The 1,153,433-nt window shown below is 42.8% G+C and overlaps 4 protein-coding genes and 2 pseudogenes across 8 annotated transcripts; 3 read left to right on the top strand and 3 right to left on the bottom strand.

Moving 5' to 3' along the window:
* Positions 1-275,701: 275,701 nt before the first annotated feature.
* On the bottom strand, positions 275,702-895,169 carry LOC126092210 (mesocentin-like). Of its 4 annotated transcripts, none has more exons than XM_049907701.1 (18): positions 895,029-895,169; positions 373,905-374,037; positions 363,686-363,833; positions 359,280-359,355; positions 356,776-356,820; positions 356,027-356,200; positions 355,272-355,424; positions 349,572-349,757; positions 347,161-347,333; positions 344,962-345,113; positions 329,182-329,388; positions 316,672-324,813; positions 310,347-310,457; positions 309,704-309,817; positions 297,475-297,585; positions 295,385-295,585; positions 290,808-291,000; positions 275,702-277,032 (listed from the first exon to the last, which is right to left on the bottom strand). In XM_049907701.1, the coding sequence occupies exons 2-18, from the start codon at positions 374,034-374,036 to the stop codon at positions 277,025-277,027; spliced, it is 10,326 nt and encodes a 3,441-aa protein (XP_049763658.1). In that variant the 5' UTR covers position 374,037; positions 895,029-895,169; the 3' UTR covers positions 275,702-277,024. The 4 variants fall into 4 exon arrangements, with proteins under 4 accessions (XP_049763658.1, XP_049763661.1, XP_049763659.1 ...); XM_049907704.1 differs by having other exon boundaries at positions 297,475-297,582; XM_049907702.1 differs by lacking the exon at positions 895,029-895,169 and adding an exon at positions 541,782-541,994.
* Positions 385,579-385,696, bottom strand: LOC126093747 (5S ribosomal RNA; annotated as a pseudogene).
* Positions 868,062-868,179, top strand: LOC126093044 (5S ribosomal RNA; annotated as a pseudogene).
* A 335-nt stretch (positions 895,170-895,504) lies between the features above and the next one.
* Positions 895,505-1,007,158, bottom strand: LOC126092211 (UDP-glucose 4-epimerase). Of its 2 annotated transcripts, none has more exons than XM_049907707.1 (8): positions 1,006,998-1,007,158; positions 979,796-979,911; positions 970,558-970,671; positions 951,674-951,853; positions 943,881-944,061; positions 934,889-935,022; positions 929,648-929,798; positions 895,505-898,831 (listed from the first exon to the last, which is right to left on the bottom strand). In XM_049907707.1, exons 1-8 carry the CDS (start codon positions 1,007,029-1,007,031, stop codon positions 898,770-898,772), a joined length of 972 nt encoding a protein of 323 aa, XP_049763664.1. In that variant the 5' UTR covers positions 1,007,032-1,007,158; the 3' UTR covers positions 895,505-898,769. The 2 variants fall into 2 exon arrangements, with proteins under 2 accessions (XP_049763664.1, XP_049763663.1); XM_049907706.1 differs by having other exon boundaries at positions 1,006,846-1,007,123.
* A 101-nt stretch (positions 1,007,159-1,007,259) lies between these two features.
* LOC126092212 (elongin-C) lies at positions 1,007,260-1,009,368 on the top strand. The gene is made up of 4 exons (XM_049907708.1): positions 1,007,260-1,007,407; positions 1,007,536-1,007,579; positions 1,007,660-1,007,850; positions 1,008,095-1,009,368. The coding sequence occupies exons 2-4, from the start codon at positions 1,007,550-1,007,552 to the stop codon at positions 1,008,234-1,008,236; spliced, it is 363 nt and encodes a 120-aa protein (XP_049763665.1). The 5' UTR covers positions 1,007,260-1,007,407; positions 1,007,536-1,007,549; the 3' UTR covers positions 1,008,237-1,009,368.
* A 118,998-nt stretch (positions 1,009,369-1,128,366) lies between these two features.
* Positions 1,128,367-1,150,568, top strand: LOC126092353 (zinc finger protein rotund-like). Its single transcript, XM_049907892.1, has 3 exons — positions 1,128,367-1,128,633; positions 1,129,234-1,129,425; positions 1,148,395-1,150,568. The coding sequence occupies exons 2-3, from the start codon at positions 1,129,420-1,129,422 to the stop codon at positions 1,149,673-1,149,675; spliced, it is 1,287 nt and encodes a 428-aa protein (XP_049763849.1). The 5' UTR covers positions 1,128,367-1,128,633; positions 1,129,234-1,129,419; the 3' UTR covers positions 1,149,676-1,150,568.
* The last annotated feature ends 2,865 nt before the right edge of the window (positions 1,150,569-1,153,433 follow it).

Genomic DNA, 1,153,433 nt, shown 5'->3' with positions numbered 1-1,153,433 from the left:
GGAAAATTAAAGAGACCTTTGGAGAAAGGAGAACCACTTGCAGGAATATCAAGAGCTTTGATGGAAACCCAGTTCTAAGCAAAGAAGGGAATGCAGAAAGGTGGAAGGAGTATATAGAGGGTCTATACAAGGGCGTTGTACTTGAGGACAATATTATGGAAATGGAAGAGAATGTAGATGAAGATGAAATGGGAGATATGATACTGCGTGAAGAGTTTGACAGAGCACTGAAAGAGCTGAGTCGAAACAAGGCCCCTCGAGTAGACAACATTCTATTAGAGCTACTGACAGCCTTGGGAGCGCCAGCCCTGACAAAATTCTACCATCTGGTGAGCAAGATGTATGAGACAGGCGAAATACCCTCAGACTTTAAGAAGAATATAATAATTCCAATCCCAAAGAAAGCAGGTGTTGACAGATGTGAAAATTACCGAACTATCAGTTTAATAAGTCACAGCTGCAAAATACTAATAGGAATTCTTTACAGACGAATGGAAAAATTGATTGAAGCCGACCTCGGGGAAGATCAGTTTGGATTCCATAGAAATGTTGGAACACGTGAGGCAATACTGACCCTACGACTTGTTTTAGAAGAAAGATTAAGGAAAGGCAAACATACGTTTCTAGAATTTGTAGACTTGGTGAAATGTTGATTGGAATACTCTCTTTCAAATTCTGAAGGTGGCAGGGGTAAAATACAGGGAGCGAAAGGCTATTTACAATTTATACAGAAACCAGATGGCAGTTATAAGAGTCGAGGGGTATGAAAGGGAAGCAGTCATTGGGAAGGGAGTGAGACAGGGTTGTAGCCTATCCCTGATGTTATTCAATCTGTATATTGAGCAAGCAATAAAGGAAACAAAAGAAAAGTTCGGAGTAGGTAATAAAATCCATGGAGAAGAAATAAAAACTTTAAGGTTCGCCGATGACATTGTAATTCTGTCAGAGACAGCAAAGGACTTGGAAGAGCAGCTGAAAGGAATGGACAGTGTCTTGAAAGGAGGATATACGATGAACATCAACAAAAGCAAAACGAGGATAATGGAATGTAGTCGAATTAAGTCGGGTGATGCTGAGGGAATTAGATTAGGAAATGAGACACTTAATGTAGTAAAGGAGTTTTGCTATTTGGGGAGTAAAATAACTGATGATGGTCGAAGTAGAGAGGATATAAAATGTAGACTGGCAATGGCAAGGAAAGCGTTTCTGAAGAAGAGAAATCTGTTAACATCGAGTATAGATTTAAATGTCAGGAAGTCGTTTCTGAAAGTATTTGTATGGAGTGTAGCCATGTATGGAAGTGAAACGTGGACGATAAATAGTTTAGACAAGAAGAGAATAGAAGCTTTCGAAATGTGGTGCTACAGAAGAATGCTGAAGATTAGACGGGTAGATCACATAACTAATGAGGAGGTATTGAATAGAATTGGGGAGAAGAGGAGCGTGTGCCACAACTTGACTAGAAGAAGAGATCGGTTGGTAGGACATGTTCTGAGACATCTAAGGATCACCAATTTACTATTGGAGGGCATCGTGGAGGGTAAAAATCGAAGAAGGAGACCAAGAGACGAGTACACTAAGCAGATTCAGAAGGATGTAGGCTGCAGTAGCTACTTGGACATGAAGAAACTTGTACAGGATAGAGTAGCATGGAGAGCTGCATCAAACCAGTCTCAGGACTGAAGACCACAACAACAACAAACATCCAACTAGTCAGACGAAACTGGCTATGGATGCAATAGCATTGTGACAGAAGAGAAAGAGAAGAGTAAAGTGACATTGCCACCTCGGTCGGAATGTTACAATCTGTTATATAAAAGACGACCAAGCTAACATCGAAAGAAATGGACAGATATGCGAGAGAGCTAAAAGTTAATTTAAGGGTTTTCAGCTACGCACTTACTGTCTGGTTTGGGTCAATGTAACCGAAAAAAACAATGCTCAAGGTGCAGAATGACGCAGGTAGGTTCACTGCGAGACGCCCGATGGAGGCGCTGCTCGAAGATTGCGTCACGTGCCGGCTATTGTGCCGACGTGAGCTAGGTGCGAACAGCCGTCATCTTCAACGAATCGCTCACGTGACATTTCCTGTGGCGGCATAGCGCCGCCGTTCGTGTGGGAACTGTGCGGTTTTACTTACTCAAAAATGTTCAAATGTGTGTGAAATCTTATGGGACTTAACTGCTAAGGTCATCAGTCCCTAAGCTTACACACTACTTAACCTAAATCATCATAAGGACAAACACACACACCCATGCCCGAGGGAGGACTCGAACCTCCGCCGGGACCAGCCGCACAGTCCATGACTGCAGCGCATCAGACTGCTCGGCTAATCCCGCGCGGCTGGTTTTACTTATTACTGAGATAGTATTTGTGATGTCACCACCAGACACCACACTTGCTAGGTGGTAGCCTTTAAATCGGCCGCGGTCCGTTAGTATACGTCAGACCCGCGTGTCGCCACTATCAGTGATTGCAGACCGTGCGCCGCCACACGGCAGGTCTAGTCTAGAGAGACTCTCTAGCACTCGCCCCAGTTGTACAGCCGACGATGGTTCACTGCCTACATACGCTCTCATTTGCCGAGACGATAGTTTACCATAGCCTTCAGCTACATCATTTGCTACGACCTAGCAAGGCGCCATATTCAGTTACTATAATTACTTTGTGACTCATGTACCGTCAAGAGCGACGTTCATCATTAATGGATTAAAGTTAAGTATCAAACTAGCTACGTCCGCTTTCTGAATTCTCATTCCTTGTCATGTTCCAGACCTCACGTCAGTATAGTCCTTCCCTCCTCACGCCAGCCTGCGTGAGCTAAAAAGCGTTCATTTCGGCCTCCTCTAGTAACACAGTGTTGGCTCTTCTGCCAACACAACAGTATTGATATAACGTTATTGGACAATCCGTTCACCTGTTTTGTTGACGGCATTTTAATTCAAATTGTGGCTGTTGAAATCACAGAATTTCATCTTCAGACCTACTATAAACAAAGCGAACAACATTGCATATACATTCACAATACGCCAACATACCAACTGTTACCAGTAATATGTGTAGCTGAAAGTTACTAAAGTAATTAGTATTCATTGTAATTTTAAGAGAATGATAAAGAAGGAAAAAAAATTGTGAGACAGGAAATTAACGGCAACACGGGCGTGTGAATTTGTGGATCCGACGTAACCGGAAATTTAGCCGTTTCCCTCATTATGTAGACTACTAAGAAAGTGATCAAACTAAAACTGCGTTTGCCTGTCAAGGATAATACAGTCAAAACACAAACTGCTCGTCAATTAAGCCCAAATCGTTGCCTGACACGAACAGATACAACAACAAATTGATAAAAATGTAATCATCAGATAGTAAAGAATACTGACAATACAAAGCGTAGTCGCAACGGCTTTGAAACAATAGATGACAACTGGCGGGCGACAATGAGCTGTCTAGTTACTTTGGGGCAGTTTTTCGAGCGCCATCGTGCGTCTCTCATCACGAAGTTATCACTTCTATTTCAAAATGTATTTAAGTTGTAAATGGTTGTTGCTAATACTTCTGCTTAATGTGATTTCATTTACTGATTATTGGTTCAAATGACTCTGAGCACTATGGGACTTAACATCTTAGGTCATCAGTCCCCTAGAACTTAGAACTACTTAAACCTAACTAACCTAAGGACATCACACACATCCAAGCCCGAGGCAGGATTCGAACCTGCGACCGTAGCAGTCCCGCGGTTCCGGACTGAATCGCCTAGAACCGCATGGCCACCGCGGCCGGCTACTGATTATTGATTGGTGTGTAGTATAGTAATAAAGTAACAGAAATACCCCCACCGACACCCCCTTTATTTCTTTTTGAAATTTGTGGTAAGACCTTATGGGACCAAACTGCTCATGTCATCGGTCCCTAGGCTTACACACTACTTAACCTAACTTAAACTAATTTACGGTAAGGACAACACACACACCCATGCCCGAGGGAGGACTCTAACCTCCGACGGGGGGGGGGGGGGGGGGGGGGCGCGCGAACCGTGACAAGGCGCCTGACACCGGACGGCTACCCACGCGGCTCCCTTATTGTCATTAAGTGCATACTAGAGTACTGAAGAGAACGATACCGCCATCTGTTAGTATAATAGCATTTGAACTTTCTTTACCATTCTTTATTTATTCATTTCAAATAGATAACAATAATAATGAATTCATTGCTAACGTGGCTAACAGTTTGGTGTGCTAAATCTCTCCGCGGTGTACTCGCGGGAAGTTCGACAGCCAATTTAATTATTTAGTCTTTGAAATTAGGAATCCCACAGATTGAGCCCTCCATTCAATACAGCATGCCATACATAAAACATACGATTAAATCAAAATGGTTCAAATGGCTCTGACCACTATGGGACTTAACTGCTGAGGTCATCAGTCCCCTAGGACTTAGGACTACTTAAACCTAACTAACCTAAGCACATCACACACATCCATGCCCGAGGCAGGATTCGAACCTGCGATCGAAGTGGTCGCGCGGTTCCAGACTGAAGCGCCTAGAACCGCTCGGCCACTCCGGCCGGAACTTGTTTATGATTTAAGCATTTATGTCGCATGTATCATTGTTGTCGTCGCAAGTTTCATAGGCACTAATATAGTAACTTGTAACGTCTGCAATTGATATTGTACAAGGTGTAGTTAGCAACAGTATAAATGAGAGGTATGGCTTATTGTGGCGTCCCGGTCGACTTTCCTTCGATTATGAAATTATGCAATGCAGTTTACAGTTGAGCTTGCTCCCTGCAGTCAACGTAATTTTGAAGTAGGCAGCTCTCGTTTATCAGCTCGAGTCCACGCAAACGTCATAGACAGGTGCGCTCCGCTTGATTTCCGGCCAGGGACCATAGTCGCTTTCGCGGTACTGCGTGCGCAGATTCGCCGAATCTGTTGACGCAAGTGAGCTTTGCACCCACCTGCTGACGTCTGTTCCGGTACGAGGTGACGCTGTCTTTCTTGCAGTCCAAAATTTCGCCCGCAGAAGGGCATACTACGGCATGTGGCATATCGCCACTGTTGCTTAAGCGTACGTCGAAGAAGCACAGAAGTTGGGAAAAATGCCAAAACGGAAACAAAAGAGCAACAGGAACTGACGTCAACACTGTAGTTGCAGGCGCCGACGCCCCTCTGACAGCCGAGGATAAAAGTAAAAGGGGGGGGGGGGGGGGGATGTCTGATATCTGACGTGACCCCTATGACATTTTACCAAAAGCATTTATATATTTTTTTAAAATCAATTTCCTCCAAATTTATCAACTAACAATCGATGGATAAAATAACAGGATATCCAAGAGTCTCGAAAACAGCGAAGACTAGAAAATTACGAGGTATGTATAACACAACATACTTTACAGTTGCATTCTGAAGGCTATCTCGTACTTAAGCGTTTGGCAAAGGGTGCATAGAACCACTTCAAATAATTTCTCGGCTGTTCCACTCTCGGATAGTTCGTGGGAATAACGAACGCCTAAATCTTTCCATACGAGCTTTGATTTCTCTTGTTTTACACATGTTTTTTGTGTGATCTAATGTTGTAATTTATAATATTAGAAACCAAGATAGCTTGATGTGAAATATTTCATATCAGTTTTGAAAGAAACTAGCTCTCATCTTCAGTAAAGATGATGCGTCGACGACAACTTACAAGGGTACCTCCCCATCGCACCCCCCTCAGATTTAGTTATAAGTTGGCACAGTGGCTAGGCCTTGAAAAAATGAACACAGATCAATCGAGAAAACAGGAAGAAGTTGTGTGGAACTATGAAAAAAAAAAGCAAAATATACAAACTGAATAGTCCATGCGCAAGATAGGCACTGAGTTATGATCTGTCCGTTCGTTCTTTGACGTCTCTGTTCACTGTAATAAGTTTAGTGTCTGTGTTTTGCGACCGCACCGCAAAACCGTGCGATTAGTTGACGAAAGGACGTGCCTCAAACGTTTGATCGCAAGGTCATAGGTCAACCGATTCCTCCACTGGAAAACACATCTGACTTATTCTATACGACACTGGTGACGGTATGTGCGTCACATGACAGGAATATGTTGTCGACCCACCTAACTTGTACACTTGGCGAATGGGTAAAAAGATTCTTCTACCTTGCCCGATTTAGGTTTTCTTCTGATGTGATAATCATAAATTAAATTAAATAAATTAAACTCTTCACTCGAGGGAAGACTTGCACCAAGGACCTCTCGCTCCGCAGCCGCTCACGCTGACCACGGGACCACGGCGCTCCTGAGCTCACACTGTCCTTGACGTTGCTTATCTTGCGCATGGACTACTCAGTTTGTATATTTTGATTATTTTTTTCATAGTTCCACATAACTTCTTCCTGTTTTCTCGATTGATCTGTGTTCAGTTTTTCAAGGCCTATCCACTGTGCCAACTTATAACTAAATCTGAGGGGGGTGCGATGGGGAGGTTCCCTTGTTAGGAAGACTTCCTGAGTGTCGTCGATGCGTCATCTTTACTGATGTACCTATTTTTACAACTGTACTCCATATTAGTGCTATGGATATTTTATTTGGCAAGGTTTATATATTTGACAAAGTAATGTGGAACTATATTTTGTAACTGGAGCATGTTCTCAGTATGTCGAAGAGACTGGTGTGTAGTCATATTTCTGGGAGATCTGAGAATCTGAAGATGGCAGCTCGTTGCTGTCAAAACTAACCATGAAATAAACTATTGCCCATCAAGTGATCCTGGCTTCTAATATTATAAATTTCTCTTATTTCATTACGATTGTCCTGTGTCCCTGTGTGGGTGGGAATTAACAATATATTTTGCCATTCGGAGGAGAACGTGAGTGATCGAAATTTCGTGACAGGATCTTGCTGCAACTAAAATGCCCTTCTTTTAACGATTGCCACCCCAACTCGCTTATCATATCCATGACACTTTCTCCTTTCTTTCGTTGTAATGCAAAACGAGCTGCACTTCTCGAACTTCTCCTACTTCCTCTGTCAACCCCATCCGGTGAAGGCTCCCACTACGCATACCAACACTCCAGAAGAGCTCGGACAAGTATAGGAAAAGCAGTCTGTTTTGTAGATTTGTTGCATCTTCTTTCTGTCACTATAACGCGCCAGTCGCTGTGGCCGAGCGGTTGTAGGCGCATCAGTCCGGAACCGCGCTCCTGCTATGGTCCCAGGTTCGAATCCTGCCTTGGGCATGGATGTGTGTGATGTCTTTAAGTTAGTTAGGTTTAAGTAGTTCTAAGTCTAGGGGACTGATGACCTCAGATGTTATGTTCCATAGTGCTTGGAGCCATTTGAACCACTAAAACGCAGTCTTTAGTTCGCTTTCCCCACAAAATTTTCCAATTTAAGTTGTTTCCTAGGCAAGGAAAAACGTCCATTCGACGCGGTTCTTGAGACCACCAACATAATCGGTTAACGACAGGACAATTTTTTAACACATGGGTACAGGGCAATGGGAGAAAATTGACAGAAGTTGACCATCCCCCTTCGACACATGCGACTGTCTGACATGGAAGCTCCTCTCTTTCGCTGCGACTGTCAGCACTTGTTTCTTTGACTCCTATTGATGCTGCCTCCTCGCTCACTTAGCCTACATTGGCTTCTTCTGCCATTCTCTCCCACTCCCACTGGCTTGTCTTCTATGTCTCACTTATACTGTTTCCTGTATTTAAAGTATATCCCACTATCTCCAGCATACCATGGCAGCTCAAAAATTAGGGGGTTGGGGGGGGGGTGGGAATTCCAACTTACTTTTTCCCCTCTGCTCATATGTTTAAAATTTCGGTCCAAAATGAACCCTCCTCTATACCTAAGTGTTAAAGTTCGCCTGTGTAGGGGAGTGCAGCCCCCCCCCCCCACCCACACACCCCTCCAAACCAATGTATGGTATCCACACATTCCCCTTTTTCATTTCCATTGCTCCTCTCGCTTTTGGTTTCACTGCTACTATCTCCATCCAGCCATCTCTCTTTCTCTTTTACTGCTATTGTCTCTCGTTTACCATCACTATCTTCTCTCTCTTTGATTCCCACTACTATTGTCTTCATCCATCTCTTTCTCTTTCACTGCAACTTTCTCCCTCCCATCATCCATGACTCCTCTTTCTTTGTCTCCACTGCTACTGTCTGCTCTCCCTTCTACGGTCGCTGTCCCTCTGCTGCTCTTTTTCAGTACAAAAAGCGAGAAAATGCCCGCATGTGAAAATTTTCGGTAAGGAAGGCGGAATCAAATGGCTCTGAGCACTATGGGACTTAACTTCTGAGGTCATCAGTCCCCTAAAACTTAGCACTACTTTAACCTAACTAACCTAAGGACATCACACACATCCATGCCCGAGGCAGGATTCGAACCTGCGACCGTAACGGTCGCGCGGTTCCAGACTGTAGCGCCTAGAACCGCTCGGCCATCCTGGCCGGCAAGCCGGAATCAGGACTGAGGCAACTGGTTCCCCACTTACCTGTCAAAGTCTTTTAAACAGAACCATATTTGGTTGTAACACCGGTTCCCTTCGCTCCGCTGCTACAGCAGGGTGTGCTCCTTACGTAAGATGTCTCAAAACTTTTGGGCCATATTGAAATAGCTGATAGTGATTCCACAACCGATTATATTAAGATAGGGAACCTACAGTCTGAAATCCATATTTATTGTGTTGTGGACATATTCAGCGTACATCGCATAACAACAACGTATCTACAAAGTAGCACATAGTAGCTGTTCAAAGTGACTACAGCTAGTCTCACAGAGTATGCTTGGCAATGGCGCATGAAGTTCTGCCGAACTCTCTCGAAGATCCCTGTTGTGCCAGGAGACAGGCAGCTTGGGCTTTACCAAACATCCCTTTCTACGGTGTTTTCGTACACAAACAACTTGATGTAACCCCAGAGGAATAAGGCCAGAGGTGTGAGATCCGGAGATCCCGCTGGCCATGGGAGAGGGCATCCCCTTCCACTCCAACGATGAAGGTATGTGTTCTTCAGGTGCTCCTGGATATTAACATCGAAGTGGGCTGGTACTGCAACCACATCCTTTCGCAGAGAACAAGGGGTACACTCTCCAAGAACTGTGGCAGCACATCTCGCAGGAACACCAAGTAAACCAGTCAAACGAGGAGGCAGCAACTAAGGTCCTATAATGTGATCTTGGACAATGCCCGACAATACGTTGAGAGAGAATCGTTGCTGGTGGTCTCCGAAGTGGGTGACGTGGGTATTGTCCTCCCTCTAGGCATGGCTGTTGAAGACACCATGAGAGGTGAATGAGAATCACAGATGAATGAGGCCTCATCCGTAAACAATACAAACTGTCCGAAGTTCGGCGCTACAGCACTGCAGTTAAAGATCCACTGACAGAAGTGAACGGGGCTCGAGGTACGTTGATCGCAGTGCCTGCGCACGTTCTTTTGGTAGGGGCGTAATACCTGTTCCACCAATACTCTCCACACTGTATCCTCCGCAAGGTGCGTTTCACAGTTATGTTGATGGGTGCTTATTGGTGATTGGTGGGCCAAACCATCTAACACAGAGTCTGGTGTTAGGACATGTCTTTGTAGGGAACCTTCACCGGATCTCTGTGTCGTGAACCACTCCATCTATCGTAAGTTGGTGTCCACGGAGATAATACCATTCCATTTAGGATGATGCCTGCTGGTAAAGCGTTCTCTGTACATTTGTGCTGCTTAATGGGCACTACATTCTGTCGCACTGTACGATAAATACCGGGTGATCAAAAAGTCAGTATAAATTTGAAAACTTAATAAACCACGGAATAATGTAGATAGAGAGGTAAAGATAGACACACATGCTTGGAATGACATGGGGTTTTGTTAGAACCACCCCATATTGCTAGACGCGTGAAAGATCTCTTGCGCGTGTCGTTTGGTGATTATCGTGTGCTCAGCCGCCACTTTCGTCGTGCTTGGCCTCCCAGGTCCCCAGACCTCAGTCTGTGCGATTATTGGCTTTGGGCTTACCCAAAGTCGCAAGTGTATCGTGATCGACCGACATCTGTAGGGATGCTGAAAGACAACATCCGACGCCAATGCCTCACCATAACTCCGGACATGCTTTACAGTGCTGTTCACAACATTATTCCTCGACTACAGCTATTGTTGAGGAATGATGATGGACATATTGAGCATTTCCTGTAAAGAACATGCTCTTTGCTTTGTCTTACTTTGTTATGCTAATTATTGCTATTCTGATCAGATGAAGCGATATCTGTCTGGCATTTTTTGAACTTTTGTATTTTTTTGGTTCTAATAAAACCTCATGTCATTCCAAGCATGTGTGTCAATTTGTACCTCTCTATCTACATTATTCCGCGATTTATTCAGTTTTCAAATTTATACTGACATTTTGATCACCCAGTAGATGTCTGCCAATTCTCGTAACGAGTACGGTTCTATCTTTGACAACACGTCTTGCACTGTACACAGTAACACACCCCACCATGGACACATCACAAGCTGTCTGATGCAATGGACAACTGGCATGAGGGATAGTGATGTGTGTGTGTGGGGGGGGGGGGGCACAGGTTAATTCACCGGACCGGTGCGAAGCATGCGGTCGTCACGTGACACATATGCTATGTGTGTGTGTGCGTGTGTGTGTGTGTGTGTAAATTCCTAAGGGACTAAACTGCAGAGGTCGTCGGTCCCTAGACTTACACACTACTTAAACGAATTTATGCTAAGAACAACACACACACACCCATGCCCGAGGGAGGACTCGAACCTCCGGCCGGACCGGCTGCGCAATCCGTGAGATGGCGCCTCAAACCACGCGGCCACTCCGCGCGGCCGTGTACAGTACGTGTTTGGTGGCCCGGGATGTACGCCATTTATCACTGGCTACCTGTTCCAGTATACAACAGCCATACGTGATCTTTGCGAGAGTGCGGCAGAACTGCATGAGCCGTTGCAGTAAATGCACTGACAATGGTGGTGGTCGGCTTGAACAATTTCAACGAGCTACATTGCTGTTAGGCGTTGTACGCTGTGTATGTCCATAATAGAATAAATATACATTACCGATGACTGTTTCCCTATCTCAATACAATTGGTTTTGGACCCACTATCACCTGACTGAATTTGACCCAAAATGTTTGAGACACTCTGTATAAAACGAATTCTATATGTCACTAAAGTTTTGTTATATACCATATTGAGAACTATTTACAACAACTACAACTATTTACAACAATACATACAATCTAAAATTAGTAATGGATTCACATCTCTGGCCAGGTTGGAAATCCAGTCAGAAGCTTCTGCAAACAAATTGTGAAGGTCTTCCACTGTCCTCTCTGAATGCCCTGAGACAACATTCAAATATTATTTGTTGTACAATTTTCTGCTCTTCGCCGCAGTCATATTCTGAAAGGACTACCATCCCATGGTGCTGCAATGCTCCACATCTTGCCTGTTCACTTCTGATCCGGTGCAGTATGCAGCAGTGTCGTCGGGGTAGACGAAAACCTGCTGGTCGCTCACTGGGAGTTTCGATTAGTTGGTGATGCTTTATGCAGGACTGCTCCTGACACTTATTGTCCCAGGCTTCTTGCATGTTGAAGTTAGTGTCGTGAAGGCTGATTGCTGAGACCCACGACGGTTTTCTGGACCTCAGTCGCAAGGTTTCTGATGATGACATTCCTGAAAGAATTGGTAATTCCGGGTTGATTGTTATTATTGTCCATACGTTCAGCTCTGACTGTGATCTTATGAATGGTGGCGCAATATTACTAAGTACGGGTAGCCAGGGTGCGTTTGTGGGACGAATACACCCTCTGATGCGGCGCATTGCTTCATTGAACTGTGTGTCAATTATTTTAGTGTGAGCGAAGTTTAGCCAGGCGGAAAAGCAGTATTCTGCGACTGAGTACGATAGAGCTAGAGCTGATGATCTGAGGTCTTCTGCCGTGCCGCCCCAGGCGGCTCTTGTTAACTCCCGGAGTGTACTGTTCAGAGTTTTCCAACTGAACATGGAAGGCATGAGGAGAGCGAAGAGTAAATGTCTATCCAGAACACTGAAAGGCTTCGACATATTTATATACTCTGACACATATAAACAACAAATAAGTAAGCATAATCTAAGATTAAGACAATATCGTTTCCTTTACATTTCTTCTGGATGCTTTGCTCATCGACGACACCTCACCGAAAGCGTCCGGCTAATGATTTGTGTGGTCTCGCGGTTCTAGGCGCGCAGTCCGGAACCGCGCGACTGCTACGGTCGCAGGTTCGAATCCTGCCTCGGGCATGGATGTGTGTGATGTCCTTAGGTTAGTTAGGTTTAAGTAGTTCTAAGTTCTAGGGGACTGATGACCACTGCTGTTAAGTCCCATAGTGCTCAGAGCCATTTGAACCAATGATTTGTGCCCTAAAAGGGTAAAATGTTATTAGAAATACTGTAATGAATTTACAGTCTCTCCAGTTTCACATAATTTTTGGCAGTCTTTTTAAGTTCATTGCAATCATGGTGAGACCCGTGCTAGCAGATTTTTTTGTCACTGCAATACTATTTTGGGCATACTTGGATACCTGCTACCGGTAGAAGTACTATAGCAAAATACTAGCGATGGATGAAAATTTCATGCAACTATCGGCTCATCTACCACACATTATTACGGTCGAGGGCATATTTGAAATGCAAGCAAATTCTGCACCGAGATAAACCATAGTTAAAAATGTGCTTTAAAACGGTTAATTGCATTTAGCATTCTTTTGAATGTAGAGCTAAGTACTACAGAACCTGCCACTTTTAAAATTTTTCCATAAAAAGCGTGTAAATTATTTTCGAGTCAAGTTGAGAAATTCACTTTCTGCGAAGATGGTATTTCATAATATTTCAAGTCGTTCATATTGATCCAATCGTTGTAATGGCGTATTTTGTTGGTCCAGTGGTCTGAGACACATGCATGTGGCTGTTACATCAAGAGATGACAAAATGCTGCACAGTGCATCGCCATGTAAATTATTAAAAACTGCTAAGGAACGTAGTCAAATAATTCTCAAATATGCGAAGGCCTCAAGTCTCGTATGGTAGACTACGAGGGGCGTTCAACAAATAAAGCAACACATTTTTCCTGTGCCAGTTTCGGTTGAAAAATATGCGAAATCTGTTGTGGATCACAATGGAATATTCCCACTTCAGTCCCTACAGTGCCGTGGAATTCCTATAGATAGCGGCGCCATAAGCAACGTCTGTAACGGAGGTGCGCTCCAAGCAGAGAACTGTCATTCCGTGTTTTTTTTTTTTTTTTTGGCGAAAAACCGCAGCATATTTTCATATACGCTTGCCAAATGGTTATGGTGACCTGGTTACACAGTAAATCGCTGGGCGAGGTGACTGTCATCATCGCAGCCACGCGGGATTACTCGAGCGGTTTAAGGCGCTGCAGTCATGGACTGTGGATACTTTAGGTTAAGTAGTGTGTAAGCTTAGAGACTGGTGACCTTAGCAGTTTAGTCCCGTAACATTTCACACACATTTTTTTGTCATCATCGCAACAAGGTCGCGGAAACCTATCCGATCTCCCGCGTGCCGACCGGCCGCACAGGAAACTGAAGAAATTACTTCAACGTATTCGTAGCCACAGAGATGCAATCGAACTTCTCCTTATCAGTGACAATGCAAGCATTCACACAAGTCTGCGCCCCCAAGATCTCACAAAACTTCATTTGACTGTTCTTCCCCATCCATCCCGATACCGGGATCGTGGACCTTCGAACTTCCACCTCTTTGACCCAATGAAGGATGCATTCTGCGGGAAGCACTAGGTGGATGACGGTGAGGTTACTGATGCAGCAAGAAGTTGGCTCTGACCTCGACCAGTATAGTGGTGTCATGTGGGCATACCAGGTCCTCCCAGTAAGGTGGCGTAAGGCCGGCGCACTGAACGGATATTATGTTGAAAAATAGAGTTTTGTAGCAAAAAGAATGGGGAATAATATGGTGTATTGGAATCCTGAGTAAAACCATCCAGCTTTCAGAAAAAAGTGTGTAGCATTACTTATTGAACGATATTCGTACTGAGCGCATACCATATCCGGCTGATTCTGCAGTTGGTCTTGATCGATGGTTACACTTTGATTTTCATTTACGGTTTCATTTGCCAGTATGACAAAATCTTCAATTTTATTGTCTCCTTCTATTTGCTTTTCTTCTGCATTCTAGCACACTCCGAAGATCATACCAGTCAAGACTACAAAATTTTTCGTTACAGACTCGATTAACGACGATCTGTAACCGGTATGCTTGTCAGAACTGCAACATTTTTCGTCACAAACGTGATTAAGGCCATCTGTTACCGGAATACCTGTAAGAAAATGCAAAATTTTCCTTTACGAGAATAATTTCGAAATTTTATGCAAATTTAAATAACTCAGACGTCGAGAAGTTATTTCCGTGCAATAAATTCAACGTGCGGAAGCTTTTCCTAGAACGCAGAATAGGCATTCTTTCCGTACCAGTTGGAATAGACGCCCCCCGTTTCCACCAAATGCAAACTGTATCCTAATTTAACCGCCCTTTGAGCAATTAAAGCGAAAGGTATTAAGAGACGGTGTAAAGTGACCACACCATAAAGCATAGTTTAAACTGAGTACAGGACTCCAGCCAATGTAAGTTCACTTTACACTACTTTACATAAAAATACACAACTTTTTAGGCTAAACTTACAGTATACCAAAAAATACGGTGTTTGATTGGAAAGTACGAAGTATTTCGTATCACAAGATAATTTTTGTAAGGTGCTTACGCCGCCAAGTAGCACCATCAAATAATCTCCAGCTCAAGGCAGCATGTATAGGCAGAGACAACGCGTCATAAATTTTTATCGGTGAAAAAAGGCGAATAAAATCAGTTTGGTGGCTTCAGAACACTATACGATGACGGCAGAATCCTTGCCATCTGTTCACTGCGTCAGTTATAACTATATTTACACCTCACACCGGATTTTACGTGCATGTTTTACGTATATAAATACGTAAAAAAGTACGCAAAAATAAGTACGTAAAAAAAGACATGTTCCACATCCACGAGGATCTCCTCAGCACGGATCTATGGAACGAAAAACTAATCTAATCTAATCTAAGATAACTTTCAATCTCTGGATGTCTGTAACAGACGATGACACCAAAAAAAAGTTTCACGGCTCCCCGAGAACATCATCTTAAGAACACATGGTAAAATATAGATAAACTGCCATGAACAGAAGTTATAGAAGCCCATCCCCACAACAAGTGTTTTTGGTACCCAAAAATCATGTTTTTTCGGATGTATCTTGATAACGGATACATATGTTCGAAAACTGGAAATAGCGTTTCTAGATAAACGTCGAAAGAATGTGCTATCAAAATTTTAGCCATTTGCTAAGGTTAGTTATTTAGATAATTGCTGACCACTGTTCAAAAACGGCTAAAACCCGGTTTTTGCGGCTTTCTGCATAAGTACGGTAATCTTGAACCTCTGGATCTAAGTTACGGATACTGATATCGAAAAAAAATTTGAAGCTCCCTGAGAACATCGTGTTAAGAACATGTGTTACAACTTTCGACGATTTGCCACGAAGAGAAATAACAGAAGTCGCCACAATTGGTGCTTTTGGTACCCAAAAATCGTGACATTTTGGCGTTTTGGCAGGAACCGCCCATGAAAAACTAGTGGATTTATAATCTCCTAAGGCCCATCCTATACCGCATCTAATGCAAAATAACCAACCGATTTGCTCAATTTACCTGGACTGGAGGAAGTGTGTAATGTTTACATTTTGAACCTGTGCTATAGGACAGTTATAATATGTCCGTTCTTCCAATAATTATACAAATGGTCGCTAGTTCAAGGACTATCCAGAACACTTGATCCCTTATCTCTGATCAATAAAACCCGACATACGACAGCCTGAAAATTCCCGTTTTCGCCCGCGGCTTCTTGGAACATATTGGTACCATGTAACGTCGTGCAAGGACCGATTTCATTTAAGAAACTCATCACAGTTATGTAACTGTACAAATAATTAAATGCAATTTATAATTTCTAGGTTATTGGAGCAAAGCCTTGGCATACAATAAACAAAACTAAAGGCCTGCTTACCAGATCGAATTAGGCTCTACTGCAAAGAAGCTTTGCCGAAATAAGGCATTACTCGACACGTTGGAATTGCAGTCGCAGTAACTGTTTTTAATAATAGTATGCGAAATGACTACATTCAATATAGTATTCACATTGTGTTCCACAGTGAGTAATATATATTTTACGTTCTAGTAAGAATTTCATATTTTGCGTAGAAGGTCTTGGGCGTTTGGCAACAGCCTTCCCGTGAGATCACCGAAGTTAAGCGCTGTCGGGCGTGGTCGGCACTTGGATGGGTGACCATCCGGGCCGCCATGCGCTGTTGCCATTTTTCGCGGTGCACTCAGCCTCGTGGTGCCAATTGAGGAACTACTCGACCGAATAGTAGCGGCTTCGGTCAAGAATACCATCATCGCGACCGGGAGAGCGGTGTGCTGACCACACGTCCCTCCTATCCGCATCCTCCACCAAGGATGACACGGCGGTCGGATGATCCCGGTAGGCCACTCGTGGCCTGAAGACTCAGTGCTTCTTGGTCCCTTAGACGCTCTTCAACTGTACGTTATTACTGTATTAGATAAACTTCCTATGCCTGCTGCCAAGTTACTGCAAATCTATATTCCTGGACAATTGACATATTTTTGGACCAAAGTGAGTGACCAAGACTTTATGAAGATTGTTCATATTTCCAGTACTGATTCCGTGTACAGAGTTGTTATTTCATAGATTTATTTATTTATGTTTCTCAGGGCATCTTTCATTAAAGTACAAATACACTTAAAATTGAAATTCGCACACCAAGTTCTTTGAACAAACTTCAGCAAGATACCTTGAATTCACGCCATAAATAATCCATATTACATCTTTCTGTTCTCGCAAAATTGATTCGAAGAGTACCTCAGAATATGCTACTGTAAACATTATAGGATGTAAGATGACGAAGTATGACTCCTTTGTACGACGACAGATTTATTTAGGTGTTTCTGTAGTTCTATGCTCACTACAGCTGAAATTATAAGGAGCAGTCATACGAGGGCTATTCGGAAAGTCAGGTCCGATAGATCGCAAAATGGAAACCACATTGAAAATCTGATGAAGGTATGCATAGATGTATTGGACAGTGTCTCTAGTATGTCCGTCGACGGCGTTACGTCGTACTTTCCATTTCCGAGCGCACAGTGAGCATGTAAAGACGCCTAGAAAATAGTGGCTTCCGCCAGGTGTGTGTGCCTGTGAGACATTTCGCCTTATTCATGCAGCTCACACAAAGTAACTGCATTTCTTTCTACATAAGAATTCTCGGCCGAAAATGCAGTAGTATTGAGAACGCTCCTGCAGTGTTTTCGATGGGAAGCGTTTAATGACCCATCATCCAGCATCATCATTGGCTCCCTCTGATTTTCGTCTATGCTCACGTGAACTGCTGGATATGAAGATAACGTCTTGGCACTGACAACAAACTGCAGGTCACTGTAGAGAATTGGCAGAAAGTACAGGCGGCTGCCTTCTATGACGAGGGGTGGTGGTGGTTAGTGTTTAACGTCCCGTCGACAACGAGGTCATTAGAGACGGAGCGCAAACTCGGGTTAGGGAAGGATTGGGAAGGAAATCGGCCGTGCCCTTTCAAAGGAACCATCCCGGCATTTGCCTGAAACGATTTAGGGAAATCACGGAAAACCTAAATCAGGATGGCCGGAGACGGGATTGAACCGTCGTCCTCCCGAATGCGAGTCCAGTGTGCTAACCACTGCGCCACCTCGCTCGGTGTATGACGAGGGTATTGGAAAGTTGGCACAGCTCTACGACAAATATTTCAGTCGGGGCAGTTACCATGTAGAGAAGTAGGTAGAAGGTGAAGCTACTGTTGCAAATAAAACATCTTTTATTTTGATTTGGGTTTCCCTTTCGCTACCAATCGGAGGCTGCGTTCCAAATAGCCCTCGTGTCAAAACCGAATACCGGCAATAAAACACAGACCGCGCAACAGGTGGTCTAACTGTTGTTACGTTTCTGTACTGAGACAGCTGTGGTAGGGGAACGGCATAGTGCCACATGACAGGTGCTCGCAGTTGCTGGAGTGTGATCTTGGTTGTTGGCTGATTGGCCTAGTGCGGTCATCCAGCTGTAATGGCATAGCCTGGCTAGCGCCTACGCTTCGACTGCCCTTCAGACAACTGTGTAACAAACATGGCCTACATTCCTCAGCCGCACGCTACACACTACAAGTACCTCTGGCATGGAACCACAATCGAACCGCTTCACTGATTTGGGTGGGAAACAGTCCAACGTCCTCCGTGCAGCTTAGGATCTTTCATTGAGTGATTTTCACATCCTTGGCGACCCGAAGAAAGGCAAGTGTGGACGTCGGTTTCAAGAGAAGGAGGTAATGCAATAGCGTTATTTAAACATCGATAAGCTATCGATTAATCGATAGTATCTGCACTATCGTGACAATCGGTAGCCTGGTTTAACTATCGAGAGTCCTATCGTTTATAAATGTAATTCTTTTTGAACTGACGCCTGAAAAATTGTCGGTTCCTATTACCTTCATGGCGTCTGAAGTGCAGTGGGAAAGCAGATTGTGCGGAGGTATTTAATCAACAAAAATATGGTTGCGCCTTAGCAAGTCTAAGCTGTTTATATACTGTGTCGTTAATAGATTCGTCGCTATGGGGGAGGGGTCGTGATGGTTCAAATGGCTCTGAGCATTATGGGACTTAACATCTGAGGTCATCAGTCCCCTAGAACTTAGAACTACTTAAACCTAACTAACCTAAGGACGTCACACACATCCAACCCGAGGCAGGATTCAAACCTGCGACCGTAGTAGTCGCGCGATTGCGGACTGAAGCGCCTAGAACCGCTTGGCCACCGCTGCCAGCGGAGGGGAATTTTCTTGTTTTTCTTCCTACGATAACTCACGGTCGTGCGTATCTCATACCAATTAGAGGCTTATGGTAAAAACTACAGACGTAAATAACATGGATTCATGAATGTGCATTATACTGATTTTCATCTTCAGATATGTGAGGTTGCTTTCTTGTAGCAAGGAATACAAATGTAAATAAGGCTGTTGTAATACAGCGCAGTTAGTAGACGAAAAAATGACATTTTAAAGATTTATTAAGTGTTATTGATTGTACTGTGTAATGCATTTTAAAATAAATACAATTATTGGCGTTATTAATTACACACACCTGCTACTATCCTCTTCTGTTTCTGACTCCTCATTGTACTTACCAGTGTTTTCAGTTGTACATGTTAAAGAGTTACAGAAGCACAAATATCATTTATGCGTTGGTTTCCCATGTTGTGGTAGATTAGCGGAGCATGTTCCTTCAAGGACACACCAGCTCCTGCAAAACTGAGTATTGTAAAAGCACAACCCGTCGAGTGTCAAGTATTTTTATTTATATGATGGCTGGACATAATAATTAAAATATACAGCTGTATTTACGTGTTATCTGTTTTCATAGCATTGCAGAGCGCATTCATAAGTAATTCGGGCGAAATGTGAATGTTTCAGTGGATATGAGGCAAAACTAATCTCTTCTTGCCAGGAGTTGACTGTGAACGTCCAGGAATGTTTTTGCGAAACTCCAAATCATGTAGATATTTCTTAAGCTCTTGCCCGTTAATGCTAAAGCCCCTACATTATCCGTTTCCCCCTTTTTACAAGGTGGCTTTACTACTGAGTCCTTAAGCAAAAAAATTACAAATCTGGTTAAGTACACGGCTAACATGTGCAACGCAGTATAATAATATTCTGCTAGGCACTCATCATATCGATGATAGTCCTTAGTCTTCAGTGATTTCATTATTGACTCAATCTCCCGCTTGTCTGTATCAAAGGGGAGTATTTCAGACATTAATCTCGGAAAGGCATTTGCCAAGAGAGTTACACGATTCCCTGTAGAAATTAAATTTTTATTTAATTCACCACCGATGCTCAGAGAAGGATTGTTAAATACTGCACATATATCTGATGTATCAGTAACCGAAATATTTTTGCTATGAACTGACCTTATACCGTCGACATTGTTCTGACCAGACACTTCCTTCACAACTGACCATGTGGTTTTAATTTTATCCTGTGAATTAGCAATTCTATTTCGGTACCACATTCTCTTTGCAGTCATAATAACATTTTTAAGCACCTTACAATATTGTTCGTAATGGGCTATTGTAGCTTGATTGTGACTACTTCTAACATTTTGATATAATTCCCACTTTGTTATACATGATATCCTTATCCCACCAGTCAGCTACCCAGGCTGCCTTTTACTGCTCGTACCCCGTTTAGAACGTTCTGATGGAAAGCAACTCTCAAAAAGCATGAGAAATGTGCTACGGAAAGCATTATATTTGTCATCTATGTTATCGGTACAATAAACATCCTGCCACTCTTGTTGCGTGACGAGGTTTAAAAAGCTCTCTATTGCCGTTGGATTAGCTTTCCTACATAGTTTGTAATTATATGTGACATTTTTTGAGTACAAAAGCCTTTTAGTGTTAAAATTTGTGCATCATGGCCTCAAAGGCCATTCACCCTTTTACCAGCAGAATGACTATCTAGTAATGAATAATGAATAAAAATATTGTCTATGGCTGTGCTACTGTTCCCCTGCAGCCTTGTTGGGGAAAACACAGTCTGCATCATATCATACAAATTGAGAAGATCTACCAACATCTTTTTATTGCACAATCATGTACAAAATTGATATTGAAATCACTACATATAACTAATTTCTGGTACTTCCTATAAAGTGAATCAAGAACCCTCTCTAGCTTGAGCAGAAATGCCCTGTAGCCAGAGTTAGGGGACTTATGAACAACAACAATTAGAAGTTTAGTTTAACTAAATTCAACCGCGCTTGCACACATTCAAATACCTGTTCAGTGAGTGCCGTGATAACACTATGGACTCAAATGGAATACTGCTTTTTTTTTTTTACGTACATGGCCACTCCCCCACCCCACAAGGAACTCCTTGAGAAACAGCCAGCTAATCTGTATCCTGGTAAAGGAAGCCTCTGAATTGTCAAATTATTTAAATGGTTAGCCGATATAACAATAATTCCAGAGTCAACATCTATAACCAGTTCACTAACCTTATCTCTAATACCTCTTATATTTTGATGAAATATGCTAATTCCTCCTTTACTTGGAAACCTGACGTCCTCTGAAGGTGATTCCTTAGTTAGAAGGACTTCCTTTAAGCAGGTATACCTATCAGCTGACTTCAGTAAAAAAAAAGGTGCAGCTCTAATACCAACTACTACAGTAATTTTTCCATGAGTGATCCCACCACCACCCACTACACTATCACCTATAAGCTTTGCCAGCCTCCCCTTCCCATACCCATTCAGGTGCAGTCCATGCCTAGTGAAACTCAATCTACTGACAGACTCAGCTGGCTCCACTGCAATGTGACTCATGCCCTCTGCCATCAGCGCCTTCTCCAGCCCCATGCTAACACGCCTTACAGCCGCATTATGATGAGGCCGACCATGGCGCTGAAACAGTTGCACGAAATGCACATTAGTGCCACCAGTTTTACCAGGTCACCATCTACATCATATTCCCCGTCTCTATCAAGACTATTCCCTGCTCCACCCACTATCATTACCTGACCCTCCTTCGTAAAATTCCTACATAACTCCCCTATGCTGTCAGTTACCTGAGCCAACCCTGCACTAGGTTTCACAATGCTGGTGACGTGGTACTCACTCCCCAACACTACCTGCAACTACTGGCCCACACCTCTACCATGTGAACCAACTAGCAGCAGAACCTCCTTCTTTCTGTTAGACTTAGACCTCCTAACTGATGAGGACTGCTGCATGTTTCCTACACCTACAGTTGCAAGAGGCTCCTCTCCACTCAAATCTACTGCATATAGGCAAAGTACAACTGTCTGAATACCTCCTAGCTGCCTTCTTGCCAGCTGTCAGTTCCCATTTCCCAGCACCCTTCACCCTCCTCAACCTATCTAGTTCCTCCTTTGCGTATTGTAACTGGACCTGAAGGGCACAGATCTTACGCTCCTGCCCCTCTGTCAGCTTATTTCTACTACAGATTCTGCATTCCCAAGAGAGGATCTCGCTAGGATGCCCATTGGCTTCCCCACAGCATTAGCCCCCCCCCCCCCCCCCAATGAAAATACTTTGAACAAATCCCACACCGTAATCCACTACTCACAGATCTACTACAGAGCGTGCTTCTCACTCATGGTAAAATTTTACAGTTACTGAAAAATCTAAATGGTTCAAATGGCTCTGAGCACTATGGGACTTAACATCTGAGGTCATCAGTCCCCTAGAACTTAGAACTACTTAAACCTAACTAACCTAAGGACATCACACACATCCATGCCCGAGGCAGGATTCGAACCTGCGACCGTAGCGGTCACGCGGTTCCAGACTGAAGCGCCTAGAACCGCTCGGGCACACCGACTAGGTGAAAAATCTAACCGTCTACGTTACCTAAATTCAGTTACACCAGTAGAACTATTCATGGAACTTACAATAGCGGTCTCGAAATTCTATTTCTACTAAGAAAGCTACAATTTTTATTAACACTACTAAACCACAACTAATACCAACACTAACAAAATTTCACAAAATCTATTAGCTAAAACCAAAAATTCAAGCTGCCAATGGAACACTCAGCGAAGTTAAAACAATGAAAATTTTACTGAAATATTTCACTAGAAACAACAAGAAACATCGGCTGGACACTACCACACGAAATTTATTAAACGACTTCAACGCACAGAAAGCTCTAAAAAAAAAAAAAAAAAAAAAAAAAAGCAACGAACGTTTCCAAAAGTTTATTAAATCGTTATTTCGCCACAAACAGCACGAAAAAACGTTGAAAACTATTAACCTTAATAACTGTATAACAATGCACAAACAACTTTGTCAGTACTTAGTTTTATAACAGCTACAGCTGCAACCGCGCTAAATCTAAATACACTTACTGAGGCGCGAGACTTGGATGAAATCTTTACTGATCTCAAAATTATAGGAAGAGGTGAAAAATAAATTAGAAAAAGCAGTTCAAAATGTGATTTTTTTAGTTTTACAACGGACATGTGGGAAAGCAACGAGAATGAAGGCATACTGCCATTGACTTGCCAAGTTATTATAGACGAAAAATTAGTTTACACATATTAAAAGTGACAAGAACTGCAGGTCATCACAACGCAGAATCTGTGCACATGTAACTAACATTTTTAAAAATGTTTCTTTCTTTAACTCGTCAATGCCATGCCGAGTTTCGTTTCATTCTTGTGATCGGTACATGTCGGTGTAAGTGAAGTCGACGTAACTTGTAAGGTATTTCTTGGCAGTTTCACTCCTCCCCTCCCCCCCCCCCCCACTCACCCTCATCACTCATGTCGATAGAAATATGAATACGTCGCGTCATTTTTGTTCTGTTTACGGACGCTGCCAACAATAAGAAATCACTGAAAATTGCGTTACATCTGGCTTAATATATTTTGTTATTCATTACTACAAATAAGCAACACATTTGAACATAGATGTCTCTATAATGCGCTCTGTCAAAACATTGTTACTTCCGCGCCCATAGTTTTCAATTGAGAGCTCGTCGGTAGCAGACTAACAAGTGAGAAACGAACGCGAACCCTAACACCGTGTGAACCAGAACTAATACAGCATAGCTAAATCAGCTGGCAATGGCGATACAATTACTGTGTTGCTGTCTTCCGAGTATATAAACAACTTGCTTTTTTGGCGATTTAGGCGGAAGTGCTTCCATTGTGTTAGCGAATCGGAACAGAGTTAAGACTTTCGCTGCTTATAAAACAGCGTCAGTATTAACGCATATACACTCCTGGAAATTGAAATAAGAACACCGTGAATTCATTGTCCCAGGAAGGGGAAAATTTATTGACACATTCCTGGGGTCAGATACATCACATGATCACACTGACAGAACCACAGGCACATAGACACAGGCAACAGAGCATGCACAATGTCGGCACTAGTACAGTGTATATCCACCTTTCGCAGCAATGCAGGCTGCTATTCTCCCATGGAGACGATCGTAGAGATGCAGGATGTAGTCCTGTGGAACGGCTTGCCATGCCATTTCCACCTGGCGCCTCAGTTGGACCAGCGTTCGTGCTGGACGTGCAGACCGCGTGAGACGACGCTTCATCCAGTCCCAAACATGCTCAATGGGGGACAGATCCGGAGATCTTGCTGGCCAGGGTAGTTGACTTACACCTTCTAGAGCACGTTGGGTGGCACGGGATACATGCGGACGTGCATTGTCCTGTTGGAACAGCAAGTTCCCTTGCCGGTCTAGGAATGGTAGAACGATGGGTTCGATGACGGTTTGGATGTACCGTGCACTATTCAGTGTCCCCTCGACGATCACCAGTGGTGTACGGCCAGTGTAGGAGATCGCTCCCCACACCATGATGCCGGGTGTTGGCCCTGTGTGCCTCGGTCGTATGCAGTCCTGATTGTGGCGCTCACCTGCACGGCGCCAAACACGCATACGACCATCATTGGCACCAAGGCAGAGGCGACTCTCATCGCTGAAGACGACACGTCTCCATTCGTCCCTCCATTCACGCCTGTCGCGACACCACTGGAGGCGGGCTGCACGATGTTGGGGCGTGAGCGGAAGACGGGCTAACGGTGTGCGGGACCGTAGCCCAGCTTCATGGAGACGGTTGCGAATGGTCCTCGCCGATACCCCAGGAGCAACAGTGTCCCTAATTTGCTGGGAAGTGGCGGTGCGGTCCCTTACGGCACTGCGTAGGATCCTACGGTCTTGGCGTGCATCCGTGCGTCGCTGCGGTCCGGTCCCAGGTCGACGGGCACGTGCACCTTCCGCCGACCACTGGCGACAACATCGATGTACTGTGGAGACCTCACGCCCCACGTGTTGAGCAATTCGGCGGTACGTCCACCCGGCCTCCCGCATGCCCACTATACGCCCTCGCTCAAAGTCCGTTAACTGCACATACGGTTCACGTCCACGCTGTCGCGGCATGCTACCAGTGTTAAAGACTGCGATGGAGCTCCGTATGCCACGGAAAACTGGCTGACACTGACGGCGGCAGTGCACAAATGCTGCGCAGCTAGCGCCATTCGACGGCCAACACCGCGGTTCCTGGTGTGTCCGCTGTGCCGTGCGTGTGATCATTGCTTGTACAGCCCTCTCGCAGTGTCAGGAGCAAGTATGGTGGGTCTGACACACCGGTGTCAATGTGTTCTTTTTTCCATTTCCAGGAGTGTATTTGCGAAAAAAGACTAACTACAGTAAGTTGTAAATATAGGCCTTACTAACCGAATCGGAACTTTCCAGTGGTGGTGGAAAACTCTCAGCTGTTGTGTAATGGAAGCTGTTTTATCGCCACTACAGTGAAGTCGACGAAACGCTATCTATCAGGTTCTGCCAAGTGCAAATTTTGAGCGGCGCCGGTATATTATAGGAATACATCGGTATGATGGGTGAAGCTGACAGCACTGCTGTCTCTCCCCGCACCTTTCCTTTCCTTCATTAACACCGTGTTATGCTCTTTATACCGCTCCCTGCGCTTCCCCCGACGAAAGGCGAAACACCCAGCGAAACTTTTACAGGCTACACACTTCATGTCAACTGCAGTAAGATCACAAGTGGTGCCGATCTCAGCGATGTAGCAGCTGTAGCACTGCAGTAGAGTGATCGTCCTTTTGTTTTGTACTGAATGTCAAATGAGAAAAAACGCAATGAGTGAAGAAGCCACCCTTGATTTCTTCAACTCAGTTTCAGTCTTGTTATTCCCACGTGCAGTTTATACCGTATCTGCTGCAGTTCATCAGCAAGCTTGCACATCTAAGGTAGCTGCATTGCGTGACAGACCAGTAAACACTTCCCCTCTCGCATCGCTATTTCTTATGGTGACCTTCTTCTTCCTCTTCCTGCTTTCCACGTTCTTCTAAGACGCTGAAGCTCAACGTAATATCAACAAGTAATATATTGGCCCAATTTTTATGAGAACTATTTCTCTTTGTGTACGAAAGTCATTTTTCAGATAACAAGACGATGAAAAAAAGATTTTTTTGATAATATTATGCAATATTTCGGACGCAGGTCACTTTAAAATTACATTTCTTCAGGTCATCAATCAAATCTTCCTAGAATACAAAACCCATGATAAGATAGTAGTAGTGGTTACTGACAACGCTGCAGTCACGAAAAAGCTGTCTAAATCTTAAGGATTCGACATTCACCCTGTTTTGCCCAATGCATGAACTTAACAATACAAGATTGTTTCAAAGGAGAAACATTTTTCAAAATTTTATTGAAAACAAAGGCAGTTGTGACTTTCTTTCGTAACTCACACTAGCCAGTTACAAATTGCGCAATGTTCAAAAAAGAGCAAATAAAAAAGAACTGAGACTAATACAAGAGGTGGCGACTCGATGGAACAGCTCCTGCCACACGCAGAGAAGAATTTTGGAAGTACGAAGTGAGTTTGAGATTGCGATCAATGAATGTTCAAAAGCACTGCCTACTCTCACAGCAAAAAATGACTTAGCTGTACAAGAGATAACAGATCTTCTTGAACCTTCTGAAGTAGCAACAACAACAATCTCAGGGGAGAGTCATACATCACTGCTTCCTTAATTATACCTCTTATACGAGGTATTTCCGCAAAGTTCTCATATTTTTAAAGAACCTTAACAGTTAGTGAAGGACGAAGTGGTCTGGATTCCTTGATAAGTAAGTGAAAGAGTGAAACCATTTAACACACTGGCCTTAACATGCTTGTGACGTTATTAGTTCCTAGGTTTAAAAAACTTGCTTCATGACATTTCAAGAGGCAGAGAACGCTGCACAAGGACTTCAGAAAGAGTATGCTGCTGTCATCTTCAGAAAGAGTATGCTGCTGTCATCGCATCAACTACAAGGATAATACCTTAATCGGGAGCATCCATGATCAGTGCTAATACGTCTAACAGTTGAAATCGGATGATCTACTTTTTTTGCCCAATTAGCAACAGCGTAACGTTGATGTCGTTTCACCAGTCAGTGATTCTATAATTGACCTACATCAATATTTTGAAAAACTTGCAATAGACAAGCATGCTTGTGAATTAGAACAGTGTCCAAAATCTAATAATATGTTGCTTGTGATGGCCATTAAATTTTTATGGTGTCCAGCGACTTCATTTCCTGCAGAGAGGGTTTCCTCCATGGCAGGATAAATAATTACTTAAAAACGCAATAGACTAAGGAAGAAGAATTAAACACATTACGTGTATCTTTTAATGTTGTATTTTATACAATATACTAATGGACAAGAATTTAAATACCTTATTTTTTATAAAACAAGAATTGCATGTCTTGTATTGTTGTATTTTCAGCAATAAAAATTCTTAGAAAACTTATTTTTCATTTGAAATACCTACAACAAACAATGGTTCATCGATACATCGATAGTTTTTAAACGTACTATCGATAATATCGGATGTCTCAACTGTCGTTGTTTAAGTAACACTAGAATGCGAGAGTGGCTGCGGTTGTGGATCCGTCTCTAGCGGACCGAGAGGGTGGCGCAGTGGACTCGCATTCGGGAGGACGACGGTTCAAACCCGCGTCCGACCATCCTGATTAAGGTTTTCCGCGATTCCTCTAAATCGCTTCAGGCAAATTCCGGGATGGTTCCTTTGAAAGGGTACGGCTGATTTCCTTCCCCGTCCTTCCCCAAATCCGAGCTCGTGCTCCGTTTCTAATGACCTCGTTGTCGACTGGACGTTACACACTAATCTCCTTCCTTCCTTCCGTCTGCAGGCGACTGCGTGCTACAGAACAGGAATTGATCGTCTCGTCGCCCGGTAGGGTGAATGTCTTAACGTATGTAGTCATTACTTTGAATTGCACCATTCCATGGTCCCGTTGAGGCGGGTGTTCGGTTTTCATTTGACTGTCCCTCTTATTATGAATTATTATCCAAAGAATGTTCCCATATTTTATGCACCTGTTGTACAAGCCACTTTCACAAGTTCTTAACAGTTCATAGAGAGTATTTTCAAAGACGAATTACTGTTGCTAGGGGACAAGTTACAAGCAAAAATCTCGAAAAGCGCTTCACCGATTTACTTCAAATATTTGCATGACAGTCTAAATTTTCTTATTTTTTAACGGTAATGTACAAGTTCCTCTTAAAAACGACGGCCAGAAAGAAAATGCTATGCTGTGAAAAAGTGTGATTTCACTTTTTTTAAATACAGTAGTAGGGCTTGTAAACCATAGACAAATTTGTAAATTATAGATTTCAACAATCAGTCGTCCTTTTTTTTATTTTATTATGCAGATCTAGATTTCGGTTTGAAGGTAGCCATTCTCAATGCACTATTATTTCCGCTCAATACATGTAAATCCCTGTTCAATGAACTGTGGGTGAAGCCCGATCAACAGGGATTTACATGTATTGAGCGGAAATAATTGTGCATTGAGAATGGCTATCTTCTAGCCGAAATCTAGATCTGCACAATAAAATCTAAAAAGGACGACTGATTGCTGCAATCTATAATTTACAAATCAATGTAACAGTCGCTGAATGCAACCGCTTTCAGAATGGTTGGTAACCTGATGACACAGACAAATTGCTTATCCCTTATACTCGTATATGCTTTCTCCTTGTATAAAATTTTAATCAAAGTTTATTTAAGTCTTGTAGGCTTATGATTAGAATCTGAATCGTCCGAAACTTTGTAATCGTACTTATTTGCAGATGGAATCTATGAGAAATACTGTCACTAAAGCCACTACCCTCACAGACCCACCATATGAAGTGGTCTCTCTCGTACCGCGTAATACCAATGATCCAAACCGACTTACCCAATCATTTTGTGCGACTTCAAATCCCAATAAAGCTGTCGTTTGGAATAACAATAAACAAGGTCAGAGAGTGAGAGAGGGCAGAAGAGGAACTGGAGAGGGGAGAGCGAGGGGGGGGGGGGATGGACATAGAGAGGAGTAAGAAGGAGGTGGACAGAGAGGGGGGGAGGGGGCGACGGATAGAGAGAGGTGTGAGGAGGAGACGGACAGAAAGAGGAGCGGAAGGAGTTTAGGATGTATATCCAATTCCCATACATATTTAGCAACTCCTAATCAATGCCTGGTTCGCTAGTTTATTTATAAAACCCAAATGGTTCAAATGGCTCTGAGCACTATGGGACTTAACTTCTAAGGTCATCAGTCCCCTAGAACTTAGAACTACTTAAACCTAACTAAACTAAGGACATCACACACATGCATGCCCGAGGCAGGATTCGAACCTGCGACCGTAGCGGTCGCGCGGTTCCAGACTGTAGCGCCTAGAACCGCTCGGCTACTCTGGCCGGCTATAAAACCCACTATTGTGATATCGGTCCTGTTGCCATTATCAAGTGAAATACTGCAAAAGTATGCTTCAGCACATTTCAAAACCCTAGAAAACATCTCACATCCACATGTTGGGTATTTAACTGCAATAATGTGTCTACATTGATCGGCAACAAGACTACAGGAGAGGAGTACCAAATGAGAAACACTAATGGAGCAGACAGATGAAAATATGTCAGACATGTTGTACAGGATTCTGAATGTGGGGAGAACATGCAGGTTAAAGAATTCCGTAAGACTGGAAAACTGCAAGATGCCAGTCAAAAAACTAGTAATTACACGAAACGAAATCAAACAGCCGTTAGTCGCATTCGTGAAAGTAAACTTCATGCACTTGAAAACTGAACTCGGTATTTGTCGAAACATGTTGAAGAAGACTGAAGTCTGAGCGCACGTAGTCTCATTTTGTAGGACCGCCAAGGGGCTCAGCCTTATAGGGATAATTGGCGCTACTTGTAGAAACGAACAAGTCATCAGTGATATCAGGCAACGACAAAACAAAATTTAAGAGCATCACACTCATACACCTTACAGCTATCGAAGAACAATTTCGTACTACGCAGAAGTCTGCACGTCAACCAGTTCCAGCGTCAATGTCAGTAACTCACACATAAGCGGCAAGTTGGTTGGGGTACAGCGCTCTCTTGGGGTGCCATCATGGTTGGCAGATGAGATTGATGGCTCTCGATCTTCCACCATAATCGAGTCCGTCAGCATGAGGTGGCAAATATGAGGTAGCGAAGGAGGTGGAAACGTGGGTTCTACTATGCCAAGACTGCTTGGTACAAAATAAGAAAGTATTTATTACTTAAATTTGCTGTAGTCCATGATCAGTTGGTTGACAATTATAGAAGACGCGACTAGACTAAGCGTCTGTAGAATGACATAATTTACAAGTCACAGATCTTGCAGTGACGAATTAATCTCTCGTAATCTTGAATGTCGAATCCGGTGAATTTGAAGACTAATTTGGGACGGAGCTACAAAGACTTGCCGGCCGCGGTGGTCTCGCGGTTCTAGGCGCGCAGTCCGGAACCGCGCGACTGCTACGGTCGCAGGTTCGAATCCTGCCTCGGGCATGGATGTGTGTGATGTCCTTAGGTTAGTTAGGTTTAAGTAGTTCTAAGTTCTAGGGGACTGATGACCACAGCTGTTAAGTCCCATAGTGCTCAGAGCCATTTGAACCATACAAAGACTTGATGGCAGCTGTTGTGGATTGGCAAGACAGCCAACCCACTATAAGGAAGCCGAAAGCCACCCGTTTAAACTCACGCAGGCTGGCGTGAGGTCTGGAACAGGTCAAGGGAATTATACTAGCAAAAAACGTACGTAGCTGCTGGAATACTTAACTTTAATCCATAACTGGTGAACATCGCTCTTGACGGTACATGTTTTAAGCATCAATAGTAACTGGTAATGGCGCCTTGCTAGGTCGTAGCAAATGACGTAGCTGAAGGGTATTCTAACTATCGTCTCGGCAAATGAGAGCGTATTTTGTCAGTGAACCATCGCTAGCAAAGTCGGCTGTACAACTGGGCGAGTGCTAGTGAGTCTCGCTAGACTAGACCTGCCGTGTGGCGGCGCTCGGTCTGCAATCACTGATAGTGGCGGCACGCGGGTCCGACGTATACTAACGGACCGCGGCCGATTTAAAGGCTACCACCTTGCAAGTGTGGTGTCTGGCGGTGACACCACAGCAGCAACGACTGAGCTGCAGTCGATTACCAACATCGGCGCTGGTTGACCACTGAGCGCGGCTACGAACTGTAGACTGGCACAACTGTACTACTCTCCTGCTGCACATGAAGTGGCCTAGCGGCGCCTCGCGGCGAGCGTAAGTACTGCGACTGGCAGTATACTCTTTGGCTAGCACAGCCGTTCTTCTGTTCCGTTTATCGAGAGAACCGCATACAGCGGATCGATCTCTCAGGCGGCGGTGTGGCCGTATGACTGACGACATCACAGAGATGAGGTTCCATACTCCGAGGAGCGTAGGGCACAATGCGGGAGACCCGCACCGCCTACTAGGCAAGGTCCTGGCGGAGGTGGTTTGCCATTGCCTTCCTCCGACCGTAATGGGGATGAATGATGATGATGAAGACGACACAACAACACCCAGTCATCTCGAGGCAGGGAAAATCCCTGACCCCGCCGGGAATCGAAGCCAGGACCCCGCGCGCGGGAAGCGAGAACGCTACCGCAAGACCACGGCCTGCGTATCATGGTCGTCAGGCCCTACAAAAATAATAAACTACAATGCCGATAACTAATTTTTTTTTTTTTTTTTTTTTTTTTTTTTTTTTTTTTTTTTTTTTGCTACTCTGATGCAGACCGCCAGCTCTTCCTCTCTCGTGCGAACCTGTTCACCTACGAGTAGCACACGCATTCAGCGTAATTGCTTGGTGGATTTACCGCACTGGTCTTCCCCTACACAAGGGCCGGCCAGGCGTACCATAGTTCACGCAGGCAGCGTGTGCGGACCACGTGCGAACCACGGAAAGTACTCTGCGCAGCGCTACGTTTCGTTTAGTATTGCGGTGTGGTATTTTCCGGCCGGCACAATTGTTTCCAGTTCGACAGAATTGTAGTGTCAGCGCTGTTTACCCTTCGTTGTTTGCTCGTCGTATAAAGGACTTTCACAGGATTGGTGGATGTTAGCACGAAAAGAGGCAGTCCACCAATCTATCGTAACAAGCTTTTAAAAATGAATGGGCATGACAGAACAGAGGGATGAAAATTCTCAATGTCTATTATGCAGTCGTATAAGCGACGGGTACTGCGAATTTGCTATGAAACGATATTACAAAAACGGCTCTGAGCACTACGGGACTTAACATCTGAGGTCACTAGTCCCCTAGAACTTAGAACTACTTAAACCTAACTAACCTAAGGACATCACACACATCCATGCCCGAGGCAGGATTCGAACCTGCGACCGTAGTGATCACGCGGTTCCAGACTGTAGCGCCTAGAACCGCTCGGCCACTACGACCAGCAAACGATATTATAATCCAGGAAGAATTTAAAGATTTAGTTGGCAGCGAAAGAGCAAAAAATTACGATCGATACACGAGATTCATTGCTCAGTAAATCAAGAAGCACATAGTTCTAAATTTTCAGCCACTAGCACGTGAAGAAATTGGTGGTATGAATAGTAAAATCTATGAAGTTGCATGAATTATTTCACTGTCATTGGCTACAATTTTCGATAGAACTGAATGGAGCCTTCATGTATTGATGAAAAATACGTTGGTTATCTCTAGGCGCACACCCCAAATGATTTTTCGATTTAAAACTCGCTATTGTTCACTTTACGAAGGGAAACGAAGGGCAACGAAAATGAGAACATCCGGAACAGATTACATTCCTCGCATTTCAAGTGGACTTGAGTGAATACTACCAGCAGTAAGACACTGCAGGGTGAAACTCGTTGGCCAACATGTAGCCTAGCATTTGTAAAACTAAGTTTGAGTAAGTAAGTTTCCAATAGATCTGCGAATTTCGATCATCTTCCGCCATTTTACATTGTCTAACGCTTTTGATAGGTCAATAAATCTTATGAATGTGTCTTTTCTTAACACTTTGCTTCCATTATCATTTCTCAGTTCTCAGTTTCCTGCCATAGTAGCCCCACATAGTTGCGAAAGTAATGCCGGTGCAAGATTATGTCCACGAACTGACCTCTCGATTATGTCTCATAAACGTTCCATGGGATTTGTCGGGCGGTGTTGGCGACCAGATCATTCGCTCAAAATGCCCAGAATGTTCTTCAAACCAAACGCAAACAACTGTGGCACAGTGACATGGCTTATTGTTATCCATGAAAATTCCATTGTTGGTTGGGGACAGCCGCGCGGGATTAGCCGAGCGGTCTTAGGCGCTGCAGTCATGGACTGTGCGGCTGGTCCCGGCGGAGTTCCAGTCCTTCCTCGGGCATGGGTGTGTCTGTTCGTCCTTAGGATAATTTACGTTAAGTAGTGTGTAAGTTTAGGGACTGATGACCTTAGTAGTTAAGTCTCACAAGGTTTCAGTGGTTAGACACTGGACTCGCATTCGGGAGGACGACGGTTCAATCCCGCGTCCGGCCATCCTGATTTAGGTTTTCCGTGATTTCCCTAAATCACTCCAGGCAAATTCCGGGATGGTCCCTCTGAAAGGGCACGGCCGACTTCCTTCCCCATCCTTCCCTAATTCGATGAGACCGATGACCACGCTGGCTGGTCTCCTTCTCCAAACAACCAACCAACCAACCAACCAATCTCACAAGGTTTCACACACATTCGAACATTCTTTTTTTTTTTTTGCTTGGGGACATGAAGTCAATGAAAATGGTCTTCTAGTAGCCGAACACAACCATTTCCAGTCAATGAGCGGTACAGTTGGACCATAGGACATAAAGACAGCCCACACCATTATGGAGCCACCACTAGCTCTCACAGTGCCTTGGATCCATAGCTTCGAGGGTGTGTGCCACACTCGAACCATACCATCACCTTTTACCAACTGAAATCGGGACAGATCTGACGATGCCACACTTTTCACGTCGTGCTGTCAGGCACCTGGGGTAGCCGCGCAGTCTGAGGCGTCTTGTCGCGGTCCGTGCGGCTCCCCCCGTCGGAGGTTCGAGTCCTCCCTCAGGCATGGGTGTGTAAGTGTTGTCCTTAGCGAAAGTTAGTTTCAGTTGGATTAAGTAGTGTGTAGGCTTAGGTACCGATGACCTCAGCAGCTTGGTCCAAAAAGGCCTTACCACAAATTTCCAATTTCGTGATGTCAGCGAAGGCAATGGCGTCGGTCGTCTCCTGCCATAGTCCATTAATGGCAAATTTCGCCGCACTGTCCTAACGGATACATTCGTTGTAGTCCTACATTGAGTTCTGCGGTTATTTTACGCAGTGTTGCTTGTCTCTTAGCACTGACAATTCTACGCAAACGCTGCTGCTCTCGGTCGTTAAGTGAAGCCCGTGAGACGTAATGCCTGAAATTTGGTATCCTCGGCAAACTCTTGACACTGTGAACCCCGGAATATTTCATTCCCCGACAGTTTCTAAAATGGGTCTAGCTCCAACTACCATTCTGCATTCAGTGTCTGTTAATTCCTGTCGTGCGGTCATAATCACGTCGGAATCCGTTTCCCATGAATGATCTGAGTACAAATTACAGCTCCACCACTGCACTGCCCTTTTATACATTTTGTACGCGATATTACTGCCATCTGTATAGAAGCATATCGCTAACCCGTCACTTTTGAAACATCGGTGTATTAAGAAACTGTATCGAAGGCTCTGTGGAAATTACAATGCTAAAGCGTGCTGTAAATTGTCATTTTCTCACGTAGTTTGTATGATCCAAATTCGTCACGCTGGCCCAACGCCGCACAACGCCCATATTAGTCGAGCAGAATCTGTCAGTCGCCAGTGAGGCAGCATGTTCCAAAAAATGGCTCTGAGCACTATGGGACTTAACAACTGAGGTCATAAGTCCCCTAGACTTTGAACTACTTAAACCTAACCAACGTAAGGACATCACACACAGCCATGCCCGAGGCAGGATTCGAACCTGCGAGCGTAGCAGCAGCGCGGTTCCGGACTGAAGCGCCTAGAACCGCTCGGCCACAGTGGCCGGCAGTGCGTTCCACTGACAAGATGTCAGTCACTGGGTGCTGCTCAAATCGTGGTGTGCACTTTCCTGCTCACGAATCTGTTTATGCTTCAATACACAAGCAACCCTTCACTCTTGACAGCTTGCGGCAAACGATACTGTAGAGGAGTGTCAAAGAATATGGTTTCCAGCCAGTGCTGTCAAATATTGAAGCGCACATCCCCCCCCCCCCCCCCCCCAGTGCATCATGTCCGGTCGACCCTCGTAGTTCCTCATACAGTAGTGTAACACAGAAATGAATAGTAACTGAAGAATAAAGTAAACCAAATCTGTCCTACCCTATGTAGTCGTATGGAGTAGTTGTGTAGACTCGAAATTTGAATTTTAAGCCTCAATAATCTACTTCTACTATTATGACAACAGAAACAACGTACTCAGTACAATATTAACATACAGCGTGCCTTAAAACAGTCACTGCCGAACTTATGGACATAATGAAGGGATGAAACATAGTAACTTTTAAATAAAATATTCTTCATCGTCGTTGGACCATATTCATTTGAAGAACATAGTCATATCAATTGTTACATTCCTAAGCAATGCTCTGGTGGTAAGGTGATCGTCTGCTTAACACCTTTCATAAAAAAATGTGCGCCATGTGCATGATAATTTGATGAGGGATCGGTCCGAAACCTTATACTGAGAGAGATCTGTAAGACCTCTCTCATATTCTTTGCTTTATTCAAATTGTTCATTGGCTTTTCTCACTCACTAATTGTTTGAAAATATCACCAGCCTCCCAAAGAAAAGTATCATTGTTTCCTTAAGGTTTTACAATTTTAATAAATGATAATCTGAGTCAGCACTTCTCATTTCCTCCCTAATCCAACGAATATTTAACTCCAACCTGGTATCAAACGGCAAAGAGGTAAATTAACAAAAAGAACTTGCGAAGATGCTGACAAAAAGAACATGGGAAGATGATGGCGTGTATCTCACTAAATTCGCTTTGACTGAAAGCCTCGCCTGCTGTGGTTAAACGTCAGTTAAGATTGGTTTCTACAAATAATTTCAGTGTGAACAGAGCAGAAACAATTGCACCCACTCTCATAATAAGCTCCTTTTAATAAAATCTAGTTAGACAAATTGATACTCCTATCAACAGCTCAACGGACAAGAAAGATCTAATTGAAATAATAGTTTTTGTTTGCAATGGCCGAACATAATGTCTGGTTATGTATAGGGTGTATATAACTAAAGTTCCAGTTTCAAAACGCTGTAGAAAGAGAACCTCACTTAAGAATGACGTCAGATCTGAACAGCATTTAGTGACGCATGAGGAAACGTCATGGAACAAAAAAAAATTGACCACTGGACTCGCATTCGGGAGGACGACGGTTCAATCCCGCGTCCGGCCATCCTGATTTAGGTTTTCCGTGATTTCCCTAAATCACTCCAGGCAAATGCCGGGATGGTTCCTCTGAAAGGGCACGGCCGACTTCCTTCCCCATCCTTCCCTACTTCGATGAGACCGATGACCACGCTGTCTGGTCTCCTTCCCCAAACAACCAACCAACCAAAAAAATTGACGAAAATTTACCGGTAGATGGCACTGTAAGCGCCTTAACGTAGATGGGGTCAGCTATAAATTACAGATGAATTACTATACGACGGCTATGGTTTGAGTTGCACATTACACCATCCGACTATTCAGTGTGGATGACTAATCAGTTTTTAATTGTCTTGAAACAAAAACTGCATAAAAAGGAAAATGACATGTCTTTTTAATTGCCTGGGGATAATTATGCAAAAAACTCAAAATGACGTCGGTTTCTAATTGTCATCAGACTGACGCAAGATATGTTCAACATGCTGTCCACCTTTTTCGACCCAAGTTGAAATGTTCCACCACAGATCGGAGTGTCTCGGTGGTCACGTTCGGAATGCGTTGCGCAATGCGTGCGTTCGATTCAGCTACGTCGTAATTGGAGCACTGAATATATCTTTCAGATATTTATTTTCGGCCATAATGGCTACGTTTGTGAACCGTGACTGTGTGGGATAGTTATTTATTTGTAATTTCTGCTACCAGTCACTTTTTTATTTTTGCTTTATGTTTAATCTGACATAACACAACACGTTTCGAACGTGTTCTGTTCATCTTCAGTTTTGTTTTTCGCACAGTTGATGCAAAACTAGCTGCATCCTATATAGGCTGTGATATCATACATAATCAGCCACAAGAAAAAACTAGCAGAAGACATCACTGACATCGATTTCTGGCCATCCACTGCTCCCCTCCCCGCCCCCAAATGCATACCAGCCACTACAATAACAAACAAAGGACAAAAAGTTGTAGGTTAATTTTTTTAAGTAACATTTCTCTGTATGTATTTATATATAAACGCCTGAAGATGAACAGAAAATGTTCGAAACGCGTTGTATTATCTTACATTAAACATAGAACAAAAAATAAAAAACTGACTGGTAGCAGAAATCACAAATAAATAATCTTTCAGATAACCCCACAGCCAGAAGTAACATGGATTAAGATCTGGTGATCTGCACGTCCAGGCTGTAGAGAAATGACGGCTGATAATTCTATAATTTCCAAAACAGTTCTGCAGCAGCCGCTGCATTGGCCGTGCAATGTGGGAAGGAAATCCATCGATAAAAATGAGCACATCCACACTATTAGAGGTTCGTCCGCACAAGAATCTCGCAGCGTTTACCAGCCCCGGTACAGATAACAGGACCACAGAACTCATCTTTTCGAAAAAAGATACGGCCGTACGATAAACGAAGCTGTCAACCCGCATCACGCAGTCACCTTTGCAGAATGAAGTGGAACCGGTTGATGAATGTGCGGATTTTTCGTTGCCCACAATCTGCATTTCTGCATATTGACAAGTCCTTGGAGATGTAAATGGGCTTCGTCTGTACACAGCATGTTCCATGCTCATTCATTGTCCACTTCCAAGTGAGCAATAAATTTCAAAGCAAACGCCTGTCTTGCCGGCAGGCTAACAGGAATCAACTGCTGAGCGTGGGTCATTTTGTATGGATAGGAATGTAGGCTGTTTCGTAAGATTTTATGCACCGCGCTCGCAACGTTCGGTCAATTTCCCTTACTCCACCGCTCAATCCCTCCTGCAATCCTGCAGCCACTTCTTCGGCAGACGTCGGATCAACCGCTTTCCTCCCTCTGCCACATTACACTTCAAAAGGACCTGTCTTTTCGAATTTTTTAGTCATTTTCTCCAGGCTAGCAAACATGGGACCAATGCCTTTCTTCATAATACTGAGTGCCCGGTACTTCTGCAGGGTCTCGGTGCACCGGCACCGTTCTTGTACAATAGTTTTACCAGCAGCGCCCCATCCTTCATGGGGACAGTCATGTTAGGCATCTCGTACGCAAAGTGAGGAAGAGCCGTGTGTCGCGCGTCTGTTGGTGTGCATATTCTGACGCTTACAGAGCGATCTGTTGGTCAAATACTCGTTAATTTTTTTCCAAGGAGTTTTCAGCTGCTTCAGTAACACACGCTGAAGTCATACTGAGCAGTGGTCCTCTTGCTAAAGCATTTTGAAACTGAAACTTGGATTATGAAAAAACAAAAGAAGAAAGACCACTGAGGATGTCAAAACTGGTGAAACATGTTTGGGTATTAAATCAAAACAATAACTGCGTACTTTCAAAACTCCAGATCATTAATTCATTATTTTCTGCAAGCACAGGAACTGAGCTCAAGATTCCAGTGCGATAATTGAGCCTTGGCGCGGCTGCGCCAGTGTTCTCGCACTTACAATGGCATCGCTGCCATCGATTATAGGGTTACCATCTTTGCCTTCCGCGATTCAGGCCGCGTGGTTAACGGAGAGGGAAAAGAGACAGCGGACTGGAGATTCGCAGGGTCGGAGGTGGCTTGTTGACCTTTACCTTGAGGCCTGTGGTACGACGCCTGTACGCTATGGGCAGGGTCAGCAAGAGATACCGGCAGTGACTTGATGGGACCTCGGGTTTGGTATCGCGGTGGTGCACTGTTGTGTTTTGGGGTTTTTCTGCTGCGAGGGCGTGTATAGGTTCTTGTTACTGGTCATTGAAATTGAGATGTGTCTATGGCGTGACGGGGGAAATGTGTGACGCTCGCCGCTGTTGCATGTGAAAACGCTTCGTCTGCCTTGTGTCTGTGCAGCAAATTATGTGAAGTAAATATCTGATACCACGGCGACGTCTTGCTCTCACGCGTTGTTGAATATATTTCGGAATTACTGAATGGTAAAGATATCCAACGTGTAAAGCAAATGAAGCCATTTGCGCCATACTAAGGTACTGTTTTATTCTGCTTAAATCTGTGTCAGTTATATGTGCATTTATATGTCCTTCTTTAGTTGCAGAAGTTATAGAAGAGTGTAAACAGAGACCTATATGGAAAGGGATGTAAAGTTGAAATCCTTCCCTGAAGTGAATACACTCGAACTCTGTATTACTAAAGGTGCCGTTCGATACCAGCACCTACCTTCGGTAATAAGTGTTATTCGGAAGTTGTCATGGTTCTGTAAGTAATTATTATACATACAATTGTTTATTCTGATTATACTAAATTGGAGATGTAAGGTCGGTTGTGTGCCGCTGTAAATTAAAAAATGGTTCAAATGGCTCTGAACACTATGGCACTTAACATCTGTGGTCAGCAGTCCCCTAGAGCTTAGAACTACTTAAACCTAATTAACCTAAGGACATCACACACATCCATGCCCGAGGCAGGATTCGAACCTGCGACCGTAGCGGTCACGCGGTTCCAGACTGAAGCGCCTAGAACCGCACGGCCACACCGGCCGGCCGCTGTAAATTGCTATTGTCTCCTCTGTGCGGCAGCCTAGCATTGTCAGTGGCTTCAGTCATTATTCCTGTCATATTTCGAGTTTTGTATTCACGGGTTTCCTTAAGCTGACACTGTTGAGTTGTAAGACGTATAAACAGGCAAGTCAAACTGAGTATTCTATGAACTCAAGACGATATTCTACTACGTGGTACCTTAGTTTGTTATAGAAGTATTTTACGTGTTATTAACATTCTGCTGTCTGCTTTGTCTAAAGAGGAGCTAGTTCTGTGAAGTGGTCGTTTATATCTTATTAGTGTGTTACGCGTTGTGCCTTTTCGTGTTAATTTTTTTTTAAGAAGCTACAAATGACTCTGTGTATGTTGCAGCTAGCTGAAACTGACGTTTTCATCGGGGTCACGTCCTGACGGGGTTGATAGTGGCCCTTTCTACTACGGCACATCCGGTTATTCTCCTTCAGTACATTTGGCTCGCTTATATCGTTACTACGTTTTTCGAGTGGAATTAGAGCTTACTGTAATCACCTTATATGTTGAAGTTAAGTATCTCCCTTGTCAGGGCACGAACCTTCGTGAATATAGTCGTATTCTCATCTGTAAAGATTGATTGTGTTATTCATTTGTTCTCGTCACATGTATTATTATTTATCTTGTTATATTAAATATCAGTAAAATGTAAGTGTTAGCGAGGTCCGAATTGGGACGTTGTATTCTCCTCTTGTGGAAACAAATTTAAGTGATTTTATTCCGTTTTTAAGTAGCCTTTAGGTGCGTACATTTTGCCTCCATTTTTGGTGTTTTTATGGCTTCCACGAAAATGGTTCAAATGGCTCTGAGCACTATGGGACTTAACAGCTATGGTCATTAGTCCCCGAGAACTTAGAACTACTTAAACCTAACTAACCTAAGGACAGCACACAACACCCAGCCATCACGAGGCAGAGAAAATCCCTGACCCCGCCGGGAATCGAACCCGGGAACCCGGGCGTGGGAAGCGAGAACGCTACCACACGACCACGAGATGCGGGCTGGCTTCCACGTTAGTTAAAATTACAATAAAGGTAAATTTGGCAACGGAGGGTTTCGTGTATTTATTAGTTGCTAAGTGGATCCTAAGTTAAGTGCAGGAACACTACCAATAATCACAAGATTTTTTTCTTCACAATAGCCTATCCCAGAGAAGTAAATTAAGACTTGGAGGCAGCTTCAGTGCCGAAACTAGACTGCAGTAGTAAGAACGTGACCAAAATTTGAATCGCCTCAATTGATACTGACCGGACCACTACCCAGCACAGTGTTAACAATTCACACTACACGACGCCTTGTCTGGCGACCAGGAACCGCAGAGTGGAGCGACAGTGGGCAGACAGACAGACCGACAGCCGAACCGGTGACGCAGCCAGAGGGAGTGACCCCTTCATGGCGGCCCGCACAGTGCTACTGCGTCATCAGCCCGGCCTCCCTTCGCATACCAGCGGCCTATAAATATCGCCCGACCCAATGCTGAACGCTCTGCCCCGCTGCTACACCGACGGCCTCAGCGCCGATCCGCCGTTTAACGCGAGCACACGCACCCTTCACAATCGAGCATGATATAATGTGTCCACCGAAGAAGCAGCATTTTCTTTTCTTTCGTGACGTCGTTCAATCCACGCATCCAAGTAACCAAGTGGATGTAGGACTGTTAACTTCCGAGAAACATTATAACCGATGAGGTCACCTCTACAATTTTTGCTCCCTGCAGCTCCCTCAAATACTCCAAGTCATCCCTGATGTCTTAAAAGATGAACTACCATCCCGTCCCTTCTCCTTGTCAGTGTTTCCCAAATATTCCTTTCCTCTCCGATTCTGTGCAGAACTTCTTCATTCCTTACCTTGTCAGTCCACCATATTCACAATATTCGTCTCTAGCACCACATCTTAAATGCTTCGATTCTCTTCTGTTTCGGTTTTCCCACAGCCCATGTTTCACTACCATACAATGCTGTGCTCCAAATGTACATTCTCAGAAATTTCTTCCTCAGATTAGGGCCTGCGGTTGATATCACTTTATTTCTCTTGGCCAGGAATGCCCTTTTTGCCAGTACTATTTTGATGTCCTCCTTGCTCCGTCCGTCATGGGTTATTTCGCTGCCTAGGTAGTAGAATTCCTTAACTCCACCTACTTCGTGACCGTCAGCCCTGGTAAGTTTCTCACTGTTCTCATTTCTGCTACTTCTCATTACTTTCGTCTCTCTTCGATTTACTCTCAATCCATATTCCATACTCATCAGACTATTCATTCCATTCAGCAAATCATGTAATTCCTCTACACTTTCACTCAGGATATCCTTTCAACTTTAATTTTAATTCCACTCCTGAACTTTTCTTTCATTTCAATCACTACTTCTTCTATGTACAGATTGAAAAGTAGGCGTAAAGACTATATCCCTGTCTTAAAACCTTTTTAATCCGAGCACTTCGTTCTTGGCCGTCCACTCTTATAATTCCCTCTTGGCTCTAGTACGTATTGTACATTACCCGCGTCTCCCTACAGCGTACCCCTGTTTTTCTCAGAATTTCGAAAACTTGCACCATTTTACACTGTCGAACGCTTTTTCCAGATCGACGAATCCTATGAACGTGTCTTTTCTTTAGTCTTGCTTCCATTAACAAGCACAACATCATAATTACCTCTCTGGCGCCTTCACCTTTCTTAAAAACAAACTGATCGTCATCTAACACATCCTCAATTTTCCTTCCCTTTCGTCTGTATATTATTCGTGTCAACAACTTCGAAGAAAGAGCTGTTAAGCGGATTGCCCGATAATTCTCGCTCTTGTCAGCTCTTGCACTCTTCGGAATTGTGTGGATGACATTGACATGAAAGTCAGACGGTTTGACAGATTCATAAATTCTACACACCAACATAAATAGTCGTTTTGTTGCCACTTCCCGCAATATTTTAGAAATGTTGACAATTTTGTCTACCCCTTGTGCCTTATTTGATTTTAAGTCCTCCGAAGCTCTTTTAAATTCTGATTTTAATACTGGATCCCCTATCTCTTCTAACTCTTTCTTCTTCTATCAAATTAGACAAATCTTCCCCCTCATAGAGGCCTTCAATATACTTTTTCCACCTATCTGCTCTCTCCAGTGTATTTAGCAGTGGAATTTCCGTCGCACTCTTAATGTTACCACACTTGCTTTTAATTTCAACGAAGGTTATTTTGATTTTCCTGCATCCTGAGTCAGTCCTTACGACTACCATTTCTTTTTCGATTTCTTCACATTTTTCATGCAGCCATTTCGTCTTAGCTTCCCTGCACTCCCTATTTATTTCATTCCTCAGCGACTTCTATTGCTGTATTCCTGAATCTCCGTGAACATTGTTGAACTTCTTTCTTTTATCGATCAACTGAAGTATTTCTTCTGTTACCCATGGTTTCTTCGCAGTTACCTTCTTTGTACCTATGTCTTTATTTCCAATTTCTGTGATGGCCCTTTTTAGAGATGTCCATTCCTCTTCAAATGTACTGCCTACTGAGGTATTCCTTATTGCTGTATCTATAGGCTTACAGAACTTCAAGCGTATATTGTTATTCTTTACTGCTTCCGTATCACACTTCTTTGCGTGCTGATTCTTCCTGATTAATCTCTTAAACTTCAGCCTCCACTCTGGCAATCCCGTCCCAGAGATTCGAATGGGAGACTATTCCGGAATTTTTTGCCATTGGGGAGAACACCCAACACTTTTTTCAATTATAGGTCACATGTCCTGTGGATATAAAGTATGTGTCTTTAATGCAGTGGTTTCAATTGCCTTCTGCATTCTCATGATCTGGGTCTCTATATGCTCCTGGATACACCTTACAACCCAGTATCTGATTTTTGAATGTCTGTCTGACGATGATGTATTCTAACTGAAATCTTCCTGTATCACCCGACCTTTTCCAAATGTACCTCCTCCTCTTGTGATTCTTGAACAGAGTATTCGCTATTACTAGCTCATATTTATTACAGAGCTCAATTAGACTTTCTCTTCTCTCATTTCTTGTCCCAAGCCCATATTCTCCTGTAACCTTTTCTTCTACTCCTTCCAGTCCCCCATGAGTATTAGATTTATATTCCTTTATGTAATGTATTACCCTTTCAGAATCCTCGTATACTTTCTCAGCTTGCGACATCGGCATGCATACCTGAACTATCGATGTCGGTGTTGGTTTGCTGTCTATTCTGATAAGAACAACCCTATCACTGAACTGTTCACGGTAAGATACTCTGTGCTCTGCCTTCCTTTCATAACGAATCCCACTCCCATTACACCATTTTCTGTCGCTGTTACCCTACACTCATCTGACCAGAAATCCTTGTCATCTCTCCATTTCACTTCACTGATCCTTACTATATCTAGGCTGATCCTTTGCATTTGCCTTTTCAATAGTGCCCGAAAACCTCAAACCACACACACACACACACACACACACACACACACACACTTGCCTTTTCAAATTTTCTAACTTCCCTATCACGTTCATGCTTCTGAGATTCCACTCTTAGAATATTATCCTTTCGTTGGTTATTCACTCTTTTTTCTCGTACAAATTTATCCTTTCATCGTTATTCAATCATTTTCTCTTGGCCACATCTAATCTGACAGTCCCGTCCCTGAGATCCGAATGGGATACTATTCCGGAAATTTCTGCCAATGGTGAGAACATCCAACACTTATTTCAATTACAGGCCACATGGCCTGTGGATATACGTTATGTGTCTTTAATGCAGTGGTTTCCATTGCCTTCTGCATCCTCATGCCGTTGATCATTGCCGATTCTTCCTCCGTTAGGGGCAGTTTCCCTCCTCAAGACAAGTTACCTGAACCTCTGTCCGCCCCTCCGCCTTCATTGACAAGGCCGTTGGCAGAATGAGGATGACTTCTTATGCCGGAAGTCTTCGGACGCCAGTGCTGACTATTAATCGTAATTTAAGCAGCAGCGGCTTTCGAACCCGGAACCGAGGACGTTTAGATTACTTATCAAAGAGGCTACCCTAGACCACGGGTGGACACATGGTATATATTTAAAATCTATATTACTGTATAAAGACAAGTTCTTGTTTTAAAATTGTTAGCACACGCACACAGGGAGTGAGACAGGGTTGTAGCCTAACCCCGATGTTATTCAATCTGTATATTGAGCAAGCAATAAAGGAAACAAAAGAACGGAGTAGGTATTAAAATCCATGGAGAAGAAATAAAAACTTTGAGGTTCGCCGATGATATTGTAATTCTGTCAGAGACAGCAAAGGACTTGGAAGAGCAGTTGAACGGAATGGACAATGTCTTGAAAGGAGGATATAAGATGAACATCAAAAAAAGCAAAACGAGGATAATGGAATGTAGTCGAATTAAGTCGGGTGATGCTGAGGGAATTAGATTAGAAAATGAGACACTTAAAGTAGTAAAGGAGTTTTGCTACTTGGGGAGCAAAATAACTGATGATGGTCGAAGTAGAGAGGATATAAAATGTAGAATGGCAATGGCAAAGAAAGCGTTTCTGAAGAAGAAAAATTTGTTAACATCGAGTATAGATTTAAATGTCAGGAACTCGTTTCTGAAAGTATTTGTATGGAGTGTAGCCATGTATGGAGGTGAAACTTGGACGATAAATAGTTTAGACAAGAAGAGAATAGAAGCTTTCGAAATGTGGTGCTACAGAAGAATGCTGAAGATTAGATGGCTAGATCGCATAACTAATGAGGAGGTATTGAATCGAATCGGGGAGAAGAGGAGCTTGTGGCACAACTTGACTAGAGGAAGTGATCGGTTGGTAGGACATGTTCTGAGGCATCAAGGGATTTGTTATTGCAGGGCAGCGTGGAGGGTAAAATTCGTAGAGGGAGACCAAGAGATGAATACACTAAGCAGATTCAGAAGGATGTAGGTTGCAGTAGGTACTGGGAGATGAAGAAGCTTGCACAGGATAGAGTAGCATGGAGAGCTGCATCAAACCAGTCTCAGGACTGAAGACCACAACAACAACAACAACCTAAAATCTCGCCAAGTGCTTGACCGATGTACTTCAAATATTTACACGATGCTATAATTAACGTCAGACGGACATGAGCTATGTACTTTTAATACACACCGACGGAAAAAAATATCGCAACACCAAGAAGGAGTTGTGTGACATAAACGAAAGTTAGTAGGAGTGTTTCTACACCTGGAAGATTGTGTATTCAAATTCGAGGTCATTTTTGTATTGTGTCAGATATGGGGAAGGAAATCGGCCGCGTCCTTACGAAACAACCATTGCGGCATTTGCCTGGAGCGCTTGAAGGAAATATCGAAAATCTAATTGTGGATAGCCGGACGCGGATTTGAACCGTCGTCCTCCCGAATGCCAGTCCAGTGTGTTAATCATTGCGCCATCTCGTTCGGTTACACAGTGTAACGGTCATGAGCTTTAGTTACCTCTTAGATTGCGCGTGGTGAGTTGATGTTAGTCAAGAATGCCGTCAAGGCACCAAAGACGCCGTTATCAATACCTCATTGAGTTTGAACGAGGTCGTGTGATAAGACTACGAGAAGTTGGGTGTTCTTTCTACGATAAAGCAGAAAGACTTGGCAGGAATGTAGCGACAGCACATGACTGCTAACAGCGGCGGTCACGAGAAGGTGGGGTCGCAAGAAGACCGGGCTCCGGAGGGCCACGTCGCATTACCGAGAGGGAAGACCATCGTTTTATACACAACTATCTGATGTTTCGATCTCTTCGTGGCAGTCAGTTTTCACAGAAAACAGGAATGTTGTAATTACAGTTAGAGTACTACTGCGGCATCTGAGTCGTCTGATACTTTGTAGTCCTACTCGTCTGCACAGTAAAAACTAAGCGAAATACTTTCAATGTAGCTACTGTCTTCATAGATCCGACAACAGGAGAGGTCTCTCATACTCCGCATACCAATGATCCCACCCGATTTACATATTAATCTTAAGCGACTTCATTTCCCAGTCAAGGGATTGTTGGCAATAACAATTAAGAAGGCTCAAGATCAGTGAGAGGGGAAGAGCAGAGAGGAAATGGTTACAGAAAGGGGGGAAGGAGGAAATGGACAGAGAAATACGGTAGGAGAAGATGGAGAGAGAGATGAAGGGAGAAGCAGATGGTCAGAGAGAGATTAATGCAGAAAACCTTGCACGCTACTCGTGTTTCCACCGTCCCTCAACCACTTTCCGTAGATGTTCAATCCAGCAGCACGACAGCAGTCCACCAGGTTAGTTCCACGATGCCGCGCAATAACAATCTGTCCTTTGTCAAAGTCGCTGCCGTATCTACGCTAGAATGATTCCCCATTTGCGTTTGGATAAGATGCGATGGGTGTAACACAAACTAAGGAGTGGTTCAACTGATTCAACTGATCAACGGAGAGTGACCAGCGTTCTTGCAGGCCCCAAACTGCTCGGAGTGCAGTTGTTGTTGAGAGGGTACAAAATTTGGTGATGGCAGATCGTCGTTTGACCGTGCGGGAGATTGCCCAAGAGAATGGAGTGAGTAAAGATTCTACACATGCAATTTTGTGTGATGATTTGAACAAGCACCGAGTGGCAGCGAAATTTGTGCCCAAGTTGTTGTCACCGGAACAAAAAAAAAAACCGTTTTGACATTTCACAGGACCTTCTGGACACCACCACCAATGATCCTGGGTTTCTGAACACCGTGATAACTGGAGATGAGTCACGGGTGTACGGGTACGACCCAGAAACAAAAAGACAGTCGCAGCAATGGAAGCATCCCGAGTCTCCAAGGCAGGTGCGAAGCAAAATCAAGGTGATGCTGACTATCTTCTGTGATGTCCTTAGAACTGTACATCACGAATACGCACCATGACGAAGCAGTACTATCAAGATGTTCTCCGGCGACTCCATGACGTAGTTCGGTGCGAAAGACCAAACATGTGGAAGGCGAAAAACTGGCAACTGCATCACGACAACGCCCACGCACATTCATCTCACTTGATCCAAAATTTCTTGGCCCGACAAGAAATTACAGCCGTTCGCCAACCTCCATACTCTCCAGACATGGCTCCTTGCGACTTCTGATTGTTACCAAAATCGAAGACGCCACTGAAAGGATCCCGTTTTGAGAGTAGAGAATAGATAATGCGGAACACGACGACGGAGCTGAACAACATCCATAGCTGTTTCCAGCAGTGGAAGGATCGGTGGGCTAAGTGTGGGCAAGCATAAGGGGCCTACTTTGAAGGGGATTCGAAATATTTTTCCTGGGCGAAGGTCGGATACTTTTTAGACAGGTTCCGTAAGTCATACATTTCTGTAGTCAGCGCTAAGCGACGCTAGAGGTGATGCAAAGTACGAAGCCATTTGTCAGTGGATAACTGGACGCGAGTAATTTGGGGTGATCAGTCTCGCTGTACACAGTAGCAACCCGACGGAAGCGTTTGGATTTGGCGAATGTCTGGAAAATGTCACCTGCCATTATGTTTAGCGCAATAGAGAAGTACGTAGGAGGCCGTGTTATAGTAATTTGCGTGGTTATGGTGTGATCCCCTAATTGCTCTTAAGAAAACGCTAAATACGGAAGGATATTTTACAGTTCTGTGTACTGCGTACAATAGAGGAACAGTCAGGAGACGATTATTGTGTCAGCATGACTTTGCACCCTGTCAAAAAGCGGCATATGTGAGGCAATGGTTGTTGTTGTTGTTGTTGTTGTTGTGGTCTTCAGTCCAGAGACTGGTTTGATGCAGCTCTCCATGCTACTCTATCCTGTGCAAGATCCTTCATCTCCCAGTACCTACTGCAACCTACATCCTTCAGAATCTGTTTGGTGTATTCATCTCTTGGTCTCCCTCTACGTATTTACCCTCCACACTGCCCTCCAGTACTAAATTGGTGATCCCTTGATGCCTCAGAACATGTCCTACCAATCGATCCCTTCTTGGTCAAGTTGTGCCACAAACTTTTCTTCTCCCCAGTCCTATTCAATACCTCCTCATTAGTTATGTGATCTACCTATCTAATCTTCAGCATTCTTCTGTAGCACCACATATCGAAAGCTTCTATTCTCTTCTTGTCTAAACTATTTATCGTCCATGTTTCACTTCCATACATGGCTACACTCCACACAAATACTTTCAGAAACGACTTCCTGACACTTAAATCTATACTCGATGTTAACAAATTTTTCTTCTTCGGAAACGCTTTCCTTGCCATTGCCAGTCTACATTTTATATCCTCTCTACTTCGACCATCATCAGTTATTTTGCTCCCCAAATAGCAAAACTCCTTTACTACTTTAAGTGTCTCATTTCCTAATCTAATTCCCTCATCATCGCCCGATTTAATTCGACTACATTCCATTATCCTCGTTTTGCTTTTGTTAATGTTCATCTTATATCCTCCTTTCAAGACACTATCCATCCCGTTCAACTGCTCTTCCAAGTCCTTTGCTGTCTCTGACAGAATTACAATGTCATCGGCGAACCTCAAAGCTTTTATTTCTTCTCCATGGATTTTAATACCTACTCCGAATTTTTCTTTTGTTTCCTTTACTGCTTGCTCAATATACAGATTGAATAACATCGGAGAGAGGCTACAACCCTGTCTCACTCCCTTCCCAATGGTATGTGAACAATAACTGTCGGTAAATAGACTGGTCTGCGCAAGTCCCGACCTGAATCGAATGGAACCCCCCTTGCGATGAGTTAGAACGTAGATTCTGCTCCAGATCCCAGCGCCCAACATCCCTACCTCCTGAGAAATAATGCGCTGCCATTTCTCCATAGACATTCAGACACCTCACTGGAAGTGTCCCCAGGAGAGTTCAAACCATCGTAAACGCCAAGGATAGACACATCCCACATTAATGTCCACTAACAGTAAAACTTTATATCAGATTCTTTACACCCCATCTCCTCCACCTCTCCTTTATCTGTGCCCATATCCTCCTTCCCCCTAGCTGTCGGTCCATCTCCTCTTCATCCTCCTCCTCCTCCTTCTTTCTCCCTCTCTTCACATTACCACCCTCACCGCTATAGGAGGCTGGTGTTCTTACTCCACAGTATATGTTTTCAGATTGTAACTAAAATCTGTTCCACATTTGGTTAAAATCGTGCCATGTGTTTAGAATAAGCTTTTTACCCGTGACTTTGCTCGTGCACGGACATCTGAAATATATTTTACATATGTGTGACATATACTGAAGGGCCAAAGAAACTGTTACTTGCCTAATATCGTGTAGGACCTCCACGAGCACGCAGAAGTGCCGCAACACGACATAGCATGGAGTCGATTAATGTCTGAAGTAGTGCTGGAGGAAACTGACACCTAGAATCCTGCAGGGCTGTCCATAAATCAGCAGAGTACGACAGGGTGGACATCTCTTCTGAACAGAACGTTGCAGGGCATCTCAGATATCATCAATAAAGTTCATGCCTGGGGAATTTGGTGGCGAGCGCAAGAGTTTAAACTCAAAAGAGTGTTCCCGGAGCCACTCTGTAGCAATTCTGACGTGTGGGGTGTCGCATTGTCCTTGCTGGAACTGCCCAAGTCCGTCGGATTGCACAATGGACATGAATGGATGAGATGATCAGAAGGAATACTTATGTACGTGTCACCTGTCAGAGTCGGATCTAGACGTATCAGGGGTCGCACATCACTCCAACTGCACACGACCCGCACCATTACAGAGCCTCCACCAGCTTAACAGTCCCCTGCTGACATGCAACGTCCATGGATTCATGAGGCTGTCTCCATACTCGTAAACGTCCATCTGCTCGATACAATTTGAAACGAGACTCAGCCGACCAGCCAACGTGTTTTCAGTCATCAACAGTCCAATGTTGGTATTAACGGGCCCGGGCGAGGTGTAAAGCTTTGTGTCGTGCAGTCATCAAGGGTACACGAGTTGACCTTTGGCTCCGAAAGCCCATATAGATGATGTTTCGTTGAATAGTTCGTACGCTGACACTTGTTGACTGCCCAGCATTGAAATCTGCAGCAATTTGCGGAAGGCTTGCACTTCCGTCACGTTGAACGATTCTCTTCAGTCGTCGTTGCAGGATCTTTTTCCGGCCGCAGCGATGTTGGAGATTTCATGTTTTACCGGATCCCTGATATTCACGGTACACTCGTGAAATGGTTGTACGGGAAAATTACCACTTCATCGCTATGTAGGAGACGCTGTGTCCCATCGCTCGTGTGCCGACTATAAAACCACGTTCAAACTTAAATCTTGATAACCTGCCATTGTAATAGCAGTAACCGATTTAATAACTGCGCCAGAAACTTGTTGTCTTGTTCAGGCGTTGCCGACCGCAGCGCCGTATTCTGACTGTTTACATATCTCTCTATTTTAATACGTATGCCTGTAACAGTTTCTTTGGCACTTCAGTGTATTTCATACGTATATGTACACGTATTTCACTCGTATCTCTATGGAATTTCGACCTACAATTTCATTTTCACGCAGCACAATGTTTGTCGTCTTACGTCTTGAACTATGTGTTAGCCGGCCGGAGTGGCCGTGCGGTTGTAGGCGCTACAGTCTGGAGCCGAGCGACCGCTACGGTCGCAGGTTCGAATCCTGCCTCGGGCATGGATGTGTGTGATGTCCTTAGGTTAGTTAGGTTTAAGTAGTTCTAAGTTCTAGCCGACTGATGACTTCAGAAGTTAAGTCCCATAGTGCTCAGAGCCATTTGAATCATTTTTTGAACTATGTGTTGTACAATGATATAATTTTGCAGGTACATTCTATGATATATTTTTATACCTCTACGAAATGGGCTGCGAATAGAGTTAGTTGAAAAGACGTAATAAATTAAAACGTCGTGAATGAAGCGGAAGTTTTTCACGTATCTCAGAGTTTGACTGTGTCCTGCACTATGTATTGTACATTGATAATTTTGCAGGAGCTATCAGTGGTATAGATGAATATCGTCCGAAAAATGTGACATGAATACAGTTAGTAGCAAAGAACTAAGAACTCAAAACGTCATGCCTGATGTGGCCATTTCACTGCATGAGCTTTGAAAATATAGTAAGCGATAAAGTTTTTTACTGCCATCATTTTGCCGCGCGGGATTAGTCGAGCGGTCTAGGGCGCTGCAGTCATGGACTGTGCGGCTGGTCCCGACGGAGGTTCGAGGCCTCCCTCGGGCATGGGTGTGTGTGTTTGTCCTTAGGATATTTTAGGTTAAGTAGTGTGTAAGCTTAGGGACTGATGACCTGAGCAGTTAAGTCCCATAAGATTTCACACACACACACACACACACACACACACACACATAGTAGTTCCATGGCGTGCTCCCTCCAGCTGAATTTTTGTCATCATTTTGTAGTTGTTGTCAACGAGAAAAAGTTTCGTAAATGTTTGAAATTACATGTAAAGTTTGTTGAAAGTTACTCAGTCTCTCATTCTCAAATACTGGATGAATAAAGTCGGTGAATTGGCGCGTCGTGAGCTACTCTACTCTTTCAGACCCACTAACACCCCCCCCCTCCCCCGCCCCCCTTTCATAGGTAAGTGGTTCTTACCCTCACAGGGATTCTCTCCAGACATGATACGTTTACCAAGTATGCTTGAAATCGGTCCAATAGTTTAGAAGAGATCTGGAACGTACATACATACAGAATGTTCCGAAATCCCCGTTACAAAATTCTAGGACTTGTAGAGATGAATAAGTAGATAATATTCTGAATTGGAACTAGTGTCCGGAAACGTACCGTATCAGTGCTACAACCAACTGAAAACATGTTGGTAACGCAACCACTGATGCAGGTAACTGATTAGACGTGACTCAGTACGTCATTTGTTTTACAGTGCCGCTCATTAATAGCCAAAGAAGTTGCAGGTGTAGTCGTTGACGGATCCTCTTCAACGTGATGCAGTACGGCCTCTTCCATTTCGCGTGTGCTGCGTCGCCTTGGAGCACCACAGTCACGCCTGCTAACGGTGAAGGTACCATTTCTCGAAGCTGTTACGTAACTGTGGCAAAAAGGGTGTGATATGGAGCCGGAAGCTGCGGGGAACGGTCGTGATAAACGCGACGAGCAGTTTTTCCATTACCGTGTGCTCCGCCATTCAGAGGGATCATGTCGGCGTATTCTGCAAACGTGTACTCAACCATGTTGCTCTAACACTCACAGACACATGACTGGGGCTCGAACTAGGTCAAAGAGGTAGGACTGACGTTAAATAGCATCAGCCCATACGACGTAGCCACCGCCCACCATGACTTCCCTGATGCATACCTACCTAGTAAATATGTTTTCAAACGATTATAGCACGGAAATGGTACGTTTCCAGACGTGGCTTCTTTTTTTTCCTTTATTGTAATTTTTATACCTGTACATAGGTAGGCTGGCAGCAGCGTGCTACGCCGCTCTTCAGCCGTAGAGTAGACAAGGAGAAAAAAAAGAAAGAATATACATAATAGACATATTGACGGGCAAAAAACAGTAGACACAGAAATGCAAAACACGGAGCCGTTCACACTCGACGAAAATTACACTGAAACACGTTGGTACGGCGCACAAACACTGACGATTCGACGGCACAGGTGAACGTTGGAGTGTGACGGTGAACACTAACCACAAACACGAAGGCGCACACACACGAGAAAACGGATGGCGATGATCTCCGGGGCGCGAATGTCCACGTAACGTGTACGAGTCCGAGGAGGGATAGAGGGGAGAGCAAAGATGCCAATGGCAGAAGGATGGGAGGAGGAATGGGGTATGGGGGTGGGGGAAGCCCGGGGGAGGAGCGGGGAGAAAGGGAGGAGGGAGAGAAGGGGGAGAGAAGGGAGTGAGGGTGCACAAAGGAAAAAACAGAAGAAGAGGGAGGGATGATCAAAGTTGATAGGAGGAGTAGATGGAGGGGAGGGGGGCCATCATCAGTGAGGGGGAGCTGGCGGAAGCCACCTTGGGAGAGGGTAAGGAGAGTGGAGAAATGGAGAGCAGGTGGGACGTGGAAGTACAGGTGTGGCAGTGGACGGGGACGGGAGAGGATGGGAGAGACCACCGGGTGAGGAGGATCGAGTTTACGGGAGTTGTAGAGGATCCGTATCTGGACATGGTTTCCTGTTCGAAATATTAAGTACTCACTCCCCTCTACAATAAAAGTGTATACTATAAGTGTATAACGGAAATTTCCGAGCGCACACACACACACACACACACATCCATGTAAAAGTACATCCATGTTTATAATGTGTATGGATACAATAATAATGAAAATCAAACTTTATTGTTAATTAAATATTCTCGAGTTTCAAGCCACGTAAAGTGGTTAGCTGCCCACGAGCTTTCAGCAGATATCTCCTCTACCATTGTCAAGTGGTTGAATCTCGTCTAAACGCCACTGCCGTGGTCCATTGATCTTGACCAGGCCAAATATCTCACGAAATAAGCGCCAAACGAAAAAACTACAAAGAACGAAACTCATCTAGCTTGAAGGGGGAAACCAAATGGCGCTATGGTTGGCCAGCTAGATCGCGCTGCCATAGGTCAAACGGATATCAACTGCGTATTTTAAATAGGAACCCCCATTTTTATTACATATTCGCGGAGTACGTAAAGAAATATGAATGTTTTAGTTGGGCCACTTTTTTCGCTTTGTGATAGATGGCGCAGTAATAGTCAGAAACATATGGCTCACAATTTTAGACGAACAGTTGGTAACAGGTAGGTTTTTTTAAATTAAAATACAGAACGTAGGTACGTTTGAACATTTTATTTCGGTTGTTCCAATGTGATACATGTACCTTTGTGAAAAGCGTGATTACCTGTAAATACCACATTAATGCAATAGATGCTCAAAATAATGTCAGTCGACCTCAATGCATTTGGCAATACGTGTAACGACATTCCTCTCAACAGCGAGTAGTTCGCCATCCGTAATGTTCGCACATGCATTGACAATGAGCTGACGCATGTTGTCAGGCGTTGTCGGTGGATCACGATAGTAAAGACCCTTCAACTTTCCCCACAGAAAGAAATCCGGGGACGTCAGATCCTGTGAACGTGCGGGCCATGGTATAGTGCTTCGACGACCAATCCACCTGTCATGAAATACGCTATTCAATACCGCTTCAACCGCACGCGAGCTATGTGCCGGACATCCGTCATGTTGGAAGTACATCGCCATTCTGTCATGCAGTGAAACATCTTGTAGTAACATCGGTAGAACATTACGTAGGAAGTCAGCATACATTGCACCATTTTGATTGCCATCGATAAAATGGGGGCCAATTATGTTTCCTCCCATAATGCCGCAGCATACATTAACCCGCCAAGGTCGCTGATGTTCCACTTGTCGCAGCCATCGAGGATTTTCCGTTGCTCAATACTGCATATTATGCCGGTTTACGTTACCACTGTTGCTGAATGACGCTTCGTCGCTAAATAGAACAATTGCAAAAAATCTGTCATCGTCCCGTAATTTCTCTTGTGCCCAGTGGCAGAACTTACACGACGTTCAAAGTCGGCGCCATGCAATTCCTGGTGCACAGAAATATGATACGGGTGCAATCGATGTTGATGTAGCATTCTCAGCACCGACGTTTTTTAGATTCCCGATTCTCGCGCAGTTTGTCTGCTACTGATGTGCGGATTAGCCGCGACAGCAGCTAAAACATCTACTTGGGCATCATTATTTGTTGCAGGTCGTGGTTGACGTTTCACATGTGGCTGAACACTTCCTGTTTCCTTAAATAACGTAACTATCCGGCGACCGGTCCGGACACTTGGATGATGTCGTCCAGGATACCGAGCAGCATACATAGCACACGCCCGCTGGGCATTTTGATCACAATAGCCATACATCAACACGATATCGACCTTTTCCGCAATTGGTATACGGTCCATTTTAACATGGGTAATGTATCACGAAGCAAATAACGTCCGCACTGGCGGAATGTTACGTGATACCACGTACTTATACGTTTGTGAATATTACACCGACATCTATCACAAAGCGAAAAAGTTCATATTTCATATTTCATATTTCTTTACGTACTACACGAATATGTTATAAGAAACGGGGGTTCCTATTTGAAAAAACGCAGTTGATATCCGTTTGACTTATGGCAGCGCCATCTAGAGGGCCAACCATAGCGCCATCTGGTTTCCCCCTTCAAGCTAGACGAGTTTCGTTCTTTGTAGTTTTTTCGTTTGATGCTTATTTCGTGAAATATTTGGCCCGGTCACTACCAATGTACCACCCTGTATAGTTGTGCCCCGCAGTGACGTCGCTGGTGCCCAGTCCCACATCACATTTGGCAATGTTTTGGCGGCACGACCGCTTCGCCTCCTCAATCACCGGATCCCAGACCGTACTCACAAGGGAAACTCTCCATCGCAACCCCCCGCCCTCAGATTTAGCGGTAACAGGACCCAGTGGACAGCCTGTCAATAGATGAACACAGGTCAAGCCTGAAACAGGAAGGAGGTGTATTGAACTATGAAAAAAAAAGCAAAATAGAAACGGTGAATGCTCCAAGAACAAGGAGTGCAACATAGAGGAGACTGGAAGAGCCACGGCTTCTCCGTTGGGGTCAAGTAGGCAGGATGCTGAACTGCAAAGCGGGCGAGCTGTGTTCGAAGCTCTCCTGTGCCATTTTCCTTTTTTCCACTGTTCGCTGTATTCCTACTTGTGTCTGTGGCATGGTGTAACGTCCGCTTGAAACAGCGAGATGTAAGGAAGTGACGCATAATGAAAGTTAATTCTGCACAGCTACTCCATTAGCAGCTGAAACGAAGTGGCTTTCGAATGGGAACCGCAAACCTTCGATGACAAGGCAAGTCAGTCAAATCCTCCATCGAAAAATACATCTGACGTGTCATTCACGGCATTACTGACTGTAAGTGTGTCATATGATACGAACCTCTTATTGACGCACCTAATTTGTACGCCTGGTGAATGAGGGAGATATGTTCCCGATTTAGGTATTCGTATGTGCGTCAATGTGATCACTCCCAAGGAAATGATGTTTGCCGCCGGCCGGAGTGGCCGTGCGGTTCTAGGCGCTACAGTCTGCAGCCGAGCGACCGCTCCAGTCGCAGGTTCGAATCCTGCCTCGGGCATGGATTTGTGAGATGTCCTTAGGTTGGTTAGGTTTAATTAGTTCTAAGTTCTAGGCGACTGATGACCTCAGAAGTTAAGTCGCATAGTGCTCAGAGCCATTTGCTGTTTGCCACATAAACTGCAACAAATGAACGCAACAATTTCACAATCACACAGTTTCTGTATGCTCTGTCAAAACATATGTTCTTATCGTTCTTGAAATTGCGTTCCGTTTTGGAAGTTTTGATTCCTGAATTCCTTTGTTGTAACATAGTTCACACTCGTTTATGTGTTGTTTTCATTGCTGTGAGTTGTGTGTGTGGTATCTTGGTATCTCGCCTGCTCTCGCTATTTATCACATTTACTTGAGACGGTAATATATTCTTGCCACATAACTGTTAAATATAAATTGAAGGGGGGGGGGGGGGGGAAATTCTGAACACGGCTCGTCCACTTTGCAGTCGAACACCATAACCAATTCACTACCATGCCGTGGCTCTTCAACATCGCTCGATGTTGCACTTGTTGAACTTGGACTGTTCACTGTTCATAATTTACTTTTTTTTTCACAGTTCAGTATACCTTCATCCTCTTTTCATGCTTAATTTGTGTTCAGTTTTTGACAGGCTATCCAATGGGTCGTCTTACTACTAACTACTTCCTACTTACTACTCACTACTTTACCACTAAATGTGAAGGTGGTGCTATGGGAAGTTTACCTTTTCAGCTGCAATTCATTGTATTTATTGAGGCTTTTGTCCAAGTATCACCGAATGCAATTTGGTGTCCGTTTCCCAGATCATGATCCGCTACAGCTGATCTTTCGGGACAGCGTAGGCGGAAACACCTTTCTTATTCTAAGAGGGTAAGTCAATTATTATCCGCAATTTAGTTATATTTTTGTTTATTTTGGTAGTACTGTCGTTTTACGTTGATGACGCATGCTTTGTTTATTTGTTATTATATCTTTGAAATTTTCAAGCTGCTAGGTTAGTTTCGTTATCGTTGCCGTGCTGTTAATCATGACTGCTCCGTTGTGTATGTGCACCAAAGAAGAGCAACGTTCAGTGGTCCGTTTTTTTGGTCGAAAGGCGTATCAGGGGTCGAAATTCATCGAAGACTTTCGGTACAGTACGGAACTGTGTTTTGCCGCAAGGGAGTGTCTACGAATGGATTGAAAAATTCCTAAACGATCGCACAAGTATTATGCACGATGAAGGAGCCGGACGACCGCTTACCGCCACAAATTAAGAAACCATTGAGCGTTCACGTGAAATGATTCAAAAATGGCTCTGATCACTATGGGACTTAACATCTGAGGTCATCAGTCCCCTAGACTTAGAACTACTTAAACCTAACTAACCGAAGGACATCACACACAGCCATGCCCGAAGCAGGATTCGAACCTACGACCGTAGCAGCCGCGTGGTTCCGGACTGAAGCGCCTAGAACCGCTCGACCACAGCAGCCGGCTTCTGTAATAGGAATTGAGAAACACCCTGTACAGAGAACAAGAGCTGTCGTAAAGCACTTTCCTTGGGCACTACCTACTGACAATACCCCTGTCTACGATGAACACTTGCCGTTCAGGACAAAGTGCTGGGTTGTATAACATAAGAAGCCTCTGAGCCACTCACTTACTTCAAAAGCTACTCCGTATGCTCGAGCCGTCGTTCACAGTTTGCAGTGTGGCCATGTGTCATACGAGGGAAATATATGAATATGTAATCTGACTGTTGCCCTTTATCCGTGGTTCGCAGGATATCTGCGACAAAAGGCCAAGCTGAGTGACGCTTCTAGATAAACGTTAATATGTGGGTGTAAACTTTTCTCTGTCAAGGAATTTTTTTATGTTCAAAATAAGAAAATGCTCAAAAACCATGCAGGAAACACACATCAAGGATGTTGGTCTGTACTTCTACGGATCTGTTCTTGTTTACCGGAGGCACTTTAACCTTTTTCTGCACTCATGCTCATAAATTAAGGATAACTGCAGAATGTGGTGCCACACAACGTGGCACTACACAAAACTGGCCCTAATGGCATAGGCACATAGGGTACACACACGACACAGATCTGTACGTCCACGATATTGGTGATCAGTTGAGAAAACTGTCCCGACACAAGTGCTACAAAATGCCACTGTTTCCTGCGCATGTACCCCGACATCAATATGGGATATGATCACCATGCACACGTACACAGGCCGCACAACGGGTTGGCATACTCCGGATCAGATGGTCGAGCAGTTGCTGGGGTATAGCCTCCCATTCTTGCACCAGTGCCTGTCGGCGCTCCTGAAGTGTCTTGTTCGTACGTCGACCGAGAGCATCTCAGACATGCTCGATGGGGTTTAGGTCTGGAGAACAGGCAGGCCAGTCCATTCGCTTGATATATTCTGTTTCAAGGTACTCCTCCAAGATGGCAGCTCGGTGGGGCTGTGCGTTATCATCCATCAGGCGGAACGTGGGACCCACTGCACCCCTGAAAAGGCGGACGTACTGGTGCAAAAAGACGTCCTGATACACCTGACCTGTTACAGTTCCTCTGCCGTGGCCATCTGCAGGCACTGATGGTAAGATGTCGGTCTAATTTAGTGTTGTACACTGTGGACGTCCCGTACTGTAGCGCCTGCACACGTTTCCTGTCTGCTGCAATTGTTGCCATAATCTTGAAATCGCACTTTGTGCCACACGGAGGGCCCTTGCTACGACCTGCTATGTTTGACCAACTCCAGTCACCCTGGTATTCTACCACTCATAACGTCATCAATATGTGTTCTTCAAGCCATTTTCAACACACAGTCACCATTAGCACGTCTGAAAACGTCTGCACACTTACTCGCTGCACCGTACTCTGATATGCACCAACACACCTCTGCGTATGTGGACTGCTGCCAGCGTCACCGTGCGACGACTGCAGGTCAGATGCACTGCATGGTCGTCATACCCCGAGGTGATTTAAACCCGCATGCCACCCACCAGAGAGTTGTTTCACCACGTACGAGGGTCACTCCAAAAGAAATGCATACTATTTTTTTAAATTCATCTTTTATCCTACATCTTTGAAAGTTTTACAGTGTGTAGATACATCTTTTAGGAACAATATTTTCATTTCTCCACATAATTTCCATCCCTCTCAACTGCCTTACGCCATTTTGGAACCAGGGCCTGTATACCCGCACGGTAAAATTCTGGACCAACCTGTTGGAGCCACTGTTTGGCAGTGTGCACAAGGGAGTCATCATCTTCAAACCTTGTTCCACGAAGAGAGTCTATCAGTTTCTCAAAGAGATGATAGTCACAAGAAATTCATCTCCACCATTCTCGTACTGTTCCAAAAGTTCGCTGCATACCGTGTTTCTTCTTTCTTTGTGAGCCACTGTCAACATCCTGGGAACCCACCTGGCACAAACCTTTTTAACGCCAACACTTTCAATATTCTGCAAACACTTCCTTCCCCTATCCCAACGTAGCGTGACAATTCGTTCACTGTGATGCGTCTGTCAGCAGTCACCAATTCATTAACTCTCTGCACATTGGACTGTGTGCAGTACGAGGCCTGCCGCTGCGAGGACAATCCTCAATATTGCTGTGCCTGCTTTCATCACGTAACCTGCTAGCCCACCGACTAACTGTACTGCGATCGACAGCAGCATCTCCATACGCCTTTTTCAACCTCTTGTGGATGTTTCCGACTGGTTTTCACAGAACAGGAGTTCTATGACAGCACGTTGCTTCTGACGAACGTCAAGTGTAGCAGCCATCTTGAAGACATGCTGTGACGGCGCCACTCATGGGAACAGGTTAAACTAAGTTTGAAAACAAGTGGGAAGGATGTATCTGCACACTGTAAAACTTTCACACATGCAGAACGAAAACTGTGTTTTTAAAAAGTAGTGTTCATTTCTTTTGGAGTGACCCTCGTATCAGCATTATCCTTAATGTATGAGCATGAATGTAGTTACTTAGCACGCTACGGTAGGTGAGAGATTCGCGATAAATGCAAACCCTGTAGGAAGAGGCGGAGCAATGAAAACGTCTTGGGGAATATTTCCCTGCCCGAGGCGTTGTAAACTCAGCTCTAGCTCTTAATCTCGGGCGGCAGTATCACACGGATGCATCACATCTACGGAAGACGAACTACAGGAGACCTCAAAAGCGGAAATTAAGCGAAAATGCAAAACAGAAGATGAAGAGAAAATCAGTTCCGCAGTAGGAAGTGGCTTGCGGTCCATCACGCGTCTCGCTGCCGGACGGAACACAGGCCACCGTGCCAGCCAGCTACATGTGTCGTTGCCTTCCCAACCAGGGCCGAGGGGCTGCCTCCTCTGCTTCAGTAACCGCAGCGGCGTCCACAGGCGTGGCTACATAATTACAATAAACCCTGTACGAATGCATACTCTCGCGGCGGTATCCATTAATTACTCTCGGGTGTCAAGCCGAGTAAAGTGGTTAGCCCACGAGTTTTCGGCTCAGATCTCTGCCATTGTCAAGTGGTTGACTGTCGTGTGAATGCCGCTGCCGTTGTTAAATAGCCGTGCCGCCGCCAGTGACGTCATAGTGCCCACCTCCCACACCCCATATGGCAATGTTTTGGTGGCGGGACCGTCGCGACCGCCTCAACGCCCCAATCACAGGATTCCAGGCCGTTCTCAGCTGCAATCCACCATCTTTACTGAGGGTATTGTCCCTTATGTTGATCTCTATTGCTTCATTTATTACGCTATCCCAGAAGCCATTGGTTCGTCTGGTGATAGAAGTATTGTGGAATGCAATTTGGTATCCCTTTCCCAGTGGATACTGATTTTTCAACATAGCCGGCCTGTCGTTCAACAAACCGCCTCCGCCGAGAAAGAAGTGAACGGATTCCACTAAAAAAAAATTGTTTCGGTCATGTGTGCAACCACTCGAACATTGACTGCTGCATCTCTGCATGGTGACGAAATTTCTTTCCTGCAGCCGCCTCTCTGAGTGGTCCAAACATGTGGTAATCATTCGGTGAAAGTGCGGTGAGTATGGCGGATGTGGCAGAGTACCAAAGTGAAGGTCATAGGTCGTTGCAAGTGTTACACCTACACTTTGGTACTCTGTCACATCCGCCATCGGCCATTGGAAGTGTTGCACAGGGGTGAAGCTGATTCCCGCACATGGTGCCTCTGCATAGGTACTTGGAATCGATTTCCAATACTAAACTGAGCATCAGCATTCCAGAAACAAACATACATTCAATATAACATGAGCAAGGTGGTATCCAACAATCGGGAAAGTACCAGAGCCAAGCACTGCAATCATCTTTGTAAACATTGAAGGTTTATCAACGTGTAAAGAAGAGTTATTACACAACCTTTGTTATACACACAAATGCGATATATTATGCATCCAAGAAACACATAGACATTCATCAACGACGCCCTTAGATTCCAGGAATGAAAATGGTGGCTGAAAGACCTCATGGCCAATATGGCAGTGCCATCTTTGCCAAACTCGATCTCCAGATTCGCACGACTTCCATCACAGAGCAAAATAATATTGAAATCATTCCTGTAGATGTTAGTAACCTTGTAATTTTCTCTGTCTACAAGCCTCCTAATGAAGCATTCTTAATTGATCCTCATGCCAATTTCAACAGCCTGAAGCCATCTGTAATCATTGGTGACTTCAACAGCCACAGCACTGTTTGAGGCTACTCTCAGGATGATCCAAATGGAGATTCCGTACTAGAATATCTATCTTTGATCCACGATAATAGACTTCCTCCGTCTTTCAATAGTGGTAGATGGTAACGCGGGCACACCCCTGATTTTGTTTTTGTAAGTGAGAAATTGGCTGAACAAAGTGTCAAATCTGTTGGTACACCGATTCCTCACACACAACACCGTCCAATTATGTGTCAGTTGGTACCAGGAATCCGCCCACACACCGTGCCCTTCAAGTGAAGGTACAATATCAAGAAGGCAAACTGGCAAACATTCTCCACAATACTCGATGAAAGGATTACAACAATTGATCCCTCTCCCGAGGCATGTGAAGCGTTTCTGGAAGTAGTCCCGTACCTGGAGACTGCAGGGCCAGTTGCATTCAAGGCCTTACCTCCGAAACATCCACTTTCTTGAAAGAATATCAAGACCTATTCAAAAACGACATTTTCAGTGATGAAACTACCTCTAGCGGGCAGCGTGTTATTTCTTCCATTTCTGGATCTAAACGCAACCGATGCAATAAATTAATGGAAGAATTGGACATGGGAAGGAACAATGCCTGGAGGTTACTGAGACACCTCAGCAATGATACAACAAAGTCCTCACTGCATAGTAACATTCCTGCAAATCAAATTGCAAGTCAGCTCGTGGAGAATGGCAAACCAAATAAAGCTAAATTTGGACCCAAACAAAAAGCCGAAAAACTGATGTGTCAGGAAACAGCATACTCTCTTACCATCTTACAATGGAAGATGTAAATAGAGCACTGAATAAATGCAAAACTAGTAAGGCGGCAGGCATGGATGACATCTGCATTGAACAGCTTAAAAGATTTGGTCCTGCCAGTAAGCAATGGCGCTTGAACTTATTGCATCAACTACTACAAAATCCCTAAATTGTGGAGAAAAGCAAGAGTTATTGCAATACTCAAGCCTGGCAAGGACGCAAGCGATCCCAAGAACTGTCGACCAATCTCCTTACTGTGTCATTTATATAAAATCTTGGAAAGAATGATTTTGGACAGACTATCTGATGTGGGAGAACCATTTCTCATATCAGAAAAAGCCGGATCTCGGCCAGGGAGAAGCTGTAATTCACAAGTACTTCACCTAACACAATATGTAGAAGATGGCTATGAAAACAACAAAGTCACTGATGTAGCTTTTATTGACATCAGCCTAGGATACTGTTAACCACAGTATATTGCTAAATAAAGTGCTTAACATAACTGGGGATTACAAACTCACCCAAATGATTGAGCGCTTTCTTCAGAACACAAGATTTTTTGGTGAATTTCAAGGTCAGCGGAGCAGATGGAGGAATGTAAAGAACAGCCTTCCACAAGGGAGTGTGCTAGCTCCTGTACTTTTTAACATCTACAGAAATGATCAGCCCTGCCCGCAAGGGACAAAGAGATTTGTGGTAATGATGTCGCTCTAGCAGTTCAAGGAACATCTTTTGAACATGTTGAAGAGAAGCTCTCCCATGCTCTAGAAATTATAAGTGGCTATTACAAAGACAACCAGCTGAAGCCAAATCTAGCAAAAACACAGATTTGTGCGTTCCGTCTTTGAAATAGACATGCAGCAAAGAAATTGAAGGTGTTCTGGGAAGGTAAGCAATTAGAACAGTGCTTCACCCCCAAATATCTTGGAGTAACTCTTAATCGAGCACTTACTTACAGAATACATTGCTTGAACACCAGACGGAAGGTATCTGCAAGGAACAACATTCTTCGGAAATTATCGGGTACAATCTGCGCGACGCATCCTCGCATCTTAAGAACTTGTGCTGTAGCTCTTTGTTATGCAGCTGCAGAATATGCTTGCCCTGTCTGGTGCAGATCTAGTCATTCTAAACAAGTGGATATCGCCTTGAATGAAACCTGCAGACTCATTACGGGATGTTTGAGATCTACACCACTTGATAAAGTTTATTGTCCAGCGGGCATCCCAGCTCCAGATATCCGTCGTGAATGTGCATCCAGACTGGACAAGTCTAAGGCACTGAATCTGAAGACCCACACATCCAGCAGTACCAAGGCTCAAGTAAAGGAAAAGCTTTCTCCATTCAACTGAAAGCCTCACTGAACTACCTTCGACCTTCAGAGTCAACTCATGGCGTTCCAGATCCAGCCACCTTGCAGGCTGGATTATCCCGACCGAAAGCCTCCCATCAAGTCACGAAGAAAGCTGGTCAATATGGAAGACCCTCAACAGGCTGCGTCCTGAAGTTGGAAGAACGAAGACCTACTTGAAAAAGAGGGGAATTTGCATGCGACTCCACAGCATGTGAATGTGGTGAAGAGCAGGCAATGAGTCATCTTCTTGTCTGCAGCCTATGCCCAACGTCATGCACGCCACAGAATGTCATCGATGCCACGAAGGAAGCATGCGAAGTTGCTGCGTACTGGTCACGCCGCATTTAATTGTAACTGTAATGCTTTTAGTACCACGTTTTGGAACATTTTGTATAACTTGTAAGCTATAGTGTGTGTTCCTGGCACGATTAAATAAAAAGTGTTGCGCGGACAGTATGAGGCCGAATATTATCGAGTTCCAAAATGACGTTTGTAGTCAGAAGTTCCTGTCCCTTTGATCTTGGTCGTGTAGTGTTCCAAGACAACGCTTCGTTCAGCTTGAAAAAGAGCCAGCAAACCTTCTCTGCAGACTGATGCGTCAGGAACTCCTTGGGTTTTGATGATGAGGAATGGCGCCATTTCTTGCTTGCTCCCTTTGTTTCGGTGCGGTGGTAGTCTTCTGCTTCAAAGTGCTTCAAAAGTTCTTAACTGACGACAACGTATCGCTCTTTCAGTTCTGGAGCGATCTGCCGTAGCATCTATCTTGCAGACATTCTGAGGAACTTACGCACTTCATGAATGATGTGATGTGCTGAGCCACGAATAATGTTGTCCGCCGCTCGTGGTCTCGCGGTAGCGTTCTCGCTTCCCGCGCACGGGGTCCCGGGTTCGATTCCCGGCGGGGTCAGGGATTTTCACCTGCCTCGAGATGACTGGGTGTTTGTGTTGTCCTCATCATTTCATCATCATCCAGGAAAGTGGCGAAATTGGACTGAGCAACGATTGGGTAATTGTACGGGCGCTGATAACCGCGCAGTTGAGCGCCCCACAAACCAAACATCATCATCATCATCATCACACGAATAATGTTCAGATTTGCGGTTATTTCATCCAGCTTCACTATGGCCTCAACTGCTGCAGTAGACTCCGGTGCCACGACGAGATGTGCTTGACCTGGCAGCTGAGCGTCTGTCACAGAAGTCACGCAATTTCCGTTCTATTCCACTCATACACTTGCTGCAGTAATAGACGTGGATCAGCATACTGGACCCTCATTCACCGATGGATTTTTATAGGTTTCGTACCTTCATTGCGCAGATAACATATGACAGAACGCTGTTGTTCGAAAAGCGCACGTCGCAAGCCCGGCAGCCACATCTAACTGGTATTGTGGCCGCGTTTGGCTTGTCTGTAGTTTACTGTCACCTGTAGGCCATTCCTTACATCACTGGTAATAGTACTGCCAAATTACAGAGCAAGGGCGCGAAAAGTCGACTTTTAATTATACTTTCAGCGTTTTCATTTGACTCTTCCTCGTAGTTTTGATAACGAACCCATGTCTGGAAATGTTCCGTTTGAGTGCAAAATCGGATCACATTCAAATCTTCAACTTCACGGTGCGCACACCGCGCAGACAATGAGCGCTGACCTGTGTTCTCTACAGCAGCCAACTACATGGGCCATGTTTCGAGCACCCGCCGTCAGGTTCTCTTCTACGACACGAAGGACGTCCTCATCAAAATCGAAAGTGCGGGCGCGTCCGTGGAGCTCCACATTCAACCCTCTTAGTCGCGAGCGTATCAGTTTCTTGCAGCAGGTGTTGTAATCGGACTAAAATGGTATACGATATTATAATTACAACGGTAATTGACGATGAAGCCCTCTTCTCAGTTCCTGTGCACACCGTGAAGCGTATGATTTGAAAGTAATCCGATAATCAAACTTATTTTGTGTTTAAACGGTACATTTCCCGTTTGCGTTCCCTAGAAAAACTTTATCTACGGGGTGTTCAGAAACTCTCTCGGCAGTGTCGAATGATTTTTAGCCGCGCGTGCCATATGCCGGAGTGAATAACCGAAATGAAACTGAGTGAAATACAAGTTATTTAATTTATTGAATATTCATTTTTACTTAGCCGGCCGCGGTGGTCTAGCGGTTCAGGCGCTCAGTCCGGAACCGCGAGACTGCTACGGTCGCAGGTTCGAATCCTGCCTCTGGCATGGATGTGTGTGATGTCCTTAGGTTAGTTAGGTTTTTAGTAGTTCTAAGTTCTAGGGAACTGATGACCACAGAAGTTAAGTCCCATAGTGCTCAGAGCCATTGGAACCATTTTGAACCATTCATTTTTACTTACAAATTTTCACATTAAATGTTGAAAGTGTCCCCCCTGTTGTTCAATTACAGTTTTCAATTCATCGATGGATTTTGGACGGTTTTATAGACAGTTGGTTTCGCTGCACCCCAGAAGAAAAAGTCAGGTGATGTTAGATCAGGCGATCGTGGAGGCCAAAGTCCCTGTGAAATTATGCGATCACCAAAAACATCAGCAAGCAGTGACATTGAAACGCGAGCTGTATGGGCTGTTGCACCATCTTGTTGAAAATAACTGTTCAGTATTTCACTTAACACAAGTTCTATGAATGGGTACAGAATATCACTGCAGTATCGTTGCGCGTTTACTGTTTCGTTAAAAAGTATGGAACCCACAATCCGACGTCTGGAAATTTCAATCCAAGTTCCTATTTTCACAGAATGAAGCGGTTCCTCATGAATACACAATGTATTTGCAGTACTCCATATACGAGAATTTTGCGAATTCATGTACCCGGATAAATGAAACCACGTCTCATCAGTGAAAAACTTTTCATTAAGAATACCCCTTCCATTTTGTTGAACGAAATTTTTGAACTATTGACAATAATGCAGTCTCTTGCCATGATCAGTATTTTTCAGTTCTTGCACGACTGTCTCTTTGTATGGGAAAAGTTTCAATTTTTTCCTTACAGCTATGTGGGCCGTTCCGACACTAACATCGATTTACTGGGCGAGTTTTCTTACTGACTTGTTCGGACTCATGGATATTTTATCGGAAATATCAAGTAGTTTATCCTCTCGGTGCATCTGTCACTGAACCCGTACTTCGAAATTTGTTAATCAAATCTCGCACAGTATCGCGATTTGGGAGTGTTGTCTCCGGGAAAACTGATTTAAATATTTGACTGACTGAAACTGTATATTTACCTCCAGCTTTGCACACTTGTTCGACTAAAAACACAGGTTCTTCAAGGTTCGCAGGAGAGCTTCTGTAAAGTTTGGAAGGTAGGAGACGAGATACTGGCAGAAGTAAAGCTGTGAGTACCGGGTGTGAGTCGTGCTTCGGTAGCTCAGATGGTAGAGCACTTGCCAGCGAAAGGCAAAGGTCCCGAGTTCGAGTCTCGGTCGGGCAAACAGTTTTAATCTACCAGGAAGTTTCATATCAGCGCACACTCCGCTGCAGAGTGAAAATCTCATTCTGGAAACATCCCTCAGGCTGTGGCTAACCCATGTCTCCGCAGTATCCTTTCTTTCAGGAGTGCTAGTTCTGCAAGGTTCGCAGGAGAGCTTCTGTAAAGTTTGGAAGGTAGGAGACGAGATACTGGCAGAAGTAAAGCTGTGAGTACCGGGCGTGAGTCGTGCTTCGGTAGCTCAGATGGTAGAGCACTTGCCAGCGAAAGGCAAAGGTCCCGAGTTCGAGTCTCGGTCGGGCAAACAGTTTTAATCTACCAGGAAGTTTCATATCAGCGCACACTCCGCTGCAGAGTGAAAATCTCATTCTGGAAACATCCCTCAGGCTGTGGCTAACCCATGTCTCCGCAGTATCCTTTCTTTCAGGAGTGCTAGTTCTGCAAGGTTCGCAGGAGAGCTTCTGTAAAGTTTGGAAGGTAGGAGACGAGATACTGGCAGAAGTAAAGCTGTGAGTACCGGGCGTGAGTCGTGCTTCGGTAGCTCAGATGGTAGAGCACTTGCCCGCGAAAGGCAAAGGTCTCGAGTTCGAGTCTTGGTCGGGCACACAGTTTTAATCTACCAGGAAGTTTCACAGGTTCTTCAATGGTTAGCATTTTAACAGTGACAAAAACGAACAAAGGAACTAAACTTAAACGTTCACGTCAACACGTAACGACACACACCAACGATACTACTGACGCTGGCTGAGATAAATGAAACAGTGGAATGTTACGGCAGGCGCAGCTAACAGTCATACGGCACTGCGGAGGGACTTTTTGAACACTCTGTACTAAGACCCGTCTACGGCCCCTAGAAGCCTGTAATAGCAGCTGTGAAACACCCTGTATACATAAGCTATCTGACGCATAGGGTGACCAGCAGTCTGTGGCTGTTTGCTGGTGACGATGTAGTGTACACAAGGCTGTTGTCTCTGACTGTAGTTTGCATGAAGATGCTCTGAGACGAAGCAGCCATTTGAATGAACTTTAATAACATTCAGATGCCTTGACTACATTTTATTATTTTCAAAATCGCCTTACGCTTTTCGACATCCTGTCATTTTCAAAAGTTGTAAAATAGAATACAAAACTGGTATCGAAAGATACGAAAAAACGCCACACTGCCACTAATCAGAGACATAGTATAAAGGGTAGAATATGGTTTTTTAACTTACCAAAGTCAATCACATAAAATTGTTCAACAGATACATAGCATGTCGTCAACATTCTCAGTCGCGAGACAAGTGCAAACTACTATCAAGGAACAAATTGGAAACCAAGTGGACTAAACCGCTTGGTGGAGCTGAATTATTGGCACACGCTACATTTATTTGTTCACAACTACAGTTTCATTGTTGTATCATATGAAACAATTTCATGAGTAAACAAATCATGAAAATCACTTTACAATGTTTTACGGAAAGTTACTTTTTTTAACAAAACAATGCGTAACAGATCTTTTGAATGGTCGAAAATAATACAGTGGAAGAGGCTACTGAGTGACGCTAGGGTTGTAAGTAGACTGTTTAGGTTTTCTTATCGGTAACGCCACGTAGCGCTCTGTATGAAAATCACTGGCTGTGCTGTGTGTATTCTGTTGCTAGTTTGCATTGTTGTTGGCCATTGTAGTGTTGGGCAGCTGGATGTTAACAGCGCGTAGCGTTGCGCAGTTGGAGGTGAGCCGCCAGCAGTAGTGGATGTGGGGAGAGAAATGGCGGAGTTTTGAATTTTGTAAGACTGGATGTCATGAACTGCTATGTATATTATGATTTTTCAACACTATTAAGGTAAATACATTGTTTGTTCTCTATTAAAATCTTTCATTTGCTAACTATGCCTATCAGTAGTTAGTGCCTTCCGTAGTTTGAATCTTTTATTTAGCTGACAGTAGTGGCGCTCGCTGTATTGCAGTAGTTCGAGTAACGAAGATTTTTGTGAGGTAAGTGATTTGTGAAAGGTATAGGTTAACGTTAGTCAGGGTCACTCTTTTGTAGGGATTATTGAAAGTCAGATTGCGTTGCGCTAAAAATATTGTGTGTCAGTTTAAGGATAGTCATGTATAATTGTTCAAAGGGGACGTTTCAGGGTACATGAGGCAAACTGTCTGTCAACAAACAATTTTTGTCAACTTGAAGTGTAAAGAGCACCAGTAAAAGTTCTTATATACCATTTTATAATAATTTACAAGGTATAGAAATATCATTTGATTTCCATGATTTGTTTATTGATGAAATTGTCTCATAGGACCAAACGATGAAACTGTGGTTTTGAACAAGCATATGTAGCGTGTAACAAGTACCCATCGCGGCCTAGCGGTTTAGTCCATTTGGTTTTCCATAGCAGTTTGCACTTCTCTCTTGTTTGACAATCCTGACGGCATACAATATCTCTATTGAAGAATTGTATATGATCGACGCAACACCGATAAGATAGAAATCCACACTCTGCTCATTATACTATGTCTCTAATCATTAGTGGAGTGTAACGTTTTCTTATCTTTTGATGCCAATTTTGTGTTTTATTTTACAGCCTTTGAAAATGGTGGAATGTTGAAAGCGTCAGACGATTTCGGAAATAATAAAAAGTGAGGTCAAGACATTTGAAAGTTATTAAAGTGTTGTCTTCGAGTTGCAGTATGACGATTAAGGATGACATGGATATAATTTCTATTTCTATTTGTCTGAATGTAGAAATATCTTAGTTAATGCAGAATAGTATAAAAAACAAACTAGTAATTGCCAGTACAGTATAAGTGTGGTGTTGCCTAGCGTTGCATAGCGACATGCAGTGTCGGCTGTAGGGAAGCGTAGTCGTCGACTCGGGTTTGTTGGAAGTCTGGGAAAGTTTAGCTCATCTCAATGGAGACCGTTTACACAACACTTGTACGACCCATTCTTCAGTATTGCCCGATTATTTGAGATCACCACCAAGTCTGCTTGACGGAAGACAGCGAAGGAACTCAGAGGCGTATTGCTAGATTTGTAACTGGTAGGTTCGATCCAAACGTGTGTGCTACTAGACGGAGGAAGACGTTCTTTTCCCGAAAGATTACTGAGGAAGTTCAGAGAGTTGGCATTTGCGATAGACTGCACTCTCATCGTTGACCCCGAATACAAGAGAAAACACGGATCGTACAGAAGCTTATAGACAGTCACTTTCCCTCCTAATTGCGAGTGTTCAAAAACGATCAAATGTGTGTGGATATCTAAAGGACCAAACTGGACTAACTTACGCTAAGGACAACACACACACCGACGCCCGGGGGAGGACTCGAACCTCAGGCGGGAGAGGCCGCACAATTCGTGACATGGCACCTCTAACCACGCGGCCACTCCGCATGGCAGTGCGAGACTAATAGGAAAGGAAATGACACGCAGTGCTACCAGGTACTCTCCATGAAGTCCTGTATGTAAGATGTAGATGTAATAACCCGTACACCATCGACAAAATTTCGGAGATCCTACAGGAGTATTTTCTCAACTATTTTGGTGTGAGGGACCCGTTGTGTAAGCCGGCCGCTGTGGTAGAGCGGTTCTAGGCGCTTCGGTCTGGAACCGCGCTGCTGCTACGGTCGCAGGTTCGAATCCTGCCTCGGGCATGGATGTGTGTGATGTCCTTAGGTTAGTCAGGTTTAAGTAGTTCTGCGTCTAGAGGACTGATGACCTCAGATGTTAAGTCCCATAATGCTTAGAGCCATTTGAACCCGTTGTCTATGTTGTCTCACTACAGAGTAACATTTTAATTATTTTTGTTTCCGCGAAAATATCGTCAAAACAGTGAAGAATTGCAATTCATGTTAAGATTTTCAAAGCATTTGTTTGACTTGAGTTCACAACTCGTGCAATGCGTCGCCTGCTGGTGACACGATTGTCAGAAATCGCGTGTAGCACATTCTCTTGCAGATTGTGTGTTCTGGGACATCTTAGACGGCAAATATCTTTCGTCTAATACAGAAGGGTCAGGTTTTTCATAGGCGGCTATACACAGACGCAGACCCTCGTGGATGGCTGCACGAGATAGAATTCTACTTCTGGGGTTCGGGGAGGTGCGTCTTCCCCGGATCGAATCCCCCTAGCGGTTTAACGAAGAAGGTTGGTGTGCCGGTCAGGCTGGATGTGGTTTTTACGATAGGAGCACAATGAGACGCGTGTAGCAAGTGTGAAGTGACATGACACTACAGCGCGAAGCGCACGTTCCACACGTATAGTGCGGTCCTGCGCATACTGAGGCGCGCATGACGAGTGCGCGCCCTTCAGATGGAGTGACGCGCACATCCCGGATGCTGGTTACTCAGCTACGACTTGTGAAACTGCCAATGCGTGATTCGCGAATAAAGGAATTATTTATAATGCCGACAGACACCGTTCGTGATCCTGCAGTTCTACATATAAATGATGAAACGAAATTACACAGGAAAAAATTAAACTAAATTAAATAATTTCTCACTCGACTGTAATTAGGCGGTGAAATAATTTCAGTGACAAGTGAAAATTTGTGCCGGACGGGGACCCGAACCCGGATTTCCCGCTTCTCGCGAACAGTCGCCTTGAGAGCCTCAACTGTCAGAATAGAACTCCCGTCTAACCCAAATTTCCATATTGTTGCACGCTACTGACGTAGTGCCCCCTGTCCATTGTACTCACTGACGCCGACTTTCGCTGCATTCCCGCAAGTCTTCAGCAGAGAGAGTGCATTCGCACTGAAGGGATCTTATGGCGGCCAGGCCGTATATACATATTTTATATATGTGTGGAGTCTGTACTTCCGGACATTGAAACTATTTCAGTGCCTAATTTCTGCTGGGTCAGAAATTATTTCTGGGAAAGCGGTCTGCATAGCTCCACCGAGGGGAAGTGTGTTGCCTTCTAACTCCATTAAAACCGTCAAGAGACCCTCTGATTCCCGCTCAGAGGAACCTGAATAGGAATGGGACCGTAACGTCCTATTCCTTGGCCTTGAGGTGGCCCTGGTGCTCAGTAGCCACCTTGGATGGGGTGAAGCTTACACAGGAAAAGCCGTCCATGTATGATGTTAAAAGGCTAGCCCTTAACTGAGTGCAATCCTCACTGGTCCGCACTGGCCCAACGTGAATTATTAAAAGCGCTGAATGAGACATGGTCGGTCATGATCCCCTTTGCGGAACGTAACTCGGGTATGAGTGCCGCACCGTGTCATTGATGTCAAACTCCCGGGCCAACGTCTTTCTACATCTCTGGGCTGCGTTGAACGGTGAGGGTTGTCGTGTGTCAAAGAAGGACGTTATACTCCCGTCATGGTAGGACGTTAAACGCACGCCCCCCACCCCCCAACCAAGGCGAAAGCAAAGGGTGCATGACGCAGGGGGAGCTGCGCAAAGGGACACAACAACTGTCCCTCCTGGGTCGAGCGGCGGAAGTAGGGCAGGTGCGGCGCGTTGTTGACCTTGGCTGCGACGTGCTGCGCCTACGTGGCGGCGCTGCTCCCCAGAATGCAGGGGCATGCCTCCATCTGTCTCTGCTGCTGGTGGCCTGGTTTGCCGTCGAGGGATGTTCTCTCAACTCGGCAAGTATGCCTCACTGCGCCTCTGGTCTTTCGAGGCATGTTCCACCAAGTCCGAGAGGTGGCAACATAGCCCGGGTTAGGTTAGATGGGTCCAGACCCCCAAACGACTGGGTGACCGACCCACCACCTGAGTAGGAGTGGGTCCCCGGCGACAAGGTGGAAGCTCGAGCTAGTAGGGGGCGAAGGACGAGAGGTGCATCCGCTTCTCCAGAGTACGGAGTACACTTGCCGATGCTGGAAGAGTGAAATCGGCTGTGACCAGTTACTGAAGGGGAACAGTGCACTGGAAACGGCGCATTGAACCCAGCAGCTCTGAGGGGTCCTTGGTCTTGGGGCAAGGCCGGTGGGCGAGCTGCAGCCCCCCAAGCCAAAGGATCTGGTCCAGGGTAAGAGACGTGTCTCCCAACTCTTTCGCTTGTCAACTATACATGATGGCTACAGATGAGACAAGCGATTCTGGTGCGCCCATATGGGCCTCTACGCTAGCCAGTCCCCCACCGCAAGATGGCCTGGGTCAGGCAACCGAGGACAATATCATGAATAGGCATACAAGGATCACGCAGATCGTTGATCAAAGTACAAAGAACGGGAAAATCAGTCAGGCCGCAGTCCAGGCCATTAAAAATTAACTGGTTGCATGGGCAATTGCCAATGAGAAGCTGGAAGGCCGCACTGAAGAGCTATAAAAAGAAAATTATAGGTTACGGAAGCACCCCATGGAAACAGGGGCTGGCGTGGCTGCACAAGTGGCACGGAAGGCCCAGTCAACGAAAGATACAATATCTAAGATTTCAAAACGGCCGGACACAGCGATCTTTCTGAGACTCATGCCCAGCCAATACATTAAGAAGTTACAGGAAATTTTCGCGACGACAATTAACCCGGCTAGAGAAAAGATCAAAATTAATAGAGTCAAAGCAACTAAGAACTTAGTAATAGTTTATGTTGCCACTGAAGAGGACAAGAATAAATTATTAGCTAATCAAAAGTTGTGTAAGGCTGTCAAATGCGAACACCCCCCCCCCCTCCCTCCACCGAAAGCGTAACCCATTGGTTGTATTATGTCCCAACGTCCCTAAAGGATGAGGACCTGTTTGAGACCTTGTGAGACCTTGTAGATCAGAATCTAGATGAGATAGACTTAAACTCTTTTATGAAGGATTTCAAGCTAAGGTTTAGGGCAGGACCTAGGGACCGAGATGTTGTTCATCACGTTGCTGAGGTCTCGGGTGCCTTGTGGAAGAAATTAAGCCTATGAGGAAGGTATATATTGGCTTCCGTGCCATAAACTTAAAAGACTGCCTCGTGGTACCTCGTTGCCATAACTGTTGAGACATTGACTATGGTCATAAGCACTGCATCAAGAACTCAGCATGCTCTAAGTGCGGAGCTGAGGATCATGTAAGAAAAGATTGCAAAAAATCGAGTGTCTGTATTCCATGTATGCACAGAGGCAAAAAGACCTGCCGTACCACTGGAAGAAACTGCCCAACATACAAAATATTAGAACAGCGATTGATATCCCGAATCGATTTGGCTGAAGCCGTCATCGTGACCAGGATAGTTAAGAAAAGGAAGTCCCTGGGTAAAAGGAGGAGACATGCTGAGAGGGCATGCAAGTCCAAAGACTTCCTGAAGTCTTTGTCAGAAATGAGAGCCTGAAGAGTAACAATGGTGGACGTCTGCATTCAGAGTGATCCAGTGGCTCAGGCTCCTCCAGGTGTCTCCTCCTGCCACAACCGGGGGCACAACCAGATAGAGGAAGTGGAAAGTGGAAAGACATGTGGGGTGACCAGTGGCAGCTGGCCGGCCAGTAATGATTCAGGGCAGCGAAATTTTGGATAAGTGCTCGCGTGCTGGCACAATTAACAGCACTATATCTGCGCACGCGGAACAGTGACACCAACTAATTCAGGATAGTGCAGTAGCCAGCGTGATGCCCATACAGGAAGTGCTGCAAATAAAAGCTTTGGGTGCAGGCCCAAGAAGGGTATACCCCAATCTTGAGCATGCCATGCAGCTGTTGCGGCTGTCCTGATAGCTGCACTAAGACACGTCGTTCGTGTAGCACATAAATATGGCAGAGACGTCACCTTCTCTACAATGGAGGCTGTGGACAGAATACAGTTGAAATCGATGAAACTCCCCACTGATTTCGGAGCCCTGCGTGACCTCGTTAAAAAGGTTTTCGAAAGGAGAGACGAAAGGTTTGACCTGGATGAAATCTATATATAGTCTGTACTAGCAAATGGGCGCATTGCTCTAGACTGGAAAAAGACTTGGCCAGAATGCAGTGTGCTCACCTATTTTCCATAATGTATCGTGAAATAAACATCGGACAAATAAACATGCACAATAGTTGTTTCGTGATGCAGGAGCTGCGAAGGGTGGTGGAGGAGTGGAGGCTAGATGTAATCTGCCTGCAGAAGCCATATTCCCAAGCTGGGCAAATCTCGTTTATGGCTGCCACTTGGCAGGTACGAGATAAGCACCGGGGAAGAGCCAAAAGCCTCTCTAGTTGTAGTTAACAAGGTTCTACGGGTCACAACCCTATCACAACTGTCAGATAGTCACTGCAACGTCGTGGAACTACAGTCACCTGTGGGGCTCGTTTACATCATCAATACGTACTTTCAATATGGAGGTAACTTTGAAGATTACTTGGATCACCCTACACGAGTCACCACGGCGTTGCGAGGACGCAAGATACGAATGCTAAATCCCCCCTATCGGTTAGTAGCACTCGAGATCTAATAATGGCCTCACAACTAGTTGTTGCAAGTAGACCGGGGAATCCCCCACGTATAGAGGTGGAGGCGGAATTGGAACCAATATGATGTTACCCTGCTAACGCCCGGTGTCACTGGCAACATTCGGAACTGGAGAGGCTTAGATCAAGTCATAACAAGCGACCACAATCTGATTGTGTTCACCCTAAGTGATGAGGAGTGCCGCTGGGACATGGGTCGGAAGGTTCAATTTAACTTCAACAAAACCGATTGGGAACGCCTGGCTCGGGAGTGTGAGTCCCTCCGTTGCCAGACGTTGACGAAGATTTGGACAGATATGCCGAAGAGCCGGTAGGGTAAATAGTTAGAGCGGTGAGGGCTGATGTACTGTATCAACCAGGAAGAGAGCCGTTGCGGCCTCCCCATCTCCATGGACTACCGACCTTGGAAGTATGCGTCAGTCTGTAAGAAGGGCCAGAAGGTACTACCAGCGAAGTGTCGTCTGGCAGGAAAAACAATTCTGGCTACAAAGATATGGCGAAGTCAAGGAAGTATTCCAGAAGGAACTAAAGGAAGTATGCATAAAGAGTTGGGAAAGATATGTGCCGCATCAGCTAGCTACTGACTCTTGTGGAGTCCCCTACAATAGGTCAGGGGACAAATAAGATCTCCCACGGTGCTATCGACCATCAGGGATGGCGGCAGAGTCTTGACAGGAGACTTCTGTGGTCCTCCTTCAGAGTCTGCTTCCAGATGATGGAGAGAACGAGGACACAGAAATGCAGCGTCATATCTTCTACAGGGACGGTCTTGTTCAGTACACCAACATGGTGTACCCCTGCTCTGAGGAAGAAGTGGCGGCACATGTTAATTCTATAAAGAGGGGGAAGGCTCCAGGGCCAGGTGGCATAGTAGCAGAGGTGGGGCAGTTTCTCGCCCCTCAGATAATTGCACCTCTTACTAGGCTTTACACAGAGTGCCTGAGGCTTGGCAAATTTCCAAAAACCTGAAAGGAGGCTAATGTTATTATAAAGAAAGGGAAAGGCAAAGATCCAATGGAAGCCAAGTCCTACAGGCCATTATGTCTTCTGGATATCTTGGGGAAAATACTGGAGAGACTATTGGCTGACGGCATAAGGACGCTCGTTTCAAAAACTCCTCCACCTGCGCAGTTCGACGGGGTCGCTCATTGTCATCCATAAAAATGAAGATCGAATGTCCCCCTGGAACAGATGCACATGTGGAATGAGTACAGTGTCGAAACAACGTTGACTGGTGAGTGTACCGTGTTTAAAGATTTGAAGGTCATTACGTCGATGTAACTGCCCATGTCGTAACACCTGAACCACCAGAATGATCATGTTCGTCAATGCTTGACGTAATGTGATATGGCGAGAGGTTGGAACAGGTAATCCACCCAGGAACATTGTCAGAGATTATCGTTTTGGTGGTCAGGTGTTCGGGTGTTATGGCGTGAGGAGACACGAAGTTGCCTGAGCGTACTGACCTACAAACCGCCCGTTCCCCCGGCTCGGCCTAAATCCCATCGAGCACGTGTGGTATGTGTTGGGGCTATGTATTGTAGCACGTTCATGATCATCCAAAATTTGTCATCTGCGCTGTTGGAGGAACGGAGAGGCCTACCAGAATGGAATTTAAAATCTCGGTTTGCAGAGCAATTCCGGATATATAAAACACACACACACACACACACACACACACGGCCATGTACACACTATAAACACTAGCGCCACCAACCAAACAGAAATGACAGACGCCAGAAGTTGTCGGTAGCGGCAGTTACCAAACAACGGGTAATGCAGCATTAACGTTGCGCAAATATGATGTATAATGTGATGCAAAAAGAGACAGCCAGAGTTGTAATTGAAATGGATGTTTATTTAGTGAGCCCATTCTCAAATCAACCAGTGTTTGCCACGTAAAATGTCTGTTCAACAAAATAACAAATAAAGTGGGTACGTATGTGTATGATCCCAACTAATGTTCGTGTCGTTAATCAACATTAGTTTGGACCATACACATATTATGTATCCACGTTATTTGCTATTTTGTTGGACGGATATTTTACTCGGCAAACAATGGTTGGTTTGAGAACTGGTCACCAACTAAATAAATACCCATTTTAGTTGCAACTCTGGCTGCTTCCTTTCGCATCACAATCCAAAATAAGTTGCTGTCCCAGTATACCCGGTACGCTGGAGTTGAGAAAGAATGTGGAACATTACTGCGTAGGCTTCCGCGGCCAGAGTCAGTCGCCATAAAAGTTTTCTGGGTATGGTACCGCGTGTTGCCCTAGACGAATATGGCGCTCGTGTTCGCGAATGCGCATTGCTATTGGCCTGCCAGTCCCGCTGATGTATGCCTCTCCACATTCGCATTCCACCTTGCACACGCCTGCAGTGAGTAATGCATCCACCTTGTCCCTAGTGGAGCCTAGCACGTCCTGGATCCTGCGACCACTATAGAAGACAGGCTGCACCCCAACCCGGCGAAGGTGTTTGCCTATTTGGTCAGTAACATTTTTCAAATAAGGTAAGCGAACTGCTGGCTGCAGTTTGTCCATTTCTTGCTTATCGGTATTCGTCTCATTCGCCGGTGACCACCAATCGTGGCACATAACACAAGAGCCAACAGACAACAGAGGTTACGCTCTCCCTCCACCGCAATAACCTGTTAAAATATAAAGTTCCCTCTCCTTCTTCCTTAAGTGACCAATGAAATGAACTATCTTTTTAAAATTATGAAGTAATGGCATGCGCAGTGAACAGTAATAACAAAATGTAAGGGACACTGCGTAGCTAGAACGCACCAGTAGATCCAGAAGAAGGCTGCTGCAACCGTGGCCGAAACGTTGGTTTTTCTCCAGCAGTAGTTTTATACAATATGACGCCGTACCATACCCAAAAGCTTTTATGTTGATGTGAAATATATTTTACGATGTCCATCTAAGGGTCCTTTTAGGATGACCTTGCTTTGCGTAAGGCGCTTGTCTACCGTATTCTTTGCAGATGTGGCACGTCGTGTGATGGGTAGACTGCCAGGACCGTGCAGGACCGGTGTGCTGAGTATAAGCGTCACACATGCCTACAGCTGAAGCGCAAATCGGCTATTACACAACATTTTCTTGACACCGGTCATCAGATGGAATATAACAACGAAGATTCTGGCATGCACTTACATCTAATTCGATAGTGTTATTAAGGAAGCAGTTGAAATTAATATAGCAAGTTGTAAGTAGGCTGTTTAGATTTTTATACTGGTAACGCCACGTAGCGCTCTGTAATAAAATCACTGGCTGTGCTGTGTGCAGTCTGTGGCTAGTTTGCATTGTTGTCTGCCATTGTAGTGTTGGGCATCTGGATGTTAACAGCGCGTAGCGTTGCGCAGTTGGAGGTGAGCCGCCAGCGGTGGTGGATGTGTGGAAGGAAATGGCGGAGTTTTGAAATTTGTAAGACTGGATGTCAGAACTGCTATATATATATACACTCCTGGAAATGGAAAAAAGAATACATTGACACCGGTGTGTCAGACCCACCATACTTGCTCCGGACACTGCGAGAGGGCTGTACAAGCAATGATCACACGCACGGCACAGCGGACACACCAGGAACCACGGTGTTGGCCGTCGAATGGCGCTAGCTGCGCAGCATTTGTGCACCGCCGCCGTCAGTGTCAGCCAGTTTGCCGTGGCATACGGAGCTCCATCGCAGTCTTTAACACTGGTAGCATGCCGCGACAGCGTGGACGTGAACCGTATGTGCAGTTGACGGACTTTGAGCGAGGGCGTATAGTGGGCATGCGGGAGGCCGGGTGGACGTACCGCCGAATTGCTCAACACGTGGGGTGTGAGGTCTCCACAGTACATCGATGTTGTCGCCAGTGGTCGGCGGAAGGTGCACGTGCCCGTCGACCTGGGACCGGACCGCAGCGACGCACGGATGCACGCCAAGACCATAGGATCCTACGCAGTGCCGTAGGGGACCGCAACGCCACTTCCCAGCAAATTAGGGACACTGTTGCTCCTGGGGTATCGGCGAGGACCATTCGCAACCGTCTCCGTGAAGCTGGGCTACGGTCCCGCACACCGTTAGGCCGTCTTCCGCTCACGCCCCAACATCGTGCAGCCCGCCTCCAGTGGTGTCGCGACAGGCGTGAATGGAGGGACGAATGGAGATGTGTCGTCTTCAGCGATGAGAGTCGCTTCTGCCTTGGTGCCAATGATGGTCGTATGCGTGTTTGGCGCCGTGCAGGTGAGCGCTACAATCAGGAAGGCATACGACCGAGGCACACAGGGTCAACACCCGGCATCATGGTGTGGGGAGCGATCTCCTACACTGGCCGTACACCACTGGTGATCGTCGAGGGGACACTGAATAGTGCACGGTACATCCAAACCGTCATCGAACCCATCGTTCTACCATTCCTAGACCGGCAAGGGAACTTGCTGTTCCAACAGGACAATGCACGTCCGCATGTATCCCGTGCCACCCAACGTGCTCTAGAAGGTGTAAGTCAACTACCCTGGCCAGCAAGATCTCCGGATCTGTCCCCCATTGAGCATGTTTGGGACTGGATGAATCGTCGTCTCACGCGGTCTGCACGTCCAGCACGAACGCTGGTCCAACTGAGGCGCCAGGTGGAAATGGCATGGCAAGCCGTTCCACAGGACTACATCCAGCATCTCTACGATCGTCTCCATGGGAGAATAGCAGCCTGCATTGCTGCGAAAGGTGGATATACACTGTACTAGTGCCGACATTGTGCATGCTCTGTTGCCTGTGTCTATGTGCCTGTGGTTCTGTCAGTGTGATCATGTGATGTATCTGACCCCAGGAATGTGTCAATAAAGTTTCCCCTTCCTGGGACAATGAATTCACGGTGTTCTTATTTCAATTTCCAGGAGTGTATATTCTGCGTGGAATTTTGTTCTCACCCGTACCAAAAAACGGAGGGACAGAGTTAATTCTACCTCACCTTTTGGTTACGAATTTTCAGTATCAATAACTCTGATGTCGGCTATCTTTGGTAGTTTAATGGCGCTAGTGTTTACAGCGCGCGCGCGCGCGTGTGTGTGTCTGTGTGTGTGTGTGTGTGTGTGTGTGTGTGAGATCTTTCCGGAATTGCTCTGCAAACCTAGGTTTCAAATTCTCTTGCTTCAGTTTTGCCTTGAAAACGACGGGGTGGTCACCTGTCGAAATATCCGTGGTAGTTGATGTCACCCGGCTGTTCAAATAAATTGATAACAGGTGTTCGGCCTGCCCTGAGCGTCATAAAACGGAATAGTGAGAGGCGAGCTCTATCGAATGTGGCGTGGTTCTGTGTCATGTCATGAATCATTCCGGCCTGTCGCTGCCACTTTAAGACGGCCCAGTGACGAGGACAGCAGAAATGGGGACCGCAGCCGGCTGCTAGCGTCCAACGAGACTCGTCTAATTTTGGACGTCCCTGGCCTCCACTGCCGTTGTCGGATCAGCATCTCTTGCTGCTCACTGCTCCGGCACTGATGTCGGAATGTGTCCTGACATCAGCAGACCACTGAAACCGAACCGGAGAAAAATATCCTCGATCGAAATAGAACATCGGTTGGAGAAACGTACGTAGCGTTCACCTCATTTCGGTCGTCAAATCCAAATCGAACATAGTCATCAGCGACAAATTCGAACCCATACGTGAAGTGCATTTCGGCAACCTTTCCATCACTAACCTTGCCCGTACTGTCGTATATCACTGTTAACGAACAACTAGCTCAGCCGGAAAAAAATCAGAACCGAGCACTACTGAATGCAATCGTGTGCTTGAAGAGCAAAGTGCACTTTAGCGTTATCAACAAGTACCATGAGTTAATGGAACAAGTGTTTCCAAGCAAAACGCAGTGTATACCGTCGACATCTGCAGTGCAATGCAGATATTTTTTTCTGCTGCAATATTTATTTACTTACTCATAGTGATACAAATTACACGAGAGCACATTTCGACGTTTTGCCATTGTACTTATGGAGATGGTGTAATAGGTATAATATTGTTTCTTGCGTCTATGCCAGTCTATGTCTGCGTATGGCACATTATGCTTACGTCTTAGCTAGTAGACTTGGTCCATATTGCTACTTGGAGAGTAAATGTCGGCTGGCTTTTAGTTATGTTATCATCGCGTTATTTATAATACGTATTTTCGTTTGCGTGTTCCAGGTACAATTTATTTTTGACAGTTCCGGCTCCAGCTATACCATATCTTTCCAATGGAATTTCTATTTCGCTGAAACTCAATGATTAAGGAAATTTTCAGAGATATTATTTTGTGGTTTTTACGTGATAAATCACCCTTCTTCTTTTAAAATGTCAAAAAAATTTAAAGGTATTTTTATGTCGGTACTGTAAAAAAGGGGTAAATTATCACGATGAACACAAAACAAAAGAACTTTTATCATGGTTAACACTCGTTTCACAACACTTCCTGCAAACGTGATGTTTTGACGTCGTTCGCAATATCGACGATCGCATATCTGCTATCAACTTAATGACAAGGAAGAATATGAATGTTATTGCTCCTCGATTCACTAGCAGCACTTAAAACTGTCCTCCTATGTTCTCGGCTAACTACGATCAACTCAACACGTCCAATCTCAGAGGCAAATAATGCTGACGAACGCTACAGCGTGTATTTAAAGCAAATCTGATTTCCACCTTCTCAGTAGCGCTATTAGCGCCACTGTTATGTTACTGGTGTGACATTTGAATAGACATCTTTCTGGTGTAGAAACACGCCTACCAACTTCCCTTTATGTGGCACAACACCTTCTCGTTGTTGCAGTTTTTCTTTCGCCATTGTAGATGTTTTTGCATATTTCGGGATAAACTCATAAATGATCATTCGTGAAAACTTGCAGAATTTTATTTGTATGTATAGTAAACATTGGTGTATGAAACTCTTCCGCGTACAACGTAACAAATGCATGATTCTGCAAAGAAGCGTAAAATTAGAGCATAATTATCAGCGCCTAATGAAGAAAGAAGGACTTGCCATCAGCCGGTATTTCCTGATCTAGGAGAAAAAAACCAAGCAGACATTACCATCACTGATGATGCTTTGTTTCAATAAAGCAAAACGCGTCTGGTGAGAAAACACGCGCTTTTTGGAGTTGTAACGACGGAACATAAATACCCCAGCAATTGTAAAGCAACTACGGACAATATGGCCGCACAAATGAAGTTAATGACATAGCTACGAAAGCAATAATAATGATTTCCATAGTCCCTGTAGACACATGTTGTCCTTTTAATCCTTCTTTCCAACCAGATCGTCCTCATTTCCCAGTATTCTTAGCTGGAGCAGTCTCCTTAAACTTTGTCCCCAGAGCTCGCTATATCAGAAAACATCTGTTTTGTACACCTATACAGGGTGTTACAAAAAGGTACATTCCTCACACACAAAGAAAGAAAATATGTTATGTGGACACGTGTCCGAAAACACTTACTTTCCATGTTAGAGCTCATTTTATTACTTCTCTTCAAATCACATTAATCATGGAACGGAAACACACAGCAACAGAGCGTACCAGCGTGACTTCAAACACTTTGTTACAGGAAATTTTCAAAATGTCCTCCGTTAGCGAGGATACATGCATCCACCCTCCGTCGCATGGAATCCCTGATGCGCTGATGCAGCCCTGGAAAATGGCGTATTGTATCACAGCCATCCACAATACGAGCACGAAGAGTCTCTACATTTGGTACCGGGGTTGCGTAGACAAGAGCTTTCAAATGCCCCCAAAAATGAAAGTCAAGAGGGATGAGGTCAGGAGAGCGTGGAGGCCATGAAATTGGTCCGCCTCTACCAATCCATCGGTCACCGAATCTGTTGTTCAGAAGCGTACGAACACTTCGACTGAAATGTGCTTGAGCTCCATCGTGCATGAACCACATGTTGTGTCGTACTTGGAAAGGCACATGTTCTAGCAGCACAGGTAGAGTATCCCGTATGAAACCATGATAACGTGCTCCATTGAGCGTAGGTGGAAGTACATGGGGCCCAATCAAGATATCACCAACGATGCCTGCCAGAACGTTCACAGAAAATCTGTGTTGATGACGTGATTGCACAATTGCGTGTGGATTCTCGTCAGCCCACACATGTTGATTGTGAAAATTTACAATTTGATCACGTTGGAATGAAGCCTCATCCCTAAAGAGAACATTTGCACTGAAATGAGGATTGACACATTGTTGGATGAACCATTCGCAGAAGTGTACCCGTGGAGGCCAATCAGCTGGTTTTAGTGCCTGCACACGCTGTACATGGTACAGAAACATCTGGTTCTCCCGTAGCACTCTCCATACAGTGATGTGGTCAACGTTACCTTGTACAGGAGCAACTTCTCTGACGCTGACATTAGGGTTGTCGTCAACTGCACGAAGAATTGCCTCGTCCATTGCAGGTGTCCTCTTAGTTCTAGGTCTTCCCCAGTCGCGAGTCTTAGGCTGGAATGTTCCGTGCTCCCTAAGACGCCGATCAATTGCTTCGAACGTCTTCCTGTCGGGACACCTTCGTTCTGGAAATCTGTCTCGATACAAACGTACCGCGCCACGGCTATTGCCCCATGCTAATCCATACATCAAATGGGCATCTGCCAACTCCGCATTTGTAAACATTGCACTGACTGCAAAACCACGTTCGTGATGAACACTAACCTGTTGATGCTACGTACTGATGTGCTTGGTGCTAGTACTGTAGAGCAATGAGTCGCATGTCAACACCAGCACCGAAGTCAACATTACCTTCCTTCAATTGGGCTAACTGCCGGTGAATCGAGGAAGTACAGTACATACTGACGAAACTAAAATGAGCTCTAACATGGAAATTAAGCGTTTCCGGACACATGTCCACATAACATCTTTTCTTTATTTGTGTGTGAGGAATGTTTCCTGAAAGTTTGGCCGTACCTTTTTGTAACACCCTGTATATTTTTTATATCTACCGCTGCCATTGTTGTTGTTGTTATCATAATTTTTTTACAATCGTATTGACCAACTAGGATCAAGTTAACAGCATCGGCTCCTCTTCTTCCTTTGTTGTTGTTTCCTATTTTTCCAGTATTCCCTCATTTTCTCCCCATGAAGTCTCTTCCTTTCTTCTGTCCATTTTGTTCCCGATTTTTTATTTCTTCTGCTTTGAAAGCCTTCAAAGTTTAGTATTTTATTTTTAAAACGGTTTCTTTCCGCTATTTCTGATTCTTTGATGTTGTTTCTTTCTAGATCTTTCCTTACTTCTGTAAACCATGCTATTGTCGATTTCTTCTTCCAGAAATGTCATTATCATTATTATTAGTGGCATCAGTAATAGAAGTACTACCAACATTAACTTTATTAGTTCATAGTGTCATTATAGATACTCAAATAATTTTAATACTATTTGTCACAGTAAAATTGTCACTTCGTAGGTTACTAAGAAGCAAAAACGATGCTGAAGACCATGATCCTATGTAAGAGAGAGAGCCTGATGGTGCTAACCATATCAGGTTAAATGCGTAATTAACAAATAATGAAAATAAATAACAGCAAAGAGCTTGCAGCAGAAGAGATGTGTTTCGCAGTAACGAAGAGAACAAGTGTTCATAGCTCTCAAGGTATGCATTGTAGAGCCCATATTTAATGGACTTTTTTAAAATCTATTCTACAGTCTTTCAAAACATGGAATACTTCAGTTAATACCCTGTACAGCATTCTCTGGGTAAATATATGTTATGCGAGGAAGAAAACCAAGAAGCAAATGGTTGGATAAAATCCAGAGTGACGCAGCTAAGACGCATGACAATACCACATGGACAACCAAAGCATTACACAGAACTAAAAGGGTGAGGTTTGTGGAGCAGGTTTAAGAGTAGAAAGGCTCTTGCCATATAGACGAAAGAAAAAGGCGATATACGTTTTGTGTACAACTACTTAACAGATATTGTCTAGGTACTTAAAACGTGTTACTCATCGGTACTAAACGAAATTGGGGAATGATCTGATCCAAGCCTAAAGAGACAGATTGTTGATGCAGAGACAGGCCCAGTATAACACAGGAAATCATACGTAGATCGTTTGCTGAGACGTCGCCAATGTCCGTTCTCAGAACTAATCGTGATATGCAAAACAAACCAGCCGCTTGCTAGTGTGGCCTAGCAGCTCTGCGCTAGAGTCAGAGGCTTGTTTATCTCTCGTGGTTTATTTCGGTAGCACTTAAGAGCGACAGGGAAAGCGCACGTTTCAATATCAGCCAAGCCACAACCCTCCAGCACTTCAGATCTGCGATAATGTGGCTGCTACAAGTGGAGATGAAGTGAGATAATGGAGCATTTGAAAGTTTGTTACGTTTGATGCAAATGGCAAAGTTCCAGCTATCGAAATCAGCACTGTTAATGGAGAGAGGAAGATTGGAAGTTTAGCATCCCATCGACGACAAAGTCATCGGGGACTTGAGTGAGTATGTGTACTAAAGGAGAGAGTACAATTATTGATTGAGGCTAAATGCTCCTTCTAATTACTCTTTACATATAACTGAACTTATTGGTATGATTATTCATTTTGTTGTATCAAAATATATGTGGGGTGCCATCTGTTCACCACAGTGCGTACTACGCTTCGTGTCATCAGTGGTCTGACCTATGTAGAAGGTATCCTACATCTCATGGAAATAAATATGAGACTGCACGCCATCTGTTTTTCGAACTTTGTACAACGCTTTCCTGCTACCTAACTAAACAAAGTGACCATAAGGAATCCGTGAGTGTATGGAAATAGCTGATGAGTGTAAGTATTTTTCTGTGTCATTTATATTATTCCCTCAAAGCTCTTATTCTACCCGCCAGGGTAGCCGAGAGTGCTAATGCGCTGCTTCCTTGACTCGGGTAGCCGCGCCGGCCCCGGATCGAATCCGCCCGGCTGATTTGTTAATCAACGAGGGCCGGTATGCCGGCCAGCCTGGGTGTGGTTTTTAGACGGTTTTCCACATCCTGTTAGGTGAATACCGGGCTGGTCCCCACGTTCCGCCCCAGTTACACGACTCGCACACATCTGACAACGTTCACACTATTCCATGGCTTACACTAGACAGAGACAGCTGGTGTACACTAATTCCGTCCCTGGGGGTTCAGGGTGGCGACAGGAAGGCCATCCAGTCACTCTCTGCAACTAACACTGCCAAATCATACGTAACACGGCCGACCCCGCTTTGAAGTGGGACAAAGGCCCTAGGAAAGAAAGAAAGGCAGTTCTTGTTCTCTGAGAGTTACAGGCTATCGCCACAGGTAACCTCGCAGTTGGTAACTGTATGTCGGACTTGAGTAGATCGTAGTAGATGATGATACTTCCAGGGAGGATAGATATTCAAGTGAAACAAATATTTTCGCACTTCTACGGAAATAAACGCCGGCCGTCAAAGGGTTTCACAGAGTTTACAAATAACTGGATTGTTATTACCCTTAATGTGATTCACAAGCCGCCACACATGGAGTTGCCAATGACGTATACGCAGTACTGGGAGCTATTAGCCTGGAACGGTGCGCAGCAATCAGCCTGCACGACTATCAAACGAAATAAGAGTTAAATATATCAAAAGTTTCGCAGATTTACGAGGATGAGTCAAATGAAAACCTTAAATATTTTTTTAAATATTACTTATTGTGCAGAAGTGATACAAAGCTGTATCACTTTTCAACATAATCTCACCCACGCTCAATGCAAGTCTTCCAGCGCTTACAAAGTGCATGAGTTCCTTTAGAAAAAAATTCTTTTGGTAGTCCGCGCAACCACTCATGCACCGCGTGGCGTACCTCTTCATCAGAACGGAACTTCTTTCCTCCCATTGCGTCTTTGAGTGGTCCAAACATATGTAAATCACTTGCGGCAAGGTGTGGTGAGTATGGTGGATGAGGAAGACACTCAAAATGCAGGTCTGTGATTGTTGCAACTGTTGTACGGTCAGTGTGGGGCCTTGCATTGTCATGTTGCAAAAGGACACCTGCTAACAGCAATCCACGTCGCTTTGATTCGATTGCAGGGAGGAGATGATTTTTCAGGAGATCTGTGTATTATGCACTGGTGACAGTGGTCTCTCTAGGCATGTAATACTCCAAAATGGCGCCTTTTTCGTCTCAAAAGAGTGTCAGCATAACCTTCCCTGTTGACGGTTCTGTTCGAAACTTCTTTGGTTTTGGTGATGAGTAATGGCGTCATTCCTTGCTCGCTCTCTTCGTTTCCGGTTGGTGGAAATGAACCCAGGTTACGTCCCCAGTAATGATTCTTGCAAGGAAGCCATCACCTTCTCGTTCAAAGCGCCGAAGAAGTTCTTCACAAGCATCAACACGTCGTACTCTCATTTCAGGAGTCAGCTGCCATGGCACCCATCTTGCTCAATACACAATGTGGTGTGCTGACCCATGACTAATCTGTAAACATGCTGCAATGTCTTTCAGTGTCACTCGGCGGTTTTCCTTTACTATGGCTTCAACTGCTGCAATGTTCTGTGGAGTCACAACTCGTTGTGCCTGACCTGGACGAGGAGCATCTTCCACTGAAGTCACACCATTTGCGAACTTCCTACTCCATTCGTAGACTTGCTGCTGTGACAAACATGCATCACCGTACTGAACCTTCATTCCTCGATGAATTTAAATAGGTTTCACACCTTCACTATTCAAAAACCGAATAACAGAACGCTGTTCTTCCCTGGTGCAAGTCGGAAGTGGGGCGGCCATCTTTTTACTGATACTGCGACGGTATGTGTGCATCTGCTCTATGCTGCCACCTACAGGCCATTCTGCACGCTGTTTGTAGCACGCTTACCAACTTACAGGATGACGACGGGAAATTTCGATTTATTACAAATTTAAGGTTTTTTATTTGACTCACCCTCGTAGCTATAGAACCACAATACAACAAAAAATGAAAAATGTTAATTAATAAAAATGTTTCAAAATGGGGTTTGACGTCACACAACTGGGCTGGCGCGCGATGCGCCACTGCCAGTTGGTTACCTTAAGGGACTGGACACTATTTAGAAAATAAGTGACGAAAGTTTAACTCCTACCCATAAGAAACACACTGGAGAGACATTGTTCTAAGTCCGAGATAGCGCGTACACAAGCTGAGGGAAATCCAGCAGCTCGCGTTTCATGGGCGCTCAGAGTTAACTGAATCTGTTTGGGGAATTCGGTAGTGGGAAAAAAACGTGATAGTTAAAAACAACTGTTAAAAGTAAGTGGTATAAAAAAATAACTACCAGCGATAACTGGTACTCCAAAATAAATCTTCGGTACGAATCTCTCTCTCTCTCTCTCTCTCTCTCTCTGTCTCTCTCTCTCTCTCTCTAAAGTTTATTTTGGAGTGCCAGTTACCGCGGGTACAGTTTTTTTAGCATTCTTTGGATCTTCCACTAAAAATTCCGTGTCTCCGACAGCCATCGTTATCTGGTCTGGAAGGAGAGTAGCATCATCTAAGAAAAAAAAACCTTATGCGCATCTCATATGCACTCAGCTACCCGAGCAGCAGCCTCTGATGTGTAGTGCACACTTGGCTCCTTCGTGGGGTTACTACACTTCTCAAAGCTATAGCAGACGTCGCAGAGACTTTGAAGTCTCTGATGCACACCTTCCATTTGACTCAGAAACAGAGGGCCACGGTTTCGAACGTGTCCTATAGAGCAGGCACCACATATATACAATTAAGGGGAAGATAGCAAATGATTCCTTTTGTGCGGATGCACACCCAGCTCGAACCACGCCAAATTTAATCTCGCGACGACCAGGTTACACGCTGTATCCAGCCACGAACAATTGTGTTTGTTGATGGTGTTGTCGGGCATTTTGATCTCCATAGCTTTCTTATTGACGCTACCCCAGATACCTTCAGCGCTCGTGTTGACAGTCGTTGAATACAATGGTCGATAAGGTTATGGCCGAAATGTCGTGGAGCTATCATCACTTGCGGGATTGACAAAATTTTATTGACTGTCAAAGCTGTCTGTTGACTGAGCACTTTTCATTCCGGTTACCTATTTTTGCTTATCGATTGGGCAGTGTTCTTTAATATATTTTCCGAACGTTCGCTGGTCGATTTCGATATCCCTCTGCTACATGAGAAGTATTTGGGCTTCACTGGGGATATATGGAGTGGATATCTGAGCCAATAAACGCCTAGGGCGTGGTGGTGCTACGTGTGCACCCTGTATTTGAAGAGAGGAAAGGACGCAGTTGCAAGGTGCCAGTTTAAAGAGCGAGTTGTATGGAGCCAGTTGTACTAACAAGGGGAGGCCGGCAATTGTGAAATTCAGATCCGATTCATACTGCGCATAATAAAAGCTCATGGCCAGAGGTGTAATGTGGCAAAGCACCAAGATGCACTTCTCAGCCGTTGTCGAGAAAATCGACAGTTAAAAGAAACCGTTGCGGTGAAATACTCTCTATGATTAAAAGTTTTCTACAGCGGCGTGGCGCAGCGGTAAGCGCTCGGGTTCGTAATCACTATTAATGAATTGCTTATGCATGTTGGTGAAGGCGGATCGCTCTGCAGTTGTACCGCTTCCATTTTTGCGTTTGTTTAACAGGGTGGACCGAAGCTCTCACGTCCGCACTGATTTTCGACGATGTTATAAGTTGCGCTAGGGACCGCATCTACCTTCTTTCGAAGTTAGCAGGCAACTACGCTGTTATGCGGCGGCTCGTTTCGGCCCATTCAACATCTGTCCTTCAAGTGTAACGAGCGAGTAACGTAGTTTATATTTCATAGCTGCCACAGCCAATTTGTGTTCGTGGGGTTTCTATTCTAATTCGAACGCTTGACTTACGCTATACGTATTCGTTTCGGAATATCGTTTCTACGTCTTCCGTTAACTATACGTGGTTAACATTATGAAGACAATTAATAACATTTGTGAAATACAACTTTGTTTGCGGAAAACATAATGATGTTCGAAGTCGCCAGTTTTTCCACGACAAACGGCTTTCAACAACTTATTATATGCATAATTGTTGCAACTGATTACCGGGAATTATATATATATATATATATATATATATATATGTGTGTGTGTGTGTGTGTGTGTGTGTGTGTGTGTGTGTGTGTGTATACACACACACATTTCAACTACAAAAAACAAATACTAAAAAAAAAATAAAAAAAATCGTGCATGGCGCGAGATTCGATCCGGCGACCTTCGGATTACGAACCCGAGCGTTTACCGCTGCGCCACGACGCTGTAGAAAATTATAAATCGTAGAGAGTATTCCACCGCAACGGTTTCTTTTAACTGTCGATTTTCTCGACAATGGCTGAGAAGTGCATCTTGGTCCTTTGCCACATTACAACTCTGGCCATGAGCTTTTATTATGCGCAGTATGAATTGAATCTGAATTTAACAATTGGCGGTCTCCCCTTGTAAGGCAGCCAGACTGTTGTCAGGTGTGAGCGTGAACTGCTTGTTACTGTGAGTTGGTGCGAGTGCCCAGTGCTGAGTCAGAAGAGGCCGGTTGGAAGTTGTTTGTATCAGACAAGCAGTGCTCTGACAATTCTGTTTGCACTCGATTGAAAAGGAGTGAATAATGCTGCTATTGGTATTCAGAGTGGCTGCAGTATTAGTTTGGAGAGAGCAAGTTATGTTTTCTGAACTGATTTTAACAAAAACCTGTTGCTATACGCATTCCGCTCAGCGATCCAAGGTAAGGTGTTACTGCTTGCCTTTTTCTTACGGCTACGTATGTATCTAGTGACAGTGTGACTGATTATGTTTCCTGATGAACCACGTAACAGAGTGACGATTAGGCTGAGAACAGTATTCAACAGTGGTTACGTTCGCGGCGAATATTTAAACCACGATCAGGACTTAGGTAAATCATTGTTTTCATTCACTAAACAGATGGGAAATTCTTATGTATTTTCTTAATATTTCCGAGTCAGGAATCGAACCAAATGTAACTGTATTGAGTGTAGAAAATGCTGCGTGTGTTTGTAACAATTATACTATTACACCAGGAGTTTATTTGAATTTTCCAGTTTCTTTATCTTGGTCAGACTAATGCTCCCATCTCTTGCTTTTTCTAAAGCAATAATCAATAAATATTTTGTGCTTAATTTTAGCACGGATTATTAACTTTTACTGCCTCAGTACGATGTCTATGAAGAGTCACAGTTTTATATTGGAATTAATTTTATAAACTTAAGGTAAGCCACGCTACCGAATGACGAAGCTGCACCTGCAGAGTTCTTGTTCTTTGGAAGTTGTGCGGCGTTATGAGTCCATGTACGAATAATTGTATCCCCCATTTAATGTTTATTCTCAGATTTAAGGAAATGAACCGGCCGTAAGTAGCTTACAGAGGTTGTTTATTGATCGAGCCACACCTGAACACCTCTAAAATACTGATAGATTGTACTGTTGCACAATAAATATATTGGTGTCTGTCGAACCGTGCTTGGATTTAGTTAGATGCTCATAATCGATATAAATATCTCCTTTTAACATACGCCGTACAACTGCAATATTCAAATGACCGACACTGAAAGAAAAACGGCGTATATACAAATAAAATCTAATCAAACGTTCGTAAACACATTCGCGTCGGAAATTACAAATATCTTCAGACGTCATGTATTGAGTCCTTACACAGCTAAATGATCAAATTAGGGTACGATCGAAACGGAAGCGTACGAGCAATCATTCTTTCCATGCTTAATACATGAATAGGACTTGATATCATCGTAGTATAGGTACTCTCTGCCAAACATTTGCAGTTCTAGATTTAGATATGAATGTTGTAGTATGTTTTGAAATGCCTCTGGGAACGTGCTATGCAAGCACCAACTATGTGTTTACAAAAATTCGGTTTTAACATAATTACCTATTTCTATAGAAATGAGGTAGCGGTTCAATTATTAATTGTCATAGCAGCATTAAACACACTTCATAGCAAGCCAGCTCAGCGTTTCAGCATTCAATGCTAGCAGCATCTCTATGTCAGGGTTCAAATCATCTCATCAGTCCCCATCAAGAGCAACCGCTATTTGTGATGGAACCGGTAAAGGGGACAGCAGTGAACGCTTTAAAAGTGAGACGAACCTTTCCCCCTTTTTTTTTTGGGTGCTATTTGTGTTTTTGTAGTTCTGGTAAGATGAAACGAACACTGACAACTCAATGACTAGACCAATGTACCACGAAATATATTGCTGTTTTACGTGAACAATGGTATTAAGCGTGTGATCAAGCTCCCAATCTAACACGAACACTTTCGGTGCTTAAATTCCATGTCTCAGCATCTTCCTTTTATCGAAATTCACGCATCTCAGTAAATGCCTTTAGTATAGGGTCGCTAAAGCTGCAACGTGAAGATGCCAGACAGTCTTTATGGGACGCAAGTGTTTTGTTTGCAGAATCTGAGACCTGCGGCAAGTACCGCGACAGTTGATAGGCTGCGCTCAGGGTTTTTAGCAACGCGAGGCGACATGGGGATCAGCAGAAGTGCCACTGACCTCCGCAGCCCAGAAGTGCGTCCTCGCCCGTCGTCCCGCCAGCGTGTTTCGCGACGTATGCACACTCCACTCGCAAATCTCGACACGCCTCCGCGCGGCCAACTGGGAATCCCGGCCGGGCGACCGCGCCAGCTGCCTTAGTTCCGATAACCTCCACCAGAGTGCACACGTTCCTGGCAGATGAGGCCTCGAAAACAGAACAGCGACGCTATCTCGGTTTCGCTACGTGTAAGGAGGGTCTCCTTTTCTTTTTTTACAAATTACTACTAGATGACGATGTTGAAACGTGACAACACAGTTATTTTAAAATTTGCCGTTTGTTATTCTTGAAAGCATTATGCAGGCCAAACGAGAAGACATTTTCCCACGTGTTATAAACTATATACGTACGGTACGCTGCTAACAAAACATCTTCGGATTTTTCAGTTACAAACAGCAAAATATACCGTTACAACCAACGACAAAATTCTAAATATTTTATATGTATATACCATGCAGCTCGTTAGAATGAAACTAGCCGGCCAGAGTGGCCGTGCGGTTCTAGGCGCTACAGTCTGGAGCCGAGCTGCCGCTACGGTCGCAGGTTCGAATCCTGCCTCGGGCATGGATGTGTGTGATGTCCTTAGGTTAGTTAGGTTTAATTAGTTCTAAGTTCTAGGCGACTGATGACCTCAGAAGTTAAGTCGCATAGTGCTCAGAGCCATTTGAACCATTTTTGAATGAAACTACAATGCAATACAGGCGTTGATATAAGTCAACGGGGACAGTTGACAAAGTGTGCCCTGACCGGGACCCGAACCTGGGATCTCCTGATTACATAGCAGACGCTCTATCCATCTTTTTTGTATTCTTCTCATTTTTGTTGGATTATGATCGTTGCATTTGTTCGGTGCGGATGTCCCATGATACCCGATCAAGTTCAGTGTTGAGCCGTTAACTCAGTTTATTTATTTATTTATTTTTCATTACAGAGGGCAGCTAACCCTCTGACCGAACTCGCTGAACTACCATGCCGGCTCCATATGAGCCACCGAGGACACAGAGGATAGTGCGACTGCAAGGACTTATCTCTGGCACGCCTCCCGTGAGACCCACATTCCCAACTTATTGTCCTGCACTATATTCATAGTGCCCCTGCCCATTATACTTATTACTCGCGGGTTTTTACCGATTCCCATAAGAGTTCGGGCACTGTTTGTGCATCCGCACAGAAGAAGGTGGTCAAATGGCCGGTGAGGTTGGTTCAAATGGCTCTGAGCACTATGGGACTCAACATCTGAGGTCATCAGTCCCCTAGAACTTAGAAATACTTAAACCTAACTAACCTAAGGACATCACACGCAGCCATGCCCGAGGCAGGATTCGAACCGGTTCCAGACTGTAGCGCCTAGAACCACTCGGCCACTTCGGCCGGCGGCCTGTGAGCCTTATATATATATATATATATATATATATATATATATATATATATATATATATATATATGAAGATGGTATCTGTTCTTTCGGACATGTCCGAAAGAGCAGATACCATCTGTGATCACGCAGCTCGTTAGAACGAAATTATAATGAAATGGCCGGCCGCTGGTGGCCAACCGGTTCTAGGCGCTACAGTTTGGAACCGCGCGATCGCTACAGTCGCAGGTTCGAATCCTGCCTCGGGCATGGATGTGTGTGATGTCCTTAGGTTAGTTAGGTTTAAGTAGTTCTAAGTTCTAGGGGACTGATGACCTCAGATGTTGAGTCCCATAGTGCTCAGAGCCATTTGAACCATTTTATAATGAAATGAATACCCCTAGCTGCATACAGGCTTTGATATAAGTCAGCGGGGACAGTTGAAAATGTCCCCGTTGACTTATATCAACGCCTGTATGCAGCTAGGGGTATTCATTTCATTATAATTTTATTCTAAACATTTTGCTCAGAGCCAAGAAGGGACATTGACTGGACACCCTAGAGGAGCTAGAAAGTTACGCAGAAAACTGAAAGAAACCGCATAAATTACTAAATGGACAAAATTAATTCATCAGACACGTATTTCAAGTTATGAGACGACTGCCTGCTGTAGAAAGTTGCCCAACAAGCTGCCCACAGCTGTTACTCCAGTGCGCCCGTGCTGTAGGTGATGCCTGCGAACTTAGACTCGCTACGGTGTGAACAGGTCTGTGGAACAAACCAACTGTCGAAGAGGAAGCGCCGTCAAGAGGAACTTCGCCAACTCAGCACCAATATTCTACAATTTTTACAACTTTTATTTTTTAATAATAAAAAAAATGCCGGCCGGGGTGGCCGAGCGGTTCTAGGCGCTACAGTCTGGAACTGCGCGACTGCTACGGTCGCAGGTTCGAATCCTGCCTCGGACATGGATGTGTGTGATGTCCTTAGGTTAGTTAGGTTTAAGTAGTTCTAAGTTCTAGGGGACTGATGACCTTAGAAGTTAAGTCCCATAGTTATGAAAAAAAGGATCATCTATGTAACAAAAAGGTAATGATAATTTAGATACAATTTTTATGTTCCTCATTTTAGCGAAACATTATTTTAGCGAGGTGACTTTCCACAGCTGTCAGATACTGAGAGAGCTGCGTTTTTGACCATCAGCTGTACAAGTAAATCTTTACTGCTACTGGTTTGGTCTCTCTGTCCATCGTCACAGGAACAAAAAGCACAATAAGTTTACATGACCACCTATCATCTACAATGTCCCTAAACATCATAAAATTAGTGTTGCAACCAAATTGGAAGGAACTGGACCGTCCAGTCGCATTGACTGCAGGAAGAAAGTCAGTCAAGTTCTGGAACGTAACAAGAAGTCATACCGACCCCAGTGCAGTGGCCAGCCGCGCTAGGTTTCTCGGTTGAGAATCCATGGCGCCAACAGCCCGAGCGAGGTTGTTCCAAGAAATCCGGGAAAGTTGGTGATCAGGGTTCAAAATGGTTCAAATGGCTCTGAGCACTATGGGACTTAACATCTGAGGCCCCTAGAAGTTTAAACCTAACTAACCTCAGACATTACACACATCCATGCCCGAGGCTGGATTCGAACCTGCGACCGTAGCGGTCGCGCGGTTCGAGACTGTAGCGCCTAGAACCGCTCGGCTACAGCGGCCGGCGGTGACCAGGGGAGTATGGTAAACTCATCCTGGTGCTTTTCGAACCATGCAGGTACATTGCGAACTGAGTGAAACGTTGCATTGTGCTGTAAGAAGATGCCATTGAACCGAGGGAAAAGAAGCTGCATCTAAGGGTGGACATGGTCCCCAGCATAGATTATGTTGATCCATTGTGTCTTCCAGGATGACGAGATCACCCACGGAATCCCACGAGAACATATCGCAGACCACAATTGTCTCTCCGCCGGCCTGGGTCCTTCCAATGATTATTGCAACAGCAGTCAGTATGGGTGCATAACCAGGCTGTTGTTGTGGAGGCCGGTATGGAGCAACGTTCGCTGAACGGTCGTTGAGGAGACAGTGTTGGTAACCTCTAGGTCAGCTGTGTTCCGGCGTAACGACAAGCGCCGGCACGAAGATCAAGAACGATACAGCAGAGAGGGCTGTGAGACGACGTCAGCCAATAGCACGCTGACTGGACGCCACCACAACAGGAGCGGCCTCTGCACGAAGAGAATAAAACCGACGCGCCGCCTAGCCACTGGTGGACAGTGGAAGACGTGCACTGGAAGAGCCGTGACTTCTGATCTATATCAATTGCTTACATGGACACTGAATACAGCGAAGGAAATTGATTATTTGCGTATCGCCAATTGCTTGCGACCCATCATGTACATACTAATGTTTTGTCAGTTCAATTACTAAATGAACTCCATTAATATGTTTAATATCAAAAACAGTCTTGATCATTAATTATTTATTCCTGTGACCAGTTTCGACCACAACTGTGGTCATCTTCAGACCTAGAAAGTTTGATCAAAGAGCTCCATACATTAAAGAAAAATATATAAAGTTACAAAGGTATAAAACAATGAATTATCCATGAGCAAGAACCTCGTTCTGGTGGTAAATCACTACTGGAAAACCAGTGCACATCTTACTTTATATACTGGAGGCTCCGCCCACTTCTTACAGAATAATGTCATCTCTAAGCAATGGGTTATAGGTCGAATAACAACGTAAAATTTATTAGTTAAAAGAACATTGATAAGAAAGAAAAATAAACACACATAAAACTTAGATTGTTCAACAGCTATTTTCAGTTAAGAAGCGTTAAAAATATTTAAACATGTAGGATAAATGAACATCGTTTTCACAGTACATGGGTTGCCCTCTCTAGGCCTGTTAGTGAACCATTTGGAACAACCGTTTGCCATGGTGATGCTAGACGCCGTTCCAAAGATGTGGCAGCAGGCTTCTTTCCACTGAAGTTGTAGAGTCGATAGGTAAACTAGTGGTTGCCGTGGTGAGGATGGACGCCATTCCAAAGATGTGGAAGCAGACTTCTTTCCAACGAAGTAGTTGTGAAAATCGAAGTGCAAACACTGTCACGTCAAACGACGTACTATTGAGCAGCAACATGTTTTGATCGAAACGATAGACGCTCTATCAGGGCACCTTCCAGTGAGGAGACTGTAAAAGTCATTAACTGACGTATTGTAGTGCATGCTGCACGGATACGATTTCATGGTGTAATAAGACACTTCCATTTATATAGATTACTCGATACAGAATAATTAATTCTTAAGATCACTACTAAGAAAGAAAGTAATCAAGAGGGCACAGTACTGCTGCCACATCTTTGGAATAGCGTCCATCCTCACCATCGCAACCACTAGTTTACCTATCGACTTTACAACTTCAGTTGAAAGAAGTCTTCTGCCACATCTTTGGAACGGCGTCCAACCTCACCATGGCAACCAGTAGTTGTTATTCGACCTATAACCATTTGATTAGCGATGACATTATTCTGTCAGAAGTGGGCAGAGCCTCCAGTATATATAGTAATACGTGCACTGGTTTCTCCACCAGGCGATCATCATAGGCCACACCACTCGCTCCTTCCGTCTCCATGATTTCTACCTCACTCCTACCCTCAAATACCTTGGCCTCACTCTCGACCGCCACCTCTCCTGGACTCCCCCTCTCCTTACCATCCAACACAGAGCTCACAATAGACTCTGCCCTCTTAAACTCCTATCCGGCAGGAGGACATGGGGTCTGCATCCTTGCACCATTCTTCACACCTACAAATCCTTCATCCGCCCCATCTTCTGTTATGCCAGCGTGGCGTGGATTTCCGCCCCTCCCAGGTTCTAAAAATCTCTCCAAATCCTCAAACACCATGCGCTCTGCCTCACCTTCCACATCCGCCTTCCGTCCCCCACTCGCATCCTCTACGACCTCATCCCCTTCCCCCACCTTCTCCTTTTCCTTGAACACATCCACACACTATATATTGTCCGCCGCATTGATCGCCCTCACCCCCTGGTGTCTCCCTTCCTCTCCACCCCCAGCCCATTGCCGCACCTTTACCCTTGTGTCCCACACTCTCTCCATCTCCACACCTTCTGCCTCCTTTCCCAAAGCAACTTCCACCACCTACCCCTCCCAGATGAGCTTCGCCCTGACATCTACCTTTCCTACCAACTCTAACCCCATCTTCCTCCTGCCTCCTCCTCAGGGGTCCCTCTCCTTCCCCTTCCTTCTCCTGAGTGACTTCCCCCTCCTACCCCCCCTCCCTCTCTTGTGCTCCCCTTCAGTGTCTCTGCACTCCCTCCTGTCTTGTCTTCCGTCTTCATCTCCTGCCCCACCAGTCTCCTGCCTCTTGTTGTACCCACTGACGCCACTCATCTTTCCATCCTGCCCCCTCCCCTGCTGCACCTTGCTCTCCCCTCCTTTTCCATCCTCTCTGGCCCCACCCTCAGCAGGTCCCACCTGGCAGTTTTATTCTTCATTGTGAGCTCCAAGTGGATTTCTAGGGTGTTGTTCTGGAGTGTTTCTAATCCTGTGGCCAAATTTTAACTTCTGCGTGTACCTTCAGTGTCTTCTTTGTGTTTTAAGAATCGCCAACTGTGTTTTTTAACTGTATGGCGACGTTTTTAATTGTCCCCCCATGAACGAATCCATTTCAGTGTATTTTTACCTCCATTATGTCCCCTTACTCCATTTTATGTCCCCCTTTTTTATCGCCTTATATGTAACATTTTACTCTCGTATTAGTTTTCATGTCACTCTGCTGAAGAGCGGCGGATTGTGCCACTCACAGCCCTCCCCTGCCCATATGGGGTGGGGGAATGAAATCACAATAAAAAAAAAAGTTTCTCCATGGGGCTGCCTTTGCCAAGACTAGCCCTCCATTCCACATCCACGACTTTCCAATCTTACCTGCGCAAGTCAGACTACGTTTTTATGCCGGACTGAAGAGTACTGTCACCATTGCAGGGTGGGATGGGACTCTAAGACCCACCGCCACACTTCCAAAGTGTATTGCAGTGACACAATTTCACTGTCCTACGGTATGTATTTACTGGCTCACCAGCACAGTTAGACTGCGGAAGGTTGGTGATGCCGTATGGTACCGTATCACAAAATTTTTAAAAAAAATTTTACTCCAGTAGTGATTTACCACCAGAGCAAGGTTCTTGCACATTGGTAATTCATTGTTTTATAACTATGTAGCTTTATATATTGTTCTTTATTGTATGTAGCCCTCTGATCAAACTTTGTATTTGACTTGTAGGTCTGAACATGACAACAGTTGTGGTCGAAACCGGTCACCGGAATAAATAATTTATGATCAAGACTGTTTTTTATAGTAAATATTAGTAATAACATTGATCACTGTTTGCTCCCATAATGTATTCAAAAGTAATCCATTAATATTATTTGCTTCTTGTTGTCTAGCTGTCCAAGAAAGCAACTTCCTGGGCACACTATAAGAGATGAGTGGGCAGTATCCCACAAGCTACTCAACAGTTGGACATCTACTCGCCTGTAAACATCTCTGCAGCGCATTCACCCCTGTCATCTGTGGCATCTGCTGCACCATGGTTGCCTAGGCGCCGGTTTTGGATAGCGCCAAATAGCCATGCAGGGTATGCTTTAACCACGCCGGCACAAGAACATTTTACAATCTTGGCCATTTCAGAAAAGCTTCACCTGTGGCTATAAAACCATTGATTATGCCCTTTTGGATGTCAGATAAATCGCTCCATTTTCGCATTCCGACAACGTCAGCACCGTTTTCCGTGACCTTCCCACCCACTCTTTTTATACACCCTCCTCTGCTAGTGATGCTTCCTGCCCTTTGTGCGTGGTTATTGCTCACTGACCTCGAACATTGGTGGTTGTCACATTAATGTGCCTAGGCTGTGTATCACGAGAAACGCTAACAGACTCATTTAACTATCTGGAGAATGTCGCTAATATTGTACACTCTCGGTGATAGAAAAAAAACTGTTTTGCGGTCCTGGATTAGAAAATTTCTAGACATGGTTTTCAGGGAGAAATACCTGCAGCAATCATATAGATACGCCGATTAGCGAAAACATTATGATCACGAGTTCCACAGCATGTGGCCTACATTCGGAACACAATACAACAGCGATTCTGCGTGGCATGGATAAGACAAGTTCTTGATAGGTTTCCAGAGTTATGTGGCACCCGGAACCCGGGACTGGTACGCAACATCATGTGTTCTTTTGGGTTCAGATTAGGCGAATTTGGCCAGCAAAACATAAACTTCAGTTCACTACCAAGTTCCTCAAGCCACTGTAACATGATTTTGACCTTGCGACACTAACCATTATCCTGCTAGAAAATGCCATTGCCATCTGGATGGTGTCAGTTACTCCCTCAGAAACCTCAGTGACTGTCCCCAATAGCATAATACTGCCCACACTTGATTGCATCCGTAGCGTGGTGCACGTTGAAAACAGCCGTTTGCCTGGATAATCGCGATATCAAAAGCAGTCATCGACCTGGTGGACAAGAAACGTGATGCGTCCGACCACGGGATACGTTTGCATTGATCCATGGGCCAATCTTGTTTAACACGTGCCCACTGCAGTCATAATTGACGATTCGTTGGATCAGCACGGAAATATGTAAAGTCCGGATGCTGCGGAGCACCGCTTTAGACAACGTCCGCACAAGGATGTGCTCCGAAAAACTTGTGCTTGCACCAGCCTTGTAACCTACTCTTGTGTCAGATATGCCATAGATCGCTGTGTCTATTCTGCCTTACAGAACGCGCAAGCCTCCGACCTGCACGTTCTACCGACCGAGGTGGCGCAGTGGTTAGCACACTGGATTCGGGGCTGGTTAGCACCCTTCTGGAGAACGACGGTTCAAACCCGCGTCCAGCCATCCTGATTTCGATTTTCCGTGATTTCCCTAAATCGCTTCAAGCCAATGCCGGTATGGTTCATTGAAAGGGCACGGCCGACTTCCTTTCCCATCCCTCCTTAATCCAACGGGACTGATGATCTCCCTGTTTGGTCCCTTACTCCAAATCAACTAACCAACCTGCACGTTCTGTGATGTTGGGTTAGCGTCAAACCTCTTACCGCCTACAAGTGGTTAGTCCATCATTCAACAACTTTCCATAGATGCTCAGTGCTGTGTCGTTGAAAGAATTAGGCCTCAAGGCAAGTTTGATACCTCGCTATAGAGGCACAAATAAGCACTGCTGCTGCTAGACGCAAAGGCAAATGGGAGACGTCCACACAGACAAGCCCACCACTGCAACATGCTCACTTATATCAGAGCGGAGTGTCGCTCAACCCACTCTTAAGTCATGGGCGAACATGTCAGCATCATACCACTACAAACCCAGCAGTACAAGAGTTATATTAGAAAGAAACATGTAGCAAAGGTTATGGTCAATTTTACTTTGAGAGAGGAGGCTATTATCTTTTACTGTATCATGTAATATGTAAGTGTCAGTGACAGTAACAAATTCAATGACATTCCGGTGGACATGTATTGTGAGCCGTGCTGCGGCATGCGTTGGTGCTGTTTTAGGTTTCCATCCTCTGTTGAAGGCCAGACTTTAGTTGACATAGTTGCAGTTGTTTGTATTCTTCTAGTGTTGACTGGTGCCACTTGGTTTCTCAAGCGTTGCCTGTCCACTAGTTGCAGCAGCGGCGTTATCTATATGTAGTAACTGTGGCCCTATCTTTGGGGTGATGTCGTTGTTCTTCCGGGTCGTGCGAGAGAGCAGTTTGGTTGTGTGCTCCGGAGGAGCCAAGAAGACAGAGCACGCCAGGACCACTGGCGACACGCATGCACTGCCGGTTGGAAGGGCTGTGGTCGCAAGGGTACACGACCTAGTCGTCAACCGGATCCAACAAGCTTTGAGTGGGTTTTAATCCTAGCAGTCAAGCCTCGACCGTTGAGAGATCTCGCGATTCTCCATTGACTTGGGTTTGTGTCGCTGCTTGCAGTGTCGCTCAGACGAAGAGCAGCCAGTGGAGTGCTTGGGGAAGGCGGATCTACACTACTGGCCATTAAAATTGCTACAGCAAGAAGAAATGCAGATGATAAACGGTTATTCATTGGACAAATATATTATACTAGAACTGACATTTGATTACATTTTCACGCAATTTGGGTGCATAGATCCTGAGAAATCAGTACCCACAAGCACCACCTCTCGCCATAATAACGGCCTTGATACGCCTGGGCATTGAGTCAGAGCTTGGATGGCGTGTACAGGTACAGTTGCCCAGGCAGCTTCACCACGATACCACAGTTCACCAAGAGAAGTGACTGGCGTATTGTGATGAGCCAGTTGCTCGGTCACCATTGACCAGACGTTTTCAATTGGTGAGACATCTGGAGAATCTGCTGGCCAGAGCCGCAGTCGAACATTTTCTGTATCCGTAAAGGCCTGTACAGTACCTGCAACATGCGGTCGTGTATTATCCTGCTGAAATGTAGGGTTTTGCAGGGATCGAATGAAGGGTAGAGCCAGGGTCGTAACACATCTGAAATGTAACGTCCACTGTTCAAAGTGCCGTCAATGTGAACAAAAGGTGACCGAGATGTGTAACCAATGGCACCCCATACCATCAAGCCGGGTGATACGCCAGCATGGCGATGACGAATACACGCTTCCAATGTGCGTTCACCGCGATGTCGCCAAACACGGATGCGACCATCATGATGCTGTAAACAGAACCTGGATTCATCCGAAGAAATGACGTTTTGCCATTCGTGCACCCAGGTTCTCCGTTGAGTACACCATCGCAGGCGCTCCTGTCTGTGATGCAGCGTCAAGGGTAACCGCAGCCATGGTCTCCGAGCTGATAGTCCATGCTGCTGCAAACGTCGTCGAATTGTTTGTGCAGATGGTTGTTGTCTTGCAAACGTCCCCATCTGTTGACTCAGGGATCGAGACGTGGCTGCACGATCTGTTACAGCCATGCGGATAAGATGCCTGCCATCTCGACTGCTAGTGATACGAGGCCTTTGGGATCCAGTACGGCGTTCCGTACTACCCTCCTGAACCCACCGATTCCATATTCTGCTGACAGTCATCGGATCTCGACCAACGCGAGCAGCAGTGTCGCGATACGATAAAGCGCAATCGCGATAGGCTACAATCCGACCTTTCTCAAAGTCGGAAACGTGATGGTATGCATTTCTCCTCCTTACACGAGGCATCACAACAACGTTTCACCAGGCAACGCCGGTCAACTGCTGTTTGTGTATGATAAATCGGTTGGAAACGTTCCTCATGTCAGCACGTTGTAGGTGTCGCCACCGGCGTTAACCTTGCGTGAATGCTCTGAAAGCTAATTATTTGCATATCACAGCATCTTCTTCCTGTCGATTAAATTTCGCGTCTGTAGCACTTTATCCTCATGGTGTAGCAATTTTAATGGCCAGTAGTGTATTTCCGGCCCGTATCTTTGGTACAATGATACTCTGCTATCCTTATACACGATCCAGTCACATGATCGTCGCCTATGCTCAACGACAAGGCGCAATGACTTCACACAGACGGCAGTTGGCAGCACTACAGGTGGAGGGTATATAAAACGTGTCGGAGGGACGCGGAAAACGGTGCAGTCGTTGTCGGAATGCGGAACGGAGTGATTTATCTGACGTCCAAAAGATCGTTATCTTGGCTTTCGAGCCAAGGATGGAAGCCGTCCGCCGTGACAGAGCAGTTCTAGGCGCTTCAGTCCGGAAGCAGGTTCGAATCCTATCTCGGGTATGGTTGTGTGTTATGTCCTTTGGTTACTTAGGTTTAAGTAGTTCTAAGTTCTAGGAGACTGATGACCTCAGATGTTAAGTCCCTTAGTGCTCAGAGCCATTTGAACCAAGGGTGGAAGGTTTTCCGAACGGATAAGTTAGTAAACTGTTCACATGCCACCATGCTTGAAGTTTATCGTGCGTGGCAAAACGACGTTATGCAAAACCGGCTCCGAGGCATTTCTACATATACATCTACATCCATACTCCGCAAGCCACCTGACGGTGTGTGGCGGAGGGTACCTTGAGTACCTCTATCGGTTCTCCCTTCCATTCCAGTCTCGTATTGTTCGTGCAAAGAAAGATTTTCAGTATGCCTCTGTGTGGGCTCTAATCTCTCTGATTTTATCCTCATGGACTCTTCGCGAGATATATGTAGGATGGAGCAATATACTGCTTGACTCCTCGGTGAAGGTATGTTTCTAAACTTCAACAAAAGCCCATACCGAGCTACTGAGCGTCTCTCCTGCAGAGTCTTCCACTGGAGTTTATCTATCATTTCCGAAACGCTTTTGCGTTCTGGTGGACTACGGGCCATAGACGACAGAGGTGAACGACAGTTGCGGTGATAGGTACGGGCAAATAGACGTGCAGCTGTTGAGCATCTGACCAAGGGGCTACCAGCAGGGTCTCCTCAACGACCGTTCAGCGAACGTTTCTGCGTATGGGTGTTCTCAGCAGGTATCAGTTACGTGCATCCATGCAGACTCCTCTTCATCGGCAATGAGGGTGAGAATTTGGGCGCCAATACCGCAAGTAGACGTCCGCTGACTGGCGATAAGCAGCCTTTTCAGATGACTCACGTTTTATTGTCCATCGGGCAGATGGTCGCTGGCGTTTGCGGAATGAAATATCCGAATGCTGTGGCCTTCTCCACCAGACATCACGGCGCCTAGAGTATCAGCAACCAAACTGACAGCCTGCAGCCGCGGGCTGCCCGCTTCGCAGGCACACCGAAGCGCTACACAACCGACAGGCAATACTGATGAACGGCCACAACAACAACAACAACAGCAACAACAACAACAACACAGGAAAGACACCAGCGGCCACCAGGGGCCACTACCAGCCCACATAAACATAAAGAAGAGGTCGCTGCAGATCCCAGAACTATTTTCACACGTCAAACCACGTGAAGGAAAATAGTTCCGAGGTACTCATCCGCCGAAGCGCTATAAAGGACGGCGCTCGGCCGCACATCGGCAGTTCATTGACCGCCAGCAGACGTGGATAGCTGCCGCCCCGGCAGCCCAGCTTGGATCTTCTCGCTGATCTCTGGATTAGGCTTGGTATGTCAGAGAAGTCTCTAGTGGAGACTAGTAGGAAATTATTTCAGTTGTTTTCTATATTATTCTTGTATGTAGTTGTGATTCGAAGACGGTTCACTGTTTTGTGTTGGTGTTATACTTGGAGAATTTGTTTTGGTTAATTGAACAGTCCAATAAATTGTTTTCCGACTTTGATCGTTAGTTTCTTCTGCTTACGCAGACATATCACCGAAAGCAGACATAAAAGACGGAAGATGGAGTGTTACAGTCTAGGGAATGTTTACCTGGGATTCCCTGAGTGATCTCAACATTCTGGAAGGCACAATGGGTCAACGCAATTACGCATCTGTCACTGAGAACCACGGCCACCGCTAATGCAGCGTGTCACACAGTTCGCAGTGTACGTGCGTGGTTGGAACAGCATCAGTCTGAGCTTACTGTACTCTCCTGGCCACCACATTCACCGGCTTTAAACCGAATCGACAATCTTTGGCATCACCTTGATCGGTCTGCACGCACCACGGATCCTCAACAGAGAAAGCTAGCGCAGCTGGACACGGCGCTGGAGTCGGCATGTCTTCACAACCCTATTAGTACCATCCAGAACCTCACTGATTCTCTCCCTGTACGCATCGTAGCGGTCCGCACTGCAAAAGATTGTCATTCAGGCTTCTGATAGGCAGTCACATCGATATGATTGGACAGCGTATTTTCCCTGTCGCGTCTTGTAGTCGCAACGCCACCAGACAGCATTCTATCTTGTGGTGGGCAATATTCATAATGTTGCCGCTAATCAGCATATCATTAGGTAACAAGTCCGCTCCCGGTAGCTGAGTGGTCAGCGCGACAGAATGTCAATCCTAAGGGCCCGGGTTCGATTCTCGGCTGGGTCGGAGATTTTCTCCGCTCAGGGACTGGGTGTTGTGTTGTCCTAATCATCATCATTTCATCCCCACCGACTCGCAAGTCGCCGAAGTGGCGTCAAATCGAAAGACTTGCACCCGGCGAACGGTCTACCCGATGGGAGGACCTAGCCACACGACATTTCTTTTTTATTAGGTAACAACTGCTCACAAATCCACACACATGCCGTCTGTCTATAAGTGCCACCCAACACAAGGACAGTAAAAGTAAGACATCGCGCAATAGGAAATACATAGTCACACTTACAATAATTTTCAGGGCGTTGATGCGGATGTAGAACCACAATAGTATATAAATGTGGATGTAGATCATCTGTAGGGTCGACTGTAGCTTCCAGCTACATAGTGGAGCAACTGCAACTGTGTGTGCTGCAATCAGCGACAATGGAACTGAGCATGGAGACTTTATCTGCTGATAACACAAAGTTTGCAACGATAGGCGACAGCGTTTGCGTTGCGTAGACTGACGCTGCGATATCTGATACTCCAATATCGCGGCTTGCCCGATACTGGGTGCTAAACGCTCACATATCGACGATCTGCCGGAGGAGACCCACTACCTGAAACATCGTCAGCAATGGAAAACTTTCACGCAACACCATCTCGTAGTTCAGTACAGTGCTTGAGGACACTTGCAGTAAACTGCTCCACGCAGTTACTGTCACAGTCACAAGGCACATACAGAATATCAACTGTGAAGCAAGTGAAGAAATGCAGAAAAATGTGCTGTTGTCAAACGAAGTCACGAATGAGCACAAGATATTGTTCGACACTACACCAGTTCCAGTGCAGTCTTCAAAACTACTGGGACTTACTCGTCAACAGGTTTACGTAAATTTGAATGTGGATCAACAACTTTAAAGGGGATGTGGTGCACTCTCTCAGCAATGCGTGAAATGCCGACGAGTACTCCCACATTATACAGGCCGTTTTAGGGAGAATAGTAAACATCTTAGGAGGCGGAAGACCAATACAAATAAAGCATTCCATGTAACATACAGAGATACAGCTATTGGAATGTACCATAAACAAATAGTCACAAGAAGTGTTAAGCAAAGGCAAGTGCTGAAGTTAAAAGTTGAAACTTCCTGCAGTTAAAACTGTGTGCTACATTGGATCCGAACCTGGGACCTTTGCCTTTCATGGGTAAGTTTTCTATCGACTGAGCTATCCACCCACTTCTCGCGACACGGTCTCATAGCTGAAATTGTGCCAGTACCTCGTCTCCTGCTTCCAAAACTTTCTTTCTCGCAAGAGTAGCAAAGTGACAGCATACGAGAGCCAGCATATGCGAGTGATATAGCGCTAGAGAGTGCAGATAGTGCTAGAGTGAAAATTCATCCTGTAAACAATACCTTATGCTGTGGCTGAGCCATGTCTCAACAGTATGCTTTCTTCCAGGAGTATTAGTTCCCAAAGGTACACTGAAAAACATTTGTGAAGTTCAGAAGGTCAGAGGTGATACAAAAAATGTTCAAATGTGGGTAAATTCCTAAGGGACCGAACTGCTGAGGTCATCGGTCCTTATACTTACACACTACTTAAAGGGAAATTGTATGTGAAATTCGTTGAAATTTGACATTCCCTGTTTTCTACTCAATAATGTACTTTCGACTTTCCCGACCATTTTGGTACATAATACGTTAAAATCAGACCATTGTGAGACCTTCAAATAATATTTTGAATGTTGACGTGTGACTCAAATTTCGCGGCTACACATATACTGTTACAGTTGAGCAGCCATATTTTTGAAACTACATAGTCTAGAAGACTGTGAATTGCTTTGTTTTGTGCCTTCTGCTACGTCTCAGAAGTTGACATTACGAATAAACAAATCAGTGCTTACTGATACCAGTTTTCGTTGAAAGTAGTGTGATTATCGGCTATTTTTGTAGTAATCTAACTTCTATTGCTTTTTATACGTAAATAAAATGACTAAGTGGAAAAGTAACTTCAAGAAACGCAAATTTGCGGGTAACAGATATGTTAGACCTGTATTTTCTTCTGAAGTACTTGAAAACATGAGTGCTAGCAGTGAAGGAAACCACGATAATGTTTCTGAAGGGACCACGCCCCCCTAGTGCATAGAAAAGGAAAGTAATTTTAGAAACGGGTGACAGTGGTAAAAGTAATGATATTATGGCAATCAAACCTATTTACAGACATTTGGTAAATCCTGAGCTACTAAATAAGTGTTTACATAGGGAGACCCAGAATGTGAATGAGTCCTTCAATAATGTTGTGTGCTGCCGTGTGCCTAAAAATGTATTTGTTGGATTTATGACTCTAAAGTTAGCAGTGTGTGATACTGTAATAACTTTTAATGGTGGGAACTATGAAAGACTTAAGGTTCTGGAGAATTAGCGGTAAGAATTGGACAGAACACAGCTAAAGGACTGTGGAAACTGAATGAGGTTCGCGTACATGAAGCAGAGTTAGCTGCTCAGCAAATGTCAAAGAAGCAAGAAAGAAAAGGAGAAGGCAAGCACTGGGCTTTGTGACACCGAAGAAGACACAGACTATGGGGCAGGGCAATTCTAGTGCATAAAAGATGCCGAAATGTAAGTTTGTATAAGAATTTGTAATGAAAAAAGATTTAAACCTTAATATCTCTGAACTACATTTTTTGCAATAGATGACCAATTTTCTAAAAACGTACTGATGGGAGAGACATGAAATTTTCACAGCATGCCAAGTGTGAGATTCAACACATATGGAACTAGAATAATTAAAATATCCTGCGTTGTTTTGTTTTTATGTTCATTTATTTACAAAATTCTGTTAAAAAATTGAGGGTTTGAGAAAAAAGATAACATGCCCCACAATACAGTTTTAGTTATAATTCTAGTTCAGTGTATCGGGAAGGTGCATTCAATAATTATGGAAAATTGTAAGTTGGTGTCTTAAAAAGTTCCCAAGATAATGGGTCACAAAATTCGATAATTTAACATTGGCGGCATAGAACATACAATGTCCCCTTAGGCTAACTTACACTAAGAACAACACGCACACCCATGCCCGAGGAAGGACTCGAACCTCTGGCGGAAGAGGCCGTGCAATCCGTGACATGACGCCTTAAACCTCGCAGTCACTCCGCGTGGTGAAGGTGGAGAGATGAGGTCCTGCTGAAGCAGAAGTGCGAAGACGGGTCTTGAGTCGTTCTTGGGTAGTTCAGCCAGTAGACAATTTGTCCGCGAAAGGCAAAAGCTGAAAAGTATCTGTTGATTCATTTCGATTACATATTTTTGAATATCGTTTTGCAGGAGAATTCTTTGGTACATTTTCCGAGACCTCTGAAACGTGGGTAGTATTTAGGTTTCAGTGGCGACCTTTGGAGGAGAACCTCAGTGAATGAACGCATAGAGCGTGGTGGTGCCACATGAGCGAGATGTATTTGAATGAAGGAAAGGAGGTTGTTGGGCCGTACGAAAATGTATTCGCTGGCTCAATGGCGGGTTCTTTGGTTTGTTCCCTTTATTGCAATAGAGATATGAAGATTTACTTAATCTCGTACAGTCCATTGCCACAGAAATGATAGAGTATTTGCAGCAGTCTCTTAATATTAAAGTATCACTTGATACAAACAAATTTAAAGAGTCTTCACTTGTCGAACTTTAAGTTCTTCCTAATACATTTCGTACACCGGTGGCCTATCTGAGACGATGCTGTCGTCTTGATCGTTGACTGCGAACTGGGGCGAGCATTCCTCTGCTTAGCCATAAGACCACCATTTGGCACCCCACTCTTCGAAGGACAGAAATAGTTATAATTTGGCAGTTGCGAAGAGTCAATTTTTTTTCCTTTATTGGATTTCAATTCCCCCCCCTCCCAAAGTGGGGGGGGGGGGGGCTGGCAGCAGCGTAATATGCTGCTCTACCGCCTACAGAAAAGTTGAAAAACATAATGAGAATAGAAACAAACAAGAAAAACAGGCGATAAGACGGTGACATTGTAAAAACCTGTAAAATGGCGGTAAGTTGTGGAAATTAAGATATAAAAGAACTGCGGTGATGATGAGGATGAAGACACGCAAGAAGGAGACAGGTACAATTAAAAGACACGGCGACAGTCTGGTTTCTGTTGGCACGGGATAAAAAACACAACTAGCGAAAGTATGGCGGCAGTTCGCAACACTGGCAGGGGACACACAACACTGAACAGTCTGGAACCGCGCGACCGCTACGGTCGCAGGTTCGAATCCTGCCTCGGGCATGGATGTGTGTGATGTCCTTAGGTTAGTGAGGTTTAAGTAGTTCTAAGTTCTAGCGGACTGATGACCTAAGAAGTTAAAGCCCATAGTGCTCAGAGCCATTTGAACTCACTTATAACAGCACTATACAGGTGACACGGCAGCAGATGGGTGGGGGGGGGGGGTAGGAGCTGGACCTATGAGGGGGAAAAGGGGAGGAGAGGAAAAGAAAATTGGGGGAGCCAATGGAGGGAGGAGGCATAGAAAAGGGGGTTCAAATGGTTCAAATGGCTCTGAACACTATGCGACTTAACTTCTGAGGTCATCAGTCGCCTAGAACTTAGAACTAATTAAACCTAACTAACCTAAGGACATCACACACATCCATGCCCGAGGCAGGATTCGAACCTGCGACGGTAGCGGTCGCTCGGCTCCAGACTGTAGCGCCTAGAACCGCATGGCCACTCCGGCCGGCAGAAAATGGGGGGGGGGGGCTGGGCGGACGCGAGAAGGAGTGGGAAAGGCATTGGAGGGGAGAGCAGAAAGGACTCAGGGGAGGGCAGGGAGGCAGAGAGAGGGTAGGTGGGGAAAAAACAGGATGGTAGGGGGGGAAGAGGGAGCCCAGGGAAGGGATAGAGGAAGTGAGGGGGAGGTCGTCGAGACAAAACCGATAGTACGTTAAAAGCGTTTGTCTATGATAAAACTGAACGGGCTCGTGCGGCACCTGTAAGTGGTAGTAAGCTGATAAACCTAATAAATTTCTGACTCCAATATAATTACAGGAAGTAACTAAAAACTCCACATTAACCTGAGTTATCTTTGACAGTTAAATGTAATAGAACCTTGAATGGCTTGCAGTGCCATAGATAGCATAGAAGTGAGCACGGCACCAACGTGAACTGTTCTGATGGGTCTGCACTATGAGCCACGTGTGCGAGGTAGCGTTAACGCGACTCTCGGACGAAACTGACGCAACCTAAGATTAGAAATGTGGGGGTTTGCTTCACAGTGCTTGAAATTTATGTGCTATTATTTAGTCTTAGGGGTTTCTTTTTAAAACAATTAAAACATTTAAAACCTTCAAAATACAAATTAATACTACCCTAAAAAAATTTAGCTAATAACATGAATTTTTTGAAAGTTACATTGCACTACTTTTTAGAACCAGCAAGCGTATAGCATATCCATAGTAGTGTAGGACACATAAAGGTTTTTTTTAAATGTCCGATTAAGACAGTAGAGAATAAAATTAAAATTTAAAAACAGAGTCTTACGAAAGCAAGAACAACAAAAGAGAATATCAGTGTCCTGTAGGGGTGCATCGGTTACGTGTATAGATGGTCTAACAACCCTACCACAACAAAGGTCAAAAATTAATTATGATTGTAGTGTTGCTCACGCTGCTAACTATTGCATTTTCTGGCAACAACAAAGTTATATTATGTGGCAGGTGACATTAGAGCACAGTTAATAAAGTCATTTCTTGAAATAATGGATAAACTAGGCACTCTCATCTCTTCGTGTTTCCCACGCTGGTCTCATCGTGAACTCATGGCTCAATCGTCGAAAATCTAGGTAGTGATGATTCCAAGCTCGAATGGAAAGAGGCCTAGATGTTATTCTGCGATATTCAAAAGTTTTATAGATGTGTTTCATAAACCATTCTTGAAGATTAAACTTTTGCAAGTTAGGACAATGGTGATGTAAAAAAGTAATCAGCACTCCGAATTTAAGTTACACTTCTTCTTTATTACTTTTGTTGTAATATCACGTAACTCGTTCCAAAACATCACTTCACAATATAAAACATACTTGAAAATATCTTCCTCACTGTTAAAGTTCACATTTCATAAACTGACTACAATTTGCGTCTTTTTAGCTTGACTCTCTAATAACCGTTTACGCGCCCAAAAATCAGAGTTACAAGTACGTCAAAGATCATAGCGACAAAAGAAAGAAGACACATAAGAAAAATATCATCGCAATATATACATATCGATGTATCGAAGTACCTCTACATTAATGAAATCAAATCTGAAAGTTGTCACAGAAATACGTTAACTATTTTACAGAAACACAGTAGAATATTGCTGGTATCGAGAGGTTGAGGTGAGGTGCCGTAATGGTTACGTAATTGAAGTACCATTCCAATGGGCTAACTATTATCTGCTTAGACAGTCAAAATTGGATAGCAGACGTTTGTGGTGCAGCTCGGTATGCGCATTAAGAGTAATATCGGGGAACCTTCTCTAAATTGTTGAGCGTAATACCCTTATTTTGATACTGCAGCAACTGCTGCGCCACGACCTTTTTTAAGAACCACTGAGTCTTCAGATCTCATTGGTGTGATAGATGGTAGTACACATCTCTTTTAAAAACCATTGTAATTCTGTGATGTTTTAATTTCTTGTACAGATCACCTGAAGATGCATCTCTAGCGATGCGAAACCGGTAGTGACTTTTTAACAAAAGTAGTTTAGATGCCAATGCGGAAGATTTTGTTAAAAAATGTGGAATTTTGAATGCGGTTGCCCGACCTGTTAAATACACTCCTGGAAATTGAAATAAGAACACCGTGAATTCATTGTCCCAGGAAGGGGAAACTTTATTGACACATTCCTGGGGTCAGATACATCACATGATCACACTGACAGAACCACAGGCACATAGACACAGGCAACAGAGCATGCACAATGTCGGCACTAGTACAGTGTATATCCACCTTTCGCAGCAATGCAGGCTGCTATTCTCCCATGGAGACGATCGTAGAGATGCTGGATGTAGTCCTGTGGAACGGCTTGCCATGCCATTTCCACCTGGCGCCTCAGTTGGACCAGCGTTCGTGCTGGACGTTCAGACCGCGTGAGACGACGCTTCATCCAGTCCCAAACATGCTCAATGGGGGACAGATCCGGAGATCTTGCTGGCCAGGGTAGTTGACTTACACCTTCTAGAGCACGTTGGGTGGCACGGGATACATGCGGACGTGCATTGTCCTGTTGGAACAGCAAGTTCCCTTGCCGGTCTAGGAATGGTAGAACGATGGGTTCGATGACGGTTTCGATGTACCGTGCACTATTCAGTGTCCCCTCGACGATCACCAGTGGTGTACGGCCAGTGTAGGAGATCGCTCCCCACACCATGATGCCGGGTGTTGGCCCTGTGTGCCTCGGTCGTATGCAGTCCTGATTGTGGCGCTCACCTGCACGGCGCCAAACACGCATACGACCATCATTGGCACCAAGGCAGAAGCGACTCTCATCGCTGAAGGCGACACGTCTCCATTCGTCCCTCCATTCACGTCTGTCGCGACACCACTGGAGGCGGGCTGCACGATGTTGGGGCGTGAGCGGAAGACGGCCTAACAGTGTGCGGGACCGTAGCCCAGCTTCATGGAGACGGTTGCGAATGGTCCTCGCCGATACCCCAGGAGCAACAGTGTCCCTAATTTGCTGGGAAGTGGCGGTGCGGTCCCCTACGGCACTGCGTAGGATCCTACTGTCTTGGCGTGCATCCGTGCGTCGCTGCGGTCCGGTCCCAGGTCGACGGGCACGTGCACCTTCCGCCGACCACTGGCGACAAAATCGATGTACTGCGGAGACCTCACGCCCCACGTGTTGAGCAATTCGGCGGTACGTCCACCCGGCCTCCCGCATGCCCACTATACGCCCTCGCTCAAAGTCCGTCAACTGCACATACGGTTCACGTCCACGCTGTCGCGGCATGCTACCAGTGTTAAAGACTGCGATGGAGCTCCGTATGCCACGGCAAACTGGCTGACACTGACGGCGGCGGTGCACAAATGCTGCGCAGCTAGCGCCATTCGACGGCCAACACCGCGGTTCCTGGTGTGTCCGCTGTGCCGTGCGTGTGATCATTGCTTGTACAGCCCTCTCGCAGTGCCCGGAGCAAGTATGATGGGTCTGACACACCGGTGCCAATGTGTTCTTTTTTCCATTTCCAGGAGTGTAATTTGTAAAGAGTGAGTTACATGGAGCCAGTTGTAGTGATGCAGTCAGTCTGTTGTCCGATGTGCGCAGACCTAAGTGGGCTTGCCGTGTAGTGCAGTGCTCATTGTTATGAGTTACCCGGCGCTGAGCAGTTTTGCGAGTGAACTGCGTGTTCTGTGAGATGATGCGAACAGGCAGTGCTGAGCCGGAAGAGGCCGGTTGGAAGTTGTTTTGTATCAGACAAGCTGTGCTCTGATAATTATGTTGCCACTCGATTGAAAAGGATGCTGCTATTGGTATTCAGAGTGGCTGCAACATTTGTGGGGAAAGACCAAGCTATGTTTTTTGAATTGATTTGGAGGCGCACCTGTTGATCTCTGTGTATTCCACTCAGCGATCAGACGGAAGGTGTTACTGCTTTCCTTTTCGTCCGGCCTGGCGTGTATTTTCTGGCAGTATGACTGATTATGTTTCTGAACGAACCACACATCAGTATGCCAGTTACGCCGAGCTCAATATTTAGCACAGGTTATGTCGCGGCCAATATTTAACTCACGATCGGGACTTGGTAAATAATTATCATGCACCAATGCACCAATCAGATGGGAAAAAATTTCTGTATTTACTTAATATTTCCGTTTCAGGAATCGAGCCAAATGTAACTACACTCCTGCAAATGGAAAAAAGATCACATTGACACCGGTGTGTCAGACCCACCATACTTGCTGCGGACACTGCGAGAGGGCTGTACAAGCAATGATCACACGCACGGCACAGCGGACACACCAGGAACCGCGGTGTTGGCCGTCGAATGGCGCTAGCTGCGCAGCATTTGTGCACCACCGCCGTCAGTGTCAGCCAGTTTGCCGTGGCATACGGAGCTCCATCGCAGTCTTTAACACTGGTAGCATGCCGCGACTCCGTGGACGTGAACCGTATGTGCAGTTGACGGACTTTGAGCGAGGGCGTATAGTGGGCATGCGGGAGGCCGGGTGGACGTACCGCCGAATTGCTCAACACATGGGGCGTGAGGTCTCCACAGTACATCGATGTTGTCGCCAGTGGTCGGCGGAAGGTGCACGTGCCCGTCGACCTGGGACCGGACCGCAGCGACGCACGGATGCACGCCAAGACAGTAGGAACCTACGCAGTGCCGTAGGGGACCGCACCGCCACTTCCCAGCAAATTAGGGACACTGTTGCTCCTGGGGTATCGGCGAGGACCATTCGCAACCGTCTCCATGAAGCTGGGCTACGGTCCCGCACACCGTTAGGCTGTCTTCCGCTCACGCCCCAACATCGTGCAGCCCGCCTCCAGTGGTGTCGCGACAGGCGTGAATGGAGGGACGAATGGAGACGTGTCGTCTTCAGCGATGAGAGTCGCTTCTGCCTTGGTGCCAATGATGGTCGTATGCGTGTTTGGCGCCGTGCAGGTGAGCGCCACAATCAGGACTGCATACGACCGAGGCACACAGGGCCAACACCCGGCATCATGGTGTGGAGAGCGATCTCCTACACTGGCCGTACACCACTGGTGATCGTCGAGGGGACACTGAATAGTGCACGGTACATCCAAACCGTCATCGAACCCATCGTTCTACCATTCCTAGACCGGCAAGGGAACTTGCTGTTCCAACAGGACAATGCACGTCCGCATGTATCCCGTGCCAACCAACGTGCTCTAGAAGGTGTAAGTCAACTACCCTGGCCAGCAAGATCTCCGGATCTGTCCCCCATTGAGCATGTTTGGGACTGGATGAAGCGTCGTCTCACGCGGTCTGCACGTCCAGCACGAACGCTGGTCCAACTGAGGCGCCAGGTGGAAATGGCATGGCAAGCCGTTCCACAGGACTACATCCAGCATCTCTACGATCGTCTCCATGGGAGAATAGCAGCCTGCATTGCTGCGAAAGGTGGATATACACTGTACTAGTGCCGACATTGTGCATGCTCTGTTGCCTGTGTCTATGTGCCTGTGGTTCTGTCAGTGTGATCATGTGATGTATCTGACCCCAGGAATGTGTCAATAAAGTTTCCCCTTCCTGGGACAATGAATTCACGGTGTTCTTATTTCAATTTCCAGGAGTGTATATTGAGCTTAGCAGATACTATGTGTTGTATTAATTTATGTGACAGCTTGTTGGAGTAATTATTCTCACAAATCATATTTTTGTGAATTTCCCAATGTCTTTACCTTGGTCAGATTGAATGCTCCCATGTCACACTTTTTCTAATGTAATAATCAATAAATATGTTGTTATTAATGTTAGTGTGTTTTATTAACTTTTGTTGCCTCAGTACGATGTCTTTGAGAAGTCAGAGTTATGTGTTGCGGTCAATTTTTTTAAAAAAATAAGGCAGGTCACGCAGCCGAACGACGAAGTAGGTCTCCCGAGCTCTTATCTTGTTCTTTTCACATGTATCAGTCCATGTATGAGTAACTGTACCTATGATTTAATTTTTATTCGCATATACAGGATAGTCCATTGTTTGTGACCGGGCCACATATCTCACGAAATAAGCATCAAACGAAAATACTACAAAGAACGAAACTCGTCTAGCTTGAAGGGGGAAACCAAATGGCGCTGTAGTTGGCCCGCTAGATGGCGCTGCCATAGGTCAAACGGATATCAACTGCGTTTTTTTTTTAAATAGGAACCCCCCATTTTAATACATATTCGCGTAGTATGTAAAGAAATATGAATGTTTTAATGGGACCACTTTTTTCTCTTTGTGATAGATGGCGCTGTAATAGACACAAACGTAAAAGTACGTGGTATCACGTAACATTCCGCCAGTGCGGACGGTATTTGCTTCGTGATACAATACCAGATTTAAAATGGACCGTTTACCAATTGCGGAAAAGGTCGATATCGTATTGATGTATGGCCATTGTGATCCAAATACCCAACGGGCGTGTGCTATGTATGCTGCTCGGTATCCTGGACGACATCATCCAAGTGTCCGGACCGCTACGGTCGCAGGTTCGAATCCTGCCTCGGGCATGGATGTGTGTGATGTCCTTAGGTTAGTTAGGTTTAACTAGTTCTAAGTTCTAGGGGACTAATGACATCAGCAGTTGAGTCCTATAGTGCTCAGAGCCATTTGAACCATTTTTTTGTCCGGACCGTTCGCTAGATAGTTACGTTATTCAAGGAAACAGGAAGTGTTTAGCCACATGTGAAACGTCAACCACGACCTGCAACAAATGATGATGCCAAAGTAGGTGTTTTAGGTGCCGTCACGGCTAATCAGCACATCACTAGCAGACAAACTGCGCGAGAACTGGGAATCTCAAAAACGTCGGTGTTGAGAATGCTACATCAACTTCGATTGCGCCCGTACCTTATGCATGGCGACAACTTTGAACGTCGTGTACAATTCTGTCACTGGGCACAAGAGAAATTGCGGGACGATGACAGATTTTTTGCTCGCGTTCTATTTAGCGACGAAGCGTCATTCACCAACAGCAGTAACATAAACCGGCATAATATGCACTATTGGGGAACGGAAAATCCACGATGGCTGCGACAAGTGGAACATCAGCGACATTGGCGGGTTAATGTATGGTGCGGCATAATGGGAGGAGGGATAATTGGCCCCCATTTTATCGATGGCAATCTAAATGGTGCAATGTATGCTGATTTCCTACGTAATGTTCTAATGATGTTACAAGAAGATGTTTCACTGCATGACAGAATGACGATGTACTTCCAACACGATGGATGTCCGGCACATAGCTCGCGTGCGGTTGAAGCGGTACTGAATAGCATATTTCATGAAAGGTGGATTGGTCGTCGAAGCACCATACCATGGCCCGCACGTTCACAGGATCTGACATCCCCGGATTTCTTTCTGTGGGGAAAGTTGAAGGATATTTGCTATCGTGATCCACCGACAATGCCTGACAACATGCTTCAGCGCGTTGTCAGTGCATGTGCGAACATTACGGAAGGCGAACTACTCGCTGTTGAGAGGAATGTCTTTACACGTATTGCCAAATACATTGAGGTTGAGGGACATCATTTTGATCATTTATTGCATTAATGTGGTATTTACAGGTAATCACGCTGTAACAACTTGCGTTCTCAGAAGTGGTAAGTTCACAAAGGTACAAGTATCACATTGGAACAACCGAAATAAAATGTTCAAACGTACGTACTTTCTGTTCTTTAATTTAAAAAACCTACCTGTTACCAACTGATCGTCTAAAATTGTGAGCCATATTTTTGTGACTATTACAGCGCCATCTATCACAAAGCGAAAAAAGTGGTCCAACTAAAACACTCATATTTCTTTACGTATTTGACGTATATGTAATAAAAAATGGGGGTACCTATTTAAGAAAACGCAGTTGATATCCTTTTGACCTTTGGAAGCGGGACCGATGACCGTAGCAGTCTGGTCCCTTTAATCCCACAAACCAACCAACCAGCCAACCTATGGGAGCGCCATCTAGCGGGCCAACTATAGCGCCATCTGATTTCCCCCTTCAAGCTAGACAAGCTTCGTTCTTTGTAGTTTCTTCGTTTTACCCTTATTTCGTGAGATATTTGGCCCGGTCACGATCAGTGGACCACCCTGTATAAAGATACTAACTGCCTGTTACTAGCCTTCAGGGGTTATTTATTAATCGAGACATACCATCTCTAAATACTGATAGATTGTACCGTCGTTCAGTGCACGTATTGGTGTCTGTCGAACCGAGCTTGGAGTTAGTCACATACTTATCATCACTGTAGATATCTCATTTTAATAGGTGCCACACAAGCTCCCAGGTTCGAGTCCTGCGATCTGGCACTGAGTTTTAACCTGTCAGGAAGTATCAAATCAGTGCACTGTCCGCTGCAGGGAGATTATTCACTCTCATAGTTCGAAGCTGATTCCATTTCCACTTCAGTGCACTTCTGTATTCTGTTGACAACATAGCGGGCGGGTCGTCTTGGCATTCTTTTGTGAGGGCAGCACTATTCATAATCCGAACGATAGATAGTTTTTTTTTATTCTTTGTAGACTTTGCTTTTCAATCAGCCCCAAAGGCAAAAACGTAAAAATAGCTAAGGTCCGGGGAGCGTGGTTACCAAGAATCGTGACCATTTCTGCCGATTCATCTTCCGGGAAACGTTAGATTTACGTAATGTGTCACCTGATGATTAGAATTTGCAGGGATCCCATCAACCTGGAAGAACATACCCGTCCCTGTTGTTAGATGTCATCGTGCCGACGAAAAATAGACTGCATGTAGGAGTGAACATGGACCCTAGGACAGATGCATAAGATCCACTGTGCGTTACAGAATGACGAGATCAGCCGGGTAATGTCATGAAAACATTCCGCAGACGATAAACTTCCCTCCTGCGGCCTGGACCATTTCGACAATTGTAGCAGGGTGTTTGCTTTCTATCCGATGGATCATAAAACGTGATTCATGTGAAAGGGCCACCTGTCACCATTCGGTGGACATTCATTTGCGGTATTGGCGTGCAATTCCAACCTTCGTCGCCGATGATCACTTGTCAGCATTAATGCATGACACAAGCGATTGCTTGATTCGAAGTCCAATACGCAGCAATGATTGCTGAACGGTCGTTCAGGAGACACTGTTCATAGCCCCTTGGTTCATCTGGGCGGTCAGTTGTTCAACAGTTGCACGTCTACTCGGCCCTATACATCTCCACAGCTATCGCTCAACACTGTGGTGGTGGTGGTGGTGGTGTGTTGGGGCTTATGGGCGCTCAACATCGAGGTCATCGGCGCCCTGACACACATTAAAAGGAACGAATGTGGACAGACCTAAGAAAACTAAAGCACACACTCAAAGAAAGCAGGAAAAGAAGGAAAATACTACATAAGAAAGTAAAACCTAAGGAAAGGGGAAACATAGCAACATGAATGTCACAGGAAATTGTTATTGGCTGGCCACTTACATAAAATATGGGCGAGCTTGTCACACAGTGAGCAAATTAAAATCCTCTCCCTAAACTCTTTGTAAAAACATTTGACAGGGCACAGAACTTTAAAACTTTAGCCACATTCGTCCGAGTGTTGCCTAAAAGAGATGGCAGGTCCGCTGGCAAGTCAGCCGCGACCCGCTGGTCAGAAAATAAAACGCAATCCAATAAAACGCGGCGCACAGTGACCTGGACGCCGCAAGCACCACACATTGGAGGGTCCTCTCGCCGGAGAAGGAAGCCAATGCGTCATAGGGCTGTGGCCTATTCGAAGCCGAGTGAGGAGAACCTCGTCCCGTCGATGGGGCTGAAAGGAAGTACACCACACACGCGTTGTGGGCTTGACTATACGCAGCTTAGTGTCAGTCACTTCCAGCCACTCATCCTCCCACCGACGCATGACCCGTGAGCTCAACAGCGAGGTGAGTGCGTGCAAGGGGATAGCACACTGAGATACTCGTGGGGCGAGACACGCCTCTTTGGTTGCGAGATCTGCCCTTTTATTCCCAGCAATGCCGACGTGCCCCGGAACCCAGCAGAAAGCTACAACCTTCCCCAGTCGCTGTAGTCGGAGGAGGGCATCCTGGATGGTCTGGACAATTTTGTCTGCCGGATACAAACGTTGCAATGAGTGAAGGGCACTGAGTCAATCGGAACAGACAAGAAATTTAGGAGAGGAAGAATGTCTCATGTGCTCCAGTGCCCGCAAGATCGCAAACAATTCTGCATCAAAGACGGTAAAAGTCTGAGGCAGTCGGACCTTGAGGACACGATATGGAAAAACAACTGAGCAACCAACAGAATCCCCTTGTTTCGACCCATCCGTAAAAACAGCTACATAGTCGTGATGCTCAGATAAAATGGCAGAAAATGCTGCATTAAAAACGGTGGCAGGAGTGCAATCTCTCTTGTACTGCAATAAATCTAAAATCACTCCGGCCCTCTTCAGCAACCAGGGTGGCAGGCGGTTAAAACCCTGGATTTGGGGTTGTATAGACTCCACACCGAGGGACTCTACTACACGTTGCACACGGATCCCAAACGGCAACGTAGCCCGGGGACGGCGGGAAAAAAGGTGGTCCAGAGGTGAATGGGCAATAAGACGGTGAGCGGCGAGCTGGGAGCTGCAAGAAACGTACAAGCCTGGCGCACCAGCAGGAGCTGCCGCCGGATGGTAAGTGGCGGTTCGCCAGACTCAGCACAGAGGCTGGGTACGGGACTGGTCCGATAAGCACCCGTGGCCAGTCGGATCCCAGCATGGTGAACAGCATCAAGGATCCGCAAATAAGATGGCCTCGCTGACCCATATACTGTGCAGCCATAGTCCAGCCGTGAACGCACAAAAGCTCCATAAAACTGAAGGAGACGCGCCCTGTCCGCGCCCCAAGACCTGTGGCTGAGGCACTTGAGAATGTTCAGTGCCTTCAGCGTTCTGGCTTTCAAGTCACGTAGGTGTGGCAGCCATGACAACCTGGAGTCAAAAATTAGGCCCAGAAACCGCACTGTGTCTCTAAAATGTAGGACAGTATCCCCCATATGCAAGGCAGGCAAAGTAAAAAGATGACGAGAACGATTAAAATGAACACAAACACACTTATCGGCAGAAAACCGAAAACCCGTCTTTGCAGCCCACTCCTCTAACCGCCGCACTGTCTTCTATGGCCTATGATGCACCACAGATGCTCGGCGTCGAATTTTGGATAGCGCCATTTTGCGATCCACAGCATAGTTTAACCGCAGTGGCAGGTGAACACTTTGTAAACTGCCAAACTCAGCCATTTGGGAAATGCTTCCACCCTTACCTTCCACTGCTTTTGCTGCCACCTGCTGTCTGAGTGGTTACTGTACGCTAACGTTGAACATGGGCGGTGGCTGTCCGTGGAAGTTATGGTCGCCCTATTATTAAAGTAATATAACCATGTTTTGCAATAAATTTGTTATTGTCTTTGTGCTGATCTACAGCCCGAAGACTGATATCATACAGCTCTCTAAGGTAGTCAACCACGTGCAAGCCTCTTCATTTCCGAAAAACTACTGCAACCTACATCCATTTGAACCTTATCACTGCGTTCAAGCCTTGGTATCCAAAATTTTTACTCATTATAACCCCCCCCCCCCCCCCTCCAGTTACAAAATTGACGATTCCTTATGTGTGGTGTAAGAAAGGATATGTTATACACTCCTGGAAATGGAAAAAAGAACACATTGACACCGGTGTGTCAGACCCACCATACTTGCTCCGGACACTGCGAGAGGGCTGTACAAGCAATGATCACACGCACGGCACAGCGGACACACCAGGAACCGCGGTGTTGGCCGTCGAATGGCGCTAGCTGCGCAGCATTTGTGCACCGCCGCCGTCAGTGTCAGTGAGTTTGCCGTGGCATACGGAGCTCCATCGCAGTCTTTAACACTGGTAGCATGCCGCGACAGCGTGGACGTGAACCGTAAGTGCAGTTGACGGACTTTGAGCGAGGGCGTATAGTGGGCATGCGGGAGGCCGGGTGGACGTACCGCCGAATTGCTCAACACGTGGGGCGTGAGGTCTCCACAGTACATCGATGTTGTCGCCAGTGGTCGGCGGGAGGTGCACGTGCCCGTCGACCTGGGACCGGACCGCAGCGACGCACGGATGCACGCCAAGACCGTAGGATCCTACGCAGTGCCGTAGGGGACCGCACCGCCACTTCCCAGCAAATTAGGGACACTGTTGCTCCTGGGGTATCGGCGAGGACCATTCGCAACCGTCTCCATGAAACTGGGCTACGGTCCCGCACACCGTTAGGCCGTCTTCCGCTCACGCCCCAACATCGTGCAGCCTCCAGTGGTGTCGCGACAGACGTGAATGGAGGGACGAATGGAGACGTGTCGCCTTCAGCGATGAGAGTCGCTTCTGCCTTGGTGCCAATGATGGTCGTATGCGTGTTTGGCGCCGTGCAGGTGAGCGCCACAATCAGGACTGCATACGACCGAGGCACACAGGGCCAACACCCGGCATCATGGTGTGGGGAGCGATCTCCTACACTGGCCGTACACCACTGGTGATCGTCGAGGGGACACTGAATAGTGCACGGTACATCCAAACCGTCATCGAACCCATCGTTCTACCATTCCTAGACCGGCAAGGGAACTTGCTGTTCCAACAGGACAATGCACGTCCGCATGTATCCCGTGCCACCCAACGTGCTCTAGAAGGTGTAAGTCAACTACCCTGGCCAGCAAGATCTCCGGATCTGTCCCCCATTGAGCATGTTTGGGACTGGATGAAGCGTCGTCTCACGCGGTCTGCACGTCCAGCACGAACGCTGGTCCAACTGAGGCGCCAGGTGGAAATGGCATGGCAAGCCGTTCCACAGGACTACATCCAGCATCTCTACGATCGTCTCCATGGGAGAATAGCAGCCTGCATTGCTGCGAAAGGTGGATATACACTGTACTAGTGCCGACATTGTGCATGCTCTGTTGCCTGTGTCTATGTGCCTGTGGTTCTGTCAGTGTGATCATGTGATGTATCTGACCCCAGGAATGTGTCAATAAAGTTTCCCCTTCCTGGGACAATGAATTCACGGTGTTCTTATTTCAGTTTCCAGGAGTGTATAAACCGAATCGTTCTTTTAGTTGTGCCATTTTGTCTCCTGAGGTCGATTCAGTGCCACCTCATTAGTTATATTATCTTCATCATTTTTCTGTAGTACCACATTTCAAAAGGTTCTGGTCTCTTCTTACCAAAACTGCTTATCGTCGTAAGTGGCTACACTCCAGACAAATAACTCCTTAACAGTTAGATTTATATTGACATTAACAAATTTCTATTATTCAGAAGCGCATTTCTCGCTATTGCCAGTCTGCATTTTATATCCTGTCTACTTCCAACATCATCAGTTACCTACTCTGCTACCCGAACACCAAAACTCGATCACTACTATTAGCGTTTCATTTCTTAATCTAATTCAATCAACATCACCTAAATTATTCCACTATATTCTATTACCCTTATTTTACTTTTGTTGGTATTCATCGTATAACCTCTGTTCGAAACGCTATCCAATCCGCTCAACGAATCTTGGAAGTTCTTTCCCGTCTCTGACAGAATTACAGTGTGATTGGCATAGCGCAGATTTTTTTGTTTTCACTCCCTGAACTTTAATTCCATTACCAAATTTCTCTTTGGTTTCCTTCGTTGCTTGCTCAAGTACGGCTTGAATTACATATGGTATCATTATTTCGAGTTTACTTCTGTTCTCACTATTTTAAGATCTACACTAGTGAATATTAGTAACATCAAAATAAAGTGAAATTATAGAGCCAAGAGACGAGCTTTTTTTGCGTCTATGGCAGCTGAAAACGAGTGGATGGATCGCAAAAGTAACAAGAATAAAAATGGACTGAAGCAGCTATTGGTAAACTGAAAAGAGTATGTGCGGCAAAGATTCTGAAACTAGTTCGTATCCAGGAGACATTACCCGTTCGACTTACGTCACTTTTAATAGGAAAGTTAATCAAAAACTGGGGGATTATCAACAACAAATGAAGCGTTATATGACAGAAGTTACTATGTGATGCAGGATAGCAAAGAAATCGATCTGACAGCAAACTAGAGTAGAACAAGTAGTTACGACCGCAATGAAAATGGAGATGCGCAGGGCATAAAGCCGATGACATCAATAACCAAACCAAAATTCATAGTGAATGTTCTTGACAAAAGTGGTACGTTGTCTGATCAAAACCATCCTTATGTAATGATGTCACTAGAGGAGCGCCCGACAATATAAAAGGAAGCAGAGTGTTTTTTTTTACACTCCTGGAAATTGAAATAAGAACACCGTGAATTCATTGTCCCAGGAAGGGGAAACTTTATTGACACATTCCTGGGGTCAGATACATCACATGATCACACTGACAGAACCACAGGCACATAGACACAGGCAACAGAGCATGCACAATGTCGGCACTAGTACAGTGTATATCCACCTTTCGCAGCAATGCAGGCTGCTATTCTCCCATGGAGACGATCGTAGAGATGCTGGATGTAGTCCTGTGGAACGGCTTGCCATGCCATTTCCACCTGGCGCCTCAGTTGGACCAGCGTTCGTGCTGGACGTGCAGACCGCGTGAGACGACGCTTCATCCAGTCCCAAACATGCTCAATGGGGGACAGATCCGGAGATCTTGCTGGCTAGGGTAGTTGAGTTACACCTTCTAGAGCACGTTGGGTGGCACGGGATACATGCGGACGTGCATTGTCCTGTTGGAACAGCAAGTTCCCTTGCCGGTCTAGGAATGGTAGAACGATGGGTTCGATGACGGTTTGGATGTACCGTGCACTATTCAGTGTCCCCTCGACGATCACCAGTGGTGTACGGCCAGTGTAGGAGATCGCTCCCCACACCATGATGCCGGGTGTTGGCCCTGTGTGCCTCGGTCGTATGCAGTCCTGATTGTGGCGTTCACCTGCACGGCGCCAAACACGCATACGACCATCATTGGCACCAAGGCAGAAGCGACTCTCATCGCTGAAGGCGACACGTCTCCATTCGTCCCTCCTTTCACGCCTGTCGCGACACCACTGGAGGCGGGCTGCACGATGTTGGGGCGTGAGCGGAAGACGGCCTAACGGTGTGCGGGACCGCAGCCCAGCTTCATGGAGACGGTTGCGAATGGTCCTCGCCGATACCCCAGGAGCAACAGTGTCCCTAATTTGCTGGGAAGTGGCGGTGCGGTCCCCTACGGCACTGCGTAGGATCCTACGGTCTTGGCGTGCATCCGTGCGTCGCTGCGGTCCGGTCCCAGGTCGACGGGCACGTGCACCTTCCGCCGACCACTGGCGACAACATCGATGTACTGTGAGACCTCACGCCCCACGTGTTGAGCAATTCGGCGGTACGTCCACCCGGCCTCCCGCATGCCCACTATACGCCCTCGCTCAAAGTCCGTCAACTGCACATACGGTTCACGTCCACGCTGTCGCGGCATGCTACCAGTGTTAAAGACTGCGATGGAGCTCCGTATGCCACGGCAAACTGGCTGACACTGACGGCGGCGGTGCACAAATGCTGCGCAGCTAGCGCCATTCGACGGCCAACACCGCGGTTCCTGGTGTGTCCGCTGTGCCGTGCGTGTGATCATTGCTTGTACAGCCCTCTCGCAGTGTCCGGATCAAGTATGGTGGGTCTGACACACCGGTGTCAATGTGTTCTTTTTTCCATTTCCAGGAGTGTATTTCAGTAGACAAGCACTAACAGGAGAATCAGTTCGTCAGGACAGCTCTGTGACTTCGAACGTGGGCTGCTCACTGGCTGTCATCTGAGTAACAAATCCGTCAGGGCCATTTTAACCCTTATAAAGCTGGCCAACTCAGTTGTTGGTGAGGGAATTGTGAAATGGAAACGTGAAGGAACAACAACAGCTAAATCGAGACCAGGCAAACCTCATCTACTGAAGGAGCGGGATAGTCGAGCATTGTGGACGATGGTTGTGAGAGTTCACATGAAATTAGCAGAAGGAATCACTCGAGATTTCCAAATTGCTGCCAGAAGGCCGACAAGGACAACGGCAGTGCGTAGGGAGTTAAAGAGAATGGGCTACAGTAGTCAAGCAGCTCATGATTTGGAGTGATATCCTGTGGCAATCCGATGGAAGGGTTTGGGTCTGACGAGTGCCATCATATATAATGCCATTAATGAAGTACAGAGAAGGTCGTGTTACGGTAAGGAGGTGTTTTTCGTGATCAGGACGTGGTACCATTATTGTGCTTCACCCTATATAACTAAACAGTCGAAAAAATTATAATTGCAGTTGGTACAAATTCGCGTTCCTGCTTATCTACACTCATGCTCATAAATTAAGGATAATTGCAGAATGCGATGCCACACAACGTGGCACTACACAAAACTGGCGCTAATAGCATAGGCACATAGGGAAAACACACGACACAGAACTGTAAGTCCACGGTATTGGTACTAAGTTGAGAAAACCGTCCCGAAGCACATTGCTACAAAACGCCACTGTTTCCTGTGCATGTACGCCGACATCAATATGGGATATCGCCATGCACATGTACACAGGCCGCACAATGGGTTGGCGTACTCTGGATCAGGTGGTCGAGCAGCTGCTGGGGTATAGCCTCCCATTCTTACGCCAGTACCTGTCGGAGCTTCTGAAGTGTCGTAGGGGTTTCAAGACGTGCAGCGATATGTCGACCAAGAGCATCCCAGACGTGCTCGATGGGGTTTAGGTCTGGAGAACAGGCAGACCACTCCATTCGCCTGATATCTTCTGTTTCGAGGTACTCCTCCAAGATGGCAGCTCGGTGAGGCTGTGAGTTATCATCCATCAGGAGGAAGGCGGACATACTGGTGCAAAATGACGTCCTGATATACCTGACCTGTTACAGTTCCACTATCAGACATGCAGTGGTGTACGTGCACCAATCATAATCCCACCCCACACCATCAAACCACGACCTCCATACAGGTCTCTTTCAAGGACATTAAGGGGTTGGTATCTGGTTCCTGGTTCATGCCAGATGAAAAGCCGGCGAGAATCACTGTTCAGACTATACTTGGACTCGTCCGTGAGCATAACATGGGACCGCTATTCCAATGACCATGTACTGTGATCTTGGCATGCGGCTTTACGGGCTCTCCTGTGACCAGGGGTCAGTGGAATGCCCCTTGCAGGTCTCCGGGCATGTCTGTTCAGTTGTCTGTAGGCTGCGTGTCTGGAGACAACTGTTCCAGTAGCTGCGGTAAGGTCTCAAGCAAGGCTACATCTACATCTACATTTATAATCGGCAGCCACCCAACGGTGTGTGGCGGAGGGCACTTTACGTGCACTGTCATTACCTCCCTTTTCTGTTCCAGTCGCGTATGGTTCGCGGGAAGAACGACTGCCGGAAAGCCTCCGTGCGCGCTCGAATCTCTCTAATTTTACATTCGTGATCTGCTCGGGAGGTATAAGTAGGGGGAAGCAATATATTCGATACCTCATCGAGAAACGCACCCTCTCGAAACCTGGACAGCAAGCTACACCGCGATGCAGAGAGCCTGTCTTGCAGAGTCTGGCACTTGAGTTTGCTGAACATCTCCGTAACGTTCTCACGCTTACCAGATAACCCTGTGACGAAACGCGCCGCTCTTCTTTGGATCTTCTCTATCTCCTCCGTCAACCCGATCTGGTACGGATCCCACACTGATGAGCAATACTCAAGTATAGGTCGAACGAGTATTTTGTAAGCTACCTCCTTTGTTGATGGACTACATTTTCTAAGGGCTCTCCCAATGAATCTCAACCTGGCACCCGCCTTACCAACAATTAATTTTATATGATCGTTCCACTTCAAATCGTTCCGCACGCATACTCCCAGATATTTTACAGAAGTAACTGCTACCAGTGTTTGTTCCGCTATCATATAATCATACAATAAAGGATCCTTCTTTCTATGTATTCTCAATACATTACATTTGTCTAAGTTAAGGGTCAGTTGCCACTCCCTGCATTTCGCTGCAATTTTCTAATGCTGCAACTTCTCTGTATACTACAGCATCATCCGCGAAAAGCCGCATGGAATTTCCGACACTATCTACTAGGTCATTTATATATAGTGTGAAAAGAAATGGCCCGATAACACTCTCCTGTGGCACGCCAGAGGTTACTTTAACGTCTGTAGACGTCTCTCCATTGAGAACAACATGTTGTGTTCTGTTTGCTAAAAACTCTTCAATCCAGCCACACAGCTGGTCTGATATTCCGTAGGCTCTTACTTTGTTTATCAGGCGACAGTGCGGAACTGTATCGAACGCCTTCCGGAAGTCAAGGAAAATAGCATCTACCTGGGAGCCTGTATCTAATATTTTCTGGGTCTCATGAACAAATAAAGCGAGTTGGGTCTCACACGATCGCTGTTTCCGGAATCCATGTTGATTCCTACATAGTAGATTCTCAGTTTCCAGAAACGACATGATACGCGAGCAAAAAACATGTTCTAAAATTCTACAACAGATCGACGTCAGAGATATAGGTCTATAGTTTTGCGCATCTGCTCGACGACCCTTCTTGAAGACTGGGACTACCTGTGCTCTTTTCCAATCATTTGGAACCTTCCGTTCCTCTAGAGACTTGCGGTACACGGCTGTTAGAAGGGGGACAATTTCTTTCGCGTACTATGTGTAGAATCGAATTGGTATCCCGTCAGGTGCAGTGGACTTTCCTCTGTTGAGTGATTTCAGTTGCTTTTTCTATTCCTTGGACATTTCGATGTCAGCCATTTTTTCGTTTGTGCGAGGATTTAGAGAAGGAACTGCAGTGCGATCTTCCTCTGTGAAAAAGCTTTGGAAGAAGGTGTTTAGTATTTCAGCTTTACGCGTGTCATCCTATGTTTCAATAACATCATCATCCCGGAGTGTCTGGATATGCTGTTTCGAGCCATTTACTGGTTTAACGTAAGACCAGAACTCCCTAGGATTTTCTGTCGAGTCGGTACATAGAATTGTACTTTCGAATTCACTGAACGCTCCACGCATAGCCCGCCTTACGCTAACTTTGACATCGTTTAGCTTCTGTTTGTCTGAGAGGTTTTGGCTGCGTTTAAACTTGGAGTGAAGCTCTCTTTCCTTTCGCAGTAGTTTCCTAACTTTGTTGTTGAACCACGGTGGGTTTTTCCCGTCCCTCAGTTTTACTCGGCACGTACCTGTCTAAAACGCATTTTACGATTGCCTTGAAGTTTTTACATAAACACTCAACATTGTCAGTGTCGGAACAGAAATTTTTGTTTTGATCTGTTAGGTAGTCTGAAATCTGCCTCCTATTACTCTTGCTAAACAGATAAATCTTCCTCCCTTTTCTTATATTCCTATTTACTTCGATATTCAGGGAACACTGATTCCCTGTTCTGCGCTTACAGAGTCGAAAAGTTCGGGTCTATTTGTTATCAGTAGGTCCAAGATGTTATCTCCACGAGTCGGTTGTCTGTTTAATTGCTCGAGGTAATTTTCGGATAGTGCACTCAGTATAATGTCACTCGATGCTCTGTCTCTACCACCCGTCCTAAACATCTGAGTGTCCCAGTCTATATCTGGTAAATTGAAATCTCCACCTAAGACTATAACATGCTGAGAAAATTTATGTGAAATGTATTCCAAATTTTCTCTCAGTTGTTCTGCCACTAATGCTGCTGAGTCGGGAGGTTGGTAAAAGGAGCCAATTATTAACCTAGCTCGGCTGTTGAGTGTAACCTCCACTCATAATAATCCACAGGAACTATCTATCCACTTCTACTTCACTACAGGATAAACTACTACTAACAGCGGCAAACACGTCACCACCGGTTGCATGCAATCTATCCTTTCTAAACACCGTCTGTGCCTTTGTAAAAATTTCGGCAGAATTTATCTACCTGCAGTACTCAGTGGCCTTTTGCCGGCACTGATGGTGTTGTATACTGTGGGCGTTCCATACTGTAGCGCGTGGACACGTTGCCATAATCTTGAGATCACACTTGGTGGCTTACGGAGAGCCCATGCTACGACCTGCTGTGTTTGACCAGCCTTTAGTCGCCCTAGTATTCTACCCCTCATAACGTCATCAATATGTGTTCTTTTAGCCATTTTCAACACACAGTCACCATTAGCACGTCTGCACACTTACTCGCTGCGCCATACTCTGACATGCACCAACACACCTCTGTGTATGTGGACTGCTGCCAGCGCCACCTTGTGGCGACCGCAGGTCAAATGCACCGCATGGTCATCCCCGAGGTGGTTTAAACCCGCAAACCGCCCACCAGAGCGTTGTTTCACCATGTATCAGCATTATCCTTAATTTATGAGCATGAGTGTAGTATTGCCAAAATAGGGTGAAAAACGGACATTTTCTACTTATTTAGTGTGTGAGGGACATACCATTGGAGACCTTATCATTATAATTAACAGGTGTATAAACTATAAATTATGACTTCCTTTAAATAAAATATGGAGTGTTAAGATTTACGATGGTTTAGTAACAATGAAACATCCCCCCCCCCCCCCACTTTAGTGGTTCAGGGTTAAGAAAAAGTCTAATTCGAAAAGTTACGAACACAATTTACAGCATTGTGTGCCGCATACAGTTGGAGGAATAGTTCGGAGGCGATAATAATGCACCATGTCATAATGCAGCGTCTGCGAGCCGTGGTTTCTAAACAATAATATTCCTCAAGTGGACTAACCTGCCCAGAGTCCCTAGCTGAACTCACCGGAACACCTTTGGAATGAGTTAGAACATCGGCTTTGGTCCAGATCCCAGCGTCCATCACTAACTTCTCTGGTTTCGTCTTTTGAAGAAGAATGCGCTGCCATTCCCTCACAGATACTCAGACACCTCATTGAAAGTTTCCCCAGTATAGCTCAAGATGTCATAATGGCGAACAATGAACACATCCTATACCAGTGAAGCGTGACAATATCATGGAGGAGACGCTGCTCTTAATGTTGTTTATTAAATAAAAATTTTTGAAGTACAAAAAATTACTGCCTTGACCCCAATTTTGCTAATACAGTTAAAGTGTGACAACTAGTTTCTGTTGCTTTCTATAACCATCTTCGGAACTGTAAACAAATAGAGAAAAAATTGCCTAAGAAACGGTCAAACAGGATATGAAAGGACTGTGTAAAAACTGGCCAAAAAACGTAATAGGGAGCCAGTTCCAATAGTAAAAGTGAAATCTGACAAATCCATATAATAGTGTAGCACAAAATATGGCAATGCTCATAAGATAACATAGCGATCAAAATGTAAAAAAGCAGTGAATATGCATTGCAAAGCATCATTACCTGAACTACGCCTAATGATACTTTCCACTGCATATGCCTACAACAGCGAATGATTCCTTCCAGTACTCATAGAAAACAGCATTAGCTGTTCTACAGCTGACAATGCTTTCCAATGCATATTAACCGCTTTTTTTTTTTTTGAACGGTATGTTATGTTATAATCATTGCCATATTGTGTACTACACTGTTAAATGGATTTGTCAGATCTTCACTTTTACTATTAGAATCGGATCCCCATTACAGTTTTGGTCAGCTTTTATGCAGTGTTTTATATCCTATTTGATAGTACAAGATTTTCTTAGGTCACTTTTCCTCCATTTGTTTACAGATCTGAAGATGGTTGTAGAAAGCAACCGAAACTAGTTATCATAACTTAATGTTAAAAGGAAAATTGCGATACAGGCATTAAAAGTACTTTTAATTCAAAAAAAATTTTGTTTAATAAACATTCTATATTAATATCTGTTATTAGGTGTCCGGATACTTTTGATCGGATAGTATATATACTTACAAAGACTTGAAACATTATTTAGAAGGCATTAAATAGCACCTTTTCACTTTATCCCTTGTATCTCGTTTTCTTTGTAGGTGTCAAGTAACATCGATTTTTTAAATAGAATTTACTTTTTCTCTTTTAGTACAGTGCTCCCACTCCAGTTTTAAATTTTCCACCATTTTAAACTTGGAACAAGAAATTATTTGAATTTTCCCAATATTTTGAAGGACATAATTTTCATAAAATTGTTTCTCTTATTTACGCAGAGTGTAGACCTTTTCTTTGCCCAGGTATTTGTAACGTAAATACCTCTTTGCTTTCAGATATTCCGTCTTTCTGTGGGAGAGCTCTAGTAGAAAAACATCAGACCCTCGTACAATATTAGCGAAAACAAAGCAAGCAACAAAATAAATATTAAGGAGACGCAAAACAGCAAAATCCATTAGTAGAATAGTAGTGAGTTCAGCGAGAATAGGTTTACTTCAGATGTCAGCAGACGTCACAGTCCCCTGTTTCTGCGCATGCGCAGCCCACGGCATGCCCTTGATTCTAGTAGTACTCGGCACTCGGCACAGTTAATTGATCATTGCACTGACGTCGCTGTCTCACGTGCGAGGCGTGCGTCACAGCCTGTGAAACTGCAAGCCTTACGAGTGCCAACAGCCATCTCCGTCGGGGAGCGCGTAACTTTTCCAGATGAGTTTCACAATTCCTAACTGCACGTTTAAATGCATGCAAGCTCTCGATATCACACGACAAAGATAAGACCACACTGGCTGCTGGTTTACATGCAAGCTCACGATGTGCACCTATAACGAGCAGTCGATTTTGATCAGAGAATGGTTCGTGTAAAACAGGATCTAGCCTCACAAGAATCTCTCGTGAAATGAGAGGGTGTGTTACTATTGACAGTGATACATCCGGTGAACGGAGGTGTTAATGTCCTCTTTCCCCTTGGTGTGTGTTATTACAGTGTAACAGGCTAAGTGCTGGCTTTTTACTTCAAATCTGTCTTCTTGCTCTACCATAACTTCCTACAACAACACAAACACTGTACTTCACATGTTACGCTGAAGAATATTACAGCGTATCGCTCATGAAAATGAGTCACAACATTATGAAACGAAACAATAACCATGGAGAAAGATTAACAAGCGAAACTGGGTTTGGCCACAGTTTAATAAATACAGTCACGACACTCTGGTGCGAAAGTTGTTACCGTTTGTCAGCTGGTACGACGCTAGTATGGTTCAAATGGCTCTGAGCACTATGGGACTTAACATCTATGGTCATCAGTCCCCTAGAACTTAGAACTACTTAAACCTAACTAACCTAAGGACAGCACACGACGCTAGTACTCCAAGCGGTGAGAAAGCAGTCAGTCACACGCGTCATAACGATAATGTTTGTTTTTAATTACTTTCTACTTAATTAACGGAATAATTGTTATATTTTTGCATTCCATGCTTCTTAAGTGAGCAAGAGACATGAACTACCGTGAAATACACGTAAAAAGAGTGCGGCGGCGCGGTTCCTTTCGTCCGTTACCTGCATCTATCTGTGAACTCGTTGCGGCAGGTTGCAGGTAGAAAATCCAAGCAGAAACCCACCGCACTGCAGGTTTTGTTCGCTGCCACTGTCAGTCAAATCAGTGAATGTGGGTCATAGGAAACCTATATGGAATGTAATACCTACATTATTTCACGTATAAATTAGCCATCACAACTGTAGCTTAAGGGAAGACCGCAAAGAACTGATAATAAATCGTCAAAAACAATGAAACTGTTTCCCAACGCAGGAGAAATCAGTTCCACGATTGTTACTAAATCTGAGCCATTAACAGCAATAATCTTCAACACATTCTCGTTTGAAGGAAAATAATTACGTTTTCAAAAACACTCGTGAGTTAGCGAGTAGAGTGAACTGTACAAAAGGGCGATTCGTTGGACTCCCTAAAAGTCAAAGAAAGTGCCTATTATATATATATATATATATATATATATATATATATATATATATATATTTTTTTTTGTGTGTGTGTGCTTCTCATGAATGTGTCTATGTTCTCTTGCTTTCAGCTGCATACAACGTAACTATTCCACGAATAGGGAAAAGGTCTTAATTTTGAATGAAAGGTGGAAACGCTGGCAAAACTTCGGTATATTCTGATCCTTGATAATGTACGCGTTCACTGACAAGCACGTGGTAATCTTAACACAGTCATGCACAAAGCCTTTCATTCACTTCAGCAAGATTACGGTAACGTATTTCCCGAAATCTGAACAGCTACTAAGCACGGATTGTTCTTAAATGAAAATGCTCGCCGTACTATCAAGTTTATCGGTATCTAATGCGCTCAAGTTTTTAGTCAGCGATCTACACAATATGCCACGCGGGATTGCTGTTTTCTCTCATACACAAAATGACTTAAAAATCCGTAGCTTCTAAAAACACACCGGAATAAATATGCCTTTACCTTAAAACACTTTTGCCGAGCGGAGTAGCAGCACGGTTTGAGGCGTTATGTCACGGACTGCGCGGCCCCTCCCGCCGGAGGTTCGAGTCCTCCCTCGGGCATGGGTGTGTGTGTGTGTGTTTGTGTGTGTGTGTCTGTGTGTGTGTGTGTTTGTGTGTAGTTCTTAGTATATGTTACTATAAGCTAGTTTAAGTAGCGTGTAAGTCTAGGGACTGATGACCTCAACAGTTTGGTCCCTTAGGGTTTCAGAGGCATTTGAACATTTGAACAGTAGAACAATGATCTACATATTTACTTTAGACTACATTCACGCATCATTCGCCCTAAGAAAAGCATATACAAAACTGTAAAAACATAAATAAACAAAATAGACTTCAAGAAATAAACAGAACAATTCACAAATTCGTTCTCTTGACCTGTTTCTTGAATGTCTCTGTGCACTACTGTCCTCTAGCAGATGAAAATTAGAACTATGGACTCGACTGAACCCGCTTCAGACCATCTGTCATTGTGCACGCATGAGTTACTCTCCCGATACACAGGCTCTAGACGGGAACGATATAAGGTGCCACGCCTCAAGAGCCAAACCACACTGATTCATGACGAAATACTTTCGAATATGTGTTACATTTGGAGCTTGTTCCGTTGAAAGCAAGAGAATATAGACACATTTCATGCATGAGAAGCGCGCGCGCGCACACACACACACACACAAACAAACACACACACACACACACACACAAATTATTTTCCTTCAAACGAGAATGTGTTGAAGATTATTGCTGTTAATGGCTCAGATTTAGTAACAATCGTGGAACTGATTTCTCCTGCATTGGGAAACAGTTCCATTGTTTTTGACGATTTATTATCACTTCTCTGCGGTCTTCCCTTAAGCTACAGTTGTGGTGGCTAATTTATAGGTGAAATAATGTTGGTATTACATTCCACGTAGATTTCCTATGACCCACTTTCACTGTTTTAGCTGACAGTGTAGCGAACAAAACTCTGTTTTTTTCGATAGATATATGACGTCTTTCTATAAAAGGTCAGTTTTTCTGGCGCTTACTAGGAATTTTTTGTTATTAAAAGAAAAATACATCATTTAGTAAATGTCTCAACGTTACAAGAGAATCATAAATATATTCTGCAATGCCCTGTTTCGTATCTCCCAAGGACCTTAGGGAACTAAATAATCACACATGTGTTATAATTTGTTGGTTATTGTCGATTTTTATGGCACTATTGTAAATCCTATGTTACAAATCAGGATAAACATTAATATTCGCACTCATCAGATGTGGTATTCAGAAGTGTCGCTTGCTGACCGCTTGGAGCGCTGCTATTGCTGGGAGTAACAAAAGCGAGACGGAGTGTCGCGACTTTTATGGTACACTGTGGTTTCACACGAAATGTATAATACACGTCCCGGCGGAGGTTCGAGTCCTCCCTCGGGCATGGGTGTGTGTGTTTGTCCATAGGATGATTTAGGTTAAGTAGTGTGTAAGCTGAGAGACTGATGACCTTAGCAGTTAAGTCCCATAAGATTTCACACACATTTGAACATTTTTATAATACACTCTAAGAGCCACGCTTCAACTAGAGACAAAAATAAAACTGCCTTCCGTGATAGTGTTATTGAGATTATGTTAGGATCATCAGACACAAGGAAGAACAACAGTTACCAATGCCGTGGTGTACGATGAGGTTCAAATGGCTCTGAGCACTATGGGACTTAACTTCTGAGGTCATCAGTCCCCTAGAACTTAGAACTACTTAAACCTAACTAAGGACACCACACACATCCATGCCCGCGGTAGGATTCGAACCTGCGACCGTAGCGGTCGCGCGGCTCCAGACTGTAGCGCCTAGAACCGCTCGGCCACTTCAGCCGGCGTACGATGAGGTGTCGAAGTTGAGTGATTGTAGGGAGATACAAGAGGATTACACAAATTTTCTAGTTGGTGTCATGAATGGCAGTTAGCCCTAAGTGTGGATAAATGTATATCAGTGCGGATGAGAAGGAGTAACAAACCTGTGATGTTCGGATACGGTACTACTAGTGTCCAGTTTGACACAGTCATATCGTTGAAGTATCTGGGCGTAACGTTTCAAAGCGATATGAGGTGGAACGAGCGTGTGAAAACTGTGGTAGGGAAAGCAAATGGTCTATTTTGGGTTCTTGGGAGAATTTTAGGATAGAGTGGCTCGCCTGTAGAGGAGACCGCATGTAGGACGGTGGTACGACCTGTTCTTTGGGATTGCTCGAGTATTTGGGATCCGTACCAAGTCGGATTGGAGGAACACATCGAATAATTCAGAGGCGGGCTGCCAAATTTGTTACCGGTTGGTTAAAACAACACATATGTGGTACGGAGATGCTTCGGGAACTCAGATGGGAATCCCTGGGGGGGATGGCGACGTCCTCTTCAAGAAACACTATTTAGAACATGTAGAGAACCGGCGTTCGAAGCTGTTTGCCCAACGATTCTACTGCCGCGAACATACATCCCGTAAGGACCACGAAGGTAATATACGAGAAATTAGGGCTCATACGGAGACCTTTAGACTGTCGTTTTTTCCCTCTATTTGCAAGTGGGAGAGGAAACGACATGTAGTGGCACAGGGTACCCTCCGCCACGCACCTTACGCTGGCTTGCCGAGTATCTACACTACTGGCCATTAAAAATGCTGCACCACGAAGATGACGTACTACAGACGCGAAATTTAACCGACAGGAAGAAGATGCTCTGATATGCAAATGATTAGCTTTTCAGAGCATTCACGCAAGGTTGGCGGCGGTGGCGACACCTACAATGTGCTGATACGAGGAAAGTTTCCAACCGATTTATCATACACAAACACCAGTTGACCGGCGTTGCCTGGTGAAACGTTGTTCTGATGCCTCGTGTAAGGAGGAGAAATGCGTACCATCACGTTTCCGACGTTGATAAGGGTCGGATTGTGGCCTATCGCGATTGCGGTTTATCGTATCGCGACATTGCTGCTCGCGTTGGTCGAGATCCAATGACTGTTAGCAGAATATTGAATCGGTGGGTTCAGGAGGGTAATAAGGAACGCCGTGCTGGATCCCAACGGCCTCGTATCACTAGCAGTTGAAATGACAGGCATCTTATGCGCATGGCTGCAACGGATCGTGCAGCCACGCCTCGATCCCTGAGTTAACAGATGGGCACGTTCGCAAGACAAAAATCATCTGCACGAACAGTTCGATGACGTTTGCAGCAGCATGGACTATCAACTCGGAGACCATGGCTGCGGTTACCCTTGACGCTGCATCACAGACGGGAGCGCCTGCAATGGTGTACTCAACGACGAACCTGGGTGCACGAATGGCAAAACGTCATTTTTTCGAATGAATCCAAGTTCTGTTTACAGCATCATGATGGTCGCATCCGTGTTTGGCGACATCGAGGTGAACGCACACTGGAAGCGTGTATTCGTCATCGCCATACTAGCGTATCACCCAGCATGATGGTATAGGGTGCCATTGGTTACACGTCTCGGGCACCTCTTGTTCGCATTGACGGCACTTTGAACAGTGGACGTTACATTTCAGATGTGTTACGATCTGTGGTTCTACCCTTCATTCTATCCCTGCGATACCCTACATTTCAGCAGGATAATGCACGAACGCATGTTGCAGGTCCTGTACGGGCCTTTCTGGATACAGAAATGTTCGACTGCTGCCCTGGCTAGTACATGCGCCAGATCTCTCAGCAATTGAAAACGTCTGGTCAATGGTGGCCGAGCAACTGGCTCGTCGCAACACGCCAGTCACTTATCTTGATGAAATGTGGTATCGTGTTGAAGCTGCATGGGCAGCTGTACGTGTACTCGCCATCCAAGCTCTGTTTGACTCAATGCCCAGGCGTGTCAAGGCGGTTATGACGGTCAGAGGTGGTTCTTCTGGGTACTGATTTCTCAGCATCTATGTACCAAAATTGCGTGAAAATGTAATCACATGTCAGTTCTAGGATAATATGTTTGTCCAATGAATACCCGTTTATCATCTGCATTTCTTCTTGGTGTAGCAATTTTAATGGTCAGTAGATGTAGATGCAGAATCAACAGTGTGGTAGACTCCGCAGTAAAGAAGCTGGATTACATTGAAGGAAGATCCAAAATCTAGCTAATTCCAGTTGAGAAGGAAACATTTCCTTTGTCTCTTTGTACTCAACATCCAGCTAACGGTGCAGTCACTAGATGCGGGCCACTGGTTCATTTTGGTCAACAAAGGAAAAGAAATAGCAAAAGTTTCTTCGAGAACCATCTTCTGACGGAACGTACAGGCGAACGTGTAGGACATTTATGGTTTTTCTGACTACGACTTTTTTTTAGATATTAATGTATTCGGTAAGCTGCAGCAAGTGACTCGGCCGACAGATACCGCTCGCCGAGATACGCTGCAGCGCATGCAGCCTTCCTGTGTGCTGGGCTGAAGTCATGTGTAGCAACACCTGGCAGGAAGGAAGCTGGGACTACTGCCGCTAAGCGCCGCCGAGCGCCCTATATATCAGCAAGGAAGGGAGTTTCGCACGTCAAACTGGTTTCGTTACCAACATGTTGTTGTTGTTGTGGTCTTCAGTCCTGAGACTGGTTTGATGCAGCTCTCCATGCTACTCTATCCTGTGCAAGCTTCTTCATCTCCCAGTACCTACTGCAACCTACATCCTTCTGAATCTGCTTAGTGTATTGATCTCTTGGTCTCCCTCTACGATTTTTACCCTCCACGCTGCCCTCCAATGCTAAATTTGTGATCCCTCGATGCCTCAGAACATGTCCTACCAACCGATCCCTTCTTCTAGTCAACTTGTGCCACAAACTTCTCTTCTCCCCAATCCTATTCAACACCTCCTCATTAGTTACGCGATCTACCCACCTTATCTTCAGCATTCTTCTGTAGCACCACATTTCGAAAGCTTCTATTCTCTTCTTGTCCAAACTAGTTATCGTCCATGTCTCACTTCCATACATGGCTACACTCCATACAAATACTTTCAGAAACGACTTCCTGACACCTAAATCTATATTCGATGTTAACAAATTTCTCTTCTTGAGAAACGCTTTCCTTGCCATTGCCAGTCTACATTTTATATCCTCTCTACTTCGACCATCATCGGTTATTTTACTTCCTAAATAGCAAAACTCCTTTACTACTTTAAGTGTCTCATTTCCTAATCTAATTCCCTCAGCATCACCCGACTTAATTCGACTACTACGTTAAAAAGACGGAACTGCAGCTGAGTTGACAACTGAAAGTTTTATACCAATTACATTAACAAGAGTGGGAGCAAGTCTTTCGTGGTACACAAAATACGTCAGAACTTTGTTGCGGAAGCAACGAAAAAAGCATGCCAGATTTAAATAAACGCAAAATCTCAAAGACTGGCGACGTTTCACAGAAGCTCCACACTTAACGCGAATTTTAAACTCTCTCTCGAAATCTGGCAGAAAATCCACAGCATTCTTACAGTACGAAAAGTGTACCAGCAGCAAGAGACAATCAATACCTTTACTGCTTGATACCAAAGGCAACGTTACCAACGACTGCGCCACTAAAGAGGAGTTAAACACTGTTTTCCCAAATTCTTTTCATCAAAATAAAATTCAGTTCTTGGTTTCACAAATGATTTTTAATTTCACTTTAGCATTTTCAACAGAATACGGTCATCTCCAGAACTTTGGTACAGGCTTAAATCGTAGGTAAGCTGACGTCCAAATACCAATAACATGATAAAAAGATAACCTAAAAAGTGTAAGCAAAACGTATTAAAAGGTTATTAAAAACAAATATACAGTGTTAAAGGACTTTTGAACCATACCACCTCGGCTGCTTTTTACATAAGTATTCAAGTTATTATACCTTGCACGACTGGCCAATTTCGGCCTTACAAACCATTCTCAAGTACAGTAGGTGTCGATGTGGTGCACATATATACTGTTAATAAACAGCGATAGATATTAACAGGATAATTGTACACTCCTGGAAATTGAAATAAGAACACCGTGAATTCATTGTCCCAGGAAGGGGAAACTATATTGACACATTCCTGGGGTCAGATACATCACATGATCACACTGACAGAACCACAGGCACATAGACACAGGCAACAGAGCATGCACAATGTCGGCACTAGTACAGTGTATATCCACCTTTCGCAGCAATGCAGGCTGCTATTCTCCCATGGAGACGATCGTAGAGATGCTGTGGAACGGCTTGCCATGCCATTTCCACCTGGCGCCTCAGTTGGACCAGCGATCCTGCTGGACGTGCAGACCGCGTGAGACGACGCTTCATCCAGTCCCAAACATGCTCAATGGGGGACAGATCCGGAGATCTTGCTGGCCAGGGTAGTTGACTTACACCTTCTAGAGCACGTTGGGTGGCACGGGATACATGCGGACGTGCATTGTCCTGTTGGAACAGCAAGTTTCCTTGCCGGTCTAGGAATGGTAGAACGATGGGTTCGATGACGGTTTGGATGTACCGTGCACTATTCAGTGTCCCCTCGACGATCACCAGTGGTGTACGGCCAGTGTAGGAGATCGCTCCCCACACCATGATGCCGGGTGTTGGCCCTGTGTGCCTCGGTCGTATGCAGTCCTGATTGTGGCGCTCACCTGCACGGCGCCAAACACGCATACGACCATCATTGGCACCAAGGCAGAAGCGACTCTCATCGCTGAAGACGACACGTCTCCATTCGTCCCTCCATTCACGCCTGTCGCGACACCACTGGAGGCGGGCTGCACGATGTTGGGGCGTGAGCGGAAGACGGCCTAACGGTGTGCGGGACCGTAGCCCAGCTTCATGGAGACGGTTGCGAATGGTCCTCGCCGATACCCCAGGAGCAACAGTGTCCCTAATTTGCTGGGAAATGGCGGTGCGGTCCCCTACGGCACTGCGTAGGATCCTACGGTCTTGGCGTGCATCCGTGCGTCGCTGCGGTCCGGTCCCAGGTCGACGGGCACGTGCACCTTCCGCCGACCACTGGCGACAACATCGATGTACTGTGGAGACCTCACGCCCCACGTGTTGAGCAATTCGGCGGTACGTCCACCCGTCCTCCCGCATGCCCACTATACGCCCTCGCTCAAAGTCCGTCAACTGCACATACGGTTCACGTCCACGCTGTCGCGGCATGCTACCAGTGTTAAAGACTGCGATGGAGCTCCGTATGCCACGGCAAACTGGCTGACACTGACGGCGGCGGTGCACAAATGCTGCGCAGCTAGCGCCATTCGACGGCCAACACCGCGGTTCCTGGTGTGTCCGCTGTGCCGTGCGTGTGATCATTGCTTGTACAGCCCTCTCGCAGTGTCCGGAGCAAGTATGGTGGGTCTGACACACCGGTGTCAATGTGTTCTTTTTTCCATTTCCAGGAGTGTATAATACGGGTTGACGCCTACTGCGCTTTCGAATGGCTTGTAAGGCCGAAATTAGCCAATCGTGCAAGGTATAATAAACTGAATACTTCTGAAAAAAAAACAGTTGCAATACTTTAACTTGTCCTTTAACAAATATACGGCTGTGGCACACTACATGAAGGAACGTACTGAGCATCAAAAAATTGTAACATGTTTGTCAAACACGATTGTAAAGTAATTCAGCATCAGAAAGAAACCACATACCTTAGTTAAGGATACAATAAACCACATTATATCGCAAAAAATATGTAAATAGGAATCAACAGAACGTCACATTGCAAATATAACGTAATATAAATATGACGAATAGCAGCCAGCAGACTGATAACATATGCAGTTTATACATATCCTTTCAAAACCAGCGCTAGCATCAACAGACTTATAAAATAATATAAAATGTGTAACATAAGCAAATCAAAAGACAATTACACTGGATCAAATGGTAAATGGCCAATGGCCAATCAAGTATAACAACAAAATTACACGTGGAGGAAGCTAATTAAAAAAATCTGTTTTATTAACAGCTGGTGGTGGCGTCAGGGGGCGATGCAGTAGCGGCAGTTCTTTTCTACATCCGAAGGTCGATGTTGGCAGCCAGAAGCGAGATCGCGGAAACGCAGAGTGAGTGAGTGGCACTCGGTTTATGATGCCGGAGTGTGGAGACAGCCGTCACGGAAATGTGGAAAGGATCCAGCGCATTTTAAGCGTGTGAGGTAACAGGCGAGTTGCGGCGCCCTGGAAATATTATAAGTTCAGAGTTGGCGGCCACCGATCTGACCGCGCGGCAGGGCCGAGCTCGTTAGCTTCCGCGTGGTGCTTCACTACGGCTTGAGCACGTGGTCTATCGAGCACGTGGCCGGGAATTCCTTGGTGACGCTGTGCGCCGGGAGGGCCAAAGATGGCGGACTTTGTGAAACCTTAATGGCAGACATTTCACAGTTCGTATAGAAATTAATAGTAGCCAGACGAATCATGATACCTCAAAAAGAAACATGTACATTACTATTGTTTGCACGACGATTCTGGTGGTGTAATCAGATTTTCAATGTCTTTGTTAGTTTAAAATTTAGTATCTGACGGTAAATTATACAAGTAACACCCAACAACGAATTTCCAAAATCTAAACGCTTCATCCGATTTCGTCGATAGACGTGTCTTTAGAAAGCTATTAGTGTAAACCTGAACTGGTATAAATTACAGGCATGTAATTTGATATTACATGAGTTATTGGAGGTCAAAGTGGCTGATAACTATCGATCGTGTCAGGCCATAAGTATTCCACAGTTACACGAAAAAACGGTAGCAGCATGCTTATAAATATATTTATTCATCTATGTCTCTCTTTATATCCGATATATACTAATATATACTAGTCAGTTAAATATTTACCGTGTTATAGAAAGCACAGAGCCATTAGGCTACTGGCCTACCTTTCTATTCCTTTGATATATGTTTATTTTATTTGTTTATGTATCTAATAATGTGTGTTAGAGCGTGTTTATGATCCAGCCATAGGTATATTTTTTTCATATCAAGTTATTTAAATGTAAATCCAGTATTTGGTAACTGTATGTTTGTGAGTGGAAGTTTGCTTGCAGACATGGAGGGAGCGCTCTACCTAATCACAGCGTTCGTTACTAAGAGAAACGTATGAAGGTTGGGAGGAGCATCGTTTCCGAAGAGGACAAGAGGTAGTTCAGAACAGTGCGGCCCGAAGGACAGTCGCACAGGACACGGGGGGTGCTGGACGGCGCGACGGACGCACAGTAGCGGGAAAGACTTGGAGTGGAGCAGTCTGCGCATGGTCGCGAGAGATAAAAATATTTCGTAGTGCCGACTTGTGTACTTGTAAGATTTTCGTGACTTCTGCAGTAAAGACGAAGTTATGTTGTTGTTCATAACTACACTACTGGCCATTAAAATTGCTGCACCAAGAAGAAACGCAGATGATAAACGGGTATTCATTGGACAAATATATTATACTAGAACTGATATGTGGTTACATTTTCACGCAATTTGGGTACGTAGATCCTAAGAAATCAGTAGCCAGAACAACCACCATTGGCTGTAATAACGGCCTTGATACGCCTGGGCATTGAGTCAAACAGAGCTTGGATGGCGTGTACAGGAACAGCTGCCCATACGGCTTCAACACGATACCACTGTTCTTCAAGAGTAGTGACTGGCGTATTGTGACGAGCCACTTGCTCGGCCACCATTGTCCAGACGTTTTCAATTGGTGAGAGATCTGGAGAATGTGCTGACCAGGGCAGCAGTCGAACATTTTCTGTATCCAGAAAGGCCTGTACAGGAACTGCAACATGCGGTCGTGCATTATCCCGCTGAAATGTAGGGTTTCGCAGGGATCGAATGAAGGGTAGAGCCACGGATCGTAACACATCTGAAATGTAACGTCCACTGTTCAAAGTGCCGTCAATGCGAACAAGAGGTGCCCGAGACGTGTAACCAATGGCACCCCATACCATCACGCCAGGTGATACGCCAGTATGGCGATGACGAATACACGCTTCCAATGTGCGTTCACCGCGATGTCGCCAGACACGGATGCGACCATCATGATGCTGTAAAGAGAACCTGGATTCATCCGAAAAAATGACGTTTTCCCATTCGTGCACCCAGGTTCGTCGTTGAGTACACCATCGCAGGCGCTGCTGTCTGTGATGCAGCGTCAAGGGTAACCGCAGCCGTGGTCTCCGAGCTGATAGTCCATGCTGCTGCAAACGTCGTCGAACTGTTCGTGCAGATGGTTGTTGTCTTGCAAACGTCCCCATCTGTTGACTCAGGGATCGAGACGTGGGTGCACGATCCGTTACAGCCATGCGGATAAGATGCCTGTCATCTCGACTGCTACTGATACGAGGCCGTTGGGATCCAGCACGGCGCTCCGTATTACCCTCCTGAACTCACCGATTCCATATTCTGCTGACAGTCATTGGATCTCAACCAACTCGAGTAGCAATGTCGCGAGACGATAAACCGCAATTGCGATAGGCAACAATTCGACCTTTATCAAAGTCGGAAACGTGATGGTACGCATTTCTCCTCCTTACACGAGGCATCACAACAACGTTTCACCTGGCAGCGCCGGTCAACTGCTATTTGTGTAGGATAAATCGGTTGGAAACTTTCCTCGGGTCAGCACATTGTAGGTGTCACCAACGGCGCCAACCTTGTCTGAATGCTCTGAAAAGCTAATCATTTGCATATCACAGCATCTTCTTCCTTTCGGTTAAATTTCGCGTCTAGCACGTCATCTTCGTGGTGTAGCAATTTTAATGGCCAGTAGTGTAATTACGTGAAACAGGAATCTATTGTTTCCCTGTTATTCAATTTATGTTTTATTTAATTGCTGGACCATCGACACCAATAAGTGTTTTGTAGAAATATACCGCATTCTCAAAAGTACTTCTACTATCGTACGCATCATTTAAAGTCGTTAAAATAGTACCTGCAGATTTTATTTAATTACCATCTTTCATTTATAAATTTACATGTTACATTCGTAATTCGCAATTGCCGAGTGATAGAAACCTTTGACCATTCTATTCATGTGTGTATTCTTATCGTATACTGTAGACTCAGCACTATTTGGCCTGTAATGCCGTAACTCTCTGCCCCTAGACAACGAAACCAGCCAAAACATTTAACATTGCAACGTTGAGTCAGAGGGTGCGAAGTTGGGGGCCACCTCATCGTCTCACATTTTCTGTTGTGAAAGCCCGCAAGCGTCGACTTCATATGCAGTATCTCTGTCTGTAGCTCATATAAATGCAAAGTCTAGCACATAAATACTAGAAAGCTATGATTTAAGCCCGTATAGAACTTCAGAAGATGAAAATTAATCTGATTAAACCGCTGAAGTGAAATTAAAAATTTTGCGTACCTAATAGCAGACTTTCATTTTAGTGAAAAGAATACACACTGCAGCTCCTGAACAACAGCTATGACCAAAATAGTTTCTGAAAGTCCTTCACCAAAGAAGATACAGTAAATTAGCCAATAATTCGAATCGAGAGCAGTGACCAACATAAGTAATTTGGAAGAAGATACCTGGGTGGATAGATATCAGAAACGGACCGAGTATGAGGGTTGCATGCCTTAGTAATCAAGGCGCCACTGTTACATCAGTGCCATACTGGCCTCTCTCCTCCAACCCCCCCTTCCTCTCCCCCCCCCCCCCCCCGACCCCTTACAGGCTGCGTGTATGATGAGACAGAGAACGATGGCGCTGCAGTCGCAACTTATTCCTCGACTCATTCCCTTACTAAAGCGTGCAGGAGTGAGTCATCAGTAGAGAGCTTCGAGTAACATCTACATTTCTCTTGTTACGATGTTGAAATTTAGGTCTTTTGCGAGAGTTCAGTAAACTTTACAAAGATTCATCTCACCAACATGCTAATAAAGTCGTAAATCTGACAGAGCGTTTCATTAAGAAAATCAAGAGAGGACACGAAAAACCTCGTTCTCAGTTTAAAAATAAACGTTTAATTCCTTCCCTTATGTTGTTGCAAACTCACATCGATTAAATAATTACATTATTTCATTAAAAATATGTATTTACTTGGATACTGTGGTAAGAAATGAAGTAGCGTTGTTTGTGATTCAGTGGCACTCATGTGCTGCAAACATTTTAGACCATTCAGATGTTCATGACTCAGTTTACAAGAAAGTAGACAACGCACTCATATCTCTTGGAACTGAAGTGGATTGTGAAGTTGGCCTCTACACATCTACATCTACATGGTTACTCTGCAATTCACACTTAAGTGCCTGGCATAGGGTTCATCGAACCATTTTCATACTACTCCTCTACCGTTCCACTCTCGAATGGCGCGTGGGAAAAAGGAACACCTAAATCTTTCCGTTCGAGCTCTGATTTCTCTTATTTTATTATGATGATCATTTCTCCCTACGTAGGTGGGTGTCAACAAAATATTTTCGCATTCGGAAGAGAAAGTTGGTGATTGAAACTTCGTAAATAAATCTCGCCGCAAAGAAAACCGCCCTTGTTTCATTCACTGCCACCCCAACTCGCGTATCATTGCAGTGACACTCTCACCCCTATTGTGCGATAACACGAAACAAGCTGCCCTTCTTTGTACGTTTTCGATGTCCTCCGTCAATCCTACGCTATAAGGATCGCATACCGCTCAGCAATATTGTAGCAGAGAACGGCCAAGTGTAATGTAGGCTGTCTCTTAGAGTGGTTGTCGCATCTTCTGTTTCGCCTTCCCCACAATATTATCTGTGTGGTTTTTCCAACCTAAGTTGCTTGTAATTGTAATTCCTAGGTATTTAGTCGAATTGACAGCCCTTAGATTTGTGCGATTTATCGTATACCCAAAATTTACCGGTATGGAGGCTATACTACCCCACACCATCACGGTGAGTAAAATCCATTGCAAACACTCTTAAAAAATTGCTGGTTCCAGGAGTTACTGCTGTTATTGCCGATAAAAGAGTTCCTTCCCAAATTTATATGTGGCTGGATGGTGCACGTAAAGTAACATACACTACAGTGGCTGTATCCAGTATTATTGTAACGTGGCATATGGAAAACAGAGTACGGAAAACCGCCCCATTTCCCAATGACGCTTGTTCACCATTTCGAGACCTTGCAAATTTCTTAGGATTTGAAGAAGTCAACGCCTTTAGAAACAGATTAAAGTTCTGATACAGTGGCATCTCTGAAATACTTTACTAGGCTTTCTTGTGCTTGTCCTTGGCTTATGACTTAAGTAAAACATACTCTGAAGTCGGAGTTTTTTAAAATCGGAATCAGAACTAACTCGTGCAGAATAGACAATAAACTCGTGTGAAGCACTTGTGGCGTATTGTAAGAGAGTTTTTCTTTCAGACAGACTCACAAAATCACTCAAATAAGACGTCGAAGTCCGATGGAACACACTGTTAGATATGCTAGTCTGTTAGCTATCATCTCTCTGACCGAAATTAAATTGTTGCTCCCACAAAAAGAACTGAATAGATTTCAGAATATAGTTGAGCAGCCCCTAAACAACCTTATCCTGTTCCTCAAGCCATTAAAAGACAATTATCGACCCTCTGGTTGGTACTTCTGTGATTGTTTAAATTTCTGAATGATCACTTGAGTCTCAATGAGTTAGATAGCGATGCCAAGGCAATACTAAAAAGGTGACGGGGACGTAATTAGTGATAGGATTAAACTGCACTTGTACCACAAAATCGTAACGTTATTTATCCACCCCTCTCTCATATCGTGAACTTTTGATTCTGAGCAATGAGTACAGAGAAGCTGTTTTCGAAGAGGTTGGTGCATTTCAGGTGAGTAAACAACTATATACCCCTATTATTCTGTGATCTTAAGACATGATGAGTGAATGTTGCCACCGATTCCGATTCCGTTATTTCTAGTTGCTCATGGTTCACACGAAAGTACAAAAGGCCCATCGAAACTGTTGTGTCCATTGAAATTCCAGAGGTATGCGAGAAGTCTGAACCATGTGCACAAACACCACGTAGTATTGTTGTATCTCTCAATTGCTGTTACAGAAAAGGATACAGAGGCGGAAACTGATATTCTTAAATGGCAGAAGGAACATGAAAAGACAGTGCCTTCTTTGGCATCATCACAGTGCCTTCTTTGGCATCATCTCTCAGCTATTGTAGCTGAGAGATGGTCCCTAGTCTTTTGAACGACATTTTATTAGTTCACAGCAACAATGATCTTTTAAATACTTTTTACTTACATTATTTGATATTGGTACTACCCAGTAATTAAATTATGACATTATGTCATTTAAATTTTTTATTACCCTTTCAAACGTTCTCCTAGAAAAGCCTAGGTGCTGGACCATTGTCTTTCAGGAAGTTCAAAAAGTTCCGATAAAAAATGAAAAAGAGGTGTCATATTACTCGTAAGCATTGTTAAATGACGTGTTTGTTTTTAACAAATGCAGCTAGGAACAGGCACTTAAAGTAATTCCCATGACTGTGCAAGGCAGACTTCTATGTACAACATTAATGGAACGAGAGTACTAATACATGCTAACATGTCAAGGAAGTCAGTTTGTATATTCCTTTTGTCATTGCGATTTGTGTTTGTAGGCTAATACCGAGCCATATAGTGTATCACACAGTTTTGTAATTTTATTTTATTACTGTATTTAACCCTGTTAACAGGATAAACCCCATACCTGTGTCCTTTTTTCTTGTACTGTCATCACAGACTTGGTAACTTATGTTAAGAGTGTGTTTGCTGTCATAATTAGCTTTTCTCTGAATAGAGAGCATATGTTATAAATTTAGAGCTGTATTCAAAAAAGTTTTGTTGAAACATTCACACACACACAAACTCTCTCACACACACAAAGAGATGCACATGCACACACACAGATGAAAAGAGTGTATATGTATATATCCAGGATCTCCTTCCAAGCCCCTAGATCGATTTCAACCATATTTTGTTTAGAAACTGCAAGCCTCATGAGTATCAGCACTGTGGAATATATAGCCTCCAAGCTCTAATAGGAGTGGAGATATGAGAAAAAAAAGGTGTTTTTTTTCAACTCTGCAATACAGGCTACCCTGCATGACACACATGTTGCATTGTTATAGTATCAGTCTGCTTTATCGACCTGTTTTGCATGGTGGCTAGTATGTCAGGGGTAAATAAGTGATTTTCAAGCCCCTGATGTGTCACCTACTGTCTATGATAGGGATGTTGTGGGACTAGTATCGACTTGCTTTATTGAATGGTATTGCAGGGGCTAATGAGTGCTAATGAGTGTAGTTTGATACAGGTTGCGATGGATAGATGAGGGGATGGACAGAAAGAGGTGGACGAGAAATTGGACAGACAGAGGGGAGGGGGGAGAGATGTATGAGGCAGGTGGTAGGTGCAGAGTGGTAGTGGGCAGGTGGAAAAGAAGGTGGGGGAGGCAAAGACGGAAAGAAGGATTAGGAGGAGAGACAGAAAGAAGGAGTAGGAGGAGGACATGGTCAGAGGGAAGAGGAAGGAAGATATGGTGATAAGAGGGGACTGTGGAAATGGACAAAGGGAAGGGAAGGAGGCGATGAAAGACAGAAAAACGTGGCGACGTTCTTAACTCGTCATAGTTTAAACAATTTTCTTGAAGTGTTTATAAATTATATCCAAAAATCTTTCTTGTAAATCAGTCTGTTCGTTAGTAATAAGAGTATCAAAACCTCTACAGTGTTCCTGAGATTTGCTTTCATGTACAGTCAGAAAAACGCGGTGATGGACTTTGATTTATAATATGCACAGATTATCATCGTACCCAACAGTTTGTTTTTATAGGGGCAATGCCGCGAGTCCTCGATTATGCTAGTCAACCACAACATTATTGAACCTGGCTTCTGGGATTGGTATCGGAATCCTGCGGCGACGTTATAGTAATCGAGTAGAGTGGTGACTAAGGGAAACACATCAGGATGTGCCTCGTACTATCAACTGCTTCGGCAAGTCCTCGTGAAATATCACGATAAGACGAGCGAAGCACCCTCACTCCCAGGTACAATAATATTGCGGTCGGCTAATACTCTCTCACTCGTGTACGTGCTCTCGTTTCTACGCCGGCAGTCACTTGTAGGCGACAAGATTCAGGCGACGTGTTTAGGGTTATAAACGGGCAGCGCGGAGGCTGGCGCGTCGCGTCTCCGAGCATACAGAGACGGCGAGTTCGGGGATTACGTCATAGGACCCTCTGGCGAAAAAAGAATTGGAAATTTGTGGTAAGGTCTAATGGGACCAAACTGCTCAGGTCATCGGTCCCTAAGCTTACACACTACTTAATCTAACTTACGCTAAGAACAACACACACACCCAAGCTCGAGGGGGGACTCGTTCCTCCGATGGGGGGAAGCCGCTCAAACCGTTACAATGCGCCCTAGACCGCTCGGCTACCCCGCGCCGCCCCTCTGGCGAGCTGAAAGCGAATTTACAGAGCTCACGTCTGATCTTTATCGGCGAAGCGAGGCAACTTAAATCATTTAATAAAGGACGGCATTCCCATCCAGACTGTAAACTAGTTAGGTTCCTCTCGGAGTATGCTGATGAAGTAGCTCCAGTTTCAATAATCATGAGCCGTGGCGAGCTAGCGCCAGTCTTATTTTGTTCATGAATCGTTGAGATCGATTGTAGTTGAGGTAAGCTATCTTTGCTTTTCGCTTGTCTTATCTTGCGGCTTCGCGGGCGAAGCGAATTGGTTGTTGGCCTTCAGCGGGTAACCCTCGAGGTCTCGTGTCATTCGCGGGGGAGACGAGTGTCAACGGGTGCCGAACGAGTGTGAGGACCGTTACACGTTGTGTTGTGAAATTGGTTGGGCGTTTTCCCGACATGGGTAGCTTGGAGATACATGTTCTGTGACTTCGCTGGGAACAAAATTTGAAGGGAAGCAGTGAAGCTGTGGCTGCCGCTCCCTCGTATTAGGGACCTGATATGGAGTAAGTCGTCGTAATTGTTCGTTCACCGACGCACTCAGAGATTTTAAACTTTATTATTATTGTGGGAGACTTTCTTGGCCTAGTTAAATGACTGCTGTCATTTGAAAATTTTCTCGGAAGTTTTTTGTGTCTCTTGCAATAAAAATATTTTATGTTGCTGTTCTTAAAGCCTGCACTTTATTAATACAGTTGTCCATGTGTAAGTGAGTCAGAGCTTCTGTCCAGTGTTTCTATGTTTCAGAGTTGTTGGAATGTCTTTGTTATTCGGGCAAAAACTTTTAATTGTGCCAGCGCCTTGGCGGAAGTGAAATGTCATCCGACGACTAGGCCTGGCAGTGCTTATTAAGAACGTGGCCACTACCGGACTTGGTCACATATCAACTTTCCAAAGTTTAGTATTTATATTTCTTCCGTCATGTTATGTAATGGCGTCTTAGTTTGGCACTAGTGCTCAAGGGTTATGAAGTCACCCTTTACCTGTAATTGTTTCATTATATCTGTTTTGAGGGAAGTCCTACATGGGAGTTTGACGTCCTCAAGTTTGTCTGTAACCCCCTTTCTTAATCTGGAATTGATTGTTAGAGTACTGAGTACGTTGGGTTTCTAATTGTATTTGCAAAGTTTTATCTAGTGGCTCGTATCGCCGGCCGCTGTGACCGAGCAGTTCTAGGCGCTTCAGTCTGGAACCGCGCGACCGCTACGGCCGCAGGTTCGAATTCTGCCTCGGGCATGGATGTGTGTGGTGTCCTTAAGTTAGTTAGGTTTAAGTAGTTCTAAGTTCTAGCGGACTGATGACCTCAGATGTTAAATCCCATAGTGCTTAGAGCCATTTGCACCATTTTTGAATCCTATAAAACCACTCACTTAGCCAAAGATCCATACCTTACGACTGGAAAGTTGCAAAGGTTTCAGCAATGCACAAGAAAAGAAATATAAGTAATCAACCGAATTGTAGTCCATATCCTGGACATAGATTTGTAGCACGATTTTGGAACATAATATTCTATCAATGCAACTACAAAAAATGAGTGTTTTTTCAGCAGACACGTTTCGCTTTATTGAAGTGTGATACTTAACGTCAATAAAGCGAAAGGCGTCTGGTAAAAAAAAAGCACGTATTTTTTGTAGTTTCAACAACAGAACGAAAATATTCTCAAGAATTCCTTTAAATTTCGGTTACACGATAAAACACACGAATGGAAAGATAGTGCTATATAATAAGTAAAATACCTAGCGATTACAACTAGAAACAACTTTAGCTCAAACCACTGCACAGAAAATGTTGCGGGAAAGGATAACTAAAGACTGGTTTTTTTGTGTGTAACACGTAAGGGCTCCCACAAATGTACTAAAGAGACTGTTTGCACTATGTTTGTCTGCCCTCTTCTAGAGTATTGCTACGCGGTATGGAATCCTTACCGGATAGAACTGAAGGCGAACATTGACAAAATCGAAAGAAGGCGGCTCGTTTTATATTATCACGAAGTATGGGAAGGAGATGTCACGGATATCATAAGCGAGTTGGGGTGGCAACCACTAAAACAAAGATGTTGCGGCGAAATATTTTCACTAAATTTCAATCACCTACTTCCACTTTCAAATTCCAAATTATTTTGATCACTCCCACCTGCGTAGGAATAAATTACTCTCGTAATAAAATACAGTAAATCTGAGCTAAGTGTTCATTTTTTTCAATTTTCTATTCGAGCTTCGATCGGTCGACAAATAGTCTGAAAGTGAGTCTATGAACTCTCTACAAACACTTAAGTGTGACCTGTAGAGTACTCAGATATAAAGCCTTCTGCTGTTAGAACATTTGCAATGTGTCTTTCGCTTGATACTCTTTGTGGTTTATTACGGGATTGCAATTGAAAAAAAAGTGAAATACGTTTCTCGTGAAGGTAGCCGATTCTTGCTGATTATATGCGATCGACCACAATTGTACCTACAAAGATATCTGTTCATAACCAAATACGTTTGATGTTTCATAACACCAGGTGTATGTGAACTGGTGGTCAGTCAGTACCTAGAATACACGAAACCACAGCTCCACAGTCACTGTCGTAGTGTTTACCGTCATAGGTGATCACAGTAAAATTTCCATTTGAATTTGTGAATAATTGTGCCGGTATTGTGATCTTTTTCCAGGCCAGAATACTCTCTTTGACCTACACATCACTGCTGCCCATACTATCCTCACTCGTCACCCCCCGAGAGAGAGACAAATAGAAGGAAATTGCAGTTCGTTAAGTTGGTTTTTGATCATGTTGATGGGAATGCGTTTTGAAGTTGTCGAGGTTGGAAGGATCAAATACAGGAAGTGAACTTCTACAGAAACCAAACTGCAGTTATAACAGTCGAAGGGCGTGAAAGGGAAGCAGTAGTCGAGAAGGGAGTAACACAGTTATGTAGACTACTCGCAGTGTTATTCAGTCTGTAAACTAATGACGCAGTAAAGAAAACCAGGATGAAATTTGAAAAGGGAATAAAAGTTCAAGGAGAAGAATAAAAATTCAGGATTGCCAACGACGCTGTAATTCCGTGAGAGACCGCAAACGACTTGCAAGAGCGCTTGAACGATAAAAAGAGGTTGTAAGGTGACCATGAACAAAAGTACAACAAGGATAATGGAATATAATCGAAAAAATAATCTGATTATGCTGATGGTATTACATTAGAACATGAGGCGCTAAAAGTTGCAGATGAGTTTTGTTATTTCGGCAGCGAATAAACTGATGACGGGAGCATTAGGGACTATATTAAAAGGAAACTGCCACTTGCGATGCTAATAGCAGAAAAGCATTTCTGAGAAACAAATATTTCAACATCTAACATAAACTTAGTGTTAGGAACTCTTTCTGCAAGTGCTTGTCTGTAGAGTGTGTTTTATGCACGTCAAACGGGGACGATAAATAGCACAAGGAATAACAGAAAAGAAGACACTGAAATGTAGTGCTACAGGAGAATGCTGGAACTTAGGTGGATAGATAAGATAAGTGATGAAGAGTTAGTGAGCCGAATAGGCGAAAAAAGAAACTTGTTCTACAATTACACTAAAAGAAGGGCACCCTGATGCATCAAGAAACAGGCAGTCTTATGATGGAGGGAAAGTTTGGCAGAGCAAAAATTGTAGAGGGACACCAAGGCTTGACTATAGCAAACAGATTCAAATGTATGTGGGCTGCAGTATTTAACGCTGAGTGTCTGCACAGGATAGACTTCGGACCGATGAGAGAAGACATATTTGCAATTTATTTATTTAGTGGATGGTTACATCACAAAGAAATACAACTGCAGTTATATCCAAATATAAACAAATATCCAGGTCACGAATATAGTCCCTCCGTCCTTACCAGAAACTCTGTGGGATCGCCAGGGAAAGGGACATTCTCAACCGCCTGGTGAACAGTCTGTTCCACAGCCCCACAATCACAAATTGGTGAAGCTGTTTTCTTCCCCTCGAGCAAAGAGTTGGCATACCTCCCACAGCTGGTTCTTGTTCGTTTAAGAAGCGACCAGATTTTGCGTGGCAATTCAAAGTCAGGGCGCTCGGTCGACATGGATGGCATCTTAAGTTGCTCCGTCGTAGTATTAATCTGCCATGTGTGGCTCCAGCAGTCATCAGTATTAAATCAGTTTACAACTAACATTGTTGCGTGACCCCTAGATATTTTGGATTTCTCTTATGTCTAAGTAATCTTCCTTCAAGGTGGACAGTGAGCTCTTTGTTGGCCATCTTGTTGTTTAGGAGAAATGTTAAAGTTTCTGTCTTAGCAGCACTTAAGCGAAATCTCCATTTGCGCAAAAACTCGTATTCACCAATAGTTGAGAGATCACTGGTCAGCACGGACTCCGTAACTTCAAGATCCCTATGCCTCGTTACGAGCGTCTAGTAGTCATCACACCCAAACTTTCTTGATGTGGTTTCAGGCATATCTGATATTTACAAACTGTAGAGCAGCCAGGAGATATCCTTGTGGCAGCCTTTTGTTTAGCTTCATCTGTGAACTCTACTTTTGCCTATTAGTACTTTGAAACATCGGTTACTGAGCATATAATTCATAAGATTGCCAATTTTTAGGCTCGTTATGATGTGTAGAAGTTTCAGTGTGGCACCTTGCCTCGAAACGTATCGTATGCAACTGTCAGATGCGATTGATAATTTCTCTAGATTCTGGAAGCCAACGTCTATAAAGGTTGTTAGGACAGGACGTAATCTGTGCAGCTGTGGTCAGGTCTGAACCCTGCCTGTTCAACCGGCATACTTTCGAAGATCGTGTGACATGTTCCATTGCACACCATTCTTTCGAAGAGCTCATATACATACTAAGTAAAGCTAAGGGTCGGCGACTTTCTAGTTTGGTTTGCCTGGTTTCAGTAAGGTTACGACTTTTGCTCGTTTCATTTCAGGTGGTACGCTGCCCGTTTGCAGAGTGTTTGTGAAGAATTCACCTAGCTTCTTTTTCAAATACTTGTCACAGTGCAAAAGGAGTTCTGTGTAAATGCCATCAAAGCCTGGGGATTTCCCTGGTTTCATTTCTTTAATGACAGTCGTTATTTGTTCAATGCTTAATGGTAGGGAGTATTGTATTCAGTTTCAGCTTTGCGATCTGTTTTGAGTTCCTTTCATTTCTTCTTGGCCGCAACAGTGGAGTGCACACAATGTAGACTGCAACGGGATTGGGGTGCGGAAGTCCAGGGATTCTACGATTTCAGTTCCGCTTTATACATCTAGTCGTGTCAATCTTACCCAGCAGTTCACCTGCTGTTTCATAAACATTACTTTCACAGAATTCTTTGAATGGGTTTTCACACTCTTCTGTCCAGACAGGTATATATACCTAAGGAAACTTCTTCTAATACACTTCTTAGCTGTGCTAATAACAGCTTAAATGAACCATTTGTAGCTTCAACCTGCTGGTCGGATCTGTTGTTGTTGTGGTCTTCAGTCCAGAGACTGGTTTGATGCAGCTCTCCATGCTACTCTATCCTGTGCAAGCTTCTTCATCTCCCAGTACCTGCTGCAACCTACATCCTTCTGAATCTGTTTAGTGTATTCATCTCTTGGTCTCCATCTACGATTTTTACCCTCCACGCTGGCCTCCAATACTGAATTGGTGATCCCTTGATGGCTCAGAATATGCCCTACGTTTCACTTCTATACTTGGCTACACTCCACACAAATACTTTCAGAAACGACTTCCTGACATTTAAATCTATACTCTATTTTAACAAATTTCTCTTCTTAAAAAACGCTTTCCTTGCTATTACCAATCTAAATTTTATATCCTCTCTACTTCGACCATCATCAGTTATATTCCTCCCCAAATAGCAAAACTCATCTACAACTTTAAGTGTCTCATTTCCTAATCTAATACCCTCAGCATCACCCGATTTAATTTGACTACATTCCATTATCCTCGTTTTGCTTTTGTTGATGTTCATCTTATATCCTCCTTTCAAGACAATGTCCATTCCGTTCAACAGCTCTTCCAGGTCCTTTGCTGTCTCTGACAGAATTAAAATGTCATCTCCGAACCTCGAAGTTTTTATTCCTACTCCGAATTTTTCTTTTCTTTCCTTTACTGCTTGCTCAATATACAGACTGAAAAACATCGGCGATAGGCTACAACCCTGTATCACTCCCTTCCCAACGACTGCTTCCCTTTCATACCCCTCGACTCGTATAGCTGCCATCTGGTTTCTTTACAAATTGTATATAGCCTTTCGCTCCCTGTATTTTACCCCTGCCACCTTTAGAATTTGAAAGAGAGTATTCTAGTCAACATTGTCAAAAGCTTTCTCTAAGTCTATAAATGCTAGAAACGTAGGTTTGCCTTTCCTTAATCTATTTTAATCTATCTTAATCTTTCCTTAATCTATCAATTTTCTAAGATAAGTCGTAGGCTCAGTATTGCCTCACGTATTCCAACTCTTCTACGGAATCCAAACTGATTTTCCCCGAGGTCGGCTTCTATCAGTTTTTGTATTCGTCTGTAAAGAATTCGTTTTAGTATTTTGCAGTCGTGACTTATTAAACTGATAGTTCGGTAATTTTCACATCTGTTAACACCTTCTTTCTTTGGAATTGGAATCATTATATTCTTCTTGAAGTCCGAGGATATTTCGCCTGTCTCGTACCTCTGGCTCACCAGATGGTAGAGTTTTGTCAGGGCTATCTCTCCCAAGGCTGTCAGTAGTTCTAAGGGAATGTTGTCTACTCCCGGGGCCTTGTTTCGACTTAGGTCTTTCAGTGATCTGTCAAACTCTTCACGCAGTATCATATCTTCCATTTCCATAATATTGTCCTCAAGTACATCGCCCTTGTATAAACCCTCTATATACTCCTTCCACCTTTCTGCCTTCCCTTCTTTGCTTAGAACTGGGTTTCCATCAGAGCTCTTGATATACGTACAAGTGGTTCTCTTTTCTCCAAAGGTCTCTTTAATTTTCCTGTAGGCAGTATCTATCTTACCCCTAGTGAGATAAGCCTCTACATCCTTACATTTGTCATCTAGCCATCCCTGTCGATCTTATTTTTGAGACGTTTGTATTCCTTTTTTCCTGCTTCATTTACTGCGTTTTTGTATTTTCTCCTTGCATCAATTAAATTCAATATTTCTTCTGTTACCCAAGGAAATCTACTAGCTCTCGTCTTTTTACCGACTTGATCCTCTGCTGCCTTCACTATTTCTCTCTCAATGCAACCCATTCTTCTTCTACTGTATTTCTTTGCTCCAATCTTGTGAATAGCTCCCTAATGCTCTCCCTGAAACTCTCTACAAACTCTGGTTGTCAGTTTATCCAGGTCCCATCTTCTTAAATTCCCACATTTTTGCAGTTTCTTCAGTTTTAAAACCTGTTTACTAAATCTCTGTCTTACCATTATCTAAGGTATTTGAAACCTTCCAGTATCTCCAGGCCTCTTCCATGTATACAACCTTCTTTCATGATTCTTGAACCAAGTGTTAGCTATGATTAAGTTATGCTCTGTACAAAATTCTACCAGGCGGCTTCCTCTTTCATTCCTTACTCCCATTCCATACTCACCTACTAAATTTCCTTCTCTTCCTTTTCTTACTATCGAGTTCCAGTCACGCATCACTATTAAATTTTCGTCTCCCTTTACTATCTGAATAATTTCTTTTATCCCATCATAAATTTCATCAACTTCTCCGTCATCTGCAGAGCTAGTTAGCATATAAACTTGTACTGCTGTAGTAGGCGTGGGGTTCGTGTCTATCTCGGCCACAACAATGCGTTCACTATGCTGTTTGTATTAGCTTACCCGCACTCCTATTTTCCTATTCATTATTAAACCTACTCCTGCATTACCCCTATTTGATTTTGTATTTATAACCCTGTATTCACCTGACCAGAAGTCTCGTTCCTCCTGCCACCTAACTTCATTAAGTCCCACTATATCTAACTTTAACCTATGTATTTCCCTTTTTAAATTTTCTAACCTACCTGCCCGATTAAGGGATCTGACATTCCACGCTCTGATCCGTACAACGTCAGTTTTCTTTCTCCTGGTAATGACGTCCTCCTGAGTAGTCCCCGCGCGGAGATCCGAATGGGAGACTATTTTACCTCCGGAATACTTTACCCTACAGGACGCCATCATCATTTAACCATACAGTAAAGCTGCATGCTCTCGGGAAAAATTACGGTTGTAGTTTCCCGTTGCTTTCAGCCGTTGACAGTACCAGCACAGCAAGGCCGTTTTGGTTAGAGTTACGAGGCCAGATCAAGCCTCCCCACCAACGGCAAGGTCCATGGTTCATGAGGGGACGAAAAGATATCCTAACCAGCCTTTTGAAAATATTGGCAACCAGAAAATCCTTGAGATCCCCTGGTAAATATTACCTCACAAATCAAAACATGAATACTCGCAATTGTTCTGACGTGATATTAATCCGCCATATTGTTTATTGCAATGTAATCTTTTATAGTGATCTTCGTCCACGATTACCTGTGCAAGAAGTTTTATGAAGTCGGGTGAAATCTAAACCATGAAAAAGAAAAGCATAATGGAGAAATGGAGGCAAGAAATATTATACGGTGGAAATACTGCGATGCATTGTATACTATATTGTGAATGATATCGTTTAAAGTAATGGTGCAGCCCATGGAGGATAGAGTCTACGATGTTAAACGCCATAGTAAATAATGTTAGCGGCATATGGGACTTATTTATTGTTTTGCAATCGGTCTTAGTTCATATTCACTTTGGCGGCACATTAAAACTGTGGGCTGAACTGCTAGTCGAACATGGAATTTTGCTTTCTGCCGTAGTGCTGTGTCGAGTGAGCGACCCTGGCACGAATCACGACCCGCAACCGTAGCAACGTTTCAGCCATTAGTTCCCTTCCAGGTTCCAAACATCACTAGTTCTTCGTGTATTTCTTCGTGCAGGACAATGTCGCCCTCGACCTGAACTTCCGCACTCCCTTACCGCAAACCGACGGCGTTCGCGCTGTGTGGTCGAACTGCAGTTCCGCCTAGACGGTAGCCGCGCTGGCATATCACGTACGGGAGACACGCATTGCGCATTTGTAGCGCGAAGCTGCTTGCTTTGCACACGGTACACACATCCGGCAAAGGCACGATGGCTTTTACAGTCACATCCTACCCATCCCTTAGCTGAAGCACGATCACTTTTAAAATAAAGAGCGGAATAACCATTAGTTTCACCTGCCCGGACGGCCCTCTAGGTAGCCGGCTGCATTGCTAAGCTTTTTATATACGATAGCGTTGGACGCTGAAGAAGTGAATTAAAATTTGTGCTGCGGCCGGGACTCGAACCCAGGTATTCTTACTTACTAGGCAGATATACTGACCATTACACCGCCACAGCATTATGATCAACAGAACTGCACGAACTACCCAAGTCAAATACCCTCCCCACCACAAACTCCAATTCACATCTCCCCTTATATCGGATAGCCCTGGTAATAGCGGCAATATAAGGGGAGACGTGAATTTGTGTTGGGAAGTGTATTTGCCTTGGGTAGTTCGTGCAGCGATGATTCCAGTAATGTTATGGTGGTGTAATGCTCAGCATATCCTACTACGAAAGAAGATCCGGCCGCAGTAAGAATTTTAATTCACTTCTTTAGCTTCCAACGTTATCGTAGATAAATTAGAGACTTAAATGTCCCAGGGAAAATTTAATTACTCCTCTTTGGCACTGAAAGACAACAAAAGAAACTAATACGTATAGACCTTGGTACCAGCGCACAGTTAACAAAATTCAAATCCACTTAACTGCAATATACGGTTAATTTAAATGGTAGTTAAACGAAACGGAGGCAGACGGAAAAAAGTAAGAAAACTGTTTTGTATCTAAAGTAATCGCCGTAACTGTTGATACGTTTATCCCACTGAGAGACAAGACGGTGAATGACTTCATGTACAAATGTTTGCGCTTGCCTACGGAAGCAAGACTGTACCTAGGCGTGCACCTCTTCGTCCTAAGCAAATCGACAGCCACGAATGTCTTTCTTCAGGGCTACAAAAATACAGAAACGCGTGGCGAGAGATCGGGACTGTATGGACGATGTGTGTTGGCTTCTCAGTGAACCTCTTGCAGTGTTGTCGAGACAGTCTCGGCAATACGTGGGCGAGCATTATCATGTAACAGAACGATGCCGTTTCGACTACGCCGAGAAGTCTCTTTGGGAAGTCTTTACACATCCTCCATACACTCCCGATCTCTTGCCGTAATATTTCCATATTTGTGGAGCCTTGAAGGAAGACATTCGTAGCCGTCGATTTGATTCAGACGAAGAGGTGTACTCCTGGGTGCAGTGATGGTTACACAGACAACCACAAAAATTCTTGCCGGTAGCTGAGGCCGAGCGGTTCTAGGCACTTCAGTCCGGAACCGTACTGCTGTTACGTTCGCAGGTCAAATGGGTCAAATGGCTCTGAGCACCATGGGACTTAACATCTATGGTCATCAGTCCCCTAGAACTTAGAACTACTTAAACCTAACTAACCTAAGGACATCACACAACATCCAGTCATCACGAGGCAGAGAAAATCCCTGACCCCGCCGGGAATCGAACCCGGGAACCCGGGCGCGGGAAGCGAGAACGCTACCGCACGACCACGAGCTGCGGACTACGGTCGCAGGTTCGAATCTTCCCTCGGACATGGATGTGTGTGATGTCCTTAGGTTAGTTAGGTTTAAGTAGTTCTACGAGGATAACTCCAAAAGAAATGCACACTATTTTTGTAAAAATACAGTTTTCATTCTGCATGTGTGAAAGTTTTATAGTGTGTAGATACATCCTTCCCGCTTGTTTTCAAACTTAGTTCAATCTGTTCCCAGGAGTGGCGCCATCACAGCATGTCTCCAAGATGGCTGCTACACTTGACGTTCGTCAGAAGCAACATGCTGTCATAGAACTCCTGTGCTGTGAAAACGAGACAGTGGGAAACATCCACAAGAGGTTGAAAAAGTGTATGGGGATGCTGCTGTCGAGCGCAGTACAGTTAGTCGGTGGGCAAACAGGTTACGTGATGAAAGCGGGCTCGGCAATATTGAGGACTGTCTTCGCAGCGGCAGGCCTCGTACTGCACACACTCCACACAATGTGCAGAGAGTTAACGAATTGGTGACTGCTGACAGACGCTTCACAGTCAACGAATTGTCACGCTACGCTGGGATAGGGGAGGGAAGTGTTTGCAGAATACTGAAAGTGTTGGCTTTAAAAAGGTTTGTGCCAGGTGGGTTCCAGGATGTTGACAGTGGCTCACAAAGAAACAAGAAAAACGGTATGCAGAGAACTTTTGGAACAGTACGAGAATGGTGGAGAATTTCTTGGAAGAACTGTGACAGGTGATGAAACATGGCTCCATCATTTTTCACCAGAGACGAAGAGGCAATCAATGGAGTCGAATCATGCAAATTCACCCAAGAAAAAAAATTCAAAATCACACCTTCTGCTCGAAAAGTTACGGCTACCCAGATCTATTAGGAACAGTACGAATGTAGGTTGTGGGCAGTTGGGAATGTGGGTCTCACGGGAAGCGTGCAAGGGATAAGTCCCTGCAGTCGCACTACCCTCCGTGCCCTCGGTGGCTCAGATGGATACAGCGTCTGCCATGTAAGCAGGAGATCCGGGGTTTGAGTCCCGGTCGGGGCACACGTTTTCAGCTGTTGCCATTGATGTATATCAACAATACCTGTCGGCAGCTAAGGGTTTTGATTTCATTATCATTGGACCTCGTTCTGTATGAAATTAACTCTGTTCCAACGAAATAATTAAATATAAGTGTCGTCCATTCAGTGTGTTTGGAAGCACTTGGGAGTGTAGCTTCAGACAGGTGTAAAGACTCGTTTACAATAAGGCTAAACAAACATTCGCAGACAATTCGCCAGTGTTCACTATCATTCGCTTGTGTATGTCAACAACAAGCCATTACAGTGCAGAAATCGTATGAGAATGAGTACAGAGTACCAATCCTACGAAAGCTGCGATTCTGTGGTACTGTGCTACAACTGATAAAAACTGTATCCTAACAAAATTACTTTATTGTCTGTATGTCTGTCTGACTGTAAAGAAACGTTTTTTTCTCAGGAAGGGACAGACGTATCAAGTTCAAATTTATATCGCATACCAGGGTCAATTGTACCTTGGCGGTGTAAAACATTTAACCTTCTAAGTGAATGTAATCGTCAGCGACCTTGCCGCGGAGGTTAACATCGATGTTAAGCGCTGTCGGGCGTGGCTAGATGGGTGACCGCCCGGGTCTGCCGAGTGCTGTTAGCAAGAGGGGTGCACTTAGCCCTCGTGAGGCCAGTTGAGGAGCCTCTTAACTGAGAAGTAGTGGCTCCGGTCACGAAAACTGACAACAGCCGGAAGAGCAATGTACTGACCACATGCCCCTCAATATCCCCTTCCAGTGACGCCTATGGGCTGAGGATGACAGAGCAGTTGGTCGATAGCTTTGGGCCTTCCGAGGCCTGTTCAGATGGAGGGAGAGGCAGAGAGAGTGAGTCAATGCAATCAGAAGGCACCGCCATGTATGTCATATTTCGATACAAACTGCTTTATCAAAACCTATAGGAATCTTCCCTTTGACTCCGAATCATGAAATTTGTCAAGAAACAAGGTTTCATAGTACCAGTAAAGAAAAAAATCCGAAAGTTGTTCATCTGTAATTACATCACAAGGTTCAAATGGCTCTAGCACTTTGGGACTTAACTTCTGAGGTCATCAGTCCCCTGAACTTAGAACTACTTAAACCTAACTAACCTAAGGACATCAAACACATCCAAGCCCAAGGCAGGATTCGAACCTGCGACCGTAGCAGCAGCGCGGTTCCGGACTGCAGTGCCTAGAACAGCTCGGCCACAGCGGCCGGCAATTACATCACATGAAAAAAATACATTTTTTGTCAGTCTGTCCCATTAAGAACCCTTTTTCTCAGGACCGGGTTAAGTTCAAATTTACTTCACATACTAAGATCTACGGTCCCTTGGCGGTATACAAATTTTCAGCTTCTAAGTCAATGCCACATATGTTGACACTCGCAAACTCTATATTCCGACATAATTGTCGTAAGGCGTGTGACCAAAATATAACTTAAATATATTTTTTGACGCTAGAATAGTGAAGCCATAGTCAGTATATACATTTTTTCCTTAAAAAAGGGGTTACATTACCCGCTTAAATGAACTACGTCGTCATTTTGAAATGTAAAACATCAGTTGGAGAATATATAATGGGAATTATGACCATGCCTCTTACACAAATTACGAGAAATAGTGAGACCAGGCAACCTAGGCAATGGGGACACAACCAACTCAGTACAAGTTATGCCCATGCTTGTCCAAACGTTCATTCCACGTCCTACTTTTACCCTGGTGTAGTTTTTATCTCTTCTACATTAGGACATGGAATGAAGTTCGGGCAAGCATGGACATAGCTTGTAGTGACTTGGTTGTGACCCCATTGCCTCAGTTGCCTGGTCTTGTTATTTCTCGTAATTTTTGTAAGATGTATGCCCATAATTCCCATCATATATTCTCCAACTGATGTTTTACATTTGAAAACGACGACTCGGTTCCGTGAAACCGGTAACGTAAACCCTTTTTTAAGGTTAAAATTTATATACTGTGACTATGGTTTCACTATTGTAGTATCAAACACTCGCAAACTCATTAATCGAAACCTATACGGTACTTCGCGTTGAACTACAAGCATGAAATTCGGCAAAAAGTAAGGTTTGGCACTGCAAGTAAAGAAAAAAATCGGGAAGTTGTAAATCTAAATATATCACACGAAAAATATTTGTTTTGTCATTCTCGAAAGTCCTGGAATTCTTGGGACCGATGTCTTGGCAGTATCGATGTCGATAACAAGAAAATCGATGAGATTCTCGTTCCTGCGATGGATGAACTGTTTATATACGTTTTTAAGTTTTTACAGAACTCTCGGTGCGCGAGTCCTACTCATACTTATGCAGTTTTGTATTTTATTTTATTTTTTCGTTAATAATGTCCACTAAGTTTTCACTCGATGCAATGCTAGTTATAACTGCGATGCAAAACTGTAGTATTCAAGTCGGATTATTGTGGATGAGAGGTGCATTGTTTTTGATGACGCAGTCATAATGACAAAGGAAAACAGTAATATAGGTTGGCTGGTTGATTTGGGGGAGGGGACCAAACAGAAAGGTCATCGGCCCCATCGGATTAGGGAAAGGAACCGTCCTGGCATTTGCCTGAGGCGACTTAGGGAAATCACGGAAAACCTAAATCAGAATGGCCGGACGCGGGTTTGAATCTCATCTTTCCGAATGCAAGTCCAGTGACTAATGCTGGTATCTGAATTTTTACGCAAGCATGAAGTATGCGACATAATATGTAGCATTTACACACCTATTTTTAGCAGCTGGAGATAATTACATCAAATATTGGTTTCGCAGTTCAATACCTGCTTTATCTCAGGTGTTTCCTGATGTCCGCTGTGACGTATATGAAGCACTCAAGGGCTTTATTAAAATATGTATCAGAAAGATAATATCAATGAAGTATGATTAATGAAATGTGAAATGGACATATAGCGCGTTTCGTAGGCTATGTGGTTAAAGCCTATGTGTACTTTGCTGAAAGGCAGATAGCGTGATTGAGTTAGCTGTTACCTATGGCTGTACTCACATATCAGTAGTTTTGTTATGATGAATGATAGTGTGTAAGTAAGCTACTGTACGTGCAATACCATCAGTTGCCTCAGGTGTCTGCCTGTTTGGGTAAGCATAGCTCATAACGTTCGGCCCGCTCTCCCCCCTCGCAAAAATGGAAATGAGCGTACGTCATTGTGGTCCGGGAGTCCCCCATTCGGGGAAGTTCGGCCGCCGAGGGCAAGTACTTACTGCGTTCGACGCCATATTGGGTGACTTGCGCGTCGGAGATGGGGATGAAATGATGATGACGACAACACAACACCCAGTCCCTGAGCGGAGAAAATCTCCTGCCCCAGCTGGGAATCGAACCCGGGCCCCTTGGCGGAACATTCCACCGCGCTGACCACTCAGCTAACGGGGGCGGACTGCCCCCCTTCGCAAACTGTCCAGTGCACGATGGGTCGCCATAGGCAGCGTCACTAGTGAGTAGTGCATACAGAGGGGCATGGCAGGGATGCGCATCTATGCATCGTGCTACATTACGTAACAAATAGTTTGGAAGCATGGATTAAGCTTATGGAAGATTGTACGAGGTGCATTCAAGTTCTAAGGCCTCCGATTTTTTTTCTAATTAACTACTCACCCGAAATCGATGAAACTGGCGTTACTTCTCGACGTAATCGCCCTGCAGACGTACACATTTTTCACAACGCTGACGCCATGATTCCATGGCAGCGGCGAAGGCTTCTTTAGGAGTCTGTTTAGACCAGTGGAAAATCGCTGAGGCAATAGCAGCGCGGCTGGTGAATGTGCGGCCACGGAGAGTGTCTTTCATTGTTGGAAAAAGCGAAAAGTCATTAGGAGCCAGGTCAGGTGAGTAGGGAGCATGAGGAATCACTTCAAAGTTGTTATCACGAAGAAACCGTTGCGTAACGTTAGCTCGATGTGCGGGTGCGTTGTCTTGGTGAAACAGCACACGCGCAGCCCTTCCCGGACGTTTTTGTTGCAGTGCAGGAAGGAATTTGTTCTTCAAAACGTTTTCGTAGGATGCACCTGTGTTACCGTAGTGCCCTTTGGAACGCAATGGGTAAGGATTACGCCCTCGCTGTCCCAGAACATGGACACCATCATTTTTTCAGCACTGGCGGTTACCCGAAATTTTTTTGGTGGCGGTGAATCTGTATGCTTCCATTGAGCTGACTGGCGCTTTGTTTCTGGATTGAAAAATGGCATCCACGTCTCATCCATTGTCACAACCGACGAAAAGAAAGTCCCATTCGTGCTGTCGTTGCGCGTCAACATTGCTCGGCAACATGCCACACGGGCAGCCATGTGGTCGTCCGTCAGCATTCGTGGCACCCACCTGGATGACACTTTTCGCATTTTCAGGTCGTCATGCAGGATTGTGTGCACAGAACCCACAGAAATGCCAACTCTGGAGGCGATCTGTTCAACAGTCATTCGGCGATCCCCCAAAACAATTCTCTCCACTTTTTCGATCATGTCGTCAGACCAGCTTGGGCGAGCCCGAGGTTGTTTCGGTTTGTTGTCACACGATGTTCTGCCTTCATTAAACTGTCGCACCCACGAACGCACTTTAGACACGTCCATAACTCCATCACCACATGTCTCCTTCAACTGTCGATGAATTTCAATTGGTTTCACACCACGCAAATTCAGAAAACGAATGATTGCACGCTGTTCAAGTAAGGAAAACGTCGCCATTTTAAGTATTTAAAACAGTTCTCATTCTCGCCGCTGGCGGTAAAATTGCATCTGCCATACGGTGCTGCCATCTCTGGGACGTATTGACAATGAACGCGGCCTCATTTTAAAACAATGAGCATGTTTCTATCTCTTTCCAGTCCGGAGAAAAAAAATCAGAGGCCTTAGAACTTGAATGCACCTCGTATAAGTATTGCATTCATTACTTTTAAGCTATGCTTACCTGGGGTGCAATGACGGAGCCTCCCCGAAGATTGCGACAGCAAGATACAAACGAGAACCGCAATCGGGCGCACCCCGGGCAACGTTGATCTATCAGCGACTAATCCTTCAACAACCGGAACGGACTTCTGAGAAAATGAAGACCAATAAGACCCTACCCAAACGGTCTTTTCTAAGGCCACTTGTGATGCTGTCGATAAACATTGAAGGAATATCGAGAGACAAAGAAGTTTTATTATCTGACTTGCGTAAAGAATATCAATATGACTTCCTCCTGATTCAAGAAACTCATCAGGGCTGTACAAGACCCACACCCAAAATAGATGGAATGAAGATGATCTTGGAGAGACCACATGAAAGGTAGGTACGGTAGTGTCATTTTCGCCAGGCCAGGAATTAGAGTCACTTCTGCATCACTGACTGACAGGCATGACATTGAGATATTAACCGTTCGAACTCAGCAGTATAACGTTACCACTGTGTACAAACCCCCAGAAACAGATTTTGTCTTCACTGAGCCTGGAAATTTCAGTTACCAAGACTAATTTTGTATTGGGCGTTTTCTACTGTCAGAGCACTACATGTGGCTATAAAGAAACTAACAGCAGCGGAGTGGAACTAGAGACCTGGGCTGAGGTACACGATCTACTGCTCATACCTGACCCGAAACTGCCAAGCTCCTTTAATAGCGGCAGATGGAAGAAAGGGTACAATCCCGATAACATCTTTGTTAGCAAGAAACTCGCTGGCCAATGTGGAAAACTGATTGGAGAGCCAATTCCTCATACGCAGCATCGGCCCATAATTTGCACGGTCAACGCAGTTGTTAAGCCTGAACAAGTTCCTTTCAAAAGAAGGTTAGGCCAATTGGAAGAAATTTAGAGAGCTCATTGATGTAGAAATAACAAAAATTCCCCCATAACCTGAGATGTACGACTCTTGTCAAACTCGTTCAGAAGGTGTCTAGGAAAACAATACCGCGAGGATGCAGAACACAGTATATTGCGGGACTATCTGAGGACGCAAAGCCACTGCTGGAAAGATACCAGAAGCTCTTCGATAACGACCCATTTGATGATGAGACACTTCTAGCAGGCGATGAACTCATGTCAGTCATAGCTGAGAACCGCAAAGCCAAATGGTGTGACCTCGTGGAGAACCTGTACATGAAAGTGAACAGTAGGCGGGCTTGGAAACTGTTAAAGAACCTTAACGGTGACGCCACAAAGTCAAATGATAAATTTACTAACGTCACGGCAGACCAAGCCGCCACTACACTCCTTATGAATGGCAAAACCCACGGCATAAAATACCAGGAACCATTAGCACGTGATCCGGCAGAGGAAAATCGTCACCTCAAGGCACAATTTACAATGTCAAAACTTACCGTAGATATTTCCAGCTTGAAGATTAACAGAGCTCCTGGTATCGATGAACTTAGAGTCGAGCAAATTAAAAACTTTGGCAGTAATACCCTACAGTGGCTGCTAGATTTGATAACCGCATGTGTAGAAAGACTCCATATTCCAAAGATGTGGAGGAAAGCCCGAGTGGTTGCACTTCTGAAACCAGGAAAGGACTCTCATGATCCAAAAAACTTCCGACCTATGTCTCTTTTATGTCACTGTCTTAAGATCTTGGAACGCCTGACGCTAAGTCGCATAGAAAGCGTCTTGGAACAACAGATCATCCCACAGCAGGCATGTTTCCGACCAGGCAAATCGTGCTGCGGTCAAGTCCTGAACCTGACCCAACATATCGAGGATGGGTTTGAGAGGAAAGAGATCACGGGAGTGGCATTCATAGACCTTTCAGCTGCATATGATACTGTAAACCATCGGAGGCTCCTTAGGAAAGTCTATAATGTGACAAGAGATTACCATTTAACATCACTGATAGGCACTTTCCTGCATAATAGGAGATTTTTCGTCTGTCTCCAGCGCAAGAAGAGCAGGTGGAGAAATCAGAGGAATGGTCTACCTCAGGGAAGGTCCTCGACCCAGCTCTGTATAATATATATACAAATGACCAACCAGTGCCAAACATCACGCGCCAATTTATGTATGCCGATGACACTGCAGTTGCAGCCCAAGGTAACGATTTTATGGATGTAGAGGAGAAATTAACCAGTACCTTGGAAGCTCTCTCCCAGTATTATGAGGCAAATCATCCAAGGCCGAACCATTCCAAGACGCAGGTCTGTGCACTCCATTTAAAGAACAGGGATGCAAATCGCGAATTAAATATAATATGGAGAGGTGAACGTCTCGAGCATTGTAAAACGCCCAAATATCTTGGCGTCACGTTGGATCGCACACTGACTTATAAACATCATTGTAATGCCACAAGGGAAAAAGTCTCAACTAGAAACAACATCATCAGGAAACTAACCAGTGGATCTTGGGGTGCAAACTCAAAAGTCCTGAGAACTTCAGCCCTTGCGCTCAGTGTGTCAGCCGCGGAATACGCCGCTCCAGTATGGTCTGCATCAACACACGCGAGGAAAGTTGATGTCGCGGTGAATGAAATGGCACGGATTGTTACCGGATGCTTGAGGCCAACACCAGTGCACAAGATGTACTTAATCATGGGGATCGCACCGCCCAAGGTACGACTTGACATCGCTGCCGATGCCGAAAAAACCAAGCAAGAAAAGGACATGCGTCACCCTTTATATGGACACCAGCCTGCTGACCGACTGCTTTGTTCGAGGAAGAGTTTCCTGTCACGTACTCGAGCCCTGGTAGGGTCGGCTGCAGAGAATCGTTTGGAAAGGTGGGAAATCGAGCTGAGAAACCCCCGTAAAGATGTAAAAGAAGAACTGGCGCCTGGTGGAGACCTACCATACCCAATCTGGAGAACCCTCAACCGTATGAGGGTAGGAGTGCCAAAGTGCAAGACAAACCTGCAGCAATGGGGTTTCCTAAAAGAGAGAACACGCTCTGTCTGTGTGGTTCTGTCCAGGACCCTCAACACCTGCTTATCTGTCCATATTTAGACCAGCCCTGCACAATGAATAACTTATGGGAGGCAAACGACAAGGCCATATTGGCTGCTGATTTTTGGAAGTCTGAAGTCTAGTTCCGGACACGGAAAGTAAGTATTACTTCTAACCATATCGCATAGCACATACCAACCAAAAAAAGCATTTTCACAAATATGATAAAAGAGCAGAAGCCAAAAAATAGACAGATTTTTCAAAGAGTAATTTTTTTCCTTAATTCGCATAATATTCTTCAAATCAATAACTGTCTTGTACTACACACTTTCTAAAGTAGTGTATGTTCTTCTTAAAAAGCAACCAAAAGCCAAGACCGAACAAAATATTTTTTATTCTAGACAACCGGTTTATCGTCTTCAGGTCTTAAACAATCTTTTGTAGTAAAACATTTCACGCTGAACCTCATGCACAAGATGTCAGGGGGATGGTTTTTAACACTTAAAACAGATCGCCCTTCAATACTCACATAGTGAGAAAGTTCAACCTATGTTGTTCCACAGGGTTCAAGCTATCTCCATAACAATTTCAGCAGAATCGGTTCAGCGGGTTAGTCGAGAAAACTTAACAGAGTTACTTTCGCATTTATAATATTAGTAGGAATAAAATTTTAAGTCTCTTTTTTTCCGTGATTCGATTTTGATTAAATAAAGCCTATACGGTGCCCCACGCTAAATCCAAAATACCCGTGAGAAACCCATAAAGAGATTGGCGTGTTCAAACAGACAGATACGAAAGTTTTAGATAAAACTCTACATTACGATAACTATTATTCCATGACCCGATCCTGATGAACGAAAGTCTATACGGTGCCTCACGCTATGCTCGCGTTACCTGCGAAAACCGCATGAAATTTCGTCTAGTACTTTTGGAGAAGCGTGTTCAGGCATACAGACAAACAAACACCACAATTTTACAGTTTTCTTATTAGTACAGATTACGTCAAATAGCAGATGCATCTATTACGTCATTCAGCCACTTTGGACGTAAGAATAAATACATATTCTTATTTGTTTACTTGCTAGGAAAATACATTTAAGAGAAGCACAAAAGCTTGTCTCTTCACTACGCTCCCGTCTGATGGAAGCACGTTATGATTTATGGTATCCCTCACGTTCCCACTTACATCTCCAGCCATATTCGGCAATTTCCTACCAAGCGTATGCTTCTTTTTTTCGTTTTTTTATCCGACAAGCGCATGTGATATATATATTCATCTGTTAGCACTGTTACATTTTCTTCTAACCACACATCTCTGACGAAACTTACGTTTACTAGGAAAGTAGTTCGCGCACAATAAAGCATGTGGATGTTGCCTGCCCTGCAATAGCAAAGCGGAGGTCACGTCAACTTCCTTTGATGGCTCGCCGGAAGCCGACAAGCAGCGGAGCTAGAGCGAGCCCCAGCGAATGCCAACCGGACATGACCGAATGCTGTTTGCTCGTGCTCGCCCACGTTTATTGCAAAGAGAATTATCGTTCAGTGATGCTATGGTTTATCCTGGCTTCCGTGTAAACCACGCTTAACAAGCGAGGATTGGAGTGCCAGTTGCAACGGTCTTCCGCACCATGACGACCCTTTAAATCTGCGGAGTGCATTTAAGTTCGAATCAGCACCATCGTGTTGCAGGCAATACGACACTGGTTTTGAAATCTGATAATGTAATGTCCTTTGACTGCGGCCTCACCATGGATACAGTTCCCCAGTAGCGACGATATCCTTAGGTTATAGTACACATTTTGCAAATTAATAAATACTTAACTATTGAAAGTCGTACTCCCTTTAACACGCCATTAACGCACGCAGTTAACGACTCTACGAGAAAATTAAGGACTTTCCCTAATTTGCTTCTTTAATTGCTTCTCCCGTTTAATTTATAAAGGATGTTTCAGAAAGAATGGTAAATATTTTATGAGGTGGTATAGTTGACTAATTACATATGCTTTACAGTGTCAAGTTAGGGGCGACCTAGATTAATGCTAATACAGAAGTATAACTTCAAACAGCCTACATCACTGTTGCGCAGCATTTATTGTGATGAATACTTTACGCAGTATATTTCACTGAATCTTGATCAAATGCGTCTTATATCTTCTCAAATACTGTATAATGTCTGCCCCGATATCTGAATGGTTGCCTGCACGGTAGCTCAGCGTGTTAGGTCAGAGAAGCGCTTGCTCTCTGTAATAAAAAAACTGAGGAGAGGAGACAACGATCAACTTTAAAGGATGTCCGCCCAGACCAAACGCTACGAACGATTTTGAACAAAATGAAGAAAAAAAATGGTCAGTGTGACGGACTGCCGCCCAAAGGGGCCTTCGTTCGATTCCCGGCTGGGTCGGGGATTTTCTCCGCTCAGGGACTGGGTGTTGTGTTGTCTTCATCATCATTTCATCCCCATCTAGCGCGCAGGACGCCCAATATCGCGTCGAATGTAATAAGACCTGCACCAAGGCGGTCGGACCTGCCCCGTAAGGGTCCTCCCGGCCAATGATGCCAAACGCTCATTTCATTTCCATATACTGTAATGGATCGATATTATATGAACATGAGAACAATTGTATCAGCAATTCAATCGTAAAAAACTATTCCACAAAACAATGTACGTATTGTACTGATTATACAAGCACATTTTCGTACATTAACAGAGTGAAGACTGAGATTCTCAACTAAATATCATAGACGTTACAAACAGTCACGAGGTAGCACTGTGGTATAGCTACAAACAAAAATAATTCGTGTCATATAAGGTATAAAGACGAATCAACGATCCAAGAATGTTACACTGCAGACATAAGTAGTGGGACAATGTTCATATTGCCCCAATCTGCATTGTTCCCAAATTTATTCAAGATGGCAGCTCCAAGATGGCGGCCATAAATGTGGGAATGTCGCAATGTCATCATGGTGGGAAGTTGAAATTCTGGCAGGAAAATGGGTCAACTGGGTTACCTCCATTAGCCTAACACACTCCCCTCCTCCCTCCCCTCCTCTCTCCCCTCCTCCCTCCCCTCCCCAAGAACATTGCAGGAAAATTTTGGTGGGACATAAGTTCAAATTTTGATGGGGAAATAGGTCAGTTGGGCTACAGTCACTAACCTAAGTCATCCAACCACCACCTCTTCCTTGGAACTGGTGGGAAACAGTCTCCATAAAGTTGCTGGAGAGGAAAAAGTGTACTTTATTTATTTCAGTGGGAAACTGGAACAATTTATTTAGGGGGTGGATTTCACATAGTTTATTTACTATGCTGATACAAAACACTGGCCCTGACGTGCTTGGGGTCACAATACATAGCCTACAGACATGCAGACTAATCGTAAATTATCGAAATAACGCAGTACACTGATCTACAGACATGCAAGCAGCTCGTAAATGCTCTGCAAACACGCTCACTAATTGTAAACTGTCGAAATAATGCATTGCACAGCCTACAGACATGTTCACAAAATAACGAGGTACACTGATGTACAGACACGTTCACCATGCCTAAAATTGTCAAAAAATGCATGTATAACACTCTGCAAACACGCTCACAACATTTAAACAGCCGAAATAATGCAGTGCACAAACACTCATTGCATGTAAAGACACTTTTGAGCTATTGTTAAGAGATTCGACCGCGACATGTCACCAATCTGTTCCCTACAGAGGTCGAAGGCGTGCACGCCTGGCCAGTGTGCGCACACCTGGAGAATGTAGTGAGCTGTTTACCTGAGCACTGTGGCTGGTGTGCTGGCGCATTACCTTTGTACCTGAAGGTCCAGTGCTGTCCTAATTGCCAAGCGAGATGTTTCCCTAGCGACCCACTCTCGCAGCCTCAACTGAAAGGTTGTCATTGTTAAACTAACATCTCATATTTATGTATATGACAGCCAATTCTCCCTCTGGATACGCCATAGAAATCTTTTGCGCCACTTTCAGAAACTGTTTACAGAAGTATCCCAGAATAGCACAGGATCCATTCTTCCTACCGATTCTAATGAGACAGCCTGTCCGTCACATATCCATTACATACCAACTGACCACATATATTTTATCACAGTACTTACAATTAAATACTACGATTGCAGTGTCAATCAGATGATATTCGACAATGAGCGAAGTATCAGAAATACCTCCTGCTGACGGCTGTGGCTCTCGAAATAGAAATATCTGTATCATTCTTATGACTGGACATAATTTTCCAAGTAAGCAAATATTTCATTCCCTTTGCGGCTATTGCAGTTTTCCACATCAAATCTATATCTTCCTTATGACAGGACATAGTCATTTTCTTTGCTCATGCTGGAACACATATTTTATAAGCTTGCTTCTCAAGACGAATTTATCACGCATCCTCTACTACTAAGTGTAAAACTTCACCAATGACTCAGTACTGGTGATAAGAAACAGTAATGAGCGAAAATCAGTGAGTGAACATGTCGCATAAGTTTTTCTTGTGAGTGGTACCACTGTGTCTTAGAAAGTGGTCTTCCCCCCTGGCAGACCCATCTTCGAACACAGAACACATTTTCAGATGTGACGTGTGGTTGGTCCCCCTTTGAGCCCTATCCCAGATGTGACATGTGGTGGATCCGCCTCTGAACATCGCTCTGAATATAATACGTGGCACATCCATACTCGAACACTATCTCAGATGTGGTATATTGTGGCTCTGCATACAAGCATCACTCTGTATAGTATGCATGGCGGATCGAACTTCAAATCCTATCCCGGACATGGCATTTTGTGAATCCGCATCCCGACATCGCTCTGGATAAAATGCATGTCCGATCCACACTCGAACGGTAACTTGGGTCTACTGTGGGGTCCGGGGAGCCATCTGCGACACTTGAACAAGCACAGACATACAGAAAACTAGCGCAAATGCACTGCAGCTATAGAATATGTGGGTGGAGGTGACTGGATGCATTCGAGTACAGAGCTATACTGTGCCGCCCGACCTGAAAAATAGTGCATTTGCGCTAGGTGTTGGCAGCTATACGACATTTATAAGCAATTTTAGAACATTGAACGAGAAGTGATGTCATGATTTCATCAGTAGAAGTGACTCAAAATCGATAAAATTACGAAAAATTACGGAAAATACGTAAAAACCGAGGCAAAATACAACGAAATGCGGGGAAATTGAGAAAGTGTTTGCGTGTCTTCTGGTTGGCGCAGAACAAGTATGTGACAGCAAGAGGAATACGAGATGCACCGGGAACCAGGGAAACAGTCTCTATTCTGCATTGAGGCGACATTCTACTCTATGTCTGTCGAGATAATGAAACGATCTAACACTATAGCCTGTTTAAAGTGCAGGACCATCTGCCTCTAAACTTACTTGCATCTGCATTTAAGAATGACAGAGAGTGGATGGAGTGATCGGTTTTGGTGGAGTTGTAATGAGGCACTATTTAATGGCAGACGTATTCTGGAGAGAGATGTTGCTGCAGGTCATTTGACCATTTTTTTCTGTTGTTCTGTCAGGATGTATCAGTTGTGTGACATACCCTGCGTTTGACTCGCACCCAACCGTATGTTCTGTGTGTGACTTAGAGCACTGTCTACTTGCGATCGTTAACAGCAAACCTTTTGGTGATCAGAGGACATCTATCTCAAGTGTGATAAAACGTGACAATCCTGTTTCGACACATTCCTCTAAACAAATGAAGATTTATGCTACGTACTCCACTCCCCTGTTGCATCTTGGATATAAAATCGCGTCTTCAGTTTCATAACGATGGTGGTTCTAAGTTAGCGACAGGTGTTGGTGAGGTACTGCGATCCCCGTGATACATCTGCTTGACATATGTCCTGTTTTCAGAGCTAATGGCGGCATGACGTGTAATTTCACATGTCAAACATCTCTGCTATGCGTTTGCCAATTTCCTTGTAAGAGGTATTCTCCATTACTAATGATAATTTCCTTAGGACAGATGTGATCATAGTATAATTTGTGAACTGTGATCGGATGTGAACAGTGGACGCTACACACCTCTGGAAAGCTATATCGTGCATGTATCGTACAAAATCGATGTTTTAAGGAAACAGATTTTCATTTTACAGTTTGTCACCATACTTTATCGTAGAGAAACCTGCAAGAAGGATGTATGTGCACTGGAAATATATTTCTTACATTGGAATATGAACCGTGTTGCATTCCACACAACTAAGAGGTCAGAAACTGCAACGATCTAAGACTATAGCCTGTTTCAAGTGCAGAAGTGCATGTGTTTTATGTTCTCTCTTACCAATACCCGAGACACTAGGACAATACTTCAGAACTGATAGGGTAGTTGATTTACATAAAATGCTGCGAACTCTGTCTGTCTGAAGCTCCATCATGCATAAAAACCGCATAAAAACCACCCGTTTCTTGTTCTTCTTAAGCGCCTGCTATTACGTCACAACACTTGTTTTAAGTAGGCTGTTTATGTTTTCTTATTGGCAACGTTACGTAGCGCTCTGTATGAAAATCACTGGCTGTGCTGTGTGCAGTCTGTGGCTGGTTTGCATTGTTGTCTGCCATTGTAGTGTTTAGTAGCGGCAGCTGGATGTGAACAGCGCGTAGCGTTGCGCAGTTGGAGGTGAGCCGCCAGCAATGGTGGATGTGTGGAAGGAAATGGCGGAGTTTTGAAATTACATATATTATGACTATTAAGGTAAATACATTGTTTGTTCTCTATTAAAATCTTTCATTTGCTAACTATCCCTATCAGTAGTTAGTGACTTCCGTAGTTTGAATCTTTTATTTAGCTGGCAGTAGTGGCGCTCGCTGCATTGCAGTAGTTCGAATAACGAAGATTTTTGTGAGGTAAGTGATTTGTGAAAGGTACAGGTTAATGTTAGTCAGGGCCATTTTTTGGTAGGGATTTTTGAAAGTCAGATTGCGTTGCGCTAAAAAAATATTGTGTGTCAGTTTAAGCACAGTCCTGAATAATTGTTGAAAGGGGACGTTTCATATGTCGACCCTTAGCCTAGGATACCTCACTGGAATCTGCTGATTTTTTTGTTGTAGTTTGTGTAATTAGTGCACCTATTGTTTATTGCTAGAGCGTAATTATAGAGAGAATTTCCTTTGTAGTTGCAGTCTTTCATTGTTGTACAGTAAAACGGGTGTGGCACGCAGGTAGATTTGCACCAAGTATTTCGCAGCTGCAATTAACTAGATATTATTTTCAGTGCTATGTTAATGTGTTCTCTTATTTTTGCTCTTCAAATTGTGCTTTTCTGTGTTGTCGTGTGAAATATTGTGACAATAATGGCGTGTGAAAAACGTAATACTAGGCTCCAAAGTAAACTGAGAAATGACAGTGAAGACGAAAGCAGTGTGTTAGCACCACCATGTAATGAATTAACTAATACTCAAAGTAGTAATTTGGTAACTGTGCATAGGGAAATGGAGCGGGCGTCAAATAATGGAGTAGACAGTGAAACAGGTAGTGAACAGGGAAGCATTATCGATCGATCGGTGGGCAACAGCTCGCCTCAGGAATCTGGAATGATAGAACACAATATTGCAAATACTGTAGACTCAGGTTTTGGGTTCTCACCGTTTTCTCAAATGAGTCAAGACACATTTCCGCTTGTCAAAATGTGAATGTTGCCGGTGCAAATTCACTGCCGAAAAGCACTGAGGAACATGTTTCAGACACCAGTGCATTGTTATTACAATTAATGCAACAAATGGGACAAAAGCTTCAAAAGTTAGACACAATGGAACAACGCCAGAGACAAACACAGCAACAGTTAGACACAATGAAACAAAATCTTCAAAAGTTAAGACACAGTGGAACAAAATCTTCAAAAGTTAGACACAATGGAACAAAATCTTCAAAAGTTAGACACCACGCTTGAACAAACACGTGAAGATTTAACTACTGAATTACATAACATCGAATCGAAATGTCAAAAAGTCTGTAATGACGTAAAAACACAAATTTGTGAGCATTTTCAACCTATTTTTTCGCGGCATGAAAATGCATTACAGAATCACGAAGCAGCCATAAAAGAACTGCAAACCATTGTTCATGAAAATCATGAGACCTTGTGGGCTAAAATTGACTCAGTTGCATCTACCGATTCGGTTACGCAACTTGCAAAAACTCAGGAAAACTAGAAGGACACAGTAGATTCGATTTCAACACAAATGGACACTCTGAAACTTGGTTCAGAAAAACACACTGAGGAAATGTGTTCACTATCGGAGAAAGCAGCTGAACTTTCGGATCAGGTCACTAACTTATCTACAAAGGTAGATGATGATCTGAATGACACAAGACCCATAGCCTTCACTGACACAGAAGAGTATGAACAAATTAGAAAATTCAAACAAAATCAAAATCAAATAAATACACAGTACAAAAGAGAAATCCGGGAAGTACAAGATCAGCTGACACAGGTAATACAAGAATTACGTATTTCAGAGGACACTCGCGCCCCAATACGGGAAGAGGGACAAAGAAATACGGAACAGCCACAAAATAATAACACAGGGCATTTCGGAAGTTATGAAAGAAATTGGCAATGTGCACCGAATTTTGAGATGGAACCGACGACACGACGTAACAATGACCGACATGCGACTCGCCGACATGATGATTTTGACTATAAGCTGTTCATTATTACACGTAAATTCAAAACGTTTAAGAATACTGGCAACGACATTCATCCACAAGCGTGGCTCCATCAATTCTCTCATTGTTTTCCTCCCAACTGGTCATTAGAGCACAGATTAGAATTTATGTGGGGCTATTTAGAGAATGAACCAGCTGTAAGAATGCGATCGGTCATTCACGATTGTCACAGTGAAGGAGAATTTTATCATGCCTTCCTCTCAGCATATTGGTCTCAAGCTACACAAGACCGACTAAAACATAGCATCATGATGATGAAACATTTCGAACAATCTGAATTTTCCAGTCTTGTGAAATATTTTGAAGACATGTTGCACAAGAATCAGTACCTGTCAAACCCATACAGCCCCTCAGAGCTCATCCACATTTGCTTAATCAAATTGCCTGAACATTTACGACATATTATTTTGGCAGGACGTTGCAAAGACGACATTGAAGCTTTTCAGGGACTCTTACAAGAATTTGAAATCGACACTGACAATCGTGGAACGCGAAAACAGGAGTACAACAACTACAGGTCACATCCGTCACAATTCCGTGACGACAGAAACAATAACTGGACACGACAATTCTATTCTTACAACGTAAATCGTGACCAAAAGAGACACCACCCATATGACAACCACTGGCAGAGTAATAGTTACAGAGAGAGATCGCATTTCCGTAGTAATGAATATGACAGAGACACTCATAGAAACAGACAATTTGGCAACCAGAACAATTATTATCACGGGAGACAGAATAACTTCAGACGCAACGGTCCACCACACAATTACGATTCCGGGAGAAATTCTCCACCACATAACCGACAAACAAGAAACTATGTAAACTACCGACAAAACGACAGATCTGAATTGCATCAGAACTGGCGAGCTTCAAACAGAGCAGGGCCTTCTCGTCAAGGCGAATTTGTAGAAGTTAGGTCTCCTAATCCCAGTAACGACGCACGACAACAAAGAAACAGACAATGACTCGCACCGCAGGCAGCGACGTGCGCCCACTGGCTCAGAGAAAAATAACATAGACGCTAACCTTGAGAAAAATTTTGGCATTCCTTACCGACGTATACAACATGATAATTGCTGTAAAGTTGAAACTCTGCGTACTAGGAAGAGCAAAGGGCTACACCACGTTTCACATGTGAAACCATTTATTGAAAGATAATCTGCTTTTTAACTTTGTCTTTGCCATATAACTTTTCACTTTACGTTGCTAGTTTGCTTTGTCAGACTTAGAATCTGTTACCATGCAACAATGTTTGAAGTTAAATATCCAGTCAAGAAAGAAGAGAACTTATTTAAACAGAAATTACGAATGCATTGTTATTATGAACAGACGACACAGTGTTATTGTGTGTGTACATTCTTGCTTGTTAGTCGCACGATTACGTAACGATTATAAGGCTCACATACTTAGAACATTTGCCAGTACTGCTAATGAGATTCTAATGCAACATTTTGGTTTACTTGAAAATACATTCTGGATTTAAGGTACTTTCTGTGAGATACCAGATGAGACAGTGGTTAGTTTATGTGACAGCTACACGATTTCGTCACGACGCTACTAATGAGTGACAATTTACAATGTTGCTTTTGCGGTCTTTCTGTTTCATATCTGCACAGTTTTTCTGTATTATTCTGGAAAGTAAAACATTTTTTCGTAGTAACTTCTGTGGTATAGCTACAATGAGACAGCCTTTTCCGTAGCACAACAATACGTTACAGCACAGTAATTTCTTCATCACAACAATAAGCGTAATAACTAATATATCTATACGCAAAGCATTTCACTTTTGTTTATCATAAGGTAAGTACATTGACTTCTGCAGAACTTAGCTTTCGGAGGACAATAACTACGACACTTCCACAGAGATTATCTTACAGCAAGACGCACATTTAGCGCTACAGTACACGTATTTGAGTGATTAATTTTGTACTTAAATCATTTATTTTTAAAGATATTTGAAGTACAATGATACAAAGGTTTTCCGTAATACATTTCATTCCATTGTTGTAATCTGTAACACCTGAGGGTATAATTACATTAATCCTCAGGGGGGTACACGCTTACTTTGTGTACCATGTGTTTGGCAAGCACAAGGAGCCCTAGCTAATATGGTATTTGCTTATACAACTTTAAACATCGGTATTATATTTCTCCAACACAGTATTACACAGCCACCTGATTATTTATCAGAGAAACAAACATTTTTTTTTACTACATCAGTGACACATGTTTACGCAATTACACAGTTGGGTAACTTCACACTTACGAAATTGTATTTTGTCTGTACTTTATGAACTGTTCATATTTTTTCAGACCCATTGTGATATTATGAGAGCTTTGAATGATACATTTGGTATGGGATCACGATTTTTAAAGTACGTTTGAGGCAGATGACACTTTTGACATGAGCAGAGAATTTTTTTTAATTATTGGAGGAAGCTACGACGATTGTGAGATTTGACTGAGGTGTTATGATGTCATTTTTTTCGACGACGATGTGTATTATGCTGCTGAGGTATGTTTATGGTCAATAAGCTGATGCTATATGAGGAATTTGATTATGCTACGTATCTGTTATGATGAAATATTGAAGAAGTGTCAACGAATATTTATATGTGTATTAAGGTAAGGAGTAATGAATAGTGGTTAGGGACTCTGACTTGTGAAAAAGGATGTTGGAAACCAAGAATCGTACTTTAAGAGTTGTGAAATGTATGTGAATGCTTGAATGTATTACAATGCCGACGAAAATTTTTTGGACACTGTTATATCAATAGCATTTTGTTTCTACAGATTTGTAACGCAAATTCTTGACCTGTGAAATATTTTTATATGAGACTGTCACTGTAGCGGAAACTGCTGTCGTAAATATTTCCGTACGAAAGTTAAGTGACCACATGCACGTAATTCGTCGTGGGCACCCAGCTGCGCGACAGACGCCTGGAAAAAAGCCATTAGTGCCTTTCAGAGGCGCAGGTGGAGAAAAAAAAAAGAGGCCATTATCCTCGTCATTGACATTCCTTTAGAGAAAGCATTGCAGATACGACACGCTCATTACTTGGAAAGATACTTACATCTGCACACCTGATTATGACAAACGTCTTTCTACGAGAGTTGAGAGAAAACTTATGAAATGTCACATGACTATTGAATGATATTTTTATGCTTTGCCTTTCATAGTTGCTTATTTCATTTGATATCTGTTTTCCAGCTCTATTGCAGCATTGGTTTCATAAAAAAAAATTAAATGCATTTGCTAATGTGAACACTTTCTGTCAACAGATCTATTAATAATTATTTTATCATCCACATTCTTCGAAAAAGGAGCTCTTGGAATGGAAAGAACGTTAAGAAGGGACTAATAACAGTAACTGCACATATAATTTCCTTTTCAAGTACTTGGTAATTTTTTGTAGAATTAGTTTTGTGGTGCACCACTTTAATTACATAGACATTAAGATGTGAATATACATTCCCCTTGTCTGCATTGTTGTCTTTACTGTAATGTTTTTTTCTGCTTGAGCTATGTCATGCTTAGGTATAAGTTATAGCATTTACTGCTGCTGTTTGCCAGGGATAGTGTTACTGAATTTGACTTTGTGTTACTCTGCTAAGCCAGTTTATTACTGATTTATTTTTCTTGTTTGCTGCTCATTGCTTTATATTAGTTGTAATATTGTTGCTTACTTTGCCAATTTGAATTTTCTTGTCATTGCTGTTTGTGTTAATTGTTTTGTGCTGCTGCATTGCCTCATCCCTTGGTATATATATCTGAGCTCAGTAGGTTTAAGTTCTCGTCTTCAGAAACGCTTTCCTTGCCATTGCCAGTCTACATTTTATATCCTCTCTACTTCGACCATCATCAGTTATTTTGCTCCCCAAATAGCAGAACACCTTTACTACTTTAAGTGTCTCATTTCCTAATCTAATTCCCTCAGCATTACCTGACTTAATTCGACTACATTCCATTATCCTCGTTTTGCCCTTGTTGATGTTCATCTTATATCCTCCTTTCAAGACGCTGTCCATTCCGTTCAACTGCTCTTCCAAGTCCTTTGCTGTCTCTGACAGCATTACAATGTCATCAGCGAACCTCAAAGTTTTTATTTTTTCTCCATGGATTTTAATACCTACTCCGAATTTTTCTTTTGTTTTCTTTACTGCTCGCTCAATATACAGATTGAATAACATTGGGGAGAGGCTACAACCCTGTCTCGCTGCCTTCCCAACCGCTGCTTCCCTTTCATGCCCCTCGATTCTTATAACTGCCATCTGGTTTCCGAACAAATTGTAAATAGCCTTTCGCTCCCTGTATTTCACCCCTGCCACCTTTAGAATTTGAAAGAGAGTATCCCAGTCAACATTGTCAATAGCTTTCTCTAAGTCTACAAATGCTAGAAATGTAGGTTTGCCTTACCTTAATCTATTTTCTATGATAAGTCTTAGAGTCAGTATTGTCTCACGGGTTCCAACATTTCTATGGAATCCAAACTAATCTTCCCTGAGGTCGGCTTCTACCAGTTTTTCCATTCGTCTGTGTGTGTTAGTGTTTTGCAGCCGAGGCTTATTAAACTGACAGTTCGGCAATTTTCACATCTGTCAACACTGCTTTCTTTGGGATTGGAATTATTATATTCTTCTTGAAGTCTGAGGTTATTTCGCCTGTCTCATACACCTTGCTCATCAGATGGTAGAGATTTGTCAGGGCTGGCACTCCCAAGGCTATCAGTAGTTCCAATGGAATGTTGTCTACCCCCTGGGCCTTGTTTCGACTCAGGTCTTTCAGTGCTCTGTCAAACTCTTCACGCAGTATCATATCTCCCATTTCATCTTCATCTACATCCTCTTCCATTTCCATAATATTGTCCTCCAGTACATCGCCCTTGTATAGACCCTCTATATACTACTTCCACCTTTCTGCTTTCGCTTTTTTGCTTAGAACTGGGATCCATCTGAGCTCTTGATATTCATACAAGTGATTCTCTTCTCTCCAAAAGTCTCTTTAATTTCCCTGTAGGCAGTATCTATGTTACCCCTAGTGAGATAAGCCTCTACATCCTTACATTTGTCCTCTAGCCATCCCTGCTTAGCTATTTTGCCCTTCCTGTCGATCTCATTTTTGAGACGTTTGTTTTCCTTTTTGCCTGCTTCATTTACTGCGTTTTCTATATTTTCTCCTTTCATCAATTAAATTCAATATTTCTTCTGTTACCCCAGGATTTTACCTACTTGATCCTCTGCTGCCTTACTGCTTCATCCCTCAGAGCTACCCATTCTTCTTCTATTGTATTTCTTTCCCCCATTCCTGTCAATTGTTCCCTTATGCGCTCCCTGAAACTCTGTACAACATCTGGTTTAGTCAGTTTATCCAGGTCCCATCTCCTTAAATTCCCACCTTTTTGCGGTTTCTTCAGTGTTAATCTACAGTTCATAACCAACTGATTGTGGTCAGAGTCCACAACTGCCCCTGGAAATGTCTTACAATTTAAAACCTGGTTCCTAAATCTCTGTCTTACCATTATATAATCTATCTCATACAGTCACTATATAAATTGCTTCGGGATCAGTGCAAACGGCCAATCTTTCGTAACTCACGGCCGAATTCACCAACGTCAATTTAACTTAAGGGCAAATTAAAATATTACTATCGGTGCAAGTATTTTTGCTTTTAATCGAGCAGGACGATTACAGTTTTAGAAGCACTTGGTGATAGTTGACATTTTTGTATTCGGCTATTAGTTGTTAGACGCATGTTACTCTAAAACAGGGCTGAGAATGGCGGGCCGCACTAATGCTTTCTTAGGGCTGCATGCGACCCGCGAACGTCGCTCTGATGACCACTGCCCTATATAGCTCTAAATTTAAAATTAATATTAAATATTAATACCCGTAAGATAAGAGACAGCAAAGGACTTGGAAGAGCAGTTGAACGGAATGGACAGTGTCTTGAAAGGAGGATATAAGATGAACATCAACAAGAGCAAAACGAGGATAATGGAATGTAGTCGAATTAAGTGGGGTGGTGCTGACGGAATTAGATTAGGAAATGAGACACTTAAAGTAGTAAATGAGTTTTGCTATTTGGGGAGCAAAATAACTGATGATGGTCGAAGTAGAGAGGATATAAAATGTAGACTGGCAATGGCAAGGAAAGCGTTTCTGAAGAAGAGAGATTTGGTAACATCGAGTACAGATTTAAGTGTCAAGAAGTCGTTTCTGAAAGTATTTGTATGGAGTGTAGCCATGTATGGAAGTGAAACATGGACGATAAATAGTTTGGACAAGAAGAGAATAGAAGCTTTCGAAATGTGGTGCTACAGAAGAATGCTGAAGATTAGATGGGTAGATCACATAACTAATGATGAAGTATTGAATAGAATTGGGGGGAAGAGGAGTTTGTGGCACTAGTTGACAAAAAGAATGGACCAGTTAGTAGGACATGTTCTGAGGCATCAAGGGATCACAAATTTAGCATTGGAGGGTAGCGTGGAGGGTAAAAATCGCAGAGGGAGACCAAGAGATGAATACACTAAGCAGATTCAGAAGGATGTAGGTTGCAGTAAGTACTGGGAGATGAAGAAGCTTGCACAGGATAGGGTAGCATGGAGAGCTGCATCAAACCAGTCTCAGGACTGAAGACCACAACAACAACAAGATGACCTCGTCAGCTGTCTCGAGATGACGTCTCGCTAACAAATCTGAATTCTGCAGATTTTCTAACAGGCTTTCCATGTTACAAATAAGAGGAAGTGTTCACAAGGAATGATAAGAAGGTGTAAACAAGAAGGGCAGGAGAGGGGAGAGATAGATAGACAGAGAGAGAGAGTGGGGAGGGGAAGGGAGAGATAGTGCGTCGCAGCTGCACGCAGCGGGCATGGCGCAACGGTTGCTATTAGCATACGAGGAATCCACTGGCCGGGGAGCCACCGGTCGGGGATCCACCGGCTGGGGATCTCACGCTACGTTTGCCTTGTCGCAGTTCTACGCCTTTCCTGAACGACCACAGCACGACACGGGACCAAGCACAGTTCACTCTGAATTATCTGCCCTGTCCACTGCATCTGGCACTGCCAACAATTAAACTGCAAATGTTCTGTTCTTTTCACATCAGTCACGAGAAAACTACGTAAGAAGTATGAACAATATGGTAGATACTCCGTATTTTATTGAATGATAACATGTAATAATGTGTAATATTCTATAAGTGGGCACTTGTCCATTTCTAGAATAGTAAAACCTACAGTGAAAAACGGTTTAGTCAATAACAACTAGTGCAATGACAGTTGTTGAAGAGACAAACATAGACACAAGGGAAGCAACTGCATAGGAACTCGGGGTAACAGGAGAAATAATTCAACTGATCGACGATGGAAGTACAAAAATGATCAGGGACAGACAGGAATACAGAAATACATGTCACTTAGGAATGAAATAAGTAGGAGCTACAGGGAAGTTAAGGTGAAATGGCTGCGTGAAAAATGTGAAGAAATCAAAAAATAAATGATCGTCTGGAGGACTGGCTCAGCATATATTAGGTCTACAACTTTGCTTCCGCCGTTTTGCAGTAGACGACAACAGCGGCAAGTGAGGTTCGGGTAGTTGGTCATACGTGTAATACAGTAAGCTTATGCATCTGTAAACATAATGCCATACAAATATTAGTCGATTTGTGATTGCATCATAAGGTTATTCTCGATTAAGTACGTCAACTTACGTACCCTTTATCGCCATTTGCGGGAAGTTTTAATTTTCTGCTTTAACATGAAGAAATCTGCGGCCGTGGCTCTTAAAATGATGGGTAATACCAATGGTGTGAAGATGTTTGGTTTGTGGGGCGCTCAACTGCGTGGTTATCAGCGCCCGTACCATTACCCAATCTTTGCTCAGTCCAATTTCGCCACTTTCCTGGATGATGATGAAGACAACACAAACACCCAGTCATCTCGAGGCAGGTGAAAATCCCTGACCCCGCCGGGAATCGAACCCGGGACCCCGTGCTCGGGAAGCGAGAACGCTACCGCGAGACCACGAGCGGCGGACAATACCAATGGTGAGGGAACTGTTAGTGGAAGAACGTGCAGAGAATGTTTTCAGCGCCTTAAGAATGGTGATTTATATGTTGAAGACCGGCATGGCGCTGGAAGACAGAACGTTTTCGTAGCTACTGAAACAGACGAAGACAGTCACAGGACATCATTATCGAAAGCAATTGATGCGTTCGAGCCCAGCAGTGAAACACAAACGGCCACAATACAGCGATAGACACGAAAAGGTAATTTTGCAGCAGGTCAGTGCTCGACCCCATGTCGCAAAACCCGACAAAATATACAAGGAAACGTTGAAATGAGAAATCCTATCCCTCCCGCCGTATTCTCCATACGTTTCTCTCTCTGACTACCACCTTATTCGATCAGTCGCATACGGTCTGGCTGACCAGCACTTCCGATCATATGAACATGTGCCAAATTGAATCGATTCATGGATCCCCACAAAAGACGTCCAGTTCTTCCGCCACGGGATTCGATTGCTACCCGAAAGTTGGGAGAATGTAGTATCCAGCTATGGGCAATACTATGAATCATAATTTTTTTGTAAGTTTTCACAATAAAGCCCCGAACGTCGAGAAAAAACGGCGGAAGAAAAGTTGTATACCTAGCAGAAAAGACAAAACAGCCTCCTGTGAAAATAAAAGCAAGGGTGATAGCATTAACAGCGCAATGGGAGTTCCACTGTTAAACTCAGAGGAGAGAGCGGATAGGTGGTAAGAGAACACTGAAGGCCTCTATGAGGTGATAGAAGGAGAAATTGGAGTCGATGTGGAAGACATAGGGAATCCAGTATTGGATTTGAAAAAGATGTGAAAGACCTGAGGACAAGTAAGCCAGAAGTGATAGGTAAAATTCCATCGGAATTTTTAAAAATATGGGTGGAAGTGGCAACCAAGTAACTGTGGCAGAAGCTTTCGGAAAAACTCCGAAGATGGTAAGAACTGATAAGTGCGAGAACTGTCGGACTACTAGGTTAACAGATAATTCATTCAAGTTGCTGACAGGAATAATATACAGCAGAATGAAAAAGAAAATAGAGGATCTGTTAGATGACGGTCAGTTTAGCTTTAGGCACCTTGCGCCAGAGAGGCAGTTTTCACGTTTCGCTTGATAACGGAAACAAGACTACAGAAAAATCAAGACACGAGTATGCGGTCTGTCGATCTATAAAAACATGGTGCAAGATGTTCTAAATTCTGAGTAAGCAGTAGGAAAAGACGGATAATATACAATATGTACAAGAACTAAGAGGGAACAATAAGATTCGAAAACCAATAACGAAGTGCTCAGATTAAAAAGGGTATAAGACAGTGATGCAGTCTTTCGCCCCTGCTGTTCAATCTACATATCAATCAGTCAACTGGCGACATTGCTGTCCGCAGTGAAACTGAAGAAGAATTACAAGAACTGTCTAATGAGCACAGAATATGAAGTGAGATTAAATCGTAGAAAGACGAAAGTAATGAGAAGTAACAGAAATGAGAAAAGCGAGAAACTCAACATCAGGATTGAGAAGTAGATGAAGTTAAGGAATTCCGCTACCATGGAAACAAAATAACCCACGATACATGAAATAAGGAGGACATAAAAAGCAAATTAGCACAGGCAAAGAGGGCATTCTTGGCCAAGAAAACTCTGCTGGTAACAAACTTAGGCCTTAATTTGAGGATAAATTTCTGAGAATATATGTTTGCAGCATAGCATTGAATGGCAGCGAAACATGGACAGTTGGAAAACCGAAACAGTGGAGATTCGAAGAATCTGAGATGTGGTACTACATAAAAATGTTGAAAATCTGGTGGACTGATAGGGAATGAGAAAGTTCTCTGCAAAATCGGCAAAGAAAGAAACGTATAGAAAACACTGGCAAGAAGAAGGGATGGGATGACAGAACATGTGTTAAGACATCAGGGAATAACTTCCACGGTACTAGAGGGCGCTGTAGATTGTAAAAGCTGAATTGGAAGACTATTAGTGGAGTAATCCACCAAATAATTGAGCACGTAGGGTGCAAGCTCCACTTTAAGATGACGAGGTTGGCACAGGAGTCCTTCGTGACAGGACGAATCAAACCAGACTGATGTATAAAAAAATCATTATGATGCATCTTTGGTTGTAAAACACATGCAGAATCTGGGACTTCAACTAAAAGTGAAAACGTCCCAATTAATTTTAGTATCCCATCAGAAATCAATGTTCCGATTTCTGAAAGCAATTGTCTCCAATTTTTCTTAATGTATTACTGTTCCTTATGTAAAGACAGTAGAGCTTGGGTGTAACTTTGGATAAGCTTCTCAGCTGGGAAGAAAATAATTTTGTCAATGCAATAAGACTTTCACTTGCATCTGTAACCTTAAAAAATCTTTACTCAGGATGTGGAATGTAAACTTTGTGAAAGTCTCATCGGAATATTTGGTTTGTGTGTTTTTGGATGGTTCCTGAGAGTTGGTGTTTCTGCCTTCCTTTTGTGCATCATAAATTTTTTGAATGCGTCATCATACTATGTGGCAAAACTCATAAACGAAATCATAAAACAATATTACGAAATGAAGAATACAACAGTGAGAAATACAAATTAAAATTTTACACATTACACGAATATCTTCGCTTATTTTGTTTGACAAAGAAAAGATTTAAACTTCTGTACCATCTGTTGACACAATGAAACTAATTGAAGAGAACCTACTGACACACAGAAAACTAACCACAAATAATATTACAGAAATAACCAAAACCATTAAGGTAGTCACATCCATATATTACTTCTAATTTGAAAAGGAATATTGCATAGGTGTTACAAGGATGGCTTTCCAAAGCGATCCAGAGTATGAGCAACACTATCAAATACGTTTATCAACCATATAGAAAAGGCAGTCCTTGAAACAATAATTGCAACAAATGGTACAAAATAGTTTACTGGTAAAGATTTATTGATAATAAAATCTCTACGATAGATGAGTCAACAGAGAAAATAAACTTCATGCAGACATAAACAGCATAGGGGAGAGCGTTGGACTTCAGGTCACTTTTCAGACTTTCACCTTTATCCAGCTCTGTAATAGAAGTTTAATATATTTTGTCGTTTTTAAATGATGGCTTCACATTTTATGTGCTGCAGTCCTTTTCTGAAATTACAAAAATTGCTCCAGAAAATTAAGGTTTTTCCAAATGTAAACACATGTTCCAAGGTACAACATGGTTATTTATCTAGGAACAAACATTCTGTATAAATATAAAAGCTTTGCAATCGAAAAAACCGTATCGATACTATACCTACCCAAGTACAGAAAGAAGATCAGCATTGTTGACAGCTGACCGTTGAAATCTAGATCTGCAATAAAATACAGATGACTTAATGACTGACACTGACTTTCCTTCTGTCCTTAATTACGTCTTGGTCATAGGACACAATTATTGCCATGTAATGAAACCTAATGTATTTATTCGTCTATCTATTAAATTACTCTGCTACACACTAATAATCAAGTGAAACCAAATTAAGCAGAAATATTATCAAAAACCATTTACAAGTTAAATACATTTTGAAATAGAAACTATTGGCAATTAATACAAATTTTTCAATTTCAAGAAAGGTACAATTCCTAAGACATTAATGAAACTCCATTCTATTTTAAGGTAGGAGATGGTGCATGACCAATGAAGTCTGTTATACAACTAGTTTTAAAAATATATGAAATGGTACTTGCTATAAAATTCTGTGACTGAAGAATTAACAGTATATTACAAATGGCTATATTGCATTATACAGCACTTAAATGTGTGGAACTCAAAATATTTTCAAAAACACAACCTCATGCCTCCCACAGCAAAAACTGTAGAAAATGCTGGAAGCTGCATGTGTGAGTTTCTTCATGTGATTCTAAAATCAGTCGCTAGACTGAAGTACTGGACAAAAACTGTCATGTGTTCCTACATTCTGTATTTTAATTTAAAAAACCTATCTGTTACCAACTGTTCGTCTAAAATTGTGAGCCTTATGTTTGTGACTATTACAGCGCCTACTATCAAAAAGCGAAAAAAGTGGTCCAACTAAAACATTCATATTTATTTACGTACTACACGAATACGTAAGAAAAAATGGGGGTTCCTACTAAAAAAAACGCAGTTGATATCCGTTGGACCTATGGCAGCGCCATCTAGCGGGCCAACCATAGCGCCATCTTGTTTCCCCCTTCAAGCGAGTAGAGTTTCGTTCTTTGTAGTATTTTCTTTTTATGCTTATTTCGTGAGATATTTGGCCCGGTCACTATCAATGGACCACCATGTATTTCAAGTGAATGACATCATGATATCGATTGCACCCGTACCATATTTCTATTCACCATGAATTACATGGCGACGACTTTGAATGTCGTGTACAGTTCTGCCACTGGGCACAAGAGAAATACGGGAGGATGACAGATTTTTTGGAAGCGTTCTATTTAGCGACGAAGCGTCATTCACCAACAGCGGTAACGTAAACCGGTATAATATACACTATTGGGAAACGGAAAATCCACGATGGCTGCGACAAGTGGAACATCAGCGACCTTGGCGGGTTAATGCATGGTGCAGCATTATGGGAGGAAGGATAATTGGCCCCCATTTTATCAATGGCAATCTAAATGGTGCAATGTATGCTGATTTTCTACCATTGTTACTACAAGATGTTTCACTGCTTGGCAGAATGGCGATGTAGGCTACTTCCAACATGATGGGTGTCCGGCACATAGCTCGCGTGCGCATATTTCATGGCAGGTGAATTGGTCGTCGAAGCACCATGGCCCGCACGTTCACCGGATCTGACGTCCCCGGATTTCTTTCTGTGGGAAAAGTTGAAGGATATTTGCTATCGTGATCCACCGACAATGCCTGACAACATGCATCAGCACATTGATAATGCATGTGCGAACATTACGGAAGGCGAACTACTCACTGTTGAGAGGAATGTCGTTACACGTAATGCCAAATGCATTGAGGTTGACGGACATCATTTTGAGCATTTATTGGATTAATGTGGTATTTACAGGAAATCACGCTGTAACAGCATGCGTTCTCAGAAATGGTAAGTTCACAAAGGTACGTGTATCACATTGGAACAACCGAAATAAAATGTTCAAACGTACCTACGTTCTGTATTTTAATTTAAAAAACCTACCTATTACCAACTGTTCGGCTAAAATTGTGAGCCATATGTTTGTGACTATTACAGCGCCATCTATCACAAAGCGAAAAAAGTGCTCCAACTAAAACATTCATATTTCTTTACGTACTACACGAAAATGTAATAAAAATGGGGATTCCTGTTTTAAAAAACATAGTTGATATCCGTTTGACCTATGGCAGCGCCATCTAGCTGGCCAACCATAGCGCTATCTGGTTTCCCCCTTCAAGCTAGACAAGTTTCGTTCTTTGTAGTTTTTTTCGTTTGATGCTTATTCCGTGAGATATTTGGCCCGGTCACGATCAATGTACCACCCTGTATTTTCAATGTCTTTCGAAAAAGGCTTTGAATATTGTTTTTTTCCGAAAGTACAGTGTATCTGCAAGCAGTAGATTCTATGTCTTCGGTTTTTTTCTATTAATTACAAATTCGCCGTTTGTTTTTTCCGCCAAATAGTGACAATATTTACGGATAACTTATCACAGGCAAAGTTCCCTGCGCCGGATTTCAATATATTCCACTTTTCATACATTTGCCGTGGTGTCAGCCTCCTGCCGTTTATCCACTTACCAATTGCGATTTACCTGAAAAGTCCACACTATATAACATGCACGTGTTTGCCTGTATCATCATGACCTACGCAGGTATATCGCATGTCTTAATGGCTTATAATATTGTAACCCCTTATGATCGGCGATGTTTTATTGAAGCTCAAACCTTAGCGTGGACTTCAATGCGAAATGCTTTTATTAGCTTCCCGAACTAAACTCTGTCTCGAAACCCGTCAGATGATCCAAAGAACTTCTTTCATACGTAAAGTACACCAGTGGCAAGACACTATATATACCTTCACTGCGTGATACCAATGTTAATATTATCGATGACAGTGTCACCAAAGCGGAATCACTAAATACCGTTTTCCGAAATTCCTCCACCAGAGCAGACGAAGTAAATCTTCCAGAATTTGAATCAAGAAGAGCTACCAACATGAGTAACTTAGTAGATATCCTTGGTGTAGAGTAGCAGCTTAAATCTCTTAATAAAGGCAAGTCTTCCGATTCAAGTTCTATAGCAATTTGGTTCCTTTTAGAGTATGTTGATACGATAGCTTCATACTTAGCAATCATATACAACCGCTCGCTCGACATAAGATCCGAACCTAAAGCCTGGAATGTAGCAAAGTCACACCAGTACTCAAGAAAGGAAACGGAAGCAATCCGATGAATCAGAGACACCTATCACTGACACTGATTTGCAGCAGAATTTTGGCGCTTATACTGAGTTCAAAGGCTATGAATTACTCGTACCTCGAACAAAACAGTCTATTGAGACATAGTGAGCAGGTATTCAGAAAAGATCATTCTTGTGACACACAACTAGCTCTTTATTCGCACAAAGTAACGAGTGCTATCAATAGGGATCTCAAACTGATTCCATATTTTTAGATTTCCGGAAGGCTTATGACATCGTTCCTCACAAAACACTTTTAATTTACTGCGTGCCAGTGTAGTATCGTTTCAGTTGTACGACGGGATTCGTGATTTCATGTTATAAAGGTCATTTTTCGTATTGATCGACGGAAAGTCGTCGAGTAACGCAGAAGTGATAGCCGGCGTTCCCGAAGCCCTCTTCTGTTGCTAATCTGTATAAACGACTTATGACACAATAAGAACAGGTATCTTAGATTGTTTGCAGATGATTCTGTCGTTTACCGCGTACTAAAGTCATCAGGAGATCAAATCCATTAGCAAAATGATGTAAACAAGATATCGATAACGTGCGAAAAGTGGCAGTTGACTCTAAATAAGGACAACTGTGAGGTCATCCACATGAGTACTGAAAGAAATATGTCAGTTACCCGATAAACCACATAAATTTCGACCTCGCGTTTACTAAGTCATTCACACAGGAAGGTCGAAGAGACACAACATCGTCTGACCGCCAAAAAAAAATCCCGTATGGAGGGCATCGAATAGGCATGCGCGGCATTGAAAAGCAGCTGAAAGAGTTGAAAACAAAGAAGCCGCAAGATCCAGATGGAATCCCAATTCGGTTTTACATAGAATACTCCTCGATATTGTCAGCCAAGCTCAGCTTGCACTTATTGTGAATCTCTCGCCAAGCGGAAAGTCCCAAGCCACTGGAAAAAGTTCACGTGACTCCCATATACATGAAGGGAAAAGTACGGACCCGCAAAATTGCAGACCAGTATCCTCAACATCGATCTGCCGCATAATTCTTGAGCACATTCTATTTTCGAATATAATAAACTTCCTTCAACGATGAAAACTTATTTGCATAAATCAATCCGGATTTAGAAGTCATCGCGAATGCGAAACCCAACTTGCCCTTTTCTCACACTATATCCAGCAACCACGGAGGAAGGGCAACAGCCAAAGCCGGACGAAGTGGCCGAGCGGTTCTAGGCGCTACATTATTCCGTACGAATCTTGATTTTTCTTATCTTCGCGTCCCTTATACGAGATGCATGTTGATGACACTAGGATCGTTCTACAATCTGTCGCAGTTGCCGATTTTCTAAACGTTATCAACAGCGTTTGGCGCAAATAACGTCATCTTGCCTCCAGGAATTCCCATTTAAGTTCACAGAATATTTCCGTTAGGCTTGTGTGTTGATCAAACAAACCGACAATAAATCTAGCAGCACGCCTTTGAATTGCTTCGATGTCTTCCTTTAATCCGATGTGGTGGGGATCCCAATCATTCGAGCAGTACTCAAGAATGTGTCACAAAAGTGTGCTGTCTCCTTACAGATGAGCTACACTTTCCCACAATTCTCTCTGTAAACCAAAGTCGACCATTCGCCTTCCCTACCATCCTCCTTACACGTTCGTTCCATTTATATTGCTCTGCAACGTCACACACGTTTAACAGGCATAACTCTGCAAGCAACACACCACCAGTATTGTATTCTAAAATTGCAGGATAGTTTTTCTGTTCATTTGCATTGACTTAAATTTTTCTGCATTTACAGCAATTCATCATAACAAATAAAAATTTTGTTCAAGTCACCCTGTATCCTACTATAGTGACTAAAATACGTCACTTTCCAGTACACTACGGCATCATCAGCAAACGGTCTCTCTGTTCGTCACATTGTTGATGTATATACAGAACAAGAGGGATCCTATTACACTATCCCGGGGCACTCCTGACGATACTTTTGTCTTCGATGAACACAGCCGTCCAAGAATAGTGCACTGAGTTATATTACTTAAAAAGTGTTCGAGGCACTCACATACCTGATAACCTTTTCCGTATGCTCTGTCTAAAGCGTTACACTGTATTAAACGCTTTCCAGAAATGCAGAAGAATGAAATTTGCCTGTTGGTTCAAATGGCTCTGAGCACTATGGGACTTAACTTCTGAGGTCATCAGTCCCCTAGAACTTAGAACTACTTAAACCTAACTAACCTAAGGACATCACACACATCCATGCCCGAGGCACGATGCGAACCTGCGAACGTAGCGGTCGCGCGGTTCCAGACTGCAGCGCCTAGAACCGCCCGGCCACTCCAGCCGGTGACGCTGGAGTAACTTTTCGAGTCCACGACTGTGGAAATCACATGGTTCAGAGGCGAACAGCTCGTCGAGCCATGTTCGGAGGGCATTTCCTTGCGGAAAGGAAGTTCCTTGAAGGTTGTTGGATAGAGAGCAGAAAGGGTCAAAACCTGAGGGCGCAAGATCAGGTTAATAAGGTGAGTGCAGAATCACTTGCCAACCTAACTTCCGTATAGTGGCTTGTGTCAGTCTAGCACAATGTGGGCAGGCGTTATCGCGGGAGTCGCATCACTTCACGCAGTCTTCCCGGTCATTGTTCTCGGAGTGCGTCTGGAATACATCTCAGTTGATGACAATTTATGTCAACAGTGGTGGTTAAGCCTCGGGGAAGCAATTCGTCAATTCGTAGTACAACATACCATCGCCGTTCCATCAGATGCATAGTATTATCTTTTGGGGGTGTGTGCAGATCTTTGTTTGGGCTCAACCATTCCTTTATTTTCCTTATGTTAGCATAAAGACACCATTTCACGTCAATAGTAACGATATAGCATAGGAGTGGTCGGTGTCGTTCACGACCCAATTGATGGCGAGCGCCGGCCGGTTTGGCCGTTCGGTTCTAGGCGCTTCAGTCTGGAACCGCGTGACCGCTACGGTCGCAGGTTCGAATCCTGCCTGGGGCATGGATGTGTGTCATGTCCTTAGGTTAGTTAGGTTTAAGTATTTCTAAGTTCTAGGGGACTGATGACCTTAGATGTTAAGTCCCATAGTGCTCAGAGCCATTTGAACCATTTTGATGACGAGCAAGCACGGATGCACATGTGGTCACCCGCTGATTTTTGTGATTTTGGCTCAGAGCATCTGGTACCAATGCACCCGATTTTTTTAATCTTCCCCACTGCATGCAAATGTTGCACGATAATGCAATAATCACTGTTCATCACATTTGCCATTTGTTGAGTACAATGACGTGGATCACTGTGGATTAATGCATTTCAACGATCTTCAACAAACCCCGAAGTTCTTCATGAATGTGGAGAGATACTAATGTCAAAACGATTCTCCTTAAAACGACAGAACCGTTTCCATGCCGTACTCTATCCAGTGACTTTATCCCCGTATACAGCGCAAATGTTTCTGGCTGCTTCTGCTGCTGTCACCCCTCTATTCACCCAAAAAGAAGAATATGTCTGAAATGTTTCGGTTTCTTCTCTTGGCACTCCATTTTCCGTGTCCACAGCTCCACTCACTATATCCAAATGACAAAATGACAATATGTAATCTCAAATGGTAACAGTGAATGACAAACAAAAAATGATAATCGATAAATAAACCCATAGTAAACGGATCACCAACATGAAAAACAAAAACGCTACGAATTTACGCACCAACCTAATAAAATTATTTTTAGAGCCCGTCTTGGTCTAGTGGATAGACTATTCCCTTGGCAGTCCTGGATTCAACCCCAGATAGGGGTAGGCATTTTAGCTTGTTCCACTCACTCCACGACGGCTCCAGGTCGACTCACTCTGCTATCAAATGAGTACCGAAGATTGCTGTCAAGTTATCAGTATTTCAATTAGCTCTGAGATACTGAATACAGGTCTGCAGACGGCACCTATATGAATATATAAATGGAGTGGAATGACGTATCGGTCTGTCATTTACACCTACGTTCATAAATGTCAGTCTGTTACTTTTTATTAATGGAGCACATCTCTCAGTCTTTCCTTCCACTATTTCGTCTGGTTTGTTGGCTACGGGCATGCACTCGTGGGTCGTGTGAGATTTGTTGTTGTCAGCAGATATGTACAGCGTGTGAATGGACACCTTTTCGCTAGTCGCGAAACAACCCATGTGGACTAACCCTCAGGAACGAAGCTGAAAAGTATCCAGTGTTAAACGGAACTTGTAACTTTTTTTTAATGCATGACACATAAACAGTGTCTCTTGTTACAACTACCGGTTTCGGTTTACACCGTCATCACGAGATCTGTATACATAAAATCAAGCAAAAATGCATATAAAGGCCAATCAGTTATACGTAGGCGGTATACTAGTAATAATAATAATAATAATAATTTCGTGTTACATAACGCCTTCGTGCAAGTCTTTTACTTGGACACTGCAGCGGCGACTTGCGCGTTTTTAACGAACTCCACTAGACTTGCCGGGAAAGGGGCTCCTACAGTTTAATGTCGAATCCGAATCACGTGGCGTTGCTGGCGAATCTTCACTTCGTTGAGAGGTGAAGGTTACGTGAAAGGCGGACCGAAGAAATCCGTGTTCCGACCAGGATTCGACCCCATGACCTTTCGGTTTCTTGTTACGCACTTTAACACTATACCATTTCTTTTTTCTCACGGTATATTGTTCAACGAGCTTTTTTCTTATTTCTTTTCTTCTTTTCGCTATTTTAATTCTGGAAGTTAAATTTCTTCATGTTGCAAATGGGAAAAAAATTAAGTGGGAAATACAGGACGTTCGGTATTCTGAATTACTTCTGGTCCTGTGAACACCATTAGACTCCAAGAGCATCGTCGGCACTCATTGAATTCAACTTTTATTCTTCGCCAGTGTAAATACAGAAAGGTGATTAAGAACTTCTAGAACTGCTCAACATATTTTCTGCGGCACTTTTGTCGCGTGGGTGTGAAATCTTATGGGACTTAACAGCTAAGGTCATCAGTCCCTAAGCTTACACACTGCTTAACCTAAATTGTCCTAAGGACAAACACAAACACCCATGCCCGAGGGCGGACTCGAACCTCCGCCGGAACCAGCCGCACAGTCCATGACTGCAGCGCCCTAGACCGCTCGGCTAGTCCCGCGCGGCGCTTTTGTCGCATGATACAGTGTTGCTGCTTGCGAGGTGTCTCTTGTTTTTGGGGAATTTATTTTACAAATTTTACGTTTGCTGGAACTCGGGTGGCAGCCAAAGTCAACTCGCTACAGTAATCAGTGTTGCAGAATATGCTGAGCGGGATCCCGATTTCGATGGAAGCTGAGGCAGCAACCGGACTATACGGTGCACTGGTGAGTCACGAGAGTGAAGAGGGGGACGCCAGCCTTGAGAACGGATCTTATTCGATACTTAAGATACGAGGGAACCACTAGTGTTCTGGCGCGAAGCACTGATGTTACTTTATTTAAACATTAATTATTTAAGTCATCTTTTGGCATAAATGGAACCAGGAGGAGCCTACAGGTCACCAGGGCTTCACCACAGTAACGCCATTATGCAGTAAACTAGTAAGTTCAATTAAAAATTAATATTATTAACTTACCAAAGATGTACGAAACGCAAAGAGGTAAGTAAGAGATTTCGGCTGTCCACCAAACTCGCCAGTTGGCGATAGGACGTACTCGGAGCCTGTTCATATGTGAAAGTCGGTGATGGAATGTATGCAAACACTGTTCATATATAATACTCGCCTATACCATGTCCTCAGAACTTATTAACCTTGTAAAAGGAGTCGTTTCATGCTACTAAACTGCTACAAAATTACGGCGTGGCCAAATAAACGCATCATAATGGCATACCAGGATTTATTTTATGGAAACTAGCTACCCACACCAGTAATTAGAATCACAGATCGCCCGCTTGCGTCTTCCGAAGAATCCAGTGCGCTACCAGATCTGCTTTTGGGATATCATCAGTGAGAGCTTCACAGAGTATAGGTAAGAGGAAACACTAGACGCCGATTCACTAAAGTAATCCAAGAACGGGTCATCTTAACCAGCGCAGTCCCCGTTGTGAAGGCCTGACCAGTATACTGCACATTACCCTTACCGCTTTCTACAGAGTCGCGATTTAACTGAGAAAATTGTATGGAAGTTCAAATATGCGAGGGGAGTTTCCATGTTGCAGACAAGATTTGTAGTCCAATATTTCCGGAGTAGTTGTGGTAATGCAATAGCTAGTGAAATGAGCCAAGTACCAAATGTATAACGGATGTTTTGTACATGAAAACAAGTGCCAGCCCCGTTGGAAAAATACGTTCACGTCTACATCTACATCTACATATACACTCCGCTAGCCACCAAGCGATGTGTGGCGGAGGGCACAATTCGCGCCAAAGTTGTATTTCTCCCCCTCTGTTCCACTCGCGGATCGCACGAGGGGAAAACGCCTCTCTGAACGCCTCAGTACGAGCTCCAATTTCCCTTATCTTTGAATGGTGATCATTGCGCGATATGAAAGTTTGTGGTCATAGTATATGTCCTACATCCTCGGCGAGGATCGGATTTCGGAATTTAGTGAGCAGCCCCTTCCGTTTAGAGCGTCGTCTATCTGCAAGTGTATCCCACTTCACACTTTCTATGACATTTGTAACGCTCTCGCAATGGCTAAATGTACCAGTCACGAATCTTGCTGCTCCTCTTTGGACCTTCTCAATCTCTTGAATGAGACCCAACTGGTAAGGGTCCCACACAGACGAACAACACTCTAAGACTGGACGAACTAACGTATTGTAAGCAATTTCCTTTGTTGAAGGACTGCATCGCTTCAGGATTCTACCAATAAACCGCAATCTAGCGTTCGTCTTGCCCGTTACTTGTGTAATCTGATCATTCCATTTGAGATCATTTCGAATCGTCACACCCAAATACTTGACGGATGTTACCGCTTCCAAAGACTGGACATTTATATTGTACTCATACATTAATGGGGATTTTCGCTTCTGTTTATAATGAATGCAGTTTGCTATCGTGCGATGATAGTTAAAAACGCGGAGATCACGTCTCTGTGCGCGAATTGCGTAGCGGCATGCTTCAGTTCGCCAAGGGACTGGGACACGGCGTGGTAAAGAGGAAGTGCGAGGAATGGAACGTTCTGCAGCAGTAAGGATATTGTTTGTGAGATATTCCATCTGGCCATCACAAATGGGGAAATCTTGTTCTTCGAAGATCGCCAGGGAGGAGTAAAGCCACCAGTCAGCCTTAGTAAGCTGACACTTGCGTGTGCACGCAGCTGGGGCAGGAGTCAGCAAACGGATAACACATTGGAAATGGTCGCTAGAGTAGGTGTCAGAAAGAACGGACCACTCAAGATGATGGGCAAACTGGGTAGTGCAGAAGGATAAGTACAAATTGGAATAGGTGTGTGAAGAGTCGGAAAGGAATGTGGGTGCTCCAGTGTTAAGGCTGAAGAGGTTGAGTCGATTAAGAAGATCAGCCAGAAGGGTACCTCTCGAGGGACATAAATGGTATGGAGGGAAAACTCAGGTGGGAACTAAGACCGCAAACGTTCCATTGGAGGAGAGTCATGATGAGGAAGAGATAAAGGGGTGTTACCTTGGCAGCTGCCGAGTGACAGCCTGCAAAGACTCGCTACTACAGCGTACAGAAGCAGGAGCATCCTGCTCCATGAGATCCACATAAGCATTGGCCCACTTGTGCTGTCGGTCTGTGGAGTCCAATGTAGAAAAACTGTTGGTGGTGCACACCAGTGACACAGAGGCCAGCCGGACTAAGGTATCACGTGGCATCACCATCAAAGAGGATCTTCGAGTCAGCGAAGGAGACGACTGTTTGCCTTTGGTGTACTTCTTCAAGCTTTTCCGGTTATCAGAGGAATACTTGGGTGTTGTTTGGCTGGAAGGACATAGGCTGTCCTCAGAGAAGTACTCTTTCTGTCCTTTCTGGCCTACCAGTTGGGTAGCTGGTGGCTTCACCCCTTGAGGCGAGAGTTTGATGGCTTGTTGCACAGCTGGACGTGGGGGATGGCGATGCTACCTTGACACTGGGCGATTTCACAACCTCAGAGCTGAACTTGAGGTCGCACGTCTGCGTGGCCATGTCCTTCAAGGAACGAGGGGTAACAAGAACAGAACTATAGGTGCCAGATGGGAGAACGTAGAATTTGCGACTAGCCAATTACTTGCGAACGACTGGGTATGGCACTTTTTCCTTTATCCAGATCTCCTCGACAGCCTGCTCATGAAGAAACATGGGATAATCCCGAGAGTAGATGGCATGGCCACCATTGCAGTTGATACAGCGGGGAGAAGGAGAAAGACAATCGCCCTCATACACATCCCTACCACAGGATACATATTTGGCTGGATGTCGACAAGATGTTCTAGTGTGGTTGAAATGATGACACTGCGCATCAGGTTCAGAACGTACAGCCGGACTGTGATAGTTTCATAGCCTGCTTTGATCTTGGACGGAATCACCACTCTATCAGGGGTGAGAAGAAGAGTGTGGGTGCACACTAAGGAGGAATCGACCTTTTTCATCACCCGATGGACGACAACGACACGCTGATCGAAGAGGTAAGATTGGACTTTGGCCTCGGTCAGACCGTCGAACAGCCTAGTGTAAAAAACACCACGGGAAGAATTCAGAGTTGTTTGGGCCTCGACATAAACAGGATAGCCGTGGAGAAGTGAGGTGGCAAGTAGTTGTTGTGCTCGAGAATCAGAAGTAGTCTACAAAAGCAAAGTTCCATTCCTTAAACGAGAGCAGGATTTCACAGGGCCAGCAACTGCATCAACACCTTTCTGAATAATAAACGGATTTACCATTGCAAAGGACTGACCATCTTCAGTACGTGAGACCACGAGGAACTGTGTTGCAGCTGGAAGGGTCTTTGAATCGCTAGCCTCATACCGTTTACGTTTCGTAGATGTTGATTGTGAAGATAATTGGCTTATTGCGAGAAAATGGCCCATGATTGCCAGCATCTCCAATGGCGTGCTCCTTGCAACTGGGGGTCCCCTTCACAGGGGGGTGCACCTGCCTTAGGTGATTGTTCACACCTCAGGTCACACCTCCCAAACACCTGACAGAGGGACCAGGGGGTAGGTGCGAACCCTGCCTGTTGACCTGGTGCTGGGAATTACGCGTTACTCAGTCACCTGTTACGGGTCAGACGTATGGGCCGGCTTTCAGTAGTGCACAAAGAGGAAGAAGAAAAAGAGAAATCTCAAACAACGTAGTGGAGGAACGAGAGGAGAAGGGAAACAAAGAGAGGAAAAGGGAACAAAAACAGTGGTGAGACTGTTCTTACATCAACGACAGACAATGCGGAACATTCCCAATAACACCCCAGACATGCTCCCCAAGGGAGAGGAAAAAGAGTAGTAACAGGATAGACATGCAGCACAGAAGGGAAAAGATGCTGTAAAGCCTGGAGCGCCGTGGTAGCCAAGCACAAACCAGCTAAAGAGTGGTGAGCCCCCTGGGGGAATCATGAACGGTGCTGCTCTCATTAGGGAACTGCAGATGCACTTAGACAAGGAAAACAACATGTTTCTTCCGAGAGTGCACAAATGCACTGAAGCTGACGGTGAGATTTTTATTAATTTTTAGCTTTGGGCAGCAAAGACCATAGAGCCAAAAGTAGTTAAAAGTACCGTATTAACATAATTTCGATTGCCACAGCACAACAACAACAAAAAAGAGTTGGACGCACAAACATAACTTCTTAATGTAAAATAAAAACACTGAAAGACGAACACCAGACAGCCAAAAAAAAGCAAAGCACTCCGTCTTCAGGCCACAAGTGGCCCATCGGGACCATCCGACCGCCGTGTCATCCTGAGGTTAGGATGCGGATAGGAGGGGCGTGTGGTCAGCACACCGCTCTCCCGATCGTTATGATGGTTTTCTTTGACTGGAGCCGCTACTATTCGGTCGAGTAGCTCCTCAATTGGCATCACGAGGCTGAGTGCACCCCGAAAAATGGCAACAGCGCATGGCGGCTGGACGGTCACCCATCCAAGCGCCGGCCACGCCCGACAGTGCTTAACTTCGGTGATCTCACGGGAACCGGTGTACCCACTGCGGCAAGGCCGTTGCACCAGACAGCCAGTAGTAGTTAAAACGGTGCCAAGTTAACATCAGTGCAATTTTCACAATAGGACAATGATAAATAGTGTGAAGTACAAACATAAGTTTGTTATACAGATTAAAAAAACACGAAATTGCGACTCAGGATTCGAACAGGGCTGGTTCCAAAGGAGAATTAAACACACGGCAACTTATATTTGAAAGCTGGACAACGGCGTCGTTCACAAAGTTTATTTCTTAATGCGAAGTAAAAACACAAGCAGACGGTCCAGCTTTCGAACCGGGCTGTTTCAATGGGAGCACATCTTACAAGTCAAAGCTGGATACCGGCGTCTCTTAAATAGTTCGCGAGCAAATAATACCTATAGGGCGTCTTGTCGCGATCGGGCGGCTGCCTCCGTCGGAGATTCGAGTTCTCCCTCGGGCATGGGTGTGTGTGTGTGTGTGTGTGTGTGTGTGTGTGTGTGTGTGTGTGTGTGTGTGTGTGATCTCAGCAGTTTGGTCCCATAAGATACTGTAAGAGGTATGTGCTGCCTGCGATATGTAAGCTATAAGAGAATCTGAGACCAAAGAGCAGTGTTGACTGCACTACGAACTGTGTAGCAGTAGCAGTATGTTGTTGCTAGCGAGCAGTCGCCTGTCTGCGCTTGTCAGTCCAGTCTGGTGTATCATGTTGACTGGGCCGGTCGCGGTGCAGCGATGCCGGAGTCTGAGTATTATTGTATAAGGTAAAAAGCAGCCTCGCGCATATCTAGTAATGTTATGTGAAGTCCCATGTAAATCTTTTAAAAATGTCCTAATAATAATCTTCGTGATATAAAGTAATTTCTAACAAACATTCATTTCAATTTAAAGAATTTACTAATTTCTTCAATCCATGATCATTCCTATTGTTGCAAAAGAAAAATCAGTTGCTTCCTTTCATAAATGACAAATCTATCGGCCAGCATTGCACAGAGCTGTCCCGGAAAAATTTTATATAAGAGCAGATATATTCGCCGTTTTTATTGAGGTAAGAATTTTTCCTTTTTTTGTTCAGAATGATTTTACAGGGTCATGACGCAGCGCTGCTGTCGTCCAAATTCTACCAGGTTACTGAATTTATTTTTTATTACGAGGTTTAGGAATTTTTCTGTTTCGAGCTTACATTAAATGGGAAACAAATTTTGTGTGGAGGTTAATGTGAATGAATTTCTGTAGGGAGGTTATAAATGGGAACCAATTTTGTTCTGAGGTTACAAAAAAAATGGCTCTGAGCACTATGGGACTCAACATCTTAGGTCATAAGTCCCCTAGAACTTAGGACTACTTAAACCTAACTAACCTAAGGACATCACACACACCCATGCCCGAGGCAGGATTCGAACCTGCGACCGTAGCAGTCCCGCGGTTCCGGACTGCAGCGCCAGAACCGCTAGACCACAGCGGCCGGCGTTCTGAGGTTACACTAAAATTAGAATCGCTATCCATAATAATTATTTTATTACTATTTTTTTGTGGGGAGGTTACAACCTTACCACAAATTTCTAATTTGTAAAGACCGCCTGTGTGGCCGAGTACAATAAGACGTGTTTCAGATCCGCCACCGCCGTTGTTTCCAGATCACAGTGGTCAGAAGCGATGAGACAGAGAGATCACATGACGTCTATTAAGCTTCACCGAGATGAATCAGGGCCTAGAAGAGACGTTCGATTGTATGGCCGCCAGGGGACCGTGCCATTCACACTTCCAGTCGTTATAAGCAGCTTTCTTGACCGTCGAGTTGAAATCCGTATAAGGGACTGGTGTTTGGCGGAACTGCCCTTTCGTCAAGCTCTGCTTAACAGTTTCATTAAGCAGAATTTGATACTCTTTCACCAAAAAAAAGCGGACGTCAGTGCCCGATGTTCCCGCGTCCATTGTAGCCTCCAAGACATTTTTGTCCCTTGGGATTAGTAAGAGCCGGAAAGTCTGCGTGCCATAATAAATTGCCTCCCTGATAGTTGGTAACTCCGTCGTGTTGATAGGCGATTCAGGCGGCAGTGCAATTACTTGGTATGTGTCGCTAGAGGGACTGAAGAAGGCATATCCCACACCCACCTCACTTTCGAAGCCACCGTATAGATGCAAGCCTACTGCGGTCAATGTCTGGTAAGTATGTGCTTCAGGTCGTGATTAATGTTCGTCCGCCTTCTGAAATCGGATGGCAAGTACGACACTGGGGCTGGGGGGTCAAGAAAGTACCTAACATAGAGCGAAAGCAGGGGAGTTTCGATTCTTGTAGGACTAGCGGTAAAAGAAATCGCCATTTCTGACAAATGCCTGTTAGTAGCAGAGTTCGGTTCACATGACGGTGGTATATTCGAACATTTATTGTGAACTGTAGAACAGTTGTGATGTGTACGATAATCGATAGAGGCGAATGTGTTAGAAAAACGTATTTCTTTACTTGGTACGTGGTACAAGTGTTGTAATGTTTACTAACGGTTCTTTCTTTTCCTACAGCCTGTATCCCGCATTGTGCGCAGGGTCAGCAGGGTTAAGTACGGATTTGGCATGGTTAATTTTAAGGGGTCGCTGGATGCCCTTACTGCCGCCACCCCCTACCCCCCGGGACGGAATTAGTGTACCCGAGCTGTCTGTGTCTAGTGTAAATTGTGAAATAGTGTGAATGTGTGTCAAATGTCTGTGAGTCGTGTAACGGAGGCGGGACGTGGTGACTAGTCCGGTATTCATCTAGTAGGATGTGGAAAACCGCCTAAAAGCCACATCCAGGCTGGCCGGCACACCGGCCGTCGTCGTTAATCCGCCGGGCGGATTCGATCTGGGGCCGGCACGCCTACCCGAGTCCAGGAAGCAGCGCATTAGTGCTCTCGGCTATCCTGGCAGGTTAATGTTTACTAACTGATGCACTGACATTGTAATTCTGTCAGAGACAGCAAAGGACCTGGAAGAGCAGTTGAACGGAATGGACAGTGTCTTGAAAGAAGGATATAAGATGAACATCAACAAAAGCAAAACGAGGATAATGGAATGTAGTCGAATTAAGTCGGGTGATGCTGAGGGAATTAGATTAGGAAATGAGACACTTAAAGTAGTAAAGGAGTTTTGCTATTTGGGGAACAAAATAACTGATGATGGTCGAAGTAGAGAGGATATAAAATGTAGACTGGCAATGGCAAGGAAAGCGTTTCAGAAGAAGAGAAATTTGTTAACATCGAGTATAGATTTAAGTGTCAGGAAGTCATTTCTGAAAGTATTTGTATGGAGTGTAGCCATGTATGGAAGTGAAACATGGACGGTAAATAGTTTGGACAAGAAGAGAATAGAAGCTTTCGAAATGTGGTGCTACAGAAGAATGCTGAAGATTAGATGGGTAGATCACGTAACTAATGAGGAAGTATTGAATAGGATTGGGGAGAAGAGAAGTTTGTGGCACAACTTGACTAGAAGAAGGGATCGGTTGGTAGGACATGTTCTGAGGCATCAAGGGATCACCAATTTAATATTGGAGGGCAGCGTGGAGGATAAAAATCGTAGGGGGAGACCAAGAGATGAATACACTAAGCAGATTCAGAAGGATGTAGGTTGCAGTAGGTACTGGGAGATGAAGAAGTTTGCACAGGATAGAGTAGCATGGAGAGCTGCATCAAACCAGTCTCAGGACTGAAGACCACAACAACAACAACAACAACTGATGCACGTGTATAAATGTGTAAACCCAGCGATATGCTGAATAATACAGAAAAGAAATAACAGTGTACATTAAATGTGTTCTATCTCGGAAATCATTCGGAATACGGCACATGTCCGTATGAAGTTTTTATGCTTCACATCGTCGTTCCTGTCATATCCCTGAATGTTGACCATTCCACCTGAGGGACTTCGTATAAGCTCTTCAGTAAAAAGTTGTTTGGAGAGGCGATAATCCTTATGACCACAACCGGCTTCCCTTACATGTGCTCCCTATGAGAAAAGCAAAACAATCAGGGAGCAGAGGGCAAGGGTGCCCATACGACAGTATGCAAGGGGAGGGGCTACACCTGGAGGTATGGAGTATTTTGGAAGACGAATGGCAACTTGTAAGTAAGGATAAAAAAGTTTCAGTTCCGACTGGTGTTAAAAACCTGCTTAATACCGACTTTTATATCATTTTCTTGATAGAGGATCCCCTGAGTACACTATACTTTTTACTTTCTCTGAGACCCAGCGGGGTGGTGGATGGGGCGGCTGCCCCCTCCCCCCCGCCTTCGTTGCCACGGGTGTGGGCTCCCTTGGACCAGGAAGAGGGTGTTGCGTTGGTCGACACGAAGCAGGTGAGGACCAGGGACAGCGAGCGGCGCGCCACACTCACCGTGGGCTGCGTCGCCTGCTGCTGCTGCTGCTGCTTCTGTTGCTCCATGACGGCACGCGAGTGGCGAGAGTACTGGCGAGAGCACTGGTGAGCGGAGCAGAGGCGTGTCCCTCTTGCAGAGGTTAGCGGCCGCCAGTAAACACCGCCAGTGGCCGGCAGCGCACACGTGCACGCCCGCGTGCGCGCCAGATAGCGATGGGGAAGAACCGTCGCTGCCGCCGCCGCCGCCAAGGCCGGATGTGTGTGCGCTGGTCTGTCGCGCTGGCCTCGCTATGCTGACTCACGGACGTCTCCCGCTACACAGTCGACATAGCCGGAGCTTTTGACAACTTGTGGTGGCCGTCCCTCTTCGCCAGGTTAAGGGAAATGAGGCTATCAACTTCGCTCTACAATAGCCTCCTCGATTACTGCAGTGGCGGAGTGGAGGGCTGGTACACGGAAGGTTGTCAACAGAATAACAAAGGGATGTCCACAGGGCTCGATCTGCGGACCAATATTCTGGGCTATCGCAATCGAGGCCTTGCTGAACACCCTGGACAGTGGCGACAGGGTAAGAGGTGTGGCGGCTTACGCAGATGACCTGCTCATAGTGGTGTCAGCCAACTCGAGAGCAGCATTAGAAACAAAAGGCACGCAACTGCTTCAGAAAATTAACAGTTGGTGCGCAGAAAATACACTCCTGGAAATGGAAAAAAGAACACATTGACACCGGTGTGTCAGACCCACCATACTTGCTCCGGACACTGCGAGAGGGCTGTACAAGCAATGATCACACGCACGGCGCAGCGGACACACCAGGAACCGCGGTGTTGGCCGTCGAATGGCGCTAACTGCGCAGCATTTGTGCACCGCCGCCGTCAGTGTCAGCCAGTTTGCCGTGGCATACGGAGCTCCATCGCAGTCTTTAACACTGGTAGCATGCCGCGACAGCGTGGACGTGAACCGTATGTGCAGTTGACGGACTTTGAGCGAGGGCGTATAGTGGGCATGCGGGAGGCCGGGTGGACATACCGCCGAATTGCTCAACACGTGGGGCGTGAGGTCTCCACAGTACATCGATGTTGTCGCCAGTGGTCGGCGGAAGGTGCACGTGCCCGTCGACCTGGGACCGGACTGCAGCGACGCACGGATGCACGCCAAGACCGTAGGATCCTACGCAGTGCCGTAGGGGACCGCACCGCCACTTCCCAGCAAATTAGGGACACTGTTGCTCCTGGGGTATCGGCGAGGACCATTCGCAACCGTCTCCATGAAGCTGGGCTACGGTCCCGCACACCGTTAGGCCGTCTTCCGCTCACGCCCCAACATCGTGCAGCCCGCCTCCAGTGGTGTCACGACAGGCGTGAATGGAGGGACGAATGGAGACGTGTCGTCTTCAGCGATGAGAGTCGCTTCTGCCTTGGTGCCAATGATGGTCGTATGCGTGTTTGGCGCCGTGCAGGTGAGCGCCACAATCACGACTGCATACGACCGAGGCACACAGGGCCAACACCCGGCATCATGGTGTGGGGAGCGATCTCCTACACTGGCCGTACACCACTGGTGATCGTCGAGGGGACACTGAATAGTGCACGGTACATCCAAACCGTCATCGAACCCATCGTTCTACCATTCCTAGACCGGCAAGGGAACTTTGTGTTCCAACAGGACAATGCACGTCCGCATGTATCCCGTGCCACCCAACGTGCTCTAGAAGGTGTAAGTCAATTACCCTGACCAGCAAGATCTCCGGATCTGTCCCCCATTGAGCATGTTTGGGACTGGATGAAGCGTCGTCTCACGCGGCCTGCACGTCCAGCACGAACGCTGGTCCAACTGAGGCGCCAGGTGGAAATGGCATGGCAAGCCGTTCCACAGGACTACATCCAGCATCTCTACGATCGTCTCCATGGGAGAATAGCAGCCTGCATTGCTGCGAAAGGTGGATATACACTGTACTAGTGCCGACATTGTGCATGCTCTGTTGCCTGTGTCTATGTGCCTGTGGTTCTGTCAGTGTGATCATGTGATGTATCTGACACCAGGAATGTGTCAATAAAGTTTCCCCTTCCTGGGACAATGAATTCACGGTGTTCTTATTTCAATTTCCAGGAGTGTAAATTAAAAATAGCTCCCAACAAAATTGTATATTTACTGCTCAGGGGGACACTACAGAGGAATCCAATTCTAAAATTAGACAATACAAGCATACAGGGGAAGAAAGCCACACGTTATGCTGGACTGCAAAAAATGTTCAAATGTGTGTGAAATATTATAGGACTTAACTGCTAAGTTCATCAGTCCCTAAGCTTACACACTACCTAACCTACATTATCCTAAGGACAAACACACACACCCATGCCCGAGGGAGGACTCGAACCTCCGCCGGGACCTGCCGCACAGTCCACGATTGCAGCGCCTCAGACCGCTCGACTAATACAGCGCAGCTCGGACAGCATCAAGACGAAAAACAGACTTTCAACCACCATATAAAATTGACAATTGGCAAAGCCTCAAAAATTATGCACAAGGTAGCAAGACTAAACGCAACTCAGTACAAATTACCTCGAGCGGTTCTAGGCGCTACAGTCTGGAACCGCGCGACCGCTACGATCGCAGGTTCGAATCCTGCCTTGGGCATGGATGTGTGTGATGTCCTTAAGTTAGTTAGTTCGGTTTAAGTAGTTCTAAGTTCTAGGAGACTGATGACCTCAGCAGTTAAGTCTCATAGTGCTAAGAGCGATTTTTTTTTCAAATGGTTCAAATGGCGCTAAGGTCGCAGGTTCGAATCCTGCCTCGGGCATGGATGTGTGTGATGTCCTTAGGTTAATTAGGTTTAAGTAGTTCTAAGTTCTAGGGGACTGATGACCTGAGAAGTCCCATAGTGCTCAGAGCCATTTGAAACATTTTTTTTTTTTTGTTCAAATGGCTCTGAGCACTATGGGACTTAACTTCTCAGGTCATCAGTCGCCTAGAACTTAGAACTACTTAAACCGAACTAACCTAATAACGTCACAAACATCCATGCCAGAGGCAGGATTCGAACCTGCGACCGTAGCGGCCGCGCTGTCCCAGACTGTAGTGCCTAGAACCGCAAGTGCTTGGGCTCACAGACTGAACACACAGACTAACAAGACAACTGCAAGACGAGGTCAACGTACTGTACTCCTGAGAATGAGCGGAACGTTCAACACCACGTCAGTAGAGGCACTTTGCGATGTGATGGGGATCTGCCCTAAAGACATAACAATACGTTACAGAGCTGCACTTTACTGGCTTAAGAGGGACAGGCTCGATGGAGTCACCGAAATTGTGGGAACCAACATTATAAACAAAACACAAATGAAATAATGGCGGATTCAAACATGGCAGAGAGCGTGGGATGCATCCGATAAGGGTCGCCAAGTACACTCTTTCTTTCCTGATGTACACGAAAGGCTACAACTGAAACATGACTACATCTACATCTACATCCATACTCCGCAAGCCACCTGACGGTGTGTGGCGGAGGGTACCTTGAGTACCTCTATCGGTTCTCCCTTCTATTCCAGTCTCGTATTGTTCGTGGAAAGAAGGATTGTCGGTATGCCTCTGTGTGGGCTCTAATCTCTCTCATTTTATCCTCATGGTCTCTTCGCGAGATATACGTAGGAGGGAGCAATATACTGCTTGACTCTTCGGTGAAGGTATGTTCTCGTAACTTTGACAAAAGCCCGTACCGAACTACTGAGCGTCTCTCCTGCAGAGTCTTCCACTGGAGTTTATCTATCATCTCCGTAACGCTTTCGCGATTACTAAATGATCCTGTAACGAAGCGCGCTGCTCTCCGTTGGATCTTCTCTATATCTTCTATCAACCCTATCTGGTACGGATCCCATACTGCTGAGCCGGGGGATGGTCCATTTCCCGACAGGCCACGGGCCATATCCAGTACATTTAAACCGTATGGGAGTAACTAACGACGAAGTACGCGTATGAGGAGAAACTGGGACACCAGAACATGTCACACTGCTGTGCAACAAGCTAGCGCAAGTGAGACCTTTACAGAATGACAATGACATCGCCAGAATAATACGTAATCCCGATGACTGGAACACAATAAATAGTGTAGCCGATATTGTATCGGACACTCTGCACGAAGAATACAAGCGCCAAAACCCATACGGAAGGAGGCGTAGACAAGCACAAACAACACAACAAACCACATGGGAGGACACGAACACGACCACAGATTCCGAAACCGAGGAAGGAACACTAAGTGAACATGACTCAGAAGGGATCAACATGTAAGGGACCAAAACCAACAATATATGACACTTTATGCCACAACACAGTCACAAACAAACGCCGGCCGAAGTGGCCGTGCGGTTAAAGGCGCTGCAGTCTGGAACCGCAAGGCCGCTACGTCGCAGGTTCGAATCCTGCCTCGGGCATGGATGTTTGTGATGTCCTTAGGTTAGTTCGGTTTAACTAGTTCTAAGTCCTAGGGGACTAATGACCTCAGCAGTTGAGTCCCATAGTGCTCAGAGCCATTAGTCACAAACAACAAAACAATCATAAAACAAATAAACACCGGCACGACATACTAAGACTGTAGTAATAAGTTAATGTCGCTTGGGAGGAGAATGCTCGAAGAACTTTTATTCCGAGGCTCCTCCTCCCCAATGGCAATCTGCATAGTGTTTAAAGTATACTGTACATAAGCAGTAATGTATTGCTCGTCTTATTGTGTGCAGACAGGAATATATTTTCTTCCCTGTTCAAAGCTATAATCAATGAATTTCATATATCAGAAATGTATTAAGTTATTTAAGGAATAATGCATTCAAGTAGCAATGAACTACATTCTATTTCAACTAACAAGTTACAAACATAAGTGTATTTCTCACTACGGACGCAGGTTCGAATCCTGCCTCGGGCATGGATGTGTGTGATGTCCTTAGGTTAGTTAGGTGTAAGTAGTTCTAAGTTCTACGGGACTGATGACCTCAGATGTTAAGTCCCATAGTGCTCAGAGCCATTTTTTTGTATTTCTCATGTGAAGCTAAAATTCATGTATTCCATGTACGAAGTGCTCAATTAGCATTTAATCTGTATAATCTGTGTAAACATATATTAGTGCAAACCATTTCAGATGAGAATAGCTCGAGGTTGTACCGAGACCATCTCATCTGAAATATATAGCAATAGGCCATTACTAACCAACATGCTACTTACACTGTATTACTCATCCAAATACTGCATATTACTTCCCCCTAAATATTACAAATTATTCTTAACCACGTTCATTGTGTTACATTTTCTTTTTTTATTATTTTTCTTTGACATTTGCATTGTATAAATTATATTCTCATCAACTATGTAGTAACAAATTATATGGAACCATTTTAACAATTGTTAAGCATTCAATTCGCTGTAACCTCAGAGAAATCTTTATATATTATGTTCTATGTATTATTTTTAAAAAAGCATTAACAACTGTATACCAATAAGACTGTAACAATGAGGAGTCTTTGCTATTAGATTCAGAAGCATACGACCCACCTTACATTTCTAGGTGGTGGGTTACTCTGTACTGTTAATGTTAATGAACTTAACGAAATACTACACTCACTCAGTTTTTACAATCAAGCAGTGTTTCCGAAGTCTATGGGTAGCATGGATGCGACAAAGAGAATTTACAACCGACGAAAGGCTGTCATTCTAACAGTCCATACGTGGATTATCAGCAGTCTGAATATGGTAGGGAAGCTACACAATCTGGAAAGGGAAATGCAAAGGTCTCGTCTATATTTAGTGTGGGTCTGTGAAATGAATGGAACGAATACAAGGATTTCTGGTCAGACGACTATAGAATAATATCGACAGCAGCAGAAAATGGCATAATGTAAGATTCGTTATGAATAGGAAGGTAGGGCATATTGTCAGTCACTGTCATAGTTCAGTAATAGGATTATTCTTATCAGAATGACTGCAAACAAACTCCAATAATAAGAGTGTAGGTGTACACACGGTCCGGTCACATAATAGGTCCACCGCACACGTTTGACGACAACATGTAATAACCACTCACAGACGGCAGATGGCAGTGCTGGCGCTGGATGGTATACTGAGCGTGTCGGAGGGACGCGAAAACATCGCAGTCACTGTCGTAATGCGAAAATGGAGTGATTTATCTGACTTCATTGGCTTTCGGGCCAAGAGTGGAAGAATTTTCAAAACGGATAACTCCGTAAACAGTTCGCGTGCTCCCGTTGTTAAAGTACAGGGTGTATCAAAAATAATCATCCGATTTGGCACGTCTGTATTTCCCCCAATAAACAGTACAATGAATTTTGTTTTTTGATGAATGGAAAACTCAAAAAAAATTATCGTACCTTCTAGTAGGTGTTCAGAATGCCTCCTTTGAGATGCACGGCGTACGTCAGTGTAGTATTCAAATTGTTCCCACACTGCAGCGAGCATGTCTTGAGTTACAGCTTCCACAGCTGCTGTTATGCGATGTCTCAGTTCATTAACTGTTGTGCCGGCCGATGTGGCCGAGAGGTTCTAGGCGCTTCAGTCTGGAACTACGCGACTGCTAAGGTCGCAGGTTAGAATCCTGCCTTGGGCATGGATGTGTGTGATATCCTTAAGTTAGCTAGGTTTAAGTAGTTCTAAGTTCTAGGGGACTGATGACCTCAGATGTTAAGTCCCATAGTGCTCACAGCCATTTGAACTATACATACAGGGTGTTCCATTGATAGTGACCGGCCCAAATATCTCACGAAATAACCACCAAACGAAAAAACTACAAAGAACAAAACTCGTCTAGCTTGAAGGGGAAAACCAGATGGCGCCACGGTTGGCCCGCTAGATGGCGCTGCCATAGGTCAAACTGATATCAATTGCGTTTTTTAAAATACGAACCCACATTTTTTATTACATATTCGTGTAGTACGTAAAGAAATATGAATGTTGTAATTGGACCACTTTTATCGCTTTGTGATAGATAGCGCTGTAATAGTCACAAATGTATAAGTACGTGGTATCACGTAACATTCCGCCAGTGCGGACGGTATTTGCTTCGTGATACATTACCGTGTTAAAATGGACCTTTTATCAATTGCGGAAAAGGTCGATATCGTCTTGATGTATGGCTATTGTGATCAAAATGCGCAAAGGGCATGTGCTATGTATGCCGCTCGTTATCCTGGATGACATCATCCAAGTGTCCGGACCGATCGCCGGATAGTTACGTTATTTAAGGAAACAGGATATTTGCAGCCACATGTCAAACGTCAGCCACGACCTGCAACAAATGATAATGCCCAAGTAGATGTTTTAGCTGCTGTCGCGGCTAATCCGAACATCAGTAGCAGACAAATTGCGCGAGAATCGGGAATCTCAAAAACGTAGGTGTTGAGACTGCTACATCAACATCGATTGCACCCGTACCTTATTTCTATGCACCAGGAGTTGCATGGCGACGACTTTGAACGTCGTGTACAGTTCTGCCACTGGACACAAGAGAAATTACGGGACGATGGCAGATTTTTTGCACGCGTTCTATTTAGCGACGAAGTATCAAAAATGGTTCAAATGGCTCTGAGCACTATGGGACTCAACTGCTGAGGTCATTAGTCCCCTAGAACTTAGAACTAGTTAAACCTAACTAACCTAAGGACATCACAAATATCCATGCCCGAGGCAGGATTCGAACCTGCGACCGTAGCGGTCTTGCGGTTCCAGACTGTAGCGCCTTTAACCGCACAGCCATTTCGGCCGGCGACGAAGTATCATTAACCAACAGCGATAACGTAAACCAGCATAATACGCACTATTGGGCAATGGAAAATCCACGATGGCTGCGACAAGTGGAACATCAGCGACTTTGGCGGGTTAATGTATGGTGCGGCATTATGGGAGGAAGGATAATTGGCCCCCATTTTATCGATGGCAATCTAAATAGTGCAATGTATGCTGATTTCCTACGTCATGTTCTACCGATGTTACTACAAGATGTTTCACTGCATGACAGAATGGCGATGTACTTCCAACATGATGGATGTCCGGCAGGTAGCTCGCGTGCGTTTGAAGCGGTATTGAATAGGGTATTTCATGACAGGTGGATTGGTCGTCGAAGCACCGTACCAAGGCTTGCACGTTCACCGGATCTGACGTCCCCGGATTTATTTCTGTGGGGAAAGTTGAAGGATATTTGCCATCGTGATCCACCGACTACGCCTGACAACATGCTTCAGCGCATTGTCAATGCATGTGCGAACATTACGGAAGGCGAACTACTCGCTGTTGAGAGGAAAGTCGTTACACATATTGCCAAATGCATTGAGGTTGACAGACATCATTTTGAGCATTTATTGCATTAATGTGGCATTTACAGGTAATCACGCTGTAACAGCATGCGATCTCATAAATGATAAGTTCACAAAGGTATCAGATTGGAACAACCGAAATAAAATGTTCAAACGTACCTACGTTCTGTATTTTAATTTAAAAAACCTCCCAGTTACCGACTGTTCGTCTAAAATTGTGAGCCATATTTTCGTGACTATTACAGCGCCATCTATCACAAAGCGAATAAAGTGGTCCAACTAAAACATTCATACTTCTTTACGTACTACACGAATATGTAATAAAAAATGGGGGTTCCTATTTTAAAAAACGCAGTTGATATCAGTTTGACCTATGGCAGCGGCATCTAGCGGGCTAACTGTAGCGCCATCTGGTTTCCCCCTTCAAGCTAAACAAGTTTCGTTCTTTGTAGTTTTTTCGGTTGATGCTGATTTCGTGAGATATTTGGCCCGGCCACGATCAATGGACCACCCTGTATATTCACTGTTGTTGCTAACGGAGGCACGTAAACAGAGTCTTTTGTTAACTCCCACAAGAAATAATCACGTACAGTCGGGTCCCGTGACTTCGGAGGTTAGTAATGTACGGCTGCATCATTTGGTCCAGTGCGATCGAATCCATCGTTAAGTTGTCCTTTGATTTAAAAATTCCTGCACTTTCATATGTCAGTATGGCGTGGCGGTAACCTTGTAAAACATGGTAGTTTGCTCTTTCCAACAGTATGTTGTTCACGCACATATCTCATATAACAAAATAGCTTTTTTTTTACGTCGGATGATTCTTTTTAATACACTGTATACCGTGCATGCAAATGGCGCTATACAACACCGGCGCCTAGGCAGTTGTGGTGCGCCATGGGCGTTAGATGACAGGGGTGAAGGACGGTTGCCGAGTTGTGTACGAGCCAATAGACGCTGAGCGACTGACCTCCCACATGAACCCAGCGGTTACCAACAGTATTTTCTCAATGACCGTTCAGTGAACGTGACCGCGTATGCACCTCCGTAGCAGGCGTCTGGGTAATGAACCCATGCTGATCGCTGGTCGCCAGCGACGAAGGCTGGAATCTGGACGCCAATATCACAACTGGACGTCCACTGAGTGACGATAGGAGGACTTTCCTGACAAGAAACGTTTTACGCTCCATCACACGGCTGACCCTTGGTATGTACGGGCCGGCAACAGACGTTGGAAGAGTCCAGAGCGGAGGAGGGAGTGTTATATTCTGGGGAATGTTTTCGTTCCATTCCCTCTGTGATCTCATCACTCTGGAAGGAGCAATGGATCAACGCTAGTATGCCTCTATTTGTGGGGACCATTGAGTCATGCGCGGCACGTGTTCGTGCCGTTTATTACTTGACATCTTGTCTTTGCGGTACTGCCGTCCCGTTTCTTATTCGGTTTACTGGCGTCACTAAGTTGCTGGCTTGCCTGCCCATGAGTGGCACCAGCAGCGCTTATCGATAAGAGCACTGTCGTACTATTGTGGAGCGACCGCTAGTATTTCCGGGTCGTCGTGTGTCGAGCGAGTTGAGTCGGGACGGAGCAGCAGTGAGGTCCGGACAGCCATGACTCGCCCAACCGTTGCCAACACAATTGACTTGAGTGGGGACGACCTTGGTTGGTCGTTCGGTCGGTCGTCTCATCGGACGACGTTTATTTGGTCGCCAACCGCTTCTGGGCTATCTGTGTGTGTGTGTATGTGTGTGTGTGTGTGTGTGTATGTGTGTGTGTGTGTGTGTGTGTGTCGAGTTGTGATTCGTCCTTGTTGTTCCACAGTGATCCTTTTAGTATGGTCGAGTTGTTTGTGGAAGTGTTTTCACGCAACGGTGTGTAGCTTGTGTGGTTTTGCCTGAGCAGCTATTATAATGCTGTCTGCGTGCTGGATTGAGTCAGTCGGTTGGGACGGAGCAGCGAGGAAGTCTCCACGGCGCGAAGTCAGGCCAGGACCGCTGGCGGCGTGCACGCACGGTCGGATTGTGAGGCGCTAGCTGCGAGAGCTACAAAGTTCGTTGCCCACTGAACCTGGACACTGAAGTTGAGTGATCCGTTAACCTGTTATGAAACCTGAATTGCTGTGGCATTACTTCGTTCATTGCCGGTTGTTGCTTGCTGAGCCGTTCTGGCTAGCAGCAACGTATGGTGTGTTGGGGACTACGAAATTATGCAGCCTTTCGTCTATGGTCTTTAACTCTTAAACCGGTTGTTACTTATCAGTGAAGTGCACCAGCGGTATTTTCTGCCTTATGGCCGTTAACGCCCCAGTTACCTGCCCTGGTTGTTTGCGTGCTGCAAATACATAGAAAGATAGATCCCTTATCATTTAGCTACAAAATAGCAGGTCAGCAACTGGAAGCAGTTAATTCCATAAATTATCTGGGAGTACGCATTAGGAGTGATTTAAAATGGAATGATCATATAAAGTTGATCGACGGTAAAGCAGATGCCAGACTGAGATTCATTGGAATCATCCTAAGGAAATGCAATCCGAAAACAAAGGAAGTAGGTTACAGTACACTCGTTCGCCCACTGCTTGAATACTGCTCAGCGGTGTGGGATCCGTAACAGATAGGGTTGATAGAAGAGATAGAGAAGATCCAACGGAGAGCAGCGCGCTTCGTTACAGGATCATTTAGTAATCGCGAAAGCGTCACGGAGATGATAGATAAACTCCAGTGGAAGACTCTACAGGAGAGACGCTCAGTAGCTCGGTACGGGCTTTTGTTAAAGTTTCGAGAACATACCTTCACTGAAGAGTCCAGCAGTATATTGCTCCCTCCTACGTATATCTCGCGAAGAGACCATGAGGATAAAATCAGAGAGATTAGAGCCCACACAGAAGCACACCGACAATCCTTCTTTCCACGAACAATACGAGACTGGAATAGAAGGGAGATCCGATAGAGGTACTCAGGGTACCCTCCGCCACACACCGTCAGGTGGCTTGCGGAGTATGGATGTAGACGTAGTAGATGTAGTTTTCCGGCAGTGTGTTGTCCTCGCCGTGTTGAAGCCGTCCGGCATGGTGGGTAGTTCAACACCATTTTAGTTGTTTGTTCATTTTTTTAAAGAGTGGTTGTTGTCCCTTGGCTGTTTTTAGATGTCAGTTTTGAAGACGTAGTGCACCTAGTATCTTCGTCCTCGGCTGATATTTTCCCGTTGTCGTACCATTGGTTGGGTAGAAGGGAATTGATTAGGTTGTTGGTCGGTCCTTCAGCCGTCCCTGGGTCGGGTTGTCAACCGATTATTTAACCTTATAGTCTCACCTCACCTTACATTAGAGCTACCTCCTCAGGCTGACCCGCGGAATACTTCTGGGCACCACTGTTCTGTTGATTTTAGATTGTGATTTTCATTTTAGTCTGATGTGCTGTGCGAGGACTTCAGCCATCTATTACTTTAGTTTGTTTTAATTTTAAATAAGCCCTTCAGCTTAATTAAATTAAAAATTTGAAGACTGAATTGTTTAATAACTAAAATTTTGAAAGTTTGTTCTATCTGAAATTCTTATTATCTAGGCCCTAAGCCCTGAGTTGTTCAATGTCTTGTGTCTGGCTTTCAGCCAAGTATTTACTTGAAATGATTTGTTTAAAATAAGGCCTTCAGCTGCGTGTATTCTTTAAAGCAATTTTTTAAAGCTTGTGTTCAGGTCTTCAGCCGTTCTTGTTTCTGATGTGGTTTTGGGTCTTCAACCCAGGAGGTATCGCAAGTTTTCTTAACTAGGCCTTCAGCCATATTGTTTTAATTTGATCCTTTTAAGGCAATGTGTAATTAAGTGGTTATTAGGAAAATAAAAGTTTGTGTGTTTTTTGCAAATAACAGTAACTGATTACGGCCCCCTCCACAACTATAACCTGATCCGCTCTATCTTGTGAAACTAGATTTCAACCATATCCGCCCCTACATGCAGTTTACTTTTTCCTCGGCACAATGGCATCTACCAGCAGGACAATGCAACATGTCACACAACTCACGGTATCCGTACGTGGTTTGGAGAGCACCAGGATGAAAGTACTGCGTTCCTCTGGTCACCAGACTCCCCAGATTTAAACCCAATAGAGAATCAGGCTGTTCATGCCACGAATTCTCAACCGAGCAGTCGAGTGCAACTGGTCACAGCACTGGACTAGACAGTCAAAGCTATCCTGACATCTAATGGTGTACATTAATATTGGATGTGTCGATCCTTTTGCCTTTATGATCGCTTGAATGCTGCTGCAGTGCTGCAGGCACTTTCTGTCAGATGTCTGAATGTCTGCGAAGGAATGGCAGCCCGCTCTTCCCCAAGAGCCGAAACCAGAGTGATGTTGCACAGTGTGGCCTAGCGAAGTCGACGCTCTAACTCGTCCCAAAGATGTTCCACTGGGTTTAGGTCGTGTCGCTGGGCATGTCTGACATTTTGGGAATGTTACTGTTGACAAATCATTGCCTCAAAGTTGCTGCTGTATGGGAAGGTACATTGCCAGGCTGATACAGTCATCGGCTCCAAACTGTTCCCCTCCTGTATGCAGTGCAGAATGCAATAAAATATGTTCATATCATTTCACATTTATCATCTTCTTAAGCACAATAACAGCAGTACCACACCTTAAGCACGAATAATACCCCCATGTTCTAACACCAACTCCTCCTTACTTCACTATTGGCACTAAACATGATCGGTGGTAACTTTTCCAGGTATGTGCAAAACCCAAACCCTTTCATCGGATTGCCACCAGGAATAGCGTGATTCATCACTCCAAATCACTCGTTTCCAGTCATCCACTGTTCACTGCCATCGCTCCTTAAACCACCCCAAGTGTCACTTGAAAATGTATGGCTTGTGTGAAACTGCTCAGTGTTTGACGGTCTCTGTCCGTCAGTATGATGAGGTTTACCTGGTCTTGGTTTAGCTATGTTTATTCCTTATTTCAACTTAACAATCACATCACAAGCAGTCTACAGGGGCAGCTTTAGAAAGGTTGAGATGTCTCTGATCAATTTGTTACTTAGGTGACGTCCAATGACGGAGGAGAAAGACCGAGATCTGCAATAAATTTCAGCTGGTAATAGGGAATACACCAGTCCAATATCACTAGAGGAAGAGGTACACTTGAAAACGGAAGATTCAGCTGCGTTACATCACGGTGAGACGAAGAATCTGAAATCTGATAGTTCGTTGTAAGGCTTACACAGGAACAGATATAGAAACGGATCACAATTTACTAATGCTGAAGATTACACTGAAAGTTAAGAGAATCATCCAGAAGAATTAATGTTGAAAGCAATGAGATATTGAGCTATGAGGAATGATGTACTTTCGTAGCTTTCTAAGGCTGTAAATCCTGCGGTAATCAGTAACACAGTAGTCAGTTCCGTTGAAGGGGAATGGATATATCTCGAAAGTAAAATGCAGAAATTGGCCTGGCAAACATAGCACAAGGAAATTATCTGGGAAGAAACACTGGGTGACAGACGACATTCTTCAACTGATCGACGAAAGAAGGAAGTACCAAAATACTCTGGGAGACAGCAATATGGAATGAAATAAACAGGACGTTCTGGGAAACCAAGGCTGCAGGAAAAATGCCAAGAAATTGAAAAAAAATTATCGAAGGAGTGATTTAGCATACAGAAAAGTCAACACAACCTTCGATGAAGTTTAAAAGCAAAGGATTCAACATTAGGAGTGCAAGAGCTGAGAGACGATAGTTCAGGGCTCCGTATTTCCTGACGCAACCCCAAGCATTAGGAAAGAGGACACGTCTTAATTTTCTCCTTATTTACCACTCATAATAAAAGGATCCTAATCGTACCATATTACCCGATTAGTTGGTCAATCCTGAGCGTTGTTGTCATGTTATCAGAGAAATGGGCGGGGGCGGCGGGGAGGAAGGACTCTATTTAAGTTAGTACTCTGGGCAAAGTATCTCTCCTTGTGATTGCTCTCTCCATGTACAAGGATCGTACAGAATACATATTTGTTAAGGTAAAACATATAACCCCTACACTTTCTAACTGGTCTGATGAAAGGAAGACAACAAATATAAGGCAATGCATACGCTAAGATTCGGTATGACCATGCAGTGGCGAAGCTGTTCACTTTCATTCAGGTGACATTTTCTTTGACAGAGTGATATCATACCAGTACTCTCTGAAAGAAAGGGAAATACCTAGCTTGATACCAGACTGGGGATATGCAAAACATAGACACTCTTATACTTCTTTAGTCCCTTATATACGCACAAAGGAGGAGTGGATTTCGTTGATTTAGTATAGGAATTCAGCGCGAAGAGCCTCTTCATACGTTTGGGACACTTATTTACTTTAGAATGGATCACTGGACATGCACTCACACAGGGGAGACAGAAATCAGCAAGAGGAAAAGACGCATTGTCCCAAACTACAATAAACTCTAGGGAGCCACGGATCATTCACTTGGTACAATGACTATCAGTGCTTGATAGACTCGCGAGCTTGAGTATTCTCCAGGTCAGGAGGTTACAATCATGACCATGTGACAAGAAAAATCGTAAGACTTGCTTAACACTGAATTAACAATCCGGCCACCTAGTTGCATCTTAGGATTGTCTCTGCATAACAGTCAGACGGTGAGACCACTCAGTTCAGAGGCACACAATGGCGTAAGTAGGGTGTGGCAATTTTGGGCAGTGACGTAGCGGACTTAAATGGTGCCCGGGGTACGACACTTTATTAGCACACAGGGTACGACACTACAGTTTATTGGCGCCCCCCCCCCTTCCAGAAACAAGTATAGTACTATACTGAATAAAATTTGCTTTAATAGTAATATGTTTTCCACAAAATTTTGGTTGTCTAATGGCACCCTGGGCATTACAGACCCCCTTTGCTTCTCCCTCGCTACCCACTCAAAAAATGGTTCAAATGGCTCTGAGCGCTATGGGACTTAACATCTGTGGTCATCAGTCCCCTAGAACTTAGAACTACTTAAACCTAACCTAACTTAAACCTAACTAACCTAAGGACATCACACACATCCATGCCCCAGGCAGGATTCGAACCTGCGACAGTAGCGGTCGCGGGGACACCAGACTGAAGCGCCTAGAACCGCTCGGCCACGTCGGCCGGATTTAAATCGTCGTTCTCCCGAATCCAGTGTGAGAAAAGCTGAATGGAAAGAGTAAGAGCGAGCGACAAGAGAAAAAAGAAGAAGGGAATGATTGCGAGCCTTATGAGGGCATTCAAGTGGAAAGGAACCGGAGGTGCTTGAAATGGAATCTTCAGCTGATTCGGACTGGATTCTGTCAAGCAACAGTTCTGCAAGACCTACCTTTCCCTAGCTCAAAGGCGCTTATTTCATGTTTTCGGTTGCTAGAAACAATTAAATTTCCATTTTCTGGTCATGGCAAAAGGTGTCAGGAGGTTTCTCTTGGCTGTCAGTCAAATGCCAGAACTGAAAATCCCGTCCCAAATACACTGCCTCGCAAAAAAGTGGAGCACCGAGAAGACATGTTCGGATGTCAGTGTAACTTCTACACTTACTCATCACTGGTGGGTATGAAACTGGTCAGAGTTACAGTTCCCTATGAAAGAACAGCCATCAGTGTGCATTAGTGTACTTCATGTTTAATGTTGTCACCAGGCTCGGGAAGCTAGATGACAGGAGTGAAGAGCACAGTACTTGTATGCTGAGTGATGACCGTGAAGGACTCGGAGATGCCATGTACGTGTGTGAGACGACATTATCAGCAGCTGCCAGAGTTTTGAAAGGTGCCTCGTTGTGGGTCTTAATTTGGCGAGGTAGTCGAATCGTGTAATATCCAGATTTGTGGGGCATTCGGATGTGACAGTGGTCCATTGTTGAACTGCAATGGAATGCGACGGTAGGCTTACTCATCATCAAGGTTCATATGCACCTCATCTGACCACCACAAGGAAGGATCGCAGTATTGTGCACCAACCACATCGTAACACCTTCACAGCTGCTCCTGCCGACTGAGGACAAGTGACCAATTCCCTGCAACATTTTGTTTTGTCCTGCACCACTGGTCAGACGCTAGCAGCAGCCAGAATAGACTGCAGTTAAAAACAAAGCGCAAATTGATGTTTTTGGAGTGGTCCCGTAACTGGGAAGCATGGATTGCTCATCAATGTGTTCAGCAATGAATCACAGTCCTGCACTGTCTCAGATGACCATCATCGGTGTGTATGGTGGCAACAGGGTGAGAGATTTGGAGAGTAACAACGGTATTACTTCTGACGTCATGGCATGAACCATTGGGTATGACTTATGGTAACAGTTGGTACGAATGAGGAAATTCTGGCTGCAAAACAATACGTCACGACAATCATGTGTCCTCTAATGTTACCTCTCGTGCGATAGTATCCTGGTGCCAGTTTTCAACAGGATAATGCTCGTCAACACATGGCATGTGTCTCTATGAACTGTCTCTGAGATGATGAGGTACTCCTATGGCCAGCAAGATTCCGAGCTCTGTCCATGATAGAACATGAGTGGGACCATCTCGGATGTCAAATCCATCCCAGTGCCAGTATCCACGATGTTGTAATGGATGGGTGTGGATGGCCACTATGGCAGGTGATAGTCAGTGTCAGGAGGCTGTAGTTCACCACCCTTGGTTAGGTAGCAGTGGAGCTATGGGTAGAAGCCTTTTTGTATCAACATGGAAACATTTTATTAGTGGATATATTACTACAATCGTAACATCAGTCAGCAGTGGCAATGCTCTCCAGGACATCTTCTTGAGATGGCCAATGTTGAGGCACTGAGGGAAGCATGCTGACTATGGTCTCCCAGTTGGCTGTGTGACTTGCCCAGAGAAACAGTGATGCCTGCAACTCAGTGAGTACAATGGCACCAGGTGCATTTGGCAGCCTGGGCCACATGTACGCTGATTAGACACAACTTTACAGCCCAGGTCAGCACACACCATTAGGTGTGAAAGACAGCTCTCAGCAAAAGTGCCCACTCTTGCTGGCAGGCCTGGACAGCAACAGCATGCCCGCACAGGTGAAGGTAGCCCAAACAGTGACCGTTTATGGTAGGAGGCTAGCAGCGAATGGAAGTATGCCCAGAGGTGGCCCACTAGCTGGAAGACACTAAGTCCACACCATCAGACTCAGAGCCAGCGACAGGTCCACAGTTAGTGGAGGTCAAGCCTCATGGCAGAAGCTTGTATGTTCATGTCAACTTGTAGACTGGCATGGACCTCTCTTGGAAAGTTGTGGCTGACGGATTGCAAGCATTTATCTAAAAATGAGGGGTATTTATATGGGCTTGGTGCATAACTGTTTTGCCAAGGCAACAATTCCCAGCACATAGCCCCAACAGAACCTATGGCGTGCACATGAAGTAAGCAGGCCACAGTACCATATCGGCTCCATCTTTATGCTGAGTCGTCGCCATTACAATGCTGAACCTTGCCTGGTCTGGTGATGACCTATTGTCCAGCGTTCTTGTTGCATCACCAGGCCACCCCTGTCATAACAGCATCTGGTCAGCTCTGGTCTGACCACTTCCATGGCCTCTTGTTTTAGATGTGGCAGCATCATTATTTTATTCATTAATGCCAAAAAATAGTGGTGTCGCTACTATAGCACAGACCAGTTACAACAGTTGAGGGCCAGCTTGTCTCAGAAGATGATTCAATGGCTGTGTGATACCCTTCCTAACTGAATCAGTGCATGCATCTGAGCCTGATGGTTTGCGACATCATACTACCAAGTTGTTACTGTCATTTCACATAACCTCTGATCCCTCTGTAATTTCATTTAGTTTCCTCTTCTCCTTCGGAATGCTTCACTTTTTTTGTCAGGCAGTGTATATTCTGCAATTTTCTAGCAGTTCAGTGCAGTAATTATTGTCCTGACATTGACACTGAGCTACTTCAATTCACAGTGCAGTGTGACTTCGAGGAGGTTGCACCACATCAACGCAGTTCCCTGTGAGCAATTGTCTGTGGGCCTAAGTCTGCACTCTGTGCAGAAGTGTCCTCTGTCTCAAACAGGCACTCAGGGCAAACTTAGTACTTTGTACCTTTCGCCCTCCCTCCCCAGACTGCCGACATCTTCCCATTCTATGTTTATCCTTGTATATTCGTTTATTGAAATCTCCACGACTTTACAATGATCAAAGGTACACATTTAATTTATTTTTTGCCCAAATATTCTCTAAACGTGCCGTGTCCAGATAAAGTCACTCATTGATGATTTGATCCCATAGAGCTGTCAAGTACACAAAAGTTCCCTTATTCCCAGCCAGAACCCAGCCCCATATACTGTTCCTGTGTTGTTGCCTGGCTCATGGACCCCCCCCCCCCTTAACAATAAAATTACCCATCTCCAGCTGCAAAGCCTCGTTCTACAGTGACCTTCGCCATTCCACAGATCTCCCCAACCTAGTCCTGCAAAATGGTGTAAATCAGGCTCAAATCTCCTTGCTGTACTTCCTATCCGTCCATAAAATTCTCCTGCTCTGCAATCCCAAATTCCTGTATACCATCTCTCACACAAACTCTTGCCCTCCAGGAACTAAAGGAGCACGCATAATGCCACCTCCAAAAGCTCTCCAACCTGTTCACCTCCTACTCTCGCCTTGGACTACCATTATTCATCACCTCTACAACAGCCTCCAAACCTCTCTCACGTCCCCTTACAGCCAACAAAGTTTGACTCACAAACCTAATACATCTACCACATTCTCAGAAACTCCCTCCCACCACCATACAGAATTCAGAACCAAAACAGACTTGAATCAAAGTCACGAATCTTTCCTCCAAAAGCCTTAGTCCCACAGAAGTATCTGTCCTTTCCAAAGGCCTTACCTTTTGCCCCACTCCCAGATACAATCATGCTGGACTTGTTAAAAACCTTCTCTCCTCCTCCCAGTCTCTAGAATGGAAAAACATTTTTGCCACCATCCCTAACATTTATTGCCAATGTTGAATCCTACCTGCTCAGTTCACTCCCCTATTCAAGCTTGATCCACCACCGCTGTCCTCCTATCACCCCCATCAACGTTTCACAATTTATTAACCACAAATCTTGCCTCATCGCCATTCCCCTAATTCCTCAACATGAGAGCTAACCTTAAATATGCAAAAAGAACCGCAACCCACCACATAAAAACTGATCCCAAGCTCATAATCCTATGTGCCGATAAAGGCTCCACCATTGTGGTTTTGAAGCACAGAAATTACCTGGTGCAAGGACTCCACCATCTGACAGGTTCATTTACCTACAAACCCCATTGCAGAAATACAACAGGATCTCCAGCCTCTCTTCAAATTCTTAGGTCTATCCCAGAACCTCTTCCCTGAATCTATCTCTCTCCTAACCCCTACTGCCCCCTGAACTCCTATCTTCTACATGCTGCCCAAAGTCCATAAACCCAACTAACCAAATCTCACTGTGGCCATTTATGGTGCCCCAACTGAGAGAATCTTTTCTCTCATGGACCAACACCTTCAGCCTATTACCCCTAACCTACCCTCCTATATCAAAGACACCAACCATTTCCTCCACTGACTCGCTACAGTTCCTGTTCGTTTTACCACACAGCACCCTGTTCATCACTACTGATGCCACCTTGCTCTACACTTATATCCTTAATGTCCATGGCCTTGAACTGCTATTAGACACTACCTTTCCCAGTGCCCAACTGATCCCAAACCTACAACCTCCGCCCTAGTCACCATGATCATTTATATACTTTGAAGGCATCAGCTACAAACAAGTTGGTGGTACAGCAATGGGCACCTACATTGCATCATCCTTTACCACCTTGTTCATGTGTCATCTAGAGAAATCTTTCATAATCACCCAGAATACCGGACCCATTTCCTGGTTCAGATTCACTGAAGATATCTTAGTGATTTGGACCAAGGATGAGGGCACTCTATCCACATTCCTCCACAACCTCAAAATCTTCTCCCCCATATGCTTTAACTGGTCTGCCATAACCCATCAAACTCCTTCCTTGATGTTGAGCTCCACCACAAAGATGGGTACATAAATACCTCTGACCATATAAAACCTACCAACCACCAGCTATACCACCTCTTCAACAGCTGCCACCCATTCCATACCAAGAAGTCCCTTTTCTACAGCTGGGCCACCCATGGCTGTCACATCTGTATTGCTGAAAAGTCCCTCTGCAAATGTACCAAGGGTTTCACTGAAGCCTTCACATGCTGTAATTACCCTCCTAAGTGTGAAACTTCATTGTAGATGACCATCAGCAGTTTATTTTTATGCTCAGTGCTACCAGTTTTGATCAGTAGACCATCATCAAGCTAAAGCAAGGTATACCCCAGCTTGTCACTACAACATTTGAAGTGAACCACTTCAATGGAGGTAGAAAAACATTGTTTCTGTTAAAATAAACAGTGTCCAAAAGACAAAGATCTGTAGGAGACAGACACAACATGAAAATGTATGATCATCTTGCGTTTGTCTCCTACATATCTGCATCTTTTGGAGATTATTTATTGTAACAGAAGCTATTTTTTCTACCTACATCGAAATTGTTCACTTCAAACATTGTAATGACAAGTTGGTTACACTTTGCTTCAAATTGATAATGGTCATGTACAATGAAGTTTCACAATTATTTGACAGCCATAAAGCCCCAGCTCATCACTAATATATACCCTCCTAACTTTGTACTAAAACAGATCTCCCATGTCTTGTCGTTCCAGTCACCTACAATCTCCCACATCCCACTGTCCAGCCACAAAAGAGCACTCCCCTCATAAGTCAATACCACCCAGGACTGGAGCAAATGAATCACATTCTCCTCAAGGGTTTCCATTACTTCTCATCAAGCCCTGAAATGAGGAATATCCTGCACACTATTTTTCCCACCTTTTCTGACAGTGGTGTTCTGCTGCCCTCCAAACCTACGCAATATCCTTGTGCATCCCTACTCTGTCCCTGTTCCCAACCCCTTACCTCATGGTTCACGTGCCTGTACTAGACATAGATGCAAGACCTTTACCATACATCCTTCCATCACCACCTACTCCAGTCTAGTCACGAGCATCACCTATCCCATAAAAGATAGGACTACCTGTGAAAGCAATCATGGAATCTAAGTAAGCTGCAACCTCTGTGCTCCATTCTACATGGACATAAAAAGCAATAAGCTGTCTATCCACATAAATGGTCACTGACAACCTATGGCCATGCGACAACTGGACCACCCGGTTGTTGATGCTTCTCAACACAATATGCTCACAATGTGTTGCACTTCAATGGCTGCTTCACAGCCTACACCATCGGGATCCTTTAAAAAAACAAGCTTTTCAGAACTGCACTGGTGGGAACTCCCCCTGCAATATAACCTACACTCCCATAAACTACACCCCCCTCCCCTCTTCCCCACTGGCCTCAACCATCATTAGTCCCTGTCCTTCACTCACCTTTCCCCTTCTCTGATCCCACAGCAGCACTACACAGCCTTCTATTGTACCAACTAGTCTCTCTACCTCCCCACCTCCTCCACCCCCCTCTCTTTTTCTGTCTCCTCTACTTCTCTCTGTTTTCTTTCCTCTACCTCTCTCATATTCTACTACCTGCACCCCTCTCCAAACCTCATGACCACACCTAGCAGCCCTACCCTATCTCCACTACATTCTTACATGCTTCTACAAGCAGCACTATACCTTCCACCAGCCCTACTCTGGTGTTCCTGGCCCTTTCCACCCCCCCCCCCCCCCGACCTCCTCCTTACCCCCACGACCCAAACTGGTTATCCCATCAGGTGCACTTGCTCACAATCTGGCCTCAGTGGCCAGAAGCAGTGGTTACGTGTGTATGAATTGTGCCTCCATGAATGCGTGCATTTTTTCTATGTTAGAAGAAGACCTTTTGGCCATAACCTCATACATTTAACAGTCTTTTTATCACATTAGTCTGCGACACAGCATTTCCTCTATATGATGAGTAGAAATCTATTCTTTTCATAATAATGTAGAGACCACCAAAACTTATACATAAGCAACTGAAAGGAGAATACAGAGAAGAGATAATCATTAAAAATATTGACAGCTTTCATAAATCCAACTAGATGGATAATTCTACCAAAATTATCTACAAGTATTCAGGAAGTTCATGTTGCTCTGAATAAATGAAGTGAGATAGATACATATGGGGAGAATCTGCTGTTATGTAATGAAGCTGACAAGAACATTGTAATATTATGTGAAGCTGAAAACTGCAAAATACTTTGTGTGTCAATATATGTTGTTGGAACTTTCAAGTATTGCACAAAGTTTTTTGTTAGCTATTTACTGTCCTTGGGCTTGTTAACAGACATTATATTCCAGTGGTTTCTTGAAAGTACTGCTGCAACCAGTCATCTTTTGTTTTGTTCTTTAATTTTTTTATTATTCCATCACTAATTTTGAACTGCCTAGAGATTCGTAATCAGATGGTATATATTTATTAATTGCCTGCAGCAGTGTTGGAGTCATGTAGCCATGGTAAGCTACATGACTTCCACACTGCTGCAGACAATTAATAAACATGTACCATCTGATGAACCACTAAGCAGTTCAAAACCAATAACAGAATAATAATAAAAATTGAAGAACAAAACAAAAGGTAACTGGTTGCAGTAGTTCCAAGAAACCTTCATTCATCACAGTCGCAGTGTTCCTTATCCACAATGGTAAAAGTTTTTTTCTTTGTTGAACAATAAGAAAAGTTCACCTTATCGGCATTTATTTTCAACAGTTGTTAAGATATGTGATAATCAATGTCTGGAATTATCTCCAACCACAATGTTTTCAGAGTTTGAAGAAAGCATAATGAAAATTGGAAGTGAACTCTGGACTTACGTAAGAATCTAAGGTTATAAATGTCATCCAACATAGAACTGGTGGCAAAAGATGCAAATGCTGGGACCTTCACATAACTGCTATTCTAGAAATGAATAAATCAGTAAGTTTCTGTCTTATATATTTGATCTGCCAGTGTCGGATTCCAATATGATTCGTTGAGGACTTAATGTCAGTGATGCCTGTGTGTGAAAAACTACAAAAATTCTGTGACTACTTAGTAGATACTTATACAAACAAAATCACACTCTTTCCTCCATCCATGTGGGCAGAACTAACATATAAGTTGCAATAGACGAAACTACAAATGCTTGTGAAAGTTTCCACAGCAAGTCAGTTCTACTCCTGCAGCCCAGATTATGTATATAGATTTCTTGAGATACCACAGCAGATTCAACTTAACACTAAAACTGCAATCAATTCCTCAAAAAAAAAGATAGGAAAGATCTTGTCCTGATTTAAAATTCAGAAGGCAACAGGTAACAAATTTCAAAGATGTAAAAATTGCAAGATGCAATATGCAAAACTAGTTTCCTATAAAGTAAACCCAGAGATAGTCCACTTCCTCATATTGCACCCTGGATAACACTGAACAAAATGGTACAAAAATCACTTATTCATTTTTAAGCAATAGCAGAATAAACATATTAGTTTTTGCTTGTTTGCTATGACAGAAAAATGTTTTACAGCCTTGACTAGAAATATGTATATCTGCTTGGACCAGAAGGACTGGGTTCCTTCTCTGACTGTGGGAGTGTTGGGCACTGTGCCTCAGGCAGACCTTCAAGGGTCCAGGAGGCATGGGTCCTATGCCCAGGCATTTTGATCCATCTGCCTGGCCATTCCCCCCCCCCCCCCCCCCCTTGCTCCCCCACCCTCATGACCCCCCCCCCACCCCCCACCCCCCAAATCAGGGCAGCACACCTGTAAATACTTCACAATGTCCTACTAATCATGCAGTTCAGTTCACTTTCACCAACAATGTACTTTCATTCTCAATCGACTTGCCTTTGCAGTGAGTGTAAGCATTCGTCATTTGTCTGAACCTGGGACGAGGCAGTTAGTGCAGAAGTACTGCGTGTTTTGTGACTGTCTATTAGCATGGATGCAGACTTTCTCTGCTACTGTTCAATTTGTACATTATGGGAGCAATGGCGGGAAGTACTATTGTAATTTAGTACACTTTTCCTAAATAACACAAACCCTGTCTCTATGTTGCCAAGCATAATCCTCTTACTACAATTTAGTTCTCTTCCTACAATTTAGTTTAGTTTCCAAATAAAGTACTCTATGGGAAGATAGTCCTGTTTACAGGAAAAGCTAATCAACAGAGTTACCCTTTTTAATAGGATTTCACTGTGTATTGTGTCTAATGGGTAAGTAAATCAGACTATTCACTTCGTTTCCGAAAATCTTAGCCAGTTGTTAGATAGAAACACAGTATGAATAATATTATATTGAAGCTAGGACAACTCAGTTCCAAGTTCATTTAGTACTTTAAAACATGTACTAATGGTCGTCAGCCTATCCGGGCAATGAAACAGTGAAGTATTGGATAGGAGAAGTACGAATTTTGCATACTTTCTTGCTACTGTTTAATTTGGTTCTTCAAATAAATATTACTCTACTTAAATAATGTTGGACTACACCCTTATACATTATGTTTTTAAAAGAGAAAAAGCCCAGTAGATAACTTCAAGAAAGCTAAAAAAATTTGGCCAGGGCAGACCTTTAGAAAAGCACTTTCCATAATCAACAAACTTAAATATTAAAATACTTAGATACTAAGCACACATTTTTTATACTGAACATTTCACTTCAACAAAACCCCTATCTTACTGGAATTTACTTTCAAAAGCTATTACTCTTTAAACTAATTCTGTATAGTCATTTGACAGCTTCTATTAAAACGGCTTCACTCTGGCTGAATTTTATGTAAGCAAACTTTTACTTGGCTTCACTCTGACTGAATTTTATGCCAGCAAACTATTAGTATAACACTTAGCTGTAGTCAAGAAGACTTTTTTTATTATTTGCACAAAAAACAATTTAAATGGTGCCTCTTTATATTAACTTGGCACTTCATAAGCCTGTAAAACAGGATACTTCGATTAATCAAACACCAGGAAAGAACCCTATATAGATGTATGATTAGGATGAAATAACAGGGTGAATCAGTTTCTTTAAAGTTCAATAATGATTACTAAAACAGAGTTTAAATTAGTGGTTCACGCTGTACAAAAATAAAAATACAAAAAAAATCTTATCTGGTGGCTGTAGGCTTGGATGTGGCGAACAATTGTGACGGCCACACTGCCCATAGCCTCTCTTCTTGGCATCGTTCAATATTACATACATTAGCCCAACAATGCACAGCTAGGCCATAAACCATTTGCAGTCTTCATCTGAGGCACTTTTGTGCAAATTTGCAGGCAAAGCTTCTCCTGCTCCACAAAGGTGTTGCCTCAATCACTGCTGCCTGCAGACTGTATGACTTACTTCCCGCACTTGCTCCAGGTAGTGCACCAATTCGCCCTTGCCACCTTTTCCACTCCCCAGAGCCACTTTCATTTCAAACAAAAGCACACACCTATTTCTTACATAGTTCCTAAACACTACCATTTCTTAAACTGACATTTTTACATCAACATGAACAATTTATACACATGAATATTTTTAAATACAAAATGTCATCAGAAAATTGTTTAACATAATAAACAATTTACATAGTATTTTACATACATTACTCACATACAGTGCAAAGAACTTCAAACTCCAGTGTAGCACACTTTACTTTACATCCACAGAAAATATAGTACCAATATGCAAAAATTTTAAAGCAAAAAAATTATAAAAATTCAAATAAATTCAGTACACAACCAAAAAACTCGACAATGCATCTTCATGGGAAGAGCCAGACACAGGTTTGATTTGGGGCTTGAATGTATGCATGAAGCGCTCCATGTCCATGTTAGTAGCAATGTGAGTAGTATTCAGAAGCTGGATAGCATTGTGAATGCAAAGTCTTCAAACACCTGTAGCACAAATTGCCTACCACTATTGGACACGAGGGTCCCGGGGGGTCCCTCAATGGCAAAAATAACCAACAACATACAAACAATGATAGTTAACAACGTGAAGGACCTATAGGAAATCAGATGATACATTGAACACCAGGAAGCACATGCTACCCCAAAATGGACCCACAAAAACAATGTGTACCCTGTCCCAAGGGTGCTCCAGGACCAGCCAAGGAGAAAACTGGCATGATGGTGCAGCCTGGTTCTGTGCATAGGCCCTGCAAGCCTGCACCAGATGTTTGATTCACAATCGATCACGGGTCAGTACACATCAAGCATACACCTTCGTATGAGTTATACCCCAGTGTGATGCAGGTAGCAACTGGAGTATATGAGGATGCAGCACTGAGGATACAACCACTTGACCTGGTTGCTTCTCTGTACCAAGTCTGAAGACTCCTTGATCACATAGGGGAAAAAAATGTACACAACGCTGGAACAACACTGGAAGAGACAAGTCTGGCCGTCCCAACTGTGCAATGATTTTCTGGTAAAGTGGGTCAGTGGCTGTGGTGGTTGTGACCTCTCATGCTGTCAACAGATATTGCAACTGGATTTGCGTCAAGGTATTTTCCAATGCTGCACTCTAGAGCCACCTGCCAATCAGACTCTGGATCAGCCCCACTGGTAGCCATGATAGCACATTAGCTTTGGTATGCCGGACAGTGGAACAGTAATGAATGTCATAGCAGTATTTTCTGAGAAATAGGGCTCACTTCAGCACTCAGTAAGCAGTCTTAGCAGGCATCTTGGGATGAAGGGACAAATAAGGGAACCAGTAGCTTGTGGTTGGTGATGAGCTAACACCTACTTTTCCACCAGTGAACAACTTTGCTGTGTTATGGAAAGGGTCTTTGATGCATAAGCAATGCACTGTTTGGCCCCCATTAAGCTTCTAATGAGACAGAACTGCACCAATGCCATACTGGCACACAATCAAGGCCAAGGTTAAATGTTTACACAGCATAAAAGAATCCAGACAGGGAGCATAGCACAAACACTGCTTGAAAGACTGAAAATCCCGTTGAAAATCTGTAGACCACACTGAAGTTAAAGCCCTTACAAAATCTTACCCAAAAAGTTCTGAATTTCCTTCAGGTTCTTTGGCACCAGCAGGTTAACAATGGCTTTGATGCAGTCATCTGTAGAGATGAGACCATCTTTGCTAAGCACTGTCCCAAAAAATGGACATTTCAAAAGAAAAAAACTGCACTTTCCTAGCTTGCAACAAAGGCCATTCTCCAGGAAGCAATGGAAAACCAACTGAAAGTTTCATAAATGCTCCTCTTGTGTAGGCCGTGTTACGCAGAAGTCATCAAGGTAATTGACACAACAGAGAATGTCCTGAAATCAACTGCTCCATATACCACTGCTGTTGATAAAATCCCGGCAAAGAAGAGATTGCAAAACACAAGCGATTCAACTGGTAAAGCTCAATAGAGATGTTGAGCACCGAGAAAATCTGAGAAACTATGTCCAATGGCAACAGCATGTAAGCATCATGCAGTTTGATGCATGAAAAATACTGGCCACCTGGCAACTTTGCCAGTAACTCTGCTAGCTACAGAATTGGTTACAAATCCATGACACATTGTGCACTGCAAAGGTGGAGGCACCATCAGGCTTCTAAATCACCACCAAAGGGCTTGATGAAACAAAAGAAACAACACCTTGGCCATGCCAATGTTGTAACTCAGGCTTTACATTGTTGTGCGTGGAGTAGGGAATGGGATAGGGCAACAAAATTTAGGTACTGTCAATATCTTAACAGAAACATGTGCATCAAAATTTTTTGCCCAGGCATGAGTAAACACTTCTGTCAGCAAGTCTTCCCATACTACGTGTCACGTGTGCCCTCTGTGACAGATTTCCACCCTGTTCTGCACTACCCACACCACCTCATCTGCTTCCACTGTGATATCCACTGGTGGGAATACTAAATCTGCCCCCCCCCCCCCCCCAATAAAAGCAACATTAGGCCAAAAATGGCCAGGCCTGTGCCACAACCTCCAGTGCATAAACCAGCAAGGGTGCCGGAGAATTCTGCAGTGGACCAGCCACTGAGGGAGGCATCACCAACACCGCTGGTTCTGCCAGAAGAGCAAATAGGCACAGAGGCTGAGGCAACAGAGGATCCACTGGTGGTAGTGTAGGTGGTGCCAACTCCAATGGGAAGAGGGGGAGGAGGCACAGGGTGAGGAGGGCAGATTAAAATCCATGGCCTCTACATCAGCAGGAGCAGCCACTAATCCCCAGGGATCTGAGGCTGCTGGAAATGACAGGAAGGTGAAGGGGGCAGAAACAGGAAGGCACACTACTCCAATTGTAAGCCTGCCTGTGGAACAACACCATGATCAACTCTACTGCATGGCTAACCATACCATAATGGTGTGTCCCAGTAGCGTACATGTGCAATTGATTTGCATGATGGGTCAGCTACTTGCTAGCAACATCCATCACATATAACTGTCAATCTTTCTATACCACCACCACACCAGGGACCATTACTGCCGCTGGCCAATGGAACAGGACCAAACTGCAACCCCAGGAGGAAAAAGGGTGAGCCACAGTGGTCTGGGGCACTGTGACTCACAGTGCAATAAATCCAGGAAACGACACAGCGGGCATCCATGCAAACATTCTGCCAGAGTGCACCTGCTGACTGGTGTCATCTGGTATGTAGCCAAAGAACTCGACAATGCATCATCATAGGAAGAGGCAGATATTGAATTCATTTGGGGCTTGAATGTACATAACAAAGTGCTCCACCTCCGAGTTAGAAGTTGAGTGCAACGAAATGGTATTCAAATGCTAGATACCATGGTGAACGCAAAAGTCTACAAATAATCGCAACACAAATTGCCAAGTGTTATTAAAAAGGAAGGTCCTTGGGGCCTCCTGATGGCAAAAATAATTGACAATGTGTGAATAGTGGTAGTCAGTGACATAGAGGACAGCTTGACTACTTATAGGAAATACGACGACAAATTGACCACCAACAACAACATGCTGCCCAAGACTGGACCCACAAAATTGACATGCACCTTGTCCCAAGGGTGCTCAAGGACCAGCCAAGGAGAGAACTGGCATGTCAGAGCAGCCTCATTCTGCGCACAGAACCAGCCAGCCCACACCAGATGTTCAATGTTACGATCAATTTCTGGCCAGTAGATTTCACATTGAGCAAACACTTTTGTGTGACTCATACGCAGTGCGATGCATGCAGCAACTAGACTATGATAGGACACAACATGGGGGAGGGGAGGGACCACTTGATAGCACTGCTCCTTTGTTGCAAATGTGAAGACTCCTTGGACAATGGTGACATGATCACATAGGAGGAAAAAATGTCTATTGCAAAAGTTCTGCACCCAAAGATGCACTGCAGCCAATCCATCTGTACACCAAAATGATTTTCCAGGAATGTGAGTTAGCTACCATAGCAGTCATAAATTCTTCTGCTATCAATGGGATTTGCTGCAAGGTGTCATCAGACACAAACATGAGGGCTTCCTGCAGACTGAACTCTGGATCAGGGCCCCACTGGTAGCTGTGATAGTGCATGAGCATTGGCATGCTGGGTGGTGGAACAGTAACGAATATCATAGCAATAGCTACTGAGAAAGCGGGCGCATCTCAGCACTTGGTAACAGTCCTTTCTGGCAGCTTGGGACAAGGACCAAATAATGAAACCAGCTGATTGTGGTTGGTGATGTGAAGGAAAAAATGATTCAAATGGTTCTGAGCACTATGGGACTTAACTTCTGAGGTCATCAGTCCCCTAGAACTTAGAACTACTTAAACCTAACTAACCTAAGGACATCACACACATCCATGCCCGAGGCAGGATTCGAACCTGCGACCGTAGCGGTCTCGCGGTTCCAGACTGTAGCGCCTAGAACCGCATGGCCACTCCGGCCGGCTGATGTGAAGGAACCTCGCACCATACAGGAAAACATGAAACTTTTTAACTTCATAAACAATACATGGCGTCACCTTTTCCCCCTGTAAATAATTATACTGTGCAGAGGAAAGCTTCTTTGCTGCATAAGTGATGAGGTATTTGGGCCATCCGAATTCTGATGAGACAGGAACACATCAGTCGTATATTGGGATGCGTAAGCGATGAGGCACTTGGGCCATCCAAATTCTGATGAGACAGGAACACACCAATCATATATTCGGATAGGTTACAGGCCAGGGTTAAAGGTTTAACTGGTGTAAAAGAGCCAGACCGGGAGCAGTGCACAAGCACTGCTTGAGAGATTGAAAAGTCCATTGACAGTCTGCAAACCCAGTTAAAAGGATAGCAGATGTGCACAGCCCGCAGAATAAACTAAGCATAATATGAAATCTTATCCAAAAAAGGCTGGAGCTCCTTCAGGTTCTTGGGCACCAGCAGGGACACAACAGGGAATGTCCTGAATCAACTGCTCCAAACACCATTGACAAATTCTTGGCACAGACGAGATTTCAAAAGGCAAGTAATGAAACTGGTTAAGCCTGAAGGAGGTGTTGAGGGCCAAAATACTCCAAGAAACTACATCCAACAACGACTGCAGATAGGCATCGCACAAGTCACTGCATGAAAACTACTGATCCCCAGAATGTTACCAAGAACTCCGCCACCCACAGAATTGGTTACGAGTCTGTGACACATTAAGCATTCTTTGTCATACCACCACAGGTAATGCTCACTGACTCAATGAAATAGGAAAATGACTCCTAAAAAAAAAAAAAAAAAAAAAAAAACGCCTCATAATTTTCTGCCCGGCCCAAGACATTTCGAAGAAGTGAGCTGTATGACCACAGTAAGGAGCTGAAATCATGAAACCACGAAAAGGAAAAGACTGAGACAATAAGTGCACTTTGTCACCTATCTGTAAACCAAAAACAGAAAAAACCTCTGCCAAAAAATATTTTGTGCATTTGTTGAATTGACAACTAACAACATAAGATGCTGTCCCACATTTTTATAGCATATGAAGATGGAGAATTGCCCCCTCAAAGGAATGCACTGTTTACTATATGACACAACCTGACATAGCAATCATTGTAACTTCAGGTGCCGCAAGAGCCTGTATGTATCTAATTTAGTAAGGCTGACCATAGCTCCCATGTCACCCATCCACAAACAACATCACCCAAACACACCGAGGAGACACGTTTGAGGCACTGGTGCTGACCCAAGATTCCAATGAAAACTCGGATGAGTCCAATGACACATGCAGCTCAGCAACTGTCACAAGCAGTTCTCAAATGACCTCTCTGATGGCATAATCCACACAAGGCCTCCACATGCCAAACATACAACAGATTACAGTTGGGGAAGAACTGCTGGTTTGCCCAATAAGAGAAAGAGGAAGCAGAGAAGGTGACCCACTGAGCTTGTCATGAGTGGAGGTGGGCAAAGCCACAACACCATTGCACCAGAATTGTCAACAATGTCAATGCAAGGCAGGAGGCAAGGCCACTTGGAATATCCTGTGGGCCCACCTAATCACGCCACCAGCCAATCACAAGAAAGGATCTCCCTTGCCACCACCATCGACTCATGTGGTTTCACAATCTGGGAAATTTTGGCTAAAGAATGGTCAGACAAGAGAAAGTGGTAGCACAGTTTGGACACTCAAAATGTCACTTATATGGGAGACCATGCAAATCAGCATTCTGAGCTGCATACAACTGCACAGGGCATTTGTGTGCCAGTTTCACTGCATCTGTGTTGCCACTACATGGGCCCCTCATGTCTAAAATACAGTGTCAGCAACTAACAGAGCTCATCAACAGGCAGTTCCTCAGGTTCAATGGAGGACTTCAAATTTTGGACAGCTTAGTACAAGTCTCCACTGCTGTACTATAGCAACGCAGTCCTACCAACTGGATCAACAATACACTTTACTTGGCAGTGCAGCAAGAACTGGCATAATAACACAACACTTTCACCTTTCCATAGATTCCTCAAAACAAGCAAATGGTGTTGGGGTCAGGAAAGAAAATTGCACAGAAGGCTCATGGTCTGCCGCCAACAGGGCAAGGGCACTAAGCAAATTTGTATTCTAGTTTATCAGCACCTACAGCTGCTCCTGCTGCTGCTGCTGCTGCTCCTTCTGCACCACCTATTCCCGCCAGCATTGCAGAAATCCTGGATCCATAGTGGTCTAAAAATTAACGCTATGAAAAGGGGGGATAAAAGAGAGATAACATGTGCTTAAGAAGACCTTAGTGTCTGCATAGGCATGACAATGCCGCTAAACAACTCTTTCAGTATGGGTACTTCACATATGGATGGTGGCAAGACAATAACCAGGGAACAGAACCCTGTAACAGGAAAGAAATCTCGTCAGGAGGCTCAATCTACGGGAAAGCAGAGAAGTCTGAAATCACATGAATAAACTCAGCAAGTATCTGATGTGCATGGCTGACAAATGAGCACTTGGTGATAACACTCAGCACAAAGTGCAAGGGGTGGTCCACAGTGACTGAATTCAGCATTAGCTCTGATCCACCAAGGTAACTGCCACCCACAGGTAAACACTTCTGTCAGCAGGTCTGCCCATATGACACATCCTCCATCGCAGGTCTGCGCTATTCTGTTGCATTACCCATGCCAGGTCATCTGCCTCCATCATGATGTCTGCTGGTGGGGATACTAAATAAGGAAATTATGTAAAATGACATGGCTGAGTTCTGGCCCTTATATATTAACATGGTTAAGGAAAACCTTGATTAGAATGTAAACAATGTCATTAGAATAGACAACCACATACATTATTCGGGGTGGTCCATTGATCGTGACCAGCACAAATATCTCATGAAATAAGTGTCAAACGAAAAAACTACAAAGAACAAAACTTGTCTAGCTTCAAGGGGGAAACCAGTTGGCGATATGGTTGGCCAGCTAGATGGCACTGCCATAGGTCAAACAGATATCAATTGCGTTTTTTTAAATAGGAACTCCCATTTTTTATTACTTATTCGTGTAGTACATAAAGAAATATGAATGTTTTAGTTGCACCACTTTTTTCGCTTTGTGATAGATGGCGCTGTAATAGTCACAAATGTGTAAGTACATGGTATCACGTAACATTCCGCCAGTGTGGATGGTATTTGCTTCGTGATACATTACCCGTGTTAAAATGGACCATTTAACAACTGCGGGAAAGGTCGACATTGTGTTGATGTATGGCTATTGTGATCAAAATGCCCAACGGGCGTGTGCTATGTATGCTGCTCAGTATCCTGGACGACATCATCCAAGTGTCTGGACCGTTCGTTGGATAGTTATGTTATTTAAGGAAACAGGAAACGTTCAGCCACATGTGAAATGACAACCACGACCTGCAACAAATGATGATGCCCAAGTAGGTGTTTTAGATGCTGTCGTGGCTAATCCGCACATCAGTAGCAGACAAATAGCACGAGAATCGGGAATCTCAAAAACATCGGTGTTGAGAATGCTACATCAACATTGACTGCACCCGTACCATATTTCTATGCACCAGGAATTGCATGGTGACAACTTTGAACATCATGTACAGTTCTGCCACTGGGCACAAGAGAAATTATGGGACAGTGACAGATTTTTTGTACACGTTCTATTTAATGACGAAGCATCATTCACGAACAGCAGTAATGTAAACTGGCATAATATGCATTATTGGGCAACAGAAAATCCATGATGGCTGTGACAAGTGGAACATCAGCGACCTTGATGGGCTAATGTATGGTGCAGCATTATGGGAGGATGGATAATTTGCCCCCATTTTATCGATGGCAATCTAAATGGTGCAATGTATGTTGATTTCCTACATAATGTTCTACCGATGTTACTACAAGATGTTTCACTGCATGACAGGATGGTGATGTACTTCCAACATGATGGATGTCCGGCACATAGCTCCCGTGCTGTTGAAGCGGTATTGAATAGCATATTTCATGACACATGGATTGGTCGTCGAAGCACCATACCATGGTCCACACGTTCACCGGAACTGACGTCCCCGGATTTCTTTGTGCGAACATCACGGAAGATGAACTACTTGCTGTTGAGAGGAATGTCATTACACATATTGCCAAATGCATTGAGGTTGACGGACATCATTTTGAGCATTTATTGCATTAATGTGGTATTTACAGGTAATCACGCTGTAACAGTATGCGTTCTCAGAAATGATAAGTTCACAAAGGTACATGTATCACAATGGAACAACAGAAATAAAACGTTCAAACGTACCTACATTCTGTATTTTAATTTTAAAAAACCTACCTGCTACAAACTGTTCGTCTAAAATCGTGAGCCATATGTTTGTGACTATTACAGCGCCATCTATCGCAAAGCGAAAAAAGTGGTCCAACTAAAACATTCATATTTCTTTACGTACTACATTAACATGTAATAAAAATGGGTGTTCCTATTTTAAAAAATGCAATTGATATCTGTTTGACCTACGGCAGCACCGTCTAGTGGGCCAACCATAGTGCCATCTGGTTTCCCCCTTCAAGCTAGACGAGTTTTGTTCTTTGTAGTTTTTTCGTTTGATAATTATTTCGTGAGGTATTTGGCCTAGTCACTATCAATGGACCACCCTGTATAATTTTCACTGAACAATAAATGCTATGTTAGCAAAAAGTTAGCATTTCAAATGAGGTATTGATATCACAAATTTCTTGTGTGGTCTTACGTACACAAACATACCAAACTGCAGCAGAACACAGATCTCTGTATGTGCAAAAATTGTGTTGGCTCACAAAGTGATAATTTTCAATACCTAATTTCAAAGGACATAGCATTTCAGTTAACAGGAAGCAACAAAACTTTGTACTTCTTCAATTTGTTTGCAAGCATATCAACAAAATGTGTTTAAATGCTTGTCTTGTTAGTAACACTACTTTCTAGAAGGAGAAGATAAGAACAATTACATGTAGAATTCCATACAACCACTGTTTTAAAATGTTTCTGGGAAGTCAATGCTAAAAATAAAAGTAACACATCTCAGTATACATATTTCACCCTTGGAATCACAGTTCATTTACAGGAAATGAGCACTGATAGAAAATTCATTTTTTTATTTTTCTTCTAGATAACAAGAAACAAAAGTTATCTCCTGGTTTCAGCAAAAAGAGAATAAGTTTAAATCTGACTTTGATGATGACAAGTTGGAGGAGGACAGTTCAACTTACACCACTTTTTTCCATACGAAAGATCTTCTAATAATGATGACAGGGGATTAATGTTTTGTCTGTATGCAGTGGCGTAAGTGCCTTTTGAGAAAGCTGTAGCATAATATAAACAATTTATCAAATAGAATGAGGCATCTATGAAGGATGCTGAAAAGTAAAGCCTCTGAATTTTTTATATGAAAACTCTTTGGACTTTTTAAATAAAACAAACTTTATTAACATTCTACATCTTTATTTTTCATGTCTACATATTTATTTTTCATCATAGTCACCCTGCTGACAAACACTTTTCTTCAAATGAGAGACCAGTTTGTTGATACCATCACTGTAGATTTTTTCTTAAGGGAACCACAATCTTACCTCTGCTTGCACTGTTTCATCATTATCAAAGTGAAGTCCTTGATGGTGTTTCTTGTTGTTGTTGTTGTTGTGGTCTTCAGTCCAGAGACTGGTTTGATGCAGCTCTCCATGCTACTCTATCCTGTGCAAGCTTTTTCATCTCCCAGTACCTACTGCAACCTACATCCTTCTGAATCTGTTTAGTGTATTCATCTCTTGGTCTCCCTCTACAATTTTTACCCTCCACATTGCCCTCCAATACTAAATTGGTGATACCTTGATGCCTCAGAATATGCCCTACCAGCTGATCCCTTCTTCTAGTCAAGTTGTGCCACAAATTTCTCTTCTCTCCAATTCTATTCAATACCTCCTCATTAGTTATGTGATCTACCCATCAACTCTTCAGCATTCTTCTGTAGCACCACATTTCGAAAGCTTCTATTCTCTTCTTGTCTAAACTATTTATCGTCCGTGTTTCACTTCCATACATGGCTACACTCCACACAAATACTTTCAGAAACGACTTCCTGACACTTAAATCTATACTCGATGTTAACAAATTTCTCTTCTTCAGAAACGCTTTCCTTGCCATTGCCAGTCTACATTTTATATCCTCTCTACTTCGACCATCATCAGTTATTTTGCTTCCCAAATAGCAAAACTCCTTTACTACGGTAAGTGTCTCATTTCCTAATCTAATTCCGGCAGCATCACCCGATTTAATTCGACTACTTTCCATTATCCTCATTTTGCTTCTGTTGATGTTCATCTTATATCCTCCTTTAAAGACACTGTCCATTCCATTCAACTGCTCTTCCAGGTCCTTTGCTGTCTCTGACAGAATTACAATGTGTGTTTGAAACAGAGGAAAATTAGATGGGGCCAAGTCAGTACTGTACAGAGGAGGATCAATTAGAGTGAACCCATGGGATCGAGTTGTTGCAGATGTCCGTAGGCATGTGTTTCTACATCTACATCTACATTTATACTCCGCTAGCCACCAAGCGGTGTGTGGCGGAGGGGAGGGCACAATTCGCGCCAAAGTCATATTTCTCCCCCTTCAGTTGCACTCGCGAATCGCGCGAGGGGAAAACGACTGAACAACTCAGTACAAGCTCTTATTTCCCTTATCTTTGAATGGTGATCATTGCGTGATTTGAAAGTTGGTGGTAATAATATAGGCTCTACATCCTCGGTGAAGATCTGATTTCGGAATTTAGTGAATTTCTACAAGATTTTGGTCTGGCATTGTCATGCTGAGGGACAGGGTTATACTTATGTTACACACCACCATGTTATATGCTACTTTTCAGAGCCTTCCAGTGGCAGGAGGTTGCAACTTGCGTCATCGAAGTGGGAAAGTGAACCGAGTAATAGGTACGACATGTAGTACCTCAACCAATATTGAGAACAGAATAAAAAATTCACAGGCATTACCTATTGGCCCTGATAACATAATGAAATGATTTAGCAAACACAAATGTAGAAAGCAGCAATGTGTGACTCAACGCAAACACAGTGTTGCTTAACTGCAACAAAGTACAGTGCACAACTAAGATGCAGTTCTCACAAAACTCACATATTCCTATAACATGATGATCAAATAAACAGTAGAGTCATTAGTAAAGTCAAACATATACAATTCTTAAGCCTGAAGATAGAAGAAAAGTTATATTGCGAGTATCATATTCGACTACGTACAGAACCCAAGAGCTGCTACCATAATTATAAATACAGGGAGTTCGACTAATATAGGTTTAAACAATAGGGAGAGAGTAGAGGACAATGGAACAAGCAGATATTCCTAATAAAAGGTCTGAAAATCAGTTGTTTCCCTAATGCATGGTATTATGACTGAGTACAAGAACATCTAACAACAGAGTTCCTGATTGTACAAGCTGCAGATATGCACTTGAGGACAAGCAGTTTACACAAAGTGTTCCACATAGCAACAGTCCACGTGAAAGCAGCCTTTAGCATGTCTCCTCATCAATTCCTGTACACATTCAAAAATCCCAGGCATGTTTTGAATGCACTGACAACCATCCACTAAGCATTCACAGAGTTCATCGACATTACATGTAAATGAGAGGCTTTTGTAGCACACGTGCACCCATGTGAGAGGTCACAACAATCATATCATTCAGCCTAAGGAAAACAGAGAAATGGGATACCTGGATAATTCAAAATCCAAATGTAGATTCTGACTATCAGAGGACGGATGAATCAGAGGACGGATGAATCAGATGACAGTAATCACGGGAGCATAGCAAGCATAATAAACATCCTGAGACATTCAGTAAACAATTTTTGCCCAGACACATAATTTTTGCAGCAACTCTTACGCAACCAGTGGTGCCCCGAGGTAAATAACTAAAGGGGGAGAGGTCCATATGATTTTCAGCTTTTCAGAAGCTGAATTAATAATATAATCCCAATATGACAGCACTACTGAAAAGACGGATTCCAGCCATTACATTCAAATGCATTTCATATTAGCATTCAGCAGAGGGAGATGCTGTTTTCTGAGGAAGAGCGTATTTGGCATCTTATCAGGATAGCGAATAACTCCAGCAGTCAGCTACACTATTCATCTTACCCACCACAGGAGGGAAATGCTGACTCCCTAGCCAGGTTGGCAATACAGGACTATTTTTCCTCCAGAGCAGGAACTCTAGCGTGTCACTGCTGAGGTGATGAAAGCAGAAAATGTAGCATGTGGACCCTCTTCAGAAGCATCTCCTGGTCGCAATCTGTCAGTAACCATTTATCAAAAGATTGGCAGCCGTTGCAGTTGCAACACATTTGGACATCATTACCTTGAAACCAGACATGCCCAGTAGACACACTTGTAGAATCTGATAGTATTTTTAAATAACACATTCCAGGATCATGATCACACTGATAACACACTCTCATTTTTGGAGCTGCAAGTGGTGCATCGTTGAGGCCACAATGCAATGATGGTAAGCATCATGCTGACGCATTACTGTTCTCATTTCCTGGTCTCTCTCATGGCTCACTGATTATGTGCATATATCTTCCCTTGACAGGTTCCCTTTACATACTACATGTATAGCTCTCAAAATGCTAGACACTCACCTTATTGTTTGCTTCTGTGGTTCTTATACCAGTTTTCTGTGGAGAGGATGCTAAAGCCATCTGTTGTCCAGAACTGGATCATTCTCAATTTGTGAACCATCTCATTTTGTTCTTGAGAGCAATATACTGAACTTCTACATCTACATCTACATCTACATCCACACTCCGCAAGCCACTTGATGGTGTGTGTGTGTGTGTGTGGGGGGGGGGGGGGGGGGGGGGGGGGGGGGGTACCCTGAGTACCTCTATCGGTTCTCCCTTCTATTCCAGTCTCGTATTGTTCGTGGAAAGAAGGATTGTCGGTATGCTTCTGTGTGGGCTCTAATCTCTCTGATTTTATCCTCATGGTCTCTTCGCGAGATATACGTAGGAGGGAGCAATATGCTGCTTGACTCCTCGGTGAAGGTATGTTCTCAAAACTTTAACAAAAGCCCATACCGAGCTACTGAGCATCTCTCCTGCAGAGTCTTCCACTGGAGTTTATCTATCATCTCCGTAACGCTTTCGCGATTACTAAATGATCCTGTAACGAAGCGCACTGCTCTCCGTTGGATCTTCTCTATCTCTTCTATCAACTCTATCTGGTGCGGATCCCACACTGCTGAGCAGTATTCAAGCAGTGGGCAAACATGCGTACTGTACCCTACTTCCTTTGTTTTTGGATTGCATTTCCTTAGGATTCTTCCAATGAATCTCAGTCTGGCATCTGCTTTACCGACGATCAACTTTATATCATCATTCCATTTTAAATCACTCCTAATGCGTACTCCTAGATAATTTATGGAATGAATTAACCGCTTCCAGTTGCTGACCTGCTATTTTGTAGCTAAATGATAAGGGATCTATCTTTCTATGTATTCGCAGCACATTACACTTGTCTACATTGAGATTCAATTGCCATTCCCTGCACCATGCGTCAATTCGCTGTAGATCCTCCTGCATTTCAGTACAATTTTCCATTGTTACAACCTCTCGATACACCACAGCATCATCTGCAAAAAGCCTCAGTGAACTTCCGATGTCATCCACCAGGTCATTTATGTATATTGTGAATAGCAATGGTCCTATGACACTCCCCTGCGGCACACCTGAAATCACTCTTACTTCGGAAGACTTCTCTCCATTGAGAATGACATGCTGCGTTCTGTTATCTAGGAACTCCTCAGTCTAATCACACAATTGGTCTGATAGTCCATATGCTCTTACTTTGTTCATTAAACAACTATGGGGAACTGTATCGAACGCCTTGCGGAAGTCAAGAAACACGGCATCTACCTGTGAACCCGTGTCTATGGCCCTCTGAGTCTCGCGGACGAATAGTGCGAGCTGGGTTTCACATGACCGTCTTTTTCGAAACCCATGCTGATTCCTACAGAGTAGATTTCTAGTCTCCAGAAAAGTCATTATACTCGAACATAAATCGTGTTCCAAAATTCTACAACTGATCGACATTAGAGATATAGGTCTATAGTTTTGCACATCTGTTCGACATCCCTTCTTGAAAACGGGGATGACCTGTGCCCTTTTCCAATCCTTTGGAACGCTATGCTCTTCTAGAGACCTACGGTACACCGCTGCAAAAAGGGGGGCAAGTTCTTTCGCGTACTCTGTGTAAAATCGAACTGGTATCCCATCAGGTCCAGCGGCCTTTCCTCTTTTGAGAGATTTTAATTGTTTCTCTATCCCTGTCGTCTATTTCGATATCTACCATTTTGTCATCTGTGCGACAATCTAGAGAAGGAACTACAGTGCAGTCTTCCTCTGTGAAACAGCTTTGGAAAAAGACATTTAGTATTTCGGCCTTTAGTCTGTCATCCTCTGTTTCAGTACCATTTTGGTCACAGAGTGTCTGGACATTTTGTTTTGATCCACCTACCACTTTGACGTAAGACCAAAATTTCTTAGGATTTTCTGCCAAGTCAGTACATAGAACTTTACTTTCGAATTCATTGAACTCAATTCAGTCTTCAGTAATCAGTTACTTTTGTTGGCCTTCCCCTGTTCATAAATAATTTTAATCATGCTGTAACTGAAATGCCTATTTCAATTGTGGAGCCTGATGCTACCAGTCAAGGTGAATGGTAGTTTCACAAGTAAGATCTCATTTACCGTGAAATTACAGGAAGGATCAAACAATGGGAAGTCCAGGGTGGAATATCAACAATTATGAAAAATATGGAGTGCTACACGTGGTAAAGATGACATGCTGACTTGCAAACAGGCAGAACGAAAAGGTTGTCACATACTGAGCTATCAGCTAATACCATCTTCAGGAAAGAAAGGAAAGATATACGCTCACACAAGCACATGACCACTAACTACAGCTGCTCTGGCCAGACTGCAGCCGTTGCGTTGAATGAAAGCAGCGATCTGGAGTGGATCAGGGAGCAGGGAGGGATAGGAGGGTACTGGTGGGGGAAGAGAGGAGTGCTGTCTGGCAGAGCCTGCAGGTACTAGAAGCTAGAAGGCTGCAGGACAAGGCAGCAGGAGAAGTACCATAAGACTGTGGATTGGGGGCAGGGTGGGGCGGGGGGAGGGGGGGAAGGGGGAGAGGAAACAGACATGAGCACAGAGGGGAAGAGACCGCAGGGTGTGTTGGCAGAGAGCAGTGCACAGTGAGGGTGAAGGGACTTGAATTTGGAGGAGGTGATAGGACAGAAGGGGCAGAAACTGTTGGGTGGAAGGTGTGGAGACAGAGGATATCATAGGTTGAAGCCAGCATAATTTTGAGAGTAGAGAATGTATTGTAAGGATAACTCTCATCTGAAAAGTTCCAAAAAGCTGGTGGTGGAGGGCAGAATCCAAATGGCCTGGGTTGGAAGCAGCCACTGAAATGAAGCACGCTATGTTCAGCTGCAGGTTGTGCTAGAGAGTGGTCTACTTTGCTCCTGGCCACAGTATGGTATCTCTCAATTATTCATCATGAAGAGCAACAGTTCTCTCCAAGACTTCACCAGCATTGATCTTCTCAAACATTTAATCACAACAGCACAAGTGCTACACCCATACAAAAGAATCCAACAGGTTGAATTTGGGGGACCTAGAAAGTCGTGGGACTGGCGAGCCACTTGTTGTCAAAATGCTATTTACCAGCACTTAAATATCCTGAATGATGATAAAATTAAACAAGAGCAGTTTATCACTTTGTAATTTATCTCTCACTTGCGATGTTATGAAATAAATGTAGCCTTAGACAACACAGTTCTAACACAGACATGACTGCACTTGTGCACATGGCGTATCAAGGAAACCATTGGTTTAGAGACCAATGTTTATTAGAATTATTTGCTTGCTTCAATTTCCTCTACTTGCCCCTACTGTTTGTACCTGTAATAAAAAAACACCTCTCCACAGCAATGTTACCAATGCCAATATGCAAAACTTCATTTACTCTCCTAATTTTTCCCACTATTACATTGTATGGTATAATATTTTTATGAACTTTTGTCCATCCACAAAAACTGTTCTTACCTAGTGAAATGATACATCAAGTGATTTGTATTTTGTATTTTAGATTATGTTTAAAATATGTGATCCAGTGACTTTGTATATATTAGTGACCTTGATGAAAATGAATGAAATGCTACCTTTGAATTTTTGTAAGTTGTTCATCACTTGTTTTCATGATACTCACTCTCACTCTCGCTTGTTCTTTAGAGACACACATTTCTCTCTCTCCTGCCTTGGCCATTGCCTATGCAAGCACTTGTAACTTTCACTGATAATAAGTACATTAACATGAAATTGAGTAACTGGATATATTTCAAAGAACTGATGGACCAGGTGCTGAGTTTTGTACTTATAATGCTTTCTGGAGTAAAGGCTTGCCAACAAGCAATTAACAATCTTTTTTTTTTTTAATCTCATGCAGATCAATTCTAACAGTAGCAAACTTTTTTCAATCCTGATTACCAATTCTCTTATTAAGTCCCATGTCTTAGCACAATCAAACTGATGCGCCTGTAATAATTATTATTCATGCGGTTGCAAATTAGAAATTGCAAGCCTATTATTCTGGCAGCAGACAATGATTCTACATATCTTAATCTCAAAAACACAATAATTAACAATACTTAATCTTTTGCCCATATAATTCTTCATCTAGGTCTGAAAGGGAAAGTTATACTGACGACAACGCATGCAGGACTTGAATTTTATGCTGTAATAATTTTGTTCTTTTCTGTTACTTGCAATATACTACGACTATAAATCAATGAGCCATTGACTGAATACACTGAGACACCTGACCAGAAAGAAGAGATGAAATGTACTAAACTAGGAAAAAGCGAAAAAATCTGGAAGGAAAGGAACTGAAGTAGAACTTTTGTCACAACAAACTAGATTTTGTTCTTTTCTGTTACTTGCAATATACTACGACTATAAATCAATGAGCCATTGACTGAATACACTGAGACACCTGACCAGAAAGAAGAGATGAAATGTACTAAACTAGGAAAAAGCGAAAAAATCTGGAAGGAAAGGAACTGAAGTAGAACTTTTGTCACAACAAACTCATACGGACATTTACATGGTAACTCCTGGATCACAACAGGTATTAAAAATTCCTCCAGGACCGTGAAAATGCTTAACTACAAGCTCAAAAGTTGTACTGACCCCAAGTCTAAAGAACATGTAACAAACTACAAAAATCGGGATTGGAATGACTCCTTACCCTCTCCCTTACAACCTACATCCTTTCGTCTTTCCCTCTCCTTCCCTCTTTCCTGATGAAGCAACCTTGGGTTGCGAAAGCTTGAAATTTGTGTGTGTGTTTGTGTGTTTTTTATTGTGTCTATCTACCAGCGCTTTCTTGTTTGGTAAGTCACAGTATCTTTGTTTTTTATATAAACTACAAAAAAAAAAGGAGAAAAGTAATTGCAAAAGCAAAATTATTAAGTAATGATAAATTAATAATAAAATCGGGTAATAAATCAAGAACTACTTGGGAAATTGTGAAAAGGGAAATAGGTAATGGCCCCAAGGATCAGGAAATAGTACTCAAAAATAGTGAAAATATTTAATTAAAAGATAAAACACTGGCAAATTACATAAGTAATTACTTTTTTAAGTGTGCCTGTGTCACTAAGTAAAAACTTTACCAAATATGAGAAATTAAAAGCCCCAAAAGTAGACAGTAGTATGTTGTTAACTCCCACAAATGATAATGAAATATTAATGGTGATAAAGAGTCTAAAATCAAAAATGTCTGCAGGTGTGGATGAAGTGCACGTGTCAATAATTAAAAAAAAAAGTTGCCCAACGAATTATAAAGCCCCTGGTACATATTACCAATTTGTCTTTCAGCGAAGGAGTGTTTCCTCAGAGGTTGAAAATCTCTAAGGTTAGACCTCTGTTTAAAAAAGGAGATCCGTAAAAGGTAGAAAATTATAGACCAATATCCCTTCTCCAATCATTTTCCAAAATTCTAGAGAAATTAATGAAAACCAGACTCATAAACTACTTAGATGCTTACAAACTTCTGATCTGCAATCAACATGGCTTTCGCTCGGGCCACAGCACAGAATCAGCTATCCATGCATATGCTGAAGAGATTCTCAGGAATCTCAACAATTAAAAATTTGTAGTGGGAATTAACTTAGATCAAATTCTGTTAAACAAGATGGAGGCAATAGGTGTAAGGGGAGTTGTAAGGCAATGATTTGAATCTTACCTTCAAGATAGAACTCAGCTGGTAGAAATCATCGCAGAACAAAAAAGTCAGAAAATCAAGTGGGTTTCAGATGCAAAGAAATTGGAAATACGAGTCCCAGTGAGCAGTGTTCTTGGTCCCTTATTATTCTTGATTTATATATATGACATAAAAAATCCAAATATTTCCACCAAAATAATGTTGTTCACAGATGACACGAGCATAATTATAAGTTATGATAAAAAATCATTAAACACCACAACTGACACAGTCATGAAATATATACAACAATGACCAAGAAAGGTGGAGCAATGGCTAGCACCATGGACTCGCATTCAGGAGGACGATGGTTCAAACTCGCGTCCAGCCATCCTGATTTAGGTTTTCCGTGATTTCCCTACATCGCTCCAGGCAAATGCCGGGATGGTTCCTTTGAAAGGATGTGGCCAACTTCCTTCCCCATACTTCCCTAATTTGATGAGGCCAATGACCTTGCAACCCAACATATACAACAATGGTTTAATGCTAATGAGTTAACACTTAATCTAAGTAAAACAAATTATATACAGTATGGCAAAGCAACCCCAGATATAGACCTCCAGGTAAAACTAATTGATAAGGAGAGAGAGAGTGTGCAATCCACAAAGTTTTTGGGCATGCACATTGATCAAAACTTAAGCTGGAAAGGCCATCTCAAGTATTTATCCCACAGGCTCAATTCGGCATGTTTAGCATTGAGGATATTATCTAGAGCATGCAGCACAGACTGTACTAGACTAGTGTATTTTGCTTACTTTCAGTCCATCATGTCTTACGGTACAGTGTTCTAGGGTAAAACTAAATCAAGCTTAACAGATTTCTTCAAATTTCAGAAACGAGCTATACAAATCATAACATATAATTCTCCAAGAACTCACTGTAGGCCCCTTTTCAAATAACTGCAAATACTCACAATACCATCACTGTATATATTTAAAAGCATTCTGTGTACAATAGCACATATGAAAAATCTACGTACAAATGAGGACTGCCACAATTACAATACAAGAAGCCGCAAGAATTTGTATGTAGAAAGGGTAAGGACAACACAAACCCAAAAGCATGCAAGTTATTTTGGAATAAAACTTTACAATGCTCTGTCAGTGTACATGAAGGAAATAATAGATGAAGTACAATTTAAGACTGAACTTAAAAATTACGTTTTAAGCTAAACTTCCTGTGACATAGAAGGGTACTCTGATTGTGTGTAAATTTATTGCCAAAAATTTTAATTTATATGTCTGAATTTGTATTTTTAAAAATGCGTTGAAAGTGATATTCCATTATCATGTTTGTAGTACTTGTACTTGTAAGATAACTTCGTTGTGACAATTCCTACATCACGTAAATGATTTACGAGAAGATAATAAAATGAAAATGAATTAATGAAATGTATACCGGTATTGGCCCTGAATTCAGATTGCATAACGAAAGCACATCGTACAGCGCAATCTTGATTTCACAGTTTCCGAAGCTATCGTGCCATTCAAAAAATTGTTCAAATGGCTCTGAGCACTATGGGACTTAACATCTGAGGTCATCAGTCCCCTAGACTTAGAACTACTTAAACCTAACTAACCTAAGGACATCACAACATCCATGCCCGAGGCAAGATTAGTACCTGCGACCACAGCAGCAACGTGGTTCCTGGCTGAAGCACCTAGAACTGCTTAGCCACAGTGGCTGGCCTATTGTGCCATATCTAGTGGATTTCGTACTTAAACTTGTTTATATCGCAAACATGCAGTGTCAGTGCATCTTGGTTTGTAGTGCTACAGTGTCTGAAAGTCTGATACCAATACACAAAAATTTCACTGACTCTGAAATACCGGTAAAGAAGTTATGAGTTTACTATCATAACAATTGTTGGCGTATACAGCACCAGGTAACCAAAAAAATTAATTAATCAGTGGTTTTAAATTCAATAGACCCGTGTAAGTAGAAATAAATCTTCTTGCGCATTTTGATTTTTTTCTTTTGAATTTAGTTAGATTTTTAGAATTTTTTGTAATTAAAATTACAATCTGTATAAATTTCACAAGATGGTGTACCTGCGTAGTTAAGCGCACGCCAATGACCAGTGTGATCGGTACATTACCAAAGACACACTTTGCCAAGTGTACTAACGAGTAGTATTGCGTAAAAGTGATAACATTTTAGAAAGTTACTATCCCTTGTTATGGTGTTAACTCACAATCGCTGAGAATGGCATAAACTATTACAGCAAATGAAAATATTCTGATAGTTAACAGCGGGTCAGCCAATGTACATACAACTACCGATCTGGCTGTGGCAAGTAGCATTATGTCACCGGCTGAAAATGATGCGTATTGAGAATCCAAGATCATGACCATTGCATCTGTTGCTCATGTTAATGCTATGAATATTAATCCAGCAATTGATCCAGATGCAATGATTTCTAGCCCCCTTATCGGTGTAGATAATGTGACATCAGCCCAGACAACTGAATCTGTTACTACAGTGCAAGATCCTCTTAGACTGATTTTGTAAAAATTAGAAAGCATGGATCAAAAACAAGAAATGGTTTTTCTGCTTTGAGACAACAAGTGGAGCAAGTTAGTGAACAACATAAGAATCAGACTAAACGGTTGAAAGTAGAAGTGGCTAGCCACATAACATTAGTGTTAAGATCCGATCAGGATCACATAAATACTGAAATATCAGATTTACAGGAAGGGCCTTCCTGAAAAGGTAAAAGATTTGTCCGAAAGTTTTGATGCTTTGGAACAAGAGCAAAATAGTCAGAAGCTCACAGTAAAGCAAATAGTGTACTGCATAGAAAATCTAGCTACAGAGGCCGAAAGCAAAATGGAGGAATTTCTAAAAGAAAAGAGTAATCAAATTACTGAAAAATTCAAAGTAGAGGTAAAGAAAGTGGTAGCTCAGGCTGTCACCAAGATATATGGTGAACTGGGCCTCAACAGTGCAAGCTGTCAAAAGTTAATTTAGTTTCGTGAGAAAAACTTTGACTCAACTGGCAACAAGAGGTTCAGGTTAACTTAGCTGATCGAATTGGTCAAGTGGAAAAGCAATTAAATACTGTGAAAGGGCAAACTGGTGATAACACACCACATATGGCTCAAGCGGCTCGAGCCAGTGGCGACTATCATAGTCTGATGCAATACAATGCATCCAGTGATAACATATGCTCAGGTAGACAATACCCACGAAGGTACACCAGTTGAAGTTTAGCGGAAGAACCTACCCTTACTTCTGTCTTGTTGGAGGAAAGTCTCCTTAGACTTAGAAAATTTCAGGTGTTCATATCAGAAAAGAGTACTGTACCGTACATCCTGTTATTTTCATCAAATCTTTTAAAAATTATTGCCTGATACGTGATCTGAGCCCCAAAAGATTCATTTCACCATAAGTTTCGTCCAGGGCAAGGTTGCCCTATGAACTGCTGCTATTGCAGAATGTTGTCACTTGTATGGATGATTTGAAAATGCCTTTTTGGAAAAGTATTGGTCAAAATGTGTTCAAGAAAAACTAAGAAAGGAACTCCTTAATCCAGATTTATAAAGTCCTAGACAGAGAAGTCTAAGGAAGCATTGTGAGAAATATTTGAACAAGATTCACTGCTTGGATGAACCTATATCTGATAAAGATGTGTTACGTATTTTTAAAGGAAAGCTGGCGATCCACATCAGGGAATAGCTTGTGGAGGTACCTGAATCTAATTTGGAATGCTTTTCATCTGTACTAGACGCCATTGAATTGATAAGTGAAGATGCGAGGGCTAACAGCAATGGAAATAATCATAAGAATGGGAATGGAATGAATTAGGCAATGCTGCCGCATCAGCATTACAGCAACAGTCATGACAGATCAGCTGATGCTCGTGCCGGACTTGTTGCCCTGCACCAGCACCTCAAATATCAAGTGCGGTTAGGTATGTAAATGTTGACTCTCCAAATCATAAGATAATGCAGAGGAACAACTACAGACACCATACGGTTATCAAAATAATGGAGTATGCCCCTGGAATAAACAGAATAACCATAATCAAGGTATTCCAATGCTCAAGACACATTACAGTTCAATACTACACAAAGTAATTCAAACAATCAGTGGCTTTCCAATCAGAAGAATCACATAACCTTTAATGGAAATGGTAACACTTATCTGCAACAAAATCCTGAAGTAAATCATGATTTTGACACACGTTGGCATAATCAAAATCCCACAGTGAACAGTCTCGAAGTTACCCATGAGACTCATCCTTTAGTGCCTAGTTCAACAAACTAGTGTAGGTCACATTTAACCTTTGGGTGCTGACCTTGGGTTGGAGTGGAAATGAAACTCATTTCTGTAGTCACCTGTTAAGGTATAATGAAGATGCAGATTTGAGTAACAAATTAACATAGTTTTCATACGTGTGCTGAATATTCAAAGGAAATAGTGCACGCATGTACGTGGCATTGATCAATGTTATGTCTAAAGTATTATTTGATGAAACAAGTAAAATTTGAAAGCCCCCAATTTACCCATCTGAAAATTGCAAGATCGTTGGTGCAGGGGCTAGTAAATGGAAACTAGTAAAAATCCAATCCCATGTTAACATGATGGTGGGAGACACAGTCATAGAAATCTCCTTTCAGGAGTGGAACATCTGACAGAAGGATGTACTTTTTGGTGTCAAGTTCTTAAGGGAGAAGTGTGTCAAAATTGACTTAGAGATGTATAAATGCTGCCTTCGCGTTGATGAGAAAGGAGTCATTGTCGATTTAATCAAAATTCCTAAGTGCCACAATAGTTATTGTCAAAACATTCGATTACAGCTTGTCAAAACGAGACAGTTACGGGTTATTGATTCGTTTCATTAGAGTACTTCGAATTGTGAAGATGAAAAATATTAGTTCAGGATAAAGCCTTAGCGTCTACCAATATTACTTTCCAACAGCAAGAGCAATTGAAAGATTTACTGTCAAAGTACATTCGGAAGTTTGACAAGAAGTCTGCCATAAATAAAACCTAAGATTACCGCATGGAGGTGAAGCCCCATGAAACATTTTGTAAAAACACTTATTGAGTTCCATTGTCTGAGAGAGAGGCTGCAATTCAAGAAATACAATGTATGTCAGAGTGGTGGCTCATCGAGCCCTCTTTCTCTCTTTACTGTTGTCCACTTCTAGTTGTGGCCAAGCCCAATTGCCTGCTTTGCTTTTCCTTGTCATGACTGTCTACTGTTAACAAAGGCCATTGGCCCAAAGCTTTAAGTGTGAAAATCTTTTTGTTGTGCCTATCTGCGACTCAGCATCTCACTGAGTATCAACTTTCCTTCTCCGAATATTGCTACATTCCATCCTGGATTTTTCATTGTTTGATTTTTTTAAATTTATGGTTTTCAACTTTATTGAGAATACAAACAATAATAACAGTTTGCTTTTGTTCTACAGCCTTGTAAGCCGAAAACCGGTTAGCAATAAAAATAATATTGTAGAACAAAAGCAAACTGGTGCTTTTCATTTATTATTATAATGTTGTTCTACCAAGAACTGACGGAAGATTCTGTTAATATAATAATAACAGGTATACAGTGTCATAATACAGTAATAGCAGTGATAAGTATTGTAACATAATTGTTTAACTCATATCAGTATTCTTTAGGAGACAAGGTGCTTCCTTTTTTCTGTAAGACTTCTCAATACCACCAAGCACTTGATCTGGAGGCAAGTAATTATGGCAACGAACAGGGAAGAAGTGATGAATATTATTGAATTTTGTTCTCTTTTTTCCAAGAACACTGTAAGCATTGCCATCATACAACCACTTTTCTTTTGACGTCTGCAAGAATCTGAGAATAGATATATAGTATTGGTGTCATCATTTGGTTGTGTGTGTGTGTGTGTTTTCTTTTTTTATCTAAGTCAGAAAGTAAGTCCGGCAAAGCCAAAGCAACTTAACTGCATCCTCTTGAAGATTCTGTCTCCAACCAGATGTAGGAAACAATGCTTTCTTTCTTTTGCTCCGTAGTATGTATCATGATGCACAGTTTGTATAACTATACTTATCTAGCATAAGAAAACATCACTGACTGATAGTTTTGGAATAGACTGGCTTTGCTGGTTGTCAAAGCAAATCTTAATGACAGATGGATTATTTTCCTTTAGTATACCATGAAAGAACTGTGGATGACTCTGTGTCTAGTTCATAGTTTATTCTTCTTCTCCAGAGATGTTTCCACTTTTATTTCCATGAAACCACCCTCCTGTATCTATATGAGATGTCCTGAATGATAGATTGAAACATTTGTAAAATACAGGGCAATTATAATTAAAGTTAAATTTACAAACTGCTGTAGAAATACTACCACTGGTCATAATAACATCAAATTGCAATGGAATATTTATCGAGAAGGGGGAAAATGTTTGGCAGAAGGAAAATAAATAGTTACAAAATATAGCAATAGATGGCGCTATAAACATAATAATTTAACAGTGGTCGACTACAAATGACAAGTGAGTCGTACAACAATGCCTAAGGTGTATGTTTGACATTAAAGAAATTGTACTACTCAGTGTGCATGGGTGTACAAGTGTGATAATGTTAGTCACGTAAGCCCAACCACCACAGCAAGGTCATATCACATTGGATGGGAAAAATTGGTTTTTAATTGTCCTGATGCCAAAAACCGTATAAAAAGCATCACTCACATCAGTTTTTAATTGTCCTGAGGCATTAACTGCTTAAAAGTGTTTACCACATTGGCTTTTAATTGTCCTGAGGCCAGAAACTGCACAAAAAGCATCAATCACATCAGTTTTTAATTGTCCTGAGACCCAAAACTGCATAACAAGCATAAATCAAAATCAAATCAGATTGTTAATTTCTGTGTGACTGGCGCAAAACATGTAAATATGCTGTTCATTGTTTTCTGCAACACCATGTTTCACAACTGATCGAAAGTTTCCGGGGTCACGTTCAGAATGTGTTGCGAAATGCGTGCCTTCAATGTAGCTAAGTTTGCAATCAGAACACTGAACTTAACATCTTTCAGATAGCCCCGCAGCCAGAAGTCACACAAATTAAGATCAGGTGATAGAGATGGCCAGGCTGTAGGGAAATGGCAGCTGATAATTCTAGCATTTCAGAAATGGCACTTCAGCAGCTGCTTAACCGGATTTGCAATGTGCGGAGGTGCACTATCTTGCATTAAAATGATCCCATCCACGTGTCCATGCGGTCGGAGAGCTGGAATGACATGGTTGCACAAAAGACACTCATAGCACTTACCAGTGATGCTATAGGTAACAGGACCGGAAGCACCTGTCTCTTCAAAAAAAATATGGCCCTATGATAAATGATGCTGTAAAACTGCACTACACAGTAGCCTTTCCAGGATGAAGTGGCACTGGTTGATTTGCATGTGGATTTTCTGTTGCCCATATTCGATAATACTGTGTACTGACATATCCTGTCAGATGGAAGTGAGCTTTGTCTGTCCACAAAATCTTCCATGACCAATCATTGTCCGCTTGCATGCGAGCAAGAAATTCTAAAGCAAAGGTCTGTCTTGCTGGCAGGTCAGCAGAAAACAACTCATGCACATGGGTAATTTTGAATGGATAGCAAAGATGGATGTTTCGTAGGATTTTACACACCATGCTCACGGGTATGTCCAATGTTCGGACAATTCTCCGTGCACTACACGTTTGCACACCACCACTCGTCTCCTCCAGTATTGGTGTGCTCACTGCTTGCACTGATGTCGAATCAGTTTGTTTCCTCCCTCTACCAGGTTTCACATGAAAAGAACTCATCTTTTCGAATTTCCAAATAATTTTCTCCAGACCCACGGCAGTCACTGGACCGATGCCTTTTTTCGAACCTTTCAGTGTCTGGAACTTCTACAGAACAACATGTGCACAGCCTTCATTCTTGTAATACAGCTTTACAAGCAGAGTGCACACACACACACACACACACACACACACAAAAACAGCAGCACCAGTGCATGATGGGAGTGGTGACTAGGTAGCGGAAAGGAGGAGGCTGGAGCAAGGAGGGAGAGGGGTAGTATTGTGGAGATGGCGGACAATGAAGTGCTGCAGGTTTGGCGGCGGGCAGGGAAGAGGTGGTGAGGAAGGGGGAAGTAGGGGAGAATGAGAGAAATAAATAAAAAATAATAATAAAAATAAAATAAAATAAATAAAAAAGACTGGATGTGGTGGTGGAATGACAGCTGTGTAGTGCTGGAATGGGAGCAGGGGAGGGGCTGAATGGGTGAGGGCAGTGACTAACGAAGGTTGAGGGCAGGAGGGTTACAGGAATGTAGGATGTATTGCAGGGAAAGTTCCCACCAGTGCAATTCAGAAAAGCTGGTGTTGGTGGGAAGGATCCATGTGGTACAGGCTGTGAAGCAGTTATTGAAATGAAGGATATCAAGTTTGGCAGCGTGTTGAGCAACAGGGTAGTCCACTTGTTTCTTGGCCACAGTTTGTTGGTGGCCATTCATGTGGCCAGACAGCTTGTTGGTTGTCATGCCTACATAGAATGCAGCACAGTGGTTGCAGCTTAGCATGTAGACCACATGACTGGTTTCACAGATAGCCCTGCCTTTGGTGGGATAGGTATGGTGGTGACCGGACTGGATTAGGTGGTGGTGGGAGGATGTATGGGACAGGTCTTGCATCTAGGTCTATTACAGGGGTATGAGCCACGATGTAAGGGATTGGGAGCAGGGGTTGTGTAACGATGGATGAGTATATTGCGTAGGTTCGATGGACGACAGAGTACCACTGTGGGAGGGATGGGAAGGATAGTGGGCAGGACATTTCTCATTTCAGGGCACGACAAGAGGTCTTCGAAAACCTGGCAGAGAATGTAATTCAGTTGCTCCACTCCTGGGTGGTACCGAGTTACGAGGGAAATGCTCTTCTGTGGCTGGATGGTGGGGCTTTGGGAGGTGGTGGGATAGTGGAAAGATAAGGCATGGGAGATTTGTTTTTGTACAAGGTTGGGAGGATAATTACGGTCAGTGAAGGCTTCAGTGAGATCCTCAGTATATTTCGAGAAGGACTGCTCGTCACTGCAGATGCGACAACCACAGGTGGCTAGGCTGTAACACATGACGAATTCGAAACCAACAACCTTCCTCCTAGTCACCATGACCAACAATATCCTCACCCACAATTACTTCTCCTTTGAAGGCATTATCTACAAACAGATCCAGGATACGGCTATGGGCACCCGCATGGCACCATCGTATGCCAACCTATTCATGGGCCATATAGAGGAATTCTTCCTAAATATTCAGAATCCTAAACACCTCACCTGGTTCAGATTCATTGATGACATCTTTGCTATCTGGATTGAAGGTGAGGACACCCTATCCACATTCCCCCAGAAACTCAACAACTTCTCCCCCATTTGCTTCACCTGGTCCTACTCAATCCAACAAGCCACCTTCCTAGATGTTGACCACCTCCACTTTGAAGAGGGTTACATCAGTACCTCCATCCATATCAAACATACTACCCACCAGCAATACCTCCACTTTGACAGCTGCCACCCATTCCAAACCAAGAAGTCCCTTCCATAAAGCCTAGCCACCCGTGGTCGTCACATCTGCAGTGATGAGCAGTCCGTCTCGAAATATACCGAGGGTCTCACTGAAGCCTTCACTGATCGTTATTATCCTCCCAACCTTGTAATAATAAAAAAAAAACAAATCTCCCATGCCTTATCTTTCCAGTCTCCCACCACCTCCCAAAGCCCTACTGCCCAACCACAAAATAGCATTCCCCTTGTAACTCAGTACAACCCAGGACTGGAGCAACTGAATTACGTTCACCACCCGGGGTTTCAATGACCTCTAGTCGTCCACTGAAATGGGAAATATCCTGCCCACTATCCTCCCTACCTCTCCCACAGTGGTATTTCAGCATCCACCAAACCTACACAATATACTTGTCCATCCTTATACAACCCCTGCTCCCAATCCCTTACCTCATGGCTCATACCCCAGTAATAGACCCTAGATGCAAGACCTGTCCCATACATACCACCACCTACTCCAGTCCGGTCACCAACATACCTATCCCACCAAAGGCAGGGCTATCTGTGAAACCAGTCATGTGGTCTACATGCTAAGCTGCAACCACTGTGCTGCATTCTATGTAGGCATGACAACCAACAAGCTGTCTGGCCACATGAATGGCCATCAACAAACTGTGGCCAAGAAACAAGTGGACTACTCTGTTGCTCAACACGCTGCTAAACTTGATATCCTTCATTTCAATAACTGCTTCACAGTCTGTACCACATGGATCCTTCCCACCAACACCAGCTTTTCTGAATTGCACAGGTGGGAACTTTCCCTGCAATACATCCTACGTTCCTGTTAACTATCCTGGCCTCAACCTTCGTTAGTCGTTGCCCTCACCCATCCAGCCTCTTCCCTGCTCCCATTCCATCACTACACAGCTGTCATTCCACCACCACACCCAGTCTTTTTTATTTATTTTATTTTTATTATTATTTTTTATTTATTTTCCCGACAGTCGGGATACCGGTTACTTCGGAATAAGGCTGGGCATCTCGGACATAGTCTGAGTCGTGGTCACCTTTGTGCTCATACGGCAAAGACTACCAAATCCACCGGTTAGTCCCTCAGCCGTTAGGGGTAAAACCCAATGGGACTCGGGGCAAGTAAGGCTAGCAACCTGCTTCCCTGGTACTTTAAATATGATGCTGGCAACAATCAGAGCAAAATGCCTCAGACCTTTGGAGGTGACGGAGTCCCACCTCTAACTGACAAATCAGGGACTCCTAAGATACGACTTGGCAAACAAATGGTAATGAGATGGGGAGCTATTAATATCAATGGGGGCTACTCTGGGAAGAAGGTAGAGCTGGCAGAGGCTGCAAGTAAGATGGGGCTGGACGTTTTAGCTGTTAGTGACATTCGGGTAAGGGGTGAGAAAGAAGAGGAAGTGGGAGAATACAAGGTCTACCTGTCAGGAGTCAAAGCAGGAACAGCACAATGGGGTGTAGGGCTTTACATCAGGAAAGAAATGGAACCCAGCGTAGTTGCAATAAGGTATGTAAACGAACGACTGATGTGGATAGATTTGACAGTGTCTAGCAAGAAAATTAGGATTGTGTCAGTATATTCGCATTGTGAAGGGACAGATCAAGATAAGATGGATAGTTTTTATGAGGCACTCAGTGATGTAGTTGTTAGAGTAAAGGACAAGGACAGTGTTCTGCTCATGGGTGATTTTAACGCCAGGATTGGAAATCAAACAGAAGGGTATGAAAAGGTTATGGGTAAATTTGGAGAGGATATGGAGGCCAATAGGAACGGGAAACAACTCTTGGATTTCTGTGCCAGTATGGGCTTAGTAATCACAAACTCCTTTTTTAAACATAAGAACATTCACCGGTATACTTGGGAAGGCAGGGGAACCAGATCTGTCATTGACTATATAATAACAGATCAGGAATTCAGGAAGGCTGTGAGGGACACACGTGTATTCTTAATCTGCAGTGAAATTGGGATTGTGAGGCCGAAAGTGCAGGAGGTCAGGTCCATATGTAGGAGGATAAGAGTGGAGAAACTTCAGGATAAGGAAATCAGGCACAAGTACATAACAGCGATCTCAGAAAGGTACCAGTTAGTTGAATGTGGTCAATTACAGTCATTGGAAAAGGAATGGACAAGGTACAGGGACACAGTACTAGAAGTGGCTAAAGAATGTCTTGGAACAGTAGTGTGTAAAAGTAGGATGAAGCAAACAGCTTGGTGGAATGATACAGTCAAGGCAGCCTGTAAAAGGAAAAAGAAGGCGTATCAAAAATGGCTACATACCAGAACCCAGGTAGACAGAGAAAGTTATGTTGAAGAAAGAAACAAAGCCAAACAGATAATTGCAGCATCCAAGAAGAAATCGTGGGAAGATTTTGGAAACAGGTTGGAGACTATGGGTCAAGCTGCTGGAAAACCATTCTGGAGTGTAATTAGCAGGGAGGTAAGAAGGAAATGACAAGTATTTTGGACAGGTCAGGAAAACTGCTGGTGAATCCTGTGGATGCCTTGGGCAGATGGAGGGAATATTTTGAAGAGTTGCTCAACGTAGGTGAAAATGCGATCAGTAATGTTTCAGATTTCGAGGTGGAATGGGATAGGAATGATGATGGAAATAGGATCACATTTGAGGAAGTGGAAAAAATGGTCAATAGATTGCAGTGCAATAAAGCGGCTGGGGTGGATGAAATTAAGTCGGAACTCATCAAATACAGTGGAATGTCAGGTCTTAAATGGCTACACAGGATAATTGAAATGGCCTGGGAGTCGGGACAGGTTCCATCAGACTGGACAAAAGCAGTAATCACACCAATCTTTAAACATGCAAACAGAAAAGACTGTAACAACTACAGAGGTATCTCTTTAATCAGCGTTGTGGGTAAAATCTTCTCAGGTATTGTTGAAAGGAAAGTGCGAGTATTAGTTGAGGACCAATTGGATGAAAATCAGTGTGGGTTTAGGCCTCTTAGAGGTTGTCAGGACCAGATCTTTAGCTTACGGCAAATAATGGAGAAGTGTTATGAGTGGAACAGGGAATTGTATCTATGCTTTATAGATCTAGAAAAGGCATATGACCGGGTTCCTAGGAGGAAGTTATTGTCTGTTCTACAAGATTATGGAATAGGAGGCAAACTTTTGCAAGCAATTAAAGGTCTTTACATGGATAGTCAGGCAGCAGTTAGAGTTGACGGTAAATTGAGTTCATGGTTCAGAGTAGTTTCAGGGGTAAGACAAGGCTGCAACCTGTCTCCACTGTTGTTCATATTATTTATGGATCATATGTTGAAAACAATAGACTGGCGGGGTGAGATTAAGATATGTGAACACAAAATAAGCAGTCTTGCATATGCGGATGACTTAGTTGTGATGGCAGATTCGATTGAAAGTTTGCAAAGTAATATTTCAGAGCTAGATCAGAAATGTAAGGACTATGGTATGAAGATTAGCATCTCCAAAACGAAAGTAATGTCAGTGGGAAAGAAATATAAACGGATGGAGTGCCAAATAGGAGGAACAAAGTTAGAACAGGTGGACGGTTTCAAGTACTTAGGATGCATATTCTCACAGGATAGCAACATAGTGAAAGAACTGGAAGCAAGGTGTAGCAAAGCTAATTCAGTGAGCACTCAGCTACGATCTACTCTCTTCTGCAAGAAGGAAGTCAGTACCAAGACTAAGTTATCTGTGCACCGTTCAATCTTTCGACCAACTTTGTTGTATGGGAGCGAAAGCTGGGTGGATTCAGGCTACCTTATCAACAAGGTTGAGGTTACGGATAAGAAAGTAGCTAGGATGATTGCAGGTACTAGTAGATGGGAACAATGGCAGGAGGGTGTCCACAATGAAGAAATCAAAGGAAAACTGGGAATGAACTCTATAGATGTAGCAGTCAGGGCGAACAGGCTTAGATGGTGGGGTCATGTTACACGCATGGGAGAAGCAAGGTTACCCAAGAGACTCATGGATTCAGCAGTAGAGGGTAGGAGGAGTCGGGGCAGACCGAGGAGAAGGTACCTGGATTCGGTTAAGAATGATTTTGAAGTAATAGGTTTAACATCAGAAGAGGCACCAAAGTTAGCACTGAATAGGGGATCATGGACGCTGAACGCTGAAAGGCATAATCAGTCTTAAATGATGATGATGATTATTTCTCTCATTCTCCCCTACTTCCCCCCCCCCCCCCCCCCACAGTCGCCACTCGCATCATGTCAATTTTTTAAAGAATCTATATATAATAATAAACACAAAAATATGCATTTTACAACAATGCAAACATAGTAAACACTACAGTACATAAAAAAATTATGTTGAAGAACAAATACATGGAATTAAAGAATGCAACATAATTGATACCAACAATAATTACACACATTTATTGACTTTCGAAAAGACGAAAAATCTCACCCTAATACACTGTCATAAAAATTAAATTTTAATATATTTCATTAATTAACTCACTAACACCAGCGAGATCTAGTTGAGATGAAAAAATCAGATACTGAAACATATCTATGTAGGTAAAAATAGTAAAACTTATTTTATGGAGAACTGTATCTGTTGCACTTACCGAGTTTTGAAAAAGCGCTCTTCAATTGTTGTAATGAACTGTTCGGGCATTAGACATGCCAGTAGCTGTATTCTAATTGGATTTCTCATGAGCGAGGCCAACAAACTTGTGCTTAAAGCACAATATAAATACAGCAAGGTGACAAGTAATCGTGATAGTAATCAATTTCAAGCAGCTAGTACTAAAATGGACTTCAGATGCAAACAGTGTAACTCATACAAACACAGACAGCAATACACAACAGTAATGTGCACTTGTGTACCTGTAATATGGTTTAGCGATCTTGAGATGAACTCTCGTCATCCTTTCGGAATGTTATCACATTTGTCTGACTATAAGATGGCCTGAATATAAGACAACCCACCTTTCTTAAGAGGCAGCTTCAGAAAAAATTATTTCTAACATATTCTGACTAATCAAAGTTACAAACTGTTTTCTTAACATAAAGTATGTGCAAAAAAGTTAACATGATGTCTATTCTAAACTTATGCCATTTACTGATTTCTACATTTTGATAATACTAGGAGAAATAAAGCAAACAAAAAGGAATGGTCTACATAAATTTTCGGAACATTTCTTTTCTACCTGTTTTGCTTACTAATCCTGTAGAATGTGGTATGATTATTTTTAATCATCAGCACCATCCTAACAGCACAATTGTGAAATTTATATCTTCGTTGTGACAAATATTTCACAGTTTCTTCCGAGTATGTTGCTATTTCTGAGATTGTCATTAAGATGGGTCCTGAGAACACAGTTGCTCGTTTCCGAATAAATATCGGATTTCGCATCGATACCGATGTGAGAATGTTACAATACCTCTTGCTTCCAAATAAATTGTGGCTTAATCGTCTAACAGCAGCTCTTTCATTGGCTGTGTGGCATCCGTTGACATCCCCCACCCCTCCCACTCCCGTCACAGGTAGCAGCAAGTGTCAACAACAGTGCAGCAAGAAACACATATGTACACAATTGACCCCTATCTAGACTTTTACCATCTCCTGCAGAAATGAAAACTATTGAGTATTTGTCCAATTCTGAAGTCAGTTTGATACCGATTACAATTGTATTCGGCAAACTGCTGTTTACACAGGGTAAATGTTCATAAAAAGCCAAAGTAAGAAGTATAGAGCCCCAAGTTTGGCCGCACAATGAAATCTGTTGCTCACTCACTGCTCCCCTTCCCTCAATCATATAATAACTCTTAGTCAAGCTGGTGTCACTGTTCCTCTTTCAGCCCTCCCGTAGTGTTGAGCTTGAGCAACAGTGAAAGACAGGCTGCAATACCTTTTATACTATGTTCATCACAAGAATAAACCTGATGTAAACAAACATAAATGTGGTGACTGGCCAGCAGCCATTGCCCATGTAAACCGGAGTAGTTACGCTCTTGGAAGTAGGTCCTACTTATGTATTAGATATCTTATCACTGTGTTAAGGTAAATGAAACTTTAAGATAGTCTAATGTTCGAAAGCCATAAACTTTTTTCTTAACCATATTTCAGCAATACAGTTTTTTATTTAAAAACTCATCTGACAGTCGCAATCTCTGCGCTTTTGTGCTCAGATTGTCGCTCTGGTAACATGTAGTGTGAAAGTGTCTGACACTGCTTTCTGTTCCATAGTAAAATGCGTGTGGAACACTGTCAAAAAGTGGTGAGTAGCAGGTTGTTCTTAGTGTTTTTATGGGTTTTCAGAGAAAATCATCTTTCAGTTTTTCTGAGGAACTATATTAACTAAACTAAAGGAATTTTTTAATACAGGATGCACAGCTGAATCAGTAGCATTATAGAATGGTAATCCAGAATTTTAATCTCTTTATCAACATTTAAAGTATCGCATTGGTTGTTCTTTCTTTTTCACTAAATTTGGCATACCTAAATCTTTGAAATGTAAAATTCATTAAATATGTGCTAAGTACCATATATCTAATTACTATTTTAATTAAAAATGCACTTACTCTTGTTTCTAATTGTTTATTGCAGTTTTTATTGCAAATATCAATTCTTAATTATTGACATTTTATAAAAGATCGTTAATAAAGTTTATTTAAATTTAGAAAACATTACAAATTAAATTTTTAGGACAAAAATGAAAAATGATCTCAAGGGTAAGTAAAGACATAAGTTGACAATCCATATTTGTAGCTACAGTACAAGAATCAACAGTGCCAAACAAGGAAATATGTAAATAAAACTTGCAAGCACACGGTGTTTCGTAATCTGAGCAAAAATTTTAAGTACCAACATCAACATCTATTGTGGTGAACTATTTTTAGGTAGAGAAAGCAAGCCAAATGGTATATGTGTTTCATTAAGACCACTGATATTATTTTATTTCAATAAAATGAAACATATTTCGTGACAGAAATACACGTTTCCTTGGAGTCCCAAGACAGATTTAAAATACCTTCACCGATTCCAGAAATAACCTCAGAAAGAAATAGGGCTCTTGAAAGAAATGTATAAGGTAGGAAGAGTTGTGTAAGCCAACAAATCGACTGACCATGGCCTCTGGCCTGCCAAGGAGCACTACAGTCCTGGGTCCATGGATAAACCATGAAAATCCACTGCATTACGCCACCCACAAATAGACCCCACCTGTGGGCAGTGCAATGAGACTAGATCTGATGGGCAAGACCTGCACATCAGTGATAAACAAAGGGCTTCAGATCGGCAGGCCCGATCCGTTAAGAGATACCTGCAGAAATGGCCAGCAGTTTCAGACTGTCATGGAAATCCACTCGTGTGGCCACACTATCCAGGAGTCACAGACAGCACATTGATGAAATGGGACCATGATGCGATCAATCCATGCAACAGATAATTTCTGCAAATACTCTGAGAATCAGTAATAATGAGGATAGGTAGCAACTCACCATGAAGATGATTACTGAGCCACAGACAGGCATGTAGAAAAGACAATCACACTCTCACAACTAAATTTTTGGCCATAGCCTTTGTCAGATAATGAGAGCACATGCACATTCACAAAATCACTCCACACACAGCTGGTGCACACATGACTGCATCTCCAGCCACTGCATCTACAGTCTCTGAGAATAAGTTCCAAAGGAACCACTCCGCACACATCACTGCCTCTCATCAGCAGCTGATGGGCTAGTGGCGAGATGTTGTGACAGCTCTAACTGCAAGCTGAGGGAGTGGTAGGAAGGGGAGAAGCAGTAGGGATGAGGGAGTAGGAAAGCGGCACATGTGCTCAACTGCACCCAACCAGTGACGATGCATGACATCTCAGTAAACAAACCATTTCATCTACTGAGACAAAAACAAAATTTTTCCAGTGGTTTATTTTTCATATTTCCCTGATTTCCCTGACATGTTTGAAATTCCCTTATATTCCCTGATTTCCAGAACCTGTGGCAACCCTGATGTACGACATTTTACCTCAAATAAATGATAAAGTTACTTTCTCAATTCTCTTCCTAGAAAAACATTTGAAGTGATTTTCTTTGTAATTTTCTATTAGATGTTAAGTGAACAAACTAAAATTGAGTGAAATGCTTAAACCTTTATGTGCCTAATATAAGGCAACTTTAAGTGAAACTAAAATGAAAGTAAAGAAACCATGAGTACAGATTAACAAACTGTGAGCTAATGCTAAAACGATCTGGACAAAAAAAATTATAAATCATGAAGTGAAACTTATAGAAAATGACTTTAAATATAAAATACACATCATACAGAGGCACACTTTGCAGTGAAAGAAACATTTGTTTACACCGAGTAATTTTATAAAGAAAATTCTCTGCCTCAACCAAAGGGGCCAGTGATTTGTATTTTGTATTATAGATGTTGTTGAAAATACAAAATCCAATGACTTTTCATGGCCAGGGAGGGCAGATTTACTGTACATCAGTTATCATGATGAAAGTGAACAAAATGCTACCTTTGAATTTTTGTAAGTTGTTCATCACCTGCTTTTTGAGATTCAGTCTCACTCTCACTTGTTTTTTAAGAGACACATTTCTCTCTCTCCTGCCTTGTCCATTGCCTGTGTAAGCATTTGTAATTTTCATTGATAATAAGTATCTTAACATGAAATTGTGGAAGTGGGTTTATTTCAAAGAATAATAACACCATTTTCACAGCTGATGGATCAGGTGTTGAGTTTTTGTGAGTACTTATTCTGGTTTCTGGAAGAAAGGCTTGCTGACGAACAATTAGCAGTCATTTTTTTACATCTCATGCAGATCACTACCAATGATAGCAAACTTTTTTCAGAGCCTGCTTATCAATTCTCTATTAAGTCCCACACCTTAACGGGATCAAACTGACGTGCCTGTAATAATTATTATTCACACAGGTGTGAATTGGAAATTGTGAGCCTATTATTCCATCAGTGGACAATGATTCTACATCTCTCAGTCTCAAAATCAGAATATGTAACAGTATTTGTTCTTTTTGTCATATAATTCTTCCTCTTGGTCTGAAAGGGAGAGTTATAGTAAGAGTGTCAGTTCACAAACTTAGTACAGGGCATTGTTCGAGGGCCTCAAAATACTACCTCTGCCATCCCTGTGGATATATTCCCTTGCTGAATTTTTCCTTAATTATATGGAGTGGTTCAAAAATTCACAGCAACATCCAATCAGTGAACATCAAACATAGAAATTATTTGTACTGAGACAATATTCTCTTAAACATTGCACACGAATGTGTATACTACACTGCACGTTGAATTTTCAAAATGTTCACAACAGAATTTTTGATTTAAATAGTACAACTTCCTTGTGGCACACTTCTTTAATTCTGCACAGTTTAGAGTCTTCTGGTGTACTGTTTTAATATGTATATACCTCTGTAAATCAACTTACATAAAACTTCTTTGTAGTAGACTGTGGCATATTTTAAAAATGATGAACCAATGTTTAGGTCACTACTGCAAGTGACCCTCATTGGGGTATATAATACTACTGGGAGAATGCAAATTCATAAAACAGCCCCACTACTGCACCACTAATTTCTTCAAAGTAGCATAAATATAGTTCATGATATGAATGAAAGCTGAGAGAGGAGAGGAAAGTTTTTATTCATTGTAATTTAAAACAGAATTGATTTGCCCCTGTCAGGTAAGAGGGAGCTGCTTTTCTGACATAGTGTTGCTCTTGTAGTGACTGGAGGATGTTACAGTGGGTGAAGTGCATTGTGTGCCTCCTAAAGAAATGTTTAAGGGCCAGCATCTTGACAGCAGTACTGCACTGAAATAGTAGCTTCCTCCTGATTCACCTATGCGAGCCCATAAAATAATTCCATTTTAAATTATAGTTAATAAAAAACCTTAGCTCCTCTACATTCCTCACACCCAATCACATGGTGAATTTCATTTAGACTTCTTTTAAGATATTATGAGGACACAAGTGAAGATAGTCCAGCACACCATGAGAAAGTAAATAATGAAAAACATATTTACAAAAATAAATTATGCACCTTGCACAAATCTTGGACATCCACCTATCTTCTAATAAGATTAAAAACACTATATAAATGAAAATCCCCTGTGTTTGATGTTAACTGCACAGAAGCCCAGTATTATTTCTCTGTTAATACAATACTGAGTATTGAATACTCTATAGTGGCTAATGACTCCTCTGAGTATTTGGGTACAAGATAATGACTACGCCACAGATTAACAGTTTCTACACATATGTGGTACAACATTCAGTCTCAAGCTGCAACAATTCAACAGGGCAAAACATTATACCCCACATTTTTCTGCGCTCTAAATGATATAATAATGTAACATCCACTTTCATATTCTAACTTAATCGTAATAAGAATCCTATTTTGTCAGGGAAGTCTTATTTGGTTTGTAATCATTGGACATGCTTGAGAAGTGAGTGACCACTCACTCAGACCAATCAGCAGTTGGTTATTCCAGGTACTTCATGTGCATTTGTACTTGAAATTCACATTAAACACGAACGGTAACAACACAGGAAAACAATCGCCATGCATACTGACAGAGGTGTGCTACTGCAACTACTACTGAATATTAACTCACTAATCTTGCTTTCCATTGGAGTGTCCTTATTAAAGTTTCCACCTCATGGCACCCAAAATATCAAAGGTTGCTGCAGCACGATACCTCAGCTTAAAAATACATCAGTTTGAGTGCACAGCAACTGAAGTTATTGCCAGCTACCTCTCAGTATAGCATTGTCTCTGAATGACATCAGTATTATGAAGACTGCTGAATAACTGTGAATATCAGATAGGGCCTGCATACAGAGTGTGTGTGTGTGTGTGTGTGTGTGTGTGTGTGTGTGTGTGTGTGTGTGTACGCTCGCACGTGCGTGTGAGTAACCATTCGAAAGGTAGTAATGTGCCTGTATCAATGCCATGGCACCCATGTATCAATCAGCTACAGGTGAGTGGTTACCTTTCTCCCATATCTTGTTTAGCCACAGTGGATTTTCTGTTATTGTAATATTTCACTTCCCGGTGAGCTGAAAGATGTAGATGAGGTATGAGTAGTCCTTTGAATTAAAGCTATCCGAATTTCAGTAGGTACTCTTACAAGTTAGTTTCATAGCAAATTTCATCTGTCACAGCTATTTTAATTTACAGAAACTACATAAATAAAAAGTATGCCTTAGTAGCTGAGTGGTCATCTTGCCTTGATTGCCACATAGAGGACTAGGTCCAATTCCTGGTGCTACCCTGGTTTTTCCTTGGGAGGAGACATGAGCATGATGATGTTGCACTCAGCCTCATATGAGACAAACTGCAAAGCTACTCCATCATGCCCTTCCACGTCACATACAAATGATGCCTTATGGTAGAGGATTACATGGCATGTGGTTGGCATCATATAGTCCTCTGTGCCTGATTGAAACTATGTTCGGTTTCAGTGCTAGACAAAATATTTTACACTCCATCATTACCAAATTACATAAAACAGCCTAGCCTTAATGTGCAAGCTGCACATTTTCTACATTATTTTAACCCACCTCGGTCACTGGCTGGCAATGTATGAGACAAAAAAGATTGCAGAAGCAATCTAAGGTGTTTATGCAGATGTGAATGTGTATTACTCCTTTGTAGGTGGGACTTCTTAAGAAAAACACACTGCAGTACAGTATTTTAAGTGAGAAATACTTGCAGCACATATAACTTACCTAAAAAACTGAATGCTTTACAATAAATATGGAGTGAAATGAAACTAAAATATATTCAATCAATAAATTTATTTTGATAACAGAAGCAGTGCTATGCAAATACTCTGAATGGCAAGCATATGACGATTCCACCTTTTTGACAATCAATGTGCCATTATTATAAATATTTACAACATACATTTTTACAGTCCGTGAACATGTTAGTAGGAGGCAAATTCTGCATCAAGACAAAAAAAGTGGAAACAATATTTGGAACTAGCTGCCATTAGCACACAAAGGACAAATGCCAACCTTCACAGTTATGTTTCTGTGATGGCTCATTTTATCAGTAAAAGAAATATAAACAAGTTCTTGTCAATTAAGTAACTGGAATGTCTTGCTCATTGTACGTTTATATATATTATATATATATATATTTTACATTTCAACTTGTTTAGACTTTTCAAGATATAATAAATCTTTTTATTGGTCAGTTGCACTTTAGGCAATAAACTCTGCATTCAGTCTGAAATGTTGCATGGCAAGCAACAGAAGGCAATATTCCTGCCACAAACACAAAAGGCGCTCCTCTTGATATCTTGCAGTTCAACTTCTAAAGATACCACAAATCCTACTAAAATGGATATCACAAGTGTAAGCACTGGGATTGAATTGCATTTACTTAATCATTATTCTGTTTCTTTCACATACAGTTTTGAACCAGTCCAGCCTCTAAACATCTGAATTTGACCACATGTCAACAATATTGATTGTAATATTTATTCCATCCCAGTATTCTGAAGGAAGCTGAAAGAAGCTTCTTCAATGTGCACTACCACTGATTATCAAATACAGGCAAAGCAGATTTTCCACTTTATTTTGCAACTTAGCCATTGCACTCAAAACTTATATATATTTACTCTTTTCCACTGGCATGAAAGTTGGAATTTTGTAAGAATGCAGTACCTGCCTTTTATTCTTCAGCATTGGTGATATAATGAAAAATGCTGCAAGGCAGTCATTATGTGACTGCTAGAAAACAAAGCAAAAAGCTGTCGTCGTAAATACAAAATGGAAAACGCGCACACACACACACACACACACACACACACACACACACATCACACAGCATAAAAAGGGAGAAAATAGAGCTAATTAACAAAAAGTTGAGATTTTACAATAATTTTGCACACAATATGTGTCAAAAATCTAAGACTGAAGAACAACGTGTATGTATAAAACAAACATGAACCTATATGTATGTATATATATTTGTTATTGTTCTGAGTTTTGCTGAACTTCTGATGATAATGTAGAATGGACAAAACTGTGCTGAGGCAGTGAAGGGGCCAGCCAGGTGGCACAAGGTGCTTTCACAGGTGGCTGTTCAGTCACTTCAGGGCCCTGAAAACACAAGAGCAAGAAATGACAAAAGGAATAAGCAAATTTATCTATCAGCTATGCATTACAGCAGTATTAGTCATAGGGTGCATAAGCAAGAGGCATAATAACCAATAATAACTTGTCCCCTATCCCCTAGGGATAATTTGGTGGTTCCCCTTGGCAGTACATGTAGGTCATATTGCAGGGCCACAATATTGTTACACATAAATATGCTTTTAAATACCTTATAAATTAATTAAACAACAGCGCTCAAAGTATAGCTTGTATAATAATCAATGGAGCAAAAGCATGTTTCATCTTTTTATTATTTTTACGCTAAAATTACCAATCACAAAAGATGTCTTATCTTCAGCCAGGGGCAACGCGCATGTCTGCATTCAGCTCTTTCCGATTGATCCTGTAGGGCACATTGTTATCACACTGGATATAGTTTATAGCCTGTCTGTACGTCGGAAGTCACTATTTGCTTGTCAAATCTTTTTTGGTTGCTCTAGAACATCAAGAGCCACTATTTTCCCATCTAATCTTTTCCTGTTGCTCTAGAATGTCGGGAGTTGCATTTTACACATCCTCAAGTATCACCCATACACTTACACATATACAGTCTCATGCCAGCAATTTTGTAGCCATTTTTGCGAGCTTGTGTATGGAACCTTACTTCAAAATATACCAAACTCAACAAAAATTACCAAAAACTTTTTCCTGTGTTTATAACACTGAACACAAATTTTCATGTTTCCTGAATTATGTACATTAAATGTCAGTCAAAAATCACTTCTAAATTAAGTCTTGGTTTTCTTGTTACAATCTTTGAACTATACTAATTATCAAATGAAACTGGTCTGCGATTTTATAAAGAAAAATCAGTAATTCACTGATGGTTGGAGGGTTAAGTACTCATGATACATGTCATCATTACAAATAGCTCTTGTGCCATTTACCTACAGCATCACATATATATTGATCCTCTTTATGGCATTGGCCTTCCATCTCCTTCCTGGTTGGCCCAACAATCTCCATCCCCTGGCTGATGTACTTCTGAGGTTTGACAAAGAGGGAGAAACTGCCTGCATTACTGCGAACCCATTTATCATGGCATGTTAGTTCGTGACTGTGTTTGACCTCTACTGTGAGTTTACGCTGAGAGAAATTCCAACAAACTCTATCAATTGTGAATGTAGACAAGCAGTTTACCGAAGTGTTCTTTTAATCAGTTAAAGGTGACACAACAAAAATCAGACTGAGCTAGCATTTAGTATACATACCAAATATGTTCAATTAATAGCAATTGCTCTCAAAGTACATCCATTACCTGGTGCACACATCCCTGCATTTGCACATGTCTACTCAGAGCATTTTTGATTGTTATTTCTTGCGAAGCTGTGTGGGAACTTCACTACTTATGCCTTCCAGTGGACTGCAAGAACATATTTGTAGTCAACTGCCCATCCACCACCAATGAATTGATCAATTTTGGTGAATGTGTAAGGACACATTCAAGGTAAATAACACATACACACTAACACACCTTTAAAAATAATTCCATAGTAATGTGAACAGTCTCATGATTTATTATTATTATTATTATTATTATTATTATTAGATTTTGTATCTTATTGGAAATACCATTACAGCCCATTTCATCCAGCTAATTAATCCATTTTTCCATAGTCATGTGTGTGAAATGTCGTACTTGTTTTTGGCCAGCATTCTACTTTTATTTTCCTCCGTCATCTTGTGTATCTTTTTATTCTTCTCAATTACTCTCATATTGCAGCTCATACTCTGATTCAGTACAGTACTCTAGGAACAGACATGATTTGGTCAAATTTCATTCTAATCTCTTTTTTTAATTTCTGGAAAGTTTGGTGGTACTGTAATTGGATTATTTATGTTTTATTTCCGAGGGCCACTTTCTTGAACAAGAAGGTGAATCCTAGGAAACTTAATGAATGTATCCTCATTGCTCATTTATTTCCAATTATTATTTTTGCCATAACATGTCAGAGTCCCACTGCCATAGCATGGTTTGATGAAAATACTAAAAATGTACTATGCAGGTATTGAGAGAAGTTCATGACTAACTCATTGTATGGATTTCTCACTGTCATAAATTAATAAATAAGTAACTTCTCAACAGCAAACTGAAGTTTCTGAAATAAAACTATAAAAAAATTCTGTATAGCAAAGTTTTGTAAGATAAGTTTCACATATTTTCCTCCACGTGGCACATCATCTCTGAAGGAAATGCTTGTGTTAATGTTAACTACTATGTGATTAAAATACCTTGAGACTTTAAACAGTTCCACCTGATAGAGGGGCCTTGATGCCATTGCCTCGGCAAGAGCAACAACAAACCTGTTTCCACTGCTGTGCCGCAAATATCTCTGCATGTATTGTGACCCTGTCGCCAATCCATCAGTAAAAGGTTGTACACACTGCCAAGCATCAGTTACTTGCATGTTCCTCAGCTCTCATTTCAAGTGCAGAATTTTCAGGTGTTCTCCCTTTGTCAGCTTTTGTTGGGAACTAGTGTAAGATGGTGCAAAGAGAAGCACTGCATAGGAACATGGAATGTAAGATCCATGTATCAAGGAAAACTAGACATAGTGAAAAGAGAAATGGAGAAAATTAACATCGACATATTGGGGATAAATGAAATGAGGTGGACTGGCATGGGAGAATTTGCTTCGGATGGCCATATGGTGTATTATTCTGGGCACTATAACAACAGAAGTAATGGAGTAGCCTTCATAGTTAGTGATAAAAGGAGAAAAGCTGTAATGGGATGCAAATATAAAAATGATAGAATGATGTCCATCAGACTTCAAGGTCAGCCCCTCAACATCACAGTAATTCAAGTTTATGCACCAACAACTGATGCTGAAAAGGAAATTATTGACCAGTTCTGTGGAGATTTACAAGAATTACTACTGTCAACACCAAAAAAGGATATCGTCTTCATAGTTGGAGATTGGAATGCAAAAGTGGGAAATCAAGCTGTAGAAGGTATAACAGGGAAATATGGTCTTGGTACAACAAATAAAGCTGGACAGACTCCTAGAATTCTGCCAAGAAAATTCATTGATAATTACTAATACACTGTTTTAACTATCAAAACGACGCCTATATACCTGGACTTCGCCAGATGGCCAACACCGGAACCAAATTGATTACATACTTTGTAATCAGAGGTGGAAGAGCGCGGTTCAGTCAGCTACAACAAGACCTGAGGCTGACTGCGGATCAGATCATGAGCTCCTGATTGTAAAATTTCGGCTGAAACTTCAGAATGTAGCAAAAAGTATCCCAACTTGCAGATACGACCTTAACTCTATACCCTCCGACTACGCAGTAGAGGTACAAAACAGATTTAATGTATTACAGCTGGAGGACAAAAGCTCGCAAGAGATGTTGACAGAAGTAGCTAATACTGTCAAGGAGGCTGCAGAGAAAGACATTCCCAAGAAAAGGAACAGTAAGAAGGCTAGATGGCTATCAGTTGAGGCACTGCAAGTTGCAGAAGAACGAAGGAAAGCAAAAATCAAGGGAGATAGATCAGCTATGTTTGAATTAAATAAAGATTTTCAGAAATCAGTTAGAAGAGATAAAAATATATTCTTTAATGAACAGTGCAAGGAAGTTGAAGATAGTAACAGAATGGGGAAGACAAGAGATCTTTATAAGAAAATTAGAGAAATTAAAGGAAAATTCCACGCAAAAATTGGAATGATAAAAGATAGAAACGGGAAAGATCTGAGTGAAGCAGAGGATGTTAAGGAAAGATGGGCAGAATATGTAGAAGATCTATACAAGAAAGAACTGCATAATGACAGGGCTCCTACTGCTGATGTTAATGTTAATTTAGAACTAGAGCCAGATATTTTGGAGAGCGAAATACAGTGGGCCCTTGAAAATATGCCTGATAACAAAACTAGTGGACATGATGAAATACCAGCAGAATTGTTTAAAGTCACTGGAAAGGATGCAGTGAAAGTGCTGCACTCATATGTCAAAAAATATGGATCACACAGCAGTGGCCAGAAGACTGGAAAAGATCAGTATTCATCCCCATTCCATCCCCATTCTAAAGAATGCTCAGATTACCGAACAATCGCACTTATTTCACATGCTAGAAAAGTTATGTTGAAAATCTTACAAAATAGACTTCGCCAATATCTAGGTCGAGAGCTACCAGAAGAACAAGCTGGATTTAGGAAAGGAAGAGGAACTAGAGATCAAATTGCTAACATTTGGTGGATTGTGGAAAAAGCGAGAGAATTCCAGAAAGATGTGTACCTCTGCTTTATTGACTACGCCAAAGCCTTTGACTGCGTCGATCACAACAAATTATGGAACGTACTGAAAAACATGGGTGTACCAGATCACCTCATTCATCTGCTATGGAGTTTATACCTTGACCAAGAAATGGATAAAGATTCAGAAAGGGGTCCGGCTAGGCTGCATACTGTCACCGTACTTATTCAATTTGTATGCAGAACACGTTATGAGGAATGCGAGGCTAGATGAAGGAGAAACAGGAATTAAAATAGCTGGAATAAATCTAAACCACCTCAGGTACGCGGATGATATGATCCTGTTGGCAGAAAGTGAAGAAGAATTGAGAACTCTCTTACTGAAGGTGAAAGACGAAAGTGAAAAGGCCAGTCTTATGCTGAATGTGAAGAAAACGAAAATTATGGCAACTACACCTACCAATTCGTGGGATATAGCAGGAGAAACCATGGAGGTAGTGACCACATTCAGTTATCTCGGTTCCCAGATCTCTGCTGATGGCGACTGCAGCCACGAAATCCGGAGACGCCTGTTGTTCGGTAGACAGGCAATGTCAAACCTTGACAAGGTTATAAGGTCCAGAGATATAACACTAGCAACAAAGATCCATATTGTGAGGGCTACGGTCTTTCCAGTTGTGATGTACGGATGTGAGACCTGGACCATTAGAAAGGCTGATTGGCGAAGAATTGACTCCTTCGAATTGTGGTGTTGGAGGAAACTTCTTAGAGTTCCATGGACTGCAAAGAGAACCAACAGATCAATATTGGAGCAAATAAAACCAGATTTCTCCCTGGAAGGTCTAATGTTAAAACAAAAGCTGACCTACTTTGGACACACAATGCGAAGGCATGCCTCGCTGGAAAAAACATTAATGCTGGGGAAGATTGAAGGAACTAGAAGAAGAGGACGTCAGAGGATGAGATGGATCGATGGCATCACAGAAGCAATGTGTTCCAACCTGGAAGGTCTACGGGAAAAAGTGCAAGACAGGAAAAAGTGGCGTGGTTTGATTCATGGGGTCACGAAGAGTCGGAACTGACTAAACGAATAGAGAGAGAGAGAGAGAGAGAGAGAGAGAGAGAGAGAGTTTTTGTATCAGTTTCGTTTGAGAGGCAGTTTCACACTTATGAACATGGGGTTTGCTGTTAAAGATGTTGTCTGAGAATGCAAATATTGAGGGCTGGAACGAGAATTCCAGTCTGTGGACAAGGTCGCCAATTACAGTGCTGAAAATTCAGGAGGAGGAGGTTAGAAAGGAAGGTAAGACTGATGAAGCATCATCAAGTCATTCTCTAATGGGAAAAGTGACAAGAAAAAAAGACAGACAAACAAATGCTATTTGAACACTGACTTTCTCAGCCCCCAATTGACTCCTGATCTACATCCTCTTTACTGGTTACCATAACCAAATTTATCATCACCCACAATTACTTCTCGATTGACGGCATCATCTACAAACAAATCTGTGGTAGTCAAATTGACACTTATATGGCACTATCCTATACAAAACTATTCGTGAGCCATCTAGAGGAATCATTCCTAACCACCGTCCGCCCCTGGTAGCTGAGTGATCAGCGCGACAGACTGTCAATCCTAAGGGCCCGGGTTCGATTCCCGGCTGGGTTGGAGATTTTCTCCGCTCAGGGACTGGGTGTGGTGTTGTCCTAATCATCATCATTTGATCCCCATCGACGCGCAAGTCGCCGAAGTGGCGTCAAACTGAAAGACTTGCACCAGGCGAGCGTTCTACCCGACGGGAGGCCCTCGTCACATGCCATTATTATTATTATTCCTAACCACCCAGAGTCCAAGACTCCTCACCTGCTTCAGATGCACTGATGATATCCTCACGATTTGAACCGATGGTGAGGACAGCCTACCCATATTTCTCTATAACATCAATACCTTCTCAAGGAGCAGTACATCCTTGCACATCAACCTTCCCAAGCACAAACAATACCTTCCCTTCAGCATTGCCACCAGGTTCTCACCAAGAAGTCACATCCATGCAGTCTCGCCACCTGTGGTCATCAGATGTGTAGTGGCAAGCAGTCTCTCTCTAAGTGCACCAAAGATCTCACTATGGTCTTCACAGACCAAAATTACCCTCCCCATCCTATTCAGAAAAAGCCCTCCTCTGCCTTATCTACCATCCCCCCCATACGCACTGCCAGGCCACAAAGGGGCAGCCCACTCGTCACTTAGTACCATCCAAGCTCTGCAGCAATTGAATCACATTCTACACTAAGGTTTCGACCATGCTATGCCCAGAAATGAGAAATATCCTCCCCACCATGCTTCAATATGGTATTTCAGTGTCCAGACAACTTATACAATATCCTTGTCCATTCCTATTTCATTCCTGCTTAAAACCCTTTGCCCCAAGGTTCATCTCACTGCAGTACACCTAGATGCAAGACCTGTCCCATACATCCTCCCACATCCACTTATCCCAGTTCTGTCACATGTGGCTCCCACACCATCGAACACTGAGCCAGCTATAAATGCAGTCAAGTGACTTACCAACTTAGCTGTAACCAATGTGCTGCATTCTATGTGGGCATGACCACTAACAAGCCGGCTGTCTGCATGAATAGTGCCACCAAACTGTGGCCAAGAGATAAGTGGACCACCCAGTTGCTAAGTGTGCTGCCCAACATAACGTGCTTGACTTCAACAACTGCTTCAGAGCCTGCATTATCTGGTTTCTTCTACCAACAAACAGATTTTAAAACTGCACAGGTGGGAACCATACCTGCAACAGATCCTTCCTTCCTGTTACCCCCTGGCCTTTGCTAGTCCCTGTTCTCCACATACCTATCCCCTTGCCTGTTCCCCCTCCAGTCCTATGAATGTCTTCTATCCTGCCAGAGCATTTACATATCCCTATCCCCTTCTCTACACCTCTCCTCTTGTCTTGCCGCCAACCCCCCTCTCCCCCCCCCCCCTGCACAAAGCACATCCTCTCAATGCCCTAGCAGCCAACTATCCTGTCCCCACCATGGCCCTGCAAGCTCCCACATGCAGGACTAATACCTTACCCCAACATCATCCTCTTATCCCTCCCCCCCTCACCACCCTACACCTCTTCTGTACTCCCACCGACCACCGTAGCAAAAATTGCTGCTCACCTCAAACACAGTCACAGTTGGACCTTAGTGCCCGAAGACAACATGACAGTGGCCATGTGTGTGTGTGTGTGTGTGTGTGTGTGTGTGTGTGTGTGTGTGTGTGGACATGACAGTGGCCATGTGTGTGTGTGTGTGTGTGTGTGTGTGTGTGTGTGTGTTTCTTTTGTTTTGTCTATATCTGATGAAGGACTTAGTCTGATAGCTAACAATATCTAACAGTCTTTTCAATGTGTGTCTGCCACTCAACACATACTTTTTTTCCATCCTGGATTTTCTATTGTTTGCTTCTACTTTAAGCAAACTTCTTTGAAGCTTCAAATAAGCAGCATTATTTAATGCGAGTAAGTTGTCTCTTCAAAACTGTCTTCACAAGTTTGGTTTCTGGCACAAAAAGTTTTTGTACCGGAAGTTAATCATTGAGAGAAGTGGTACAGTGGCCTGGAGTGCTGTTATTTGCATGTTGTAAGGAAAATTTCATTTGAAGACATTGTGGTTTGCTAAGATGTCGAATAATGCATGTTACATGCTAGTAAATGGTCGAATGGACAGTGCAGCTTAAAAATAACAAACACACTGATAGGAAAAACGTAGCAGGATAAAGGTGACTATCATGAGGAAATGAATGCCACAGTTTTCACAGAAGTTTTCTAATTCTCTCCTCCAGAATATTTTTGCAATTAAGAAGCAGTAATGCACATAACCACTTTATAGTATTAACTAAAACTTCAACAATGCAACAAGTTTGTCGCATGAACGGACACAGGCAGACAGTGTTTGTTGGTAATGAGGATCACCCTGTGGCTAAACATGCCTTGGTGCATGGCCAGCACATCTTGGCACAGTATTACACCGTCCGGGTTATCTGGATACTTCCCGGAGATGGAAACTTGCCCTTCAATACATTCTCTCTTCCAGTTACCCACCAGGCCTCAACCTCCGCTAATTTCAAGTTGCCGCCCCTCGTACCTCACCTGGCATTCAACAACATCTTTGCTTCTGTATTTCCGCCTCGACTAACACCTCTGCCCAACCTCTTTGCATTTACATATGACTGCCTGTGTCAATATATGTGCAGATGGATATGTGTGTGTGTGTGTGTGTGTGTGTGTGTGTGTGCGCGCGCGCGCGCGCGCACGCGAGTGTATACCTGTCCTTTTTCCCCCCTAAGATAAGTCTTTCTGCTCCCGGGATTGGAATGACTCCTTACCCTATCCCTTAAAACCCACATCCTTTCACCTTTCCCTCTCCTTCCCTCTTTCCTGATGAAGCAACCTTGGGTTGCGAAAGCTGGAAATTTGTGTATGTGTTTGTGTGTTTTTTACTGTGTCTATCAACATACCAGCGCTTTCTCGTTTGGTAAGTATATATATATAATAGAAGGAAACATTCCACGAAGGAAAAATATATCTAAAAACAAAGATGATGTGACTTACCAAGTGAAAGTGCTGGCAGGCGACAGACACACAAACGAACACAAACGAACACACAAAATTCAAGCTTTCGCAACAAACTGTTGCCTCATCAGGAAAGAGGGAAGGAGAGGGAAAGACGAAAGGATGTGGGTTTTAAGGGAGAGGGTAAGGAGTCATTCCAGTCCCGGGAGCGGAAAGACTTACCTTAGGGGGAAAAAAGGACGGGTACACACTCGCACACACACATATCCATCCACACATATACAGACACAAGCAGACATATAAAACCCACATCCTTTCATCTTTCCCTCTCCTTCCCTCTTTCCTGATGAGGCAACAGATTGTTGCAAAAGCTTGAATTTTGTGTGTATGTTGGTGTTCGTTTGTGTGTCTGTCGACCTGCCAGCACTTTCACTTGGTAAGTCACATCATCTTTGTTTTTAGATATATATATATATATATAATAGAGGGAAACATTCCACGTGGGAAATATATATATATATATATATATATATATATATATATATATATATATATATAATAGAGGGAAACATTCCACGTGGGAAAATATATTTAAAAAGAAAGATGATGGGACTTACCAAACAAAAGCGCTGGCAGGTCGATAGACACACAAACAAACACAAACATACACACAAAAATCTAGCTTTCGCAACCAACGGTTGCCTCGTCAGGAAAGAGGGGAGGAGAAGGAAAGACAAAAGGATATGGGTTTTAAGGGAGAGGGTAAGGAGTCATTCCAATCCCGGGAGCGGAAAGACTTACCTTTTCCGCTCCCGGGATTGGAATGACTCCTTACCCTCTCCCTTAAAACCCACAGAAGGAAACATTCCACGTGGGAAAAAATATCTAAAAACAAAGATGATTTGACTTACCAAACGAAATCGTTGGCACGTCGATAGACACACAAACAAACACAAACATACACACAAAATTCTAGCTTTCGCAACCAACGGTTGCCTCGTCAGGAAAGAGGGAAGGAGAGGGAAAGACGAAAGGATGTGGGTTTTAAGGGAGAGGGTAAGGAGTCATTCCAATCCCGGGAGCGGAAAGACTTACCTTAGGGGGAAAAAAGGTCGGGTATACACTCGCACACACACACATATCCATCCACACATATACAGACACAAGCAGACATATACAGAGGCAAAGAGTTTGGGCAGAGATGTCAGTCGAGGCGGAAGTGCAGAGGCAAAGATGTTGTTGAATGACAGGTGAGGTATGAGTGGCGGCAACCGAAATTAGCGGAGACTGAGGCCTTGTGGATAATGGGAAGAGAGGATATATTGAAGAGCAAGTTCCCATCTCCGGAGTTTGGATAGGTTGGTGTTAGTGGGAAGTATCCAGATAACCCGGACGGTGTAACACTGTGCCAAGATGTGCTGGCCGTGCACCAAGGCATGTTTAGCCACAGGGTGATCCTCATTACCAACAAACACTGTCTGCCTGTGTCCATTCATGTGAATGGACAGTTTGTTGCTGGTCATTCCCACATAGAATGCGTCACAGTGTAGGCAGGTCAGTTGGTAGATCACGTGGGTGCTTTCACAAGTGGCTCTGCCTTTGATCTTGTACACCTTATGGGTTACAGGACTGGAGTAGGTGGTGGTGCGGGGGTGCATGGAACAGGTTTTACCGGGGGCGGTTACAGGGGTAGGAGCCAGAGGGTAGGGAAGGTGGTCTGGGGATTTCATAGGGATGAACTAAGAGGTTACGAAGGTTAGGTGGATGGCGGAAAGACACTCTTGGTGGAGTGGGGAGGATTTCATGAAGGATGGATCTCATTTCAGGGCAGGATTTGAGGAAGTCGTATCCCTGCTGGAGAGCCACATTCAGAGTCTGATCCAGTCCCGGAAAGTATCCTGTCACAAGTGGGGCACTTTTGTGGTTCTTCTGTGGGAGGTTCTGGGTTTGAGAGGATGAGGAAGTGGCTCTGGTTATTTGCTTTTGTACCAGGTCGGGAGGGTAGTTGCTGGATGCGAAAGCTGTTGTCAGGTTGTTGGTGTAATGGTTCAGGGATTCCGGACTGGAGCAGTTTCGTTTGCCACGAAGACCTAGGCTGTAGGGAAGGGACCGTTTGATGTGGAATGGGTGGCAGCTGTCATAATGGAGGTACTGTTGCTTGTTGGTGGGTTCGATGTGGACGGACGTGTGAAGCTGGCCATTGGACAGGTGGAGGTCAACATCAAGGAAAGTGGCATGGGATTTGGAGTAGGACCAGGTGAATCTGATGGAACCAAAGGAATTGAGGTCGGAGAGGAAATTCTGGAATTCTTCTTCACTGTGAGTCCAGATCATAAAGATGTCATCAATAAATCTGTACCAAACTTTGGGTTGACAGGCCTGGGTAACCAAGAAGGCTTCCTCTAAGCGACCCATGAATAGGTTGGCGTACGAAGGGGCCATCCTGGTACCCATGGCTGTTCTCTTTAATTGTTGGTATGTCTGGTCTTCAAAAGTGAAGAAGTTGTGGGTCAGGATGAAGCTGGCTAAGGTAATGAGGGAAGAGGTTTTAGGTAGGGTGGCAGGTGATCGGCGTGAAAGGAAGTGCTCCATCGCAGCGAGGCCCTGGACGTGCGGGATATTTGTGTATAAGGAAGTGGCATCAATGGTTACAAGGATGGTTTCTGGGGGTAACGGATTGGATAAGGATTCCAGGCGTTCGAGAAAGTGGTTGGTGTCTTTGATGAAGGATGGGAGACTGCATGTAATGGGTTGAAGGTGTTGATCTACGTAGGCAGAGATACGTTCTGTGGGGGCTTGGTAACCAGCTACAATGGGGCGGCCGGGATGATTGGGTTTGTGAATTTTAGGAAGAAGGTAGAAGGTAGGGGTGCGGGGTGTCTGTGAGGTCAGGAGGTTGATGGAGTCAGGTGAAAGGTTTTGTAGGGGGCCTAAGGTTCTGAGGATTCCTTGAAGCTCTGCCTGGACATCAGGAATGGGATTACCTTGGCAAACTTTGTATGTGGTGTTGTCTGAAAGCTGACGCAGTCCCTCAGCCACATACTCCCGACGATCAAGTACCACGGTCGTGGAACCCTTGTCCGCCGGAAGAATGACGATGGACCGGTTAGCCTTCAGATCACGGATAGCCTGGGCTTCAGCAGTGGTGATGTTGGGAGTAGGATTAAGGTTTTTTAAAAAGGATTGTGAGGCAAGGCTGGAAGTCAGAAATTTCTGGAAGGTTTGGAGAGGGTGATTTTGAGGAAGAGGAGGTGGGTCCCGCTGTGACGGAGGACGGAACTGTTCCAGGCAGGGTTCAATTTGGATAGTGTCTTGGGGAGTTGGATCATTAAGGGTAGGATTAGGATCATTTTTCTTCGTGGCAAAGTGATACTTCCAGCAGAAAATGTCTGCTTGTGTCTGTGTATGTGCGGATGGATATGTGTGTGTGTGTGTGTGTGTGTGTGTGTGTGTGTGTGTGTGTGTGTGCGAGTGTATACCTGTCCTTTTTTCCCCCTAAGGTAAGTCTTTCCGCTCCCGGGATTGGAATGACTCCTTACCCTCTCCCTTAAAAACCAGGATGTGGGTTTTAAGGGAGAGGGTAAGGAGTCATTCCAATCCCGGGAGTGGAAAGACTTACCTTAGGGGGAAAAAAGGACAGGTATACACTCGCACACACACACATATCCCATGTGTTACAAGCATAAGTGTATTTCTCACTATGGACACAGGTTCGAATCCTGCCTCAGGCATGGATGTGTGTGGTGTCCTTAGGTTAGTTAGGTTTAAGTAGTTCAAAGTTCTAGGGGACTGATGACCTAAGATGTTAAGTCCCATAGTGCTCAGAACCATTTGAACCATTTGAACCAGCATGAGTTCCTGGTCTGAGGAAGAGGACTTGACCCTTGCAGACATGACACAAACTGTAATTGTGAATACTCCCAAAATATTAACTGACTTAAGTGCCTTGTTTGGTACTGTCATCTGTTTATTATTTAACAAAGCTTCAGTGAAGGCTGGTTAATGATTACATGCCTAAAGTAGGAGTGCTGCACTCGGCACATGCTGGTAACAATGTTCCCCTTTGCTCACTCAGTGCAGAACTATCAAAAGTAGCAAGTTATTACAACTGAACTCTAATAGCAGGCATCTGATTGGGTCTCTATACTGTCATCAGGTCCTTTTCCCTGAAAACATATTCAGTTTCATTTTTGTGGTTTGTAGGTGGAGTCAGCTCAAACAATGTGCAGTCTTGAGATTTGTTTCGTGAAGGGCCCAGTGCCAATGGAAAATATTTATTACAATGAAAACTTAACAAACCGTAATTTTATGTGCCCAACTGACAGAGTGGCCTCTTAGACTAATCTGGTGTGGTAATCAATTCAGTGGTATTTATTGATGGTGGCAGAGAAGTGGGGGAGGGTTGTGGAAGAGGGAGATGGGGAGGGAGGGGGAGAGGGGGAGAGGGAGAGAGAGAGGGTGGGGGAGGGGGGAGGGAGGGAGGGAGAGAAAACATTATTACTACAACTGTCTGAGTGTGGCTGCTGTGTAACAGGACTCAGAAAACAGCACAGCACATGCTCACTTGATCACTAATGAAAATACTGACATTTTGCGTTCACCATAAATAAACAGTACTGGACTGACTACTACACAAGAAACAAATGTGAAGCCACTCTTATTCATTTGGCATGTAAATTCTCACTCAGAGAGGCAGTCACTTTATAAATAGAAATAAAATGATTTTATATTGAAAACTGGCAATGTATGAAACACCTCACAATCAGTTCCTGTTGAGACTGATGCCACCAACACAACGGAAAAACTCGCATTGAAAATATTTTCAAAAGCAATAAGTCCCTGGTGAGTATATTAGAGTACGTGGTACCAATGCTTTAATTTGTTTTATTCATTCTCCATGTATATGGAAAAACTAGTATATCATTTCTGAATTGGTAACATGGAACGTTACCTGGAGCCCCTTGCTGCTGCTGCTGCTGTTGCTGAATCTCAATCTTCTCAACAGTCATGTCAGGATTCATGGCAGTTGCTTCTTGAATAGCTTCTGCTAGTGCCCTGTCATGGTCAATAGGATCACCATCTGACTGAATAGTTATTTTCTGTTCCACCCGCGTCTCTACCACTCCATCTTTTTCTGTTTTGTACTGCAATAAAAAATAGGTAGAATTTAAAAACCAACCAGATATCAATAACAAAGTTTGCTAAAATCATACTCCCCTATTTGGATTAAGTTTCTTTCATAAAAAATTAAAGAAAGCAAGGATTTGACCCATTCCATTCTGCCATGTGTTTAGGAACTGGCACTGTACAGTTTGTTCATGACATCTTAATCGTGGGATGTTAAGCTTTTGCCTGATGTCACCGACAACGAAGCAAATGGAAGAATTTAGTGAATAATGGTCCAACAATTATTTCTGATTCAGCAAAATATACTTAAATGACATATGTGAGATGAGAGCAAGGAAAGGGGGGGGGGGGGGGGGGGGAGGAAAAAAAAAAGAGAGAGAGAGAGAGAAGCTGACAGCAACAACTCTCAGATTCTCCCTCATAAAATTATCTCTCATAAACAGTATCCCCAAGTTAATGATACTACATGAGTTGTCAGAAATGGAACAAGCTATTCTAAACAGCTGCAGTACGTTTACAGCAAGCTGTCAACAGCTAAGTAATGAATAAGATGTACAAACAGAATAAAGTTAATTTTCAATCTGTCGGGTACACTGATGATAAGCAGATTTCCTGCTGCACGAATTTGGCACAGTTCATCTGACAAAAAGATTTAATTGTTTGCAAATGAACAGCATACACAGATGGATTGCTACAAGTCGTTAATACTCTCATATACATTACTAGCCACTGAAACTGCATCACTTGGAAGGATAGTAAATAACAAAATCTGACTTGGAAGTACACGGGATATGAAATAAAGTACACCAACAGTGGCTCTAATCCAGCTGGGCATCAAGTTGAACTGACCTTGGATGACAGACAGTAATGTCTACCCATGGTACTTCAACTCTATGCCAGAGTTCAGCAATTGTGGTATCTGGTGAGTAGTGGTACAATAATCTCCCTGCAATTTCTTTCCAGATATTTTTATTGGACAAAAGATTTAAAAGTATGTGTTGGCCATCACAACAGTTGCATACCCACTGTACTGAGATAGGTAGGGACAGTACACACAACAGGTGATATTGCATAATACTGTGAAAGGTAATGTCAGGGAGACCTCAGAAGTAAAGCACAGCCATTGGCTATACAGATGTCAGGAGCATAATTACTTTCGGCACGCCTCTCTCTGCTGCCAAGTTGAGGCAAGCCACCACAATGGTCACTGTGCTGACAGTCCATGGTCACACTGTCCGTGTGTATACTTGCTGCAACAAACCCATTTACCGACTCAAGGTACATGATGCAGTTGTACCAACCTGCACTGCCAAGTGAAAAACATGTATGTACTTTCAGGCGCCAGTCTCACAAAGATGTTGAGATCCTACAAGACATTAAGTATGGCCCTCCTTTCACATGTCACTCGAGGTTTCCTGACCAATGCAAGCAGCAATATCAGGGAATGAGAAACACCAATCTCAACAGGTAGGGACAGGAAAATTTTCTGAAGACAATAATTAGAAATAAGCAATTTTCAGAACAATAACAAAATCTGCAATCTTTATGAGACTGCAAAATTTGTAATTTTGCTATGTAAAAATGTTTAAATCTGAGAATGGCAGTTTATTACTATACATAATTTATAATTACTGAATGTTAAAATTGCATTTTGACATCTTATCTCTCAATAGTAATGTTCATATATAATCCTAAAATTTACCATTTAATGAACTTTGATGTCCACTGAAACAGAAAATATAATGCAGAATTTGGCAAAAAAGCAGCAAATTTGGTAAAAAAAAATGGAGTTTGGCAAAAGCATAACATCAAATTTGGCCAGAAATGAACATCAAATTTAGAAAAAAAAAGAAAAACATGAATTTGGCAAAAAAAAGCACTGAATTTTTAAGAAAACACCAAATTTTGCAAAATGTAACACCAATTCTGCAAAAAAACCTACAGTTTCCAAAAAATAACACTGAATTTGAAAAAAAAAACACCAAATTGTAAAAATAAGACCAAATTTGGCAAAAAATGCATTGTGTTTGGCAAAAGCAATACCGACTTTGGCAGGAAATGATACCAAATGTCACAAAAAAAATAGCGAATATGTCAAAAAATCTACACCAAATTTGGCAAATATAAAAAAAATTGATAAAAGTATTAACTGATTTGCAAAACAACAACAAATCTTGCAAAAAAATAAATATTTTGACAAAAAATAACACCAAATTTGCCAATATAATCAAATAATTTTTTCTTGGCCTGTTCATAGGCTTTGATCCAGCTGGTGTTGTTCTCCTTCTTACATATGGTATAACACAATCTTCTCACAAACAACATTCAAACCTGATAAATGGATGACAAACCACCTGCACTATCTTTCCTTATACACATATTAACATTACTCCTATCTATTTTGTGCGAGTTCCTTGTCCAGGTCATGAAGGCCCAAGGGATGTCTACCAGCTGCCATGTCATCCCCTTGCCTTATGGCATCATGTGGATGTGGTATGGATAGTCATGTGGTCAGAACACTGCTCTCGAAGCCACTTAGCACACTTTCCAGATCATGATGCTGCTACTTCTCATTCAAGTAGCTCCTCAGTCGGCATCAAGATGATGAGTGCACTCCATATCAGTACTAGGAGATACCCTTGGCAGTAATGAGAACTCAACACGGGACCTAACTGTCAAAATCTTATGGTTGTTGCTTTTTGGTTAGTATTCATAAAGGAAATAAATTTCCTCAATGACTCTGTAACCACTGTGGACATTTTGTGGATGAAGCTGCCTCAATCGTTTACCATATTTCTTTATTTTCAACATCGTTTTGGCTACTGCCGTATCAGATCAAAACTCTGAACAAGTAAAACAAGTTAGTGTCATTATCAACACATCAGTCAATATCAGAGGACACTTTCAAATGATACTGATGCTGAATGTTGTTTGACAGCTTCTAAGTTTGAATTTGACGATGGCAGTGGGCGAAAGACGTTATAAATAAGAAAATACATTAAGTGATCTGGACAGCTTCATTTCTGGTTAGTGGCTGATGCAACTGAAATCATGGTAAATATAAATGCATTAGTAATTCCATTCACTTTAAATGATACGAGAGGGAAGCAGCATGAAGAAACCAAAGTGAAAAAGAGTGTTCACCAATTGTTCCTTATGAAGTTAACTCTTCAGTTTTTCTTTTCTATGTATATGAACTCACAGTGCTTAACTATGGATAGTCTTATGTGATGTTTTACACCCATAGCATTGTCCAAGAATGAAATTTATTGACCTACCCAGATATAGGGTGATCTAAAAACTAATGAGCAACCAAACCACAGTGAAAATTGATTTTCTTCACAAACATGAAGAACTGTAGGAGGTTAAAATCACATAAACAGAAAAAAGCCACTACTATCAAACAATTATTGACAAACTCATGTTACACTGGATGTAAGAATTATATGTGGTGTGAACTCAAGAACATCCTGCAGAAGCCTGTTTAGGGAACTAGGGATACTGACTACAGCTTCCCAATATATTTATTCCTTAATGAAATTTGTCATTAAAAATATATCACTTTTTCAAACCAACAGCTCAATTCATGGAATCAATACTAGAAATAAGAATAATCTTTACAAGGATTTAAAGTCACTTAGTCTTGTACAAAAAGGTGTGCATTATTCAGGAACACACATTTTCAATAACTTGCCAGCAGCCATAAAAAGCTTAACAACCAATGAAATTCAGTTTAAGAGAAGCCTAAAGGATTTATTGGTGGCCAACTCCTTCTACTCTATTGATGAATTTCTTAGTAAAACCAACTGATTTGTATATAAGTACAACATAACTTCTGCACGATTTCAGTGCAGTAATGTGTTCACTGAAAATTTGTGTGTGTGTGTGTGTGTGTGTGTGTGTGTGTGTGTGTGTGTGTAAGTATAATCTAACTTCTGCACCATTTCAGTGCAGTAATGTGTTCATTGTAAATAAGTATTACAGTAGTTGTATTACATGTTTATTACCTTATAAATAAATAAAAAAACTTTTTTATTTTAAATTCAGTGCATTAGTATTTGTAAAATGACTCTTAGTGTTCATTAAAAAATGACGATCATTCCACTTGGAACCTGTGGAATGGTACATTAGCTTATTTGTTTTAGTTGTAAATATTTGTCATGTGTTGTTGTTTTTCTGACACGTTCCACATCCTGGAGGACCTCCTCACTACGGATCAATTGGAATGAAAGTAAATCTAATCTAATCTAATCTAATCTAATCTAAATAATCTGTTAAACCACATAAATACCAAACAAGGGAGGGGAAAAGTACAGAATACAAAAAATAGAACATGCCTAATGAAAGATTAATAAAAATCATAGTTACAACACTGTGCTCAGTATTGCTTCTGACTCTCACCGTTATTGTCTCAACAGTTCTCGTTTTGCTGGAGATGGTCTGCGAACTGACAATCTCTCCCGAGGCACTGTAAGGTCCTTCTTCGACTGTTACCTTACGTGTCTCTGTAGCTACAACAGGTACTTTTGTTGTGCTCGTTACACTGGTTGTGCTGGGAGATCCTGGCTGGCTATACACTTTACTTTCAGTTGGCACAATGGGCTGTTACACAATCAAGAAAAAAGTTGTAATCAGTTCTTGCAGAATAAGAAATTATTTATTATACAATCATAAGCAAATCACTTTTGTTAACCCTTTAACAGCTCTGGACGTGTTAACGCGCCCCTTTGTGCCTGCCCCTGTGCGCTCTGAATGTGTTTACCTGCACCACCAGTCCTTCTACCTGGTACTCTGAACGTGTCTACATTCCTACCTGCGCCACCAGTCTTTCTACCTGGTACTCTGAACGTGTCTACATTCGGAGCACACAGGGACAGCTACAAAGGCGCACGCGTTAACATGTCCAGAGCAGTTAAAGAGTTAAGTATCACACAGGGAGCATCGCAAATTCAGTACAACTGTCAGGGAAGACATAATCACTTGATTTTCAAATAAAATCACACCAGTATACAATAAGATAAACGTGGGCAAACACACTTTCATAGTCACAGAATCCCTCCACAGACACCAAAGTAAACAAGTTACATCTAATGTGACATGATGACACGAATGTACAATCTCAAAATTAATACCTCTACCTTCTGTCCAACTGAGTCTCCTGCACTTGTACTGTTTTACTCCTCAGGAGAAATACCCACAGTACTTTCAGTTACCAACAATTCAACAAAGCTGATAACTTATTTGGCATCAATAATTCATGTCAGACACTTTGTAACAACTTTTATTACTGTACAGACATGTTTTGAGAATTGGGATAAGATACATCACATGAACTGATGATGATAAGTTAAATTCTCACGGTTTATTTATATGCTAATAAAAATTATTACAAATGAATCAGTAGTGAATTGAGATAAATGAATTCAAGTTGTTACAGTTATTATGCACACTAACAGAAAGATCCTCAAAATCTGATAATCAGTACATATACGTATAGACATAATTTACAATGGTTTTTGCAACACGAACTTTCTGTTTTATAGCAATTCATCCAGGCTCTTGTTAATATGGACATATTCAATGAATTTCAATGTTTCCACATTAATGTAAAGCTTAGCGATGGTATATAATTTCTTGCTTTGAAGGAATTGGACATTTTGAAGCTACTTCACAAAACTCAAAAAATGATTTATAATAAAGTATGAAAATGTAGTACCTTCAATGACAGTTTTGCCTAACAATTTTTCATGTGTGCTTGTATTGTTTGTGTTGAAGTTAGTTGCAAGCAGGGTGCTAAAAGACACAGCAATAGCAAGGAAATTCTTTAACAGTGGATTAGTCTGTTACACACAAAATGTATTATACAATTTCAATAGAACTAAAATTAAAAAATCTTACATTTCACAGCTCACTGATGGTGTTGGAGACATCTTCTGCATCAAAATTAATTCATTTAATATAACAATAGTAACGATAACAATCTAAGGGAGTAAGTTACATCCTTTATATTCTATTTTTCTCACATTATCACATTCACTCATTAATACACAAAAGGTTTTTTTTTTTTTAGTTTGAGAACTGCAACAGTGCAAAGTAAACTGTCACATCTGAATTGAAATTATGGACTGAAAACTGCTACAATATTTCCAAAAATGAGGGTCTTACATTTACCACAACTGCTCTTAGTGCATGTATTATAATCTAGCTACTGATAAAATTAACATTCCTGTACACACTGGTTTCTGAACTGTAGTCTTTGGTGCAGCACTCAGAAGTATCAGTCATTCAGCACAAGAAAGTACTATCTAATGATACCAGACTTACTAGAAATGTGTTTTAGAAAAGAAAGACCAATACAATCTCATTACAATTTCTGTACTATGGTTGATGAGATGGGAGTAAGTCCTGTGAGAGGAACTATGGAGTGGTCTCACCTGGACACATATGCTGCTGTAATCAGAATAAGAGAGATGAAACACTGTAGTGCTTACCTGAAGTCTGGCACCACCATTGGCATAGAAGAGACCATCCTCAGGTTCGTCCAGCAGATCCACAGGTGTTCCAGAGTCATCAGAGCTTGTACTTGAGCGTCTGGAAAACTGCTAAGAAAGTGGAAGGCATGCAGCAATACCATTAGCCATACAGCAAGCCAAGCAGGGCAAGGATCAGGGCAGAGTGTGTAGCATTAGAGCAGAAACAGCAAAAAGCAATGGAGGCTCGTATTTCTCTTTTGGAAGGGGGAGGGAATGGCCTTCCTAGCTTTTCTTTCTGGTATATGTAATATAATTTCCTGCTTGACTGGACACTGAATACAGTAACCAGGGAAATATAAAATTGTTCTATAGCAAGCATGAATGTTATTAATTTTAATAAATTACTAAAATTACTACAAACATCTGAAGTTTTCGCAGGTGTCAAATCAACAGGAACAGGTAAAACACAACATGATTTTGAGGTTCCAGAGCCAAATTTTCCTTGTTAGTAATTTACTTGAAAATCAGGTTAAGAGGGATAATGTTGGCATATGATTAACATAATTAGCATCAATGACCTAACCCCACCAGATAAAGGCAGAAGACAATTGTGGGAAAATAACAAAATATATTAGTTAACAGTGACAACAATTCTGTGTATTTTTACAAGAGCATCAGACCATTCAACAAAAAAGCTACACACAAGAAAGAAAAGGTTAGAGAGAAAGAAAAACTTAAATATAAATAACAGAACAGGCACAGAGGAATGGAAAACAATCACATTATAAGGAACAATTATAAAAGACTAAGAGGGTGTGCATGAAACTGGAAAGTCATCAATATAAGTTACAAAACAGACACAAATTGATATGTGTTCTGTCTAAAGAAAATAATCACCAAACTGGAATTGCAGACAAATAAAAACACTTTCTAGTTAACAGGAGGCAACAGAAAAAGACAACAAAAAAAGCTGACAAAAGCATTAACATTTAGGACCAGCAATTCCATCATCTGGTAAATGAGACAAAAGTATTGAAGAAAGTGGGAATATTCAAGGAATACACGAGACAAAATCCAAATCACTTCTGTGAAAAAGGAGCTATCAAGGTCATGGCTCTTATGCAGCAAAACATGTATATTACTAGTACACATTGGCTGATCCTTACTGGCAGCTAAGTGATCATCATAATAACATATAAACAGGAAACAGTGCCATGCATGATGCCATCTGGAACGTAACATGAGTCATCCCAAAAGTGGCTCTCTGATTGAGTATGTCTTATCAGTGAGGGATTAGAAGTAGCTAGTGGTAAGAATACCTGCAGAAAAAATAAACCGCTGTGCAAGAACTATCAAGAATATGAACATAGTGATAAGAAAATAAGATTGGGAAAATGCATATTATCTGACCAGTTTCAGAAAACTAGCATTTCTGTCCCTCTCTATACATAATGTCAGCCAATAGAGAAAGTTTTCTATCTCTGTTTGAATGTATGACAATAATGAAAACGCCTGGAAGAAACAACGCATAAACTGATGTGTGGAGCACAGAAACAGGTAACAGGAAATAATACTCACATTAGCTTTCAAGCTTCGCCACACAACCACACAGACACCAAAACGACACTCCCTTGGTCACAGTGAGACTTATTATTGAAAGCAGTTTTCTGGACTGAAGGAGGTGGGAAGTGGTAGGGAATGATGCAAGAAGGCGGCAGTGAGAAAGTCGCAGGTCTTTCAACAGATGACTCAACCACAGCATAACAAGATGAAAAGAGTATGGGGTAGAGCATAAAAGAGAGACAGAAAGAAGGGATATGGGTGGAAAAGGAGGGAGGGAGAAGGGGTGGAGGGACGGAGGGAGAGAGAGAGAGAGAGAGGGGGGGGGGCACATAGGGGGAAGAAGAGTGGTGGCAGAAGGCAGTAAATGATCAGGATGGGAAGGAGTGATGTGGGCGGAAGAGAGAAGGGACAAGGTAAGGTGAGAGAGTCAGAAACAGATTACCGGAGATTTAGGCCAGGGGAACTATGCGAGTGCAGGATATACTGAGAGACAGTTTTCCCCTGTGTAGTTCAGAAAATCTGTAATGGAAGGGCAAATCCAGATATCCCACATATTGAAGCACCTGTTGTCATTTGTGCTGTGGCGTGCAGCATGTTCGGCAACTGGATGGTAAAGTTTGCAGTTTGCCACAGTTTGGTGGTGGCCATTCGTCTGAGTAGACAGCTGGTTACTTGTCATGCACATAGTTTGCTGCACAGTAATTGCAGCATAGCTGATGTACAGGATGTCCAAGGATGAATGGTCAATACACGGGGATATGGCAGGAACGATCATTCAAAGCAAAAACATCTAGTAAACCTGGGTTCTAAAACCAAAATTGGCCGAGAAAAAATATGTGTTGCATTACGTACTGAACTGCCCTCGTACAATAATCCCATGTTACACTGTTCTCAGCATATGGTGTTATGTTTTGTAGATGCTTGAAAATGGAACAAATGCTGAAATTTCAATAGTAAAATAAAAACAGTAACAGCTAAAAGCAATATGACATCACTTAAGAAGTCATTCTATTGGTGAGGTGACCTACATCATCGCAACAAGAAAAACACCAGGACTTCACCTAATTTCCTACTACCTTCCAATACTATCCAGAATAGGCTCTACATAGTACATATTTCATTTTAGTCTGTTTGCTATATACATAAAGATGAGAAAACATGTTCAAAATACAATGTAATATATTGAATGAAAACTGTGACCATAATGTAATCAAAACATAATGATGAGCGATGAATGAGACCTGGGTTCAAGTTCTGGTTTGTCACTCAATTTCAAACCATCAGGATAATTGTGTTTTGAATTTGATGGCATAATAAAGGCTGTTCCAACTCACATGCCCACCTGGGGACAGCAGGGCAGGTATGGACATATGTGGCCATGGGTGCGCAAACGGCTGACATGCAAGCAGTCTTGCAACCGAGGCATAATGTATGTAATTACACTACACTGGTGGAGTGTGGGCAATTTGTAACTTAAGAAAATACTGATTCTGCATATGTGATGAAGCATATTCCTATGAAATTGTAACTACTTACTTGTGCTGCTCTTAATTTGTAAAATTAATTTCATGTTTGATGACTGAAATTTTTGCCTGCCAGAGTACAAAAACTAGACTAAATTTTTATTCCTTGTGCATAGGAATGAAATTAACTGTTATCCCATGGAGTGAAAATAAACAAACATAATCCAAAATTACAACACATTTCTTTGTAAATCTAACAAATGATGACCATTTGTTAATAGAAAGAAGATGGAAGAGAAAGAAAAACAACAGTTTTACCGCCATAGATATTAAATTACACATAAAGTGACATTTTTAAGCATACAAAGCTGAGAAAAGAAACCATGTTAGAAGAAAATGCCACAGTGGTTGTAACTCAAACTGGAATGACACGTTAGAAGGCAATTAGGGGATGTTCGTGACTATTTGTGAAGTGTATAGTTCTAAAGATTTTCAAATGAGATTATGTAGTGGCTTCAAAAATACAAATTCTCCATACACATTAACAACCGTGTTGCCTTACATACATTTCTGAGCAAACATTTGAAACAATTGTTTACGATTTAGGATTTCAAGTTTATTTCATTATCATTTACTCGATAGATGATCTTACATACGTTTACAGAAGATGAACATTTAGATTTACACAGCATTTATTACACATATCTCAGCCACACAAACTGTGACTTCAATGCATTCTGTTAAGATTGCCATGGACTCACTTAGCAAAAGTAAGAAGTGTGAGTATTCAAAGTGAAAAGCATGGCACTTATTTGCTTTTATGTAGTGTAAATTTAAATGTGAATCCTTCATAGATGCGTTGATATTACCTGAAAACAGTGAAGGGTGCTAAAAGAAGGTTAAAAAACTAAATAGTGACTTATTTAACAATTTATGAGAATGCAGCTGGATGATGTCTTCAACAAACACCGATATTTTGACTGGCAGACACCCTGTCATTCCAGTAGACAAATGCAGTTAAAACGTGCTGTGCAAGGAAATTCACGGCCTTGGTTTGTAGGGCAAATACAAAAAGGTAAAACACACACACACACACACACACACACACACACACACACACACACACACACCGTAAACAACTAGGGCCAACATACAACCAAAGATGACAGAAGTTGTCGATAGTGAATATTAATTATCAACAGGTGAGCAAGTAGCATTATTCTGTCAGAAGGTTCCACGATAAACTTAAGCAAAACCCCCTCTGTCTCTGTTTACAATCTACATCCAAATTTAATCTCAACTGTTTCCTAAATGACACTAACCCAATAGCCGGAAGTTAATGTCAGAATCTCTTTGTTGTTTTATTCCCTGGGGTGACTGGTGCTATATCAGATTTGTTCGGCTATTGAAAGTATGTGTGACACTTATACTCAGTAGACCTGCCCTCCATAGTCTTGATGGTCTGATCAATGTATGACATGCCATTACTGCAAGGTATAGAGTACACATCCAAAAACTGAGATCATCCTTCACAGATCCGTAAAGGGCACTAGTCTTAGATCGTGGTCGTAAAACAGATTTCACTCATGTTTCCAGAGAACACCACCAGTCCTTATGGAAATACTACCTGCATATGGCAAAAAGGCCATAGACTTTAATGTCACTTGAGTAGTTTTGTTCCTCGCCTGATTCATGGTTAGTCGATAGCACAATGTGTGTGTGATCTGTCTTTCACTATAACCATTCTGATGGAGGATGACTTCAAGGTAGGCTAACTGAACTGACAGACTTTCAGGGTCTGAGATGACATAGGTGCTATGAACCAAGGTACTTAGTACCCCTTTTGCACTGAGCCAGATGGTGTCAACTATCAGCCATAAGATACAAATCAGTGTGAGTTAACTTCATAGAAACAGAATGTCCCAACGTACAATCAACCTTCCTCCTGATTGACACATCGAGACAGAGAAGACAGCCATCCTTTTCCACCTCCACCAAGAACCTAATATTCAGATGGATTGAATTCAGATGTTCTACAAAAGTTTTTAAATTCTCACTTCCGTAAGGCTAAACAACATAACTGTTGTTTATGCTTTAACTATCAAATTTGTGTGTGTACCATTTTATAGTTCAATCGTTTATAGTTCACCATGCTTAATTCAGCCACGAGAGGCCACCCAGCCTGCTGGTATGACAGCAGTGTGTGCAACCTGCTAGCTATGTCCCCTGTTAGAAATAATGACCACATAAGATGGAATGCAAGGCTCTGGTGGCCACTTGTGTGTTTTCTGCTGTACGTAATTTGTCTCTCATGTATTTATGCTTCTTCACACAATAAAGACACAGTGTTCTTGGGTATATATCTAAAAAATCGTGCAGGTCTCAATGCTGACAACTCCAGTATATGTTGCTCAAAATCTTAACTGAGAGAGGTGGCATAGCGGTTAGCACACTGGACTCGCATTCAGGATGATGACAGTTCAAACCCATGTCCGACCATCCTGATTTAGGTTTTCCGTGATTTCCCTAAATTGCTTCAGGCAAATGCTGGGATGGTTCCTCTGAAAGGGTATGGCTGACTTCCTTCCCCATCCTTCCTCAATCCGATGGGACCGATGACCTCGCTTTTTGATCCCATCCCCCAAGTCAACCAACCAATCAAAATCTTTACGAACAGATAGGCAACAACAGGTGACAGAGGACTCTCCACTGCAACACCATCTGTCTGTTCATAGAACTGGTTGTTGAATAAAAAGTAAGTGGAAGTCGCATATGTCAAAATACATTCATTAATCCATCACCAAACCTAACCTGAATGAATTGTAATGAATCAGAGGAATGCAAGTCAAGAGAGAACCCACATTATAATATCAATGTAAGAAATTTGCCAAGTTCTTAATGTGACATACACAGTAACCTATTAGTGGGTTCAACAGAGCAGGAAGGTGTTTTGTTACACGGTAAGGTGTTCTGCTACACAGTAAGGTGTTTCGCTACATGATAAGTCACAGCATCCATGTTACTGACAATAGGCCTACAAATGAACACCAAGCAGACCTCCCAACTGCTGTAATAGTACTCTTTGGCTAACATGTACCAGTCAACATGACTCTCCTAACATCCTCAGCAGTACCAGAAGGCACTCAAAAAACAGCCTGTTTTAACAGAACTTATAAAATCAAGAACTGTCAAATGTTTGGACATCAGTACAAAGTTTAAATCTTTCCTTAGCTTATTTATATATGCAGACGATACTTTTGCTGTTTGGCCTAGTAGAATGGATAATTTAAACACTTTCTGAAACATCCGAATTCACTGAACCCAAATATTCACATCACACTCCCTGATGTGTTGGTCAGGCAGAAGGCTGACGGTTCATTGGGACAGGCCATTTATTGGAAGGCAAATCAACTGATTTGTATCTTGAGGTTGGTAGTTACCACCATCTAGCCCTGCATGAAAGGGTACTTCATACCTTGGTTCATAGAGTCCATGTCATCTCAAACCCTGAAAGTTTGTCCGCCGAGATAGCCTACCTCAAAGTCACCTTTTGCCAGAATGGTTACAGTGAAAGACAGAACACAAACATGCTACCGTATCGACCAATTGTACATTGGGTGAGCGATTAAAATATAGAGCGGGCCCCCAAGTTTACAGTCTTTTTTTCTTATGTAGATAAGACTTCCAACAGGATGATCATACTCCCCTAAAAAATGGTGCGAAGCACATTTTTCAACCACATTTTAGTATTAGGGCCATTTTGGGGTTTGCAAAGGATGATCTTGATTTGTGTAGAGTGAGTGTCTATTGTACTCCTTGGAGATGTGACATCATATGACAACCATCAGGACCATGGAGGAATGGTGTACTGAGCATAAGTGTCATACATGCTTACAACAGCCAAGCAAATCTGTTATTCCAGAACAATGCATTAGCACCAGTCCTCCTGTGAAAAAGACACTGAGGTGATCAAAGTCATGGGGCAGTGATATGCACATATACAGTATCGCATGCACAAGGTATTAAAGGGCAGTGCATCGGCAGAACTACCATTTATACCCAGATGATTCATAAAAAAGGTTTCCAATATGATTGTGGCCACACAACAGGAATTAACATACTTTTGAACAAGGAATGGTAGTTGGAACTAGATGCATGGGACATTTCATTTCAGAAATCATTAGAAAATGTAATATTCCAAGATCCATACCGTCAAGAGTGTACCGAGAATACCAAATTTCAGACATTACCTCACCACAAAAAAAATGCAGTGGCCGATGGCCTTCACTTAATGACCAAGAGCAGCGTCATCTGTGTAGACTTGTTAGTGCTGACGGACAAGCAATACTGCATGAAAGAAGCACATAAATCAATGTGGGACATGCGACGAATGAATCCATTAGAACAGGGTGGCAAAATTTGGCATTAATGGACTATAGCAGCAGACGACCTATGTGAGTGCCTTTGCTAACAGTACATCATCTCCTGGGTTGATGACCATATCAGTTGGACCCTAGACGACTGGAAAACCGTGGCCTTGGCAGGTGAGTCCCAATTCCAGTTGATAAGAGCTGACGGTAGGGTTGGAGTGTGGTGCAGATCTCATGAAGCATGGACTTAAGTTGTTAACAAGGCACTGTGCAGGCTGGTAATGTCTCCATAATGGTGTGGACTGTGTTTATATACGATGGACTGAGTCCTTTGGTCCCACTGAACCAATCATTGACTGGAAATGGTTACGTTCGGCAACTTGGAGACCATTGGCAGCCATTCATGGACTTCATGTTCCCAAACAACAATGGGATCTTTATGGATGACAATGTTCCAGGTAACCAGGCCACAATTATTCATGACAGGTTTGGAGAACATACTGGACATATTCAAGCGAATGATATGGCCACCCGACATGAATCCCATCAAACATTTATGGGACATAATTGAGAGGACAGTTTGTGCACAGAATCCTGCAACGGCAAGACATATACAATTATGGATGGATGTAGAGGCAGAATGGTTCAATATTTTTGCAGGATACTTCCAATAACTTGTTGAGTTCATGCCATGTCAAATTGCTGCACTATGTTGGGCAAAAAGAGGTGCAACACAATGTTAGGATGTATCCCATGACTTTTGGCACCTCAATGTGACAAACACAGACACAGAGACTGGTTTCAGATTATCTGACAGGTCAACATGAAAAGTTCACCTCCAGCACTGACAATTTTGAACCTAAGGGAACAAAGTCAACAGTATTGTATAATACACTTTAGACATATATGTGCCATGCAAGATTATGAGGTATGAAAAAGATGTGCCTTGGTTCGACAACTATGTTAGAATGCTCCTATAAAAGCAAAAAGAGATTAACTGCAAATTTAAATATAGTCAAAGCCTCACAGACAAATAAAAGCTAAACAAAACCAAAATTAGCATAAGGAGGGCTATGCAAGAAGCACTCAATAAATTTGAAAGTAAAATTCTATCTACTAAATGTCTTTCTCCAATACTGTCTCACAAAGGAAGATTGCACTGTTGTTCCTACTTTAAATATTCGCACGAATGATAAAATGACATATTAATATAAATGACCAAGGGACAGAAAAGCAATTGAAAGTGCTTAATAGAAGCAAGATCACTGGACCTGAGGATGTACCAATTTGAGTGTATACAGAGTATGTGAAAGAACTTGCTTCTTTTCTAGCAGCTGCGGAACATGTGTCTCTTCAGAAATGAAGTGCTCCTAATAATTGAAAGCAAGCACAGATCATTCCCATTTTCAAGATGGGTTGTCAAACAGATACACAAGACCACAGCCCTATTAGCTCTCACATCGATGTAGAATTTTGGAAGGTGTTTTATTCTAGCATATTATAACATTTTTAGAGATTTAAAATTTCCTCTGTAACAATCACCATGGGTTTCGAAAACAACGTACATGGGAAATCCAGCTTGTTCTGTTCATCCACAACATCCAGAAAGCAGAACATACAGGCACTCTTGTAGATGTTGGGTTTCTTAAATTCCAGAAGGCATTCAATACAGTTTCACACAGCCACTTAATGAACAAAATATGACCATACAGAATATCAGGCCAACTGTGTCATTAGACTGAAGATTTTCTAGCACGCACAACACAGGATGTCATTCCGAATGGAGAGAAAGCACTGGAAGTTCCATGAGGCTTTTTGCAGATGATTCTGTCATACAAAGAGAAGCTGTACTGTTAGAAAATTGGAGTGAAATGCAGGAAGAACTGCACAGGATCAAATAGTAGGTAAAGCACACACAAGATTGAGACTCACGAGGAAAAGGAATGTAATTCATTCACAAAAAAAGAGCTCACAAGGCAGTTGTTTGACTGATTTTTGAGTACTGTCCATCAATCTGGGACCCTAATTGGGTAGGACTGATGCAAGGGAACGAGAGAATTTGAGAAATTAGAGTTAATGCAAACACTTACGCACAATCCCTCTTCCCAAAAGCCATTCATGAATGCAACAGGGAATGAAGACCAGTTAGTGGCACCAGACATAACCTCTGCCACATACTATCAGGTGGCTTGTAGAATATTGATGTAGATGTAGATCTCAATGCTTGGTGCTGAGAGTGGCAATCAATCCACAACATAAACAAATGTAGCATATTCTAAATTGCAAATACATAGAAATACCCTTTATTGTATGATTACACAATTGCAGAACAATCACTGGAAGCAGTTACTTCCATAAAATGTCAATAAGAATGCATACAAAGTGATTTGAAGTGGAAAAACCACATCAAATCAATCATGGGTAAGCCAGATACCTGACTGAGATTCACAGAAAGAAGCCTCGGGAAAGGTAGTCCATCAACACATGAAATAACTTATAAAATGTACATTTGACCAATACTTGAAAATTGCTTGTCAGTCTGAGATCTGTACCAGATAGGACTGATAAAGGAAATAGAGATGATCCAAAGAAGAGCAGCACATTTCATTACAGTTTCATTCAGGAAGTGTGAAAGCATCACAGAGATGCTTATCAAACTCCAGTGGTGAACACTGCAAAAGAGGCATTCTGCATCATAGTATGGTTCACTATTAAGGTACCGACAGGGTACATTCCCAGAAGAGTCAACCAATGTATTTCTTTGTCCTACATATATCTCACAAAAAGACTGCAAAGATAAAATATAAAATTAGAGAGCTCTGCACTCGCACATACGCTTACCAGAAACTATTCTTCCTCCAAACCACACACGACTGGAATAGGCAAAATGAGACGTGACACCTGTACACAATGTACCTTCCAATGTAATGTGGCTCGTGGAGTACAGATGTAGAGATTCTGACGTGCACTTTGAGCTGTTGGCATTTGAGATTAGAGATGGAGATTTTTTTCTTAATTTATGCTTAGAACCTGTAACAATAAGGCTACTTATGCAATTAATCTCTCTCTGCCTCCTCTCTCTTATCCTCCCCCCCTCCCCTCACCCTAGTCATTAGTCTAGTCATCTGTAATGTGCTGACCAGTTTGTAATGTTATCTGTTGGAAATCTGGGTAATTTTAAGTGTTTTCTGTACTGGTTGTCCGTAAATGTGAGTTGTCCAGTCTGTGGCACCATCTGTTGGTTATTCTCATAACTAGCTAAATTACATAAATTTAAGTTTTGTAAATTATCAGTTTCATATTTTGTTCAATATTTACATGTATTTTGAATCATTTATCATGTAAATATTATAATGCAATACAAGAACTTATGTTCAAATCCTTTTTAAACAACACTTAATTTTGCGAATGTTCGATAGGGCACTATAGCTTCTTCAGTACTAACTGTTTGTTATGTCTGAGACAAAGCCAGCACAGAAAGACAGTGACGAGCTTGGACTGCAAATGGACATGTGTCATGGGTGTGCTATGCATTTCGCTAAACGGGCAATACTGAGGATGATACTTGGAAAACATGACCGTCCTATTGTTTGACAACATGCAGTGCATTTATCCAAAGGGTGATTGGCTCACTCACTTAGCTGCAAGCACTGGCTATATCCTTCAAATGGTAAAGTAACATACTGAAGAACTATTATCCTTCAGTTAGGACACACTCAGATTCGTAAACTGACCACTCAGTAACCCCATACTGTATATAAAGAATAATACATTGCCTTCAAATGAGTTTCATTTCTTTTCTGTTTGTGTAGAATATTTAACCTTGAACTTAAACTTCCTCGTCTGTCCTGAATTCAATCATGATTGTTGCTTCCATAATTAACAGCTATAAGAATCAGTCTAAAGGCTTTTCAAATAGTTATTAGTTTAACTTTAAGTGAAAAGCAACTGTTATAGTGAGATTAAAATACAGGTGACTACTACATTGCACTTGCATAAGTTCTCAATCTCTGATTCTGTGACAGTTTAGTGCTACATAAACATGTCACACTATAATTATGGTAACTGTGTGTGTAAAGAGGCAGTTAAAAATGATGTCATATTATTGTTTATATTTTGGTATGGAGGTATTCCTGTTATAAGCCCTTCTCGCTTCCTGGTCAAATCATGTAGGGACAAAGTTAATGCTACTAGCTCATCCATTGGTGATTAACATTCAGTGCTAGTTGTTTATGGTGTGTCTGTTACCTTTCTGCATACGCCCTGAATAATGACGTTTTAAATTTCCTTGTAGAGCACTCTCTCATTGCATTTGTGCCTTGAAACTGACAGGATATACATGTGTCAAAATATCAGCTGCTGTAGTGATGTCACCTGACTGCATTTCTATAATTTGTTTGAACATTTCATACTATGGTAGTAACTTAAATTTCATAAACAGAGACTAGTTGTTACAAATCTTTGCTCAGTAAAATAAATTTTGTATAACATAATAGCAACACAAACTTAGGGCCATACAAGGTTACATTCTGCAACGGAATATACAATGGCAAGCAGACACAATTTCTAAAGATTATCAACTACAGTGCAGAATATTTTGAAAAAATGCACAAAAAAGAAATTTAAATTTTCTCAATAAATGCATGAAACTGGATTGACATAGAAGTGAACAACTTCTAGAGGAATGGTTATGTTTCTGTAGATGACAGTAACTTGAGACAATCATCAAATCAATCATTTGACATCCACATGCAGAATAGAAATTTTCATGTGACAGTATCTGGCACTCAACCATCAACATGCAAGAACGATTTAAATGCTTATTTAAGATTTCAAGCAGTATGTCAGTACCTGTTGATCTGTTGTAACTACTGTTGACGTAGCTCTCATTTCCTGAGTAACAGTTCGTTGTTCTTGCCTTGCACCACTTGTAGTTGTGGTGTGGGCTACTGTCTTCTCTTCCACCTGAAATTCAGCATTATTTGATTCAGTATAATTATGAGTAATAGGCTGATAGGCACAATTAAAAGACATTTCCACATTAGCTTTCTGCCACAGCCTTCACCAGGAAAAGAAGGAGAAATACACAGACATTCCTTCACACAAACAAGCACACCTCAACACACTACAAGACTGCCATCTCCGACAGCTCAGACCAGAATGGTCCGAACTGCCCAAGCTGTCGAAGATGGCAGTCATATGTGCGTGAGGTGTAAATGTGTGTGTGTGTGTGTGTGTGTGTGTGTGTGTGTGTGTGTATGTGTGTTTGTGTGTGTTCTTTTTCGTATGAAGGCTGTGGCTGAAACTAATATATAAGTGTCTTCTAATTGTGTCTGTCTGCAACTTAACATTTCATCTTTAATGTAAGCAGCAATCTAACTTTTCCTTACATTGTCGATATTCCAAGAGGGAGTTTCCATTGTATAAGTACTTACTTTCTCGTTCTAAAGCAATAGGCAAGCATGTCAATGTAGCACAATGTTATTTTTCTCACCTGACTAGTTTTCGCATTTGTCTCTTTGTCCTCGTGAGTCGTTGCTGTTCGAGTCGTCACAGCAGTTGCTGTCACATGGGGGGATCGTCCATCATCACTGCCCACCTCTGCCTGTAAGTACCCAATGACCAGTTAGTATGGCACAGACTGCAACAACTGACCCTATAAAGTATGCAAGTCACTGCATAACACTGTGTGTTTGCAAAAAAAAATTCTCCAATATAAGCGTGATGCAAAGCAGTTTCTCTTGTTGATATCAGGAACAGCATGGTGTTAATAACATGTATCCCTGATTCAATCATGCATTTAATGTGCAAGTCCCAATCAGTGTACACAACAAAATTGTACAGAGGCATTATCACAAAAATCCATGTAACCCAATCAATGAAGAATGAGCGGACGAAGTTTCAAATGCAGAAGAAACACTGAATCTTACCGACAAGTTCGTGATAAACAATACATCAATCACAAACTGAAAGCAGCTGTAACAAAAATAGCAATAGTCTAAACTTCTCTTTGACTTTACTTTAGAATTTCTTATACATAAACAACAGTGAGTTAGTAGGCAGAATATTTAATTACATTTGTTATTCACACTTTTGAGTACCATCACCATGATCGTAATGTGCAACCTAGAATCCTAAATTGAGAAACTGAGACAGCATAGTGCCTGTGGTAAATACACAACACAAATTATTTCACATGCACAGTGACGAAGAAAACTATTCCAATATTAGTAAAGTGGAGCTAAACGACACTATGGAGAAAATAAGCTCTTTATACTGCTGTATGTTTCTGAAGCTATATTTTTTGACCAAAGCACAAATATTTTCAATACATAAGTATCATTTTGGTTCACTGTAACACAACTCTTCATATTAACAATTACTCAATACTGCCTCAACAATTTTTCTTCTTCAGACTTAAATAACACAAAATTTCTGAGCCTTTCTTCAATTTTAAATACAGTTATGTGCACAGTAGACTAACTTTTTTCTTTCATTGTCTTATGTTCATAATTTATACAAAGATAAATGCAAAATACATCTCTCTATCTCCACATGTCTTTTTTCCTCCAATTACTCAGAACATGATTTGTTGTCTTTGTTTCATACACGTAATAAACACATCAGACAAATAACACTACTCAACAACCACTTTGCATCTGGGATGTGATGTATCAGTCAGTATGTGTTTCGATGTGTAGAATCTGAATCTACATTTCAAAATGTTCTAGCGTGTAATAATATACTCCTGTCTGTAACTTGAAGCCACAGATTTACAGGATGGGCTCACAAAATGTCGCAGTTTTTGTGCCTATGGACAGCTGTGATAGCAAGAACCACAATACAATCAAGGAATGGTCTATAAGAAAATCATACACATCTGGAAAGGAAAATCTGCAAAAACACTCAATTGATTGAACCCAATAAAATAACTTTTTGCCTTCTCTTCATCTCAAGTTCAGCCTTATGAAGAACTTTGTAAAAGCTATGATGAAGGAAGTCGAGCTTTCACCCATTTGACAGAAAAGTTTCCTTAGCAGATGGAGGCAAAAATGAAAGACGGCGTATTTATTGGACTACAAATAAGAAAATTTGATGAAAGATTCAACCTTTGATATCAAACTCACAAACATCAAATAAGCCACCTGGTCCTTTTTCAAAGCAATTGTGAAGGGCTTTTTGAACAACAGAAGAGATTATAAAATGTCTCCATTACGAATGAGCTGTTAAGACAGCTACAAGACATAGGACATTAAATTTTGCTTGAAACTCGCTTTTCACATTCCCACCTTGATTTATTTCTGGAAACTTTGGGAGCCATAAGCGATGAGCAGGGTTAGCACTTTCACCAACACATCTGTATGATGGAACACCACTATCAAGGTCACTGGATCCATTCAATGATGGGCGACTACTGCTGGGGCTTTGTTACGGAGAATGATGAAATGGCAAACATATAAAGAGCATCATTCCCACAGTTTTTAATACCAAAGCAGATTAAAGTTGAAATTGTGTTGTGAACTAATTTAGATCTTCTACTGGGGCCATGCCCATACATACATACATACATAGTACTGAATATGTATGCCTTGTTTCTTTTAATTCTGTAAATGTTCATCAGTAATGTTTTGGTTCTTTTGTGCATCGAGGTACTGTGACTTGATAGAGAAAAAATGATTTTACCGGTGAATATAGGACCCCAAAATTAGGCAAAACCACCCTTTTACAAACTAGAACCAGGAAAAAAGTTTAAATTTGTTGACTAGTGTAATTAGTCACCCTCAGGAGATATCACACTAAACACTGCTTCTAGCCTTCATAATGGGCTCAATTTGGTGAAGAAGAGAGACCACAACTTTCTTAAGTTATGCCTTATATATCTGAAGCCATTTTTTTGTGATTAGAACACAGAGCTTGTGAAATGTGAGGATGTTGACTACTATGATTCACTCACTGTTCCAAATAATCTCAGACATTTTCTATGGTCTTAAGATCATGTGATTTAGTGTGCAAATAGAAGTTCCACAGGGTAACTGTGTGTTCGTTAAACCAGGAGCATAAATGTGCAGCCTTTTGAACATGACTGTTACCATCTTGGAAGACAGGAGTGTCCACAGTGTATTCATCAGGACGGCACAGCAGAAAGAGCAATATTTAGTCACTGAGAATGGTGAAAAAAACATTCTGGTTCACGTTCATGGTAATATGAATGAGTGGATCCAAGCCACAGTAAGAAAAGCCCTTGTAGAGTGAGGGTTAAACAGCTCACTGGATACTCACCAACTTGCACAATTTGAAATGCGCCAAAATCGCAACTTGTCAGACAACACTACACACATCCAGTACAGTACCGCCTAGTTCCACTGTTGTTTTGCCCACTGACGACAAACAACTTTATGTATTACTGTGAGCCATGGCCCTTTTGTGAGACACCTGATTCCAAATGTCCACTGCATGCAGTTTCCTTCACAAAGTCCACTCGCAAACAGATTGAGATTAACCTGTATTCACTAACAGCAGCAACTGAAACCAACTTTGACAACCATGATACCCTGTCTCTGATCTCTGTCAGTTAAGATGAGAAACAAGTTGGCTGAGTCATATACCACGGCATCAAGGCTTAATGAAAACAGTATCAGAACAGTCAAAAAAACCGATGGCTGAAAATGTTTAAATTCTGTCTTCTCTCTATAGCTATTAACATCCATTTTGCCATACTGATATTTCATTTTTATTACCTATTTTCTTTTCTTCCAGTTCATCTGATCTGTCTATTTTTCCACACTTTTATTTCAACACAACTATTCTGCAATTCAGTCTGAGTTTATCTCTCATTTTGACCTGCTGATTTAAGGCCTCATGTAGGTACTCTGTAATCTGAACCTTCGTTATTAGCTTACTGCTGTTTCCACTATTCTTCTGTGCCTTATTAATGTTCTGAATCCAATAGGTATTTACTGCAGTCAAAAGAAACTGAGTAATTAATTTTTTACACATTTACATGGTATGATGAAGTAACTAATTATGTTAAAAAAACGAGTGTAGCATATCAAACCATTTTAAAAATGCTGCTACAGTGTTGCCAAATCAGCTGTTAGCTGAGCTTCAGTTAAATTTCAGACAACTGGGAGGAGGGTGCAAACATGAGCTGGGGACCTTTTCACTGTTAAGGCTAGCAACAGCTAAATGGGATGCATGTAGTGTAAATGGGATGCATGTAGTGTCTTACAATGCATTATCTGTCCACATGACACTACTCAAAAACTGCAAACTAACTGTTGCTTTGTCATGGTGCACTGAAAAAAATGTACGGCCTGCATTTGTGCTCTGACAAGAAGAACCAAAGCCCAAGGCATGAGGTGTCAACTAACAAGTAATTTTGGTCAGACTATAACTCCAGCTTCTACCACACCATTCTAGAGTAACGACAAATACTGTTAACACAAAATTACTTCGATTTATTATTTTAAGAATAGATAATACACAACCAACGTCCCCTTTACACACACACACAAAGTTACTACTGTGCATTTAAACTTCTATCTTTACTGGTTTCATCTGCCTGGCTCATTGTAGCAACTCAGTTTCTTTTTGTGAAACCTATATGGTACACAAATTCATTTCTGTTAACCACAAAATATACTTTTTGGTGGTTGATGCCAACTGCTCTCATATGGCTTATGTTTGCATAGGTTTACAGCATTATTTAAATTTTACTGATACTGGTTATTCAGTTGCTGTCATTGGTTATTCAATTGTTCTCTCAGGATTATGTTTCCCAAGTTATTCTTTTATCTTGTGTCTTTCTCTATAAAACTTGAACTAACAGTCACACAGTTCATACTTCTGTTTTATCCGCTACACATGAAATTAGACTGGACGTTACAGATACTGAATTACACCAAAAATCGTTTCATTTTCAACATTACTTACACAGTTCAGTCTGTGAAAAGTACAACACAAAGTATACATGCTTGTGCATAAAAATGACAATGTGAAATGACATTAACACAACTGCAGCAAGATCACATCCAACCCAAATGGTGTGTTGAGTGTAACACCGATTACATTAATGCTAGGAATAACCAATCTACTGAATTATGCCAAAAACAAGTGCTACACATGTAACATTTAATGTATACAGCCAACTTTGATTTTAATATGTAGTGAATGAAGTGCATTCGAAAAATTTTGAATATAATATGTTGTTTACAACAGTATGCCAGTTTTAGTACACAACAGAATCAACAACTTTGTGTCAATAAAGATACAAAAAAAACAATAATTTTATATTTTCAGTCAAAACCAAGTCCCTTGAAATTCAAGAAATTATATTCCAGTTCATTGGGGGAAGAAAAGGGTCTAAAGCAAATAGTTGAAGCCAGTATTAAACTAAACAGTAATGTATGGCATATTATAATGATTCAGTTTTTAGCAAATATGGTTTTCTGATTCCAGAGAGGATAAGGAATCAAACACTGAAGGAAATGAAAGAAAATCAAGAGACCTGCATACAGATTACCAGATTAAGACCAATGAAGTATGTTCCTGCTGTAAACATGATACAACATTCCATAACTTTCATAATATCAGTGAGTGATTAGCATCTTACGGTGAGTAGGACTTCACTTGATTTCCTACATTCACTGTTCTTTTTGTGCACACCTTGCAGTGGTCAACTGTGGAGTCCGAAAGCCTAAGTGTACAATAGCAGTTATTCCATATTGTTTCTATTAAAAGTTCTTAACAACTATTATTTACTGTGTATGATTAATTCATTCATCTGATATTGCACAAACTGATCTTTCTGTATGTCCTTTTTTCAAATCTTTCAAAGCCATGGAACAAAACTGCAGCAATAAAAAAATGCATTATTTCAGAAGCTGGAAAAATTAAAACTATATACATAATATTGACTCTTAGGGACATAGAAGTTGACACATTAGTTACTAACGGCAGTTGCAAATAAGACACTTAATAGAATTACTTTTAAAGAAAGAGTAAAATACCATTGTAAACAGCAAAAGCACATTATTACTTACTTATCATAAATGAGAACTGATTTAATATGGCAGATGTAAGATAATTCAGGCTGTAGCAAGAACAGTTGTTACATTGTGCTTTGAAACAAGCTGACAGAAATAACTAACAATTTTCAATTTAGAATACGCTTACCCAGCAGAGAAACGGTGAAGAGTTGTTAGGTACACTGGCAAATAACACTAACAACTAACTACAAATAAATTAAATTCACGAACTGAGAAAAGCTTGTAAGGAAACTCCAACAAAAATCTTATGTTACATTACAAGTGCCTTGACTAGTACATGCCACACAACATCTCCCCACTACATTCACTGCATGCAGCTTTTTAATGTTAGTACTAGAAATACTTAAGAGCATTACCAGCGATAAATATACAATCATGCTTACCAGCACCTGAGCAATGCACTGACATATGAGTATGATTTGGACAAGTGCCACTTTTATCTTCACTCTTGTATTGCAAGTGAAAGAACTTGCTCACATGTGTTCTTGAATTGCTCAACACGAAAGAGATACCCATATAAGACTTGATTTTTTTTCCCAAATTATTGCTAACACATTTTCTTTACTCCTAATGTGTACTTGGCATTTTATTAATGACAATTACCTGAAGAATGTGAATCACACAAGTGTGCAGGGCATGAAAAAGATGGTTATTTTTTACATTTGCTCAGATGCCAGTGTTTTAAAGCTACGTATATTAGTCATATGCAGAAAATTATGGCAATCAAAGAGCAGCATTTGCCACCACCAGAATAATGTTCATGGTCATCACCTCATCTTCGTGTGTTGTAAGAGACACTGTTCCTGCACCCAGGTCCTCCACTTTCTCTTCCACATTACGACGCAGGCCACCACTGTCCTTCACTACAGTCCTTTTTGTTGTCGTTTTGACAACCTTGGGGCCGAGTATTGTGTCCTCTGCATATGCTGCAAGTTCATCACCTGAATCTTCTTCATCTGAAAGCTCCCCGTCTGAACCTCGCCGAAAAACTTTTAGGTCATTTCCTTCCGCTCTGACACGTCCCCGTTCTAAACCAGACACAGCTACTGGCTCACCATCCTCCCCCAGTACCACGACTACACCTGTTACTTGGGATGGAAGGGAACCTGGGGCCACCTTTTCTCCTCCTGGACCGAGCAGTTTTGCAAGGTAACGTTTTGGTACTACAGATGGCTTACCGTCTCGACCCACTGAAAGTTTTGCTCCTTCTAATACATGTGTATAGTCTACGGACAAAGCAGGTTCACCACTGCGAGACTTTGTTGCTTCTGCAGGTACTCCCTTGAGAACTAGTGGTCGACCATCCGTTCCTGTCAAAACTGTGGCACCATCTAATAATCCTGAAAACTGCCCCGGTATGATAGTCCGCCCATCTGCACCTACAACTGGAGCTGGGTATTGTCCTGTTATGATTAAAGGTTGTCCATTTCTTGCCAGCAGTGCCGTTACGCCTTCCATGATAGCTATTGTCTCTGTTCTGACAACTCCACCAACTGATGATGCTGTTTTAACAGTTGATGTTGTAACTGATTCTGTGAACCTTTGCATTGTAATAACCGATGTTCCGTCACTTCCTACCACATCACCTGATGGCTTCTCTGTTACCGCTAATGGCTGACCATCCTTGCCCAAAATTACTGAAACTGAGTGTACACTTCCTGGACTGACAGCTGAAGGTGATAATGGTTGTCCGTCGTTCCCAAAAAGTTTAGCTAAGAACTTTTCATTCATAACAGTCACTTTTCCGTCCTTTCCTAAGCTAACTTTTGCCCCATCAACAACTTGAGAATAATCTGCTACATACAGGGGCTTTCCGCTAGGGTCCTCAGTTTGTGCAGCATACACACCTTTGAGAATTAGTGGCTTCCCTTCCTTACTTGTGAGAACAGTCGCACCTTCTAAACTACTTGGAAATTTGGCAGGTAAAATTCTCCTTCCATCTTTTGCTATCACAGGGGCTGGATATTGCCCTGTAAGAATTGCTGGTTTACCATCTTTTTTCACAACTGCCATCACTCCTTCCACAGTGCTGATAGTGTGACTGGTAAATGACTCCATCGAATCTTTGCCTGTTACGCTTGCAACAGGCTTCCCGTCAGGACCAAGAACAACTGACGATGTTTGCACTGTACCAGTTGAAGGTGCACCACCTTTCTGCATGAATGATACTGTAGAACCAGGAACAGTCTCAGCAAACTTTTGAACAGACAAGACTGGAACGCCATCCTTACCCAGTATTGTTCCACCAATATCTGTTATCGACAATGGTTGGCCATCCTGCCCGAGAACTACTGTAACACTTTCCATGTCTCCCGGATAGCGCCCAGGTGACCACGTCTTTCCGTCTCTCGTGACTAATGTGGCAAGGAACTTATCAGGGCTTGCTGTCACTTTATTATCTTCATCCATAACAAGTTTCACACCTTCAATAACTTCAGAGTAGTCGGCTACAGCCAGTGGTTTTCCATCATTGTCTGACGTCTTTGCAGCATAGAGACCCTTCAATGTAAGGGGCTTGCCATGCCTGTCTGTAAGAACTGTAGCTCCTTCCAAATTTGCTGGAAATTTAGGTGGGAGTACCTTTTTTCCATCTTTACCAGGCACAGGAGCTGGAAATCTTCCTGTTAATATCACCGGTTTACCATCTTTTCTAACTACAGCCATGATACCATCAACAATTCCTATGGTGCGGGATGTGGTATGGGGGGACCCAAGCTGTACAGGCCTGCCATCAGGCCCAAGAATAACAGAAGTAGTCTCTACAGTTGTCGAAGTTGTTGGACCAGCTTGTTCGAAAGCCACAGTAGCTCCAGGAACTGATTCCAAGAACTTTTGAACTGATAAGATAGGTTCCCCACTTTCACTAGTAACAGATCCAAATGAAGATACTCTCACTGGCAACGGCTGACCATCCTGCCCCAAAACTACCATCGCACCTTGTGAATCGACAAGAGAACGACCAGGTGGAAGTGGTTTGCCATCACTCCCAACAAATGATCCAAGGAATTTAGTGTTAGTAACTAAAGGTTTATTCTCTTTATCAAGGGTAACTCTAGCCCCTTCCACAACCTGTGTGTAATCAGCAACTGTTACAGGTTTGCCATCGTTACCAGCCGTAGCTGCAGCATATTGTCCCTTTAGTAATATTGGCTGACTGTCTTTCCCAACCAAGACGGTTGCTCCTTCGAGACCACCAGGAAAGTTTGTTGGTAGTATTTTCTTCCCATCCTTACCAGAAACTGGAGCTGGAAACTGACCAACTAAAATAACTGGTTTTCCATCTTTCTTTACAGCTGCCATAACCCCTTCTACAATATTTATTGTATGAGTTGTAACAACTGGTGGTCCTCCTCCTAAAACAGAACCCATCACTACCCTAGTTGTTTGTACAGTGCCTGAAGATGTGTGACCTGGAGGTGGTGAGTATGAGACTGAAGAACCTGGGACACTTTCCAAGAATTTTTGCACAGACAGTAACGGCTGTCGATCCTGTGCACTCACTACACCTATAGGAGTTTCTTCCACTGCCATTGGCTGTCCATCCTTCCCTAAGACAACAGTAACACCTTCAGCTTCCAACGGTGATCTCCCAGGAGGTAGAGGTTTACCATCTCTTGTCATAAGTGAGCCTACAAATTTATCAGCTGTCACTATAGGTTTCCCGTCCTTTCCAAGACTAACTCTTGCTGCTTCTATGACCTGTGTATAATCAGCAACTGCCAAGGGCTTCCCATCACTGCCTGTTGTTTGAGCTATCTCTGTTCCTTTCAGGATTGTAGGTTTTGAGTCTTTATCAACCAGAACAACAGCTCCTTCCAAATTTCCTGGAAATTTTGGAGGCAAAACTTTTTTCCCACTTTTGTCTGTTATGGGTGCTGGGTACTGACCAGTAAGAATCACTGGCTTTCCATCCTTCCTAACAACTGCTATTACTCCTTCAATTATATGTATAGGCTGAGGTGTTACCAAAGTGGTTACTGTGCTGTCAGCACTACTAACTGTTGTCACTGGTTTAACAGCTGGTATTTTATGTTCAACACTCGTCACCAGGCTTGGATGTCTTGTAGTAACTACTGGCTTACCATCTTTGCTTACAACAGTTCCAGCAACTATCTCCGTAACAGGAAGTGGTTGGCCATCAGATCCCAACACAATGGTTAGCCCATTCACTTCAGTGGCCATAGTCTTTTCAGGTGGCAGTGGCTTGCCATCCCTGCCAATAAGAGTCAACAGGAATTTTGCTGGTGAAGATAAAGGCTTCCCATCCTTATTTAGAGTAACAGTTGTTCCTTCTACAATGTGTGAGTGGTCTGCAGTGAGCATTGGTTTTCCATCACTCGAAGAAACTTGTTGAGCCTGTAGACCCTTCATTATCACAGGTTTACCATCATGACCAACCAGAATAGGAGCTCCTGCCAGTTTACCTGGAAAGTCTTCTGGGAGTACCATTTTACCACTTTTTGAGACAGGAGCTGGAAATTGTCCTGCAACAATTGAGACCTTTCCATCATTTCCTACAACGGCAATAACACCACTAGCTACAGCTACAGTCTGAGTAAATGGTGCACTCAGCATAAATGGCTGACTGCCAATTCCAGTTGCTGGACTGCCTTGGCTTATCACAAGCCTTGAATGAGGTGTTATGCCCAAGTGCTTCTCAACAGAAATGATCGGTTGTCCATCTTTGTCAGCTATAATGCCCGGCAGTTTCTCCACAACAGTAACTGGTTCTCCATCCTTTTCCACTACCACTACTGCTCCTTTAATGTCTGATGGAGACTTATCTGGCGACCACAGTTCTCCATCTTTACCCACCAAAGTGCCCAAAAATTTCTCTCGGGATACTATAGGCTCACCATTTTTCCCTATAATAATTCTGGCACCATCTATGATGTGTGCATAATGGACCACCTTCTGTGGCTTACCATCAGGCCCTGCAACAACTTCGGTGTATAGGCCCCGAGGAATCAGAGGCTTTGAGTGTTCATCCTCCAGAACAATGGCACCATCCAGACTTCCTGGAAATTTTCCAGGTGGAAGGATCTTCTTTCCATCCTTGCTGATTATTGGTGCTGGATACTGTCCAGTTAGAACAACTGGATGTCCTTCTTTATCCACGACTACTGTAACTCCATCAACATATGGTGCTGGATCAGTTGTACCAATGAGTCCTCCATATCGCAGAGGTACAGTAGACACTTGCTTTCCATCAGCAGCTAAGAAAGATACAGGATGACCTGGACTCACAATAGCTCTCACAATGCCTTCTGCATCTGCATCAGAGGTTAGTTTCATCACTGGTTTTCCATCACTTGAACGAAGTTCACCTGTTGGTGTTTCTGAAACTTCTAATGGCTTCCCATTAGCTCCAAGAACAACAGTAGCTTCCTCCACATCTATATTTTTAGCTCCAAGTGTGACTGGTTTCCCTTCCTTATCAACAAGTGTAACAAGATATTTAGTGAGTGTCACTTCTGGTTTCCCACTCTTCTTTGGCATGATCTTAGCTCCTTCTACTACATGAGTGTACTGGGCACCAACTGCTGGCTTTCCTGCTGGGCTAGTAATAGGTTCTATTTCAAGTCCTTTAAGAGTCATAGTTTGTCCATCTGGTTTTGCACTAACAACTGCACCTTCAAGCTTTCCAGTAAACTTACCTGGAAGTGTTTTTTTCCCATCTTTAGTGAAGACTGGTGCTGGCAAATCACCAGTAACAATTACAGGAACACCTTCTTTGGATATGAGCAACAGTGCTTCGTTCACAGGCAATTCAGTTATCTGTAACTTTGGAATTAGGGTTCCAGCACGTCCACTTTCAAAAGATGTCGCTGAATTAACTACAGGCTTCCCATCGCTAGACAGCAAAACTCCTGGAGTTGGTTCAGTAACTTCTACTGGTTTCCCATCAGCTGTAACAACCAACATAACCGTTTCAATGTTTTCCAGTTTTTCACCAGGCTTCAGAGTCCTGCCTCCAGATCCTACAACCGATGTCAAGTACTTGGTATTAGTTGCATCCAATTTTCCTCCTTTACCTGATCTGATCTTGGCTCCCTCCACTACATGAGTGAATGGTGCAGAAATTACCAGTTTGCCATCATTACCAGTGATTACATCAATAGGCTGCCCTACAGCAGTAACTGGCTGCCCACTCTTATCCACCAGTACTGTCGCACTATCAAGCTTCCCACCCATTTTTCCTGGAAGTGCCTTCCTACCATCCTTGTTAGTTACCAGTGTAGGTATGTCACCAGTTATAACTACAGGACTGCCATCTTTAGCAACTAAGCACAGAACATGATCAGTTGGCAGTGCTCTTGCACCTGAGGGAGATGTTTTTCCAGCAGCTAATACTCCACTGACACCTGAAGCAGTATTTATTACAGGCTTTTTATCACCTGCAATCAGTACACCAGGTGCTGGTTCTGTTACCTCTAGTGGCTTTCCATCTGCTCCAAGAATTACTGTGACAGCCTCTACATTCTCTGGCCTTTCTGCTGGTCCAATGGGTTTTCCTCCACTACCAGTCAAGTTAACTAAATATTTTGTGTAGCTCACATCTGGCTTTTGTGAAACTTTCCCTGGTGTAATTTTGGCTCCTTCCACAACATGTGTAAATTGTGCACTAACAGCAGGCTTTCCATCTGGTCCTCTCACTACATCTGCTCGGCACCCACTTGCAGCTACAGGCTGCCCTTGTCTATCAGTGATGACTGTAGCACCATCCAGGCTGCCTGAGAATTTGCCAGGGATAGCTTTCCTACCATCCTGTTCCACAATTGGAGGTGGTATACTTCCAGTTGCAAGCAAAGGTTTTCCATTTTTGGAAGTGAGCAAAAGTACTTGACTTTCTGGTAAGGCAACTACTGCCCCTGGTGCAATGCCCAAAATGCCTGCATGGCTTCTCTCTGCTGCTAGAAGAGCTTCTGTATCCTGAATTTTATTGCCATCAGCTGCAGGTAGACGTGGTGACCCAGTAGATATCTTAGGTAAGGTTATCTTGGGCAGTGAGGGTATAGGTGAAGAAGTCTTCTTTTCTGGAGTAGTCTTGGGACTGGGCACTACCTGCAGTCTCTCAATTGGTTTGCCATCTGCACTTACTACTGTTCCCAGGTCTGATTCTGTAACTGCAAGTGGCTGTCCTTCAGGGTCTAGAACCAGCTTAACTTTTTCAATCCTTCCTTTGTCTCCAGTTACAACAGTGCCAATATACTTGCTCTTCACTGTTTTTGGCTGACCATCCTCCCCGCGAATAATTCTCGCACCCTCGATGACATCTGAAAACTCAGCCTGGTATCCTCCATCAGCTTTAAGCATGGCAGGCCATCCATCTACAAGAACAGGCTTACCATCTTTGTTGATAAGTGTAGGTGCACCTTCAAATTCTCCACTGCAAGTAACAGTACCTTTACCATCCTTACCTGCTGCAATAGCTAATTGGTGGTCTCCAGTGAGCAGAGCTGTCTTACCAGTAGGCCCCAGGATGGCCACTGCAACAGGAGGTGCTTCAACTGGTTGCCCATTACGATCAACAGTGACAGAAATTCCACGTACACGATCACCATCATCTTCAACTTCTCCCAAGAAACCAGTACGGTGTACATCAGTTTTTCCTTTTGATACAGAAACTATGCCACCAGGTATAAGTGAATTATGTTTGGAACTTCCACACACTGCTGTAATTGGAAGTGGTTTTCCATCATTGCCCATTATAACAGGAGCACCATCTAGGTCACCTGAATGTCTCCCTGTAATGTAAAGTGTTCCATCAGGCCCTGTTGTTGTATTGGGAAGTTGACCCCAAACAAGAAGTGGATTTCCATCATGACCTTTCACAGCCATGGCACCTGACAGTGTTGCAGAAAATGGTTCTTCGGGGGGAATATCTATCTTGCCACTACGTCCTACAACAAAAACGCCACCTTTGCCCTTTGAATCGGCCGCTAATAAAGGTTTCCCATCTCGACTTACAAGAAGTTCTGCTCCAGCCACAGAAGCTGGTTTCTTCTTGCCCTGCACAGGCCGTCCATCCCGACCTGTATAAGTTCCCAAGTAGCGACACTGATTTACCGTCACACCACTACCATCTTTGTTCTCGAGAACTTCATACCCTTCAATGACATCAACATCTTTTGGCAAATGCAACTTTCCATCCTTCAGTATCAGTCCAGGATAGATATCTCTGACAGGAGCAGGTTTCTCATCTGTGCCAGCAACCACTTGGGCTTTAGCAAGAGGACTGGGCCATGCACTATCTACAACCAATTTTCCATCTTCAGCCTTCACTATGGGAGGTTCACAGCCAGCAACAACTGAAGGTTTACCTCCAGCAATAATTATAAACTTTGATGATTGGGTTGTCGGGGGCACAACAACTGGGGCTGCACCGGCACCTTTCGCCTGCTCCTTAAGCCCTGCAGAAGCCACATAATCAATTCCAGGAGTACGTAGCCCTTTACTTGCAGGTGTGGTCTCACCAGGTGCATAATTGAAAGCTAAGCCAGTAGCACGTCGCCCAGAGGAGGATGGGGGGGAACGTTCGGGAGTAGCTTCCAGTCGACCCTTCTCATAACTAAAGCCCCCTTGAGGTTCGAAACGCCTTTGGTCCTCACTCTGTGGTTCCTCCTCTACATAATCATACTCTCTTGTGTACCCTGGAAGCTGAGGGGAACCCTTGGGTGGACCACCTGAAACCCCAGACTTGGCAGTGTCATCAGTAAGTGCAACTGCCACTTTCTCATCTTTCACTTTTTTATCTTTTTTATCTTTTTCTTTTTTATCTTTTTCCTTCTTTTCTTTCTCTTTTCTTTCCTTCTCTTTCTTTTCTTTTTCGGGTGTACCATCTTCTTTTTCTTTCTCTTCCTTTTCCTTGTCTTTTGGAGGGCTGCCCTTCGCAAACAGGAAACCTGGAGTCTAAATATGAAAAAAAGAAAGAAAGAAACCACAATACCAAACATGAAACAAACAGAATAAAAACACCTCACAAAAGATAAAAAAACCCTCAACAGTCATTAATGCCTAAATCTATATATCTAGATATATTTTATAAATGGATGTGTTTGTGTCTGTACCACATTTCCTCCTATGCCACTGGACTGATTTCAACCAAATTTGATACATATACCGCTTGTTGTCGGGAAAAAACTACTGTTGGGGCAAGAACCATCTCCCACTGAAGTGGATGTGGGAATGAAAACAGGGTGACACAGGAGACAGAGAGGAGAAATATATATATATATATTTTTTGGGGGGGGTGGGGTGGGGGGGGGGGGGGTGACAGAGAGAAGGGAAAGATGATGTGTACAACATATGTAATAAATAAACAAACACACAAAGGATCACAACTTTTTATTTTTGACTACCAGTTTTAGTATGCACTGTAGATCATCTCCAGGTCTGGTGTGACCAAGTGCAGTTTGTAAACAGTTCAAAAACTATGCTCTATGGAACCCAATCTGAAGATGATCTCCAGAGCAGGTTGAAACTGTTAGATGGTAATAAAAAGTTGTGAAATAGACAGTGTTTGTTTATTTATTATAACAAAAGAGGTTATGTTTCCTAAGACAAGGCATCAATTATGCAATATATGTGACATGTGTAAGAGAGCAAAGCCGCAATTAAAATGTTAGTATTCAATAATACACTGCATAAGTGGCACTGAACAAGAGATTTCAGTAATTTAATTGTGAATTGCTGATTGCATTGTAGAATATTATCCTGTGGATAAGACTGCAATACTGGAGCAAAATAGGTTTCAGACTGGGCACACACAATGAACTGCAAAAATTTTACAAACATAAGGATCAGAATGAAATTATAGACCATTTCGTAAACAGATTTCCAGAAAAAAAGCAATCTAATAAAGAAGTGTATGTTATCTTGGAAAACAAATGAATAATCAGAGCAGTGCCAAAAGCACTTGAGGGGCTACAGAACTTCATTTCAGAGAGCATCTGATTTAATGGTAGGAAAGTGAAATATGAAAATAAGTGAGTGAATTTATAATGATAAACACGAGGAAACAAATGTAAAATTGTATTTTGGTATTGCCAGTGGATGATTTGAACACCTGTAAATGTGAGGTGTAAAGCAAATTAATTCTTTTCTGATGCTGAAAAACTAACTGTCATTTCATCAGGGGACGAAAAGCAACAGATAGGAAAAATTCCTCTAAATTGTGTTTTAAGGGAAATCTATTGTTCTGTTTGACATGTAATATTCTGATAACTTTTTATAAGACTATTCACAGTTGTTAAATGTCACCCATATGTCCTTAGTTATCTTTTGCTCTGTGCATTTTATAAATGCTTCCTATGTGTCACACACTGTAAAATCAAGAGTACAATCCCAGACCTGACCTTTCTCTAGATTCTGAAACTGTTTAAGAAATAATTAAGCTAGCACTTCAAATATGAAGCTCTTTCCACTGTGCATGAGCAAGAAAAGAATAACAACTAATGCCCTATTTAATTTGCATTTTTATCAGATAGGATTTATAAACAATAAAATCTTATGGCTTCCGTAATTAGTGCTGTTCAAAAAAATGAGTTTTTTCATTACCATGCAGCAAAGTATCACCATGCCTCATTATCGGTCTATTTCTACAAAATACATCTTGTTTTTACACAATATTAAAATTAGAAAATTACCACATTCCATTTATAACATAAATCAAAACTAATATTAACTACTTTAATGTACTTTACATCCTATTAAAATTGAAATAGTTCTGAAATGTTACAAGAAACAATTTTAAAATAATATGAACAAAGTGAAGGATGTGGCAACTATCAATAGTGATATATTTGCGGATTCTTTACCATTTATGACATCATTTTTCTTCTTTCATTCAGCAGTGTGCCTTTAATTTCCCTGACCATTATTCAACAGTTAAAAACTATAATAGCATAATAACATTCAGTTGAGAATTCAACTGAAAAGAAATGTCCAGTAACAGAACAAAAAAGATACATAAAACCCCAAAAATGAAGATGATACATAAGAAAACAGAAAGTAGAAACAAAGTAAATGAAGTTCAAAGCAGTTCATGCAGAATTAACTACATGAACAGAATGGTTATAATTATAGAAGTAGAAATTATATGAAAGAAAACATATATGAAAGAAAACATCCGTGACAGCAGTGCTGGTGAAGAAATGGTGAATGATGGAAGTCACACAATGACCTTTGAGCAAATGAGGTATAAAAAAATGTGGTGGTGAAGCTAATACCCAGCCCCTATTGGTTGTGTTATAAAAGAATCTACAATAAGATATAGTGAGCTGTAAGATGAACAGTCTTCATATTTATTCTTTTGGACAGTTTTACAATGTTCACTTTCACATGTGGATTGATAGCTGTCTGATGGGATACAACTATTTGTTTCAATGTATGTTTAACACAAGTTCTCTGTGTCAACATTAATTATGTCAAGAGTAGTTTCAGTTCTCATATGGGCATCCAACATCTCATAAGTGTCTTCCCCCTGTTTTATTTTTAATTCCTCTTCATCCTTTTTTTCTATTTTCCTTCACTCTGCAGTCCCTCATTTGCTGTTGATTTTTTTCAATGTCCAGTTTAAATAATCTCTTCAAATTGTTAATTACATGCATTAAATATCTGGTCACTGTATAAGGCCTGTCTACTGTTTATTTTACTACTTGTTTCCTGACCTCTTAGAGCAGTATTCTGTGCATCAATAATTTTGCCTCTATTGAATCCCTTTCACTACCATCCTCACCTCATGGCCCTTGTTGTTCTCCTTTAATAGCATACATAGGGGAGAGTACAGAGCACAACTTTTCACTACTGAACGTGGACATTTTACCTAATTTCTATTTCTCTGCATGAGATAAATAGTTTTTAAGAGTTTTTTTTCTTAAGTGTGTAATAAATTTATTTACATAATTAGCATTCTTTGTTATTTTAAGGTAGTCATATGCAAAATCAAACATTACGCTATATACAAATTCTATGTACAAAAATTCAAACAATACTTATGCAAATGAACTACAACAAACCACAATGCTTCTAAAGCAATCACTGTTCAAATATCACATACACCACATACTTGCCTTTGAACTGAAGATATGGTCCTTCTGGCTTACATAACAATGACTTTGCACAATTAGTCAACTAATATAAACAAATAGTGTTCTGAAATATTACATAATACTACAAGATTTTATGGCATTAATGTGGGAATTTATTGATCATTTGGGGGGGGGGGGGGGGGAGAGAGAGAGAGAGAGAGAGAGAGAGAGAGAGAGAGAGAGAGATGTATAATTAAAATGATTACAGGCATTTCCATAAAATTTTCATTTTTTTCACTAAATAACACTTTTTTCTACCGCAGAAATTATGGTAGGTTCTGTATATGTTTTCCTTTGATAAGTCTATGGAAGAGCCATTCTGAAACAGAGTGTTAAAACTATTCAAAAATATTTTGAAATAACACAGTTGCCCACATATGAATTTCTGTTTACGTGATAAAATGCTAAGCAAAAAATCTGCTATGTTGTGGACAAGTAGTATGATCACTTATGAAAAAGATATTAAACTTCAAAAAAGTATATGGCTCTACAAAAAAAGTGTCATCACACTAAATATGTTAATACAATAATTTTGGTTAAAACTGTATAAACATAAACTGATGGCAGAAAATCCTGTTTCCAGTTAGATGGTGACCATGATATACATTAGCACCAACTCCTGGCAACAGTATTTCCTTTCTTTCTTCTGCTATTCCTTCAGAGCTAAGAATTCTAGAAACAAGCCTGACATACCCCACAGTAAAGATGGTTTTTTTTTAACACGACCATGTGTCAGTGATGTCTCTCAAAATAAGAAATATCATTCTAATGCGTGGTTGCTCTCTCTTTTGCTGTGATTAGTATTTTCTTCACAATGCAGGTTAACAAAGATAAAACTTTTACCATGTTCTTTCCCCTTTTCTTTCTTTCTTTCTTTCTTTCTTTCATGTACAAATAAGATCTTAAGAATGGTAAGTAAATTAGAAACAATTAACAAAAAATCTAGAATTTTCTTTATTTAAATTTACTTAAAAAAATAAATCAATAATTACACTATGTTAAATGTAAATCAGTACTTCAATATGAAAGAGTTCTAAATTTTATGACTGAAGAGGTTGAGCGTAATTGGTAAGGATACATCTTATCTCACTCCAGATGGGAAAAAACAGCACTGAAATGTTTTCCAGCATTATATGATGCTTTGCTCTCCTGAAAGTTGAATCCTATAAACTAAGTAGATAAATCTTACCTTAATCTTGAGCTTCTCTCTCTTCCTGGTAGGTGATTTTTCATCGGAAGTATTTAGTGAGTCGTTGTCCTGTCTGTTCTCTTTTTCTTCATCTTCTGCCTCTGCTGCTCCCTTTTCTTTGTCACTGCCATCCTTATCTTTCTTTTTTTGCTTTTTGCCAAAGCCAAGAGCACCAGGAGGCAGAACTGCAACACCTCCAACAGGTTTCTGTGAAGGTTGAGGAGTGTGCTATTTACTTAATTTTTTTCTTATTATTCAGAGCATCATTTTACTTTTAAGTATTTACACACAACTTACACAATCTCATTATAATATAGCAAAACTCTTCTTTTTTTTTTTTTAATTTAACTTCGGATGTAGTTGTTTTTTGAGATGCAATGACCACGACTACCTTTTTTTAACAAATCTATACCTCTCATTTTATTGATAACAGATTAGTGGACACTAACATATACTATTTTAAATTTTCCTTGACTGGCTCCATCTCTTTTCATCTTTAGAAGGTAACTACAGCTTCTAGAGATCAGCAAATTGGGGGTTTCGCTCACTCTACTCGCTCGAGCGTGCTGCGCTCGATCACGGCTTCTCCGAGTACAAACGCTCGAAGTGGGCTGTAGTTGAATGAGGCACTGTGGGGAGAGGAGGGCAGGGGACGGCCCTTCTGACACACTTGCTGTGATGCTGTTGCCACCATTTTAATAGCAGCACTCTGTGCCTGCAGGCTGGTGCTGCTCCTGACATATGTCCATCAGCTGATGGAACTACACTCAGATCAGACATATACTCCTGAGGCAGTTTTTAAGTGTGACATCATTGTGATTCATAAGGAGAAAACAGCTTGCTTTACGCAATAAGAAAACTTTGGAAACAACTGGGAATTTCACAGGAGAATTACATTTCTAACTTTTGTCGGTCTCATAATGAAGAACCTCTTGCTGCTTTTTATAACACCTGCTTTATTGATTCAAATGTACATATTTGATCCTCATCACCTAACAAATTATAAATCTAACAAGAACAAAATTGTCTCCAAATTATTCCCTGTTGGCATAATTACAATGAATCAACTAATTTCAGATCAAGTTCGCTTTGTCAGTCAGAAATAAAGTTCCAAACCGCACTGAAATTTTTTTGGTCTAGCTTATCAGAACCTGATGCTTCATCACACATTTTATCCACACTATTTTATGTCTCATCTCTGTCACAAACAAATATCATCGACAATAATCAGAAGGGTGACCACAGAATTGTTACTACTCTGTGCAACGCCAAAGTTTCAACTTTCTAGTCTGTGAAAAACAGAGACAGCGATGATTCAGTACTCGTAGTACTTACAGTTAATAGATGATAATATGACAATTGTAATGTACTGCCAAAATAGCGGTGACACTGAAAGCGGCGTATTGCAATTAGGTGCAATTTGCTGGACACGCAGTGTATCTACAGTAATTTAAATGTATGCATTTTTGTATCTTTAGGTCCTAAATTGCAATGACTTTTCAGTTTGTGGAGCCATAATAAAACAAACTGAACTGTTGGAAACTTCTCACCTTCAAGCATTTCCGATGCATCTATGATTGGCTCTAAAAATGTCACAAATTCTTTTGCAGTGTTGTTGTCATAATCAGTAAGTTTTTCAGAGACACCTCTCTCTGGAAGCAGTTCCATGACTTTGTCGTAGTGCCTTCATACATAGTGTAGCATTCTAAACAAGCTGTTACACTTACTCTACATTTCTTGCTTAAGCTTGTCTACATCAAATTCAGGTCACCATTTTTCTTCACGAAACAGTCACTATCTTTAGCAGCAAAGGTTGTTGAATAAACTACTCCAAGCCCATTTATTAAGTAATTGTCATCTAACATATGTTTCCGGACTATGTTCAATACATGTTTAATACACGCATAATACTGAAAGGATTGCAGTACCTTGCGTACATTAGTGTCTTCGTCAGTGGAAAATGAAAAGTTATTAAAATGGTGGGGATTTACTCCTAACAATCTGAATAATGTTTCCTCAGCGTAGTTCTTAATAAATTCCGCATACTTCTTTTTCTTCTCGGAAAAGTGATTTGTCATCAATGCCATACTCCACAGTGCCTAATCTGAATAATCAAAGTCCACAGTACTAGATAGGTAACACATTTCCTGATATTGTTGGTCCATTATCCACTGTACATCCATATGCATTCATGCCTATGGCCTGAATAATGCTGGACATCATAGTCACTCATATTTCATCGGCTTGTCTTTCAGTGTTTCGTATTATTATCATAGGAGGAGTCAGAATGTTGGAAACATCTGCATCTCCCAATTCTGAACTGACATTTACAAGCTCCTGATACAAAAAACACAAAATCCTACACCTAATATTAAAGTATTTGGATGAAGGCCTCTGGGACACATTTCTACACACCTTTTTAATTAGTGTACCTTTCACCAAAACTGCTAATGCTTCAGAAATTACACTTTGTCGAAATCTGAGATATTTGTCTTCAGATGTGTGATGGTGGAAGGTAAGACTGAAGAGTAGAGCATGTGCCACAGTACGTGTAGCTGGCACCCTTGTCAGTCACTGATGAAAATCTCTCCCTAACATTGTTACAGCCACCATCTTTCACACTCAGGATATATCATTCTGAATAAGGTTTTGCTTTCGCTCTCTCCTTCATCTCGCATTCTTGCACCATGGTCCAACAGCAGACAACTGAGTGGCGCTCGGGTAATTACAGCAGATGATCGAGCAATTTGAGTGTGCTACACTCAAACAAGCGTCATGAGAGTGGAGTGTGGTTGCCCCCTCAGTCCAAGGTGGCTATATTGACATCTGACAGACTTACAGGGAACTACATGTTCTGAGCAATCTGAGCAAGCGAAAACATCAGATGCAGACCTCTAACTGCTACACTGAATAAATGTGTACCCTTAAAAGATGGATATGAAAACATTCTAAATTGGTCAAGAGACATGGTAAATTTCAAAATCCAAATTGTAACTAGTTGTAGCTCCTGTCATCAGCATCCAGCAAGTGTAGTTCAACGAATTTACATTTCAGTTCTATAACTTGCAAAAATATGACAAACTTCTACTTATCAATTTCCAGCAAATACACACAACACGATATTTAATAGTTTTCATGTCCCCCTACCTCACAATATATACCAAAAGAACAGCATCATAAACTATTACTAACAAAACTCCAATTTTAATTTCTCAATCGGCATATACATAATTAGTGTTAGTGTAACTGGTATATAAAAACAAGAGTGAATTTTATTACAATGAGCTCCAAAGACACAAATTTTCTTTTTTTGATGTGATTAATGGGGTTGTAACAAGAGAAATGCCTAACCAGTTGCAAAACTGTTGTTGCACTCTACACAATACCAACATAAAATTTCAACTTTTCCCCACATGTGATATTCTTTTACACATGTTGTATGGGATATAAAATATATTGAAATATTAATGTAAACATTGTAACAGGAAAAACTGTGACAGATAAAACAGTTGGCTTCACAGAAAATCACAGGGGAAGTACAACAGAAAAACTCAGATGTACCACAAACTCAGAGAGACTATTAAAGCAGTAACAACTGCATGGTAGTGGGAGAAAAGTCAATATATAAAATAAAATTACTTTGGATATTAACTCAGGTTGAATATAATCACAAGTCAGAATAAAAAATTTTCTCTGTGCAATAGTTTCTTTCTTAAATAAAGTTTTTCCTGAGTTTGGCATTATCTTCAATCCCCAAAAATTTAAAAATCCATATTTTCCACATGTAAAACTGGAAGTGAGAGCATACCATAAAAATAGAAAGATGTGTAATGTGACAATAACTGTAATAAAAACAAGTGTGCAGAGAAACATTCACAACAAATAACTACATTAAATCATATGTATAAGTAGGTGACAATTTTATAATACAGAGTGTTTCAAAAAGAATTACCAGATTTCAATACTCCTTATTTATTAATAAAAACATAAAACAAAAGTCGGATGAATTGCAAAACACTCACAAAATCTTAAAGTTAAGGCTACTCTATTAAAAATACTCTGTGTGTGCTTTTACAGAAGTTATGGCAGTTATTACTCTGTTCTTCTGTCAGGAGGTAAAGGGGAAATGAACACACTTTCCTTCACATATCCCCACAAGTAAAGATCACATGGAGTCATGTCAGGCGATCTTGGAGGCCAAGAATCCAGGGCAGTGTCTCGGGGTCCCGTGTGCCCTATCCAGCACTGAGGCACAGTCATTGAGAAACTGACATATGTTGTTGTGCCAATGTGGTGGACCTACATCCTGTTGGAAAATGAAATAATCGGAGTCCTGAAGTTGTGGAGAACTTCCGTTCTGCAGCACTTGAAGATAGCTCATTCCAGTCACAGCGTTTTCATCAAAATCGAAAGGACCATAAACTTTTTCCAGAGAAATGTAACAATTTGGTGATACCACTGACAAATGTTTTTGGGTAAAGGCAGATCAATGCAAGAACAACTATGAAAAGTGTGCTGGACTGAAATCGCTGACTCACTCTTTGCAGACTGCTACACATGAAACACCTTCTGCTGCATGGTCAACATCTTACTTCTGACTGACTACAAACTGAGAAGACACACTGACTGACATCTACCAGAAATTTTATGAAACTTTAGGCCACATCCATTCAAACAACACACATTTCCTCTGCCAACTCATCCCATGTTTCGTAATTACTACAATCCGAAATCAGGTCATTCTTTTTGAAACACCTTGTATATGTTAAAAATTACTTAAAAGTAGTTCTACCAGAAAAAAACATTGTGTTACAATTTTTGTTTGATTCATAGTTACAATGCTTATGTGCTACACATCTGAAGCCACAGTCAAAAAGGACACACTCTTAAGCCCACCAATATACTGCCTGAATGAATACCTGCAGTAAGTATAGACACAGTTAGTCCATTAACAGCAAACTAGTTCAATTACAATGTAGTGTGTATGGAACTCTTCCATAATGTGTAATTAATTAACTGGGAATATATCATTTGAGAGATAAGGAGAAATTAACTATTTTATATTACTGATCTGAGAAGAAAAATGCTGTCATTTACATCCACATGTTAGTATTTCGTAAATAATCATTTTCTGAAGAGGCAGACATTACCTATTTTTTCACATTACCAAGAAAATGCGCAAACATACAAAGTGATTATTAAGACTTTTGCAAATGAAAAGGTTGCTACTGCCTTGTAAAATTGATAACCCACTGATAACGGACAGAATATTCAGACGTCATAAAAAAGCAATTTTGCAAGGAACGTGTCTCAGTGACACATAAAGGGACATGATGAACATGTAAGGTTTTGTTAAATATCAAAACTTTTCTGTTTTGGATAAGAAATAAGAAAACAGAAATTAGGGGTTATAGTCTCATCACAATCCTTACAGACAAAAGAGTTCGCAATGAGGATAAAGGACATTGAATGTTACACAATATTGTCAAAGTAAGAATGAGATGTAGCACTGATTTTTTCCCAAGAAAAAAAATCTTCAAAGGGAGAAATTCTTTGCTGTCTCATATTCTGCAGAAATAAAGATGTTACTCAAGCTGTATTTTTGTAGCTCAGTGAAATATGATGTGAAACTTAACAATTAAGTTGAAAGCAACTGAAAGATAGTGCTGTATAGCCATATTAAAAGTTAAGTGTTGCAACAATGGAAACTTCAGGATAGCAACAATAAACAAAAATTAGGAATGGCAGCCACTCAATTGTAGCTCATTGATACTTGCTGCATACACACATGTAACAGCCCATATGTTTTTCTAAATACTGAGCTACCACTCATGTTAGTTTAAGTACATATCGTATATTAATCAACTACAGCTGAACAGCTGGCTCACTCCATATTTGTTTAAAACTTAACTGGACTGATAAAGGGCAGAGTAAATACTGTAGATACAGTAACTAAGAGAAAAGCTTTTAAATCTCATCAGGATATAGATGTCATAAAATGGAAATCATCGTAAGGCAGCCACAATTATAAACCCACCGATAACAAAGACAAGTGAGACACTGTGTACAAGAAGAGGGGGTAGCAAAATATGGTTTGTGTTTATACGCATACAGCATTATAAAACTGATAGTAGGGAGAACAACAGAGCAAGTCTGTCATTTAGATGATGGGTAATAGCTACAATACATCATTAGTTGTAAAAGACATGTGGAAAAAGTGAAGAAGTGGATGATGTGTCATCAAATTGAAAGTACAAAACACAAATAAATTCTTGAAAGGTATTTATTTTTTCCAGCTGAGAGGGTAAGGCAGGAATGTTATTGCAGTAGAAACGGCAATAGTTTTTTTCTTAGTTATTAATAGTTGTGTCTGTACTTACTGAAGTGTTTAAAAATGATACTAGCACCACAAAATGCAAAAAAAGAGGTAAATGCAATCTTTATTCAACTCAAATAGTCAGAAAACTACTCTCACATTCACTGTGATTTTGCCTCTCATCCTCACAAGAAAACAAAATATACAGAAAGCAAACAGTTGCATGCATGTAAGTTGAATTTCTGAAATGTTATTTACTGTATATCCTGTCACCTTCATTACTTAAACATGATATGACATACCAGTGAAATTAAAAACAAATAAAATTACTAAAAAACCATTTGTGTTTCTGGAACCCTGCACTACTACTAAATGTGTACCTAACAACTAAAACATTGGTAGACAATGGACAGATTTATGCAATCCTTTATAAACTGTGTTTAAAATAGAGTACTGGGTTACCTTGAAATACAAATAAATATGTGTAATTTCAATCAAATTAAAACTTCATTCTTCCACAAAACTTTTAAGTAATTTAAAGCAAATGCACAGTAATTATCCTACCAGACAAAATAAAGACAAAGTGCATGCAATAATACATAAATCCTCAAACCAAGATCAAACAGTTTTAAAAGAAGGAAACTGAAACAGAGGTAACAATGCAAAATTTCATTTCAACACATACCAATGTTCATGCTGTAAGCAAACTGTCAGCCACAAAGTACACAGCATCTATTTTATTCTATGACATTCAAAGCACTATATTTGCCTCACTCTGGCCTCTTCAACACCTGGCTGTATACATGTATCACAAAAGTCCTTGCGAATTAATATCCCTAATGATCATCAGTGCCAATGTCCTTGGTATTTTAAATCTATAGCTCCAAGCAGTTCAATCCACATCCACAAATGCCTAAGTACATTCGAATCCCTGTTCCTGCACACACACACACGCACACACACACACACAGTTCTCTCTCTGCTAAGACCTGAGACTATATTACATTATGAACAAACAAGTGAATAACCTACTGAAGTTGGATAGCACACAGAACACTTATAGAGCAAAATCTTTTAACATGCCACTTTCTCTGTGAGCCTGTTTGGCTGGGTAGAAATCTTTTTCCACTGATTCAAATCTGACAATTACAAAAATTCACGACCACTTGCAACTGATAGGGTGAATACGTGCACTACAAGTAAAGAAAGAAAAGGAGTAATGAGCCAATATATTTGAGATGTGAACACATACTCATAAAAGCTAAATGGTACATTGGCTACTGTGGAGGATAAACAAACAAGTCTTCACTACAGGTGAGGGTTTGGAAGATGTCTTGTATAAAAAAGATTGTCAATCCAGTGTACAGAACTTGTGCTAGTTTGTGACAATGAATCAATGCTACTCGTATTTTTTACTGTATCACAATTAACTTGATCACAGTTGCAAGCCAGCACAAAAGCTCATAACTCTAACACTAATACTCACAACTGAGGTATTATTATAGTGGCTATTCTCAGCCCAAAGTTGGTTCAAATCTCACTTTCACTGCTGACAAACAGGAATGTCAGCTGCTTTTGTGGAAAGCGAGCTATGTCCAGTGTAAATGGGGCTTGGTTTTCAGTAGTATGAGAAACGCAAAATTAGAGAAAATTTTCCAGAAATGCATATACAATAAGTTCTTTCGGGAAAGGCTGGACAACCTCCATTACAAAATTTAAAACAGTGGCAGGTTATTATTATTAAATTGTAGAAATACACTGAATCGAAGCTGAACATTGTTACTGAAAATTTGGGATTACTTTGTGAGAATTTATAGAGATTTTAATTTTTTTCCGTTTTCCAATGATAAATTATGCCATTCTCCACACTATTCCTTGTAATGTCAAAAAAGAGTCTGGGTCCAGGTTAACAAGTGCCCCATAAACTACATCTGAAGTTAAGTGGAAGGAGTAGTAGTAGTAGTAGTAGTAGTTTTTTTTTTTTTTTTTTTTTTTTTTTTTTGGGGGGGGGGGGGGTCTTTCATGTGCAGTCTACCGCCTGCATAAACACACTGTTGGTGAGTTAGTATTTCTATATTCCTTGTAAATCCCTAAAAGGGAGAGAGATACCATTACAAAATTCAGTAACTAAGAGAATCATGAAACATGATTTCATTCACAGTGTCTCTACTCTCATACCACACTCAAAAATGATAGTAAGATTTCCTTTCACAGGATCTGTTTAGCTGTAGAATCCAAAGTTCTCCCTTGCCATTCTCACAACCAGGTGCATTTGGAGGCCAGGAAAGCACACTCCCACACTGTACAATCCAGCTCTTCTACCTTCGGCTTGTCATCCTGCGAGTCGTCTGCTCTTCCTGATGCAGCTTCATATTCGCCCTCCATCGAACTGCTGCTGCTGGCAGATGTCGTCCCTGTGCTCGACTTGCGCTCCAGCTGCCACCGGTAGTTATAACATACACAGCATGCATGCCACAACTAGCTACCTCCACAAGGAAATTAATACAGAAGGATGGGAAGGGTGTGGTCTGCAAGGGGATGTTAGTACAGTTAAAAGTAGCAGGCAATGGTATTTTTACAAAGTGGGAGCCAGAATATTAGTAAAAAGTTATCATAAAGTGATATTGAAAATAAATGTATTGAACTTTACTAAACCAGAATTAATTTTAGAAATAACTATACTTACAATCCACTTTTACAAAACCCACAAATGTTATGAAACTGAATTTGAATTAATTTGGCTATGAAGTTAGTTATATGAATCACAAGCATAATATAACATTGGTTTATGGAACTGCTTTAGTGATTTCCTGTTAGTAAGAATGACCAATAAGGAATCCTAAATACACAGCAGCAGAAATCATTACTCAGGTGATAGCTGTACAGACAAAGTGCATTAAGTTAACTTTGTTCTGGTCACAGTTCCATCTAGAATGAAAGTCAAAACTCTGACTTATTTGTAATTCTTGTTACAATAATGATCTAACAGCCCTCTCACTCTACACATTTCACTACCAAATATGTCAGTTTATTCTTTTAAATAACTCACCAGTCTTAAGTGTGAACCATTTTTCTGTTTCTTCACTTCATATGAACCCCATTTTTTTAATCAGTTACCCAGTCTTCAATGTGAAACATATCTAGTGTTCATGCAGCTTTTGGGACAGTCAGCCTCATGATTTAATTAAACAATGAAAATCAGCAATACAACCACACTGAAATGATCATTATCATCAACTGCTCATACAATTATCTTTCCTGTAAAAATGATCAGCTAATCTTTGAAGACTGTGAAGTAACCACTGACGAAATTGTGCTAAGGATAAAAATAATCAAACAATGGAGAATTCAGGATGGAATGTAACAATATTATGAAAAGGATAGTTGCTACTCACCGTATAGTGGAGATGCAAAGTGAGCTTTCAGTCAATAAGGTCTTTGTCGAAAACAGAGCACACACACACACACACACACTCCAACTCACACTCAAACACACACATACATACACACACACACACACACACACACACACACACACACACACACACACACGCAAATGCAACTCACATATAAGTCTGCCTTCAGCTGCCAGAAACTCATTGTCATATGTGTGTGTGAGTTGTGTTTACGTCTGTGTGTATGTGTTTTTGACAAAGGCCTCATTGGCCGAAAGCTCACTTTCTGATGGTCTTTTTGTTGTGCCTATCTGTGACTCAGCATCTATCTCCACTATATGGCGAGTAGCAACTATCCTTTAAAAATATTGTTACAATAACTTAGTAATGCATTCCAAAAAAGAAGTTGTCAGCATGTAGGACATTTGACTAACTGACAACTTTGATAAAACATCTGAAGACATCACCTTAACAGCAAATGTTCATTATATGTTTTAACAAGATCAACATGGAAAGGTTCACCGCTCCCAAGCAAAGTACTAGTCAAACACTGAAGCAGAACAAGACTTTTGTCAATTTTCTTGTAGTACTTTACTTCACCAAGGATACTGAATTCATTTGGTTTCATAAAAGTCTTTAGAACAATTGCATGTTATTACTTTAAAAATAAAATAAAAAAGTGCAATGTTCTTATGCAGCACTTTACAGTCACAAGTCCTAAGAGCATATATTGTTCTGCAAATAGCCAGAAAACTTTGCACTGTCCTCTATTATGTAAAACCACAGATTATCCCTCTTCCCACATTTGAATCATATTTTGTGTGTAGAGCAGTTGCAATACGGTGATTAGGTCATTTCCACTATTTCATCTTTGTTGCTGGACCAAAATTTCCAGTTTGACAAGAAAGGCACTGGATAGTCAAAATGAAGAGAAAAACGAAAATATTTTAAAAATTTCGTCTTGTTCTGCAGTGAACATGAACAGGAAGAAATGCTTTATGATTGCTCTTTATATACTTAGCTCCAGGATAAAGAGATTATTTCTTTGTTTCCAACATAAATTTCTTTTTATTATGAACAAACTCATTCGTTTTCCATCTTTCCCACAGTCATCAATATCTCTCTGCAGGGCTAAGGAACCAGTCACTCACGATACAATAAGGGTGTCAATTGCATAAAGGACACAGTGGTCAATGCTAATTTAAGAACATCTTGCAATACTGGCTTCTTTTTAAATGTGTGAAGACATGGAAAGGGAATTGTTCTCCACACAGAAAAAAGCATAGAGCAGCACACAGACACATAAAAAATGCTGACTTTTGTAACTGATTTACTGAACTATTCTTTTGTAACTGATTTACTGAACTATTCTTACACACACACACACACACACACACACACACACACACACACACACACACGTGTGCATTAACAATGCAATTTCAATAGCCTTCCTACAATAATCACCATTATTTTATGTGTATGCCCAGAAATTATAATCTCCTCCATTTGGCCAGTTGTCATATTTCCTCATCCTAACTGATATGTTTATTTTTCCCCATAATCTGTGTTTAAATTTTAAGGGCATAGCAATTCAGTGTTGCAATTACGGAAGATGGTCAGTACATGTAAGATAGTCACGAGTTCATTTTCACTTTAAGGCAGATGTAAAACAAAAACTACATGCCAGCGATAAATAAAAGCTGCCATTAGTCAACAGTTATTTTTATTGATTTATGCACAGTGGATTTCGCACCTTGGGGCTTCATCTTCAGATGCTACTTAACGGTCACAGAGGACACTACTGCATCTCGTGTTAACCACATACATTTATACATTGTAAATTTTGATCAAGTTAAAATTAATTCTGGAGATATTTAAATGCAGTGCAGGAAATACACTTAAGTCACTGTCAATTCCACAGGTCACGTTTTTGACTGGTTTCTCAGAAAGCTAATTGTATTCCATTTTGTATTGTTGCAAATTATCTCTGTCAAATTGCAGACATAATTTGCAACAATGCAATAATAATGTACCCATTACACTCAGTATTTTCATTAGCATGCTATTAAGAGTACATTGATTTCTGGATCTTCCAAAATATTACAATTGCCCCTCTTGTTTTCTGTGTACTTACTGTACTGGTTACTGTATGCCCAGAGGTCTACTTCTGTTTAACCGTTGATGATTTCTCAAAATATTTCAGATAAAATACATCCATATTCTCATTGAAATATGTGTAGAAACTTCTAACATTTTCACCAATGCAGTATGTAAGGTGGAATTTGCAACAATGTTTGTGCCACTATCTTCTTGTTGCACAGGGAACACTCCCTGCAAGATATCCTATGTTCCCGTAACCCTCCTGGCCTCAACTTTCGTTAGTCATTGTCCTTACCCATCTAGCCCCTCCCCTGCTCCCATTTCAGCACTACATAGCCCACTATTCCACAAGCACATCCAGTCTTTTCACTTCTCTCCTTCTCCACTACCCCCCCTCCTCCCCCGCCCACTCACCCCTCCATCTAATGTCCCAACTGCATCTAGCTGCCCTACCCTCTCTCCAACTCATCCCCCTATCCCTCCCCCTCCCCGCCCTAGACTCTTCCTTACCCCCACCCAGTTGCCTCTCCCATCGTGCGCTGCTGCTTGTAGTCTAGCTTCAGCCAGTAGAGACTGTGGTCAGGTGTGCGAGTTGCATTTGCAGGCGTGTGTGTGTGTGTGTGTGTGTGTGTGTGTGTGTGTGTGTGTGTGTGTGTGTGTGTGTTGACTGTGACAGTCTTTTTGTTGTGCCTATCTGCGAATCAGCATCTCTGGTGAGTAGCCAGTATCCTTTTTATTATACTGTTACATTCCATCCCGGATTTTCCATTGTTTGATTTTATCTTCTGACATACTTTTCTGTGCAATTTTTCCTCCTTGTAGGGTTTGAGTTTTGTTTCTAATTTTTATACTCAGCTTATCAATTAGTTTTGCTCTCTTTTTTAAGGGATCCCTGTTTGAGGTTGTTCTCCAACACAGGCAAGTGAATGCTATCTGCAACAATAATGCAGAGGCAGCTTGCATATGTATACTGTGGTGATAAGGTGTGTTGTACATGCTGATCTGACCAAACTATTTTTTTTTTTTTACTGAATGATTTATTAATGTTTCTTCCAGCAAACTAGACACCCTTTTCACATTGCTCAAGTAACAATAGGTCTTGCCAGCTCGCTGATGTTGTGTACCTTCATTTGCGCTCTTAATCTGAGAGAAATTGGGTTCATTGTGCTCAAGTTCTTAGCTTGGTGCCCTGTCAACTAGCAGTAACATTTACTAAAAATATTTCTCACTTTGTTCTGAAATATAAGTGTGGAGTTATTGATTTTTTTCTTTATCTCCACCCCCCATACATTATTGTAATGGCGATTCCCTTATACGTTTTTATTATTAGTGTATTAGTGGATCAATAAGAATGCATTTAGTGACTGAAGGCAGCTTGTATTTATCATGACTTGTCAAACAGTTACAGTTGTATCAGTTTTCATCATGTATAACATGAAGTGAGACCTACATTATCAGGTTGACAGACTTTGAAGAATGTGTTCCCACTTTGTTTCTCACTGCCTGCATGGGTAACCACATGCACAGATTAAATTAGAATGCAAAGTACAGGGCCAATATTACTAGCTACTATGTGCATTTATTGTATGCTACAGCACACAGTTTCCACTTTCACAGTGGCACTCGCATTGCAATAATAATAAAAATATTTGAACTAAGATATGTTATAGAGTATGTTCCACAATATTGGTGCAGAAAACCCTGTATCAAGGATTCTGTTATAATAACACAATCTACAAAGCTTGAATAAAAGGTTTCACTCGTACAACAAAAATATTTTCGCATGCTACCTCATGATCTTCCTCCGACACTGTAGATTCACTCCAGCATGCAAATATTAAACAAGGTTATAATCTAATTTGCATTTTTTTTCATGGTACATCACAGCAGCTAAGTGTAGTAAGTTAATCCTCACTATTAAGTACTTGTTAAAAATGACTGTCTTCTGAAGCATCCGCTATTTTAGAATGCAGCATATGTACATTGTGGCATTAATATTTTCAAAGATATGTCCCTGTATATTTCAATTACTTCTTCTGAAAAACTGAATGGACTGAAATGTTCAATGGAATGACAGATACAAGGAGGAGGTCCTCTAATTGCATATGATATACACTATCTCACTTCCTCTCAAAACCTGAGGAAGTGAATTGAGCAACCCTGTTGATGATACATTTGAGTGTGTATGCCCCCTCCACAATGAAGGATATACCATTAAACAAAAATATCATAACTGGAACTGGGCTGCACATGCAACAAAATATAGCATTATAGGGCCAATACTGGGTCCTTAATAATACATCATAAATGGGTTTGAGTAGTAGGCCTCTGTCCTTGTGCAATATTGCATACAACATGACCACATGGCCTACCATGTACATACATGAGTATCATGGCAGCTGTGCAATTAACACAAGTTTTATATTATTATTGGCATTATTATTACTGTTGTTGTCATCTTCATAATTACTATGTTATCAAACCTTAAAAGTAGTTCAGGACCAACAATTGTTGTCTCAGCACTTGAATGATGTAGAATAGAAAAGGGAGCATAATGTGAAAGGTGAATAAGGAGTATACATTGGTGACACCTCTAATTATACTTATGAGCCTGGGGGACACAAGAAAAATTATCTTCACAACGAAAATCACTTGAATGATGTAGAATAGAAAAGGGAGCATAATGTGAAAGGTGAATAAGGAGTATACATTGGTAACACCTCTAATTAGACTTGTGAACCTGGGGGATACAAGAAAAAATTATCCTCACAATGAAGAACTAAACCAAAATAAAAAATGAAAATGTCCTCTTAAATCAACCACCCTTTTACATTTTTAGGCACGGTGTTGAGTGTTTTGTATTATAGCTGGAAACTTCAAATAACTATTCTTGCCTCACTTGTTCTTTCCACCAACCACAGGTAGACAATACTGTAACTCAGTCTATATAAGTATTTTAGCATGAGATGGAATATTTGGCTACACTGATACTGCAAGAGGAGTAATTAGATATGAATTGTTGCCATGTGGGAAGGAAGATTACAGTTAAAAGTCTTATTCATAATGAGATCATTGGAGATGGAACAGAAGATAAGATTTGTCAGTATGTGAAGGAAATCTGCCATGTCTTTTGCAAAGAAAGCATTTCAATAATCGCCTAAGTGATTTAGGAAAATCTAAATCTGGATGGCTGCATGGGATATTGAACCCTACTCTCCCTAAATGTGAGTTCAATGTCTTACCACTGGGCCACTTTGCTCAGTATGTGGCCATATAGTTACTTATCACAATTTGTTCTTACACTGCCTAAAATGAAACCTACCAACAAAGTAGACGATTACTTGTAAGATCAAAAACTTAGGTTAGTGGTTTCTTCGTAATTACTGTTTGGCAAGTGAGACAATTATGGCTGCTGTCTAAATACGATCAGAACGGTTATGTACTGGCAAATTACTTTCAAAAATACTGTTAAATACATTTCCAAGCAATTTCCTATTGTGAGACAATGGCAAATCAAAAATAGTACTGGTGTCACTGTAGCCTCTCCATTTCTCTCTCGTAGTGCCTTTTTAAGCTCTTAATTTTACGACTTTTCATTTCTTCATATTCTTCCATTTTCTATCCTCCCTCCCCACCTCTTTTGCTCTTCTGTAGCAACTTTTAAATATTCTGACCATCTGTCAAATTTGCTTCCATTATGAAAGACACTATAGTATTGCACTTTCATGAAGAAGTAAATATAAATTAAATATTTTACCATACATCCAGAAACTACCCTTTTAGTTTCTTCAACCAAAGAACCACAATAAGCATGCTCATCACAAAATATTAATGGGAATGAACTCATTATTTGCTTTCTGCAATTAAATGTAACATACAATGTTAGTAAAAAAAAAAACAAGTTGTTTGTAAGCAGCAATACTGGCACTTAAAAGTCTCTGATATATTCACTATCACATCAAGTACCTTGTCCTTTATCTTCTCCTCCTTCTCCTTGAGCTCCTTCACAGGGCGTGCTGGTTCCATATCAGGAAAGTGATCGGGTGGGTGTGACATTGTATGGCGTTTGTTGGCATCACTGGCATTTTCTGCCTGCAGTCTTCCTGGCCCTGATAGGGCTACACCGTGTGAAAAAACAGACAGTTAAATCTTTTATTTTAAGTTCAGTTTCAGCTACCAAAACTAAAATATTACTTGCTATGATTCCACATACTAACACTGGTTATTTTTTATTTCTTCATATTTAGATCCACAGCAACAATAAGTCAATCTTTTTTCCTACTGAGACTGTCAATTTAAATGAAACAATTGGCTAATTTCAATTGCACAGTGATTTTCAAGTGCACCAAGGAATATATCAATACGAATACAGAGAGATGATAGCCCCAATAGTAATGTACAATCTGTTATAAAGTGCCAATAATATTATAATTTTAGTCCCCATTTTATTTTCCATGATCTTTTTACATTGACATGTTCCTAGATGAAACTGAAAATAACTGAATGGTCAATATCAGCCAACATTGTGGAACACAAATAAATTGACAGCTTCAGCAGTGGAGTACATAGTTTCTTTAAATCAATGTCTTTCCATCTATCTTTTCCTTTGTCCTGTTACTTCAGGCAGAAGCACCACAATAATAGATTGTACAGTACAATTGGGGCCATCATCACCCTCTGTGAAGGTATTAAAATGTGCTACTGTACAGAAGAATGCTGAAGATTAGATGGGTAGATCACATAACTAATGAGGAAGTATTGAATAGGATTGGTGAGAAGAGAAGTTTGTGGCACAACTTGACCAGAAGAAGGGATCGGTTGTTAGGACATGTTCTGAGGCATCAAGGGATCACCAATTTGGTATTGGAGGGCAGCGTGGAGGGTAAAAATCGTAGGGGGAGACCAAGATATGACTACACTAAGCAGATTCAGAAGGATGTAGGTTGCAGTAGGTACTGGGAGATGAAGAAGCTTGCACAGGATAGAGTAGCATGGAGAGCTGCATCAAACCAGTCTCAGGACTGAAGACCACAACAACAACAACAACTGTATGCTGAGATTCCACAGCGTCATTTACATTTAGTAGGATCAAAGTTATCAAAGATTGAACTAAATCAGTAACATTTGCGGTAGAAGAGGAGAGTCTTGTTAATATATATGACTGAATTTCTACCTTTGAGACATAGAATACACTGAAAAGTACCCCTGTCTAAAACAAAGAATATTTGAAAACATGGCAGACACAAATGGAAAGAAAATTAAAAGCAGAATATAAACAGAAAAGGAGAGCAGGGCGGATTCTCCTGATTCAATTTTTGGAGAAACTTTCCCTTTTTGTCAGCACCTTCTATTGTTAATTTCTTATATTTATCTTTTCCCCAGAAAAAAAGCTCCAAAAATTCCAGGATCCAAACAATCAACAATGTTTTTAAATTTGCCCCTTGCCTAAACTGTTCTTGAATCAACAGCTCACACCTACATAATATTCTTTTATTGCCTGTAATTTTCATGCGTGTTTTTCTTTTCATTATGAATATGAAAAAATAGTACTTGAAACATATTCACATTGGATAATTACTGAGGGAAAAAAAGCAGTTCTCAACAGGCAGAATGACAGACGTATAATGAACATTCTCAGCAACAAAGATTTTAAAGTTGCACGAGAAATAGTGACCTCCTTCTGGAACTGCGAGGAAGAAGTAGTTGGGTACGGGATGTGTGAGAATACAAACTAAAGAATACTGAACAGTATAAGTGGTCAAAGATGTGTAATATGCTGAGTAGAAGCTACAGTTAAACTAAAACAACTTCATGTTTCATCATGGTGCACAGTATAAAGTAGTAGCTCATTTTATTTTCTCTTGTGTACAATCCTCTCTATAATAAATGACTAAATAAGAAAGACATATAAAACAACACATACAAAAACAGAAAAGGATCAATCCAAAATTGTGTTCTTCAGGTAAAGGACACTTTTTATACACGTGAAACAAAGAACTTTGCATAGGAAATGTGTGCCAGCATTTAAAATTGAGCTTTGAAACCTAAAACTATTGACAGAAAAATATATTGTTCATTCAAAGAAACTGTCACCGACTGCACAATTTTCTCTCACAGTTAGGTTACATAACACACGTGGAAAAAAGTCTTTCATTCTCGGCTTACCATCCATGCTTCGTGAGGTGAGAGCTCGACCACTCAGGCTGCGTTCAAACCGTGGAGCAGGCCTTTCTATAAGTGCCTTTTTAGTCTCATAATGTGTCCGGCCAGAGTAACGGAATTTTGATCCAAAACGTGGGAACAAGCCTGATTTTTGCGTTGGTTCAGGTGTCATAAGTCTGAAAGTCAAGATTTTGTCAATACCTAATGCCACCAAGTTAGTAAGATATTTTCACAAACTTTCTTATTTACAGCAACAAAAAGTTTTAAACATCTCATAAGTATTACATTCTATCTACTTCAGCCCCTACACTATATGCTGGATAGGTGTCAATGAAAGGTTTCCCATTTTGCCTTTCCTTTCACAGATATTTCATTTGCATTATTTCCGTAATTTTTAAGGTATTGCCATTCAATTGAAAGGTTTCCCATTTTGCATTTCCTTTCACAGATATTTCATTTGCATAATTTCCATAATTTTTAAGGTATTGCCATATTCAAAAACGTGGCTTCCTTTATCGGGTTAAGACTAAATTTCTGTGTTGTTCCCCAAACACAAAAAGAGAGAGCTTGTAAACAAATAAAATAAACCATAGTGTTATAGCAAGAGCAGTACAAATGAAAGTTCTTTGTGTACCATCCAAATATTCCACAAAAAAACCACCAGTAACTGTCAAACTGGTTTTCTTTGTATACAAAACATTATCAAAAGAGAAAGCAGTTACAGGCAAGTGTGACAAATCCATTACTATTCATGATACCCAGGCATGAGTTTCTAATCAAACCATTACCACTCCAACGTCCTTTGGATACTGTAGGAGTCTGTAGAATTTAGAAACATTCTGTATACATCTAGAATGGCAAACCATGAGGGATGTAAGCCTTTTTTAGGAAAATGCTCATCCCAGCTTTGAGTGACAAGGTTTGGTATCCTTTCCAATGGCATTTAAGAGCCCACAGATGTATTTCTCATATCTCACATCAACTACACTATACTTCAAAAAAGGTAAAGCTGTCATAAATCTGACAACTGGTTTGAAAATCATAACACTTTACTAGGCATGGTCCTACTGAAAGTGGTATTCCATATCCGCTCCTCCGAGCTTTGAACTGTCTTACCCGGCAAGCTACAGGGGAACCTAAAGTTTAAAGTGAACTCCAAATTACAAAGCAGCTCAGCATCTAATACATTGCCAGAGGCAAATGAAGTGATACGTGACACATGAAAATCCTAAAGACATATCAGGGATGAACTTAGATCTATGGATCTATAAAATCTGGCTCTTTACCATGTTTATACTGTACCATAATTTCAAAAGTAGAACTGGTATTTTACCACTGTCCTGGCACAATTTCACAGCATAATAATACCTGGCACCCAATTACTTGGGACTATACAGGAGGTCCTCCATGAAAAACACATACTGTCCTCCTTAGCCTTCATATTCAACAAACATCTTACTCTAACAATGGAAAATCCAGGATGGAATGTAACAATATTATGAAAAGGAAAGTTACTACTCACACTATAGCAGAGATGCTGAGTCACAAATAGGCACAACAAAAAGAATGTCACAATATAAGCTTTCGGCCAACAAGGCCTTTGTCCATGTGTAAGTGTGAGCAGCATTTGCATTTTGTGTGTGTGTGTGTGTGTGTGTGTGTGTGTGTGTGTGTCAGTTGTCTACTTTCCACAAAGGCTTGGTTGGCTGAAAGCTTATATTGTGACTGTGTTTTTGTTGTGCCATAGCAACTTTCCTTTTCATAATATTGTAATATCCACCTCAATTGTAGATGCATGGAATTTCCTGAGCAGAGAATAAACAGCAATTGCCACTGTCTTTCTCAATCTACACCTCAGTAAAGTAGCGTAGCCCAATCACTGATGCCTCATGAAGAGATTTACCCCCCCCCCCCCCCCCCCCACATGTTGTAAATGTTAGTGCTCTTATCAACTGTGTACTAATTTTCATAGTGCAAAACTGTTGTATGGTGCTGAAAATAAGAATAGTACATCTTAGCTCACGAGTAACACATTTGTAATAAAAGTTACTCCCCAAGTTCTTACACTTATTTCTGCGCATTCCAGCATTCATAAATTGAAGTATGGTGAAGACTAAGTCAGCAGTAATTCTACATTGAAGGTCAAAGTCAGCTAACATGAGCATCTCAACAATCAAAGACATTTAACTACAGAAATATGGATAACTTTTTATAGCTTGTAGTAAAGCTCTACATTTTGTTGAACAGACAATTAACTGATTTGAAGATGCATTTGACATTATTTTCAAGGCAAATATTACAATTTACAAATAACTGTAAAATGTTTGCAATAAATTAAAATTATAGTTATTAACTGTAAAAATATTTCCAATAAACTAAAATTATAGTTACATCTCTCATATTAAAACACATACCTAAAGAAAGTGTGATGTTCCACAGAAACCTTCCATAGCTTTTTAGCAGCTCGATGGTTGGCCAGCTTGAAACCAATGGTTGATTCATACTGTTCAAATTCACCAGGACGGATCTTTATATAGAAATTGTGCCTCTTATATGAAATTTTCAGGATCTTTGGCCACGCAAACCGGTTAATCCGTAACCTGTGCAACATATCAGAAGAATGATTGCAAATACAGTGTATTTCTGCATGTGTTTAATTATTTGCTGAAACTTCTTAGTGAGAAAAACTAGAGCAACAGTGTTATCCTGCAGTGCATAACCAATATCTTTAAATAAATGAAGTTTCCAGGTTTGAGTCCAGATCCATCACATAGTTTTAATCTGCCAGGCATTTTCAAACCTGCATGCGATCCGCTGAAAAGTGAAAATTCATTCTAGTATCTTCAAGATTTAAATTTGAGCCACAAAACTTTTTTCACAGTGGGAAATTTAAATACGCAAGCGGAACAGTAATTGGAGTTACATTACGATATTTCAATGTATTTTTTGATAGATAAACTTAATAAATCAACTGAAATAACAAAGCAATAATTAAAACTGCACACCATGTGATCTTATGTAAGTACTTTCCCAACATTTGCCAAAAGTAAGTTTTGAAGAAAAACTTTTATGATACCAGCATAATTCAATGCAATATGCTCCAGACTACAGACAGTGTATAAACAAATAATGAGAGAATTGCTGAGCATTGCTTACTTTTCACAAGGAAAATGCGCCATTCTGCCGATAGACACATACAAAAGTGACACACGACCTAGCTTCCGGAACTAACAGATCCTTCTTAGGGGATTTGAAGGGATAGTTTGGGGAAGGTTAAACAGAAATGACAGTTCAGTCAGACACCAGGATCAGAGAGATCAACCTGTGGTGAGGACAGTAGTAGTCAAAGTTTTTGTCTCACTACAAGTGAGACTCTCTCTCTCTCTCTCTCCCCCCCCCCCCCCCCCCAACTCCAACTCCCACTCCACTTAACCCCTTCTCTTTTCACCTATGAAGAAAATGTGAGTTCAAAAAGCTAGATAGCATGCCACTTTTAATTTTATGTGTGTCTATCGGCAGTACTACAAATTTTTCCTCCTGAAGGTAAGTACTGGCCTGAAACTTGGCTCATAATTTATTTTTCTTGAATGAACATTCCTTTGATACAATTAAGAGTTCCGAGCATCTGCCAAGGCAGGCCAAGGTATGATCCACTCATCAGTCACAGCCTATCATGCATCAGTGACATTCTTGTCTTTGTTCTGTGCAGACTGTGCTGCGATCGTACATCTTACTGTTTATTTCAGTCACAGTGCTCCATGCTGAGTGATTATTTTGCCCTTGTAGTGTTTATTTTCAGTGGTAAGCAATCACACCAAATGCTGCACAAACAAACCAGAGGAATAGTGCCCTGTATAGTGTTTGTCATACGAAAGAAACCAAAAATTTTAATGAAAGCAAATGGACTATGTAGAGAATACTGAAAGATATGGGTCCACGTATTTTAAAACGAATGACAAGAGGAAATAACCAATACAACATAGTGATAATGTAGAGTATTAGCTTGGATGAGAAAAGTTATGAAACAATATTGCTCACAGAACCAACAACACTCCTGCTGCTGAGACAGGTTACTTAAAAAATTTTGTTTCTTACACATTTTGAAATGTCTAAAAATGTAAAAATTCCCAACAATTACAAAGGTCACAGAGCTGCAAGCTTCCCAAGTGCAACTAAGATTCATGGACAAATATTAAAAGACTGTGTTGATCATGTTGTTGTTGTTGTTGTTGTTGTTGTGGTCTTCAGTCCAGAGACTGGTTTGATGCAGCTCTCCATGCTACCCTATACTGTGCAAGCTGCTTCATCTCAAAGTACCTACTGCAACCTACATCCTTCTAAATCTGCTTAGTGTATTCATCTCTTGGTCTCCCTCTATGATTTTTACCCTCCACACTGCCCTCTAATACTAAACTGGTGATCCCTTGATGCCTCAGAACAAGTCCTACCAACCAATACCTTCTTCCAGTCAAGTTGTGCCACAAATTCCCCTTCTCCCCAATTCTATTCAATACCTCCTCATTTGTTATATGATCTACCCATCTAATCTTCAGCATTCTTCTGTAGCACCACATTTCGAAAGCCTCTATCCTCTTCTTGCCGAAACTATTTATCGTCCATTTTTCACTTCCATACAAGGCTACACTCCATACAAATTCTTAAAAAGACTTCCTGACACTTAAATATATACTCAATGTTCACAAATTTCTCTTCTTCAGAAACGCTTTCCTTGCCATTGCCAGTCTACATTTTATATCCTCTCTACTTAGACCATCATCAGTTATTTTGCTCCACAAATAGCAAAACTCATCCACCTCTTTAAGTGTCTCATTTCCTAACCTTATTCCCTCAGCATCTCATGATTTAGTTTAACTGCATTCCCTTATCCTCATTTTGCTTTTGCTGATGTTAATCTTATATCCTTCTTTCAAGACACTGTTCACTCAGTTCAACAGTTCTTCCAGGTCCTTTGCTGTCTCTGACAGAATTACAATGTCATTGACAAACCTCAAAGTTTTAGTTTCTTCTCCATGGATATTAATTCCCACTCCGAATTTTTCTTTTGTTTCCTTTACTGCTTGCTCAATATACAGATTGAATAACACCAGAGATAGGTTACAACCCTGTCTAACTTCCTTCCCAAATACTGATTCCCTTTCATGCCCCTCGACTCTTATAACTGCTATCTTCAGTATAAATTGTAAATAGCCTTTCATTCCCTGTATTTGACTCCTGCAACCTTCAGAATTTGAAAGAGAGTATTCCAGTCAACATTGTCAAAAGCCTTCTCTAAGTCTACAAATGCCAGAAATGTAGGTTTGCCTTTCCTTAATCTATCTTCCAAGAATCCAAACTGATCTTCCTCAAGGTCAGCTTCTACCAGTTTTCCATTCGTCTCTAAAGAATTCGTGTTAGTATTTTGCAGCTGTGTTTTATTAAACTGGTAGTTCGGTAATTTTCACACTTGTCAACACCTGCTTTCTTTGAGATTGGAATTATTATATTCTTCTTGAAGTCTGAGGGTATTTTGCCTGGCTCATACATCTTGCTCACCAGATGGTAGAGTTTTGTCAGGGCTGGCTCTCTCATGGCTATGAGTAGTTGTAATGGAATGTTGTCTACTCCCGGGGCCTTGTTTCGACTCAGGTCTTTCAGTGCTCTATCAAACTCATCACACAGTATCATATATCCTATTTCATCTTCATCTACATCCTCTTCCATTTCCACAATATTGTCCTCCAGTACATCACCCTTGTACAGACCGTAGACATACTCCCTCCACCTTTCTACTTTCCCTTCTTTGCTTAGAACTGATTTTCCATCTGAGCTATTAATATTCATACAAGTGGTTCTCTTTTCACCAAAGGTCTCTTTAATTTTCCTATAGGCAGTATCTATCTTACCCTAGTGATATACGCCTCTAAATCCTTACATTTGTCCTCTAGCCATCCCCACTTAGCCATTTTGTACTTCCTGTCGATCTCATTTTTGAGACGTTTGTATTCCTTTTGCCTGCTTCATTTACTGCTTTTTATATTTTCTCCTTTCATCAGTTAAATTCAATATCTCTTCTGTTACCCAAGGATTTCTACTTGATCCTCTGCTGCCTTCACTATTTCACCTATCAAAGTTACCCACTCTTCTTCTACTGTATTTCTTTTCCCCGTTCTTGTCAATTGTTCCCTAATGCTCTCTCTGAAACTCTCTACAACCTCTGGTTCTTTCAGTTTATCCAAGTCCCATCTCCTTAAATTACTATAATTTTTGCAGTTTCTTCAGTTTTAGTCTACAGTTCATAACCAATAAATTGTGGTCAGAGTCCACATCCGCTCCTGGAAATGTATTACAATTTAAAACTTGGTTCCTAAATCTCTGTCTTACCAAGATATAATCTATCTGAAACCTTGCAGTGTCTCCAGGTCTTTTCCACATAGACAACCTTCTTTCATGATTCTTAAACCAAGTGTTAGTTATGATTAAGTTATGCTCTGAGCAGAATTCTACCAGACGACTTCCGCTTTCATTCCTTACCCCCATTCCATATGCACCTACTACTTTTCCTTTTCTTCCTTTTCCTACTATCAAATTCCAGTCTCCCACGACTAATAAATTTTCATCTCCCCACACTATCTGAATGCTTACTTTTATCGCATCACACATTTCTTCAATCTCTTCGTCATCTGCGAAGCTAGTTGGCATATAAACTTGTACTGCTGTGGTAGGTGTGGGCTTTGTGTCTATCTTGGCTCCAATAATGTGTTCCCTATGCTGTTTGTAGTAGCTTACCCATGCTCCTATTTTTTTATTCATTATTAAACCTACTCCTGCATTACCCCTATTTTTATTTTGTATTTATAATCCTGTATTCACCTGACCAAAAGTTTTGTTCCTCTTGCCACCAAACTTCACTCATTCCCACTATATTTATCTTTAATCTACCCCTTTCCCTTTTTAAATTTCTAATCTACCTGCCTCATTAAGGGATCTGACATTCCACACTCCGTCCCGTAGAATGCCAGTTTTGTTTCTCCTGATAACAACGTCCTTCTGAGTAATCCCCGCCTGGAGATCTGAATGGTGGACTATTTTACCTCCAGAATATTGTATCCAAGAGGACGCCATCGTCATTTAACCATACAGTAAAGCTGCATGCCCTTGGGAAAAAGTATGGCTGTAGTTTACCCTTTCTTTCAGCTGTTCGCAGTACCAGAACAGCAAAACCGTTTTGGTTAATGTTACAACGACGGATCAGTCAATCATCCAGACTGTTGCCCCTGCAAATACTGAAATGGCTGTCGCCTCTCTTCAGGAACCACACGTTTTTCTGGCCTCTCAACGATACCCCTCCATTGTGGTTGCACCTATGGTACAGCTATCCGTATCGTTGAGGCAAGCAAGCCTCCCCACCAACGTCAAGGTCCATGATTCTTTGGGAAGGGAGGGGAGGGGAGGGGAGGGGGAGGGGGGGGGGACTGGAAGTTGGTCATGAGTTTACATATTAAAAGCTGCCTAATAACAAAATATGGTACTCACAAAGTACAAAAAAAGATCAAGAATAAGTACAAAGAGTGACATCAAATTTATGTACCCCAAAATAAAAATATAAACAAGTACCCAGCACACAGATGGTAACGGTAAGTATGTCTTGAGGCTAAAAGGGTGCTGACTGGCCAGTAGTCTTGGAAACATGTACCAAATAAATGTTAATAGGAGTGGAAAGCAATAAAACGTGCAATGCAGTGGTGCAAATGGAACTGTTGTACAGAAGGAGTAACAGAGAACATGAAAGGAGAATAAAATTGTTATTTGCAGCTCTTATCTTGTTCCTAGTGCAACCCTCTCTAATTAGTGCTATTATTGCTCCTGCCCTATTATTGTTATTAAATAAGAAATTTTTTCATCTCCATGCTTTTCATTCTCAAACAAACAACATTATTCCCAGAGTTAAATTTACCATTATCTGGATTTACAGACAGCTGAAAACAATTTTTTCAATGGTGTATTAATATGAAACAACTTAATTAAAATTAAGAGACTAGAAGGGTTATACAGTAATGTCACATATAATTCAACTCTATTACTGAAACGTAAATTGCGACATAAAATTGGCATACCTATCCCTGTAAACCAGCAGACCAGAGGCACAAACCCCCAGCATTATGTCCACGCCTTCTGAATCCTTGGCAGGGTGGAGGTCAACACCATACATCGCAAGTTTCTTTGCATTTTCCAGATAGTGGAGCTCTGCTTCTGCTGGTGTCTGCCCTCTGAGGAAAAGTGTCATGTAAGTGCTCATGCCACAATGAATAAGTAAATTCATGAATCAACATCATGTTACTGAATGTAAGTCTATAAATCAAACTCTCTCTGGTCAAGAATGTGAATATGTTAAAGACATTTTAATTTACTGTGATGTGATAATTAATCTGTAACACATCAGTCTCTAGTTAATTGCAATAAAATTTATCAAGTAATAGTTGATACACTGATGCTGTACACAATGAATTTTTTAAAAAATTCAGCAATGTGGTATTTCAAATCAATTCCATCAGAAGGTTTTTCACCAAACCAATGAGTCAAATAACCTTGTCATAAGTCAAGTGACTATAAAAACAATACACTAGCATAAAACAAAAAAGACTGGCTTTTAACTTTAAAATTTGTATTATTTACAAGTAGCTGAAATGATAAGGAAAACTTGCAAGAACTACTGTTTAAATGCTGATGTAAATTCTTGCTTTGTAACTATTTCACTATGAGATCCCCAATCACATAGCAGATGGAAAATTTCTGCAGAGTGGAATAACTGTCATAAACCTGCAAACAAATGTGTTCCATTATCAATACAAAACCAAGCATAATTACTTACTTGTGTGTACGGTGCAGATCCATGACTTTCTCCTCCAGCTCGGCTGTTTGGTTTGGAGCAAACCTGAAGTCTTTTAAGTAATTCCTCCCATGCTCATCTGGATCATAGTCTCCAAGCTCTGACTGAACTAAGTATGATCCCAAAAGAGCATGTGTTACGAATGAGCAAGGTAGCCTGAAAAATAACGACAGGAAGACATTAATTATATCTTTTGAAATAAAAATCTGTTTTTGCTAAAATTTTGCACCAAAACTTTTAGACTGCTGCTGCTGCAATCTGTGTTTCTGTAAGAGTCACTATACATAAAGCCCTCTTTATTTTTATCCTCAGGAACTGTGCAAACTAAATCACCCATAAGATTCCAGATGAAAAATTCTCTGAAAAACCTAACATCTTGTACAATATATGCTTCTGTGGAAAAAATGTGTGCACATGGGAGGGGGGGGGGGGGGGGGGTTGTCACACAGGTGTGTGTGCAAGGGCAAGAGACTAATAAAATCTTAGGCTGATGTATATTTTGGTTAAAAAAGTTAAAATGATTAACAGAATTATGAATATTTCACTTTCTCCCCAGTGACAGAAATACTGTATGCAGTTTTTAAACTGACAGCTGAATAAGAAACCTGTGAAGCATGAAATACAATAACAGTTATGGAATTCACTCATCCAAAACATACTGATTTAACATAACTGCATGATTTGCTATTCTGTCCACAGTCATATTTATTGTATATTAGAACAATACTCACTTTCCTTCTAGAATGTCATTGCGGATCTGTAGGCACAACTGGTATCTGAAACCCAAGAAAAAATACATATTTTCCTATGCACAGAAAAAAAGACACTGTTTGGGTAAGTATTCACATTTTATTTCTGTAGATTAGTAGAACAATACTGAATTATTATTTAACATCAGCAGTAAAATGCTTCATTATGCTTTGTCAGAAGCAGCTTTACTGTAGGCAGTTATCCCAGAGAGAGAGAGAGTGTGTGGACGACTACAAGGATAGTAGATTTTTTTGAAGGATTATTTATATGTATTAAACATAAGTCAATTTACTGAATCAAGGACATAAACAGCATTCTCCAACTTCAAATAAAGGGAGTGTACAAGTCTGTGATATGGAGAAAGATGCAAGTTCAAAATTAACTTTCAGCTTCTTGTTAACCTGCCTAACCGATGTTCATTTCTCACTTTATATTTACCACATGAATGTACAGCGACAAGCTAAAACATTATGACAACTGCCCACCATGGGAATGAATACCTGTCTGTGTCCAAAGGCTAGAACCAAGATACAATGGTTTAGCTACAACATAGCAGGGAACGTGTCTTGATACTGAAAGTATATAAGCACAGCAGAGATAACTGGGCAATCATTTTAGCGATTACATGGGTCCCAAGATGGTATATGGTTATGGCTCACTGCATGGGAATGAGCATATCAAAAGTATGAAACTGGTCGGCTGTTTGTGTACAACTGTCATGAACATCTATGGAAAGTGGCTGAAGGACTGAGAAACCACAAGTTGCCAACAAAGTGTTGGGTGCAGACACCTCATCACAGAATGTAGAGGTCGAAGGCTTGCCTGCCCTCTAAAGCAGGACAGATGGTAATCTGTGGCACATTGGATGACAAAATATGATACTGGTTTAGGTACAAGTCTTCCAGAGCCCACTATTCAGTGCACATTGTTGAACATGGGACTCTGAAGCAGCCACCCCAACGTCTGTTCCCATGTTGACTCAATGACATCATCAGTCACAATTTTATTGTGCAAGTGATAATCAAGATTGGATCATGGATCAAAGGAAACACACCACCTGGTCAAATGGGTTACATTCGTTGTTACACCAAGACTTTTGTGCCTGGATAAACTATCATCAGTGCGAATGGTGGCTCAAAACATGAATCATGCCATGAATGATAAGAGGCAAAAAAATTCCATGGGAGACATACACCTATGTTTCCACGGGACCTGTAGCAGTAATTGTAGGCACTGCGACAGCTGTGTACTATGTGAACACTGCGAACCTCCTACATCTCTTCATGCTTGATGTCTTCTCTGATAGCGATGGCACTGTCCAGCCAGATACCTGTCTGTGTCCAAAGGCTAGAACCAAGATACAATGGTTTAGCTACAACATAGCAGGTCAGCAACTGGAAGCAGTTAATTCCATAAATTATCTGGGAGTAGGCATTAGGAGTGATTTAAAATGGAATGACCATATAAAATTAATCGCCGGTAAAGCAGATGCCAGACTGAGATTCATTGGAAGAATCCTAAGGAAACGCAGTCTGAAAACAAAGGAAGTAGGTTACAGCACACTTGTTTGCCCACTGCTTGAATATTGCTCACAAGTGTGGGATCCGTACCAGATAGGGTTGATAGAAGAGATAGAGAAGATCCAATGGAGAGCAGCGCGCTTCGTTACAGGATCATTTAGTAATCGCGAAAGCATTACGGAGATGATAGATAAACTCCAGTGGGAGACTCTGCAAGAGAGACGCTCAGTAGCTCGGTATGGGCTTTTGTTGAAGTTTCGAGAACATACCTCCACTGAGAAGTCAAGCAGTATACTGCTCCCTCCTACATATATCTCGCGAAGAGACCATGTGGATAAAATCAGAGAGATTAGAGCCCACACAGAGGCATACCAACAATCTTTATTTCCATGAACAATACGAGACTGGAATAGAAGGCAGAACCAATAGAGGTACACGAGGTACCCTCCGCCACACACAGTCAGGTGGCTTGCGGAGTGTAGATGTAGATGCAGATGATAGTGAACTCAAATTGATGTCTTGGTCACCAAATTTACCTGATTTGAACCCTATGGAGCATGTCCTCAAGCACTATGCCCACAAACACTATGACCCCAATTCACACAAATTGCATGACCTGTGGGTAGAAATACCTTTGGAAACTTACCACAGACTTGTCAAATTCACGGTACATGTGGTCATAGTATTTTGGCTCATCAGTGTGGTTCTGGTAACCAATAAAAATTAATGTATCCACACAAGAAGGTACAACTAAGTCTCCAGTGTTTAGTATATATAAATTAATTTAACAATGAATAGACGGTACATAAAGTCAGGAAAACATTTTAAGATAAAAGAGGAAAGTTTGATATAAGAGAAAAGTGGGCCATATTTAGACACTGCCTTTGAACACCCTCACCATTGTTGTGAAGCACAATCAGCAAATAAACTATAATCAATAGAATTGGTGATCATGGTAAACTCACCTTGTGATGTCTTCTTGCAGCTGTGCTGGATCTGGAGGGTAAAATTTGACCTCAAAGTTGAATTTCCATGGTTCATCTATAAACAAAAAGAAATTTGCATGGAAAGCTGACCAAAATCATAAAATTAATTACAAACTAATTCTCAACAAAAGTAAGGAAATGATCGTTTCGAACTGTCTACTACAGGAAAGTTATACAAGGAAAATGTGAATACTATGGTATTTATGATACAACATGAAGTTTAGAACTGATGTTTGAAAAGAGACACAGGATTTGTAAGAATATTAAGGACAACATTCTTATAAATTAACAAAATGTTCCCGAAAGTAAATGTTGACAAATTCAATCAACAACAAACATAAGTGAAGAAAATATATAAATCACTCAATAACAATCTATATTCAACAATGCAATCAAATGAAATGAAAGAGGGTGAAGTTTAACAGTGCCCAACACATGAAATGAACCAATTAGTGGTTAAACAGAGCCCAACAGTGATATAGCTACAGTTATTGAAATATAATTTTCATGAATCTAAAAACAAAGATGATGTAACTTACCAAACAAAAGCGTTGGTATGTTGATAGGAGACACTCACAAACACAAAATTCAAGCTTTCGCAACCCACGGTTGCTTCATCAGGAAAGAGGGAAGGAGAGGGAAAGACGAAAGGATGTGGGTTTTAAGGGAGAGGGTAAGGAGTCATTCCAATCCCAGGAGTGGAAAGACTTACCTTAGGGGGAAAAAGGGACAGGTATACACTCACGCACACACACACACACACACACACACATATATCCATCCACACATATACAGACACAACAGTGTGTTTGTGTTTGTGTGTGTCTCTATCAACATACCAACACTTTCGTTTGGTAAGTTACATCATCTTTGTTTTATAGATATATTTTTCCCACGTGGAATGTTTCCCTCTATTATATTCATATAATTTTCATGACTTACATAACACATCCCTTTATATTGTAGTAACATAATAGTAACATAACATGCTTCCTTAAAAGAATGCACTTTTTGTTTATTTTACCTAAACATGTTTCTGAACAGTGTCAGCATCAGTGAGCACTTCTTTATTTCTACTGCAAGTACCGCTGCAGAAAGTATGAATTCGGGATTTGCTAGCTTTAAATTTATCACTACTTTCACATTATATTTCTGTTTGTTATACCTACCTAAAATTCCATTATCTATATCTTGTAATTACCTATTCCATCTCAGTCTTAAGTCTACACTAAATGCAGCATGTTGTCTACACTAAACGCAGCTTGTTTTGATCTACACCAGGATAGTAAATCAGTATGTGAACTAGAAATGCAAATCTAAATCCTCGTGCTCAATAATATGTGAATAGACTGTTGCTGTAATTGGCTCAGCCTGAGTTAAGCTAGATGGGCTGCTAGCTTTGCTTTTTATTATTTTAAAGAGTTATTAGTACTTTTGTATTTCTGGACATCTGTTGATCCAGTCATTGAGAAAAGAATGTTAACTGTGCAGCTCATTACAGAGCTGTAGTGGAGGTCATTTATTTTTCTTTGTTCTCATTCATGCTTCCAACTTCTAGGAAACTCATAATGAAACATACAACTAGCAGATCATCGTGAAATGTTTTTCATAAAATACACAACTAACTATTATTTACAATTACCAAAAACACAAAAAATAGTATTAATTCCTCAGAAACAGCTAGTTTAACTCATAGTAAGGCCGCTACAACAACAGTTCCTATTGCAGAGAATGATATATTTTATCATGTAACCGAAATATTTAGGCATATACAGGAAACGTGCAACTTAAGGTAAGATGCAGTACAATAATAATGATAGTGATATTTTTAGTGTCCATTGATTCAAAATTCATACACTTCCTGGTTCTGTATTTTCAGCACCATTCATTGTTGCTGTTGCTGTTGCTGTCGTTGTTGTCATCAAGTTCAAAATATATGATGAATGGTACTTCATTTAAGCAAATCAGATATAACTTTACAAACCTGGATCAAATTGAAATTCTTTATACAGTTCTTCAGTGACAAAATCTTTTCATTTTACATTCATTTATTCCCGACATTACCATGAATGGATAAAGTCATCTGCCCATTTTGATAGTCATGAGTCCCTTAGGCATTCAGTATTCAGTTTTGCATCAGAAGGCCTTATTTCTTGCAACATACAATGAAGCGCCAAAGAAACTGGTATAGGCATGCGTATTCAAATACAGAGATATGTAAACAGGCAGAATATGGCACTGTGGTGGGCAGTGCCTAGACAAGATGATAAGTGTCTTATGCAGTTGTTAGACTGGTTACTCCTGCTACAATGGCAGGTCATCAAGATTTAAGTGAGTTTGAAAGTGGTTCATAGTCAGCACTTGAGTGATGGGACACAGCATCTTCCAGGTAGCGATGAAGTGGGGAGTTTCTCATACGACCATTTCATGAGTGTACCGTGAATTTCAGCAATCTTGTAAAACATCAAATCTCTGACATCTCTGTGTCTGGAAAAAGATCCTGCAAGAATGGGAGCAACAATGACAAGAAAATCGTTCAACATGACAGAAGTGCAACTCTTCTGCAAATTGCTGCAGTTCAATGCTGGGCCATTAACAAGGGTCAGCGTGCGAACCATTCAACGGAACATCATCTACATGGGCTTTCGGAACCAAAGGCCCCCCTTGATGACTGCATGATATGAAGTTTTACGCATCACCTGGGCCCATCAACACCGAAATTGAACTGTTGATGACTGGAAACATGGTCGGATGAGTCTCTTTCAAATTGTATCTAGCGTCTATACATGTATGGGTATGGTGACAACCTCATGAATCCACGGACTCTGCCTATCAGCAGAGGACTGCTCAAGCTGGTGGAGGGTCTGTAGTGGTGTGGAGCATGTGCAGTTGGGAGTAATACGGGGCCCCTGATACGTCTAGATACGACTCTGACAGGTAACATGTACATAAGCATCCTGTCTGATCACCTGCATCCATTCATGTCCATTGTGCATTCCGACAGACTTGGGAAACTCCAGCAGGACAATGTGGCACCCCACACGTCCAGACTGGCTCCAGGAACACATTTCTGACTTTAAACACTTCCTCTGGCCACCAAACTCCCCAGACATGAACATTATTGAGCATATCTGGAATGCTTTGCAATGTGCTGTTCAGAAGAGATCTGCACCCCCTCGTACTGTTATGGATTTATGGACAGCCCTGCAAGATTTATGGTGTCAATTCCCTCCAGCACTCTTTCAGACATTAGTCGAGTCCATGCCATGTAGTGTCGTGGCACTTCTGTGTGTTTGTGGAGGCCCTACATGATATTAGGCATGTGTACCAGTTTTTTGGTTCTTCACTGCATATTTTACATGCAGTGTGAGCAGTGGTGCAACTTGCTAAACTAAATTTGTCACAGATACAGTACAGCAATGGATTCTTCTTAAGAATATAAGTTGTTCATAATGAAAACTGTACATTCAGATTAAATGAAACTGGGGGTATGACGAGTAACTGTTTATACGATGTTGTAAAATTTATCTTTTATTTCTGTAACAATTTAATTAATGTATTCATTGCATGGATGGAATGCATCAGTACTGTGTGTTCCTGAGAAATGTGAGAGAAAACTAATTGTGATGATACAGGCAGCAAGGAAATGATTAATTAACATTATAAATTACATTTGTATGATTCACTAGTTATTATCAGATGTAAGAACTCCAAACAAGAAATGACAGCTGAATAATGAAAAAGTGGCTACTTGACAAGTGGCACACACACAATAAATCTGAGAACACAAGGTCCATTCTGCCAAAAGAGTGGGTAGTCTTGGATGAGAGTAGAATTACTATTCAGTATTATTTGATTTCTCTTTGGATTTGTCTGGCTGTGGCCTACATGGTATGTGGTTAATGGTTGACTTCTCTGCTAATTTTCTCAATACCCTCAGTAATAAATCTCCACTTCCCCCCCCCCCCCTCTTCATGATGGAGCAATCTCCATTTTGAAAAACTGTGTGTCAATGAGTCCTGCCCTTTTGTAAAGAAAGGATACTTTTCCCCCTTTCTAGTGAACAAGAATTTCATGCATAAAATGATGTAACTTTCCGTTTGACTTCAAATGATTGCACAACAGGGCAGTTTTGTTCAAAATAATCCCAAAAACTGCGAAATTACATCAAAAACAGCCCTCAATTTTGCATGTATGTCACATCTGGTTACTCATTTGTTGAATCTAAGAAGCAGCAGCTGAGGCCATAAACTGTCCATTAAAATACTGACATGTGCAAAATGTTATAAAATGATTACGTCTCACACCAGTCTCTCACAAACAGAAGTACTACAAGAAATACTGAAAAATACAAGTAATTTATATGAAACCACAGTTTCACTTACTCTTTATGAATTTTGTGACCCGTTTGTCCAGCTCGAGCCAATTACGAGGATCGTGTCTGTCTTCGTAAGTCAGGGCAAAGTAGTCCTTCTCTAGAAGATTCAAGTGCTCACACACTTTATCCAGCACATCCTGGCCCTTTGCTCTTCGCTGTGAACAAAAACATACCCTCAGTGATGGACTGTAAATACTGGGAAAAGATTTTATACAATTCGCAAATGTGTTTGATCACAGTAAACACATTTCACCTTTTTATTTTATGACATGAAAGTGAATAAAGGACTGGGTACCACTGGATATCATTGTTACTTCAGTCATGATCATAACATTCCTAACTCATTTTATTGGATTCATCTGATAAAACCATAATTGAACTTTTGTTTTAAGTATTCAACTATTCACACATAGAAATCCAATTAAATCAAACAATGGAAAATTCAGGATGTAATGTAACAATATTATGAGAAGGAAAATTGCAACTCGCTATATAGCAGAGATGCTGAGTCACAGATAGGCACAACAAAAAGATTTTTCACACTTAAAGCTTTCGGCCAATGGCCTTTGTAAACAACAGACACACATACACGCACACACACTCACGCAAACCCAAGTCGTGTGTGTGAGTTACGTTTGCGTGAGTGTGTGTGTGTGGACGCGTATGTGTGCCTATTGTTGACAAAGGCCATTGACAGTAAAGCTTTAAGTGTGAAAATCTTTTTGTTGTGCCTATCTGCGACTCAGCATCTCCGCTATATGGTGAGTAGCAGAAATCCAATTAAGGAACCTGAGTTCCTCAACATTCTGCAATACTCTTTTTTTTTCTGCCATATTAACACCTGTTACAAAAGCTTTCTTCAAGCTACTCTTAAAATTCTTCAGATCTTGGGGAAAAACTTTCAATAGTCAAGATCACATAAATTATGTCTTCATTGCTGACAACCAGTTTCGACAATTGAACTGTCATTTTCTGTTCTTCAAAAAGTTTTTGTTATAAAATGTGTCCACTGTGATTTAGTACCTCATACCATGTTATGATTATATTGGATACAATATTTCACATTATTTATAGGTTTTGATAGAAATAGATTTATTTACAATTAAAAATCCCCTTGTGCACATGGACATGTTCATGTCTGTAGTGCTCACAGAAGCTTGTTAATTCTTAAAACACATAATATACAGACAGTCTCAAGTAAAACATAGATCACTCCTTCCGTTCAACATGAGAAAATTCAGTCTTCACATCTACTACTGATAGAAAGGATACTAGAACAGTTTTGCATAAGACCTCCATTTATTCCCCTTGCACAAAATAACTTCCACTGTTTTTAATGCATCTCCTCATACTTCAAATCTACTTTTCCCCAAGGATCTTCCAGTAGCTGGACACATTTTCATCTAATGTCTGCAAGGGCACTTCAAATAGCCTGCCCTTAAGATGCATTACTGCTTTCGAAACAAGACAAAGTCAGACTTGGTAAGATCAGGCTACAGAGAGGCTACTAAATGGGTCTAATGATTGCAAACATTGTAGTTAAAGTTCTACACTCGCATCCAGTAGGTGATGCATTTTAGATGCTGCAGGTCGCCAGCACTAAAGTCGCTACCATGCATGACCCACAGAGGCAGGACCTTGGTCATTTGGGCAATGCTGTTGACATGCATATAAGCTGGCCCATGGACAGTATCAGCATTTGTTATGTGCTGCATGAAGTGTTAAGTCTATTGTCATATCACTACCCTTAGAATGACCCTACTTTTTTTCTGGACTGTCTGGTTTTTGTTATTAGTATACATTCAGCACACAAATGATAACAATTCTTGCTCTGTTTACAGTTACACTTTCATATTAGGAGTGGTGGTAAGCACTTGCTTCCCTACCATGCATTTCATGACACAGCCAAATTCATTCGGGTACAATGGACACTAAGTTTCTTCTTAAACTTTGACAAAACAGCTGTTACTGCAGTAACAACAGCAACAGCACTAGTAAAAACTAAAACTGCAAAGCAGCAACAGCAAGAATAGCATGTTGCTATCCTGGAGCTCATGTGTCAGTAGTAACAACATCAGTCGTTGGTTACAACTAGGACTCCACTACCATTCACCTGCTTCGACAAGGCTTCAGAGAGCTGGAACACATCATACCTCCTAACACTTTGAACACCACTGTTTTGCTTATAGCATTTCAGATGGGCAGCAAAGCTTTACTCCTGTCTTCTGGTGGTGCAGAAATTGTGACCATTCACAGTCCATAGTAATTTATCTTTCAATGAGTTATGTACTCTGTTAACTTAACACTATAGTCATCAAGCACACCTTGTAGCAACCAACCTAAAGTTTAATCAGTATTATAAACAAGAGGGACAGTCATATGCGGCATGGGCTGATGACTTCAAGGGTCTTGCACAACAATGCATTTTCAATTACCAGAGTTGTAAAGTTTCCTATGCAGAACCACTAACTCATAATGTGGTTGTGTGTCCAGCTGTGCCTAGTCCCCAACAGGGAAGTCTGGCCTAAGCATTAGCAACATTCAATTCTGACCTTAGTGAACTCTTGTTAAATCTTTTGAGGTTGCTTCTAAAGCTCAGTGTACATTCGATAAAGTAATCGAGGTATCAAAAGTAGTTAGTGACTGTCATGACACCAGCATCCAGCTGATGATTTTGACTTGTCATCTTTTTCTTCCACCCTCAAGTCTCACCGGAGTTCAAGGTCATCCAAATCACTAGTATCTCATGAGAGACTTCACTAATTCGATCATAACAATTTCCACTCAACATTGCGTAAAACTTTTTATAATTATAAATGGGTGGGTCAAAAACATCCTTCCACGTCAGCATTGAAGCATGTGGCATCATACACATCACTGATCCTCAGTCATGGTCAGGTGGCAGCACAGTGCATGATACACTGGGATTGCAGCTGGCACTATCAACGGAAGCATCTCTGTACTGAAGTGGGGCGCTTATGTTTCATAAAATGTCAGACAGATCCAAAAGACTGGTTGCTTGCCCCTGAAAAACATTATTGGCACCACAACTGAATTATTCCCACACTGAAAACGTGGCTTTAGCAATTATTTATGCTGGGAAGAAGTTTCGTGTGTACTTGGTGTGCCTGCAAACTCCACTTATTGTTCGACAACAGGGCATTAATATTGCTTTGTGGGCATTGGACTAAGCTTCCAGAAAAGATAGCACAGCATCTACAGCGAAGGCCATTGTTTTTGAGTGGTTAACCAATGAAATCCACTTCCATCAACCAATTTGCTAATTTATATGTCCTACTCCCATTTCCCAGTGTTGCCGAAATCAAGTTCAATCTTCAGGAAACTGTTTTGGACCTAACCAGCATCTGCAACAAACCCTAGATGCCGACAGCATGCGCAGTAGTACTGCCCCTGACCCAGTTCTGCCCAGTTTCTCTGCAGTGCAGTCACAGTGGCCGGAGTGTTTATCAAAACATGCTGATCTAGCACATCAAAACTATTTTGATATGTAGCAAAGGCTTAATGCAACAAACGGCAACTTAACACTAACATTAAACTCCGAATACTGGTCATCATTTCACCCACACTCCAGCCACTTTGTGCCTCACACTTGAGGACAATAAGCAGAAAGCTGTGCCCAGCAGCACGTGTATTGGCTCTGTATTAATGCTGCAACTGAACATGTGGCCACTCCTGCCTGCTCACTGAACCAGCCAGCCCTGGCATAGCAGTGTTTGCCATAGTCAGGCCCAAAGCAACCATGGAAAAGAGTGTATGTCAATTTTTTTGCGCCATTTCAGGACGCTATGTGGTTTCTTGTGGGGGATGCTATCTCCAGTTTGCCTTTTGTGGCACAGATGCCATCATCTACTGCCCACACTACCATCTGTGCCCTCTGTCTAACTTGTGCAACTGAGAGCTTGCACTACATATTGATGTCCGCCAGGGATTTCCAGTTTATGCCATTACAATTCAAGGCCTTTCTTTGCCATAACAGCATTAAACGTCTGATCACTGCCAATTTCCACACAGCTTCCAATTCAGATGCCAAGCAGGTCATGACTTTCAAGACCTATGTGCCCAAGGATTTGCTGATAATGTTGACCGAGGGAGCACTACACAGCTTCCTCACCACGTAAAGGTTCATTCCCGTGGACTTGACATGTCTGGCCAAAATATTACATGGGTGCAGGCATCAAACCCTGCCAGAGCTGCTGTGCCCCTTACAGTGTGCACATGGCAACTGCGTCTGGGTATTCATATTACACTGCTGCCAAGGGTGACCCGAGTGGCTGTTGTAGGATGTAGGGGGTGTCAGATGCTCGACAACACAGCCACTCACAAGCTCATAACTCGCAACCAAGCCCAGCTCTGGCCACGACTGCATTCACTAACAGCACCACTGCCCCTCTGCCTCTGGCCCAGGGAACTGATACCCACACTGCCACCCACTGTGCTATCATATAATAGTCCTGTATCACATCTACTGCTCACTCACTGGTACAACCTGTGGCCCCTACTACCTCACTCATTAGCACACACAATCATGGTAACCCGTGAACACAAAATCACTCCCACCGCCAGCCCCTGTTGTACCCCCATCCCAGCCATTTGCCTCCCACATATCGTCAACCCAGCCAGCCCTGAAAAAACACAAGGCCATTTAAGTTATCCATGCCACTTGAACACATGATGGGGAGCTCCACTACAATTCCCCTCCTCTCATGCCTGCACCAACATTAACCTGGACTAATTGGCTCTACATAGCAATTAGAGTGAGGAACCTATCTCCAGTGGGTGTCTATAGCAGCAGTGACGTAGAGAAGCTGCAAATTCCCAGCATGGAAACTACGGCCACAAGGGTCAGGACCATGTGTGACACCACTAATGTGGATGAAAGCCAGCAAAGGGTCACTTTGGCGCTTGTTCCATGCTGTATGAGGTGTTTAGTCTAGTATCTTATCGCTATGCCTATGATGACACTGCTTTGTTTATCAACTATCCGGCTTTTGCTATTGGCTTACTTTCAGTGCACAGATAATGATGATTCCTACTCTGTTGAGAGTTATGCTTTCGTATCGGGAATGAATGTAAAGTTTACAAACCTACATCTGACATACATTCACACACTAAAGAGTAGCACTAAACCAGTACCAAGTACGCATCACATAGTGTCTATAATACAACATGAAATTATACCATACTTTTAAAGAAACTTCAAAATGCATACATTGATCCATGTAAGGTGGTCAACGGATGTGAGGCTATTTGTTTGAGATTTACGTCAGTTCACTCAGAACTAATCACTGTTCATCACCCAGCAGCTGTTGTTCCAGCAACACCACAGAACACTATAGCATCCTCTTGTGAATTACTGTACGAGTTTCCATGTAGCCACACCTGCAGAGCAGAGAGGTTGTGCCTGTAGCTGAACTAGTTTGTCTGATATACAGTACTTTCGTTTAGTTTCTGTTTCTCACAGACTTCTGCGAGAAAGTGAACTGTACCTGTGCACTTTACTCTTTAGACTAGTGTTTACTAACTTACTCTACGTTTTTGCATAAATTTTGGTGCACATCTTTGTGGGAGACAACTTTCCCACGTAGCTTCCCACCTCCAGAAGCACTATGTGACGTGACTATTTAAACCTCATGTTAGCGCACAGGGTTATAGTTTCAATCAGTGCTGTATAATTTGCGTATTTATTTCCTGCAGTAGCTTTTGAGTAGGCAGAGTTTCTAATAAAAAGTAACTGTTAATACATGAGTTTTCAGCAGAGAAATTTATTTCTGTATTAAAAACTTGTTGTTGTTGTTGTGGTCTTCAGTCCTGAGACTGGTTTGATGCAGCTCTCCATGCTACTCTATCCTGTGCAAGCTTCTTCATCTCCCAGTACCTACTGCAACCTACATCCTTCTGAATCTGCTTAGTGTATTCATCTCTTGGTCTCCCCCTATGATTTTTACCCTCCACGCTGCCCTCCAATACTAAATTGGTGATCCCTTGATGCCTCAGAACATGACCTACCAACCGATCCCTTCTTCTGGTCAAGTTGTGCCACAAACTCCTCTTCTCCCCAATCCTATTCAATACTTCCTCATTAGTTATGTGATCTACCCATCTAATCTTCAGCATTAAAAACTTACAGATCTTGTAATCTTAGGCTCTGCATAGCAGAGGTTACTGCCTCTGCTCTGCTACCGGCTGCATGGCAGTCAGTGGGTTAAACCTTGAGACAAAGTATTTCTTCCTGTTTTCTCTCCTTGTTTGTATGTTGCACACATTCCGATCTCAGTAGCACCACCGTTGAGTAATTTTCTCTTTTGCAGGGGTCTGTTCGTACTTTCTCAGTTACTTCAGACTGCTCAGTTTGTATTTCTTGAGATCTTATTCAATTTTTTACACAGTACAGTATTGCTAGGGGCTGTGCTGGTAGCGAGCAGACACAAGGAGAATTGGCTGGTGCCCATAAACAGCTGGAAGCTGCATTGGGCCCAGTAAACAGGCTTTTGACTACTACTCAAAGCTGTGGCAACACTGGGACACCAGTGACGAGACTAGTAACGCCTTTGGTGCTGCTTGAATCCACTGGTGACTTGGCTGTCACTGCATCTTCCAATATGCAACATCTGATTGGTCTGTCTTCACTTGAGAGTGAGTGGCAGATAGTGTTGGATTCCCTTCTCACTGGGTGGAAGGCAAAAGTGGGAATGGGCTGCATGGCTTGCTCCTTATGCCTTAGCAACAGGTATGAGTTGCTAATCAGTGTTGATAATACTCCTGAGCCAGCACAGGATGCCTTTTACAAGGTATTCTTTATGCCTCAAGTAGACAACGTAATTTGTTGGACTGTCTGAAAATAAGTTTACTTAAAATCACTAAAAAACGGTTATGATCATTGTCTGTGACACATTTTCAATCTGATATTATCTGTAACTAAAAAACTGAATAAAATTAAAATCTGTGTCTTATTATGTAACTGCAGAGCATTTTGTTTACTGTGTGAAATGTAATTACTGTTATTAACAAGAAGGCTAATTGCAAATATGTAAACAAACTACTTTAAGGAATTTCTAGACTGTTTTTCCAAAGACTGTTATTATTGAAATGAAGTACATTTTTAATGAAGCTAGGAAAAATGCTAGGAAGAAATTGTATTTGATATTTTTTCACATGATCCACAAATGCAACATGTACAGTTAAGATTTTTATATGCTATTATATTCAAATATCTTACTATTTTCATTGTGAATAAGATTGTTCTGAAACAAGGTACATTTACTGCCTAATGACATTTTATTTTACGATTCATACTATGTCATTTTCCATTTGGATATAAGTCAAATTTCATTGTATTTCATTAATTATCTAGTTTTAACAATCACCAACACTGTACCTAATGTATATAAGGCCCATCGGGACCACAGCTGTAGGCCAATTTTGCACGGACTTTTGAGGTGGCCACAGTGCTGCTCTGATTTGTTAATCTGAAATCTTTCTTCAAGGTACACACTGTGCCAAATTAGCCCACTACCACTGCTTGCTTGTTTTCTGGATGACTTCAAGATGGAAATAAATTACTTCAAAATCCAAACATGTGTGATGTATCAGTGACAGGTGACACTAATATGTATATTAGTGTCAGCATCTTTCTTACTCTGATCAGTTGTAAGATTTGGACCTCCTCCTGTAAAGCAACAGCAGCAGATCATATTTTCGACACAGATTACTCGAGTTACGTATATGTTCAATGAGTTCATCCATTGCTTCACTTTCTGCAGATACCGATATTTAACTGGATAACATGAAGAATTTTTATTACAGCATCATATCAACATAATTTAGTAACTTTATAAAGTTCAGTACATTAACTGACTTTCACTTATTTGATCCCAGCCAGTTTCAGATACTTTAATGATGGTATGATCATTATTCTTTGTTTTGTTTTTGTAATGAAAACTTCTCAAGATCAACCACTCTTCACCGAGTATTCTGTGTCTCTCTTCCCATTGATCCAACTTGGTAAGTGTCGTACAATGACAAGCAGTACTCAAGAATCGGTCGAATGAGTATATAGTTTAATGTGACATCCTACTTTAGATCACTTGAGACGGTTAGTTCCTAGTATTGCATGGTTATTATTGTTTCCAGTGATTTGTCGTCTAAAGCACTACAGAATAGTAACTGAATCTCTTCATCTATGTACAGAATGCATTACATTTGTTTAGTTCTCTGTCAATTGCCAGTCCTTGGCACAAATCACTAATCTGTAGATCTTCCTGTACTTTGTGACCATCCTCCAGCATAGCACGCATACAGGCAGAATACGGTGCTGCGGTCGGCAATGTCTATACAAGGCAACAAGTGCCTGTCACAGTTGTTAGATCTATTACTGCTGCTACAATGGCATGTTATCAAGATTTAAGTGAGTCTGAAAGTGCATCTCCCAGGTAGCGATGAAGTGGGGATTTTCCCAAACAACCATTTCATGAGTATACCATGAATATCAGGAATCTGGGAAAATATCAAATCTCTGACATCGCTGTGGCCGGAACAAGATCTTGCAAGAATGGGACCAATGACGACTGAAGAGAATCATTTAATGTGACAGACGTGCAACCCTTCCACAAATTGCTACGGATTTCAATTATGGGCCATCAACAAGTGTCAGGGTACAAACCATTCAACAAAACATCATCGATATGGGCTTTCGGAGCTGAAGGCCCACTCGTGTACCCTTGATGACTGCACAATACAAAGCTTTACACCTTGCCTGGGCCCGTCAACACCGACATTGGACTGTTGATGACTGGAAACATGTTGCCTAGTCAGACGAGTCTCATTTCAAACTGTATTGAGCAGATGGAGATGTACAGGAATGGAAACAACCTCATGAATCCATGGACCCTGCATGTCAACAGGGGCTGTTCAAGCTGGTGGAGGCTCTAATGGTGTGGGGCATACGCAATTGGAATGATATGGGATCCCCGATAAGTCTAGATACGACTCTGACAGGTGACACATACGTAAGCATCCTGTGTCATTATATGCATCAATTCATGTCCACTGTGCATTGCGACGGACTTAGGAAATTCCAGCATGACAATGCGACACTCCACACATCCAGAATTGCTACATAGTGGCTCCAGGAACACTCTCCTGAGTTTAAGCACTTCCACTGGCCACCAAACTCCCAAGACATGAACATTATTGAGCAAATCTGGGATGCCTTGCAATGTGCTGTTCAGAAGAGATTTCCACCCCCTGGTACTCTTATGGATTTATGGACAGCCCTGCATGATTCATGATGTCAATTGCGTCCAGCACTACTTCAGACATTAGTCAAGTCCACGCCACATTGTGTTGTGGCACTTATGCGTGCTGGTGGTGGGCATACACTATCTTACGTAGGTGTACCAGTTTCTTTGGGTCTTTAAGAGTGAGAGTGAGAGAGAGAGAGAGAGAGAGAGAGAGAGAGAGAGTGAGTGAGTGTGTATATGTGTGTGTGTGAATCCAGTCACAAAGATAGGATCCAGTCACAAAGATAGGATAAGAGAAATTAGGGCTCATACGAAGGCTTATAGACAGTCGCTTCACCCCTGATCTATTTGAAAGTGGAACAGGAAAGGAAATGACTAGTAGTTGTACAAGGTATCCTCTGCCATGCGGCACAGAGTAGCTTGCTGAGTTGCAGATGTAGATGTATTCCAATATGAGTAAGCTAGTACTTTCTTCATTAAACAGCAATAAGAAACTGTATTGAACGTCTTTAGGAAATTCACAAGATATCTGTTTTGCTGAAGGGTAGGCCTATGATTATGTACGTCTGTTTAACACATTTTGGAAGGGCATACTGGAAAGTAAGGCCTCCGAGTTTTTGTGTGTAAATTCTTAAAGTTTTTTTTTAAATGAAACTGCTATTATTAACATTCTACGTCTTTATTCTTCATGCCTACATGTTTATTTCTGAACACAGTCACCCTGGCGACAAACACATTTTATCCAATGAGGGACCAGTTTGCCAATATTGTCAACAAAACATTTTTACAAGAAGAGCTGGCAAAGTTAATTGCAAACGCTCTGTACATAAAGAGCTTAAACTGGCATGCACTGGGAAATCTATAATCGAGCATGCACGACACATAACGAATGCTGTCTAATAATGTGCTGCAGATACTGGGCAATTCAACAGGCACTGGTTCGAAACTAATGCCACGCAGACCTACCTCCACATTGAGCTCCAGCAGGCTGCCATCGAGCAGGGTGACCCTGGCGAGGACGGTCTTCCCGCCCCCACTGCTCTGCTTCACGGCCGGCTGTTGTTCGCCCTTCTCAGCCGCCTTCGTCTCCTCAGGCATGCTGCAACAAAACAAACATCCTCTCATTACCTTACACTGCAAGGTCTTCTCAAAACAAATACATTATATCTCCACAAACTTGTGTGAAAACTAAGAAATAAAATTAAAGAGAGACACATAAACATACAGAAGAGAGAGAGAGACAGAACCACTGGCCATTACTTGCCTTTAAGAGGCGAAATTTCAGCACAGGCCTCAGGAAGACAAGAGTCTGAGTCAGTTGCCCTTCCTTCTTAATCTTCCCCATTCTACCCCTCTTTGTTGGCTGATGAAGAAACTATTACTTGCAAAAGCTAAGATAGCATGTGCACTTTCACATGTGTCTATCAAAAGTAATGACCCAAGTGCTGGCCTTCAATTGTGTCTTATAATTTTGTAGTCTTCTCCAGAGAAATTTCCTTTTGATACAAATAAAATTCACAAATTACGTCTGTATATGTTCAGCTGAGTAAAACTAATTTTTATCACGATATGCACTATCTGATCAAATTATCTGGACACCCTATGTAATGTGCAATTGATCACTATAGGCCAATTTTCTTGCTTTCATGAAGACACATTTCCTTTACGTTTCGTTCTGATAAAATTTAGTTTCATTCATTTGCATATAGACAGAGTTAACATAACAGTTTCCACATGCAGCTGAGGATGACAGAACAACAAAGATGAAATAAAATTCAATCCATCTGTGCCTCGTGGAACGTTTCAAAGTGTGTGGCAGATGGTACTGTGTAGTTTACTATGTGTATCACGTGTCTTCTTGTTCCATTCATGGATATAGCGTGGGTGGAATGATTACTTACACAACTCTGAGCACGCTGTTTGAGCAACTGATGTGTGATCTTCAGTGGATTTTTAATTGCTCTGTCTCACATACTGCATCAGTTACTTTGTGCTGGTCGTGTCGTACTTCACACACCTTGTCATAGTTTTTGGTGCTGATACTTTGTTTACTATTGTATTAGGCATATTAAGCCATTTATTTCCATCCTTAGCGCTGTTTTAATAATAATTACACGTATTTTCACCAAGAAAATCAAAGTTTCTGATGTCAGTTCAAAGGATGATTAAATATTGTTGGTGTCATTCTATAAGTTAAATATTATTTCTGTAATTTATTCATTAAATGTTGAGGGAACGGAATGTCAAAATATTCCCCCAACGCATGGTCGCATTCACACGGGCTGTCAACGGAATATTATGTCAGCGTCAACGTTTTTCGCGAGTGTTCTTCCACAAGAGATTTAGGTTTTACAGTACCCCGACGAAATAAAACATCATGTACTCTAGAAATAATTTTCGTTGAATGACCTTTCTAAACAGTGAATAGGTCAGCTCTTTTCAAATACAAAACTACGATTTTTTTAATTTTATTTGACACTTATAGAGAAAAACCATAAAACTGATCGGTTAAAAAGGCTATGCGTATTGCATTGTAGTACAGTATGATGTATTTGATGTATACATTTTCTCTCGCAAACAACCGTCGATTTTTTGAAATGTTTGGACAACACTTTTCCGATTGTTTCATTTCTCAGCAGTTTACCACACAAACTTTGTCAAGATATAGTCCGTTATGAATCTTGCGTCGACCGTTAAATTCTACCACTGCTAGTTCCTTTACTCTGACACGACATCCAAATTTTTCTATCACGGATGATATCTCGTAACACGACTTTCATAGGGCTGAGCGAAGTGGTGTGATGAATTTCCGTCAAGTGTGAATAAACCACGATTTGAAGGTGACATCGCCGTACATTCAGATCCGTTTTCTGACGTCCAGTACGAATCTAATTTTAAACGTGAGGTCTGCAAAATTTTATTGAATCGCGTCAGTCACACACAGCGGCTTGCTTCACATCTGAAGAGCCATCCGACGTGCCCGTTTCGGCCGATCGCGCCAGCACACGGCTGCACGTGCCAGCTTCACTCGAGGAATAGCCACAGGCGGTCGGTGCCCGCCCCCCCCCCCCCCCCACTTCTCTTCAATCCCGGCCGCCTCGTGGCCAACCGCCGATGCCGTATAAGGCCACAACCGACTCCCGACCGGCTGCACGCGCGGGGATGTGCCGCCTCCAGCGTGCTACCCACGTCTATGTTATTTACTTTCATTAGAATGGCTTTATTTTCCGTACCTGGTCCATGCATGCTGCCAGTAATAGTAACGCGTTGCGCAAGTTTTGATTACCGGCGCCGAAGACATGACTAATCCTAATGAATCTTGCATCTGATGCGGATGCCCGTTACCAGTAACAACCGGTAACTGGAAACGATGCAAGAACTGACGCACAAAATACACTGACGAGCCAAAAAGTTATGACCACCTGCTTAATAGCTTCTTTGTCCGTATCAGAGATCCGACAGTTCGTTGGTAGGTTTGTGGGGGTATGCAGCATTAGATATTTACGCATAGGTCATGTACTCCACGCAAATGACGGGCCACTAATTTGCTAGCGGTATGGCGCCCGATAACAACCCAAATGGTTTCCATAGGATTTAAACCAGGTGAATTTGGTCGCCCAGAGTCAACGTGAGTTCAGTCTAACGCTCCTCAAACCACTGTAGCACGATTCTGGCTCCGAGAAATGCCGCGCTGGGTAGCCGCGCGGTCGAAGGCGTCTTGTCACGGTTCGCGCGGCTCCCCTCCCCACCCCCACCCCCCTCGGAGGTTCGAGTCCTGCCTCGGGCATGCGTGTGTGTGTTGTCCTTAGGGTAAGTTAGATTAAAAAGTGTGTAAGTTTAGAGGCCGATGACCTCAGCAGTTTGGTCCCATAAGACCTTCCCACAAATTTCCAAATTTTGCTCCGAGAAATGGGCAATTATACCGCTGAAAGATGATATCGCCGTTGGGGAAGACATCAAGCATGAAGGGATGCAGGTGGTTCCAGATGCCAGCGTGTCTTCGATTACTACCAAAGTGCCAAGCAACCGCAGGAGAGCGTCTCCCATAGCATAATACTGCTCCCACTAGCACGCGTGGCGCGCTGGACATTTCGAGCAGTTTGCCTAGAAGACGGCGTTTGTGGAGACGACCATCGATCTAGTGTAGCAAAAACGTGATTTACTCGAAGAGCCAACACGTTCCCATTGATCGACGGTCGAATCCATATGGTCTCGAGCCCACAACAACTGTAACTGACGATGTCTTTGGGTCAACATGTGAATACGTAAGAGTGGTCTGCTGCGGAGCTCCATGTTCAACAATGAACGATGGAATGGTGACTCCGAAACAATTGTGCGTGCACCGGCATTGTGCTCTTTCGGCAGAGATGCCTCAGATCACCATCTGCCCTGTATTACCGAGCAGACAATCCTCCGAACCCTACGTTCTGTGAAGAGCCGTGGATGTCCAACCATTTAGCGCCCACTGGTAGTTTCACTGTCCTACCTCTATCTGTAGATGCTCACTACAGTAGCACGTGAACATTCGACCAGCTTTGCCGCTTTCGAGATACTGCGTAATAATAATCTGCCCTTTGTCGAAGTCGCTTATCTCAATGGATTTCCCCATTTGCAGCCCATATCCTCGCTAGCCCGTCCGTGTCTGCTAAGCTTACATACTCTCCTTACGGCATCCAACGTCGCGGTGTGCAGTGGTCGTAATGTTTTGGCTTATAAGCGTAAATTTCTGTGTTGGGGAATACCTCAAACATACACGATTATCAAACTGTGGAGATTATAAGAACTTTAAAACTAGTAAATGTTTCAATGAAAGGAAATTGGCAATTGACACGGTGGCGAGTACAAACATCGGAAAAAATAAACCAGATCTTTCCGAGATTTTAATGGAAGAACCTACAATTAGTCGCACGCGACATAACCCATTTTAGTCTCCGCTAGCCAGTGACAGTATAACTGTCCTGTGCAAATGGTAAACGACTTGGCTTGAAACCACTAACACAAAGGTAGACTTTCTTGAGGTCACTGGCGGAATGCAGCTATGACATGTCCTCTTTCTCGTGCAAGTCACGTACATCGGCACGTGAAACAATGAGAAGCGACGATACAACGTCGAGGTCATACCGGGTGGTTTTTCCCGCGGGATATCAATGAAGGTATACAACAAAGAGAAAATGGGCGCCATTCACACAAGGCCACAGGGGTCTTCAGATCATTCACCAGTTGTCGAGGACTTACACACAATTTCAATTAAATTAATATTACAGTTGAAAGGACAGTAGTAAAAACCGTGGACGTTATGAACGGGTGAGAGCTTAAGAGTTCTGTTTTTCTTTTACCGCTGGCACGCATTAATATCAGTTCGACTATTTATGTCTTCTTATTGGTCTCTGATGGATGTGGCGAACACTACATCCTCAGTTGCTACCCACTGATGTGTTGTTCTTCCGACAGATCTTTCAGAACATTCGAGAAAAATATCGTGTATAATACTTTCATCAGCCATCTGACATACTGCATAAAATCCTCCACTGAACTTTTCCTTGTTTACTAATTTCATCCACCCACTTTCTATTAGGTCGTCATCTCTATTGTTACGTATCACTTGGAGCCCAGCGAAGAATTTCACATGCCACTCTACCATACATTCACCTGGCTGCATGTCTCACTCATCTCAATTACGTTTTTATAACAGTCCCACTTACTTGTTCCAATCTTTATTCTCTGCTCCATTTGTACAGTTACCAACCAAACCTCAGTTTTTGTATTGTTCGTATTCTAGTTCGTAATCTGTGGAAACCAAATTATTATGTACATGATGCTTGCTTGCCCCGTAGTGTACTACACTAAATTGCATGAAGTCATGAGACAACAGAGTCAAAATAGCTAAATAAGTATTACCACCGCTTGAAAGCTGTGTAAATATCTGGAACGTCACCAACTGCATCTACAAGCAAGTTATCAAACGTGGTTATACATTGTTGAGCCAAACCATTATGACCACCAGCGGTCCAACCGTTGGAGCAAATTACAGCAGCCATTCGGCGTGGCATGGATTCAACAAACCGTTGGTAGGTTTTCAGAGGCATGTGGCACCAGATTTCTAAGCGCAGGTTACACAATTTACGAAAATTACGTCCGGTGGTTTTTGGGGTGAGCATCTGACGCCCGATGGCGTACCAAATACGTACGTTCTGGTTGAGGTTAGACGAATTTCTACATCTACAGCTACATACATACTCCGCAATCCACCATACGGTGCGTGGCGGAGGGTACCTCGTACCACAACTAGCATCTTCTCTCCCTGTTCCACTCCCAAACAGAACGAGGGAAAAATGACTGCCTATATGCCTCCGTACGAGCCCTAATCACTCTTATCTTTGTGGTTTTTCTGCGAAATATAAGTTGGCGGCAGTAAAATTGTACTGCAGTCAGCCTCAAATGCTGGTTCTCTAAATTTCCTCAGTAGCGATTCACGAAAAGAACGCCTCCTTTCCTCCACAGACTCCCACCCGAGTTCCTGAAGCATTTCCGTAACACTCGCGTGATGACCAAACCTACCAGTAACAAATCTAGCAACCTGCCTCTGAATTGGTTCTGTGTCCTCCCTCAATCCGACCTGATAGGGATCCCAAACGCTCGAGCAGTACTCAAGAATAGGTCGTATTAGTGTTTTATAAGCGGTCTCCTTTACAGATGAACCACATCTTCCCAAAATTCTACCAATGAACCGAAGACGACTATCCGCCTTCCCCACAACTGCCATTACATGCTTGTCCCACTTCATATCGCTCTGCAATGTTACGCCCAAATATTTAATCGACGTGACTGTGTCAAGCGCTACACTACTAATGGAGTATTCAAACATTACGGGATTCTTTTTCCTATTCATCTGCATTAATTTACATTTATCTATATTTAGAGTTAGCTGCCATTCTTTACACAATCACAAATCCTGTCCAAGTCATCTTGTATCCTCCTACAGTCACTCAACGACGACACCTTCCCGTACACCATAGCATCAGCAGCAAACAGCCGCACATTGCTATCCACCCTACCCAAAATCATCTATGTAGATATAAAACAACAGCGGACCTACCACACTTCCCTGGGGCACTCCAGATGATACCATCACCTCCAATGAACACTCATCATCGAGGACAACGTACTGGGTTCTATTACGTAAGAAGTCTTCGACCCACGCATATATTTGGGAACCAATCCCATATGCTCGTACTTTACTTTGGAGTCTGCAGTGGGTGGCCAAGAAATCAATATAAAGTTCACTATCATGCTCCTCGAAACACTCTAGCACGAATCTGACCTTGTGATAGGACCAGTTATCGTGCTGGAGGATGCCATCTCCATTGAGGAAGGCATCAAACATGAAGGGATGCAGGTGGCCCGCCATAAAGTTCACGTACTCCACAGCTGTCATGGTGCCTTCCATTACCGGTACCACCAAAGGTTCACCGGAAGCCCAGGTGAATGTCCCTCAATCATAATACCGGTCCCAGTCAATTTCGAGGTGTAGGTTTCGAGTAGCCAGACACGAACAACGAGCTGGTACAACAAGAAAAAGTGATTAATCCGACCAGGTGATCTACGGCCCAATCTGAATGACCCCGTGCCAATGCAGTCGTAACTGATGATGTCTTTGGATCAATGTGGAAACACATAGAGACCTTTTGCTGTGGAGCTCTGCGTTCAACAGCGAGCGGAACAGAGTGCTCAGAAAGATTTTGTGTCTGCAGCAGCATTGTACCCTGTCGACAAACTTGCCCCCAGATCGCCACCTATCCTGCTTTACAAAGTTGCCAAGCCTTATACCACAACGTCATGGGTCATGAAGGACGGACGTCCAACATCTTGCAACCACTTTCCATAAACGCTCACGACAGTAGCATGCGAAGAACCGACCAGCTTCGCCGTTTTCAATATGCTTGTTCCCAGGTGCCGGTCCGTAACAACCTGCGCTTTGTCAAAGTCGCTTACGTCAGTAAATGCCCCATTTGCTGCCAATATTGTCGCTACAATGGTTCCCCATTCGTCACTGCTCCGCTCATATACTTCTCTCACAGAGTCACGTGCGCATAACGCCATCAGATGGCATTTAGACTAACGGTGGGCAGCTGTCAGATTAGTGTATGTACCCAACAATAGTTATCTGACTTTCACCACGGACTTGATCGTCTTTATTCACGACGATCGCGATCTCAGCCATACTCGCTTTGAAGGACGTTAATGCATAATGTTCCTTTTACGATGATACTGTCCTCGAGTCAATCATGTCTACTTGTTAGCATCCAACGGTACAGCAACGTATAAACTACTGTACGACTTTGTCAACAGTGCCAACATCAAGTTATAGCTCCCTATGCTGCTAATTTAATGCTCTTGGTAATTAGAATATCAGGGTAAGTCCGAAGCTTAATTAAACTACTATCTTCCCACTTGCTACTCAGGAAAATATGGAACTCTCAGCCTCTAACTGTACGTCACTATTTGCATCCTATATGTATGTGCCTGAATACTGCTGTAACTAAACATACGGCTGTACGTATGGTTGTAATATCCAACTCTTGTTCTTGTAAACTGTTCTCCTCTTCTGTTTAGATTGTACTTTTAGTTCTGAACAATTATTCAATTATCTATCCCCTGCTTTTGAAACAATTCTTGCAGGACACTTAAAAGAACATTTTATTGTTGCTTTAGATACATAGTCATTAATATGGATTGAATTGGAAACATCCCAAATGTATATCCAAATGAATATTATACAGGGTGTTTCAAAAATGACCGGTATATTTGAAATGGCAATAAAAACTAAACGAGCAGCGATAGAAATACACCGTTTGTTGCAATATGCTTGGGACAACAGTACATTTTCAGGCAGACAAACTTTCGAAATTACAGTAGTTACAATTTTCAACAACAGATGGCGCTGCGGTCTGGGAAACTCTATAGTACGATATTTTCCACATATCCACCATGCGTAGCAATAATATGGCGTAGTCTCTGAATGAAATCACCCGAAACCTTTGACAACGTGTCTGGCGGAATGGCTTCACATGCAGATGAGACGTACTGCTTCAGCTGTTCAATTGTTTCTGGATTCTGGCGGTACACCTGGTCTTTCAAGTGTCCCCACAGAAAGAAGTCACAGGGGTTCATGTCTGGCGAATAGGGAGGCCAATCCACGCCGCCTCCTATATGTTTCGGATAGCCCAAAGCAATCACACGATCATCGAAATATTCATTCAGGAAATTAAAGACGTCGGCCGTGCGATGTGGCCGGGCACCATCTTGCATAAACCACGAGGTGTTCGCAGTGTCGTCTAAGGCAGTTTGTACCGCAACAAATTCACGAAGAATGTCCAGTTAGCGTGATGCAGTAATCGTTTCGGATCTGAAAAATGGTCCCATGATTCCTTTGGAAGAAATGGCGGCCCAGACCAGTACTTTTTGAGGATGCAGGGACGATGGGACTGCAACATGGGGCTTTTCGGTTCCCCATATGCGCCAGTTCTGTTTATTGACGAAGCCGTCCAGGTAAAAATAAGCTTCGTCAGTAAACCAAATGCTGCCCACATGCATATCGCCGTCATCAATCCTGTGCACTACATCGTTAGCGAATGTCTCTTGTGCAGCAATGGTAGCGGCGCTGAGGAGTTGCCGCGTTTGAATTGTGTTGGATAGAGGTGTAAACTCTGGAGCATGAGACGATACGTGGACGTTGGCGTCATTTGGACCGCAGCTGCAACACGGCGACCGGAAACCCGAGGCCGCTGTTGGATCACCTGCTGCACTAGCTGCGCGTTGCCCTCTGTGGTTGCCGTACGCGGTCGGCCTACCTTTCCAGCACGTTCATCCGTCACGTTCCCAGTCCGTTGAAATTTTTCAAACAGATCCTTTATTGTACCGCTTTTCGGTCCTTTGGTTACATTAAACCTCCGTTGAAAACTTCGTCTTGTTGCAACAACACTGTGTTCTAGGCGGTGGAATTCCAACACCAGAAAAATCCTCTGTTCTAAGGAATAAACCATGTTGTCTACAGCACACTTGCACGTTGTGAACAGCACACGCTTACAGCAGAAAGACGACGTACAGAATGGCGCACCCATAGACTGCGTTGTCTTCTATATCTTTCACATCACTTGCAGCGCCATCTGTTGTTGAAAATTGTAACTACTGTAATTTCGAAAGTTTGTCCGCCTGAAAATGTACTGTTGTCCCAAGCATATTGCAACAAACGGTGTATTTCTATCACTGCTCGTTTAGTTTTTATTGCCGTTTCAAATATACCGGTCATTTTTGAAACATCCTATATATATATATATATATATATATATATATATATATATATATATATATATATATATATATATATTCGTCTTGTTTGCTCGTTTCAGTGTACTGCGGTTATAAGACTTACTTTATGTCGGAATCAGTCCTTTGTTAAGGCTATGTAACTTCGTTCCAGGGTACGATTGACGCTAATGTCTACCTTAAAATGTCAAAACAAACTAATCTAAAATACATTTACAGTGTTGACAGGAGTCTTCGTCTTTTGTATACAAAAAAGTAGCACTTCATGTAATAATTACTATCGAATTCATGTTACCTGCACACACAATTTCCACTGCGCCTCCACTCAGTGTGAAATTTTACAACATTAATAACGCTCCAGGCGGAAAATGTTGTCCTTTCTAAAGGAGACTTGATCGCCGGCGCGACATGTATAGGACATACCATATAAGGACGGGTCGCAGAAATTACATTGCACAGCGTTTACACTGTGCCAACATTAGCTCACTGTACTGCTGGACTCTGGCTTGTTTCCTGACTTTCATGCACTATCGTCAATGATAACGAAAGAGTGACAGTGTCTCAGATTACTCGAACTTTAAATGACAGACACAATAGAGATTATATGTGTCAAATCAGCAAATCTATATTTGTCTTTGATCTGACATAAAAAGACCGATAACAGTGTCTTTACTAACTGCCGAACTTTGGAACGAGGGTCTTTTTTGGACGCACTACGACATTCACTGAGCAATGATTATCGCTGCTGGGCTCGGTGAATGAATTTGTACAAGCTAATAGTCAGGTTCGTGAGTGACGCTTATTATATAGTTGGAGTCAGTTGTGAAACCAGCCCTTCAAGTGAAACCTATTAGGTCTAACTGCCAAAGCTCGAACCTATTGCGTGTAGCTGCTATAGCTCGAAAAGAACTTCGTGACTGACAGACTGCAGTAGCGGCGAGCGGCGGAGGGAGGGTGGGGGACTGCCGATTTTCAGGCGGCGGCGCCTGAGAAGACTGTATGGGTCAATGAAACAGGCGAGCACCTGGTAGTCGAGCAAGAATTGCAATTGGCTTGCGGCTGGCTCCTACTACTCGACTAGCTGAAACGTTAACGACAGAATGTAGGCTGTCTTAACACGATACTCCTGTGATAGTTCTGGCTGTCTGTTTTGCTACAGAAGAATGTGAAACATGACAACCCGTACACTAGAGCAGAATCCACCTGTGACGAGCACTTTACTACATTCATTAGTGGTCCGAGGGGGAGACACACGGCCGGAACGGCTGGCACACAACTACTCGGAGCATGACGCACACACACACACACACACACACACACACACACACACACACACAGTTCGCTGGGAAGCTGTGACGCCTGAGGCAGATGTAAGCTATGCGTATATTGTCCAGCAGAGACATTTTTGTATTCGGTCGCGCACTTAAAATCCTGATATCGGCCCTGATGTGGGATGCTTAGTTCTGTTCGACTTTGTCCTGGCCAAAGAAGAACATTTCCCGTGTCGTCGGAGCCTTGAAAAAATCCTATGTAGTACACTCAGCGTCGCTTGGACCGGGGTTGATTCTGGATCTGCTTCAAGCGATGCGTGTAAGAAAGGAAGGTGCAATTGGCAGCTTTGTGGCATTACGTGACTGTGAACTTAAGGGTCTATTGTAACACTTGAATTTACACGTACATTAGCGAACGAGGTGTTTAAAGCACCGGACTCGTATTCTGGAGGAGCGCGATTCAAGTCAAGTCCTGTCATCCAGATCTAGATTTCCAGAAATCAAATCAAGTAGATTCCCCACGCCCCGGATAATTGCTTTGAGAAATACACAGCTGACCTCCGGAGAAAAAGGAAATTTAACAAACGGACAAACAGACAATCGGATAACAAATGACCAAAAATGAAATATTTTTTCGTGCGCTATATTTACAAAATAAAGATTTTCGGAATTTATCGCTTACTTGTAATGTGAAAACTTGGTTTTCGCCAAATTTCATGATTCTAAGTCTACTGGAAGTATCCTACAGTTTTTAATGAGGAGTTTGCGGGTATCAAAATACGTGACATAAATGGCCTTATCTTTTGATTGCACGGATTCAGAAGCTTAAGGGACTTTGACCTTAGTACTCCGTCTTCAGGCCACAAGTGGGCCATCGGGACCGTCCGACCGCCGTGTCATCCTCCGTGGAGGATGTGGAAGGAGGGGCGTGTGGTCAGCACACCGCTCTCCGGGTCGTTATGATGGTATCTTGACCGAAGCCGCAACTATTCGATCGAGTAGCTCCTCAATTGGCATCAAGAGGCTGAGTGCACCCCGAAAAATGGCAACAGCGCTAGGCGACCTGGATGGTCACCCATCCAAGTGCCGACCACGCCCGACAGCGCTTAACTTCGATGATCTCACGGGAACCGGTGTATCCACTGCGGCAAGGCTGTTGCCTACTATAAACCTTAGTATGTGACATAAATTTAAATGTGATAAGTCTAACCCAGTGGCCGTCAAACTGCGGCCCAAATTACGTACTCGTGCGGTCCGCGATTCTCAGCTGCACTTGATAATAATATGTATGTAGCAACCAACAGCCTAATTCAAAAAGGTCACCTAACGTTAAGTGCTTCTTAGAAATGTAGCTTTCGTGCTCAGTAACATATAAAGATACTTACGGACATCGTAATATTTTAAGATGCGATTAATTTTAATTAGCGCTGGCGAATTCGTCGTTGAGCTAAGTAAAATTAGATGATTAGCTCAGGGGCAAAGAGGCTAACAGCGCGGTCATTGCTGGGTTACAGAGCGTTTGTTTTCTATTACTGACGACTCACGGGCGTATACAACTCTTACCGACCACCTGCTGTAGTATAAATTTTGACACGGAAGTAACATGGATTCTCGAATGCGCTTTACAGAGACGGTCATCTTCAAATGAGGTACTTATTTGTACCAAAGAAATATAAAATTAAATTAAGGCTGTGGTAATACGGCGCAATGGAGTAAAAAAAAAAGACACGCAAAAAAATAGTAAACATCTGCGATCTGTTAAAACTTGTTGAGATGACACAATTACTGAAGTAACACAACTTTGGAGTCGCTGGGTGTGGCAGCAATCTCAAACAAAAAAAGTCGACAGAAAGTGTTCCGAATGGTGCCGAATTTTAACGGTAAGTATTTGGGGCCCAGCGGCCAACTTACCGCGCTCTTATTCTGAAGCGCCAAAGAAACTGGTATAGGCATGCGTATTGAAATACAGGGAGATGTAAACGGGCAGGCTGCGGTGGGCAACGCCTATATAAGACAATAAGAGTCAGACGCAGTTGTAGGATCGGTTACTGCTGTTACAATGGCACCTTATCAAGGTTTAAGTGAGTTAGAACGGGGTGTTATAGCCAGCGCACGAGCGATGGGAGACACTTCTCCGAGGTAGCAGCCAAGTGGGGATTTTACCGTACGACCATTTCACGAGTGTAGCGTAAATATAGGGAATCCGGTAAAACATCAAATCTCCGACGCAGGAAAAAGATGCTGCAAGAACGGGACCAATGTTGACTGAAGAGAAACGTTAAACGTGACAGAAGCGCAACCTTCTGCAAACTGCTGCAGATTTCAATGCTGGGTCATCAGCAAGTGTAAGCGCACGAACCACTTAACGAAACATCATCGATAGCCGATAGGGTCTTTCAGAGCCGAAGGCCCCCCTCGTGTACCCTTGATGACTGCACGACACAAAGCTTTATGCCTCGCCTGGGCCCAGTCAACACCGAAATTGGATTGTTGATGACTGGAGACATTGCTTGGTCGGACGAGTCTCGTTTCAAATTGTATAGAGCGGATGGAGGTGTACGTGTATGGAGACAACCTATGAATTCATGGACCCTGCATGTCAGCAGGGGACTGTTCAAGCTGGTGGACGCTCTGTAAGGGTGTCGGGCGTGTGCAGTTGGAGTGATAGGAGACTCCTGATACGTCTAGACACGACTCTTGATATGTGGCACGTACGTAAGGATCCAGTCTGGTCACCTGTATCTATTCATGTCCATTGTGCATTCCGACGGACTTGAGCAATTCCAGCAGGACAATGCGACACCCCACACGTCCAGAATTGCTAGTGTGGCTCCCGGAACACTCTTCGGAGTTTAAACACTTCCGCTGGCCGCCAAACTCCCCAGACATGAACACTATTGAGCATATGTGGGATGCCTTGCAACGTGCTGTTCAGATGAGATCTCCACCCCCTTGTACTCTTACGGATTTATGGACAGCCCTGCATGATTGATGGTATCAGATCCCTCCAGCACTACTTGAGACGTTAGTCGAGTCGATACAACGTCCTGCAGCCACACTTCTTCATGCTCGTGGGGGCGCTACACAATATTAGGCAGGTGTATCAGTTTCTTTGGCTCCTCAGTGTACTAATGTATCGGAGGCTCACAGCATAGTGATTTATGTACAGTCTTAGACATAAAAACCGGCCGCCACAAAGACTACGTCCGAGTCGTTCACTTAAGGTGGCCAATAAACTCGACCGCCACTGACAACAGTTAAGTCAGGCCATATGCACAATCTGCCGACAATGTAAGATGCGGAAGTGTCAGGAGGAAGTGTTGTCTTCTTTTCTACAGGGCTATTACAAATGATTGAAGCGATTTCATAAATTCACTGTAGCTCCATTCATTGATATATGGTCACGACACACTACAGATACGTAGAAAAACTCATAAAGCTTTGTTCGGCTGAAGCCGCACTTCAGGTTACTGCCGCCAGAGCGCTCGAGAGCGCAGTGAGACAAAATGGCGACAGGAGCCGAGAAAGCGTATGTCGTGCTTGAAATGCACTCACATCAGTCAGTCATAACAGTGCAACGACACTTCAGGACGAAGTTCAACAAAGATCCACCAACTGCTAACTCCATTCGGCGATGGTATGCGCAGTTTAAAGCTTCTGGATGCCTCTGTAAGGGGAAATCAACGGGTCGGCCTGCAGTGAGCGAAGAAACGGTTGAACGCGTGCGGGCAAGTTTCACGAATAGTGATGTGAAAGATTCAGTGTTTAAACCTCCTCTACCAAGAAACGTGCCAGAACTGCGAGCTCGCATCAACAATGCTTTCGAACTCATTGATGGGAACATACTGCGTCGAGTGTGGGAGGAACTTGATTTTCGGCTTGATGTCTGCCGAATCACAAAAGGGGCACATATCGAACATTTGTGAATGCCTAAAAAACTTTGAGTTTTTGTATGTGTGTGCAAAGCATTGTGAAAATATCTCAAATAATAAAGTTATTGTAGAGCTGTAAAATCGCTTCAATCATTTGTAATAACCCTGTATATTAAAAAAAAAGAAGCATTTCGGCCCTCGTCTAAAGTTAAGAGTCTGACTGAACATGGAACATAGTTCGCTTCACATTCTACCCACCAGTGATAACAAATACTTCCAGAAACAACTATCAGAATAGCTTACGCTCCAGCATTTCCTCGCGCTAAAGCAACTAGCTACCGGCCACCGGCTAGACGCCACCCGCCGCCTGAAATCGGGCGCCGCCCAGGTGAATGCGGCGCGACGCAATCAGTGTATGTATCAACTGTATCACAGTATTTACTTTTGGTATAACAGAGGGTTAATGCAGAGGAGGTAGCTGTGTTGCAGATGTTACACTTTTTTCCACTTGCAACCCAATTTGAAAAACGCTTAACTGTAGTTCATGATTTTAAAGTATGCAAAATACAATGTTTAACTGCAAGATGATAACGAGAACTTCAAATTAGAAAATGTCAGTTGATACATTGACAGCGTCGCGCCGCATTCACCTGGGCGGCGACAGCGTCGCGTCGCATTCACCTGGGCGGCGCCCGATTTCAGGCGGCGGGTGGCATCTAGCCGGTGGCCGGTAGCTAGCCGCTGCAGCGCCAAGAAATGCTGGTGCGTAAGCTGTTCTGATCGCCACAGCCACGACCTGTCTTGCGGAGTTGTTAATCGGAGTATTTGTTATTACTGGTGAGTATAATGCGAAATGAATTATCTTCCATGTTCAATCAGACCCGTAACTTCAGACGTGGGCCGAAATGTGCTTAAAAAAAAAAAAAAAAAAACACCAGATACGGTTGGACGCGAACACGCGACTGTGATTTTAAAATGCACAACGATTACCACTCCCCCTCCCCCCCGATATAGTCCGTTGCGTTTGGTCTGGGCGGACGTCACAAGACATCCGTTCAAGTTAATCGTTGATCCCTTGACTCAGATTTTTTTTTCTTTTTTATTACAGAGAGCACGCAGCCCCCTGACCGAACACGCTGAGCTACCGTGCCGGCAGACACTTCCGCATCTTACAGTGTTGCCAGATTGTGCAGATGGCCGGACTAAGCGTTGTCAGGGGCGGTCAGGTTTATTGGCCACCTTAGGTGAACGACTCGGACTTAGTCTCTCTGGCGGTCGGCCGGCGGTCAGTTTTTATGTCGAAGACTGTACATTACCAATCAGTATGAAGACTGGTACATACGCGGCCCGAGGCGTCACCCAGTGTGTCAATTTTTGGTTCTGAGTAAAAAAAATCTTAAGGCCATCGGTGTTGCTGAGAAAAAGGGGGTCTTAACAATCGGGCAGGCAGGCATACAGACAACGAAATACGGTTCCGCTTTTAGCGATTTAGATACGGAACGCAAAAACAAAGACAGACACGACTGCGACGGGGTGAGGGACTAGGAAATGATGTTTACCAGCAGCCGTCAGACAGTGTACGAGGTGTGGCTAGAAAAAAACCGGACTAGTACTGGTGAAACAATAAAACGAATGCAATAAAGCTGAAAGTCGCGTGGCCTGTCACGTGACTCTCGCTCCGCCTACTGCTCGAGTTTCATCTGCCTCCTGCACTCAGTCTGCCCATGGCATCTGTTTTAAGTAGTTGACGTTTTGTCTGTGCGTCGGAAAATGTTGAGTGTACAGAAAGAACAGCGTGTTAACATCAAATTTTGTTTCAAACTAGGAAAATCTGCAAGTGAAACGTTTGTAATGTTACAACAAGTGTACGGCGATGATTGTTTATCGCGAACACAAGTGTTTTGAGTGGTTTAAACGATTTAAAGATGGCCGCGAAGACACCAGTGATGACACTCGCACTGGCAGACCATTGTCAGCAAGAACTGATGCAAACATTGAAAAAATCGGTAAACTTGTTCGACAAGATCGCCGTTTAACAATCAGAGCAGTGTCTGAATTAACAGGAGTTGACGGCGATCTTGTCGAACAAGTTTACCGATTTTTTCAATGTTTGCATCAGTTCTTGCTGACAATGGTCTGCCAGTGCGAGTGTCATCACTGGTGTCTTCGCGGCCATCTTTAAATCGTTTAAACCACTCAAACACTTGTGTTCGCGATAAACAATCATCGCCGTACACTTGTTGTAACATTACAAACGTTTCACTTGCAGATTTTCCTAGTTTGAAACAAAATTTGATGTTAACACGCTGTTCTTTCTGTACACTCAACATTTTCCGACGCACAGACAAAACGTCAACTACTTAAAACAGACGCCACGGGCAGACTGAGTGCAGGAGGCAGATGAAACTCGAGCAGTAGGCGGAGCGAGAGTCACGTGACAGGCCACAGGACTTTCAGCCTTATTGCATTCGTTTTATTGTTTCACCAGTACTAGTCCGGTTTTTTTCTAGCCACACCTCGTATGTTCGTCGATCGGCTGGGTGGCTTCAGGCGATTCTGAGAGTGGGAACAAGCGGTGCGGCGGCCGGCGTCGCCACACGCAACGACGCAGGGCCCGCCAGACGGCGCCGACACCAGCGGCGGCGTCGGCGGCGGCGTCGCGACGGCCTGGCGTCGGCCGACGCGGAACGGCTTCTCGGCACGAGAGGGCGCGGCGGCGCACGCGACCCCTGCCCGCCGGGAATACCGCGTCGGCCAGACGCCCTAACGATCGCCGATTATGCGCCAGCGCTCACCACCGGCTACACTTAGGGGCCCGCCACTCGTGCTCGGCTCGATTCCGCAGCCTGTAAAGGTCCCCTTAAACGCTAACAATGAGGAGCACCAGTGGGCTAGAGGTGCCCGAGAGAAGAATGTGCGCGGTAGGAATGCGACGTCAAGTCAGGCGTGCACTATGACGCAGTCTACAGAAGAATAGCACGTGCCGTCCCAAAAGCATTAACATCGTAACTGTGACTGTCTTGATGCAATTCGAGCGATGTGTGCAAAACTTAAAGAATGCAAGGAACTCTCGCTTGATGCGTCACTGCCAAGTGACATACATGGCTCGATGAAATTTGGACCACACAGATAAAGAACTGCCACTGTGCAGTACAGAACGTAAACTTATATTCAAAGACAATAACTACACTGAAGTCACTGCGAGTTATGATGGTCCCCTGGACGTTACAGAAGGCGGGACACGGTTCTCACAAGGGAACCTCCCCATCGCACCACCCTCAGATTTAGTTATAAGTTGGCACAGTGCAAAGGCCTTGAAAAACTGAACACAGATCAATCGAGAAAACAGGAAGAAGTTGTGTGGAACTACGAAAAAATAAGCAAAATATACAAACTGAGTAGTCCATGCGCAAGATAGGCAACATCAAGGATAGTGTGGGCTCAGGTGCGCCGTGGTCCTGTGGTTAGCGTGAGCAGCCGCGGAACGAGAGGTCCTTGGTTCAAGTCTTCCCTGGAGTGAAAAGTTTAATTTTTTATTTTCAGACAATTATCAAAGTTCAGGCACTCACACATAATCAACGTCGTTCTCCAGAATTCCAGGACATGTTCAGATTTGCTTGGACGTATGCAGGATTTAACGGTCTACACACGGAAAAATTTGAAAACGTCAAAAACATATGTTTTGACAGAGCACAAGGAAAACTGTACGACTGTGAAACTGTTGCATTCATTTGTTGCAGTTTATGTGACAAACTCCTATGTTTTCATCACTTTTTTGGGAGTGATTATCACATCCACAAGAAAACCTAAATCGGGCAAGGTAGAAGAATCTTTTTACCCATTCGCCAAGTGTACAAGTTAGGTGGGTCAACAACATATTCCTGTCATGTGACGCACATGCTGTCACCAGTGTCATATAGAATATATCATGCGTGTTTTCCTGTGGAGGAATCGGTTGACCTATGACCTTGTGATCAAATGTTTTCGGTTCCCATTGGAGAGACACGTCCTTTCGTCTACTAATCGCACGGTTTTGTGGCGCGGTCGCAAAACACAGACACTAAACTTATTACAGTGAACAGAGACGTCAATGAACGAACGGACAGGTCATAACTTTGCGAAAACAAAGATAGTAAACTTTTCACTCGAGGGAAGACTTGAACCAAGGACCTCTCGTTCCCCAACTGCTCACGCTAACCAGGGGACCACGGCGCTCCTGGGCTCACGCTATCCTTGATGTTGCCTATCTTGCGCATGGACTACTCAGTTTGTATATTTTGCTTATTTTTTTCATAGTTCCACACAACTTCTTCCTGTTTTCTCGTTGATCTGTGTTCAGTTTTTCAAGGCTTATCCACTGTGCCTACTTATAACTAAATCTGAGAGGGGTGCGATGGGGAGGTTCGCTTGTCAGTAGGATGCTTGATCGCCACATACAGCAGTGCATGCTCTGCAACTGTCCCATGGTGGAGTTCTTGTGGCAGGGCGTTCCATTCCTCCACCAGCGCGGATGACAAATGATGAATGGTCGTTTTTGTGTGTCGACGTGCTCCAATACGTTTCCCCAACGCATCCCACACGTGACCTACCGGTTTTGACTGGTGAGTGTACCGTGTTCAAAATGCGCCCAATGCTACATTATCCCTTCCAACACCACAACACATTCTGTACAGTCAAACATCGGGCCACTCTCACATCCGAATGCCCCACAAATCTGGCTACTGAACGACTCGACCAGTCGGCCAAATGGAGACCCACAATGAGGCCACTTTCAAACGGTCATATGTTCAGACGCTGTTCAAGCACCTTATGCAGGGTGAGTCGGGAGGAAAAGTACATACTTTGAGGGGTGATAGTATTAGTGAGCAGACCTTTGTGGCCGAGCGGTTCTAGGCGCTTCACTCAGGAACCGCGCTGCTGCTACGGTCGCAGGTTCGAATCCTGCTTCGGACATAGATGTGTGTGATGTCCTTAGGTTAGTTAGGTTTAAGTCTAGGGGACTGATGACCTCATGACCTCAGATGTTAAGTCCCATAGTGCTAAGACCCATTTGAACCATTTGAAGTATTAGTGATTCTGAACAAAAAAACTCCATATGGACGTATGCCCTATTCCGAAAGGTTTCCGAGATAGACCACAAAATATCACTTTGGCACGTTCTACATCTACATGGTTACTCTGCAATTCACACTTAAGTGTCTGGCAGAAGGTTCATCGAACCATTATCATACTACTTCTCTACCGTTCCACTCTCGAATGGCGCGTGGGCAAAAGGAACGCCTAAATCTTTCCGTTTGAGCTCTGATTTCTCTTATTTTATTATGATGATCATTTCTCCCTACGTAGGTGGGTGTCAACAAAATATTTTCGCATTCGGAAGAGAAAGCTGGCGATTAAAATTTCGTAAATAGTTCTCGCCGCAAAGAAAACCGACTTTGTTTCGGTGACTGCCACCCTAGCTCGCCTATCATATCAGTGACACTCTCACCCCTATTGCGCGATAACACGAAACGAGCTGCCCTTCTTTGCACTTTTTCGAAGGCCTCCGTCAATCTTACCTGGTAAGGATCCCACACCGCGCAGCAATATTCCAGCAGAGGACGGACAAGTGCAATGTAGGCTGTCTCTCTAGTGGGTTTGTCACATCTTCTACGTGTTCTGCCGACAAAGCGCAGTCTTTGTTTCGCCTTCCTCACAATATTATCAATGTGGTCTTTCCAATTTACGTTGCTCGTAATTGTAAATCCTAGGTATTTAGTCGAATTGACAGCCCTTAGATTTGTGTGATTTATCGTACACCCAAAATTTATCGGATTTCTTTTAGTACCCATGTGGATGACTTCGCACTTTTCTTAGTTTAGTGCCAATTGCATACAGAAATTCTCTCTAGATCATTTTGTAATTGGAACTGAACTAGACGGTAAATTACAGCGTCATCTGCAAACAATCAAAGGGGGCTGCTCAGATCATCACCTAGATCATTTATGTAAATCAGGAGCAGCAGAGGGCCTATGACACTACCTTTCGGAACGCCAGGTAACATTTCTGTTCTACTCGATGATTTACCGTCTATCACTACGAACTGTAACCTCTCTGACAGGAAATCACGAATCCAGTCACACAACTGAGACGATAACTCGAAAACCGCACCCTCCAGCGAAAACGTGTGGCAGTCCAAAATTGAACTATATTACATTTCCTTCCAAAAAAGGTCCTATTCATTTTTTTCTCTAGAACTAATGCTTAGTGCGAAGAGAGCGCGATTATGTTGAAAAACTAGCTCGACGCGCATGCGCTGTAGCTTACGTAGTTTTTGCAGGCCAATTAGATGTAACTTCCCGACTTGATAGATCGCAAGTGTCCCGTATCAAATTTTTCGTCTCAACTTGCTACCTCAATATGCTACCTAAATTGGCCTACAAAAACTACGTAAGCTACCGGGTAGCGCGTCGAGCAACTTTTTCAACATTTGCGTGCTCTTTTCGCACAAACCATTAGTTCTAGAGAAAAAAAATGAATAGGACCTTTTATGAAGGAAATTTAATGTAGTACAATTTTGTACTGCAATACGTTTTCGCTGGAGCGTGCCGTTTGAGTTATTCAAGAAAAACGTACGGAAGTGATATTATTAATGTGTTCCACCTCGGAAACCATTCGGAATAGGGCGCACGTCCATATGAAGTTTTTTGTTCAGAATCACTAATACTATCACCCCGCAAAGCATGTACCTTTCCTCCCCACTCACCCTGTATAACTTACCACGCCTGGTAACAACTCTAAACGCGATCAACACTAGTGCACTGTGGTGGCCGTTCTACCTGTCACAGAGAATCGCAACTCTAATTGTTTACATGCATATTCACCGTTGGCGTGTGCGTATACGAAGTTATGCTGACAACCGACCATGTCTCCTGGGTGCTTCACTTTTTTTAGAAGGAAACTGAATATTTCAGTGCACTACATATTTACTGCTTATCAAGCTCTTGAAAAGGCAAAGGAAGTTTCTTATAAATATATTTCAAGCTGTGTTTCATAGCAGATCTGCTGGAAATTCACAGAAAGAGAGAACGCATCAGCTCTTTGTTTCCAAGACTGCTTCAGAGTGTACCACGCCGAAAATTCATTGCATGTGATTATGTATGTCTCAAAAGTAATAAAAGGGTATTGCTAACAATATCTGAAAATTAATTTTCGGCAGGTAATATATGCGCTACAGAAATTCAAATAAAACGCTGCATTCCTGTACCATTTGGCCACGTAAATTATTGCCAGTGGAAGAGGCGCGAGGAGGGTGACTACCAGCTCAAATTATCGCGTCTTTTCAGATTCTTGCGGAATAATATCAGTTTAAGCCTGCATTTCTATGGTCGTATTATTAGTGGCTTTTGTATAAACGGCCTGTTTATTAACACTGCCGCTTTGTACGCAACTACAGAAATTTGCTTTCATCACGATGTACATCCCGTTTTATTCACTTAAAACATCTTCAGTGCTAGGGTTTCCTAGGTCTATTTTTTGTTTACAACATGGTTGCGATGTCGTCATGCAAGTTTGACAAGACTTTCCCCTTGGGCATCGGTGCTATAAACAAAAAACAAAACGGAGACTACACAACGCGAGTAACGAAGGTCTACTTTGGAGGCAAATTTTTTCAGATGGTCAACAACAAAATCTACTTGCAGCCTTGTGGCGGAAGGGAACGAGGAACAGTACTACTTCCCCGTTCTCTGCCCCATTCATCGCGAACATTCTTCTACTGTACGTACATGCAACTAGAAACATCTTGCAAGAAATCTTTTTTACATGTATGGTTATTTTTTATTTGAATCAAACACTTCATTAAACTGGCGATTAGTTAACTACTGCCCCTTGGACTTTATTAAGAAATACCAGACAAAGAAGATGTCATATGCTTCCGTCTGTACGCATATGGCTCTGAGCACTATGGGACTCAACATCTTCGGTCATAAGTCCCCTAGAACTTAGAACTAATTAAACCTAACTAACCTAAGGACATCACACACACCCATGCCCGAGGCAGGATTCGAACCTGCGACCGTAGCAGTCCCGCGGTTCCGGACTGCAGCGCCAGAACCGCTAGACCACCGCGGCCGGCTGTACGCATATCCAACATCCACACAGCACTGCGGAAAGGTCACCATTATTACAGCGTACCATGTTCCCGCCGAATGACGTAATGCCGTACAATCATAGAAGTGAGGTTCTGTATAGCTAGAACGGAAAAGTGCAACTCTTATGTGGGTTTAGTCACCGTATCATATTACACTAAAATATGTCAGGAAACATCTTCAGTACTGCGCAGTCTATGTCTTCAGGAAGAAAAGCACAAAATCTGACACTGACTACATCATCCAACCTGACCACCCGTAATTGTACGATATGTCTTAGGGTGGGAATATGGGACGCCATTACACGTGATCTTTCTAGAATGCAGTGATGATCATCACATGCCGGCAAATGGAAGGATTAACTCTGGTTTCGACTACAGGGAACACAGCAGCCTTTGGAAATTGAAGTACAGATAAATATTCAAAAAAATGGTTCAAATGGCTCTGAGCACTATGGGACTTAACATCTATGGTCATCAGTCCCCTAGAACTTAGAACTACTTAAACCTAACTAACCTAAGGACAGCACACAACATCCAGCCAACACGAGGCAGAGAAAATCCCTGACCCCGCCGGTAATCGAACCCGGGAACCCGGGCGTGGGAAGCGGGAACGCTACCGCATGACCACGAGATGCGGGCGATAAATATTCAGATGTCGCGTTTTATTTTATGTACAGGACTCCCATAAATGATTCATTCGTCAGCAAAGTTCTATATTTTCCCAAATATTACAAGAACAAATATAACTGATGCATGAACAGAACAGTAAACTCTCCAAGTTTGCATTTTGCACTCCACAAATCTTCTATGGGTGCCCCTCTGGTCACACGACACGCGACCACGCCCTAGTCAGGTTCGTTTCATATCTTATGTAGTAACATTCTGTCAATGGTCATCACGGCAGCACTGATGCGTTCTCTGAGCTGTTCCAGTGCTCTCGTGAACATGATCCTTAATGTACCCCCAAAGCAAAAAGTCATAATGTATTAAGTCAGGCGATCTGTGGGGAGGGGGGGGGGGCGGGGGGGGGGGGGGGGGGGGGAAGGGAACAGAGCCACACCATCTTCACCACTAAGCCGAATCCAAGGATGCGGGAGTTCGTCGTTTACATAGCGACGAACATGGATGCTCCAATGAGAGGCTGTCCCGTATTGTTGGGAGAGGAAATCCTCCGAATCAGCTGTCACTGTGGAAACAATGACAACTGCAACATATCACGGTAAGAGGTACCCGCCACAGTCTTCTGACAAAAGAAAAACGGCCCATACAGCTTCGTCTGTGACACTATACAGAAAACGATAACCCTCGGCGAATCTCGTTCATGCGCCATAATTTCATGAGGATGTTCCGAGCCCCACAAACTCACACAGTGGCGATTAAACTTTCCAGATAAACTGAAGGATGCTTCGTCGCTGAATATCAGCTTGGAGGCGAAATGTTTATCCTCAAGTGCTTCCCGCATTATGACGCAAAACTGAAGGCACCGGCCACTGTGGTGTCACCGCCAGACACCACACTTGCTAGGTGGTAGCTTTTAAATCGGCCGCGGTCCGCTAGTATACGACGGACCCGCGTGTCGCCACTGTCAGTGATGGCAGACCGAGCGCCGCCACACGGCAGGTGTAGAGAGACGTCCTAGCACTCGCTCCAGTTGTACAGCCGACTTTGCTAGCGATGGTCCACTGCCTACTTACGTTCTTATTTGCCGAGACGATAGTTAGCATAGCCTTCAGCTACGTCGTTTGCTACGACCTAGCAAGGCGCCATAGCATTTGATAATTAATAGTGTGAAGCCTGTACAGTAACAAGAGCTATGTTCTACAATTGTGGATTAAAGTTAAGTATTCTACCAGTTACTCTTGTTTTGCTAGTCTTATTTCTCTGACCTGTTCCAGACCTCACGCCAGCCTGCGTGAGCTTAATCGCGTGCCTTTCGGCTTCCTCCAAACCCCGTGAATTGGCTCCTGCCAATTCACTACAGCCACAATATTCCGGTTTTAATCGTTACCCGAACTGCAGACGATACGGTACGAAATGTAACCACCGTCACAAGATCATCCGCACATTCTGCTGTGGTATTTCAAGTTCGCAGCTTGCGCGGACCACTGATTTTTTTGGAATGCGTACAAAGTTTTCGCTCTTCCTCTCTACGGCTGCATCTGGCACACTTGGTCGACTGCTGGTTTCCCATTTACAAGACAACTACTGTCCCTAAACTGTCGAGACAAACGCACAATGCTCTGTTTACATCGTGGATCTTTTACACAAATCCTTCTGGTCGTATTTGTATATGTAACACTTTGGAATATACCGGACTCTGAAAACGAATGAATCATTTACAGTTGCTCGCTATTATTAATTTCGCTCACCTGACGCCAGTCTCTGCGGAAATTAACTGCCGTCACTAAAAGGTTCAAATGGCTCTGAGCACTATGAGACTTAACATCTGTGGTCATCAGTCCCCTAGAACTTAGAACTACTTAAACCTAACTAACCTAAGGACATCACACACCTCCATGCCCGAGACAGGATTCGAACCTGCGACCGTAGCGGTCGCGCGGTTCCAGACTGAAGCGCGTAGAACCGCTCGGCCACCCCGGCCGGCAACTGCCGTCACGGCAACATTGTGAAGTGCAGACGTAGATGCGAGAGGGCCTTTCAACTTTTAACTTGTTGCCACCGAGACAATGGAAACGCATGCGTCTGATAACGAAACCAGTAATATAAATATTACTCAGCGGCTAACTCGGCGCCCAGTCACAGTTGCCAGTTTCTTCCAGGACCAACGAAAATTTCATTTCCAGTATTTTCATTTAATCACTGAACGAATTTTAAATAATTAAAACCTGTCATAATCTACTCATTAAGAGATATAATCTTATGTTGAAGGTTTAACACAATAAGTCGGATATTAAAAGTTAGAAACTGCATATTACTTGAAATAGCGTAACAGAATGCGCTCAATTTACAAAGACTGTAATTGTCCAATATTTGATAATGAGAGCACTCAGCTACTTCTAACAAACTATACACACTATCTCGAACTTTTTGGAAACCTTTTGTCCCTTACACCTCCCACAAAATAATGGAAGGAAAAAATTTATAGCTTACTACCTTTCCACTGTGTATGCAGTAATGCTTCAGCATCGGGCGTACACGTTTTATTTTGTTCCTTCTTCACTAATATCTCTATTCGCAATACATTTTGCACATAACATCCATACACACCATTGTATGTATCTGCAAAATTATATCATTGTATGACAAACAGTTCGCGAGATACGACGTCATAAGCATTGAGATGCGTGAAAAACTTAACTTTTCTTAAAACAGAGCGTAAATGTTTCATTCTTTTCTGAATCGAATGGGAAGGGGAATTACGGGTGTCAAATAATACGCAAAATGTAGCGGTTTATCTGTATATTAATCATATTAATTTTTGTGTAATGTTTCTCTTTCAAAACAAAACCTCCTTACTGAATATCGAACATCTGAACTTCTTTCGTCAAACAACAAGTTATTTATTTTGCTTCGTTCGATTCCTTCGCTTTCTTCGATTAGTTTCGAGACACTGCAGTCATCACATCACATTTCGGTGTAGTGCTTCTTTGCATCAATCGTTTCAATTTCAAAAAGATTTCTCGACATTTCTACACACTAAAATTTATGGAGGATACATATCGGCAACTGAAAAGGCCGTCACAATAAACAGGGAGAGGCTTTCAGTCATTCAAAAGAAGGTGAATTTATCGGGCCACAAATCACATACTTGCTGATCGATAAGAAGTTTGATGCGAAACTCACGAATGCGAAGATACATACCTGAACTTCTTTGAAAGCCTCTGTTCTTGGCTTTTTAGGCAACAGAAGAGAATTATGTTTCTATTGTGACTGTATTGTTGGGTAACTGCAAAAACGTTTTTACATTCGCGTCTTTTATTTTCTCGCATTACGTGGGTGCTATGAACAGGCACAAAGCTTCCACGTATACACAGTTAACATGAAACATTGCCATCATGGATTCTTTAATGAAGAGGGATTACCGTTGGTTTTTATTTTGAGAGGCTGATGAGATATCTTACAAAATAAAAACGTCTTCATCTCACTTCTACAAATAAACTGACATGCAACTAGAAAGTGCATTAACATTTCTAATCATTATTACTGTTTGGAAGGTAGATGTCACTTTTTGTGTGATACGATGATTGTTTTCATTAGGTAAAAATCACCCATTTAGAAATTAGATGCAGAAAAAGAATGTTTCAGTTTGTTGGACGGTGTAAACAGACAGAACAAAATAAGCTAATACAGCAGTCTCCTACGCTACAGCTACCTTCACGAGCAAAGCTGTTAGGGACAGCTGTTGCGTTGCAGAGAAAGCGTTGCAGTCGCCACAGCGAATGGAGTATATTGATGAATCATTTAAGTGGGTATGTCAGGAGACGTTTTTCTGGCCGTCGGCGTGACAGAATGGACAAAACGCGCGTGCCACCTTTTGGAAAAGAGTCACCGCAATGACCAAATGCCGTGGGCGACAATGTGTTAAGCCTAGTTTACACGACACTGACTTGCGCCACTCGTTGCGTGAAACAAGGTGCATGGAAATAGTTTCGTATATGTCTGTAGACACGCTGCCATCTGCGTACATTTCAGTTTCGTCGTTTGTGAGTGCCGTATATTCTTGTCTAAAATGAAAGTTTTGGCAGCTGCACGAGTTGTGGCGGAGTTAACGCTCCTTTGCGTGAAATCACTGCATAAGAAAAAAGATAAAAAAAATTAAGAAACGTATTTGGGTTCGCGACTCACTTGCTCTGCAACATTGCTAAAAGAAATTGTAGTGGAAGACCCAAGAAGTTATTTTAATCACCTCTGAATGACCAGTTCACGTATCTTTTAAATACAATGAGCAATGCAATACGGAAAAAAGATACTGTAATGAGTGAAGCATTGTCGGCAGAGCTAAAGTTACAAATTACATTGCGTTTCCTGGCAAGTGGCGATTCATATTTTTCACTACAATACCTGTTCGTGTTCCTAAGTCCACAATTGCCAAATTTGTTCCAGCTGTTTGTGATGCCATCTATTGTAACCCAAATCCCATAAATTACAACGGAGTGGTCTGTGGGCTCGGATGTGGCGCCCGGTTGCACCTCGGATATATTCCATTGGGTTCAGATCAGCTGAATTCGGTGGCCAAAACATCAACCTGAGTTCACTGTCATTTTCCTCAAACGGCTGCAGCACAATGCTGGCCTTCTGACACGGATAGTATGCTGCTGGAAGATGCCATCGCCGTTACGGAAGACAGAAAGCATGAAGGGATGGAAATAACGTCCACATAGGCGGCAGCTGACGTGTTATCTACTATTATTACTAGAGGTCTCACGGAAGTCTAAGAGACTGTCCTCTATAGCACAAAATTGCCCCATCGGTGTGCGCCCGTGCCGTGTTGCATTTTTTCGAGCAGCCGTGCGCCTTAATGACAGCGTATTTGGATATGGCACTGTTTAATTAATGTGTATTGTTTTGTATGTTATGTTTTTTATAATTGTCGTATAATCACTTTATGTGTAGTTTATAGTGATGGCACTACAAATAAAGTGATTATACAACAATAATAAAAAAAGCTTAACATTCATACCACTCCGTCTACAGGCCACAAGTGGCCAATCGGGACCATCCGACCGCCGTGTCATCCTCAGAGGAGGATGCGGATAGGAGGGGCGTGTGGTCAGCAAACCGCTCTCCTGGTCGTTATGATGATACTCTCGACCGAAGCCGCTACTATTCGGTCGAGTAGCTCCTCAATTGGCATCACGAGGCTGAGTGCACCCCGAAAACACACGCATAATTAACAACACATCTACCATGCACTTGATCGGCCATCGACTAGGATGAGCTATATACGGCAGCCTACGCCATCACGGGTCAAACAAGTCGATGTGCTATACGACGGTCGTCTGACGTGCGTATTTCAAGGACAGTCCTTAGCCCGAACAACGAAAGAATGCATTAGCAGTCAAGTGAAGACCACCCATGAGGCGTATACTTCAGGTGACTAATCTTCGTTGTAAAAGCAAGTGCTGCGTACAGACAAAGAAGTAGGGAAAAAGCGAAGCACGGTTAATGCACCTACCAGACGACAATGGAGCTGTAAAATCGGAAGCTCTCGTATTTGAAGTGTCGTTCTCGTTACCGGATGACAGAGTAGCATGAAACGCCCATTTCATCTTGAGCAAATCAATCTGTTCTATGATATTTGTTGATTTTCACTTTAGTTTGGTATAGAGTTTCAGAGACGTAGTAGCACAGTGGGCTTAGCTGATTCGTGAGATGAACACATTAAAGACAATGATTTACAAGCCATACTTTGGGATTTACAGTGTCTGCTGAAATATTGCACCGCGAAAATGCAGGCAACGAGGGAAGGGGGGGAGTAGACCCAAAGTGGAGAGGCTTCCCTTCCGAAACAGTTGAAATGAGAACATGTGCCAATGATCGCTAATAGAGCAAAAACTGACAGCGTTGCATTAAAGAAGAAGCCCCATTAAAAGAATGTAATACCATCTGTTTGCGCCAAGATGTGCCACTCAGCGATTGCTGCGCCCGAAGACCGATGTTCTCATAGTGCGCTGCCAGAGAAATACTTGCGACACTACTTTGCAAGCATTTGTCGGAATTCGTGTTTAAATATGGACCCGTAACAATAGGTTTTCATTTAAAAAAACCATATCTTTATTTTTGTATAGATATCGAAATCACAGCTATGAGACAAATTCTGATTCGCCGTTGCAGTCCCAACCAAGCAATCGGAAACCAACAGAAACGGAAATGATAATTCCCAAGGACAGCGAGCGCACCAGAGGTAGATGCGATCAAGCAACAAATGTTAAAATTCAATGCACTTTTTCAGCATTCCTTTCGCGCCTCCACTACCAGTTGTTTCCGAGACGGAACCTCGAAGTTATACACTCCTGGAAATTGAAATAAGAACACCACGAATTCATTGTCCCAGGAAGGGGAAACTTTATTGAGATCTTCCTGGGGTCAGATACATCACATGATCACACTGACAGAACCACAGGCACATAGACACAGGCAACAGAGCATGCACAATGTCGGCACTAGTACAGTGTATATCCACCTTTCGCAGCAATGCAGGCTGCTATTCTCCCATGGAGACGATCGTAGAGATGCTGGATGTAGTCCTGTGGAACGGCTTGCTATGCCATTTCCACCTGGCGCCTCAGTTGGACCAGCGTTCATGCTGGACGTGCAGACCGCGTGAGATGACGCTTCATCCAGTCCCAAACATGCTCAATGGGGGACAGATCCGGAGATCTTGCTGGCCAGGGTAGTTGACTTACACCTTCTAGAGCACGTTGGGTGGCACGGGATACATGCGGACGTGCATTGTCCTGTTGGAACAGCAAGTTCCCTTGCCGTTCTAGGAATGGTAGAACGATGGGTTCGATGACGGTTTGGATGTACCGTGCACTATTCAATGTCCCCTCGACGATCACCAGTGGTGTACGGCCAGTGTAGGAGATCGCTCCCCACGCCATGATGCCGGGTGTTGGCCCTGTGTGCCTCGGTCGTATGCAGTCCTGATTGTGGCGCTCACCTGCACGGCGCCAAACACGCATACGACCATCATTGGCACCAAGGCAGAAGCGACTCTCATCGCTGAAGACGACACGTCTCCATTCGTCCCTCCATTCACGCCTGTCGCGACACCACTGGAGGCGGGCTGCACGATGTTGGGGCGTGAGCGGAAGACGGCCTAACGGTGTGCGGGACCGTAGGCCAGCTTCATGGAGACGGTTGCGAATGGTCCTCGCCGATACCCCAGGAGCAACAGTGTCCCTAATTTGCTGGGAAGTGGCGGTGCGGTCCCCTACGGCACTGCGTAGGATCCTACGATCTTGGCGTGCATCCGTGCGTCGCTGCGGTCCGGTCCCAGGTAGACGGGCACGTGCACCTTCCGCCGACCACTGGCGACAACATCGATGTACTGTGGAGACCTCACGCCCCACGTGTTGAGCAATTCGGCGGTACGTCCACCTGGCCTCCCGCATGCCCACTATACGCCCTCGCTCAAAGTCCGTCAACTGCACATACGGTTCACGTCCACGCTGTCGCGGCATGCTACCAGTGTTAAAGACTGCGATGGAGCTCCGTATGCCACGGCAAACTGGCTGACACTGACGGCGGCGGTGCACTAATGCTGCGCAGCTAGCGCCATTCGACGGCCAACACCGCGGTTCCTGGTGTGTCCGCTGTGCCGTGCGTGTGATCATTGCTTGTACAGCCCTCTCGCAGTGTCCGGAGCAAGTATGGTGGGTCTGACACACCGGTGTCAATGTGTTCTTTTTTCCATTTCCAGGAGTGTATATAACAAATTGTCTCAGAACATTTACTTCTATCGACGAACAGTTCAAGTACCCCTAGAATCTCGGAGAATTTCCCGAATCTTTCAGAATTCCCCCAGATTACCCTGACGTTTGCATAAATTTAATTTCCCTGAGAATTCCCGATTTTTCAGGTGTTTCCGGCAAGTCGTCACACTCTACAGAAAATAAGGTGGTTTGCTGAGTGTTAAGTGCAGATTTAATCTGGACAAAAGTATCCCAACACCCACACGTACAGTGCTGAAAAATTGGCCACTAGATGTCACGACATGCGAACCCGGCAGTATAAAATGAGGCAGGAAGTACTGTGTTGTCAGTAGAGACGCAGTGACAGCAGAATCGGTCGGTTAGGTGACCTCTGTGATTTCGAACATGAACTAGTCATTGGATGTCACGTGAGTGACAAATGCATCTTGGACACTTCAACCCTTCCACAGCTGCTCTAATCAATAGTTGGCGATGGGACTGTGAAGGGGAAATGCGAAGGAACAACTACGGCTAAACCAAAAGCAGGCAAATCTCATGTACTGGGGTACAGGGAGCATCGAGCACTGCGGAGGGTCGCCGTAGCAAGTCTCGCGAAATTATCGGATGGATATACTCGTGACTTTCGAAGTACGAGCAGTCCAGCTAGCACAATGATTGTGCGCACGGAGTTAAAAAGAATAGGTTTCAATGGTCGAGCAGCTGTTCGTAAGCCATGTATTTCTGCAGTCAGTTCTAAGCGACGGTCTGGAGTGAGGATATACGTAGAAGATTTTGGATTTGGCTAATGCCTGGAGAACGTTACCTGCCATCATTGTGTAGAGCCATCAGTGAATTACACAGAAGATGGTGTTATGGTAAGGCGGTGCAGTCCGCTTATTGCGCTTAAGACAACGCTAAATGCGAAAGAATATGAACACATTTTACAGTACTGTGTGCTGTGTACAGAAGAGGAACAATGCCTAGATGATGATTGCATGAATCGCATGACAATGCAACGGGGCTCCGAATTTTTGCGCAAACGTTAAAGAAGTGGTGGTTTAGCTCTGATTAGTGTTTTGCAGCTTCAATTATCGCTTGCTTTATTCCAAAACTTCACTCGCATGTCCATGGACTCCTTCTCTTAGCTGCAATTGAAGCGAAGAATTCAAAGCAAGATACAAATTATCGACGATCCATATCAGCGCAAGAGAGCACTGACGTTGCGATTCTTACCAACAGGCTAGAGTTACGCTAGCCTTAAATAGCTATAATATTAATATTAATATTACTGAAATTTTTTGTTGTACACATGCAACTATATTCAGAGGCACAATTAAAAATGAGTAAAGGCCAGCCACATCTTTATCAGAGCGAAAACCATTTTCACACTCCATGTTAATGTTCATTAATAGGTGTTAGTGTATTTCACGCACCTAAAATTAGGCAATCCCACTTGCAACCAAATCTCGGCGATGAAAATTCCTTCCAGCACTGGCATTCGAACAAGCTCGGGTAGGGAAGAAAGAGTGATGTAAAGAAGTTTTGGCGCGATCCTTACCCTCGATCGGCTTGGAGATAGCTCGCAGCTGTCCGTGACAGGTTTTACAGGCTCCCGACCCTCGTAAGCGCGGTCAACGCACAGAGTGGTTGCACACGGCCGGAGGCTGGGAAAGTTTCCACGGCCGTGGCAGCTGCAATTTGTTATGCCGTGTGGGTTCACAAACCGTGTGAGCACTCAGCAACGCGAAAGTCCGCCCATTCTCCGCCTGTAAAACACACGCAGGGAAATCCTACAGGGGACAAGCACGGCTAATAACACGAGCTGCTGTCTTAAAATGTTCGTTGCAGGTTTGCTCTAACTAGGCAGGGCGGAAAGCTTGTCTTAAACACGTTGCCACAGACAAGCACGTAAAAAATTTTCATTAAAACGCTTATGCCTTTGCAAGACAGATAAGAAAAGTAATATAGAGGAAACATTAATAACTGCGTCTTCAGTCACACGATGCATTTCGGAACCTGCAGCTACATCGTCAGATACAAATCTTGTAACACAGTATTTATGTCTACTCGCAAGAGAGGTGAGGTGAAACGTAATTTTGTGAGGAGGTTAGATAATAATTTCCGAAGTCGATAGTTAAGCAACGGAAATTATAATTAAAAACGGTCCAAAACTTACCAAAAGAAGCAGAAAGTATTTTTTTAACTCTTCAGTGTCAACGCCAACTGCCTTACCGCAGTGGTAACACCGGTACCCGTCAGATCACCGAAGCTACGAACTGTCGGACTAGGTAGCACTTGGATGGGTGAACAGCCGGTCTGCCGAACGGTGTTTGCAAGCGGGGTGCACTCAGCCCTTGAGAGGCAAACTGAGGAGCTACTTGATTGAGAAGTAGAGGCTCCAGTCTTGTAAACTGACAAAACGGCCGGGAGAGCGTTGTGCTGACCACATGCACCTCCATACCCGCATCCAGTGACGCTTCATGGCCTGTTCGGGCAGAGTTTACTTTAGTTTTATTTTTCATAGAGTGGAACATGTGGTGTGGACATAAAGACATAAAAAGTTGAGTGGCAGGGCTGGCAAGAAACTGTGTAGCACGTGACGATCTAGCCAATAGTGTCAAGTCTTCTGCGTCTGTCTGTATAGAACTCTTCGATATGTGCGTACAAAAGTAGCGTTGATGTTATTGTTAGTTTAGACACGATTAAGAAAAAATGCCATAAGTCGCGACGTGTCCGAGTTAATTAGCATCGAAGTTAGCAAGTCAGACCGTTGCCCGCGCAAATTCAAAGGGCCCGCAAGTGACGGTGTGTCCAGATGTATTCTTCGTTTGGTTTCCTGAAAGCGAACAAAAGAGATGTACAGAAATTGGACATGGGACGGTATTAAGGACCGAACCCGAGCCAACGGCTGAGCAAAATGGCTCAAATGGCACTGAGAGCTATGGGACTTATTATATGAGGTCATCAGTCCCCTAGAACTTACAACTGCTTAAACCTAACTAACCCAAGGACGTCAGACACATCCATGTCCGAGGCAGGATTCGAACCTGCGACCGTAGCGGTTCCAGACTGAAGCGCCTAGAACCGCTCGGTCACAAAGGCCGGTAAGGGCTGAGCAGTCTCGTGCGCTGTCATATTCGCTATGAGGGCAACACCCTTACAAGCTTTTCAAACCGTACCTGATCACTCTGTATGTACACACACATCAAAAAAGTTTTGCATCACCTCGACTCCGAGAGTTCCGGATCATGTACAGAAAATTGGAATAGAGATCAACATAAACATCATTTCCGCCCTTCTTATTGCTCCTGAAAATCACACATTGCATATTGTACCACCATACAGCGAGACCTTCAGAGGTGGTGGTCCGATTTCTGTACACACCGGTACCTCTAACACCCAGTAGCACGTCCTCTTGCATTGATGCATACCTGTATTCGTCGTGGCATACTATCCACAAGTCCATCTAGCCACGAATGGTCCAGATTGTCCCACGTATCAACGCTAATTACGTGTAGATCTCTCACAGTGATTGGTGGATCACGTCGTCCATAAACAGCCCTTTTCAATCTATCCCAGGCATGTTCGATAGGGTTCATGTCTGGAGAACATGTTGGCCACTCTAGTCGAGCGATGTCGTTCTCCTGAAGGAAGTTATTCATAAGATGTGCACGATGGGAGCGCGCCTTGCCTATATGCTGCTGATATGGTTGCACTATCGGTCATAGGATGGTATTCACGTATCGCACAGCCGTTACGGCGCCTTCCATGACCACCAGCAGCGTACTTCGTCCCCACACAATGCCACCCCAAAACGGCAGGGAATCTCCAACTTGCTCCACTCACAGGACAGTGTGTCTACGGCGTCCAGCCTGACCGGGTGGCTTTCAAACACGTCTCCGACGGCTGAACACGTCTCCGACGACTGTCTGGTTGAAGGTATATGACACACTCATCGATGAAGAGAACGTAATGCCAATCCTGAGCGGTCCATTCGGCAAATTGTTGGGCCCATCTGTACCGCACTGCATGGTGTAGTGGTTGCAAAGATGGACCTCGCCATGGAAGTCGGGAGTGAAGTTGCGCATCATTCAGCCTATCGCGCACAGTTTGAGTCGTAACACGACGTCCTGTGGCTGCACGAAAAGCATTATTCAACATGGTGCGTTGCTGTCACAGTTCCTCCGAGCCGAGTAGGTAGCGGTCATCCACTGCATTAGTAGCCCTTGGGCGACCTGAGCGAGGCATCTCATCGACAGTTCCTGTCTGTCTGTATCTCCTCCATGTCTGAACAACGTCGCTTTGGTTCACTCCGATACGCCTGGACACTTTGCTTGTTGAGAGCCCTTCCTGCCACAAAGTAACAATGCGGACGCGATCGAATCGCGGTATTGACCGGCTAGGCATGGTTGAACTACAGATAACACGAGCTGTTTACCTCCTTCCTGGCGGAATGACTGGAACTGATCGGCTGTCGGGCCCCCTCCATCTAAAAGGCGCTGCTCATGCATGGTTGTTTACATCTCTGGGCGGGTTTAGTGACATTTCTGAACAGTCGGAGAGACTATGTATGTGATACAATATCCACAGTCAACGTCTATCTGCATGAGTTCTGGAAAGTGGGGGTGATGCAAAAGGTTTTTTGGTGTGTGTATTTCTAGACTCCGACGCGGAGACAGTGGCCCGATGTGGCGCTTACCCCAGCGTCGCCAGTTTACCGTGGGAGGCAACGGCTGGAGTGTGAGGCGTGGGGCAGGCAAGGAGAACGCTGGCGACGCCGTGAAGTATCCTCCATCCCTCTTTTCGCATAACACCCCACGAAGTCGCCTTCTTACCTGCACACCGCTATCGTTAATCCGCGTGTCCTCAATTCGGCATAGGGAGTTGAAGGACCTATCGGAGGATATTGCGTAACGCTGTTTTACTTTCACGTCCTTGCTAGATGATGTCACGGGTCGGCATTTCCACCGGCAATGACTCTGCAGGCATGCTCGACCCACACAGACAGCCCATTACGGCACGAAAGGCGCCGTTACCCGCGCCGAGATACGATCAAAGCGATGGCGGCACCCGCTCTCACTTTGCAGACGGGACTCTCTTTTTTTTCACCTGTGCTCGTTATCTGACTCAGCGACAACTTCAAGCGAAGGAAGCTGTGGATCGATAACGCAGCAGAAAACGGGGATGATTTGTTACTCCTGCACTGCGTGCATTCGAAATAGGCGAGGGTGATGAACTGCATGCATAGAGCAGGTGGATTGCTCGACTACTTATATGGTAGCAAGAACTGCTAGACGTTAAGACTCCTCTGATACATCATTGGCGCAAGTTGAAACTAGTTGGAAATGTAGATGTCAAAATGTAAATGTCGTGTGACTAGGGCCTCCCGTCGGGTAGACCGTTCGCCGGGTGCAGATCTTTCGATTTGACGCCACTGTGCGCGTCGTTGGGGATGAAATGATGATGATTAGGACAACACAAGACCCACTCCCTTAGCGGAGGAAATCTCCGACCCAGCCGGGAATCGAGTCCGCGCCCTTAGGGTTGACATTCTGCCGCGCTGACCACTCAGATACCGGGGGCGGACGGAAATGTAGATGAGATTCTGAAATAAACGCCCGATTTCAAAATAATTAAAGAGGCGCGAGGATCACAAACTTCTACAGGGATAAATATGAACTTTAGTTTTATTCAATAAATTTCAATAATCTGCACCCGTCTCATCTAAATCTACACAGATACTCCGCAAGCTACCGTACGGTGCGTGGCGGAGGGTCCCTGTGCCACTACTTATCATTCCCCTCGTGTTCCACTCGCAAATAGAGCGGGGGAAATACGACTGTATGTACGCCTCCGTATGGACCCTAATTTCTCGTATCTTATCTTCGTGGTCCTTAAGCGAGATGTTCCGGGTGATCAAAAAGTCAGTATAAATTTGAAAACTGAATAAACCACGGAATAATGTAGAGAGGTACAAATTGACACACATGCTTGGAATGACATGGGGTTTTATTAGAACCAAAAACATACAAAAGTTCAAAAAATGTCCGACAGATGGCGCTTCATCTGATCAGAATAGCGATAATTAGCATAACAAAGTAAGACAAAGCAAAGATGATGTTCTTTACAGGAAATGCTCAATATGTCCACCATCATTCCTCAACAATAGCTGTAGTCGAGGAATAATGTTGTGAACAGCACTGTAAAGCATGTCCGGAGTTATGGTGAGGCATTGGCGTCGGATGTTGTCTTTCAGCATTCCTAGAGATGTCGGTCGATCACGATACACTTGCGACTTCAGGTAACACCAAAGCCAATAATCGCACAGACTGAGGTCTGGGGACATGGGAGGCCCAGCATGGCGAAAGTGTCGGCTGAGCACACGATCATCACCAAACGACGCGCGCAAGAGATTTTTTTTTGTTCTAATAAAACCCCATGTCATTCCAGGCAAGTGTGTCAATTTTTACCTCTCTATCTACATTATTCCGTGGTTTATTAAGTTTTCAAATTTATACTGACTTTTTGATCACCCGGTACGTTGGCGGCAGTAGAATCGTTCGGCACTCGGCTTCAAATACCGGTTCTCTTATATTTTCTCAGGAGTGTTTCTCGAAAACAACGTCACCATCCCTTCAGGGATTCCCAAAGCATCTCCTTAACACTTAAGTGTTGTTTCGAACCTACCGGTAACAAAGCTAGCTGCCCGCCTGCTTCGATGTCTTCCTTCAATCCGACCCGGTACGGATCCCAGACACTCCAGCGGTGTCGTCCTATATGCGGTCTCCTTTGCGGGTCAACCACTCTTTCCTAAAATTCTCGAAATAAACCAAAATTGACCATTTGCCTGCTGTTCTCACATGCTCGTTCCACCTAATATCGCTTTGTAGTGTTACGCCCACATATTTAAACGGCTTGACTGTGTCAAGCAGGACACTAGTAATACTGTATCCTAACATTACCGGTTTGTTCTTCCTACTCATCCGCATTAATTCACATTTTTCCACACGCAAGGCTAGCTGCCATTCATCACACCAACTGGAAATTTTGTCTAAGCCATCTTGATCTTCTTATAATTACTCAGCTTCGACACGTTACCGTAAATCACGGCATCATCAGCAAACAAACGCAGATTGCTGCCCACGCTGTCCGCCAAATCATCCATGTATATGGAAAACAACAGCAGTCCTATCACACTTCTCTGGGGCACTCCTGACGTTAGCCTTGTCTCTGATGAACACTCGCCATCGACAGCACACTGGAGTCTAATATTTAAGAAGTCTTCGAGCCACTCACATATCTGTGATTTATTCCGTATGCTCGTACCTCCGTTAACAGCCTGCAATGAGTTCATCCACTGTTCTCAGTATGTCATGTGAAAAAAGGGTAAGCTGAATTTCGCACGAGCTGATTCGTGGACATAAGCTTCTTAGCCTCAAGGATGTTTATGATATTCGAACTGGGAATATGATCATGGATTCTGTAGCAAATAGAAGTTAACAATATTGGTCTGTAATTCTGCGGGTCTGTTCTTTCACCTTTCTTATATACTGGAGCCACCTACGCTTTTTTCCAGCCGCCTAGGGCTTTGTGCTAGGCGAGAGATTCGCGATAAATGCAAGCTAAATTTAAACGGCTCTAAGCACTATGGGACTTAACATCTGAGGTCATCAGTCCGCGAGGCATAGAACTACTTAACCTAACTAACCTAAGGACATCACACACATCTATGCCCGAGGCAGGATTCGAACCTGCGACCGTAACAGCAGCGCGGTTCCGAACTGTAGCGCCTAGAACCGCTCGGCCACAGCGGCCGGCAAATGCAAGCTAGGTAAGGGACCAATGCCGTAGAGTACTCCTTGACACTCATAGTTGTGTCGCTCAGTTGTGGCGTCTTATCATCATCAATGTATTGTTGCAAATTACAGGAATACAGTAACGGATTTGGACATTCAAAGGCAGAGTCCATACGTGGGATCTATTACGACAAGAAATTGTTGGATGCTGTTGTGAATGGGAAAATTTGTGACGCCTCTTTATGCACTGTTCGCGTACTGCGTCGAGCGTTGAGTAATGCATACTACGGTAAAGAAGGAGCAAAGAGGATAATTAATGGCTCTTCCGGAGACCTCTCCGTTAAATGAGGAACTAATAGTCGTACTGGAAGGACTTAGTTATGGTGACACTGAAGAATAGGGCCAACTTTAATCTTCTGAGAACAGCGTTCATTGTTGTCGGTATTCACGGGCATTGCAGTCGACAATACCAATGACAACTTGGTATGTGAGGTAGGATAATAGGAAGAAAAATTATATTGTCGTGATACAAACTCCTTGACTTCAGTAAGGCACTGTCGAATACCAAACAGAACATGATCTTAGTACTACCGAAAAATATCTGCGACTGGTCTCAGAACTATCTTGCAGATAAAACAAAGCGTCACTCTCAACGAAACAAAATCGCCTTATGTAAAGGTAATTTCAGGAGAACCCCAACGAAGTGTGACAGAACCGAAACCGTTTACAAACTATATAAATGATCTACTAGATAGCGTCGGAAACTCTCTAAGGCAGTTCGCTGATGGTGCGGCTGTCTATAACGAAGTAGCAACGCCAGAAGTCAGTATCTATTTGCAGGATGACTTGCAACGACAACCAATGAGTTTTATGTACTGATCTACACGCAGGGACACCCACTTTAATAGATCCTGACGATGACTTCACTTAGCAAAGTCTAATTACATCTAATACGTAAGTAGTATTATTTCGATAATTTTTAATCTGACACTAGAACGGCATACCGATGTTAGACTTATAGTCCTTCGCACCTTCTACGTATTTGAATAAAAAAATTCGTTGTTGTACCTGATAATGGCTGATAATGGTTCAAATAGTTCTGAGCACTAAGAGACTTAACATCCTTCGCACCTTCTACGTACTTGTATTAAAAAAATTCGTTGTTGTAGCTGATAATGATTCAAATAGTTCTGAGCACTAAGAGACTTAACATCTGAGGTCATCGGTCCCCTAGAACTTAGAACTACTTAAACCTAAGGACATCACACACATCCATGCCCGAGGCAGGATTCGAAACTGCGACCGTAGCAGTCGCGCGGCTCCGGACTAAAGCGCCTAGAACCGCTCGGCCACCACAGCTAGCAATGGCTGATAATGATAGTAATATAAAATAAAGAAGTTTGTACAGTCAAATGGCGGAAAAATTATTCAAACATTATCACATAACTGTGGTCGAAAGACAGGAAGACATTATCACTGATTTGGATCTGCCATATGTCAATGTCGTGTGATTAATAATATATTTTATTGGGCAGCCTGAGAGGAAAAAACGTATTGAGATATTATCGATTTCGGATATCAAACAATCCATCTGCATATCAATTCCTGTTACAAATAAACTCTTCAGTTTAGGAGCTGTTGCCTTTCTCCATTATTTTTTCTTATGCTTAACTTTCGAGTGTTACGGTAGTTATCACACTGGACTCGTACAAAATTTATACTCGACGCCTCGTCAATGAAACGGTAAACTGATGATTAAAAGAGGCGACTTAAATGAAACAAAAGAGAAGACGTACACATCTCATCCGCAGTAGAAAGCTGGAACACCAATAGCAACTGAGTGTGTGTGGTCAAGTACAACTCTGTGTGTAGCAAAGGCAGGTAATGCATCTTCACTGCTGATCATTAAAATGGCGGCACCATGAATGTGACCTGTGAGAAATGTCAACTGATATGAAGTGTACCGCACAAAGCAGCTAGGAATAACGTCAACAACTTTCAGAAATCGCATTTGAATTTCATTAAGATGACCGTGTTATGCCTCGTGTAAGAACGAGAAACGCCTACCAGCATTTGTCGGAAATCTACAGCGGCAGAAACTTGGCCTATCGACGCTTCTGTCTATCCTTTCGTCGTACTGCAGATCGCGTTGGTTTGGATCTCACGATTGTGTTGCTGATGTGGTCCTCAGTCCGAAAATTGGTTTGATGCAGTTCCTCATCATACTGTATCCTGTGTAAGTCTCATCCTCTCCGATTAAATAGAGCAACCTACTTCCTTCTGAATCTGCTTACTGCTTTCATTCATCTCTTGGTCTCCCTCTATGATTTTCACCCCCTCTCCCCATGCTTTCCTCCAGTACTAAATTGCTGATCCCTTGATGCCTCAGAACGTGTCCTATCAACCGATCCGTTCTTCTAGTCAAGTTGCGCCACAAATTCCTCTTTTCCCCAATTCTACTCAGTACCGTCTCATTCGTTACGTGATCTAGCCAATCAAACTTCATCATTATTTTGTAGCACAACATTTCAAAAGCTTCTACTCTCTTCTTGTCTAAACTGTTTATCATCCGTGTTACTGTTCCATACGTGGCTACAGACCATACAAATACTTTTAGAAAAGACTTCCTCACACGTAAATCTATACTCCACGTGAACAAATTTCTCTTCTTCCGAAACGCTTTCCTTGCCAATGCCAGTCTACATTTTATATGCTCTCTACTTAGACAATCATCAGTTATTTTGCTGTTGCCATAGCAAAACTCATCAGCTATTTTAAGTGTCTCATTTCCTAATCTAATTCCCTCAGCATCATCTGATGTTATTCGACTACATTCGATTATCCCTGTTTTGATTTTGTTGATGTTCGTCTTAAATCCTCCTTTTAAGAGACTGTCCATTCCGTTCAACTGTTCTTTCAAGTCCTTCGCCGTCTCTAACAATACCATCGGCAAACCTGTCTGGAGTTTAGTTTCCTACTCCAAATTTTTCTTTTGTTTCCTTTGTTGCTTGCTGAATGTACAGATTGAATAACTTAGCCGGCCGTTGTGGCCGAGCGGTTCTAGGCGCTTCACTCTGGAACCGAGCGACCGCTACGGTGGCAGGTTCGAAACCTGCCCCGGTCTTGGATGTGTGTGATGTCCTTAGGTGAGTTAGGTTTAAGGAGTTCTAAGTTTTAGGGCATTGATGACCTCAGATGTTAAGTCCCATAGTGTTCAGAGACATCTGAACAGCCATGCGTTCCATGGTAAATCAGGGTATTATGGAAGCTAGAAAATCTTCAAAGTTGATTTTCTCGATAATTTTTTAGAGTTGCATCAAACTGTATCAAATGACTGATATTTGAGTTCTGACCTTCATGTACCCTAAATATTAAAAACAAACAAAAAAAATCTGACTGCTGTGTGATCACGAAATGGGTTACTTGCAGCCATATAAGTATTCAGAAGGACAGTGCGGCGACGTCTGGAGTACCCCTGACTGTCAGCACGGCGGCCACTGTTGTGGCTTCCCTTGTCGCGACAGCAGAGAGGCACGGTGACAGAGATGCGCGCAACAACACTGGACACAGGTCAGACGAGTCCTGGGTTAGTGTACGACACAACGGTGGAGGCTCCAGACTGCATTAGTCGCCCTCTTCGTCGTCAATACGAGTTTAGCACCTGGCAGGGTGGTACAGGGTGCCACTGGGTACATAACATGATCAACTCTGGTTCGCACAGACCATAATTTGGCTGCAGCCGTCACACTTATGACGTGTTAAGGGCAGTGGGTGCCCGCTACCTTCGAGGTCTGCGTGATGTTATCTTTCAACAAAATAACACCGCATGGTATCCCTGTTGTCGTAACTAATTATATTCACACGGTGTTTGACAGTTGCTCTGGTCAGCACATTCTCCAGAATATAATTTAGCAATAAAAAAATTCAATGTCTCTGTACTATATATATATATATATATATATATATATATATATATATATACACTTTATAATAAATTTAGAAATTTAAAAAAATCAATGTCTCTGTGCTAGTGTAAAAGGCATTACAGTTGTGTAAATGAATATATGATCCTTTCCAAACATAGGACATCATCGTCAAATGTTACGATATATCATAGCATCTGTGATACTGATATGTTTGTAAGCTCTTTGTATGTATCAAAACATGTGGTGCGTGGTAGAAAACATCTCAGTGACAAATCTTAAGTGTTCAGTGAGAACAATTTACGTGTGCAACAATAAGTGGGAATGCATTTACATCTGTTGGACGAATTTTATGAAAACAAACACTCGAAACCGACGTTTCGCGTAAGTCACATGCAACGAAAATCTGTAACGCAATCATCAGTGTGTGGCGTGTTTATAATTACTTATTATTTATATTTTAGGGCAATTAATATGCAAAAAAACACACCACATGTCATAAAGAAAGCATGTAAACCGTCTGAGGATGAATCACAACGATTCGAAACCGGTAACGGTACCCTTTGAATAAAGGAACTGAAAGTAAATTTGTGGCTGGTTACTGTCCTAACACCATCAATAGATTATATGTTTTAATACACTTACCGCGAAATACTGTCTTTGAAGCTACTATAATCACAGATCGAGCAGTTGGAGAGGTCTCTCTCATACCCCGTGTCTAAGCGACACCAACCGTTTTAACCATTCATTTTAAGCAATTTCAATTCCAAATAAAGGTTTCATTAGCGGTAACAATCAACAAGGCTCAAGGTCAGATAGAGGGGTGCATGGACACGGGGGAAGGGAGTAAATGGACATAGAGAGAGGGAAAGAAATGGACAGACACGTGGGGGAGGAGGTGATGCACAGTGAGAGGGCAGGGTGAGGAGGAGATGGGCAGAGGGGGGAGGGGAGGAGTTGAGGTCGTGTATCGAATTCCTATACACATTTAGAATTCGCGAAGTACTGCTGGGTTCGCTACTACTGTATAATCACAACTTTCGTTATTCATTATCCTTCCTGGTGTTACTACTTCAAGGGCCAGTAGTGTATTAAACGTATTTCGCTGACTGGAGTAAACAGCGGCGTGCCTGACAAAGGAATAAAATGGCAGCCAGAAAAACCCGAAGCGGCACAGTGAGCTGCGACGACGACGGAGAGCCGGTGGCTAAGCGTGACGTACTGCTAGGCTAGGCGCGGGGGTCACTGACACCACGGACACGCCCTCCCTAGCGTACCACGCAGGAGGCAGCCAAAGATCTGCACAATCACGCGTGAAGAGGTGGACACACGAGACGGAAGCGGCCAAAAGCAAACGCACACCACTGTATAACCAGAAGACCAGCAGCACCCAAGAGCCCACGCCCCTGAAGAGAAACATTCGTAATGCAGGTATGTCAACACGGCTGTTCGTCTCTCCTTTCTGATGATATTGGCACACGCAATTACGGCACGGACCACGAGCAGTAGTGTAAACACAGCACCCCGCACAGGAGATACTATAAGGCGCTGTTACTGTAAACAGGCGTCTGTTGCACAGCAAAATTATTTCCACCAACTCGCGACTTCCAAAGTTTATTAAAAACAACACAACTACCCCCACAACTACCCCCGCAAAGAGAACAAAAAAGGAAAGAAAGAAAGTACGAACAGTGCCGTGAATTAAAACCCTTAGCCAGCCATGGTCCTCTTGAGTTACCACTACGCGGAGTGGCTCAACCAAGACACCATTCGTTTACCGGCTAGGAAACAAAGGCTGTGATTAAACCGTCGACGGAGATTAACGATATAGGCAAGGAAACACGTACACAACCAAATCGCGAGAGCCCGGCCTGATTCTGTCACCCCGCCAACCGGCTATGTTAACTCTTCGGAACGTCGCACGCAAACACACCGTTAAACGAAATGGACTCTTTCGCCAGACATCAAACGGCGCGAGAGCTGTTCACGTCGGCGGCACACGCGTCACCGGACACTGACAGATACCGCAAGTACAAATATATATTCTGGTCGCATACCTGTCATCTGTCACATTGCGAAAAGCGAGTGCGCTACACGTATCAGAGCACGTGAGAGTGAAGTGCGGTCGTGACACGTACAGAGCTGAATTGTACATTACGGCAGTGAAACTAAACAAGCGAGGGAAACCGAAACAAACAGGACGTAATGGAATAGCATGAAGCGAACACGGTGTCCAGTGAACGCACATACAGGAAAAAGAGGGAAAGCACGAACGTGACGGTGCAGCTCAAGATATCTAGAAGGAGGAGTGTAGCGTCTCAATTAACTTCGATTACTAAGCCCCCGTAAAATTTACGACTGCAGATGGTACCAATGCGCCGTTTCGGCCAATCTAATACTTTCAGTAAACGTTCTAAAACAGGGCATTTGGTACTTATTTTGTATGTGACATACAACTAGAGACCTCATAATCATAACTGACTGGTGACTTCCATTGAACAAAATATGGAATAGTAAAATTTACGATGGTTTAGTAACAATGCTACATTCGCCCTCCCCCTTTAGTCTTCTAGGGTTAAATGCTATTTAAAATACAATACTTGAAGAGAACAATTCTTCTTGCTACACCAGAGACGGACAGCGGATAATTTAAAACTCCACTATGGCAAATATTTTGCTCGCTGACTTTGATCGCACAGAGAAAGATGAAATGAACTATCGTTGAACGAATATCAAGACTTTCGCCTAGCAAGATGGGAATTGTTCGAGGCCATCAAGTCGTCTGTCTACCGAGACTGAAGACAAAAAAAAAAAAAAATTCTTATATGTTATTGAGCATTACAAAAAATCACTTATATTATTTTATTACCCTCGATATTTTCTGCTAATTATTAGTGGAAAACTTTGGAATTTGTGGTAAGGTCTTATGGGACCAAACTGCTGAGGTTATCAGTCCCTAAGCTTGCACACTACTTTACCTAACTTAAACTAACTTACGCTAAGGGCAACACACACACCCTTGCCTGAAGGAGGACTCGAACCTCCGACGGGGGGGTCCGACGGTGGGGGGGGGGGGGGGGGGGGGGGCACGACGCGAACCGTGACAAGACGCCCTAGACCACGCGGCTAATTATTAGTGGAGATTTGTGTTACAGTGTAGTGTTTTTGAACTGATTTAGCTAGTTACTTATAGGAGGACCTACAGTTTACTGTGGACCCCGAAACAAAGTCAAACTCGACATTTTCACGTTAACTAACATTTCCAGAGGTGAAAGAAGTGATAAGTGGCAGATCATTATCGTAGAAGTGACGATATCTTTCTAAATAGATCGTAATCAGTACCAAAAACTTTTAATAAGTTTCGCTGTTACGATTTAATTTGCCTTTTATTTTGTGAAGCATAAAATTTCTTGAATCGAATTTAACAAGTATTCAGGTACAATTTTCGTTCAATAAGAATCGGCAGTAACGAGGAATTTAAAAAAGAAAGACGAATCATTTAAAATACTGGAGAGAGGCGTATATAAAAATATTGTGGAAAATAGAAGGAAACATGTGACACAAAGGGATGTGGTTCATTGTGCTTCCTTAGTCTTGCACGTATGATGTTTTGGTCTTCAGTCCGAAGACTCGTTTGATCCAGCTCTCCATGCTACTCTGGCCCGTGCAAGCCTCTCCATCTCCGAATAACTACTGCAACCTACGTCTACTTGAACCATACTGCTTAAAGCCTTCGTCTCCCCCTACAACTGTTACTCTCCACACTTCGCTACATAACCGAACTGCCGATTCCTCGATATCTCGGAACGCTTCCCTATCAACTGATCCCTTCTTTTGATCGAGCTATGCCATAAATTCCCTTTTGTCGCAATTTGATTCAGATCTCCTCATTAGTTAATCGATCTGCCCACCTTATATTCAGCAATGTCCTATTCATCACATTTGAAATGTTTCTATTCTCTTCCTGACTGAACTGTTTGTCGTCCATCTTCAAAATGTTCAAATGTGTGTGAAATCTTATGGGACTTAACTGCTAAGGTCATCAGTCCCTAAGCTTACACGCTGCTTAACCTAAATTATCGTAAGGACAAACACACACACCCATGCCCGAGGGAGGACTCGAACCTCCGCCGGGATCAGCCGCACAATCCATGACTGTGGCGCCTGAGACCGCTCGGCTAATCCCGCGCGGCCGTCCCATCTTCCTTCTCGGTAAAAGGGCTACACTCCATACAAACACTTTCCGAAAAGGCCACTACCTGACACTAAAATGTATAATCAAATGGTTCAAATGGCTTTAAGCACTATGGGACTTAACATCTGAGGTCATCAGTCCTCTAGACTTCGAACTACTTAAACCTAACTAAGGACAATACACACATCCATGCCCGAGTCAGGATTCGAACCTGCGTCCGTAGCAGCAGCGCGGTTCCGGACTGAAGCGCCTAGAACCGCTCGGTCACAACGGCCGGTAAAATCTATAATCGACGTCAGCAATTTCTCTTCTTCAAATACGCTTGTCTAGCCACTGCCTGTCTAAATTTTATATCCTCTCGACTTCGATATCATCAGTTATTTCGCTGACCAAATAGCAAGACTATTTTAAGTGTCTCGTTTCCTAATTTAAATCCCTCAGTATCACCTGATTTATTTCGACTACGTTCAATTATCCTTGTTTTGCTTTTGTTGATGTTCATCTTACATCCTCCGTTCAGGGCACTGTCAATTGCGTTCAAGCGCTCTTGCAAGTCCTTCTCGTTGGCTAACCTCAAAGTTTTTATTTCTTCTCCCTGGATGATAATTTCTACTCCAAATTTTTCTTCACCGCTTGCTCAATGTCTGCATATACATCTACATATATACTCCGCTAGCCACCAAGCGGCGTGCGGTGGAGGGCACTATTCGCGCCGAAGTCATATTTCCCCCCTTCTGTTCCACTCGCGGGTCGCGCGAGGGAAAAACGACTGTCTGAACGCCTCAGTACGAGCTCTTCTTTCCCTTATCTTTGAATGATGAGCATTACGCGATTTGAAAGTTGGTGGTAATAATATATGCTCTACATCCTCGTTGACGATTGGATTTCGGAATTTAGTGAGCAGCCCCTTCCGTTTAGCGTGTCGTCTAGCTGCAAGTGTGTCCCACTTCAAACTTTCAATGAGATTTGTAACGCTCTCGCGATGGCTATATGTACCAGTCACGAATCTTGCCGCTCTTCTTTGGACCTTCTCAGTCTCTTGAATCAGACCCAACTGGTAAGGGTCCCATACAGAAGAACAATACTCCAAGACTGGACTAACTAACGTATTGTATGCTATTTCCTTTGTTGAAGGCCTACATCGCTTTAGGCTCGAATAACTTCAGGAATAAGCTACAACCGTGTCCCACTCCCTCCTCAATCACTGCTTCCTTTTCATGCCCGTCGAGTCTTATAACTGCCGTCTGGTTTCTGAGCACGTTGTAAAAAGCCTTTCGATCCATGTATCTCCCTGTATAATCTCGTCACCACTTATGGAGATACACCATGTCCCAAATACTAACGAGTGATGCACCGCTAGCCCTAGTAGACAAGGTAAAGGGGATTCCCCTAGCACCATTCGCCGGGCACGAGCGGCGGCAAATCTTTTCCTCGCACGGCGGCGACCCCAGAATCGCCTGTTGCGGGCCAGTAGGCGCGCGGCCGCTGGCGCTCTGCCGCCGACGGCCGGGTCATGGGGCGGCGGGAGGTTGGGGGAGGGGGCGGCGCGCAGGTTTCCGCGGCGCGGCCGCCGTGGCCGAGGTCATCGACCTGCGGAAGCGACGCGGCCGCCGCGCTCGATAGCGGCCACCGGGACAGCGCACGCCGGCACCGCACACCACAGCACGGCACAGCGGACCGTTCGATAGGCTCGGCTCAACTCGTCCGTACCACGGCGTCCCGTTGGTCGCATCGCAACTTCTTCGAAGACCGTTTTACACAAGCAACTTGCTGGCCAAATCCGACTACTCGCTGTGGCTGCGCGGCACGTGTTTGCGTGTAAATCAGCCGCCAGCCGCGTCGCGAATGGATCGGTGACGTCAATGATCAGGTAGTCTGGACTATACCGAGAGTGTAGTTGCTAAATTCTTGAGTTTGCTCCAGACTGCGCATGCGCAAAAACACGGAGACTGATTGTGGCGACTCTAGGTGATTTTTACATACCAGCTTTCTACACCCATGTTCATAAATTAAGGATAATTGCAGAATGTGGTGTCACACAACCTGACACTACACAAAACTGGCGCTAATAGCATAGGCACATAGGGAACACACACGACACAGATCTGTAAGTTGTAATGGTACTTGAATTACGTAACCATTACGGCACCTCACCTCAACCTCTCGATACCTGCAATATTCTACTGTGTTTCTGTAAAATAGTAAACATATTTCTGTGACAACATTCAGATTTGACTTCATTAATGTAAAGGTACTTCGATACATCAATATGTATATATTGCAATGATATTATTCTTTGTGTATTCTTTCTTTTGTCATTATGATCATTGACATACTTGTAACTCTGATTTTTGGGCGCGTAAGCGCTTATTGGAGAGTCAAGCTTTGGCCGTCATGTTAAAAAGACGCAAACTGTAGTCAGTTTATGAAATGTGAACTTTAACAGTGAGGAAGGTATTTTCAAGTATGTTTTATATTGTGAAGTGATGTTTTGGAAAGAGTTAACTGATATTGCAACAAAAGTAATAAAAAAGAAGTGAAGTTAAATTCTGAGTGCTGATTATTTTTTTTTACATCACCATTGTCCTAACTTGCAAAAATTTAATCTTCAAGAATGCTTTACGAAACACATCTATAAAACTTTTGAATATCGCAGAATAACGCCTAGGCCTCTTTGCATCCGAGCTTGGAATCATCACTACCTAGATTTTCGACGATTGGGCCATGAGTTCACATCGAGACCAGCGTGGGAAACACGAAAAGATGAGTGTGCCTAGTTTATCCATTATTTCAAGAAATGACTTTATTAACTGTGCTCTAATGACACCTGCCACATAATATAACTTTGTTGCTGCCCGCAAATGCAATATTTAGCTGCGTAAGCAACACTACAATCATAATTAATTTTTGACCTTTGTTGTGGTAAGGTTGTTGGAAAGTCCGCGGTATTGGTGATAAGTTGAGAAAACCGTCCCGAAACACATATGTTACAAAACGCCACGGTTTCCTGAGCATGTACCCCGACATCAATATGGGATATGATCACCATGCACACGTACACAGGCCGCACAACGGGTTGGCATACTCTGGATCAGGTGGTCGAGCAGCTGCTGGGGTATAGCCTCCCATTCTTGCACCAGTGCCTGTCGGAGCTGCTGGGGTATAGCCTCCCATTCTTGCACCAGTGCCTGTCGGAGCTCCTGAAGTGTCCTAGGGGTTTGAAGACGTGCAGCGATACGTCGACCGAGAGCATCCCGGACGTGCCCGATGGGGTTTAGGTCTGGAGAACAGGCAGGCCATTCCATTCGCCTGATATCTTCTATTTCAAGGTACTCCTCCACGATGGCAGCTCGGTGGGGCCATGCGTTATCATCCATCAGAAGGAAGGTGGGACCCACTGCACCCCTGAAAAGGCGGACATACTGGTGCAAAATGATGTCCCGATACACCTGACCTGTTACAGTTCCTGTGTCAAAGACATGCAGGGGTGTACGTGCACCAATCATAATCCCACCCAACACCATCAAACCACGACCTCCTTACAGGTCCCTTTCAAGGACATTAAGGGGTTGGTATCTGGTTCCTGGATCATCCCAAATGAAAACCCAGTGAGAATCACTGTTCGGACTATACCTGGACTCTCTGAGACATTTTCAACACACAGTCACCATTAGCACGTCTGAAAACGTCTGCACACTTACTCGCTGCACCGTACTCTGACATGCACCAACACACTTCTGCGTATGTGGGCTGCTGCCAGAGCCACCGTGCGACGACCGCAGGTCAAATGCACCGCATGGTCATACCCAGAGGTGATTTAAACCCGCAAACCGCCCACCAGAGCGTCGTTTCACCATGTATCAGCATTATCCTTAATTTATGAGCATGAGTGTAGTAGTAAGACTTGCTGTCATTTAGTATAGATCAATAGGCTCTCGCTGACTGTGAAGGTGATGAAATTGATACTGACCGTGAAATCGAGAAGGGTAAAATTGATGGCGTCATAAGGTGCTCGTCTCAACCGTCGACAAATCAATGGTGTCGTATTCACGACTGGGACACAAAGAAAAAGAAAGGAATACGGGTAAATTGTCTGCCATCACGACACTGTGATATTGTCAGAATGATTAGAAGAGGCGACAAATCGAACCACCTGACTCCAGAGGCAAACGGTTGAAGTTGGTTTCAGACCTCTACCAAGAAGACACATAGTAAGACGAACATCGAGACAGTTCTTGGTAGGACGACATCAGAAAGGAGAAAAATTCGAAAGACAGAGAAATTTAAATATCTAAAAGAAAGGATAAAAACGAGTCTGACAGAAAAAGAAGCTGCAGGAGCACGTATAAATAACATGAATTTAGGACACACTCACTATGATAATCTAGAATAAGAAGATAAACGCAAAATTGAAACGTTACCAGACACTGGGCCGCCCTGAAGCCTTATACGCAAAGCAGGATTACTTAAGAGGTTGTGGGACGCAGTATTCTCACGATGATACTGGGACCTCGAAGAACAGGAGGTGGACCATATTTATGGTGAGCGAATCAGGAACTCTATACCCAAATGGCGAGATCTCGGGAAAAATCAGGAAAAGAAAAAGCACGTTCCGTTTATACATCCTTAGAATGAACGAGGAGAGGTTCACACATGAGATAGCGTAGTTTCTTGTGAAGTCAGCCCTTATAGTTCCATGACGTTCCGACAGATGGCGGCGTTAGATGTTGCCTTCAAAATGGCGTCGGTAACGGAGGTGCGTTCCAAGCAAAGGGCTGTTATTGAGTTTCTTTAGCGGAAATCCAGAGCATCGCAGATATTCATAGGCGCTTGCAGAATGTCTACGTAGGAGACCTGGCAGTGAACAAAACCACGGTGAGTCGTTTGTGCGAGGCGTCTGTCATCACTGCAACAACATCGTGCAAACCTGTCCGTTCTCCCGCGTGCTGGCCGGCCGCACATAGTTGATATTCATTTAATGTTTGAACGTGCGGACACTCTCATTCGAGGTGATCGGTGGATCACAACCAAGCACTTCGCTGCACAACTCGATGTCTCTGCTGGTTGTGCTAACACACTCGTCCACCAGTTGGTCAACACTAGTGCATCCTCTATTGGTATTCCTTATGATGTATTGCAATCCCGAATTAAACAAACCTGCTTTCAGAAAAAAATTGTTGAATTACCTCCTGAACGCTCCTCGTAAATTCTAACATTTCGGTCTTCTTTTTCCCTTAAATCGTTACTAATAGACTACTGGCCACTAAAATTGCTACACCAAGAAGAAATGCAGATGATAAACGGGTATTCATTGGACAAATATACTAGAACACACATGTGATTACATTTTAACGCAATTTGGGTGCATAGATCCTGAGAAATCAGTACCCAGAACAACCACCTCTGGCCGTAATAACGGCCTTGATACGCCTGGGCATTGAGTCAAACAGAGCTTGGATGGCGTGTACAGGTACAGCTGCCCATGCAGCTTCAACACGATACCACAGTTCATCAAGAGTAGTGACTGGCGTATTGTGAGGAGCAAATTCTCGGCCACGATTGACCAGACGTTTTCAATTGGTGAGAGATCTGGAGAATGTGCTGGCCAGGGCAGCAGTCGAACGTTTTCTGTATCCAAAAAGGCCCGTACAGGACCTGCAACATGCGGCAGTGCATTATCCTGCAGAAATGTAGGGTTTCGCAGGGATCGAATGAAGGGTAGAGCCACGGGTCGTAACACATCTGAAATGTAACGTCCACTGTTCAAAGTGCCGTCAATGCGAACAAGAGGTGACCGAGACGTGTAACCAATGGCACCCCATACCATCACGCCGGGTGATACGCCAGTATGGAGATAACGAATACACACTTCCAATGTGCGTTCAACGCGATGTCGCCAAACACGGATGTGACCATCATGGTGTTGTAACAGAATCTGGATTCACCCGAAAAAATGACCTGCCATTCGTGCACCCAGGTTCGTCGTTGAGCACACCATCGCAGGCGCTCTTGTCTGTGATGCACTGTCAAGGGTAACCGCAGCCATGCTCTCCGAGCTGATAGTCCATGCTGCTGCAAACGTCGTCGAACTGTTCGTGCAGATGGTTGTTGTCTTGCAAACGTCTCCATCTGTTGGCTCAGGGATCGAGACGTGGCTGCACGATCCGTTACTGCCATGCGCATAAGATGCCTGTCATCTCGACTGCTTGTGATACGAGGCCGTTGGGATTCAGCGCAGCGTTCCGTGTTACCCTCATGAACCCACCGATTCCATATTCTGCTAACAGTCATTGGATCTCGACCAACGCGAGCAGCAATGTCGCGATACGATAAACCGCAATCGCGATAGGCTACAATCCGACCTTTATCAAAGTCGGAAACCTGATGGTACGCATTTCTCCTCCTTACACGAGGCATCACAACAAAGTTTCACCAGGCAACGCCGGTCAACTGCTGTCTGTGTATGAGAAATCGGTTGGAAACTTTCCTAATGACAGTACGTTGTAGGTGACGCCACTGGCGCCAACCTTGTGTGAATGCTCTGAAAAGCTAATCATTTACATATCACAACATCTTCTTCCTGTTGGTCAAATTCCGCGGCTGTAGCACGTCATATTGGCGGTGTAGCAATTTTAATGGCCAGTAGTGTACGTTTCCAAGAGGCATGACGGAGTAGACAGCTGAAATGAGAGTTTTTGAGGATCGTATGAAAAACACCGTAGAGATGTCTTGGTCAGTGCACGCGCTCTGTTGCTTAGACAGATGGCTGTTAATTTCTCCCCTGGCCGTGTGAGACGCAGCTGCAGAGCGTGCCGGTGGCAGCACGCCACGCCCCCTCGTAGCTGCTCGCGACCACGCACGGCCACGCCCCCACCCACTCCACATCCCCCTCACCATCCCCTACTCACCACGCCCCCTTGTAATAAAACGCTGTGTCACAGGCCGCTGTCATAAACACGACGATAGCGGTGCCGATGTGTCTGCCCGATATCCTTGCACACGGGTGCTGCTGCTGCTGAATAAGCGTGACACGACGGCGTTTGTATACCTGCCTGATGCTATAAATGGATAATAAAAACAAACACACTGCGCTCGAGTCCGACGACCAGTTAATGTTGGTAGCGATTTTTCTTGTCTGATTTTATGACTGCCGCATGTCAAGTACATCTGGACACACGGGAAACACCATACTGCTATAGCGAGTGCTAAAGAGGAAGAGGAAGAAGAAGAAGAAAAAGAAGATACAGCACATAGGATGTGTAAAGGAAAACATAGCTGATGAATTTTGGGTTCAAGGTTTTGTCAACATTCCAGAATGCTCAGGCATAGACGTAAATTACTGGCAGTGAAATGACAATGACGATGGTCATTGTAAGATTTCTGAACAACATTAATGGGTTTGTACATCTGCAGACGACGACGACAGCGATGATGTGGATCTGCAGACGAAATTGGCGTTTAATCTAAAGGCGTTATGACACATACAGAGGCAACAATGCGGAAGAACAAATTAATGGTTTATATGAAACGCCCATCGGAAAGAAATTATGCTGAATTATCGTTAGTGAAACACCCACGCGATGGTTGGCTCTGAGCACTATGCGACTTAACTTCTGAGGTCATCAGTCGCCTAGAACTTAGAACTAATTAAACCTAACTAACCTAAGGACATCACACACATCCATGCCCGAGACAGGATTCGAACCTGCGACCATAGCGGTCGCTCGGTTCCAGACTGCAGCGCCTAGAACCGCACGGCCACTCCGGCCGGCCCACGTGATGGTGTTGCATATAAAAGACATACGAATCTGACTAAACAACTGATTATTTCAGTGAATTTTTCACTATTTTTCCCAGTATATAGCCAAAATTTATGTGAAGAGAAATGTAAAGCGTTTGTTTACGGCATCTAATCCATATCTTTATTTCTTCTGAATTTTTCGAGTATCCCGATTGTTGAGAATTCAGATAACCAACAGTCCCACTTAGTCTTGACAAAGGCGTACTTCACACATCTTGACTAAGAACCTCACTTAAAACGCAAGACAGAACTGAGCGTAGTGAATCTGAAGGAAGCATCGGGTCGTATCGTCGAAGGAAAAGGAGAAACCTTCGGGCTCAACATCGCTGAAATCTAGGTAATATAGCATATTCTTCCTTCCTTTAATCTATAGCTTCATCTATAGAGAGCGCGTTCGCAGGCACTTTAAATAATTGAGTGTCGACGAATTCCAGCAAGTTTACTACAACCGAGGCGTAACCTGACGGAGCACGACGTATTTTTACTGACTGACGATATAACTTCTTCACGTTCGTTCTAATCCGCTAGTCCACTGCGTTTCTTGCCTGAACTTCCGCCTCGGTGTATCACAATAATAACAGTAGCAGAGCATGACGTTTCACTGCTGAATGTACTGCATATCAAAACAGTTGCCGCATCTTTCTTTTATCGTCGGCAACGGCCGTTACAGCGGTCTCACAATAGGAGCGTCGAAATATCGAGCGAACTACTTCTTGCGTAGTTACCTCAGAGGCGACGAACTGTATCAGAATTAATTAGTTCGAAAAGGAGGATACACTCATTGCGACTGTGTTTCATAATTTTTATCTGATTCCTTATGAAAACAGTAGCAGCTACTAGCCAATATCAAATATCCAATTTATCGTAAATACAGCCGAAAAATGCACTGTTTGATCGAAAGTACCCGGAGACCCCTACGTTATGAGGAACTGTCTACTAGATGTCATGAGAAGACCCGCCAGCATAAAAGGAGGCGGGGAGTATCGTGTTGTCGGTAGAGGAGCAGTAACAGCAAGATCAGTAGGTCATGAGAGATCAGTGACTTCCAACGTGAACTAATCGTCGGGTATCACCTGAGAAACAAATTCGTCAGGAACGTTTCACCCCTTCCAAAGCTGCCCTAGTCGCCGTTCATGATGTGACTGTGAAGTGGAAACACAAACGAACAACCACAGATAACCTAATACCACGCAGACTTTAAAGTACTGTCCGCAGCTCGTGGTCGTGCGGTAGCGTTCTCGCTTCCCACGCCCGGGTTCCCGGGTTCGATTCCCGGCGGGGTCAGGGATTTTCTCTGCCTCGTGATGACTGGGTGTTGTGTGATGTCCTTAGGTTAGTTAGGTTTAAGTAGTTCTAAGTTCTAGGGGACCGATGACCATAGCTGTTAAGTCCCATAGTGCTCAGAGCCATTTGAACCTTTAAAGTACTGACGGACATGGACAATCGAGCATAGCGGAGTGCGAAGGGTGGTTGTAACAAATCGCATGAAATCAGCGGAAGGAATTACCCGTGAGTCCCAAAGTGCTACCAGCTGTCCAACTGGCACAATCAGTGTGCGCAGGGAGTTAAAAAGAATGGGGTAAAACGGTCGGGAAGCTCCTCATACGCCACACATTGCTACAGTCAATGTCAAGCGACCTTTGAGGGGATGCAAAGAGCGACGCCACTGGGCAGTGAATGTCTGGAAACGAGTAATTTGGAGTTGAGAATCACGCTATACCCAGTTGTAATCCGATGGAAGGGTTTGGGTTTGGCGGCTGCCTACAGAACGTTACTAGCCCTCCCGTGCAGTGGCAACAGTGAAGTGCTGAGGAGGTGGTGTTACTGTATGGGGATGTTTACGGTGTGAACCCCTTATTGCGCTTAAGGGGGGTAGGACGTCAAACGGCCGACTTGGAGCAGGAGAGGCATCTCAGGACATTTTAATTTCCAGCGTCTATACTTTTACAAATAAATTCATAAAACTTTGTCAGCAACACCAGGAAGGATTCAGGATTCACACCCATTGCAGTGGAAGTTCGAAAACATAACAAAATAAATATTTTTACGTGCGAAATTTCATCATTTTTTCACTCACTAATGGCTGCATTTGTTGCTATAGGTTCACTTTTCTTCAGAAGTTAGAGAGATTCTTCGATGAATTTTGCACAGCATACAAACCATATTTACAGCTGTATGAAACTCTGGAATTTATTTAATTTATGAAAAACGAATGAGTTGCTATATTTTAAACTTCATGTTTAGAAAAAACACAAATTTTCTAGTTAATTACCTCAATTTTTACCACAGTTTTTAATAGATTTGTAAAATTCTAGACTTTCATACACCTTTGAGTATGGTTTGTATGCTGTGCAAAATTCATCGAAGAATCTCTCTTACTTATGAAGAAAAGTGTGAAATTTCACATGTAAAAAAAAGTAACCGATTTAAAACGTCTAGTAACATGTTTATCCATTTCCTACGGTTGCCAAGAAAAAAAAAGTTCGTCTCGAGACAATGTTTTTGGACAAGTAGGCACTGGACAGCACACCAGAATTAGATGTGACTTGTGTGAACGTCAAGCACAGTACACTGGGAGAATTCATTACACAGGAGCAAAACACGCTGTCTGCTGTCTGCTGCCTAACTGCTACGCTCCCTCCCCCAACAACACAGGTGCGCTTATGTAAGCAATCGGTTCGTGTGACGCTGCGCGTACTGATATCGCGAGCGTCAGTCGCAAACACATAGGCAACTACGGCCTACGTGGCTGAGTCATTGTAATACGCCGACCATCGTCAGCCGTCGAGTTACCTAAGCGGACATTACTGCAACTCTGTTAAACGTTAGGATGGAAGGGAAATCTACTGACGCTGAACTATGGGATATTCATTTAATTTATGCTGAGGCAGAAGTTGTTGTGAGGGCGGCTGTACGAATTTATCAAGAACGCTTCCCACAACGAAGACTTCCTGCACTATCGACATTTGTTGATTTTCACCAAAGCTTTGTATCGCCCTATACTCTCTTATTTTGCAACTAATTCGTAACGAAGTACACTAGTTATCTTTACCTTTCTACACTGAACTATGTATGCAAAATGTACTGCCTGTATTGATATGCTTTCATTTTATTGTTACATAAATGATGACAGAATGCAACTTAGAAATACGTATTTAATTCACATAGATCGAGAGATACAGTCTCTTTACCGCCCCGCGCAGAAGACAGAGGACCACAACGCAAAGAACGTACTTTGGAAGCTAAGGAACAAACCCTGGACCAATTCCACGAAGATCCTATTCATTGTCAGAGTAGTAGAAGCACCACTCACCAAGTGGATGTATCCCACACTGTCGTTCATCGCACTTTGAAAGAGGAGCGTCTGCGGCCTTACCACATTCAACGCGTACACGCGTTGGAAGCGCAAGATTTCCCTCCACGACGGTGGTTTTTGTTACAACGTGCGAAGCATGATTTTTGTAAAAAAATACTCGACACAAATGAAGCGTGTTTCACTCGCGACGGAAAAACTAATTTCCATAACATACACACGTGGAGTGTACACAATCCGCGCCAAGTAGTAGCGACACATTTTCGGCGCCGCTTTTCCCTAGATGTATGGGCGGGTATAATCGTTGATTACATTATTAGGCCTTATGTTTCATCTGCACGATTGACTGGTAACAATTATCGAACCTTTCTAGAGGAAACATTGCTACCAACTTTATTAGAAGACATTCCATTAACCGTGGTTCCTATACTGTGGTGGTCAACCCCACATTGTCTAACATTATACACTCCTGGAAATGGAAAAAAGAACACATTGACACCGGTGTGTCAGACCCACCATACTTGCTCCGGACACTGCGAGAGGGCTGTACAAGCAATGATCACACGCACGGCACAGCGGACACACCAGGAACCGCGGTGTTGGCCGTCGAATGGCGCTAGCTGCACAGTATTTGTGCACCGCCGCCGTCAGTGTCAGCCAGTTTGCCGTGGCATACGGAGCTCCATCGCAGTCTTTAACACTGGTAGCATGCCGCGACAGCGTGGACGTGAACCGTATGTGCAGTTGACGGACTTTGAGCGAGGGCGTATAGTGGGCATGCGGGAGGCCGGGTGGACGTACCGCCGAATTGCTCAACACGTGGGGCGTGAGGTCTCCACAGTACATCGATGTTGTCGCCAGTGGTCGGCGGAAGGTGCACGTGCCCGTCGACCTGGGACCGGACCGCAGCGACGCACGGATGCACGCCAAGACCGTAGGATCCTACGCAGTGCCGTAGGGGACCGCACCGCCACTTCCCAGCAAATTAGGGACACTGTTGCTCCTGGGGTATCGGCGAGGACCATTCGCAACCGTCTCCATGAAGCTGGGCTACGGTCCCGCACACCGTTAGGCCGTCTTCCGCTCACGCCCCAACATCGTGCAGCCCGCCTCCAGTGGTGTCGCGACAGGCGTGAATGGAGGGACGAATGGAGACGTGTCGTCTTCAGCGATGAGAGTCGCTTCTGCCTTGGTGCCAATGATGGTCGTATGCGTGTTTGGCGCCGTGCAGGTGAGCGCCACAATCAGGACTGCATACGACCGAGGCACACAGGGCCAACACCCGACATCATGGTGTGGGGAGCGATCTCCTACACTGGCCGTACACCACTGGTGATCGTCGAGGGGACACTGAATAGTGCACGGTACATCCAAACCGTCATCGAACCCATCGTTCTACCATTCCTAGACCGGCAAGGGAACTTGCTGTTCCAACAGGACAATGCACGTCCGCATGTATCCCGTGCCACCCAACGTGCTCTAGAAGGTGTAAGTCAACTACCCTGGCCAGCAAGATCTCCGGATCTGTCCCCCATTGAGCATGTTTGGGACTGGATGAAGCGTCGTCTCACGCGGTCTGCACGTCCAGCACGAACGCTGGTCCAACTGAGGCGCCAGGTGGAAATGGCATGGCAAGCCGTTCCACAGGACTACATCCAGCATCTCTACGATCGTCTCCATGGGAGAATAGCAGCCTGCATTGCTGCGAAAGGTGGATATACACTGTACTAGTGCCGACATTGTGCATGCTCTGTTGCCTGTGTCTATGTGCCTGTGGTTCTGTCAGTGTGATCATGTGATGTATCTGACCCCAGGAATGTGTCAATAAAGTTTCCCCTTCCTGGGACAATGAATTCACGGTGTTCTTATTTCAATTTCCAGGAGTGTAGATTAAGGGTCGACCTGCGACAGCAATCGCACAACTTGCGTACGGTCCGCTAGACGGGGCCGCGAGCGCTAAGCACAAAGCATAGAAGGATATAGAGCGGCTCTGTGGTGCAAAGAGTGCATTGCGATCGCAGACGCGCGTGTTTCGTACGGGCCACGAGGTGCCGCCACGAGCGCAACCGTATGTAAGTGCCGACGGAGTTCGGCCAGGCTCATTTTGTTGGCATCTCAGTTTTGCCTATTCTCTTATTTGCTTAGTTCTTATTCGTTTATGGCTCATGTTATTGTGCTCTCTTTCAGCCATTCTGATTGTTTTGATTTACTCCCAATTGAGAAGTTCTCATTTTGGCATTTCACTTGTGCATATTTCTCATTTTGCTAATAATATGCTCCTTAGCTTTTTACAGTTGAAATTGATTAACATAGTCTCATGTACTGTTTGTTCATTTCAGCCTGTTTATATTTTGATGTTCTTTAAATACTGTAATAATTATCGGAAGCATTTCTTCCCTTAAACTTGTGTAAAGTATTCTCGATGTAGGATTTGTTCTGTGACACAGGTGTAAGGTTTTGAATATAAATTATATACGAAACTGTGCTTTAAGAGGAATTTATTTTTTTTTCAGTTTGTACTACATCATACGACAATTTTGTGATATGAGGGAGAAATTTGAGGGGCGAATCCATGGAAATAGTCTTAAGTGATGCCCTTTAAAACTAAAAATTTGTGTGACACTGAAAGACGTGACACTGTAGGCACCGAAAATATATATATATTAAATTATACGTCACAGTGGAGGCACCGAAAATTTATATATATGAAACTATATGTCACAATTGGTCACATAGTACGAAGATATTTGAATACACAATTTCTAGGACGGGGGATATGACGTTTTGGTCCTCGTCGCTGTCCAGCACGCTGTCCTGATTTAAATCCATTGAATTTTTAGTTTTCGGCCATATGAAGGAATTTATTTATGCTCAGCAAGTAAATAATATGGACGAACATACGCAGAGGATTTTAGATGCTGCCAATACCATAAACGCAAATGTGCATGTGTGTGAACAAATGCGACGGAACTGGGTTCGCCGTAATGAAGCATTTGTCGAATTGAATGGTGAGTATTTTCAACACATTACAATACTGGTGCATGAGGAATCAAACTAATGTAGGTTTCATTTTCGTTGTGGCACTGCTGTAAAAAAGGAAACAAATCGAATTAATTTTTGTTATGATATTGTTATAAAAAGAGGAGACAGTCGATTGTAATTAATCCACAACGAATTACGTGATAACTGGTTGATTTTGTACTAACAAGGAAAACATTTTATTTGATGTTAGGTTTTCTTTACTACCACGACCTTCGTTATGGTAATGTTGTAAAAGAGAAAACGTCTGTCCCTACCTAATTCATTGTTTACGCAAAATGAATTTCACGTTCTCGACAACCCAATGACTGTTTATATTGCTTGTTTCGGTAGGACCTGACCGTCGTGCGGCGTCGTTGTACACGTCCAATTTTTACGTTGCTTTGGTTCGTTCGTTACCTTTCTCTGACTGCCGCGTCAATGTCGGTAATGCATAAGAAAGGTCATGTACCGTTAGTTGATGATGTAAACGGAAATGCGTCTAGTATCAATTCTACAAATATGTTTTTTTTAGGAATACAAAAATAAAGAACATGATGTAACAGTATTTCATTAGACTTTTTTGTAAACCACACGGATATGTAGTTTGGAAGCTTATACTGTTTGCACATTGTATAAAAAAACTATTTTATTACTAAAAGTTTCGTATACCTGTGGTTACTTTTCGACATAATAATCACGACGATTGAAGCATTTGTCGTACCTGTGGGCAAACTTTCCAATACCCTCTTCATAAAATGCTGCCCCCAGCGAATACAAATAAGTCTTGATGTTGTACGGCTCCTCGTTAGTTCGGGTGCGCTGCCCTCCAAGCCACTTATGAATGGAAGTCACTTGGCACTAAGTCGAGGCTGTATGGCGGGTGATCGAAAATGTCACACTGACACTTCCCAACGAGCGACTGGATTGCACCAGCACTGTGAGGACAGGCGTTGACATTGATCAGAACAATTCCGGAACTCACGCACGCACATCACCGTCACACGTAAAGTTTTCTCCATACACTCTGCTCATTCTTCGCTGAACTTCTGCTGCACTATTCCCTTCTGCTTGCTGGAAACAATAACGATTCCCAATTTGAACTTGGGTGGAAAATCAATCAATGTTAAGTGGCCATGTTTATGTGACTGCGGCTCAGCACAGACTGGTGTCTTGAAATCGAAAGTGACAGAGCGTGTGATGCGGCAGATGAGTGGCAGAGCAGAAACGGAGCAAGTACGAATCTAATGTTGCACGTTGCATACATTACAAATCAAGGCGTCGCTGTTACGTCAGTGCTGTAACGGCTTCCTTCCTTCCCGCCACAGTTCCGCGTGTATGACGGGTCTGAGAACGGTATGGCTGCGGTTGCTTCTTACTCTTCGACTAGTTCTCTCTTACTGAGCGTGCCCTGCTGTAAGGTTAATCGTGGTTTTATGTGACCGACTGTCTGGATCAGCTCATCGCCTCTAACGAGGCTGAGTAGGGCTTAAACATTAAAATAAATTTACAACAGTCTTCAGAAAAGTTTTACACACACACACACACACACACACACACACACACACACACATTATATATATAAAACTGTCGTGTCTGTCAGTCTGAACACGTTGTTCTCCGAAATTACTAGACGACTTTTCATGGGATTCTCGCAGGTAACTTGAGTACTGATTTGGGCATCGTATATCGAAATCGGATCACGGAAACAAAAGATGCCCACACATACTATAAAATTGTAAGTATGTGTGTTCCACTTCTCCTCCGAAACCAATAGTCAGATTTCAACCAAACTTTGCACACATGTCACTTACTGAAACTTTCCTGGCAGATTAAAACTGTGTGCCGGACCGAGACTCGAACTCAGGATCTTTGCCTTTCGCGGGCAAGTGTTGTACCGGCGGAAGTAAAGCTGTGAGGACGGGGCGTAAGTCGTGCCTGGGTAGCCCAGTTGGTAGGGCACTTGCCCGCGAAAGGCAAAGGTCCCGAGTTCGAGTGTCACTGTCTGGACGAATCGCTGTGGGACTAAGACCCACATACCTATCAAAGGGGTAGAGGTCAAATGTAAGTGTACACCACAACGCGCGAATACTCATATTTTATTCATCCACTATTTGCGAATGGGAGCACTTAGTGATTTGCAACAAACTTTACACATATCTCTAAGCACTTACAACACTTTTTCTAGCTTACAATCTCCAGAAAATAATGAAAGGGAAAGGGTTTGTCAGATACTACATTTTCGCTGTTCATGCAGTAAAACTGTCAGACGTTTTTATTTATTACTTATTTGATACTTACTGTATTCACGATACACTTTGGTGACAGTGTTGACATACACCTCTAAATGTACGTGCAAAATTATATCACTGTACGACACACAGCTCAGAATAAATGGTGTCATAAACACTGAGATGTAATTTATATTAGTAACACGCTGAACAGATCTCGATGAAATTTTTGTGAAGATGCTGCTAATGGTTGATATGTGCTACGCGATACGATTCAAAGTAATGAACACAATGGTTCCACAATATGCGACGTGTTTAGGGGGAGAGCTATGCTTACCCGACCAGGCAGACACATAAGCGCAGCTGATGTTATTGCATGTGCAGTAGCTTACTTACTCACCGTCACTCGTCACAACAAAACTACTGATAACGCGAGCGCAGCCGCGCGCAGCAGCCAGTATACGGAATCGTCACGCACAACGGTTGCTTACGCAGCGGCAATGCTGCCGGGTTCACGGTTGTATTTGCGAACTCGTGTACTCGCTCTCCTTTCTACGCTGGCAGAGTCCACTTGTATCCGGCAACAGACTCAAGTTTTTGGTTAACCGGTCAGTCGTGGAAATTTGCCGGACGAATGTCAGAACATGAGCGGTCGCCTACTGTGAACGTGCGCACCGCCCGCTTGCCGCTTGAGTAGAGTTCATGCTGTCCGACCGGAAAAAAAGACCCTCGTACGTTTGCTCCCAAAGAAAATATTGTCCTACCGGTAACTTCGTCTTGCACCTCGTAAATCACGATTGTGACAACGCGACATCTGTGGTGGTCCTAAGGGTTCGTTGTTTATGTTGAAGCTCTGATACGAGCATCTGAGAAGGCCACGACTGAAGCGAAGCGTGGCTCTCAGTTTGTGTGAGGCGTGCATGGCGGGGCTTCGGTGACAGCGTGGAGTTGATTGTTGAGCAGTGTATTTGTTTTGGATTTGGAAAGGAGGTCAGGGAAGTTCTTATATTTTTATTACTAAAGCTTGCTAGTGTAGTTGAAGTATACGCTTTTCTGTTTAGTATTATTGGATATTTGAACATTGATTACTTGTGTTCATGTTAGATGTAGTTTGATTGACATGCCCCAGTTGCATTTATCTGTATAAGTACATTAAGAAAGTAGCCACAGAAGTACAGTTACATACAGTGACAGTTATATATAGTGACAGTAGAACATGTATTTGTTTTGGATTTGGAAAGGAGGTCAGGGAAGTTCTAAATTTATTACGGAAGATTTTCCATTTTCTTCATGTTGCAGTTGCTGAAAAACTGACGAGCGACCAGGCAAGTCCCCGCAGTCTCTAACCCACTACGTCACAAGAAGCAACAACATACTGTTTCACAAAGTTATGCCCAGCCTTCACAGAGCGCCCATTGAATTAATGGCGACGCAATGCCCAGAGACACCAGGGAGGCGTGTATATTTTTTTTTACTGAAAAGGTTAATACTTTACGGAATACATATATTAGATAATAGTAAAACTAATGTAAGAAAAGTACACGAACAGCATCTACGTTAATCGCCACACACTGCTTGCACTGCTGGCCGGGAAATAAGTCATCCCGTACGGCAGTTGTTCCGAGAACGGCCACTTCCACCACAAGTGCTGCTTGCTAATATCTTCACATACATGCTATAATAATACTTCTTTTGAAAACAACAGTGCATAACTATGAAACACGATAAACTAAGAAATGAATTTGTTTTGCTATCTACTTGTTACTCATTTAGAACACTAACGAACTTCTTTTCGTGTTGGAGTTGCAACTATTGTGAAAATCGTAATTGAGATAACTAAAATTATAAGAACAGACTGTCAAATTGCCAAAAAGGAAAACTGCTGATGATGATTCCAGAAAAATAACGGATGTCTGTTACACTATTTGGAAATTTCGTAACTGCTTTGGAAATGTAGAGACGAAAAACGCATTCAAATTATTTGTCCTGCTAATTCTTCCTCTATTTTGAAAAACTACAAATGTTCTACAGTGTTACAAAGATTTTTAGATGGTATGTTCGTTTGCACTTCGTTCAAAAATGGTTCAAGTGGCTCTAAGCACCATGGGACTCAACTTCTGAGGTCATCAGTCCCCTAGAACTTAGAACTACTTAAACCTAACTAACTTAAGGACATCACACACATCCATGCCCGAGGCAAGATTCGAACCTGCGACCGTAACGGCCGCGCGGCTCCAAACTGAAGCGCCTAGAACCGCTCGGCCACCGCGGCCGGCTTGCACTTCCTTCCTTCTACTGGACCAGCTGCTATAATGAATTATTATGGGCTTCTCCGTATTAAGAGCATTTTTTTTTTTACCAGATAGATTTGCGTAAAGCATCTTCTTTGGTCATCCTGCAAAAAGCACTTAGTCTGTAGCATGTGTAAAAATGAGGCAAAAGCTGTATAAGTAAACGCTGTTTTCAATCTATAAATATCAAAATGCAGACATGTTATGCATTAATATCTTCAGAATGATCACAGAAGACAGTTTATAAATAAAAGGGCAACGCGTCTAGTCAAAAATACTATTTGTCTGCAAAAAGCTCGAAACTGAACAAACCAATAATATCGGTGGTTACGAAAAACCAACCGTTGTTGAAACAATCAGGTCATCACCTTTCTTTCTGCATTTGACAAACGGAGGAACCAGAATTCCAGATGCCAATGGTTTGTCAAACTGTAACACAATAATATACTTTATTCTTTTAGGCAATGAAGCTTACGCGCTTTTACTTACGAAGCTTACACACTTTCACTTACAGCGTTAAAACCTAACGAAAGGCCTCAGATGTTATCAAACAAAACTTCAAAACCAGGTTATCACGAAGAACAGATGAACGTCCTTCTGGTATAATGTATTCTAAACAGAAAATACTGGTCACACACACACACACACACACACACCACACACACACACACACACACACACACACACACACACACAAAAGCCGACTGTATTGTTGAATGCATTTGCTTAGTTCACAATTTAATAATTGACAGAGATGGTATCGAACATTATCTAACAGGGAAACCGATTTTAAAACCAATGAATGTGCCACCTACGCACGCTTCCGCCGATAGACCAAATTAAAGAGTTGCAAAATTTCGCGATCTCTTCAAAAATTATGTTCGTCGGACTCCAATGTTAGTTAGCACAATTATTAATGTGAAAATAAACTTTTTCTTATATGTGTTGTTTTCAGCTTGGCACTTCACTCCAAAATTCGTCGAAAGCAAATCTTCCTCGCCCTGCAGTGTGGGCTTTGCAAGTAATTTTACCAACAACAAATGTGACATTCGCACACGATATTAAGCGAAGACTCATGCAAGGATTACAACGTCCCTATCGCTGCTCAACTACTGTGCGTGGCTTAGAGCAACGTCGTAGTATAAACTCTGCTGTGGGAATTATGTTTACACTTTTCGCCGCTGCTCTAGAATCGTCGCTCATATCGTTCACCGCAGCCCCAACTTAAAAAGGAATCCGTAGACGTGTCGGAACATGCAAACGGCGATGGATAGGCACACTACTCTGCGTGTCGATGGGAAGTAGTTATTACTGGGAGCCCGCCTGTTCTTAGTCACGCAGCTGCACCGGACGTCTGGGCTACCGCGGCAGTACATTTTCGACCTTGGTGCGCGTATCTTTACGACTCTTGGCACGCGTGTACTCGAGCAGGAAAACTCTGTGCTAGCTGATTTAACGCTGTCACCGGTGCGGTGTGCACGCACCAAAGTACAGTCAGTTCCATTGGAGGTGCAGAGCGAGTCACAAAAAACTTGTTCTGTGTATTCTACGGACGATATGGGTGCGTTTCAGCCCCAAGTTCCCCCAAGCAACCGTCCCGTGCTGAAGCACGCGTTGTACGAGGGTCTTGAAGATCGCCGAGTCGCGCTGGGGGAGCCTGGAGGTCGGTGGGTTCTGTGCCAGATAGAGGGCACAGAGCGGCCCCACAGCTCGGCAGCGTCCTGCGGTATCTGTTAAGGGGCCCTCAATAATACCGTCACACCGTTAATGTACCGATCGTCTGACGGCGTGTATTGACGTACTGTCAAATATTATAAATCTAGACGAGTGACCCTGATAGATCCTAAACTACCCTCAGTACTGTCAATATGTGCTGAGCGTGTGAGGTCGGGCATTGACGGTTTGACAGTACTCGCCATTCAGATGTGGGTAAGAGGTTCATGAACCACCAGCAATACTGTACAATGTGTATGTTTTAATAGGCTTATATAGGGACAGTCATTGTGCTTACCACTTCAGGAAGGAGGATTCACTCTGGCACTGTTTCCTTTATTTATTTGAAAACGTCTTTTTAGCTTGTGATATTAAACAGCAGTGCTGGAAAACGCTTCAATTCGTAAACTACGTCATACACATGCAATAACTACTACGAGGTTATGAGAGGTCCATGACTAAGGAATTTATTGCTAGCGCAACCGAGCAGATGTAATTTCGATGGATTGCTCACGCGCTGCCTGCGATATGTAAGCTATAATAGAATCGCAGACCAGGGAACAGCGCGGGATTAACTGAGCGGTCTGGGGCGCTGCAGTCATGGACTGTGCGGCTGGTCCCGGCATAGGTTCGAGTCCTCCATCGGGCATGGGTGTGTGTGTTTGTCCTTAGGATAATTTAGATTCAGTAGTGTGTAAGCTTAGGGACTGAAGACCTTAGCAGTTAAGTCCCATAAGATTTCACACACATTTGAAACCGAGAGAGGTGGCGCAGTGGTTAGCCCACTGGATTTCCATTCGGGAGGACGGCGGTTCAATCCCGCGTCCGGCCATCCTGATTTAGGTTTTCCGTGATTTCCCTAAATCGCTCCAGGTAAATGCCGGGATGGTTCCCTTCAAAGGGCACGGCCGAGTTCCTTCCCTATCCTTCCCTAATCTGATGAGACCGATGATCTCGCTGTCTGGTCTCCTCCCCCAAAGCAACCCAAACCACCAACCAGAGAGCAGTGTCGGCTGCAGTAGGAACAGTGTCGGCAGCAGTGGTGGTAGCTCACAGTCGGCCGCTTGGGCCGGTCGTGCCTGAGCGATGTATTATAAGGTAAATGCAGCCGCGCGCATATCTAATTTGTTACAACTAAATTTGTACTATTGCTATATAAAGTCCCATGTAAATGTTTTTAAAAATCTTTTAATAATAATCTTTCTTATAAAATTAACTTTTGGCAATCATTCACCTGAATTTAAAGAATTTACCAATTTCTCCAATCCACGGTCATCCCTATTATCGTAAAGAAGAATCAGTTTTTTTTTAATACATAACAAATCTAGTGGCCAGCACTGCACTGGGCTGTACCAGAAAAATTTCTTATAGGAGCAGATGTATACGCGTTATCCGGCGACTTCACTGGGGTATGATTTTTCAATTTATTCAGAATAAATTTTCGGGGCCAGACGCAGCATTTCTGACGTCCAGATTTATGAGTTTAGGTTCGCAGTCAGTTAATTATTGAAAGGTTATATGTGAGCCACAGTTTTATTGACAGATTAGTCACATTTTATTATTGGTAGGTTACAGAATTTATCTTTTGGGAGGCTACACTAAATGTGAATGTTATAATTATGTATATAATTTTATACATATTTTTTCTGTTGAGAGGTTACAAGGTCTGCGAAATGCAGGTCATTCACACCAAATCATCGCAAAACGTAAAAAATGTTTTGCATAAATCACCTGAATATATCTTTCCAGGGCAGATATAATTTCAGTGCATCCATTGTGGATGACGAACTGCGACTATGATTTGATTTGGCGTTTATCTGGTGATAAATATACAACCAGTCGCTTCTTAACGATTTACTCAACAATGAACATGTTTTCGAGCCACTGCAGACTCATCTTCAGATGGAGGTGTTACAAAAACATCATGTTATGGACCAAGAGTAGCTAGATGCAGTGCTGCTGAGTGCACTGCCTTGTGGTATTCACATCTGATTGCTTCTTATAACGTGCATTACTAAGCTACAAATAAACACAGTATGTAGCTACACTTGGTTTTACACTGGCTCACTGAATGTAAACATTGCTTCACAGCTTTCCATGACAATTTTGCTGAGTTCCCAGGTGTTACAAACGTAGACTGCGATAGTCTCTCTCATTAACGTATTTCGTATCTCTGTTTTATCTCTTAGCTACATTAATAATTTGTTGTACCACGCCAGTCTCATCGGAAAATAGATTCATAAATCTTTCAGGTCCGTGGCTCTGTTTTGAGCCAGTAAATTAACATGCGGTAAGTCGCTCCATTTTTTTTCCCCCCCAAGCCTTTTCGGACCCATTTCTTTTTTTAAACTCGTTTTCTTTTGAGCTGCTGCTAATTTAATTGTAGCACAAGCTTTCTTTTGGGTGTTCGACATCTTAACCTTGTAAAATCGCGTTGCCAGCTGACATTACTGACTATATTACAGATGGTGCGAGAATCGATATGGTTCAAATGGCTCTGAGCACTATGGGACTTAACTTCTAAGGTCATCAGACCTCTAGAACTTACAACTACTTAAACCTAACTAACCTAAGGACATCACACACATCCATGCCCGAGGCAGGATTCGAACCTGCGACCGTTGCGGTCGCGCAGTTCCAGACTGTAGCCCCTAGAACCGCTCGGCCACCCTGGCCGGCGAGAGAATCGCTTCAGTATATTAAAGGCTTGAAAAACTAGTGCTGACAATAAATATTGAACAGATGCAGGCCCTTTATCGCCACTAAAAACGCTTGTACCAAGGTATATTTTGATGACTCCCGGCATCTACAAAAATAGTTGAGACCCGAGAAGAATGCCTGCCTGCAACAGCTAAGGCGGGGAGCGCGAAAACAGCCTTTTCCGCTTGCTCCCTTCCACCCCGTGGCTGCAACTGGTTACTAGCCGTCTGAAAAATATTGCCTTGTTGTGTTTTATTGTTCACCATTTTTAATCTGCTTATTTATTTTACTTTTTATGTACGGCAGCAGAGAGTAAAGTAGGATATTCTGGTGAAACGGCCGTGCAAACATCATATCCAAATTGTAAGCAAGAAACGGATGAGGAAAACGTACCATTGGCGTGTTTTAAGTGAATGAAAGGTGAAGTGTATTGTGGCGAAACGCCTTTCAGTAGTTACAGACACAGTACCAGTTCTAATAAACTACTTATACAACAGGTACTGAACCACAGGTACACAAATCGAGAATTAGAACAATATACAAATCGAGAATTAGAACAATATTATTAGGACACAAATGTATCGGAGCACTGAATTGAGCAGACAGTTTAAGTAATTTGGGTAGAGGGACTCTCAACGAGCAAAAGCGGTAGCAATGTTTTCAGTCTTAATCTATACTGGGCCGGGGAGCAATTTTAATTAATATGTAGCTTAGTAATAAGCGTCCGCGAAGAAAGAAGCTAACAATTGCTCTGAATGGCATCATTATGTTTTAAAAGCATGTGTAACGCGAGTCAAAACATTAGTACAATGAGAAGGTTTTACAGAAACCGCTGGCAGTCATAATACTTTCTTCTGCTTCAGTTATTACGTTCCTTCAGCATGTTTCTGGATATTACCTCATGGTCAGGTTAACATGACGATGTACAAAGATAACTTAGAGATCCATAGATTTTACCGAAGAACTTTCTTTTGGACTCAGCACGTACCATGGATTGCCTGGGGAGAAAGTTTAACAAATCTGAGAGAGCGTTTGGTTTGACGGCACGGGCAGTCGTTGACAGGACAAAGTCACTAAACACTCTGTGATCTTACGACGCATTCTCCTTCTTCATCAGTATGATTCGCTATATTTTGTTGTTCACTGTCAGTAATCTCGAGAAATAACGAATAGCACGCTGTTTATTGTATAAAACGCCGTAGGCTAGAAAGACGGTGGCGATCAAAACTACACTTGGTTCGGCTTCGCTTTAGATGAGCCAACTTTGGTGATATGTCAGTCTGTAATGGCTCCTACACACACACACACACACACACACACACACACACACACACACAGCAAGGCACCACTAATGTTTGTACACGAAATAGGCAACGATATTATTTCTAAAGGCAAAGATATAATCACTCTAAAATTGCGAAGAGATCCCTACTTCATAATTTAACAGCATTGAATCAAACGTTAGTGAAGAATTGTGACTTCTTAAAGTCCTGAATTTCATTCAAGATTTCATTTTTCCATTCTGAGGTCACAAATGAATGTACCGATTTTCCAGCTCTGAAGTGTGCGCTGATAGCAGTAACTATTAAACCTGTTTCTAACAAACAGTAAAGGTCGAGTAACTACTAAATATTTCACATGCTTGTGCTTCATCACTGAGAGTTCAATAAACAAAGTATGCACCAACGGGTTGCAATTATAACCTACTATTGTTGGGAGCAAAATAGCAAGAAGGGATGGGGGCAGATACATGTTGCGCTTTTGGTTAATCGGAATAAGAGCGGCGGTACGGACGTGAAGAACTCGTCCAGTGATGAGGTCACTCCGGCAGCTGGCTGTCTATCTGCCCAGTCCGACATCCAACATCGTCCCACGGTCACGCCAAGGTTACAGAGCAGCACGTAATCCGCCGCCACAGGGGAGAAAATACGAAGCACAGAACAAAAGCACTTCCGCGCGTTGCGGCGAAGAGCACACGCTGGAGGCGTCTGTGAAACTGCGCAGCGGATTTTTCTCCTCAAGTGCGCTGATGCAGTTCTGACTACCAATTATAGCAATTTCGTGATTTACTCTCTTTCATCTAAAGATTTCCCTGAAGTCCGTGAGATATAAGCTCTTGCCGCCCCCGGAAATTCCTTAGTAACCGTACCATGCCGTGTCAATGTGCCATAACCTCAATTATACGAGCAATACTCGCATTAACAGGCAACAAACTATTGTCACTGAATGTGAATATCGATGGACTTTGATAGCAACGATGCGTCGTATTTCAAACCATACTCTCTTTACACTTTTCTCATTGTTAACATGAAGTATAATGCTACGACAATATCGGCAAAGTACTACTTTACACTGGAACTGGAAAAACGTACGAAACCTGAAAATTCAGTGCTGATCTACGAGATATGCGTGTTTCAATAGTGAACCGTATTTATATTTATTATCCAATTACGAAAGGTTACGCTGACAAGTTGCCACAATTTGTCTCTATCGTTATTGCACAAAATGCATACCAACCAGACTGACTGCCCGTTCTAGAACTAAAGCTTCATTTCTGTACTCCTGCACACATACCGCGTGGGGCAGGTCAGAAACTGGAACCGCATACGGGAAGTGTATAGGTCAAAACGTCGTTGGGCCAAATCGATCTAGTTCCCTGCGGTCACATTTAATCGATGTAAGCGAACACCAAGATACTGCCTTCGAAACGACCAAGGCTGTTATCTAGTGTTCAGCGTGTGCTTAGTCTCTAATGGCAACGTCCACGATACAGCTACCATATAGTGCATGGCGGAGGGTATCTTGCACCACTGCTAGTCATTCATTAATGAAAACGACAAATTGAAGGGACGAATTCCGGACTGGAAATTGAGGGAAAAAAGTCTTAGGAACATGTGTACGGAAATGGACGCTGTGCGTGCAATGACAACAAATCGTCCTGAAACACAGTACAGAGCTGTGTCCCATCCACATCACAATAGATGTTACCAGTAGGCTCCTTGCAAATGTATGCGTTCACATGTCACATCATGAGTTACCGCAATCTTTCGCACGTTCCGACCTCTCTCCGAATAGCGTCACAGGCTTCGTGAAGACGCTACTAAAGGATCTGCCCATCAGGAACTAGTTCATCATACACAACGCTTTCCAGATGCAACCAAAGATAAAAAGCCCGGGGGGTTTAAGTCCAGCAATTTAGCAGACCATGCTACAGAGCCTCCGCGTCCTATCCAAAATCGGGGAAAGATGTTGTTGAGGTATTGGTGAACTGTAATTCAGAAGTGGAGTCGTGCTCCATCATGCAGAAACCACATAACCTGTCATACTGCCAAAGGCACACTCTCAAGCCGCCCAGACAGAGTATTCCGCAGGAAGTCCAGGTACGTTCCTCCGTCGAGGCGTTGTGGAATAATAACCGGTCCAGGTATGTGGTCGCCAAGAATACCCAACCACACATTGATACTGAACCGATACTGATCAGACGCCTTAACCACTCCTGGAGGATCGTCTGTAACCCACAGGTCATGATTATGCAGATTGATGATGCCAGTTGTAGTTAAGGGTCAGCCGCTGTGGCCGAGCGGTTCTAGGCGCTTCAGCCCGGAACCCGCTGCTACTACGGTCGCAGGTTCGAATCATGCCTCGGGCCTGGATATGTGTGATGTCCTTAGAGCCATTTGAACATTTTGTAGTTAAGGTTGCTTGGTGAATAAGGGCGACTGATGACAGAAACCACATAACAGTGATGGTCTGGTGCAAAAACCATCGTCAAAATCCTCCCCGTAGAGATAAGTCCACTACTGATAATCCTTGCATTCGTTGCAGGTGATTGGGATAGTAGCGGATGTCTTACAGGATACACATAATAGTACTTTGGCTTACACGATGTTGGCGAAGCACTTGTCTAGAGCTAATACTACGGTTAGTCTCAATATCCTGTAGAAACCGATGTGCCAAATCTGGTGTATGCACAGTCCGCCGCTTCTATGCACGTTCATCTGTCTGAAACGACCCATGATCAAACAAATGCCCAAAATAGGCTTGAAATGTTGTGTGATATGGTTGGTGTCTGTGAGGGTACTTGTTTGGTATAGCCGTGCTGCCTCTCGACCGTTGCCACCTGCTTGGCCTTACACAAGCACTATCTCAGGCTTGTTTCGACATGAATACCGGACCATTCTGCTGCTTACAGCGCGCTGCGCCAAACACACTGCCTGTAACCCACAAGGAACGCACGGCACGTGGCCAAAGGAACTTTTATTCGTCAGTATGATCTACCGTGGCAACCATGCCTATCCTGGATGTTCATAGGACCTTTTTTCCTCATTTCCAGTCAGGAATCCGTCCCTTCAGATTGTCAATTTTATTAATGTTCACTCTGTATACGAGGGCGCTCAATAAGTAATGCAACACATTTTTTTTTTCCGAAAGCAGGTTGGTTTCCAAATTTAATTATGAATAGGACGATGTTAAAAAAGTAAAATCACTTTACTAACCCTTTTATTTTGGATTCCAAATCACAACATTATTCCTAATTCTTTTGGCTACAAAACCCTTTTTTCAATATAATCTCCTTTCAATTCGACGACCTTACGACACCTTACTAGGAAGGCCTGTATGCCTGCATGCTACCCTACCACTCTACTGGTCGACGTTGGACCTAATGTCTCTCTGCATCAATTTCCTCCACATCATCTATGTACTGCTTCCCGCGGAGTGCATACTCCATTGGGCCAAACAGGTGGAAGTTCAAAGGTGGATGAGGAAGAACACTCCAAAGATGTTTTGTGAACACCTCTCGGGTGCGCAGACTTGTCTGAGACCTTGCATTATCATGGGGAAGGAGAAGTTTGTTTGCTTTTTTTATGGTGACGACACGCTGAAGTCATTTCTTCAGTTCACTGAGGGCAGCAAAACACACTTCAGACTTGATCGTTGCACGATGAGGGAGAGCATCAAACGGAATAACCCCTTCAAAGTCCCACAAAACCTTCGCCATGACTTTACCGGCTGAGGGTTCGGTCTTGAACTTTTTTTGCAGGGCAGGTAGTGTGGCGTCACTCCACGGATTACCGTTTTGTTTCCAATTTGAAATGATGAACCCATGTTTCATCGCCGGTGACGATGTTCGACAAAAAATGGTCCCGATCAGCCTCGCAACGCGCAAGCGATTCCGCACAGATGGTCTTTCGTTGCTCTTTATGGTCTTCTATTCGGTGGCGAGAAACCCAATGGGCCCACACCTTTGAGTAGCCCAACTGGTGGACGAGTTGATCAGCGCTACCAACAGAGACATCCAGTTGTGCAGAGAGGTGTCTGATTGTGACCTATCGTTCACTTCGAATGAGGGTGACCGCACGTTCCAACATTGCAGGAGTCATAGCTGTGTGCGGCCAGCCGGTACGCGAGGAATCGGAAAGTTTTGCGCCTCCCCCAACGACTCACCGTGCTTTTATTCACTACCAGTCTCTGCACAAATTCTGCAAGCGCCTATGAATATCAGCTATGATATGGCTTTCCGCTAAAAGAAACCCAATGACAGCTCTCTGCTTGGGACCCACCTTCATTACAGACGACATTTTTAAGTCTACGTATATCGCCGTCACCAATCGGAACATCATGAAACTATAGTAGCTAAAGCGGGAATATTCCACGATGTCCCATAAAAAATTCTGTGTTTTCAATCGAAATTCAAATGGTTCAAATGGCTCTGAGGTCATCAGTCCCCTAGACCGAAAACTACTTAAACCTAACTCACCTAAGGACATCACACACATCCATGCCCGATGCAGGATTCGAACCTGCGACCGTAGCTGCAGCGCGGTTCTGGACTGACGCACCTAGAACGGCTCGGCCACAACGGCCGGCTCAATCGAAATTGGCCAAGAAAAAAACGTCTTGCATTACTTACGGAATGCTCCTCTTACTTTCCTGCGAGCGTTAATGTCTCTTATCTTGTCTTCGCAGTTCTGTGAAATTGTGCGTTGGCGACAGTAGAATTGTTCTGCAGTCTGTCGCTTATCTCGGTTCTTTAAACTTCCTCAATGGTGCGCACGAAAAGGATGTCATCTTCCCTCTAGGGATTCCCATTTAGCATCACACAGCATTTCTGTAATACACACGTGTTAATCGAACCTACAGGTAAGAAATCTAGCACCACATCTCTAAATTGCTTCGACATCTTCCTTTAATTCTGGTGGGGAGCCCAAACACTCGAACATCGCTCAATAATGAAACGCATCAGTGTTCTGTATGTGCTACACTTTCCCAAAAATTCTCCCAATAAACCGAGGTCGACCATTCGCCCTTTTACTACCGCGCCTAACAGTTCGTACCTTTTCATATCGCTTTGCAATTTTACAAACAGACAATTAAGCGATGTGGCTACGCCAAACGGTATACCGCAAATACTGTATTCAAGCATTACCGGATTGCTTTTCCTACTCCTCTGCACTAGCTTACATTTTTGCACATTTAGAACAAGTTTCTATCCACCGCACCAAATAGAAATTATGTCCAAGTCATCGCGCATCATCTTACAGCCAATCAACGGTGTTACTTTGCAGTACACTACAGGCCATCAGCAAACAGGTGCTCACCCTATCCGCCAGATCGGTTATGTATAGAGAGAAAGCCGAAGATTCAGGCGCCCATGTAGATGTGGTGTTCCTTGGCTTCTGGAAGGCATTCGATACAGATCCGCCTAATGAATAAAATACGAGCGTAGGAATGTCAGACCAACTACGTGACTGGACTGAAATGTTTCTAGCAAGCAGAACACAGCAAGTCACCCTCAACGGAGAGATGTCTTTAGACGTAAAAATAATTTCAGGCGTACCCTACGGGAGTGTTACAGGGCAATTAATTTTCACACTACGAGGTATGTTCAAAAAATTTCAAAATATTCCTAATTCCGCGCCAATGGTATGTTGGGGCGAAATACGGTTGGCATCCCTGCAGACTCCTCAGTTTAATGTGTAATTGCTGGAAGTTTCATTGTTGTACGTCTGTTATATATTGTTCAGTGGCGTATTAAGTAGAACGTTGTGCCGCACAGTTCGTGAATTTCGAAATGGCAGAGTTAGAGAAGCAAAGAGTCTGCATTGAATTTTGCGTGAAACTCAAGAAAACCTTTACAGAGACACAACAGATGATGTAGGACGCCTGCGGTGACGAGTGCATAAGCCGTACTCGGTATTACTAATGGTTCACACTGTTTAAATATGGCCGGACGTTAAGTTAAAGATGGCCGTCGTTCAGGACGCCCTTCGACATCTACTGATGACGTTCATGTCAGGAATATCAACGAAATTGCGCGTGCCAATCGAAGACTGACTGTCTTAGAGATTGCCGAAGAATGTAACATTTCAGTCGGATCATGTTATGAAATCCTGACACAGCATGTTGAAACGCATCGTGTTTTTGCCAAGATCGTCCCACGGGACGATAACGCACCCGCACATTCATCCCTGTTGGTGCGTGACTACTGCAAAAAATAAATAAATAAACAACAAAAATAAATAAAAAGTTGAAATCACTGTGCTGCCTCATCCTGCGTACTTTCCAGATCTGGCCCCTCATGACTACTCTTTATTGCCGAACTTGAAAACCCCGTTGAAAGGATCAAATGGCTCTGAGCACTATGGGGATTAACATCTGAGGTCATCAGTCCCCTAGAACTTAGAACTACTTAAACCTAACTAACCTAAGGACATCGCACACATCCATGCTCGAGGCAGGATTCGAACCTGCGACCGTAGCGGTCGCGGGGATCCAGACTGAAGCGCATAGAACCGCTCGGCCACACCAGCCGCCCCGTTGAAAGGACGAAGATTTGCAAAGATAGACGAGATAAAAGAAAATTAGCATACGGCGCATCAGCAGACGGCGCTTCGCGCGACCCAGCAAGACGCTTACCAAGGCTGCTTAGGTGGAAACGGCGTTGGGATCGATGTATCAATTGTAGAGGAGAGTATTTCGAATGAGACCATGCACAGCAAGTGAAAGGTAAGCATAGGAAAATTTCGTGGACAAGTAAGTGTAGAAAAATTTTGTGGACAAAGTTCCGGAATTTTTTAACAGACTATATAGGATGCCAGAGTACACACAGAAGTAGCAACGCTATAAAATAGCAAAATTCAAAAAGACCTGCAGAGGATCGACGTTTGGTGCAGGGAGTGACAATTGAAACGAAATTTAATCAAATGTGATGTATTGCGTAAACGTAGATACAACACCCAATAAAATCAATGGAATCAGCTACTTTCACAAAATATCACGGAGTGTGCGTAAGGAACAATTTAAAGAGGAACTACCACACAAAACTAACCGCATGTAAGGAAGATGCCAGATCACGATTCGCCGGAAGAATCCTCAGGAAATGTAGTCCACCAACAAAGGAGAGGGCTTACAGAACCGTCGTTCTACCAATACTTGAATAATGCTCGCCAATCTTGGATCGGTTTGAGGCTAGATTGATAGAGGAAATCGAAAAGATCCAAAGAAGAGCAGTGCATTTTTTTATAGATTCATTTAGTAAGGACGAAAGTGACACGGAGATGCTCAGACGACTCTACATCTACATCCATACTCCGCAAGCCACCTGAAAGGGGAGGGGGGGGGGGCGGAGGGTACTTTGAGTACCTCTTCTCCCTTCTATTCCAGTCTCGAGTTGTTCGTGGAAAGAAAGATTGTCGGTTTGCCTCTGTGTGGGCTCTAATCTCTCTGATTTTATCCTCATGGTCTCTTCGCGAGATATACGTAGGAGGGAGCAATATACTGCTTGACTCCTCGGTGACGGTATGTTCTCGAAACTTCAACAAAAGCCCGTACCGAGCTACTGAGCGTCTCTCCTGCAGTCTTCCGCTGGAGTTTATCTATCATCTCCGTAACGCTTTCGCGATTACTAAATGATCCTGTAACGAAGCGCGCTGCTCTCCGTTGGATCTTCTCTCTCTCTTCTATCAACCCCATCTGGTACGGATCCCACACTGGTGAGCAATATTCAAGCAGTGGGCGAACAAGTGTACTGTAACCTACTTCCTTTGTTTTCGGGTTGCATTTCCTTAGGATTCTTCCAATGAATCTCAGTCTGGCATCTGCTTTACCGACGATCAACATTATATGATCATTCCATTTTAAATCACTCATAATACCTACTCCCAGATAATTTATGGAATTAACTGCTTCCAGTTGCTGACCTGCTATATTGTAGCTAAATGATAAAGGATCTTTCTTTCTATGTATTCGCAGCACATTACACTTGTCTACATTGAGATTCAATTGCCATTCCCTGCACCATGCGTCAATGCGTTGCAGATCCTCCTACATTTCAGTACAATTTTCCATTGTTGCAAACTCTCGATATACTACAGAATCATCCGCAAAAAGCGTCAGTGAACTTCCGATGTTATCCACAAGGTCATTTATGCATATTGTGAACAGCAACGGTTCCACGACACTCCCCTGCGGCACACCTGAAATCACTCTCATTTCGGAAGACTTTTCTCCATTGAGAATGACATGCTGCGTTTTGTTATCTAGGAACTCTTCAATCCAATCACACAATTGGTCTGATAGTCCATATGCTCTTACTCTGTTCATTAAACGATTGTGGGGATCCTGTATCGAACACCTTGCGGAAGTCAAGAAACACGGCATCTACCTTGGAACCCGTGTATATGGCTCTCTGAGTCTCGTGGACGAATAGCGCGAGCTGGGTTTTACACGATCGTCTTTTTAGAAACCCATGCTGATCCCTACAGAGTAAATTTCTAGTCTCCAGAAAAGTCATTATACTCGTACACAATACGTGTTCCAAAATTCTACAATACTCCAGGGGCAGACGCTGCATGAGAGGCGTTCTGCAAGTAATTCTGGGAGCGCACGCTCCTAGAGGAGTCAACCAATATGTTACTCCCTCCTACTTGTATCTCGTGAAAATACCGTGAAGATAGGGTTATAGAGATTCGAGTCCACACGGAGGCTTACCAACAATCGTTGTTCCCGCGGACCATTCGCGACTTGGAACAGGAAAAGTGTACAGTAGTGCATAAAGTGTACTTCACCGTGCACCCTAAGGTGGCTTGTTGCTGTTGTTGTTGATTTGAGGGTGGGGACCAAATAGCGAGTCATCGGTCCAATCGGATTTGGGAAGGATGTGTTGGAAGTCGGCAGCGTCCTTTCAAAGGAACCATCTCGACATTTGCCAGAAGCGAAATAGGGAAATCACGGAAAACCGAAATCACGGTCGAACGCGGGCTTGAACCGTTGTCCTCCCGACTGCGAGTACAGCGTGCTAAGGTGGGCTTGCGCAGTATAGATACAGACATAAACATAGATGTAGATGTAGAAAACAAGAGCCGTCCCAACACACTTCCCTGGGAACTTCTGGCGATATATTTGTCTCCGATGTACAATATCCGTACAGAATAAGGTACTGGGTTGCATGGTTCTATCACTTAAAAAGTCTTCGACCTATTCAATGTATTCTCCATGTCCTACGTTTCGCGGTTTAGCTTTAGGGAAAAAAAATTAAACAGTTGTTTTTGGAAAGAAAATGGGTAATCAGATTTCCCCTGCTTATACTGATCACAGTTTTCAGATGACGAAAGTCACAAGGCACTTGCTATGGAAGTATTCGGTCACTAAGTAAAGTTTGATCACGTCTTTTCGGGTCTGTACCGATTACGTCAATTTCTCATAGAAGTGGAGAGAAATTCTGTCATACGCAAATACATTTCCGCTCTTTTTGTGACGTCTTCAGTGGATTTTGTTTCCTATTCTGTGTGAAATGTTGCTATTATTTATTTCGTGCTGGTACTGCTGTATCTAGCATACATTCTACAGCTTGTCGTGGTTTCTGAAGCTGTCGTCTGGCTCGCTGTTGCTTCAGACGTATTAAAACGATTATTTCCTTCGCTATCGTCCTTTGTAACGCATACACGCGCATTTTATTTATTTCATCACGAAACACAAGATTTCTGTCGCCAGCTACAGCGTAATTGTTACGTCAAATGACGGCTGAATTCTTGTATTTTGTCATAAAATAAACAATGTGAGTGTGTAACGGTTAAAAATAGCAATAGCAAAGGAAGTATTTAATACACCAGACAAACTCATTCAAGCAATCGTCGTTTGGCTAGTGCCCCCGTCGGTCAGACCGTTCGCCGGGTGCCACTTCGGCGACCTGCAGTCGATGAGCATGATAGGATGATGATAAAGACACCACAACACCCAGTCCCTGGGCGGAGAAAAGTCCCCGACACAGCCGGGAATAGAATCCGGAACCAGAGGATTGACAGTCCGTCACGCTGACCATTCTTCTTCTTCTTCTTCTTGTTTTTTGTTGGTCTCATTTTGTTCTATACTGTTCGTTTAATTTGCGACGACACCCGTTCAGGTTCTTCGTTGATCCGTACACTGTTTTTTTTTATTTTTTTATTGCAGAGGGTAGCTAACCACCCTCTGACCGAACACGCTGAGCTACCGTGCCGGCAAAACTCTATCCACTGCACCAACTGCACAGCACAATTCGTCGTTTACTACACAGGCATTTTACTGCCAAAATACCAAGAGCGTATGATCCACGAAGAGTTAGGCAATGCATTACTTCGTCCAATATACATACTGCAAAATGACAGTGACCGGGAAAAATGATAAATGAAAGTCCACACGGACGTTTACGGCAGTGGTTCTCTCTGTTCAACATTCGATAAGTGGGCAAGAGAGAGGAAACGATATTGACACACGAAATGTACATTCTCCGATATACCTTAAGGCCGTTTGCGTAGTACTGACATATATTTAGAAACCAACAATGTATCCCGTTATACCTATTCAAAGAGCACAGCCTTGAAAGCGATACTAGGTCGCCAACCTACATACATGTCTGCATACCTTACACTTTCACCGCTGGTCTAGTGTTTCACAGGAGACAGAAGAGCTCTCGCCTCAGTGGCGGTGAGAGAAGAGGGGGGTGGATGGGGGCAGGGAGGGAGGGGGGATGGAGAGGGGGAGAGAGAGAGAGAGAGAGAGAGAGAGAGAGAGAGAGAGAGAGAGCGCGCGCGAGAGAGAGAAGAAACAGCACTGATGAGGAAGGTGGGAGAGAAATAGAGCTTAACGCTAAAAGCCGAAATGATATTATCAAAAGAATTAATTACACCAGTGGCACCAAGTAGTAGTAGTAGTAGTAGTAATTGTGGCGAGATCAGTGAACAGCACAAGAAGAAAAAGGGGTATGGCACGGAGTTAATTTACGGGCCTGGCATTCGGGAGGAGCTGGTTTCAAATCGTGAACCAGCCATGTTTTCCATGGTTTCACTGAGCTTCAGACGAATGAAGAACACAAGCGGGAAAAGAAGGCAAATCCACTTTTTTTATCAAAGTAATTTTACGCTCCATTCGAGTACCTTACATTCTGTATACTACAGGGCACAAATAAGTTAAGGAAGAAAGAGTTTGGTCGCAGAAATATTAATTGTTTTAATATATTTTATGCAGTGCAAATCAGAAGCTGGTCCAGCGCCTATTGACGGAAAAATGAGGCACGTGTATGAATGAGGAGGTGGGGGAGATTAATGTTTAACGTCCCGTCAAAATCGAGGTCATTATAGACGAAGTACAAGCACGGACTGTGTCAAGGATTGGGAAGGAAATTGGTCGTGCCCTTTCAAAGGAATCATTCCGGCATTTGCCTGTAGCGATTTAGGGAAGCCACGGTAAGCCTAAATCTGGATGGCTGAACGCGGATTTGAACCGTCGTCCTCCTGAATGTGAGTCCAGTGTGCTAACACTGCGCCACTAACACTGCGCCAGTACTGCAACATATTTCTTTTCTCGGCCAACTTCGGTTGAAAAATGAGGAACTCGTAGCAGTACATCGTGGAATACTCCCGCTTCAGCCTGCACAGTTTCATGAGTTCCGAAAGGTGGCGTCGCCATAGATAGCCTTCAAAATGGGGCCTGTAACGGAGGTGTGTACCAAGGAAAGGGCTGTCATTGGGTTTCTTCTGGCGGAAAACTAAGAGCATTGTAGATATTCACAGGCGCTTACAGAATGTCTTGGGAATCCTGGCAGTGAACAAAAGCACGATGAGTCGTTGCGCGAGGCGTAGTCATCGTCGCAACCTGTCCAATCTCCCATGTGCCGCCCGGCCCCACATAGCTATGACTCCTACAATGTTGGAAACTGACAAAAGATTTCAGTGCATTCGTCGTCACGAAATGCCAAAGAACTTCTCCTTCTATATGACAACGCAAGGCCTAACTGAAGTCTATGTACAAGAGAGGAGCTCACGAAAGTGCAGTGGACTGCTGTTCCTCATCCACCCTACAGAGACGATCTCGCACTTTTCAACTTCCATCTGTTTAGTTCAATGCATAATGGACACCGAAGGGAGCAGTATATGGATGATGGCGAGGTTACTGATGCACCAAGACGTTGGCTCCGACGTCGATCAGTAGAAAAAAATGGTTCTGAGCGCTATGGGACTTAACATCTGAGGTCATCAGTCCCCTAGAACTTAGAACTACTTAAACCTAACTAACCTATGGACTTCACACACATCCATGCCCGAGGCAGGATTCGAACCTGCGACCGTAACGATCGCGCGGTTCCAGACTGAAGCGCCTAGAACCGCTCGGCCACACCGGCCGGCGTCGACCAGTAGAGCGGTACCATTAGGGCATTCAGGCCCTCCCAGTGATGTGGAATAAGGTCGTCGCATTGAACACAGATTATGTTGAGAAGTAAGATTTTTTTAGCCGAAAGGGTGAAGAACAATATGTTGTATTGGAATCCTGACTAAAACCAACCTGCTTTCAGAAAAAAAAACTGTGTCGCATTACTTACTGAACGTCCCTCGTACTACAGTAGTGTGCATCCGGGTAATTATTATCGCTGGGTAAGCGCCACAATGGACCACCGTTTCTGTTTCTGACGCTTCCTAAATAAATTTATGTGCTAGGAAAGCTATCGGTGTCACTTTTCCTGTCTGCTTATGCAATCCATAATGAACACTACAGTGGCCAAGTATCTTTACTATACCTAAAGAAACACGAAAAGGAACGCTAAATCTTCTACGCGTATCTCAACGCACACGCTACAAGCAGACACAGAAGCGTGGCTGCAGCGTCACATGGTACACAGACGTAAAGAATTACTGGGAACTAATGCATCATCAGAAATACGTTACAAGCACTTTTAAGTGCAGCAGAGAAATTGTAATAAATTCAAAATGAAACTTGTAACTCAATCTGGCTGAAAAGGACAATAAACAAGCCTCAAAATAGACGCCTCCATCCTCCATCAGACGGCTGGATGAAAAGTGCTAAAAAAGAAGTACACTACCTCTTGCCACTGTGCATCGCCTCATCACCCCACTACAACAGCGGATTTTTTTTTTTTTTTAATTTTGAATAGGCCAAATTACACTTAATCAAACCGGCAGTTATTTTGATGCAATAATTTGTAGAAGTTTATTTTATTTTATGAAGTTCTATTTGATACCAATTTCGGCATTACATTGATGCCATCTTCAGGCCCCACTCGTCACAGCCGTAAAATCGCTATACACGAAAGGAGCCGTATAACTGGATCCGTGAATCAATCGTCCTGCAACAGCTCTTGGTGGCCAGGCGACACAGACTATGACGAGTGGGGCCTGAAGATGGCATCGATGTAATGCCGAAACTGGTAGCACACAGAAGTTCATAAAATAAAATAAACTTCTACAAATCATACGGCTGTTGATAAATTATTGCATCAAGAAGTTCATGCCAGCCGTTGTCCCACGATCCATAATGGATAAACGAAGATTAAGGCAGTTCTTTTATTCCCCATTTCAATTCTAACTTTAAACCGTATGTTCAATGTCAATGCGTTTGCTATTGTTTTATCAGCACTGTATTTGTTAGCGCAGTGTTATTACTAGTGTGTCTTGGTAGACTTTCCTTTTATTTCTTTTTTTCTGGAGATGCTGCAGTGCAACAGTTTATTTCCGACCGACGTAAGTGTTGACACGCCTTCATCTATAAATGGTACTATACAGCAAATCCGCGGAAGCTTAAAAGTCACAACAAGAGACTCATGGCATAGTTACGTAAGTAAGGTAGACCCTGCAGCTACTAACTGACGCGTTCTGACAACATCCAGGCACTAGAAAATGTCAAAAATAATTAAATATTTTTAACACGTTTGATCCTCCACAGCCCAACACTACCATTTCTCACTATGACATGACTGCTGTATTATTGCTTTAAAATATTTTTAAAACCACAGAATGAACAAATTGTAATTTTATACGTATTGTTTGGTATCACAATCTTCTTTTTAACCATGAGCAGGTTCAAAAAAAGTTCAAATGTGAATGAATTCCTAAGGGACCAAAGCGCTAAGGTTATCTGTCCCTAGACTTACACTCTACTTAAACTACCTTATGCTAAAAAGAACACACACACCGATGCCCGAGGGAGGACTCGAACCTCCGGAGGAAGAAGCCGCGCAGTCCGTGACATGACGCCCCAAACCGCGCGGCATGAGTAGGTTCGTTCACACTAATTTCCATTGTCTTATATATATATATATATATATATATATATATATATATATATATATATAGTGCTCGTACAACAACAGTTGTACAGTTACTTCCATAAATATGCGCTAGTAAATATAAAGGAGGGCTTCAGGAACAAAATATTGGTGTATGAATCATCGTGCTTCATTTTAAAAAAATTGCTTTCCTGTCAAATTTGTTTATAATGAATCTATCCCCTTTTCCTCTTATCTTCCTCTGTCCATGAGAGGATTTCTTTGAAACGAATAGGGTTGATTTTTTTCGCAATCCTGTCCAATTGCAGCTTGTGCTCCTTCGCTAATGATATTGTTTCAACATGAGGTTGAACTCAGACTTTTCTTTAGAGATGACACGAATGGGAAAGAAAAACGACGATGAACTTTTAATGTGCACCATTTCAGCCTTCATCAGATGCTACGTATTTTGGAAACCCCCGGTAAGACTAAATGTTGCCGGCCAGACGGGGAAGATTTTAATACCGAATGTGATGTCGCCCAGCTCGGTTATGAAGCAAAAAACACTATCTACGTTTCGAGCCGATTGCCATCAATAAGGCTAAGAAATGCAACACAATTATAATCGATGTTTCTTGCATTTTCACCGAATCTAACACTCTTTGTCACGTTCCAGTAAGTATGACTCTAGATAAAACGCTTCTCTTACAACGTAAGTGTAGGGCAATAACTTGTGAAACTGAATGGTGATGTACACCCAAAATGTACCAAGTACACGATTAACGGTAAATGGTCCGGTTCATCACTCTCATTAAGTGTTATCAATATGCAGTCTGCTACATCTCTTTAAATTAGTGTTAAATTACCCATGTTCATCTCTGATTGCCGAGCAGTGGATCAGGCTCGAATACGTATTGCACAAAAATAAAAAACGTTTCAGTTTTCGGCGATCGCAGTCAGTAACCTGTTCTAACTTATTGCCATCCCATACCGGACTTTAACCTGACTTTCTTCCCTTTTACACAGTTTCAGGGGCAAGGCCTCAGATAAGAAGAGTGGGGGCGAAATAGTGCCGTTAACAGTTGGTAGACCATCCGTTTGAGTTGCGAATAGCACACTCATGAACATTCCAGACGTTCTTTCATAGGCTCTATGGTAACAGATTATGGCAAAGACCGTCATCTTTTCGCGTGGATCTTCATTCGTACTTCAGCGAAACTCTTAAATTTTTTTTGAGTATTTGCATAAACTCGAACACGCAGCATTTGGTACACGCTATAACACCGCGAGAACACGAACATTTTACCCTACTTCAATATCGGTACACTCAAGACTTCGCAATCACGAGATCGCTACTCACTGACAAAGCTTTCTTCTCACGACGCTTCCACGCCGTATCTGTAAGATAACCAGCGCTATTAAAATTCATTCATTTCATTTTTTAAAAATGGCTCTGAGCACTATGGGACTCAACTGCTGTGGTCATAAGTCCCCTAGAACTTAGAACTACTTAAACCTAACTAACCTAAGGACATCACACACATCCATGCCCGAGGCAGGATTCGAACCTGCGACCGTAGCGGTCGTGCGGTTCCAGACTGTAGCGCCTTTAACCGCTCGGCCACTCCGGCCGGCTACTATTAAAACGGTCGTTGGTTTTTCAAAATATAAGTGAAGAAGTCCTCGTTCGGAAGGCTCGTCAAACTGACATCAGTGTGATTTACGATACTCGTTCCCAATTAAAGTGGTTCGCCCTTTAATTTCCTCCGACCTGTGAACCACCTTACCTATCAATATGGAGTGAGGAAGTGCAGTTTGGAAGACCTGGACATTACTTAAATAGTGGCGACATGTAACTAGTAAATACATCACCTCGACGAGTCACATACGAGAAACCTGTAGCACGCAGAAAGCAGCCTTCACTCCACGCCACGCAGTGCGACGTGGTCGAAGTTGTAACTCACCTGAAACAAAAAGATATTCTATTACAGTCTGTCCAAGTACTTGCAGGAATAAAAGCAACAAGGTATCAAGATAAAGATGTAATGCTGCAGTAAAAAATAAATCACACTTCTTGTTGGTGCTTTACATTCTTTTAAAACCACAAAATTTTAACAGAAATAATAATATAATTCGGTGGACTTGGAATCGCAATTTAGTGCATATTGGAAGCTAGTTAGAACTATAGAAATGTATATTTACATATTTATAATGTCTTTGGAATCCATGTACTCTAATTCTGCCTCAGACAATTTAAAAGACGAGTTATGGAAACGGGCAATTCTGCTATTGACAACACTTCTGTAGACACATCGAGCTAGCGAAACCAAACTTTGAGACTAATAAATCACAAAGGAATTAAGGACCTGAAGACGTATTTTAGAAATACAAACTGGAAAGAAGTATGACAACACAGCTGCTGTCAACGGAAAATGTAATGTATTCTATAAAATAGCTAACAATTTCCAAGGAAAGCATTCCGAAACAAATTTAACGAATTTCAGTTCCCGCTTGTTTAGATTCCGAGCCTCAATTTGTAAAACTGGAACTCTTACAGAATCTCTTTCTTGTCTCTCTGTCCGACTGTTAAGAACTTTTTTTTTTTTTTCAGGAACGAGTAGACTATCACGTTCAAACTTATGTCACATAGTCCAAACTTATATCCGTAGTCCTTTTTGGAGTGCAAAGTCGGTGCACTCAATGTCACGTACTTTGAAAGTTGAAAACTCATCATCAAATCCTGTAGGGTTAAAAAAAAAACGGTTCAAATGGGTCTGAGCACTATGCGACTTAACTTCTGAGGTCATCAGTCGCCTAGAACTTACAACTAATTAAACCTAACTAACCTAGGGACATCACACACATCCATGCCCGAGGCAGGATTCGAACCTGCGACCGTAGCGGCAGCTCGGCTCCAGACTGTAGCGCCTAGAACCGCACGGCCACTCCGGCCGGCTGTAGGGTTCATTCCGTTGACATAGGATCATGACATTTGGCAGGTTTCGCAGAATATGTAAAGGAAAAAAAATCTGAAAATTCTTAATTTGTAATTATATAACACGAAAAAATATTTTGTCTTTTTTATCCGTCTGTCTGTTTGTCCGCACATTAAGATCTTTTTCCTCTGGAATAGTTTGCGCATCAACTTCAAATTTATGTCACTTACTAACAACGTCTGTTGTCCCTTGCCGATGTAAAATTTTAAGCTTTTCAATCAAAGCCATCAAATGATACGGCCATGTCACATATATTGACACTCACAAACTCACTCATCAAAACCTATACGGTACTTCCCGCTGATACAGCATCATCAACTTTGGCATGAAGCAAGGTTTCACTGTACAAGTAAAGGAGAGAATCCGAAATTGTTAATAAGTACTTATATCACGCGAAAAAAGTATTACTTTTGTCCTCTGTTATCCGACTTCAAACTTCAAATTAAAACATTCTCGAAGTTCTTGGAATCCCTGGAACTGATATCTCGCCAGTATCAATGTCGATGACAGAAAAAAATCGTCAATGTCCTCAGTTCTACTAATGGATAAACTGTCTATATACTGTACGTAATTAAGTTTGTACGGAACGAGTGTCCTACTCGCGCAAGGCCGTTGTTTTTTTCTTTTGCAAGGATTACTCGACATGCTGATATCAACTGTCATTTTCCGTAGCTGAAGTTCACGATACAGCGGCGTTCGAATACTGATAAATCTATCGTGGGCGGAGGAGTCGCAACAAGCAAGTTATTGCAAGCGATTTATAGTTCGTGTGTGTTGGGGGGGGGGGCGTTTCTTTAAATGGTAATCTTTCTTCTTATCATATTTCTTCAAATGATCGAACGTGTATGTAAGCGTTTTCAATGTCCAAAAAGACGTCGAACCAAGCTGCTCAAGAGGCCGCGCGTTGTTAAGGTGAGTCAGTGGGATATTTTCGTGAATAGCCGCTATTTTCTCCTCCTGACACTGGGGCAACTTCGTCGGCAGTCCGGCTGTCGATGGATAAGACGTGTTGCGTATTAATAGCGCGGAGGCCGGTATATGCTGCCGGCGACTAGCAGCGTAGCGTAGTATTCCGGAGGGTGACGTAAGCACCGGCCGCGGCTCGGCCAGATAGCGAAACTGGCCGCAATGACACGTTCGCCGCACGGCCAACTCCTACGAGATGCGTCCACACTACTATGCTCTTCGTCCTAAGTTTAACACAGAAGTTACCGATGTGCCACGTATTCCTCAGCGTTTGCACGTTTACAAGGTACGTTTCAGCTGTGGCCTCACGGCTCGCGCATAGCCTCACGTCCATTTCACACGATCGATTTTAAAGTCTCGATTGTATACTTGTAACAATCTAGTCCACTGCAGCGTGCCCCTGGCGTATTATTCCTCTACTGCGTCTTGTCTTTCAGCAATGGCCATTTCTGTTTAACGTCAGTGATAAACTTGCCTGCTTTGTGAAACTGTTTGCTGTGTGATTTTCCACCCTGAAGCCAGCCGCGGTGGCCGAGCGGTTCTAGGCTCTTCAGTCCGGAACCGCGTGACTGCTACGGTCGCAGGTTCGAATCCTGCCTCGGGCATGGATGTGTGTGACGTCCTTAGGTTAGTTAGATTTAAGTGGTTGTAAGTTCTAGGGGACTGATGACCTCAAATGTTAAGTCCCATAGTGCTCAGAGCCATTTGAACCATTTGCCACCCTGAACCGTGAAAGTGAGATTACGAGGAACCATCCTTCTTATACGAAGTCGAAATACAGTAATAGAATGAAGGAGCTATTAATGACAAAGTTCACTGACGACTAAACATAAATCCTTAGTTAATATTCTTGACAAACGTAGTATGGCAAATTTTCCATGATGCAGAGTACCGAAAGATGTGTCGTTCACATGTCACTATAAACATCTTCATTTATTTGCTCGAGGAAACACACAGGCTGATCCCGCAATGATGTTACAAGCTTTCAGGGATGATGGAGAAGGGTAAATATATCAATTTGAGATAAGGGACTCTGTACCGGAAGGGAATGAGTCGAAAGTTCGAAGCAAAACCCGTTCTGGTACCTCTGACAATGGAATACATGTACTGATACTGTTGTTGCTGTGATTGTAGGATAGGCAACTTTCAGAAATGGCATATGAATGACAATAAGACAAAAATGACAAGTAAACATGACCTCCAAAGTGCTCAGTTGAGAGCTACGAGCACTTGTTCATCTTCGATGGTGTGGAACACATCTCTTCTACTGAACAAGTGCCCATACATCTTAATCTGTGCATTTTAGAGCAGGTATTTACAGGACATTTTGTTCTTGTTTTGGTCCATACTACAACCTCTGAAAAGTTCCCTACCGTACAGTCTTAGCAACAAGACTACCGCTACTCCACTGCCAGAGGTGTCAGAATGAATATCGGCCGCGAGAGGTAGCCGCGAGGGCTAAGGCGCCTTGCCACGGTTCACGCGGCTACCTCGTCGAAGGTTCGAGTCCTCCCTCGGGCATGGGTGCGTGTGTTGTCCTTAGCGTAAGTTAGTTTAAGTCAGATTAAGTAGTGTGTAAGCCTAGGGACCGATGACCTCAACAGTTTGGTCCCAAAGGAACTTTCCAATGTCCAATGATTTTCGCTTATAACTTTCTACCCGGTCGTTTCCGGGCCACGATCCCTGACCTCAAATTGATACATTTACCCTTCTCCATCATCCCTGAAAGCTTCTAATGGCATAGCGGAATCACCCTGTATGCACACAAACACAATCATCATTTTCAAGGCAGCGCCTATTTATTTCATATTTTCCATTTTTTAAAGTGCGAACTAACAACACTATTCCTCTCGTTCAGTATATCTTACTTTTTCACCGGTGAAACAATTTTCATTAAATCGTTTTTCATCTATTTACAACCGTATTTATGCACAGTATAAGCTTTTTCTATGTCCAGTGTTGTAAAACTTGCTTTCAAATATTTGGTCTCCCTTTTGGAAGAACACCAGTAGGAATAATATAAAGTCCTCATGCAATCTTTGCAACGTTTCACGAAAACAAAGCACCCAACAAGATACAGCATAACAAGACACAAAAGCACAAAACCCATTAATATAATTTGAATAAGGCGGCGAGAATGGGTTAGCTTCCGATGTTAGCAGACGACGCAGCCGCCCGCTGTTTCTCCACATGCGCAGTCTTCAGTATACTCATATTTTAGAACTCTACACTCGGCACATTTAACTTGTCAGAGACATCACGGACTCATTCGCTGCATGGTTGGCGGCCAATTTATAGGCAGTAACTTGACGAGCACCCACCACGACTAGTCTGATTTGGTTCGTGTGGAATGAGCTTTATTAGCGCAACTAACATGCAGCAAACTGCCCTCCCCATCCGTCGTTGGCATTAGCGCCAGGCGATGATTAGTCAGGAGTGGACCGTTTACCCCTGTTTTCCCTTTTTCACAGGCACTGTTTTTTCCGATTTTAGTGTTAATGCTTTTCCTTGTTTGCTGCCTTTATATTTATTTACTGTACAACGTTTTAACTTTCTAACTGCATTACCGCCGCACTGTCGATGACATATACTGCACGGTATTTGAGCCAGTCTAGATTAGTCACATCTTTTCCAGTTTTGTTTGGCCGCGGTGGTCTAGCGGTTCTGGCGCTGCAGTCCGGAACCGCGGGACTGCTACGGTCGCAGGTTCGAATCCTGCCTCGGGCATGGGTGTGTGTGCTGTCCTTAGGTTAGTTAGGTTTAAGTAGTTCTAAGTTCTAGGGGACTTATGACCTAAGATGTTGAGTCCCATAGTGCTCAGAGCCTCCAGTGTTGTTTGTAAATATTGTAACTTCTTTGACAACGATAGTCAGTTAAAGTCTGATGATGGACTTGTAAGCCGAAAACTCAATCGCGCAGAACATGCACAATGTTGTGCTTTCATTTATTATACTGTGCTAAGAAGAAGCGACGGATGACTCAGTTGACACGACAAAGCACAATCTCTTGTCGCTTTTCAACCGTCTTCCCCGTCTACGTTTCACTGCAGAATACGAAACAAGTTCACACATTCTCAGGCTAGAAAAACAACGTAAAAGACTGAGGCTAACGAATTTCGCTGAGCATGCGTTTTTTTACACTATGGCTAAACTTACTATGATGAAGTATAGCTAACCGTGCTTGAGCGCGTTGATATACCGTGATCAGGACAGCAAAGTAATTGTCACGTACGCAGGAGAGTGTGTGGTGTAGTTGGTTCGCCGTGACCTGACCATAGTAAGTGCAAGCGGGTAATAATCAGTAAACTGAAGAGCGAACACGTGACTCGCACACTCCCTCTACCAAGTTGCATCTCAAAGAGCACCTACCGGCTACACCAACAGATTACACCAATATTTCGCAGCTCGCTTTTAAAATCAGTGGCGACGCCGTGCGTAGGTGGATCCGAGGAGTGTTTCCTATCCATTAAATGCATTAACATTATCCGGAATACAGAAATTAGTATCTGATCCAAACAACGCAAGAAACGCACTCTAACAGAATCTAAGTAAACCACTATAAATGTTGTACTTTACCGCCAAATGGGAAACTCATTCCAAGTCATCCTGTACAATTGTTGCGTACTTTCGAGAAAGCCAGCCCCCCCTCCCCCAGAAGCACGCAACAAATGCCTTGCAGGATGACTAACCGTCCCGAGGTGCAGTGCACAGACCCTATTTCAGTGTGTCTTTTATGCGTTCCTTATATTAGTTGCTAAATTCTGTATTCCTTATAGGGTTAACACATTTACTGCAAAATAATCTATCCCCGGGCGGCCCAGTGCACTGCGTTTCCTTAATGCACGCGGCCAGATGATTGTTACAAGGGTGGATCAAAAAGTAATGTCTCCTCTGTCACAAAACAATTAAAAATTTAAAAAAAGTTACTTCGGAACATATAACACCGGAATTAGTACGGGTCATAGCCTGAACAGACACCTACATAACACTATCGTCCACCATAATCACCGTGCATTTGTAATTTGTATTCACTTGCGCCATCGTCGAATCCTGACAATCGAACCATTTGGAAAAATTCTGGGTTTGCTTCTCGATCCATGATTTTAATGCTATTTTAACTTCATCCATGAAGAATGTGCATAGAGACGCTGTAATGAACCTCAGCAATGTGGGGCGGTGGATGCAGAAGTTGGCAACGGAGAAACAGATTGTAGGTAAACTGCGCAGCTGCCAGGCGACAATATGTCATATTTATACGTCAATCAAAGATACGCTGATGAAGTGATTCGGGGAGACAGACGCGTAAGAGTTCACAATTAACAGCGAAACCTGGGTTTGTACAATCATTAATCAAGAAGCAAAACCCTAATTTTTTCCAAACTTGATCTGATAGCTGCGTCACCAGTGGCGCAAGTGTGTACGATGTTGAACGGCAGTGTTGCGTAGAGGGCAGCTCAGACTATGATCTGTACTAATTCTGCTGTTATACGTTTATTATTCCATTTTTAATAACACAGGATACATTACTTTCTGACCCACCCTCGTACAACTTTGTGAAACCCTTACGTGCGCTCCTGGTGAGGTAGCTGTGGAAGGTGAGTGAGGACTCGCCTGCTCGCTCTTCAGTCCGCAAAGAGAGAATACCTGCCCAGTGGCTGTCGGCAGTCTGAACCGGCAACATGAATGAGCCTGAGTAGTCCAGTGCGACAGGACCCGGTACAAACAGGTTCGCCCCTACCAACGGCAGCTTGCCAGAATGAATCAAAGATAATCTTTCCCTGATCTTATCGCGTCGGCAGTGAGTTCACGCCAGTGCTCCGTTAGTCGTCACAGGGTAAAGAATTTACATTATGGGACATAACGGTTGACGCGGAAGCTTTAATTACATACGTTTTTTCGATGTTCTGTTGTTGTTGTGGCTATCAGGCGGAGGACTGATTTGAAGAAGCTCTCCATACCAGTCTATCGCGTGCAAAACGCGTTCAGATACGCGTAACTACTGCGTAGCTATTGCAACTACATTCATTTCAACCTGCTTGCTGTAGTCAAGCCCTGGTCCCCAATAAATTTTATTCCCCATACTTCCCTCCACTACCAAACTGGCTATTCCTCCATGCCTTTGGATACGTCTTAAAAACGATTCCTTCTTTTAGTAAAGTTGTGTCATTTATCCCCAGCCCCATGCGATTCAGTACCTTTTCATTAATTATCCTGTTTACCCGCCTAACTCCTGTATTCTCCTGTAGCATCACATTTCAAAAGCTTCTGTTCTCTTATTCGTCGTCCACTTCGCACTTCTGTACAACGCTACGCTCCAGAAAAATGACTCGACAGAAGACTGCCTAAAATTTAAATTTATATCCGACATTAATCAGTATTTCTGTCCGTGGCTCGTGGTCTTGCGGTAGCGTTCTCTCTTCCGCGCACGGGGTCCCGGGTTCGATTCCCAGCGGGATCGGGGATTTTCTCTGCCTCGAGATGACTGGGTGTTGTGTGTCTTTCATCATTTCATCCTCATTCACTCGCAAGTCGCCGTAGTGGCGTTAAAGAACTTGTGGAGCGGCGGCCGAACCGCCCCGCGAAGGTCTCCCGACCACCAATGCCATACGCTCATTATTATTATTATTATCAGTATTTCTCATTTTTAGAAACTCTATTCATTCCTCTACTAGCCTGCATTTTAAATCTCTGGTTTTCTGTCATCCTGCTGCCCGAATAAAAAAAAGTCACTTATTACTTTTTAGTTTTTCCTAATTTGGTGCACCTAACTGTGGTGCACCGACGCAACTTTGGTATGTATGGGCCACCTCAGCAGCCGCCTGCTTCATCTACATGCTGACGGCGGGTGGAATTTTCAGTCCGCAGCTCGTGGTCGTGCGGTAGCGTTCTCGCTTCCCGCGCCCGGGTTCGATTCCCGGCGGGGTCAGGGATTTTCTCTGCCTCGTGATGACTGGGTGTTGTGTGATGTACTTAGGTTAGTTAGGTTTAAGTAGTTCTAAGTTCTAGGGGACTGATGACCTCAGAAGTTAAGTCCCATAGTGCTCAGAGCCATTTGAACCATTTGAACCCCTGCATCTACCAGCAGGGCAATGCAGCGTGTCACAGAGCTCGCAGTGTACATGCGTGTTTTGAAGAGCAGCGTACACCTGTGGCAACCAAATTCCCCGTATCTGAACCGCAGCGAAAATCTGTGGGACCACCCCTATGAGTCTGTTCGTGTCATTAATCCTCGACAGAGAAACCTAGTGAAGATGGTCACGGCAATAGAGTCGGGACGGCTCGACGTCCCTTTCGTTATCATCCAGGACGTCACTGACTCTCTTCCTGCATGTCCATATTACAAAAAAATGGTATTCTCAAGCTTTTGACAGGCGGTCCCATTAATGTGACTGATCTGTGTATTTCACGTACATTTCACCACCCTTGTTTTACTTCTGTTGATATACATCTCAAACTCTTTTCAAGTTTTGGATGCATCGTTCAAGAAATGGTACCTTCACTTGTATCTCAGCAAACAGTTATGGCTGACGTCCGACGCACAGCACAAGTCTTAATGCAGTACACAAAATACCTTGGGATAACATTAGATAGAACTCTAACTTGCAATCAGCACTTTGAAACGTAGCTGCTAAAGCGAAACGGATCCATAGCTCATGTTTTAAGAGCCACAGCCTTAGCTTTATGATACTCCATTGCTGAATAGTACTGCTCGTTCTGGATCAATAGTGCTCACATTAAGAAAATAGACGTGTAACTCAATCAGGCAACGCGGACTATTAGGGGCTGTATTCAGAGTACAAACTCACTGTGACTTGAAGATCAAAAGCTCTCCTGGAGGTCTGGAACAACTTTCAGAAGATTCCTCAGCTACGCATTCAAGAGATATTGCAGAAGCAGAGCATAAACGTTTGAAATAAAGACAACCGTCATATTGCACATCAAACAACCTTGTTGGGCCCTCTTTGTCAACCATTCATGGAAGATCCAGTACGAGGTATCGTCAACAGTCAACAAATGTCTAGTTGAGAACACTTCAACGCAGATGTTTTGGGATTCGATCTCCCCCAGACATCAATGGAGGATCACGAATCTGACAAGGTAAATGTGGTAGCCTAATGCACAAGTGGGGATGGGCTAGTCCTGCAACTTGTGACTGATGCCTCCTTACAGTGAATCTACCCTATCGTTGTTGACAGTCCTGTTCTAGCGTGCAAAGGAACGACAACGAATATTCAGCACGCATCGGATGAAGACATAAAATCGATCAAGGAAGTAGAGCTTGTGAGTCAGCACATTTGTCCACAAAAGTAATATAATTTTCACCACACGATAAATAAATAACTAAATGAATAAACCTATTTTCAACGCACTACTGAATCCGTTCCGGTTGATCCTCTGTGCCTCACCGTGGAGTTTTTATTTAAACATAACGACAGAGTCTGGAATGAGAGCTCCACTTAGAAGTGTTTCTCCCGCAATAGCCGATTCCGATCGTCTTGCTTTTCAATTTTATTTTTTAATTACATTTCTGGGATGTTTTCGCGAAAAGGGAAACAATAAGAAGCGTTATATCACTGTACTCATCTTTCCACGGCTTTTGAATGCCGTTAACAAAACCACATCATAAAAAAAGAATTACAAAAATAAATAATTTCTTACTTCAATATCTCGGTTGTTCCTTTTAGTCAATATTGTTCTCTAAACCCATGGTTGTGTAGAATGCTACCACGACTGTTCCCTCGTTTTTGGTTGATGGTGCAGCTATTGCCTGCTTTGTAATTTGAGTGTTTGCATCTCTGCCAAGAACATTATCCGCGACTTATTCACTGAAACACAATCATATTGCAGTTCTGGCTTTTCCACAGATAGCGCGGAAATAGGGACACATCGTTTCCAGAAAGTAACATACGAAACGTTATCGCTATTACCAGACATTAGGTCTTTGTTGAGAACCTGTGATTTAACTTAAATTCAAGACACAGACCACCAAGCACAATCGATACAGCCAAGCCTTGCCATAAGTGTACTGGCGTCGTTCGGCATATCGTATCCCCCGTCTAAGTCTACTAAATATACAGCTACATCCGCAAGGGACCTTATCGTGTGCATCCAGTCGCAAATCGTGGACGGGAATAACGACTGTAGGTAAACACCTCCGTGTGAGCTCGAATCTTTCTAATTTTACCTTCACGGCCTTTCCGCGAGATATACGCAGAAGGAAGCAATATATTGCTCGACTCTTCTAGGAACGTGCGCCCTCGGGATTTTGACAGTAAACCACACCGTAACGCAGAACGCCCCTCCTACGGCGTCTGCCACTGGAATTGGATCAGCATCTCCGTGATGCTTTCATCCTTACTAAGTGAGCCTGCAACAAAATGCACTGCTCTTCTTTGGATCTTTTCGATTTCCCCTATCAATCCTGCCTCATACCGATCCAAGACTGATGAGCAATATTCGTGTATTGATCGAAAGAAGGTTCTGTAAGCCATCTCCTTTGTTACTGGACTACAATTCCTGAGGAGTCTTCTGGCGAATCTTCATCTGGTGTCCGCCTTACATGTGTAGCTTTATGTCGTAGTTCCACTTTAAATCGCTCCGGACGCATACTACTAGATATTCCAGTGATTGTTGTGCCTTTTTGTAATCACACAATAGCTAGAATTTCCAGTTAAGCTACTGGCCATTAAAATTGCAACACCAAGAAAAATGCAGATGCATTGAGCAAATGTATTATACTAGAACTGACATGTGATTACATTTTCACGCAATTTGGGTGCATAGATCCTGAGAAACCAGTACCCAGAACAACCACCTCTGGCCGTAATAACGGCCTTGATATGCCTGGCCATTGAGTCAAACAGAGCTTGGATGGTGTGTACAGGTACAGCTGCCCATGCAGCTTCAACACGATACCACAGTTCATCAAGAGTAGTGACTGGCGTATTGTGACGAGCCAGTTCACGGCCACCATTGACCAGACGTTTTCAATTGGTGAGAGATCTGGAGAATGTGCTGGCCAGGGCAGCAATCGAACGTTTTCTGTATCCAAAAAGGCCCGTACAGGACCTGCAACATGCGGCAGTGCATTATCCTGCTGAAACGTAGGGTTTCGCAGGGATCGAATGAAGGGTAGAGCCACGGATCGTAACACATCTGAAATGTAACGTCCACTGTTCAAAGTGCCGACAATGCGAACAAGAAGTGACCGAGACGTGTAACCAATGGCACCCCATACCATCACGCCGGGTGATACGCCAGTATGGCGATGACGAATACACGCTTCCAATGTGCGTTCACCGCGATGTCGCCAAACACGGATGCGACCATCATGATGCTGTAAACAGAAACTGGATTCATCCTTTTGCCATTGGTGCACCCAGGTTCGTCGTTGAGCACACCATCGCAGGCGCTCTTGTCTGTGATGCACTGTCAAGGGTAACCGCAGCCATGGTTTCCGAGCTGATAGTCCATGCTGCTGCAAACGTCGTCGAACTGTTCGTGCAGATGGTTGTTGTCTTGCTAACGTCCCCATCTGTTGACTCAGGGATCGAGACGTGGCTGCACAATCCGTTACAGCCATGCGGATAAGATGCCTGTCATCTCGACTGCTAGTGATACGATGCCGTTGAGATCCAGCACGGCGTTCCGTATTACCCTCATGAACCCACCGATTCCATATTCTGCTAACAGTCATTGGATCTCGACCAAAGCGAGCAGCAATGTCGCGAAACGATAAACGACAATCGCTATAGGCTACAATCCGACCTTTACCAAAGTCGGAAACGTGATGGTACGCATTTCTCCTCCTTACACGAGGCATCACAACAACGTTTCACCGGGCAACGCCGGTCAACTGCTGTTTGTGTATGAGAAATCGTTTGAAAGCTTTCCTTATGTCAGCACGTTGTGGGTGTCGCCACCGGCGCCAATCTTGTGTGAATGCTCTGAAAAGCTAATCATTTGCATGTCACAGCATCGTCTTCCTGTCGGTTTAATTTCGCGTCTGTAGCACGTCATCTTCGTGGTGTAGTAATTTTAATGGCTAGTAGTGTATTTATGGGCAATAAGTTAAATCTGTTTTCTTGTGGGCCAACTGCCAATCCCTGCATCAAGCAGCAACTCCCAGGTGATCTTCCTTTCGCTACAATTTTCAAAGGGTTACCATTTCTCCATGCACAGCAGCATTATTCGCTAACAGCCTCATCGAAAATTGGAAATTTGTGGTAAGTTCCTGTGGGACCAAACCGCTAAGGTCATCGGTCCCTAGGCTTACACACTACTTAAACTAACTTACACTAACACACAAACACAAACGCCCATGCCCCGGGGAGGACTCGAACCTCCGACGGGGGAAGCCGCGCGAACCGTGGCAAGGCGCCTACACCGCACGGCTACCCCGCGCGGCCAGCCTCATCGAGCTTCTGGTGTTATCCACTAGCTTTTTTAAATGCACAGTGAACAGCAATGGTCAAAAAACACTCCCTTGTGGAACGTCCAAAAAAAGTTTCACTCTGAAGATTTCTGTCCGCTAAGAATGACATGTTGTGTTCTGTTTGCTGGTCTGTTATACCGAACGCCTGCATTTTGGTCATTAGGCGACAGTGCCGAACTGTATCGAACGCATTCCGGAAATTAAGGAACACAGCACTGACCTGGACGAGAACAGAAAGTGGTTTACAATTCTACCATACACAGACGTCAGTGATATAAAACTATCGTGGTGTGCGTCTGTTCGACGACTAGTCCTGAAAGCGGGAATGATATGCACATATCTCCAGTCACTGGGAACGCTGCATCCCGCCAGCAGTCTACGGCTCCCACACACGAGAAGGCCGAGTACCAGCTCTGCGACTCGGCGTGGTGCATTGTGGGCCTGCCGAAAACCCGACCGGACCGGTTGAGCCACGCCAGTCCATCTCTCTCAGCTTCCCCAGACACTGCCAGTTTCCCTCAGGGCAGGCCCATTTGACTTGCTAGATTGTTTGTGCGGGGCGGGCTTCATACCTTATCTGATGGCGGTAACGAGCGTGAGATTCCATTCACACGCTCCCGCTTAACTTGGCAGTACGAGTAGGCTTTACACAGTCGTAAGAGCCTTATCACTTTCATGCGCACTTACGCTACTAGTTTCAGGCATGTCGCACACGAAAACAAAAGAGAACAGTTGGAAACGGATCACAACCAGTCACCTCTATATAGCCCTATAAATTCCGCGGCCCCTGCAGTTTCTTGAGGCAGTTGCTGTTTTACCTTCGAAAAATCTTCCGCAGGCGGAGACGAAAAGTCACACAGTTTACATCGACCAGGCCTAAGTGGCCTTAAGTTTTCACTGCAGTAACTGTAAGTAGCAGTCAAACGAAAATGAGACAGATGGGAAAAGTAAACAAATTATTATTATTATTTCAAAAAGGCGTAAAGGTTAATATATTTATCACACTGTGAAACAACACGGACAATGACTTCAATGAAAATTGTTTGCGGTTAACAAGGCAGATAGGAAAAAGTAACAAATTGTTTATTATTTAAAAAATAATCGACATAAAGATTAATACATTTATCCCATTGTGGGGCAAGACGGTCAATGCCTTCAATAAAAATGTTTACGGCTAAACAGCCATGATTATACCCAGGCGTGCAAATAGACGGCCACAACTATCTACACTCCTGGAAATTGAAATAAGAACACCGTGAATTCATTGTCCCAGGAAGGGGAAACTTTATTGACACATTCCTGGGGTCAGATACATCACATGATCACACTGACAGAACCACAGGCACATAGACACAGGCAACAGAGCATGCACAATGTCGGCACTAGTACAGTGTATATCCACCTTTCGCAGCAATGCAGGCTGCTATTCGCCCATGGAGACGATCGTAGAGATGCTGGATGTAGTCCTGTGGAACGGCTTGCCATGCCATTTCCACCTGGCGCCTCAGTTGGACCAGCGTTCGTGCTGGACGTGCAGACCGCGTGAGACGACGCTTCATCCAGTCCCAAACATGCTCAATGGGGGACAGATCCGGAGATCTTGCTGGCCAGGGTAGTTGACTTACACCTTTTAGAGCACGTTGGGTGGCACGGGATACATGCGGACGTGCATTGTCCTGTTGGAACAGCAAGTTCCCTTGCCGGTCTAGGAATGGTAGAACGATGGGTTCGATGACGGTTTGGATGTACCGTGCACTATTCAGTGTCCCCTCGACGATCACCAGTGGTGTACGGCCAGTGTAGGAGATCGCTCCCCACACCATGATGCCGGGTGTTGGCCCTGTGTGCCTCGGTCGTATGCAGTCCTGATTGTAGCGCTCACCTGCACGGCGCCAAACACGCATACGACCATCATTGGCACCAAGGCAGAAGCGACTCTCATCGCTGAAGACGACACGTCTCCATTCGTCCCTCCATTCACGCCTGTCGCGACACCACTGGAGGCGGGCTGCACGATGTTGGGGCGTGAGCGGAAGACGGCCTAACGGTGTGCGGGACCGTAGCCCAGCTTCATGGAGACGGTTGCGAATGGTCCTCGCCGATACCCCAGGAGCAACAGTGTCCCTAATTTGCTGGGAAGTGGCGGTGCGGTCCCCTACGGCACTGCGTAGGATCCTACGGTCTTGGCGTGCATCCGTGCGTCGCTGCGCTCCTGTCCCAGGTCGACGGGCACGTGCACCTTCCGCCGACCACTGGCGACAACATCGATGTACTGTGGAGACTTGACGCCCCACGTGTTGAGCAATTCGGCGGTACGTCCACCCGACCTCCCGCATGCCCACTATACGCCCTCGCTCAAAGTCCGTCAACTGCACATACGGTTCACGTCCACGCTGTCGCGGCATGCTACCAGTGTTAAAGACTGCGATGGAGCTCCGTATGCCACGGCAAACTGGCTGACACTGACGGCGGCGGTGCACAAATGCTGCGCAGCTAGCGCCATTCGACGGCCAACACCGCGGTTCCTGGTGTGTCCGCTGTGCCGTGCGTGTGATCATTGCTTGTACAGCCCTCTCGCAGTGACCGGAGCAAGTATGGTGGGTCTGACACACCTGTGTCAATGTGTTCTTTTTTCCATTTCCAGGAGTGTATTTTCATGGCTCAAAAAATATGGAAATCGTAAAAGGGTGAGATCGGCACTGTATGGAGAGGAGGATATACACTGAGCCGCCAAAGACGCTGGAATAGGCATGTGTATTCACGTACAGAGATATGTAAACAGGCAGAATACGGCGCTGTCGTCGGCGACACCTGTATAAGGCAACAATTGTCTGGCGCAGCTGCTACAATGGCAGAGAATCAAGATTCGAGTGATTTTGAACGTGGTGTTACAGTCGGCGCACGAGCGGTGGGACGCAGCATCTCCGAGGTAGCGACGAAGTGGGGATTTTCCCGTACGACCATTTCACGAGTGTACCGTGAATATCAGGAATCTGGTAAAACAACAAATCTCCGACATCGCTGCGGCCGGAAAAAGATCCTGCACGAGCGGGACCACGACGACTGAAGAGAACTGTTCAACGTGATAGAAGTGCAACCCTTGCACAAATTACTGCACATTTCAATCCTGTGCCATCAACAAGTGTCAGCGTGCGAACCATTCAACGAAATATCATCGAATGGGCATTCTGAGCCGCAGGCCCACTCGTTTAACCTTGATGACTGCACTAAACAAAAGTTTAGTCCTCGCCTGGCCAGCCACTGTGACCGAGCGGTTCTAGGCGCTTCAGTCCGGAACCACGCGGCTCCTACGGTAGCAGGTTTGAATCCTGTCTCGGGCATGGATCTGTGTGATGTCCTTAGGTTAGTTAGGTTTAAGTAGTTTTAAGTCTAGGGGACTGATGGCCTCAGATGTTAAGTCCCATAGTGCTTAGGGCCATTTGAAGCGTTTTTCTCGCCTGGGCCCGTCAACACCGACATTGGACTGCTGATGACTGGAAACATGTTGCCTGGTCGGAGGAGTCTCGTTTCAAATTGTATCGAGCGGATGGACGTGTACGGGTATGGACACAACCTCATGAATCCATGAACATGCATGCCAGCGGGGACTGTTCAAACTGGTGTAGGTAGGTGTACAAGTTTCTTTGGCTTTCCCAGCGAGACTTCTGCAGCGTACTTGAATCCTGTAAAAGTATTGCTGGGAAGCCCTTACATATTCTCCATACAGTCCCGGTCTTTCCCCGTGCGATTTCTCTATTTTTTGTGGTCTGAAGGAAGACATTCGTGGCCGTCGTTTTGCTTCGGACGAAGAAGTGTTTGTCTGCGTTCAGCCATGGTTTCGCAGACAACCGCAAACGTTTTTTCATGAAGCCACTGAACGACTTAATTCGCAGTGGGATAGTATATTAACAGTTACGGATATTACTTTTGAAGTGATAAACAGTTTACTTACATTTTTTCCCACCTGTCTCGTTTTCATTACACTGCCCCTTATACACGATCCTGCCGCGTTAACGTGACCACTACCTATGTTCGACGTCAAAATTCGACTCTCAAACGGTAGGTGGAAGCACTGGCAGAGTAGGGTATATAAAGCGTGTCCGGGGGGCGCTGCAGTCTTTGTGGTAACGCCGAAATAGAGCGATTTATGCGACGCCCAAAAGGGCATGATCTTCGGCTTTCGAGCCAAGGGTGAAAGGATTTCCTAAAAAGTCTGGTTGTTCGCGTACCACTGTGATTAAAATATACCGTGCATGGTAAAATGGTGCTGTCCAAAACCGGCGCCGAAACATCGAATTAAGGAGCTATCAACAGCGTCTCTTCAACGACCGTTCAGCGAACGATGCTGCATATGGGTCTCCGCAGCAGGTGCCTGGTTTATGCACCCACGCTGACTCCAGTTCATCGGCAACGAAGGCTGGAATTTGCACGCTAGTGACTGGACGTCCACCGAATGGCGACAGGTGGCCTTTTCAAATGAATGACGTTTTATGCTCCATCGAACAGACGGCCGTAAAACGCCTGAAAGCGAACATCCTGCAACAATCGTAGGAGGGGTTCAGGCCGGAGGAGCGAGCACTATGGCCTGTGGAGTGTTTTAGTGGCATTCCCTGGGTGATCTCGTCATTCTGGAAGGCACAATGGACCACGACAAGTTTGGGAATCATGTCGGCGTCTACATGCGGTTTGTTTTCCCTCGGCATGATGGCACCTATGAACAGGACAACGCAACGTGCCACTCAGGTAGCAGTCTACGTGCGTGGTTCAAAGAGCACCAGGGTGAATTTAATGTACTTCCATTGGCCACCAAACTACTCGGATTTGAACCGAATCGAGAACCTGTGGGACCACCTAAATCGAGCTGTACGAACCTGAAATCTTCAAGCGAGAAGCACATTACGGCTGGCTACGGCTCTCGGGCCGGCATGGAATCGCATCGGTACTTCCAGAACCTCATTGACTTTCTTCCTGTACGTCTCGCAGCGGTCCGCACTGTAAAAGGTAGTTATTCAGACTTTTGACACATAGTAAAATTAATGTGGCTACAAAAAGTGCCTGTTACTCAAAAGTGGTTATGTGAATTACAGGAGGAAAAATAAACTAGCTGGGCCTCGTTCACAAAATCATCCCAGCCGCTCTCAAAAGTGATTTACAGAAAACCAGGATGGCTAAACAGTAATTTCGCTATCGCTCTCCCCAAATTCGAGTCTAGAATCTGTATCACCTCCGCCAATTTCGTTGGCAATCCATAAGATTTTCTAAATTACACCGCTTGAGAGGCCTTACACGTTTACGAAAAATATCGTTACTTTTAGAATTGTCTGAGAGAGTTGTTAACAGACACAGAGGAAGACCTAAGGTCACCTACCCTCCAACAGCACCGTGCCTGGTCATATGTTTTCTGTTTGCATTTCTCCTCATCCTTCCGCACCCAACAAAATACGCGACTGTACTGCTGAGAGATGACAACACGCCCGGCAGGAACGCTGGCCCCATTATAAACGCCCGAGAGCACTGTTAACGGCGCAGAAAATTCCGTCTTGGAGAGCACTTCACAACAGACGAAAGTAAATTTCACCACATTGTGCGAACATATTACAGCATGTTCGTTAATTGGTCAGCAACCACTTGCCACTCTTGCAGCCAACAGGAACAGATCGGCACAGCTTTTCTCCCTGAACCAACCAGAATAGTGACATGAGCGGGTTCGAACCGAGGATAGATGGGTATCGATTAACTTCTGGTCGATTTTTCTTTCGTTATTTGATTGTGTGCGGGGGGAACGGTGGCGCGGGGAGGTGGTGGTGGGAGGGGGGTTGTCACGGGGAAAATGTTCCGTAAAGGTTTTATATTGTGTGTATAATCTGTTGGAAGCCGCTAATAGTTCTCACTCTCAGATACTAGATGACTGTAATCTGGGTAGTTTGGGCGCCGTTAGTTCAACTGGCTCAATACATACGCTGTTTCTAACTTCAGTACTTGTTGTGGTACATCCCTAACGTTTAGGTTATATCTCTTACTGAGTACATCAAAAACATTTTATATTCGATCAATGATTATATGAGGCACTGCGCACCATAAAGGTCCAAAGCACAGACACAAAGTTCTGAGGAAAACAAATTTAACCAACTCTAAGCGCACTATATTTCCTATAAAAATTATGAACCCATTTTACTTTATGAAAATTAATATTTAGGTTTGTTATTATTGATAATATTAGTTCACGCAATTTTCGCATCTAGGCTAGTGGCGACAGTGTTTTTCTGACTGTTGTGTGGTTTGTAATTAATGAGACACTAGAATCAGAACATAAAGGGCAGATACAACCTACCACACACACACACACACACACACACACACACACACACACACACACACACTGTTACGACCTATCCCAAAACTTCATGGTTCTCGTTATCATTATTTTCATTAAGCACCTTATCTGGCTCGAGGTCAGAAAACCTGCGTATTACTCGCACAAACTTGACACTCGACGCAGTGGCTGATGGGAGCGACTGTAAATGGGAAATGCCTTCACGGTCGCTCCCATCAGCCATCGCGCCGAGGGTTAACTTTGTTTGCGCGAGTAATACACTTCCGGCATGAAATATACTGGTTTTGTTAAGTCATGAAATCTAGTAGCTTTGTTAAGTCTATGTGGTTCTTCACAAGTTTGATCTAGTAGTTTAGTTAAGTCTTTGTGTTTCAAGATTGACATTTGCCTTCCGCCTGCGTATTTTCACACTAGATTCTGCAAGGCATCTACAAAATGTCGGAAGATAAATTGTGGTCTCCTTCGATGTGGCTTGAAGAAAATGGTGGTCTCACACAACCCCACTGAAGAATATGTCACTTTATGCAACAGTTCATTCCTGGCAACTTGTTGAAAACTTCATCAACGTAATACTTCTGAAATGTAAATTGTTGCCATATGCACCCATTTTTGGTTTGGTAGTGAAGTCGATAACGTTTTTAATGGTCCTGAAATAATCAGCATCCGTTTTACAGACTGGAATACCGAAACCATGGCAAGTGAGGTTAGGTTTTTGTACGGGGATCTCTTCAAGAGGTTCCAGCTTTCAAGAAGAAATGGGCGTCAGTGTAGCCAGTGACCGTTGTACAACAATGAAAATTTGTGCTTTGGGCCCCTATGGAAGCTAATATCACAGAAGTCTGTCAGACAGCTTTTCGCAAATGATCAAATATACAGTGTAGGGGTACTGCGTAGATAAATTTGGTTCACCATAAGATCAACAGATGTCAGGAGCATGCAACCATGCTACAATCTCAAAAGCGACGACGGCGTGCTATAGGCGCCTCATATGTAATACTGAAAATCAAACTTCTATTGTCCCTGGAAGTGTTACATTGGCAACCGGCAACGGTGACGTGGTGATTTTAGCCGTTTAGTAACATAGATCCCCCCGCCGTTAAGTCGCAACAGCTTGTAGCTAAATCAATTGGCTCCAACGCTACAGCCTGAACTGCCAACATTTGCTCATTTGCCACGCTAATGCCCGTATTTGACTACAGGATTTTTGTCAAATACCTGTTGAAAAGACGCTTTAGAAAAACTTTGACGGTGTGCTAGGTACTTTCGCCGTGTCTTTTATATAAGTTAGAGCATTGTCCTAGCTTTTATAACAAATTTGTCAACAAACTTTGGCACACTAATGCGGGCCTAACAATGTCACGGCTGATGTTTGCCGCTAGGACTGCGCAACTAGTGCTACGCCCATCGCCACTCTGCAAACGACTTAGCGTGGAGTGGTAATAACATTATAGCCAACAAGACCTCCCGCCGTTAATCCAAATTGTATTCGATTACTAAATGCTATATGTGGGTCTATTTGCCAACGAGATGCGGCCCAAGGAATGGGAAGCAAGCCAGCTTCGTCCCACTGTCGGTGCGTGGCAGACGCCTCGGAATGCGCAGTAAATGTCACGGATTCGTGGCTGATGATGGCATCACTTGATGGCAGTGAGATCACCAGAAAATTACCTCGGAAACTGCGTCAGCCGCCCAAGGGGTTAATCAGCTGATGCGCTCATGTCCTGGATGACATAAACTTGACAGGAAGTCCCCTAACGTCAATGTCACTGGCTCTGTAAACACGAACACAGACACAGGAGAATCTCACGAACGCAACGTCTTCATTCGTTATTTTCTCCTATTATTATGATTATTATTACTCGTATTAACGTTTTGTAAGTGGCGACTTACATAGATTTGTAAATAGTTTTTCTTGACAAAAACACAAAACCAATAACATAACTACTATATTACTGGAACAAATTTACCGTAGGGAATGTCAAATGGTCTTTACCTATACCTGTGCAACCACTGCTCTGTCTTCAGACCTGATCCCCGTCTCATCACAGAGCAAAACTGGTGTGATGAATGGCAGCTAGCCCTACATGTGGATAAATGCACGTTAATGTGGATGAGTAGAAAGATCAAACCTGTAATTTTCGGATACAGTATTAGTAGTGTCACGCTTGACACAGTCAAGTCGTTTAAGTATCTCGGCGGCGTAACGTTGCAAAGCGATATGCTGAAAGAACCACAGGTTGTAAAGAGTTTCAGAGGGAGTATTTGGCAAAGGTTGACTAGAGCAGGGAAAGGAATACAGTAAAAGACGAATGGGTAGCTTTCAGAGATGAAATAGCAAAGGCAGCAGAGGATCAAATAGGAAAAAAGACAAGGCCAAGTAGAAATCTCTGGATAACATACGAGGTACTGAATTCAATTGACGAAAGGAGAAAATTGAAAAATGCTGCAAATGAAGCTGGGGAAAGAAAATACAAACGTTTAATAAATGAGATTGACAGGAAGTGCAAAATTGCTAAGCAGGAATGACTAGAGGAAAAATGAAAGGATTTAGAAGCATATTTCTCAAGGGCAAAGATAGATATCACCTACAGGAAAATTAAAGCGGCCTTTGAGGAAAAGAGAAGTAGGTGTATGAATATCAAGAGCTCAGATGGTAAACCACTCCTAAGCAAAGAAGGAGAAGCTGAAAGATGGAAGGAGTATACGGAATGTCTATACATGGGAGATGAAAGCTATATTATAGAAAGGGAAATGGAAGGAGATGAAGATGAAATGGGAGATATGATACGGTGAGAAGAATCTGAAACATCTAAGCCGAAACAAAGCCCCAGGCGCAGACGAAATTCCGCCAGAACTACTGATAGTTCTGGGAGAGCCAGTCATGACAAAACCCTCTCATCTGGCGAGCAAAATATATGACGGACGAAATACCTTCAGACTTCAATTCCAAAGAAAGCAGCTGCTGACAGGTGTGAAAATTACCGAACTATCTGTTTAGTAAGTCATGGTTGCCCGCCCGGTTAGCCGTGCAGTCTAATGCACGGCTTTCCGGATTGGGAAGGAGCGCCTGATCCCCGGCACGAATCTGCCCGGTGAACTTGTGTCGAGGTCCGATGAGCCGGCCAGTCTTTGGATGGATTTTAGGCGGTTTTCCATCTACCTCGGCGAATGCGGGCTGGTTCCCCTTATTCGGCCTCAGCTACACTATGTCGGCGATTGCTGCGCAAACAAGTTCTCCACGTACGCGTACACCACCATTACTCTACCACGTAAAATAGGGGTTACACTCGTCTGGTGTGAGGCGTTCCCGGGGGGGGGGGGGGGGGGGGGGCGGCACCGGGGGCCGAACTGCACAATAACCCTAAAAGAGAGTGGTTCGGTGTGGGGCGGCGGAGGGGTGAAGTGGACTGCGGTAGTCGTCGTGGGGGTTGTGGACCACTGCGGCTGCGGCGGGGACAGGACCCGGTTAACATACAATACAATGCAGGTCATCGTTGCAGAATACTAACACGAATTCTTTACAGAAGAATGGAAAACGTGGTAGAAGCCGACCACGGAGAAGATCAGCTTAGATTCCGGAGAAAAGTATGAACACAAAAGTCATGGAACATGCGAGGCAATACTGCCCCTATGAATTGTCTTAGAAGACATGCAAACCTACGTTTATAGCGTTTGTAGACTCAGAGAAAGCTTTCGACAATGTTGAGCGGCATACTCTCTCTGAAATTCTGAAGGCAGAAGGAGTAAACTTCACGGAGCGAAAGGATAGTTACAACTTGTACAGAAACCAGGCGGCAGTTCTAACAGTCGTGGGGCATGAAAGGGAGGTAATGATGTTATTCAAGCTGTACACTAAGTAGGCAGTAAAGGAAACAAAACAAAAATTTGGAGTAAGAATTAAAGTCCAGGGAGAAGAAATAAAAACCTTGAGGTTTGCCGATGACATACTAATTCTGTCAGAGACAGCAAAGGACTTGGAAGAGCACTTGAAGGAATGGACATTGTCTTTAAAGGCGGATATAAGATGAACATCAACAAAAGCAAAACAAGGATAATGGAATGTAATCGAGTTAAATCAGGTGATGCTAAGGCAATCAGATTAGGAAATGAGGCACCTAAAGTAGAAGATGAGTTTTGCTATTTTGGCAGCACAATAACTACTGGTGATGGTCGAAGTAGAGAAGATATAAAATGTAGACTAGCAATGGCAAGAAAAGTGTTTCTGGAGAAGAGAAATATGTTAACATCGAATGTAGGTTTAAGTGTTACGAAGGCTTTTCTGAAAGTATTTGTCTGGAATGTAACTACGCACGGAAGTGAAACATGGCCGTTAAACAATTTAAATAAAAGGAGAATAGAAGTTTTCGAAATGTGGTGCTAAAGAAGAATGCTGAAGATTAGATGGGGCAATTACGTAACTAATGAGGAGGTATTGAATAGAATTGGGGACACAATAAATGTGTGGCACAACTTGATCAAAAGAAGGGATCAGTTGGTAGTACACATTCTAATACATCAACGTATCACCAGTTTAGTGTTGGATGGAAGTGTGGGGAGGGGGGTAAAAATCGTAGAGGGAGACAAAGAAATGAATACAACAAGCAGACTCAAAAAGATGTAGGTTGCTATATTTATTCGGAGACGAAGAGGATTGCGCGAGGATAGAGTAGCATGGAGACCAGCATCAAACCAGTCTTCGGACCAGTGCTTTTTTTTTCTAAAAAAAATTTTGAGGGTACTCCGACACAGGATATAATTCAGCGAAAATTACTTATAACTGAAGCATGGGATACCACCCGTCTGCTTTTAGCCATGACGTCATCAACATGTCGAAATACAAGAAAATGGTATCGGACTCTTCAGCTGACTTTACAGCTCAAATGAAGCAGGTGATACCGGGAAACACCCATACAAGAGAATGTGGTATCGAACACTTCAGTTTACGTAATTTCAAATGAAGCATGCGATTCCCATCAACCGCTGAATAATAAAATAGTATCGTACACTTCAATTGACCTATAATACACTTCAAATGAAACAGGTGAGTCCAATCAACCCTCCGACATACAAAACAATACAAGGAAATATTACCGAACACATATTTCAACCTATAAAACACCACTAAAAGACAATACAACAAAAACCATCCACACCTATCATGAACAACAATAGAAACTACACTACAAAAATCTTTTGTAAACTTGTTTGGCTCCCGAAATGGCATAGATGATGGGTGGTATCCCGATCTTCAACTGACCCAATTTTTAATACAGCTGAAAATTTATTTGACTATAAAACTACAGTATAACTTATAGTAATAGCATTACAACAGTTTCCAAACTGGCTTTAGTTCATGGCTGCAATAGTCTTCACGCCTTTTTACTTTACTCTTGCTATCAGTAGCAAGATGGAGGACCAACCAACTTCATGAACATCAGATTGCTGACTGTGGAAAGATGAACTGAAGCTCTTGTTGGCGAGACGATCATATTCACTTGGGGAAACCCCACGTTCACATTCACTCGTCGATATAGGAACACATTTCAGTACATTCTGAAGAGGAAGGAGGGATACTGGCATTTTCTTCTTCATCAAATACTCCCGAACTAGCTGCCAGCGATTCAGTTGTCGAGAACGGTTGCTGCAGCTTCGAAATGCTTGAAACAGTCAATGAAATCGCTTTTCCCACCAAAAACTTCACTGGTATCGTTCGTATTGCAATTACCAACACGAAAAAATGAAATAAAAAATTTACGTCCTTGAAATAAATCTTTGGTACTCTTACAGGGCCTCAAAAAGAAAAAAAAAAAGTATGTTCAAATGTGTGTGAAATCTTATGGGACTTAACTGCTAAGGTCATCAGTCCCTAAACTTACACACTACTTAACCTAAATTATCCTAAGGACAAACACACACACCCATGCCCGAAGGAGGACTCGAACCTCCGCCGGGACCAGCCGCACAGTCCATGACTGCAGCGCCTCAGACCGCTCGGCTAATCCCGCGCGGCTCCAAGTTCTCAACATCGTAAAAAAATTACTTTGTCGACGAAAAAGTTTAGGGGTACGCATCCCCCAGCGTTCCCCCAGAAAAACAGTACTGCTTCGGACTGAAGACCGCATCAACACACATTACAGATAGTCTATTCTGTCCCGCGGCTCCATACTGTTTTATCTTTGGCGCGACGCAGGCAGTGTTGAGGTTTTTAACTGTACGGTGCAGGAACTGTACACAGAAGTTGGTGGCGCAGTGCGTTGCGGACGCGGGATCCACGGCGGCTGGCCACGGTGGGAGCTGATGTAATCTGCACGCGGCGCGTCCTTGCCCCCAAAACCGGCCCGCGGCGCACAACCGCCGGACGCCGACGCCGCCTACTGGAACAGGCGGGCCACGTTTCTGGACAATCTGCGCACCGCTGGCTGGAGCTCTTCTTCGCGGGGCACAGGAGGACCGAGCGATATATCGCTGTACAAAACCGGTGCATTACACGGTGGCGCACGAAACACCGCCTCGAATACTAGACTGCTCATTGTCGCCCACCAACTGTCATCTATTGTTTCGAAGCTACTGCGACTACGTTTTGTATTGTGATTTTTTATTAGGAAATACAAATAAAAATGAAGTATTTTAATGATTCTTTGTTCTTTATGTTTTTTGGTGCATAGCTTCCACTCTTCAATTAAGTACCTTGTGCAAAATTGTTAAGGCTTTTCGTGGCCACTTGTTGACAAACTGCCTATTGGCTTCTGTCTCGGGTTCTTCGGCCGACGTTCATCTAATGATTTTTCTGATCCATGGGTAGTCCTCTCAGTCCATTGGTGGCCAACTTCTTCATGGAACAATTCGAAGCACAGGCACTGGACTCGGCGACTTGCAAACCTAAGGTGTGGTACAGGTACGTCGATGATACTTTCGTGGTGTGGATCCATGGTGAAGAACAGCTCGGTGACTTCCTAAGACACTTGAACAGCCTCCATGTCAACATAACATTTACCATGGAAGTAGAAAAGGACAAGAAACTGCCATTTCTAGATGTGCTGGTCACAAGGGAAGGCGAAAACCTGGGACACAGCGTGTATCGAAAACCGACACACACGGACCGATACCTGCACAAACTGTCAAACCACCACCCGAGCCAGAAAAGACACATGATTAGTACGCTCGTAACGAGAGCAGGACGAATATGTGAGCCGCAACACCTCAAACGAGAAATGCAACACCTGGAAACTGTTCTGAGGAGCAATGGGTACTCCACAAATTACATTAGAAGTGTAACAGAGCCCAACACTCGGCGAAGTAAGGAACCAGAAAAAGAAATGTCGGGTACGGCCTTTCTGCCATACATTCCCAGAGTGACGGACAGAATCGGCCGTACATTGCACATACATGGCGTAAAGACGATTTTTAAACCGACAAGGAAGATCAAAGAGTGTCTTAGATCGGCGAAGGAGAAAAGAGACGCACTTGCAATGTCGGGAATATACCGCATACCATGCACATGCGGAAAAGTTTATGTCGGAATGACTGGACGATCAATTAACACCAGGATCAAAGAGCACAAGCGACATTGCAGGTTGGGGCAGGTGGAGAAATCGGCCGTGGCAGAGCACGCACTGAATGGAACCGACCACGTAATAAAATTCGCCGACACGGAAGTTCTAGCTGTAGAGAAGCACTATCACACGCGCTTGTTCAGAGAAGCCGTAGAAATACAAAAACACGCGAACAGTTTCAACAAGAAAGAGGAAAGCCTTAAGGTAAACGGATCCTGGCTTCCCGTACTGCAGCGAACGACCGTCGCAGGTAGCAAGAAGAGAACCGCACCGGAAATGACCGCGGAGAAGCCCTCGGACGTTGGCGCGCCAGGTACATATAGGCTGTGGCCGCGAGCTCGCCTCCAGTTCACCACCGGCAATGGAGTGTGAAGCTTTGACAATGCCAGCCACTAGTGCTGGCGAAACGTCAGAAAAATCATTAGATGAACATCGGCCGAAGAACCGGAGACAGAAGCCAATAGGCAGTTAAGTACCTTGTCATACACGACATTTTTTTGTTTTATTATCAGTCGCAAGAACAAACAACGCAGATGGTCTTCCGACCCTTGAACATGTGAAAAACATGGATATTCCAGATTTAAACCACAAACTTTCAAGGATTGGCCTTGTGATTTGTTAATGGTCATGGCGAATGCAAGACGGATCGGAAATTGAAGTCTTTTAAACTCAAACGGCATATCGGTTGGGAGCATCGGGATCCTCGGAATGAGAATTCCTCACCTTCGAATTTTCCTTTGAGTATCGTCGCGTAAATAATATTGTTCTTCAATTTACTTACTACCAAACGCGTACCGTTGCACAGTTTTGGTTGGTTTATGTTTCGAAGCATGATTACTACGGAGCCAACTCTTAGGCGTAAAATGTGCGGTAGTAAGCCAGGCACATTCAAGGAGTTTAAAAATTCAATTGGATAGTTGGTGGCTTTATCTTCATTTGTTACACAGTCAATAGATTTGAATGAATACATTTTACCAATGATCTCATTTTGAATTATGTAGTTTAGGTCATCTACGTCTTTATTCTAGGCCTCTAAAATTGCTCGCTCACTCAAGCATTCATTACTTTTGTAGTTAGTAATGATGTTTGGGAATACTTTGTTGATAAGTGTGCTGCAATCATATCTAAACGCTGCTCGATTCAAATCATCACGTGATAAATTTCTTCTTGTGCGTCGAAAATTATCTACATGTTGATCTCTGTTGTTCGCTCTCCGATTTCGCATTGCCAACCGAGCCGTTTTACGTGCTGCCTCACTTTGCTGTTGTGATTGACAAGCACTAAGTCGAGCCATACTAACGCGGCGCTCTCCACGGGCAATTTGTTGTTCTTCTTCAGTCCCTTCATTCACGATGTTTTGTATCCTTCTTGCATTCGGCTTTGTCGAGAAATATTCGATCGTCTTGGTCGCGACATTGTTAATGATGATTCAAAGAAAATACAAATTATTTCTTTAAACTTTTAATTAATGATATATACTGATACTTAACCATAGACGTTTAGCTGTCATTTGCGTTTTGTTATTCCATGTCAGATGCGTTTTTGTTATACCACGTTTTATAGTGACGTTTAGCTGACATTTGCGTATTGTTATTCCATCCCAGATGCGTTTTTGTTATACCACGCTTTATAGCGGTCGAACGGGATAAAAAGTATCCTATGTCCGTCTCCTGGTTCTAAGTTACCTCTCCACCAATTTTCAGCCAAATCGGTCCAGCCGTTCTTGAGTTATAAATAGTGTAACTACCAAGACTTTCTTTTATATATATAGATTAACACATGTTTATTTATTTGTTGTTGTATCTGCTCGTGGCGGGCAACAATTTGTGCGTAACTGCCGCGCAGTCTGCACTCGGGGCCGGTTTTTCGTGTTGCCAAATTACGCGAAACTGTTCTAATTCCGCAGCCTCTATACATTCATACTGCACGTGTTAGAGAGAGAGACAATGGACTTATAAATCACTGTATAGAAAAAAGTAGTTTAAGACAATCACGTAAATGGTCGGAATTCTGCCACATTTTTTACTGAGAAACTAACTATAGCTCCAAAACTGACTCGTTCCACATCATAGCGAAAGGTCTTAATCCATGGCACATGCAATGACCAAACTAAACGTAGAAAAGGGAAGATCTCGGTTTAACGTCACGTTGAAATGCGGTAATTAAATATACACACGCATGTCTGAAACGATGGATGCTGCTGATGATATACGAGGTGCGACAATAGTAATGAGGCTGATTTTCGTTGCAAGATGTGTCAACCCTGCAGGCTTTCGTAGGCACAATATCTTTGACCTTGGTCTATAAGCTGCTTCTAGTCCAAGCGGCACATCGATGCAACTGCTCAGTCGTGAGTTGTTCTGTGATAAGTTAACACGTGTTTGTGTCTCTCGTCACGGAAATGAAACCGCAACGGTAAGCCATTTCTTTTTGCGTTGAATTGGGTGAAAACGCGACGACGACTTACGGTAAGCTTCAGAAGGCTTTTGGAGAGGAGGTTCTGTCAAGAGCTCAAGTTTTTCGTTGGCATAAAATGTTTAGTGAAGGCAGAACGAATGTTGAAGACGAAGACCGCAGTGGACGACCATCAACCTCACGGACGGACGTCAACTTGGCCAGGGTGCATGAACTCGTACGATCTGATCGAAGATGATGCGTGAAAATGATTGCAGAAGAACTGAACATCAATCGAAAAACGGTTCGTCTAATAATAACTGAAGATCTTCGCGTGAGAAAGATTTGTGCAAAAATGGTCCTCAAAAATCTCACACCACAACAGCATCAGATCTGTTGACCAAACGGAAATCAATCCAGAATTGTTGAGCCATGTTATCACTGGTGATGAAAGTTGTTTTTTTCGGTACGATCCAGAGACAAAACGCCAATGGTGCTCAAAGGGATCACCCAGACCTAAAAAAGCTCGCATGTCAAAGTCAAAGGTGAAATGCATGCTTGTCAGTGCTTCTTTGATTCCAAGGGCATTGTTCATAAAGAGTGGGTGCCTCCTGGACAAACGGTTAACCAATATTACTACAAAGAAATTGTAGAAAGACTTTGTAAAAGAGTTCTTTGTGTCCGTGCCAACATTGCTGATAATTGGATTCTGCATCACGACAATGTAACATCCCATACTGCTCTGTCAGTACAGCAATTTTTAACCTCAAAACAGATTTCAGTACTACCACAGCCACCTTATTCACCAGATATCGCTCCATGCGACTTTTTTCTATTTCCAAGAGTCAAAACGGCGATCAAGAGACACCATTTTCAAACAACACAAGATGTCCAAAAAGCTGTGACGAGGGTCTTGGAGGATATTACAGAAGATGAGTTCCAGAAATGTTACCATCAATGGCAGAAGCGCTGGAAAAAGTGTGTGCAATCAGAAGGGAACTACTTTGGAGGAGACAACACTAAACTTGACTAAAACGGTAAGCAACACTTTTTTTTCACATCAGTCTCATTACTTTATTGTCGCATTACTTTATTGTACAACATACTTCGAAATTAATTCACTGACAGCGAATTCCTTGAGATCAGATATACTGAGTATATTTACTACCCAATTCTATTCTAGAATTGGGTAGTAACAGTGCCTACATCCTTATATTAACGTTGGTTGGTACCCACACTGGATGCTTATTTTGTTAGGTGTCAGAAACAACAGCAGTGTTTTGGTATGCTCGGCGAATTTTAAAGTGTGAAAAAAAATGCATTTAATTTTGCTTCAAGAATAGAATTATAGTTTGCGTAGGACCTTAAATCAAATCCGGATTTCCCGCTTATCGCGAGCAGTCGCCATAAATACTTCTGCTATCTGTGCACGCTCCCCGGACGTACCAGAACTTCCGTATGTAACATTGCCTACATCCTTATATAAGAGTCCCCGAAATTCGTCATCCATCGCGAGGCAACATTACTTGGATTTAACACGCATGTTTAAAAGAATAGACACTGTTGACGGTACACAGCTGTACACAACACATCTAAATTAATTCGCTTAATTCGGTCCACGGGGCATGTACGGAGAGCCGAAGTGGCTAAAGCTACAGCCTGCAAGTGGGTAATCCCGGTTTGGACTCCCGATCCGGCACAAATTTTCACATGTCACTACTGGGCAGGGTAGTACAGCTGATGTCAAGGAATTCGCAGTCAGTGAAATAATATCGAGGTAATTAAAGCTGGAGCACAAACTCAGACGGGGAAGTACTGCGGTTGCGCCATGAACCATTCCGTCGTTTCCCTTACACAATTTTGGGAAAACTAAATCAGAATGTCCGGACGGGCAACTGACCTCCGATAATGTACATATCAGTTCAATGTCTCAACCACAGCGCCCCATCTTTATCTCTAGACATGCAACTGTCTTCAATTTTTTCTTGAGTTTTATATCTGTCGTAGGTACATTTTAACGTTGGTTGGTACCCACACTGGATGCTTATTTTGTTAGGTGTCAGAAACAACAGCAGTGTTTTGGTATGCTCAGCGAATTTTAAATTGTGAAAAAAAAATGCATTTAATTTTGCTTCAAGAATAGGATTAAGCACACCACGTAATTCGACATACTGAATCTTATTTATTTCAAGTTTCTGCTACCAGTCACTTTTTATTTTATACTTAATCTAACATAATGCAACGCGTTTCGAGCATGTTTTGTTCATCTTCAAGCGTTTGTACATACATACATAAATCGAGAAATGTTACTTAAAAATAAACAGTCTTAAACTAGATTGATCTAGAACACTTTGTTTTTTACTGTAGCTGCCGGTGTGGCATTTGGGGGGAAGGAGGGGGACAGTGTACATCTAGAAATCGAAGTCAGTGATGTCTTCTGCTGGTTTTCTTCATTTTTGTTGACTATACATATCACAGCCTGTATCGGATGCAGATAGATTTGCATCAGTTATGTGTTACGAAAATAGTGCGAAAGGCTTTTATATGACAGCTGATCACTTACAGTTACATCATCTTGCTGCTTCACTTGCATCCCTGGTATAATGGTTCAAATGGCTCTGAGCACTATGGGACTTAACTTCTGAGGTAATCAGTCGCCTAGAACTTAGAACTAATTAAACCTAACTAACCTAAGGACATCACACACATCCACGCCCGAGGCAGGATTCGAACCTGCGACCGTAGCGGTCGCTCGGCTCCAGACTGTAGCGCCCAGAACCGCACGGCCACTCCGGCCGGCCCCTGGTATAATGGCGGAGCTGTTGATTGACATTACACTATTGCATATTATATTTTGTCACTGATTGCCACTGCACAAATTGCTTCGGAGGACTATATGTATGTACAAACGCTTGAAGATGAACAAAACATGTTCGAAACGCGTTGCATTATGTTAGATTAAGCATAAAATAAAAAGTGACTGGTAGCAGAAACTAGAAATAAATAGTTTTCTCACACAGTCACTGTTTACAAACATAGCCATTATGGCTGAAAATAATACTGAAAGTTGCTTTTCGAGAGTCATCAGTGACTGAAAAAAGCATAATTACAAGGTGTATTCGTTAGTTACTGTTTGATCGGTCGTGATGTGGAAACCACAGTGAAAATCCGACGAAACTTTGCGTAGATGAACTGGCAGTGTCTCTGGTATGCCCGTCGACTGCGTGAAGTCACAGCTTCAGTTCTGAGCGCAGGGTGAGCACGTAAAGATAGCTAGAACAACAGAATCTTCTGCCACGAATGAATGCCTTCTTAGAGATTTATCCTGATTCCATGCAACTCACATAACGTAATCGTCATGTATTACCTTCTTCACCACAATTCTCGGCCGCATACTGCAACTGCAATGAAAACGCTCCTGAAGCGTTTTCGATGGGAAGCAACCAAACAGCCCGGACTGGGCTCCGAGCTTCATCTCCGCTCACATGAACACAACATTTTTGACTGCACACCAGCGGACGGAACTGACGGAAAGCACAGGGCTGCTTCCTATGACGAGGTTATTGGAAAGTTGGTACAAAGCTATTACAAATGTGTGACTCGGAGCGGTGACTATTCGTACCAGGAAGGTGTGGCTAACTGATGCAAATAAAACATTTTTTATTTTCACTGTGGTTTCCATTTCGCGACCGATCGGATCTTAATAAATGAATAGCCCTCGTATTTTTCCGTGAAAAACATGTAAATGGTAACGCCCTAAACACCGCAGTACAACAACTTATTAGTAATGCGAAGAATATGGCCACTCTAAACCTGCCAATAGTTATCGTTACTGATTTTCACGTATTATTTGGCTCGAGCCAAACAATTTTTCCAGGTGTTTTCAAAGCAAAATGTGTTTCAATAATTTTGTATTTAGGGCAACGTAGAGTCCAATGGACATTGCCCAGGAATGCCAAATAAAAACACACAAGCGAACAAAGCAATGAAAGAAGGAAAAGAACATTAGTGTTTTCGGGTTCATCAACGACGATATCCTTTACACTTGTAGTTGAAACTTGGAGGAACGAAATCTGCCGTATCCTTTTCGGTGGAACCATCCAGGTTTTAGTCATATGCTATTTAAGCCAACCACGAAGTACCTAAATCTGGCTGTAGCGACGGGGATTTGAACCACAGTCCTTCCGAATGAGAATCTATTGTCTTGCCACCGCGCCGCATCCCTCGCTAGATGGAACAGGAACAGGGTTTAACCAGCGATGAAACATGAGTGTAGCTGTATGACGTCGACCAAGGCGCACTAGTCCCACTGGAAGATCCTCGAAGACTTAAGATAAAAAACACTCGCTAAATTCCATCCATAGTGGGCGGTTCTGCCCACTATGTTCTTCGATTTAAATGGTGCAGGGTGCAGAGATCTTTACCACCACATAGTACGATCACAGAGAGCGAGGTATCGCAGTCGTTAATATGTTGTACTAGCATTCGAAAAGATGGGGTTCAAATTCCTGTCCCACTAGCTAGTTTCGGGTTTTCCGTGGTTTTCCTAAGCAGATTATGGCGAATGTTTGGATCGTTCATTTGAAAAGAACGCGCTCGATAATGCTCTCAAATTCTTAGGCACCCCTCTACTGATCTCGCATATGATGGTGCGCTGAACCTTCGTTTGCAGAATCAGTAACGAATACAATGCGGAAGTTCCACGTCGTTTTGGCGAATAAATCTGCAGAAAAAACGCGTGACGGATGGCGAAACAGTTCATAGCAGTTCCGCCAGAATAAAGCACCTGCTGACACTTCACTGCTTCTTCTGAATTTTTGCAACTATGAATACTAGTCTTAGTCCAGTACTCAGACCATAATGGCTCCCAGAGACATCTCTCCATCCATTAAGCTGCAACGAACCATGGAAGAACTATGTTTTGCAAACAAAAAATCGATGAACACAGAATCGATGAAAGAGGTAAACCACATAATTATAAACAATGTTACAGGAAAGATTCAAATATCGAAGAAAACAAAGCAGTGGCACAAACTGCCTACATTCTAATGCATCGTACCTTGAAGGAAATTAATACCGACGCATTAATAAATAATTCTGAAAAGATACATGCATTTTTATTCAACCTTGACAAACATAACCTGGGAAAACGAAGGCGGGTATTTTGTTCTCGTTCAAGCGTTGCACAACATTAAACGATATTCAAACGAGGACTACTATCCTCTTGCGTCGTCGGTACGTAGCACACGAGTGCATGTTTAAAAGCAAAATGGTAGTTAGAACTACTTTTGCGTCAGGGCTTAATGGGATAACCAAGACGGCTAAATTACTTCGGGCTGTCAGTTACTGGACAAATTTCGATTGATGATCATAGCACGCAGGTTTAACTTTCGACTTGCGTATCCAGGTGGTTAAATGGCCGTCGTCCTTCACTTGATTACAGACTGAGGCAACGATTTATCACCATGGGTCGGTCATTACGTTTGCTCGGCCACGACCTGAAACCGGTACGGATGACCCACATTAGCTATGTTTTCATTTGGCTTTCTATCACCCAGCCACATAAAGACTCTTGACTTTTTACTTTGAGGTTCCAGTTATCTACACAATGCGATAAGAAGTATCTGGACACACCTATGTAATGCGGAATTGAGCACTAAACTTCACGAGAGTAAAATTAAAAAAGGAGGCGGGGAGTACTGTGTTGTCAGGAGAGAAACAGTCAGCAGAATGGGTCGGTCAGGAAACTCAGTGACTTCGAACGTGGATTAATCATTGCGTGTCACGTAACTAACAAATCCCTCAATGACACTCAACCCTTCTAAAATTGCGAAGTCGACTGTTGGTGGCATGATAAGTGGAAATGAGAAGGGGAACCACAGCTAAACTAGACCATGTAGACTTCGTGTACTGACAGACAAGGGCAGTCGAGCATGACGGAGGATAGTTGTAGAAAATCGCGTGAATTCCGTGAAAGGAATCACTCGCGAGTTCCAAACTGCTACCAGTAGTCCAGCTAGCACAATGGCTGTACGTAGAGAATTAAAAATAATGGGGTACAACGGCGAGCAGCTCCTAACGCTCACTTGCAGTCAACCCAAAGAAAAGCTTTAGGTAGGGGCTGGCCATGGTGTGCCAGGCTTCACGCAGGTCACGTGTGTGGGCCAAAGGTTCGCTCTGTCTCGGCTTTGATCGTTCTTACCCGGAAGTATTCGGTACAGCCTGACTTTTCATTCAGTATCGCGGTGTGTCATTTGTCGGCCGAGTCTCAAAATAATAAAAAAAATCCTAAAACTACAATTTAACACTAATGGTGAGAGAATTTTACAATTTGTGAGTCTACTGTTCAGTAGCCACGACGGCACGGTCATTCGCCGCCACGAGGTCTCAGGGTTCGCTCAGATTACTGAAGACCGACAAGTGTTCAAGAGTGCTGCGTTGCCCCGCATCCACAAGTTCATTATCGCTGATACTCCACTTCCTCAAATTAATTTTGTACCTCTTCATTCCTGCTGTCAATCTTGAGGGTCTTCCAATTCCCGCATTGCAGACGGCAGGCCGATGGTAGCTTCTCTTTTGCTATTCATAATACTCCACGGGACGCTTTTCTCAACAGCTCAGTTCGGCAAGCCTCTGCTGAAGTTGGAGCTAGTGCTGTTGTTATGAGGGAGCTTTCTTTGGATTCAGTCGTGACGGATAAGGATGAATACCAAACAACGGATGGCTTGGATCTCTCTCTTGAATTTTGTTATCTGTGCTGCTACATCTACGTCTACATGGTTACTCTGCAATTCACACTTAAGTGCCTGCCAGAGGGTTCATCGAGACGTTTTCATACTACTTCTCTACCATTCCACTCTCGAGTGGGGTGTGGGAAAAAGTAACACCTAATTCTTTCCGTTCGAGCTCTGATTTCTGTTATTGTATTATGACGATCATTTCTCCCTACGTATGTGGGTGTCAACAAAATATTTTCGCATTCGGAAGAGAAAGTTGGTGATTGAAATTTCGTAGATCTCGCCGCAAAGAAAACCGCCTTTGTTTCAGCGACTGCCACCTCAACTCGCGTATCATATCAGTGACACTCTCTCCCCTATAGCGCGATAACACGAAACGAGCTGCCCTTCTTTGCACTTTTTTCGATGTCCTCCATCAGTTCTACCTGGTAAGGATTCCACACTTCACAGCAATAATCCAGCAGAGAACGGACAAGTGTAATGTAGGCTGTCTCTTTAGTGGGTTTATCACATCTTCTAAGTGTTCTGCGAACAAAGCGCAGTCTTTGTTTCGCCTTCCCCACAATATTATCTACGTGGTCTTTCCAATTTAAGTTGTTCGTAATTGTAATTCCTAGGTATTTAGTAGAATTGACAGCCCTTAGATTTGTGCGATTTATTATACCCAAAATTTATCGGATATTTCTTTTAGTACCCATGTGGATGATCTCGCATTTTTCTTTGTTTAGTGCCAATTGCCACTTTTCGCACCACACAGAAATTCTCTCTATATAATTTTGTAATTGGAATTGATCGTCTGATGATTTTACTAGAAGGTAAATCAAAGCAAACAATCTAAGGGGGCTGCTCACATTATCACCTAGATCATTTATGTAAATTAGGAACAGCAGAGGGCCTATGACACTACCTTGCGGAACGCCAGATATCACTCGATGATTTACCGTCTATCACTACGAACTGTGACCTCTCTGAGAGAAAAATCACCTGTCTTCTTACATCTGGAGGTGCTACTCGCGAGAGAGGAAAGGTCTTATTGATTGCAACTGGTCTTACGCAGCCTGTTATTAGCTCAGCCTGTCTCATGAAGAGCCACATCAACGTGGAAAGGCTGTGCAGACTTCGTCCAGAATGGTGCGGCATACTGTACAGCAGAGAAACATAGAGCGAGAGCGTACCTTCTGTCTCGTGCCTATACAGTGTTGTTTAACAACTCTAGGTATTAGGGTTGGGCACAGTATTTAAATTTCGTGCTTTCCAGGTTTCTTCTCGCCTCTCGAACACACTTGAGTTTTGTAGGGATTGGGTTTCGAGTGGTTTTGTGCGCGCTTGCGTGAATGTGTGCGTTTAGGGCGGAATGTACTTGTTAGTTGTGTGTGTGTGTGTGTGGTGTGTGTGTGTGTGTGTGTGTGTGTGTGTGTGTGTGTGTGTGTTGGGGCTTATGGGCGCTCAACGTCGAGGTCATCAGCGCCCTGACACACATTAAAAGTAACCAATCTGCACAGACCTAATGAAACTGAAGCAGGCAGGAAAAGAAGGAAAATGCTACATAAGAAAGTAACACGTAAGGAAAGGGAAAACGTAGCAACAAGAATGCCACAGGAAATTGTCATTGGCTGGCCACTTACATAAAATATGGTCGAGCTTGTCACACAGTGAGCAAATTAAGATCCTCTCCCTAAAATCTTTGTAAAAACATTTGACATGGCACAGAACTTTAAAACTTTAACCACATTCGTCCGAGTGTTGCCTAAAAGAGATGGCAGGTCCTCTGGCAGGTCAGCCGCGGCGCGCTGATCAGAAAATAAAACGCAATCCAATAAAACGTGGCGCACAGTGAGCTGGACGCCGCAAGCACCACACATTGGAGGGTCCTCTCGCTGGAGCAGGAAGCCATGCGTCATAGGGTTGTGGCCTATTCGAAGCCGAGTGAGGAGAACCTCGTTCCGTCTACGGGGCTGGAAAGAAGTACACCACACACGGGTTGTGGGCTTGACTATACGGAGCTTATTGTCAGTCACTTCCAGCCACTCATCCTCCTACCGATGCATGACTCGTGAGCTCAGCAGCGAGGTGAGTGCGTGCAGGGGGATAACACACTGAGATACTTGTGGATCGAGACACGCCTCCTTGGCTGCGAGATCTGCTTTTTCGTTCCCAGCAATGCCGACGTGCCCCGGAACCCAGCAGAAAGCCACAACCTTCCCCAGTCGCTGTAGTCGGAGGAGGGCATCCTGGATGGTCTCGACTGTTTTATCTGCTGGATACAAACGTTGCAATGAGTGAAGAGCACTGAGTGAATCGGAACAGACAAGAAATTTAGGACAGGAAGAATGTCTCATCCGCTCCAGTGCCCGCAAGATCGCAGACAATTCTGCATCAAAGACAGTAAAAGGCTGAGGCAGTCGGACATTGAGGACACGATCCGGAAAAACAACAGAGCAACCAACGGAATCCCCCTGTTTCGACCCATCCGCAAAAACAGCTACATAGTCGAGGTGCTCAGATAAAATGGCAGAAATTGCTGCATTAAAAACGGTGGCAGGGGTGCAATCTCTCTTGTACAGCAATAAATCTAAAATCACCCCGGGCCTCTTCAGTAACCAGGGTGGCAGGCGGTTAAAACCCAGGATTTGGGGTTGTACAGACTCCACACCGAGGGACTCTAGCACACGTTGCACACGGATCCCAAACGGCAACGTAGCCCGGGGACGGTGGGAAAAAAGGCGGTACAGAGGTGGATGAGCAACAATATGGTAAGCAGGCGAGGTCGGAACTGCAAGGAACTTACAAGCCTGGCGCACCAGCAGGAGCTAAGCACTTGCGATGAGCGATCGAGAGGACAAAGTACAGTGTGTAAACTTTTAGATGGCAGACCTCACCCTAGTCCTGAACCGGTAGAAGTCGGTAAACGTCGGGAGGCTTCGGTAGGCACGCAGTTTCGACTGCTGCCAACATTACGTAGCTGACTATGTTGTACAAGGTAGCCATTGTCGTCTGCTTCGTTATTGTTTTGCGCTGTACTGTTCTGCGTGTTTTTATTGTGCAGTTGTGCTAAACATTATCAAAATGAGTGAAGAGGCAGTTGTTGGCCCATCTCGGGAGTCGCCAACAACCCCTACCGGTAGGCATACGGTTAGAAGAAAACCAGTATTACGTAGCGATGCTCGCAAAATTATATTGCGTGTGATTGAATGCTGCGAAAGGGAAAGGGAGTAGAAAAAATTGCTTCACACTATTTACAAATCTTCAGTGAGAGCTGCTACATACTCAGGACAAAGCATGCGTAGCATTGGAAGATTCAAACAGTTTCCCAAGAATCATCCTGGCGTATCACCACAAACGCCTGGCAAGAAAAGGTGAGTTTCCATTTCAGATATTTTGTTCGCGATCACTTTGAAGGAATCACCAAAATTTCATCGCAATCGGATGAATGGTTTGGGAACGCACAGTGGGCAGACATACATACACTTTAATTTTATATATAGAGATTGATAATTACGTTATACTATATGACCTGTTTAAGTATATTTAAATTTTATAATTAATAGTTTAACATTGCGGGGAATGAAACAAAATGAAAAGAAAAAATTGCGAGTAGTGGGAATCGGACCCGCGTCCGCTGCATGACAAGACTTTACCTAATCAATTGCTCTACGCATGCAACAGTGACCTACCTCTTGAAACTTTGTCTATTACTGTTTTCGGGCGTTCGGAGAACAACTCACCAAAGTTTCATTGCAATCGGATGAATGGTTTGTGAGCGCATAGTAGACAAACATATATATATAAAGCGAGTTTTACTTCCAAGCCTTTCGTCTGCTTTCGTGTAAGTATGACGCGCAATTTGTAGTGAAAGCACTGCAACTGGTAGGCGTGCCTCTTGCCCCTCCCCCCAACTGCTCCTCACCCCTCGCTAGCCAATGCCTGCTTCCTCCTCTCCCCGCAGTCCCCTCACAACTCGGCCGTCTTACAGTTAAAACACTTCACGGATAGCGTGTGTTCCTCTCTGAGAATCAACAGCCTTCCGCTGCAGTAGCAAACACGGGAGCGCCTACCCGAGGGGATTGCTCCCGCAGCGCGGCGCCAGCACAGAAGAGGTAACGAACCGCGAGCGGGCAGGGGAGTGAGAGGGAAAGCGTTGGACCGCAGCACAGCACGGCACGGCACGGCACGGCACACTGTCGGCCCACTTGCGCCGCTATTGATCGCGGGGTGCGTCTCCGGGCCGCCCCTGACCGCATTACGGGGCTCGGCGCCGCACCGGTCCCATCCTGACCCGCTGCTCTAACCCCGTGGCGGACCGCACGGGCGCACACCACGCCGCCAGCTTCAGCTGCGCAACTCTTCACCGCCGCCTCCCGCTAAGCCTTCCTTCATTCAGCTGTTCAATTATTAATTGCAAGCTTCACAGGCAGGCTTCTTCCGAAGTAAGAGTGATTTCAGGTGTGCCGCAGGGGAATGTCGTAGGACCGTTGCTATTCACAATATACATAAATGACCTTGTGGATAACATCGGAAGTTCACTGAGGCTTTCTGCGGATGATGCTGTAGAATATCGAGAGGTTGTAACAATGGAAAATTCTACTGAAATGCAGGAGGATCTGCAGCGAATTGACGCATGGTGCAGGGAATGGCAATTGAATCTCAATGTAGACAAGTGTAATGTGCTGCGAATACATAGAAAGATAGATCCCTTATCATTTAGCTACAAAATAGCAGGTCAGCAACCGGAAGCAGTTAATTCTATAAATTAATTGGGAGTACGCATTACGAGTGATTTAAAATGGAATGATCATATAAAGTTGATCGTCGGTAAGGCAGATGCCAGACTGAGATTCATTGGAACAATCCTAAGGAAAAGCAATCCGAAAACAAAGGATGTACGTTACAGTAAACTTGTTCGCCCACTGCTTGAATACTGCTCACCAAGCGTGGGATCCGTGCCAGATAGGGTTGATAGAAGAGATTGAGAAGATCCAACGGAGAGCAGCGCGCTTCGTTACAGGATCATTTAGTGATCGCGAAATGATAAACTCCAGTGGAAGACTGCAGGAGAGACGCTCAGTAGCTCGGTACGGGCTTTTGTTGAAGTTTCGAGAACATACTTTCACCGAGGAGTCAAGCAGTATATAGCTCCCTCCTACGTATATCTCTGGAAGAGACCATCAGGATAAAATCGGAGAGATTAGAGCCCACGCAGAGGCATACCGACAATCTTTCTTCCCACGAACAATACGAGACTGGAATAGAAGGGAGAACCGATAGAGGTACTCAAAGTACCCTCCGCCACACACCGTCAGGTGGCTTGCGGAGTATGGATGTAGATGTAGACGCATGCTCGAGCACTTCGTGCCACCATCCTTCAACTTGTCGCACCCCGGCAAGAAACGCGACACAAGTCGAAAAGTGGCCATTTTCAGTTTGTCAGTGATAAAAAACTTGTGTTGTGCCCCAACGTTCACGGAAAAATTAATGGAATTTACTTCCAAATACTTACTTGAAATTTAAATGAAGCTTATGCTATTTCAGCATAAGTTTTGTACAATTAATTCTAAGTCGAGTTTTCTCAAGTATTGCATTTTTGAGTCACTGTTCCTGTTGGGGTGCGGTAAGTAGACTAATTCTGCACAATCATTACGAGTGTAAAATCTGCTTGACACTTGATCTATTTTCAAGTCATACGAGGAAAGCGACAAGCAAACGCTTGAGCATGGGTACCCAACGTTGATCAAAGAGGTGGTAAAGGGACTCATGACAAATCTCCCCCCCCCCTCCAACCGCCGAAGAAAACACTGTTGTAAAAGCTTTTACGCTTTTAAATGTATCACATTTTTAGCATTTTATCCATGTTCAGCAACTGTATTTCTGTTTGTTGAAAATATCAGCAACCAGTCGCACGAAAGATATTTTATTCCTTTACCGGTTTCAGACACCTAGTGCCCTTCTCTTCAGAAGACAGTGTAGAAAAATATAGAAATAAGTACGAGCTAGACAAGAATATTAAAATTCAAGAATGAAAAGGTTAAAAATTTAAAGATAAAAATATGGTACACACTTGTAATTATCGCATTATCAGCGACCGTCAAAAATAAGCAGGTTTATGCAGCATATTACTAAGTCCTAAAAAAGACAAGAACAATTGTAATGCAATAACAAATGTGTTAATGCAAACAGAGCTTGTAAATGCTTACCTGTGGATCACAGTGCCTGTACAAATATAGTATAAAAAAACTAAACAACATGTACGGACATCATCCCAGAGTTGGAGCTAATAACACGCGTAACTTGATGTTGGTCTCAGAATGGGGGTGAAAGTATGATAAAATAATAAAACAAAAACTTTCGCAACTGTAGGCACAAACGCGCATTGACTAATATACAAAAAAACTAATAATAAAGAAAATAAATTAATACAAAAGAGATGTGAGACTACCGATGGGAAGTTTGCAAGTAATCTCCCTAACAGGTGTAGTGAGGTCAGTAGCGCGCTAGTAGGGATATTATCGGCGAAAACAAAGTGCGAAGCGTATCATGGAACTGCAAGCTCCAACTAGAACAAGTGGAAAAACAATTCTCAGTCAATAGCTAGTTATGAAAAGTATCAGAAAGTTTATGTCATGTGGCAACTACTGTAGCATAAGGTTTTTTGTTTTATTATTTTATCGTACGTTGACCCCCCACCCTGAGACCAACCCCAAGATACGCATATCATTAGCTGATTAGCTCCAGTTCCAGCATCATGTCTTTACTTGTCGTTTGGTTTCCTTACACCATATCTGTACAGGCACTATGATGCACATGTAAGCATTTACGATCTCCTTTTTGCGTTAACGTATTCATTATTGTATTACAAATTGTTCTTGTATTTTTAGGGCTGTAGTAGTATGCTGCATACACCTGCTTATTTTTGAAGCTCGCTAATAATGCGATGATTATAAGCATGTATAATATTTTCATCTTTAAATGTTTAAACTTTCCTCTCTCGAATTTTAATACTATTATCTAATATGTATTTATTTATGGTGTGCCTCCCGAGGTGAGCGAGCGGTTCTAGGCGCTACAGTTTGTAACTGCGCGACCGCTACAGTCGCAGGTTCGAATCCTGCCTCGGGCATGAATGTGTGTGATGTCCTTAGGTTAGTTAGGTTTAAGTAGTTCTAAGTTCTAGGGGACTGATGACCTCTGATGTTAAGTCCCATAGTGCTCAGAGCCATTTGAACCATTTATGGTGTATTTTCTCTACAGTCTACTCGAGAAGGGCACTAGGTGCCTGAAACCAGTGAAGGAATAAAAAGTCTTCTGTGCAAATGGTTGGTGATCAGTTCAACAAATTTATCAGCTTGCGTTTGGAGAATAACAGCACGAAAACTAAGAGTTTCGAAAATGGCAAGGAAATCTAGAAATTAAAAGTTGATGCCACCAGTTTGAACCGTGTACGTCGACGCTGTGGCGTGAGCGGAAGACGGGCTGTACGTATGCGTGTCCGTAGGCCGACTGCTAATATCCAGTCCACAACAATTCGTATTGACACGTCTGTGCTCACGAGCCCTCTTACCTGTGCTGTGGTAGCCGTGTACAATCTACCACTGCTCCTCTTACAGCACGACGATCCTGGCTGGCGTCCGTGCTGCGTGGACGTCTAGAACGGTGTGCGTTTTGCCACGCCGGACAGCTGCCACGATTTTACCTGCTCCGAAGGGTTGCGTCCCTTGTCTCCCCCTCCTCCTGCTCACCCGCCGCCCGACCCATAGAACTGCATTTAGTAACTCCACTTCAGTGGCACTGTCAGTAACATTACCGTCGCTGTCGCGCAGTAAAGGTACTTACTGAGCCTTTCCGCCGGTTTACTTAACATAGGTCCAGAGTCTCTTTGGATTTTCCGCCACATTTCTATAGAGAGTATCATTGTGGAATGTATTAAATGCATTTCGCATTGAAATCCGCACCAAATTTCGAGCCTCAGTAAAACTTCGCCAGCCTTGGAGATTTTGCGTTCATCTAAATTATACGTGCCTTTCTTGGTGCTGCTGCAGCAGCTTTCGTTCGTGTTTTGTGTATCATGGGGGATCAGTTCCGTATCTTATTAATTTGTTTGGTATGAATCTCTCGAGTGCTATTGATACTATTTCTTTAAACTTAGCCACGTATGGTCTTCACTTACATAGTTTGGAAGGACTGGAGACTGTCTCTTAGAAAGACGTCAACCGAATTTTTAGCTGCTTATATAAATAGATATATTATGCGTTTAGTTTTGGTGAATTTCTTTGTTACGGAATTGAGCCTCTCTACTACTGTGTGTCCACTAATCCCGGTATCCGTCGTGATTCTCAGGATTATTTGTGGCTAAGAGGTCAAGTGTGTTTTCGTAACCATTTACAATTTGAATGGCCGCATGAACTAATTATTCAAAATAGTTTTAAAAAATGAATTTAGAACAATTACGGAAGTTGTTTTCTATCTACAATAGGGTCTGAAAATGTATTTTTGTCAACATACGGAAGGTAGATTGAAGTCACTGCCGACTATAATTGTATGAGTAGGGTACCTATTTGTGATGAGACTCAAGTTTTCTTTGAACTGTTCAGCAACTGTTTCATCTGAGACCAGGGGTCGGTAAAAGGAGACAGTTATTGATTTATTCCGGTTGCCGAATATAACCCCTGCCCATGCTGAGTCACAGGAACTATCTCCTTCCATGTCGATTGTGAGCTTGAACACACATTACATTATTTTTCCTTAAGTTGTCCTTCTTGTTTCTGTTTGTAGTGCAGTTCATTACAATTACGGCTTTTCCCTCCAGAACCAAGGATGCTTTCTGTGTGACCCTGTAAATAACAGACCTAAACGATGTAGAACAACAAGCATAGCATTCTGTATTACTTGATTTTCTTATTTCTAACATTTTAAAATTGTACGTCGATTTTAGATGACATTTCAATCATAGATATTCTTATCTCTATTTAGTGAACGTATTTTCAGTCATGTTTTGAACATTGCCCCGCTACACTTTATTAACTGATGTTTCGCCGCAAGGGATATCGGATTTGAGAGAGTAAATTAACATGGAGTATGTCGTTACTGTTTTCAAACATTCGCATACCCATTTCTTCTTTCCTTATTGTCTTTTGGGCATGCAGTTGTAGTAATTAAAGTAGGCACAAATACAGTGATCAAAAAGAAATGGTTAGCGTACATTCGCATTCTCTTTACATCGTTCCTTTCTTGTTGCTCCCATGGCGATGGACTGTTTCTATCGCAATCAGTAAGCGTGAAAGGAAGCTACCGTACAGACAGAGCGATCTATATTTATACTTGGCAGAACTAATTACATACTGACATAATCGTCGGTATTGCTTTCGTTTCCCAAAAGTTATAGATATTTCGATTTCGGAAAAGAAGCTCTGTATTTCGCCAAGATGTCGAAGAAGAAGGTCCCTTACGTACTGGTTGTATCGAGTAAGATGGGGAGACGGCGGTTTGAAAGCGGACAGAAGAAGTACGGGAAGGGCGTCCCTTACCTGAGGGATCGCTACTCAAGCTACCTGGCGAAGGGGCAACTGTGGCAAATGTCCGTCGTGGCAAATGTCCGGCATTCTCCAGAACCTCGTCTACGGGTGCGGCAATGTTCACGTGATCACTGATACCAGCATCGTAGCACATCTGACGCAGCACGTCTAACTTTCGGCAGTTCTCCACAAGGACCATCCCGCCACTGTAGAAAGCACGAGTGCGTCTCCGTGTTTGCTTCACATGTTTGTACCACACTCAGCCTTCCTGTTGTGATCATTCCCTATCAAAGGTTAGACACAGATGGTACTCTGGTAGCTCACTACGCTATCTGTTGGCGGACGACGTTGAAAGCATTACCAGTACATCTACTATGCCCCAGATGACATATTCTGTCATCGGATCAAAATCAATCGACGCCTTCTTTACAGGTGCACCAATTTTTTTCCCCCGACAGTACACACATTCTGCCATCATTTTGTCGACGTTCATTACAGAGAAACTGTGCACCGTGCTCGCAGTGCAGTGAGCGTGTGCCATATTAACCGCCTACAAGCCTCGGACATAACCCAGACGTCGCGACCTTTCAGCGACCCACGCGAGGGGAGCGATTTAAGCTCCGGTTACGACTCGCTTCCTGCCGAGCAGAAAACCTGCACGCGAGCTCGGCTGCCACACTTATTGCGCAGAGATTGGCAATCTGTGAGTTGCTGGCGCATGCGACACTCCCTGAGTGCGCCTGCCGTCTATTCCTGCAAGCCAATCTCATCTCCGCAGACACGCCGGCGGCCCGGCTCGAAACTAGTTACAACTTGGCCATCGCCACCTGGTGTAGGGGGGCTAGCTGAGACGTGCTGCGCAAGGGCCCGACTGAGCCAGCGCTCGTGTACTGGAATGCACTAACCCCCTCATTTACCTTGAAATCTGGTAATTGTCCAGTAACTGAATTCGACACGCCCACACCCATCCACCCTCACACACACACACACACACACACACACACACACACACACACACACACAATCTAAGTGCATTACGATTTGCGGCAATAATACAAAAACCTGAAAATGAGTTCCAGCTAGTAATACATCGGCTAAAACAGATATGAGAGTAGCTTTTTTTTAGTTCCAATAACTCAGCATGAACGCCAGACGGGTGGGGGGGCCCAATAGGCGACTACCCATCTCCGGCACCACAAGGTCTTTCACTGCCAACTGCCCAATGTGCGACTACCCGTCTCCGGCACCACGTGGTCCTTCACGGTCGAACTCGAGCAGTCACTCTGTAGAGAGCTCCAGTCACATGACATATTATTCCCTCTATAAAGGATTAATTTCCGGGCAAGTTAATTTTAAGGCAACACTTTCCAAAATGTAATTATTGGTGGTCACCAAGATGGCGGTGACCGTCAGATGGGTATCTTGGTTTAAAGAAGGGCGCCTGGAGCGAAGAGAGACCTTCCTGGGAGGTTGCTGGCGATCAGGAACAGCCAGGTAATGGCAACCTAACAGATCTGGAGAGTTCTCTAGTAAAACAGGCACAGCTTTTTCTATGTACGGCCTTTTAGGGTCGCAAAAGAAAATAGCCCTTAACATGAGAGTTTGCTGTTTTCTTGCTAGGAAGGAGTATTTCAAAAGTATCCAACAGGGTCACACAGCCTTACTTTTGTCGGTGTCCTGGATTAGTCAACACGTACTGTTCTCTACAAAGAACCTCGTGGACACCTGTAGTCGGCACAACACAACGAGATACTACGGCCTGCAAGCGAGGTAATGTGCCATCATGCGCCAATGTTCCTCACTGCAAGCATTTCTCTCTCCGGCTTGTCTCGACCTTACGGAGCCTTCATCCATTATACTTTTGTAGGTTCGTAACTTTTTATTTTAATTGATGCTCGATAACAAGCGAACACGGTACTGAACACAAGTGCACACTGTCCTCGCGATTTCCACGTTTAATATTAGTTTTCTAAGGCTTTGTAAATCTTGGATGGGAAATACGGGGCGTGTTCGGAAAGTAAGTACCGTTTTGGAAAGAAATTCATAAAACATTTGCTTCACACCAAAATTTATTTTCACAACAAAGAGTACTCTTAAACTATTTTTCTACATAGTTGTCACCACTGTTCAGACACTTATAGTGTGAAACCAGCTTTTCTGTGCCCCCTTCGTAGAAAGATGCCGCTAGTGAAGACAGCCACTGCTGAACACTGTTTGTTGCGACGTAGTCGCTGTCAATGCGCCTTTCTCCAAAACCACGCTTCAGGTTCAAGAGTAAGTGGTATTCGGCACATGCGAGATCGGGAAATTCTAAACAAAAAGAGTGTAAGGCACTGTGCTGCTTCATGTCAATATCCCCCCCCCCCCCTCTGCTGGTGTCACTGAAAATCTTTTTCAGAAACCTTATTCAACAATTCAATTGGGAGCAGTCTGATTACGTGCCGTACAGCTTCGAGCACGCACCTTCTGAATACCACTCGTTCTTCCCACTGAAGCGTTGTTTTGGAGGAGGGTGCTTTGATAGCACTAACGACGCAACAAACTGTTCAGCTGTGGCGGTCTTCACTGGCGGCAATTTTCTATGAAGGGGAGAAGGTGATTGCCCATTATGACAAAACGTCTGAACAATGCTGGCAACTATGTGGAAAGATAGTTTAAGACATCCTCTTTCTTATAAAAACAAATTTATGTTCAAAAAATGGTTTTATGAGTTTTTTTCCAAAACGGTACTTACTTTCCGGATATGGCACGTGTATCGAAATTACGGATAAGAGTTTGGGCTGCTTCCCACTGTTGTGATTGTGGTATTACATTCCTGTTCACCTAAACCTCATGATTAGCTTCGAATAATCAGTGTACACAGTGACTGCTTGTTTCACGTCTGCAAGTAGGGAAAAATCAGATGCTTCCATAGCTACGGGCTATGTACGGCACCACCTTTAGTGGGCTCCATTTCTCAGCGAAAGCGATGGGTAGGCGAAGTGTGACACGACACTCTGATGGAACGTAGTCGACTGGATATCTATTGCGGGCGTTCCAATATTTCTACCAAATTTTGTGTCACATCCCTCACAAGTTTCAAATATGTTGGTGCCCGCGGTGAGATAGAGAAGAATAAGACTCCACGCCGTCCGGCGTGGCCGAGCGGTTCTAGGCGCTTCAGTCTGGAACCACGAGACCGCTACGGTCGCAGGTTCGAATCCTGCCTCGGGCATGAATGTGTGTGATGTCCTTAGGTTAGTTAGGTTTAAGTAGTTCTAAGTTCTAGGGGACTGATGACCTCCGCTGTTAAGTCCCATAGTGCTCAGAGCCATTTGAGCCAATAACGCTCCACGACAATATTTCAGGTAGTTTCTAATTTTAACACCAATCTAAAGCACAGACTCTTCCTCATCTTCCTCACGTGTATTTCACAGTTAAGCGATCCGAGGCAAGACATTCTTGAAGGCAGTTCCGAAATACATTGAGTGCAATTTTTTAGTTTTCCCATTGACGGTCCACAAGCAGGTAGGAGACTGATTGCATACATTGATTACCATGACTTACAGGAGTAGAGCTGTTCTATAAGTCACAGAGTTATTAGATATAAAATATTTTCAACAGGCATCTTTTGCCCACTGAACTGTGCCCATTTGACAGCAAAATACGGTAAACGCTTTTAAAATGAAGCGAGGTCTTCCTGCATGTTGATGCAATGTGCGCAAACTTGCTGATGAGAAGTTCAATCAATCTAGATTTAATTCGCGCTCTGGACTAATGGCCACTGGTACAGTGGGGCAAGATGTCTGAAACACTCAGGAAAAAAATACACAAACGTTATAGGATGGATGGATACGATACAATACGTACGAGAAGCAGTAGGGAAAAAAAGAATTGAGGGCCAAGAACAAAGTGCTATGTTTAAAAAGAGCGTAAGTCAGAATGCATTCTTTCTCCTATACTGTTTAATCCGTACAGCACATAAGTACTGATGGGCATAAAAGTAATGTTCAGAAGTGGGATAAAAATTCAAGGTGAAGCGATATCAGCAATAGCATCAGCTAACGACATTGCTGTCTCCCGTGAAAGAGAGAATGAAGAACAGTACAGGATGAATAGTCTGCTGAATACAGAATATGGACTGAGAGTAAACCAAACGAAGACGAACGTATTGTGAAGCAGCAGAAAGAGATTAGTGAAAAATGTAGCATCTAAATTGAGAAAGGAATTGCGCTACCATGGAAGGAAAATAACGCGTGACGGACGAAACAAAGCTACAAGTAGCTGAAGAGTAAAGGCAAAACAAGTCTTCTAGTATCGCAGACCTTACTTCAGAAATAAATTTTTGAGAACGTATGTAGGAAAGTCAGAAAAAAGAGAAATGAGTTGTTTGAAGCATGATGTTACAGGAAGATGTAGAAAAGCACTAATAAGATAATAAATCAGGCAGTTTTTTGCTAAATCGCCGGGGAAAGGAATACGTCGAGAATAACTCAAAGAGGGACACGATTATAGAACACGTCATTTTTTGTTGTTGAGGTTTCTGCCTCGTGCAGAACACAGTTTCTTGTTTTCCTCTCTTGCGCCATCCATCATCAGTAGCTTTTCCTTTATTTTACCTAATGGCACATTTTGTTGTTCGTGTTGCTTTTTGCCTTCTGTAGTAAGTAAAATAAAATAATTGTTCTAACGTGGAAGCAGATAGTGTACTGCTCTAATGAAAAATCACTTTAAATGTTTAAGAAGTATGTTAACACATCGGGGAACAACTTCTACGATACTAGAGGTGAACATTTTAGGAGCGTACAGATATTATAGAATGTACGAACAAATAATTGTGGCCGCTTGATGTAAGTTGTAATTTGAGACGACGAGATGGCACAGAACACGAAATGGTGGTGAGAGGGCCGCATGAAACCAATCACAAGACTGACGCAGAGAACGAAACGAATACGCACACAACACAGCTTAAACAATCACAGCCCGATAACACACATTATTTTCCTACCTTGCCTTAAACGATGATTGCGCAAGCAGGAAAGGCACTGAGTCACATGTTAAAAATAAAATTACATCCGAATCTTGAATGAGTCCTAGCCAATCAATAGTTAGCCTTGCCGCGCGTGGAAAAACAACGAACGAAAAAAAGAAGAGGATGTAAAAAATATGCTCATGCTACAAGTGAAAAAGAGGCCGTGATGAATTCAAATGGAAACCATTGGTAGCACTGAGAAAGAAACTTGTATATAACGTAGCGCATTTCCTGTGAATGCGTTTCTGGAAGCAAGCGCAGACCAAAAAAGGGAATACAGTCTCACTGTTGAGTTCGGGCAAGCCGAACGACGCAGATAACGGAAGAACAAAGAGCATTCTGTGTGTATGTGAGGCAGTGATAAACGCTAACGTTCCTCAGACTGAAAACAGTTACAAGCGGGTCCCTTCAGCCAGCAATTAGCAGCTACCGCACTAAAGGCACGACGGAACACGGCTCCATTGTGTATAGCGGATGATCTGTACGTCGCAGGAAAATACCTAATTCGTAGCTAACGCAACGCAGAGTGGACTAGTCCACGGCTTGGTTCGAGCTGACAAGTATCGAAACGTTGCAAAGGTGGAGTCTGGTCCTGCACGCGTCTTTTCAGGAAAAACAGCTTGATATTCTACATCCACCCCTCTCATAACACGATCACAAGGGTTGCAACAAAAGATCATAATTTTTAAAATGTAAAAGAACTAACACCATTGAAATGGAAGAGCGTTGGACCAATATGGACACAATAACTACGATTTCTTCTAGGTACACAAGTGGAAAAGTTTTCCATGATAAGACACTACGATAAAATACATTTTGCCATTGCTATTGCTCTTTGAAAACTAGCTCTGCGTGACCTACTTGTCCGGTAGGCGACTAAACAACATATCACGACCCATGCTGCACTATCATTTTCTTGGATGTAATCGCAACCCATACCTAAAGCAGGGCGGGACTGCTACGGTCGCAGGTTCGAATCCTGCCTCGGGCATGGATGTGTGTGATGTCCTTAGGTTAGTTAGGTTTAATTAGTTCTAAGTTCTAGGGGACTGATGACCTAAGATGTTAAGTCCCATAGTGCTCAGAACCATTTGAACCCTAAAGCAGGAAACTGAAAACGAAAAGCGTTAAAAGCTGCTGAACAACTGTACCGATCCCATCGCATATCTGTGGCCACGTCAGGTACCTTTCACATGCATATCTTGAGGAAATGATGCTTCTCTGAAGGATGGAATATATCGCAGAGAATCAAACCTTAATTACATAACAATAAGTCCACCAAAGGCCGTTAAGGGTATTTGGAATGGTGCAACCTCTGGAAAATCAAAATGAATCCCGATGACAAAGCATCACATTTACTTCGAGGAGAGGTGACACCATACATCCTGTCACTCTCCTGAATGGATTCATGCTTCAAAACTAATAAAAAGCTCAGCTGCAATTTGCATGCTAATAACGATTTCAGTAAACTGTGCCTGCTGTATCGTCTCGTCAAGCAAGATGGGCTCGATATCTACGATTTATAGGATGGAGCTACTTCACTTCTCATGGCATCATTAGATCAAAATATTCGCATCTTCGACTATAGATGCCCGAAATTCACTATTTCGACAACACCCAATTTCTACTTGCCCACTCTTTCATTCAGTGATGTAACAAACAGAAAAAGGCATCTTCACATTATAACCAATCACCTGTTTACAAGAACAACAAAAGAAATTACCCTGTATAAACGTTTTATTGTTTCTCAAAACAATTAATACTCTTTTGCGTATGTCGAGCCAATTCTGGAAACATTCTTTCCCAGTCTTATATTGGTCCCTAAGAAAACACAGTTATTGGAAGGATTCGAAAACTGTCCAAGAATTTTTTTGTTTGTAATAAGGGAAGGAAAAGAAAGAGTTTCGCGATGTGTCAAGAGGATACAGACAATGAGACTGTAGTTCGAAGTTTTTCCCCTTCAAATAACCAACTGATTTGTAATGTTATGATGAAGAATCATTAGACTTTTCGTTTCTTTTTTCTGATTTCATCGACGATTCGTGAACATGTTCACTATAAGGAAAGAAAGAAGCCATTATTTTCTTGAAAGTGTGTCGCCAACAAGCAACTTCTATTGATTTCGGTCCGTTTGTAACAACCGAACGGATGACTGCTGCTTGTGGTGTCACCGCCAGACACCACACTTGGTAGCCTTTAAATCGGCTGCGGTCCGTTAGTATACGTCGGACCCGCGTGTCGCCACTATCAGTGATTGCAGACCGAGCGCCGTCACACGGCAGGTCTAGAGAGACTTCCTAGCACTCGCCCCAGTTGTACAGCCGATTTTGCTAGCGATGGTTCACTGACAAATTACGCTCTCAATTGCCGAGACGACAGTTAGCATAACCTTCAGCTACGTCATTTGCTACGACCTAGCAAGGCGCCATTACCAGTTACTACTGATGCTGTAAAACATGTACCGTCAAGAGCGATGTTCACCAATTATGGATTAAAGTTAAGTATTCCAGAAGCTACGTACGTTATTGGCTATTATAATTACCTTGTCCTGTTCCAGACCTCACACCAGCCTGCGTGAGCCTAAACGCGTGCCTTTCGGCTTCCTCATACTGGCTTGGCTGTCTTGCCAAGCCACAACACTGCTTACTAGTCTCCGGTTCGTACAAATATATCCCAAATCAGTATTTTCCATCTTAACGATTAGAGGTAGCAGTTGTGAAAGTAATCACCGTATAATTGTTTACAGAACAAGCTGCAGTACGGGAGCGTTGCTGCTGTGACTTCTAACAGATGCGGTCGGTGGTATCTATTAATGAGCACTTGAGTGAATGGGCAGCAGTGAGAAGAAGCAAAACAGTGAAACAGGTATTTTCGGTTTTAAAATAAAACTATGACGTGTCAAAACACGCTCATTTTATTTTACTTCGTGACTAGTTTGCCCTTTATTAAGTGCGTGTGTTGGAAAGGTTGACCGCAGACAGCCGTTTGAGGGGAGCTTGAGACCTGAAACGCGTAGCTACGGACACACTCCTCTCTTTTGTATGCTTTACGCTAAATAGATCAGGTTTTCGGGAAAATATCACCCGCACAGTTCCGAAGATAGCAACGGCAAATACGTGCGAAAACAATCGCACAATCAGCTTAACAGCTTATGCATCGAAGCTGCTGACAAGAATAACATACAGAACACTGGAAAAGAAAATTGAGGATGTGTTAGAAGACGATCAGTTTGTCTTTAGGAAAGGTAGAGGCACCAGAGAGGCAGTTCTCAAGTTGCCCTTGATAACGGAAGCAAGACTGAAGAAAACTCAAGGAACGCTCATAGAATCTATAGACCTAGAAAAAGCGTTCGACAATATTAGTGCAAGACGTCTTCTGAGAAAAAAGGGTAAGCTGTAGGAAAAGGTGGGTAACATTCAATATCTACAAGAACCAAGAGGGGACAATAAGAGTGGGAGACTGAATCGAATTGCTCGGATTAAAAAGGGCTACGGCAGCGACGTAATCGGGAAAAGGGGCATTCCCGGCCAAGAGAAGTCTACTAGTACCAAGCATAAGCCTTAATTGGAGGAAGAAATTTCTGAAATGTAGGTTCGAAGCACAGCATTGTATGGTAGTGAACCATGGACAGTAGGAAAACCGGAACAGAAGAGAATCGAAGCTCTTGCGATGCGGTGCTACAGAAGAATGTGAAAATTAAGTGGGCTGACAAGCTAAGGAAGAAGTTATTTTCCGCAGAATTGGCGCGGAAAGGAATATATGTAAAACACAGACAAGAAGAACGGACATGATGATTGGACATCTGTTAAGATATCAGGAAATAACCCCCATGGTACCAGAAGGAGTGTAGAGGGTAAGGACTATAGAGGAAGACAGGTTGGAATACACCCAACAAATAAAAATGAGGGCTTTAGGTGCAAATACTACTCTGAAATAAACAGGCTGGCACAGGAAAGGAATTCTTGGCGAGGGCATTTGACCAGTCAGAAGACTGATGACGCAAAAGAACAATGGCTATTCGTCTCCTGTTACGTTGTTGTACACGAATTTTGCATTTCCCCTGTCGATTTTTTTTTTAACATTTCCTTACACCATTTGACAGGAGCCTGTTTTTGAGATGAGGTAAAATTGGGCAGAATCCATCGGGAACAAATCTTTTTCAGAGCTAAATTTTCGCGCAAAATTGAATGTACTACAGTCTTCGTTACGACTAAGGATGGCTCTATCTCATGTTAAGCCACGTGCCGGACCTCTTCAATCATGCTGCGCACAGCTCGATGGTTTTTGGAACAGTAAACGATTTTGGTAGGCGTATACGAAATTCTTTGTTGACGGAAGCACGACCCTCGATGAAATTCTGCATATCAATTGCCAACAGTCTTTTCTGAAGGCAAAAGTAAAGTCGTGTGACAGTGCTGGCTGGGAGATCACATCTACATCTACACTGATACTCTGCAAATCACATTTAAGTGCCTGGCAGAGGGTTCATCAAACCACCTTAACAATTCTCTATTATTCCAATCTCGTATAGCGCGCGGAAAGAATGAACACGGAACACCTGTATCTTTCCGTACGAGCTCTGATTTCCCTTATTTTATCTTGGTGATCGTTCCTCCCTATGTAGGTCGGTGTCAACAAAATATTTTCGCATTCGGAGGAGAAAGTTGGTGATTGGAATTTCGTGAGAAGTTTCCGTCGCAACGAAAAACGCCTTTCTTTTAACGATGTACAGCCCAAATCCTGTATCATTTCTGTGATACTCTCTCTCACATTTCGCGATAATACAAAACGTTCTGCCTTTCTTTGAACTTTTCGATGTAATCCGTCAGTCCTATCCGATAAGGATCCCACACCGCGCAACAAGAGGACGGACAAGCGTAGTGTAGGCAGTCTCCTTAGTAGGTCTGTTACATTTCCTAAGTGTCCTGTCAATAAAACGCAGTCTTTGGTTAGCCTTCCCCACAACATTTTCTATATGTTCCTTCCAATTTAAGTTGTTCGTTATTGTAATACCTAGGTATTTAGTTGAATTTACGGCTTTTAGATTAGACTGATTTATCGTGTAACCCAAGTTTAACGAGTTCCTTTTAGCATTCATGTGGATGACCTCACACTTTTCGTTATTTAGGGTCAACTGCCACTTTTCGCACTATTCAGATATCTTTTCTAAATCGTTTTGCAGTTTGGTCTTCTGATGACTTTATTAGTCGATAAACGACAGCGTCATCTGCGAACAACCGAAGACTGCTGCTCAGATTGTCTCCAAAATCGTTTATATAGATAAGGAACATCTTGGAAAAGCAAAGGATCTATAACACTACCTCGGGGAACGCCAGAAATCACTTCTGTTTTACTCGATGACTTTCCGTCAGTTACTATGAACTGTGACCTCACTGACAGGAAAAAACAAATCCAGTCACGTAACTGAGAAGATATTCCATAAGCACGCAATTTCACTACGAGCCGTTAGTGTGAAACAGTGTCAAAAGCCTTCCGGAAATCCAGAAATACGGAATCGATTTGAAATCCCTTTGAACTGTGCGTCAATAGACCGTTTTCGTCGAGGTAGTTCACAATGTTCGAACACAATATATGTTCTAAAATCCTGCTGCATATCGACGTTAACGATATGGGCCTGTAATTTAGTGGCTTACTCCTACCTTTCTTCAATATTGGTGTGACCTGTGCAACTTTCCAGTCTTTGGATACGGATCTTTCGTCGAGCGAACGACTGTATATGATTCTTAAGTATGGAGCTGATGCAACAGCATACTCTGAAAGGAACCTAAGTGGTATACAGTCTGGACCAGAAGACTTGCTTTTACTAAGTGATTTAAGTTGTTTCACTACTCCGGGGATATTTACTTCTAGGTTACTCGTGTTGGCAGCTGTTCTCGATTCGAATTCTGGGATATTTACTTCGTCTTCTTTTGTGAAGGCATTTCGGAAGGCTGTGTTTAGTAACTCTGCTTTGGCAGCACTGTCTTCGATAGTATCTCCATTGCTGTCGTGCAGAGAAGGCATTGATTGTTTCTTGCCGCTAACATACTTCACATACGACCAGAATCTCTTTGGATTTTCTGCCAGGTTTCGAGACAAAGTTTCGTTGGAAAAGTTCTTTATTCCTTCGCGCACATTGGCATCCTTTACTCCGCGAAGTGTGAGAACTGTGTATTTTAGTGCAGCTTGTGATCGTAGATCCCTGCGTATGGGTGTGTATAGTGTAGTGTCATGCTTGTGTCGGATGACGATGAGAGGAGGGAGAGGATGAAACCCGGTGGCGATAGACAGCCTACTCCTCTCAGGCAACACCGAGCTTAACGTCGCGATCCGACGGACGGTGTCACGTGCCCTCCCTCGTGAGAGACTTTGCAGAAGTTCGGAATTTAATCCAGGACACTGGCGAGAAAACTGGTGATCAGGAAGTTCACGACGGCGCTACACAACAGCACGTTGTGTACCCAGGCGGTTACAGTTTCGTTAAAGGCTCATTGTAACGCTATTCGATCAGTTCCGCACTTGCCATGTTTCAACAATAACAAAACGGAGAGAATTTTAAAACGTTGTTAATATCACACCTCAGTAGCCGCATCTAGTGACCTTCTGTAGAAACTTAAAAGGTGATTCTCGTGGCACAGAGTCTCGCGGAAACGTACCTCCACATGTGCAACCATACTCTGCATGCTCCCTTACGGCGTGTGGTGCGGATAACTTCTGGAACCCCTGATTGCGCCCCACCCCCCACCCCTCCCCCTCCCGATTTCCATGTACCATTCACGAGTGGTGCATCTGGAGAAGGACTGTCGATAAAGCTCCGTATACATGTAATTCCTCTTGTTGCAACGTACGCTCTGGAAATTTAAACGATAAATCTTTTCCTGAGGCACGACGCCTCTTTTCCCTCTTTCTCCCTCGTAGTGTCTGCATTGGTAGTTTGTTGAACAACTTTATAAAGTTCTCGCGCCAACTAAAGGATCCCGTGACGAAATGTGCCGTTCTTCTCTGGATCAATATTTCATATATTAACTCAGCCTTCAAGTGTCCCAGACTCAAGAATTAATTTATCGATTTATCGTAAACCAATTCTTTCGTGGACGAATTACAGTTCCTTAAGATTATGCCAGTGAATCTCAGGCTGGCATCTGCTTTTCCTACTATTTGTTTTATGTGGTCATTCTACTTTTAAGTCGCTCCGGTGGCATACTCCCAGGTATTATACAGTGGTTACTGTTCCCTGTGGCAAGTTGCCAATATTGTAATCGAAAAGTGGTGGATCTCTTCGATTATTTATGCACAATACCTTATATTTATGGCCAACTGGGTGTCCTGTAGCTCTTATCGATCGTGTATTTCGCTAGTCTTCTGATGTTGCGGAGCCTCGAAAGTTGTCCACTATTAATACATGGTCCAGTCACATTAATGTGACCACTGCCTATGTTAGACGCCAACGTGCAAGAACCACTCACAGATGGGTGGCAGCACTGGCAGTGGAGGCTATATAAAGCGTGTCGGGGGGAATGAGGAAAAACAGTGAAGTCATTGTCGTAATGCCGAAACGGAGCGAATTGTCTGACGTCCAAAAGGGTATGATGATTCACTTTTGGGCCAAGAACGGAAGTATTTCCGAAACGGCTAAGTTTGTGAACTGTTTGCGTGCCCCCGTGGTTCAAGTATAACGTCGATGGCAAAATGACGCTATCCAGAATCGGCGCCGAGGCAGTTGTAGTGCGCTACTGGCCATAGGTCCGGAGCTCGTGGTCTTGAGCTAGCGTTCTCGCTTCCCGCGCACGGGATCCCGGGATTGATTCCCGGCGGCGTCAGGGATTTTCCCTGCCTCGAGATGACTGGGTGTTGTGTCGTCTTCATCATCATCATTCATCCTCCTTAAGGTCGGAGGAAGGCAATGGCAAACTACCTCCGCTAGGACCTTGCCTAGTACGTCGGTGCGGGTCTCCCGCATCGTCCCCAACGCTCCTCGGAATATGGGTCATCATCATCATCATCATCATCAGGAGCCATAGGTGACAGGGTTCAACAGCGGCTGCGAACATATACACGGGCGAGCAGACGTGCAACTCTTGAGCAACTGACCGTCCAGGCCCCAGATGAACCAAGGAGCTACCAACAGTGCCTTTTCAACGACCGTTTAGCAAACATAGCTGCGTATGACCTTAAGCAGCAGCCGCCAGTTTCACGCTTCCAAGCTGACTACTGTTCATCGGCGACGAAAACTGGAATTTGCACGCCAATACCACAACTGGATGTCCACTGAGCGGCGACAGACGGCCTATGCTCCATTGGCGCTGCAACAATCGTGGTAAGGATTCAGATTGGGGAGGAGAGAGCTTTGTGGTATGGGGAATTTTTTCATGGCATTCTCTGGGTGATATCGTCCTTCTGGAAGACGCAATGGATTAACACCATACTTATCTATCCCTGGGGATCATGTCCACACATACATGCAGTGCGCCTTTCCTCGGCATGATGGCATCTGCCAGAAGGACAATACAATGTGTCACACAGTAGTAAACGTGCGTTGTTCGAAGAGCACCTTTTACCGTACGCCCTTGGTCACCAAACTCACTGGGTTTGAAACCAATCGAGAATACTGGACAGTCTATAAATACCACATAGTAGCGGCCGTATTACTCTCCTTTTGGAATTCCCGAAATTACATTTGTCGATTTCATTTCGATGAGTTCGACGACTTGAATTCCATCTGCAAGAAAGCCCCCTATCCAATCACAAATCTGGTAAGGTGGTACTTCTGAATTTGTGACAACCGCGAAGGCACTAGAATCGTATTCAGAAACTCCTCGTTTCTAGCCGGGCACACACAGCGAAAGGCACGGCCAGTCCTATGCTAACCTACAAAACCGCCAGCCTGTGCGTCTTGCACTGCAGCCTGTCGCAATGCGGGCTGCGGGATAGCGCCAGACGAAGAGTGGCGACCCGGCGTGCGGACGCGGAGCCAGCCTACTGTGCGTTAGCCTGGCCACGCGTCCGTGGGGAGCCACGCTGCGGTGCGCGCTTTCCGCCGCCCACGCAGGGCTTCTATTGCGCAACCCGCCGCCTGTGGGCGACACTGCCGGCTGCAGGCAAACCTTCACCTTGTTCTGGCGCGGGCATCGTCACCCACAAGTGTCCTCAAGAGAAGCCGGTGGGGGGAGGGGGAGGGGAGTGGGCGGGGGCGGGGGAGCCAGATCCAGGAATCTCAGTACTGATTTACAGGGTTATTACAAATGATTGAAGCGATTTCACAGCTCTACAATAACTTATTTGAGATATTTTCACAATGCTTTGCACACACATACAAAAACTCGAAAACTTTTTTTAGGCATTCACAAATGTTCGATATGTGCCCCTTTAGTGATTCGGCAGACATCAAGCCGATAATCAAGTTCCTCCCACACTCGGCGCAGCATGTCCCCATCAATGAGTTCGAAAGCATCGTTGATGCGAGCTCGCAGTTCTGGCACGTTTCTTGGTAGAGGAGGTTTAAACACTGAATCTTTCACATAACCCCACAGAAAGAAATCGCATGGGGTTAAGTCGGGAGAGCGTGGTGGCCGTGACATGAATTGCTGATCATGATCTCCACCACGACCGATCTATCGGTTTTCCAATCTCCTGTTTAAGAAATGCCGAACATCGTGATGGAAGTGCGGTGGAGCACCATCCTGTTGAAAGATAAAGTCGGCGCTGTCGGTCTCCAGTTGTGGCATGAGCCAATTTTCTAGCATGTCCAGATACACGTGTCCTGTAACCTTTTTTCGCAGAAGAAAAAGGGGCCGTAAACTTTAAACCGTGAGATTGCACAAAACACGTTAACTTTTGGTGAATTGCGAATTTGCTGCACGAATGCGTGAGGATTCTCTACCGCCCAGATTCGCACATTGTGTCTGTTCACTTCACCGTTAAGAAAAAATGTTGCTTCATCACTGAAAAACAAGTTTCGCACTGAACGCATCCTCTTCCATGAGCTGTTGCAACCGCGCCGAAAATTCAAAGCGTTTGACTTTGTCATCGGGTGTCAGGGCTTGTAGCAATTGTAAACGGTAAGGCTTCTGCTTTCCAAACCGTCGGCTGTGGTACGTTTAGCTCTCTGCTTGCTTTATTCGTCGACTTCCGCAGGCTACGCGTGAAACTTGCCCGCACGCGGTCAACCGTTTCTTCGCTCACTGCAGGCCGACCCGTTGATTTCCCCTTACAGAGGCATCCAGAAGCTTTAAACTGCGCATACCATCGCCGAATGGAGTTAGCAGTTGGTGGATCTTTGTTGAACTTCGTCCTGAAGTGTCGTTGCACTGTTATGACTGACTGATGTGAGTGCATTTCAAGCACGACATACGCTTTCTCGGCTCCTGTCGCCATTTTGTCTCACTGCGCTCTCGAGCGCTCTGGTGGCAGAAACCTGAAGTGCGGCTTCAGCCGAACAAAACTTTATGAGTTTTTCTACGTATTTGTAGTGTGTCGTGACCATATGTCAATGAATGGAGCTACAGTGAATTTATGAAATCGCTTCAATCATTTGTAATAGCCCTGTATTCACTATAGAACTTTCAATGAGTTTTTTTTATACTGTTTACGACTCTAGTAAACTGCAGCATTAAATTTGCCTTGTTCGATGGGAGATACTACTACCCGTAGCTACCAGCGTATCGCGCACCGAGCGAGGTGGCGCAGTAATTAGTACCCTGGTCGCGCATTCGGGCGGACGACGCTTCAAATCACTGTCCGTCCACCCAGTTTAGCTTTTCTGTGATTCCCTAAGTCCCTTAAGACAAATGGTGGGATGACTGAAACGGGCACGGCTAATTTCTTTCCCCAATCCTTCCCTACTCGGAGCTTGCGCTCTGTCTCTAATGACCCCGTTGTTGACGAGACATCAATCTTCCTTCCTTCACTATTTTCTCTGTCGTTTTCTTGAAAAGTAGTTATCCAGAAACACAAATAGGCAGATCCTGACGCGCGGATTCCGACCACCATAACATAATCAGTGTTGCAGTATACCTGCACGTAATACGTCCTCAATCCACACAAGCACGCGGCTTCCACTCGCTGCACAACGGAATTACAACAGTAGTTTACCGTTTGGCTGTGAACAAAGAGGACCCATAAGAACGCGCTGATTCTATACTCAAAGTTTCCCACGCCAGGCTACTGTACTAGACACTGAAGAACACGACCGCGCTATACTGGAGGTGCGTACGTATATCTACACCTAGTCTATGGACTCAAAGTCGGTCGAAGAAAGAAAATACCGTTTTCTGCATTAGAAGGGAGAAATATAACGAGTGAAATTTCAAGGTCGAAAAGATGTCCACTCCAGTAATTGGAACATCCTCAAGGTGCAATGGGGGTCCACCAATGTAGCACAAGCAGTCGTGGAGTTACGAATTCTGCAATCCCCTTGCCATAACTCCAAAATAAAGTGTTTAACAGTGGAGGCGAGGATTAACTTGGTTCAGGCCGAAGCTGTTAAAACTCAATTCCACCGACCAATCTGAAGGTCGCTTTGGGAGATTTCTTAACGTTCACCTAGTCGTATACTGGCCATTGGTTATACTATACCCCCCCAATCCAAAAACGCAGCTCTGAAAACACATTTAGTGCAACTAAAGTTATGATAGTCAACATTTAAAAATAGAAATCATGAAAGTAATGCAACAAATCCATTAAAATGATCTTACATGAAGTCGTGGAAGCAAAGTCTTGTACGCGACGTGAAAGTTGAATAACCCTTTTTTAAAAGTTTACTTGCCGTTTCTTCACTCTGAAGACTATGAAATGTGACAAATCTTCGTTGGTATTTTTTGTTGATATCTAAGAGGATTTTCTCAATTGTTCTCGCTTATTTTATATGTCCTTTTTTTTAATTTTGAGTGTCAGTCTAACATCATTCGAATATGAACAACAGTTCTGGGACATAGAACAACAGTTCTGGAAGATATTACTTTCTAGCTTCATTTCATAGCGCATTTTAAACTCCGCATTTTTAATAAAGATATGGCATTCTTATTCATATTAACAGCATACAAAAATTTATTTTGGGTATACTATTATATATGCTTACTGTTTAGCTACAACATAACCTGCATTAAAAATTTATGTGGATAACTATCAATCACACTACATACAATAAGTTTACCAAACTTTCGGTCAAATTTAGTTCCTTGGGTACGATACGTTGAGAGCTGTATCCAAAATGGGAATTTTAGAATCTTACTCCAAGGTATCAGATAGATTATATAATGGTAAGACAGCGATTTAGGAACCAGGTTCTAAATTGTAAGACATTTCCAGGAGCAGATGTGGACTCTGACCACAATCTATTGGTTATGACCTGTAGATTAAAACCGAAGAAACTGCAAAAAGGTGGAAATTTAAGGAGATGGGACCTGGATAAACTGAAAGAACCAGAGGTTGTACAGAGTTTCAGGGAGAGCATAAGGGAACAACTGACAGGAATGGGGGAAAGAAATACAGTAGAAGAAGAATGGGTAGCTTTGAGGGATGAAGTAGTGAAGGCAGCAGAGGACCAAGTAGGTAAAAAGACGAGGGCTAGTAGAAATTCTTGGGTAACAGAAGAAATATTGAATTTAATTGATGAAAGGAGAAAATATAAAAATGCAGTAAATGAAGCAGGCAAAAAGGAATACAAACGTCTCAAAAATGAGATCGACAGGAAGTGCAAAATGGCTAAGCAGGGATGGCTAGAGGACAAATGTAAGGATGTAGAGGCTTATCTCACTAGGGGTAAGATAGATACTGCCTACAGGAAAATTAAAGAGACTTTTGGAGATAAGAGAACCACTTGTATGAACATCAAGAGCTCAGATGGAAACCCAGTTCTAAGCAAAGAAGGGAAAGCAGAAAGGTGGAAGGAGTATATAGAGGGTCTATACAAGGGTGATGTACTTGAGGACAATATTATGGAAATGGAAGAGGATGTAGATGAAGATGAAATGGGAGATACGATACTGCGTGAAGAGTTTGACAGAGCACTGAAAGACCTAAGTCGAAACAAGGCCCCCGGAGTAGACAACATTACATTGGAACTACTGACGGCCTTGGGAGAGCCAGTCCTGACAAAACTCTACCATCTGGTGAGCAAGATGTATGAAACAAGCGAAATACCACCAGACTTCAAGAAGAATATAATAATTCCAATCCCAAAGAAAGCAGGTGTTGACAGATGTGAAAATTACCGAACAATCAGTTTAATAAGCCACAGCTGCAAAATATTAACACGAATTCTTTACAGACGAATGGAAAAACTAGTAGAAGCCGACCTCGGGGAAGATCAGTTTGGATTCCGTAGAAACACTGGAACACGTGAGGCAATACTGACCTTACGACTTATCTTAGAAGAAAGATTAAGGAAAGACAAACCTACGTTTCTAGCATTCGTAGACTTGGAGAAAGCTTTTGACAATGTTGACTGGAATACTCTCTTTCAAATTCTAAAGGTGGCAGGGGTAAAATACAGGGAGCGAAAGGCTATTTACAATTTGTACAGAAACCAGATGGCAGTTATAAGAGTCGAGGGACATGAAGGGGAAGCAGTGGTTGGGAAGGGAGTAAGACAGGGTTGTAGCCTCTCCTCGATGTTATTCGATCTGTATATTGAGGAAGCAGTAAAGGAAACAAAAGAAAAATTCGGAGTAGGTATTAAAATCCATGGAGAAGAAATAAAAACTTTGAGGTTCGCCGATGACATTGTAATTCTGTCAGAGACAGCAAAGGACTTGGAAGAACAGTTGAATGGAATTGACAGTGTCTTGAAAGGAGGATATAAGATGAACATCAACAAAAGCAAAACAAGGATAATGGAATGTAGTCGAATTAAGTCGGGTGATGCTGAGGGAATTAGATTAGGAAATGAGACACTTAAAGTAGTAAAGGAGTTTTGCTATTTGGGGAGCAAAATAACTGATGATGGTCGAAGTAGAGAGGATATAAATTGTAGACTGGCAATGGCAAGGAAAGCGTTTCTGAAGAAGAGAAATTTGTTAACATCGAGTATAGATTTAAGTGTCAGGAAGTCATTTCTGAATGTATTTGTATGGAGTGTAGCCATGTATGGAAGTGAAACATGGACGGTAAATAGTTTGGACAAGAAGAGAATAGAAGCTTTCGAAATGTGGTGCTACAGAAGAATGCTGAAGATTAGATGGGTAGATCACATAACTAATGAGGAAGTATTGAATAGGATTGGGGAGAAGAGAAGTTTGTGGCACAACTTGACCAGAAGAAGGGATCGGTTGGTAGGACATGTTCTGAGGCATCAAGGGATCACCAATTTAGTATTGGAGGGCAGCGTGGAGGGTAAAAATCGTAGGGGGAGACCAAGAGATGAATACACTAAGCAGTTCCAGAAGGATGTAGGTTGCAGTAGGTACTGGGAGATGAAGAAGCTTGCACAGGATAGAGTAGCATGGAGAGCTGCATCAAACCAATCTCAGGACTGAAGACCACAACAACAAGAACAACAACTCCCTCTTGGGAAAATTTCTCAGGACGCCCTTGCCATCAACACTAACTCCCGGAATAGTGTATTTTGCGATTTCATGCAGCAGCCACGTTAGACCTCATTATTTCAGGTGCGCATAGTTTAAGAAAGGGCGACCAAATAAATTTAGCCATGATTACAGCAGATGTTAAGACTCATATTTACTGGCATAATCCTGCAGTAATGTGATTCGGGCACGAAAATTGGAAACAAAACCCGTGTTGGACCAATTCTTGAGCATTCTTCGCCTGTCTGCGACCCTTATAAAGTTGGATTAAAAACAGACATAAGCTCAATGGACAAAGCAATAGTCACTTCTGCTGTTCGCTTTGACAGAGCTGTAGCTGGTGTAATATTGGTATGTCTGGACGTGCCCGTGTCCACAACGTGAATGAAGTTACACCATATATAGGTATGCGAACGGGGCCTATCCTATGTATCTACAAGGAATATCGTACCACTCGCATCCACACGCCTAAGTGGTCTCAAAAAGAGACTAAACTGCAGAGACAGCAGACGATTGACACACTTTGTGGAAGATAACTTGTTTCAAATTGGACAGGAAATTATTCTTTCAGTAAATACAGGTCCCTCCCAACCACTTCCCGAGCGCACATTGGTACACGAAATACATGTAAAGGGCGTTTGGTGTCTGTTATCTCGCAAAAGGCCATTGCCCACAGCGGCTACGGCTTGCACGTCTTCAAACAACACAGAAGACTCCTTAAATTATAGGACCCAGTACGCTGTCCTCGACGGCGAGTGTTCATCAGAGACAAAGATGTCATCAGGAGCGCCCCAGGTTGTGTGTGTTGGTCCGCTATTATTCTCTATATACATAAATGATTTGGCGGACAGGGTGAGCAGCAATCTGTGATTCTTTGCTGATGATGCTGTAGTGAACGGTAAGAGTCGAAGGAAAGTGACTGTAAGAGCATACAAGATGACGTGGACAAAATTTCTAGTTGGTGTGATGAGTGGCAGCTAACTCTAAATGTAGAAAAATCTCAGATAATCAGGATGATTAGGAAAAACAAACGCGTAATGTTCGGATACAGCATCAGTAGTGTCCTGCTTGACACAGTCACGTCGTTTCAATATATGGGCGGAACGTTGCAAAGCGATAAGGAATGAAACCAGCATCTGATGATTGTGGTAAGTAAGGCGAATGTTCGACTTCGGTTTGTTGGGAGAATTCCTGGGAAGTGTGGTTCACTTGTAACGGAGCCCACTTATAGAACACTGGTGATGCCAGTTCTTGTGTACTGATCTAGTGTTTGGGATACGTGCCGAGTTGGATTAAAGGAAGATACAGAAGATATTCAAAGACGAACTGCTAGATTTGTTACAACAAAATTGTCACGGAGATGCTTCGGGAACTCAAATGGGAATCTATGGAGGGATGGCGACGTTGTTTTCAAGGAACACCATTGAGAAAATCTAGAGAACCGGCATCTGAAGCTGACGGCCGAATGATTTAATGCTGCCAATATACACTGCGCGAGAAATTAGGACTCATACGGAGCCATACAGACAGTAGATTTTCCCCTCGCTTTATTGGTGTGTACTATGACTAGCAATGATACAGGGTTCCCTCTGCCATGCGCCATAAGGTGGATTGCGGAGTATCGGCGTAAATGTAAAATGGACAGTAGCGGAAAGGAGAAGTGTAGTGTTGTCCGATGAGACTCAATTCTGCATCTTTTCAAATCATGTAAGGCGTTGGGTGCACCGACGACTCAATGAGGCGTTTAACCACCAAGGATCCGTTTCCAAAGGCAACGAAAATTTGTTCACACTTCGCCACCACCACCACCACCACCACCACCACCACCACCACTATAACTGTCAGTGAACTGGCCTATGGAAACACTCCATTGGCTCCTTTCATGTAGCTGGCCTGAAAGTCAGAAATGTTAAGACACGTTTAACTTACTGGCCACACGCACCTTCCCCAACACCGTCGTATAGCTTCAGCCCGCTATCATAGTACAGCATCGGCAGCTGCCGCTATATGGATCTGCTTTTGTTCGTTGGACAGCCCACATCTTGAAACGTTTGTTCCTTTACGTGAAAAGTTAGCATCAATGGAAAAATGGGCTTCGGCTTCAGCATACTTAGTAAAGCGGGAGAATGTTCTAAAACCTTCTAATAGTTATCTCGTTCTAGTCTTTAGCAATTCTTTATAATCACTTATTTATATAAATAAAAATGTAAATGTTCGTTTGTTCAAAACCGTGTACCTCCGACAGTTCTAGACTGATTACTTTGAAATTATGGCACCATGTTGCTTTCTGATACATTGTTTGTATATATATATATATATATATATATATATATATATATATATATATATATGTTTGAGATTGTTTGTAACGTTTCGCTATTATTAAATTTATGAAGAATTATATCTTAGCCGAGCGACCGCTCCTGTCGCAGAGTCGAATCCTGCCTCGGGCATGGATGTGTGTGATGTCCTTAGGTTAGTTAGGTTTAATTAGTTCTAAGTTCTAGGCGACTGATGACCTCAGAAGTTAAGTCGCATAGTGCTCCGAGCCGTAGCCAATTATATCTTACATATATTAAAAATAGGCATACAAAAACACATGCGTATTTCAACGTGACGTTGTGTAAAAATTTTTAAGCAATCGGTCACAAACTTTCAGAGATATGCGATTAGGAACACTTACAATTTCTATATAAGTACATTTCTTCGAAATCTCAAATCTCTGAATGTTCTTCGCGAATTGCTTTGAAATTCTGGCACAACACTGCATTCTAATACTCAAGTGTTTTTATATATCTAATGGAAAGCCACCTGGTGTATATTTAATATATTTGTAACAAAAGGGGAACGTTATAAAAACGTTAAAGTAGGTTTGTTCAGAATAGTTAATCTACGAAACTTCTTGACCGATTACTTTCAAACTTTGCCACAATGTTGAATTCTAGTGCGGGCGTGTTTTTAGGTTCAAAAATGGTTCAAATGGCTCTGAGCACTATGGGACTTAACATCTATGGTCATCAGACCCCTGGAACTTAGAACTACTTAAACCTAACTAACCTAAGGACATCGCACAACACCCAGTCATCACGAGGCAGAGACAATCCCTGCCCCCGCCGGGAATCGAACCCGGGAACCCGGGAGTGGGAAGGGAGAACGCTACCACACGATCACGAGCTGCGGACTGTTTTTAGGTACCTACATCTTTAATATACGTACATTTTAATACGTATATTATATAAACATGTATAATACACACTGCGCTGCGGTCGGCAACGCCTATATAAGACAACAAGTGTCTGGAAAAGTTGTTAGATCGGTTACTGCTGCTACAATGGCAGGTTATAAACATTGGACTGTTGATGACTGGAAACATGCTGCCTGGTCGGAAGTCTCGTTTCAAATTTTATCAAGCGGATGGACGTGGACGTGTACGGGTATGGAATCCATGGACCCTGCATGTCAGAGAGGACTGTTCAAGCTGGTGGAGGCTCTGTGGCGTGGGAAGCGTGCAGTTGAAGTGACATGGGCCCACTGGTACGTTTAGATACGACTGACAGGTGCCACGTACGTAAGCATCCTGTCTGATCACCTGCATCCATTCATGTCCATTGTGCATTCCGACGGACATCTGCAATTCCAGCAGGACAACGCGACACCGTACACGCCCAGCATTGCTACCGAGTGGCTCCAGGAACACTCTTTTGAGTTTAAACACTTCCGTTGACCACCAAACTCCCCAGACATGAACGTTACTGAGCATATCTGGGAGGCTTTGCAGCGTGCTGTTCAGAAGAGATCTCATGTCGTACTCTTACGGATTTATGGACAGCCCTGCAGGTTTCATGGTGTCAATTCCCTCCAGTACTACTTCAGACACTGTGCTCGCGGGAGCCCTATACGATATTAGGCAGGTGTGCCAGTTTCTTTGGGTCGTCAGTGTATAAACGCAGTAAGCATACTTTAGTGGTACTAAAGAGGTTTCCATTTGCCAGCTATCTAAGTGTTGCTTGTAAATGAAAGCGAGCTGCCATTTCACTTCGCATACAGGTATCAACTTCTGTAAAGAGCACGAAATACAGCTCTAAAACAATCGATAAGTAGTTTTATTCATTTATTTACTTTCCGAACGGCACTTCGTCGTCTTTCAACACTGATGGATACAATGTCTGTTAATACAGTGTCTATACCATCATAATAATATATCCTTTAGACATGCATGCAAGACACTGTCACTGAAGATTACAGCGGGGTAAACATTATGAAGTAAGGCCGAGCACAGGATTGTAGCCACCCATGATGTATCCATGCCTCGACGGGCTGAACTGGCTCCGATATAATATTTGCCTCCCTCTGCGGGAACCACGAATGGTGCGAGCATGAGTTGTCGACTCCGTGGCATATGTAAGTTTGATAGGCGACTCCATGGAGTGCTGTGTGCACAACGACCATATATGTTAAATTAACAGGAAGGTCGGCGTTGGCCGTAATATTAATGTTTTATTGATAGCAGAATCGATTTTCGATCACATAGTGATCATCTTCAGTGCTGTACAAATGAAACTCAGACACTGGTATCAAGTTATCAATAACCAAAACTGAGAAGAGATCACAATGTAAGCTTGCATCGGTCCTGGAGGTGTGCTGGGATAGCCACCTGGAGGGAGGTGTGCTCGGGTAGCCAAAGTTGTTAAGGTGGCCGCTCGCTGTAAGTGGGAAATCCGAGTTCGAGTACCGGTCGCGAACAGCTGACGTCAAAGTATAGTCGTAGACTGTGAAACTATTTCGCAGCTCTTTCAACATGACTTATTAGAGTGTTTGACGCTCCCAGCTTACTTCAGTCCACGTGTTTTTTACTACAGTGACAATATGAAAAAAATACCAACTCTTACTGGGCTCCGAATGCGATGGTGGGTAGATGCACGCTGTTTTTCTTCACGCTGCCAACACAACTGCCCGGACGCACCGGCAGAGCTGAAGTTGCGCAGTGGCAGCCCGGCCTCCAGCGAGGCAGTGTGGCGGAACGGCGTGCAGTCCCTACCTAGCCTGCACTCCGGCCCCCGCCCCCACCAACACCCCACCCTGCACAGACACCTGCTCTCGCAGCTGCCGCTGCTGGCCCACATTCCGCGGGAAACTCGACGACGCTGCGCGCCTGCCTTTGCTAACCCGACAAACAAAAACCTGTCGCGTGCACCTGCTGGCCGTCTGCGGGTGATTCAGGACGGAGGATAACTGTACCCAAGGGGTAGAACAGTGCTAGAACTTGAGAAGAGGTGGCATGAATTTCTTCCCGTTTCGTTCGACATCTGTAATAGCGACATGTGGTACTTGGCTTCGAGAGTATAAAAGCTCAAAATATGAAGATGATGTTACTTATACGCACCTTTGATTGTGGCACCATACGCAATCATTAACCCGGCTCCAGGGAGGCAGGGTCCCCTTCGCAATTCCTCCACTGGGGTAATTCCTGTCTGGCGCGTCCACGTCGCGGGGGTGGGCATCCTACACCTGAGTAGGCCGGAGTACTAAGATGGTTGAGGTCAGGCGGGGACCCAATCCCGTGGGGTGTAACACTGAACCCATGCCCAGGGTTACGGGTGAAGACCTTAATGGCAGCGACGGCGGAGAAGGAAAACTTCGGAACGGCGTAGCTGGCAGATGAGGCAACCCTCCTTTCTGGGGATTAAATGAGAACGGCACCACTGCCTTGTGGTGTAAGAGACACTCCAAAAGCTACAGGAGACAACCCCAACAGAAAATCCTTTCTTGCGTTAGGCCTAGCAAGCCGGTACGAAAGTCTTCATATATTGCTTTCAAAACACAGACGAGCCTCGGAACGAACCACTCAGGATTAGATAGTTACTTATATGCATTTCCGCGCAAAGTAAGCCACGGCTGCGGATTCAATTGGAGCGGGGGGAAGCGTAATTATACGTATACTGTCGTGAGGATAAAGTAGCGTAATAAAAAGTCTCGGATCAGGGTACATGATACTTTTCAGTTTCTTACCTGAGGACCAGCCTTAATTCATGTGCTTCCAGAGCGGTAAATGCACACATTCAAACGATGACTGTCCTTGCTGTCAACATCTCCAACATCGCTCGTGTGTCCACATAATGAACTGACAGGGAGTTCAGTAACGGAAGACAAAAGTGGAAAAATAACATTCACTAAGAAAAAGGAAACCACTGAAAACATGACTTCCCAGACATAGGCGGAAACGACTGAAGGAAACGGCATTCCCCTCATTTACACGTTCACACAGCCATGGTCCGCTGACCTCTATTCAGAATCCAAGTGTTACATGAGATACTGATAATGGTGTGTGCACACTCCGATTTTGTACTGTGTCAGTTTTGGCGCTGTCAAAATTATGAGAAGGTCTTGCTATCATTGTTGTTGTTATGGTCTTTAGTCCAGAGACTGGTTTGATGCAGCTCTCCATGCTACTCTGTCCTGTGCAAGGTTCTTCATCTCCCAGTACCTACTGCAACCTACATCCTTCTGAAATCTGTTTAGTGTATTGGGCTCTGAGCACTATGGGACTTAACTTCTAATGTCATCAGTCCCCTAGAACTTAGAACTACTTAAACATAACTAACGTAAGGACATCACACATATCCATGCCCGAGGCATTATTCGAACCTGCGACCGTAGCGATGGCGCAGTTCCAGACTGTAGCGCCTAGAACCGCTAGGCCAGCCCGGCCGGCCAGTCCCGTAGAACTTAGAGCTACTTAAACCTAACTAACCTAAGGACATCACACACATCCATGCCCGAGGCAGGATTCGAACCTGCTACCGTAGCGATCACGCGGTTATAGACTGAGGCGCCTAGAACCGCTCGGCCACACCGGCCGGCTGTTTAGTGTATTCATCTCTTGATCTCCCTCCACGCTGCCGTCCAATACTAAATTGGTGATCCCTTGACGCTTCAGAATATGCCCTGCCAACCGATCCCTTCTTCTAGTCAAGTTGTTACCACAAATTTCTCTTCTTTCCAATTCTATTCAATACCTCCTCATTAGTTATGTGATCTACCCATCTAATCTTCAGCATTCTTCTGTAGCACCACATTTCGAAAGCGTCTATTCTCTTCTTGTCTAAACTATTTATCGTCCACGTTTCACTTCCATGCATGGCTACACTCCATACAAATACTTTTGAAACGACTTCCTGACACTTAAATCTACTCTCGATGTTAACAAATTTCTCTTCTTCAGAAACGCTTTCCTTGCCATTGCCAATCAACATTTTATATCCTCTCTACTTCGACCATCATCAGTTATGTTGCTCCCCAAATAGCAAAACTCGTTCATTCCTTAAACGTCTCATTTCCTAAACTAGTTCCCGCAGCATCACCCGATTGTATTGCTATCATAAATCTCTTAAACTTATTACATGACACACATTTTTCTAATTTTTAAATGTATGCGCTCCAGCTGCTATATTTCTCTGAGTTGCATTTTCATCGACGTTATGCTACGATTTTTTGTGAAATATAGAATGAGGTTCAAGGCTGGGGATCTTCGTTTACCAGTAGCAACAGAATAGAAATGGAAATCAAGCAAAGTGCAGCAGCAGGAATGAAATTCATGTACTGCCTCCGAGATACGCTCAGTTCAAAATGGAAAAAATGGAAATGAGCGTTTGGCGCCATTGGCCCCTTACGGCGCAGGTCCGGCCGCCTTGGTGCAGGTCTTATTACATTGGACGCCACATTGGGCGACCTGGACGCCGGATGGGGATGAAATGATGATGAAGACAACACAACACCCAATCCCTGAGCGGAGAAAATCCCCGACCCAGCCGGGAATCGAACCCGGACCCGTAGGACGGCAATCCGTCACGCTGACCACTTTTTTTATTTTTTGTTCGATATAGTTCGTTCCTTTTGGCGTAGGCGGACGTCACAAGACATCCGTTCAAGTTGATCGATGATTGCCTGACTCCGTTTTTTTTTATTACAGAGAGCACGCAGCCCTCTGACCGAACACGCTGAGCTACGGTGCCGGCACCACTCAGCTATCGGGGCGGACAGTTCAAAGTCAGTATCAGCGAATACTAAGAAGAAAATATTGTATATAACTCAGTGATATGCCCAGCAGTCATGTACGTTTCAGAAACCTGGAGCATGACTAAACGAGAAAGGAAAAAACTATTAATATTTGAAAGAATAATAATGAGGAAGATGTGGGATGCGACCTTGAGTAAAGGAGAATGGTGAAGGAGGAAGAATGAGGAAATTACTTCTTTCCTTGATGTAACAGCCAACAACACTGCAGAAACTGAAAGGCAAAAGAATCCAGTGGGCAGGCCATGTAGTCAGTATCCCAGAAGACGGGCGAAAAAAACACCTGAGGAACGACCAGGCACTAGACGCCCTACAGGACGACTAATGCGGCGACGGGTAGAAGACCTGGCAGCCCTGGGAACTGAAGAGGCCCGGAGGAGTCGAGCACAAAACAGAGAGCAATGGAGGCATTTCGTGCAAGGAACGCGTAGTCTGCAAGGCTTCTGACCGCTGGATACGTATGAGTATATAATATTTTATTATTTTTAATGTCCGCCTCCGAAGCTAAGCGGTCAGTACGGCTGACTGTCATGCGGAGGAATAAGGATCGATTCTCCCAGGTTTTCCCCTGGTTGGTGGTCTGGAACGAGGTGCACTCAGCCTCGTGATGCAAATTTAGAGCTACTTGACCGAGCAGCAGCAGTTCCAGGTCACGAAAACTGACAAAGGTGAGGAGAGCGGTGTGCTGAACAACGCCCCTCCACACCGCATCCAATGACGCCACTGACAGAGGATGACACGGTGGTCGGTCGGTACCGACAGGTACCGACCGAGCAGCAGCAGTTCCAGGTCACGAAAACTGACAAAGGTGAGGAGAGCGGTGTGCTGAACAACGCCCCTCCACACCGCATCCAATGACGCCACTGACAGAGGATGACACGGTGGTCGGTCGGTACCGACAGGCCTTCCAGGGCCTGTGGACGAAGTTTACTTGAGTATTATTCCTAATGTCTTAGGCATCTGTAGCACATCAAAAGTGAAAATAACGGCAAGTTATATTTGTGTGTGTTTTAAGGGAGGGATGGGGTAAGGGGAAGGAGGGAGAGGGGGATGGAGAGGAGAGAGAGAGAGAGAGAGAGAGAGAGAGAGAGAGAGAGAGAGAGGTTAAGGAAATGTGACTCGCGCTCAGAACCAAACATTGGATGCGCGCCTCAGGGTGTATGAGCTCGTATGCGCAGCTATCAAGGAATCAGGAATGTCTAATCAGCAAAATCACGATCCTGCGACTACAGCAAGAGTTACGTAAAAGAAGTCACTGTGAGGCGGCAGAGACGAAACGAAGAATCGTATTGCCTGGAGGATACAATTACCCAGTATATCAGAAGGCAAAGAGGACGCATAATAGGAAATATTACTTCTTTTCTTCCAACTCAATTTGCTTCTTGTACATAGATAGGCTTAGTATATACAAACAAATTTTATAAACATTTTTCCTCTTCTACTATAAATGTATTTCAATGTTGTACATACATAATTGTCAAAACGGGATACTGTTACTAAAATGTATATAATAAGATTGGCTGTATAGCCGTGAAACCAAAAGGCAATGAATAAATTTTAAAAATCCGGGTCTCGCTGAACTCGCTGCCACACAAAATAACGCGAGGCGCATATCTATACGATCTGGTCACTTCTACCATGGAGCAGCGCTTAAAAAAAAAAAAAAAAAAAAAAAAAAATAACACTGCGATATGGTTTGATGTCTTGGATGCTTCATCTGAAGCTTTTTAATTGGATATAAAATACTGATATTGAACTGGGAATGTGGAATGTCGTGTCAAAGCTGTTTTCTGTTACTTGTATTACTTTTAAAAACACCAATAAATTTTTATTGTGCTGTTTTGTTCCTATCAAGATGTAACTACAAATCCGCAACGCACTGAACGACGCACGGCAGAGGGTACTCCATCTGACACTGCGTTTTAAGCCATCCGAATATGGCGCAATGGGAAAGTAACTGGACGTAACTTCACCACATTGCCCTAATCTCTCTTGTTGCAGGGTCTTATTCTTCTTTCTCCTGGTCCTATCCCGTATCTTCATGGGGTCGCTATGTTAATCTAGATTCTTTATTGTTAGCGGTAGGGAGTGGCCGTAAGCCATTCCTGTAGCCACTCCTTTCACACCCAGGGCGAAATTTGTGTGCCCCACATATCTGCGTCTAGGGTTAACCCATGCAAAAGTGTGAGAATGCTTTCGAAACCTTTCCGAATAGCCTAAATGAGACGGCACGTGGGTACCAGCCCGATATTCGCCTATTCGGATACGGGAACCCGCCTAAAAACCAAACCCAGGCTCACCAGCACACCGGGTCTCGTCGGGTGATCATGATGTTTGGTTTGTGGGGCGCTCAACTGCGCGGTCAACAGCGCCCGTATAAAGTACCAGTTTTTACAAAGTCCAATTTTTTACACAATCAAATCTAGCCACTGTCACTAATGATGATGAGAAAATGATGTGGACAACACAAACATACAGTCCATGGGCAGAGAAAATCCCCAACGCGGCTGGGAATCGAACCCGGGACCCCGTGATCCAGAAGCAGCAACGCTAGCCACTAGACCACGAGCTGCGGTCCTTTGTCGGGTGAATTCGACCAGCGGCTCTCTGAATTCCGGAAGCGTCGTGCTAACGCACGCAGCTATCTGAACAGGTTTGTCTTCTCTCAATACCAGTTCTTTATTTTTACACACAGCTTCATCTTAAAAGCAAAAAATCCATTGAAGTGTTATCCGCGCGTCCGTGTTGCTCTTTCCTGTGGGGTACACACATTTATTAAGACTCCAGCAACTTTTCTCTGAATCTGCCTTTGGTTGTACGAGTATAATGATAACCACCCCAAACTAACATCAGTACTGTATAATCAGTCACACTACGCTCTTTTGTGCGATTTCATTTACAGACGCACTGTATTTAAAAAACTGCATCTCATATTGCCTTTCCGTACTAGGCCTCCTTTCAAGTATTCGTCCATTGCATGTCGCCTCACAATACTGCCAGTGGATTTCGTCAAAGGCGAAAGACGTTCAGCGGCAGTAAAAAATAATAATAATAATAATAATAATAATAATAATAATCTTCAAATCATGCAACCTAATGTCCATAGTCTAGCCGCAAAGATTACTATCACCTGCTGTTTCAGATTCGTACCGCGGAGATCAAGCGACTCTGGTAGAAAGACCAAAATCGGGCCCTCTGCCGTAAAATTACTTGCTTCTTTGAGCAGTGAAGGAAACAAAAGAAAAATTCTGAGTAGGTATTAAAATCCATGGAGAAGAAATAAAAACTTTGAGGTTCGCCGATGACATTGTTATTCTGTCAGAGACAGCAAAGGACTTGGAAGAGCAGTTGAACGGAATGGATAGTGTCTTGAAAGGAGGATCAACAAAAGCAAAACGAGGATAATGGAATGTAGTCGAATTAAGTCGGGTGATGTTGAGGGTATTAGATTAGGAAATGAGACACTTAAAGTAGTAAAGGAGTTTTGCTATTTGGGGAGCAAAATAACTGATGATGGTCGAAGTAGAGAGGATATAAATGTAGACTGGCAGTGGCAAGGAAAGCGTTTCTGAAGAAGAGAAATTTGTTAACATCGAGTAAAGATTTAAGTGTCAGGAAGTCGTTTCTGAAAGTATTTGTATGGAGTGTAGCCATGTATGGAAGTGAAACATGGACGATAAACAGTTTAGACAAGAAAAGAATAGAAGCTTTCGAAATTTGGTGCTACAGAAGAATTCTGAAGATTAGATGGGTAGATCACATAACTAATGAGGAGGTGTTGAATAGGATTGGGGAGAAGGGAAGTTTGTGGCACAACTTGACTAGAAGAAGGGATCGGTTGGTAGGACATGTTCTGAGGCATCAAGGGATCACCAATTTAGTATTGGAGGGCAGCGTAGAGCGTAAAAATCGTAGAGGGATACCAAGAGATGAATACACCAGGCAGATTCAGAAGGATGTAGGTTGCAGTAGGTGCTGCGAGATGAAGAAGCTTGCACAGGATATAGTAGCATGGAGAGCTGCATCAAACCAATCTCAGGACTGAAGGCAACAACAACTTTGAGCTTTCTAGACAGGTTTAATAAAAATTATACAATCTTGTCTGCAGGTTTAATGAAATTGAAGCTTTATTGAAAAATCGTAGTGAAGCGGACTATATTGATGAAAACCATCGCACACGACAAATTAAATGTTTCACTGTAGCAAATTACAAATTGTATATGGCTTTTATTAACGAAGGTATAAAAAAGTAGAATTTGTCCCCTTCTCATGCATTATTAGTAGTCTTCAGTCGACAAACAGCATAATTTTACTTCGTTACCTGCAAGCCGATCATTGAGATCCTACAATATTACCGTAGCGAAAAGTAGCACAGGCAACTCCATTGTTGAACGTGAGCGAGCTGTGCATTGTGAACTGAGTGCATTGTGCCATATAAACCATGTTTGCGATGGACGTCCGTTCGATAGTATCTATTTAATTATTGGGCTACTTGGAGGATATGTCAGCGTAACAACAGCGTTCGTTTAACGTGACGGGGCGAGGGAAGTCTATCCAGATTTAGGTTTCCCGCGATTTCCCGGAGCCGCTTAAAGAAAATGATGGGACGGTTCATTCTAAAGGGCGCAGCCGTTTTCCTTTTCCATCCTCCCGTTATCCGGGCTTGTGCTCCGTCTCTAATGACCTCGTCGTTGACGGGGCGTTTAAACACTAATCTCCTCCTCTCCCACGAGGGAAGGCTTCTTCTCGCAGACAAAAGCTATGAAACGATGGGTTGGAGAAATCACGCACCCCTCCCCCATTAGTTCTTAAACTGTCTCTCTTTCTCGTCTTCTTTTTCGGTTAATTTTTGCGTTCCTTCTGGGCCTGCGCCCTGTGCGTTGGCTTATCTCACCACCCTCTCGGTACGACAGTGGCTGCTGATAGCAACGAAGATCGTTGAATTAGCAGGCGGCTCATACAAACACGAAGTCCGCCAAGCCAGAAACAATGCATTACGTTCCACGAAAAAATTGAAGCTCCCGCTAGGGTAGGGTCGGTCACGTGTGGTTTCTCCTGCAATCGTGCCTTCAGCATGAATCATCAAACCACGCCCTACTTGTTGTCACCAGTCCTGAGGTACCCACCGAAGCACGCACAAACAAATCCTCTACCACAGTGCAACGAGTGGTTGCAGGCCACCCATCGGATAGTAGCGTGTCCACCGAATATTACCACTTTTCTCACACAGCCAACGCCCCTTTCAGTCCTTGCGCTAAGAACTCGCTCCGTCCTCCAGCGGTTGTTCCAGAAACTGAGACGGAGCCGGTTCCTAACACTGCGATGAATAGCACTTGGGGAACTCCTATCTATGTCTGAGCTTAGAAGAGGAGGTGATTGCGGGTTACGAATTTACAAAACGGTAGCTTGTCATTGGGAGAAAAATCGTTACACATTTCGGCAGTCTTCTGAAAAAAATTAAAAAAAAAAAAAAACGATACTAAAGATACCTTTTAGCACACATCCTTTTGATTATAATCAATTGGTAATTTCATCCATTGGGCGTACGGTAAAGTCGTGGACTAGGATTTGAGAATTTCGAGGGAAAATTGTTTTTGGTATAAGCTATACTACTTCTCACAGTGATCCCACATCAGTGACCACGGACAGTTTTATTCTTTTCATATAGAATACAACACCTAATTGTATTTTAAGAACAGCTGACATTATTGTATTGAAAATGTATAGCATCACACATCTATCTCGCCTTATTCTATAACATTAATCCCATTTAAGCTTAAACGCATTACGGTCGGCACGCTTTTCGTGGGAACTTGTCTACAGAAGAAAAGAGAGAGAGAGAGAGAGAGAGAGAGAGAGAGAGAGAGAGAGAAGAAGCAGCAGCACAAGGCTGATGACAAATGAAGCACACGCTTCAATTTAGTATTTATGTCAGAAAAAAACTGAATGTTTAATATACTGCAATGCTCATTATTTCGCGAAAACAGTATTGTTTCCGCAAATATAAAGGAAAAGAAGAAACTCAAAATCGATATGCGGCTCCGCATACCTATATATGACGCCTTCACCTTCCACCCACAGAAATACTGCGATTTAAGGAATACAGGTAATGCCTACATCGAATAATTAAAAACATAAAGTCACAGAGCCGAGTGAAAATCCAAAATAACTTTCGTGAATTCAGCTGCTAATATTATACAAATCCATAATTTCCCAGTCTCCCGTTTCTCATTCTTGCTCACGCTGCGAGAACCGCTGCAACACCGTCCGTAGTCCTGTCCTAAGAGCTAAACAGGTTTATTGTTTGCAAGCAAATTCGCACAAGTGCTGAAAAATATCGTTTACCTACGTTGGGAACATTATCACCATTACTTGACCAAATGTTGGAAATCCTGTGTAATGCGTGTAAAGAACAGGTATCCAATTACAACAGCATTCTTCTCTATTTACTCGAAACAATTAGTGCTCACGCCCTGTTATCAGTTGCCTGTAGTCGTTGTGTGCATCGCTTCAGCAGGCTACTTACTGTCACTGCAATATACGATACTGAGTATTACAGTCTGCAGTGACAAATATACGCCAAATCTATAGGTCTGCAGGCGAATACCCAGTTTTCGTAATAGCCAAAATGAATTTGCGTGTTCACTGGACGTGCAATTCCCCGGTGCTTCATTTACGAGACGTATCTCCACGCCGATCAGAAAACTTAGGAAATACACCAATACAGACTGTACCCACGTACGCACACAACCATTAACGTCATTACGACGCACTTACGAAAGCTCCATAACAAAACTAGAAGTCTGACGGGCGTAAACCAGTGGTCATGCAACATACCGTATTTAACACAATAGGGATACTTGGAATATTAATGTTAAGATGCTCTGCCTCACCTATCGAATCTGATAGTTGCATAATTATAGGAACCATACCTGCGTTCAACTCAGATAAATTGGTATTTGGTAAAATCTCGCTCTTTTTAATAGAACTTCAGCTTCACCCTATTAGTCCTTACTCTTCTGCACACCTTATACTGTTAGTTTTTGCTCGTAATAGCTGAAGAAAACCGCTTCTCGTCATGTAGTGAAAGTGTCCCCACCCGGTGAATGGCGTAATATCTTCCCTGAGAGTTCGAAGTGCTTTGAAGGTGCGAGGGATCAACCACCTCAGCATTTGCCGGGACAGACAGTGTGAAACCACGCCCAAAGCTGGCCAGCGTCCAAGACGAGGACTACCTACCATCTCTGTACACTCCCAGGTAGCGCCATTCTGCGAGCCACCACCAAAAGCAACTGCGAGTCATCGCAGGTATCACTAACTTTGTAATACCGCCTACAAACATATTCACACCTCATCGATAACAGTGCAGCGCTTGCGATGGAGCGGAATAATTTGCTCGCGTCGTTCAACGGTTCAGTCAGCAACAGTATTCCTTCAATGAAGGCACAAGGGATCAACAAAACGACGCTTCGTCTGACAAAAAGGTGGCACAGAAATCGTTTAGAAATTCTAAATTGCTGTGGCGAAATAATGGGACATTGATTCAGTATGATGGATGCGCGAAAAATGAGATGTTTGTGGCATACAAGAAGTACTTTTAATACTAATGCGACAACTACTGAGGCATACGGGCGAGTAGAAGCAAGGACGAGACATGTTTTCACTCGATGATGAACAAAATACCCGACTACCACAATGCGATAATTTCATGCAATAACCTTTATCTCTGTCGTAACAGATTATGTACCAGCGATAGCTTGCGGCGCGACATTATCTTTTACAATGCTAGTGGCCGACTACGGACTAACAACATGACGCTGTCTCACCTGAAATAACAGCACTGCCTAAATCAGGAACAAGGACGCAATCCACCAATATTTTCCAGTCGTAGGACACTTCTAGGTGCGGGCAGCTGCGCTACTTCATACTAGTAACAATCACAGTGAAGTGTTAATTGCCTCCAAACGCACAGCACACGAACAAACTTGCACACAATCGTTTCACTCCGTCCGCGGTTACTCGCTGACTGGCGAGGGAGCCGCCAAGCTCTTTCGTCCCCCCCTCCTGGCAGTGGAAGGAGGCGCGTGTGACACGGATGACGTGTCGCGGCGTGGAGGGGGAAAGACGCGCAGGAGTGGCGAGGTGGAGGGGGGCCGCGCTGGATTGCACGCACCGTACGCACCGCGACGGGACGCCGGAAACGCGCGCCGCTGTGCAGAGTAACAACGTGAAGGCGAGAGAGAGGTGTTGCAACAGCGCCTGCCGCTCTGGGATCGGCGGCACGACAAAGGACTTAATAAAAACCTCTCGCCCTTCCCTCTCTCTGTAACGACAGTGCCGATTCAAAACTACGTTTGCATTCTGCAAGGCACTGTGCTTTACCTACCACCATACGACTATCAAGTTCACCTTATTCTCCTCACAAATGAACCAATTAGAAGGTAGAACTGCATTTTCTAAGGCCTATAAATTATTACGGTGTTCCACAAGGTGCAGTTTTAGGTCCAGTATTGTTTTTCACACAAATGACCTTAAATTAGACACTCAAAAAGAACTAACAATAATTTACCGTTAAGTGAGCAAAGGAACATCACAACAGGGCGGAAATGCAAATTGTGTTGAAATATCAGGAACAAGTCACACGTGTTGAATTAACTTCATTTTGTTATACCATGATCAGCTTCGAATATTCTCTCCGTATTTTATGATGTTTATGTTTCGAGTGACTGGCGCACATTTGCAGTAAAGTACACTCGATTAACCTATTAACAGGGAAAGCTGTGAAATAAGATCTTAAAATAACTGGTTTTCTCTTTGAATAACGATCGAGAAGGGAGCTTAATTTACCTAGTAAGCTGTTCGACTTTGGTTCAAAACCGTACTGGATATACTGCATTGGAGTGACGCACTTCATGGTTAAAAGTGTCATTTGTACTGGAAACGGAAAGGGTAACACAATTTACGATCGTTATTCACTGTAAGACTCAACCTATCTACATAAGATTCTACCTTGCAACTATTCACACCGACACACTGAGTACTTGAACCCCAATGTATATCATCAAAATTAAACATTTCTATTTAATTTAAATCATCACTACATGTGTAGAAAATACTCGTAACCGGACGTGGCGCAACGAAATAAAGTTCATGCAATACCAGAGGCAAACCACTGTTCTTTAAATAAGTCTTTACAAGCCGAATCGTTACATGATACGACTAAAACAATCAGTTGTAACAGACAAAGAGCGTGACAACAAATCGTAAAATTATGTTTGAACTTCATGTCATTGCAAGTTTAGGAAATATACAGACCAATATGACACCGTATTTTGCTTCATATCATTCAATAATGGCCTATGGGAATACATTCCCAAGTAAAGTAACTTAAAAGTTAACAAGCGCACAGAAAAATGAATGTACACAGTCTCTCATGAAAATTGTGCTGCATAAAACCAACTTAGTTCTGGAGAAATGATGAAATCTGTAATTGTCCTGCTTGAACACATTCCGAAGGCGAGTTTGGCACATATTTTCTCTGGTTTATCGATAGCTTCATAGCCTTAGTGCTAAATATTTATACTTAAATGTAGCATTCGAACATCAACGAATTTGCAGGATATCGTAATTCAACCTCTCATTTTAAATTAACCGTCCCATCAATCATCAAAGAAAACTTACCAATTTCTAGTTTCAAAAATAAACCAACCTGCTTATCGCTTTAAATAATGGCATTCCTTCCTTTACTTCCTGTTGAGCCAAAACACTCCATAATCTCAAATCTCGATATCGTTGCCCAAAGGGTTAGAAATGTTTTAGTTTCTTCTCGTTTGTTTTTTATTTTATTTTCTATTTCACTCTCCGTAATTTTTTCTAGTACTGGATTGCTAATACTTGGTTTATGCAGCATGAATGAAGATAATACACACGGAAAGCTCCAGGTGATATTGTTAGATACTTGTCTCAAATAGTCTTTGTTATAATCAATATGACTGGGGAGAAAAATTATAGAGAAATTTTGGAACATGAAGCAACATGCAGGACGGATAAAGGAAATCAGGGAGGATACGAAAGTGCTAGAGTTACCCCTGTACGATTCACAAAACAAAACAGAAAATTTAAAGAAACTGAAAAATTTGAGGCAAGATTTAAACAAAAAACAGACACACGACATGCAATACGAAGTGTATGTACATATGAAAAAAAGATCAGATTGAATGAAAAAGCATTGGTTGATTGGTTGGTTTGGGGAAGGAGACCAGACAGCGTGGTCATCGGTCTCATCGGATTAGGGAAGGATGGAGAAGGAAGTTGGCCGTGCCCTTTCAGAGGAACCATCCCGGCATTTGCCTGAAGTCATTTAGGGAAATCACGGAAAACCTAAATCAGGATGGTCGGACGCGTGATTGAACCGTCGTCCTCCAGAATGCGAGTCCAGTGTCTAACCACTGCGCCACCTCGCTCGGTGAAAAAGCATTGGGCAGTTGGGAAAGTAAACTTATTGAAGATGACAAAATGACTGATTGAAGTGGACATATGAGTTTGCAAAGACTCAATCAGAGATTCAAAAATGGCATTAGGGTGGCAAAAACCTTTCCAGGTGCAAATGCTGATAAAGATCATAGTTTACTCGCAGCAGACATTTGGACAAGGTTAAAGTCTAGTAAGAAAAGGCAACAGATAAAGAAATTGGATGTCGAGAAATGGAAGAAAGAGAAATTTTGAAAGAGCACAGTCACATATGCCGAAAATAAATAGGAACACGTTAGGAGAAGTTCAGAAGTCACTTAAAAGTAGAATACCACTAAGAAATACATTGCTGGAAATATTTGAGATAAAAATTCGAGAGGTGAAAAGAACAAGAATAGACGTCTTCGGCCTGGAATCTCATTTGCCTTCAGTGGTGAGTACCGCTTAGATTTGAGCCACGATGAACAGAGAATGTGTGTCCAGAGACGCCCCGGGCAGCGGTGGGATGCCTGTCCAACTGTCGGCCAACACGCGGTCCGACAAACTACGAGTGATGGTCTGGAGTGCCATTTAATTTCATAGCAGGACCTCTTTGGTTGTCATCTGTGGCAACCTTACACCACAGCAGTACGTCGACGATATTCTACGCCCTGTTTTTTTGCCCTTTATGGCAAGCCATCCTGGGCTTACATCTCAGCATGTAATGGCAGTCCGCAAACGGCGAGAGTTTCTACTGCTTGTCTTCACGATCTCCAAACCCTACCTCGGCAGCAAGGTCGCCGGATCTCCCCCAAATTGAGAACATTTGGGGCGTTATGGGCAGGAGCCTCCAACCAGCTTGGGATTTTGACGATTTAACACGCCATTTGGTCATCATTTGGCACGATACCCCTCAGGAGGACATCCAACAATTCTGTCAATCAATGCCAAGCCGAATAACTGCTTGCATAAGGGCCGGAGTGTAAGCAAGCATTACTGACTTGCCCCATTTTGTGAATCTCTTTCCCTTCAATATATCGTTCTGTTTTTCTGAAATTATAATGATAGGTTTGTCTGTACATGTACATCAAATCCACCTATTTCCTTCGTGGTGCGTCGTTTTATTTTTGTCTTAGAGTGTATTATATTTAATAGCATAAAAAATAAGTATTTCTACACTGTCTGCTGCATAGATGTTTAGTTTTATATAACGAAGGCCCTTAAGGTCCTGATCTGGGGAGGCCAAACAAAACAAATAAATAAACAAAATTAAATAATTAGCACGCCGAAATAATATCTTATTACTTGATTATTGGTGAGTGTCTTGAGCACGTCAAATGTGCAAGTATTTAGGGCTAATACTAACAAGCGATATGGACCCACCCAGACAGCCGATCGGATCGAATCCGCCCCGCGGATTAACGACCTGAGCTCGTGAGCTTGCCAGACTGTATGTGGTTTTTACGCAGTTTCCCACACCCAATTGGGCGCCAATATAAAATGACTTTTATCTTAATAATATGAATATTTATATGTGTGTTTGGAGAGAGAGATTGATTTTGATTGAGATTTTACTTTAAGTCGTAACTGGTACCTGAATTTTGGTTGCTGCCTCCTTAAATGATCAGCTTCTGCACCAGTTGGTGACGTATTATAACTTGGAGGAAGTTATTGTTCTTTAAGATTTGAAGTACGACTCTGTTGGTTACTTGGCCGTATTGCGGATAGCTTTGAGCCCAAGTTTTTTTAGCTTATCATACCTAAGGGGCCAGATCAAACAGCAATGTGCTTTTCGTGAGAAAAGGAGATTGCTTGGCACACAAACTTCCTTTAAACTAGACGTCCTGCTACATCAAAATTGGTCAGTGGAGTTCAGCACCATACTATTCTACAAGAATATAATCCAATTACCGTAATTAAGAAATTATGAGAGGTTGTTACGTATTGAATGAAAACTATAGAAAATGCATTTCTCTTCCTGTACTTTAGTGAACTTTGTACACTTACAATTCCGTCGATTGATAGACGGCAACGACAATGAAGTTCACTCCCTTTTCCAAAAACAAGCTATTTCTATTCTTCAGTCCCAGAAAGTTTGTATACATAAATGTTTGGCAACTCTTACACATACTTTATTCGGTTTTATCACTAAAATATCAATTTTCATTAAATGTAACAACACGTTCTGCGCGACGGCCTAGCAACACGTCATCTTTCCACAAGATACTTCCTCTTTTTTTTAATAAATCCATTGTCTTTTTTTTTAGAGTCCATACTCGAAGATTCACAACTACTATCGTTGCGGGGATTGCGCGCTAAAGAGTTTATTGCTGTCCAGCTGCGAATCACTTCCCTTCAAGTACTTTTTGAGTCACATTTACATTTACGGTATTTACATACATTACTGAGCTTCTCAGAATAAAATCAGGCACAAATTAGTTTTAAAAAAAGGGCAGTGAGGCTCATACAACATTACAACATACATCGATTTCCTTCGTGGTATGTCGTTTTATTTTTGTCTTAGACTGTATTATGTTTAATAGCATAAAAAATAAAAATAAGTATTTCTACACTGTCTGCTGTATAGGTGTTTAGACCCCGAGGTCCTGATCTGTGCAGGGCAAACAAACAAATATATTTTAAAAAATTAAATAAGTAGCACGCCAAAATAATATCTTATGACCTGATTATTGGCGAGTATCTTGAGCACGTCAAATGTGCAAGTATTTAGAGCTAATACAAACAAGCGATACGAACCCACTCAGATAGCCGACAGGATCGAATCCGCCCCGCGGATTGACGACCAGAGCTCGTGAGCTTGCCAGGCTGTATGTAGTTTTTACGCGGTTTCCCACACTCAATTACGTAAATATTGGGCTGGCACCCAAATCCCGAATCAGATACACACTAAGCAAACATTTAGAAAGCGCTCTCACATTTGAACATGAGACTTACTCTAGGCGCGGAAAGATGGGATACACAAATTCTGTGCTATAGACGACTGACGGCATTAGGAAGGGAATCCGCCCACCAACTGTCACTTGCACTGTACTATTCCTTCGCTTACTCTACCGTAGCCTCGGTATTATATGGCATACATGGTATCTGCAGGGGAATAGATGATAATTATCAAGTTTACTGAATAAGTGGTAGTGTAGGTCTCGCAAAATGACCACGACGAAGAATCAAAGAAATGACAGCTGATACGGAGAATAATGGACAATAGTTCTTGCCACAGTATTCGAGAAAGAAACAGAGTATTAGTAGTAGTAGTAGTAGTAGTAGTAGTAGTAGCTTTATTCATCCGTAGATCTCTAGACCTCTTTTTACCAGGATATAGGACATGTAGATCTCTAGATCTCTTTTTACCAGGGTATAGGACAAGTCATATTATTTACTAATTTAGATCAATTTAAAATAAGCTAATTCGTGTACACATATATTTATAGACTTCTAGTTAGAGACAATCATTACATTTACTCCTGGTATACAATACTTTTTTTTACAAATAACTTATTAAATAATGTAATGCTACATTGATCACTCATATCTCACTATCAGTCACTGCACACACTATACACACATTGTTTCATAACCATTCACTACACAGACACACACACACACACACATACATAGGTGACCTCTGGGCCATTTTCTGTACCGCAACTTCCCATTTGCTATCCTGAAAAACTGAGTCAGCTTCCCTCCATAATGAGTGAGATGTTGAGCTCAGAAAGAGGAAGAGGTGTTAGTACTGTGCTATGCATAGCTTGGGGTTAAGTATTTCTAGAAAGGAAAAAAAGAAGGAAAAAAACAAAGTAAAATGTTATGTGGAATGTTGCGTATTTTATAATCATTATTATTATTATTATTTATTTGTATAATATTTTTTATCAGACCCCTACTTTGTTTTACCTAAGTAATCGTTCAATGTACAAAATGTATTGCACAACAGGTACTTTTTAGCTGCCTTTTTAAGTAAGTGTATTTTGGCAATTTCTTTAATCTCTTTTGGTAATTTACTGTAGAGTTTTATTCCTCGGTAGAAGATGCTGTTTTTGAGTTTTATGTTCATTTTTTCTTGGTGAATGTAAGTTGAGTCTCTCTCTTGTTGCATGGTCATGGACAGAGCTGTTAGTGCAGTAATTACCAAAGTTATTTTTGATGTGAACAACTGACTAGTAAATATATTCACATGCAGCAGTTAAAATCCCCAGTGTTCTGAACAGATCTTTACAATGAGCTCGACTCGTTATAATTCTTATGGGTCTTTTCTGGAGTTTGAAAATTATGTTCATATTTTGTGCATTTGTTCCCCCAAAAAGAATTCCATGGCTAAGAATTGAGTGTACATATGAATAATATGTAACTAAAAGACATTGCATGTTACATACTGATGATAGGATTCTAAGGGCATAAGGAAGGAAGGAAATTACAGTCGACCGTCCGCCACACACGATAAGGTGACTTGCGAAGTACAGCTGCAGATGCATATGAAAAGGACGGTGAAGCGTGTAATCTGAGTAGGTCCTCTAACAAACATAAATTTTTTACCGACCCTCCTACCGCTTCGAGTGTGGATTAAAGGACTCAGCTGTGGGTGGTCGCGTGAACGCCAGCATATAGTGTGGGCCCCGTTTCTCCTCGTCCGCTGACCGACCTCGGCGCTAATTGTCGTGCCCTCCTTCTGTGTCGCATTCCTGCCCTCCTCCCTGATATGGCGACCTAATGGCTGCCGGGTGGTGTCAAGTCGTAACCTCTCCAGGGAGTTCGGTATGCTCATAAAATAGCTCCATATTTAGCAATTATATACAACCACTCGCTCACAGAAAGATCCGTACCTAAAGACTGGAAAAATTGCTCTAGTCACAACAATACCCAAAAAGGGAAGTAGGAGTAATCGGCTGAATTACAGGCCTATATCACTAATGTCGATTTGCAGTAGGGTTTTGGAACATATACTGTATTCGAACATTATGAAGTACCTCGAAGAAAACGATTTATTGACACACAGCACGGATTCAGAAAATGTCTTTCTCGTGAAACACAACTAGCTCTTTATACTCATGAAGTAATAAGTGCTATCGACAGGGGATGTCCAATCGATTCCATATTTTTAGATTTCCAGAAGGTTTTCGACACCGTTCCTCACAAGCGTCTTCTAACCAAACTGCGTGCCTACGGAGTATCGCCTCAGTTGTGCGACTGGATTCGTGATTTGCTGTCAGAAAGATCACAGTTCGTAGTAATAGACGGAAAGTCATCGAGTAAAACAGAAGTAATATCCGGCGTTCCCCAAGGAAGTGTTATAGGCCCTCTAATGTTCCTGATCTATATTAACGATATAGGAGACAATCTGAGTAGCCGTCCTAGATTGTTTGCAGATCATGCTGACTTTTAACGTCTTGTAAAGTCACCAGATGATAAAAACGACGTGCAAAATGATTTAGATAAGCTGTCTGTATGGTGCGAAAAGTGGCAATTGACCCTTAATAAGGAAAAGTGTGAAGTTATTCACATGAGTACTAAAAGAAATCAGCTACATTTAGATTGCGCGTTAAGTCACACAAATCTGAAGGCTGTAAATTCAACTAAATACTTAGGGCTTACAATTACAAATAATCTGAACTGGAACGATCACATAGATAATATTGTGGGTAGAGCAAACCAAAGAATGCGATTCATTGGCAGAACACTTAGAAGGTGCAACAGGTCTACTAAAGAGACTGCTTACACCACGCATGTCCACCCTATTCTGGAGTATTGCTGTGCGGTGTGGTATCCGCATCAGGTGGGACTGACGGATGACATCGAAAAAGTACAAATAAGGGCAGCCCGTTTTATATTATGTCTCAGACGTGATACGTGAATTGGAGTGACAATCATTAAAACAAAGGCGTTTTTCGTTGCGACGGGATCTTCTCATGAAATTTCAATCACCAGTTTTCTCCTCCGATTGCGAAAACATTCTGTTGGCACCCACCGACATAGGGATAAATGATCATCACGATAAAATAAGAGAAAGCAGGGCTCGCACAGAAAAATTTAAGTGCTCGTTTTTCCCGCGTGCCGTTCGTGAATGGAACGGTAGAGAGACCGCTTGAAGGTGGTTCACTGAACCCTCTGCCAGGCACTTTATTGCGAATAGCAGAGTAATCACGTAGATGTAGATGTCACTACAGATACTCTAGGCACCCTACTTGCCCCGCTGATGTCAACAAAAGATTTCTTCTAGTACCAGGATATCATCAGGTAAACTTTATAAATAGTCAAGGCTGTAGAAGCAAGTATGTCTACTGAAAGATAGATAACGCCTGTAAGAAAAACACATTTATGTGAAAGACACGCACATACACGAAGCAGAGAAGGGAAGGCTGAAAGGAGGATGGAATACATAGACGGTCTACATAAAACAAACTTCAATACCGAAGACAGTATTATCGAAAGAGAAGAGGGAGTTAATGAAGATGAGATAAGATACTGCGAGAGTAATTTTACATGTTGTTCTGAATATGGGTTATATCTGTCACGACAGTAATAGTCTTACCTAAGCCACACTCGTTTCGCTTTATTTCAAAGTTTCTACGGTGGTCACTATTACAACGTAGTTTTTTTTTTAACAAATCTGTTTATGAAGATCGTAAACAGTTCTTATGCCTTGCATTACTACTATAAAACAACATTAAATTACAATTACTGCCCATGATTTTTTGCTTCATACTTCATTTCTAATGTTGTTATATACATACGTGCTCTGTTTCGTGCTAGAGGATGGCACTTCGCTGGCATTGGATATATTTTCGTTTTCCTTTTGTGTACATGCACTTATATCTCGTGTACTTTGTTTTGATGTTGCGAGATGCACTCGTCCTTTCTTTTCTTTGGCTCTGGAAGTGCTCGTTACTCCCCCGCCTGCACGACAGAGCTCTGAAAGACCGAACTCCGAACAAGACGCATGGAGTAGATGACATTCCCTCAATATTATCAAAATCCTTGGGACCGCCAACCATAAAGAAACTATTCCGTATTGTATGGAAGGTATATTAGACAAGCGAAATATCGTCAGACACCAAGAACAATGAAATAATTCCCTTTCTAAACATGGCAGGTAGTGTGAACATTCCCGAACCATCACTTTAATAACTCATGGTTGCAAAATATTGACAAGAATTATTAACAGGTGAATGGAATAACCTCCAGGTTCAAATGGCTCTAAGCATTATGGGACTTGACATCTGAGGTCATCAGCCCCTAGAAGTAGAACTACTTAAACCTAACTAACCTAAGGACATCACACACATCCATACCCGAGGCAGGATTCGAACATGCGACCGTAGCAGCAGCGCGGTTCCGGACTGAAGCGCTTAGAACCGCTCGGCCACAACGGCCGGCCGACCTCCAGGAAGATCAGTAATACTGACCTTACCATTTTTATTAAAAGATAGGTTGATGAAGGGCAATCATACGTTTCTAGCATTTGTGGATTTAGAGACAGCTTTTGACAATGTTGACTGGCATGCTCTCTTCGAAATTCTGAAGGTAGCAGGGGTAAAACACAGGGGGCGACAATACTAATGCTCGAGGGACATAAAGGGAAGCAGTGGTTGAGAAGGGAGTGAGACAGGGTTGTAGCCTATTCCCGACGTTATTCAATATGTATACTGAGCAAGCAGTAAAGGAAACCACTAAAAATTTGGAAACAGAAACGAGTTCCAGGGAAAAGAAAGTAAAAGTTTGCCGAAGACATTGTGATTCTGCAGAGACAGCAAAGAATCTGGAAGAGTAGTTGAACAGAATGTATATTGTCTTAAAAAGAGATTGTAAGATGAAAGATCAAGAAAATTAAAACAAAGGTAATGTAATGTAGTCAATTAAACCATGTGATGCTCAAAGAATTACATTCGGAAATGAGACAGTAAAAGTAGTCGATGTGTTTCGCTATTTGGGCACCAAAATAATTGTTGATGGAAAGTGTTATAAAATACTGTTTGACTATAGCGAGCAAAGCGTCTCTGAAAAAGAGAAATTTGTTGACATCCCATATAATTTGAAATGTTAAGAATTAAGTTCTGAAGCTATTGCTTTGGAGTGTAGCCTTATACGAAAGAGAAATGTAGACGACAAGCAGCTCATACTACAAGAGAATAGAAGCTTTTGAAACGTGATGCTACAGAAGAATGTTGAAAACTGGATGGGTATATCGAATAGCTGAGGTGGCACTGAACCGAAGTGCGGAAAAAAATTCATGGCACAACTTGACTAAAATAAGGGATCGGTTGATATGACGGCGCTGAGGCATCAAGGAACTGTCAATTTGGTAACGGAAAGAAGTGCACGGGAGGGAGAGTGTAAAAAGCTCAAATAGGTATATTTTGCAGTAGTTATGCAAAGATGGAGAGGCTTGCGCGCTATAAATTTGCGCGGATAGCTGCATCAAACCGTTGAAAATCACAACAAACAACAGCATCCGCCAAGGAAAAATTAAATGTCTCCCTCTGTAAGTCCTGTCTACGGCGGGAGTCATATTTTCCAAACGAAATAATAAACTTTTCAGTTTGTACAAGTAAATATTTTTCCATTAATAGCGTGTGTTAGGGCAGGGAAACTGCTTACGCTGGCTCCCATATATCGTTGCGCATATTGTTAGAAGAAGAAAGAAGCCAAAGAAATCCGACACATTGTATGGAGTGTCTGCAACTACATGTATTATTGTTCTACGGTCAGTCAAGAATTAACGCAAAGAGAAAGAAGTTTAAGGGGTAACTACGAGATTTATTAAAGTAACAAAGTCTGAACCTTACTATAGCATATAAGCACTTCAGACTGCGTCTAATAGTACAGTTATCAGTATACCGCTCCCTCTATCGCCTTCCCCAAACTATTCAGGAATGCTGCGTTTCTCTAATCTTCTGTCTTGTTTCGAAGCCCTATCATCTAATCTAATTCTGAAATTCTAACACTCTTTTGGCTGCGTTGCTCTACTTAATTTCGGTGCATGTGAAGAAAAACTCTATTAATTTTATTGATTTTAATTCAACTGAAGAATTCACTGAAACGCGAATGGGTGGGAAATTCCGCCGCAGGAAACACACTGTTTATTTTCGCATTAATCATACTCGTCTCGGTGCTGATTGTATAAACTTCAGTAACGTATTGTTTATTATTGTGTCTATCATACACAGTTACTTTGCGCTTGTAGTTTTTTTTTATATAGAGCGCACATTGTGCAGCTTTTCATGGTTTCTACTGCTGTAGCCTTGTTTCCTGTTGTTTCAGTCATGTTAAAACGGTTTTATTTTCTTCTCTAACTATGCTTTTAGCCCTCAAACACGCATTTCGTTTATTTTATTACAAAAACCGAGGTTTCTACCGCCAACTCACGTGTTATTGTACGTGTTTTTGTACACTTCTATAACTAGGGCGACCAATACCGTACTGTCAGAAAGCATGACGAGCTGTACGATGTATATATATATATATATAAAAAAAAACTACCAGCAGAAAATAACTGACAGCGTTATGTAAGACAGAATAGTAAACAAAAAGCCACTGAAGATACCACAGAAAATGCTGAAATACGTATGAGTAAAGCAAGAATAAACATACTTTAGCTTGCAAAAGGCGGACTTTCTCTCCAACTGTCCTAAAATTACTGTTGCAAAACGCAATTCGCGATTTAGCGAGTTCTTCTGCTGAATTAAAATCAATAAAATAAACACAATTAAAAGGTAATGAAATCAGTGGAATGCGATAATGTCACTGCAATCCATTCAGAAAAGCTGTACCTGCAATGTAATGAATACTCCGTGACAAATGAAAATCTGTGCGGGGCTGGGATGCGACCCGGGATCTCTTGTTAATCGCGAGGAGTCGCCTTAACCGATTAAGCCAGCCGACTTTAATTCAGCTGAAGTTCATCCCTACAGCAGGAAAAGCTATGGTCCGCCAACTTTCCCCGATTGTGCTGTTTCTGAAGAGAGAACACCCGGTTGTTTATTCGTAAAGTACGAAGCGACTATTAATGTCCGTGCCGGTCTTGTAGACGTACTCGGAGGAGCTGACTGGTTAAAGCGACTGCTAACAATAAGCCAGAGATCCGGGTTCGAATACCGGTCTGGTGCTAATCTTCTTTTGTTACGAAATATTCGTCAGTTACTTTTTTCTGTGAAGTGGCCAAATCGGCTTTAAATTCCAGAATTGGCGGTTCTTTTCCATTATTTACGACATTAAAAATCGTACATCATATGCGTGACAAATCACTGTTTCTCATAGTTTGCAGAATAAACATACATAAACATAGTGACCTTTCAGGCTGTTACACGTTCTCTACTGGGATATTGAAGTTTAGGGAAAGCTTAATATTTCGGGCAGCCGAAGGGTGGGTGGAGAGTGTAAGGAATGTAAGTATCAATGTGGTGGTGATGGTGGTGGTGGGGGTGAGGTGAGTGAGCAGGAGAGAGAATTTTAAAGTTTGGTGCGACAGCGATGTAATATGCTATTCAGAGGTGATTACAGGTAGGTTACCTAATTATCTTTCAGGAAGGCACAGACATTTTTCAAGCACAGATAATGGTGGTTACTCGATCCTGTTCTCTTTTGTAGGAGAAACACACACATTCTATCAGTTCAGCCGAGATTACTGCCAAGGAAAAGTTCATTTCATTCTGTCGCGTATGTGTACAGTTGAGACAAGTGATATTTTCTTGTAGAGAGTAACTGGTACCGAACAATCAGCAAAATATTTTTAGTTTCTGTGTGTACTTCTTGTCTGTGTAGCCATCTGCCCGACCATCCCATTCGAACGAGAGACTAGGAAAGCGCGTGGTAGGATTCCCCTTGTGAAGGTTTTAAACGTCATTATTGCCTGTTTGCAGATGTGTCAGTGTGAAAGATAGTTTCAAACTGCACCCAGTCCTTCTGGCGTGAAGCATTGCCCCTCAAACATTTCCAGTGGGATTGGACATATTTAAAGTATTGAACTCTCATTTCTGTCGCCCTTGTCTATAGCAATGCTTGGTACGTTTCATCTTGCGAGAGGTGGCGACTGATTAGTTCTGTCTGGCGAAAGTAGGACGTCAACAAAGTTACTGATAGTAATAACGTTTTCCGTTTTTGTTATTACTATTATTATTAGTCAGATAAGAACATACAAAGGAAGAAATTACGTTCAGTTGCAAAACTCGAGGATCGAAACCTGTACTGTCTCAGCGGACGCCATTTCGCGGCTCTCAGCGTCCGCTCTTGCAGCTGTGACGAAAGAGGCATTTGGCCAGATGAAGAGAAGCTCGCGCTACTGTGGCTGACCTCAATTGACAAATGTATCCTTTTGTCGCGCACGCTGACAGACCACTGCGCCAAAGGACGACATCGTGCGCCGCATGGGACGATCTCTCCTGCTGTTCGTACGTGCCTGTCAGCACGTGCTGGGCAAAGCGTGTGTGTGTGTGTGTGTGTGTGTGTGTGTGTGTGTGTGTGTGTGTGTGTGTGTGTGAAGAATTACGCTTAACTCCAAGTTACTGATTACGCTGAGGCGTTGCAGTTTCCACATTTAAACAGTTTTGTACCTTGGAAATTATTGCGTACAGTAATATTTCTGCTGCCAGCAGATTAGCTAGCGGTAAAAGAGCGGAAAGGAGGAGACCGGTACATTTTCATATATGAGCATCTTTGTATTTTAATTGATGAGCAGCTGGAACTGTCTGAGTGCAGTGGGTCTGTCGAGCCATGAGAACAATATCGAAGAAAAAGACACCTGAAGACTGAAGAAACGGAATCATAGTGCCAGTTCTTAAGAAAAGTTGCAGGAATCTATGTCAAAATTATAAGGGATTGATCTACCAGGCTGCCAGGGTATTTGAGTAGACCATGAAAAACAGGTTACGAAAAAGATAGCTGGACAGACAGGAGAGAGACAGATTATAGGCTTAGACTGGATAGCTCGACAGTGGATCTAGTTTTTAGTGTAAGGCAATTCGAGAAAAACACTATGAATATCGTAGGATCTAGTAATGGTGTTCTTGGACACTGAGAAGGTTTATGATACTGTGGAAAGAAGCGAGATCAGGAAGAGAGACCACGAAGAGAAAACCACGTCTATCAAAGAAGCGTGACTTGTGTAAAAGCAGCAGCTGTCAAGACACACTAGCCAGAATAGAAAATAGGCTGAAGCAAGGGCGTATGCTATCCCATTTACACTCCTGGAAATGGAAAAAAGAACACATTGACACCGGTGTGTCGGACCCACCATACTTGCTCCGGACACTGCGAGAGGGCTGTACAAGCAATGATCACACGCACGGCACAGCGGACACACCAGGAACCGCGGTGTTGGCCGTCGAATGGCGCTAGCTGCGCAGCATTTGTGCACCGCCGCCGTCAGTGTCAGCCAGTTTGCCGTGGCATACGGAGCTCCATCGCAGTCTTTAACACTGGTAGCATGCCGCGACAGCGTGGACGTGAACCGTATGTGCAGTTGACGGACTTTGAGCGAGGGCGTATAGTGGGCATGCGGGAGGCCGGGTGGACGTACCGCCGAATTGCTCAACACGTGGGGCGTGAGGTCTCCACAGTACATCGATGTTGTCGCCAGTGGTCGGCGGAGGGTGCACGTGCCCGTCGACCTGGGACCGGACCGCAGCGACGCACGGATGCACGCCAAGACCGTAGGATCCTACGCAGTGCCGTAGGGGACCGCACCGCCACTTCCCAGCAAATTAGGGACACTGTTGCTCCTGGGGTATCGGCGAGGACCATTCGCAACCGTCTCCATGAAGCTGGGCTACGGTCCCGCACACCGTTAGGCCGTCTTCCGCTCACGCCCCAACATCGTGCAGCCCGCCTCCAGTGGTGTCGCGACAGGCGTGAATGGAGGGACGAATGGAGACGTGTCGTCTTCAGCGATGAGAGTCGCTTCTGCCTTGGTGCCAATGATGGTCGTATGCGTGTTTGGCGCCGTGCAGGTGAGCGCCACAATCAGGACTGCATACGACCGAGGCACACAGGGCCAACACCCGGCATCATGGTGTGGGGAGCTATCTCCTACACTGGCCGTACACCACTGGTGATCGTCGAGGGGACACTGAATAGTGCACGGTACATCCAAACCGTCATCGAACCCATCGTTCTACCATTCCTAGACCGGCAAGGGAACTTGCTGTTCCAACAGGACAATGCACGTCCGCATGTATCCCGTGCCACCCAACGTGCTCTAGAAGGTGTAAGTCAACTACCCTGGCCAGCAAGATCTCCGGATCTGTCCCCCATTGAGCATGTTTGGGACTGGATGAAGCGTCGTCTCACGCGGTCTGCACGTCCAGCACGAACGCTGGTCCAACTGAGGCGCCAGGTGGAAATGGCATGGCAAGCCGTTCCACAGGACTACACCCAGCATCTCTACGATCGTCTCCATGGGAGAATAGCAGCCTGCATTGCTGCGAAAGGTGGATATACACTGTACTAGTGCCGACATTGTGCATGCTCTGTTGCCTGTGTCTATGTGCCTGTGGTTCTGTCAGTGTGATCATGTGATGTATCTGACCCCAGGAATGTGTCAATAAAGTTTCCCCTTCCTGGGACAATGAATTCACGGTGTTCTTATTTCAATTTCCAGGAGTGTATTTCTCATCATCATCATGTATGAGATATGCCATTAGTGGAAGCTCGAGCAGGACAGGACACTGTGAAAGCAATGGTGCTTGCCGATGATTTAATGGTGTGCAGAAATGGAAAAGCAGGATTATAAGAAATGCTAAATGTGTGGTAGGAAGTGGTGGGACGACATGGGTTGAAATTTAATCGGAAAAAGTGTGAAATGACGGTGATAACGACGAAAAAGGTGGGAGTAGCAACGGATTTAAGTATAAAAGAAAGGTGGTAGTTTCAAGCACCCGGGGCGCGTAATAGAAGTCAGTGAGAGGAATAATGAGATCAGTAAAAGAGGAGGAGCACTTGGATTTCAGCAGAGGGCAACAAACTTGGTGTGGAGCAAGAATGTATAAGGAGCAATCAAATGAAAATCGAACGCTCGCCACAACGGTGCCATGTAATGGACCCACTCAAAAGTAATCACCACACACGTTAAGACATTTTTTCCACTCAGAGACGAAACAATTAATTCCTGTTTCGTAGAACGCGGTTGGCCGCTGACGGATCCACAATCGCTCCCACTCCTACACTTCCGACGTTCACGTATGTTCAAATGGCTCTGAGCACTATGGGACTTAACATCTCGCGCGGTTCCAGACTGAAGCGCCTAGAACCGCTCGGTCACAGCGGCCGGCTTCACGTATGTCTTTCTTCCGGTCGGCAAAGGTGTGAAAATCACACGGTGAAACATACAGGGTGTACGGAGGATGCTGCAGTGTTTCTCAACCAAATTGCTGAAACATAGCCGTCATCCGATTGGCAGTGTGGGGTCGGGCATTATCGTGCAATAGGATGATTCCGTTCGACAGCATTCCTGGGTGTTTTGACTTTACGGCGCGTTCCAGTTTCTGAAAAGTGCCTTCACACTGGACACTGATTGTGGTTCCACGTCGAGGATCTCGACGAGCAGAGGACCTCTGCAGTAGAAGCAGGTCATCATGACCTTACCGGAACTTGTGTGAACAGCTTTGGACTACTTTGGCAGGGGAGATGTGGGATATTCCCATTGTTGGCTTTGCCATTTGCAGTCGAAATGTTGGCGGACGGGATCATTCGGTTGCACGATAACGCCTACCTCCAAATTGATAATCGGTGAAGCCTATGCTTCAGCGGTTGACGGCGTTCTACGAAACAGGAATTGATCGCCTCCTCTCTCTGTGGGAAAATGTCTTAACGCGTGTGGTGATTGCTTTTGAATGGAACCATTCCGTCGTCCCATTGTGGCGGGTTTTCGTTTTCATTTGACTGCCCCTCATACAGAACAAGTAAACAAACGTTATATCGAGCATATTATACTTCAGTACTCAAGTGAGCAACGGGAACGTGGATAAAAACAAACGAAAAATGTAGAGAGCTGTATACAGCCGCGCGAGATGGATTTTCAGAGAAGTTAGATAGGACAAACAGGAGGAGATAAAGTAAAAAATGAGACAGTGAAAGAGAAGCCCATGGTAGAGGCCATAGTAAAGACAAGCTTAAGATGGTACGGTCTTGTTAAAAGAATGGAATTTGGCAGGATACCAAGACAGGCTGGTGAAATGACAGTAGGAGGTAAGAGATCCAGAAGAAGACCGAGAGACAGAAGAATCCTTGAAGTGATGGAATGTGTGAAGAAGAGAAGACTGAGGCAGAGTAAAGAGAAGAACTTGTTGGGAGGACATGGAGACGCTTATGGTCCGTGCAGACCCAGCCAGGAGATAGGAACTGAAGTAGATTATTATTATTATTATTATTATTATTATTATTATTATTATTATTATTATTATGTCCGCCCCCGGTAGCTGAGTGGTCAGCGTAACAGAAGGTCAATCCTAAGGTCCCGGGTTCGATTCCCGGCTGGGTCGGAGATTTTCTCCGCTCAGAGACTGGGTGTTGTGTTGTCCTAATCATCACCACATGCCAAACGACGTCTCGCTTGGTGTAAGGAGCGTAAACAATGGACCATTGAACAGTGGAAAAACGTTGTGTGGAGTGACGGATCACAGTATACAATGTGGCGATCCGATGGTAGGGTGTGGGTATGGCGAATGCTCGGTGAACGATAACTGCCAGCGTGTGTAGTGCCAACAGTAAAATTCGGAGGCGGTGGTGTTATGGCGTGGTCGTGTCTTTCATGGAAGGGGCTTGCACCCCTTGTTGTTTTTGTGGCACTATCACAGTACAGGCCTACATTGATGTTTTAAGCACCGTGTTGCTTCCCACTGCTGAAGAACAATTCGGGGATGGCGATTGGATCTTTCACACGATCTCTTGTTCATAATGCATGGCCTGTGGCGAAGTGGTTACACGACAATAACATCCCTGTAATGGACTGGTCTGCAGAGAGTCCTGACCTGAATTTTATAGAACACCTTTGTTTTGGAACGCCGACTTCGTACAAGGCCTCACCGACCGACATCGATACCTCTCCTCAGTGTATCACTCCGTGAAGAATGGGCTGCCGTTCCCCAAGAAACCTTCCAGCACCTGACTGAACGTATGCCTGAGAGAGTGGAATCTGCCATCAAGGCTAAGGGCGGGCCAGTACCATATTGAATTCCAGCATTACCGATGGAGGGCGCCACTAACTTGTAAGTCATTTTCAGCCAGATATTCGGATACTTTTGATCAGATAGTGTAGGTTCAAAACGGCAGCACTAATTCGCCCAGTACTGGTAGGAATGGACAAGAAAAGCATATCGGGTCAACAGTAAGAAGGAGAGTGATTGGTGCCGGATTGAAAGGACAATGTAGCAGTGAGGAAATCCCTTCCGAAGCATGTAAATAAAAAGAAAAGATTCGAATGGGCAAGAACACTTGAGTGGAAGAAAGATGAATCGAACTTTCTGATACCAGACGGACGACATTTGTTCGTCGGTCTGAAGGAGGAAGAGTGGTCGAGTAGTGCATTCTACCTATACTTAAACACGGTGGGGGTTCTGTTATCGTTTGTGTGTGTTTTGCATGAGACAGAGTTGGCGACATTATGAAAATAGAAGAGTGTACGGACAAGAAGAGTTATCACTGTATACTTCTCCATCATAAGTACCATAAGGATTACGATTAATAGGGAAATGTTTCACATTAGAGCAGGGTAATGACCGAAAACGTCGAACGGCCTTTGCAGGAAGTACACTGCATCAAAGAAATAAAAGGTACTCAAAGATATGGTGTGGCCGTCCCAAAGGCCTGATTGTAATCCTACTGACATTGTCTGGGATGAAGTGGACAGACGTAATCGGAAAGTTCACATAAGCAAGGATCATCACCGGAATGTCGTTGAGGATGTATGCAACCATATAGACTCTCAATACCTACAAAAACTTACTGACTACATGCCTCGAGTCTGTGAGGTAGCTATAAAGGTCAAGAGAGGATACTGAATTTAAACAGTGAACTTTTCCGCGTTATAGAACGCCTCTCAGGTAGCGTGTGCCATTGGGTTTTGTCGAAGATGCCCGTAGCACTCTCGCGCTAACTAAAACAACCCGTCACAAAACGTGCTGCTCTTCGCTGGATTTCCTATTAATCCAACCTAATAAGGGTCACAGACCGGTGATCTATACTCAACAGTCGGTCAAACAAGTGTTTTGTATGCCCCTTCCTTTGTGGATTAATCATATTGGCTTAAAATTCTCCTTAAGGATCTCAGTCAAGGATCTGATTTCCTACAGTTACTTTTATGTGGTCATTCCACTTTAGGTCGATCCAGACGGTTGCTCCGATGTACTGGGTGGTTACAGTTAAACCGCAGCTACTCACACAGGTCAAGTGTGGGCCGTAATTATCGTATGGCAGCCAGACTTGGTGCATATTCTAATGTGTTACTGCGGAAACAATTTACGCTGGAAAAAATTAGTTATAATTTTGGGCACCAGGTGCAAAACTGGCGCTGTGAAGGCAAGAAAGACGTACAAAAATGTTTCCACATGTAATTAATTAGGAACGGGACGTGGGAAGAAAAGGTGGAACAAGTGAGAAAGGCATAATGTTGATTTTATTATTAACCGCCGCATTCGCAATTTTTTTCAATATGAGCATCGGAGAGGTCGACGAGACGCTGTACAGTGGCAGGTTTTCACCTGGTGGCCAGAATTGGAGTAATTTTTTCCAGCATAGATCGGTTCCGCATTAACGCATTAGCATATCTGACAAGTTCCGCTGCCCTCCGATAGTTAGAGCCCATACTGGACCCCCGCGAGCTGCTGCACTTGTATTATAACCACCCGCTACTTTATGGTTGTTGCTATTTACAGAGATTTATCACCACCAACAACGAACAATTACGTATCTCTTCGCCCATCATGCGTAATACTTTACATTTTCTTATGTTCAGGGTCAACTGCCAGTATTTCCACCAGTCATCGATCCTCAGCAGGTTTTTGTCCATTCCACTGTTGTTCTCTGGTGCTGCAACCTTACTATGGACAACAGTATCGTCTGGGAACAGCCTCACGTAACATCCAACGTTATCCACTTGATCACTTATATGTATATAGTACGCGGAAAACACATTGTAACGCCCCCTTGGGGTACATCCGAATCACCTTTACGTCTGGCGATACCATCCTGTTAAGAAAATGTTTCGAGGTCTACCTGCTACGAAGTCCTGAACCCAGTCACAAATCTGGGTCGATACACGGTAAGCTCGTATTTTGTTCACTAAAATGACAGTGGGTAACTGTATCTAATGCCTTCTACAGACACGGCATCAATCAGGGCTCCTTGGCCAACAACGTTTCACCTTTAGCACGAAAGCTCAAAATTTTCAACTGCTTATTAAAAACCAAGCTATAAAAATATTAAAATAACGTTTCAGGCGTGCTCCAGTCTTCATATTACAACGCTCACCTGAATGCAGAAAAACTTCAGCCACATATTTAGCGACTTGTTTTGATAAAAATGGAAGGTAAATGAACAAGCAAACCGTGTAGCTATGTTGAAATCTAATAAACTTATTAGCATAAGAAAAGGCGTTTCCAAGTTCCATCTGCTGTTACTAAACATTAAGAACAATTTGCTTGCTCGATTATAGCTCAAATATATAAACCTGCTGTGACCGTTAGAGGAGAGAAAAGAAACATTTCCCTCTGAAGCAAAACAGTACATTAGGACCACTATACTGGTAACACTGGGACTGTGTGGATTGGACTTGGTAATTCGACTATGAGCAGCATTTTATCGGTAAAAGAAAGGATAATTCGATAAAATTGATATGATAAACAGTCAACTAGCACTTAAATGACAATGGGAAGTCTCTGATACACGATGTAGAAGTTTTCAATTTTTGCTACTACACGAGAGAGAGAGAGAGAGAGAGAGAGAGAGAGAGAGAGAGAGAGAGAGGATGGACTTACACTCCTGGAAATGGAAAAAAGAACACATTGACACCGGTGTGTCAGACCCACCATACTTGCTCCGGACACTGCGAGAGGGCTGTACAAGCAATGATCACAAGCACGGCACAGCGGACACACCAGGAACCGCGGTGTTGGCCGTCGAATGGCGCTAGCTGCGCAGCATTTGTGCACCGCCGCCGTCAGTGTCAGCCAGTTTGCCGTGGCATACGGAGCTCCATCGCAGTCTTTAACACTGGTAGCATGCCGCGACAGCGTGGACGTGAACCGTATGCGCAGTTGACGGACTTTGAGCGAGGGCGTATAGTGGGCATGCGGGAGGCCGGGTGGACGTACCGCCGAATTGCTCAACACGTGGGGCGTGAGGTCTCCACAGTACATCGATGTTGTCGCCAGTGGTCGGCGGAAGGTGCACGTGCCCGTCGACCTGGGACCGGACCGCAGCGACGCACGGATGCACGCCAAGACCGTAGGATCCTACGCAGTGCCGTAGGGGACCGCACCGCCACTTCCCAGCAAATTAGGGACACTGTTGCTCCTGGGGTATCGGCGAGGACCATTCGCAACCGTCTCCATGAAGCTGGGCTACGGTCCCGCACACCGTTAGGCCGTCTTCCGCTCACGCCCCAACATCGTGCAGCCCGACTCCAGTGGTGTCGCGACAGGCGTGAATGGAGGGACGAATGGAGACGTGTCGTCTTCAGCGATGAGAGTCGCTTCTGCCTTGGTGCCAATGATGGTCGTATGCGTGTTTGGCGCCGTGCAGGTGAGCGCCACAATCAGGACTGCATACGACCGAGGCACACAGGGCCAACACCCGGCATCATGGTGTGGGGAGCGATCTCCTACACTGGCCGTACACCACTGGTGATCGTCGAGGGGACACTGAATAGTGCACGGTACATCCAAACCGTCATCGAACCCATCGTTCTACCATTCCTAGACCGGCAAGGGAACTTGCTGTTCCAACAGGACAATGCACGTCCGCATGTATCCCGTGCCACCCAGCGTGCTCTAGAAGGTGTAAGTCAACTACCCTCGCCAGCAAGATCTCCGGATCTGTCCCCCATTGAGCATGTTTGGGACTGGATGAAGCGTCGTCTCACGCGGTCTGCACGTCCAGCACGAACGCTGGTCCAACTGAGGCGCCAGGTGGAAATGGCATGGCAAGCCGTTCCACAGGACTACATCCAGCATCTCTACGATCGTCTCCATGGGAGAATAGCAGCCTGCATTGCTGCGAAAGGTGGATATACACTGTACTAGTGCCGACATTGTGCATGCTCTGTTGCCTGTGTCTATGTGCCTGTGGTTCTGTCAGTGTGATCATGTGATGTATCTGACCCCAGGAATGTGTCAATAAAGTTTCCCCTTCCTGGGACAATGAATTCACGGTGTTCTTATTTCAATTTCCAGGAGTGTATATGCCCAGATTGCTGAACGTATGCATTGACCAGTAAAACCAAAAGCACGATAGTTAAAGACAAGGAAATTCGTACCATACTGAACAGTCTAGCAGCATCAGTATCACTGTATGCTTACGGTGATTTCGCTGCTCGTGAGCCTACAATAAAAGGGATAACAATTGTCAAGGGACACTAATGGCAGGACTATCACCGAGCTTCTCTCTCTCTCTGTCTCTCTCTCTCTCTCACACACACACACACACACACAAACACCCCTCAGGCTGTCATGTCTACTGATCCTTTCTCTTAGCTAAGTTCTCCCACGCATTCCTTTTTCCCCAAATTTAATTCACTGTATCTTCTTGAGTTATTCGATCTACCCATCTGATCTTCATATTTTTCTTTTGTACCACAATTGAAAAGCTTTTATTCCCTTGCCTACACTGTTTATCAACAACGTCTCACTTCCCTACAAGCACACAATTCGGATAAATACATTCAGCAGAGACTTCGTAACACTTAAATTTATATTCGATGTCATCAGATTTCTCCTTCTGTAAGTAGGCTGTTTATGTTTTCTTATTGGCAACGTTACGTAGCGCTCTGTATGAAAATCACTGGCTTAGCTGTGTGAAGTCTGTGGCTAGTTTGCATTGTTGTCTGCCATTGTAGTGTTGGGCAGCTGGATGTGAACAGCGCGTAGCGTTGCGCAGTTGGAGGTGAGCCGCCAGCAGTGGTGGATGTGGGGAGAGAAATGGCAGAGTTTTGATATTTGTAAGAATGGATGTTATGAACTCCTATATATATTATGACTATTAAGGTAAATACAATGTTTGTTCTCTATCAAAATCTTTCATTTGCTAACTATGCCTATCAGTAGTTAGTGCCTTCAGTAGTTTGAATCTTTTATTTGGCTGGCAGTAGTGGCGCTCGCTGTATTGCAGTAGTTCGAGTAACGAAGATTTTTGGTGAGGTAAGTGATTTGTGAAAGGTATAGGTTAATGTTAGTCAGGGCCATTCTTTTTTTGGGATTTTTGAAAGTCAGATTGCGTTGCGCTAAAAATATTGTGTGTCACTTTAGTGAATGTTTGAGTACGTCCAGTTTTGCTCAGCTGTTTGAAAAGCAAATAATGTAAGAGGTTTATCAGCACAGTAATTCAGAAATGTTTCTAAGTGGACGTTTCACTTCCTTCCAGAAACGCTTTTCTTGATATTGCCAGTCGGCATTTTATATCCTTCCACATCATCTATCGTCAGTTATTTTGATGAGACTGTGTATGGCCAACAATGTCGGTCCCACTGTGATCTCACTTTCAGCAACCGTCCCAGCATTCGTCTGAAATGATGTAGTGAAAAGAGAAAAACCTAATTGGGATCAGTGGGAGGAGGTTCGATCCCCAATCGTTCCTATTACTAGTCCACTTTGTAACAAGTGACGCACCTCATATGGGTAACAAAAACTAGCAGCGAGTCAGGCGACAAAAATCTCCAACTGCCAATATAATACTCGTATCATCTGCTCTGACTCCGATGGAGAACAGCATGGCTGTCGTGAAGTCAGTCATTATGCTGCTTCCGGACAATATGTCAGGCAAACAAGATGTGCATTTAAAACTGCAGACCAGCCACAAGTCGCTTTTTTAAAGTGTAGCCCTCGCTTACGTAATTTCTGAAGATGCTCGCGTTGGTCGAGTGAAATACATCAAAATAAAGTTACATGCGACCTTTGGCTGATCTGCAGTTTTAATTTCTAACGGTCGCTGTCCTCCTGCAGGCAATGTCTGCACTCGCTAAAGATGTGCATGACTGCCCTGCTAGCGGGACTTGTTACCATTCATCTACCACCATATATCTCACTCGGCGCGTAAGGACGCTTTTATATTCGTCTCCGCTGGCTTCTTTCAAGCCGCTAGCAAACTGCCGACCCTAACGATGTCATTTGTGCACTGTATGACATGAGTTATACAGCCGGCATTCATATCTAACGCACACGTATCTTTCCTTGGAGCTGTAACATGGATCGTTACCTTTAAAGGACATGGAGGATGCCATCAGAGACCAGTACATCTACACTGACGAAAATGCAAAGTGTTACACCATTACCGGTTTGCGCAAACGGTACGAAACTGACACTCCAGTGTTTCCTTGCCTGGAGGATATGCTGTTGTTGTTGTTGTGATCTTCAGTCCTGAGACTGGTTTGATGCAGCTCTCCATGCTATTCTATCCTGTGCAAGCTTCTTCATCTCCCAGTACCTACTGCAACCTACATCCTTCTGAATCTGCTTAGTGTATTCATCTCTTGGTCTCCCCCTACGATTTTTACCCTCCACGCTGCCCTCCAATACTAAATTGGTGATCCCTTGATGCCTCAGAACATGTCCTACCAACCGATCCCTTCTTCTGGTCAAGTTGTGCCACAAACTTCTCTTCTCCCCAATCCTATTCAATACTTCCTCATTAGTTATGTGGTCTACCCATCTAATCTTCAGAATTCTTCTGTAGCACCACATTTCGAAAGCTTCTATTCTCTTCTTGTCCAAACTATTTACCGTCCATGTTGCACTTCCATACATATTGAGTAAAATTTCCTCCTTCTGAGAGCTTATTTTCAGCACAGAGGGAAATCATTCCTACAGATTAAGGGCGATGTAAGTACTTGATGGCTATTGTATGTGTCCAATGTTACTCGAACTTTTCATGTGGATATCGCAACGCAGCATGCACGTCCAGTGGACGTCAACCTGCAGCTTGTTGCACATTTGGGACATCGAGAATGTTCAGTCAGTGACTTGAGGGACATGGGAGCATCATACCGACAGATCGCATAAAAAGCTGGGTTTTAGTGTAATAACTTCAGAACTAGTGGTCACGAGACGACCTCAGAACAAAGAAGAATAGGCACAGGTCCTTCCAAAAGGACTACATCACGAGGAGATCGTAGGATTGCTAGATCGGCTCTGATGAACTGACGGATGACAACAGTTGAAATCCGGACAGAACTTACAGGCAGAGTGTCGCCACAAGTACCCGGGAGCAGGTTACTGGAAGGTGGGTTGAAATTCGAGTTGTCATGCGTCGTTGACATGCCGCTGCCACCATACAACAGAAAACACAGACCTTCATAGTGGAGGACCAGAATCAGTTGGGACACAGTGGTATTCTGTGGTGGTTAGAAATGAATCTCGCTTTTGTTTGTGGCAGCCGGATCGACGCCAACGTGTCCGCAGACCATAGCGAGCAGTGATTCTCGAGACACACACGTCTGAAACTCATGGAGTCTTCGAGTGGAGTCCGCAGCTCGTGGTCGTGCGGTAGCGTTCTCGCTTCCCACGCCCGGGTTTCCGGGTTCGATTCCCGTCGGGGTCAGGGATTTTCTCTGCCTCGTGATGACTGGGTGTTGTGTGCTGTCCTTAGGTTGGTTAGCTTTAAGTAGTTCTAGGTTCTGGGGGACTGATGACCATAGATGTTAAGTCCCATAGTGCTCAGAGCCAAGTTGTCACCTTGTTTACTGCGTATAGGTTATTGTGTCGACTTTGACCTGCGTTGCGTGTTAACTTGTGTGATATGATGGGTGAAGTGAGTGGTAATGAGTCAGAAAATGACTTTACAGGCAAAAAGAAGAACAGTGGGGAAAGTTGACGGACATTCAAGAGCTGTTGCGCTTTCTTCCTGATACAGTAAAAGGCTGGTATGAAGAAGAAGACGGAGTAAACAGTGAAAAAGCTACTGATCCTGAACAGGAACATAAACTATAATGGCCATGAACATATATATCGTTTGTTAATGTACAGTTTAACTGGATAATAAAATAATAAAAGCAATTTTCAACTCAAATTTCATGATATTTTCTAGAGGTATCATGGTTTGATGGAAAAAGAGCATAAACCATTTATCATATATCCCAAATGGAAGAAATATCTTCAGTGGTAAAGAATGATTCTGTATGTTAAAAGTATGGTCGAAGACAGATTTACTACATCATTGAAATATAAGTGTTTTTCAATAAGATATAAACATTCAAATCTTGAACTCACTTTTACCGGCAATGCACTTTTCGGAGTTACGCCCATAGTCCATCAAACTCCTCAATTGATCCTCTGACGGCACCAGTCGAACGGTGCACGTCGATGCTGTGTGATTTAGGTGGAAGACGGGCTAGAGGTATGCCTGACACTAGTCCCACGGCTAATAACCGGTTCGCAACAGATCTTGCTGGCACATCTGGGCTCACACGCCCTCTTGTTTGTGCTGTGGTAGCTGTACGATCTGCCACCGCTGCCCTTACAACACAACGATCCTAGCGGGCGTCTGAGCTGCGTGGGCGTCCAGAATCTCGTCTATGGGTGTGGTAATGTTCACGTGACCACTGATATCAGCATCGTAGCACCTGTAACTTGTGTGGTAGTTCTCCGAAAGGACCACCCTGCTTCTCGGAAGGCCACAATTACACCCCTTTCAAACTCGCTCAGTTGACTGTAGGAAACAAGAGTTCATCGCGGTGGGATGGTTGTCTGCTTGCTTGACATGCCTGCACCGCACTGAGCCTTGTGGCTGTGAGCGTTTCCAACTAAAGGGCAGACATAGATGGCGCTCTGGTAGCTATGCCACTATGCTACATGTTGGCGGACGACGCTGAAACCATTAGCAGTACATCTACTACTGAAACATTCCGAGCTTGTGCTCCGCCTCTGATAACCTCGATATCGACGGGACGTCAAACCCTAATCTTCCTTCCTTCTCCTGGGTATGTCACGTCAAGAACGCGCCTTCCAATTTGCAAAGCAGTTCAGCGGTAGTGTAATGAAATGTGAACGAGTGGTTAGTGCCGACGAGACGGTGGCGGGCGGCTGCCAGAGAGGCAGCGAGCACCGAGCTGCCCCCAGGCTGGCGCGGGGCGACGGGTCAACTGGAGGCGCCGCCCACGCGCTTCCTCCGTGGCCGCGTCATCTCTCCTTTCCAAGGCCTGACACAACCACGAGCTGCGCTGCACTCCCAGTGATGAGATACAAAAACATCGTATTCAACGGTTTAATCGCAATACGCATGGTTTTATAACGTGTTTACCTGGTTGCTTAAATAATGGCCACATACCTTCCAAAAGATACTGGCCGGCCGGTGTGGCCGAGCGATTCTAGATACGTTCTAACTGTGAGCCACCTACGCGTTATCCGCTTCGAGGACGCCTTTTAGAAGCCGAATACAAACGTGTGCAACCACGTGTTATGTAGAAGATACAGAAGTCACGTTCGTTCGCATTAATTGTGGATGGCTGGACGGATGCTGAGGGCCGAAGTGCGCTTAATTCCGTAATAAGCACTCTGGATCCAGAATTTTACAAGAGTACTCGTCCAGGAGTGCAAAAAGGAAACTGTCCAACATTGTGCGCATACCGTCACTGACGTATCGATGAGATAGGCAGCGAAAAGTTCGTTGCTGTTATAACAGAAAATGCTCGAAATATATGATGGCTGCATGCAACATTTTACACCAACAATATCCTAAAATCGCCAACATACGATGCGCGGCACACAGCATCAGCATACTGATAAAACACTTTACCGCTCTAGAAGTACCGGATGATCAAAAAGTCAGTATAAATTTGAAAACTTAATAAACCATGGAATAATGTAGATAGAGAGGTAAAAATTGACACACATGCTTGGAATGACCTGGGGTTATATTAGAATCAAAACAAAAAACAAAGTTCACAAAATGTCCGACAGATGGTGCTGGACAGCAAAACGTCAGTGACTGCATGACAATCGTGTATAAAAGGAGCTGTAATGAGAGAGATAATCAGATGCGCCAGCAAGACGCAGCATGTTGATGTTACCTGAAAAAGCGCTTTTAGTGAGATTGTATTATCAGAATGGGGAATGTGCTAGTTCAGCGTTACGATCATATCGCCATAGGAAGGGGATTCGAAAGGGTAAAGGTCCGTTGACAAATGCAGCTGTGGCGAGAATGATTCCGAAGTTCGAAGCCACGGGTTATTTAGACGATAGACCCCGTAGTGGCCGACAGAGCACAAGCCGTAATGCTGCTGAGACAGTTCAGGAAGAAATGGAGACTGTAGCGGGTTCGTCTATGCACGGGGAAGTCAGCGCTCGTGCAGTCGCACGTCGCACCGACATTCCATACACTACTGTTGGGTGGCACTTATGCGTACCCTCCGATGCTATCCGTACAAAATCCATCGGCATCATCAACTGTTATCTGGCGATTTAGTGAACCGGAGGGCATTTGCGGTGTGGGCGTTTCAAAAGATGGCGGAAGATGACGATTGGTTGAGTAACGTGTTGTGGACCGACGAAGCTCATTTCACGCTCCGAGGGTCTGTCAACGCCCAAAACTGCAGAATCTGGGCTACCGAAAATCCTTGAACTGTCGTGGAAACTCCATTGCACGACGAGAAAGTCACGGTATGGGTTGGATTTACCACATCTACCATTATTGGGCCTTTTTTCTTCGAGGAAATGCGTGATTCTGGTTTTGTAACTGCTACCGTGACGGGTGAGAGGTACGCCGATGTGTTACAGAATCGCATCATCCCCAGCCTGGCTGATAAACACCTGCTGGAACGTACAACATTTATGTAGGATGGCGCTCCCGACGCCAATGCCTCACCACAACTCCAGACAGGCTTTACAGTGCTGTTCACAACATTATTCCTCGATTACAGCTATTGTTGAGGAATGATGGTGAACATATTGAGCATTTCCTGTAAAGAACATCATCTTTGCTTTCTCTTACTTTGTTATGCTAATTATTGCTATTCTGATCAGATGAAGCGCCATCTGTCGGACCTTATTTGAACTTTTGTATTTTTTTGGTTCTAATAAAACCCCGTGTCATTGCAAGCATGTGTGTCAATTTGCACCTCTTTATTTACATTATTCCGTGATTTATTCAGTTTTCTAATTTATACTGACTTTTTGATCACCCGGTACTTCATGAACTTAACGCGAGCGACGACGAACAGCTTCTGAACAGCACGTTGCAAGGCATCCCAGATATGCTCAATAATGGTCATGTCTGGAGCGTTTGGTGGCCAGCGGAAGTGTTTAAACTCAGAAGAGTGTTCCTGGAGCCACTTTGTTGCAATTCTGGATGTGCGAACACTTGGTGGCGCGTCGCGGCGAGTGTACGCTGGCCTGGGGCATAGCGGACGGGAACTTCTACCGAACACCTTGTAAGGAGCAATGGCTGTTGTGATACGGCAGTGCGAAGGTGGCTTTTCACCTGCATCGTGAACATCCTCTGGATCCGGCTCGATCTGTCCTCTTGACGCGGAGACTTCGTTTGTTTAATGGTGAGCACTGATAAATTTTCTTGGGAAATTGTCAATCTTATGGGGAAACATACCGGCTTATCCCATTCTCGTTGTCTGCCATTGTGAGGAGTTTTAAAAAAAAAATAATAAAATACAATTCTGGATCGTGTTGAATGTAACTATTCGGGCTGTGATAAAATTTGTCCTGATACTTGTGAAGTTAATTAAAATTTGCTGAGCGCGAGAAAGTTACGTGATTGAGATCAGAGCTGTTGATACATTTCAATGGCTATTTTGAGTCGCTGCTTGAATCAGTGTGATAGTTGCTGAAGTCCAAGTGGTTAAATTTTATTCATTTGTGGAGATCTGAACATGTTCCTTTTAAACTGCGTGTGTTCATTGGTTCTGAACCTATTTATATTTCCTTCATGTGTTCCAGATAGCTTAATAATTGTGCTTGTACTGATGGCTGGCGAGCGTTATATAGGTCACGGTTTAGTCTCCTGTTACCGCTACGTGTAAGTATTCTTTCACCTGATGCGAGTAGTCACGTCTGCTGGTTCTGGCGTGATGCCGGAGTCTGTTATTACTGTAATTTATGAGACACGCGCAGCCTTATTTATGTGTAAAAGTTAATTCTTTAAGTGGCTCAGAGAGTAGTTCATTTGCCGGTCGGAGTGGCCAAGCGGTTCTAGGCGCTACAGTCTGGAACCGCGCGACCGCTACAGTCGCAGGTTCGAATCCTGCCTCGGGCATGGATGTGTGTGATGTCCTTAGGTTAGTTAGGTTGAAGTAGTTCTAAGTTCTAGAGGACTGATGACCTCAGAAATTAAGTCCCATAGTGCTCAGAGCCATTCGAACCATTTTTTGAACCAGTAATTCATTTAATGGAATGCTGTGTAAGGTTTGAACTGGGTTTTAGTGTCTCTGAATTCTACTTTGGTCATTAGCAAATTTTATCGCTGTAAGAACTGTTTGGCTCGTAGCCGCAGTAATTTTCTGGAGTTTAAAGTTAACTGAGCGTTTCGAGGTTTAAATGAGAAGTTTCGATTGAATTTTCTTCTGCAATACTTGCTTGTTTAAGTCCATTATGTACGTCATCAATTACAGGTGTAATTATGATTCTATTTAGCTGTTGGAAATTTTATCTGTAGTAAATGTTTTTTAAGGTATTATGTGTTTATTAGCTAATCCAATTCCTCACCACTTCCGCTCCTGGCTACCGCCCTATTACAAAAACAATGGGTTAACTGCAAAACGGTTAACGCAGTTTGTACAACAAATTACCACAACGATAAAAAAGGATTTGATATCAGCAAGTCGATAGAGGAACAACAGAATATTTAGAACACGGTATTCAGAGAGGTGGCTCGGAGCCTCATTGGTAAAGTAACATACTACTGATACAGAGGTTTCGAGTTCAAGCTCTTGTAAGTTTTTATCTTGTCCTTATTACTTGTTTCACTTCCGGTAACATTTGTCATTGTGAAAAATGCTGAATTGTAATGTGGTTCTGAATCCATGATAAACTGTGGGTCTCGCTGAGTCAGAGTAAAAGTAGAAGGAAGGTTAGGTCATAGAACCTCCGATAGAATCATGCCTAGTAAGGAATTGTGATGCTGAAATGACAGCTTTACCTTTAGTTAATTATAGAGGGGTATATTCTCAAGAATTTGCCTTCGTAGCAGAGTGGTAAGTGTTGATGGATGCCTCGCAAAGATCCTGGATTCGGTTCCCTATACTGACAAAGATTTTTCCTTAGTGGGTGGATTGGTACGGGGTGCATTCAGCCTAGTGGTGCCAACTGAGGAGCTACTTGACCGAGTAGTAGCGGCTGACCATGTGCCTCTCCACACCGCATGTGTACGACGGCGCAAAGCAGAGGACGGCACGGGGCCTTCACGCATCGGACGGGGAGCTCCTTTAATATATTGTCAAGAGCAAACGCCTCTATGGAATATAGCACATAAGCGAATTTAGATACCGTACAAGGGTTAGTCATAAAGTTTAATTATCACCTCGAAAAAATACAGTTACATAATCAATTTTATGTATTTTTTTCAGGTACATGTTTGAAGTACTGGTACACTTTGAAATTCCTGTGATGTAGTACTACATGATATCACTCGAGGAGTCAATACGAAATGGTCGAGCCCATTGATAAAGTGGAGTATCGTGCGATAAGTCGAGTTCGGTACCAGCGGTATGTTGCAGCTGTATCAGGTCAGTCAAGCTGACTTCCTTAGCCGTCTGGATTGGCCTGACACAGCTGGAACATACCGCTGGTGCCGAAGTGGCCGCGCGTTTTGAGGCGCCATGTCGCGGATTGCACGGCCCTCCCGCCGGAGGTTCGAGTCCTCCCTCGGGCATGGGTGTGTGTGTTGTTCTTAGCATAAGTTAGTTTAAGTAGCGTGTAAGTGTAGGGACCGATGACGTCAGCAGTTTGGTCCCTTAGGAATTCATACACATTTGAACATTTTGAACATTTGATGCCGAAGTCAACTTAGTTGATGCCGAAGTCAACTTACCGCACTATACTCCACTTTATCAATGGGCTGCACCATTTCGTTTTGACTCCTAGAGCGTCATTAAAAATATTCGACACCAAAGATGGAATCAAACAACCAACTTTTAGATAGTTGGTACTGAAATATGTCCGCAGTAAACGAAGGGGGCCAGATAATATATATCCCTACAACTGAAAACAGCACCGGGCTCTGCTTTCCAAGACAGGAAATTCGCAGTCGAGGAAAAAACATCGCAAATTCTGCCTACTGGATCCGAGCTTGGTTTACTTACTCTTTAAATGTCCAAGAACGGACGTCACGTGAAGAAACAGGCTACACGTTTCTAGCTTTAGAGGAAAACGTTCCCCTAGTCACAACATGGTCTAGAGTGACCAGACTCTCCGGTGTGTTTTGAAACGCGCATGACGCGCTTCTCGGCCGAGCTGGCTAGCGCTTTTCTGGGAAACCCTATAGTTGCTTCCACGTAATCGGCTTTTCGTAATACTCCGAAAATAACTAGGGCTTCTAATAGCGACGGCTGCGCGACGAGACGCGATTCGCGCGGATTTCCGAACAGCACGCTTTCGAGGAAACCGCAGGTTTATTTAAGGAAACCACTGTTGCGCCGTCACACATCGCTCAGGACTGGGCCTCGGGAGGACAGCGAGCGTTACCTGAATGCTAGTGAAACGACCCACGTCAAGGACCTAGCTTAGCTTCTTCAGAGCAACAAGCAAAGCCGCATGCGTCGATCCATTCCTGCGACGAGACTGGAGATTCACCCACCTGAAACAAAAAGGCAACCTTTCAATATCTGTCGAAGTATTCAATAAAACAATGCATAAACGTCAAAATTTTGGTTTAGGCTCGATCGTGACCAGTCACAGTAGTTTATTGTAATTTCCAGTACACGTTACACTCCCTCCTCCCCACCGCCAAATCATCAGATCTATTTATGTCAATTAATGAAGCACGTATGTATTCTGTGTACGAACTTTGGGGTAGCATGTGGCACAAAGCAGAAAAAAACACGTTTTAGTACAAGGCTCTAAGTTATATGGAGGCTTTTGATTCGATAGACATGAACAAGATGGAGCGCTTACACCCACCCACTCCCTCAACCGCTGGAATCTGGAGTACAGAATCTTCGTTCATATACTGAGTGAAAACTATCGAGTTCTCTGGAATATAATAACTTTTTTAGGCCACCTATAAAATTTAGTTATTGAGGCAAGGCAAATCTCAGAACTGAACAACTCATTTACATGAAAAAAGGCAATTTTAGCGTCTTGCCCAACCCCCTGGAGAAATTTCTGCGGACGCCCATGTGTTGGTTAACAGAAATACAAATTTAAATGCCTTTCTCGTTCGTGTTTAGGCCCTACATTACATGCACTTTGTATACAATGAATTAAGCAAGTACGACCTATTAGGAGCTGACAAGGGCAATGAACATACCAAAATAGTAAAGTCTCCAAAAGCGGCAAACTCTACGTAACGTTTTAGTTACTATTATTAACACATTAATTTGGTCTTTGTGTGTTTATGAAGCAGGGCAGAGAGAGAGAGAGAGAGAGAGAGAGAGAGAGAGAGAGAGAGAGAGAGATTGCACAAGTTGATTATGACAGAACTGAAGGTTTTTAGTCATATGATTTTCAATGATTTCTTTATTGTGACTAGACTTAGGGCTCTGTTCTAAAATTTCCACGAATTTCTAAAATTGGTGTGCATGGTGTGTTGAGTGGGTCCTCCTTGTAAGGGTGCTGTTGTGGCGCGGTATTGAATGGTGGTAAAGTTAATATTTCTATCTTTCTTTCTTTCTTTCTTTCACCCGTCTTTTGCTACCAGACAGGGCCACATGTTTCCGCAAATGACGTATGTACGATACACACATGCCTTATTGATTGGCACAAGTCCACCTCATGACGGAGGTGTGAATCTTTGAAATGCGTAGTGGAAATAATAAGAAATTATGGGCGGGTCCACTAATCTGAAGCACTATTTTAAAACGACCTGTGTTAAGAATACATGAGCAATATACTAAACGCTAGCGTTAAATGACTTATTTTGTTCAGCTGATTTACACATTTACACATACGAGTGTCCGATTATTTTGTTCGTGCAGTATTACACATTTAGTTATACAAGTCTCGTTAGAGGTAACAAGGCCGATGCAAGTTACCGCCATTTGACGTAGGCAGCATTCAACAGTCACTGACTCAAAAGAATACGTTTACTTGACCTAGTTTAAGGAAAAACACACAATGAGCGTTAAAAAATGGAGATATTGACGAAGCAGTTGTTGCTATGATGTTGCTGCCGTTGCACGATGCTGGAAATAAAGGTGATGATAGCAGAAAAACCGTTAGATCCCAAAACTGGACCTCTGATTGGACAGGGAAAGGAAATGGATTGGCCGTTGCCTTTTATACGGGATCACCGTGCTAATTTGCTTCCATGTGAATGAAGGAAACCACGGAAAACCGAAATATGGATGTTATGTCCGAGACTAAGCCTCACTCCTACCGAGCATGAGTCCAGTGGAAGGCGGTGGTAAAACTGATGTTGAGACATCGAATAGCACGGTATTGCAAAGGACGTGGGATACAGGTTTACTGGCGCGGCATAACGGTGATAAGGCTTTTAGTCTTGATAGTTGTCTCAACCGGCGAGGAAGAGAGTCCTCAAGTTTCTTTAGATATGCCGTATCCACGAAGAGCGTTGGGTTGGCTCGCCCAGGAAATGAAGCATGTTATCGAAGTGCTATGGTAACTAGCAGGTAAAATACGAACAGGTGCTGAATATGTCGCGGAGCATCTATTTTCCACGACTCTGAGGGATTTATAATCTCTCTGGTAGGATCGGAGGTCCACGCATCATCTGCGTAGGTTCATATCAGGCGGTAAATGTTGTAGCGTTGAGCTTCCAATTGCTGTCTACATTGGTTTATTTTTGGCTCTGTGCTGGCTAGTAAAATCAGATGCTTATTGCGTTTCAGTTCTCCATCTTGAGTTAGCATAGTGGGTTTTACTTTCTTAGAGACGCGAATTAATTTCATCTGGAGAGGTCCACCTATTGCAGTGATCAATGCTGTACGACGAAGGGTTATATCTTACCAGCCCAGAATTTCAGTATAGCAGATCAAAGAAAACCTGCAGCCTGTATAGAAACTCCAATGAGGTAACTTCAGTCAACAGACAGGGTGATCTACTGTAAGTCATAACGGACATACACGATGGTGTATCTTTGTGTAACATTTCCACTGCCTCTCTACGTTAAGCCAGCGTAACTGCTACAGGACCAACAAAAATGTGTGGAAGACTGCATTCCGGACACAGTGAAATTGCTTTTATACCCGATTTCTAAAGTATAATACAAATGTTCCCAGATATCGAGGCCAGTACCGCTTCCTTGAAATTTTCCATGTCAAAACTCGAATTACAAACTCTCGTATAAATTCAAAAGCCTAAAAGGAAGGATTAGTATTTTTTCTTTTTAGTTCTACCTACAAATTCTGAAAAACATTCTGAAACCACCAATACATCTCACACATCGCCGGAGAGGGCACACTGCGAGCGGTATTCATTAAGATCTAATTATTATCACCCGAAAAAAATAATTTTTTGCTTGTTGACAGGTTGTAAGCCACCCCTACTATTTTATTGCTTTTATATACGACTATAGGTGATTAACACTTGCTGTAGTCTGGCTTGTTGGAAAATTAGGCACCGGACATCAATAAGTAGCCAGTTCCAGAGGCCGAATTTACACCCTAGGTACATGCGCCGACACCTGAAGTTCTGACCATGAACCTACGACGCATATCCTATCTGTTCTCCCACACTGTTCTGTGGTTCTGTCCCTTCCAAAATATTCTATTAATAAAGAAGAGATTATAATATGTGAACATTTTTGAACGAGATAGATTACTTTATTCCACTTTAAATTCACATAACGCGCTCCTACTTGTTCTGATTGCACTCATTCATTTATCACGAGCTTGCATGAGTTTATCATTGCCGGTTCTTTACTGTGGAATCGCCTTTCATTACATAACAACTCCACAAGATACTAAACAGAAATGTGAGCTTCAAAATCCTCACATGGCTCACACAGCTACGCGTTTTAGCTCTGGGACGACTGTCAGTATACTCTTTCCACTATTTTCTTCACTTTTATGCACGATACCGAGAAGCGCAGGCTCTAGGGATATGCCCTGTAAGCACGCTCCGGTTCGACTGACCATAATCCATCATATCACAAAACTAATTCAGTTTTTTACGCGCGAAGGGCGCAGCACGAGCTTCCGGGACCTTCCCTGCAGGCTTGCGAACGCCCGAATGACACACTCCTTCTCACCGAATATCTCGGCCGGCCGGGGTGGCCGAGCGGTTCTAGGCGCTACAGCCTGGAACCGCGCGACCGCTACGGTCGCAGGTTCGAATCCTGCCTCGGACATGGATGTGTGTGATGTCCTTAGGTTAGATAGGTTTAAGTAGTTCTAAGTTCTAGGGGACTGATGACCTCAGAAATTAAGTCCCATAGTGCTCAGAGCCATTTTAACCATTTGAACCGACATCTCCAGGGGCCAGTCTCCGCCCTCTATATCGATGGGAGGTCCTCGTCAGCGATGCCGCTGCGCTGTACCAAAGGATCGTAAGGGTAGGGGGGAAAAAAGAGAAGGAAGCGCGAGGCACCAATGAAGTGAAATTGCCTTCTCTAGTGACCTGCTACGATACCATGTCACGCGGATTTCAATGTGTACCGTACCTACACATATTTACCTTCAAATAAACAAAAATTATTACTTAACTTTATTCTTCCGTGATCGTAACTTTAACTTTCTGAATACTACTCGTAATCTTACACTAACAACGTCAATAATTACTAACCAGACGTATAAGATGTCGTATCGGTACTATCTGATAACATCTTTATGTAAGACAGCGAAGTAAAATGCAAAACATGAATAACTGTAACACGCCGCAAACTCCGGATACAATTACAGTCAAATTTCGTAGTAAAGAAAAGTGAATATAAACAAAAAACATTTAAATGTATCTGCAATGGAGCATACAGTAATGTCAAGCATAGGAAAGAGGGCGAAAGGCAGTGGTAACAGAAATCATGAACTTGGAATTCACGCAGGTATATTTGCAGAGAGAGGGATGTGTACGTGCCAGACACGCGTGAACGTGCTGGGGAAGGTTTCAACGGGAAGTGCTCTACATGGACCTGAAGTGTGTGTTGTGTGTGTGTGTGTGTGTGTGTGTGTGTGTGTGTGTGTGTCCGTGCGTGCGTGCGTCGGAGGAGGAGCGGCGGGGGAGGGGGGAGGGAGAGAAGACGGGGGAGAAGCACAAGTGCACGGGGTATGCGTCAGGCGTGAGGCAAGGGAGAAGGAATGTGTCGTCTCCCACAATCGAAGACGTGGAAGTAACTCCTTGGCAACAAGGTGTGTAATTTGTTGAACAGCTACAATACGTACCTTAATATGTAAACGGGACATTGAGGCAACTATGTTTTTAATAGAAAATATTATTTTTATAGCGGCATTTGAGAACTCGCGAAAGAAACGTAATGAGATAAAATTGCAAAAAAACCTCTGATACAAAAATAGACGGAAAATGTGACAGATGAAAAGCCCAAAACTGTAGACATACGCTGTTTATCCCTGTCGCCATGCAAACGTAGCATAATGCAGCAGAAATTGCACTGTGCGACGGTGTTAAAGGCTTTTCACCTGTTATAAACCAGACACAAATTAGTCACCCCAGAACTCATCGTGTAGCAACTCTTTTAGCCTTGGCAGTTGCCTCTATCGGCGGAGAAGGAAATCCAGAAGTTTCTTTAGATATGCCATATCCGCCGACAGCAAATCATTCTTGATTAGATCTCTCAGAGCTACAAAACTACGGGGATGTTGATTGCTACCTTTTACACGTTTGCCCGTATAGTCCCAGACATTTTCTACGGGGTTAGTACCGGTATTTTAGCGGGCCAATCAAGGAGCGATGGTGGGTGTGTTGGCTCTGAGCACTATGGGACTTAACATCTGAGGCCATCAGTCCCCTAGAACTTAGAACTACTTAAACCTAACTAACCTAAGGACATCACACACATCCATGCCCGAGGCAGGATTCGAACTTGCGACCATAACGGGTGGGTGTGTCCATGTCATCTTGAAAGACTGGAGTACACACAGAACACTCACCGTGAAAATACAGACCAAAGGGAAACACTTAGTCACCGACAACGTTGAAATAAACATCCTGCTTCAAGATAACGGTACCTTAAATGAGTGAGTCCAAGCCTAGATTCGAAAACTCAGAACATCGCAGAATCACAAATATTGTGAATCATCCTGTGTCATTGTTAGCTTCTATACTATTTTTTCCACTGTCTAGCTCCGACTGATCGTCGTCTTAGATACAGCATCTGTCTGTTCAGCCTTCCCGGACTGTAGCACAGAATTGTCTTGATAAGGCTTTCATTCTTCATTCAACTTATATGCTGTTTCCACCTCTCTGTATTCAGTTATTTCCTCATTGGCAGCACGAACATTCACAAATACCTTTGTGGAGCTCTTCACTCTCCTCAAGTAACTTGTTTCTGCTGCTTGTATTGTGCTGTATTTTTCCTTTCTGTCCCCTGCACACAACAATGCAGGTATTGCAGTATTTTCTATAAAATTTAATTCTTGAATCTTTTCAAGTTTTATACTCAAATATTCCGTTTATTGTTCTAAGTATTGCTTGAAACTTGTATAACTTTCCATCTACACCATTAGGAACATCATAACACGTGCCGCAGCCCAGATATTGGAAATTCAAAATCTTCTCAATAACTAAGTTGTTAATACTATTTTGGAGCATATTGAATATTTATTTAAAAAGGCCACGATTTTCGTCTTATGTAATGAAATTTAAGCTTACATTCTACGTATATTTATTATAGCTGATGTACTATCAATTGAACGTCGGTAATTTCCAAGAATGATTGCCTATCGAATATGGAGGGCTCCAAACGATACATATCGAACGTGCGATAGTAAATCGATTATGGAAGTCTCGTGGTGCGTTTTATGATAAATTACTTGTGATTATCATTTTTATCAGTTTGTGTTGTTTCTTCAGTTCATGTATATTACATTCCCGCCGTAATTTTTTGTGATTCCATTGGGAAATCGACACGGTTTCTCTTGATAACGAGTGTAATGTGTGCTGCTTCTCAAGTTTCTTCTGCGGATTGCCTCACATGAAAAACTCAAATCCCATGCATTTCCAGCATAGACAAATATTTGACGTTTTTCGGGAAATATGGACTTCTGCGGGACGAGTTTCCAGGGACTGTGTTGACTGTGGTGCTGCGATGTCTGTGAAACTCCGTAAGAGGAGTGTGGACACTGAGATTCCGTTTCAATTTCATTGCGGACTTTGCGGAAAGCGAACCAGCACCAGGAAAAATATGTGGTTTGAGTCCTCCAAGATTAAGACGAGCGTAATTCTTCTGTCGTACTGGATTCGAGATTACTCTTTTCAAGCCTCAGCATCATAAACTGAGTTATCGCCAAATACCGTGTGTGACTACTTCGGGTTTTGCCGAGAAGTGTGCTACGTGATAATGACAAATGACAGTGTGCCAGTTGGTAGACCAAATAAAATAGCGTAAGTGCATGAATCTCATATTTATAGACGAAAGAATCAGAGAGGACGACCTTCTAAAAGTGAAGTAGATCATATTTGGGTTTTTGATGGGATAGAAAGGGAGTCACGCGAGTGTTTCGTTGTGAGAGTATTGTCCTGAGACAAGGTGACTTTAGTCGGTCTCACGCCCGGGTTCCCGGGTTCGATTCCCGGCGGGGTCAGGGATTTTCTCTGCCTCGTGATGACTGGGTGTTGTGTGCTGTCCTTAGGTTAGTTAGGTTTAAGTAGTTCTAAGTTCTAGGGGACTGATGACCATAGATGTTAAGTCCCATAGTGCTCAGAGCCATTTAGTCGGTCTCATAAAATATTTCACACTGCTTGGAACAAAAGCCACCACAGACGGGTTTCAGTCGTACCAGACTCTCAAAGCTGAAGGGTTCGAGCACGAATTCGCGAACCGCTCTGTGGAGTTTGTCTCTATAGATGACGCCAGTGTCCATACCCAGAATATAGAACGGCTGTGGAAGTCTGTCAAGTCTACCATAAAAAGAGAAGGGCGTCTAGGAAAGAGGGAAGAAGTGTATTTGTTCCAGTGCCTATACTTTTACAACTCGCGTTTTCAGGGGAAAGTCGACGCATACGACACTCTGCCGATATTCCTGCATAATATTGTCAGAGTTTACCCTGGGTATGGGAAAAAAGGAATTGCCCCTGCAGCTTATACATCACGTGGATTGTCACAAGACGATAGCACCGACGACGAGTAAGGTAAGTCGTCTCCTTTGAATTTACAAGTGCTTCTCTAACGCTTTTATTTTGTCGTTTCTGTAGTGACAACTTGAAACATACTCGTAACGCGCGCCACGAGACTTCCATAATCGATTTACTATCGCACGTTCGATATGTATCGTTTGGAGCCCTCCAACTTCGATAGGCAATCGTTCTTGGAAATTACCGCACGTCGGCTCACCTTTTGTATTATTATTTTATCATCTGCAAAATGAAACGCACTTAGATTAGTGTATTTATCTAACAATTTATATTGTTTATAAAATCCGCATCATGTTATTAACTACTAAAAGGCGCGTGTCTGGTTACTGGTTGAAGCAAGCCGTACGCCACGCCTTTCGGAAGGAACTCTTGTCGAAACAGCAGCGTTAATCACAGCACCTGCAATCTGCTGCTGCTTGGCGCCAGTGATCGTGTTGAGGTGGCAAGGATTTGGCTGTGGTGTCGCGAGGCGGAACTTCGGGGTTGGTGGCGACGTCCTTGGCGCGAGACGAGGGCTAAAGCGGCCTTTGAGGCGCGTGGAGCGGGTTATTCAGCTCGCGGGCACTCGGGCCGCGTTGCCCGGCAACGGAGCACAAAGAGCGTCGAGTGTCCGCGGGATGAGCCCTGCAAACACCTGCCGCTTCCTCACCTGCGGCGCACCGCTGCACCACTCTAGTGCTGCCTTCTTGTTGCGGTTATTACGGCCGACCCTAACCCCTGTTGGCGCTAGACTCAGCCACCTTCACACGGAATGTGACATGCAACGTGTAACGCTCTGACGTTATCGCCACATCCTGCTAACATAAAGAAATTATATGGCTTATTCACGGGGAAGTGCACCGCGACTGATCGTACAACGCAGCGCGCTCCAGCGGCAAACTGGCAGCTACAGGTGCCGCACGCGAACTACACCATCTGATCAAAAGTATCTGGACTGTGGTGTCACCGCCAGACACCACACTTGCTAGGTGGTAGCTTTAAATCGGCCGCGGTCCATTAGTACATGTCGGAGCCGCGTGTCGCCTCTGTCAATGATCGCAGACCGAGCGCCACCACACGGCAGGTCTTGAGAGACTTACTAGCACTCGCCCCAGTTGTACGGACGACTTTGCTAGCGACTGCACTGACGAAGCCTTTCTCTCATTTGCCGAGAGATAGTTAGAATAGCTTTCAGCTAAATCCATGGCTGCGACCTAGCAAGGCGCCATTAACCATTTCTAGAGAGAGTCTCACTTGTATCATCAAGAACGCTGTATACAAATGATGGATTAAAGTTAAGTATTCCAGCAGCTACGTACTTTTCTTTATAGCATTCATTACGTATCCTGTTTCAGACCTAACGCCAGCCTGCGTGAGTTGACGCGTGCATTTCGGCCTCCTCTAAATTAGTGTGCGTTGTGTTGGCTAATCTGCCGACACAACATGGACACTTCTACGAAACAAGGAATTGACCACTAGATGTCACGAGATATGGACTCACCAATATAAAAGGAGGTCATGGTCATTACGCGAGACGTATGTAGGAGGAAGTAATACGTTGTCCGACTCCTCCCTGGAAGTGCTCTCTCGAAATTTCAGCACTAAGCCTCTCCGTGATGCATAACGCCTCTCTTGTAACGTCCTGCCAATAGAGTTTGCTGAGCATCTCCGTACCGCTCTCGTGTCGACTAAACGATCCCGTGGCGAAACGTACCGTTCGTCGTTGGATCTTCTCTATCTCTCCTGTCAGTCCTATCTAGTAGGGATCCCAGGTCGATGAACAATACTATATAAGCCACTTCCTTCGTGGACGATTATATGAGTCCACTGGACTTAGTCTTACACTGAAGATGATCACTCTGTGATTGAAATCGATATTCAATAATAATAATAATAATAATGTTTCAAATTTATACGACCAATGTTGGAGTTTTCCACGTTTGCAATACTCGTGTGGTCGTAGAACACAAATTTGCTAATGGCATCCATTGCCAAGGAAATCTATCAAGGCCATTTCAACCGTCCTTCAGACAGGGTCTGTCGAGCAATCACTCCAGACCACAGCGTGCTCCTTACCCCAACATCCAAAATCACTACCTTCACTGGGGATGCCATTCTTCCACAGCCAATCAGACCCCTCATTGACATGTCCCAGGCGACTTCAAACCGTTATAAGGACGAAGGATGGACACACCCCACACTGGTATCCAGTAATAGGTTCCCGGATACTTACGATAGTATATATATCTGGTCTCGAAATGGACACGCACAAATTAACTTTTCATTTTATCAAAGACACGAGATAGTCTCCACCGTCAATGTATATTGGTGCTTTGTCTGTACTTAAACGCGAAGCGATGAGCGTGTAACGAAGATGAAGTTCTCCCACTTCGTTTGTTCACGTTCGAAGCCCCGTTCAAAATACCTGCCTTTTTGATATTACCCTGGGCGTCTGGAAACACTCAGCATCGTGCGTCTTCCTCAATCTGACGCCTGAAATTCGTCATATATATAGTACGATGACGTCCGAATTCACAGCCCACGTGAGGACGGCTGAAGAGATCCTGGGAAGGGAGGAAATTATAAATCCTATCTACATCCACCTCTGCGGATCAGCATGGAGTACGTGGCAAATAAGCCTCTGTGCGAGATATTATTTCCCTAGTCTTACTTTGAAGTTTCCTACGGAGGCTCTAGGCGAGCTGTAAGGCGTGTTGGTTTTGAGTTGCTGCCAGATTAGATTTTTCTACATTTCAGTTACTCTCTCTCGCCAGATAATAAAAAACCCTGTGACCATTCATATCTTCTTCTTCGTTTGCAGCCGATGTTCCCCTTTAGGCCGACCCGATATAGATCCCATACAATGCAGTGCCACTCACATAAGGGCCGTACAAACATGTTGTATGTATTTTCCTTTGTAGTTATCTGGTAACATCTTGCTAATGGATTGTTCATCGAAATTCTCATCTAGAAACCTACGATGGTAAGTAAACAAGTACCTGCATTTTGCTCTGTCTTTAGATTGAATCCACTGCTTTGTGTGGTCACCAGCCGCTAGATGGCGCCGTTGTCTTCATCCGTGGTAGGTTTCAGCCCTAAGTAAGTCTGCTTTGCGTTGTTGGAATCGTATAGGTAATGTTACAACAGTAAGACTGATCTCGTAAGGTTAGACATATTTCACAGAAGTCTTTACAACTTATCTATGAGTCATGTTTAGGATCCATGTATTTCGTTAAATGACTGTAAAATTTGTTTATTTTCTTTCCAAGTTCTTGCGCAGTAATTTTACTTTAGCGAAAAGGGTAAAATTCTTCCCATGTTGTTTCTTAGCAACTTTGTTGTACCTCTTCTTTTCTTGGATCTCTTCTTTTCTAGATTTTTATATCAGAACATTTCTTCTCAGCACTAATGAATAAGAAATACCAAAATTCTTTTCTGTTCACTTGCAACTGTATTCTTGTTGAACGTGTAGTAGCAGTACAATTTAATTGATATACTTTTTCACGTCCGTGATCGATTAACTTGTGTTTGTTATTTAGAAAAAAGCTTTCATATAGCAACTTCCCTTCATGAGAAGCAGTTCAAATTGTATAGTATAAAGTTCTTAATACTTCATATAGTAGCACGTCTTTACTGTGCAGTCAGCCACAATGGAACGTAATTCTAATAATGGTTATTCCATGATATGGAATTTTGTGCTCAAAGCACATTTAATTTTTTTTTGATTTAATAAAATTAAAGCACAAAATATTATAATTATTTGTTTTATTTTCTTGTATACTTATTACTGATTCGCCTTTCAGTGTTCGTCAACAGGAATCATTTTAAACGTTAGCCTTCAGCTGACTTTGTACTTTTGAACGATACACTACAAAGGCTGCGCCACACGGGGTTTGCAGCGTTCCGTAACCTGTGTTCTGCGGTCCGAATGCGTACCAGGAGCGGAAATTCATAGAAGACTTTCAGGACAATATGGGGACAATGTTTTTTCACAGCGAAGTGTTTACCAGTGAACTGAACAGTTCAACAGTGGTCGAACGAGCATGAAGGATGAGGAAAGACCGGAGAGTCCAGCTACAGCCACAACTAATGGCACAAATGGCTCTAAGCACTGTGGGACTTAACATCTGAGGTCATCAGTCCCCTAGAACTTAGAACTACTTAAAGTTAACTAACCTAAGGACACCACACACATCCATGTCCGAGGCAGGATTCGAACCTGCGACCGTAGCAGCAGCGCGGTTCCAGACTGAAGCGACTAGAACCGCTCGGCCACAGCAACCGGCCTAGCCACAACTGATGCCGATTGTGAACAAGTCCGTGCCTTCATTCTGAATAACAGACGGGTGTCTGTTGATGATGTGCAAACCATATTCAGATTATTCGTGGCTCTGCATTAGAAATCATACACAACACGTGTTCTTTTGTTGCTTGACAATGCGTGTTCCACATACCGCCCCTACACCATTCAACCTCTTCAGGCGCTGTGTTTCCAGGTGTTGGAGCATTCCGCATACAGTCCTGATCCCCCACCTCCCGTCGGTTCGCCACCGGTTTGATCCACTTAAGGATGCTTTAAGAGGCCGTCGATTCAGCTCCGATCAACAGGTGGAGGAAGCGGGACATATGTTGCTTTTCAGAGGGCATCGGGAAGATTGTGCAACGGTGGGCCACGCTCACTGTAAAGCAGGGTGACTATGTTAAATAATGGTGCCAATAACAATTGTGTACTATTTTGTAATAAATTATTAAAAAATTGATTGCACATACTTATTGACTAAGCCCTAACCCTATAATACTAAATTACATGTAAAACTTGCGATTGCATTAGGCTACAAAACAGGGCATTTTGTACTTAATTTGAAAGTAACAGACCACTGGATATCTAATAATGGTAATTAATGAATGTGTAACCCATAAATTATGACTCACTTGGAACAAAATGTGGAGTAGTAAATTTTACGATGGTTTAGTAGCAATGCAACGTTTTCTCCTCTTTAGTGTTCTCAGATTAACGTCCCCATCCGACAGACTAGATCACCATTAACAGTCATATGCCCTCCTTGCTCCTCGAGACATGCGGAGAGGTTTGGAATTTAATCCGGGACATTGGTAAAAAGTCTGTTTATCAGGAACTTCCCACCATCTTTCCTCTCCCTGGCGGCCAAATATTGGTGGTGAAGATTTCTTCCATCGCCGGATTTCGAAACTGGCCACATCTTAGTAGAGCGCCGCCGCATAGGCAGGCGTTAACGATCTTGGCTACAGAAGGGTTTATCTTTTCATAACAGAAAAAGTAGTTTATATATGAATACATGGTCTCGCGGCGTTACAATTGATAAGATCTTCTCAGGCTTCCAACCACGTCACGTGGTTAAAAACCCACGAGCTTTCGACCGAGCTGTCCTCGGAAACTGTGAAGTCGTAAATGACTTCTTTTTTTTCCTTCATTGCATTTCGACTCCCCCTTGGTGGGGCGGGGGTGGCAGCAGCGTAATATGCTGCTCTACAGCCTACAGAAAAGATAATAAACATAATGAGAATATAAACAAACAAGAAAAAAGGCGATAAATCGGTGACATTATAAAAAACTGTGAAATGGCGGAAAGTTGTGGAATTTAAAATATAAAAATACTGCGGTGACGATGCGGATGAAGACACACTATAAGTAGGCAGGCACAATTAAAAAACAAGGCGACAGTCTGGTTTCTGTTCGCACTAGATAAAAACACAACTAGCGACAGTATGGTGGCTGTTCGCAACACTGACAGGGACGCACAACACTGAACATAGCATAGGTGTAAGCACCTCTCGTTGTTCCGTCCGGCGTTGCTCCACAGTGCGTACTGTTTGGCCAACATAATGGCAGCCACAATGACATGGTATCTTGTAAACTCCAATCATTCTGAGCCCTGGATCGTCCTTCACAGACCTCATGAGCTATCATATTTTTGCTAGGGGCCTGAACAGTGACGAAATGTTTCGTCCTTTCGGGAGCCGTTAATCTTTCACGATGCTGGTATCACATAATAGCAAAACTGCAATTTTCTTGTTCTCTTCTTCGATGGGGTTATTCCTGTGCGTCTCACCAGAAATAACCTGTGATAGCTGGCGGTGGTTGTAGTCATTTTCCCGACAAATTTTTCGGAGGTGGCTTAGCTCAAGTCGCAGGTTTTCAGCGTTTGAGATAACTTTAGCATATTGGACAAGTGCGTTCTGAACGCCACGTTTTTGTGCCCGATGGCGGTGGCTGAGAAATTGTAGACACCGATCCGTACCTGTACATTTCCTGTAGACAGTCAACGTGCATTTAAACAATCCCACCTGTACTATAAAGTAACTGAGAGAGGGGACACACAGCGTTTGACACGAACACGTATAAACAGAGAGACCAATCCAAAACTGACCATTGTATTACCTTGGCCAATACGCTGATGTTTAATTCGGCTGATAAAATTGTCGCCGCGTGGGATTAGCCGAGCGGTCTAAGGCGCTGCAAAAAAATGGTTCAAATGGCTCTGAGCACTATGGGACTCAACTTCTGAGGCCATCAGTCCCCTAGAACTTAGAACTACTTAAACCTAACTAACCTAGGGACATCATACACACCCATGCCCGAGGCAGAATTCGAACCTGCGACCGTAGCGACCTCGCGGCTCCAGACCGTAGCGTCGGGCGCTGCAGTCATGGACTGTGCGGCTGGTCCCGGCGGAGGTTAGAGTCCTCCCTTGGGCATGGGTGTGTGGATTTGTCCTCAGGATAATTTAGGTTAAGTAGTGTGTAAGCTCAAGGACTGATGACCTTAGCAGTTAAGTCCTATAAGATTACACACACATTTGAATATTTTTTTGATAAAATTGTCGGTGTTCTTACCGCTACGCACACAACGACCCACATGCGGTGTAAGGGGGCTGACCAGTTGTTATGCTAGTCTATAAGTTGGTGGCACACGATATTCACAGCTGGCTGAAGAAGAGAATTCGTTTTGTGCATAGGCGGTCTCGGCGCCTGACGGAGTTACATATCTGATAATAAACGATTTAGCTAACATTAGACTCGTATAAAAAGAACTGCAGCCATCAGAAAAAAAGGACACAGACAAAAATAAATGCTTGTTTATTGTTGTTTTCCCTCATTAAACCGCACAGAAAGTCTGGGAGATTACCTGCACATCAGTACTATATAAAGTAGGTAGCAAATGACAAGACGAGACGACTAAGGACAGCCGTTTGTTTCGCCCCTGTGGCAACTCGGCACCACCAGAGTGTAAAGCTGCAAGAGTCTGTGGGGCAGCCGGCGCGGTGTAAAGGTTTCCGCCGGGATGTGTACTTTGTAACGGGCGATTGTTTGAGTAGCAAAGCGGTGCGGCCGCGCGCGAGATCAAAGGGAGCGCCGTTGACGGACTGACCCGGCGCGCAAACTGAAACTCGTTCCCTCCAACTCCTCTCGTCACAGGACAGCCAATTCCTGGTCATACGGAGGAAATAGATGTGGAGAGTCGCTATTTTTAATTTACGGGTATTCCAAACAGGTGGTCCGGCGCACGTGTTAACGACACGAGAGAGAGAGAGAGAGAGAGAGAGAAGCAAAGCCGCTTGAGTGCTCAACGATTCGTAGAGCCCGAGGTTATTACGGACGAGGCACTAACGCAGTCGGATGAAGGCGGTCTGTCATCTGCTTAAAGAGCCGATCTTCGAACCCTCCAGTTAATTCTGAGAACCATGCAAACGTTGGATTATTATGCAGCTAGGGGAAAAGATTTAGGGATAGGTTTCCTTGCCCTTTAAGCTTTCGATATGGAAGCAAGCTTTAGAACGTCATGGAAAAAAACGTTTTCTGAGTTATTTAATACAGGTATTAAAGCGTTTGTATCAAAACAGAGAAATTATAATAAATACAGGGTAAGAGAAGACAGGACCAACATAGATCAACAGAAGAGTGTGGCAGGAGTGTAGCCCGTTAATATATTCAATATATAGCTAGACGACATTGTTTGACAGTGATAATCGTACGACACTGATGGCCGGGAATCCCCACCTGGGGAAGCTCGGCCACCGACGTGCAAGTCTTTTTTAATTTGTAGCTAGAATGAGCGACTTGCCTGTCGATAATTATAAGGACAGCACAACATCCAGTCCCCGAGCAGAAAAATCTCCGAGACGGCCGGAATTGAGAATCCGGGCCCGCTGCATGGCAGTTACACGTGTTGAACACTCAACTAAGGGGGAGGACTGTTTGAGAGCGGAAGCGGAAAATTAAAACAGTGTCTGACTAATACAAGAGAACGAGTGCGCGGGAGGGGCCGTGCAGTCCGTGACATGACGCCTCAAACCGCACGGACACTCCGCGCGTTGCTGACGACCCAATAATTATGCAGGAGACAGAAAATGACCTCCAGTTTGAAACACACTGCCTAAATCAAGTTTGTAAGAAATACCATTTAAAAATTTCACTAAGAAATTAAAGTAGTGGTCTACAAACGAAAACTTCAGTTACGTTCGAAAAAAGTACTGGATGACCAATCAGTAGAACAGCTGCCATATTTCAGCAGTTAGGTTCCGTTATTAGAAGTGAATATGAAAACCATATCACTAATAAAGTTTCAAATGATATACAGAACACAAAGTAACAAGACAAGGAAAGATCCAAAGCTCCCGGCATGGTTCATATTATCATATGCCACTAATAAATTACCGAGCGAGGTGGCGCAGTGGTTAGCACACTGGACTCGCATTCGGGAGGACGACGGTTCAAACCCGCGTCCGGCCATCCTGATTTAGGTTTTACGTGATTTCCCTAAATCGATTCAGGCAAATGCCGGAATGGTTCCTTAGAAAGGGCACGGCCGATTTCCTTCCCCATCCCTCCGTAATCGGAGCTTGTGCTCCGTCTCTAATGACCTCGTTGTCGACGGGACGTTAAACAGTAATCTCCTCCCTCCTCCTCCTCCTCCTCCTCCACTAATAAATTGTATAGCTGAAGTCTACTCTTATCCGCAATTACAGATACATTTCGCCTATTTCATATAGCTCTAAAATCTCATAGAAAAATGAAGTTATTTAATATAAGTATTGCAGAAAAGTTTCAACACACAAAAATTAAAATAAATACTGGGAAAGAGACCAATAGAGGTCAACAGAAGAGTGCGTCAGGGGTGCAGCCTTTCATCTTGAGAGACGTTTGCATGTCTGAAAGACATTCATAATACACCGTCAAACACAAACGCTGCAAAATAGTTAAATAATTTGCATACCTGCCAATGGTGTGTACATGGTATAAAGTTACATTTATATCCGACCATGTCTTCTCAGTGCTTCACATTTTCGTTCGGCAGTGTAGTTCAAGAGATCAATCACAAACACACATAACTGGTAATGAAAACATCGACATTCCAGAAGTTTAAAAATCCATTCTAGACACGAAAACCGGAAACTTGCTTGGAGATAATGACGTTTCAATAGGAACGGTTCAAGTTGGAGGTAAAGTAATACGTAAGGACATTGTCAAAATTGTTTATACTTTACAGAATGTCTGAGGGGGACAACAATTCCCGAAAACTGGAACAGTGTTGCAATTACTCTGAGGTGCCAAAGTCATAGATAGCGATTTGTTCATACGCCGATGGGAGTAGTATTGTGTACACAAGGTATAAAAGGCCAGTTTATTGACGCGGCTGTCATTTGTACTCCGGTTTCCGTAGTGATTATGGCCATACGAAAGGAATTACTAGACTCTGAACGCGGAATGGTAGTTGGAGCAAGACGCATGGGACATTCAATTTCGGAATACGTTAGGGAATCCAATATTCCGAGAGCCACAGTGTCAGCAACGTGCCGAGAATACCAAATTTCAGGTATTAGCTCTCACCACGGACAACGCATTGGCCAGCAATTAACGACCTAGAGCAGCGACGTTTGTGTAGAGTTGTCAGTGCTAACAGACAAGCACCTCTGCGTAAAATAGCCACAGAAATCAATGTGGCATGTATGATGGACGTATCCGTTGCGACAGTGCGGCGAAATATGGCGTTAGTAGACACTGGCAGCAGACAAACGACGCCAGTGCCTTTGCTAATAGCACGACGTAGCATCCAGCGCTTCTCCTAGGATCGTGGACATACCGGTTGGACCGTAGACGATTGGAAAACCGTGGCCTGGTGAGATAAGTCCCGCTTTCAGTTGAAGGTAGGCTCCGAGTGTGGCGTAGAACCTACGAAGCCATAGACCCAAGTTGCCGACAAGGCACGGCACTGTGCAAGCTGGTGATGGCTGGTGGTATTGTGCGCTGTGTTCACGTGGAATGGACCGATCCTCCTGTCAAACGAAACCGATCATTGCCTGGAAATGGTTATGTACGGCCACTTGGAGACGATATGGAGGCTTTCATGGACCTCATGTTGCGAAGGCAATGCGCCATGTCACAGGGCCACAATTCTTTGCTTTTGGTTTGGAGAGCATTCTGGACGGTTCGAGTGAATGGTTTGGCCACCCAGACCGCCCGGCAAGAATCCCATCGAACATTTATGGGAGAGGTCAGTTCGTGCACTAAAACCTGCACCGAGAACACTTTCGCCATTATGGACGGCTATAGAGACCGCGTGGCTCAGTATTTCCGCAGGGGAATTCAAATGACTAGAGCTGCTGCACTACGACGGGCAAAAGGTGGTAAGACACGATAATGGGAGGTACACCATTATCACTTCAGTATAGAATGGGATTCTTATATCGCATTTTGCGCCTGCACATAAAATAAAAGGATGTATATTTACACATAAAATAAAAGCATGTATTTACAATATTTTACTTTCATCCCTCGCTTTATAAAGCACAGCTCCAAAATGAATGCATTAGTTGTCATTGTTCTAAAGACAAATTCAACTACGTTACGATCATAACCTCATATGCTATCTCACGCCCGCATCTCGTGGTCGTGCGGTAGCGTTCTCGTTTCCCACGCCCGGGTTCCCGGGTTCGATTCCCGGCGGGGTCAGGGATTTTTCTCTGCCTCGTGATGGCTGGGTGTTGTGTGCTGTCCTTAGGTTGGTTATGTTTAAGTAGTTCTAAGTTCTAGGGGACTGATGACCATAGATGTTAAGTCCCATAGTGCTCAGAGCCATTTGAACCATTTTTTGCTATCTCACGAATTTCTGCCTACTTGCGTGGGACACTTCCGCTTTCACTGGATCGTGTTTTTGTACGATTAAATCACTCTACCACAAGTCGTAACACACTGTGTACTCTGATGCTCTTCTCATTCTTTGACAGATACTCTATGTGATCAAAAGTATCCGAACACCCCCAAAAACATACGGTTTTCATATTAGGTGCACTGTGCTGCCACCTACTGTCAGGTACTCCATATCAGCGACCTGAGTAGTCATTAGACATCGTGAGAGAGCAGAATGGGGCGCTCCGCGGAACTCACGGACTTCGAACGTGGTCAGGTGACTGAGTGTCACTTGCGTCATACGCCTGTACGTGAGATTTACACACTCCTAAACATCCCTAGGTCCACTGTTTCCGATGTGATAGTGAAGTGGAAAAGTGAATGGACACGTACAGCAACAAAGCATACAGGCCGACCTCGTCTGTTGACTGACAGAGACCGCCGACAGTTGAAGAGGGTCGTAATGTGTAATAGGCAGACATCTATCCAGGCCATCATACAGGAATTCCAAACTGCATCAGGATCCACTGCAAGTACTATGACAGTTAGGCGAGAAAACTTGGATTTCATGGTCGAGCGGCTGCTCATAAGCAATACAACACGCCGGTAAATGCCAAACGACGCCTCGCTTGGTGCAAGTAGGGTAAACATTGGACGATTGAACAGTGGAAAAACGTTTTGTGGAGTAACGAATCACGGTACACAATGTGGCGAACCGATGGCAGGGTGTGAGTATGACGAATGCCCGGTGAACGTCATCTGTCAACGTGTGTAGTGCCAACAGTAAAATTCGGAGGCGGTGGTGTTATGGTGTGGTCGTGTTTTCCATGGAGGGGGCTTGCACCCCTTGTTGTTTTGCGTGGCACTATCACAGAACAGGCCTACACTGATGTTTGAAGCACGTTCTTGCTTCCCACTGATGAAGAGCAATTCGGTGACGGCGATTGGATCTTACACACGATCGAGCACCTGTTCATAATGCACGGCCTGTGGCGGCGGTTATAGGACAATAAAATCCCTGTAATGGACTGGCCTGCAGAGAGTCGTGACCTGAATAACACCTTTGGGATGTTTTGGAACGCCGACTTCGTACCAGGCCTCGCCGACCGACATCGATACCTCTCCTCAGTGTAGCACTCCGTGAAGAATGGGCTGCCATTCCCCAAGAAACCTTCCACCATCTGAATGAACGTATGCCTGCGAGAGTGCAAGATGTCATCAAGGCTAAGGGTGGGCCAAAACCATACTGAATTCCAGCATTACCGTCGGAGGGCGCCACGAACCTTAAGTCATTTTCAGCCAGGTGTCCGGATACTTTTGATCACGTAGTGTACGTTTCCGTCGTCCGCTGAAATCAATTCAAAAGTGCAAACGCCTCTCAATCAGATATTGACTAGCGGTTCCATGTTACGCTGCGAAAGATTATTGATGATGCCGTCTCCAGACGGATTAGACTGGCAGCTGTATATATCTGCGACTGCGACTGAAAATTGTTCTTATACGTTCTCCGTAATGAGCAGTAGCAGCGCTGGGCGGCTGAACCAGCTGTCACGAAGGGTGCGGCCGGCATTCCTCGGCAGCACGGCTTCATCAGGCAGACCTGAGTTATTTCCGTTCCGTCGGCCGCAGACAATTATCTGGCGGGCACGGCTTACGTGACCGGGGCGTCGGTACACAGCGCGCCCGCGGGCCGGCCGTCACGTAACGGTCGTGCGATCGCAGCAACTGCAGTGATTCAGCCGCCACAAACGGCTTCTGATGTGGACGGCCGACTCTGGTTCCGGAGTGACGCAACGCGGGAGCGCTGCGTGCCCTGCGCCCTGTGAATGTATTTCCGCTGGGACAACATGTCACACTGCCGTCAGCAACCCAACTGGAGTACAGGAAAGCTGCTGTGTCGCTTTTGTTTTCTTGTAGTCTTCGGTCCGCAGATGGTTTGAAGCAGCTCTCGACGCTACTGTATTCTGCGCAAGCCTCATCCTATCCGAATCATTACTGCAACTTACATCCTTCTGAATTTGCTTACTGTATTCAATCTTGGTCTCCCTCTACGACTTTAACCTCCCCCCCCCCCCCCCCTCCCCAACACTTACAGAATGTGTGCTATAAACCGATCCCTACACTTCTTGTCAGGTTGTGCCACAAATTTCTTTTCTCCCTAATACTATTCAGTACCTCCTCATTAATTACGCAATCTACACATATAATCTTCAACGTTCTTCTGTAGCACCACATTTCAAAAGCTTCTATTCTCTTCTTGTCAGAACTGTTTATCGTCCACGCTTCACTTCCATACACTCTACAATACAGGCATCTGCTGTACAAAGTGGCCAATTCCAGCTACGCCATTACGACACATTAAATGAGGATTCATATTCGATACCGAGTGAGATGACACACTGTTTAGCACACGGGACGATGGTTCAAACCCTGTCCGGTCATCCGGTAGATTTTGCGTACTTTCCCTAAATCGCTTAAGGCAAGTGCCGGAACGGTTTCTTTCAAAGGGCGCGGACATTTCCTTCCCCAATCCGAGCTTGTCGACAGGGCATTAAACGCTAATCTGCCTTCCTTCCTTCCTTCATGTTCGACAGGAACACAGTACAATGCCTGCACACTAATACTGAACTACGTTACCGGTCATTTCCCTACTAAATCATAGAGAGCGAATGTTTGGATCGTTAGGTCAGTAAATCCGGGGCTTCCTTAATCCTCCATCCAAGTTCATCTGAGCTACTGAACCCTCCATACCAGCACATCAAGGATACTTTCAAATCCAGCATCACTCTTCTTTGTCAAACTTCGTCAGGACTTTCAAAACGAGACTGATAGATTCTCTGAACTTGTCGTCCTGTTTAGTTCAGCGAAATATTGAGTCCTAAACTCTACGTCCTGCTTCAGTGCAAAATGCACTTTCTACACATATCAAAAAGCATTTTGCACCACGTCGCTTCCGAGAGTTCTGGAATCTGTACAGAAAATAGGAATAAACATCATTTCCGCCCTTTTTGTTGCTCATGAAAACCACACTTTGCATGTTGCACCACCATGCAGCGAGATCTTCAAAGGAGGTAGTCCAGATTGCTGTACACACCGGTACCTCTAATACCCAGTACCACGTGCTCTTGCATTGATGCATGTCTATATTCGTCGTGGTATACTATCTAGAAGTACATCAAGGCACTGTTGCTCCAGATTGTCCCGCTCATCAACGGCGATTCGGCGTAGATCCCTCAGAGTGGTTGGTGGGTCACCTCGCCCATAAACAGCCCTTCTCAATCTATCCCAGTCATGTTCGACTGGGTTCATATCTGCAGAACATTCTGGTCACTCTAGTCGAGAGATGTTATCCTGAAGGAAGTCAGACACAAGATGTGCACGATGGGGGCGCTAATTGTTGTCCACGAAGACGAATACCTCAAATGTTCAAAATGTTCAAATGTGTGTGAAATCTTAAGGGACTTAACTGCTAAGGTAATCAGTCCCTAAACTTACACACTAATAAATCTAAATTATCCTAAGGACGAACACACATACCCATGCCCGAGGGAGGACTCTAACCTCCGCCGGGACCAGTCGCACAGTCCATGGCTGCAGTGCCTAAGACCTCTCGGCTAATCCGGCGCGGCGACGAATAAATCGCCAATATGCTGTCGATATGGTTGAACTAATGGTCGGAGGATGGCATTCAGGTATCGTACAGCCGTTACGGCGCCTTCCATGATCACCAGCGGCGCACGTCGGCTCCAGATAATGCCACCCCAAAACAGAAGGGAACCTCCACCTTGCTGCACTGGCTGGACAGTGTGTCTAAGGCGTTCAGCCTGACCGGGTTGCTTCCAAACACGTCTCCGACGGTTGTCTGGTTGAAGGCATATGCGGCACTCATCGGTGAAGAGAACGTGATGCCAATCCTGAGCTGTCCATTCAGCATGTTGTTAGGCCCATCTGTACCGCGCTGCGTGGTGTCGTGCTTGCAAAGATGGACTTCGCCATTGACGTCGGGAGTGAAGTTGCGCATCATGCAGCCTATTGCGCACAGTTTGAGTCGTAACACGACGTCCTGTGGCTGCACTAAAAGCTTCATTCAAGATGGTGGCGTTGCTGTCAGGGTTCCTCCGAGCCATAATACGTAGGTTGCGGTCATCCATTGCAGTAGTAGCCCCTGGGCGGCCTGAGCGAGGCATGTCAGCGACAGTTCCTTCATGTACGAACAACATCGCTTTGGTTCACTCCGTGACGCCTGGGCACTTCCCTTTTTGGGAGCCCTTCCTGACACAAAGTAACAATGCGGACGCGATCGAACCGCGGGACTGGCCGTCTAGGCATGATTGCACTAAAGACAACACGAGCCGTGTATCTTCTTCCCGGTGGAATGACTGGAGCTGATCGGCTATCGGACCCCCTCCGTCTAATAGGCGCTGCTCATGCCTGGTTGTTTACATGTTTGGGCGGGTTTAGTGACATCTCTGAACAGTGAAAGGGACTGTGTCTGTGATACAATATCCACAGTCAATGTGTATCTTCAGGAGTTCTGGAAATCGGGGTGATGCAGAACTTTTTTTGATGTGTGTACTTCTATATATGAATTTGACGAATAAAATCAAAATTATCGAAGCGTGTAAATGGACCTATCGCCACTATATAGCTCTTCTCTTAGACAACAGTGTTCGAGTTAGTAATTTTGAGAACCAAGAATAAAACGTTGGAATTCCGTACTCCACAGCTCGGTTCGGACGATTTAGAATTGTCGTATCCTGTTTTGATTTCCCAGGTTTACGCTAAGAAAGGCGTCTAACCGACTGACTTTTGTATTTGTTTCATACTTATGATCTGCTGATTAGTGCGCGGACATTAACTTCCTAAAGCAGAGCGACGCAGTGCTCAAGAAATAAATAAATAGCCTTTGAAGATCAGAAGCTATCCGTGAGCAGTTAGATACAAATCATTACTAGTTTACTAACGTAGTCGCTGGCAGCGTTCATCCCGTGTTTGGATGCCGTGGCTTGAGGAAATAGCTGCGGTTGTGTGCAGCGGAGCGCTTGTTTACTGCGGAGTACTCCAGAAAAGTGTCAGCTGAACTGTACGTAAAATATCTTTCTTGAAGGCAGAAACCTTGAAATTTTCTTTTGAAAGGCAGAAATACCGAAACGCTCCTCCCGCCCCTCCCTTAGTCTGAAATTACAGCTTAATGATGTCAAGTTGCTTTGATGACGAGGTGATAGGTACTAAACGTACGCTGTAAATTGTGAATATGCTAAACGAACAAATAGTGATATCTGTGTGCGAACAGTCAGTATAACTGGTGATAGCGTAAGATTTAAGCATAATCATGGTCCCGTTAGCGCAGTTATGCAGGTTGCTTGGAATCTGTGAGTATTTGTGCCGCTTGCAAAAATTCAGAGATTTGCTTAGCCTTTATTGGGCAGTTTACGATATCAGAGAACCGGTGTGGTCCGACAACTTTTGGCGTGACAAGTTTAATGGCAATCGAACAGCCACAGTGGGATGACAAACGCACATACCCAATTTTCTGACTGTGTACGGTCGTAGGTCGTATGTTGTGCGTGGAAGGCAAACTCTCACCTGCTTCATATCCTAGTCAGCTGGACACCTGAGGGAAAACTGAGACCGTAGGCGCCCTGTACAACTGCCTATTGGAAAAAGTGAAACAGAAGTACTGACATATTATGCAAGTGTTCTGTTTGGACGGACAGACCCCTATATGGGTACATCCGGGCCTGGAAGTGGGAGAAATGTGAGTGAAGAAGTTACAGGAATTGTCGCCGACGAGAGAAGGAACGGAGTGGAGTGTGATAAAGCTGTGAATAAAAGTAAATCGATCGACTAGGGGCGATATCGGCGTCATTAATAACACACATGGCGGGGAACAACAGATGCGCCTACGGATCTGGAAGAGCATGTGTAGATGACAGCAAGCGTTAATGCGCAAATCGCCACCGAGAAAGTGAGCGGAATGGAGACCGGCATGGCATACAATAAAAGTAAGTCAATCAATGAAGAGGCTATCAGCGTTACTAAGAACGCACCGGATGAGGAACTTCAGAATGCACCTATGAAAGAGGCAGAGGATGTGAAGATGAGAGCAAGCGTTAGTGAAAACATACAACGAGAAACAGTGAAAGTAGCTAATCTGAATACGCATAAACCAATGTGACGACGAATCTATGATCGACGAAGGCATCGTGCTGCTAAAATCCGTGACAAATAGACACAATAACTTCTACAATGCGACAATTTCAAAAAATCTTCCTTGTAAACTTCCAGTCCTATAAATATGAAGCAATCGAAGGGTGCCAGCAGGTAAGGTCTTCTTGAGGGACACGCCTGTTCCGGTTTCGTCATCTAGTAGACGGTTGCCAAATGGTTTTCTCCTCAAAAGTTTATAATGCAGGATCCAAGTCTCTAACGTCTGAGATTACGACGAAATTTGATCGTCGTCATTCGGTCGTCAAAAGGGAGAGAAGGGAGTTAGTGTATTTCTATGAGCTGAGAATCCTGGGACAGATGTTAAATCTTTCTACTGTGCTCACAAGTTGGTATCGGCCACTAGGATCGGTGCTTTAAACTCGGCGGCCACCATGATAAATTACAGAGGCACTCGGTTTCACCCTCTCTTCCCATGTGTCCCTTCTTCATCCGTAACAACACCGATATTGCAGCATAACAACTCATCTCAACCATCCACACGATACAGATAAATGCACTTGTCACTTCACAACTGGTCGGAGGACCCACGCTCGACCTGTGCCCAGGACAGAGATTCCTGCCTTTTTCCCAGCACTGAGTACGGTATTGACTCCGACTTTGAAATACTTACATTCGTTCAGTAATAAAAGCCGTTAGCAGGTGGCTAGGGCTGAGGTTGGATTGTCAATAAAAATTGTTTAATACAAAGACAGAAGGTACAGAAGTACTAGGCAATTTGACAGCTGCAATTTCTTGACGATTCCCACCGGTTGACACCAAGTGTGACAAGGAAGCCAGTGCAGGTGAACTTCCATTAAGGCATCAAGTGTAGTGTATAGCTTGTGCAGATAAAATTTTTCAACCGATTAATTTAAGGCAAATGTTCATGTCATAAAGAATGTAAGTGAATGCGAATTCTTTATTCATAAGTTTTTGGAAGTTTCCGATGGCGTCAAACAGAGCAAAGCAGTAAGTGACATATTTTTATTGTGTTTATATATCCAGTATCCACATTCCCAAAGCGCTACTTTATAAACAAAACAATTATGTACGTAATTAATAATACCACTATGTTTTAATTTAATACTGAATATAAATAAAGACAGGACCTTCATTCAGTTCATGTTCACAAATTTGACCGCTGTTAAAATTAAGTTATCACGTCAGAGGAAGGCGTGTCATTGCACGGGTCGACTCTTTAGCCTATTTATCACAAAATTCCGAAGACATGAGGCAACAGTCCGTAACACGAGGTACAAAGCAAGCGGTTTGGGCTGACTTTGCAACCATGATTTGGCAGTTTCTAGAATACTCTTGCAGAGGTGAAGGAAATGCGTAGCAAATGTTAGATAAGTTATTTCCTGATGTCTTAATACACATCCTATGATCTGTCATTTCTCCTAAACAGTATTTTTCACATATTCCCTTCCGCACTGAGTTATCAAATGGTTCAAACGGCTCTGCGCACTATGGGACTTAACTTCTGAGGTCATCAGTCCCCTATAACTTACAACTACTTAAACCTAACTAACCTAAGGACATCACACACATCCATGTCCGAGGAAGGATTCGAACCTGCGACCGTAGCGGTCGCGCGGTTCCAGACTGTAGCGCCTAGAACCGCTCGGCCACCCCAGCCGGCACTGAGTTATCCTTCTATGGCTACACATCTCCAACGGTTCGATCCTCTTCTTTATCGGTTTTCCCATAATCTATCATTCACTTCAACACAATGCTATGCTCCGAACGCACGTCCTCAGAAGTATATTCCTCTTATTAATGCCTACGCTCAATACCAGTAGACTTTTTTTTTCTTAGCGAGGTATGTTCTATTTGCCTGTGATAGTATGCTTCTAATTTCCTTCTTGCTTCGTGCGTCAAGCGTTATTTTGCAACTCTAGAAGTAAAATTCCTAGACTTTCTCTACTACATGGCCCTCAATTTTAATTTTTTAGTTAATCTCGTTTCTGCTACTCCTGATTGGTTTAGCCGCACCACATACCTTGTATTTATTAGACTGCTCATTTCATTCAAGAGGTCCTGCAATTTTTCCTCACTTTGAGGATACCAATGTCATCGGCGAATCACATCACTGATACTCTTTCACGTTTTATTACAATCCCGCTACATGTATGTCAGACTATTTTTAATCTGAGCACTTTTTTTTTCTTTATTGTGATTTCATTCCCCTGCCTCATATGGGCAGGGGAGGGACTATTTTTAATCTGAGCACTTCTCTCCCACGATAAATAATAACAGCCAAACAGTTGCAGGATAAAGATTTATTGAAACCCTTGACCACTATTTCGGTATATCTAAATATACCTTCATCAGAAGCAAAATACACCTGAACAGAAAGACATCTACATTAGCAAAAAACTTAGCACCATAACTGAGATAGAAGAAGAAGAAGAAGAAGAAGAAGAAGAAGAAGAAGAGCCTGTGAACCAGCGTGAAGAGGGTGTGAAAGCACTAGGGCAGACAGTTTCACCGAGAGAGGGCACTTGTGGCAAGCGCGAGACACTCGTGCACATTAAAACCCGGGGATACTACTCACCCGTGTCAAAATTTTAAAGGTTGTGTTAATTCAAACTCTCTGTGTTAATAAATAAAACATATCAGAAGCATTTAAGACACCAACATACAACAGAAAATATGAACACCTATTTGCCTGTGTCCTAGTGTCAAGCAGGTGTAGCTTGCGCTAAGGAACACATCTAACGAGAGAGGGCACTAGTGTCAAATTAAAGACTAGAATACACACTAGCGAAAACGAACAATATGTTTTAGTAAATCGAAATCATCTGTCGTCATGAATAAAAAACATAACAGAATCATTTAAACCACGCATACACATCGAAAACCGCGAACAACAATCATCAGAAATAAATAAAATCCCACCAAGGCAGGAAAGGAGCATCTCACCAGCATCAACAGGCAAGAAAACTAGTTTCTAGTCATTCAGACTATATTACGTTAGAGCAACAAGGGGTTTGAAAATATCCAAAAAATGTTTGTTTCTAAGCTACACCTGTTCGTTAAGAATAAATCCATCTTTTTGAGATAAATGATTGATAATTTCTAATTCCTCTTACTCATTTCGTGTAACAATTCTACGTCATCCAATTTACATGGGGAATACTGTAAGAGCAATAGATGTTCAGCAAACGTGGAATTGTACACGTTTTCCCCATTTTTACCTAGCATATGTTATTTATATCTTACTTTAATAGATCTACCTGTCTGTCTCTCGTTAGATGTGTTCCTTAGCGCAAGCTTCACCTGCTTGACACTAGGACATAGGCAAATTGGTGTTCATATTTTCTATTGTATGTAGGTGTTTTAAATGGTTCTGATATGTTTTATTTTGTTAACACAGAGGGTTTGAATTAGCACAACCTTTAAAATTTTGACGCGCATCCGTATGTATCCCTGTGTTTTAATGTGCACGAGTGTTTCGCGCTTGCCACAAGTGCCCTCTCTCGGTGAAACTGTCTGCCCTAGTGCTTCCACACCCTCTTCACGCTAGTGCACAGGCTAAGTACTGATAATGTGCCGTGTTCGCATCGACCATCTTTTCATAATTATGCTGTACAGATGGAGGTGATATTTTAATTTTAACTACTGACGACGCCTTTGGCACGATTGTTTTATTTATCTCCACTGCAGGATGTGATTTTAGTGTACGTGACTAAACATTTTTGTGCTTGTAATACTTTGGTAATTTTCATGGTTACTTAAAGCTTTAAGAGTGTTTTTTTTCCTTCTATCTCAGTTATGGTGCTAAGTTTTTTGCTAATGAAGGTGTCTTCGTGTTCAGGTGTATTTTTGCTTCTTTGAAGGTATATTTAGATATATCGAAACAGTGGTCAAGGATTTCAATAAATCTTTATCATGCAACTGTTTCGTTGTTATTATTTACCGTGAAGACTTTTAACAGTTGCTGCTTCAGCCATGTTTAAAATTTTGACTTATCTCCCAGTCTTTGATTCGTACTGTTCACTCATGGGTTCTTGTGCATACTGTACAACATTCGTCTTTCCCTGCAGCTTACAGTACTTAAGTTGTCGAAAGCATTTTCTAGGTCGACGTATACTATGAAGCCGTAAGACAGAGAGGAAAAAAATGTTTCGCCTGACTGAGAATCGAACCCCAGAGCTTCCATTTTTTTTTTTTTTTTTTCTGACACTCGTCCAATTAGCCTTCGGGCCACAGTGAACCGTGTGACATAGATGCAATGTCCACAGCGGCAGAGTGGGAAAGTCAACGTCCGGCGGGCGGGGGCGATGTAATTACACATGACAGACGGCGTGCAGTAGCTGCTGCTATGAGACGCGCGTACGCACCCAGAGGCGCAGCTACGCACAACCCCACAAAGGCCGCCACACGGCGTGCGACGCGAGCCGACCATCCAGCCCGCCACACAGCACATTCCTCGCGCGCTCCCGTGCGCAGCGCATTCCCGGACACACCGGCTGCCCATCTCTGTACTCACCGCTCGGCTGTTTTCCTCCCGCCTTACTACTGACTCACGCCTCGTGCAGCAACAACGCTGTCGTTGTTGTTGTTGTTGTTGTTGTTGTCGTCTTCTGGCGAAGACTATACTGACTACTGACATCGTACTCCTCTCTACTGTATCCTGAGAGTCTCTAAATACTAAAATGTAGACTTTCAAGGCCGGAAATGTCATGTCCATTATAATTATCTGGGCTGTTATGCCGTGGTCGGTGGATGAATTCTGTGTCAATTGCCAACGTTTTTGGAGAAATTCGAAGAACAGGCCTTAGGTACTGCCAGCAAAAAACCAAATGTATGGTTCCGATACGTGGATGACACGTTTGTGCTGTGGAGACATGGCAGGGAGGAACTAAGCCGGTTCCACGAACATATGAATAGTATAAACTCGAGAATTCAGTTTACAATGGAGGAAGAGGTAGACGGCAAATTACATTTCCTTGATGTGCTTGTTTTTAGAAACGAAAATGGTAGTTTGGGCCACTCAGTATACCGCAAACCCACCGCACACGGACCATTACTTGCACCGGGGATTCGAACCACCACCCACAACAGAAGCGGGGTGTCATCAAGATGTTAGCGGACAGAGCTAGAAATATTTGTGAACCTGAGTTGCTCGACGCTGAGATGGAACATCTCCACAATGCACTAATGAAGAACGGATATTCGTCCGCCGAAATAAAACGTGCGTTGAGGCAGCCACGCAGAAATCATAGTGACGTACAGGCTACTGCAAAATCTATGGTTTTCCTGCCGTTTGTTAAAAATGCAACGGAAAGAATAGTGAGGATCTTGACGTAGCGGAATATTACCGTAATTTACAAGCCCACCAGGAAGATACAGGAATACCTTAAGCCTGCCAAGGACGCTCGCAAACCATTGGAAAAACTGAAGTGTATAGGATCTCATGCAGCTGTGGAGACGTTTATGTGGGTACCACTAAAATAACTGTTTCAAAACGTTTGGAAGGGCACAAGGGCAATTGTAGAAGACGAGAAACGGAACGATCAGCTGTTGAGGAGCATTTCAGCCAGGTAACCACCAGATTCGTTTCGAGGAGACGCAAGTACTAGAGGCCAAAAGATGATATTACGAAAGGCTCTACAGGGAGGCAATCGAAATCGCCAAACACCGTAATAATTTCAATCGAAAGGAAGAGGGCGTGAAATTAAACGGTATATGGACGCCGGTGTTGAAGAAGATGTGTACCACCCGTCCATTACTGGGTGATGGCAACGGCAATCGATGGCAGCGGACAGCGGCCAATTGCACTGACGTTTTCAAAACACGTGACGTCACGCCTCGGCGCGGGAGCGCGCGGACACGGAATTTAGCGGCAGTCAGTAGCGAGCCAGTGGGTGTGTTTAGGATCTTCCATCGAGCTACAGACCCCCTTGAAGATGTCCTCCGCAGACGGGGACGAAACGTTGGGAATTGACACAGAATTCGTCAACCGACCACGGCATAACAGCCCAGATAATTATAATGGACAGTCTCTAAATAAACTACCTGATCAAAAGTATATGGAAACCTATTAGTGGACATTAATAATGTGTATATATCCACCGCTTGCCCTTTTGTAGGCTTGAACTCTGCAAGGGACGCTTTCACGAGAAGTCTGAGTGTCTGTGGAGGAACGGCAACCCATTCTCCTTCAACAGCCGAAACCAGAGAAGGTGCTGATGGACGCTGGGGTCTGGAGCGAAATCAACGTACTAACTCATCAAGAAGGTGTTCCAAAGGGTTCAGGTCGGGGTTCTGGTCAGTCCATTTGAGGAATGTTACTATCCACAAACCATTGTTTCACAGGTGCTGTTTTACGGCAGGACGCATTGACACACTAACACAATCATCGCCTCCGAGCTTTCTCTGTACTTTACGCAGTAGACGATGCTGTAAAATCTGATCAAATCCTTCCGTATTTAGTGTTTCCTTAAACACAATAAAGAGGACCACAACCTAACCATGAGTAACACCCTCATACCGTAAGTAACACTCACTGCTCCGCACTTCACCGCTGACACGACACATGACGGCATGTAACGTTCTCCAGGAATTCGTCAAACGCAAACCCTTCCATCGGATTGCCAGAGGCTATAGCGTGATTCATCACTCCAAATTACCCGTTTCCAATCATCCACTGTCCAGCGGCGTCGCTTTTGGCAGCACCTAAAGCGTTGCTTAGCGTTGCTTACAGAAATGTGATACGTATGAGGAGGTGCTCGACCACTTTAGACTATTCTTTTTAACTCCCTATGCATAGTCGTTGTGCTAGCTGGATTGCTGGTAGCACTTTGGAACTCGGGAGTAATTTCTTCTCCTGATTTCATGCGATTTTTTGCACCTACCATCGGCAATGTTCGACGACCGCTGTCTCTCAGTAGATGAAGTATGCTTGGTCTTGGTTTAGCTGTGATTGCTCCTTCGCCTTTTCACTTCACTATCATATCACGAACACTCGACTTGGGAAGCTTTAGAAGGGTTGAAATGTCCCTGAGGGATTTGCTATTCAAGTGACTTCCAATGACTAGAACACATTCGAATCTCTGAGCTCTCCTGACTGATCCATTCTGCTGTTAATGCTTGTCTGCTGACGACACAAGACTTCCCCGCCTCCTTTAATACTGGCAGGTCGGCTACTCGTCGTACATCTAGTGGTCAATTCTGCGTTGCATAGGAATTTCCTGATACTTTCGATCAAATAGGGTATCTGCATAACTACTGCAGCCAGCCAGTTTACTCTGTTCAAGCCCTGCTCCGTTTCTATAATATAATCCTTCCTTCCTCACACAAACACACCCACTTCCCTCCATTACCAAATTAACTTCTCTTTGATGCCTTGAAATGTCCTGTCAATCTGTCCTTTCTTTTAGTCAAATTGTCACATGAAACTCAGTTTCCTCTGATTCGATTCTTTCTCTATACTTCTCTCTCTTTCTCCCTTTCTATCCACCTATATCTATCTGTTTTTTAGCATTTATCCTTTTCAAAGGGGTTCAGTGTTTTTCCTGATCTGGTGAATTAATTTATTTTGACTTCGGTTCGGATGCCCTTCCTGTCGCCACTGTCCTCAATTAACCTAATGCAGGATAGAGAGCCTTTGCGAAGAAAGAGTGGCCAATTCTCAGGTAATCGCTAGTTTTCTTCCAGACTTCGCGGTGGATGTACAACTAGGTAGCGTCGCAACATCATATCCAGTCGCCTATCGGCTATAACAGGACAGAGATCGCAAATGTGACACCAAAGCAGCACGTTTAGCTTGTTATTAGGAACGTGCCTAAACGCTATATGGCTACAACAAAATTGGAAATTTGTGGTAAGTTCCTATAATATGTAATCTGGATATAGTTTGTAGATGTCTTTTTTGAAGCTATATCACTTTATGTTCTGCTTCCCGATTAGGGGATGTAGAATTGTACACGACAGAAATGCTCGAGGTAAGTCCCACTTCAACGAAAAGGCTTGGGCGGATATGTAAAATGTGAAGTCGCGTGAAGAGATGCCAGGACTCTTCGTGGCACAGACAGTCAGTGGCTAGCTCTCGAAAAGTTAACATCCCGGGTTATCAATGAGGCAAAGATTTCTGGAAAATTGGAGTAATTATGTCACGGTTGTGGACTGTTACTAGCACGTGTATCATAGCATTTATTTGGTTGCTCTAAAATCTGCATTTACGACGCCAAGAAGATATTTCACAAAGCATATTACATCAAGAGCCTACTCCTGCTACACGAATTTTCCGAGTTAACCTTTTATGAGAAAGTGAAAGTACTTAAACGGTAAATTACAATAATTAAAAGAACTGATAATTCTTTTGAGCGATAGGATTTAGTTATGCAAATAGTCTTTCGGGTAAAGTGTTCCATGTGGTAGGTAAAAAAATGCTTAATTTCAATCTACAGTAAGAGACATATCTGTATAACAGGTTCATAAAAGGTGAATTCGTGTACATATTCCTTTTTATGTATGTTGCAATTATTGTTTATTATTGAAAGAGCTGATCAGGATATGTGCTGTGAGAAAAAACAGCTTAAGACTCCCCCCCCCCCCCATGTTATAATCAGTTAACCAGTAAGCCATAGTGAATGTTCGTGCGAAACTTAATTTATAGTGAACTATTTGTGCTATTAAAGTCATAAATTGTATTATGTTACTTCATCTATAGAAGATTTAGGGTCTCCATGAATAGCTCACGTTCTGTGCAATGTAAAGGTTTACACACAGTCTATGATAACTATTAGTGCTCATGTTACTTAAAATAGCAGCTTGGTAACTATATCCAAATTTCTGTCCTTCACTAATGAAGTTTTACAGCCATCTCGGGTTCAAATTAATCGATTCTCGCTCGAATAACTCTGCTCTTTTCAATATTCGCCATGTGTCTAAGTACAGTCCGATTCCTCTGCCTTCATCGAACACCTCTGCAATTCCTATACCATCCGCAAACTGCATTCCAATAACCCCACTGTCTCCCCTCTCATCACCAACCCTGGTACGATGTCTCGTCTTTACAAACACGTCCCACCATCCCTATACCTACACACACTCCATATCCTAACCCAACACAACGTCACCGACTCCCCTCTCCCAATCAATGAAATCCGCTCAGATATTTATCCATACTACCAGCTATAGCTTTTCCCACTTATTTCCACTCCACATCAGGCGTCGCCCTCTCGCTAACCTCTCCATTATACTCTCCTCCTTCCCCGCCCACCCACCAGACTCATCCTTCCTTTGCATCTTTCCCAGTACACACTCTATCAGCTATCCTTTTTCTATGGACACCACCCAACAGCTTCATACATTTATACCCACCATCATCCAAATGTTTAATCTCCCCACGGCTTCTTCACCCAGCGCATGTCCTTCGGACTCTTTAGTGAGAGCGTATTGCTTCTTTTTATTGAAGGTTGCCGTTTCATTTTAAACGTCCAGTTTTTTGTATTTTTATCTTTAACTGTCAGAATGTTTATTTCCTTTTTAAACTTTAAACGAAGAAAACCGCTTCGTACATTTGTAACCATCTCTCGCTTGTATTTTAAAATATTTTTAAATGTTTGCGTCTGTGATTATGTTTTGTCATTTCTTGACTGTTTTTGTAAGTGCTCTAGGCCGAGAGAGGGATTTTGTAACCCTGGCAGCCCATCCACCGCCCAGCCCAGAGACAGAGAGAGAGAGAGAGAGAGAGAGAGAGAGAGAGAGAGAGAGGTACAGTCCGATTACTTTGTCATACACGATCACGGTCAAAATAATAATTCTGGTAACGGGGCAATTCTACAGTGTGCAATCACTAGTATTAGTATGCCAGGAGAGTGTTATAGAACGAACGCTAAGAACAGTGAAATAATAGCCACTCATTGGATTTCTAGACGTTCTGAAATAACGGAATCCAACAAATAAAGATTCATTTGTTTTATTTCAGATGTTCTGAAGCCATTTCCTGCTGCGATATTCATCGGTGAAATTAGTACTTTGAATATCTATTTTTCACCCGCATATGATTTCAGTGAGACACTGTAGACCTAATAACATTCTCTTACATGAGGTAATTCAGCAATACGTAGCTGAAACATAAAGAACCGAAGAAAACAAACAACTTCATAGAATTTGATTTTCGGAAACGAAAAAAAAATATTTCCACAGAGTAATACATAACAGGTAATTGGTTATCCATCTTGTACACGCTAACAGAATAACAATCGTCAGATTTATATTCTTTGCCCTTTACTTCCCATAGTCAATACTTTGTCGTGTGATTGTCAATAAAAATGTGCGGCATGTAGATTTGGTGTACCAAAAAAAAAAAAGTTCAAATGTGTGTGAAATCTTATGGGACTTAACTGCTAAGGTAATCAGTCCCTAAGCTGAAACACTACTTAACCTAAATTATCCTAAGGACAAGCACACACACACCCATGCCCGAGGGAGGACTCGAACCTCCGCCGGGATCAGCCACACAGTCCATGGGTGTACTACTATTGGCATATGTCACAATAGGCAAATCAAATTTTCTCTTTAACAAATCACTATCATAGACGAAGAAAGCTACAATCGAAAAGAAGGAAAAGATGGAACTGACTGAAAACTGAACCCGAGGTCTTGGTATTATTTTGGATGGGCCCTATACAATTTAACCACTGAGACAAAAACGAAATACACATTTACAAGTGTGTATTACGTACTAAGTGAAAAATTTTACCTATTTTTTTAGGCCAACAACTAAAATCATCGTATGAAAACAGTAATACTAAAAATGTGACTTTTTTATTCGTTCTTGTGCTAGCAACGTACAAATCGTACAGCTGAATATTCCTGGTACATTAGTACAACAAAATGTTGTTGATTAGACTATTAATGACAAAAACAGCACAAAATACATACTTCCACAGCAGGAATAATTTGTCGGTTTTACGAATCTCATTTTCTGCGTTGCTTTAATAACCAATTGTTTGCGTCTTTCTTCATTTATCGGGAATACTAATGTCATGAAACTATCTTCGCTACTGTTTTTACTTTCAGTAACGGAACACCGTGGAATTGCTCTTTACTGAACTTAAAAATTACGTTAAATTAATTAAATCTCCCGTGAATCAAAATTTAGTCTACAAAAACTGGTGTCAGAATGCTAATGTGTCAATCATCGCCGCACATTCGATTTATGACATGATTCTGTATTGATGATAAATTACGAAAACGAAAGGACAGCGGAAGTGCGCCAAAACCTACTGTATTTCTTTCTGCAAATAATTATGTCACATAATAGGTATTGGGAGCGTTAAATTCGGCCTGCAACAGAACCGAGCACACTTCTCCAGCTACAGTAAACAAAAGACGGTTAAAAATATGGCGCCCTGAGCTCGCAGCCAATCAGCTTCGAGTTCAAAATCGCCCCCCCTCCTTCTCTCTCTCTCTCTCTCTCTCTCTCTCTCTCTCTCTCTGTGTGCTGTGTGTGTGTGTGTGTGTGTGTGTGTGTACACTCTCTAATGGAAGGAAGTCGTGTGCGCCATGTGTCTGCGAATAGTATAAACTTCGTTCCGTATTATCGGTATTTTAACTCGTTCGTTTAGCTTTTTCTTTGGCAGAGATTCGGCACAATCCCAGCATTTGACTAAAAGATTGTGGAAAACCGCCTAAAAACTATACTCAGTCTGGCTGGTGTTCAAGGCCAATGGTCGATACTCTACCACGAGGATTCGATCCGACTTTGGCTCACCTCCGTCTCGCTAGCTCTTTGACACGAACAAGTCACGTGAAAGAAAGGCGGCGATACATATTTAAAATTTTCTTTTTTGTATTTACTTTATGAAAAATGTCTTATGAAACCTTGAATAACTGTTACGAAAAACTGACTGAAAAAAAATCGCTTCACCAAGGAGGAGTTGTGCTACATAAACTAAAGTTGGCAGGCATGTTTCTACGTCTGAAAGACTATGTCTATTCAGATTTCGCACCAGCTGCATAACAGTGGCGCTGGTAAAGCGCCACTATGATGACGCAAATCAGATTTGCTTTAGACGCGGTAACGATCGTGAGCGTTCGTTACCTTTGAGATAGGACGTGGTGAGCTGATGTTAAGTCAATACTGCCCATGCGGCGACAAAGACGCAGTGATCAACACGTCACTGAGTTTAAATAAGAGCGTGTAATAGGGCTACGAGAAGCTGGAAGTTTCTTCCGCGATATTGCATAACGACTTGGCAGGAATGTAACCAAAGTACATTATTGCTGGCAGTGATCGTCACGGAAACGTACGCTCGCAAGAAGACCAGGCTCTTGACGGCCATGACACACTACCGAGAGGTTCTTCGGACTTTCCAAGTTACATGTGGAAAGTCGTTTCCTACCAACTACGGATTTTGTCAGTGTTACCTACTGCACACATAAAAATTGTATTACGCACACTTGTACTCTATATTAATTTAATAAGCTCGAGTATAATTACTCCTGTGTCACATCGAAATCTTAAGTGAACTGCTTTCTTTACTGCACCTCAGTGAAACGAAGTTGCTCCGTTTTTTCAACACAGTGTCCTCCACGCGACCAGTTTCCGACATCCTTGGCTTACAGAAAGCCTGAATCACTGTATAAAAATAGTGTTTGATAACTGCGCAACCACTCACTCACCACGTCGCGAGTGTGTCACGTTAAAGTTTACTTTTTTGGATAAACTGTCTGAGTTACCCGAACGCTAGGGACAACACTGTACAATTAGGTAGCCGTCCGAAAGTGGCTGATAGTCACAACTGCGGTACACGCAGTGTGAGACTAACCGTTATAATAATAATTAAAAAAAAAGTTATTTTATGAATAACTGGTCGAAATAACGTTAGACAGAACAAACATAAAAAAATTGTCAACCTCAGTTCTTACAGTGTGGAACCGAAAATACCACAATCGCTCTAGGAGTGATCTGGTATCAGATGACTTGAAAAAGTTGCACATTCGCCAATTCAAACTTCCACGTAACATGGACAACCGTACTGAAACAAAATCAAATACGCTGTCTGAAAACTTTAACGGAACTCGTTAACTCGCATGCTGCATTGTCCTATACGAGGTAACATAGATAATCGAACAGAAAACACTTGGTCCGTGGTATTAAATATTTGTTCAATGGTATCTACCACCTAGTGTCTGGACAGACATACAGTGACGTCGGAACCAACGTCAATGGCTCCACTTCCCAATGTTTCTGCTGTACTGTACGAAGTCAGAACCAATGCAATAACGATCGGAAGCGGAAGCCGCACACAGACACAAATAGTGAAATACAAAACCAGGGTAACCTTCGAGTGACGTCTCTTCTCTGTATTTACCTTTTAGAGCAGTCGCAGTCCGAAGAAACGTAAGTACTGTGTGTGTGTGTGTGTGTGTGTGTAATTGATGATACCTCCAAAACCATCCACCACCGCTAATCACTGGCTGTATTGTCTGGTGCTTCTCTTGTTCCCCCGTGGCGCACTATAGTGGTTGAAGAACCACTGTGGAGTGAAGAGTGTTGGAAGTAGTCGCTTTCACATCGTGATGGTCTCAGGACATCAACTGTCTCTTTCGCATCAATGTATTTATCAAGGAAAAAAACTCAAGATTGTTTTTACAAATATTCTCGAATGTTTTCAAATACGACTTGTAAATGGCACAGAACGCATTGATCTACATCTATGTGATTACTCTGCTATTCACAATAAAGTGCCTGGCAGAGGGTTCAATGAACCACGTTCAAACTGTCTCTCTACCGTTCCACTCTCGAACAGCACGCGGGAAAAACGAGCACTTAAATTTTTCAGTGCGAGCCCTGATTTCTCTTATTTTATCGTGATGATCATTTCTCCCTATGTAGGTGGGTGGCAACAGAATGTTTTCGCAATCGGAGGAGAAAACTGGTGGGTGAAATTTCATGAGAAGATCCCGTCGCAACGAAAAACGCCTTTGTTTTAATGATTGTCACTCCAATTCACGTATCATGTCTGTGACCCTATCTCCCCTATTTCGGGATAATACAAAACGGGCTGCCCTTCTTTGTACTTTTTCGACGTCGTCCGTCGGTCTCACCTGATGCGGATCCCACATCGCACAGCAATGAGGATAGGGCGGACAAGCGTGGTGTAAGCAGTCTCTTTAATAGACTTTTGCACCTTCAAGTGTTCTGCCAATGAATCGCAGTCTTTGGTTTGCTCTACCCACAATATTGTCTATGTGATCGTTCCAATTTACGTTATTTTTAGTTGTAATCCCTAAGTATTTACTTGAATTTACAGCTTTCAGACTTGTGTGACTTATCGCGTACCCGAAACTTAGCTGATTTCTTTTAGTAGTCATGCGAATAACTTCACACTTTTCTTTATTCAGGGTCAACTGCCACTTTTCGCACCATACAGATATCTTATCTAAATCCTTTTGCAAGACGTTTTGATCACCTGATGTCTTTACAAGACGCTAAATGACAGCAACATCTGCAAATAATCTAAGACGGCTTCTCAGATTGTCTCCTATGTCGTTAATATAGATCGGGAACAATAGAGGGCCTATAACACTTCCTTGGGGAACACCGGATATTACTTCTGTTTTACTCGATGACTTTCCGTCTATTACTACGAACTGTGACCTTTCTGACAGGAAATCACGAATCCAGTCGTACAACTGAAGCGATACTCCGTACGCACGCAGTTTGGTTAGAAGATGCTTGTGAGGAACGGTGTCGAAAGCCTTCTGAAAATCTAAAAATATGGAATCAATTTGACATCCCCTGTCGACAGCACTTATTATTTTACGAGTATAAAGAACTAGTTGGGTTTCATAAGAACGATATTTTCTGAGCCCGTGCTGACTATGTATCAATAAATCGTTTTCTTCGAGGTACTTCATAACGGTCGAATACAGTATATGCTCCAAAACCCTACTGCAAATCGACGTTAGTGATATAGGCCTGTAATTCAGCGGATTACTGCTACTCCCCTTTTTGGGTATTGGTGTGACTTGAGCAATTTTCCAGTCTTTAGGTACGGATCTTTCAGTGAGCGAGTGGTTGTATATAATTGCTAAATATGGAGCTATTTTATCAGCATACTCTGAGAGGAACCTGACTGGTACACAATCTGGACCGGAGGCCTTGGCTTTATTAAGTGATTTAAGGTGCTTTGTTACACCGAGGATATCTATTTCTACGGTTCTCATTTTGGCAGTTGTGCTTGATTGGAATTTCAGGAATATTTACTTCGTCTTCTTTGGTGAAGGAGTGTCGGAAAACCGTGTTTAATAACTCTGCTTTAGTGGCACTGTCGTCAGTTACTTCACCGTAGCACAACCGTCTTAACCGAAGATTTGTACAACATAGTTTAGGCAGAGGAAGAAAGGGGAATCAGAGGATACCAATGAAACAAGATTTCCCCAGTTGTACAAAGTCAAGGGGGTATAGGGACTAATCGGAAATGGGTCAGACCGCAGCGTTTGTGGACGAAACAACACTGCTGTTTAACCATAGACCAGTGGGTCTCGTGTTTAAATGATTGGGTATGTTGACGTAATGTGGGCGTCCGTCAGCTTGGCTGAGGCCCTGGTACGTAGGCAGATGCAGGGAGTACTACAGCTCGCTCGGCGAACTCGGACAGACGGCGCCGCACAGTGCGGGCGGCCGCTTATCGCGGGATGGCTTGCACAGTGCCCTATCGCGTAACGCTCCGTCTCAAGGCAAACAGATCTGTGCGCTTCAAACAGACGGCAGCCACCACAGAGGCGCAGTGCGCCGACTGCCTCTCCACGGTGTCTGGCATCTCTGCCGCGCAAACTATTCTGCCACGGCGCGCAGAGTCTGTCTCGAACTGTACTACCTTCCGCGAAGGGAAACCCACTAGTGTGCAAGACGGGATGACGCAGATGCAATAATTTACACTGTAAATATCTCTAACGTCATTAAAATTTAAGATTTTTCTACCAAACTGAGATCTGTCTATTTTATTGTTTTGGCATAAAAGGCGAACCCTCATTAGCACATTCTCAAATCCACAGCTCCTACGGATGTGCTCACTGATTTGTCCAAGGTTGCAATTACACAGCTTCATATACAGGGCGAGTCAAAAGTCCTTGGACACCTTCATAAGTTGGAAGGTTAAAGGGAAAATTGAAATGTGATGATGGGAACATATGTTTGACGTGGGGCCGCAACTTTTGCAGTGGATGTCATTCACGGCCGCTATCTTGAAATCCGCCATTTTCGATTCAAGTCATTTTTTTTAAATGATAAGGGTGTGTATGACGCAACAAATAACACTCGCTTGAGCTATGGAATTTAGTGGTGTAATTTGTTTTTGTCTATCTTGTACAGTTTAGAAGTTACTAATGTTCAAAGTTACCTTGATACCGACTCATGTCTCTCTTTGTTCCAGGTGACCTAAAATGGGTCTGACACGTGAACAGAAGATCGAAATCATCCTTATATCAGGGGAACGCAGCTACCGAACAGTAGCAGCTGATTACAACAGACGGCAACCAGACAGAGACCCGGTATTGCACAGCACTGTGGTTCACGTGATCACCAAATTCCGGGAGACGGGCTCTGTTCACGATAAGGTACGCATTGGGCGACCACGGACTGCCACCAATGAAGAAACTGCAACTGTGGCTGTTGCGTCGTTTTTGAAAAGTCCTAAACGAAGTACCCGTCGTGTGGCCCTCGCATGTGGAATAAGCCAAACCTCCGTTGTCCGGATATTGCACACCAAGAAGTGGCATCCATACAAGCTGCAGAAGCAACACCGACTTAACGAGGATCACCCTGATCGCCGGTTGGAGTTCTGCCTGTGGGCTACTGAACAACACGAACTGGATCCTTCGTTTGCCAAGGGCATTCTGTTCAGCGACGAGGCGTATTTCACTTTGAACGGGGAGGTTAAACGACATAATTGTCGATACTGGAGTAACGCAAATCCGAACTGGGATGCCCCAATTCGAGAACATAGTCCAGCGAAGGTGATGGTGTGGTGTGGCATATGGGACACCCGCATCATTGGGCCCGTTTTTCATTTACAACACCTTAACTGCACTACAGTATCTGACGCTGCTGCACGACCTTGTGTTCCCTTCCACACTGAACGCTCACGGCATCTTCCCATCTTATTTCCAGCACGATGGAACCCCTCCACACTATGGCATTGGTGTCCGTGAATGGTTGGAGGAACAACTGCCAGCGAAGTGGATTGGTCGCCGAGGTCCCGTGGAGTGGCCGCCCAGATCCCCTGACTTATGCTCCTTGTTTTTTATCTATGGGGACATCGTAAGCAGATAGTGTATGCTGAGAGCATCCGTGATTATTTGACACACCTGGAGGAACGCATACAACACACCTGCGACCAAATTGCAGGAGACACTTTCCTCCGTGTGCAGTCAGAGTGGTTGCGGCGACTACAGCTGTGCATTGCACGGGATGGACGATGCGCAGAACATGTGTTGTAGCAACCGGTATGAAGGTAATTTCCCAACTTTGAACATTAATAACCTCTAAACTGTACAAGACAGACAAAAACAAATTACACCACTAAATTCCATAGCTCAAGCGAGTGTTATTTGATGTGTCATACACCCCCTTCCCATTTTAAAAAAATGACTTGAATCCAAAATGGCATATTTCAAGATGGCGGCCATGAATGACATTCACTCCAAAAGTTGCGGCCCCACATCAAACCTATGGTCCCATCATCACATTTCAATTTTCCTTTTAATCTTCCAACTTATGAAGGTGTCCAAGAACTTTTGACTCGCCCCGTATTGTGTGAGGCGACTTTAGTGAGAAACAGAACATTTGTGTAATGTTTGTATATTATTATTTGGGACAAAATTAAAAAAAAGTATTGCTCCACTTCAATATGGTGTCTTCAGCGTTGCCCGCGGTATTATTCATTAAGTCGAATAGATCGAATCATCCGAAACTGTTGCTCTGGTGACTGTGTTGGTAATCGCCATGGCTCTCTTCAAAACTCCCCAGAACTGCCCATCGTCAGCCGACATGGCTTCTGCATACTATGCCATTTTTTCGTTACGTTTTTGATGTGTGAGGTTCTGCTTTGTTCGTTTGACTTTACGACAATAAAGAAACGCGCAATTTTTTGTTGATTACAGATATTTATATATATCGGTGGAGAAATTTGGGAGAACTTGTACTAACAGTTTGTTATGGTCCACTTCTACAGAGTCTCACACATGTGTGATTTTAGAAATAAGACTTTTTCCGACGGAAAACTGATGCACCTGAGTGCCTCCACACTGCGGGCTTCTATGGAATGACGTGTTGCTGCGGCAAAGTATATATAGGAGAAACAGGAAGGACTGTTAAAGAGCGTATTCAGGAAAAACTAAAGGCACATGCGGCTAAAACAAAGCATGAAATCGACGGTGGAGGAACATCACGAGAACTTTAGCCTTGAAATCGATTTCAATGAAGTACGCGTGCTAGTTCAGGAAACCAATATTTATAGAAGAAAAGTTCGAAAAGCGAATGAAATTTCTAAGAACGCATGTAACTTCAATAAGAGAGTGCGGCTATAGGCTCGGGCATCGTGGCTCCCCGCCACCAAGGAAGTGAATAAGCGGGCGCAGCGTGCGAGCAATACAGACAACGCCCTGAAAGCCACCTCTGCGGACAATAACACGTATTTTGGATAAACATTTCCCCTCTTCATGCTCTGACTGTTTGCTTCTAGCCAATGATGTGGGCCCGCCAACAGCAGCAGGAGGAATTTTAACCAGTAACTCTTCACCAGCATAGGTGCGGGAAAAATCCCTTTCCAACCAACGTTGGCCCACCAATGGAAGCCATAAGCACTTTAGCGAATAACCCCCTTCTTCGGTATTAGCGGGAACACTTCTCTTTCTCCACAATAAAGACGGCCCGCCAATGGTAGCCCAAGATTTTTACCCAATAACCCAACTTCTCGAGCACAAGCGCGGGTGAACTCCGCTTTATACTAGAAGGCCACACTGGTCTCCGACAGTGCTCGATCTAAAGCAGACACCACAACATCGTGAAGAAGATCCTAGAAGACGGGTCGAAAGGTCGATTGTATGAAGAAATATGACGCGGCCAAACAACCCACATAATTTTAACTGTAAGTTGGGCCTATTAGTTATTTTGCTCTCAGCTTCAGAATCTTTGCCATCTTTATCTTTCTTAATTAATGTCAAACTAGCTTATTAAGTTTTCCTTTAGTTTTTTATTCCTAATAAGACTTGTTTGACATTGCCAAGCAAGGAGACGGGCGATCTGTTACGTTAAAATGTGTGAATCAAAGTCCTGGTTCAAGATCGAGAAAATTCCTTTATTGATGACCAGTTTCAGCTCATTGATGCAACATCTTCAGATCAACAAAAATTATTATTTAATTATGTGTGTATCAGCCACCATGCATTACACATCGACATAATCTGTTGAGCTGAATCGCTCTTATTGTTGTGTACAAACTAAAGTAGGCCGTCATCATTGTTACATAATTTACAGCGTTAGCCATGTATCAGACATGTATCCATATGTGGCACATGGCTAACGTTGTAAATTATATAACCATGCCGACCATTTATTTTGGTGTGTATATAACAATAACAGCGATTCACTTCAACAGATTATAGCGATGAGTGATGCCTGGTGGCTGATACACACTGAATTAAGTAATATATTTTTTTTATTGATCTGAAGATGGCTCGTCAATGAGGAATGTTTGCGATATTGAACTAGGATTTTTATACACACATCCCACTACGATTGGCTCTGAGCACTATGGGACTTAACTTCTGAGGTCATCAGTCCCCTAGAACTTAGAATTACTTAAACCTAATTTAACCTAAGGACATCACAAACATCCATGTCTGAGGCAGGATTCGAACCTGCGACCGCAGCGTTCGCGAGGTTCCAGACTGTAGCGCCTAGAACCGTTCGGCCACTCTGGCCGGCCCCACTACGATTGTTTTTTATAAGAGAGTCTACTGTATTATACGAATTCTTAACTCGTTTTATGTCAGTATATTGCGGCTCCACCTTCAGGTTTTTTCGACCATCATATGACGACTACATGGCAGCGGCTAGTCGCATAATTACTTCGTCCATTTTTAGCTATCACGGAGCAAGTTTTCCCTTAATGTACGTACTTTATAATCTACTATTCGTTCAACGAAACGCGAGACTCCGCCGCCGTTTGCGCTGACACAGCCTTAAACAAATACTATAGCAAATACGTGATATTGGCTGCAATTAAAAGTTTTCGCTCTAGTTACGTATTCCGTGTGCGCGGCGCTACGTGCCTGGCTTCAGATATAAAAAGATACCACCACTAAAAATTATCCTTTCCATGGCGTCTGGGACGACGGAGATTCATCGCAATATCCCCCCTCCCCTTTCCCCTTTCTTCGTTTTGCTCCATGATATCTTCCATCTTACTCAAACGGTTATTCTTGCACCGACTTTTTCAGATGCATAGTACACCGCTAATCACTATATCTGTCGGGTAATGACCGACATCTTCTTGACAATTTTTTTTGAGGGCTTTTATTGTCGGGCCACATTGATTTATAAGGGCGCATACAGTCGGTGTGGTGGCAATCTATTATACTTACATTCGTTGAGAACTCGAATGGTCCATTTTAAGTACGCTCTATTGCTACCTGTCGCGACGCTTAATGTATTCGTGAGATAAAATTAAAAGGAAATTCACCACAGCCCATTACAATCGCAACACCAGGAAGGATAGCAAATAATTAATTTTTACTTACTGTGCGTATACAATTTAGAACGAAGTTAAATCTCAAGGTAATATCGAGGGATAGAGCGGGCGAAATTTAGTACACTGAGCTGCTGCCTCTAGCAGCAACAGTGGCCCTAGCCCGGCTGGGCAAGAAGACGAACTGAGCTTGGACGACAATATGGGTATGTCGTTCCACGCTGTTTAGGCCAGAGTTCATCAACAGTAGTTGCTAGAGTGTGGTGGCATGCCAGTCTCTCGGCAGCGCGTGATCTGATGTTTCCAGTTGGTGAGAAATCTGGAGAACTTACGGACCAGGGCAATAGCCGAACACCCTCTGTACAGAGGTAGGTCAGAGTACAAAGGGCAACATACAGTCATGTGTTATCTTGCTGAAATATATCGGAAGACCTTGAAAATAGGGCGCAGCCACAGGCCATAATACATCAAAAATGTAACGGGTATTGTCCAAATTACCAGCTACGCGAATCATCGGTGATCTTGTTGAGTACCCAATACCACCCAATACCGTTACATCATGTGCTGGGCCAGTATGATGAGGATGAATGCACTCTGGCAACGTTCATTCTCCTCATAACCTGCACACAAGTTTACGCTCATTGTGATGATGTTCAAACAACTGTATCTCGTCTGAAAGACGACATGGTACCAGCATTGTATCCAGTGTCGTTAAAGGGCGCACCACCATCGGCCCGTCTCTCTCTCTCTCTCTCTCTCTCTCTCTCTCTCTCTGTGTGTGTGTCGCTGCTGCCGCATCAAGAGAAGCTGCGACAATGGGCGCGGTACTAACAGTTCATGGTGCTTCAAACGTCGTCGCGCTGTCCTTAAGGATTTATGTCTAGCCGAAAGCCATCCTGTCCCCTGATCAAAGTATGTGATTCGCTCAACGATCCTGAAGGTAGAAATATCATGTCTGTCCTCTCAAGCGCTAGTCGCTTGCGGCAATTGAGATCCGGCATGGCGTTGATTATGGCGCTCCTGTAGCCACCGATTCCATATTGGCATGACAGTCGTGGGATCCCGACCAATGCCAGCAGCAACAGAGCAGAATGGGAAACGGCGCTCTCGATAGTCCACGATCCTGCCATTGTCGGATTCCGAAGAGTGATGATAGACGTTTCCTTTCTTATAAGATGCATAACGCGCTCTTCTCACAAAGAACCATAATCTAAATGCGATTTCTGAATGAGAAACCCCTGAGTAGTCATTTTTTTACAAAGACTGTAGACGGCGTTACTCCAACTTACTTTCTGCTGCTGCGCTAAAAAGCTAATGACTTGCGTATAGTAAATACACTTCATTCCAATTAAGTGTTAATTTTATGCCGTCTTACTGGCGTTGCAATTTTAATTATCAGAAATGTACATAGTGAGAAACAGTGCTAATGCCACTGATCTATGTTGCTTTCTCATGACAAATGGGCGGAGAAGAAACACGTAATTGTTCAAAATTTTGCTTTTAGTTTATTCAACTTTAAATAAGCAATATAAAAATTTGCGGATCACTTTATGCTCAGCGCTGTAATTTGTAACAAGACAAATTTTTAAGTCAACATTTCAAAAGTTTACGATTGAAGCGCTTCCGGCCGAGCGGTTAAAGGCGCTACAGTCTGGAACCGCACGACCGCTACGGTCGCAGGTTCGAATCCTGCCTCGGGCATGGATGTGTGTGACGTCCTTAGGTTAGTTAGGTTTAAGTAGTTCTAAGTTCTAGGGGACTTACGACCACAGGAGTTGAGTCCCATAATGCTCAGAGCCATTTGAACCATTTTTGAAGCGCTCCCACATTAGTCTAGTGCGATATTTGTTTTATCGATATGTATCGACAGGGACAGTAAAACACGGAGAATAACCTGTACTCCACCAGCAACTGAGCAGCGCTGCTACACACCAGTAGCATTCATCATGGGCCAGGGCGGTGCTGTCGCTGCTAGAGTAACGTTTATTCTTCGCGTTCTGTAGTCCCTGTTAATAAATATCGATAAAAGAAATATTGTAGAGACTAATTTGGGACGCTCTGTCGAGTGGGCACGCAAAATTCCGCTTTAAAAATCATTTTCTTCGTAATGGGAAACAAACAGACGCTTTCAGTGTACAGCAGGCATCGGATGAAAAACGTAATGAACAGAATCTGTATGGGCTGACTCCAGATACACAATCCAGAAACGAAATTGCAAATATCTGCCGAAACACCAGTGAAAATGAGCCTGACGACTCTTAGAGGCACAACCCGTGTACACAAAACTTCTTCATGAATCAGTCTACCTGTTAGTGAAAACCGTATCAAAATACATACAGTAACTTCAGAGATTAGCTTTCGCATGCAGACAGCAAAACGCGGCAGGGAACTTTAAGTTATAGAATGAAGCGCCAAAGAAACTGGTACAGGCATGGGTATTCAAATACAGAGATACGTATACACTAAGAATACGGCGCTGCTGTCGGCAAGGCCTATATAAGACAGTAAGTGTCTGGCACAGTTGTTAGATCGGTTACTGCTGCCCAGATAGCAGGATTTAAGTGAGTCTGAACGTGGTGTTATAGTCGGCACATGAGCATTGGCACACAGCATCTCCGAGGTAGCGATGAAGTGGGGATTTTCCCGTACGACCATTTCACGAGAGTACCGTGAATATCAGGAATCCTGTAAAACACCAAATCTCCGACATTGCTACGGCCGAAAAAAGATCCTGCAAGAACGGGACCAACGACGACTGAAGAGAATCGTTCAAAGTGACAGAAGTGCAATCCTTTCGCAGATTTCTGTACATTTCAATGTTGGGCCATCAACATGTGTCAGCGTGCGAAGCATTCAACAAAATATCATCGATATGGGCTTTCGGAGCTGAAGGCCCCCTCGTTTATCCTTGATGACTGCACGACACAAAGCTTTACGCCTCACCTGGGCCCGTCAATACCAACATTTGCCTGGTCGTACGAGTCTCGTTTCAAATTCTATCGAGCAGATGGACGTGTACGGGTAAGAAGACAACCTCATGAATCCATGGACCCTGAATGCTAGCAGGGGACTGTTCAAGCTGGTGGAAGGTCTGTGATGGTGTGGGGCGTCTGCAGTTGGAGTGATATGGGACCCAGAGATACGACTTTGATAGGTGACACACACGTGAGCGTCCTGTCTGATCACCTGCATCGATTCATGTCCATTGAGCTTTCCGACGGACTTGTGCAATTCCACCAGGACATTGCGACGCCCCACACGTCCAGTATTGGTACAGAGAGGCTCCAGGAACATTCTTCTCAGTTTAAACACTTCCACTAGCCACCGAACTCCCCAGACATGAACATTATTGAGCATATCTGGGATGCCTCGCAATGTCCTGTTCAGAATATATCTCCACCCCCTCGTACTCTTACGGATTTATGGACAGCTCTGCATGGTTCATGGTGTCAATTCCCTCCAGCACTACGTCAAGACATTACTCGAGTCCATGCCACGTCGTGTTGCGATACTTCTGCGACACAATATTAGGCAGGTGTACCAATTTCTTTGGCTCTTCAGTGTATATATACGGACAGACGTGTTATAAGAGAAAATATTCCTGAAATTTAACATAGCATGTACCCCTTTAACTAACTAAAACGATGAATCAAACTCTTTTGTGTTGCGGGTGGATTCGTTCCGAGTCCAGCTCGTCCACTGACTCGGAGCCTTGCAATGCATCTGGAGCTGCACATGACCAGGTAGGTATTGACAGTTCATGAGAACGAAGAAGATAACTGACTGGTGACATGAATGGAGAGCTTCAGGAAACTAACGTTAGGTTTGGTGACCAAAACAAGAACACTGGAAGTGTTCTGGCTACGACTTGCCGCCTGCTCGTGCAAGACAGCAACAGCAGAAATAGTTGTGAGTAATGAGCTGCCGCTGGATGCGTCGTCTGTGGCTGGTCCCGCGGCAGGCGGGCTCGCGTCACGGCCTCAGACAGGCGTGACTCAAGGGTCACGGGCCGTGCTCAGAAGGCGCGTGACGGAACGCGTCCGCTCCACCTACACGCAGCGTCGTTTCCGGGCGTAGCGGTTCCCGCATCGCGGCGATGATCGTCTACAGAACGTTAAATCTTCGACGCCGAGCCGAAAACAATCTACCCAGTTGCTGGTTTAATAGCCAATTACACCCCACTGCATCATACATGCATATCGTATCAGAGTACGTCATTAGTCTACAATAAATACTATCTGATCAAAAGTATTGAGACAACTATTTGTGGACATTATCGTGTGATGCGCCCCTAATGACGACTTGAACTCTTCCTGGACATTTACTACGAAGTGTCTGAATGTCTGTGGAGGAATGGCAGCCCATTCTTCCTCAAGAGTCGAAACCAGAAGAGGTAAGAGGACAAATCGACATTCTAATTCACCCCAAAGTAGTTCCATTGGGTTCAGGTCGCGACCCTGGGCAGGTCAATTCATTTTAGGGATGTTACTGTCCACCGACCATAGCTTCACAGACGCTGCTTTAAGATAGGATGCACCGTCATGCTGACACAAACAATCACCTTCTCCAAAGTATTGCTCTGTTGTATGCGGTACACAATGCTGTAAAATTTGTCAAATGGTTCAAATGGCGCCGGTCGGAGTGGCCGAGCGTTTCTAGGCGCTACAGTCTGGAGCCGCGTGGCCACTACGGTCGCAGGTTCGAATCCTGCCTCGGGCATGGATGTGTGTGATGTCCTTATGTTAGTTAGGTTTAAGTAGTTCTAAGTTCTAGGGGACTGATGACCTCAGAAGTTAAGTCCCATAGTGCTCAGAGCCATTTGAACCATTTGGTTTGGTTCGGTTTAAGTACTTAGAACTACTTAAACCTAACTAACCTAAGGACATCACACACATCCATCCCCGAGGCAGGATTCGAACCTGCGACCGTAGTGGTTGCGCGGTTCCAGACTACAGCGCCTAGAACCGCTCGGCCACACCGGCCGGCAAAATTTGTCACTATCCTTCCGCATTTAGCGTTTAATCCAATGAGGAGACCACACCCTAATCGCTAAATACACTCTCAAACCGTAAGACCACTTTCTCTGTATTTCATCGTTGGCACTACACGTGATGACAGGTATCGTTTTCCAGGTATCTGCCAAACCCAAACCCTTCCATCTAATTTCCACAGTGTATAATGATTCATGAACTATAAATAACTCGTTTCCAGTCCAATTGCAGTGCTCATTACACTACCTAACGCGTAACACTGACTTCAGAAACGTGTAACTTATAAACAGATGCTCAACCATTCTACGAAATTCTTCTTACCTCCCTACGCAATAGCTAGATTGCACTGTTGAGCTCACGAGTGTATCCTTACGATGATTTCATATGATTTTCTACAAACACCCTCCGCAGCGCTAGGCGGTCGCTGCCCAGCAGTACATGATGTCTGCCTGCCTTTGGTTTACCTGCGGTTCAACCTCCGCGTTTCCTATTCACTATTAGATCACCGACAGTCGATTTAAGCAACTTTAAAGATCGCTGATGTATCTTTTACTCTGGTGACATCCAGTGATTAGTCGATGTTTGTTGGGTTCCGGTACTCACTTGCCACTTCAAGTGCCATCTAGTGGTATTTTACAAACTGGATAAGTCAGTCTGTCCAGCACAGTCTGCTCCCTGTCGGGAAATACTGTAATTCTATGTGTGTGGAAGTGGACTTTCCTGGGCCTTTATGCACGCAGGTACTGCCCAGTATCCGCTGAGAGAGGATGCCTCAAATACCCTCGAGATACTGCAGGGAGCAGATGTATGTCTCGAGCAGCCAAAGAGCCGCAGTTCGCGAGCACCCTGTAATTACCGAACATCACCTAGTGCACTTTGTAAAGTAATACGAAATAAAGTATTTTTACGCAATATAACAAGCTACATTCATTCTTAACTGTGGAGTGGAAATAAGGGGAGGTTATTGAGTCCTTCGTGGCCAACGGCCTTACCGCAGTGATAACACCGGTTCTCGTCAGATCACCGAAGTCAAGCGCTGTCGGGCTGAGCTAGCTCTTGGATGGGCGACCATCCAGTCTGCCGAGCGGTGTTGGCAAGAGGGGTGCACTCAGCCCTTGTGAGGCAAACTGAGGAGCTACTTGATTGAGGAGTAGCGACTCCGACCTCGTAAACTGACATACGGCCGGGAGAGCGGTATGCTGACCACGTGCCCCTCCATATCCGCATCCAGTGACGCCTGTGGGCTGAGGATGATACGGCGGCCGGTCCGTGCCGTTGGGCCTTCATGGCCTGTTCGGGAGTAGTTCAATTTTTTACTGACTGCTGCTGACAATTTTTCCGGGTTGTATGGCCGTGGTCCATGGAACTCTTCATCCCCGACGTTTTGTCCAAGGCTACGTTGGACATCTTCGGAGGAGCTCCTGGTTTTTTCTATTAAAATTATCCCCATGTTTATATATTTCGATGGCTTCTCTATACAGCCATGGATAATAGTTCGTCACAGTACGTAAAACTTCAGTTTCTGAAAATTTCACTACGTGATCACCTGATTGAAGAGCATGTTCCGCCAAAGCTGACATACAGTGGTCAATTCCGCATTACATAAGAGGATCCGGATGCTTTTGATCATGCCATATACGAGGATGTTACGATGTTTAAGCAGCAGACCTGTACACTTATGCGCCAGAACCTCATGATCCTCCACCTAATAGTACGAGGGCTATCCACAAAGTACATTACGTTTTGGAATTAAAAATAAATAAAGTATTGGAAATTTTTTTTCATTATATACAGATGAAAGCCACACTTAAATACTACTTTTCTACATAGTTGCCATTTAAATTAAAGCACTTATCGTAGCGATGGACGAGCTTGGAAATTCCTTCGTCGTAAAATTCGGCCGCCTGCGCCTTCAACCACGTAATGACTGTCTTTTGGGACAGAAAAGGTACGATTTTTGTGGATTTCTTGGAAAAAGGCACTACAATAAACTTTCAAAGGTATTACCAAACTCTGCACAACCTCAGAAGAGCAATACAAAACAAGCGCAGGGGAAAGTTGGGCTCAAAGATCTTGCTGATTCACGACAACGCCCGGGCCCACACGGCAAATGCCACTCGTGAAGTTCTCAAATCTTTTAAGTGGGAGTGGTTTCCTCATCCGCCGTACAGTCCCGACCTGGCACCGAGTGACTTCCACTTATTCCCAGCAATGAAGAAGTGGTTGGCTATGCAGCGTTTTGATGACGACGCACAGCTTCAAGAAGAGGTAACCACGTGGTTGAAGGCGCAGGCGGCCGAATTTTACGACGAAGGAATTTCCAAGCTCGTCCATCGCTACGATAAGTGCCTTAATTTAAATGGCAACTACGTAGAAAAGTAGTATTTAAGTGTGGCTTTCATCTGTATATAATAAAAAAAATTCCAATACTTTATTTATTTTTAATTCCAAAACGCAATGTACTTTGTGGATAGCCCTCGTATATCGACGCTTTACTGCTAAACGGAACAGTGACAGTTCTTAGTAACACGGGTCCTTGCCATACGGACAGAGATAAACGGGTCCACATGCTCACGCGCAAGCCAACAGTGCAAACTGATTACGCGGATGTGCTTTCTAAGATGTGAGCTGGTGCATGACGGAATACTAGCTGTATTCGACAAGGCAGGTATTCGGCGAATTTAGCGATCACAACATCAACTGCAATGCAGTATCAAGCTCCTAGAGTTTCGTCTTTTAGAATTAATGAACACATGTATTGAAACTTCCTGGCAGATTAAAACTGTGAGCCGGACCGAGACTCGAACTCGGGACCTATTGCCTTTCGCGGGGTAGAGCACTTGCCCGCGAAAGGCAAAGGTCCCGAGTTCGAGTCTCGGTCCGGCACACAATTTTCATCTGCCAGGAAGTTCCATATCAGCGCACACTCTGCTGCAGAGTGAAAATCTCATTCTGGAAACATTCCCCAGGCTGTGGCTAAGCCATGTCTCCGCAATATCCTTTCTTTCAGGAGTGCTAGTTCTGCAGGGTTCGCAGGAGAGCTTCTGTAAAGTTTGGAAGGTAGGAGACGAGATACTGGCAGAAGTAAAGCTGTGTGGACGGGGCGTGAGTCGTGCTTGGGTATCTCAGCTGGTAGAGCACTTGGCCGCGAAAGGCATAGCTCCCGAGTTCGAGTCTCGGTCCGGCACACAGTTTTAATCTGCCAGGAAGTGTCATATCAGCGCTCACTCCGCTGCAGAGTGAAAATCTCATTCTAGGGACACATGTATTGTTTGGTAGTCACCGTAAAGGCGCAGAAGAGAACCAGCAGTAATATATAAATAGTTCCTGGTTTTCATGGTCTCTTCTGTAACAACCAGACAACCAAGTGACGATCTTACAGCATTGTAATGACATCAATGGCCTGCAAAAATCACGTGTATCATGTCCACCAAACTGCAATACAGGTATGTAAAACTTTGCACTTCACAAAACGCAGAATAATATCTTCCTATAGCGACAGTATCAATGAGTCACAATTGAAAACAGTCAGTTCATACAAATACCTGTGTATAACATTTTGTAGGCATGTGAAGTGGAATGATCACTCAATCGTAAGTAACGTATGCAGCAGTCTTCGATTCACTGGCAGGATACTAGGAAAGTGAAGTCTACAAAAGAGACTGCTTTCAAATCACTTGTAGGTGTCATATTTAAGTATCGCTCAAGTGTACGACACGTAGGACTAACAGGGGAGTTGAACATATTCAAAGGAACAACAAGGTCACAGGTTACTTTAACTCACAGGAGAGCGTCGCGGAAATGCTGTGACATGTGAATTGGCAGCCGCTTGAAGACTGAAGGAAATTATACCGCGACAGGGATATAGTTTGGAGGCAAAAAGGTTGAAGAAACATTATTATGTGAGGAACCGTAATATACTACAACCGCCCGCGTCTCACCTTCTTAGGGGCCCCGAAGACAAGATGACGAAGATCAGAGTGCTATTCTAGGATTCGACTGTATCGGACAAAACGAACCGGTTAAAAGGCAGTGAACGTGGACCGGAAAGATCACAATCGGACGTCAGGCGCAAAAATCATTACCGTCGCTGTCCGTTTGGTGCGATTGCCAACAAGGAGGGAAGTTGGACTGGGGAGGAAAATGTACCCGAAGTCTAGAAACTAGACATGTTTCCGCCACGGACACTTTTGCTTCCAGATCCCAGCCGCGTAACTGGGCTGACTTCATGCGGTTAGACTGTTTCGCAGAAAGCAAAGGGTAAGGGAGAGCGGTACGTCATCACTATGACACTGCAGGCTATGACGTGAGCCGACTTGGCGGGCGATGACGCAAAGAGAAGGGCACTCGCTGCATAACTCTTCCGTAGTTGGGACAGGTTGTCTGTCTGGCGTGGGCACAGCCACTGTTGCCAGCGCGCTGGTGCCAACGTCCGTTTAACTCGAGTACACGCCTTAATTTATTTTCTTGAAAGATCAGAAAGCGGTCAGTCATTTCTAGTGTTTAGTAAGATAACTTTAATAGCAATCACTTTTCTAACACGAAAACGTTCAACACGAAATGACACTGTATTCATGACAAAATACTAATGTAACATCACAGTTTCTTTCATGGAAAACGAAACAAAACATTTGTCATGGTTAACAACAGCTCCCTTTCTACACACAACACGAGGGGTTAAGATGGTCATTGAAAAATCGATTTTTTCGATGTAATGCATGGCATAGTGGGATCGATGTAATAATGACTATCGAGAAACACATCAATTTTTTTCCAGTAGACAGACTTCTCTCTCTCTCTTTTTTTTAAACTGAATACCGATACGACTGAAAGAAAGTAGAAGTTTTCATGATGTCCAAAATCTTTTACTGGAATGTACCAAGACAGTTATCGCGATAATCCTAGCATTTCTTTTCTACGCTTTGCAAAACAAAATTACACTGAATTGTTTGCGCGTCAATCGATTTCATTGTCGATTCAAAACCTTCGCCGTCTGTGAAATTAGCCTCTCAGATGGAACACACGTGTCGACTATTGTCAAATATTTAATCGCGATATTATAAAATTTTAGAAATTGTATTTTATAAATTTATCAAATTTCCAACTGATTTTCGTTTGGTCTTCGCACAGGACCTCTCAGATAAATTAAAAGATCATCTTCAGATTAATTATTCTTTCGATAAGTTTGCTGATGATTACTCTATAGTGAAAATACATCTCCATTTTTATCACAGCTGTCAAGAGTCGGATTCAGTATCTTCAGATCAACTCCAGTCAGTTTCCATGAAATTTTTAATTTTTGCTACAGCATTCGCACAAGCTATTGCATCGTTTAGGTGTTTACTTTTGAAGCGGGATCTAAAATGTTCGCAATGGAAAAGCAGTCACAGGAGCTATGGGACTTATGTTTCTGGTTATTTCATTGAGAGCAACTTGCTGCACCTCTTTCGCCACGGGTTTTTCAAAGACAGGTGATCTAATTTTTGAAAACTTGCACGGACTAAGGGCATGATTTTCCAATATGTGCGATATTTGTCACCAGAAATTTCTTTTGTAGTAGCCTTTAAGATCGCAATCTGTCACAAAGCATTTTCTGATCCACGAGCATTGAAGGAGCATTGGTCTGACGTAAAAGAATGTCATTTAATGCAATCCGCAGATCTAAAAACCTTAGTACCATATAGGAACTAATGTTCCAATGAGTGGACTCCCATTATACTAATTTTGTCGTAGCAGTGGAACTTTTAGGCAATTCGTCACTAGTAGTGCAACACTGTTTAAACTATGTTACTATTGGTTTTATTTTAGAAATAATGTTTTGCGTTCCACTGCATGCGATTATGTCCTGAGCCGTCAAATTCAACATGTGAGCGAGACATGGAATGTGTTTCTTCTGACAGAAAGCTGCTTGTGTGTGGCTCAGCGACAGCGCGCGAGTCCCTACTCTACGCCACTACGGCGATCACGCAATTCTAATTTATCTGCTATGGACATGTTGGCTGCATTATCGGCAACAACAGACGACACATTCGCTTTGGTTAAACATACTCGGATAAAGCGATATTACGTTCAGATTCACGAAAGGAACGAATGTCCATGTGCCTTGTGCCATGCCCTCCCAGAAGGCAACAGAGATAACAAAACAAATGAAAGTGTGTATGTACGCCCAGTCGATAAAAAAAAATGAAAAGAACAGCGATGTATCGAATACATCGAAATGTACAAAATAGTTTTGTTCAGTTCGATGCAACGAGTGTTTTTAATACAGCGATGTACTTCATTTACCACTACGAGAAGTAGTAATAAAGCGTTATTTATCACCTCGAAAAACTAAAGTGAAATATTATTCGGAAATACATGGTTCCAGTGCGCTTGCCTAGTGAAATACCGCTCCACTGTATCGTAGCACGCCAGAGGAACCAAATCAAAATGGCGCATCTCGATGGTAAAGTGGAGTACCGTGCGGTAATTTTCTGCATCTGAAGGACAGAGCTGCAACAATCCTTGCTGATCTGGTGGAATTGTAAGGTAACAATGCGCCATCATAGAGTGGTTCCTATCCGCAGACGCTTCCTGTCGGCGACTACAGATTGGGTTTTATTTTTAGCAGTTTTGGAGAAATGTTTTTGTGTGGTCTTTGGGAAAATGGAAACATTGAAGAAATTTTTGGTGAAGAAAATTTCGGTACCAGAGAAACTGGAGACGTATTTTATCTGTCTACCCTTGCTACTAATGTCATCTCTGATATTTTAGCTCAAACGACACATACTTAAGTTTTCTAGATATTCACCAGCTCTCAAGTCTCTCTTCAGAGCAATCGATGGACTTAACCTTTTATGGGAGACGTCACGCTCACCACGATGATACCTCACCGTGACATTACTATGACGTGTAAATGACCAGCTTCGACCGTTTGGGACATCTATCGACTTTTGCTGTCGTATCGCGTTCTAAGGAGACGCCATATTCGATTTCATCGTCGTAGTTGAATCTTGCATGTGATGGCTTTTATATTATAACACACGTAATATGAACATATACTGTTTCAAATATTGAGTATCTCTGGAAAACGTTTCGGTATTGGTATGATCTGTTTTAATTAAATGTAAAAAATGGAAGATCGGCGGTTAAGACCGTTCAGGAGGTGAAAGTAGAAAACACAGGAATGTTTTTTTTTGTGTTCACAACACCGTAGTGGATAGAGGGTGTCGAGCTGCGAAGTGTGTTGTAGGTGCCGCGCTGAGGCTAAAACAACAGAAGAATTTTAAAAAAGCAGGTTATCATTTAAAAATTAAAAATTTTAGTTGTGAACCATAATTTTTGATATGTATGATAATTTTGTGATCCTGAACATTTAATACCAACTCTTCAAGCTGACAAGTTGATAATACATAATAGTTTAAAGAAGCAGCTGGGTTTAAGATATCTTGGGAGAAGTTGCCGAAATGGTATCATTTTGGAGAATTTTTATGCCTGGCATAGGGTAAATCGAAAGCTCAGTCTGGAAAAGCTGCTTTTGCTGTGATAACACAAGTCTGTATGGCACAGAAAGGAGTGGGGGAAAAAAAAGGAGGAAAGCAAAAAGAGGACAGATAAAAATACACAATATTGAAAAGGGCGAAGACACAGTCATCACCACACAAAGTGATGCTAACTGTTTTTTGGGACTGCTGTCGTGTGATGCAAAAATTATTCTCTTAAAGGGCAAACCGTCACACGAGCAGGCCAAATTCGGAAGATGTTACAAGAGGACGTCAGGACGAAGCGTAGATGAAAGCTATCCCAAGAGGTGGTGTTAGCATCACGAAATGGCCAAGCACGTTCTGCACAGGACACAGTTATACATGCAACCATTTTTGAGATGTCAAATTCTGACTCAGCCCGGAGTCCTTCTGGCATGGCACCCGCTAATGTCTTCCTCTTTAGTCAGGTGAAGAAACAATTACGCAGTTGGCACTTCCAGGACGAAGACGAGTTGATTGTCAATGTGCATCGTTTCCTCAATAGCGGCGTTTGTCAGTGCTAACAGACAACCAACTCTGCATGAAGTAACCGCAGAAATCAGTGTGGGACGTACGACGAACATATCCGTATGGACAGTGAGGCGAAATTTGGCGTTAATGGTCTACGGCAGCAGGCGACCGACGCGAGTGCCAACAGCACGACATCGCCTGCAGCGCATCTCCTGGGCTCGTGGCCACATCGCTTGGACGCAGCTCCCAAGGAGCCAATGATCCAGGTTGTTATCAAGGCACTGTGCAAGTTGGTGATGGCTCCGGAATGGTGTGGGCCGTGTTTACACGGAATTGACTGGATCCCCTGATCCAACTGAACCGATCATTGACTGGAAATAGTTATGTTCGGGCTGATGGAGCCTATTTCCAGCCATTCATGGACTTAAAGTTCCCAAACAACGATGACATGCGCCATGTCAGCGGGCCACAACTGTTCGTGATTAGTTTGAAGAACATTCTGGACAAGTCCAGCGAATGGTTTCGCCACCCAGGTCGCTTGACACCAATCTAATCGAACATTTATCGGACATAATCGAGACGTGAGTTCGTGCAAAAAATCCTGCACCGGCAACATTTTCGCGGTTATGGACAGCTATAGAGGCAACACAGCTCAGTATTAGCCGGTCGTTGAGGCCGAGCCGTTCTAGGCGCTTCAGTCCTGAACGGCGCTGCTGCTACGGTCGCAGGATCGAATCCTGCCTCGGGCATGGATGTGTGTGATGTCCTTAGGTTAGTTAGGTTTAAGTAGTTCTAAGTTCTAGGGGACTGATGACCTCAGATGTTAAGTCCCATAGAGCTCAGAGCCATTTGAACAGCTCAGTATTTCGGCAGTGGACTTCCAATGACTTGTTGAGCCCATGCCACGTCGAGTTGCTACACTTTTTTTTTTGGTCATCAGTCTACTGACTGGTTTGATGCGGCCCGCCACGAATTCCTTTCCTGTGCTAACCTCTTCATCTCAGAGTAGCACTTGCAACCTACATCCTCAATTATTTACTTGACGTATTCCAATCTCTGTCTTCCTCTACAGTTTTTGCCCTCTACAGCTCCCTTTAGTACCATGGAAGTCATTCCCTCATGTCTTAGCAGATGTCCTATCATCCTGTCCCTTCTCCTTATCAGTGTTTTTCCACATATTCTTTTCCTCTCCGATTCTGCGTAGAACCTCCTCATTCCTTACCTTATCAGTCCACCCAATTTTCAACATTCGTCTATAGCACCACATCTCAAATGCTTCGATTCTCTTCTGTTCCGGTTTTCCCCACAGTCCATGTTTCACTACCATACAATGCTGTACTCCAGACGTACATCCTCAGAAATTTCTTCCTCAAATTAAGGCCGGTATTTGATATTAGTAGACTTCTCTTGGCCAGAAATGCCTTTTTTGCCATAGCGAGTCTGCTTTTGATGTCCTCCTTGCTCCGTCCGTCATTGGTTATTTTACTGCCTAGGTGGCAGAATTCCTTAACTTCATTGACTTCGTGACCATCAATCCTGATGTTAAGTTTCTCGCTGTTCTCATTTCTACTACATCTCATTACCTTCATCTTTCTCCGATTTACTCGCAAACCATACTGTGTACTCATTAGACTGTTCAGTCCGTTCAGCAGATCATTTACACTCCTGGAAATTGAAATAACAACACCGTGAATTCATTGTCCCAGGAAGGGGAAACTTTATTGACACATTCCTGGGGTCAGATACATCACATGATCACACTGACAGAACCACAGGCACATAGACACAGGCAACAGAGCATGCACAATGTCGGCACTAGTACAGTGTATATCCACCTTTCGCAGCAATGCAGGCTGCTATTCTCCCATGGAGACGATCGTAGAGATGCTGGATGTAGTCCTGTGGAACGGCTTGCCATGCCATTTCCACCTGGCGCCTCAGTTGGACCAGCGTTCGTGCTGGACGTGCAGACCGCGTGAGACGACGCTTCATCCAGTCCCAAACATGCTCAATGGGGGACAGATCCGGAGATCTTGCTGGCCAGGGTAGTTGACTTACACCTTCTAGAGCACGTTGGGTGGCACGGGATACATGCGGACGTGCATTGTCCTGTTGGAACAGCAAGTTCCCTTGCCGGTCTAGGAATGGTAGAACGATGGGTTCGATGACGGTTCGGATGTACCGTGCACTATTCAGTGTCCCCTCGACGATCACCAGTGGTGTACGGCCAGTGTAGGAGATCGCTCCCCACACCATGATGCCGGGTGTTGGCCCTGTGTGCCTCGGTCGTATGCAGTCCTGATTGTGGCGCTCACCTGCACGGCGCCAAACACGCATACGACCATCATTGGCACCAAGACAGAAGCAACTCTCATCGCTGAAGACGACACGTCTCCATTCGTCCCTTCATTCACGCCTGTCGCGACACCACTGGAGGCGGGCTGCACGATGTTGGGGCGTGAGCGGAAGACGGCCTAACGGTGTGCGGGACCGTAGCCCAGCTTCATGGAGACGGTTGCGAATGGTCCTCGCCGATACCCCAGGAGCAACAGTGTCCCTAATTTGCTGGGAAGTGGCGGTGCGGTCCCCTACGGCACTGCGTAGGATCCTACGGTCTTGGCGTGCATCCGTGCGTCGCTGCGGTCCGGCCCCAGGTCGACGGGCACATGCACCTTCCGCCGACCACTGGCGACAACATCGATGTACTGTGGAGACCTCACGCCCCACGTGTTGAGCAATTCGGCGGTACGTCCACCCGGCCTCCCGCATGCCCACTATACGCCCTCGCTCAAAGTCCGTCAACTGCACATACGGTTCACGTCCACGCTGTCGCGGCATGCTACCAGTGTTAAAGACTGCGATGGAGCTCCGTATGCCACGGCAAACTGGCTGACACTGACGGCGGCGGTGCACAAATGCTGCGCAACTAGCGCCATTCGACGGCCAACACCGCGGTTCCTGGTGTGTCCGCTGTGCCGTGCGTGTGATCATTGCTTGTACAGCCCTCTCGCAGTGTCCGGAGCAAGTATGGTGGGTCTGACACACCGGTGTCAATGTGTTCTTTTTTCCATTTCCAGGAGTGTAATTCTTCTTCACTTTCACTCAAGATAGCAATGTCATCAGCGAATCGTATCATTGATATCCTTTCACCTTGTGTTTTAATTCCACTCCTGAACCTTTCTTTTATTTCCATCATTGCTTCCTCGATGTACGGATTGAAGAGTAGGGGCGAAAGGCTACAGCCTTGTCTTACACCCTTCTTAATACGAGTACTTCGTTCTTGGTCGTCGACTTTTATTCTTCCCTCTTGGTTGTTGTACATATTGTATATGACCCGTCTCTCCCTATAGCTTACCCCTACTTTTTTCAGAATCTCGAACAGCTTGCACCATTTTATATTGTCGCACGCTTTTTCCAGGTCGACAAATCCTATGAAAGTGTCTTGATTTTTCTTTAGCCTTGCTTCCATTATTAGCCGTAACGTCAGAATTGCCTCTCTCGTCCCTTTACTTTTCCTAAAGCCAAACTGATCGTCACCTAGCGCATTCTCAATTTTCTTTTCCATTCTTCTGTATATTATTCTTGTAAGCAGCTTCGATGCATGAGCTGTTAAGCTGATTGTGCGATAATTCTCGCACTTGTCAGCTTTTGCCGTCTTCGGAATTGTGTGGATGATGACTTTCTGAAAGTCAGATGGTATATCTCCAGACTCATATATTCTACACACCAACGTGAATAGTCGTTTTGTTGCCACTTCCCCCAATGATTTTAGAAATTCTGATGGAATGTTATCTATCCCTTCTGACTTATTTGACCGTAAGTCCTCCAAAGCTCTTTTAAATTCCGATTCTAATACTGGATCCCCTATCTCTTCTAAATCGGCTCCTGTTTCTTCTTCTATCACATCAGACAAATCTTCACCCTCATAGAGGCTTTCTGCTCTCTCCTCTGCATTTAACAGTGGAATTCCCGTTGCACTCTTGATTTTACCACCATTGCTTTTAATGTCACCATATCTTTTTCGATGTCTTCACATTTTTTCTGCAGCCATTTCGTCTTAGCTTCCCTGCACTTCCTATTTATTTCATTCCTCAGCGACTTGTATTTCTGTATTCCTGATTTTCCCGGAACATGTTTCTACTTCCTCCTTTATCAATCAACTGAAGTATTTCTTCAGTTACCCACGGTTTCTTCGCAGCTACCTTCTTTGTACCTATGTTTTCCTTCCCAACTTCTGCGATGGCCCTTTTTAGAGATGTCCATTCCTCTTCAACTGTACTGCCTACTGCGCTATTCCTTACTGCTGTATCTATAGCGTTAGAGAACTTCAAACGTATCTCGTCATTCCTTAGTACTTCCGTATCCCACTTCTTTGCGTATTGATTCTTCCTGACTAATGTCTTGAACTTCAGCCTATTCTTCATCACTACTATATTGTGATCTGAGTCTATATCTACTCCTGGGTACGCCTTACAATCCAGTATCTGATTTCGGAATCTCTGTCTGACCATGATGTAATCTAATTGAAATCTTCCCATATCTCCCGGCCTTTTCCAAGTATACCTCCTCCTCTTGTGATTCTTGAACAGGATATTCGCTATTACTAGCTGAAACTTGTTACAGAACTCAATTAGTCTTTCTCCTCTTTCATTCCTTGTCCCAAGCCCATATTCTCCTGAAACCTTTTCTTCTACTCCTTCCCCTACAACTGTATTCCAGTCGCCGATGACTATTAGATTTTCGTCCCCCTTTACATACTGCATTACCCTTTCAATATCCTCATACACTTTCTCTATCTGTTCATCTCCAGCTTGCGACGTCGGCATGTATACCTGAACTATCGTTGTCGATGTTGGTCTGCTGTCCATTCTGATTAGAACAACCCGGTCACTGAACTGTTCACAGTAACACACCCTCTGCCCTACCTTCCTATTCATAACAAATCCTACACCTGTTATACCATTTTCTGCTGCTGTTGATATTACCCGATACTCATTTGACCAGAAATCCTTGTCTTCCTTCCACTTCACTTTACTGACCCCTACTATATCTAGATTGAGCCTTTGCATTTCCCTTTTCAGATTTTCTAGTTTCCCTACCACGTTCAAGCTTCTGACATTCCACGCCCCGACTCGTAGAACGTTATCCTTTCGTTGATTATTCAATCTTTTTCTCATGGTAACCTCCCCCTTGCAGTCCCCTCCCGGAGATCCGAATGGGGGACTATTCCGGAATCTTTTGCCAATGGAGAGATCATCATGACACTTCTTCAAATACAGACCACATGTCCTATGGATACACGTTACGTGTCTTTAATGCAGTGGTTTCCATTGCCTACTGCATCCTCATGTCGTTGATCATTGCTGATTCTTCCGCCTTTAGGGGCAATTTCCCACCCCTAGGACAAGAGAGTGCCCTGAACCTCTATCCGCTCCTCCGCCCTCTTTGACAAGGCCGTTGGCAGAATGAGGCTGACTTCTTATGCCGGAAGTCTTCGGCCGCCAATGCTGATTATTTAACAAAATATAGGCAGTGGCGGGGATCGAACCCGGGACCGAAGAAGTTTTTGATTATGGATCAAAGACGCTACCCCTAGACCACGGGTAACAAATGTTGCTACACTACACCTGCAAAAGGAGGTCCGACACGATATTAGGAGGTATCATGTGACTTTTGTCGCTTCAGTGTATTGTGTGGTCGGTTGGCGCGAGGTGAGATGGAGTGTGATGCGAGGAACGTTTTGCTAGGCGTGAAAGAGCGAAGACCAATATAGAGCTCTATCTAAAAAAAACTGTTAATAATGGTTCTCCAACATTACATGTAAGTTAGGAAATAGGATTTTTGGATTGGGTTGTTTGGAGGAGGAGACGAGACAGCGAGGTCATCAGTCTCATCGGATTAGGGAAGGACGGGGAAGGAAGTCGGCCGTGCCCTTTCAAAGGAACCATCCCGGCATTTGCCTGGAGCGATTTAGGGAAATCACGGCAAACCTAGATCAGGATGGCCGGACGCTGGTTTGAACCGCCGTTCACCCGAATGCGACTCCATGTGCTAGCCACTGCGCCACCTCGCTCGATTAGGATAGAGGGGCAAGACTGTATATTACTGGGAATAGTATTCGGCTAGCATCGTTCATAGTTTGGATTACATTCATAACATCCAACTCATTGTAACTATGGGTTAATAAAGTATCAGTACAAAAGATATTTGGTCCCGGCAGAGGTTCGAGTCCTCCCTCGGGCTTGAGTGTGTCTGTTTGTCCTTAGGATAATTTAGGTTAAGTAGTGTGTAAGCTTAGCGACTGATGACCTTAGCAGTTAAATCCCATAAGATTTCCCGCACATTTGAACATTTTTTGAACAAAGGATGTTTACAAATGTATTACATTGGACACAATGAATACATTTCTACCTTCTTGTTGCATTCGTTTTTCTTCCAGTTTCTGCGCGAATTAACTCATTTTTCACTTGGGTTTTTCAGTAAGCTTGGACCATATCTTTGATCATATCCCACAAAAACATTCTGTTCGAGAACCAATTCTATTAGCTACTCATCTTCTGAGGCTGAGAAGCGGTGAGCCGACATTTTTGGTGAATGCTTCAATAGCTAGATCGAAAGGATTACCGTAGCTACTCTTGCTACTTGCGCGCGAAACAAATTACTGCAGCTGTCATCTAGTAGTTGCCTGCTTCTCAGTTCGACTTCCCCCAGTCCTCAGACCGAGCAAATCGCTGCAACGTTTGGGACAGACTCTTCCCGAAGCACGCAAGCGTTTCCTGCAGGTAGTGTCCGCAGCGGCATTGCGTTAAACGGCCTGGCATGTTTGTACTGTGCGAGTGAGGAACACGGTCTCGCACGCGTTGTACGCAGCAAGTTGCGGGAAATTCTCGCAGCTATGAAAACATAGCTTCACCCGGTGTTTACGACTCCCCGTGATTACCGTACAGAGTGGTGAGAGCGACGGGCACCAGAGGCGCGGCTGTGGGCAGGTGTAAACTAACACGGGTCGCTTCACGGAGCGGCAAGCACACGGAACAGGTCCGCCCGACGCTTATGTAAAGCAGCGAAGCCTTACCGCCAGAGACGACTGCCCGCCCTTCCGACGTCCCCTCTTCCACAATGACGCATGTAAACTGCATTCTGCGGCGCTTCTCGGCTTGCCAGGCAAGGATCCGCGGAGGTGGGAGAGAAGTGTCGTGGGCCCAGAACAAGAAAAGGGACAAGGGTGTATATTTTTACACACTTATGCTCATAAATTAAGGATAATGCTGATACATGGTGAAAAAACGCTCTGATGGGTGGTTTGCGGGTTTAAATCACCTCGGGGTATGACCATGCGGTGCATTTGACCTGCGGTCGTCGCACAGTGGCACTGGCAGCAGTCCACATACGCAGAGGTGCTTTGGTGCATGTCAGAGTATGGTGCAGCGAGTAAGTGTGCAGACGTTTTCAGACGTACTAATGGTGACTGTGTGTTGAAAATGTCTCGAAGAACACATATTGATGACGTTATGAGGGGTAGAATACTAGGGCGACTGGAGGCTGGTCAAATACAGTAGGTCGTAGCACGAGCCCTTCGTGTGCCACAAAGTGTTATCTCAAGATTCCAGCAGACAGGAAACGTGTCCAGGCGCTACAGTACGGGACGTCCACAGTGTACAATACCACAAGAAGACCGATATCTCACCATCAGTGCCCGCAGATGGCCACGGAGTACTGCAGGTAGCCTTGCTCGGGACCTTACCGCAGCCACTGGAACAGTTGTCTCCAGAGTCACAGTCTACAGACGACTGAACAGACGGTTTATTCGCCCGAAGACCTGCAAAATGCATTCCACTGACCCCTGGTCACAGGAGAGCCCGTAAAGCCTGGTGTCAAGAACACAGTACATGGTCATTGGAACAGTGGACCAAAGTTATGTTTACAGACGAGTCCAGGTATAGTCCGAACAGTGATTCTCGCCAGGTTTTCATCTGGCGTGAACCAGGAACCAGATACCAACCCCTTAATGTCCTTGAAAGTGACCTGTATGGAGGTCGTGGTTTGATGGTGTGGGATGGGATTATGACTGGTGCACATACAATCCCTGCATTTCTTTGACAGAGAAACTGTAACAGGTCAGGTGTATCTGAACGTCATTTTGCACCAGTATGTCCGCCTTTTCAGGGGTGCAGTGGGTCCCACCTCCCTCCTGGTGGATGCTAACGCACGGCCCCACCGAGCTGCCATCGTGGAGGAGTACTCTGAAACAGAAGATATCAGGCGAATGGAGTGGCCTGCCTGTTCTCCAGACCTAAACCCTATCGAGCATGACTGGGATGCTCTCGGTCGACGTATCGCTACACGTCTTCAAACCCCTATGACACTTCAGGAGCTCCGACAGGCACTGGTGCAAGAATGGGTGGCTATACCCCAGCAGCTGCTCGACACCTGATCCAGAGTATGCCAACCCGTTGTAAGGCCTGTGTATGTGTGCATGGTTATCATATCCCATATTGATGTCGGGGTACACGTGCAAGAAACAGTGGCGTTTTGTAGCACATGTGTTTCAGGAGGGTTTTTTTAACTTATCACCAATACCGTGGACTTACAGATCTGTGTCCTGTGTGTTTCCTATGTGCCTATCCTATTAGCGCCGTATCCCACGTTGTGTGGTACCACATTCTGCAATTATCGCCGGCCGGCGTGGCCGAGCGGTTCTAGGCGCTACAGTCTGGAACCGCGCGACCGCTACGGTCGCTGGTTCGAATCCTGCCTCGGGCATGGATGTTTGTGATGTCCTTAGGTTAAATGGCTCTGAGCACTATGGGACTTAACTTCTGAGGTCATCAGTCCCCTAGAACTTAGAACTACTTAAACCTAACTAACCTAAGGACATCACATACATCCAAGCCCGAGGCAGGATTCGAACCTGCGACCGTAGCGGTCGCGCGGTTCCAGACTGTAGCGCCTAGAACCGTGTCCTTAGGTTAGTTAGGTTTAAGTAGTTCTAAGTTCTAGGGGACTGATGACCACAGCAGTTACGTCCCATAGTGCTCAGAGCCATTTGAATCATTTGCAATTATCCTTAATTTATGAGCATGAGTGCATATAACATCAATTTTCATGTTTCATAGCTAACTTCCAAAGAATACAGTAGCGAGAAGACAGAGTATCGACTACAGAAACGTAATCTAAAACTTACAAGTCTCATCCAACACGGTACCTTTCCCGTTGCTTGTATAAGCGCCTGTTCAAATGGATGGTTTTGCAGCCGGACCGGTAACATTCCACGCAGGTAAAGGTGCAGATTTTTAGAGTTGCCATAACTGCTGTCAATGACAAATCCGACAGGGTTCGTTGGAGCCACAGGTAGACCCGGCAAACCACAGAAAGGTTAGTAAGGAAGGACGCATAGGCAGAGAATCTCCACTAATACATGTTCAGAATGGACACAAATAATCTGAAAACCTGTGCCGATAAATGTGCTAAAAAAAAATTCGATACGTTCTCCGTTTCCTAGTTAAGCAGCATTGAAGTTAGTCAATCAGGCCGCTGAGCGTGCCAGTTCATATGGCCCGCCAGGGACTCTGTCGCAAAGGTGTTCAAAAATGGCTCTGAGCACTATGGGACTCAACATCTGAGGTCATAAGTCCCCTAGAACTTAGAACTACTTAAACCTAAGGACATCACACACACCCATGCCCGAGGCAGGATTCGAACCTGCGACAGTAGCAGTCCCGCGGTTCCGGACTGCAGCGCCAGAACCGCTAGACCACCGCGGCCGGCCGCAAAGGTGTTGTTTGTTTGGTTACCTAAAACCGAACACGAGAGCGATACCAAAATTGGACGTGGGACAGTGGTGAGGATCGAATCCGAGCCAAAGACTGAGCGGTCACGTGCGCTATCATCTACACTATGAGAACAACTGACACTGATTCTATTTGTCGGGCTGCTTGAAATTGCGCGCACAACGGCATGATTTGGCTATTTTCGGTGCTAATTAACGCAGAAACAGTGCAGCATATCGAATTCTTTTCTTAAAAACTATTTGCCAGCACAACGTACCCTGCCACACTCTAACAAACTTTTAAGACAGTTTCTTACCACCCCGTTTATATGAAAAACAGAAAAACTGACTTCTCGAGCGTAGGCGGAAACGAATGGAAGAAAGGGCAGTCCCCTCATTTACACGCTGGTATAGCCGTAGCTTGCAGACCAGTGTTTACAATCGTAATGCTTAGTTAAATACTGATAATGCTTACAAGAAGAAGGCCTCAGGCACGGTCAAACGATTCGGCTCATACTTGGCAAGTCGCTTGGGTACAACCTAAAATGAAAGACTGTTAACATATTTTCGCTCAACAACGCCCCGCATTTTAAAAAACTGCCCCTGAAGTTCGTGACGCGCAATAGACTCAGAATTGGCGGAATCGATAGATAATTGAAAAAAAAAATCAGCATTTTTCATCAACATAATAGGGTTGTCCAGAAAGTAAGTTCCGATCGGTCACTAAATGGAAACAACGGTGAGAATCAGAAACTTTTTATTTGCAAGAGTTAGCTACACTTCCCAGTTACTTCTCTACATAGTCGCCGCTCCGACTTAGACATTTGTCGGAGCCTTATACCAAATTTCCAACACCATCGTCATAGAAGGCAGCCACCTGTGGTTTTCGATAATTATCTACGCTGGTCTATAGCGTGTAGCCTGCGCCCAAGTGTTTTCTTCGTATCCAGCGTTTCATGTGAACAGAGATGATACTCAGGACGAGCCAGTTACGGCTGTGTTGTGGGTGATCGAACACTTCCCATCGAAAAGGCTGCAGGAGCGTCTTCACTGCACCTGCAGAGTGCGGCTGAGAATTGCCATGAAGAAGGAAGTGCGTGGAACATAATGGAAGGAAGCTATTGAGAGGAAAAGCTTACTATACTATGGTCGATCACAAAATGATTGGATGATAACAGATTGCCAAAGAAGATATGGATATGAATGTGATCCTGGAGGGCAAAAGGCCTAAGAGATGGATGCCAGATTCAAGGAAACTACGCCTTATATTCATTTTTCTATAGCGTGAGGGTATTACTTCGAGTCCATTCTGGATGGAAATTCAACCTATTCTCTCTCTCTCCAGCTGCAATTATTCAACTCGGAACATTAACAATATTTGTTTCACTTTGTGCTGCAGAAGAGAGCTGTTGTAGCCTTCAGTCCGAACAAAGATTTGATGCACTTCTCCACGCTAGTGTATGCTGCGCAAGCCCCTTCATCTTGCAGAATTGCTGCAACCTAAAACCATTTGAACCCCTCTTACTGTAATCAACCCTTGCTATCCTTCTACCAGTTTTACCCCCACACCTACAACATCCATTACCAAACTGAAGATTCCTTGATGCCCTTGAATGTGTCCCATCAACCAATCCCTTCTTGTGATTAAGTTGAGCCTAATACAATTTTGTACAATAATTCCTCGATCTACCCATCCAGTCTGCAGCATTTTCCAGTAATACGAGGTGCATTAAAGTTCTAAGGCCTCCGATTTTTTTTCTCCGGACTGGAAAGAGATAGAAACATGCGCATTGTTTTAAAATGAGGCCGCGTTCATTATCAATACGTCCCAGAGATGGCAGCACCGTATGGCAGATGGAATTTTACCGCCAGCGGCGAGAATGAGAACTGTTTTAAATACTTAAAATGGCGACGTTTTCCTTACTTGAACAGCGTGCAATCATTCGTTTTCTGAATTTGCGTGGTGTGAAACCAATTGAAATTCATCGACAGTTGAAGGAGACATGTGGTGATGGAGTTATGGATGTGTCGAAAGTGCGTTCGTGGGTGCGACAGTTTAATGAAGGCAGAACATCGTGTGACAACAAACCGAAACAACCTCGGGCTCGCACAAGCCAGTCTGACGACATGATCGAGAAAGTGGAGAGAATTGTTTTGGGGGATCGCCAAATGACTGTTGAACAGATCGCCTCCAGAGTTGGCATTTCTGTGGGTTCTGTGCACACAATCCTGCATGACGACCTGAAATTGCGAAAAGTGTCATCCAGGTGGGTGCCACGAATGCTGACGGACGACCACATGGCTGCCCGTGTGGCATGTTGCCAAGCAATGTTGACGCGCAACGACAGCATGAATGGGACTTTCTTTTCGTCGGTTGTGACAATGGATGAGACGTGGATGCCATTTTTCAATCCAGAAACAAAGCGCCAGTTATCTCAATGGAAGCATACAGATTCACCGCCAGCAAAAAAATTTCGGGTAACCGCCAGTGCTGAAAAAATGATGGTGTCCATGTTCTGGGACAGCGAGGGCGTAATCCTTACCCATTGCGTTCCAAAGGGCACTACGGTAACAGGAGCATCCTACGAAAATGTTTTGAAGAACAAATTCCTTCCTGCACTGCAACAAAAACGTCCGGGAAGGGCTGCGCGTGTGCTGTTTCACCCGCACATCGAGCTAACGTTACGCAACAGTTCCTTCGTGATAACAACTTTGAAGTGATTCCTCATGCTCCCTACTCACCTGACCTGGCTCCTAGTGACTTTTGGCTTTTTCCAACAATGAAAGACACTCTCCGTGGTCACACATTCATCAGCCGTGCTGCTATTGCCTCAGCGATTTTCCAGTGGTCAAAACAGACTCCTAAAGAATCCTTCGCCGCTGCCATGGAATCATGGCGTCAGCGTTGTGAAAAATGTGTACGTCTGCAGGGCGATTACGTCGAGAAGTAACGCCAGTTTCATCGATTTTGGGTGAGTAGTTAATTAGAAAAAAAATAGGAGGCCTTAGAACTTGAATGCACCTCGTACTACATTTCAAAATCTTCTATTTAATACTATATTAAACTTTTTGTTTGTCACGTTTCACTTCCGTATCACGCTACATTCCAGACAAATATCTTCAGAAAAAGACTTCCACAAATTTAAATTTACATTCGATGTTAACAAATTTCTGTTTTACAGACTTACTTTCCTTATTATTGCCAGTCCGCACATTACACAGTGTGTCCCAGTTCCGATAGGGCTGCTTTTGAGAAATTTCAAACTGCAGTGCTATCTCGGGGAGAGTTGCGGCGTTAGGATCCTCGAAGTTTCAACAACAGTTATGTAGAGGATCAAAGCGCTAGCACCGCTGCAGCAGGAGTCCTGGCCGTAAATGTAAAAGTAGATGTCTGACAATGTCGGAAAATGGCGGTGGAGCAGCGAGGCTCCATCAAGTTTTAAGGTTTTGTGTTTTTGGGCGAAAATTCGTCGAATTTGACCTGAATACCGAGAGGCAGTTTCCTGATAGCTCCTCCACTACAACGCCCCAGTCCACAAGGCAAAGATTGTGCTCAGTTCTTGGCCAGCCAACGGATCACAGTTCTGCGTCGTCCAGCGTTTTCGTCGGATTTGGCCCCATCCGACTACAGTGACTTAAAAGAAAACACTTTTCAAACGATTTCAGCTGTGTATTGATTCAGAGGGAGTCTATTTTGGATAAACGTGGTGATTTTGTGAACATAATACATGACTTTTGTTTTTCATAGCCACAGTCCTAACAGATCTGGAACGCACTGTGTATCTCCTCTCTACTTCGGTCACTGTCAATTACCTTGCTGTCTAAATAGCAAAACTCTTCAACTACTTGCGGTGTCTCATTTTCTAATCTAATCCCTCAGCATCGACTTCTTTAAATTCAACTACATGTCATTAACATTTATTTTTTATTTTTGTTGGTGTTCATCTTATAGCCTCTTTTCAAGACACTATCCATTTCTTTCAACCGCTCTTCCAGTACTCTTGCCTTCTCTCACAGAACTGTACGGTAATCAGCAAACCACAAAAATTTTATTTCTTCTCCTTCAACTTTAATTCCTTTTTCCAATTTCCCCTTTAGTGGCTTTAGTTCTTGCTCAACGTATAGACTGAATAACATTGTTGATAGGCTACAAACTGCATTAATCCTTCCTCAACTGCTGCTTTCCTTTCATCTCCCTCGAGTCTCATATCGGTAGTTTAATTTCTGTCCAAACTGTATACAACCTTTCGCTACTTGTAATACATCCATGCTACCTTTAGAATTTCAGTGTGTTCCAGTCACAAAATCAAAAGTTTTCTCTAAATCTACAAATGACATAAATATAGAATGAGATTTTCACTCTGCGGCGGAGTGTGCGCTGATATGAAACTTCCTGGCAGATTAAAACTGTGTGCCGAACCGAGACTCGAACTCGTGACCTTTGCTTTTCGCGGGCAAGTGGTCTGCCAACTGAGCTATCCAAGCACGACTCACACCCCGTCCTCACAGCTTTACCTCTGCCAGTACCTCGGCTCCTACATTCCAAACTTTACAGAAGCTCACCTGCGATCCTTGCAGAACTAGCACTGCTGAAAGAAAGGATATTGCGGATACATGGCTTAGCCACAGCCTAGGGGATGTTTTCAGAATGAGATTTTCACTCTGCAGCGGAGTGTGCGCTGATATGAAACTTCCTGGCAGATTAAAACTGTGTGCCGGACCGAGACTCGAACTCGTGAACTTTTCCTTTCGCGGGCAGTCCGCAGCTCGTGGTCTTGCGGTAGCGTTCTCGCTTCTCGCGCCCGGGTTCGATTCCCGGCGGGGTCAGGGATTTTCTCTGCCTCGTGATGACTGGGTGTTGTGTGATGTCCTTAGGTTAGTTAATTTTAAGTAATTCTAAGTTCTAGGGGACTGATGACCATAGATGTTAAGTCCCATAGTGCTCAGAGCCATTTCGCGGGCAAGTGCTCTGCCAACTGAGCTACCCAAGCACGACTCACACTCGTCCTCACAGCTTTACTTCTGCCAGTACCTCGGCTCCTACCTTCCAAACTTTACAGAAGCTCTCCTGCGATCCTTGCAGAACTAGCACTGCTGAAAGAAAGGATATTGCAGAGACATGGCTTAGCCACAGCCTGGGGAATGTTTCCAGAATGAGATTTTCACTCTGCAGCAGAGTGTGCGCTGATATGGAACTTCCTGGCAGATTAAAACTGTGTGCCGGACCGAGACTCGAACTCGTGACCTTTGCCTTTCGCGGGCAAGTGCAAAGGCAAAGGTCCCGAGTTCGAGTCTCGGTCCGGCACACAGTTTTAATCTGCTAGGAAGTTTGACATAAATATAGGCTTACCTTTATTCAGTCTATTTTCTATGCAAAATTGTAGGGGCTGTACTGCCTCGCGTGTTCCTACATTTCTCCAGAACTCAAAACAATCGTCCGCGATTACACTTCCATCAGGTTTCCCTGCTTCTGTAAATATTTCTTTACAGTATTTCGCAACCATGAGTTACTAAAGTGATGGTTGAATAATATTCACACATGTCAGGATCTGCCTTGTTTTGGATTAGAATCATTACGTCCTTCTTGAAAACTGAGGATATTATTTTAAGAGTAATGAGTACTGATGCGCTTGCATGAAGGCAGTCTGTCACCGACGCCCGAACAAAAACACTTCAATTTAGTCCTTTCCTCGTCTCTGTACAGCGGTTGACACAACTCGCACACAATAGCCAAGCAAATCTCTCTCTCTCTACAAAATAGGAAGCATTTAGCAGGCGCAGCACGCGTTTATTGACAAATTTGAACAGTAAGGAAGGCTATTCACAGTTGCAATTCCAAATGTATATCGTTGAAAGGGACTTAATCACAGCACGTTCATGAAGTTTTCAATTAGGCAGTTAAAGCTACTCTTTGGATCTTCCAGTCAACTGCTATCCCGACTCAATGGCGATTAAAACTTTTATGCTGCACAGTTCTGCGAGAGTTTTTAATGCACGAGGCGCTGCTACGCAACGTTAGGGGAGCGTCGCAATTATCCTCAGCTGCTTCCTTTCTATTGATACAGAAGAACGCTGAGCCAGTAGCTCCCCCAGCGTTACTGGTCGCACGAAGAAACTGTACTGCGGTATCTGTGTCTTCTTCAAATCCATCCATAACGTACACGCTTTATTTTCAATACAAACACCCATCTAAGCTTCCTGAATGTTAACGTCGGGACACATGGACGGGAAATTAGATTCCCTCAACTACGGTAATCGATTTCTCGTGTGGTAGATTATACGCGGCGCACACTGCAAAAACATCCAAGCTATCTGTGGCAAATTATTCGTATTTGCACAGGTAGTTAGTGCGCAGTGGTGCAGCGCTCCTTCTACTTTGGTCGTTCTCAGCAACAGTAGGAATCCAAATGTATAGACAATCAACGATAGTTTCCAAAAATAATTACGCACAATACTTCTCTGTCTACATGGCACTACATCAGTTGCAACTGGATTGCCACTCAAAGTAACCTACAGTGTGAATCGCATTTATATTCACTATTCGTTCATGGAGAAGTGAAAAAGTTTCTGCAGTAATGGAAGAAAATGGTTCTTGTTCAGAGAATATCTGCCAAACTATGAACAGGTGGAGGATATTCACTTACAAAGAGACCACGCTGTTATTCCACACTGTGAGACAATTGTTTTCATTGAGAAAGTTTTCCCGCATGGATGATATATTTTGCTAATACTAACTTTTCAGTGAGTCCTGGGTGATTATTCAAAAGAAACCAATGATTACGGTTTAATGTTATAGCTGGCGACAAGGCTAGTATAGAGAATGCACAAACTCGAATAGGATAAGGATGGAAAAGGACTTTCTTCTTTTCGAAGGAAACAACCCAGTCTTTGCTTCAAACGATTAAGAGAAAGGAACGAAAACTAAATTCTGAGTGACCATAGGAGAATTAGGTCCCAGTCATTCACGAAGCGTGTCCAGTGTTTTCACCACTGCCCCGGTATTAGTTTCGTGGTACAACGGCTAGTACAGGAAGGTTTCGTTCAGCTTCACACGATTTGGAAGCCTCGCGACGAGTAGTTTTGTCGCACGATCGTCATAAGAACACCGAGATATAGTGTGTGTAGTTTTTAGATATCTGATTACAGAACTAGAGATACTGGTTTTCTGAGTCGCGTATTAAGAACCGTGCTCAGCCGGATGCAAGCTCGAAATGCTGACCCGTATAAAGCTTCTTAATAATCCTATTGTAGACTGCACGCTGGTATTAAGTTTCTCAACGCTTACTCAAATCTCCTAATGCCTTTCCCTCATATTTGTCTCTGCGGAAACTCTTAACAAACGATCGGCCGTTCCTTCCCAGTGACTAGAAGAACTATTAAAGATGCCGTGACCGTTGTAATGCTGCAGTTTAGCGTAGCAGCAAACGATAGACAATATAACACTACATCAAACATTATACCATCAAGCAAATGCAACTAGACATAGAACATCTGATAAACTTGTGAGACCTATTATATGTTCTACTGTCTATTTCAACACATACCAACTCTATTTGTACTTCTCTCTCTCTCTCGTGTGAGTGACTGTGTGTGTGTGTGTGTGTGTAACACTTTTTAACAGATTTACAGAAAACAGCTCATTATGAATTCATCAAACATATTGGCTCTGAACACTATGGGACTTAACTTCTGAGGTCATAGTCCCCTAGAACTTAGAACTACTTAAACCTAACTAACCTAAGGACATCACACACATCCATGCCCGAGGCAGGATTCGAACCTGCGAGCGTAGCGGTCGCGTGGTTCCAGACTGTAGCGCCTAGAACCGCTCGGCCACTCCGGCCGGCTCGCCGTAAAATAAGACACGTATACAAGCATCTTTATACAGGCTGTCCCACTCAAAGCTCCCTGATTTCAAAGACCATGAAAAAAACCATAGTAGATACGACAATGAAAAATGCACCACATTGTAGAGCATCTCAAAGAATTTGTTTATTTATCGTTAATACACCTCTACAAGTGAGCCATTTGTAGCACGAAGAATATCGAGCCTGTATTCAATTTCTTGCCAAGTTCTTTGTAACATTTCCTCTGTTATTGTTGCAATCGCATTAGTGATACGATGTCGCAACGTAGGAATATCGTCTACTTCGGTCGCATACATGAGGTCCTTCACGAATCCCCACATGAAGAAATCAAGCGGCGTAACGTCAGGTGAACGTGGTGGCCAGGCAATGGGTCTCCCGTGTCCGATCCAACGATTGGGAAATTTCCTGTCCAGGAACTTGAGAACAGCCGTTGACCAATGTGGCGGGGCTCCATCCTGTTGAAAAATGATGTTGGCTTGCAAGTCTTCTATCTGAGGGTACACAAACTGCTCTAACATGTCCAGATACACTGACTCATTCACTGTTTGTTCCGCAAAGAAGAACGGTCCAACAATCCTGTCGTGCATTAGCCCGCTCAGACGTTTAGTCTAAGGCTATCACGAACATGTTCAATGACAACGTGCGGATTTTGCGAACCCCAAATCCGAACATTACGCCTATTAACTCTTCCTGACGGATGAAAGGTTGCCTCCTATGGGAATAAATATCTTTCCAGGAAGCTGGCATCCATATCAATAGGTTGCAGCATATCCGCAGCAAATTGTTGTCGGCGGGGTTTGTTGTTCGGCGTCAGAAACTGCATAATTTGCACTTTGTAAGCACACATACGAAGACGCTGGTGAACTAAATGATGCAATGTTGATCGAGCTACATCAAGTTGCCTAGATACTTGACGAATTGACTTACGTGAGATTCTGAGAAACGTTTGTCTGATGTCTTCCACTGTCTCTTCTGAAACGCTGTAACGTGCACCGCCAGCATGTTTCAGAACACTTCCTGTTGCCAGAAACTTCCTATACCATTCCTCAACTGTTTTCACATTAGGTGAATCACATTCATACATACGACGATAATTTCTTTGCACAGTAATCGGCGATTTTGTGTCTGCAAACCACACTTCTGCTTGCGCGCGATGCTATGGAGTCGCCATTTTCACTTCGTGCGACCATGCTGCACTCTTGCGACGATACTTGGCACTTCTGACGCAGGAATATAAATTCTTTGAGATGTTCTACAATATGGTCCATTTTTCATTGTCGTATCTACTATGGTTTTTCCATCCTGGGTCCTTGAAATCAGGGAGGTTTGAGTGGGACACCCTGTATATTGAGGAGAAAAAACTCATGGGGTACCTCGTAATGTCGTGAAGTATGTCCTTTTGCTCGGCGTAGTGCAAAAATTCGACGTGTCACGAACTCAACAAGTCGTTGGAAGTTCCCTGCACAAATATTGAGCCATGCTGCCTCTACAGCCGTCAATAAATGAGAAAGTGTTGGCGATGCAGGGTCTTATGCACGAACTGATCTCTCTGATCTCTCGATTACGTCCTATAAATGTTCGATGTCGGGACGTGTGGGTGTTCAAATCATGTGCTCAAACTGTCCAGAATTATCTAAAAAAAAAAAAAAAAAAAAAAAAGGCGAAAAATTTTGCCCTGATGACATAGCGCATTGTCATCCATAAAAATTCCATCGTTGTTTGGGAACATGAAGTCCATGAATGGCTGCAAACAGTTTCCAAGTAGCCCAACATAACTATTTACAGTCAATGACCGATTCAGTTGGACCAGAGGACCCAGTTCATTCCATGTAAAAACAGTCAACACCATTATGGAATCACTACCAGTGTGCACAGTGATTTGTTGACAACGTGGGTCCATGGCTTCTTGGGTTAGCGCCACACCCGAACTCTACCATCAGCCCAATCATAACATGTAAGCTTTCACGGCCGGCGTCTTCATTAATTAAAATTTCCGGGCTGAATTGCCGTGGTGCATATATAAAACTTCTTCTCCTTCCTGACGTTGCCTACTGAGGGACAACATCTTCTGAGGTGAGTCGGCGACACAGCCGGCCGCGGTGGCCGTGCGGTTCTAGGCGCTTCAGTCCGGAACCGCGAGACTGCTACGGTCGCAGGTTCGAATCCTGCCTCGGGCCTGGATGTGTGTGATGTCGTTAGGTTAGTTAGGTTTAAGTAGTTCTAAGTTCTAGGGGACTGATGACCTCAGATGTTAAGTCCCATAGTGCTCAGAGCCATTTGAACCATTTTTTGAGTCGGCGACTGGCTGCTAGGCGCTGGAGGTCCCGCTTATATAGAGCGCTTAGATAGCGCCACCACTCATCACGTGCTTTCGACGTTAAAACTATCTCTGGCTAGTGCCATCTCTCTCGATTACAGGTAATCGATTGTCACTTCGTTGGTACAAAGTCGACCGCCACATCTTGTCCAGTTTTAATCCTTCCTCTTTTTTATTAAAATTATTTTCGTGCTTGTAGATCTCTATAGCTTCTCTATACATGCGGGTATAATAATGCGAGGTCCTAGCTATCACGTTTGTCTCACCAAATTTTATGTCGTCATCACCGTCTTTGAAAACGTGTTCCGCTACAGCTGATTTGTCAATTTGTCCCAATCTACAGTTCCTTTTGTGTTCCGTTAGGCGGGTATTAACACTCCTTTTAGTTGTTCCAATATATACCATGCCACAGCTACACGGAATTTTATACACACCTGAGGCAGCTAAGGGGTGTCGTGCGTCTTTCACCGATCTACCATCACCCCTTACCAACTGACGTCGAGACACATCTTACCATCCCGCGTCCGGCCATCCTGATTTAGGTTTTCCGTGATTTCCCTAAATCGCTCCTCCAGGCAAATGCTGGGATGGTTCCTTTGAAAGGGCACGGCCGACTTCCTTTCGGATCCTTCCCTAATCCGACGAGACCGATGACCTCGCTGTCTGGTCTCCTCCCCCAAAAAACCCAAACACATCTGACCAGGCCACTGTTTTCCATTCGTCTAAGAGTCCAACCGATATAGTCAAGAGCCCAGTTGTGGCGCTGTTAGCAAAGGCACTCGCGTCGGTCGTCTGCTGCTATGGCCCATTAACGCCAAATTTCGCCACACTGTCCTAACGGATACATTCGTCGTACGTCCCACGCTGGTTTCATGCAGTGTTCTTTGTTTGTTAGTACTGACAACTCTACGCAAACGCCGCTCCTGTCGGTCGTCAAGCGAAAGCCGTCGGCCACTGCGTTGTCCGTGATGAGAGGTAATGCCTGAAATCTGGTATTCTCGGGGCACTCTTGGCAATGTGGATCTCGGAATACTGAACACCCTAACGATATCCAGAATGGAATGTTCCGTACCTCTAGCTCCAACGATCATTCCGCGTCCAAAATCTGTTAATTCCTGTTGTGTGCCCATCATCACATCGGAAACCTATCCATGCGAATCACATGAGTACAAACGACAGCTCCGGCAATGCATTGTCCCTTTATACAGGGTGATCAAAAAGTTAGTATAAATTTGAAAACTGAATAAATCACGGAATAATGTAGATACAGAGGTACAAATTGACACACATGCTTGGAGTGACATGGGTTTTTATTAGAACCAAAAAAATACAAAAGTTCAAAAAATGTCCGCCAGATAGCGCTTCATCTGATCAGAATAGCAATAATTAGCATAACAAAACAAGACAAAGCAAAGACGATGTTCTTTACAGGAAATGCTCAATATGTCCACCATCATTCCTCAACAACAGCTGTAGTCTAGAAATAATGTTGTGAACAGCACAGTAAAGCATGTCCGGAGTTATGGTGAGGCTTTGGCGTCGGATGTTGTCTTTCAGCATCCATAGAGATGTCGGTCGATCACGATACACTTGCGACTTCAGGTAACCCCAAAGCCAATAACCGCACGGACTGAGGTCGGGGTACCTGGGAGGCCAAGCATGACGAAAGTGGCGGCTGAGCACACGATCATCACCAAACGACGCGCGTGAGAGACTTTTCACGCGTCTAGCAATATGGGGTGGATCGCCATCCTGAATAAACATCGAACGTTCCATCAGGTGTTTATAAGCCAGGCTGGGGATGATGCGATTCTGTAACATATCGGCAATCAAGACGGATTTTAAGTAACATTATAAAGTCACTGATTGCTGTTATCCCATAAGACATTATGTCTGTTTTTGCAAAATATCGGCGTACCTCTCACCCGTTCACGGTAGCAGTTACAAAACCAAAATCACGCATTTCCTCGAAGTAAATCCAACCCATACCGTGACTTTCTCGTCCTGCAATGGAGTTTCCACGACAGTTCTAGGATTTTCGGTAGCCCAAATTCTGCAGTTGTGGGCGTTGACAGACCCTCGGAGCGTGAAATTAGCTTCGTCGGTACACAACACGTTACTCAACCAATCGTTATCATCCGCTTCACTAAATCGCCAGATAACAGTTCATGATGCCGATCGAGGATTACATCGGAGGGTACGCGTAAGTGCCAACCAAAGAGTAGTGTATGGAATGCCGGTGCGACGTGCGACTGCACGAGCGCTGACTTCCCCGTGCATAGACGAACCCGCTACAGTCTCCATTTCTTCCTGAACTGTCTCAGCAGCATTACGCCAACATCTACATCTACATGATTACTCTGCAATTCACATTTAAGTGCTTGGCAGACGGTTCATCGAACCACAATCATACTATCTCTCTACCGTTCCAGTCCCGAACAGCGCGCGGGAGAAACGAACAGCTAAACCTTTCTGTTCGAGCTCCGATTTCTCTTATTGTATTCTGATGACCATTCCTACTTACGTAGGTTGGGCTCAACAAAATATTTTCGCATTCGGAAGAGAAAGTTGGTGACTGAAATTTCGTAAATAGATCTCGCCGCGACGAAAAACGTCTTTTCTCTATTGACTTCCATCCCAACTCGCGTATCATATCTGCCACACTCTCTCCCCTATTACGTGATAATACAAAACGAGCTGCCCTTTTTTGCACCCTTTCGATGTCCTCCGTCAATCCCACCTGGTGCTCGGTCGGCCACTACGGGGTCTATCGTCTTCAACAACCCGTGGCTTCGAACTTCGAAATCATTCTCGCCACAGCTGCATTTGTCAACGGACCTTTACCAGTTCGAATCCCCTTCCTATGGCGATAGGATCATAACGCTGAACTAGCACATTCCCCATTCTGATAATACAGCTCCACTAAAAGCGCCTTTTCAGGTAACGTCGACATGCTGCGACTGCTGGCGCATCTGATTCTCTCTCTCATTACAGATCCCTTTATACAAGATTGTCATGCGCAATCACTGACGTTCTGCTGTTCAGCGCCATCTGTCGGACATTTTGTGAACTTTGTTTTTTGTTTTGATTCTAATAAAACCCCATGTCATTCCAAGCATGTGTGTCGATTTTTACCTCTCTATCTACATTATTCCGTGGTTTATTAAGTTTTCGAATTTATACTGACTTTTTGATCACCCGGTACGCTGTGCATGTGATACTGTAGTCGTCTGTATATGTGTACATTGCCATTCCATGGCTTTTGTAGCCTGAGAGTAAATGTTCACGAGTATACCCGACGAAATGTTATTTTCCGCAGGAATGAGAACCCAATGACAGACGGCGCACTATTGACACCCATGTAAAGCTGGAGCGACGGAGATTGGTCTGTCACGGAGCCGGCCTCGGTCGGCGGCCAGAGTGGCCGAGCAGTTCTAGGCGCTCCAGTCTGGAACCGCGCATCCGCTACGGTCGCAGGTTCGAATCATGCCTCAGGCATGGATGTGTGTGATGTCCTTAGGTTTAAGTAGTTCTAAGTTCTAGGGGACTGATGACCACAGATGTTAAGTCCCATAGTGCTCAGAGCCATTTGAGCCGGCCTCGGTCGCCACGGGGAAGACAGGGCGGGCGGGCGGGCAGGCAGGGTGAAGCCAGCCGTATTTCTGGAGTCCTATATTTGCAGGGCTGTGCGCGGCGCGGCGCGGCGCAGTTTCACAATGCGGCGTGCGGCAGCGGAGTGGCTGCAGATCGCGTTACTGCAGGCAGCGCCCCCGCCGCTCGATAGGCGCGCGGCGCGATCCCGCACGGCGCTGCGGGCTGCTGCCGCACGCAACAAGTCCGCCTGCCGTCAATAACACACGTGTCGCCGCCGCGCTGGGTCACTCCTCCCCACGAGCAGGTGGCGCCGACTTGCGAAAGCACAGGCAGTCCAGGTAACGAACGGTTCAAATGGCTCTGAGCACTATGGGACTCAACATCTGACGTCATCAGTCCCCTAGAACTACTTAAACCTAACTAACCTAAGGACATCACACACATCCATGCCCGAGGCAGGATTCGAACCTGCGACCGTAGCGGTCGCGCGGTTCCACACTTTAGCGCCTAGAACCGCTCGGCCGGCTCGAAGTAACGAGGCACAGTTTTTAGAGTGCGCGATTTTCATTTTGAGCGATTGGCAAGTCTTACAAGGACCCCCTTAAGTGAGAGGTGGTGAAAGGCCAATGATGTTTACGGCATGAGAGGTCGTGATAGGCCAATGATGATTACGGCGTTCGACGCCCCACATATTCTCTACCATGCAACCACAATATTGGCTGCTAATGGCAACAGGGGCAGTGTAGCGACCCTTTTCTCTATCCCGACTTCCGTATCTTGCATATAAGTAGGAATGTTAATTTATCTATACATTGACTGGTATTGAGGGGTTTTGTTTTATCCCGGCTAGTTCTTAAATTAACCCCAGTAAGCCACTACACGTATTGTCTTCCCAGTTTTGAAGGAAAAAACCACAAGTAAATTAATACTAGTGTTTTCAATAGAGTCTCGTTCACTCGTTTCAGTTACTAGTCTGCAGTTTATTCTTGGTGAAAATCACGTAACCTAATTATTTATGAACCTAAATCGAAGCAAAGTTCAAGACGAATAGTCAGTTTCAAATTAACACGTTATTTTATTTAACAATAATTATTAATAAATCAGTTCATTCACACGATCACATTCAAAGGGGTTCTTTGAATAAGTATCTAATCTGGAATCCCGTCAATATCAGAGATACTAAACAATGTTCCTTCACTTTCGATAAAAAGATTGTTCCCGTTTAATACCCATAAACTGTCACGAACTATGATTACTAGTCGCGTGAAGTAAAGCTTTTCCACTATCACAATACAAAGTTCGAATCTGTCCAAAAATCGTTAATTCCGTAAAAGATTTAAATCTTCACACGAAGTGACAAAGTCAGAGAGATTATTGATCACCTCCCCGTTCCTCTAATATGTCAAAAGTTCTAATTCTGATCTGAAATCAATGCTTCCCAAAAAACAATCTCGTCGCGATTTATTCTTGAGCCCTGGTTTAATTAAGCTCCTATTGTTGCTTCCTAAAGCTGTACGTCCTAATTGACTTAGAACAGACTAGAGGATAGAGACTGGAGTATCATAATTGCATTGTATGTCTATTTATACTTTAGTAAACGCTATCTTTGGTGTTCAAGACCTACGTTCTGTGACTATAATATTGATTTTCTCATATATAAGAATAACTAATAATTTAACCATTTCTATCGTTTTTCCTCCCTCCCATGCTTCCAAAATTTATGATTAAAATTCTTTTCTTTTTCTATTATTTTTCTACTATAGATTTCCCTCTATTTGTCTCTTATTTCTATTTCGTTCAAAAAAATGGCTCTGAGCACTATGGGACTTAACATCTGTGGTAATCAGTCCCCTAGAACTTAGAACTACTTAAACCTAACTAACCGAAGGACATCACACACATCCATGCCCGATGCAGGATTCGAACCTGCGACCGTAGCAGTCGCGCGGTTCCGGACTGAGCGCCTTAACCGCGAGACCACCGCGGCCGGCTTCTATTTCGTAAATTACTACTTGTGGAGGGGCTTGGGACATTTTCTGAATTTATATTTCGAGGGCATGGGAGCTAATTTGGGAGCTATTTTGGTTTATTAATACCGAGAGGCGTTGTAGGTGTTACAGCACGCACTGGAGGTATCCACATCATGATGCTACGGCGCGTACTTGAACTGCTTAGTCGACGAGTAACTCACAGCTTCGCTACAATGCTAGCGCTGTTGATGCAAAGCAGACCAATGGCAACGATAAACAAAGCAAACATCGCATTATATCAACAAAAACACCTGCAGAAGTTGACGTATCTTCAGAAACCCAAGGAATTTCGCACGGTGAGAAAGAAGTGGCAGATGAAACATTAGCGTTTCTGCAAGATGAGTCAGTGGAACGTGTGATTTCGTATACGCTCGAATGAGCGGACAAAGTGCATGAGGAGTACAATGATTACGATACGTGCTTAACAAGTAAAAGTGATTTTTAAAAAAGTGTCGAGACATGTCGGACAGGTAGCCACGAATCTCGTCTCCATTGAAACGTTGCCCGAGGACCGGGTTGCTGTTGTTGTGGCCTTCAGTCTTGAGACTGGTTTGATGCAGCTCTCCATGCTATTCTATCCTGTGCAAGCTTCTTCATCTCCCAGTACCTACTGCAACCTACATACTTGTGAATCTGTTTAGTGTATTCATCTCTTGGTCTCCCTCTACGATTTTTACCCTCCACACTGCCCTCTAATACTAAATTGGTGATCCCTTGATGCCTCAGAATATGCTCTACCAACTGATCCCTTCTTCTAGTCAAGTTGTGCCACAAACTTCTCTCCAATTCTATTCAATACCTCCTCATTAGTTATGAGATCTACCCATCTAATCTTCAGCATCCTTCTGTTGCACCACATTTCGAAATCTTCTATTCTCTTGTTGTCCAAACTATTTATCGTCCACGTTTCACTTCCATACAAGGCTACACTCCATACAAATACTTTCAGAAACGACTTCCTCACACTTAAATCTATACTCGATGTTAACAAATTTCTCTTCTTCAGAAATGCTTTCCTTGCCATTGCCAGTCTACATTTTACATCCTCTCTACTTCGACAATCATCAGTTATTTTGCTCCCCAAATAGCAAAACTCACCTACTACTTTAAGTGTCTAATTTCCTAATCTAATTACATCAGCATCACCCAATTTAATTCGACTACATTCCATTGTCCTCGTTTTGCTTTTGTCGATGTTCATCTTATATCCTCCTTTCAAGACACTGTCCATTCCGTTCAGCTGCTTTTCCACGTCCTTTGCTGTCTCTGACAGAATTACAGTGTCATCGGCGAACCTCAAAGTTTTGTGCCCTCGCAGTCAAGGGGTTCCTTGTCAGTTTTCATCTTTAGTCCGATTAAAATTACTTGACAGTTGGCGTCTGTTACTTGCTGCTACAGAGTTGCTGCATCCACTACCGGCTACCGCTCGGTTATAAGCCAAACACAAACAAGGCGGATCGCATCACATAATAATGCTGTTAAAACGTGTGTATAGGAAATTCGAGATTCTCTGTTGACCCCCTTTTTAAGTGACCAGTGACTAAACTGCGGCAGACGACGCGTTTTGTAGCCCTGAATTCAAACTCGTTCCTAAGCTTGCTACAACCTCTTGATGTGTAATGTACCCGAGAAAATGACGCTTAACAATCTGAGGCATTCGTTTTGTTCACGGCGATTAAATTCTCGCTATCATTGGTTACCTGAAACTATCCTTACACTGGCCACACGAGTTGCCGCGTTACCAACCAATGAGCAGTTCTCGTTGACACTTGGTTGCAGTTTATAGGCGACACAGGCAGAGTCCAAACGATTAAAGAACATATAAATAATGATAATCATCTAATAGATGAACGGAAGAAAGAATGATCGAAAGAAAAATAAGAGCAAATGGAAAAGTCAATATGATGACGAACATGAAGCGGAAACTATTAGAAACAAATTTAAAGCAATTATAGTATTAGAAACAAATTTAAAGCAATTAATTGAATAAAAATATTAATCAAACTCTTTTAATTAGACTTACAAATTAAAAAATTGCAACATTTGACAAGATTCGAACTTACTACCTTCTACAAGTGGGATTAAAAAGCTAACCGTTGCGTTATACCACAACGCTGGATAGAGCAGCTGTATTTACAACTGTGATGGCCCTGTCGCAACGATGAATTGCAGCCTTCAAATATTCGGCTTCATGCAGTGTCGAAGCTTATCTACTGCAAGTCAATTTCTGTTATTATAATAACTCACATGTAACGCTAAATCGCGATTTTTGCGTGACTATCCAGTAGTGTATGAAACGTTTTATTTCATTAGCATCGCTGTGTGTGTGTGTGTGTTTTCTACATGTCATGGATACTCTGCAAATCACATTTAAGTGCCTGGCAGGTTCATCGAACCACCTTCACAATTCTAGCGCTCGGAAAGAACGAACACCTATATCTTTCCGTCCGTGCTCTGATTCTCCTTGTTTTATCATGGTGATCTTTTCTCCCTATGTAGGTCGGCGTCAGCAAAATATTTTCGCAATCGGAGGAGACAGTTGGCGATTGGAATTTCGTGAGAAGATTCCTCCGCAACGAAAAACGCCTTTGTTTTAATGGTGTCCATCCCAAATCCTGTATCATTTCAGTGACACTCTCTCTCCTATTTCGCAATAATACAAAACGTGCTATCCTTCTTTAAACTTTTTCGGTGTAACCTGTCAGTGCTATCTGGTAAGGATCCCCCACTGCGCAGCAGTATTCTTAAAGAGGGCGGACAAGTGTAGTATAGGCAGTCTCCTTAGTAAATCTGTTACATTTTCTAAGTGTCCTGCCAATAAAACGCAATTTTTGGTTAGCGTTCCCCACAATATTTTCTATGTCTTCCTTCCAATTTAAGTTGTTCGTTATTGTAATGCCGAGGCATTTAATTGAATTTACGGCCTTACGATTTTATTGATTTACCGTGTAAGCGAAGTTTAACGGATTCTTTTCAGCACTCATGTGGATGACCTCACACTTTTCGTTATTTAGTGTCAATTGCCAATTTTCGCACCATACAGATATCTTTTCTAAATCGTTTTGCAATTTGTTTTGATCTTTTGATGACTTGCTAGTCGCTAAACGACAGCGTCATCTCATCTGCAAAGAACCCGGCTGCTCAGATTGTCCTCCAAATAGTTTATATCAATAAGGAACAGCAAAGGGCCTATAACACTACCTTGGGGAACGCCAGAAATCACTTTTGTTTTACTCGATGTCTTTCCGTCAATTACTACGAACTATGACCTCTCTGACAGGAAATAACAAATCCAGTCACATAACTGAGACGATATTCCATAAGCACACAATTTCATTGCAAGCCGCTTATGTGTTGTTTCTGATGTGGTTCTCATGTGCGATGAAATACGAAAAAAAAGTGCCAGACGCATGTCAGTTGTGGCTGTTTGACAACGGCGGACGGTTCGGGCGTGATGTTGAGCGCTCCGATTGGAGGACACCAGCTCAAAGCGTGAGGTGTAAGCTATTATGTAATTTTAATCCGAGTATAGCGAACAACGCGATTTCAAAGTCAAAAATTATTGCAGATAAGTGGAAAGATCTTTAAAAAGCTCTAAAAATTACGTACAACTTCCGGTCAAAGAAACGTACAAGATTCATCGTCGATTCGACGACTATTCGTGGGGTATGAGAAAAGTAGTTCGGACATCAAAGCGACGTTGTGCCGGCTGGTCTGCTAAAAATACTGTCTCAGTACATGAGAATGCAACCTGAAGTCCCCGAACGACGATTCGCAGTCGCCCACAAGAACTGGATACATCGAGGAGCACCATGCAGCGAATTCTGACAAATGTTCTTCACATAAATCCTTGCAAGGCTAAACTGACGCGACAATTACTGCCAACGGATCACCTGCAACGGCATGATTCGCCGAGTAGTTGTTGGAAAACACTTAACAATTACGCGAGGAGTGTCATCTTCAGCAATTTCAATTGGATGGCTACGTCAACAAGCATAACTATTGGATTTGGGGCAACGAGAATCGTCACCTACCACTTGAGCAGCCGATGCACGCACAACGAGCCATTGTTTGCTGCGGATTTTGAGCGAGCAGAGTGACTGGGCCTTATTTTTTCGAGAATGCCGCGGGTAATGCACTGATGGCGAATGGCTTACATTATCAAAAATGATAACTGAATTTCTTTGGTCCCACCCGGATGAGATGCACCTCGAAATCAAATGGTTCCAGCAAGACGGCGCCACCTGTCATATCGCACGCGAATCACTCACTTCGCTGCACGAGTAATTTGCAGAACGCGGCTTCTCACGGCGAAGAGACGAGAATTAGCCACCAAGTACCTGCGACGTGACGTCGTATGACTATTTCCAGCGAGGACACGTGAAGTCACGTGTTTACGTGAAGAAAAAACTATTGCTGAGTGAAAGAACCAAATCCAGGAAATCGATACAGAAATGTGAGAAAATGTCATTAAAAAGTGTAATAAGGGTAAGAGTTTGTGAATAACTTTTTGGCGGTGATATCTCTGACATTTTTTCCCACGCGTAACTGCATTGTATACTCATGACAACAAAAAATTAAAATATTTCAACTTCTCAAGTAACTGACGTGTTTTATTCAAAGATTAAATTGCGTTTTCTTCTTGGGACACAATTTAGCTCTGACTGGCGCCCTATGACCTGATATTAAAATAAAATTATTTTTCAGATTATCTCAAAATGACAGATTGGTTGCCCATTCTAGATGAAGCGTTCATTTTTGCGCAAAGTGTTTCAACTACTCATCCTGTAGTCGGTCAACATTGAGTCTACTCTTGTCACATCATCCTCGGTAGCTCGCTCCTTGCCTAGTTTTTCAGCATTCCGCAACTAACAATAATCTGCCCGTGTCCTAACTCAACACAATGTCCGACAAGTTATTAATTGAAAACCTAACAGTGTGATCGATGTTTTACGTATGTTCATGAGATGGACGGTCCGTCCTGTCATTCAGATTTAGGTCTACGATGTTGCCCCTAAGTATGGAAAATCCAGTAAGGTTACTTCCGAATGGTTACGTCCAATTTCCCTCCCCATGTTTTCTCATGCCGAATCTGTGGTCCGTCTTCAAGCACCTGGTGCGCGACGAGTACTTAAACCCCGATCGTGGGTGTCAGCTATCACGCGTTAGACCATGGATCGCAACACCTGATAACGATGACTACCAAAGTCGTACAAACTGCGGGCACAACAATGGAATAGTCATCGCACGTGGACACACAAAAACGTACCATATAGAGTGCCTCCGATGATTTAGAGAAGAATAAACAAAAGGCAGTATTAATTCTAGAAAATATGTCATCACTTACGAGCAAAAAGCACCGCAATCAGATAAGGGCGCTGAAGTTGTGAGGGCAGGTTGTTATTGTGCCTGCATAACTCAGTCGGTAAGAAAATTGTCCGTGAAAGGTGAGTGTCCTGGTTCGAGTCCCGACCCGACACTTTAGTCTATCAGAAAGTTTTAAAAAAACGCCGAGACGAGTACATGAGCGCTCACGCGAGATCGAATATGAAAAAAAGCTCCAATTAATTAAAACAAGATTTATATTGACCGCCTCCATAGATCAGTCGTCAGCGCATCTCGCTGCTATGAGGAGGACCCGGGTTCGGTTCCCGCTACCGACAGGGGCTTGGTGAGAGGACTGGAACAGGATGCACTCGCCCTCGTTATGCTACGATGAGCTACTTGAGTGCGAAGTAGTAATTCCAAGAAAGCTGACAATGGCCGGGAGATAAGTGTGCTAACCCCAAGCCCCACCATATGGCATCCAGTGCTGCTGCTGCTGCTGCTGCTGGTAGAGGACGACACGGCGGTCGGCCGGTCCCCCATCAGGGCCAGAACGCGAAGCTCGAGCTTGATTTACATACCTATGGAATAATGATCACCACGTTAAAACTAACATACAGGTGTATTTAATTTTTTTTATATTATCTCGATGTCTGTACAACTCTCTCCGTCATCTGATCTGTGATACAATCATCACGAGAGAACATTGCCCCGAAATGGCGACAGCCATTAGAATCCGCTAAAATTTTATCGACTCCTCTTTTAAGACGTCCTCCCTTGCGTCAGTTGGTGCAATAAAAGGGTGGAAAACCTTCAAAAAAAGTGTTCTAAAATGTAGAACATCAGAGGTTGCAGTTAAATGGTACGCTTGGAAGACGCCAAAGGTTATCGCATTCGGCTGCAGCCTTGAATCTCTTTTAATTACCTTTGACAGACACACGTAATGGCGCTCATGAACCGTTTTAATGCGGCGCGAGAAAGAGTTTCGAGCAGGAGCGTTGTAGCAGTCTGCTGGATATCCCCAAGCTACCTTCGACATTGCCATGCAGTAATAAAGCATCGCATCTCTTTTTTAAATATATTATTATTATTTCTTTCCTTTCTCAGACGTTATGTCTGATTAAAAATGGAAAGTGACGCGGACCTTGATCAAGCGTGACTTCCTTTTAACTGTACGGTGTATGTTACATTGCATTTAGGAACTTTCGGGTAACTGAACATGTATCAATAATTACAGATTTCTGTAGTTGTATATATACGTTTGGATGTAGCTGTATTGCGTTGATGTACTGGTGGATATTGTGTGGTATGACTCCTGTAGTTGATAGTATAATTGGTATAATGTCGACTTTATCCTGATGCCACATGTCCTTGACTTCCTCAGCCCGTTGGATGTATTTTTCAATTTTTTCTCCTGTTTTCTTCTGTATATTTGTTGTATTGGGTATGGATATTTCGATTAGTTGTGTTAATTTCTTCTTTTTATTGGTGAGTATGATGTCGGGTTTGTTATGTGGTGTTGTTTTATCTGTTATAATGGTTCTATTCCAGTATAATTTGTATTCATCATTCTCCAGTACATTTTGTGATGTATATTTGTATGTGGGAACGTGTTGTTTTATTAGTTTATGTTGTATGGCAAGTTGTTGATGTATTATTTTTGCTACATTGTCATGTCTTCTGGTGTATTCTGTATTTGCTAGTATTGTACACCCGCTTGTGACGTGATCTACTGTTTCTATCTGTTGTTTGCAAAGTCTGCATTTATCTGTTGTGGTATTGGGATCTTTAATAATATGCTTGCTGTAATATCTGGTATTTATTGTTTGATCCTGTATTGCAATCATGAATCCTTCTGTCTCACTGTATATATTGCCTTTTCTTAGCCATGTGTCGGATGCGCCTTGATCGATGTGTGGCTGTGTTAGATGATACGGGAGCTTGCCATGTAGTGTTTTCGTCAAAAAAAAATTCTTATAAATTGTGTTAGCTGTCCGATGTCTTTTCTCAGTTTTTCTATTCTGATCTGTAGCCTGTGTTGCCATGCTGGTTTTGTGGGTTTCTTCTGTGTGTTGGTTGGTTCTGATCTCTGCCTAGTGTGTATAGTGTAGTGAGTGCTCCTATATAAACCAGTAGTTGTAACTCTTCCATAGTTGTATTTTCATTTATTTTGTTGTGTATGATTGTGTTGATAGTTGTTATTGTTGTTTCGACTTGTGGGTTATTTGGTGGTCTATGCAAGAAAGGTCTAATGTCTGTATTTGTGTCTTTGTATTCTATATATGTCAGCTGGAATTTTTCTTCTATATCTAACACGTGTGTCACTTCGTGTTCTATTTGTGCTTGTTCTGGTGGCTGTCTTAAGATTTCGTTTTCCTCTGATTGTTTAATTGATGGGCGTTGTTCTTTGTTTGTTTGTTCTGGGATGTTTGAGTCCATTACTGTATTTTCTTCTTCTTCTGATTGCACATTATTTTGTTCCAGTATTTGTTGTACTTGTTGTTTGATGTTTTCTAATTCTGACTGGGTTACCCTGTTATTTTTGATTATTACACGGATCTGATCAGCTAGTCGTTGTTCTGTTAAAAATTTTAATTCTGGGTATCTGGTAATAAATGTTGTGTATACTTGTGATCTGTATCCAGTTGTGTTGGTTCCTAAGTTTGTTGCTTGGTGATAACAGAACATGAGGTGTCGGTTAACTTCATCTGACGATCTCATCCTGTCTTTGTTTTCCTTCTAGAGTGGTTGCAGGAAGAATATCCTGCAAAACACCTCTATTTGGATTTAAATCATTTTCCGTGTGGCTAGCAGTGTCGTTACCATTGTGGACGGGCATAGGGTTCAAGCGTCGTCCCCGACCATGACAGCGCTTGTCCGAGGCTTCTTTAGTTCTGTCCTGAACCAACTAATCACACTAAAAGGGGGTTAGCCCTATTAGTTGGTTGGTTGGTTTGGGGAAGGAGACCAGACATCGTGGTCATCGGTCTCATCGGATTAGGGAAGGATTGGGAAGGAAGTCGGCCGTGCCCTTTCAGAGGAACCATCCCGGCATTTGCCTGGAGTGATTTAGGGAAATCACGGAAAACCTAAATCAGGATGGCCGGACGCGGGATTGAACCGTCGTCCTCCCGAATGCGAGTCCAGTGTCTAACCACTGCGCCAACCCGCTCCCCTATTAGTGGTTCGTTCTTTTCGTCGCCTTTTACAACTGGCAGAACATACCGGAGGCCTATTCTTTTCCCGGGCCTTTACTATTATTATTATTATTATTATTATTATTATTAATAGTAGAAATAGTTACACTGATGGGAGGTAGTATTGTGTAGGATGGCATTAATTATTAATGTAAACTGGATAATTTATGTAAGAATCAACACCGCGGCTGTTTAAATTGGAAGTAAGAGGCTACAGTGGAACGGGGTAAATGAATAGCTTTCTCCGCGCCACCCCTGTTTTCTTTGTACCCTCGTCCGAAATATCATGAGTGCAATGATTTCTCCGGTTTATCTCGAAATCTTTCGCCAACAATATCTGTCGTGCAGAGGTGAAATTTCGCTCCTAGAAGCATGTTTGACACTCTACTACCAAACGTATTTAGTAACTTATTAACAATGCCGGTTTCCCTTTAAGTGTTAAGTCTTTTACTTACAGCTGTCTGCAGCAAATTCTTGGATGCTACCATACTTTTGTGAAGGACGTTCTCGACAGTGTGAAAGACCTGGTTCTAACCCTTTTCGCTGCTGTGGACGTGTATGCAAGTCTTGCTACGCCGTTCCCCACGTGTTGTGGGCGCGTATACGCACGCAACTTGCGTTTTCCTCCAGTGCTATGGACGTCTGAATGCGTCCTGAATTGTCGCCATCACTGCTGCGGACATGTTATTTCCACATCTCGGTGAATAAAAAAGTTTCGAGTATTTATCATAGAAGATATGTGCCTCATTGCGTACTATCATTTGCAAATGGCTCTGAGCACTATGCGACTTAACTTCTGAGGTCATCAGTCGCCTAGAACTTAGAACTAATTAAACCTAACTAACCTAAGGACATCACACACATCCATGCCCGCGGCAGGATTCGAACCTGCGACCGTAGCAGTCCCGCGGTTCCGGACTGCGCGCCTAGAACCACTAGACCACCGCGGCCGGCCTATCATTTGCAAGAAACCACGTTTCGACATCTTGAATCGTTTATGAGATATGACCATTGTTATGACCACGTGATTCGCAATGCGCAAGAACGTGAATGGGCGAGCCGCGCGCGGCACCATCCTTCGGATATAAAAGCCAATAATTCAAGAACGAAAAGAGATATTGTTCTGCTCTCAGTCTTAAATATAATTCCGATATCTTATCTACATTTCACTAACTGCAATGTATGAGGTAAAATAAAACGTACGCAATGCGATTAACCTCTGCGACCTCTTTAAAGTTTCTTGCAATGTTTTACTTAATTTGATGCAGCGCAATAAGTAAGACGCGATATCCTAACCTACCTTCGACATTGCCATGCAGTAATAAGGCATCGCATCAGTTCTTTAACGAATGAAGATATCAGACTGTAAGACGTGAAAATCTCAGGTTTTTTCACCAAATAGTTTTCGAAATATCGGATGATACGTGTTTCATATCGGCCGAAACGCCGTGTCTCAACAAAGGCACCAACATTAGGCGGACAGTACACCCATAACGAAAACCGCTTCAGCATTGAATGCTAAAGAGCACGTTTGTAGCAGCGAAATGGCTAATTATGAATATTTTAAATATAACCCATTTATTTGTGTGTTACAACCCTTATCTACCTCCTCTCAGTCTCTTAATCAATGTTTAGAGCCCCTTGTGAGTAGGGACGAATTAACGGAGACAGCAAATCATAATTAACTTTCCCACGGACGGGGCTTAAGGTGAAGACATTCCGTATCCCGTACTTAAAAGGACTGTCTACACAACGCAAAAAGCTAACAAACAGTGACAAAGAGAATGGAGACACATCGCGCTGTAGATCTACTTCAAAAAGTGAACAACAAAAATCATCCTGTAGTCGTATTTTGAAACTGCTTTGATAAAAGTAAGCGATTACCTCCTCCTCTCTGGGTCAATGAAATGTAAAATCAATGTACAGCAGGGCGCTGAAGAGATACTGGGCAAACCGACGCAGCAGCAAGGTCTCGGGTTGGGGCACTTAACTGCGGACGAGAAATACGGGCATCGATCACCATAGCGTGTATAAATACGCTCGGAGAGTAACCCTCTCGACAGCCTATCTCGAGTGGCATTCGTCCGCAATCTGAAGGCTGTGGGCAGCTCAAGCTAAACCGAGTACGCCAGGGATCGCGATCCAGCAGACTACCTTAAACATTGTGGCAATAATGGAGCCGAACGCTTCAGTAAACTCTGTCCTAATTCCGGACCTTCCCGTTCCTCGGCGTGTTATCTCTGGCAACAAGAGCGTGATTCATGAGTCGGCACGGCTATTTATAAGCAGCACGCAACAAGGCCCATCTAGCCTAAAGCATCACCCAAAGCCAAATCTACGTCTCACACAGAGGGATGCTGCGCGGCGTCTGTTGCTACTGTTTCACACTATAAGCAATTACACTTGTCATTCGACAAAGTCATGTGTTGTGCAGAGAAAGAACCTATGTATGAGCTCGCGAGTAAAGAACGGAGGTTACCTGAAACATGCTGTATTTCGACACAGTGAATATAAGGGGGGGGGGGGGGGGGGGGGGAAAGAATGCAACTCTGTGACAGCCAGATAAAGATGCGGATATCTCTGCTACCAAACATAAAAATCACAATGAAACAGATTGTAGCAGAATTACGAAAACATGCCATTAGTAATATTGATATTTGTTTTAATTTTTCAATATTGTAACATTTTTATGAAATAATTTTTCAGCTTCAGTCACCTTTGTTTAGCAACATTTGCTGGCGCGACGCGTTTCGGCAGCATGTTCCCATCATCAGTCGCTTTACAGATAGGTGTAGGTTAACTTTCACTTATAGATCCCTTTGGAGTGAGTTGAGGTATATTTGCTGGGCATGCCAGTGAGGTTATGCACCGAAACTTGTCCACGTCCAGAAAGATTCATTTACTTTAGTGTGTCCTATTTACGATTGTTTTATCATCTGTGCTGAATCTGGCACACAAAGCACAAGAACGAACAGGACAGAACCACTTCACACTTCCATTTACCGTAGTTTGCATTCCAAATATTTAATTTGGTATAAGCATAATTTCTTTCATATTCATATGTCAAGGGATTTGAATTATTTCCCTTACCTTTCATATTCTTAACTTAACTAATCTGAAAATTTGTGTACACTTTGATTCACGAACAACCAGGAATGAACGAATATGCATTGCGAAATTTAAAATTTAGATTTACGGTGGAATAAAAACCAAACAATAATCAAAATATAGGCAGTCTTTTTGAAAGTGAACATCTCTGTACACCTGTGAAATCAAAATCTGCTACTGGGAAACATTCAGTACCATGCTGCTCCACGCCATGCATCATTACAAGATTGGCTCTTTCTTGATATGCTGTCCACAAGGTGGTCGGTGCGTAAATGCTCGCGCATGTCCCATTATCCGACTGTGACTCTCCCGTTTCTGCGACGACGCACTACAACTGCTCGCAAGCATGCTCGGCCGGGTTTATGTCGGCAGATGTCACAGATCATTCTACTTACCAGCAGTTGATTTGTTCCTCCTGCAGGAAAGTGTACACGGGGTGGACATGGTATGCTCAGTGTATTATCTACCGTGTTGGTACCGCTGAAATGTTGACTTCTGGGTTGAACAACAAGTTGGAGCTGTAGGATCCTATACAAAATCTGCGCAGACCTCAAACTGCCTCCGAGGCGTCCGACATCAGTCCACGTTCAGTAAAATTCTTCTGGGTTTGGAACCGCATTGTCCATATGTAAAACTACCGACGTATCACTCCCTGTTGCAAGTGACCTTCTTCAGAGTGTTCTCGTTTCCAGTAAACAAAAGAAGGTCTCTTGCAACAGGGACCAAAACGTCGGTAGTGTTACATATTGACAATGCAGTCATAAATCCAGAAAAAGTTTACTGAATGTGACAATGGCCGCGGAAGCCAACGTTTATACACACATGAAAAGAAGTTTCGCATCACCTCGGTTCCGACAGTTCCGGAACCTGTACAGAAAACTGGAATAGAGATCAACATAAAACATTATTTCCGTCCTTTTTGTTGCTCATGAAAACCACACATTGCATGTTGTATCATCATACAGCGAGACCTTCAGAGGTGGTGGTCCAGATTGCTGCACACACCGGTACCTCTAATACCCAGCAGCACGTCCTCTTGCATTGATGCATGCCTGTATTCGTCGTGGCATACTATCTCTAAGTTCATCAAGGCACTGTTGGTCCAGATTGTCCCACTCCTCAACGGCGATTCGACGTAGACCTCTCAGAGTGGTTGGTGGGTCACGTGGTCCATAAACAGCCCTTTTCAATCCATCCTAGGCATGTTCGATAGGGTTCATGTCTGGAGAACATCCTGGCCACTCTAGTCGAGCGATGTCGTTATCTGAAGGAAGTCATTCACAAGATGTGCACGATGGGGGTGAGAATTGTCGTCCATGAAGACGAATGTCTCGCCAATACGCTGCCGATATGATTGCACTGTCGGTCGAAGGATGGAATTCTCGTACCGTACAGCCGTTAGGGCGCCTTCCATGACCACCAGCGACGTACGTCGGCCTCACATAATGCCACCCCAAAACAGCAGGGAACCTCCAACTTGTTGCAATGTGTCTAAGGCGTTCAGCCTGACCGGGTAGCCTCCAAACACGTCTCCGACGATAGTCTGGTTGAAGGCATATGCGACACTCGTAGGTGAAGAGAATGTGAAGCCAATCCTGACGGTCCATTCGGCATGTTGTTGGGCCCATCTGTACTGCGCTGCATGGTTTCGTGGTTGCAAAGATGGACCTCGCCATCGACGTCGGGAGTGAAGTTGCACATCATGCAGCGTATTGCACACAGTTTGAGTCGTAACACGACGTCCTGTGGCTGCACGAAAAGCATTATTCAACATGGTGGCGTTGCTGTCAGCGTCCCTCCGAGTCATAATCCGAAGGCAGCGGTCATCCACTGCAGTAGCAGCCCTTGGGCGGCCTGAGCGAGGCATGTCATCGACAGTTCCTGTCTCTCTCTGTATCTCCTCCATGTCCGAACACCATCGCTTTGGTTCACTCCAAGACGCCTGGACACTTATGTTGAGAGCCCTTCCTGGCACAAAGTAACAATGCGAACGCGATCGAACCGCGGTACTGACCGTCTAGGCATGGATGAACAAAAGACAACACGAGCCGTGTACCTCCTTCCTGGCGGAATGACTGGAACTGATCGGCTGTCGGACCCCCTCCGTCTATTAGGCGCTGCTCATGCATGGTTGTTTACATCTTTGGGTGTGTTTAGTGACATCCTTGAACAGTCAAAGTTACTGTGTATGTGATACAGTACCCACAGTCAACGTCTACGTGATGAAAAACTTTTTTTGATGTGTGTATTTAATCAGTCCGTTGTTGCAGCAGGCTTCCGTCCAAAGGCTGGCTTGATGTAGATCTTCGAACTAGTCTATCCTGTGCAAGACTCTTCATCTCTGCATAACTAAGTAAACCTACATCCATTTGCAACTGTTAACTGTATTCGAGGCTTAGTCTACTTCTACAATTTTTAACGCTACTCTTTCTTCCAGTACTACACTCCTGGAAATTGAAATAATAACACCGTGAATTCATTGTCCCAGGAAGGGGAAACTTTATTGACACATTCCTGGGGTCAGATACATCACATGATCACACTGACAGAACAACAGGCACATAGACACAGGCAACAGAGCATGCACAATGTCGGCACTAGTACAGTGTATATCCACCTTTCGCAGCAATGCAGGCTGCTATTCTCCCATGGAGACGATCGTAGAGATGCTGGATGTAGTCCTGTGGAACGGCTTGCCATGCCATTTCCACCTGGCGCCTCAGTTGGACCAGCGGTCGTGCTGGACGTGCAGACCGCGTGAGACGACGCTTCATCCAGTCCCGAACATGCTCAATGAGGGACAGATCCGGAGATCTTGCTGGCCAGGGTAGTTGACTTACACCTTCTAGAGCACGTTGGGTAGCACGGGATACATGCGGACGTGCACTGTCCTGTTGGAACAGCAAGTTCCCTTGCCGGTCTAGGAATGGTAGAACGATGGGTTCGATGACGGTTTGAATGTACCGTGCACTATTCAGTGTCCCCTCGACGATCACCAGTGGTGTACGGCCAGTGTAGGAGATCGCTCCCCACACCATGATGCCGGGTGTTGGCCCTGTGTGCCTCGGTCGTATGCAGTCCTGATTGTGGCGCTCACCTGCACGGCGCCAAACACGCATACGACCATCATTGGCACCAAGGCAGAAGCGACTCTCATCGCTGAAGACGACACGTCTCCATTCGTCCCTCCATTCACGCCTGTCGCGACACCACTGGAGGCGGGCTGCACGATGTTGGGGCGTGAGCGGAAGACGGCCTAACGGTGTACGTAACCATAGCCCAGCTTCATGGAGACGGTTGCGAATGGTCCTCGCCGATACCCCAGGAGCAACAGTGTCCCTAATTTGCTGGGAAGTGGCGGTGCGGTCCCCTACGGCACTGCGTAGGATCCTACGGTCTTGGCGTGCATCCGTGCGTCGCTGCGGTCCGGTCCCAGGTCGACGGGCACGTGCACCTTCCGCCGACCACTGGCGACAACATCGATGTACTGTGGAGACCTCACGCCCCCACGTGTTGAGCAATTCGGCGGTACGTCCACCCGGCCTCCCGCATGCCCACTATACGCCCTCGCTCAAAGTCCGTCAACTGCACATACGGTTCACGTCCACGCTGTCGCGGCATGCTACCAGTGTTAAAGACTGCGATGGAGCTCCGTATGCCACGGCAAACTGGCTGACACTGACGGCGGCGGTGCACAAATGCTGCGCAGCTAGCGCCATTCGACGGCCAACACCGCGGTTCCTGGTGTGTCCGCTGTGCCGTGCGTGTGATCATTGCTTGTACAGCCCTCTCGCAGTGTCCGGAGCAAGTATGGTGGGTCTGACACACCGGTGTCAATGTGTTCTTTTTTCCATTTCCAGGAGTGTAAAATGACAATTCCTTGACGCGGTAGAGTATGCCCAGTCAACCAATACCTTCTTTTAATCACGTTGTGCCATAAATATGCTTTTCCTCCAATTCGATTCAGTACCTCTTCATTTGTTTTACTATCACCTCATCCAATTTTCGATATTCTTCTGTACCACCACATTTCAAACGCTTTTATTCTCTACTTCTCTTAAATGCTAATAGTTCACGTGTCACTTTCGTACAAAACTACACAGTACTAAACATCATCAGAAAAGACATCCTCACATTTAAATTTATATTCGATGTTAACTGTTTCTGAGTATAAGAATTGAAAGGAGAGAAGAGAAGAAAGGATGGTGAAGCCAGTGCTAGAAGGGCAGCCGAAAGGTACGAAACCCCTTTGTACACCAAAAATGATGTATAAGGATGAAGTTAAGAGAGATCTGGAGACACTGGTACCCTGGTAATGAACAGATTTTCGTTCATGTGGGCAACTAAGTAAGTAAATTAACTCTTTTTTAGGGAACGCTTTTCTTATTCTCGCCAGTATGTGTCTTGTTTCTTCTTTACATCAACGCCTGTCAGTTACTTTGCTGCCTAATTAACGAAACTAATCGTATTTTGACTGTCTGATTTCTTAATGTAATCCACTCTGTAATTACCTGATTTAATTCGACTTCATTCCACTCCTCTTGTTTTTTACGTTGATGATCATCATATAACCTATTTTCAAGACACTATCCGTGCCGGTCAATTGCTCTTCCAAGTTCCTTTGCCGTCCCTGATAAAATTGCAGTATATCCGCAAATCTGAACTTTAACCCCTTTTCCTTCGTTGCCTTTAATGCTCGCTCATTGTAAAGATTTAATGACATTGGGGGTACGTTATAGCACCGTCTCACACCCTTCTGAACTACTGCTTCCATTTCATGTCCTTCGACACTTATATCTGCATTCTTGTTTCTGGACAAGTTGTCCCTTATTTTATCTATGTTGATTTTAGAATTTCAATAGCTTCCTCGAAATACAAATGTGCTATAAAGTTAGGTTCGTCTTTTATCAATCAATCTTCCTACGTAATTAATAGGGTCAGAACTGCGTCATGTGCTTCTGTTTTATATATATATATAATCTCCCTTACACAAACCACCATACGCGCCTTGTGTCGAAGGGATCGCTTTTTCATCTCCAAAATGGCGCATTAATTTTTTAGTGCGCTGGCGAATTGTGTGACCGCCAACGGATGTTTCATGTGGAAGCAGCACTAACCAGGATCATTCCGCAGTCGCACTCTGCCGTTTTACTGCTGAGCTCGAGTAAGATGGCCTCTCGTAAAGTTGCGACGCACGGCTGCAGTCCTTCCCATTCTCTCTCATTTTGCCACATCGTGCCTCTGAAATAGACTGTTCGGAATCAGCTCATTGCGCACGGGTTATGTTCTTCTATCTGGAGCTAGTTCCCGGCAAGGTATCCACAAGTAAGTGTGTGTGAAATACTAACCTCAGCTTTAAATGGAGGCAAACTGCGGCCATTCGTGATAAGAGTGCCTCCTACGTACAGTGTTTCATTTTTACTACTTAAAAGAGAGTCACAATGTAAAATATACCACAAAATAAAAACAGCATAAAAAACGAAATTTAAGAAATTACTTATCTGGAACAGCCTCGGCCCCACTTCGCGACCGCGATGCGGCAGCCACGAGTGCCGTACTGGAACTCCAGATAAGTTCCAGACAAGTTTTACAGTCTCACGATAATTTATGGATTTGTAGTTTTAGCGTGACGATGTCCACTATGGACAAACGGTAGTTACTGTTAATCTGAAGAAGGTTGGGTTATCCCGACTGAAACCTAGGTAAATTCTAGGTAAACGGTGCAATTGACGTTGTTGATTATTAAAATTAAAATTAATATTTATACAGTTGCTGACAGGGCCGCGAAATATTGAAGATAAGTTGGAAGTCCCCTGCAGAAATATTGAGCCCTCTTGCCTCTATAAGCTGTCTATAATTGCGAAAGTGTTGCCGGTGCAGGGTGTTATGCACGAAAGGACCACGTGATTATGTCCCATAAATGTTCGGTGGGATTAATGCCGGTTGATATACACTCCTGGAAATGAAAAAAAGAACACATTGACACCGGTGTGTCAGACCCACCATACTTGCTCCGGACACTGCGAGAGGGCTGTACAAGCAATGATCACACGCACGGCACAGCGGACACACCAGGAACCGCGGTGTTGGCCGTCGAATGGCGCTAGCTGCGCAGCATTTGTGCACCGCCGCCGTCAGTGTCAGCCAGTTTGCCGTGGCATACGGAGCTCCATCGCAGTCTTTAACACTGGTAGCATGCCGCGACAGCGTGGACGTGAACCGTATGTGCAGTTGACGGACTTTGAGCGAGGGCGTATAGTGGGCATGCGGGAGGCCGGGTGGACGTACCGCCGAATTGCTCAACACGTGGGGGCGTGAGGTCTCCACAGTACATCGATGTTGTCGCCAGTGGTCGGCGGAAGGTGCACGTGCCCGTCGACCTGGGACCGGACCGCAGCGACGCACGGATGCACGCCAAGACCGTAGGATCCTACGCAGTGCCGTAGGGGACCGCACCGCCACTTCCCAGCAAATTAGGGACACTGTTGCTCCTGGGGTATCGGCGAGGACCATTCGCAACCGTCTCCATGAAGCTGGGCTATGGTTACGTACACCGTTAGGCCGTCTTCCGCTCACGCCCCAACATCGTGCAGCCCGCCTCCAGTGGTGTCGCGACAGGCGTGAATGGAGGGACGAATGGAGACGTGTCGTCTTCAGCGATGAGAGTCGCTTCTGCCTTGGTGCCAATGATGGTCGTATGCGTGTTTGGCGCCGTGCAGGTGAGCGCCACAATCAGGACTGCATACGACCGAGGCACACAGGGCCAACACCCGGCATCATGGTGTGGGGAGCGATCTCCTACACTGGCCGTACACCACTGGTGATCGTCGAGGGGACACTGAATAGTGCACGGTACATTCAAACCGTCATCGAACCCATCGTTCTACCATTCCTAGACCGGCAAGGGAACTTGCTGTTCCAACAGGACAGTGCACGTCCGCATGTATCCCGTGCTACCCAACGTGCTCTAGAAGGTGTAAGTCAACTACCCTGGCCAGCAAGATCTCCGGATCTGTCCCTCATTGAGCATGTTCGGGACTGGATGAAGCGTCGTCTCACGCGGTCTGCACGTCCAGCACGACCGCTGGTCCAACTGAGGCGCCAGGTGGAAATGGCATGGCAAGCCGTTCCACAGGACTACATCCAGCATCTCTACGATCGTCTCCATGGGAGAATAGCAGCCTGCATTGCTGCGAAAGGTGGATATACACTGTACTAGTGCCGACATTGTGCATGCTCTGTTGCCTGTGTCTATGTGCCTGTGGTTCTGTCAGTGTGATCATGTGATGTATCTGACCCCAGGAATGTGTCAATAAAGTTTCCCCTTCCTGGGACAATGAATTCACGGTGTTCTTATTTCAATTTCCAGGAGTGTAAGTAGCCAAGTCATTGGCTCGGATTGTCCAGAATGTTCTTCAAACCTACCGCGAACAACTGTGGCGCGGTGATATGACATCGTCGTTTGGGAACATGAAGTCCATGAATGGCTGCACATGGACTCCAAGTAGCCGAACATAGTCATTTACAGTCAATGATCGGTTTAATTAGACAAGAGGACCCAGTCCATTCCGTTTAAACACAGCCCTCGCCATTATTGAGCCACCACCAGACTGAACAGTGCCTTGTTGACAACTTGGGTCCATGGTTTCGTGGGGTCTGCGCCAAACTCGTACCCTACCATCGGCTCTTACCGACTAAAATCTGGACTCACCTGACCAGGCCACAGTTTTCCAGTCATCTAGGGACCAACCGATATGACCACGAGTTCAAGAGAGGCGTCACTGATCACATCGTGCTGTTCGTAAATTCATTAGCGTCGATCGTCTGCCCTCATAGCCCCTTTAACGCCAAATTTCGCCGCACTGTAATAACGGACACGTTAGTCGTACGTCCCACATTGATTTTTGCGGTTATTTCACGCGGCGTTGCTTGTCTGTCAGCTCTGAAACCTTTACGCAAAAGCCACAGCTCTCGGTTGTTTACTGAAGGCTGTCGGCCACTCTGTTGATCGTGGTGGGAGGTAATGCCTGAAATTTGGTATTCTCGGCGCTCTTGACACTGTGGATCTAGGAATATTGGATTTCCTATCGATTTCTGAAATGGAATGTCCCAAGCGTCTATCTCCAACTACCATCCCGCGTACAAAGTCTGTTAATTCCGTCGTGCGGCCATTATCAAGTCGGCAACCCTTTCACATGAATCACTTGAGAACAAATGGCAGCTCCGTCACTGCACTGCGCATTTAAACTTTGTTTACGCGATACTATCTCCATTTGTATATGTGCGTATCGCTATTCCGCAACTTTTGCCACCTCAGTGTATATGTAGTTGCTTAAATTTCATATTTGATGCTGTTTTTATTTTTTAGATATCTTTTACATTACGACCCTTTTTTAAGTTGTAAACACGAACTCTGCACTTAAAGCTCAGGACTGACCTTTACTTTTAGCGTTTGACACACCTACTTGGGAACCTAGCGTGACAACAGTGCCAGAGGCAGGAGCTAGCTATATATTTTAAGGCTGCACTATGCACCATAAGTTTGCTATCATGGAAAAAACGTAAAATTCTCTTACATTATTGTGCTAACGATGCGCTGGGATTTTTTCATTACAGGGTGGTACAGTATGCAGAAACCGGTAGCCAAAGGGAAATTTTACAAAGGCGGATATAGATTAAAACTTTTTTTTTCTGATTGTGTTGGACGCTGTTCCAACCGTCGGTACTTCGGGAATACGACGAGTAGAAGAAGTTTTAAAATCCATTAACAGTAAGAAAAAAATAATATGTATACTTTAAATGCGAACATTTTTAGGTTAGGCTTTACCGTGACTGTTAATGACATTAAATGAAACAACAAGTTTACTGTTACCAGTCACCGTTTTATTTATTTCCACGACGCGTTTCGAAGGTTTAAACCTTCATCATCGGGTGGATTTACATTAGTTAGTATGTCATTTGTGTGTGTGTTGTGTTACGATTTTTGGAGGAAATTGTGGCACTGCCTAGTGGAGAAACAAGACACTATTTCAGAATATGGTTTAGGATTACTTTTGACAAAAAATTAAACTGATATCTAACGGTAAACATTAAATAAGTAACCTAGAATACCTCCAGTGGTCACAGGTTCCTTTTGCTGTCGTAACACATCACATGTATACTGCCACATTTGTAAACAAATGTGGCGTCTGGAATCAGCTGGGTGCAAGGTTCGTATAGCAGAAGAGAAGACATAATCGCAAAGTGCAAAGAATATACATCGTAACAACATTATTACAGAATAATTGTTTAAAGCATTTGGAGGTGTTTGTTTTGAGGTGTCGAATACATGTGTGTGTACTTCAGGTGGTATATAAATCCAATTTTGACAAGTTAAAAAAAGCTAAACATTCGTACTCGTTTATACAATCAGGTGAAATGTTAAAATGGCTTAAACTTCATACTTGTTAATAACAATTACGTGAAATGTTACAGACTTGAATTACAATGATCATATTGGCTACAGCAGTAAAATCATACATAGATGACACTCTTTGATTGGCATTAATAAACAGATGTGAGGGGCTGGAGGTAGAAGGAGAGGAAGAGAGAGAGAAAGTGTGTGTGAGAGAGAGAGAGAGAGAGAGAGAGAGAGAGAGAGGAGGAAAGAGTGATTATATGAGAGCAAACATTTACATGGCAAGGAGTCTTAAGATTACATCTTACATATATTAGCTGCCTAAAGGTTGGGGTAATACATTGGTTAATGCTATAAAATATGCAGATAGGTATACAATTTGTGCCAGTAGTTGATGTACATACAGTTTTAAGCTGACAAGGGGTACTAGCTGTTGGTGTGATGAATTATCTGTGAATGAGGTCAGTCTCTTGTACTCCTGGCGGCTGTCAATATTTATGGTAAATATTAGGATGTGTGAACGTGTGTGTGTGTGTGTGTGTGTGTGTGTGTGTGTGTGTGTGTGTGTATGTGTGTGTGCGCGCGCATTTTTAAGAGTGTAGGCAGTTGCTGAAAACAGAGATGATACTATTGTAAATATTGTCATTTTTGTCATTTAAGATGGATTCCGGTTGCTTCATTTGGTGTTTGTATATTTGGAGTGTTTCAAGGATATCTAGTTTTCTGCCTTTTGGTTGGATGTGTAGGATGCTAATACTTGTGTTGTTAACATGGTGTTTTGTTTCATGCAGGTTATATACCACCTGAAGTACACACACATATATTCGACACCTCAAAACAAACACCTCCAAATGCTTTAAACAATTATTCTGTAATAATGTTGTTACGATGTATATTCTTTGCACTTTGCGATTATGTCTTCTCTTCTGCTATACGAACCTTGCACCCAGCTGACTCCAGACGCCATATTTGTTTACAAATGTGGCAGTATACATGTGATATGTTACGACAGCAAAAGGAACCTGTGACCACTGGAGGTACTCTAGTTTACTTATTGAATGTTTACCATTAGATATAAGTTTAATTTTTTGTCAAAAGTAATCCTAAACCATATTCTGAAATAGTGTCTTGTTTCTCCACTAGGCAGTGCCTCAAGTTCCTCCAAAAATCGTAACACAACACACACACAAATGTCATACTAACTAATGTAAATCCACCCGATGATGGAGGTTTAAACCTTCGAAACGCGTCGTGAAAATAAATAAAACGGTGACTGGTAACAATAAACTTATTGTTTCATTTAATATGTATACGTGTTATCTTTAGTACAGATCAACTTCCAACAATTAACTGAAGAAATTAATGGAGCAAAGTTGAAACTAGGCCTGAAAATCAACTGTAATAAGCCTAAAGGTATGTAACTGTAGCCAACAGACTGAAAATAGAACCGTGCAATTTACCAACGTAGACTTGGAACAAGCTGAAGAGATTTTTATCTATGGAAATTGAAGACGACAGCTGCATGGGTTCAAAATGGTTCAAATGGCTCTGAGCACTATGGGACTTAACACCTTTCGTCATCAGTCCCCTAGAACTTAGAACTACTTAAACCTAACTAACCTAAGGACATCACACACACCCATGCCCGAGGCAGAATTCGAACCTGCAACCGTAGAAGTCCCGCGGTTCCGGACTGCAGCGCCAGAACCGCTAGACCACCGCGGCCGGCTAGCTGCATGGGCAGTAACAGAAATAGAAGAAGAACAATGCCTGGGAGTGCTTCCGGTGGACTAAATATCGTTTTCAAAAACATTCTTTTTGAAGTGTCTGAAATGGAAAGTTTGCAGTGAGTGTTTATTATCAGCTTTTCACTTACTGCTGTAAGACAGGGACTTAACGAATTATTCAAAAACTGATGATTGCTAAGTGGATAACGGATAGATGCACGTTGGGAATTACTATGGAGTGAAAATAAACAATCAAATGTGTCGGGGAACAGACTGGAGCGAAAAAGTACATTGCGATGAAAGTAAAAACGAGTTCGGCGGAACAGGTAGCCAGCCGAACGGACTGCAGGCGCTATGCACGGAGACTATGAGAAAACCTAAGTCAGGATGCCAGGACATGGTTTTGAGCTCACTTCCTCACGAATACGCCACCTCATCGAGTAAAAGACGATGTTTCTAAACTTTTATTTCAAAAAAAGACACAAAATTCAACCACCCAACGCGAAGTTGTTGTCTGGCACCTTCGAAACTTCTCTGGTCCTTCCAGCTACCTGGTTACAAGGAGAGATGGTCCTTCAAACTTGTTACAGGGAGACCTTAAACTGAACCAGGTAATGGGTTCACGTTAGTACTGAAATGCTACAGAGTACAATGACTTGAAAATGGATATGTACAAACCGAAATTAGTGGGAGTTTACTGTAGAGTGCAACTGAGACTGAAAATATATTTAAAAAATGTACAGTACAGACAAGTTGCTGATCCTTACACTCATGAGGATGTTCTATCTAAGTACTAAAGTACTGGAAATCGAACTCGGGTCCACAGTGTAGAATTCACACACGCTGATCGTTCACGTTAAAAATGTGTACTCCATGCTACAGTTAAAACAACATGTCGAAATCTATAATTTTTTGTGGTATAGAGTCTGCTAATGATAGAGTTTGACAGAGCACCCGGCGTCTGACAATCGGGGAAACGTTGATCTGAAGCCGGAAAGATGAAGTTGGATTTCCAGATAACTGGCCTTTCCAATAGCCCAATTTTGTCCCGTCCCATTTTTTATATTCACCTATCGACTATCTGGAACATGTAATTTAAAATACCTTAACAGAATCAGCGTGAGCTCTGTTCATGACAACTCTAACAGGACCAGCAGTGGATTACATGAGGAGAAACGGAAGATTTTATCATTTGGACCTTTTTATTTGAAGCAAGTAAAAAAGGTGCTCCTGTGAGCATACACTCTTGTTAAAATATTCAGGATTCATCGCAAGCCCTTAGAGTTTTTAATGTGTTACGGATCTCTTCTGTATATTTATAAGCCGCTTGTGTTTCGTTTCTGTTAAAACAAGTCACCATTCGGCTTAAGAAAAAGGGCCGCATTGCAAAATATCCAAATACAATTTTAACAGATCTTAGTAAGTATTATGTTAGTCTCATATCGTTCGCAATGTTAGCATAAAACCCACGGAAAAGGAAATACACAACATAAAAAACGAAAAAAAACCAGAAAAATCGCAAGTGAAAGAAGTGGGCAGGTGAGGACAGAGGAAAGAATACAAGTAACGGACATACGATAAATATCGAGCGGGTCCTCTTATAACTCACTCGAGTGTTGTACAAGAAGGACCGAGCTTCATGTGTTCTGCCTGGAGACAGAATAAATTACCTCGTTGCCAATTTGGTCTCTCTCTCTCTCTCTCTCTCTCTCTCTCTCTCTCTCTAACTTCCATATTTCATCTTTTCTCCTTTGGTACTGGCACTGGTGAGGCACGCTCTACATGCCACTATGATAAGTCTCTGGTACTGACGCTCTATCAGAACATTCATATGCACAGAAAATTATCAGTTTCTTTCTGCAGAATCTGATCTGTTACTTATTTGTGAACCATGTTGAAATCTGTCATAACAGAGTAGCCACGCGCACCAACACTAAAATCGTCGCTATATGTTGAAAGCCCACTCCGAAGCGCGAGGAACTAAAACGGCAGGATGACGTTATTTGCCGAATCATCTTGTGGTGCATCCTTGTCCAGAATTTGTATATTCAAAAGAGTATTAACACCACTCAGAAACACTCATAGATTGGAAGGGTGACATTTGGGAAATCAGGGGATTTTGTGTGAAAAACGTGGTCGTGAACCATAACCACGATTTTTCCACTTACTTTTTGTACGAGCGCAGTAGCTTTAAAAAAGATCACGACACAATAAAAATTATTTTCTTAGTTGATACGCACAGGAAAAGATATTTCTGCAGAAAGAATAACGTTTTTTTTTCCTCTTCTTCTGCTCCCTGTCTTTTGCTTTCAAACAGCGTTATGAATAAAGATGCAGCGTTCCCCTCTCTGTGAGGCTGTCGTTGCCCCTAAAGACAGACAGGACAGGTGATTACAGGTCTGTCGCGAATCGAATGCGAGGGAAGGACAAAGATGAAGAATGGCTTTGTTAGCACGCAAATTTGTTCCCCCGTGCAGTGTGGTCTAGTGAATAATATTCTCTTTATTATCACCATAGTATCAATACGAAAACCATCCATGCTAAGCCTTGTAAACAGAGCCTATAATAAGATTCTACTGTCAAATTCTGCCACAACTGACGACTCTACTTGCTGCAGTCACGCCGGCATGTAAGTATCGTCGCACTTAGGAGTGCGAGTATGGTACACCTGATTAATCAGGTATCGCTTCGTGCGCTATACGACGATTGCCAGAAGTAAACGGCTACAAAATAAATACACGCCAACGCGTTTAAATGACAATAGACAATATGAAGGGTAGACAACAGTTCTTCTACAAAATGATTTTCAGTGAATTTGACAAAACATGGAAGTAGCACCGAGCAAAGAATATGACTTCAGAACAAAACTATTACACAGTTATGAAATCTTCACGGGTTATCAGCCGAGTGGCGTCATCTTTCTAGTCGCACTTCGCATGAAGATGACGGATACGTGATCCATTGAAACGTTGCGACTAGAAGACGACGCCACTCGGCTGATAACCCGTGAAGATTTCATAGCTGAAATACGCCGAGGAGGCCTGCAATCGCATATATTACACAGTTACCTACGCTTTCCACACGTGTGATTTATGTGAAAACATTTAGCAGCACTGCCGGCTGGTAGCGCAACAACAGCGTGAAAAGTACAAGTTTATGCCTCTACCTTGCGGTTTGACCTATTTTGTAAAGTGCCATACACTCTGTACCAAGCATAAAACACACACGATGGCAGTGACAAGGACGAACCCACAATAGTTCGGTGGCGTCCATTTTTTGTATGCTTTTTATTTTACAATTTTACAACGGAGCGTGGAACAAGAGCCCCATTTTGCAATGTTGAAACCGCAATTCCGACTCCAGCTACCTCGCTTTCGTATTTCGCATACATTCCGCACATTTTTGCGACATGCTTCAACGCTGTACTCGTGTTTTCAAGACCTTTCGAATGTAGTTTAGCAAGTTACATCGTTCTATAAAAAAACCTATATGCTTTAATATCTCGGTAAATGGAAGAGTAAAATACGATGAGCCGGCCGGAGTGGCCGAGCGGTTCTAGGCGCTACAGTCTGGAGCCGCGCGACCGCTACGGTCGCAGGTTCGAATCCTGCCTCGGGCATGGATGTATGTGATGTCCTTAGGTTAGTTAGGTTTAAGTAGTTCTAAGTTCTAGGGGACTGATAACCTCTGAAGTTAAGTCCCATAGTGCTCAGAGTCATTAGAACCATTTCGAATACGATGAACCCAAACATTACGACGACTGCCCAATGCGAAACTGAATGCAGCGTCGTAGTGTTGCAGGCACGTGACATGATAAGGAAAGTATACCAGGGGGACAGACACGAAGCATACTAGCGGCTGTACGCAAATGGGGAAATCCACTGACATAAGCGACCTTGAGAGAGGGCGCCTGGACACCAGCTTTATCGGAAATACTTTTGTCGACATCATCTATGGAAACTGATTGAATGACGGTGAAACCACGAGTAGGCACGAAGGTTTTAACGTCAACGTCTCGTCACAGAACATAGAAATCAAGAGACTTTTCCGCCCTGTAAAGCAGCATAGACAGATCTGACGACAGAGTACAATGCTGGTGCGGGCACAAGCGTTTCGGAGCTCACTATTCAGCGCACAGCGTTGAACAGGGTGCTCCGTAGCACGCTGCTCTGACGTGTTCTCATGTTGACCTGATGACATCGTCAGTTATTAGGTCTACAACTTTGCTTTATTCTCGAAGTTCCATGCTTTATAGTAAAAAAAACTGCGATTCTAAGTAGTGGGACTCGCTGGCCACTACTTTTTCAAATCTTTCGGGCAGCATACGGTACCCGTATCGGAAGAATTGGATCTCATTTGAGGAGATCTATAAACCGATCATATTTTGCACTTGCTCTTATGAACAGAGGTGCAGGTCAGCCAGACCATAAGCTATTGACAGAAGAAGGTGGTAGTCAGAGGTAGAATATGCGGATGGCGTAGGACGTCACATCTCAACGCTGCAAAATCACCTTTTCGTGTCTATCGCTGCACTGTGGCTGTTTTTCTTTCAGTGCTCGACTCAAATGTGAGCCGTGGCGAGCTGGCGCCAGTGTTATTTTGTTCATGTATCGTTGAGATCGATTGTGGTTGAGCTAAGCTATCTTTGCTTTTCGCGTGTCTTATCTTCCGGGTTGGCGGGCGAAGCGATTTGGTTGTTAGCCTTCGACGGGTAACCCTCGAGATCTCGTGACATTCACTAGGAGACGTGTGTCAACGGCTGCCGAACGAGCGTGATGACCGTTATACGTTGTGGTGTGAAATTGGTCGGCCTTTTTGGCGACATGGGCAGCTTGGAGATACAAGTTCTGCGACTTCGCTGGGAACAAAATTTGATGTGAAGCGGTGAACCTGTGGAACCCGCTCCTTCGTATTGTGTACGTTATATGAAGTAAGTGGTCGTAATTGTCTTTTGTTGACCGACGTACTCAGAGGCATTTAAATTTTATTATTATGGTGAGACTTTCATAGTCGAATTTTAAGATGGTGTGGAAGAGTTCAGTTGGCCTTGTTAAATGGTGGCCGTTATTCGAAAGTTTTCTCAGAAGTTTTACTAGTGCTCTGTGTTTCTTGTAATCATATGATTTTATATTGGCGTTTTCAAAGCCTGCACTCTATTGATACGGTTGTCCATGTGTAAAATGCTTAAGGTCAAAGTTGCGAATCTGTCAGTAGTGTAACATGTTCCTTTGCACGCTTACTCAGATATCGAGTCAAAGGTTCTGCCGAGTGTTTCTATGTTTCAAAGTTACTGGAATGTCTTTGTGATTCGTGCAAAAACCTTTGATTGTGCCAGCGTCTTGGCGGCGAGTGAAATGTCATCCGAGGTCTAGGCCTGGAAGTGTTTAAGAACCTGACCACTACCGCGAGTTGTTCACATACCGCCTTCCAAAGTTTAGTATTTGTCTTCCTTCCGCCAAGGCGGGTTAAGATGTAACCTGTTCTTATAAGAACCTGTTTCCTTAAATCTTACCGACTGGAAACTGGCTAAACTTTAAACTGCATAGCATCTGCTGAGTTCCTTGCACAGCTCTTCCTAGTAGTCTTTAATAACACGTCTGAGAACGTGGACATTCATTTTTAAAGATCAGTGTTTCTGCTGTAGTTTTTATGTAAGTGGTTCTATCATTTTATGTAATAGGATCCTAGCTTGGCATTAGTGTTGAAGTGTCATTAAATCACCCTTTATTGGTAACGGTTTTCATTATATGTATTTTGAGGGAAATCCTATATAGGTGTTTGAATTTCCGAAGTTTGTCAGTAATTCTCTTTTCTTAATAAGGGAAAATAAAGCGAGGGGTATTAGTACCCGGAAACGTTAAGTTTGTAATTGACCTTTTAACAAGTGCTTCTTTAAACGGATTGAAATAGTAACTTCATAAGGGAATTTTAGTGACGAATGTTAAGTGTGGCCTTCTTAATGTAATAACTGGTTTTAAGGAGTTTGATGAAGTGGCTATGTGAAGTAATTGATAATTGCTATGCTAAAGGTTTCTATAAATGCCTGGCACATTAAGTTATTTTATAACTTTCTCTTAAGGAACTGTTTATTTGAGTACTGAGTACCTTTGTTTTCTAGCTGTATTTGCAAAGTTTTATGTAGTGGCTCGTCTACAATTTGTAATTGTCAAATTCCTTAAAAGGCGTAATGTCAACTATAAATTAATTATAAATTGTGACTACCAACCATGATTCCATCCCGCTTCCTCTTTTATGTATCTTAGATATGGCGGTTAAGTGTGATACGAATTGGGAACCACGTACCAAAATGCATCAACTGCTTTCAATAACTGTCTCCTCTCATTGTTTCCGTTGGTTTAAGTAGCTTCGAAAACATTCTTTCTTTCACCGTCATGCCGGTCTTCGACGTCAAAATCACCGTTCTTGTAGCGTTAAAAACATTCTCTGCATGTTCTTTCATAATACGCGCCTCACCCATAGGTCTTACCCATTATTTTATGAACCTCAGCCGCAGACTTATCCACGTTAAAGCAGAAAATTAAAACTTCCCGCAAACGATGAGAATTGCGCCCGTAAGTTTACTTATTCAATCGAGAATAACTTTATGACGCAATCACTAATCGACTAGTATTTCGATGGCATGCCTAAGCTGATTCTACGACACTTACGACCTACCACCTGAACCACCACTTGCCACTGCTGCTGCGTATTGCAAAATGGCGGAAGTAGACATGATGCGATTTCATTGGGCATGGGATTAACGAGACTGGACAATGGGTCATTGTAAATCAGTCGCCTGGTCGGATGAATCATGCTTCTTGTTATACGAGGTCAGTGGTAGTGTATAGATACGCTGTCATACACTGAAGCGCCAAAGGAATTGGTATAGGCATGCGTATTCAAATACAGAGATATTTAAACAGGCAGAATACGACGCTGCGGTCGGCAACGCCTGTACAAGACAAGTGTCTGGCGCAGTTCTTACATCGCTTACTGCTGCTACAATGGCAGGTTATCAAGATTTAAATGAGTCTGAACATGCTGTTATAGTCGGGGCACGAGCGATGGGACACAGCATCTACGAGATAGCGATGAAGTGGGGATTTTCCAGTACGACCATTTCACGAGTGTACCGTGAATATCAGGAATCCGGTAAAACATCAAATCTCCGACATCGCTGCGGCCGGAAAAAGATACTGCAAGAACGGCACCAACGACGACTGAAGAGAATTGTTCAACGGGCCGGAAGTGCAACCCTTCCGCAAATTGCTGCAGATTTCAGAGCTGGGCCTTCAACAAGTGTCAGTGTGAGAATCACTCAACGAAACATCATAAATGTGGGCTTTCGGAACCGAAGGCCACTCGTATATCCTCGATGACTGCACGACACAGAGCTTCACGTCTCGCCTGGGTCCGTCAACCCCCACATTAGACTGTTGATGACTAGAAACACGATGCGTGGTTGGACGAGTCTCGTTTCAGATTGTATCGAGCGGATGGACGTGTACGGGTATGGCGACAACGTCATTGAATTCATGGACCCTGCATGTCAGCATGGGACTGTTGAAGCTGGTGGAGGGTCTGTAATGGTGTGCGGCGTTTGCAACTGGAGTGATATGGGATCCCGGATATGTCTAGATACGACTCTGACCTACGTAAGCATCCTGTCTGATCACCTGCATCCATTCAAATGTATTGTGCATTCCTGGGATGCCTTGCAACGTGCTGTTCAGAAGAGATCTCCGCCCCCTCGTATTCTTACGGATTTATGTACTGCCCTGCAGGATTCGTGGTGTCAATTCCCTCCAGCACTACTTCAGGTATTGGTTGGTTGGTTCAAATGGTTCTGAGCACTATGGAACTTAACGTCGCAGGTCATCAGTCCCCTACAACTTAGAACTACTTGAACCTAACTAACCTAAGGACATCACACACATCCATGCCCGAGGCAGGATTCGAACCTGTGACCGTAGTGGTCGCGCGGTTCCAGGCTGAAGCACCTAGAACCGCTCGGCCACATCAACCGGCCGTTGGATATTAGTCGAGTCCATGCCACGTCCAGTTGCGGCACTTCTGCGTGCTCGCGGGGGCCCTACGCGGTATTAGGCAGGTGTACCAGTCTTTGGCTCTTCAGTGTAGAACTGCTCCTCGAAACCAGGCCTGTGGGTGCACCATTGTGATATGGGGGTCATTCATCTGGGCTTTCATGGGACCTGTGGTATTAATCGAAGGCACCGAACAGCTGTGGAGTACGTAAACACTACTGCGGATCACCCGCAACTCTTCATGCTTGATGTAGTCCACGACGCGTTAGCATCTTCAGGCAGGAGCATCACAATTCCGGCCTGGTCCCCGGTACGAATCCGCCCGGCGGATTTGCGTCGAGGCCCGGTGAACCAGCCAGTCTGTGGATGGTTTTTAGGCGGTTTTCCATTTGCCTCGGCGAATGCAGGCTGGTTCCCCTCATTTCGCCTCAGTTACACTATGTCGGCGACTGCTGCGCACACAAGTTCTCCATGTACTCGTACACCACCATTACTCTACCACGCAAACATAGGGATTACACTCGTCTGGTGTGAGACGTCCCGGGGGGGGGGGGGGGGAGGTCCACTGTGGATCGAACCGCACAATAACCCTGGGTTCGGTGTGGGGCGGCGGAGGGGTGAAGTGGACTGCGGTAGTCGTCGTGGGGTTGTGGACCACTGCGGCTGTGGCGAGGACGGAGCTTCTCCATCGTTTCTAGGTCCCGGGTTAATATACAATACGTACAATACAATGCATCACAAGGCCAGAATCGTGCTACAGTGGTTTGAGGTGCAGGATAGTGCCTGCAAACCACCGACCCATAATTTATGGGAACTGCGTGACTAGTGTCTCATACCTCCGGAAACGCACCAATGACTTGTCGAAATCATGCACGCATGCCTACTACGTTCCACAGTTGTATCAGTACGTTATTATGCAGTAGGTCATCAGTGTATACACACAACTATTTTGAGTGAAGTCTCTGTTCCTTAATTGCAAGGACAGAAATTTTGCTGTACATTAATTGCTGGAGGGACGCACGGTGAGTAACGTGACAAGACCAGGAGCGTCGGCTGTGGATGATGCGCGCCCACTGAGCGTGCCGGTGCAGCCTACAGCGCAGCTTGGACACTTTCCAGCCGAGTCGGCTGCGCATCTCCGCTTCCGTCCGTCACTGCCCGCGGGCGAGCATCATGCGGAACGCTGACAGCGGCGCGCGCCGACCCGACGCCTCATGTCGCCGTATGTCGCAACGGGCGGCAGCTGTAGGGACCGGCAGCGCCAACGCGCTCCCAGCCCGTGCCAATTATACGGCCACCCACAGCGAACTGCGGCGAGAACGACAGGGTGACCTGCTGAGGCTACAGGCTGGATTCGTAAGTCTGGTACACCGAGCGAGGTGGCGCAGTGGTTAGGCACTGGACTCGCATTCGGGAGGACGACGGTTCAATCCCGCGCCCGGCCATCCTGATTTAGGTTTTCCGTGATTTCCCTAAATCGCTCCAGGCAAATGCCGGGATGGTTCCTTTCAAAGGGCACGGCCGACTTCCTTCCCCGACCTTCCCTAATCCGATGAGACCGATGGCCGCGCTGTCTGGTCTCCTTCCCCAAAAACCAACCAACCTAAGTCTGGTACGAATAAGTACACTGTCCAGTCACATTAATGTGACCACTTGTCAAAGCCAAATAAACACCTTTTCCAGCGCGGACGTGCAGAAAGAAAATCAAGCAGATTCTGGAAGATATCGACAGGTATGTGCAGCTATGCCGACTCCAGTGCTGTGGCCAGCTGCGCTAGGTTTCTCGGTTAAGGATCTATGGCAGGTACAGTCCAAACGAAATGGTCTGACGGATTCATGATTGGGTTTACATCCGGGAAGTTTGGTGGCTATGGGAGTACGCTAAACGCATCCTGGTGGTCTTCGAACCACGTACATACATTGCAAGCTCAGTAACATGGTGCACTGTCCTGCTGATAAATGCCACCGTGCTGAAGAAAAACAAACTGCATGACGAGGTGGACGTGAACCAAAAGGACAGATGCAAACTTGGCTCAAATGGCTCTGAGCACTATGAGACTTAACTTCTGAGGTCATCAGTCCCCTAGAACTTAGAACTACTTAAACCTAACTAACCTAAGGACATCACACACATCCATGCCCGAGGCAGGATTCGAACCTGGGTTCCGTAGCGGCAGCGTGGTTCCAGACTGTAGCGCCTAGAACCGCACGGCCGGCGATGCAAACTTGTTTTAATCCATTGTGCCTTACAGAAGGACGAGATCATACAGAGAATACCACGAAAACATTTCCCAGACCATAACGTTTTCCCTTCCGGCCTGGACTAGTCCGACCATTGTTACGTGATGATTCCTTTCAGGCATTTCAATCCGTACGCACCAACGGCCATCTGGCCAATGAGCCATAAAACGTGATTCACCTGAAAAGGTCACCTGTCGCCGCTCAGTGGACGTCCAGCTGCAGCATCAGCGTGCAAATTCCAGGCTTCGTCGCCGATAAACAGGAGTCAGCACGGGTGCACGAACCAGGCACCTGCTGCGGAGACCCAAACAAAGCATGTTCGCTGAACGGTCATTGAGGAGACACTACCAGTTCCTTAACAGTTGCACGTCTATTTGCCCGTACACATCTCCGTAGCTATCATTCATCCCTGTCATCTACGGCTCGTGGAGCAACACAGCCGCCTCGATGCCGGTTTTGGACAGCGCCATTTTGCCATGCACGGTACATAGGGTGCGGCGCTTAAATCCGGGCAAATTTCAATTCTCCGCCATATCGTAGTTCTGCCGAAGGTCGCGATTGACTTTCCTGAAAGTCGTAAGCATCTAGTAAACAGTCAATCAGAACATCAGAATGACCGAGATGTTACGTACAAGTGGGGAGTAGAACCAAAGAGCTCCGATTATCCAAAGTCTTCGCGCTTGGCGTTCGCCCACTGAAACAGTTCGATTCTTCGGGTACCTGAGATCAACTGTTTACAATATTGTGGCCAAGTATAATGCTTCTGAGAAGTCTGGGGAAGGTTCCCCGAACCCTGCGAGGAAATCTCATTCTAAGAAACGCGTGAGACGAACTGCAGCAGTCATCAAAAAGGCTCAGGCGCTGACTTCGGAGGACCCAAGGCAATCGCTGACGCAACTGATGTCAGTATTGAATGTCAGCCAACGAACAATGCGTCGGATGGCAGAGGAGGACCTCATACGAGCCATTCAGTCCAAAATTGGCTCTCGGATAAAGTTGAAATGTTCTGATCAAAGGAGTTCTGCCCCCCGAATAGACCAGATTTGAACTCCCTCGACTACTATGTTTGGGGCGTAGTCGAAAGAGTTACCAATAAGACGAGGCACCCGAATGTCGCATGTCTACGCGCCGCTATCCAAGCAGCATTCGCGAATGTAGACAACGATGTTTCAAGTTTGCGTGCGATCGCTCCAGGATAACATTGGAGGCGATCATTGCGGCTGAATATATCGAGTAACGCTACACTTGAAAGATAGCCCTACTTATATGTAGAAGGAGTTTCATTTTCATTTGTATTTTGCTTTAATAAATTTGTTTTTAAAAAAAGTTTCATTTGTCCCGATTTAAGAGCCGCACCCTGCACGTTAAACACAGCAACACGCGAACAGTTTACAAACTTTGCCATTTCCGAAAGTTTCCAATCTTGCCCCAAAAGCCAATGATCATGTCATTTTAGACGTCACATAAATCGCGCCACCTCTACGTTACAACGACTGCACTGTTTTTCACATCTCACCGACACGCTTTATATACACATCAAAAAACTCCTGAAGATAGGCATCGACTGTGGATATTGTATTTCAGACACAATCCCTTTGACTGTTCAGAGATGTCACTAAACCAGCCCAAAGATGTAAACAAACATGCATGAGCAGCTCCTATTAGACGGAGGGGGTCCGACAGCCGATCAGTTCCAGTCATTCCAACAGGAACACAGCTCGTGTTGTCTGTAGTTCGACTATGCCTAGACGGTCAATACCGCGGATCGATCGCGTCCACATTGTTACTTTGTGCCAGGACGGGCTCTCGACAAGGGAAGTGTCTAGACGTCTCGGAGTGAACCAAAGCGATGTTGTTCGGACATGGAGGAGATACAGAGAGACAGAAACTGTCGATGACATGCCTCGCTCAGGCCGCCCAAGGGCTACTACCGCAGTGGATGACGGCTACCTTTTCATGTAGCCACAGGACTTCGTGTTATGACTCAAACTGTGCGCAATAGGCTGCATGATGCCCAACTTCACTCCCGGCGTCCATGGCGAGGTCCATCTTTGCAATCGCGACGCCATGCAGTGCGGTACAGATGGACCCAACAACATGTCGAATTGACCGCTCAGGAATGCCTTCAACTAGACAATCGTCGGAGACGTGTTTGGAAGCAACCCGGTCAGGCTCAACGCCTTAGACACACTATCCAGCGAGTGCTCCAAGTTGGACGTTCCCTGCTGTTTGGGGGTGGCATTATATGGGGCCGACGTACGCCGCTGGTGGTCATGGAAGGCGCCGTAATACGTACGATACGTGAAGCCGTCCTCCGACGATAGTGCAACCATATCGCCAGCATATTGGCGGGCTATTCTTCACAGACGACAATTCACGCCCCCATCGTGCACATCTTGTGAATGACTTCCTTCAGGATAACGACATCGCCCGACTAGAGTGGCCAGGATGTTCTCCAGACATGAACCCTATCGAACATGTCTGGGATAGATTGAAAAGGGCTGTTTATATACGACGTGACCCACTAACCACTTTGAGGGATCTACGCCAAATCGCCCTTGAGGAGTGGGACAATCTGGACCAACAGTGCCTTGATGAACTTGTGGATAGCATGAATGCAAGAGGACGTGCTTCTGGGTATTAGAGGTACCGATGTGTACAGCAATCTGGACCATCACCTCTGAAAATCTCGATTTATGGTGGTGCAACATGCAATGTATGGTTTTCATGAGCAATAAAAAGGGCGGAAATGATGTTCAAGTTACTCTCTATTCCAATGTTCTCTGCATGTTCCGGAACATTCGAAACCGAGCTGATGCAAAACTTTTTTTGATGTGTGTAAATCCTCCACTGGTCATTGCTCGGTGACGTGGAACGTATGCGGTGGTCACATTAATGTGCCTGGACAACGTACTTATCGCAACGATGCTGCGCGGTGAAGTGTATGAGGTGATTTCCTTCACCACCCAAACGAAAAAAAAATCGTGATTTTAAAGTTCGGTGTCGTGGTTGCTGAGCTCCATCGCAAAGGCGGTAAAAAATATGTGAAATGTGGGTAAAAGAGAGTGTGAAGACCTTCCATCGTGTAACACGTCCACGGTGGCGGTGGACAGGTTCAAAAAAATGGCTCTGAGCACTATGGGACTTAACAGCTATTGTCATCAGTCCCCTAGAACTTAGAACTACATAAACCTAACTAACCTAAGGACATCACACAACACCCAGTCAACGGTGGACAGGACTTTGATGAAAAAAATCTGGAAATTTGTGGTAAGTTCCTATGGGACCTATGAGGTCATTGGTCCCTAGACTTAAACACCACTTTAACTTAAACTGACTTACGCTAAGAGCAACACACGCATCCATGCCTGAGCGAGTACTTGAACCTTCGACGGGGGGAGCCGCGCGAGCCGTGACAAGGGCCTCAGACCGCGCGAACTTTGGTGAAATTTGGTGCCAATGTAACATCATAAACAGACCTTCCACTCAGATGAAACTGCTGAGGTATGGCCTTTTTCCCATGTGTCGACAAAATTAGCTGTTTGAAGCGTCGCCGAGCCAGAGAGCGCCGTCGCAGGGCGCCACGTTGTTGCACCATTACAGAGGAGGGTTGCAGGCACCTTAGAGTCAAAATTCACACTTAGTCGTCAATTACGATTAGATTTTGTTGCGCACTGTAGTCAGATTGCTACGGGACGTTTAGTATTCACTCTGGTAGTGAGACTTTCAAACTGTCTCTTGGGCACTGGCACCCTTATTTAAACTGACATTATGAAGTACCTAGAAGAAAACGATTTATTGACATATAGTTAGCACAGATTCAGAAAATATCGTTCTTGTGAAACACAACTAGCTCTTTATACTCATGAAGTAATAAGTGCTATCGACAGGGAATGTCAAATTGATTCCATATTTTTAGAAGGCTTTCGACGCCGTTCCTCACAAGCGTCTCCTAATCAAACTGCGTGCCTACGGAATATCGCCTCAGTTGTGCGACTGGATTCGTGATTTCCTGCCAGAAAGGTCAAAGTTCGTAGTAATGGACGGAAAGTCATCGAGTAAAATAGAAGTAATATCCGGCGTTCCCCAATGAAGTGTTACAGGCCCTCTATTGTTCCTGATCTATACTAACGACATAGGAGACAATCTGAGTAGCCGTCCTGGATTGTTTGCAGATGGTAGTGTCATGTACCGTCTTGTAAAGTCCTCAGATGATCAAAACGACTTGCAAAATGATTTAGATACAAACAACCTAAATTGGAACGATCACATAGATAATATTGTGGGTAGAGCAAACCAAAGACTGCGATTCATTGGCAGAACACTTAGAAGGTGCAACAGGTCTACCAAAGAGACTGCTTACACTACGCTTGTCCGCCCTATTCTGGAGTACTGCTGTGCGGTGTGGGATCAAAAATGGTTCAAATGGCTCTGAGCACTATGGGACCTAACTTCTTAGGTCATCAGTCCCCTAGAACTTAGAACTACTTAAACCTAACTAACCTAAGGACATCACACACGTCCATGACCGAGGCAAGATTCGAACCTGCGACCGTAGCGGTCGCGCGGTTCCAGACTGTAGCGCCTAGAACCGCTCGGTCACTCCGGCCGGCGGTGTGGGATCCGCATCAGGCGAGACTGACGGATGACATCGAAAAAGTACAAAGAAGGGCAGCTCGTTTAGTATTATCGCGAAATAGGGGAGATAGTGTCACAGACATGATACGTGAATTGGAGTGGCAATCATTAAAACAAAGGCGTCTTTTGTAGCGACGGAATCTTCTCATGAAATTTCAATCACCAGTTTTCTCCTCCGATTGCGAAAACATTCTGTTGGCACCCACCTACATAGGGAGAAATGATCATCACGATAAAATAAAGACAAATCAGTGCTCGCACGGAAAAATTTAAGTGCTCGATTTTTCCCGCGTGCCGTTCGAGAGTGGAACGGTAGAGAGACAGCATGAAGGTGGTTCATTGAACCCTCTTCCAGGCATTTTATTGCGAATAGCAGAGTAATCACGTAGATGTAGATGTACATGTGTTGCACTGCAGAGAACTAATCCTGTTTCCCCATTAAACGTTTCCTATTAAATCTGGGGAGCAGTACTTAAGTGTAATTAGTCTCGCTCGGCACACATCGTCAAGCGTGCTTCGATTCTGGCCGGGGCCGAGAATAGGACAACGGACGACGCCGCAGAAGCTCTGGGCCACGGACGAAAGGAATGTTTCAGTGTGTACGATTTCTCAGACAGCGATACTTTGTTCAGCGACTGGCTAATTTTAACTGCAGGTGTCGCTGCTTCCGCACGCTGCGCGCACAGTGAAAGCGTCTGCGGGGCGCCTGTTGTGGCAGAGGGAGCCTGGAGTGGGGTGGGGGCGGTGGAAGGGGCGGGAGGGAGGGAGGGAGAAGTGTGCGTCCCCAATTAGAGCGGCGCCGGTGGGGCGCGCGCACAATCGATGCCCACTCCGACGCCGACGCCGCCGCTGGCGCCCGCTGTCGAACGCGTGCTGGCAGCGCTGGGGAAAACAGCCGTGGTGGGGGGGAAGAGAAAGGGACCCGCAGTGGGGACGGAACCCCGCTCATTAGCCGAAGCCGGACGTCCGCTCGCAAAACACAGGACTCTCCTCCCCTTCCTGGGACGCGCGGGGCTGCAAGTGGCCGCTGTCTTCATTATGCGCCGCTCCTCTACCCCCAGAGTGGCATTAAACAGTGAAGGGCCGACACTTCGTAACCGGCATCGACAGCGGCAGCCACCACACTGCGACAAGGCGGTTGTTTTTTAACACTTCTTGCACTTTTAATCGAAAAGAACTCTTTTAATATACACCTATAAATTTATAAGGTGAATCTAAACTTCATCAACAAAATTACGAAGGTTGTTCAGGGATATTTTCTGAGTATTTTGTGTAAGGAGCCAGTGGTCTCTGGTGGCTCGATACACAGAGTCCACTACAACCTCGTTTATCCGGATTACGTGCAATCTTAGCTCTTCCGGATTATCGAAAAATCTTTTTTTAATTTATTGGCTGTCCGGAAGTGCCTATTATGACGATACGAACGTAGAGATAACACAATTCCCACTCTCCGATCGGAGAAAATCTCCGACCCAGCCGGGGATCGAACCCGCGCACCTTCGGTTAGCAATCTGAGCGCAGAATGCACAGTTACCGAGCCGGACATCGAAAGTCTAGAAATTCAGAAGGAAATTAGAATAACACGGATTATGTCCCATAAACACACTCATTATATTTACTTTCACGTAAATACGCCCATTGTAAATTTTTTTCGCACACATGTAGCTACATATAAAAAACATAACTTTATACACTGAATTAATTAGTAAGTACGTTTAGAGCTGAAGTCCTATGTGGTTTTCACTCAGTACGATCACATAGGCGCTTCACCAGCGCCGGCAGGTGTGGCTGAATGGTTCTAGGCGCTTCAGTCTGGCACCGCGCGACCGCTACGGTCGCAGGTTCGAATCCTGACTAGGGCATGGATGTGTGTGGTGTCCTTAGGTTAGTTAGGTTTAAGTAGTTCTAAGTCGAGGGGACTGATGACCTCAGATGTTGAGTTCCATAGTCCTCAGAGCGATTTGAACCATTTTGACCTTGACCAGCATTACTTCGATACAACCTGTTTCCGCCTGGCATTCCAAATCAACCATTATTCTGTCCTGCTGCATCGCAGCTTCTTTAGGTGTACTGATGCCCTTAGACTGAACGGCAACTTTGTCCAGTGATCCATCATCGCTATCGTTACTGTCTGCACTCGTGCAAACGGCGATAATTTTTGTCATCAAAAATTGTGATTTCTTTCCGCTTCTTCTTCCAATCTGGCACCGTTGAAGATCCTACACCAAATTCAGAAGCAACGTTTTCCAAGAGTTCTCCTTTACCCATGGAATACAGTGCATGTAACTTTTTCTGCACGGACGATTTTCCACTGTTGTGAAGGTATTTCAGAGCAAGGAAGGTAACTGGGATAAAAAACCGAACTGCGTCTGAACAGGCCTCGAAAGGCCCAACGGTACCGTTCGATCGCCGTGTCATCCTCAGTCAACAGGTGTCACTAAATGAGGATATGAAGGGGCATGTGGTCAGCACACCGCTCTCCCTGCCGTTGTCTGTAGCTCCTCAATCGACCTCACAAGTGTTGAGTGCAGCCCGCTTACCAACAGCACTCGGCAGACCCTGACGATAACCCATCCAAGGATAACAAACCGGTGCCGCCGAGCGGTTCTAGACGCTTCAGTCGGGAAACGCGCGACCGCTACGGCCGCAGGTTCGAATCCTGCCTCGGGCTTGGATGTGTGTGAGATGTCCTTAGGTTAGTTAGGTTTAAGTAGTTCTAAGTTCTCGAGCACTGATGACCTCAGTCCCATAGTGCTCAGAGCCATTTGAACCATTTGAACAAACCGGATCAAACAAAATTACATTATTACTCTATAACGTGTGCCTGAGATCACTGGCTATCTTTTACTACGATATTCAGATAGTATCCCTAAACAACCACCGAAATTCCCTGGTTGCAGATCGTGTTCAATCTCAGGTAAGTTTGCAAATTTCCTGTATTAGAACCTCTATAGAAATACATTATCTAAGAAAGTTCAAGGAATCTATATACCAGGTCATTAAATAAAAATGAGAGAAATAAATGACCAATGATATAATTTGCCTCTTACAACATTCTACCAATGCTTGGGTAGATTTTGAAACCACTCCATTACAAACCAGCTCGTGTGGAGTTAAACAAACGGTTACACTAAATAAGAAGCTCACTTTCATCTGCAAAGTAATTTCCGTGATAGTTGTTGGATACAGATCGGTAGAAAAGAAAAGGCGACGGTCTACGAGATGGGACAGAGAGCGGGATTGCAGAGCTGCTCCTGTCAGCCTGGCCGAGTGCGGATCGTTATCGTGAAGTAGCAGTACTTGGCGCACTCTTGTTGCTTGTTTTCCCTGGAGGGCGTACGCAAGGTGTCTCTGTTGTTGGCAATAAATGTCAGCAGTGATGGTTATACTCCTGGGAAGCAACGTGTAACATACAACTCTCTCATTGTTCCATCAGGTGTATAACACTGTCTTTGTGCGTAACACAGACCTTTTTCACAAACACGTACTTTTCTTTCTGTTTTTGGAGCTAACATATGAAGGCATAATTTCTCGTCGGCTACAAGGATATTGATTGGCTGATACTGTTCACAACCAAAAGGGCACACAATGATGCTTATGAACTCATTCTACCATCGCTCTTTTCCTACCCGTTGTTATAAATGCTGAAATTTAATTTTTTTTAATTTGAAGCTTAAAAATGTTTATTATTCATATCGCATTAGTATAATGAATGTAACTATAAAGTCTATAGAGGTCGATATGCCTTTAGCTAATATAAACATTTATCAATAGACAAGTAAAGAATTTCGTAACATCTACAAAAACCTCGACCTCTATCTACCGTCCCCTTTAGTTTTGTAGCAACACAACGGAAATCTGTTTCAGCATGTGCCTTTAAGTATGATGTTATTCTTGTATATCATAACGTGGACAGTTATTTGGGCCGCACGGGATTAGCCGAGCGGTCTAGGGCGCTGCAGTGATAGTGCAGCTGATCCCGGCGGAGGTTCGAGTCCTCCCTCGGGCATGGGTGTGTGTGTTTGTCCTTAGGATAATTTAGGTTAAGTAGTGTGTAAGCTTAGGGACTGATGACCTTAGCAGTTAAGTCCCATAAGATTAAAAAAAAAAAGTTATTTGGTAGATTTCATCGAGTATACATTGATTCTCTTTTTCCTCGTTTTATCTACCGACAGCTGCTCGAAACCAGCTGATACTACAGCACCAGCCGATTTTTCTTAGTTAGGCTTAGGTCTTACGGAGCCCTTAAATCAAATTACTGAACCTTTAAAAACTGGAAAACAAACGTCACACGATGGTCGACGGTCACAGTTCACCGAAAACATTTGCCGCTTTTTGGTTACACTGACTGAGATTATTGTGGGTTAAAAGAGTTCAGACGCCCTTCATAGACGTCTGAGATTTCCATGTGAACGTGGAAATAGCTTACGTTAAAACAGCCACCTATCGACCGAGTAGACCACTTTCTTGTTTTAGAATTCTCCCCAAATTCAGCATAAATATTTCGAACCGTAACCGCTTTCTTTTTCCCTTTATTAAATTCACAGAGCATATCTTGACGGTCGACTGCTTCCACTTGCTACTCAATTTTTCCATTGTCCACAACGATTCTCACTACTGTTAACCATCTGAAATTCAGTAGTCTCTTCAAATCCAATATTAAGACCTGACAATCGATTAATGTTCTCATGGTAAATGGACGCAACAAGCATAATAAAACCTACGCATCAATATAGCAACACACTTTCAACAGTTTCTACTGAATTGTCTTTGCACTTAAGCGAGTGTTCTCTGTGGCAGAAGATCAACGAACCATTTGTTCAGAAGTAATTACATGGAATTCCATAGTTACAGTGTTGAGACAGTAAAGCTGTTCCAAGATTTGCCCAAGTTGTGAATCATATTGATTCTTCTGCAGCCAATCGGATAAAGTAACGCCCTAGTTTAGCTCTTGTTTGTGAAAAGATCCATTATACGAGCACTCACCGACAGTTAGATTTTGTTTGCAAGGAATTATTTTGGCTTCATTTAATGACTGATTTGAAAATTTCAGCATTTTCTTGGGATTGGATGGAAAGTTCTTCTTGGTCGCACTCCGACTGAGAATTTCATACTGTAACCACCGGGCATTCGGCGAAGTTTGAAAGTTCCTGTGGCTCGGACTGTAATACTACATCCAGACGTTCTGTGATCGATCTTACGAAGAAAGCTTTGGACAATGCAGATTTAAGTTTTGCACTGACGCCCAAGCGATTTTAGAAGTTCTCTCGAACAGGCTGGTTTTAAACTACGTACTGATGCTATCGAGGAGTTAGGAGAGAAGCACGTCGTGTATTGTCTGGGGCGTGTTCAACCAAGAGTAATATAAATAACACCAGTCGAAAGGGCTGATTTCCGGTCACCCGGGGGAGCGGGGTGTCCTGATATTGTTATCTTACCCATCAACAAGGGCAATGTTACAGTTGTGGTGGACAAGCAGGATTACGTTCAGGTCGTGCGGTAGCGTTCTCGCTTCCCGCGCCCGGGTTCGATTCCCGGCGGGGTCAGGGATTTTCTCTGCCTCGTGATGACTGGGTGTTGTGTGATGTCCTTAGGTTAGTTAGGTTTAAGTAGTTCTAAGGGGACTGATGGCCATAGATGTTAAGTCCCATAGTGCTCAGAGCCATTTGATTACGTTCAAAAGATGCAGTGTTTACTATCTGATACAGCGCATCCCAAGGTCAGTGCTGACCGTACAAAAAAGTGTTGAGAGAAATAGTAACAACCACATGAAGAAAAGTTCATTGTCTCACGAGACTATCAAGAGTCTTCATTCTTATTGTGTTGTCTCTCATAGATTATATGGTCTTCCGAAGTTCAACAAGGAAGATGTTCCCCTTAGGTCGACTCTGAGTAAGACTGTCGCTCCGACATGTCGTGTAGCAAAACATCTTGCTACTCGAACCCACTAGTAGGTCAGTTCGAGCATCAATTTAAAGAGTTCGGCTGATCTATTATGTCGATTAGAGAGATCATGTTTGAGTGACTCTTATATTTTAGCACGTTTTGATGTGGTCTCTCTCTTCATTCGCGTTCTCTGTCTGATTCGTTACGGTTAATTGAGGTTAGGTTTTAGTGTTGCAGGACCCATGCCATTTCAGATCCTGAAAGTTTGTCTACTGAGTTAGCACACTTTGAAATCACCTTTCGCCAGAATGGTTATAGTGAAAGACAGATTACACAAGTGTCGCGCTATCGACCAATCGGGCATCGGGTGAGTGAAGAGAATACCGACATATCATCCAAGAATCTGACCTTTCTGTCTTACGCAGGAAGCATTTCCAACAGTACTGGCCGTATTTTTTGGAAATATTCTAAGGTTTGGATCCTTTCAGGATCTGCAAAGGAGGGACCCGAAATACGCAAGGGCCGGGCGCGGTGGCCGAGAGGTTCTAGGCGCTACAGTCTGGAACCGTGCGACCGCTACGGTCGCAGGTTCGAATCCTGCCTCGGGAATGGATGTGTGTTATGTCCTTAGGTTAGTTAGGTTTAAGCAGTTCTAAGTTCTACGGTACTGATGACCTATGATGTTAAGTCCCAAAGTGCTCAGAGCCATTTGAACCATTTGAAAATGCGCAAGGCGCGTGTCTATCGTATGTCTTGGAGGTGTGACGTCATATATTGGGCAGGCCATCAGGGCCGCGGATGACCGATGTATTGAGCACAAACTTAGCACACGCTTACAACAGCAGAGCAAATCTGCTATTCTTGCGGGTTATAACGACACGCGGAGTGTGGCATACACTTCCAGCAATGGGGATACTGGTGTTAAGAAAGCAGTTGAGATTAAATTAGTAAGTTACTTTACATTAAAGATTGAAGTTATTGCTTGTGTTTTACTTGGAATCTTGATCCCCCTGGTCAAGTAACAGAGGTACACCGTTAATGGTACCTCACCGTTGTTTGTTAATATGCACGATCGATAAATTCTGACGCTGGTCGTGTGCTGATGCTAGTGTTTACAGTGTGTGTGTGTGTGTGTGTGTGTGTGTGTGTGTGTGTGTGTGTATGTGTGTGTGTGTGTGTGTGTATGTGTGTGTGTGTGTGTGTGTTTGTCTTATCTTTCCGGAATATTTCTGCAAACCAAGATTTCAAATTTCCGTGCACAGGACAGGACGTGCTCCTGTCGAAATATCAGCGGTTGTCGACGACGGCCGGCTGTATTCTCCGCCCAGAGAAACTCAAGGTTCGATAGATTTATTGGCAACAGGGGAGGGGGTTCAAAACGCAGTGCTAATGAAGAAATGTCAGAAATAACTCTCTAACGATGTGACTGGTTGGTTCCTCATCTGACATCCACTGATGGATCTCTAGGCTTTCCTATGCATTATGGTCTTCAGCCGATACATATCCCCGTTACCCCAGCATATTTTCTGATGTCATCTGCCTACCTTCCTTTAGTTTGTTATCTACACTCCTGGAAATGGAAAAAAGAACACATTGACACCGGTGTGTCAGACCCACCATACTTGCTCCGGACACTGCGAGAGGGCTGTACAAGCAATGATCACACGCACGGCACAGCGGACACACCAGGAACCGCGGTGTTGGCCGTCGAATGGCGCTAGCTGCGCAGCATTTGTGCACCGCCGCCGTCAGTGTCAGCCAGTTTGCCGTGGCATACGGAGCTCCATCGCAGTCTTTAACACTGGTAGCATGCCGCGACAGCGTGGACGTGAACCGTATGTGCAGTTGACGGACTTTGAGCGAGGGCGTATAGTGGGCATGCGGGAGGCCGGGTGGACGTACCGCCGAATTGCTCAACACGTGGGGCGTGAGGTCTCCACAGTACATCGATGTTGTCGCCAGTGGTCGGCGGAAGGTGCACGTGCCCGTCGACCTGGGACCGACAGTCGCTGGGACGCACGGATGCACGCCAAGACCGTAGGATCCTACGCAGTGCCGTAGGGGACCGCACCGCCACTTCCCAGCAAATTAGGGACACTGTTGCTCCTGGGGTATCGGCGAGGACCATTCGCAACCGTCTCCATGAAGCTGGGCTACGGTCCCGCACACCGTTAGGCCGTCTTCCGCTCATGCCCCAACATCGTGCAGCCCGCCTCCAGTGGTGTCGCGACAGGCGTGAATGGAGGGACGAATGGAGACGTGTCGTCTTCAGCGATGAGAGTCGCTTCTGCCTTGGTGCCAATGATGGTCGTATGCGTGTTTGGCGCCGTGCAGGTGAGCGCCACAATCAGGACTGCATACGACCGAGGCACACAGGGCCAACACCCGGCATCATGGTGTGGGGAGCGATCTCCTACACTGGCCGTACACCACTGGTGATCGTCGAGGGGACACTGAATATTGCACGGTACATCCAAACCGTCATCAAACCCATCGTTCTACCATTCCTAGACCGGCAAGGGAACTTGCTGTTCCAACAGGACAATGCACGTCCGCATGTATCCCGTGCCACCCAACGTGCTCTAGAAGGTGTAAGTCAACTACCCTGGCCAGCAAGATCTCCGGATCTGTCCCCCATTGAGCATGTTTGGGACTGGATGAAGCGTCGTCTCACGCGGTCTGCACGTCCAGCACGAACGCTGGTCCAACTGAGGCGCCAGGTGGAAATGGCATGGCAAGCCGTTCCACAGGACTACATCCAGCATCTCTACGATCGTCTCCATGGGAGAATAGCAGCCTGCATTGCTGCGAAAGGTGGATATACACTGTACTAGTGCCGACATTGTGCATGCTCTGTTGCCTGTGTCTATGTGCCTGTGGTTCTGTCAGTGTGATCATGTGATGTATCTGACCCCAGGAATGTGTCAATAAAGTTTCCCCTTCCTGGGACAATGAATTCACGGTGTTCTTATTTCAATTTCCAGGAGTGTACGTCATTCCTTACCTCTTTGAATGTTGCAAGGAATGCCTTGGTTTATCTACCATCTATTTACCTGGCTACCTGGGCCAGGCGGCCGCGGTGGTCTAGCGGTTCTGGCGCTGCAGTCCGGAACCGCGGGACTGCTATGGTCGCAGGTTCGAATCCTGCCTCGGGCATGGGTGTGTGTGATGTCCTTAGGTTAGTTAGGTTCAAGTAGTTCTAAGTTCTAGGGGACTTATGACCTAAGATGTTGAGTCCCATAGTGCTCAGAGCCATTTTTGAACCTGGGCCATACATTTCGATGTTACTTTCAGTATCGCTATCTTTACATCTTCTACTTCAGTCTGTTCCATAACCCATTTCAATGTTTTCCTGTCTCTCAACGTATTCTAAAGGCACATATGTCCACTACAACCCTTAGTTGCAGAATGGTTTTCTCATTATAAGACTAGGTCTCACTGCCATAAGTCAAAACTGGTAACGCACACTGACAGAAGACACGTCAAAGGGTAGTTTAGAAAACAGTTTTTATTTCATCAAAATTACTCTGGGCCGTTTTCTTTTTTTACTTACTCCTTTTGCTGTTCATCGAATGATTCTCCTCAGCTGCCCTAAATGCAAAAACACTCTATCCACCAATACACTGTCAATATGTACAATTTTCTTTTCTGCGAGTTCATTCTATATTACTTCAGTCTTATTATAGCTAATTTTCAGGCCTCCTTTCAAACTTTCTTTCTTCCATTCGTAGTTTAGTATAAATACAGTCATTACAACACAGTCGCCATACAACAATACTGCCCTTGGGGGAAATAATTATCATATGTTTCAGATTCTGTGTGACGTCAGGAAACAAGCCTGAAACGGCACCGGTTCTGTAAACCTAACTGACGTCGATGACATCAGCTGATATTAAAAGATCAAGCCTTGGAGCTCCATTTACACAAACATCGTGCGTGGAATGCACGACTGACGCCATCGCCTGTAAATACGCAGCTCAAGCAATATTAAGACACACGCACCGCCTCTCGGACATTTTCTCACTACTAATAGAAATTGGAAATAAGTAAAGGGAATTAAAGTTCAAGGAACAAAAATGAAAACTTTTGAGGTGAGCCGACGAACCTGTAATACTGTCAGACATGGTAAAAGACTTGGAAGAGCAGTTGAACTGAATGGAGATTGTCTTGAAATGAAGTTATAAGATGAATATTATAAAAAGTAAAACAAGGGTAATACACACATCAAAAAAAGTTTTGCATCACCCCGGTTCCCAGAACTCCTGAAGAGAGACGTTGACTGTGGATAATGTATTACAGACACAGTCACTTTGACTGTTCAGAGATGTCACTAAACAACCATGCATGAGCAGCGCCTATAGACGGAGCGTGTCGGACAGCCGATCAGTTCCAGTCATTCCACCAGGAAGGAGGTACACGGCTCGTGTTGCCTGTAGTGCAACCATGCCTAGAAGTTCTATACCGCGGTTAGATCGCGTCCGCATTGTTACTTTGTGCCAGGAAGGGCTCTCAACAAGGGAAGTATCCAGGCGTCTTGGAGTGAACCAAAGTGATGTTCGGACATGGAGGAGATACAGAAAGACAGAAACTGTCGATGACATGCCTCGCTCAGGCCGCCCAAGGGCTACTACTGCAGTGGATGACCGCTACCTACAGATTATGGCTCGGAGGAACCCTGACAGCGACGCCACCATGTTGAATAATGCTTTCGTGCAGCCACAGGACCTCGTGTTACGACTAAAACTGTGCGCAATAGAGAGCATGATGCGCAACTTCACTCCCGACGTCCACGGCGAGGTCCATCTTTAAAACCACGACACTATGCAGCGCGGTACCGATGGGCCTAACAACATGCTGAATGGACCGCTCACGATTGGCATCGCGTTCTCTTCGCCGATGAGTGCCGCATATGCCTTCAACCAGACAATCTTCGGAGACATGTTTGGAGGCAACCCGGTCAGGCTGAACGCCTTAGACACACTGTCCATCGAGTGCAGCAAGGTGGAGGTTCCCTGCTGTGTGGGGGTGGCATTATCTTCGGCCGACGTGCGCCGCTGATGGTTATGGAAAGAGCCGTAATGGCTGTACGATACGTTAATGTCATCCTCCGACCGATAGTGCAACCATATCGGCAGCATATTAGCGAGGGATTTGTCATCATGGACGACATTTCGCGCCCCCATCGTGCACGTCTTGTGAATGATTTCCTTCAGGATAACGACATCGCTCGACTAGAGTGGCCAGGATGTTCTCCAGACGTGAACCCTATCGAACATGCCTAGGATGGATTGAAAAGGGCTGCTTATGGTCGACGTGACCCACCAACCACTCTGAGGGGTCTACGTCTTATCGCCGTTGAGGAGTGGGCAATCTGGACCAACAGTGCTTTGATGTACTTAAGGATAGTATGCCACGACGAATGCAGTCATGCTTTAATGCAAGATGATGTGCTACTGGGTATTAGAGGTACCGGTGTTCACAGCAATCTGGACCACCAACTCTGAAGGTCACGCAGTGTTCAAATGGTTCAAATGGCTCTGAGCACTATGGGACTCAACATCTTAGGTCATAAGTCCCCTAGAACTTAGAACTACTTAAACCTAACTAACCTAAGGACATCACACACATCCATGCCCGAGGCAGGATTCGAACCTGCGACCGTAGCAGTCTCGCGGTTCCAGACTGCAGCGCCAGAACCGCTAGACCACCGCGGCCGGCGTCACGCAGTGTGGTGATACAACATGCAACGTGTGGTTTTTATGAGCAATAAAAGGTGCAAGACAAGGCTGTAGCCTTTCGCCTCTACTCTTCAATCTGTACATCGAGGAAGCAATGATGGAAATAAAAGAAAGGTTCAGGAGTGGAATTAAAATACAAGGTGAAAGGATATCAATGATACGATTCGCTGATGACATTGCTATCCTGAGTGAAAGTGAAGAAGAATTAAATAATCTGCTGAACGGAATGGTCTAATGAGTACACAGTATGGTTTGAGAGTAAATCGCAGAAAGACGAATATAATGAGAAGTAGTAGAAATGAGAACAGCGAGAAACTTAACATCAGGATTGATGGTCACGAAGTCAATGAAGTTAAGGAATTCTGCTACCTAGGCAGTAAAATAACCAATGACGGTCGGAGCAAGGAGGACATCAAAAGCAGACTCGCTATGGCAAAAAAAGGCATTTCTGGCCAAGAGAAGTCTACTAATATCAAATACCGGCCTTAATTTGAGGAAGAAATTTCTTAGGATGTACGTCGGGAGTACAGCATTGTATGGTAGTGAAACATGGACTGTGGGGAAAACCGGAACAGAAGAGAATCGAAGCATTTGAGATGTGGTGCTATAAACGAATGTTGAAAATTAGGTGGACTGATAAGGTAAGGAATGAGGAGGTTCTACGCAGAATCGGAGAGGAAAGGAATATGTGGAAAACACTGATAAGGAGAAGGGACAGGATGATAGGACATCTGCTAAGACATGAGGGAATGACTTCCATGGTACTAGAGAAAGCTGTAGAGGGCAAAAACTGTAGAGGAAGACAGAGATTGGAATACGTCAAGCAAATAATTGAGGACGTAGGTTGCAAGTGCTACTCTGGGATGAAGAGGTTAGCACAGGAAAGGAATTCGTGGCGGGCCGCATCAAACCAGTCAGTAGACTGATGAGGAAAAAAAAAGAGCTGAAATGATGTCACTATTGATCTCTATTGCAATTTTCTGTGCAGGTTCCGGAACTCTCGGACCCGAGGTGGTGCAAAACGTTTTTTGATTTGTGTAGAATGTAATCGAATTACATCATGTAATTCGGATGGAATTAGAATAGAAACGAGACACTAAAAGCAGTAGATGAGTTTTGTAAGTAAGTGACGATTGTTGAAGTAAAGGGGATATCAAATGCGGGCAGGTAGTAGCAACAAATGAGTTTTTGAAAAAATGAAATTTGTTCACATTAAGTACGCATTTGTTAACAACGCTTTTCTAAAGGTATTTACCTTGTACGGAATTAAAATGTGGACGACAAACAGTTCATACAAGAAGAAGCTCCTGAAATCTAAAATTGAACACATGAACTCTCGGTCACAGTTTATAGTCTTATTAACCATTTTTCAACACTTCTATGGGTGCCTTCATCAGAATTTAGAAGTGTTGAAACCTGGTTAATACGACAAAAAAAAATTGTGACCGAGGGCTCATTTGTTTCAATTTTAATTTATAAACGGTCGCTGAACCAAGCAGCCATGTTCAAAACTTCTGAAATCTGATGTGACAGAAGACTGTTAAAGACTGGATGGGTATATCGACTAAGTAATAGAGAGGTAGTGAATCTAGCCCAGGGGAAATTTATGGCACAACTTGACTACGAGAAGGGATCATTTGATATCAGATATATTGAGACATCACGGAATAGTTAATTTGAACTTCCTAGATGATCAAATCTGAGTGCCGGACTGGGACTTTAAGTCTGGATCTTTGCTTTTCGTGGGAAAGTGCTCTACCAACTGAGCCAGCCAAGGACCGCTCACGACTCTTTCTCACACCTCCTTTTCTGCCAGTATCTCATCTACTAACTTCCAAGCTTCATAGAAGTTATCTTGGGAAGCTTGCGGCACTTTCACAGCTGTCAGAAAAGATATAGCGTAGAAATGGCTTAGGCACAGCCTGAGGTGTTGTTCCCAGAATGAATTCACTCTGCAGCAGAGTGACACTAATATGAAAGTTTGGAACTATGATATGACGTATTGGCAGAAGTGAAGTTGAGAGTATTGGTCGTGAATCGTACTAGGAAAGCTCAACTGGTAGGGCACTTTTTCCGTGAAAGGCGAAGGTCCCCGAGTTCCAGGCTCGCTCGGCACTCAGTTTTGATCTGCCAGCCAGGAAGTTCACATCAGCGCACACTCCGCTACACGGTGATGAATTCATTCCGAAATAGTTATTTTGTTAATGGAGGGAACTGTGAGAGGGTAAAACTTTTAGATGGAGACAAGTACTTGCACGAAAAATGGAAAGTACATTACTTTCCTCTGTAATCACCGTTCCACTGCGAATATCGGCAAACAGTTCAAGTACTCTGTGTAATATTTCTGTCTCCGGAACTCATGCAATTCTGCAATCTAATATTCGCTTCGAGACGAGAGCCAGTTCTTCAGGTGGAGGCAGAAGTAGCTATTGCGCGGGAGGTCACGACGAGAAGGTAGATGACCAAATCCCATCGGAATCTCGCAGCTGCTTCCACAGTGCGAGGAGCAGCTATAGCTGATACGTGTTGTCTTGCATGCCGTTTCAGAATGCAGGCTTCTTCTTTGAATTTCAAATAACATCTCCTTGTTTAGGTAGAGTCTCCGCAAAAGACCATCTTCCGATGCAACGATAGTCGTAGGATCACGTGTATTTTATGTTATGTTGAGCTGCAATGGGAGGTCAGCAAAGCGTCTGTGTAAAAGATAGCCCCGTGTTCCACGAAAGTTGCGAAACTTACGTCTGTTCCTGTAGTTACAGTGAATTTAGACGAGTGTAAGGAATAGCAATGGCAACACTATGAAATGATAACTGCATAGTTATCGGACGCTCGAGGAAGTCAGTAACGGCTAAAATTAACTGGAAGATGACGCACAACTGAACAAAATATTCGAGCGTATGTTACAGTAAACCAAGATCGAATAAATATGTCAGCCGTCTTTTTGCCAGTTTGTGTTTTGAAATAAACAGTCTCTCATGTTATGTGGAAGATATTGCGATTACATGAACAGAAAATCAACAACATAGGAGATTATAGCACAGCCATTTTTTGATGAGAGGGAGTGGGAAACGTTTTAAGTGACATTAAAAAAATGTGTTTCCTGTGCTACTGTGATCTTGATACTCTAGTGTATGTCCCTAGACTTGTTCCAAGAGTCAAATCATGGAACACATTTTCAAACTTTTAAACATCCATTACAAGAAATTGCTGGTCTTTGTGCCATGCAGTGCTTCCGTCGGCAGTTCCGTCATCTAATGCTATGAACCCATTCCATGGTACTCTTATGCGTACATCTGACTCCCTTGATCGTGAAGATGCTGCTGAAATAGTGTTTTCAATGCAGGCGTGTAAGTTCCACAACCGCTGTATCATCTAAGTGTCTCATACTCATCCATCTCAAACGCTATTACAAATTCTTACTTTCAAACGGAAGAATAGAAAAATGACAATGTTTTCAAAATAGGAAAGACCAACGCAGATGTATGCCATGCTGTACTTCATCTGAAAGATCAAACATGTTTATCAGTTGCAAAACAGGAAGACCTTTTGGCGACGTTCCACTTCTTCCTCAACGGCACACGGAGTTTTACGGTAAACTTGGCAACATCTGATCCCAAGAATGGAGTTGTGTAGGAAACATAAGACAATAATTGGGGAGTACTTTCATTAATTCAGTTTTTATTATCACAAATAGAAAGTGGCGCCTCAGTATTAATAGCACATGGAACAAAAACTAAGTTAATGGCGCCTACAACCACTCGTTTCCTGGTTCTTAATGAAGTATTTATTTTTTAACATGTCTCATTTTTTTGCGGTGATGAGGTAAGCACATAATTCTGGGTTACCAGAATACTTCCCCTGACAAATGTGAGATTTAGCACTTAGTGTGTTCCACTTCTATTCCTCATTTAATCAGCGTTCAATTTATGATCTCAATCGGAAAGCAGGAGACCGTAAGTCACATTCAAACTGCAAACACTAGAAATTCGGTGACATGAAAACCAATTTAGTGAATTCTGTACAAACGTTTTTCCCATCCATGTGAATTATTGAGAGCTTATCGATTGTTTGAAACAAGTTAACATACCCAGAACAGCAACATCAGTCGATGTTCGCATGGTCAACCAGTAAACGAACGTACCTGTGAACAGAAGAGTAAAGATAGTCGTAAACAACTGCAACACGCTAAATTTTGAGGGTTCAGAGCTTTACTAAACATATACTGTCAAATAAGTTTGCGTTGCAGTACATATCATTATCATGTCTTATATGGGAAGGTGTTTGGCAAGGCAACGTTTAATTTTATCCGGTGGAAATAAATGACAGGTTACATCAAAATTCAGGCTCTGCTCTGAATGTTTTCTAATGCCATATATCCACATTTTTCAATACAGACTTTCTGCATAAGATAACACTTCTTCTACGAAAGAAGGACTGATACTAAAACTTTTTTAAGGCTTACAGCAAAACGAGATGCAAATAATTTTGTGTTTCCCTGTTGTTCAAGGCGATACAAGAAATGACAAATACTTCAGGTTCTCGGTACAACAAACCTAGATTTAGGGCTTTATGTATCACCCGAAGCTTACGATACCATCCTGAGTTAACAGAAATCTGCGATTCCATCTCTTTCTCTGGCAATGTTTATTCTGATTTCGGTTGAGCAGTACTAGATTCGTGGTATTTATATCAGTATGCTATAGTATGAAGTATTCGCATTCTTTCCCAAATTTTTATTTTAAACTATTATGTGAAATTATTTCGTAATGGAACTTAGTCAACCTATGGATCTCACTTTAAAAAAACATACAATGAAAATATTTTGTGTCTATGAGAAATGTGGTCTGTTACCATTTTTCCTATATCATTTATTACTAATGTCACGTGGACTTTATTATTTTTGAAATATGATTTACGTAATGCCACGTTGTTCGGTAAATCATAGTTCAAAAACACATTCAGTTTCTTCGAAAACAATTTGGTATGCTGTAAAAGTTAGATATGTAAAACCTTTACTTGTGAAATATTTTGAAATTGTTGAATTTATTTCGTAATTATTAAGTACATTTTATTACTACTTTGATCCTTAGATTTTTGTAAGCGTAAAGAGATATCAGTACGCTTAAAATCGTTAGAGACATAAAAACCAGATGTAACTGTAAACTTCAATTCCAACAAATAGCTTCTAGAACATTCTGGAAAACAATGATTTGCTATATGGAACTGAATGTACGCCGAATGAGCCAGTCTGCGGTTAGCCGTAATCAATCTGGAATCAGTCAGTCTGTGATTCACTTCTATTATACAAGCAACTGTACTACGCGCAAAGAATGCCTTTTGTTCCGAAAAGTGCTGCGCAAAAAGCTCTCTTGGGTGTGTTGTACTTTCGTGATAAGAGAAATTTCCAACAAAATGTAAAGAACAATCAAGGAATAGTATTTTCACTGAAAAATAAACAGTCTGAGGACCAAATCATGACCTGTTAAGAGGACGAGCACAGTAATTTTAGTAAGAAAAAGATAAGTACTTATTTACGATAATAATATTCATTACATTTAGTTGTGAAAGACCATTCTTTCCGTAACTTCTGAATGTAATGCCTTAGCAAAATTATAAGCTGAAAAAGTACTTAATTTTTTATAAAAACTGCAAGAACTTTTTATGATTTTGTAAAGAATGTTATTTCAATTGGAAGGACATTGCTATAGGTCGCACACTTCACGATCACAAAGACGTCACGGGGAACACAAATCAGCCGTTCCAGATGGTAACACAATTAGCTACACAGCATTTTTTGGCATTTCATGGCACTAACGCCAGAAGAAATAGCACCATCAGTAATACTGGTACCACCTCCTGGCTCATACATGTCATTACAACGCTGCAGCACACAGAGGAAGCTAACACGGTAACTTCTCCCTTCCACCCAGCAGGGCAGTACGTGTCTTCAAAAAATTCACAAATCTCAAGAACGCACTTTTTGGCAAGCAATTTTAGGCAAAATGTGTTGCAGTTATTTGAAATACTGTTCGAGGGAGAAGCATTAAGTTTCAAATACTCGTACGTATCATTTTTAAGGATTCCAAATGCAGTATTTACTCAAAGAATCTGACTTGTTCACCTCTTTGATAAATGAGAAATAATTAATCTCGTTAAAGAGTTCCATGTCCTTAATATAAATAATAAATTACACTACTACGGATTACACTCACAAGTGCAAAAAGGTACCAGCAGGCGATATAACTCAGAGCTTGACTATTGCACTCAATCGGGCAGCAAACAACTCTGAAGAATTACGTTGCACTACTTTGTATCCTCATGATCTCTTGTTAGCAAAATAGTTCCCCGAATAACTTAATTAAGGGCTTTGAAAAGGACACAGCCGATTTCCGTCCTTTCCTACCCCGAGCGTACACTCCGTCTCTAATGACAATGTCGTCGACGTTACACCTGCTGTAGCCAACTACTTACAGAGTGCGACTATTAACTCGTCCCAAACACGACAGGTGGTGCCATACATTCGCAGCAGGCAGCGAGTTCACAGCAACAGGCCAGGGACATGCCCTCCACCGTCACATCATTTCCCGTGCTCGCCGGAGCGGAATAAAGGTGCCCGCACACTAACAACAACCTAGTCTAGTGTTCATCTCCGCATGCGTAACTGATACGTGCCGGCTGTCATTATTGTGCACAAAACTCTCTAAGTTCAACATAATTTGTAACTTGTGTCTCTGTTCAAATAAAGGGAACAGAAAGACCGCCCCAACAACACCCCAACCTTCCTCTCTTTCTTTGATAATCATATGTCACATTTCCATACTACTCCAGAATCCACAACAGACTGTGTAAGGTTTTTGTAACCAATCTGTTTCGTAGGAACGCAGCAATCGCCAACAGATCTGCATTAGACACTCCGCAAACCAATGTACAGAGCTTGTGCAGAGGGTACTTCACACCCATCTTTACTTGACGAAAGCATAAAGGCGCAGACCATCGACATCCTTAAAGTATCAGAGGTTGGTACAAACGAAAATTCTTTTCTGCAGCCGTTAAGCCCTATACGGCCAGGAAGTCCGCTGTGCGTATTGTTCGGTAGCGGCAGGGCACGATAATATAACAGCGTAAATGATAAGTTTTCTCTTCGGTCCTCTACTGCGGTAAATAACATTTTTAGCCATTCTCTGACCTCCAGCATCTTCCTAACATCCTGGAAGCACGGTCTCATAAAACGATTACCCAAAAAGGGGTGTGCCAAACAACATTCTGACTAAAAGCCTATTTGCATTCGATGAGCATTATCCAAGACTTAAGATTACATAGCCTAAGAATACATAGTCCACGAACAGCTTACCAATTAGTTAACAACAAATAACCTTTTAGATGAATACCAGCCGAGGTTCCCTGCAAAATCGCATCACAACGACCGCTCTTATAAAAGTGAATGACGAACAGAAACAAGGTGTGGATAAATTGCAGGCGACTATTATGTGCGTTTTGAATTTCAGCAAAATTTTCGACGCTGTTGACTTTGACTTCTACTTGTTAAACTCAAAAGCCACATTTTTCTTCGAGTGCTGCGCAGTGGTTCCATTCATAACTCGCCAACAGTGTGTAATGATTGGAACAAAAAGGTCAAACTGAAGGGTTGCAGTTTCTGGGGTCCCAAAAGGCTCAATACTGGGCCCATTACTTTTGTCATTGTATGTTAAAGATTTGTCAACTATTCTCTCCCGCTGCAAATATCACCTATACGCTGACAACACTCCATTATATCTACGTGGAAGTCCAACAACCTTGTGCACAGCCATCCAGTATGTAAATGATAATTTACTTTCCTTATGTCTGTCGGCGCAGAGCCGAGGTTTGAAATTTAATTCATCTAAAACGCAAGTAATCTTAATCGCTCACAAAGCATTTACTACCACGCAGTTCAGAGAATCTCTTCCAACGGCACAAAAATAACCTTCTCATCTTCGTCAAAGAACTTGAGATTAAATCTGGACCACCACATAGACTGGAGTGGAAACACAACTACAGTTTGCAAGAAGGTGTCAGCGTCAATTCATTCACTATAGAAAGTTAAAAAAGTATTTCTTTTCGAGTTCAAAGAGAAGCTCGCGAATTCACTAATACTCCCTATACGTCACTATAGTGATGCTATTCTCCAAGGACTTTCGTGCAAAAGCTCGAGCAGGCTAGAACTGGTAATGAATGCTTGTAAGCGAGACATTTATGACGTACGCTATTTCGACTATATCACTTCTGCCTACGAACAATTATCATGGCTGCATGCCGATAAGAACAGAGACTATCAACCCCTATGCCTGCTCTATCGTCTTCTCCAGTAAAATCCACTCTGTACCATTATGCCATGTTCTCTAAACCATTTTCTGTATCAGGCACGTGACTTTCGAACAATCTCCCTCAAAAAAATCAGATAAAATAAATTTATTCGAAACTTCAAAATACGATTAAAGTCCCACGTTCTATCACACTAGCCAACTCTCCCATACACTAGTCTGCAGCTCACTCTCGTCAGTCCCCCCTCCCAACTTGTCCGTCCCCATGTTGCCACAGTTGTTTATTAGTGTCAATTATTGTTATTATTATTATTATTATTATTATTATTATTATTGTGACTCTTGTGAATCTTTTTATAATATCTCTGCTCAGATGAAAGGTAGGGCCGTAAGTTCCAAATCTGGTCAGGCTGAATAAGCAACAAATAAATATTGGCGACTGTTTTTCTCACTGCATTCGCCTACAAAGCGAAGAAAAAATGTCCGTCTGCATAGTTCACTAATAAAAGCGGAATTACGAAGGGTGCACACACTATCTGACACACAGTTTTTCTTTTTTTCTCTCTGTCTAAGTTAACTCACGAGGATTTTGAGGAAACAATGACGCTTTTTTCCAGTCATTCACATTTAAATTCCCTCAGCATCTTCGCTGTACTGACATGTTAAGCTATCAGAAGTGCCTCTGCAATAAGGTGAGTTGTAGAGTATTGCGGTGGATGTAGATGTATATTTCCTTCCTTATCCTATATCCGCCTTCTGTTGTTCGCCACAGTGGTCCACTGTGCACTGAGATGAGAAAAGTCATGTAGTGTCCGCCCCCGGTAGCTGAGTGGTCGTCACAGAATGTAAGTCCCACGGGGCCGGGTTCGATTCCCGGCTGGGTCGGAGATTTTCTCCGCTCAGGGACTGGGTGTTGTGTTGTCCTAATCATCATCATTTCATCCCCTTCGACGCACGAGCCCCCGAAGTGGTGTCCATTCGAAAGAGTTGCACCCGGCGAACAGTCTACGCGACGGGAGGCCCTAGTCACACGACATTTACATTTTTTAAAGTCACGGGGTATCTCATACAATCGTGTCGGACATTCTTTTGATCGGCGTAGTGCAGCAACTGGACGTGGAATGGACTCAAGAAGTCATTGGTTGTCCCCTGCAGAGATACTGAACCATGCCGCCTCTATAGTCGTCCGTAATTGCGAAAGCTTTCCGGCACACCATTTTCTGCACGAACTAACCTCTCGATCAGGTCCCATAAATGTTCGATAGGATTCAGATAGGGCAATCTGGATGGCCAAATAAATTGCTTCAATTGTCCAGAATGTTCTTGAAACTAATCGCGAACAACTGTAGCCCGCTGACATGAAATCGTTGTTTAGGAACGCGAAGTCCACGAATGGCTGTAAACGGTCCCCGAGTAGCCAAACATAAACATTTCCAGTCAATCACCAGTTCAGTTGGACCTGAGACCCAGTCGATTCTATATAAACACGGCCCATACTGTTATGGAAGCCCCATCAACTTGTACACTGCCTTTTGAGGGATCCATGGCTTCGTGGGGTCTGCGTCACACTCAAACCCTACCATCGTCTTTCACCAATAATTTGTTACCAACAGAAATCGGGACTCCTCTGACCAGGAGACGGTTTTCCAGTCGTCCAGGGACCAATCGATACGGTCTCGAGCCCAAGAGAGGCTCTGAGGCTCTGCGGGTCATGTTGTGTCGTTAGCAAAGGCACTCGCGTCAGTCGTCTGCTGTCATAGTACAGGGTGGGGAAAATAAAAGTTGCTCGGACGAGCGGATGCGATTGGACGTGAATGTGTGCATATAACGACTGCCCACACGATGGAGCGACGGCCCATACATCTCGGCACAACCTTGCAGCACATTTACACAATCTCCAGGCCTAAAATTTTTTTTTTTTGCAGACGTCAGCCCGGCCGCGGCCCTAGTTAGACAACCGAGTCACCCGATCTGTTAGTGTGCGATTACTTTGGATGGGGAGCCCTCAAATCTAACGCGTATCGCAACAACCCTCAAGACTTCAAGAACTGCAGCAGAACATTTCGGATGAGATAGCAGCTGTTCCAGCAGTCCAGCTTCGATCCGCATTAATCACTTGCTGACCAGAGCCTGAAAGCGCCAGGAGATGAATGGTGGTCACTTTCAACATCTGCTAGTAGTGCTGTATTTCCTTTCCTTTCCTGTGCCTTTCTTTTCCTGCCTGGAGCTCTGTTCTCCGGGCCACTTTACTCTGTACATTAATGCCAAATTTCGCAGCACAGTCGTAACACACACGTTCGCCGTGCGTCCCACATTGATTTCTGCGGTTATTTCACGCAGTGTTGTCTGTTAGCAACTCTACGCATAAGCCGCTGCTCTCGGTCGTTAAGTGAAGGCCGTTGCTCAGTGCGTTGTTCGTGATGAGAGGTAATGCGTGAAATACGCTCGGCACGCTCTTGACACTGTGGATCTCGGAACACTGAATTCCCTAACGATTTCCGAAATGGAGTGTATCATGCCTCTAGGTCCAACTACCATTCCGCGTTCAAAGTCTGTGAATTTTTGTCGTGTGGCCACAATCAGGTCGGAAACCTTTTCGTGTGAATCACCTAAGTACAGATGACAGCTTCACAAATGTACCACCTTTCTATACCTTGTGTACGCAATACTACCGCCATTTGTATACGTGCATATCGCTATGTCATGACTTTTATCACCTCAGTCTAGGCTACGTCAGTAATACGTAACAGTTGTGAACAAGTAGCTCTCTACGTATCAAAATGCAGTGTCATAGAGCTGATGCGTGCACCACGCCGCTAATGAACTCGTCTGGTGACGAGATGAGTGCCCCGCGCCGGCAGAGGACCGCAGCCGCGGTCTGGACGTAATGGCAGCGCGCGCGCAGTCGCGGCGGGCCCATCAAATCACAGCCGCGACACGCCGCCACGCTCCGGCATTCCCCACGTACTGGCCGCGCCCCTGTGGTTACGACACGGGTCGCCGGACATTACGCCGGCTGCGGCGACCGTACGGCCAATTACGTATAATACCGCTGCAGCGCTGGCCATTACTCACGGCGAGGTAGCGCCGGTCCCGGCGGGACCACAGGCCGTCGGCGTTTGTTGTTGTCTGTGTTTACGAAGCACGAATGAAAGGCATGTACTACCAAATATTGTGGACGACAATTACGTCAGTCGAAACTACAAAAAACAGCAACAACACTAATAATCCAGTCAGTGGGTCATAAAAATTTTGGAAAGCTAACTGAACGAGCGTTTTGCCATAAACATCATGAAAATCTTGGCCATATAAGCCATGAAGTTTACAGTTGTTATATATTTTTATGACACAATCACATGACGTACATGATGTACCAGGAGGAATAGTCAATATGCACAAATATGACACGTACGATCATTCGAAGCAAAAAGGTCTAATAAACATGGGCTCTGAAGTGCGCACCTTAAAAGCTACGAGCACTTGTTCAGTAGCAGAGATATCTTTCGAAGCATCGAAAACGAACACTGCTCATGGCTTTTAAGGTAGGCTTATCGGAAAAAATGGTTCAAATGGCTCTGAGCACTATGGGACTTACTGATGTGTTGGCAAATGTGCCAACACCTTGTAGATAGAGGGGGCCGAAATGCACGCTATAATCTAACGCAGACGGGCGTGAGGTCTGGAACAGGATACGTAATGAATGCTATAAAGAAAAGTACGTAGCTGCTGGAATACTTATCTTTAATCCATCATTTGTATACAGCATTCTTGATGATACAAGTGAGACTCTCTCTAGAAATGGTTAATGGCGCCTTGCTAGGTCGTAGCCATGGACTTAGCTGAAGGCTATTCTAACTGTCTCTCGGCAAATGAGAGAAAGGCTTCGTCAGTGTAGTCGCTAGCAAAGTCGTCGTACAACTGGGACGAGTCCTAGTACGTCTCTCTAGACCTGCCGTGTGGTGGCGCTCGGTCTGCAATTACTGACAGTGGCGACACGCGGGTCCGACATGTACTAATGGACCGCGGCCGATTTAAAGCTACCACCTAGCAAGTGTGGTGTCTGGCGGTGACACCACACTTAACATCTATGGTTATCAGTCCCCCAGAACTTAGAACTACTTAAACACACAACACCCAGTCATCACGAGGCAGGGAAAATCCCTGACCCCGCCGGGAATCGAACCAGGGAACCCGGGCGTGGGAAGCGAGAACGCTACCGCACGACCACGAGCTGCGGACGCTTATCAGAACCTATGTTTACGGGACATTTTATTCTTGGTTTCGTCCTTATTACCACCTCTACAATACGTAAGGCAAAGAGCTTGCAGCACAAGACTTGTTTCACAGTATTTATGAAGATAGTAACTGCTCTCGAAAGAACATATACCATTGATGACGGTGCAGCTTCTCTAGAATAAATGATAATTAACTGAAACCATCAGTTGCCGACAGGTGTTGTAGATATACCTCGATAGGGACAGCTGAAAACGTGTGCCCCGACCGGGACTCGAACCCAGGATCTCCTGCTTACATGGCAGCCGCTCTATCCATCGGAGCCACCGAGGACACAGATGAATAGAGCGACTGCAGGCACTTATCCCTTGCACACTTCCCGTGAGACGCACATTCCCAACTGTCTACAATTTACGACTGACGTAATGTTTCACAGTGTCGGGGAAGATATGCTCACAGTTTTAATGTATGCATTTTAGAAACGACAAGGAGGCGGGCGTTGTGGTGGGGAGGCACAGGAAGGACATCCGGCAACCTCTTAAATTAACCACTCCAATTCCGATAATAACCATGGCGATCCTGTGTCGATGCGGGACAAAGGCAAAAGAAGAGTGCACACTCAGATTTTATACTTGTAAATTATGACGTCATAATTCTTTGAGTTTGCTTCTGTTCTATTTCTTAAATTGCACGGCACATCACTCCTAAATATAAAGCGAGCACCTTTTTCAGATTCTATATTTCTCTGATTTACTATTTTTTAGAAGCCGTACTAAAGAGACGTACACGCCACTGACGGCAACAAATTATTATTATTGTTAATATTATTATTATATTGAAACATTGTGTATTATACTGCTACTGTTGTTAAAATCAAAACTGTTAACGCTGCCGTGGCCACCTGTTGACAAAGCGCCTGCTGGCTTCTGTCTCGTGTTCTTCGGCCGACGTTTGCTTCATAATTTTTCTGACGTCTCTCCAGCACGAGTCGCTGGCATTGTCAAAGCTTCAATAAATGGTTCAAATGGCTCTGAGCACCATGGGACTTAACATCTGAGGGCATCAGTCCCCTAGAACTTAGGTTTAAGTAGTTCTAACTAACCTAAGGACATCACATACATCCATGCCCGAAGCAGGATTCGAACCTGCGACCGTAGCGGTTGCGCGGTTCCAGACTGTAGCGCCTGGAACCGCTCGGCCACGCCGGCTGGCCCTACGTAGATGTCAATGCATTATGTCGCAGCTAAACAAATCAAACGCGAGCAAATTGTTGGCGGTCCTATGGTGGGTGATGTTGTGTCTAGGAATCCTGCTTACTTGGTTCGCTAGACCAACAAACAAACAAACAACTCGTATTAATGAGGTTTATTACAGTAAGAAAATTACAGTACTTATCTTTGAAAGACGCGTCGGAAGCAAAGGGCGGCAAACAAAATAATGTCTTCTTCAGAATAGGCATGTACAAGTCTGTGTTACTTAGAGAGTCCTAACGTAGTCGCTAACATTGACGCTGCTATCGAAGTGCCTAACATTGAAGTTGCTATCCAAGTGCGTATTTATGACAAGCAGCTGGAGACAGTGTCTGCCATAAAGTATCTAGGTGTAACTATCCAGAGCGACCTTAAATGGAATGACCACATAAAACAGATAGTGGGAAAAGCAGACACCAGACGCAGATTCATCGGAAGAATCTTAATGAAATGTAACCCACCCACGAAAAAAGTGGCCTATAAGGCGCTTGTTCGCTCGATTCTTGAGTATTGTTCATCTAACTGGGATCCCTATCAGGTAGGACTGATAGAGGAGATAGAGAAGATCCAACGAAGAGCGGCGCGTTTCGTCACGGGATCGTTTAGCTGGGGTTACGGGGATGGTAAACAAACTCCACCGGCAGACATCACAGAGAGATTTACTACTAAAATTTCGAAACGACGCTTTTCAGGAGGAGTCGGACAACATATTACTTCCCCCCCACATACATCTCGCGTATTGAAATTCGAGAAATTAGAGCCAATACAGAGGCTTACCAACAATCATTCTTCCCACGCACTATTCGCTAGTGAAACTGAGTTGAAGGAATCAGATAGTGGTACCGAAAGAACCCTCCGCCACACACCATTAGGTGGCTTGTGGAGTATGATGTAGATGTAGATGGGTACTCTTCAACGTGCTATCGAACTGGGCCGTCACCAGTCGGACGTGGCGCTTATATCCTCTTCACCCAGGGGCCGCTGCTGTTGTGTTGTCGTCGTGGTAGGGAGGTTGGCCAGCATGCGATTGGCTGACTTCTCACAGCCTTCTGTTCCCTGTCGTTCGCCAATGGTGTGTCAGCGGTTTTCTTTACGCCGTAACAGGCGGTTCTGTAAACAATGTAGCCGTACCACATCGAAGACTTATACCACATACAGGGAAACTGAGAAAACCATCATCTGGTAAGTCACAGCTCGGACTTGTGTGTGTGTGTGTGTGTGTGTGTGTGTGTGTGTGTATGTGTGTGGAGTGATCGTGACGGCCGGACACTGAAGAGGACTGCGACGAAAAATAAAGAGGACGACAGCTGCAAATGTCACTGTAGAAGTTAATGTCGCACTCGCGAACCCTGTCAACATCAAAACAACACGAAAGGAGCTCTAGAAGCAGGGAATTGCCGGGCGAGCTCGAATTCCAAAACCGCTCTTCACTGATGCACAAGCTTATAAAAGGAAAACGTGATGCCGTACTTGTAAAACCTGGACCATGGAGCAGAGGAAGAATGTCATCTGGTTCAAATGTTAAAATTTGTGCGAAATCTTATGGGACTTAACTGCTAAGGTCATCAGTCCCTAAGCTTACACACTACTTAACCTAAATTATCCTAAGGACAAACACACACACCCATGCCCGAGGGAGGACTCAAACCTCCGCCGGGACCAACCGCACAGTCCATGACTGCAGCGCAAATAGACCACTCGGCTAATCCCGCGCGGCTGTCATCTGGTCGGAAGGCTCTCGCTTAACACTGTTTCCAACTTCTGGCCAATTTCGTCTGGTTCAAAGAGTCTTGTTTCACACAGTTCCCAACTTCTGGCCGAGTTTATGTCCCAAGAGTGAAACATGGCTGGGGTTCGGTGACAATTTGGGCAGCCATATCAGGGTATTCCATGGGCCCCATGGTTACCATGCAAGGCTGCGTTATTGGCAAAGATTATGTGGCGATTTGGACCGATCGAGTCCACTCCATGGTACAATGGTACAGTACAATGTTCGTTCCCCAATGGTGATGCTGTGTTCCAAGGCAGCAAGACCACTGTTCACACAGCTCGCATCGTCCAAGACCGGTTTTGTGAGCACGATGATGACATGTATTTCGCCTGGCAAACACAGTCACCAGATCCCAATATTATTGAGCCTTTGTCATGTACTTTGGAGAGAAGCGTGCTTGATTCTTTCCACCTCCACCATGTTTACCCGAACATGTCACTATTTTGCAGGAAGAATGGTATAAGACTCCCTTGAAAACCATACAGGACCGGCATTCATTCTTTCTGAGACGGCTGGATGCTGCTTTGAATGTTAACGGTTTATCTACATCGTATAAGGAGACTAGGTAATGTGTTGTTTTTGTCGTGTTTCTACATTTTTGTCCACGCCCTGTATATGCGGCACGTTTAAAGAGGGCGTGACGGCAAAATGTATTGGGAGAGCCGGCCGGTGTGGCCGAGCGGTTCTAGGCGCTTCAGTCTGGAACCGAGCGACCGCTACGGTCGCAGGTTCGAATAGTGCCTCGGGCACGGATGTGCGTGTTGCCGTTAGGTTAGTTAGGTTTAAGTAGTTCTAAGTTCTAGGGGACTGATGATCTCAGATGTTAAGTCCCATAGTGCTCAGAGCCATTTGAACCACTTGTATTGGGAGAGAGGAGAGGGAGAGAGTAATAAACTATGACCCTCCTCCTCCTCCCCCGTCACACAACCAAACCCTGGAACCGAACCTGATCTCTGTTTAACTTTGTTAAATTTCTGTCTCCAGTTCCAGCTGCGCGTAACACCATTTCGAATATTCAGTCTTGAATCATATGTAAGACTAGTCTGGAAGAAGCTGAAGGCCAAACGAATTCCCCAGTACACACAGTAAATTCTGTAAAGAGGCGCAGGTACGGCGCGAATAACTGACTAGGAGAGGCACTGATGCATACACACATTCAGTTAGTTACCCGCAAATTGGTTTAAGCGCGCGCCGAAGAGGGCGGCGCTCGCAAGGGGTTGCTAATTACCCGGGAGCGCAGGAAAATGGAAGGAGCGCGCAGGGGTTAATAGGGAACTGGAGGGAGTGCACACGAGCAGAAAGCCGGCGGCACTCGCTAAAGTTCGCACAAAGGCGCCTGCATTTACGACACGGCGTACATTAGCGGAAAAACAAATTGCCTGCGACACCTTGAAGGACGGCGCTGATTTACGGAAAGTAGCAGATAAGCGTTTCTAAGGATTTCGACACCACGTGACGCAAAGATAATACACGTACGCCACCTATACCCGAGTTTTAAATGGGGCGTGGCACACTGCGAAAAGGTTCAGTCTGGTGAAGTATGGGAGTAACATGCAGCAAGCCGTCCTAACGCACAGACGACGTATTTATGCTTTTTCAAAATTTATCTGCCCTGGCCAACCAGTAAGTAAGTCACCAATGATGTACCCAAAGCGTTTCCAGTGACATTACCGAATTAAACTTGGACAAGTAACGTAAGGATGAGCGACAATACCTCTTAGAACTTAGAACGTAAAATATATAAAATTATACACTGGGCACATTTCAAATACATCGAAGTAATACACATTATCACGACATAGTCACAGTTTGATGTTCCCAATGAAATGCATTCCAATCGAACACAGGACACTTGCGGCTGTCTTCTTCCTACAGAGGAGACACGTGATGGTAGTTCGTTGTCGGAAGTCAATCAGTTTGCATAGAAACATTCCCTGTACTTTCAGTAAACGAAAAAAAGTGTAGCATTTCCCTGTGAATTTTTGTCACAATCGCAGACGGCGGAATCTAACAAATAAATTATAGGCAACTGCCATTGTTGATCTCAATTCCTGGTCCCGGCGGAGGTTCGAGTCCTCCCACGGGCATGGGAGTGTGTGTTTGTCCTTGGGATGATTTAGGTTAAGTAGTATGTAAGCTTAGGGACTGATGACCATGGCAGTTAAGTCCCATAAGATTTCACACACATGTGAACATTTTTTGATCTCAATTCAATAACAGGTCTAGTTGGTACTTACTTTCTACGGCAATTACACGAAGTTATCTACAGCTGTGATGGGCCTGTCGAGTGCATTTCTGCGTAATGTCTTCCCTTTAACCAAGATTCCATTCTTCTTGCCAACTAGAGACCGTTCTCACCATGATAATGTGGTTAAAGTATATAAACGAGAGCTAACTTTTCAGTAATATTCCTTTGCAGGTTACTTCCTCAGCTAGTTCATTGCCTTCTATACCAGAGTGTGATTTTACTACAGTGAACAAGACGACATGGTCTCGCTTAACTGATCCATAATAGGTTGCATGGGTTTGCAACGTGTATTTGTTTGTCTTGTTACATTTGGCGTTGGCAATTTGCTTTAAATGATCAGATTTTGACCTTCACAAAACTATGAAAAGGTTGTATCCTTTGACTACAACGTCAATGAGTCTGAGATCGATCTGTCAATTCATAGAAAAAGCTACAGGGAACAATTTGTGGGGATGTGAAACGGAACGATCACGTACGCTCAGCCTAGGTAAAGCAGCTGGCAGACTTCGGTTAACTGGTAGAACACTACGGAAATAAGTCAATCTATGAAGGACATTGTTTACAGAACTCTCGTACTACCCATCCTAGAATATTGCTCAAGTTGGTCGAACCAGTACCAAATGCCCTAACAGGAGATATTGAACATATGCAGAGAAGGGCAGCACGAATGGTCACTCGTTTGTTTGACCCATGGGAAAATGTCACAGAGGTGCTGACGAAACTGAACTGGCAGACTCTTGAAGACAGATGTAATATGTCCCGCGAAAAGCTACTTTAGTTTCAAGAACCAGCTGTAAGTGGTGAAACAAGGAATGTAGGAATATACTACAGCTGCTACGTACCGCTCCCGTAGGTATCGCAAGGATAAGATTTTTCAATTACAGGGCGCACGGAGATGTTTAAACAATCACAGCTCCCACGCTCCACGCGTGAATGGAATGGGAACAAGTCCTAATAAATGGTCAAATAGGAAATTCCCTCTGCTTTGCCCTTCACGGTGGTTTCCAACCTATGGATGTAGGTGTAAATTATTGACTAAACTACAGCTATTCTTTTTTCTTAGTACTGGTTTATGATCTGGGCTCTTGATATTGACACTGCCGCTTCTCTTTTCTGCAGAGGTATCTTTGATCAGTCTATCGTTCCTCCAGTCTTACATGTCTCTCATTTCTACTCTAACAAACCGGCCGCGGTGGTCGAGCGGTTCTAGGCGCTTCAGTCCGGAACCGCGCGACTGCTACGGTTGGAGGTTCGAATCCTGCCTCGGGCATCGATGTGTGTGATGTCCTTATCTTAGTTAGGTTTATGTAGTTCAAAGTTCTTGGGGACTGATGACCTCACATGTTAAGTCCCATAGTGCTCAGTGCCATCTCAACCAATTTTTTCTACTCTAACAGTTCCCGCTTTCCCAAAGTGCACTTTCTGCCACTCTATTTTCTTGCGTCTTTATTCTCTGTCTCTTGCTTCATTTGCTGCATTTTTATGTTTTCTTCTTTTATCAACGAAATTTAATGTCATATGTCAGATTTACTGACTTCTGCTCAACCTTGTATTTTTTTCCCAGTTCTTTTCTCTGTTGCGTTCACTATTTCTCTTTAAAAGCTTCTACACCATTCCTTTCCTTGCTTCGGTTAATCACAGACTAATGTTGGTTTTGAAACTCTCGAGAATATCTGTCTCAATTACCCTGATCCCATGTTTTTAATTTCCTACATTTTTACAATGTATTCAGCCGAAGACCGCATTTCATAATTAATCAACTATGGAACGTGTTTTATTTATAGGGCAGCAATCTGGTAGTGAATCAGAAGCTTTTCTCAAACTGGAAATATCGAATGGACTTGGTTTCCTTTTATCCAATGTACTTAGGATATAGGCCTAGTCCAGATGATCTGTTTTCGAAATCCATATTTATTTCCATGCCGAAGGTCATTTGTTCCATGTAGAACTCTTAAATATGTTACAGAATTCTGTTACAGATAGACGTGAGTGATACAGGACTGTTGCTCTACAGATCAGTACTACTTCGTACTTTGAAGATGCGTAGGGCCCTTGCTTATTACCAATCACTGAGAAAATTTTCTCTTTTTTTTTTTGTTGAAGGACATCCGGTTAATTATGGTCATGAGTGGAGCTAATTGACGCACAAATTTTGTATAGAACGCAATCCGCCTTGCGGCCTTATTGAGTTTTAGCGGTTTAAATTGCTCCTCCATGCTATTAGTACCGATAACGATGACGCCCATCTTTGCAGCAGTAGGCCAATTTAATGGTGGCAACATTCTTTTGTAAAGGAACATTTGAATAGAAACACTTATGTCACTACTATGCATTGGTCATGGCCTGCCTCTGTGTTACACTATCGTCTACAATCTGGTACACAGCTCTGAAAGTGTACCTCGACCCGAACACCGTCTAAATAAATGTCTGGGTATCTAGCAGAAACTCTCGGTATCTTCACGCCATTAAATACTGCTAAAACGTGTTCTCCAACGCATCCTTATTACTCTCAGTTTTTAGAAGCACCCTGGAATCTACATCTCAATGAATACTCTGCAAACAACTAAGAAGTGTATGGTGGGGGAGACTTCCCACTGTACCAGTTACTAGGGCTTTTTTCCTGATGCATTCACGTATGGTCTGGAGCAAGAATGATTGCTCAAACGCCTCTGTCCGCGCTGCCCTACGAGTGCGGTATGTAAATTCCTGATTTAATGTCGTTTCTTGAAACTTGGTAAGTAGGTTTTCACTGAGCCTACGTGTTAGTTCTGTTTCATATCCCTACAAGTTGCTTACATCTACATCTACATCTACATCTATACTCCGCGAGCCACCTTACGGTGTGTGGCGGAGGGTACTTATTGTACCACTATCTGATCCCCCCTTCCCTGTTCCATTCACGAATTGTGCGTGGGAAGAACGACTGCTTGTAAGTCTCCGTATTTGCTCTAATTTCTCGGATCTTTTCGTTGTGATCATTACGCGAGATATATGTGGGCGGTAGTAATATGTTGCCCATCTCTTCCCGGAATGTGCTCTCTCGTAATTTCGATAATAAACCTCTCCGTATTGAGTAACGCCTTTCTTGAAGTGTCCGCCACTGGAGCTTGTTCAGCATCTCCGTAACGCTCTCGCGCTGACTAAATGTCCCCATGACGAATCGCGCTGCTTTTCGCTGGATCATGTCTATCTCTTCTATTAATCCAACCTGGTAAGGGTCCCATACTGATGAGCAATACTCAAGAATCGGACGAACAAGCGTTTTGTAAGCTACTTCTTTCGTCGATGAGTCACATTTTCTTAGAATTCTTCCTATGAATCTCAACCTGGCGCCTGCTTTTCCCACTATTTGTTTTATGTGATCATTCCACTTCAGATCGCTCCGGATAGTAACTCCTAAGTATTTTACGGTCGTTACCGCTTCCAATGATTTACCACCTATGGCATAATCGTACTGGAATGGATTTCTGCCCCTATGTATGCGCATTATATTACATTTATCTACGTTTAGGGAAAGCTGCCAGCTGTCGCACCATGCATTAATCCTCTGCAGGTCTTCCTGGAGTACGTACGAGTCTTCTGATGTTGCTACTTTCTTGTAGACAACCGTGTCATCTGCAAATAGCCTCACGGAGCTACCGATGTTGTCAACTAAGTCATTTATGTATATTGTATACAATAAAGGTCCTATCACGCTTCCTTGCGGTACTCCCGAAATTACCTCTACATCTGCAGATTTTGAACCGTTAAGAATGACATGTTGTGTTCTTTCTTCTAGGAAATCCTGAATCAATCACAAACCTGGTCCGATATTCCGTAAGCTCGTATTTTTTTCATTAAACGTAAGTGCGGAACCGTATCAAATGCCTTCCTGAAGTCCAGGAATACGGCATCAATCTGCTCGCCAGTGTCTACGGCACTGTGAATTTCTTGGGCAAATAGGGCGAGCTGAGTTTCACATGATCTCTGTTTGCGGAATCCATGTTGGTTATGATGAAGGAGATTTGTATTATCTAAGAACGTCATAATAGGCCCAGCCCCGAAGTCCCATATGTCGCCGTTCCTGCGTCACAACCTGTATTCGTAGACGTATTATTTCATTCCCGTACAGGAGTGGACATTTTAATTGAAAGTTGCTGCCTGGTATCGGCGGATGAGTACGATATTACACTGCCTATGTTGTTAACAAGAACGACGCACTGTTACTTTAGACATGCAAGCATGACCGAAGAAACAGGCACTGCAGCGACTCAGCCGTTATGAAATATGAAACCATCAGCTACATAAGGGTGATATGGCGCGCGCCGCTATCATGTGGTCTTGTTTAGAGCGCGCGCTATAATCGATTGTAGTTCGCTGTTCTGGTGCGGGTGGCGCTCCGGTGGTGATTTGCTATTGCGTATCTGGCGTGTGTTTGCGGTGGCCAGCGGAAAGCGAGAGGGTAGTCGGTTTCCGGGTATTGCACGGAACGTGAAGTTCGCTCTGCCTGACCTGTTGGTGACTAGCGCTAATGTGGTTGTGCCTCGCAATATGAGCAGAGTGGTCTGGGGGCGGAGGCGACTCGCCGCTGCCGGCCGGTGTGGCCGTGCGGTTCTAGGCGCTTCAGTCTGGAACCGCGTGACCGCTACGGTCGCAGGTTCGAATCCTGCCGCGGGCATGGATGTGTGTGATGCCCTTACGTTAGTTAGGTTTAAGTAGTTTTAAGTTATAGGGGACTGATGACCATAGATGTTAAGTCCCATAGTGCTCAGAGCCATTTGACTCGCCGCTTTGCTGGCCATGCGGTGGTGATCAATTGGAGTCGGCGTACTTGTACTGCCTGCCTGTCTGATGTGGAGGTCCGGTGGGGTCCTGTGATACTCTGGCCCGGAGACAACTAGTTGCTGAATTTTGGAGTCGTCTGCCAGGTTAGGGTGTGGGCTCGGTTGGCTAGTCAGATTTTCCGCTGGAAGCTCCAGCAGCCGTTTCTGAACTTCATTCTGATGTGGGACGGCGTTGTTGGAAGTTTTTGTTGCGTGTGTGTGGCACGTTAAGATATTTGTTGGTACTAATTTATTTGCTCAACTGGAGTATCTTTTGGTTATTCCGCTGAGTGGGTCGTTGACCACCCGGTCTGCTCAGCGTTACCTTTGGTAGTGCCTGTTTGTTCCTTTTTGAAGGAATTCACGTAGGTGGTTCATGTTACCTGCCCAGAGTTGCGTTCATGTATGGTATATTTGGCATTTGATGTGTTAGGTAAAATCTGCCTAAGAAAGGCGGTTTGGACAGTATATGCATAGTCAATTACTGCTGCTTAGTATATGTGGTCCTCTGGGATCTGAACAACACGATCTCGCCAATTTGGTTTGTGTAACAGCATTTAGTGGTATGTTCTGTATTTTTATCTCACTGCGTTATTATTAACTTGGTGGAATAGTCGCGTTTGGTGTCGTTAAGGCACTTCTAAGACTGTGGTTTGACTATTCATGTGCCCTTGGCTTTGATTGTTTTGTTTTAAGAAGCGAGAATTGTTTATTAAGATTCGTGTATGTTGGCTTCCGGCACTTGTTAAGAGCGCCGGAGTTAACGGCGCCGTGGTTATCATGTGCTGTCGGGATGTTATATCGTTGTTTGATTTTTGAATTTTATCTTGTGTCGATATAATCTGTCGTATTTTACAGAACATAACGAAGGTGCGTAAGTGATGGGCAGTTGTGGGAGGCATGTCGGGGAGCTCTCAGCGGTTTATTTCGGGGACCGTTTCTAGTGGGAAGGCTACGAAGTGTTGAGAGCTCGCTCGTCTTTGATTGCGTTGGGAGTTGCCCTTGCCCTTTGGTTGTATCAAATTATTATTTTGTTATTATATTTATTGGCTGTGTGTTGCGCTTCTTTGATTTTATGGTGCCAAGTGCCATTATCTTCCTCAAAGTTTTTTCATATAAATGATTTTAAATTATAATGCCAAGCTAACTTATTATTGGATCTTGGTCTGTGGAGTAAAATCTTTTAAAGCACCATTGTAATTTGTTCTTGCAGAAGAAATTCCTCTTATTTTATGGTGCCAAGTTGCCATTATTATTATTATTTGTTTATTACTGCTCTTAATGTTTTCCAATTTTATGGTGCCAAATGTAATTATCATTCTTAAAGGTTTTTGTAAACGATCTTAAGTTGTATTGCCAAGTTAACTTATTATTGGTTTTTGTCTCTTGGGTAAACTCTAAAAGCACTACTGTCAAAGGTTCTTTGATTTTATGGTGGGAAGCCACCGTTATTGTTTTTAAAGCTCATTCTTTTAACCATTTGTTAAGTTCTGTAAGTTATATGAATTTGTTGTTATTTAAAAGAGTTTAGTATTGGCAATTTAATAAATTGTGTACAGAGTCTACTGTTTGGATATTATTGGGTGGAAATCCTTGGATGTTGTCCTATAAGAATACACATTTCAAAGGGTATGACAACATTGAAAATTTAATAACTGCTTTAGTCGCCGCACTGTCCGTTCGTTCAGACATGTATGCATGTCCGAAGGAACGTTACATCGTTCTTCGTAGCACACAGGCACTTAATATCGTATTTATCCGCCGACACCAGGCAGCGACTTTCAATCACTTAAATAAATAATGTGTCCAGGAGTACAGGATGTGAAGTAGGAGCGTCGGCACATGGAACTTTGGGTCTGGCCGTGAGTCGTTCACTGATAGCCAAAGCAATTACGGTGACTGCTCGCGTAAAGCGTCCTGGTCCGGCACAAATGTTCACTGTCTTCGTTCACTTATACAGCTGATGGCTGTTCATATTCGCAATTGCGAATACATTTCATGTATTTCATAACGGCTGTAGTCGCCACAGTGCCTGTACCTCCGCGCATGCATGCATGCATGGTCGAAGGAACATTGCATCTTCTTTAACAATACAGGCAATGTAATATCGTACCGCTTTTAAAAACACAATTCTTGCTGCTACACTGTACAACTGGCATAAGAGCCATGCTTTCGCAACAGTTATAGAGATAAATGGACAGTCGACAATTAACTTGTCGTTTTGACAAACTACGGAGAGATAACTGGAGTCGTAGTACAAGAATGCTTGTACGCAAATAACCGTAATCTCGTTTGAAAGAGTTAGTGACGAGCATTGAGATAAGGTGTACGACACATTGCGGGCTATTGCCAAACATTTGTCATAGAGAAAGTTGTGTATTCACTTCTTGTTCACACTGTTTACCGTCAAAGTGTTATATCCGTACAAGGGTACAGTCCAGACAATTACATACTTTGTGACCTTTCTTTTAGAAACGATAGATACCTGCCCGATCACTTTTATTAATAGTTGGCCTTGGCCAAGTTGACTACAGCCTCCGACAAAGCGAACGACATGAATGTAAGTACGTTTAAAAACGTCACAAGAGAGTCATAACTGCGTACTATCAGAATTATAGTAAAAATTTTCGCATGGGACAATTTCTAGGGGTGATATCTTGCATAAGTGCTTTATTCCTCCTTTAAGTACGAGATAAAGTTGGTGATTTTCACTTGGAAGCACGGTAAAAGACAGCTTTATTCAACCAAAGTCGTACTCGCCATGGAACCACGAGACAGACGCCGCGCAGTATGTGACAAAAAGCAGTGCAACATGCAACTTCAGCGGAGAGAGTGTTGACAAATACGTAAAATAATACAGACTGCCCTGTTGTTCCACACACAGGTCGGTGAAGAATAAATAACTAGTGTCATATGTAGATAGTGGCTTAAGAATCACACGAGATATGTTCAAAAAATTCCGTAATATTCGTTATTTCGCGCCAATTGTGTGTTGGAGCGAAATGCGGTTGGCAGACCTTCACACGCCTTTGTTTAATGTGTAACTGCCGGAAGTTTCATCGCGTCGCACAGTTAGCGAATTTAGAGATGGCAGATTTACAGGAGGTTAGAGGAGCAACGCATCTGCATTAATTTTTGCGTGAAACTCACGAAAACCTTGACAGAGACACGCCAGATGATTCAGGAATCTTACGGTGATGACAGTTTAAGCCGCACTCGGTGTTACGAATGCTTCACATGGTTTAAAAATAGCCGGGCGGAAGTTAAAGATGACCCTCGTTCAGGAAGCATTCGACATCTACCGACGGCGCATGTCAGAAACGTCAACGAAATTGTGCGTGCCAATCGAAGACTCACTGTCCGATAGATTGCAGAGGAATGTAACATTTCAGTTGGATCATAACACAAAAATCTGACACGGCGTCGTGTTGCCGCCAATTCGTCCTACGGTTCACGAATCAAGACCAGAAAGATCTATGAAGAGCGTTTGGATCGCACAGCTGAAAGTAAGATGTTCCCTACAAGAATCCTAACTGGTGATAAGACGTGGATCTACGGTTATGAGGTTCAATCTTCACAATGGATCGGGAAAGATACTCCAAGACCAAAGAAAGTTCGTCAGGTCAGATCAAATGTCAAAGCCATGCTGATAGTTTTATCTGTCTTTGAAGGACTAGTTCATCATCAATTTGTGTCGCAGGGCAAAGTGTTAATCTATGGTACTATCGCGAAGTGTTGTGACGCCTGCTAGAAAATGTGAGAAGGAAACGGTATGTAATGTGGCTAGACCATTCATGGCTCCTGCATCACCGTAACGTACCCGCACATTCATCCCTGTTGGTGCATGGTTGCTGCACAAGAAACGAAATCGCAGTGCTGCCCCATCCGCTGTACTCTCCAGACCTGGCCCCTAAGGGCTTTTTTATATCCAGAATTGAAGCCCCGTTGAAAGGACGAAGATTTGCAACGATGCATGAGATTAAAGAAAATTTGCAGACTGCGCTTCGCACGATCCAGCAAGAGGCATACCAAGGCTGTTATCGGAAGTGGAAACGGTATTGGCAGCGGTGTATCAATTGTGTAGGAGAGTATTTCGAAGGAGACCATGCACAAGAAGTAAAAGGTGCGCGTAGAAAAATTCTGCGCACAAAGTTCCGGAATTTTTTGAACAGACCTCGTATCTTGCTGGATGCTAGGAACTTTTAATATGACATCCAATAAACAAGGACAGAATAATACCGAGAGTGTTATAACTTCCTTACACTTAAATTTGCCTCTTCTTCTTTCGTGTCACCCTCTTTGGGGTACACTGGATCAATCACTTCTTTGTGCGTTGTTCTCTTCTTGGGGCCCAGTATTTCTTCATTCTTTCTGATCTTTTCCTCTCTCCTTCCGAGATGACTGGTTTGGACTTTTGTGTAGATTTGTCTTGGAACCTTATGTTTTCATCTTTGATAATTAATTTAGCTGTTCAATCAATAAGTGAATTTTCTGAAATCTTTAATTCTACTAGGTCTTTCTCAGTTTCTTTAAACCAGTTGGGTTTCGTTTTGCGGTTACGGAAAAATTCAAAGATTCGTTTAGTTAATCTGTTGGAATTGATTCTGAGAAGATGACCATAAATATTTATTCTCCTTTTTCGCACAGTATGTTAAAGTTTTTCAATTTTCTTGTAGAGACTTTTCATTTTTGATGCGTATAATCTTATTGTCTTGAAATTTTGGCCCTATGATTTTTTTATAATTTTTCTTTCCTTTAGCTCAAGTTTCTCCATTTGGCCTTTGAAATTCATGTTTAGTGTTTCCACTGCATACAGTGCTTCTGGCTTAATCACTGTCTTGTAATGTGTAATTTTGGACCCCCATGAAAGCGATCTTTGGTTGTATGTATTTTTTGTTAGTTGGAAGGCCAATTCAGATTTATTTTTTCTGGATTCCATTGCTTTCCTTTCCCCGGCATTCCAACTAATCCATTCTCCGAGATACTTGAATTCTTTTACTATTTCAATCTTCTGTTCTTGAACTTTGAGGTATTCACATGAGTGCTTGATGTTAGTCAATATCTTAGTTTTTTCAAAGGAGATGTGAAGACCTATTTTAGCTGCTTGTTTCTTTAGTTCAAGGATTTGCTGCCGTGCTTCTTTAATTGTTTCAGCAAACAGGGCCATATCATCTGCAAAACAATGCAATTTACTTTAAGGTTCTTCTTTTTGCAACCCAGTCTTATACCACTCTTAATATTTGTGTTCCATTCTCTGACTACTTTCTCAAGCGCACAATTGAACAGCAAAGGTGAGAGGCCACCCCCCCTGTCGCACTCCAGTTTTTATTTCAAAGAGTTCCGATAATTCGCCCATAAATTTAACCTTCGAAAATGTATTTGTAAGGGTCGCTTTTATGATATAAGTTGTTTTCTTATCCAAACCCATTTCTTCCAGGATTAATAATAGACATTCTGTATCAATCGAATCATATGCTTTTTCGAAATCAATGAAGGGGATTACGTATGTCTTTGCCCTTGATATTTGGTATTCCATAATGTTTTTGAGGTTCAGCATTTGTTCAAATGTTCAAATGGCTCTGAGAACTATGGGACTTAACTTATAAGGTCATCAGTCCCCTAGAACTTAGAATTACTTAAACCTAACTAACTTAACGACATCACACACATCCATGCCCGAGGCAGGATTCGAACCTTCGACCGTAGCGGTAGCGCGTTTCCAGACTGAAGCGCCTAGAACCGCTCGGCCACACCGGCCGGCTAGTATTTGTTCCGAACATGATCTACCCTTTATAAAACCTCCCCCGGTATTCCCCGATTTGCGGTCCAATTGCGGCTCTGCCCTGTTCAAAAGGACTTTAGAAAGAATCTTGTATGTTATATTCAGCAGTGATATTCCTCTGTAATTGTTGGGTCGGTCTTCAACTTAAATTTCTATTACATGCAAAAACATTTCTCCTTTTCACGGCATTGCTATAAACAAATCCTCGAGAGTCGAGCTGCGAGCGCTCTAAACATAGAAGCATCGTAAGCAGCCGGAGTGTAAAAGTGTTGTGTATGTACTTGATAAACGCCAAAGCCGTCAGATTCAGGGTCAGGTGCGTGCTGGCACCCACCCACGTGGCGGGAGACGACGCGCAAACTAGCAAACAAGTTGCGGCGTTGCGGGTTGCCGCGCGCTACGCGCAGGCGCAATGAATAAGTGATGAGGCAATTCCACCAGCGCGGCGCGGCGTGGCGTTCCCCCTACTTGGAGCGATTTTATAGGCACGCCGAATTTCACGGACCACCTTAAGTGAGAAACTGCATTACGCGCTCATTAATATCGAAACGCCCGCGCTTCGTTCTCCTTCCATTCCCCTTCACAGTAATTAGAACGTTACCTAAAACAGTTAACGCCGTTATACGAAGCAGATTCGTCTGAATCACACATCTGTTCAGGCCCAAAAATCTTAATTACGGGCACATTCACTCATTCATTTTAAATTTACTTATTGCTTACTCTCATAGAGTTCTGTCACTGGTCTTTCAACCCACAAGCTCTGTACAATGTTACAGAACGAAATTTTTAACATAACATAATGGGGAAGATCCGCAGAGGACTACTGAGGCAGGGACTAGCAGCTAACCCCGAAAGTAAATACACGTCACGCATGGGCGCATAAATACTATTGTTTGATTACAGTATTGGCGATAAATCTCTGAAAACAGTAACTACCGTAAAATGTGTAGCAGTAACGATCCTAAGCGACTTAAAGTGGAGTGATCACATAACAAAAAAGTTGAAGTAGATGCCACACACAGATTCATTTTGAGAAACTTGAGGAAACTTAATTCATCCACATAAGCAGCAGCTCATAAAATACATGTTCGATCGATTCTTGAGTCTTATTCTTTGGTGTGGGACCCTTACCGAGTAGGAATAATAGAAGAAACAATGAAGATACAACAAAGAAATCCTTTAGGCAGCTCTTCGGAGATGCTCGACAAACACCAAAGGCATACGATACAAGAGATGGATCGCGCATCACGCTGAGGTTTACTGTTGAGACGTCGAAACGCGCATTCTAAGGAGAGTTGGGCAATGTACACAAAAACAAAAAAAGGCAAAAAACTGCACCACGAAGGAATAATATGGTACCGACAAACAAATGATTACAATTTCAGAAAAATTGCATGATTTATTCAAGAAAAAGAGCTTCACAAACTGAGCAAGTTAATAAAGCGTTGGTCCAGTCTGACCCTTATGCAAGCAGTTACTCGGCTTGGCACTGACTGACTGAGTTTTTTATTCTGCTCCTGAGGGTCACCGTGCCAAATTCTGCCCAACTGGCGTGTAAGATCGTCAAATTACCAAGGTGTTTCGAGCGCCCTGCCCATAATGCTCCAATCGTCCTCAGTTGGGGAGAGATTCCGGTGACCTTGCTGGTCAAGATAGGGTTTGCCAAGCACCAGCACAAGCAGTAGAAGAAACTCTCGACGTGCGCATATCGACCGGCCCCTGTAGCCGAGAGGTTCTAGGCGCTTCAGTCCGGAACGCGCTGCTGCTACGGTCGCAGGTTCGAATCCTGCCTCGGGCATGGATGTGTGTGATGTCCTTAGGTTAGGTAGGTTTAAGTAGTTCTAAGTCTAGGGGACTGATGACCTCAAATGTTAAGTTCCATAGTGCTCAGAGCTATTTGAACCATTTCTTTACGCAGATGGCCATTGCCTTGCTCAGGACGGCTTGCTATGAAAAGCAAACAAAACGGGGCGTGGAATACCGTCGACGTACTACTATGCTGCAAGCGTGCTGCGGATGACAACCACAGGGATCCTGCTATGAAAAGAAACGGCACCCCAGACCATCACTCCTGGGTGTGGGGCCGTATGACAAACAACAGTCAGATTGGTATTCCACCGCTCTCCAGGATGTCTTCAGAAACGTCTTCGACCTGAAACCATTGGTCGGAGTAAAATCGTCTTCAGTGATGAGTTCTCCTTCGAACTAAGCGCTGATGACCAGTGAAGACTTGTCTAGAGACACCCTGGTGGGATACTAACCTGCCTGTCGATTGCCAGCCAGGAGCAATGCTCTGGTGTGTCATTTCATTTCATAGTAGGACCCCTTTGGTTGCCAACCGCGGCCTCCTTACAAAACACTGGTCTGTCGATGATATTTTACATCTCGTTTTATTGCCCATCATGGCAAGCCAGCCTGGGATTACATTCCAGAAAAATAGTGGCTGCCCGAAAACGGCGAGATTTGCCACGGTATGTCTTCGTGCTTGCCAAACCCTACCTTGGCCAACAAGGTCTCTGGATTCTCCCCAGTTGAGAACGTTTGGAGCATTATGGGCAAGGTCCTGCAACGAGTTCGGCATTTTGACAATAAAATGTACCAATTGCACAGAATTTAGCACGATATCCCTCAGGAGGATACCCAACAACTCTATCAATCAATGCCCACCCGAATAACTGTTCCCAAAAGGGCCCAAGGAGAACCAACGCTCAATTTGTGAAGCTTACTCCTTTGAAAAGATCAAACAATTTTCTGAAACTATAGTAATTTGTTTGTTTGCACAGGTACATCACATCTCCCGATTACCATCCCATGCGCATAATTCCTTCGTGCCCCCCCCCCCCCTGGTTCAAATGGCTCTGAGCACTATGGGACTTAACTTCTGAGGTCATCTGTCCCCTAGAACTTAGAACTGCTTGAACCTAACTAACCTAAGGACAACACACACATCCATGCCCGAGGCAGGATTCGAACCTGCGACCGTAGCGGTCTCACGGTTCCAGACTGTAGCGCCTAGAACCGCATGGCCAGTCCGGCCGCCCCCCCCCCCCCCCCCCCGATTGTGTTACTTTCCCCCTCATACGTCTCGAGAAATGACCACGAAGAGAAAATCTGGGGTGCTAGTGCTCAATTTAGCTTTACCAACAGTATCCGACAAGATAGCTGTCGCTTTGAAGAGCCGCTTTCAGGACGGTGAGATGCACAACCCCCAGATCGAACCCGCCCCGCGGGTTAACGACGAGGGCCGGGATGCCGACCAGCCTGGATGTGATTTAAGACGGTTTCCCACATCCAACTATGTGAATACAAAACTGGTGCCCAAGACCCACCTCAGCTACAGGATCGCAAACATTTAGTAAACTTTCACTAGAATAACATTACACGCAGACAGTCCACACATTTTGTAACGGGGGGTGGGGTGGGGGGTGGGGGTGGGGGGGTGGTAACGGGTGCGACAGGAACGGCATCCGTTCACGCCTTACAATTAACCATGCCGAATTAGTTAATAATCATGCCGACCCTGCGCAGATGACGAACAAAGACAAAGAAGAATATTAGATTTGCCGACAGTCGTTCTACCCACGCACATATTCGTCACTGGAGCAGGGAATGGGGAAAAGAGGATACCAGTAGCACCCTCTCCCACACACCGTAAGGTGACATTAGGGGTATAAATGAAGATGTAAAACTGAAATTGAATTAGAATAAACGAACCACCAACTAAAGATAAAGAAAGAAACCTACCTATATACTACTACTTTATCTCGATTCTACACACGTTCTAGGTATCACGACCGTTTAGGGATGACCTCGAGTCATACCTATCTATACTATACCCATCCTACACTTTACCTTCCAGCTGTTGTGTGTCTCGGAACTGCTGGAATTTTTTTTCATTTTGTTAATGCAATTCAGCGTCGATTCTGGGTAGCATGAGTCCGAGAAGCCCATGGCAGGTTTTCGGAGGTATGTGGAACTAGATGTCTCCGCACAGGCCACGCGGATCGTTTGTAAACACCGATAGCTCCCCACATGAATTCGGTTCGGATCAGCTGAATTTAGCGGTCATCAAGAAATCGACGTGAGCTCACTAACATGCCCCTCAAACCACCGTGCCAAGATTCTGGCCTTATGACATGGGCAATTATCATACTGGGACACGCCTTCGTTGTCGGAAATGGCATCAAACATGACGGGATGCAGGCGATCCGCAATAACGCTGCACTAATGTCTTCGATTATCATCATAAGATAGAAGCCCAGATGAATGTCCCCGTAGCTTAATACTGCCCTCGCTGGCCTACGTCCACGATGCGGTACAAGTCCAGAACAGCTGTTCATCTGGACGACGACGAATACGGTCTGATGTAGCACAAAGGTGATTCATCCGACCAGTTGATCCACGGCCGTGTCTCGATAATCACGCGCACGCTGCATTCGTAATTAGCGATGTCGTTCGGTCGACATTTGACGGAGAAAAAAACATCGAAACAATGTGTGATTGCCCATATTCATCCGATTTTATCACCCACGAACTTCTTTTTGTTCCTTTACATCAATCCAAAAATACGTCAAGAAGTCAAGAAGGTACTGTATCCTTCCAGAACCATGTTTTTGAGGTATCAACATCAGAAAGGGGAAAAAAAGGTTCCCTACATGGGTCCATAGCATGCAGATGTTCAGAAATTTAAAAGACGAATATTTCGAGGAACATTACAGCGATATGTAACACTTTTTATGTTTCTGTGAAAGCTTAAAAGGCTGCTATACACAGTCGTTTGCATTCAGAGGAGAGACTGTGAACCGGCACACTATTTTTGCTGGCGATTGCATGGAGCTGGTCCGTACACGAAGAAACGGTACCGTCGAATAATAACTTAGATAGCATTAGCAACATTACTTCCGTTGGTTCTTAAGTACTTCTGCAAACCGAGAAGAGAGAGCAAACTGCTGTCCGTTACACAACCTGTTTCCTGACACGTGAAGGTCATTCTTCTCCTTGAAAGATGAAAGTCTGGCGGCTTCTCGTAAGAGACGCTACGCCTCTGGAACGCAGACCTGCCCCTTCTTAGTTTTATCCGACAGGAGAAAAGAGGGACCATCTATGACGCGATCGATTAATTGCGCTGGTCACGTTAATATAAGCTACGATTTTCGATTAAAAAAGAAAAAAAATGCAACAGTAGGTCACACATACAATAAACTTACGTCATGTTTGTAAATAAAAAGCACAAGAGCTACACATATGACTGTAATTTACTGTGATGGGTTTTCAGTGTGGTTTGAACAGAATGTTAAGTGGTTATTCGAACTTTGCTTATGGTACCAAGTTTGGAAACAGATGTTTTCGTAGTTCTAATAATGTGGTTGTTGCAATTTAGATATAGGCCTGAGTAAACTTTAACACTGACAAAAACATGTAATTGTCAAGATAACGTACAGGTAAAGCTGTCATCAACCCGAAGGGTTGTTTGAAAAGGACAGCGCTTTACTAGGCGTGCTCATATTGGAGGTGGTATGTCGTTGCTTTCCTTAGATCTTTGAACTGACAGCCTACCTAGCGAGTTATAGTATCAACAAATGTGAAGATAATATCAGGAGTACCTCAGGGAAGCGTGATACGACCGTTACTGTTTACCAGCTTGGAAAAGTTTGTAAAGGTGCTGCAGCAGAGGTTGTGCTGAGAAATAATTATCAAGAAAAAAAATTCGATACGTTGCGCCGTTTCCGAGATAATTTGCGTTGAAGTTCGCCAATAAGGCCGATGCGCGCCCAAATGTGTTCTTCGGTTGGTTTCCTATGGAGTGCGATACAAAAAATGGACACGTGACCGTATTAAGGCTTGAATCCGAGCCAAAAACTGAGGAGTCTCGTGCGCTATCATCTATTCTATGAGAATAACTAAGAGTAATTGTAAGGGCTGGCCGCTTGAATTTGCGCGCGCAGCAGCCTGATTGCCTAATTTCAATAATAATTAACTTGGAAACAGCGCGATGTATCGAATTTGTTTCTTGACAATTATTTCTCATCATAACGTACCCTGTGAGACTTTTACAAACTCTTCAGGTTGTTCCTGACCACCCTGTATATAAATGATCTATAGTGGGTAAGGTCGGAAAATCCACAGGGCTGTTCGTAGATGGCGTGGTTGTCTATATGAAGGTAGCAAGGCCAGAATACAGTAGCGAATATCAGAAAGACCTGCAGAGTAATTATGAATGGTACAGAGATTGGCTGCTGACCCTAAACATAAATAAATGTAATACATTTTGCATAAATAAACGAAGAAATCCATTACTCTACGATTACACTATTGGTAACAAATCTTTGGAAATAGTAACTACCGTAATATACTTAGAAGTAACCACCTGGAACGAGCTAAACTGGAGTGACCACTTAACACTAATAGTAGGGAAAACAACCGCCAGGCTAAGATTCACAGGAATAATATTACGGAAGTGGAATTCATCGACTTACAAAACACTTACTTGTTCGACCGATTGTTGAGTATTACTCATCATTTGGGACCCTCGCCAGATTGGACTAATAGAAGGGATTGAGAATATCCAACGAAGAGCGCAGCGCTTCGTCAAGGAACTGTTTAGTCGGTGCGAGAGCTTTACGAAAACACTCGAAGAATTCCAGTGGCAGACGCTAGAATACGAGTATAAGCGTCATGCATCACGGAGAGGTTTACTGTCGAAATTCCGACAGAATACGTTCGGGGAAGAGTGGGGCAACATATCGCTTCATCTAACACATGTATCGCGAAATGACCAGAACGAGAAATTCCGAGAAATAAGAGCTGATAGGAAGGTTTACTGATCGTCATTCTTCCCACGTGCCATTCGCGAACAGGCGCCACAAACCGAATATAGAGACAGAACTACAGCGTAACGCGTACAACTCGAGATTCTTCGTACCTACTAATATAACTAGAGGTGAACATGACTGATAAAAGCCGGCCGCGGTGGTCTAGCGGTTCTGGCGCTGGAGTCCGGAACCGCGGGACTGCTACGGTCGCAGGTTCGAATCCTGCCTCGGGCGTGGGTGTGTGTGATGTCCTTAGGTTAGTTAGGTTTAAGTAGTTCTAAGTTCTAGGAGACTTATGACCTAAGATGTTGAGTCCCATAGTGCTCAGAGCCATTTGAACCATTTTTTTTTTTACTGATAAAAATCCCAGAAATGGATGACGTTCGAAACAAACACCTCTGAACTCGTAGACTGGCACAAAATCGCTGAGCCTCCAAGAAAAAGTATTGGCTAAATAAAGTGAATCAAGGAGATATGAGGAAGATATTGGTGTGACATGTCCAGTAGGCAGCACTTAAAAGAACGTTTTCATTCTCTTAATAGGTCACGGGAGTACTGTGTGTAACATATGACGGACAGTCGCACAGAACACACAAGTACATGTTGCGGTTCCAGTCTGCTTAGTTCGCAGCGCTATAAAGTATGATCTCCTAAAGGAAAGCTCCGGATTTGAATCCCGGCCCAGCACACGCTTTGCATTTGTTAGGCAGTTTCAGTACAGCTTGAACTACGCCACGGAGGAAATTGCTCGTTATGGAGATTAACATAATGGTTTACCTTCCTATAGATACAATCGGAAAATGCGGAAGCAAGGTTTTCGAGCCATGGCTGGCTCATGCTATGCGCTGGATTAAACCTTCGTTGCTATTCTGTGTTTAGTCTCCCGCGGTTATCGCGATTATGCTGTTATCCTCTCCTTCGCGGGTGGCAGCAGCGGCGTGTATCGATATCCGCACCTTGGACTATCTTTGACCTGGCGCTTATAGTTCCCGGCTGGGTGGTGTGCGAGGAGTCGGTCAGTTGGCGTGGAGCATGGAGGAATTCTCGGCGGCGCGTGGTTTTGCCGGCGCCGCTGGCGGTCTCTACGCGGTGTTGGAGTGTGTGAGGCTGTTCCCATTGCTACGAGGTCCGTGGCTCACCGACCCTGGACACGAAAGTTGAGTTTTGATTTAATCTACCAGCAAGTCAAGACTGTTCACATTGTGTCGTTCGGAGTTCGTTGTCGACTGTTGACATATTCGCGCAAGCAACAACGTGGTTTTGAAGTTGGAAAATTCTAGGCACCCTCCGGTGGAGTTTCACTGTATTTGGTTATTTGAATTGAAGTGCACCAGCGGAATCTTCTGCCTTGTGGCCGTTAACGTTCCGGTTACCTGCCCTGCCTGTTGACGTAAATCTCAGGCAGTGTAGTTTCCTCACAGTGTTGCTGCTGTCCAGCACAGTGTGTAAAAAATGGCTCTAAGCACTATGGGACTTAACATCTGAGGTCATCAGTCCCATAGGCTTAGAACTACTTAAACCTAACTAACCTAAGGACATGACACACGGCCATGCCCGAGGCAGGATTCGAAACTGCGACCGGAGCAGCAGAGCGGTTCTGGACTGAAGCGCCTAGAACCGCTCGGCCACAACGACCGGCGTACAGTGTGTAGTTTGACTGCTCCGTGTATGATTGGTTGGGGCGGCAATATCTTCTAGGTTGTTCCGTTGAACTCCCTCTTGTGCCCTGGCCGGGTGAAGTGGAAGTTATCTTGCCGGTGGGTCCGTTGACTGTCGGTCGGTTGGGTTGTCGTCGGATCCTGAATGGTTAGCCCGACTGCCTGTCTCACCTAAGCGAGCGCTAATGTTTGAATTCCAGGCCGACCCTCGAGCATTTGAGCGCCCTTTGGTGTACTGCTTTTTATTATTATTATTATTATTATTATTGGTTCTTGTTGTTTGTACTTGTATGGCTTCTAGCAGATTTTTTAAAAAATTAATGTTGTTTTGCCCTTAAGGCGTAAGATTCTTTAGGCCTTCAGCCTAATTTAAAGAACTGTTTCACGCAAGACCTTTGGCATTTTAAAGGTTTTAATGTTGTTGAATTTTAAGTGTTGGGCCTTCAGCCGATTTTGAGTTTGAGTTGTTTTGCTCTTAATGCCTTCAGCCTAAATTAAAGAACTGTTTCACGTAAGGCCTTTGGTATTAAAAAACAATTAATGTTATGGAGTTTTACGTGTTAGGCCTTCAGCCGATTTGAATTTAACTTGTTTGCTCTTGAAGTGTCTGATTCTTTGGGCCTTCAGCCTAACTAAAGAACTGTTTTAAGATAAGGCTTTGCCTTTTAAATTTCTGTTCTGGTTGAGTTTTGCCTAATTAAGAACTGTTTTACGTAAGGCCTTGTTTTTTAAAAAAAAATTTTTAAAGTTGTTTAGCCTTAAGTGTTGGGCTTTCAACCGATTTTGAATTCAAATTGTTTGTTCTGAAAATGGCAGATTCTTTGGGCCTTCAGCCTAAGTAATGAACTGTTGTAAGATAAGGGTTGCCTTTTAAATTTCTGATTATGCTTGCGTTTTAAGTTATTGGCCTTCAGCCGTTTTTAAAGTGGCTTTCAGCCGGTAGTTAAGTCCCAAAGATTAAAGCTGTGTGTTAAAAAAAATTGTTTTTGGGCTCTTGTAATATTTGATCAAATAACAAAGTTGTATGTTCGAGTGTAACTGACAGCCCCTTATTTTGGCCCCTTTCCACAATTTAAACTACCTGTCCTGTCCTGCGGGTTAGGCTGGGCGTTCCAGTTTTGTTCCTCATTATACAAAGATTAAATTTTGTTTATGGTATTAGAACACAATCGCAAAACATCAAAATGAGCCAGGTTGTCTGAAACAGTTGCAATGCGCGAGCCACCGGACACTTTTCCCATTGCATGACTTAGCAAAGCAACGTCGAAAAGGAAATGGAGAAAACAGCGCAAAGGAATTACGTAGCTGGCCCATCGGGCACACAGCGGCAAGCAACAGTCCGGACTTGGGATTTACCTAGTCTTTAACCACTACACTGCTCTGTGTAACCATTGTATTAATGGCATTTATAATTAAATTAGATATCAATACGAACATTTGTAATGATTTTATCCCGCTGTTTCGACGAAATATCTACGGCGCGGAATGGAACTGCGTGCACAGAATTTTTGTTTTCTTGTTTTTAAAACAGTGCTTCGAAAGTTATATTTCAATTATCAATTATTCAATTCAGTTCAACGACTACTTTTAGCGTCTGTTACTGGCTGTATTAAATGAAATATATTAAATGAAATAAAAATATTAACCATTTACTGGGGATTTTGCGGAAACCTTTATTAACTTACTGTTCAACAAATCAAAGAAAATATTTCTGTATAAAGTTTTTGGAATCTTCATCTTTTGCAGACAATGGTCTACTACCTGAGCTATCGAAGTACAGCTCTCGGAGCGGCCAATGCATCGCTCTCTAAGTATTCCTTCTTTCTGTTCAAGAAGTTTTGCTCTCTGGCTGTCGTTCCGATTCAGCAGATCAGGACCTCCAACGGACCTACATATGTTTTTGCACGCAGGCACACCTTAAGTATTAGATGCCGGTCCATTTCAAATAAAAATTTTCTAAAAATACAAAATCCCTGCTGAATATGAAATCGCTCGAGTAATGAACCTTAGAAGCGAATAAAATACAATATTATAAATCCTTACCAACATTCCTAGACCCGTAGAGTTTCTGAGATAAAATGATTCTACTGTTCGAGAAAATTGAAAGTGCAAGGATTCGTCTAACTTTAATCTCAAAATCAGCGACTTTACTTCCGAATATTTTCCAACTATCCATGACGATTCATGTTGATGATCCAAACAAACGATGGAAATAAAGTACGTTGTGCAATATACGGCCTTACAGAAAATATTAACACACTGTTCACTCTTTGTAACGAACTATGTGCGACAGCCGAAAGCCATTACAATATGGGAAACGGTAAAAAGTGGCAGATCTTGCACACAAAGTAATATTGTGTTATCAAGCGACTTCCTAAGCGTATCGTAGTTCCTTATTTTGGAGTTCCGTGTCCAGTCGGCTACGATGTCAGGATCATGGATCACACTAAAGATGCGGCACGAAATTTTAATCAGAACGCTGGTTGATGCAACGGTTTCCCTTCCGACGTCGGTTGCAGTCTTGTTGCACCTCCGAGAGCGGGTTGGCATAAAGTGAAATGATTAGCCACTTTCAGATACTGACCTGACAACAGAGAGATACATTAGTTTTTTGTTCCTATCAGTCGTGACACATTGTCTTCTACAAGTTTTTAAATGGCATTTACCGAAATGCTAAATTCACCGGAAATGATACACGGCTACTATGAATGACTCACTACTTTTAAAAGCATTATATCCTAAAAGTATTAATGTGGAAATATGACTGATGCATGAATCGGGCTGTAAATTCAACAAGTTTGCGTTTTGCACTCAACAAATGTTCTATTAGTACTTCTCTGGTCACACGACATATATCAAAGCGATAGTAAGGTTCGTTTTGTACCTTACATAGCAATATCCTTCAATGGTGATCACAGCAGCATTGTTCATCTGCATCTACATCCATACTCCGCAAGCCACCTGACGGTGTGTGGCGGAGGGTACCCGAGTACCTCTATCGGTTCTCCCTTCTATTCCAGTCTGGTATTGTTCGTGGAAAGAAGGATTGTCGGTATGCTTCTGTGTGGGCTCTAATCTCTCTGATTTTATCCTCATGGTCTCTTCGGGAGATATACGTAGGAGGGAGCAATTACTGCTTGACTCTTCGGTGAAGGTATGTTCTCGAAACTTTAACAAAAGCCCGTACCGAGCTACTGAGCGTCTCTCCTGCAGAGTCTTCCACTGGAGTTTATCTATCATCTCCGTAACGCTTTCGCGATTACTAAATGATCCTGTAACGAAGCGCGCTGCTCTCCGTTGGATCTTCTCTATGTCTTGTATCAACCCTATCTGGTACGGATCCCACACTGCTGAGCAGTATTCAAGCAGTGGGCGAACAAGTGTACTGTAACGTACTTCCTTTGTTTTCGGATTGCATTTCCTTAGGATTCCTGCAATGAATCTCAGTCTGGCACCTGCTTTACCGACGATCAACATTATATGCTTATTCCATTTTAAATCACTGCTAATGCGTACTCCCAGATAATTTATGGTATTAACTACTTCCAGTTGCTGACCTGCTATTTTGTAGCTAAATGATAAAGGATCTATCTTTCTGTGTATTCGCAGCACATTACACTTGTCTACATTCAGATTCAATTGCCATTCCCTGCACCATGCGTCAATTCGCTGCAGATCCTCCTGCATTTCAGTACAATTTTCCATTGTTACAACCTCTCGATACACCACAGCATCATCTGCAAAAAGCCTCAGTGAACTTCCGATGTCATCCACCAGGTCATTTATGTATATTGTGAATAGCAACGGTCCTATGACACTCCCCTGCGGCACACCTGAAATCACTCTTACTTCGGAAGACTTCTCTCCATTGGGAATGACATGCTGCGTCCTGTTATCTAGGAACTCCTCAATCCAATCACACAATTGGTCTGGTAGTCCATATGCTCCTACTTTGTTCATTAAACGACTGTGGGGAACTGTATCGAACGCCTTGCGGAAGTCAAGAAACACGGCATCTACCTGTGAACCCGTGTCTATGGTCCTCTGAGTCTCGTGGACGAATAGCGCGAGCTGAGTTTCACATGACCGTCTTTTTCGAAACCCATGCTGATCCCTACAGAGTAGATTTCTAGTCTCCAGAAAAGTCCCTGAGCTGTAGCGGTGTTCTTGGCAGTGGTGGCACGTAAACACGCCCCTTAACGCGTGGGGAGTGAGTTGGTCCAAGGGAATAGATCCGCACCATCTTCACCATTATGCTCAATCCAGCGACGACGAATTTCGTCGTTTAGCTAGAGACGAACCTCGATGCTCCAATGAAGGGGATGCGCCCGCATCTCGTGGTCGTGCGGTAGCGTTCTCGCTTCCCACGCCCGGGTTCCCGGGTTCGATTCCCGGCGGGGTCAGGGATTTTCTCTGCCTCGTGATGGCTGGGTGTTGTGTGCTGTCCTTAGGTTAGTTAGGTTTAAGTAGTTCTAAGTTCTAGGGGACTGATGACCATAGACGTTAAGTCCCATAGTGCTCAGAGCCATTTGAACCATTTTGAAGGGGATGCACCGTCTTGTTGGACGACGAAATTCTCGGAATCAGGAGTCAGTTGTGTAAACAATCACAATAGCAACATACAAAGTTACACGCCTTCCGTCACAGTCCTCTCATAGCAGAAAAACTGCCCATACGCCTTCGCCTGCGACATTGCACGGGAAACGTTAACCTACGGTGAAACTAGTTCATGCGCCACAATTTCGTGAGGATGTTCAGAACCCCACACTGTCACATCGTGGCGATTAACCTTTCCAGAGATATAGAAGGTTGTTTGGCCACTGAAGGTTAGGTTTGAAGGCTAAATGTTCATGTTCAAGTGCTTCCTGCATTGTGAGAGAAAATTTAAGGCTATGAGATGCAGACAGTACGCTTTCAAATCAAATGTAACTGTGGTCGCAAAATCTTCCACTGTTTGCTGCCATGCTCCAAGTTCGAGGCTTGCGCGGACCGTTGATCATCTTACGAGTGCTTACAAAACTTCCTCTCCCTCTCCATGGTTGCATCTGACGCGCTTGGTCCACCGGTACTTTTCTGTTTACAGAAACGACCAGTGTCCGAAAATTGTCGATACTATCGCACCGTTCCCTGGTTAGATGGCGGTTCTTTTCCTTAATTTCTTCCGAATTACAGCTGGACTGTTGTAAGAGATAACATACAAAAACTTTTTTCTTGTTTTGTCGCCGTTCTGCCAAGGCACTGCACTCGCAACGCCAGCTGGTGGGCACAATGCTAACATGGTGAGTTTTTGGTTCTATTCAGTCTTCAGTCATATTTGTCCACGCACTACTTTGCGAAACATAGGACTCTGAAAACGAACGAATCATTGATTGTAGGCCTGTACTATGTATGTTTGTGGGTAACAGCATCGTGACGGTAAAAATGTCAATCAATAAAAGAAACATTATTACATGTTACGGGTGGCCACATGTGTGCCTTTACTGGAATAAATACACTATGTGATCGAAAGTATCCGGACACCTGGCTCAAAATGACTTACAAGTTCGTGGGGCCCTCCATCGGTAATGCTGGAATTCAATATGGTGTTGGCCCACCCTTAGCCTTGAAGACAGCTTCCACGCTCGCAGGCATACAGTCAAACAGGTGCTGGAAGATTTCTTGGGGAATGGCAGCCCATTCTTCACGGAGTGCTACACCGAGGAGAGGTATCGATGTCGGTCGGTGAGGCCTGGCACGAAGTCGTCGTTCCAAAACATCCCAAAGATGTTCTATAGGATTCAGGTCAGGACTCTGTGCAGGCCAGTCCATTACAGGGATGTTATTATCGTGTAACCACTCTGCCACAGGTCGTGCATCGTGAACAGGTGCTCAATCGTGTTGAAAGATGCAGACGCCATCCCCGAATTGCTCTTCAACAGTGGGGAGCAACACGGTGCTTAAAACATCAATGTAGGCCTGTGCTCTGATAGTGCCACGCAATACAACAAGGGGTGTAAGCCCCCTCCATGAAAAACACGACCACACCGTAACACCACTGCCTCCGAATTTTACTGTTGGCACTACACACGCTGGCAGATGACGTTCACCGGCCATTCACCATACCCTGCCATCGGATCGCCACAATGTGTCCGTGATTCGTCACTCCACATAACGTTTTTACACTGTTCAATCGTATAATGTTTACGCTCCTTACACCAATCGAGGCGACGTTTGGCCTTTACCGGCGTGATGTGTGGCTTTGAGCAGCCGCTCGACCATGAAATCCAAGTTAGTCTGTCATAATACTTGCAGTGGATTCTGATGCAGTTTGGAATTTCTGTGTGACGGTCTGGATAGATGTCTGCCTATTACACATTACGACCCTCTTCAACAGTCGGCGGTCTCTGTCAGTCAATAGACGAGGTCCTCCAGTATGCTTTTGTACTGTACGTGCCCCTTCACGTTTCCACTTCACTATAACATCGGAAACAGTGGACCTAGGGATGTTTAGGAGTGTGGGAATCTCGCGTGCAGACGTATAAGTGACACCCAATCACCTTGCTACGTTCGAGGTCCGTGAGTTCCGCGGAACACGCCATTCTGCTCTCTCACGATGTCTAATGACTACTGAGGTCGCTGATGTGGAGTACCTGGCAGTAGGTGGCAGCAGAATTCACGTAATAGAGAAAACATGTTTTGGGAGTGTCCGGATACTTTAGATCACATAGTATATATCGTTTCATAGCGGCCGTATGAACACACCCATTACAAAAGTGTGATCTACTGACCACAACTGGCAGTAGGGATAGAGAAAAACTCAGTTTACTGAGATAGAAATGGCACACAGAAGGCCATACAGCCTTGTAGCGTTTTCTGTGATTCATTCTCATTTTCCTTTTGAGTGAAACGGGGGGGAGGGGGGCGGGACCGCACAAATGTACGAACATTACCAGCGTGCCAATACAGTCCTGTGCAGAGCAGTACGGCTCTATTCAAGTCTGTCGCATCTTCGCGTCGCTTTTGCAGCAGCTAATGGGCTGGAATTGAGGCAAGCAGTGCGTCAGCTGGGGGCGCGATTTTGCTCATTAAAGCAGCCACGGAGCTCAGACCGAAACAACGGACGTCGCAAGTGGAAGGGCGCCCTTTTCCTGCGGCAAGCATCATTAGACGCCGGCCCAAATGGAGTAATTTAAACAGAAAAAAGGAGTAGTCCGTAAAGTATGGCATTAAAAGCAGCAGTACTGCTACTCCGTGCAGAATCCGTAATGATGTCTGTTGCTTTGCCCACGTCTACCGCCGAATTCTCCGCGGAGTGCGTGAGTGGGTAGTGTAAAGTTTTGTATCGTTTCTTAGCAATGAACGAATGCCCTTCGTATGAAAATAATAAGCTGAATCTTGATCCCCTCTCAAAATTCCGAAAAATTCCTTCATACTTCTTGAATAGGAGCTACTTTACAGTAACATTATCAGAGACTTTGTCAGGATACTAAACACCCAGAGCAATCTAGCACTACCAGCGCAATAGGACCTAAACACCGTTCGGTTAAAATAAGCTGATTCCACAAACGCGTATTCAAAATTACGCCAAAAAGAGAGACCCAAAGAACCACAGAACGTTCGAGGACTATCTAGAAAGTGAGTTTCCCAAATCGATACAGTGGCAATTTGGTAATTTGTGTTAAGGTCTTATGGGACCAAACTGCTGAGGTCATCGGTCCCAAAGCCTACACACTACTTATTCTAACTTAAACTAACTTACGCTATGGACAACACACACACACACACACCCATGCCCGAGGGAGGGCTCGAACTTCCGACGGGGGAGGCTGCACGGACCGTGACAAGACGCCTTAGACCACACGGACCGTGACAAGACGCCTAAGACCGCTCGGCTATACAGTGGCGTACGCGCATTTGTGAGAGGTTTAGGGCGTGGCTCACCAACACCGCCGTCGTCATAACTAATGTAATGACATGAAGGGCTCTATAAAAGCCTCATCTAGGACATTATATTCGCCACACCAATATGTCATAGGAATCCACATCGCCCCAGCGTGTTTTCTAATGCCATCTAGCTACTTACCATTAGGTCATCGTTACGGTCTTTTGTTACATCTTAGAATGCAGTAAAGAGCTTCCTTCACCCACATTTATTCGCCTCGCCCACATACTATAACAAGAAACAAGACTCATCCGACCACGCAATACGTTTCCATTGATCAATCGCGAAGATCCCGTGCCCACTGCAATCGTAATTGTCGATATCGTTGAGTCAACATGGGAACACTTAGAGGTGTTCTGCTGCGGAACCTCATGTTCAAAAACGCGCACTGAACGATGTGATCCAAAAGACTTGTGCCTGCACCAGCATTGTGCGAGGGCTATTCGGAACGTAAGGTCCGATCAGTCATGAAATGGAAACCACATTGTAATCAAAAATGTTTCATTTGCTTCAGTTACATCTTCCAGCTACTTCTCTACAGAGTAGCCGCTCCGACTTACAAGATCACAAATTCAATCTTTAGTAAGGCTCATTTGAAAGTGTTTATTAACAGTTATAACAGAAAAATAATTAGTTGTTAATGGCTCACCATGTGCATCAGGAACCGACAGAAAACGAGTATCCAGGAGGTGCAGAGATCAACCTTCTATGGGATGTATGTGTTACACTTCACAAAATGGACAGCGTCGACAATCAAGACATGTTCAAAACAAACCATTAACTTGCACGATGAACACCGAATAAAAAATGGCGTGCCACAGTGATCACAAAGGTTCGCACCATCAAGATCGAAGGCAAACACCTTGGGATTTACAAACGTGTGGCTTATCATGAAACTGGCTATCCTTTAAGACGTATCTGCAAATAGTGCAATAATACGTTTTATATACATATAGTTTGGCCGGACGCGGTGGCCGAGTGGTTCTGGGCGCTTCAGTCTGGAACCACGCGACTGGTACGGTCGCAGGTTCGAATCCTGCCTCGGGCATGGATGTGTGTGATGTCCTTAGATTAGTTAGGTTTAAGTAGTTCTAAGTTCTAGGGGGCTGATGACCTCAGAAGTTAACTCGCATAGGGCTCAGAGCCATTTGAACCATTTTGAACCCAAATGATCCTAAGGACAAACACACACACCCATGCCCGAGGGAGGACTCGAACCTCCGCCGGGACCAGCCGCACTCATTTTCCCACTCTTGCTTGCTGTAATGTAAATATTTCCTATTATCCTTGCAAGACCGCGCACACGAGAAAGAAGCGTACGGGACAGAGCACCTTCAACTTCTCGCAGCACAATAAATAACTTTCCAGCCAATTTACCATCCAGATTAACAGTCGATATAGTTGTATACGAATGCGTTAAGACTTTGATGTTAGTTGATATGGACACAATGCTCTTGGTACCATTCAAACGCATTTCTTCTTCAAATCCCGATTCGTCGGAGTTGAAAACACCTCGCTGAACGATGGGATTAGTTTGTTTCATCTAAAAAATTTCAGGCCGATTCCGCAGTTTGCTGTGCATCGTCAAGCTGACGCTTTGTCTGAAACTCCGTTATTTTATGTCTTCCAGTTCTGTACAACCATCCACTGCTTCTCTTGAAATCAATGCGCGCAATTTGCCGTGCATAGCGCAACCTACTATCAAGCACATCCTGTAAACTGAATCGAACATCCTTGAAACGCACAAACAACAGTTTTTGTAACAAGTGCGCCTTATCCTCCCTTAAATATCAGTTGTTTTTCTTAGCACTATATATTGCTGCGGACGTATTCGAACTCTCTTGATAACTGTTTCGTTACTATGCTGCGGATGATCTCCCACTTAATTAATTATGTTCAGTACCCGCTCCTTGGACAATGATAGTCCTTTACTAGGTTTCACTTCAAATGGCTCTGAGCACTATGCGACTTAACTTCTAAGGTCATCAGTCGCCTAGAACTTAGAACTAATTAAAACTAACTAACCTAAGAACATCACACACATCCATGCCCGAGGCAGGATTCGAACCTGCAACCGTAGCGGTCGCTCTGTTCCAGACTGTAGCGCCTAGAACCGCACGGCCACTCCGGCCGGCTACTACGTTTCACTGGCGACGGGATTTGTGTGTCCCTGTCGAACAAGGATGATGAACTACTAGGCTCGACAACTGTTCCAGTATCACTTTCACTTGTTAAGTACGTGTCGTCATCATTTTACACCTCATGTACCATGTCCGCACAGTAGAACGTACATGACACCACACATTCCACTGACTCAAACTGCAGAAACGCAAACATTTCTTCTGCCACTTCCTTCTCACTCTGCGAAATTCCTTAGATTTCTTTCTGACGATACGTCAACTTCGTCAAGTGGTATTGTAGATATAATGCAATGTTTGCTTTTTTTTACCGTTGCCATTGCTCTGCTTTGTATCAACACCGCTAGCACTATAGCGATGTTGTCATTTACTCGTCGACTAAGCAGTTCAACTACGCGCCGTAGCCTCATGCCGTGATCTCCACTGGATACCTCCAACCCGCCCCCTGTTGCCATTAGCATCCAAAATAGAATATTGTGGTTGCAGGTAGACAATATGTGGGGCGTCCAATGCCGTAAACACCATTGGCGTTTTGCGACCTCGCACTTTTAAGGTGTTCCTTGTTAGACATTTGTCGTAGAGTTGTACCAATTTTCCAATACTCTCGTCATAGCAGGCAGCCATCTGTACTTTTTTGCGATTATCAACGCTGGTCTGCAGCTCGTTGGCTTTACCAAAATGTTGTCTTCATAGGCAGCGGTTCCTGTGAGCAGAGATGAAACTCAGGGGGAGCCAAGTGCGGTCTGTGTGGTAGCTGATCAAAGACTTCCATCGAAAACGCTGCAGGAGCAGCACCCCTGCGCTACCAAGAATTGTCGTCAAGCGGGTAATGCATGGCAGTTCTACTATTTTATAGTGAGCTGCGCGAAATCAGGCGAAATTTCTCAGCAGGCAATCATACTTGGCGGAAGATGTTATTTTCTAGGCTTCTTTACGAGCTCACTGCGCGTTTCGAACCGCGAAGAGCGATGTGATGCGATCTACGGGCATACGAGACACAGTCCCCGACACATATGTGAAAACACATGTTTTCACTGTGGTTTCCATTTCGTTACTGATCGTATCTTACTTTCCGAATAACCCTCATACTCCGCCGTCAGATCTGTCACAGATCGCCGGCTGTCCTTTACAGAACGGGCAAGCCTCCTGCCTCCATATACTGCGTTAAGGCGTGGACGTCCACCAGCATGTAGCCCCACGTCCGTCACCCATTTTCCAAAGGTGCTCACGACAGTATCACGCGAACAGCCGACCAGCCTCGCCGTTTCCGATATGCTCGTTCCCAAACACTGCGCCACAACAACCTGTCGCTTGTAACTTCTATTACTCGCAACATCGAATGAAACAAGTTTACTGTTACCAATCACTAGGAGCTTGTGGTAACTGGAGATATTTTTACTTTCACATTTATACTGCCGTACACGCTTTTAAAGACCTAAACAAAACCAGGAGCCGTGTATTGAAGTAGTGTTTTGGTTTCGTCTTCTTCTAGACAGTGTCACAGGTTACCGCAAAGTCGTAATACAATTCGTACATGTTGAATTAGTCCACATAAATTCACCTGATGATGGGGGTTTAAATCTCTGAAGCGCGTCGGATAAATAAGTAAATTAGACTGGTAACAGTAAACTAGTTGGTTCACTCGATAGTGGTCATAACGTTTTTGGTCGTCAGTGTACACTCGTATTTCAATACAGTGTTTAAGTAGTCTTAAGTTAAACTGTTGTGCCGGCAGATTAGCCAACACAACGTACACTAATTTATAGAGGAGGCCGAAATGCAGGCTTGCGTTAAGTCTGAAACAGGATACGTAATGAATGCTATAAAGAAAAGTACGTAGCTGCTGGGATACTTAACTTTAATCCATCATTTGTATACAGCATTCTTGATGATACAAGTGAGACTCTCTCTAGAAATGGTTAATGGCGCCTTGCTAGGTCGTAGCCATGGACTTAGCTGAAGGCTATTCTAACTATCTCTCGGCAAATGAGAGAAAGGCTTCGTCAGTGTAGTTGCTAGCAAAGTCGTCCGTACAACTGGGGCGAGTGCTAGTACGTCTCTCTAGACCTGCCTTGTGTTGGCGCTCGGTCTGCAATCACTGACAGTGGCGACACGCGGGTCCGACATGTACTAATGGACCGCGGCCGATTTAAAGCTACCACCTAGCAAGTGTTGTGTCTGGCGGTGACACCACATAAACTGCCTCCCATCCCCCTCGCAACACTTTCCCTCCCGTTACTAGGAAACAATGTTTCAATGTGCACAAAGATTTGATCCGACTGAAACTTAATCCAAAAAGCACTTTCCTAGAGATGTGTACTTAATATGCGTAACATAACAGAGATTTTAACGCCCCGTTCTTCCAGAATAGGAGACCATCGTCCTAATCGCTGCGCTATCTCGCTCGGTTCCGATGCACACAGACTGGCTACACAATTGAGATAAGCACTGAAAACTCATTGATAACACTGTACTTTGCACAGCAGCAGACGCTGCTGTCAGTAAGAGACATCAGCAAAAGACAGTAAATTTGTTCAGCATGACAAATTATAAAAAAAAAAAAAAAATGGAGGCGCCAGGAGCTAAGAAGTACAGGAAAGAAGTAACTACACTCTACGATAAAGTAGTAAGCGATGACCGCAATATGAACGCCTATGTTGAATCTCTAGCATGTAAGATCCCTAAGATATTGTTTTCTTTCTAGTTTTACCTATATTTCGCAGTTGTGGACGCAACTGTATTCATTACACTGAAGGCGTTCTCACTTCCAGCGTATTGTTTTCTTTGATGCACTTGCAAGTGACAGCAACTTATCGTGGGTAAATAAGTAACTCAAGAAAGGCTCGAATGCGCTATCGAGCCAATAACTGACTTATCTGTCTGCTCTAACAACTCAGATAACGTATCTCTAGTACCCAATGCCGTGACGTGCACTAAATCTGTCATGCGATTACAGAAGCTTTTCATCTGTTAGCTTCACAGTCTGTATTGGACCTTGCGGGGGCAATGCCCTTCTGAATTCAAAACTTATTCTTTCTTTTTTTTTTATTACTAACAGTGTCGACTCCACTGGACATGATGAATTTCATCGCGCGACATAAACTGACACTGGATCTGAATTATTCAGCAATTGTGGTAAAGTCAAATCTGGTCAATTTCAATGAAACTGCATCTATGCTAAAAATTCAACTATCTCACACCATCATTAATCTCTGTCCTACTCACGCACGCCGAAAATTTTGTAAATTCAGACGTAGTGAATTTTCTTCTTAAATTAGGTGACAATGTTTCCACATAGGAAGAGGTAATTCATTGCGCTTTCTAGCTGAATAACACGGAAGTTTCATGTTGTGTGCGTATGTTTTATCGCTTTATGTGATATGGTCTCGGACAAGCCGTTACTTTAGACGTGGCTTCAAACATACAACACAAGAGGTTATAGAATTTAGAGTTCCGTGAGAATTTATGTCTAAACAGCTTTATGGTAGCTTTTCTGTCTAATAACGGTCTAACGCTCACAAAACAAAAATAACATTATCTGACGAAGCTATTTACATCACGATTCTTCAAAGTCGGGTACAGATTTTTTCCAGATTAATATTGTCCTTACACCAGTTTAAGTCAGCAAATAGAACAATACACATTTCTAAATGAAAACATCATCAGCTACAATTTATTACACCACTCTTTCAAAAATGTACCATCAAAGGTTACCAAACACAGGTTCATCTCCAGCCGGCAGCGCACTTTTTAAATAACGCCTTTTACGCTGTGTTAATAACGAAATATATGGGGTGTTTCTTGCTGGAGTCAAAGTTTCTAAAAAGGTCGGGCCGTTGAAAATTCTGTGTTGATTCTGAAAACCGGCTTTTAGTGTCAGAAAGCCCAAAAAATGCACCAAAACGAACATCTTTTTTCGCTCTACGTTTTGAAGCACGATCGGTGTACACCACTACACGTTCCTCAATGCTACGACGAACTACGGGGCCTGTTGCAGTATGAAGCATTTCAAAGTCAGACCTCATCCGTTCAGAAAGAACATTGGAATTTCGACGGGACGACCACTCCGAGAAACATTGGGCAACCTTTCGAAACTCAGAATCAGTCCAGTATAGAAGCCATAAAATAAATGTACGAAGCTGGTGCAGATCTATTTTGAATAAATTGAGTAACGGTGGTTGGTTGATATTTTTTAACGATATTGTCGTGTGTGTTTCGCTCAAACGGATAAACTAGAATACCAAGCTGGCATACAATTCTTTATTTCGGACACTTAATCGCCAACGGAAAGTGGTCGAAAGATGGTGAAAATTTTCTAAGGAGTAAGCCACTCGATTTTAAACAGTTATGGAATGGCTAGAACAACTCAAATGTGGCTGTTCTTCTTTTCAAGATGCTCCACCTGAATGATGTCCCGATACTCCAAGAAAGCTCGACGAATAAAGCATTTATTTAATGCCGACCACAGGCATTTGCGAAAAGAATTGACTGGAAACAGTAAATACTGCAAAATATCCAGTCATAACCATCCGGAGCGACCTTAAGCGGAATGACCACATAAAACAAATAATACGAAAAGCAGATGCTACAACTGAGATTCATAGGAAGAATCTTAAGGAAATGTAACCCATCCATGAAAGAGCTGGCTTACAGAACGCTTGTTCGACCGATTCTAGAGTATTGCTCACCACTCTGGGACCCAAACCAGGTAGGACTAATAGAAGCTGTAGAGAACATCCAACGAAGAGCGGCGCCTTTAGTCATAGGGTCCGGATGGTTTAGTCGGAGTGCGAGCGTTGGACAGATAATGAACAAACTCCAAGTTAGGCGTCGTGCATCACGGAGTGGTGTACTACTGAAATTCCGAGGCAGTACGTGTCGTGAATACTCGGACAGCACACTACCTCCTCCTACATACGTCTCCCGAAATGACCAGAACGAGAAAATTCAAGTTATTAGAGCTAATAAAGGGGGTTACCGATAATCAGTCTTACCACGCTACATTCCCGAATGGAACAGGGAAGGAGAGATCAGATACTGATGCTAGAAGAACCTTCCGCCACACATCGTCAGGCAGCTTGCGAAGTATTCATTAGATGTAGATGACCCTACCGCCCCGTCCTCATCCAGGATCGAGCCCTGGATCCGTGCCTGGTTGTTATGTAGAAACGACGAGGCTTGCACAGGTACATTCCCATGGAGAGTTGCACCAAGCAGTTTTTGGACTTAATGACGACAACAACATCCTTGCTACTTACGATCAGAATGAAAACCGAAGTGTTCTTGTACACATGGAACACGAGCTCTGATCTGGCAAGGAAATATGAGTGCAAGTTGAACGGACATTGCCGCTGCGGAAACGCACCTGTTGTCGTTATAATGGGACCTGACAAGCTGCATCCGCCGCCTCTCTCTCTCTCTCTCTCTCTCTCTCTCTCTCACACACACACACACACACACACACAGGAGGGCGGGAGTAGGATCCTGTTTCCACGTCCGGGCGGCTACCGCAAATGGTAAACTGTGGCAGACCACACACATACACACGGACGAACAGCGACGGCTGAGTACGAGATGCGGCGCTCGTCCGGTTTGTCAGCTCCTGCTACCGCTCAGCGCTTGCAGGCAATCCCACGATACTCGGACCGGTTCTGTAGGATCGCCGCCACTCCAGCACAGCGGCACACGCAATCTCTAAGTGCTATGGTGACGTGTTATGAACGAATCTAAGTTATGAGGCAATCGTTATCCTCACGCAACGACTTTAGCTCCTTACTTCTGACGCTGCACTCATGTCTTGTTTGAATAAGTATTTTCACTGGTGAATACTTGCAAGTGTTACTGAACGTCATTCAGTAACCCTTTGAACGGGAGAAATGTTTTGCATAATACAGGGCGAGTCAAAAGTCCTTGGACATCTTCATAGGTTGGAAGATTTAAGGGAAAATTGAAATGTGATGATGGGAACATAGGTTAGACGTGGGGCCGCAACTTTTGGAGTGAAAGTCACTCATGGCCACCATCTTGAAATCCGCCATTTTGGATTCAAGTCTTTTTTTTTAATGGGAAGGGGGTTGTATGACACATCAGATAACACTCGCTTGAGCTCTGGAATTGAGTGGTGTAATTTGGTTTTGTCTATCTTGTACAGTTTACAAGTTATTAATGTGGTTGCGTCGACTACAGTTGCGCACTGCACGGGATGGACAGCACGTAGAACATGTGTTGTAGCAGTCGGTATGAAGGTAATTTCCCAACTTTGAACATTAATAACCTCTAAACTGTACAAGATAGACAAAAACAAATTGCACCACTAAATTCCAGAGCTCAAACGTGTGTTATTTTATGTGTCATACACCCCCCCCTTCCCATTAAAAAAAAAAAGACTTGAATCCAAAATGGCGGATTTCAAGATAGCGGCTATGAATGACATTCACTCCAAAAGTTGCGGCCCCACGTCAAACCTATGTTCCCATCATCACATTTCAATTTTCCCTTAAATCTTCCAACTTATGAAGGTGTTCAAAAATGGTTCAAAAGGCTCGGAGCACTACGGGACTCAACATCTGAGGTCATCAGTCCCCTAGAGCTTAGAACTACTTAAACCTAACTAACCTAAGGACATCACACACATCCATGCCCGAGGCAGGATTCGAACCTGCGACCGTAGCAGTCACGCGGTTCCGGACTAAAGTGCCTAGAACCGCACGGTCACCGCGGCCGGCTATGAAGGTGTCCAAGGACTTTTGACTCACCCTGTACACTCCTCACAGCGAGTTGCTACTGCCATCCATTCTATTGGGTTGGTGTTTTAAGTTGTAGCGTTTTTGTTTTGCATGTTGGTATTCCGAATGCTACGGGTTAATTTATCGATTGTCATACCTTATTTGTAGTTCGCTGTTGGTATCTGACTTTAAATACTGTCATTTTGAGATAGTGGTTGGAACTGCGGACGCTACAAAATGGGAGTGCCACGTGAAGCAATCGGATCATTTCCGACGTATTCTCTTGTTTGATTTCAATAGAGGGGTGACAGCAGCGGAGGCAGCCAGAAACATTTGCGGCGTCTATGGGAATAATATCATTGGACAGAGTACACCAAGAGAATCGTTATCGCTTTGATATTAGTGACTCTGCGTTCAGGAAGACTTTCGGGGTTTGATGAAGATTGTTTAAGTGCATTAATCCACAATGATCCACATCAGTGTACTTGAGAACTGTCACATGAGATGAACTGTGATCATTCCACAATTAGGCGACAATTGCATGTAATCTGGTGTTTGGGTACCGCATGCTCTAAGCCAAAATTACAAACATCAGTTGGTGGCCTATGTGCACCTCAGCTTGCTCGTCATATATTGGCTCGTGAAATACCGACCATTCCTATTCTGTATCGTTCCTGATGACGATGAAAGGTGTATTTAAAGTAACATAAGGGAAAGAAAGGAATAGCTGAGCTTAAACAAAGCAGCAACTCCCCATACAAAAACCTGCGCGCATTCACAAAAGTAAACTTATATATCTGGTGGAACAACGACGGTGTGGTATACTCCGAATTGCTTCCCCGAAGTGTAACTACTGTATCATTGCTGACATTTACTGTGAAGAACTGAGACGTCTTATTCAGTCCAAGAACAACAACCAGGACACAATAACGCCCGCCCGCATTCTGCTAGGCTGGCAAATAACACTATACAGGAGTGGCGTTGGGAACTCAATCCGTACCTACCTTATTCACCTGGTCTTGCACCTTCAGATTTTCAATTTTTCCGCTCTGTAACGAACAACCTCCAAGGAACTTCCTTCTCGGATGAAAAGCGCTCAGAACACGGCTCGACGAATTCTTCGCCTCAAAATCATGTGATTTCTACAGTCGCGGATCCGAAAAATTACCCCAGCTTTGGCAGACTGTTGTAAATAATGAAGGAGAATATATTGTTGATGACTAAAGTGTTATGTGTATCTGCTGAGTTTATTCAATTTATGAAAAAATGCTACGAACTTGTGCACGAACCTAATACACCTCTTTGTTCCCTCGTCTGCCACAGTACTAAGTCGGAAGACTTCGGTTGAATATAACACCCACATCTGTCAATCTCTACTGTCGATAAGGCCCATTGCGACGTTAACGATTTGGTTTATAACTGAATGAAATAATTCAGTGTCCGTCATCTCAGCATGAAGCAAATAGCTGGGTGTCATTCCTCCTGTTGCCAACACTACAGATGTGCGAACGATCAGCCACTTGAACCCGACACTAAAACTCTATTACACTTCGCCATGCACCAAGATGTTTACATGAGCTCTCACGCGAGATCAAATAACAAAGAAAGAGACACCAATTAATTAAAATCAAATTTGTTTTCCTACAGGATATTGATCTACTCGTTACAACTAATTCTCCGGTGCACTAATTTTTTAATATCAATTTTATTTCAATATTTGTTTAACTTTACGTACAGATCTCCCTCTCAAACAAAAGTCATAGGCCGAATCTTCACACAGCACCGAGCCATATCCAGAAATCTGATCTATAATACGACCATCATGAGAGAACGTAGCAATATCTCCAAAACGATGACAACAGAATACGACGAAAATTCGAACGGGTCCCGCTTTTTCAAAGAAGTGCGTTGATACAGAAAACGTCCTCTTTTGGGTCGGTTAGCACCGAGGTAGGAGGGGATATCTCTGAGGAACGAAGGCATTAACTGCTTTCTACGTTCTAGCAGGTAGAATTACGTTCTGACTTCGTAAACTTACTGAGGACCGGTCATTCCTCATCCTTTTCGGACATCAGCTGTTGCAGTCAGATGGTACGTTCGGAAGACGTCGACTGTTTTCGCATTCAGCTGTTGGCACTTGTCATCTAGACCAGAGGTAGTCCACCTGATCCCTACCGCTCACTAGTGGCCAGTCCAGCTTTCATGGTGGGCGTTACGCTGTAGGACTGTTGATATTTTTAAAAATATCGGGAATCCGATTCACAGATATTTGGGAAAATGTCATTTCATGCCGTCGGTAAATCGACAAAAAGTATCGATAAATCGAAGGTAAAATATCGACGTATCGGCCCATGAAAATATAGGCTGCACATTGTAAGTATATTGCCGGTTTTAGAGTTGTATATTTAATGAATGATTTATTATTAGATATTCTGTGCATGAACAACCTAGCTGTCTACGTATTCCCCTTAGAGCAAGAATTGAAAGAAAAACACTTAATTTGAAAATCTGTAAGCTGATAATGGGACTTGGTGCAGATCAAAAGCTTGTATTCTTTGGTTGAGTGTTGTGTCGTTATTTAACAACTGCGTTGGTGTACTATTTCTTCACATCGGAAACCTTGTTATTCCACTCACACTGCCAACCCGCCTCCCTCCAAACCACGTACCCAGTGCAATCACACTTCTTCCTTTGTGCCACCTATTCTTGCTTCACTCAGTCAAACAGAAAGACTGCACATGGCGAAAGCTCAAAAAGTAGTAAGACTATTTCACAAAGTGAACGTAAACTTATGTTCTACTGCAATTTCAAAAGAATAATTTCAAATACTTACCGAAAATTGCGAAAAAGTAATAAATAAAATATCGGGGCTCGATATTGCTATTTTGATATCGTCATATTGATACATCGAGCAAGTAAATATCGTCGATACGTCGTTATTATCTTTGGGAAATAACGATATAATGATGTTTCATCAACATCCCTGTACGCGGTAAAGGGTTTGAAAACATTTTCACTGGGTTTTCATAAAATTTTGACACAAAATATTTGGTAAGTAACTATTTTTATATACTTTAACTTGCTGTAACTCTTCTTTAGAAAAATTATATAGTAGAGTATTTCCCTACTTTATAAATCACAATTGGTGTTGGAACCGTGTGCGCTTAGAAAATTTTACTACTAACAGAGATACGAAAGTGGGCAGTGGTAAAAAAGGTTGATTACCCCTGGTCTAGAGCGTCGTTACAGTTTTGCTGTTAAATACCTTGGGCAGACCCGTAATGACACCAGTGATAAAACGACAAGTGTTTTAACGTGGCGAGGGCATCTGCTTCGGGCAGGAGCGTCGTATCAGCCTGCTGGAAGCTGCAAGTTACCTCCGACGTCGTAGTCAACCCCCTTAAGTCGACCGGACTCTCACTCTCGCGGGCGCAATGATCTCTCTACATTACCACGAAAGCTCCCCCCCCACAGTATCTACAGTGTAGTGGTTAAATTCAGCATCTAGAGTAACGGCAAGTTATCCGCCACTCTGTAACCACCAGCTGTTCAGCAATTTCCTAACAACGCGTGTTTTTCTTTAAAAGTCAGCCTTTTGCTTACGGTTGTCTACTGCGAATTCTTTTCTACTACCGCACTTTTGTGTAGGCGGTTTAGGCAAGGTGAAAGTTCCTGGCTCTAATATATGGATACTTTAATGATAACCTATTTCTTACAAATCACTGAAGGAGTGAAAGAAGAAATAAATGACAGAAAAAATCATCGGATCGACTGAGGACCGTCGGATTTGCAGTCTCATACCAGTCCACTTAACCAACGACCTTAGCCTCTATTTAAGAACGTGGTGAAAGAAGTGTATAGTGGTAACTTGGTACCGACTGAGAATGGAATTCCCGGCGGGGTCAGGAATTTTCTCTGCCTCGTGATGACTGGGTGTTGTGTGATGTCCTTAGGTTAGTTAGGTTTAAGTAGTTCTAAGTTCTAGGGGACTGATGACCGTAGATGTTAAGTCCCATAGTGCTCAGAGTCATTTGAACCATTTTTAGAATGGAACCCAATGCCTTTCGATCTGTGGTCCCACACTTACTAACCTGTCCACGTACTGTAACGTCAACTTAAGGAAATATTCTGGTGTTTGTCTGCAGTGATTTAGAATCACTAGAGAAAAACCTAAATCAGTAGAGGACGAGAATTTGTACCTCGCCCCTCTCGGACGCGACTGCAGTGTTTTAACCACAACACTTCGCTTCGTTCTTTCACAGACTGGCCGCGTCTGGAATGCCCAACATCTGAACCATCAATTTGGCCATTTCTGGTGTTAGCAGCGACCTACAAAACAGAATGCCTTCTGGCATCCGGAGAGCCGCAGTTAATAATGAGTTCATAAGTTGGGTGCTCGAATCCGGACTTCCCACATGATGATAAATCGTTCATTTCATTATTCGCTGGAACTTGAAAAATTTCCACGCCAGAAGTCGCTCGCAAACCACATAAGATTTTCAACAGCATGACTGCAGACACACACACACAGAAAGTGAGCGCAACGCAGATACGTACCGACATTTCACTTTCCACGCAGGGTAAAAAACCGCAATTCAATCGTGTATAGCCGTCTGCTGGTGAACCTATCGGTGTGAAATCGGCAATGGATCTGATTTAAATAAGTAGATAGCGGCGAAGTGATTTTTTAACTTCGGTAAGAAAATCACTGGTAACTTATTTTCTAGTTTATGAGTATATTGTTCTAAGAACAGTATTAATCTGAAATATATAGGCATCCTTCGTTTTTGAGATCCTTGATGTAAACTGCATCGTTAAATTTTATAATTCGAGACGGTAGTGCTGCGAGGTAGTGCTGGGACCTGACATCCCTCCTTCCGGATAGAGGTCTTAATCACTACCTGATTTTGAAGTAAAATAATTTTTTTCTGACAGAAACTTTAACAATTGCAATTACACCGATGTTAATGATAAATAAACGGCGCTGAGCTAAAAGAGCGTGTGCGAGTCCAGCTAGCCACGGGGAATTTTTAGTACACTCCAAGCAGGTGGCATCATCGCATAAACCACAGTCGTTTATCTCTCCACACTTTTAACGGTTCTATTTACGAACTGTTTACTACACAACGGAGTTGACATACAAGCGTTTCCCTTGTCAAGGTCTCTCCTGTCAAGATCGCAAGGTCAAGCAGGACTTTCCACTAGACGGGTTTACAAACTTCGTTGTACTAAAATACTCCTCTAGTCCCGCTAATCTAGCCTCTGATTTTTGACAAACACTGCAACCAGACTCCAATTTTGTTGCCTTCGGCTGCAGATCTTGTCAAGTGCTCATAGTGTCGCGAGGTTAAATGATGGCTCAAATAAGTCGAGCGACACGGTGACACGAAACGCCATCTTCATGAAGTAGATGAAATATTGAGTACTAGAATAGGGCTCTGTGAAAACTACAGTTAATAACGGTAGGATTGAGGAGGGAGGAAACTGGAGGATTGGGTAAAGTAAAGCGTTGCTGATTTGGGCTGGATGATCTCGGGACAGATTTCATGGTTGGGTACCAGCAGTTGGTTGAAACTCAGCAAGCGAGGATGGATAAGGCATGAAACTGAGATGTGGATGTAGTGACGTAACAGGGTGCCCAGACTAGTGCTATGTTGGTTGGCTATTGGGTAATGGGACTGATTTTCCGATTAATCTTTTGGATTCGAAGGTGCCCCAAGAAGAGAAGACAGTGCGGGAGAAGGATGCCTAAAACGAGATACAGAACTTACCTTTCTAGGATTACAAGGGATTTGTAGAATTTAGAAGAGGTTGAGATTACGGCAACTTTGGCGTAAGTAAGGATGAGTCGGATGACTTATTTAGAAGTGAGGATAATAGTGCCCGCCGGGGTGGCAAGGGGTTCCATTCACCGAAACAAGAAACGTAATGTAAACACGGCAAGGCGCGTGACCACAGCGGTGCCGTCGAGGGGTGTACAAGGCAGGGGCGTCAGAAATTAAAAAATGTGTTTTTTGTAATTTAGCACCTGAACATGATAAAGTGATCCGAGAACTACCTTCCGACACCTTTTTTTACATTATATTAAAATTTATTGTCACTGAAAAAGAGAAATATTTAAGCTTTTAGGAAAAGTTGTTCTTTCGCGTTACTCTATATTTATCACGCCATATCTCCTAAAGTGTGTGTCGCACAGCAAAATAATTTTATAATTGCCTTCAGTACTATATTTTGATGACGTCTGCAAATTTTCTGCCCAATAGAGTCAGTAATAGTGAAGTAATAAATTAAAATCTCACGTCTGATGCAGAACTTTTACCAAATCATCATCCGAAATATAGTAAGCGACGAACTTTTCCACTTTAAATTTTTTTGTGGGGGTGTAAGCGAGAGAAGTTTCAGAAAGGTTTGAATTTAATTTTGTAGTTTGTTCGAATGCGATGGGTGCAACCGTTTGTCCTTTATGAGCGATGCATTGTGCGGTTCGCAGGCGCGGCGCTCAGTCAGTGTGGTCGCCTCAGTTGCAGGTGTGAGCTCGTTAGTGGGTGTTGTACAGCGGCGATTTCAGAATATCTTAAGTTCATCTGTAAAGACGCTCGAAAGACTAGTTGTTGATTATTAGAGTAAGTATATGTGTTTGTAGTCACGCTGAGCATTCATTGTTTATGTGCGCTTCCAATAGCATCGCATAGTTTCTTATTTTATATATTCACTTATTTCATTAGCATCACATACGGCTGTCCTCATTATGTCATCCACGGATTCAGCGAGCAAGGTCGACGTGTCAGTTCTGAGTCCACCAAAGAAGCGAGCAAAGAAGAAAAGTTCTTCTGAGAAGCACATGGTGCTTAATGTGTATAAAACGGAACTGTTACATCCAGAGCAGTCGATGAGCGACATTGTTTCGAAAATAGCTGCAGCTACAGGTGTTGGACGTTCTTCAGTGTATCGTGTGGTAAGTGAGTACAAGGCCACACACTCTTTGAAGTCTCCCAAGAAAGGAAAATTACGACAGAAACTCTCTGAAAGTGTTGATGACTTCGATACAAATGCGATACCAAGGAAAGTACACGATTTTTTTTTTTTTCGTAACGAATTGCCAACAATTGACATAGTGCTTACAGTCGTGAACGAAGATGCAGATCTGGGCAATTTTCGGAGAACTACATTTTATAAGTTATTGAGAGAAATGAATTTCAAATATGTCCGGCGTGGGCGCGATAGCATGCTAATAGACAGGGATGACATCATTTTATGGAGGCGGCGTTATCTTCGAACCATTAAACGGTTGAGAGATGAAGGCAGACCCATTTACTATTTGGACGAGACGTGGGTGAACGCAGGACATACCCGAAGTTACGTCTGGGTAGATGACACTATAAATTCCTCAAAACAAGAGTTTCTGTCCGGATTATCCACCGGAAGCAAAAGCCCATCAGGTAAAGGGAAACGTCTGATTATCGCACACATTGGCAACAAAGCAGCGTTCGTTGAAGGATGTTTGTGGACTTTCGAATCCAAGAAAAGTGGAGATTATCATGAGATGTGCGCCGAAACCTTCGAGAAGTGGTTTCAAGATGTTCTTCCTCGGCTTCAGGAAAATGCAGTTATTGTTCTTGATAACGCGCCGTACCATTCTCGGAGAAAAGAAAAAGTTCCCAATGCGAATTCCAATAAGCACGAAATATCAGAGTGGCTAAAATCTAAAAACATCGATTTCGAAGACGGTATGTTGAAGAAAGAACTTTTAGACATAGTTAAAATCACAGAACAGCGCACAACGAATACGCAGTAGATGAAATGGCGAAGAATGCAGGGAAAATTGTTCTCAGAATTCCACCACTGTGAATTAAACGCCATCGAGTTAGTATGTTGCAGCGAAAAACAAAACATACAAAATGCCGAAGAAGCAGTAAGAACAGAGAACAGTGACAGCAGAGGATTGGAACAAGTGCGTCCTCCATGTCGTAGAAAAAGTGGAAAATCAGATGTGGAAATTAGACTGCATTATAGAGGAGAGAGAGGAGCGGTTTGTTATAAACCTCAATGAAAACAGTGCAAGTTCTACAGAGTGAACCTTGTTTCGTCCTTTATCATTATTATTACTTGTATTGTTATTAAAATTAACAATTAATTTTGTTTGAATGGAGCGTTTTGTTAGCAACCTGAATGAAGATAAATCTGCTTCGACAGAATGAACTCAGTTTAACATTATTGTTAAATTTATTTCGTACACTGTTGTCCAGGTTTCTCACGGTCCGCTGTGACAGAATGGTTCAAATGGCTCTGAGCACTATGCGACTTAACATCTGTGGTCATCAGTCCCCTAGAACTTAGAACTACTTAAACCTAACTAACCTAAGGACATCACACACATCCATGCCCGAGGCAGGATTCGAACCTGCGACCGTAGCAGTCGCGCGGTTCCGGACTGAGCGCTTAGAACCACTAGACCACCGCGGCCGGCTCGCTGTGACAGCTCGGCAGCCAGCCGAACGCCGCCAGCTGCAAAGCGTGCGCCGAAGATTTTCCACACCCCTACGTATCACGTGAACACCGAATGCTTTCTCTGGAAACGAGCGTAGTCGCTGACGTGACACTGTTTATGTTTCGTCCCAGCTCTCCGTGAATAGTCGCTACAGTCTGAAACCGCGCGACCGCTACGGTCGCAGGTTCGAATCCTGCCTCGGGCATGGATGTATGTAATGTCCTTAGGTTAGTTAGGTTTAAGTAGTTCTAAGTTCTAGGGGACTGATGACCTCAGAAGTTAAGTCCCATAGTGCTCAGAGCCATTTGAACCATTTTTGAGGTAACGGTAGTGGGGTACAAACCCCAGAATTTTTGGTTGTGTTCGGGTATTGTGATAGTTGGTAAGAAGGTGTGCAGTCCATGTGAGCTTTCTGTCAAGGGTCAGACCTAGACACTGTGTTGCTTGTACGCGGAGAGGCGCGTAATCTACACTCCGGAATGGCCGAGTGGAGCGGCCAAAATTGGTGGCTTGCCTTTTCTGTTGATTTATTTGAAGTTTCCACTTATTAGACAGTTCGAAAAGGAAATACAAGTGACGTGGGAAGGTGACAGCTGGAACCTTTTTTTAGAATTTAGCTGTAACGCATACTCCCCTTTCTGGGGATGTGCTGGCGGCGGCCAAATTGCCACTCTGCAGCCAGCTGGTTTCATAATTTATGAAAGTAATAGAAAATATTTAAGAGATCAAAAATGGTATGATCTACATCTACATATATACTCCGCAAGACACCGTACAGTGCATGGCGGAGGGTACCCCGTACCACTACTGCTCACTTCCTTTTCTGTTACACTCGCAACTAGAGCGAGAGAGAAACGACTCTCTGAAAGCCTTCGGACGAGCCCTGATTTGTCGCATGTTTATGATAAGATGATGATGATGATGTAGTCTATATTCTTCTAGTTATGAGGATGGTGAGATGGGGGCTCCTGGTAACTGTGATTGTGAGCAGAGGTTGGTATTTGACGGTAGTGGAGAAAGTGTTATATAGTAAAGGATATGGGATGTGTATGTGGGGAGGAACTTATAGATGCTACGTAGGTGTTACGAGATCAATAGGATGCCAGCAAGACAACGAAACGATAACCTATAGCGCCCATTCCTAATGGTTATGTAAGGTTACCGTTGGAAGGAAGGGGAGATATCAGCGAAGAGTCGATGGTCTACAAGGGGAAGACAATTGAAATTGCGTTGGAAGGACATGGAGAGTTTGCAGATGAAACAAGGTGGGACGAGTTGTTAGAAGCATGGTAGCTGCCCACAGTTCGCAACGATGGCGGAGACATACACGATTTTGGGGCGCAGCTTCACGGGACATGTAAGAGAAGCAGAGGTGTCCTACGAAAGTAGAAGGAAATGGTAGTTGGATATTAGGAATACGTGGCGTCGTGCATATCGTTCCAGCATTTGGAGGATGCGATAAACATGCAGAGACTAACGAGGTAAACAATCTGAAGGGTGTTTTAGATAAGGTGGTTTTCTCTGTAACTTACAAAATAATATGTGAAAAGAAATATTTATTGAGATAGGTAAATTTAAGAAACGTTACTCTTTTGCGAACTTATGAACAAATACTGTCTAATAATTTTTCGGGAACAATTTTTTAGACAGAGCACTGGTTTTTATGCGAAGTAGTAAATATACTTAAACCAACGTTGTACGAATCAATTTAAACCAAATTTCTATCAATTTCAGTTGGGAGCTAGAAACGTTCAAAGTTTTAGAGGTGGGTGCAACATGCTGTATGTCTGACATAAACGTTTTCTGAGAATGGTACCGCGTCATAACACAAAAAAAAGAAAAAAAAACGCAAGATTCAGAGGAAGGCCACTGTAACCGTGGTTTCTCCAGTAAAGTTTTTTATATTATGATGCGGTACCATATCAGAAAACTTTTATGTCAAATGACTGGCCGCGGAAGCTTACACAACTGCAGTACACTGTACATCATCTGCTGCGTTCAGATGAATGTTCAGGTGGCGGATTGTTAATCTAAGTGAGCTGTTCCAAGGCCGCACGCCTAGCCGCGTGGTCTAACGCGCTGCTTCCCGAGCGGGAAAGCGTGCACGAATCCGCCCGGCGGCTTTGTGTCGAGGTCCGGTGTGGCGGCCAGCAAGTGGATGGTTTTTAAGGCGGTTTTCTATCTGCCTCGGCGAATGCGGGCTGGTTCCCCTTATTCCGTCTCACACTATGTCGACGATTGCTGCGCAAACACTTTCTCCACGTACGCGTATACCATAATTACTCTACCACGCAAAGATAGGGGTTACACTCGTCTGGTATGAGACGATCCCGGAAGGGGGTCCAGTGGGGGCCGAACCGCACACTAACCCTGGGTCCTGTGTGGGGCGGCGTTGGGTGGGTGGACTGTTATGGCCTGTAGTGGGGTTGTGAACCACTGAGGGCTACGGCGGGACGAAGCCTCTCCGTCGTTTCTAGGTTCCCGGTTCAACACACAATACACAACGTGTTCAAACGACTGCTCAGGTCGTTTAGACGGCGCATTGGGTTGTGTATCCAGGAAAATGGCCACTCGTTTGAAGAACCCACTTGAATTAAGATCCCAGAACACAATGAGTCTACACCATGTTGCCATTTCTAGCTACATGACTAATATTGCTAAAATTTGGATTTACATTGATTTGCACACAGTTTGTTTAAATATACCAACTACATGATACAAAAATATAATGTTGGTTCAAATGGCTCTGAGCACTATGGGACTTAAAAACATCTATGGTCATCAGTCCCCTAGAACTTAGAACTACTTAAACCTAACTAACCTAAGGACATCACACAACACCCAGTCATCACGAGGCAGAGAAAATCCCTGACCCCGCCGGGAATCGAACCCGGTAACCCGGGCGTGGGAAGCGAGAACGCTACCGCACGACCACGAGCTGCGGACTTATAATGTTGCATTTACAAAATTATAAATCTTTGCTGTAGCTCTCTGCAGAATGACTAAATAAAGTACGTTCACAGCTCCGCAGAGAGAGTAAAGTTTCTTACGCTCACTTACCTAAATAAATATTACTTTCATTTATTATTCTATAAGTTACAGAGATAAAAGTTACCTGACACACACTGTCTATACAGCGTGTCCCACGAGAGATGGTCAGTATTCAAGGATATGACAGGAACGATCATTTGAAGGAATAAAATCTAGTAAACATGGACTCTAAAGCTCAAGAACTAAGAGCACTTGTTCAGTAGAAGAGACGTGTCCCACTGTAGAGGCGATAAACAAGTGCTCACAGCTCTTAAGGTTGCATGTTAGAGCCCACGTTTACGAGACATTTTTGCTTCAAAAGATAGTTTCTTTCATATCTCTGAATGCGGACCATTCCTTCTGCGACACCTTGTATAAAGGCTTCCAGTTCTGACCCTTGGCAGGGTCAGAGACCTTTAACCCAAAGATCAAGGGAGTTGATAGCGTGGCACAGGAACTCCCAATTGGGAAATTCCCTTCCAATTTTGCAGGGAATCTTTAGTTCCAGCTTTTGCATTACAATCTCCCCAAAACTTCGGCCAGAACCGGGGGACGGAAGCTACTTTTAATTTAATTCTGGGACAATGTGGCCTATATATAAGACATAAGCCTATTGTATGTGGAAGTGTATTTATTTGTGTGTATACTGAGTAAAGCCAATTACTTGCTGCAGCGTACCTGCGTCGCTGCTGATCGCAGGCGATGCGATCGACGGCGATCCATCCACCTACATAGCTTGAAAACTGAATTGTATACGTGATGGAGCTTTTTATTCTTCTTCGTCTTCTTCTTCCTTAGTGTTTGTCTTGCATGGTGGCAGAGTACGCTACTTTAGATTTTTGTCACCATTTTATCTGTTCTTGTGCTGGATCAGGGCGCAGGTCTGAGATCTTGAGTTCCTCGTGCAGGGTGTCAATCCATAGCCACATAGGTTTTTCTAGTGCCCGTTTACCATTTACTCTCAAACTGAAACCAGTCTTTGCCACTGTTGTTGCGTATCCTCTAAGAACCATATCATCGTAGGTGGCTGCCTCTCATCTTCTCTACTACTGGTGCTTCCCCAATAACTTACGAGCTTCGTCATTTGTGACATGAAAGAGGGAGACCGAGAGATGAATACACTAAGCAGATCCAGAAGGATGTAGGTTGCAGTAAGTACTGGGAGATGAAGAAGCTTGCACAGGATAGGGTAGCATGGAGAGCTGCATCAAACCAGTCTCAGGACTGAAGATCACAGCAACGGTTCACTGGTAAACCAGATGTCCATCTCATTCTCTTTGTTTCCATGACAGCAAGTCGTTGTCCTACGTCTTTAGCTGAAGGGCAGCACCATACAATGCAACTGAACGGGTTACGGGTCGGTATACGTTCGACGTGAGCCTGTTTGGAATATTCCGATCACCGAGTACGCCAGTCACAGAACTCTGTTGGAGCCATGTGTTGCTCAGGCGGTTACACATTTCTACGCTGAGATTTCCATCGACATTTATATGACTACTCTGCAGTTCTCACTTGAGTCCTTACACAGGGTTCACTGTAACACTTTCACACTATTTTCCTACCGTTCCACTCTCCAACTGTGCGCGGAAAAAACAAACACTTGACGTTTCCCTGTGACCTCTAATTTCTGTTATTTTAGCAAGGTGATCATTTCTGCCACTATAGGTGGATGTCAACAAAATATTTTCGCATTCAGAGGAGAATTGTGCAGATTGAAATTTCGTGAACAGGTCTCGCTGCAATGAAAATAGCATTTGTTTTAATGACTGCCACCCCAACTCGCTAATCATATCCGCGACACTACCCCCTCCCCTATTTCACGATATTGCTCAACGAGTTGCCCTTCTTTTAGTGTTTTCGATGTCCTCTGACAATTCCATCTGATAAGAATCCTATACCGGACAGCAATACTCCAGCAGAAGACGGACTAGCGTAGTGCAGCAGCCTCTTTAGTCTCATATGTTGCATCTTCTAAGTGTTCTGCCAATAAAGTGCAGTCTTTGCTTTGTATTTCCCACAACATTATCTATGTGATGTTTCCAGCTTAAGTTGATTCTAACTGTAATTCCATCAGCAGCGACTGCGGAGCCTAGGTACCTGAGACTCCTTGTTGTTGGGAGGTCGCTACGAAAAACTCCGAGGCCATTATTTTACCTGCCCGTGTCGTCCATTGCTTGGTGCAGCCCAGCGTCCTGCTGACAACCGCGTCCTCCGTTTAGTCCTAGAGTGCGAAGAGGTCCCGTTTAATTTAGAACGAGAGGCCACACGAGCTGGCGTTCCCGCTTCCTTCGCGCGGCCCAGACGGGCGCTGCGTAGCCGGCAGCGGCGGCGATATTCCTGGACTGTTTACACTGCGCAGACTAGCGCTCGGCCGGTGTACTCGGCCAGCACAAACACAAACAGCGACACGCTTCCGGAGGCGGCCAGATGGCGCTTTTAATGCCTGCGGAGCCCAGCATCACATCACGTCGCGTCGCATCGCATCGCATCACATCACACGAGGCGGCCGCTTGTTTTTCTACAAGTGACAGTCCTCGCTCGTCCGGCCGTGTTTATGCAGAAGCGCCACTATTTTGAGACCGGCGGCTTCGATCGAGAGCCACGTGCCGCGGCTCGTCGCATCGCTGTCTCTTTCCGCGCGAAGCGTCAGCCAACACTCCGCTGCTACAGCACCGCAACTGCCACCCACGCCATCCCATTCTGTCGCCGAGGGAACCTTCCTGCGGCGTGTTTCCAACATTAGCGGTATCGCTGGCGCTAGAGCTGTCGCAAATTCCGAGCTCCGCCCGCGAGATATTCTGGAACAAGAGCTTATGGTAAATATTTTGTGACTCTTTGATGATCAAAAAGCTTCTCTAGAAATTTCCTGGAATTGTAAAACTGTATGTGGGACCGGGAAACAATTTTCATCCGCCAGAAGGTTTCAAATCGGCGCACACTCCACTACAGAGTCAAAATTCATTCTGGAAACAATCCACCAGGCTGTCAGTAAGCCACTGAGTGCCAGTCCCACAGGGTACGGAGGAGAGCGCCTGAGAAGTTTGGAAGGTAGAAGAAGAGGTACTGGCGGAAGTAAAGCTTTGATGGTGGACACTGACTCGTGCTTGGATAGCACTTTCCTGAGCAAGGCAAAGGACCTTGGTTCGGGTCCTGGTCCGGCACACAGTTCTGATGTGCCAGGAATTTTATTTCAGCGCACACTCCGCTGCAGTGTGAACATTCATTCCGGAAAAGCTCCTCCAGAAACCACTATACATTCCGCAGTCACCGATAGCGTACACTCCACTACTCCGTACGCGAATGTGCCTCTCGCGTCTCGTACAAATCCATCCACGCTAAGCAAGTTAATGTAGCACTCACCGTCGGAAGAGAAATAGGGTTCGTTGAGGATACAGCAGTAAGCGCCGATAGTGAACGGGAACAGAAGAAAAGAAAAAATAAATAAATAAAAAGGTTCAAATGGCTCTGAGCACTATGGGACTTAACATCTATGGTCATCAGTCCCCTAGAACTTAGAACTACTTAAACCTAACTAACCTAAGGACATCTCACAACACCCAGTCATTACGAGGCAGAGACAATCCCTGACCCCGCCGGGAATCGAACCCGGGAACCCGGGCGCGGGAAGCGAGAACGCTACCGCACGACCACAAGCTGCGGACACGGGAAAAGAGTTGGACGCTTAATGAAAAGAGCGCGTGCTGGCTGATGGCTTTAAGATGCACATAAAAGTAAAACTTTTGTAACTATGTATGCACCAGGTCAACATGCTGGACTGCCTAAACGTTAAACTTCGCCAAGAGACTATTGGAGATGTAGACGACTATTGCTATCTTGGCATACAACTCTCCTCTGGTGACACTTTACGGCAGTTAAGTAATTTGAAAAAAGCAGATTTGCGCCATCAGTTGTACAACTGTCATTTATTCTCAACCGGTTTCAGTTTAACAACCACCTACGCAGCAGAAAACTGTAAGGTACAAAAGAGAGGCAAATATAAAATACATACAGACAACATGAGAATTGAGTGTCTTCATCAACTATGTGTCACGTATTTTTGAGCCATTTATGTACGCTGTGCAAATACTATGATTAAAAAAAAAAAAGACATCTTTCTTAAAAACTGAACAACCGATGGCACGATTATGTATTTTTTTTTTTTTTTTTTTTTTTTTTTTTCAAACAGCTATCTTGGAAGTTGGAAACCGAGCGATTTCGCGCAGTGGTCCACTCCCTGGTCTCGCATTCGGGAAGAAGACGGTTCAAATTCTCGTCCGCTCATCCAGAATTAGGTTTCCAGTGACTTCCCTAAATCGACGTTAAACACTAATCTTCCTTCCTTCGGAAGTTGAATAGATAAAGTTATGATCCTGCAGCCACTATGACTCAAGACACAAAAAAATTAAATTACATTAGCTGCCAGTGTGCATTGATTTTATCAATGAGGGAAGTTGAAAATTTGTGCCAGACTGGTATTCGAACACGCGTCTCTTGCTTAGTACGCTGATGCGCTGACCAATATACGATCCGGACACAGTGGTCACCACAACCGCACGCCTCCAGTCATGTCCGAAAGAACAAACACCATGTACACAATTAAGGAGATGACAGCGGATAAGCCCTTCAGTGCAGATCCACACCAAGCTCGAACTCTTCTGGGAGTCGGCGAGATGCCTGGAGTAATGATGCTAACGAGCAGGGGCACTAAATCAGTAGCGTGTGGTATAAGTTGAGAGTTTGCGTCTGACAGGATGCGTGCTAGGGTTGTCCGTGCGTTTGTGATGACCACTGTATCCGGATGGCGTAGTGGACTACACATCTGCCTACTAAGCACAACTTAGGTTCGAATCCTGGTCCAGCACAAATTTACAACTTGCCCCATAAATCAGTGCCCACTGGTAGCTAATTCTTTAATTCCTTTGTGTCTTGATACGAAAGTTAGATGGAAGACAGACATCGAAGCAACAGGACCCTTCCTGTAGAACGAACAGCTGCTGATCCTTCAGACCACAAAAAGATTGGAGCACAGTTCTTCATGAGCGCGAAACATGAGAAAATGGCGAAGACAAAAACGAAACGATTAATGGCCTTCTAAATGTGGTGTTACAGGAGACCGTTCAGTATCAAATGGATTGATCGAGTTAGGAATGAAGACATCCTGCAAAGAGCCAAATAGAAGAAGTGTCTGATAAAGAAACATAATGAGTCGAAGGGAGAGAATGATTGCGCACATATTTTGATAAGAGGCGCTGCTAACACCGTAGTCAAAGTACAGAATCGCAGGAGCAGGCGTAGTTATGAGTATGTAAATAAATTTCTCATCCAGGCCCTGAACGCCCAAAGGATGTTGACAGACCGCCGTGTCATCCCCTGCCATAGGGTGTCAAGCGGATGCGGTATGGGTGGTCATTTGATCAGCACTATGCACTTCCGATCGATTTGCCGACTTTCCAGACATTGCAGCCGCTATTTCTCATTCAAGCAGATCCTCAGCTGGCATCACGAGTAAACCCCGTACTAGTCCTCCCACCAAGGAAAAATCCTATACAGTAACGGGAATTGAACCCGGGTCCTCCGTGATCTACACTGACCACACAGATATGGAGGAAGTCTGGTATAAGTATATAGGGTATTGTTACTATTCGTATGGCTTACAGTATCATTTTACATTCTTGTTTAAAGACTTCATACATAACTCGTTAAACAACATTAAAAAATACATAATATAAACAAACAGACAAAAATTTTATAATTAATTATCTACAGCTCTTAACCAGTCCACAGATACTGGTGTCATCAAAAACAGTTCATTGAGACCACCACGAATTTTTCGTAATAAACACTCTTCAATCAGGTGTTGCGTATTTCACACACAGAAACCCTTCAGTCGCACGTTGGGGTATCCCTTGAACCCCACTTTTTCAAACAAGCACCACAACATCCATACCCAGTACGGAATCGTTCCTGGGAACACCAAATCCATTTAGTAGGCTCAGTAATAAGGCGAGAACTTACTGGAAGAAATTTCTCCCAAACTTGTTTATATTCTTGGTACATATCATATACACGAGGCACAGCTTGTGTTGGCAGTGGTGGTTTTCTGGATTTAAGTCTGCGGTAGGTACTTTCTCTAGATGTATATACAGAAAAGAGTTCTGATGAATAGTTATGCCGAAATGAATAAGTAATTGGCACGCGACAGGAATAGAGAGTTGTTCAAATGGATTTAAGCACTATGGGACTTAACATCTGAGGTCATCAGTCCCCTAGACTTAGTACTACTTAAACCTAACTAACGTAAGGGCATGACACACATCCATGCCCGAGGCAGGATTCGAACCTGCGACCGCAGCAGCAGCGCGGTTCCGGACTGAAGCGCCTAGAAATGCTCGGTCACAGCGGCCAGCTAGAGAATTGTATGTGGCTAACATAAGGGAGGATGACCAAAACACTTCACTATTTTTCTACAGCACTGAGCGTATACGTACCAGGCTTTGCGATTAACGGTTGATTCTTTACACAAATCTGTAGCTCATTCAGTGCAGGCTTTCATGGCCGGTATTTGCATCCGTAGGCCGTGGTCCAAGGCGTGCTTCTGTGCCGAACTTTTGGTCTCCTCGCGCTGGAGACGTCATAAGAGGCTATAAAGACCCAATCAGTGGTTTCAAACTCAAATATGCTCAGCAAACAACGGTCGGACCGTGACATCATGAGGTCGCTTCGTAAGGTCGCAATGCCGCGCCCACGTATCTTATACGGCTTGTAGGCCGAAGAGTTGCCGATGTTTGCTTCATTTAGCAACGGACCAACGCCCACTACTTGCCACAGCAGAAGTATACCAAATGCCTTGCACATTTGGTCAAGTGAACAGCGGAATACTACAAGGTCCAGTCATGTCCACTGAGTGCCGATAGGGGGCATTTTCAGATGATAGAAGCCGTTAACCGTGTGCTGCCCGCAACGTCTGAAAGCAAACATCTTTCAAAAATCGTCGGAAGGGTCCAGGCCGTGGGAGGGACCGTTATGGTCTGGGGAATGTTTTCGAGGAATTCCCTAGGCGATCTCGTCATTCTGGAACGCACAATGGATCAACAAAAGTATACACCTATCCTTGGGGACTATGTTCACTCCTACATGCAGTTCGTCTTTCCCCAGCACGCTGACAACTCCCCTGGCCACCAAAGTCGCCGCATTTACATTCAATCGAGAATCTGTGGGACCACGTCGACCGGGCTCTTCGCGCCAAGGATCCTCAACCGAGATACCTAGACGGCACTGAAGTCGATATGGCTCTACATCCATGCCGGTACCTTCTAGAACATGGGGCGGGCAGGAATCCTGCACATGTGCGGTGCACTTGCACGCGTGCAGTTAACAGGTGTTCCGCGTGCACACAGGGGCAAGCTGGCCACCCGCTTACCTTCCATCCCCACCATACCTTCTGTCCGCTCCTTCCTCTGTAATGCGTTTTGTTTCCTAGCTTGCTTTATTGAGTGAATGAATAAGGTTAGTAGGAGTGCTTGAAAGAAATCATGGCTTGAAAGAGTACCTATTACCTACGATACGTTTTATTTAATTATCACAGGTGGAGTTTACAATACGTTTAATATCTGGAACAAAATGTCTACATACAGACAAACACAAACAGTTACGTAAATTTTCATCACTGATGTTTGCTCTTAACCGAGACATATTAATTCAGCAAATCGTTTTCCAGCTCTCGCTATATTAAGCGCAGTCTTATAGCTTGCACATACCGCTGGGCTATTATTGTTGTCGTCCTGAAAACTTGAAAACAGTGCTCCATAAAATGTTAAATCAGTTAGATGAGAGACATGACGAGAGAAAGTCGCAGATCTCTCGTGACAACGGCAACTACGACAAATTCAAATGGCTCTGAGCACTATGGGACTTAACTGCTGTGGTCATCAGTCCCCTAGAACTTAGAACTACTTAAACCTAACTAACCTAAGGACATCACACACATCCATGCCCGAGGCAGGATTCGAACCTGCGACCATAGCGGTCGCGCGGTTCCAGACTGTAGTCCCTAGAACCGCTCGGCCACTCCGACCGGCCAACTACGACATATTCATCTGGTTTCGTCAGATCGCTCTTCTTAAGCTCAGTCAATTCGCCATCCGCTCAGAATTCGACAATAAATTGTACTCGTCCTTGTGAAATTTATTATAATGGCCTTCAATACTTAACTTCCGTTGACCAGCGAGAATACTGCCACATATTAAACATTTCGAATTTTCACGTTTTTGCACAAAGAAAAAATGGTTCTCCCATTACTTTTTAAAAGATAGCAAATCTTCACTTCTTCGTTTCTTGAAATACAACGTTCACTACATAGTGCTCGCTTCGCATGAACGTCTGCAGCTTAGCCTGGCACTACACTGCCGCAACCTGCCGGCTGTCGCCACAGCCCCAGTCGACGCCTGCACGCGAGCAGCACACGTGCAGCGCTGTGCGCTCATGAGCCGCGTGCAACGTTTGCCCGCCCCTGTTCTAGAACCTCACTGAATCCCTTCCTAGATATGGTTATACAGGTTTTAACTGGTGGTCACACTAATGTGAAAGGACCGTGTAAAACAAGCATCAACATCCGGTTTATAGCAGATTATGCGCTGGAAGTGGGGAACCAATCAATTCGTTTCTCCAACACTACAGTTCTGAACCAGTAAAGCGAGGCTATAGAAATTCAAGATCACAAGAAGTCTTTAAAAGAAAAGGAGGAGGACTGGAAGTAGACAAGATGTGGGCCTTTGTGCTAAATATACCAAGCAGCGCCAACTCTTCCTCACATGCTTCGAAATCACGACCCGATTTTAGTATGGATCCGAAAACACAGTTCACCATGCTGAGCTTGTCTAAGTTTGTAACTGATATCTGATTTTTTATCGCTTCTGGTGATGTCTCCACCAGTTTACACCGAAGTCTATTGTGACACACTTAGGAAACGATTACAGCGTGTTTGTGTCCACAAGGCTACACACAAGACTGTATACCCAAGAGATTATAAAACTTCAGTGGGCTGTTCATCAAAAGTCGGCCGGAGTGGCCGAGCGGTTCTAGGCGCTACAGTCTGGAACCGAGCGACCGCTACGGTCGCAGGTTCGAATACTGCCTCGGGCATGGATGTGTGTGATGTCCTTAGGTTAGTTAGGTTTAAGTAGTTCTAAGGTTCTAGGGGACTGATGACCTCAGATGTTAGGTCCCCATAGTGCTCAGAGCCATTTGAACCATTTATGAACATATAAAGGAGCACCTCAAATAAAATTCAATTCCCTATGCGGCACGTCCGCCATCCACGCTCTCCCCACTATGCGACGACTCAACATAGTCCGTCTGTCTTTGGCCGACAACTGCTGACTCCCTCACTCCCCCGAACTCTGCTCAATAATACTTGTACAACTTCCGGTAGCCAAAGGACACGCATCACTAATGTGTTCAGACAAGCAAAGATGCTCTTTACGGTAAATATGCCAAATAATACGGTAAATATGCCAAATAACCCCCCCATGAACCATGGACCTTGCCGTTGGTGGGGAGGCTTGCGTGCCTCAGCGATACAGATAGCCGTACCGTAGGTACAACCACAACGGAGGGGTATCTGCTAAGAGGCCAGACAAACGTGTGGTTCCTGAAGAGGGGCAGCAGCCTTTTCAGTAGTTGCAAGGGCAACAGTCTGGTTGATTGACTGATCTGGCCTTGTAACAATAACCAAAACGGCCTTGCTGTGCTGGTACTGCGAACGGCAAGGGGAAACTACGGCCGTAATTTTTCCCGAAGGCATGCAGCTTTAGTGTATGATTAAATGATGATGGCGTCCTCTTGGGTAAAATATTCCGGAGGTAAAATAGTCCCCCATTCGGATCTCCGGGCCGGGACTACTCAAGAGGACGTCGTTATCAGGAGAAAGAAAACTGGCATTCTACGGATCGGAGTGTGGAATGTCAGATCCCTTAATCGGGCAGGTAGGTTAGAAAATTTAAAAAGGGAAATGGATAGGTTAAAGTTAGATATAGTGGGAATTAGTGAAGTTCGGTGGCAGGAGGAACAAGACTTCTGGTCAGGTGACTACAGGGTTATAAACACAAAGTCAAATAGGGGTAATGCAGGAGTAGGTTTAATAATGAATAGGAAAATAGGAATGCGGGTAAGCTACTACAAACAGCATAGTGAACGCATTATTGTGGCCAAGATAGATACGAAGCCCACATCTACTACAGTAGTAAAAGTTTATATGCCAACTAGCTCTGCAGATGACGAAGAAATTGAAGAAATGTATGATGAAATAAAAGAAATTATTCAGGTAGTGAAGGGAGACGAAAATTTAATAGTCATGGGTGACTGGAATTCGAGTGTAGGAAAAGGGAGAGAAGGAAACATAGTAGGTGAATATGGATTGGGGCTAAGAAATGAAAGAGGAAGCCGCCTGGTAGAATTTTGCACAGAGCACAACTTAATCATAGCTAACACTTGGTTTAAGAATCATGATAGAAGGTTGTATACATGGAAGAACCCTGGAGATACTAAAAGGTATCAGATAGATTATATAATGGTAAGACAGAGATTTAGGAACCAGGTTCTAAATTGTAAGACATTTCCAGGGGCAGATGTGGACTCTGACCACAATCTATTGGTTATGACCTGTAGATTAAAACTGAAGAAACTGCAAAAAGGTGGGAATTTAAGGAGATGGGACCTGGATAAACTGAAAGAACCAGAGGTTGTACAGAGTTTCAGGGAGAGCATAAGGGAACAATTGACAGGAATGGGGGAAAAATACAGTAGAAGAAGAATGGGTAGCTTTGAGGGATGAAGTAGTGAAGGCAGCAGAGGACCAAGTAGGTAAAAAGACGAGGGCTAGTAGAAATTCTTGGGTAACAGAAGAAATATTGAATTTAATTGATGAAAGGAGAAAATATAAAAATGCAGTAAATGAAGCAGGCAAAAACGAATACAAACGTCTCAAAAATGAGATCGACAGGAAGTGCAAAATGGCTAAGCAGGGATGGCTAGAGGACAAATGTAAGGATGTAGAGGCTTATCTCACTAGGGGGAAGATAGATACTGCCTACAGGAAAATTAAAGAGACTTTTGGAGATAAGAGAACCACTTGTATAAACATCAGGAGCTCAGATGGAAACCCAGTTCTAAGCAAAGAAGGGAAAGCAGAAAGGTGGAAGGAGTATATAGAGGGTCTATACAAGGGCGCTGTACTTGAGGACAATATTATGGAAATGGAAGAGGATGTAGATGAAGATGAAATGGGAGATACGATACTGCGTGAAGAGTTTGACAGAGCACTGAAAGACCTAAGTCGAAACAAGGCCCCCGGAGTAGACAACATTCCATTGGAACTACTGACGGCCTTGGGAGAGCCAGTCCTGACAAAACTCTACCATCAGGTGAGCTAGATGTATGAAACAGGCGAAATACCCTCAGATTTCAAGAAGAATATAATAATTCCAATCCCAATGAAAGCAGGTGTTGACAGATGTGAAAATTACCGAACAATCAGTTTAATAAGCCACAGCTGCAAAATACTAACACGAATTCTTTACAGACGAATGGAAAAACTAGTAGAAGTCGATCTCGGGGAAGATCAGTTTGGATTCCGTAGAAATACTGGAACACGTGAGGCAATACTGACCTTACGACTTAGCTTAGAAGAAAGATTAAGGAAAGGCAAACCTACGTTTCTAGCATTTGTAGACTTAGAGAAAGCTTTTGACAATGTTGACTGGAATACTCTCTTTCAAATTCTAAAGGTGGCAGGGGTAAAATACAGGGAGCGAAAGGCTATTTACAATTTGTACAGAAACCAGATGGCAGTTATAAGAGTCGAGGGACATGAAAGGGAAGCAGTGGTTGGGAAGGGAGTAAGACAGGGTTGTAGCCTCTCCCCGATGTTATTCAATCTGTATATTGAGCAAGCAGTAAAGGAAACAAAAGAAAAATTCGGAGTAGGTATTAAAATCGATGGAGAAGAAATAAAAACTTTGAGGTTCGCCGATGACATTGTAATTCTGTCAGAGACAGCAAAGGACTTGGAAGAACATTTGAATGGAATGGACAGTGTCTTGAAAGGAGGATATAAGATGACCGTCAACAAAAGCATAACGAGGATAATGGAATGTAGTCGAATTAAGTCGGGTGATGCTGAGGGAATTAGATTAGGAAATGAGACACTTAAAGTAGTAAAGGAGTTTTGCTATTTGGGGACCAAAATAACTGATGATGGTCGAAGTAGAGAGGATATAAAATGTAGACTGGCAATGGCAAGGAAAGCGTTTCTGAAGAAGAGAAATTTGTTAACATCGAGTACAGATTTAAGTGTCAGGAAGTCATTTCTGAAAGTATTTGTATGGAGTGTAGCCATGTATGGAAGTGAAACATGGACGGTAAATAGTTTGGACAAGAAGAGAACAGAAGCTTTCGAAATGTGGTGCTACAGAAGAATGCTGAAGATTAGATGGGTAGATCACATAACTAATGAGGAAGTATTGAGTAGGATTTGGGAGAAGAGAAGTTTGTGGCACAACTTGACCAGAAGAAGGGATCCGTTGGTAGGACATGTTCTGAGGCATCAAGGGATCACCAATTTAGTATTGGAGGGCAGCGTGGAGGGTAAAAATCGTAGGGGGAGACCACGAGATGAATACACTAAGCAGATTCAGAAGGATGTAGGTTGCAGTAGGTACTGGGAGATGAAGAAGCTTGCACAGGATAGAGTAGCATGGAGAGCTGCATCAAACCAGTCTCAGGATTGAAGACCACAACAACAACATGCCAAATAAAACTGTCAAATGTATGTATGTGGTATGTACATCTTTCATAACTTTTCTCCTAATACGTACACCTTTCGAAATATGAGCTCGGCCGGCCGGAGTGGCCGAGCGCTTCTAGGCGCTACAGTCTGAACCGCTCGACCGCTACGGTCGCAGGTTCGAATACTGCCTCGGGCATGGATGTGTATGATGTCCTTAGGTGAGTTAGGTTTAAGTAGTTCTAAGTTCTAGGGGACTGATGAACTCAGAAGTTAAGTCCCATACTGCTCAGAGCCATTTGAACCATTTGTATGAGCTCCACGGGAGGCGCTACAGCGATGATGGTGAAGTTATTGATGCAGCAAGAACTTGGTTGTGACTCCAAACAGTAGAGTATTATAACGACGACATACAGGCTCTCGTACTCCTGTTAATGTGGCGTAAGGCCACAGATTTGAAGGAAAATTAAGTTGAAAACGGTTTTATGATTAAAGAATTGGGGAATAATGTGGTGCATTTAAATCAACAATTAAACCATCATGCTTTGAGGACAAAAATGTTTTGCATTACTTGCTGAACGATCCTACCACTACAGCTATCGCCCTGGGCCGCTGGCAGAGTGAGCCGGTAAGTCGCGGCGTGTGCAGCTCGCTAACCTCTAGCACCGCTAGCTGCTCGCTCCGGTGCCGTTGTCCGGCGGCCAGCCCCGGCGGTCGTAATAACGGAGATTACGATGTTGTCGTTGTTCCGCTGGCACAAGCGTTTTACGACCGCGGAGCTCATCCTCTCCCTGGCCACCAGAGCTGTGGCCGTTCTCTGACAGCGGACCCAGTTACACGCTCCGTGATTTACGGCGTCCAATAGTAGGGGGCGACGGAGGGAGCAGGGGGCGTCCACAACACAGTCTGCGGGTGGGCACTAATCCACGGGGCATGCTGCGGGTTTGTCATGACTCTCCCCGAAACACATTTCAGCAGAAGCATTTATATTTTTACTCGTATCAATTTCCAAATTCCACAGCTAACTTTCTGAGAATGAAGTAGTAAAACAACCAAGAGTCTCGAAAATGACAAATAATTCTAGAAATTACGAACTACATTTAACAAACGATACTTCTGAGCCGCTTGTCTGCGGCCTGCCCTCGAGAATAGGCTGACGAACTTACACGCAACACTGAAACCTGGTAAGGGGCACATTACCAGGCTGACTGTCCTTGCTATCAGCAACAAAACCCACATAGTTCGTAAGTATACAGGCAGAACCTACAAACAATAGCATTTTCAGGAAGCCCCCCCCCCTCCCTCCCCATACACAGGCAGACGAATCCACAGACTTGTCCGCCGAGCCGGTCTGCCCCGAGCTGTTCGCCTGTGTGTGGGCGACGGATCCGCGATCGGGTCGGTGGTCCGGACCCGTTGGTTTGACTGGCAGACCTCTACCTGCTAGCCCTCAAATTTTCGGATGAATGCTTTTCAAATGCTATACTTCTCTGAAGTGCTATTTCTTGGATTTTTACTAAAGTGATGCACTAATTACTTATGTAAACATATTATTATTACTATTACTATTATTATTGCTATATTGTTCGAATTTGGCCGAATCAGGACCAAGTGAAACATCTGATTTTATCAACTTATTCTTTTCCTTTTTTTGGCTACCAATACTTCTCCATTCTTGCCCTCTGTTGTTCAAAATGGTTCAAATGGCTCTGAGCACTATGGGACTTAACTTCTGAGGTCACCAGTCCCCTAAAACTTAGAACTACTTAAACCTAACTAGCCTAAGGACATCACACACATCCATGCCCGAGACCCCGCACGGTTCCAGACTGTAGCGCCTAGAATCTCTGTTGTTACTTAATTTCTCCTCTTCATGTCCTCCTCTCTACTTTTGACTTTTTTTAAACCGTTCACTTTTTGTACCTTTTCTCTGAATTCATGCTTGCTTTCTATGTCTTTGTCTGTTATTTCCATCCCCTGTAGATGCTTCCTAACTTATGTAAACCATGAAATTTTGGTATAAAATATAAACCTCCGTTTTCTCATTGTATCTGCTATATTGTCAGTTTTTATCATACCCTCCTTGTCGCTTCTCAATTTACAAATCCCATTTTCATACTTTGGACCTAAAATTTGCCGAACTGTTTTCCTTTCTTTCTTCTTCAAATTATTTAACTGTGTGGCTGTGTTTATGGCGAGGCACTCTGATGGATAACATATCCGGTTTCAATCACCACATTTATATATTTTATTGTTATTATTATTAACTCACATTTGTAAGAAGGGCAAAAGAACGGAACCGCAAAATTACAGACCAATATCCGAAACATCGGTTTGCCGCAGAATTCTTCTCAGTTGCAATCCAATAAATTTTCTCGAACCGAGAAGTTTACGTCCGCGAATCAGCGTGGTTTTAGAAAGCATCGGTGATGTGAAACTCAGCTTATCCTTTCCTCACATGATGTACTGCGAACTATGGAGGAAGGGCAACAGGCAGATAACCTTTTGACACCGTAAACCACTGCAGACTGTTAACGAAGGTCGAACTCATGGAATTGGTTTCCCGATATGTAAGTGGTTCGAAGACTTCTTAAGTAATAGAACCCAGTATGTTGTCGGTCTCGACGGCATGGGTTCATCAGAGACAAGAGTATCGTCAGGACCCCAAGGAAGTGTGATAGGGCCGCTAACACTTTCTATATACTTAAATGATCTGGCAGAAAGGGTGGGCAAAATCGGCGGTTCTTTGAAAAATGGTGCAAATGGCTCTGAGCACTATGGGACTTAACATCTGAGGTCATAAGTCCCCTAGAACTTAGAACTACTTAAACCTAACTAACCTAAGGACATCACACACATCCAAGCCCGAGGCAGGATTCGAACCTGCGACCGTAGCGGCCACGTGGTTCCACACTGAAGTGCGTAGAACCGCACGGCCACACCGGCCGGCCGGCGGTTCTTTGCCGATGATGCTGTGCTGGACGGGAAGGTGTCGAAGATGACTGACTGTAGGACGATAGAAGGTGACTAAATGTAGAAAAATACAAGTTAATGTGGATGAGTAGGAAAAACAAACCCGTAATGTTCGGATGCAGCATAAGTAGTGTCCAGCTTGACACAGTCGTCTTTTAAATATCTGGGCATAACGTGGCGAAGCGATAAGAAATGGAACGAGCATTTGACAACTGTGGTAGGGAAGGGGAATAGTCGACTTCGGTTTATTGGGAGAATTGTAGGAAAGTGTGGATCATCTGTGGAGGAGACCGCGTGTAGGACTCAAGTGCGACCTATCCTTGAGTACTGTTCCAGTGTTTGGGACCCGCACCAGGTCGGATTGGAAGAAGACATTGAAGCAGGCGGGCTGCTAGATTTGTTACCGGTAGGTTCGAACAATACGGAAGTGTTAAGGTGATGTTTACGGAACTCAAATTGGAATCCCTGAAGGGATGGCGATTTCGAGAAACACTATTGAGAAAATGTAAGAGAACCGGCATTTGATACTGACTGCAGAACGACCCTACAGCCGCCACTATACATTTCCCGTAAAGCCACGAAGATAAGATACGAGAAACTAGGGCTCATATGGAGGCATACAGACAGTCGTTTTTACGCCGCTCCATATGCGCGTGGAACAAGAACGAAAACGACTAGAAGTGGTAGAGGATACGGCGGCTTGCGAAGTATGTATGTAGACTTCTAACTTTTTTTAGGTTCGTCGCGTGTATTTCTTGCCTTTTATTACTGTTTCTGTATACACTGATTTTCATGCCGAATAACTATGGTCGTAAAATATCGCATTTATGAAATTCAAAGTACTGTCTCTGTAATAGTGAACCACAGAAAATATTAAGATGAACAGTAATATCACAAACTGAGTCTGCCCTGATGCAAAACACCTCGTTATTAGTTTATTTCTTTATTATCCCAAACTAGTTTCGGCGACAAATATCACCGTCATCAGTGAGGTTTTTTAATCTAAAACATGCAGAAAATGGTATGGTCGTACAAACACAGGAAAACATTATTACATTTTTAAATTGTCTTTTGAAATATAGTTTTATATTGATACTTTCGTACTACCTTATTTATTGTATGCTACAGTATGTTTTAAACAATTACTGGAGCTGTTTGTGACGTATTTTGTGTGCTCTTTTTTCTGTTGCCATCTCTTTACTTAGCGAACATCATGTCATGTGAGCGGCTGTTAGTAAACAAATACTCAAAGGTGAACTTCGTATGTCAACAGTACATACTTTGGGTTGTGGTAGTGTTGTGGAAACCAGTTACTTTGGTGTGTATTTAGCTGTTGCTTAGCTATTCGTATACTCACGTTCGTCGGATGGTGTCGCTCCTTTTTACACAGAAAAACAAAACTTTTGCAATTTGATTCTGATCCATAGTCTTACACCATCTTGCTGTTCGCGTGTGTCGCGAGAGGCGTATCGCAAGTGCCGAGAAAGGCTATGACAAACTGTAGCGCGAATTACGACGACTTCTCCACATTATTGATATCTCTGTGTGTGATGGGGAGGTGGTTCTTTTGCGTGTGTGTGCTTTCTGTTCTGTGTCCTTGGTCAGTTCTCTCAGAGCGGTAAAGAGTGTGTTGTTGCAGAGTGTTGTGTTTTCATTTATTACATTTTTCCCTTCGACCGTAGCCTTTTGTACGTGGAAATTTTCTTCTGCTGTTAATTGTCGATATAGACTGTTGCTGTTTCTCAGAACGCGTAGATCGTTTTCGATATTAGTGGGGGTTATGGTTTTTGTTCATTAGATGTTCTGCAAAAGTTGAATGTGTGCTGTCACTTCTTAGAGCTCTCATGTGCTCTGTGTACCTCGTTCGGAAATTTCTGCTTGTTAGTCCTATGTAGTGGACCTGACAAGAGTTGGAAGTGAGCTGATATATTCCAGCGTTGCTGAATTTGTCTGAGGTATTTCTGACTGGTTGTAGTCTTTTCTGAACTGTACTGTTTGTTCTGAATGTTATTGGGATCCCTTGCTTTTTTAAGATGTTTCCTATTCTATGTGATATTTTGTTATAGTATGTTAGTGTGTACCATCTCTCTCTTTTGCTGCATGTTTCCGTTTTACCTTGTTGTTGAGTCTTTTTCTGATGTCTGTTTTGTAGTCGTTTTCAACAGCAATTTGTTTGATTATGTTTAGTTCCTGTGTGTATTTTCCTGGTTTAAGAGGTGTTCTCTTTATCCTGTGGAGTATGTGTGTGAAACAGGCATATTTATGCATTGTCGGGTGGTTGCATGAGCTGTTGATAACAGTGCTTGTGGATGTGGGTTTTCTGTAGATGGAGAATTCATATTGGTGGTTGTTTCTTGTGACTGTAAGATCCAAAAAATTTAGTTTCTTCTTGTTTTACATTTCCATTGTGAAGTGGATTTGTGGGTGTACTGAACAACACAGTGAAACGAAAAGAAGAAATGCAGATGATAAACGGGTATTCATTGGACAAATATATTATACTAGAACTGACATGTGATTACATTTTCACGCAATTTGGGTGCATAGATCCTGAGAAATCAGTACCCAGAACAACCACCTCTGGCCGTAATAACGGCCTTGATACGCCTAGGCATTGAGTCAAACAGAGCTTGGATGGCGTGTACAGGTACAGCTGACCATGCAGCTTCAACACGATACCACAGTTCATCAAGCGTAGTGACTAGTGTATTGTGACGAGCCAGTTGCTCGACCACCATTGACCAGACGTTTTCAATTGGTGAGAGATCTGGAGAATGTGCTGGCCATGACAGCAGTCGAACGTTTTATGTATCCAGAGAGGCCCGTACAGGACTTGCAACATGCGGCCGTGCATTATCCTGCTGAAATGTAGGGTTTCGCAGGTATCGAATGAAGGGTAGAGCCACGGGTCGTAACACATCTGAAATGTAACGTCCACTGTTCAAAGTGCCGTCAATGCGTACAAGAGGTGACCGAGATGTGTAACCAATGGCACCCCATGCCATCACGACGGGTGATACGCCAGTATGGCAATGACGAATACATGCTTCCAACGTGCGTTCACCGGGATGTCGCCAAACAAGGATGCGACCATCATGATGCTGTAAACAGAACCTGGATTCATCCGAAAAAAATGACGTTTTGCCATTCGTGCACCCAGATTCGTCGTTGAGTACACCATCGCATGCGCTCCTGTCTGTGATGCTGCGTCAAGGGTAACTGCAGCCATGGTCTCCGAGCTGATAGTCCATGCTGCTCCAAACGTCGTCGAACTGTTCGTGCAGATGGTTGTTGTCTTGCAAACGTCCCCATGTGTTGACTCAGGGATCGAGACGTGGCTGCACGATCCATTACAGTCATGCGGATAAGATGCCTTCATCTGGACTGGTAGTGATACGAGGCCGTTGGGATCCATCACGGCGTTCCGTATTACCCTCCTGAACCCACCGATTCCATAATTGGCTAACAGTTATTGGATCTCGACCAACGCGAGCAGCAGTGCTGCGATACAATAAACTGCAATCGCGATAAGCTACAATCCTACTTTTATCAAAGTCGGAAACGTGATGGTACGCATTTCTCCTCCTTACAAGAGGCATCACAACAACGTTTCACCAGGCAACGCCGTTCAACTGCTGTTTGTGTATGAGATATCGGTTGGAAACTTTCCTCATGTCAGCACGTTGTAGGTGTCGCCTCCGGCGCCAGCCTTGTGTGAATGCTCTGAAAAGCTAATAATTTACATATCACAGCATCGTCTTCCTGTCGGTTAAATTTCGCGTCTGTAGCACGTCATCTTCGTGGTGTAGCAATTTTAATGGCCAGTAGTGTACTAGCACACGTCTGATGGAAAGAACGAAAAAAATCTATTTTTTGGCGCTTGTTCCCTTCTTCAAACTACCGACTCAATTATTCTATTCATCTGCACGTTTTTACTGTAGCTTTGACGATAGCCGCCCGATAATTGAGCAAAGTAACCCAGTGAGCTTTCAAATGTGGAAGAGCGAGCTAGAGTATCGCGCAGGGCGCAGGCCCTTATGAATCACGCTGACATTTACATCGAACAAATGAACGAAATTATGGCGGTCGTAAATCTAATGGCCGGAACGCGCATCGATCAAAGCTCTTCCGACACCTTGGCACAGTGCCACTGCGCCCTCGAAACTACACGAGTAGCTTCCGTGCCGAATTACAGTTCCCGAATTTCACGGATTTACGACAGGGAAATATGCACTGGCGAGAGCATGAGGCTGTCATCAGCGGCACGGGGTACGGAAATGACACTGAACTGTTGGGGGCAGCGGGCAGAAAATCTATTTCAACCGGACGTGCAGAACGGCCGTTAATAAGCCCTGCTGTGAAATCAGGTACGCAAAACACGAAGTTGTCTGTGTACAAACACAAAACTTACGGCGAACGAATGATAGCCCATTACTTGCCTCAGGTGCTGGAATAACACAGCAAGAGGTCACGTTCTCCTAAACTTGAGCCACCTTCACCTTCAAGAACGGCTATTTTCGAAATCTTTCTACCACCCAATCTGCTGCGCATATCGTCCTTAAAATCAGGGTCTACAAAATTATGCATTACAGTGAAAGACAATTTTTACTCAGCAAGATGAAATGCTCTCCGTCAGGCGACACGAGATCCTGTACTAACATAAATAGCGTACAGACATATCACAAAGCGCGTGACGTCGAAGTCGTCGTCTCTAGAGCTACCCTTGCATGTACATTTATCGTTATCTTTCACTTCTCTGCCAGGTACTGAGATTAGTACAAAACATCAACAACGGCTGAAGTCGTACACCCCCGCCCCTCCTCCCTCTTCTCCCTTCCACCTATCAGCAGTTCTCCGCTCTGCGAAGCGAAATGTAATTCTTACCGAGAGGTGATGACCACAGAAAACAGGAATATGAATCTTCCTCAAACAGCAGAGTGCAAGTGGCGTTTTCGCGTCGCCAGCAGCGAGTCTCTGACATTCTCTTAGACGCCAATATCGACAAAGCCGTTCGTCTTTCTCTATGCGGTCACTGAACCTCTGCAGTGTTCCCCTACTCACCTGAAACAAAGGAAAAAGGCACATAACAACACCGACTTCCTCGGCTATAAATACAGACATGCAATATATTTTGACTAAACTTAATTGTAACCTTTCTGAATGTACACAGACGAAAGCGAGGGCCGTCATGATTGAACAATAATTTTTCGCCTAAAATGACGATAGCAAAGGAATGAACTGTGTTCTGAGCACTGCAACTGCCGATCAAACGCCACAGAATGAATACATCGAAATAATTGAGATTTACACCCATAGGAAGAAATAAGATAAAAATGTATTCGATGACTCTTCTGAAATAAAATCACGATTTATTAAAAAAATTTCGACTCTGTATTGGATATTTTTTTATATATTTAAGCAATTACAGAGTGATAATCAGGAACATTGCTACCGTCTTGTATCTATCGTTTATCGTAATAAATGTAATACAACCATTAAATATGATACCAATCTCGGTAAACTCATCGGAAATAACATTTATCTTGGACATATTTCATTGTCTTTATACAGGGTGAACCAGAAATCCACCGACAAACTTTCAGAGGTGGTAGTATGGACCAGAACAAGACAAAATGTCTCATAAAAATGGTATCTAAAATGTGTATCGTCCACGAGCACTTATTCAGTACAAAAGATATGTTTCACCGTAGAGAAGATGAACAAGTGTTCATATTTGATAAGGTATGCACTTTAGAGCCCATGTTTACTGGAGTGTTTTTCTTTTACAAAAAACTTTCCGAGATGAAAAAGAGCTTTGTTCAGTTCCAACCGTGGCTGGACATGTAACTGGAAGTGCTCGTTGCTTCTCTTTGCCACAATTGAGTCTAGATTTGTAACATAATAGAAAATGGCTATAAGAGAGTTAGTGACAAAAGTTTTAAATATCACCTCGAAAATTTTAAGTTGTGTATGGGAACCGCTGTTTATATGGGCTGGCGGATAGTCGACCCACTTGTTTTTCGGAGTTAGACAGCGAACGCATGAAAGGCTTGGAATAAAGCGCAGACATTACTCCGCCATTTGCTACAACCTGAGTGATGTAGCTGATGAGTTTGTGTCACAAATAAATTTTATTTGTTACTGATTACACAAAGCTGATGAATGGCGTGACTTTTAGCATCTGTTTATACACTGAGGTGACAAAAGTCATGGGACAGTAAACTGCACACACACAGGGTGAACACGAATGAAACCGATAAACCGCAGGGACGGATTACTGACTAGAAATGGAAGGAAAAAGGTCTTATGAACACGTGTCCGAAAATGCATCCCGTTGGCGCAGTAGATGGTGCTGGCGAAAGAACGTCCCTCTCACCACGTGACATGTGTTCATTGTGCTTTGCAGGCTCTGTGACTGACGCAATGTACTGTAAGCAACAGGATGGTATGGTACTAATGTCGAGAACAAGGTGGTGGTGGTGAGTGGTGTTTAACGTCCCGTCGACAACGAGGTCATTAGAGACGGAGCACAAGTTCGGGTTAGGGAAGGATGGGGAAGGAAATCGGCCGTGCCCTTTCAAAGAAACCATCCCGGCATTTGCCTGAAACGATTTAGGGAAATCACGGAAAACCTAAATCAGGATGAAACTTCCTGGCAGATTAAAACTGTGTGCCCGACCGAGACTCGAACTCGGGACCTTTGCCTTTCGCGGGCAAGTGCTCTACCAGCTGAGCTACCGAAGCACGACTCACGCCCGGTACTCACAGCTTTACTTCTGCCAGTACCTCGTCTCCTACCTTCCAAACTTTACAGAAGCTCTCCTGCGAACCTTGCAGAACTAGCACTCCTGAAAGAAAGGATATTGTGGAGACATGGCTTAGCCACAGCCTGGGGGATGTTTCCAGAATGAGATTTTCACTCTGCAGTGGAGTGTGCGCTGATATGAAACTTCCTGGCAGATTAAAACTGTGTGCCCGACCGAGACTCGAACTCGGGACCTTTGCCTTTCGCGGGCAAGTGCTCTACCAACTGAGCTACCGAAGCACGACTCACGCCCGGTACTCACAGCTTTACTTCTGCCAGTACCTCGTCTCCTACCTTCCAAACTTTACAGAAGCTCTCCTGCGAACCTTGCAGAACTAGCACTCCTGAAAGAAAGGATATTGTGGAGACATGGCTTAGCCACAGCCTGGGGGATGTTTCCAGAATGAGATTTTCACTCTGCAGCGGAGTGTGCGCTGATATGAAACTTCCTGGCAGATTAAAACTGTGTGCCCGACCGAGACTCGAACTCGGGACCTTTGCCTTTCGCGGGCAAGTGCTCTACCAGCTGAGCTACCGAAGCACGACTCACGCCCGGTACTCACAGCTTTACTTCTGCCAGTACCTCGTCTCCTACCTTCCAAACTTTACAGAAGCTCTCCTGCGAACCTTGCAGAACTAGCACTCCTGAAAGAAAGGATATTGTGGAGACATGGCTTAGCCACAGCCTGGGGGATGTTTCCAGAATGAGATTTTCACTCTGCAGTGGAGTGTGCGCTGATATGAAACTTCCTGGCAGATTAAAACTGTGTGCCCGACCGAGACTCGAACTCGGGACCTTTGCCTTTCGCGGGCAAGTGCTCTACCAACTGAGCTACCGAAGCACGACTCACGCCCGGTACTCACAGCTTTACTTCTGCCAGTACCTCGTCTCCTACCTTCCAAACTTTACAGAAGCTCTCCTGCGAACCTTGCAGAACTAGCACTCCTGAAAGAAAGGATATTGTGGAGACATGGCTTAGCCACAGCCTGGGGGATGTTTCCAGAATGAGATTTTCACTCTGCAGCGGAGTGTGCGCTGATATGAAACTTCCTGGCAGATTAAAACTGTGTGCCCGACCGAGACTCGAACTCGGGACCTTTGCCTTTCGCGGGCAAGTGCTCTACCAACTGAGCTACCGAAGCACGACTCACGCCCGGTACTCACAGCTTTACTTCTGCCAGTACCTCGTCTCCTACCTTCCAAACTTTACAGAAGCTCTCCTGCGAACCTTGCAGAACTAGCACTCCTGAAAGAAAGGATATTGTGGAGACATGGCTTAGCCACAGCCTGGGGGATGTTTCCAGAATGAGATTTTCACTCTGCAGCGGAGTGTGCGCTGATATGAAACTTCCTGGCAGATTAAAACTGTGTGCCCGACCGAGACTCGAACTCGGGACCTTTGCCTTTCGCGGGCAAGTGCTCTACCAACTGAGCTACCGAAGCACGACTCACGCCCGGTACTCACAGCTTTACTTCTGCCAGTACCTCGTCTCCTACCTTCCAAACTTTACAGAAGCTCTCCTGCGAACCTTGCAGAACTAGCACTCCTGAAAGAAAGGATATTGTGGAGACATGGCTTAGCCACAGCCTGGGGGATGTTTCCAGAATGAGATTTTCACTCTGCAGCGGAGTGTGCGCTGATATGAAACTTCCTGGCAGATTAAAACTGTGTGCCCGACCGAGACTCGAACTCGGGACCTTTGCCTTTCGCGGGCAAGTGCTCTACCAACTGAGCTACCGAAGCACGACTCACGCCCGGTACTCACAGCTTTACTTCTGCCAGTACCTCGTCTCCTACCTTCCAAACTTTACAGAAGCTCTCCTGCGAACCTTGCAGAACTAGCACTCCTGAAAGAAAGGATATTGTGGAGACATGGCTTAGCCACAGCCTGGGGGATGTTTCCAGAATGAGATTTTCACTCTGCAGCGGAGTGTGCGCTGATATGAAACTTCCTGGCAGATTAAAACTGTGTGCCCGACCGAGACTCGAACTCGGGACCTTTGCCTTTCGCGGGCAAGTGCTCTACCAACTGAGCTACCGAAGCACGACTCACGCCCGGTACTCACAGCTTTACTTCTGCCAGTACCTCGTCTCCTACCTTCCAAACTTTACAGAAGCTCTCCTGCGAACCTTGCAGAACTAGCACTCCTGAAAGAAAGGATATTGTGGAGACATGGCTTAGCCACAGCCTGGGGGATGTTTCCAGAATGAGATTTTCACTCTGCAGCGGAGTGTGCGCTGATATGAAACTTCCTGGCAGATTAAAACTGTGTGCCCGACCGAGACTCGAACTCGGGACCTTTGCCTTTCGCAGGCAAGTGCACTTGCCCGCGAAAGGCAAAGGTCCCGAGTTCGAGTCTCGGTCGGGCACACAGTTTTAATCTGCCAGGAAGTTTCATATCAGCGCACACTCCGCTGCAGAGTGAAAATCTCATTCTCTAAATCAGGATGGCTGGAGACGGGATTGAACCGTCGTCCTCCCGAATGTCGAGAACAAGCCACGGTGGTGTTTGTGTACGGCCAAGCGTATGGAAACAGTCGAGAGTTTGCACAGCTGTACCAAAGCAAGCACCCTCACAGACACCACCACATCACACGCCATTTCAAGCCCTTTTTGGGCGTTTTTGTGATCATGGGTCCTTTCAGACAGATGAAATTGCAGGGAGGCGGCGGACTGTGCGTACACCAGATTTGGAGGTGCTTACATCAACATGGTGTAAGCCAAAGTACGATTATTACATGTATCCTGCACGACAACCGCTACTATACCTATTACCTGCAACACACAAGAAACATACGGCACGTGGTCAGAGGAACTGTCATGCGTCAGTGCGATCTACCGTGCCAACGATGCATTCCCGATCACATGTTCATAGGACCTTTTTTCCTCCATTTCCAATCAGGAATCCGTCACTGAAGTTTGTCGATTTTATTAAGTTCACCCTTTACAAATGACGGTAGTATCGCGTACACAAGGTATAGAAGGGTAGTGCATTGACGAAGCTGTCATTTGCACCAAGTGATTCATGTGAAAAGGTGACCGACGTGATAATGGCCGCACGACGGGAATTAACTGACTTTGAACGCGGAATGGTAGTTCGGGCTACACGCATGGGACACTCCATTTCGGAAACCGAGACAATATTGCGAGGTCCACAGTGTCAAGGATGAGCCGATAATACCAAATGTCAGCAACGCAGTGGCCAACGGCCTTCACTTAAAGATCAAGAGGAGCGCCGTATACATAGAGTTGTAGTTGCTACCAGACAAGTAACACTGGGCGCAATAAGAGCAGAAATTAATGTGGGACGTACGATGAACGTATCAGTTGGGACAGTAAGTAGAAATCTGGCATTAATGGGGTATGGCAGCTGACGACCGGCGCGAGTGCCTTTGCTAACAGCACGACATTGCCTACAGCACCTCTCCTGGGTTCGTGACCATATCGGTTGGATCCTAGACGACTGGAAAACCGTGGTCTAGTCAGATGAGTCCAGATTTCAGTTGGTAAGACCTGACGGTAGGGTTCGAGTGTGGCACAGATCCCATGAAGCCATGAACCCAAGTTGTCAACAATGCACTGTGCAGGCTCGTAGTGACTCCATAGTGGTGTGAACTGTGTTTACATAGAATTGACTGGGTCCCCTGGTCTAACTGAACCGATCACTGACTGAAAATGGTTATGGTCGGCTACATGGAGACCATTAGCAGCCATTCATGGACTTCATGTACCTAAAGAACGAGGGACTTTTTATGGATGGCAATGCTCCATGTCACCGGGCCACAACTGTTCGCGATTAGTCTGAATAACATTCTGGACAGTTCGAGCGAATGGTTTGGCTACCTAGATCGCCCGACATAAATCCCATCGAACACTTATGGGACATAACTGAGAAGTCAGTTCGTGCACAAAATCCTGCACGGGCAACACTTTCGCTGTTGTGGACGGTTATAGACGCAGCATGACTCAGGATTTCTGCAGGGAACTTCGAACGACTCGTGTCAGTGCCGCGTCGGCGTCGAGTTGTCGCGTTACGCCGTAAAAGAGGAAGTCCGACACGACAGTAGGAGGTATTCCATGACTTTTGTCACCTCAGTGTATACTGCTTGTCTACAGTATCGGCAACCACATGACTCTAGCAGTGAGAGAGGGAGAAATTTATTGCCATAATTGTAGGAAAGTGTAATTTATCTGCGAAGAATATCGCTTAAAATTGTCGCCCGATCGTTATTTTCAATTTTGTGTATCATTATGGGTCTATTAACAAATTAGCTTAACAGAAGAGTTAGAGAATATTCAGAGATCAGCTGCACAATTCCTGATTGCTTACTCAGTGCAAAGAATTAACAGAAACGTTTAACAACAACGAACAGAAAAAGACTTGCATTAGCGACAGACTTAAGCTGCGTTTACACCTGCTCGCGTTTCGCCTGTTCTCGCGCGCCTTACGTTCAAATGGTTCAAATGGCTCTGAGCACTATGGGACTTAACTTCTCAGGTCATCAGTGCCCTAGAGCTTAGAATCACTTAAACCTAACTAACCTATGGACATCACACACATCCATGCACGAGGCAGGATGCGAACCTGCGACCGTAGCGGTCGCGCGGTTCCAGACTGTAGCGCCTAGAACCGCTCGGCCGCTCTGGCCGGCATGCCTTACGTATAAGCACGCTTGTAGTAGGTGCATGCCACTTTCTAAACATGTCTGCATGATTGATTCTATCCACACCCAGAGAGCAGTACGCACGCTATTCCAGTAATCAAGCTGCAGCTGCCCGGGCTAGCCTGTAGTTAAATGCGCCCTTGGAGGTGGACAGTGGGCAGTGGGATCTTTAGTCAGGGTCAGCCAGGTACGCTGGCAATGCTGAGCATCGAGACTGCACCATAAACAAGCCGTCTAAAAGCACCCTGAGGACCACCCAATGCTACCTATCAGACTTACTGCGCGGAACATAACACTTGTGAGATTCTTAACATTTACAATGAACAGGTCAAGAACATGCAAGTACGTGTATTATACTTGTCTCGCAAAACGTCTAATCGTAAAGATGAACTCTATAAACGAGAAAATTTTTGTATGAAGAGAAAATGTAACAACCATCAAATCAACGTGCTTATAAAGTCATTTATTTTATATTACGAATGCAAATTTTTGCTCCACTTGGAGAGTCACGGACTGAAGCATTATAAACAGTCCGAAAGTTCGGTACCGTTTGTTGTTGCTCTGATGAAATCGATTCGCTGGGTAAGCCGCATGTGTTCGGAGTTGAAATTTGCGAAACATAGAGAGGAACAGTTTCCGCAGAATATGGATGGGCTGGCGGCTAATGAAGTATCAGATATTACATGTTACGTTTCCGATTCCATTTGGAAATCAAAAGTCCGCAGCTCGTGGTCGTGCGGTAGTGTTCTCGCTTCCCACGCCCCGGTTCCTGTGTTCGATTCCCGGCGGGGTCAGGAATTTTCTCTGCCTCGTGATGACTGGGTGTTGTGTGATGTCCTTAGGTTAGTTAGGTTTAAGTAGTTCTAAGTTCTAGGGGATTGATGACCGTAGATGTTAAGTCCCATAGTGCTCAGAGCCATTTTTTTGGAAATCAAAAAGTACTTTATGAATCATGAATGCGCATTTCTGCTAGAGATTTCAGTCTTTTTTATATTTGCTCTCGTTGACACAAACAACATATTAACCAAAGCAGTTCGTAAGGGAACCAACAGGGCTTCGGCACGTCAAGAGTCCAAATGGCTCTGAGCACTATGGGACTTAACTGCAGTCAGTCCCCTAGAACTTAGAACTACTTAAACCTAACTAACCTAAGGACATCACATACATCCATGCCCGAGGCAGGATTCGAACCTGCGACCGTAGCGGTCACACGGTTCCAGACTGGAGCGCCTAGAACCGCACGGCCACTCCGGTCGGCACCAAGAGTCCCAGAATTGCTATTCTGCACTACATATTCTTCGGAACTACGAGCGAAGACTTTTCATTTTGCTCAGGTTTGCCGTTGTGGTTTCCAGGTTATTCTTCGTCGTGAGGAACTGCAGACAGTTATTTAGTTTCAAGCTGTCTTTATAAGCAACAGAATTAACCATACAGAAAAAAGTAAATGCACGATAATACTGATTCCCCGTATTTATCGTTGGACCATTCGGCCAATGAGCTAACGCAAAGGCAAATTTGATTGCGCGAGAAAAACTGGATCTTTCAGCGGGTAAAGCACCAAATGATGAGAACCGCGGACAGGCGCATGACTGTTGCACACGTAGGGGTGTCTCCCCGTCTGGGATGGGTAGATTCCTGCGCCTACACACGGTGGCTCGAGCGCGCATTATCACAGGCATGCGTGACCGCACTTGTGCATGCGCCCCATTGCCCCTTTGAGCAATGGACGCATGCACCTAGTGCGCACATGAAGTTACCCAGGTGTGAAGGCATCTTTATTCTATTAATTCCGTGAGCGTCCCTTACAAGATGACCGACGATATATATATACCACTTCATCCACATACAACTCGTAAAACGATTCAAATATTCAAATTAATAAAATTAAGGCACACTGAACGTCGAATGTTCGTCCTATGTCCTGTATTAGAAAAAGGTACAATGACAACTGTACTATTTTTTATTGTATATATCTGTCGCAGATCGCAAAAATTAAGTCATTACCGGTTTCGATTGATTACCAAGTCCTCACCAAGTGAGTCAATTAACCCCAACTACTAAACCCTCGTAAAATTTATGATTACAATAGGGTATAAAACCGGGCATTTTGTACCTAATTTGGTATGTAAACTACTACTGGAGATTTAATTATTGTAATTAACTAATTCCTTACCTATAAATTACGTCTTCCTTTGAACAAAATGTGGAGTCGTAATAGAGGGTGTCCGGGAACTAGTGACGAATGTTAAATTGCTATTGAACACACAAAATTTGTTGAAAATATGTTTTTTTTTACAAACATACTAAGTAACTCCCCCCAGTTATGTACGAAAAACTGTACTCCCCCTATGACCACCCAAGGCTGCGCAGCAATGAGCAATGCGTACATTGAAGTTCCCGATGATGCGTTCACAAATATCAGGTGGGGTGCCATTAATAACCCTTTGAATTTCACCCTTCAATTGGTGTGTTATTTGTGGTTTGTTCACGTACAATTTTGATTTCACACATCTCTACAAAAAAACAAGGTGTAGGATCGCATGATCTGGCAGGCTATTTCTGACTGCCAAGCAAAGAGATAATTTTTTGAGGAAACCTTTCATTCAGCACAGCAGTCGTTTATCGTTTCAAGGGATGTGTGACATGTTGCACCGTCTTGTTGAGACAAAAAAATTGCCATTTTCATTAATAGGAGGGAAAAAACCCATGTTTAGGTAACGGTCGCCGTTCGCAGTGACGGCAACTCCCTCATCATTTAAAAAAAGTAAGGGACGATCACTACTCCTGCCCAGAACCCACACCACACTGTTGTGCGTTGTGGATACATCTAAACTTCCACGGTCACTCGCGGATTTTTGCTACTCAAAATTCTGCAGTTCTGCTTATTGTCGTACCCGCTGAAGTGGAAGTGCGTCTCATCCGGGAACGTTATTCTTTTTGTGAAGTTCTCCGCTTGTCGAACCAAGACTCATTGAGCAAATAGATGTATCTTTCCATGATCTGCACGCTTCAACACTCGTATAAGTTGAATCTTGTACACATACATTTTCAGATAATTTCAAAGGCTTTCATGCCGTGAACTTAGGGATAAATTCAAATGTTGAGCTGGTCGGCGAACTGATTTTCTGGGGCTTACGGCCACATAGTCACGCACGACAGCAATATTTTCTTGTGTCCGAACAAAACGCGGTCGTCCTGTTCTCTTGACGTTGAAACGTAACCCGTGGTCTGAAACTACCGAATCAACTTCCGAACTGGTGATTCGGCTGTAGCAGCATTACTTCCGAGTGCCACACGCAATTCACAAACGGTTGCCGTGGGACTTGCACTGTTTTTGTAGTAACTTTTTATCACTTGGACGCGTTGCTCAGTTGTCATTTTCTGCCTCGGGCATGGATGTGTGTGATGCCCTTAGGTTAGTTAGGTTTAAGTAGTTCTAAGTTCTAGGGGACTGATGACCACAGCAGTTGAGTCCGATAGTGCTCAGAGCCATTTGAACCATTTTATTGTCATTGTCTACAAGACGAAAATAAACATCAAAGAACAATGATCACCACACAAAAGCTATCAGGCTACTAATGGGAAGGATCGCAGATAACGAACATGAAAAAGCCACGGCATATGACAAAATGGCACAAAATTAAAACTTCCCGGACACCCGTTATTTACGATGGTTTAGCAGCAATGAAACATCTCCCTCCTCCCTTTAGTGTTATGGGGTTAAAAAGAAAAAAAGGGTGATTCCAGCATCTAAGCAAATTAATTAAAAATACACAGTAATTGTCTTTTATATGTAAGTACCTCAATGCGTTAGATGGTAAACCGTCAACTGAAGAGGCCCAATGAAACGCTTACAACGTTAACGGATCTACGCTATGGTTGTAGGAACTGAAGGCTGCAGTTGACTGCTCAGAAATTCAGAGTTGGTAAATATTGATTGTTATACAGGAAGCGGACAAAAATATGGAAACCACGCGAGCAATGCATACATGAACATAAATGCAGCTGTTGGCCAAGCCTGTAGGTTGCCCTGCTGTATGTGATCACGAATGACTTCGTGCAATGTCCTCAATACGTTGCAAGTGTCAGTCGCAGTCGGAACAGTCTTCTGTGTACAACTGAGTGCATTATGTCGGAGCTCAGCGAAGTCAAACGTGCGCAGCTTCTTGGTGCTCGTATGGTGAGTGCTTCTTTAACCACGGAAGCCGAAGTGTTTGGTGTTTCAAGAGACACCGCAATGAAGATTTAAACCGCATACAGGGAAAAGGGGAAAATCATCAGCTAAGTCACAACACGGACGAAAGTGTGTGTTTAGTGATGCGTAAAAGATAGTCACTGAAGAGGATTGTGACGAAAAATAAGACAACAGCTGCAAAGTTACTGCAGAACTGAATGTCGCACTCGCGAACCCTGTCAGCACCAAAATTATACGAAGGAATCTCCATAAGTTGCAGATTGCAAGGCGGGTTGGAATTCAAAAACTACACATCAGTGATGCAAATGCCCGTCACAGGAAAACGTGATGCCGAAGCCATAAACTCTGAACTGCGGAGCAATTGATGAAAGTCACTTGTTCGGAAGAGTCTTGTTTCATACTGTTTTCAATTTCCGGCCGAATTTACGTCCTAAGGATGAAACATGGTGGGCGTTCGGTGATGATTTGGGCAGTCATATCGTGCTATTCCATGAGTCCCGTGTGTACTCCGCGAGGTCTATATCTACATCCATCCTCTGCAAACCACCGTCAAGTGCATGGCAAAGGTTACATGCCAGTGTACCAATTATTAGGGCCTCTCCCTTTACATTCACGTATGGACCGTAGGAAGAATGATTGTTTAAATACCTCTGTGCGTGCTGTAATTAGTTTAATCTTTTCTTCATTATGTCTGTGGTATGGGTACACAGGGGATTGTAATGCATTCCTAGATTCATCATTTAACGTTGGTTCCAGAAATTTTGTAAGTAGGTTTCCATGAGATAATTTGCAGCCGTGGCAGCTTCAAGATAGACGCAAACTATTCCATGAAAAACAGTTCATTTCTTCAGCATCTTCGTGGCACTGTCCCGTGGGTCCAACAAACCAATTACTATTCGCGCTGCCACTCTTTGTACCCGCTCAGCATCTCGGAAAAAAATGGCTCTAAGCACTATGGGACTTAACATCTGAGGTCATCAGTCCACTAGAACTTAGAACTACTTAAACCTAACTAACCTAAGGACATCACACAAATCCATGCCCGAAGCAGGATTCGAACCTGCGACCGTAGCAGCAGCGTGGTTCCGGACCGAATCGCCTAGAACCGCTCGGCCACAACGGCCGGCTTCAGGATCTCCTGTTCAAATGGTTCAAATGGCTCTGAGCACTATGGGACTCAACATCTTAGGTCATAAGTCCCCTAGAACTTAGAACTACTTAAACCTAACTAACCTAAGGACATCACACACACCCATGCTCGAGGCAGGATTCGAACCTGCGACCGTAGCAGCCTCGCGGTTCCGGACTGCAGCGCCAGAACCGCACGGCCACCGCGGCCGGTTTCAGTATCTCCTGTTAGTCCTAATTGGTATGGGTGCCACACACTTGAGCAGAATTCTAGGATGGGCCAAACAATTCTTTTGTATGCAGTCTCTTTTGTAGACTTCTCCAATAGTCTACCAAAAAACCGAAATCTGCCACCTGTTTTACGAACGAATTAGCCTATGTGATCGTTCCACACCTACGTCTCTGCATGAGCTGACCAATTTCAACTGTGACTCATTGATATTATAGTCATAGGATGCCACATCTTCTTTCATTTCGTGAAGTGCACAATTAAGCATTACTAAACATTTCCGGCAAGTTGCACCACTTTAAAATTTTATCAAGAGCTGATTGAATGTTTGAACAGCTTCTTTTACACAGGACTTCACTACAGTTAACTGCGGTGTCTGCAGAAAATCTGAGGCTATTATTAATATTGTCTGCAATGTCATTAATACAAAACGTGAACAGCAAGGGTTCCAACACACTTCCCTGCAGCACACCCGAAGTTACTTCTACATCTGTCGAAAACTCTGCTTCCGAGATAACTTTGTGTGTCCTCCTAGCAAAAACATCCTTAATCCAGTCACAAATATTGCTAGATGCCCCATACGATCATGCTATTTAGGTGAATGGCTTCTCTCCGAGCACACTATTAGAGTTTTAAGAGCTTTGATGACGATACTTTTCATCTGATAACTAGATCCAACGTAAGCTATAATTCTGCAGCCATTTTATTTGCCTTAAATATCATTTGTGGAAATTGTTTCTTAAAGTCTTCTATTTTAGTATTTTCTTTATCATGTAAAGAATGTTAGCTAGTAACCTACATTTACAATATATCCAAAAGACAATGGGGACGACACTGGTACTAACAAAGCTGGTCATTCGAAGGTCGCATTACTGCCAAGGGCTGTGTAACCATTTTGGCTGATCCGGTTCATCCCAAGGTGTAATTTTTGTTCCCCAGTGGTGATACTATGTTCAGGAGGACAGGGCACCCTGTTCACATCGACCAGGACTGGTTTTGTGAGCACGAGGGTGAACTGGCTTACATCCCCTGGCTACCACACCACCAGATCGCACTATTTTTGAGCAATCATGGTCTACTTTAGAGAAAAGTGATCTCTATCCACCTCCGTCATTGTTACCTGGACATGCCATTGTTGTGCAGGAGAAACGTTCTCAATTCCCTTGGAAAGCAAACAGGGCCTGTATTTATCCGTTACGAGGCGACTGGAAACTGTTTAGAATGCCAACGTTTTTCCTACACCGTATGTGCTGTGTTCTGGCGTTTCCGTATTTTTGTTCACCCCGTACGTACAGAAAGTCCTGCAAGATTTAAACCACCTTTTGATAACTCTTAAATCGCAAATACATGATTAACAGAATTTACCATGTAAATCTGACTGTGCGAGAAAGCCTTCTCAAAATGAAAGCCAACCACTGTTGTACATAAAGCTGGATGCGCCCTAGATTGATGACGTCCCTCTGTTGTCGCGATCCGCGAGCAGCAGTTTGTTGGATAGCGCTTGTACGTGTACACTAAACAGCGGATATGAATGGACTGACAAACCTATTACTATTATTAGGCAAAGAAAAAGGAGTCCCGATAAAGGAAAAAAGATAAGAAAGAGGGAGAAGTAGATAAGAACGTACTTCAAAAGAGCATTTGTTATGGAAATCGTTGTTACTGCACTGTACTGCATGTAGCCTCCGCCACACACCACACGGTGGCATGTGAAAGGCACAATATTAGGCACGTATCACAAACGTTAATGCTGCGTCCATATTATTCTACAGATTGCACAATTAGGTGCTTATCATTTCACGGCATTATCCTAACCCAAAAGTTCCCTATAAGAAAATATATAATGTAAAATATTCTACAAAGCGAAGTAACACACACTATAAGGAAAGGGTCAGAGTTTGTTTGAATGAATTCATTCGACACACAAACGTATTTCCCGAATGGCACGTCACCTGTCGTGATTTCCCACTATACACGCAAATGTTCGCACTGGTGTGATTTATGCCTATATTGGGCTTTTCACTCATTTAAAAATTGTATTGAAGGTTCTGCATTCAGAAAAGGAAAACATGCATGGTTAGTAATACGTTACGCCTGGCAGTGGATAAAGACTGAGTAGTACTTGACTCATTCCAATATGTGACTTTTCGGAAAACTACAGTTTACCATAGAAAGTTCAGTTCAGAAGGCCGCAAAATGCTGCTTTATTGCACGCGATATAGCACGTTAGCGGAGAAGCTGACTTGGAGTGGTTGCAAGTCTAGCCGTCTAATGGAGCTTTGAGTGTCCTTAACAAGCGCCAATCATCAGCGAGACCGCTTGAGCGCTGCCTTCAGATTTCTCTTAATGGCTCTATTGCCCTTGAGTTTTGTACAACGCGTGCTTCCAAGCATCAGATCCAGAAAGTCTCAGACGCCTTGGTTCAAAAAAATGGTTCAAATGGCTCTGAGCACTATGGGACTTAACTTCTGAGGACATCAGTCCCCTAGAACTTAGAACTACTTAAACCTCACTAACCTAAGGACATCACACACATCCATACCCGAGGCAGGATTCGACTTGCGACCGTAGCGGTCACGCGGTTCCAGACTGTAGCGCCTAGAACCGCTCGGCCACTTCGGCCGGCTCAGACGGCTTGATCTACATAAAGAAAAAAGCGACGTTCTGTCTTCCATTATGAAATTTGCAAGTGGAATACAAAATAGGCGAAGCAGCATAGCCGAACAATCTAAAGAAGTGGCTGAGTGAAAGTACAGGGTGTAACAGAAACGTACGGCCAAACTTACAGGAAATATTCCCTACAGATAGAGGTATAAAGTGTGTTGTATGGACATGGCTCCGGAAGCGCTTTATTTCCATATTAGTGCTCATTTTCTACTTGTTTCCGTAATCACATTAATCACGGGAAACATACAGAAAAAGAACGTACCAGCATTACATGACACGTTTATTTCCATGAAACGTTCATAACACTCTCTTGGATAGAATGTACAGTAAGATGTAATTCTTAGGTTCACCGCCACTGTTTATTGTTCCAATACAACGAAAGTAATGTTAACGTATGACTCACGTCATTGTGTTGACATGCGATATCTTCAGTGCTTCAAGCACCTAGTATCAACTGTTTACTGTTCATCATGGACTGTGCAAGCACGCAGAACAACCGTTTATTGTTCATCACGCACCTCGCTGCTAGCACTATGCAATGGAAGTGCACTCCAACGTGGGGTCGGCAGATGCCAGCTCCTTTGCTTCTGTACAGATTAGCAGACGGTAATGGCCGCGGCGCTCAACGTTTGTATCGGGAGAGATTTCCAGAGGACTTTGGAAGCAAATGATCGTCGCCTTAGGGAGCATGGGTAGCCTAAACCTACTACTCGCAACTGGGGTACGCCTAGAATGATGAGGACACCTCAACTGGACGCCAAGCTTCTTCGTGCAGTTGACGACGACTCTTGCGTCAGCGTAACTGTAACAAGTAATGTTGATTACATGACTGGAGAGTACTACATGAGAAGCTGCCGTAACAGTACCATGTACAGCATGTGCAGGCACTATCAGCTACTGATTTTCATGCACGGGCACACTTCTGCGAATGGGTCATTCAATAATGTGACAACTCTCACTTCAGCGCCAATGAGCTGTTTACGGATGAGGCTTAGCTTCAACGTGATCAGATTGTAAATTTTGAAACTCAGCACGTATTGGTTTGTCGATAACTTTCAGGAAATTGTGCAATCACAACTTCAACAAAGATTTTCTGTCAGCGTTTGTGTTGGCGTTGTTGGTGACTATTTGTTAGGGTCTCGTTCTGAAACTGTGTTCTAACTTGGAAATGAAGCGTTTCCAGACCCATGCCCATATAACATGTTTTCTTCCTCTACGTGTGAGGAATGTTCCCTGAAAGTCTGGCCATTTCTGTTTGTTAATGCTGTATAATTATACTGTACATCAGTTTTACACAAAGAATTACTAGAGCGTGTGTAATGCATACGCTCTGGCAACGCATTCAAAGGAAGAATCAGCACAGTATCAAAAAGGCAACAGAAAAAGCGGTTCGTGACACTTTTAAAACAATTCGTAAGCCAGTTCTCGTAAATACAATGATAGAGGGATGTACAATTCACAGAAGCATTCTGCGTATTCTTCATAAATGTATCACCGTTCCGCATTTCACTGCACAAAGCAATTTGGGTTCTACAGAAAGACAATAACTTTGCGGAGGAAACACTGTATACTGACCAAGTATCGTCACAAATCACAGGGACATAGTCTGAGAAATCACACTCTCTCGATCTACGACAGTGAAACTTGCATGAATGATGTAGCATAACCGGACAACGCTGTCTTTTCTCCATTCACAGTCATTTGAAAGGGGAAACGTACTGGTTTGATAAAGATTTTATCCTACTTATTACGAAACTTATTAGGTTAGCCAAAAACGCTTTCGACACACATATTGCCCACATTTCCTCTGTCCTCTGTGTGTCCACATCTTCCTCCCCCAGCTCTCTGTCTCCCTCATCCTCCCTGTTCTCTCTTTTCCTTTATTTCCTTCTTCCCCTATCTATTTGGCCATCTCCTATATCTTTTCTCGCCGACCATACCTTCCTTGTCCCTCTGCCCGTATTCCTCTCTCTTCCATCTCCTCCTTCCTCCGTCTTCCTTTTCCACAAGCCCACTACTCTTCTACACATTCTACCTCCCTCCTGCATCTCCCCCTCCTGCTCTCTCGGCTCCTCCTCCCATTCTGTGTTTGTGCCCCCCTCGTCCCTGTCTGTCTGTCTGTCTCCTATGTCCAATACTCCTCAAACACAACACACTTGTTGTGCAAGGAGCCTACACACTAGTGGCTGGAAAAAAGTTTCTTGCCTCTCACATGCAGGCTGCCCTGCAAAGCAGGTAGATAAGGCAGGCCGATACTACTCGCACAAAACATGTCAGTCTTGCAGGACAGGCTATATGACAAGGGCTGATACTTGTGAAGTTTGCTGTTTATGTACCAGACTTGACTGAAATCGATCCAGGAGTTTAGGAGGATATCGCATATCCTAGACATACATACAGTCTGTTTTACACACACACACACACACACACACACACACACTAGGAGAGCTTCAGTTGCATATGCACTCTACACATATCTCACACATCTCCTACTCCCTCCCTCTCTGTGTCCACCTCTTCCTCCCCACTTGGCCATCCCCTCCTCCCTCTCTGTCCATCCCCTCTACCCTCTTTGCCCATCTCCTACTCCCTCTCTCTCTCAGCTCACCTCCTCTTGCCCCCTCTTCTTATCCATCTCTTCTTGCCCCTTCTCCTTATCCATCTCCTCCTACTCCCTCTCTCTGTCCATCCCTTCCTCTATTCATCCATTCACTGAGCTACTTAAGACCACAGTAACAAATCTATCCCTCATGGAGGAAGGAAAGGGTACACATCCTTTGCTGGCCAGAATAATGTGTGCAACTCCTAGACTAAAGACAGTGAAGTTGCTGTGTGTATAATCTAGCTCTTAAATCAAGAACGAAGAAACATGTGGCAGGGTACTGAGTCTTCTCTTAACTTTACACATTCTAGTCATAAGGGATGGAATGTGTGACAAAAACTGGGACAAACGAAGCGTTTGAAAACTTCACCTACCAGTGTCTCACCAAACCAAATTGCTTCCGCACTTAGGAAAACACCAAAAATAAAAATTAGCAGTACAAAAAGGAAGAGTTGAAAGCTGAAGAGCTATTTATAAAATTTCTCAAAAAAAAAAAAAAAAAAAAACGGAAATTGCATGTGCAGTTGATGCTGGTGAAATATAAATTGCATGTGCAGTTGATGCTGCAGATTCTTCACAGAAATAGCAGACTCTGAAAAAAAAACGGATTCTACAAAACTACCAAAGAGATGGAAGGAGGCAAGGCTGACTGCAGTAGCAGGGAAAACAGCGGACGATTCAAACAACTTCAGACCTAGCTCTCCAACGTGTACTACCTAAAAACTGTTTGAGAGGGTATTGGCCTCGAGATTAATGCCACTCATCGAAATGGTGATGCTGGTGGAACAAGTGATTTCAGGATAAACAGTAGCTGTTGTAAACAAGTACTGACGCTGGCCATATACATACAAAGAGGCTTCCACGATGCAATGAAGCCAGGTTGATCAGTCATGAGCATGTGACACAGTCTTGATCAAAGGGCTTTTAAATGAACTCACAGAAGTCATCAAATCAAGCAAAAACTTAAGATCATGAAATCTATGTTACTGGAGTGAACTTACAGTGTCCTCCTAAGAGACAAGATAAGCAGAGTCAGAACAAGGCCTCCTCAAGGTTCAGTGCTTGCCCCTTACTTTTAAACTTCTATATATCGTATTTACCTGGCACACAATCGCATAAATTTGCCTACACTACTGATTTAGCAACTGCCATAAAATCAAAGTCAAGCGACTCTGAATAGTGACTCAGTTACTCTTCATGAGTTTTATACCAAATGAAACATTTAACCAAATCCTTCCAAATCTGTAAGTATCACTAAGCATCTCAACAACAAAGCAGCTAACACGAAGCTGAGCTTTAAAACTCTACAGAGAGCCACTAAACTTGAAAACAATCATAAATACTTATGAGTTAAACTTGACAGTATATTTTCCTACAGGCCGCACTTGAAAGAAGTGAAGCAAAATTTGAAATCCAGAAATACTATACTAGCCAAACTAGCATGCAAGCTCGTGCGGATGCGATGCAAAACACTTTGTACATATCAGTATTGAGACTGATATGTAGTATTGCAGAAGACTGCGCCTCAGTATGGGCAATGAGTGTCCACACAAAAAAAGTTGTGGAGTACAATGAATCAATGAGGTTCATAAACGGCTCACTGAAGTCGATCCGCACAACATGGCCACCAGTGCTGTCCAATGCTCATATACCAGACGCAAAGCTGCAATAAATAATGAATGGAAGAAGATATCAAACCAGTGCGATCTTCCAATTCATCATCATTTATACAAAAAGTATCGACTGAAGTCGAGGGCCCATCTCTGGAAAACCATCCAAACGTTTGATGTTTTTGAGGAAGGAAGGGACTGGCAGGGACACTGGTGAAGAAAAACCCTGAATAATTAATCTCTTATTGCTGACGTGATCAAACAAGTTCTAGTTTTGCCACTGGCTTTGGACAAGATTAAACGCAATAACAACTGGAACAGGTTACTGTCAAAGCTCAGTGACAATGTAGGATCTTGCAAATGATCAATTCTGTGAACGCGGGGAATTTCAAACTATGGATCATATTTTAAATTGTGTAATTTATGGTTCCAAAGGAGGGGAATTAAAGAAATCTTCAATGTCTCTGGCGAAGCCGTGCAGCGGCTTAGTAATCTTCAAGTTGCTATTTCACTGCAATGTGTATGGTGATCCTTCTTTTAAATAACTCTTTTAAAATCATGATGTTTTGTATTTTTCAGTTCAGATATGTTATCTGTTTGCAGTGTGTATAGTGTATTCTCCTATCCGGTTATTCTGATATGTTACATCATTTTCTGATATGTTATATCATTTATAGTAATTTATGTTTTTTACTTTGTAATGTATTAGTTTCTTCGATATGTCGAACGAAAATACATTGGATAGTGTCTTGCATAGAGGTTATATGATGGACATCAACAAAAGTAAGCCGGCCGGAGTGGCCGAGCGGTTCTAGGCGCTACAGTCTGGAACCGCGCGACCGTTACGGTCGCAGGTTCGAATCCTGCCTCGGGCATGGATATATGTGATGTCCTTAGGTTAGTTAGGTTTAAGTAGTTCTAAGTTCTAGGGGACTGATGACCTCAGAAGTCCCTTAGTGCTCAGAGCCATTTGAACAAAAGTAAAAGAAAGGTAATCTATGTAGCCGAATTAAATTTGACTATTCTGAGGAAATTATACTAGGAAATGAATCACTAAAAGTAGTAGATGCGTTTTATTATTTGAGCAGTGATATGACGATGTTATAAGTATAGAGGATATAAATGCAAACTGGTAATTTTTTAGTATCTAATATAAATTTAACTGTCAGCAAGTCTGCAGGTTTTTCTCTGGACCATAGCCTTGTACGAAAGTGAAAGGTCGACAGTAAACAGTTCAGACAGAGAACAGAAGATTCTGAAAAGTGGTCTATAGGTGAATTGGGAAGTTTGTATGGGCAGATCTGTTGATTAATGAAGAAGTACTGAATCGAATAGGAGGACAAAGAAATTTATGGCACAACTTGACTAAAAGAAGGTATGTTTTGAAAAGGCATATGCTGAGGTATCAAATAAATCGTCAGGGGAGTGTGGCTGGGTTTGGATGGGTTGATATGGGGAGAGGAGACCAAACAGCGTGGTCATCGGTCCCATCAGATTAGGGAAGCGAGTCGGCCGTGCACTTTCAAAGGAACCATCCCGGCATTTGCCTGAAGCGACCAAGGTTCAAATGGTTCAAATGGCTCTGAGCACTATGGGACTTAACTGCTACGGTCATCAGTCCCCTAGAACTTAGAACTACTTAAACCTAACTAACCTAAGGACAGCACACAACACCCAGCCATCACGAGGCAGAGAAAATCCCTAACCCCGCCGGGAATCGAACCCGGGAACCCGGGCGTGGGAAGCGAGAATGCGAAGCGACTAAGGGAAATCACGGAAAACGTAAATCAGGATGGCCGGACGCAGGTTTGAACCGTTGTCCTCCCGAATACGAGTCCAGCGTGCTAACCATTACGCCATCTCGGTAGGGGTGTGTGTGGGAGTAAATGTTGCACAGGGAGCCCTTGGCTCTGAGTAAGCAAGTTGAAATGGATGTGCGTTAAAGCAGTCAAGCAGAAATAAAAAGATTTGCGCAGGGAAGACTACCTGGACACCCGCATCAAACCAATGTGCAGACTTAAGATCACAACAAAACATTTTCTGTGGCTCAAACCACGTTTTAAATTTTGTGAAGCCTAGCGCTGAAGCGTGACTTTGTCTTACTCTGGTGATGCAAGTTTCCGTCAAGTGACGCATAAACGTCAGATATATGATGCCCGGTGACGTGCGTTTCCGAGCAGATTGGTGCGAACTTCCGTGTCGCTCTCTGTTCAGGAGATAAAATGAATAACGTAATAAAACGCATTGTAATGTATTTTTGCTCCGTGACGCAGAAAATAGTTATATTCGTGCATTTGTGGTTCAAATGGCTCTGAGCACTATGCGATTTAACTTCTGAGGTCATCAGTCGCCTAGAACGTAGAACTAATTAAACCTAACTAACCTACGGACATCACACACATCCATGCCCGAGGCAGGATTCGAACCTGCGACCGTAGCGGTCGCGCGGTTCCAGACTGCAGCACCTAGAAACGCACGGCCACTCCGGTCGGCCGTGCATTTGTCTGTGAGATCAGTTAAGTACGAAAATATGACAATTGTTACTTGAAAAAGGTTCGGGCCATTGTTTACGTAAAGACAGATTACAAATATCTTTTTAGGCGCACCACTACATAACAGAAAGATTCGTTTTTTTAAAATGCAGTGGAAGTTCCCGTAAGTCGCCAGCAGCAAACGCAAACGATTACTGGGCACTGAGGAATACCACGTAGATACAAACAGAACATATCTGAATTAGAACGTATCTGTTGCTGAATGTAGGGTGCATATCTGGATTTAAGAACACACTTCTAGATACTTAACAACAAGGACATGAAATGGTGGAAGAGAGATTACTAATAATGTTTCAATAATCCAAGATATTTCAAAAGAGAGCGGATATAAAACACGTACATCACTGACGTCTTTCCAACATATAGGTGGATGCAGACCTGATGTTTCGAGTTAAATCAACTTTTTTTTGTTTTGTTTTTTGACCGGCCACATTACGAGTTCGATCAACCACATTACAAGTAAGACACATAATGAGAAAAGCGAGCAAAGTGGTGCCGTGTTAAGACTTTGCAGTCGCATTTGGGAGTAAGATTGTTCAAATTCCCGTTTGGCACGCAGATTGAGTTTTCTGTGGTTTCCCTGAATGCCAAATGCTGGCTGGAATGGTTCTTCAGAAAACAAACAGTATATTTCCTTCCCCATCTTTCGACCAATCTGCGCTTATGCTCCGTCTCTAATGACATCGTCGTCGACGGGACGTTAAACTACAATCTTCTTTCTTTTTTATCTGTATAAGAATAATGTGACATTCATATCTTAAGTAGACTAACGTACAGAACAAGCTTTCGATACAAAGTTGCGCTCGTTGTATTAGCTAGAGGAAAACGTTTTACTCCCTGACACGGGTTATAGAACTACTATGGGCCTAGACCACAGAATATCTCAATCAATTCACTGAAACTTAAATAATGATAAAGAAACAACTGCGGTGGTAATTCATACCAGACCACGGTACGCAACGGGGACATAAATAATTTCTCAGACAAATTAATGCCTCCACAACATAGGAGTGCATTATCTACAGCGATGTTCAGGAAAAATCTGTGCCAGCACACGTGAACAGACGCTACGAGACCTGAGTGTATTTGGTTATCGTGGCACACATGTGGTGACCGTTAGTTCCTCCCTGGCCGTAACATATCGCACTTGGCATACCGAACTTCCAAACAGAGCTACGTTGTTTACGTTATGGATACAAGCGACGACGTCTTCGTATTTACTCGGGAACGTTCCAGCTTCAACATCAGGTCCAGTAACATTTTTGGTGCCAAAGGGACAGATTTCCGGCCAAAAGGAGTCTACCAGTACCAAACATAGGCCTTAATTTGAGGAAGAAATTTCTGAGAATGGACGTCCGGAGCACAGCATTGTGTTGTAGTTAATGGTCTGCGAAAAAACTGGAAAAGGAGAGAATCGAAGCGTCTGAGATGTGTTGCCACAGAGCGTGGTCAGAAACAGTCTGAAAAGCTTGTTGGATGTTGGCGGCTTTTTTCGTATCTGTCTGCCGGGCATCAAAATGGAGGCAGACAGATACGAAAAAAGCCGCCTATACTGTCGCAGTAAGTAAAAACTAAATTTACATCGATATCGAAAGATAAGGTATAGTCATGGCGATACATTGAAGTGTGACCCATCTTTCTGCCATAGAACCAGCACCCAGCATTATGCTACTACCAGTAATGATGTAACTTCCCGGATTCTGCCGAAATCATCTGAAGATGAACCTGAAAGGGTTCGAAAACCGGTTAATGTAATAAAGCATTATTAATGAAAAAGTGACTGGTTGCAGTTGTGTATAATTTATTTACAAAAATGCTGTACATTCCCTGCATTTATTAATATTTACATAGGAAATTGAAAGACACAATTACAATCAGGTTTTATATGACATTCTGACACGATTCCTAATACTGTTTTACATGACGATAGCATAATTATTTTACAGCATAATGAACTGAAAACGACTTGTAAAGACCAGCGTATAATTTATTGAGGGAAAACATTTTCCTGAGTATGCTGTTGTTTTATTTTGAAATAAACACATTAAAATAATGATCGACTAAACTTTGCTCCTGGGACACTAAACTTGAAAGCATGGTATATTATTAAAATGTGAATGGCGATATTACACATGGACTGAAATATAAAAATTATAACGAAAACCAAGGCAGCTTATAGCTCGGTAGCGTCTGTTACTTTGTTCGGCTACGTATTATACGAACTTCAGAGAAGTTTTCACGTCAGTGGATATCGCATGTTAACCATACATTACAGCCGCCTTGTTTTGGTTCAAATGGCTCTGAGCACTATGGGACTCAACTTAGAACTACTTAAACCTAACTAACCTAAGGACATCACACACATCCATGCCCGAGGCAGTATTCGAACCTGCGACCGTAGCGGTCGTGCGGTTCCTGACTGTAGCGCCTTTAACCGCTCGGCCACTCCGGCCGGCCGCCTTGTTTTACGTACTACCATTTATGATTAGCATTGTCTCTACCTCTCTAAGTGTAATATTACCAGCGTCCAGTGTGCTTAGGAACCACTGCACAGCATCAGTTGTGTTTGTGTTCCTATCACGAAAGTGATCGCTGCCGTTGAGTGGTAACGAAGCTCTTGCTCGAACAGCTGCCGTGTGCCGGCTGTGTATGGGCTGAGTGCACCGCCTTGTTGCGCGCTGTGAATCACTGCTGCTTACCTCACTGGCGGTGAGGAAATGCCACTGACTGCTTACCAGCGCGTCGAAGGCAGAACGCAGCCGGCAAATGCTGATACCATAACGTTTACCTGCCACGAACGTACCAGCGGGGTACAGGTTCTCGCAACACCACATTACTCTCCACTGTATTCACATCTACATCGCCGTGTTTTTAACAGTGGCTTTGTACACACTTCAAATTTAAACCAAACACAAAGTTTTCAAAAGTGAATTCCAGTTGGCGAAATATATAACAGGCTCTTGTTTATATACACTGATTTTGTATTGAGTCTGGTCCCAAGATAAAATCTTTGTATGTAGGATTAGACGCCTATACAAAGGAAGAGAATGATTAGTTGTAACATATTCACACTTACATCCTGTGACGAAACCTCGTGAACTTCTGTAAAAAGAAAAAAATTGAAAAACCTGTTTATAGATTCTCCCACAGGAATTGTGGCAATACGGCATCATTTCAGAACTAGTTTGCAGTAAAAAGTTTAATCAAATTTCGAGCTTTTATTAGACCTACTGCGTAATCCTAAAAACACGATGAGTGTAAAAAATTCGAACAAATACATATAAAAATCTTGTATCTTGTTCATGAGACGGATTCCTACGTAAATAAAAGTGTGCGCTTCTGCCTTTAAATGTCTTAATATTGATGTGACATGAGAAGAGCGGAAAAATTAAAAACTAGAAAAAAACGCCACATAAAATGAAAATTACGATTTTGTCAATTTTGACGAACAATATATACTCAGGCACTTAAAGAAAGAATTCAGACACCGAGGCTCTTTTTTAAATTTATAATCGTTCACGAGGTAAAATTCTTCTACTAACAGACATAATTCACTGCAAGAAGACAAATAGCCGGTATCACACCAGATAAGGTATTTACAAATTTTTGTATGACAATTGCCCACAATTCTATGTAGACCACACGGCATGGATACCTTCCGGCTAAACAATCCAATTTTGCTATACATCTGAAAGAACATGACCACCTGTGGTGTCACCGCCAGACACCACACTTGCTAGGTGGTAGCTTTAAATTGGCCGCGGTCCATTAGTACATGTCGGACCCGCGTGTCGCCACTGTCAGTGATCGCAGACCGAGCGCCACCACACGGCAGGTCTAGAGATACTGACTAGCACTCGCCCCAGTTGTACGGACGACTTTGCTAGCGACTACACTGACGAAGCCTTTCTCTCATTTGCCGAGAGATAGTTAGAATAGCCTTCAGCTAAATCCATGGCTACGACCTAGCAAGGCGCCATTAACCATTTCTAGAGAGAGTCTCACTTGTATCATCAAGAATGCTGTATACAAATGATGGATTAAAGTTAAGTATTCCAGCAGCTACGTACTTTTCTTTATAGCATTCATTACGTATCCTGTTCCAGACCTCACGCCAGTCTGCGTTAGATTATAGCGTGCATTTCGGCCTCCCCTAACTACAAGGTGTTGGCACATCTGCCAACACATCACCACCCATCCACAGCCATTAAAGAAAAACAACCTGCATATAATATGCACTGTCAGCAAACAAAAGAAAATGAATCTTATTGAAGAGCTGGAAAGTTACACTGTGATAGCTCTAAGTCACAACACCTAATTCTCAAGGAACAAGTACACCACGCAAACAAATCATTTCACGAAATATTTTAAAAATCAAAAACTGTAACTCATGTCCCCCTCACAATTAGCAACTTTTTGAAAAAAAAAAGAAAGAAAGATATTGCCTATTTAACCTTATATAATTCGCCAGCAACCATTCTACGAGCGTGAGTCAAATGAAAACCTTAAATATTTTTTTAAATATTATTTATTGTGCAGAAGTGGTACAAAGTTGTATCACTTTTCAACATACTCTCCCCCACGCTCAATGCAAGTCCTCCAGCGCTTTCAAAGCGCATAAATTCCTTTAGAAAAAAATTCTTTTGGTAGTCGGCGCAACCGCTCGTGCACCGCGTGGCGTACCTCTTCATCAGAACGGAACTTCTTTCCTCCCATTGCGTCTTTGAGTGGTCCAAACATATGGAAATCACTTGGGGTAAGGTCTGGTGAGTATGGTGGATGAGGAAGACACTCAAGATGCAGGTCTGTGATTGTTGCAACTGTATGGGCAGTGTGGGGCCTTGCATTGTCATGTTGCAAAAGGACACCTGCTGACAGTTATCCACGTAGCTTTGATCTGATTGCAGGCCGCAGATGATTTTTTAGGAGATCTGTGTATGTTGCACTGATGAGAGCGACCCCTCTAGGCATGTAATGCTCCAAAATGATGCCTTTTTTGTCCCAAAAGAGAGTCAGCATAACCTTCCCTGCTGATGGTTCTGTTTGAAACTTCTTTGGTTTTGGTGATGAGGAATGGCGCCATACCTTGATCGCTCTCTTCGTTTACGGTTGGTGGAAGTGAACCCAGGTTTCGTCCCCAGTAACAATTCTTGCAAGGAAGCCATCACCTTCTCGTTCAAAGCGCCGAAGAAGTTCTTCACAAGCAACAACACGTCGTTCTCTCATTTCAGGAGTCAGCTGCCGTGGCACCCATCTTGCAGACACTTTGTGAAACTGGAGCACATCACGCACAATGTGGTGAGTGACCCATGACTAATCTGCAAACATGCTGCTATGTCATTCAGTGTCACTTGGCGGTTATCCTTCACTATGGCTTCAACTACTGCAATGTTTTGTGGAGTCACAACTCGTTGTGCCTGACCTGGACGAGGAGCATCTTCCACTGAAGTCACACCATTTGCGAACTTCCTACTCCATTCGTAGACTTGCTGCTGTGACAAACATGCATCACCGGACTGAACCTTCATTCGCCGATGAATTTCAATAGGTTTCACACCTGCACTACGCAAAAACCGAATAACAGAACGCTGTTCTTCCCTGGTGCAAGTCGCTGTTTATAGCATGCTTACCAACTTACAGGTTAACGGCGCGAAATTTCGATTTGTTATTACAAATTTAAGGTTTTCATTTGACTCACCCTCGTATATACTATGACACTGTGGTTCCACAATCATGAAACAATTTTATTTTCATAAACTGTATTGTCTGTAATGTATATGCTTGTGAAACATCTCTGTGCTTTTTTGACCTAAACACTTTGATCATAACTTCTGTTTCCCACTGTAAACACGTTGGATGTTGTGACTGCATGTGCTACTGAAGCTATTAACATCTAAAGTGTCACTACTTTATCAAAGACAAAATATAGAAGCACCAATAATTAGCATTGTGGCTAATATACAGTTAACGTGTAAAAAACGAAATATTTTGTAAAAAAATGTGATAAATGTAATGTGAAAACGATATGGACACACCACCTGTGTGGAAGTAATATAATATTTTATAACACACATGTCGCTTTGTCACTCCCTAAAGTTTCACTGTGTCTGTATGTTCATCATAACATTATTTGTTTTTGATTTAATGAGTGATTTCCAGCACTGAGTATGGAAACATGTACATGAATGTAAACTACATGAAGATGGGCACAGACCCGGAACTGGTCATGTATTAAATCACCTTCTATTGTGACTGCTTGTGGTTATTATTCTACATTCAATACAGAATAATTCATTGTTAAATCAGGAAGAAGATGATGATGTCTTTAAGTATTTTACGATCGAGTTTCTTGATCGTCTCCAGCGCCATTATGCAGCAAGCGTACGCAAATAAGAACTATACGGCGAGTGCATGACTGTCTCGAGAAAGGTGAAAGCGGAGAGAGCCGCTTGGCTTGCCCGCTCCCCCCCCCCCCCCCTTTTCAAAACCCTTCCACGCTCCTCCGCTAGAGGTCACGTGACGTGGCGTCGCCGCTGGCGCGTGAGCCATGCCCGACCAACGCCCAGTCGGCACAACCGACTTTCGTGATGCGGTGCAGCTCTCTGAGAGAAACGTACGAAAAACAAAATCCGTGCTCCTATAGTGATGGCGGTGACCCTTTGGAATCGTCCTTATGGACACTACATTAGGTGGAACTTTGGCGTCCGCTTGCTTAGAGTCGGCACGGTAGCTCAGCGTGTTCGGTCAGAGAGCTGGCTGGTCTCTATAATAAAAACCTGAGTGAAGGGATCAATAACGAGCTTCAACACGTATTTCATGTGAAATCTGCTACGACCAAATAAAAATAAAAGAGCTGAGTGGTAACCTGCTTGCCTACGATGCAATGGGTCCGGGTTCGATTCCCGATGGGGATTGAGATTTCCTCCGCCCGTGGACTGGGTGTTGAGCTGTCATCATCTCATCATCATCGAAGCGCAAGTCGCCCAATGTGGCGTCACCTGAAGTAAGACTTGCGCCCGTCGGCCGAACTTCCCCGGACAGTGCCACCCGGCCAACAATGCAACAAGATTTTTTTTTTAACTCCATGGAGAACCTAAGCATTCCAACTGCAGACATGGCAGGTATTCACAGGCGTAAATATTATCAGTTTTATTAGTCATGGTTGTAAAATACTCACAAAATTATGTACAGTAGAGGAGAATGACGGTAGAAGCCGGTACAGAGGGAGATCATTTTGGATTCCGGATACAAGTACCACGATGTGGGGGCAATATTGATGTTACGTCTTAATCTTACAAGGTAGACTAAAGAAAGAGAACCCGTCTATATTTCTAGCATCTGTTGTTGTTGTTGTGGTCTTCAGTCCTGAGACTGGTTTGATGCAACTCTCCATGCTATTCTATCCTGTGCAAGCTTCTTCATCTCCCAGTACCTACTGCAACCTACATCCTTTTGAATCTGCTTAGTTTATTCAGCTCTTGGTCTCCCTCTATGATTTTTACCCTCCACGCTGCCCTCCAATACTAAATTGGTGATCGCTTGATGCCTCAGAACATGTTCTACCAACCGATCCCTTCTTCTAGTCAGGTTGTGCCACAAATTTCTCTTCTTCCCAATTCTATTCAAACTCCTCATTAGTTATGTGATCTACCATATTCTTCTGTAGCACCACATTTCGAAAGCTTCTATTGGTTCAAATGGCTCTGAGCACTATGGGACTTAACTACTGAGGTCATCAGTCCCCTAGAACTTAGAACTACTTAAACCTAACTAACCTAAGGACATCACACACATCCATGCCCGAGGCAGGATTCGAACCTGCGACCGTAGCGGTCACGCGGTTCCAAACTGACGCGCTTAGAACCGCACGGCCACACCGGCCGGCTAAAGCTTCTATTCTCTTCTAGTCTAAACTATTTATCGTCCATGATTCACTTCCATACATGGCTAGCCGGCCGGTGTGGCCGAGCGGTTTGAGGCGCTTCAGTCTGGAACCGCGCGACCGCTACGGTCGCAGGTTCGAATTCTGCCTCGGACGTATGCGTGTGATGTCCTTTGGTCAGTTAGGTTTAAGTAATTCTAAGTTCTAGGGGACTGATGACCTCAGATGTTAAGTCCCATAGTGCTCAGAGCCATTTGAACCATACATGGCTACACTCCATACATATACTTTTAGAAACGACTTCCTGACATTGACATCTATTCTCGATGTACACAAATTTCTCTTCTTCAGAAACGCTTTCCTTGCCATTGCCACTCTACTTCGACCATCATCAGTTATATTGCTCCCCAAATAGCAAAACTCATCTACTACTTTAAGCGTCTCATTTTCTAATCTAATTCCCTCAGAAGCACCCGACTTAATTAGACTACATTCCATTACCCTCGTTTTGCTTTTTTTATGTTCATCTTATATCCTCCTTTCAAGACACTGTCCATTCCGTTCAACTGCTACATCTACATCTACATTTATACTCCGCAAGCCGCCCAACAGTGTGTGGCGGAGGGCACTACTCGTGCCACGGTCATTACCTCCCTTTCCTGTTCCAGTCGCGTATGGTTCGCGGGAAGAATGACTGCCGGAAAGCCTCCGTGCGCGCTCGAATCTCTCTAATTTTACATTCGTGATCTCCTCGGGAGGTATAAGTATGGGGAAGCAATATATTCTATACCTCATCCAGAAACGCACCCTCTCGAAACCTGGACAGCAAGCTACACCGCGATGCAGAGCGCATCTCTTGCAGAGTCTTGCCACTTGAGTTTGCTAAACATTTCCGTAACGCTATCACGCTTACCAAATAACCCTGCTCTTCCAGGTCCTTTGCTGTCTCTGACGGAATTACAATGTCATCGGCGAACCTCAAAGTTTTTATTTCTTCTCCATGGATTTTAATTTCTACTCTAAATTTTTCTTTTGTTTCCTGTACTGCTTGCTCAATACACAGAATGAATAAAATCGGGGATGGGCTACAACCCTGTCTCACTCCCTTCCCAACCACTGCTTCCCTTTCATGTCCCTCGACTCTTATAACTGCAATCTGGTTTCTGTACAAATTGTAAATAGCCTTTCGCTCCCTGTATTTTACCCCTGCCACCTTCAGAATTCGAAAGAGAATGTTCCAGTCAACATTGTCAAAAGCTTTCTCTAAGTCTACGAATGCTAGAAACGTAGGTTTGCCTTTCCTTAATCTATCTTGTAAGATAAGTCGTACGGTCAGTATTGCCTCACGTGTTCCAATATTTCTACAGAATCCAAACTGATCTTTCTCGAGGTCGGCATCTACCAGTTTTTCCATTCGTCTATTTTCCATTCGTATTTTGCAGCCATGACTTATTAAACTGATAGTTCGGTAATTTTCACACCTCTCAGCACCTACTTTCTTTGGGATTGGAACTGTTATATTCTTCTTGAAGCCTGAGGGTATTTCGCCTGTTTCATACATCTTGCTAACCAGATGGTAGATTTTGTCAGGTCTGGCTCTCCCAAGGCTGTCAGCAGTTCTAATGGAGTGTTGTCTACACCCGTGGCCTTGTTTCGACTTAGGTCTTTCAGTGCTCTGTCAAACTATACACGCAATATCATATCTTCCATTTCATCTTCATCTACATCCTCTTCTATTTCCATAATACTGTCCTCAAGTACATCACCCTTGTATAGACCCTCTATATACTCCTTCCACCTTTCTGCTTTCCCTTCTTGGCTTAGAACTGGGTTTCCATCTGAGCTCTTGATATTCATACAAGTGGTTCTCTTTTCTCCAAAGGTCTCTTTAATTTTCCTGTAGGCAGTATCTATCTTACCACTAGTGAGATGTGCCACTACATCCTTACATTTGTCCTTTAGCCATCCATGCTCAGCCATTTTGCACTTCCTGTCAATCTCATTTTTGAGACATTTGTATTACTTTCTGCCTGCTTCATTTACTGCATTTTTATATTTGCTACTTTCATCAATTAAATTCAATATCTCTTCTGTTACCCAAGGATTTCTACTAGCCCTCGTCTTTTTACCTACTTGATCCTCTGCTGCCTTCACTATTTCATCCCTCACAGCTACCCATTCTTCTTCTACTGTATTTCTTTCCCCCATTCCTGTCAATCGTACCCTAAAGCTCTCCCTGAAACTCTGTACAACCTCTGGTTTAGTCAGTTTATCCAGGTCCCATCTCCTTAAATTCCTACCTTTTTGCAGTTTCTTCAGCTTTAGTCTATAGTTCATAACCAATAGATTGTGGTCAGAGTCCACATCTGCACCTAGAAATGTCTTACAGTTTAAAACCTGGTTCCTAAATCTCTGTCTTACCGTTATATAATCTATCTGAAAACTTCCGTGTCTCAAGGCCTCTTCCATGTATACAACCTTCTTTCATGATTCTTGAACCAAGTGTTAGCTATGATTATGTTCTGTGCAAAATTCTACCAGGCGGCCTCTTCTTTCCTTTCTTATCCCCATTCCATATTCACCTACTACGTTTCCTTCTCTTCCTTTTCCTACTATCGAATTCCAGTCACCCATGACTATTACATTTTCGTGTCCCTTCGCTATCTGAATAATTTCTTTTATCTCATACATTTCATCAATCTCTTCGTAATCTGCGGAGCTAGTTGGCATATAAACTTGTACAACTGCAATTGGCGTGGGCTTCGTGTCTGTCTTGGGCACAATAATGCGTTCACTATGCTGTTTGTAGTAGCTTACCCATGCTCCTATTTTTCTACTCATTATTAAACCTATCCTGCATTACCTCTATTTGATTTTGTATTTATAACCCTGTATTCACCTGACCAAAAGTCTTGTTCCTTCTGGCACTGAACTTCACTAATTCCCACTGTATCTAACTTTAACCTATCCATTTCCGTTTTAAAATTTTCTAACGTACCTGCCCGATTAAGGGATCTGACATTCCACGCTCCGATCCACAGAACGCCAGTTTTCTTTCTCCTGATAATGACGTTCTCTTGAGTAGACCCCGCCCGGAGATCCGAATGGGGGACTATTTTACCTCCGAAATATTTTACCCAAGAGGACGCCATCATCATTTAATCATACAGTAAAGCTGTATGCCCTCGGGAAAAATTACGGCTGTAGTTTCCCCTTGCTTTCAGCCGTTCGCAGTACCAGCACAGCAAGGCCGTTTTGGTTAGTGTTACAAGACCAGATTAGTCAATCATCCATGCCCCTGCAACTACTGAAAAGGCTGCTGCGCCTCTTCAGGAACCACACGTTTGTCTGGTCTCTGAACAGATACCCCTCCGCTGTGGTTGCACCTACGGTGCGGCTATCTGTATCGCTGAGGCACGCAAACCTCCCACCAACGGCAAGGTCCATGGTCCAAGGGGTTGGGGGACGGGGGGGTAGAGTTACAGAAAACTTACCTGTTTTTTTGACTGAAATACGTTCTTCGAATTTCTGGAACTAGTAGGAATAAAATACAGGGGGCTAAAGGTTATCTACAATTTGCACAAAAGCAAGACTACAGCTATAAGAGTCGAAGGAAAAAAAGGAACGTGTTTGTAGCTGAATGCCCGGCGTTGCAATCTTCTGTTAGACCTTCTCCTCCTCCCCCCTCTCTCTGTCCAACTACACCTCTCCGTCTCTATACATATTCCCCTCCTCTTTCCTTTCTCTTCCATCTTCCCCTCTTGCTCCGTCCATCTCCTCCTCCTCTTCTTTTTTCTGTCAACCTCTACCTCCTTCTCCCCCCCCCCCCCACCCGTGTTATCACTCCTACCCAAATACGAAGTTGCTGGTTGTTACACCACAAAAGCATTTCTTTCCAGGTAGTAAATAGTATCTGCACAAAAATTGGTTGGAATCGATACAGGGTTTTACAAAGAGCTTTTTACCTATGGCTTTTCACGCACACGCACGTTACATGTATGTCACACATATCTGTAGACATGTTCTCTTGTAACTCAACAAATTCCGCCCTGTAGTTTCGGTTTCACGCAGTTAAATGTTTATGACGTCAAATCTCTGGAACAATGTGTCGTACAATGGTAAAATTTTGTAACTACATTCAAAGGTTTATACGGATACTGTCCGCGAAATATACTGCGAACAGAGTTAGTAGAGAAAAGTAGTAATAAATTGAAACGCTGAAGTATGATGCGGCAGTTTTTCACGCAGCTTTGTATTTATGACGACATATCTCCTGAACTTTAATTAAATGAAACAACTAGTTTACTGTTACTAGTCACCGTTTTATTTTTTCCACGACGCGTTTCGAAGGTTTAAACCTCCATCATCGGGTGGATTTACATTAGTTAGTATTACATATGTGTGTGTGTTGTAATCCAAAACCATATTCTGAAATAGTGTCTTGTTTCTCCTTTAGGCAGTGCCACAAGTTCCTCCAAAATCGTAACACAACACACACACATATGTAATACTAACTAATGTAAATCCACCCGATGATGGAGGTTTAAACCTTCGAAACGCGTCGTGGAAAAAATAAAACGGTGACTGGTAACAGTAAACTTGTTGTTTCATTTAATGTCAGTAACAGTCACGGTAAAGCCTAACCTAAAAATGTTCGCGTTTAAAGTATCTCCTGAACTATGAGTCGTACAATGATATAGTTTTTCAGGTACATTCAGTGATGTGAACACTGTCTGCAAAATACGCCACGAATACATTTAGTACCAAATAAGTAATAAATCAAAACGTCATGCCTGATGCGACTGTTTTACTGGATGAATAGAGAAAATGTAGTAAGCGCTAAACTTTTTCCTTTCATTATTTTGTGGGAATTGTCAGCGAAACAGTTTCGTAAAGGTTTTAAATTATGTGTTAAAGCTGTTGCAAGTTGCCAAATGCTCTCATTCTCAAATATGGAAAGAGTAAAGTCGGGTATTCGCGCATCCTTGGCTACACCCAAACCCACCCCTTTCCTAAATAGGTGGTTCTTGCCCGCACAGCAATTCTTCCCAGACAGTAAGTAATGTTTTAAACAAGTTTGGTTGTAATCGGTCCAGTGGTTTAGGAGAAAATGAGGAGCACACAAGTTTGGTTGTAATCGTTCCAGTGGTTTAGGAGAAAATGTGGATCATACATACACTGAAGGGCCAAAGAAACAGGTACATTTGCCTAATATCATACAGCGCCCCCGCGAGCACGCAGAAGTGCCGCAACACGAAGTGGCATGGACTCGACTAATCTCTGAGGTAGTGCTGGAGGAAACTGACATCACGAATTCCGCATGGCTGACCATAAATCCGTAAGAGTACGAGGGGGAGGAGATCTCTTCTGAACAGCACGCTGCAAGGCATCTCAGACATGTTCAATAATGTTCATGTCTGGGGAGTTTGGTGGCCAGCGGAAGTGTTTAAACTCAGAAGAGTGTCCCTGGAGCCCCTCTGTAGCATCGTCCTGCTGGAATTGCCCAAGTCCGTCGGAATGCACAATGGACATGAATGGATGGTGATAAGACAGAATGCTTACGTACGTGTCACCTGTCAGAGTTGTATCTAGACGTATCAGGAGTCCCAAATCACTCCAACTGCACACACCATTACAGAGTCTCCACAGTCTCTTGCTGCCATGCAGGGTCCACGGATTCATGCGGTTGCCTCCATACCCGTATACGTCCATCCGTATAGAGCGCACAAAGAAGTAGTCAAACTGCACTGGGGGCTGGCGGTGTGACAGGAATAACAAGATATCACATGTGAAGAAATAGCACAGCATTTGCGTTACAAAATATTTTTTAACGCAACTAGTGTGCTATTTTTTCACATCGGCATTCTTCAAAAACAGTTGTTGAAACTGATGAACAGAAATCTAAATGACAGGAATGGTCTTTATGGTGGGTGGAGACGGGTGAGGGGTAATGCTGACGTAATCGGCGCTCGGTGCTGCACACACAAACTGCAACGTTTAATTTCACCATGCAATTTTGACACTACACTTGCTAGTTCGCTAGCGTTTGCAGAAAAAAAAAACCGTTTACGTGAAGTTTTTCCATACAAATCTGATATGTGACGAAACCGAACGATGGACCCATCAGACACCTGTTATTGTGCAACTTACCTGCAGTTACCATTGTTAGCAAAGCGGTTATCGCCAAACGTGAACGTGCATCTTCTTGATTTCATTGTTTGCTCTAAGGTGGATAAGCAGGCTGCTAGCTTGTGGACGTATAGAATAACTAACAACAAATCAATACTTAAATATACAGCTCTAAAACTGGCAGTATATTTACAACGTGCAGCCGATACTTGTTTTGGCCGGTACGTCGATATTTTTCCCGTCCACGTATCGATAATTTTTTTTGATATATAAATGGCAATAATGATACTTTTTAAATAACGATGTATCGGATTCCCGATATTTTTAAAAGTATCGACAGTCCTATTACACACTCAGCCTTTACCTTTAATGTGCAAAGTGTGTTTTTTTTACGATTGTCTCTCTATGGCGATTTTTATGTATTGTGGATGCCTTTAACATTGTGAATATTTGAACTGTGATGAATTAAAAATTTAAAAGGTAGCATAATGTAGGGCAAGTGATACTTACGAGGGTCAGTTAATATATAAAACATATAATTTATTATTTGTTCGATTATTTTTTTGATACTTTCTCTCTAGAGACCTTCCATATTGTCTCCTCCTTTCTCAAGTGCCGCATTCCAACGTTGCGGGAGTTTCATAGTCCCATCTAACACAGTATCTTTGCACATCTGACGATTAGTTCGAGCAAGGGCGGCAGAATGCTCTTCCACAGATGAATGATTGCGTCCTTGCAACGGGTGTTACAACTCTGGTCTGGTGTACTCACATTAGGACTGGATGATTCATCAGGCACCACATTCGCGCAGGTTTTCAGGTACGACATTGGCGGTGTGGTGGCGAGCGTTATGTGGAGACTGACCTGCCGAGACTCGAACAACTTAAGTCGGGTTTTGTGGCTTTTTCTGGTCAGGTGTTGCACGAATTCAGGATAACACATTTCTGTAACACCATGTCAACATGGAACGCTTCCGCTACTGTTGATTCTACGGTAATCATAAGCTAATATCATCATTTATTTGATCTTTAATTGAGGCCGACATTTTTGTTTGTGAGAAACACTGACCTCTCCGTTCTTTCGACTATACTTTCAACTCTGCCACAAAGTCTCTAACAAACGGTTCATCAATAACAACGATACGATGCAAGAAAGCTTCAACTTCAAAGTATGTGAAATACTAGTTACAGCAACGCCCAGAAAGGTTTCTCTCGTTCAACTCACTTGTCAAAATATGCAACACTTTATGTTGATAGTATCACTGTAGGTTCACAATTTTCCTCACCTGTTGCATGACGGGCTTTTTCCAGTGGATCTGCCACACAAGTTTCAGATTTGATCATCTGTTAAGTTCTCCGGCCTTTGTGCTATATTGTCGTTGTTTCATGTTCAGACGACCTTCACGAGAACGATTAACCTTAATGTCCGATTTTTATCCTTGTCAGTCACAGTGCCCTAGGAGAGTGCGGACGCTATTTATAACTTCCTTGACAAAAGAAAGCATGATACAGATAAAACCAAAATACTGGCTTATTTCGTAAGTCTTGTCCTACAGCTGACTTAACTAACAATATTGGTGACCTGTGCATTATTGATGAAATAATTCGACAGCCATACGCTTATTTTACGATACACAGAAAATTTAGCAGAAAAAGGGAAAACATAACTTTTTCTTTCATTGTATATCATTGATAAAAGAAATATTAAGTTTTCGAAACGATGGATTACATAGCTGCGGATCCAATCAAGTATCCACCATGTGATAATGTCTCAAAATAGGTAATGACTTTAGAAAGCAATTCACACAACTAAGAACATTACGTAACAAGAGAGCGCATTCTCAGAAGAGAGTACACGCTTTGGGTTTCAATGAGAGACAGTTCTGCTGCGGTACATACAGAAGGTGCATCACAGGGTCTGGGTGAAATGACGCAGCAGCTGGGAACGTAGTCCAAAATTGAAGTAAGCGGGACAGAACGATTCTTAAGGACAAAACGTCAGAATTGCACACAGACTTACTGTGAAATTCTGGCGGTATTAGGACCAAATGCAGTGTCGTGTCCAGCCATTGTGAATGGTGCCAACAATTTTACCAAGGCCACATAGACGTGAGGGACACTGTTCGAGAAGGAAGGAACATCTTGCACCATTCGATTTCCATCTTTTCAGCAATCTCAAAGCATGTCTACGGGGAAAGAGATTTTCCAACCAACTATTTTTCAACGTTGGACAGTTTCCAATCGTTGAAAAACTTCGTGACCTCTGTAGCCGGCGTAGTTCTGTGATGGAACCGTGGGAAGACAATCGAACTGATATCGATGCGGCAAGTTTTCACCGCGGAGGGCGCGCGGCGTAGCAGAATCGAACGCGCTCAAGTAGCGCACGCGCAACGCCAAGTGAATCCACCACGCACGTGCCAGCGGGGTCTTAAATACCAGAGCTCAGTACGTTTTCGCCAGTATCACCTGAAGATGGCCAGAAGACTCTGCGCCGAAATATTGTGGCAGGAAGTTACAAACATCCGGCAATTCGCCAGAAATTTTGTCTAACAATTTTGTAATTGTTGGAACACTAATTCCATTACTTAAATTATTCAAAAATTAAAACAGTTCTTATTGCCCATATAGAGTACTAGACATTTATTTGCGTTCACATATTCCCACTTCAGTGCTTTATAAATCGCTTCACACATTTTTGGAATTATTTTGGTTAATGTGCAATGTAACATTCAAATTCAGATGGCTCTAAACACTATGAGATCTAACATCTGAGGTCATCACTCCCCTAGACTTAGAACTACTTAAACCTAACTAACCTAAGGCCATCACACACATCCATGCCCGAGGCAGGATTCGAACCTGCGACCGTAGCAGTCGCGCGGTTCTCGGACTGAAGCGCCTAGAGCCGCTTGGCCACAGCGGCCGGCCAATGTGATATTCCAGTGCTGTGTTGTAAACTAGGGTAGCTCTCTCCTGTATCAAGAAGTCATAGTTTGCCTGTCTTCTGCATATATAGCATTTCTGAAAAGAGTATTCTGTTTTTTAATATGAGAAGCCACTTTACTGAGCAAATCGTGAAATCCAGAATGAGATTTTCACTCTGCAGCGGAGTGTGCGCTGATATGAAACTTCCTGGCAGATTAAAACTGTGTGCCCGACCGAGACTCGAACTCGGGACCTTTGCCTTTCGCGGGCAAGTGCTCTACCATCTGAGCTACCGAAGCACGACTCACGCCTGGTACTCACAGCTTTACTTCTGCCAGTATCTCGCCTCCTACCGTTTCAAATCGTGAAATGCACTCTCATCCATTCGTAAGTAATTTATATACAGACCTGATGTCCTCCACTAGCAGCTTTCGTAACAAATTTTGCTGAGTGCTTTTACTATCTCGACGTAACACCTATAGCTGTATCTAAGTATGTTTCCTTTTTCTCCGCCGCTTTTGTTCCAAATACACACACAGCGCAATTGTGGTACTAGCAACTGCAGCGCATAAGAAGAAGCTGTTGTCCTCCAGCTTGAAATTTAAAGGAAAATACGACGACAGTGTAATATGCCTTTTTAGCGACACGTCAAAGGTCTTTGTAAAAGAAATTTGATAAATATTTGATCATATGTCTTTGTCAAAGAAATATGATTGTGTAATACCGGCCTAAAACGGTTCTACACTTGCTACATTCTTAAGTGGTCTATCTTCATTCACTGCACTTCCCTGAGAGGGCAATCACATCGCCATGTGGAGGCTTTAAAATTCTGCTAGCCTTTAAGATTACGGCAGTGACATGTCATAAAAACCGAAGTAGGTAGTAAAAACACTAGCTTAGGGGACGCATGTGCTAGTGGCGTAGTGACGTCTTGACAACGTCCAGTATTATGTACAGGATTCGCCGGTAGATGGACATATGGACAGATGAGGTAAAATTGCCATAATAGGGAAGAAGGAAAAACGAAACATTAAAGTACCACTGACACTATCACTGTACGACGAAACTGGGGAAGGAAATGACTGCCAAGTCGCTAGGCGATTGACTTTAAATCTGCAGCTCGTAGTGGCGAAGTCGACCATTTAAGATCTACGAGGAAGGGAAGAGTTCAACACCCACTGAGAGGACCAAGCCTATTAAAATTCTCTGGTACTCACGCCAAACTCGAGAGACCATTAATATATTTCTTATGCAGAACATTAATCATAGTGTCATAAGTAAAGTGAGAAACAGTTTAGTTACGTTAAACGTTTAGCCTCGTGCCGCTTGGTCGCCAGTCAGTTGGGCAGCGCTGGGTTATTATTATTATTATTATTATTATTATTATTATTATTAGAGGCATAGTAGCGAGCAGTTGACTTTTCAGAAGAGGAGATCTGATATTTGTGAATCTGGAGGAAATTTTCTGGAGTACTTTATTATGGAGATAAAAACTTGTTTATAAAGCTATTTTATTGACTGTATGGATGGAGAAGATTTTTGGGGGAATAGTTCAAGATAATTCCCGCATGCGCAAGAATGAAATGTTTGTTTGTTAAAAGTATCAACTGACGGAAATCTTTGACTATTAGATAACTAATAATATTAATGATTTGTGTTGATGTGATCTCTCTGCGGTCGGAGTGGCCGAGCGGTTCTAGGCGCTTCAGTCTGGAACCACGCGACCGCTACGGTCGCAGGTTCGAATCCTGCCTCGGACATGGATGTGTGTGATGTCCTTAGGTTGGATAGGTTTAAGTAGTTCTAAGTTCTAGGGGACTGATGACCTCAGAAGTTAAGTACCATAGTGCTCAGAGCCTTTTGAACCAATTTGATCTCTCTGTTTTCATTATATATATATCTATATATACAGGGTGTTTCAAAAATGACCGGTACATTTGAAACGGCAATACAAACTAAACGAGCAGCGATAGAAATACACAGTTTGTTGCAATATGCTTGGGACAACAGTACATTTTCAGGCAGACAAACTTTCGAAATTACAGTAGTTACAATTGTCAACAATAGATGGCGCAGCGGTCTGGGAAACTCTATAGTACGATATTTTCCACATATCCACCATGCGTAGCAATAATATGGCGTAGTCTCTGAATGAAATTACCCGAAACCTTTGACAACGTGTCTGGCGGAATGGCTTCACATGCAGATGAGATGTACTGCTTCAGCTGTTCAATTGTTTCTGGATTCTGGCGGTACACCTGGTCTTTCAAGTGTCCCCACAGAAAGAAGTCACAGGGGTTCATGTCTGGCGAATAGGGAGGCCAATCCACGCCGCCTCCTGTATGTTTCGGATAGCCCAAAGCAATCACAAGATCATCGAAATATTCATTCAGGAAATTAAAGACGTCGGCCGTGCGATGTGACCGGGCACCATCTTGCATAAACCACGAGGTGTTCGCAGTGTCGTCTAAGGCAGTTTGTACCGCCACAAATTCACGAAGAATGTCCAGATAGCGTGATGCAGTAATCGTTTCGGATCTGAAAAATGGGCCAATGATTCCTTTGGAAGAAATGGCGGCCCAGACCAGTACTTTTTGAGGATGCAGGGACGATGGGACTGCAACATGGGGCTTTTCGGTTCCCCATATGCGCCAGTTCTGTTTATTGACGAAGCCGTCCAGGTAAAAATAAGCTTCGTCAGTAAACCAAATGCTGCCCACATGCATATCGCCGTCATCAATCCTGTGCACTATATCGTTAGCGAATGTCTCTCGTGCAGCAATGGTAGCGGCGCTGAGGGGTTGCCGCGTTTGGATTTTGTATGGATAGAGGTGTAAACTCTGGCGCATGAGACGATACGTGGACGTTGGCGTCATTTGGACCGCAGCTGCAACACGGCGAACGGAAACCCGAGGCCGCTGTTGGATCACCTGCTGCACTAGCTGCGCGTTGCCCTCTGTGGTTGCCGTACGCGGTCGCCCTACCTTTCCAGCACGTTCATCCGTCACGTTCCCAGTCCGTTGAAATTTTTCAAACAGATCCTTTATTGTATCGCTTTTCGGTCCTTTGGTTACATTAAACCTCCGTTGAAAACTTCGTCTTGTTGCAACAACACTGTGTTCTAGGTGGTGGAATTCCAACACCAGAAAAATCCTCTGTTCTAAGGAATAAATCATGTTGTCCACAGCACACTTGCACGTTGCGAACAGCACACGCTTACAGCAGAAAGACGACGTACAGAATGGCGCACCCACAGACTGCGTTGTCTTCTATATCTTTCACATCACTTGCAGCGCCATCTGTTGTTGAAAATTGTAACTACTGTAATTTCGAAAGTTTGTCCGCCTGAAAATGTACTGTTGTCCCAAGCATATTGCAACAAACGGTGTATTTCTATCGCTGCTCGTTTAGTTTTTATTGCCGTTTCAAATATACCGGTCATTTTTGAAACACCCTGTATGTATATATATATATATATATATATATATATATATATATATATATATATATATATATACATATTAATGTCACACAACATAACTCTATCGACGCATCAAGCTTGGTTGGCAAGCATTTGGGAAGAATTCAAAAGTATTCAGATCAAAAATGCCAGTAAATCTGAAGAAAGCAGTATTTGATCAATGCATTCTTCCTGTGATGGCGTACGGATGCGAGACATGGACACTGAACTCATTCACAAAAGGGAAACTTAGGACAGCACAGAGAGCCATGGAGAGATCAATGCTGGGCTATACAAGAAAGGACAGGAAAAGGGCAGATGACATCCGGTCTGTGACGAAGGTTAATGACATCTTAGAGAGAGTAGGTTCCTTGAAATGGCAGTGGGCTGGCTACGTCGCAAGAAGAAAAGACAACAGATGGACGAAGCTAGTACTGGAGTGGAGTCCGAGAGAGCACCGGAGGCCTAGAGGAAGACCACCAGACAGATGGGACAAAGACATCAAGAAGTTCGCTGGTAACATCTGGCAGAGAACTGCCCAAGACCGTCCCACTTGGAGAAGACTTCTGAAAGCCTACCTGAATCCACGACTCGAAGGGGCCACATCATCTAATGATTGAATTGGCTGATGATTAAGAGTCTTCTTCTTCTGCTGTACAGTCTTTTTTGACAATCAGACTATAATTTTTCAAGGACGATTTTCTTCTAAGTAATACCCTCCTCCACATTTTGTCGTGCGTTTATTGAACTCATGCTATATGCAGAGGCAGACTGTTCCTGACAAGCAAAGGAAAATGTAGAGATTATTTTGCTTTAGCTGCTGTATCTGCTGATTTTTATTCGCTTTCGAGAACGCCAGTACATGAGACAAAAGCAGTATGCTGAGCATTAGGTAAGTTACTTTTATTTCACGGCAGATAACACTTTGCATTCTTGTGAGTAAATAGTACGTAGTCAGAATTTACAGGTGTTGTGCTAAGTAGGCAGATTAATTTATAGTGAACAGTACAGCTAATCTTAAACAGTTACTTTCTGTTGCGTTGAGCTGTATTTTATTTTGTGGATATTTTAAATCTGACATTGCACTTCATGTTAGCTAACTTACATAACCTACATCCATATCGAGTGTCAGTTAAGTAATTTTGACTGGGGACATCATTAGTTTCTTTTGCCATTTCATTACATTCATTTTCATTATTTCAAATTCAGAATTTCAGTAAGATTTGTTTTATTTCCGGATGCTGTTCACATGCCCCACACAGGCCCTACCAATAGTTAGTTTTGCTGAGAAGTTGAACACTAATCTAAAGCACACGTTACACGAGAAGAACGTTTTTGAAGAAAGAATATTCAGTACTTGAAATACAGGTTACAAGCTTTACCTGCACGGAAAAAGTAATTCCACGTGTAATGCTTCGTCAACGTACATGGTTAATAAAACACGACGCTAGAAAGCGCAAATGCTAGACCTGTTTATAACCTAAAACCTACAACGTTAGAGTATATACATGTATATATTTCTGGCCACGGAAGATAATTCTTAATAAACTTAGGCGACAAGCGTATGGAAAAATATAAATGGCATAAACATCTTGGTTTTGAAGTTCTAGTAGCAGCCTTATTTGCAGACCAAATTATGGGAATTCAGGTCCGCCTGTTATGTAAACAACTGTTGTTTATAAATGTCCGAAGATGTTTCATCACTTCTGTGTCATCGTGGGAACTTTTAATCAGTTCTTATTTTCTAAATAAAAGTACCCACTGATGGATGGCATATAGTGTTGAAACATGAACGTTTATAAACAACAGTTGTTTGCTTCATAGGGAAGCCTGAATTCCCATTATAAATAAAAAAAAAAGCAGAGAAGCATTAAAATGGAGAAGATTTTAATCTGTTAACGAGGGAGCCGGCCTCCAATGACCCACATTAGGAACTGAAATTTAGCTTGTGCAAGCGGACGAGAGAGAAAGGGTAAATGGATCAGTTTTGCAATCAGAATGTCATTAGGAGTCGAGCAACGCCCGCCGGCATTTGCACAGTTGGGACGCTGCCCTGTCCCCGCAGCCTTAATGTCTTCTGTTGCCACAGGACCCCCCGAGGGGCAGTTGGTCACGGGGACCACCAGAGGAGAGATGTCTTGGGCGGTCCCGCAGCGTCTGCGCAACTTACTAGCCTCTCTGATCTGTACGCGGCCAAGCTGACGACGCTGCTGCTCACAAATGTTTTACACTACCCACATGATCTGCAGAGCCCACGTTTCCAGAATGAGATTTTCACTCTGCAGCGGAGTGTGCGCTGATATGAAACTTCCAGGCAGATTAAAACAACTGTGTGCCGGACCGAGACTCGAACTCGGGACCTTTGCCTTTCGCGGGCAAGTGCTCTACCAACTGAGCTACCCAAGCACGACTCACGCCCTGTCCTCGCAGCTTTACTTCTGCCAGTACCTCGTCTCCTACCTTCCAAACTTTACAGAAGCTCTCCTGCGATCCTTGCAGAACTAAGCACGCCTGAAAGAAAGGATATTGCGGAGACATGGCTTAGCCACAGCCTTGGGGATGTTTCCAGAATGATATTTTCACTCTGCAGCGAAGTGTGCACTGATATGAAGCTTCCTGGCAGATTAAAACTTTGTGCCGGACCGAGACACGAACTCGGGACCTTTGCATTTCGCGGGAAATTCCTCTACCAACTGAGCTACCCAAGCACGGTAGGAGACGAGGTACTGGCAGAAGTAAAGCTGCGAGGACGGGGCGTGAGTCGTGCTTGGTTAGCTCAGTTGGTAGAGCACTTGCCCGCGAATGGCAAAGGTCCCGAGTTCGAGTCTCGGTCCGGCACACAGTTTTAATCTGCCACGAAGTTTCAGAGTCCACGTTTATTTATTTTTACTGATAACCTCTCTCAAAATTCTTCTGATCACAAGAAAACGTAACATACAGGGTGTTTGGGGAGGAAAGGTCAATATTTTACACAGTGATAGTATAAGTAATACTGAACAAAAAAGTTATATGAACATAGGTCCGCAAATGCTTCATTAGGGAGGTACTGGTACTGAAAGGAACTTTCATTTTGCAAAATTGATGTGCACAACGTGAACAAATACGCAATACAACTGGACCGTAACGTGATTTTCTTGAAAACAATGTTACAGAGAAGTACAGTTATGTTACACCTTTTTACATAATGTTTATTTACTTTGCATTTAGTACATAATGCGTTACAACATGCATGTTACATGTATTCAGTTGAAAAAGATGTACCACGTTGAAACGTCCCCTTAGAAAAATTATACATGACTGTGCTTAAACTGACACACAATATTTTTTAGCGCAACGCAATCTGACTTTCAATAATCCCTACAAAAGAATGGCCCTGACTAACATTAACCTATACCTTTCACAAATCACTTACCTCACAAAAATCTTCGGTACTCGAACTACTGCAATACAGTGAGCGCCACTACTGCCAGCTAAATAAAAGATTCAAACTACGGAAGGCGCTAACTACTGATACGCATAGTTAGCAAATGGAAGATTTTAATAGAGAACAAACAATGTATTTACCTTAATAGTCATAATATATATAGCAGTTCATGATATCCAGTATTACAAATTTCAAAACTCCGCCATCTCTCTCCTCACATCCACTACTGCTGGCGGCTCACCTCCAACTGCGCAACGCTACGCGCTGTTAACATCCAGCTGCCCAACACTACAATAGCCAACAACAATGCAAACTAGCCACAGACTGGACACAGCACAGACAGTGATTTTCATACAGAGCGCTATGTGGCGTAACCAATAAAAAAACCTATACAGTCTACTTACAACGTCTTTTACAAACGGCTTGAACACCTATCGTACAGATGTTGCACAGTTCACAGAACAGATTCGAATACCCCACCATGAACGTCAATGCACTTTTGCGCTCTGGCGATAACATGTGTTGCCTGCGGTTGGTTCCTAATCAATTCAGCAGCGTCCATGATGCGACGAAGCAGTTCATCTCGTGTATTTACCTTTACTTTGTGCACCTCTGATTTCATCTAACCCCATAAACAGAAATCTAAAGGTGTAAGGTCAGGTGATCTTGGAGGCCAGTTAATAGCACCGCCACGGTCAGTCCACTGATTAGGGTAGGTGCGGTTGAGATGGTCCCTCACACGTAAGGTAACTTGTGGAGGGGCACCATCATGTTGAAAGTACATTCCAGTTCGCTTGGCCACAGGAACGCCTTCCAATAGTTCCACAAATGAATTTTCCAAGAAAATGCAAGTACCTCTCTCCCGCCAATCGCTGACTGATAATAAATGGACCTATCAAAAGGTTATCGATCATGCCGCACCAAACATTTATGGCAAATCGAACTTGGAAATTACTATCCACTGAAGCGAGTGTATTTTCCCGTGACCATCGATGATTATTGCGTGTGTTGTTTATTCCATGTCGTGAAACTGGGCTTCGTCAGTGAATAGAATGTATGGAAGCAAATGACTATTCTCAGTTACCCAGTGGCAGAATTGAAGACGTCGGGCATTGTCGCCAACCTGGAGATTTTGGAAACGTTGAATGTGAAATGGATACAGGTTTTCCGCTTGTAGTGTTTCCCATACACGTGACTGTGGGACATTCATACGCAGGGACATTCTTCGTATGCTCGTACCGGGATTTCGCTCAACACTTGCGATAATTTCTTCCTGTTCTTGCAAAGTTTGTTGAGGTGTACGCTCGGACGAAAAATGTCTACTTGGAAGAGAGCCTGTTGCACGCAAACCAATACACACATTGGTAAACACCCTGTGATCAGGTAATCGTCGAGTCGGAAAGCGCCTGTAGTATTCGTCTCTTGCAGCGGTAGCACTACAGTTGCAGAAGCCATAAACATACATCGTATCTGCCTATTCCTCACTGTAGACATGTGGTATTGTTAGCAGCGCTTGAACGAACACAGTTAACACTATACAGCTAACCGATCTGTCGCCGGTACACTACACAATACGGGGCTTACACGGCACAACTGCCGGCCGCGGTGGCCGTGCGGTTCTAGGCGCTGCAGTCCGGAACCGCGGTACTGCTACGGTCGCAGGTTCAAATCCTGCTTCGGGCATGGATGTGTGTGATGTCCTTAGTTAGGTTTAAGTAGTTCTAAGTTCTAGGGGACTGATGACCTTAGAAGTTAAGTCCCATAGTGCTCAGAGCCATTTGAACCATTTGAAGGGCACAACTGCGAAAACAACTGGTGAGTGTACTACGTACGTCACATGACCATATTACGTCGTGGGTCGCATAGCGTAAATATGGCAAGTATCCGTGGGTTGTTTACAAGAAAATCACGTTACGGTCCACTTTTATTGCGTATACGTTCACGTTGTGCACATCAATTTTGCAGAATTAAAGTTCCTTTCAATGGCCATACCTCTGTAACGAAGCATTTGCGGACCTATGTCCATACAAGATTTTTTGTTCAGAATTACATATACTATCACTTTTAAAATACTGACCTCCCCCCCCCCCCCCCCCACACACACACCCTGTATAGCATCCTGCGTGATGGAGGTAAAAGAAAAACCAGATTCTCAGTGTGCTTTGGTACAGCTGTTATGCCTCTAATCATGAACGCGACAATGCGGCTACTGTATGCAGTTCAGGCAGTCAATATGCCTCGAAGAGCCCTTTCAAGCTTAGTTGGTGCCCATATTGTCGCCTTAGAGCAAGGGTTGCCACGACTTCGGCTAGAGAGCTGTGGCCTGGCACTTTTACTACAGCGTGCAGCCTGTCTGGCATACTCCCCCCACTGCCTTGTCACTCTGTCTAATGGTTCCAATAGCACTGAGTACTCCGGGACTTAACATCTGAGGTCATCAGTCCCCTAGAACTTAGAACTACTTAAACCTAACTAACCTAAAGACATCACACACATCCATGCCCGAGGCAGGATTCGAACCTGCGACCGTGGCGGTCGCGCGGTTCCAGACTGAAGCGCCTAGAACCGATCGGCCACACCGGCCGGCTGTCACGCTGTCTGAGAGCGAGGTGGGGAAGAAGGGGAAATCACAAACGCGCAGCATTTAAATGGCTACGCATTGCACTGCAAACTACTTGGTTTTGTATTTCACCTTGCTCAACAACATACTGTAGATCAAAAACAAAGCAGATTTTCAATATTATTTATTTTTGACACACTGAAGACATAATATTATTTTGTTTGGTATAAACTGTCGGGATACGGACACATGCAGACAAATTCATAGATTTTCACACTCACACTGCCATGTAATCGTGATTTGTTTAGTTTCATAATCGAAAAAATGTCTTTCACATACATTAGAATTCCATACCACAGCGTCAATATGTCAGAACTGGAATTAGTAGCTCAATAAATATGTCGTTGTAAGAATTTGTAAGGATATGAAATGGAATTACACATCTTCAGTAGTAGGTAAGCCACGTGGCAGACTTCGGTTCATTAGTTTTGGATAAATGCAGTTAGCCTACAAAGGAAACTGCTTGCAAACTACTCGTGCAGTCCGTCTTGAGATGTTGCTCAAATGTGTGGACTCCTTACAAAATAGGGCTACTGGGAGATACGGAACGCATGTAAAGAACAGCAGCATGAATGGCCACAGATCTGTTGAGCCCATGGGCGCGCTTCACGGAGATACTGAAAAACCTTAATTGTCGGGCGCTTCAAAATAGATATCAATTATTCCGCATAAGGCTACTTGAAAAGGTTAACCAACATTAAGAGGGGAATCTACGAATATAGTACAACCGTCTGCGTAACGCTCCCGTAGGGATCGCAAAGACAAGATTACATCAATTACAACGCGTACAGAGGCATTTACGCTATCATTGTTTCCGCGCTCCATACGCAAATAGAATGGGAAGGATCCACAATAACTGGTACAATGGACAGACCCTCTGCCATGCATTTCACAGTGAATTGCACAGTATAAATATAGACGTAAATAGGGAGCGGGTTCGGAACCCCATACCGCAATCCATTGCTGAGAGCATGACAAACTGTCGAAAACGGGGCGAAATACACTTGTCAGTCTCTAAAGGGAAGACTCTTTATCACACTGTTTGAGGGTTACAGTACATGTATCTCATGTGATGAGGCAAGGTGCTGAAGCTACGTATAATTATAACTACTGGTAAGACACGTACCGAGCTTTATTGAGGATACCTCCAAATCGGATTTTGTGAAAAGGTGCACGTTGTTGATAGATTAATTTAGCTTGGAAGGGAAAGCTATAAGATCACTTACACGAGTACTGTTGTACGGCAAAGAGTCAATTTCAGAACTCCAGAGATGGAGAGTAAGCGAAGAGGGAACAGTAATGAAAGTGGTTAGGCAGAAGGAGACGAAGTGGAAAGGCCGACTAGACATAAAAGTCTGCAGCGAGAGATAAGAACAATGGACGCAGTGTCGACTAAGTAGAGCGGAAAGGTTGTCGAGAAACCAAGAGAGAAGTTCAAATAAGACTCGTTGCCGGCAGACTCATAAAATACGTTTTATCTGTTCTTTGCTGCTTCTCCGTCATCGCATCATAAAGATTTCTGCTTCACAGTCTAGTTGGACGCAGCAGGAGAATAGGTAATCTACGCAAAAAAGCTCGTGCCCTCTTTCAGATCCTAACGTCTATCTTGACATCACATGTATTTGGGGAAAAAACAATAATTCGTTAATATACTGCCTTAGTTGTAATGTGATCTGAAAACTGTTGTTATGATGACTGACGCTGCGGTCGCAGATTCGAATCCTGCCTCGGGCATGGATGTGTGTGTGATGTCCTTAGGTTAGTTAGGTTTAAGTAGTTCTAAGTCTAGGGGACTAATGACCTCAGATGTTAAGTCCCATAGTGCTTAGAGCCATCTGAACCATTACGAAAGAGAAGGGGGTAGGTGGATACCGTTCTCGGCACTTGGCCTACTCCTAAGAGCTTTCATTCAGTGTCACTAGGTTCTGTCGCAGATTTGTTTTTTTCCGACTGTGTTAATTGTACGTTAACGCCCGCTGAATGCAATAGAAGAGCGGCCTACCGCCGTTACGCTGAGTTCCCCCAGCGACGATAACCACACCGCAGTACATAAGCGTCAGAATATTGTCGCATTAAGACAGGTTTACATACACGTAAATTTCTTACATGTGGTTCCCCCACCACTAGCGTTACATGCAAGATAGCCTTTACGTGCGCCGAGGTAGTAAACATAACTTACGCGACTTTCAAAATGGCGACAGGTCAAATTATTCGTAAGGGAGTTGCGTATCTTTCATCGAATAGCTTATAGTGACGCTGACGAAGAAAATACGGATCCACAAATCTTAGTTACAGAAATGGGTATCTCGTACGAATAGTCTGGGGCCTTCTAGTATCCCCCCTAAGGAAGCTCTGTGCCAAGGACGCCTTTACGTTTGAAAATCATTTCTGAATGAGTAAAATCATTTTTTGGCCATTTTATGGCTGTATTCAAAAGTCTAATACAAGTATGCGGGATGCCGTGCCAGCTCGCATGAAATTAAAATTAACTTTGAAATATCTGCCAGCTGGAGTCGCTATAATATATGTATTGCATTCTGATGAGCACTTACTCAAAAATTTTTGTTACCTACAACACACTAAAGGTACATCGGAAAGTAAGGTCTTTGAACGACAGTGCTTTCTTTTCATTTTTAGTCAGTCAAGGTTGATCGGTTACAGGTGCTGTAAATACAGCTACTTAATTTTGAAGCCAAACTTTGTACTACTCTGAGGCCACAAACGTCATAGGATACCTCCTAATACCGTGCCGGATCTCCTTTTGCCCGGCGTAGTGCAGCAACTCAACGTAGCATAGACTCAACAAGTCACTGAAAGTGAACCATACCTCCCTATATAGCAGTCCATACTAGCGAAAGTGTTGCTAGTACAGGATTTTGCGCGCAAACTGATCTCTCGTCTATGTCCCATAAATATCCGGCGAGATTCATGTTCTGCAATCTAGGTGGCCAAACCATTCATTCGAATAGTCCATAATGTTCTTCAAACCAAATGCAAGCAATTGTGGTCCGGTGGCACGATGCATTGTCATCCATAAAAATTCCACCGTTGTTTGGGAACATGGTCTCCAGGTACTCGAACACAACCGTTTCCTAGTCAATGATCGGTTCAGTTGGATCAAAGGACTCAATTTATTCCATGTAAACACGGTCCACACCATTATGGAATCAGCATCTGCTTGTTGACAACTTGGGCCCATGGATTCGTGTGGTCAGTGCCACGCGCGAACCCTACCATCAGCTTTCACCATCTGAAATCGGATACTCATCTGACCAGGCCACGGTTTTCCAGCCATCTGGTTTCAAATCGATATCGTCACGAGCCTTGGAGAGGCGCTTCAGGAGATGTCGTGCTGTTAGCAAGTGCACTTGCGTCGACCGTCTGCTGCCACAGCCCATTTACGCCAAATCCCCCAGCATCGTCCTAATGGATACGTTCGTCGTACGTTCCACATCGATTTCTGCGGTTATTTCACACAGTGTTGCTTGTCTGTCGGCACTGACAAATCTATGCAAACGCCGCTGCTCTCGTTCGTTAAGTGAAAGCCATCGGCCACTGCGTTGTCTGTGGTGATACCAGATACCTGAAATTTGGTATTCTCGGCACTCTTTTGACACTGTGGATCTCAGAATACTGTATTCCCTAACGATTTCCGAAATTGAATGTCTCATGCGTCTAGCTGAAACTACCATTCCGAATTTAATTCCCGTCCTGCGGCCGTAATCACGTGGGAAATCTTGTCACGTGAATCACCTGAGTGAAAATTACAGCTCCGCCAATGTAATGCCCTTCTCTACCTTGAGTTCGCGAGAGTACAGCCATCTGTATATGTGCAAATCGCTTTCCCATGACTTTTGTCACCTCAGTGTACTGTGCATAACAATTATTACTCAATGATAACGCCAAGACGAACACTGCTAATTAACACAGGATCTTAACGAGGATCAGGAGCAGTTTTAAATCTCTAAAACCTCTGACAACTTTCCATTCTTCTCCAATATTTACACACAGTGACTAAAGGGAAAATAATTATCATTATCCTAAAATAAGAAGTACCTCTACAATATTGGCTGCCGTACGATATCAACCTCAGGAAGTCCACATTCTCAGACTGTTTAAGAACATTTAGCAGTTTACGAAGTATTTATCTACTTAGTTGAAGACTAAGGCTATTATTTTGGCATAAACCTAACTTTTCACGTACATAAACAAGCTTGTCAAGATCTGCGCTGTCGAACGAACCAGAGTAGAATGAGAGTAATTCCACCTTGCAACAGTCGCTGGCGCTCGTGGGCGATAGTGGAGGAAGCGACATCTTGTAAGAAATTTAAACATCTTTTAACTTTCCTTCGTAACTTATGCGCAAGTTGGCACGAATGTGTGCAACTTGGGTGTTTCTGCATGTAAGGTGACTTACGCGAATGGTGGGTGATGCACGTGGATTTACTTGATGCATGCGAAAACCCGGTTTCTCTCTCTAGTTTGTGTTTTACGTTTGGTGGTTGCCCATTGCAGGCTTTTTCACTGTTCATTAGGGTGGCAGAGGCAATAAACCGAATAAGTCATAATTGCAGTATTTCTCTGTGCCGAGTTGCCGGAGACCACTGGCCCACGACCGATGGTCACCCACTGGTCCTTTACACCAAAATGCTCATGAATGTCCCCGAATATCCTCTTGAGATGTTTTTGGTGGAATGTGGACGGACTGCGCGCGTATATCTATGCAGGTTTGCATATTATAAACGATCATGAAACTAGAAAGTAATCTTTTCTAGCATTAAACACATGAGTTTGAGAACTATTCAGGTAGATTAGCTTGGAACATACTGAAACATGAATTAGTCTTCACACAGGGAACTTGGCAGCGTTTGTGCGCTTTCTCTCTGTCTGTCTGTCTCTGTACGACCATACGTCTCTCTCAGTACGACCATATTTGTGCATGAGACGGTGTTTCGTCGCTCTGTTGTTTTCCCCATTGGGTGTCGCCACTGTAATTTCGGTCTATTACTCTGTCCGAAGGGAACAACTAAAGGCGCGGTCTCGACCAGAGTTTTCCACGAATATACCGAATCTAAGGCGCTGACCAACTGCGGAACGTGCTTTTTGTATCTGGGCTGCAGGAAAACAGGGCTGAGTGACGCGCGTCTGGGTGACCTGCGAAACGCGATCGGCGATGTTTTCACCAGACGAGTCACGTCCGACTTGTGAGTGTGCCAAGGCGCCGCGCCGGCCGCACGCTCCTTTCCTTTTCCTTTTTCCCCTGCGGCCCCACTCCCACCCTACGTGCCCCTGTTAGCTGCAGGGAATAAGCGCCGGTGATGTCATCAGTCATGCACAGATTGCCGGCTGGAGCTGCGTGGGCGCTGTGCAGTGGGGCATCTGGCCAGCGCCACGGTCAGCAGTCGGGGCCACGCTTGCAAGACTCGCCGGCCGGCGGCCAACTGGCGGTCTCGTGTGTTCGTACCAGGGCCCCTGCATACGGCCAGTCTTTGCTGTGTTAACGCTAGAGTAGCACTCTACCAGTACTAGAGTTCAGTTTTGATACACTACACAAATCACGTAATTAATGGTAGGATTACCGATAGTACTGATAGCATTGGTAGTGAAAGATAAATAAATGAATGTGTAAAAGAGAAACAGGGAGCCGACGGCTTCTGTTTGGTTTCTTGTTTGCTTTACATATAATTATAACCGTACGTCGTTCACTGTTATGCCACTGCATATTTTACACGTTTACAAAATATAAACTACATTTTATAAATAATGAAGATTAGTTGGCGTAACTTCTGCGCTTTTATGTAACCAAAGTAATTACTTTTGATGCAAGTACAGTTTACATCCAGAAACATAAAAAATCTGTTTCACTATTGTTGTTATTTTGTGGTCAAAAGACCGTTCGTCATCATGATCAAAGCCAAGAATTTCCTGTATTAGTGATACCTGCGAATGTTGTTTATGAATGACAGAAATACGTACGAAGTACTGAAGCGATGTTTGGTTTTTTTCGTTGCGCGTTTTTTTTAACTTTACTTTTTTTTAGGAAATCGTGTTTTCTAGCGCTATATGACAAATGTGTTTCGTTTTCTTTATTTTAATTAAAACATCCCTCTGTTTCACGTAACAAAGCAACAATTTTCGAATAAAACTTGAATTAACTACTGACATTTTCAGTGTTACTATAAAAACTGTTTATTTTTAAGTTCAAAATGGTTCAAATGGCTCTGAGCACCATGGGACTTAACGTCTATGGTCATCAGTCCCCTAGAACTTAGAACTACTTAAACCTAACTAACCTAAGGACATCACACACATCCATGCCCGAGGCAGGATTCGAACCTGCGACCGCAGCGGTCGCGCGGTTCCAGACTGTAGCGCCTTTAACCGCTTGGCCACCCCGGCCGGCTTATTTTTAAGTAACACAGAGGAGGATAACTACGCACAACAAAAATTTTCCTTAGGTTACATAGCTCTTTATACACCTCACTCATTTTCTACACGGATTCATCGTTCCCGGTTTTCAGGGGAATCCAGTAAGAGACTGGTCGCATACGTAAAGAAAGCGAACGTTATAAGGTAACGCACGACAAATATACAACACACCTACGGTACAGGTAACGCAGGCAGGACCTTAACTCACCAAGGCTACAAAGAAAACTACCGTGTCTACGGCATTTTTATTAGTTAAGCTTTTATAGAACATCGAGAGATGAACATCGATATTAGCGAATATTTCTGTATTAAGCATCGAAATCGACACTTAACTCATTGAAAAATCGACATTTCGATCTATCGGTGTCAAAAATTTAGTTTTACCACTCAGTTCAATTATGACTCCACGCTTTATTTAAAGCAGTGAGGGGTGAGTTTTATGAATTAATGAAAAATTTAGGAAAACCAAATTTAATTATACATTATTTTACACATAGAGAAATCTTTGGAAAAAATGAAAAATATACTACACACAAAAAAATAAAGACAACATACAAAATTTATTTGTTAGTATGTTCTCTTTTAATCCACTTGTTTGGGCAGAAACCAAGTCACCTGATTTTGAAAATAATGTTTCAGCTGGAACTGAAGTCCCTACAACACACAAATAATTCGTAACTATCTGATTCAGAAAGGAACTAGGTTGAGATATTTCCCTTCAGATTGTGAATGAGTTACCTCATAACTGTCCAGGTTACGGTATACCGATAATTCTGGAGAAATGTGTTCAACGTCCAAGATTGATCTCTTTTATTTAGCGTTACATTTCTAATGTATCTGCCAACTTACTTTCGAGTGAAAGAAGGTTACAAAAGTATACAATTGGCAAGACTCAAAATTTCTCTACGTATTTCAAGGTAAAACATTGTATGTACCATTCTTATGTTGAAAATATTTCAATATTAATAAGAAAGTAGAGTTGAGTTTTCTCTAATACGAGTTAGATGATTATAATAACAATATTGTCTGATTATACTGCCATAAAATATCTATGTTACCGATATATTTTCTGGACAAATATCGATAAATATATCGCTTAACTGAACTCGACTTATCGATATTACGAGGTAGCGCTGTCCGGTATAAAACACCTAGCCTCTGTTACGTCATTCATTTTCTCGACTAAACGACGGACTCCGGGTGGTGCGCGTCAGATTTCAACGTTTTGATCTGCCGCCAGTCACATCGCGAATGGCTCGGCGTCTTCAATGATCAATTGATTGCAGCGAGTGTGGAGTACTGAAGGGCTCACACATACGAGCAGACGGGAACTTAGGAGAGAACGTCGACTTGCTGCACTATGCCGGGCATAAAGAGGTCCGATACGATATCAAGATGTATCCTATTACTTTTGTCACCTGAGTATAAATCGCAGTGATTCACTGGGTCAATCACGAGCCCACATCGAATTCACCATACCCCCCCCCCCCCTTCTAGACGGGTACGAAACAGAAGACCACAGCATAATACACTGCTGGCCATAAAAATTGCTACACCAAGAAGAAATGCAGATGATATACAGGTATTCATTGGACAAATATATTATACTAGAACTGACATATGATTACATTTTCACGCAATTTGGGTGCATAGATCCTGAGAAATCAGTACCCAGAACAACCACCTCTGGCCGTAATAACGGCCTTGATACGCCTGGGTATCGAGTAAAACAGAGCTTGGATGGCGTGTACAGGTACGGGTATCGAGTAAAACAGAGCTTGGATGGCGTGTACAGGTACAGCTGCCCATGCAGCTTCAACACGATACCACAGTTCATCAAGAGTAGTGACTGGCGTATTGTGACGAGCCACTTGCTCGGCCACCATTGACCAGACGTTTTCAAATGGTGAGAAGTCTGGAGAATGTGCTCGCCAGGGCAGCAGTCGAACATTTTATGTATCCAGAAAGGCCCGTTCAGGACCTGCAACATGCGGTCGTGCATTATCCTGCTGAAATGTAGGGTTTTGCAGGGATCGAATGAAGGGTAGAACCACGGGTCGTAACACATCTGAAATGTAACGTCCACTGTTCAAAGTGCCGTCAATGTGAACAAGAGGTGACTGAGACGTGTAACCAATGGCACCCCATACCATCACGCGGAGTGATACGCCAGTATGGCGATGACGAATACACGCTTCCAATGTGCGTTCACCACGATGTCGCCAAACACGGATGCGACCATAATGATGCTGTAAACAGAACCTGGATTCATACGAAAAAATGACCTTTTGCGATTCGTGCACCCAGGTTCGTCGTTGAGTACACCATCGCAGGCGCCCCTGTCTGTGATGCAGCGTCAAGGGTAACCGCAGCCATGGTCTCCGAGCTGATAGTCCATGCTGCTGCAAATGTCGTCGAACTGTTCGTGCAGATGGTTGTTGTCTTGCAAACGTCCCCATCTGTTGACTCAGGGATCGAGATGTGGCTGCACGATCCGTTACAGCCATGCGGATAACATGCCTGTCATCTCGACTGCTAGTGATACGAGGCCGTTGGGATCCAGCACGGCGTTCCGTATTACCCTCCTGAACCCACCGATTCCATATTCTGCTAACAGTCATTGGATCTCGACCAACGCGAGCAGCAATGTCGCGATACGATAAACAGCAATCGCGATAGGCTACAATCCGACCCTTATCAAAGTCGGAAACTGATGGTAAGCATTTCTCCTCCTTACACGAGGCATCACAACAAGGTTTCACCTGGCAACGTCCTTCAACTGCTGTTTGTGTATGAGAAATCGGTTGGAAATTTTCCTCATGTCAGCACGTTGTAGGTGTCGCCACCGGCGCCAACCTTGTGTGAATGCTCTGAAAAGCTAATCATTTGCATATCACAGCATCTTCTTCCTGTCGGTTAAATTTCGCGTCTGTAGCACGTCATCTTCAATTTTAATGGCCAGTAGTGTAGCAAGAATAATTTTAATAACTTTTCCCTCGACTAGTAGGCAAATGGAAAAGGAGAGAAAATCAACAATATTAGTATTATTTATCCTCCGACATTGTGGAGTATATATGTATGTCTATTCGGCGATCCTCGCACATCCTTGGGATAGTATAATTTAGAGACATACTATTTGAATGTAACTTACGACTTAGAAATAATTCCTATAGTTTACACCGACAAGCCAGAGCCCAGTGCTGCTTGTATGCTTGCTGAGAAAACGCCATATCCACTGTGAGTCGAGTGTGGCGACACGTGCATACAGATTTGGCAGTCCTGTCCATGCCGTAACACGTGGCCGCGCCACCCCGGACAATCACCTGCGAGAAAGCGCGCCATGCCACACGTCCCGAGGTCATTAGCTCGCGTGTCGTCGCGCTGCGCTGTTGCTGCGGCCAGCTTCGGCTTCCATCGGGTTGTCCTCGGATCGCTGCCAAACTGAACGCCTATACGCCTAAATGTATCCTGGGGACACAGACGCTCGGTCGTTCGACAGTTTTCCTTATCACTGACACCCGTCTTCAGGAACGCCTCACCAAATTACGCAGACTTACCTGCTTCGGATTACAACTACAAAACATTAGAATATTGCGCGCCGCAGCAGCTGGGTGGTTCAACGTGTCTGAATGTTTCCCATTTTAGACTTCGGCTTAATCAGTCTACTTGAACCAGTCATCAGTATATGAGCGCGTTAGCAAATGAACTATTAGTTGTATGAACTCTGGATGGATTCACAGACGTCCACGCGCTCAATGCTGTTTGTCATTTTATGGCCGTACCTTTGCAATAGTCCACTTTCGACTTGTGCTTATTTGGCAAATTTAATTGGAATCGAGGCCGTAACATTAATGTAAGGTTTGGGCAAACTGCACATAGAGTAATCACCTGTATTACCATTTCTGTCAATTTTTCATCGACACGCAGTACACTTACGAGTAAACACGACAGGCAACAGGTTTAACAGGGACTTCAGTTAGAATACCATACCGACAATACAATAAAGGTGCAAAGACCCTGCCTCGGGCATGGCTGTGTGTGATGTCCTTAGGTTAGTTAGGTTTAAGTAGTTCTAAGTTCTAGGAGACTGACGACCTCAGAAGTTAAGTCCCATAGTGCCAATTGAACCATTTGGTGCAAAGACTTCACAACAACAAAAGACGCAACCACTGATAACTCTAAAATCTAGTTTTTACAATTTAATTGTCAACACCTAACAGTGTATGTACACAGTCTGTACGATATAACGGAAAATCAAAACGAGGTATTCCGAGTGCCTCATATCCCTGAAAAACAACAGCGCACAATCAAAATATCCACGGGTATGCTGCCGGTCTATAGTGTCCAACGGGCACAATATTTCGGCGATCAAACATGTCGCCATCAGGTGAACTGACGGACTGAGCTCCTGTGAACGTGCCGGCACGGAGATCCGTACGCTATGGCTGCTCAGAGGGAACTGGGTTTGGTCGCGGCGGCGGCCGATTTAAATACCCTCCGCCCGCGGCGCGCTCCCTCCGCCGTCCGCGCCCCGCGCCACGGTCGCGCGGTGGAACAGATTGCGACGGCGTCTGAGATGACGTCGGTGTGATGGCTCTGTCCGCCGTGGTCGTCACAACTATACGTCTGCTCGATTTACTCTTGATTAACCCGATCGCTGGTTCCCAGGCCTTGCTAAGATTATAGCCACAGTCCCGGTTTATGAGGTCGTCATTGGTGCGAATTTCGATGGCCTCTCTAACAACGCTGTCCCAGTATCTCGACGTCTGTACCAGAACCCTCGTGCGGTCATACTCCATGGCGTGATTTTCCGACAAACAATGTTCAGCGACCGCCGACTTGCTCGGATACATCAGTCGAGTGTGCCTCTGGTGTTCACGGCATCGATCCTCGACGGTACGCATCGTCTGACCAATATACGACTTGCCACATTGACACGGAATCTGGTACACGCCGGCCTTCCTCAAACCGAGGTCATCTTTGGCGCTCCCCACCAGTGCACGAGTTTTATTTGGAGGACAAAACACAGTTCCGACCCGGTGTTTCTTCAGAATGCGGGCGATTTTCCCCGAGAGTGCGCCTGTGTATGGAATAAATGCAATGCCTACCTCCTCCCTCGTGACTTCATCCATCTCAACAGGTTGTGCTGCAGTGGGTGGGCGGAGAGCACGTTGAATCTGCCACTCTGAGTACCCATTTTTTCGAAATACAGTTCTCAGATGTTCCAATTCCTGGGGTAGACTCTCTGCGTCAGAGATAGTGCGCGCCCTATGTACTAGAGTTTTAAGTACCCCATTCCTCTGTGAAGGGTGGTGGCAGCTGTCTGCATGCAAATACAGATCAGTGTGCGTAGCCTTCCGATACACCCCATGACCTAGGGTGCCGTCAGCCCTTCTCTTGACCAAGACGTCAAGGAAAGGTAATTTACCCTCCGTTTCAGTCTCCATAGTGAATTTGATGTTGGGGTGTATGGAGTTTAGATGTGTAAGGAAGTCAAGGAGTTTATCCATACCATGTGGCCAGATGACGAACGTGTCGTCCACGTAACGGAAAAAGCAAGTAGGTTTCCATACGGATGACGACAGGGCTTCCTCCTCGAAGTTCTCCATGTACAAATTCGCTACCACCGGTGAGAGTGGGCTACCCATGGCGACTCCCTCCGTTTGTTCGTAGTATTCTCCATTAAAAAGAAAATACGTGGAAGTCAAGACATGCCTAAAAAGTTCAGTGGTCTTCTCATCAAACTTCTGACTAATCAATTCTAGTGACTCTCGCAGGGGTACCCTCGTAAACAAGGAAACGACATCAAAACTCACCATGATATCTGACTCATCCAACCTGAAGCTATCAAGGCGTTTAACAAAATCCACGGAATTACGGATGTGATGAGGGCATTTACCCACATAAGGACTTAATATTCCCGTCAGGTATTTGGCCAACAAATATGTAGGTGTCCTGATGTTGCTGACAATGGGGCGTAATGGTACCCCCTCTTTGTGAACCTTCGGGAGTCCATATAGTCTAGGCGGTACCGGACCTTGGGGTAACAATTTCTTAGCGTCACCCTCCGGTAAATCTGCGTCTTTGAGAAGCGCCCTCGTCTTGTTCTCCACCTCCTTTGTAGGGTCAACGCTGATCTTCCGGTAGGAATCGTCATTTAGCAGGCTCTGCATCTTATCAGTGTAGTCCTTATGGGAGACAACAACTGTAGCATTGCCTTTGTCAGCTGGTAAGACAACAATTTCAGAGCGCTCCCTCAGATCACGAATGGCCGCCCTCTCTTTACTGCTGATATTTGACTTCATCGGCTTGGATTTCGTCAACGCACGACAAGTTTCACGACGTATTTCCTCGGCTGATTCTGGCGGAAGTCGAGCTGCAACCTGTTCAACAGCACTAACAATTTCTGCGACCGGAGTGAACTTGGGGGTGGGAGCGAAGTTGAGACCTCTCTGCAAAACCGAGACCGCATCATCACTCAACACCATGCCACTCAAATTGATGACAGTCTTGCACGGAACTTGCAGGGATGGTTTGTCAAGGAGACGTGAGAACTTAGCTGTTTGACGTCCTGTAGCCTTCTTATGGGCGGAATCAGCTGACACCCAGGTGACACCATCAATCCAATCCCAGGAACAAGAAGTGAACTTACTAGCTAGTTGCAAATGTAGTTTGAGTAATTCCTGTGAGATAAACTCAAGGCTCCGGCGGGTGAATTGCACTCTCTCACGTACCAATGCGAGGCTGGCTCGTTTCTTGATTCTTTTAGCTGCTGCAGAATCGATGTGATGCATAACCTTAGCAAAATTTGGAACAACATTCTCGGAACGACATCTCTTTAGAAAGGCAAGAGTACTTAGCAAACGACATCTACGGTGGCGCAACTTTTCAAATTTCTTCATGCTGCGATACATCTCCTCCCCGTAAAGGTGTATGATGTGATTCTTGAGTTTCTCCCGGCGTATTTGATAATCAAAATATCCACGGGTATGCTGCCGGTCTATAGTGTCCAACGGGCACAATATTTCGGCGATCAAACATGTCGCCATCATCAGGTGAACTGACGGACTGAGCTCCTGTGAACGTGCCGGCACGGAGATCCGTACGCTATGGCTGCTCAGAGGGAACTGGGTTTGGTCGCGGCGGCGGCCGATTTAAATACCCTCCGCCCGCGGCGCGCTCCCTCCGCCGTCCGCGCATTCCACATTCGCTGATCACTTAATGACTTACAATCAAACTCCAACAAAAATAGAGACTTAAAAATTACATTCGGCTGTAGCCCATGCTATACTAACAGTTGAAGAAAATTTACGCACAAAGAGAATTCATCAAATATAAGAAAGTAACACATCTAACTGCCGTCTCAATGAGAAATAAACATCTTCGTATTTCCAATCATATACCGCACAGAGAAATCCAGTTTTCACTGCAAAGAAAAATTCGTATTTACCGGTCTCTTATAAAAGATTGTTAATCATGATTGTATACTTAAAAAATTATAAATTAATTTCTTCTATCTTTTTCTATTTTAAGCTGAACGTTAATGCTCGTAGAATATGCACCTTTGTTTAAAAATTATATTTCGCTGGGGTTCGAAATCAGACCCCCCTCAAAGGGTCAGGGAAGCAACCTACGACATTTGCACGCTCCTTGTCGAAAGAACACCGTGTAGCATATTAAAACGACATGATTCTGTCGAGTATTTTTGAAAGCTTTTTCTAATTGTTTTGGGAGATGTGTATTTCAGAAATATACAAAAAATACAAAAATCTGATTGCCGTGTAGTCTCTTTGTTAGAAAGACAAGAGCACAGTCAATAAAAAAATCTAATGAATTAAATTTGCATTATTACTTATAAAACTTTGTCCAGTACCTTTCGTAACCGAATGAAAAATAGGATAAACTTGTTTCACTTTTTTCACTGGACAAATCTTGACCAGCTATGTTTATCATGAGGCGGCGTTCTTGTCTTGTATGCAACTTACAGCGCCTTAAATGGGATCTGCTCCCGTATCTCATTATTATATGTAGAAGACAGACATCTACGATTTACACCGAAGAGAAGAGCACCCCCTGCTTCTCTCAGCTCACGCGCGAATGCTATTTCCCTGTTGTGAAATGTTCCCATTGTGATACACAGCGTGACTGATGTGCTGCATACGAAAGCCGCAAACACTAACGTAAGGCCGGTTAGACGGTTTATCAGGCTTGCGTGTTGGTCTTTAAAGTCGAAAGCGCCTAGGATACACAGTGGTACAGCACTTACCACAACATTGTTGGAAACTGGTTCGACTCCCGTAACCTGAGTAATGAGGCTAGAAACAGACTGCTGTTCGCTTTTACGCACCTGCAAGGCCAACAGAAGAGCTATTTCAATAACGGACCAGCAACTTCATTTTTCAGTCATCTTGGTTAGGGCATTCGGCTCATCAAAACAGTGTTCCTACACACATTCACATGTCAAAATGTTGCTATTATTTAAAATTCAAATGATACAATACACTCTTGATAATTTCCAACTTTCAAGGGCCCGAGAGCAAACCGAATTTTAAAATTCGGCAATTCCTGTAGTTTGAAATTTTGTTCGCACATCTTCAAATCACTGACCAGTTGATCCACAGTTGCCGGCGATATTATGTGAATGACACTGACATTACGTATGTAAGCTGTGGTGACAAGGCGTTACAGTACTGGAAAGCTCTATAAAAAAAATCAGAAAAAAGCATTAACAGCAAAATTTCAATTGTATTTATTCGGTTGCATGAAGATGTAACCTTACAATCAGTAATACGGTGTGTATTGCTTATGACGGTTCCCATCTAGAGGCCAACTACTTTACTACGACAGCTCCGCGTGGTTGATTGTCTGTAAGATTTTATTTACAAAAACAACATACAATCATGAGTTTTTTTGAACAGCATTAACTTTTAATTAATACTATTGGACCAACGTATCATTTACAATTTATCTTACATTTTTCCACTACTGTAAATACACTCCTGGAAATTGAAATAAGAACACCGTGAATTCATTGTCCCAGGAAGGGGAAACTTTATTGACACATTCCTGGGGTCAGATACATCACATGATCACACTGACAGAACCACAGGCACATAGACACAGGCAACAGAGCATGCACAATGTCGGCACTAGTACGGTGTATATCCACCTTTCGCAGCAATGCAGGCTGCTATTCTCCCATGGAGACGATCGTAGAGATGCTGGATGTAGTCCTGTGGAACGGCTTGCGATGCCATTTCCACCTGGCGCCTCAGTTGGACCAGCGTTCGTGCTGGACGTGCAGACCGCGTGAGACGACGCTTCATCCAGTCCCAAACATGCTCAATGGGGGACAGATCCGGAGATCTTGCTGGCCAGGGTAGTTGACTTACACCTTCTAGAGCACGTTGGGTGGCACGGGATACATGCGGACGTGCATTGTCCTGTTGGAACAGCAGGTTCCCTTGCCGGTCTAGGAATGGTAGAACGATGGGGGTCAGATCCGGAGATCTTGCTGGCCAGGGTAGTTGACTTACACCTTCTAGAGCACGTTGGGTGGCACGGGATACATGCGGACGTGCATTGTCCTGTTGGAACAGCAAGTTCCCTTGCCGGTCTAGGAATGGTAGAACGATGGGTTCGATGACGGTTTGGATGTACCGTGCACTATTCAGTGTCCCCTCGACGATCACCAGTGGTGTACGGCCAGTGTAGGAGATCGCTCCCCACACCATGACGCCGGGTGTTGGCCCTGTGTGCCTCGGTCGTATGCAGTCCTGATTGTGGCGCTCACCTGCACAGCGCCAAACACGCATACGACCATCATTGGCACCAAGGCAGAAGCGACTCTCATCGCTGAAGACGACACGTCTCCATTCGTCCCTCCATTCACGCCTGTCGCGACACCACTGGAGGCGGGCTGCACGATGTTGGGGCGTGAGCGGAAGACGGCCTAACGGTGTGCGGGACCGTAGCCCAGCTTCATGGAGACGGTTGCGAATGGTCCTCGCCGATACCCCAGGAGCAACAGTGTCCCTAATTTGCTGGGAAGTGGCGGTGCGGTCCCCTACGGCACTGCGTAGGATCCTACGGTCTTGGCGTGCATCCGTGCGTCGCTGCGGTCCGGTCCCAGGTCGACGGGCACGTGCACCTTCCGCCGACCACTGGCGACAACATCGATGTACTGTGGAGACCTCACGCCCCACGTGATGAGCAATTCGGCGGTACGTCCACCCGGCCTCCCGCATGCCCACTATACGCCCTCGCTCAAAGTCCGTCAACTGCACGTACGGTTCACGTCCACGCTGTCGCGGCATGCTACCAGTGTTAAAGACTGCGATGGAGCTCCGTATGCCACGGCAAACTGGCTGACACTGACGGCGGCGGTGCACAAATGCTGCGCAGCTAGCGCCATTCGACGGCCAACACCGCGGTTCCTGGTGTGTCCGCTGTGCCGTGCGTGTGATCATTGCTTGTACAGCCCTCTCGCAGTGTCCGGAGCATGGTGGGTCTGACACACCGGTGTCAATGTGTTCTTTTTTCCATTTCCAGGAGTGTATAAACGACCAAGTACTGTTCCAATTGTTCGGTAGTAAGATTGTGTCTTCGATCACTCAAAATATTTTTAATAAACAGAAAACGACAGTTCTACATCAACTGACGTAACTGGGAAGTATTTGAATTTGGGTGCTATGTGAGCACTTACTGTTTCTGGTAAAACGTTCACCCGTCCCATTAATAAAACTATCAATTTGGCGCAAGGGTTCAAAGCCAGGGTTATCGATTAAAATATTTTCAAACTTTTCTTGTGAATACCTCCACCAATAAGGATTTCACTAGAATAATTTTATTCATTAACTGAATTGACTTATTCAACGCCAAATCTAAAGTTTCGAGCTTTTTAATACTTGCAGACCAGCGTCTGCGGCCGAGCGCTTCAGTCCGGAACCGCGCTGCTGCTACGGTCGCAGGTTCGAATCCTGCCTTGGGCATGGATGTGTGTGATGCCCTTAGGTTAGTTAGGTTTAAGTAATTCCAAGTTCTAGGGGACTAATGGTCCCAAAGTGCTTACTGCCACTTGAACCAATACTTGCAGGTATATGGGAAAAATGAGTGCCAATCACAGCAATGTCTTTTTTAATACCGGAATCACTGAAAGATTCCTTACACTGGCAAACTGCCAAGGCTATCGAAGTCGTTTACTACCCCTCTAACGGCCTTGAAATGTTTGTTGTAAAACAACACTGCTTCTACCCACGTACCCCAACGAGTTATCACTTGTTTGGGATGTAAAGGCACATTTGGTAGTTTTTCTTTGAAGGTCTTGATGAAAGCAGCAGCCTTTAGAAACACTTTCTTTGTTTATATTCACAAACGTGTAACGTTCTTCTTCAGCAAGGTGATGTACTCCACGGGCAAAGCACGTCACATGAATCACATTGGGATAAAATACTCGGAGGGATTTTCCTGCTCTGATCATGTAGGGAGCAGCATCTGAAAAACAAACACCCTTTCATCTGCAGAAGATTCTGGAAATATTTTTCTAATACTCAAATCTGGCGAGCGTAAAATGATTTACTTTTTCAAGTTCTTTGCAGGCCGCTAAATAGGAAGGAGAAGGCTCTTCTTTTAAAGCACCAACAATTAAATTTTCAATGTAACGGTCAAAAGTGTCTGTAGTTTCGTCAACTGAAATATAGTTAATGCTGTCCTTGAGTTCATTGCGTATATCTTCCATAACATTTACGTAAATTGTCGGTAAGTAATTTTTACGCAATGTTAATTCACCTGGTATATTTTGATTTAAGCAATATTTGCGCAAGAAGCCTTTGAGGATAGGGTTTGTAAGTTTGTGAAGAGGAATATTGCTTGCAGTGAATGCTTCACATAGATGCATGTTAAACCGACTTTTTTGGTTACCTTTGAACAAATCCCTGCTACTGCAACTTGCTGTTGTCAGAAGTTGTCGTGTTCCTTTCTTCTGCGTCCCTGCCTTGTCTAGACATGCTGGTCTATTTGAAACTTTTTTAGATCGAAACAATTCCGTCATATGTAAATGTTCCAGGATGGACGGCTATCCACGAAACGACGTTTCTTTTTTCGGGCGGCATGGCGCACAACACGTTACACACTACACGTCGTAGAAACGTTCAACTGTGCATAAATAAATAGACAGCTAAATTAAAAGAATGGACGTGCAACTAAAAGCATGCGTAGTTTTAATTGTTGCCGACGCTTACGGTATAACAGCGGAGGGGATTAACGGGGGGCGCGGGCGCAAGAACATTGACTCTGTCTGCCTGTTCATGTTCCTCTTCTGTCATGATTTCGATAGGCAGTGGCCTCTAGGTTAGCAATTGTACGAAGTTCTATATTTTTAATATATTGTAAACATAGAGCTAAAATATGCATCATCGCTCGTTTTTAGTCTAAAAAATGCAATAACCGGTTAAAAAGAGTCAAATATGCAAATGCATATGCAACATGCAAATGCATATAATCCAGTCTCTAGTTATAGCTATTAGTAGTGGCATGTTTTCTGGTTGGTTAGTACCTCTAAGGACATGTGGTAAGAGGAAGCCACTAATGCTTATTTTCCTCTGGGCAGCAGGTCAAGTACTGAAGTGTGGACACGTCGACGCAACACGGTTAGTGTACACTGACAGACGTGGTCCATTTAGTGGTATAGTTACGGCCATGTAGAAAACATCAGGTCATAAAGTTTGTGACGTGTCTGTGGCAAGACTGTTCGACGCAGAGAAAAAACAACCAACACGATGGTGTATCTACATAATAAGGTGGTACCACATATAAAAATATCTCCACTTATACCCGTTACACCTCTACAGCAGGAAGGATACAGGATTAAATTTGTAGGGTGTACACAAAGTATACACTAGTAAAGCAACAACGGCTCTAGCACGGCTGAACGTCGAGTAGCATTGAGCTTGGATAACAGATGTGTGTGTGTCATTCCATGCTGCTTCCTAAATCGTAGTGGTTGCAGAGTGGTGGTGCGCTAGTCTCTCGGTAACCGAAGACCTGATGTTTTCAATCAGTAAGCGATCTGGAAAACATGCTAGGCGCGGGCAGTAGTTAAACATCCTCTAATCGAAGTAGATCAGAACAGAACTGGCAATATGCGGTCTTGCGTTATTCTATTTGAAAGATAATGTGGGGTCACCGCCAGACACCACACTTGCTAGGTGGTAGCTTAAATCGGCCGCGGTCCATTAGTACATGTCGGACCCGCGTATCGCCACTGTCAGTACTTGCAGACCTAGCGCCACCTCATGGCAGGTCTAGAAAGACGTACTAGCACTCGCCCCAGTTGTACGACGACTTTGCTAGCGACTACATTGACGAAGCCTTTCTCTCATTTGCCGAGAGACAGTTAGAATAGCCTTCAGCTAAGTCCATGACTACGACCTAGCAAGGCGCCATTAGCCTTACAGTGCTTGTATTTACAGACTCTCAATTGTATCGTCAAGAGCGATGTACCACAATGATGGATTAAAGATGAGTATTAACTCAGCTGCATACTTTTCTCTATAGCATTCATAAAGTATCCTGTTCCAGAACTCACGCCAGCCGGCGTGTGTGTACGCGTGCCTTCGGTTACCCGTCACTGTGGACTGGCTGTCTTGTCAGCCCACTACAGATAACGTCATAGAGACGTCAGAAAATACAGCACTGCAACACATCAGAATTGTAAGGCCTGCCACAGAGATACGTGGTCGTGTTGTGTACGAAATCGCACCTCATACGATCACCCTAGGTCTGGACTCATATGACGATGACGTATGCAATCTGGCAATGTTCGTTCTCCATGCAGCCTCCACTTGAGACATTCATCGTGATGCTGTACGCAGAATGGGACTTACCTGAAAAAACGATGTGGTGCCGCTCCTGTGTCCAGTGGTGTCTTTGGGAACACCACTGTCAGCGAGCAGCATTACCGCGTCAAAAAAAAAGGTAGCAAAAACGGTCGCCGTGCTGACAGCTCGTGGTGATCCAGATGTCACTGCACAGTCTGTGTGAACAAGCCCATTTACTGACATGACAGTAGGATCCTGCACGGCCGAGCGAACATTATGTCTGTCCTCTCGGGTGCTAGTTGCTTTGGAGTGCTGAGATACTGCACGGTGTTGAGTAAATGTAAACGGCCCTCCTGAACCCAACAACACAGTATTCTCATGACAGTCGTGGGACCCTGACCAACAAGAGCAGCAAGATTCGAAAACGATAATCCAGTCTCGACAGGCCACAATCTTACCACTGTAGAATTTCGACACGTGCTGCTATATATTTTCCTTCTTAGACGCGACATAACGAGATCTAACGAACAACCAAGATTTGAATTAGATTTTCGCTCCGTAATCTTTCCTTATACACGGTGATTCAGCTGCTTTTACTGCGGGGTTTTACACAATACGAAATACCTTCGAAAACCATTTGCGAGATTTTCTTATTCTTTCGCTCACTACGCCCTATCTATTAGCCCTACAGAAAAAATGAACAGGCCCTATTTGTAGAAAATGTAATGTGTTTCTTGAATAATTGGAAAACTACGGTCTCTGGTGAAAACGTATCCCATTAGGAAATTTAACTTCATTAGGTTTCCTACACAAACGTCCTGTTCATTTATTCTGTAGGGCTAATAGTTTGTGAGCAGCAAATGAGAGAATATGAAAATCTTGGACGTGGTATTTGAAGGTGTCGTGGGTTGCATAAAACCCAGTGGTAGGGGCAGCTGAATCATCATCCTGTATACAGAATGGAGATGGCGTTACTCATACCTATCTTTTGCGGTGGTGTTGAAATGCTAATCCCTTTAATATCGAAGTGTGTAGTACATTGCATTGTCAATTTGACGTTTCCTGCATGCAGTCTTCATTGCGCTACAATTTTAATGGCCAGCAACGCCACAGAAAATCAACCAAACCTCAAGCAGCCTTAACAGTCTGAATGCCAGAGCATAGGTACCCTACAGACGGTCACGCACTCTTGCACACAGTGGCTGATCATGAAGGCTTGTCAAGCTTGCAGTTACGTTTGTGGCCGTCTTCAGGCTCCAAGATTGCGCAGACGTACTTCGATTACACTGTCTTGGAGACCATCAGCTTCGATACGCTGTTACGGCTATTTCACTCGTGTATCTAGTCGGGCGCTTTACCTTACCGGCTCTAACTCTACAAAAAAATCGCCAATTTCAAAGCAGCGCAGCCAGCGCATAACATTTGTGTCTTTTCATAAAATACGTGTTCCAAAAACACGGATCGTACGAAACTCAACTTATCGTGTTCACACATGACCTCATCGGTTGAATTAGGTTGATTCGGTGTCTCCAAACTTTCGAAAAACTTCTGATTCAGTATCACATCGACGACTTCCACAGAAAATAGATTAATGTGGGATTTCGCGACAGGATCGAAAATTTCCTGATACAGAAAACACACATTTTGTAGTAATATGTAGTGTGCCGCAGGTAACCTTAACAGGCCCATTATTGTTGATGTTATACTAGAGATAGTATTAGTTGCAATGTCACTTCTTTCGCAGCTGATTCTGTTACTTACCTCAGAGAGAATTCTATTCGATAAAAATTGTAGTGTAGTAGAACCTAATTTATCCAGCTCTCCTTAATGGAATCTCTGGTTCATTCGGATCGACTTACTTTTTTCCATTACAGTTATTTCCGTAACTGCATTAAATATGGTTAACCGCCATACACTGATTCTGGCGCAGTGTCAGTTGATAACATTGGGCTGGAAACTACCGACTTGCCCCCGTTTGCCGGCCACTGTGGCCGTGCGGTTCTAAGCGCTTGAGTTTGGAACCGCGTGACCGCTACGGTCGCAGGTTCGAATCCTGCCTCGGGCATGGATGTGTGTGATGTCCTTAGGTTAGTTAGGTTTAAGTAGTTCTAAGTTGTAGGGGACTGATGACCTCAGATGTTAAGTCCCATAGTGCTCAGAGCCATTTGAACCATTTTTTGCCCCCGTTTGTTGCGAGTGTAAAATAACTTCAAAGAGTAAAAAAGGTGATAGCGTCCACGGACAGAAAGTTACATATTGTGTACAGGATGAATAAAGGAGAATTGCTGGACACCGTTGCTACTGAATTTTGTGTTTGAAATACAACGGTGACAGAGTCGAAAATTAATCACAAACATACTGAATGCCTTCGCTGCAAAATGATGATTCTGATGATGAAATTATCGCCATTTTCGTCTGGGGATAATGGCGACAGTGATCATGGTTCAGCTGACGAAGTTGGCGCTCAACCCTTTCGGGTCTGAGGGTAAGGTAAACCGTGTGCGAGGAAACCGAGATGCTGCGGGATCGAATCCAGGTCGGAGCACTGAAGTTTCCATTCTGCCTTTAATCTAGCCTTCACCTCTCATCGATGTGTGTAGTTCCCAAGAACGACATTTATTTCGGATTACACGTTGATCTGTAGGTGTCCTTTCCCCAGACGGATAACTAGGGTAGATTAGTGACGAAAAGCTGCCGAAGTGGCGTCCAATTAAAAAAATTTACGCCTGGCCACTGGATTACGTACAAGACATTATTATTATGGTGTCTAGGGAGTTAACATGACAAGGAAAGTGTTTCTGAAGCAGAAAAATTTGTTAACATCGAGTATAGATTTAAATGTCAGGAAAACGTTTCTGAAAGTATTTGTATGGAGTGTAGCCATGTATGGAAGTGAAACGTGGACGATAAATAGTTTAGACAAGAAGAGAATAGAAGCTCTCGAAATGTGGTGCTACAGAAGAATGCTGAAGATTAGATGGGTAGATCACATAACTAATGAGGAGGTATTGAATAGAATTGGGGAGAAGAGGAGCTTGTGACACAACTTGACTAGAAGAAGGGATCGGTTGGTAGGACATGTTCTGAGACATCGAGGGATCCCCAATTTAGTACTGGAGGGCAGCATGGAGGGTAAACATCGTAGAGGGAGACCAAGAGACTAAGCAGATTCAGAAGGATGTAGGCTGCAGTAGGTACTGGTAGATGATGAAGCTTGCACAGGATAGGGTAGCATGGAGAGCTTCATCAAACCAGTCTCAGGACTGAAGACCACAACAACAACAACAACAACAACAACAGGGAGTTAACAACGCAGAAGTACAAAACAATGGTTTATTTGGAACGCCAGGCGGAAACCACCTCAGCAGAACTGTGATTTTTTTCTTAATTGCTGGATTATCTGGATTTTCGATAATTATCTTCGGTCTCGCGTCAGTCCTGGTAAAACGAGGCTCCACTGTAGTGTTGCTGGTGCGAAGACCGCTCTCAGTGTAGAGACTTACAAAGTTGTGCACTTCACGGAACGTAAAATCGTGAAATGAATGCCGACCGCTATAGAGGCGCGTGACGGCGCTGTCAGAAAATGCAATGACGGCGGCCAGACGGGAACGGGGCCAGTGCAGGCGCACTCTTGAGCTGGGCTGCTCTGGCCGCAGTGGCTGCCCCGGCCGAATGAGGCCACGGCGCTAGTCGGACCGGTCTGCCGTGTCCGCCCGTACCGTTACGTTACAGCACATCTGCCCCACGCCGCGGAGGCTTCCAGAGTCTATTCTACACCACAGGCCCACACCACTCGGCGAAAGCAACAGTCGACGCTCTCACGTTCCGAAACACACTGCTCGGAAGCGTGTTCCGCACTTTCGACTTCACAAGGCAAGGCATGAGAAAAAATCTGACTTCAGAGTTTTCATGTATCGCTTCACAAGCCGAAAAATACGATTGGTAGCCGTTAAGCTTTAATTGTCCCTCAAAAATTAAAGTTACGTAATTCATGTTTGGTTTGGGTGCAGGCACACATCTGCCGTTCTAGAACACGCTTCACAAGCCGAAAAATACGATGGTAGCCGTTAAGCTTTAATTGTCACCTCAAAAATTAAAGTTACGTAATTCATGTTTGGTTTGGGTGCAGGCACACACCTGCCGTTCTAGTACACGCTGAAATCCTCAGGCCACTGCCAATTAAAAAAATAATAAATAAATAAATAAATAAATATGGCGCAACTCACTAACAAAGCTAAGTATCGTGAAGTAATGTTTTTCTACTTTTGAAGGGGAACTATTGTACAATAACTCACGCTGAAAGCGTGCAAATGTACGGAAATAATAAACCATCATATAACAGGGGTTAGACGGCGCAGACGCTCCCAGTGCGGACACAGAAGTCGGGACTACGAAGAACGAAGTAGCTCTCTGTGAAGAACTGAGATTGCAAGAGACGTAGAGGCCTTGTTGCTGGAAGAAGGGCGTATAGCAATCCAGGCAATAGTGGAAAATCTTCCACGACACTTGTCATCATGATAACAGTCATTTTTAATATAATTATGAAAAAGCTGATAGGACACAAAAAGTAGTCACTAGATTTTAATGGCACTCCTTTATTTTCAGGTCCGTCCCGATAGCTGAGTGGTCAGCGCGGCTGTCTGTCAAGCCAAGGGGCCCGAGTTCGATTCCAGGCTGGGTCGGAGATTTTCTCCTTTAGGGGGCTGGGTGTTGTGTTGTCCTCATTATCATTTCATCATCATCAGTGGAAGGAAACGGGAAACCACCACTGGAATCACTTCCCTAGACGCTCATGCGGTGGCTTCCCCCATGACAAGACCTGCCGTAAGGCAGAACACAAAGTTAAGTTTTATTGTCATGACGCATTTCAGGCGTAGCCCATCGTCTGATGACCTGCTAAATTAATAATACAGTTGTACATCATAAATGTGAACACATGCAGAAACTAATTTATACAGGTAGACAGTTTTGAATCAATATTCACAAAATTTTCCTTTGCATAAATATCACAATGAGATACGATTACAATGCTGTGACAAAGAAGACTTTCGACTTATAAAGGTCATTTAGTTACTATATTCACATAAACGCAGCTAGCAGACGAATGGCCAACGGCCTTGCCGCAGTGGTAACACTGGTTCCTATCAGATCACCGTAGTTAAGCGCTGTCGGGCTAGGCTAGCACTTGGATGGGTGACCATCCGATCCACCAAGCGCTGTTGGCAAGCGGGGTGCACTCAGCCCTTATGAGGCAAACTGAGGAGCTATTTGATTGAGAAGTAGCGACTTCGGTGTACACTGATATAGGGCCGGGAGAGCGGTGTGCTGACCACATGCCCGTCCATATCCGCATCCAGTGACGCCTGTAGGCTGAGGATTACGCGGCGGCCGGTCGGTTCCGCTGGGCCTTCGAAGGACTGTTCGGACGTAGTTTATTTTCGTTTTAGCAGACGAATGGGTATAGCGGCACTCAACACAGCATAAATAACTTCGCTTACACTAGATGGTGTATGGATGGTGGCGATGCATCCCGCCAATACGGGATGGTAATCCATTACTTTTTTAACAAGATTTATTTTACAGTAATAACAGAAATTAATACAAATTTAAAGTGGTGTATTATTTCATGTCAACATATAGGCAGTTTAAAGCATATTTAGGATAAATAGTAAAAGACAAAAAAGGTAAAGTGAAAAAATTAAATCTAAGCATAAAATCTTACTTATAAAGTAATTCGTTTTATTTTATTAGTGTGTATGTCGCAAATAAAACGTAAGATAGAACATTTGTATTAGTTGAAGTGAAAATGAGAAATGAAACTAGCAGCTCGTCAAAAACGGTGCCGGCCGGAGTGGCCGAGCGGTTCTAGGCGCTACAGACCGGAACCGCGCGACCGCTACGGTCGCAGGTTAGAATCCTGCCTCGGGCATGGATGTGTGTGATGTCCTTAGGTTAGTTAGGTTTCATTAGTTCTAAGTTCTCAGAAGTTAAGTCGCATAGTGCTCAGAGCCATTTGAACCATTTTTCTTTCCTTTTTTTGTGCTGTTATTACTGATAGGGTATACAAGGGGCGTGTACAGCGTCAGATGTTGAGTGGACACTGTGTGGGACACGGAGATGCTGCATAAGAAAACGTTATCAGCATCTGATAAAGTATGAAAGGGGCGTCATTAGACCGTCTGGTCGGATCATGCAATATCCAGATTTGTGGGGCATTCAAATGTGACATGAACCTGATATTGGACATCATGGGAACGTGAGGGCAAACAAAATCGGTCTTAAAGGTTCCGGTCGACCATGTTTGACCACCACAAGGGGGGATCGCTGAATTGTACGCCAAGCATATCCTAACGCTCTTCACATCTGGGCCTTCCCAGTCATAACAAGTAATGGACTCTCTGAAACATACAGTGTCACCAAGTACCCTTGGAACGAGACTAGCAGCAGCCTGACTTCGAAATTGTCGTTCCTTCCGTAAGCCGCCGTTAACACAACGGGCTGCATTTCGAGTGATGCAGTGACCAGGAAACATGGACTGTTGATAAATGGCGTCGCATTGTGCTCAGCGATGGATTGTGGTTCTCCACTGCATCAGATGACCATCACCGGGGAGTGTGGCAATGACCTGGGTAGAGGTCCCATTCTTCCAAAGTTTCGGAGAGATACTGTTATGTTACTTCTGCCGTCATGGAGTGGGGAGTCACAGGGTATGACTTCAGGTCACAGCTGGTAGTAATTGGGGGAACTCTGACGGTTCAACGGTACGTCACAGATATGCTGCGTCCTCATGTATTATCTCTCATGCTACACTATCGTAGTACAGTTTTCAAACCGGACAATGCTTGTCCACACATGGCACGTGTGTCTTTGAACGGTGTACGTGATGTTGAGGTACTTCTGCGGCCAGCAAGATCCCTGGATCAGTTCCTGATAGAACATCTGTTGGACCAGCTCAGAAGTCAACTCTTTCCCAGCGCCAGTACCCAGGAAATCAAGGACCAGTTACAGCAGTTATGTGCCAGCTTGGCTCAGGAAAGGATACAACGACTTTATGGCTACCGTTTCCATACTAATCAGTGCATGCATACACCCACATTGTCAAGTTATCACGTACTCTCCGAACTCGCGAAGTTTCATTTTCTTTTCTCCTTCCATTCTGCTTGTTTCTTTCTTTTTTGTCCAGCAGTGTATGTGTGAGAAATGAATATGTCGTAACTAATGAAAATTGATGTCAGAGTTGAACTCGAAACAAAATTTATTGCTTTTCGTGGTCAGTCACCTTGACCGTTGCGGATCTGAGCACGACTCCAGACCTAAGTCATACTTTCATTGTCGCTGATGCTTTCATCTATACTGCAGTCACAGCACTGGGGGAAGGGATTGGTTGTAGGACCACGTCATTGTAACTTCACTGACTTAGGCACAATATTCATTTCATTTCAGCGAATTCAATTCAGCTCTGACGTACACCCCTTATGGTAGGGTAAGCTGCTGTGCTCTACTGACGTGACTCCGTTCCCTTAGTCGTGGTATTCCCACATATCCTGCAGGATCACCTTTCGGGTAGCTGAGTACGAAAAGCATAGGCAGAAACATCGGTTACAATTAAAATTTGAGCTAGGCCTGGAGGTATGCTCGGATAACGAAATGGATAGAGTTGGTTGGTTGCGAAAAATCCAGATATCACGGTTTGACTCGAATTCTGGTAAAATCAAACACAATTTACTAATTACAATGCAGGTTCAGCACCAGTTTTCTCTGATACCATTTCATGTCAAGTCATCTTTGATTTCATCCTGTACAATTCAAAAGATCTAATTCATCTGGTCCGCAGCTCATGGTCGTGCGGTAGCGTTCTCGCTTCCCACGCCCGGGTTCCCGGGTTCGATTCCCGGCGGGGTCAGGGATTTTCTCTGCCTCGTGATGACTGGGTGTTGTGTGCTGTCCTTAGGTTAGTTAGGTTTAAGTAGTTCTAAGTTCTAGGGGACTGATGACCACAGGTGTTAAGTCCCATAGTGCTCAGAGCCATTTGAACCATTTAATTGGTTCAAATGGCTCTGAGCACTATGCGACTTAACTTCTGAGGTCATCAGTCGCCTAGAACTTAGAACTAATTAAACCTAACTAACCTAAGGACATCACACACATCCATGCCCGAGGCAGGATTCGAACCTGCGACCGTAGCGGTCACGCGGTTCCAGACTGAAGCGCCTTTAACCGCACGGCCACACCGGCCGGCTTGCATTCACATCCAAAATTAATTTGTAAATATCGTTACATAATGAACATTTTCAATTTTTTTAACTTTCATCTGAACGGTAGCGTCAATTGGCAGAATCTCAGATTTTAAGCATGAGAAGTTCGTAATGTAGCTCGTGAGACTGAAAATTACGGAGAAAAACTGAGTGCATGGGGTGCTATGTCCAGCCATGGGATGAGTTAGTAATTCCTATCACTACCCTTTGCACATTATTGTACTACAAATTCTTCTATTACAAATTCTTCTATGGAACATAAGGAGTTCTCAATGAGAAACTTTTTTCAGTTTGCTTTCCAATTTTACTTTGCTGCCTGTCAGACATTTTACATCAATGGCTAATTGATCAAAAATTTTTGTTGCAGCACTGTGAACATCTTTTGTGTTAAAGACGACCTTAATGTGAAGTAACGAATGTCATTTCTCCTTCTGATATTGTAATTATGTACATAATTGTTCCTTTTGAACTGTAGTGGATGGTCTACAACAAACTTTACGAGGGAGTAAATATAATGTGGTGCAATAGTCAGAATGCCCAACTCCTTAAACAGACGTCTGCAAGATGATCGTAGTAGGTGAACACATATTATTCTTACGGCACTTTTTCAGAAATGCTTTCTTTCTTAAAGATAAGGTTATCCCAGGACATTATTCAAAATGACATTATCGAATGAAAATATGTGAAATATGTCAGCTTACTAATCTGTCGCTCCCTAAAATTTGCAATGATTCCAAGTGCAAATGTAGCTCGACTAAGTTGCTTCAGGAATTCCAAAACGTGCTTCTCCTACTTTATATTCTCATCAACATGGAACCTAAGAAGTTTCCATCCTGTTTATTGTTTCCTCACGATGTATTACACTTATCATTGGTTTAGCACCACTAGATGTGCAGAACTGAGTACGTTGTGTCTTTTTAAAATTGAGGGCGAGACCAATTACAGGAAACCAGTCAATGATGCTTTTAAGAACGTTGTTTACCAACAAGGAGGACATATTCAACATGAACTGTATGCTCGCGGTGCATACACGTTCTGATGGTTAATGTAAAAAAGAACAAATTGACATGTTTTGTTTATTAAAATCCCATTCCTCTTCGGTTTAACAGGCTCTTAAATTCGATGACGCGATTGTATACTTTTTATGCAATTCGTAATACTTGCATTATACTGTATATCGGTTCTGTGAGACTAATGAGGTTGCAGTGGCATTAAGCGTTTTACGTCCATTTACATCAATATTTTAAATTATTATCGGAATTAAAATTTTCACACACGTCTAATTAGAGGGCAGCGATGCCTAAGCTGCACCGTCGTTACTCAATTATCGCTGGTGTCCGAGTGAGAGCAGTTCTGAGGTTGTCTGAATGTACTCAGCGCAACTATGAAGTATGCTTTGGAGTCAATTGAAAACCTTTTAGAGTTCCTTGCTTACTTCACTCTTCTCTGAATGCATCTGGAAGAATTATGTTCGATTATGGTAAGTTTGATAAAATCTCATGTTCCTCTTTCTCAGGCGCGTTTCTCTTCCATCTGTACCATTCCGTTCAACTCAGATTTTCCTTATCTTTCTCCGTATAAGCTTAAACTCAGATTTTCCTTATCTTTCTCCGTATAAGCTTATCTGAAAGTTTCTTCCTTATAGTTAAGCAGTTCCTTGTCGATGGAGAGCGAGTGCAGCTACTGTCGGCCGCTCTGTTTGTCGTCCTCTTAAAATCTGCCATTAGATCAATTTTTTTGTGTTCTCCGGAAAGCGACTAATAGGTGAGACAAATGAACTGGCAGGGTAAAAGTCGTGAGGTAAGTCACGGCGAAGCCGTTGGATAACATGGACACGATTTTCAACAATTTGCGAAACTACAGCCTCGTCACAGTACTATGGTTACATCGAGTAAAGACAAACTAGGCCGTTTATGGCAACATGAGGCGTCGCATTGTTTGAACCCCACAACTCACGGTACTGCTTGTTGACAAAGGCAGCTGGAATTCCTTATACCTATTAGGATTTTTCTCGTTGAATGGACTCGCTCCCCTGATATTCCTGAGGAATCCGTTCTACAGCGTGCATTGTCAAAATTAATTTTATTAGATAATAGAGTACCATAATCGATGCAACTCAATATGCAGAGGCACTCATTGTACGCTCAAAGGCTACGGGTTATGGAGACTTTATATTTGACGTTTGTATACACTTGAAATAATCAGTCTTTAACATTTCACGGGTGGAATACTAATGAGTTATCTACAAAGTGATCCATTTAAATAAGGCTGGATTTTACTTCTGCGGGAATACGACCAAGCAAAGTGCAACGAATATGATCCTGCACGGTTGCAGCTCCTGGTGGAAAACGGCAGAGACGTCCAACATATGCTTCTGTTCACATCCGGTTGCTGAGAAGGAATATGTAGCTTCACAAATGGTATATGGAAGAAGGAAACGGCATCAACGCCCCGTCGATGATGTCATTCCACACGGAGCACAATCTGGGATATTTGCCTTAAGCAATTTATGGAAACATCAGAAAAACTAAATCTGGATACCTGAAAGGAGATTTGAAACGGCGTCCTTCCGAATACGAGTCCTCTAAATTAGCCGATGTGCCACCTAGTTCAGTAATGGTTGACAGAGTAGAACAAGATCAGCTCGCAAGTCTGACCACAAAGAACCATTCAGCTGGCTCTAAGAACATCGAGGTCTCAGCACGCGGCACGTTGCCTTAACATGCAATACATCTCACAGTACCGCAAAGGGGTATTTAATACTTACGTATCATTTTCAAAGTCTGCCGGGTCTTCCGCTTATCGATCGACGACTAGAGGAGAATTTGTGACAATGGCTTGTTGCAGAAACTGTCAATTAGTTCCTTGTATCTTCAGTTTTATCTGCAGATGAAGCGACGGAAAGAGATAGATTAACATTTTTGGAACGGTGAAAATCCTCATTTTACTATTCATGCTGGAAACCGACAGAAGTTTAATTATTTGTGTATGGACTGGACGTGATTGGCTTGAAGCTCAATACAGGGTGTTTATAAATGTATATCGGGGTTTTAACGCTTTATAATATTTATTGTATTAAACTTAAAGTTATAAATGATAAGTAAAATGAAAGAGCAACTCAAATAGTTTTACCAAGAACCTTGTAAATGTTCATTGTGAGCTCCATTTGTCACACGGCACACTTCAAGTCTATAGCCTTCCCAAACGTTCATAAGTGTGTCTTCAGTGACTGTAGGAACAGCTGCTTCAATCCGGTTTCTTAATACAGGGAGGTCTGCTGGTAGCGGAGGCCCGTACACACGATCCTTGATGAAGCCCCAAGAGAAAAAATCGCATGGCGTTACGTCGGGTGTACGTGGAGGCCATGCAAAAAGCCAGCCCTGTCATTGGGCCCCTTGCGGCCTATCCAGCGCAATCGGCTATAGACTTGATGTGTGCCGTGTGACAAATGGTGCTCACATTGAACATTTATAAGGTTCTTGGTAGAGCTTTTTGAGTTGCTCTTTCATTTTACACATCATTTATAAGTGTAAGTTTAATGTAATAATGATAATGTCGTGTGCCTAGGGCCTCCCGTCGGGTAGACCGTTCGCCTGGTGCAAGTCTTTCGATCTGACGCCACTTCGGCGACTTGGACATCGATGGGGATGAAATGATGATGATTAGGACAACACTACACCCAGTCCCTGAGCGGAGAAAATATCCGACCCTGCCGGGAATCGAACTCGGGCGTTTAGGATTGACATTCTGTCGCGCTGATCACTCAGCTACTGGGGGCGGACTTAATGTAATAAATATTATAAAGTGTTAAAATCCCGTTATTCATTTATAAACAGCCTGTATATTCTCCCAACATGTCTTAGAGGATCTGCCTAAAAGGGTTTTATTTAGAATTTACTTCCAGACTTCTTACACAGGAAGCTTCCGAAAATACGTGGAATCATATGATTTATGCATGGTGAAGCTTCTGGCACATTGCAACCACGTTGTTCGAGGGCTCTGGGTGATATCTACCATACAAATGGGTCTGTAGGGGAGAATTATTCCATGGCCTTCATGCCCCCCCCCCCTCTTCTCTACCATCTTCTGAATTTTTATCTATGGGGGTCATCTAGGGATGGGAAATACCGACCGGTTAAAACCAATACCGGTATTTTTCGGTATTTGTTTGGTCTCTCTTACAACAGGTTTTTTTCGCTTTTTACTAATAACCAAGAAAAAAATCGTCACCTCGACTTGCCACAGCAGCAGTAGTAACATTTTTGGTTTTTAAATAAAACCTTTTTTTAAAAAAAAGAAACGAGTTATGTTATTCGTAAAACTTACATTGCTTTAAAATATTGGATTTTATAGAAATTTGGAAAACCGGCACAAAATATTTTAATAACAATGCCTATGGTAAGGAACCAGCAACAAACACAAGACATACTAATCGGTACAGCGATAGGGAAACAATAATGTACCTGTATCCTTGTGGCGTCTAGGGTTGTGAGATCCAGAAACAGAAAAGCTGAATTAATGGCTATATTTCCCCTAGCTGGACTGTTGTTGTTGTGGTCTTCAGTCCGAAGACTGGTCTGATGCAGTGGTGGATACAGAAAAACCTCAAGGAGGGGGCGCTAATGATATCTTGAGCTACCCCTAACTTTTACCTAATAAAAAATAATCAAGTCACATATAAATTTTAAGAAAGTTTTATTTAAAATGATTATACACATATACAAGACAGTGCCATCTTATGTTATAAAAACGTTACAATTGTCGTTCTCTTCCTTAAATGGTGAATTCTATCAGCCTATTCCTCCTGGAAAATTGGTTAATTACATCGCCAACAGGACAATCAATGTCAGGGTGAGTGAGAGCAAAGCCATTAAGTCGATCCTCATCCATTGCCGACCTCAGCCATGTCTTTGCAAGCTCCTACTTTCTTTCTACTTCAGCAATGCAAGGTGCTGGGAGACAAGCAAATATTTTGTACAGCGTGTGAAAAGTAGGATAGTCAGATCTAGGACAAACAGCCAACTTTTTACTTATTCATTGTTCAGTCTTAATATTTCTGTTTCTGAATGTAAGCAAGCTTCCTATTCGGCAAGTAGCCCACATTTATAACGCTACGTTCTCTGTACAAGAAAAAAATAGAATATTCATGACTTTTCTCGAACAAATGCCACACAGACTAACGTATCAAGATCACTAGAATGGCAGCGACTTTTATCGTAGGTATGTGTTAGTTATCTATGAGCCAGACAGAAACGTATAAAATACTATGACGCGGACGCGCGTGCTACATAGGAAAATACAGCTACTCGATAACTCAATTCAGTCGAGTCGACTGACGAAAGAAACGAACGAACGAACGGCGTGCAGGCTGACTGGCGGGGGAGGCAATGCGGGCGTCCCCGCAAGGAGGGGGGGGGGGGGGGGTCAGAGGAAGTCCCCCATATGTCCCCCATATGCCACTGGTCTGATGCAGCTCCCCATGCCACTATCCTGTGTAAGCCTCTTCATCTCCGAGTAACTACTGCAGCCTACATTGTTCTGGATCCGCTTACTGTATTTGTCTCTTGGCCTCCCTCTACGATTTCTAACTCCCACACTTCCCTCCAGTACTAAATTGGTGATCCCTTGATGACTCAGAATGTGTCCTTCCAACCGACCCCTTCTTCTGGTCAAGTTGTGCCACAAATTTCTTTTCTTCCTAATTCTATTCAGTACCTTCTCATCATTTACGTGATCTACCTTTGTAATCTTCACCATTCTTCAGAAGTACAACATTTCAAAAGCTTCTTGTCTAAACTGTTTATCGTCCATATTTCACTTCCGTGCATAGCTACACTCCATACAAATACTTTCAGAAACGACTTCCTGACACTTAAATCTATACTCGACGTTAACATATCTGTTTGTCCGCCTGCTTAGCAGAGTGGTAACGTATTTGCCTACCAAGCAGCAGGCCGGGTTCGATTCCCGGCCGGGTTGGAGATTTTCTACGCTCGTGGACTGGGGGCATCCCCTGAAATAAGACTTGCAACTCGGCAGCCGAACTTTCCCGGATGCCGTCTCCCGGCCATCAATGCCACAATATCATTTCATCATTTTTTTTTACAAATTTCTCTTCTTGAGAAGCGCTTTTCTTGCAAATGCCAGTCTACATTTTCTATCCTCTCTACTTCGACCATCATCAGTTATTTTGCTGCCCAATTAGCAAACCTCATTTCCTATTTTAAGTATCTGATTTCCTAATCTAATTCCGTCAGCACCATCTGATTTAATTTGATCACTTTCGATTATATTTGTTATGCTTTTGTTGATGCTCATCTTTTATCCTCCTTTCATGACACTGTCCATTCCGTTCAACTGCTCTTCAAAGTCTTTGCTGCCTCTGACTGAATTACAATGTCTTCGGTAAACCTCAAAGTTTTTATTTCTTCGCCCCCAACTTTAATTCCTACTCCAAATTTATCTTTTGTTTCCTTTATTGTTTGCTCAATGTACAGGTTGAGTAACATTGGGATAGGCTACAACCCTGTCTAACTCCCTTTCCAATCGTTGCCCCCCCCCTTCATGTTCCTCGACTGTTATAACTACCGTTTGGCTTGCGTATAAGTTCTAGGTAGTCTTTCACTCCCTGTAATTTATCCCTGACACCTTTAGAATTTGAAAGAGAGTATTCCAGTCCACACTGTCAAAAGCTTTTTCTAAGTCTACAAAGGCAATAAATGTAGGTTTGCCTTTCCTTAACCTGCCTTCTATGGGAAGTCGTAGGGTCAGTACTGTCTAGCGTGTTCCTACATTTCTCCGGAATACTAACTTATCTTCCCCGAGGTCAGCTTATAACAGTTTTTCCATTCTTCTGTAAGGAATTCGTGTTAGTATTTTGCAACTATGACTTAATAAACTGATAGTTGAGTAATTTTCACACCTGTCAACACCTGCTTTCCCTGGAATTGGAATTATTATATTCTTCTTTAAGTCTGAGGGTATTTCGCCTGTCTCATACATCGTGCTCGACAGATGGAAGAATTCTGTCGACTAGCTCTCCCTAGGCTATCAGTAGTTCTAACGGAATGTCGTCTACTCCTGGGGCCTTTTTCGACAATGCTCGGTCAAATTCCTCACGCAGTATCATCTCTCCCATCTCATCTGTTTCTATAATATTGCCTTCAAGTTCATCTCCCTTGTATAAACCGTCTATATACACCTTCCGCCTTCCTGGTATCCATTCTTTGCTTTGTACTGGTTTTCCATCTGAACACTTGATATTCATACAGGTGGTTCTCTTTTCTCCAAAGGTCTCTTTAATTTTCCTGTAGGTGGCAACTATCTTTCCCCTAGTGATATATGCTTCTAAAGCCTTACACTTGTCCTCTAGCCTTTCTTGCTTAGCCATTTTGCACTTCCTGTCAATACCATTTTTTAGATTTCTTTATTCCCTTTCGCCTGCTTCATTTACTGCACTTTTATATTTTCTCCTTTCATCAGTTAAATTCAATATCTCTTCTGTTATCCAAGGATTTCTTCCAGCCCTCGTCTTTTTACCTACTTGATCCTCTGCTGCCTTCACTATCTATCAAAGCTACCCATTCTTCTTCTACTGTATTCCTTTCCCCTGTTATTGTCAATCGTTCCCTAATACTCCCATCAAAACTCTCTACAACCTCTGGTTCCTTCAGTTTAATCCACAGTTCATGGCCAATAAATTGTGGTCAGAGTCCACATCTGCCCCTGGAAATGTCTTACAATTTAGAATCAGGCCAAGAAATCTTAGTTATACCATTACATAATCAATCTCAAACCTTCTAGTGTCTCTTCCACGAATACAATCTACTTTCATGATTCTTAAACCAAGTATTAGCCATGATTAAATCGTGTTCTGTGCAAAGTTCTACCAGGTGGCTTCCTCTTTCATTCCTTTTCCCCTGTCCGTATTCACCTAGTATTTTTCCTTCTGCCACTGAACTTCACTAATTCCCACTATATCTAACTTAAACCTATCCATTTCGATCTTTGTTTGAAGTCTATGTTTATAGTAATAAAAAATTGAAAATCAGTAATTTCAGAAACCGGTTTTTGGAATGGTTTTAACAGTCAGGTTAAAATGGAGACGATAAGAACCGGTGTAACACAAAACCGGTTGTTTCAGCGATAACCACTATCCCTAGGATCACTAAAGCAATTGGTCTGTGCAGGAGATAATCCGGGTACAGAGGCAGTTCACGGATACCTGCTATTTATTCGACTTTTCCGAGCATGTTTGAAAGTTGACAGTCCACGATCAGAAATGCGCGTGCGTGAAGCACTTAAGTAAGTACATCATACTGTAGCACTGGCTCTGATATGAACAGAATGTGGCTGTTGCAATCTTCAGAACGAAACTGGTTTGATGCAGCTCTCCACATTAGTCTTCCCCGTACAAACTACTTTAATCTCTCCATACATTTAACTGCACTTGCTTACTGTAGTCAAGCCGTAATCTTCCTGCAGAATTTTTTTATCTCCTTCAATTCCGACATTACTAAACTAACTATTCCTTGTTGCCTCGTGATGTCTCCTATTACGCGACCACTTCCTTCAGTTAACCTATAAATTTTCCTGATTTGTTCCAGTACCTCCTCATTTGTTATCCGATCACCCATCTAATATCCAGCTTTTTACTGTAACATAGAATTTTAAATTCTTTTATTTCGTTTTTTCCTGTACTATCTACCGTCCTCGTCTCTCATCCGCGACGTACCTGACAAATACTGCCGGAAAACATTTCCTAACACTTAAATTTATATTCCGTGGTCAATATATTTCTCTTTTTTTACAAGAACTTTTCTTGTTTTACTTTTACCGACATCAGTTTCTTGCAACCCAAATAGTAAAATTTGCGAAATACATTTGCGCCTCACTGCCTAATCCAATTCCCTTGGTATCACCTAATTTAATTTGATTGCAGTTCATTAACTTTCCTTTATTTTTAACGATCTTCATCTTGTAACATTTTTTCAGTTCACTATCCATTGCGTTAAATTGAGCTTCCAAGTCCTTTGCTGTCTCTGGCAGAATCACAGTGTCTTCGGCAAACTTAGTATCTCTATGGTTTCTTTTACTGCTTGTTCTCTGTACAAACTGAGTATTACAGCAGACAGGCCAGACACCTATTCCAGTTACTGCGGCCCTTTCAGGTCCCTGACGGACTGCAGACTGTTTGCTGTACAATTTGAGAATATCCTTTCGCTCCCAGTATATTATCTCTAATATGTCCGCCCCTGGTAGCTGAGTGGTCAGCGCGACGGAATGTCATACCTAACGGCCGGTTCGATTCCCTGCTGGGTCGGAGATTTTCTCCGCTCAGGGACTGGGTGTTGTGTTGTCCTTATCATCGTCATTTCATCCCCATCGACACGCAAATCACCGAAATGGCGTCCACTCGGAAGACGTGCACCAGGCGAACTCTCTACCTGACGGGAGGCCCTAGCCACACGGCATTTCGATCTCTAATATTTCAGAATTTCAAACAGTGTATTCCATACTCGTTTCCAAAAGTTTTTTTCTGAATACACAAAGTTACAAATGTTTGTTTGTCTTTCTTCAACCTACCTTCCTTCGAAGGTAAGTCGCACGGTGAATACTGTTGCTCACGTTCCTGCATTCCCCCTGATTAAAGTTTGTCTTCGCCCTGTTCAGCATCAACCAATCGCTTCATTCTTTCGTACATAATGGCTTTAAGCCAGCCAATGATATGCGGAAACAATGTGGCTGGTCATGTACATTCCACAATCCACCTTACGATATGTGGTGGAGGGTATCTCTACTACCGATATCGTTTCTTCCATTTCCTGTTCCATTCACGAACAGCGCGTGCAAAGAACCTCTTAATTTCCTTGATTTTCTCGTCGTGCACCAAATCTGTGGGAGAGCAAATGATATGTTGGCCGACTCTTCTTGGAACTTACCCTCTCTGAGTTTCAACGTGTCACACAGCTCGCCTCTTGGAGCATCGCCGCAAAGCGCTCGCTATCACGTGATGACACGTGCAGCTCTACAAAAGCAGATCCGAGAGGGGCGGGAAGGTGTGTGTGTCAATAAAAGGAACAGCACTGTAATAACCGCTGATGTAAACAAATTATTATGATTATACTGGAACATTTTATTGGCATTTACACTGTCCAGTCACTTCGGAATAACTTCTGAATGTTTTGGGTGCAAGTCAGTTAAGCAGAAACAGAGATAGACAGTTAAAGAGCCTGAATAACCACCTCTTGCAGTGCAGGAAGAGAGTCAATGAAGTTCTGCATGGTATCGGCAGGGATGTGGGGCCATGACGACTCCAATGCCGTGGCCAGTTGCCCTAGGTTTCTCTCGTTCTCGCTTTCCTCGCCCGGGTTCGATTCCCGGCGGGGTCAGGGATTTTCTCTGCCTCGTGATGACTGGGTGTTGTGTGATGTCCTTAGGTTAGTTAGGTTTCAGTAGTTCTAAGTTCTAGGGGACTGATGACCATAAATGTTAAGTCCCATAGTGCTCAGAGCCATTTGAACCCTAGGTTTCTCGGTTGATGATCCATGACGAATACAGCTCGAGCGAGGTTGTCCCACAGGTTGACGACTGCTTTCAAATCCGGGAAGTCTGTTGGCCACGGAGGTACGGCAAACTTGTCCCAGTGCTCTTCGAACCATGCACGTACACTGCGAGCTGTGTGACACGTTGCATTGTCCTCCTGGTAGATGCTACCGTGCCGAGGGGAAAAAAAAAATCTGCATGTAGGGGTGGATATGGCCCCCAAGGGTAGATGCATACTTGCGTTGATCAAGGGTGCATTCCACATTCCAGAACGACGAGGTCATGCAGGGAATGCCGTGAAAACATTCCCCAGACCATAACACTCCCTCCTACGCCGTGGACTCCTTTTTCTTTCAGACAGTTCACGCGGTACACACTAATGGCCATATGTCCGATGGGGCATAAAATTCATCTGAAAACGCCACCTGTCGACACTGAGTGGACGTCCATTTGGATAGTGGCGTGAAAATTCTCACCTTTGTCGCCGATGGCCAGCAGTCAGTATGAGCGCCTGAACGAGGCGGTTGCTGCGGAGGCTCGTACGTTAGCTGAGCGGGCGTTGAGGCGACACTGCTTGTAGCCCACGATGTGATATGACACGATACAAAGTGCAGATGGTGGACATTGTGCGAATTGTAAAGTTGAAGGTATGCAACTTTTCCATATTTATGGACATGCCAACTGTATTCGGTTACACCTTTTGTACAATCATTACCCTGTCAATCTGGTTCTGTCCTTGCAAATGCGACGATGGTAAGACAATCTTACCGAAACCGGTCATCCAGATAAACACATTATTAGCGTACCTGGCTGCTTGGAGTTTTTCCGGAGTTCATTGTATTACAGAACGCCCTCCTGGCAATGTCAGGAATATATATTTATTTTTTAATATGTCTCATTATTGTTTGCAGTGATACGGTGAACAGCCTATGGTTTCGGAATAGCTTCTGAATTTTTTGGATACAAGTCAGTTAAGCGGAAACAGAGATTATATTAAAAAACTAAAAACCCGCCTCGATTGCGAAAAAAGCACCTAGTGTTAACTCAGGTTTCGGCGTAGATAACTACACCTTCTTCAGAACAACAATAAAACCGACAAGTGCCTAAGAAGACCTTTGTCGATGATTAAACGAATACCACAGCTAGACATTTATAAACGAAAGAAGGTGTAGTTATCTACGCCGAAACCTGGGTTAACACTTAACACTAGGTGCTTTTTTCGCAATCGAGGCGGGTTTTCAGTTTTTTAATATATTAACCAACGATTGCTGACGCGCTGCGATGTTGAAGGTTCTTAGAAACAGAGATACAATGCTTTTCTTCACTCTGTTGCCAAATGTTTGATTTGGCAAAATGGCTCTGAGCACTATGGGACTGAACTTCTGAGGTCATCAGTCCCCTAGAACTTAGAACTTCTTAAACCTAACTAACCTAAAGACATCACACACATCCATGCCCAAGGCAGGATTCGAACCTGCGACCGTAGCGGTCGCGCGGTTCCAGACTGTAGCGCCTAGAACCGCTCGGCCACCACGGCCGGCGTGATTTGGCAGTTACAATGTTTTCCAAATTCACTCTTCAACTGTAGAATAGTGTTTCTTCATCCAATGAAATGTTGATTCTACCTGTTCTTCTAAAATTAAGAAATCAGTAGTTTGCGGATATCGGTAGTGACTGGAGATCAATTAACATTGCAAGTTAACGCTTATGCAGTGTAACACAGGCCGTTTGATAGTTCTAGCAGCGACAGACGTTCCCACGCCTGTTTCATTCATTGAGATGGGCGGTGCTGTCGCACTTTGAACCCTGGTGCGGCGGAATAACTTTTAAGCTTGGCGAAGGCACAGTGAGGGGGACGGGGCCCCATACAATGGCGGCGAGGCGGAGGCTGCCGTCCCTGGCGACCAGCTGTGGCGTCTCTCTTTTCAAAAGCGACGCTCCGGCGCAGTTGATTCGAAAAGCGGGACCGAGGGACGGCGCTATACAGCCCGTACACTCGCTTTAAATTGTCGTCCTTCATTTCTCAAAGAGAAACAGTCCCTGCATCTGATACATTCACAAGAGATACGGCTACGAAATCAAACAATTCCACGTTCTTTTTTATTTTTAAGACGAGTACATCATTAAGATGATTGGTTCTTGCTAGTACGTGAGTCGGTACCGCAAGAACCGGATTTATCCATTGGTCAGGTAGTCCAGGTCCCTGGGCGTCGAGAGACCTCTATCGGCACTTATATTTTCGGTAGACTTAATTAAAAAAATGTATATAAGAGAGAGGAACAGCATAGCTTCAGCCTCATATTTGCACCATTATGATGGCCTTTCGCGATATGGAAAAGACATTTGATAGCCTCTGTAGAAGGTAGGTCTGGGAAGCACTAGAAAAGAAGGCAGTGGAAAAAAAGACTACAAGCACAGTGGAGGAGACATACAGGGTGTTACAAAAAGGTACGGCCAAACTTTCAGGAAACATTCCTCACACACAAATAAAGAAAAGATGTTATGTGGGCATGTGTCAGGAAACGCTTAATTTCCATGCTAGAGCTCATTTTAATTTCTTCCACCTACGCTCAATGGAGCACGTTATCATGATTTCATACGGGATACTCTACCTGTGCTGCCAGAACATGTGCCTTTACAAGTACGACACAACATGTGGTTCATGCACGATGGAGCTCCTGCACATTTCAGTCGAAGTGTTCGTGACCGATGGATTGGTAGAGGCGGACCAATTCCATGGCCTCCACGCTCTCCTGACCTCAACCATCTTGACTTTCATTTATGGGGGCATTTGAAAGCTCTTGTCTGCGCGACCCAGGTACCAAATGTAGAGACTCTTCGTGCTCGTATTGTGGACGGCTGTGATACAATACGCCATTCTCCAGGGCTGCATCAGCGCATCAGGGATTCCATGCGACGGAGGGTGAATGCATGTATCCTCGCTAACGGAGGACATTTTGAACATTTCCTGTAACAAAGTGTTTGAAGTCACGCTGGTACGTTCTGCTGCTGTGTGTTTCCATTCCATGATTAATGTGATTTGAAGAGAAGTAATAAAATGAGCTCTAACATGGAAAGTAAGCGTTTCGGGACACATGTCCACATAACATATTTTCTTTCTTTTTGTGTGAGGAATGTTTCCTGAAAGTTTGGCCGTACCTTTTTGTAACACCCTGTACTGTTGAAGTTTGAGCTGTGTATAAGTGGGAAATGAAAGGACGGAATGGCTCCAGCAAACATGTGGTGCATTGTCACCTCTCCTCTTCACTGTGGTCTTATACGAGATAATGACTAAGTTAGCAGAAAAACTGGAGCAGATAAGATGAGAGCAATGGACTTCGTGCATGACTTGATGTGGGAAAACAGGGAGCAGGAGATTCAGGGACAGCTGGATGCTTGGGAAGAAACTCTGAGACAGTATGGAACCTGAGATCCTGGTTACAACGACAACTAGTGGAATAAGGATAGAAGGTGAGCAGTTTGAGAAAGGTGCAAAGTGTAAGTACTTGGGAAGTCTGATAGAGGAAAATGGAAGAAATGAGAGACCAGTGAATGTGACAGACAGCCAGCCTAGTCTGGAACATAGATAACGCACAAGAAAAGCAAAGAAGTAATATACAGAAGTTTCTACATGCCAATACCGACCTATGCATCTGAAACATGGGTAAAGGAGAAAAGAGATGTAAGCAGATTACCAGCATGTGAAAGTTCCTCAGAAGTGGGATAGAAGTGTCAAGGACAGACTGGACGAGGAACCAAAGGGTAAAGGAAATAGTGAAAGAGTAACCCTTGCAGAGAAGGTTACAAACATACGGCCCCTTAATGAGAATGGAAAACAAGAGGATTCCCAAGAAGATACATAAAATGGAGATGAGAAAGAAAAGACCAAGAGGAAGATCGAGGGATAGATGGCTGAAAGGTGTGGAAGAGTGTGTTTAAACAAGGGCGACGACTTGACCACAGTGAACACATGGCAGATGGTAGGAAAACAAGACTAGATGACGAAGCTTATATTCCAAAAAGACCCAGCCTGGGGCTGGAAACTGTTCAAGCTGATGACATACGAGGCACGTTCAGAAAGTAAGTGTACTGTGACCATAACGGGCTACGGTTTATTGACGGTTGGCAACACTGAGTGGTAGAGGCAGATTCCCTGACCAGAGTGAGCTGAGCATTGCAGGAACACGGTAGTACGTAACCTCATAGTACGTAACCTCATGTTGTAGCGTCCAGCTGCGTGAAAGATGTCGGTAAGAAATCTCGCCCAGTGCGGGCCGCGTGCTGGGATCTGCTTCCTATTCACGGAAGAAGTAACATTTTCCGAATTTTTTTCGCGATTCAAAACAGTTTACGGCGAAGTTGTTATGAACAGAACGAGTGTGTTCAAGTGGCGTAGGGAGCTTCGTGAAGACGGAACAACTATTCATGACGAACAGAGGAGAGGATGACCTTTTCATTTCGGGTGTTGAGTTGGTGTAAAAAACCGTGGAAACTGTTCGTGAAGACCACTTATTGACAGTGGACGAAATTTCTGACTATGTTTTCACAACTCTCCGGAACATTCTAATACGAGTCACTCACTGAAACGTTGGGATACAGGAAAATGTGCGCAAGATGGGTTCCAAACAGCTGACAGCGCAGCAGCAGAAAAAGAAATGTCGGGTGAATACCGCCCGCGATTTTCTTGAGCGCCTTGAGTATTGGAAGGCGACGATTTTCTGAACTGTGCTGTAACTGGGTGGGTGGGTGACTCATTACACGTCTTAGACAAAAAGACAGTCGTCACAGTAGCGTCAAACCAATTCCCCATCCGCCAAATATTCAAAACCACAATTTCGAGCAAAAATAATCATAGACTCAATGTTTTGGAACCAAAAAAACTTCATTCTGATCAAATTTCTGCGTCAGGGTGACATCACGGATGCGCAATGATATTGAGATACCCTAAAAAACTCAATAGGGGCATTGAAAACAAAAGGAGGGGGAATTCTGTCGAGGTGTGTGTGCTTGTTGCACGACAACGTTCGTCCTCACACTGTCTTAGGCACCAAGGCGCTCTTGGACCTATTCGGATGGGGTGTTTTGAACCACCCACCGCCTTCAAGTTATATTTCCACCTTCCTGAAGGCACGCACGAGTGGAATTAAATTTTCAATCGACGAGGAGGTGCAGAAAGACGTTCTGAAGTGGGGGAAGGAGCTTGAGGGAGAGCTCGAGCCATACAGAAGCTTATGCCACGGATCGCCAAATGCACTGAAAGGGATGGCAATTATGTGGAAATAGTCAACAAGTGTATCTGCAATATCCTGTAATTTTTTCAATAGACTTTTTCTTTAAAAATGAAAATCTAGCACACTTGATTTTCTGAACATGTTCATTCATAGAAAATACGAAGGCAAACCACAACCCAGCTGCAGTGTCGCTACCGTAGCGTTTTGTTCATTGTCGAGTTCAGTTAGAGCGCGACTGTTAATCGCCAAAATAAGTTGTGACTCCTTTGGAGCATTAATGCCCGTGTGGGGTCCGAAAGGATAGCACTTTTTTCCGTGGAACTTGATCTATTTTTCTTCCACCACAGATTATTCATACAAAAGACCGGACTAACGTTGCGATGGGCGGGGCTTGTGTAGTACGCATTTCTGCCGCTAGGCGCGTATAGCGCACCTCAATGCCATTTCAGTGCCGCCTGTGTTGTCGACCTGGCTTTCTGCTCGCCCACAGTGACTATTTTTGCTAGCTCTGTTTCGTTTTTTATGATGGCAGGTTTGAGTGAATAACGTGCAGCTGTGAAATTTTGTTTTCTAGTCGGTAAAAATGCTGCTGAAACTGTTTTAATGTTGAAAACAGCTTACCAAGTCGACGCTATGGGAATAACTCAAAGTGCACGAGTGGTTTGCTCGATTTGAAAATGGCGACACGTCGATTGATGACAAACCTCGTTTTGCACGTCCATCAACTGCCCGAATCGACGAAAATATTGAAAAAATTAGAGCTTGTGCGAGACTTCTTCCACCACGACAACGCACCTGCACATGCAGCCATCTCTGTTGGACAGGTTTTGGTTAAAAATGGAATGATTCCGCCGCCCCACGCACCTTACTCTCACCTGACATGGTTCCATACGACTTTATTTCTACGCTGAAAAGGGGCATGAAAGGACACCGATTTGACAACACTACAGAAGCGGAGAAGAAACGAGGGAGGAACTGTAAGCCATTTCTAAAGACGAGTACAAAAAAATGTTTCGAAGCAGTGGAAGCACCGATGGGACAAATGTATTAAATGGAGAGTATTCCAAAGGGGATAAGGTTGTTTTGTAAACAATTTGAAAATATATAGTTTTTAAAAAATAATCACGATTTTGGGGGTAATCCCTCGTACAAAAATTAGAATACAAAACATCAGTTTAACTTAAAAAACTCAAAATAAATCACAAGAAGAAAACAAGTGTGCCTAATCCTGCATAACAGTAAAGCGAAATGGAACAAAAAAAATTCAAACTAGTGTATTGCATTAGAAATAACATGAAACAGTGAGACTGACGTAAGGTGAACGAATAGGGTGTGAAAAGTTTGTGGCATATAATGGAATGGCACATTCGAACACAAACACAATTTTTCACCAATACTCAACATTCATCCAAGTTGTTCTCGCCACACTCACTGAACAACATATTTGGGAAATATCTTCTACATATCTAATGTATGTCTGGTAAATCAACATTCTCATGCTTCCAAGGGACTGCACGAGTCTCCTAATCTTCTTGCAGTGCCTTTCAGTGTAGAAACTTTCATGATCAAATTGTGGGCTGGTGTTCTCACATTCCTTTGAGGCTCAATAGCGGACTACTTATATCTGTTTCTATTACAGGAACTAGATGGCTTCTCTCTTTATTAATTTCTCTCTTCAGTATCTGATTCACTAGTCACAGCTTTGTTCGTAAGAAATTTAATGTCAACTGGGTCATTTTCATCTTCAAGATCATTTGCGCCGCTACCTTCATGTGCTTCTAACGTTTTCCTCACAAGCTCGAAGCCATAATAATATTGAAAGTTGACAGATGCGCAGAGATGGTCCAATTCTACGAGCTTGTGGGTCCTGAATAGGACCGCACATGTCCTTCTTCATTCTTTGACCGAGAGGTCTTTTCAGACAGTTCGGTCTCATCTTATCGTTGTTGCTTTCTTAGCACCACCCAGGGGTCACGTGTAGGGTATTTAAAGGTTATACCTACGGACGTGAAGCAACGCAGTTGCTGACTGCCCTCATCGTACTTTCAGAGGAATTTTAATGGACATTCACCGTACATCGGATGAAGCAGTCAAGTGGATTGAAGAACTAGACATAGAGCTGTAAAATTGTACGAACTTGTGATTGTACATTTTAGTCCTGAAAATATTGTATATAAATGTAAATCAATGTACACATCATACGATAAATAAATAAATATTGAAAGTAAATGAAAACACTAATTAAGCCTAAAATGGAATGATATTAAGTCGATAACTAAATTTTGACCACACAGGAAACAAACACTTCTGGTGTCATGGGATCAATAATGGCACCATCCAAACTTAACACCTGTGCGCTGAGAAAACTGACAACTCGACAATGCTTTAGTATGTCTGCAGATCACATACGTAGAAGCGCCAAAAGTAGAATGGTAAAAAGAAGAAACGGTCGAGACGTAAAGTTTCACTGGTATTCTAGTAAGTTTTGATTTGGTGTCTCTCTCTCTTTTCTCGCGTTCCTCTGTCTAATTCGTTACGGTCAATCACGTTTGGTGTTCAATTAATGAACCTATGTGTTAATTTCAACTTACCTTTTATTCAATGACCAGCGCTATGAGCAGACAGGTGGACTTCCATGGGAAGCCCGTCGACACCAATTATTGCCAATCAGTTTATGGGAAAATTCCTTGGAGTCGGCGGTTTTGAAACCTTCGCGTTTTTTCATATATGTAGACGATACTTTCGTAGTTTGGCCTCATGGCACTGTGAACGACTTTTCAGAACACCTCCACTCGACTATTTGGAAGAAGAAAGGATGGCCTGAACATGAAGCGGTACTTGTATCTTGGTTCGGAGGGCCCACGTCATATCGGACCATGTTAGTCTGTCAGTCGATTTGGCCCATCTTCAGGTCATCTTTCGTCAGAATGGTTATTGTAAGAGACAGATCACACATGCTTTGCCGTATCGACGAACCGGATGAGCGACGCCCCAGACGCTAAGCCTACGCCCTTTTTGCCTTCTGCAGGAAGAACTTCCAATAATCACTTTTATGGAGTTTGATGCTAAAGAGTGCGCTATCTGTGTCATGCAGTAATTTGATTTTCAAGAAGGCAGTTCTGCAGTGGAGTTGGTACTGACTGGTTTTCAAAATAATTCAAATCACTTTCTTCAAGCTCTGAACATATTTAACCTCTTGTTCCGAAAGAAAAAAAAAACAACCTAATTTTGGTACTGGTTCGACTGAAAATGAACGCAGATTTCAGCTTTACATGTGTGCGAGGCTTCCTCTTCTAGTATGCAATTTATAATAAATAACAGTACAGACTGACTGACTGGCGAACATTTGGACAACTGTATTTGAATGGCAGCCACTACCTACTCACGTAACATCAAAATAACTTGTTGCTGACATAAACGAGTAAACAATTATGATAAAAAAAAATCTGTTCTTATATCTGTATTGAAATCACTAACTGCACTTCAATTTCTTTCCTACGCGCAATTGAATCTCAATTTTTTCCTATTTACAGTTAAATTAAAATTCATTTCATATTTACTAGAAATGTAAGTTTAATAACAAACAAATGTCAGATTTTTTTAAAAACACTTATTTCTGTTCTACTTTCTTTTAGTAGCCCACAGCAGGATTTAAAAACGGCACGGTAGTTCATAACATTTCTAAGTTTGGCGACCATAACTCCAGGGGATCGAGAGCAAAAGAATTTCACCGTGCCCTTCCTTCTCATCTCAGCGCTCTCAAATATCGAGTGCAGCTTTGCCTCAAATAATGCAAATAACGTGCATTCATTTGGTAAACAGGCTATTTTTCTTAGACAAACACAAAATTTTACTTCGGGATATACGTAAGTGCTTACAAACACGCTGGAAGAAAATAAATCAGAAACTGTATGGTCTGCACGATGAGGAAAAAAATTACAGCACAAGAGTTCGCGTTACGTCATGGAGACCTGCAACTTCAAAAACAAAAAATACATCATTACATCCTTTTTAAGCATGACAAACTGCTCTATTATTTCCGGAGATAAAAAATAACGGGAGATAAGATGATGAATCATTCTTCTTTTGGCAAAAGGATGTAAATCCAGAAAGAGAAAAGAAGTGAGACGGTAAAATTCTCACCAAGAGAGAGCTTTGTTTGAGGACAAGGGTTCATAACTGTTTTGATTACTTTAACAACATGGGGTTATGCAACTGCAGCTAACACCCAACAATATAAATACAAAGGTTACTAGGAAAGTTTTGTAATACGATGCAACAATGAGTTGCAGGAGACTGACTGTTGCTGTGTTCTGATAATACATCATACATGCATTGTAGCCACCGTGCCGTGGGCGCAGTCGTTCACTAGCAGGGTTAGTTGGAAGTGCTTCCTATGGCATCGTGGTCACGATACCTTAGGACTAAATGCACCAGCAATTCGTTCTGTTTTGCATGATCATTTGCAAATAAAGAAACTTTGTTGTCTCTGCATAGACTACCGGAAGAGCAGATGACACGACGTGGGACTTGGTGCAGGGAGATGTTAAAGAAGTTTTCTAAGGGGCAATCTCAGTAAGTGAATAATATCGTGATAGTTGACGAGACTTGGGGTCCTATTACGAGGTGCCGCCTATGACTCTAAACAAGGTTGGATCTTTGAAGATGACACACCCCTAGCTGTCAGAAAATCCCGATCAGTAAAGAAGAAAATGATAGCTGTCTTTTTTTCCAAATGCAACGGAATTGTGGAGAGCGCTGTTTTGGACACACAGAAGACAGCCACAGAAAAGTGGTGCACTGAGCTGTCTCTGCCCAGTCATCCAATCTTTGAAGAACGTGCGATCGACGTCAAGAATGAGCATTTGGTTCATCCATTATGACAACACACCAACTCACCGCGCGAAAGCATGTGCTGAATATTTGTGGCTAAGACTTCTTGAGCACCCTCCTTGCAATCCAGACCTTGCTCATTGTGACTCTGCACTGTTCCCACATGTGGGGAAAAAAAATTGCTCTACCTAACCACTGCAATATAAATCACTTGAACATATTCTACTGTAGCAACCCCCCCCCTCCCCTCCTTCGTCCGTTACCAAATTGGCTATTTCTTGGTGACTCGGGACGTGTCCTTATCAACCGATCACTACTTTTACTCAAGTTGTGCCGTAACCCTTTTTTATTCCTCAATTTGACTCAATACCTCCTCACCTTCAGCATTCTGCTGTAGCAATAAATTTCAAGGCTTCAATTCTCCTCCTGTCTATACCATTTATCAAGTACGTGCCACTTCCATACAACACTATGCTCAGAAAAATATCTTCAGGAAAGACTCCTAAAACTTAATCTTATACTCAATTTTAACAAGCTTTCCAAAAGTGCCTTACTTGACGTATCCTGTCTACATTGATCATTCTCAGCACAACATATAAACTACTTTCAGCGTTTCAATTCTAAACCAAATTCCCTCAGCTGCATATGACTTAACCATTCCATTACCATTCTTTCACTTTTGTTGATGTTCATCTTATAACCTCTTTTCACGACACTCCATTACAGTCAGCTGATGTTCCAATTCCACTGCAGTCTCTGACAGAATGGCAACATTTCCTCGGTTTCCTTTACTGACTGCTCAGTCCACAAATTGAATAACATAAGGAATAATCTACAACCTTCACTTCCTTCTCAACCACGTCTTCTCTTTCATGTCCTTTTAACGCTCACATCTACATTCTACACGGGTTGTATACAACCTTTTGCTCCCTGTATTTTACCCCTTCCACCTACAGAATTTCATAAAGTGTGTTCCAGTCAACATTTCTCTAAATGTACAAACTCTAAAAATGTACTTCTTAAATAATGTTGAAAACGTAAAGATGTAAATATTGTCGTATTTCTTAATGAGTCGTGCAGTCACGGTACACGTAATTACGCAACAAACCAAAACTGGCGATCGATTTGTTATGAGTACAATCCCATTGTCTTCTTCGACGTATTTCGAATGAATAAATAAATAAAATAAATGCTACGTGTCTAAGTTTTTATTTAGATTACTCAACCGCTGTACCCAACCAATACCTTGTAACAACTGAAATTAGTAGGCACCTGCAGTACTGCCCTTGATGGAACACGAGTGATATGACCCCAATCCAGGATGATGTCACTGGCGACAGCGAACACTCCCCTGCGCCAAAGGTCACGGCTTTGATCACGGTTGCTGGGTCACAGCGCGTAATGCTGCAGAAATACCGCACATGCGGCGTTGTGTCACAAGCTGTCATTTCAAACGTCACATCCCGAGCCGAAATACAACTTGTGAAATAATAAGCCTTTGAATTTTGTGAAAATACCGTTACGGGATAAGGCTTAGAATTTACTAACTTTTCTTTACCTCTAAGATATAACTGTAAGAAAACTGAGACCCGCCGAATTTATCATGTCGCCTACGTGTATTGTTCAGTGCAAAACAACCGGTTATATTTATAATATAACAACTAGCACGCGGTTTCACGTAAATCTGTCGTTAACCCGAAGGTTGCTTTGAAAACAAAAGTGCTTTAATAAACATGGTCTTAGTGAGGACAGTAAGCCATTGCCTTCCTCCTCCCACTAAAACAGACTTAACTACACAAATAAAAACAGTTTAAAGTGGACACCGAACTTCCGTGCAGCTTCACATTATTCATATTACTAAATCACTACCAGTGGCCCAAGAAGCGATATGTGACGGAAAATACTCTAAGGCCGACTTGGAATTGAACCCTGGGCCCCCGGAACTTTTGCCTTGTAGTCTGACATCCACTGACACTCGACAAATATAAAAGAAATGGTTGTCATACTAAAGATTAGAAATACTACATACAGTCCATGATTTCATTTTTTTGACGATGTTTATCGAGTAACTAGTTCCACTCAAGGCGATCCTTTCCCTATATACAGTCTACATATTGTAAGCATTTGAGAGTTCTGTCCCAAATTTAATAACACAACAAAATAATACACATCATAGTTTTCTGAAAGAAATTCGTATTATCTACAGTATTTTTCCTTTTTATGGATAACAGTTGTTATATTTAGCAACATGTTTCAATAAAAGGACAACGTGTGTTTTTGCAAGGCTATGTCGTCACTGAGAAATCAGTTTACAGCATCTACAAATAAATGATCTGCTACATCTCTGTATGAGACCACAACTGTAATCCATAATCATGTAGCACTCCTTACTGTGTACGTCTATGTGCTTATATATCTGCCCTATAGGTTTCGCGCCAATCTGTATGACGCTTGGGCCGGTTTGCACTAAACAGGTGCGGCTTCATGTTTAAATGTAAGTACATTGTGAATCTATTATGTTCATCTTAGCTCATACTGAAAATATGCAATTTTGTTGCATACTAGAGTAGTAGTAACAAGTCAGTTTGATTTCTTGTACGTATTAAATCTGTAGATACGTTGCGCTGTCAATTTTCGATCACTGCATGATCCACACAATTAGCGCTGGGAAAGGTGCTGTGCTACCCATCGGTAATAAGCACTTTTTCTTTCAAATATTTAGTTTCGTTTCAGTAAGCATTTAACAGAAAATTAGCTCAACACAAACTGATATTGTACTGATGGTTTCACATATACATACGTCACATGTGGTGAAAATACTATATCAAATATTTTTATTCAGGTCACACGCTTCTTGCAGCATAAAATAAAATTCTGAATGATGTTTACATGTTTCGAATAAGTTGCATCTCAGTTAACAGTCTGGGAGGAAAGCCGCCGCCCGGTACCTGATGTTTATATTTTGTTACTTAATGATATTCCATATTTCGTTCATTTATTGAATGACACTCCGTTGAAGCGTTATTTTTGTTTATCACTCTACGTGGTTAGTTTAATTTATTCAACAGAAATGAGCCTTTTACATTCCATTCAAACGCATCAAAACAAACCGCTGTTCGTACTTACACCTTGAATATTATTATATTAAAAGCGTCGCAATGTAACAGTTTAATGAAAACTAACGTTAACTTAAATAAAAATGGCAGTTACCTTAATTGATAGTCGAAACCTCCATCAAACAACAACAAAAACAGAGTTCTGACACAACCGCCAACTTAGATCACTAGTTCGTCGATGGGTTGGGCACGAACACAGACGCCACTCGCTGCCGCAGCACAAAATGTTCATCCGCTGCATCGTGCAATTTTCAAACTTTCACAAAATGTAAAACCATCTTTCATGGATGCTATCAATAAATTTACTTACCTCTAATGTCAATTAACAGATTCGCGTTTTATACACACACGTCGTCAGCAATACAATCAAACAATTACCCGTACTACATTTCGACATTAAAATTCCACGCGATCACTGCGCGTGTGCAGATGGTACCGTCCACAATCACGCAAACTGACGTCATCCACTATTTCTGCATTGTGCCCCACGTTGATTGAATAGAGACAATATAACAAGTGGTAAAAGACGTGGTATGAGGGTTTAAATAAATCATAATAAAAGAACACAAGGCCCACAAAATAATATTTACTGCACCACACCGTCTAAAAACAGTTACAGTGTTTTTTTCATACAACTGGCCGTAAAATAGGAATTATACATGTTTCATATTCTCCAACGTTCGTAAGACGTCGGTACATGTCAATATACACAAATATAAACAACCAAATATTGTACTACCGGTACGCTGCAACGACTTCATTGATCAATAAAATTGCAAATCACAAAACTGTACATATTCAAATAAGGAACATATTTCGATTTGGTTGCTGCTGTTAGGGCACACAAACCGATGACATAACAAAATAATTAATATACATCACACAACAACATTTAAAGCTTTATTTTGCATAACACAATTGCATGCAAGGGCGACTAGGATCGAATTCTGTTTCAATAAACAGAAATCTGCAGCACAGTTTGGAACACTAAGTGTAAAAGATTGCTTACCATACTCTATGTGATTTGTACTTACGTGAGAATTGCATGACATTCACATTACAAAATTATTCAAGATAATTATAAAGAACAGACAATAAGATGCACTTTTTGAAAGTGAATGCTTGAAAAGGACTTTCAGTGTACATCATTAGACTTATGAATGTTTTGTTTAGTAACATCCACAGCTGTGAAATCTCAGACAATTGTGAATCATAAGTCCATATGTCATAATTTGAAATTTGTCACATTTGAAGAGTATCAATGGCAAACACATTAGAATGGACTAGTTTCTTTCTGCATTGTGCCAAAATCTTCCCAAGCAAACATAGTAATAACATTTTGACAGAATAAGCGTAGTTTTTGCAAATTAATTCTGCACTAATCTAACAGTAACATGTTATGGAATATAATCTTTATTACAATTTGGCAGGTTTTTGTAAAAATAATGGTCGTTTCTCCCAGAGATTTTATAGCCAATAATTAAGAGAACAGACTATTTACACGATTCCAGCAGAACGTTAATTTTCTATTCAACACAAAGATCTTTCTTTAACTGAACAAAGCAATATTATTCTATTTGGAGATGAAATATTTGCAGTATGCACTATGTCACTGCCTTATTTCCCACCTCCTACCATTTAGGACACCTTATGTTCTTTCCTCTTTATGTTTCATATCTTCATTTCGTCTGTTGGCAAGTGTTTTAATCTAAAAGATGATCTATGACAATAAAAATGCAAGAAAGGGGGAAAGACCTCTAATAAAATGTCGATTTTGAAGTCTAGCAGCGAAAACAATAAATTTTTCAAAATATATTAAAATTGAATAGATAAAGAAGCTACTTACCAAGCAGCAGCAGCAGGAGGCAACATATATAAAGGTTAAGAAAATGTGCAAGCTTTTGGAGCCAGCAGCTACTGGCAGAAGGGTTGAAGAGGAAGGAAGAGGGATGAAGAAAAAGGACTGGCTGGCGTGGTCTAGGAAAAGGGAAGAGTTCAGAAAAGTTGCCCAGAACCCCATGTCAGAGGCAACTTACCAGACGGGATGAGGAAGAAAGACCAATTGTTGGAGGCTGCAGCACATTTAATCTTTATATATGCTTTCGTCTGTCGCCGTTTGGTGAGTATATATTTTATCTATGCAATTCCACTTTGAAGTCTGCAACTCTTACGATGACCTGCTACAATGACAGCTAACATAATCTCTAGTCAGCTTGTTCTTACAGTAAACAAAAATAAGAGGGAAAATCTAGTATTTGACCCAAGTATGGCTGCTACAGACAATTTTGACACCTTGTTCTATTCAGAAAGTTGATCACAGAGACAGGTATCACTTTTTTTCCCTAACTTATTATGTGTAACTGATAAAAGAATTCAACTCTGCACACTTTTCAAAATAGTAAACATGTATGTGAATGGAAAATCAGCAACTGAGTACAAAGCTTGTATTAATAGAATCAGATTAATTATGTATAAAATACTTTAACTGTAACAAACTTTATTCTCTGGGTGCAAATAAAGTTCTGAAGTTTGGCACACACTATTTCCTTCAATCTCAAAATCATAATAATGGACATTTTTTTACAGCTGATCCTATTCCAAAACTTCAACATACCTCCAAACATCTTCTGGAGTACCTCCAATTGTTTATCATGTAATTATGCCATATAAACAATACTATATTGTCTTTCTATCCAAGTATTCGGTTAGGCGATCCACTATGAAGACAACTGTTCCGCTGGTCTTTCTTTAAATGTGCAGATCACTTTATGGAGAGGACTGTATTGAGCAGCTGCATAAGTTACATACCTTGCATAAAACTGATACTTTACAATTTCAGTTTGGTTTACTAATGCATTACAAATTCGGCAGCTGCTTGTTTCATTGTTTGAGCTGCAAGTAGATAACCTACACTTGTGTTACTCATCTATGGAACATTAACCACTGTGTGTGTGTGTGTGTCCCCTTTGTCACTTTAGATCAAAATAATACTGAAAGAGATTTTAATGTCTTACTCCTGTAGGACAATATGAATAATTACTAGTGTCATCTGAACAAAACTTTTGGGATGCAAGCATACTTTTTTAAAATATGTATTTAAGTGATCCATCAGCACTGAATGTAATGCACACACATCCCATTTCATAAATTCACCCACATTGGAGGGGCAGGGGGGGGGGGGGGGGGGAGTGTAACTCGATAAAATAATGTGATAAGAAAAGATTTGAAATCGAAGATCATTAAATACAAGAAGTAACAATTTACGCCTGTCAAATTTGGAACGAATGAAAAGCTCAGTGATTCTAACCTCAGATGGGCCAATCTGGACCGACTGCTGTGTCATCCTCAGCCAATCGCATAATCTGGACGCAGTATGGAGGGTGTGGGGTCAACACACTGCTTTTCCAGTTATTGTTGGCTCTGTAAGCCTCGGAGCTGTTACTTCTCATACAAGTAGCTCTTCAATTGGCATCATGAGGCTGAGTGGACTCTGTTCCAGTCCTCCAACAGAGAAAAAATCCCTGACAGTACCAGGAACTGAACTGGGTCCACTGCGTGGCAGGCAGCCACACTGACCACTAACGTATGAAGGCGGACCAAATTTGGAGTAGTCAGATATAATGAATTAATAAAAATAAGACTATGGTCCTTATGAATGCAAAACATTGCATATGTCACAGTGTCATACACAAAAATTATGTTACTTTCAATGAAATTACAGATTATTGGGCACATAAGTACTGGAACTACTGGTAATGGTTTCTTCCAATTATTTTTGAATATGCACAGTTGCAATTATGAACAGTCTTCAAGGTGGTACCATCCTTTATCATAACTAATGTTCTGACGAAGAAAAACCATGTGGATTCTGTGACTGCCAACGCCATGTGTCTGCACCTGCAACAATCAAAGTGCTAATGACAGGCTGTGCTTGACTGCTAACAAATTACTTTTTTTAGATAGAGAATAGTGAAAAAACTCTGTGAAATGGCTATGAAGAACACACAATACTGACCAGCTGCAGCTTATCAATTCAACTGTCACTCCTACATCAAATGCTTTCTTCCTAACAGTCTATGCATCCATGGAGAATGTATCTCCTCCAACACTGAACTGATGAAAGAATCTTACAAACATCTTTCCCAGGTTTCTCTCTCCTTGAACTACCCCACACACCTTGGCCACAAATAATTATCTTGGGCAGTTTGCGCCCTTCTCGCCCAACAGACCTCGATACAGTACTCTGTCAAAGTTACAACTTTGTCAGGTCAAGCCTTTAAATGAAATCATCCCTCACAGATACCCTTCCCACATCACTCACTGATGCCTTTTATTGCCTTCCTAATCTCTGTAACACTGTTGTCAGATGACATATTTCCAGACTGACCCCTGTACCCACTTACTGAGCCTGTTGTACAGCATGATTCATGAGACTTTATTGCCTGCTTCACCACACATGACATTTTGATATTTCCATCCTTAATTCTGGAGATGGAAACTACGATCTCTGATACATCCTTGCATTCCACCACACTCTTTAACTTAACTTCCATGAACAATTCTCCTCCTTCCTACCCACAGGTAGTATTTCATTAGTTAGTCATTTATTTACTTGCTTACTTTTTTATCTCAATTTCCTGCCCCCCGACCCCTTCCTATTTTTGGTTTCACCCAATTTCCTTTCTTCTTAGTTATTAAATACACTTCTCAATTCTCTTCTTGTTAGGCCTCAATTCTCTTCCTGTTAGGCCCTTCTACAGGGTTACAATTAATGAACTATATGAAATGAAATCATCATAATTTCTGAACGGTTGTGTTAGGACATTCAAACTGCACAGTTGACCGCGGGGCATGATGGGAATTAGTATATGCATATACAGTTTGGTTTAGCAACAAAGCCCACCCATTTGGAAGGGTACGTCAATAAGCAAAATTGGCACGTTTGGGGAACAAAAAATCAGCATTCCATGATCGAGAAGTCTCTTCACCCTCAACGGGTGACTGTGTGTTGTGCACTGCCCAGTCATGGAATAATCGGTATGATATTCCTTGATGGAACTGTGACTACTGAAAGGTACCTGAAGGTTTTGGAAGATGATTTCATCCCCATTACCCAAAGTGATCCTGATTTTGACAAGATGTGATTCATGCAAGACGTAGCTCAACCCCATCAAAGCGCGAGAGTGTTTGATGTCCTGGAGGAGCACTTCGGAGTCCGCATTCTGGCTCTGGGGTATGCAGAGGCTACTGGCATGGGCCTCGATTGGCCGCCATATTCTCCAGATTTGAACACATGCGACTACCTTTTGTGGGGCTGTATTAAAGACAAGATGTACAGCAATAACCCCAAAACCATTGCTGAGCTGAAAACAGCCATTCAGGAGGTCAATGACAGCATCAATGTTCTGACACTTCGGTATTTGTCTGCACCACATCATCGTCAATGATGGCGGGCATATCGAACATGTCGTAACCTAAATCCGAATATCTGTAGTGACGTTTACGTATTGAATGAAGTGTGTGGACGCCATAGTTTGTATGTAATTTATTTTTCATATAGTTCAATAATTGTCACCCTGTATCATTTCTGGGCTGAAACTAACACACTCCTTTGGTCTCTTACTCCCTGACATGTCCCCCTTCACCTATGTTCACCTGATCTGAATGACCTGATATTCCTTTCAAACCTTTTCCAATCTGTACCTCTTTCCTGCCTGAAGAAGGCACTAACATTCTGAAAGCCATGTACATTTTATTAAAAAAAAAAAAAAATTACATGCGTCTGTTAGCAGTATGCTGAGCTTTGCTTGAAGGTAAGTACTGGCTGGCCATTATACCTCTATGTAATTAAAAATTTTCCTCAAGTAAATTTTCCTTTCTTCATCTTTAATTCCCTTATGCTTTCAAGCATCACAGTTAAAAGCAAAACGACGAACAGTAAGACTTCAAATGACATAACTTACGTGCAAAGAAAATAGTAAAACTGCTCGAAACATTTCTAAACAAGTGAATCAACTTAATCCTGTGGTTGGTACATAGATTATTTCAAATATAGGTGCTATTAAGCTAGTTATGTGTTACAAGAGTCATCTATATGACATATTTTGAGGTAGAATCAATCAGTTTATGGTCTATTAAACACATAAGGATCTCTAAACTTTAAGTGATGGAGGTATGTACAATGGAATAAAAATAAAAGAAGGGTGAACGCTAATGTTCCAATTGTGATATTTAACTCTCAAACATGATAAAAACGGGAACAAATTGATAAACATGTGATATGTGCAAACTTGGCCGTAAAGACGAAAAATTTTTATTGTTGTATCATATTCTCCAAGTGATGAGAAAGACAACATGAAAGACAAATTTTATCAAATAATGATAAATACAAAGGAAATGGAAAAAATGTCTATTAGAAGGATCTAAATGACCCCACAGTAAGAAAATTAAACAGCAAGGTATTTGGTCCACAAGGCGAAGACAAAAGTTAACAGCAATAGTGAGACAGTAGCAGACTTGTGTGACACAAACTTATGAAAAAATCTTATCTTAATCACAAAGAAATACACATATATCTGGCACAAAAGGAACAATACTTCTCACCTGAGACTGATTATATTACAGCAAAACAGAGTTCATAGTTAACAATATTATGAAAAGGTTTGACATGTACACCTTCATTCAAACAAGTATGCACACATCACACACACATGACCATTATTTCTGGTGGGTGGCTGGAGACAGTGGTCATGGGTGCATGAGGTGTGCTTACTTGTGTGTATGTGTGCGTGTCCTTTCTGAAGATGGTTTGGCCAAAGCTTAATGTGTAACAGTCTTCTCATTGTGCCTGTCCACAACTCAACATCTTCACGGTGAGTAGCAATCTATCCTTTTCATAATACTGTTGATATTCCAACTTAGACTTTCCATTGTTACAATTCATACTTAAAATTTCAGGATGAAAGCACACACAGTGCAGAAGAATGTAGAACAGGTCAGCATTTGATACAGGCAAAAATATCCCTATCATTTCAAAGACAGCGGAAAGCTCCTAAAATGCAACAATTCTTGCAAAAAGAGATTTAATATTGACTGATGGAAGAAGAGTCTACGAGACTGCTACAGCTAGAAATTAAACTATAAATTAAATGATGTAGCAACAAATGTAACTCAAAGCTCTAGTGCAACAGGAAACACCTCACAAGGAGAACTGAATCTGTGGAATGTAGTGGAATAATAGAATGGAACATCAAGCTAAAGAAATGTTGAGGGGAGTATCACATAATAATCTATTGAGGTGCAAAAATAGTTGTCTAATGCAAAGGGATTTCCCAACACTACTACCTGTAGTGTTTGAAAATCACAGGTGGAAAGATAAGTGACAATGATGGCTTCAGTCTTACCTGGAGGAATACTCAGGGGATTGCCTAATGGATGAGGACACTACTCATGATAGACAAAAATCCTGGTGAAAAGTCCAGGTCTGGTACAAATTTTCAGCTGTTACAATGTATTCAGTTCCATTCCTTACTATATATCTGCATGAAAAACTGTATTATTCCGAAAAAGCTATCCTCCTACTGCATACAAATTTGTGTGTTGGTACAAGTGACATGACTGTCTGAAAGTCCTTCCCTCTGGTTTATATCTAAACTAATAATGAAACTGTAAGACCATAATGTCTGTCTGTATGAACATGCTAATTTCTAAAACTAATGAACAAATTATCAAAAGGTTTTCACAGGTAACTTTGCTGTAGCTTGAGGCAATGTATAAGCTTCACTTCGTCAAAATTAGACCACAGAAATGAACGATTCTGCAATTTAAAGTGTTTGGAGTCTGCTCAGCTTAGTAGTTCCAATGTTCAGGTTAGTGACTACAAACTAATCTTGAATTTAATTGGCTAGGATATATGGATTTGCTCATTTTGTTTTGTCTATTAAAACTTAAATGAAATTGCTGTGCTTCTTTTGATGGCTTTCATTAACATTTGACTTCCTGCTTAGGAAAAACGAATTTACTGAAAAAATGATCTTTCAAGGGTTCTTTTTATACTGAAAGGTGTTGGTATCCAAAGGTCCTTCTTTAATTTCCATTGTAAACCATGGACATATAGCTAATATAACACCATTTGCAGCTCTACCATGAAGAAGACACAAATTATTAAATCAACAAGAGGTACATCTATACACTGCCTCTGCTACAAGTGCCTAGTTTCAAATTAGGTTTTTCAGTGCTCTGTCAAATTATTTTTACTGTATCATATCTCACCTCATCTCCATTCACTTTCTCCTCCCTTTCAAGGCTGAACTGCCTCTCTCTAAAGAATACCTTACCTATAATATATCTGACACACAATAATAATGAGGGTTTCTAGAATATCCGTCAGCACTGCCGATGGAAAAAATAGAAAGCAACATTCCTACCTCTCAGAGCAATATGTTCCTTCTTCAAGGAGGAAGAAAATATTTGCTGGGGGGGGGGGGGGGGGAGGGGGAGGAAGCTGGAAAAAAGGGAGGGCAGGTCACTCAAATCCTAGGCTCAGAAGGATCTCTCTGTTATGAGGAGCAAGGGAGGTGCAGATGAGGGAGAAGGCTTCAGACAGTATGTGGTCAAGCTCTGTGCCAGTCCCATTTCAGAGATGATAGAAGGGACAGAGCCTGAAGTATAAGTGGATTATTGATATAAGAGAAAATACGAAGTAGAAAGATTAATGCAAGCAAAGAGTGGAAAGAAAAAGGGGGGGGGATTTAAATGAGACACAAAGAGGAGGAAAATAAATAATAATAAAAAAATAAATTACAACCAATATAAATGTCACGAGAACTTAACACGCAGAACACCATGTTTATGTCTTGGGAAATTGGTGCTCAGTGGGAGAATACAAAGGACCCATGTGGTATAGTAGCAATATAGATAACTTCATTCATACTGAAGAGTTCGCTCTGTAACTTGGCACTGGACACACCCAAGGCTAACTGTGCTTCTGCCTTCATTTCTATTCAGTGATTATCCCTAGTTTTTCTCTCCCTGTCTGCCTGTTCCTTATTTGCATTACTAATATCACTCTGCTCAGCAGAGGCACGACTAACTGCAAAAGCAACCACATCATACATAAAAACCGCATCATAAATAAACTTCTCTGCAGTATTGTTGCCAACAAACTATACACTCTGATGAATAACAGTCAAAATATGGCCAATGTTCAAATGAACCACGTCATTTGGAGTGTGCAATGCACTTTAATGTGATGGCACTGTGGATTACAAGAAAGTATCATCACTGAGTGACTGTAGAAGGATACAGGATGACTTAGACCAAATTTACATTTAGTGTGGTGAATGGTAACATGCTCAAAATGTAGAAAAATGTAAGTTAATGCAGATGAATAGGAAAAGCAATCCTGTAACGTTCACATGCAGTATTAGCAGTGTTCTACTTGACATTTTCATGTCTATCAAATATCTAGTCCTAATGCTGCAAAGCAATATGAAACGCAACAAACAGCTCAGGATGGTAGTATGAAAGATGAATGGTCAGCTTTCGTTTACTGGGAGAATTTTAGGAATGTGTATCTGTACTATAAACCAGACCCCATTTGCAACACTTGTGTGGCCCATTCTTGAGTACTGTTGACTACTGCTTCAGGTCAGATTAAAGGAATGGATCAATGCAATTCAGAGGCGCACTGCTAGTTTTGTTACCAGTAAGTTCAATCAACATACAAGTATTATGGAGATGCTTTGAGAACTCAAAGGGGAATTGCTGGTGGGAAGATTATGATATTTTCACAAAACACTATTGTGAAAATTTACAGACTGGAATTTGCAGCCAACTGCGGATTGTTTATGTTGTTGCCGATGTACATTTCTATTAAGTATCAAGAAACTAGGAAGCATACAGACAGTCACTTTTCCCTTGTTCCATTTGCAAATGGAAAAGGAAAAGAAATGATCAATAGTAGTACAATATACCCTCTGCCATGCACCATTTGGTGCCTTATAGAGCTTGTAGGCAGATTACGTAGTACACAGATACGTTACTACTCTAGCTCTGCTGTCGTTCTGGGTACAGATTTTAAATTATGAGACATAATTACTGGCCATCACTTACCTTCAAGTGCAGAAACACTTAGTTCTGATGATACACACATATAAAAGAAAAATTACACAACACTATTCTAGTTTTTAATCTTTGAGTGATACAGCAGTGTTTTTAACCTTCCTCAATCTATCCCTCTTTCCTCCCTGAGGAAGGAACTAACAATTCCAAAAGCTATGATAGTGTCGTGAACTTTTACACTGATGAGTGTCTATTGCTAATACTAAATATTTCAGCTCTTTAAGATAAGTACTTCCTAGCAATTCTCTTGTAGGTTAGTAGTTTTCTGTATTGAATTTTCCTTTTGTGCATGTATGGCTATTGTGTGACCTGGATACCACTCGTACTTGTTTGAATATTGGAATGGTAGCTGTATTTATACCTGTGTGCCTAACTGTATCAGTATTAGAGTCCTGCATGACCGAGTAAGCGAGCACAAAATACGAGATGGGGCGAGCACACCCTAACTGGATAGGCTGCCTGCACTAGTTCTAGTGACCGAGCATAGAAGCCGTGACCGAATACGTAGCACGCAACTTCAAACACATTACACGTGTCATTATCCGTGTGAGACTGCAGCCAATACGGGCTTCTCATTTGTGGTGTCTCTCTCTCTCTCTCTCTGCAATCATGCAGTGCGAGGAAACCAGTGCAGTAAGACGTAAGATTGAAATCAATGTTTACACATTGAAGAGACGGGAAGATCTAAAAAGCCAAGTATGGAGCATATTTTTGGTGGTTGTAGACGAAAACAGTGCGTCTACTGGATACGTATCATGCATAAACTGCTCCACATTATTGTGTTTCCAATCGGGAACCACTCTTTTAAAGAAACACAGTTGCAAGTAACCTCACAAAGATACAGCTCCTTCAGGAATACCGGCAGTAATAAAAAATAGTATTACAGCAAAGTGTGTTGCAATGTGTGCTAAAGATATGAGACCTTTTAATGCTGTTTGCGGTGAAGGTTTCAGAGAACTAGGCCAAGAATTAATACATCTAGGTGCGCATTATGGAAAAGTTAACGTGGCAGATGTCATGCCACATCCCTCTACTATAAGCAGACATGTCAAAGAACAAGCTGATGCAATACAGTATAATGCCTTCTGTTATTGCGGAAGTTATTAATAAAACATGTGCTGCGATAGTTGATATGTGGACTGATTCGCATAATCAGGTGCACTATTTGACGCTTACATCTCATTACATTAACACAGATTGGTCTCTTCTGATCAATGTTTTATTTATAACAAAATTCCCGGACGTTAGGAAGACGGGAGTAAATATTATAAAAGAAAGTACTCTATGAATTTAACTGAGTAATGTACCCGTTCTTGGAAACGTTACTTTTGTATTAAAAGAAAGAAAGAGAGAGAGAGAGAGAGAGAGAGAGAGAGAGAGAGAGAGAGAGAGACAGAGAGGCGTTGTATTTGTACAGTAGAGATCAGCGAGCCGTGGCGAGGCGAGGTGAGACGTCAGCGGTGACCGGTCATGCTCGGTTATCCGCGTGTCCAGAATCCGGACATCAGACATGGGGCGAGTACGTGACCGAGCCGAGTGGTGTGGGGCCGGACACGAGCGGCTCGGTCCCCCCGTCAACAGGCGAGCCATGACCGGTCCAACATGGAACGTTGCAGCACTCTAATCAGTATGCATACGACACTATCAGCTACCTAACATGTTCCAAAACACCATGCATACAAATAGGATTCTTCTGAGACTCATACCTTAGGTTCTGTTGGTGATAGGAAGGTAGGAGCAAGAGTTTTGGATAGGCATTGGGTAACGGGCAGTTTGTGTACCAACAGACGGATCATCAATGTCACTATCCTATAGCACAGGAAGAAAGTCTGAATATTACACACTTCCTCCTGCTTAGGCAAATGGAGCAAACCAGTTGGATCTTTTTTGCATTTGATATGGTCTACAATGGGTCTTACAAGGCTTATCAAGGCACCATTAGTTCATAGGCAGTTCCTTAGCTAACACCCCCCCCCCCCCAAAAAAAAAAAAGATTTTTCTTACGATTTTTTTGAACCAAAATGCCAGTGAGAGGTCTTTGAGACAGTAATATTAGTTGGTTATGGGAGTAGTATCTTCCAATATAACATGTAATCGTTTATGAATGTTTGTTTGTGGCAGTATACAGATTTAACTGGAATCAATCTACAATTTATTTAAGTAGAGAAGCAGTGTTTTGTATTATAGCCACTTCACTTATAGAAAACTGCATGGAAGAAAGAAGTTCAATACCGAGGAAGAACACGACACAGCATAGCTGGACTCTTGAGATAAAACATGAGTTGCAAGGTTGACTCCTAAACTAATCTAATAATGGAGCATTAAAGTGGTAGTGTTAGGTGTAGCTGCATGGATTAATAGGTGTAGAACAGCCATTGCTCAAGCAGTCAAAACATTGCCACACAACCTGAATACAGCAGTCATCAGCCACTAAAATACACTCCAACTGCAGATACCAAGATGGCTACTCACAGCAAATGACTTTAATTTTTACGATATTTTCTAATATCTTGATCTCAAATAATCTTGAAAATTTTCTTGACTTCTTTATCTTTTTCTGGGATGCAGAGGTTTGAAGTTACCCTACTTGTACACATAAAATACAGTATGAAGTGAAAATGTAGTTTATAAAGTGATGCGACATGAAAGCTATGCAGTGAAGTATCTCAATTATCACCACAAGGGTTCTGGGAATCCCATGTTGCAGGACTGAAGTACATGAAAAATTTTAGTGCATGTAAAATCTGGTCTGAGGTATAAAATTAGTTTTCCATTATTTCAATTTCACACATAAGTTAACTATCAAAATTTTACTGATCCATCAAATTCTTCTCATATGAGTGACACGCCCTGCTGTGGCAGGGAAAAGATGGGCATCAATGGAAAGTAGCTCCTATTGTAGCACAAAAATATGAATATGTTCCTTTTTGTAGGACTCTTGCTGAAAAGTGTGGTACAAGCTTCCTCAGCACCTTCATAAATGTCCCCAAAAATTTTGTCATGTCAACATATCCATACTTTATTATGCTGAGAGAGGAGGAGACAGTGGCACTGGGAAAGGATGGAAAGTTAATAAATACTGGATGATATTAGACAGTTGTTTTGGTACAGAATGAGCAAAGGAGACAATGGCAGTGTGAGAGAAACCCAGTGATTCAGTGGCAGTGGAATGTAGTTGACAGTGACACAACTGTGCTCGTAAAAGAGTGAAGGAGACAGTGCCAGTGGGAGAGGAATAAATAGAAATAGAAAGTGAAAGTGGGCAAGAGCTGCTGACAATCAGAGACAAAAGCCTGTGACAATGACAACAAGGAAGAGAGATAGTGATAGTGAGAAGAAACAGGAGTAGTGGGAAGGCATAAATGAAATAGTAGCAATAAGAGATAGCAAGAGAGAGACAGTGACTGTGGGATAAGAGACAGTGACAGTTTGAGAGACAAAAAGAGATAATGACAATGAGTTGGGCTGAATGAGAGTGAGAATGGGCAAGTGGGAGTGGATGGGTATGAGCGACTTCTAGTGATGGCCTAGTGAGTGTGAGAATTACAGTTAGGGCAGCTTGTGGGAGTAAGAGGCTAGATTAATGTTAGAAAAAGTGCGGGTATGTTCACATGCAGAATTTTTTTGTAGGTGCTGAGGAAGATAGAATGATGCAGCTGTTACCCCACTTTTCAGTCGTCTTTGAAACAGAAGCACATTTGCCTTTTTTCGTGCTCCTGTAGGAGCCCTTTCCCACAGGTTTATGATATTTGCGTGGAAATGAGTGAGCCTGAAAATTGCAACTACAATAAATAATTTTTAAGAGCCATAAGTAGTAATTACCATGCGCGATGAAATTTTAGGCAAACTGCTGGATGTTGATAACTTGCTGTCATGATCTTCTGGCCATCTTCAGGTGTACACTGGCGAAAGTACACTGACCTTCCCTGCAGTCAGCAGTACACCCTGAGGAAGGCGTCTTGCAACAGTCGCCGAAACACTGAAATTTTATAGTTGATCTTCCCTGTTTAATACACTGCCAGAGCATGTGTGGTGTATACAGCTGTTACTGCACAAGTGTTTGCTAGAATGCATACAGGTCTGCTGCAAGTCTGTACCTTGCTGTGAATGTCCTCCATGATGAAAGCTCAGCTCAGCGACCTAAGATCGACCTTCTTCACATGGCAAAAACCACAGAGTGGTGCCGACCGTGCAGGGCGTGAAGGTTTTTATATTATACATTAGTTTTTGTATTATACATTACCTAATTGGAAACTGCCATCCTGACTGATTAGGGCAATGATAACTGTGTACACCATGCATACATCAGCAAAGTTCTAAACAGGGGAAATCACTGCACTTTCACCAGTGTACATCTGAAGATGGTCAGAAGACTTTGGACCACAATATCACGGTTGCATGTTATTTACATCTAACAGTTAACGCGAAATTTCATAGAACAAATTATATGCCATGAACGTTTTATATGTCACAGAAATTACCTTGTGTTTAAAAAGAAAATAGAATTGACAGTAATAAAATGATCAAAAATATCAGTTCACCTTGCTCAGGCAGAGTCTAGAGTGGAACTTTACTACATGCTGCAAAAGACTTTAACAATCAACCCAAGACAAGAAACTGCAAATTTCTGAAAATTCTCAAGTAGGCCTATTTAAAGAGCTTACCTCATTACACACTCCTATAAGCTGCACATATATTAACATAGAGAGGATGTGTTGTTGTGAATGGTACGGTAACCGGTTATGCTTACTGTACCTGGACATTCATTCTTACAATATGTGTGTAACTGTTCACCTTCGATAAATATCAGTACACTTGTGTAAATGTTTCGCCTGCAGTGTTAAAATGACAGCTGAACAGTGCAATTAAGAAATGAGAAGCTCTTTTTATCTACAGTAGGGGCTTCTTTGATAATTGTGTAAGATGTTAAGGGCTTTTGAAGCAAAATTTGCTACAAGTTGTTACTGACAATAGTTAGGATCTATAGCAAGAGTGTTCACATTAAAAACTAAGTTTTAAGTAGTAAACACAATTATTGCTCAATGAAAATACCGTGGATTCAGATAGACACAATTTTAATGGTTACACTATGCACTCAGCTACCAGTGAATATGTTAATGTGCTAGAAATGTTTCATACATAACAGCACTCTTTTTATCTTCTAGTCTTCAAAGCCATTTTTTAAAAAAAATTTAGGAAACTGTATCCGGATTATGAACTTCAAATCCTAAAAGTTGTAATGTCCCCACAGCAGATCCCCTCTGTTGTTGTTGTTGTTGTTGTTGTGGTCTTCAGTCCTGAGACTGGTTTGATGCAGCTCTCCATGCTACTCTATCCTGTGCTTCTTCATCTCCCAGTACGTACTGCAGCCTACATCCTTCTGAATCTGTTTAGTGTATTCATCTCTTGGTCTCCCTCTACGATTTTTACCCTCCACGCTGCCCTCCAATACTAAATTGGTAATCCCTTGATGCCTCAGAACATGTCCTACCAACCGATCCCTTCTTCTTGTCAAGTTGTGCCACAAACTCCTCTTCTCCCCAAACCTATTCAATACTTCCTCATTAGTTACGTGATCTACCCATCTAATCTTCAGCATTCTTCTGTAGCACCACATTTCAAAGGCTTCTATTCTCTTCTTGTCCATGTTTCACTTCCATACATGGCTACACTCCATACAAATACTTTCAGAAAAGACTTCCTGACATTTAAATCTATACTCGATGTTAACAAATTTCTCTTCTTCAGAAACGCTTTCCTTGCCATTGCCAGTCTACATTTTATATCCTCTCTACTTCGACCATCATCAGTTACTTTGCTCCCCAAATAGCAAAACTCCTTTACTACTTTAAGTGTCTCATTTCCTAATTTAATTCCCTCAGCATCACCCGACTTAATTCGACTAATTCCATTATCCTTGTGTTTTTGTTGATGTCCATCTTATATCCTCCTTTCAAGACACTGTCCATTCCGTTCAACTGCTCTTCCAAGTCCTTTGCTGTCTCTGATAGAATTACAATGTCATCGGCAAACCTCAAAGTTTTTATTTCTTCACCACGGATTTTAATACCTACTCCAAATTTTTCTTTTGTTTCCTTTACTGCTTGCTCAATATACAGATTGAATAACATCGGGGAGAGGCTACAACCCTGTCTCACTCCCTTCCCAACCACTGCTTCCCTTTCATGTCCCTCTACCACGCACCAATTAATCATTTTCAATCAAACTATCCACATTCATTCACTTTGGAAAAGTTATCTGATCTGATTTTTTCGTAATATATGCGGCGACAGCTCGCCGACACCAAAGTATTTTCTAGTGCGTTTATTCTTTGAAATAACAGAGATGCATATATGCATTCTCCATGGTTGTTAGAGTGGTAACTAGGACAGTTTCTGAAGTATCTGTTGAGGGATCGACATGTTTCTGAGAGATACATATTCTGCTTTTCTTCTCGCAAAAACAAGCCAATTAACATTTGTGCCGCTAGCGGTATGTTTTGAAGAGAAAGAGATTGTAAAAGGAAAATAATTTAGGCAAGAATCACCGGAGATCTGGACATGTAATGGAGATGGATTTAATACACGATTTCCTCCATAAATAAGGTTTGTGACTTTTTTGTTCTGGAGTGAATGAACGAATGAGTTTTTTCTGAATCATTTGTTGATCACGTTGGCCCTGTAATTAGTGGGGAAGTTTCAGCTGTGTCGAAGAGAGCCTGCAATCACTGAGTCAGTGTTAAATTGCCCAAAAAGGCTTCGTACACATCTGGAATTCGCAGTCTTTCTTAAAAGGAACAAATTGTCCAAACGATTGATTCTCCTGACTGACTGCAGTGTTTAACAATAATAATAAATGTAAAGATCTCTTACAGCAAGCCAGCCGCTGATTACCAAGACGAAGGACTCCACCAAAGATTCTATTTGGCTGATTTCACGTAATGAAATATTATATTAAAAACTGTACATAGATAAAGGAGAGAGAGAGAGAGAGCGAATGAAAATAGAGATAATACTAATAATCCTCCATTAGTCTAATTTTTTGCCTGTCTTATCACGGATCAGCCAAGAACTGGGAGGGCCTTACTTTACTGTATAGACTTAGGTGTGAAGGTAAAGGGATCTTAAAGACAACAGATACACGTCTATACAGACAAGACATTATACAGAGATAGCGGCTAGCTGCATTGATAATCTATTCTTAGATTAAAGAGACGGCAACTTATTATCCAAACATTTTAAAATGTTAAAAAGTATGAAGAAAAATGAAGAGGGCCATACTGAAAATTGTTAGTTCAGAAAATAAATCCAGTTTGAATCAACTGATCTAAATTAGCACAAGTCAAGATAGGCAACACCACTAAATTAGAAATTTACACATGCAGATGTTAACCTTACATTGTAGATACAATCGTAATATATATTTTTGAAGATTTTGTTTGTAGTGATGGAGACAAATAAGTGGAAGCAGCTTTTCCACAGCCAAGAAACATCAAAATAATCACATATCTGTAAAACAACCGAAAAGACACGATAGTTCTCAGCGCTTAAGGAGTCATGAACAAAGAACACTTCCCACCACACTGGCCCAGAATGCTACGATACAGCAAGTGCTGGTATGAATTCAAAGCATATTTTTGTTGTAACTATCTTTATAACAAATACTGTAGTTAATACATCGTTGGACAGTAGATAATTCATGACTACCTTTTGCTGGCAAATCTAGCATGATGCAAATATACATATCATATTTTACGGGTTATAACACACTATGGACTATAAGACACACCTTAATTTTTAAGCAGTTTTTTTAAAAAAAAATAACATTTTTAGCATTTCCATTATTAGACTGCAAAGCCAGACTAAAAATATTCTTAGTTTATAAAACTGAACTGACCTTTAAAATCGTTGAAAACTGTCATATGAACCACCTTCTCCTTCTTCTTCTTCCTCTTCATTGTCATCTTTGTCCTTTTCATATATGAGATTGTCTTCACTGCCATCGAGAGTATTACTTATGCCGCACTTCTTGAACCATTCAACAATAATGTCTTCTTTCACTCTAGATCATGACTGTTTTATTCACTGGCACATTTGTTTGATTGAAGGTTGTTTTAAAGCTCCCCTTTGGCATGAATTCATGTTCGGTTTCATCCATCATCCATTTGTTCCAGTCCTCTCTCATACACACTTTAAATGGTTTAATTACATCAAGAGATTGCAACTGTGAATCCCAGAATAATAGCAAGCTCTGTATTTTCCTGTCTCAATTTCTCTTTCACAGAATTTTTCAAATGACTACTAAATTGATCTAGCACAAGATTAGAGCTCTTCTTCAATAAATCATCTTTCCTTCTCCACCACACACTGTTAATCTATAATTTCATACAAGCCTCATCCATGAAAAAACTGTGTCATGTATGTGAACAACACCACCTGGTGGTATTTCAGAAGGTGTTGGCATTGTTTTGTGCTTTAAAATGATCACTGGATTAAGTTAGTACTGTCAGCAAAACATGAAAGGACAACCAGTGCAGTGCATTTTTTCTATGTCCAATTGTCTTTATATAGGTACAGTTTCAGCACTTTTCATGGTAACAGTTGCTACTTCACATATCAAATGTCAGAGGAGTTTCGTCCATATTCACTATTTGGCTTAGTTTCACACTAGTTGAATAATAAAGTGATGTAAAGATAACATTTTCTCTTCATACTCTTGTGGCATTTTCTGAGATATTTTGGTTTTGGTACACTTGCTAAGTCCATGACGCTCCATAAACCTGTAGCACCAACCTACTCCACCTTTAAAGTCTGTTAAGTTCCACTGCAGCACTAGCTTATGAGCATGTATTTGAACCATTCTTGTATTCATTCCAATGCCATTTTGACGGTGCCCTTGAGTCGATTTCAATACGTCAATCTTCTAGTTTTGGCCATTTTGCATTCAGTTCTCTATTTGCACATTTAGTCTTCCTCATTTTCTTCAGTTCTTCTTTACTAGCCTGCCAGTTGTGAATCCCCCCCCCCCCCCCCCCCCCCCCCCCCCCCGGTCGGTGGAGGGCCGAAATCCCAATTAGTTGCTCTGTTTCCATGTTCTTCTGCTTGTGCTGTTACTTTCGATTTACAGGCTGCATCATATGAATGCCTTTTATATTTTTCCATTACAAAAGTAGCTACTAGCAAAAACATTGTACTGTTATGGATGACATAAATAATTGTCAATTAAAGTTCACTGGCACTGCAGACTGCAATGACACATCACAGGCTGGACAGTATTCTGGGTTTGTGATGGTGATGTGGGAGGTAGATAGCTTTAGATGCTTGTGAATCCCCATACCTCATGTTCGTCGCATCGGTGCACTGCTGCTACCAGTTGAATCCAATGTTGCCAGATAGAGACAGGTTTCCCGGCACCGAATATATAGCCATTTTTAAGACTGGTAGGAATTTTAAATCAAACACTGGACATTTTGTATTAATTTTGAGTATAAGATGCAACTGAATTTTGGAGGCAATTTTTTGAAAAGGAGGGGATAAAAATTGTGTCTTATAGTCTGTAAAATACAGTATTACAGATCGTTGATAATGGATTTAGGCATCTTTCTGTGTGAATGAAAGTCTAATAGTTTGCTGATATTAAAGCAATTGTCATTCAATGCTAAAGTAACTACTGATGCAGAGAACAGCAGAAGTATACACTTACATTATCTGTTTACGTACAGTTGTCATCGGCCTGATAGTTCGTTGTGAAAACCATAGCGATGTACTTTGTTCTTTTGGAGGTGGTATACCCTTGCCTTCCTCAGGTCTTTAAACAAAGTTATTCATCCCAATATATGGGCACCTACAGTTTAATGTGGGCTTCAAACTGTGATGCAACTCAGCATTTTGCACATTATCAAATGTCGCCAGAGGCGAAACAAGTGGTAAGTGCCAATAATACTCACAGGACTGACCCGAGATGGAACCTAAACCTTACAATCTCCAGTCCAGCATGTTACTACTGAGCCACAAAAACACTGCTTCAGTTCGCTATTGGCCGATAAACATGACTTTGCTAATTGACGTACAAATGCAAATATTTCTGTTTATCAATGAGCATACAGTTGTCATAGCAATTAAGAAGTGTTTAGTAGTTAAAAATTTAATATGAACTGTCTAGTTCATCATCCCAAGTGAGCACTTTTGGAAATATATTAATTTTATCCTATATGCAGTTTCAGAGAAAAGCATTTAACCTGGTGCTGTGAGTAACATAGCACTTGTAGTGCCAGAATGGATGACATCACAACAAGCAAAATCCTTTCTTTTGTAGTGCCACTCAGATGTGAACTGATGAATGCAACTGAACTCAACTTGATTCTCAAAATTTTACTGCTCGAAGTTTATCATTTCTTGGTGAAATAGTCTGAGATTAACATTTATATAAAGCAGACTTCTGAGCTCAGCTTGACTTGATTTCAGTTTTTGTGCTACTGTAATATCAATTGTTTTCAATAATTTACCCTCAGCAGTGTATGTTCATATGAACCCTACTGAACTAACACCTATGACAACAACATTCTATATTACTGATCAAACTGATTTTTCAGAAGCAATTATTTCTTTCTTAGAAGATTAAAGACAATTAGTATCCAGAAGAAGGCTGAAGAGAAACATCAAGCACTTGTGGAACATGGGAAAAACATGGGATCAGTCAAGATATTGCACTATGTTCTAGGAATAATGTTGTATCCACTGTGTGTCTTACAGACATCAGTAAGAGGCATGACTAATGCGGGAATGTATTCCAATTCTGGAGCCCTAGGATTTATTGACGACTGATTTTGGATTTCATTTTGATCCAGCTTAACTGCATACAGCTTTGTTTCCTTTGATGAGTTGTTAATATGTCAAGGTTTTCAACAAATGCATTAATACTTGCAGCAAGTTTTGTGGTGCATAGCCAACTGAAATCTGAATGCAAAACATCAAAATATTGTGACTATGAACAGATAGGAAAGTGTTTCATGTGACTGCAGAAGATAATTCCTCATGTTATCTGAATCACTTCTTTGGTGGCTCAAAGGTACAACTTTTCTGACGTCACTCGTGATTCTTTCCTGTCTGCAGACAATAATGACCACAGTCCAAACGTTAGATAATTTGATATTAAGCGAGGATACCCTGCTAACAGACTAATCTGTCTACTTCCTAATTGAATCCTACTGAGTAAGTGGCATGTGCTTTGAAGATGTCCAACAGTTAAGCCAGCAGCTGCCCCATTGATGTACATGTAAGATGGCAAGTGGTGAGGTTATGTGCAGTAGCAAGGGGAAGTGTACCATGTGACTCTCCAGCCAATAGTGTCAATCTGCTACATCTGTCTGTAGTGTTTGTGTAAAACTTCTACCATTTACATTTGTGTTCATTTGGGCTGGTGCGGTTATTTAGTCTGATGCAAAAGAAATGTGACAAGTGTTATGTTAACAAGCAACTGTGTTAGTTTTCCAAGGATGTATATAATTTTTTGAGATGGTAAGAAATGGAAACAGTGGCCCTCGTAAACAGAATTATTACATTCTTCTGAAGTCTGATGTTATTACACCAGTCTCGTATACTGTATCTTGCACACCACGTGGGACAGTTTTTGTTATAGCTGGTTCTCCCAAGGATATCAATAATTCAAAAGGAAAGATGTCTCCTCCAGGAGCCTTGTTCTGAATTAAGTCTTTGAGTGCTCTATCAAATTCTTCTCACAAATCACATCTCCTATCTCATCTTCATCTACTTCTTGTTTCCCTTCTGTAATAACATTTTGAAGACCATTACTTTTGTATAGCTCTTTTAAATATTCCTTCCACCTTTCAAGTTTCTTTGTTTGGTACTACCTTGCCACATGTGATCTTGATATTCACACAGCTGCTTGTCTTTTCTCCAAAGCTATCTTCAATTTTTCTACAGGTGGCATCTATTTTTTCCCATAGACATGCATGCTTTTACAGCCTTGCATTTGTCCTTTAGTTTCTTTTGCCTGCTTGATTTTTATGTTTTCTCCTAGAGCATGTCTTTTTGTCCATTTCATTCTCTGATGATTTCACTATTTCATCTCCCAAATCTATTTGTGTTTCCCCACTTTACGCCAAACAAATGTCAACAAGTTCCCACAAACTTGTGCTGCTGATGGTGTGAGGAGTCAATGTCTGTAACTTTTCCCACTAACTGTACTACTGATAATGCAACAATTTACTACTGTTATACTATTGTATAAAATATCGACATTATGCAGGCAACTGAAAATGATACAGTAGTTACAAATGACGACTATTTAATGCTAGAGATACAGCAATAAAAATTACCCAGAACATAATAGAAAGTTTGAAACTTCAATTGTTGTACAAAGGCAGTGAACCGGATGCTGGTAGCTATATGGGCAGTGCTGTGCAAGTGAAGTGTCATAAAGGATTTCAAAACTGTTATTCTGTCATCACAGTGCAGAGATGGCTTTGTCAGCGATACAGTCAAGCACTTCGAAATGCCAACAACATTTGCAGATGGCAATGGCAATTCACTGAAATAGTATGTTTGGATGAGTCATACTGGACATCATGACACTGTAATCTGCTCTTGCTCACATAGATCTCCAGACCTGACACTCTAGGGTTTCTTTTCAAAGGCTTATGCAAAAAACCTTGTGTATGTGCATACTTTCTTGCAAACAAGTTCAGAACTCAAAATTTGCATTGTTGAAGTGCTTGTATCAATGACTCCACTCATGCTATAGTGCAAAATACACTCTCACATGGACATAGTCACGGTGACTAAGAGGGGACACATAGGACAGCTACTATGTATGTAGAAAACATTACTGTCTTATATTTTCCGTCACTCATATCAATGTACTGCTATGCATTAAATAGTTATAGCCATTTGTAACTGCTATACTCATTTTGAATTGCCATGTATAAATACCCATGATGCAGCTTTCATTACACCTGGACAGAACAGCCGGAAACTCAGGAATAAAACAGGAGTCAGGCAAGGACATTCCATTGCACCAAAACTATTTTCAGCAGTCCTAGAGCAAATTTCGAAGTTCTTAAACTGAGGAAACAATGAGGAATACGTGTCAATGAAACAGACTGAATACAAAATACATATGGAAGTGTGCTGAGAAGTCATGCGTCTAAATTTTTTATTCTTTTCTCAATACCGGTTGACGTATTACATGTCATACATATAACTTTGTCAATTTTCTTGCTTTGCTGACGCATGTTGCAACACTCTGCAACTATGTCAATGCTTGAGAAACAGTGTGCTGTAATTGAGTTCCTAGTCACAGGAAATTTGCCTCTTATTAAATCCATAGAAGAATGAAAGGGTATATACAGTTACGATTGTATCGGCATTAGTAATATGTGATGTTGGGTTGTTCATAATTGTAATGAAGGAAACAGTGGTGCTAACCTCAACATATGTGACAGAGCTCAGAGTGGACACTTCTTACAGCAACCGAAGACTCATCAGAATTGGGCTGATGAACTCATCAGAGAAAATTGTTGGATAACACAATAATAGCTCTCACTTAAGTGACAAAATAATTTAATTGGATAGATAAAAAATCTACCACCAAGTGGCGGCAAAATACACACATAAAAGATGGTTGTCATTGACAAGCTTCCAGAGCCAGTTGGGTTGGGTTGTTTGGGGAAGGAGACCAGACAGTGAGGTCATTGGTCTCATCGGATTAGGGAAGGAAGTCGGCCGTGCCCTTTTTATGGGAACCATCCCGGCATTTGCCTGGAGCGATTTAGGGAAATCACGGAAAACCTCAATCAGGATGACCGGACTTGGGATTGAACCGTCGTCCTCCTGAATGCGAGTCCAGTGTCTAACCACTGTGCCACCTCGCTTGGTCAGAGCCAGTGGCTCCTTCGGGTAGAAGGGTTGAAGGGGAAGGAAGAAGGATGAAGGAAAAGGACTGGACAGGTCTAAGAAAAGAGGTCAGGGGAGACTTACCGCACGGGATGAGAAGAAAAGACTGACTGTTGGGGACTGCCTCGGGTGAGATTTCAAAACTTCAGAGCTTAAAGGTGGGAGACAGCTCTCAGGTTTTCAAATCTCGTACAATGCAGTCTCCAACAGTCAGTCTTTCCTTCTCATCCTGTGCAGTAAGTCTCCCCAGACCTGCAGTTCTGGTTAACTTTCCTGAAATCTACCTCTTTTCCTAGACCTGTCCAGTCCTTTTTCTTCACCCCTCTTCCTTCCCCTTCAACCCTTCTGCCTCAAGAAGGAGCCACTGACTCTGAAAGCTTGCCAATTACAACCATCTTTTGTGCGATTTCTGCTGCCACTTGGTGAGTAGATTTGTTATCTATCCAATTAAATTATTTTGTCAATAATTGATTGTTTTCGTTGTTATATCTCACTTAATTGAGGGGTATCAGGAGTTTGTGTGCAGGTCATCACTGCAGAACTGTGGTACAGGAAACTAGGTACAGCGTCGTGTCTTGAATGCTTACTCCCAACATGAAACAGAGAACAGTAGAACCTGTCAACAATTTCTTTTGCATTTTAAGTGTGAGGGTGACGTGATCCTTAACAATATTGCGACAGGTGATACAGGTTTGTTCACCATTTTGACCCCGAAAACACGAGAGCATCCATGGAGTTCCAGCACAAAGGATCTCTCACACTAAAAAAAAATTCAAGAACATGCTATCAGCAGGTAAAGTCTTGCTCACAAAGTTTTGGGATATTCAAGTTGTGGTGGATTTGAAATTCATGCCTGAAGGCATCACGATAAACTCTGCAAGAAACTGTGAGATCCTCAAAAAACTGAAAGCATAATTTCAAAGAGTTTAGCCATGCTTGGAGCACACTCTCCTTCTGCATCATAATGCCAGACCATACACAAGCACTGTGATATCTGCAACAATCCAGCCCCGAGATCACTGTCATCAATCATCCTCTATACAGTCCCAACTTGGCCCCGTCTGATTTTCATCTGTTTTCAAAACTTAAAGAACACTTTTCAGGCCTACACTTTGATAGTGATGCAGCAGTGCAAGCAGAGGTGAAGCAGTGGTTCTGTCGACAACGTCAACCATTCTACAGTGACAGTATCAACAAACTGGTCTGTTGTTGGGAGAAATGTGTTTGTCGCCAGAGTAACTTTGTTGAGAAATAAATATGTAGACATGAAGAAAAGACGTGGAATGTTAATAAAGTTCTTTTATCCGAAAAGTCTTTAAGAGTTTTCACATAAAAAATAATTTGGAGGCATTAGTTTTCAGCATGCCCTCTTGCTACTGTTTGCGTCTACTACAGAAAAAACTTCAACAATTACCTGACCCTAGCAGAGCAAGATGAAAGAAGTTATATAATCAAATATAACATGACAAATGAGAAAGTGCTCCTCTCTGAGCACAACAATTGCTCCTATCGGAGCAACATATTTGTGCTCTCCTTAACATGCAACTCACCTCTCACTCCCACACGCAACCATAACTGCCCTAGCCCAAGGCTTATCCAAAATACTTTACTCTACCTTTCTCTCATCAATAGAACCTAGGTATAGCCTTGGAAGAAAACCGTTTTTATGAGTGGCATTTTTAACATGTTAGGTAGCGCATGCTGCCACATGCACACTGACTAAATGGTATGTAATTCAGATGTATGCAAGGAAATGGTACGAATGAAGAAAGGATTCACAGAACAAATTGAAGACAGTGACTGGAGGAACAGCAAAAGAAAGTAACAGAGATGGAAATGTAAGCTGTAGTGCTTTTGGTAAAGTAAACAGTTTTCAAAACTAAGCTTCTGATGCACCTGAAATAGAAAATTTATGGTAAGTAAATATTACAAGTTTTGACATTTGACACTGAGCTGTGAACTTTTAGTAATGAACCCTTCCAGAACTGAGGATTACTTTAAAAGCAATGGGAATATGCTTCTTGCATATTACTAGTAGATACAGAAGAATAAACAAATGGATCAGGGAGCAGACTAGAGTGAAAGATGTAATTATGATTGTAGTGAAAATAAAATGTGGTTTTGTCTTTGCTAATGACAGCAACATCAGTCACTGATAAAACATCGTAGCTCCTAGTAGGCAAGGCAGATAAAACCCTCAAGGATATACAAGACTGGGCACTGTGTAATAAATTAATACTGAACATAAAAAACAAACAGAATGAATTTCAGATTAAAGGGAGAAAAACAGCTGTTGCATTAAATATAAATGATAAATCTAAAGACTGGGTATCAAACACTTTTTTTAAAGGGGGGAAATGAATATTGATTACACTGGCCAACAATGAAAATGTAATGGGTTCAAAAATAGCTGATTATATGTATTTTCACCTGCTGAATACATGAATAACCATAAAAATGACCGACCAGCTCTTGTTTTGGTGATAAAGTAAATTGGCATATCGTTTTCTTGGTCTACATTTCTATTTGGAAAAAAATTATTTTTGAAATTGGGACACCTGTCACTGCAAAAAATATTTTTTTTCTGTAGTCTGTAGATTACAAACATACATATTGTTTCTGTTTTAATTAGTGCGGAAATTATTATATTTTGAGTCTTAAGGTGTAAACTTTATTAAAATGTGTAAATTCAGTGAATAACATTTCTTACATTTGTGGTGAATAACATTTTCATCACAGAAACGGAATCTGACACCTCTTGTGAAGGACGCCTATTGGTATTATTTTGTTATGAAGGTAAGGGACTGGGATACGTCACGGGCTCCAAATATATGTTGCAACTCTTCTTCTGTTATTCTTTATGAATGGCCGAAAAATAAAGACTGATCTATGGCTTTTGCTGTACCTATGGTTTGTCAAAACCTACAAGTCGCATAGATGACTGCTAGTTCTGCTTGATTCCACCTATAAAGGCAGGATTGTCAACAAAATACAGAAAAACAATTCAGTACCTGAATCCTCCATCTACTATTCCACCTATTTCACATTCAGATACTTCAGTAGTTCCTACTCTACCCCTAGAACTTTGAGGTGGAAATAGAAGATGAAGGCAGTGTGGAAGAAGAACCTAAGGAGCTTTACGCATCTCATGACCCTGATTTTGTGGAAAAAGATAGTAAACCACACCAACTGAGTCAACTGGAATTGAGTGGCCTCATTCGAGATCTTGGGTTGTCAAAGGAGAACAATCAATTTTTAGGATCAAGAATACAGCAATGGAATTTAACATTAAGGTCTCATATTGCAGACAATGTTTGAGAAATCTGCTTCCTCATTTTGAGAAGAAAAACGATCTTCTTGTTTGGTTTTATATTAATGGTTTGATGAAATCTTTGCATGCGAACCATGATCCTAGAGGCTACTCACAGATTCTTCAAGCTAAGTTTGAAAGGTGTATGGCTTCACAACAGCTGTATTGCTTCTGAAGTCATGCAGTTCACATGAAGGAGACCTTATGCAAACATGAAAGCTCTCCTTGACTCAATCAAATATTCTGAAAACAAATAGTGATCTAAAAGTCATCACTGCTCTCTTAGGAATACAACTAGGCTACACTTAGTACTGTTGCATTTTACGTATGCGGAACAGTAGGGATAGAAAATCACATTATGCTCAAGCACACTGACCTGCAAAAAATCTTAACCCTAGAGTGAAAAATGTCAATGCTGAACCTCTCACAGATCCAAAAGATGTTATTCTTCCACCTCTAATATAAAGCGGAGGTTGATGAAAATTTTGTCAAGGCAATGAACTAAGAGAGGGGCAGGCCTTTGTTAAGTAATGCAAAGGTTACGGAGAGTACAGTGAAACTCTGCTTTAACACTTTTCAAGGGACTTTAAAAAATGGTGTAAAATGTGGGAGATAACATTTTAAGCTGTGAAGGTTGCGTACAGGATACCTCTTGCATTTTCACACTTTATGCACAATATATGTACATACTGGGCATCAAAATACTTGTCAGGGATTTGTTTATTATCAATTAAAGATTTGTTTCTAATAAAAACTTCTGATGTAATTGGAACTGGAAACTGTGTGGGAAGCAGAAACTTGTTTCATATATCTTAATTGATGTTTTTAGAAAGCCTACAGCTGCCATTCATTATTTAAATGATGAAACACCGCACCAGTTATTTATTTTTTTGTGCTTAGCATGACGTGTTTTGAGAATTTTTTCTGGTTGTCAAGTGCAAATATTTACATCAGTAATTTGTGTGGTGTTTGCATATGTGTTGTTTTGCATCTCTTGTACTGTAGCCATATTTTTGAAGTTATCAGGTACTGTGCCTCCTCAATTATGAAGAAAACCACACACAAGCAAACTCTCACTAACATTGTTCGTTTGTGTGACACCACAAAAAATACATACATAAATACTGCACATGACAAAGAGAATAAATCTCAAAATGCATTTTGCTCAGCACTAAAAAATAAGTAATTGGTGCTGTGATTAAAACTAAAACATCTGAGCAACTTAAAGTAAGTGAAGGTGTCAAGTAGTGCTACAAGTGGCCAAATGATGAAATACGCTACATGTGATTTGATAAAGGTGTCATGATGATCATAACAATCACAGAGCTGCGCATGCACGGTCAGAACACTGTGGAAATGCTTGTGACTAGTCGTGATGTCTTTATTCGAACGAACCTATAGTTACTCCCATCAGCCACCATGCCAAGTAGAGCTAGGTAGCAGCAAGAGATACAGCATGATTTGTTCTGACTTTTACTGATTTACCAGTTCCACATAGTGTTTGTAAGCACTAATTGATGGCCAGCATTATTTTATGTGAATTACATCATTTTTTCTGCAAGAGTGTAAATCATGTGAAAATTATAAATATGTTGACGCAAAATTGGATGTGAATTAACATTGTGGACAATGAGGAAATTTGACGAGAGGAATAAAAAATGATGGGAAACGTTTATTCTGGAACATAAAAGCGGAGTTTTACTGTATTTTTGTGGGCCACAAATTTGGTAACTGTGAAGGACCCTGTGTTTGATCACATTTTGGAGGGGAAAGAAAAGGAAGTTAGGGAAGCTTTCATGGATTTTTAGGTAACAAAAGAGACAGTAACCATTCTTAGTTGATGGTAGTACTCCTGCAAAAGTACCATCAACTTGGATCTATCATGTCCCTAAGGTGCATTTCCTCCACTCACATATAGACTTTTTCCCTCCCTGTTGCGAACTGATGAACACGGAAAGGTGGCACCAGGAAATTACTGTAATGGGACAGATATATCAGTCATTGGAATGATCCAAAGCTTGCAGATTACTGCTGGTCTCTGTATAGGGATGCCCCGGAACTCACAAGAGAAAAGTCAAAAGAAAACGAGCTCATGAAGCCACCACATGATTCTCTTCAGATACAACCACCTACCAGGGGTTCATCCATAATTTAGGACTCTTGGAATGTAGCTTTATTTAAAAAAAACTTCAACTGAACTTTCAATGTTGTTGACAGATTTAGTTAAAATGTATTATTTACTCTTAATACACTAGAATATAATATTTCCACCTATTGTCAATCACAGAAACTAGAGCTAATAAACATTTTTGTTTCAAACAACAAACTCCAGGTAGGAATATCAACAATGTAAAAAAAGATATGTTTTCCAACATTGTTAATTTTTTTTGTCATAACCCCCCCCCCCCCCCCCCACACACACACACACATTCAAAATAAGTAAGATTTCACTCATTACATGAAACAAACACTCAAAAATATTTTTTATGTTGGCTGGTATTATTAACTGACATGGCACAAACATACTAGTACAAAGATAGTGGCTGCATGCAATTACGTCCTTATGTTTCTACTGTGTAACAGCCAATTGCTAGTGCTGGTATAACGTTCCTATGTACATTCAATTCTTAGCTATATGACTTTTCTAGGGATCAAATACACAAAAATTGGCTAAAGTTTTCAAACAGCTGAGAAGTGCCATATGAAAAATAATTACTGGTATAACAGGAGTCAAATGAAAACAAAACAGATGAAAAGAAGTAAATTGTTTATCACTTCATAAGTAATCACTATAACTGTAAATACTTTTGCCCCACTGTGAGACAGGGCAGTCAGTGCCCTTTTGGGAAAATGTTTATGGTTACCTATGGAACCATGACTGTAGCCAGGCGTCCACGTCTTCATCCAAAGCAAATCAAGGCCACATGTATCCTTCTTCAGGGCTCCAAACATATGACTGTATGCAGAATGTATAAGGGCTTCCTAGCAAAACTTCTGCTGCAGCATACTTGAAACAAACTGGGCAACTCATGGACGAGTCCATGTGTTTTGAATACACTGCAGAAGTTTCGCTGGGAAGTCCTTAGATATGCTCCATACAGTCCCGATCTCTCCCAGTGCGGTTACTATATTTTTGTTGCCTTGAAGAAAGACATTTGTGGTCATCGATTTGCTATGGGCGAAGAGATGCTAGCTGGATATAATTGCAGTTGCATAGATAACTGCAAACATTTTACCATGAAAGCACTGATCACATTGTCTCACAGAGGGATAAATGTATTAACAGTTACGGCAATTACTTTTGAAATAATAAACAGTTTACTTACTTTTTTCAATCTGTCTCATTTTCATCTGGCTGCCCCTTGAGCTAATTTCAAGAGAAGATTTTAAAAAATTGGGAATTTTTACTGCCACATGTGTTCATTTCCCAATCTGTTGTGCATGTGAGGAAAACAATATTAGGTAAGACACAAACAGTTTTACACACAATCATGGAACAGGAATCAGCTTTGATTTATCAATGAGAAACAGCATTTGCTGTCAGGGGTCAGAATTGTATAGGTGTACTTCTTAAGTAATGCATATTATGCAATTAAAGATTACTTAGAGAACACGGATGGGTTGGGGGGGGGGGGGGGGCATGTGTTGGTAAGGAGTAGCAGGAGAGATGGTCATTAATGCATAAAATACTAAAAATGTCCCACTATTTTTCTACTTTTAATATCTCATTCATCATGAGTTGATGCCAAGTTTTTGAGAGAGGCAGAATGGAAGACTAGAAGATGTAACAGATACACAGCAGCACAGTAGTAGCCCTAAAGTGATCAGGAAGTGTGCACGGTGTATGCAGTGAAAAGAGTGGAGAAGCTTAACTGACACTGCATAATTATTTTTCATTTTATTAAGCTAACTTTTCCCACACATGTATGCATACAAGAGTATTGTATATTAGGCATAACCAAAGGAGACAGAAGATTAGATGGGTAGATTGGATAATCAAATTGTTGACAAAAGAAATTTATGAGAACTTGACTATAAGAAGTGACTAGTTGATAGCACACATTTGGAGGCATCAATTAATTGTCAGTTTGGTAATGGGAGGGAGCATGTGGGGTAAAAACTGTAAAGGGATGCATATGATAAACAGGATCAAATGGATGTAGGTTGCAGTAGTTATGCAGAGATGAAGAGCATGCTCCCTAGCATGGAGTGCTGCATTAGGTCAGCTTTCAGACTGAAAACGACTACGATGATGATGATGACGATGATGACACAGACGACGACGACACATACGACTAAACTTTTCCTTGTATAAGGCTGACAAATCATCAATCAATGTAAAATGATGCTTGAATGAATAAATTACTACTACTGTGGTGATTGAATGAATGGTAGAAGTCTAATGAAGCTATTCACTAGATTTCAAGGTATAAGAATAGACTGAGACAATGACCACATGGAAAGGAGATACATGACTTAAGAAAACACACAAGGAGCAAAATGGATACATATGGCTGAAGACTGTATTATGTGCAGAAGTCTGGAGGAGGCCTTTAGCCAGGAGTGGTTGTGAAATGACTGACTGATTGATGATCGTCATGTGGAAACTGAGATGCATGAACCACATACCTTTCTTTTTTTAATGCATTCTACTGAATTCTTATTATCTAATATCCAGGTATTATATTATGAGATTAAAATTTCTTTAATTTGGAAGTACACAGGCATATGCAGGCCACTTCTATGTTGCATCCTTCGCAAACTGTTTACATTAGCAGTTCATGGTCTGAATAAAGGGCACACAACAATGAAGGAAAGGCAAGGTTGGAGTGTTGATTGTGAACATTCCAAGGCTGTAACTCATGTCACCTGACCAGACGAACATCAATTGAGAAGCCTAGAATCCTGTGACTGTTCACAACAACAATCTTGCAATTCACTGGAAATGAGTTACAAAAGCCATACATGGCTTTCATACACATTTATGTCAAATTTTAAGTAAGCAACCATATCACTGTACTTTTTGCTTAATAAAACACAACAAATGCCATTATTTCATAAACATGAGAGAGAGAACCTAGTCATATTTTAACAGGTTGCATATTACCAACTGATTCATGATAACCTATATAACATCATACTAGAAAGCTTCTGTCCACTGTTAAATTATCAGATTTCTTATGCGATGCCAATGCTCTAAACATTCATGTTCTAATTAAATATGTATATTACCTCACTGCAAATGTTGCAATCTGACAGGTTACAGAGCCTTAAGAGTTGCAAAGGCAGTGATTTATCTAAAATTTTGGTGTTTATACTACATGTAAATATTTTACAAATCGTAAATTATAAATACAATGCTAATGGAAATTCTAGGATTGCAACAACAGGTAGAAATGAGGAAGGACAACCACCAAGCTGCAGATGACAGCAGGGTGGCACACCCATGTAACATATAAGGGACATTACGTGTGTAAGCACCACCAATCAATCACCCTGAGGATGTAATTATAATTCCTGTATGTAACTGATGATCGGTGCAAAATTCCAATTAGCAATGTATCATTAAAATTACTATTGTGTCACTGTCAGCAGGCAATATGTTGTTATAAATCTGAATGCTAATGCACTTCTATCAATAAGATGTTAATGCCAACAATGTACACACATCAAAAAAAGTTTTGCATCACCTCAGTTCCAAGAGTTCCAAAACCTGCACAGAATATTGGAATAGATATCAACATAAACATCATTTCCACCATTTTTATTGCTCATGAAAACCACATGTTGCATGTTGTACCACCATACAGCGAGACTTTCAGAGGTGGTGGTCCAGATTGCTGTACACACTGGTACCTCTAACATCCAGTAGCACGTCCTCTTGCATTGATGCATGCCTGTATTTATCATGGCATACTATCCACAAGTTCATCAAGGCACTGTTGGTCCAGACTGTCCCACTCCTCAATGGTGATTTGGTACTGATCCCTCAGAGTGATTGGTGGGTCACCATAAACAGCTCTTTTCAATCCATCCTGGGCATGTTCGTTAGGGTTCATGTCTGGAGAATATGCTGGCCACTCTAGTCAAGTGATGTCGTTAACTTGAAGGAAGACATTCACAAGAAGTGCATGATGGGGGCACGAATTGTCGTCCATGAAGACGATTGCCTCACCAATATGCTTGCACTATCGGTCAGAGGATGGCATTCATGTATCATACAGATGTTATGGTGCCTTCCATGACCACCAGCAGCATACGTCGGCCTCATGTTATGCTCCCCAAAACAGCAGCGAACCTCCACCTTGCTGCACTCGCTGGACAATGTGTCTAAGGCGTTCAGCCTGACTGTGTTGCCTACAAACATGTCTCCGACGATTGTGTAATTGAAGGAACATGCAGAACTCATCGGTGAAGAGAACACGATGCCAATCCTGAGTGGTCCGTACGGCATGTTGTTGTACTGTGCTGCATGGTATCATGGTTGCAAAGATGGATACTAGTCATGGACGTCGGGAGTGAAGTTGCGGCTGCCTATTGCACACAGTTTGAGTCTTAACACGACATCCTGTGGCTGCAAGAAAAGCATTACTCAACATGGTGGCATTGCAGTCAGGGTTCCTCTGAGCCATATTCTGTAGGTAGTGGTCATCCATTGCAGTAGTAGCCCTTGGGCGGCCTGAGCGAGGCATGTCATCAACAGTTCCTCCATGTCCGAACAACAGCGCTTTGGTTCACTCCGAGATGCCTGGCCACTTCCCTTGTTGAGAGCCCTTCCTGGCACAAAGTAACAATGTGGACATGATTGAACCATGGTTTGACCGTCTCGGCATGGTTGAACTACAGGCAACATGAGCCGTGTACCTCCTTCCTGGTGGAAAGACTGGAACTGATCGGCTGTCAGACCCCCTCCGTCTAATAGGCGCTGCTCATGCATGGTTGCTTACATCTTTGGGCGTGTTTAGTGACATCTCTGAACAGTCAAAGGGTCTGCGTCTGTGTCAATGTCTATCTTCAGGAGTTCTGCGAACCGGGGTGAAGCAAAACTTTTTTTGATGTGTGTATGTATACATATATTTCCTTCCCATCCTGTATGGTACTTCTCTTCTAACCCAGGGTTCTGGGCAACTTTTCTGTAATTCTACCCATATTCTACACCTCACCAGCCCTTTGCCGTCATCTCTCCTCCTTCCCCTTAAACTTTTCTGCTAGAAAAACGAGTCACTGGCTCTGAAAGCTTGCATATTTTCTTAACTTTTGTGTGTGTTTTCCCCTCCTGGCACCTGAAGAATAGATTGTCTTGTCTATACAGTTCTATTATATTTAAAAAAAAATGAATTATTTTCACTGAAATATATGTATACTAACACATATCGTGAAGAGTTTTTGCAGCAGTCCAACCCAGCTCTTTGTTAGCAAGTGAAGCATCTGCATACGATGCTGCTATATCACCTGGTCTTCTGGGGCAGATGGTATATGGAATTTTACGACCACTTGCTTCTTCAAATGCTTTAATCACCTGAAAACAAAATGAAACAAACAATTAAAAATCCAGTTAAGAATCACAATAGAACCATACCATAACAGCAGTCCCAACTGGGAACTTTAGGTTCATTATCAGCAAACTGGACAGCAGGAGTTCTGCACTCTACTTTTTCATGAAATCTACCTATGGATACAGCAGTAAACTCATGTGGCTCTCTGCAAAGGTATTATTCATTTACTTTATTACATTCACCACTAGCAATCGATCTTCTGTGAAAAGCCCCAGCTTTATTTTCTGCATCTATGAAGTAATCTACCGTTACTCATATTGTACAGCATCTGGAAAATCTCAGTTTGGAAAAATAATGCGGACACCTTTCAAAACTGCAGTGGTGTATCATTGTGCTCATTAACTGTTGGGTAGGTGAAAGATCTTTATAACATGTTGTCACATACAGCAACAGAGGACTCTGCTATGAGACTTAGCCAGTAGACCTGCAATATAAACTCATACACACAAGTAAATTCCAGCAAGGTAGTTGCTGGGAGTAGCAGAATCAACAGAAATCGAAATGTGTTGACCAGTTGGGCCTATGATTTTTAGTTGCTGCTGTCTGTAACTAGATGAGGTCACACTGTTTAATGTGTCTAGCATGACAATAAATGATTTAAAAATCAGTTACACTCAACAGTTACCATTAATTCACCTGGCCACTTTTGGTTTTGTAGATTTAGTCACCCTAAACATAATGTTGTCTTTCAGCCAAAGTTGGCAGTGACCAGAAAGCAATCAATACGAGTTGATAGTATTCAATTTCTATCGACTCAGCTGCTCTGGTCAGCCACCATGCCTAGTCTTTCTGGAATATGCTGGTATAGTTCTGCAGTTCAGTTCGGTTCTGCTTCTACTACCTTGTCAGTTCTGTCTGCCGTATTGTCAAGTATGGGTCATTTGTCCCTTCAGCAATATGCTAGTCATGGCTTATATGCAACAGATTAAAAAACAGTGTAGTAAAGATTTTGCCATTGTCTAGCTGGTCAACAACAGAAAGACATTGTCAAGAAACATTATATAAGAGAAGCACTCTGTTCACCAATGAGAAAAAAGCTGCTGCTTCTCATTACTCATATAAACAGTCGTCAGTTGTTGAAAACCTAAATAGTGCTAAAAGAAGAAAACAATAAAAAGACTGTTTTGGGAAAGGAACTGTTGAAGTTTTTGCGAAAGCTAACATCTCACTAGCGAAGCTGGAAAATCATGTCATACAGTCATAGATTGCCGAATTCTTGAATAAAAATCTACCTTGATAGAGGAATTTGTCTGAGAAATATTTAACAGATAAGTTATTTGCTTTTGAGACTTGAGATTATGATGTACGTTAGAAATAACAGGAGAAACAGTCCTCAGGTCTGGTGCACTAACTCTAATAGGTATGATACAGATCTGTAAGCACAACAGGAATGTCATATTAATTGCAATCCCTGTAGTGAGATGAACTGCAGTTCGAAGTCTTCTGGTTAACATTGATAGTCGTACTTAAATTTCATAAGCAGAATTATCAAAGTGAAAAGTACATGCCTATAATTCGCATTTTTTGTGTACAATGGTTCCACGTTTTTGGGCACACATGACAATGTGGCAAGTGGTTTACTGTGCCTTGCATTTTTAAATAAGCTCCCACAAAAATTGAGAAATTCAGAAACCAGATGCATACAACAGCAGCATACTGCATTAACAGTTAAGTGTTTCCTACCCTAATTTTCAGATTTTTTTCCAAGAATTGTCACAGCCTGCACTGTAGTTCACTGCATAATATCTATGAAGTAAAGAGAAATTGTAAGTTTCACAATATACAAGAAAAAACTTAAAAAGATTATATAGTTGGCTCACTTTACAGGTACTATAAAAAAAGTAATTTGTTTTCTAAATATGGTATGGGAAACCCTGGTAAAATGTAATAAGTATGATGCCGAGATAGAGCCAACAGCACCCGGTGTTCCCAGGCGGTCAACCATCCAAGTACTAACTGGGCCCGATGTGTGATGTGTGCAAGTTGCTGCATTGTAGGGGTGACTTTTAACGTAAATATGCAAAAATTGTTATGTGTGTTGCCATATCTATAGCTTACTGGCATACGGGAAAGGAACTGTACTTGCAAAAAATTTCAAATGTCCTCTCACAAAGAAATTCATATTCTAATCATCACTTACAAAATTCACTTCAAAGTTTCTTAAAAGTCATTACTTTCAAATTTTGCACTAAAGATAAGGCACATCAGTAATGGTAAAATTTTTGCATGTTTACACTGTAGTACAGTCGCTACGACGACACATGGAGCACAAAATGAAGCTGTTAAAGTCACACCTAAATCATCTTTTTTGTCCAAAGTTATGCCTAGAAACTGTGATGATTATTTTGTGACTATTGTCTCGCATGTTACATGATAGTTTGTTTTATTCCTAGAAATTTCTTCTGACCATAGTAAATTCACCAGTGAAATTATAGATGGAATAAAGACAAATATCCTGTACGATGAAACCACAAACAGAATGGGAATTTGTGTTTTGGTTGTTCCATAAAGTTCCCAGAATCAGCAAATACAACAAACCATTCTCGCATAATGTTACAGTAGATACACTAGTTGAGGACAAGGTGCCATACTTTATGATGCCATAAATGTTTTTGTAACTGACAATTCTCCAGATACTCAATTTTTGAAGTCTAAAAATATAAATTTAAAGGAAGCAAAACTTTTTATGATACCTGCATACTTAGTGGAACAGATAATTTCAAGAAGTAGTCTACTTGGAAAGCTATGTCTACGATACTGTAAGCTTATTATACTGGAAGGAAGATGGCTGAAGCTGATTATCTTCTTCCGAGTTGTTAATACACTCCTGGAAATTGAAATAAGAACACCGTGAATTCATTGTCCCAGGAAGGGGAAACTTTATTGACACATTCCTGGGGTCAGATACATCACATGATCACACTGACAGAACCACAGGCACATAGACACAGGCCACAGAGCATGCACAATGTCGGCACTAGTACAGTGTATATCCACCTTTCGCAGCAATGCAGGCTGCTATTCTCCCATGGAGACGATCGTAGAGATGCTGGATGTAGTCCTGTGGAACGGCTTGCCATGCCATTTCCACCTGGCGCCTCAGTTGGACCAGCGTTCGTGCTGGACGTGCAGACCGCGTGAGACGATGCTTCATCCAGTCCCAAAAATGCTCAATAGGGGACAGATCCGGAGATCTTGCTGGCCAGGGTAGTTAACTTACACCTTCTAGAGCACGTTGGGTGGCACGGGATACATGCGGACGTGCATTGTCCTGTTGGAACAGCAAGTTCCCTTGCCGGTCTAGGAATGGTAGAACGATGGGTTCGATGACGGTTTGGATGTACTGTGCACTATTCAGTGTCCCGTCGACGATCACCAGTGGTGTACGGCCAGTGTAGGAGATCGCTCCCCACACCATGATGCCGGGTGTTGGCCCTGTGTGCCTCGGTCGTATGCAGTCCTGATTGTGGCGCTCACCTGCACGGCGCCAAACACGCATTCGACCATCATTGGCACCAAGGCAGAAGCGACTCTCATCGCTGAAGACGACACGTCTCCATTCGTCCCTCCATTCACGCCTGTCGCGACACCACTGGAGGCGGGCTGCACGATGTTGGGGCGTGAGCGGAAGACGGCCTAACGGTGTGCGGGACCGTAGCCCAGCTTCATGGAGACGGTTGCGAATGGTCCTCGCCGATACCCCAGGAGCAACAGTGTCCCTAATTTGCTGGGAAGTGGCGGTGCGGTCCCCTACGGCACTGCGTAGGATCCTACGGTCTTGGCGTGCATCTGTGCATCGCTGCGGTCCGGTCCCAGGTCGACGGTCACGTGCACCTTCCGCCGACCACTGGCGACAACATCGATGTACTGTGGAGACCTCACACCCCATGTGTTGAGCAATTCGGCGGTACGTCCACCCGGCCTCCCGCATGCCCACTATACGCCCTCGCTCAAAGTCCGTCAACTGCACATACGGTTCACGTCCATGCTGTCGCGGCATGCTACCAGTGTTAAAGACTGCGATGGAGCTCCGTATGCCACGGAAAACTGGCTGACACTGACGGCGGCGGTGCACAAATGCTGCGCAGCTAGCGCCATTCGACGGCCAACACCGCGGTTCCTGGTGTGTCCGCTGTGCCGTGCGTGTGATCATTGCTTGTACAGCCCTCTCGCAGTGTCCAGAGCAAGTATGGTGGGTCTGACACACCGGTGTCAATGTGTTCTTTTTTCCATTTCCAGGAGTGTATTTCTGTTATCATCTGTGGTCAATAGTTAGTAGTTATTATGTAAAGGAGATAGTTCTATTCAAAATGACAACAAGCCAAGTATCACTGTAAAAATAGTGGTAATACAACCTTATTTTATTCTAGTACTAATTCTATTTCAAACACCATCAAAAATATCTTATAAAATACTGCTATGTGTGTACCAGTGCCCACCGGCACAGTCATGAAACCACACTATAAGTCCGACTAGTGTACTTCTACAATGAAAGAAACCAACAGATGGCAGCAATGATGGACAGTTCATCATACTTACATTTGCAAAGTCAGTAATGTACTAACAAAGTTGTTTCATCCTTTACACTAACAGCACAATTTGCTTCAGACAAGTAGTCTAGTCCATAGCTTATAAAAGATTAAAATTAAATTTCGTGTGTCCAACCAATAAAGTAATTCAAATTATATGGTTCTGATGCACAGTTCAAAGATATTTACTGACAGTGAAACAAGAAGAATAACCAGTCTAGCCAGTAGTAACTTAACAAGGCTAGTGTGTAGATGTTAACATGGGACGGGTGACACAAAAAATCAGGTTTTTAAATTCAATGCCAGAGGTTGCTTCTTATGACAAAAGAGAAAGCTGGAACTGTAGAATGGTAAATTATCGAGTGTCAAGAGTGTGATGGCAGGATATGACAATCAACAGTAGAAATGACATCCTTTGCTTGAGTGCATGTCTGCTAGTGTTTTGTTAAGACGGATTTTTCTTTTAACTCTGATTATTTTAATTTGGAAATCATTGTTTTTAAAAATTAAGTACTGCAGCATACCTCAAGAACAGAATTCCCACGACCTGTTCCAAGGTTATAGACCTTGAATTGACCTGACAATGAAGATAAAAGCAATTTTGCAGCTGCTATATGTCCAAGAGCCAGATCTTCTATGTGAATATAATCACGGACACCTGGAATAAAACAGTTTTTGTAATTTTGATGCTGAATAAAGGTATAGATTAGCATAGTGCTGATGATGGATAAGTGTAACTCTACTCTGTCAAAATATGTAAATAAATTTTATGTAATTGTTACTAAAATGCCTTTTATACTGGTTCTAGGGAATAAGGACAAAGAGTTTGTGGAAATCATCTGTTCCATGTAAGAAATTAATAACTCACAATATGGGGCATGTGCTAGTATCATAATCACCACACATTTTTAGTCACTTTTTTACAATCTTAAAATACTGTTTGCCGCCGATGATTACAAATGAACCACAAAAACTGCTTCACATTTATGTTGCATTTTAATGCTGGCCTTCAAAATACTAGTTCAAACTGCAGTGGATGTGCCCAAACCATTATTTAAGATTCTACACTGTCCAATAGAAAGTTGTAAAGATGTGGAAACACAGAAGAGGATTCCAGTTACCCTACTTTAACAGTGATTACATATTACATACAGAACATACATGAAACATGAGGAATGCAGTAAGATAAAAATTATGTTATACTTTTTTTAGGAATTTTCAAACAGTTTTTGTCACTCTGACTGACTACACTACAAGAAAATTCCAATACCTTAATATCAACTTTCATTCTGAGACAGCAATCCTTAGACAAACATGCTTATTAGCTAGAATGAGGAAACAGAAGTCATGAAACCAAATAATGTTCTAATTTTCACAGATTCAACAGTATTTCACTTAAAACTACAATAAATAATATGTGAAGTACAGAAATTTGCAGTAGAACTTCATTTTGTTTACAGCAAGTTGGTTAGTTAATTATTTTCATTTTGTGTTTGGCCAGGGATAGCTCAACATTCAGAGATGCGTGACAGGGTGCAGTTTTGATGGAACATTCAGGTACCGGTGTTCTCCCTTTGAATAGAGTGCAGCCAAAATTCTTACACATTCATGCACTTATGCATACAATTTACTATTGACTGTTCATCTAGCACACACAAATTTCTTTCAGAGCACACTTTTAATCTCAAACAAGACAATGAATATCTGTTACACTCTTATTTATTCAAGAATTCTTTGATCAAGTAGAGGCACTTGTGTGCTACTAGAAACTTTTGCCCTTTACTCTTGAATCATACTAAAAAATTTAAGGTTCATCAATAGCTACAGCTCTGCCCAGAGGACCTGGATTGGTCTCCAAATGTTCCAATAGTTCACAAAAAAATGTTACATAGTGTTTCTTTCATTCATCAAGACAATCTTTGGCACAACTACTGTAGTTGTAGATCATCAGTCACAGGTGAATGCACAGCTGATATGTCCAGCATGTTGTTAGTATTCAACTTCTTCCTTGCAATCTCTGAATTTTGTATGCCAACCAAAAACACACATTCTGGACATGGTTTTGTTATTCTAATCCTCACACTAGTAAACGATAGTTATTGAACCCTGAAATTGGATTTTGACTTTTCTTTCTCAGCACTGAGTATTGTGTATAAAATGACAGTTGATTTCTTGCATAGAGAACTATGGTTGTTGATGTGGTACCAAATGAAAAGATGCTACTTCCAACTCTCTTTATACCAGTAAAAGTTTTATTCACCAATGTGACATTTCAGACCACTTTTACACAATCTGTCGCACAAGAGAATGTCGCATTTGGACGAGGTCTTTAATGTGGCACATCAATTAAACTACAAATTTACATTGCGCACAAGATATGAGAATCAGCAATTATGGAACTCCATTCCTTTTTTCATTCACAAAATAGTAACAATAACATTGAATAAATATTGAAATAAACATTCTCAATGTTCTGTTTTACTGCCAGAAAAATTTTGCAAGAGATTACGTGTCCTGTGTGCTGATATGTTGACCAAGTGATGTAGATTTACAAGTTTGTGGAACTCAAGTGCCATTTGTTATTTTCATATCTATATTCATATACTACAAAAATATACAATTTAACTGATGCACTGCATTGAACACCTGCCAAAGCACATCGATTTTGGTACAATCTGGTGCATAAAAATATCATGAATCCCCATATAAAACCATTTACTGCATCCCTCTTTAAAAGTGAAGATTACTTCATTATTGTGGGAAAATGAATTGTGGCGATTAAACCAGCAAACTTTTGAGAAAATGAAGGGATGTACGCTTCAGACAGAAGTGAAGGAAACAATGAAATACTTGGGGTTGCATCTTCTAATTAAGCTAACAACTTTTATGGCCTCACAAACATGTAATGTGTGTTCACAGTTCTAGGTTCTTCTTTCAGCCATAATATCATAATGAAATCTATTAAAGCTGACTTGGAAAAAGATTCTCTTACATGTACCAAGAATGGCAAGTCTAAGTTATGAAAATGTTGTAGGAAAGTTCTAGTAAGATGTAAATACTTTAGGATTAAAAAAGGCCACTCAGCAAAAAGCAGAAGCATTTTGCGGCAAGAGCTCCCATAACTGTCCCAGCCTCAATATCAGTCCACCCTCCACCCAACAGTTTCCCCTTCCTCCATCCTGTCATCCCCTCCCAATTCACATTCCCACATTGCCTTCAGCATGTGCCGCTTCCCTCCAGCTGCTACAACTACACCTACCACGCCTCTCTCTTGCATTCCTAGCCAGCAAACAAGCCTCCCTCTGAGCTGTTAGTCACCCCCCCCCCCCCCCAAGTCCCTCTCCCTACTTCTTCTATCCTCTATTCACTCCACCTGACAGTACCCCATCACAAGCAGCCCACCTGTCACAGAATAGCATTGACAGGGTCAATCTCGCCAGTACCACATAGGGGCATTGGCATGCGTACGAGGTCAGTTCATAAAATTCTGGAACATTCGTAATTTCGCGCCAATGGTGTGTTGGAGCGAAAAGCGGCTGGCGCCCCTGCACATGCCTGCGTTTAATGCGTAACTGCCAGAAGTTTCATTGTTGTATGTTTGTTAGTTATTGTTCAGTGCTCTATTGAGTAGAACAATGTGTCACACAGTTTGCGAATTTCGAGATCAAGAGCAACACACCAGCATAAAATTTTGCGTGAAACTCAAGAAAACCTTTACAGAGACACACCAAATGCTGCCAGAAGCCTACAGTGATGAGAGCTTATGCCACACTCGGTTTAAAAATGGCCAGATGGAAGCTGAAGATGACCCACGTTCAGGACACCCTTCAATGTCTACCAATGATACTCATGTCAGGAACGTAAATGAAATTGTGCATACCAATCGAAGACTGACTGTCAGAGAGACTGCAGAAGAATGTAACATTTCGATTGGATCATGACATGAAATCCTGACACAGCATCTTGGAATCCATAGTGTTGCCACCCAGTTCATCCCATGGCTCATGAGTCAAGACCAGAAAGGCCGTCGCCTGAAATCTATGAAGAGCTTTTAGATTGTGCAAATGAGAATGAGATGTTCTTTAATAGAATCATAACTGGTGATGACATGGGTCTACAGTTGTGATGATGAGACCAAGCTTCAGTCATCACAACGGTTTGGGAAAGGTTCTCCAAGACCAAATGTCACAGCCATGCTGATAGTTTTCTATACTTTGAAGGATTAGTTCATCATGAGCTCGTGCCACAGGGGGAAACTGTTAATCGATGGTACTATCTGGACGAGTTGCTATGCCTGCAAAAAAATGTGAGAAGGAAACAGCCTGAAATGTAGCGAGAAATTTCACGGCTCTTGCACCATGATAACGCACTTGCACATTCATCCCTGTTTGTCCATAACTATTGCACAAAAAACAAAATAATTGTGCTGCCTCATCCTCTGTACTCTCCAGACCTGGCCCTTATGGACTTTTTTTTTTTATTTCTGAAGTTTACAACCCAGTTGAAAGGACAAAGATGTGCAACGATAGACGAGATAAAAGAAAATTCATAGACAGGGCTTCACTCAATACAGCAAGATCTATAGCAAGACTGAAGTGGAAACAGTGTTGGGAATGGTGTACCAATTTTGGAGGAGAGTATTTCGAAGGAGACCATTACCAATAAGTAGAAGGTAAGTGCAGAAAAATTTGTGGAAAAGTTCCGGAATTTTTTGAACAGACCTTGTATGCATGTGTGTGTGTGTGTGTGTGTGTGTGTGTGTGTGTGTGTGTGTGTGTGTGTGTGAGCGCGCATGCATGCATGTACTCTAGCTTGGCACAGGATAGCTCCGAAAGTTACCAAGTTTTCTTCTTTTCCATCTGCCTATTAACAACTCAATGCTTCTGCTTTTCAGTGAGTGGTCTCATTTAATCCTAAAGTCTCAGCTGTGTAAAATATTCTGAAGGGATACAAATGCCTTCATAATTTAGTTGAAAAGCAACTTTACATGCCAGTTAGGGTACACGAACACTGTCAAATATCTGCTGCGGTGCCATAGACATTTTGTCTTTTGTGTTCAGTTTTACACTGTGCCTGGTTGTTTTCACACTATTTTGAAGTGTTGATGAACCTGCATCATAATGTCCCAGAAGGGAACTTTTGAAGTTATGACAATAACCTCTTTTCAAAAATATTTTTGTTTTGTGTATTGATTGGATTTAATGGGTTCAATAGATAAATTTTCTTTTTTTTAATAATTTAAATAAATGTGATGTCAGTTAATAGAATGTAATCAATGGGCATATTTTCAGCTTCAACATAACAAAAAACAAAGAAATAAGCCCAAAATAAGAATCACATGACACTTAAAAAACTAAAAACAAAATCAGCAGAAAGTAACACCAAAATTGGCATAATATAACAGTAAAATTTGCAAAATGTAATGCCGAAGGTGACTATAAATAAAATCCACCCCCTTGACATACTACACCTGCCATATCCTCATAAACTCCCTCCTGCCACACTACAGAACTCAGAACCTAAACAGACCGGCAACACACTTTTGAATCTATTCCCCAAAAGCCTCAATCCTACAGAAGCATCAGTCCTTTCTAAAGGCCTCATCTTCTTGCCCCAAATTCAATCATGCTAGGCTTGTTAAAGACCACTCCTACTACTGGTCCCTAAAGAGGAAACATTTCTTTCTAACAACCCTACGAATCAAACTCAACATAAAACCAATACTGAACCCCGCCTTATTCAGTTTATTCCTCCATCTAACTGTACTTTCCCCACTCCCCCTGAATCACCACCTGATAACTCTCCAGAATTTTCTAAACTCAAAATGGCTAACCATTGTCCACGTGGAACTTACCTACCACTAACAACACTTCCAATTTGAAAGATGCCACACATTCCACACCCAGAAGGCCCTTCCACACAGTCTAGCCACTTGGGAGGGGGTGGAGGAGGAGGTTGTTCTCTACACAAGGAAGAAATGATAAAAGTACAAAATTTTGAAAACTTTATTTTCACATCCTAAGTGTACCTACACACCAAACACCATTCAACACCAAGTGAGTGGCTGCCTTCCCTCATTATTTGTTTGCTGTAATCTCTAGAAGTTTGTGGAGTACTCAACCAGTTTGTTTTACAGGCTAATGGTATTGCCAGATAGAAACAGAAACCCATACATTACAGCAAGGTAGAGAGGAGACGAATAAGCCTGTATGATGTAATATTGTAACCAGACAACACCAGTATCTATTAAGATGATTCTTCCTTTTCTCTACAAGCCCCTTGTCCCAAAGCCCCATCGCTCCCTTACTCACTCCCATTTCCTTCCCCAGTTCCCAAGGTACCCAACCAAACGAGTGATGCGCTCTGTGCCAATGGGTATGTGGCACACAGGAACATGTGTCATTAACAGAGCCTCAGTGATACCAGGCGACCTCCCTGAGTAATTAACTTCGCACTGGGTGGGGTTCCGTGGTGTCAACTGAGCAATTACCAATTCTCATGGGACCAAAATGGAGAACAAGCAAAACAAAACAAAAACTGAGGGTCTTGATGAGACCTCAAACACCCAAGCATCAGGATTAGAACTGATGGAATTTGTTTCCGCAATTGGACTAGGTAAGAGACTAGTTCTAGAAGCGGAAATTGTTACTGAGAAGTTGGACTAGGTCAAGAACAAATTCCTGCCTGGGGTTCAGAGGAGAAAGCTTCTCGAAGAACAAGAAAAAAAGGAAGGTAAAGAATGGTGTCCTAAAGATCAATGGAGGAACTAAAAGGTCTTGAACATAAGACCTTTTTTTTTTAAAAAAAAAAAAAGAAAGAAAGAAAGAAAGAAAAAAGAAAAAAAAGGACTGCCTCGCAATGAAGGTACAACCACGTCCCTTCTACTCTAAGACAGGGAATAAGGGAACAAGGGAGGAGTCTAATACTCACACTTATCAAGATAAACAGATCCAGAAAAAGCTGAGGCAAGAAATAGGGAAACAGACCTATAGAGCTGCAGTCTCCATTTTCAGGATGGCAGTTACCCAACAGGGGTATCCACTGGTCAATATAACCTCGCAGCAGATGGAGCTTGTTCTGATGACACTCTTTGAGAAGATTGAGGAGGATGCATGTCCAGACCCAGAGTCAGGAGGGTTTATCTGCTCAAGGGTGCTCGTATTTTTGCCTGCGAGGTGATGGAAAGAGTGGATTGGCTTAAGGAGGTGGTACCCAAGATATCTCCATGGGAGGAGGTGAAGTTGCTGGTCAAGACAGCGGCTGATCTTCCAAAGACTGCAAAGATGACTATTTGGGTACTGAAACTTCTTAAGGAACTCCTCCTAAGACTGAGGAAGTATGGGCACACGACCAGAAAGTCTTGAAACTGGACTGGAGGGTAATCAACCAAAAAGTTGTAGCAGTTGACCAAAATTTATGTTTAAAAATCCAAGACCTAAAACTGTACTTGGGGTTCTTGCAAGTTTCCATCAGGATAATCAAAGACATTAGAAGCAACCATGGCAACATGATGGAGGCTGCAAAAGCTGCAGATAAACCTGGAGCACAATAAAGGGGCAGCTGCCACCCCAACTCGTCTTCTACGAAGACAGGAGGTTGACATGGCCATAATCCAGGAACTTTATCAATATAAAAGGGGTGTTTCAGGCATGGGAAGAACTGGACTTAAGTTGATTTATGCTAGGAATCTAAAGGATTCCAGAACATTCATTTATGTTAAGAATGGAACTTCATTTGTCATGATGGCAGACTTCTGTTCCAGGAACTTAGTGACCACCAGGATAAAGCCACATGAGGAAGGAAGACAAGGGAAAAGGAATTTGCCTCAGCTTGCCCTCCTTGTGAGGACAGTACTCCTTGAAGTGCATGTCTGCTAACAGCAGAATGCGCAACTGCTGGTAGGTTCCGATGCCAATGACCACAACCTGGTGTAGGGAAGCAGCGACACCAAGAACAGAGGTGAGCACATTCTTGAACTTTTATTTGAGGATAAGCTGGAGGTACTGAATAGAGGCAACAAACCTTCATTCAGGAATGTAAGAAAAAGGGGAAAAAACTGATATAACAGTTGGGTCTAATCTAATGGGCACCTATGTCAAACAAGGACATGTGGTCTTGAAGCCATCCTTACCTGAACACGATATACATGCAGTTTGAGGTTGAAATGGGTTCCAAACATACTATGGCCTACAAGAATCTTAGGAAAACATACTGGGACTCTTAAAGGACAGATCTCAACTCACACTTATCTGAAGTCAAAACTTGGATAAGGAATCCAGTAGATTTTAAGGAAATGGAAGATGCAGTGTTGCCTGCCATTATGACCCGGTATTTTGAAGAGTGCCTAATCACCAAGAAGCTTCCAACAGGAATGTACCTTGGTGGAACAATAACAGGGAATTGCAAAGGAAGCTGACAAGAGGACTGTTCAACCTTGCAAGAAGGAAAGGACAAAGGACAAAATATCGAGACGTTCTTGCCATATACAAACTTGTGATTAAGCAAGCAAAACTATAATCCTGTAAGGTATTCTGAAGGAAAGTGGAAGGTACAGCTGCTTACACTAGACTTCACAAAATGCTCACCAGAATACCAACTAATCCAAGAGGTACTTTTCAAGCTTTGCTGCAACTGGCAAGAGAGAGTTTAATTAGGTTCCTATGTAGGTCCCAAGGATCTGAGACTCATCAGTCTGTCCTCCTTTCTTTTCACGACATTAGGAATACTGATTAATGAGCACATTTGGGAAAGGAGGCTAACTAAGTTTTCTTTACATGTAAATCAACATGCATATAAATCAGGCAAATTATGTGAAACAGCACTTCTTCACCAGCTTGTTGGGAAGGTGGAGAAAGCACTAGACTTCCAGAAAATCACTCTCTGCATCTTCCTGACTATCAAGGGGGATGTTAGCAACACAACCTTTGAATCTGTGGTAGAGCTGCAGAAGAGTATAGCAATGAGACTGCCATATGTAGGTGGATGAAGACTATATTGAGCAGGAGAAAGGTAGAAGTCACTATGATGAATAAACATGACGAACAAATGAATTAATCTTTGTACTTTGTGGGAGAACAGCAATAGATCTATAACATAAGCAAATCCAACTTACTCCTCTTTTTTACCCCTATCTCTCTCTCTCACTCGTGTGTGTGTGTGTGTGTGTGTGTGTGTGTGTGTGTGTGTGTGTGTGCGCGCGCGCGCGCGCGCGCCCGCGTGCGCACGTGTGTATGTGCATCTCTGTATTAACTATGAAGAAATGCATAGTTTAAGAGCTTAGCAACATTGTCTGTCCGATGTGCCTATCAGCCATTCAACACCTCAACTATAACGTAAGTTGAGAACTTTACTCCTTCAGTTATTTGTACATCAATCTTTCATAAAAATTTTTTACTTGATACATGACAAATGACAAGACAAATGCTGAATGAAGCGAACACAAGCAGAAATGTTAATATAATACACAGACACTTTAGAGTGTAACATTTGAAAGAAAACAAAAGGATAATGACATACCTGTACCATCTGGTGTTTCATAGTCAGAACCATAAACAGACAATGAAGGTCTACGACCAACAGCCACTTGAGATATGTATGGCATGAGGTTGTTGGGTATCCCACTAGGATCTTCTCCAATATGACCTGATTTGTGGGCACCAACAGGGTTAAAGTAACGCAATGAGACAACTGACCATTCCTAAAACATAACAGTACAATGCAGTGCATGTTTTATGCTGCATGCAAATGCATTTATAAAAGATATCAGAAAGGCGTAATTAATATGGGATGTTACAATAATACACAAAATACCCTCTCCTTCTGTTATTAACTTCAGTTGTATACACTGAAACATGAGGCATGTAAATGACAATCAAAAGTGTTGTGTGGTTTCAGTTGCTATTCAAAAAGATAAAATATGAAGATCATTCAAGTATCTCCATGACAATAGAATAATCGCTTGGGATTGTGCACAGCAAAGGAGAATGAAGAAGCACAAGTTAGGATGGAAGCAAATACATCACTGGAAATATCATAACAGAAAAACCGTTTACAGCTTTTGGGACTAATTACTTCCATTGGAGTTTGTTAGAGGAGTGAGAAAATATCTGAAGGAATGACACTAATGGTCTATTGGAAGGAGTAATTTTGTTGACGTACGATTGTAAAGACACACATACACACACGCACACACGCACGCACGCACACAATTGCTATATATTAATACATTTCATTTGTATTTTAACCTCTGTAAGAAATGCACCAGTAACACAAATGCTCACATCACTATGTACATAATACGGCACTACCACTTTATCAAGACAGTAACAGCAAATCTGTGACACACTGTCAAATAGAATCACGGAGCTTTTCATGTTTTCTTAGTTGTAATGGTACGCACCCGCTGTTGCCGATAGTAGCAACTGTCCCGCATTTTAGGTAACGTGGAATGATGGCTTCTACAAGGTGTATCTGAATTCCAACAAAAAACTTCAGAGGCTGGTCAGGGATATTTTCTGTGTATTTTGGTATAAGGCATTTGTGGTCTCTAGTGGCTCATTACAGAATAATAATTTAATTACGAATTACTCAGCTTGTTACCCCAATTCCCTATGTTTCTGTTTAAATACCTCCATAACAGTGGGTTAGCCCGTCATATGTAGTCACGAAAATGTACAACACAAAACTCAGAATAATGCAGCTACATACAGATGCGAAAGTACTGTAGGTGGTTGCCTTCACTGCAAGAACAGCCCAGCATAGCACCATCATTCGGCTCTACCACTGCATACTTGGGATGCATACTGATCAACCCTTCAGCATTAAACCTATCCATACTGCTTTGTGTCACTGTTAATGTACAACTAATACTGCTGAAAAAACAAACCCTAAACAGAAATGAAATGCAACAAGTTTGTTTCCAAACAAGACACACAGCACATGCCACTGACTGCATACTGTTTGTGCAGTTATTTGTGTTGCAATAAAAAAAAAAGATAAATAATGGTAGGAAATGATAATCTGCTATGAAAAAAATGGGTACCTTGTATCAAAATACTCAGAAAATATCTTCGCTCAACCTCCAAAATTTTGTCGATAAATCTGAGGTTCTTCCTGTATTTTCCAGTTCCTTCTTACTATAAATAACTTAGTCATGCACAGCACACTGCTACAAGACCACGCCAATTGTTGGTGCAGCATCTCTTGTTCTACATTACTCTCGCCGATATCATTAATCCGATATCTTCAAATTGATCACTCTCCCCGAGTCACTTTTGCATATTTTTGTGTGTTGCTTCCCATACCTTTCCTGTGTCACATGATCTTGCATCTCATCCTACCAATCCCTCCTCACACCTACTCCTGCTCCTCTTGATTCCAGTTTGCACCTACTAACTTCAGCTAATCTAGTAATATCTGTCACCCTCCTTCTTCACACTTATTAACCCACACACCTACAACCCCCATTACAATCTTTTTATTCATTTTTCCTTTGATCTCATTGCCTATTTCAGTTGGTTTTCACCATTTTGAAAATACACCCAAATACATGGTGAAAATCACGAAAAGGATGAAACAGATGAAGTACAGAGAAACTAGATGAAATCTGAGGGAGTAGGCTGATATTGAAAGGCAAAAACCAACTGAAATTGGCATGATGACACAATAACATCAAAGGAAAAATAAATAAAAAGATTGTAATGTGGGTTGCAGGTCTGTGGTTGAAGAAGAGGGGAACACAAATGTGACTAGATTAGGTGAAGTTAGTAGGTGCAAACTGGAATAGAGAGGAGGAGGAGTAGGAGGAGGAGGAAGAGTGGGACTGGGAAAGGGTTGGTAGGATGAGATACAAGTTTGTGTGGCACAGGATAGGTACGCGTGTGTGAGTTGTGATTGCATGAGTGTATGTTGTCCATTCATTTTTGACAAAGGCCTTGTTGGCCGAAATCTCACTTTACGGCAGTCTTTTTGTTGTGCCTATCTGTGACTCACCATCTCCGCTATATGGTGAGTAGCAATTATCCTTGTCATAATACTGTTACATTCCATCCTGGATTTTCCATGTTTTATTATAAATAACTTAAATGACACAAAGTAATTATTAGATTTGTTTTTGTTTGTTGTAATTTTTGTTCTGAAAATTGCCTAATTGGGTTTGAACTGGTAATTACACTTGAATAATAAAAAACTAAACTGCCATCTATTGCGACACGATTCTGCTTTCTTGTTTTAAATTTATATAGAAACAAGACTGAATTTGCATTATGAAGGTAATTACAGATGAAATAGATAGATGCTGCGTATCAATAAGAGAGAAGAAGAGTGTCTCAATAAGCTACTGACAAGGGTTTGTAGCTGTGATATACTAGAAAATTATGCAGATACAAAATGTTTAATCATTATTAAATATTTGGAATATTGGAGAGAAATTCCACCTTAAGCAAGGCACTGTTTGTTTACTTTTGCTTTACCCAAACATGTTTCAGCACTTTTTGTGCTATCTTTGGTGGTCTTTTGTTTACTATTCTGTGTCACATGTAGCTATCAGTTATTTAGTCCTGGTTGTTTTATATCTACCATACATTTTACACCTTGTCATTTCTGATGCTGTTGTCTTGTCTTCTGTAGTTTTATGTGCTTTAAAATACTTTATTTTCTTCACTGTCATCTTTTTAAATTGTTACATGTGCATTTTATTTATTTTATTGCAAAGCAAAAGTTTCAGTTCAGGTTTATTGTAGCCATGTGACGTTAACACAGTAAGATGGAATACTGTGTGACTTTTATATTTATGGGGTCAGAGAATTCTAGTAAGTAGTTATATGGTATGTCAGGTGATGTTACTCCATTGAAGAATGATGTAGTATAAAGGATGGGGGTGGTATGTGTGTGGTAAGCTACTATGGAGTTCACTGTTTTAGGCTGCCTGGGTCAGAGAACCCTGGAATACAGGCATGGGAAAGTGAGGAAGTTTCTTTTATCCAGCTTCTGCTGGATTTTAAAATTAGTTCATATTTGAAAGTATAGAAGGCCAAGCCAAAAGTTTATGAAATTGGAGATTCTTGCTAATGAGCAGTTATTAATTGGTAGTCTGATAACATTTGGTCACTGAGGAAGCATCACCAAATGTCAGCAATCTGTAACTATAAGTAATTTATTAATATTTATAATTTGTGATTCATAAATTTTATAACTTGACTTTGCAGGAAATTTTCAAGTTTGTAGCTGGTATAATTGAGGATGGATTCACACTATTTTTAATAGATGAGTTGCTGTAATTCTGTATGAGTCCTATCAATGTTTCTATGCACCGGATGAAGATGTTAGGTTATAGGTATAAGTATAGGAATCTATCCAAATGGTTACCTCTCTCAGTATTAAGGACTGAACATGAGAAATTCTAATACAAGGGCAAGGAAGGGCTGCAAGGTTGCTGTTGACAGTGCTCTCAAAATAGCATGGAACTGGCATCCTACTAGACTGATATGAAACAAACGGCCCACAGTATATGATGCATAGGGTGAAATAACAGCATTCCTTTGCCCAGTGAAGGTAAGCATTTCCACAAAGAATGTCCTTAGGGGGGCGGGATGGTGTAATGTCTCCTGGAAAAATTTAGTGAAAAATATAAGTGAATTGTGTTAAAGAAATGTAAAACACAGAGACACAGGTCATAGGAATTCTATCACAGTTTGAAAATGGTTATACAAGTGGCATTCTGATGTGACCAAAGCATTGAATAGTTAAGAAAATTGTTTCTTTTGCAATTCAGAAATGTCTTCTTTGTGATCATTCTGCTTTGTCTTATTGTAATATCTGGATGCTCTTCTTTTGCTCAGTTGATAGAAGTCTGAATTGCTGGAAATTATGCATTTGTTATCTTTAAAATACATGCTTTGTTTCTTAAAATGATACACGATTTTATTTATGTAAAAATTAACATCCTCTCTCTGAGTATTGGCACAATTAATTTCAATTGGAGATTTTCATTGCTGGCAGCCATTACTGTCTGGATTAGTAATTTGTTTAAATATGGTCACAGTGGCCAACTTATTCAGAAAAAAGCTAATCATTACTCACAATGAGTTCTTATGCTGGTACCACTATTAAGAGTTTCTGGAATTTCAGAAAATTTTAGGTGCACCAGACTGCAGACAGCTGACTATGTTCCAGCGTTGATGCAGTTAATACTTTTATCTTCTGTCATGAGTATTAAATGTTCTCTTAGGTTCAAGCAAAAGCAGCATTACATATGCAACAATATTTCCTGTAAATAAGAGAACACCCTGCTCTTGACAGAGAAATTGCTGTTATGTGAAGAGGACAGCATCTCACTTAGATCACTGCTAGCCATTCTTTAGGAAATCCTCCTTACTGTGAGACGAACAATATTACATTAGGAAATATATAATAGGGTTTTAATCTTATCTCTCTTATAACTATGTGAGCATAAACTGTTGGACTTCTTGTATTAAAAGCCCGCAACTGCAAATAACACTGAACTAATGTTGAATATCATTTCATATTATTATATTAGTAAAATCCTTTTTAGAATTAGAATTGGGGGCTATTGTCTTTCCTTTTTCAGTCCCATTTTCTTCGAATCTGGCTTTTCATTTCCTTGTCTCCACCTGTGTGAATATGTTAATAGTTTTTCCGCTCTTCTTACATTCAATAATTTATTAACTGGCACATCTTATGGGGACATCACAATAAATAATCTTATCAAAGCTCTTTCCTGAGGGTACAACAGTGGACAATAATTCCACGGTGAGGAATGAAAGTCTTAACTACAAAAATTAGCAAACTGGGAGAAAAACCACAAAAAGATTTTTTGGGTATGTACTAGTAATAAGAGGAAGCCATGCTGACTAAACGGACAATAATGTTCCGCATTTTGTGTTATATATAGGGATAGGAAAAACTCGTTTTATTTTATGGCCAACTCAGTGCTACTTTATCCTAATTTCTAAGCTTTTTAACCAAATTTGCTGTTTTTTGTCAATTTCTTTATCAATTTATGATAGCTTATTTTCGAAGTTCTGCTTGTTCCTTATTTTTGCCTTATTTGTTTTTCAGTGAAATGTTAAAAAATATATATACTTATCAATATCACATTCATTGACATCAAAAATCACATATATTTACATTACAGAAAAAATGGAACACATTTATGTAAAACCCATTACATCTAATCAATCAAAGGAAAAATAACTCAGCAACCACACGCCACTGGAAAGTTTTTCAAAAGGAAGCACTGTCATAACCTCATTTTCTTCTCAAATATTATCTGACAGTACATCAATACTTCACTATAGTGTGGAAACAGCCACTTGTATTCTACATTTATGATCAGTACAACAGAAATCGTTTGACAATGTCTACATTTTACACATGAAAAATTGCTTTTCTATTACATTACAGATGAATTTGTATCTGTTCAGAATACATACATGGCTTAGACCAGTAATTCCAGGTACACTTAATGGAATCTTTGATATATCGGCATTAATGGTGTTCATCATTATCATACTATGGTTGAAACAAGACCCTAGGGCTGTGAATCTGGATCTGTAACTCTAAGAGAATGTCACCAAAAAATCCTTTTCCAAAAAAATGAAAAATCTTTTATTTTGGAATAGAGGCAATAGTTGCATTTTGTGAAATCACATTCCCTGATATGTTTGCACTAGAAATGCACCAAAACAACATGGTTTCGAGAGATCTTAGTGAAGTATCAAACGGTATATTTTGATAGTACACATGCATAAATACAAAATCACAAATATGGCACTTCAGCTGTGCTAACATGTAAGTCAACATAGCCCCTACTCAGTTTGTTTCATGAGCAAATCACAGCACAGGGTACATGATGTCATGCACACTGTTTTTTAGGAAGTAAAATAGACCATTGACTGTGTTTCTTCCAATATTTATTTAATATTATTTTTACTATTTGTGAATACAGTTTGTGGCAACAGTGTGATATGTTACAAAGCCCAAGGTCTAGGTCATTCTGAAAGGTTATGGTTATGAGTTGGCAAAAACAACGGACGTAATTTCTTAAGAAGCGATTAATATTACTACTTGTTGCAGCATAATTTAAATTCTTCTGTTTGTCTGTCACAAAGAGACAGTTTATTTGGTCCATCATATTTGATGACTGTCATATTTGTGCAGCATCATGTATGCTGTGCTGTCATTAGTTGGTAGAGAGAAATTGAGCTGAAACAATGATGATATGCAAAACTGTCGTGTTTGATGGCTTTCTCATTTACACTTGCACACTACAAACATATGCAGTTTAATTGATGAACCATGTTTAAGATCTCTACAAAATACATAATTTTGTGTACTATTTGTAAATGTGTTATTAAAATTGGAACGGAGTTTGTTGGAAGAAAGGTATTTTTACTTAATGTCACATCATAGTTCATTATGTGAGAAATGAACTGCTCACTCCAGCTGAAGGCACTGACTGTGTGTGTGTGTTTGTGTGTGTGTGTGTGTGTGTGTGTGTGTGTGTGTGTGTGTGTGTGTGTGTGACTTTGGCTGATTGCTAATAACATTGTACAGTCTGTTTTCACATACTGCTTGCCCACTGCTCAACACCTCGTCTATGTGGTGAGTAGCAGTCGATCGCAAGTCAAAATCAAAAATTGCTTGATGCAGACACAAATGCGGGAAACAAATACCAGAAATGTAGGCTATCACAAGTGGTGGAGCAGATGGATGGGCAGGGGGAGAGAAATAAACACTAAAAGAATCAGTAAGTATATGTTAAAACAGGGAAGGCATACAATTATAGAAAGGAAGGATCTGGGGGAGGGGATCAGACAGCAAGGTCATCGGTCCCATAGGATTAGAGAAGGATGGGGAAGGAAGTCGACCATGCCGTTTCAAAGGAACCATCCTGGCATTTGCCTGGTAAATCACAGAAAAAATAAATCAGGATGGCCGCACGCAGGTTTGAACCGTCGTCCTCCCAAATTTGAATCCAGCGTGCTAACCATTGTGCCACCTTGCTCGGTAGCAGAAAGGAATAAAGCAACAAGAAAATATGGTGATAGTGGAAAGATTGAGGATAGATTACACATCACATACTTCATGATGAGACGAAGCATATGATCAATGCTCACCTACCTTTCCTCGAGTTTGGAGATACCGGCATCAAGGGGGAGCAAAAAATGTTTCATTGCACCACCAGCACACTTCAAAAAAAGTTCAACATGTGTAAGAGGACAAGCAAGTCTTCTGAATCATAAATTTGTGTTATCCGTGACAACTATTTTACATAATTTTATAGATACCTTATCAGATATAACTAAGTCCTTTAGTATTTCTTCCACGAAGTATTTACTTTTTCCATATGGATTGGTGCAGCCTTGACCAGTGGGATGATCTTCTGTTAAGGGCAAACTCTGAGGAGTTCCATAAACCGTTGCAGATGATGAATAAACTAGTTTCTTCACACCATGAGATTTCATTACCTGGTAACCAATCAAGTTGACAAGTAAATTACATTTATTTAGTAAAACACACACACACACACACACACACACACACACACACACACACACACCACCACCACCACCACCACCACCACCAATTCATAGTCTGCACATGCTTCAGGAAGCAAGAAAAGCTATGTTACAGAAAAAGTAAGAAACAATACTGACAATATATATCATGCAAAGATGGAGTAGATGACATTCCCTCAGAATTATGAAGTTCTTTAGGAGAACGGGCCTTGACAAAGATATTCCACCTCGCATGGAAAATGCATGAGACAGGTAAAATAAATTCAGATTTCAAGATTAATGTAATAATTCCAATTCCAAGAAAACAGGTGCTGACAGGTGTGAATATTACTGAACCATCAGTTGAATAAGTCAAACAATGGAAAATCCAAGTTTCAAAATACTGATACATATATTCAAAAGAATGGGAAGATTGGTAGAAGCCAGCTGCAAGGGATATCGGTTTGTGTGACTTATTTTGGAAGATAGACCGAAGCAGGCCAAATCTACAGGAGCTGAAGGACGTTAAAAGAAAACAGTGGTTGTGAAGGGATTGAGATGGGGTTGTAACTGATTCCCAATGTTATTCTGTTTGTATAATACGTAATTTGGAAAGGAAAATGAACTTTATGGAGAAAACTTTTGATGTTTGCTGATGACACACAAATTCTGTCAGAGATCGCAAATGGCTTGGAGGAACAGCTGAACAGAATGGATAGTGTTATGAAAAGAAGTTATAAACTGAACATCAAGAAAGTGAAAGAAGGGTACTGGAATGTAGTTCAAATTAAACTCCGAGGGGATTAGATATTGTGGACAGACGAAGGCAAGGGCACAAAACATTCTGCAGGACTTTTCTACTCTTGATTTATACATTATCAATAATGCAATAAATGTAAGTTTGAATTCCATTTACAGTCCATCACTTCTTATTGTCTGGAGTGCTGTTCCTTACAAATGTATGGGATATGCAAAATCCTAGTACAAATTCCTCTCCCACACACAGGAGGGATGAAGAAGTTGAAAGAAAGAAACAAAGAGAGGGAGAGGGAGGGAGGGGGAGAGAGGGAGAGAGAGGGAGAACAACACAAGTGCTCTTGTCTGCATTAAACTAAATAGATGTGCTTCTTGCAAAGACTGGTGTGAAAACATGTAAAACTAGTCAATCAATCATAATATTAATACACAAACACAAAAATTAAAGTACTGATTTTTAATATTAATTATACAAGGAGGGCAATGAAACTTACATAATTTGAAAGGTACTTTGCCATACATGTGCATAAAGAAAAAAATCACGTGTACCTAGCTGTTGAGAGTGGTAAAACAAGATTGATGTTTTCACATTCATAACTTTGATAATACCTTCTCTATTGTGTATTAAATCTCTCTAGTCTACATCTTCATCTACACTCTAAAAACCACAATGAAATGCTTGGCAGAGGGTACACCACATTGTACCAGTTATTAGGGCTTCTTCCCATTCCAATAGTGTATGAAGCATGAGAAGAATGATTGTTTGAATGCCACTGTGGATGCTGTAATTATTCTAATCTTATCATGATTTCTATGTGAAGGATGTATAAGGGTTTGTAGTATTCTAATCTTATCATGATTCCTATGTGAGGGATGTATAAGGGTTTGTAGTATATTCCTTGAGTAATCATTTAAAGCCGGTTGGTTGGTTGAGTAGAGAAGGGACCAAATTAAGTGGTCATCAGTCCCTCCGACCTCGGAGTAACTAAAACCGATAAAGTCCCATATTAGAAGAGGGAACTACAATGTCCATAAAATGATAAACTATTAACAGGGAAGGAAGGAAAAGGGCAGAAGAAGAGGTGAGGGAAAGAAAGTGACTAACAACAGGGGCATGAAGGAAGAAGCACAGGAGACAAGAGAGATGCTTAAGACATAACAGACCCCATAAGGAAAGGAGTGGGAAGGCAGAGGACTGGGGTGAACCACCAAATCCAGTTGAAGCCAATACAATCGGGGCGAAGTGGGGAGCAAGAGGGCGTGTCATCCCCTCCACTCACTGATAAGGTGGAGGGTCCCATCATTAAATAAAGTGATAAAAACCCTCATCACTAATAAAATGTAGAATGAGATCCGCCGCTGAGGCAGTGTCAGGCAACACCAGGGTTAGCGAGTCTGGAAAGCTAAATGTCCGTCGCAAGGCGGCTAATTTGGGACAGCCCAATAAGATGTGGGCCACAGTCAACATCGATCCACAACAACAGAGAGGGGGGTCCTTGCAATGGAGGAGATAACCGTGAGTCAACCAAGTATGGCCGATGTGGAGCTGGCTCAGGATGACAGAGATCTTAATGAGAGGCCTGTAAGGAGGTCCACCACAGAGTTGTAGATTCCTTAATCACCCTGAGCTTGTTCGGCGAAGAAAGAGTACGCCATTCAGCATCCCACAGGCCCAAAACCTGATGACGTAATGCCGAGCGAAGGTCTATTTCCGGAATGTCAATAGCAAGATATAGCCTGGTAGTAGCCAATTTAGCCAGTTGATTGGCAAGTTCAATGCCAGGAATCCCAACATGGCCTGGGGTCCAAATGAAAACCACTGAGCATCCACATTGAGCAAGGAGAGGAAGGGAGTCCTGGGTAGCAATGACCGGGTGATGAGGGGAGCACTGGCCAAAAGCATGCAAATCGCTCAATGGCCCACTACAGATAGTGAAGGATGGTACTGAGCAGGAGTGGAAATAGCCCAGTGCACACAAGATGGCTACCAATTCTGCAGTAAAAACACAACAGCCACCTGGCAAGGAACGAAGTTCCGCGCGTCATGCATAGGCATAAGCAAAAGCAGTGCGGCCAGCAACCATGCAGCCATCAGTATAGATCACTTCTGAACCCTGAAAGGAACTGAGGAGACAGTAGAACTGGTGGTGAATAGCCATCATAGGGACAGAATCCTTTGAATCATTTGAGAGACCAAGACACAGCTGTGGCCAAGGGACGCACCACGGAGGGGTACGTGTGTGAGTGGAGAAAAGAGGTGGTAAAAGGAATTGCTGGAGCTCAGAAAAGAGCGATTGAATGCAGACAACCATGGTAAGACCACATTGTGGATGCCGCTGCGGCAGGGAGATCTCCATGTCCGGATAAAGAAGACCATAATTAGGGTGCTTTGGGGTGCAGTGAATGCCGAGCGCATAAGATATCAGCTGTTGTTGGCGCAAAACTCACAGTGGTGGAATCGCCGCCTCTGTAAGAAGGCTAAGCACGGGGCTAGCCCGGAAGGCACCACTCGCAAGTTGGACCTCACAGTGGTGGATGGGCTCTAGTATCGGCAACGTCGAAGGCGACACAGAACAGTAGACAGGACTTCCATAGTCTAAACGAGACTGGACCAGCATTTGATACAATTGCAGGAGAACAGAGCGGTCTGCACCCCAGGTGGTATTGAACAGACACCTAAGAACATTGAGATGGGACCAGCATGTCCTCTTCAGCTGGCGAAGATGAGGGAGCCATGTCAACCGGGCAGCGAAGACCAGACCCAAGAAGCGAAGGGAGTCCACCACCTCGAGGGGCTGGCATCGAGGAACAGGTCCGGATGGGGATGGACTGTACGGTGACAGCAGAAATACATGACACATGACTTGGCTGCTGATAACTGAAAGCCATGGGAGAAAGCCCATGACTGTGCCCGGCAGATTGCTCACTGTAGACGGCGTTCTGCAGGGCCCATTACGGAGGAAGCGACATAGATATAAAAATCGTCAGCACACAAAGATAGGGACACTGTCAGCCCAACAGCCATCACCAGACCATTAATGGCTACGAGAAAGAGAGGGATGCTCAGCACTGAAACCTGTGGAACTCCATTTTCTTGCCGATGGGGAGTGCTGTAGGAGAAGCCAACTTGGACCCGAAAAGAGAAGGGCCCATTCTTGGAGGGTGGAGAGATTATGGTGGCACCAGGTGGTGTCTAGGCTTTATGCAGATCAAAGAAGACTGCAAGGAGGTGTTGCCAATGGGTAAAAGCCGACCGGATAGCAGACTCCAGGTGGACTAAGTTATTCAAGGAGCTTGCAGAGGGTGTTGGTAAGGCTACTTGGATGGTAGCTATCCAACTGAAGAGGTGGCTTCCCAGGCTTCAACAACGGAATAACAATGCTTTCCTGCCACTGGGTAGGGAAGAGTCCTTCACTCCACAGATGGTTGAAGAGGGTCAGTATACAATGGTGGCCAGCCACCGGTAAGCGTTGGAGCATTTGGTTACATATCCGATCTGGTCCAGGAGCTGTGTCTGGACAAAAGGCAAGGGTGCTGGCGAATTCCCACTCACAGAATGGGGCATTATAGGGCTCCAAGCAACAAGAAGCAAAAGACAAAAGCAGTCGTTTTGAGTGCTCTTTCTAGAGGAGGAATGTGGGCAGATACTGAGCCGATGGAGGAGCTTGAGCAAAGTGTTGAGCGAAAGTTTCTGTTAAAAATTCCGGATCAGTAAGGACAACACGATGTACAGAAATTCCTGCAACCCGGTGGGAGCACGGTGGCCAAAAATTCGCCTGAGTTTCGCCCAGATTTGTGAAGAGGGGGTGTGTGGTCCTATGGTACCAGCTACATATCGATCCCAGCAAATCCGTTTCTGAAATTTTATTAGGTAGCAGGCCCGGGTGCGGAGTCGTTTAAAGACCTCTTTTATGGCTGCAGCAATTTCTGGAGTTCACCAAGGGACCATCTTCCGATGGGGGCAACCTGAGGAGGAAGAGACTGCTGAAAGGATGGCGGCAGTCAAAGTCTCTGTAGATTCATCAACACTGTCGTGTGGCAGTACAGGGGGGATGAGAGCAGAGGAGAAGGCACCCAAATCAGCTTTAGAATGGCACACCTGGGAGGGTGACGGAGCGAGAGACACTGAAGGAAGGTCAAAACAATCAGGTAATGGTCATTGTCACATAAGTCATTGTGGACACCCCACTGAATGGAGGGAAGAAGGCTGGAACTGCAGAGGGAGAGGTCAATGGTAGAGAAAGTGCCGTGCACCACACTAAATTGTATGGGAGCACTTGTGTTTAGTAAACAGAGGTCAAGCCCTGCCAGAACTGTCCTGCTCAGGGCAGTATTCGTATGACTACCCCAAAGAGGGTTGTGGGCATTAAAGTCCCCTAGTAGCAGGAAGGGAGAAGGGAGTTATTGAAGAAAGGTGGTGAGTGCAAGGGATGTGGGCGGCCTGTCAGGTGGGAGGCAGAGATTACAGATTGTGATTGGAGTGGCCAGATGGACCCTGACAGCAATGACTTCCAGAGTGGTAACAATGTCCTTGCGGACCAAGGTGCAAACACCACCAGAAGCCTGCAGGGGGCCAATTCAGTTGCGACAGAAAGCGTGGAACTCACGAAAGGTGGCTGAGTAAGAATTGAGAAAGTGGGTCTCCTGGAGTGCAGTGCAAGCAGCAGAGTAGAAGGAAAGAAGGGGCTGCAACTCTGGAAGGTGACGCAAATATCCCTTACAATTCCACTGGAGGATTCTCAAGCCGGAGTCCAAATGGGAAAGCGAACAGACTGGAGTCAGTCACGCCATCGAGTCGCCATTCGTCACCGATAAGGATGGGGTAATATCCATATAAATGGGGTCAGACTCTATTGGTTCATTGACTGGAGGAGGGGAAGGCTGCACCTCAGGGGATACCAGAGGGGCCTTGCCCTTGTTCTTGTGTTTCTGCTTCTTCTCTTGGGAAAGAAGAAAAGGGCAGACTTCAGCGAGGTTGGGCACAGAATTACACCTGGCAATCTTGGCAGCCACTGGCTGTGGATCATGCTGCCGATGTGGAGCAGCAGATCGCCTTTCAGGGGGGTGATGGGAAGAGGAGCCCCGGGAGAAAGGTCCAGTACTGACGGCTGCCGAAGAAGGGGGGCAACTTCTCAGGCAGGGGAGAGGGAGCAGCACCCGAAGGGTGGGTATGGGTACTGACGGGGAGGTGGAGTGGGAGAGTGAGGATGGGGGGAATGGATGTAACTGAAGCAAAAGTAGAAGTCATAGACACGGGATGGAGCCAGTCATACTTTTGACAAGCCTCAGTGTAGGTGAGCCAATCTAAGGTTTCGTACTCTTGAATCCTTCTTTCTTTCCCAATCACCTGGCATGCAGGCGAGTGTGGAGAATGATGTCCATGACAATTTACACACATTGGGAGAGGGGGAGCACAGGCACTTCCTTAATGGAGGGGCGCCCACTGTCACCGCAGAGTGGATCATTGCTGCAAACCATAAGCATTTAAAGCATATCATTGGTGGTGGAATATAAGGTTTTACATCACACTGATACACCATTACCTTGATCTTATCTGGGAGGACACCCCCTCAAAGGCCAGGATAAAGGCACCCATAGTGGTGCGATTGTTTGGAGGGCCTCGCTGCACATGGCGAATAAAATGAACCCCTCACCGCTCGAGGTTAGCACGGAGCTCCTTGTCAGTTTGGAGAAGAAGATCCCGGTGGAAAATAATTCCCTGTACCAAGCTCATAGATTGGATGGAGCATGATGGAGACTGGGGGATCATCGAGAAGGTGACAAGCACACAGGGCATCAGATTGGGCAGCAGACGATGTCTTTATGAGCAAAGCACCGGACCGCATTTTACTCTTCGATTCCACTTCGCCATACTTACCTTCAATCGTCTACATGAAAAATAAAGGCTTGGTCATGGCAAAACTTCCACCATCCATCCTGGTACAAACTAGGTACTGAAGGAAAGGTTTCAACCCAAGCCGGCAAGCTTGACTCTCCTCCCAGGGGATGGCCAGTGAGGGGAATACCGAAGGATCAGAAGAAGCAATCTCACATGTGCTATCACTCTTAGAGACAGCCACTGAATGGCCAGAATGGTGAAGCTTTTGTCGTTTCATGCACAAGGCGTCCGCCCTAGTGCCACCCACTCTGATCAGGGCTCGCCTCGTGGGCGCCACCCAGCCACAGCAAGGGTCGCCTAGCACGGCAGCCATAGCCAGGAGAGCTGGTGGCCCAAAGTGATTAGCATCAATTCCAGGGCATACACAAGACGTTAACAGCTCAGGTACTAGCAGTGTGATCCCTGTGGTTTCAGGGGGCTCAGCCAAGTGGGTACCTAACAGCCCCACCACACGGACTGGCTACCGTGCTGGTGACCTAGTAGGAGGGGGACCAGGATGCAAAGGGAAAGGGGAGGGGGAGGGGAGGGGAGGGGGGAGAGGAACCTGCACCATGGAAGCTAGGTAGGGAGTTCATCCCCAAATAGCTCACACTGAACAGAAAATTTTGGAAATGGAGGTCAAACCCCAAGGGGACCAAAAACACCAAAAAGGAAATGGAAACAGTAAACTAAACAATAGCACAGACCAAAACAAAGCCAGGAGGACAGCCAGGTCGACAAAAAGAAGTCCACTAAGAGGGAAATGAGGGGGCAGGGACAAAGGACCAAGGGTAGGGAGGGAAAGGAACAGGGATGGTAATACAGCCTGGAAAGGAAAGGAGACTGCAATAGCTTGGGGCCCCATGCGCGCCACACACGTACCCACAAAAGGACTGTGGGACCCCTGGGGGGTCATTTAAAGCCGGTTCTTGAAACTTTGTTAGTAGACTTTCTCGGTACAGTTTACATCTATCATCAAGAGTCTGTCAGGTGAGTTCTTTCAACATCTCAGCGACACTCTCCCAAGGGTCAAACAAACCTGTGACCATTCGTGCTGCCGTTCTCTGAATACGTTCAATATCCCCTGTTTGATTGATTTGGTATCAGTCCCACACACTTGAGCAATATTCTAGAACTGGTTGCACAAGTGATTTGTAAGCAATTTCCTTTGCAGACCAACTGCAGTTTCCCAGTTTTGTACCAATAAACTGAAGTCTAGCACCTGCTTTACCCACGACTGAGCTAATGTGATTATTCTGTATCATATTCCTTCAAAGGGTTACACCCAGGAATTTGTATGAGTTGACCAATTCCAACTGTAACTCACTGATATTATAGATGTAGGCTACTACATTTTTTTTTTATTTACTGAAGTGCACAATTTTACATTTTTGAACATTTAAAGTGAGTTGACAATCTATGCACCACTTTGAAATCTTACCTAGATTTGACTGAATATTTATCCAGCTTCTTTCAGATTGTAATTCATTATAGATAACTAGATCATCTACAAAAAGTCTGAGATTACTGTTAATATTGTCTGCAAGGTCATTGATACACAACATGAACAGCAAGGGTACCAACACATTTCCATGGGGTACATCAAAAGTTATTTCCACATCTGTCAATGACTCTCCGATCAAGATAACAAGCTGCATCCTTCATACCAGAAAGTTATCAATTCAAGTCACAAATTTCGTTTGATACCCCATATGATTTTTCTTTTGACAATAAGTTTAGGTGTTGTGCTGAGTCAAATGTTTTTCAGAAATCAAGAAATACTGCGTCTGCACGACTGCCTTGATCTACTAAGGCAGTCAGTATGTCACATGAGAAATGTGCAAGTTGGGTTTCAGATGACTGATGTTTTTGGAATCCTAGCTGGTTGGCACAGAAGAGGTCATTCTATTCAAGATACCTCATTCTGTTTGAGTTCAGAATATGTTCTAACATTCTACAATAAATCAGTGTCAAGGATACTGGACGGTAGTTTTGTGGATCACTTCCACTAAGCTTCTTGTAGACGCATGTGGCCTGTGCTTTTTTCTAAGAACTGTGTACGGTTTTTTGTTGGAGGGATCACAATAGATTACAGTCAGAAGAGGGGCTAACTCACCCACAAATTTAGTATAGTTTCTGATGGGGTTTACATCAGAAGCTGGGGCTTTGTTCATTGTTAACAATTTCAACTATTCCACAGCACCACTGACACTAATACTTATTTCATTCATCTTTTCAGTGGTATGAGGATTAAACTGGGGCAATACTCTGGGTTTTTATAAAGAAACATTTCAAAAACAGAGTGAAGCATTTCAGCTTTTGCTTTACTACCCTCAATTTCAGTTCTGGTCTCATTCACTAGGGACTGGGAATTAACTTTGGTGTTGCTAGTAGCCTTTACATATGACTAGAATTTCTTTGGATTTCGTGAAAGATCATTTGACAAAAATCTGCTATGGTACTCACTGAAGGCTTTAAGCGTTGCTCTCTTGACAGCCAAACACGTTTCATTCAGCATCTCTGTATCTATAGCTCTATGCTTTGTTTTACAGCTATTGTGCAGTAATCTCAGTACCTTTAGAAATTTCATTACAGTGACTGTATACTATGTGCAGGTCCGTCCCATTATGGACTGTTCCACTGGGTACGCATTTCTCCAGTGCACCGTCAATTATTCTTTTAAACTTGAGCCATAGTTCCTCTACATACTCTTGCTTTGGGCTAAAAGTTTCAAATTCCACTTTGCAATATGATACCATTGCTTTTTTATCTAGTTTACTAAACATGTATCTTTCTGCAGGTTTTTGATGTACCTCCACTCACAATGTGCACAATTTCAGGAATCATGTGTCCATACAGTTCAAATGTGGACTTAGAGGCCACCTAGGTCAGCCCCCTGGTGTGCTTTGATGAGTCACCAAAGAAACAGTATTATTTAAGGGATCGCAAATGAGTGCTTGCCCTATTCTGTACTACTGTTGTCCATTCAATGTTTTCACTGCTATGCACAACCTGTGCTTAACTGTATCTCATGTTGGCTGTATGAAGTACTATGTTCCATAAATCGTGTTTCTCCTCGCTATAACAAACTTGGCGACGAGAGAAGATTATGTTTCTTCTATGGTTAGTGTCTGTGCTAAGTCACCCGACAAACATCTCGATGGAAGAAATACTCCAACGTATCGTTGCCCAGCAACAAGCTTTCACAGATCAACAGCAGGTTCTGACCATTGCTCTCAATCAAGTGGCATCTGCACACTCACGGCATGTTTGTCTTCCGTCTGTGCAACTGTCGCCCCTTCCGGCACATGATGAATCGGTCGAAGACTGGGACTCCTACGAGACACTGTTACACCAACATTTCCAAGTTTTCCGCAAGGGAGATGCCAATCTGTGTAGGGCTTTCTTACTTTCCTGGCTTTCACTGTATGTGTATCAGTTGTTGTGCCAACTTGCGTCTTAGCAACAACCGGCCACCTTATCATTTGATGAAACGTGCAAGCTTTTTTCAATCTATTACTGTAACAATACACAGGTCATTGTGATGGACATAGAATTTTACTGTTGTCAGAAATGCCCACTCTCATAATGTCTGGGCAGCTGAATTACATGGGTTGAGCTATCATTGTAACTTTGTCACTAGTACCCATCACGTATCCTGCGCTGACCACATGGTGTGTGTGACATTATTATTTTTCTGGCCTGGATTGGGAAGTCCACGAAAAAGAACTTCAATGGGAGCATCCGACACTTACAGATGTGCTCAATATAGCACAGTCCTTTGAAGAGTCACGAGCCACGGATGATCAGATTGCTGAGTGGGGGGAGGTACCAGAAGTTACTCAGTCAAACCTGTTAGGCAAGCTGCAATTGTTTAGGACAAAGGGGCAGCTGTTGCAGCAGTGCAACACTCAACTAAGCGTCACATGAGGCAGTGTCGGTTATGGCCTCAGCAGCAACAGGCAGAGTCACAAGAGCACATCAGCAACTGGAGTCCTTCTGCTCAGTGTTTCCGTTGCCATTTTCCCCTCGGGTCAGTTGTGCTACGGGTTGATTAGACTGGAGAAAGAGACCAAACTACACGGTCATCAGTCCCACCGACCTTGGAACCGATAAAACCTCGCACTATAAGAGGGAACTACAATGGCCATAAAATTACAAATTATTGACACAGAAGGAAGGAAGAATATGGAAGAAGAGAGGAGGGAAAGAAAGTGACTAATGACAGGAGCATGAAAGAAGAAGCACAGGTAGATAAGATAGACATTCAAGATAAAACAGACCCCATAAAGAAAGGAGTGGGAAGGCTGGGCTGAACCACCAAGTCTGGTCAAAGCCAGTCCAATCGGGGCGAAGGGGGGAGCAAGATGGCCTGACAGCCCCTCCACCAACTGATAAGGTTGAAGTTCCCACCCTTAAATAAAGCGATAAAAACCCCCATCACGAAGAAATCGTAAAACTAGATCAGCCGCTGAGGCATTGTCAGCTAACACCAGGAGTAGCGAGTCTGGGAAGCTAAAAGTCTGTCGCTGGGTGGCTAAGTTGGGATAGTCCAGTAAGAAGTGAACCACCGTCAACATTGATCCACAACGACAGAGAGGGGGGTCCTCACAACGGAGGAGATAACTGTGAGTCAGCCAAGTATTGCCGATGCGGAGCCATCACAGGATGACAGAGGCTTTCCGAGAGGCCCATAAGGAGGACTGCCACATAGTTGTAAAATCCTTTATGGCCATGAGCTTGTTCGGTGAAGAAAATGTGTGCCATTCTGCATTCCAAAGTCCCAGAACCTGATGACATAACACCGAGCGAAGGTCTATTTCTGGAATGCCAACAGCAAGAGGTGGCCTGTTAGTAGCCAATTTAGCCAGTTGATCAGCAAGTTCATTACCAGGTATCCCAACATGGCTGGAGTCACTACAGATAGTGAAGGACAGTCCTGAGCAGAAGCAGACTTGGTCCAGTGCGCACAAGATGACAACCAATTATGCAGTAAAAACACTACAGCCATCTGGCAAGGAATGAAGTTCCATGTGTGTCGCATACGTGTAAGCATAACCAGTGTGACCAGCAACCATGGAACAATTAGTATAAATCACTTCTGAACCATGGAATGAACTGAGGAGACAGTGGAATTGGCGGCAAAGGGCCTCTGGAGGGATAGAATCCTTTGAATTGATGGAGACATCAAGACAGAGCTGTGGCCGAGAGACGCAACATAGAGGGGTACTTGCGTAAGCGGAGAAAAGAGGTGGTAAAGGGAAGTGTTAGAAAAGAGTGACTGAATGTGGGCAGCCATGGTAAGCCCACATTGTGGCCACTGTCGCGGGAGGTTGATCTCTGTGTCGGGATAAAGGAGACCATAATTAGGGTGCTTTGGAGTGCAGCGAATGCGGAGCGCCTAGGATATCAGCTGTTGTTGGCACAAAACTCGCAGCGGTGGAATCCCTGCTTCTGTGAGAAGGCTAATCAGGGCTAGTCCGGAAGGCACCAGTCGCAAGTCGTACCACACAATGGTAGATGGGGTCTAGTATCTGCAATGTAGAAGGTGACAAAGAACCATAGGCAGGACTCCTGTAGTCTAAACGAGACTGGACCAGCACTTTGTACAATCACAGGAGAATAGAGCAGTCTGCACCCCAGGTGGTATTGCACAGACATCTAAGAACACAAGACTTAGCCACCAAAAACTGAAAGCCATGGGAGAGAGCCCATGATTGTGCCTGGTAGATTGCCCCCCTGTAGATGGCGTTCTGCAGCACCCATGAAGGAGAAAGTGATGTAGATACAAAAATCGTCAGCATACAACAGCAGCCACCAGTCCGTTAATGGCAACGAGAAAGAGAGAGATGCTCAGCACAGAACCCTGTGGAACCCTATTTTCTTGCTGATGCGAAGTGCTGTAGGAGCAACCAACTTGGACCCGGAAAGAGTGACAAGAAAGTAAGTTACATATAAAAATGGGCAGAATGCCATGAAGGCCCCATTTACGAAGGGTGGTGAGGATGTAGTGGTGACAGGTTGTGTTTTAGGCTTTATGCAGGTCAAAGAAGACTGCAAGGAGGTGTTGCCAATGGGCAAAAACCGACGACCACATAGCAGACTCCAGGTGGACTAAGTTATCCACCGTACAGCGGCCACTGCGAAAACCACCTTGAGTCAATGACAAAAGGTCATGGGATTCAAGGATCCAAAACAGCTGCAAGACTCACCATGCATTCAAGGAGCATGCAGAGGGTGTTGGTAAGGCTACTTGGACAGTAGCTATCCAGCTGAAGAGGTGGCTTCCCAGGCTTCAACACCAGAATAACAATGCTTTCCTGCCACTGGGTAGGAAATACCCCATAACTCCTCAGACGGTTGAAAAGGGTCAGTATACGACAGTGGCCACCCACCGATAAGTGTTGGAGCATTTGGTTATGTATCCAATCCGGTCCAGGAGCCGTGTCAGGACAAAGAGCGAGGGCACTGGTGAATTCCCACTCGCTGAATGGGGCGTTTTAAGGCTCCAAGCAGCGAGAAACGAAACACAAAGGCAGTCGTTCCAAGCCCTCTTTCAGGAGGAGGAACGTGAGTAGATACTGAGTCGATGTAGAGGCTTGGGCAAAGTGTTGAGCAAAATGCTCTGCAACAAAGTCTGGATTGGTAAGGACAACACCACACACAAAAATTCCTGCCTTGTTGGCAAGAGGACGATGGCCGAAAATTTGCCCGGGTTTCGCCCAAACTTGTGAAGAAGGGGGGTGTGGTCCTATGGCAGCCACACATCTTTCCCAGCAAATCCATTTCAGAAATTTGATTAGGTAACAGGCCCGATTGTGGAATTGTTTGAAAACCAGAAGGAGAGTAGTAGAAGGGTGCCACTTGGACTGTTGACGAGCACAGCGGTGGTCTTTTATGGCTGCAGCAATTTCCGGAGTCCACCAAGGGACCACCTTCCGATGGGGGGAACCTGAGGAAGAAGAGATCGATGAAACAGCTGCGGAAAGAATGACGGCAGTCAAAGTCTGTGTAGACTCATAAATACTGCTGTAAGGTAGTACAGGGAAGATCCCCGAGAAGGAGGAAGGTAGTTGTTGAAGTAGTATGAAGGGATATCTCGAGGGGAGGGCAAGGGAAATGTGGGGGAGTGGGAGATGAGAGGGGCACAGGACTGCAGTAAGGAAGAGGGAGGAGGGGGAAAGAATGTAACAAAGGCAAAAGTAGAAGTCATCGACACAAGATGAAGTCTATCATATTTCTGACGAGCCTCAGTGTAAGCTAAATGATCAAGGGACTTATACTCTTGTGTCTTCTTTTCTTTCTTATAAGCCAGGCAATCTGGTCAGCGTGGAGAGTGATGGTCATGACAATTAATGCACATAATTGGGGGAACACAGTGCTCCCCTCATGGAGTGTGTGTCCACATTCACAGCACAGAGGATCCCCCATACATTGGGAAAACATGCCCAAAACACAAGCACCAAAAGCACCTCATGGGTGGCGGAACGTTTGGCTTCACGACACACCGTTAACATGTAACCTTGACCTTCTATCGGAGGATATATCTCTCAAAATCCACAATAGCGGCGTTGTATCAGTGCAATTGTCCTTATGACCTTTCTGCACACAATGAACGAAATGAACACCTCGTCATTCCAGATTGGCATGGAGTTCCTCATCAGTTTGAAGGATGAGGTCCCTGAAGCAAATTTACAGACTGGTAAGGTGTAATGGACGCCGGGGCATCGCCAAGATGATAAAGCGTGAAGGGCTGCAGATCAGGTGGCAGAAGTAGTTTTATCAATATGGAACCCGACTGTTTCTTACTGAGAGACTCCACTTTGCCAAACTTTTCTTAGATATTTTCCACAAAAAATAACAGCTTTGTGGTGGTGAATGTGTCCCTATCCATCCTAGTACAGACCAGGTAGTGGGGAAAGTGTTTCACCCCAAGCCGGCGAGCCTGGCCCTCCTCACAGAGTGAAGCGAGGGAAGGGAAGGTTGTAGGGTTAGAAGAGGTAGTATTCAATGATCCATTACCAACCAAAGGGAAGGCCACAAAAGAACGGTCAGATTTTTGAAGCTTGATACATTTTATATGCAACACATCCACCCCGACATCACCCAATTCGATCAGGGGCTCTCCTCATGGGTGATCCAGAATGACAAGCAAACATTCCTAGGCACACCTGGGAAGGCAAAAGCCAAGATATCAGAAGTGTGATCCCTGTGTTGTCAGGGATACATAACAGGCCCACCACATGGACTGGCTATTGGTGCTGGTGATCTTTGGTAGTGGAGTAGGGATACAGACAAGGAAGGGGGGGGGGGGAAGCGGCAGGGAAGGAAGGGAGGGAGGGAGGAATCCATACCACAGACGCTAGGGAGGTAGTTTCTCTCCAAATGGCTCACACTACAGAGAGGAAATTTAGAAACAGGTCGAACCCCAAAGGGGGACCAAAAACGTTGAAAAGGAAAGACGAGAAAGAAAAGGCAAGCAGAACAAAACCAGAAGGAATACAGTAAACAAGATGGACACCACCTAGACATAAGTAAGAACACCGAGAGAGGGGAGGAGGAGGCAGCAGGGAAGGAGCAAGGAAGGGAAGGGAGGGGTACAGGAAAGGAAGAACGGGCTGCAATAGCTTGCGGTCCCATGGGCACCATACATGAACTCACGAAAGAACACCTGGGGGGAATTTGTAATGCTAATCATTTTGCATCTGAGATTACTGTACACGACACAATGGCATTCACATTGTGTTGTTATAAGGGAAAAGTTAATTTGCCACCATTAACACAATTTATTTTTCAATGCACCTTACCAGGGACTCACTTCAAATGATAAAACAATTACAGAGAACCCAAAGAATTATTTCAAGAATGCTTGTAGCTACAATGCAACACTTGCTATGGGTCAGATCTGAGGCTAAAATTTGAAACACAGTTTTACGTGGAGTGTATCGCTTTAAGATAAATGACATTTATCATAGATCAGATCCACTGTCTCAATTGGTCGAATTTCATTTCAACCACAGGCAATACAAGTGATAAATTAATTTCCAAAATTTAAATAATGAAGGATCTGTAAATCATTATCTTAGCAATATACATTACAGTCTTGTTCAACTATCTACCACAAGATAATCAGTTTGCAGTATTTATAAATAATTTATGGACTAAAGGTAATGATCACAAACAGCTGAGGTGCCGAGTCTCAGATATATACCATTAACGCAAAGCGTAATTGGAAGATATATGTAAAGTATTGTGAGACTCCAAGAGGAAAGTGAGCACCTGAACCTACTTATCAATTACTAACTCCATCTGATGTAATTTCCAACTCTGAATTAAATTTGTGGCTCAGCTGACAAAAATTGGTTACAGACTCATTTAATGCTCCCCTTTGTGGAAATCTTCAGTAAAGGATGAAATTATATACATCTCAACAGAACACATGGCGAGGGAGTGATGTAAGAATGGACTAGGATATGGGAGGATTGGATGGGTAGTGATATACCACTCTGGGAGGGTGGGAGAATTGTAGGCAGGATATTCCTTGTTCTAGGTGTGGAGATAAGTAGTCAAAAGTCTTGGTGGAGAATATGGTTCAGTTGTTCCAGTTTGGGATGATTCTGAGTGGTGAGGCAGATGCTCCTTTGTATTTGGTTCCTGGGGGTGGATAGAGTATGGGAAATCTGTCTGCCTTATTGGAAGTCTCAGTAAGGCTTTCAGCACACTGGGCAGATTTCCCATCACTGCAAATGTGCTGACAAAGGTTGGCCCTATTTTAGTACGGAAAGGACGGTAGCAGGCACTGTGCTTGACATGGACAGAGGTTTGGATGCTGTCAACAAGAGAGGTGGAGGACAATGTGCCTCCTTTCTTTCCTCACCCACTCTATCTGGTACCAAGTGCATGGGTTTTGAATACGTGCCAGATGGCATGGACCTTGATTACCACTAGAGGTCTCTCCAGCCATCGCGCCTTAAGCCATGGCTGCGCGCGCACTCCTAGCCCGCGTATAATGTGAGGGTGCCACAGTGGAGCACATGGTCCCAGAGGCTATCTGCTCAGCAGGCAGTCTGATATTTGCATTAGTCTACCAACATCTCGCCTACAGACAGCATGTCTACTTGGTTTCCGTGTACGAGTGGACACTGTGGATTCGTGAGGTTTCACTTGTGACCCCGTTGCTATTTGCGTGTTGTTGTTCACTAGGTCTTGCTAGGTCATTCATTGTTGTTTATGTCAGTCCTTCCCCTTTCGTTTTGTTTGTTCACGGGCCGCTCCCGTTTGGTCCCACCGTGCTTTAGTTCTCGGCAGCACTCTACCTGACACACATCCTTGATCCAGGTGAGCTACAGTCCTGGCAAAATGTTGTCAGTCACGGTAATGTAGGCATACAGGAGTATGTGTATAGATCTGAAGGAGGACTGTTTGGAAGCTAGCAACATTTGACATCTTGCAGGCATCACCTGCAGGACACAGCGGCCATAAGGAATAAAATTGTGGAGCGACCACAAGTTGCATACAACTTCCTTTTATTACAGGTTTTGCTCATCAGATGCAAGCATCTTCAGAAATTTGGTGGCCAAATGTAAAATATAATTTTACGTCTGAAGTCACCACTGTACACAGTGAGACACATTTAATACGTTGCCGCTAGATACTAAATTTCTGAGGACATTCATGTCTAATGCATGAAGCGAATAATAAAAAAGTTGTGTGTGACCTGCAACTGCAATACAATTTTATTTTTAATCAAAGTCTTGTTTATTTGCTTATCAACAAATCAGAAACTCAACTATGTAGTGAGTTATTACCTTTACTCCTTAAATTATTTGTGTTCTACCAACACTGCAAGTAATTTTAGAACTGCAAAGCTACTGAGCCATTAGTTACAAAAATGTAGTGTGTAAGAGAACAGAGATGTCTGACAGTAGTGAAGAGCTTTAAAAGAGGACAAACTGAAATATGCAATGTTAATTATTTTGTGCCTATAAAAGAGCCATTATTTCAGTTAAGATTAAAAAAAGGATTGCGAATTCAAATGCACACAGATAATGAAGCAAGACCAAGCAATGTACACTCAGTCTAAAACTGGCAATGAAAAAGGGAGCTCTCCACTGCTATCTGTGTCCCTGACTGTGATAGTCAAATTCAAATGGCTCTAAGCACTATGGGACTTAACATCTGAGGTCATCAGTCCCCTAGATTTAGAACAACTTAAATGTAACTAACCTAAGAACATCACACACAACCATGCCTGAGGCAGGATTCGAACCTGTGACCCTAGCAGCAGTGCGGTTCCGGACTGAAGCACCTAGAACCACTGGGCCACAGCAGCCGGCCTGCGATAGTCAATAAATGCCCAGAGGAGGTTGTTTTGTCATCACTAACATATTCTGCTTCATTCTCTGTATGGAATCTTGCAGTTATCCTTTACTCTGGTTGAAGCAGTAATCTTAAGTGGAAAAACATCCACAACTACTAAGCATTACTGGAAGCAAGAACAGCTTTCTTAAAGGTTCCAGATAATTTGTAAATTCAGCACCGTGGAGCAGCCAAAAAGATGGAAAGGAGGAATCTTAGGGAGAGTAACTGGCCAAACCTCATTGCCTATGTTGAACACACATTATTTGCAACTTATTAAAAAATCCGTGTAAAGTGTGTTTCGATTTCAATATTTCCATTTAGGTAACAGTTATTAGTGGCAAAATGTTTCACGACTCTCTCACTCTTTTGCTCTATTACATTGAGGAGAACAGGGAGGACAGGGTTGACTTACCTCCAAACACAAATTACAGTTTAATCCATAATATTGGCAATGCCCCAGTCTGACTTACCAAACTCATTGTGTCTTACTATTTTTTGCCACTTGAACAGAGATTCCCTTGAGAAACTATAAGCCATTCTTTCAGCTACATGGTGGTCTGTTACACAGCATTTCCTGGTTATTGCTTATTATATCCACTACAGTTATAAAGGAATAAAGTGTCACAAAAAGAGAATTTTTAAAGCCAAACCAATCATAATTAGTAGGTAAATAACATACCTCAAGGAGAATGATTGAACCACTGACATTGTTTTTATAGTAAGCAAGAGGTAATGACACTGACTCTCCAACTGCCTTAAGTGCTGCAAAGTGCATAACGAGGGAAATTGGATGCTGAAACACAATAAAAATATCTTTAAATTCCAGTATCTTACACATGATAATAAAATGGGTGAAAATTAAATCTCCTATAATTACAAGCCAATTCATCATACATCTCATGCTAGTAATTAAATTTTATGATATTGCTAAATCCTACAGATTATACTGACAAATGTACCAGGAATTTCTACTATCATGTACAGGAAATGTAAAAAACTGAATGATTGTACATGACATCTTAGCAATATTAGTTATACAGTAGAGTCCAAGTAAAATATCAGTACAATAACATATCAAATTTAGAAGCATAAATAATTTTAAAAGTTCTAAATTTGGAATGTAACTCTACTCTGAAAAAAGATGTCCAAATGGACATCAGTAAATATGAGCTTCAATAAGCAAACATCTGGGTTGCTCAACCTGGCTGCTGTACACTACAGGATCAGCACACTGCCGGCATCAGAATGTTTGTATCGGACGACACAAGCATTTAAATTACAGTCCACACTGGACATCAATACAAAAAAAAAAAATCAATGTCTGAATCTGTTTTGTACCAAGCAAGATATACACAAGTACCATGAGAGGCCGCCAACACAAAGGCACAACACATGTCTCGTGCCTCCCAGTTTTGTGCACTGCTCTCCAGATCGCACTCAAAAACTCAGGACTACATTGCTTCTGCCTTGTACTGGCAGACAAAGAAATTCTTCAACAGACAGGCACAAAACACGTGTCGGAGACGAATAATGTTCTGAACCAGCAGTCAGACAATTCAGTTCAGTGCCTGCAGCCAGTTTTGTACAGTTCTATGAAGACCACCTTCTGACTTAGCAGTTGCTTTTTATGGAGAACTAAGACCATTAACAAAGTGTCTACACAATTTACATTCCATTGTAGTGACTATATGGTAGACTACCAACAGACAGCAAAGTTATTTAGATATCATTGTATTAGGTTTAGGACATCAAGTACCATGCACCAAATTGTACCCAAATTAACTACTATGTTGTAACATACTCTTTATAAATGTTATTGGTTATTTGTTATTCTGTTGCCACATTTCTGTTATAATGCCGCTCTTTCAAACAAGTGTTTAATTGTACAGTCAGCCACCTTTACAGGACTGGACGTTTCACCTGAACTAACAGTAGCATTCACTAACTTCATGCACAACATTTTGGCAACAAGGACAAACTTTAAACATTGCTGACAAATTGTCTCCAATATCCAACATTTGGCGGGGGAGCGGGATTTAAAAAACCAGAAATTTTTGACAACTAGACAGTGCAAACACACAGCATTCTCTTTACTGGGTGACAAGTAAAAAGAAAACAATACTGGAGAAAGGAGAGAAATTACTAGGTATGAAAATTTTTATTTTCACTTGTTTCTTAGAGTTTATGATCAATTTCACCATTTTTGTGGCAACACCGCATGGCTTAAAATATTCTGTCCATAGTAGATTCAAGGGTTGCTAATCCGATTCCTTTCCAGAAAAGCTTCCATGAATTTTGTAAACTGTTCTTAGCACATTTCTGAGACATGGCCCAACCAGAACTCGTCCTACAGACATTGCTAAATTTACTGCAACAGCTGTCAGCAAACCAAGAACTCCTACAGTTGAGTAGGCACAAGTTGATCTGCGAAAATTGCAGTGGGCCAGAGGTGGCAGCTTTGTGGGCCTATCTTAACCAATAACGTAACGCAATTTTGCAAATGTCTCTATAGCAGTGCTCCAGTGTTGTCACAGCTCTGTAGATGGTTACCATTTTCGCCTGCAGCCATTAGCTCTTTACAGCTGAAAGCTGGTAATAGTGCTATGAGCTTTCAGGGATCATCTTACGCTGTCTTGACTTTAGCGGTGTGCTTGGCCAGACTTGAAGAAAGCAATAACGACGGCCATAAGCAACCACTTCAATTAAACATTCTGCAACCACCCTTTACAGTATCTGGTTGGAAAGCTGTGACCTGGAACAACTATATCCAGCATCTGGAGCAGGATTATCTCATTAGATTTCAGGTGATCTGAAACGAAAATCACCTTTGGCCGGGAAACGAAACCTGGCTTACCTGGAGTGCTGGATACCCAATCACCTTCAAAGTAGTTCTCTTGGGACTTGCACACCCTTATCCCAGCTGTGCTGCCTTGTTCGAAGCATGCCAAAAAAGCCTCTTTTGGAATGGAGTTTAGTTCAGCTGTTATTGCTGCCATAATGTCCTCACTTGTCTGAAGTCACATACCTTTCAATGGCATCTTGAGTTTGAGAACAGCCAGAAGACACAGGAGGCCAAATCAGGAGAGTAAGGAACCTGCTGAGACACAGTAATCTGTTTTTTCTCAGAAAAAGTCTGAAACAAGAGCGAGGAATGTGCTGGAGCATCGTTTCGATAGAGGCGTCAATTTCCTGTTGACTGCACGTCTAGTCTCTTGCGCCACACTGCATTATGGAGGCAAAGAGGACTTCCCTTTGTTTTCTTTGATGAGCATTTGACACTGTGGTGCATACTCGTGGTGCACCACATCACAGGAGTCAAATAAATCAGTCAGCATCACTCTGACATTGCTGCATATTTGGCGGGCTTTCTTTGGTCTCGGTGATGACGAATGTTCCCACTGTGATGGCTGGGATTTGGTTTCCAGGTCATACCTGTGCACTCAGGACTCGTCACCAGTGATTATGGTGTTCACAAAGTTCGGGTCACTGTTTGTGGAGTCCAGAATGTCCTGTGAGACTTCAACAAGAAGTTGCTCTTGCACTGCCATCAGCAGTTTTGGCAAGAATTTTGCTGACACTCTCGTCATGGCCAAACCTATGATCACAATGGAATGCACTGAAAAGGTGATGATGCCCACCTCTTCCACAATTTCTCTGATAGTCACATGATGGTCCTTCATCACAGCATTCACTTTGGCAATGGCCCGGTCATTTCAGCATGTTGATGGCTGATCAGAGCATGGCTTGCTCTCCACCGATGTGTAACCGTCTTTAAACCAGCTGCACCACTCCCTAATCTGCGTGGTTCCCATAGCTTCATCACCGAAAGTTGTCTGAATCTTTTGAATTGTTTCCACCTGACTGTCACCCAATTTCTAGCAAAATTTGATGCAGTAGTGCTGCTACAGTTTTTCCTTCATTTCCCTTGCAATGAAAAACCAACGCGACCATTACACACTACCTCACTCAACTACTGCTTGCCAGTAAATGATGCTTTTGTCCGGTGGGAAAAAATTCATGCATGCACATGAAAGTTCAAGGTTGGCTCATGCAAGTTTGCTAGATTCATTTGGATCATGTGTTCAGAAAAAAAGGTTCAATACTTTTCTAACAGACCTCATATTTCAACGTCTCCTGAAATTGTCACCTACTTGTGAACTAGTGACATTTTCATAACTGAAATTAAAGACATGCTTGCCAAATATCTTTATTTGCAAGGTCATGCTGCTGCTGCTGCCGCCGCCAGATAATGATTTTTTTCAATGTTTCAAGAATTCAAATCAAAACTATAAAGAGTGGATTACTCAATTGTAGGGCCTGACTTGGGAATGTAAATTTCATTGTGTAAATGATCAGTGTACGAAACATTATGCAGACTCCCTAATTTGTGACAAGCTCACCACACACTCTTATGACAAAGTAAGGAAGGACCTGCTTAGTCTAACAAACCGGTCTTTACAAGACTGTTTGACACTAATCTGGGCATATGAACAGCATGTATCTGCTGAAGCAATACAGTGCAAAAATTTACACATCAACATCCAGCATGGTCATACAACCTGTAGGGTCAGATCCAGAAGATACTTGGAGTGCATGCTACTTGACTGAAACATTCAGTAAATAAGTTCAGAAATATGTACTAAATTACAATCTCGTTCATGCTGTGGTGTAAACCACAAAACAGAAAATTTTTCCTGTGACAACACATATTACTGTGAAATGACATGATTATATGGCATTATTGGCCAGGAGACCTCATACGGGGTTTTTTGACCACCGAGTGCAAGTCTCTTTACTTGATGCCACTTCAGCGACTTGGGTATCTATGATAATGATGGTGGTGATGATTATGACAATGATGACACTTATTTCCCAAGCAGATAAAATCTTACCCCAGATGGAAATCAAACCCGGAGCCCTGCATGGCAATAAGCCGTGATGACCACTCAGTGTATAAAGAGCAGACAGAGCTGAGGTGTACAAAATGAAGCACAACCAACAAAAACAGCAGACACTCATGTGTCATGTGATGGTTACAAATAAAAAGTCAAAAATAGATCAAAACATAGACAAATTCAAAAACTTTCACAGGTGAAACATTTGGCGTCAGCAAGTCGTTATCTGTGATTCTTTGAGTTAACGAAATGCCAAGTGAATTTCAAATTGACAAAGTGTCATCAATTTCAATCTTTAATTTGCAGGTGTACCGAAAAGTTTGGAATGCCGAAGTTAACAGATATTCAAAGTTCACTGTTCAGTTACAGTAATTAGAAGATTCCAGTAAGAGGATAATTTTAAAACAGATGTAACGTATAAACAATTTACAAAATGGGCTACATTTGTAGCTGTAAATTCAAGTAACACAACTAATCTTCTAGGACTGGATCTCTTCAATGCTTTGGGCTTCATCACTCATGAGCAAACAACTCAAATTCAAATTGACATTTGGTAAAAGTCTAGAATAAGGCCAGGGTTGTACTTAACGTGGTTCATGCAGGAATGCTGTCAGCACTTCTGTGATGTATGCTGGGAACAAAAGCAGGTGTTTCAGCTGTTTGTGTTATTCCGCCAATGAGAGCAGCAGGCAGACAACGTCTTTCAAAGTAATATATTCAGAAGAAACTGTAAAACATTGCTGTAAACACGGATTATAAATTTCATAGCTCCTTGATTGACTCGCGAATCAAGGACAGTATTGCAACCCATGATATATTCAAAAAAGTAACGAAATATTTTTCTGCTATGCTTTGCTATGCACTCAATCTGTGTCAGCACACTAGGGGACTGATGACCTCAGAAGTTAAGTCCCATAGTGCTCAGAGCCATTTTGTGCCAGCACACTGAGTAAGTGGATCAATGTTTTTTAAGTAAATCATGGGAGAAGGTAAGTGGATCATTGTTTTTCAACATATCAAATGTGCGACTCTTATTATTAATAAATGTTGACCCACCTACCTTCTCTCATGATTTGATTAAAAAAACATTGAATCACTTACTCAGTGTGCTTGCACATTCACCAACACATTTGATATATTTTCATGTCTCTGCACTTAATCCATAAGACATACACTAACAGACGATGTCACCGTACAGAACTAAATCACTTAAATCAGTCCATTTTATGCACTTGCTGCCATAATCACAAACTATTTCTTTTGAAAGTCACTGATACACTGAAAAACAGCAAAGAAGATGCTGCTATAAATACATTGCCTCTCTTCTCGTCTCTCATTGGTTATATTGAAGAATCATCCCACTGGCTAAGTGAACTGATGTATTGTCAACCTATGGGCAGTAGATAAGCACAACTGTGGCTGCTGCTGACCCTGATCTAGACTTTTGCCCTGACATTCAGAAATGCAAGTTAAATTAGCTGTTGCAAAAATATGATGATATTTTTTCTGAAGCAACAACAGTATCAAAAGTAACAAGGCACACATTTCACTAAAGCTGAAGGCATTGTCACAGTTTTGCAAAGCACGCAACATTCATTTTGTGTTAAAAGATAAAGTAAAGCAGGAACTCTCCCATCTTGATCAGAATGACAAAATCGAGGCCATAATTAGCAGCCAAGGGCAAAATGGATCTTAGTTCTACAGAAGCCAAATGGCTCACTTTGCATCAGCGGAGATTTCAAAGTGACAATGAACTCTATTACTGATTCATATCCTACTCCATGGTGGGAAGAAATGATGTCCAAATTAACTGGTGGTATGCACTTTGCCTAGCTGGACCTTAAAGAAGCCTATTTACAAATATCTTTGGATGAAGACACACAGATATTTATGGTGATAAATACTACATTTGGCCTCTACTACTTCAAAAGATTCTTCTATGGAATACCCAGTGCACCAAGAGTGGTCCAGCAGTATTTAGAACAATTAACTCAGAAAGTTCCGATCACTGTGAGCTACCTTGACAACATAATTGTCTCGAGCACAACTCCATTGGAATTGTTACAGAATTTGGAAACTGCTTCCAAAATTCTAAAAGCAGCCAATCTGAAATGCAACAAGGCATGCATCTTATTTCAAAGTGAAGTTCAATAGTTGTCACACTGCTCATGACACAGCCAATGCCACAACATATTGACACCATTAAAAACCTTCCTGCTCCCATAGATGTCACGCAATTACCTTCTGTATTAGAGCAAATAAATTAGTATCAGAAGTTTCTCCCTCATGTACCTTCCATTAGTGAACCACTGAAGAAGTTGTTATGATAAAGCACTAAACGGAGCTGGGACAGTGAATGCTAACGGACATTTAACGAATTGTCTGCTTGATGCCAAATGTCTTCCAACACACGATTCAAGCAAAATGCTCACAACTGCTGTGGATACATCAGATTATTGCATAAGTGTCACTCTGTCACATAAATGTCAAGGGTTTGAACAACCAATTGTGTTTGCTTCAAAGACTCCGACAGTGGCACAAAGAAATTACACTCACATTGAGGAGGAGGCTCTTGTGATTATATTTGCAGTCAAGAAAATTTGATGATTGTATTTATCGACATAAATTTATCCTCCTTGCAGGCCATAAACCTTTAGTGGTTATCTTTGGACCGAACAATACTGGTCCTATACGGACAGCTCAACATTTGCGGTGCTGGGGGATACTTCTGTCGAATTACGATTACAAAATTATATTCACGTCCACAGCACAAAATGTGAACATAGACTTTCCTTCACATTTGCCATCAATGTCAGGCATTAACTTTGACTCATCAGTTAATTTTTGTTTTTCAATAGTTGTCAGTAGTTAAGACACCACGGAAAATTTCCCTGTAAAGTCAAATTTATTAGCCCAAGATGAAACAGTATATTCAACTGGTGCAGTCCAATAAGAAGTTATTTAATCAACCAGAAATTAAATCTTATTAGAATATAACATATGCAATTATAGTGTACAAATGTGACATTCTGATACATTCAGAATCTAGCAAGACATGAGTGGTTATTTCTGCAATGTTTAAATGTAAGTGACGACAGACACTACATCAATGCCATTTGGGCACAGTTCGTACCAAACATTGGCAAACAACACTGTTACTGGAAAAATATTGACAAAGTCATTGAAATGATGTCTAAATGTCACTTACATCAGAAATACCATTTAGCTCTGCCTCGACAATATTTTCTGTGGCCATAAGCTTCAGAAACTATGTCACATCTGCATATTGGTTTTCCAGGACCATTTCTCAGAAGCTACTAGCTCATCATTGAGGCTTCCTCCAAATTTCCATTTGTGATACAGATGTCCTTGATATCTTCAGGCTTTGTCAAAGGTCTTTTCTACTTAAGGACTGAAACCTATTGTCACTGACAACAGCACACAATTTTCTTCTCAGAAATTTAAGCTGTTTTTTGAAACATTTCACACTTCAGGATCACAGTGTTTCATCCTGAGGTCATTGCACTCACTGCAAGATTCATAAGAACTTTCAAACAATAAAGAAAATGCTTTATTGATCTTCCTCTCTCAGTGGAGGGTCACTCCATACAACACTCACTCAACAGTGCAAGAACCCCATGGGAGACTGCACTGAACATTACTGTCAATTTTAAAGCCACTCATGCATCCACAGGCTGAGTTTTGAAAACAGTCCAAAGAAATTTTGTTTAAACTGAATGATCTGTCACTCATTTCTGTGTAAAGGTCTGGGTAAACGATAGGGAGACCAGCCATAGTTGTAAAGCAGCTGACTACCTTCTGATTTCGGAGACAATATTTGCAGCAAACTAGGACCATTAACAGAGCATCTGTACAATTGCCTTCAGCTACAGTGTCAATATCACAGGCTGCCAAAAGACAGAAAAGTTATTTAGATATCACTGTATTAGGTTTAAGGCATCAAGTGCTGAGCATCAAACTGTACCAAAGTTAAGTACTATATTGTAAAGTATTCTTAATAAATGTTATTGGTTATTTCTTATCGTGTTGCCCCATTTGTGTTACAGTGCAATGTTCTCAAATGTAAGTGAGCAATCAGTCACTATAGCAGGAAAACACTTTTCTGCTACAGTGAATGATTAGGCTGAATTAATAGTAGTATTCAATTACTGCATTTGCACCAGAATCATATTTTATATATGACAGAGGACACAATATTAATAAGTTTCAATAAGCCATGTGGAATAATGTTCTGGTGTAACTTATCTTTCAAAAAGAAAGTCTTCATTCACAAAAGCATGCTGTAAGAATAATATGTGGTGCTCAGCCATAATCACCTTGTAGACATATACTTCAGGAGTTCGGGTTTCTGACTATTGCTTCACAGTACATCCCTCATGAATTTGTTGTAAGTAATTCACTACAGTTCAAAAGTAACAATAATGTACACAATTACAATACCAGAAGGAAAAATGACATTCATTACTCTACATTAAGGTTGTCTTTAGCTCAAAAAGGGATGCACAATGCTGCGACAAAATTTTTTGATTACTTATCCACTGATACAAAATGTCTGACAGACAGCAGAGTAAAATGTGGGAACCAACTACGAATGTTTCTCCTTTACAATTCCTTCTATTCTGCAGAAGAATTCCTATTGCCATAATGCGTAAAAGGTTGTGGGTAGGAATTACTACTTCACACCTGCATATCTTTTTTTCAGAAAAACTGCCCTTAAAAATGTTCAGAATGTAGCCACATGTACAAATTAATTTGAGATGCGAGTGTAAAGTGACTCATTCCACATCATTATTATCTATCGTGCAAAATGATCCCTGGATCATATAACTATCAATTATTAAGAATTTTGCTCGAGATTCACTTGGTTTCTTTTTTACAAGACAGACCGTCAGTTTGAGCATAACAATAGCAAGATGTCAGTATTCTTTTGTTATTAAAGTAAAAATAGTAGCTACAAAGCTATTTAATTTTCTAGTAATTCTATACACCATAAATACCTACCGCAGAAAAGACTTTGTCCAGTTCATCTAACTTTAACAGGTCAACATTGTAGAATGTAACTTTCTTTCCTGTGATCTTCTCAACACGTTTCAGGGCCTCAGGTTGGCCATCTTTTCCTGTAACAATGGATTTTATTATCTAATTATTATTAACTGCTGATGTTTCAAACATACTAGAGGTTGAGTTTCTCAAACTGAAGAGCATTCTACATTAGCAATTTGATAACTGAAGACGTAATTCTCACAGAAAAGTGAATAACTGTGTGTGGATGATATCTTCACTTGAGAACATTTCTTCTACTGTACATCATGGTTTTCTAAGCCAACCAAGTGCAAAAAGGTATTTTTTGTTGTTGTTTCAAGTGACTTTCATGTTTTTAATGCACTACCAGAAGAACTGTCACTTATCAGCCATTTGACATCCACTGTTGAATAAAGACCTCCTGTAGACTACTATTCACTACAGATATGCATGGTTTCTAATGTCATCCGTCCACTATCTGTATAGGTACCAATATCAAAATATTGCATCTTGGTTATCAACCCCCAAGGATCTTTTTTCTTTTTCTCCTTCATTTTGTACCAAATAAACTATTTAGGCATAAATAAGCTGACAATATTACTGTTTAGTACTTTATTATTGAGCCTTTTTTTAAAGTCACACATGACACCAATGGTGCCAAAGTATGCCCGGAGAGAGATATACTACGTGGCTAAAAAAATTGGGTTGGCACTCTTGTCAGTCTTTCAGTTCATAATATAATTTGTGTGCAGTTACATTATTGCTTTCCTACATTGTTGCTACAGTCTTTATTTGTTGTTGTTTGTGCTGTAACCAAGAAATACTGAGAAGAAAGAAAATGTCTTGCAGAAGTTATGAAGATAAACAAAGGCATGTACAGAAACTTTTAGATGAAGTTATGGGCACAAGTGACAAAGCTACTGCATCATTATTTAATATTAACTCTGACAACTTTTTACCTGACAAGCCTGGAAGTGAAACTGAAAGTTCTGAAGGTGATATTCCACAATTGGTGATGGGAGGAAGAAAAGTTTTATATACACATTCAGCCAATAAGTCAGGCTACAAAGCTGTAAAAACCAGTCAACAATGCACCTCTAACCATGTTATGTACACTGTTTCACATTCCAATGAAATATATGTAATATCAGGAATCTCTGAAGATGATGACAACCTTAAAATTTTTTTTAATGAGATTGTCTGGAGACCGGTTATGGGCAAAAATATGAAATATTTTGTGTTTCTTCATACCAATTCAAGTTTAAACGCTTTTGTTGCACTATGTCTCAAAGACAAAACATGAATGGTAAAGAAGTTTCCAGTGATGAAACACGTGTCATTTTGAGAACAACTAAGTTTTGTACAGCGCATAAAGGAAAAGTGTCATTAATTTGGAGTAAAATTATTTAGACATTGTCTAAAGGGTGGCTACCACTGGAATTTAAAAATGTACTCTGGAAAGGATACCAAGCTTGGAGTTCAGTTGTTGGTATGACCCTTATGGGTGATTTATTAAATTAGGGAAGGATTTTATACACAAACAGTTTTTACTGAAGGGCTCATCTGGCTCACCAACCTCTTGAATGATCAACACATTTAGGTGGCACTCTAAGAACAAATAGAAAATTCAGTCCACATGAAATTGTACAGGCAAAACTGAGGAAGGATGAACACATAGCAAAAGAAAGTAACACAGGTGTTGTAATATTGAAATGGAAAGATAAGCTGGATTTGTTAATGCTAAGCACTGTTCATGGTGAAGAAGAAGAAGACATTGGGTGTGGGACAAAGAAAAAAACCAGCAATAATAATCAAAGTCATTTACATATCTCTCTACTCATCTACATCAACATCCATACTCCGCAAGCCACCTGACGGTGTGTTGCGGAGGGTACCTTGAGTACCTCTATCAGTTCTCCTTTCTATTCCAGTCTCGTACTGTTCGTGGAAAGAAAGATTGTTGGTATGCCTCTGTGTGGGCTCTAATCTTTCTGATTTTATCCTCATGGTCTCTTCACGAGACATACATAGGAGGGAGCAATATACTGCTTGACTCCTCAGTGAAGGTATGTTCTCGAAACTTCAACAAAAGCCCGTACCGAGTGAGCGTCTCTCTTGCAGAGTCAGTATTCAAGCAGTGGGTGAACAAGTGTACTGTAACCTACTTCCTTTGTTTTTGGACTGCATTTCATTAGGATTCTTCCAATGAATCTCAGTCTGGCATCTGCTTTACCGACGATTAATTTTATATGGTCACTTCATTTGAAATCACTCCTCATGTCTACTCCCAGATAATTTATGGAATTAACTGCTTCCAGTTGCTGACCTGCTATATTGTAGCTAAATGATAAAGGATCTTTCTTTCTATGTATTCACAGCACATTACAATTGTCTACATTGAGATTCAATTGCCATCCCCTGCACCATGCATCAATTCGTTGAAGATCCTCCTGCATTTCACTACAATTTTCCATTGTTACAACCTCTCGACATACTACAGGATCACCTGCAAAAAGCCTTAGTGAACTTCAGATGTTGTCTAGAAGGTCATTTATATATATTGTGAATAGCAAAGGTCCTACGACACTCCCCTACGGCACACATGAAATCACTCTTACTTCGGAAGACTTCTCTCCACTGAGAGGGACATGCTGCATTCTGTTATCTAGGAACTCTTCAATCCAATCACACAATTGGTCTGACAGTCCATATGCTCTTACTTTGTTCATTAAACAACTGTGGGGAACTGTATCAAATGCCTTGCGGAAGTCAAGAAACACGGCATCTACCTGGGAACCCTTGTCTATGGCCCTCCGAGTCTCGTGGACGAATAGCCCGAGCTGGGTTTCACGCGATCGTCTTTTTCGAAACCCATGCTGATTCCTACAGAGTAGATTTCTAGTCTCCAGAAAAGTCATTATACTCAAACATAATACGTGTTCCAAAATTCTACAACTGATCGGCGCTAGAGATAAAGGTCTATAGTTCTGCACATCTATTCGACGTCCCTTCTTGAAAACGGGGATAGCATGTGCCCTTATCTTTTGGAACGCTATGCTCTTCTAGAGTCCTACGGTACACCGCTGTAAGAAGGGGGGCCAAGTTCCTTAACATACTCTGTGTAAAATCAAACTGGTATCCCATCAGGTCCAGCGGCCTTTCCTCTTTTGAGTGATTTTAATTGTTTTCTATTCCTCTGTCATCTATTTCAATATCTACCATTTTGTCATCTGTGCAACAATCTAGAGAAAGAACTACAGATGAAGTCATACTCCCAATGTCTAAGACAGAGAGTAAAATGGTACAGGAAGCTAGCGATCGAATTAATGACAGGATCAGCACTGGTAAACACACATGATGTTGACTGCTACATCAACAATAAGAAAATCTCAATCCCTGAGTTAAAAGAGAAAGTGACAAACTGCTCCGCACAAAAGATGCATATGAACCTAAGACATCCCTCACTAAAGCCATTGCATTGCTTGCAGATTGTGCACTTGTGAATGTGGGAGTAGCCAGACAAAGGTGCACAGTGCTGCGAAAAATGATGTATGAATATGGATGAGAGCAAGATATCAAGAAATGCCAACAAAACTGCATGGAACTGTAAGAACTGTGACCCACAGGTCTGCACAGTTTTTTTTAAAAAAAAAAAAAGCACAGTGCATATACGTGTTAGATACAGAATGTCCAGTGCATACAGGCGTTAGAGGAACAAAGTGCCGTTACCCAATTCTTTCATATCCAGTTGGAAAATGTAAATAAAAACAGTATGTAATTTACATTCTATAGCATAAGTAATGTTTAAAAGTATGTAATTTACATTCTATAGCGTAAGTAATGTTTAAAATTAAATAACAAAAGGAAGAAAAGTTCAGGATGACTGAGTCATGCGAGTTGTGTAGAACTCATGAATACCAATGCCTATAACTTTTCTTGCACTCTTGATAACCATAGGCCACACATATGATTTGTTTCACAATATGCCGCTGTGAGTTAGTATGGAATTTTAAATGAGAATATGTCCACAAGTTTTATTTACTTCATGTGGCTCAAAGAGAAAATTATCTGCGAGTTATATTTAACTCATGTGGTAGTCAGTGTGTTAGTGTGGAGAAATATACCCAGTCTAACCTACAGCAACACTGTCGTCTGCTGATGACGATGAAGTCTGCAAAGACTTCTTCACTTTAGACAGTCTGTAGAGTGCTGCTCAAGTGTAAAAATGTTGTGCTGATGGGGAGAAAGGTATGAGAAACCCAATTTTCAGCTTGTTTGCACGTACATGTCTACAGTTTTGGTACAAGTTTAAATTACCAAGCCACTGTATGCCTCTACACGTACCAAAACAAAATCACACAGCCCAGCAGTGGAGTATCACAAGGTACTTTATTTCCAGCAGCAGTGGAATTGTTGCAGTCATGTCAGACCAATCCAGAGGTTAAAGAAATGGATTTGCCTGCGCATGGTACTTTATTTCCAGCAGCAGGAGAATTGCTGCAGCCATGTTAGGCCAACCCACATGGTTAAAGAAGATTTGTCTGAAACAGCTGCAAACTTTAAGCTGCTACAGCTGAAAATGAATTACCACATTATAAATTATTTTATCAATGGGCTGTGACATTTTGTCTAGTCTCCACCAGTGGTGTGCTATTATACTGTGGCACAGTGGTTTCAACATTTACAAAAAACCGTAAACATGTACCTGCAAACAAACAAAAAATAAAGTACATAACTTTATTTTTTGTTGCGATAGTTAAAACTTCATGACTACCACAATGTACTGCAGTTTTCAGGGTGTTATGGAAATGTTGAATCAGCAGTGACCACATAATTGGAGTGGGGGGTCTAACTGCATTCAATCAAGAAAACTAATAAATTATAAAACAGATTTACTCTACAGTAATTCCATCCAGGAGGCAAAGTGTTTAGTACTATCGATAGATACATATAAATGTGATGACACTATCTTAGCTTGTTCCCCAGTGAGGAGACATACATAGGTTGGGAAAGGTCAAAAACGAAGGGAAGATCACTCTGTCCCCAGGACGAGATGGACCCACCAGTAATGTGGACAAGAATAAACAACAATGAAAGGGTGGCAGTCGAAGAGAGCAACATATCAGAAACAGTACAATGGTAAGCACTGTGCCCACTTCAGTCCAGACGTAGAAAGGACAGATTGTGAAATATAAACTGATTAGGGGGAAGAGAACTGAGCAGAGTTAAAAACTACAACAGTAGAAACAAAAAGAAGAAGAAGGAAGGAACAAAGATGAAAAACTAAAACCAATAAAGTCGAGCAATGGAAACTCCAGGTAGGAATATCAACAATGTAGGAGAAGACAGAGTGCTGTTAGTCTAAAGCCCTGTTCACATGGGGATACTCAAGTCTCTGAGCGACTGAGATACTCTGCAACCAAGAGACCCGGCATGTGTAATTAGGTGGGGTCGTCCACACAGGGATACTTCAGTAGCGGCATTCCAGAGTCGTTGTAACTTGGATACTATGTGACCCGACATGCTAGTCACCTAGTCTCCTAGTATCTCAGTTGCATTCGTACCATTGGGTTGCGCAATGTATGAACATATGTTTAATTTGAAATTCATGGGAGAAATATCCGGAACTTTAAAATTAGAAATTGAAAGGGTATTCAAGGAAGGAGGTGACATGAGAGAACATGGCATGAAGTAGGCAAGGAGGTTGATCTGTCAGGTAAGTTCATTATCAGTAATTAAAATTTTTAACATAAAATAAATAAGCCCTACCTACTAAGCTTTAAGATCCATTTTATTGAAAAACTACTCAATGATTTATAAGCACCCTCCATACAATGAATGTAAAAAATATGTAACTAAAACATTTTTAATTATGTATCAATATGTAAATAAAATTGTACAGAAATTTATTTATAAGTTTTACAGAAATACACATTACAAATGAAAAATTTTGTGAAGAAAGACAATTACAGTAGGTCCCGATTACAATCGATCCAGTACTTCCACTGTGCCACGGGAGGGAAGCAAAAGGTGTCAGAAGGTAGTTGGCTGAATGATTCCTTACTTCATAAGCAGAAGAATGAGGATGCAGTGCAATGTCTTTCCTTGGCAGGATTCTGACTATTGGCGTTTTGAAGTTGTTGCATTGTTGTTCATCACAACTGTATTGGATACCCTCACATTTTCGAAAGAAATTATGTGGTATGCACACAAATTTTATTATGTCACTACTCTTCCTGTAGTTCGAGAATGAAAAGGACTGTTCAGGACTTGGAACTTCTGTGTTAGCATTCCAAATGTGCATTTAACAGATTTTCTTTCTCTGCTTTATCTATGATAATAAATTCTCTTTGCATTATTGAGTGTTCTTTGTGGGTATGGTGGCATCAAGTAGCGTAATAATGGAAACACTTCATCTCCTACAAAGTAATAAGGGAAATTATATTCATTTTCATCATCTGGTAGACTAGAAGGGAATGACAAGTTTAATCTTCCACTTGTAATCCAGTTTTTGGTTGCTGAAGCACGAAATATTCCTCCAATACTATTTCTACCTGCATAATCAGTTTCAATGATAATGATTAAACCATCAGCATGTCAACAATACTGTGGACTGTTTATAATTAAAGTTAGTTGAACACGTCCCAAGTAATGCGGACATGTTTCCCGTCCAATGCACCCAAGCAATTAGCCAATTTGTAACCTAAAATTTATATTATTCTCAGTGTAAGGATGAACCCACAGCTCTTTTCTCCTTGTGTACCGACGGTAATAATAATACTCTATTATAAGATGATCATCATTAATAGAGTCACTGGACATTGTATTACTGGGGACATAGCACACAAAAAAGCGCACTACAAATGTTCTTTGCCCACAGCCAATGAAACTGCTTTAATTTTCTATTCACACCACAAGTGACTTGGCAGTAACGGACTCTCGTGTCATGCCTGTGTGATTGTCATTGGCTACTTGAGTCATCCATTCTCCCAGTCTCCTCGTCAGGTAGCTGGAGACATGATTTGAGTATCCCTGTGTGAATAAGGCCTAAAGAAGTCATGTCAAGTTGCAGGCAGGCACAATTAAAAGACACTTACATAAAGCTTTCAGTCACCACAGCCTTCATCAGTGAAAGAGAGGCACACTACCGCCACATACACAAGCAAGCACACCTCATTCACACATTATCACCAACTCCAGCATCTTGTGCATTCCAGCCTGAGATGCTGTAGTTTGTGGTCGTGTGTGCGTGAGGTGTGCTTCCTTGTGTGTGTGTGTGTGTGTGTGTGTGTGTGTGTGTGTGTGTGTGTGTGTGCAGTCTCTTTTACTACATTGTTGTTGGCACTCATGTGTGTGCACTCTTTTACTGCATTGTTGTTAAAAACAATAAAGAAAATACAGGCACTCAGGTCACTTGATTCATGCTGTAGACCATGTTCAGGAACTGCATACTGTGTGTCCTCGAGATGGACAGTGTTTTTATCCCCTTTCATGTGCTCAGCTAGTTTAGTGGTGGTCATGTGTATATTAAATACCTTCTGTGCAGTTGACACAAGTCTGTCGATAAAAAAGAAAAAAAAATGTAGTTTTGGAAGTAGCTCTGCCTCTGATATTGCAGATTTACCAGTAGTTGGGCTTGGGGTAGGTTTTACAGGGGAGGGCAATTGCAGTGATAGGAACCTTGCAGTTGCGATAATGGTTTGGTGATATTTATAGTGTGACTAAGATGTTATGGAGGTTAAGAGGGCGATGAAAGGCGATAGTGGGTGATATAGGGAGGATATCAGAGAGAGATTATCTTATTTCAGGTTATGACTGAGGAAGTCCCACCCTTGGAAGAGTAATATACTGAGGCATTCAAAGCCTGGGTGGCACTGGAAAACAGGGGTGTGGTTCTGAGGTTTTTAGAGGAGGTGCCTGTTTTAATTAGAGGATGAGTAGATGATACTGTCCAGGAGATTTGTTTGTAATTAAGATCTGCAGGGTAGTTGTGGGAAGAGAAAGCTTGGGAGAGATTGTTGGTGTACTTTTTGAGGGATTTAATGATGGAGTAGATATGTTCGCCGCAGATGTCTAGGCTGTAGGGGTTTTATATGGACTATGGTTTGAATGCGGACTTGAATATGGTTGATGTCAATAACAAGAAAGGTGAATTTGGAAAAGGACCAGGCGTCTGAATTAAGCCTTTGCAGGGAGAGGAGGAGTTCAGCCGAGAAAGATCTGTACAAACACAATTGTCTAAATGCTTCAAATTTTTCACTTTGTTCAGTAATTATTTGCGTAACAGCAAAATCATGATGAAGTTCTTCTTAACTGTGTTTCTGTTGGTGTGTATGGAAGAGCAGTTCAGGGGTGGGGGGTGGGAGGGGGTGGGGGTGGATAGGGAAGAGTCATGACTTTTATGAACATAGAGTAGTATTTTTTATATTAATTTTGATTTAATTATTTACAAACCTAGTTTCATTTCTGTACACGTAAGAAGATTAAAACAGAAACAATAAAAATATAAGGACAGCAACACACACAGTATAAGAACATAATACACAATTGGGAACTTCATCTCCCCAACTAAGTAGTTCAATAATTGATGTTATAGGAATATGGGATAGGGTGTTTGCACTTCCATTGTGCTGTCTTGTGAAGCATTTTATTATCTCTTGGAACCCAGCACAGTAACTCCTTGGGACATTTACAATTCACTTGCTTTGCTGTATGTCCTGCTTATCTACATTTCATTTCCACTACATTCATAACTATATCTTCCAATTCAATTTGTTCTTTGTGCATTTTCTCAGTTTCCCCCATCTCTCCTAGTAATCTCCAACATGAATCTCTCCATTGCTTGCTGAGCAACCATCAATTTTTCAATATTTTTTGCAGTAAAAAATCAATCTCTCACTGCCAAAAATCAAAACTGGTAATACATACTGACTGTAAAATTTTTATTTGAGACACAGAAGAAGACTTGTTCTCAAAACAGTTCAGTTTGCCACACAGATAAAACAGCCCATTTTCAATCTTCTCCTTATTTCTTATGCTGTCCACGTGGTTGTCTTCACCTGCCCTAAACACAAAAACTCACTGCATTGTTAATGTGTATTATTTTATGTCTGCTGTGCCTAATGTATATTATTTTAGTCTTATTACAAAAAATTTTCAGGTCCACTTTCAAAGTTATTGTATAAACTTCTTCCATTAGTTGCTGAAGGTTTTCTGCATAAGAGGCAAACAGCACAATGTCAACAGTAAAACAAAAGTGGTTCAGATACATTTCACTAACAAATACCCTGTCACTCTTTTTCTTGGTGGACGTGAAAATTTCTCTAGGGCTGCTGAGAATAGTTTTTGTGATATGCAAGCTCTTTTGCCACACTCTTGTTTCAAATCCAAATTTCCCTCTATTAACATTACGTATATATTTGTTATTATACTAATATAGGTATTTCCCTAAAAAAAAAAAAGAAAGAAAGGTTGACGGAATTAGGAGAATCCTTGACAATTAAACTGTCTACTGAGAGACTGATCCAATTATTGTATCCTAATAGCAGTGCTGAAGATGCAGAGATATTTGATCTACTGCTGGGTGAGGATATCAATACAACCAGCATAGGGCATATTGATGGGAGACAGCCCAATAGATGCAGCGAGCAACACTAGCAATGACTGCAGATAGCATTTGCAATAGGCAAGACCTGTGGCATCAAGGAGCCTACAAAGTCAGGCACAATGTATGCCAAAGAGATCACTCTGCTACATGAAGCAGTTCAGAATCTGTCTTACTACCTAAGTGTTTATGACATCACTGTGAAACCAGATTCTGTTCCGTGTCTCTCTTTGGATGGCTCATACTTTGCTGTTGATGGCCGTCTCCATCCTTACGGAGCGGTTGGCTTGCAACTTTTCCTGTGAAATTGACTGCCCATATTTCTGAGCCAGTAAGAACTTTAAACACAACCTTTATGGTCCCCAGCTAACTGACTGGCGTTTTGTGGTTGTGGACTCATCCTCTAGCATCACTTTGTGGGATCGACAATCCACTGATTGTGGACTCTAACGTGAGTAGTGATCTATGCAATTCTTGTTTGGCCTGTGTAACATACAGTGTTTGTTTGTACCTTGCATAATTCAAAAGCAATCATCACTACAATGTAGAAGGAAATAATCTCTTGTTTCTTATATTTCTTCTCCCTGCCAGAAAACAGAATCTTACAACTACTGATGAGAAATCTGGGAAAGAAGATAGGGGGACATGGACTTAAGAAATGCAGCACAATGTCAAAGCTTTTAAACTTGAGAAAGTGATACAGAGAACCAAGATAAAATTAACACCCTTCTTAATACACACATTTCCTGCAGAAAGGACACACATAAAGGTTACAAAGGTTTCAGATGAATTGAGGAAATCATGATCACAACAAAGGAAAAGCTAGTGGGCAGACCATAAGAACCACACACTACAACCTTCAAAGAAACTGTGGATGTGGTACAGCTCAAGTGGTCCAATGTGACAATAATAATAATAATAATAAAGATGACAATAATAACTTGCTTCTTGGGGGTTGTTACTGCAGATTCTCCTGAAACTGAGTCAACAGCTTTCTCTAAATCTACGAATCTCAAGTTAATGCCTACATGGTTGATGGCAACTTTAGTCACTAATAGCTCTATAGTCTACACCTGTCTGCCTCTTTCTTGTAAAGCAGAACAAGTTCAGACGCTGTTTCTGTTTACAGCATTATCTTCCTCCAGATATAAAAATAATTTTAGAAGCTTGTTTAGAGATTCACAGTGCCAGAGACAGTGTTCATGTGTGTGCTAGTTTGTGTGTGTGTGTGTGTGTGTGTGTGTGTGTGTGTGTGTGTGTGTGTGTGTGTGTTACTTCAGAAGAAGGCCTTTTGAGTGAAAGCTAAAATATACAGCAGTCTTTTTGTTGGCCTATCTGTGATTTAATGTCTCCTCCATACAGCAAGTAGCAATCTATTCTTTTCACAACACTGTGTTATTCCCTCCTCGACTTTCTATTGTTTGATTTTGTCTTTCCTTTTTTTTTCACACATATGGTGGCTTTGTGCACTTCTTCTCTCACTACTTACAGGATCTACGTCTACATCGTCAAGTTAAAGAATTCTGCTACATGAGCAACAAAATAACCCACGATAGATGGAGTCAGAAGAACATGAAAAGCAGACTATCACTGGCAAAAAGAGCATTCCTGGCCAAGAGAAGTCTGATGGTATCAAACAAAAGCCTTAATTTGGTGAAGAAATTTCTGAGAATATACATATGGAGCAGAGCGCTGTATGGGGAAGAAACATGGATTGTGGGAAAATGGAAATGGAAGAGAATCGAAGCATTTGAAATGTAGTGTTACAAAAGAATTTTGAAAATAAGGTGGCCTTATAAGGTAGAGAATGGAAGGTTCTCCACAGAATCATGAGGAAAGGAAGATATGGAAAACACTAGCAAGAAGATGGGACAAGATGATAGGACATCTGTTAAGACATTGTGTAATAATTTCCTTGATACTACAGGGAGTTACATAGAGTAAAAACTGTAGAGAAAGACAGATATTTGAAAACTTAGAGCAATTAATTGAAGACGTAGGCTGCAAGTGCTGCTCTGAGATGAAAAGATTGACACTGGAGAGGAATTTGTGGTAGGCTGTAATAAACCAATCAGAAGACTTAAAAAATGGCTGAAATTTCTCTTGCATTTTTGTTATGGTCGTATTGTGAGGCCCAGGTGATGGGAAGTAATACATTACCTGACTGTTCTTAGAACATAAACTTTCACATTTTGACAGTAAACCTCTCTGTGAGAGCATCAGACACTGGTATTTGACTAGCATTTCTGTGACACTCTGGCACTTATTAAAAAAAATTTGTAGAGAAATTGGTCATGTTTTTTAAAGTCTTCTCTAACTTCTCATCTTGAGATCATCTACAGCTCCTCAAACATTCCTACAAAATAAGCGTCCCTGGCTGAAGAGCAATACTCAAAAATCACTAGATCCACAATTTTTAAGCCATTTATTTCATGGATAAACTTTCAATAAATATCTGTCTTATACCTTTGCCACAACTAGTTTTATGTGGTCATTCTATTCACTCCGGACACAAATTCCCTAGGTATTTTATGGTTGTTACTGTTTGCCATGGTTAAACACTGATAAAGTAATAGAATAATAATGGGTCTTTCCACCTGTTTATGAGCAACTTCTTAAACTTATTTGTGATGAAAACTGACTGCCAACCCCTGCACCTAGGGTAGATCCTACCTTCTGCCTTTCACTACAACTTTCTAGCACTGCAACATTTCCATACACAACACTATAATCTTTCGGCAGCCTCACAGATCTTCTGATATTACGCACTAGATCATTTACAAGGGGTGTCCCCGGAGGGATGGTCAATATTCAGGGATATGATGTGAGGACCATTCAAAGCAGAAGACTGGAGTAACCATGGGCTCTAAAATGCACACTGTAAGAACTGTTAACACTACTTCATCTTCTATTGCAAGTTCTTTGCTTTCCATATTTTGAGAGGAGGTAAGGACCAAAACAAGAAAAAAATGTCCGATAAACATGGGCTCTGAAGCACATAAATTAAGAGTTTTGAGCACTTGGTCATCTTCAGACTGTGAAACATGTCTATTCTACTGAAAAAGTGCTCTCATTTGCCTGCCGGGGTCTACGTCTACTATACAATTTTTTCTTGTTTTGGTGCATTCTACTTCCTCCCAAAATATAGAAAGGAAATAGCTTACAGTAGAAGAAATTTGTTTCCCAGCATCAGAGATGAAGAAATGCACATAGCTCTTAAGGTATGTATTTTAAAGCCCTGATTACTAGACTTTTTTGCTTCAAATGATCATTCCTGTCATACCTCTGAATACTGACCATTCTTGCTAATATACCCTGTACATGTCATGAACAGCAATGGCCATTAAATGCTCCCATGGTACTACCGAAGCTACTTTTACATCAGTTAATTTTGTACCATTAAAGATGAAATGTGAAACTCCATACGCTACAATGTCCTGAATGCAGTCACAATTTTTTTCTGAAACTTGGTAAGCTCTTATTTTGTTCACTAAATGTGTCAAGTACATTCTGGATGCCGTTATCTATTGATTCCTGAATTTCAGTGACAAACAGATCGTGCTTTGTTTCCACATGCTCTATTCCTGTGTAATAGATGTTGATTCCTACAGAGGAGAGTGCCATTCTGAAGAAAAGCAGTAATACTCAAACATAAAACTTCCTCATGATTCCACAAAATAGACAAATGTTAGTAATACAAACCTACAGTAATGTGTATCTGTCCAATGATTCTCGTTGAAAATGGGAATGACCTGCATTTATTTATTTATTGCTACTGTCTGGAGCTCATTATGTCTCTAGTGACTTATGATAAACTGTTGCTAAAAAGTCGAGCAAGTTCTTTTGTGTAATCTAAACAGAATCCAAGCTGATGGTCATGTTTGAATAAACCAAAGCCAAATTAAAAATATGCAATAGCAGAAGTGTTAAATTACGCCTTTCCTGTGCCGAATGATTTTAGTTAATTTTCTATTCCCAATAACTTTTCAATCTCTGTCACTCTGGCATTTTTAAAATGATTGAAAGGAGGAATTTTATTACAAACCTTCAAAGTGAAAAATATCAGAAGACTAGTGTTTCAGCCATCTCTGTCAACATTCATTTTTGTGCCAGAGTGATCACTGAATGACTGTGTAGTATAGATGGTTCTAATTTGTTTACAGACTTGATGTAAGTCCAAAATTTTGTTAATATCTTGACAGATCAGTAAAAAAATTACTTTCAAATCAACTGGCCATTTCTTGCATTACTCTCCTTCTGACACTACTGATTTGCAAAAAGGCTTTAACTTTATTAACATCTAAGATGTAGCAGCTTTCTAAAATAGTTACTGAGTTACGGCAGATATGGGTCATCCCCACAAACCTGTACACACACACATCTAAGGTGTATTATACAATACTGTTTAATGTTATTCATCCATACTTAACATCCTTATTCCCAGAGAATTATGTTTCATGCTGATATTCAGATAATCTGCAACATGGATCCTGGCATACTTGCTATATATGTAAATCATTACCTTGTCATTGCACTTCATTAAAATAAAATACGTAGCTACCCTCATCATGTTTCAAGATGCATCTATGAAAACAGTCATGTTGTATCAGTTACATTGTAATAACTATCTTATTATTATTACTATTGTTGTTATTATTTTGGACTAATGCCAAACAGAGACTAATACTGTGTACAAGAAACCTGAAGGATGAAATCTGCAGTTTAGGAAATAAGATTGGAGTATCCATTATTAATAAAAAATCAGAATGCATTTCACTTTAACAGCTTCCATTGCCACAGGTATTTTCAAAACGAGGAGCAATCTAACCAGAATGATTATTCCATATATTTGTAGGTTAGCACATATGAGAAATGGTGTGTGCATTTTATCAGTAATGAACAGACAGCTTAGATAATTTCTCAACAGAACATCTGTTGCCACATTTATAGCTAATCTTATCTGCAGATGTCAACTTCCCTTTCTCAAACACTTCACATTCTTCAGGCATGACATGAGCCACTACTACTATTTTTTTCGCATTCATCTTTACTATGTAGTCTTCCCATGTCTGAATGGTCAGGAGAACAGCGTACAATTTCTAATAACATGCATCACTACTGCTACTATTCCCATACCCACAGATCAGTGAAAGAAGTAATATTTATATAGCCACTTCAGAAGCATTTTTTCAGATACGTCAATTATTATTTGCCAATTTTCTACAAGTTTGATAAAACAGTCCCTTAATGTTCCTGCCATCCTTGATAGCTTTCAGTAAAAGCTTGTTAACAAGTTTTCTATGTTACTTCCAACTTTCAGACTTCTTCATAAGTAAGTTGTGTAATAATGCACAGGATTGTAGTAGAAATAAAATGTTGAAAACAACCTTGCTGACACTATGGATGAATAATAGAAATGATCATGTCTCCTCCACTGTGTGAGCAATAAAGTGAGGAGCCTGTAAAAGAACAGTTGCCTTGCACCTGATAGACATGTACCTAGTAGAACAGTTGGCATTGGTAGGGACTGTTTGTGGTACACATTCGATGTAGAAGTAAGCCACAGCACAAGACTACAGATAAAATGACCCCAAATGAAATGTGTTTGGCTGACAAGCATGCAATTAGTGAAACTTCTACGATACCGTAGCATAATACTATCAAAAGGTCTCTCACAAAACCCAAAGAAATTGTGATCATATGTAAAGACTATTAGTGGCACCGAAGTAAGACAAGAATTGAAATTGAAGGCAGTAAAACAAAAGCAGAAAAGCTGAATTCCATTTTCAAATGTTCCTTTAAAAAAATTAAAATCTGGGAGTAGTGCCCCATTTCTAATTCTCACATCACTGCAAAAATGATATATATAAATATTAGTGTCAAAGGTGCTGAGAAACAGCTGAAATCACTAAAACTGACAAAGATCCAGAGACCAACGGAATCTCTACCAGACTCTATACAGAATTTATGGCCGAGTTAGCTCCTCTTTAAACTAAATATACCATACACCACTCAAAAAACTGTGTCACCAGTTAGAAGAAAGTACAAGTCACACCTGTCTACATGAATGGTAACAGAAGTGATACATAAACTACTATCCAACACCCCTGACATCCATTGTTGTGGAACCTTACAATATATTCTGTGCTCAAACATAAAGAAATATCTCTAACAGAAAGACGTTCTACATGCCATTCACCATGGACCCAAAGAAACTGATCATATGAAACCCAACTCACACTTTCCAAGTCCTGGATCACGTCAGCCAGGTAGATACAGTATTTTTTGACTTCCAAGAAGCATTTGACTTGGTAAAACTCCTACACTTTTTGTCGAATGTAAGACTGAATGGGGGTACTGAGCGAAATTTGTGACTGGTAGGGAGGACGCAGATGTTATGTTGGATGGAGAGTCAGTTACAGTTGTAGAAATAACTTCAGGTGAGTCCCAAGGAGGTGTGTTGGGATCCTTGATGTTCACATTGTATATTAATGACCTTGCAGATTAACCTGACTTTTTGCAGATGACGCAGTTATCAGTAATGAAGTACTGTCTGAAAGAAACTGTGTAAATATTCAGTCAGATCTTGATAAGATTCCAAAGTGGTGCAAAGACTGGTAACTTTATTTAAATGTTCAGAAATGGAAAATTTTGCACTTCACGAAACAAAAACAAATGTAGTTTCCTATGACTACAATATCAATGACTCACAAATGTAAATGGTCAACTCATCCGCATACCTGGATTGAACAATTTGTAGGAATATGAAATGGAACGATGGCATAGGTTCAGTTGTAGGTAAAGCAGGTAACAAGTCTTGGCTCACTGGTAGAATACTAGGGAAATGTAATGAGTCTATGAAGGAAATTGCTTAAAAAACATCTGTGTGAACCATTCTGCAATATTGCTCAAAAAACATTCTTGCGACTTATTCTACAACACTCCTCAACTGCATGGGAGCTGTACCGCATAGTGCTAACAGGAGATATTGACTGTATACAAAGAAGGCCAGCACAAATGGTCACAGGTTTGTCTGATTATAGGGAGAGAGTCATGGAGATGCTGAAGAAACTGAGCTATTAGACAGTTGAATATGATGGAAACTATACAAAAAAATAGGCTACTTACAAAGTTTCAACGACGAGCTTTAAGTGGGGAATCCAGGAATATACTACAATCTCTTACATATCACTCTCTTGATGTTATTGACTTCAGCCTGAGGAATGGTTAGATGCAGCTCTCGATGCTACTCAGGGTCGTTTATGGCTAAAGTGACAAAGTGCTGAAAGTGTGACAGGCAGTATTCTTAAGAACCAAATATACAGGTCGTCCAATTGAGTACTACTATGGGAGGGATAAAATGATCAGATAGTGATCACTATGACAAAGATGTGTACCTTTTATTGAATAAATGGGTAAATTCAAAACAAAAAGCTTAAGATTTTATAACACTACTCTACAAAGTTACCAAGGTTTGTGGTCTTAGAGCTGCACCAGAAAGGGTTATGGGCATTTATGCCGAAAAGAAAAAATAATGAGTGGGATTAACTAGCAGATAAAATCAATAATCCCACAGTATGTCATCACAACCTCGAGATGAAGACATATATTGCAAATGTGATTTCTACATTCATCTGTGTGCACATTGCCACAACTTTAGCCACAGTATCAAGTGGTGTTTGGTTACTAGAGGTTATCTCAAGGACCAGAGTACACAACCTGCCAGATGTTCTTTCAGGCTCAATTCTGTTTAGTAATTATGAATAATGGGTGAATATGTTGCGGGGAATTCGGCTTCCTGAAGCCACAGTGTAAAGCGACAACAAGTGCTCCAGTTCAGCTAAGTAGTGACTAACTATAAACAATCCTGTGTGTGTGTGTGTGTGTGTGTGTGTGTGTGTGTGTGTGTGTGTGTGTGAGCGTGCACATGCACTTATAGGACAGCTGGGGCTGCCATTGTCTGTGGTTTCTTCATTTCTTCTTTCTCTTTATGGTTTCTCCTTTTCCTCCTCTTACTTCTAATTGAATCTGGATTCAGGAGAAAAAATATCCAGGCCGAGTCTGTTACAGATGACAAAAGGCTCCTCTGTGGCCCAATATTCACCTCTCTTGCAGCCACTGGCTGTCATTAGGGTGTGGAATTGTGGGGGTTAGGGTAGTAGGACCAGGAGGGGGGAACCCTCTGTTAGAAGTCTTTACTGTATGGGTGGATAGAGTTGAAGTCCCCAGCACATATATAGAAGTAGTTAGGGGGAAGGGGCGAGAGTGAGGATAGCCTTCCTTACATGAACGGATGAAATAAAATGGCTGCTAGGGACCAGTGACCAGGAGAGGGAGGCAACATTTCTCCTCACTGCACATGATGTAAAGGTTACATTTCAGGAGTAGCATATAATCATCTGGACAGGGTCAAGATGCTCCACTCGTGCCCGATTTCTTTGATGTGTTAAAACAATAATAGATGACGATATCTTGCAACAAGGCAGGCTGGTGATCGGTGGGAGTGATCCTCCACAAAATTTGTGCAGTGAGGCAGTTGCACAACGGTCATACATGTGTAGGGATGCCTGTAATCTCTATAGGTAGGTTGATTTGTACAAGATGACACGTGGCCAAATTTTGTGCACTTGGTGTGGGAGGTACACAGAATTTTACATAAAATCTGTAATTATAATCTTAACTCTTTGCAGTGAAAAGTCACTCTCTAGTCACAGTGTATCAACGCAAATGATTGAGGGAGAAAGCTGTTTTAATCAGCACAGATCTGTTCCACACTTTGTTTATTGAAATACCTTACTCTACATGTCTGCAATTTCTTCCACAAAAAATAATAGCTAGGAATTTGAAAAGGATCCACAGTCAGTCATAGTACAGATCAGTAACTGAAGCACATATCTCTCTCCTTGTTTAACAGGTTACTTTTCATTTCAATTCATAGCTAATCAGGGGAAAAATACTGGGATTGTATTCTTCTGAGTTAAAGTAAGTCAACTGATCTTATGAGACTGCTGGGGCTGTACGACTCCAGAGTGGTTTAACTTGGTTCTCTTAGTTGCTATTGGTCTGTCATGGTGCCTCTCACTCCTCTCCCCATGAGTGCCACCCTACCTAGGCAATGGCCACTTGGCATGGAGGTCATTGCTCTGAAGTACCAAATAAGACAAACAACATAAACTCATACTCCTGAGCATTTACTGGGAGGGATCAGCTCAGGCATCGGCAGTGTATTCCCTGTATAGTCAGTGAGCTACACTGTGGGAGTTCCTGCTGACACACACACAGATTGACATTCTCTGCAGGGCTTGCAATACGGAGAAATTTGGAAGACAGTGAGTAGGTGAAACTTGTTAATGGCAGCCATTTGTACATGAACTGAATAGGGTGCAAGATCTATCAAATAAGGCAAAGTTGAATAACCAAAAATGACTGCAGGTCGGTTCAACTCAACATTAGGTAGGGCAATTGTTGGAGGTCAAGCTGAAGGGAATGACACAGTCAGAGAATAGTTCCTTGGCCCAAGAAGAGGAGGAATGCCGAGATGGCTTGGGTCTGGTGTTTGCAAACACATACTCTCAAAAGAATTGTGAGCCCCTGGGATACATAAATTTTGAAAGAATTATGGTACAATGGCAGCTCTATATTACTTCACATAGAATGGAAGTAAATGATATTGGATTTACAGAAAATATACTTGTAATGAAAACTAGACTGAAAAATCTTGTGAATAACCAAACCTTCACTCCCTCTAAGCTGCAGATATCCCTGCCCACATCTTTTTCTATATAATAAAAATGATGTACATTTAGAAGACCTTGACAAAATGATTTTATGAAGTCATAGCAGTTACTGCGTTTCAGAAGGATGGTTAGACGGAGATCTGAACCACTGTCTTCATGGATGTGAATACAGTGTATTAACACTATGCCACCTCGCTTGGTTACGTCTTTTAAGTAAATTACAGGATTTATTGTTTGTTCTTGTAACAACAAATAGTGTATGGATTGTGTGTTATAAAGAGGTAAAATGTAAGCAGACTCTTGCAAATCTGTTTTTGTATACCTTAGAGGGCCAGACAGAGTCACAGTCTAAAAAAAAATGTGTACTACAAATTAAAATGCACAACTCACAATATAGGAACATACACACTGTCAGATAAATAAAAAAAAAAGAGACAGCAAATTTCACAGCGCATATCAAAAGTGAATTATTGATTTTTCAATAATCAATCATTACTGGTTGAATGGCCTACTTTCTGTCGTTTAAAAGAAGACTTCAATATACTGCCTTAGAGTCTTAATAAGACTCTACAACTGGATCTGCATAATGCGATTATTCTTGAACAGGGATCATGAAGATAATATTAGTTTAATTATAGTGCACACAGAGGTGTATTAACAATCATTCATCCCACACTCCATCTGTGCACAGAAAGGGAAAAAGCCCTAATAACTGGCACAATGGGAAGTACCCTCTGCCACACACTTCTACATCTACATAAATACTCCTCAGGCCACTATACGGTGTCCTCTCCTGTTCCACTCACAAAAGGAGTGGGAGAAAAACGACTGGCTATACCACTCTGGACAGGCTGTAATTGAAACTTCCTGGCAGATTAAAACTGTGTGCTGGACAGAAACTCAAACTCAGGACCATTTCCAGGAGTGCTAGTTCTGCTAGGTTCACAGGAGAGCTTCTGTGAAGTTTGGAAAGTAGGAGACGAGGTACTGGCGGAAGTAAAGCTGTAGGATAGGGCACGAGTCGTGCTTGGGTAGCTTAGATGGTAGAGCACTTGCCTGCGAAAGGCAAAGGTCCCGACTTCAAGTCTCGGTCTGGCACACAGTTTTAATCTGCCAGGAAGTTTCATATCAGTGCACACTCTGCTGCAGAGTGAAAATCTCATTCAGGCTGTAATTGCTCTAACTTGACTTCGTGGTCCTTACATAAAATGTGCACTGGTGTCAATAGAATTCATACTGCCTTAATGTCTGTATAAAATAAATGTAAGATTAAGTAAATTATTATTAGTATTCTGGATTAAAGGGACCAGAAGTGTTGACCTGTCGGCACTAAAGGCAACATGGGATGTGAATTGGGACAGGCGGATAGGAGGGAGGAAGGGGAAGCTGTTGGGTGGAGGGTGCGGAGGCATTGATTTAGCTGAGACTGAAGCCAGGACAATAACTGGAGTGCAGTTGCCTAGTTCAGAGAAGCTGATGGTGGACAGATCTGGATGGCTTGATTTGTGAAGCAGTCATTGAAATTGAGCATGTTGTGCCATCGAATGGTCAACTTTGTTCCTGACAACAGTTTCGCAGTGGCCACTCATCATGGTGGACTGCTAGTTGGTAGTCATACCAACATAAAAAGCTGTGCAGTGTGTGCAGCGGAGTTTGTATACGACATGGCTATTTGTAAAGGTGGCCTGGCCTCTGATGGGTTAGGATAAACCTGTGACAGGACTGGAGTACAACATGTTGGGTGGCTGTATTAGGCACGTCTTGCAGGGATATGATCCCTGTGGCATGGGATTGGCAGTACAAGTGGCTTAGGGATGTGGTAAAATGACATGTAGGTTGGGTGAGTGACAGAACACCATTTTGGAAGGTGTAGATAGGATCTTGAACATGGCGTCCCTCATTTCAGGGTAGAATGAGAGATCATCAAAGACCTGGCAAAGGACACGGTTCAGTTGTTCTAGTCCAGAGTGATACTGGATGAGGAGGAGGGTGCTCCTTTATGGCTAATTCTTGGCGGTGGTGGGAGGATTGGGTGTGTGTGAGGATACAGCATGGGAAATCTGTTTGTAGACTAGGTTTCGGAGGTGGTGCCTGTTTATGAAGGCCTTTGTGAGGCTGTCAGCACGATTGGCAGGGGAGTTCCTGTCACTGCAGATATGTTGTCTACTAATGGCTGAGCTGTATGAGAGGGATTTTTTTGGTGTGGAAGACATGGCACCTGCCAAAATGAAGATACTGTTGGTGGTTAGTGGGTTTAATGTGGACAAAGGTATGGATGGAACCAACATAGAGGTGTAGCTCAATGTTCAGGAAGATGGTGCATTGGGTAGGAGGAGGACCAGGTGAAATGGATGGGAGAAAAGGTACTGAGGTTATGAAGGAATATAGATAGGGTGTCTTGGTCCTGAGAACAGATCTTGAAGATATCATCAATGAACCTGAACTAGACTAGCAGTTGGCAATTTTGGGAGGCTAGGAATGTTACCTCTAGCTGGTCCATAAACAGTTTGGCACAGGACGATGCCATGTGGGTGCCCATGGCTGTGCTGTCGATTTGTTTGTAAGCCTCTCCTTCAAAGGAAAAGTCGATGTGAGCCAGAATATAGTTGTTGTTTTTTGGGGAAGGAGACCAGACAGCGAGGTCATTGGTCTCATTGGATTAGGGAAGGACGGGGAAGGAAGTCGGCCGTGCCCTTTGAAAGGAACCATCCCGGCATTTGCCTGGAGCGATTTAGGGAAATCACGGAAAACCTAAATCAGGATGGCCGGACGCGGGATTGAACCGTCGTCCTCCCGAATGCGAGTCCAGTGTCTAATCACTGCGCCACCTCGCTCGGTCCAGAATATAGTTAGTAAGCTATATAAGGAATAAGTTGGTTTGTTTGGAGTCCGAAGAATGTTGGGAGAGATGTTATCTGACGACAGCAAGGTCATGATGGATGTTGGTGTACAGGGAAATGTATCACCCGTGATGAGTAGGGATCCAGGAGGTAAAAGGGTGTGCCACTTCCAGCTGACTGCTACAATTGTGCCAGCCACCCTCCCTCCCACATTCCTGGCCGGCAAACTAGCCACCTCCCTGTGAGGAGCTAGCCAGCCACCCTCAATCGCTCTCCTTATCTGCCACTTACCTCCCTCTCTACCTACCCCATCCCACCCAACACTACACCCACCAATATTAGTGTGCCCGCCGAAATATAGCACTGACTTTGTTAATCCAGCCAGCACCATGTAGGAGCATAGGTGTGTGTGTGTGTGTGTGTGTGTGTGTGTGTGTGTGTGTGTGTGTGTTTTACTCTTCCTGAGCAAAGGATAATTCTGAAAATTAGCCAGCTTTTTTATTTTGTGTGTGCACCATTCAGCAGCTGAACGTTTCTGCTTTTCAGTGAGTGGCATCCTTTAATCCAAAAGTTTTATATTCTACAAGAGCTGTCCAACAACAACTTTGCAGTGCACTGGTAAGTTAAAATATTTTTACAGCTAACAATGGAAAACCAAATTTTTGTCTAAACAAGAATGTACAAATCTAATAATGTAATAAATTGACTAATAAAATAAGAAAAAACAGTGATTTGGTTGACTCTGGCATTATTAATGACTCCAAAGTCCTAATAATTATGCTTTGGATATCATGCTTAAATGTAAAGTAAAATTTAAGCAACTGGGTAAAATTTAGAATTTTCAAGACTACTGTCATAACGCATACAGTGTCTTTTAAAGGTTATAAGTAACTGAATAAAAATTATTGTTGTTGTTGTCTTCAGTCCAGAGACTGGTTTGATGCAGCTCTCCATGCTACTCTATCCTGTGCAAGCTTCTTCATCTCCCAGTACCTACTGCAACCTACATCCTTCTGAATCTGTTTAGTGTATTCATTTCTTGGTCTCCCTCTACGATTTTTACCCTCCACGCTGCCCTCCAATACCAAATTGGTGATCCCTTGATGCCTCAGAACACGTCCTACCAACCGATCCCTTCTTCTGGTCAAGTTGTGCCACAAGTTTCTCTTCTCCCCAATTATACTCAATACCTCCTCATTAGTTATGTGATCTACCCATCTAATCTTCAGCATTCTTCTGTAGCACCACATTCCAAAAGCTTCTATTCTCTTCTTGTCTAAACTATTTATCATCCATGTTTCACATCCATACATGGCTACATTCCACACATACACTTGCAGAAACGACTTCCTGACATTTAAATCTATACCCGATGTTAACAGATATCTCTTCTTCAGAAATGCTTTCCTTGCCATTGCCAGTCTACATTTTATATCCTCTCTACTTTGACCATCATCAGTTATCCATCATCAGTTATTTTGCTCTCCAAATAGCAAAACTCATCTACTACTTTAAGAGTCTCATTTCCTAATTCCCTCGCGTTGTCCAACTGAATTCAACTACATTCCATTATCCTCATTTTGCTTTTGTTGATGTTCATCTTATAGCCTCCTTTCAAGACACTGTCCATTCCGTTCTATTGCTCTCTGACAGAATTTCAACGTCCGCGGCGATCCTCAAAATTTTTATTTCTTCTCGATGGATTTTAATTTCTACTCCAAATTTTTCTTTTGTTTCCTTTACTGCTTGCTCAATATACAGATTGAATAACATTGGGGATATGCTACAACCCTGTCTCACTCCCTTCCTAACCACTGCTTCCCTTTCATGCCCCTCGACTCTTATAACTGCCATCTGTTTTCTGTACAAATTGTAAGTAGCCTTTTGCACCCGGTATTTTACCCCTGCCACCTACAGAATTTGAAAGAGAGTATTCCAGTCAACATTGTCAAAAGCTTTCTCTAAATCTACAAATGCTACAAGTGTAGGTTTGCCTTTCCTTAATCTAGCTTCTAAGATAAGTTGTAGGGCCAGTATTGCCTCGCGTGTACCAACATTTCTATGGAATCCAAACTGATCTTCCCCCGAGGTCGGCTTCCACCAGTTTTTCCATTCATCTGTAAAGAATTCGTGTTAGTATTTTGCAGCCATGACTGATTAAACTGATAGTTCGGTAATTTTCACATCTGTGAACTCCTGCTTTCTTTGGAATTGGAATTATTACATTCTTCTTGAAGTCTGAGGGTATTTCGCGTGTCTTATACATCTTGCTCACCAGATGGTAGAGTTTTGTCAGGGCTGGCTCTCCCAAGGCTATCAGTAGTTCTAATGGAATGTTGTCTACTCCCGGGGCCTTGTTTCAACTTTTCAGTGCTCTGTCAAAATCTTCACGCAGTATTGTATCTCCCACTTCATCTTCATCTACATGCTCCTCCATTTCCATAATGTTGTCCTCAAGTACATCGCCCTTGTATAGACCCTCTATGTACTCCTTCCACCTTTCTGCTTTCCCTTCTTTGCTTAGAACTGGGTTTCCATCTGAACCCTTGATATTCATACAAGTGGTTCTCTTTTCTCCAAAGGTCTCTTTAATTTTCCTGTAGGCAGTATCTATCTTACCCCTAGTGAGATAAGCCTCTACATCCTTACATTTGTCCTCTACCCATCCCTGCTTAGCCATTTTGCACTTCCTGTCGATCTCATTTTTTATGTTTGTATTCCTTTTTGCCTGCTTCATTTACTGCATTTTTATATTTTCTCCTTTCACCAATTAAATTCAATAATTCTACACTTACCCAAGGGTTTCTACTAGCAATCTTTTTACCTACTTGATCCTCTGCTGCCTTCATTATTTCATCTCTCAAAGCTACCCGTCTTCATCTGCTTTATTTCTTTTCTCCGTTCTGATCAATCATTCCCTAATGATCTCCCTGAAACTCTGGTTTAGTCAGTTTATCCAGGTCCCATCTCCTTAAATTACTACCTTTTTGCAGTTTCTTCAGTTTTAATCTAAAGTTCATAACCAATAGATTGTGGGCAAAGTCCACATCTGCTCCTGGAAATGTCTCACAATTTAAACCTGGTTCCTAAATCTATGTCTTACTATTATATAATCTATCTGAAACCTTTCAGTATATCCAGGCCTCTTCCATGTATACAACCTTCTTTCATGATTCTTGAACCAAGTGTTAGCTATGATTAAGTTATGCTCTGTGCAAAATTCTACCCAGTGGCTTCCTCTTTCATTCCTTACCCCCATTCCATATTCACCTACTACATTTCCTTCTCTTTCTTTCCCTATGGCTATTAAATTTTCATCTCCCTTCACTACATGAATGATTTCTTTTATCTCATCATACATTTCTTCGATCTCTTTGTCATTTGCGCCTACTGTGGTAGGCGTGGGCTTCGTGTTTATCTTGGCCATAATAATGTGTTCACTATGCTGTTTGTAGTAGCTTACCCACAATCCTATTTTTTATTCATTATTAAACCTACTCCTGCATTACCCCTATTTGATTTTGTACTTATAACCCTGTAGTCACCTGACCAGAAGTCTTGTTCCTGCTGCCACCGAACTTCACTAAGTCCCACTATATCTAACTTTAACCTATCCATTTCCCTTTTTAAATTTTCTAACCTACCTGCCCGATTAAGGGATCTGACATTCCACACTCCGATCCGTAGAACGCCAGTTTTCTTTCTCCTGATAACACCGTCCTCCTGTGTAGTCCCCGCCCTGAGATCCGAATGGGGGACTATTTTACCTCCGGAATATTTTACCCAAAAGGACACCATCATCATTTAAGCATACAGTAAAGCTGCATGCCCTCGGGAAAAACTATGGCTTTCAGCTGTTCGCAGTACCAACACAGTAAGGCCGTTTTGATTAGTGTTAAAACAAGACCAGATCAGTTGATCATCCAGACTGTTGCCCTTGCAACTACTGAAAAGGCTGCTGCCACTCTTCAGGAACCACACATTTGCCTGGCCTCTCAAGATATCCCTCCGTTGTGGTTGCACCTACGGTATGGCTATCTGTATCACAGAAGCACGCAAGCCTCCTCACCAATGGCAAGGTCCATGCTTCATGTGGGGGAAAAAAAAAACAAAAACTGAAACTTCAAATTGTAAGTCAGACTGACTAAAATATTGTAATCTCTCTCTTTTTAAAAAACGACAATTTTTTTTTAAAAAAAAGAAGGCTAACATGAAATCCATAAAAAGTCTTACATTTTAGATGGTCCACCCAAACAATAAACATCAGTGTACTAAAAAAATCAAAATTTGAGACTTCAAGGTCCATTACGCTGGTTAAATACACAGAAAATGATTTTCTATACTTCAATCACAAAGCAACTACAACTAAATTAGCATAAAATTTCAGCAGTAGTGTTAGAATAATGAATCTTCACAAATCATTGATTTGCTTGATGCATTTCTGTGGCATTATGAAGCAAATTTGTCTGGAGAAAATGTGATCTATGTTTTAGAATATCACTGCTAGAAGTTATCTATTTGTAACAGTTTTGTATGCGATTTTTTGGTTATTGTAATTAGTAAGGTGTAGTATAGCTTCAGAATCTACCCCCAGACACCACATGGAACCTGAAACTGGCTGTGCTAAGTTTTCTTTTCATCACTTTTAGGGAAATGTGAATAGCAGCGTTAAGAAAGAAAATAATAAATTAGCCCAAGCATAAAATGAAGCTGCTAAAGTACAGTACGGTACAAGTTAAAGTGTAAAATATTACAAGACAGTCGTGTTAAGATACTAACATTTTCACGATGTCATTCACATTTTAAAGTGCAGCAACTATTTAAATGTTAATTTCTACAACCTCTCACCTTGGCAAGCATTCACTAGATTGTCAACGACCACCACCTCATACCCGGTGTTTAGTAATTCAATTACTGTGTGTGAGCCCACATACCCAGCCCCACCAGTTACCAGTATCGTAGCTGCCATTCTGTCACGTCCACCTTCAAGTGATGCTTACGTTGCTGTGCCAGCAAAACGATACGTACACACATCCTTGTCGACCCATTGTTTCTTTTATCACGTGCTTATCGCGATTTTTATTGGGCCGCCTACATGTTTGATAACAACACTGTCAAACATCAACACAAAGAAACAACAACCATCCGTTTTGGATGCGAATATCTAAGACGTTCCTATGAAGACATTTCAATCTAACGTAGTAACGATTTAATCTTTGGAGGCTTCAACATTCTGTAATATCTTTGTTCGTATGAGAGAAAATATGCGTCAGATGGCGCTTGCAGTACGCCGAAAGTGATATTCGTTGACAGTGGACTTTAATTTTGAAACCGGAAACGAGTTCCCAGCGATGCTGTTGAGTTGTGGTAGTGTACAGTATTGAAAGTCATACTCAGAGGATTGAATTAGGTACGTAAGATTAAAAAAAGACTGCTTGGTGTTATTATGATCAATGCGCCTATGTCGTATATTTTCGAAAGTTCGCAGATCTTCCACTCGTAATATCACAATCAAATGTAATTGAAATAATGTTTCAGAGTTCAGTATCACTATGTCTGGCGACATCTCGGATGACAAAAAGGTTGGTCAATGTACTATCACGAAGTTAAAGAGCGTTTTGCATTAATTCAATAATTTTACAACAGTTTCTGCCTCCCTTAGGATGAAGAAAAGGTCTACGGCGGGTGCGAGGGCCCCGATGCAATGTATGTCAAACTGATATCATCGGATGGCCACGAATTTATAGTCAAACGAGAACATGCCCTGACGTCGGGAACTATTAAAGCTATGCTCAGCGGACCTGGACAGTTCGCTGAAAATGAAACCAATGAAGTTAATTTTAGAGAAATCCCGTAAGTTTTCAACTGTTTATATCTCTCGCCTTAATTAGAAAGATATGATTTTGTTTGTGTCTGTAAAGTAGATACTGTCAGACGTTTATTGACACGTTATGTTGTTGCTGATTATCTCCTTTTTTCTCTTTAAAACTAGGGTGAACATTGCAGTATTTGTTAATTTGCAATGCGACATAGGATATATAGTTACGATGGCGCATTTTGTGTAGAATTTCACTTATGTCAGAACTTTAATTTTCAGCTCTCATGTTCTGCAGAAGGTGTGCATGTACTTTACGTACAAAGTACGTTACACGAACAGCTCAACGGAGATACCAGAATTCCCTATTGCACCTGAGATTGCTCTAGAGTTGTTGATGGCTGCTAACTTCCTTGATTGTTAATTTTTGCTTTCATCATATTACATTGTGTGATGTTGGTTACTCTTTGGTAGTTAATTAATACCCAGTGATACTGTTAGATGAAACCTATGTTCCAAATTATGATTAAGTGAGAATGATACTTTGTTGTTTAATGGGTAGTATGTAACTTAAAAACAAATTTGTTAGTTGCAAAGTGAAGAGGTGATTGTTTAGGAGCAGATCATGTTCAGATGTAACTTTCATCACTGTGGCTTTGTGTTTTGGCTACCAGGTGAATTGAATTAATAAGTTACATTTTCTGCTCCAAGAAATAGTCAGCTTTAATTTTGTGCATACCAGAGCAGATTTTTGTGTAGTGCCAGAAGGTCCCCCCAAGAGAAGCCAGATTTTGTAGTGTTCAGGTGTTTTGTTAATACCGTCTTGGCAATCCCATTTTTTCAGTGAAGTGGAACATTCATTTTATCTAGATAAATATTTATGCTAAATGTGTAGAATTTTTTCCTCCCATTTTTGTACTGTGATATTGAGAGTGGGACTGCAGATTATTCAGTATAGAGCCACATAAGTTACAACTAACTGTAAGAACAAATTAGTTCATTTACAGCCATAAACTAGTGCAGTATTTATGGTATTTAACAGATACAGGTGAATATAATAGTCACCTTATTCTTTGAATTTAAACATTTCAGGCCAAAATCCTTCAGCTAATTTGAGTAGCAAGAAAATAAGAGACCTCACAAGAGGTTCTTTTGTGTTTAAAAAAATGAACTTTGTAAGTTACTACTGTTAGTGGAATTCACTTTTTCCAGCAGAATCTTTTGACTTTTAGATTTGCATTGTAACTCAAGGAACAGCTCATAAATTCCTTCCACACTATATCAATTCCTGAGAGACTGCTTGAACCTGCACTGAGCTATTACTTAAGAACAAAGAGCAATTGGAAAAAAAATCATGTTCCATGTACTAATCATGGCATTGCTGTTTAGTTTCCATATCATTAAGTGATCATTTGCATGTACAAAATATAAACTTCTGTAAATGATCTGTTGAATTTTATACTTCTTGTCATGGCATTTAAGTTATTTTTGTTATTATTTTAAGCAACTCAAAGACTGTATCTTTTAAATTGATTAAATCTGTGAAGCTTCTTTAATGCATGTGTTACAAATTGTGATATTCTTTTTTATCATACTGTTTGTGGAGGAAAAAGGGGAAACTCAAAGGTTAAGACAGTTGATACTGCTTGGAGCAAAGTCTGGAATAATATTTAATGTGTACATACGATTTTTGGTTAGCTTGTTGCAGGGGAAATAGAAGTGACAGATTTGTTGCAATCATGTTAGTGTGGTGTGCAGAAACTGCAGATTGAAATTCTCTGGCTAGTATATGTAGAGTTGTGTAACAGTTGAAGTTTCTGTTCCAACATTTATTCAGAAGGTGAGACACATTCAGAGTGCTGTTGTAACTAATTGATATCCTGTCACCCTGAATTTAATCCCACTCGTAACCTTACTTTTGTTTCCATCATTGCTTCTTTGATGTGTAGATTGAACAGCAGGGGCGATAGACTCATACTCTTTCTTTAATCTGAATTCTTCTTCCATTCTTAGTGTTCCCTCTTGGTTTTTGTACATATTGCATATTACCACTGCTCACTATAGCTTACTCCTATTTTTCTAAGAATTTCAAACATTGTGCATAATTTTGTGTTGTTGAGCACATTTTCCAAGTCGACCAAACCTATGAAGCTCTTTGGTCTTGTTTCTGTTATTAAGTGCAATGTCAGGACTGCCCCTCTGCTGCCTTTACCTTTCCAAAGCCCTTCTAACAGATTCTCAACTCTTTTTCTATTCTTCTGTGTATTATTCTTGTCAGCAAATTGGACGCAAGTGCTATTAAGCCAATTGTGTGATAGTTCTTGCACTTATCAGCTCTTGCCATCTTTGGAATGTGTGGATGACACTTTTCTGAAATTGTGATGCAATGTCACAAGTCTCATAGATTCTGCACACAAAAATGAATAGTGGTTTGGTTGCCACATCACCCTATGATTTTAGAAATTCTGATGGGATACTACCTATCCCTTCTGCTTTATCTAATCTCAAGTCTTCGAGCTATTTTAAATTCTGGTTAAGTCTAGATCTCCTGTCTTATCTTCTGTATCGACTGCAATTTCTTCTTCTATACCGTCATCAGTTTTTCAGTTACAGGCCACATTTCTTCTGGATACACCTTGTGTGTCTTTGATGCAGTGGTTTCCATTGCCTTATACATGCTGATGCCATTGATCATTACTGATTCCTCCACCTATTATGGGTTATTCCAGTCCCAAAGGCAAGTGTACCAAACCCTTGTGCATTCATCCACCCCCTTCGACAAGGCTGTTGGTAGAATGAGGGTTACTTCTTGTGCTGGAAGTCTTTTGCCACCATTGCTAATATTTATTGAAAGTGCTTTGGCTACATTCAAACCCAGCACCCAGGACATTTTTATTACTAGTCACATTACCTCTAGACCACATGTTCTCCACATATGTTGCTCATATTGGCAAACATTCCCCAAAACACTACCTACTCTTGCTATCATAATCCATTAATATTTTAATTAAGTTATGCGTAGAATGTAGTTGTTTATTGTATTTCTTCCTTGAATGGATAAGGGTTAAGAATTATTTCGCCAGATTAGAAATATCTTAAATTGTGTAACCATGACAAAGAGCAATCACAAAGTTAAGGCAAAGCCTTCAAAAAATTCATGTGTCTGTTATGTTTAATTGCAAAACAACACATGGCTATTAAGTAGGACAACATTTTACTCAGAATATTTTAGTGCAAAGGTGCTGGTGGACATACCAACCCAACCTTTCAAAATTTGAAACATTGAACTAATTACAGTAAAATATTTTTGACACCTGCCTATCAAAGGAGCACAGTCTATGCATCTGATAACAGAGATAATACTGTCAAGATCCTTAAAACAAAAAAAAAATATTGTTCATAAATTAAGATACATGAAACTTCCAGAGATGGGTGAGGTAACACTGGTCACAAATGGAAGCTAAAATGCAAAATTGTGAATATCACCACTGTTTAAATTTCTGTAGCATTATTTTATGCACTGTATTTTACAGGCATTTATTTTGGTTTACTGTTGAAAGCTGTAGTGAACCTTAATTTTTCTCTTCATTGTGTGATTTTTGTATTTATACTAAGAATCTAGGTCTTAAATTTTTTTGTATATTACATGGCATAATTGCATGAACATTTCACAATGTTGTAACCGGTTTTGACCAGTTATGGCCATCTTCAGATTAAAGTTACCTGCTGCAAACGATGGAGTAACATTTCCGTTTCATTGTGAAGTATCGTTGACAAGGCAATGTGAATGTTAAATTACAGCTTTTCAAATATATGGCTTTAGTTCGACCTCTGGCTGGTTGCAGTGGGATTGAATTGAGAGATGCTGCTTTAACTGTGCCATACAAAATACAGTAAATAAAAGAACATAATCACTCCCATTCTCATCTAAAAATGATCTAAGCAGCAAATAATTATGTTTACTAGCTCACATTGACTTACTGCTTAAGCTCACCATATGTCTGGGATTAGACCAGACAGTCCTGGATTTTTAATGCTGTCTGGGGCTGAAAAAAAAAATTGGGGTTTCATTATTTGACATGAGGATTTTTTACATATTATTCTTCTGTTGGACAGCCCAGTTTTTTAAAACCCCTTCTCTTATGGTCATGCCACTCTTGGCCGACCTTGGAGCAACCACTGGTGCCAGTGGAGAGGCATGGCCACAGGTTCCATCACAATGTTTCACTTATTGTCAGTCACTTGGCAACACAACAGGGGCAATGTGTTTGTTTCCATGTTTGAAGTAATTCGTCTTGGTTTTCAATTATTTAGCAACGGGCAAAATTGTGTGTTTAATGTTAATCAGCAACAAGGGTACAAATTTTTGCGACTGTATATTGATTGTAGTGCTGAACATGGTTATTCCATGCTATGTACTGGAGAATTTTCTATTACACATAAAGGAAGAGTGATATTAAAGTCCATGTAAAAACAGCTAAATGAAAGAGTGCTATCATTGCTACTGCTTGAGCAAACATGAGTTTTTTAAAGCCAAAGTAAACAAGAGACTTTTAAATGGTATCAAAAGTATGTCATGGGCTGGCCACAAAATAATCTGGTAAGCCTCTTCTTAAGCCAACTTCTTTTCCTTCAGCGTTTGTTCCGTGTACCTGTGGGGCGTGCTACATGGGTCTGTTCCCATTTCACTCTCACAGGCTGCATGTCGGTGGATGTTCACCCATTGGAGGTCTTTATGAATTGTACCAGCCCAACATTGCTTAGGTCGTCCTTTGGGTCTTCTGCAGATGTCTGCAGAACTAGTTGTCATAAGCTTGTACTACTGTGGCAGGTGTGGGCTTAATGTCTATCTTGGCTACAATAATCCGTTCACTGTGCTGTTTGTAGTAGCTTACCCGCACTCTTTTTTTTTTTATCATTACTAAACTTACTCTTGCATTACCCCTATTTGATTTGTATTTATAACCCTGTATTCACCTGACCAGAAGTCTTGTTCTTCCTGCCACCAGACTTCACTAAGTCCCACTATATCTAACTTTAACCTAGCTATTTCCCTATTTAAATTTTCTAACCTACCTACCTGATTGAGGGATCTGACATTCCACGCTCCGACCCGTAGAACACCAGATTTCTTTTTCCTGATAACTGCATCCTCCTGAGTAGTCCCCGCCCGGAGATCTGAATGGGGGACTATTTTACCTCCAGAATATTTTACCCAAGAGGACACCATCGTCATTTAAGCATACAGTAAAGCTGCATGCCGCCAGGAAAAATTATGGCTGTAGTTTTCGCTTGCTTTCAGCTGTTAAGCCGAGATCAGTCAATCATCCAGATTGTTGCCCCTGCAACTACTGAAAATGCTATTGCCCCATTTCAGGAAACATACATTTGTCTGGCCTCTCAACAGATACCCCTCCCTTATGGTTGCACGTATGGTACAGCTATATGTATTGCTGAGGCACGCAAGCCTCCCCACCAGCAGAAGGTCCATGGTTCATGGGAGGGCTTACAGACAGTATTAATTGTAAAAAATTAAGCTTTTTGCAGATGCACTGCAACGTGGTACAGTGATTAGCACACTGGACTTTCATTGCGGAGGACAATGGTTCAAACCCGCGTCCGGCCAGCGTGATTTAGGTTTTCTGTGATTAACCTAAATTGCTTCAGGTAAATGCCAGGATGGTTCCTTTGAAAGTGTGCATGGCTGACACCCTTCCCCATCCTTCTCTAATATGATGGGACCGATGACCTCGCTGTTTCGTCTCCAAGCCCCAAATCAACCAACCAGCTAATCGGACAATGCAGTTCTCTACAATGAAGTACTGTCTGAAAGAAGTTGCATAAATATTCAGTCAGATCTTGACAAGACTTCAATGGCAACTTGCTCTGAATGTTCAGAAATCTAACATTGTGCACTTCACAAAAAGGAAAAAAAAATGTATACTGTGATTATAATGTTAGTTAGTCACTGTTGGAATTGGCCAACTCGTGCAAATGCCTGGGTGTAACACTTTGTAGGGATATTAAAGGAAATGGCCACATAGGTTGAATTGCAGATAAAGCAGGTGATAGATTTGGGTTTATTGGTAGAGTACAGGAAATGTGATCAATCTATAAAGGAGATTGCTTACAAACCAAACATGTGACAGGTTCTAGAATATTGCTCAAGTTTGTGGAACCTGTACCAGGTAAGACTATCAGGGGAGGTTGAACATATACAGAGGAGGACAGCACGAATGGTCACAGGTTTGTTTAATCTGTGAGAGAGTGTCAGAGAGCTACTGAAGGAACTGAACCGGAAGGCTCTTGATCATAGACATGCGCTATCCCAAGAAAGTCTGTTAACAAAGTTGCAAGAAACAGCTTTAAATGGTTACTCTAGGAATATACTACAACTAACTATGTATCCCTCACATAGGGATTGTGAGGATAAGATTAGAATTAGATAATGCAAATTTAGACCATACATTATAGCCTGAACTTAGACCATTACTACTACTTAATTTTTAGGTTAACTGCAAGATGTCTGATTATAGTTGCTACAACAGTAAAGATGTTCTAAAAGGTAAGATTACCGTTAATACTGCCTACTACGGGGAAGACTATTTGTAAATCTATAAATTGTATAAAAAAATAATGAATCCACACATGCACAAATTTTCAGCTGGTTGAAATGGAGTTTATGTTGGCTACAATCACATGGGACCATGAACTAAAGTTGCAGTTTTGCAGAACAACTGATTTGAACTGTGGAACTTTTGACTGTTTCTGAATTTTCTTTGTTGTCTAAAGCATTAGACACTACACTGCAGGAATGCACATCTACAGCATAACTAAATTGATATGAATGTTGTTCTATATCAGAAGCAACACAAGCCTGCACGCGCACACACACACACACACACACACACACACACACACACACACACACACACACACACACACACCTGCTATGGCAGTCACAGCATCAGAGCAACAAGTGTTCCAGGCCGGGCTGTGTCTGTCCTATTCAACTACAGCTTACTCACTCCGAGCAGTCATACTCGAACAAGACTCGAGCGGCTGCACTTCCACTCTGCAGACCTCTTAGTGCCAGGCATAGTAGCTGTGATGTTGGCAGCCCCCTAGGACAACTCTAGCATTCACGTAAGTTGCTTCAGCGCATACTGAGGCGCACATTTATGACCAGACCGTCATTTTTGGTTTCATATTTGATGAAAGCAAGTATACTGTAAATGTTTTTCACTTGTTTATGCACTATTTGTTGGTTACCATGATCAGAACCCTGACTATTCTCAACAAATGCAGCAATTTTATGCATAGTAATTCAACACGTAATTCACCATAATCAAGTTTTAAGTTAAAAGTACAACAGTATAAAACACTCACAAACCATCCTCTCCGGCGATTCTGGATTGCTCACCAGAGTTTGGTCAATGTTTCACAATATCTGTCTGAGTTATTGCCATCCCAGGTTGCATGAAATTGATGAGGAGTGCCTCCTTCCAATCCCAAAACACAGTCACCATAAACTTTCCAGCCGATTGCGTCTGTATGAATTTCTTTGGTGACGGTGAACCAGAGTGACAGCACTGACGAGATTGTTGTTTTGTTTCGGGGGTGTTAACGAAACACCCACGTTTCATCTCATGTGACGATAGAGTCCAATAACTTCTCCTTATTGCCTCCCCCCTCACGTTGTTGAAGAAACTTGCGAGCACAGCCCCTCCTTGTGTCGGTTGTTCAGCATCCAGGGGACACAGCAAGCACACACATTGTGATAACCCAACTTTCTGTTAAGATTCTTTCAATTGTGCCATGTGAAGATCCAGGAATGCGTTCAACAAGTTCACAGACAGTGACCCTCCAATCTTTGAGCAGCTCGCTGTGGATCTTCTGGACAATCGCATCCGAAACTGGTGGTCTTCTACTCCATTCTTCACTGCGAACTTTCTTGTGACCCTCAGCAAAAGCCCTGCACCATTTGCAGAAGTGCTGAATGGACATGCAATCTTCACCTTAAACCTCAAGCAGTTGCTGATGGATCTCCATGGGCGGTAACTTCCATGCATGGAGGAACCAGATTACTCCTCGAACCTGGCACTTGGCGGGAGTGGCAATCAACACTTCCATCTCTGATGGCTGCCAAGCCAACACTGAGTGACATAGCGAATTGTGGATGTGCTGGCTCGAGAGTGGGGTTACTACTGCACACGGCACTGTTTTCAGATTGAGCTTAGCACCTTCCCTCAAGGCTGTAGCTCATTGGGAACCTTACTTTTGGTACAACCCTTGTAATTTATATTGTATAAATCTCTCAATTGCCATCTATACTATTTATTTAAATTTAAGCTACATGTGATCTGCATTTACGTAGTTATTTTGGAAGGAGTGTAGACTGTCACTGAGGGAGATGTCAAGTATTTTTTATATGATTTTTTAAAAATAGGTATATTTTGCAATGATCTAATCTCTGCATGCTCCCCCAAGGAGTGATCACTTTTCTCCTCCCACTGATACCCTGCTATTCCTCCCCCTTCCCCAGCCCGCTCCAGATTGCTGGTTCCATTCCATACAGTTGCAGTATGACCAGAGCAACTGGAGATCAGTTTTTTGTGTGTGTGTGTGTGTGTCGGGGGGGGGGGGGTGTTGGTTCCCCCCCCCCCCCCCCCTCTGAAGAAGGCTTTGGCTGAAAGCTCAGTGTGTAACAGTCTTTTTGCTGTGCATGTTTGCAAATCAATGTGTCTTCTCTATATTGAGTAGCAATCTAAGCTTTTCATAATATTGCTGGAAAACTTCATCCAGTTTATTGAAACTGGTGCCTTATAGGTGTAGCAAGTTAGCAGTCTTTGCATCACTTTCAAATCTTATCATGATCTGACTGGATATTTGCATACCTTTCTTCAGGTGGTTCTTCATTATAGGTAACAGTATTAGCCACAAAAAGTTTGAGGTTACTATTAATATTGTCTACTTTACTTCTACATCTATCAAAAATTCTGTAGCCAAGATAATGCGCTGTGCTCTCCCTGCAAAGAAAACCTTAGTCTAGTCCTAAATTTTGCATGACACCCCTATAAGATTGGACTTAATAATAAATGCAGTTAGGATATTGAGTCAAAAGCTTTTCATAAGTCAAAAAATACTGCATGAATGTGACAACCTGATCTGTGTGTTTCACGATGTCACGTGAGGGAAGTGATAGTTGAATTTCTCAACATTTTCGGAATCCATGCTGGTTGGCATGAGCAAGGTTATTTTGTTCAAGATATCTCATTATGTTTAAGCATAGAGTTTGTTCCAATATTATACAACAGATAGATGTCAACAACGTTGGACAGTAGTTCTGTGGATTACTTCTCCTATCCTTCTTGTAGACAGGTGTAACTTGTGCTGCCTTCCTTATATGCAGAGATATATTAGGGATTCTATCAGTTTTGTTTAATTTTAGCTATTTCAGCTGTTTTGGAATGCCACTGACACTAGTATCTATATCATCTTGTCATTGCAGTGATGTGAGAATCTGGGGCACTACTCCATAATTTTCCTTTGTAAAGGAACATTTGAAAATTGAGTTAAGCACTTCTGATTTTGCTTAGCTACTTTCAATTTCAGTTCCTGTGTTATCCATGAGTGTTACTATGACAGTCATTGAAGGCTTGACCCTTTCTTTTTTTTTGGCAGCCGAATGGATTTCATTCACAAGTTTGTTTGGGTGGTCATCCTCCGCAGCAAGCATAGAAATATTTGTTCTGTAAATAAAAACCATGTCTTCTTGCTGCACTGTATTTTACTTCTCCTAGATTCATTTTGCCTTTTTCACTGTAATGTGTCATTAGTGGGATAGTTCTTCGCATTTTTAGTTGGCATCTGTGTTTCCTCTCATGCGGTCACATGCTGGAGATCACACATAAAAACATGCTTATGTTTCGTAAATAGGGCTGTAGTCCGACCTCCAGCATGTGACCAGATGACAGGAAATGGAGATGCCAATCAAAAATGTGAGCTATCCCACTGATGATGCCTTAAAGTGAAAAGGTGAAACGTGCCTGTGAGAAACAAAATACAGTGCAGCAAGAACAGGCCGCTTTTATTTACAAAACAAGGATTTCATTTAGCTTATCCCTGACTGTAGCCATATTCTTTGTTTTACATTTATTATGCAGTGGTTGTTGTTTCTCTGAACTTCCTTTACAGTGACTGTATACTGTGGAGGGTCCCTGCCCATCATGAAACATTCTACTATGTACATGTTTATCCAGTGCACACAGTTCTTCCACATGCTCCTGTCCAGAACTATAAGTTTCAAGTTCCTCATTGTGAAGTGACTAATTTACTGAACATATAAATCTTTTTACTCTCATATATTGTCCTAGGTAATTTTCACAGTTAAAGTCTTCTGCAGTAATGACAGTATGAATTGGAAATGTATGCACTAATTAACTGAGGTTTGCTGTGAAGTTTTCAGTTACCTCTGCGTATGAGTCTGGCAGTTGATAGAAAGATTCATTTACAAGTTTATACCCACTGTTGATACTGAGTTTTACAAAGTCAGTCTTATGTGCTTTCTTACCTACCTTGCTCGCATGCTGTTTTGGTTTCTATGTCCGTGCATTGTAGTGTCTTGTCTATCGTGACAAATGCACTACCTCTATGTACTGTTAACCTATCCTTTCGATATACTTTTAAATTTTCCATAAAAATTTCACTGCTGTCAGTTTTGGGGTTTTTAACAGATTTCTGTACCTAGTATTTATTATGTGAGCTCTGCTGCGTTTTGGGGGTGCTTTGAAACCTATCAGTTTGTTTACATAAAATAGAGGATGATGAAGTAAAGGGAGAGGATGGGTGAGAAACTCATGACTTCCAGCTGGACAGAGCAGTGTGATAATGCAGTGGCGAAAAGTGAAAATTTATGCTGGACTGGGATTCAGACCTGGAGTCTCTGCTTCTCTGGAATGATTGTGCTGACTGCCTTGGCCATCCGGACATGCTTTTCATCTGACCAAAATTTCCAACGTATTGCATGCTGCAGTGCAGCATCACTCATCCATGAACACCGTTCACGCAAATTATTGATTCCCACAGGAGTTCAGATGGTACTAGTGCATCCACACTTAAACAGACATCAAGGATTTGTTGCACTCTTACAGGAATGTATATGTCTGAGTCACTCAGGTATATACATTTCTATCAGTTTGTTGTGGATGCTTTGGCAGTTGATCACTAGGCTTTTAATACTTTCACCTGTGGGTGGCATTTCTTTACTCTTATGCTAATGCTTCGGGTCTGTCATTATAAGGAGCAGATGGAAAGGTGGCTAATCTAAAAACACCTTGTGTAAACCTCACACCCAGTGAGCTACCTGGGTGGCAGCCTCTGATATATGTTGCACACCTGACCCATTTATGGGACTCTGTAGTTGTTCCACCTTGTTACAGTACACAGAGTACTATTTCGTGAGATTCACAGAGGCTGAAGAAACCTAAGTATCTTTAGCAACCAAATATCGTGTGGATATACATTCTCTGATCAAAAATATCTGGACACCACTGAGTAATGCAGAATTGGCCACTAGACATCACGAGAGGCAGAATTGCCAGTATAAAAGAAGGTGGGGAGTACTGGGTTGTCAACAGAGGAGGAGTGACAGCAGAATCTGTGCAGTGGGAGAGCTCAGTGACTTTGAATGTGGATGAGTCACTGGATGTCACTTGAGTAACAGATCCATCAGGGACCACTCGTGGATTCCAAAACAGCAAGAAGTCAGCTGTATAACTAGTGTCCAACAGTGTTTTCCAGAGATGCTGCTCACAACCGGATGAAAAGGCAGAAAGATTTGACTGAGTCACCAAATTCAACATTTAGGATCACTTGATGTGTTTGGTAAATATGTACTTTTACTTAGATGGTACAGCTCAGCAGCATGGGGAGAACAATGGGGAAAGGCACAGTGGTTGGAACAAACTGCAGGCCAAATTGAAGAAAAAAAATTTGGTGACAATCAGCAGCAGGTCTGTTTAGTGGAAGAAAAATTTAACAGGGCCCAGTGTTATGAGGAAGTGACATGGTCACCCATACAATATATTTTGGCCCTATGTCACATCGTGAATCCTAATATGACAAAGGCCAACAAAATTTCACGCTTGATGAAGGGATTCGCAGAAGACATGTCTCAGCTCTTCTGGTAAAGGATGCTATAACGACAGAGAAATTCATCAGGTGTTGCCAGCAAAACAAGGAAATGCAACGGAAAAAGACAGATGGAAGAGTTGAGACCAATTGCATGATGTGGTCTGTATAGCAGTTATGGGAGACCACAGTGAGCTCACCTCTCTCTTACTCCAGATAGTAAGTGAAGTGTTACAGCAATGTGTAGCAGCTAGAAATATTGGACTGAGTATACGAGAGATAACAGCCTTGAATGTCAATCTCATATACTGGGAGGTAATAAAGAATGCTAAGAAGATGAGTATTGATTCTTATCAAAAACCTTTGCCACCAGATGAAGACTGTGGTGTCACCGCCAGACACCACACGTGCTAGGTGGTAGCTTTTAAATCGGCCGCGGTCCGCTAGTATACGACGGACCCGCGTGTCGCCACTGTCGGTGATGGCAGACCGAGCGCCGCCACACGGCAGGTCTAGAGAGACGTACTAGCACTCGCCCCAGTTGGACAGCCGACTTTGCTAGCGATGCTACATTGACAAATACGCTCTCATTTGCCGAGACGATAGTTAGCATAGCCTTCAGCTACGTCATTTGCTACGACCTAGCAAGGCGCCATAGCATTTGATAGTTAATATTGTGAAGCCTGTACAGTAACAAGAGCTATGTTCTACAATTGTGGATTAAAGTTAAGTATTCTACCAGTTACTCTTGTTTTGCTAGTCTTATTTCTCTGACCTGTTCCAGACCTCACGCCAGCCTGCGTGAGCTTAATCGCGTGCCTTTCGGCTTCCTCCAAACTCCGTGAATTGGCTCCTGCCAATTCACAACAAAGACTTATGCTGAAGCCATCAAATGATGACCCAGTTTCTGACCAATGCAGGTACAATCAACTCCTATGGTAACTCCTATAGAAAAACAGACATTTGGAGGACAGAGAACAACAAACTAATGTTTTTCCACTGTGCCCTAAATAGATTGAATAGTATTACACTGAAAGAAGGATGTTTTTGACAACTAATACATCACCTAATATCAATGAACAGTTCTATTCATGCCTATGAATGATTATAGTTGACCTGTTGAACAAAGCCCATTACCGGACAAAGGCACTTGCCAACATGTTGTACCCATACAGAGGTACCAGCCACTTACCTAGCTAACAGCTAAGTGAGATGACTGACTGTGGGGGTGAGTTTAGCACAGATGCAAATCCTGCATGGTCGACAGTCACGGAGCTGTCAGGAAATTTCATTGACGTCATAGATGGCCAACCTGTGCAGGCGCTAGCTGACTTGGAACTTAATTTTCCATAATTATGGATGTTTATTGTTGTCACCCAAAGAAGATTGCCCCCCATGATGCAAAAGCAATTGTGGTGAAAGTCAAAAATAGGAAATACGTCAAAAGCTGATGAGAACACAGCCCTTCAGATGTGTTGGTTTAGGAGAATGTAGTTATAATTATTTTTGTTGGGAGGAACTTTTTGCAGGCAGTGCAAGTAGTCATAGACTGTGGAAGACTAGAGCTCCAAACTGGCAAAGCTATTCCAACAAGAACACATAATAAAGATTGCTCTGGATCAGGCTGTTCCAGCTCTTCGGCTCCGTTGTGAGCCGCGGAGCGCTCCCTGCTCCAGGGAGCCATGTCGGTCGCTGTCACCATTCAAGTGGGCTGGCACATGGCACGGCAGGCTGAGGCAGGCAGCAAGGGAAGCGTTTCGATGTGCCAGCTGCGTCTTACAAGATCGACAGGCTCATACTCTTAGCTGCTACGACATGGTGATATGCTACACCATGAAATACGATGTTCAGGAAATAAATAATAAACAACTGTTTTACAAGAAATTGCATACTAAATTTATTGGGCCTCTGGAGCTTGAGATTTTCTTTTCATTACAAGATCGGAAATATCAGGCGTCAAAGTGCTCGCAGCGTTAATGCGGAGGATGGCCTTCATTGTTGCATCCTGAAGAAACGATCGTTCCTTACTTTTTACTCTTTTCATTGCTGAGAAAAGCTGCTCACAACAATACGTAGATCCAAACATGCATAAGATCTGAGCGGCATTGTTGGGAAGCTTGGGAAATGTTTTTTGCTGTAATGAACGATACCACCATGACAAAACTATGTGTTGTAGTACCTCTCTTTCAACAAAGTTGAATTTTGCAAATCAATAACCTCCAATTGAAGTGACAATGACAAATCATCGGGGGAAACTGAAAAAGGAGTGCTGAACACCTTAAGTTCCATTTCCAAACTAGTTAGGTCTCGGAATCGTGTTTCAAACAACATGATTAGCTGCTTTAACTTTGCTTGATAATCGCCGAAAGTAGTACATTGAGGTAGTTTTAAAGAAGCAAGACAATTGAAGAACGTTAAATGTCCATTATTCATCTGCCTCTCAAATAAACGTAACTTTTCCGTGAACGCTTTGATCTGGTCGTGCATGTCAACGATTAGCTGCCCTTTGCCCTGCAGTGACAGATTTAAGTTATTCAGATGCATAGTTATGTCAGCTAGGAACGCCAGGTCTGATATCCATTTTATATCTTTCAGACAACGCATTTCTTCCCCTTTCATTTCGAGAAAAATGGATATTTCCTCACGAATGGCAAAGAAAACATCAAGAACTTTTCCCCGACTCAGTCAACGAACTGTACTGTGGTAAGGTATATCCCCATACTCTGCGCCCATATCTTTCAGGAATCCTCTGAATTGGTGATGATTCATACCGTGACACCGCACAAAATTCACACACTTCACGACATCTTTCATTACGCCACCTAGCTCTACTGTTTCAGCACACGGTGCCTCTTGGTGAATAAAACAATGAAGAGTCAAAATGTCTTTCCCGAATTCGTCCCTGAGTTTATTTTTCAAACTAGAAGCAAAACCTTGGTGACGCCCGATCATTTGTGGTGCATCGTCCGTCGCTACAGAATGGAGCTTATCCCACGGCAAATTAATATTGTCCACTGCTTCACAAACAGCTTAAAAAATGTCACATCCTGTTGTGGTGTAATCAAGTGGTACCACACCAAAGAGTTCTTCAGTTACTTGCAGTTCCATGTCGGCACCACGCACAAAGATTGCAAGCTGAGCACAGCCCGATATGTCGGTGCTTTCGTCAAGCGCTAGCGAAAATGCAACAAAGCTCTCCACCTTTTTCCTGAGCTGTGTCTCTAAATCCGCTGTCATGTCCAGGATTCGACGAGACATAGTTCGCTTCGACAGGCAAACCCTTTCAATTGCTTGCTCCTCCCTTGGAAACAAACATTCTGCAACTGCTACCATGCATGATTTTACGAGTGGTCCCACCAAAAACGGCTTGCCACTCGTCACAATGATGTGAGCAACACTGTAGCTTGCTCGGATTGCAGATTCAGTAGTGTTTTCTCCGCTCTCATTCACCTGAAAATTATAAACGCATTACAGAACACGAACTGTGTTACATGTTTTGATACCCTCCGTATTATGAAACCATTTTTGAACTTACGTCTCCTGGTATGTCATTCTTAAGCCTGGCTACCAGTTCTCTGCATGCAACGCCTTCTACCTGATCGCAGTGCGCTGCGTGAAGACGTGTATAATGTCGTTGTATATTGTACCTCTTCGCAGAATTAAATACTTTGTCATACAACACATTGCGGATGACCAACCCTCTCAATGAATAGAAAGGTATCCTCCAATAGACGTACAGGGCTCATAGCTGTCATTGAACACGGATTATTGCGTCAGTTGTGGCTGAATGCTGCCAGGGGGCAGGGAGTTTGCTTTCCCCCTCCACGCGGGCTCCGAGCTGCCGCAGTGAGCGCTCTGGAACGCTCCGGCTCCTTGGAGCTTGGTTGGAACAGCCTGCTCTGGATGGTTGTTGGTGGGAAGATGTTTGTATCCCCCTTCACTGAGACAAGTTCAGTTGTCAGTCAAGATGTTGTGTTAAACAGTGAAGCCTTTGTTGGATGCAAAAGATACTATGCTCATACAGAAAATCTCCATGCCAGTGATGATGATAAACATTGTGTATCGTGAAGGAATACTTTGAAACACCGTTGCTAGCAGCTACAGCTCATTCATGAAGGTATGTGTAGAGGAACAGCAGAACCAGTCCAGGAAGGGTAGCGCAGTGTCATTGACAAAGAGTAGTGCTTCACTACCACTGCAGACAAAGCAGGAGAAGAAGATACTATTGAATCACCAATAATATCTGGCAAGACTGTGAAATAACATCAGTGAATGATACCCATTTTGGGTCAGTTTTTGGATGCTTTCGAATCTTGGAGTGGAGAGAAAAAGAACAAGCAGCCAAAGAAAAAAAAATATTAACAATGGGATCATTCATCAACTGGCAAGCACTGATATAGTTTGTCGCCTGTTGAATGAAGAGTAATCCAAAAGGAAGTGAAGCTGATGCTGCAAGGTGACATCACTGAACCTTCAAAGGGTCCTTGGCTCCCGGGGTCATGAAGAAAGGTGGTACATGGCATTACTGTTTTGACTACTGACAACTGAAAAAAAATCATGAAGAATTATGTCTACCCATTGCTCCACATTGATGGTGCAGTAGATGGCTTGAAGAGAGCAAAGTAGTTCTCTACTATGGACATGCAGACAGGCTATCGGTAAATTGAGGTTGATGAGGCATTCTGTGAGAAGACTATCTTCATTACTCCTGATGGCTTTTGAGTTTAGTTTTTTTTTTAACTGTCCAATGCTCCAGCCACCTTCAAACATACTTTGACACCTTAAATGGACAATGTGCCAATCTATCTGGATAACACTGTATTTTTCAAAGACATTTTAATAACATCTAAGCCATCTGACATCTATGTTGAAGAGTGTTCAGACTACAGGCATCCATCTGAATCAGAAAAAGTGCATCTTTGCTGCCAAAGAAATAAAAATCTTGGGGAATCTAGTGAATGGTGGCTGAGCCCATCCTGAGCCAGAGAAAAGAAGAGCAGTTACAGCTTTTCCAAATCTCAGCATATTCATGACGCGAGAAGTTTTCTCAGAATATGCCTGTTCTACTGACGAGTCGTAAAGTACTTTAGTACCAACGCATGTTCTTTGTAAGAACTACTGAAAGGTGAAGACAAATTTTCCTGGAAAGAGGTGCAAGAAAGATCTTCCCTTGTCCTTAAGAAGATGCTAACACCCTCTCCAGTCTTTGCATTTTATGACCAAACTGTATTGTTTCTATTTGGTAAGCCATTCACTGTTGTGGTAAACCACTATTCTCTATGCTAGCTGACTAGCCTCAATGATGCATGAGGTCAACTGGCAAGAAGGGGACTAAAGCTTCAGGAATACGTCTCAATGGTATACACAGCGGACGCTGAAACAATCATTCGTCCCTTGCTCCATACGTGAATGGAATGAGAAGAAGCCCTAATGACTGGTACACGGGGCATACCCTCTGCCATGCAGAATATAGATGTAGGTGTAAATGTGGAAGGATGCCGACTGCCATTTAAGAAATACTTTGACAGAATACAGCAATGTGGATGAAATCTTAGTCATTGCTGCATTAAATGACATTGCTGGTGAACAGGGTAGATCCAGTACTGTTGAAAACCATATAAGTCGTGAAGGAGGAGGAACCAAGCATAGGATAATAACATAATAGCTAATAAACTGGATATTTTGTAAGAGGAAGTATGATCCAATGGGATGGAAATGGTTCCTCATCATCCCAGCTCATCTATGGCCAACTATCCAGAAATATATTTCGAGGATGCTCCAAAATCTGGTCACCTGGACTCATGAAGACTCTAGACGGAATCAGAAGTGCGCATCACTCACTGGTACCAATCCCACCTGCAGCAAAACCATACCACCCAGCTGGAATCAACAATGTTGGGAGGTTCCCAAAGCTAACAAATGGAAAACAATGAATAATATTCTGTACTGACTACCTCACCCACTATGCTGTCACCAAAGCTGTGTCAACTGTTGAAGCTCTGGAAAGTAAAGGTGCCTTATAGAAGACATAATTTTAAAGCACAGAGCAGCCTATTTGATGAGCTATGATTGTGGAAATATTTTCCTGTTGAGACTTGTATCTGAGTTAATTTCGCATTGTGACATCATCCACAGGATGACATCTGTCTAACACCCACAGACAAATTGCTCCCCAGAATTTATTTGTAAGATGAAAACAGATAAGGTTTCAATATAGGTTCCAGAACAGAGAGAGTGGGATACAATACAACCTTGTCATGACTTTTGCATATAACACAGTGAAGCAAGATACTGAAGGCTCTCTACTGTTCTTTCTGCTCCGTGGTCACAAGCCCGAAACGACAGAGAAGACACTGTTCCTGTGTCAACTGGATGATACTCAGGTTGACTATGTGAAACACCTCATCACCAGGTCTGAAGAAGAAAGGCAGGAAGGAGAAAGACCAAGAGCACTATTAGCCCAGTCAATGAAGGAAAATTTAGGGGGACAAATTCATGTAGCTGCAAATTTTCGCATAGTGGTAAGGGGGAGTGTCGTGAACAACATATTTAAGATCCTACCAGTGAGGTGGGAGTATGAGTGTGGAGGTAGGTTGGTATGTTAAGATCACTTTTTTGAAGATCTCAAAAACAGTGGCTTCTAGGGAAAATTTTTCCTATTACACAGTTGAACTACATTAAATTTCCTACAAAAAAGACCAAACCAGTTTTTCTCTGCAACTAATAGTTTCCAAATTGCAAGGGATGGTAAAATCACAGATTATTAAAAATATTGTTTTAATGGTATAAAGTTAATGTTTATCGTAAATGTAGTGTCTTAAGAATGAATATTAAATGTGTGTACCACATCTAAGTAGAACCATATTAAGGGATAAATTGTGTCTTGGGAGTGCAGAGTTGAAAGACTGGCGTGAAGGTTAGATGTGTGAGGGAAGGTAGGTTGCCAGATTGTGGTTATGCACATCCCTCCTTTATAGATCTGCAAAATGAAGAGCAAGTGGGCAATTCCCAATTTTCTCTATCACACTGTGCTACAAAAAGTGACTAAAGGTTATTTTACAAAGTTATACTAACCATTCCACAGCTCATCTTAAGAATAACTGGTGACACAGTGTGCACACATGGTTGGGAATGGTTATTTTCCACAAGGTGCATTAACACTACACAGAATACAGATATGAATTTGTAATAACATTTATACTGGGAATCCAAATGGAAAGAAGCAGTGTAAATCTCTGCACACCGTTTTACAGTGTTAGAGGAGAAACTAATTCCTAGTCATTCATTTTTCCAGGAAAGGCAACTTTCTCCATCATGTGCTCAGCATGCTTTTCAGTATAAAGATTGACGATTCTTTCCCAGCATTTCCTATCCAGTTCTGTCATGTGAGTAGACAAAAAAAAAATCATTAAGCTCGTGTTTATAAACTGGTATTATTTTCAGTTTATTGAGTGAGTGTTTATTTGCATTGTGAAAAGAGCTATTATGTAAAAAAAACCTCAGCACCTGGATGCAGTGACGCCTGCATGTACTTTCAAAAGGCTACACTTGTGACAGTACTACGTCATTCACAGAGAGCCGATTTCATTGTCTCCACTTTCAATGGCAATAGTACAATACAGCATGAGGATATTAAATGAAGCACCCTAGCCTCAGCTCTCTCAATATCTGAAGAAGCCCATAGGCTTAAATTGGCTCCTCCTGTAACAGGAGGAGGTCACCTAGGTGTAGATATTTCAACTCAAGTCGTACAATGCAGTGCAGGCAATTACTGCTCTAGATTTAAACATGATCAGTCCTGTTCCATCAGATGTATTGACATCCATGTTGTAAGACAAACTGTGGGTCTATGGTAAGTGGTCCACTCAGTGCATGTGGTCAGCACACTGCTCTGCTGCTGCTGCTGCTGCTGCTGCTGCTGCTGCTACTAGTTTTCAAGATTGGGGCCCCTAGCCACAACTTCTCAGTCAAGTAGCTTCTCAATTGCCATGACAAAGGCTATGATTACTCCACTTGACAACAGGACTTGACAGACTGGACAGTCACCCATCCTAGTGTCACCCAAGCTCAACAGCACTTAACTCCAGTGATCGGATGGTAACTGGTGTTACCACTGCAGCAAGCCCGTTGTCCAAGTAAAGACTCACTTAATAGACTGAAAATAACTCTGCTATATAACCATGAGCTCAATGAAGATATTTTGATGTCTTACATAAGAGTACTGGTCAGGAGATGCTGTGGGTGGGAGTTTATATAGTCCATCTGTAAACTGAAAAGCAAGGAGCACTTGTTGTGGAGGAAGGCGCTTTTCCCAGAAGAACTCAAAAACTGCTCTGCGGGTTGAATAAGAATCAGTTTCCCTTTTAGCAGTGTAGAACAGTGTGCAGAGATTTATATAGAATCTGTCCATGGGCTTTTCTTGCCTTTATATTATCAGCAACCCATTTTTGTAGCCAATGTAATGTTATCAAATTTTGTCTGCCGCAAACATCCACTCCTCCCCTCCTTCCAACTCACACCCCCCTGGGAGTGTCTGCTCACTGTGTCACCATTGATCCATAAGGCGAGCTGTGGAAGGGTCGGTATAACTTTGTGAAATATCCTGTAGTTGGTTTTTGTTGTGATGTAGTGCGGTAGAGAGAATTGAGAACTGTCTGCTCGCCTTTCATTTTGCAAACCTGTGAAAAAGGGAGTTGCATGACCACAGTGCAGTGACCTACCTTGCCTCATGCTTGTAACCTCCATTCCCACCTTTCCACTGTGTTTAATCCCCAGAACCCAAGTTACCGCTTAACTTAGATTTGGTACACACATTTACCACTTGTTCTTAATCCACTTCATTTAACAATAAACATCAATTTTATATGATTAAAAACTATTTTTAATAATCTGTGATTTTTCTGTCCCCATGCAACGCAGAAACAGAAAAAACGGTTAGGACCTTTTTGTAGGAAATTTAATGTAGTTTGATTTTGTACTGGTAAACATTTTTGGTAGAAGCCATGGCTTTAGAGATATAAAAGAAAAATGTAAAAATGTTGTCTTTACATATCACTCCACACTGGTCAGACTTTTTAGCATGTTGTTCATGAACAAATTTGTGACTACATTAATTTTTTTCCCTAGATGACATTTTTTGATTTTCGATGACTTGGCTATATAATGCTATGTACCGACCAATGAGATGCTGCTGGTAAGATTTAGTATGGATTTTTATTCCTCTGTGGAAAGAGAGACTATCAGAAAAGTTACTAAGGCATTGCTTTGGGCTGTATCGTATCCTTTATCACTTGTTAGTCATCACATATTGAATTTAAGATTATCACCATTCATCAAGAAGTTAAACTGCATAAACATCAACTGTGTCCTCCGTATGAAGCTCTGCTAAGGTCCAGAGATGCAGACTGATGATGGAATGTTCGAGGAAACCGAAGAACCACCAACGATTGCAGAGCTTCAATGGGAGGTGTACTTTCAATGCTGCTTATTGCAAACAAGATGTAGTGGGTTGGAGCATAAGTTTGTAGCATTTTTCTTTAAGTTTCGTAAATGCAACAGATACACAAATGGAGACTTAGTCATCAACAATATAGTCTCCTTTTCTAGTTACAAGAGTCTGTCAATGCTGGAGTAACTGTTTGATTCTGTGACTGTAGAAATCACATGGTTTTGAGGCAAATACTCATCAAGCCACATTTTCATCTGGGAGGAAGTTCCTTGCAGGTTGATCAATAGACAGCAGAAAAGTGAAAGTCTGAGGGTGTAAGATGAGGTGAATAAGGTGGTTGCAGAATGACTTCCCAACCCAACTCCTGTATAGTGTTTTCTGTCAGTCTAGCAGAATGCGTGTGGTCATTATCGTGGAGTAGCATCACTTCAGTCAGTCTTCTTGGTCATTGTTCTTGGACTGTGTGTGCAAGATGCCTGTGTTGTTGACAGTAAATGTCAGCACTGATGTTTACACATCTTGGAGGCAGTTCATAGCACCCCACACCATCGCTGTTCCACCAGATGCACAATGTTATCTTTTGTGGACAGATGCAGGTTTTTGTATGGGGTGTTACTGCTTTGTTTGGGCTAAACCATTCTTCTCCTTTCCATTTGTTAGCAAAAAAATTTATCACTTCTTGTTACCAGTAATGATACAGGACGGGAACAGTCAATTGATGACAAGCAAGCAGAGATATGGCTACCCGCTGATTTTTATCATTTTGGCTTAGAACATACTGTACCCACACATCTGAATTTTGAACTTTCCCCATTACATGCAAATGTCTCATGATCGTGGAATGACCACAGTTCATCACATCTGCCTGTTCTCAAGTACACGACATGGATAATTGTGGATTAATTTGTTTAAACGGTTGTCACTAAAGAAGTGTGCAGGTGACTTCAGTTTATATTTGTAGAGAGAGAAAAACTTAAATTTTATGTTTGTATGCATTAATGTTCGTCCATTATGCCTTTTACGAACGATGATGTGTATGTTTAAATAGCAAAATATATTTTTTTTGTGATACAATTACAGTTTAGCAGGTTCCAGATTTTTTTCCTTTACCTGTACTGTGAAAACTGACCTGCCAAATTTCACGATTCTAGATCAAAAGAAAGCATTCTGTACGCACTTTGATGAATGCGTTTTCAAGTATCAAAACATGTGACATAAATTTCCATAGGTTTTGATTGCATTGATTTAGAAGCTTACAGTTTTTACTGCACCAAGGGAACGTAGACCTCAGTATATGACGTAAATTTGAACTTGGTATGCCAAACTGTTGCAGAGGAAAAGGGTCTTAACAGACAAATGGATAAAAAAGTGACAAAAATATTTTTTCCTTTTACATAATTATAAATTATGAGTTTTCGGATTTTTTCCCTTTACTTGTAATGTGAAAGCTTGCTTCTTTCCAAATTTCACCGTTCTAGGTCAATGGAAACCACCCTATAGATTTTGATGAGTGAATTTTTGGGTACCAAAATGCATGACACAAATGGCCTTATCTTTTGAGTACACTGATTTAGAAGCTTCGTTGTTTTACACCTTCAAGGGACCATAGATGTCATTATGTAACATAAATTTCAACTTGATATGTCTGTTCCTGAACAAGAGGGTTTTCACAGTTTGGCAGATGGATGGATGGACAGACAGACGAGCAACAAAGCGAAACTATAAGAGTTCCAGTTTTACAAATTGAGGAACAGAATCCTAAAAACATTACTGTAGTACTTCTCAATATATTAGTTGCATGCAGGGGAGAAAATAATGTGTATTCTGCATTCAAAAGATAATTAAATGAAAACATAACAGACTGGATGCCATGTGTAGATGTTACACAAGACCTTGCAATGCAAACTGATTCTGTCCCTTAACATATATAATTTTTTGCTATGAAAGTGTTAGTTATTTTTTCCATGTGTGTGCAGTACACACAGAGGAACTGAAGGATTTCACTGAATTTGTCGACACAAATTACCAACAGCTCCAAAACCATTCCAGAACCAGATGGCTGTCATTGTACTCGGCACTTGAATCTCACTTCTGTTCTCAGGATAAAAAATATGTGCCCATAACAATTAGAAATTTTTGGAGTAATATCTTCTGCTTCTCTCCTTGAGCATCTCATTTTTAATTGCAGAATGATGTCTTTTTGAAAAAGAACACTATTCTATTGTAGATATTGTAGAAGTGCATGACTTATATGAAAGTGTTTTAATTTCACTGAAAAACAGGCTTAAGAATAAGTTCATCCCGGTCAGTCAGAGAAGCTTTAAATTCTTTTACACAAGCTGGCTTGGAAAAGGAGTGCCATGTGAACATGTACAATGTATCTTGTTTCTATGAAACTTGCTCTGATTATCCAGAAAAATGTTGTTACTAATGGAAGAATTCAAGGGCTTCAAATGGCTTAAACCTGATGACTTAAAGGACATTTGCTTTGAGGACATTCTTCCATGTCTTCAGTACTTACAAACCAAAGGTGTGAAAATAGATGATTCAGAATTGTTTGATCAGTTCTACAACATCAAGAATGGTTCCATATCTATAATGTTGGATGAAAACTCTACCTAGACCAACAATAGTGACCTTTATTTAAAAAGCGTCAGAATCTTGAAAAGTTTTCAGAAATTAAAAAAAAAAAATGCCAATTTTTCTTTGCATTTCCTGCTAGCAATGCATCTGCTGAACCAGTGTCTCCTCTCATAGCTGCTCAGTGGACAAAAGAAATGAGCTCTTTGTTGATAGACTCAGCAAAGGAATATTATAGGTCCAGTACAATTTCAAGGATGTGTCTTGGGATGAATTTTATAGCTATATTTTTCGAGATAACAATTTTGCTCTTCTCTCAGTAGTACATTCTATTGAAAAATACACTTTCAAAGGAAGCACAACTGTGAAAGACTGTAAATTACTTCAAGGTAATTATATTGTATTGAACCAATTAGATACCATTATTTAATACTATAGCATATTTTCGATGTATTATCTTCTACTCATATTGAGATTAGAGCACATTTATTACCCCACTACGTAAAGGATAAATAATTTATTGATTATATATAAATTATCAGATTTAAAAAAAAAAAAAAAAAAGAAAGAAAGAAAGAAAAACACAACTCCTGCTTTTTGTGAAGTATTGTTAGTTGATCACGGTAACCGTGGATAGAAACATTCAAGAAACTGTGTTATTCAAGTCACACAGAGTTGGCCAAGATGCTTAACAGAGAATTCTTCAAACAGTAGAAAATGAGGTAATTATTGCTATGATTCATCAGTAAGAGCCGTTATTTATCCGTGTAACATACACTTCAAAGAATATAGTGTAAAAGGTACTGGTGAGCAGCAAGTACACCTGAATCATAAACATGTGCGAACAACTGGGCCAAATAATTTTGAATTTTAAGTGCAGTTCTGTCTGTGAATTATCCTATATGTACTTTCAACATGATGATGCACCATCTCCCTTCAATATTTATGTCCACGAGCATCTGAACAATAGGCAACCTACTTGTTGGTTTGGAAAAGGATGTCCTGACACATGGCCAGTGTGGTTACTGAATCTTACTGTTGTGTCTTCTGCCCTGTTGGGCTACATCAAGTCATTAGTAAAGGAAATCCCAGCTGAAACTGAAGAAGGGGCTAATTGGTAGGGTCCTGCTTGCCTGGCTCATTGTACAGCACATTACAGGAATGTTTGAGAATGTACAGCAATTTTTTATGCGACATTATAAAACAAGCTTATAGACCAGTGCTTGTATCATGTATTATTTATTCAGCAAAGTGAACTGAAGACTGGACAGGGTGTCAACATTGTCGTGGTTGAGAAACAAGGGTGGAGGGGGCAGTGGTTTAGTGTACCCTCCAGTATTCTTACAAGTAGGGCCCTGTCACACAGTACATGTCTACTGTTTGTCATCTTCATTCGGAAGACTGGTTTGATGCAGTTCTCCACTTTAATCCATCCCATGCAAATCTCTTCATCTCTGTGTAACTACCTGAACCTACATCCATTAGAACATGCCTACCTTATTGAAGCCTTGCTTTCTCTTGAGGAGACAATTTATCTAGTAATCAACTTTGTTGTGTATTACCTTTGATATAAACTTGTATCTACAGATTTTCCCTGAGTGCTTTGTGCTCTTATGTAACAACATAATGTGTATCATGTGTTGTGAGTAATAAATGTATTTCTGTACTTAAAGGTCATGTACATTGTTACATGTGCTGTTCCATATTTCTGCAGACATAAAGGTCGTGTACATTGTTACATGTCATGTACCAGTATTACCCATGTACCAGTAATTCGGACTCCAAAACTGAAGAAACGAATTTCAGTGTGGACAATTTATGTTGTGGTCAGCAAAATATGGCGCCATAATGGAAAACAATCATCACCTGTTGCACACCATCAATGTCAAGGTTCAAGAAATTTGCCGTTAAATACAGGTTTTGGAGAGCACTCTTCCTGGAATGCAAACTGTGGACACTGTGGTGTGTAAAGAAGAAATCACTGATAAAATTGAAACACCTGTATTGGTTGGACAAACACAGTGCTTTGGATATTTATGCTATGGAAGGATGTGAGTTAAACCAAATGTGAAGAAATTGACTGTTCTGGTGATACTTCTGCATCACAACCACACTTACGAGCAATGAACCGTCCATCCATCAGATCAAGTGATTCTTTCACACCCTGTTTGCTGTTACGGGGTCCACCATTTATACCTGACCAACAACAAATTTTATTCACTGTTATGGAATATATTTTCACTCTTCAATACATCTCAGATGATCACAACCAATTTATGTCAGCGATCAGCAATTTGTAAAAAGAAGCAACTGCATTGGTCTTGGACATTATTATGTGCCCACCTCATCAGCAAGCTTACTTTATCTTAAAAACTGTATTAATTGCTCGCAGCACCAAATTGCTAGCCGGCCGCGGTGGTCTAGCGGTTCTGGCGCTGCAGTCCGGAACCACGGGACTGCTACGGTCGCAGGTTCGAATCCTGCCTCGGGCATGGGTGTGTGTGATGTCCTTAGGTTAGTTAGGTTTAAGTAGTTCTAAGTTCTAGGGGACTTCTGACCTAAGATGTTGAGTCCCATAGTGCTCAGAGCCATTTGAACCAAATTGCTAGGCAAAAGGTTCAGACAACAGCTTTATCAGGAAGAACAAAGTGACAAAACACCTTCAGAATTCTTGCAATATCTATGAGGTATGATAGTCACAGTTACAGTTTCCAACTTGATAATGTTTGGCAAGGACTATACCTATAGTTAATTTTATAACACAGTAAATCATACTCCTTACTCATTGCTGATTTCTGGAATTCACAGAGCTAAGCATGCCTGTTTTTGACAAGGACGTTGTCTCACTACTAACATTAAAAAAGCCCATGCCTTACTGTTTATGTGCCTGTAGCTGAGTAGGAGAGTCATTGTCAGGTTTCATAAAGGGTGCTCGCAAGTACCTAGTCACGTCATGTATAAATTATCTGAAGAGTTTGCTAAAGTGATGATTAAGAATTTGAAAGTATTACATAGGTTCATAAGGCAAAAGTAATTAACAATTCAGTTTATTCATCGAAAGGTACATGTAAATATTTATTAGATCTGTGGATGAAACACCATCATCATTATCAACAAATAACTTCCATAGGTAGAACATATTACTATTTGAACAGTTATGAAAAGGCTTCTGTGATCAGTGACAATGTGACAGATTAATTTGGAAATGTAGTGCAGCAATGGCAACTTCAGCATGAAAGTGGAATGAAGTCAACTGTTAATATAAGTGTACTTGTGCCTAGGCAAGGGGGGATTTTAGGTCCAAGCAACAAAAGCCACCACTTGGGGTGGCAAGATGAGAGGGCCTTAGAGGCACCACAATTGCAAGATTTTCATACCAGTACAGGATGTATCACAATTAATAGCAGTCTCTTGGGGCCCCAAGTTGAGAGTAGCACCAGGAGAGCCTAAGTGTATATCACAATTAGTAGCAAAAATTGACAGGGATGAAAGTATATGAATAAAAAGGGAGGAAGGAGGGGGGGGGGGGCACCAGATGAAGAGCAGCTTTTGTGGAAAATATTCTTGAACTGGTCCAGACCCAGGCATTGTTAGGAAGTGTATTGTGTGCCAAAAGTAGTATGATTTGTACTGTCATTCTTTCAAAGTGACAGTTTTCCATTCATAATTGAAGAACCATAATATTCGTTCAGTATTATAAAAGAGACACTTGTTCGTATTTGGCAACACAGTTAGATTTATTTATTAGTGAAGCCGGTTCTGTCTTTAAAGCATCCCATTACTGGAATCCAATAGCCACAACAAACAATTTAAGGGGAAGTATATGGGGGTTATGCAGCTGGTTTGCTATTGTAAGGACTAATGCTTTTTGGTGAAGAATAGTAATTCGAAACACAATAAGTGAAACAGCTACAAACAATATAAGGGATGAGTTCTTGAGTGGAGAGAGTAAAAAAAGTGACACTACAAAGGAAATCGTGTGTGACATAGCAGTCTACAGTGTCTTGGATTGCAGTGGTTTGAGACACCAAATTCGTCAATGCACAGGGACCCGTGCAATTTCAGCAATACACAATGGCACAGCAATCATCAGCCTTAGAAAGAAACAGCAGTGTTGTTGTTGTTGTGGTCTTCAGTCCTGAGACTGGTTTGATGCAGCTCTCCATGCTACTCTATTCTGTGCAAGCTTCTTCATCTCCCAGTACCTACTGCAGCCTACATCCTTCTGAATCTGCTTAGTGTATTCATCTCTTGGTCTCCCCCTACGATTTTTCCCCTCCACGCTGCCCTCCAATACTAAATTGGTGATCCCTTGATGCCTCAGAACATGTCCTATCAACCGATACCTTCTTCTGGTCAAGTTGTGCCACAAACTTCTCTTCTCCCCAATCCTATTCAATACTTCCTCATTAGTTATGTGATCTACCCATCTAATCTTCAGCACTCTTCTGTAGCACCACATTTCGAAAGCTTCTATTCTCTTCTTGTCCAAACTATTTACCGTCCAGGTTTCACTTCCATACATGGCTACACTCCATACAGTATTGTTAGAATGCCAATTACACATAGTTTGAATTTGCAGCTTGTAACAGGACATCCTCCTCTAGCATTACTTTCCCTCAGCAGTAGTTGTCGATACCAGTATCATTTTTCGAATTCTGGGCAGATCAGTATTATCTCAGTTGCTTGTCTGAAAACTTTCATATAAATTTATACACAATATGTTGCATTTCACTGGACTCGCATTCGGGAGGACAACGCTTCAATCCCGCGTCTGGCCATCCTGATTTAGGTTTTCCATGATTTCCCTAAATGGCTCCAGGCAAATGCCGGGATGGTTCCTTTCAAAGGGCACGGCTGACTTCCTTCCCTAATTCGATGAGACCGATGACCTCGCTGTCTGGTCTCCTTCCCCAAAACAACCCATGTTGCATTTCAAGCTAAAATTTATGAAAATTAATTACTTTATAAATTGTTTTAGTCTTGATGTTATGATCGAAAAGTACTAGTTCTGAATGTTAGAAAAATTTGAAATTATGAACTATTGACACACTTAAAATTTCTATTATTAATTACGCAATACTGTACTGGTTACTACGTTTATTTCTGGATTAATTTAAATTAAGAATGTAACAGAAACTAGTAAAAATTCATTTGTTAAGGAAAATTGTAAACCCATTGGAATATGGTTATTTCTCCAGAGTGTGGGAATCGTAAGCATGCCGCTGATGTGATTGGATGTATTTTTGTATTTTGTGCGAACAATGTAATTTTGGCTTTGTTAATGTGAAAAGTCAGAAGACTGTATGATATACTAAAATGTGAGAAAATATTTCTATGTAAAAACAAAAATTCTGCAGCAATAATCTTCAAATTTATTTAGATCTATTTAACTGTGAGGCCCTTAAATGTAAAATTTGCAGCTTCAAAAATCAGACCCCCAGACAGGAAATGAAGTCAACTCTACATGAAAGCTAAGTTAACTAGAGAGTTATTGTAATCTTCACTCTTCTTAAATCTTTATAAAAGATTAATGTGGATAATAGATGGAATTAGGAAGGGGGGTCCTGATTAAAAGCTGTAGGCGAAACTTTCGAGCCATTTGGCATGTGACGAATTCTGTGTGGAGGAAGTTAGTTAGGCTTGTATTTTGTACTTCTGATTTTAAAGTCTGAAAATGTCTTTGGTAAAAGAACAAACAAAAGTAGACAGTATTGTGGATCCTTGGCTCCATAAAGAGGAAGAATACAATAGAGCAGGGCTCAAAGATTCCAGTTTTGATGATGTGACTAAGGGAGAACCAATAAACATGGAACTAATGGCAGAATTAGGCACAATTAAAACTTTGGTGCCGCAGATACAAACACTTGAAGAGCTAGAGGGAACCCCACCTAGTAACAAAACCGAGTATAATTCATCTCCAGATAACAGAATATCCTTTGGAGTGGAAGGTTCAGGGAAACTGAGCAATGATAACTGCTATAGAGAAACCGAAACAGACTTTTAAAAACTAAAACGAGATTTAGAAGAAAATTGTCAGAGATTGTTAAATCGTGAGAAAACACTTGATATCTTGTCTTTGAAGCAGAAACAACAAAAATTATTGTATGTGGAAGCTGAGATGACATTCCTGGTGGAATACTGGACAAAAGCACTTAAGACGAGAGTTCAAAGTCGAGTTACAATCGTCTGTACAACCGGAAATATAGTGAAATGTACTCAAAATTTCTGGAAAAGGAATTAGGCCTACATAGAAATTGGTATAGGGGAGTACTGGACGAAAAAAGTCACATAGTATGCTAGATGACACAAGCCTACTGTACAAAGTTCATAGTCATCAGATTGGCACGATAACTGAAACTAGAGCAGGTACGAAAAATATTTCTACAAACTAAAAGAGAGGAGAAACTGCTGGAGATGAGAGAAGACATGAACCAGGTCGTAGACTCCAGTTTATTTGTAGAATGCTTGGAAAAATCTACAAAGGACATTTCTTACAAACCACATCTGCGACCGATGTTGGAGTATTGCTCATGTGTGTGGGACCCATACCAAATAGGAGTAACACAAGATATTGAATGTATACGGTGAAGGACAGCGCATTTGGTCACATATTTGACCCACGGGAGAATGTCACAGAGATGCTGAAGAAACTGAACTGGCAGACTCTTGAACATAGAGGTAAACTATTCTGAGAAAGCCTACTCACGAAGTTTCAAGAACTGGCTGTAAATGACGACTCTAGGAATATACTACAAGACACTATGTATTGCTCACATAGGAATCGTGAGGATATGACAAGATTAATTACGGCACACACAGAGACATGCAAACAATCATTCTTCCTGCACTCAATATGTCAATGGAACGGGAAGATACCCTAATAACTAGTGCCATGTGCTTCACAGTGTTTTGCAGAGTATAGTTGTAGATGTGGATTGCTGTCACGGATGCGTGCGAGATAATTACGGCTTACCTGATTACAGACAGCGGCACAGAAGAAGGCGGAATGATAGCAGAACACATGGCTGAGGTTAACCGTATGCTTGCAGACGTGTGTGAAACATAACAGGTGGACCGGAAAAGAGGGTGTGCCTGTCTGAATGTTTAAAAGATGTAAATATGAGGATGGAAGAAGAAGCACAAGATGATGTTCAGGTCAACATCAATGCAATTCAGGAGGATGTAGGCCGACAAGAAGACTGAGTGTTACCCACAAAGTAAAAGAACTGACAGTTTTGTAAACTGTGGATCGTCTAGTGTTTCATACTGTTTATGTTAATGTGCTGTGTCTGCAGCAATAGCAGTAATGCAGTCTGTCGTTTTTGTGACCAGTGGAACTTCCTTTTTTCTCGGCATCTAGCATTTGTGGCACTTACAAAGCTAGAGATCGAGAATGTAGTAGTTTTATGTGGTGTGCATATTTTGATTCTTGTCATGTGTCAGGACGCTAAGCTACTCCGTTTTTACACGTCTGACGACCTGCTGAGAGAACAGTCAGCTGGGGCGATGGTGTCCCGTAGTCCAGCTTTACGCCTTGCCTCATTCACTGCCAAGGCCACAAAAGCGTGGGGTGCACAGGAGAGCTGTGCACTTGCCTTTTTCACTCTTCATTTCTTACGAGCAGCTAAGTCATCATCTACATCACTTATGCAGCTGGCCGCCAAAAAAGTTCACTGGGTGCTTGTGATGAATCGCCCCGCTCTGATGTATAGGCTGCATGCTAGCCCACATGTTCTCAGCAGTAGCAGATTTCAAAATCAGCTGCTACACCCATCTGTCACTGACTGTCATTGTTCTTTAAAGTGTTGAGACTCAAAGAAAAACGCCAATTTCTAATTGTTTTGTCAGTGTTTTCCTTTCAGTAGTCTAATCACAACTTGGATTATCTGTCTTTTTAAATGTTTCCCAAATTTAAGTAGCACATTTTTGTTCCTTTTCACAGTAATTAACACACAAAACAACAGTTTCATAATGTCACTCTAGCCAGTATGTTTGAACTATGATCACATCATATTTATTTATGTTTTACTGTTATCTTGAGATAAAAATGTTTTCAATTTTGCGTCTACATCTATAGATGTTGTGGTATAGAGTCAAAATTTTCTTCTGTTTGATTAAAAGTACTGAGGTAGATCAGGGTGTATACGACCCGGCGGGACAACCGGAAAATCCGGGAATTTTTTCATCCAGGAGAAACCGGGAAAATCCCGGGAATTTTTAGGAATTCCGGGATTTTTTGTTTTGTTTTAGTTTTCAGTTAAATTTTTGTAATTTTGACTGGTAAGAAACAAAACTGTTAACAAAGGATACTACTGTAGCCTGCTACTGCAGAATAATACTGCAGCAATAAAATATGAACGAGAGAAAAAAAAAAATACGAAAATAAAACTTAAGTTTGCAAAGGAAATGCACCATATATAACAACAAAACACAGTGCTCATACAAGCGTCTGCCAGCAGCAAAATGAGTCAGAGGCGTTAGGAAGACTGTGCAATGCTTCGTAACAACAAATTGCCTCCAATGAGCGTGACGGCACAACTGTTGACATTAGATTCTTTTGAGCAGTTGTGAGTGGGCTTACGTGCATGCGCAGTTGAGTTGCGCATGTGTAGTACCTTCTCCCACTTACGGCTACAGAAGTGTGGCTGTTAGCTGCATAAGCAGTAGGAGCAAGATGCCACCTGGAAAAATTTTACTGGCACACGCAAGCTGCTAGATTCACTGGGGGCAAACCGGCTTATCTGCCCCAGGCGGCAATTTCAGGGGAGGGGGTGCGCCAAATTCATATTATTGAGGAAAAAACCTTGTTTCACAAAGCGCCGAGTATCCAGCGCATGGTGGTCTATCGATTATTCATATGTCCTGTTGGTTTTTGAACATGTTTTAAGTTTATTTCTGAATGAATCATAAGTTGATTTTTGAATGCGTGCATAGTGTGCGTGATGTCTCTGCCAGGGGAATCCCTGTCGCTCTAGAAATAAACTTTCTTGCAGACAGAAGGGAATGGGGCTATGCGAGCCGAGCGGAGTAAAGCCGAACGAATGAATGCCAATTGCTGATTGTTTATGTGGCTGACTGGGTCTGCGAATGATCAGTGTTGTTATAATTACCTGCGAAATCCATAGATTCAGACTACCAGAGTGGAAATAAACGACTAACAGGAATAACAGGTAAGTAAGATTACATATTATCTTCTGAGTGTATCCAAGAAAATGAAATTTTGGTAGAAAATATTTGGCCAGACTGCTACACCAGTAACGGCCAGATGTACAGACCCCGGTAGCAGCCGCTGGAGTTCTTTTCTGGGAGTAGCGCGGAAAACGCGTTGTACGGACACGTAATACCGCCTAACCAGAGAATAAACGCGGGATAACTAAACCGTTGATTGTGGCAGGGTTAGTGAAGTTACCAGAGGGTAAGCTTTGACACTGGCAGGAATAGTTACAGAATTAGTGATGACAAGATTGTTTCTTAGAACGCGGAAGGAGAAGAAATGGGGACATCAAACAGATTATGGAAGAATCTGAGGATTCCAAATTTACATAAAAATTTCGTACCACTACTTTTCGATCTCATGCTTGGGAAGTTGGAGCGTATGAATGAAATGTGAAACTATTTTCGAACATAAAGCGTTTTGCTTGTAGTAGGCCTAATTAGGTATTTGATGTTGGTACTTCGTGAATTATATTCTGTCATGTTATAAAAATGACCATTCCCAGATAGCACAGTAAGCCGGTTTCAAACTTGTTTCCAGCTGTAAAGTTCAAGTATATAAGCTTGATCAAAGCTGGAATATTCAAGCCTGTTAGCTGGATTCTAGCTTGAAATAAACATCAAAGTTGGCAGAGTTCAAGCTATATTTCAAGCTTGACTTATCAAGCTTGGCTCCAGCTGTATCTACACACGTGGAATACAGCCTGGTATTTACAGCTTGTTTTAAGCTATATAAATATTAATCTGAATTTATTGAACCTAATTAATTACGTTACGTAATATTTAACATTTGTAACATTAATGTACCGAACTGTTTTCTAGTATAAAACAAACTTGTCAACGAACCACAACCATTAACGCGCGTCACAAAGGTAAAATGGCCGTAAACGTAACTTTACGTTACGTAATATTTAACATTTGTAACATTAACGTAACGAACTGTTTTCTAGTATAAAACAAACTTGTCAGCAAACCACAACCATTAACGCGCGTCACAAAGGTAAAATGGCCGTAAACATAGCAAGGCTCAGAAAAGTAAATAAAATAAGATAAAACAGAACTGGAGACAGCCACACTCAAACCAAACTCCGCGCCGTCATGACGTCACACACAACACCCTTACGTCACGGCTTATAAACGCTTGTGGCGCTTCCCGTGGACGTCTATGGAAGCTATGCTGCGCGCGCATCTGCTGTACAGCCTTCCAGGGAAATTACAGTTTATTTCAAGCTTGGGAAAATTATTTTAATTCAAGCTAAATGTTTACAGCTTGATGTAAACTGTGTAACAGGTTGATTTTTCAATCTTGAATTTTCAACTGAACCTAAACTCAATACCCACCTTGAAACAAGCTGTGTAACAGGTTGATTTTTCAATCTTGAATTTTCAACTGAACGTAAACTCAATATCCACCTTGAAATAAGCTTGAGTGCTAGCTGGGTTGTGTCAAAACAGTCTTGTTTATTTAGTGTGTGTTACAATTGCTGCAATAGTAGACAGGCCTATTGTATCTGGTAGACAGTGACAAAATACACATTACCAGCTGGAGAAACCACACCAGTTTTATGTGCTGTTTGTATTAACAGCTTTTTCAGCATTAGACAACGACATTTCGTTTTTTCATGTAGAAAAATGTTTAACGAACTTTGATGAGGTAATAGATTCTTTCCCAGAAAGGAAAGCACTCTGTGTAAAGCTGTAGCAAGGTTAGAGAGAGAAAAAAAATGTTAGGACTTAAGGATGGAAGAAATGTGCACTGTCTTGCTTGTCTCTTGTCTTTACTGGTTTCATATATCCTATACTTAATTTTATATTACACAAAAAGCAAGTTGTTAGCTAATAGGCAATAAAGAGTGCAGATTTTCTGAAGAGTTCTTGGTCTCCCAGTTAGAAATAATCCCATCCAATATTAATTGCGAGGTTTTCTTTAAAAAAATATATATAAAAAATAAGAAGAAGAGGGGCTGGATGTCAAACTGGGCGACTGGGAGCAGCAGAGGCACCACAAGACATTTTAATTTCCACTATCCTGAATATAGTTTGATGGCATACATTGCAAAATATTATACGTTTGAATTCCACAGAACGAAATACAGTGACGTACGATAGAAGAATGCTGGGTGAAGAGGCGGGGCACTGAACTTTGACACACTTAAGGCCAAATAACATGTCTTACATTTCCTCGAACACATATGTTTTATATATCAGACTCTTCAGAAATATGTGCGCTACAAAGTGAACAAAGTCAATTTTTTAAAATTTTTGGTGTCCTATCTCAAACACTCGAGGGAGGGAAGGGAAGGGGGAACCACTATCTAGTACTGCCGCGGTTCGGAAATATTGTTGATCCGGGTCTGATGCACAGAGCAGTATGAGTTGTAGTGGAGAGGTGGATAGTCTCCATGCAACCCGTGATTACGTTTAGTGATTTTGCTGTTTCTTCTTCGTTTATTCCTGCGCTGATAACCACGCAGTTGAGCGCCCCACAAACCAAACAAATCATTTATTCCTCTCACATCAAATGAAAACAAAACGGATTTCTGCGGCCGCGAGCTATAAAGTGAATTAAAATACATTCACATAACTACGGAAGGCTAAAATACGTTATTAGTTTCATATTTGTGTGATTTGTGGTGATATAAATAAGATTAAAAAGAAGAAGAAGAAGAAGAAACATTTGAGTTTTGCATGATGGAGCTCCAGATGGAAGGAGTTGGAATAATGTTATGTAAATCACTTGTGCTGTCAATTCTGTAGAGTTGTTATAGTGTATGAATTCTGTACCAAGAAGGTGCTGGGAAGAGAGGAATAATCATATAACACATACAAAATGCATAGCAGCAGTGTTTGATATGTGAAATTACACGCCATATTGCATTAACTCCATTAACAGAACTCACTCTCTTCCATACAAACAACATTTGTCAACCAGATGTATACACAGGGATTGCAGTACCTCACAAACATGTGCCACTAACTTAGAATCACCGCAGTTATGAAAATGAAGACTTCATTTATGTCCAAGATGTGGCATGGGAATGGAGCACATTGCATAAATCTTCATTCATCTAATGGAGTGTATTGAAACAAGTTTTCCATTGTTTGTCTGATGGAGTGTATTGAAACAAGTTTTCCATTGATGTACATGTTTCATTACACATGAGCTGGAAATGCTCTGATGACTGTGGCATGGAGAAGTTTGCTATTAACGATTGCGGATAGGTAGTGCTCTATGTCACACACAGAACACACTGTTGTATATGAGCTGAATGCAGGCTATACCGCACAACTGATACACCCTGAGAGAACAACAGAAAAAATGGTTAAATGGGTGATAAGTGACCTGCAGCTATGTCTCCCTCTCCTAAATGTATCATCAGTCTGCCATTAAATCATATCTCATTACAACCTCCATCACAAGTGGTCACTCCATCTGCTTTCTGTCATCCTTCAACAGAGATGCAAGTCAATTTAGAAGCAAAAGGTTCTCTTTTCCAGGAAACCATCAAATACAGCAGTCAACTTGCATGTATCCCTATTACCTCAATAAACATATAGCAGAATGTTGTTAAAAATGCAATACAATGCGGTTTAGCTAGGGACACTTTACAAAATTATATAAGATGATTGCTGATAACTTTTGCATCACATCTGGGCTTGTGATTTGACATATATAAATTTATTACTCTACATATGGTGATCATCCACTTTAAAGAATCTAGTCCAGTCATCTTATAGGTGTCCACGAAAAATGGCTGTTTCCCTGTTCACCCAGTGCTTCCATGTCAACTTTTTCTCATATTCCTCTTGCTGTCACATGCTCGTTTCCATGTAGAAGAATTTTCTTGCACCAAGCAGAAGACATCCAAGTACTCTCTCATTCTCATTCCATTTCCCTGCATTTTGGCATATATTCTCTCAATTTATACATATTTTCCTTCAATTTTCGTAACTTTATCTGCTTTGTCACTTTTGCCCATCCTGGAATAAATTGTTTAACGTGGATGATCACCAAATGTAGATTAATAAATTTATATTTGTCGGATCACAAGCCCATATGTGATGCAAAAGTTATCAGCAACCATCTTACAGGTTTTTATAAAATGTCCTTAGCTAAGGTGTGTTGTATTAGCAGCGGGGACTTCAATATACTGTATAGCTACAGAATGGATTGTGTATTTTACTCTGTGCAAGACTGTTTAAGTGCTTTAAACCCCTAAAAACATTATTTACAATGTGCTTCTCTGTACTCTCTATCAATCACAACCATGCAGTGTCAGCTAACAGTAACTTACAGAACAGTTTCTGTATGGTTTTTAACAACATTCTGCTGCATGTCTATTCAGGTACATGTAAGTTAACTGCTGTATTTGATGATTTCCCAGAAAAGAGAACCATTTACCTATAAATTGACTTGCATCTGCATTAAAAAATGACAGTGGTGGATGGAGTGATCGGCTTGAGATGGGGTTATAATGAGGTATGATGTAATGGTAGACTGATGATGCGCTCGAGAGAGAAGGAGATGTTGCTGCAGGTCATTTATCGTGCACCTTGGACATAAATCGAGTTTTCACTTTCATAACTATGGTGATTCTAAATTAGCAGCAGATGTTTGTGAGGTACTGCAATTCCTGTGTATACATCTGGTACACATCTGTTGTTTGTATGGAAGAGAGTGGGTTCTGTTCACAGAGTCGGTGCAGCATGGGGTGTAATTTCACATGTCAAACACCACTGCTATGCATTTTGTCTATGTTCTATGTTCATTCCTTTCTTCCCAGCACCTTCTTGGTATGGAATCCATACACTACAACAACTCTACAGAATTGATGGCACAAGTGATTTACGTAACATTTTTTGAACTCCTTTCGTCTGGAGCTCCATCATGCACAACTGAAACATTTCTTTTTCTTCTTCTTCTCCTTAATAGCCTGTTATATTATCCCAACACTCGCAAATGTATCAGTCTCCTATCTACTATACACTAGTAAGGAGTACTAAACTCCTCAGCATGCAAGCATCTAGAGAGATGTTTTGTAATTGGACAGGTGACATAAGTCTGGTACAGAACACTCTTTGAAGAATGGTAGTTACAGTAATGGAATGAGAAAACTGGTATATACCACTACTTCCGGTCTGTACAAGTTTGGAACAGGTGTTACACTCTTTGTAAAAACAAAATATCGAACTATATTGATTACGTGATACTCAGCTCGTTTTATTGCTTCAAGAGACATTGAATGTGGCTGGTCTAGTATCCTCCTACTTCTGGTCAGTTTCAAATTAAATTGGAGACAGTTTTGGGAGGGGGGGGGGGGGAGGGAGGGATGTTGGTTAAAGATAGAGGAAGAGTTACGAGATGCATAGAGACAGGCCATGTAGAGTTTTGCTCAGGGTCTTTGGCCTATAGGTTCAACAAAGGGGTAGCTCATTTCAAAATAGAGGGTTGAGTGCAAGAGCTTAGACTGTCTGACTTTAACCCATGAATTGGAGAATACATAGTGACTCGGTCCCCATAGGGGGTGGGGGGGAGACGGCAAATCGCAATAAAATGTTACCGAGATTATAAGGTGTTTTGACTAAGAAACATTGTTCTTGCATCTCCTATATAGTGATGGCTATCTACTACTCTAAGGAACAATATTTGTGTAATTTGATATAGGCTGTGTAACAGGGTTTGCAATATGCCGACATGTACACGGTCCTTGCAAAGTAATGGAGGGGGTGCTTTAGCAATGATACAGAAATTGAGAACCATGCAGCAATGTTACTGGCTGATAGACTCTGGAGATTGACGCAGTGAGAACCTTTTGTTGACATGATAACTCATCGAGAGTGTTAGTTTGGACTTCATTTACTTGGGTAAATTCCACTGAAATTGCAGACAACCTGATAAAATAAAGAAAACTGATGAAAAATACGTAAAATTTATGGAAGTACGACATGTGGAGGAATGAGGATGCTTACATGCTCGCCTCCGTGTATGAAACTCATTCCATTCATCTGCTGGAGGAACTGACAACTGGTGATGCATACTATCTGTGCTGTAGTGGTTTAAATCCAACAGAATTCCCCTTGTCATTATGGAAAAAAATTCACAAAAATGAAAGACACAGTGTCCATTGATTTGGGGGACAGGATGACTACCACTTAGGACACCGAAACAGTGATCGTATACCTGGGTGCAATATGCACCCACAATAAGAGGAATCAATGCCTAAGGTCTCTTCAAAAAATAAAACACAGAGACATCTGCTACCCCACCGCTGTGGAAGATGAAATTAAATATAGATATCATCACCTTCAAACAACTATTTGGAAAAGTTCGACAATGCTGCAGAATCTTCCAGTTTCCATATGTTGCAATGTCTTCCACATTTTTTGTCAATAAGATACACTGCTGCTGTCTTATTTCAACCATCCTGTGTGTTATGCGAGCAGCTTAGTTTACATCATGCAAAGTCCAGCTTTCTGTGTTAATGTTGGTTTAGCACCTGATCACACCTTCCAGTCGTAATGAAAAACAAAATGTATGGCAGTGTCCAAACCTGTAGTCCTGCACTCTTTGGATGTGTAACACCAGAAAGACAATGTATTGAGCTCCTTATTAAAGAACAACACAGGAACCCACTCTAGTGATTGTTTGCGATACATAGTCCTCCTGCAGTACAGATGGTGAAACTTTACAATAGTTTGTGCAAGCGACTTGGATCGCTGGCCACCTGCTCCAATGGAGCAATACCTGTATATTTAATAGGATCGCTACATATGGTCAATGGCAGCAAGCAAACAGTACTTAGTTTCCATATATCAGAAGAGAAGGGACATGGTAATATCGTATCATGTTCACTATTGGATGACTTTAGCGAGGTTTTTATAGTTTGTAGTTTTTCTCTGTTGGATGATACAAAATAACGAGGAGAGGGAGAATGTTTGGGTGACAGATATGAAGGCGCCCTGAGAGACGCAGACTGCAGTACCTGTATGTCGTTTGGAAATGCTCCACAATGCCACAAAATCTTCCAAATTTTTTGTCAATTAGGTACACAACTTCTGTCTTTTATTTAAACCGTTGTGTGTGTTGTGGCAACAGAATAGTTTATGCCATGCAAAGTCCAGCTTTCTGTGAGAGTCAATAGATCGAAACCTGTTAATGTCGGTTTAGCCCATGATACAAACCTCGAAGTCATGGTAGAAAAAAAAAAGCATGGCAGTGTACAAAACTGTAGTCATACACTGCTTCGATGTATTAGAGCAATAAATAATGTATCAAATTGCTTATGAAACAACAAAACCTCTCCTTATGACTGATAGTTGATATGGCCTTCCTCCAGTGCAGGCGACAAAACTTTACACAGATCCGTGGAAGTGACTTCGATCACTGGTCGACTGCTCCAGTGGACTAGTACATGTGGATTTTAGTGGGATCACCACACATGATTGATGTCAATAAACAGATGGTTTTTGTTTCCCAATATATTGGAAGAGAGAGACGCGGTAAAAGCTTATTGAGTTCTCTACCAGGTAATGTTAGTGAAGTTTTTATAGTTCATAATTTCATGAGAGAGAGAGAGAGAAGAGAGAGAGAGAGGGGAGGGGGGCAGGTGGGGGGGGGGGGGCGGATGGGCTGTCAGCAAAGTCTCCGATACCTTCACACTCTTGTATCTCTAGTGTTGTAATCATATGAACATGACAAGGGAGATTGGACATGTACAGAGTGATGTTTATAGACCATCATTTGATATCGATGAATTGTACGTGTTATGCTTCTGAATTTTTTTTGTACATTCCGCAATACTCTGCATGGTTGGAATTTCCTTGTGTATGTTAGTGTGCTATTTTTCTTGTTGTGATAGCTTTTTATCTACCAGTCTTTTAGCTAATGGAACAGAGTTGTCAGAACATGGTATTTTGAGAGAATGAGTAGCACCCTGTGACTTGGCTGCAGGTGTATCTTACTCATGGAAATGATGTGAATACAAATGCTGTATATCGGGACTGGAAGAAACATGAGAGTATGGCTGTAAGTGATACTCTGTCGCAAGGGGAGTTGAGAAATGAACTCTATACCACTTCTTCAAAGTGTTGTGGTCAAATATATTACAACTTCTCACGTCCATCTCTCGAAGTGACTGCAAAGAGAAAATTAGGAGCTAATATGCAGATTAGTACCAAGAGACAATCAGCAGCAGAAGTTTCATCTTTTGTTTTCTCAATAAAAAAGAGACAACATTCCTTCCTGAGTTTTGTTGTAAATGGATGGACTGATATCTTAAAAGGTACAGTAAATTTTCTTTTTCATCTATTTGCTTGCTTAGCAAGCCATCATATAGCGTGTGTTGGAGGGTACCGTGTACTTCTATTAGTCATTCATTTTCCTGATCCATTCACAAATTGAGCGAGGAAAAAAGACTGTCTATATGCATCCTCATGAGTGCTAATTTCTCATATTTTATCTTCATGATCCTTATGAGAAATCTGTGTTGGCAGCAGTAGAATCCTTCTGCGGTCAGCTTCAGTTGTTGGATCTCAATAATCTTCCTCAAAAAGAACATTGTCTTCCCTCCAGGGATTCCCATTTGAGCTACCTGGCAAGTTTATTCTGACTGCTGAAAAAAAAAATACAAGCCATGCAAAGTGCCTCTCATGATTTAATTAATTAATTAAGTAGCCTATCAGTTTGACCATAGTGGCATACCACTTTGCGGACGGAAGTGATGGCTAGGGTATCAGGTATACTATTTGAGAGCTGTAGCTAGGGTGTTTTCTTGTTGCGACTATATTTCTTAAAGAAATGTCAATCTCCACACTACACAGGGAAAGATAAACACAGTAATAAAATCAGATTTATTGCTGAATGTATATAATGATATGTAGAAAAACCTAATATTTACAACTTTTCTAATTTATTTTGTCTTAGAAAATAGCTCGTATAAAGGAGAGAAATCTACATTTCACGTGTGAATTTTGAGGTGTAAGTCAGCAACATCCCTGCCTCGGATTGGGTAAAGTGGTTTTTTTAAACTGAGCGCTCTTTGTTGGGGTGGAATAGGATAGAACTACTTTATTCATCCAAGCCACTGGTGCTTGGCCCGGAGAGTGCCACGGCTGCTGGCAGGAGTGGTCACGAGGAGTCGGTGACTGGGTGTTGTGGATTAGCTCAGCCTGTGATGGGCAGTTAGGTACAAAGAATGTCTGCTCTTGCCCATGGCAGTGTGGGCTTATGAAGACACCAATGTGTTGGGTGAGGGTCAACAAAAGTGGGTGTGTGTCTTGTGTGAGAAGATTGAATATGATGGGTGGATGATTATTCCCCCATGTAAACTGATTGACTGATTGCTTGATGACAGTCTCTCAGCCATCTGAGCATTTAGTAGGGGTGGAAAATGGATGTCGGGAGGGGGAGGGGGAGGGGGTAGCGTGTCGCTGCCACCATGACTGATAGGTCAATTGGGGAAGGGTGCCTTACTTGGTGCATTGTGTCCATCATACATTGAGACCTTTAGCCAGCTTATTCGTCGTTGCATTGCAGTCCCACTCGCTCTCCATCTCTTGGGCGAGGATACATTACTGGGTGCGATTTCCGCCATGCACTCTGCAGTGTCGCTTTCTGCACTGACAACGACCATGGACCGCTTGTCACCTAATATCCAGCACGGTAGCCAGTCCATTGTGGTGGGGCCACCATGTACCCTGTTTGTTGTAGCCCTCTGACAACACAGGGATCACTCTATTGATGCCTGCGCTATTAACTCCCCATATATGCCAAGGAGTAGATGCCTATCTCCCTGGGGCATCGGGACTCCCAGCAATGGCCATTCTGCCAGGTGGCCCTTGCTGTGGCTGGGTGGCGCCCGTGGGAGGGGCCCTTGGGAACTTGGCCGAGAGGGAGTAGGTGGCATCAGGGTGGATGACACACAATGAAGCATGGCACCTTTTCTCTTGCTGGTGGCCAACCACCAGCAGACTCTAAGCTTTCAAGGGCTCACTTTAATGCAAACATGTATGACCCCAAATCGTTCTCCTCCCTGGCCTCACCATGGGAGGAACTAAAGGCTATGAATGACAGCAAGATGTATTCGCCCAGGTATCTAGTCTGTACGAGAGCTGATGGGGAATCATTTGTGTGCATGAAGCCACAGTTCTTTGTAGAGCATTTAGAGGACAAGTTTGTGGAGGTGGAGGGCTTGTAAAAAATGCGGTCCACGTCAGTCTTGGGAAAAACAGCATCCTCTGCCCAGTCACGGGCATTGCTCACTTGAAAGAAGCTGGAGGAAGTTTCTGTTACTATCACACCCCATAAAAGCTTAAATATGGTCCAGGGGATTATCTTCCACAGGGACCTTCTTCTACAGTCTGATGACGAGCTGCACGCCAACTTAGAGTGACGAGGTGTCCATTTCGTCCAGCATGTCCACCGGGGTCCGAGGTATAATCAGGTTGCTACTGGTGCCTTCATCTTGGCCTTCGAGGGTGACACATTACCCGAGAAGATGAAGGTGATGGTCTACCACTGTGATATGAAGCCATATATCCCTCCCCCGATGCAGTGCTTCAAGTGTTGGAAGTTCAGCCATATGTCTTCCCGCTCTACTTCCAGCCTCATATGTCACGATTGTGGTCGTCCAACCCTTTCCTGATACTCTATATGTCCCACTTCCCATCTGTGTCAACTGTGGAGAGCACCATCCCCCTTGCTCGGCGGACTGCAAGATTCTACAGAAGGAACGGAAAATAATGGAATACAAGACGCAGGACTGACTGACCTACACTGAGGCTAAACAGAAATTTGAATAGCTTCATCCCATGCACATGATGTCATCTTGTGCCACCACTGTCACTCCTGTTACAGCTCCATCCGTTGCACCATATACAGTCAGCTCTCAGAGCTGAAGGACCACACCTGCCCCCTTGATGGGGGGCACTTCCGTCCCTGTTGCTTCCGCACAACCTACCTCGGGAGCAGCACCCCCCCCCCCCCCCCCCCAACCATCGGGGACACCAGTCCCTGCTTCTAAGCCAGAGAAGAGTAAGTCTTCTTCGGCTTATCTCTGTAGGAAGCGATCCCTTGGGTCACTCATCAAAGGCTCCTAAGACCAAGGAAATCGTGATGGCACCCACTCCACTGCTACCTACAAGCTCTGCATCTGAGGATGCGGTGGACATTCTGGCGTCCACTGAGGGCCTGGATCTCGCCGGTCCCTCAGGCATGATGGATGTCGTTCCCATCGGTACTCAATCGGTGGCAGCAGGTGACCCAGCGGCATAATCTGCCTCTGCAGTCCCTTCACGTCTTTCTCGGCCATGGACAATGTCATCCTCCAGTGGAACTGCAGCGGTTTTTTCCACCATCTTGCTGAGCTCTGACAACTTCTCAGCCTTCACCCTTTCCTCTGCATTGCTCTTCAGGAAACTTGGTTTCCGGTGATGCGAACCCCCACCCTCCATGGCTTTCGGGGTTATTATAAGAACTGGGCAGCTTATGAGAGGGTAGCTGGTGGCGTCTGCATCTAAGTCCTTCAATCTCTTTACAGTGTGTCTGTCCCTCTACAAACACCTTTAGAGGCTGTCGCTGTTCAGGTGTGGACACCTCACGCTGTTGCTGTCTGCAGTCTCTATCTTCCACCAGATGGTGATATCCCACAGCATGTCCTGGCTGCACTGATAGCCCAATTGCCACCACCTTTTCTCTTACTGGGCGACTTCAACGTGAATAACCCTCTATGGGGTGGATCAATGGCAACAGGCTGAGGCTGCATCATTGAGCAAGTACTGGCACAGCTCGACCTTTCTCTTTTAAATACTGGTGCCTTCACACATTTCAGTGTGGCGCATGGCACGTACTCAGCCATCGACCTTTTGATCTGCAGCCCCTAGCCTATTACCATCTGTCCAATGGAGTGTGTATGACGACTTGTGCAGTAGTGACCACTTTCCGATCTTTCTGTCACTGCCACAGCATCACTCTTCTGGGCGCCCCTGCAGATGGGCTATGAATAAAGCGGACTGGGACTTGTTCACCTCCATTGGCACTGTTGAACCTCTTTCCATTGACATGGTGGTTCACTCAGTCACTACTGGCATCGTTACTGCCACAGAATCTGCCATTCTCTGTTCTTCTGGGTCCTTTCGGCGGAGGACTGTGCCTTTGTGGTCACCCAAGATTGCTGAGGCGATTAAAGATCGCAGGGGGCACTCCAGTGTCACAAACAGCATCCCTCATTGGCACACCTGATCGCCTTTAATTGGCTCCATGTGCGAGCCCGTCGCCTCATTCGCCAATGCAAGCAGGAGTGCTGGGAAAGGTATGTCTCCACCATTGGCTTCCATACCTCTCCATTGCAGGTTTGGGCCAAGATTAGGCGACTCTATGGCTATCGGACCCCAGTCAGCGTATCTGAACGTTCACTGAATGGAGCAGTCTGTACTGACTCCGACACAATTGCACACCGCTTAGCGGAGCATTTTGCTCAGAGTTCCACTTCTGCAAATTACCCACTGGCCTTCTGCTCTCTGAAAGAGTGACTGGAACATCGGAGCCTTTCATTTCACACGTGCCACCCTGAATCGTATAATGTTCCATTCAGTGAGTGGGAATTCCAAAGTGCCCTAGCCACTTGCCCTGATACGGCTCCCGGGCCAGATCGCATCCACTGTCAGATGCTCAAACGCCTCTCGTTGGACTGCCAGTGACGCCTCCTAGACCTTTCAACTGTCTCTGTGTTGAGGGTGAGTTCCCGTCGCAATGGTGGGAAAGCATTGTAGTCTCCGAGTTGAAACCTGGAAGAACCCACTGGAGGTGGACAGCTACCACCCCATTAGCCTCACCAACGTTCTTTGCAAGTTGCTCGAATGCATGGTGCGCCAGAGGTTGAGTTGATTACTTGAGTCGCGGGGCCTTCTGGCTCCGTCTCAGGGTGGGTTCCATAAGGGCCGCTCTGGCGCCGATAATCTGGTGTGCCTGGAATCTGCCATCTGTACGGCCTTTGCCTCCTGTCAGCATCTGGTCGCCGTCTTTTTTGACATGCGGAAGGCATACGATGTGACATGGCGACATCACATCCTCTCTACACTTCATGGTTGGGGTCTTTGGGGTCCGCTACCGATTTTCGTACAAAATTTTCTCTCACTTCGTTCCTTCCACTTGCAAGTTGCAACCTCCCATATTTCCTCCCAAGTTCATGAGAATGGGTACCATAAGGCTCTGTCTTAAGTGTCTGCCTCTTTTTAATTGCAATAAATGGGCTTGCTGTGGCGGTTGGAACGTCTGTCTCAGCTTCCTTGTATGCTGGCGACTTTTGCCTATACTTTAGCTCCACTGGCATTGCAGCCGCTGAACAGCAGCTGCAGAGCGCTATCTGCAAGGTGCAGTCTTGGGCTGTAGCACATGGCTTCCAGTTTTCGGCTGCCAAGACCTGCGTTATGCATTTCTGCTGGCGACGCACTTTTCAACCTGAGCCATAGCTTTTATGTTTACGGCGAACCTCTTGCTGTGGTGGAGATGCATCGGTTTTTGGGATTGGTTTTTGATAACTGGTTGACTTGGCTCTCTCATATTCGGCAGCTTAAACAGATGTGCTGGCGGTATCTTAACGCTCTTCGTTGCTTCAGTCACACCAGCTGGGGTGCCGATCAGTCTACCCTTCTACGGCTGTACCAGGCGTTAATTCAGTCCCTTCTAGATTATGGGAGCCTGGCTTACGGTTCGGCATCACCTTCCTCATTGCAGTTGCTTGACCCCATCCTTCACAGCGGAATCCAACTCGCCACTGGAGCTTTCCGGACAAGCCCTGTCAACAGCATACTTGTGGAGGCAGGTGTCCCTCCATTACAGTTCCGGCGCCAATGATTACAGGCCACTTATGCTACACACTTTTGTAGCTTGCCCGGGCATCCCAATTATCGTCTCCTGTTCCCTCAGTCGATCATCCATCTTCTGGAATGGCGGCCCCGGTCAGAGTGTACAGTTGCGGTTCGCGTCAGAGCTCTTCTCTCTGGACTTGAGGCTTTCCCTCTTCCAACTCTTTTCCAGGCCCCTCTGTGTATACCCCCCTGGTGTGTGCCCTGCCCATCCCTTTGGCTCGATTTGGCACAGGGCTCAAAGGACTCAGTCCCTCCTGAGGCCCTCCAGCGCCGCATTCTTTCAATCCTTGCACGTTTCAAGTCTCTGTCTTTGTCTATACTGATGGTTCGATGGTTGCTGGCTGTGTCGGTTATGCTCTTACTCTAGGGGATCATTATGAACAACACTCACTGCTGGCCTGCTGCAGTGTTTTCACTGCCAAGCTGGTCGCCATCTCTCGTGCCCTAGAGTATATCCGCTCCTGCCCAGGAGAGTCCTTCATTCTATCCCCATAGTGACTCCCTGAGCGGTTTATGAGCTATCGACCAGGGTTTTCCTTGCTCTCGTCTGGTGATGGCTATACAGGCTCCAAACTCTTGCCCGTTGCGGCCGCTCTGTGGTCTTTGTGTAGACCCCGGGTCATGTTGGCATCCCGGGAAATGAACATGTTGACAAGCTGGCCAAACAGGCTGTTGGTGCACCAGCCGTGGAGATTGGCGTTTCGGAGAGCGACCTCAGGTCAGTTATGTGGCAGAAGTTACTTCCCACTTGGGGTGAAGAATGGCGCACCCTTCCTTCACCCAACAAACTTCGGACCATCAACGAGGCTACCGGTGCGTGGCGCTCCTCCTTGCGGGTCTCTCGCAAGGACTCTGTTGTCCTCTGCCGGCTATGCATTGGCCACACCTGGATAACACACAGCTATTTATTGCGCCGTGAGGACCCACCTTTATGTCGCTGTCTGTCAGCTTTGACGGTGGTTCACGTCTTGTTGGACTGCCTGCTTTTAACTCTGCTCAGGCAGTCGTTTGCGTTGCCTGATATGCTTCCTGCACTTTTATCAGATGGCACTGCGATGGCAGATTTAGTTTTGAGTTCTACACGTGTAGGGTTTTTTTTCGCTTGATCTAAGTGTTTGTCCTTTTTTTGTGTTGAGTCTGGCCTTTGGCCTACGATTTTAGACTGGGATTTTTAATGCGTTTCTTGGTGGTTGGCTTTTCCTATTTTTTCTATTGTCGGCCAACTACTGTCACACTCGGTGTGCTTTTAATTCCTTTTTTCTGCTCTCTGTCTGTATCTTTCTTGTCGTCTGGTGTCATCTCCATTGTTTGTTCTTATTCTTTGTGGGTGTTTCAAGTTCATGGAAAAAGGGACCAATGGCCCCAGTGGTCTGGTCCCTTCAATCTCACAAACCAACCAACTTTTATGAGCAACAAAAATGGCGGAAATGATATTTATGTTGACTCTCTTACAATTTTCTGTACAGGTTCTGGAACTCTCGGAACCGAGGTGACGCAAAACTTTTTATGACATGTAATTCATGGCTGACTGGTATGGTGGCTTGAGTCTCGGAACCTACTAACCACTACACATTGTGGAGTTAGAATGTGCTGTTCTGCATTTGACCATCTGGTCACTTTGTCAACCCATGTCATGAACGGTTTTCTGTGGAAATACCAGACTGTGGCCATGTTTTCTTGATTTGGGGAAAGTCTATGACAACTGTTGGAAGACTGGTATACTCTGCACTCTATACATGTGGAGCTTCCAAGACTGCCTGTCCCATTTCCTTTAGGAATTTTTAAAAGAGAGTGTCTTACTGGCCACAGTAAGAGTGTCTTACCTGGTCCCTCAGTGTCCTAAGTGGTACTTCCTGGGGAGTGGATCGGATGACCCTCCTCCATTTGTACCAATCCCTTGTCTATTCGTCCATCTTCCATTGTCTTAACACAGTCTACCATAAAGGACTACATTTCGTCACTGGCGCCTTTAACACTAGCCAAGTTCAGAATCCCTATGCAGATGCTGTCAAACTACCAATATCATACTGGCGTGATGTACTCCTCAATGGACACGTATGCAGTTTATCTGCCATGCCTGACCACCCATCCTAAGCCCTCTCTTTCTGTGACTCCCTTGACTAGCAGTATGGGGTGCTCCCATCTTCTTTGTTATCTCCTGGAGTTGGCTTTCAGATACTACTCCAGCAGCTTAATTTCACACTACCTGTCACATTCCTGATGGGAGTGAACCCTTCACCACCATGGCTTCGTGCGGCAGCCCACGTTAATCTCGGACTCAATTCACTTCCCAGGTGCACTACTACCATTTCAATCTATTGCTGTAAGTTTATCGACCTTCGCGTGCAGCTTAGCGATAGCACCTTTACGTGCACTGTTGGCTCTAACATTGACCACGGTGTTGCATGTACCTTAATCATTGACACTGATCATTTTCGGTATTGGCTTTTAGAACACTGCTCTATCTTTACACAAGAGCTCTTAACTTTCTGTCAGGCCACCCAGTACATCCGGTGGCACAGGCTTTTTAATTATGTGCTATTCTCCAATTCTCTCAGTGCCCTTCAGAGCCTCTGTGTGCTGTACACAGTCCATCTCGTAGTGCAGTGGGTCAATGAAAGCTTCCAATTGCTCGCTCTTGAGGAGACCACTGTGATGTTGAAGTGGGTTCATGGTTTTGTCAGTCTGATGGCAAGTGAGGCTGCTGACGCTGCTGCCAAGGTTGCAATCTTCCTTTCTCCGTCTGCTAGCTCTTCCACTCCTTTGGATGATCTCATTGCCGTCTGTTGGCAGATGGCGTCACTTTGGCATTACCACTGGTCTTCTCTTCTGAGAACAAGCTGCGGGGAATTAAACATCTCCCAACGACTTGGCCGACCTCATATCAGCCCTCTCGTCGTGAGAAGATTATTTTAGCTAGGTTTTGTATTGGGTTAAGTGGTGAACCCCGCACCTCTTCATGCCTATGGTCATCAACCTATGACACTTCGCCATTTTGTGACCGGATGCCTTTTGTAAACCTTTTACATTCCACTGCATGTTTGCCATCTGAGTTATCAGTCGTTTTAGCGAACGACGCGTAGGCTGCCGACCGCGTTTTACTTTTTTCTGCTGTAGCAATATGTCAAAGTACATTTAATCTTTGATTTGGGACCTCCGCTTTCTCTATGACGTACTTTGTGGACCTTTCTCCAAGAGGAAGTCCTTATTTTTACCTCTTTATTTCCTTTGATTGGCCTGAACGTGTAGTCGCCTCTTTTACTTATTAGTTTTCTAAGGTTATGTTCATGGCTCATATGACCTCAATTGTTTTTGCGCCTTAAAACAAAACAAAAGAAAACCACAGAGAACAAAGTGGCCAGTAGCCTTCACTTAAAGGCTGAGAGCAGCGGCATATCCATACAGTGGTCAGTGCTAACAGACAAGTAACACTTCGTGAAATTACCGCAGAAATCAATGTGAAGTGTACGACGAATGTATCCACTAGGATAGCACAGCAAAGTTTGGCGTTAATGGGCTATGACAGCTGATGGCTGATGCGAGTATCTCTGCTAACAGCAGAACAACAAGGCGCTGTGCAAGCAGAAGGTGATTCCATAATGGTGTGGACTACGTTTACAGGGAATGGACTGTGTCCTCTGATCCAGCTGAACGTATCACTGACTGGAAATAGTTATGTTCGACTTCTTGGAACCCATTTGCGGCCATTTGTGGAGTTAATGTTCCCAAACAACGATGTCATGTCACTGGGCCACAATTATTCACGATTGGTTTGAAGAACATTCTGAACAATTCGAACGAAGGATTTGGCTACCCAGATTGTCCGACATGAATCTCATCAAACATTTATGGGACATAATCGAGAGGTCAGTTTGTGCACAAAATCCTGCACCAGCAGCACTTTCGCAATTATGGACGGTTGGAGAGGCAGCATGGCTCAGTATTTCCGCAGGGAACGTCCAACGACGTCTTGTTCAGTCTGCCAAATCGAGTTGCTGTCCTATACCAGCAGAAGTAGGAGTGACACGATATTAGGAGGTATCTCATGACTTTTGTCACCTCAGTGTAGGTTTCCCTTGATTGCTTGAGAGTAGCAAGCTACAGTTATAGTATAGTCAAGAGACTGAAGATTATTTTTGCATAGCCTGACCATTGTTTACATAGGTATAGGGGATATCTGAAGTGTTATAACTGCTGAGCTTGTAGAAATATGTTCGAAGGAAGTAGACGTCACACATCATTGCATTAGGAGAAAGTATTTTTAGTGATGTTGAGCTGGACAATAGGAAAGATATGCAACATTTTGAGTCGTTTAACAGCTGATGATATCGCAATGACACTGTTTTTCGCACTGGTTCAAAAATGGTTGAAATGGCTCTGAGCACTATGGGACTTAACTTCTGAGGTCAGCAGTCCACTAGAACTTAGAACTACTTAAACCTAACTAACCTAAGGATATCACACACATCCATGCCCGAGGCATGATTCAAACCTGCGACTGTAGCGGTCTCACGGTTCCAGACTGTAGCGCCTAGAACCGCTCGGCCACCGCGGCCGGCTTTCGCACTGCCTGTGCCCATAACATTTGTAGATTTGTATGAATATGCCTTTACAATAGTGAAGTATCATCTTCCTCATGGAAAAGATTAATGATCTAGATGAGCATTATAGTAAACATTTCACTGGACTGCCTCAAGTAACATTTTGACACTATTTTAACGAATACTGATAAAGTAGATATGTACAAGGGAATTGTGAAATTTTACTGTTTAGTCTGTATATACTGTATTAAATTGGTTAAATTTGATTTCGATGTATATCCTACTACATAAACAGAGTGAAAAAAAAATGCTGCGGCTGGAGTTTGCCATCTGATTTCTCATCCAGATTCAAGGCAAAAGTTTATCTATCAGAGTCAAATTGGTTGCGTTTTGAAAACACATATATGAAAACGAGAAGCTGCCAACACTGTCACTTATGCAGTGCATCAGAATGTACAAAGGAACATGTATCACCCCAGAGTACTATACCAGCTGTCATAGCTTTCCGAGTAGTCTGTTGGGACATGAAAGCCATATCCACTATGTAGCTATGGCTGGAATCCTTGTCAGGATCCTTTTTTTATTTTTAGACGTCCGTTACCTAGCTCTCGTCGTTTATAAGCAGGACATTATTTTATTGCATGACAGTAGCCCATCACATGACAGTGGGATCCATCATACTGTGTGCATCTGTCTACTGACTGTGCAGTGCACAACCATGTTCATGTAAGGAGGATTCCCAATGAAGTACATGAACAATGAATATGTCAATATGCTTTTGATGCTGGGTGCATCCGATAACCAAGCTGCTGCTGCTTGTGCATATGCTGCACGCTATTCTCAAATGCGCCATCCCAATAAGAATGTTTTTTGTCACCTAGAGCAACGCCTTCAGGCAACCAGTGATCTTTGTCCGCAGGTAATGGACGAAGGTCTACAAACAGAGGACACGATTCTTGAAATAGCTCACCAGTCGCCTCAGCAAAGTACCTATGGTAGTGCAAGGCAGTTCCACGTATCTCTAGGTCTAGTTTTTGAAGTGTTGCCCGATGAAGAACTGCATCCATATCATTACACTTAAGAAGAGCAGCCAGAAGTACAGTTTTATGAATGGCTTTTGCGCCAAGTGAAAAATAACAAACATTTTACAAATAACATGATATGGCCTGACAAATCTAGCTTCTACCATGACTCCACAACAGCCATTGTTGATAACACAATCCACATGTCACCTTGAATGTGGATTTCAGGCATGCTTTGGCTGAAATTGTGGGAGGAATGCTTTTGGGTCCCTACTTATTGCTGGACAAGTTTAATGCACCCCTGCACTCATGTTTCTTTGCAATACTTAGCTTGATGCATCCATTTGTTGTTCGGCGATAGCTATGGTTTCATTAAGATGGCACACTTCCACACTTTGTGATGAATGTCTGTAAATACACTCCTGGAAATGGAAAAAAGAACACATTGACACCGGTGTGTCAGACCCACCATACTTGCTCCGGACACTGCGAGAGGGCTGTACAAACAATGATCACACGCACGGCACAGCGGACACACCAGGAACCGCGGTGTTGGCCGTCGAATGGCGCTAGCTGCGCAGCATTTGTGCACCGCCGCCGTCAGTGTCAGCCAGTTTGCCGTGGCATACGGAGCTCCATCGCAGTCTTTAACACTGGTAGCATGCCGCGACAGCGTGGACGTGAACCGTATGTGCAGTTGACGGACTTTGAGCGAGGGCGTATAGTGGGCATGCGGGAGGCCGGGTGGACGTACCGCCGAATTGCTCAACACGTGGGGCGTGAAGTCTCCACAGTACATCAATGTTGTCGCCAGTGGTCGGCGGAAGGTGCACGTGCCCGTCGACCTGGGACCGGACCGCAGCGACGCACGGATGCACGCCAAGACAGTAGGATCCTACGGAGTGCCGTAGGGGACCGCACCGCCACTTCCCAGCAAATTAGGGACACTGTTGCTCCTGGGGTATCGGCGAGGACCATTCGCAACCGTCTCCATGAAGCTGGGCTACGGTCCCGCACACCGTTAGGCCGTCTTCCGCTCACGCCCCAACTTCGTGCAGTCCGCCTCCAGTGGTGTCGCGACAGGCGTGAATGGAGGGACGAATGGAGACGTGTCGTCTTCAGCGATGAGAGTCGCTTCTGCCTTGGTGCCAATGATGGTCGTATGCGTGTTTGGCTCCGTGCAGGTGAGCGCCACAATCAGGACTGCATACGACCGAGGCACACAGGGCCAACACCCGGCATCATGGTGTGGGGAGCGATCTCCTACACTGGGCGTACACCACTGGTGATCGTCGAGGGGACACTGAATAGTGCACGGTACATCCAAACCCTCATCGAACCCATCGTTCTACCATTCCTAGACCGGCAAGGGAACTTGCTGTTCCAACAGTACAATGCACGTCCGCATGTATCCCGTGCCACCCAACGTGCTCTAGAAGGTGTAAGTCAACTACCCTGGCCAGCAAGATCTCCGGATCTGTCCCCCATTGAGCGTGTTTGGGACTGGATGAAGCGTCGTCTCACGTGGTCTGCACGTCCAGCACGAACGCTGGTCCAACTGAGGCGCCAGGTGGAAATGGCATGGCAAGCTGTTCCACAGGACTACATCCAGCATCTCTACGATCGTCTCCATGGGAGAATAGCAGCCTGCATTGCTGCGAAAGGTGGATATACACTGTACTAGTGCCGACATTGTGCATGCTCTGTTGCCTGTGTCTATGTGCCTGTGGTTCTGTCAGTGTGATCATGTGATGTATCTGACCCCAGGAATGTGTCAATAAAGTTTCCCCTTCCTGGGACAATGAATTCACGGTGTTCTTATTTCAATTTCCAGGAGTGTATTTAAATGAAGCGTTTCCAGGGAAATGGTGCATCATGGAGCTCCAATGCTCTGGCCTCCATGTTCCCTGCACCTTAATCCACTAAACTATTAATTAAGGGGACACTTAAAGGAAAAAGTTTATAATAATCCACCCATGGATATACATGACTTAATAGCTCATGTACATGCTACTTTGGTAATGGTGGATATGGGTGGGTTGCATAGTGTCCAGCAAAGTATGATCTAGCGAGCGGCGAGGTATTTGCAAATGCAAGGTTGTCGCTTTGAACTACTTCTCTAAAGTGAACGTTGCTCGTACGTGTATGTACCCTCCCAGTGCAGATAAGCCAGCATGTCAAATGAACAGAGTGAATTATGGTGATTAGAATAATGCGCAATCTAGTGTTGCCTATTGATTGTATATTTTGTACCTCATTGGATACTGATGATGTTCCTGTGTCCATTATTATTTTCTAATGGCTTCATTTATGTCATGGACATAGCACAGTGGTCATTTAAGTCTGTAAGAAGTTCATGTTATGTTTTAACATTTAAATAAAGGTAACAATAACAGAAAGAAACCACAAGATACTATATTGGGATGTGTAAGTTGGATACAGTCTGACGTTTTAACTGAAAAAAAAAAGAAATTTGGCACGAAACGACTAGAATATTGGCGAGTCTGCACATCTGTTCCTATGTATTGCTTCATCTCACTGAGCCAGTGGGATAGCTCCAGCATCTCAAAGAGTTCGTGCTACCTGTTCTTGGCCACGCTGCACGCTGTTACAGCACTGCCATGTTCGTCAGGATAGAAGTCAGGAGCGGAGGGCGTTGTAAAATGACAATTAATTGAGTGGAATGGACCCAATTTATTCTGGTAATGATGGTACAGGGGTGCCTACATAGGGCTGAGCAGCCCCAAGAGGGGTTGCCGTCTGTTCATCAGTGAGGCAGAGGCTAGAGGAGCGACTACTCGGGGCCGAGGTCAGAAGCTAAGAGAGCGCGGAGCTGTTTCCAAGCCGCCCTCGCCGCTCCCGGCCGCGTCCCCACGTGATCACACGATTAGTCTCTGATTGGAGGGTTGATTCCGCCAACGCGCCTTGCTAGTAGCGTACCCCCGTCAGCGCAACCAACCCGTGGGACTTGAGTCTAACCGAGGAGCACGTGGCAGGAATGTGCCGACCATGGTCTTCCGGCCAGCACCTTCCACCACAGTATGCCTAAGCCGGCTACGCCGAACATTGTGCATTGAAAATTTACTTAATAAAATTTTGTCGGCAATGATCCCTCTTGGGGGGTCTCATCCCTGCACATCCTTTCCCCTTCCGAAGAAGGCTCCCTGAATGAAAATGAATGAGCCTATTCTAGTTGATTATTCCATTTAGAAAAAATATATGATCAATATGTGCAAACGTTACAAAGTGGCCTGAAGGGCCTGAAGGAAGGCTCTTGAATAACAAACTTGTGGTGCGACGGCAGTGAGGCGGCGCCATGCTGTGAGTGTGTGTCGGCGGTATCAGTGGTGGTGGGTACCCAGGCGATGATGAGGGGCACCGTAGTACAGCACACTGAAACACTCCACCCTCGTGGGGGTGAGAGAATGCTCCCAGGCCTAACAGTCACAAGGGGGTTTTTCCCCGTAATATTACTTTGAGTTCTTAAATCTAGGATTACAATGGTAATTGCCCAAGTGGGTGAATGAGAACATTACAAAATGACAAAAATTTAAAGAGAAAACAAAATGACTTACATGAGGGTTAAAACTCGACAGTTAAATATTGATTCCATAGACTTTACATTGAAATACAAATCCATTACAAAATTAGTTCATTGACCTGACACCTAGACTACAACTTAATTCTAAGGGGGGGTCATGCCTGATCACATGCACCAAGGTTGGCAGGTAGTTTCAGGTGTGATATTCACCTTCAGGTTGTGGGGGTGGTACTACTTCTCGGAAGGAAGTGAAACATTTGCAAAACCCTCTTTTACAGAGTATCCAGGATACTATAATCAGAATCATTACAATGATTATTGCCGAACCAGCGCTGGGTAATACAACGGTGGTTAATCGCTTTGTTTGGTGCCAATCAGCAATATGTGAGGCCACTCGGTCAAGAGCAACTTGGTTATGTTCCTGGGTAAGGAGATGATTGATCGATTGGAGTAGATCTGAATCATTGGCAATCGGTAAATTCTTTAGCTTCTCATGGTGATGGAGTTTAAAAGAGAGTTCAGGAAGGTATAAGGTAAATGTGGGAATGGTGACATGAAAGGCGGAGTGCAATTGAGCTGATATCCTCATAGAAGCAGCGTATACGTCACATCTTGAACTATTATACACTAGGCCACTATTATTCAGTGTTACCCGGTACGATTGAGTCTCTGACATTGAACGGTGACACACCAGGGTGGCGGTGACAGTCTGTGGGACAGCGAACAGAAAACTGTTGCCAACAGGCTGAATTATTGGTTGACGAAGTGAGACTAGAACACGAGGACATGGAGGTGTAGTAGTTTCAGCTAAAAACAGTGACATCTCGCACTCAGTAGTGTTAGTGTGTAGAATTAGCGTGGAGCATAAGTAATGTGTTGTGTGGAAGCAACTAGATAGTTCAGCGCGGGAGAGAGTGGCGTGAGTTTGTCGATCCCGACTAACTATTAAAAATTCCTGAGTCTGCCAAACAACATGGTGGTGAAGGGTAGCCCAAGAGACTGGAAAAGTGTATATCTGATAGCACTCGTATTCGCAATTTGCGCACGTGATTGGCAACCGCATTCGCATCCGAATACCGTCCGAATTACGGGTAAGTCGTACCTCCAACGCAGCATAGTAAAAGGGGAGGTTGCTTTCCCGCACGGCATAAAGCATTGGTTTAGGGGCCAAAATTTGCGACGACACATTGTGTAGCATGTGCAAGAAGGGCTCTGACGGTAACAGATGTGGACTGAGCTTTCCTTGCAGTCCGAGTTGAATGGCCGAGTGTAACATGTGCACGTGTAACTGTGCTGTGTGTATATTAAATAAAAGAATCTGCGTGGTCTTCACAATGTCCAATGTGATAGTCAGATTACGTATTCCCGAGCGAAGATGAGTCCACTCTGCTATGGGACGAAGGCCAAGTGTCGTTAATTAATTTGAGATTTTGTACGAAGAAAGTTTTTTTTTAAAATGAATAAAATGAGAAGGAATCCTGTGATCGCGGTGTACACCTGCACAGCCTAGGTACCTCCCACGCATTGGCCACTACGCAGGGGCACCCACCCCGCTAAGGCTCGACACGGCGAGACAGGTGAAGTGCTTCATAAATTTCAGAAATAATATTGAGTGGTTTTTCAGCTGTAGAAAACCCGAATGAGGGTAGGACGATTCGAGTTAACTCAGTAATCATAGGATCTTTACTTACAGAAGTGGTCAATAGAGAGATTAACTGTACTGAAGTCGGAAATTTAGCGAGAGAGAGTCTGTTGCTCGCGAATACAGAGGCTGAGCGTGAAGCAGTGGAGGCGGCGCAGCGCAGCTTTATCAGCGCTGAGCCGGCAGAGTGCTGAGCTCAGATAACAGCGTCGGAGAGCGCTAGTGGCTCTGCGTCCGAGACTAAGACATTGTAAGTGCAACTTAAAAGTAACAGTCTATTGCAAAGCAATAATAAACGAATAGCTGATGTCACAAAGACGTTTGATTCCATTTTAACAGAACAACTTAAGTGTTCAACAGGTAAATTGATTACGTCGTTGATTAAAAGAAACTGCTACTGAACATAACGTACATACGTACGTACTTCCCTTTCCCCTTCCGAAGAGCGGAGGGCATAAACGATAAAAGCCTTGTTCATGTACTTAGTATATGACAATAGAGGTTTGGTAACATCAACAAGTTACACCAAGGTAGTGTGGATATGAACAGTGTGAGTGTGTTGTAAGTGTTGTGTAAATGTGTGACTAATGGTAGCTGATGGCGGATACGAATTGAAGGCCAATAGGTGCTATCAGAGATACTTCCAGTCGAGAAACAATGAAAGTTAAAAGGGAATACCGAATGTGACACAAAAATAGCGTATAACCATAAAGTGTACTAACATTAATCATGACTATAAATTGATAACAATAAAACATGACATTGAAGTAATAATAATTGACAAGAAATAAAATAAAGAGAATATTTCCCGAACATAACTTCCGAATCGGATACGAAATCCGTCAGGGGATGTTGTTTTTTTAGTCGGTTGACGAAGAGCATAAGGTACTACGTCAGTAGAATCCGACAGTGTGTGTATATAACAACATTGTTCGTGAAAGTGCAGTTTGCACTGTCAGATGGTGAAAAGCAACTAATCCGTTCAGCAACGGAAAAGGCTGCCATCTGGGGAACGGTATCTGAATCTTTGGCAGAATCCGATGATTTTGCAATGGAATTGCCATCTAGAAGAAAGTGGCGTTGTATAAAATGTAATAAAAGAGCGTCTGGGGCTCAGTTCATTTGTGGTTGAGTGCTAAAGGCGTAGTGTGAGCGCAAATTATCTCACGGTAATTAATGTATAAATTGTTTTGTGGTCAACCGAGGAGCCTAGGATTCGGTGACGTGTAAGTACAAGTTCGCGGTGCGTATGAGCTACCTGCGAGTGACTCGACTATTAAGTTCAGCAGTGCATTAGTGCAATCTGCAGACTTGGATTGATGATTATATAATTTGCAGGGCAATGGAGCAACCTGCGGACAGTGCTAAGGCAACCTGTCTAATAATTGAGGGGTAGGCAGTGCATTGGAGCTATCTGCGATACCGTGGTTCAGCGGGCCTAAGGGCGTCCGTCTGACTTAATAAGAATTAGTGCAGGCACATGGGTTTCCAGCGATACATATAATAAAAGTATCAGCGGCGTTATTAGCGACCTGCTGTACTAGGAAAATGTCGACTGTTCAAGCAATAAAAATAGCTCTGAAGCTAGAATAACATACATGCATAAATAGCGTCACTTTTTGTGCGCGCAGTACATAACACTACATAAAATGAAAATCATGAACTATAAATCACTAGTGCTAGCATAATGACATAATTAAACACAATGACATAAATTGACAGGAAAATAAAAACACAATGATGTATAATAATAACGCTGTAAGTAGTCGGAACGCTCAACGTTAACATGTAACACTGACCATCTGGGGCTGGCTGCTAGGCTGCGTGTGTGTTAGTTTTAAAACTGACGACAACAAATTGAACTGGAAGGACAACTAGGCACAGTTTCCGTAGCGCTTACATCACCGGCTAATTAGAGGCAAAGTACGTATCTCACAATGGATCATCGGCCGATATTTTGGGGCAAGACTGCAACAAGGGAGAGCAATATCTCGGTGTAAATAGATGGTAAGATTAAAAGACCGGTACTGTCGGAAGAGGGTACCTAACATGTTGTAGGGGCCTCCTCATCGACAGAAGAAGGAAAACAGGATAGAACAATGACCACGGCGGTAGAGTAAAATAAATGGGGAGGGCAAAAATAACTGCGTAGCAACCAAGGAACAATCGCCCACCGATATACGGCAGCCCGGATGGTTGGTCGTTTGTGCCTCGTCAGTAGCGTGAAAAACCCGTGGCATTGCATTGCTTTGCCCATATCTGGCCTTGTCCAGGGCAGATAACGTTAAATGTCCTCATAGTTCGATGTGTAAGAGAGTTAGGGCTGTAGTTTGTAGCTTATACAATGAATCAAAGCAGTAGTGAAAATTCACTTATAGGATTGGCAGACTAAGGTATGCAAAATAATGTAAATCGTTAAGAACTTCGTGTGATTTATCCAGCTAATGTGAAACAAAACAAGGAAATTTTTTAAACAATGAATCACATCTACTTAATATTTATGTTAAGATTTATTGGGATGTTTGAATGAATTTTGTTTGCCGTGTCTTCCGGCTGCATGAAAGAAACCAGCTTGGAGCTGTTAGCGAGCGCGCTGCGCACGCGTAGGTGCGGAGTAGGCACCGGCACGTCAGCGGTTATGTGAGACGGCGTATAGCCGCGAGAGACCGGCCGCTACTGCAGCGACAAATATCACGCGCTCAGCGTGTACAAGAAATAACGATGAATTAGAAATTGCTAATTATCTAGAATAAGAGTTTTTTTAAAAAAAAAGGCTGTTAGTTATATAAAATGATGGTAAATGCATTGTAGTCCGTCATACACGGAAGATAGGGCAGTAATCTGCGGTTTGTTTTTGTAACTACTCGGACGCGCCGCGTGTTGAGACGCTGGAGGCGGCAGCGCACGTGGTGATAAGATACGTCATCGCGCGGAGCGCTGTTACTGGCTGAGAAAAAATAATGGCCGCTGGCCACTTGGCGAGGAGAAGGGACAGCGCTGAAGAGAGGAGGGGAGGCAACAGCTGATGTGTTGCCCCGCCAACAGCTGGTCCCGTAAACAAAGCGTACGAGGCGTATGCATTTCAAGTCCTGACTTAATCTGTTCCGATTACTTACGATTAGCTGCAGCAAATACAGAATTACGACATATAGTACAATACACTAGACGTCAACGTAACAAGTATTAAGAAAAGCTCGGAGTAAAAATACTCCACATGTACTGGTTTGCCAAATAGATGGCAATAGAGCACATTGAAGAATATTATTCGGAGTTAGCAGCCGCGGTTCTGCCAACACCAAGCGTAATGGTTGCATTTGAAGCAAGTCAGTTGCGTGACGTCTAATGAGTGGCATTGCTTGCAAAACATAAAACACAATCATACATATTAAAATGAGCAAAATTACATGACATGACTGGAAATTGACAAATGAGAATGGCTGGGAACTCCGTGGTGGCCAGGCACGTCTTGCTTCCAAGTCCCTGGAGAAAATGACTTAAACTAAGCTGCAATAAAACATAACATAAACTCTAATTAGGCGTGATTAATCACGCGACCTCAACCCATAAGGGTGTCGATTCCGCAACCCTGTGGAGGTAATCTCCTCCGTTTTTTCTTTCGTCTTTGTTCCACTTGAGGTGGAAGTGACACAGGCGGATCGGGGGCTGCGACCTGTTGTGGTGACCGTGGTAAGGTTGCAGGCGGTCAAAGTGCACTATCACCGTACGATCGGTTAATTGCAGTTCTGCATTGACTGGTGAGGTCAACCGTACAATCCGATACGGGCCTTCAAAGCGGGGAGAGAACTTTTTAGTTCGTCCCTTTTTGATTGCCGGGTTTCGTAGTAACACTAAATCACCTGTTTGATAAGTCGGTAAAACGGCATTTTTGTTCTGCCTGTGCAACTGTTTGTTGGTAGCTTTGATATTATTCCTCTTTACCTTATACCAGATCGCTTTTAGTCGGCGGGCTAAACCTTTTACTTCCTTTATTTCTACACCTTGAGGTAGTTTGTCTATCTCGAACGGCGAATTCATCGGCCGTCCAAACACAGCTTCGTAAGGGGTATACCCCGTGGATTCATGTATTCGGGTGTTGTATGCAGAAGAAATATACGGTACATATCTGTCCCAATCAGCATGCGTTTTTGCAACATAATAGGATAACATTTTACAAATTGTACGGTGTACGCGTTCAACGCGACCGTTGGCTTTAGGATGGAAGGGAGTTGTACGCCATTTTTTGATTCTTAACAATTTACAAACTTGTACAAATAAAGCAGACATGAAATTGGTTCCTTGATCCGTTAAAATGGCATCAGGACTTCCAAAAGGTAGTATCACACGATTTACAAACTCTCTCGCCACAGTTTCAGCTGTCATGTCGGGGAGGGGAATCAAAATTAGATAACGTGAAAAGTGATCAATAACAGACAAAATGTATTTGTTACCTTGTTGCGACTGTGGAAAAGGACCTTGGAAATCTAAAGCAAGAATTTCGAAGGGTGAAGATGCCTGAGGAAGTGTTTGCAGCGGCACTCGCGGATGCCTATTTTGTGCTCGTTGTGCACACGGCAGGCAAGATCTTACATACCTGTCCACGTCACGTTGTCGGTATTGCCACCAATAACGTGTCGCAATTCGAGCGTTCGTAGCGCGTTTTCCGCTGTGACATGCTTGGATTGGATCATGGCATTGCCGTATTATACGTTGCTGCAAGCGTTCCGGTATTACCAAACGATTTCCATGGGGAGTTCTTCGATACAAAAGGTCGTCTATTACTTCAAATTCTGGCAAGGTGGCGTATCTTTGACATTGAACGTCCACCTGCTGTGCTTCTTTTAACTCTTCAATTGATACCTCATCTGATTGAATGACACGCACTTTTCTACTTAACGCATCAGCATTTTGATGCAACCGACCAGGCTTGTGCCGAACTTCAAAATCATATTCTGACAGTTTCATGGCCCAGCGCATAAGTTTGCTGCTAGGGTCTTTAAGATTCAATAACCACTGCAGAGCAGAGTGATCGGTAAGAACTGTAAACTTGCGACCATAAAGGTAACATCTAAAATAATTAATTCCAAAAAGAAGGGCAAGCAATTCCTTTTCTGTAGTACTGTAATTAGTTTCTGCTTTATTCAGTTGACGAGAGGCATACCCAACGGGTTTTTCCTCACCATCTTGCACTTGGCTTAGGACACATCCTACAGCAAAATCAGATGCGTCACAAGATAAAATAAAAGGTTCAGCGAAGTCTGGGTAAACAAGTAGAGGTGAACTAGTTAAAATAGTTTTCACTGTTTGAAAGGCGGTCGAACATTCATCCGTCCAAACAAAAGGAGTATCCTTTTTCAACAATTTAGTAAGTGGTTTGGTAATAGTAGCATAATCTTTAACAAAACGGCGGTAATAATTTGCAAGACCAAGGAAGGATTGTAATTCCTTTAAATTTGTTGGAATAGAAAAAGTGTCTACTGCTTCAGTTAATCGTGGATCTGGCTTGACTCCGCTGGAACTGATGACATGACCTAAATACTGCACTTGTGATTGAGCAAAAGAACATTTTTCTAATTTTAAGCTTAAATTAGCATTTTGCAAGCGCAACAGCACACTGCGTAGATGTTCAGCATGTTCAGCAATGGATTTTGAAAATATAATTATATCATCAAGATACACAAGGCACATAGTAGGTTTCAACCCACGTAATAGCAGATCTGCAAATCGCTGAAAGGTTGCTGGCGCGTTGCGAAGCCCGAAAGGCATCCTTAAGAATTCGTATAAGCCACCAGGAACTACAAAAGCTGTCTTAGCTCGATCTTGAGGAGCAATTGGAATTTGATGATACCCACTGCGCATGTCTAATGTTGTGAAGTACCGGCAATTGCCCAGACGATCGAGTGTTTCATCGATCCGGGGTAATGGATAATGATCTGGAGTAGTAACTTTGTTTACTGCTCGCATGTCTACACAGAGGCGATAGGATTTTTCTCCGTCTATAGATTTCTTTGGAACGACTACAATTGGGCTAGACCACGCACTAGAAGAGGGTTGTATTATTCCTGCTTCTAGTTGCTGTTGTATAGTTTCCTCTACCACTGACTGAAGATGGTAGGGAATTCGGTACCCTTTTTGAGCTATTGGCCTAGCATTTCCGGTTGGAATCTCATGTTGGATTAGATCTGTTGCTGGTAAATATTTCCTGTCTTCAAACAACCATGAATACTCATTCAATACTTCATTTATTAGCTTTTGTTCATGCAATGTGAGGTGACTAAGCTTAGCTTTAAACTTATCTGTCAGATGTGACGTGATTGTCAAAAGGTGTTGAGAGGCGGCAGCAGTCTTTTTCTTTTTCAGAGAAGGGGTTCTCTTTGACAACTCATCTTCTGTGATAACCTGTAAGCTGGCTAATACTGTACCACGCGGTATTAAAGCTTGCTTATGACTAAAATTGTCTAAACACACGGGTACGCAATTTTCTTTCTGTACTTGCTGCGCTTTGCACAGGCTACGTTTTACGTGGACCTGCATCTGGTCAAGAGTTTCATTCTGGCAGAGTGGATCTACCAAGAAATGAACCTCTTCGGATTCACGTATCCCGACAGGCACCCAAATGATCTTTCCTGTGCCTTCTGGTATCTCCACGGGATTATCGGCTTTTAGCATCGTTACGGGAGACTCCGAAACTTGGGAAACGGATCCTTTTTTCCCAGCTCCGCTCGCCCGCAACGTGCAGTCACGTCCAAAACGGTGCACGTTGTCGCCGAATTGGACGGTATTTAACCTATAGTCAATAACCCCCTGGAAATGACGCAGAAAGTCACTTCCCAGGATGATGTCGTAATCCGTGCGCCTGTTCCGTACAACCTCCATCGTAAAAGCATATTCTGTGGAGTCCAACATGAACTCAACGCAACAGCTGCCATCAGGTTTCACTATGCCGGGACCAATACCACTGATATGGTACCGCGACGGTTGCAATGTTCTTTTATCCTTCTTCGATAAAAATGCCAAGCTGATCTGTGCGCCTGTGTCAATTAGCACGCGTATTGGTTTGCGGCCTCTAACACCATCGACAACCACGCTTGCCACCTGCGTGATTCCCCTATAAGCTAGGGGGGTCACTATTTTTAACGGGGGCCGGGAGGGGTGGCACTTCCTGCCCCGCGGCCGTTTCCCGAATTCTGTGATTGGTTTGCATTTCGCCTGGAATTTGCAGGCGGTTGTGGCCTACTATTTGGACAATGCACGCTTTGGTGACCCATGTTCCCGCACTGATGACAATATGGCACGCGACATTGCTCGGCCACATGTCCTTGTCTGTTACAGCGCCCACACTTACTATCGTTCGAAAAAATACGTCGGGGCTCGCTTTGCCGCGCGGAGACGGCCACAAATCGGCTCGCCTCCTCTCTCAAGAGTGCTAATCGCACGGCTTCGTGTAAGGTGCGGGGGGAAGCTACCTTGATTTCACCCCCTATTTGAGGGTTTATGCCACGAATAAACACGTCTATCGCACGACATTCTGATTCCTCCAACAGAACTTCGTTACGAGCAGAACTGGCACTTAGTGCGTACGTGCGGCATGCGACGCTTCTAATCCTGTCCGCGAATGCTTCTAAATCTTCACCCGTTTTTTGCTTAAGGGTGGAAAGCAAGTCGCGATAGTAACTAGTACCACGTTTGTCTGTATACCTTTCAATCAACCCTGTTGCAAGGGACTGGAAGGTGGGGGCATTTTTCAAGCTCTCGACCGACTGCACGTAGTTCCGCGCTTCGCCGGTGAGTTTCATTTTCATCACGTTTAAGAGAAATTCATCTGGCCAACCGCAAAGCTTTCCGATGTCCTGGATATTCTGCACAAGCGTTTGAATATCCTCGTGCGGCTTTCCAGCGAACGCCGGAATAAACGCTACTGCTGGGAAGCTCTGCACCAAAGTAGAGGTGGCTACTGCCACAGGTGATTCTGCACTAGTGAGTGGTGGAATCACCTGCTTCGGCTGTTCTTCCACTAGCACTGGCTTAGCAACATTAGATTGCGGGGAATCCATTTTAAGATCATCTAACTGTTGCTTAAGCTCCGCGTTAGTTAGAATTAATTGATTTAACTGGGACTGCAGCGCCAAGAGGGGATCTTCATCCGCTCCGGCTGCTCCTGCCTCCGATTGCTGCCTGGTGATCGGCATGTTACAATAGTGTGGGCATCTACACCACCGTAGCGTCGCTAGCGACTTACATTAGTTGGTGGCGTGCAGACGACGGACAGCGGCGGTGTCGACGAGCGGCGGCAGGCGCGTTGATCACGCGCGGGCGCAGCAGGCGGCGGGCCACAGCACGGACAGCTGCGACGGCGGGGCGGCGCGAGGGCCGCACCCCGGACCCTGGCGCAGGCGGTGACCCGTGGCAGCTACGGACAGCGGCGGCGGCGGTGGCGTCGGCGAGCGTGACTGCATCGCGGACCCTCCTCGGCTCGCGTCCGGCGTTGAACTGCGTCACGCTTGTGGCGCGCTAGTGCGCGGCCACGCACATTCTGCAACGCAGGCGAGCGGCTAGCACGCGCATGGCGCGCTGCAGCCTCGCCACGTTCGGTCTAGTTTCCTTTACTTGCTCAGACTCGGCCCCTTTGTAGCACTCATAACTGATGAGTTAATTTTACAACCATAAGGTGGGTCGCATCCCGCTTCTGACACCATTTGTTCGTCAGGATAGAAGTCAGGAGCGGAGGGCGTTGTAAAATGACAATTAATTGAGTGGAATGGACCCAATTTATTCTGGTAATGATGGTACAGGGGTGCCTACATAGGGCTGAGCAGCCCCAAGAGGGGTTGCCGTCTGTTCATCAGTGAGGCAGAGGCTAGAGGAGCGACTACTCGGGGCCGAGGTCAGAAGCTAAGAGAGCGCGGAGCTGTTTCCAAGCCGCCCTCGCCGCTCCCGGCCGCGTCCCCACGTGATCACACGATTAGTCTCTGATTGGAGGGTTGATTCCGCCAACGCGCCTTGCTAGTAGCGTACCCCCGTCAGCGCAACCAACCCGTGGGACTTGAGTCTAACCGAGGAGCACGTGGCAGGAATGTGCCGACCATGGTCTTCCGGCCAGCACCTTCCACCACAGTATGCCTAAGCCGGCTACGCCGAACATTGTGCATTGAAAATTTACTTAATAAAATTTTGTCGGCAATGATCCCTCTTGGGGGGTCTCATCCCTGCACAGCCAGAACCTCTTTTTTTAAGAACTGCTTTTCTATTATACCTATTGTCAGGACTAGATTTTACTAAACACACTTTTGTGGTGAACTCAGATGAGAAATCACATGCCATCCACCGAGTGCGGCATTTTTTCTTCACTCTGTATAAAGCAGATCTAAACAACTGGTAATTTTTGAAGAGAATGCGAGATGCACTTATATTACACTAGGATGACGGAGGAGGAGGGAGTAATTGCTGGTTGTTCATCAGTATGTGGTTATTTGTTTCTTTATTGAAATTATTATTGGTTAAAAATTTTCTTTGGGATTTCAAGTAACCTTTCGATTTTCAGAAGCTTTTTTCGGTGGTTTTTAGAAAAAATTATACTGGCAAGATGTAAGGAGTACTGCAATAGTTGGCGTTATGACAGTAAAACGTACTTACTTCTTAAACGTCTTTTTTTTTGAGCTGAGTGCACCTTTTCTGGCTTCGGCATTGTCTTGCTATTAACACCAACAAAAGCGCTACTGGCGATGTGCATATATGTGAGTGAGAGAGTTGTCTGGGTTTCATAAATTTTCTAAAGAGTCTACTGAAGTGATTATGTGATTGAAAGTCGGTTGGTAGGAAAAACTAATTAATTGTTCAGTTTATTCATTGAAAGGCGGTTGTAAGTATTTATTAAATGTCTCGCCAAACAGCATCATCATTGCCAATCAGTAACTTCTGCTGGTGGTACATATTACTGTTCGAACAGTTATGAAAAGGCTTCTGTGAATAGTGACAACATGACAGATTAATTTGGAAACACAGTGTAGCAAACGCAACTTCTGTACGAAAGTGGAATGAGCTTAAGTTTTGATATAAGTATGGTTGAGTCTAGGCATCGTTATGAAGTGTTGTTACATCTTAAATGTTCGATTAAACGAATTAGTATGATTTTTTTTGTTATTGTTTCAAGATAACATTTTTCCATTCACAAAAGAGGAAGTTCAATATTCATAAAATTAAAGCGACTCATATTCATATTAGACAACATGGTCAGGTTAATTTAGCAATGAAGCATGTTCTTCCTGTAAAGCATCACATTACTCATGTCCAATAACATAAAAATGAATGTAAAGGGAAGTACATGGAAGTTTTACATTGTGATTAGCACTGGTCATGCAAGGTGGTCAGCCATTATACAAACTGCTCAAAGTGACTGAAAGAGTGCACACACAACAATGGAGTTGCCAGCAACAGTTGCCATGATATCAGCAGGAAGCAATGCACGTATTGGCTCGACAAAATTCACGCCGAATTCCGGCAAAAAGATGACACTGCTCTGCGCCGCCACCATTCAGCAACACTTGACAAACGTTTCTGAAGAGCTACTGAGTTTATGCACCACACTTCAGATGCTGGCCGGGCCATTTTGCGCGCAGCAGCAATGGATGGAGTTAGTAAACAGTCAAATTCCTGCACGCTACATACAATGCCTCATCCATGAATAAGAAACAACACGTGAGCAGGTTAATTAACGTTTGCTGGAATCAGCATCGAAATGCAAGATGTCGTGCACCTACCAAAATGACAGTTGCAAGTGGAACAGAAAGTACCATCAGCTACTAGGAAAAGATATTCAACTGATAGAACATCGTCACACAGCAGTAAACAAACAGTACGATAACATCTGGTAGCTCAATAACAGCAGTAAATTGCCTACACAAAGTCCACAAGCATTACTGCCACCAACATATCCCACTGCATCACAAAAGCTGTACATATCACATAGTAGTGGTGGGTAGGAAATCGCGTATCTGTTAGAAATCACAGTGACTGAGAAGTCACAGATATCACAGTAGCAACTTTACAGAATCTAACTGCGATTTCAGTCACAATTAGCAGTCGCAAGTAGTATTTCACATTCAAAGACGTGAGCCATCTATTGGTCGAATTTAGCACTGCTTTCTGCGATTTCAGTGACAAGTCGCAACTAATGCTCGGTTTACACTAGCAAGTTATTGCAGCAATTTACTTGCGCGGAGGAACTTGCCGTGCGATTTGCGAGTGTAAACATATCGCCAAGTCGACTTGCGACTGTAGCAATTTATTGCGGAAGTGACTGGCTGCACGTTTTCCGCTTCCAGTGTGAACACCACGCAAGAAGTATCTGCAAGTAACTTGCAGCTTTTAGGATTTAGTTCTATTCCCTGCAAGTAGGAAGCGCAAGTTATAGTATGTCGTCTGCATAACACTCATATTAACATTTTACTTAATGTGGTGGCTTAATTTTATGCAAGCATCTTACGTATTTTATGCAAACAAATTGCAGAAATGGAGGAGGAACGGGAATGGATGAAGTAGGATACAGAACATTTTATTGAAGCCGTGGAGAGCTACCACAAAATATGGAACGTGCATAACCGAGGCTTTAAGGATAGAGTGAAGAAGATGAGCGCATTAAAGGAAATCTCGTCGATATTCGACACATCTGTGAAAGAAGTACAGAGACATTAGCATAACTTGAAGACACAACCCCTTTACCACGTGCATCCACTCGCTTGTTGTTTCAGGAGTCTAGAAAAAGACGATGTGTAATGATTACATGTTCTATTTAATTAGCTTGACACTTTCCATTTTAAGAGCATTAGAAAAAAACATTTTTATAAGCATATCATTCTGTAAAATGCAGTTTTTTTCATAAAAATTTAATTTCATTGTTGTGTTTTCACATACTTTCAAATAATTTTTCCCTTTTCAAGATGTTAAGAATGGCTCTACATACATTGGGTACGACCAGAGCAATCGTGCTGATGTGAATATGAAACAAGTACATTAGGGACTTGTATGAGTCTGCTACAAAGAAGAGATTTCAAAATTCAAACTTTTTTTGGTTGTATGTTTCACATAAATAAATGAAATGCCTATTTTATTCGTAGCTCACCGGTAGCTATAAATCGTAGAGTGACTAGCAAACGTTCCTTTGCTGAAATAGCAGTACGGAAATTTGTGTCTCGCTTGGATATGACGGGCGCTATTAACATCAACAAATACTCCAGATCATTTGAGGACATCCTGCAAAAGTTTTCAAAAGCATCCATGCTCTCGATACTAAGTTCTTGCAAAAGGTTATTATAGGCACCATTTTGCGATCTTCTCATTATCTACTCTTTTTCTTTTTCACGTTTTGCATTACAATTACAAGAGCTGCAGCATATCTCACCTGCCTACTTGTCATTTTGCATTTCGGCTGACACGTAGTGGTACTGAAAGCATATGTAAACAGTATCAGCAAGTTGTTGACGCAAGTTTCTTGCCAAAGAACTTGCGGAAGTATCTTGCTTAATTCTCGTGCTGCTGTGTAAACACAGCTGCAAGTGGCTAGCAATAACTTGCAGCAATAACTTCTGCAAGCGACTTGCTAGTGTAAACCCAGCTTAAGAGTCGCAAGTAGCAACTAAAAAGCGCGGTTAACAGTGGCATCTGTTGGCCGAAGTTCGTACTACGTCCATCTCTGCGGTACGCTATGGAGTCTAACTGCGATTTCCGTGACAAGTCGCAACTAAGAGTCGCAAGTAGCAACTAAAAAGCGCGGTTAACAGTGGCATCTGTTGGCCAAAGTTCGTACTACGTCCATCTCTGCGGTACGCTATGGAGTCTAACTGCGATTTCCGTGACAAGTCGCAACTAAGAGTCGCAAGTAGCAACTAGAAAGCGCGGTTAACAGTGCCATCTGTGGGTCAAAGTTCGTACTACGCCCATCTCTGCGGTACGCTATGGAGCCTAACTGCGATTTCCGTGACAAGTCGCAACTAAGAGTCGCAAGTAGCAACTAAAAAGCGCAGTTAGCACTGCCATCTGTTGAGCAAAGTTCATACTACGCTATTCGCTACCGAGTCAAACTGCGATTTCTGTGACAAATCGCAACTAAGAGTCGCAAGTAGCAACTAAAAAGCGCAGTTAACATACTTTTCCTAGTGTCATCTGTTGACCGACGTATGTACTTCGTTATGAGAGCCTTGTGCCTCACGAGATCGATGTGCTGTGTGTGCATATGAAGGGCTTATTTCAATAGTGGTAGAAGTCCATTTTTGTTAATTTTGAGATATAGAGTCGTAAAGTTAAATGAGCGCTGAAAAATCTGCAGTTGAGATACCAGAAATATTCAAGCATATGGCTTCTTGCTAGAGATGAACCTTTATTTATGTTTGTTTGGATCACTAATTTCAGAAGCATTATAGACAGAAAAGTGTAGGTAATGGACTTGTACCACTATTGAAATAAGCCCTTCATATTATATGACGACATGCACATTCAGCATCAGTTATGGTTGGTCAAATACTGCTGTGACTCTGAATGTATTATATTAATAAGAAGCAACATTGCCTTTTTCTCCTGAAAATATCAAGTAACGTAACAAATGTGTTTGATTCTGCTTCCAATATGACAGTTTTGGTTAATACTCCACATACCTACAGGACTTTGCAATGTTAACACAGCACAACTCAGACATCTGTATAAGTGTAGAGAAATGAAAACAGTCATATGAATGCCTCACTTTTGTTCCGACACAGTTCAAAACTCGGGAGAAAAGTTTTACACCTGGTGTTCTACATGGCAACTTCACACACAAGAACTTTTTGCCGACACTACTACCACCTACATAAGTAAGCTTTTCCTGTGTCACTTTCAAGTAATGCACTTAAGCTATTCCTGATTTAACTGGAAGATCTGTACTTCCCACTTTCATATCAACAGCCTCAAAATGCATATTGTAGACTTTGGGATATGTTACAGGTCAGTGTCACACCAAGATTGTGGAGAAAGGGGGGGAGGGGCGGCACGTCGGTATCCAAGTGTTTACCAATAAATAAGTGGCGGAAAATTACAGGTATAGGACGGCTTAACATGTGGAAAATGAGATTTTTATTATTCACTCAATGTATTTAACATTTATTATTTCTTTGAAATCGCACAACAACTTCAATAAAACACTTTAATCAGTCACACACTTATTTCATAATTATTTCAGTTTTAAACTGCAATCCTCTAAGAGCTGTCTTGAATCTTCACGAGTCTCTCTCAACAGCCTTGATGTGGATAGATATGTACAGCAACCAGTAATCAGTCAGAACTGCGTCTGCAAAAACACAAGGATTATTAAACAATTTTTGCTGTCACTAATTACTAGCAATATAATTGACAGAGTAGATTGCTAATATTTACTATATCACATTCGCAAGAACGATCTCACTGAAGTAATTAAGTCCATCAAAACGCTTAGAAACTAACCTCTCGTCTGACGAAAACGGTCTAAAGACTGGCAATTTCTTCAGATCTGTTGACAATGATATTTTGAATTATCACTTTACTGAGTGACTGAAATGTAGTTCAGGTACCTATGAACATAACAATATGTTAGAATTCATTTTCTAAACACGAACTATTACGGTACTGTGCGGCTACTTACATATTAATTACACTATTAATATTTTCACAGTTGTTTCTTTAATACAAAATTAAAGCCAACGGAAGAATAAACGTAAAACATACTTACCAATGACAGGTTTGTTGAGATGCAATTTTCTGTGTGGGCAGATGTAACTTTTTCATACGGTGGTACGTCACAGAAATCGCAGGAGTCACAGAAATCGCAGAAGTAGCAGAAGTCACAGAAATCGCAGAAGTAGCAGAAGTCACAGAAATCGCAGAAGTAGCAGAAATCGCAGAGGTAGCAGAAGTCGCAGAAATCGCGGAAGTAGCAGAAATAGCAGTGGCGGAGGGATACGCGACTTAGGTTCCTTAACTGCGACTCTTAACTGCGACAAATCACAGTTAAGAATAACAGATACTGAAAAGTAGCATTCACAGAAATCACTGATATCGGAAAATCGCAGTTTAGCCCATCGCTATCACATAGGCTATGGAACGATCGCTACCTGAGAAGATAGAAGGAAAATAAAGAAAGTAAAGAATAAAGATTGTAATTAATTTCGCCTCTTCAGGAGTTAAGAACTTAATTTTCTGGAAAAGTTTCACTCCACGAAGAATATTATTCACAAAGAAAGCTGGTACTGATTATTGTAGTTTACATCATACACACAGTGCAAAGATTCACTAAATTAAAAATGTGGACTGCCGTTATTTTGAAAAGTACATGCTTAATGTGATCGACCAAACACATTATGCTACATGATTATTGTAGTTTACCTCATACTTACCGTGGACTGTCATAATTTTGAAAAGTACACTATATGATCAAGAGTATCTGGACACCTGGCTGAAAATGACTTACAAGTTTGTGGCGCCCTCCATCGGTAATACTAGAATTAAATTTTGTGTTGGCCATCCTTAGCCTTGATGACGGCTTCCACTCTCGCAGGCATATGTTCAATCAGGTGCTGTAAGGTTTCTTGGGGAATGGCAGTCCATTCTACACGGAGTGCTACACTGAGGAGAGGTATCGATGTCAGCCGGTGAGGCCTGGCACGAAGTTGGCGTTCCAAAACGTTCCAAAGGTATTCTGTAGAATTCGGGTCAGGACTCTGTGCAGGCCAGTCTATTACAGGGATGTTATTGTCGTGTAACCATTCCGCCACAGGCCGTGCATTGTGAACGGGTGCTTGATCGTGTTGAAAGATGCAATCGCCATCCGCAAATTGCTCTTCAACAATGGGATGCAAGGAAGGTGCTTAAAACATCAATGTAAGCCTGTGCTGTGATAGTGCCACGCAAAACAACAAGGGGTGCAAGCCCCCTCCATGAAAAACACGATCACACCATAACACGATGGCCTCTGAATTTTACTGTTGACACTACACACACTGGCAGATGACGTTCACCAGGAATTCGCCATGCCCACACCCTGCCATTGGATCGCCACATTGTGTACCGTGATCCGTCACTCCACACAACGTTGTCCTTACACCAGGTGAGGCGTCGTTTGCCATTTACCGGCGTGATGTGTGGCGTATGAGCATGAAATCCAAGTTTTCTCAACTCCCACCTAACTGTCATAGTATTTGCAGTGGGTCCTGACGCAGTTTGGAATTACTGTGTGATGGTCTGAATAGATGTCTGCCTGTTACACATTATGACCCTCTTCAACTGTCGGCGGCCTTTGTAAGTCAATAGACGAGGTCGGCCTGTACGCTTTTGTGCTGTAAGTGTCTCTTCACGTTTCCACTTCACTATCATATTGGAAACAGTGGACCTAGGGATGTTTAGGAGTGTGTAAATCTCGTGTAGAGACGTATGACACAAGTGACACCCAGTTACCTGTCCACGTTTGAAGCCCGTGAGTTTCGCAGAGCGCCCCATTCTGCTCTCTCACGATGTCTAATGACTACTGAGGTCGCTGATATGGAGTATCTACAGTAGGTGGCAGCACAATCCATCTAATATGAAAAAGTATGTTTTTGGGAGATGTCCAGATACTTTTGATCACATAGTGTACATGCATAATGCGATCGACCAATCACATTGTGCTGTATGATTATTGTAGTTTACCTTATACTTACAGTGGAAGGATTCACTAAGTTAAAAACGTGGACTGTCGTAATTTTGTAAAGTACATGCATAATGCATACCCCCCAATCACGTTATACTACATTGTTAGTTAAATGCTGGACTTAGTTTCTGAGAAACAGCAGGTTCATTGGTGCACAAATAAAAGAAAATTATCTGATAAATTATCATTTCACATTACGACAATGGCGGACAAGTCCCACATCTGAAATTTAGCATCTACTTTCACGTAGCAGCTGTAAATGAAAAAAAATTGCAGCTTTCAAAAATAATTGATGTAGACTAATAAAATTTCAGGAATACATTTGTCTATGTAACATATGCAAGTCATTAATATTACAAGATCTCATGTTAATGTAAGAGCGAGATAAGCCATTGTAAATGTGAAGTGCTGGTATGTTAATAACCAGTGTAACCTCTGGAATGTTGAATGCAAGCATGCAAACGTGCATACATTGTGTTGTACAAGTGTGGGGTGTCAGTTTGTGTGATGGAGATCCATGTCTATTACTCTTGCTCGGTCAATTCAAGGATAGTTAATGCTCTTTGTGCTGTAGTTTTCGTCTGATGGTCACCAAGATGTGCACGACTGGAGACAGATCTGGTGATCAAGACGGCACTATGTTCTCTAGAGCATGTTGGATTACTATAGTTGTGTATGGGCGAGCGTTATCGTGTTGGAAAACACCGTGTCGAATGCTGTTCGTGAACGACAACACAACACTCAAATCATCAAGCTGATGTACAGTTTTGCAGTCAGGGTGAGTGGGGTAACCACAAGAGTGCTCCTGCTGTATTACGAAATCACACACCAGACTATAACTGCAGGTAAAGATCCAGTGTATCTAACATGCAGACAGGTTAGTTGCAGGCCGTTAACTGGCCTCCTTCTAACCAACACAAAAGACTTCCACCTTGCCCTCCAATGAACACTCACGTGAGACCCTTGAAGTCGCAAATGGTGTTGGTTTGGGGTCAATGGAAGGCACACTGCGGGGCATCTGACTCAGAGCTGTCCTTGAAGTACTCTGTTTATAATAGTTCATTCTGTCATTGTGATGCCAACTGCTGCTCAAATTCCTGCCGCAATGCAGTACAATGTGCCAGAGCCATACGCTTAACACAGTGGTCTCCCCTCTTGGTAGTGCTACAGCCATCTGTAGCATGATCTTGCGACAATACATTCTCGTGACCAACGCTGCCAGCAGTCATGTACAGTGGCTACATTCCTGCCAAGTCTTTCTGCAATATTGCAGAAGTAGCATCCAACTCCTCATAGTCCTGTTACATGATCTCACTCAAACTCAGTGAAGTGTTAACAACGTTTATGTCGCCTTAAAGGCGCTCTTCACTAACATCAGTTCACTATGTCTAATCTCAAAGGCTACTAACGCTCACGAGTGTTGCAGCATGCATTTAAAGCAAGCTTGATTTGCATCCTCGTAGTGGCGCTACGGGCGCCATTCTTATGCGACTGACGTGAAATTTGAATAGATTCCGTCTTTCAGATGTAGAAACACACCTACCAACATTCGTTTATGTCGCACAACTCCTTCCTGGTCTCACGATTTTTTTTCCGTCAGTGTACATTAAGATACAAGATGAGGAGGACAAGGGGTTATTTTTAGGAAATATGGTGCGAAATTGTGATTTAGTGTGTTTCAGTGCGCAATATGCCAGCCGCACGGCAGACGGCGGTTGAAGGCTGGCCAGCACGTTATGCAGGTGACACAGTTTTGCAACGAGCATCGGTATGTGTTTATGTGTGCAGCAGCCATCAACAGCCAGAATGCAGCATTAGCAGAATTGCGCGGGCCGCGTGTGGCGCAGTTGCATTAACCAACTCATCGAGAACGTTCTAATGAACACGGCGCCGCTTAACCAGCAGATTCAGCAGCAGTCTGCACTATTTAAGGGCATCAGAGGTGGGCATCAGCATCAGTTCGACCGATTGGGCGTTCGGTCGCTGTCACATCGTCGTCATCAGTGACACTGTCCCCGAGGACCAGCCAGTGGAGGGCGTTGCTCACTGCCGCACTGGCGACTCCCGGCGTCGTCACGAGCCACAGCGTCTGCAGGAGGCAGGCCAGCTGGGCTGGGTCTCGTGCTGCTAACCTACTACTGCCTGCGCAGCCGCTGACTGAGCACAGTGTCGCGTTCCCCGGGCTGCGTGCATCAGCACGTCTCCACCACAACACGATCGGTGGGGCTGAGCTACCAGAAAATGTATTGGAAGAGCGAACAATAAAGAGGAAGATTGCTAAAAACAGCCACCTTCTTGTACCCAGCCACGTCCTACAACCCTGACCACGTCACCCTCTCTGGTCATCTTATTACAAGTGGTGTCAGTTGGGCAACCTGCGCATCACACACTCCTGTTACAATTGGTGACAGTAGTGGTCTTCTCCCTGGATTTGGAGGAAATTGTGGCTGGTAATAGACGTGGATATGTGGCACCGGAGAAGGGCAACAATGGATCAGCAATTCCTGCAACATGACAAGTAAGTGTCAATTTTTCGTTTGGTGGTTTGTCTGAACCGTCTTCCCTTCCTGTTCTTCTTTCTGGGCTTACTGTAGTCTTGATAGTCTTGATTCGATAGCTGGTAGTGATGGAGCCGTCTGTGTCAGCCGAAGTGGCTATTCAGCAGCTACTAGAGCGAGTGTCGGAATTAGAGATAGAGCTTGCTCGGTCTAAAGATGCGAGCAAGGAACGGTTTCCTGTTAATGCAGTAATTCTTGACACTAACACTGCGTCTTTTCTCGGGAAAAGATGGGGAGGATGTTATGATTTTTTTTTTTTTTTTTTTTTGAGAACCTTAGCACGGCCGTTAAATTGGGAAATTGGGGTGCAGAAACACTTTTGCGTGTGGCTAAGTTGAAAGTAACTGGGGATACCAGAGCATACGTTACATGCCATGAAGAATTAAGGGATGCTCAGACATTTGAAGTATTCAGAAAACGGTTGCTGGAAAGGTATCGGAGGAAAAATACGTCTAGATATTATCGGGAACAAGTGAATAGAATGTATCAAAGGAATGGGGAATCAATAGAAGCTTTTGTAGATCGAATTCGAAAAATTAATGTTAATACTAATGAGCTAACGGATTCTGATAGGGTTAATGAAGCCATTCTGCAGGAAGCTGAGCAAAGGGCACTAGACGCATTTTTGCAGGGAATACAACCCAAAACCTCCCGCAAGATTAGGATGGAATTCCCTAAGACTCTCAATGAAGCAGTCGGAATTGCTGTGGCGTTAGAGGAAGTTGAAGCAGTAACAAAGATGCGGGGACAGGAAAGCAGTATTTAATGCCGAAATAAAATGTTTCAGATGTGGTCGGATGGGACACATTAGACGCGATTGCAAGGAAGTGCAGCGCAGGAAATGCAGACGTTGGGGTCATCGGGAGCGTAATTGCAATGGGTCCTGGCAGAAACATGATAGGAAACCATAAGGTGGGCCTCACCCCCCTCAGTTATACAGGGCAGGGGGTGGTGTGTCCACTGTGCAACACCCCCGGTAAGGATTAATGCTAGTGCAGAATCAGTGGCAGACTTTTTCTGACTGGCTTGGTGAGGGGCAGACTGTGCAAATTTTTATTGGATACTGGTCTCAGGTATCCGTGGCGAGAAGAAATGTACTCGGTAAAGTAGAATTAAAACCACCACTCTGGGCGTTAAGTGGCGTGGGTGGGGGACAGGTGAAGTCACTCGGATCAGCGGAGTTAAACTTCCGAGTGGAAATGAGGAACTTCCAGCTGAAGGTAGAAGTTCTTTCAGTTGTTGGCAGCAGCTATGATGTCATACTCGGATTGGATTTCCTTTTTGCGCATCACGCAAAAGTTAACCTGGAACGGCGTACAGTAGAAGTGGACGGAATACAATTTTGCCTAGGTTCTGTGGCCGAAAAACCATTACTGTCGCAAGGAACCGCCCAGATGTCGGGTGGGCAACCTAGACTGTGTACAATTTCCCTTAGGGTTAACTCGCAGGATACTATACCGAAGGGTACAGGGAAAATAATCTGGGCAGATGTTGGAGCTAGTGTGCCGGTAAATTCGTTGTGTGTCGTTGAACCTTTGTCTGAGAATGAGCAGCTGGATAAACTGAAGTGTTTTACGCGCCGTAGCGTGTCTTACGTGTGGGAGATAGAAGAAAAAAAGGTTCTGCCTTTCAGTATTGATAATTTTGGCCTTGAAGAGGTGCAGTTAGCACGGTGTAATATTTCTGGCTTATTCGGCCAACATATTAGGCTCCAGGAAGCTATTCCCAGGCCAGTGAAGATGCAAGAAGCATAGAGATGACACAATGTGGGATGAGGTACCGGTGACAGATGTTAGATTCGGTACCATTCCCGTGAGAAAGACCACCTGCATGATGCTGCTGCTCTGTGATTGGCTGCTGTGTTCGGTGTTAGGGCGCCAAAATGTTAAACTTTAGTTGCTATTATTAATTAAGCTTGTCATCCAAAGTACTTCATTTTTTTAAATAAACATCTCTTAACAGCCAACTATCAATGAGTCATTTCAAAATGATTAAAATCAAAGTATTACTAAAACAAAAGACTAACGATATTACTGCCGACGCACTTCGGTGGCGTTCAGGTCACGCCTTGCTGGCTTGGCGCGCGAAGCGTCCCAGGCAGTCCGGCTCTCCAGTTCTGACTGTTCCAGTAGACAGACATGTTGTCTGTTATAGAAATATTTGTTTCATGCAATTTTATTTACTACAGTTCCGACCATCGCTAGGCACAGACAGACATGTTGTCTGTAATAGTAGTATTTGATTCATGTAATTTTATTCTCCAGTTCTGACGGTTCCAGCAGACAGACATGTTCTCTGTGGCAGGATGTATTTTATGTTATTTTATCCAGATATAATGACTGTGGAAAGATATGTTCAATATGTTATGATCAAGAACAGTTTCTCGTGTCTATATCAACAAAAACGCGAGTGGCATCTCAAATGAGTTACACAGGGTGATTCAAAAAGAATACCACAACTTTAGGAATTTAAAACTCTGCAACGACAAAAGGCAGAGCTAAGCACTATCTGTCGGCGAATTAAGGGAGCTATAAAGTTTCATTTAGTTGTACATTTGTTCGCTTGAGGCGCTGTTGACTAGGCGTCAGCATCAGTTGATGCTAAGATGGCGGCCGCTCAACAGAAAGCTTTTTGTGTTATTGAGTACGGCAGAAGTGAATCGACGACAGTTGTTCAGCGTGCATTTCGGCCACCTCTCCACCATTGATGATTTGAAACGAGAAATAACAGCAGCTATCCAAACTGTTACGCCTGATATGCTACAGAGAGTGTGGAACGAGTTGGAGTATCGGGTTGATATTGCTCGAGTGTCTGGAGGGGGCCATATTGAACATCTCTGAACTTGTTTTTGAGTGAAAAAAAAACCTTCTTAAATACTCTTTGTAATGATGTATAACAGAAGGTTATATTATGTTTCTTTTATTAAATACACACTTTTAAAGTTGTGGTATTCTTTTTGAATCACCCTGTATTTTATTGGTAGCAGCAGTTTCTTGCAAAGTTAATTTCAGCCTCAAGAAAAAGAAACCACGACCTGCGTGCTGCTTTCTGCGCTGGGGACATCATCATCATCATGAAGACAGCAGGTTAGTGAAGTGTACAAGAACCTATGTATTCCACACAGGGCAGTGGAAACAACTAGGCACCTCATGTGTACTGCTTGCGCAGTACAAATGTGCTCAGTGACACGTCATCTGCAGTAATGCAGAGGAGGTAAAGAAAGATGAAAGTATTAACTGTATCTCACTTTTATTCCTCTTTTTTTTTTCTTTTCTTCGTGTAACGAGGTACCATAATAGCGGATCTGGAGATATTAGGGGAAGATGAACTGGATAAGGATTTCGCAGCAGATTACCCAATGCTGGGAAAGTCTGTCAGCTGGTCCGCACTGAGGGGTAAAGTAGCACATTTAGAAGGGCAAGACAGAGAGAAGTCTTATGATGGAATATAAAGAGTTATTTAATTCTCATGGTCCACTGCCCGCCACACTGTTAGTCCAGCATTACATCCCCACTGGGAATGAAGCAACATACGTCCATATCGTGTTCCAAAAAGTTTACAGCCTGTTATGGAAGAATTTATTAATCAACAGCTTAGGGATGGGATAATAGAAACCAGTAGTAGTCCCTGGTCCGCTCCTGTCGTAATAATGGGTAAAAAATCACCTGATGGAGGCAAGGCATATCGTTTTTGTTGTGGTTATCGTTCCTGAATCAAAAAACTGTATCGGATGCATACCCAATGCTTAATATCACTGAAACTCTGGATAATTTGGGTCAGTGTCAGTACTTCACGACCTTGGATCTTCGAAGCTGGTGCCACCAGTTGGAGGTCGCCCCGGAAGACTGACCGAAGACAGTTTTTTAACACCTACAGGTCATTTTCAGTATCGGCGAATTCCTTTCGGACTCAAAAATGCTCCGGCAACCTTCCAATGGTTACTAGATAGCGTGTTACGAGGGTGAAACCTAATCAGTGTATGGTATATTTGTACGACATAATTGTTTTCTCAAAGGACGTGTAAGAACGTGCGCCGTTTGCGCGAAGTTTTCGATCGTCTGAAAGCAGCTTTCTTAACTCTTCATATGGAAAAATGTCATTTTTTGTTGCAAGAAGTCCGTTATTTAGGTCATATTATAGGACAGGAGTGTGTCCGCACGGATCCAAAACTTGTAGAGGCGGTAATGAATTTTCCGACACCTACAAAAGTAAAAGATTTGCAGTCTTATTTAGGATCGCCAATTTTTACAGAAGGTATATTCCAAAATTTGCGGAAATTGCAAGGCCCCTCACGCAGTTGTTGAAGAAGGGAGCAAAATTTCACTGGTCAGCAGAATGCGAAGACGCTTTTCAAAAGTTAAAAAAATTTGTTAACATCTAGTGTGGTTTTGGCTTTTCCAGATTTTAGTAAACAGTTTATATTATCTTGTGCAATTTTGCTTTGGGCATTGTATTATCTCAGGAAATAGATGGGCTGTACACCCGATAGCATATGCTTCCAGATAGCTAAACAATGCAGAAAAAAATTACTCAACAACCGAGAAGGAGTTATTGGCATTAATTTTCGGAATAACCTATTTCCAGTGTTATTTGTATGGACGACGTTTCAAGGTGATTACTGATCATGTAGCACTTAAGTGGTTGTTAGGGCTTAAAGACCCAACAAGTAGATTAACTAAGTGGGCTTTGCGTCTTAGTGAGTACGATTTTGAAGTGATTCATCGACCGGGTAAATTGCACGGAAATGCGGATGGTCTGAGTTGTAAAGTATGCGCCATGGAATGCACAGGAATAAATGAGAACAAATGGGTGGAGGCACAAACTACCGACACAGATTGTCAACGATTTGCCTTGCAGCGCCAGTTCATCGTGGAAGACGGGGTATTGTACCGTAAAACTAGAAACAGTCCATGCATAGTCGTACCAGCAAAATTGCGAAGCGAAATTTTAAGGCAAGCACATGGTTCAATGCTTTCTGGTCATTCAGGTCAAAGAGCAACAGAAAGGAGGGTAGAACAGAATTATTGGTGGTCAACGCGTAGACAAGATGTCGGTCAGTACATAAAGAATTGCATTCCATGTGTTCAAGGGGCGGAATTGAGTCATCAGAAAATTGTGTTACAATGACTACCGGAAGTGGATAGACCTCTCCAATTACTTGGCATAGAAGTCTTGGGACCGTTTGTGCAAATAATAGATCATTTTTCGCGCTATGTGTCTATGACAGCTATTCCAAACTAGCGAGCCGAAACAGTGGCTCACGCCATGGTACATCAATGGATACTGAAATTCGGAACACCTGAAACTATAATTACAGATCGAGGGACAAACTTTATGTCTGATTTGATGAAACAGTTAAGCAAGTTGTTGCATGTAAAGAAACTGAGAGCGAGCACGTTACACCAGCAGGCTAATGGTCGGACTGAGAGAGTTCATTGTACAATAGCTAAGATGTTAAGTTATTATGTAAATTTGGATACCCTATTGGCGTTTGCAACCACGGCGTATAACTCAAAAGTGCATGAAAGAACAGGATTGTCTCCGTATGAAGTACTGTTTGGTCAGAAGATGCCATCTCCATTTGAATTGCTCAAGACTCCACCTGGAACCGATATTTCGGCTGTTAAGGATTTATCCACAAAGTTGAAAACAATCTGGCAGCAGGTGAAAAAAATGAACACTGACGCGTTTGAGAGACAGGGCAAAGTTTACAATAGAAAGGCGGCTTTACCCAAATATCATGTAGGACAATGGGTGATGATGACTAATCTGTATGTGCCAAAAGGCAAATCGAAAAAGTTTACATCCCATTATCAAGGTCCTTTCTAGGTGATAGAGATGACATTGGCAGTGAATGTAAAATTACAGCTTCCAACTCGCCCTACTATTGTGCATGTGAGCCGAATTAGGCCTTTCAAGGGGAATTGTGAGGAACTTTCTTCATTGTCTGCAGTAACTTCTAGTGGAGAGAAAGATGAATTTAAGAAAAAGAATAAGAAAGGAGTACATAAACAAGAGAACCAAGTTAATTGTGGAAGCGATCAGACATGTTATTATGCTCTTAGACCACGCCTAAAAAGGAAGAGCTAATGTGAGTTGTTTTTCTTTTGTGACGTTCTGGTAAGACCAGCAGTTCCAGCGTCATATGTTGCGCTGAAGAGGGAAGGTGTGCACTATCTCTCAGCATAGTTATTCTGTTTCGCTGTTGCAACTTAGCTGAAGCCTTGAAGATACATCCTATATCAAGTGGTGTTTTGTTCTCACGACAAGCGGACGTAATTATGTCCGGACATCAATGGACCTTGAGGGTGAACTGTAATATTGGGGCGGTTGAAGACGAAATCTGTAAATTAGAGGACACATTTAATGAACTTCATTCCATGGTAGCTAATCAGTCAGGGTTTAATGACACACAGGGGGCATATCAACTACTACGATCAGCTTTTGCACGCTTACAAGCTCAGTTGCGGCAAACTGCAGGGTAAATCCCGCAAGTCCGTAGGAAAAGAGGATGGGTAGACGCAAGCGGCCGTATCCTAAAAACTGTTTTTGGGACCGCTGACGCGGAAGATATTAGATGTATTAATGAAACGCTATGGCAGCTACAGGATAATGTGAATAGCATCCAAGGAATGCTAGATCTTCACACAACCCAATTAGAGAGTTTAGAGAAAGACGTAGTTAATAATACGCGCCAATTGCGAGCTTTGGCCGCGACCTTGATGTCCCACATTAAGGCCACAGCTGACACAAACAACCACGACTTGGGTATAACCAAGTAACGGTTGGATAACATCGATTCACAGCTGATAATTGCTAAGCTGCTCCATTTTCTTGCTGATAGTATTAAGGAAGCACGCATAGAAGTCACGGAACTACAGGAGGCTTTGTTGCACGTAATGCGCGGGCACCTAACCCCGGTACTGTTGCCATCGGAACAACTTTGGGAAGGATTACGGAAAGTTCAATCGGAATTTCCCGCATCCCTGGAGCTACTGACGACATTAACAGACGAACACTTATCTGTGTACTACAAAATTGCCACTGTTACCAGTACGCGGAGGGGTACCCTGCTGAGAATTCATATCATAATACCATTAACATGTAAGGATTGTAAATTTGAATGTTACGCCTTGCATATGTATCCAGTGAAGTGGGAAATTTTACAGAAATTCGTACAATTAACCATACAGGAAATACTATTAGTGGCACGTAACAGACAAGCTCGTACGTTCCTCACTGCACAAGACTTGCTGCGTTGTCGGACTGGTCCAGTTACCATCTGCCCCACGAAATTGTTATACACTGTTCCCAAATCTTGTGAGTATTCTCTATTCCGTTCTCAAGAACCAGTCGCAGGGTGCCCTAAGGAAATTATAGGAGGCACGATGCAGTTCTTTCAGCAAGTGGGTCCACATTGGGTATTTTCAGTAATGGAAAACACAGTCGTTATTTGCATTTGTTACGAGCAGGATAAGCAAGGGAGTACGCAAAGAATAGAATTTCAGGGGCGGGGACTGTTAATCAACGGCACACAGTGTGACATGTCAGGGCAAACTTTCCGTTTACAAGCCATGATTACTGGAGCTACAATCATGAACATATCACACACATTGATCTATGTACCCGACCAACTGGTGCAATTCGTCAAGAAAAAAAATTTCACTCTTTTGAATAGCACATTAATCCCGACTTTGCTCACCTCTTTGGACCATATGCTAGCAGCTCAGGATGGACGTATAACTATGGAACATCTTGTTCAACGGGTGCATGAGTACTGTAATGAGCATAAGCAATGCTTACTAGTTATTGGATCATCAACCACCACCACATGTATTTTTATCTTTGTCGTAGGATTAGTGTACTATCAGCTCAAGAGGAAGGTAGCCAAAATCCTGCCCCTTCCAACCTTTAACCTAAGGGTCCAGGCAAAATCACTCAACAGTTGTGAGGCACTGCAGCAGAACACTGAGTAATGTTTATGAACAAAGGTTAGACAGAGGATAGAAGTGAAGAAGCGAATGAACACAGTGTAAATAATTAATCAGTCGCATTCTGTGGTATCTGTGAAGTTAACTGTAGTTGTTTTGACTTTTCGGTTGAATTCAGGGACGAATTCTTTTCATACAAGGGAGGAATTGTAGAGGACAAGGGGTTATTTTTAGAAAATATGGTGCGAAATTGTGATTTAGTATGTTCCAGTGCACAATGCACCAGCCTCATGGCAGACAGCAGACGAAGACTGGCCAGTGCGTTATGCTGGTGACACAGTTTTGCAACGAGCGTCAGTATGTTTGTACGTGCGCAGCAGCCATTAACAGCCAGAACACAGCATTAGCAGAATTGCGCGGGCTACGTGTGGCGCGGTTGCATTAACCAACTCTTCGATAACGTTCTAATAAACACGACGCCGCTTAACCGGCGGATTCAGCAGCAGTCTGCACTATTTAAGGGCATCAGAGGTGGGCGTCAGCATCAGTTCGACCGATTGGGCGTTCGGTCGGTGTCACGTCGTCGTCATCAGTGACACTGTCCCTGAGGACCGGCCAGTGGTGGGCGTTGCCCACTGCTGCACCGGCGACTCCCGGTGTCGTCACGAGCCGCAGCGTCTGCAGAAAGCAGGCGAGGTGGGCCAGGCCTCATGCTGCTAATCTACTACCGCCTGCGCAGCCGCTGACCGAGCACAGCATCACATTCCCCAGCCTGCGTGCATCAGCACGTCTCTCCACGACACGATCGGTGGAGCTGAGCTATCAGAAAATGTATTGGAACAACCAACAATAAAGAGGAAGATTGCTAAAAACAGCCACCTTCTTCTACCCAGCCACGTCCTACAACCCCGACCACATCACCCTCTCCGGTCATCCTATTACAAAGAATATGGTCTGGCTTTGAAATAAATAGACCAAACTAACGTTCAATGAATTTAGTATATTATTGTTTAATGACAGACTACTATACCAGTGCTTACACAACAGTAACTAAAACCAGGAAGAGTGACTCAACAAGACGTTTCCTCGCTGCCCTCCTTTATTTATAAGTGATCTTATTGCAATAATTTAAATATCACTAGCAGAGTCATTGGTCCTCGTTTTCATGACATACATGTTAAACTTGATATATAGAAGACAGAAAAAAAACAAGATATGTGGGTCTTCAATTAGCCCACTCAAATGACTACATACAGGCTGTTACGGGAGCAGTCATTCAACTTATAAGGGCGACAAAATTACAAGATTGGTTTACACAAGAAAGAAAGATATACATTTCATATGATCAAAGTAAACAGTTGGGCAAGTTATTTTCAGTCATTGGAATTACATTTTGGGTAAATTTAATGCCTGAGCAGTATCATTGTTCTGAGGACATGATGATAGATCATTTCCATGTTGTATTTGCATGCAGGAATGGGTGCATTATGTGAGTCCACTGCTGGAGTGAGGCAAGGCTCACAAGAAAGACAAGCCATGGCACATATGTCACAAGGGTAGGCCTGAATTCATTCGCTTGCTCACTCACCTCAGCAGATGAACTGAGTTTCTAAGTCTTGTGACTCGTACTAGGGTATTTTCGTATAAAGGAGAATTGCATATTGTACTGGAATCCGACAAGGGGGTCATACTGATTAATAGTAAGACAACTACAGGAGCCATTGGTCTATAAGTCTACTACTGATTTGTTATGGCTGTACTAGGTAAAGTAAAACTAAAATCATGCCAAAATAATTACATAGCTCTGCAATTTTTTTTATTGTCAAGGATATTCGAACACATTTATTATATTTCAGAGGCCCTGAATCCGAATATGGCTTTATTTTTCACGAATTCGCTCTAGTTCTGAAGATATTTATGTTTTTGAATTTTAATTAAATGTTCGTGTGGAAGCTGATCTTCCATCAATATGGTTGATTTTTATTTCCATCTAAATATTACAGACTTTAATACTTCACAATTAAACGTCATATTAAATTCTTTAAAGTTTATTTTGTATTTTTATTTTATCTGTTTCAGGAAAATATGAGTTCATCACAAACAGGATGCGTATGAACAACCCCAATGTGTTTTGTTGTATTTGTGGTGAATACTGCCTACAGAAAAAATCACAGAAAATTACAGACTTCGTAAAGTGCGCATATCTTGCATATTTTGGGATACAGCTTGGAGACAAATATAGACTATGGGATCCCCAAACTGGTATAAAAATTGTGTTGAGTGTCATCGACTGTGGAAGAACAGGCGAAGAGAATGTTCAAATTTCTTTGCACCAGTGGTCTGGCGAGAGCAAAAAGATTACCAGTTTTGTATTGTAGATGTTAAAGGTTTCAATCGATTCAAAAAACGTAAAAAGACATCTTTAAATTTAGAATCAGCCAGGAAACTTGTGGCACACAGTGAAGTGTGAAGAAATACAGGATTTAGAGTGCAAAAGCTGCGTGAGCAGTTGAAATGAATATGAAGGAGAAATTTGTACACCTAAATTATTCACTCAAGGGAAACCAAATTATCTGCTCAAGATCTTAATTTGTCAAAGAATGGAGTAGATTTTCTGGCATCCAGAATAAAGGAAAACAACTGACGTAATCGAGAAGCAAAAATTTCAGTATACCTTATAAGGGAAGCAGATCTTCTGCAGAACTTGAGCCAAAATGAAGAACTTGTATAAGCGGCGTTCAAAAAGAAACGAACCAGAGGCATAATTGCAGAAACCAGTACGTGTATGTTAGATGTGCTGACCCTGGCTGTAGAGACACTTGTTGCACTGTGACACAAGGCGGTGAATTGCTGTCTCATAAAATTCCCGGGGCTGCGATGTTAACCAGGCTTAGATCAATAAAACTCGGTGGATTACTAAGATGCCTGAATCTTCTTTTTAATAGTCACTTCACTAGGGAGAGGGTATTTCGATACATCTCTGACGAAAGATAATGCTTTACGAGTTTGAAAACGTAAAGCGGCAGCCTTTGCAATATCTTCAGATGACCAGTTAGTACATCATCCTTTCATAACCACTCATTGCTGACAGTCAGAAAAAGAATCCTAAATCACCTTTTCAACGTGTTTTAATTTTGTGTATCTGTATCTTTTGCCTGATGTCTTTTTTTACTGTTTCCATTATTTCTAATTGTTGGCGTAAGCTCGCAATGTCGCATTTACAGCAGTGTTTGTTTTTGCGGTTAATGTTTTATGTAGTGGTAATTTGTTCATTAATTGGTAACATATTTACCTGTAAAATATCTTCTACTTATTTACTGTAGTTTCATTTTTAACCCCAAATACTTCTCATTCTCACATTATTAGGGTCATTACTATGCTATAAATCAGCACCGGAGGATGGTATATTTAGAGTTGGAGCAGCATCAGTCGTAAACTTGCGTTTCGAAAGAATATTCTCGTTCACTTTGCATATCCCATTCACAATCCGAATCAGTGAAATGTATTGAGCAGACACGAGAATTTTCAATTGAAAACGAATCTACATATTTAAAAGCATTTATCCATTTTCGTATTGTCTCATTGTTTTTAGTAAATTTACGAAATTTAATTTCTAACTTACTTCATTGTCTGCTGTGGTTAGTACAGTTGCGATCGCGCAGCAAACCATTATTTCTCACTTAAAAATATGCTCTAAAAAGTCCCTCAATGCACTCTTAATTATGGCATATCTCTGAACTCAATCGCCAGTCACTAATAAAAATTCACACTGACATAAACAACCTTGTTTTCGCTCGTAAACGCAATTACAACACAAAATGCTATGGAAGTTCTGGGCTACTGAGGGCTGGATGGACTCACTCACGGCCGCCTGTATTAGAGGCCGGAGTCGTCAGGCTGACAACGTCGTAGCCTGTGACGTCAGTAGGCCGACTAGCGTGACCCGCTAGGCCAAGACTGAAGTTTAGATTTCATCGAATGCAGACGACGTCTCAGATATAAATATGCAATCACTTTCTTTTTTTGTAGATTTGGTCCCTATAAATAACACAGTAACCTAGAAAAGCTAATTTCTCGCAGTGTTACGCCGACTTTATGTCGGAATTACGCATTTTATTCTCGTTTCCTTGCAACGATGAACTTTTCAATAACTCATATGTTCTTCATAGCAGTATATTATGACGTTTCTTACCTGAGATTTGGAGATACAAGTTCAGCAAACAATTTTGTGAGGTGCCTACTAACATTATTTGCAGACTTGCAATTATTTCAGTCTGTTATTTGAAATGTGTTATCATGTTCCTTCCAATATAAATGACAAACTAATATAAAAGTTTCTGACAGCTGCAACATATCTTTCACACCTATATATATGAGGGTGGCATAATAACAATAATTTTAACGAACGTTTTTTGTGTATTGTTCATTAGTATGTTAGATTCTTTTTTAAATCACAGGTCATACACAGTCTACACATTTTTCTGAGTCAGAATGAACTGGGGACCTTGCTGTAGGATTTGCATAAGAAGCATGACTGAAATTTATCAGTGCATTAAAGTTTATTTCATAGTGGCCACCTCTCCCTTGCCAGTACTAATCAGAGCATTTAAGGACTGAGGTTATAGGTAAGAAAGAAGTTTCATAATTTTGTGTCAAAAGTTATGTAATGTTTTTACGAGGGCAGTTCAATAAGTAATGCAACACATTTTTTTTCTGAAACAGGGGTTGTTTTATTCAGCATTGAAATACACCAAGTTATTCCCCAATTTTTAGCTACACAACACTATTTTTCAACGTAATCTCCATTCAATGCTACGGCCTTACGCCACCTTGAAATGAGGGCCTGTATGCCTGCACGGTACCATTCCACTGGTCGATGTTGGAGCCAACGTCGTACTGCATCAATAACTTCTTCATCATCCGCGTAGTACCTCCCACGGATTGCGTCCTTCATTGGGCCAAACATATGGAAATCCGACGGTGCGAGATCGGGGCTGTAGGGTGCATGAGGAAGAACAGTCCACTGAAGTTTTGTGAGCTCCTCTCGGGTGCGAAGACTTGTGTGAGGTCTTGCGTTGTCATGAAGAAGGAGAAGTTCGTTCAGATTTTTGTGCCTACGAATACGCTGAAGTCGTTTCTTCAATTTCTGAAGAGTAGCACAATACACTTCAGAGTTGATCGTTTGACCATGGGGAAGGACATCGAACAGAATAACCCCTTCAGCGTCCCAGAAGATTGTAACCATGACTTTACCGGCTGAGGATATGGCTTTAAACTTTTTCTTGGTAGGGGAGTGGGTGTGGCGCCACTCCATTGATTGCCGTTTTGTTTCAGGTTCGAAGTGATGAATCCATGTTTCATCGCCTGTAACAATCTTTGACAAGAAATTGTCACCCTCAGCCACATGACGAGCAAGCAATTCCGCACAGATGGTTCTCCTTTGCTCTTTATGGCGTTCGGTTAGACAACGAGGGACCCAGCGGGAACAAACCTTTGAATATCCCAACTGGTGAGCAATTGTGACAGCACTACCAACAGAGATGTCAAGTTGAGCACTGAGTTGTTTGATGGTGATCCGTCGATCATCTCGAACGAGTGTGTTCGCACGCTCTGCCATTGCAGGAGTCACAGCTGTGCACGGCCGGCCCGCACGCGGGAGATCAGACTGTCTTGCTTGACCTTGCGGCGATGATGACACACGCTTTGCCCAACGACTCACCGTGCTTTTGTCCACTGCCAGATCACCGTAGACATTCTGCAAGCGCCTATGAATATCTGAGATGCCCTGGTTTTCCGCCAAAAGAAACTCGATCACTGCCCTTTGTTTGCAACACACATCCATTACAGAAGCCATTTTAACAGCTCCGTACAGCGCTGCCACCTGTCGGAAGTCATTGAAACTATACGAGACGAAGCGGGAATGTTTGAAAATATTCCACAAGAAATTATCGGTTTTTTCAACCAAAATTGGCCGAGAAAAAAGATGTGTTGCATTACTTATTGAACTGCCCTCATAATTTTCTATTAACTCCCTCCTTATTGGAACATATTAAATGATCATTTTGGAGTTTGGTATAATTATTTAACAATATGTTACACATAATGGAAACCAGCTTTTTGTAGATATCAGTAAGTGGTCTTCCACAGAGACATGAATCTGTTAGGGAATCAGTAGGGAATCTGAACACTGAGATGTAACCCTCTTCCTTGCTGGATTTGTAGTTACTGTTGCAACCAGGAACACATTTTTCTGGCATCTGCAAATAGAATGATGCATTAATTGCTAACATCTTAAACCAAAATACTATTATATAAAAATAGCAAATGAGAATTTGAGTGGACTGGTTTTTTCTACTGCTTGGACATCACGAAACACAAGTCTACAAATAGAATAAAATGTGTAGAAATATTCATAATGTTAACACAAATTCACTTAGGAGACGATTCTGATACTAAACTTATGAATTCAAAACTTTATTTTCAAATTATATCTAGAATATAGTAGAACTTTTGTTGCAATTGTGTAGACGAAAGTCAATCAAGTAGCACACTTGCACAGATACATGTAAAAACACTACAAACTTCACAGAATTGTATACTTACATTGTGTTATATCTTCGACTGTAGTCACGACTACTTGCTATAATTTTTGCAGAGTCCAGTATAGCATAATTACACTGTAATGTCGGATAAAACAGACACCGCGAAAGTACGTAAACAACTGCTTCCGTTCGCTACCTTATAGCCACAGCCATGCGGTAGGCCTTAACGTAACGTTGCCACATTTCAGTCCTCCGGCCTCTAATACAGGCGGCCGTGACTCACTTGGATGTCAGTGGCGTGGCTTGCGGATATACCTCATGATCCCTGCCATGTAGTCTAGTATCCATCCAGCATACTGCAAAGTTGTGCGTTTCGTTGTAGTACTAACTATCAGTAAGACTCTGTAACAGCTGATTCTGGCATAAGATGCAGTTCTCATTTGTACAAAAAAACTCACTCATGAGTACACAGGCTTATAAATACAGTTTGTCTGCAGAGCTGAACGAGCAAGTGAGCTCAGACTGAGTTTGTGACACTTGTATGAAGAAGGAATGTGTTGATATTTGCACATAGGTGAGGACACCGTAAGCAGTGGACAGGGTTTTGCAGAAGTGGGATACACCGGCCTGTCCACCGCTACCTGCAATGTGTTCTGGGCAAGGCCAAAGCATATTTCCTGCTCGAAGTCCCTGTCCCTACGCCAGTTCATAGTGGGTGTGGCTTTCTTCCAGAGTTCAGTGCTGTAGTAGACCTCCACGTTTTAGTGCTAAGAGACCACTGAAGGGAAGCCATTACTGATTTACAACAGGTACTAGTATGTAGTGGACGATACAAACGCCTTATTGGCGTTGTGTAAACTTTAAAAAGAAAAACTTGTGTAAACTTTAAAAAGAACAATTGCAAAACAAGGCTACGCACAAAAAATAACATACTTTTAGGAGAAGGCAGCCATGTTTATATTCAACATGAAGCAGCAAATGAAGTGCGAAAACGTTCTGTCAGCACAAAGAAGTGGGCAAAAGAAACAGACGCTACAGTTTCGTCAGTTTACGTTGAAGAAGCAGGGCAGCTCTTCAATCGAGGCTACAACTTCATAACATCGTTACCATCATACAGAAGTGTGAAACAACTGTTACATCGAATTACACGAAAATATCTGGGAACAAGATTCCACCGATTCTGGAGAAATATTCTTCCAAGAAAATAATTTACTGATGATTGACGGTAGCAATTTTTTACTTGCAGGTGATAACAGGGGAGCGAATAACAGCAAAAAGGGAAAAGCTTGTTTACCAAACTGCGAATCATTCTTCATGCAGAAGATTCAAGAGTTCAAGCAAGTAGTTTGGACAGTTGTTTGTACTCCACAGTGAGCTTAATAGTTCTTGGGAGGAAACAAACGCCGTTCCAGTTGTTTATGATTTGCTGCAAAATAAAAATCAAGGTACATATGGACGTTTTTTTAAAGCTATTAAAACTAACATGACTGGATGAAACTCTACATCTCTGATGATGGACTTCGAAATTGCCATCGTCCAAGCAGCTAACAGTTTGTTCGCTGGAACAGGAATTAATGGTTGCAATTATCATTTTAATCAGTGTTTTTGGAAACAAATTCAACGTTGTGGCCTCATTCCAGCCTATAAGGAAAATGGGGAAATACGCTATCAGATATGAATGTGTTCTGCTCTAGCACATCTTCCCCTGGAAATGTTTAGTGACAGTTGGCTGTGTATTCAGGAGAGTAAGCCTGAAAACCAAAAGCTTCAGGACTTTTACGACTATTTTGTGAACCAGTGGCTCGATAACGAACATATGCCAAGAGAGATATGGAATTACAGTATAGTCTCCATCGCACTAATAATGTCGCACAAGGTTGGGACCAAAGAATAAATACATTAATATCAAAAGTTCATCCAAATGCTTACTCATCAGTGAAAAATCTTCGAGAAGAAGTACCATGGCCAGCAGCCAACTAATTTCCAGCTCCAATGGAAAAAGAAGAAAAAAGTCAGCAGTGAAGACTGACAAAACGACTGAAAAGGCTTTAAAAAAAATTCCAAACTGATGGGAACTTAAAATAATTTCTGACTTGTGTGGCCTATCCACAGAGTTTAAAATAATTTCTGACTTGTGTGGCCTATCCACAGAGTTACAGTGATGAAGAAAACCTCAGACTCACTGAAACATTTTTAAATGCTGAAAAGTTGGAAATCTTCTAAATATTTTAAATGAATATAATGGGGGACAAAAAGAGACTACCCCTTCCTGATGTTCCCGAGGAACGACACAAAGTCGGCTGAATTTCTTTTGAAGTTTATAAAATATTCCCTAATGAAGACTGACAAGAGTATCTCAAACACCAAGACTTTTCTAGGAAATAATCGCAGCATTCGCCTCGAGAGGTTCTTAGAATTAAAATCTGTATGGGTGGACACCGAATACAAAATCTCTACAGCTGAAACGCAGGCAAATGACATGCAATTATTCACACTTTCTCCCTCCGTTAGAAGATGGGAGGCGAGCATGAAGACAAAATAAAGTATCATAAATAAATGACTGGTCGCAGTTTTACAACCTTATGGTTGTTATGTTAAAACTAATTACTAGTAACACACGTCATAGACACAGCAGGCCTGTTGAGGATGTGGCTAGGTGAGACACAACGCTCACACTCACTCGCCGCATGGCCTGTGATGCTCATGGTAAATGGGATGGTCAGATGTCATTACTTAGCGCAACATGACTGACTGGTAGTGCTGCCTTCAGTGGAATGACCACAATCAGGTTGAGTCTTAGAACGAACATACGCATATACACTGATAAGTCAAAACATTATGACCACTGCCCAATGCGACGTTGGATGCCGCCTGATGGCGTTGTAGGCACTCGATGCAGTAACAGAAGTATGTGACAGAAGCAGACACGAACGAGGGATCACCCTAGCGAAGATATAGTCTGAAAATGGTTAAATCCATTGACACAAGCGACTCCGACAAAGGGCAAATTATTATCACACAGAGCCTGTGAACAAATATCTCGAAAACGACGAAGCTGTTCGAATAAATTCATGTACTGCTGTCATGAGCATTTACAGAAAGAGGTAGAAGGACAGTGAAACTACCACTGGGTGCTAGATGGTTGGACATCCACGACTCTTCACAGAATGTTGGGTTTGGAGGCTTTTATATTCTGTATAGTAGGATAAATGGTGATCTGTGGCATCACACAATGCTGGTGCACACACAAGTGTTTGGACCATACTGCTCATCGTAAACTGTTGAACATGGTGCTCCGCAGCAGACCACCCCTACGTGTTCACATATTGATTCAAAGACATTGTCAGTTATGACTGCAGTGGGTACGGGACCATCAGGATTCGACAAATGATCAATGGAAACTTGTCAGCTCTTCAGGTTAATCACGTCTTTGATACATTAGGTCCATCGTCATCTCCACAAATGGCATCATCGAGGTAATGGCGGCTCGAAACGTGTAGCGCCATGCGGGCTAGTGGGAACAGTATTATGCTATGGGAAACATTCTCCTGTGCTTGCATGGGACATATGGTAGCAATCAAAGACACGCTGACAGCAGCGAACCATCTGCATCCTTTCATTCTTGACATCTTTCTCGACAGTGATGTCATCTTTCAGCAATATAACGTCGTTGTCTCGGAGCCAGAACCATGCTACAGTGCTCTGAGGAGCGTTATACTGAACTCAAGTTGTTGTCTCGGCGACCAGTTTCACCTGATGTAAATCGTATGGAACTCATCTGGGTTGCTGTAGGGCTGCATCACTGCACCATTGTTTTCTGCACAAATTATAAATTTTGGTGAATCTAGATGTGAATATGTATGAATTGTACCATATAAGTACCTGATGTGTTGGAGCAGCATCAGTCGTAAACTTGCGTTTCGAAAGAATATTCTCGTTCACTTTGCATATCCCATTCACAATCCGAATCAGTGAAATGTATTGAGCAGACACGAGAATTTTCAATTGAAAACGAATCTACACATTTAAAAGAATTTATCCATTTTCGTATTGTCTCATTGTTTTTAGGAAATTTAGGAAATTTAATTTCTAACTTACTTCATTGTCTGCTGTGGTTAGTACAATTGCGTGATGTCATCTTTCAGCAATATAACGTCGTTGTCTCGGAGCCAGAACCATGCTACAGTGCTCTGAGGAGCGTTATACTGAACTCAAGTTGTTGTCTCGGCGACCAGTTTCACCTGATGTAAATCCTATGGAACTCATCTGGGTTGCTGTAGGGCTGCATCACTGCACCATTGTTTTCTGCACAAATTATAAATTTTGGTGAATCTAGATGTGAATATGTATGAATTGTACCATATAAGTACCTGATGTGTAATCAACACATAGATGTTGAACAGTAATTCTTATTTTGTATATGTTATGTGAAACCTCATATGTATTGACAAGGCAGCATTAGAGGAGCTATTCAATTACCAAAAGATTGGCATGTGTTGTAAAAGGGTTACATTTATTTGTATTACAGTGAGTGAAGGTGTGGGTGCTTATAATGAGACAGACTTTTTCGTTTCATTTACAGTGGCTAGGGTCACTAAACTTTGCTATAAGGGACCATATAAGGTGAATACGTTTATGGACTTACCTGAAATTTGGTGAGAGCTCACCGTGATGCTGAATATGTAGGCTGGCCCTTGGACATTGAAATATGTGATGCACAACGTGGTTCCAGTACCACAGGTCGGAAACGACGGGCCTTTCTGTAGCAACATGAGAAACTCTCTATCATGCAATTGCCTAGACACACTATCCTATGGAGCAATTTTATGGGCATTTTGCCGACATGAAATTCGTCGTTACCTGAAAACAAAACTGTATCACCAAGTCAGGTTGCGCCAATAGACTTACGAGGTATGTGCGCAACAAACATTGCTTAATGGGTGTGAACATAGACCTGCAAGAGACGTGTAGCAGTTACTCGGCAATAATGGAGCCGTGGACTCTAACTCGGCAACATACCCTTTGTCGCGGCACAGACTTGGAAAATTAGACTTTCAGAATATATAAATAAAACTGTAAAATAAGAGAAAGATGACACGTCTAGGGCATATAGCAAAATAAGATGGGCTGTCAATAACGGTATTTTAAATCCTGGTCAGGCCAAAGATTAAATACAAGCTATAACTGAAAATAAATTTTAGTATTTTATACTTTTATGTAGAAAGGGCACCGCTGCTGTATACTGTCGTCCAGTAATCGTGGACCATGTCAGTATACAGAAGGGGGACAGTTGCATTAGAACTTATGCTGGTCTACCTATACGTGTATACATTTTAGTTTTTCTGTCTATTTTAATCCATTCATAAGCTAAGTAGTTTGTGGCAAAGATTAAAATGCGGAGTGCCTGCAGCAATCAAGACTGTGGAAGTGGCAAGAAAAGATGAATAACATTAATTTTGTTATGTTTGTAAAAACTACTATCATATGTTTCATTGATATTGTTCTGTGTGTCTTTTGCCGTTCGTGATAGAGAGAGGATGTGGATTTCTGCCCAGTTCACTAATAATGCGACATACAGACCATCTTATAGTACAAAGTCAACTTCATTTACTTATTTCACCTGATCTATCTATCTTCATTACTAATATCTGTAATACTTCAGAGAAGCAAGAAATTTAAGCAGAAAAAGCTGGACGCCGTAACATTGTCTTCGAATAAGAAGAGGAGGGAAATAACTCAAGGCTCGAAGAACTATCGTCTGTAGTCATTATTATATGTTACAGATTTCTTGTGTATACCAAAAATCGTAAGCCTGACTATCTGGTGTGTGCATTGCTGTGCGTAAATTAGATGAGACACACGCTCCCGAGCGAAGTCAATATTGTTGCTTTTCTTGTGTGGCGCCAGCAAATTTCCATCTTAATTATTATTCTTAAAATTATTAATTAATCAGTAGAACATAAAAATGTGGACTGCATTTATCATAAAGGATTCGAACATATTTTGAATGAAATTTAGCTTAATACTTCAGAAGTGATTCAGAGCAACAGACAACGATCCTTAAATGACAAGATCAGGATGATAAAAGACCAAAGCAAACAACCAGGTATTTCCTAGCTGCTCTCCAAAATAAAAAAGGGAAGCTTGTGCCTTCATTTATTTGTACAGTTAGTGTAAATATTGCCATGTGTACTCTGGTCCTGAATCGATGTATCAATTGTATCATCTTTTGCGCAAACACACACAAAATTTTACACACAAAAGTAACTTATAGTTAAAGGAGTCTAACGGGTCTTACAGGATCCAGTATAATCCCATATCCCAATTACAGGAAAAGGTACTGCACCCATATGAGATTTCGTTTCAGTCAGCTGCAAGCTGGTTGGTGTTCACACAGCTTACAGCAGTGTTAACTTAACGTTGGTCATGCTATTGTAGGACCTCCACAAAACTCACATTTGTGTGTGTAATCGCTACTCCTGTTTCACACAGGTCTCTCCTAATGCTGTAATTACTGTCCGTAGCCAGGCTGTTCCCTGCTCCACCTACTACAATAAGCTGATCCTCTTTGCCAAAATCTTTGCACAACTTCCCTATCTCCTCTGTCACATGGCTGAGGCTAGCACTTGGTTTCACAGTAGTTCAAATGGCTCTGAGCACTATGGGACTTAACATCTATGGTCATCAGTCCCCTAGAACTTAGAACTACTTAAACCTAACTAACCTAAGGACACAACACCCAGTCATCACGAGGCAGAGAAAATCCCTGTCCCCTTCGGGAATTCACAGTAGTTGTGACCTGGTACCGTGTGCCTGATTTGTCCTCTACCAACACTACAGCACTCCCATGGAAACAACCTAGCAGCAAGGTCTTTTTCTTTTACTCTCTTTTGGTACCAACCTATACTTAGTTTCTTTGCTAGAAGCCTGCTGCACCCACTGTGACCTGTAGCTGGATGAGGCTCTTTCCCTTCTACCTCAGTTAACAAGTCTAATTTGTTCGCCATTGAAAGCTCATAAGTAGATGAAGTTAAAGAGCTGTTCCCTTTCACCCATTGTTTGTTACCTTTACCCAATTCCCACGATCTTTTTCCCTGCTCAACTTGTCTATTTCACAGTTCACATATTCTAATTCAGTTTTGAAGGGTACAAATCTTTGCCTCCTGTTCAGTGATTCTCTTGTCTTTCTCGTAGAGCCTACAGTCCCATGGGAGAACTTTAGTTCCCCGCTAGAGTCACCCAAGTGAAATTCCAACCCACAGTCTACACATACCATTTCCTGTAGCCTCGTTTACATGACGAAACTAGATTGCACGCAACTGCAATACATGGCCACTGTGCTCGTGCAGCATGTGTTTGTGCAACTCGTGCGTGAAACTATAGGCCCCCATAAACGAACAGACTTGTTTATCAGATTCACCCTTATCTAGCAACGGATTTGTCAAACAAGCCATTCACATACCAACAGATTTTTTCTCACTGTTAAGCAGAAGCTATTCACGTTTGTGAGTGTTATGGCAGATGGTCACAGATACAGACAAAGAATTTCTGGCATTGACTTTGGCAGTGTGTTTAAAGAAGAAGCAGAATATCAAGATGCTGGTCCAGAGAATGGCTTAAAGTGAGAGAGAAATTTACCCATGAACAACTGCTACAGAAAATATTACTCTTAGCACACAACGAATACATCACTGGACAATGAAACTTTTAATAATTTGTTAGGGCCCTTGAAAAAGAGCAAACTTGTCCATCAGATTTATGATGGACGGGTCAGACAAGCTGTACATGTACGATGAAAGCTTATTAATTTAATATTACTTTTGAAGCAGACGTTTTTTGTGTATGATGCATTTTGGCAGTAGTGTTAATAACTACTAATGTGGACTCTGAGATCATGTTTACAGAAGAACAAAAGTAAGAAAACAAAACACTTGGCAAGGGAATTGTTTAAAATGAGAGAAATACACTCATGAAAACCTGTTAATGGAAATGTTAGGCTGGGTTCACATGCAAATAATGTGGCGCCATGATATGGATTTCTGTAGTGGCTTCGTGAGCTACCGTTCACACAGAATGCCGTTCTAAGTACTTGCAGATCTTTCAATATGGTGACAACTGAAATCATATGGGTGAGTATGAAAGTCATAGTGCAGGTTATGGCCCTAAGGCTGCAACAAGAGTTAAATACAAGGAAGACAAAACCTAAATGCTGGATCCAAAGTTAGATTATGCATAGGTAAAAATCAGGGATCAAAAACATATTTATAAAAGAAGTGACACCCAGAAACGAAAATGCTGTTTGCAGTGCCAAATTAACCAACAGCTGGCATGCAAATATCATCTGCAAACACGCCACTCTTCCAAGATTTTAGAATCTTACTGTATTTATTGATAAAGGCATTTCGAATAACAGATTTTTAATTTAACAGCTGCCACCTCACAATCTGGAGCTATTTTCCATATACAACCCACAATTTATACAATTCTTGGTCCCACAAACCACGAAGTTTATATGACTTGCTTTATTTTTTTTACATCTATCAAGTTTATCCATCGAAAAATCGTTTAAGTTTGTGATATGTCACTGGTTTCAAAATGCTGCCCCCCCCCCCCCCCCCCAACACACACACAGATGCACACACTGCTGCAGAAAATCAAAGGTAGGCGGCTGTTCTTGTAGTTCCAGAAGATGCAAAAGTATACCTGCTGACCAGTGTTCTCATTTTTTTCAGTAGTGAAACGAAAACAAACCGAAATCTAACGAAGAACAGTAGCAATTACTCCACAGAAACTGCAATGGAATGCTCGAATTTAAAAACACTGCCACCGGAGAGTAGTGGTGAAAGGAAAGTGGTGCAACAAAGGACAACCTAGTTGAACTTTTTGTGGCTTGGAGAAAGTTGCGTCTCTTAAGTTACGCCACTAAAAACTGGGAGTTCACACATGCAACTGCATTAGAACTGCAGTATGCCTCTAGCTGTGGCGACACTTTTGTTACATGTGTGAACCCGGCTTTATGCTTAGAACTTGATGATTACTTCAACTTTCTTTGGATGGGCAGTGAAATCTTTATCTTGTTTACAGTCATGTCACCCTCACACTGAAAAAGAATATGCAAGTGTGCGAAAACTCAATCCTTCTTGGAACCTAAATGACAGTTCATTAAGATAGCACAACATGGGGATATATAGTCTACAATGTCCATAGAAGATCTGGAGAACTTGGATGTCCTTCATTTCATTTAATTCCCGTATATGCCATATGTAAAATATTGATTTTCTCTGTAGAAGAACTGGAGGACAATTTCTTTTATTTCATTCCACTGCCGCTTTTATATCGTGAACAAAATACTGATTTCGTTCATAACCTCTTCCTGCATAATATATGGGTGGGAAAGGTATGATACTTGTACCAGTTTGGTAATTTCCATACTATTTGGTTTTATCTTTGATCGTAGTTTCCGTAACCATAGGAACTCACTGTACAGTGAGGTAATTGTAATAAAACAACTTTTCACTATACCAACTGTTTGTCCACGATAAGTGGACGATTTGCGCGGTAGCGGCCAGGAATGGCAGAGCCTAGGGGAGAGGAGCAGTAAGGGGAGGGCAGTGTCAGCTGTTTGTAACAGTACTGGCACCACTGTCCGCGCTTTGTGTTTGAAACAAAAACGCTGGCGGCACTCGCGGAAATACTGCTCGCTTAAGTGACATATCGGAAATCACGTAATTTGTTGACATATTCATGCTTGTGTGTTTTACCTACAACATATGTATTGTTTATCGAAAATAACAAAAATGAAAGTAGATGATTGTGCAACTTACGACACTGTGAATCGTAAGTCAAAAACTGATTTTTGGGATCTGTTTTCACATTGCATTTATTTAAACACAGCACAGCAGTAATGTTTAAAAACGAATTAACTGTACCTTAAAGAACTGTCAAAATGGTGTTCTCTAAAGATCACTGTCATCATCACCACCACCATCATCACTTAAGGGTGTGGTAATGATGATAACTTAATCAATGCCCATTTCCATTATTCCATCTCATATCCAATACCATCTCAGGCTGCTGCAGTTTCCTGCAGTAACTTTGCCAGTCCTATGCAGCAACTAAAAGGAAAGCAGCATTAACAATATTCTGCAATCCCTTCTTTTACATGTTACCAGTGATACTATTCTCCCTGAAATCGTTTTATTGTGGTCCAAGCCAAAACGATGTGATTTAGATCGCAGTTGTTGGGTGGTAAACAGACTACTTTGTGTCCTCTCTGTCAGCTGTTTTATCCACAATGTATACCTTCATAGTGGGTTTGTTTTCCTTTATTTTAGATAATAGTTCAGCTTTTCTTATTGAGTCGTTACAGTTTATTTGCCTGTCTCCAGCCAATCTAACAACGTAAAGCTGATATCATATTTATTAGGCATTCTGTCGAACTTCCTGCTGTGATATTGATACACCCCCATTTAAATTTCCTTGTTGGGTTTTGTGTAATTTATCGAAGCCGCCAAGCAGTTAATTATTATGATTATATGATCATTTACTTAATGGATGAAAGGCTATCGGTTTTTCTGCTGTGGTTTCAGGGCTATTTCAACCGAGTGTGGCTATTTTGCAACTGATTAGTGGAATGATTGAAAGTTTGTCTATTATTAAGGGCCACAAAGGTTGCGATGTACAAACTGATATATATTTCCTAATAACACACAAATGCTGAGGCAGTTGCTACCTTCACCTTACACATCTAATTACAGTTATATATCTTATTGGTTGCTGATTTTCGGTATGTCGTCACACGCAATGATGATGGTTAACTTCCACAACAATCCTCACTGCAATCCATGGTCGTTGCTGGCCGACGCGGTTGACGCGAAAGACGAAATTCGGCACTTGTCACTCTTGGTGCCATATCACTCGCGAATTGTTATCGATGAGGATCCACTCCACGACGATTAGTGGGACGCGCTCATCTGTCACACTCCGGTAAATTTACTCGACCACCATTCTTGCCCATCTCTCCAGCACCACCGCTCACTCGACACACTCCCGTGCTACTCTGCACTCGACACTCGTCTCACTGCTTTCTGCAGCGCTCGACAATCGACTCCTGTCTGCTATCGACCCGGGCGTCGGATACTAGCATCTATGTTCGTGGGATCACGGATCCCTTACATCCCCGCCCTAAAAACCTTCTTTGTAGCCACAGGCGTTAAAGAATAATAGGAAAAAATTATCACATATTATTTAAATGAAAATGAGGAACATAAGTTCTGGTTCAAATACTGAAAATTACATCGTATCACAAATAATACCCTATTGGCTCTGGTAGCAAACTGCACCTACAGAAACATTACACAATATCAATCTATCTTAATTATTATGACATGGTAAATATTTTTACAAACTTATCTTACATTCAATTACCAAAAATCTTCACTTTCAAAGGTTTGTATGAGCCATTAACTACATATTTATTATAACTTGCTACAGCAAAGACAAAAAACAAATTAGTTGAATGCCAGCTACCCCTTTAGTATGCCGTCCTTTCAGCGAGGTTCCTGCTGTCCATACTACTATCACTAACTTATAACTCACTTGGTCAACACACATTAAAGTTTAGGAAGAAATTCACAGCTTATTCATTTGAGTCCTTAACATAAGCAAAATTGAATACGAGAACAAAATATAGCACTTATACCTTGACTTATTCAATTATTTTACAATCCCTCATACCTCTACAAATTGATTCAATAATATTAAATGCTCCATTATACCGCTAAATATGTCTTACATAACTATTTGCATCACTATAAGTAATGTGGTCACCCAATGAAAATTTTAAATTACTGATCATTTCATTTTGCCAAACATTTATACTGCCATGTGTGAATTGTTATCATTAATGTTCAGATGAGAGGTAAAACATTTCCTGTTATACTGACACTAATCCAAATCTGTTATATGGACATTTATTATCATTACACAGTGCCAGAATTCTGCTTCTAAAGCTTGATGTAAGTACAACCATACTTGACTTTGATAGCTAATTGGATACATGAATTACTCATTACTCATGAGTTACACTTTCTGTTTTATTCAGCATACCTCAGATCAACGTGTATACCTACAAACAACTTGCAAACAGATATTGCTCATGTACTAAATGACATACTTCAATACTTCAAACATCTCATACTCCGTACTCTTCATTACACATAACTCCCTCAACTTAACAGTAACTTCAACTGCAAATAAATATATTTCTTCAACCTACATCAATTCTCCAATTACTTCAATACTTCAAACATCTCATACTGAATACACTTCATTACACATAACTCCCTCAACTTAGCAGCAACTTCAACTGCAAATAAATATGTATCTTCAACCTACATCAACCCTCCATATTCGCTGCAATAACCACATAAAATTCTACTCCAGGCTCCTTGGCCTCTCCGTACATCATATTTCGCATCACTTATTCAAACAAGTATCTCCTCATGTATTTGTTTCTTTATATGTTCATCTACATACAAGCTGATACATTACTTCAATTCTCTTACAATTGCTTGACCCTTTCATGCCTCATAAAACAACTCTGTAAGACTACACAAACTCTTGTTTGACCAATTAGCTTCCCACCACATTTTATAAACGTTAATTTTCTGATCTTGTTCTCATTTTATTACTTCTGGCACGAATAATTTTGCAATATACTGACACTAAGCTAATTTTTCACTTATTGATTCTTTGACATCTCATACTCTACATCAACAGTAACTACTTATCCTTATTTTAAGCCAACTATAAATCTGCTACATGGTTCCTGACTGAATTACTTGGATGACCACTACCAATCCTAACTACTACACACTAACTTTCTTAACCTAAGGATAGAGAAAGATGGTAGAGGAGTGAAACTTGAAATAAGAAATAAAGTCTCACCCAGCTGGGAGTGTACCAGTCGCCACTTGGTATACCAGCAAAAGAGTTTCTGGCTCCCTACACCTTCTCTGACTCTATTCCATTATCTGGGTTGGCCTTATCCTCATTTTTCTAACTACCTCCTCCACAACCTTTTCTTTCAATTCAGGATCCATTCTCAACTATTCACTATGCACAGACAAGAAAAAATAAAATATCCTCCTAGTAATTCAAACACTCACTAATTAGCTAATAACGAAATAATCCTTCACTGTATTAGGTTAACCCAGACTGGCAAAATAGACCTCTCCATTGAACAGCATAAATTACAGAGGCCTACCCAGATCAAACTTCAGTGGCTGCATTTATACACAAAATCTCAAAGTAACATAAACACAACTTAAAAGACATATAAACATGTAGTTTATAATAAATAATGCAAATGAGACACCATCCTGTGCTGTACAGCATGGAAACAAGCACATCTTAGCATACCATGCTTCAGAGAAAATTCGCAAAGAAATGTTAAAAAATATTGTTTTTATATTTTCTGCAATTGTCAAATTCAATTTGAAGTTCCTTCCGCACTCTGAAGATAGTGCAGTATTAATTAGTCTCGCGCCAGCAAATCGTCCTGACTCACCCCTCGACACTCGTCGAAGTCGCGCTGTTTTGACGTTTGAAGTCGCGCTACTAGTCGTGTTGACGTTGGCTCCTCCAGCGCGGCAGCTGTCAGGCGAATCGCGCTGACGCTGTCTCGTAGTTCGGTGGTTGGCGACGTGGTGGAGCTGCTGTCACGTATTTCGTAGATCGGCGGGTAGGCGGCGCAGACATCGTATACTTCGGGGGTTCGCCACTAGATGTCGAAATCCGCGTCGTCGTTGTTTCTACTTCAACCACTTGGCTCCGCTGTAGTCACTGGTCAGTTGGTACATCTCCGCTGTCTAAAGCCTTGCTGTCGCGGAATGTGGAACTGCCTCACTGCTTCAAATGCTCTGGCTAGCCGCTCATAGTCTGGGTGACGTCATTCAACAATTACGCCACAGTCAACACTCGCAAATGCGGTAACAGTTTATAGGTCCACATCAAATTGAGCGATATACACAGTTCAAAAGAAAATTTCGGATACAAAGTCACTTGAAAACATTCTCCTGATATTTTCGTAACGGAATTTTGGCTGGTTCACTCGAGATTATGCACAAACGCTCTTTTTCTTAGAGTATGAATTTTACAGCAATTCACGCAGGTTCTCGTGTCCATGCTTCAATATATTGTTTATTAACACCGCTTTTGTCACTTTAACTCGTAAAAACAAATTGTTTACTGTTTCTCAATCACTTTTGCAGTGTATTGTCTAAATAATGTGCTTCGTTCCCGTGATTTCTAATTTCAAAATAAATAAGTTACATTACAACGTTTCTAGTTGAAACACTCTCACTTTAGTCACGGTAACGACAATACCGGATTGCTCTTGCATTAAAATTGTCCGATAATTGCAAATGTCATTCCACGGAAACCAAAAATGGTGCTTAATAAATCATTGTCTGGATCCGAAGATTGCAACTGTCCTGTCACGGTCGCCAAGATGAAACACCCCCATTTAAATTTCCTTGTTGGGTTTTGTGTAATTTATCGAAGCCGCCAAACAGTTAGTTATTATGATTATATGATCGTGTGCTTAATGGATGAAAGGCTATCGGTTTTTCTGCTGTGGTTTCGGGGGTATTTCAACTGAGTGCGGCTATTTTGCAACTGATTAGTGGAATGATTGAAAGTTTGTCTATTATTAAGGACCACAAAGGTTGCGATGTACAAACTGATATATATTTCCTAATAACACACAAATGCTGAGGGAATTGCTACCTTCGCCTTACACATCTAATTACAGTTATATATCTTATTGGTTTCTGATTTTCGGTATGTCGTCACACGCAATGATGATGGTTAATAAAATGGTTCAAAGGGCTCTGAGCACCATGGGACTTAACTACTGAGGTCATCAGTCCCCTAGAACTTAGAACTACTTAAACCTAACTAACCTAAGGACATCACACACATCCATGCACGAGGCAGGATTCGAACCTGCGAATGTAGCGGTCTCGCGGTTCCAGACTGTAGCGCCTAGAACTGCACTGCCACTCTGGCCGGCGATGATGGTTAACTTCCACAACAATCCTCACTGCAATCCATGGTTGTTGCTGGCCGACTCAGTTGACACGAAACACGAAATTCGGCACTTGTCACTCTTGGTGCCATATCACTCGCGAATTGTTATCGATGAGGATCCACCCCACGACGATTAGGGGGACGCGCTCATCTGTCACACTCCGGTAAATTTACTCGACCACCATTCTTGCCCATCTCTCCAGCACCACCGCTCACTCGACACACTCCCATGCTACTCTGCACTCGACACTCGTCTCACTGCTTTCTGCAGCGCTCGACAATCGACCCCTATCTGCTATCGACCCGGGCATCAGATACTAGCATCTATGTTCGTGGGATCACGGATCCCTTACATCCCCACCCTAAAAACCTTCTTTGTAGCCACAGGCGTTAAAGAATAATAGGAAAAAATTATCACATATTATTTAAATGAAAATGAGGAACATAAGTTCTGGTTCAAATACTGAAAATTACATCGTATCACAAATAATACCCTATTGGCTCTGGTAGCAAACTGCACCTACAGAAACATTACACAATATCAATCTATCTTAATTATTATGACATGGTAAATATTTTTACAAACTTATCTTACATTCAATTACCAAAAATCTTCACTTTCAAAGGTTTGTATGAGCCATTTACTACATATTTATTATAACTTGCTACAGCAGAGACAAAAAAAAAGAAACAAATTAGTTGAATGCCAGCTACCCCTTTAGTATGCCGTCATTTCAGTGGGGTTCCTGCTGTCCATACTACTATCACTAACTTATAGCTCACTTGGTCAACACACATTAAAGTTAAGGAGCATTATCCATACAATCACAGACTTGGGTGGAATTTTAGGAACCACCATATCTGTAACCTCCCCTCCCATCCTATTGACATCTTCAAGAAGTTCACAAGTTAGTAGAAATAGTCTCCTACATGAAAGTTCCTAACAAATTAAGACTGTGTGCCAGACCGGGTTCCCAGGTTCGAGTCCCAGTCCAGCACACAGTTTTAATCTGTCAGGAAGTTTCAGATCAGTGTACATTTCTTTGCAGGCTGAAAATTTGTTCCAGTTTCTTGCATTCTGCTGCAAGTACTTACAGAATTTGTCATTTCGTGGAAATATTACTCAAACTTACAGAAGTTGTGTGTGTTCGGTACTGGAGAAAAAATATCACTGTCAAAAAGGAGACTGGCACAAAGACAGACTGAAACAAATGTACCTGTTATATCCACAGATTAACACACATTTGCTAACAAAAGTTCTTTATTAGGTGGAGCAAAGCCACCACTTAATTTTACAAAAAGATAAACTTCCTTCGAAAACAAAAAGCTTCATCTCCTGACAAAATTTTATAACAAGCCAAAGAATTGTGCAACCTTATTGAATTGAAATATTAGCAACTGAACTGAATTTACGTTAGTTTTTCTAGTTTTGTCTCAACGCTTGCCAACTGATGCCGAGGAAGTAGACGGGCGCAGAGTTCAGGGTCGTTGGCCGGTGTAACGAAGATGTGGCACCTGGACGTTCTGGCTGCATTGAAGTCTCTTCCGGGTGGCAGTCGGTGGCGGGTCGAAAGACATCTGTTTTCCTTTCTTCCAGCTATTTAACCCAGCGGCTCCAGTCTTCCTCCACTGATTCCGGAGTGATGATTGGCGGCCGTTGGCGATCCCTGATTGGCGGATGGTGATAACATAGGGTGACCATCCACGCTGGAAAAAAGCTCATGCGTGTGCGTAGTTCGCGGCTGGTTGAAAGTTTGGCGGGAACACCTCTAGCGCTGGCTGGCGGAACGCGCCGGTACTAAGATGCAGGCGCTGCTTAACTCTGTCGAGGTAGCCGACCGTTGGGTTTGCGTGGCTGTGCGCGCCACGGCAGTACCATTACAACCCCTAAACATGTAACTAACACTACCAGTCAATGAAGTGTGAAATGAGTTTACCAATCAATTTGTTTCAGCAAAAGGCAATACTGATATCTTTAAATTTTAGCTGATTGGTTGCAAAAGTTTTAAATCTAAGTTAAGTCCTCTGATTTTAGTAAATTGAATAGTTTATCTTGTTAACATCAGAATGTACTACTCTAATACTTTTTTTAATTTTTTGATTTTGTGTTAAGTCACGATTTTTATTTGTTAATAATAATACAATAACAGTGGCAACTGCTCAGGTTATTAAGAATAACTGCACCTCTGCAATAATACTTGAAGTGAGTCCCTGAAATAAACTTGCCCCAGTAACCTGAATAAGTAAACCTGAGTAAGTTTTTGTTCTAATGTAAACAGCTCAGCAAGTGCTTATGGAAGTTACTTTTTAGTTGACACAAGACTTTCGTAAATCTGGTTTCACACACACAGCTTATGGTGTGGCTTTCTACAGTGGTATCATGAGCTACCATTTACACAGGACACCACAAATTATTGTAGTTGGACAGCTTTCAATATGGCGTCAATAGAAATCGTATGGGCGGATGTGAACATTATTATTATAATTTTTTTCCTTTCTCAGACATTATGTCTGGTTAAAAATGGAAAGTGACGTGGACCTTGATCAAGTGTGACTTCCTTTTAACTGTACGGCATATGTTACATTGCCTTTAGGAAGTTTTGGGTAATTGAACATGTATCAATAATTACAGATTTCTGTAGTTGTATATATATGTTTGGATGTAGCTGTATTGCGTTGATGTACTGGTGGATATTGTGTGGTATGACTCCTGTAGTTGATATTATAATTGATATAATGTCAACTTTATGCTGATGCTACATGTCCTTGACTTCCTCAGCCAGTTGGATGTATTTTTCAATTTTTTCTCCTGTTTTCTTCTGTATATTTGTTGTATTGGGTATGGATATTTCGATTAGTTGTGTTAATTTCTTCTTTTTATTGGTGAGTATGATGTCAGGTTTGTTATGTGGTGTTGTGTTATCTGTTATAATGGTTCTGTTCCAGTATAATTTACATTCATTATTCTCCAGTACATTTTGGGGTGCATACTTGTATGTGGGAACGTGTTGTTTTATTAGTTTATGTTGTATGGCAAGTTGTTGACGTATTATTTTTGCTACATTGTCATGTCTTCTGGGGTATTCTGTATTTGCTAGTATTGTACATCCGCTTGTGATGTGGTCTAGTGTTTCTATTTGTTGTTTGCAAAGTCTGCATTTATCTGTTGTGGTATTGGGATCTTTAATAACATGCTTGCTGTAATATCTGGTGTTTATTGTTTGATCCTGTATTGTAATCATGAATCCTTCCATCTCACTGTATATATTGCCTTTTCTTAGCCATGTGTTGGATGCGTCTTGATCGATGTGTGGTTGTGTTAGATGATACGAGTACTTGCCATGTAGTGTTTTCTTTTTCCAATTTACTTTCTTCATATCCGTTGATGTTATGTGATCTAAAGGGTTGTAGAGGTGGTTATGAAATTGCAGTGGTGTAGCCGGTATTTACATGAGTGATTGCTTTGTGTATTTTGCTAGTTTCTGCTTGTTCTAGAAAGAATTTTCTTAAATTGTCTACCTGTCCATAATGTAGTTTTTTTATGTCGATAAATCCCCTCCCTCCTTCCTTTCTGCTTAATGTGAATCTTTCTGTTGCTGAATGTATGTGATGTATTCTATATTTGTGGCATTGTGATCGTGTAAGTGTATGGAGTGCTTCTAGGTGTGTGTTACTCCATTTCACTACTCCAAATGAGTAGGTCAATATGGTATAGCATAAGTATTTATAGCTTTTGTCTTGTTTCTTGCTGTCAGTTCTGTTTTCAGTATTTTTGTTAGTCTTTGTCTATATTTTCCTTTTAGCTCTTCTTTAATATTTGTGTTATCTATTCCTATTTTTTGTCTGTATCCTAGATATTTATAGGTATCTGTATTTTCCATCGCTTCTATGCAGTCGCTGTGGTTATCCAATATGTAATCATCTTGTTTAGTGTGTTTTCCCTTGACTATGCTATTTTTCTTACATTTGTCTGTTCCAAAAGCCATATTTATATCATTGCTGAATACTTTTGTTATTTTTGGATCATCCATGTATAGCAAATGTGTGATTTTGTGTTGGTATGTTCCAGTAATATTGTATCCATAATTTGTATTGTTTAGCATGTTGGATAGTGGGTATTATTATTATTATTATTATTGTTTATTTATTATTCAGCAGACGTTTTGATGTAATGCAGTTCATACATGTTGTAACTTTACATATAGGCACTCTCAGGTCTTACACACTAAAGTTGAGAGTACCTTAAGACTTTGCATATATAAGTATAAATTAATAGTTACAAATTAATACTATTATACAGGTTGATAATCATACATGTTAAGGTCACACAGGTTTATAACCATGTCAGTCTATAGTCATGGAAGTTTATAATCGTACATTCTTTTATTCATAACTTTGCTTTGATCATAAAATTCCTGTTTTGAATTAAATGGATTGTCTGTCAATATTAGTCTAATACATTTTTAAAATTTATATATGTTCTCTATTTGCGTAATGACATTTGGAAGACAATTGTAGAGGCGCACTGTTATGTATGTAATCCCTTTCTTATATTGGCTGGTTTGATGCTGAATTGCCCTTAGTTTCCATCAATTCCTGGTTTCATATTGGCATACCTTTTGATTTATTTGGTAGAGATTACTGTGTTTTTTGTGAGTGTTAGAATTCTGTAGCTGTACACATTTACTGCTGTTAGGATGTACAGTTCTTTGAATTTTGGTTTACAAGTTGTACACCTCTTTGGCTTGTCATTATGCAGATGGCCTTTTTCTGTATAATAAGGATCTTATCCATATTTAATGCACTCTCCCGAAGTTCAGTCCCACCTGACATAATCGAATAAAATTGTGCATAGTAATATTTTGTCAGGGTTTCCATGTTGACAATTTCACTTTACTTCCTGATAACAAAACAAACTGAGTTGAGCTTATGACAAACAATATTGATGTGCTCGGACTATGTCGTTTTGTCATTTATGCAGAGATGCAAAAATTTTGCACTTTTCACTTGCTCAAATCTGCTCTCATTAATTTTTAATTCTAACAAATTTTGTTTTGACTTGCTATATTTAAAACAGATAAAATTGGTTTTCTTGTAATTTGGTACTAATCTATTATTACAAAGGCATTCATCAAGATAACAAAGAACGCCTTCAGTGTTTAGAGCACTTTCTTCTAATTTTGCGTCCTTTATCACAATATTGGTATCATCAGCATAAAGAATGGTCTTATTTTGGATGCCATTAGGAAGATCGTTTACATAAATCAAGAAGAGTAATGGCCCAACCACACTTCCTTGTGGTACACTGTGTATAATTTTCTTTGTATTTTTTTCATCTGAAATTTCTACTTTTTGATACCTGTTTCTCAAGTAGGATCTCAACAAGTCAACTGCAATGCCTCTGATCCAAGAGAATTCTAATTTCTCCAAAAGTAAGAATTTACTAGGTCAAATGCTTTAGATAAGTCGCAAAATACCCCTATTGCAATTTCTTCCCTCTCAAAAGCATCTAGCACAGTCAGTGAGATCTTGCACAACAGTAGTGGTGGACTTATTTTTCTGGTAAACATGTTGACTTTTGGACAATATTTTGTGGGTTGTGAAAAACTTCATCAACCAGTTGTACATAACATATTCAAAGATGTTTGCTATTGTTGGTAAAATACTCTCAGGTCTGTAATTTTATGGTTCTCTTGCATCACCCTTTTTGAATAAAGGTATTAACCTTGCAATTTTTAGGCTTTCTGGAAACATCCCCTCTGCCATTGACTCATTAAATACTTTTGTGTGGCTTAGTATTTTCAGGTTGTTTATAACTGTAATTACTTCTCGTTCACTACCAGGAAACAAGTAAATCGAATTACTTACTGGCTGTTTCTTCAGCTTTAACCTATTTAAAGCATTAGTTGTTGAGATTGAGATATTATCTATCAAATGTTAGCAGATATTTACATAGTAGTTGAAAACATTTGCTATTGATTCAGAGCTTTTTATTAAAGTGTTATTTCATGTAATTTCTTTGGGACAGTCCTCCTTATTCCTTTTATGACCTGTTTCTTCATTTAATGTTTGCCATGCTGTCCTTGCCCTGTTTTCTGAAAGGCAGATAGCCTACTCAATAACCTTTTTCTTAGCCCATTTTATGACTTTGTGATATATTTTCTTATGCCTAGTATAATACATCTTGATATTTGAGCTTACTGTTCTGCACTTAACTAATCAATGTACCTCTTTGAGCCTACTGCTGGATACCATAATGTCTCTACTTATCCAGTTGTTTTGTTGGGGAAAGCCTCATTGATGTATTCACAATACTTACTTATAAAGATACTAGCATTTTTCCGTTGTTTTTATCTAGTAGTTCACTCCAACATTTCTCTGCAGATTGTTAGTGAACCTATTTTTGTTTTCTTTGTATAGAGGTTGGTACTTAAAATTGTACTTTCTGTACTTTATGTTTTGGTTTCTGGTAACTATTTGTTCTGTATAGTCAGATAAATTGTTACAACTCAGTGTTATGGCCTTAGAGCTGTGACAAGAGTTAAATACAGGGAAAACAAAACCCAAATGTTGGTTCTGAAAATGAATTTCTAGTTGAATAAATCAGGAGAAACAAACACATTTATAAAAGAAATAACACCCACAGACGAAAATACTGTCTGCAGTGGTAAACTAACTGATAGCTGGCATACACATTTCGTGTTTGCCAATTCTGCAAATAGGCCTGTGACTCATTTCCATCGGCCGCCTTGGTTGTAAAAGAAACTCTGGCATCTGAGAAACGTTTAGAGATAGACTCTTTATTACATCTCATAGCTAGGACTAACTTCTCCATGGCACAGGCTATTTAGATAAAGATCTTTAAGATTATATCTGTTCATTGGTTGCCGCGGGAAGCGATGCAACTTCAGAGAAAAACATCTTCTCTCGCCACGAAAACTTAAAAAAGGCCAGTAATTGGCGGTCCCTTTTTTTCCAGAGATACAGGTTTCTTAACTCTTGTGCTGGTTCGACATGAGTTTGTGCTGTCGTGTAGGAGGAGAGATTTAGCGCCTCTAAGGCCCTGTGATTGGCTCAAGCTGAGGTGAAGGCAGTGTCGTTCGTGCACTTTGCGGAAAAATTGAATTTTTTTATGTGGAATTGTGCGGGGCACTCGGGTTCTGGACTTCGGTCTGGAAGCATCTTCTGGTCGAAGCTCTGGCATGTGTGGTTGGTACTTGGGACCTGTTCTAAGACTGACTTCACTTGCGAGTAGTTAGACTGGGGAGCATGTGGTGAAATTCTTACTGTACCGACAATGTGACTTCAAATGTCTCGTACTACTCGTTCGCCAAGGGCACACTTATTCGTTTTTGGTTTACCAGTCTTGATCTTTAGTATCTTTGTGCACTTTGTCATGTAAGTGAGCCAAATAGGTCCCTGGTACGACCGGCGAACAGGTATGTCAGACACTGAATTCTGCTGTGATTTCAGGGCTCTGGTAGAGAGTAAATTGCGATCCGTCTGCCTGATCGCTAGACCGTGCAGCTTGCAAAAATATCACCATGAGATGCCCTTCTTATATCACTTATATCAACGTAAACTAAACAGTAATTACTGTCTGCAAAAGCAAAGAAAACGATGCTGAAAGTGCTCTTATATTTATGAAATTCAGAAACACTTTTTTGTGGACACTTTATCACTACATGTTTCCTATCTGTTTCACCAAAGCATGAGAAATTCCATCGAATTTCGAAGTCCTTCATTATATCTCTCTATTCATCTTCCGGCTGGGTTACTTGTAAAAGGTAAGGGGGATTACTGACCCAAACACTGCATTTCATGAGAATGATACCAAATTATGATCAGGTATGCTAAATATCAGGTTATAACAATCTCATTTTTCCCTTAATAAAGAAAATGAAGAAGTTGAAAATCAGCATGCAGTGGAGGACACACTAATAAGTGAACCACAGTCTCTACTCACATCAAGCATTAACAAAATCAGCGACTGTGTGAGTGGTAAATATTGCAGCAGCAGCTTGCAGTCAGCTTCAAAACACAGTACAGAGAAAAGGCTCGATGAAGTCACTTTCCAGCATCTCGAAACTGCTATCGACGTATTAAGGTCAATTACAAATCTGCCTGAGGAGGAACATGAAATTGCTAGTTTTTTGCAAGAGCATTATGTAGCAAAAGCGATAATTTCCAGGAGGATTTAGTATGGAACTTATGGAGCAGATGTAGTCCCTAATTACCTATTAGCAGCAGTGTTTCTTGGCTGAAAGGCAAAAGAAAGAATAGTTCCACTCAGACCAGTTAGTTGCTGCTGAGGAAACACTAGGTGGGGAAAAGGGCTGTCACAGTCAGAAACCAGCACCCTGTGATATGACATTAAAATTAATTAATTGTAATGGTGTGTTGATACTGCAAATGCATTTATTTTGATCTTAAATAATAATACCTAAATCATGAAATGGTGGATTGGATTGCTTTACTTTCAGGTATTTCGCAAGTCTCATGTGGTTGGCAGCACAAATAATTGGAACCAATTGGGCAATTGTGAATTCAATAATATGGTACAGGTACTGAAGAGATGAATATGGATCCCCACTTGCGAAGAAACGCAATGTGATTTGTAATTTTAATTCTGGCTACTAAGATTCACACATTAAGCCCAATTCACACTGTCCATCACGGCACTATCGCAAGTCAATTCAAGTTGCGTGTTCTCAACTCGCATGGCTGTCCTCAACTGTGTTTTCAGCGGGAATTGCGATATTACCTGGAATATTTTGAACTGTTTTTACGTGCAAGGTGCACATACTCATTGTGGTAACTTATATACATGGATATTTGATTCCACATTTGAAGGAAAATGACATTTATTGGCCTCGAGTTGTTTGCTGCTTGCAGGGATGGCTTGGCTTTTAGAGAAAGAAGACGGAAGTGGAAAGAAAAGAGTGGAGGCCCGAAAAATATCATAACATGGTAGAGAAAAGGTATTTCATACACTATACAAGGAGTGTGGGAAGAGGAGTCTTCATTTTATATTGCAGAAAGTTGAAGGATCTGTTTTTTATTTGTTACATTAAATTGCACCTAGAATTATTAAAACAAACACAGTGATACCAGCCTCCATCACATCCCATGAAAAATTGGTTTCTTTAAGGTTAAGTTTTGTTATTAGTCCAATGCAATTTTTTGTACAATAGTCATATCTCCCTCAATATCTTTCTCTTCAAGATATATAGGTTTTCTTTACATCTTGTATTTGGCTTTTGGTAGTTCAAGTGCTTTATTTGCACTGGGGTTAGCTAGTGAAACCACATAAATATTGACTACTGATGCCTGCAAAACTGTTCCACACTCACATTCTAGACAGATGCTTAACAATAAACAAGCCTGCCACAAACACGTGTTTATACAATCAACTTGCTGTGCCTAAAGGTTTCAGACCATTTATTTAGGAATCGCTAAAGTTCTTGACAATAACAAATAAATTCTACCTGGTAATCAACCTGATTCAGTCCACAGTATTTTCTCCAATTCTGGCTGCAGCTATATTGGATGCCTTTCACTGTAAAATATTCAAACTGTACCAGCACAGTCTAACACAACAATCTTGACACTTCACCTCGATTTTGTTGCCTAGTGCGCCAGCAGCGCGCCAAACGGGCAGTAAGTTAAACTGTTAAGTCTGGCGCGATCGTGAAGCGAAAGAGAATAGGGATTGTTTGTTTTGTTTTCTACAATGGTTTTTACAAATGGGAGTGTAGCTTAGTGCAATAAATTACAGGAATAACAAGAATATGATACGATATCTGCCTTTTTTTAGGTTTCCTAAGGACCCTGAAAGGTATATACCATCATGTTACTAAACTGCATTGTCAGGATCGCTTGCAAATTACATGTATGTCGATGATTAATGTTTCGTTTTAGGAGAAGACAATGGCTAGTGAATAGTAGACAGGAAGATCTTATGAAAAAGGATCCTGTTTACCTCTATAATAATGTTTTGTCCGCTCCATGTCCAACAAAACCAGTTCATGAATGCAGACAATAATAAACTCGTGTAGAAAGCAGTTAACCAATTGTTTGACATGCCAAGTACGCCACCTCAACTGACGATGCAGAGGAACTTGCTACAAATGTTCGACAATCCGTCTAAAACCGTAAAACACCCCTATGGCACAACAGCAGCCAGTTCAACTCTCTATATATCAATGCCAGATTCATCTGAACCAGCAACACAGACCTCCTTTGTCGATGAAGTGGTGAAATTAAGTGCAGTTATCCATGATTAGAAAAAACACGAGGAAAATCAGAATGTGCAGATCGTTTGACTTCGCGCAAAACTGTTAGGGGACGAGAGAAGTACCTATCATTTTAAGTACAGACAGCAGCAGAAACTGTATCAGAAGGATCAAGTGATGAAGGAAAAACAAATTTTGAAGACTATAGGATCCCAATATTTAAAAAAAATATGCCCGTGGTATGTTGTTAAATAAATTAGCATGCCATCTCCAAGATGGAAAGACAAAACTAAGCTGTTTGCTCTAAATTTATTATATTACAGCACTCAGGCATACAGGTTTCGTCAAAATGTTTTATGTTTCCATCAATGTGTACATTACAGAGGTATGTTGAAGGAATACAGGTAAAATGTGAGATAAGCGACAATATGATCCACCTTTTAAAGCAGAAAGTACAGCATGTCTAGGATACCGATAAACTAGTGCATATGTCATTGGATGAAAAGTCTTTATCGGCAAATTTAACATATGACAGCAGTTTTGATAGTGTTACTGGCTTTGAGGACTTGGGCTTTACACTTACAGTATATTTCTCCCACTATTTTGCAGTTGCTTGTCCCACTTAGAATAAAAATAGAGATGAAGGCCGTACTGTGGCAATGGGCGACAATAGCTAAAACACAGTAGGCCTATGGAACGGTAAAGGGGGCGTCTATCCCTTTTCCATGTACAGGTACATGTCTGTGCTTCTTATGTGTGAATCTATGTGTTTATATTCCGTTACTATCGACATAGTAAGCTGCAGTTCCATCCAATGTCGCAAGTGTTTCTTCACGAATGTATTGTAATTTGCCACTGGCTTCATGAGTTTTATCCCTACGTGCTCTTATTTTACTATAATTTTTAGAAACATCTGTGTCTTCTGATATTACACAAACTCTTGGAGGCAAAAAAACAATACAAATATTTCGTAAATCACGTAGGAAAGTGATGCAAAACAAGCAGTATGTTTACGACGCATCTGAAGTTCTCCTTTCCTGCCGCTTGAAGCGCTAGTGTCGCTCCAGCTGTTAAAGGGTAACAACTTTTAAGCCTAGTTTACATGACGACACTAGGTTGCAGGCAACTGCGCTATCGGCCACTGCGCATGTGAGGCACGCGTTTGCGCATCTCGTTGGTGAAACTAACTTTCGGCATGTTCCTACTTTGGCAACACTAGTTGAATGAGTTTTGAGGTTAGCTGTGTTTGTAGAATGTAGACAAACTGAAATATGAAGTGGGAAACGGAGATTAATGTTAGCTTTGTGGATATCTTTGCTTTGAATAGGTGTTTGTGGGATTTCAGTGATGCTGATTACAAAAGTAAGCAACATACATTGAGGTAAAAATACCTCCATGGCAACATATTGCTGCCGGTGAGACCATCATGTGCGATTATAGTATAGATGGTTTGACAATATCCGAGCTGCAGAGCGAAATTTATTGAGTTAGGAAAAAAATACAAGCAAGTGTAATTCTAGCTGTGACAATGCTCTCGTCTACAAGGCTAAAATCCCATCGTTCGAATTGTCCAACTCTTTGTTAAGGAATATTGTTGACAGGAGGGAAGGCTATACAAATTCAAGAAGCTGCATTCTTTATTCAATTTTTATCTACTTAAAGCATTGCAGCAGCGCTCCCCATTCACATATGTTAGAATTTTGAAATATTGCCACTGTTCAGATCTATCTTCAAGATCTTCTCTTCTTAGTGCGGCCTGCTTCAAAAAATTATTGCTGTTAATGTTAATAGTTATTACTGTTAATATTAATAATTATTGGTGTTAATGAAAAAGCGTCATCACCAACTATAACAGCATCTTGTATCATGCCAAATGTTCTCGTTTGTAATGCACGCAATATGATATGTAATTTCAGTTCTGGTGACAGTGCTTCATGCGTTACAGTACCTTTACTCCTTATCGCATAATTAACTCTATTTAGAAGAAACGTGAACAGTTCTGGTGACATTCTGAGATAATTTAAAGAATTACTTGCGTCTTCCGTTATAAATTTCAGCATGGATGCTGAGCAACCGAGCTGACGTCTTTTCTTCATCCAGTCGCGAATCGAAACACGTTTCTTATTGTTTTTTTTTCTTATGCTGCAATTACATGCACAAGCTTTAACTCCAACACAACTCGTGTGACGTGAAGCTGTCGATACTTTCAGTTCAGACACTACTCAGGGACCCCCAAAACGACGAAACTGAATTGTATACTGGTGTCGCCGTGTCTACAGCCAAATATGAAACCACTTGCGTGCAACTCATTCCACTCAACGAGTGATGCAATCCAGTGTCGTCGTGTAAACTAGGCTTTACAGCAGTGGGTGTCGCGACTGTTATGTTGGACTTTGGTAGTGGTATGTATAAAAACCCTCTTTATAAATGTAGTAGAAGTCAAGTAATTTGGTACGCTCAAGTCATACAATTCAGACTTCTGCCTTACTGCTTCAATTAATCTTTCGTTATTTATTATAAATTTAAAAAATAAATAACGGAACGAAACAGATTTATAGCAAATATCTTACTAAAACCAGCTGATATCAACCACTAAAACCTCAACAGAAAGAAATTTGGATATGTGCGCATGGCCATTTATAAGAAGGAAATGAACTTGGGGATCAAGTGATCAACAATGGACGGATGACGTTAGCCATGAAAACTCCCTTGCCTAGAAACATTAACGATGCAGTGACGGGCCGTCTCGGCCAGTGTAGATGACACCATTTGAAATGCATTGTAGAATGTTTTGACGTTATGTGGCGGAACGGCCTGTGTTGATTGACATTTACAGCAGCTTTTTTCCCTTATTACTTTATGAATTGCATTTAGCAGAAACGCAAACTGGTCTGATGACATTCTAAGATGATTAAAATAATTTCTAATTTCTTCCACCGTAGTTTCTCTCAACAAGATCGCTGAACAATCGAGCTGACGTTTTTTCTTTATCCAGTCACGAACCCAAACACGTTTCTTATTTTTTTTATCTTTTCTACATGGCTATATCACGCAAATAAGCATAAACTCCGCCACAACTCGTACAGCTGGCAAAACTTTCATTTTACTTAAGACTATACGGCACTCACAAAACGACGAAACTGAAGTGGCGCCGTGTCTACAGTCATACGCGAAACCATTTGCGTGCAACTCGTTTCACGCAAGGAGTTGCGCACACCTGTGGCGCCGTGTAACCTAGGCTTCCGGCAGCATCCACATTTATCACGTATTGCAACATAGATTACACGTTTAAATCACATAACATACTTTACGCTATACGAACTTTCGTTATTTGCGAGCTGCAAAAATTTGGCCTCCACGTTAGCGCTTCAGGTGTATGATAAAAAGCAAAATGTTAATTTTTTTCGTGTGTAACGAGAATTTTTATTGAAGTCAGAGATCAAATGCTGATCTTTACCTAATGCATGTAGCCAACTGTAACAAGTGTTCCAGTGATTTCTTATTTCATTGTGTTCAGAGATGTTGGGATCCCTGTCCAATTCACAATTTTTCAGCTCTTTGCCGGTTAGCGTCTATTTTGATTCAAATGATTTGTAATGAACAAAAAATGTGTTTTGCAAGCAGTTTGTGTGTTTATTTACTCTGTTTGGTTTGAAGCAGGCTACGGAAGCTGTGATATTCGTTATGTGTGAGGATGAGACGATAATGAATTACTTGTCTGCAGAATTTCGGAAACAGGTGCTTCGATGTTGAAGACAAAGAGAGCCTCCGTGGATGTCACCGAATTCGTCAGGTGTGAATTTTCTTTAGCGATAACTGCAAATTGTTCAGCGCTGCACAGCATTATGTTCCGTTGAGTCAGTTGTATCTTATGTCATTTAATAAAGCGCTTCCAGAAGTGAAACTGTGAAATAGAATGTTTCTCATATTTGCAGTTCGACAATTCCTCAGATTATGTATAGTATACATTTATTCTCGAATCTTATGAAAACGGAATGTTGGATCATTCAGACATTTTTACAAGCAGTCAGAATTAACTACTAAAGAAGACATTTGTTTGCAGTCGGGATAAAAACTAAATGATAATATAATGCCAATGTTCTGCGCAAATATTCCTATATGATTATAGAAGAACGGAAGAACTGCGATTCTGTCGCGTCCGTTGTGTCAGCGCAGTATTCGTGTCACAATGAGTTTTACAAGAGTATGTTTTGTATTCTCAGGTTTGAGTGTTTGGTACACATTGAACAATTCTTTATTCACACTCTTTACTTTATGTACTTTTTGCAACTAGTTGAGCATTGTATAGTTATTGTGGTGTTGTGTGTATTGTCATATGTGTTTAAAGGTAACTACTAAACACTGACAAATTATTCTCTTTTCTTCCTTAAAGAAACGAGGATGGCTTTTGAAAAATGCCTTTGCGGATTATGTGATTACATAGTGAAATGCAAACGGATTGGCTGCACAACTCATTGACCTTGGAAAAGGCCATCCAAATGATGATTACATTTTCCATAGAACAGAAGAAATTGTGGAACAATTTCAATAGATGATGTCATGAAAGTTGCAGTTGACTATGCAGGTATGCTGTACAATTAATTTTGTGGATAGCAGTTAAGACAATAAAATCATTAGGCCTGACACTAGTCAGTTACTGAGAGGTGTACCTGTCAACATGAACTGCATGATATAGCTGTTTGAATTCGTCAACTAATATTGGTTCACATAGCCCTATTCTGCCTGGGGAGTGATGTTAACAGTAGAGCCAACCAAGACATTTTACACCTCTTTCTGTATGCAAGCATGCCCTCCATATATTTTGTCAGACAGATAAGTGTAGAGCATCAGTTTGGAATAATTATTACCAACAACTGAAAAGTCTTTAAACGTATAAAAGGGAAATGGCATTTGAATCCCTTCCTGAAGATAGAAGTTTGAAAGTGAAAAAGCAAGGAAGAGTTATAAGTGGGAACAGTACATATTCTGAACCCTCCTCCCATCCCCACTATTTCCATACATCCACTTGTATAATTATATATTCAAAGCAATCTTCTCCTGGGTTGTGCTATTTATGATTAGTGTACATTCAGAGGAAGATAGTTCCAACATCTGCAACATCATCTTAACAATGTAGTGTAAGTTAACTTGCTTTAGGCGAATAAACAATCTTCATCCCATCATAGCCACACCATCTCACTTCATAGTCCCTTGTTATTATTCATTGTCCTGAAATGGACAGAGCAAGTGTCTGTGGTAGGTAAGGGAACTACAGACTGCCTTGATCTATATTACTGCTGACAGCTGACCCATAGTTTGTGTCCAGAAATGTTCCCTCATGTTGCACTCTATGTGTATCACATTTCAGAAGAAAATATAATTAATAATTGACACAACTAAACAAGAGACAACAGTGAATTCAGAAAATATTGTACATATCTCAGATTATTAGCAACATTTTTTTATTTAATTGCTAGTGATTTGTATAAATCATTTAAACATGATACTGGGTGGATTTCTTGGTCCTTCACTTTCCCCATTTGAGTCAATGTTGTATCTCTGCTGAATATTGATCTTGATGTGAGTGGTACATATTGGCAGTGTCATACAGTCAACTATGAATGTCAGTTGCAGTCCCCTCCTTTCCCCAAATACACAAATTGTGTGTGACAACAATAATTTTTATGGGTGTGAAATAAAAAACAGTTTTCTCCCCTACAACATTTTAATTCAGCATTTGTCGTTTTTATTCACTGTGTTTATACTAATGCACATTGCCATTGGTTTGACTACACAATGCCTGTATTCGACCCTGAGTAGTTCTTAACTGTAGAAGCAATGAATAAATCATTTGAGATGTACATTTAATAATGGTGCATTACTTAGTATGCACATTTTAAAACTGAACATTTTTCACCACGAAACCCTCCAACTCTCTCCCTTTTCACCCCACTTTATACCTGAATTTGCTGGAGTGTCAAGCAGATTCCACATTTTAGAGAAGAAATTTCAAATTTGTTTCTTGGTTTTGTTTCTGAGTATTTCTTATTTTGATTAGGCATGTGTGACATTCGTTTGTGTGCATTTGCTTTTCAAAATGTTAGACTATAAAGGAAACTTCTATAAAACAGTGCGTACTTTTTGATAAAACTATGCAAAAATAAAGAGTATTAAGAAATGTGAGAAGTAAGAAATTGTGAAATTACTTTGAATATGATTACATGTTTTGAATTGAGCACACTGAGTGTGAGCTTTATTATGAAATTTCATGATGATTGTCAAGAATTCTACCATTGAATTTGGTTGTAATGGTTAATGTTTGAAATTGAATGAGCAGGCAGATTTCAGTCTAAGGGAATCAGGCAATCATACATCATATGGCATAATGAGAAACACTTGAAATCATACAGCCTGCAATACTTTTAATATTGGATTAGGGTGATACTGTTATACTGGAATAATTTGCTTTAGATTATATTGTTTATAGTTTCTGTCATCTCCTCCCCCTTCTTTTTTTAGATAACAAACTGCTAAATATTAGTGTATCTTTATAGAATCACAAGAAGGAGTGAAATTAACACTGAAGATATGTCTGTGATTTAATGTACATACACTTTCAATGCAAAATGTATAGCTTCCTCTGTTTGTAGTATAATTCAGCCTTTTGATTCTCAGAATTAGTGGAAATTGACATATATTTGCAGGTTAGGAAAATTGTATAAGGTAAGCTGTTTTACAATGGAAAAAATTAGCAATATTGTCCTTCATTTCTCTTAAAGAACTGTTGTACAGTACGGTAGAGTAGTTGAAGCCATAAATATTTAAGGAAACATCTGCAGTGAGTACTATTTCATTTATGCTCATAACTGTTTCCCATATTAAAAGTCAAGCAGTAATTTGCATGCAGTCACAATTTCTGATCTATTATACAACAGTGAAATAGTAATCTAAATCAATTGCAGTGTTGTCACTTAAATGTTTAGCAGAGCAATGTTGACAGCACTTGCTGAGATCGATGTTTAATAGTACTGCAAAGGGGGGGGGGGGGGGGGAGGAAGGGTGCCTACGTGAGCATTCAATTTTAAGTATCGAAAGAGAGAACAGCAGCCAGAGAAGTGTTTTGCAGCTTGATTGGTAACAGTTGTATCAGATCCTGGCAACAAAGACAAAATTTTCAGTATATTAAAAAGAAAATCGTGAAAGTTAATTAAATCAACACCATAACTGTTGCAATAAATTTGTGGCCCATGATGTATAGCAAAACATGACCCTGTGGTCAAGGTCTGTGTAACTATTTACGCTGTTTGATAGATGTAGGTGAGCTTTTCGTCATATCATTTCACTTGCTGATATCACCTTTCAACCTAATTTAGCCTGCCAACACAACTATCATTTCAAATAAACAGTAAACAAATTTGTTAATATAAATATTTACAGATCTTTGCAGGACAGTGGAGGTTCTCTTTGACTACCTACTGTATCTCCCATTGGGTACCAGAAATTAGCATGTTGCCACTGTATGTGTTGTAGAGGCAGATTACTGTGACTGGCTTCACTCCTGAGACATACTTGAACCCAACAACAATTCTTTGGGCTTCTGATACCTCCCTGCAGAAAAAAAAGATTTCTTACATTATTGATAACTATATAAGAAATTGTGTATTGCTGTCTGGTATGCAACTTTTAAAGTGAAAATTATTTTGTTGAAAATTATATCCATTTGATACCAAACACTCAACAATTTTACTTATTGACTTTGTAGCGTGTCACCAGCAAAGATTTATTTCACTTGTTCTTAACCTGTGATTTGGCGTGCCATTTTTTTACAACATGAGTGGGCGCACACCTTAATATTTACACATTTCAGGAATAGCTGTGTTATGTTACCAAGGTAAAAATGTGTTAGTAATAGAACAGATTAATCTTAGTTCAATTAAACAATGATAAAATAAACTTACATTATATCAGCTAAACCACTGTTTAATTAAACAATAATAAAATAAACTTTCATTATATTATTTTGGTGCCGAGTACAAGAAATACCCTACAGTAATGACCCACTCAAAGTATTAAACAGAGCAGTTGCATCAGATCCCAGCCAGCTGATTGTTTAATTGCTAATTATCTCATATAAAAGTGCCTTGTGGGATTGTGGTGCTGGCTCAGAATCTGGGTCATTTTCTTGCTTGGACTGTAAAGATTTTCTGAGTTAGCTCACTGTTTATTTTATATTATTGCTGCTCTCTTGGACGTATGGCAACACAATTTATCACAGTGTTAGGTGAAGCAATAATGAAGGAATAGATTTGGGCTCGCAGTTGTGAAACAACGGTGGAATACTACAAGACATTGTTATTTGTGGTTGGTGCACTTTGTACATAGGCATGCCTGCTCAAGGGTTAAGTTGTGACACATTTTCTACTTACCTGCACTTCATATCACCAGTAGGCTTGTAGAGCTCTTCAGTGCATTTTAAGAGTCGGAATGTTCCATCGACAACAACAGTGTAATGATTGTTGCATAACTTGGGGGTCTTACAAATGTAGGGTGAAGGAAGTTTTGATAATGAGTTTGGGGGACGGTGACATTACCAATGCATCCAGATTATTAGTGGACATTAGATGAGGTGGCACAGCTATATTGCAGTAGCACAACAGAACTTAAGGATCACTTTTTCGAAACCTCAAAATTCCCAACCATTGTGACGCTTAAGTTTGAAATTTGTCTCAAAGGTGCGTACAGCCTCCTGTCATGGTGCAAAATCACAGCGCTTGACTAACCAACACTACAGATAACAAGGCCACAGCTCAGAAGTTCCAGTGACTTGTAAGGTGGGTTAATGATGTTACATTGGCATGAACTTCACCACAATTCTGGCTAATGCTATCATGGACACGTCACAGAATGGGAAGATTGTCACAGCCCCTCTTACCCAAATTTTGCCCCTTCTTTTGATGCCTCTGTGATGGAGGTTAGAACCATAGTGCACAGAATTGAAATCACTTGATTTTCACAAGAATGATTGAAGGAAAGTTCCAGACACACCACCACTCAGGCCTTGGGGGGGCATAAAGGGCCTCGATGAAACCACATCTTTCCCCGACTCTGTCCTGATACATATTGCATGGTTAAAAAATGGCAGTTCACAGTCAGGTGAACTACAGGTAGACGTTCTTGGCAAACTTTGACTCTGCTGATATCCTTGGGTGTTTCAGCACTTCTCTGAGGACATTGTGAGGCTGTGATTACTGCTTATAAATGAATATGGTTGAGTTTCTTCCAATTTCTTGATTAAACTAAGCTAGTGACATTGTCATTGACTAGGCGTTAAACCATAAACTTTCTTTCGTTTGATAATGAATTGTTCTTTTATGAAATAATTTTTAAGCTGGGAAAACATGCTGATGTTATATTTCAGCAGATTTGCCTAATACAACAAAATTGTACAATATACTCACCATTGTTTGGAGTAATGTAGGGGAGAAGATGCACGAAGAATTGAAAAACATGAATGCTCGATATATTTTCAAAGATGTATTTGTTGTTCGAATGTTACTGAAGTTCTTTGCACAGGTACCGTAGGGCTGTTTATTTTTTAAATAGTCTGTGATGTTGGTCTACTTCTGAGAGGAGTTGACTTTTTTTATGCTGCATTTCAAATTTTTTTGCAGTAATAATTTCACTTTACTGAAACCCCTTCTGGCCCAGATAGTCTAGAACAGTATCATCATATTGAAATGTGGTACAATGACTGATGAGGTCACTGTCTTCATCACAACTTTCACATTCACTAACCCCCTCTTTGTTTTCATGTGAAGCAGTGGTCTCAATTTCGGCGTCACATTTGTACTGGAAACCAGGTTTACAAGCATAGGTCTTTAGCCACTCAGTCAAGTTTCTTCATTGGCCTCTTCAAAACCATTTGAAACTATTGGTAGATTCATTATTTATGCGGCTGTTATGTCTTCATTACTGAAACCTCAAAAATCTCTTTCTTCCATATATGGACGATTTTTCCTCCATGATCAAACTAATGTATGTGGCGTGATTTCCTGCCAGGCATTAGAAATCCCATGTATGGCATCTAGAATTTCAACTTCTTCCAGAACAAAACACCACTAAATCATCCTCATCAACTAGCATTATCAGTAGACCAGCCTGGTAGTGTCATTTTCCCAATGGAATTATGCCTTGGTCCATTGACTGTCTAATGGCAGTCATGTTAGGAGGTAAAAACGTAGTTATGGTGAAACCATTTTCAAGTATGAGAATCCTCTCATAAGAATGTGAAACAGTATTCTCAAGCAATAGAACAGCCTTGTGTGGCAATTCTTTTTCTTCTAGAAATCGTCGAAGTTGTGGTACAGAAGTGTGTGAATCCATAGGGAGTCCTTACCTGTGATGTCCTTGAATGATCTTTTTTCTCCCAATCACTAGTAGTTTCACTTTGTGGTTCCCAGAAGCATTAGCAGTGCACAAAATTGGAACACATTCTTCATATGATTTATATCCAGGAGCACAAACTTCACTCTTAAAAGCAAGGGTTCTGGCTGGGAGACATTTTCAATACAGTCCACTTTTCATCTGCATTATTTAATCATCATATAAAGTTGATCATCGGTAAAGTAGATGCCAGACTGAGATTCATTGGAAGAATCCTAAGAAAATGCAATCCGAAAACAAGGGAAGTAGGTTACAGTACACTTGTTCGCCCACTGCTTGAATATTGCTCACCAGTATGGAATCCGTACCAGATAGGGTTGATACAAGAGATAGAGAAGATCCAACAGAGAGCAGCGTGCTTCGTTACAGGATAATTTAGTAATCGTGAAAGCATTACGGAGATGATAGATAAACCCCAGTGGAAGACTTTGCAGGAGAGACGCTCAGTAGCTCGATATGGGCTTTTGTTGAAGTTTCGAGAACATACCTTCACCGAGGAGTCAAGCAGTATATTGCTCCCTCCTACGTATATCTCACGAAGAGACCATGAGGATAAAATCAGAGAGATTAGAGCCCACACAGAGTCATACCGACAATCTGTCTTTCCACGAACAATACGAGACTGCAATAGAAGAGAGAACCGATTGAGGTACTCAAAGTACCCTCCACCACACACTGTCAGGTGGTTTGCGGAGTATGGATGTAGATGTAGGTTATTAATTTGGTCTGGTGTGAAATTTTCCTCTCCCCCGAATTTCTGGAACTCTTCCTGGAAGGAATCAACAGCAACATTTGAAGTAAGCTGCTCTCCTCGTGAATCTGTAATATTGTTTGAATCTGGTTAGCCATTCAGATGAGGCATTAAACTGTCCCTCTAACTCTATAACTTCAAGAAAAAATTTAGTTTTTTGAGCGCACATTGCGCCTGAAAGAATGACACATTCTGTTCGTTTTTGGCTGAAATATTGCAAAAGAGCGGCATCTAATTTACCAAATGTAAATCTCTTCATGCTTTTACATATAGGTGATCTAGAAATAGTCATATTTCATGACAAAATTCTGTCTTTTCTGCTTATTCTTTTTAAATGTCCCTAACAGTATGCATACCAATACCATAATTTGTACTTAGTTTTGCAGCAACTTCTCCCTTCTCAAATCCTTCAGTTATTTCTAATTATTGTTTTAATGTTGACAAATATTTATTTCGTTCCTCCAACAATGGAAAATCCAGGATGGAATATAACCATATTAGAGACGGAAAGTTGCCACTCACCATATAGTGGAGATGCTGAGTCGTGATAGTTACAGCAAAAAGATTCACACAACTCTATCTTTCTTCCATTAAGGCCTTTGTCAGCGGTAGACGCACATACATACACTCTTTCAAATGCAACTCACACACACATCTGCAGTCCACTGTTGACAAAGGCCTTAATGGCTGAAAGCTATAATTGTGTGAATCTTTTTGGTGTGCTTATCGTAACTCAGCATCTCTGCCATATGGTGAGTGGCAACTTTCCTTTTCTGATATTGATATTCTTTTATTTCTCCATCATTTTTGTTACAAATATCCTGTAATGTGCTTTGTTGACACTTACATGCTGATTAACACCAGAAAACTGTTTGTTTTCAATTTACATAGAACAGGCTGGCCGATAACAATGGAAACAATACTTAAACGACTGAAATTGCATTAATTGTCACACAGGTTTTTTTTTATTGCTGTTTGCTAGAGAAAATATTGCACATAATTTTTTTAGATGCACGAATAATCTGCACGCGAATAATTGAGAGTACACTGTATGTTGTTGTCAATAGATTGCAACTACTGAATTGTAGTATACATGTCCTAAAACTTTAATTAGCTATTTCTATGTATTTTAAAAGTTATTGAAAGCAGCAGCATGAAAATGAGTTTCATTCAGATGAACTAATGAAGATGTAACCTCAGTGTCATTAGTTCAGGCCTATTCCTTACGTATTGTAATCAGATGTGATGGCACAACAGCAGAATGTTCCCACAAAAAACATGTTGGTTGATTGAACTGACAACAAGTAAAGTTAGCTTTGGCAGCAATGTGTGATGATTGTAGAAAAAGAGGAAGAAGAAGATTATATGTAGCCCTATTGGCAATTAGAAATCTCTCTTCCTCAGTTATAAAGCACCCTGAAAATTCTCAAAATGAAACTAACCATATTTTTCAAGAAATTGTGTGGACTTCTTCAGTGGTAACACTGGTTCCCGTCACATCACCAAAGATAAGTGCTGATGGGCTTGGTTAGCATTTGATTGTGTCACTGTCTTGGTCTGCCAGTTGCTGTTGGCAAGCAAGTTGCACTTAGCCCTTGGGAAACCAATTGAGGAGCTGCTTTATTGATAAGTAGCAGAACCAGTCACAAAAAAATGGTTCAAATGGCTCTGAGCACTATTGGACTTAACATCTGAGGTCATCTGTCCCCTAGAACTTAGAACTACTTAAACCTAACTAACCTAAGGACATCACAGACATCCATGCCCGAGGCAGGATTCGAACCTGCGACCATAGCAGTCGTACGGTACCAGACTGTAGCGTCTAGAACCGCTCGGCCACCCCGGCCGGCCCAGTCACAAAAACTGACAGTGGTTGGGAGAGCGGTGTGCTGACTGCATGCCCCCCTCCCGCATCCGGTGACGCCTAAGGGTTGAGAATTACATGGCCACCGGTTGGTAGCTTTAGGCCTGTTTGGGCAGTGTTTGTTTTCTACGTGTACTTGCGACGTCACTGATGGTTAGTGATAACTACTGCTGCTAGCAGGGCGAGCACACAACCTTGTTAAATGGCTCGTCTGCACAGGGGTTTTGTTGCACATGGTTTCTTTATGCTCTTACATAAATTATTAAAGTGGCTAAGAGGTCAGTTAGTGTAATACAGGTATATATGAGTTAATTAACCAATGAAATCGAGAATTAAGGATATTAATGTATGTTTAGCACGTGTTATATCTAAAAAGAAAGATGATGAGACTTACCAAACAAAAGCGCTGGCAGGTCGATAGGCACACAAACAAAGACAAACATACACACAAAATTCTAGCTTTCGCAACCAACGGTTGCCTCGTCAGGAAAGAGGGAAGGAGAGGGAAAGACGAAAGGATTTGGGTTTTAAGGGAGAGGGTAAGGAGTCATTCCAATCCCGGGAGCGGATTGTGTCAGTGTACGTATTTGGTCCAGATATGATATTTTTTCCCCTCAACGATATTATTTATTTGCGCTTTAACCACAAGGTTTTTTTTTTTTTAGATTGGCATTTTAAAAACTATTACTTATATTATGGAAGGAAATCATCTTATTTACTGCATTTATGTAAATCAGTTCTATGAATGATTACAAAAGTTTGTTTTTTAATTGAAAGTTTTCTGTTAGATCACTCAATATTCATTGAAGTGCAATTTGGTGCCACTCTTGTTTATACTGTCAGGTCACACAAATTATGTCTTGAACAGATGAATTGTTTTCAAGCTAGAGAAAAAGGAATTAAAATAGTAGGAATAATTATATTTTTTGTTGCACGTGACTGTCTTTCTCTGTTCATAACATGTTTTCTCTGATTTAGTTTTCTGTTTACTTTGTAAGGCGTGTCACTGTGTTGTGCTTCTGGTGGAGTATGCTCTAATACCACACACCAAATTATTTGATACATCATTTGTGCCATGTAGGTGTTTATTATGGCAAAGGAAGAATCTCCTGTAGTACCTGGTAATCAGTGTTCAGATTTCTCACAATTAGCATTTAGATTCTCAATTCTTATGTCTTTGTCAGTTGCTTGTGTCTCAGTAGGCAGTATATGTGCATTAAGTTCACTGATTCAGTCTCCGTAATGTGTGGAAGACCCCGTGGAAGACCCGGTGCAAGACCTGTCCAGTACATACACACACAGCATTTTCTACTCCAGTCCTGCCACAGGCTCATCTTACCTCATCAGAGGAAGGGCCACCTGTGAAATCAGCCAAGTCATATACCAATTGTGCTGCAACCACTGCATAAGTTTCTGTGTCAGTATGAAAATTGACATGCTGTTCACCAGGATGAATGGCTACTGCCAGTCTGGCCAAGAACAAAGCTGACCACCCAGTGGCACAACATGCACCTGAGCACCACATTCTCCAATTCAATGGCTGCACCACAACCTACATCATTGGTACCCTTCCCCCTGGCATTATCTTTTCTAAACTATGCAGGTGGGAGGTATCCTTGCAACACACTTGCCCTTGATCTCTGCCATCCCACTGTCCCCCCAGCCTTTACCCAACATTTTCCCCTTCTTCTGTCCTGTCAGCTCCTCCCAATCCACACATCATCGTGTTCTGTACCTTACCGGCACTGGTACCAATGTACCACATGCCTCACCTGTGTACCTGCTACCCCTCCTGCCCATGTTCTCCATCCGAGCCACTGCCTCAACCCTCTATTCAACCCACCAGACACAAATCCCACCCTACCCCACCCCACCCCACCCCAGGCTACCTGCTGAACTGCAATCGCATTGTTGTGTGTCCAGCCAGCACAATGGATGGGCACTTGCATGGGTGTTTCTGTGTATATATTTGTACTCTAGCTCGTCAGAGTCTTTTCTCTCTTTAGTATGTAGGCACATACGCTTCTGCTATTTGGTGAATGGACTCCTTTACTCCTAAATTATTTCAATTCTGTTACAACTTTCATATATTCTTAACAAAAAGCTCATTTCTATGGCTCAGTACATCTTGCATACAGAAAACAGCAAGTCTGATGTGAACTAAGACTTTTATTGTATTGTTTCACATCAAGACTTAATCTTACACAGTGTGGGCTAATTTCTTTGCACATTTGGTGTATCAAGTGAGTGAGTAACTAGAGCATCAAAAGTAAAGGAATTACAAGATAGCAAATAGCAAACTTTTTCACAAGTGAATATCAAGTTGCTAATACAAATGACATGGCACAACACAATTACATGGATTGTCGCATAAGTCCTCAGTTTTCCAGAACCATTATAAATAAACTATTTTTATTTTTAAACTGATTGCTGCATTTACATATGACAGGCATTCTTGAAACTCTACTGCAAATCACAGATTTACAATTAAAATGAAGTCTTACATAGCACATTATTTTCGATGCACATCTGCAGTAAGATAAGAGTCCATAAGTGCTGATCTAAATGTCACAACAAATGTGCCTATTTTGTGGATAATGATGCAGTATTACAGAGACTGAGTCAGTGAACAAGTGTCAAAATGATACTTTTTCAATTCCTACAGAGGACATTTGCTTGTTTTGTAATGCATATGAACAGTTTATTGAGAGACAAGCAACTGACAAAGGCATAAGAGTTGAGTTTCTGAACAATATTTTAGTTCACTTGCCAAAGATGAAAAGAGTAAGAGAATCTAAATGCTAATTGTGAGAAATCCGAACATTGAGTACCAGGCACTTACAGGAGATTCTTCCTCTGCCACAATAAACAGCTGCTTCACACAGATGATGTGTCATATAATTTGGTGTGTGGTATTTGAGCATACTCCACCAGGAGCACAACACAGTGACATCAGGAGCACAACACAGTGACATGTCTGACAAAGTAAACAGAACACTAAATTGGAGAAAACATATTATGAATAGAGAAAGACAGTCATGAGCAACAAACAAAAATATAATTATTCCTAGTATTTTAATCCCTGTTTCTCTTTTTTTTAAACGGCTCATCTGATCAAATGATACCATTTGTGTGACCTGAGAGTGTATACTAGAGTGGCAACAAATTGCACTTCAATGAATGTTTTCTGTCTAAATTGTTCTGTTGAGTGATCTAACAGAAAACTTTCAATTAAAAAACAAATATCAAATCTTCAATCTTTTGTAATCATTCATATAAGTGATTTACATAAATGCAGTAAATAAGATAATTTTCTTTCCATTATTCGAAGTAAAAAAATAGTTTTTAAGATGCCAATCTAAAAACCTTTTCATTAAAGTGCAAGTAAATAATATTGTTGAGGGGAAAATATCATTTCTGGAGCAAATACTTACACTGACATATAGGAGATTATTTACCGCAGTAGTGAACAACCTGTAGTAATCTTTAGCCATCACAATTTTAGGTTAATGCGTTAAATGTGTGTTTTTATGGTATTTTTAAGTGTCAGGAATCTTGCCTTTAGTCTTTAGCTGATTAATTACAGCTAAGTGGTGATCTTATGAAGTCAGTACAAGAGTTTAACATTTTACTGGGAAAGTCAGTCTTGCCAGGAGAATAACCACATTTTGTAATATTCACATATGTTGCATTTTTTTAAAACTGCGTGCCATCGGTAGTGGTGTATACAGTATTGATAAAGCAAATTAAATTCAGTTACATTTGATTGATTATTATTAGTCAAATTGTTGCTGCCAAAGTGAGGAAATAATGTTTGATGGCCAACAATTTCTGTGTGTTGTCATTTTTGCCATAGCAATTGTTTTGATTCTAGCTTTTGCTCAACTATGAAATTTATTCAGGGCACCCATTACTGGTTAATAGTGTTCCGAATTGTTTTTGCTTTGTTTGTGGTGTGTGTTAATTTTTACACACAATGCATGTATTTTGCTTTTTAGAAAAATGACTTGCATATTTTGCTGTTTAGATTTAGCTCTGAAATGTAAAGAGGTGTGTAAACTTGGAACATGGTGCTTTAAATCCAGGCGAAGTCGTGGAATGGGGTTCACTGATCATGAGAAGCTGCACTATTTATTTATTTAATTCGAGATAGCTGTACTTATGCCACACATTTTAAAATGTCGTTACTAATTTAAAACTTTGAAATATATAAAATATAAAATGACAAATTGAAAATTACAGTTGCTATAAATAATGTTTCCTTTGAAAGTTCAATTTGCTTCTTAACCTTTGCCCGATCTGGGCTTGTGTTCTGTATGCAATGGTTTTGTTCTTGATATGGCATTAAACATGATATTCCTTCTGCTTGTGACTTAAAAAGAGCCTTCTGGGGCTGGCCAGAGTGGCCAAGTGGTTCTAGGCACTACAGTCTGGAACCGCGTGACCACTACGGTCGCAGGTTCGAATCCTGCCTTGGGCGTGGATGTGTGTGATGTCCTCAGGTTAATTAGGTTTAAGTAGATCTAAGTTCTAGGGGACTGATGACCACATAAGTAAAGTCCCATAGTCCTCAGAGCCATTTGAACCATTTTTTTAATTTTTTTTTTTATTTGAGCCTTCTGGCATAAATAAAACAATGGAAAATCCAGGATGGAATGTGACAATATTGTGAGAAGGAAAGTTGCTACTCACCATATAGTAGAGATGCTGAGTCGCAGAAACGCACAACAAAAAAAAAGACTGTTGGCTGATTGGCCGAAAGCTTTGTTTGTGACAGTCTTTTTGTTGTGCCTATTTGCCCTTCAGGCATAAAAATACATGACAGTTCAAAAAACTGCAGGTAGATCTGAAAGTGTTGCAAACACACCACACAACTTTATACTGTTAGTAATTGCCAATGTAATTTGGGTAATATGGTGATGTCCTGCATTCTATATAATTTTATAGCATTTTCATTGTTTTCTTTGGCAGTGCTTGTAAATTGAATATCAGTAATGTAATATTGAAGTCTAACTTCATATTAAACTCCAGTAATCACTTCCATAAAATAAAAGTACTGATCTTGTTTTGTGTGTGGGTTATTTCAAACCCAATTATGCAGGGTGAAATTGTTAATATAACAGTTTTGTATTATATAGCACAGCGCAGTTAGGACTGAACCTAATGTTAATTTAATATTTGTCCCTCACTTTCAAATTTGTTTTGCTTGGCTAGAATTTTTGATATAAATTATGCTACCATATTTTCTATATCATGGGTTATTATCATGGTTTCTAACTTTGTTGGTATTTGTTAGGTCATCTTATATGTTAACCCTTTGACTGCTGGAGGCATGCCACCTGCTAGGCGCACTGAGGTGCCGTGGCCTGTGGTGTAATCCATCTAACTGCGCTGTGTGCCTGTCCCTTGGAGCTGCCACTGGGACTGGATCGGTCCGTGCTGTCCAACCCGCCCTGTGCTGAATATTTCTTGGCTGAATACAACTTGCGCAGAGCCAGCATGAATTTTTGGCAACTTTGAGCTGTAATATGTAGGGCAATAGGTTTTGTAAAGAAATAAAATTTGACCGTCTTGTACAACTTTATGCGTTCTCTTAAGAATAATAATGAAAAGAATTTTGTGAATCATATTGAGCCAGAAAATTGTAGGTAAATGGGCCAAGAAAATAGGTGCCCGATACAATTTCAAAGTTTGGCTTCTTGCATCTCCTGAACTAATACTATGACGAACGTGGAACTTGGCATGTAGTAACTTAACAACACAAAGTTCTTAAATAGAAAGTTTCATTTCCATAGCACTTTTCAGTGCTAAATGAATTAAGTGCAAAATTGAAGATTTAGTAAAAACGTCTAAAATGCGGTGTTTTTGTCCTGACTTTGCTAAAAAAACTATCTATATCTGGATCCCGCTCCAGCTACTGCTGGGTCTGGGTGCTGGCGAGTCCTCTCCATTTTGCTCGGTCCTCCCACCACTTTTCTTCCTCCACTTGCTGCCATGTCACAGCTCTCCTTTCCACAGATATTCTCACTCCCATTTTCCACTGTGTTCTTGGGCACCCTCTAGGTCTTTTCCCCTCCATCTTTAGTTCTTCCATAATTTTGGGGAGTCCCTGCCCATGCATCCTCTTAACATGCCCATACCATCTGAATCTCTTTTTCTCAATTTCTTTCTCATACTTTCTTGTTTAAGGTCCTTTCTAGTCTCTACATTCCTTACTCTGTCCATTCTTGTTTTTCCCTTAACTGCTCTGAGAAATTTCATTTCCCCTGCTTGCCGTCTACTCCAGTTCCTTTATGTCATTGTCCATGTTTCTCCACCATAGGTGACAATAGGGAAGTAATAATTCTTATACATAAGGAGTTTTGCTTTTTCTGAATTCCAAATCAGGTGTTTTATTGTTTGGTAGAAATTGCCTCCGTTCTGTAACCTCCTATTAATGTCGTTAGTTATTTTTCCATCCCTAGATATTTCACTCCCTAAATAAGTGAAACTTTCTACCACTTTGAGGGGTTCTCCATTCAAGGTAATATTTCCATTGATCCCTTTCTCTCTTCCAAATACCATTACTTCACTCTTATTTTTATTTATTTTTAATCCATACCTTTTCATTATTTCCTTCCATGCATCAAGTTGTAACTGTATGTCTACCACTTTATTACCCCATATTACCATATCATCTGCAAAAATCATCTTTTTGTCTTTTTCTTTTACTATATCTTTAACTGCCCTATTCATTCCCTCCACCACAACATTAGAAAGTGCAGGAGATAGAATACTTCCTTGCTTAAGTCATTGTCTTATTTCGAAGTATTCAGAGTTCCCCAATGGTATTCTGATTCTACAATTGTATCCTCTGTACATTGTCTTTATTACATTAATGTATCCATCTTCTGTACCTATCTTCTTCATTTCTTTTTCTTCATTTCTTCCCAGAGTCTTTCCCTGGTAACGGGGTCATATGCCTTTTCTATGTCTATAAAAATCATTGTCACCCTTTTGTTATACTTCCAACTTTTCTCCATCAGTTGACAGATAGAAAATATCAGGTCGATCATGCTTCTTCCTTTCCTAAATCCATGCTGTTCTCCACTCAGCTCCTTTTCTATCTTTTCACTTATTCGACTTAGTAAAATTCTTTCAAAAATCTTGGCTGTATGACTCATAAGGGTTATTCCTTTGTAGTTTTTACAAAGTCTAAAAAACTATGCTCTGTAAAACATACCAAGCTGTACAACTGGAATGAAAGTGGGGTGTGAAAATCAGGCCTGAAATCAATGTAAACTTCGAGTTAGCATATCTACTAGTGTGAACGCATGATGAAAATGAAATTTAGAGTGCAATAGATTGACTGCACAACATTAAGGAATAAAATTTTTTATTCCCCTACTATTTTTCAATAATCTACAAATTAGTCGAAAAGGTGTTGCTTTTTATGAAAAGATGAAAACAGGGTATATTCGATACTTATTTTTCAAATACCACTTTCTATTAATGCTTCATAGCAGGTTTCATTTGAACAACAAATTTTAAGCCTCCCACTCTCCCCAGAACAATGAGTTTAATTTTCAATATTGGCTAACAACAGAGGCAAAGTAACAAGAAAAATCGCACAGAGAAAAGAGTTTTAACTTTGGCATGTTGTTTCTCGTTGATCAAAGGCGTTTCAATCAGTTATGGAAAACATGTTTTGTACAAGTAGACCGATGTGATCTACATTTGTACTACTAAGGATAAAAGAATATAACTGTCCATGTTACATGTTAATAATTTAAATGTATCGTACACAGATGAATATATGGGTTTTGTTATACTGGCGTAATGTACTCAGCGTAATCACATTCGCCACGGTACAGGTATTGTGCCATCTCAATAACCAAGTCCATTCATTTGCCAACAAACTGCTACATATGAAGAAGTCAGGCTTTGTTTGAATAATTTCACACCTGTTGCATCAATTTCTCATCCTTCTTTTCGATCCAGGCTTTGGACTGGCACTGGCGAAGTTAAAAAATTTTTTTTAAAAGTAATTCCTTCAGAAGCATCACTAAATTTTCTGAAATTTACTTCCAAATAGTTAGTAATGCTTCTTTGTATGATAAGTCTCAAAGCAGGGTACAACACATAATGGAAAATTGCAAGTTTTGCATTGGTATCTAGTTTACCAGTGCACTTTCTGTTTTGTGCAAACCACGCATCTGCATATTAGCGTACTTTTCTGCGAATGTTCGCTCACGATAACAGCCAGAAAATGTCTCCCTGTTAATCGCAGAGGATTCTCGTCATCGTAATGTCTTCCCCTACCAGCTTTTGTGCTTTCTGTAGCATGTTTTTCCACAATCTCCCTTACAAGAGAAAGGTGAAATTCTGTGAATGCCATTTTTCGCCCTGTTACAGACTGATCGAGAGCATGAGCATTTAGAATGCACAAATTCAGAATGTGAAAAAAATATTTCTTATACCATTTCACAGTTTTATGCACTGATCCCACTGAGCTCCGTAACATGTCACAACGGTCAACTGCACCCGTACTTGAATTGTAATCTACAATACATTGCGCTTTATTTTTTTGCCAGTATTTCTGTCAGTCTCCTCTGTTTCAACCATTTGTGTTGTATGACTTGTGGTCAACATGTACACCTCTCTCTTATCGCACCACTTGACAGCAGGGACTTTGTCAGTGGACCTAAACTCCGTTTCTCCTCATTTTCATTTCTTCTGCAGTTTTGCCATGTTGCGTCTATTCTTATGAACAGTGTCACATGCGGCTGTTCCATGGTTGTGAAGCCAGAGGAACAGGTCCGGGCTGGAGTACCAATTATCGACGTATAGAATGTGACCCTGTTCCAGGTATGGTCCCATAAGAGTTGCCACTACGTTGCCACTTCTCCCCAAATTGTGGAACCCAATTGCTGTTGCTGCGCCTGTATACACAGTAAAATCTAAAATATACCCACTCTGACAGTCACACAATACAAATGTATTTATTCCAAATCTACTTCACTTGGTTGGAATAAATTGCTTCAAAGATAATCGTCCTTTGAACAGCAACAGACTGTCATCTATACAAAGCTTGTTATGTGGACGAAATGAATTGCAAAACATCTTATGAACTTTGTTAACAATCATCCTAATTTTAAATAGACTCTCGCCTCCAGCACTCGCAGAGTTATCACTGAAGTGTAACGTTCTCAGAAGTAGACAAAAACGGTCTCGGGACATAATTTCGCTGAAACTTGGTGTGTTCAAAAGTGTCTCTCTGGACCAATAATCACTTAATTTTTACTTCTTAACTTGCGCCACTAGAAGGCAAACAGCAACAAAACAATACATTTCATCAAATCCAGTGTCTTTCTACTTTGACAACTGAGAATTCACAGATTCTGTAGTATTTTGTCTGGTGTAAACCTAAAAACGATTTGTTTTGTCTGCAATAAATTGCAACAGTTCTTGAGACGTAAAAATCACAAAACATGAAAAAATGCTTGGGTCAGTATCTAATTGACATTTGTGTCATGAACTGGAGTCATCGAAGTAATGATTTAACGGCTGGAAATCGGTTACTTTCCAGTCAAATGTGTCACTTAAGTGTGCTCTTTTCCGAACTGTTTCACTGTCACTTACTGATTCCTCAGATTCAGAGGAACTGCTGACTGTAATTCTTGCTCTCCCCTCTGATGTAAAGGGCTTAGGACTACAGCTTTGAGATTCTGTTGAACTCATCATTGTTAGCAATGTCTGATAATTCACATTCACTGTCACTCTTAGTGAGCATATACAGGATTTCTTTATCTGTGTAACCACGGCAACGTGACATTTCTCTTGTAGAAAACAAGATAACTGATGAAAATACAGTAATCTAAGTCGAATTCTGCAAAGAGGGATCACAGCAACAAACATATAAGCACTGTCGAACTATACAGTCAGACCATTGAACAGCTACTGGAAGAGCAGGGCGGAAAGACAGCTCTGCATGTATACATGTCTGTAGCACTCGGGGGAACTGTTAGTAGTGTGCCTAAACTCGTCCCTAGCAGTGGGAAGGCCGATGATGTGGGATGCGTAAACATGTCCTTAGCGCTGTAGGGAAGATCCAAGGTCGCGCATATACACCTCGGGTGCGCCAGGGGAACAGCGAGGCATTAAGAGTTTACACGTCCCCAGCAGTCAAAGGATTAATGTGCCCACCTGACTGAAGGATGAATATGTATCTTTCTCATACCACTGCTCTCTCTCTCTCTCTCTCTCTCTCTCTCTCTCTCTCTCTCTCTCTCTCTCTCTCTGTGTGTGTGTGTGTGTGTGTGTGTGTGTGTGTGTGTGTGGTGGTAAAATATGTATATAGAGCAGTGTGGGAGGGATATGTTTATAATTTTGGTTTGTGTGCTCGGTAAATTGCCCATATTTACTTTTGGTTACGTTATCTATTGTTATGATTAATGTATTAATTGCATAGATTTTTAGCTTTTGAGTTAATGATATTTATTGTTTTAATGTTACAGAGGCCTCAAAGTGCAGATACTGTCCAAGCACGTGACACGAAAAGATATAAGTGCACACAATGTTCCAAAGCATTTGCAAACAGCTCATACCTCACACAGCATACTAGAATTCATTTGGGTATCAAGCCATACCTGTGTGAAATATGTCAGAGAAGCTTCACTCAACTCTCCCATTTGCAGCAGCACATCCGTACCCACACAGGTGACAAACCGTATAAATGTCCTGAGCCAGGCTGCAGCAAGGCTTTCTCTCAGCTGAGTAATCTTCACAGTCACTCTCGTTGCCACCAGACGGATAAGCCTTTCAAATGCAACTCATGCCATAAATGTTTTGCAGATGAGCCCTCCCTCATAGAACATATTCCCAGACACAAGGAGTCTAAACACTTGAAGACCCATATTTGCCAATATTGTGGGAAGTCATACACACAGGAAGTGCATTTGGCGAAGCATATGCAGAAACATGCAGATAGGACAGACAAGATACCACCTTTATCAGGTGCTGAACCAAATGTTCCAGCACATCCACAAGGCAGTGAAGCAGACGGCTATTCGGCTATTGACCTTCAGACATATTGGGCCAAGGTATCTCCAGATTTCAGTAACGTTTTGTCCGAGGCTGCTGCACGGGAAAATATGGCCTTGCGACAGATGAATAATTCCCCATTTACAGAACAGCGATCTGCAGCATCCCAACTTCGTGACCTTCTTGAGCAAGGCGTGACACACCAGCCACAGGATGAAGACACTGATCGCAGTGGAAACAATGGAGAGAGTGCCGATGATGTGGGTGAAAATCTGGTCACGAAAGATCATAGCCCCAGAGATGCTATAAGTACAGTTAGACTACCAGTGCAGACATCTGAATCTCAACAGTGTTCGGTATCTGTTCCTAATCCTACTTCTGTTTATTCCATCTCTCGGAGTGAAACTTTTGCATCTTCAAATCTTCCCCCATTCCAGACTGTAAGCGGGCTCATGCACGTTAATCACCTTACCCAGCACAACCAGCATGTGAATCCTGCCTCACAAGTGATGACGTCTGCTCCACAGTATCTGTCTTATGTAGCTGTCCCTTTGCCTCAGCATGGTGCGTTTCCGTCGACAGTAAGTCAATTTCCATTGTCAGCTGGTGTTGTGTCTGATGCTCCAAAAACCACATCCAACACATTTCCTAATCAACTTATCTCTTTGCAACAAATTAAAAACTATGCCCAGCAGCCCCTCTCTTCATCTCTATCAAGTGAACGTCTTTTGGGCATTAAGGAAGAAATTGATTAGCAGCATGCTGCCAGTAATTCAAAAGGTGTTATTGTAGGAGTGTTTGGTTTGATAAACAGTGGAATATACCGGTGTGATTATTTCAAAAATCTGACAGAAATGACCCAGTTGCTACTCCGATTTGAAGTGTGATAGCAATGCAGAAGTGAATGTGGTGTGCACAGTTCTTTTAATGAAATGTGATTAGGTCTTTCTTTTTTGTTTGTATTAAAAGAAATATATTAATACATTTAGTGCCATTTTTACATGCTTGAATGTAAAACTGACTGGAGCTTAATAGGCAGAGCATAAGTTTTTATCTATGATGTCTGATTAATGCCATTCACTGCTGTGTAGTGTTGTGCCAAATATTGGCGTGAGTGACTGTTATGAACTTTGTTTTACCTCAGATGCAATCCAGGTAAAGAGAGAATGGATTAATTGCCATTTACTTTTTAAATATACTATGTATATGTAGAATTTAAATATATATATTTTTTACTATGAAATTGTCATGACTTCATAATTAAATAACTTACTCACATTTGAAGCATGGTAACACTAAGACTGATTTTTATGTCTATTTTTGTCTAAATGATGTGGCTGTTGTACCAAAGTTAAGACATCAGTCTAAAAGTATTGCAAATGTTACAGATAATAAAAGGTTTTAATTGTGTTCTTATTACCATTTGTGGCAATTACATGACATAATTTTATCTGTTTCGCAAGAAAAGTTCCACAGGATTTAAAACTCTCATTAATGGTAGTATTAAATGTAACAAAATATTGTGTTATGGGTCACCACTACTGTGATTACATGCATGTAAATATAAGGTGTTACTCTTGAAAGACTGGAGCTATTTGTAACATGCATGTATTTGGAAATTTTAAAATGAAAGTTGTTATTAATTATAGCTGTATTTTAGTATGAATTGTTATTTTTTTTGTCTAAATATCTTTCGTATAAATTTACCTATAATAGAGCTCACGAAACAAGATCCCTGACAGTGTCAGCATGCTCGGTGTGGCTGCTTTTGCGTGTCTACGTGATTTAATCACATATATCTGTATGTCTCTACAGCAACGTTCCATTGTTGCCACAACTCTACAGAAGACTTGTTCTCCTGAAGCCATTTGTAATTTGTGGTTGATAGTTGGCAACAGTGCTGCCATCTGTCGGGGATCTTCTTTCACTGTAGTTATGTTTTCTTTGTTTCATTTCCTTCAGACAGTGGAAACTCCAGATAAGAATATCAACAATGTAGGAAAAGATAGATTGCAACTTACCGTAAAGAAGACATATCAAGTTGCAGACGGGCACAGTTAAAAAACATTCGCATATGTAATCCGTTCATCATAAGAATAAACCTGATGTAAACAAACACAAACGTGACGATTGGCCAGAAGCTGTAGCACATGTACACTGGTGGTGTTACGATCTTGGAAGTAGGTCCTACTCATGTATTAGATACCTTATTACTAAGTTGTGTTAAATGAAACTTTTAAGATATTCAAATGTATTAACAACCATCAGTGTTTTTCTTAATCACGTTTTTAGCTACGTTGTTATTTCAAAAATCGTGTACAGCCACAGCCTCTGTAGCATTGTGCTCTGATTATCGCACTGCTAAAGTGCAGTATAAAAATGGCTGGGCTGCTTTCTGTTCGTAGTGTAACACACGTGTGGAATACGGTTAAAAAGTGCCCAGGAATAGGCTGTTCTTTATATTTTCCATAAATTTATGGAGATAATCGGCTTTGAAGTTTTCCCAGCATTATAATGCAGTTGATACACAAAAATTTGATAAATGTGTGGTGCAGTCGGTAGCGTATTGGAATGTGAACCAAGTGCAGATATTCGTGCGTTGGTTCAAATCTCCTCAGTGACATTTTTTTTTTTTCTGATTCAGTTTGAAATACCTATATCTCGTAATTATAAAACTCATCATTATTTTTTAGAATAATGCACGTCTTCTTGTTTCCAATTACATTTGGATGCGAAATTCCTGTTTCCATTTCAAACACAAATTTTTAATTATCAGTATTTTATGAAATACTGTTCATAAAAGTTGTTTAAATTAAGAAAATATAACAATTTAATTTTTAAGGCAAAAATGAAAAACCAAATCCTCTTTATTTGGACTATGTCCATCGTTTTATACCACAGAGTTAGATAAGTATAGTAAAACATGAAAAACAATCATTTTCACAGCATCGAGCACATCATACAAATGCTGTATTTTTACATATTTTTAAATTTGCTACTGTACCATTACAATATGTACCCAACAGAACTGATCTGGAGCCAAGCTTTGGGATTTGGGCATAGAAGTAACAAGACTTTAAAGCTGCCAGACATACTGGAACTAACGCACACAGCTTTTTCACATGTCACTGCCAAATGCTGGCGGGATATAGAACGGGTCGTCATGAAAGAAGAAGAGAAAATGCTGCGCCCGGTTGGCTTTGTAGATTCTGTTGTTGACAGGCTCGTTATCAACGTGCAGGTGGCACTTCCAGAAATTAAATATATTTATTGGATTCGGGTAAGGAAGAAGCTAAGAGATTACCAGAAGATTTACTGTAAGCAATACCTTGAGTGGCTTCAATTTTTAACTATATGGTGAAATCCTTCAATACTCTCTTATGTTACACTCAGCTTATACAGAAAAATTACCCTGTGGTTAAGTCAGGAATTTTCATTATTCTTGTTTTTGATTACAATAGTACGTTAGCTGGAAACGATAACGTGTTGCACTTTTCGTCTAGTCATCCAAGGAGTGTATTGTGGGAGATTTGCAGTGTATTATTTCATTCTGCTTAAAAATTAAATGACATTTGAAGCTCGTCTCTCTTTACGAGTGAACTGCAGCTGGCCATGTCACTGGGGGCTAGCTGAATGGCCAGTGCTGTCCAAGTTAAATTTGCCGGTAAAGCTGTTGTCCTGTTTTATCACTAAGTCGATGTGCACGCAACGCACAGCTCAAAACATACCCTTATTATCGCACTTGACAGTCGAGACAGCTTGGCTGAAGTCCCACGTGAAACGGAAATCCAATGAGTATCCAGCAAACGTGGAAGAATACATGGTGCAATGTTTACATCAGGTTTATTCTTAAGGTGAACGGAGTATAGCTTTTGGCCACAGCTGTGTTCAGTAAAACACACATACACACACACACACACACACACACACACACACACACAAAAAAGAGCAAGCACACACGACCACCAAATCCAGCATCTCTGGCCCGAATGGAACACTATGTGGGAAGCAAGCAGCAATCTGGAGGAGGTGTTGAAGAGGAAGGGATAGTAATGTACAGGTAGGTAGAGAGACAAATGCTGTCTAGTGGAGTGTGCAGGGACTAGACTGCCAACAGGGGCAGTGTCTGGAGGTTGTGAGGCAGGGAGGTGGGGAAAAAAGGAACAAAAAGGAGAGGAGTGGGGAAAGACAGGCAGATGCATTGGCAGAGGGCTGCAAATAAACAGGGAGGGAGATGAGAATGAGGAGATGATAGGACAGAGGGGGTGGAAACTTCAGTGGAGGGTGTGGGGACAGTATAACATTTGGTAACGTATACTGTCCCCACACCCTCTACCCAACAGTTTCTCCCCCCCCCCCCCCCCCCCCCCGCCCCTCCCGTCCTAGCATTTAATTCCCATTCTCGTCTCCCACCCTGTTTACTTGCAGCCCTCTGCCAGTGGCTCCACCTGTCTTTCCCCACTCCTCTCCTTTTTTGTTCTTTTTGCCCCACCCTTACCCCTCCAGCCTTCTG

Source organism: Schistocerca cancellata, chromosome 7 (assembly GCF_023864275.1).
Source record: "Schistocerca cancellata isolate TAMUIC-IGC-003103 chromosome 7, iqSchCanc2.1, whole genome shotgun sequence".
Taxonomy (NCBI): Eukaryota; Metazoa; Arthropoda; class Insecta; order Orthoptera; family Acrididae; genus Schistocerca; species Schistocerca cancellata.
Note: the sequence above shows the minus strand (reverse complement) of the source record. Positions and strands in the feature narration are given on the sequence as shown.

Coding starts and splice junctions, on each gene's coding strand:
- LOC126092210 (XM_049907701.1), bottom strand. CDS start 374,036: ATGCCTGAGGAGACGAAGGCGGCTGAGAAGGGCGAACAACAGCCGGCC. Junction 359,356..363,685: donor GGTCACAAAATTCATAAAGA/GTAAGTGAAACT, acceptor TTTTGTTTATAG/ATGAACCATGGAAATTCAAC. Junction 356,821..359,279: donor CTGCAAGAAGACATCACAAG/GTGAGTTTACCA, acceptor CTTGGGTTTCAG/ATACCAGTTGTGCCTACAGA.
- LOC126092211 (XM_049907706.1), bottom strand. CDS start 1,006,966: ATGGCAGCTACGATACTGGTAACTGGTGGGGCTGGGTATGTGGGCTCA. Junction 970,672..979,795: donor TGGACAAAGTCTTTTCTGCG/GTAGGTATTTAT, acceptor ATTGTGTTTCAG/CATCCAATTTCCCTCGTTAT. Junction 898,832..929,647: donor AAAAACTCTTCACGATATGT/GTTAGTATACAT, acceptor TGATTGTTGCAG/GTGCAGACACATGGCGTTGG.
- LOC126092212 (XM_049907708.1), top strand. CDS start 1,007,550: ATGTCTGGCGACATCTCGGATGACAAAAAG. Junction 1,007,580..1,007,659: donor ACATCTCGGATGACAAAAAG/GTTGGTCAATGT, acceptor TGCCTCCCTTAG/GATGAAGAAAAGGTCTACGG. Junction 1,007,851..1,008,094: donor GTTAATTTTAGAGAAATCCC/GTAAGTTTTCAA, acceptor TTTAATTTTCAG/CTCTCATGTTCTGCAGAAGG.